Here is a 1,153,433-nt window from a genome sequence, read left to right as displayed (position 1 = left end):
CTGAAGATCAGCACTTGCTTTTAAACGCTTTTATTATTTCTTGAGCCTACAGTTCATTCTGAAAGCAGCTTTATTTTGATAAATAAATAGATGTAAATCCATCAACACTTTTATTTCCCAGAAAGAGTGTAGGTAAGTCTTTTATCGGAACCATCTTTTGGAGACAAATGGGCAGCCATTCTCCAACTCTTAGTCAATCACAGATACCTGGATCAAGGCTATCAATGACTTTAATTGTCAGGAAAGGCAGAAAACTATCTCTCTATCTCATGGTCCCTAACACTATATTGTTGTCCTAAAGAATATCAGTTGTACGGTCCATATTCTTGAATTATGGGATTAAAAACACGAATCCGTGGGGGGAAAAATCTACCTTCCCATGCCAGAAATCTGCCAAATTGGAAACTAGTTCAGAAAGATTTAAAAAGTTTCCTCTAATCAGAGACTAGAACTAAACTTGCAACAGTCGCTCTTTGGAAAGCTCAACTCTGTGGATGTAAGAGTAATTTCTATCGTGCTACACGTGTCCACGTTTGATATTGATCATTTAAAAAACTTTTATGCATAATTTTCTTTTCAGTATGAAATTTAATTTTATCTGATCAATATAGAAATTTAATTTATTGAGATGCTCACTTGGAACTTAGAAAGATATTCAGTTCAAGGTATCAAAATACTCTGATGTCAATGCGATAAATTACATCTGATATGCATACTTTGCTAATTTTGAATAATAATAATTACTTAAATACTTGATAACTAAAATAGACACGAATCAGTTAAGGATAGGCTAGTTAATTAATAATAATAATAATAATTTTTTATTGATCTCTCAAATATTTACATATTTAAAATAATCATCTTGAGTAACATTCAATATATTATTTAACAAGGTTCAGCAGTAAGCGCTGCATATATACTTCATTTTCTACAAAGATGAGATTTCAATAATAATGATGATAACATAATTTTTTCTTTTTTTATAAATAATAATCATAGTAATAATTTACAGTTATATAATTCGCAGTTGCACAACTTAAATAATATTACATGTTACGGTTTTCACTTTTTTTTTTCTTCGAAGTTTGAGAAAGTGATTATACACAGTACACATATACAATTGAAATATTATATTTTCTATTTCGCACAAACATACTAATTGAGAAAGAAGAGAAAGAATGATTATACATACAAATTTCTGCATTTGCTTATAATGATTACTTGTAGATGAGTGAGGCAAGTTAATTCCACCTACTTCGAAGCTTGGGGTTAGCTTTTATGAAGAGAGTGGGATTTAGCCTTCACTATTTGTGTTGTTGCTACTGTTTATGTATGGGATGTAGGCATTGGATGCTAGTGATTTGTGATGTGTATATTAGTGTTAATGGTTTCTTAACTTTGTTGGTATATTTTCCAGAGTTCGTTTTTTAATGTTCTGTAGTTATCTACGTGTTTTAACTTTCTTGGTAGGTTGTTGAGTTGCGTGGGTATCTGATGTGATCTCACAAAAGAACCGTATGAGTTGTTGAAGGGTGTAGGGATGTAGAGGGTTGTCGTAGGTCGTGTTATACGATATGTGTCTCTGTTGTTTCGATAGGTGATGTTGAAGTAATTCCTTGTTAATGTCAATAATAATAATAATAATAATAATAATAATAAATGTATTATTACTATTTTTTATTTATTTATTTATTTTATTGATTTCTAAAATATTGAATGATCTTGTCTTTTCTACACTGGATTTAAATTAAATTTTTAATAATACTTTTCTGTCTCTGTATTATGTATTTACAACACATGTTCTTCTAATATTCACAATTCACATCGTAGATTATACAGAATTTTTGTATAATAAAAAAAAAATAATAAATCAGCTAACGGCTTTTTATTCCCTTATAGGGAGTAGGCGAGGACGTTTTATCCCTATCTAACTTATGGAGACTGGGTGGGCAGTTGAATCTCCACTGGTAGCCAATCAGAGATAGCTGGCCCAAGGCTATCACTAATTAAGCGACACCCACAGTGAAGAGGTGACTCAACAAGTACCGCCATCTCGTGGTCCCTAATACAATATATTTAATGTCTGAAATAGTGTGGGTTCTACGGTCGATTTTCTTGAGTTTACGGGAAGAAAAAACCGGAGTTTCTGGGAGAAAAAAACCGGCCTGCCAGTGCCAGAGATCAACTAACTGGGGAACCGGTCGAAAAAAGGCTTAGAAAAATGTCCTGTAGTCACTGACTAGATTCCAAGTCTTCCTTCGTGCGGTCAAGCGTTGTGGTATGCAAACGCCACACCCACTGAGCTACACAATAGTAATAGTAATAATAATATATACATTTTTTTACAATGTTTATTATCATACAGAGTATTTACGTATATATACATGAGACATTTTCAGTACAAGGATATTCAGTACAAAATGCAGTACTTAATTATTTATAAATATAATTATACATTTATTCAAAAACTAATTAAATATTTATCCTCCGTATTTACATATGGACTGCCATAAATAAATGTGTATACAATTCACTATACACTGCAGTAATACAACTCACAGTACATTAATAATAATAATAATGGAATAATTTTATATTAATATGCATAATTTGTTCATTTTGTCTTTTGTGTTTGTTTTTCAATATTTTTTTTATAGATTCTGTATTTAATAGAGATATTTTACTTCTCTACAAAATTTCAGTATACAAGTTACTGAGTACATTCTTTATGATATAATTTGTTTGTGTCGAATTTCTTCTTTCTTCCTAGAAGCTTTTGCAGAGCTTATCTGAGGAAGATAATAGATGGCGATGGTTTCATGGTTTTGTTTCAATACCCGTCGCGAATGATAAAACTGATATTCCCAGAATATCAGTTTTATCATTTTATTTTGCAACGATTGTAATCTGTTAAGTTTGTAGTCTGCGCAGAATGCGTATAATGTAATTGCGTATCTTAAAATGTTTTCGCATAATGATTTATAGATTAGCATTTTTATGTGTCCGAGCAATGTCATTTAATCGTTACAGTAGACTTCTATTATCCTGAATTTGCTGGGTAGGTAGTTTGCATGGCTATTCCAACTATGATCAGCATCGAAGTGAAGTCCGAGATAACGTGTTGTTTTCGCCTGTGTGATAGTTGTGGTTTTAGGAATCAGCGCTTTGTGTAGAGGAGGTTCGATGTCAGATAGTGAAATATTTAATTTCTATAGGTAGGGTCTGAACACTGCCGAATTAAACCATGTGGAGGCTCCTAGGCAGTCGAAATTTCCGGGTTCTTGCCTCTCAAATTATCTTCGAATACGCGCGCTCAAATGGCATAACATTGAACCAAGTAGTGTGCACACCGGCCGCTAGATGGAGATGACTATCCATGCTGTACATTACACGTACGTAGTTGCACGGAAATTATTTACTAACTGACTGCTGACAGAAAATGAGCTTTTAAGAGACAAACTGTAATGTGAACCTGATGTCTATGGTTTATGTACTTAAGTTGTAAATAGGTACATTACATTAATACAGTATTTTCTCTATAGTCTTTAATGTAAAGTTTTCGTTTCTTTGAGTTGATTCATTTTTTCTATCTTTTGGAAACAATTTAAAAAGCTTGATTGTAATTTTCTTTTAAGATCAAATCAATATTATTTTGATCCGTTGTTGCGGGGCTTCTAAACGGCGTGGGCCCATAGGCGCCGGCGCCTACTTTGTCTTATTGGTAATTCGGAACTGGGTTGGAGGTTTTTGAATATCATTAGGTTTTTTAATGTTTCCCCAGCAATGCTTGTTTAAAAACAAACATTGCTGGGTTCGGTAATCATTATTACCGAGTTATACAGACCATTCTAGCAGCAAGTAAAATAATAATAATAATAATAATAATAATAATAATAATAATAATAATAATAATAATAATAATAATAATAATAATAATAATAATAATAATAAAGGCCGACAACAACGATCCTAACTGACAAGCAACTCCCAACTTCAATCTATATATCTAAACAATGGACCCCCATAATTTAAAACTCTTCTATACCAGACAAGGAAAACAAAAACAGAAAAAAATACAATCTTCTGTGAACTAAGGATTCACAGATATTTATGAGATAGAATCGAAACACTCGAGTTTATATAATTGCAAGAGAATCCTACCTAAGCAGTCTACCAATGTAGTACATTAACTTTCAGATCCTTAAGAGCAAGATTCAAAATTATATCTAAAAACTATAGCATGGAGATCTCAAATCTGGGAGAACATATCCAGTCAGAAAATATAATATAAATTTCAAAGTCTTTGTTTCTTTGCAGAAATGGACCAATAAACTACACTTCCACAAATTCCGACCATGAATAATACTGTTATATCAATTGTATATTATAATGATATTAATTAGAATCTGTTCTTTAGTCACATGAAAGAAAATGTAGGATTATTGCTTAAATTTTACATTATATATATATGTAATTTATCTGAATCATAATAAAGTGTTAAACAATTATTATTATTCTTATGTGACACCTCAAGACTGGAGTCCAAGACTAATCGCAGAGGACACTACATACTATATATGTACTTCACAATCTACTACTTGCACATTGTACCAACTACCGCCCACTAATTGAACTTTTATCTGTTAACTGAGTGTGCTCTCTGACCGGTTTGCCTGTATGCGGGAAGAAAAGCTTTCTTTCATTATTGAAACTCGGAGTTTCGGTTGCATGGTTGTATCGCTGGTCCCGTTTTTATAGTTTTAATGTGGTTCTAACTCCTGTTTTTAATTTAAAAGTGTCATAAAGTAACTCTACTTGTCACGCTGAAGACAGTGACATATAATTCATCGAAATCGGCCAAGTGGAATCCAAAATCTGAGTGTGCTAAAAATTGAAGCGTACAACGCGGTTGCTAAGGAGTATAGAACAAAGGACGTCGCCATCTTTGCAGCTGTCCAAAGAAAGAAAGGTGAGTCATGAAGTGCAACAAGTGTCAGAAGGAATTACCGTCCGACGGATGTCATATAACCTGCAGGAAATGCCATAGGAATCTTCACTTTACATGTTCCAAACTTTCAGAAACAACCTGGCAACGCAAATCCAATGCCAAACGAGAAGAATGGAAGTGCCTAAACTGTAGAGAGAACAAAGAAACGCCACCACCCACTACGCAACTGATTACGCCGGAGGCAAAATCGGACGATCAACTGGGCAGACAACAAAACACCGGTGAGGCTTATAATTTGAGTTCCGTAAATTTATTACTAGAAAAAGGTTTAGAAAATATAAAAGCCAGCTTGGTAGATCTTGTCCAAGAACTATTTGATAAACACAATAAAGAAATAACAAAAAAAAATAGCGAATATGAAGAGTTTGTTCAATTTAATAATTCAAAATCGAAGAAGTCTTACAAACGGTAAAAGACATTAACACCAGCATTAACTGACAGGCAGCACAAATTGATAAAAGACACATCGGAACTCCGTCAAGAATTTAATTCCCTGAAACTACAATACGAAGTTTTAAACCAACAACAACATAAAGAAGACCTTCTCATAAACGGTCTTCCAGAAACCGAATCCACAGAAAATCTCAGAGAGTAGTTTTAAAGTTAGGCCATGCAATTGACATCCCCCTACAGCACAATGATATTCAGATCATAAATCGGTTTCCCAGGAAGACCAGAAAACAACGCTCGCCACGACCCCCACCAGTCATAGTTCGTCTGACAAGCAAGGCTACAAGAGATAATCTCATAAAAGCCAGCAGACTGAAAAAACCAGTAGTCAAGGATTTAAATGCCAATCTTTCTATCTGAGTATTTAACACCTTTCAATCAGAATCTTTTGAACCAAGCAAGAAAAGAAAAAACAGAAAAAAAAATCAATTTTTATGGATCAAAGACGGCAAAATATTCTTGAGAAAGTCACAGACTTCAAAGTCTATACAAATAAAAAGCTCGGAAGATATAGACAGGTTGCCAGAGTGAAACAAAAGACTCCAACGAAGTTCAATAAGAAGATCTCAACACAACAAAAATGAATATGAACCATCATATAGATGTAATTACACCAGAATATATCAGTAATTGTACTTTCGAATCGCTTGATGCATGGAAACAACACACAGTACAAGCGAGAGGTCTCTCAATCTTGCATATTAACATCAGAAGCATCCGAAAACATTGGTTATTATTACAGGCTTATCTGAGGAATTACACTGATATTATTGATATATTGATTCTTACAGAAGTGTCTATAACTAATGACGAAGCGACTGCTTTCCAAATTCCAGGCTTCCAACAACATAGATCATGCCGAAAAACGAGGGGGTGGAATATTAATATTTATCAAACAAAAATTAATAGCAAAAGAAACGGCCTATCAGTTTGAGCATGCTGAAACCCTTTGCCTCGAAATCACTAATACCACCAATAGACAGCATCCCATAATATTAAATGCTATTTACAGGCCACCAAACCTAAACATGATAAAATTCTAGCACGAACTCAATTGCTGGCTTCTAAGCCAAGAAATATGGTCAACCGAATACCTAATGATAATTGGCGACATAAACATAAATATTGCAAACGAAAACCAGAACAACACTGTACAATACCTAGACATGCTATCCATGTATAATCTAATACCAACAATAACATCATGTACGAGAGAAGAAATATTCGGAAATACTATCACTGCCGCCTGTCTAGATCATATAAACGTCCGAGCACCACCAAACAGTTAGACTGCATCAGTTACAAAGTGCAAAGTAGCAGACCATTACTTCACCACTCTAAACCTACACCAAGACAATATCCATGCAATGTCCCACAGAAGAAAAGCGACAGAAAACAATAATAGACGAAGAAGTAGTCAACCACGAAATAAGAAGAATAGACTGGAAACACCTGGCATCAGATTCAGCAGATATCTTATACAACAACATTAAACTCACACTGGAGGAAATATATAAGAAAGCTACAAAGAAAGTCAGAATTCGTTCAAAAACAACACAAAATCCTTGGATAACACAAAACACAAAACTTAATCCTAGAAATACACAAAGGACGCTTTATGGAAAGAATTAAAGCGATATCCAAATAACACAGCTTTAAAAACGGAATATAAGATAACAAGGAATCGCCTTACAATACAAATCAGAAATGCAAAAAGCAGCTACTACATAGACAAACTAACCTCTGCACAAAACAACATGAAACAAACCTGGCATCTGATCAATGAGATGCTGTATTTTGTTCCCAACACCACTGCCTCCGAAACCATAAAACACAGCTTCATGAAAGGCGCTAAACCTATCCAACAACTAGCAAATGACTTTAACCAATACTTTGCAGACTTCATCCAATAACTGCACAGAAATATTCCCCCAGTCCCAAAACGAGACCTCCCACTTGGACCACAATCAAAACAGACATTATGGTTCCCAACCATAAAAGAAGCAGAACTTCTCTCTGCAATACATCAAATCAAACCAAACAAAGGCCCAGGAATTGATGGTATCAGACCTAAAGATATAAAGCAACATGCAACTAGTTTAAGTCCTATCCTACTAAAATTAATAAATAAAATATTTAAAACAGGACAGATACCAAGTATGCTAAAGACCGCCATAATCACACCCATATACAAGCATGGAAAAAGAAATTTAATCAGCAATTACAGACCCATAACAACATTACCAATTATCAATCAAATTATGGAGCGGATCATACTAAAGAAACTCAAAGCATACACTGAAATCTTTCATATTATCCCCAAAACACAATATGGTTTCAGAAAAATAAGGGAACAACATCTCTCTTGGAAGACTTTACAGACGTAATTAATACCGCCTTAGACAAAAACAAAATTGCCATGGTAGTCTTTATTGATCTAACTAAAGCACTCGATACACTTACACATCAAACCTTGTTAGCAAAGCTGAAGCATGTTGGAATAGACGGGCCTCTTCACAGGTGGTTTACAAACTACCTTCAAAATAGAAAGCATATCACACGTATCGGGTCAAACTGAAGCAGAGAGCTACCAGTAAACTGTGGAATACCACAGGGAGCTGTACTCTCCCCAACTCTATTCAACATTTACACGCACGATATTAATCAGCTACCATTCAAAGGTAAGATATTCCAATACGCAGACGATACAGCAATAATATTTATACATAATAACGAAACATAGCCCAAACAAATATGCAACATGACATAAATCTGATCATAGACTGGCTCAAGAAAAACTCCATACACCTAAACTCAGAAAACACAAAATTAATGATATTCAGAAATCCACTGTCTCGACCAGTTGATAACAAATATATAACCATCCAACATCCACTTTCCAACATAAAAAATACACAGAACAGCAAAACCACTACAATCACTCAGGTTAAAACAATATGATACCTTGGAATTTACTTCGATGCAGATATGAACTGGAATAGCCACATAAACCATCTACAAAACAAACTCCGAACAATAAGTGGAAAACTGTACAAGTTAAACGACATAGTTCCCATACGCCTAAAAACACTAATATACAAAGCACTATGCCAAAATATACTAAGATACGCTATAACAACGTATGCTTTCTGTACACCCTACAAATTGAATAGGTTAATGTCGCTGCTGTACAAAATGATAAAACTGATCTTTTGGGAACAAAGAGAAAATAACGACCTTATATACATTGCAATGTCAGAACACAAAATACTAACAGCGAAACATTTATGTCACTATGCAGCTTTGCTAAAACATTATTTTGATGCCAACTACAGCACAGTCAGAAATGCATACCGTATAACAAGACCTCAGACAACTAATTATATCACATATAAATACAAAAATCACTACGGAAAGGCTACGCGAAACTTCTACATCCCAGACATGATAAACAAATTACGTTTTGAATACAGAAACCTTACAAACTACAATAGCCTGAAAAGAGCTCTAAGGACATACTATGAACAAGAACCACGCACCCAAAATACCATACAAACTTAATGAAACACAATAAACTCGTTCAGGCTTCCAGTTCAGCGACGCATCAATACATTCCAAGTTGTGTGTGCGTGCGTGCGTGCGTGCGTGCGTGCGTGCGTGTGTGTGTGTGTGTGTGTGTGTGTGTGTGTGTGTGTGTGTGTGTGTGTGTGTGTGTGTGTGTGTGTGTGTGTGTGTGTGTGTGTGTGTGTGTGTGTGTGCGTGCGTGCGTGCGCGTGTACGTGTGTGTGTGTGTGCGTGCGTGCATGGTGAATTTCTCAATCATAGATTTCGTAGCTTCCCAACACAGCAAAAAAAAACAAAACAATAAATAATAACTAACTGGAGTCATCCTCAGATAAACTTATATAGAAGCTTCGAGGATGAAAGCAGAGAAATTATTATTAATATTATTATTGTTATTATTACAACTTCGAAAAATTCATGGAATATAACAACAACATTAAGCAAACATGGGCAACACTCAACGAATTAATAACCCGAAAAAAGAAAACTTCAACACAAGATTTTATTGCAAAAAGCTTCAGTCAGGACACAAACCAAAAGGAACTTGCAGACTCATTCAACCATGCTTTCACAAACAACATCACAGAACTCAAAAAAGACAAACTACTAACGATCAACAAAAAACTACCAACACAAAGTCAACAAAAAACCATGTATTTTCCACCTATAACAAAACAAGAACTGAAAGAAGCAATCCTACAACTAAAACCAAAGACCACTCCAGGAATAGACAAAATAAGACTCACAGACCTTATAACACATTTTGAACAAATAAATCGAATGCTTTTGAAACTCGTGAACATAATATTCGACACAGGCATTATTCCACAACAACTAAAAACTGCAGTAATTACGCCAATATACAAACACGGCAAAAGAAACGATACTCAGAACTACAGACCAATAGCTACACTACCAGTCATCTCAAAAATTCTAGAAAAAATAACACACACCAGACTACAGAACTATTTACAGAAGTACAACATCATCTCACAAAACCAATATGGATTTCAGAAAACAAAAAGCACCGTTACTTTATTAGAAACTTTATTACAAAAACAAGTACGCCGTCCTCATACTGCTGTACCTAACCAAAGCATTTGACACACTTGAACATGACATACTACTCACCAAACTATACTCAATAGGTATAAGAGGAACACTGCATACATGGTTCAAGAACTTCCTCTCAAACAGAACACAAGTAACAAAAATAGGTACATGTCACAGTCGGAGTATTGTTACACCCTGATATCTTAAGAATATAGAATTCTCAGCTATCATGGTGTAACATGAAGAATAAATAAAATAAATTAAAAACCCTGCATAAAAGATAATAGTTGAATTAATTAAAAGAAAAAGAAAGATTCTTGCATCCAATAAAATATATAAAAAATAAAGGTGTTTGTTAAACTAATTAAAAAGAAAGAATATATTAATATTGTGATATGATTTAAAAGAGAAAATTTAACTAAATAAGACAGAAAAGGATTAGTCATAAGAGATGGTATGTGAGAGGCTAGAGATTAAAATATTAAGTGAATTCATAGAAAAAATTTGGAAAGGGGATTAAGTTAGAGGCTAGCGGAAGAAAAACAACAGACTATCGCTCAGGGCCGATTTCCGGATTGAGACATCGTTTGGCTCGCCGACTAAAGGACGTTTGGCAGAAAAACACCACTCTAATTGGTCGGTGAAGTAAAATCAAGAAGGGGCGGAGAAAAGAAGTTAAAAAAGGTGCCGTTAGGAGAGCAGGTATAAAAGGGTTGGAAATCCCCCCCCCCGAAAGGGGATTTTTGGTTTTGGTTTTGGTTCTGTTCCAGAGAAGTTCTCTACGGGCTCCATGGCATAGGTTGGGGTTATATCTCAGTCGTCACAACATGGAAACAAAAGTGAGCGGGATTTCGATTCCGGATTTCCTGTGTAAGAAGTGAAGACTGCCATAGAGTCAAAGAAAAGGAAACATATTCTTTGTGTTTCAACTTCAGTGACAACCACTAGAAAGGGAAAGCTGTAAAGATATCGATATCCACGTCGCGAGTTGCACAACCGTCACATAGATGATTCAAAGTGTGTCCTGAATTACGAAAGTTTAAGACCGTGTAAGCATAGTTCAATTCCAAAAGGAACGTAGGAGTAGCAGATTATCGGAGACGTTATACCAAGCTAGTTCAATCAGAAAAAGGTAAAGGCCCATATGAAAAACTCAAGAAAGAAAGGTACTGTAAAATATATCTCATGTTAACTAAAATATGTCTGTAATAGGTATCATTATTCTAATACGGAACTGTTGAAGTGACCAAGGAAAATTTATACTAGGACTTTAGTATCTGACAGAATTAAGCTGGCTAGTGTTAATGTTATATGAATAATTAAGTGTCCTGAGAATTTTGCATGTCTATTGTAATGTATAAAAAAGTTTAAATGTCATAGTTATGTGTTGGTGCAGTAAATGGTTTAGTTAATCTACTTAAGTTTGGATAGTTGAATAGTGTGAATTAAGTAATTACGTGTCCTGAGAAATTTTGCATGTCTATTATAATGTACAGGAAAGTTAAATGTCATAGTTATGTGTTAGTGTAGTAAAAGGTTTAGTTAATCTACTTAAGTTTGAATAGTTAAATAGTGTGAATTAATCTTATTTGTCCATGTCAAATGAATTTATGTGTTGAATGTGTATGGCGACATGATCGTAATACCCATTATTGGATCACAGCCTAATTACTTGTAATAAGTTAAAGTTAGTTTGTAAGTATTTAGTTTAGCATTGAATTGAGTAATAACAAAAATTGAATTGTACCATGTTAAAGTTTTTAATAAACCTTTTGTCCAATGATAAAACAGTAGTCTGAAATTGATGTCCGATGCACCACTTGAAAAATTACGAACCTAATCACGCGGGAAATTAATGTGTTAAGAAACGAGATAAAGTGTCACGACTGCAACATTGTTTCACTTTCAGACATATTTTAGTTCTTTCTCCTTTTTTGTATATAATATCTCAAACTAAATATCCCAAAAGGTGCAGTATAAATACAAATATTAGGGGTACTAAGGGGAGAAATAACTTAAGTATTAGTAAAAATGTTGGTGATATCTCATGCGTAGATAATAGTTGAACATAGATAAAGGGGAAATAACTAGATAGAATAAAAATAATAAAATGGGACACAACAGTATACAAGTAAAACACGGGATATCTCAAGGTGCCATATTATCACCCACTCTATTCAACATATACATTAACGATGGTCATAACATACCCATAAGAAGTCAAATATTTCAATACGCAGATGACACTGCACTACTAGCAATCCACACAGACATTAACACAGCTCTCTGCAAAGCACAACTAGACTTAAACGAAATCACAACATACTTCCACCAAAACGCAATTCTAATCAACGGCACCAAAACACAGATGTTGATAATACAGAACCCAAGAATCATACGCCCTACATCACTATCGATACATTGTCATCACACATACTGCTGCATCAACAGCAAAAACACCTGCCAATGTTCCGAAATCAAACCTGTAACACACGCAAAATACCTCGGTCTCTATATAGATTCCCACCTTAAATGGACAAAACATATAGAATACCTACACACTAAACTCCGGATCATCGCAGCAAAATTCTTCCAAGTTAAAGGTATTATTCCACTCAACATAAAAAAACTCCTATATCACGGTATCTGCGAATCCCTACTCAGATACGGAATAACAGTCTATGCAAATACATCAAATAGCCACCTAACAAAATTAGAAACACTACACAGGAAAATCGTGTCAACAGTGATCTGGACACCTTACATGCAACAACCAATATCCGACAAGCACATGGCGATACACAAAATTCTGAGCATTAAAAACCTGAAACACTACATGATATTAACAAGGAATTATTTCAACATCACCTACCGAACAACAGAGACACATATCGTATAACACGACCTACAACAACTCTCTACATCCCCACACCCTTCATTAACTCATACGGTTCTTTTGTGAGATCACATCAGATACCCACGCAACTCAACAACATACCAAGAAAGTTAAAACACGTAGATAACTACAGAACATTAAAAAACGAACTCTGGAAAATATACCAACAAAGTTAAGAAACCATTAACACTAATATACACATCGCAAATCACTAGCATCCAATGCCTACATTCCATACATAAACAGTAGCAACAACACAAATAGTGAAGGCTAAACCCCACTCTCTTCATAAAAGCTAACCCAAGCTTCGAAGTAGGTGGGATTAACTTGCCTCACTCATCTACAAGTAATCCTTATAAAGCAGATGCAGAAATTTGTATGAATAATCACTCTTTCTCAAACTTTAAAAATAAAAAATATATATAAATAAAAATGAATGAGAAATAATAATTGTAATTATTACTATTATTAATTGTTATTATTGCAAATGAGAAATAATAAAATTTTAAAACAATTTTAATTAATAATTAAAAACATCTGTAATAATCATCATTATGAATATTATAATAATATACGTTATAAACAGTTATTGTTATTATTATTTAAAAAAACTTTATGTACGAGAAAGTATTTGTTATGCATAACTGTGTTCATATAATGTATGTAATTTATCTGAAAAAAAAAATGTAATGTTTATATTTTTCTTAATTTCTATAATTTTATAATGTAATTATTATATGTATGCAAGACATAATAAAGTGTTAAAAATTATTATTATTATTATTATTATTATTATTATTATTAATTTTTATTGGTTGCAAGATAAAATGATAAAACTGATATTCTGGGAACAACCCACTCTTATGCAGGAAGCATGGACAAAACACAAAATATTTAAGGTGAAACACTTATGCCACTACACAGTCATGCTAAAACACTACTACAGCCCAACATATAGAGTAACCAGAACAACATATCAAATAACAAGACCACAGTCAACAAACTACATAACTTATAAGTACAACAATCACCACGGCAAAGCCACCCGAAACTTCTACGTACCTGACATGATAAACAAACTGCCGTTCGACACAGAAACCTAGGAACATACAGAGAGCTGAAACAGGCACTATATAAATATTATAGCGAGAATGAAAATTAGAGCAATTCCTGTTTCTCTCTCCCCCACCACACATACACACACACACAAACCTACGACAACCCCCCCCTCAAAAAACTACCACTACAAGAACACAAAGAAACAAACACACCATGTCTAAATCCAACCCTATTTGCACACACACAAAAAAAGTTAAACTGTAATAGCAGACGAAGTCTTTCAAGCACGTACCAACAAACAGTAAAATCAACACCTGACTTGTGACCACTATAGGAACACAACCATGAAACCACCACCCTCTGTCATCTATTATCTTCCTCAGATAAGCTCTGCTAAGCTTCGAGGAAGAAAATGACTAGCTTGCAAGTATCTGTTATACACACTTGTAATGCGTTATAAATATTACATACATATAATTACTACAGCAACTATGTATGCAATTCATCTGAGACATAAAAAAAAAATTCTGTATAATCCTTATTGTAAATACTGTAAATATTATTATTGTATGTAACTTATACTGAGACATAATAAAATGTAAAAAAAAAAATATTATTATTATTATTATTATTCTGTATACTCTGTATTCAAAAATTCTGTATAGTCTTTATTGTTAATATTAGAAGAACATGTGTTGTAAATAGATAATATAGAAGCAAAAAAGTATTATTAAAAATTTTAATTGAAATCCAATGTAGAAAATGCAGAACTTAGTGCTGAATTCTGTAAAATTATAAGTTGCAATGTCACTCAAGATGTTTATTGTATATGTAAATATTTTAGCAATCAATAAAAAAAAAAATTATTATTATTTGTGACACCTCCAAGGAGTCCGAAGACTCATCGCGGGAGGACACCTACTGTACAACTCTCCATCTCCACTACCATACCGAACCTCTACTACCAATCACCTACATCAACGCCATCTGCTGCTCACAACCACCACCACCACAGCTAGTATTTTTGTCTGTAAATTGCGTGTGTTCTAAAGGGTCGATTTGTCTGTATGCGGGATGAAAAACCCGAGTTTCCGGGAGAAAAAACCCTGCTACCTCCGTAGTTCTCATCCAAGATGTATAACATGTAAACCAAAGTATGTAATATATGTATTATATGTAAACAAATGTATGTAATATATCATATGTAAACAAATGTAAGTAATGTATCATATGTAAACAAATGTAAGTAATGTATCATATGTAAGCAAATGTATGTAATGTATGTAATAACTAATAAATCACTCTCTATTGCATAACAAAAGTATGCGATAGAGTGATTGTATCCATTGATATTGTATATATAGAGTGTAAAATTGCAAAGAACATCTGTAAAAATCATCATTATGAATATTATAATAATATATGTTGTAAACAGGTATTGTTATTATTATTATTTTAAAAAAAACTTTATGTACGAGAAAGTATTTGTTATGCATAATTGTCTTCATATAATGTATGTAATTTATCTGAGAAATAATAAAAAAATTAATAAAAATAAATCTTTATGCGAAAGGACGAAAATATTCATTCATCTAATCACTTGTGCTCCGATCTGACCAGTCTCCCAGTGTAGTGCATTTTCTCTCACACTAATATGGCTACAATAAATCCCGGGGAATATATTCAACAGGAAAATGCTGTGCTGTATTCGAATCTTTAAATAATTGAATAGATAAAGATTTTAATACAGCACAGCATTAGACCTCACCATCTTACACACAAACATAAGAAGCATAAAAAAATACTAGCTTAGACTATCAACCCTGCTTAACAATCTTCTGACACATATCGATGTTCTAATCATGACCGAAGTTTCTATAGGTAATACAGAAGTATCTGTGTATAACATCAACAATTACAAATGTTACACATTATGTAGACCACAAAAGAGGAAGCAGCATAATCGCATTTGTTAAAGAAATGTACAGTCTGACCGAAACCATAACCACTTTCGAACATGCAGAAACATTACATTTAGAAATCATGACTAACTACAACCACAAATACATGATAAACACAATATACAGAGCCCCATATAGAAAACCTCTCAATTTCCCCACTTTCCCACAAGAATTAGAAACATGGCTAAATGAGATCAACAATTACACAACAGATAGACTTATCCTAACAGGTGATATTAATATTAACATCCTTGACTGCGGCTCTCTCCAACCACTAACACATATCTTGACATTAAGGCAGTACAACATAAACCTGACTATAAGCTTCCCTACAAGAAGAAATTCTGACCGACTCACTATCACAATCATGCATGGACCACATAAACATACGGGCTCCTATTAACACATATACGTCATCCGTAATCACAATTAAATTAGCTGACCACTATTTTATCGCAACTTCATTCCACAAAACGACCGTTACATGCTATATAACCTCAGCCGATTAACCGTACTCTACTATCATTACAAAGTATCGCTGATAACCTTATAAAAGACAAAAACTGGAACAAACTACTTACTACAAATGATCCAATAACTTCATATGACATCCTCAAAGTTCTGCTTACAGAAATATACAGAAAGACAACAAAACACCGAAGAAACAGGAGACACGCATTAAATAATCCATGGCTACATCCTTAACAGCATTGCAATAAAAGGCAGTCTATGGAAGAGAGTAAAAAAAGTCACCTAGCAACAGTCACTTACAAACATTGTACAAAAACACAAGAACCGACTAACAACTAAAATTAGGAGCGCAAAAACACACTATTACTTTCAGAAATTCGCGGAATACAGTGCCAATATGAAAGAAACATGGGCTACACTTAATGAGCTATTCACCGGAAAAAAATGAAAACTTCCCTACAAGATTTTATCACCAAAATCTTCTCATGAGAACAACCAGAAGGAACTCGCAGAATCATTTAACTACGCCTTCACAACCATCATAAAACTCAAAAATCATACTTCACCTATTATGCCCAACACAAAAATATTAACCCAAGTTCAACAACCAACCTTGTCCTTTCCTCCTGTATCTAAATTGGAACTGAACGATGCTTTCTCACAATTAAAGCAAAAGACGAATCCTGACTTACATAATCAGACAAAATCAGAATCACAGACCTCCTAACACATTTTGAACAACTAAATCCTGTACTTCTCAAACTTCTGAACAAGATATTCGACACTGGCACTATTCCCAAACAACTAAAATTCGCGATGGTTACTATCTAGAAACATGGAAAAAGGAATGACGTTCGCAACTATAGACCAATAGCTAACTTGCCTGTCATCTCTAAACTTCTTCAAAAAGTGATACGCACAGGACTACAAAACTACTTACATTATTACAGCATAATCTCACAAGAGCAGTATGATTTCCAGAAAACCAAAAGCACGACCATGTTATTAGAGGACATTACAAATGAACTAAATAAAGCTCTTGATAAAAACAAATTTGCTATCTTCATACTCCTTGATCTTACCACAGCCTTTGATATACCTGACCATGAAATACTGCTAATCAAACTTTACTCGGCCGAAATAAGAGGAATATTGGCTGCATGGTTTAGAAAGTACCTCATATACAGAACGCAAATCACGAAAATTGGCACATATCACAGCCGGGAAATACAAATACAGCACAGAGTACCTCAAGAAGTAATATTACTCACACTGTTCAACATATACATAAATGACATTCAAAACTTGGCATACAAAGTGAAATATATCAATACGCAGACAACACAGTACTACTGACAGTACACAGACATTAGCACTGCACTCTCCAAAGCACATCATGACCTAAACAAAATAACTGGCTACTTCTATCACAAATCAATTATAGTAAACAACACTAAAATGCAAATTCTAATATTAAAGAACCCAAGAATTACGTATCCTGGGTGTTTAATCACACATACCAGAGCATTAACCATACCAGTGTTCCAAAATCACACCCGTAACACACGCTAAATACCTCGGCTTGTACATTGAAAACCACCTTAAATGAGCTAAACATATAGAATACCTTCATAACAAACTACGCAGTATTTACAGCAAAGCTCTTCCACATAAATGATATTATGACAACCAACATAAACAAAACAAACACATATGTCAAGGATTGTGAAACAATACTGTCTACGCAAACGCAGCAAACGATCACTTATAAAATTTAGAAAAATTTCGCTGAAGAATCATTTCAACGGTGCTTTGGAGACCCAATACACGCCAGGAAATAACCAAACCCTAATTGCAAAACTACCGCGGTGCTCCGCGAGTCGGAGCACCCCGACTGCGATGCAGTCGAAACTCTGAGAAGCGAACGCGGCGACGCCGCATTCGTTGCATTCGGCGATCGAACGAGCCTGTGTAGCTCAGTGGATGTGGCGTTTGCCAAACATGGCGCTTGGCCGCACGAAGGAAGACTTGGTTTCGAGTCTAGTCGGCGACTAGAGGAAATTTTTCTAAGCCTTTTTTTGGCCGGTTCCCGAGTTAGTCGATCTCTGGCACGGGCAAGCAGGTTTTTCCTCCCGGAAACTCGGGTTTTTCGTCCTGTAAACTCCAGAAAATGGACCGTAGAACCCACATTATTTCAGACATTAAATATATTGTGTTAGGGTTAGGGACCACGAGATGGCGGCACATTTCAGCCGTCTCTCTTCACTGAGTACCGCTTAATTAGTGATAGCCTTGGGCCATCTATCTCTGATTGGTACCAGTGGAGATTGAACTGCCCACTCAGTCTCCAAAAAGTTAGATAGGGCTAAATGGCCTCGCCTACTCCCCGTATACGGGAATAAAAAGGCGTTAGCTGATTTTTTTTTTTAATTGCAAAACACAGAATCCTGAGTAAAAAGAATCTAAGACACTATGTGCTGTTACTAAGCCACTATTTCAACAACGCATACTGTAATAACAAAGAAAATATAGCATGACCAGTCTAAACACAATCCTCTACACAATCAGGCGTTATAACAATTTTATGGAGCCTCCGTGAGGGAGGATCTTATATCCACATTACTGAACAATGTACCGTATAAGGTAAACCATCTAAACAGTTATAGAACATGAAAAGCCGAAGTAGGAAATTGTATAAGCACACTTAGAACTGCAATAGATACTATACATTTCACATAAAACATATCAACCACAGTAACAAAAGCTAATAAAAAGAAAAAAATTTAGTTACTTGTTAATCCCACTGGCTTCAGAAAAGCTAACTCAAACTTCAAAGTCAGTGGATTACTCCACCTCATTATCCTTTTACTGTGAATATTAGCATCTAAATAATTTTAAGAAATATATGAAATTTTCCGTTCCTTGCATCATATTACCCTATTATGCATGTAATCTAATCTAAAATTATTATTGTTGGAGCGAAGTGGAGGGAACTTCTTTTCATTAATATATCATTCCATTTCTTTACTTTACGTAAGACACACAAACCCATTCTCAAATATATTTAATTATTCAAATAATGTTCTTAGTCTTTTGTAAACCTTATTTTAAAAGACACAAGAAAACGAAGTATTTATTGCATAAACCATATTTGAATTAATACTAATATTAAAATTACTAAATGTAATGTAATAATATCATTATGTAAAAATATGACTATTACTATATATAATGAAATAATCTTATTATGTAATATATCAATATTACTATGCATAATGTAATAATATTACTATGTAATATATGAAAATATGATGTGTAAAATATTAAAATTACTAAAAAAAGAATGTAAATAATAAATCTATGTTGTATAGTATGTTTATACGAAATAGGAAACAATTTAATTGTACATGTGCAAATTTTGTTGACCGCACGAAGGAAGTCTATTTCGAATCTAGTCGTCGAATAGAGGAAATTGTTCTAAGCCCTTTTTCGACGGTTCCCGAAATAGTTGATCTCTGGCACGGGTAAGGGAGTTTTTTCTCCCATAAACTCAAGAAAATTTACCATACAACCCGTATTATTTCAGACATTAAGTACATTGTGTTAGGGTTAGGGACCACGAGATGACGGCACTTGTTGAGCCGTCTCTCTTCACTGCGTGCCACTTAATTAGTGATAGCCTTGGGCCAGCTATCTCTGATTGGCTGCCAGTGGAGATTGAACTGCACACCCACTTTCCTAAAGTTAGATAGGGCTAAATGGCCTCACCTACTCCCAATATACGGGAATAAAAAGGAGTTAGCTGATTTTTTTTGTTTTGAAAAAAAATTATTATTATTATCATTATGACACCTCAAGACTGGAGTACAAGACTAATCACAGAGGTCACTTTACACAACTTATGTACTATGCAACCTACTACCTGCACATTGAGCCGACTACCACCCACTAATTAAATTTCTATCTGTTAACTGATTGTGCTTTCTGACCGATGTGCCTGTATGTGAGATAAAGAGCTTCGCTTCATTACTGAAACTCAGAGTTTCATTATTTATTTAATTATTATTAATATAGGAGGGTGCTGTGTAGGCATACGAACGAGAGCACTGTAATATCGCTGTTCCTGTTTTTATAGTTTTAAAGTGGTTCTAACTCCTGTTTTTAATTTAAAAGTGTCGCAAAGTAATTCAACTTGTCTAGCTGAAGACAGTGATATATAATTCACTGAAATCAGCTCAGTAGAATCCAAATTTTAAGTGCTGAAAATTGAACAGAGTTTGCTGTGATCACCATCCTTACAGTTGCACTACAGTTACTCAAGGAAGGAAAGGTGAGCCATAAAGTGCAGAAGTGCCTGAAGGATTTATTATCCGACAGAAATCACATAACCTGTAGGAAATATCTCAGGAATCTCCACTTTACATGCTCCGGCATCTCAGAAACAACATGGCAACGAAAATGCAATGCGAAACGAGAGGAATGGAACTGCCTATACTGCAGGGAAAACAAAGAAATGCTGCCACTCACGACACAGCCAGCCGATTACATCGGAAGCAGAATCAAAGGATGAACCGAACAGGCAAAAAATACAGGTAAGTTTTATAATTTGAATTCTGTAAATTTATTATTAGAAAAAAAAGATTAGAAACTATAAAAGCTTAGCAGATCTTACCCAAGAACTATTTGATAAACAGAATGCACAAATAACAAAAAAAAATGCGAATATGAGGATTTTGGTAAATATAATAATTCAACAGTGGAAGAAGTTTTGCAAAACGGTAAAAGAATTTAAAATCAGTATTAACCTACTAACTGAGCGGCATTACTAACATTTAGCTGGGTGGGCTAAATAGAATGGGGGATAGGACAGCTCCTTGCAGTATCCCCGAAGGTTACTGGTACCTACTTGCTGTACACTGATCCTATACGTGTGATCCTGTTTTTCATGTATACTTTAAACCACTGGAGTAGACGACCTTCGATTCCGATATATGTTAGTTTCGTAAACAAGGTTTTGTGTGTTAGTGTGTGTCAAATACTTTTGTTAGGTCAATGAATATGACTAATGTTATTCTGTTTTTATCCAATGCAGCGTTTATTAGGTCTGTGAAATCTTCCAGGAGTGTTGCTGTTCCATTATTTTTTTGAAAGCTATGTTATATTTTTGGGTATGATTTGAAAATTTTCAACATATGTGGAGAGTTTGCAATGCACGATGCGCTCCTTGATTTGGTTGATTACAGACAAAGTGGCGATGGGTCTGCAATTACTTATAATGTTTCTTTTTCCATTTTTGTGTATGGGTGTGATTAATGCTGTCTTTAGTATTTCAGGTATGTGTCCCGTTTCGAAGATTTTATTTAACAGTTTTTGTATAACTCGACATAAGTTGGTTGAATGTTTCTTGATGTCTTTTGGTCTGATTCCCTCTATCTCTGGTCCTTTGTTAGGGTTAATTTGTTGAATTGCCAGTGATAGTTCTTTTGTTACTGTGGGGAACCACATCGACTGGGTTGCTCGTGGACCTAGTGGAGAATGTTCGTTTTGTGAGGAAAGGTTGTTTCTTATATGTTTGGAAAGAGTTCACGAATTGCTGATTAAAGTTGTTTACCAACTGTTTGAGGGATTTGGAGTGGCAAGCAAAGCCGTGTTTTATTGTTTCTGAGGCAGTGGTTCTGTATATATTGTCCAGCATTTCATTAATCAAGTGGTAGGTTTCCTTTACGTCGTTCTGAGCTGTTGTTAATTTGTTGCTGTAGTAGTTTCTTTTTGCCATTCTAATCTGTGTTGTTAGGAGATTCCATTTTCTTTTGTATTCAGCTTTTAAAGCGATATTGTTTGACGATTTCTTAAGTTGTTTCCATAGGGCATCTTTTCTTTGTATGTCTGTTAATATGTTGTCTGTTATCTATGGATTCTGTTTTATTAAATGCAAGTTTAAGATTACTATATACAGCTTCAGCAGAGTCTAAAGATGATATCTACATCCCATCTGTTTTCTGATTTAGTCATTTACTATTGTTTCGTTTAGAATGCTATAATACTGTTTTGTAGTCTCGGTGAGTTTTATGGGTTCTGGTTCGGTGTGTAACTATAATGCTGTGAAATAATGGTCTGCAGTTTGCATGTTATGATGGCTGCTGTGTGACTATTTGGAGGGGCTCATATATGTGTATGGTTAATACAGGATGAGGTTGTTGTATTTCCGACTATCCCTTCTCATGTATACGACTGTATGGATGTGGTTATGTTTTATGCTGATAAGAGGTCTAGGTATTGTTCTGTGTTGTTATTTATGTTCCTAATGTTTATATTCATGTCTCATTAATATCAAGTATTCTGAGGCGCCTTCTCTCATGGCTGAAAGCCATCTTTTTCTTGTTTGATGTTTTTAATTTCGATGCATATGTTTTCTGCGTATTCTAGTTTATAGTTTATTTCTGTTACTTCTAGTTTATGTTTGGTAAACATTATTATACCACCTCCTTGTTTAGTTTGTCTGTAGTGTTTGTGTTGTTGGAAGTGTGGCAATAATAATAAATAAATAAATCAGCTAACACCTTTTATTCCCTTATAGGGAGTACGTGAGGCCTTCATACCCTATCTAGCTTTTGGAGACTGAGTAGGCAGTTCAATCTCCACCGGTAGCCAATCAGAGACAGCTGGCCCATGTCTATCACTAATTATAGCAGCCACCGATGAAGTGACTGGCAAACAAGTTCTGCCATCTCTTGGTACCTAACCCTAACAAAATATGTCACTGTCTGAAATAATGTGGGTACTACGGTCGTTCTTTTGAGTTTACAGGACGAAAAACCCGAGTTTCCGGGAGGAGAAACCCGTTTGCCCGTGCCAGAGATCGACTAACTCGGGAACCGGTCGAAGAAAGGCTTATAAAAAGTTCATCCAGTCGGTGACTAGACTTGAACTCAAGTCAAACTTCGAGCGACCAAGCACAGAGGACGCAAGCGCTACTTCCACTGAGCTACACAGGTACTACTACTACTAGTAATAATTTTTTTTATTGATCTCTCAAATATTTACATATATACAATGATCATCTTGAGTAACATTCATTATATTATTTTATAAGGTTCTTCACTAAGTGCTACATATAATGAAATTTCAATAATAATGATGATAACATTTTTTTTAATACAATTTAAAATAACACTCACAGTAACAATTTACAATTATATAGTTCAGAGTTACACAAGTTATATAATATTACATGTAGTTTACTATTTTTTGTCCCCAAAACTTGAGAAAGATGATTATACAAGCATTTACACATGTGCAATTAAAACATTATATTTCCTGTTTCTCACAAACATACAATGTGAATTCATTATTTACATATTTTTTAATAATAAGAATAATTTATTATATTATTTTTTCATGTTTCATAGTAATATTATATTAATGATATTATCACATATAGCTCAGTGGAAGTGGCGCTTGCGTCCTCTGCGCTTGGTCGCTTGAAGTCAGACTTAAGTTCAAGTCTAGTCTCCGACTGGAGGAACCTTTTCTAACCCTTTCTTCGACCGATTCCCGAGTTAGTCGATCTCTGGCACGGGCAAGCGGGTTTTTCCTCCCGGAAACTCGGGTTTTTCATCCCGTAAACTCAAGAAAATCGACCGTAGTACCCACATTATGTCAGACAGTAACATATCTTGTTAGGGTTAGGTACCAAGAGATGGGAGCACTTGTTTGCCAGCCTCTTCATCTGTGGCTGCTATAATTAGTGATAGACATGGGCCAGCTATCTCTGATTGGCTACCGGTGGAGATTGAACTGCCCACTCAGTCTCCAAAAGCTAGATAGGGTTAAAAGGACTCGCCTACTCACTATAAGGGAATAAAAGGCGTTAACTGATTTATTTATATTTTATCAGATAATAATCAGTATCTTCTTTATTGTTTATGTAATTTACTGACTACTTTGTTGCATTTCTTCATTTGATTATAATTTTAATTAATATTATAAGTTAATCCCACCTACTTCGAAGCTTGGGTTAGCTTTTATGAAGAGAGTGGGATTCAACCTTCATAATTTATGTTGTTGTTACTGTTTATGCATGGGCTATAGGATGCTGGTGATTTATGATGTTTATATTAGTGTTAATGGTTTCTTAACTTTGTTGATGACAGAGCCTGTGTAACTCAGTGGATGTGGCATTTGCAACCACGGCGCTTGGCCGCTCGAAGGAAGACTTGGTTTCGAGTCTAGTCGGCGACTGGAGGAAATCTTTCTAAGCCTTTTTTCGACCGGTTCCCGAGTTAGTCGACCTCTGGCACGGGCAAGCAGGTTTTTTCTCCCGGAAACTCGGGTTTTTCGTCCTGTAAACTCAAGAAAATCGACCGTAGAACCCACATTATTTCAGACATTAAATATATTGTGTTAGGATTAGGGACCACGTGATGGCGGCACATTTCAGCCGTCTCTCTTCACTGAGTACCGCTTAATTAGTGATAGCCTTGGGCCATCTATCTCTGATTGGTACCAGTGGAGATTGAACTGCTCACTCAGTCTCCAAAAAGTTAGATAGGGCTAAATGGCCTCGCCTACTCCCCGTATACGGGAATAAAAAAGGCGTTAGCTGATTTTTTTTTTAACTTTGTTGATATATTTTCCAGAGTTTGTTTTTTAATGTTCTGTAGTTATCTATGTGTTTTAAATTTCTTGTAGGTTGTTGAGTTGCGTGGGTATCTGATGTGATCTCACAGAAGAACCGCCTGAGTTGTTGATGGGTGTAGGGATGTAGAGAGTTGTTGTAGGTCCTGTTATACGATATGTGTCTCTGTTGTTTCGATATGTGATGTTGAAGTAATTCCTTGTTTATGTCATGTAGTGTTTCAGATTTTTAATGCTCAGGATTCTATGTGTCGCCATGTGCTGGTCAGATATTAGTTGTTGGGTGTTAGGTGTGCAAATCACTCTTGACACAATTTTTATGGGTAATGTTTCTAATTTTGTTAGGTGTCTGTTTGATGTCTTGCATAGACTGTTATACCGTATCTGAGTAGGGATTCACAGATATCTTGATATAAGATTTTTTTTTTATGTTGGGGGAATAATGTCTTTTACTTGGAAGAATTTTGCTGCGATGATCTGGAATTTGGTATTATTATTATTATTATTATTATTATTCCTGATACCTCCAAGGAGTCCGAAGACTCATCGCGGGAGGATCTCTACAACTGTCTCTACACCTAACCGCTACTACGAATCATCTCCATCAACGCCATCTACCGCCCACCTCCAACACCACCACAACTAGTAATTTTTGTCTGTAAATTGCGTGTGTTCTGAAGGGCCGATTTGTATGTATGCGGGATGAAAAACCCGAGTTTCCGGGAGAAAAAATCCTGCTACCTCCGTATGAGATCGGCTAACTCACCTTCGAATTGAAATCGACCAGATAAAGATTCCTCCCGTCGCGACGAGAATCGAACTTAGGCCTATTCCAATCGAAGGGCGCAATGTACCGTCGTTCTTCCAATTGCGCTACGGAGGTATGTAGGTATTCTGTATGTTTTGTCCATTTAAGATGGCAATCCATATAGAGACAGGTATTTTGCGTGTGTTACACGTTTGATTTCGGGAAATTTGCAGGTATTTTTGTTGTTAATGCAGCGGTATGTGTGACGCTGTATGATAGTGGTGTGTGGCGCATGATTCTGGGGTTGTGTATTATCAACATCCCTATTTTGGTGCCGTTGATTAGAATTGCGTTTTGGTGGAAGTATCTTGTGATTTCATTTAGGTCTTCTTGTGCTTTGCAGAGAGCTGTGTTGATGTCTGTGTGGATTACTGGTAGTGCAGTGTCATCTGCATACTGAAATATTTAACTTCTTATGGCCATGTTCTGAACGTCATTAATGTATATGTTGAATAGTGTGGGTGATAATATGGCGCCTTGAGGAACACCCAGGGCCGGATTTAGACTTGCTGAGGCCCTAAGCTATACAAAACCCAGAGGCCCCTAGTGTTTAAATTACATAAGCTGGTCTCAGAAAAATTTAAAAGATATACGCTTTTTAATATATGAAAATATATTGTCTTTTAATTTTTATTAAAGAAATAATAAAGTATGCGTTTACAAAATCACAGAAATAATTATATAATTAAAGATTTTTAAAAACGACAAATAAGGCTCATAGAACAGAAAATTTTAAATTAAAATAGGAAAATAAAAAGTAAAAAGTAAATTAATATAACAACATAATTGGTTGTATATACAAAATTAATCTTTTATTCAGGTGAAAATTTGACATAGACCTCACATAAAATTGGGTACCCAAAATTCCAAATAATACAGATAAATATTGTTATATACCTATCCCTATATATGCATTGTATATTCTTTAACTATATTGCCTTTGTATCTTTATCTAATCTTGTTGTGTTATGTATACCCTACACACTCATACAAATTTCCCTTTCTTTAAACAAGCTTAAATCAGGCCGCTCTTAAATTTAGTCACATGTAATTTAACTTATGATTAGGATTTTGTCCAATTATTGGACGCTGCCATTAAACATATCCTCTGAGATAGTTCACCTGATAAATATTGACAAATTTATTTTTTAACTGCGACAGCCAATACTGAGGATAGACTCTTATCCAAGGTGGCTCTCTCAGAGTAATACACAGTAATAAACTTCCAACAATAAATAAATTAATTCCTGTTCTCTTTATCTTAGCATGAAGTCGTGGCTCTAAATAACAATTATACTTGTGGGTCCCTCCCGCTAGGTTCGATGGTAATTTAATGAGTGGCTATATGAATTCATATAACAAGCTGGACTCAGGCAAATGCTATGAAACATATTTATTAAATCAAAAAATTATACATGAGAAAATATAAATGCATGGTTAACTATATCATGTTGCTAGCAAGATCTCAATTTCAATATTAACATTACAATACAAGAACAAATTACTTGGAGCACTTCTATATATATTTTAACAAACTTCTAGCATAAGTAGCCTATCTTTTATCACTCACGTGGTCACTAATTATATCTCACAACATATCACAATCATCTCTTATACAAATCCCTTCTATGGAGACATTTATTAAATAGGGACAGGTCAATGCCAAAATAGGGATAGTTCCTAAAGTTCTTTATAATATGTCCATTACACATATATCCTAATGATTTCACACACAAATCTTCAACTGGAAATCAGAATATGACAATCTGCATTACCGTTCCTGGAATTACTTTCAGTTCTTTCTTCAGCCTTGTCTGGACATCAAAGCTCCTTTAAGGTTTACAATTCTCCGGGTCACATAAGATAGCTGCACGGCCAGGTTCTTACGAGTTGGAAAGGCGATGTGCCGCATGCCGCTCAGGACTTTCACCAGTATCGCAGGCACACACCTGGATTACCGTTGCACGATATAGCATAGCTATCCTAGTCTGAGGAAATAGCTAGCCCTAACTCGCACGCTACGGCAGACGACTCATATTTTCTATGGCCAGCCTAGAATCTTCTCTGCTGGCGGAGACCGAGAACCAACGTCCACGAGGTCAGGAAACAGGAACCAAAAAGCCTCGTGTGGAGCTGGATTGGCGTTTATATTGCCCGCTTCAATCTCAGAGATTCGCGCATTTTACCACGTTGTTTATCGCGCTACGTGCACTCTTCCACGTGTGCGTGGTGTGTTTTCCTAGAAAGCATTCTGGCTTCCTTTTCGAATAACTTCACTTTCCCTCCGGTCATATGTTTTTCTGGACGGCTAAAGTGTGACCCTTGGACCTTAGCTTATATACTTTGCTTTCTTATACTACATGAAATGGGATACTTTACATAAATTAACACCTTAAATAAATTTACTATTAGACTTCCTGCAAAACAGGTAAAGTCTCATATATTATTCATATTAATTATTTCTTCACTTCTATCTTTCTGTTATTCATATATATGTACACGGCGTTCATTATCAAAACACGACATTCTCTACCTACAATCAAGATTAGTTGTTCCTGAATTATTTAATGTTATATCCCACTTATATTTAGATTATTTAGGACACAACAATATATATGTATAATAAATTAATATTGAAAATATGGAGTGGATAAATTGTTATAATACAACGATATTTAATAGAAATAATTATATTATTTAATCCTCTAAAAGGCTCTAAGATATAACTTAAAACATTTTATTTCTTGCTTTCCCAAAAGCAAAATCATTAATTATGTTATCAAAAGATATACTACGTAACCTATCGCTTTCTACACACATGATGCTAAGTGCACTCAATATTTCTTGAGACATAGTTGCTCTCAGTTCATTTTTTATTCTCTTTAGCTGTGAAAATGATCTTTCTCCTGAACAATTTGTTACCATTAAACACAGGAATAGTTGTAATATTGCTCCCACATTAAGGAAAACTAACTCAATCTTGTCTTGAAAGATGATTTGATACAAATCTTTGTGTTGAAAATGTTCTTTTTCAGGATAATTCTGCTTGATATACTTATGGAAGTGCCTCAGTTCACTCGTGAGATTAATATCAATATCGTGTGGATACTCTTTTATTAACGTATCTACTGCTTTTCGTAGCTGTACCTCTGAAACTTCTAAATCAACTAAAAATTAAAATTTATTTGCAACATAATTGTAGACTGTTGCTTTTCTCGTTAAATTTGCCTCAAGGATGTCTATGATATGAATGCAGGATTTCACTCGAAATTTGTCTCTTGGAGAAAGCTGTTCATTAGCATCAGGTGCAGTTCCATCATTGGCTTGTTTATTTCTCATCCTCTTTCTTTTTACTGTAGACTTATATTCTACACGAGGCTATCTAGATCTAACTTCTTCTTCAAAATCATCAAAATTTTCTCGAATGTTTTAAACATAGTGAGAAAGTGATTTGTACAGATTTGCACATGTGGTGAGTGCAATATTTAGATCCTGAAGAGCCATACTGGTTTTATGAAACTCTGGCAACAAATTCTTCCATAAATGTAGCATAAAAACAAACTCTAGTTCCTCCATTTTTTCCAGAAGAGTACCAGCTTCTAGTCTTGTAGTTCCCTTTTCATAAATGTGACTTAGAGCATATATGATGGGCTTATAACTCACATTTATGGCAGACACTGCTTTGACATTTGCTTCCCACCTAGTGTCAGACAGTCTTTTTAGTACTTTGGTATCTGAGTCTGTGTTTCAAGAAAGATAGCATCACAGCGACCTCTTTGTAGAAGATGAAAAGAAAGTGTATATTTCTGGAACAACAGCAAAAAAGTTTACTGCATCTAAACAGCAATCTACAGCAGCACAGCCGAGAAGATTTAGTGAATGACCGGCACACGGAATATATATAGCATGCTTGTTTAACTCAAGGATTTTTTGTTGCATTCCCTTGTATTTGCCAGCCATATTCGCTGCATTATCATATGATTGTCCTCGGCATTTGCTGAAATCAACTTTGCAGTGCTTACTTAGATAATCTACCACCATACCTGCCATACATTCACCACTGTGATTTTCCAACTCTAGGAAAGTCAGAAAACGTTCAACAGTTAAACCATCACCAGGTGATACATACCTTACTATAACAGTTAGTTGATCCACATGGGAAAGATCTGGCGTAGAGTCCACAGACAAACTGAAGTAACCAGCCTTTCTCAGATCATCCAAAATTGATTTTCTTACTTTTCTATTCTATTCATCACATACTGTCTTTGACAAATATGAAGGAGACCCAGATCCTCTGTTTTCATGTTGTTTTATGTGATTGGAAAGAAATGGATCAAACTTAGCAATCAATTCTAACAAACCAAGGTAGTTGCCATTATTTCGCGATTCAAAAGGTTTCATTGTCTCCCCTAAAAGCCACACCATATTCTGCTAATGTGCATATCACTACAACAACACGCTCAAGCACATTCCTCCAAATAAATCTGTTCTTCTTTTATTTGTTTTGCTAGAGGTTTGACCACGCTTCCTTGTCAAGTATCTAAGCAAAGCTTTTCTATGATCTTCAGATGTTCATGACTTTGAATTGCAATGGGATTTCGCCAGTCAAAAATCCATCAGAAGCTAGTGCTGTAGTTGATGTTGAAAAACAGTTTGCAGACAAAGCAATAAATACAACCTGTTGTTGGTGAGTACACAAGCCATTCCCGAATACGTCACCATTAACCTTCCTATTCTGAAATCCATAGATTTTCTTTTACAGTATATAATAATAATAATAATAATAATAATAATAATAATAATAATAATAATAATAATAATAATAATAATTATTATTATTATTATTATTATTATTATTATTTCTCTTAGTAATACTTGCTTTCGCTTTCGAATCTAGTCAGCGACTAGAGGAAATTTTTCTAAGCCTTTTTTTGACCGGTTCCGAGTTAGTCGATCTCTGGCACGGGCAAGCGGGTTTTTCCTCCCGGAAACTCGGATTTTTCGTCCCGTAATCTCAAGAAAATTGACCCACATTATTTCAGATATTAAATATGTTGTGTTAGGGTTAGGGACCACGAGATGGCTGCACATGTTGAGCCATCTCTCTTCACTGTGTACTGCTTAATTAGTGATAGCCTTGGGCCATCTATCTCTGATTGGGTACCAGTGGAGATTGAACTGCCCACTCAGTCTCCAAAAGTTAGATAGGACTAAATGGCCCCTCGCCTACTCCCCGGATACGGGAATAAAAAGGCGTAGCTGATTTTTTTTCCTCTTAGTAATACTAGCACCAACTTATTTCAGATACCCATGTCTTTTTTAAATGCAGAGAGAATAATTAAAAATAAGAAACTGCACTTGGACTACTCATCACCTGATTGAAAATATTCAAACGTTTGTCGTCTTAAATGCATCGAAATATTTCTACTCTTTATTTTCTTGTAAGAAACTGAACTTGGACTGTACTACATCACCTGATTGAAAATATTCAAATACTTGCTTCATTTGTCGTCTTAAATGCATCGAAATATTTCTACCCTTTATCTTCCTGGGATTGTAAAAATTGTTTTTTATATAAATATGTATTTGCCTGACGAGTGATAGGCGGCGCTCTCATTCAATAGCGCATTCGTGTATATTTTAGCTTTTGTCAAGTAGTTTGTTTGTAGATGTTATTTATTGTTTGTTTATATATGTATTTATGCGTGAGTTGCTAGTCTATTATGGATGTTTGTGTAGAAGGGTTTGTATCTTATATGTGTATAAATCTTATATTTATTTTACAACCATATTATTGTATCTGTAGTGCGTATGCATATAGCAAATTATTTTGTTAAACAAAATAATTTGACGAATTTCTTCCCCCCCCTCAAAAATATGAAATTTTTGAGTAGATTAGTTCGTTTTATTCAAAATAAATTTTTATTATGTAATTGCAAGAGTTCATCGCTGATATTAAAATGTCGATATTTGTGACGATCGTGTTATAAATTTTATAATGCGTTTATATATATAATATGTGTGTGTGTGATTTTCTAATGGTGACATAAATCATCGCCCACGTTTATAGTTTGGGAATCCAATAAATATCTATATTTTTTTTATTAATTCACAGATCTCACAGTCAGAATTGTAGGATCAGTGAAATTTAAAAAGAACTTCTTGCAATATATATATAAAGTTATCACTTTATATATATTGCAAGAATGAAACAGCTATGGAGGGAATTTAAAGAAAGGGGTGACCTGCAGGCACATGAACGGTATAAAGGGCAGGCCAGAAGGGTAACGAGTGTGGTAAAAACAGCAAAAGCCGATTATGAAAGGAAACTAGCTATGCAAGCAAAAGAGAATCCCAAACAGTTCTTTCAATATGCTGCAAGCAAGAAAAAAACTGTACATGGCAAAATGATTTTAAGGAATGACGATGGTAAAGAGTTCACTGAACCAGTTGATATAGTGGAGTTACTGAGCATGCCCTTTGCAAAAGTATATCATCCAAGTGGTGACGTTGAAAAAATGAAGGAACCATTAGTTTATACGGGAATTGTGATGAATGAAGTGGAGGTGAATAGTCTATTACAGAACCTTAATGTGAATGCATCTGTGGGATTGGATGGTATACCGGCATGGGTCTTGCATGAAGCGGCTAAGGAATTATCAGTGCCCTTGACCATGTTGTTTAATCTGAGTCTCGGGTCTGGCTTAGTCCCGAAGGCGTGGAAAGAGGGGAAAATAGTTTCACTGCATAAAGGAAGATCCAAGACTATGGTTGCAAATTACCGACCGATCAGCATATCAGGAGTCGTTGTCAAGGTCTTGGAGAAAGTAGTCAAGGGAAAAATACAGGAATGGATTGATGAAAATGAGATACTGTACAGAGGTCAGCATGGCTTTGTGAAGGGTAGATCATGCCTCAGTAACTTGCTCAAGTTTTATAACAAGGTGACGGCTGAACTGGATAAGGGAAATGGGTTTACAGTGATACTGCTGGACCTGGCAAAGGCGTTTGACAGGATACCACATGGAATGCTAATCCGTAAACTACAACATATGGGAATGGATATAGGGTTGGTGAGATGGATAGCTGGGTGGTTGATGGAGAGATACCAGAGAGTGGTTTATTCAGGAGTAGAGTCCAAAAGACGGCCTGTGACTAGTGGTGTGCCACAGGGTTCTGTTCTTGGACCACTGCTGTTTAATCTGTTCATTAACGATATAGGGAAGGGTCTAAGTGGGACAGTTCATTTGTTCGCTGATGATGCAAAGTTGGGTAGGGCGATAGTGAATGAAGAAGATGTCAAAATCTTGCAAGATGACTTAGATCGATTGGAGTTCTGGACTAAGGAGAATGGATGTCTATTTAATGTGACAAAATGTAAGGTTATGCATTTCGGAGTGAAAAGAATAGCAGCAGTATACCACATTGGTGGAACTGTACTCCAAGAGATTGATGAGGCCAGGGACTTGGGAGTGTTGGTGGATAGGGAGATGAAGTTTAGGGGGCACATTGCGAAAGTAGCTAAATCAGCTCATCAACTCACTTGGTTGTTGAAAAATACCTTGACGAGCAGAGACAAGCAAGTTATTGTACCTCTGTACCAAGCCCTGATAAGACCTCATCTCGACTACTGTGCCCGGATTTGGTCACCTCGGTTCCTTCTTGATGGGGAGGAGGTGGAGAGGATCCAGAGGCGAGTGACTAAGATGATAGCAGGTCTATGGATTGAACCATATGAGAACAGGTTGATGATTTGTGGGTTGCAGAAACTAGTTGATAGGCGGAAAAGGGGAGATATGATTGAGACATTCAAATTGCTAAAAGGATTCTATAGGATTAATTCAGAGGATATTTTTGAGATCAGGACTGGTGGTGGGAGAACTAGGGGACACCCATGGAAGCTGGGCAAGAGCGTGGTTAGCATGGGTGTTAGAGCTGGGTTCTTTACTTTTAGAGTGGTAAATGAGTGGAATAAGCTGCCAGAGTCTGTTGTGGGTGCCATGACAGTGAGCGAGTTCAAGGCAAGGTATGATAGATACTGTGAGAATGTTGAACAGTTGTGTGAACATAATGTTTAGGGCCTCCCTCGATGAGTCTAAGGACTCCCTGGAGTAGCCTGTAGTAATAATAATAATATATTGCAACCTCCATATAGTCAAATACCTTTTTTAGAGAGGATCACCTGACTTGTTCTCTGCTCATTAACCTGATCTGTAAAGAAACTTAAACCCACAAAATGTCTTTTTGCTAATTGCATGTATTCTCAGACTTGTATGTATGTTTTATAGGATGAAAAATGTTTCAGGAATGACCTTCCACTACCATATGAGACCTTTAGTCACCTTCATTTGGGAACAACAACATATAAAAGTTCTTTGCATTTTGATAATATTTGAACATAATGACATGTGCCATTTTTCTAAATTCAGTTCAAAAGAGTTTATACATATGTATGCTATACCTATTATTTCAATAAGGAATTCAAAGTAGTCAGTTCTAGGTAACTTCATTTAAATTCTCTTTGATGATTTAAGATAATGTTACTAAAGTAATAAAATGCAGAATTGGCATGAGCTTCACAGAAAAATAAATAAATAAATATTTTACATAGTTAGGTCCTGGATAATTTCTACATGTAAAATGGCATGTGCAGAGGCAGTTAATCTGTGTACTGATCTTGGCAGAACAGTCAGTATTAGTGACTCCAATAGAGACAGAGATGTCTCATATGCGAGCTGCTGCACATTTGGAGATCTCACTTTGACTTTTGAAATAGCTCTTTTAGTCAGAATCTTTTTATTTATGTTTTGTTTTTCTGTTGTACTATATCTCCAGTTATATGGGAAGAGGTGCATTAATAAATACTTCGGTATTGTTTCATATTCTGGCAGTAAAGTTGACTTGCACATTTATTTTTTTAATATGTTTAGTTGGTTGATAACTTTACATTAGTCTTAGTTAAAGAGTGATGAGGCACATATGAAGAAATACGAAGCTGTAGTTGGTGGGGGGAGACATCAACAGGTGCTGTTATCATTTACCACAGCTTTTTGTGTTCTATCAGGCCAGACTGCGTTTAGAATCTGCGGTGGCATTCAGAAATCAACCAAATGTAAATAAATTCAAATGCATAAAACTTCCTAAAATTTGGGAAAAACTGTAGTTGTCAGAGTCCCACTTTACATCCTAAGGCCACCTACAAACACTCAGATACACCTAGACCACCTACAAACACCTAGATAAGACTTTAGAGTCGCTATGTGTTTCATTTAGTATTGTGTTATCTTTGTGTGTGTGTGAGTTATCTGTAATCCCCGAAGCTGTCTCAGTGACTGAGATGAAATATTAGAAGCATTAAAATTAGTTTTTAATCCTTTGCTAGCTATAAATATTCCATTAAACTTTCATCTTTCAATCTTTCATCTCAGGAGGAGGTCCCCCAACTGCTATTCTCCCACCCACCCATTTTCCCCACATACTCTTGTTGGGCTTAACCACATGCTTAACACACCATTATTATTATTATTATTCAGTGAGGGAGGGACCACCTACAAACACCTAGATAAGACTTTAGAGTCGCTATGTGTTTCATTTAGTATTGTGTTATCTTTGTGTGTGTGTGAGTTATCTGTAATCCCCGAAGCTGTCTCAGTGACTGAGATGAAATATTAGAAGCATTAAAATTAGTTTTTAATCCTTTGCTAGCTATAAATATTCCATTAAACTTTCATCTTTCAATCTTTCATCTCAGGAGGAGGTCCCCCAACTGCTATTCTCCCACCCACCCATTTTCCCCACATACTCTTGTTGGGCTTAACCACATGCTTAACACACCATTATTATTATTATTATTCAGTGAGGGAGCCAGTTTCTGCTCCATTTGAAGGAACAGCAGTGTTGCATGAGACCAAATCCAATGGTAATATGTCTGTCAGAGGCTTTCTGATCTGCAGGTGAATAATCCTACTGCTGCTTACTCTGCCAGGTCGTGCCTGTAAGGAAACTAGTATGCAGTGGATACTGGCCAAGGTTGCACTTGGACTAGATTCTGGGCACTTCTTGTGTGTGAGTTGTCTTTCACCTCAGCTGCATGTCCCTACTCACTCTGTTTCCTGAATCAACTCTAACAAAAAAGACCGTCATATAGATATTAATGTTTTAACTAAGGATATGAAAAACTCCCATTAAAAATAAAAAAATATTAAAATATATAAAAAATACAAGAAAAAAATTGAAAAAAAAAACATGCTTCTAATAAAAAAACAACAACAACCACTTCCATGTTTATTTAACTTTCATTTGAAGCATCACTATAAACATCAATGATATACACCACCACTTAGATATCAAAACCTCATCTCCTTTTCTTAACAGAACCCCAATTGATATCCTCTATGACCACCCACCTCAACTGTCCCAACTACACCTTGCATGATGCATTCTGCAAAAAAGGGAAGAATGTATGCTTTGTGAAATCTAATATCCCTTATCAAAGGCTATCTAACCTGGAATTTCTGCTTTTCAATCTGCTCTGACTTAAGATTTTCTTATCTTACTTTATAGCCTTCATTTACTGCCTTTACTACTCCCCTAATTCTGACAACCATGCTACCCTTTTTGACTACTTTTCACTCAAAACATGCAAACTAATTATCCAAAGTGTGAGATGGTCTTCCTAGGGCAGTGGTTCTCAACCTTTTGAGAGACCATGGCCCAGTAAATTCTTTTTTTTATAAGATGAAGATTTGGTCCCAACAAATTTACTTGTAAATACCTTTCCAATTTTTTTTTTAAAGTTCATACATTAAACTAACATAAGTATTAATAATTAATTACGGCATAATCATAAAAAGTATTAGTACACTTATGTATACAGTGTGGCATGTTGACAAATATAAAATTACACTTAAATTAGTTATCAATAACTGGACTAATGAGATCTTGTAGCATATTGCAGTTTCCTCAGGCCAACATCATTAAATTTGTGCTGATTTTCATTAGCATATCCCATTGTGATCACCAAAAATTTATAATATGCAATGTTAAATTGATTTTAATGATGTTGGTTTGAAAAAAAGGGGAGCTTAAGGGTCAAAGCTGTATAACTGAGAGGAGACCTCCACAAATTTATTGCTTAAACCAAAATAAAAAATGATGGTACAACATAACAAAATTTCATGCCAGCTGGGGCGTCGCCCGGTTAAACAAGGCCCCCGTTGTTTTCGCCAGGGAACCAGGGCGAACAGCGTAAAGTCAGCTACTGGAACAGATCTGAAAGCACACCCCAACTCAACATCACCAGAGTTAAAGATCGGTACTATCAACATAAGAAGCCTGAATAGCAAGAAATGGAGCTAGCTGAGGAATTAGATAAGTACCAGATCGACATAATAGGGGAGACTGAAACAAAAAAGACAAAAACTGGTGAGATCTTTCTGAGCAATAAATACAAAAAGTTATATTCAGGCAATGACAATGAAGGAAAAGAAGGGGTAGCCATAATATTCAACACCAACTACGAGGCTAATCTTCTTGAATGGCAGGCAGTCTCAAGTAGAGTGATGTGGGCAAATATCAGAATGGGGAACTGGACAATGAGACTTATTTGTGCCTATGGTCCCACAGAAGGCTCTACTAAGGTAGAAGTGGAGGAATTTTTTGAGATTCTACTGACACAATGAAAAAGGAAAAGTTGGTCCTTGTTGAGGATCTAAATAGCAGAGTAGGAAGTGATTGTCAGACATACAAAAATGTTTGGGAAAATTTGAAGAAAAGAGCAAAGCTAATAATAATGGCAAATACCTGTTGGATTTCTGCTCAGGACATGGACTGGTTATTACTAACACCATGTTCCAACATAAAAACGTGCACAAATTCACATGGAGAGAAGAGGTAAGGAATAAGAAAAGTCTCATTGACCATGTTATTGTTGATAGTGATGTTTTCTCCGTGGTGCACGACAGAGTGTACAGAGGATTCGAAATTGGAAGCAATCATTATTTAGTCTTGAGCAGGATAAAATTGAATTTCATATCAAAAAGAATGACGTAAGAAAAAGTTTTAAAGTGAATAAAAGTTCAGCAGCTCTCAGATGTGAACTGGAGACTAAAATACACAAACATTATTGAAGAAAAAATGAAAGAGTTTGAGAACAAGAACCAAATCTTGGAGATTCAGTGGCAAACCTTGAAGAAAACCCTGATTGATTCAGCCAGAGAGGCACGTGGTGAGGTTGTCTGCAAGGATAGAAAAATCAGAACTCCATGGTGGACAGAGGAAGGAAAAGAAGAAAGCATATCAAAAGTTCCTGTCAAATAAGTCAGCTTATTCTCTTAGAGAATACAGAGACAAATGTAAGAAAGCTAAATACTGTGTAAAACTAGCTAAACAAAAGTCATGGGAGGACTTTGGCAAGAACATAGAAAATAAATATCAAGAAGGTGGTAAGATATTCTGGAGGTTGTTGAAGAAGCTTAGAAATGGAGAAAAGAATGCTGTAAAAGGAGTTAGAGATGATAAAAGTGACACGGAAACAATGAAGTATGGAGTAATTACTTTGAAAAATTGCTAAATGAAACAAGCAATGATAGCACAGTGGTAAAAAAACACTCAACAGGCATACAGTCAGAAATACATATCCATACTTGAAGTAGAAAAAGCCATCAAAGGCTTGAAATGTGGAAAGGCAGCAGGAGTAGATGATATTCGACCAGAAATGCTGAAGTATGGTGGTATAAAAGTCTTACAGTGGCTGCACTGCATAGTTCAGAAGGCCTGGTTAGAGGGACAAATTCCTAATGATTGGAGTAGAGCTCTAATAGTATCCATATATAAAAAAGGGAAATAAAATTGAATGTGTGAATTACAGAGTTATTTCCCTACTGAGTGTTCCTGGCAAGATTTATGCTAGTATAATTGAGAAACGGTTGAGAAGAATTGTGGAAGAAAAGCTTGGTGAAGAACAAGCTGGATTCAGGCCAAATAGAGGCTGTCAGGATCAGATCTTCACTTTACGACAATTAGTTGAGAAAGCATGGAAATGTAACAAAGATTTTATTTAAGTATTCTATATTTAAACTTTGTCGATCTGGAAAAGGCATACGACAAGGTGCCAAGAGAGAAGCTATTCAATACACTACAGTTATGTGGTGTCAATGGGCGATAATATCAAGCAATACTTGGTCTTTATTTGAGTTGCAAGTCAGCAGTTAGAACTGAAGGAAGTACAGGAAGATGGTTTAATGTTAAATCTGGTGTGAGATAAGGATGTACATTATCCCTTCTGTTATTCATTATCTATATGGATCACATTATGAAGGAAAGTGGTATTAAACATGATATCAGAATTCAAGATGTTAATGTCAGCTCCTTGCTTTATGCGGATGATGTTATTCTTCTAAATAAATCCGCTACAAGTTTGCAAGATTCTCTGACTAAATTGAATAACTTTTGTAATAGATATGGTACGAAGGTCAGCAATAAATAGACAAAGACAATGAAAATTGGTAGAATCATTGAAAATGTCACTTGTGTGGTTTGAATGGGGAACCTGTGAAGCAGGTAAAACATTTCAGCTACTTAGGCATGATTTTTTAGTGAAGATGGTAAATTAAATATGGAAATAGACAACAGAATCAACAAAGCTGGTATGATAGGAAGTCAATTGAATAAATTCATATGGAATAAGAGAGAGTATAGTCAGAACACTAAATTAGCTGTATCCAAGACAGTATTCAAACCAGTTTTAACTTATGAATCTGAGAGCTGGGTCAGAAGTAAAACACTTGACCAAAGACTAGAGACCGCAGATATGAGAGTCCTGAGAAAGAATAGAGGTGTGAACAGATGGCATCAATGGCAATATCATATTAAAAACGAGGATGTTAGGAAAGAATTTGACATTGTCAGCATCCAGGAATGCGTTAGCAGAGCTAATCTCAGATGGTATAACAAAACGAGTGTTCTGTGCCAGGTTGTCAGGAAAACGATCCAGAGGAAGACCAAGATATAGGTGGATTGATATGGTACAAAGTGCCTTAGACAATAGAAATATAAGATCTGATAATGTTGGAGTCTTGACAAGTAACAGACTGATTTGGAGGAAAATTGTAGATAGGAAGTTAGGAATGATGTAAATTTTTCATGTACTATCATATCCTGTACACCTCTTGAGGGTACATGTCAGGAATTTGATGATGATGGTTTGAAAAAAACAAATGGTAGTGAGAAAAATATTTTATGCATTGTAACTCGCCATAGAAGTCAGCTGAGCAGAGGAAGTAGCAGAAAGATGTCAACTTGTTGGTGAAATGCCTATTATCACATACACACGCCCAATATTTATATATTCAAGTATGTAATTTAATAAATAAAAATATACGAATCTCTCAATTCTAAACATTAGTTCCAACACTAATTAATATTTTGAATTTAAAAACACAGCAATTATAAGTTATAGAAAAAGTTAAACTTAGTTTCTTTTATTACAACTGAGTTTTCAAAGGTTTCAGTTAGGCTAGTGAGATCTTCATTGCTGTTTTCTGTCCATTAGCTTATTAATTCTGGGATGAATTGAAGTGATAGCCAAACAAAGACAATGAGTGGCAGGCAGTTCCTCTGTTTCGTTTAAAGCACAGTCATGGCAGGAAATGCAGTTTCAAAAAGATATGTGGTGGAAAAACAAAGAAATCTTATTGCTATTTTATGTAAATTTGGATATTCGATTTTTCATTCTTATCCAGAATTTCAAATTACTTTTAGAATTTGTAAGTATACAGAATAAGTATACAGGTAACCCTCGCAGTACTTATGCAATGCGGTTTCAATATAACCCTTGTTCATCATGGTAACCCTTTATTTATCTTTTCATATATTTTTCACTGTGCGACTTAAAAATCAAATTTTATCTTCATTAAAATTGTGTCTGCCTGTATCACACATGTAGTTATAAGTAGCGAATTTATATTAGGGATAATACCCTTTAGCACACATGTACTTTTTGTGTAGTGTCAATTGTTTAACATATAAAATGTTTATTGTTGAAAATTGTCTTTGTTTCCTGCCAGGAAAGTGCATTAAAAATCATAATTGTGTTACTCACAAGCTAAGCACTTTATTTTCTATTTGGGTAAGAAGAATTACTGTGCTCAGGTCTGGTAACCTGGGTTTCTTGGGAATGAGGAGGCAGTGGAGAAGATTCAGAGGTGAGTGACCAAGATGGTGACTCACCTCTGAATCTTGGTCATTCAGAGGTGAGTGGAATGCTCCCTATGAGGATAGATTGAGGGAGTTGCAAAATTTGCAAAAGTTGTTTGATAGGTGAAAAAAGGGGCATTATGGTAGAAACATTTAATTTACTTAAAAGTTTTTATAGGAAAACAGTTCTGGAGAATACAGGCAATTGATGTGCATAATATAAATAGGATTACCCATCCTATTAGAGCATCAAATCTCACACATATAATATATATATATATATATATATATATTTGACTCTCTCTCACCCATGAAAGATTGCACACTTGTAATGCATTTATTAGAAATGTAGGCAGGTCATTGAATCTAATATTTGAGCTGCCTATATATGATATAGGCACCTGAAATGTTTCTTGCACTATGCTAGCATCATCACTGCAATTTTTTAAAACTTTCACATCACACTTTGATGTTTCATTAATAATAACTTCCTGTATAGTTATTTGCATTTATAATATTGATAAGATATGCAGTATAGGGTTTCATTTTATTACTTTGCTTTATTGCTTTCATGACAAACAAAAAAGTGAAAAAATAATCCTGTTAAGAGAGACTTCGCTAGGCTGGCATGTAGTATATTTTAACCTTGGGAATAACTTTAGTCCTCATCTTCCTTTGGGGGGACACCCTTCAAGTATTAATATTATTTTTAAGCCTTCATTTATGAAGTCATTAGACCTATTATAGGCAGTGCATTCATTCTGCACAGTCAGTTATCATGTCTGAAATCTTTCACTGTTGGTGTACTCACAAAAATTAGCTGACTGGAAGCTTTGGGCTTTGCTCGGTGTATAAGTTTGGTTCATACTTAGAAATCATCCTTGCTGAGGCATCATTTAGTTAAACTAGATCCCAACTGTTTTGATCAGAAACAAGCAAAAACAAAACGTTGACAGCATCAGTTTTTCTAAGCCATAAGATCAAAATGTGAGATTCTTGTAAATAATGTAAAAGTGATTTATTTCAGTAGTGAGTCAGGAAAAGGAATGGTTTAACTTTAGCATTTAACACTAAACATATAGATGAACTTCTTGAATGGAAGACAATTTCAAGTAGAATGCAGCGAAACTTTGAGAGAATTTCCAAATAGAAAATTTGGTAAGTGTTATATACCTAATGGTTCCACTGAAAGAGCATTACTATAAAAATTGGAAATCACTGCCGTCAGTGCTTTGATAGTGCTGCTTTTTCAGATGTTGTATTATTTCAAGAGGTTTTATTCTTTCAATGTTTGATATACAATGTTGACAATCCATTTATTTTTGCTCATCATTATGCTACTAATTACACTGCTTTCTAATCTCTTAATAATTTCAAGTTTATTACTAAGCTATAATACTTTATTTATTGTTAGAGGGATGCTTATTACATTATGAAGTTTGTTTGAGGCTAAAAAAAAACAAGTTGTATATATTTTGTATATAACATACAAAAAATGTGAATTAATAAGAGATGCTATCCTTTACAGCATTGTACACAAAACTGGTCTGTAGTGAATGGTGAGTCACCACTATTACTGGCTATACATTACTGGTGCATTGTATGGCAGATTCTGAAAAATGTTATTTCTGTATACAGAATAGCTTTTCTTTATATTGAAATAACTATTGGGACAGCACCATATTTCAGAGAAACCTCAATTGCATGTGTCTCAATAAGACATGGACTCCCATTTGGCTCTTTACTTTCCGCCATTCTTTAATTAGCACAATCACCTGTTTGGGTGTGGGCCAGAACATGGTGAATTTAATGGTTTAGCTCACATGTAGTATTCTAGTTTGTCTCAGAGGTGTTCTGTTTGCTTGTGAAGTGTGCAAGCCTGACTATATAAGTTAAATTTTTCCACTCCTTCTCTGCAGTATTACCTTATTACCTGCAATGTGATACTATGCATTGAAAAAGATGTGGAGTCTGTTTTTCATAAAAGTGCCACAATGAAGTACTGCAACTTCCAGAATTTGTATATCTATTTATTCTTTCAAATAGTACATCAGGAGAAGCAGCTGAAGATCATTATACCTCTGCTACCAAACTTTACAGCTGAGATAATGCATTAGAATATAGTGTTCCCATGCCTCCACCATAACCACACTTCATCTGAATGGAAAAGAGCTGGTGTTATTTCTTGCTCCATACCAGTCTTCCAGTAGCATACAAAACAGTGCTTTTTCTGCTTTGTAGTGTATGCTGTTGATTTTCATGGTTGGTGATTGGTTTATGCTTAGCTGCCTTCCTATAGAAACTTAAAATGTGCAACTCTTTGCATAGTATATTCCTGCTTTCCATCCAGCTTCATAGACTTGGAACTTCTGGTTATTCATTTAATATCAGATTGCCAAAATTTCCATACACTTATATATTGTAACCTTTAGAGATGTGCATGCGCTACTAATTTAATTTTTTAATGCTACTCCTATTACGAGACTTAACAAGGTTCATCGCTGAGAACAATGATTCATAAGAACACATAGATGTAAAAATGGATAGTAATGCTGTTGCAAGGGTTTTTAAACATACAAAGTTTCTGGAATAGTATTCCAAGTCCTTAGTACCTCATTTTCCACACTTTTCTTTGTTACTCCCTCTCTGATCACTCCTTTTCAATATTTTTGAAGTCAACTCTGAGGTCAACATATTTCTGCCTCCAAATTGAGCTACTTTAAAAATCAATTAACTGCATTTCAAAATCATCCATATTTACACACGAAAACATTGCAAGTTTAATTCATCCAGTTTTATAGTGTCTGGAACCTTAATGTATTTTGCAGTCTCTTCTAATTCTCTGAAAACAAATCTTAGAGAGAACTGCTCAACAGTTGACACAATGACATTTAAAAATAGCTTTTGAAGACATTGCGGTCTGTTTTGTCATCCTTTGGGAGATCATTGACGTATTTCTTTAGGTTTGGAAAATATTTAAATCTCTCACTGTCTACATCCCTCATAAAAACTCCTATTTCATTTCAAATACCTTTTTTGTGTCATCAAGAGTCTTACCAGAGCCTTGTAGTTTAAGGTTCAAGTAATTTAAATGTTTGCAAAAAAAAAAAAAAAAAAAAAAACAGTTTACAAACCTGCACAATGTCATTCATTACTTTATAAGACATTTGTTGATTAGTCAAAAAGAGATTTATCTCATCCAGGCATTCAACAAATCGTTTCAGAACAAGATCTCGACTAAGCCAGTGAACATTGTTGTACATTATTAGTCCTTTGTATACACTGATTCTACCTCATTCAATAAATTCTGAAATTGTCTTTTATTCAAAGTACGTGCAGAAATGTAATTAACAACTTTGGTTGCTGTTTGCATCACTTCAAGTTCTTTAGGCCAACTTTTGCACATAAAGTCTCCTCATGTATGAGGAGACTTTATGTGCAAAGTCTCCTCATGTATGATGCAATGAAAACTTATCAGTGGATGACCAACATGTTTGCAAACAAATTTACAAATCCTGCTTCCTTACTAATCATGCTAGGTGCACCATCTGTTGTGACGTGACAGATACCACTTTTGAAATATCAATTTGCCGAATAGATAATTCGTTCATAACTGCTTTACATATTTCAACTCCAGTGTTACAAGGTTAATCATCTCTTCATATACTTCGTCAACACCCAACAAAATTGAGCAAAGATTGCTAGCCTAACTCATGATGTAATGTCTGTGCTCCCATTAACACAAATAGAAAAGAACTTGTGCAAAGCCAAATCTATTGTTAATTGTTCTGTTATATTCCTTTCCAACTTAAGTATCCTATCCTTAACTCATTTTCTTTTATTGCATTTTTATTTGGTATCGCTCTACTTAATAAAATTGTATTCTATTAAATTAAAATATACAACTCAGCGAAGATGTTGGATATGCATTTAATTATTTTTAAGATGAGCCCTGGGTTGCATGCCGGAAAGAAGTCGTTGGCGTGCCTTGTTTGGCATGCATGCCAAGGGTTCCCCACCCCTACCCTATGTTAAGTTACTAGCATGACAATAGGTATCCTAGTGGCGGGGCTGCCACCTTAAGGCAACTAGGCTTGCTTTTTTTTAGTAAGTAGTGGAAACTACAGTTTGAGAGGAAAGAATCTCCCTCGAACTGCTTTAATAGCACTGCGGGAAGGAGTAAGAAGTAAGAGTAGAGGAAGGAAGAGTAGAAGACCAGTCTACAGATATGATATACCAAGTGTATATCGTAGGAAGTAAGATCGGGTCTATCTCAGGTTTGCCATGCCTGTACTCACTAATGTGAGCCCCTCGGAGAATTATTATTAATAATAAAATAATAGGTCAGATAAATACCAGTGGTGTACCAAAGACATTGGTACATCATTGCTTGGAAATTTCAGCCTACAATAGGTGGCTTGCAACAAAACTCCAACTTCATGCTTAGCCTACATTGAAAAATATTGAAATCTGAATTTGAAAGACCAGCAGAAAGAACATCTCCTTCTATCCAAATGGCAGTTATACCTTCTCTTGGAAACTGTTACAATATTTAATGACCTCCTGGCATCATTCCTTTCCAGTTTCTGAATGAATAACAAGGCAGACCATCTAGGTATTAGACATCAAGGTATTCTTGTCTCACTGGCATCTCTCCAATTTTACAATTGGAGAGATGCCAGTTGAGACAAGAATACCTTGAAAAAAGTTGAAAAAGTTGCACCTCTAGAACTATCGGCTCCTATATCATCTGTGCAATCTTGTATACTCAGCTGGCATTTAGCAGAAACAAGCATATATCCAATGTGTTTTTAAAAAAAAAAGGAGGTGGGGGGGGGGAAAAGTTTGTCATCAAACTGCTAACTAGTTGCCATCCTCTGTCCTTTCCCAAATAATGGACAGAGTCCATTATTTGGGAAAGGACAGAGTATGGACAGTATGTATGTCATCAAGGCACACCAGTCTGGATTTCACCATTCTAGATCCTCTCAGCTTACATCACCTACCACTGAACTCATGTCATGGAAGAGTTTGGAGAAATGTGCTGCCGTGCTCTCTCTCTCTCTCTCATTTTTCACTGCATATTGAGTGGATACTCTCCTCCTTTTTGAACTTTTCTACCAGTGCAAGAATGTCACAGGACTATTCTCTTGTCTACCTGCTTTCATTGACCAGTTATCCTATTGTGTCATTTCTGGCTAAATCAGTGAGAGAAAACTGCATAATTTTTGATTTTAATATTTTGTCATCCTGTCCTTAAGAAGGAAGATTTTTTTTTTTTCATCCTATTATTAATGATCATTTTTATTCAGTACATTACACAATTTTCACAGGGTTTGGAGGATTTAAAAGTTATCACAGTTTATTTCCAAATTGTCCAATTTCAGTTTTTTTTTTAAACTACTATTTTAACACTCAAGGTGTTTACTCTGACATATTTGCAGAGTAAACTTTCAGACACTGATTTTATTATTATTAGGAGGCCACTTGCTTCAGGTGTTCAAGGTGTTCTTTTTTCCACATTTTAACCTATCCTAGTTGAATCCACAAGTCTCTCTCTCGTATTTCATTTATATTGTCTAGTGCAGTATGTATGCCTCAAATCACTTTGAATGAAGCATTAGTTCTATGGAAAAAAAAATTGCCTGAAGTTTATAGAAAATTAAAAACCGACTTTGAAGCTAACAAAAAAAAAGTTGTGGAGAACCAAATAAAATTTTTTTTATGACAGATACTCTTAGTAGAGTATCTGTCATAAAATCTGTATGACAGATACTCTATAAAGCAAAATCAGTCCTATTCTTTTATTTTCATCCTAGACAACCTTTTTTGAAATGCAAATTTTGCTGCATCTTTCAGCATATATGGTACATCCACTTATCAAGACATTTAAGACTTCTTGAGGGTGTGAGGTAAACAAATTACATGTCATTAGCATTAATATAAAATTAGAATAAAACACATGCCAATAACTTAGCATGTGGACAATGTAATTTCATATCCCCAACATCTGAGACTCAGTACTATATGTACCCCATGTAATTGTATGCTAATATATACTTTTTTTTTTCTTTTTAAGCATTCATTTATTTTTTTACTGTCCCATTGGCACACCACAATTTTTTTAAGGAACTGTGTGAATGTACTAAGTATGCTGAAAGATAATAAAACAAAAATAATTGTAGTTTTTCTTCATTTTCAAAAGGGTGAAGGAATGAAAAATGAAGAATTATCTGTCATTAAAATTTGAATTTTTATACAGTTTTCACAACTTTTTTTGGCTTCAAAGTCAGTTTTAATTTTTTGCACAACTCATAGAAGAAATGCTTCATTCAAAATTATTTTGAGCATACATATGAATAAAATACACAAAAAATCACACGATTCAATCTAGGGCCTACAGGGTAGATTAAAATATGGGGGAAAGAACACTCCAAACACCTGAATCAGGTGGCCTACAGCAGTGCTTCCCAAACTTCTGGATGTCAGGGGCCCCTTTGGAAAAATTAAAATATTTCACGCCCCCCCTCGAAACAAAATCGTAATATAGACATATATTATTATAATATTTATTATATTTATATTCAATACAAAACATACACAGCGAATATTGCAAAAATCAAATGCAAATATTACATTTTTAGCATCTTAGATACACATCTGACATGGCACATTGTCTTATATTTTTATATAGATAGATATATTGTTATTGTACATTTGCAGTACAAGCACATGAAACGTAAAACGATTAGTAATAGAAAGAATTAAAAACATAAAAGAAGTTTAATAACAACTTAATGTGATGGATGTGTTTCAATACTGCTCCACCAATATCAGATGAAATATTTGAAACTGCAATTCTTAGATTTCTGCTTTGAAATGAAACATATGAATAAGCATATATTTACTAATATTCATTAAATGCTGAAATACGCAGGAAGCAAAATTTGTGAACCCGCACCAGTGTGTGATTTTTTTCCATTAAAATATAAAAATTAACAAAAAAGAAATAATAAATATTAAATATGTTTCTTTTAAGATAAAAAAATCTACTTAGTCTTAAAAGATTTTAAATTTGTTTTTATTATTTCATGGCCCATCCCCCCCTCCCCTCAACAAAACCTATGGCTCCTAAGAGGGGCCACGGCCCACAGGTTGGGGAGCACTGGCCTACAGCATTAAAATGGCAGTAAAAAAAAAAATCTTAATTTAACTTTAATTTAATAGGATTCTAAGAAAAATCTTTAAAAAAAAAAAGTAATTTATCATCTCAAGAATAGGCAGAGAACTCACTTTCATCAAAGTACATAATCATACAGCTTCAGTTTAATTTTTAATTCAATTTCACATGATATGGCCCTATTCTCAGTTTTACTGATGATAATATATTGTTAATTCTATTCATTTGACAAACCATGCTGTGCTCAAACACACCACACTTCAAGTTATTTTACATGGTGGAAATTGCTATCCTTAGCATGGTGGAAATCATTGAAAGGAGTCATTACTGATAAATCATTGCTGATCAAAAGGAAACCTTTTGTAATGTTACCAAATGCAGTGATCAAATATTTGGTAAATTCTGAAGGCACCCAAAATTGTAATATACATCTTATAATTCAAAGAGACAACTAGTGCAAGAAATATTTAAAAGTCCATATATTTTTTATCAAACTAATTTTTAAATTATCATTGTTTGAAAAATATGTATTGATTGTTATCAGTGGTTTGTCTAGCACAGAAGTTATAATGCATTTTTCTATTAAAAGAAGTTGCTTGTTGCAAGAATTGACTTTCCATGCATACAGAAAATAACTCTTGCAGTCCTTCACATTTCATTTTTTTTAAAAATGATCTCTGAATTATCGAACTCTCAGTTAACCAATTATTGATTGTTAAATGATTCCAAAAAAAAGCACATATTGTTAATCATATCCTTACAACAAATATTCTCAAATGCAGTTGGGTAATGGAGATCACTTCTGGTAGATAGGCTTATACATTGGTCATGCATAACGATTATTTTTCAGGAAATAACAATGCATACTAAAATATTAATTATAAAAACTTGAATTAATACTTTCCTATATTTCAGCAACATTACATTTCCATCATCAGGGGTCACAAAAAAAAAAAACAATATGTGCATGCAGACAGTAACACTGGGCAAATCAAATGAGGCTAAAGAAAGGCAACCAAAGTCTGGCCTAGAGTCCTAAATCCCCCGTGCCCCCGCCCAAGTGAGCTAAATTGGATAGTCTTGGACATTGGGCTGAAGATCTTAGGATGAATACTTCCCAAATTTGGGACAGTCTCATGCACTCAAATTTATTGAAGTTTGGAAAGATTTTCACAACTAGGGCAGATTTGAGGAATAGCTTTTCATATTTGTATTTGCTGTGGTGTAATAGAGTGGCCTTCTTCCACCATATCCTGTGGTGGGTGTCCAAAGCAGGGTTAGCAAATCCTGAGTGGCTGTATTGGGGAAACTAGATATTGTCCTTGTGTTCAGAAATTGTGATAGTGGCCATAGGACAGTTTTGAACTGCAAGGGACCTAGTAGACACCTAGTGGGTCTAGGGCAGCATTTCCCAGATTTTTCCTACGATGGAACACTTCACAAATCCTGAAATTTTCACGGAACGCCTTGGTTATTTTGTAATGTATTAATAATAAATTAATTATTAATATTGTAATGTGTTAATAATTAATACATTACAATATTAATAATTAATTATGACATTATCATAAAGAGTATTATTACACTTATAAGGTGTGACATGTTGACAAATATAAAATTACATTTAAATCAGTTATCAATCACTGGACTAATGAAATCTTGTAGCATATTGTAGTTTCCTCAGGCCAACATCATTAACTTAATTTGTGCCGATTTTCATTGACATATCCCATTCTGATCACCAAAAATTTATAATATTATTATAAGTATTTATGAGTGAATGCAGACTTTTTTTCCTGTGTGCTGGTAGTTTTCCGTTATTTGTACATCCTGGAGATCGCTTTGTAGGCTGGAGGTGGATGAATCACTATTTGTTGCATCACAAACACCTTCAGTAGGAGATTTCTTAACACCAAAATTAAACAGTCCCTTGCCTCTTATTCATATTAAAATTTAAATCTGTAGGCCTATTACTTTTAAAAAAAATCACAGTATTACAGTTTCGAAACAAGCACTTTCACCCTAAAATATGAAATAGTAATACTAGTAATACAAGTATTACTATTTCAGTATTACTAGATTTGAGAACCGATACAGACTACCTTGATCTTCAATTTCAGTAGAAAAATTTTCTCTATACATCCTTGCTGATTGGTCACTAACATTTGCAACACAGATGTTATTTCGTTCAGTTTTAAGAACAGAGGATATGCCACCCATTGTTGTAATCGGCTTGCAGGCAATTTTTATGACCGGTCATAAACAGCGGTATACCCTTTCCCAAGTTACTTCCACGTTTAAAAATACACGGCTTGGTCACTGACATCACAGAACACTTATTCACTTTCTGCGGAACACAATTTGGGAAACCCTGGTCTAGGGAATGGAATTCCCTAGACCCACCAGGTCTAGGTCCACCCTTCCATATATCTAGGGCACATCTGAAAAACTGACAAAAATCCTAAGGAAATACAACCTTACAACCACTTACAGATTACATAAGAAATTGGTATCTCTTATCTGCTCCACCAAAGTCCAGCCACATTCCCTAGACCCACCAGGTCTCTTGCAGTTGCAAACTGTCCTACTAAGGCCAACAGACAAGACAGCCAATATCAGAATTTCCGAACACAAGGACTATATCCAGTTCCATCAACACTGCCACTCAGGACTTGTTCACCAAGACTCCAAGCATCCAAGACTACTCAATTTAGCTCACTAGGGGATGTTGGTTAGGGCTCTAGGCCCGACCCTGTTGCCTTTCTTCAGCCTCATTTGCCCAGTGTTATTGCCTGCATGCACATATCATTGATTTTTGTGACTTTTTCGAAATATAAGAAAGTATTAAAGTTTTTATTATTATTATTCAGACCTCCATGGAGTCAAGAGACTCATCGTGGGAGGTCCTTCCTAGGAAACACAAAGTCTATCATACCACTCCTTGAACTCATTGACCATTCTTGCTCTCACCACTATCAGGCAATGCATTCCATGATTCACCCATCCTCCACGCAAAGAAACCACTTCTCATCCTGTTGCTCACAGCTTCCTTTTGTAACTTCTAAGGATGGCTCCCTTGTTATCGCTCCTTCCTGCTGTTCCACCAAGTAAAATAACTCCCCAGTGTCAACCATGTAACTGCTTCTCAACAGTTTAAAATCTTGATCATATCACCTCTCCTTCTATCCACCAAACTCTGCAGTCCACATTCCCTCAGCCTCTTCATAACTAACATTGTACAGTCCTGAAACCTTGTTATCTGCCTCTATACTCTTTTCACAGTTGATTTATCCCCTTCAAATCCTGGGGACCAAATTTGAGAACAATAGTCTAAGTGTGGTCTGATCAGGGTCTTATACAACGGAATGATAACTCTTTTATCTGCAGGTCAGCATCCTTCTCAGTATTGCAGCAATCATCTGGGTTACCTTCACCAGCTTTTGCATTATGCTCCCTGAATTTCAGCTTTCTATCAAACATCACTCCCAGATCTCTTGTCTCCCTTACTTCCTCCAGTACAGTTCCTCCAATCAAGTATGCAGCCTCCCATTGATGTATCCCAAACTTCAAGACTTTACATTTTGCTGCATTAAACCGACATTCCCATTGAATAAACCTGTCTGGTTTATTCAAATCCTCTTGCAGGACTGCCACACCTGCACTATTACTAATAACCCTTCCCAGCTTGACATCATCTGCAAACAACTGAATATCCACTTACAATCCATTGACAATGTCATTGATATAAAGGTTAAACAATATAGGTCACAGTACTGAGCCCTGTGGAACCCCACTTGTAACCTTCTGCCTCCTCGATATTGCCCCACCATACACAACTCTCTGATACCTATCAGACAGCCAATCCTGAACCCAGTTGACTAACCTGACATCAAAACCCATGTGCTGCAACTTAAATATCAGCTTATCATGTGGCACCATGTCAAATGCCTTTGCAAAATCCAAAAAAAGGCAGTAGTTTTTATAATTAATATTTTAGTATTTGTTATTTCCTAAAAATAATAGTTATGTAATGGAGATCATGTATATTAAAGATAAATTGTACTTCAGATTTTACTTTTTTTTTTAATGAATTGTTAATGGAATATTCAGTATGCAAATTTTTTCAGTGAATGTGAATATTACTTTGTATTTTATGATTTTCAGAATCATATCAGTTTGTGTTCATTTGGTATACAAAAAAGGCTGTACTGAGCACAAGTACAGCCCCTGGTTTAGTATTTATAAGACAACATAGTTTCTATTCTCAGTCAGCAGTTAGAATAGAAAGAGGTAAAGAAAAAAATTGCTTTGTTAATTTTAGTGTAAGTCATGATGCTATTATTGTCATATATGTGACAATTGAAACTTTCATGTCACACTTTTCAAAACTATGCGATATGCTGCAGACTGAGTAGAATAAGAAAAGAACATCATATTGCATGGGAAAATGCTCCTCAATCATTAGTGCTCCTGAAAACAGGTAATCACCACTGGAGTAGGTCACATGGATCACCCATTGAACTAATAGTACATATTCTCTGGACTCATTAATGGCTGTTTGCAGGATACTTATAGTTGAGTAATACCTTAAGAAAGGTGTCATGAAATTTAGCTCTTTATGGTTCTGTGTAAATGAAATTTAGGACTTAAATCTACAAGCATTCACAATTACTTTTGAACTTAAAGTAATTAACAAGTCTTTTATGAAGGCAGGGACTTGTCCAGATATGGCTAAAGAACTTACAAAATTGACAAATAATACAGATTGACAGCACATTGATTAACAGTTTCTTTCAGGACATGTTAGCCACATTACTAAACATAACAGGTATGTGCATTTTATCTTAACATTATCAAAGCATGGTTGCAAAGTCAAATTCAGAATGGACGATGTTATTGAAATTATAAGGATGCAAAGTGCAAGCTGTTAATCATCTCCATTAGCAGGTAGCAAATTCTAGTATGCCAGTCTGAACAACTGAATTAGCTTCCAGGCATGTAGAGTTGGTGTAGGTTGCTTTCTAGTGTACTCCTCCTCAGATTGAAAAAGATGTTATTTTATAAGTGTGTGTATTTTTGTATTTGATATGTTTGGTATAGCATCAGATTGTATAAGTATTGAATCGTTGTTTTTAAGCCTAAAGTAAAAATGTTATGTATTTGCTTAGTGGATTTGCATAGCAGTTAAATCACATTATTAATTAGTTTTTATGAGTAGATATGAAAATAGAAGCAAAGTTGTTTTTAAAATGGAATAATCATTAGACCAATAAGTTAACTGTATTATTACTTAACTGTATAAGTTAACTGTATTATATATAAATATTGAATAAATGTTTGTGATTGGCATTAATTGGCAAGACAGCAATGACAATCATATTTTGTCAAATGTGAAGAAAAACCAGATTCACTATATACTAAAGAAGTTGTTAGTAATGTGACTGAAGATATCAGTGAGATAAGACAAATGGTTTCCTTATCATTGCAGCCTCAGAATGCTGATATTCAACCTTTACATGAATTGTCAGTTTATGATGAACTTGGGTTGCCTTCATTGCTGCCTGCTGCTTGGCTGTGTGTTAAGGTTGTGGAAGAGTCAACATTTGGTAGTGGAAAATTCAAGATTTAGTCCACTGCTTCCTGCCCAACACTACCTGGCCTTCTCTTGGTGACTTGTGCCAGAAACTTGCATGCCAAGAGGTGTGGTTCTACCAGGAATGGAAGAAAGGTAACAGAAAAGAGAAAATTTATTCTCTATTCTATTTTGTATGGTGATAACATCAAATGCACTGAATTCACTGTTCTTAAATATACAGAAACCAAGTGTGTTAGCATCATCTAATAAGAAAAGTAATCAGCTTGGTCAGACAAGAGTTTTGCTTGGTAGCAAGATTACTAGGACAACATCAGGCAATTCAAGGATTTTAGTAAACATGCACAAAGTTCAACCAGTGGACTGTGAAGTGGCTTTAAAAAAATGTATGAGATTAAGGAAGGTGTGTGATGTATATGAGAAATTAAACTTATTGACGAGATAATACACAAAAACATAAGGCAAAATATGCATGAAAGTGAGAATGATTCCTTAATGAGTAAAGAACAGAAATGTGGAACCAAGATTTTAAAAGAAATTTGGTGCACTCTGGTGCTGACTGCAGACAGCACAAAGTTAGATTCAGGATAAGGGATTCTTTGGGAATTGGAAAGGAAAGAATGAATTTGGTAGCGATTTATAGATGGGAGATGAAAAAGCTGGAGGAAAAAGTTAAGAACTAGGGGATTTGATGATTTAGAGTGTAAAAAGGAAAGATGTCTTTAAAGAATGCTTGCTGGGAGGATTGTGTGACTAGAGCTATAAAGTAGGGTGATAATGTAGATAAAATGATTGTGATAGTTGGGACAAATAATTTGAGATTCAGTGTAAATCATGAGGCAAGGGATTTGAGGGAGATGTTAGAGACTGTTGGATTAAAGAGTAAGAGTGCTAAGATAGTAATGTGCTGCCTGGATACGATAGTGGAGAATTGAGAAGGGCATTGATTATGAATGAAATGGTAGCTAGGATGTGTAGGAAGAGAGGGTTTGATTATGTGGATGTATGGAAAATGTGGAAGGTTCGCAACCTTCCTAACCATATCGCCAACAACATCAGACTGGATGTAATTGGTGTTCTCACTAAAGCCAAACCTCCAAAAACCAACTTATCCAAAGACGAATATACAGCCCTACAAGAAATGAAGAATGACAGAAAAATAGTAATCACCAAAGCGGATAAGGGAAATGCCACTGTGGTGCTAAATCAAAAGGACTATAAAGGTAAGCTTAATGCTTTAGTACTAGACCATACCACTTACCTCCCTATTGAATATAATCCTACCAGCTCTCAGATTAGAACTCTCCACAGACTCCTTAAGAAAGTCACTTCTTGTCCTGTGGAAGTCACTAACAAACTAAAACCTTACAACTCTAGACCCCCCGATTATATGGACTCCCAAAAATACATAAACAAAATGTGCCATTACGTCCCATGGTGGATGGCATTGATTCCCCCACATATAAATTAGCCAGACATTTAGCCAAAACGCTCGCACACTATACTGGCAACACACCATCACACATAAACTCAGCCCACTTTAAAACCAGTATAGAAAACCTCTCACTCTAACACACTGACATAATGGTCAGTTTTGATGTCTCCTCCCTATTCACTAATGTCCCACTCAAAGAAACCCTAGAGCTCATCCAAGCCAAATTTCCTCCTGATATCCCAGCCCTATTTCAGTTCACAATGAACTCAGGCTATTTCGTGTGGTAAGGAAAATTCTACAAACAGATAGAGGGAACAGCCATGGGTTTACCACTTTCCCCACCCTTGGCCAATTTCTTTATGGAGACCTTTGAAGAGAAAACCTTAAACTTCGCCCCACAAAAACCCACTATTTGGCTTCGTTACGTGGTTGATGTGTTTGCTATTTGGCCACATGGCTCAGACTCACTCCACTCCTTCGTAACACTTAAACAACCAACACCTCAGAGTCCAGTTCCTCTTAGAAAAAGAGGAAACCAACACTCTCCCCTTCCTAGACACTTTAATCACCCGCCAGCTTGATGGATCTTTGGTTTTCTCTGTTTACAGAAAACCCACCCATACTGGCAGATACATTCACCAGCAATCCCACCATCCCTCCTCTCAACAATATGGGGTTATAAAAACACTATATAACGGCAAAATTAATCTGCTCAGATGACAAGGCCCTAACTACACTAAACCACATCCACAACACTTTCTTAGCCAATGGCTATAACCCCAAAAAAATCCAAAAAATACCAAAACCAGTAAACCACAAACCCCCCCCCCCCTCCACAATAAAGATTACACCAAATCTATCACCATCCCCTACATCCAGGGCACCTCTGAGAAAATAACCAGTATCCTCAGAAAATATGACCTTACTTCTTGTTATAGACCATAGAAAAAGTTGGCATCCCTTATCCACTCTACCAAAGACCAACCACCTCCCCTAGACCTACCTGGTGTATACCAGGTCCCTTGCAGCTGCAAATTGTCCTATTTTGGCCAAACAGGCAGAACAACAAATATCAGAATTTCAGAACACAAAGACTACATCCGGTTTCACCAGTACAGCCGCTCTGGGCTGGCAGACCATGCCTTAGATACCCACCATAGAATTCATTAGAAGAAAACAAAAATAATACACCGCAGCAAGTTTAAATACTAAAGATTATTCAAAGAATCTTCAGCAGCTCTAAAAAACGTTCCTAACCTCAACAAATTTGGGTGCATGAAACTACCCCAAATTTGGGAGACCTACATTTTGAGAACTTCAGCCCAACTGCCAAGATAACCAAATTAGCCCGCCAGAGGGCACCATTAGGACTTTAGGAACAGTATTAGTTTCCTGCTTTCTTCCTCATTTGCTTTTGTTAGTGCCTGCGTGCACATACTATATCTTTATGTTCCTGAAGATGGCAGTGTGACGTTGCCGAAATATAGAAGTTATTTATTAAAGGTATCTTTAATTAATATACTTTATAGGCGTTATTTCCGTAAACTAATTACCAGTTATGTATGACCAACGTATAAGCCTTGCTACTAGAAAAGTGGATGTGTGGAATGAGTTGATTGAGAAAAAAGAATTATATGTCGACGATGTACTGCATTTAAATAAGTATGGGAGTAAGTATTTACAAAAATTACTGTTTAATGAAAACGTGCGGGTATCATATCAGGAAAATACTGCATTTAAATAAGTATGGGAGTAAGTATTTACAAAAATTACTGTTTAATGAAAATGTGCGGGTATCATATCAGGGAAATGGAAGTTATTAGGATAGAAGGGAATGAGGATGGTTTTTAGAAATAACACTGATGGGAGGGGGGGTGAAATGATGGGAAAAAATAAAAATTATAGGGATAATAATCTCCTCTGCTTTTACATCAGTGCCAGAAGTATGAAGAATAAGAAGAGTTAGTAGCATTGGTTCTTTATAGTTCAGCCTCAGATAATAGGTATAATGGAAACATGGTTGACTGATAATGATATCATGATTAGAATTGAAGTTAATGGGTATAGTATTTTTAGAGAAGACAGAAATAATTAAAAAAAAAAAAAAGAAAGAAGGGGCTGTGTTACTGATGATAGCAAATTAGTTATATCCATTTAAGTTTTAGGAACTAGGGGATAATAGTGAGGAATTTTGGAAGCATTTGGTGTGAAATAAATATTACTGGAGAGATATTTAGTTGGGGTCTGTTACAGACCTGGAAATAATGAATGAGGTGAGAAAAAAAAAAGTTTAGGCATAGTTTAGCTAGTGAAGAAATCATTATATAATGAGGGATTTGAAATATAAACTGGAAAGAAGAAATAACTTATGAGAAAGGAAAGAGAATTTCTTGTTCTTAAGGGATCTCTATCTCATGCAATTGATGATGGAGGGAACTTGTAGGCAAAATATATTTGATTTAAATAATGGATAACGTAATTGAAAACAACATATGAACATTTTCACCAGTTAGTGACAGTGATCATATAGGCCTGAACTGGGAGGTGCAAAGGCATGCCAAACTATAGGATAGGAAATTATAGAAGTCTCAGAAAAAAGCTTGAAAGAGTTCTAATGGAAAAGGAACTTGAAGGAAAAGAGATGGATATGGTGTGGGCATTAAGTATTTAATGATGGCAATAACATGTGTGCCTAAATCAAAAGTGGTTTAATAGAATAGGTGTTAATGGATGAATAGGGAAATTAAGTAGAAATTGGTGAAGAAAAGATTATGGAAAAAATATATACTTGGAAGAAATGAACAGTTATATGAAGCTATAAAGTGCAAGCAAGAAGAGCAACAAGCATAACAAGAAGGAAGAAATTAGATTCATAGGAGACTAGCGAAGCACGCTAAGAAAAATCCTTGTAAGTTTTTCCATTATGCAACTAACAAGAAAAAGAATGATTATTGGAGGATAACTTTGCAGGATTGAGATAAGGAAGAAGTTATAGTAGAGCTGCTGTTCAGTTTTTTATTTTTTTATTCTTATGGCAAAAACAGCTACAGGTCAATGTTCAGACCAGAAAGCCAATCCAGGGCCTCATCTGTACCTTATGGATGTCCTGGAGGCCACCACCATGAAATTGACACCTTGGGCAGTCATTTGCAATATGAGTGATTGTCTGGACCACAGGGGAACAGTCACAATAAGGGTGGTCTGATAGTCTCCATTTATGCTGTAGGTAGCCACATCTGCCTTGGTTAGTTCTGATCCTGTTGATGATGACCAAATCTTTTTAGGAAGGGCAAAACCAGGCTGCAGAGCACATGGATCTTCAACCAGGAAACCATTTGTTGGACCAGTGTTCTCTCCACATGTCAGGTGTTGATGGTAAGGCGGCTGAAGATAGTTCGTGCATGGACCAGAAAGGGTTTCGTGATTTTAGGCAAATACAATACCTACTCCTCCCCTGCACCAGACTCTCATAAATACAATATTTATGAGAGTCTGGTGCAGGGGAGGAGTAGGTTGCTCATTACTTTATTAAATACTTTAATCAAGGCTTATTTTCTCCATGTATTTGGTGGAGCAATGTTAGATAGGACAGGCAGCCAGGAGAGAGGGGTGCTTTTCAGTGTCCCACTAATTGTGCGCATGGTAGAATTTAGCTGGGTGTCTATGATGTTAGTGAGACAGGAGCAAGCACAGTATTCTGCCGCAGAGAATGCAAGGGCTAGAGCAGGCGACCTTAACACACCATCACCACAACCCCAGGTTGCTCCAGCAAGCCATGAGGTGATATTATTTCTCCTTTTAACTTTGTTAGACAGGTTGGTGATGTGCCTTTTATAGGTTAGGCTTCTGTCCAGGCTCACTCCAAGGTATTTCGGGTGAGGCTCATGTTCTACCATTTTCTTGCAGAAAGAGAGGTTGAGATGTTAATTTGCCTCTGCATTTTTCAGGTGGAATGCTGTGGACACAATTTTTGTTGGATTTGGCTTCAGTTACTGCCGCTTGAAATACACCTCCAGGATGTTCAGGTCTGTGTTCAAGGTTGTTTCCAGGTTGGCAAAGGAGGTATAGTTCGCCCACCAATTAGAGATTCTTCGATACTTCTGTGCATCTCAGAAAAAGGAGAATCCATTCCGATAATAGGATAATCAGTCCGTATAGTGGGATGAGTAGTTTATTATTACTGGTCAGGAAAATTAACTTCTCTTTTATGATTATTGTAGTTAACTATGTTGCTTGTATAACAGTTGGAAAATTTTACCTATAAAGCACGTGATTTCGCGTGTTGACGACCAATTCGGACGTCCTTCATTTCTTTCTCCCCTTCAGTATGAATCGACTATTCTTGGAAAGACGCGAAGCAGGGACTTACAAACAGTGGGCAAACTATAGACTGGTGTAGGATAGCAAGATCATCAGCGTGTGTGTGTGTGTGTATATATATATATATATATATTTGCTTGAGCTTGTATGTGGTAAGTCAGACATGTGGATGTTAAATAGTAAAGGGGGATAACACAGAGCCCTGTGGAAGACCATTGTGGAGGAATCTGGGCCTGCTCTTTTTTCCACCAATATGGATCCAGGTCTTTTTATTGGAGAGAATGGATTCAAAAAGCTGCTGTTCAGTGATCATTTTGTTAGGGTTTTTCATACTGGTGGTAATGATGCTATTCTGAGGAAGCAGGAAGTTAAAAAATTAACACTTGAACTCAGTTCCTCAAAGGTGAATGAGGCAGAAGTCTATAATTGTTTTTAAGTCATCTTGATGTGAATAAGGCTATTGGACTAGATGGGATTTCACCATGTGTTGTGAAAGAATGGGCAAGGGAACTAACACTTCCATTGGCTTGATGGTGTCAGTTTTTTATCCCAATGGAACAATCTTGCTCTTTTTCCACTCATTAGGGATTGTTTGTTGCATAAAGGTGGATGCAAAACAGGCAAACAACAAATTACAATAACCACAGTAATTAACTTTAATGAAAGTACAGATATTTTGTAATGAAAATAACAGGTACATTATAATCACAGTGTGCAGAAATAAGCAAATCAAAGAACAGGATACCAGGTACATACAGCAATTGGTTTACCAATTAAAAACAATTTCCACGAGCTAGAAATTAATATTAACGAATAATATTAAAACTATTTTTGATGTTTACATAAAAATGATATTGAGAATCTCCCACACACTTTTTTGGGGAAGAGAGAAACTTTTTTCTCTCTTCCCCAAAAAACTTTCTTTGAAAAGGCATTCATATTTAAAACTACTTATATGGATAAGATGAGCTTCATCCCACCAGATACTGTTTAGTGTCAACACTATGTGCCAAACCAAACTTTTGAGGTTTCAAGTATTCAATGTACTAATGATATTATTTAAATTATATTATTATACATTGATGATATTATTTATAAATGATATTATTTACATTATGGAAAATACCTAAGAATAGCGATCTGAACTTCTCCACCTTTGCAACGAGCTGCCCGGTATTGTACTACGTACTAGGATCACTTGCATTTGCTAACGCTAGTGTCGCCGATACTTTATAGTTTACTATATTCGGCAAGAAACTCTCTGATTCCAATCTTTGAGTTTCTTATTTGGTTTTAAAACTATATGGGATTTAATATCCCCTTAATTTAACTAATGATATTATTATTATTATTATGAACAACTCCAAGGAGTCCTTGGACTCATCGAGGGAGGCCTTAAACATCATGTCAAGAACAACTATGCAACATCCACATGGTATCTATCATACTTTGCCTTGAACTTATTCACAGTCATGGCACCCACAACAAACTCTGGCAGCTTATTCCACTCATTCACCATTCTCCAAATAAACAACCTAGTTCTAACACCCTTGCTAACCACACTTTGCCCAGTTTCCATGGATGGCTCCTAGTCCTCCCACCACCAGTCCTGTTCTGAAAAATATCCTCTGAATTAATCTTATAGAAACCCTTCAGTAATTTGAATGTCTCAATCATATCACCCCTTTTCTGCCTATCAACCAATTTCTGCAACCCACAAATCTTCAGCTTGTTCTCATAAGGTTCATTCCATAGACCTGCTATCATCTTGGTCACTCGTCTCTGGATCCTCTCCACCTACTCCCCATCAAGAAGAAACCCTAGCTTCCAGATTTGGGCGCAGTAGTCAAGATGGGGTCTTATCAAGGCTCGATACAGAAGAACAATAAATTGCTTGTCTCTGCTCATCAAAGTATTCTTCAGTAACTAAGTAACTAACTGTACTCCAGGAGATTGACGAGGCCAGGGATTTGGGAGTGTTGGTGGATAAGGAGTTGAAGTACAGTTCTACCAATGTGGTATACTGCTGCTAATCTTTTCACCCCAAAATGCATAACCTTACACTTTGCCACATTAAATTGACATCCATTCTCCATACTATCTAAATCATCTTGCAAAATTTTGACATCATGTGCATTCACTATTGCTCTACCCAACTTTGCATCATCAGCAAACAAACGAACAATTCCTCTCAGATCCTTTCCTATATTAATGTTCATTAATTCTTTTTTCCACAGAATAGCCTGTCTGCCCAAAGTATGTTATTCACAAGGAATCTGGTAACACCAGCTAATGATAGAGGTGACAGGTTGTCTTTTGTAGATGGCAATATGAGAAATTTTGTTGATAGGAAAATATATAGGAATAAGATGATACTTCTTCAAAATTCTACCTATAGGTTGAGATACGAGAAACATAAGGAATTAGAACCGTGCAGTCTGTTGATGAATCATTAAGTGGTAGAACATATGAATCAGTTATCTGCTAGATTTCACGAGGGTTGTAACCACTTAATTCCATTCAAGTTTTGATAGTGAGAAGTTCTTGTTGTAAGCTTGAGGAAGAAGAATACACATATTGTATGCCCACAGTTCATAGAACCAGGGCTGGCAGATTGCGAAGAATAGTCAATTCATGCTGAAGGAAAGAAAGAAATAAAGGATGTATGAATTTGTCACCAACACACGAAATCACGTGCTTTATATGTAAAATTTTCCAACTGTTATACAAGCAAAGTAGTTACTACTTTAAAAACTACAATGTTCATAAAAGTTAATTTTCCAATGTGTAATAATAAACAACTTATCCCACAAGATGGATTGATTATCCTATTATCTGAACAGATTCTCCTTTTTCTTACCTTCGCAGCACTGTCAAAGGGTCTCACATCTGTGGCCGTACAGTATGTGCTATATTAATTAGAGACTTGATAACAATTTTTTGAGGGGTGTTGATGAGCAGACTTTTGATGAATGTATAGCCAGTAAAGGTAGGTTTTCAATAAACACTATTTGACAAAATACTAGAGGCTGTTCCAGTAAGGGTGTCCAAGAATGGTAACTACCCAATATTCTTTTTCCATGATGCATTGAATGCATGGTTGAAGGCTATTGAGTTCATTTAGTAAGTTCATTTTCATTGACATAATGAAACTGAAGAGAGGCGTTGGGGATGAATGGAGGAAAACAAGGTATCTTCCAGATGGTTCAAAAAATAGTTTGCCAAAGGTGGAGACAGAGGTCTACCCATGGTAGTGCCTTCAACTCTATAGATCTTGTTTTTCCAGCTGATATATCCTGGTTGTATCACAAATTCAGAAATTTTCACATCAGGAGGGAAATCATCATATAGTAAACTGATAATCAGATAACAAAATGTTATTAAATAAAGAAACCGTGTCAAAGACAACTAACATATTCAACTCTTGTATTTGAATGTTTTTGATTTTTTCGAGAAAATGTGCTTGATAAATGATCTGGATTGTCCAATATATAGTTGTGAATGAAATGTAAATATAAATGTGAAAGGAATTTAACAATTCTATACGAGGGGTCTGAAAAGTTCTTGGCCTCGACACTATCGGCATGATTTTTTTTTCTAAGTCGGTACATCTGTCATAAGCATCCATGTGAAATTGCAATTCATTCTATCACGTAGTTTGTTTTATAAGCTGTCTGAAGCAAAAGTGATGTCTGTATCCCTTGAAATGGATACAATTGAGTATTGTGTGGTTATAAAATTCTTTGTAAAAGAAGGTTTTACACCAAAAGAAATTGATTTGAAGTTCATAAAAGTTTGTGGGCTCTTTTCTGCTTTGTTTTTCGACAATTAAGAAAAGGGCTTCCGAGTTTAAACATGGCCATACCAGCCTTGAAGATGATCCATGTGAAGGACGTCCAAAAAGTGTAACAACACCAGAAATCATTGATCAAGTGCACGATATAGTATTGGATGACCGGCGAGTCAAAGTGCGTGAAATTGCTGAGACTATAGGCATTTCAAAAGAACATGTTGGATATATTTTGCATGAAGAATTGCAAATAAAAAAGCTTTGCGCAGGATGGGTGCCACGCTTGCTCACAGCCGATCAAAAATGCACTCGCATGAAAATCTCTGAACAGTACTTGGAGAAATTTAACAAGAATAAAACTGATTTTGTGTGTCAATTTATTACTATGGATGAGACTTGGATTCACCGTTACATACCAGAATCCAAACAGCAGTCAAAACAGTGGACAAAAACCGGTTGTTCAGTGCCAAATAAGACAGTTGGTTCCATCAGCAAGAAAGGTCATGGCATTGGTGTTTTGGAATGCTAAAGGCATTTTGTTTATTAATTATCTTGAAAAGGGTAAAACAATAACCGAGGAATATTATTCCGATCTTTTAACCAGACTAGACAAAAAATTTCGCGAGAAAAGCCCCGGTTTGCAGAAGAAAAAAAAATCATCTTTTATTAGGACAATTCACCTGCCCACAAAGGTGTTTTGGCAATGATAAAATCAAAGGATCTGCACTATGAATTGTTAGAACATCCACCCTATTTCCCAGATTTGGCTCTCTCTCTCTCTGGCTTCTGTCTCTTCCCAAAACTAAAACTCTTCTTCGCTGGTCAGTGTTTTTCTTTGAATCAAGAGGTGATTGCAGCTGTAGAGAGGTATTTTGCAGATCTCACTGAGAACCACTACAGGATGGGATAATAGCACTGGAGCATCGCTGGAATAAATGTATTAGTCTTAAGGAAGATTATATTGAAAAATGAAAATAATTTGGAAATTATAAATTCGTTTTTTTTATTGTTAGGCTGAGAACTTTTCAGACCACCCTTGTAGGTGGGAGAGTCAGTACAATTCATAATGGGTCTTACTGAACAACTTTCTTTGTGAATTTTTGGGAGACCATATAAATGAGGAGTCCTTCCAAAATGGATGCATGACTTATACAAAGTATTTTGATCTCGGCTAACAACTTCATCAAGAAGCTTATTTAATCTGTGTTTTTGTAAGATACTGCTACCTATCTTCCTCTCATAGTAAGCCTTATCCATTATCACTACAACTTTTCCTTTATCGACTTTTGAAAAAATATGATTCTTTTGTCTTAATGAAAGTAGCACACAGATTTCAGTACTAGATAAATTACATGGAGGTAATTTACATCTAAAGAGTAAAGCAGCAACTACAAAGCATAGTTTATTAGTATCTTTGTTTGAGAGTCCCAACAGATTGGGCTTGATTTTGATCACAAGAGTATATCATCCAGGTGGCGACATTGAAAATATGAAGGAACTAGTTTACGTGAAGCGGCTAAAGAATTATCAGTGCCCTTGATAATGTTGTTTAATCGGAGTCTCGGATCTGGTTTAGTCCCGAAGGTGTGGAAAGAGGGGAAAATAGTTCCACTGCATAAAGGAGGATCCAAGACTACTGTTGCAAATTACTGACCGATCAGCATATCAGGAGTCGTTGTCAAGGTCTTGGAGAAAGTAGTCAAGGGAAAAATACAAGAATGGATTGATGAAAATGAGATACTATACGGGGGACAGCATGGCTTTGTGAAGGGTAGATCATGCCTCAGTAACTTGTTCAAGTTTTATTACACAGTGACGGCTGAACTGGATAAGGGTAATGGGTTTACAGTGATAGTGCTGGACCTGACTAAGGCATTTGAAAGGATACCACATGGAATTCTAATCCGTAAACTGCAACATATCTGAATGTGGGAATAGATATAGGGTTGGTGAGATGGATAGGAGGGTGGTTGATGGAGAGATACCAGAGAGTGGTTTATTCAGGAGTTGTGTCCAAAAGATGGCTTGTGACTAGTGGTGTGCTGCAGGGTTCTGTTCATGGACCACTGCTGTTTAATTTGTTCATTAACGATATAGGGAAGGACCTAAGAAGAACAGTTCATTTGTTCGCTGATGATGCAAAGTTGGGTAGAGCAATAGTGAATGCAGAAGATGTTAAAATCTTGCAGGATGATTTGGATAGATTGGAGGTCTGGGCTAAGGAGAATGGATGTCTATTTAATGTGACAAAATGTAAGGTTATGCATTTCGGAGTGAAAAGATTAGCAGCAGTATACCACATTGGTGGAACTGTACTCCAGGAGATTGATGAGGACAGGCACTTGGGAGTGTTGGTGGATAGGGAGATGAAGTTTAGGGGGCACATTGTAAAATTGGCTAAATCAGCTCATCAACTCAGTTGGTTGTTGAAAAATACTTTGACGAGCAGAGACAAGCAAGTTATTGTTCCTCTGTACTGAGTCTTGATAAGACCACATCTCGACTATTGTGCACAGATTTGGTCACCTAGGTTTCTTCTTAATGGGGAGGAGGTGGAGAGGATCCAGAGGCGAGTGACCAAGATGATAGCAGGTCTATGGAATGAACCTTATGAGTACAGGTTGAAGATTTGTGGGTTGCAGAAATTGGTTGATAGGCGGAAAAGGGGAGATATGATTGAGACATTCAAATTGCTAAAGGGTTTCTATAGGATTTATTCAGAGGATATTTTTGAGATCAGGACTGGTGGTGGGAGAACTAGGGGACACCTATGGAAGCTGGGCAAGAGTGTGGTAAGCAGGGGTGTTAGAGCTGGGTTCTTTACTTTTAGAGTGGTGAATGAGTGGAATAAACTGCCAGAGTCTGTTGTGGGTGCTATGACAGTGAGTGAGTTCAAGGCAAGGTATGGTAGATACTGTGAGAATGTCGTATAGTTGTATGGACATGATGTTTAGGGTCTCCCTCGATGAGTAAGGACTCCCTGGGGTAGTCCTTTATGTAAAAAACCAAGATATGGAATGAATTTAAGTACCGCAGCACATGTCTGTGCATCTTTTGATTGGTAAAGACCAGAGTTCAGCTCTTGTTTGTGAAAAATCTCTATATGGGCTTTTTCATGTTATGGTGAGTTAGCCTTTGTTATGTATAGATACAGCTCCCCTGCTTCCCCAGAAACTGTCTCATCTTGTATACAGTCAAATCAATATGATGACACATACAGTTCACAGCAAAAATACTATTAGTGAGTGTTCAAGTATAGTCTGTAGACAGTGGGTTGTATCGAGTAGAATGCCCTCCTATCATGAGTACTTAGACTTCATACAGGTGCCACATAATCAGTGCTACTTAATGAACTTTGATCATATTGTTTTTTGACATTAAAATTGTTTTATTTTTTATTTAATTTTTTTGTTTTAATAATTAGAGAGAATCATAAGTAGCATTGATTAAATTTTATCATATGAACAAGCAGAAATTGCTATTTCAATATATTCAGATATACACTTTGTATACTTAAAGGTGTTTATTGGCTTTTGCTTACATATATATATATATATATATATATATATATATATATATATATATGCAAAAATTCCAGACTTAGAGGGTTGGGGTGATTAAAAGAAATAACTCAGGTTTATAACCATCTGTTTATAGACATTATTATATTTATTTTGAAGTAGTGAAATATAATGAAATTAGTATAGTGAAATGTAAAAGACACAGCCTGAGAAAATTCAAGTTTTGTTCTTTCTATTTAGTGAGAGGAAAAAAGAATGGCAGTACTTTAAACATGTAAATGCTGAATTCATGAGTTTCAGAACATCAGTAAGTGGTAGATGAGTATCATTGTCCAGTATGAGACCATCACTCTGCTTAGTGGAAGCTCAAAGTGGTTTGAAAAAGTTCCACACTTGTTTTCTAGAACAGGATTACCACATTATCTGTCCTGTAACTTATATAGAGTATTAATGTATCTGTGTGTTAACGAATTGGGATGCCTGAGGATTTAATGTTTTCCAAATTTTGGGAAGTTTTTTGCATCTGTATTTATTTACATTTGGTTGATTTCTAAGTGCAGCTGCAGATTCCAAGAACAGTCTTTTTTTTTAAAAAAACTTTACTGTGATGTTTTTTTTTGTTTCTAGAAGACCCTGCGAGTGGTATCCAATACATAATCTGCCAGACCAGATGATTTTAATACTGTGCCACTCCCAAATTAATTATTTTATTTATTATTAAGTAAAGTATTTTATTTATTATTAATTATTAAGTAAATTATTTTAATACTGTGCCACTCCCAAAATGACACACCTCTGAATGGTAACCTTTCCTTCACTGTGTACAGGAAACCCCACTCACACAGGCATTCATAAATCTTTCATCACCACCATTCTTAATAATTTGGCATCATTAAAACTCTAACCAATAAAGCCTACAATCTTTGTTCCAATGGAATCTCTCTCTGTCAACAGAAATCAACCGTATTATTATTATTATGTGACACCTCCAGGGAGTCCAAAGACTCATCGAAGGAGAGTGAGTATCTTTCTAACATCCTTCACCTCTTCCTTATAAGCTCCTCTTTCAAATACATTAGGTGTCATCATTTTTCCTCTTGGTAACTCAGATCAAACATGATTCAAGTTTCTTGCACTTTAAAATGACTTAAATGTAGATCATCCCAATGTTGTTCTCTGGCAATATAAGAGTGCTAAATGGAATGGCCTCTGTAACTTCTACTCCATCCTTTCAATGATCTGAATATTCCTTCATTACTTCCAATTAACACACCTACTCAGATGGAAACAGTAATAGTTATGATTTCATAGTATTTCTGAACAGATGTTTTAATTGGAAGTAATGCTATTCAGATCAGTGACTTAAGTATAAAGCGATAAGCAAAACTTTTATCAATATAGAGCTCCCTGCATTAATGAATTATTTTTGGTTATAGTTGCTTTAAATTAAAAACACTTGAAAAAAAGACATTATTGAGAACAATGGTGCAATAATATCATTGACCTACCTTTGTGGTATTAAATCTTTGGAGATTAATTTTTAATGGTTCTCTCCATGATTCAGATATGTTTGAGGGGCTGGTTAAAATATAATTAAAACTAAGCTGAAATTATATTGAGAGTAGGGATTACAGTACTTTGCTATGGTCATCAGTGCAAGAATGAAAGAGAATTTGAGTAATATTACAGTAGTACCATCTGGATGTGAGAGGTTGAAGCATGGAAGGGTCTAAGTTGCACCCAACAACCTTGGTGAGGGACCAGAGAGCTCAACTGCCATTAGAACAGGAGGTAATGTTTGTGGCATTTGGCCCTTTCAAAATTACATTTTTTTTTTTTTTTTTACAGTTGTGGCAGCTACAATGTAGGCTGAGTGTGATGCTGAAGTTTTTGTCACAGTCCATTTGTGATATACTGAAGCTTCTTCATGAACTGAACTGCCTTGCAATACTTGGAAATCAAGGCTTGAATAGAAGGTGTGAATTTTGGATAAATGCCAACGGAAGATTTCATTCAGGTTATACAATTATTTCTAAGTATAAAATAATAAGCAAAGCCTTTATCAATATGGTGATACATACAATAATGAACTGTTTTTTGCAACAGTGGTTTTAAATTAAAAATACTTGAAACAAGGCATTATTGAGAACAATGGTGCAATAAGAGAGGAGGGTGCTCTTGTGTAAAGAGAGCTCAGGTTTCGGATAAGTTATTTTTGAAATAATTAATTGTATATAAGTCTAAATTTAATTACAAATTTGTTGATATTAGACCTTAGTGTAGTAACTGGCAAAGGAAAGATGGCAGTAGCTTTGTTATTGCAGGAATTTAACTTCGACTTCAGTCGTTTCATAAAATGCGAGGTGTGCTACATGTACATGTTTCATTACATTGATAAATTGTGGATATTCAAGGCAGATGGAAGGAGGGTGTGCATGAAGTGCGAGCTGAATGATTTGATGAGTGCTAATATGTTGATGACAGAAAGTATTAGTAATGAGAATGCCACGAGGAGAATGAGTGCTTGTCTGAAAGAGAAGGAGGGTGTGAAAGAAGAGCAAAAAATTGTTAAAAAAAAAAATTATTGAAAAAGAAAACGAGTGACTTGAAAACCTTAATGGATGGTAAAAGGGACGAAAGTGATGTGAATGTGGCGGAAGGCAATGAAATTGAGAGAATGAATGAAACTGGAAATAGTGTAACATAAGGTTATAAAGCTGGAAAAATCAAAAGAAAGAATGACAGCGAAAGTACAAGGATCGAAAGGATGAATGACAGAGAAAATGTGACGCAAGATTCGAAAGTTCAGTTGGTTAGGATGAGGCAAGAGATGAAATGGATGCAGAATGAAGTTAAGAAAATTCGGGAAATGAAAATGAGAGTGAAAATGATTAAAACAAATCATGTATAAAAGAGGTAACAAGACCTACAATTGCCTTGTTTGGTGACTCAATTATTAAAGGTGTGCTGAATGAGAGAATGCACAAGGTATGTTTTCCTGGCATAGAATGAGTAGAGTAATTGAGACATTGGATGTGAGACGGAAGCGAGCAAAAGAGTTGGTAATTTTAATAGGGACGAATGACTTGACTGAGAACAAAGAGCACGTCAGATTGGATATCAGGAGGTTGCTTAGATGGATAAAAGAAAATAGTGTGATAGGAAAGGTAGTAAGCATGTTACCTAGATGTGACAGTGGTGAGATGGGAAGGAGAGCAAGTATTATGAATGATATGTTAGCTATTTGTGTGAAGAGAAAGAAGTTCAGTTTATTAATGCGTAAAATGAGTTTGAAGGATGAAGTGAACTATATAAAAGTGATGGACTGCATTTGAGTGGTTTTGGTGTGAGTCGCTTGGAGAGACTGCTGCTGGAAGGTAGAGAAGTGAGTACAGAGAATGAAGCTGATCAAGTGGGAAGTGATGTGGGAGAGTAAGACAGGAGAGATTGAAGAGGTGGTTATGAATGAGGAAGTGAGTGGCATGAGTATAGGGAATGAGAGAATGAGTGTACAAGACAGACGGGGAAATGGGGAGGCTCAGGATGGACAGGGGAACACAGTGTGAGAAAGATGGATGCTCCAAGAGGATGTAAATGCATGTGTGGAAAGGAATGGGATGACCTGGAATCAAGAGGAAACAGTTGAACTTGAAGAGGGTTCTAAAATGAATAAGCAGAAAGGGAAATGGCTCATTAATTGAGTCTGTTCACTCAAAAATTGTTGGAATAAGTGAGACATGGTTACATGAGGATGACATCCTGACAGAAATACAGATGGAAGGGTATGATGTATTTCATGAGAATAGACAGGGAGGAGGAGTGCTATTGATGATAGAGTTATGTCCATACAAAGTAGAGATGCAAGAGTAGTGTTTCCATAATGTTTTACTAAAATCTGGGACATTCTGAAATTTTTACTTAAAAAACCAGGGATATTTTGTAAAAAAAGACATTAAAAATTAAGAAAACCAAAAATAAAACTATTATACGTTGCACTTTAAATTAAATACTGCTATAAACATACATTAACATTAAATCCACTTTAAAAAAGGATTATTAATCACAAACATTTAATTAGAAAAGTATTTATCAGATTTATGGACCTGTTCAAGAATTTTTTTTAATTTCTTTTGATATTTGATCATAGAATGCAGCACAAGAGAAATTCTTAAAATATGTCTTTACAATGATTAAAGCTTTTACTGTCTCAATTTTAAGTCTTTTTTTTTTTTTTTTTTTTTTTCATCTGTCTAGAGCGCATTTATTAATGAAAAAACACGTTCAACAGTTGCATTAGTTCCTGGCAGTGCTAAACAAAAGCTAACTAGGCATTTAATACTCCCAGAATTTATACCCTGCTTCATAAAATGAGCAAACATTTCATACCATTTATCACTGACACTTTGATCCTTCTGTTCACTCCACACTTCAAATTTGCTTTCACAATATTTTTTCACACAAAAACTCATCAAATAAGTCCTCTTCATTCACAATAAAACTTGGTGACACTATCTTCCAAGTCACAGGATCCTTTCCCATCAAATTAATCCAATCCATAGACTGAAGAGGAGGTGTGAGAAATGGTGTACACCACTCCTGAATATATTCAATACAGGCGCAGTAGAAATCTACTGCGTTGCTTTCAAACTTTTCAACTGTTATGTGTCCCTTTTCTAATTCTTGCAACTGTTTTCTCACAGTAGTTGTAAGAAACTTTTCTGCCTTCCTACAATTTAACCTTTTTACCAGTTTGTTTGTTTCATCCTTCACTTCAATTATTGTTATATCTTGCTTTTTAATTCATTTAATGGTATCATAAAAGGTTTTAACTGGCTGGCAAGGAAATGCAGGAGTGTAATTGAAAGTGGATTTTCAAAGAAATTTTTCAGACTGATAGGACATTTGTCAATAGAAAGAAAATATGACTTCAATGAAGGGAACATGTCAATAACCCTCTGGATTGCAGGCAAAAGAGAGAGCCATCTTGTCTTGCTGCTACCCAAAACAGTTTTATACTCTATGTTTGTGAATTCACAAAATGATTAAAGTTCCTCAACTCGTACACAATATGTGGAAATGTTGGTAAATCTTGTTAATTATTAACTGAAGATCGATAGGTAAGCAATCTGAAGCAGTTTGCACAGCATTCTATATCACATGTGCAGGGCAACCAATTCCAATTAAATTGTTCACAGCGTTTTCTTGCATTTTGAAGTACAGATTATCCTTTCCCTTTCTCTTCTTTCCACCAGAGTTTGTATTGTATTATCTACTAATATAGCAATAACCTTTTTCAGGAGATCTAACACATAAGAAAATAAAAGTTCTGAAGTTTCACCACCTAAATTAACTAACTCCAACACATTCACCTTCACACGTTTTTCTGGATGATAGTATCTAATGACTAGAGGCACTAATTTCATGTTAAAGTGGTTTGATGAATTGATTAGTACTGATATAAAACAAACTTCTTTTAGCTCTTCCTCACTCTGCTTTGTTGCTAATGGTGCAATAACATTGGTTATTATTGCCTTGCACTTCGTTTGCGAACACCTCAATTTATCGTTGAAAATATTTTTCACAATGGTTGCAGTCCATGGAGTTAAAGCTGTGGTTATGCACCGCTGTGTGATACGTGAAGGTTGCTCCTGCGCTGCCAGTGATAACTCTTTTTCCCTTTCACTCTTGGTTTTCACAATTAAAAAATTACTTATACTGCATTTGGAAGCCTTACTTCGAACATCAGCTTTATGTTTTTTGTTTTCACGTGGTTAACTATGTCTGACCGACCACCATGTGAAATGCAAAATTTACGGTTACATAAAGTACATTCCATATTTTCATCTACACTTTTAATGAAAGGAAATTCTCTTCTAATATTATCATTAATACTTCACTTATGTTTCGGCATTATAGGAGTAGAAAATGATAAAAATTATAACACACAAAGTATTGATCAAGTAAGATTCTGTTATAACAGAAGCATAGGGAAAAAGAACATTGCCATTAGTTACTATTAGTTATTATTAGTTAGTTATATTATTTATAATACTAATGATTATTATTATAAATAAATAAATAAAATTTATTATTATCAACATTGTAATAGAAATTGGTACTAAACACGAGATAAAATCCATTTTTCCATTTTTTCCTGAAGGATACTTAAAAAAGCGGGACTTTTGGAATTAACTCAGGACATTTTTATAAAAAACGGGATGAATGGGAACCCTATGCAAGAGGGAAATAGTGCCAGTGGTTTTGAGACAGTTTGGTGTGAGAGAAATAGAGGTGAATAGAATGAAATACTTTGTTGGATGTTGTTATAGACCTGGAAATGTGGATGATAGTGACTATGAAATGTATAATCAAATTAGCCAAGCAAATAAGAAATGGGTGATTTTAATTATGGCAATATAGACTGAAATGATGAGATAGCAACTGGACGTAAAGAAAATGAATTTCTTAGAGTTTTTGAGGGATAACCGCCTCAGACGGTATGTAACAGAGGGCACACGAGGATTGAGGGTCTTGGATTTCATCATCTCATCAGAGGATGTAATTATAAATGAGGTATCCAATCAGCCACCATTGGTGAGGTGATCATGAAGTGATTACCTGGGTAGTTGCCAGCAATGTGAGGACATCTGAGAGAAAAGGGTATATGTGAAACTATAAGGGGGGGGGGGTGATTATGAAGAGTTCAGGAGACAGCATGCAGGTGTAGCATGAAATGAGGAGTTAGCTGGAAAAGAAATCAATGCAGCTTGGGGGATTTTCAAGAACTATCTAGTAAAAACAATGTCTAAATTTGTATTCCAAATTTGGAATTTGTATTCCAAAGGTCAGAAGATTAATAGGGTAGGTGTGAAATGGATGAACAAAGAGATTAAGCATGCGATACAGAGAAAAAGGCATTATGGAGACAGCATAAGAGAAGTGGTAATAACCAATTCTATGAAGATTACAAAGACAAGGCAAGGTGGGTGACTTGGTTGGTAAGGGTAGCGAAAGTGAGGTATGAGCAGCAGTTAGCTAATGAAGCCAAAAAAGAATCCTAAGGAGTTCTTTCGATATGTAGCCAGCAAAAAAAAAAAAAAAAAAGAATGATTATGGAAGAAGAATGACATTGATTGGAGAAAATGTTATAAAGATAACTGTTGCAGAAGATATAGTGGAGATACTTAATGAGCAGTTCATAAAGGCCTTTCAGTCTTGTGAATGTGACTTCATGGAGAGATTGAGAGCAGCTGATGGGGAGGAGAGACTGACTGTAAGCAAGCAAGCGGTGTACTTAGAGTTGAGCAAAGTAGATGTTAATAAGGCTGTGGGACTTGATAATATATCCCCATGTATTCTGAAGGAATGTGCCAGGGAGTTGACACCTGCCTTGATATATTTTTTTTAATATGAGTCTTGCACTGGGTCAAGTTCCTAAGGAGGGAAAGATTGTGCTGCTTCATAAGGGAGGATAGAACGCAAACATCAAATTTATGTTGGAGAAGCTTGTGAGAACTAGGATCCAGAATTGGGTTGACAACAATGGTATTATCTTTGATGGACAGCATGGATTTGTTAAAGGGAGATCATGTTTGAGTAATGTACTGTATATCACTCTCCTCTGTCCAAGGTGACTTCTTCCTTGGACAGAGGAGAGTGATATACAGTATATACTTAGATTTCGCAAAGGCTTTTGATAGATTACCCCATGATAAGTTGATAGTCAAACTAGAGCGAATGGGGGTTGGATATTAGATTAGTGCATTGGATTGGAGACTGGCTATCTGATAGGTATCAGCAAGTTTGTGTATGTGGATGCAATATCCAGGAAAAGGAAAGCCACTAGTGGTGTGTCTCAGGGATCTGTTTTAGGGCCATTACTGTATAACTTGTATATTAATGATATTGGCTAAGATTTGGATGGAGATATTCAGTTGTTTGCAGATGATGCAAAGTTGGAATGAACCATGAAGAGTAGGGGAGATGTTGTGGCCTTACAAGAATTCAATAAATTGAGTGATTGGGCATAGGAATGGGGATGCGAGTTCTATGTTGTGAAATGTAAAGTTTTAAAATTTGGGAAACAAAGATGGGATGTAGAATTTATGCTTGGTGGGGATATATTGTCAGAGGTGGAGGAAGTAAGAGATCTTGGGGTGGTAGTGGATAAGGATCTGAAATTTAGGGGACACATTGCCAAAATTGTGAAGACAACACAGACTTCTGGGAATGATGCGGAGGACACTAACTTGTAGAAGTAGGGAGATTCTTGTTCCTTTGTATAAGGCTTTGATTAGGCCACACATGGACTATTGTTCCCAGATTTGGTCACCTGGTTTTCAGAAGGATGAAGAGTTGTTGGAAAGGGTCCAAAGGCGACTGACCAAGGTAGTTTTTGACCTCTGGAATGTCGAATATGAGGAAAGATTGAGAAGATGCAATTTACAGAGTCTGGTGGATAGAAGGAAAAGGGGGAGATATGATAGAGACCTACAAGTTAGTAAGGGGTTGTTATAGAATCAATATTGGAGAGGTTCTACAGAAAAGGGTGTGAGCAAGGGAGTGAGAAGCAGGTTTTATGCATGCAGAGTTGTGAATGATTGGAATGTCTTGCCTGAGAGTGTGGTGTCTGCAGAGAATTTTAGTGTGTTTAAAGCATGGTATGATGAGCAGTGTGTATGATAAAAGGACCTCCTAGATGAGTCTTTGACTCCATGGGGTCTTGGGTAATAATAATAATATCCCTGACCTACCTGTCTAAATCTTCTGGAAACAGGAAATCTTTGGAGATTAATTTTAAAGGTGTTCTCTCTGGGAATAGGATATGTTTGAAGGGCTGGTTAAAATAGAATAAAACTTTAAGCTGAAATTATATAAAAGCAATGAATATATTATGAGCATCAATAAATAAATTGTAGTGAAGACTGCAAGGTGGCAATCAAAATAACAAAAAACAACTCTAAAAGCAAAATTAGAATGCGAAACAAAGTAAAAAAATTATATTTTTAAAAACCTTGTTGCTATGGTCTCATATTTTTTTTATTTTATTTTATTATTATTATTATTATTTTAATCAAAAATGCTCACTTTCTCTATTTGGGGCATGCAGAATTCAAATACATGAGCTGCAGCTATTTCTGTGTTGCAGATTTAGAGATTTGGTTGGTTGGCCTTTTTTTTTTTTTTTTTTTTGTGAATCTTGTCAGGAATGGGACAATGGCAGTTGTGACAATATATAAGGGAGAATCCAGTGATCTGTTGGTAAACCCAATATAAATGGCATCACAATTTGGTTGGCAGGGGGAGCAATAAACCATATTGCAGCACTGACAAATTTTATTATTTGTTTGCTTTTCTATGGTTTTTAAATGGTTTAATAGTTTAAAGTGACTAGTAAAGAAAACGTAATTTGAATATTTAAATATATATTTCATGGCATTATGTATATAGGAACCAGAGATCATCCCTGGAAGTTGCATAAGAGTGTAAGGAATAGATTTTTTACATGTAGAATTATGAATGAATGGAACCAGAATATGCATTATGTGTTACTGGAATATGTTATTAATTCAGGAAGTGTTAAGGATTTTAAGATTCAGCATGATAAATGTTTTCAGTTGAATGAACCTCCCATGATGAATCTGCCCTGCCTGCTTCATGGAGGGTGTAATAATAATTAAAATTGTAAATTGTTCTTTCCTCAAGTTAACCTTCTATCTTTGTTAAGTGAGTTAAAGCCTTTACCTGGATATGGACTAGGCTAAATTTTTTATCTATGTTGTTAACTCACTGTTCTATAGAAACAGACTATTACTACTACTACTAACAGAACCAGATGATGAAATGCACATAATTTCTTTATATTATTGTACTTAATTGATATTCACTAAGGATCACAAACTGAAAACATATACATAGCAGGTACTTATCACAACATGTGGAAGCACTCTCATGTCCAACCTGTTCAAAAAGAAAATCAAAGTCTACTGTCAACCTAATGACCCATTGCCATTACCTGACGTCTCCAAAATAATGGAGAAATCAATAGCCACCTTCCCCACTATCTAGAGGCCCATTATTTAATCAATGACCACTAGTATGGGTTCTGCCATTCAAGAACCACTGCTGACTTAGCTTACATCACCTACCACTAGACATTTGCAATGGAAAGGTTTGGCGATACTTGTGTTGTCACTCTTGACATTTTCATAGCTTTTGATTGTGTCTGACATTGAGGCCTGCTAAACAAGCTGCCATCCTTTGGTCTACTTGCCACCCTCTGTGTGGATTGCTAGCTTCCTTTCTGGTCATTGTTGACTTCACCACTAATACAGGGATACCTCATGGCTCTACCCTATCATCTATTCTCTTTCTCATAAATGACCTACTCTCAATCACCACTAATCCTATTCACAGCTTTGCTGAGACAATGGTACTCATCATTCATCCTATTGTATACCCACACTTCATAGTACTGAGCCTGGCAATGTGCCAAGAATAGTCGATTCATGCTGAAGGGAAAAAAGAAATAAAGGATGTATGAATTGGTCACAACACTCGAAATCATGTACTTTATATGTAAATTTTCCAACTGTTGTACGAACAAAATAGTTACCACTTTAAGAACTAGAATTTTCATAAAGAAAAGCTAATGTTCCGACGTATAATAATAAACACTCATCCTGCAAAATGCACTGATTACCCTAATATCGGAATGGATTCTCCTTAATTCTGACATGCGCAGGTGTCAAAGGGTCTCGCATCTGTGGGTGTACGGTACTCATTTCACAAACCGCGTAGTGCACAAATATCCCAAGCATCAAAGTCCATCTACAAATAGTGCCTTAAACACTGATCTGCTCTTTTAATGGAGTAAAGACAATCTTGGTCACATTCAGTATTGCCAAAACACAGTCTTGCTTCTCACAAAAGAAATCTCAGCTCACATTCCCTTACCCTCGGTAATACACAGATCACTCTCTCTCTGCTTGGACTAACATTAACTTCCAGCCTCTGCTGGCACAAACATGTTTCAACCAGAGCTTCCTCGACGTCCAAAAAACTAGGCATTCTCTTTAGTTCATGATGCTATTTTATACACAACCAGCTCTCAACAAAATACAAAATCCCACATTTATCCATGTTTATAATACTACTGACATGTTTGAGGGTGGAACCCCTAAATCTTCCCTAAAAAAATTTTAACACTGTCCAGAGGAGAGCAATTTGGCTCATAGATGATCCTTTTCATTTCTTAGAGATTCACTTTGACCTCTTTCTCACAGAAACAGTGTTTCAGCGCTTTCTATTTTACAAATACTTCAATGGTCATTACTCCACTGAACTGGCAAACCATCATTCTTCCACTTTCTGTTGCACTCCTTTATAGTGCAACTTCAAACACATACCAAACCCACTTTTTTCCTTCTTCCTCTTTTATTTCATCTACCTCTGTCCTCTGGAACAGTCTGCTGCAAGAAGTACTTCCAAAAACAGCTTCAACTTGCAACTCTAAAAAAAAAAAAAAAAAGAAAAGAAAAAAGTCACTAAACTTCTGACTCCTCACCTCACCTGCACACCAGACATGGCACTGATGTGCTTATAGGTCCTTTGACCTCTTGTGTATGGAATCAATATAAAAAATAAATAAATAAAAAATATCAAAGGGTTTTTTCAAGACTACAAAATAAAATGGAGATATCACAAATACAGTACCTGTTTATAGAAGTTTGGTAGCGAGAGTATATTTAATATAATATAAATTGTTGGTTTCATTAAAATCTTGCTCAGAATTTTTAAATAGAAGTTCTTTGAAAAGATTGATTACTTTTTAAAGTAGTCCTTTCAAAAAAAAAACATGATAATTCTAAAGGAGAGGAACATTTATTTTGGCAACATTGAATATTTATTTGCCTTTATTTTAATTGTCCTAATTTTGTTTGTGGAAATATTCAATAATTATTGCCTAAATTAACAGTGAGGTTATAATATTGCACTGCACTGTTATAATAGTAATGATAGTGCAATATATTAAAAATATTGCACTGTCATTAATATGTCTAGTCGTCAACATATTGTTACTTTCTTCTGTATGTAACTGACTAAATATTATAAAATATGAAATTAATGAATTATAATGATTGAAGACATTGCTGCAAAAAAGGGGACATCTCCATTTTTGGTTGAAAATAGTGTAATAGGTTGCACTGTATGTGTTTAAAAAAAAAAAACTGAATAGATTGGTGTAAGAATGAGGTAGCTCCAATAAGCCAATGCAGAGTTCTAATGATTATAGTGCTTTCATGCTACAACTTTGCAACTAATATTCATGATTTCTTGTAAATATTTCATTATAATAAAAAAAATCCACATAGTAATAAATAGTTTTATAACAACATTTTGTAACTGGTTTAATTATTTACTTAGTGTATTTTTATGCAATTTGAAACAAAAAGGGGTAGTTCCAAATTTTGAAAATTTATCCAGCTCTGAGGGGAAAAAAAATGAACTTTACCTTAATTCTTCTTTCACTACGTGTTATTCTCGCTTCCTATGCAGGGTCCGTGTGTTACCTAGATGCGACTTCTTGTTAGTACCACTCCCAACAGACCTGTCGCCTAGTCTGCCGCTGGGGGGGGGGGTATAGTTTTGGCTGTAGAGGCGCATATGTTCACTGGGCCAGTTTGCCTGCTTGCAGGATGAAAAACGCCAGATAAACTGGCAGAAAAAATCCTACTTCCCACGCCCAAGACTGGCTAATTTGGCTATGCCTGAGGAAGATCCTCAAGTTCCTCACATCTTTGACGGGAATCGAACCTGGGACATTCCTTCCCCAGGCATATGGTTGCAAAGCGACTAGGCTAACCACGCAGACAATGAACTTTACCTTAATAATAGTGTCGAGTATGTATTTGTATGTATATGTATTATGCATTGGTGAAACATTTCAAGTAACAGTCTAAAATTTATTTTAATTTTTGTAATAGTTTTTATTTAATTTCCAAAAGTTTATAAAATTGGAGCTGCCCCTTCTTGCTGCTAAGTCTTCAGTTGTTCATTATGCTATGGTTACTGCCGATTTAAACTAAGTAGCAAGTACTGCTATGATTCCATCTTTTGACGTTTTTTTTATTTTAGGATACAGTTATTTCAGCCTTTCAACATAGCCCACTCCAGAAGTGGTCAAATGCTCAGTTACTCATCATATATACTTCCAAAGTAAAACTTGGTGTTTTATCTTGCAAACAAGTGCATTGATATTGGAATAAATAATAATCAGCAAAAGGTATGTTCAAAGGTATAAATTATCTGATTCAGAAAATGCTCATGTACTTTTTTTGTGTCAGATCATGTGGTCTCAATGAATCTCTGTTTATCAATGAATTGATTCTGTCCTAAGAAATTTTGCATATTGGGGAAAAAATAAATAATCATGTGCACTGTGTTTAATTAATATGGCAAAAATTGATATATTTGGCCTCAACCCAATGGGTGGTTCATCAAATTAAATAGATATTGCAGTTAATTAGGTATGAAATTTAAAATAGCAAATTCAATTTTTTTTTTGCCTATTTTCATTAGTCTGGAAACAAAAATGATTTGCATTCTTAATAGCAAACCTATAGAACATGTTAAGTTACTTCTGGAGTACCATTTTTAATAAAGAGGAGAAATATAATGTTTATTTATTTATGTATAACAGCTGGTATGGTGGGCAGCTGTTGAATAAATTGATATGTAATGAGAGAGAGAAACAAATATCAAACTAATTACTAACGAAGACATTGTGTCAAATTTCAGCTTAAAATCTGTAAGTTGGGATGTTATCAAACTGGAAACTACTTATATGAGAATTAGCATGTGTGTGGGTGGGGCCTGGATTGGTGTAATGAATGGCGGTTTCTAATGTGTTCATACAGTGAACACATTAGAAAGTGATTTGCTATATTCAAGAATTGTGTATATAAGTAGAATATATAAATTTGAAAAACAGGTGTTTGAAGAAAGGATATCAAAAGTTCTTATCAAGTAAGTCAGAACGTGCTCTAAGAAAATGAAACAATGTGTAAAAAGTAACCAAAGAAAGTCGTAGGAAGACTTTGATAAGAATTTAGATGATGAAATTAGCAAGGTGGTAAAATGTTTTGGAGGTGAGTGAAAAAAAAAAACTTGTTAATGTAGGAATGAGTATCATAAAAGGAATCAGAGATGATAAAGATGTTTAACCTCAATACTTGAGGTTAAACCATTAGAAACCTAAAGAGTAAGACTGAAATGTGGAGATATAAAAGCTTGCACAGTGCTCCATTGTAAAATCATATCTCTTCCAGATGATTAGGTAACTCCCATAGTTATACCTATCTATAAAAACAGGAATGAAACAGTGTGAGAATTTGAGAAATTTTTTTATACTGAGTATTTCAGGTAAGATTTATGCGAGCATGCTTAAGAAGAGTATAAGAAAAATTGTTTAAAAGAAATTTGGATAATATATCTTGGGAATATAACAAAGAACTATATTTAAGTTTTGTGAATCTGGTAAAGGCATGTAATAAGGCACCAAGAGAAAAGCTCTTCAAAATAATACAATTATATGGTGTAAATGGGATGTTGTATTGAGCAATATAGTCTAAGTAAATCATTCACTTTTATTGAAGGTTGTCTAAAGTAGGTGTAATTGTGTAGTCTGTGCAGCTGGGACTCAGATCTGAGGAAGGTCATTCAGAAAAAAAAAAAAAATCAAAATAATAAACCTGAATTAATGAATGTTTGAGCACATGGACTTACCCCCAACCGGCCATGACGTCTATTGGCATCCAACTAAATTTGGATATGATTCTGTAACACCCGTTGAATAACATGGATAAGAAGTGCAATTGGTCTCACTATTTCATCCACCTTGGCTGGTAGGGAGGTTAAAGGGCCTGAGCAGCTTAATATTAATCTTGATTAGGAATTGGATTGTCCCCACTTACATCACATACAAACCAACCAGCTAAAATTTATCTATATATTTGTATATACAGATAAGTCTGTATATTGCCAACCTGTTATTTGTATAACAGGTTGGCAATGTACAGCCTCTCTTTTCCTTTATGGTGTACCCTCCTTCCACAAATAGAAGTTTGACCCTGATGAGTATTGTATCCATAAAAGCACTTCAACATTGCTTATTGGAAGCCTGAAGCAGCTGCTGCTATGTTTAGTCTCAAGAGAAAGGTCTTTGGTTTCTCTCCTCCATTCTCTTCTTTATATGCATTGCAGATAACTTCTTCAAGGACTTGCCAAAACACACTATAAGGACCCAAAACCTCCCATTCAAGTTTTGCAAACCAGCTACCAGATCCTTTTTAGCTACCAGCTAAACAGGATCAAGCCTAATGGTAACATATTGGGAGGCTTATCAAAATCAGGCACAATCTAGATCGTGCCTGGAAGAAGTCAGAATAGCAGTAGGCAAGGTTACTGCTGAGTTTATGCATGTTCAGGAGACTAGTTGATCCCTGTTTGAGACCCCCCCCAATGCTGCATTCCTTACCTCTAACAAACATCTATTGACTCATTGCTCTCACTGCATGCTCTAAAAATCTTTTTTAAAGTATGGTAGATCTGCTTGTACAACCTAATTTTACAACCTAATTTCTGTATTACACCTAATACAGAAAGTATTAGGTGTAATACTTTCTGTATTACACCTAATACAACTGTATTAGGTGTAATACAGAAAGTTTCCCCTAACTTTCTGTATTACACCTAATACAGAAAGTTAGGGGAAACCAGATCATCTTGGGAGGAACACTGAGGATGTGTGCAAATTCAGCTAGGGTGTGCAAACATAATACTGATATGAATGTCACCGAACATGGATTTGTCTGTTGAGGGGATGAACCATGCTTTGTGTTTAGGCATTTTGAGCGTGTCTTGGGGAGGGAAAAGAGAAAGTTTCCCAGCTGGGCTAGATAGACTAGATTTAAGTAAGGAAAAAGCAAGCAGGTAACTTATGTCTATACATGAAGTGGTTGAGTTTTTTGGTTTGGTGAATATTCTGTAGCCTAAAATTGTTGGTGTTAGTGTGAAACCCTGCTTTCAGAGTCAAATGTAGTAACTGGAAGTGAGTGTAAAGGACATAGTATTTTTATGAATGACAAAAAAAAAAAAAAAAAAAAAGAGAGGAGTGTTAATGGTATCAGATTACTCAAATCCAGTAAGGATAGAAACTCATGAAAGCAATGATGTCTCCTGTAGTAGTGAGATTTAGGTTATCTGGTGTGAAGTGGATGCTACAGGATGAAATATATGGTGGGTCATTTTCTGGGAATGAAGAAATGCATCACCATATTATCCTCATGGGTATCAAATGAGTAACTATTATGGGCAGTTTAATTATCCAAATGTTGATTGGGTAGCAGAGAAAACTCATGATGAGAACGTAAGAGATTTTGAGCTGTTGTGAGACAACTTTGTCAAGCAACTTGAAGACAAAAAGTGTACAATTTGATCATAGCATCAGAAGGTGTCTTGGTTAAGGATGTGACTGTTTTGCTACCAGTTGGTGACAGTGATCATGCCATACTGATCTAGGAAGTAGCCAACTATATGGATGTTCTAACCAGAACAGGTTACATGCTAAGCTATAAATCTGGAAATTATGATGCTTAGGAGAATACTATCTTTAGTTCCATGGTATCAGTAACTGATACTATAGAGCCAAATAGGTGCCATGGGATTGGGAAGCTTTAAAAAGATGCTCAAATGATGCAGTATCTAAATGTGTCCCTAGAGTTTGAAGAATAGAATGGGTGTGCAATCATAAAGATGTGGTTGGAATATTGTGGGAAATGAGTGAGAAGAGTTACATCTAAAGTAACTAAAGAGTTACATCTAAAGCAAGCCAGAAAAGTTTTTAGAAAAAATTGTTGTACAAAAAGTTCAGTATGAAAATAAATTGACTGCATAGGCTAAAGGCAACCCAAAAGAAGTTTATTGTAATGGTGCAGGTAAATGAAAGAATCAGTGTGGAAGAATAGCTTGACGGAATGCGAACAGTACCCTTGTATCAGAAGCAGATGCAGTAGTTCAAGCAATGAGTATACACTTTGCCAAGATCTATCACCCTGTTGGATGCAACATTAGGAGAGTGCACATTGCTACTACCTTGGATGAAGAGTGATAGAGGTGCATGTGAAGGAGGTTCTCAAGCTGTTGCATAACCTGGATATGAATTTGCCAATAGGGACAGCACATATGCAAAAGGAATGTTCAGCCAAACTGGCTAAGCCCTTGACATGTTTGTATAATTTGAATCTTAGCTCAGGAGAGATCCCTCAGGAATGGAAAGAATGTATGATAATCGCATTGCACAAGAGTGGTGCAAAGACTGATTCATCTGATTATCAAGATATTAGAGAAGTTGGTAAGAACTTGCATACAGAAGTGGATGGACAAACAAACTATACTTTGTGAGGAACAACATGAGTTTACTAAAGAGTGATCATGTTTTATCAGTTTGTTCATATTTTATAATGTTATGGAATTGGATAAAGGGAATGGATACATTATGATGCTGTTGGACTTTGCTAAGACATTTGATAGGATACCACATGAAGCGCAAATAATTCAATCAGTTTCAAAAATTTTTCTACAATTATTTGCATATAGAGATCTGAACTTCCTCTGAATGCTATGTTTTCTTTTGCAAGAAATTTAATAACCAATATTAAGTGGTTTAAAACATGCATACAGTGTTCTTGTTCTTTTTTGAGTAATTTTAGCTAATGTTGATCAATTGTAGTTTCATTTTTTAAACGCTTTTCCAAATCCATTTTTCAAAATTATTAAAATATTCTTGAGATTTTTCGTGAAGCTGAAGACAGAACATATGTTTCCAATCGTTATTTCCTTCCGAAATTAAGTTCATAGTTCGAATATTAGAAAATAATTTGCAGCAGAAACAAAATACTACATTTTTTGAACTTGAGTAAATCACGTGGAAAAAAAGTCTTTTGATTCAGCAGGAGGACCTCATTTTACTAATATATCAATTATTGAATTGGGCAATTTTGGCCATAAAGCTGGATCGTCAAAAAGCTCTTAATTTAGTGTTGAGGTATTTGAAGTCGAAGCTATTGGATGTTTCTCAAGAGCCTCATTAACATCTAAACACAAATTCGAATTTTCAGACTCATTGTCAGTGGGGGAATTCCACAGGAATGTCGTTTTCGCTGACTCTTGTTTCTGATAATTTCAAAAATTTCTGCAATTGATTTTCTTGCTGAGCTTGAATAACTTCTTGTTCTGCTTGTCTTTTTTTGTATTGATGACCAGAAAGGGTTTTCATTTTGTTTCTCTGGTCTGCCATTTTTGTCTCTTTCTGAAATCATAAAAAAAACTTTATTTTTTTTTTTCATAAAGGGCCCAAAACAAAGTAAAAAATTTATAATTGAATTGTCATTTGCCAAGTCTCACCCCTTTATACAATCATTTTTATCTGATTTTACTGCATTAAGAAAATAAATAAATTAGCAAAATAAAATTAAAAATTACCTTGTTTAATATTAATGTAAAACTCTGTATAGTAGTCAATGGGCACAATTTCAAATATATGCAAGAGTTCGTAAAATAAATAAAAAAATTAAAAAACAGCACAACTCCCTACATTTAAACCCTTCCAGGAGTTTGTCCCTAGTTGCAGTGTTTTTCACTACCACCTGGAATCTCCCTGCCTCGAAGGGAGTAAACCCGTAAATATTTGAGGACCCTACTGCCTCACAAAGTGCTTGGCAGATGTTCCTATAGCTACAAAGAAAATGAAATGAATAATTTAATTAAAACATTACTAAGATAAATCACATATTTAACTACAAACTTACCTTCATAAATACGAGATAACAAAATTCATTCAGCAAGCTAATAATATAATACACATTAATACAGGGATAGTGAACTGGCATGTAAGAAAATTTTGCAGATATGTGAACGATTTATAATAATAATTATTATTATAAAAACCTCCATGAAGTCAAAGACTAATCGTGGGAGGTCCACTATTATACACATAGTTTATCATACCATGCCTTAAATATATTTACTGTCTGCGCTCACCACACTCTCGGGCAATGCATTCCAATCACTCGCCACTCTCCATGCAAAAAATCTGCTCCTCACTCCCTTGTTCACACAAATTCCAAATCTCCTTATATCGCTTGTTGCTTTCTTTACTTGCTCTTCCCTTTCTCTTTTCCGTTTGAGAAAAGCAGCTCCTGATAACTTTTCCTCTTTCAAATTACTGATCTAAATGACAATAAATTTCATATTGATAAATTATTCTTTCTCTATTAATTTTGAGTTAATTTATTTTTTATTAACTCATTAAGATTAAAAACAAAATTGATTTAAAACAGTTGTCTTCTACGGATTTTTACTATAAATAATTAATTTATACAATAATTTGAAATTTTGATAATTAAAGGTAAACTATAATTATTGAGGGCAATGTAAGATGTAAAGTATGCTGCTCAACGAGCGGTTTTAGCATTTTAGCAAAATGCGCATCTGATTAATATGTTTATAATTTATAAACTGTTATCTTTAAAATTTTATTTGTCTATCAAAAATCCAAAAATAAGTACACAATTAAAAACAAAGTCAAAAATTGTCCAAAGTCACTTAAACACAGAATGCACAATACACTCAATATGTTTCGCATTCAAAATTGAAATAACGCTGAAAAAAATGTAAGAAGTGCATATCACGCTGTTTAGTCTATCCGAATTCGAAGCGGAATTTAAGAAAACGAACAGCGTAATATACACCTATGTTTCAGACGAAATATTTGGATAGATGAAACTTCAGATATCCTTGTACCCCTTCTTTAATTTTCATTATTACCAATATTGAATTTAGATGTACATTTAAACAAAAAAAAATTCATTTATTTTTAATAGAACAAAATTTATAAAGATACTATACATTTTTACTTAATATAAATAATTTATTATCAATGAGAGGAGTGAAATTTCTATATCTGCTATATTGCTCTCTTTTATGCATTTTATAAATCCAGTCTTTAATCAATGATCCATACTTAAGAATTTGAAAGCTAAAAAAATTACCGTATTTACTCGAATATAACTCTCACTTTTTTCCCAAAATCAAAGCTAAAAAATCATGGTGCAAGATATATGCGGGGATTTTCGGAAACTAAAGTTTTAAGGAAAAAAAACCCTGAAAATGGGTATGAATTACCAAGAAGCTTCTTTCTCCATCACTTCTGTCCTCGAGCGGTTTCCTTGTGTACAATGTCAAAGTTATCTACCGAAATAGAGTCATCTTCTTTCTCATTATATCATGCAAAAATGACCAGTAATTGAAGACTTGAGATATGTAATGAATAATCCTTGACAAATTATTAATGAGAAGTGAAAGATGTGCGTGATTGTAGGTCAGACCAGATGAAAAAAATTCGTGAGAAAAGACCTGGTTTGCAGAAGGGGAAAAAAATCATCTTTCATCAGGACAATGCATCTGCACACAAAGGTGTTTTGGCAATGGGAAAATTAAGGAATCTGCACTATGAATTGTTGGAACATTATTATTATTATTATTATTACGGGTATCTCCATGGAGTCAGTAGACTCATCGCGGAAGACCCAAACTAGCAAAACAATATCTGTCTTATCTCTTCTTGAATTCATTTACAGACGAAGAGCTCACAACTAAGTCAGGCAATGAATTCCACTCATTCACCACCCTCCAGGCAAAAAACCTTGTTCTGACACCTTTGTTAACCACACTCTTAATTTCCAAGGATGACCTCTTGTTCTTCCATCACTATCACACAGCTGAAACATTTCCTCTGCATCAATCCTATAAAAACCTTGCAGTAATTTAAACGTTTCTATCATATCCCCTCTTCTTCGCCTATCAACCAATCTCTGCAATCCACAAGCTCTCAATCTATCAATGTAGGAAGCATTTTTTACATCACTCACCAACTTGGTCACTCTTCTCTGAACTCTCTCCACAGCCTCCTCATCTCCAAAGAATCCAGGTGACCAGACCTGAGCACAGTAATCCAAATGTGGAAGTATCAACGCTCTATAAAGGAGAATAATAACCTCTTTATCTCTGGATGTCAGTGTGTTCCTCAACAACCAAGTAATCCTATGTGCAATCTTGGACACCTTAGCAATATATCCTCTGAACTTCATCTCCCTATCTACCAACACCCCTAAGTCCCTAGCCTCATCAATCTCTTGGAGTACCTTTCCATCAATGTAGTACACAGCTGGTAATCTTTTAATCCCAAAATGCATGACTTTACACTTTTCCACATAGAACTGACATACATTATCTTTTGCCCATTTTACCAACTTATTTAAATCATCCTGCAAACTTTCTACATCAGCTTGATTTTTTATTGCGCTACCCAACTTTGCATCATCAGCAAACAACTGAATATCTCCCTTTAACCATTTCCTATATCATTTATATACAAATTAAACAACAATGGCCCAAGCACAGAGCCCTGAGGCACACCACTGGTCACCTGCCTCATTCTGGACTCAGCTCCTCCATACACCACCTTATGGTATCTCTCCCTGAGCCATTCTCCTATCCATATCACCAATTTAGTATCCATTCCCATCTGCTCCAATTTGCGTAACAGTGTTTTATGGGGTATCCTGTCAAAAGCCTTAGCAAAATCCAGAAGTACCACTGTGTAGCCAGTTCCTTTGTCCAACTCAGATGTCATTCTATTATGAAAAGTTAATAGATTGCTAAGGCAGGATGTACCTTTAACAAAACCATGTTGGCCTCTATAGAGTATCATATCCTGATCCATCCATTCTTCAATTTTGTCTTTAACCAACTTTTCCAATACTTTTACCACTACTCCTGAGATGGCAATTGGTCTGTAATTAACTACCACAGTTTTAGAGCCACCCTTATGCAAAGGAACCACTTTGCCTAACTTCCACTCCCTAGGGACCATACCAGTGTTCAAACTTAAATTAAATATCCAAGTAAGAGGGGTTGACAATTCATTTGCACATTCATGCAACACCTGAGCTGATATTCCATCTAAGCCTACAGCAGTGTTTGCATTTAAATTTTACAATATATTAAATATCTCTGATTCTTTAGCTTCAATTCTCACATTAGGTATTGCTATAGTTTAGAGATATCCTCACTTGGGTGATAGACTTTTGAAAAGTGATCACTCAGTAACTCGACTATTACATTTGATTTTCACCTCAATACCATCAGCACCCACTAAAGTTATCCTTCCGAAGTCATTCTCCCTCTTACTTGCTACATAGCAGAAGAACTCTTTGGGATTTCCCTTGATCTCTTTGGCTAAGGTCTTCTCATAATCTGATTTAGCTTTTCTTACTATGCTGGTAACCTTCCTAGCTTGAGCCTTATACTGCTCATGGGTGTACTGATCGTCTTTCTCCTTGTAAATTCTCCATAACATTTTCTTTTTTTGTAGATCAAGCTTGATACTACTGCTCATCCATCTAACGCCTGCCTTGTTTGACCTCCTGACCATGGGGACACGATCTGATATTGCTTTCCTCAGATACCTGCTGATTTTATCCCATGCACTGCTAACATCTTTCCCCTGCAATATGTTCTGCCATGGGATGGCTGCAAGCTCACTCTGAAGTTTGTTATAATTGCCTAACTTGTAGTTCCGTATATACTCCTTTTTAACAAAAAAATCCACAGATTTTGCAACTTCCCAAGTCAATACCACATTATCGCTTTCACCAGTTAGAGGTAACGAGGACACCTTGCTTATGCATATAACCTCTAAACCAATAACCAAGTCCAACACACTCACACCACGTGTCCCTTCAGTTATGTGCTGTTTCAAGTAATTATCTCGTGGAAGATGTATGAACTCCATTTCCTTTTTGCTACGTGATATTTCCTCCTTCCAATTGATATCACTGTAATTAAAATCCCCCATAATAATCACTAAGCCTGCACTCATTGCACTAATTTGCTGATGCATGAATTCAATATCTCTCCCTGTACTCCCTGGCCTATAGCAGCATCCAACTGTATATTTGGTTGCATTGATCACTATTTCGCACCAGACCGCCTCAAATGAACTCTCATTCACATGTCTATCATCTTGATATACTACTTTCTTTGGTTGCAACACATCAGCTATCACCCCCCCCCCCATTCTATCTTCTCTATCCTCCCTGAAAATACTGTACCCATCACATTCAATTCCAGCGACTACATCTTCTGCTGACAGCCAAGTTTCACTAATGCCTACAACTTTTGGTGAGATTGCACTGACTAATGCCAAAAATTCTTCTCTCTTATTTCGAATGCTTCTTGCATTGGTATACAAATATTGCAGATTCCCTCTAGATCTTGTACCGGCTTTAGAACTGATATATTCACTAACTTCTGTAGTCCCATGCCGATTTTTATCCCCTCTCTTCTGCAATTTATTCTGCGTATCAGTATCAATAAATATACAATCAGTGCTAAAGTTTCTCTCTCTTACACTCAACCTTTTCAATATTAGTTTCCCTGCCCAATAACTTCAACTTGTTCAGAAAACAACAACTTCTTCAATTGCTTATGTCCTTCCATGTTAAGATGCAGTCCATCTCTAACATACAACTGCCTTTTTCCTTCAAACACACTCCAAACATCAACAAATTCCAGACCTCTTTTTATGCACGTTCTTGCAATCATATCATTCATTATCATTGCTCGTCTACTTAACTCGTAATTGTCAAAACGAGGCAGCACACACACTATTCTCCCATTGACACTTTTCCTCTTCACAATATCTAATAATGTTCTTAAATCTTTTCCTACCCGATTTATACTACCTCTCAGGTCATTCGTACCCACCATAACTATCATCTTGTCTGTTTCATGCCCTCTCTTTATCGCTAAAGCCACTCTTTCTATTGCCCCATCAGCCCAGCACTCCTCATGCATACCACTCTCCATACCCTTAATCATAGAATCACCATATATCTTACCACTCTTAACTTCATTCAAGTCCACACAAGCGTCACTCATGGACTCATTCTCTACGCTATTCAGCATGACTCTCCCAGCTTCATTACCCAATGCTCTATTACTTACCCTCCCACTCTCACGACATCTCGTTTCTTCTAGGCCACTTATGGTTTTATTTTGTTGACTCCCAATCACTCCCATACTATTTATTACTGCATCATTCACCAAAGACTCACCCATATGTAATCCTGTTCTAGTTACTTCAGCTAAAGTAATCTCTATAGTCCTAATTTCTCTGTTTAACACATTAAACTCAGCTTTAACCTCCAGTATCTCCTTACTGAGCACTTCCACTTCCTCATGAAGAAGATGGTCATTTTTCATTTTCACGAACTCCTGCCGAAGTTCTTCCATCCTATTCCCCAGATTTGGCTCTTTCTGACTTCTATCTCTTCCTAAAACTAAAACTATTTCTCACTGGTCAGCATTTTCCTTTGAATCAAGAGGTGATTGTAGCTGTAGAGAGGTATTTTGCAGATCTTACTAACAACCACTACCGGAACGGGATAATAGCGCTGGACCATTGCTGGAATAAATATGTTAGTCTTAAGGGAGATTATGTTGAAAAATAAAAATAATTTTGAAATTATAAATTCTTTTTTTCATTGTTAGGCCAAGAACTTTTCAGACCCCCCCCCCCTTGTACAATCCACTTAGTATGCTCAAGTCATACTAATCTGGTCAACTGTTAGCATTACTGGTGTGACCTCTGGTGAAAAACACCTTACTTTGACAAAGCTGTTATCTGTTTGTTAGAAATTACTAAGTGATAAATTGAACCAGAGATTACTCACAGATAAATTAGAACAAAAACGGTATTGATGGTTAATAATACATGAAATAAGATCTGAAATTATTGCTTTGAATCTTAAAGTGAGGATTTGCTGGAGAACTTCAAAGAAGTTATATGGGCTGAATGTATACCATCCATATAAGTTTCAGTAAGGAAATACTGTGAGTAGACATATTACTTACTATTATAATAACGGAATTAACTCACGTAAATTATTCTTTATTCGTAGAATTTTCATCTGAGTATCACAGGCATCATCAGTACAGGTACAAAGGCTAATTAAACAATAACTGTTATATTCACAAAGCACCACCTAAGTAGCTAAGGTTAAATTTCCTAAATTTTTTTTTTTTTCCAATATATATAAATATATATATGTGTATACAATTACAAGTTAGGAAAGATTTGCTGATTTATAGAGTACTATCTCCCACAAGGGGGGAAAGACGTAGACCATCGGATCTGTTCAGGTTAGGTAACTACTGAAGTAACGTTTCACGTTTCTTTGTAAAGCTGTTCCATTAGGAACCGACTTTTGTGAATGACTTTTGTCTTGTTCCACTGAATTCTGTCTGGTGTTGATGGCATGCTCTGCAAGTCCAGACTGTTTAGGTTCAAGGTACTGGATGTACGACTTGTGTTCTTCTAACCAGATCAGAGCAGATCTTCCTGTTTGTCTGAAATATGATAACCCACAAGAGCAGGGAATCCGGTAGACACCTGAATAGCCAAGATGTGGGAGCTTGTCCTTTGGAGAAAGAGGAAGATGGATCTTTTTTTTTTTTTTTATATTAAACTTGATAAAAAAACATGAGGAATGTGGAGATTTTTCTGACTGATCAAAAGGCCACACAAATATTTAGTAGTTTTAACACTTTAGCTATGCGTTCGCTAATGCCTTGTACATAGGGGATAGGTATATGTGTAAGTTCTTCTGTATTTGAAGAGGATGCTGGAGCACGACTACTTAAAGCTCTTTTTATGAAGGAATTCTTATAACCATTGGATATGAAGAAGGAATTAATATATTGTAATTCTTTTTGTAATAGTTCTTCTGAAGAACAAAAGGAGTTGGCTCTATGAACTAGTGTTTTTATGGTACCTGCCTTTTGACTGGGATGGTGATGTGATTCAGCATCAATGTACTGAATCATATGAGTCTTCTTTTTACATACTGTGAATTGCAGGTTGCCATCTGGTTGGCAAAGAATTAAGAGGTCTAGAAAGGCTAACTGTTTATTTACTTCTAGGGTGAACTGAATCCTTGGATGAAGTGTATTTATTTCTGAGAATAACTGTTGTAATTCTTCCGAAATGCCCTTCACATGGCAAAAATGTCGTCCACATATCTGAACCAAAGGTTAGATCTTGGTGTAATGTTGTCAAAGATACGTTGTCAAAGGATCACTTTGACACTTCATCCAAGGATCCAGTTCACCCTAGAAGTAGAAGTAAATAAGCAGTTAGCCTTTCTAGCCCTCTTAATTCTTCACCAACCAGATGGTAACCTACAATTCACAGTCTGCAAGAAGAAGACTCATACAGGCCAGTACATCCATGCTGAATCACATCACCATCCCAGTCAAAAGGCAGGTACCATAAAAACACTAGTTCATAGAGCCAACTCCTTTTGTTTTTCAGAAGAACTATTACAAAAAGAATTGCAATATATTAATTCCTCCTTCATATCCAATGGTTATAAGAATTCCTTCATAAAAAGAGCTTTAAGTAGTCATGCGCCAGCATCCTCTTCAAACACAGAAGAACCTACACACACATATACCTATCCCCTATGTACAAGGCATTAGCGAGCACATGGTTAAAGTGTTAAAACAACTAAATATTTGTGTGGCCTTTCGACCCGTTAGAAAAATCTCCACATTCTTCATGTCTCCAAAGGACAAGCTCCCACATCTCAGCTATTCAGGTGTCTACCAGATTCCCTGCTCTTGCAGGTTATCATATTTTGGACAAACAAGATCTGCTCTGATCCGGTTAGAAGAACTTAAGTCGTACATCCAGTACCTTGAACCTGAACAGTCTGGACTTGCAGATCAAGCCATCAACACTAGACATAGAGTTCAGTGGAACAAGACAAAAGTCATTCACAAAAGTCAGTTCCTAATGGAATTGACTTCACAAAGAAACATGTGAAACTTTACTTCACTCCCCCTAACCTAAACAGATCCGATGGTCTACGTCTTTCCCCCTTGTGGGAAATAGTACTCTATAAATCAGCAAATCTTTCCTAACTTGTAATTGTGTACACACACACACACACACACACACACACGTATATATATGTGTGTGTACACAAATATGTATATATGTGTGTGTACACAAATATGTATATATGTGTGTGTACACAAATATGTATATATGTGTGTGTACACAAATATATGTGTGTGTACACAAATATGTGTGTGTGTACACAAATATGTATACATAAAAAAGAAAAAAAATTCGTTTTTTTTTAAAATAAATTTAGGAAATTTAACCTTAGCTACTTAGGTGGCGCTTTGTGAATATAACAGTTATTGTTTAATTAGCCTTTGTACTGATGATGCCTGTGATACTCAGGCGAAAATTTTATGTATAAAGAATAATTTATGTGAGTTAATTCCGTTATTATAATAGTAAGTAGTATACCATCCATATTCTTGGGATTTTGATTGGAAAGGTATCTATTCTTTACATCATACAAAAACTGGTATGAACACAAATTTAAAAAAGCCTGTGAAGTTTTGATCAAATGTCCTAATCTAAACAAATAATGGTGGCATAAAAATCCCAAGAATATAGATGCACACTTTAGCCCCACATAACTTCTTTCAAGTTTTCCTGCAAACCTTCAGTTTACGACTCTCTGAGCTGTAATTTCAGCTCTTATTTCATATATCAATCCCCTCCAGCTATTTTTGTTCTAATTTATCTGTGAGTAATCTCTAGCTCAATTTTTCTCTTAGTAATTTCTAACCTAATGGATAACAGCTTTGATGTAATAAGGCATTTTTCACCAGAGGTCAGGCCAGTAGTGTTAACGGTTGACCAGATTAGTATGTGGATTGCAACATAGCTTGTTTTCTTTGCATATATCTGCATACTCCAGATGATAACCTTGATAGATCAAAATTCTGGATAATTATTTTGGTTTATATTAAACTGAAGTTTTGCTATAACATGGTAGTTGAGTCCATAATTTTTTTAAAAAATAAATGCAGATCACCATGTAACTATGAAAGAAAGTATATGTTACCTATTATAATCTGATTTTTTAGTTTATTCACTTGCTTCTCCTGATGTTATGAAACACTTGAATTTCACCTTACTAGTTGAATAGTCAGTAAATTATTTCTGTCTTATCTGTTTTTATATAGTAAGAATACCAGCAACACATTTCTAACAAAGAAATACAGCTAAGCACATACCCACAGGCACATTAATAGGAAGACAAACACAAAGCATGAAAGGCAATATCCTAACTAGTGCCCTCTCTGGGTGTGGTGATGGAAACTTGCTAAGATCCTAAAATAATAGTCTCTGATAGTTGTGAAGTAGCTGTGGCAGATTCTACAAATTTCCAATTTATATCAACTCCTGTATAGAAGGGAGGTTTTGTTCCTTTGGATGCAGTGATTCATATTCATAGCATGTATGCCACTCTAGAATGACTGTAGAAAATAGACATAGTTTCTGTGTTCCTCCTGTTTGTCCAGAATACAAAGGTTTTCAGTAGCAAGGGATGCATACTTCTGGCACATAACCCAGGCTCACCTTAAAAATATAATTAAATAAATAAATACACATCCAACATCTTTACTGATTGATAGGATACAGTTTTATTAAGTAGAGTGATACCAAATAAAATGCAATAAAGAAACAAACACTGTTGACTGTTTTAGTAATAATAAGTAATAGGCACATGAAACATCCTATTTCCAAGCCATTTCTGCAATGTACTGACAGACAAGTTTTGTCCTGTTCAGTTGTTGCATCATTTGCCAGACAGCGAATGATGCAACAAATGGTGTGACTCCTTTACCATCATATTATATATTTTTTTGTGTTTCATAAAGAATTTATCGATTTTCGTGTGTATATATGTGGATTTAGATTTAATTAAATAGTAAGTCATTAAAATATGGATTGGGAGTATTGATGATTGTCAATGTTTAATTTATTAGATATATAATCACTCTTACAATATTCTTTGATTTTACTGCTCTAGTGTGAGTTTTGATTATTTGAAAAGGTTCTCCCAATACTTAAGACATCAAATAATATGTTCTCCAAAATTTTGGTTGGCACATGAGAAAAATTTTTGCATCAAAGATTTGGTGATTTTGGCATGCACATACACTTGAAAAGGTTGCCCACCTCTTGTCTCGATGGAGAGAATCTATTAGTGAGTGGATAAAGGTAGCTAATTTTAGGTGTGGTTTGAAGGTGGTCTGTATGTTGGACTTTTTTTTAAAACTCATGGGATTTTTTCTGCGGTGCCCCAGATATAGGAAAAAGCAATGGATTTTTTGTTGTGGATTATTTTATTTATTTTTTTGGTAGTGGGGAGAGGAAGGAATGGGTAGAGTGTTTGGTTGATTTGTGAAGGACAAATCTAAAAAAAGTTACATGTATCATAGGTGTGATTTGATTTCTGTGGAGAGACTAGTGTGGTCTGCGCAAATGTCAAGACTTAATTAGCTAAGGTTTTTATAACAGTACATTGCTGCTGTTATAAAAACTTTTCCGATATTAGAAAAATTAACTCCGTAGTTTATTAGACCTTTCCGGCTCTCCTTCCCTGTTTTCCTACTCTTTGCTGGGTACCTTCCTGTTACACAGAGACAGCTGTTCTAAAAACAAGTAACATGCATGTCTGTTATTACTGAAATTCAAAGCGAAACTCAAATGACAACATGGCTGCTGTTACTACAGTGCATTCACATTGTACAGTAATAATTACATACAAACACTACTGTAAACAAATGTACAGTAATACATGCAGTGTTATTTTCATGTCACTCCTTAAAGATTATAACATACTAAGCACTACTAACTACATTTAAGTTTCTTTTATATCACTGCCACTTAACCACGTGGTGGCTCCACTAATACTAACATATATATTGTGTTAAATGCAAATATATTACACATACTTTTAAGTATCTTCTCATATAACAAAAATGTATTTCTCATTAATGAATTTTTTACTCAGTATATCTAAAACTGTAAAAAACAATCATAGGTGAAACATTTGTGAGATTTTTACTCTGGGGAGGGAGAGTGGTGATGTAACAGATGATGTATCTAGTCCTTGCTGTTTTTAATGTAGGTTTTCTTTCATATAGTTCGTTTTGCTTCCAGTCAGTGATTTCTCTCAAGAGTGATTTGGTTGAATAACTGAATAATTAAATTACCAAGTAATGCTTTGTTGTTTTTCCTACATACTTTCATAGCTTGATTAACATTTTATCTCTGCCTGGGATTTTCTCTTTTCATTTAATAGTATTTTGTTTTCATCCTTAATATTTCAGAATCTTTTAATTTTAATTTTTTTTTTTTTTTTTTTTTAAAATATCATTTTTAGTGTTTAGCTTTCATGAAATTTCTTAAAATTTCAGAATTTTTAACTTCACAAGTCTCGTTGCCTTGCATTGAAAGATAACAGGCAATTGAATTAAACTTTTTATTTTTAATTGTGTGTGCGTGTGTAAGCTTATGTTTTAGAAAGTTCTTTCATTGTGCTATATATTAATTTTGTTTCATGCTGAAGAGTTACATTGTGATCTATATGCTTTTTTAATTCAGGTGTATTCTTGAATAGTAAGTTTTTCTTATCAATTGGATTCTGCAGGTGTATTTCAAGATTAAGCTATCAATCCAGAAGGCTGCGGGCTCGAATCCCGCCAAAGGCATGGATGTTTGTGATTGCTGTTAAAATACTAGTGGTGGTGGGCAGTAAATGGTGTTGATGTAGATAATGATGGGAGTTTCACCCCTCCCCTCTCTTTTGGATTATCCAAACCGTTAACAAAATCTCTTATCCCTTTCCCAAACTCTTCTCACCAAGAAACAATGATTATCTCAACATGATTGTTTGGATAATTGCAAATGTATTGGAGGAAAAATATAAAACTTCATGATGGAAATACATGTAAGATTGTGTCAGTAAAGAAGCATTTCCAAAAAGGCTTCACAGCTCATTTTGCAAAAAATTAAAGTAAAAAAAAAATTGGCCCCTTGTAGGGAGTAGACGAGGCCTTTTACCCTATCTAGCTTTTGGAGATTGAGTGGGCAGTTCAGCAGTTCCTTTTCCACCAGTAGCCAATCGGAAATAGCTGGCCCATGACTATCAGTAATTATAAACAGCAACTGATGAAGAGACTGGCAAACAATTGATGCCATCTCTCAGTACCTAGCCCTAACAAGATATGTTCTTGCCTGAAATCATGCAGGTTCTACGGTCAATTTTCTTGAGTTTCCGGGAGACCTGAACTTCTTCAGGAAGCCTAGTGCAGAGGATGCAAGCACCACATCCACTGAGCTATATAGGCTTCTAAAAATAAAATAAATAAAAATTTAATGTGTATATCCCTACTGAAATTGATTATTGAACATGTATAGTCTTATAAATCATTTTTGACAAGTTCATTTCAACTGTTGTAGGATAATTATTGCCTGGAAATGCTTCTTATACAAGTATTATTCACTCCATCTTGAGTAAATGTCATTTTATTGGTGAACAATATCTTCATGCACACATCAGAATTTGTGAGTATCCAGTGACTGAAGTTCATTCATTGCATATATTTCAGGTATATACTTGCAAATGATACAGGTGTAATTATTTAATTAAACTGAAAAATATATTGATCTTTAATTGACTATTGATTTTATAAGCATCTAATGCCAACAAGTTTCGCCAATGGGGCCTGTTCAGCTTCTTCAGGGCTTACAACGGTAAGAGAAAACTCAAAGTGGCTAGTACAGAGAAAATGGAGTAACACTATCGTATAAATTAAAAATTAAAACAGAACGCGTAATATTACACACATGGAGCGTTGTTGTGTTAGTCACTGTTGTGAGAGCATGCTCTGCAGTTTTGAGCGAAATTAAATTCTGGCATACTTGAGTATCTTATTAAGGTTTTCCATATATCGGCTCCCAGGTTTCTGTTAAGATTTTCTCCAGAACGGAGGACTACTACAGCTTCCTTGAAATTTCTACAATGGAAGTCTTCTTCTAGATAAGGCATGGAGCTGCTATCCCAATCAATGGTATGGTTTGTAATCATGAAATGATGGGCCAGATCTGAATTGTCTGTTCTGTTGTTATTAACATCTCCTATATGTTCTTTTTTTTGGATTTCGAGGCTTCTCGACGTCTGTCTATAGTTTAGACCACAAGCACATGGGATGTTGTACACTCCATTGTGTTTGAAAAAAAGCATTAATGTCTTTTGGTGATCTTAAAATGTGATGGACAGGCATTCACTAGTTTGAATGCAACTCTGATGTTGAAAGGCTCAATCTACCATCACTCAGTACAGATCATAGTTATTCCTTATGCAGGTACAGCATCGAAAAAGATCGCAAAACTTTTTAAGCCTTTCAACATCAGAGTTGCATTCAAACCGGTCAAGACTGTCCATTACATTTTAAGATCACCAAAAGACATTAATGCTTTTTTCAAACATGCTGGAGTGTACAATATCCCATGTGCTTGTGGTCTAAACTATATAGGACAGACGTTGAGAAGCCTCGAAATCCGGAAAAAAAAACACATATAGGAGATGTTGAAAACAACAGAATAGACAATTCAGGTCTAGCCCATCATTTCGCGATTGCAAATCATACCATTGATTGGGATAGAGCTCCACACCTCATTTAGAAGAAGACTTCTGCTGTAGAAATTTCAAGGAAGCCATAGTAGTTCTCCGTTCTGGGGAAAATCTTAACAGAAACCAGGGAATGATAATAGCTGACATATGGGAAAACCTTAATAAGATCGCTCAGTCCAGAATTTAATTTCACTCAAAACTACAGAGCGTGCTCTCACAACACTGACTAACACAACACGCTCTATGTGTGTAATGTTACGCATTCTGTTTTAATTTATAATGATAGTGTTTCTCCATTTTCTCTGTACTAGCCACTTTAAGTTTTCTCTTACTGTTATAAGCCCTAAAGAAGCCGAACAGCCCTGTAGGCAAAACTTGTTGGCATTAGATGTTTATAAAATCAATGGTCAATTAAAGATCAATATATTTTTCAGTTTAATTATATGTTTGAATGACAAAATATAATCTCAACAATGAACAGGTGTAATCGTTCATTACTTATCTCCAAACAGTCTAGGGCATGTAAATACTCACCAAATATTTTCATACTAAGCACATTAATTTGAATGTGTTATCATGATTATTGTCACATTTAGATCAAACACCAACTGACTAGGTTCCTAAGGCATCAGCGCACATCAATAAAAACTTATCAGTTAGTAATGTTTTGGTTTGAAAATTAATGTTTGATATTTCAACAGTAGCTCTGTTGTTAAGGCAACTATAATGAATTGGATATTAGCATATGCTTTGTTTTGAACACTTAGCTGGCATCTTTTTGGTAAAAAAAAAAAAAAAAAAAAAAAAAAATCTAAGTTTTCAAACATCTCTAGAAGTACACTAGCAAACATAACAGAATATTATTTACAAGCTCAAGAATGCCTGTGAGAACTTCATTGCATATTAGACGACAATATATGTGCTTAGTCAATAAGCGAATCATGATATTACCATATCTGTCCATTCATCAAGAATCAGATCTATGTTGATCTTGTAAACTTTTTTTTTTTTAATTGAAATCACTGAATTGTTCTGATATTCTTCTGAAGGCTCACTGTATAAACAGACTACATATTACTCTTACTCCTTAATACTTTCTGTTCTGTTAATTCATTACCTAAATTGTAACTTTATATAAATTTTTTGTAGCTTCTGCTGACTTTTATTTTTTTTTAATCTGATGTGAATCTCACCCACAAAAGGCTATAACCTGTAGTTCATTAGTATTAGTATACAGGGTGGCTAAGGATAAGATAGTTTGGAATCCCTACTCTTGGATGTCATGCACATACTTCCACACGTTATTCTTGTATTTCTTTAGATTATGGTCCTACCAGATCTCAGATTACAACAGTAAAAAAAAGATTACTTAAAGTAACATCTGCCTCTTGATATTACCAAAAAAAACTTGAACCATTTAGTACCCATCCCCACCTCTCATTGACATATGAATTACATAAATTCCATAAATCTAATAATTATTTGAGACCCTTAGTAGATACTTACAATTCCCCCTCTTTTGGATTATCAAAAATGTTAACAAAATCTCTTATCCCTTTCCTAAACTCTTCTTACATTTAAAAAAAATGGGGGGGGGGGATGAAAATTATATTTTTTAATGCTTCTATTGAAAAATTAATTTTAAATAATTCTAATATTATGAATGTTTTTGCCATTCACTTCTCTCATTGTTAATATCCTGTCAAATGACACCTTGACACTTTTTTCCTTTTATAATGTTGTTTTAATCCTTTACTGGAATAAGCAAACAAAAGCTTGCACATTAAGTATTTTCAACACTAGACTACTTGTGTATGGTGGCTGTTGACTTCACATCAATTGCATCAGTATTCTATAATGCACAGCACAATTCTTTTTAGGATATGTATGTTGCTATTCATTATGGATGAGGTCACTATCTAGACCAGTTTTCACCAACATTCAAGTTTCTTCAGCAGAAGTTAGACCTGTTGAGCTGAGTTTTCAATAAAGGTTGAAAATGATTTGGGTAATGATCGAAGATCAGTTTTAAACTTTTTCAAAAGGAAGTGTGCTATGCATTATGAGATACTGAGGCAATTGATGGGAAGTCAGCAGCCTGTGTATACACGTATACTAGTCTTCTTGAAGATATCTTATGTGCAAACATTTCTTTGCTTATAATTGGATAAAGGATTAAAACAAAGATATAATTTGTCTACTATAATTTACTTCCTAACCATGCAAAAAACTTTTACTGTAGAAGAACAGAATATACAGAGGGTACTGCAGGTTTACCCTTTCATCTTACTCTCCCTTACCAATGGTGATTTCAAATTTACCAACTTCTTTAGTTATTAGTAATTTGATAAAATTTGAAAATGTTTATTGAAACATAACATGACACGAAAAATTATTCTAAAAAAAGTTTTAATTATAAATTATAAACAATTTAAAACATAAATTATAAATTAATTATAAATAATTTGAGAAACCAAGTATTTTTCATTTGGTGTACTTTTTTTTTTATTTTAATATTAAAATGAGCATGCAGAAAACTTATCAAGGCTGTGATTCCCTTAAATATGACCAGCTTTTTTGTACAAATTAATCCAGCAGCAGAAAAATCTTAGTTGGGTTTGAAATTTGTTGGTTGACTGATCATTAAGCAGTCTAGAGCCATTTTTAAATATTTCTCTCGCTCTCGTGTTTTTTTTTTTTTTTTTTCTTAAATGTGTCAGTTCCTTTCTAACAGCTTAGAAAGGAACTGACAGCAGAAAAATCTTTGTTGGGTTTGAAATTTGTTGGTTGACTGATCATTAAGCAGTCTAGAACCAGTTTTAAATATTTCTCTCTCTCTCTCTCTCTCTCTCTCGTTTTCTTTTTTTAGTTTAGTTTCTTCTTTATTGAAAATTGAAGTTTTTCCTTTGCTGATAATCCAGCTGTTGTCGATGGAACTGAATTTGAAGTTGTAGCATCCTCAGACAAGTAATAACTAACTTCAGTTGAATTTTCTTTTTTTTTTCTTTTTTTTTTTTTTTTTTATTATGAAGGTGTTTCCATTAAGCCCGAAATTATCTTCATTATTGTATGTTTGTATATATTGTATACAAATTTAGTAAAGAACCATCTCCCATCATCTGCTACTACAGCAGAAAACAGTCATTGATTGTAATGAATCCAGATCAGTCCGTTGAAGTTACTGTATAATTTTTTTTTCTTTCCTTCGTTTTAATAAGAAACAAACTGATTTATGTAATGCAAATACTGTTTAATTTTTCTTCTTTTTTATGACTTGAAATAACATTAATTTGGGATTTTCTGATGGTCACATATACTATTTTTCGAAATAAAAGCATACCAAATGGAAACTGGCATGCCATATATAGGGTGGCCATAATTAAAAAGGAGGTATTCAGAGTCCTGTAGCAAAAAATATAATTGGACAAAATTCAACCACACTCGGTGTAAGTACACTCTGGAATATGGGGAATTTTATTTACAGAAGATAAACAGTACAAAATTCTGCCACCAGGGAGCATTTGGTGCTACGATTGTGTGATATTTGCACAATCTCACTGTTTCTATTGACGTTGGTGGATATAAGGAAGGCTGAAACAGATTTTCATTATTCTGAGAAGATTGAAGTGCTATGGATCTCACCTTACTGGAACCTGAATTGCTAGTCAAGCTTTACTATCAACAATACAGTAACACTAATGCCACACTTCAAGAATTCCAGCATTTGAAGGATAGGAGAAAAGGTCCAATGGCAATAACAAATCTTAGAAAAAATGATTTTATGATTTGAAAATAGTGGATCTTTAGCAATGAGGGCCAGGATGAGGGTACAAATGAATTATTCCTCAACAAGTTGACAATGTTGCAACTGCCATCCTGGAACATGGAATGAATAATGCACAAGGGTCCAGCAGTGCTGAGGTTTTTCCCCCTACAAGATCTCCCATGCTCAAGTTTGCTTCATGGTGATGCAGAAACGCAACTGCAGTTTACCCTGATGCTCTTATCTGGAATGGAGGTGGATGACATATGGCTGTGGAAGATCTTGTAGAGTGAAAAGGCACATTTTTACCTGAATGGTATTGTTAACAAGTTATTATGAAAAAGAAGGCGATCTCTATTATAAGAGATGAAGGAACATTAACAGAAGAATTCTATTCTCCAACCATTGATTAGCAGTGGATATCCTAAAAAAATGGCACAAAGAATGCTTTTCTCTAATCCCTCTCCACAACAGATCCATGATTCATTACAGAGCTTTGGTTTCTATCCCTTTTATTTGCGAACTTTCACTAAAAATCACAAATCTGAAATTTCATGACATTAGAGTGGCCTTCAAACCCATTATGATGGTACAAAATCTGTTATGCTCGCCCACAGCCCTTTCAACAAACATCCTGGAGTTTACAATATTCTATGTTCTTGTGGTCTTAATTACATCGGACAAACATCGAGAAGTTTAGAAATAAGACAAAAAGGAGCATATTGGAGACATCAATAACAACAAAGAAGACAGCTCAGGTCTGGCATCCCATTTCTCCCATACTCAGCACAACGTTGAATGGGGACAAGAGTTCCATGTCGTATATAGAAGAATTAGTGGCCACAACATCAAAGAGGTTACAGTGGTAATCTGCTCACAAGGCACTCTCAAAAACCAAGGAATGATTTTGTGTGACATTTGGAAATCATTTATCACATTTTTAAACACGTTGGACTTTAATTTTTCTGCAAACTGTCTAGCACACCTGCTGAACAATGACTACCATGTGTGCCAGCTTCCACTCTCCATGTGTTTCTATTATTTCTTCTGTAACGGTTCCTACACATTTGCTGTTTTTAGTTATGTAATGATTCATATTTAATGCTTGTTGTATATTTGTGTGTTCATCCCAAACCCAAATGAAGCACTAGCTTAAGTGGCCAAACTTGTAGGTTTTATTAAATAATTGTTACAACTTATGTAATAAAGAATAACTAACATAAGATCAGAATGGTTTAGTTTTAGTCAAACAAGGAACTATGTTTTACAAAATTAGTCAAAAATAAAATTATTACAACATGCATTAAAAATGTTTTGGATTTACTGAAATTTTTACTCCATTTACAGGTATTGCATTCTCTGCTTGCCAATTTTTACATGGAGAGTTTTACAAAAGCATCCTCTTGAAACTATCCATCTATCCAGATAAAACCTAGGCTAAGATACTGATATGTAGGCAGTTTGGCCTTGTGGCCTATACACATTAGACATATTCCTGTTTTATTAGCCACCATCCAAGAAGTCATTTTTCTAACATAACAGTCTAGTCTCTCTAGACTCTTTAATATCTCTTCATTTTATTATATAGTGAAACCTGTGGAGTATTCATAACTAAACATACACATGTAACGATAGTAATTAAATTATTTTTAATAAGTAAATATTTCTTCCTAAGTATCTTAGGTCATCATCAGTACAGTTATTTCAAACAATACTAGGAATAACATACAGTTAGGGTGCATGCTTACAAATGGAATCCCACTAATCGTGCAGTAGCATGTTATAGAATTAAATTAAAATATATCTGATGAAAAAAAAAATAGATTAAATTAAAATAAAATAACAGAAATTTATTTTACACAATTAAGGATGACAATTTCCCAGACTTGAGGGATAGTAAGAATGTAAAATTCACACTAGAAAAAGAATCTTTACAAGGTATTTCCTTTCTGGATTTATGTATCCAATGAAAAGAAGATGGTTCCATCTCCACTTCTATTGTAAGCCGACTTTTTCAGGTCATTAATTCACAATTCATTTGCTCGCTATCCATCTCGAAAATATGGCATCGTTAAATCACTAGTAGCCAGAGCACACAGATTTTGCTCCTCCAAAGAATCTTTAAACCAAGAATTGGAAATCATCAGAAATATAGCCATACTAAATGGATACAATCCAAAAACAACTAAAAAAATCATCAGTCGCTTCCCCACACATCAACCCAGACAAGAACAAGTCGGTAGGATTCCATACCATATGTCAGAGACATCTCCGAACGTCTGTCAGAAATTATGAAGAAATACAAACTTACTGCTACCTACAAACCAATCAACTAGATCTATAATTTGTTACCTTCTCCTAAAGACATGCTCTCACCTTTGATGCTACCTGGTGTTTACGAAGTTCCATGTTCCTGTAAGATGTCTTACTACGGACAAACAGGAAGATCTATTAGTAAATGCATCTCTGAACATCAAGACCATATCCATCTTATCAAACCACACAAATCTGGCCTCGCACAACACAGAGTTGAAAACCCAAACCATAGGATCAAATGGAAAAACACCAAACTTCTACATAGATCCTTATATAAATATCAGCGTTTATATAAAAGTGCTGAAGCCCTGTGTCATAGACCCAACTTAAACAGTAATGATGTTCTTACTATCCCTAAAGTCTGGGAAATTGTCATCTTTAATTGTGTAAAATAAATTCATGTATGTTATTTTATTTTAATTTAATCTAATTTTTTTTTTATTATCAGATTATTTTAATTTAATTCTATAACATTCTACAGCATGCATAGTGGGATTCCATTGTAAGCATGCACCCTAACTGTATGTTATTTCAAGTATTGTTTGAAATAACTGCTGATGATGTCCTAAGATACTTGGGATGAAATATTTGCTTATTAAAAATAATTTAATTACTGTGGTTACGTGTGTATGTTTAGTTAATGTCTTTCAAATTGTAACATTTTTTTTTTTTTGCAGTATAAGAAAACCTATTTGCACAGGCAGATACATCCTGACTCTTGTCATCGTTCCCTTCCATAGCAGTATGGTATTATTAAAACCCTAACTAATAGAGCCATCAATTTGTTCCAGTGAGGCATCTCTCACAAGTGAATTTTGCCATGTGTACTACCCCTTATCTAATAGCTATAATTCCAAATTTAGCAAAATACTTACTTTTTTCTCCAATCTTTGACCTTTTCTATATACAGATTATACTAATGTGATCATTGTTCTCTGTGCCAGGGTTAAAAAAATACAATCTCTGCACTGCCTTTCAAACCTTACTTGTTATGTTTCCCTGAGGATAATCTCAATCTCTAATGTTTATAGGATTCATCGTTCCTGCAAGTTGGCTTACTGTGGACAGACTGAATGATCAGCTGTCCACATAGGAGAACATAAAATATGTAATACATGCTGCTGACACTGTGCTTCATTTCAACAAGTGAAAATGTATGAGTTTTTAAGATTCTGCAGCTGCCTTTAAAAACCAACCATAATTTAATAAGTATGGTTGTTCTAAACTTCCACAGTAATTCTTATGCATCCCAAAGTTTCTAGGACTCTCACTGTTAATCTGCTGAGTTTCATTTTGCTTTGTATTGCTTATATGTTACAATTTTCATACCAAATTTATTACAGCATTATTCAATTTATTTAGAGAATCCTGCACCCTTGTACATGGATTTATTTAGGAGTATAATATGTACACAAAGTAAACAGCTGAGATTACCATATCCAATTTTGATATCAGGTTTAATGTTGCTTTCTTTTATATTGGGATCCATATAGCTGATTAATGACAGTTGAGATAATGTACACACTTGTTTCACACCTTATTTAACATCAAACCGTCTTACTGTATCTCCAATTCTAATGCTGACTTACAACTTAAATATAGATTTCAGTTGTATTGCTCGTTATAATATCCCATATAACAGTATCATTCTGAACATCTTTCTTTTTGACACCTTTTCATATGTGTTTTCTAGATCTACAGAACTTAGATACAGATCATTATTATATTTCTAATTATTTGTTTTAAAGTGAAAATCTGATCCTGACAGTCTCTATTTGGCCTGAACACAAGCTTGTTCTTCAAGTTTCCATTCTGTAATTTTTCTTATCATTTTCTCAAGCATGCTCACTTAAATCTTATCAGGAACACTCAGTCAGAAAATTCTTGTAATTCTTACTTTCAGTTTTATTTCCCTTTTTATAGATGGTACTATAAGAGCTCTACTCCAGTCATCTGGAATTTGATACTCTGACCAGGCCTTCTGAATTATGCAGAAAAATTTTATACCTCCACATCTGAGCATTTCTAGTTGAATATCATATTCTCCAGTTCCTTAGTGAGTTTTTTCTACCTAAAGTATTATATGTATATTCTTGAATGTTCACTACCATTTTCTTGTTCATTAAATCAGAGCAGGGTGATCATTACAAACAATTTTAATTTGCCTCTTCATTTCTTTGCCTGTTTTGCCTATATTGTTGTCTTCACTTTGTACATTTCCTGATTTATTGCAACATCTGACTAAATCTCTTCTGTCAGTCTCCATCTCACACTTATACTGCTTGAAAACCATGCCATTATTTTGCCTTTCTGTTTCAATCTTATCCAGACATAACTCCTGCTATTATCTGCAACACTCCCTTCTTACCCTTTCTATCCTCATGAAAAACATCATACCTTCCATTTCTGTTTTCAGCAGGATACCATTCTTATCCACGTTTCACTTATTCCAACTAATTTTGAACAAATAAATACAGTATATAATATACAATATATAATCGATGCAACTATTTCATCTCCCTTATTTCTGATTCTCTGGCATTTACAAATATGCATAGTTATTCATTTCATGGTCTATAACCACTCCTACCAATGCCATCATTCATCTGCAACTCTCCACACCTCCTCTTGCCTATTCTTTATAATCTTTTTATCCCATATGTTCTGACTGTAATTCTGTTGGCTCTATTGCATAAGGAATGGAGAATGCCTATTTTTTTGAGCTCATGATTGAGATGTTGTGTGTAGGTAATGTCCTGTGTTAGTTGGGTTGCTGTGGAATTGCAGAATTTCCACCAATATAGATGGAAGAAACTAAGAGTTACGGTATCTTAATTCTGTCCTTCTAAAAAAAATGGCTACCACAGAACATGAGTAAAAACAAATTCTGTTTCAACTTCCAAAAAAACAAAAACAAGAATACAAAGGAGCAATGATTCTTCTATATACACAATCAATCACAGATAAAATAGCAAAATTGCTTTTCCAACAAAACTTAAAAGTCGCATTTTATTCAATCAACAAAATCTCTGAACACCTGAAACCTCCACATCCACCACTTAAAAAAATCGGGTGTCTTACAAGATCAGTTGCAATTGTGGTCTATACTACGTAGGACAGATTGGTAGATCTGGTGACATATGCCAATAGGAACACTTCAAGGATGTTGAGAATGAAAGAAATCATAAATCAGGGAGTACATACAACAAACAAATCACCAAGTAGAATGGCAACACACTGAAATGCTCCACATTGATTACTAGTTTTACTTAAGCGTATTCAAACAATCAGCTTAAATGATGAAACATCCTCTACAGTGTAACAAAAAACAAGGGATGAATTTACATCAAGTTTGGTCTTCCTTAATCCGTCATAACACACTTGTATCTATTAGTAGTATACAGCAACTCATTAACCAGCATCCAGCATAATAAACGAATGCCTACTTTCCATTGTTTAAATGTTTTCAAATATTTTTCAGTAAAGATATTGGACTGTTATTACTTGCTTTCTAATTTTTAGTTTATTTCCTGATGAAGTGAAACATAGTTTCAATTTGATGTCTTTGTTTGTGGTTTTATACTGGAAAAAATAGTTCTAAAAATATCCTATCTTCACAGAAGTCTACACAACTAGCTAGCTAGAATTTATCTTTTAAAGTAAGTGGCAGATTACTAGCATAAGATGAAAAGTGAAACTATTGATAAGTTGGCAGGTAGGTCCTTGGTTATGAACCTAATCTTGTGTTACTTGTATAGGAAAATGAATTTATCTAGCAACTGAATAGAAAACACATTATTTTAAATGACTGCCTTCATTAGAATTTGCATATAATTTGAAATGACTGCTAGTCTTTGATACCAGGATATTGTATAGATATTAGTTAGCATTGCTTAAAATACTGTTGCAAAATGTGTGTCTGGTATTCAGATGATATGTTTATTTTTGTTTGTATTTCAGGTTCATCTAGTTCAATTAGTGGATATTTTAAACTCAGATTCCAGTATTTATACAAAATATTAAAGAAAAAGCTAGTAACTGGCAAGATCATACTACTTTATGCACAAGTGGTTTAGTTTAGTGTTGGAGGAATCAAAAATTAGGCTTGCATTTGTTTCACTCTGTGCTGTGATATTTTTCTGTTATTGATGTCACTTGTTATATTATTTCAAGTTTGGAAAATTGAAACTACCATTGTTTTAATGCAGACCTTGGATACCATAATCAGAAACTTAGGTGAGTTGTATCAAAAAGTTGATGTTTTGAAACATGAGAATTTTAATTACCAAATTGTGAATGTAAAATGCATTTATCCAAGTGTAAGCAAACAAGTTTGGACCTGAACTATTTTCAAGACTGGGGCAACTCGTATATATAGAAGCTTATGACTTCACATCACTTGCCTTAGTATCCCATAATAGCACACATCCTTACGGGTATGTATAATGCTGTGCATTATGGGAAGGGTCACTACCCAGACAGGTTTCGACCTTTATTGAGGTCTTATCAGTGGGAGCCACACTCAGAGGTGATACCAAGGTTAAAGTAAAGCAAAAGTCATATTTTTGTTGCCGAAAGGTGTCAACAATTATCTCTAATCCAGAGTATTTTATTAATAAGGTGGAACACTTTTCGGCAACTCATATGAAAATAATATGACTTCTCCTTAGTTCAACCTTGGTACATCATATGCATACCTGTAAGGATATGTGCTTTGCATTATGGGATACTAAGGCAAGTTATGTGAAGTCATAAGCTTCTATATATATATATATATATATATATATATATATATATATATATATATATACGAGTTGCCCCAGTCCTGAAAATAGTTCAGGTGCAAACTTGTTTGCTTACACTTGGATAAAGGATTAAACCAAGTATATAATTTCTTGGTATCTTTAATTTATAGTATAACCAAGTGGAAAACTTCCAACAGCAAAATGCATAACATTTTGTTGCTTCTTTTATACCAAATGTTATTCACTGGTATATGATATGACATGTTTAATGTAAGGATATAATTTGAATAGTTAGGTATGTTCCTGATTTATCAGCATGGTCATATTCATTACTCATGAATTGAAGTAATATGCTGTACACCTCTTTAGGGTACATGTCAGAAATTTGATTTATTTAAAGAAAGCTCCAAGGTATTGTTCCACCCAATCTAAAATGGAATGGTTGTCTCTTCTTAACAAAAGTTTGAGAGATAATTTTCAGTAACCGTTTAAAAAAAATTCTTCAAGTCAGATGCTACCTATAGCTTGCTGCTCTTACTTTGCATGAAATCTACTGTTGTAGGTTCTACCTTTTGAATTTACCTGTTGTTTCACTGATAATGGTTTGTCAGATTAAGTTTGAAATATCTAGTATTATTTTAAGGTAATTTTACATTACCAATTTTAATCTCTTTCTTGTGTATATGTCACTTGTTATTTATTCTTTCAGCTACTCTCTTCCTGAGTCTCTATAGCTCAGCTGGTATCAACAATGCCTTTCAAATGAAAAGACCTGGGCTTGAATTCCATTTAGGGCATGAAAAACATTTATCATGCATGTCAACTGAAGGTGAGAAAGCTAGTCTCACATGAAGGTGGTAGGGTTTTGCCTCCTGGATACTCTGTTGATTAAACTCTTGCAGAACAGGCAAACCAACTAGAAGAACATATGCAATTTACATACATAATACACTGGCCTCATAATCTCAATGCTAAGGATGATAACGTTGCAATACACAAATCAACTAATCTTCTAGTATATCTATTAGATGTTTTATTCATTTGAACCTTATTAATTTTAACTTGTGCTAAAGTTAACAAGGTTCAAATCAGGTTCTGGTTACCTTATTAACTTTAACACAAGTTCAACTCAAATGTATAGCAGATTATTATACTTCTTGAAAATAATTATTGCACAGCCATTTGTATAGTTCTCAGTGATTGTACAAAAGGAAGCAGGAAAACATAAGGTATGAGAAATATATTTAAAAAAAAAATTTGTTTTACTGCCTTCCTTGATCTCTTTTATGATAATTGCACATGAGGCCTATTGTACACTAATATAGATAGTAATGCATAATGAACTCTTTAGGAAGTACATGCAGTAGAGACTTTCAAAAAGGCAACAGTAGAAGCATTAAAGAGGAAAATTTATTCCATGAGTTTGAACTATAAAGAGATGAGGACTAGTTACTGTTGGTATCTTAACATATTTAGAAAAGAGTGGGAGGAATATCAGTGCTGGTTATTGTGAACAATGACCATGTAAATGTCTGTACCAAATAAACATAGCAGAAACTAAACATCTGTGAAAAATAGTGGAGTTAATCATTGAGAGAGAGGGGTCACTAAATCAACCTGATTATGCTACTTTATGAAGTTCAGGTTTTTGGGGATCTCTTGAGTCATTACCACAGTCATGAATACTATTCAGTAGTTGGATTGAATTATGATTTTGTAGTTTTGGTTGTTCAGAGATGAAGTGATGTCTAAAGTGAAAAGTTGAGACAATGAGGTACTGCTTGTTTATGTTTAAGAATTGAAGAATGAGGGTATTTTTTGCATGATACTGGACAGGATTGATTTGAACTTGTGTTAAAGTTAATAAGGTAACCAGAACCTGATTTGAACCTTGTTAACTTTAGCACAAGTTAAAATTAATAAGGTTCAAATCAATAAAACATCTAGTAGATATACTAGAAGATTAGTTGATTTGTGTATTACAACGTTATCATCCTTAGCATTGATATTATGAGGCCAGTGTATTATGTATGTAAATTGCATGTGTTCTTCTGGCTGGTTTACCTGTTCTGCATGAGTTGAACAAACAGAATATTCAGGAGGCAAAACCCTACCACCTTCATGTGAGACTAGCTATCTCACCTTCAGTTGACATGCATGATAAATGTTTTTCATGCCCTAAACGGGATTGAAGCCCAGGTCTTTCCATTCGAAAGGCATTGTCGATACCAGCTGAGCTATAGAGACTCAGGAAGAGAGTAGCTGAAAGAATAAATAACAAGTAACATATACAGAAGAAAGAGATTAAAATTGGTAATGTTACTAAAATTATCTTAAAATAATACCAGATATTTCAAACTTAATCTGACAAACCATTATCAGTGAAAAAACAGGTAAATTCAAAAGGTAGAACTACAACAGTTGATTTCATGCAAAGTAAGAGTAGCAAGCTATAGATAGCATCTGAGGAATTTTTTTTTAAACAGTTACTGAAAATTATAATCTCTCAAACTTTTGTTAAGAAGAGACAACCATTCCAGTTTAGATTGGATGGAACAATTAATACATTGGAGCTTTCTTTAAATAAATCAAATTTCTGACATGTAACCTCAAGAGGTGTATAGCATATTACGATAGTGCTACATGAAAAGTTACATCATTACTAACTTCCTGTCGACAGTTTTCCTCCAGATTAATCTGTCTGTTAATGTTATCAGATCTTATATTTCTCTCTTCTGAGGCACTTTTTTACTATATCAGTCCACCTTGATCTGGTTATTTTTCCTACCATCCTGGCAAAGAACACTTGTTTTACTAACTTTTCCTTTTAAATTCTGTTTAAGTGATCATACCACCCAAGATTAGTTCTTCTAATACATTCCTGAATGCTGACAGTGTCAAGTTTTTTCCTAATATCCAATAAAATATGAATAGCAGTATTCATATTTTAATATGAATACTGCTATTGATGCCATCTGTTCACTCCCTTAATCTTTCTCAGAACTCTTTAAATAAATGTTCATATTTAAAACAATTCTCATAGATTAAGCATGCATCTGACCAAAGAATTTATATTCCATGTAATTATGCTAATCAGGACTTGGCTTAGGAGATTTCAAAGTTTCTACAAAAATAAAAATATGACATTTACAAGTAATAAATCAGTCTCTTGCAAGTGATAAATACTTGCTAGAGACTGTGATGAAAAGTTTTATTTGGCATTTGTTAGAACATAAGCATTTTGTTAATAGGGAAAAAAAAAAAAAAGGGATTAAGAGTATTTTCCTGAGGATTAGTTCAGAGATGGGATAGGAATCTTGCATTCAGCATTGGAGTTACAGGAGATTAGATTGTAGGAATCTGACATGTATTGAATCCTCTGATTGAGGGGGGGGGGTTTGTAGTTAAACTCATTTAATTACATGATCTGTGTGCTAATGCCTGGATTCTTATGTAAGGAGTAAGTGGAGGAACAGACACTGAGCTGTATTGAGTACAGTCTTGACAATGCTGCTCTCTCTCTCTGCAGCAGTGGTGTAGAACCTTCAGCCATTGTCAGTTTTACTTTTGGAATTTGCCTGTTCTATAACTGATGATGATGGTCTATTACATTTTCTAAAATATATGTTATATTTTAAGATAAATTTATACCATCAGTAAGCCTCTTTCTTGTGTATATATCTCTTGCTATTCATTTATATCACAATATTTTAACATTTATATGAAATAATATAACTCTATGCTAGTCTAGTGTTAGCATAAATAAGTCTTCTTATGAACAGCTTCACATAAGCTTGTTAGAACTTCTAAATAACAATTGTTCAATGAATTCAGGTTACCTAATTCTTTCATTGTCTCATATCTTCCCATTCCTCTTTAGACTTCTTTATGTCACTTAAATACTCTAAACTTTTTCATGGCATCCTCACCATAAACCACTCTTAACATGTCGAGCATTTCACTTGTGTTTTTGCCCAACTTTGCGCAAAATCTTAATGTGTTCTAAATTCTGTTTTTTCATTTTTACACCAAAAACGACACACACATATACAAATATGCACAGTCATGGTTCTGCCTGATTTGCCATGTGAACAGTAGTACAAGGCCATTCTAGGAATTATCACACCTTATGTGGTGTGCCAAAGCTCTTCAGATCTTTTAAGATAATGATGTGTTGCTTCTTTTGCATCATGACACAGATCATGTTGTATTTACATTCTGATAAAATGTAATTAAATAAAACAACTGGAATTGCATTTTTTAAGGCAGGCTAACATATCACTTTTTCAAAGTGATATGCTAGCCTGCCTTAAAGTGAAATTATGTAAGAAATCATTTTCACTAGGTGAAATTATGTAAGAAATCATTTTTAAAACGATGAGTCTGCCATGAAGTTTTGATTTTTCTAAATGGCATTTAATGTTTGTATATTATGTAGTAAATTTTAAAATATTCCTGAAAAAGTGTTATTTTTATCCTTATACTAAATGAACACTTCTGTTGTTTAGAGATAACAGCATCCTAAACTTTCCTGTTGAGACAAACTAGAATTATGCCTCAAGGGTATACGTATTGGGGTAATTGGATGCGATCGCGTGAGGAAGGAAGACCTCCAGCATTGGGATCTACTAATAAGTTTTATCAAAACTTGTATTCCTGCATTCTGCCAAGTTTATCATGGGATCCCTCTTTTTCTGAAAAGCACACTCATCATGGAGCAGTTTATAACCTTGAATTTTCTCCTGATGGGTAAGTTATTTAGAGAATAATAAGTTCTTTTGTATTTAAGTGTTGCTGCTGAGATATTTAGAATTACATAAAAATTAAGGTCACTTACAGAGCAAAGTTAAACCAAATTATACTCTACTGGCTGAAAGTATATACACCTTATGATGATACAACATAATAAAAGATTGCTCTGACTGGGGCATAGCCTTGTTTATTCAAGGCCTCTACTGTTTTTGTCAGGGAACCAGGATAAAAAAGAGAAACATCAGCTACTTGAAAAGTCACCAGAATTGAATATAGGCACTACCACTGTAGGAAAGAATAATGAAAAGGAGATATATCTAGCACTGGAGGTGTAGAAATACTGTCAACAAATTTGATATAATTGGGATAAAGGAGCCTGAAACAGGTGAGATATTTCTAAATTAGGTAAGATTTATTCATGAAGGAGATCTGATTAAAGGGGGAGAGAGTAGCTCTAGTATTCAACACTAAACATGAAGATTAACTTCTTGAATGGGAACATATTTCATTTGAACAATTAGACGTGTTGATGATCCCACAAAATCTTGTAAGAAGTAAAATTTATCTAGTCATTAGACAGCACATGTTGGGAAGGGGTGGGTAGACTGATCTTTGTTGGATGCCTAAACAGCAGGTTAGGTTAGTGGCCAGATTTTTTTAGTAATAAAGGAGGTTACATCTAAGCTTATCATGATAGTTATTATTTAAAACTAAATTTTGGATTAAAGATTTGAAATGAGTGGAATTTTTAATATAAGAAGAGCATCCTATAAGTGGGGATTAAGAATTTAGCTAACTGTTTGGCTAATTTAAAAGAGGGAGAGTTAATGGTATTTACTGTGGGATGGAGAAGGTTATTGGGTTTATGAATTTTTGACAATCTGTATATATTATTATGTGACACCTCCAAGGAGTCCAAAGACTCATCAAGGGAGGGCACCTATTCTACAACTCTCCATCTCCACTACTCAATCCACCAACTACAGTGAACTGCATCATCTACACCAGTGGTCGCCAAAGGGGTCGATATAACATTGTTAGGGGTCAATTCGGGCTCAGGGGTCAATTGGGGGTCTACAGAAAAATATAAGACATCATTGTATGGGTAATATTTAATTTGGTTAACTTGGATTACCTCCATGACAAAAGACATGGAGGTAATGACAATGCAATTAAGAGTGAATCGTGGGATCAGTACCTCCATCTTACAGGTCCATGAATAAGACCTGTAAGATGGAGTAAGGTCATGAAAATAGTTACTGAGGCCAGTCAAGTAGGCCAAAATGACGTATTTGCCAATAAACGGATGTTGGTGGTTCCTGCCGGCCGGCGCAGTGGGAGCGAGATTGCAACACGTGTGTGGTTCTTGTTTACTGATACTTACAAGTATTCAATCCCAGTCTCATTTTTGCGCATCGACATACAAGTGAGTGTTAATGTTCTAAAATTCATCAACATACTTATTATAATTCAATCGTTATTCATTCACGAACTCAACTTCTCTATGTTGAAGAGTTGAGCAGCGCTGGTAGTAATGCCAGTGATATTAATACCAGTAGTTTATTAATATCATTAGTAATACCAGTGATATTACTAGTGATAGTAATAGTAGTAGTGATAGTAATATAATAATATATACTATATTATACATACAATAAACACTGTGTTTATTTTATAGTCACAGTGTTTATTGTATGTATAAAATAAAAACTCACATAAGCGTCTTTTTTTGCTTGTCCTATTATAATTACGTAATAGTAAAATAAAGGGGGGGTTGATAAAAAGTCAAGAAACTCTTGAGGGGGGTTGACGGGCAAATAACTTTGGTGACCTCTGATCTACACCAACGATATCTATTGCACACCACCAGTATTTTTACAATTACAAACACCCAGGTCCACGACAGGATTTGAACCCACAGCCTTTTGGCTGCAGAGCAGATATGCTAACCACTTGGTTAACCAGGCCGGCATGTGGGGGGAAGGGGTGCTAAATGATTTGAGTTTTCAACTATTTCAGGAGACCAAGATGTGGTATTTTTAAGAAGCCTTTGTTTGCTTTTGAGAATCAGTGAGATCATAATCCAGTGGTTTGTAAGTAGTGCTGTCTTTGAGCAGCACATTCATTTTCCGATTATATTAACTAGCATTGATGCTCACAAAAATACCCTTGTTGGTTCTAGTGATTTTTATGCTACTGTCTTTGCATAATTTACAGAGAGAGAGCGAGAGAGAGAGAGAGAAGATGGGTGTTAGATTTCTTCTAGGTGGAAAAGCTTGAGAAGGGATATTTGCTATGTCAAACCTGATATTATTGGCAATGGTAGGAGGCAAGTTGTAAATGCCATGTTCTATGTGCAGCATGAAGTCTAAAGATAGAACTTGACATGGCACTACTGCAAAGCTGTGGCTGTGGCTAAGGATGCTAATGATTGTTTTGTCAAGACTTTTAGACAAAAGCTTTATGAAATGGCTGAAAAAAAAATCTATGCAGATTGTATATTTCTTAATGTATTTCTACTTAATTTTTAGAAATTCTTTCCAGGCCAATTATATTAGATAAGAGTCCAAAGTTCAGGATTAATAATTGATGATAGTTCTACTCAGAGGGAGTTATTGGATATTAGATACAGTAGCATGTGTTGTGCTGATCTGTTCTTGGTTCAGCATGTGTTGCGCCTGTAGATATGAAGAGCTTTAGGAAGGTGAAATTTAATATTCAGCTTAATACATGTAGGAATTAAAAGAAACACACGTATTAACTACATTGAAAATTATTTAATTGTAAATATTTCATCCTAAGTATCTTAGGACATCATCAGTACAGTAGTTTAAAACAATAATAGGAATGACATACAGTTAGGGCGCATGATTACAATAGAATCTCATTAAACGTGCGTAACGTGTTACAAAAGAAAAAAAAATTAATTATTTAACACAATTTTGTATGACAATTTCCCATACTTTAGCAATAGTAAGAACGTCGTTGCGGTTTAAGTTTGGTCTGTGTAGTAGGGCTTCAGAACTTTCTTTGTATAAACGTTCATATTTATATAAAGATCTATGTAAAAGTTTAAACTTTTCCCAATGGATCCTATGGTTTGGATTTTCAATTATGTGTTGAGAGAGGCCAGATTTCTGCGGTTTAAAAAGACGAATGTGGTCTTGATGTTCCGAGATGCGGTTCTGAACAGACCTACCCGTCTGTCCAAAGTAAGACAATTTGCATGAGCATGGAATTTCATAAACGCCAGGCAACATCAAAGGTGAGAGTTGGTCCTTAGGAGAAGGTAACAAATTGTAAATTTGGTTGAAAGGTTTGTAAGTAGTGGCAAAATTGTATTTCTTCATAATTTTAGAAAGACGTTTGTCGATGCCTTTGAAGTAAGGTATGGGAATCCTATGGACTTCTTCCTGTCTGGTTTGATGTGTGGAGAAGTGACTGATGATTTTTTTTGAGTTGTTTTCAGATTATATCCATTTAGGATAGCTGTATTTTTGATTACTTCTAATTTCTGGTTTAAAGATTCTTCAGAGGAGCAGAATTTATGTGCTCTGGAAACTAGTGATTTAATAATGCCAGATTTCTGAGATGAATGATGAGCAGAAGAATTGTGAATGTAGCGACCTGAGAATGTAGGCTTGCAAAAGACAGACGTGGCGATGGAACAGTCTTCTTTTCTTTGGATGTGTAAATCCAAAAAAGGATATACCCTGTGGAGATTCTTTTGCTAATGTAAAGTTGATGCAATGATGAAGGAGGTTAATTTTGTCTAGAAACAGTTGTAATTCATGTTCGGGATGATCCCATACTGCAAATACGTTGTCGATATATCTTAACCAAATTTTTGGTTTGGGTTCAAAAGTGAATATTTTTTCTTCAAGGTGTTCTTTATCACCAAATCTAGAAACAAGCTTGCTAGATTTGGTGATAAAGGAGATCCCATTGCTGTTCCTTCTTCTTGCTTGTAAATTTGACCTTTCCAGGTGAAGTAACCTGATGCAATAACAAACTTGAACAATTCAACTATATCCGGCAGAAATTTTTGAGTTAGTAATTCTATTGTTTCTTTATGGGGAATGTTTGTGAAGAGGGAGACAATGTCGAATCTGATTGACAAGTCAGTCTTTAATTTTTGTGTGAAACTCAGTAGAATTTTTGATTGAAGAGACTGAGTGGCCTATGTGAGGGTGGGGTGGAGAAGGTTAGATAAGAATCTTGATAACTTGTAAGTTGGACTGCTGATACAGTCTACGATGGGTCTAAGTGGAACATTAGTTTTGTGTAGCTTAGGTAAGCCATAAATTCTAGGCGGTCTTGCATGGTATGTCTTAAGTTTTTTGATTGTTTCTTCATCTAAGAAGGAAATTTCATTAAGTAGCTTATTTAATTTTCTGAGTTGACGTTTTGTAGGATCATAATCCAATTTGGCGTAAGTATTACGATCTCGAAGAAGTAAATTCATTTTTCGGTCATATGAGTTTGTATCGAGAACCACAGTGGTATTTCCTTTATCAGCTCTGGTAATGATTATGTTTTTATTACGTTTTAAGGAAATAATAGCTTTCAATTCTGATAGTGAGATATTTAATTCTGAAGGTTTGGCATTGTAGATCACTTTAGCTACTTCAAATCGAAGTCTGTTGGCTTCAATACTGGAGAGATGGTTGACGTTTCTTTCTATATTTTGTATGAAGTCTAAATATGGAAAACATTTTGGTCAAATTGCAAATTTATGGCCTCTTGCTAGAACATTTAATTCGTCTTTTGTTAGTGGATGGTTAGATAAATTGACTACCCATTTTTCCATTGGTAATTTGTTCATGATCTTTTTTGATCAGTTTAATAGATTAAGGTATTTAATATGTAGAGCACTATTGCTTTTATCAAAAGCTTTTTTTCCTGAATTCTTTGAGACAGTTATAATTAATTGTAGCAATTCTTGATTTAACATATTTGACAAGTCTGTTTCTAGTTCTGCAATATTTAAATTGTTTGTTGCTAATTCATGCTTAGAAACTCGTAACTGATTGAGTAGTAAGGAATGACTTGCTTTTTGACAGATTTTATGGGCACCTGGAGATTTGATGGCTTCCTTCAGTTTTGCAAAGGTTGGAATAAGATTATCGCATCTGTACTTTTTTAAAAAAGAGATTCTATCTCGTAGCTTACCCTGTTTTAATTGCAGTTTTCCTAGTAAGTTTGTCTTCTGTGCTGTCATTTCCCCGTGAAGGAATAAAACTTTTTTAAATAACGAAACCTGTGGTGCGATCATAATTAAAAGACACACGTATTAACCACAGTGAAAATTATTTAATTGTAAATATTTCATCCCAAGTATCTTAGGACATCATCAGTACAGTAGTTTAAAACAATAATAGGAATAACATACAGTTAGGGCGCATGATTACAATAGAATCTCATTAAACGTGCGTAACGTGTTACAAAAAAAAAAAAAAATTATTTAACACAATTTTGTATGACAATTTCCCATACTTTAGGAATAGTAAGAACATCGTTGCGGTTTAAGTTTGGTCTGTGTAGTAGGGCTTCAGAACTTTCTTTGTATAAACATTCATGTTTATATAAAGATCTATGTAAAAGTTTAGACTTTTCCCAATGGATCCTATGGTTTGGATTTTCTGTTCTGTGTTCCGAGATGCGTTTCTGAACAGACCTACCTGTCTGTCCAAAGTAAACGCCAGGCAACATCAAAGGTGAGAGTAATCAAAAATACAGCCATTCTAACTGGATATAATCCGACAATTCAAAAAATCATCAGTGACTTCTCCACATATGAAACCAGACAGGAAGAAGTCCATAGGATTCCCATACCTTACGTCAAAGGCATCAACAAACGTCTTTCTAAAATTATGAAGAAATACAATTTTGCCACTACTTACAAACCTTTCAACCAAATTTACAACTTGTTTACTTTTCCTAAGGACAAACTCTCACCTTTGATGTTGCCTGGCATTTATGAAATTCCATGCTCATGCAAATTGTCTTACTTTGGACAGACAGGTAGGTCTGTCCAAATACGCACGTTTAATGAGATTCTATTGTAATCATGCGCCCTAACTGTATGTTATTCCTATTATTGTTTTAAACTACTGTACTGATGATGTCCTAAGATACTTGGGATGAAATATTTACAATTAAATAATTTTCACTGTGGTTAATACTTGTGTTTCTTTTAATTATGATCGCACCACAGGTTTCGTTATTATTATTTTTTTTTTTTAAAAAACATGTAGGAATAATTCCAGTGTTCCTGCACCTCTTCAAGTAGGTTAACTAATTGAGTTCCCTTGATATATAAAATTTCTACTTACTCTATTGTTTAGCTTTGTGTGTTATGCCTTCTTCATGTAGTATTAACAATTGACTATTTAGACTTATGTGGTGGTTTGAATATGTTATGAGGTTTAATGGAATAAATAAAACACGTAAATAATTCAACAATACGTTTAGTCACTTCTGTATTTCATCTGTTGCTGAAACATCATCAGAGAAACAATATTAAAATTGCAACACACAGAAATTTGCACAAACAATAAATGGAAAAGATTAGAAAAGGTTAAAGTGCTATGAGGGGGTGCCCTCTATTAGTGCTGTTGGCTAGCCTTAGCTGCATTGGAGGGAGGCCTAAGAATTAATTTACCAGATCTTGGCAAGTGCTAAATCTGCTAATTCTAAAAAAAAAATTAAAAAAAGGGTGACACTGGAATTATTCCTATATATATATATGTTAAGCAGTAGAATATTAAATTTCACTCTTCTAAAGCTCTTCATGTCTACAGGCATGCTAGCTATTCTTTACTCCGAGAACAGATTGGCCCAACATGTGCTACTCTATCTGCTAAACAATGCTGCCATTAACTCTCTTCAAGTAGCACTGCTATCAATTTAACTTTGAACTGTTCTCTCTAACATATCAGATAAATTGGCCTGTAAAGAATTTATAAAAATTAATGACAAATATGTTAAGAATTATAACAATATGCATCAATTTTTTTTTTCTCAATTTTGCAGTAGCACCATCTTCAGACTTTATACTGCACATAAAATATTGTATTGCAGTTTGCATCCTACCATTGCTAACAATATCAGGCTTAACTTAGCAAACATACTTTCTCAAGCCTTGCTACTAGATGAAACCTCTCTAACAGCCAATTCCTCTCTCTATAAATTATGCAAAGATAGGAGCTTAATAATCACTAGAGCTGACAAGAGTAATTCTGTTGTGGTCATCAGTACTAGTGAATATAATCAGAAAATAAATGTTTCTCAGGGACAGTATTACTTATAAACCACTGGATTATGATCCCACTAATTCTCAAAAGAAAGCATAAAAAACTTATTAAAATTGCCACATCTTGGCCTCCTGAAATAGTTAAAAAAAAAAAAAAAAAAAAAAAAAAAAAAAAATACCCAATTAGTTTATTCCCCCTCCCTCCATTATATAGATTGTCAAAAATTCACAAACCCAATAACCTCCATCCTGCAAGTGAGTAGATGTCACTCACTCTCGATCTTTTAAGTTAGCTAAATTCTTAACCACAGAAGTCATTCTTCTTATGTTAAAAATTTCATTCATTTCAAACCTTTAATTCAAAATTTAGTTCTTGTTAAGAACTATCATGAAAAGCTTTGATGTAACCTCTGTTTTTTTTTTTTTTTTTTTTTTTTTTTTTTTACTAAAAAAAAAAAACTTTTTCTCCTGGATATCATTGATCTTTTTAATTTTACCATTTATTTTGGCTATTTCACTTGGAAAGATATTATTTATAAACAGATTAAGGGTACAGACTTAGGCTCCTTCTTCTCTCTCTTCCCCTCTAGCCACTTATTATATGGAACATTTTGAAAAACATGCTCTTGATACTGTAAAATTCGATGCAGCATAAATTTTTATATTTTTTATTGTATCGACTTTTTACAGAGGTCACATCTAGAAAGACTTATAAAAATAACTTTTGGTTGTTATTGTAAATAGAATACTAAGAGCCTATGTATAAACCCCAAAGGAAATTAGCTTCCTCCTTACATAAACAAAGAATGTTGAAAGAGTTTGAGAACAGGAACCAAACCTTGGAGATTCAGTGGCAAGCCTTGAAGAAAACCCTGATTGATTCAGCCAGAGAGGCATGTGGTGAGGTTGTCTGCAAGGATAGAAAAATCAGAACTCCATGGTGGACACAGGAAGTTAAAGAGGCAGTGATGGAAAAGAAGAAAGCATATCAAAAGTTCCTGGCAAATAAGTCAGCTTTTGCTCTTAGAGAATACAAAGACAAATGTAAGAAAGCGAAACACTGTCTAAAACTAGCTAAACAAAAGTCATGGGAGGACTTTGTCAAGAACATAGAAAATAAATATCAAGAAGGTGGTAAGATATTCTGGAGGTTGTTGAAGAAGCTTAGAAATGGAGGAAAGAGTACTGTAAAAGGAGTTAGAGATGATAAAGGTTACATGAAAACAGGAGCAAAAGATATGCTTGAAGTGTGGAGTAATTACTTCGAAAAATTGCTAAATGAAACAAGCATTGATAGCACACTGGTAAAAAACACTCAATAGGCATACAGTCAGGAATACATATCCATAATTGAAATAAAAAAAGTCATCATCAAAGGCTTGAAATGTTGAAGTAAGGTGGTATAAAAGAGGGATGATGATTGGACTAGGGCTTTCGTAGTACTCATATATAAAATAAAAGGGAAGTAAAACTTGAGAATTACAGAGGTATTTCCCTACTGAGTGTTCCTGGTAAGATTTATGCTAGTATACTTGAGAAATGGTTGAGAAGAATTGTGAAAGAAAAGTTTGGTGAAGAACAAGCTGGATTCAGGCCAAATAGAGGCTGTCAGGATCAGATCTTCACTTTACGACAAATATTCGAGAAAGCATGGGAATATAACAAAGATCTGTATTTAAGTTTTGTTGATCTGGAAAAGGCATATGACAAGGTGCCAAGAGAGAAGCTATTCCATACGCTACAGTTATATGGTGTCAATGGGGCATTATATATCAAGCAATACTTAGTCTGTATTTGAATTGTAAGCCAGCAGTTAGAATTGAAGGAAGTATGGGAAGATGGTTTAATGTTAAATCTGGTGTGAGACAAGGATGTACATTATCCCCTCTGTTATTCATTATCTATATGGATCACATTATGAAAGAAAGTGGTACTAAACATGATATAAAAATTGGAGATGTTAATGTCAGCTCTTGGCTTTATGTGGACGATGTTATACTTCTAAATAAATTCGCTACAAGTTTGCATGATTCCCTGACTAAATTGAATAACTGTTGTAATAGATATGGTATGAAGGTCAGTATTAAAAAGACAAAGACAATGAAAATAGGTAGAATTGTTGAAAATGTCAACTGTGTTGTGAACGGGGAACCTGTGGAACAAGTAAAACATTTCAGCTACTTAGGCACGATTTTTACTGAAGATGGTAAATTAAATATGGAAATAGACAATAGAATCAACAAATTTGGTATGGTTGGAAGTCAATTGAATAAATTCATATGGAATAAGAGAGAAATTAGTCGGAACACTAAATTTAGCTGTAAAACACTTCACACCAAAGACTAGAGACCGCAGATATGAGAGTCCTGAGAAAGATTAGAGGCGTGAACAGATGGCATCAATGGCAATATCATATTAAAAACGAGGATATTAGGAAAGAACTTGACAATGTCTTCATCCAGGAATGCGTTAGCAGAGCTAATCTCAGGTGGCATGGTCACTTAAACAGAATGGGTGAGGGAAGATTAGCAAAACAAGTGTTCTCTGCCAGGTTGGCAGGAAAATGACCCAGAGGAAGACCAAGATATAGGTGGATTGATATGGTGCAATGTGCCTTAGATGATAGAAATATAAGATCTGATAATGATAATATTGGAGTCTTGACAAGTAACAGACTGATTTGGAGGAAAATTGTAGATAGGAAGTTAGTAATGATGTAAATTTTTCATTTAGTACTATAATATCCTGTACACCCCTTGAGGGTACATGTCAGGAATCTGATGATGATGATGTTAAAATGGTAAAGCCAAAAACATCAAAATAACCTTGTCATTGGAAGGCTATTTTGATGTTAGTGCTCTGATTAAAGTGTAAGAGAGCCCTTTTGTTTACAAGTTCAGTCTTAGGCGAATTTCAAGGTCAGTGGAGAAAGGGGCGGCAAGAATAAAACATAAATTCCGCAATCTGGTAAAACGGATTAAAGACATATGAAAGGAGAGAAAAGAGAAGTCGACGGAAGTTTTAGATCAAGAGAGTCACGAGGAAATATCTGGGGTTTCCAGACCTGCATCTAAAGTTTGCGTGGCAAAGTATGGGGATTTCAAACCTTAACCCAAAGTTCCAGAGAAAACTGAATATAAGGCAAGGATTTTCAACCATCAGGGATGGACAATTTTGGCTAGGACACGGAGAAGTCTGAAGGAGGAAAACGGAGGTCGATCTGCCGTAAGTCGCTCAAGATCATAAATGAGGGTAACCAGTAGTGATTAGCCACCAAGGAACTAAGCTGATTCGGAACAGATGTTTTGCCACTCAGATGAGTCTGCGCAAGCCCCGACAGCTGTGACCCCTTCGCCCGAAGTTTAAGACGCCGGGAAATTGCTCCTCAAACCCCGCCAACTGACCTGATGGAGTTGCCGGTGCTCCGAGAATCTCGAGGAAAAAAATCCAAAAACCTGAGACGGAGAAGAAACTGTGGTATGAAACGGACTGTGAAGAGGAGCACTAAAAAGAAGTAAAGAATTAATGTGAGTTGTTTATTATAAGTTATTTTATATGTGGCATAAGAGAACTGCTTTAGATGGACTGCTAAGTTAATAGTGCTAAGATATTTATGTCCAAGAGTGAATTGATGTAAAATTTATGGCTGGAATTGTTAAGTGTGTAGACCAGAGCATAGCTATTTCCTAAGAAGTAATTGGGCTAAAAGGTTAAACTGTTAATTGTAAGAAACCCCCAATGTTTACATCGTAAATTGTAGAATTGCTATACAAGTTATATTTTATAATGATTTGCTTAAACTAGGAGTTGAAATTTAAGTTGAGGTGATTATTGTAAATTTATTGAATAATCGTGGGAAATTGCCTTAAGAGTTGTCATATTTAGTGAGACTGAGATTACAAACAGCAATTTCCCTATTGCATGTATTGTATATTCAGTCTTAGTATTTAATAAACATGCTTGTTATTTATTACTGTTTCCAAATAAACGCTATCCTGTGAGCGGGAAACTAAATGATAGATAAGATAAGGAATGCATAGAAAGCCACACTGTAAATTGATTAAGTGAGAATTTTGTGTTAAATTAGGACCTACTGGAAGTACTGCTTGTTCTTATACCACAAGAAGGCTTGGTGGCGCAGCTTAACCAAATAAATTTCTAGTGCTCTCAGGTATAAAAATATAGTCACGGAAGGTAGAGTAAGAGATGGAACCAAGAATAGGAATTAAATAATACAGCATAAATAGATAGCCATAGTTTACAATGGTGCAGCAATAGAAACCGTTTATAATACTACTATTCTCAAACTATCTGACTAAGATACATTGATGTATTCTCCATTTGGCCACATGGCTCAGACACATTAAACTTCCTCTTCCATCTCAATAGACAGCACCCTAGAATCCAGTTCACTATAGGAAAACAAAATGAATCTAGAAAAGACAGGCTATTGTTATCTTCTTTTTGAAAGAAAAGGTGGCATCACACATTTTCATAATGGCACCTTGGCTTTCTCAGTTTACAGAAAACATCCACACAGGCAAATATGTACACAAACTCTCCCATCATCCCACCCATTAACAATGTAGTGTTATCAAAACAATTTTAATGGAGTCTCCAACCTCTTTTCTACCAACGCTTAATATACAACTGAACTCTCCTTCATTTGCCAGACTTTCCTGTCCAATGGTTACAATGCCAAAAAGATCAACAAATTAATTGTTCTTACCATTTCTTTGTGTTTCTCAACATGCTGACTATAGTAATGCTATCATTGTTCCTTATATCTGGGGCAGCTCAGAAAAACTAACCAGAACTCTGTTAAAGTACAATCTCTCTGGCTTTCTGCAACTCATCTTATTATCGTCAAACTGGGAGATAAGCTAACATCTGCCCAGAAGAACATAAAAATCATCATCATCATCAAATTCCTGCCATGTACCCTCAAGGGGTGTACAGGATATGACAGTACTACATGAAAAAATTACATCATTACTAACTTCCAATCTACAATTTCCCTCAAAATCAGTCTGTTACTTGTCAAGACTCCAACATTATCAGATCTCATATTTCTATCGTCTAAGGCACTTTGTACCGTATCAATCCACCTATATCTTGGTCTTCCTCTGGGTCGTTTTCCTGCCAACCTGGCAGAGAACACTTGTTTTGCTAATCTTTCCTCTCCCATTCTATTTAAGTGACCATACCATCTGAGATTAGCTCTGCTAACGCATTCCTGGATGCTGACAATGTCAAGTTCTTTCCTAATATCCTCATTTTTAATATGATATTGCCATTGATGCCATCTGTTCATGCCTCTAATCTTTCTCAGGACTCTCATATCTGCGGTCTCTAGTCTTTGGTCAAGTGTTTTACTTCTGACCCAGCTCTCAGATCCATAAGTTAAAATTGGTTTGAACACAGTCTTGTATACAGCTAATTTAGTGTTCCGACTAATTTCTTTCTTATTCCATATGAATTTATTCAATTGACTTCCCACGATACCAGCTTTGCTGATTCTGTTGTCTATTTCTATATTTAGTTTACCATCTTCAGTAAAAATTGTGCCTAAGTAGCTGAAATGTTTTACTTGTTCCACAGGTTCTCCATTCACAACACAGTTGACATTTTCAATGATTCTGCCTATTTTCATTGTCTTTGTCTTTTTATTGCTGACCTTCATACCATATCTATTACAACAGCTATTCAATTTAGTCAGAGAATCTTGCAGACTTGTAGCGGATTTATTTAGAAGTATAACATCATCCGCATAAAGCAAAGAGCTGACATTAACATCTCCAATTTTGATATCAGGTTTAATACCACATTCCTTCATAATGTGATCCATATAGATAATGAATAACAGAGGGGATAATGTACATCCTTGTCTCACACCAGATTTAACATTAAACCATCTTCCTGTACTTCCTTCAATTCTAACTGCTGACTCACAACTCAAATAAAGACTAAGTATTGCTTGATATAATGCCCCATTGACACCATATAACTGCAGCGTATTGAATAGCTTCCCTCTTGGCACCTTGTCATATGCCTTTTCCAAATCGACAAAACTTAAATACAGATCTTTGTTATATTCCCATGCTTTCTCGACTATTTGTCGTAAAGTGAAGATCTGATCCTGACAGCCTCTATTTGGCCTGAATCCAGCTTGTTCTTCACCAAGCTTTTCTTCCACAATTCTTCTCAACCGTTTCTCAAGTATACTTGCATAGATCTTGCCAGGAACACTCAGTAGGGAAATACCTCTGTAATTCTCACATTCAGTTTTATTTCCCTTTTTATATATGGGTACTATGAGAGCTCTACTCCAATCATCGGGAATTCGTCCCTCTGTCCAGGCTTTCTGAACTATGCAGTGCAGCCACTGTAAGACTCTTATACCACCATACTTCAGCATTTCTGGTCGAATATCATCTACTCCTGCTGCCTTTCCACATTTCAAGACTTTGATGGCTTTTTCTACTTCAAGTATGGATATGTATTCCTGACTGCATGCCTGGTCAGTGTTTTTTATCACTGGGCTGTCATCACTGCTTGTTTCATTTAGCAGTTTTTCAAAGTAATTACTCCATACTTCAAGGATATCTTTTTCTCCTGTTTTCATTTCAGCTTTATCATCTCTAATTCCTTTTACAGCACTCTTTCCTCCATTCCTAAGCTTCTTCAACAACCTCCAGAATATTTTGCCACCTTCTTGATATTTATTTTCTATATTCTTGCCAAAGTCCTCCCATGACTTTTGTTTAGCTAGTTTTACACAGTGTTTAGCTTTCTTACATTTGTCTCTGTATTCTGTAAGAGTAAAAGCTGACTTATTTGCCAGGAACTTTTGATATGCTTTCTTCTTTTCCTTCACTGCCTCTTTAACTTCCTGTGTCCACCAGGGAGTTCTGATTTTTTTATCCTTGCACACAACCTCACCACATGCCTCTCTGGCAGAATCAATCAATGTTTCCTTCAGAGTATGCCACTGAATCTCCAAGGTTTGATTCCTGTTCTCAAACTCTTTCATTATCTTTTCAATAATATTTCTGTATTTTAGTCTACAGTTCACATCTGAGAGCTGCTCAACTTTTATTCGCTTTAAAACTTTCTTACATGTTATTCTTTTCAATATGAAATTCAATTTTATCCTGCTCAAGACTAAATAGTGATCACTTCCAATTTCAAACCTCTGTACACTCTGGTGTCCTGCACCAGGGAGAAAACATCACTATCAACAATAACATAGTCAATGAGACTTTTCTTATTCCTAGCCTCTTCTCTCCATGTGAATTTGTGCACATTTTTATGTTGGAACATGGTGTTAGTAATAACCAGTCCATGTCCTGAGCAGAAATCCAACAGATATTTGCCATTATTATTAGCTTTGCTCTTTTCTCCAAATTTTCCCAAAATATTTTTGTATGTCTCACAATCATTTCCTACTCTACTATTTAGATCCCCAACAAGGACCAACTTTTCATTTTTCATTGTGTCAGTTGCTTTTTCTAAAGTCTCAAAAAAATTCCTCCACTTCTTAGTAGAACCTTCTGTGGGACCATAAGCACAAATAAGTCTCATTGTCCAGTTCCCCATTCTCATATTTGCCCACATTACTCTACTTGAGACTGACTGCCATTCAAGAAGATTAGCCTCGTATTTTGTGTTGAATACTATGGCTACTCCTTCTTTTCCTTGATTGTCATTGCCTGAATATAACATAAAATACATTAACATAAAATACAAATACATTAGTTAATAAGTTGTCAACACACACACACACATTGAAAGAATTTTTTTTAGAAACAGCCACAGATTTAAGAAAGCAACCTAATCTTAATAATCCTTTCTTTATAATCTAATCTTAATAAATATGGGTGTATTCAACTTCCCAAGAGTTGGGAAATTTTCTCTTTAACTTATTGTTTGGCATGTTTTTGTGTTTTTGCAATTGTAATATAGTTTTCCTGATGATGTTTCAGTGACTGAGATGAAATATAGGACTGACTAAATATGTTCTTTAATTATTTATGTGCTCTATTTATTCCATTAAATCTCATAATGAGTTCAAACCAGCATGCAAGTCTAAATAGTTGATAATTAAACACCATATACTGTAATGAACTGTTCTATGCTGCTTAATTGTGCTGGCTCTGAGATTAAGCTAGAAATGAGTTAATCCAATTAAGGGTTCTCCTGACTGAAGGATTATCACACCTCTTAACAGATTAATTGATTGTAGCACTTATTATTCATGTTTCTTTATCTCTGTATACTTTTGCATCCAGATTTTGCTGGATGTGGAAACGTGCTCTGGTCAGCATGAAGGTTAGGTTAACTGTAGAGGTGCAATCTGGCATTGGCATCAGTAACTGATCTTGAACTATGTCTCAGCCACTAGTGATTTACTTCACCAATTCTTTGAAAAATTCCCATAATGTTTCCTAAATTCTGACTAGCCTTCTTTTCAGATCCATGTGCTTCTGCTTTGTACGTCCATAGTATTTTCATAATGCTTGTTTCTCTTTACTTCAGGTAAAAAGTCCACTGGGAGACCAGAATACTTCATAAATAATGCAGTTAAGAATGTCAAGACAAAAGAGTTAAAAATGATAGAATTAGAGATATAACAAATAGAAAAAATCTGGAAGAAATGTTATAGTTTTCTCTCCAAGTTAGAATATCTTTGCTACACTATTCAATGACAGAATTATCTTAACAGTATTAAAATTTTCTTATTACTTTTCCAGAGAAACATATTTCTTTGATTTTGAGACTTCTAATTTGAATCCATATTTGATTTCTTCTTCCATCTTCTTTCTCATCAATCAGATGAGGCCCAATGAAAAAATCTTTGCCAACTGGCTTATGTTTGGCCATTTCTCTCTGTAGCTTGATAATTGTAACTGCCTTCAAGGACTGTAACAAAGTTTTTTTTGGTTTGCCTCTTGATGGTCTTGCTTCAGTGATTCCATTCAAGGCTATATTTAGTAATCTCTGGATGTGTCCAAAACCATCTTAATAGTTTAAAAATTATATCTGTGATTTCTTCTCTATGGTTTAATTCATGTTTGGATTGCTCAATTTATTTTGTGTTCTGCCCAGTAAGTCGTATTTTTCTTAAGCATTACACTTTGAATGCTCTGATTTTGTATTTTTCTGGTTGGATCTCTTGTCTCAGCTCTATATGCTGCTGTAGGTATAATAATGATTTTATAGTCTTAGTTTGAGGCTTTTTTCCATATTTAGTTCAATTTATTCATATTAGACTATCATATATTAGGTGATTTTACTGTTTCTGTGATGTCAAGGCTATGAGTAATGAGACTGCCACGATATATAAATTGCTTTGCCTGTTCAAGTATATGATTTTTTAAGTTTATGGAAAAAAATTTCCCCCATTTCTTCCCTTTTCATTGTTTTTGTTTTGCTTAGATTGATATTCATTCCCAAAGTTTTGCGCTCTTCATTAAAAATGTTTGTCTTTTCCAATTGTGCTCTAGATTTTGCAAGAATAATATTATATGCATATCATTGTGGGCTCTTCATGCCATTCATTTTTAGACTTGTTCTTTGGCTATGGTTTTGCATATTCTTTGAGACAGGTTGTAAATAAATTTGGTGAGAGCTGGCAACCCTACATGACTCCTCTTTCTACTTTGAATATGTTTTATTTTATCAAATTTGACAGTTGCTTTGGTATCTTTATAATAATTTGCAATAGAGGTTGTACCTCTGAATCTAATGTCATAGATTTTAAGATGTGTATCATTTTGTTCTGGGCAGTGAAATCACATGCTTGTTTGAAGTCAATAAACTAATGCTTAGATAAGTTGTATGCACAGCCAGGCTATCAACTTCTATTGTTTCATTCATTAAAGTCTGGATTCTATTTTGTATAATACATGTGATTCCAGTTTCTAAAAATGAGAAGTTTTGGTATGTCTGTTTCTGTATTCAACTTGTTTGAAATCTGCCAGTATTCTGCAATAAGCAGCTATTCTGTAGGTCTATCTTTCTTGTTCAAAACTTAGTAAATATTAGAATTTGGGACTCTGCACAGCTTTATTTCAATTCTGAAACATGTCATTTTGGGATTATCTCTTTATCATATAAACAATTAAGAACAAGCAGAAAATTTGCTTTATTCACAAAAGTAAAATTCCTTAGAATATGCTGATCAGAGTTTTTTTCAAATACATAATTTCACATATATAAGAATTAGCACTTTCTTACTGAAAGATGCTGTAAAAGTATTAAATGATTAATTTAGTTTAAGTTAATTCTTTTGATTAATTATGTTTTGTAATCACTTTGTGATTGTAAATTCTTGAGACAGAAGATACTGTTATGAAGTCTTTTGCTTCTCTCTGCCCCCCTTTTTTTTTAATTCCAAATTCTTTATTCTAAGCTTCATATTATAGTACAAAATTTTGAATGATCATATGTGTAACATAAGAGTAACAGCTCATTCAGGTTGTGATATGCATATAGTTACAAAATGTTATGTAACTATATGAAATATATGTAATTATGTTATCATTACACACACACACACACACACACACACACACACACACACACACACACACACACACACACACACACACACACACACACACACACACACACACACACAGACAGAGGGAGGGTTAACATGCTAATAAAAATCTGAGGAGAAGGGCAACATGCTAATATGTATAGAAGAAAAAAGTTGCATAACATTAATTAGGTTTTTGGAACAGAATAAAACAAAGTAGTTAAATAGCATTTAAAGTTTTACATTTTACACATTAAACTGGATCTTTGAATACAAATATGCTAGAATCCATTACCTTTTTCTCTCTCTCTCACTGTTTTGGTGCATTTTGCAAAATACGTACTCATTTATATGAGTGGTTCTGTCATCTATACCCAAATTATTCAGGGACATATGGGAGTCTTTGAGAGCCTTACAAATATTTGTTTTACAGGAATATTTTCCATTTCATTAAGAGTATTTTGCATGGGCAAAATGCAGAGTTGAAATTAGATAGTGTGGTAATTCCACTATGGAACAAATGGAATTTAATAAAATTTGATTTAGGATGCATGGTGTTAGTTTGGTTTCTTATTTTATTTATTTATTTATTATTATTATTTTTTTTAGCAAAAGATTCAAAGTGATATTAATCATTCCATACTAGCTAGGCAGTATTTAATTAAATTTGGCATTTTTTTGGTATTGTTATTAAAATTTGTTATTTTACTTTTGGAAATCAGACTTTGTTTCATATAGACCTTTGGTAAAGTAGTCAATATTATATCTTGACCTAAACCAAAACTGACTGAGTGTTGTAAAATGCATTTTAACTATTGTGACATACTTGATCATTTTTTTACAAACTTATTATTTGATAGTTCTTAGAGTAGTGTAACTGTCATAGACATCCTGGTATTTCTCACAAAAGTAATGGAAGCGTCAATTATTGAAATTTCTTCTCTGGACGACAGTTGTTACAGTAATGCCTAGAACATATGACAGCATTTTATTATTAAACTACTCTTAGGTTCAGGACCTCCTTGTAAGCCTCCCACCAATTATGATTCTATTTTAACTCACAAAATAATTCATAATTGATAATTCAGTACATTTCAATGCAGTAAGTTCAAGACTGATTGAGTGAAAAATATGCTTCCTCCTCTCTCTTATTTTTGTTTTAGCAAAAAAACATGAAATAATTCCTTACTAGCTTAATGAAATTGAATAAAATTTAGAATCAATCTTAAAATTTGAGTTGTTTTAGTTGGACACCATTTAAATTGTCTATAATGACATATGCAAAATTGCTGTAAGTTCAATGTAAATGTTACCATATAATACTGCAATTATGAAATGCATTTTATAGCTGTCTGTGACCATTTCCTTATGTTTATTCTTTTAAGTGAATCATATCCTATCCCATATATCAGACAGTCACATCATTATGCAATAGTCCACAAATATGTATGGGAAATGCTTTTGGTTACAAAGTGAAGTGGTAGTTTCTTATTTTTCTTACTTCAAAGCAACATATTTAATCAACGTAGTGTAACAAATTTTGCTTGATTTTTAGCAAAAATTTTGAGTATGTATTTCTGACAAGCATTTGGTATAGGTATAGCAAAATTATTTCTGAAGCATATTAGTTTTTCACATATTGCATGCAGTTTCATGCATTTAAAATTTTCACATTGTTATTAATTTTTTCAAAACTGGAATTAGTGTTTGTAGTTGGAACATTAGAAATATTATTCCTGCCTTTAAAATTTTCATTTGATCTGTGATATTTATCATATATTCTCTAGCTTCTGAAAAATCCATTGATTGTCATTTTGTAACAGATTCAAGAGCAGGTTACATCAAAGAGCACTTTTGTAATCATGACAACTTAAGTTGTGCAGTATATGGTCTCATTAATTAAGGTTAACCGGTGCATTTTGATACATTATTATATCAGTAAATATTTTTTATTTGGTGGTCCACATTCATTTGTAGCTGTTTGAAATTTTTTGTGTATAGAATATGAGTTCAATTGTATAAGTAAAAATATTTGCTGAATAGTCATATATCATACACTATTGTTAAGAATAAACTTCCATGGCCAACACACATTGCCAGAGATCCCACTCAAACAGCAGCATATCTATTGTATTGAGCTTTAACTTATTCACATAACGTTGTCAGTGCATGCCACTTCCCTCCCAACACCACCACTACCACTCATCATCATCAAATTCCTGACATGTACCCTCAAGGGGTGTACAGGATATGATAGTACTACATGAAAAATTTACATCATTACTAACTTCCTATCTACAATTTTCCCCCAAATCAGTGTTACTTACTTGTCAAAACCCCAGTATTATCATTATCAGATCTTATATTTCTATCATCTAAGGCACATTGCACCATATCAATCCACCTATATCTTGGTCTTCCTCTGCGTCGTTTTCCTGCCAACCTAGCGGAGAACACTTGTTTTGCCAATCTTTCCTCGCCCATTCTGTTTAAGTGATCATACCACCTGAGATTAGCTCTGCTAATGCATTCCTGGATGCCGACAATGTCAAGTTCTTTCCTAATATCCTCATTTTTTAATATGATATTGCCATTGATGTCATCTGTTCACGCCTCTAATCTTTCTCAGGACTCTCATATCTGCGGTCTCTATTCTTTGGTCAAGTGTTTTACTTTTGATCCAGCTCTCAGATCCATAAGTTAAAGCTGGTTTGAACACTGTCTTGTATACAGCTAATTTAGTGTTCTGACTAATTTCTCTCTTATTCCATCTTCAGTAAAAATCATGCCTAAGTAGCTGAAATGTTTTACTTGTTCCACAGGTTCCATGTTCACAACACAATTGACACTTTCAACAATTCTACCTATTTTCATTGTCTTTGTCTTTTTAATGCTGACCTTCATACCATATCTATTACAACAGTTATTCAATTTAGTCAGGGACTCTTGCAAACTTGTAGCGGATTTATTTAGAAGTATAACATTGTCCGCATAAAGCAAAGAGCTGACATTAACATCTCCAATTCTGATATCATGTTTGGTACCACTTTCCTTCATAATGTGATCCATATAGATAATGAATAACAGAAGGGATAACATACATCCTTGTCTCACACCAGATTTAACATTAAACCATCTTCCTGTACTTCCTTCAATTCTAACTGCTGACTTACAACTCAGATACAGACTAAGTATTGCTTGATATAATGCCCCATTGACACAATATAAGCTTCTCTCTTGGCACCTTGTCATATGCCTTTTACAAATCGACAAAACTTAAATACAGATCTTTGTTATATTCCCATGCTTTCTCAACTATTTGTCGTAAAGTGAAGATCTCATCCTGACAGCCTCTATTTGGCCTGAATCCAGCTTGTTCTTCACCAAGCTTTTCTTCCACAATTCTTCTCAACTGTTTCTCAAGTATGCTTGCATAGATCTTGCCAGGAACACTCAGTAGGGAAATACCTCTATAATTCTCACATTCAGTTTTATTTCCCTTTTTATATATGGGTACTACGAGAGCTCTACTCCAATAATCGGGAATTCGTCCCTCTGTCCAGGCTTTCTGAACTATGCAGTGCAGCCACTGTAAGACTTTTATACCACCATATTTCAGCATTTCTGGTCGAATATCATCTATTCCTGCTGCCTTTCCACATTTTGAGCCTTTGATGGCTTTTTCTACTTCAAGTATGGATATGTATTCCTGACTGTATGCCTGTTGAGTGTTTTTTACCACTGTGCTATCACTGCTTGTTTCATTTAGCAATTTTTCGAAGTAATTACTCCATACTTCAAGGATATCTTTTTCTCCTGTTTTCATGTAACCTTTATCATCTCTAACTCCTTTTACAGCACTCTTTCCTCCATTTCTAAGCTTCAACAACCTCAATCTTGCCACCTTCTTGATATTTATTTTCTATGTTCTTGCCAAAGTCCTCCCATGACTTTTGTTTAGCTAGTTTTACACAGCGTTTAGCTTTCTTACATTTGTCTCTGTATTCTCTAAGAGCACAAGCTGACTTATTTGCCAGGAACTTTTGATATGCTTTCTTCTTTTCCATCACTGCCTCTTTAACTTCCTGTGTCCACCATGGAGTTCTGATTTTTTCTATCCTTGCAGACAACTTCACCACATGCCTCTCTAGCTGAATCAATCAGGCTTTTTTCAAGGCTTGCCACTGAATCTCCAAGGTTTGATTCATTCTCAAACTCTTTCATTTTTTCTTCAATAATCTTTGCGTATTTTGCTCTACAGTTCACATCTGAGAGCTGTTCAACTTTTATTCGGTTTAAAACTTTCTTACATGTTATTTTTTTCAGTACGAAATTCAATTTTATCCTGCTCAAGACTAAATAGTGATCGCTTCCAATTTCAAATCCTCTGTACATTCTGGTGTCCTGCACCAGGGAGAAAACATCACTATCAACAATAACATAGTCAATTAGACTTTTCTTATTCCTTGCCTCTTCTCTCCATGTGAATTTGTGCACATTTTTATGTTGGAACATGGTGTTAGTAATAACCAGTCCTTGTCCTGAGCAGAAATTCAACAGCTATTTGCTATTATTATTGGCTTTGCTCTTTTCTCCAAATTTTCCCAAAAATATTTTTGTATGTCTGACAATCATTTCCTACTCTGCTATTTAGATCCCCAACAAGGACCAACTTTTCCTTTTTGATTGTGTCAGTAGCTTTCTCTAGAGTCTCAAAAAATTCCTCCACTTCTACCTTAGTAGAGCCTTCTGTGAGATGATAGGCATAAATAAGTCTCATTGTCCAGTTCCCCATTCTGATATTTGCCCACATTACTCTACTTGAGACTGACTGCCATTCAAGAAGATTAGCCTCGTATTTTGTGTTGAATACTATGGCTACTCCTTCTTTTCCTTGATTGTCATTGCTGGAATATAACATTTTGTATTTATTGCTCAGAAAGATCTCACCAGTTTTTGCCTTTTTTGTTTGTCACCCCTATTATGTTGATCTGGTACTTATCTAATTCCTCAGCTAGCTCTATTTCTTTGCCATTCAGGCTTCTTATGTTGACTGGGGATGTTGAGTTGAGGTTTGTTTTCAGATTTGTTCCAGTAGCTGACTTTTCGCCGTTCGCCCTGGTTCCCTGGCGAAAACAACGGGGGCCTTGTTTAACCTGGCGATGCCCCAGCCGGCATGAAATTTTGTCATGTTGTACCATCATTTTGTATATTGGTTTAAGCCAATAAGAATACAATTTGGTCGGCTAAATCCCAAATTTCCAGCCCATCCTCATTTGTTCAGTATCCAGATACCCAACGGGGTGAACCAGGAGAAGGCGAGTTGGACATTAGGTCAGAAGCGCTGTTTGGTTCTCTGCATTCCTTTAAAGGCTATGTGGAGGTCTCCTCTTGGTTATACAGCTTTGACCCTTAAGCATCCCCACTCTCTTATGTGTAAAATATCTACTTACAAAACACATAAACTGGTTTTAACTGGTCGGAGGTTTTTCATTGTAATGTAATAGCCTACTAATTTCGCCGACTTGACTGTTGGCTTCAACTGGGCATACAAGGTGACAAAACAGCTTAAAAAAGATCAAAAAAAACAAGCTAAGGATATAGAGTTAAATCATAAACAAATGTTAAATATTATCTAAATTCAAGTAAAACACTACATCAAACACATGGAGTGTGTATGTTATCAGTTATTGTTATACATGTATGATATATAATTGGCAGCAAAATTGAACTCCAACGTGTTGAGTAATCTTATGAGACTTTTTGATATGTCACCAAGGATGATCCCTTGGTTTCTGTTCAGACTGCCTCTTGAATGCATAACTACTACTGCTTGGATTCTTGGAATCCTTCCCCAGATTTCCTATCACTTTGGCACCTCTATAGCACATTTGTAAGCATATGTTATGATTTGCCTTCAGTTGGATAGACGTAGGTTCAAATCTCATCTAGGAAGTAAAGAACCTTTATAAGGGCAGAGGCGACAGGTTTTTTGTACCAAAAAACAATCAAACAAGTCAGGAAACACTCAGAATTAACAAATGTGAATACCATCATCATAGCCTGAGTTGTTTCATAATTCCAACCAGTTGTCATGACATTGGAAACTAGATGAGCAAATCTGTACTTAATAGCCTCTGTCTGCTAAATTCAAATGTCTCAGTTAATGCACGTGTGTGTGTGTGGGTGGGGGGGGGGGAGCATTAGACTCCCATTAGCGTAAATAAATACTCATATAGTTTACACAGATTGGGAATTTTATTTTTTGTTGTTTTACTTCATATTTCTGCTTTTATCACATTTGTATGAATGTTTTAATCATAGTGAATAATCTCTAGTAGTATAATATTCATTAGTAGCATTAATTAATGTCACTGTTTAAATACTTTTGCTTAGGTCTTTGTTAGTAGCAGCTGCAGAACGTAAAAGCATACTGTTATTTGATCCATTAAACTGTAAATTACTAAACCATGTTGAACAGGCTCATAATGACTGTGTAAATTATGCAAGGTAAGTTGCCTAATGATAATCTTTATGCTTATCATTCTAATTACTGTCATCAGTAATAAGACTGATTGATTTATTTTTAAGGTTTAAACATAGTTTATGATCATTCTTTCTTATTTAATAAAATTCTGTAATCTATGTATGTTATTACAATTACTGTTCTTTTTTTCACCAGAGTAGCAGTCATAATCTTTGCATTATAAAATATCCCTCTGCCACCCTAACAGGAGTTGTTTCTTGATCAGATGTCCTGTTGAGTAAAAATAGACCACTTCCTTTTCTTATATTGTTACAGAGGTTTTATTTAGTAAATTGTAAAAATTTTTATCTAATTATTGCTTCTAATGCATATGGAAAAAACATTTATGTATGTGTTAGGACCGAAGTCTGAAATCCCCAGTTTGCAAAATAGCTAACTTCTTCGCACATTGGCCAAACTGATCAGACATGTTATAATTTTGTATCTTTGGGATATGGCCAGTCATGTCCAGCCAAACTTTGTGATCAACAATTTTCTTGTATGTGCATTCCTGTGTTTGAATGTGTTGAAACTTCAGCTGGTCCCAAATAGAATTGTATAGTCTGGCTAGTGATAGTGTGGGAATGTTATCTTGGGTTGTTTAGTGATACTGACTGTGTTGTTTCTGTTTTGTAAAATAATGTTATGGCTTCAACTTTGGAGGGAGAAAGGCAGAGTAAACTTGGTGAGTAATCAAATTATGCTCAAATTATTTGGTGAGTAATTTGAGTAATTACTCACCAATGAAAATGATGGATGATTTACAGCTGATAGAATGTTTGGTACCTGGGTAATAAAAAGAAACAAAATGAGAGAGAATGGAAGTTTGAGAACACAGAGAATTTTGTTTTAGGAAGTTTTTTTAAGAAAACGTGACAGTCGGAATATATTAATAGAGGATTCCAAAAAGGGAATCCTAGCAACATGAATCCTTAAACTGGAAAAGTGCAGTGCGACCTTTTCCAATAAATCGAAGAGTAAGTAAAAGTCCTTTCACTTACTCTTCAACATGTGAAGAGTAAGTAAAAGGAGATGTTAAATAGACATTCTGTTTCAATGTTTGAAGAAATGCAAAATGAAAGCATTTCTGATGATATTATTTTATCAGAACGAGTGATGTAATTAGAAAATCTGAAACTGTAAAGTGGCTTTAACGAAGAGCTCTACACCGATACACTTTTGTTTATAAAGTAATAAAAGAAGCTTTTTTTTTTTCTGATAAAGAATTTATATGTGCTCATAATAAAATTGCCTAAGGTAAGAATATTTGTACTCCAGTGAGGATGAATGGAAAAATATATGCTAAATAATCAAACACTGCATAGTCCTATGGAAGTTAAGAAGTTTTATATTTTGAGAAGAGGTCTGATAAAGAACTAGCTAATGAAGATTTATTCTCTGTAGGAACTTGTGTAAAATAAAATGTTCAGTCTGACAGACATGATTAAGTATTTGTTAAACAAATTAGTAATAGAATGAGTCAGTGAAAGAATAATTTATCTTCTAAAGATAAAGGAGATCTCTATGGTTTTATTTTAGAAGACCTTGGATAGTCATTAATTTAATTTTATTTACAATGCACATAGTTTTTAGTTTCATTAAATATATAAAAATTGGCCTTGAGTCAATTAATTCCTGGATTCTACAAGTAATAGTTAAGTCATTGCACCAATTAGATTGAACTCTTGTAAAATTTACTTAACACTTGTTATAAAAACAGTCTCTTTAAAGAGATAAAAATGGCAGTCTCTTAACAGAGAGATTTAAACAAAATCTTCCTGTACACCCTTATTTTCTAACTGCAGACTTAAAATTTAGTACAGGCATATATTGCTTTGTATATCTCATTTATGCAATTTGTAGTGTTTTGAACAGCTTTTCTCTTCACGCCTTATTGACATTTTTTTTCAAATTATAAGACTTAAATACATATCCTTGTTATATTTTATAATTTCTTGATTTTCCATTAAAGTAAAAATCTTGATTCCTGATTATTCCTGTTTGGTGCAAACACAGCTTTAATTTTGTTTGCAATGCACATTGTTTTTAGTTTCATTAAAATATATATAATTTGGTGCTTGAGTCAATTAATTCCTGGATTACAGCAAGTTCAAGTTTCTCTGCAACCTCTTGATTCTCCATTTTTTAAGCTTTTTTTAAATAGTTTCCAAAACATTTTGCTTTTTAGCTAGCTTTAGTACCTTTTTGTTTTCAAAATTTTTGTCCGTTTTTGTCCTGATTATTGATGCAAAGCGTGTTTAAAAGAGCATTAAAATTGTTATTAAGTTTTCCAGATATAATAAATAACTAGAACAACTCAGCAACATGAATAAGTTAAACAAAAATCAAAGTAACATAGTTATTCTTGATAATTATAAGGTGTGATCTTAGAGCTAATTGCAAATTATAAAAACCGTGTATACTAAAAAAAAAAAATATGTATGGCTTCTGTTAATAATATATTTCCTACCATGAAAGTGCTCTAACTGTTTTTTGTATATAACTAAATCATGTTGGTAATTGTATAATATACTTTTATTCTGGCTAGATTCCTTGATTCACGAATGTTTGCAACATGCTCAGATGATACAACAATAGCTCTTTGGGATGTTAGATATCTTAAGTGCAAAATAAGATCTCTTAAAGGGCATTCCAACTGGGTGAAAAATATAGAGTATGACAGTAGCAGTGGTTTACTGATAACATCTGGATTTGATGGCAGCATTTATTCCTGGGATATTAACAGGTAATTTATTTGAATATATTTTATATTCAGTTTTACAAATCAGTGTGAGTTCTTGAAAAGTTCACTCTGTAATTTATATAAGTAAGAAAGAATTCTCATTTGGGATGTAAAAACCAATGGTTTATAGACTGGCATTAATGATGGAACCCTCGTAAATGTATCTAATATTAGGAAGTTTGACAAAATATACACCTTGTTGTAGTAAGTCTTGTGCTTAAAAATTTTTTTTTTTTTTTTTTTGATCCATATGAATTATATGAAATGTGAAATTTTAATGTTAGTAGAGTAATTAAAACCAATTAAGATAAAATACAGGTATATTTTACCTGTGTATCTTATAACTTTCAGTATTTGTGTTATACATATTCTACATGTGGACAGATTTATGAATGGCTATTATTTTTATAACAGCTGTTCATAAATCTGTGATTAAACAATGTGTTTTAATTACCAATAATATTGGTAATTCAAACACAGCTATTGCTGTGATCCCATCTTATATTCCCTTACAGTTAGGTCCCATGACTTGTTACAACTAAGTAACATTGCTTTTTATAAAGTTTTTGTATTATAGGATAGCTAATTTTACCTTTGTAGTCTGTTGTGGCCTGTTCTCAGTGCATTCCCAGCTATTTATTTAGGAACCAAATAAGTAAGACTTACTCGTTACCTTCCTTTTCCTTAGAAGTGTAACAATGATCCTCTAATTACAAGATTCATATGTTTGAATCTCTTCTCTTTCATAAGTAGATTATGTGGTGGAGAAGCCGCTTAAATCTTAATGGGGGGGTTAAATTTTTTGTGAGAAAATGCGAGTATATTCAATTTGGCATAAATATAATATTAAATGAATGTAGGTTGAATGAACAGATTTTACAAAAAGTTAATGAATACAAATATTTGGTTATTTTAGTTGATCATATTGGTAAGACAACTGGTAGAGCCCAACAGATTAAGATTAATTAAATTAAGTATCATTTGTAGGAGGAAGGAAGTTATGATACTGTTGTACAAGTTTTTATTGGGCTAATATTAGATTATGGCTCCCAGTTTTACTCACCAAGAGTTTTAATGGGTGTCAAGAAAATAAAATTTATGTATAATGACTAGCTAATTTAGCAGTGAACATGTCAGTATTGTTATGCATCTGTGTATAATATGTACAGGAAAAAAAAAAATCTCGTTGTGGAAAGTCAAAAATTATGTTCTTGATAGGAACTGTTTGTTGGACAGAGTGCATCAGCAGTTTCATCAAAGAAAGATTATGACAAATCTGCTTGATTTTTTTGAAGTCAAGAGCAAATACTACATAATGGCTATGGTGTGATATATTTGGATTCCAGCAATGCCTTTGATAGTTTCTTCCATGTAAGAACCTACAGATTAAAATATGCCAAGTATGGATACCAATGATCACCTAAATTATACTTGACAACAAATTATATTGTTTTTATCTATTATACAAGTATGAGCTTGCAAAGGTTATGAGCAGCAATTAGCTAATGAAGTTGAAAAAATTCCTACAGAGTTCTTTTGATATGTAGCTAGCAAAAAAAAAAAAAAAAGATTACAGTAGAAAGAAAATGGCATAAGGCCAACTGCTGCAGAAGAAGTAGTTGAAATATTTAATGAGCAGTTCATAAAGGTCTTTCATCTTTATGAATGTGACATCATGGAGAGTATGGGAGTAGTGGATAATGAGGAGGGGAGACTGAGTGAGCAAAAGGTATATAGGGAATTGAGCAAACTTGATGTTAATAAGGCTGTAGGGCTTGATGGTATATTATTATTATTACGGGCAACTCCAGGGAGTCATTAGACTCATCGAGGAAGGCCCCAAATCATGTTCATCACAACTATTCGACATTCACACAGTATCTATTATACCTTGCCTTAAACTCATTCATAGCACCCACTACAGACTCTGGCAGCTTATTCCACTCATTCAGCACTCTAAAAGTAAAGAACCCTTACTAACCACACTCTTGCCCAGCTTCCATGGATGTCCCCTAGTCCTCCCACAACCAGCCCTGTTCTCAAAAATATCTTCTGAATTAATCTTGTAGAAACCCTACAGTAATTTGAATGTCTCAATCATATCTCCCCTCCTCCACCTATCAACCAATTTCTGCAACCCACAAATCCACAACCTGTTCTCATAAGGTTCATTCCATAGACCTGCTATCATCTTGGTCACTCGCCTCTGGATCCTCTCCACCTCCTCCCCATCAAGAAACCAAGGTGACCAAATCTGAGCACAGTAGTCGAGATGGGGTCTTATCAAGGCTATACAGAGGAACAATAACATGCTTGTCTCTGCTCGTCAAAGTATTCTTCAGCAACCAAGTGATTTGATGAGCTGATTTGGTCACTTTTGCAATGTGTCCCCTAAATTTCAATTCCTTATCCACCAACACTCCTAAATCTCTTGCCTCATCAATTTTCTGGAGGAGAGTTCCGCCAATGTAGTAAACTGCTGCTAATCTTTTCACCCCAAAATGTATAACCTTACATTTTGCCACATTAAATTGAGATCCATTCTCCTTAGCCCAGACTTCCAATCTATCCAAATCATCCTGCAAAATTTTGATATCATCTGCATTCACTATTGCCCTACCCAACTTTGCATCATCTGCGAACAAATGAACTGTTCCTCTCAGATCCTTTCCTATATCATTAATGAACAAATTAAACAGCAGTGGTCCAAGGACAGGTCCTTGGCACAGCACTAGTCACAGGCCGTCTTTTGGACTCTACTCCTGAATAAACCACTCTCTGATATCTCTCCGTCAACCACCCTCCTATCCATCCCCATATGCTGCATTTTACTGATTAGAATTCCATATGGTGTCCTTTCAAAGGCCTTAGCAAGGTCCAGTAGAATCACTGTAAACCCATTACCCTTATCCAGTTCAGCCGTCACTGTGTTATAATACGTGAGCAAGTTACTGAGGTATGACCTACCCTTCACAAAACCATGCTGTCCCCGATACAGTATCCCATTTTCATCTATCCAATCTTATATTTTCCTCTTGACTATTTTCTCCAAGACTTTGATAACGATTCCTGTTATGCTCATTGGCCGGTAATTTTCAACAGTAGCCTCCTTGGAACCACCTCTATGCAGCGGAACTATTTTCCCTTCTTTCCATCCCCCTTGGGACTAACCCAGATCCAAGGCTCAAATTAAACAAAATGGTCAAGGGCACTGACAATGCTTTAGCTGCTTCATGTACAACACGAGCTGGTATACCATCCAATCCCACAGATGTATTGACATTGAGGTTCTGTAATAGAATATTTACCTCTACTTCATTCATCACAGTTCCAGTATAAGCTGTTGGTTCTTCCATTCCTGCAATGTCACCACCTGGATGATATACTCTTACAAAGTGCTCAACCAGTAATTCCACTATATCGGCTGATTCGGTCACCTCCCTACCTTCAATATTTTTTAAAATCATTCTGGCATGAACATTTTTCCTTTTACTTGCAACATATTGAAAAAACTGTTTGGGAGATTCTCTTTAGCCTGCATGGCCAATATTCTTTCATAATCTGCTTTTGCTTTTTATCACCATGTGTTTTGAAGGAATGTGCCATGTAGTTGATATTTGCCTTGACTTATTTGTTTAATGACTTTTACATTGGATTAAGTTCCAAATGTTTGGAAGGAGAACAAGATGGCACTGCTTCATAAGGGAGGAAAGAACTCAATCATCAAATTATAGATCAGTCTATGTGTCAGGCGTGATGGTTAAAGTGTTGGAGAAACTTGTGAGAACCAGAATCCAGAATTGGGTTGACAACAGTGGAATTATTATTATTATTATTACGTGACACCTCCAGGGAGTCCAAAGACTCATTGAGGGAGGACACCTACTCTACCTCTCTCTCTACACTGCTTAATCCACCAACTACAATGAATTGCAACTACACCAATGCCATCTACTGCCCACCACCACTAGTATTTTCACAGACAATCACAAACATCTATGTTCATTCGAATTCATAGGCAGCATTGGAACCCTCAGCCTTTTGGCCGGAGAGGTGATATACTAATGACTTGGCCGACCAGACAGTCATCCTTATCTTTGATGGACAGAATGAATTTGCTAAAGGGAGATCATACTTTACTAATCTATTTATTACAATAAGGTGACAGTTGCATTGGATGAGGGAACACAGTACAATTAATGGATACACAGTCATCAATTTCCTGCAGTGTACCCCCTCAAGGGGTGTACAGGATATTATAGTACTACATGAAAAAAATCACATCATTACTAACTTCCAATCTACAATTTTCCTCCAAATCAGTCTGTTACTTGTCAAGACTCCAACATTATCAGATCTTATATTTCTATCGTCTAAGGTACTTTGTACTGTATCACTCCACCTATATCTTGGTCTTCCTCTGGGTCGTTTTGCTGCCAACCTGGCAGAGAACACTTGTTTTGCTAATCTTTCTTCACCCATTCTGTTTAAGTGATCATACCACCTGAGATTAGCTCTGCTAATGCATTCCTGGATGCCGACAATGTCAAGTTCTTTCCTAATATCCTCGTTTTTAATATGATATTGCCATTGATGCCATCTGTTCACGCCTCTAATCTTTCTCAGGACTCTCATATCTGCAGTTTCTACTTGAACCAATTTTGAACAAGACAGTGTTCAAAATTGGTTTGAACACTGTCTTGCATACAGCTAATTTAGTGTTCCGACTAATTTCTCTCTTATTCCGTATGAATTTATTCAGTTGACTTCCCACCATACCAGCTTTGCTGATTCTGTTGTCTATTTCTATATTTAATTTACCATCTTCACTAAAAATCGTGCATAAGTAGCTGAAATGTTTTACTTGTTCCACAGGGTCTCCATTCACAACACAATTGACATTTTCAACAATTCTACCTATTTTCATTGTCTTTGTCTTTTTAATGCTGACCTTCATACCATATCTATTACAACAGTTATTCAATTTAGTGAGAGAATCTTGCAGACTTGTAGCGGATTTATTTAGAAGTATAACATTGTCCGCATAAAGCAAAGAGCTGACATTAACATCTCCAATTTTGATATCATGTTTAGTACCACTTTCTTTCATAATGTTATCCATATAGATAATGAATAACAGAAGGGATAATGTACATCGTCTCACAACAGTTTTAACATTAAATCATCTTTCTGTGCTTCCTTCAATTCTAACTGCTGACTTACAACTCAAATACTAAGTATTGCTTGATATAATGCTCCATTTGGCACCATATAACTGAAGCGTATTGAATAGCTTCTCTCTTGGCACCTTGTCATATGCCTTTTCCAAATCGACAAAACTTAAATACAGATCTTTGTTATATTCCCATACTTTCTCGACTATTTGTCGTAAAGTGAAGATCTGATCCTGACAGCCTCTATTTGGCCTGAATCCAGCTCGTTCTTCACCAAGCTTTTCTTCCACAATTCTTTTCAACCATTTCTCAAGTATACCTGCATAGATCTTGCTAGGAACATTCAGTAGGGAAATACCTCTGTAATTCTCACATTATTTTATTTCCCTTTTTATATATGGGTACTATTAGAGCTCTACTCCAATCATCGGGAATTCTTCCCTCTGTCCAGGCTTTCTGAACTACGCAGTGCAGCCACTGTAAGACTTTTATACCACCATATTTCAGGTCGGATATCATCTATTCCTGCTGCCTTCCCACATTTCGAGCCTTTGATGGCTTTTTCTACTTCAAGTATGGATATGTATTCCTGACTGTATGCCTGTTGAGTGTTTTTTACCACTGTGCTATCACTGCTTGTTTCATTTAGCAATTTCTCGAAGTAATTACTCCATACTTCAAGGATATCTTTTTCTCCCATTTTCATGTCACCTTTATCATCTCTAACTCCTTTTACAGCACTCTTTCCTCCATTTCTAAGCTTCTTCAACAACCTCCAGAATATCTTACCACCTTCTTGATATTTATTTTCCATGTTCTTGTTAAAGTCCTCCCATGACTTTTGTTTAGCTAATTTTACACAGTGTTTAGCTTTCTTACATTTGTCTCTGTATTCTCTAAGAGCACAAGCTGACATATTTGCCAGTAACTTCTGATATACTTTCTTCTTTTGCTTCACTGCCTCTTCAACTTCCTGTGTCCACCATAGAGTTCTAATTTTTCTATCCTTGCAGACAACCTCACCACGTGCCTCTCTAGCTGAATCAGTCAGGGCTTTCTTCAAGGCTTGCCGCTGAATCTCCAAGTTTTGATTCCTGTTCTCAAACTCTTTCATTTTTTCTTCAATAATCTTTGTGTATTTTAATCTACAGTTCAGTTCACATTGAGAGCTGCTCAACTTTTATTTGCTTTAAAACTTTCTTACATGTTATTCTTTTCAATATGAAATTCAATTTTATACTGCTCAAGACTAAATAGTGATCACTTCCAATTTCAAATCCTCTGTACACTCTGGTGTCCTGCACCAGGGAGAAACATCACTATTAACAATAACATATCACTAACATAGTCAATGAGACTTTTCTTATTCCTTGCCTCTTCTCTCCATGTGAATTTGTGCACATTTTTATGTTGGAACATGGTGTTAGTGATAACTAGTCCATGTCCTGAGCAGAAATCCAACAAGTATTTGCCATTATTATTAGCTTTGCTCTTTTCTCCAAATTTTCCAAAAATATTTTTGTCTCAGAATCATTTCCTGCTCTGCTATTTAGATCCCCAACAAGGACCAACTTTTCCTTTTTCATTGTGTCAGTAGAATCTAAAAAATTCCTCCACTTCTACCTTAGTAGAGCATTCTGTGGGACCATAAGCACAAATAAGTCTCATTGTCCAGTTCCCCATTCTCATATTTGCCCACATTACTCTACTTGAGACTGATTGCCATTCAAGAAGATTAGCCTCGTATTTTGTGTTGAATACTATGGCTACTCCTTCTTTTCCTTGATTGTCATTGCCGGAATATAACATTTTGTATTTATTGCTCAGAAAGATCTCACCAGTTTTTGTCTTTTTTGTTTGTCACCCCTATTATGTCGATCTGGTACTTATCTAATTCCTCAGCTAGCTCCATTTCTTTGCCATTCAGGCTTCTTATGTTGACTGGCGATGTTGAGTTGAGGTTTGTTTTCAGATTTGTTCCAGTAGCTGACTTTTCGCCGTTCGCCCTGGTTCCCTGGCGAAAACAACGGGGGCCTTGTTTAACTGGGCGATGCCCCATTCGGCATGGAATATTGTCATGTTGTACCATCATTTTTTATTTTGGTTTAACCAATAAGAATACAATTTGGTCGGTTAAATCCCAAATTGCCAGCCCAAATTTTCGTTCAGTATTCAAGTAGATACCCAACAGTGTGCACCACGAGAAGGTGAGGATTGGACATTAGGTCAGAAAAAACCTGGTCGGTTCTCCACATTCCTTTAAAGGCTATCCGGAGGTCTCCTCTTAGTTATACAGCTTTGACCGTTAAGCACCTCCTGGATACACAGTAGTACTTAGATTTTGCAAAGACTTGATAGATTACTGCATGATAAGTTGATAATCAAACTAGAGTAGATGGGGCTGGATATTAGACTAGTGCATTGGATTGGAGATTGGCTATGTGATTGATGTTAGTGAGTTGTGTATGGGGTGTTGGACTAATATCCTGGAAGAGTGAAGTCACTAGCCGTGTGCCACTGGGGTCTGTTTTAAGACCATTTTAAGTTCATTGTATTGTTTGGATGATGCAAAGTTGGGACTAACTATGAAGAGTAGAGCAAATGCTTTGGCCTTACAAGAAGACTTGAATAAGCTGAGTGAATGGGAATGTCAGTTCAATATTGCAAAGTAGTTTTAAATTTTGGTATAGATGGGATGTAAAATTTACTCTTGTTGGGGATATATTGTTGGAGGTGGAGGAAATAAGAGATCTTGGGGCGATGGTAGATAAGGATCTAAAATTGTGAGGACACCACAATGAATTCTGGCAATGATGCGGAGGACACTGACTTGTAGAAGTAAGAAGATTCTAGCTCCATTGTATAAGGCCTTGATTATGACACATAAGGATTTACTGTATACAGATTTGGTCATCTCTGGTTTTCAAAAGGATAAAGAGATGTTGCAAAGGGTCCAGAGGCAATTGACTAAGACTGAGGGAATGCAAATTGCAGAGTCTAGTGGATAGGAGGAAGAGAGATAACATGATAGAGATGTACAAGTTGGTATAATAACCCCTTACCAACTTGTACATCTCTATCATGTTTATGTTGAAGCAGTTCATAAAATGGTGGAAGAACTGGCCATCCCTGGAAACTGTATAAGAAGGGTGGGAACAAGGGAGTAAGAAGCGAGTTTTTTGTATGGAGAGTTGTGAATAATTGGAATGCATTGCCTGAGAACATGGTGTCTGCAAAGAACTTGAATGTGTTTAAGACAAAGCTGTGTGTATGACAAAGGAATCTCCTAGATAAGTCTTTGATTTCGTGGGATCTTAGGATAATAATAATATTATTATGATTTTAATATGTGTTTGATGTGTTTCTTGAACAGATACAGTAGCGAACAAATTAATCTGAACAAACTGAATTTTTGTCTATTTTTTGGTTTTGGTTTGGCTTTTGTTTTGGTTTAGTTCACTACTTTGGTTGAGTGCTATGTGCTTTACCTGTGTCTCTACAATGTTTATTAATAATGTTGTACATTTTTAATAGTCCAAACAAGTTGACATTTGTAGTGTTTTATTCATTTTGTATAGCTATAAAATGAATAAATCTCCAAGAAAGCATTCAAAATCATGTACTCTTTCTCGGCACGCATCCATGATTCATTGACAAATTGCTAATGAGTATGGTGTTGGTATACTATTAATGCAATTTTAAAGAGGTTTAGGGAGACAAGTACCTTTTCTCCTGACAGAAAAGGGAAATGTGGGCAAAAAAGGAAAGCTACACTTACTCGAGATCGTTTACTAGTTAGGAAAAGCAAAATGAATCTAAGATTGTCTGCCATAGACTTGGCAGCAAATGGGATTAATGTTTCTGAAGATAAAATGGAAGCAGGGAGAATTTCCCACAGACCAAAAAAAAATAAAGACCAAAGATTAGACTATTGAGAAGTGTAAGGTCATATTCTCAGATGAGAGCCATTTCTTTGTCCAAGGAGAGCAAGTACCCCTATGTTTGAAAATCAGCAGCTGAGAAGACTTTTACTTGCCCACCTTTAACACGCTCCTAAACACCCAGCTAAAAAGATGTTCTGGGGTTGTTTTACATTTACACATTATGGTCGAGGATCACTTGTGCCTGTTGACAGTACGATGAAAAGTGACCAACACATAAAAATATTGGAGAAAAGAGTGGTCCCACAGATCCAGAAAGACAGAGAACTCATTCTCCAACAGGATCTTGCTACATGCCACACTTAAAAAAAAGTAAAAGAGTTCCTCAAAAATCACAACATCCAATTGCTTCAGTGGCCAGGTAACTCTTCTGACAATTAACCCAATAGAAATTTTGTGGGCCATAGTGAAAAATAGACTTGGATTACTTAATACAGTCCATTATAAAAATATGATTTTGAGATGCAGAAGTAAGAAAAATGTGTTTTGTGTTGGTGGAGTCCATGCCTGAGCAAATTAATGAAATTATTAGGAACAGAGGAGCACATATAAATTATTAGATAAAGTTGGAGTTTAATTTTTGCATTTATTTTCTTGCAAAATTAAATTTTTTCTTTAAAATGTTAAGTGTTCAGATTAATTTGTTCACTACTGTAAAGTCCATAGTGGTGGGGAAGAAAGTTTGTCCCAAAGGGCAGAAGAGGAATGGATTTGGTACTATAAGTTTGAAGTGTAATTGCATATGAATATTGACCAGCCAGCAGCTGCTTGTATATTTACATGATTAGAGGAAAGTGGAGAGATGCTGGAGCCAGTTTGGAGGTGAGAGAGCAGCACTTATGAAAAGACCTGTAGAAAAGGCAAAATGCAGCAGCATAATGTCTGAAAAAATTGTTGGAATGAATCCTTTGGGAAAGAGTCATCTGTTAAGCAGATTGTCCTCTTCTAGATATCATTAAGCTTCAATGAAGTTTTTAATTCACTGCACCAAATGTGAGAACAGTTTCAGAGGTCTGACATTAAAATTTATATAATGCTAGGATTTGTACAGTAGTGTCTTGAACAGAAGACACCAAGTTTTATTTTGGAGACAGAGGCAGCCACATATGCACTTGGTTTCGTAGGAAGAGCTAGAGGTACAAGTCAGCATGAAGACAAATCTGATCTTGACAGATTTGAGAATTATCAAAGGTAAACAGAAGTAAGGTAAAATTTCAATGTCTTATTCTTCATTATGAAAAATAAGACATTGAAATTCTACTTAAAATGGCAAGGAGAACGGTGTTTGGAAGACACTGGAAGATCTTAAAGTTATTTGGATCATTTGATATAAGTGGAATGAACTAAAGTTCAGGATCTTCCTTAACCAATGTCTTCCAAACACTGATCTTAAAATTTTCCAGAGCTTCATTCTTCAGGGTTTAGAAAGAATTGATCACAAAGATTTGGACACGTTCGTTGGCATGACAAGTAGTAAAGCTCAATAGATCATCATCACCAAATTCCTGACATTTACTCTCAAGGGGTGTACTAGATATTATGATAGTACTATATGAAATGCTTACATCATTACTAACTTCCTATCAACAATTTTCCTCCAAATCAATCTGTTATCTGTCAAGACTCCAACATTATCAGATCTTATATTTCTGATACTGTTGGTCTTCTAAGGCACTTTGTACTGTATCAGTCCACTCATATCTTGGTCTTCCTCTGGTTTTTTTTCTGGCAGAGAACACTTGTTTTACTAATCTTTCCTCTCCCATTCTGCTTAAGTGACCATACCACTGGAGATTAGCTCTGCTAGCACATTCCTGGCTGCTAACAATGTTGAGTTCTTTCCTAATATCCTTGTTTTTAATATGATATTGCCATTGATGCCATCTGTTCATGCTCCTAATCTTTCTCAGGACTCTCATATCTGTGGTCCCTAGTCTTTGGTCAAGTGTTTTATTTCTAACCCAGCTCTCAGATCAATAAGTTAAAATTGGTTTGAGTGCTGTTTTGTATAATTTCTCGATTATTCCACATAAATTTATTCAGTTGACTTTCTACCATACCAGCTTTATTGATTCTGTTGGCTATTTCTTCCATATTTAATTTACCATCTTCACTAAAAATTGTGCCTGAGTAGATGAATTGTTTTACTTGTTCTATAGGTTCTCCATTCACAATGCAGTTGATATTTTCAACGTATCTGCCTATTTTCATTGTCTTTGTTTTCTTATTGCTGATTTTCCTACAAAATTATTACAACAGTTATTCAATTTAGTCAGGGAATCTTGCAGACTTGTACTGGATTTATTTAAAAGTATAACATCATCTACATTAAGTAAAGAGCTGAGATTAATATCTCTAATTTTGATATCAGATTGAATACTGCTTTCCTTCTAATGTGATCCATCTAGATCAGGGTTTCCCAAATTGTGTTCTGTGGAAACTGAATAAGTGTTCCGTGAAAAATTATCAAAATTAATATTAATATGAGCCTGGAATGGTTTTAAATGCTGCGAATCTAACCAAGGTGTTCCGTTAAAATTTCAGGATTTGTGAAGTGTTCCGTCGTAGGAAAATTTGGGAAACATTGATCTAGATAATGAATAACGGGGGGGGGGGGGGATAATGTACATCCTTGTCTGACACTAGATTTAACATCAAACCATCTTCCTGTACTTCAATTCTAACTGCTGACTTACAACTCAAAGACTAATTATTGCTTGATTTTGCCTTTTCCAAATCAACAAAACTTAATTGTAATCCTTGTTATATTCCAAAGATTTCCCAACTATTTGTTATAAAGAGAAAATCTGATCCTGACTGCATATATTTGGCCTGAATCCAGCTTGATCTTCACCAAGCTTCCCTTCAACACTCCTTTTCAACTGTTTCTCCGGTATACTTGCATAAATTTTATCAGGAACTCAGTAGGGGAAATGCCTCTGTAATTGTCACATTCAATTTTATTTCCCTTTTTGTATATGGATACTATGAGAGCTCTGCTCCAATCACCTGGAATTCATCCCTCTTCCCAGGCCCTCTGAACTATGCAGTGCAGCCATTGCAACACTTATACCTCCATACTTGAGCATTTCTGGTCAAATACCATCTACTCCTGTTGCCTCTCCACATTGTAGGCTTTTGATCACTTTTTCTACTTTAAGTATGGATATGTATTCCTCCTTGCTTGTTTGTCGAGTGTTTTTTGTTTTAGCACTGTGCTGTCACTACTTGTTTCATTTAGCAGTTTTTTGAAGTAATTACTCCATACATTAAGGATATCTTTTCTCCAGTTTTCATGTCACCTTTATCATCTCTGATTCTTTTTACAGCACTCTTTCCTTCATCTCTCCGCTTTTTCAACAGCCTCCGGAATATTTTGCCACCTTCCTGATATTTATTTTCTATGTTCTTACCAAAGCCTTCCCATGACTTTTGTTTAGCTTTCTTACATTTGTCTCTGTATTCTCTAAGAGCACAAGCTGACTTATTTGCCAGGATCTTCTGATATGTTTTCTTATTTTCCTTCTTTAACTTCCTGTGTCCACCATGGAGTTCTGATTTTTCTATCCTTGTAGACAACCTCACCACATGCCTCTCTGGCTGAATCAATCAATGTTTTCTTCAGGGCTTGCCACTGAATCTCAAAGGTTTGGTTCCTGTTCTCAAACTCTTTTTCATTTTTTCTTCAATAATGTTTGTGTATTTTAGTCTGAGAGCTGCTCAACTTTTGAAATTCAATTTTATCCTGCTCAAGACTAAATGGTGATCACTTCCAATTTCAAATCTCTGTACACTAGTTTCCTGCAGCAGTGAGTAAACACACCATCCAAAATAACATTAATGTCATCAACACTAGAAAACAGGGCTTTGAAGATTTGCTCCAGTGAACAAGCACTTAAAGATGAATTAAAAATTATCAGCAACCTTACTAAAAAAAATGGCTACAGCCAAAATACTATCAACAAAATTCTTCACAAGACCTCACTTAAAAAAATAAACTAGACAGCAGTAAAACTAACCATTCCGTACATTATAGGGATATCAGATAAAATAAACAGAATACTATGGAAATACAAGCCACCTTTAAACCTCCTGCAAAATTCAAGAACTTACTCCACTTCATCCTCTGGCCTGCCCTGCAGTATACCATATTCATTGCATCTGTAATTTGCCCTATATAGGGGAAACAGGACTCACAATTCCTACTAGAAAAAAGGAACGTAAATGGCACATTAAATTTAATAAGTATGGTAAAGCTGGCCTTTCTGATCATGCCCTGAATACTTTACATAGAATTGAAAAAGCACCTGTTGTTTATATCACACCAAAACATGGTATGAACTAAATTTAAGAGGCCTGTGAAATTCATATCAACCATCCTAATCTTAACAATAATGATGGTCTAAAAATCTCAAGAATATGGAAGGTACATATTCTACCTGCATAATCTTTTTCCCTAAGAGATAATTATAAATAGGACTATAGGCAATACAGGATCTTAAATCTAATATAACAATTTTCATGTTAAATTAGAACATCACTTGCTGTAATAAAACTTTATTTATATGAAAATATTTTTCTCCGATGTTGTCATAAACAGAATATAGCTTTGATGTAATTATTTTATTTTATTTCATTTATTTATATTATTTTATCTTTTTCACTAGAGGTCAGGCCAGTAGCATAACCATTGATCAAATCATTGTCTCTTTAGCATACTTGAAATGTAATATAGTTTGTCTCTGTATATGTGTGTGTGTGTACTCCAGATGATGACCTTAATATGAAGGTCGAAACGTCTGGAAATTAAAATAATTATTTCTAACATGGTTGTAGCCTCCATAATTTGTCTGAAATGAATCTTAGAATGTATGGATTATCTAAAATCCATATTTCATGATATTCCACTGACACCAATAGTGATTATATTAAATCTCTAACATATAAGATTACAAAATAATTGCATTATTCTGGTTATAGGTAATTCTCTCACCCCTCCCCCAATTTAAAGATGGCAAAGATTTCAAAATAAGATTGCTGACTTATCTTTCCTTCTTCAAGCATCCTTTTTGACATTTCCTCTCTACAAAGACAGCAAATTATGCAGTTTCTATCAACTCGTTAGCAGCTTGTATTTCACTCGCATTCCATGTGACCGATTAGTCATGTGACCGATCATGATGATGAACTTCCAGTTGCTAGTTCAATGTGATCAGCTTCAGAAATGACTGATTTGATGTGTAAACCAAATGCTGTGTTTACTATTGTGTGGCTGGAGATCATATGATTTAATTATTCCATTTGTTAATACTTTCTTCCTAACATTTTAAAACTTTGAATTTGCTATTATACAGATTGAAGTATCTACTGTTTTTCACTGATCTCACCTATGCTTACATGCAGAATTTTGAGTTGCACACCTAAATAATACTTTGTTAATATTTTTGCCATCTGGAATCCCTCTAAATCAGAACTTCAAGTATTTCAACATGATATTAACTCCATCCATAATGGACTCCAATTAACAATCTGTTGTGGTTGGTTGTTGTTGTTGTCTTGTCCTTTGAAGAGTCTTAGATGTTTCCGTGTGCTCCTTGTACTGCTTTGGCTATGTCTGTGATTTTGTTTGTATAGAGCTGTTGTTCAGGATTAGGATCTATTTCTTGCAAAGCTTGCTGGACAGGTAAAGATGTGAGTGGGTGTCAGTTCAGTATTGGGGCAGTTGTTGCAGTTTCTATATGTTCTCGTATCATCTGTATTGATCTTCATTCCTCTATAATGTCCTGTTTGTAGTCTTGCTATCGTGGTGGAGGTCCTTCTGTCAGCATTGATCTTGGGAATTTGATGTTGTATCACTGATTTCAATGGAATTGGTTTAGCTTTTGCTAGTGCATTGGCATCAGCAAGAGTTATCATATGAGTTTCTTGGTTGAGTTCTCTGGCCTCTTTTGCTAATTTATCAGCTGCTTTGTTGTGATCAATGCCTCCATGAGCAGGAATCCATTGTAAAATGCAACTTTTACTTAAACACTTTAGTTGATTTAAGAGTTTATGGATGTCTTGTGTGAGCTTGGTATTGCCATTTTTGATTGCCTCCATAGCTGATCTTGAGTCACTGTAAATTATAATTCCTTCAGATTGTTGAGATGATGATAGATTTAAGTAGGCTTCTAGTGCTTTATTTATTGCGTAGAGTTCGCTGGTAAAATTGAAGGGATTCTCCCAGATCCAACTTTTATTGAAAGTTTTTCACCTTTCGGGAGTAGAAGGAGAACACCAGCGCCTCCATTAATCATATTGGTGTCTGATGATCCATCGGTATAACAAATAACCTGTTTGGAGGATGAAAGAAGGTTGATGGTATTTAGGCCTTTTTCTTTAAGCATTTCTTTTGGTTCTTTTTTTGTACAGAGTTTGGTAAGGTTTAGATTTATGGAGGTATTTGAAGGTAAAGGACTGGAAAATAGAGGTTCTTTGTTTATGTGAACATTTAGCTGATCAAGACCTATTTCTTTCCTGATAGTGTCATCATATTGTAAAGTTGATGGTCTGTGAAGTCTGCAATTTTGGTTCCAATGTTCATAAGTTTTTAGGGAGATATGATCACTTTGGTAGCTTCTGATATTATTTATGAATTTTATGGTGGCAAATTTTCGTCTGTCCTCCAGCAGGTCAAGCCCACATTCCTGTTGGGCTCTGATGTTGTTAGTGGATGAGACTGCACCAAATAATCTTGGATGCTTTTGCTTGTATTTTGTCTAGTTTTTTCTTTACCGATGAGGCCGAAGGTGACCAGATAGGTGCTGCATATTCCATTATTGGCCTTATTAGTGTAGTGTAAGTAGTTTTGAGGATTTTTGGCTTTGCACCCCAATTTGTTCCACAAAGCCTTTTCAGTATATTTAATTTTTTTAGAGCTCTGTTGGAAGTGTTAGAGATTGTGTTGTGCAAAACGTAATTCCTGATCAAGCGTAATACCAAGGTATTTTGGATTTGTGACTTTTTCAATTAGTTTGTTATTGATCATGACTTTGGGATTGTAGGAATGTCTATTTTTCCTGTCTATACTAAATGTACTTAGTTTTGTTTTGTCTGGGTTGATTTTGAGTTTAAGTTCATCTGACCATTTTTCTAATCCTCTCATGGATTTGTTTAGAATTTCCTCTGATTCTGTGATTTTAGCACTAGTGTGCCAGATGGCTATATCATCTGCATAGCAAGTTACTTTTGTGTCTTCTGTAAGGTAGGGATGAATATTATTGACATATAGAAGGAATAGTAAGGGACTGAGTACTGAGCCCTGGGGAACACCAGCCCAGGTTCTCCGTTCTTTTGATATTGCTGCATTGATTCTGACTTTGATCTTTCTTCCTCTGATGAAATCAGCAATCCAGATTAAAGCGTTTCCTCTAATTCCAATATCATGTATTGTTTGATTAATTTTTTGATCCAAACACGAACGAAAGCAGCAGTCATATCAAGGAATATGGCAGTTGTCTTTTTTGTTGGTTTTTCCTGAAATGAGTATTATTGTTTGGCAGAAATGGAATAATTGATCTGTTGTTGAATGACGAGTTCTATAGGCAGTTTGGTAGTAGTTGATTTTCTTATTTTTTGTCAGCCAGTGCATAAGCCTGGAGTGTATGATTCTTTCAGTAATTTTACAAAGTATGCTAGTTAATGCGATAGGTCTGTAACTTTGACATTCTGCAGCATTTTTGTCAGGATTTAGGATGGGTACAATAACTGATTTTTTCCATTCTTTTGGAAGTTTGCCTGTTCGCCAAGAGGTATTGAGAATGTCCAGAAGTTGTTCTTTGGCATTTTTGCCAAGGTGTTTGACCATATGACCAAAGATAAGATCATTACCAGGGGATTTGTTAGGCGCAGTTTTCTCGATTGATGAATTTAGTTCACTTAGTGTAAATTCTTCGGAGAAGATGTCATTAGTTTGGTATGTTCTTGCTTGTTTTAGCATTTTACTTGCGAGTTTATTGAGGGGCTTGTCCTCTCTATTATACTGAAGTTTGGAGTTGTTTGAATAGTTCTAACTGATAAGCTTAGGCGTTGCTGGTTATTCATGACTTATTTTTTCACGGTATTAACAACACCACAAACACTTTTATTAACAAGGATGTTTTATTAACGCTAATATTTCGCTGATTTTCAAATCAGCATCATCAGAGCACAACACACATGTAAACGCGACAGTGAGTGAAACAATATAATTGCAGAAAGACAAAAGATCTAAAGTCCTATTTTTGGCGCCCTCTAACGAAAAAAAAAAAAAAAAAAAAAAAAAAAAAACGCAGCAGTTATCCAGGAGTTTTTCTTAGGATAACGGTCTCCCAGATTTTTGGCAAATTAATGCAACCATATTTGTTAAGGTTGGGAGAATTCTTCAAAGCCATTGCTGACTCAAAAAATAGTCTTTCAGATCTATAACGACTCCTAAATAGCACATTCGTTTTTCTCCATCTAATCCTGTGTGAAGGAGTGTCCAAAGCGTGGTCTGCCAGTCCCGACTTGCCATAGTAATAGTAGCGAATGTATCTTTCATGTTCTTCCAGGCGGATGTTCACTGATCTTCCTGTTTGCCCATAATAGGCCAAGTCACAGTCACATGGAACTTCATACACTCCTGGGTGTGCTAAAGGGTGAAGTTTATCCTTTGGTGAGCGGATCAGAGTTGCCAGCTTGACATGAGGCTTGAAGGTGGTGCGAAGGCCATGTTTCACCAATACTTTGGCTATCTTTTCCGATGTACCTCTAATGTAGGGAATAGAAATGGTCATGTTGTATTCTTGTGTATTGGGGGGGGGCAAGGTAATGGGCCTATGTAGTATTTTTTCTATTTTGTAGGGATTGTAGCCGTTGGCTAAGAACGTATGGCGCAGGTACTGGAGTTCAGTGGTCAGAGCTGTATCGTTAGAACAAATGGCTCTGGCTCTGTGTGTCAGTGTTTTTAAAAAGCCGTACTGTTGGACTGGATGATGATGTGATTGTTTATGTAGGTATCTTCCTGTGTGTGTAGGCTTCCTGTAAATAGAAAAAGATAGTGATCCATCTGAAAGGCGGGTGACTAATGTGTCAAGAAATGGTAAACAGTTATTTGATTCTTTTTCTACTGTGAAGTGAATTTTGGGGTGTTGGCTGTTTAGGTAGGTGACAAACGCATCCAAAGTGTCTTGTCCATGGGGCCAGATGGCAAACACATCATCTACATAGCGCAACCACACTAGTGGCTTGTATGTAGCTGTGGTAAGTACTTTGTTTTCAAAGTGTTCCATGTAAAAATTTGCTAACGGGGGGGAGAGGGGGGAACCCATAGCAGTACCATTAATTTGTTTGTAGAATTTCCCCCCCCCCCCCCCCCATGTAAAGTAACCTGCATTCATGGTAAATTGAAATAATTCAAAAATATCTGGGGGAAATTTAGACTTGATTAATTCAAGAGTGTCTATAAGTGGTACATTGGTAAATAGGGAGGTGACATCGAAACTAACCATTATGTCTGAATTTTTTAGGATTAGATTTTTAACTAGTGTTTTGAAATGGATAGAATTTTTTACAAAAGTAGAGGAGTTGCCAGTAAGAGGGGCAAGCGACTTAGCTAAATGCCGGGCCAGTTTATATGTGGGACTATCTATGCTATCAACTATGGGGCGTAGGGGAACATTAGTTTTGTGGATTTTTGGTAATCCATAAATGCGGGGTGTTTTAACATGAATTGGTTTTATTTTCCTGATGATTTCTTTGGGCCATGATGTCACTTTTTTTAGTAATTTTCGGACTTTTTTCTTTTGCGCCATTGTAGGGTCTCGATGTATACTTTGATATGTAGAACTGTCACATATGAGATCTTGCATTTTTTTGTCATACTCTTCTTTATTCATGATAACTGTTGCATTTCCTTTATCGGCTTTTGTAATAATAATATTTTTATTATTGTATAACTTTTTTAGGGCAGTTATTTGCTTATGTGGTATATTACTTTTTGGAGGCTTAGCTTTGTTTATAATACTTGCTATGTCTAGTCGCACGTTGTTGGCCATTGCTGGCGGAAGATCGTGGATACCCCGTTCTACTTTCATCATAATTTCGAGTTTAGGAATTTGTTTGGGCGCGACGGCAAAGTTATGTCCTAAACTGAGGGCGTTCTTGGCTTCTTCAGTGAGTGTTTCCGACGATAGGTTTACGACCACGTGGTCTCGTCGAAGTTGCGGTCGGGACTTCGTATGTTGGCGCTGTTGTAGTAGTTCAAATTTTTTTAGGTGCTTGCTTTTAACTTTTGTGAATTCTTTTTTTGCTGCAACTTCGGAGATCTGCTGTAGGACCGTCCATATTTCAGGATTTAACACGTTAGATAGTTCTTGTTGTAGAGCTGTGATAGAGCTGTTTAGCTTACTAAGCTATATGCGAGTAGCGGCGATTTGTTCTCGAAGAAGCGCTAAACTCGCCCGTCGATAAATACGATGTGCCTTTGTCGATTGCAACTTTTCTTTGAATTTCAGAAAAGATGGAATAATATCGTTGTCGCGGCATCGTTTAAGGAAGGCTAACCGGTTCAATTTTCTGGACAATTTCAGTTTCAACTTACCGAACCATCGCGCTTTGTAAACAATATCTTCTCCGTGCAGAATCATTATTCTAACTGATAAGCTTAGGCGTTGCTGGTTATTCATGACTTATTTTTTCACGGTATTAACAACACCACAAACACTTTTATTAACAAGGATGTTTTATTAACGCTAATATTTCGCTGATTTTCAAATCAGCATCATCAGAGCACAACACACATGTAAACGCGACAGTGAGTGAAACAATATAATTGCAGAAAGACAAAAGATCTAAAGTCCTATTTTTGGCGCCCTCTAACGGAAAAAAAAAAAAAAAAAAAAAAAAAAAAAAAAAAAAAAAAAACGCAGCAGTTATCCAGGAGTTTTTCTTAGGATAACGGTCTCCCAGATTTTTGGCAAATTAATGCAACCATATTTGTTAAGGTTGGGAGAATTCTTCAAAGCCATTGCTGACTCAAAAATTGTCTTTCAGATCTATAACGACTCCTAAATAGCACATTCGTTTTTCTCCATCTAATCCTGTGTGAAGGAGTGTCCAAAGCGTGGTCTGCCAGTCCCGACTTGCCATAGTAATAGTAGCGAATGTATCTTTCATGTTCTTCCAGGCGGATGTTCACTGATCTTCCTGTAAAAAATTCTATCCATTTCAAAACACTAGTTAAAAATCTAATCCTAAAAAATTCAGACATAATGGTTAGTTTCGATGTCACCTCCCTATTTACCAATATACCACTTATAGACACTCTTGAATTAATCAAGTCTAAAAAATTTCCCCCAGATATTTTTGAATTATTTCAATTTACCATGAATGCAGGTTACTTTACATGGGGGGGGAAATTCTACAAACAAATTAATGGTACTGCTATGGGTTCCCCCCTCTCCCCCCCGTTAGCAAATTTTTACATGGAACACTTTGAAAACAAAGTACTTACCACAGCTACATACAAGCCACTAGTGTGGTTGCGCTATGTAGATGATGTGTTTGCCATCTGGCCCCATGGACAAGACACTTTGGATGCTTTTGTCACCTACCTAAACAGCCAACACCCCAAAATTCACTTCACAGTAGAAAAAGAATCAAATAACTGTTTACCATTTCTTGACACATTAGTCACCCGCCTTTCAGATGGATCACTATCTTTCTATTTACAGGAAGCCTACACACACAGGAAGATACCTACATAAACAATCACATCATCATCCAGTCCAACAGTACGGCTTTTTAAAAACACTGACACACAGAGCCAGAGCCATTTGTTCTAACGATACAGCTCTGACCACTGAACTCCAGTACCTGCGCCATACGTTCTTAGCCAACGGCTACAATCCCTACAAAATAGAAAAAATACTACATAGGCCCATTACCTTGCCCCCCCCCCAATACACAAGAATACAACATGACCATTTCTATTCCCTACATTAGAGGTACATCGGAAAAGATAGCCAAAGTATTGGTGAAACATGGCCTTCGCACCACCTTCAAGCCTCATGTCAAGCTGGCAACTCTGATCCGCTCACCAAAGGATAAACTTCACCCTTTAGCACACCCAGGAGTGTATGAAGTTCCATGTGACTGTGACTTGGCCTATTATGGGCAAACAGGAAGATCAGTGAACATCCGCCTGGAAGAACATGAAAGATACATTCGCTACTATTACTATGGCAAGTCGGGACTGGCAGACCACGCTTTGGACACTCCTTCACACAGGATTAGATGGAGAAAAACGAATGTGCTATTTAGGAGTCGTTATAGATCTGAAAGACTATTTTTTGAGTCAGCAATGGCTTTGAAGAATTCTCCCAACCTTAACAAATATGGTTGCATTAATTTGCCAAAAATCTGGGAGACCGTTATCCTAAGAAAAACTCCTGGATAACTGCTGCGTTTTTTTTTTTTTTTTTTTTTTTTTTTTTTCGTTAGAGGGCGCCAAAAATAGGACTTTAGATCTTTTGTCTTTCTGCAATTATATTGTTTCACTCACTGTCGCGTTTACATGTGTGTTGTGCTCTGATGATGCTGATTTGAAAATCAGCGAAATATTAGCGTTAATAAAACATCCTTGTTAATAAAAGTGTTTGTGGTGTTGTTTGAATAGGTTTTTGCCAGTGTGTTTGCAATTTCTTGATCTGTAATAGCTTGTTTCCCAGCATTTATAATGAAGTTTGTTTTCTGTCGATTCTCTTTTTTGATATTGTCTAGGATTCTAATAATGTTCCAGTGTTGGCTGTCTTTTCTTGGATCCAGGTTACTGCAAAGTTCCGCCCATTTCTCTTGTTTGCACTTCCAAATTTCCTGCTCTATTTTGTGTGTTATGTCCATTAATTTCTTTCTGTAATCATCAGTTTTATTAATTCTGAATTGTTCATTGATATTGTCTCTTTCTGTAATCATTGAATCAATATTGTGATCTTTCCAGTATGGTATCCAGGTATTTTTCCGCTGGCCTCTTGGTATTGTTGCTTTGGCAGCTTTACTGATGTGTGAAGTAAGGATTTGTAATTTTCTGTCGAGGTTTCCAGAGACAGGTTCATCTTGACAGAGGCTCTCCAAGGTTTGAGTAAACCTTGTCCGGTCGGCTTTTCTGAAGTTCCACGTCCTTTTGGTTTGCTGTTCTTGTTCAATCTTGAAGTTTCAATCTTGAAATGTTGTGGTTGGTATTCACATAAAAAAAAAAAAAAAAGTCTCATCTCCATCCTATCTAGAAATTGAGTATCATTAATAGAATCCATTACTTTCTGTATCTTAGATTAAACAAATTAAGGATAGTCTTATTCTGTCTATAGAGGGAAAGGTGCCAATTTGGAGCAAAGTGAATAATAATCCCCTCTCCAACCAACAGGCTGGGTAGGTTTGAATCTTACTGTGGATATGGTTGTTGATGAATGTCATTACTGGTGTGAGACCATTCCACTTATTGGAGGTCTGAAGTGGCTGTTCTGTTATCACCATTCCATCCTGAAGTCAGGGCATCAGTAAAAACTTTATCTGTCTTCAAAACACCTGTTGTTCCATAAAACACTTTTACAAGAGTTGAATTTTGCTAAATCCACATTTCATTGTAATGGTTATGACATTTTCTCATAATAAAAATGACAAACTTGATAAGCCATTCTTAACCTCCTCAACAAAATCATATGAGGATTTTCTCTCTCTCTCTCCTGTTTACAAGTTATCTTTCTGACATTCACCTAAAAAAAAAAAAAAAGTTGGATACTTGTTCTTCAAGAGCAAGTACCTTGCTCTTTGCCTCTCTCTCTTACTTTTGATAAACAGAAAGTGTGGCACCACTCATTTATGTGGAAGAACACCAAGGAACACAGTTTTTTATGAAATAGCCCTGGGGTCCTCCACAAACTAAATTTAATAGAAATGATTGTCATACTTTCCCAATTTTTAAGGCTGTTTTTGTTAAATACCTAGTATTTATTATTATTATTTTTTTGTTACTGATCTGTCACATTAATGACATATTAGTCCAAGTTCACCACCTGTAGTCATGTGAATCATATCATGTGCCTTCATTCTCTTCCGCTCTATTTTGACTTATAGTTATGTCATAATAGAGGACGGATACTAGGCTAAAAATTTTACCACCAATAAACATTGCTTAAGTTTTATCTGCTCTTAATTATAGATGTAAATAGACATAAGCAGATGACATAATGGTTAAACAGAATGACAGAAACTAAATTAAAACGAAATTAAAGTACCGGAATGACACTTCATCATCATGTAGCTTCCTCATTGAGAGGGTGCAGCACCATATCCTTCCAGTTCTCTTCTGTTGGTGGCTTTCCTTTTTGTTTCTGCATAGCCATGTGATTATGTCCATGATCTTATATCTTCAAACCATGTCCATCATTTTTTACTTCTTGATCCTTTTTTCCATAACTTTTCCTTCTAAAACTGTTAGTATCCTCTGTCCTGCTGAACCTCTCAGTACATGTCCTGTCATTCTCATCTTTCTCTTGATCATTTCCTGCAATAAAGATCTCTGTGTTCTCATTCTCTGTAGGACATTTGTACTTGTAGTGTGATTTGCCCATGAGATTTTCACATCTCTCTCTCTCTCTCTCTCTCTCTCTCTCTCCCTCCCCCCCTCCCCCCTGTAGCACACATTTCAAAGGTATCTGTTGTGTTATTCTCTTCTTGAATACCTAGGTCTCACTTCCATATGTGAAAACTGGCCACACTAATGTTCTTATCATTCTTTTCTTTGTCTGGATACCCACAGAACTTCTGAGTAGATCTTTATTTTTCCAGAAGGCATCTTTAGCTGTGGCTGTTCTTATTTTTATTTCTTTATCTTGCTTTCCATCTGCAGTAAAGTAGGTGTCTAAATATTTGTATTATGTTGTATGTTCAGTTTTCATATTGTTTATGAATATTTGTGGCTCGGATCTGTTTTCTTTTGAGATTTTCATAAATTTAGTCTTTTTTGCATTTATATCTAATCCAAACTCTTTATCTTCTTCAATTAGTAGCTGCAGTAATTTGATTAATTTGTTTCTGTTTTCTGCTATTAGAATGGTATCATCAGCATATTTTTGAAATGACACTTACATTAGAAAAAGAGTATTTAATATTTATATTTATAGAACTTTCTACTAGATTTCCTAGCCATTGGCAGTACAGTCGAAAAGAGATAAACACATTAAGAACAATTAAAGAACAATTAAATTTTAAGTGCATGACAGTATTGCTATCAACTGCAGGATGATAATTCCATCTATATAACTATTAGGATTCAAAGAACACAGAAATTAGGAATATTACTTAGGATGACTTCTCAAAATTGGAAAGTTTAAGGTAAATGTTTTTGAAGTTTACACTGTGTTTGTGGGTTTCACAACTTTTCTTATATAATATTTCAAGAGAAGAAAATAACTTTTGTGTAGGACTAGTTTTATTCCAGTGAATTCTATGCCTAGTGGATAAGGCATGGCTAGTTAAACCAGCCTTTTTAAGTAAAATATACTCTTGATGTCCTTCTAAATGGATCCGAGTTGAATGACCTATCTGCCCATAATAACAAAAGCTGTAAGAACAAGGGACCGTGTTACCTCCAGGATAAGAAAGAGAGGAGGATATTTGTCTTTTGGATTTGATGAAGGCCATAATTATTAATTATTTTATCAATTATTTTTGTATTATAACCATTAGATGTAAATCAGTTCTGATGAAAGTAATGAAGTAAAAAGATAAGTTGTCTCCCATTTTCTGAATGTTTTCATACTACATCAATATAATGGCAGTCTATTTACAGTTCTCAGTGTACAGAAAACTAACAAATACTGATAAATATATTACTGCTGTTTCATGCCATCCCCCTGTCAGAAATATGCTGTGATTAAAAGTTTAGTTCATTTATGCACATAAGATTTCTACTGATTCTCTTTTAAATAATGAACTGTCATTTATCAGAGCTACTTTTTCATCTCTAATGGTTATAATAAAAATAAAATAATAATTACCTTCATCCTAATCATCCTCTAGAAGAAGCTTTAATTCTAGAAGCTTCTTCTTCCCATAAGTGGACTATCAGAGAAAATTGTGAGACTTCACCACATTTACCTACAAGTTTCTTTCCACCCAGTTTGTAAACTAAATTCCTTCTTAGCATCTCCTAAAGACAAATGTCCTCATCTCTCTTATCTTGGAATTTATGGGGGTCACTTGTTTGTGTGACTTGTTATTATGGACAGACAGATTGTTCAGCTCAGTTTGCTTACAAGAACATGAAGAATACATTTTACTTCAAGAGTGATAAGTCTGGCTTAGCTAGCCTCACCTTATCCACTAGGCTTAGAATTCATTGGAATAAAACTAAAGTCTTATGCAAAAGTTATTTTCTTCTTGAAAGATTATGTAAAAAACGTGAAGTCCACATAGTCTGAATCCCAACAATAACGATTACCTTGAACTTTCCCAATTATGGTAAGTCATCCTAAATAACACTCCTTATTTCTCTTGTGTTTCATAAAATTATAATTATATAAATTTATTTTTTGAATTCTAATAATTGTTATCCTCATGCAGTTGGTAGCCTATATTGTCATGCATTTGCAATTTAAGTGTTGTTCTTATTGTTTCTCTTTTCAGCTGTACTGACAATGGCTAGGAAGCCTAGCCGAAAATTCTACAGATATTAAATAAGTTTTTCCTAATGTAAGTGTCATTCTGGTACTTTATAATTCTATCATTCTGCTCTAATTATTTCAATATATGTTAGTAACATTTTTAAATTTCTTTATAAGAGATATTTATACAATATCTGTAAATGATGGAGAAATCCTTTAAAAAATTCAGTGGTAATTTGACGTTTTCTACTGGTATTTTGATAAATGGAAAATGTTTCTAATGCATGTTGTGATGATTCCTTTGTTGACTAGAATAGTTGCATACACAACTAGTTATACCAATAGTTACATACACTTGTAATCACAATTAAATATTTAATTAGTTCATGAACCATCTTCAGTGTATGGGGGAGTGGGGAGTTTTGATAAACACCTAGAATAAAAATTATATTAAAGCAACTGATATAACCACAAGAAAGAACATACTAGTTGAGAGTTATGAAGGTAACTTATGTTCCTATATTCTTATATCCTCATATGTTCTTTCTTTCTTATGGTTATATCCAGTTGCTTTAATATCAGTTTTGTTGTAGGTATTTATCAGAACTTTCCAGTCCCCCTCCCCTCTCTCGTATTACAATTGAAATTTTTAAAAAGTTAAACAACATGAAGGTACATGGAGAGTGGAATTTTTCCTTGTGTGGAGTGATGAGACAGCCAGGTAAAAACAGTAGTACCATTAGGATCAAATGAAGCATGTGTGAGAGAACAAGAGAGAATAAATAATTCTTAAAAAGTTAATATATAATATTTAACTTGTATAGTTGATAATTTCCCAGTGTTTTCACATGGGATGACCATCATTAAAGTTGAAATTAAGGAAATGTAGAAAATAGTGGTTTTGGTACTTTCTTTTATGAGACTTTCGTATTTACGAGAACGTGTGTAATTTAGTATTATTCAGAGGATACTGTGGCTAGTGTTAGTAATCTCATGTTCTGCAAGACCAAATTTGTTTCTTGGAGGCTATGTAAGATTGATATTCAGGAGAGGCATATAGAAACAGATTGTCTGAAGTAGACTAATGGCAGATACATGCGACTGAATACACTTCAGGTAACAGTAAAAGTGCAATTTTTGTCTTCTGGGAATGGCATGATAGAACTAATTGAATTAATAGGATTGAATGTAGCAGAGATATTCAACAATAGGAGAGAAACGTTCAGAGATGCTTTTACTATATGGGATGGAGATTGTATGTGAGTGATCTCTTCTAATAGAGGTCAGAAAAAAACAGTTGATAATCTTCTTTATTGCGTGGGGGGTTGTAAGTGTTGAGGAATAGATGTTTCTTTGATTGTAAAAATTGCTTTTCGAGGTAGTATTGACGAGCTCTTGAAAGAAGGCATGTAATAATATACTTCAGTGATGAATATACCAACCTGGTAGAGATTTGAAAGAAATTTCAAAATTTTGTATGTAGATCTTCCTATGCAATTTGTAATGGGACAAAGAGGGTATCCTGATTTATGCAACTTTGGGAGTCCATAAATTCTAGGTGGCCTTGCATGATGAGTTCTGCATTTTTAAACTGCGTCAGGATCAAGTGAAAAAAAAATCCAATAAGGAATTAAGTTTGTTAAGGTGACTCTTCATTGGATCTCTGTTTATTAATGCATATGTTTTTTATATCATAGGAATATGCCCATTTGTTGCTTTGATGATATCTGTACTCCAGATAGGCAGTTGAAGTCTAGAGGACATATTGCAGAAGTGGCTAAAACAGCTCACCTCTTCATAAGAGGTATCATAATTCACATGACCAACAAAACTCATCTTGACTACTATGCACAGAACTTGCTCACCTGAGTTTCTTTGGGATGATGAGGAAATGATCCAGAGGCAGGTCTGTGGAATGTACCTTATGAAGAGAGATTAAAGATTGACGTTGGCTAATAGGCAGAAAGAGAGTGATATGATTGAGATATATGGTTTATTGAAAGGTTCTACAGAATTAATGCAGAAAAAATTTTTCAGAGCAGGTCTGGTGATGGGAAAACTAGGAGCCATTCTTGGAAATTGAGTAAAAGTGTAATTAGCAAGGGTGTGAGAAGCAGATTTTTTTGCTTAGAGAGTGATGAATGAGTGGAATAAGTTGCCAGAGTATGTTGTCAGTTCATGACTGTGAATGAGTTCAAATCAAAGTATGATATATATATTGTGCAAATATTGAATAGTGCTTGGCATAATGTTTAAGCCTCCCTCAGTAAGTCTGTGGACTTTGTGGAGTTGCCTGTATAATAATATTTTAGAACTTTTCAAGTTTGTTATAAATTCTGGATCTTTAAGTTGGAATGAAAATTCCTACTGGCAAATTGAAGGTATCATGATGAGCTCTCCAGATTCTCATATACTTGCTAACTTGGAACAACTGGAAGAAAAAAAATTCCATTTTTAATCCAAAACCTTCCCTATGGCTTTGCTATATGGATGATATTTTTACTCTTTGGAATAATTCACATGAACAACTAGAAGTCTTTTTACAAAAAGTATCCTTCATCACAGAATGAAATTTACAATGGAACTTGAATTAAATGGGATTATATGTTTCCTAGATGTCCTTATAAATAGGGAATTAGTTCGTTCCTTGTTAGCATATGTCTTTTGTAAACCTTCCTTCTCAGCTTGATATATTCATCACATTTCTGTTCACTATCCTTCACAGAAGTATGGTATTAATACATGCTTTCTTTCGAGAGCTCATATCACCTGTAATTATCTCAAAAAGAAATGTCTACAATCAAAGAAACAGTTATTCCTCAATGGTTACAATCCCCAAAGAATGGAGAAAATTATCAACCATTTTTCTCTAAAGAAGTTTAATATCTCTGCTACATTCAAGCTTATTAATTCAGCGAGCTCTATGATACCACCTCTACTTCCACCCAAGGTGTATTCAGTCTCATGAACTACCAGTTAGTATACCTCAGACAGACAGGCCTATCTGTTTCTGTACACATCTCTGAACATCAGTTACATCATCTCCATGAAATGCAATGAAGCTGATGTTAGTAATTCCCTGTTCTGCTGGACTAGTTTTTGCATTTCTTGGAGACATTGTAAGACTCATGTTCAGAGATGTGTACAGAAACAGATAAGCCTCGTTATGTGGATCGATCCTCTGGAATGATATTAAATTAGTATACAGATGTTCCTATAAATATGAACGTCTCTTTAAAGGAAGTGCCAAAGTCCTGTGTTGTCCTAATATCAACTTTAGTGGTGGACTTTCCATGGCAAAACACTGGGAAATTATCAAGATTATACAAGTTAAATATTATATATTATAAGGGTGCTTAACGGTCAAAGCTGTATAACTGAGAGGAGACCTCCACATAGCCTTTAAAGGAATGCGGAGAATCGAACAGGACTTCTGACCTTATGTCGAACCTTCAGCTTCTCGTGGTGCACCCTGTGAGGTATCTACCTGGATACTGAACGAATGGGGATGGGCTGGCAATTTGGGATTTATCCAACCAAATTGTATTCTTATTGGCTTAAACCACGATATAAAATGATGGTACAACATGACAGAATTTCATGCTGGCTGGGGCGTCACTCAGTTAAACAATGTCCCAATTGTTTTCACCAGAAAACCAGGGTAAACCGTGAAAATTCAGCTACTAGAACAAATCCTAAATCACAACCCAACTCAACATCACCAGAGTTCAAGATTGGTACTATCAACATAAGAAGCCTGAATGGCAAAGAAATTAAGCTAGTTGAGGAACTGGATAAGTACCAGATTGACATAATAGGAGTAACTCAACAAAAAAGACAAAAACTGGTGAGATCTTTCTGAGCAATAAATACAAAATATTATATTCAGGCAATGACAATCAAGGAAAAGAAGGGGTAGCCATAGCATTCAACACTAAATATGACGCTAATCTTCTTGAATGGCAGGCAATCTCAAGTAGAGTGATGTGGGCAAATATCAGAATGGGGAACTGGACAATGAGACTTATTTGTGCCTATGGTCTCACACAAGGTTCTACTGAGGTAGAAGTGGAAGAATTTTTTGAGGCTTTAGAGAAAGCACTGACATGATGAAAAAGGAAAGGTTGGCCTTGTTGGGGATTTAAATAGCAGAGTAGGAAATGATTGTCAGACATACAAAAATATTTTTGGGAAAATTTGGAGAAAAGACCAAAGCTAATAATAATGGCAAGTAACTTTTGGATTTCTGCTCAGGACATGGACTGGTTATTACTAACACCATGTTCTAACATAAAAATGCACAAATTCACAGTAAGAGAAGAGGCAAGGAATAAGAAAGGTCTCATTGACTATGTTATTGTTGATAGTGATGTTTTCTCACTGCTGCAGACCACTAGAATGTACAGAGGATTTGAAACTGGAAGTGATCACCATTTAGTTTTGAGTAGGATAAAATTGAATTTTATATTGAAAAGAGGAACATGTAAGAAAGTTTTAAAGCGAATTAAAGTTGAGCAGCTTTTAGATATGTGAACTGTAGACTAAAATACACAAACATGATTGAAGAAAAAATGAAAGAGTTCGAGAACAGGAACCAAACCTTGGAGATTCAGTGGCAAGCCCTGAAGGAAACATTGATTGATTCAGCCAGTGAGGCATGTGGTGAGGTTGTCTGCAAGGATAGAAAAATCAGAACTCAATGGTGGACACAGGAAGTTAAAGAAGGAAAAGAAGAAAACATATCAGAAGATCCTGGCAAATAAGTCAGCTTGTGCTCTTAGAGAATACAGAGACAAATGTAAGAAAGCTAAACACAGTGTAAAACAAACTAAACAAGTAATGGGAACACTGGTAAGAAAATAGAAAATAAATATCAAGAAAGTGGCAAGATATTCTGTAGGTTGTTGAAAAAGCTCGAATGGAAGAAAGAGTGCTGTAAAAGGAATTAGAGATGATAAAGGGGACATGAAAACTGGAGAAAAAGATATCCTTGAAGTATGGAGTAATTACTTTGAAAAATTGCTAAATGAAACAATCAGTGACAGCACTGTGGTAAAAAAAAACACTTCAACAGGCATGTAAACAGGAATACATATCCATACTTGAAGCAGAAAGAGTATCAAAAGCCTGAAATGTGGAAAGGAAGCTGGAGTAGATGATATTTGACCAGAAATGCTCAAGTATGGAGGTATAAATGTCTTACCTGTTGCTTCACTGTATAGTACAGAAGGCCTGAACAGAGAGATGAATTCCAGATGATTGGAGTAGAGCTCTCATAGTACCAATATATGAAAAGGGAAATAAAACTGAATGTGAGAATTACAGAGGCATTTCCCTACTGAGTGTTCCTGGTAAGATTTATGCAAGTATACTTGAGAAACAGTTGAGAAGGATTGTGGAAAAGAAGCTTGGTGAAGAACAAGCTGGATTCAGGCCAAATACAGGCTCTCTGGATCAGATTTTCATTTTACGACACATAGTTGAGAAAACATGGGAATATAACAAAGATCTGTATTTAAGTTTTGTACATCTGGAAAACATATTATGACAAGGTGCCAAGAGAAAAGCTATTCAAAAGCTATTCACATGTATGGTGTCAATGGGGATTATATCAAGCAATACTTAGTCTTTATTTATGTTGAATTTTTTCTTGACAATTATTCATAAGACTATTACACTTTTTTTATATAATCTTTGTCAAGTAGCTTTATTTTTATCCTCCTACATGTTTCGCCAATTTTTTCTATTGGCATCCTCAGGGAATACAAACTAGTAAGCTAAAATGAAGGTTACAGACTAGGTTATAACTGATGGTTCTAATTCATACAAAAAATTGGTATTGTGCGTGACAATGTGTGTGTCTCGTTAACGTGATTTATTCGTTATGGTTCATGACGTAACTGTTATGAAAGTTCATTTCTTTGATGCTTAATGATCTGATAAAAGTTTTCCAAATTTCTGGTAAAATTAGACCTTGATTCTTGTTTAGGTTTTCAGTTTTACGGGCGACTGTAGCTGCTTCTTTAAAGGTTCTTCAATGGTAGTTATCTTCTATGTATGGCATAAGGCTCTTATCCCACTCAATGTGATGGTTAGTAGAGGCAAAGTGGCATGAAAGGCCTGAAATGTCTTGTCTGTTATTTCTGACATATCCTAATGTGTTCTTTCTTTCTCGTTTCAAAGCTTCTAGAGGTCTGACCTACGTAACTAATACCACATGAGCAAGGTATATTATATACTCCAGAGTACTTGTAGAATGGGTGAGGATCTTTTGGTGATCTTAAAAATTTCCGAATAGTGTTGATTGGTTTGAATGCCACTGTGATCTTATGTGGTTTTAAAAGGTTAGCTAATTTTTTTGGAAAGGTTGCTGACAAAAGGAATCGTAATTGTACTGATGTATTGGACGTCATCACGTTGTCGATGTGGTATATCAGTAAAGAGAATCTTGTTGTAGAGTCTTTTTGGGTAACCATTTAAAGAAAGTTCTCTGGATATTGTGGTTAATTCTGTTAGTGGGTCATCCTTTTCTGTCGTATACTGTATAGCTCTTTTCTTGAGACTATGGATAATGCTAAGTTTCTGAGCTATGTGATGAGCTGAGTTGAAATGGAGGTAACGTCCAGTATTTGTAGGTTTTCTGTATACAGATAGGTTGATACTATTATTGGTTTGTTTCTTTATTAAAATGTCAAGGAATGGCAGTTTTTTATCTTTTTCCATTTCTAATGTGAATCTGATGGTATTGTGGAAACTATTGATTTGGTTGAGGTAATTCATTAGTTCTTCTTTCGTATGATCCCAAGTGATAAAGATGTCATCTACATATCTGAACCAAATTTTTGGTTTTGGAATGATCTGGGTTAAGATTTTTTTCTCTAGATCTTCCATGAATAAGTCAGCACAAGGAGGTGAGAGGGAGCTACCCATAGCTAATCCAGTGAGTTGTTTGTAGATCGTTTTTTGCCAAATAAAATAGAAGTTAAACAGTGATTGAACAAAGTAGTGATGTTTCTTGGGAACAAGTTGTCTAAGATGTTGATGACTTCAACCACTGGAATGTTAATAAACAGAGGTGTAATGTCCAGACTTGCTAGTATATCCTCTTAAAAAATAGGGATGTTTTTTATTTTATCTATAAAATGTTTCGAGTTTTTAATATAAGTATCCGAGACGTGAATGTGTTGTTGTAAAATCTTCGCAAGATACTTGGACAGTTGGTAAGTGGGAGAATAGATTCCATCAACTATTGGACGTAACGGTATACCTTCTTTATGAATTTTTGGAAGGCCATACAATCTAGGAGTTAGTGGGTGCATTGATTTTAGTTTTTTTATAATTCTCAAATTAAGGAATAATAAAGATATCATCATACTCAAAGTCGACAAAGATAATAACACAGTTATATTAAATACTTCAGATTATGAAGAAAAAATTAAAAATCTATTATCTGACAGGTCTGTATATGAAGTTCTCAGTAGAGATCCTACCACAAAAAGCCATAATGACACCAATGAATTATTACGTAGAATGAATAACTGGCCTATAGAAATTATAAAAAAACTAAAATCAATGCAAAAGAAGGAGTAGCCATAGTATTCAACACTAAATACGAGGCTAATCTTCTTGAATGGCAGGCAGTCTCAAGTAGTGATGTGGGCAAATATCAGAATGGGGAACTGGACAATGACTTTTATTTGTGCCTATAGTCCCACAGAAGGCTCTACTAAGGAAGAAGTGGAGGAATTTTTTGAGATTCTACTGACACAATGAAAAAGGAAAAGTTGGTCCTTGTTGGGGATCTAAATAGCAGAGTAGAAAGTGATTGTCAGACATACAAAAATGTTTTGGGAAAATTTGGAGAAAAGAGCAAAACTAATAATAATGGCAAATACTAGTTGGATTTCTGCTCAGGACATGGACTGGTTATTACTAACACAATGTTCAACATAAAAATGTGCACAAATTCACATGGAGAGAACAGACAAGGAATAAGAAAAGTCTCTTTGACTATGTTATTGTTGATAGTGATGTTTTCTCCCTGGTGCAGGACACCAGAATGTACAGAGGATTTGAAATTGGAAGCGATCACTATTTAGTCTTGAGCAGGATAAAATTGAATTTCGTACTGAAAAGAATAACATGTAAGAAAGCTTTAAAGAGAACAAAAGTTGAGCAGCTCTCAGATGTGAACTGTAGACTAATATACACAAAGATTATTGAAAAAAACATGAAAGTTTGAGAACAAGAACTAAACCTTGGAGATTCAGTGGCAAACCTTGAAGAAAACCCTGATTGATTCAGCCAGAGAGGCATGTGGTGAGGTCTGCAAGGATAGAAAAATCAGAAATCCATGGTGGACACAGGAAGTTAAAGAGGCAGTGAAGGAAAAGAAGAAAGCATATCAAAAGTTCCTGGCAAATAAGTCAGCTTGTGCTCTTAGAGAATACAGAGACAAATGTAAGAAAGCTAAACATTGTAAAACTAGCTAAAGAAAAGTCATGGGAGGACTTTGGCAAGAACATAGAAAATAAATATCAAGAAGGTGGTAAGATGTTGTTGCTAGAGGTTGTTGAAGAAGCTTAAAATGGAGGAAAGAGTGCTGTAAAATGAGTTAGAGATGATAAAGGTGACATGAAAACGGGAGAAAAAGATATCCTTGAAGTATGGAGTTATTACTTTGAAAAATTGCTAAATGAAACAAGCAGTGATAGCACAGTGGTGAAAAACACTCAACAGGCATTTAGTCAGGAATACATATCCATACTTGAAGTAGAAAAAGCCATCAAAGGCTTGAAATGTGGAAAGGCAGCAGGAGTAGATGATATTCGACCAGAAATGCTGAAGTATGGTGGTATAAAAGTCTTACAGTGGCTGCACTGCATGGTTCAGAAGGCCTGGACAGGGACGAATTCCTGATGATTGGAGTAGAGCTCTAATATTACCCATATATAAAAAAAGGGAAATAAAACGGAATGTAAGAATTACAGAGGTATTTCCCTACCTAGTGTCCTGGGCAAGATTTATGCCAGTGTACTTGAGAAACAGTTGAGAAGAATTGTGGAAGAAAAGCTTGGTGAAGAACAAGCTGGATTCAGGCCAAAGGTTGTCAGGATCAGATCTCCACTTCTCAACAATTAGTTGAGAAAGCATGGGAATGTAACAAAGATTTTATTTAAGTTTTCTGTATTTAAGCTCTGTCAATCTGGAAAAGGCATACGACAAGGTGCCAAGAGAGAAGCTATTCAATACACTACAGTTATATGGTGTCAATGGGGCATTATATCAAGCAATACTTAGTCTTTATTTGAGTTGCAAGTCAGCAGTTAGAATTAAAGGAAGTACAGGAAGATTGTTTAATGTTAAATCTGGTGAGACAAGGATGTATATTATCCCCTGTGTTATTCATTATCTATATGGATCACATTATGAAGGAAAGTGGTATTAAACATGATATCAGAATTCGAGATGTTAATGTCAGTTCTTTGCTTTATGAGGACAATGTTATATTTCTAAATTAATCTGCTACAAGTTTGCAGGATTCCCTGACTAAATTGAATAGCTGTTGTAATAGATATGGTATGAAGGTTCAGCAATACAAAGACAATGAAAATGGGTAGAATCGTTGAAAATGTCCACTGTGTTTTGAATGGGGAACCTGTGGAACAAATAAAACATTTCAGCTACTTAGGCACGATTTTTAGTGATGATGGTAAATTAAATATGGAAATAGACAACAGAATCAGCAAAGCTGGTATAGTGGGAAGTCAACTGATAAATTCATATGGAATAAGAGAGAAATTAGTTGGAACACTAAATTAGCTGTATACAAGACAGTGTTCAAACCAGTTTTAACTTATGGATCTGCGAGCTGGTCAGAAGTAAAACACTTGACCAAAGACTAGAGACTGCAGATATGAGAGTCCTGAGAAAGATTAGAGGCATGAACAGATGGCATCAATGGCAATATCATATTAAAAACGAGGATATTAGGAAAGAACTTTACATTGTCAGCATCCAGGAATGCGTCAGTAGAGCTAATCTCAGGTGGTATGGTCACTTAAACAGAATTGGCGAGGAAAGATTAGCAAAACTAGTGTTCTGTGCCAGGTTGGCAGGAAAACGACCCAGAGGAAGACCAAGTTATAGGTGGATTGATACGGTAAAAGTGCCTTAGACGATAGAAATATAAGATCTGATAATGTTGGAGTCTTGAAAAGTAGCAGACTGATTTGGAGGAAAATTGTAGATAGGAAGTTAATAATGATATAAAGTTTTCATGTAGTACTATCATATCCTGTACACCCCTTGATGGTACATGTCAGGAATTTGATGATGAATTGAATAACTGTTGTAATAGATATGGTGTGAAAGTCAGCAATAACAAGACAAAGACCATGAAAATAGGCAGAAACAGTGAAAATACCAACTGCATTGTTAATGGAGAACCTATAGAACAAGTAAAACATTTCAGCTAATTAGGCACGATTTTTAGTGAAGATGGTAAATTGAATATGGAAATAGACCACAGAATCAACAAAGCATATGGTAGGAAGTCAACTGAATAAATTTATATGGAATAGAGAAAAATTAGTCAAAACACTAAATTAACTGTATTCAAGCTACAGAAAAGATGACCAAAGATTAGAGACTGCAGATATGTGAGTCCCGAGGAAGAAGATTAGGGGTGTGAACAGATGGCATCAATGTCAATATCATATTAAAAACGAGTATGTTAGGAAAGAACTCGGCATTTTTAGCGTCCAGGAATGTGCTAGCAGAGCTAATCTCAGGTGGTATGGTCACTTAATCAGAAAGGGATAGGAAAGGTTAGCAAAAGAGGGTATGCCTGTTTTGCTAACCTTTATTATCAGGAAAAAGACCCAGAAGACCAAGATATAATTGGATTGATACAGTAAAAAGTGCCTTAGAAGACGTAAATATAAGATCTGATAATGTTGGAGTCGTTACAAGTAACAGATTGATTTGCAGGAAAATTGTAGATAGGAAATTAGTTTTTCCATGTAGTACTATCATATCCTGTACCCCCTTGAGGGTACGTGTCAGGAATTTGATGATGATGAAATATATATTAATTCTTTTTAAATATATTTATTATGTCTCTCTCTCTCTCTCTTTCACACACACATACATTTAATTCTAATACATACCATATGTGTAGTAAAATAACTGTAACTTAATCAGTCTTTATCAGTTAAATGTTCACTTGTGATTATATGTGACTATTCTGTGGAATAACACAGTTATCTCTTCATCAACCTCTGCTTGCTACTTTTCTAAAATGTAGTTCATCTTTGAACATACCACTCTGACTTTCATGGAGTCTCATGGCTGTGTAGCACACACTTAAAGATAAGTCAAACGTAACAATTAGAATATATATGTTAGGAGATGTCAAGAAATAAATGTTTTTTGTAGCTATGAATAACTTTTATCATGGTATTATTTTAAATGTATTGAAGGAAGAGATGCATGTGTTATGCATCTGCATCCCTTATACAAAATTATTATTAATTAAGAGGGAGATGTTAAATCCTGTTTTATTTTATAGCCGGGTACGAAACTCGGGTCGAAATCCATCAACATCCATAGAGTTTCAATGCCGAAAACCTATCGGCGGAACCAAGTGTAAAGGATCACTTGGGTAGTACAACACCAGGGAAACTCTATGCAAAGGTCGTTCCACCGATAGTTTTTTCGGCATTGAAACTCTATGGATGTCGATGGATTTCGGCTCGAGTTTCGTACCCAGCTATAAAATAAAATAGGATTTAACATCTCCCTCTTAATTAACAAATTCGATGGTAAAATAGCCTTTCGGATTATTATCTTTGTAATTAAAATTATTATTATTTCTGCTATACAGGTATCTCCAATAGTGTCAGAAGACTAATCACTGAGATCCATTATTAACCTGTCATACCTCTCCTTAAACTCATTCACTGATGAAGCACTCACAACTACCTCTGGCAACCCATTCCATCCATTCACCATCCTCGATGCAAAAAATCTAGTCCTGACACCCTTACTAACCAAACTGTTACACAACTTCCTCTTGTGCCTAACCTTCTTGTTCTCTCCCTTCTTGCCATGTACTCGGGGGAAAAAAGTCTTCAGTTTGTCTTATAAAACTATCATCATCATCATCATCAAATTCCTGCCGTGTACCCTCAAGGGGTGTACAGGATATGACAGTACTACATGAAAAAATTACATCATTACTAACTTCCTATCTACAATTTTTCTCCAAATCAGTCTGTTACTTGTCAAGACTCCAACATTATCAGATCTTATATTTCTATCGTCTAAGGCACTTTGTACCGTATCAATCCACCTATATCTTGGTCTTCCTCTGGGTCGTTTTCCTGCAAACCTGGCAGAGAACACTTGTTTTGCTAATCTTTCCTCTCCCATTCTATTTAAGTGACCATACCATCTGAGATTAGCTCTGCTAACGCATTCCTGGATGCTGACAATGTCAAGTTCTTTCCTAATATCCTCATTTTTAATATGATATTGCCATTGATGCCATCTGTTCACGCCTCTAATCTTTCTCAGGACTCTCATATCTGCGGTCTCTAGTCTTTGGTCAAGTGTTTTACTTCTGACCCAGCTCTCAGATCCAAAAGTTAAAATTGGTTTGAACACAGTCTTGTATACAGCTAATTTAGTGTTCCGACTAATTTCTTTCTTATTCCATATGAATTTATTCAATTGACTTCCCACGATACCAGCTTTGCTGATTCTGTTGTCTATTTCTATATTTAGTTTACCATCTTCACTAAAAATTGTGCCTAAGTAGCTGAAATGTTTTACTTGTTCCACAGGTTCTCCATTCACAACACAGTTGACATTTTCAATGATTCTGCCTATTTTCATTGTCTTTGTCTTTTTATTGCTGACCTTCATACCATATCTATTACAACAGCTATTCAATTTAGTCAGAGAATCTTGCAGACTTGTATTGGATTTATTTAGAAGTATAACATCATCCGCATAAAGCAAAGAGCTGACATTAACATCTCCAATTTTGATATCAGGTTTAATACCACATTCCTTCATAATGTGATCCATATAGATAATGAATAACAGAGGGGATAATGTACATCCTTGTCTCACACCAGATTTCACATTAAACCATCTTCCTGTACTTCCTTCAATTCTAACTGCTGACTCACAACTCAAATAAAGACTAAGTATTGCTTGATATAATGCCCCATTGACACCATATAACTGCAGCGTATTGAATAGCTTCTCTCTTGGCACTTTGTCATATGCCTTTTCCAAATCGACAAAACTTAAATACAGATCTTTGTTACATTCCCATGCTTTCTCGACTATTTGTCGTAAAGTGAAGATCTGATCCTGACAGCCTCTATTTGGCCTGAATCCAGCTTGTTCTTCACCAAGCTTTTCTTCCACAATTCTTCTCAACTGTTTCTCAAGTATACTTGCATAGATCTTGCCAGGAACACTCAGTAGGGAAATACCTCTGTAATTCTCACATTCAGTTTTATTTCCCTTTTTATATATGGGTACTATGAGAGCTCTACTCCAATCATCGGGAATTCGTCCCTCTGTCCAGGCTTTCTGAACTATGCAGTGCAGCCACTGTAAGACTCTTATACCACCATACTTCAGCATTTCTGGTCGAATATCATCTACTCCTGCTGCCTTTCCACATTTCAAGCCTTTGATGGCTTTTTCTACTTCAAGTATGGATATGTATTCCTGACCGCATGCCTGGTCAGTGTTTTTTATCACTGTGCTGTCATCACTGCTTGTTTCATTTAGCAGTTTTTCAAAGTAATTACTCCATACTTCAAGGATATCTTTTTCTCCTGTTTTCATTTCACCTTTATCATCTCTAATTCCTTTTACAGCACTCTTTCCTCCATTCCTAAGCTTCTTCAACAACCTCCAGAATATTTTGCCACCTTCTTGATATTTATTTTCTATATTCTTGCCAAAGTCCTCCCATGACTTTTGTTTAGCTAGTTTTACACACTGCTTAGCTTTCTTACATTTGTCTCTGTATTCTGTAAGAGTAAAAGCTGACTTATTTGCCAGGAACTTTTGATATGCTTTCTTCTTTTCCTTCACTGCCTCTTTAACTTCCTGTGTCCACCAGGGAGTTCTGATTTTTTTATCTTTGCATACAACCTCACCACATGCCTCTCTGGCAGAATCAATCAATGTTTCCTTCAGAGTTTACCACTGAATCTCCAAGGTTTGATTCCTGTTCTCAAACTCTTTCATTTTCTTTTCAATAATATTTCTGTATTTTAGTCTACAGTTTACATCTGAGAGCTGCTCAACTTTTATTCGCTTTAAAACTTTCTTACATGTTATTCTTTTCAATATGAAATTCAATTTTATCCTGCTCAAGACTAAATAGTGATCACTTCCAATTTCAAATCCTCTTTACACTCTGGTGTCCTGCACCAGGGAGAAAACATCACTATCAACAATAACATAGTCAATGAGACTTTTCTTATTCCTAGCCTCTTCTCTCCATGTGAATTTGTGCACATTTTTATGTTGGAACATGGTGTTAGTAATAACCAGTCCATGTCCTGAGCAGAAATCCAACAGGTATTTGCCATTATTGCTTTGCTCTTTTCTCCAAATTTTCCCAAAATATTTTTGTATGTCTCACAATCATTTCCTACTCTGCTATTTAGATCCCCAACAAGGACCAACTTTTCCTTTTTCATTGTGTCAGTTGCTTTTTCTAAAGCCTCAAAAAATTCCTCCACTTCTTAGTAGAACCTTCTGTGGGACCATAGGCACAAATAAGTCTCATTGTCCAGTTCCCCATTCTCATATTTGCCCACATTACTCTACTTGAGACTGACTGCCATTCAAGAAGATGAGCCTCGTATTTTGTGTTGAATACTATGGCTACTCCTTCTTTTCCTTGATTTTTATTGCCTGAATATAACATTTTGTATTTATTGCTCAGAAAGATCTCACCAGTTTTGGTCTTTTTTGTTTCAGTCACCCCTATTATGTCGATCTGGTACTTATCTAATTCCTCAGCTAGCTCCATTTCTTTGCCATTCAGGCTTCTTACGTTGATAGTACCGATCTTTAACTCTGGTGATGTTGAGTTGGGGTTTGTTTTCAGATTTGTTCCAGTAGCTGACTTTTCGCTGTTCGCCCTGGTTCCCTGGCGAAAACAACGGGGGCCTTGTTTAACCGGGCGACGCCCCAGCCGGCATGAAATTTTGTCATGTTGTACCATCATTTTTTATTTTGGTTTAACCAATAAGAATACAATGTGGTCGGCTAAATCCCAAATTGCCAGCCCATCCTCGTTCGTTCAGTATCAAAGTAGATACCCAACAGGGTGCACCACGAGAAGGTGAGGATTGGACATTAGGTCAGAAGCCCTGGTCGGTTCTCCGCATTCCTTTAAAGGCTATGTGGAGGTCTCCTCTCAGTTATACAGCTTTGACCCTTAAGCACCCCCCTTATAAAACTACTCTAACTTAAATGATTCTATCTTTTCTACTTTCTTGTGCCTGTCATTTAATTTTTGAAGCATTGAAGACTATGAATCTATTTTCATAGAGAACATTCCATAGACCTGGCACAACCTTTGTCACTGTTCTCTGGATCCTCTCACAGCTTCATCTAAAAGTCCAGATGTGGTCTTATTAAAGCCTTATATAGTTGAACAATAACCTCTCTACAACAACCATTTAATCTGATGTGCTGTTTTGGTTACCGTTGCAACATGCCCTCTAAACTTTAGCTCCCTGTCCACAATCACACCCAAGTCCTTGGCCTTCAGTTTCCTGCAATTCAGTTCCATCAATATAATACACACAGCTTGTGATCTCTTCTCAACGTGCATCACTTTACACTTGGCCACATTAAGCTGGCAGCATTTACCATTGCCTATTCTGCTAGTCTGTCTTCCTGCAGGATCTCTGCATCACTTTCATTTACCATTGCTCTTCGTAGTTTAGCATCATCAGCAAACAACTCAGTATTTCCTGTCAGCTCATTTCCTGTATCATTGATATGCAAATTGAACAACTGCTGGTCACTTGCCTTCTCCTTGACTCAACTCCTCTGTAATATCTGTCCATCAACCATTCTTAATTCAAATCACCAGATTCATATCCAATACCATTTGCTTCAATTTATGCAGTAGAATTCTATGTGGAATCTTGTCAAATGCATTTGCAAAGTCTAGCAATATCATTCATTATGCATTTCCCCTTATCCAACTCCATTGTCATTTTATTTTAAAAAGTAAGCAAATCACTAATTTTGTCTTGCACCAATTTCTCTGACACCTTAACCTTCATTCCTGAGATGCTGATTGGCCTATAATTTGCCACTTCTGTCTCGAAGTCTTTTATGCAATGGGGCTATTTTGCCCTTTTTCCACTTCATTGGCACCTTCCCAGTACAGAGACTTAAATCAGACAGCTTAGAGTAAGGAGCTGATAACTCTCTTGCACATTCTCGTAATACATGAACCAATATGCCATCTAATCCCATGGCTGTGTTTGTATTGAGGTTTTGCAATATTTTAAGTACTGCCATTTTTTAAACCTCTGTTCTCTTATCAGTCAGTGTCACATAGGGCATTGCACTATCACCATATAGATGGTACATCTCTGCAAAATGCTCACTCAGAAATTCAACTGTTTGGTTTGATTCTGTTACCTCCCTACCACCATTAGCACTTAAAAGTCATCCTTCCATAGTCATTCCTCCTTTTACTTGATATTGAAAGAACTCTTGAGGATTTCTTTTGACCTCATCAGCTATCTTTCTCTCACAGTTAGATTTGGCCTTCCTTACCATACTAGTCATCATTCTTGCCTATGCCTTATACTGCTCATGGAGTTCTCTGATAAAGATACAAATGGTATAGTCAAAATATTCATAGATAACCAGCAGAAAAAAGCAATGATGCACTCCAAGGAAGAATACAGTCAAGTATTTTTATAAATATTGAATTCCAAAACTCATTGGAATAGTTTGTTGGCTATTTTGGAGTGCTTCCCAGCACTTAAATCATAGATTTGAAATCAGATATGGTTAATAGTTGGTAAACTTTAATTATTCTCTTATACAGTATTAGCATTGTAACTGATAATAATTGCTGTAGCAGCATTGTGTTGCAATAACATAGTGTACGTCACTAATATAATGTGAAAATTTATGCCCAGCGAACACTAACAAATTGGATCACATTTTTAAGTAGTGAACTTAAAGATGCACTGATAGCTCACATAAAGGAATGACAAACATCTTATTCTAATGTTCTGTGATATCTTTGATTGCAAGAAATTGATAAGCACTATGGAATTTTTAATAAAACTAATTCATAAAATTATCCTCAGATTCAGTTGTTCTTTTGACATCAGCTGCATAATAAATGAAGGAAAAACTTCATTCAGTGAAAAAGAAAAAAATGGAGGTAGCCTATGAAGAAACCCAAAAGCAACAACGACAACAGAAAAAAAAAGTACTAAAGCCCTAACACAGATCATTGGAAAGCAGGTGACATATTTTCAAGAAGAAAAAAATATTCACAAAGAAAAAAATATATCTCGTCATGTACCATCATGCATATTTCTAGTGGTACAACATGATATTAGAATTGGAGATATCAAACTTAGCTCTCTACCTTATGCAGATGATGCTGTACTTATCAATACATCCAGTACAACTCTTCAGGATTCTCTAACTAAATTGAATAGCAGCTGTAACAAATTTGGCTTGAAATTCAGCAATAAAAAAAGAACCTATAGAACAAGTGAAATATTTCAGCTATTTAAGCACAGCTTTTAGTGAAGGTGGCAAATTAAATTTAGAAATAGACAACAAAATTAGTAAGCAAAACTGGTAAGTTAGTTGAAGCTAGTTGAATAAATTTATATGGAATAAGAAACAAATTAGCCAAAACACTAAACTAGCAGTATACAAGAGTGTTCAAACCAGTTTTAAGTTATGGATCTGAGAGTTGAGTTAGAAATAAGGTACTTGATCAAAAATTAGTGATCACAGAGTTCTGAAAAATTAGGGATTTGAACAGATGGCATCAATGGTAGAATTGTATTAAAAATGAAGCCATTAGGAAGGAACTTGGTGTTGTTTGCATTCAAGAATGTGTGAACAGGCTAATCTAAGGCAGTATGGTTACTTACACAGAATAGGAGAAGAAAGGTTAGCAAAACATGTTTGAAGCCAAGATGGCAGGAAAAAGACCCAGTGGAAGACCAAAGTTTAGGCTGAGTGAATCATTCTAAAGTGCCTTAGAAGAATGAAATGTTAGCTGTGACAAGTAACAGACTAATTTGGAAGAAAATTGTTGATAGGTGATGAATAATAATGTAAAGTTAATCATGTAGTGCTGTCATAGTAGCCTGTATACCCTCTTTCATTCATTTAAAAAATATACATTTTTTAAATGAATGAAAACAGCCTGTTACTACCCTACTACTGGGTGAAGGCCTCTCCCATTATGATAGGGTTGGGTCTACTTCTCCCATAGTCACCTACCCATCTTAGAGTGTATACATATTTGTCTGGATGAATGTATAAAAGTGAAAGACAATCACAAACATTGATGCCCTAGGTGGGATTCAAACCTGCAGCCTCTTGCTGGAGAGTGGGTACACTAACCACTCAGCCAACCAGGCCAGCTTTTTAAATATAAATATAATATAAGGAATGTATTTAAAAATGGCTTGTGATATCTGGATGACCAGTTGATCAACAAATGTTTAATCTGAGAGAGCTTTTTGCACTGCTAAATTAATTTGTTCAAGAATTTGGTTGCATTTAGCAGATCACAGCCTTGATTTGTTTTCTATGTGCTCATTTTAATAATTAAATAAAATACACTAAATAAAAATACTTTGAGCTATATACGTTTATGCTGTTCTGATCTTTAAAATTGTTTGTTTTGAGATAAGTTTTATATTAATATATTTTTCTTTAAAATATTTTTTCAATTATTTTTTTTATAAATATTCAGTTTTCTTTCAATATAGTTTTTTAAAAATGTAAACAAATTGCTGGTAAACAAACCAGTATTTATGATTTTTTTTTCTTTTCCCAAATTACCAATAATTGAAAGCATTGATAAATTTAAAAACTGTGTAAGTTTAATTGAAGAATGAGGCTCAAATATGCTTGCTTATTTTTGAGTGGATTAATTTTTTTTTGAAGGGGGGAAACAAAATCCATTTAATACTTTTGTCTGGTATCTGATTAACATATGAAAATTGCAGAAAAAGTTTGAGAATTGCATGTTTTCAGAACTAATATCATTTTAGAAGTCATCACAGGAAAACTGACCCATTAAATATTTTGAATGTGTCAAACATATCATATAGTCCTAAATATAAAACATTTTGTGAATGGAAATTTTAGATATATTTATATCCTAGGTATTCAGAAGGAGATACTCAGTTTCAGCGACTGTTCCATACTACTGGCCTTATGAGAATGAGATTAACTCCTGACAATACAAAAATGATTATTTGCACAACTGGTGGTTATCTCATGATAGTCCATAACCTTGACCTTAACACAATATATACAGATCTACAAGGCTTTAAGGTGTGTAATATTTTTTGTTGTTCTCTTTAGTTTTATTTTTAGATTATTTAGATTTTATCAGTAATTTATTAAAATTGATTTTAATATTTACATCTATAATCACATCAAGGCACTGTATTAATCTGTATGAAACTCCTTCCTGAATTTAATTTTTACCAAAATGAAAATACTTGATCTATGGTAACTTGCAGTTATTTTATTTATTTTGCATAAAAATTGCATACCTACTTTGTCTCTCTAGCATTCCTACACTGTGTATCAAATGTATTAATGATTATAAGAACACATCACTTTGTTTTGCCCTCTGTGGATAGCATCATTTTAGTTGGACTTTGCATACACTTAAAATATTTTAGTTTGCTGCATTTTTCCATTATCTATATTTATTACCTTTACCCTCTGTTACACTGCATGCTCCATAAGTTTATGCTTGATCCACTTCAGTGTCAGGTCCTTCTGTAACGCATTACATAGCATTTGTCATTCATTGAGATCTTAGTTCTATAAATCTTTTCTAGAATGCAAGGAACATTTTAAGGGCTTGTCATTTGAAGGGAGTTAGCCAGTCATATACTGAGGGTAGCAAAAGTAATATAGCATTCTTTGTCATATTAAGTAGCACTCCACATAGTTAACTTCATGACTGTTGTTGTATAGTGGTATAAATTAGAACATAGGAAGAAAATTTAAGGTGTAAACCATACTTTTTTAAGACAGTGAAAAATGAGATCTGCCTTAGAACTATTTTGGAGATGGGGTGGTGCAATTTCTTCTGTTCCTTTGGCATTGAGAATGTAGTTAAACCGCACACTTTCTCAGTCCAAACCGAAATTTAAGTAGTCCGACTATTTTCGTATAGTCCAGCATCAAATTATATCAAAATATGCTTTTCTGGAAACAGTTCTTTTCTCACCTTAGCACATTATCTAATGGCAGCAGTCATCTGCCTCTGATTAACTGAAATGCAGGGAACCCAGCATGTGTAGCTATCGGTCAGGTATGCATTAATTAGAGACAGGTGGGAAAGAACTCACCCCCATGGGTACAGTTCATCATACCATGTCAAATCACATGTTTGTAGCTGGTATAATCTGGAGGTATTATGATGTTCCCAAGTCAGTGCAACTGTGTCCAGGGGAGCACAGTGGCTTCATGTTGGAGGCTTAATGGATTTTTTACAACACTCAAAAAGAATTAAAATAGAATTTAATACTTCCTATATTTCGTCCTAGTCACTAGGACATCTACGGGGATTACACAAACAATTAATGTAACATATGCACAAATTACAAACAATACTAAGCCCAACCATGTGGGTGACACTAAAGTCCTATCTAGGTAGAGCGCCCTCTAAGGGCAGTAGTAGGTGGCCTGGAATGTAAGATGGGAACTCTGGTGATGAGTGTTTCCCAAATCTTCGGAAGCTTGATGCAACCATATTTATTGAGATTTGGTTGGTTTTTGAGAGCTGCTGCTGCTTCTAAGAAAAGTCTCTCTTTCTTGAATTTGCTGTGGTGGAGCATGGTGGTTTTCTTCCATGATACTCTGTGGGTGGTGTCCAAAACATGGTCAGCCAAGCCTGACTGGCCATAGTTGTGTTTGAAGATGTAAGACTTGTGTTCCTCTAGACGGATGGATGCTGATCTGCCTGTCTGTCCAAAGTACGCCAGCTTACAGGAACAGGGTACTTTGTAAACTCCAGGCAGAGAGAGAGAGGAGGGAGCTGATCTTTCGTAGAACGGATAAGGGTAGCCAGTTTGCGTTGGGGCTTATATGCTGTGTGTAGATTGTACTGTTTTAGTATCTTGGCTATTTTTTCAGATGTGCCACGGATGTAGGGTATGGTGATGGCATTTTTAAAATCTTGTTGACGAGAAGGAAGGGGAATGGGGGAGGAGTTGATTATTATTTTTTTTTTGATGCTGTGATCGCTGTAGCCATTGGAGAGGAAAGTGCTGTGTATGTGGTTAAGCTCATTAGTGAGGGCGGTTCCACTGGAACAAAGATTGTGGGCTCTCTTGGTAAGAGTTTTAATAATGCCATATTGTTGAGAGGGGTGGTGGTGGGAGAGTTTGTGAATGTATCTGCCTGTGTGTGTGGGTTTTCTGTATACGGTGAAGGTAAGTGTATCATTAGGCAGGCGTGTGACTAAGGTGTCTAGGAAGGGTAAACAATTGTTCTTTTCCTTTTCCATAGTGAACTGGATTCTTGGATGTAGACTATTGAGATGACTGAGGAAGGAGTCTAACGTGTCTGGGCCATGAGGCCAAATAGAGAACACATCATCTACATATCTTAGCCAGATAGAAAGTTTGAGTGGGGCTGAGTCTATGGCTCGTTTGCTAACAGAGTTTGAAAGAAGTATCGTGATAGGATGCATCTTGTAGGCCTATCTATACAGCAAATTGTTGACCAGTTGGGCTATCCCAGATCAACAGTCAGTGATATCATACTGAAATGGAAGTGCAGGGAGTCATCTGCAAGTGTTACCTGTAGTGGGTGACCCACCACACTCACCGAACATGACCGTAGGGTGCTACGAGTATAATGTCTAAAAATTGCCATTCATCAGCTGACATGTTGAACGCGGAGTTTCGGGCATCGACTGGAACACAAACCTGCACAAAAACATTCAGAACCAAGGATCACAACATGCGTTTCCATGGTAGGACTAAAATATCCATGCCTCACATTACCCAAACTAATATGCAGTGTTATCTTCAGTGGTGCAAAGAGCACACTCACAATGGGATGTGGAAGCTTGGAAAGCTTCGTTATAGAGCAACCAATCTTGCACCCTCTACAAAGCAGGTGAACAGGCGTATTGGAGAATGTATTCTACTTTCATATAGTGATTGTGAGCTTTATGTTCTTGATACTAAGCTGACTAAGAATTATGACAACAACTTTGAAGATGACTGAACAGCTTGAAATGACTCGCACACCATAATTTTTTTACGATTTCTATCTACTTTGTTCATTCTATCATATTCAAAAATAATTCTTACAGCAAGAGATTTTTTTGATTGCTATCTATATTATATACAGTTTTTAGTTTTTCTTTTTAATCCATTCTTATATTATCTACCTATCAGGTTCCTCATTCAGGTTTTTAAAAAAGTGTGTGCTCATTATTTTTACATTCAGGGCAGACAAGAGGTCAACCCTGGAAATTGGATAAGAGCATGGTTAGCAAGGATGTGAGGATTAGGTGTTTCTCTTGGAGTGTGGTGAATGAATGGAATAGGTTTTAAGTAAGTTGTGAGTGCTTTGTTTCTTCATGGTTTCAAAGAGAGGTACAATAGATATTTGTTGATAATTTGGGTTTCCCATGATGAGTCTTAGGACTCCATGGAGGTGCTTGTGCAATAATAATATTTAAGTCTGCAGTTTACCTAGACATTCACCAGCATCCATTCTGCAATTGGATTTAAACCACAGGCTGCAGAGAGAGACTCATTAATGACTCAGTCAATATCATGGCAGATTATTTTATACAACCAGACCATAACCATGTCCAAATCTTCTATGGAATGCTTTTCTCCACATTCACTCTTGCCCTCGTGTCTTTTGGCATTACATTGGCATTAAAAAGGATCAGCCTCATGAGTGCTGCTCTTCTTTCCCATGGCTATTGTTTTAGCTCTCCCGATTCATACACCAGTTCTGACTCATCATCATCAAATTCCTAATATGTACCCTCAGGGGTGTACAGGATAATTATGATAGTGTACTCCATGAAAAAGTTACACCATTACTAACTTTTGATCAATAATTTTTCTTCGAATTAATCTTTTATCTGTCAAGACTCCAATATTATCAGATCTAATATTTAAGTCTTTTAAGGTGCTTTTACTGTATCAATCCATCTACATCTTTGTGTTCCTGTGAGTCTTTTTCCTGGCAAAGAACACTTGTTTTGCTAATCTTTCCTCTTCCATTCTGTTTAAGTGACCATAACACCTGAGATTAGCTCCACTAACACATTCCTGAATACTAACAATGGCAAGTTCTTTCCTCATTTTTGATGTGATACTGCCATTGATACCACCTGTTCACTCAACTAATCTTTCTCATGACGCTCATATTTGCGATCTCTAGTTTTTGGTCAAGTGTTTTATTTCTAACCCAGCTCTCAGATCCATAAGTTAAAATTGGCTTGAACACTGTCTTGTATATAGCTAATTTAGTGTTTTGACTAATTTCTTTCTTATTCCATATAAATTTATTCAACTGACTTCCTGCCATACCAGCTTTACTAATTCTGTTGTCTATTTCCTTATTTAATTTATCATCTTCACTAAAGATTGTGCCTAAATAGTTGAAATGTTTTACTTGGTCTGTAGGTTTACCATTCAGGATACAATTAATGTTTACAATGTTTCTACCTATTTTCATTTTCCATGTCTTTTTATTGCTGATTTTCATTCCAAATTTATTACAACAGTTATTTAATTTCGTCAGGAACTCTTGCAGGCTTGTGCTGCATTTATTCAGAAGTATAACATCATCTGCATAAAGTAAAGAGTTAAGATTAACATCACCAATATTAATATCAGATTTAATACCACTTTCCGTCATTATGTGATCCACATAGATAGTAACAGTGGAGACAATGTGCACTCTTGTCACACACCTGATTTTACTTAAAACCATCTTCCTGTACTCTTTCAATTTTAACTGCTGACTTACAGCTTAAATAGAGACTACATATTGCTTGATATAATGTCCCATTTACACCATATAACTGTAGCATTTTGAAGAGCTTTCCTCTTGGCACTGCCATGTGCCTTTTCCAAATCAACACAACTTAAATAGAAATCCTTATTATATTCCTAAGATATTCCAACTATTTGTCTTAAAGTGAAAATCTGATCCTGACAGCCTCTATTTCGCCTGAATCCAGCTTGTTCTTCACCAAGCTTCTCAACTTCTTTTCTCTCTTCCACAATCCTTCTCAACTGTTTCTCAAGTATACTTGCATATATCTCACCAGGAACACTCAGTAATGAAATGCCTCTGTAATTCTCACATTCAGTTTTATTTCTCTTTTTATAGATGAGTACTTTGAGAACTTTGCTCCAATCATCTAGAATTCGGCTTTCTGAATTGTTCAGTGTAGCCAGTGTAAAATTTGTATACCTATATTATTTGAGCATTTCTGGCCGAATTTCATCTACTCCAGCTTCCACATTTCAGGTTTTTGATGACTTTCTACTTCAAGTATGGATATCTATTCCCGACTGTATTTCTGTTGTGGAGTTTTCTACCATCATGCTGACACTACTTATTTCATTTAGCAGTTTTTTAGAGTAACTATTTCAGACATGTAGAATAGCTTTATCTTCAGTTCTCATGTCACCTTTATCATCTCTGATTCCTTTTACGGCACTTTTCCCTCCATTTCTAAGCTTTTTCAATAGCTTCCAGAAACTTTTGCCACTTTCCTGATATTTATTTTCTATGTTCTTACCTTTCTATATGCTTAACTTTCTGTATGCTTTCTTCTTTTCCTTGACTGCCTCTTTAATTTCCTGAGTCCACCATGGAGTTCTGATTTTTCTATTCTTTACAGACCACCTCACTACATGCTTTTCTGACTGAATCAGTCAGTTTTCTTCAGGATTGTCATTGAATCTTCAAGGTTCAGTTCTTGTTTTGAATTTCTTTCATATTTTGTTCAATGATGTATGTGTATTTGAGTCTACAGTTCATCTCAGAAATCTGCTCAACCTTGATTAATTTTAAAACTTTCTTAGATACTCTTCTTTTCAATATGAAATTCAATTTTAGCCTGCTTAAAACTAAATAGTGCTCACTTCCTATTTCAAATCCTCAGTATACTCTTGTGTCCTGAACCAGTGAGAAAACATAGCTATCAACTATAACATAATCATTGAGACTTTACTTATTTCTTGTCTTCTCTCCCTGTGAATTTTCTGCACATCATTAATGTGGAACATGGTGTTAGTAATAACTTATCCATGTCCTGAACAGAAATCCTGCAGGCATTTACCATATTATTAGCTTTGCACTTTTCTCTAAATTTTCCCAAAACATTTCTATATGTCTGTAATCATCTGCTGCTCTGCTGTTTAGATTTCCAACAAGGACCAACTTTCCATAAATGGAAGGTATTTATGTGATGTGGTTTTTCATAAGTAATAATAAAAAAAAAATCTGGTGATGTTAAAAAATTATGCAGTCACTTCACAATTATGGGCTCTTTCTGGAAGAGTTTGCAGAAATTCACATATTTCCTCTTTATATTTACATCATGTATGATGTCTTGCTAGAGGACTATTTAACAAATAAACATTTTAAGATGCCTTCCATAGCATAAGTGACCAATTCCCCCCCACCCTCTCTGATCACTCACTATGTGTGTCTTTAGTCAATAGGTTCACTCTTCAAATCTGCATGTCAAGTCTTAATACTTCTACACTTTTCTTCAGTATATAATGATCTTCCAATAACATCAAATCTTATTCAGTTTTTCTGGTGGCAGTACACTCCATTCTTCTTTTATGTTTGATAACTCTTGCCCAAATGATCCACACATCAAGATCTTCCATTGCTGATATCTTAAAAAGAGATCTCCTTGTAGGAGAAAAAGACTTCACAATGAATTTCATTGCCATCAAAATATGATTCTCTTCTTTTTTCATGTGATATTACACTTCACTTCCCCTTGATAATATCTCAAATTCCAGGCAAAATTGTATTTCTCTTTTTGGACTGACACCTCTAGCTTTTCTGGGCAAAAGCATGTTATCAACATGCCTCAGCTTGCTTGAGCTGAAAAGAGCAAAACAGTTGATCTTTTCAGCTCAAGACTACTATTCACCTCTATGGCTATTAACTTAATATAAATAACAAATATGCCCAACGTTACTGTTCCCACATTGGTTATGCACCAAAAACCTCTCTAAAAATTCTTGTTGTTCAGAAAAGGACTGTCTGATTAACTGACATTCCTTTCTCTCGCATCTTCAATTATGCTCTCTCTCAAACATTCTTTTACTATCTTAATGATTTTTATAGGTATTTTCACGGAGCAGTGGTCAGAAGAACTTGTTACTATCATTCCTATGAATCTAAAAATATATGAACAGATGCAGTTCAACATCCATTCAAAGTCCAGCTTCAGAACCAAACGAACGAATTCTTCATCCTCCTCTTTCATTCCATCTGTCTTAACATCTGTAGTAACCTTGCTCATCAATGCATACATCAAGGACTACAACCTTCAACTGTTCCAGAAACACATTAATAGGTCCCTTCTTTCTTCTTGACCATTTCCCTTTCCCCAACAGCACTGTGGATAGATGGAAAAATAGTTTTATTTTGCATAAGTTTTGCAATCTCTTATGGGCTGCCAATATTTAAAAAAAAAAAAAAAAAAAAAAAAAAAATGTAAGCAGTAATTTAGACAGCTAGCAGTGATCACTAATGATATCATAACAGGACCAGAATAATGCTAAGTACCTTTTAGCAATGTGATAATGCCTGGATAAAAATAGTAGAAGTGGCAGTTTGAACTTGAGGCAAAGTTTTCTCAAAACTGAATTTGGATTATCTTAACCCTCCCTAACAAGCCCAGTGTGATTTATCCTATTTTTAATTTGAACTGCTGTATAACAGCTGGAGAACCAAGGTTTGGATGGGAATGGATTTTAACAAGGAACTGGAAAGAAGTCTTCATTTTGACAAGAGATCTCAGTAACTAGATTAAGCATGTATCAGAATAAGGAGAGATTATCACAGTCTAACACAAATACCTAATGGCTAATTTCGGTTCAAGAAGAAAGTTGTTTTCCATGTTTAGTTTTGAGTAGCTCTAGCATTTACCACTAAGACAGAGAATTTACTTTGATAGCAGGCATTGTCAAGTGATGTAGACAAACATCAAAATGGAGGAATTGGACAACAAGACTGATTTGTGCCTATGATTCCACAGAAGAAACAACTAAAGCAGAAGCATAGGAATTTTTCAAATCATTGGAGAAGGTAATTGACAAAGAAAAAGCTGATCCTTGTTGATGATCTAAACAGCAGAGTAAGAATTTAATAATAGACAAAGAGAAATGTTTTTGGAAAAATCTGAAGAAAAGAGCAAAGCTAGAATTAATGGTAAGTATGTAGAAAAATAAGTTTTAAGAAGAATTGGAGTCAAGCACCTTTCAAAGATATTTGCAGACGATGCAAAGTTGAGAAGAACTATGAGGAATAGAATGAATGTTGCAGGAGGACTTAAATAGACTAGGTGAATGTGTAAATGAGTGGGGCTACCAGTTCAGTGTAGCAAAGTGTAAGGTTTTAAAATTTGGGAAGCAAATGCGTGTAGTATAAGACTTGTTGGGATATCCTAGAGGAGATGAAGGATCTGGGGTGATGTTGGATAGGATCCTGAAATTTCATTGACAGTTTTGCCAAAATTGTGAAGGTAGCACAGCAGATTGTGGTCACTACGCTACACTGACATGTAGAAGTAAGGATGTTACGATTTCATTGTATAAGGCTTGATTTTTATAAGGCATTGATTGGACTGCATATGGATTACTGTACACTGATTTGGTCACCTGGTTTTCCAAAAGAATGATGAGATGTTGGAAAGGGACATTTGACTAAGGTGGTTTCTGATCTCTGGAATGTTAAGTATGAAGACTGAAGGAATATAAATTGCAGAGTCTAGTGCAGTGGTTCTCCAACACTTGTGTTCCACAAACTGGTTACAAGTGTTCCGCCTGTGAAAGATGTCACATGACACGGTTCTGTGTGTAATTGGCTACTCTGATCTTAACAACTGACTGCTATGCACGTCTTCAGTTGTTAGAATCGTTTACAGATACCAATAGAATATCGTTTACAGGTCATGCGTTTGCAGGAGGGGGGGGGTCTCTTTTACAGTCATTCAGTGATGTGTATTTGGTTTGTGTGTTGTCGTAATATCGCACAGTCCATTTTTAATGTGTATTTGATTTTTGGGTTGTCTAACATCATAGTAACGAAATGAAAACGTGATTCTGAGGCAAATATTAATGATGGGGCAAGTACAACTGGAAGTAGTAGTAATGATGCTGCTGCAAATACATCTCATACAGAAGACAGCATTATATGTAGTAAAATAAGAAAAATTAATAGGCAATATTCAGATGAATATTTAAGTTGCACATTTACATGGACCAGTGAGGAAGAATGTCCTATTCCCCAGTGTCTTGTATGCAGGGAAAAAACTATCCAATAGTGCAATGGTTCCTGCTAAGTATAATGCCAATTTACTATGAAGCACTCCGATCTTGCTTCAAAAACTAAAGATTATTTCAAGAGATTGTTGGACATGCAAGTTAAACAAGTAAAATATTTTGAAAGGACTGTTAAAATTTCTGATAAGGCACAATTTTTATCATATAAGGTAGCGAATTAATTGCTGTAAAATTAAAATCGCATATTATAACAGAGTCTCTTATTTTACTAGCATGTTGTGAAATAGTAAACATTATGTTTCCAAACAACATTTTGTTTTACAAATTGACAAGTCCACTGACATCAGCGGTAAAGTTCATATACTAGGATTCTTTCGTTTCATTAATGAAAACGAAATAGTGAATCAATTTCTATGCTGCAGAGAACTTACTGAATGTACAGCAAGACAAAATATTTTTGACCCTATTACATCATTTAAAAAATTTTTATTCGTGGGCGCTGTGTGTGTAGAAATTTGTACGGGCAGTGCTCCACCATCAATTAATGGTAGGCTCTATTAAAGAATTTGTTGCCCTTGCAAAGAAAATAAACCCAAATCTTATATCTATGCACTGCTTTTTGCACAGAGAATCTCTAGTTTCAAAAACATTACCAGCAATATTAAAACATGTACTAGACCAAGTTATAAATGTGGTAAATCACATCAAGTTAAGAACTTTAAAAGCATGCCTTTTTTTAAAAAAAACTTTGCATATCTATGGAAGCCAAGTATGAATCTTTGCTTTTGCACACTGAAATAATAGATGGTTATCCAGGGGTAAAGTGCTATTCCGAATTTTAGAACTTAAGAATGAATTATTGGCCTTTTTTCAAAATGAAGGTACAGATGCTTCTGTAAAATGTCTCCAAAATAATATTTGCTAAAATGGCATATTTAGCTGATATTTTTAATTACTTAAATGGTGTTAATACAAGTATCCAAAGGAAAAAATGAAAATATTTTGACATCCACTGACAAATTGTCAGCTTTTCAGAAAAAGTATCTCTTTGGAAAAACTGCATATCAGAAAAAAAATACAGTAGATATGTTTCCTTCGCTTTCCTTCGATATTCATTTGGCACAGTTAATACGTCGAGTTGTGAATTTTTGTTACAAGAAGAAGAACAATTATTTACCTTGTCAACAGATTGTACTCTAAAAATGAAATTCTCTATAAATAATGTGAAACCCAGCTCCTAGGAGCTGTATTACTGTTCTACATTATGAGAGAAGGTCACTACCCAGACCAGTTTCAACCTTTATTGAGGTCTCATCAGTGAGTAGGTAGACCTAGTTTAATACCAAGTTTGTAGTGAACAGAATTTACATACCCTGCTATAAGAATTGTCAAGAAGGTGTCCTAATCAATTACTAATTATATGAAGAGCCAAAGGCTTCAATTCGGCGACGTGAAATTATTTAAGTTAAGGGATATTACATCCCATATTGTTTCATAGCCAAATAAGAAACTCTGAAGAGTTTCATGCCGAATATAGAAACTATATAAAGTTCGGCGAGTCCAAGCGTAAGCAAATACCTGGATAGTGCAACACATAACCCATTTGGTAGTGCAACTCATAGCAAGGGTGGAGCAAGCTCCAATTACTGTTCTTGGTATTTACTGGTAATTAGCAAAATAATTTTTTCCATTATTCTCTTCCTATGACTTATATTTATGTATTCACAATTTCCTTTGCTTTTATTTCAAATTATTCTCAGTACTTGTTTCTATGTTCTGTAAGAGTCATATTCCAGTTGTTTAGAGTAAACTTCCAGCAATTTTGCTTTGACTATTATCTTGTAAATGTTTATTAAATGTTTTTGTTTCTTATAGTGCTTTTATTTCTTCAGTAGTATATCCATCTTATTTTGTTTTTGTCCTAGTGCTTCATATGCTAATTGTTTAATGTTTGTTTTGAATTTTTTTCAGTAACTACTTTATATCTTCCTCAATACCGATAACATTTTTTTTTTGAAGTTGCACGTTTAGTCTTGATCAAGCACTCTTATACTGCTTTCTTTTAACAATTCCATCTTAATTTTATTTCCTTGTATTTCTTTATTTTGCTTTTCACTTTGTATTTTCTTAGAGATGAAATTTTGCTCTCAATAGTCTGTGATCATTTCTATCTTTTTTACCATAATCTATAGTAAATATTTATCCTCTTATTTCTCCACATTATTTTCTCTTGACTCTTGTGATTAAAGAATGGATTTATTCTAAATTTATCTATATAAAACTGAAGCAATCTTATTCTATTTGAATTTTCACTTGTTATATTGAATCTTTGATATGTTCCTAGTACATAGTTTTCAATCTTTACATTTGTCTTCTGCCAATAAAGAAGAACTGAGAAAGAAGAAAGTAAAAACTTTTTTTGTTTTCAGTTTTTCTTCTTTGGGGCTATAGGTACTGAGTGTATTTTTTTTTTTTTAAATTAATTTTATTTTGCAATTTTTCAGCTCCTGTTTTTAATTGAAGGAATGAATGTTCCAACTTCCAGTCCTCAATGTGTTCTGTTTTCCACATTTTGGTGGTATGAAAATTCACCAGGTTATCCCCATCTCACTCAAGAATGGCAAGGAGATCAGTGTTTTAGAGACTGGTTAAAGATGATCTTGAAGTGTGAGTTACCTGAGCTCTAAGGTTTGAAAATAAGAGGAGTGGAGAGTACTGTTGTTAGCAAAGCTAGAAGAAGATTTGCTTGCTAGGAATCTTATAGTGTAGGAAAGCAGAAATTTATGATTTCTTCTTTCCTACTGCTTCTTACTTCTTGAGCCATCCACATGATAAAGAAGTTTATTTTTCTATACTTACAGTCAACTTTGCAACATGCTCCTTTAGCTGAGCAAGCCAATGTATACTTTAGATTTTTCCATTCCTTTCCAAAGGCTTGGTTTTGTTAGATCTTGAATGGGAGAATTTATAATAAAATTAATTCATTCAGGATTTAACAAGTCTAACATATCAACAAGGAGAAACTTGTACTTAAGCTATCAAAAGGATTATAAATAGGGCTATAAATACCTTTAAATGTAGAATTATAAAAGAAAACTTGTTTATTCAAATCTAAGTAAAGATTCCCAATTTGTAAATTGTAACTATAAAAGGGTACCCCCCCGAGTTCTGGACTTGTAGGCTTGTTCTCCTTGAATTCTGATGACTCAAAAATTGAAGACCCGAAAGTGCCCCCCCCCCCCCCCCCCCCCCCCCCGGCATCTACGTTGCCCAACCCTTGAGTTGTGGATTGGTAGGCCAGTTCTTGAATTTTGAAGATTGAAAGACTCGAAAGCACCCAATCCCCCGAGTTGTGGGCTGGTAGGCTAGTTCTCCTTGAATTTTGAAGACTCGAAAGTGGATCCCCCCCCCCCCTGCGTCTACAGCACCCAACCCCTCGAGTTGTGGATTGGTGGGCCAGGTCTTGAATTTTGAAGACTCGAAAGCACCCAATCCCCCGAGTTGCAGACTGGTGGGCCGGTTTTCCTTGAATTCCAATGACTCGAATTTTGAAGACTCAAAAGGGCCTCCCCTCCCCTAACACACACACACACACACACACACACGGTGCCCAATCCCCCAAGTTGAGGACTGGTAGGCCGGTTCTCCTTGAATTTTGAAGACTCGACACTCAGGGTAGCCCCTGAGTTTCAAAACGTTTCAAATAACTGGACAAAAAACATGACACAAAAACGTTACAAAAAAAAAGCTTATCATTTTATATTATAGGGTGTGTATATATATATATGCGTGCACACACACATTTGATCCTCGAACTGCACGGATCCACTTATATGCAGATATTTTTACAATAAATATACTGGAAAAATTTTTTGGAGATTATTGACAATTTGAAAAAATTTGCAGATAAACTATAGATTAGAATATTGAAAAAAAAAAAAAGAATGCATAAAATATATGTAGATACTAGTCTATTTTATCATTTACTACCATTAAATATACACAAAAATCTATTATAAAAAAAGTTATAATTTATCAAAACTTATGGCACCATTTGCAGTCAAGTGAAATGTAAACAAACTTAGATGCAGTATTAAATCTTAACTACATAAAATTACTTATTAATTAGTTAAAATTAATTAGAATAAAATTAAAATTAATGATTTATTCATTAGTGTATAGGCTAGGCTATCCTGAAGCAGTCGTATCGATTGTGCTAGGCTGCCATAAAGCAATTATGTTGCTGCATTTTCATTATTGATGCATGAATTGTTATACCTATAAATAAATTTTTTATTCTTCACATTTTCATTTTTGATGGCTAGTGTTAGTAATACGTAATAACATCTACAGTGTTTTGTATCCTATAAGACAATATTGATGTAGGTACTGACACACACACACATAAGATTCATCTTGTAAACAGATGACATAAACTTACGGCATCGATAAATACAGTATGGTACTGTAAATGTATTTTCACTTCCTAATGATTTTCTTTAATAACATTTTCTTTTCTCTAGCTTACTTTATTGTAAGAATATAGCATATAATACGTACATACCATATTTGCATTAAATACAAAATATGCATTAATCTACTGTTTATGTTATTGGGAAGGCTTCCGTTCAACAGTAGGCTATTAAGTTTTTGGGTAAGTCAAAAGTTATATGCGAATTTTCGAATAGCACAGGGCAGGTTGGTGCCCCTAACTCCCGCATTGTTCAAGGGTCAACTGTTTTTTTTTTTTTTTTTTTTTTTGCTCTGTAGACAAAACATGGAACCTTTCAAGCCACTCCAAAGCATCTAGTAAGCAGAGCATTAATCTCACACCATCTCCTACCTAAAGACAACCACAAACATTCATGCCCACAGCAGGATTCAAACCAGGAATTGTAACCTGTTGCTGGGAGAGTGGATTATGCTAACCTTAGAATAGTGGATACCTTAAAATATTGTTAACACATATGAGTAGTGCATCCAAAACCTCTCCAAAGCTGTATGATATACTGTCCAGAAGAGGAAACTTCAGTTACTTTTATCGGTGCCATCTGCTGAACTGGCTGGCACCATTCCTCCATTTTCCTTCAAACCCATAAACACATAAGTAGTAGTAGTCTGCTGCTAATCAACAACCATTAATTTTCCACCTCCAAATATGCTGAACCAGCTTCACATTTTCTTCTTTCATACTTTCTACCTGTGTGCCATGGAGTTTCCTCAAGGACTGCGACCTTCAGTTGTTCAAAAAACATGTGCTTCTTTCTTGGGTGATATAGCACTTATGTGCTATAGGTTTTGCAATCTCTCGTGTGTATGGGGGGGGGGGGGGGATTGTGCTTTCTGTTGCTTATCTTTAATTGTTTGCTGTCATAATGTGTATGTTGACAGAGAGAGATACACTGTTACTTTAAAATTAAAGACTTTACATATAATATAAAAAAAAACCCCGCTTTCATGTGGGTGTATAATGAACACTTCATCAGAAAGAGCATGCAGTATATAAAGAATTATCCCAGTATTGCTATTAGGTGGCAGACTAGCAAATGAAAAAAAAGGAATGTTTTTTGTGCATGTGTCTGCCAGGAATTTGCTATAATCAAAGGCACCTTTTTTAAGAATGGAATGGAATGGCAATCCTTGAAGTGAGAAATGTTTTCAGAAAATGATACTGAAGAATGAATACTGAAACATCTAAGAAAACAAGAATTCTGTGCACACTGTGGGGGAAAAAATTCTCTTTTGTTCCACTTCTAAAGACTACCTACCTTTTACAGGAACATTCAGAATGCATAATATACTGTGCCATTGAAAATTTATTTCTTTAGTCAGACTGGAAGAAACTAAGAGAGAGATCTGTGAACAGAGGACTATCAACTTTCTTTAAATCTGAAACAAATCTTTAAAACAAACTTCAGAAGACTAAAACAACTTCAGTCTTCTGATGTTGAGAAATTGCATATCTATGCTTAAATAATTTTTGCAGCATGTTTTGTCACTTTGCTTGTTCTGTTACCAGTTTGTTTGTAGATGAGAAAAGCCAAGTTAGAAGAGTGAAAAATCCAACTTGCGTTAGAATTGTTAATGTAACCTTGATTGTAAAAGATAGGAAAATTCTCCTACTAAGGATTTAATAAAATTAAATCTTTATTATTTATTATATTTTTTTTTATAAGATTTATTTATAAGATTTTTAAGATTTATCAGATATAAGATTTTTTTTATAAGTTTGTTATAAGAGCCTGTGTAGCTCAGTGGATGTGGCGTTTACACACCACGGCGCTTGGCCGCATGAAGGAAGACTTGGTTTCGAGTCTAGTCGGCGACTAGAGGAAATTTTTCTAAGCCTTTTTTCGACCGGTTCCCGAGTTAGTCGATCTCTGGCATGGGCAAGCGGGTTTTTCGTCCCGTAAACTCAAGAAAATCGACTGTAGAACCCACATTATTTCAGACATTAAATATATTGTGTTAGGGTTAGGGACCACGAGATGGCGGCACATTTGAGCCGTCTCTCTTCACTGTATACCGCTTAATTAGTGATAGCCTTGGGCCATCTATCTCTGATTGGTACCAGTGGAGATTGAACTGCTCACTCAGTCTCCAAAAGTTAGATAGGGCTAAATGGCCTCGCCTACTCCCCGTATACGGGAATAAAATGCTGTTAGATGATTTTTTTTATTATTTATTATTTATTATTAGAATTTTCACCTGTGTATTGCCAATACAAAAAAAAAAAAAAAAAATGGAATAGCACCATGACAGTTTCGCTTAAGCTTTTGTAGTGTCATTCCTATTTTAAAAAGGATATGAAGAAATTCTTTCACTTATGGATGGATATGAATCAAGTTTCTTATCTAAGTGATGCATAGTGTATCTGCTCATTAACAGTGAGAGATCATTTTTACATTTTTTTAACACAAATTTTGTGTTTATTTTCATTGCTTCAGCCAACTCGTTCTAGTTTCATTAGAATGAGCTAGTTGTTAATACTGTTAGCATTGTTAACAAAAACCTTCTATTAAAGGTTTTTGTTATTATTCTTTTTATTTTTACATAATCTGGAAATGTTGCTCTAGAGACCAAACATGGAACTTTTTCAAGCCACTTCAGGCCTCCAGTGAATGGGGAGTGATCTCTCATCAGATGATGAAATTCATCTCCCACCTAAAGACAATTGTCATTTATCTTTGCCCATAGTGGGATTTGAATTCACAGCCTGTTGGTTGGAGAGCATGTATATTAACTTCTTGGCCAACCAGCTTGGCTATTTGTCAGTTTTAAGTATAACAAAATAACAGTTGAAAAATTTCTCTTTTTTTTTAAGGAAGAGTACAATTTTTAAAATTCCTAATTTAGTGTTCTATTTAAGAACTATGATTGATTTAGGTTTCTTTCATTAATATAAATACACTGTTGTATTTATATTAATGTAATTATAATTAATGTGTTATAATTGCTTTGAATAATAAAGTACTGATTTTGTATTCTCTTTCTTGGTATAAATAGCAATTGTTTTTTCTCTCTCCTGTTTATTAGCCTAACATGTACCGCCTGATGCAGATTGGTAATACTCCATTCCCAATTGGTTATTCGTTTAATCATTTATTTAAATCACAGCGAAATCGTGTTGAACTTATATCAGATTTTCCTCAAGGAAATGAGACAGAAGTGATATCTTCTCTTCAGATTCACCCTTATGCATGGTGTGCACTGTCTAGAAATACTAGCAGTGATGAAAATTCTGAGGTAATATTAAATTTCATCTTTTGATTCATAGGTTAATTTTATAACTTGATGGAGCAGTTTATCTAAGAATTAATGTGATTTTATAATTTAAGATTTAATTTTTACGCCAAGTGGCAGGAAATGACAAACAGTATAAAACAGGTTATATGTTGTTTGTCAGGTAATATTTGTACATTGAAACAGAAAACTGCAATTTTAGAAGAATAATGGAACCTGTTAATAAGTCGAGGTCTTAAACAAATGGCTTTTGAACAAGTTTAGGATCAGTATTTGCATAATCTTAAGAGTTCAAATAATATACTGGCTATTCAGTTTTCCTACATAAGTTTTTGAAAGGTCTGTTCTCACCTAGAATCTGATGTCATTTGGGAAAATGTCTATACATGCATTCTATTGCATAGTATTCCTGCATAGCTGGCAGTGTACTGAAGAATAAAAGTCACAGGTGACACTGATCATAGAATATTACTAGGTAGACCAAAAATACTGACTAACAGGAACCAACACTCCTTGAGAGTTATTGTTTATTTCATTGTACGGTCAGGCCATCCACTTGGAAAAATCTGTGTAGTAACAATTAAGAACTCATATTTCCATGGTGTGAGAAGAGCTGCATTCTGTTAACCTTCACAGATGAGCAGCAACAGCCTAACTTTAACAATAAATTCACATTGTCGATTGGTATGGCACATTCAAAGCACATAAAACCTGGCCGTAGAGTAACAAATTCATCTTGTGGATCAACAAGTTATGCTCTTCTGCTCTGGTGGATGTGTTGAAAATGCTTTTAACCTCTAAGTGTTATGGTTGCAACACTGAAGTTTGGAGATTACTGTGCATTTAAAATGAGTTGTAGTTACTGGAATCATGACTGCTATTACCCAATGCCGATGTTCTGTACACTTGTGCACATCTTACGTTATGACAGTTTATAATTACTGATTTCTGGCATGGAACATTATCATATTTTAAGGATTGGGTTTTGAGGATGATTAGTATCATTAAAAGTTATTATAATGTTCCCAAAAATTTATTAGTATTCTTAATACATTAAAGAAGTTGCTGCTGCCTGAGGAGGGACTGGTTATTAATTTTTGTCAATAAAAAACATATCTCATTATATCTGCATATACCCCATGACTTTCATAATGTAAATGAAGCTGCTGTGAGTGGCTGAATGGGTGCTGCTACTTTACTACTAACAGACTCTGGATTCAAAGTCCAGTACTCTCCCAGGCTCAAGCATTATTAAAAATGTGCTGATTTCCTTATGGTAATGAAAAGAAAGCTGGATTATTATTCTTGTATAGGCACTTCCAAGTCTGAATACAATACATCATACAATGTATTATACAATACACCAATACAATCTATCACCTCACTTTGAACCCATTAACAAACAAAGTGCTCACAACTGACACTGGCAATCCATTCATTCACTCTCCAAATGAAAAATCCAGTCCTCGTACCCCTACTAACCATGCCTTTACTCAACTTTCAGGAATGATCTCTTGTTCTGTACCCTCTAGCCAAGTTCAGAAACATTTCCTCCTGCATCAATCCTATAAAACCCTTTAAGTAACTTAAATGTTTCTATCATAACCACTAATCATCTTGGTTGCTTGCCTCCAAATCCTCTCCACCACTTTCTCATCACCAAGAAATCTAGTTGATCAGACATGAGCACAGTAATTCAGATATGGATGTATCAAAGCCTTATAAAGAGGAATAACAGCTGGTTTATCTCTATTTGTTCTTCAGTAGAGCTACCTTAGCAATATATCCTCTAAACTTCAACTCCCTGTCTACCATCACTGCTAAATCCCTAGCTTCATCTATTTCCTGGAGTACACTTCCATCAATGTGATACACCTTATAATAGATTTATCCCAAGATGCATAACGTTACATTTCTCCACATTAAACTGATACCCATTATCTTTTGCCTATACTGAACAGCCTATTGAAATCCTTCTGTAACCTCTCCACATTGCTGATTAACTATTAGTCTACATCTCCGAATCAAAAAATTAGAACAATCAAAGAAAATGTGTTGAATGATTTGCAATTCTAATTTATTGCATGGAAAATAATTATTAGCAAATATGAATTAGCATCATCTAAATCTACGTACTTTGTAGATTATATAACCATGTAAACACATAAAAATGTAATATAAATTATAAGAAAACTTATTTGAAAACATTCCTAAAATTAGAATAATTTTAATGTGGTTCAAAATATTAGAACATTCCACATTTTTCCAATTGGTTTTGAGGAGAACATAGAAATAGCATATATATTTCAGTAGCTGCGGGACTGACTCATATGAGGAATCATTTGTGTGTGGATTTCAGTCAATCATTTGCTAAACATGGGTCAAATGAGTGACATAGTTTCATATGGTGTTTCTGCACAAAGAAGACCAAACTCAACAGTTTATAACTAAGGAATTGAAAAGTTCTCAAGCAAGCATGAGTAGAGTCTTGAGAGAGCATTCTAATAATGGAGTTTTCAAAATAATCACTGCAGTAGGGATCGAAAGGTAATAGAGCTAATCTCAGGTGGGATGGTTGCTTAAACAGAATGGGAGAGGAAATATTAGCAAAACAAGTGTTCTCTGCCAGGTTGGTAGGAAAAAGACCCAGAGGAAGACCAAGATATTTCTGGATTGATACAGTAAAAAGTGCCTTAGAAGATAGAAATATAAGATCTGATAATGTTGGAGTCTTGACAGGTAACAGACTGATTTGGAGGAAAATTGTAGATAGGAAGTTAGTAATGATGTAATTTTTCTTGTAGTACTATCATATCCTGTACACCCCTTGAGGATATATATCAGGAATTTGATGATGATGAGGTAATAACTACATCAAGAGTTATTAGCTCATGTAGTTATTACTGGGCAACTTGCTTTGCATTATGGGATACTAAGGCAACTGATGTAAAGTCATTAGCCTCTATATACGAGCTGCCCAGTCTTGAAATTACTTCATGCACAAACTTTCTTTTCTTACACTTGGATAAAGGATTAAACCAAGAATATAATTTCTTTGTATCTTTAATTTATAATATAATCAAGTGGAAAAGCTTTCAACACTAGTCCAGACATATTAGATACATTTTTGATTCATCTTAATAGCCAACATCCCAAAATAAACTTCACTATAAAACTCATGAAATAACAATTGTCTCCCCTTTTTAGATACATTAGTGACATGAATTCCTAATGGTTGCTATTCTTCTCCATTTATAGAAATCCCTCATACAGGAAGGTATTTCCATAAACAATCACACCACCCTTACCAACAGTATATCCTCAAAACACTTACTCACCTAGCCAGAGCTATTTGTTGAAATGACACAGCCCTTGAAACTGAGCTCAGGGACATTCTCAAAACCCTTTTAGCTAGTGGCTACAACCCATATAAAATATTGCAACTCCCATTCCTCTTTACACCTAACATAAACAATCACACCACCCTTACCAACAGTATATCCTCAAAACACTTACTCACCTAGCCAGAGCTATTTGTTCAAATGACACAGCCCTTGAAACTGAGCTCAGGGACATTCTCAAAACCCTTTTAGCTAGTGGCTACAACCCACATAAAATATTGCAACTCCCATTCCTCCTTACACCTAACAGCGCAAAACCACCCCATATGTTAAAGGTACATCAGAAAAAATAGCCGAAGTTGTCTGCAAATATGATCTCCATGCCACTTTCAAGCCTTTCTTTCAGCTTGCTACCTTCATACATTCTCCTAAAGGTCAACTGCATCCTCTTGAACATGAGATATGCCATGTTATTATCCCAGTTTGGAGTTAGATTTTTGATGAAAGCAGACTAAATTTAGTGTAGGATTAAAGCTTGGGTTTTATTACATTGTGTGAGAATACAGAACATTTCTGAGGCTTTTTGTTTAAAAAAAATTTCTTATAAAACAATTATGATCAATATATGGCATTTCTGTTTCTTGCTAAACCACTTGGTGGACTGTGTTATGTGGAAAGCTAGCTCTGATTTGTGCTGTCTTCTTTTCTCAACATCTATTATGTGTTCAGACATGCATACCTCTCCAGACAATTCTGTCTGGTCTCCATAGCAAATTCCACAAGAGCAGTGAATTTTATAAACTCCTGTTTTTTTTTTTTTTTCAAGGGAGGATGTTGGATTTGGTGGATGTAAGAACTTCAGGATCTTATAAAAAAGCAATTTTAACATTGTAATCATGAAGCAACTGTTAAAGTTACTTTTTTTTTTGATGTACTGGAAATGTTATAGGCTCTATTGCAATAGTTTAATCATGCCTATCTTTTGTAATGGATGGTGGTGGTGGTGTGAAGCAGCATGTAAAAATCTTCCAGTTGCATTGGATTTTCTGTATACTGAGATCCATCTTTTTTTTTTTTTTTTTTTCATTTATTCCCAGAAAAATGTAATGGAACAGTAATTTTTTGAGATGTTCCAGTTTAGAAGTGAATTTTATGTTTGAGTCCAGGTTGTTCAAGGTAATTTTAAATTTAGTTAACATGTTTGTTATTCCCAGCCAAACAATGAAAATGTTATCAATATAATGCAACAAAGTTTTTTGGTTTTTTTTTATGATAAATTATCAATAGCGTTAATAGAACTTTTTGAAGTTCTCCATAAAGAGATTTACTAGGATTTGTAAAGGGGGGGGGACATGGCACATTTTGTTTGTTCCTAATATTTATCATCATGCCTATCAAGGATTTAGGCCGAGAGTGGCCTGCTTTGTCCTTAAAAGAAGTCAACGTTGAATCTTTTAAGAACACGTTCTGGTTTTCTTTTCCCTAATACTTGTAATTTAAGGCTTGTTTTGGTAATAAGTCTTATTCTCCAGTTCTCCATTCTCATATTTGCCCACATCACTCTACTTAAGACTGCCTGCCATTCGAGAAGATTAGCCTCATATTTAGTGTTGAATACTATGGCCACCACTCCTTCTTTTCCTTGATTGTCATTGCCTGAATATAACATCTTGTATTTATTACTCAGAAAGATCTCACCAGTTTTTGCCTTTTTTGTTTCAATCACCCCTATTGTGTCGATCTGGTGCTTATCCAGTTCTTCAGCTAGCTCCATCTCTTTGCCATTCAGGCTTCTTATGTTGATAGTACCGATCTTGAACTCTGGTGATGTTGAGTTGGCGTGGGTTTTAGGATTTGTTCCAGTAGTTGACTTGCTGAATCCCTGGCGAAAACAATGGGCACCTTGTTTAACCGGGTGACACCCCAGCCGGCATGAAATTCTGTCACGTTGTACCATCATTTTTTATTTTTGTTTAAGCCAATAAGAATACAATTTGGTCTGCTAAATCCCGAATTGCCAGCCCATCCTCATTCGTTCAGTATCCAGGTAGATATCTACCAGGGTGCACCACGAGAAGGTGCAGATTGGACATTAGGTCAGAAGTCCTGATTGGTTCTCTGCATTCCTTTAAAGGCTATATAGAGGTCTCCTTTCAGTTATGTATAGCTTTGACCCTTAAGCACTACTATAAATATACATATTTTAATAAAGAGATTTAATGACTAAAACCGAGAATAATTGTAAGGCTTTAATGATGTAAAACACTACTAGTTTTGCTTTTGACAGCCTTCTTCAGGTGTCTTCTAAAAATAGGAAACAGCAATAAAAACACTGAAGTTTAAAACTGAGAAGCACAGGAAAATTGCAGTACATAATTGACATGAAAAAACGTTGTATTTACATTTAAGTTGTTCTTTCAAACGTGGCATTGTTTATTGAGTGCGTACATATAGACAGACTCTCGTGAACACCAGTACTAAAAAACAGCAGAGTGGCTATCAAGGATGTTGTAGCTTAAATTGTTATTTAAATGTTCACGATTAAGGATGATTTCTCTGGACTCCACAATTTTCTTTCAAACTCATCATGGCAATGAAAGATGTTTTCGGATCTATCCTAGCAGACTGAATGACCCTGGTGTTCATCATCAAGATTGTTCGAGAAAAGAACATGACTAGACAAGGCACTGGCATGTGTTCTTTTGTAAGAGATGTCTCTCTTGTGTTCCTCCATACGTAATTCAATAGATTTATTTGTTTGACCAAAATAAGGGATATTACAATCACACCATATCTTATATATGCCAGGATATTTCAGATTATGATGATGAGGCTTTGGATGGCTTACTAGCGAGCAGATTTTTGGAAGTGTAGTGAATAAGGAAATGTGAATAAGGAAAGTTTATTGGAGTCAAAATGGATTTATAGTAGTTAAATACCATAGTGAAGCACGGGTGTCAAGCTAGTATTATATATTCATTTTGGTGCTGATACGAAGCAGAACAAAGGCAGGTGAATTTAACATGCCATTTTGTTTGCTATAGTATGTATGAGAGTTGCATTTGTTGCAAAGAGTGAAAGGAGAGCAGGTGTGGCGAGTGTTTTGAAAGTGTGAAAAGAATTGAAACCCAAAAAAGTGGAAACATGTGAGTGAGAATGTCAGTGATTGCTGAAAATAAAGTGGTGGAAGGAAGCGAGGCTGAACTAGGAGAATGAATGTTTGCATAAAGGGAATGATGAAAGATGAGAATGACATGATGATAATGATAGAAATTGCACTTGCATGCAGTCTGTGAAGTCATAGGGAAAAACAAAGAATGGCTGGGGAACTACCTGATGAGTAGTATGATATAGCAGGCAAGTATGACAAGAGAGAGAGAGAGGTGCAAGGAAAGAGAGTGAAAGATTGGAGGGTGAGGAGAGAGTTTTGTATGGAGTACTCCATGATGTAGAAGCACATGAAGAGAGCATGACAAAATTGTCTTTTCCTTCAGCAAAGATCAAGGATGTTAGCAATTCTGTTAAGATAGGGAGAAGGAAAGTGAAAGAGATGATTATTTTAGCAGGTATAAATAATGATTTTTTTAATAATTGTGGTATATGAGAAAACGAAATGAGTTTGTTGAATAAAATGAAAGAGTTTGTTGGTACATGCAAATAAGAGTGAGAGATTAAAGTTGTGAATATGCTTCAACAGCATGAAACAGGTGAGTTGAGAAAAAGTTCCAAACACCATTATGTGAGAAAAATGGTGTTTAGCTTATGGGTGTGTGGAATGAGTTTGATGATTGATTGAAAAAACTTATGGCTAATAGTTTGCATTTGAATGGATTTCAAGTAAGGTTTTTGAAAAGCATTCAGTAGGTTTGGGTGTACATGAGATGAGAAACGGGGGTGTTTTTTTTTTTTGTGTGAGAAAGGGGGAAGGCATAACCAAGTTTGTCCAAGCATCCTTGAGGTGAGTGAGTGGGAGAATGATCAGATGATGCTGAATGGTAGCTCTTCAAGTTCTAAAATTGATTATGGTAGTCAACAACACAAAGCATGTTGGCGATTGCAGACCAAAGGGGGGGGGGGGGGATACTACAATATGTTTACTGTTGCCAAAAGCATCCCAATAAATGGAAGGAGTTTTGGGCATTGGTAAATAAAAATTGGACCAATATTACAGGCATTAGTGAGGCTGGGTTGACAGAGGATGATATTGGCAAGACCCCACAATACACTTGCCATCTGATGTGGCAAGCAAATTTTTCCAGCTGGCAAGCAGCTGCAGACTGCACAAATAGAATTTTTATTTTATTTTATTTTTTATTTTTTTTTACCAAAATGCTGGTGCAACACCATTAACTCCTAATATATTTTAAAAAGATGGGGGGAGTTGGGCAAGTACATTTTTTTTGAATGGTGAGTAAAACTTGGAATAATTTGTTGAGCTCTGATCATAGGAATAGAATGCAAGAGTATTTTCAGAGTACAGAGGGAACAGGGTGAGGGAAGAAGTTTTGCAAATGATAACAGAAAAATTGAAGCCAAGAAGAATAAGGGTTCAATAGGATAGGGATTCAGATGGCAACATTTGAGTCTGTCTGGTGTGAGATGGAGGTCAACAGGATGAAATAATATAGCTGGTTGCTGCTGTAGGCCAGAGGATACAAGGGAAAATGCATACATTGACAAATTAGCATAATGAGTGCAGGGAGTGAATTTTTGGTGCTGCATATATATTCTGGGTGTTTTAACATGAAAAGGCTTGAGTTTGTTAACTGTTTCTTTTGGCCAGGAAGTGACTTTCTTCAATAATGCCTGAACTGTATTCTTTTTAGAGGGAGTAGTATCATGATTTCTGATTTGGCATGTAAACTGATTTGTAAAAGTATGTGCATTTTCTTTTATATTCTGCTGAATTCATCACCACTATTGCATTACCTTTGTCTGCTGTAATTATTATAATATTTGTATTACTGTATAGCTCTGTGGTGATGAAATTCACAAACAAGGTACACACCCTATGTCCACTTGTGAAAGTATAAACATGCTAAACATTTAGCTAAATCACTAGCTCTCCCTCACAAACAATTCTTTCTCCTTTGTTAAAAATTCTATTCACCTAAAAGTATATTAGAAAGCCTTATCTTAAAAAAGTTCAGACATAATGATTAGTTTTTCATAATACTTCATGATTTGCTAATGTCACATTTAACCCCAGATATATTTGAATTATTTAAATTTACAGTACATTCAGGTTATTTTGCATGAAAAGGGAAGATATACGAACAACTAGATGGGATAGCAATGGGTTTCCCCCTGTTAGCCAATTTCTACATAGAATACTTAGAAAACCCAGCTATGATTACAGTCACTCGCAAACCATTGGTTTCGCTGCGCTATGTTGATGTGTTTACTATTTGCCATGTGGTCCATACATTTTTAATGCATTTAATGACTGTCTGTTCTTCCTAGATGGTTCATTATCTTTTTCTGTTTATAGAAAATCCACACAAACAGGGGGAGATATTTGCACAAACGTTCACACCATCATCCAGCTCAACAGTATGGTATCCTAAAAACACTAATTCACAGAGCTAGAGCTATCTGTTCCAATGACAGTGCTCTACCATTGAACTCAGTTACTTGCATCACACTCTTAGCCAATGGCTATAATCCCCACAGAATAGAAAAAATGCTGCATGCTCCATAGAAATCCCCTCCATTGCCTATTACTAAGACTACAGCAAAATTGTTACCATCCCATACATTCAGTTCTTAATAAATATCAACTACGTGCTATATTTAAACCATATGTCAAATTGGCAACTCTCGTCCATTCATCTAAGGAAAAACTTGTAAATGTGTTATAAATACACTAACATCCTATCACATAAAACTTCAATTGTGTCTTTTTTTATTTATTTCAAACAATAACATGTTACGTTAGGAATAAGATGATTGCAGCAGATGTCTGCCATACTCTATTCACAGGATATTGGTTGATATGATTGCTACTTTGGACCAGCTATATCTGATTGGCTAATGATTGACTATCCTCCATCTCCAAAAGTTAGACAGGGCTAAAACAGTTTTGCCTACTCCCTGTAAGGAATAAAAAGGTGTTAGTAGATTTATATTTTATATTTATTTAATTTGCTGTCTTTAGAAATATTTGCCTAGCTAGCAAATTGCAAAAATGATAGCTTAACATTCATTACATGAGAAAGCAGTTGATGTTTTGTATTTTATTGCTTATAATTTTTAAAAAAATTTTCACACCAATTAATCACAACATTTAATCTGAATAAAAACTGTTGAAAACATGCAGCAATTTGATTAAGAGCCATTGATGTGATGCAAGTTTAGTAATCTCGCGTGCGTTCGATTAATATAAGCATATATCTTAAGGATTATATCACTGCATAAAGAGCTAAGTTTGAATATTGGGTTTAATACCGCTTTCATTTATGAGGAACATACAAATAAGTAACTTGAGTCTCAGCTCAGGAATGGAAGGATTGTTCAAGGGCGGTGCAAAAACTGATGTCTAACTACCAACCCATTAGTATCTCTGGTGTGGTAGTGAAGATTTTAGAGAAGTTGGTAAGAACTCACATACAGAAATGGGTATAAAAACAAGCTATACTCTGCAAGAAGTGGCATGGGCTTACTAAAGGAAGCCATGTTTTAGCAATTGGCTCATATTTTATAACAATGTTAGTTACGGCTGAGTTGGATAAAGGGAATGGATACACTATGATAATGTTGAATTTTTCTAAGGTATTTGATAGGATTCCACATGAAAGGCTGTTGCATAAACTGGATGAAGAATATGGGATTGGAATATAAACTCTTGACTTGGATTTGGTGATGGTTGACATTTAGATAAAACAAATGGTATACAATGGATGTGAATCTGCCAGATTTAAGGTGACCAGTAGTGTACCTCAGAGTTCAGTCTTTGGACAATTATTGTTCAATTTATACATTAATGACAGGCAGGGTCTATCATCAGATGTGCAATTGTTTGCTGATGATGCGAAGATAGGCAGGGCAATCAGGGATGCTACTGATATTCAGCACTTACAAAATGATTTGAATAATCTGGAAATATGGGCAAATGAAAATGCCCCTCAGTTTAATGTTAGTAAGTGTAAAGTTATGTACTTTGGCATGATTAGAATTCCAGCAGCATATTATATTAGTGGGATTATGCTACGAGAAACTGAAGAGGCAAGGAATCGTGGCATATTGGTGTGTAATAATCTGAAGTTTAAAACGTCGCATAAAAAAGTTGCAAATATAACTCAGAGGATAATTGCAATGTTGAAGTGAACCTTGACATGTAAGGATAAGGAATTTTTGTCATTTTGCCTCTTTATAAGCTTTGATAAGACCACACCTGGATTATTATGCACAGATTTGGTCTCCCAGGTTCCAAGGGGATAAAGAAGCTATGAAAAGGGTGCAAAGAAGAGTTAGTTACAAAGATTATATCCGGATTATGGGATCTAGATTGTGAGTATGTGGATTACAGACTGGTTAACAGGAGAAAGATGAATGATATGATACAGGTCTAAAATTTTATGTGTGTGTTATAATATATCATCTGATGAAATTTTTCGTTATATGGAAGGTGGGGAGAAAATCACTGCACCATCCATGGAAGTTAATTTTGTTCACAGTCAAGAAAGGGATAAGAGCTAGGTCTTTCTCCCAGAGAGCAGTGAGTGAGTGAGTGGAATAGTTTGCCTTTAGAGGTAGTGAGTGCATCTAGTGCGAGTTAATTTAAGGGAATGTATGACAGCTGGTTTCAGCGAGTATACCTTCTCTCGATGAGTCAAGGACTCATCGAGAGAAGGTATACTCGCTGAAACCAGAGAAGGTATACTCGCTTATGATACTTGACTCCCTGGAGGTCTCGGATAATAATAATAATAAAATTAAAATTGGTTTCAGCACTCTTATATACAGCAAATTTAATGTTTTTACTAATTTCTCTCTTATTCCCTATCAATTTATTCATTTGACTCCCTCTCATACCAGCTTTGCTTATTTTGTTCTCTATTTACATCTTTAATTTGACATCTATGATTGTGTCCAAAGCAGCTGAAATGTTCTACTTGTTCTATAGATGCTTCCCCATTCAGGATGTAGCTAATATTTTTTTTTTATTGCTGATTTTCTTACCAAATTTGTTCGGTGGTTATTCATTTTAGTTGAGGACCCCTGTAAATAAAGAGCTGATATTATTATCTCCAATTTTAATGCAACTTTTCTTCATAATGTGATCCAACATATGAATGATTAACAACAGAGATATGCACTTTTGTCTCACACTTAAGTTTTTGTTTTACTATATCTTATGATTTGGTTTTCTTAAGGTAAGAAATAGTTCACTTTATAGATTTTTACATTAAAAACAACTATAAGAGTGCACACCTTGGTATTTTTTATTTAACAGAAATATTTGTAGTCTTGCATATATATATATATATATATCTTTTTTTAATAATAAATTAAGTTTTGTGTTATCCTGTAAATTTTAAAATTTATGACAATTACAAACACATGTTTAATGGTCTTTTTCAGTGGACATGTGTTCATGACATTCAGGAAAAGCAGTATGAAGATCAAGTAGAAAATGAAACTGAACCAGAAACACATATGGTATCATCTGTAAAAGAGGATAATACAACAAATGACCATATGAGACAAAATGCTGAAGATATTGGTAGCACTATTCAAGCTGGTATTGGAAATGAACCTAGCAGAATTTACAGAGATCAGTCAGTTGTGCATATTAGGCTGAACTATGGTAGATCTCAGAATCAAGAAATTGAGCTTGACCAAAGAGAAAGACTCCATGGTAGTTCAGGCGCTGCATTTGAGAGCTTTAGATTTGGTAATATTGAACTGCATATTTCTCGCCGTCGAGTAGCACATTCACGTGCTTCTGTTAGTGCTGCTATGTCTGCTGCTACTACCACAACCACTTCAACTAATACCACTATGTCTACATTACCTCCAGTTTCTTCCACATCTCCATCTGTAAGTTACCTTCATGAACAGAGCTCAGCTGGTCCAGCACATTCCAGCTCATTAGGAATTGATGAAAATAGTAGCAACAGTAGCATTGGTGAGGACTCCGGAAATAATTCTGCCCAAGTTATACTGCGTGAAAGGCCAGCATTTTTTATAAGGACTGGATCAGAATTAGGAGCACACACATTTTTGTTGTTAGGCCCAAACAGAGTGCCTAATCAGGTAGTAAAATCCCATAAAATATATCAGAATGCACCACGTTTAACTCATTATATTGAAGAGCCTAATGTGGGACGAGGTTTTATTAAAGAACTTTGCTTTAGTCCTGATGGAAGATTAATATGTTCACCATATGGTTTTGGGATAAGATTGTTAGCATTTAATTCTATGTGTAGTGAACTCTGTGACAGTGTTCCTGAATCTCCAACAAAATTACATGAATTAGCTACTAGTTTAAATCATGCGAATTATGTTGTAAGTACAAAATTTTCACCAAGACACTATTTAATAGTATCTGGTTGCCTAAGTGGAAAAATATGTTTTTATCAACCTATACTGTAGCCAAGTTTTGCTTCCAAGGGCCACTTCTGTTGTACATTTGTTACAGACAGATATTAGTGCTTTTACTGTCATCTTATAGATGCACAATTTCACATATACCTTCTCTGTAGACAATCCTTAAAATATTTACTTATGTAGAAGAAACGTGATGTGGCTCTGACATTTTCATTCCAAACATTGAATGCCATGTCTTGTTACTAAGTAATTTTTTAATGATGAAAAAGTTTCTAAAAATATGTAAAAGCATTATCCTTAAAAAGGTAAGCAGTGTGTAAAAGGTAGAAATGCATTAAATATTGTTACAAAGAATGTGTTTTAACAATCTCAGTTATGCTAGACAGCAAAATATTTTTGCTTTCATTTCTTCCTCCCCTCAAAGAAAAATCTGGACTTGCCAGAATATCAGCATTGATAAATGTTATTGAAAAATAACTAAAACCCAGTTGGCTTGACAATAAAATTGTTACTATTTATTATATTTATTTATTTATTTTTATCATTAGTGTATAAAAAAAAATAAAAAGTTAGTTCCTTAACCAACAGCCATGAACTCCAATATGTAAAGTTGTTTTGAGGTTGTAAAGTGCATGTTGTATATAGTCAAACATATTAACAATGTATAGATTGGATTTTTACTAGTCATTATAGCAGAGGAACTGCATAAATACCATGTTGACATGACAAAAACAATGAAGATCCTTCTAAATAGTAATATAAATTGCCAATAAAGAATGAGAAAAGGAAGCAGTAACAGTTGTGTTTAATGAATTTATTATTGAAAAATGGCATCGATCACAACTGAAAAGCTGGACACAAATTTCATTTAATTTTTCTTTTTTTAATTCCATCCCTCTGAAAAGTTGGTAACTTATAACACATTAATACTGTGAGTAGGCTGAGGTTAAATAATCTGGAAAACTAACTTCAGAGAAAAGTACTTTTTTCATGATTCTGTCCTGTAGAAAGGAACACTAGAAAAGAACAAGGAGAGGAACTTTTTAGGTGAAAGAAAAGGCAAAATAACAGAAGAAATTAATTCTTGTAAGCAACTTAAACAGCATAGTAGAGAATGAATTTAAGAAAATTTGAAGAAAAGAAAACTACTACTACTACTAATAATAATAATAGTATATATTCTAGATTTGCAGATGTCCAGCTTTTCAATTGTGACTGATACCAGGTTTCAATAATAAATTCATTAGAAGAAAACACATACACAACAGTGAAAAAAATTCTTGCTCATATCCTTATAGTTAGCAGTATCTTCACATGCATGTCTTTTATTTTAGATTTTCATTCAAAAAAATTTAAAATGAGAATTAAGCAATCAGTAGTTTTGAGCAAATGTAAGCAGTTCATGTAAAAAGAGAAAATATGTGAAATTAAAAAAAAAATAATAAATGAACTGCATACTCAAATATAAACGTTATTTGTGATAAAATGACTTAAAACAAGAATAGGTGGCAGATCTAAAGAAAAACAATTTGCAGTGCTCAGAATTTATGGCACAACCATTGAAATTTCACATGTGGCGGAAAACATCTGTTAATCTTAATTTTATCTATCTCCTTTATACTGTTTGGATGCATTTTTCAAAGTTAGTTGGCTCATAATGTTAATTATGAGCCAACCTAACCCTAGCTTTTTATGTCAGTCCTATACATGAGAAGTTGCAAAAGTCCTATAACACAATAATGCCATGCATGGGCAAGTGGTTAGAGAGGAAGAAGGAATCTTTCAACATGCTTCTTCAAAAGCTGAGCATAATTATAGGAAAGGCTGTTTCAAGGGGGGGGGGGAAGTAGATGAAATTAAGAAAGAAGATGAGAAGTTAAGTTTCAAATTAAACTGTGTATGAATTTTACCAGTGACTTATGTTCCTAGAGGAAAGTGGAGGAATGGTAGTGTGCCAGTTCACTGGAGTAGCACTCATGAAAAAAGACATAATGCAAAAACATCTATGAGAAAGTGATTAGAGAGAGTGTCAAGAGAGGAGCCAAGAAGTGAGCAGTCTTCTTAAGAATTCTTGTGTCTTGTGTGTATTCTGTATACACAAGAATTCTTAGAAAGATTTTAGGTGCATCACCCCAAATGTGAGAAATATTCTGTTGTTTGGTGGATTTGGGATTTACAAAGTGTTACAATGGAGCAAGAGAAATTGTTTGTTTTTTAAAAAAGTGCTGTTTTTTTTTTTTTTTTTTTTTTTTTTTTTGAAGTAGAGAAGAATATATGTTTGTGCAAGGTTAAACTTAAATTTGTAAGCCCAAAAGGAAAGAACTGATCCTGACTTGATCAAAAGTAAGAGGTAGCAAAGTAATATCTACCTTCTGGGAAATAAGACATGTTTTGATAGCATTGAAATTCACTGGATTATTCATCCTAGTGATGAGGTTAATTACTGAGATGGATAAACCCAGTATTAACCAAGCATTAACACTAATTCAGTGTTAATACTTGGTTATGGAAGTGAATCATTTCAGGGTTTCTGAATTCAAGAGGAATGGAAAGTACTATCATTAGCAAAACTATGTACTTGAGATTTTAGAGAGAGAAAAAGAGTATTGGTTTAGAAGGAGGAACAAAGCCCTAGGATACTTCAGCATTGATGGGAATGTATTAGCAGAGCTACACTTAGGTGGTATGGTCACAAACAGAATGCGAGAAGAAAGATTAGCAAAACAAGTGTTCTTTGCCATGATAACAAAGATCCCAAAGGAAGGGAGAGAGAAAAATAGTGCTTTTATGGTTGTGATACAATTTTGCTGTTTTTTTTTTTTTTGCTGCTATCCAAAATTTGTCACTCCTAGGCATTGCCTTAGTTGCTTAATTGTTTACAACAACCTTGCAATAGTTATTTTATCATCACACTTTGTTTTTTTTTTTATTTCAGGCAGTTGCAGTTGAAATTAATATTTGCAAATCTGGCCCCAGATTTAAATAATAATGCAAAATAGTGCCCAGAAAAATAAATATGACAGAGAGAGAGAGAGAGAGCAATTCATTCTTGATTACTTAGGTACAATTTTCAATTTAGAATTGAAAATAGATGCCCATAAACCAGCTGTTTATTTTAAATTATTAAATTTTGGAAAAGTAGCATAGCGGAAAAAAAAAACCGTATTTGACATCAAGTTTTATACATACATATTGTATATGTATGCGAAGTTAATGCTAGGGAAAATGGCATGGATTCAGTATTCTGATCAGGTGTTCTTTATATGTTTTACATATTAATTCTTAGATTTGAATAATCATTACATTTTAATAGAATTTACTGGTGTGATCTTTTCAGCCAGCAACTCTGATAAATAAACTTTTCAGGTACAATCAGTTGCCACTATAACAAACTTATAAAGTCCCACTCAAAAAACTGTGCACTGCATTCTGACAGAAATTCATCATAGCATTATCTGTTAAAACAGGAATGGCCAACTTATTTTGCTGTGAAGTCTGTTTTTGTTTAAATTGAACTGTGAGCTACCATTTCTGTCCATTGCACATGCTAAAAAAAAGTAATTAACACAAAATGAAAAAGCTTATTTGGTTTTAAAATTAAGTATAATTAAAAATTCCTCAATTATACCAAAACGATATATTAAAACATTTTTCTTTTATCACACCAGAAAAAAGTAAGCTACTTGTTACTCAATGGAAATTATACATTTTACTCATTTTAAATCAAAGGATATTAAGCGAATACTATCACTAATTAATGTTAAGTAAATGACAATCCCAAATACATACTATAGACTTGCTGCATTATTGTTTTTGAGCTGGCTGTGGTGCAAGATGGGCAAGATAGAGCTGGACTCTTTGCATTCCAGTGATGAATGCATTGATATATGCCATGGTAACATGTAGCTACTAAAAACAGGTTGACTGTTTTCATGGTGTTGATTCATGACCATTCAATAAGCCAAATGGCTTATTGAATAATCTTTCTTTGGTGAAGTATTTGAAATTTATTTAAAGCAAATCACATTATCATCATCATCAAATCCTCCCACAATGGGTATGCTGTCTCCATGGAGACAGCATACTCATTGTGGGGAGGTTCATTCAACTGGCAACATATTTATCATATTGAAACTTAAAATCTTTTAACACTTGTTGCATTCGTTCGCATGTTCTGGTAATGTGTTCTATCCACTCACAGTGGTCCTCGTTATCTGTACATATTTTTTTGTTTCTTGTTTTGGCCACCATTGTACTGTAACAAAATATTTCAGTATTCCCTATGAATTATCAACAGTTATATGTATTGATTTAACTATTGCAGTATTTGCTGTTTTGGCTACAGCTCCTGAGCTCATATACTTTGATTAAGAATAAAATTTATTATCTGTTTCACTCCTAAGAACATATAAGGCAGCTAAACTCTTCTTGCAACATATCTTTTTTATATAATTTAAATTAAAAAATATGTAAAAGTCTACATTTTTTTCAAATTCAAGTTTAACCAAAACTGTGACACATAAATTGTTTTATTGAAAATCTTGCTTATGCATTTATCTCCCCCCCCCAAATAAAGTGTTTCGAAATGCATCACAATACCTTCCTAGCTAGGATTTCAGTCAGGTGGGCTGGACACCAGATAATGCACATACTATTTTAATGGTTGCTCTCGGGGTAGTATTGAAGATTTGAAAAATTTCTCATGTGAGAATAAGTCGAAAATGACCATGTAACACATTGTCATTTTCGTTTAACTCTCATTGTCATAGAGTTTAACTGCATTACATTCCTAATAGACGTCTCCACATTCCCATGAAATTCATAAATGTTCAAAAGTTGTTTTGGCAGAGATTTTTTTAGATGCAAAATTTCACTCGAGAATACTGGAGCTCAGCAGTGATGCCATTTTTAAACTCCTCACACTTAGCAATGAAAAGGTTAATCACCTAATTGCAGTAGACATTTTCAATTTAAATTGCAAATAAATGTGATAAGCAAATTAGAATTGCAAACTGTACTGCATGTTTCAGATTCTTTGGTTTGTATTAAAATCAGTATATGTATATTTGCTTTTATTTGTAGATGCATTTTCTATGTTTAAGTTAATAATTAAAATTATATTACAGGTAATTAAAATTTATATTATTGGGCACAAATGTTAATACACTGCATCATTTATTAATGAACAAAGAAGTGCAACAAAATGAAATGCTTTTTCTGTGGAATACCTTATTATTTTAAACAAAATTTCTTAAAATATTATATCCCAAATGAAGGTGTCCTATCCCAGCTCTTCTAAATTATTCTACAGTTGCAATTATTCATATAAGTAGAGCAGTAACTTATGATTTGTTTATTAATATTATTATATCACATTTATGGTCACTATAGAAATAAAATACTGCCAAAATTTAATTTTTTTGAATACTGTTTCTAAATTGCAGAGAGATTTGAACAGTATAAAATGTTGAGTGACTTTTCAATGATGTCCTCATTGTTTACATCTCTTACAAATATCTTGGTATTTGTAAATATTTTTTTAAGGAACTTACAAAGAAAAGAAAGACAGTGTAGGTAATTTTTCTCCCTTTGGTGTTAAAAAAGAAATGTAAATGCTTTAAAACATGAATTATATAAATAATTTGTTTTTACTAAATGATTTTTTGTTAATCCCACCCACAAATGGGTGCAAACCCAACATTCATTAGTACTGTGGGTAGGATAAGGGATAGTTAATCCAGAAAGCTTGCTGTAGCACCAAATATGACAGTTTATCAAGCCACTTCAGGCCTCCAATAAGCAGTGTAACAGTTTATACTTGGCAACTAGCATTCGTGTTACAGTGGGATTTCAGTTCACAACCTGTGGGAGAGTGGAGACTATCCACTTACTTGACCAGGCTGTTGAGAGTAAAACTGTTCATTAAAAGTGAAAATAATATTGCCTGTTTGACCAAGTAGATAACTGGATGTCATCACAGTAATTCAATGATTAATATTCAGGTATCATTATTAATTTCCTATCTATAATTTTTCTCCAAATCAATTGTTATCTGTCAAGACTCTAACATTATTAGATCTTATATTTCTATCTTCTAAGCCACTTTTTACTGTATCAATCCAACTATATCTTACTCTTCCTCTGGATATTTTTCCTTTCATCCTGGCAGAGAACACTTGTTTTGCTAATCTTTCCTTCTCTCATTCTCTTTAAGTGACCATAACACCTGAGATTAGCTCTGCTAGCACATAGCACATTCCTGGATGCTAACAATGGCAAGTTCTTTCCTAATATCATCGTTTATAATATGATATTGCCATTGATGTCATCTGTTCATGCCACTAATCTTTCCCAGGACTCGCATATCTGTGGTCCCTAGTCTTTGGTCAAGTGTTTTTTTTCTAACCCAGCTCTTAGATCCATAAGTTAAAAGTGGTTTGAATGCACTGTCTTGTATTAAATTTATTCAGTTGACTTCCTACCATTCCAGCTTTGTTGATTCTGTTGTCAATTTCCATATTTAATTTACCATCTTCACTGAAAATTGTGCCTAAGTAGCTGAAATGTTTTTTTTTTTTTGTTCTATAGGGGTCTCCATTCACAATGCAGTTGATACTTTCGATGGTTCTGTCTATTTTCATTGTCTTTCTCTTGCTAATTTTCATACCAAATTTATTACAGCAGTTATTCAATTTAGTCAGGGAATCTTGCAGATTTGTACTAGATTTTAGAAATATAACATCGTCTGCATAAAACAAAGAGCTGAGATTAAGATCTCCAGTTTTGATATCGGGTTTAATACCACTTTCCTTCATAATGTGATCCATATAGATAGTGAATAACAGAGGGGATAATGTACATCCTTGTCTGACAACAGATTTAATATTAAACCATCTTCCTGTACTTCCTTCAATTCTAACTGCTGAGTTACAACTCAAATAAAGACCAAGTATTGCTTGGTCTTTATTTGCACAACTAGTGTTTTGAATAGCTTTTCTCTTAGCACCGTGTCATATGTTTTTTTCAGAGCTACGAAACTTAAATACAGATCTTTGTTATATTCTCCTTATTTCTCAACTATTTGTTGTAAAGTGAAAATCTGATTCTGACAGCATCTATTTGGCATAAATCCAGCTTGTTCTTCACCAAGCTCCTTCCACAATCATTCTCAACCATTTCTCAAGTATACTTGCATAAATCTTACCAGGAACCTTCAGTATATGGGTACTATGAGAGCCCTACTCCAATCATCTGGAATTCGCCCATCTGTCTAGGCCTTCCGAACTATACCGTGCAGCCACTGTAAGACTTTTATACCTCCATACTTGAGCATTTCTGGTTGAATATCATCTACTCCAGCCTGCCTTCCCATATTTCAGGCTTTTGATGGCTTTTTTCTACTTCAAGTATGGATATATATTTCTGATTGGATGCCTTTAGAGTGTTTTTTACCACTGTGCTGCCATTGTTTCATTTAGTAATTTTTCAAAGTAATTATTCCATACATCAAGGATATCTTTTTCTCCAGTTTTCATGTCACCTTTATCATCTGTGATTCCTTTTACAGCACTCTTTCCTCCATTTCTAAGTTTTTTCAACAACCTCCAGAATACCTTGCCACCTTCTTGAAATTTTAATTTTCTATATTCTTGCCAAAGTAATAACCAGCCCATGTCCTGAGCCGAAATCTAACAGGTATTTGCCATTATTATTAACTTTGCTCTTTTCTCCAAATTTTCCCAAAATATTTTATGTCTCTGCTATTTAGATCCCCAACAAGGACCAACTTTTTCTTTTTCATTGTGTCAGTTGCTTTTTCTAAAGCCTCAAAAAATTCCACCACTTCTACCTTAGTAGAACCTTCTGTGGGACCATAGGCACAAATAAGTCTCATTGTCCAGTTCCACATTCATATTTGCCCACATTACTCTACTTGAGACTGACTGCCATTCCAGAAGATTAGCCTCGTATTTTGTGTTGAATACTATGGCCACTCCTTCTTTTCCTTGATTGTCATTGCCTGAATATAACATTTTGTACTTATTGCTCAGAAAGATCTCACCAGTTTTTGTCTTTTTTGTTTCAGTCACCCCTATTATATCGATCTGGTACTTATCTAATTCCTCAGCTAGTTCCATTTCTTTGCCATTCAGGCTTCTTATATTGATAGTACTGATCTTTAACTCTGGTGATGTTGAGTTGGGGTGTGTTTTCAGATTTGTTCCAGTAGCTGGCTGTTTGCCCTGGTTCCTTGGCAAAAACAACGGGGGCCTTGTTTAACCGGGCGACGCTCCAGCCGGCATGAAAAAAATGATGGTACAACATTGTCATGTTGTACCATCATTTTTTATTTTGGTTTAACCAATAAGAATACAATTTGGTCGACTAAATCCCAAATTGCCAGCACATCCTCTTTCTTTCAGTATCAAAGTAGATACCCAACAGGGTGCACCATGAGAAGGTGAGGATTGGACATTAGGTCAGAACCCCTGGTCGGTTCTCCGCATTCCTTTAAAGGCTATGTGGAAGTCTCCTCTCAGTTATACAGCTTTGACCCTTAAGCACCCCCCCCCCCCAAATGATATCAATATGAAATAATTGATATCATCATTTCCATATCCATATATCCATACTTTACTCCAGAATGTGGAATGCTAATCTTGTGTTGATGTAATTGTGTTAAATTGATAGGAAGCATTCTAAAAAAATTATCTGATGTTCGGTCAGACATTATATAGACATCATATAAATGACATTAAAAATACAGTTGATCCTTGAGTAAGACAGGTTTGAACTGTGTGGGTCCACTTATATGTAAATTTTTTTTCAATAAATATATTGAAAATTTTTTTGCAGAATTGTGACAATTTGAAATTGAACTGCCTAGCTTAGAAATATCAAAAAAAAAAAAAAGTTATATCATGAATGCATAAAATATATGTAGATACTAGTCTATTTTATCATTTACTACCATAAAATATATACAAATCTTATAAAAAGTTAAAATTTATCAACACTTACAAAAACGCTTATAGACCATACACCGTACATAGCACCATGTATGGTCTCGCAATCAGAGAAATGTAAAGATGCAGTATGAAATCATAACTGCATAAAATTAACTATTATTAATTACCATAAAATAAAAATTTTATAACTATTCATTCAATAGTGTATATGCTAGGCTACCATAAAACAATTATATTATTGCTTCTTCATTATCTATTCATGAATTGTTATACCTTTAAATAAATATGAATTTCTTTTTCACATTATTTTTTCATTTTTGATGTCTAGTGTTGTTAATATGCATAACATCTATAGTGTTTTGTATCATATAAGACAATACTGATGTAGGTACTGACAGACAGACAGATAATTCATCTCGTATACAGATGACATAAACTTATGGTAGCGATGCAGTACTGTAAATATATTTTCTCTTCCTTATGATTTTCTTAACTTGAACTTTGACTTCCTATTACATTATCTTATTTTTGTACATTACATGTTATACATTCTATGAACCAATCATGCATCACTGAGCAGTGGCTCACATACCACAGGTGGTACACAAACTGTACTTTAGGAATCTCTGCCATGGAGAAATATATGATGTGACTTCAAATTTTGAGGAGCATTGTTTTATTAACAATGCTCCTGTTGTACAACAGGAACAGCTACAAACTTAAGATTGAATATAGATACTATCAGTATAAGAAGCAACAAGAACAAGTGTAGCTAGCAGGGAAATTAGAACCTGTAGCCATGATTTATATACTGAGACAAGGACAAAAACAGATGACATCCTTCTAAATAATAAATGTCATATTTAAGTGATAGTGATCAGGGAAAGGGTACTGTAGTGTTCAAAACTAAACAGAATAATAAACTTACTTCTGGGAAGATGGGTAATTTCAAGAAGAGTGAAGCAAGCAAAGAGGAATTTGTACTCTTGTTCTCAAAGAAAATTCTCATAGGAAAGAAAACTAATAGGATATCCATTTCATAGGAGGAATTGAATCCCAGCCATAGTTTTGGGAAAAAGAGCAAATTAAATAAGTCTGCTAGAATTCTTTTCAGATATGGGATATTCAGTTAATATCATCAGAGCAGTAATTAGCTCTTTTGGTCCCTTTACAATACAATAACGTTTCATGACTAGTTATTTTTACAAAAAAAAAAAGAAAATATATGTACATAACAAAATTAATGCTAATAGGAATGTTTATTTCAATTACAAGTATACAAAGATATGCAACAAAGTGCAGGTAACATATCTATATATTCTGTGGTATCAATGTATTTTCCTTTATCTTTTTTTTTTTATATAATAAAAATGATAACTTTTTTTCTGTGCCCTCCTGTCTTGTAGTTATTGTTGAGAGGTGATATCTGTAGAGTAGTTCAGGATACAAGAATGCACAGATTTCAATGGGAAGTGATCATATTAAAAGCTATATAGGAAAGAGATTCAATTTTGAACAGCATTCAATTAACAGTTGTACACTCAAAATTATTGTAGGAAAAGTGAAACTGAAAACAAAATGGTGATCGATTTGTCCATCACAGCATGTGGCAAAGTGGAGCTAATACTGAACAATATGCTCTGTATAAGCTCCCCTTCTTTTATTTATTCTGTATAAGCTAAAAACCAGAATTTAGAATTACAGAATATGCAGGAAGATTGATGTAAATTCAGATGCAAAGCAAACTCCATTATATCCATTGGTATTTATTCTTCATATGTTCCTCATAAATGAAAGTAGTATTAAACCCAATATTCAAACTTAGCTCTTAATGCAGTGATATCATCCTTAAGACACAAGATTACTAAACTTGCAGGTACATCAATCTCTCTTAATCAAATTGTTGTAATTAATTGGTATGAAAATTTTTTTAAAAATTATAAGCAATAAAATACAAAACATCAACTGCTTTCTCATGTAATGAATGTTAAGTTATCATTTTTGCAATTTGGTAGCTGGGCTTCTGTGAAAATAGCAAATTAAATAAATGTAAATCTACTAACACCTTTTTATTCCTTACAGGGAGTAAGCAAAACTTTTAGTCCTGTCTAACTTTTGGAGACTGAGGGATAGTCGATTATTAGCAAGTCAGATATAGCTGGTCCAAAGTAACAATCATATCAACCAACATCCTGTAAAGAGAGCACGGCAGGACATCTGCTGCAATCATTATCTTGTTCCTAACGTAACATGTCATTGTTTGAAATAAATTAAAAAAAGACACTTAATTGAAGTTTTATTTAATGGGATGTTATTCTTATAGTGGCACTCCAAATTATGTATCATTTAATCTTTTAAATGTAAGCAAACAAAGTTTGCACATGAAGTATCTTCACAGCTAGGCTACTTGTATGCAGAGGCTGATGATTTCACATGAGTTGCCTTAATATACCATAATGCAAAGTGCACTTCCTGTCAGAAGTGCATAATACTATGGATTAAGGTAGGGGTTACTACCAAGACTGGTTTGACCTTTATTGAGGTCTCATTGTTGGGAACCAGGCCCAGGGAAAAAACAAAGCTGTATTAATGCAAAAGTTATTTCTCATAAGTAGTAAAAAAAGGTGAATCCTCTTATCCAGTGATTTAAATTCAGAGATATGTGAAGTTTTAAAATACCAGTAATTCAAGGCATGATTATTAACATTTTTTTAAGTAAAGAGTACTGATTTCAACAGCTACAATGTTTTTGATAATTAAAATTAGAGGCAGAACATGCATCACTACAGATAAACAGTGTAAACTGAAGTACTAACCAGAATGAGTAATTCAAGACATCAGAGAACCTCTATAGAATAACCAATCTGACATACACCTTGTTGTAGTTGGAAAGATCTGGAATTGAATCTTTTCTAGAAATCATGAAATATTTACACAAGTATTGTGCCTGAAGATGATTTAATTGTTCTTTTATGGAAATGGCTTGATTTTTATCCTAGACTCACGTGATCCTGTCCCTCAAAAACATCAGAAAACTGGCCAGTGAAGGGAAGACACAAACAAATAGACAACAGACTGTATAAAGTTAATCCCTTCATATATGAATTAGATTTGTATGAAACCAACAGAACAGGTCATTCAGATCTTAATGGAAAAACATGAATTCATAAAACATGTAGCATTTGTAGATTGCCAGAAAGCCTTTGATATAGTCTAGAGTCTTAAAGAACAAACACTGGACCTTACTCAAGAATCTAAACATTCCAAATCAGCTGCTTGCTGTAATAACTGACATTATCAAAACAACCAAATAGCTGTAAGAATCAATGAAAAAGAGAAGTGGGTGGAATGTGATTGTGCCGTTAGACAGATGTGGCTATAAGAAATCAGTTGATATGTGCCAGGAGACACATTAAAACTTTCTTTAGATTATATGATAAAATAATTATATAGAAGAGACCTGCATTTATCTGTGGGATATGGCAGCAAAAACAAATATAAAAAAAGTGCCTTGTACCACATTTTGGCTTAAGTAAGGAAAACATTAGATGATGAATGTCTGCGATGTGATGAGGCACCTTTCTGGTTGTATTTGTGTCTATGCAAACGTGAATTCTGTGGTCAAAAAAGATGTTGGTTTGGTAGTCATTTCAGCTGCATCAGATATTATTTCCAAGTTCAGAATGCAGCTAAGACATAACCAGGTAGGTCTTAAATACAACTTGCAAGAAAGATGCACCTTGAGGAGACACAGCATCTCATTTATAAGTCAGTGATGACAGGATTTGCTTATAAAAAAAAAATAATAATAATAATAATTTCAAAACTTCTAATAACTAACACACATCATCAATTCCATACACTGTGTTGCAGTGGAAATAGTCCCAAAGAGTGATAATAGCAGCCAGCACATAACTATGAACTAATCAAAAAAGATAGAGTATTCTTCTTGGAAACAAGTCTGTCAAACAGGCAATCTGGCTGTGAAAATATTCAGTTGAAGCAGAATAGAGTGGTCACAAAACTGTACTTGATACTTGATTGTAAGTTGATTCTTCTGTAATTCCAATCACTCCTAGTGGAAAGTAGTGTTAGGGCATAGCTATAATCCTGCCTAATGGAATTTTTTTAGAAACTTAGTGGAGCATAATGCTACCAACTTTCTGACCTAAATTAGTAAAATGTTTTATGTGTGCATCAAAGTAGTTATCAGGTCAAAAGTGAGATAATGTGTTGTTAATTTCTGTAAATAAAGATATGTTCCTCTATAAATATTGCAATGCCTTTTAGCAAATGGGTATGATTATCGAGGAAGAATACCTATATTTTCTATTAGAGTGGATATTTCTGAATGTCTTTAGATGGTAGATGAATTTTGTTTTGCCATTCCCTCCACTTTTAATTTAGCTTTCCCATCTTAAATTTTCCATAATAACAACCATTGGCTTAGTCATCTCTGAGATAACTATTCCAACTCTTAATGCATAATCTTTATTCACAGCCATCCACCACTTTGTTCCCATCTCCAAACAAGAGCCAGTTTCATGTTACTTTAATGGAATAATAATAGTACAGAGAAATAATTAAACAACAGGTGTTAATTGTTTCAATATATTTCATCTTAATCAGAGAGACATCTTCAGGAATACAATATTAAAATTGCAATAACACACACATGAACCAATAAGTGAAAGAAATTATATTATAATAAATTAAGACTTAAATCCTATGAGGGGTTGTCCTCTAGCTGTTGTTTACTTTTTCTCTGTGCTGTTATTATTCCATTAAAGTGTAACATGCATGTTAACCAGCACCTAAGCTTCAATACTCATTTACTAACAGCCGGTTTCACATGACTAGTAGAAGTTTTACCTTCTAGAAATTCGGTGTTTCATCTCTCAGCGAAAACAAATTGGCAAGAGATCATCCTAGTTATCAAACATGACACTCTGGTCTAATAGCCATTGTTTGTTATAACCAGTCAAGTTTCTGCTTTACATTCCTTAGCAAAATTTATGGCATACTCCCTCTTTAATCAACAGCCTATGGCACCATTCCCTCTAAACTGTGAGCATTTGCACATGCAAACTGATCAAAAAAAAGGAAGCACACAAAATTTTTGCTTCCAGAATTTCTAATTTACAGTCGATTTTTGAATGCACTGTTAAAACAAATTATGTGATAAATCACACTGGTTATTTCTCTAATGGCTCTACTCTGAATTAATGCATTAATTAATCTTTTAACCTGCAGCTTGTGGACAAACTGATGCTGAACATCTGCAAGTTGCAGAGGCCTATTTGTTAGAGTAGCTACTGTCTGGATAGTACAGCACTTTGAACTTGTGCAATCAGTGATGGATGTTTGCAGGATGAGGGTTTAATGCACTCACTAAACCACCAAAATGTCACTGTTGAAATTAAAGTGGAAAACAACTGCAAATCCATTTAAATTTGGGTGGCTGGACAAATGTATTGAAATGCCAGCAATCAAAGAACAACATGGTTTGGCCTAAGCCATAGGGTCAAAGAACAGCACTCCCTGGTGTGAAAACTAATGTCAGTGATGATGTCAGATTGCAGAAAGGCATTAAAGAATTGCTTAGGCTGGCACTAATGACCTCATAGGTGAGAAGGATGTGAAAGAGAGCACATATTACTGCTTGAAGCAGATGAGTGTGTGTGTGCGTGAAGGCACCCATGTGGTGAATGAATGATGGAAAGGTGGTTGGAGCCTATGGGGATGCTACAGTTTGTATATACTAATGCTAGAAGTATCAGGAATAAGGATGAGTATTGACATTTGATTAGTGCAATTTTGCCAAAAGTTACAAGCATTAGAGAGTTTGGCTAATAGCAGATGACATAGTTACAGGGATATGTGATGGGTTTAGTATTTTCAAGGGGGGGGGGAGACAGGCAAGGAGTAGGATACTATAATAGCAACCAATATAATATTGGTTGCTACTATAACCTAGGGCCACCAGTCATGAAGTGATATAGACATGCATCCGTAGATAAGCACAATGAATGCAGGTCAAATAGTTATTATGTGGGACTTCAACATCGGAGTTGTTGAAGTTGACTGGAAGGATGAAAGATCATGTGGCAGGAAGGAAATGGAATTGAAGAATTATTTAAATACCTGAATTTAAATACCTGTGTGATAGAATGAACTTGGGGTCCAAGAGTGTTCAATCTAGTTATCAGGAGATATGTCCCATAACTAAAGTGGCTGCATGACCTCCATTTGGAAAGAGTGATCATGCAGTCTTGACTTGGGTTGTGAATTTTCAGTTAAGAAGGAATATATATGCAGAACTGTAAGGCAAGTGATTATGATAAGCTTAGGAGGCAGCTTGAAGTGTCATGGCATAAAAATCTACAAGGGAAGGATCTTCACATAAGGAGGATTTTATAGGAGGAAATATTTCAACACTTAGGTAGAGGGGTCAACAAAAGAGATCTCTGGAAATTGAGTAAGAGTATGGTTATCAGTGATGTGAGGACTAAATTTTGCTTGGAGAGCATTGAATAAATGGAATGGGTTGTCAGTCAGTTTTGAGTTCCTTGTCTGTTAATGGATTCAAGAAGAGGTACAATACATATTGTGTGGATAGTTTGGGTTTCCCACGATGAGTCCACAGACTCCATGTAGATGCAGTAATAATAATAAAAACAGGCTACTGCACACATTGTTTCTGATGCAACTTTCCAGTCTCAGATTCATTTTTCATGACACATGTGGACTAACAAAGATTAAAGGGAATAGTAGCCTTTGGTAGATGAATTGCAGTGTCTAGTGTGATAACCACTTATTAGCTGCCTGAAGGGACTTGAAAAAGTTTGTTGCTTGAACTTTAGAGCAGAAATTTCTAGATTATCTGGCCAAAAGTTATGGGTCTGACATACAGAGAGCACCATCTATGGGGAGGTTAATGTACCAGTTTCAACTATTGGCTGGCTGAGTGGGTAGCATAATCCGCTCTCCAGCCAAAAGGCTGCAGGTTTGAATCCCACTGTGGGCATGGATGTTTGTGATTGTCTCTGGAAGTACTAGTAGTGGTGGTCGACAGTAGATGGCATTAGTGTGTGGTTGCGGTCAGTTGGTGGAGACAGAGTTGTAGAGCAGGTGCCCTCCCTTGATGAGTCTTTGGCTCCGTGGAGGTGTCAAATAATAATAACCATCATTCAGTTGGAGGCACACGTTTGACTAACATGCAGCATGCTAAGTGGCTGTAATGTTAACAATTGAGTACCGTGCTACGATAAAGTTTTTACCAAAGAAGGGCTTTCTTCAAGTGCAATCAAACAGCGACTGGAATGGTGTTTATGGGAAAACTTCTCCTGTTCCACTTTGAAGGAATGGGCTAAACAGTTTTGCCTAGGAAGATAGAGAGCATTGAAGATGATCTTCGTCTCTCTTATTGGAGAACTGCTCAGTGACAGACGGCTGAAGCTCAGAAAATCTCAGCAAGGTTTTTTTTTCATAACAACCATCTTTCGTATCATTCACAAGAAGCTTCACATGATGAAGATCAGTGCAAGGTGGGTGCCCTGACTTCTCTCTTCAATTCAGGAGGAGCATTATATGACCTATTCCTGCAAGTTTTTAGAGCTTTGCCAAGGGAATCAGAAGTGCTGGAATCCATTGTCATGGGGGATGAAACCATGATCCTTTATTATGATTCTCTTTCCAAAAGGGAATCCAAGGATTTGTGCAAACCAGGCGAAGCACTGTTGAGAAAAGTCAAGATCACTCAGTCCATCAAGAAGATCATGGCAACAATCTTTGGGATTACCGGGGGGAATTTTCTTGATCGACTTCAAAGAAAGGAATACTACCGTGAATGCAGAACATTATACTTCACTCCTGCACAAACTGTGTGGCGCCATAAAGGAGAAGAGATGAGGAATGCAGAGTCATGGTGTTCACCTGCCTCATGACAATGCTCTGACTATTGTTGCGAAGGCTGCAGTGAAGGACTGTGGCTTCCAGGAGATTGAACACTCACCATACAGCCCAGGTCTACCACCCAGTGACTACTACCTCTTCTCAAAACTGAAGAAAGACCTTTGAGGAAGAAAATTTGCAGATGACAATGAGGTGAAAGATGTCAAAAGTACAGACTATTTCTTCAAGGACATAGAAATGTTAAATTCAAAGATGTGAAAAGTGTGTTGAGATAAAGGGAAATTATGTTGAAAAGTGGCATAGTTGTTTTCTTTCTATCACCTCTAAAAGTTAGTCAGGCCAGAAACTTATGGAACCACTCTCATATGTTTACAGGTTTCTGTGAGAAAGATTTTTTACATTTTGTTGGTTTTGCTAATGTTTCAGATTTTACTGCAGATCTCTAAATGGTGATTGCAGTTTACTTTGCTATTAGTTTTTAGTGTATGTATAAGGAAAGGGAAAAAAATTTAACTAAGTAATATTATGACCTGATGGTTGTTACATGCTATAATCAGATGTCACAGTTTTAATAGGTCATCTCTAGAGGATATTTGCTGCCCCTAAATTGATTATTTGCAAAATTTAAAAAAAATGTTTTTGTGGTTGAGATACAATTTTATTAGTTTCTGCTGCTCCTTGGCAACACCTTAGTTGTTTACTAAGGAGATTATGATACCCTGCATCTGTAGGTATTTAATCTAAGAGGAGTTAATTTTAAAACGGAAAGGTTAGGATTTTTCATATTCCACACAGTTTTGTTAGATTAAGTATATACTGCATACAGAAGGTGCATTGGATAAGGGAGAATTTGTAAAGATAGCCAATGATGACCTGGTAATTAAACTGGAGTGGTTTGATGATAGATTAGTGCACTGTATTGAGTCTGGAAGAAAGTGATTAGTAGTGTGCCCCAAGGGTTTGTTTTGGGGCTGTTACTGTTTAACTTATATATGTTAATACTATTGGGAAAGGAATGGATAGTGGTATACAGTTGCCTGCAGGTAATACAAAGTGGGGAAGAATCATGAGGAATAATGACTAGAGCAGATGGCTTTGTAAGAGGACTTGACTGGGCAAATGGGCAAGTCAATAGTGTTATCAGCAAAGTGTACGGTTTTAACATTTGGAAAGCAAAGTTAGGATGTAGAGCAGTGTTTCTCAAATTTTTTTCGACTATGGAATGCTTCACAAATCCTGAAATTTTGACGGAACACCTTGGTTATTTTGTGATGTATAAATTGATAATTATTGATTAATAATTAATTAAACAAACCATCATTAAATTAATTTGTCAGCACAAATTAATTTAAAAATGACAAATTCCAGAACTTCTCGTGGAACACCAGTGTTCCGGGGAACTCTGGTTAAGAACCACTGATTTAGAGTATAGTTTTGTTAACTTAGATGATGTGGAAGATATAACATCTGTGGTGGTGGTGGGGATTATGGTGGATAAAGACAAACTTTTGGCGACACATTGCTAAATTTGTGAGGACAGCACAGCTGATTATGGCAATGATATAAAGAACAATGGCACATAGAAGTAAGGAAGTTGTCATTCCATTGTACAAGGCTTTATTCAGGTCACAAATGAATTTATTGTGTAGATTTCGTATATACATATATAACATATATACGTTAGGGGATTATTACCAAATCAATGTGGATGGATTTTCATAGAATGGGGAGAGAAGAAGAGGCAATCCCTGGAAGCTGTATGAAAAGAGTGTAAGTGTGGTGGGGATAATGAGTTGGTGTTTTGAAGAGTGGTGGATGATTGAAAAGTATTGTCTATATGGAGAAGGGGAATGTATTTAAGATATAGTATTATGATGAAGTATATACAGGGTGTTCGGGATAAATTTGACATATTTATAATTAATTATATTTTTCCGTAAGTTACATGTATTAACACACACTTCTCTTCATTTAAAAGTTTGGACCCTTCTTCATTCATATACAAGATGTCAGAAAGGATGGATAGCTGGAACCCACCTGAATCATGGAAGAGAATAACTTGTATCATGATGATTCGTGCCCGCCATCAAAATAAGGATATTACGACTGCTGCCCAATGCTCCCTGAATACAGTAAAAACAATCAGGCATGAACTAGAGACTTGCAATGGTGACTACGAGGATGTAGCAAGAAGAAAGATCCCTAGCAGACGATCTGATTGCGTTCGTACAGCAGAATTCCTCGCAAATCTGCAGGAACAGGTGTTAAAGAACCCTGGCATTGGAATTCGGGCTTTGTTCGTGGAGTTGCTAACTGTAGTCAAGCCCTGGATAACAAGGGTAGCCAATGGTAGGCCGTATGTATGGCAGCAGGATTCGGCCCCTTGCCACACCTCTGGGAAAAGTCAAAAATGGTTGTCTGAAAATTTCTACGACTTCACCAGTCCAAATGTTTGGCCTCCAAACTCCCCAGACCTTAATAACCCCATGGATTATTTTGTATGGGGCGCAGTTGAAAAAGACACCAATCGCACTTCCAGTAATACAAAAGCCCAGTTAATGGATAAAATTAAAACAGTTTTTGCGGCCCTTCCCAGGGAGACTGTAGCATCAGCTTGTTCGAGGTTCCGAAGCAGAATTGAAGCTGTGATCGATGCTAATGGTGGTTATTTTGAGTAAATCTTGTTGATAGTATTGTAATTAACTCTGCCTGTAATGTTTTTTTGTCAATTCATTAAATTTAATAGATACAAAGAAGATTTTCTTTTTCCTTACGAAACTGTCAAATTTATCCCGAACACCCTGTATGTGACAATATAATCTCATAAGATGAGTATAATAAATTTAGTTTAATCCTTTATCCAAGTGTAAGCAAACAAAGTTTGTGCCTGAAGTATCTTCAGGACTGAGGCAACTTGCAGTAAAGGTGGACCAAGCTCTCATCACTACTTGTCTTAGTATCTCCCATAATGCAAAGCACATCTCCTTGTTCTGACCCCCCATCGAGGCCTTGTCCCTTCCCTTGATGCATGGCACTGTGAATGTCCACAATGAGATGTGCTTTGCATTATGGGAGATACTAAGACAAGTAGTGATGAGAGCTTGGTCCACCTTTACCACAAGTTGCCTCAGTCCTGAAGATACTTCAGGCACAAACTTTGTTTGCTTACACTTGGATAAAGGATTAAACTAAATTTATTACAGTCTAACCAAGTGGAAAAAAAAACAAAACAAAACTCATAAGATGAGTCTTTTTGATCCCCATAGAGGTCTGATGAAGATATGACTTCATTTGATATGATGAAGATATTAATAGCATGGTTGCACTTGAAGATAGATGGTTGTCATCTGTCTTCTTCTTTGTGAAGGACATAGTAAACACGGTAAGTTTGCATTAGAGGATTGTACTACCACATCCTGGTAGTTTTTCCATTCAGATCACCCTTGTACTAGAATGGTAGGTTGTGTGTGTGGGTTACAAAGTTTAGTTGATAGGCAGAGAAGAGGGGATATGATAGAAACTTAAGATATTAAAGTGGTTTTATATAATTGATGCAAAAGAAAATTTTCATTATATGATAAATAGAGAACCAGGGGTCATCTATGGAAGTTGTGTAGGGGTGTGCAAACTAATTTCTTTGCCTGGAGAGGGATGAACAAGTGGAATTAATTGTCAGAATTAGTTTGGGTGCACCAACAGTGAATGATTTTAAGGAGAGGTATGGTAAGTTTTGTGTATAAAAGTTAGTATGGGTCTTTCACAATTAGTCTGTAGACCCCATGGAGATATCATACAATAATAATCTTGGTTCTGTTGAGCAGAACCAAGATTATGTACACGAGTCAGTATCCCTAAAGAAGTTAATTATACATAGGTATCTATCAAAGAAGCATATTTTCCCTAACAATTATTTTGGAGAAAATTATCAAGTGTACCCTGATGTGTTCTCTTTCTAGACTGCAACTGAATAAAATCAGCACCGGTATCTAATTCGGATAAAGGATTGCCTTCTTGCATAAAGTAGCATTGTAATTCAGCAAAAATTTCCTGGCTTCCTGGTTAGTCACTCACTCATGTTCAGGTGTGTCATCCTCATTACTTTCCTTGTCTTCTGGGGTGTTTAAGTGCTTTGTTGCAACTTGTTCAACAATTGAATCTTCACAATCTTCATTTTCGTTGTAACATTGAAGGCTATGTCAATGCATAAAAATTTTTCGTAGTTTCCAAAATTATTTCATTTTTGTTATCAGCCATATCTGGCATTTCCTGGTCTGAATTCTTAAAGCCACAATGAACAAAGCAGTTTTGAATTGTTTTGGTGCTTATTTCTCGCCTACTGCCTGTAGAATGGTAACCTTCGCACTGATTTCTTTGGCTGCTGAAGATGACATCAGTAGATTTTATTCAATTACTTCAAGGATGTAGTGTACCAACCTTCTGCAATACAATGTCTTCAATTTTTTTATGATCCCCTGTCCAGTAGCTGTACTGGGGACATGTTAGCAGGAAGAAATTCAAGTTGAATGTTTTTCAAACAATCTAATTAAGGATGTGCTGCACAGTTGTCCAAAAGCAGAAGAATTTTTCTTGAATTTCACTGCGATTCTGCATCCCAACTCATTAGCCATTCCTGAAAAGTTGCAGAAGTCATTCATGCATTCTTGTTGGCATAATGCAGAATGGGTAAACTGTCCACTCTAAGCCCTTTAAAGCATCGAGGCTTGGCGCTTTTCCAATAACCAACAGCTTCCGTTTTGTCACTTCTTGACATGTTACAGTAGCACAATACGAAAAAATTACATCATTACTAACTTCCTATCTACAATTTTCCTCCAAATCAGTCTGTTACTTGTCAAGACTCCAACATTATCAGATCTTATATTTCTATCATCTAAGGCACTTTGTACCGTATCAATCCACCTATATCTTGGTCTTCCTCTGGGTCGTTTTCCTGCCAACCTGGCAGAGAACACTTGTTTTGCTAATCTTTCCTCTCCCATTCTATTTAAGTGACCATACCATCTGAGATTAGCTCTGCTAACGCATTCCTGGATGCTGACAATGTCAAGTTCTTTCCTAATATCCTCATTTTTAATATGATATTGCCATTGATGCCATCTGTTCACGCCTCTAATCTTTCTCAGGACTCTCATATCTGCGGTCTCTAGTCTTTGGTCAAGTGTTTTACTTCTGACCCAGCTCTCAGATCCATAAGTTAAAATTGGTTTGAACACAGTCTTGTATACAGCTAATTTAGTGTTCCGACTAATTTCTTTCTTATTCCATATGAATTTATTCAATTGACTTCCCACGATACCAGCTTTGCTGATTCTGTTGTCTATTTCTATATTTAGTTTACCATCTTCATTGTGCCTAAGTAGCTGAAATGTTTTACTTGTTCCACAGGTTCTCCATTCACAACACAGTTGACATTTTCAATGATTCTGCCTATTTTCATTGTCTTTGTCTTTTTATTGCTGACCTTCATACCATATCTATTACAACAGCTATTCAATTTAGTCAGAGAATCTTGCAGACTTGTAGCGGATTTATTTAGAAGTATAACATCCGCATAAAGCAAAGAGCTGACATTAACATCTCCAATTTTGATATCAGGTTTAATACCACATTCCTTCATAATGTGATCCATATAGATAATGAATAACAGAGGGGATAATGTACATCCTTGTCTCACACCAGATTTAACATTAAACCATCTTCCTGTACTTCCTTCAATTCTAACTGCTGACTCACAACTCAAATAAAGACTAAGTATTGCTTGATATAATGCCCCATTGACACCATATAACTGCAGCGTATTGAACAGCTTCTTTCTTGGCACCTTGTCATATGCCTTTTCCAAATCGACAAAACTTAAATACAGATCTTTGTTATATTCCAATGCTTTCTCGACTATTTGTCGTAAAGTGAAGATCTGATCCTGACAGCCTCTATTTGGCCTGAATCCAGCTTGTTCTTCACCAAGCTTTTCTTCCACAATTCTTCTCAACCGTTTCTCAAGTATACTTGTATATATTCTGTTTATGCAGGTTAGTGATATTTACATCTGTTTTTAAATGTATTATTTTTATTTTCAGTTTTTACTCTGATGAAGCCTATAAACAGCTAAAACATGTAAGAGCTAATATGTATATATATTTCTATAATCAAATGTGCAAAATTATATTCATTTACTGTCTATAAAACATGTTTCTCTGAAATTAAAGATTCAGTAATAGTGTATAGAAATTATTCAAATATACAGTTATGTATAAAATGCTTTTTATGTACTGTGTTCTTTACCTTTTGTCTCTAACCGGTTTTTTTTTTTTTTTTTTTGGCTCCGTAGGCACCACAGGGACAGAGCCCCCCAAAATATCATGAATGAAGATTAAAAGACTCACAATGCTTGGATGGAAAGCATTTGGAAAATTACAGTCAATATTCAAAAGCCAACTATTATTATTATTATTATTATCATCATCTAGGCCTCCATGGAGTCAAAAGACTCATCGTGGGTGGTCGATTTTAGGAAACACAAAGTTTATCATACCACTTCTTGAATTCATTGACCGTTCTTGCTCTAACTACTCTCTCAGGCAATGCATTCCACGGTTCAACCACCCTCCATGCAAAGAAACCACTCCTCACCCTCTTGCTCACAGCTTTCTTTTGTAACTTCCAGGGAAGCCCCCCCCCTTGTCATCACTCCTTCCCACCGTTCCAAGTGAAAGAACTCTCCAATGTCTACCCTGTAACTGCCTCTCAACAGTTTAAAAGTCTCAATCATATGACCTCTCCTCCTATCCACCAAGCTCTGCAGTCCACATTCCCTCAGTCGATCCTCGTAACTGACATTGTACAGTCCTGAAACCATCTTTGTTATCCGCCTCTGTACCCTTTCCACAGTTAATGTATCCCCTTTAAATCCGGGGGACCAAATCTGAGAACAATAGTCTAAGTGTGGTCTGATCAGGGTCTTATACAGTGGAATGATAACTCTTATCTCTGCAGGTCAGCATCCTTCTCAGTATTGCAGCAATCCTCTGGGTTACCTTCACCACCTTTACAATATCCTCACTGAACTTCAGCTTTATATCAGTCGTCACCCACAGATATCTTGTCTCCCTTACTTCCTCCAATCGAGTATGCATCCTCCCATCGATGGATCCCAAACTTAAAGACTTTACATTTTGCTGCATTAAATCGACACCCTCATTCATTTGCCTATCTGTCTAGTTTATTCAAATCCTCTTGCAGGGCTGCCACATCTGCACTATTACTGATAACCCTTCACATCATCCACAAACAACTGAATATCCCCTTGCAATCCATTGACAATATCATTGATATAAAGGGTGAACAATACAGGTCCCAGTACCGAGCCTTGTGGAACCCCACTTGTAACCTTCTGCTTCCTTGCCCAACCATACACAACTCTCTGATACCTATCAGACAACCAATCCTGAATCCATTTGACTAACTTGACATTTAAACCCATGTGCTGTAACTTAAATATCAGCTTAGGTGGCACCCTGTCAAATGCCTTATCCCTGAAAAGTTTTTAACCAATATATTCATCCTAGATTGACATATGGCTGTGAAACATGGACACTAAATGCAAAGGAAATTCAAAAATTAAGAAAAACATAATTTACTATGGAAAGGAGTATGCTTGGTATCACAACACTGGATCACAAAAGGAATACATGGATAAGAAATCAAACCAAAGTCTCTGTTCATAGTAAAGTGAAACATCTTAAGTGGCACTGAGCTGGGCATATTACTCAAAGACAAGATCAACAATGGACAAAAGTAGTACTGGATTGGATTCCATGAAAGGAAAAATGACCATGACACCGACCTATATCACGGTGGATTGATGACATCATCAGATTTGCAGAAGTGACATGGAAAAGGAAAGCCATGGACAAGACAGTTTTGGAGTAATCTTGGAAAGGCCTTCATCCAGCAGTGGATTGACAATGGCTGATAAGGATATATATATATATACAGGTAACCCTTGTTGAACGCGGTACTTATACAACACGGTTCCGATAAAAACACTGTCTACAAATTGTAGTAACCCTTTATCTTTTCATGTCACTGCGTGACTTAAAAATCAAATTTTATCTTCGTTAAAATTAATTTGTGTCTGCCTGTATCCTGCATGCAATTATAAGTAGCAAATTTATATTAGGGGAAATACCCTTCAGCACGCATGTACCTCAATTGTTTACCACATAAAACGTTTATTATTGAAAATTGTCCTCGTTTCTGCCAGGAAAGTGCATTAAAAATCATAAGTGTGTTCATCTCAAGCTGAGCACTTTATTTTCTGGTGGGTTACATACAATATGTAATGCTTGCTTTTTTGTGTAAAAAATTATTTTTATAGTAATGGCCACAAACTGCAACGAAAGGAAAAAACCAATATTGAAAACAAAATTAATTTCTCTCGAAGAAAAATATTCAAAATCATCAATCAATTGAAAAATGGAGAAAAACCAGGAGTTTTTGCAGGGACTTTGAATTTAAATGAATCAAACAAAATGAACATAAAATCCGAGAAAGTGTTTATTGCTGGGCATAGTGCGTTGCTCATGTACACGATATTCTAATGGAAAAATGGAGAAATCTCTAATGATTTCAATAGAAGATTGCACCTGAAAAGAAAATTCCTATGGATAGAAATCTTATTAAACAAAAAACTCAAAGTTTATAAACATTTATAGTGCAGACCAGGTGTTCAATGCAGATGAATCTGGGTTATATTGGAAAAAAATGCACCTATATTTCGAAAAATGAAAGATCAGCTCCTGGATTCAAAGTTTCCAAAGATAGAATTACTCTACTGTTTTGTAGTAATGCATCAGGTGATTACATGACAAAACCGGTGTTTATTAACCAATCCTCAAATTCTCATGCTATGAAAGATTAAAATATGCAGTATTTTATTTTGCCTAAAACATTTATGCATTACGTAAAATGAAGTTTAAGTACAATTTGTAATTTTTATACTATGTATTTGTTTCATAGTTTATATGTTTTCTTAACTTACATGAATTACCTATTAAATAAAAATATTTTTTTTTGTTGGATACGTCATTGTTGTTTATATAATTAAAAAAAAAAACGATTTCAGAAAATAACCGTACTTTTTCTATGTGGTCTGAGACTCGCATAACACAATTTATATAATGCTGCATTTCTGCGGAACCTAACATCCTGCGTTATACAAGGGTTACCTGTGTGTGTGTGTGTGTATATGCGCGCACACACACAGTATTTTAATATCCAAGACATTTGCCACAATTCCACCCCTCTGGTCAAACTGTTAACAGTAAGTTTTACTGTGGCTAAGGGTGAGCATTCGGTGCAAACATCCTTCCACTGAATGCTCTCAAATCAGTATACACTGATTGGTCTATAATTTGCTATCGCAGTCTTAAGACCGCTTTATGCAATGGAACTGTTTTGCCTTCCCTCACACCAAAAACTTAAAGGAGTGGATTGAAGAAGGGAGGCAATATGATTAAGACATAAGGGAATAAGCAATTTACGTTGCACTTTAAATGGTATAATAACATCGCCCATGGTGTAGCTAACATCTTATCATAAATGTTGCCACCAAAAAGAATACTCTCTAAGAGTCAGCTGCAACAACATAACTAGTACTAGAGCTGATAAAGGTGAGAACAGATCTCAGCATATTCCAGATGTGGACATACCAAGGCCTTATAAAGAGGAGTAACAACTTCCTTATGTTTACTTGGTTAGTGTGCTCTTCGATAGCCAAGTAATATTATGAAATACCTTAGTAACCTTAGCAATATGACCTCTGAACTTTAACTCTCTATCTACCACCATCCCTAAACCCCTAGCTTTATCTATTTCCTGGAGTACAGTTTCATCAATGTCGTACACAGCTTGTAATCTATTTATCCCATGCATAACTTTACATTTCTCCACATTTAACTGAAACCCATTATCTTCTGCACATACTGACAGCCTGTTTAATTCATCCTGCAAGTTTTCCACATTGTCTTGATTAGCTATTACTGTATCTAATTTTGCATCATCAGCAAACAACTGAATATTTCCTTTAAGGTTATTTCCACTGTCATTTATGTACAAATTAAACAGTGGTAGTCCCTTGTAGTACACCATTATTTTGGTGGATTCAGCTCTTTCATATACCATTTTTTGATATCTGTCCAGCAGCCCCATAACCAGTGCCATATCCATTCCCATTTGTTCTAATTTGTGGTCCATGTAGTATTCAGTCAAATGCTTTTTTCAAAATTCAGCAATCATTCGGTAGCCATTTCCCTTATCCAACTCAGTTGTCACTCCATTATAAAAAGTTAGTAAATTACTAAGGCATAACTGATTCTTCACAAAGCCATGTTGGCCCTATAGAGTATAATATTCCTATCCAACCATTTCTTGAATTCTTTGTTTGACCAGTAATACTTTTACCACCACTCTTGAGATAATGATTTGCCTATAATTTGCTACTGCAGACTTCAAACTTTCCTTATGGAAATGAATTATTTTGTCCTCTTTCCACTCCCTTGGGACTCTACCAGTGCCAAGACTCAAAGAGCCATGTCAGAGGCATTTTCAGTTCCCTTGCACATTCCATCAAAATGCATGCTGACATCCCATCTAATCCCACAGCTGTATTCACATTGAAATTCTGCAATATCCTAAAAACTTCCGATTCATCCACTTCTGTTCCTACATCAGTCTGTCACATACGTTACAGCAGTAACCTCACTTGTATGATATCAACGCTTCCAAAACAGAGTTCGACAGAGCAAAAAGCAGGAAACTAGCAGCCTATCCAAACAGCAGCTGAGCCTTTTGGTCTCTCGCCAAAGCAATTGGCCATAACTTCTGCCCAACGCTATTCCCACCCTTATCATACCCAGATGGCTCATTGCATCATCAACCACAGAAAAAGCCATCTTTTGGCTTCACACTTTGCTTCTAATGCACGTATAACTGACGATGGTAAATGTTCCCCAACCATTCCAGACACCCAACATACAATTCCCCCTATATCCTTTTGCAAGGATGAGATCAGAAAAATACTGTCCAAATTAGACACAAAAAAGTCTCCTGGCCCTGATGACATTTCCCCAATTGTCCTGAAAGTTTGCACACCAGAACTAATTCCTATCCTATGTCGCCTATATATACTCTCTTATTCCACTGGAATCTATCCACAAACTGGAAATTGGCTTATATTCAACCCATTCCCAAGAAGGGTGACAAGTCACTGCCGTCCAACTATTGCCCTATCTTGCTTACCTCAGTCCTGTCTAAAGTAATCATCAATTCCTAACTCCTACACTACCTTGAAGACACCCACCTAATAAACGACCGCCAGTATGGATTCCGTCGCTGCCGATCAACAGGAGATCTGCTCACATATTTCACCCATCTCTGGACAAATGACATGGAGATCAAGTGGTTACCCTTGATATCTCCAAAATTTTTGACAGGGTCTGGCACCAAGGCTTACTAAGCAAACTACCATCATTTGGTCTGACCAGACTTCTGTAGTTGGATTGCCAGCTTTCTGTCAGGATGCTCACTGTGTGTGATGGTGGATGGCTCCCTATCTTCTCACCATTCAATTAATGCTGGGGTTCCACAAGGTTCTCTCCTCTCACCAACCCTCTTCCTGCTATATAACAACGACCTACTTCACTTGAATTCTACTTCAGACGACACTACACTTCTCACTTTCATTTGATAAGCCTTACCCTACATAATTCACCTCACCCTACAGAACATCCACCACCACCACCCTCAATTCCGATCTCCAAGCCATCCTACAATGGGGTTCGGATAACCTCATCAATTTCAATGCTGATAAAACCCAGTTCTGTCCTATTTCCCACAAAAAAGAAACATTTTTTCCCAGTATCCTTTTTGATGATTCCCAAATTTCCAGACAGTTTGAGATCGCTCTCTTGGAGTTACCCTCACATCAAACCTCTCCTGGCATAAACACATAACAACCATTGCATCCTCAGCTTCAAAAAAAACTAGGATTTCTCTTTCGCTCAAGACGTTACTTCACCCCTGAACAGCTGTTAACATTATACAAATCACAAATCTGCCCAGCTATTGAATACTGCTCCCACATATGGGGTGGGGCTCTCTCAAAATGCTTGACTGAATACAGAGGAGAGCAATTAGACTTATTAATGACCCGTCTCTTACCAACTCACTCCCCCCACTTTCGCACAGACGTTTGGTTTCTGCAATATGTATCTTCTACAAATATTTCCATGGGAAATGCTCATCTGAAATAACATCCATGATTCCTCCACTCAGTACTAAGCTCGGTGGAACACAAACAGAACAAGTTTCTTTTCCTCCTCCTTCATCCCTGCAACTGTTGCACTGTGGAACAGTCTATCCCCCTGCTGTTTCCCAAGGAATACAATTTACAATCATTTAAATCAAATGTAAACAAGTTCCTCCTTTCCCAACCCACTATCCATACATGATACTAAAGTACTATATGTTGATCAGCCAACCTCTTGTGTATGGGCACAACATAAAAAAAAAATTAGGGATATCTAAGTCATCACATAAATGGTAAATAAACAAAACATGTATGACAAAGACTATTTTGTAGTAAAAATAACAGAAAACTCATACCTATGTATAATTCGGAGATCATATCACAATATAGAGATCAGAGAACTCTGATTACAGTAATAAATGCAGATTTCAAAGAATCAAAAATTTGAGGAATATTTAGTATTGATAGTCTGAATAACTGTGAGTGAGTTAATGAGGTTGCCATATCTCTTCTTAATGAGAGATATGGCAGACATTGTATGAATGAAATACTCACAACATAAAATAAAGTTTCCTCACATCTCTAGACTTTATATTACCTGCAATGATCCACAATGGAAAAGTAATTTCTTGTGTGTGTAGGGGAGACTGCATTGATAGGAAAATCACTACTAGACTATTATTCTAAAAAGTAATTTTGTTAACTAAGAGGTATAGGAAGGACCAAAATTTTTCACTTCATTAAATCTAACAGAAATGTAATCTTTAATCTCAGTTTATTATTCATAAAAGTTTGATAATACAGTAGTTCAGCATGCTAAACATCATGAAACATTTTAGATCATTAGATTGTGAAATATTAAAAATTAACAAAATTTTTTTTAGAAAAACCTGAAAATGAATAACCAAGTGAATTTCATGTTTTATACCTGAAATGCCTAATTATTTCAAAAAGTATTAGCATACTTTTCCCCCCTTTATAAAAATATACTGAAGTTTAACATTAGTAATGTCATATTAAAGATGTATACATTCAGCTCTCACCATAGGGACCAGAAGAATAATTTGTTGTGGAGTATCCTTTAGCACAGCACTGATGCTATGGAGATTTCTTCAGTCTCAGTAGTTTGTAATGTGCCATGTCTGCTATAGTGAGAGACAATTGTATCTAGCAAGTTATGAGCATTTAGGTGATATGTTGGTTATAATCGTGTATGAGGTTATCTTCTAAAGACTTTTGTTTTTATTTCCTCTTCAGTTAAAATCACTTTTCTTTTTTTTTTTAATTCTAGTACATATACAAAAAAGACTACTATTAAAAATATTTTCTATAACTTTATATTCGTATTAATGAATACATATAAATTTATTAGCATTCGTTAAATGTGAAACCAAGTGCAAACCACTTGGTTTTCCAGTTCAAAGTGAGTGGTTTGAAAATGCTAAGCCAGCATAAAAAATAATTAAGATGTCAAAATAGAAAAATCACTGTTATTGTGGTTAAAAGTTTCAAAAGAAAACCGATTAGATATAATTTAAATGTGAAAGACAAACAGTACTGAAATATGAACAGCAAAGAACTTTTACAAAAAATTATCTAGAATAAAAAAAATCATGCTTAATACAAAACTAAATATATCAAAAATTTACATTTTAAATAAACATTAATAAAATATTAAAATGTTTCGAAACAGTTCTGTTCACATTTTTACAAGAAATCAAAATTTACAAATGTAAATTACATGAAGTGTACAATCTTTCATACAAAGTAACTTTTATAAAATGCAAAAATGCTGCAATTTACTACAAAGTCTCTATTGCAGAAAGTATACTTAACAGTTTCCTATAATTTTCACAAAAGTCATTGTATAGTCTGAAAACATATATGATCCAGAACTTCAAATTTACATATTTCATTTATTGATCCAATGATTTATCTGTATCATCCTCATCATCTGTATCATGATGATGAGTTATAACATCGGGAGTTTCAGGAAAGAGATGTGGAACTGAACTTTCACTATTTTCAAGCCTTGAACGGCGTCTGATTGCAGGTTCAAGTGGCTGATCAAAGTTTATTTCTTCTGATTCCCCATTGAGGATAAGTGAACCTTCATCATGTTCCACCGTGGATTCATGGGGCATCTAAGAATACAAAATTTGTTTTTTTGATGAAACAACATGCTTAACATTTTTTGTATTTTAATAACTCAAATGAAATTTAAAATTAGAGACAGTTGCATTTTCACAGATTTAATGAATTACATTCAGAGAAATCATAGCATAGCTAATCCTAAGCAAGTCATTTTTAATTTATAATTTTAATGGAGAAAATGTTTTCCAATATAGATATCATTTATCATTTTAATTAGTACAGTGTAAACAACTAATTAAAAGTAGGCTTTTCAGTGAAATTTACATATTACTCTATTAGAAAATTACATATCATCATGGTGTACATTATCATCATGTACACCATGATGATAATGATTTATCCCTTCAGTTGTTTCTGACCCTAGGTGTGTAGGCATGCCCACAAAGTGTTCCTAGTGAGATTTTACAGGGTAGTTCACCATTGCTGTCCCCAACCCTCCCCCAATTTTATCGGGGCTCAGGACCAGCATATGGCTGGGACGTATTCATGACTGTAATCCATTTATTCAACAGAACAGGCCAGTTTGCCTGTTCTGTCAAAAATATAATCTAGGATGATTATATTTTTGTTCTTTTTTAGGTTTGAGAGAGCGCTCGCTTTTCAGAAGAAGTTATATTAGTTTTTGGTAGTTTTGGTTTTGAGGTTGAAAGGATGATGGTGCTTTTTAAATGAATGTCATTTGCTGCTGTTTCCGAGAATGAAGAAAGTCCTTTTTCTATGTTGCTTATGAAATCAATCTTTGGAATGTGATTTCTGGAGTGATAACAAAGTTGAAACCTTTCTTTAGTTCAACTTCGCTATTGCTCCAGATCACATTCCAGAAACAGTAGCAAATGATATTCATTTAAAAAAAAAAACAGCACCATCATCTTTTCAACCTCAAAACCACTAAAACCTAATATAACTCCTTCTGAAAAGTGAGCTCTCTCAAACCTAAAAAAGAACAAAAATATAATCATCCTAAAGGCAGATAAAGGCAACTCGACGGTTATTTTGAACACCAAAGACTACCTAATGAAGATCACTGATTTAGTTTCAGCCATGTCAACCTATCGCATATTATATAATCATCCTAAAGGCAGACAAAGGCAACTCGACGGTTATTTTGAACACCAAAGACTACCTAATGAAGATCACTGATTTAGTTTCAGCCATATCAACCTATCGCATATTAGATGTAGATCCAACTACAAAAAATCAAAACGAGACTAATTTCCTAATACGTAATATGATGAAGTGGCCTTTGGAATTGCAATGAAATCTAAAATCTCTACACCCATTGACGCCACGCTTATATGGTGCACCAAAAGTGCACAAAGTTGGAGTTCCACTCCGCCCGATTGTCGACGGTAGAAATTCTCTGACATATCTACTAGCTAAATATCTAGCCGGTCTTTTGAAAGATAATATAAAGAAATCGGATTCTTTTATAAAGAACTCTAAGCATTTCACTAAGAAACTAAAAGGCATCACCATCTTAAATACAGACATACTTGCAAGTCTAGACATAGTGTCATTATACACAAAAGTACCTGTTAAAGAAGTTATCATGATCATAGAAAATCTCTATCCACATGACACAGCTCAGCTCTTTTGCCATTGCTTCAAATCAAATTATTTTAAAGTAAATAATACTATTTATGAACAACTTGATGACTTAGCCATGGGCAGTCCCTTGTCACCTGATCTCTTCATGGAAAAACTAGAAGTGGAGATACGTAGATGATGTATGCATTATTTGGAAAGACGCAGAAAACTCCTTATTTGAGTTCCTTCCACCAAAAAATAAAGTTCACGTTAGAGCTGAAAAAGAACAATCAATTACCTTTTCTAGATACACTAATAAAGAAACAAGAGAATGGACAAATCCAGCTCACAATATATCAAAAACCTACAGACACTGGATGTTACTTGCACTTCAAATCAGCTCACCATTATGCACAAAAACTCAGCATTATACATATGCTTAAAAATAGAGCAACCAATGTTATCTCAGAAGAAAAGGATCTCCTTAATGAACTCAGTCTCATATCTCAAACACTGGTAATCCAAAAGATTCTTCATAGGAACAATCCACAGCAACAACCTCCTGTCATACAATATACATTGTCTATCGCAATCCCTTATGACGGCTCAGTTTCAACAAAAATAGCCAAACTCATGAGGTTTTTCAACATCAGAGTTGCTCTTAAACCTGTCAAAACTATATGACACATCTTAAGATCTCCTAAGGACAGTAATGCCTTTTGCAAATACGCAGGTGTATGCAACATCCCATGTTCCTTTAGGCTAAATTATATAGGCCAAACATCAAGAAGCCTAGGAATTCAAAAAAAAGAACATATAGGAGATGTTAACAACAACAGAACAGACACTTCAGGATTAGCCCATCATCTCTCGATTTCCAACCACTCCATCAATTGGAATAACAGCTCCATGCCTTATATAGAAAACGATTTTAGATGTAGAAACTTCAAAGAAGCTGCAGTTGTACTCCAGACAGGAGATAATCTAAACAGAAATCAAGGTATGATACTGAAAGACATCTGGAAAAGCCTAATAAATTCATTTAGCTTACCAGAATTTCAGTTTTGTGAAAAACTATACAACATGCTCAACGAACAATGACTGAGACTCCACACTCCATGCTTATGATGTTACGTGTCAGTTTTAATTGATTTGACTGTGCTACTCCATTCTTCTTTTTTTACTACTAAATGTTATTGTACCGACTTTCTTGTCCTGAGGAAGCCAAACAGAATAGCTGGTGAAACTTGTTGACAATGATGTATATCTTTTAATATTTATGTCAACTAATAAACAAAAAGAAAATAACTCAATTTAAATGTTAAGTGACCAAATAAATTAATAATAAGCTAACAATTGTTAAATAAAATAAGGTCTATCCTCTTACCTTGAGAAATATGCCTTCATAACGATAAAAATTGAAAAATATACATAAAGTGTATAAAGCTATGGTTTTTATATAACTGGAAGTCAGCAAAATATCAAAGATGACTGAATTTATTTATTATTGCTGATGTTTGGTTATTCCATTGATGTGATTTAATGTTTGGATGAATAATCAAATAATAACATACATTATTCATAAATTATTATATATTTATTCCATAAAATTATTATTTTTAAATAAGATTGGTTCTGAACATTTAACATTTTCTAAATATTTCTTTTTTGTGTTTGTGATATGCAAGCCTCCTCTAAAGCATGAGGCCCCAGAGAAGGTACCCCCTTTTTTTCCAGTTTTAAGGGCAGCACTGCTAACAGTATACAAGACAGTGTTCAAACCAGTTTTAAGTAATGGATCTGAGAGTTGGGTTAGAAATTAAGCACTTGATCAAAGATTAGAAGAGGCCACAGATATGAGAATACGGATCTGAATTGATGGTATCATTGGAAGAATCATATTAACTAAAAATATTAGGAAGGACCTTGACACTGTTAGCATTCAAGAATGTGTGAGCAGGACTAATCAAAGGTGGTATGATCATTTAAAATAGAACTGGAGAGGAAAGGTTATGAAAACAGGTGTTTGATGCCAAAATTGCAGGAAAAAGATCCAGACCAAGATCTAGGTGGATCAATCCAGTCAGAAGTTCCTTAGAAGACCAAAATGTTAGATACTACAATATTGGAATGCTGACAAGTAACAGACTAATTTGGAGGAAAACTGTTGATAGGAGATTAGTAATAATGTAAACTTAATCATGTAGTACTGGCATAGCAGCTTGTACACCCCTTGAAGGTACAGTAGATATCAGAAAATTGATGATGAACAGAAAATAAACAAAACAGAACTTCTTCCTTTTCTGAATGTGCTGGTCTCAATCAACAAACAAAACAGATAAAATTCAAAGTAAGGGTGTTGTTGCTTCCAGTGAAAAGAAGATGACGTGTAAGCCTATTAGATTACATTCTACAATTAAAATGATTAAATTTAGTGATGATGTATCAAACACTGAGATAGGCTGCATGCTAAACTTACCTTTCATTGCTGTTGTTATAGTTGTTAAAAAAAAACAAGGTTCTAGATGAAGTGAAAAGGCTACACTAGTTAATATTTATTCATAAACTTGACAATCGTATTGCCTAAATGGAAAAACTTTTTTCCATTTAGATTGATGACCAAACTGGATGATGCATTCCCAGCTAAGCTATTCAGAATAATTTTTTCTTTGTGAAAATTATTCTAAAATTTCATTTGTGTACCCGACACAAATAAATGCTTTATTTACATTGGTTATACACATACATGACTGCTTAGAATGTTATTAAAGCAATACATGCATCTACATGTGGGGGGGAGTGATTTGCTACAAGAGGATGATCTGAAACCTAACATGCTGTAGAGGGTTGTTTGAAAAGTTTGATAAATTTCGAATAGATGGGATGACACAATTCATTCATTCATACCAGTGGCAGCACACATCATCTTTTTCATGATCCCTGGCAAAATTTTAGCCACGTGTGATGCATAGTTCTTGTTTTGCAAACATTTAAAATGACCGTGTTTGCATTTTTCATAAAAATGGAGGAAAACGAGTTTTGTGCAGTGTAAAACAGTTTTATTTGAAGAAGTGGACAGCCACGCAGATCAAACCTGAGTTAGATGCAGTTCATGGGGACTCTGCACCAGCATTAAAGACTATTTATTTTTGGATAAATGAGTTTAAACGTGGTCATAAGTCCATCGAAGATAAAGCGCGCTCCGGATGCCCAACTGAGGTCACTACGAAGGAAATAATTGACAAAATCCATGGCATCGTTGTGAAAGTGCATGAGACTGCTGAGATTGTAGGCATCTCAACTGAATGGATGTATAATATTCTGCACGAAAAAGCTGTGTGCACGATGGGTGCAGCGATTGTTGACGCAGTTTGGCGATGTTTAATCGCAATTCGCAGGATTTTTTGCGTCGATTCGTACTGTAGATGAAACTTGGATCCACCACTACACACCTGAGTCCAAGAAGCAGTCAAAACAGTGGACAAAGCCAGGTGAAAGAGCACCATAAAAAGCGAAAACCATTTCGTCAGCTGGGAAGGTGATGGCCACTGTTTTTTGAGATTCCCAAGGAATTATCATGATAGACTATTTGGAAAAGGGTAAGACAATAACAGGAGTCTATTATGTGTCATTGCTGGACCATTTAAAAGAAGAACTGAAGAAAAAACAGCCAAGATTGGTGCACAAAAAAGCGCTTTCATCGGCTGTCACAATGGCAAAATTGCATGGATTAAGGTTTGAATTGGTTCCACATCCACTGCATTCTCTGGCCTTGTCCTGTGTGATGACTTCTTGTCCCAAACTTAAAAAATTTGCCTTGCTGGAAAAAAAATTTTTCTTCAAACGAGGATGTCATCAAGACTGTCAATAACTATTCTGCACAATTTGACAAATCCTACTTTTTAGATGAAATGAAAAAATTGGAAATCACTGGACCAAATGATTTTTTGAAAAGTTGAAAGGTGATTTTTTCCAAATAAATGTGTTTAACTTATTTTTTACCACTTTTCAAACAACCCTCATATGCCTGCACACAGAAAATTCAATACTGGTATTTATATTCTACTTCTCACCAACACTGTGCTGAGGAATGGGATGTCATAAAAGCCCTTAAAGACAGATCAATATCAGATCAACAAACACCATATCTAGTATGGAAACAACAACAACAAGAAATGGCTTATCTAAGAGACTTGCTTGCAAAGAATGGCTACAACCTGAGCACTATTAATAACATTCTGAAAAAATCTCCAATTATCTTTTCAAACATGCAAGAAAACAACTAAAAAGTGCAGTGAATGTGCAAGGGACCAACTAAACTACTAAAAAAACTATGTATAAAATAGCTAACATATTAATGCAATATGAGCTCCATGTTGCCTTACACTACACAGTTACATTTACCTCTCAGGAAACCCAGTGTTTAATAATTTTTTGCAAATTTTTGCATCCTGTTTGTCCAAAAAATTTTTAAAAAATTTTTTGGACAAACAGGGTTATCAGATAATTTGAGAACTAACAAAAAATGCCATACTATTAATTTAATAGTTATATTTGAAAACGACACTTAAAAAAAAATAATGTTGAGCCCATATGCAAGAGTTTAGTTAATCAACCTATAGTACATTAGTACCATGTTTGAATAAATGTCCAACTCAATGCCTTATCTTAAACCACCTGCCAGCATACATAAAAGACTTAAAAATTACAGAACTAGGTTATGACAAATGTTACACAGCACAGATTAACAATGATTCCATTAACAATTTATTATTAAAAAGCATTCAGCTTTTATACATTTTCAAATTGATATTTATTCCTGACGAAGTATGCTTAGTGTATAGGAAACTTGCTGAATGAATAAATAATTTTACTTTCATACTTATATGAGTCTTGATAGACTTTGTGTTTCTTAGAAGGACCTCCCACATGGAGGCCTGAATAATAATAATAATTTGGTTATATCAGATTCATTATAAAAGGCATTTGGAATGTTGAATGAGGAGAATCGACTTTATTCACAATACTCACAATTTGTGCTGAGCAGAGGCTTTGCTCCATCAGTACAAATGTGGGAACATAAATTCCAAGATAAATAATTTTATAGACATACATGATTGCTTAAAAATGTTATTAAACCAATATATGCATCTACAAGTAAAAAAAAAAGTAGTGATTTGCTCCACGATGATGAACTGGAATCTAACATGTTGTATAACCTGGGTATGCCTGCATACAGGAAATTCAACTAAATTATCATGAAAATGATCTAAAAATATAGTAAAAAATGACAAAAATTAGAATTTTTGTGGTACTCAAAGTGGTCTGCAAAGCACGGTATGATCATCACTGTATATTAAACCGTAACACAAGTATTCGAAATAATTGGAGATTTTGATTGAAATGAAAGTATATATTCTTAAAAATATTTTAAAGAAAGAATATTCTTCTATTATTATTTATATATTAGTATTATTATACTCTTTTTCTAATAGAAGTATAATCTTTAAAGAATATTTTGTCGAGGTATAACAATGAAGAGTTGAGACAGAGTGCCAGAATCATGAATGATATGCTAGGGGAGCTGTGTATAGAGATGGGAGTAGATGGATGTGGATGTATGGCCTGTGTTTGAGGGAAGAATGGAATCATACAGGCATGATGGGTTGCATTTGAATGGCTTTGGAGTGAGTGCACTAGAGAAAATGTTGATACATGGAAATGCAATGTGTGTGATGCAAGTAAGAGATCAGAAGTAAGGGATGTGAGAGAACAGGAAAGTGGTATTGAATAGACAGAAGTGTTTGGCAGTGAAAACAGTAGTGGTGTGAGAGATGAAGAGAGAATAGGAATAAAAGAGGAACAGGGAAATGGAGGGGGGGGGAGTAGCACAGATGGACAGGGACATGACATAGGAAAAGTGAATGTTGGAAGTAGCAGCGAATATATGTATGTATGGAGATGATCAGCAAAGAAATGTAATATATTGCAATGTGGGTGGGGAAGTTGAGGCTGAGCAGATTATGTGGTAAGCAGTGATAAAAATGATTAGGCAAGGGTGGTGGGGAAATCGCAACCAACAAGTGGCTTGGATAGGACTGGTTATACACCTAGAAATGAACTGCTGTGTTTATTTACAAATGTCAGAAACATCAGAAATAAGGGAAATGAAATGGTTTCACTAACTGAGTTTATTCGCCACAAAATCATTGGAATAAGAGAAACATGGTTGAATAAAGAATAGTGTTGTAAGCTAGTGTGATTGTTCAATTAATGAGTGCTTACACTTTGCTAAGATATATCAAGCAGGTGTATTTAACATGGTGCACAGTGCTACTGTCTTTGCCTATTACTATTATTTACCTGCTTCTGTGCCTGGCATAAGCAGGCAAATCCATTCCAATAATAGGGTAATCAATGATGAGTGTTTATTATTGTACGCCGGAAAATTAGCTTTTCTTTTATGAAAATTCTAGTTTTAAAGTGGTAACTATTTGGCTTGTACAACAGTTGGAAAATTTTACATATAAAGTGCATGATTTCACATGTTGGTGATGAATTCGTACATCGCCTTATTCCTTTCTCCCCTTCAACATGAATTGACTCTCCTTGGCACTATGCTAGCCAGGGTTCTTGCATGTGTGGTCGGACAGTACTGCCACAATCGATGAAGAGTTAGAGGTTCATGAAAATGAGGTTGAAGAGCTATTGCATAACCTGGATAAGAATTTGTCAATAATAAAAGAAATGGAATATCAGCTTGTTTGCTAAAGGAATGTTCAGCTGAATTGGCTAGGACTTTTACATGTTTGTACAACTTGAGTCTCAGCTCAGGAATGATACCACAGGAATGAAAGGAATGTCTGATAGTTCCATTGTACAAGGGTGTTGCAAAAACTGGTGTGGTAGTGAAGATTTTAGAGAAGTTGGTAAGAACTAGCATACAGAAATGGGAAAAAAAACAAGCTACACTCTGCAAGGAGCAGCATGGGTTTACTAAAGGAAGGTCATATTTTTTGACAATGTTATGGCCAAGTTGGATAAAGGGGATGGATGCACTATGATAATATTGGATTTTTCTAAAGCATTTGCTAGGATACCACATGAAATGCTTTTGCATAAACTGGATGAAGAATATAGGATTGGAATATAAACTCTTGACTTGGATTAGGTGATGGTTGACAGATAGATAGATATCAAAAAGTGGTATACAGTGGGTGTGAATCTGCCAGATTTAAAGTGCCCAGCGGTGTTCCTCAGGATTCAGTCCTTGGGCCATTATTATTCAATCTATGCAATAATGACATTTGGCAGGATCTAACATGAGATGTGCAATTGTTTGATGATGATGTGAAGATAGGCAGGGCAATCAGGGATGCTACTGATATTCAGCAATTACAAAATGATACGAATAGGCTGGAAATATGGGCAAACAAAAATGGCTATCAGTTTAATGTAAGTGTAAAGTTATGCCCTTTGGTGTGATTAGAGTTCCAGCGGCATGTTATATTAGCGGGGTTACGCTACAAGAAACTCAAGAGACAAGGGATCTTGGTGTATTGGTGGATAGGAATTTGAAGTTCAAAGGTCACATAGAAAAAGTTGCAAATACAACTCAGAGGATAACTGCAACGTTGAAGTGAGCCTTGGCGTAAGGATAAGGAAGTAATTTTTGCCTCTTTATTAAGACTTTGATAAGACCACACCTGGATTATTGTGCACAGATTTGGTCTCCCGGGTTCCAAGGGGATAAAGAAGCTGTGGAAAGAATGCAAAGAAGAGTTAGAAAGATTATATCCAGATTATGAAGACAGACCACTAGCAAGTATGTGGATTACAAACTCTGGTAACAGGAGAAAGAGTTGTGATATGATAGAGGTCTATAAACTTTTGAATGGATGTTATAGGATATCGTCTGATGAAATTTTTCATTTTATGGAAGGTGAGGAGAGAACAAGGGGGCATCCATGGATGCTAAGTTTGTTCACAGTCGAGAAAGGGGTAGGAACTAGGTTTTTCTCTCAGAGTAGTGAGTGAGTGGAATAGTTTGTCTTTACAGCTAGTGAGTGTCTAGTGTGAATGAATTCAAGGGAAGGTATGATAGCTGGCTTGTGTGATTTATAGCCTTCCTCAATGAGTCCTTGACTCTCTGGAGGTCTCAGATAATAATAATACTAATAATAATATCCTGATGGGAAATTTTGGAGTGAGATGCGCTGTCTGTAAGTTTGATTAATTTGACACTTGAATATATAATAAGAAGACTCAATATAAGAGGCTATATTAATCTGTACAGATTTGTGCATATGCAGATGATATTGCAATAATTAGTTGTACCAAAAAAGATTTAGAAAGTAAGTTCAATGAATAGATTTAAATACAAAAGAAGTTGGTTTACAAATTAAGGAACAAAAAATTAAATATATGCAATATAGAAAAAATGGAAACAGAATATCTTCTAAATGTAGTATAAATGGATATAATTTTGAACCTGTAAATCATTTTAAATATCTAGGATCCCTAATAACAATAACAGAATAATAGCTGGAAAGAAATGCTATCACATACAAAGGATTATTGGGCAGTAAAGTGGTAGATAAGAATTCTAAATTAAAAATTTAAAATCTATTATTAGACAAGTAATAACATACAGATGTGAATCATGGACTCTACCCCAAAAAGAAGAGAACAGGTTAAGGGTTTTGAAAGGAAAATAATAAGAAAAATTTGTGGACCAATTAAAGAGAAGAATGGCAATTGGAGAATAAGAACAAATAGTGAAATTAATAAATGGAATAGATATTGTTAGATTTATTAATGCACAAAGAATAACATGGATAGGCCATTTAGAAAGGATGGATGAAAACAGAAGCGTTAAAAAAAATGTATAAATGTAAAATAATTGGACAAAGAAGAAGACAAAAAAGAGATGGTTGGAATTCTTAAAGTTAAGAATTGGAAAAGTACTGTACTGAATAGAGTAGAATGGAAAAATATTGTGAAGCAAGCCAAAACCTGTAAAGGGTTGTAGAGCTAAAAGAAGGAGGAGATGATGACAAGAATAGAAATGGAAGAATATAGTATTTTTCACTAGGATAGAAAGGACAAGAAAAGAGAGGAGGGGGAATGCTGCTGATGATAGCAGGAAAATTATGTTCACATAAAGTAGACATGAAAAACGGAAATAGTTGCAATGGTTATAAGGTAATGTGGTGTAAAGTGGAAATTAATAGGAAAACATAGTTAGTTGGATATTACTATAGGTGAGAGAATGTGGAGGGTGGTGATGAAGAAATGTATAAACAACTTGGGTTAATGAACACAGGAAGTAAAATTGATGAATGAGGGCTTTAAGCATGATATCTGGAAGAAGGCTCTTTGGAGGCGGTACAAGATGAATAATGGTAATAAAGTTACAAGAAGAGTATAAAGAACAAGCCAGGAGAGTGACTACTCAGTTAGTAAGGAAAACAAAAGTGGAGAATGAACAGAAATTGGCAAATCAGGCAAAGAAAAACTTTAGAGAAATTTTCAGATGTGTGGCAATTAGAAGGAAGAACAATTATTGTACGATAATGTTAATTGATGAAAATGGTAACTGGAGCAGAAGACACTGTTGAGATATTCAGTGATCAATTTATAAGGGTGTTTCATCATCAGGGTGGAATCATGAAGAACTTGAGTGTAGAGGACATGGGATATGATGAATTAATTGTAAGCAAGAGGTATTTGAGCAAAAAATAACTTTGATGACATATCACCATGCATCTTAAGGGAATGTTCCAGGGAATTAGCAGTAGCATTGGCATGCCTGTTTAATAAGAGTCTTACAACAGCACAGTTTCCAAAGAAGGTAAAATTCTTCCACTGCATAAAGCTGGTGATAAGGCTGCCACTACAAACTATAGGCCAATCTGTATATCTGGAGTAATGGTGAAGGTACCAGAGAATTTAGTGAGAAATAGGATACAGAAATAGGTTGATAACAGCAGTATTCTCTGTGGTTATCAGCATGGGCTTGTTAAAGGGAAATCATGTTTTTACTAACTTATGTACTATAAGAAGGTAGCAAATGCCTTGGAAAAGGGAGATGCATATACAGTGGTATATAGGAAAACCTCACTTAACACAATCCATCAATTAATGCATGTAAGCAAAGTCGTTACAATACGTCGTATTGTAACGAAATTGTAGTCGTTACAACGAATACAATAAACAATAGGATTAATTATAATTCATCCATCAGTTAGTGTAAATTTGAAAAAAAAAATTACAGTATAAACTATATTATATTAGAGGATAAAATCATCAAAGTTAATAAAAAATCAATTGCTTACATTTTTATTGAATGTCTAAACATTTGATTAAGCTACTTTAAAAAAAAAAAATGAAGTAAAGATGTTTAAATCATGCTTGACTTTTTCATTATGCCATAGCTGGCGATCACTTTATGAAGAATTCAGTGGACTTCAAAACTTCGTTACATATCAGGATCAGCATCAAACAAAATTTCATTAGCATGCATACTCAATGTGATTAAAAACTAGCTCAAGTCTTCTTCATATGCACGCTGTTCTTCTAGTTGAAGGCGATCATGCTTGCTTAATTGTTCTGAATGGAAATAAGCAAGTTTCTCACATCTTCGTTATCCAGTTCATTAAATCTAAGTTCTTTTCCAGTTGTGCTGATTTCTTCAATAATGTTAGATCATGGATTTTGTGCATGATAAAATAACATAGGCTTCAGTTTAAAGTCGCCCTCTGCACTGCCTCCTAATAAAAGTATAAGACAATCTTTAGGTGCTTTGTATCCTGGTTGAGATGCTTCAAGTTTTAGCTAGGAATGTTTTTGTTGGTATACGCTTCCAAAAGAGACCAATTTCATCGATGTTGAATATTTGCCAATCGTCATAATTATCCTCCTGAATTATGTTTTGCAGTTCTTCAGGAAACTTGGCCACAGAATCTTTATAAGCACTAGCAGATTCCCCAGTTATGTTATAAGGTCCAGTTTGATTTTTAAAGCGGTCAAATCATCCTAAGCTCGCAGTAAAGCTTTCACATTCCCCTTGAAATTTGGTCTCTTTCAATGAGGTAAAAATATTGAGAGCTTTAGCCTGAATATTCCCTGTACTAAGAGGTATTCTTTTTTGATTATTATTCTCAATCCAGAGTGATAGAAGACGCTCAATCTCAATCATTAAATGGCTTCTATTTTGGGCAATCTGCCTGCTTAAAGAGGCAGTAGCAACTTTTCTTGTTCTTTGTATTCTTTGCTCTTATGTAATAAAGTCCAAACTGTAGCATCACTGTATCCCAGGTCTCGTGTAATGTAAAATTTTGCATAATGTAAAAAAAAATTGTGTTAACTGATTAATCAGTCACTTAAAGCAAGAAATAGTATCATTTCACTCAATTGTGCTAATTGATTATCATGCATATCGAATTTGCGTTAAGTGAGGTTTTCCTGTACTTAGATTTTGAAAAGCTTTTGACAGACTGTGATAGACAAGCTGTTAAATAAACTGAAACAGATGGGATTGAATAACAGACTTCTCAGTTGGATCGGTGAATGGCTGTCAGAGAGGTATCAGAAAGTTGTTTATGGGGGTAAGGGATAATTTTCTTTACAGGGAATTATTCCGGGGTAAAGATATGCACAATACATCTCTATTACAGAGACCTAGCCTCTTCTTTGCCAAGACCGCACTGCGTGGCGAAGAGTCACATCCTTCCAGAGGTGCCCCCGTTTTCACAGAACAGTGTGGATCTAGACTGGAAAGTCGAAAAATATTCCAGAGGAAGGCAATGGCAAACCACCTCTGTACCTTGCCAAGAACGAGAAAGTATGATATGGTGCTGGATGGTAAGATCCCCCTGGGCCTGAAGGCATCCAACATGCAACTGCGGAAGAACAAAGGGCTCCCACAAGCAGAACTAGTTTTTATGATGTGTCCAGGTCAAACCAGGAAGGAAGCTTGGTCACGGATGTTGCTGGTTGGAAAAGGGAGGCTCCCTGTTTCACAAAAAAAGCACAGGATTGGAACGTGGAATGTTAGAAGTATGAACCAAGGTAAGCTGGAAATAATAATGATGGAAATGGAGCACAAGAAGCTGGATATATTGGGAATAAGTGAACTTAGATGGATAGGAATGAGCCATTTTCAGTCAGGGGACTATATGGTGTGTATTACTCAGGACATGAGACAAGTCGAAAAAATGGAGTATCTTTCTTACTCAGGAAAAAGATGGCTAGGTATGTATTGGGTTATAATCCAGTGAGTGACAGAATCATTTCTCTCAGAGTGAATGGACATCCAATGAATATGACCATCATTCAGGTTTATGTGCCTACAGAGGCATCAGAAGAAGACACTGAAGAATTTTATGGCAAGTTACAAGAAGTGATAGATGCAGCACCAAAGTGGGATTTACGGCTACTTATTGGAAATTGGAATGCAAAAGTGGGAGAGACTGAGGAACAAGGAATAACAGGTCGTTTTAGTTTAGGTATTCGTAACACTGCAGGGAAGAGATTAGTTGAGTTTTGTGCAGAGAATTCTTCGTTTGTTGCTAACATCTGCTTTAAATAGCACAAAAGAAGATTGTATACATGGATATCACCTGATGGACAACACAGAAATTAAATTGTATACTTGGACAAAGAAGATGGAGAAGTGCAATTCAGTCTGTCAAGACTTTTCCAGGTGCTGACTGTGGAACAGACCATCAGTTATTAGTGGCTACAATACATGTGAAGCTACGGAAGCAGAAAACAACACAAATGTCTATCAGATATAATCTTGGAAACATATGTTCTCTTCACACTCAATTTGTGTGAAGAGAACCAGATGAGCTATGGGAAGAGATTAAATATATAATTAAAACAGAAGCAAAGAAGAATATTCCAACAGTTTGTAAGAAGAAGTCCAAATGGCTGTCAGAAGATGCCATCAAAACTGCTCAGGAAAGGAGGAAAATGAAGACCACAGGAAATTTGCAGGAAGTACGGGATTTGAATGCAGAATTTCAATTACAAGCCAGAAGAGACAAGGAAAAATACTTTAACCAGGAATGCCAACAAATAGAAGACCAAAACAAGAAAGGAAAAACAAGAGATCTTTTCAAAAAGATCAGAGAACTAACAGGGAAGTTTAGTGCCAAGGTGACAGTATTGAAAAGTAAACAAAAAGGATATCTTACAGAAGCTGCAGACATCAAAGAAAGATGGAAAGAGTATACAGAAGCCCTTTACAGAAAGGACTCAAAAATTAATGAGAAATTTGAAGAGCAGGATTATACACAGGAGCCAGTACCACTGGAGAGTGAAGTGAGGTGGGCACTGCAACAGCTATCCAGTAAGAAAGCACCAGGAGGAGATGGAATACCCATTGAGCTGATCAAAGCCCTGGGAGAAGAGGCAGTTAAAATTTTAACAGTTCTATGTCACCGAATTTGGGAATGGAAAAAATCAGTTTATATACCTTTATTGAAGAAAGGCAATGCAAGAGAGTGCGAAAATTGCAGAACTATAGCACTGATTTCTCATGCAAGTAAAGTCTTACTTAAGATCATTCAGAAAAGACTGGAACCATTCATGAAGAGAGAAATGCCAGATGAACAGGCAGGATTTCGAAAAGGCAGAGGAACAAGAGATCAAATCGCCAATGTGAGATGGATAATAGAAAGAGCACAGGAATGTCTAGAGCAAGGCTTTTGACTCTGTAGATCATGTGAAACTGTGGAATGTGTTAAGAACAAGGGGAGTCCCAGAGCATTTCATTATCCTTCTGAGGAATCTTTATTATAAACAAGAAGCTACTGTCCGAACAGATCTTGGAGAAACTGAGTATTTCACAATAGGTAAAGGGGTGTGACAAGGATGTATTTTATCTCTGTACCTGTTTAACTTGTACAGCGAATACATTTTAAGAATGGCAGGGCTGGAGGAGTTTCCAGTTGGAATTAAAATTGGTGGAAAAAATATTAATAATTTGAGGTATGCAGATGATACCACCTTGCTAGCAGAATGCAAAGAAAATTTGAAGTAACTTATTATGAAAGTTAAAAAAGAAAGTGCTAAATATGGTCTTAAACTTAACCTCAAAAAGACAAACATTATGGCAACATGTGAACTTAATGATTTTGAAGTAGATTGGGAAAAAATGGAAGCAATTAACAATTTTGTTTTCCTAGGATCCCGAATTGATAAAGATGGTTATTGTACCGAAGAAGTTAGGAGAAGATTATTACTCGGAAAAAAAGCAATGACAAATTTAAGCAAGATCTTTAAAGATATTAGCCTCACAACAAAAATCAGAATTGTGAAAGCAATGGTATTCCCTGTGGTGCTGTATGGATGTGAAAGTTGGACCCTGAGAAAGAGTGAAAGAAGGAAGATAGATGCATTTGAATTATGGGTTTGGAGACGCTTGCTAATACCATGGACTGCAAAGCAAACCAATAAATCAGTGATAGACAGAATAAAGCCAGATTGCTCCCTTGAAGCTATTGTCATACTTCGGACATATTATGCGAGCAAATGACAGTCTGGAGAAGATGATGATGCTTGCTAAAGTTGATGGAAGCAGGAGAAGAGGAAGACCAAAAATTAGATGGGCGGATGGAGTTAAAGAAGCAACTGGAGTGCGCTTGGAGGTTCTGAAAGACATGGTCAGGGACAGATCGGAATGGAGAGTGAATGTTCGTGGAGTCGCCAGGAGTCGGAAACGACTCGATGGATCATAACAAGTATCCCAAAAGAGGAAGGTCACTAGTAATGTGGCAGGGGTTAGTTTGGGACCACTCATTCAATTTGTATAGTAATGATATTAGGATGGTTTTAGCTGGTGATATTCAGCTGTTTGTAGATGATGCAAAATTGGGGAGAGCAATTCAGAAGCAAGCAGATGTTATGACCTTACAGGAGGACTTGAATAGATTGCATGAATGGGCAGGTAAGTGGAACTATCAGTTCAATGATGCAAAGTGTAAGGTTTTCAAATTTGGTAAGCAATGATGGGATGCAAAGTATACACTTGGTGGGAAAACTTTAAAGGAGGTAGAGGAGATGAGAGATCTGGAGTGGTGGTGGAGGACAAAGGCCACATTCCACAAGTTGTGAAAATATCACATCGGATAATGGCAATGATGCAGAGGACCCTGACGTGCAGAAATAAAGAGGTTATGATGCCATTATATAAGGCTTTGATCAGGCCTTACATGGATTATTGTGCACACAGATTTGGTTACTGGGTTTTCATGGTGACGAGGATATGTAAGAAAAGTCCAGAGTAAATTCCAAAGGTGGGCAGTAGTCTTTGGAATGTGAAGTACGTGGACAGATTGAGAGAATATAAATTGCAAAGCCTATATATATATAGGAAGGGGGAGAGGATATGATTAAGACATATAAGCTAGTCAGGTGTTGTTATCATGGAAGAGATTTTTCACAGAATGGAAGAGGAGGTAAAACAAGAGGCCACTGCTGGAAACTGTATGAGGAGGACATCTGTGAGCAGAGAGTAAGGGATAGGTTCTTTGCATGGAATAGTGAGTGGAATGCATTGCCTGAGTGTGTCGTGAATGTAAACCAGTGTTTCTCAACCTTCTTTCATATGTGCCCCATTTTTTAATATTAGTTTTTGTGGTGTCCCCCCCCCCCACACCTTCCTCCCTTGCAATTCTTGTGTTGAGACACTGACAAAACACACAAAAGTTAGCAAAACAAACAAAAAAACAAGCAAACTAGGAATTAATCAAAATTTTTAAATATTCATACAAATTTAATACGTCATGAAATCTTTCAAAAATTGTATAGATCTGGCATGACTGCACAGACCATTGATTCGTATGGCCTTTTGAAAACATCACAGGAAGTCTCGAATGTTCTGGAAATTTCTCTGTGATATAAATAAGACTTGAAATGTCAAGATGGCAGTAACACTGCAACAACAGTGACCAACAGTGAGAAGTTGATGGTCAGCGTTATTTTACTCCTATTCACAACGACTGTAATATACAGTATAAAAACAATCTTTTCTAATTTAGAAAAATGGATAAATTTTTAATTGGACGTAAGTGGGCATCTGACGACTGAGGAGCATCGATGTCAACAAATTCAGGTTCACAGAATATTACTCCAAAAGTAAAATCAAGAAAGTATGCAGCAGAATATTTAGATTTCAGTTTTACAAAGGCTGAAGTAAATGATGAAGAAAGACCACTGTGTGTTATTTGTTCAAAAATTTTGGCAGCTGATAGCATGAAACTGAATAAACTTAAAAGACATTCGGAAATACTTCATAAGGAGTATGTTAACAAACCTTGAGAGGTCTTTGCCAAACTGAAATGTTTTGAGAAGCTAAAATATAGCATTAAAAATGCTCTGTCTGTAAATGAAAAAGCTTTACTAGTTTTTTACGAAGTTGCATATAAAATATCGAGATGCAAAAAGCCCCTATCGGAGAAGACCTAATTCTACCTGCAATTGATATTATGGAAACTATGCTTGGAGAAAGTTTTACTAAATAACTACAGTGCATACCTCTATCAAATGATACTGTTGCTCAGCAAATTGGTGATATATATCTATTATATAGTGAAACCTGTGGAGCATTCATAACTAAATATTCACACATGTACACAGTAATTAAATTTTAGAAGATAGAATTTCTGCTCTTGAACCAAAACCAAAAATATGGCTTCGATATGTTGATGACATCTTTGCAGTCTGGAGTCACAGAGTGACTCCAGACTGCAAAGAGCAAACTGCAAAGTTTCTGAACAAGAGCTATACTCGTTTCTAGATAAGATCAATAACCTTCATCCTTGCATCAAATTCACACTAGAAAAAGAATCATCACAAGGTATCTCCTTTCTTGATATTATTATTATTATTACATAACACCTCCAGGGAGTCCAAAGCCTCATCGAGGGAGGGCACTTCTACAACTCTTTGTCTCCACTACTCATTCCACCAACTACTTTCATCATCTACACCAATGCCATCTACCACCACCACTAGTATTTTATATATCGATGACCTACTTCAGCTTACCTCCAACCCAATAAACAGTTTTGCAGACAACAGCATATTGCGCCATCCCTTTCTTTTGATAAACCTTACTCCACACAACTCACCTCAACCTATAGAATAAACCACTACTGCCCTCAATTCAGGCCTCCAAGCCATCATCCAATGGGGTTCAGATAACCTAGTCAATTTCAATGCAAATAAAACCCAGTACTGTCTCATTTTGCATAAAAAGGGACCACTTTCTCCCAGTATTATTTTTGACAACACCCAACAGTGTTCTCCCCAGAAATTTTTACCGGCTGGGTAGAATGCAGCATTAGCCGGGAGTACATTAGAATCTGAATAATCAACATGAAGGTCTGACCATTCACTTGTAAGATGCTGATGAAGATTTTGAAAATGACTGGCAGGAGTGTCTTTCAATTCCATGATGGATAGTTTTCTGGCTTCTAAGACTGGTTCTATTTCAGATAAGTCAACATCTTACCTTTGCCATGATCTAGACAAGTTAGATAAATGCGGTAACATGCGGTAATGATGCTGAAAGCATCATTAGTGAAGATACGAAATTGTATGTTCTGATATATTTACTTAAACCTTCAGCTGTGATATCATTTCGTTCGGTGGCCTCTCTTTCCAATGCAGCTATAACACTCACCATGCATTCTCTTAGAGACTGTATTGCAAGTTTTTAAGCCTAGACTGTCAAGGGTTTCAATTACTTTGATAGTTATAGTCTCAGCTTTGCCATCCTGACCTCTTTTCTAAGTTGACAAACATATTTAATGTACACGATCGGCTGTTTTAAAACTGAAATGTCTGTAGTTTCATCACATAAATAATCTGCAGAATGTATATTTTTCAGTATTTCAGATCTAATTTCTGATGCTAAAATATCAATCAATGCTTGCATTATTCTTTCTGAGGTATAATGTGCATTTTTACCAACTTTAAGATGTTCTAAGTAGGAACAGCCCATAGCCTTGCAATGCTCAAACAATTTTTCAAATAATGTATGTGGTAACTCTTTTTTTGCTAACCAATACATAGATCTTAAAGCTCCCAGAAAAACATCTCTCTGCAAGTTATTCAAATTGAAATTGATTTTTCAATTTGCCATATTCCAGTTTCTTCTAATATACATTTTTCAATTATATCTGAACAAGAATCAGTGTGTAACTTGTTTTGTTCATGGTCAACCAAGCTTTCTTTTCGAAGTCTTGTGCATGGCATAGTTACCTAAGTCACTTCGTTGTTTGTGGGTTGTCTCTTTCTGTATTTCATACATGTGGAACACATCATTCCATTATCTTTCACCACTAACCAATGAAATTTTTTAAACCACTCACTGTTAATACTCGATAAGCAGTGTTTAGACACAACGTTTTATATTTGAAAGAGGCTCTGCAGAAATTGACGATTCTGTTGTTGGTTTGGTGTCTTTGCTACTATGCTTATCGGTTTCAATCTTTCTTAAAATAACTTAAGAGTGTGGTTTTCTGACTTGACTTTTTACTCATTATGGAGTAATTTAATAAATACAAAATATCACTGTTATTAAATTAATCAGAACAAATCACTGAATTGTGCACCGACAGTAATACCTGAGACATATAACATGCGTTATGTCACAATTTTACTATTTATAAGTATTAATTACTAGGAATGGGAATTGGTATCACTTGAAATTGATGTCATAGTCCTCGAGAGTTTCAAGAATTCCCCGAGATCACAACTATATTTGATGTGCAGGCCTATTTTCTTTTACAAAATAAAATATTAAATACTTGATTCACGATCTTTGGACAAAAACCATTATTAAGAAAAATAAATGTAGATTTTTAACATTGATTTTTGCCTTCGATTTGAATTCACTCAATTTTCACAATTTATTTCTTTCAAAATTATGTCTCTTTCATAAAAGATCTTCTTTGCAACCGATACTGTTGTATTCGAGATCCCGATTTTTGTCTTCTTCCGCGTACAGATTGGTGTGCATCAAAGTGAATATCCGAAGCTCTCGAGATTGGCTTGCAATGCAAGAAATTGAGCTGGTCTCAAGAGTATCGAGACTCTCCAGTTCGATTTCTCATCACTATTAATTAAAAAATGTCTTAAATTATTTTTCCATTCTTGCTCATTATTTAGCCATGTCAATTCATAACATTAATTAGCTGGGTGGTCAGTAAAATCAGCTGGGAGATTTGCCCATTCAAAAGTTCCTGGGGAGAACATAGCCCAAATTTCCAGACAATCTGAGATTTCTCTTCTTGGAATTACCCTGGCATAAACACATAACAACCATTGCATTTTCAGCTTCTAAAAAACTAGGATTTCTCTTTTGCTCAAGACGTTACTTGAGCAGATGAACTGTTAACCTCATAGAAATCACAAATCCACCCAACCATCGAATACTGCTCCCACATATGGGGATAGGATCCCAAAAGCTCCCTCAAAATGCTCGACTCAATACAGAGGAGTGCAATCAGACTTATTAATAACCCATCTCTTACCAACTTACTCCCTCCACTTTCGCACAGACGATCGGTCTCTGCACTATGTGTTTTCTACAAATATTTCCATGGAAAATGTTCATCCGAAATAGCATCAATAATTCCCCCACTTAGCACTAAGCTTGTTGGAACACATGCAGCTGCTGCTCAACATTCCTACACAGTGCACCTTGAAACCCACAGAACAAGTTTCTTCTCCTCCTTCATCCCTGCAACTGCTATACTATGGAGCAGTCTTTCCCTTAAGGATTATACAGTCATTCAAATCCAATGTGAGCAAGTACCTTCTTCCCAATCCATACACGGTACTAATATACTATAGGTTGATCTACCAACCTCTCGTGTATGGGCCCAATATTTAAAAAAAAAAAAAAAAAGACAAGCACAAACATCCGTGCCCATGGCAGAATTTGAACCTGCAGCCTTTTGGCTGAAGAGCGATGCTAACCACTTGGCCAAGTAAGCTGGCTAAATTGATATACACATCCAACGAAAACAAGATGGTTTTATCTCCACTGCTGTCTATCGAAAACTAACTTTTTCAGGTCGTTATATTCAAAATTCATCTGCTCATCATAAAAGCTTTGGTATCAGCGCACACAAATTTTGTTCCTCTGAAGTCTTTAAAACAAGAATTGGAAATTATTAAAGATACAGCCTTATTAAATGGATGCAACTCAAAAAATCAACAGCCATTTCCCTACACACCAATCCAGACAAGAAGAGGCCTGTAGAACTCTTATACCATATATCAAAGGTATCTCTGAATGTCTGCCAAAAATTGTGAAGAAATACAAACTTGCTGCTATAAACCAATCAACCAGATCTGCAACGCTACCTTCTCCAAAAAGACAACTCTCACCTATGATGTTATCTGGTGTATATGAAGTTCCATGTTCTTGTAAGATGTTACTACAACAGGAAGATCTATAAGTAAACACATCTCTGAATACCAGACCACATCTGTCTGATCAAACTGCACAAATCTGGCCTCACTCAACATGGAGTTGAAAACCCTAATCATAGATCCAATGGAAAAACACCAAGCTGCTACATAGATCCTTATATAAACATGAGCATTTATACAAAGAAAGTGCTGAAGCCTTACATCACAGACCCAATCTTAACCATAATGACTGTCTTGCTATCCCAAAGGTGTGGGAAATTATTATCCTCGATGGTATAAAATAAATTTATCAGATATATTTTAATTTAATTTTAATTTACAGCTGAATATTTTAGTCCTCAAACACGCTACTGTACGCATAGAGGGATTCAAATGTAGGCATGCATACTAACTGTTCCTTTGAATGTAATTCCTAGCATTGTTTGAATAAATGTGGTACATGTGTGAATTTTTAGTGGTGATATATATGAAGATATGCAGCAACAACTTTTGTCGAAGCTTTGTGGCCAATTATTCTCAATTCAGCTTGACAAGGCAACAATTTAATGTGTGCCATGTGATTTTATATTTATTAGTTAATATGAATTTATTTATTTGTCTTGTAACAGTTTTTTTTAGCATTTAATCAACTTTGTGATCTTTGTATTTATATTTTTCATGTTTAAGTCCTGAAGAAGCCAACAGTTCGATTTCAGGTGGTGAAACTATTGTAGTAGGTGTATTTTATAAAATTTAATGATTAATAAATTCCCATTTTACTGAGATATATATTTTTAAGCTCATTGTAATCCACAATTGCCAGCAAAATATATATTGGAATAACCTTTCTTTTCACTTTAAAAATGATGCAGTTATGAAGGTAGATACCATTTTATGTTTTCTAATGACTTGAGTGCTATATTTAAATGCATGATGTGTATTTCAAGTTTATTACCTGTTGAAGTGTTTGGAGACCAGATATTTTATATCCTACTGGGGGGGCCTCCACCCTCCCGTGATGCCTACGACATACCCCCCCCCCCCGAGTTCCGGACTGGTAGGCTGGTTCTCCTTGAATTCTGAAGACTCGAAAGGGGGGGGGGGTTTCACCCCCTGGTGCCTACGACACCCAATCCCCTGAGTTCCAGATTGGTAGGCCGGTTCTCCTTGAATTCTTATTACTCAAATTTTTAAGAATCGAAAGGGGGGGGTTCCTCCCCTTGGCACCCAACCCCTCCGAGTTCCAGGTAGGCCGGTTCTCCTTGAATTCTGATGACTCAAAAGGGGGGTTCCTCTCCACATCCCCAAGTTCCAGACTGGTAGGCCAGTACTCCTTGAATTCTGATGACACGAAAGGGGGGTTCCTTCCCCTGGCGCCCAACCTCCCCCAGAGTTCCGGACTGATAGGCCAGAATTCTCGAATTCTGATGACTTAAGGGGGTCCCCCCCCGGCGTCCAACCCCCTAGAGTTCCGGACTGATAGGCCGGTTCTCCTTGAATTCTGATGACTCGAATTTTGAAAATTCGAAAGGGGGGAGGGTACACCACCCCTCCCCCTGGTGCCTACGTGGGCAACCCCGAGTTCCAGACTGGTAGGCCGGTTCTCCTTGAATTCTGATGACACGAATTTTGAAGACTCGACACTCAGGGTAGCCCCTGAGTTTCAAAAAGTTTCAAATAATGTGACAAAAAGCGTGACACAAAAACGTTACAAAAACAGGCTTATCATTTTATATTATAGAGTAGATTCAGAAGACTGACTTTTATTCATTCTGTACTTTTGTTGATGGGTAACGCACATAATTTTTGTTATTAGCTTGTGAAGGGATGGCAATAGATAACTGAAAAAACAAATGTTGTTGGCCTTCAGGATAAAAGAGATCTAGAAAGGACAACCATCAGTTTTTCTCTTTTTTTTTTGATGTGTTAGATGTGCTGAAAGAAATTAACTATAATTCTGAATATCTTCTGAAAATGTTATGTAGTTGTAGAAAAAAAATAAAAATTTGAAAAAAATGATACAAGTGAAATCAACCTTGCTTCACTACAATTCTTCATTTCCATCACTTATATAACAGTAATATATGAAATTAAAATAAAAGGTAACGATGAAATGTGAAATTATTTATATTTTAAAAATAAATAATTATAGCTTACCAACATAGGAGGAGCTCTGAACATGTAACAAAAGGGATAGTACATTAAGTTCATGAATGTACAGGCATATATATCAGCATAATGACAGATCTGGTTTGCAAAAAATGTTTGTCTTGAGCCTATAAAAATAATTTCTTTCTTAGATTTTAGTGAAATATATATTTTTAAGTTCTTTGTAATCCACAATAAGCCAGCAAAATATATATTGAAATAAGCTTTCTTTTCACTTTAAAAATGGTGCAGTTATGAAGGTAGATACCAGTTTTCTATAGCAAAATTACTTTTAAGCTACAAATCAGTCTGAATAAATAAATATTATTTCTCTCCCCACCTTCATTTTACTTCCACGTCCATTATAATAGTGCACAGTTATAATTATGCACATAGGAGTTTCACATGAAATGCTATTAAGTAAACCAGAGCAAATGGGGATGGATATGAAGCAACTGATAACATGGGTAGTATATAGCATGGTAGAGTAGAGCCAACAAGCTGCAGGTTTGAATTTTGCCATGAACATGAATGTTTGTGCATGTCTTTAGGTGGGAGATGAATGTGTTGCTCAGTGTGAGACCAGTTCCTGGCTTACTGGAGGCCTGAGGTGGCTTGAAAAAGTTCCATGTTTGATTTCTAGAGCAGTATTTTCAGATTATGTAAATACACACACACACAGTTTATAGCTTGGTCGGTAACATTAATGCCTTTTAGTTAGAAAAAGCTGGGTGCAGAGAAACTGAAGGTAAGTTAGCCAGTCTCATACCAAAGTGGAAGGTTTTTTTTCCCCTCCATCTCATAAACAAGTCTAGCCAGAGAATACATGAAATTGGTAGACATAATACATTATGCACATAGGATTAACCAAGCTTAGGAAGAAGCTGAAAGCTGTGCCATGGCAAAAAACCCTGCAAGGAAGAGATGTTAGTAATGCATGTAGATGAAGTTATATTAAATTGTATACCAAAAGTATGGAGAGTTAATCATTTAGGAGTTATATGGATGAGTAATTTAATTAAGCATAACCTTCAGAAAAAGAAAATGCTGTGGAGGGTATATAAGGAGAAAGGTGACTAGCAAACTCACGAAGTACAAGAGTCAGGCAAGAAGGATGACCGGTATGGTAAGTTAGGCAAAATCAGATTACGAGAAAACTAGCTGCACAGGTCAAGGGAAATTCCATGGAGTCACTTTGCAAGATTATATCTTACAAGTGAGGTTAATGCTGTGACAGACTTATTATGGGAACAGAGGTGGATGAATTGGTAGTTCTTGGGATATTGCAGAATCTCAACATAATTGTCACCTCAATACCAAATTGGTATTGAGGTGATAAATTCAGATATAATAGTAGAGTTACTGAGTGATCACTTTTCAAAAGTCTATCACCCAAGTGAGGACATCTCTCTACCTGTAGCAATAACTAATGTGAGAATTGAAGTTAAGAAATCAGAAGTACTTAGTATATTGCAAAATTAAAATGCGAACACTGCTGTAAGTTTAGATGGAATATCAGCTCGGGTGTTGCGTGAATATGCAAAGGAATTGTCAAAGCCTCTTACTTGATTATTTAACTTAAGTTTGAACTCTGGTATGGTCCCTAGGGTGTGGAAGGAAGGCAAAGTAGTTCCTTTGCATAAAGGTAGCTCTAAGACTGCAGTAGTTAATTACAGACCAATCACCATCTTGGGAGTGGTGGTAAAAGTATTGGAAAAGTTGGTTAAAGACAAAATTCAAGAATGGGTGGATCAGGATATGATACTCTATAGAGGCCAACATGGTTGGCCTCTATAGAGTATCATATCCTGGTCGATCCTGCCTTAGCAATTTATTAGCTTTTTTTATAATAGAATGACATCTGAGTTGGACAAAGGAAATGGCTACACAGTGGCACTTCTGGATTTTGCTAAGGCTTTTGACAGGATACCCCCATGGAATACTGTTGCGCAAATTGGAGTAGATGGGAATGGATGCTAAACTGGCGATATGGATAGCAGAATGGCTCAGGGAGAGATACCAGAAGGTGGTGTATGGAGGAGCAGAGTCCAGGATGAGGCAGGTGACCAGTGGTGTGCCTCAGGGCTCTGTGCTTGGGCCATTGTTGTTTAATTTGTACATAAATGATATAGGAAATGGCTTAAAGGGAGATAATCAGTTATTTGCTGATGATTCAAAGTTCGGTAGCGCAATAAAAAAATCAAGCTGATGTTGAGAATTTGCAGGATGATTTAAATAAGCTGGTAAAATGGGCAAAGGGAAATGGATGTCAGTTCAATGTGGAAAAGTGTAAAGTTATGCATTTGGGGATTAAAAGATTACCAGCTGTGTACTACATTGATGGAGAGGTACTCCATGAGATTGATGAGGCTAGGGACTTAGGGGTGTTGGTAGATAGGGAGATGAAGTTTAGGGGACACATTGCTAAGGTGTCCAAGATTGCACATAGGATTACTTGGTTATTGAGGAACACATTAACATCCAGAGATAAAGAGGTTATTCCCCTTTATAAAGCATTGATACTTCCATATTTGGATTACTGTGCTCAGGTCTGGTCACCTGGATTCCTTGGAGATGAGGAGGTTGTGGAAAGAGTTCAGAGGAGAGTGGCTAAGTTGGTGAGTGATGTAAAAAATCTCCCTACATTGATAGATTGAGAGCTTGCGGCATGTGGTGAGATAGTCTGCAAAGATAGAAAAATCTGAACTCCATGGTGCACTCAGAAAGTTAAAGAGGCAGTCAAGGAAAACAAAAAAGCATATCAAAAGTTCCTCGCAAGTAAGTCACCTTCTGTTCTTAGGGAATACAGAGAAAAATGTAAAAAAGCAAAGCATTGTGTAAAAGTAGCTAACCAAAAGGGGAAATGTTTCAGCTGTGTGATAGTGAGGGAAGAACAAGAGGTCATCCCTGGAAATTAAGGAAAAGTGTGGTTAACAAGGGTGTGAGAATGAGGTTTTTTGTCTGGAGGGTGGTGAATGAGTGGAATGCATTGCCTGACTCAGTTGTGAGTTCTTTGTCTGTAAATGAATTCAAGAACAGATATGATAGATATTGTTTTGATAGTTTGGATCTCCTGCGATGAGTCTACTGACTCCATGGAGATACCTAAAATAATCATAATAATAATATACCCTTCACATTTTTTTTTCTTCTTGTTCAGCAGCTCTCACTTGATGATGCTATTCTTCCATCAATTCCTACCTTGTTTATCCTCCTGCTTCTGGGCATACTATCTGATACTGCTTCCTTCAAACACTTTTTGGCCATCTCCCATGCACTGCTAACATTTTTAGCATCTCAATTCTTATGCCATGGAAATGCTCCAAGCTGGCTCCTCAATTTGTTATAATCACTTGCTTTGAAATTTCACATATATCCCCTTCTTAACTGAAAATTCAAGCTGATACAGTCCTCTAGGTCAGTGTTTCCCAAACTTTCAGTACTCATGTATCCCTTTAAAAATTTTAGTAGCACTGGCATACCCCCCACCCCTCTTATGCAAAGACAATTCGGGAGAAATTATACTATTATTACATATTTATCCATTTCTGTAATTCTATGATGAACAGTGCTATTTGAAAGAAGAATATGATCTACTGGCTTGCCTTATCTCCAGTCATCATCATTTGAGCCATTATTTTGTCTGCAAGATTTCCTAAATGCTACTCCAGGTTTCACAAAGCTCAAGCTTTCATATTTTCTTTTCCCATCAACACCACATATTAATTTTTGGGATTTTTTCAATCTTTATGTCTATATTTGAAAAATTCTACAGATTTTTCTACAGAATTTGAAAAATGTCAAATTCTACAGAATGGTGCTTGGGGTTGGACAGTTCTATAAGTTCATTCATGAGAGTTGTGCAACAAATTATACATACTGAAATAGGTTATTCTTCATTGTCAGTCCATGAAAATTCAAATTTTAAATAAACTCATTGTACTTTTTTTTTTTTTTTTTTTTTGTAATTTTGACAGCATTAAACTGGAACAATACCTCAAAAATAGAAACAAGGTCTTATTGTCCCTATACCTAAAAAGGACAGTCTTAATAGAATGGATAACTACAGAGGTATTACTTTGCTATCAAGCACAGTATTCTTTTTTATTTTTTTTTATTTTTTATTCTATTGAGTATCATCCTATCTACAATAAGATGATACTCAATAGAATAGAACCTTACTTAACACCATTTTTAAGAAAAAAACCAAGCTGGATTTCTAAAAAAATGATGAACAGATACACTGCATTAGAAGAATCATAGAAGGTTCACAGGATAAAAACTTACCACTCATTTTAATCTTTATAGACTTTAAAAAAGCCTTTGAATCCATAGAAAATGAGTATTTTCAAATACTCAGCTTCTATGGTCTACCCTCAAAAATCATACAAGTAATCTCAGCACCTTATAATACTACAGTAATCTTTAAAATAGAAACATCTGAATCCTTTCCAGTGACAACAGGAGTCCTGCAAGGTGATGTACTAGCACCTTATTTGTTATTGGTATACTTGGATTACATCTTCTGGCCATCAACACAGAAGATCTTGGTTTTAACATTAGAACATCCACCCCACCATGCAAATAATGATCTTAGCTTTGTTGACGATGTTGTACTTATTGATACAGAACCAACAAATGCACAAAAACATCTCAGTCTACTAGAGGCACAGGCTAAACTTATTGGTCTGCAGATCAACATCCGAAAGTCCAAAGTATACTCAATAGGTTATGAAAACTTTATACTTCATATCAACAATAAACCCTTAGAAAGAGTAAAGGACTTGCAATATCTTGGATTGTATATCAGCAATACAGAAAATAATATTAGAAAATGTAAAAAGCTGGCTCTAGTCTTCCATAACAAACTCTGCCCCATCTGGAAATCATCACTGATATCATTAAAAACAAAATTAGGACCATACCAGTAGATCCATCTTCTCGTATGGTTCTCAAACCTGGACAATAATCACCAAAAAAAAAAATTATAGATCTAATTAACTCCTTTGGAACTACATGTCTCAGACTGATCCTTGGATACTCTTGGATGGACTGTGTCACTAACTCGACTGTGCTAAATCTGGCTAAGCAAGAACCACTTTTCAATATAGTCAAAAATCTACAACTCAGATGGCTTAGACATCAACTCAGATACCCTGAAGTCTCACCCTTTTTGGAATCCCTCATCCTGTACAAACAAACCAGAAGATGGCAATTGCGGTAAAGGAAGACCATGAAAACAATTTTGGCAATACATCTGTAAAACCATCAATAGGCTTGGACATCAACTCAGATACCCTGAAGTCTCACCCTTTTTGGAATCCCTCATCCTGTACAAACCAGAAGATGGCAATTGCTGTAGAGGAAGACCATAAAACAATTTTGGCAATACATCTGTAAAACCATCAATAGGCTGAACTGTAAAACTCCATCTGACAACTACCAGTCAGCTCAAGATAGAGTTGGAAGACCATAATTTGCAGTTTTTAATGTAAATCTCTTTTCCCTTTTCACGCTGTATCATATTTTGAATAAACTGTGATGACTATGATAAATTGACTCTTAAAAAATTTACAGATGTCTCTCACCTATTACTTTCATTAAAATATTTAATCCTGATGCATCAACATATTTTTTCTCACAATTACTGCAAACATTTTCATTTCATTCATGCATTTCAAACATCCTGTTTTTAGCCAGTGATTCATATTAAAGAGTGTAAGAAATACAAAAGAAAGATATTAATATTAAATTAAATATTTTAATACTAATTATTATCAGGCTGCATTTCAATGTTAATAACCAACAATACAACTGATTAAAAAACTAATGTATTATCTTCATGCATATTACTTGTACCTCAGTCACAAATTCTGACATAAACACAGTTATATTTAACATATATAGATGCATGCACAGGTCTTGAAACAATTGCCAATGACTGTAACAATTTAAGATAGAGATAATCCTGAAATTTAGCAGAAAGTTCTGATGTATTCTGATATTTGAACTATTTGAATTTAAACAGTTCAAATTTTCAGTTCACAGTTCAGGTGCATTTTGTTTTAAACTTCCTTTAGATTTTTTTATATATTGAAAAATTAATTATAGAATAGAAGTTCACTTATATGTGAATACAGTAAAAAAAAAAAAAAAAAACTGCCTCTCACCCCCCCAAGACCATTCATGTACCACACTTTGGGAAACACTACTAGTAGTATTGACCTAGAAGTACACTACTGGCAACCACCTCAGGTAATCACTTCATGGTCACTGTCACCAACTGGAGGGTGATCTGACACCTCATTTATGATCACATCCTGTGATGAGATGATCAATTCCAAGACCCTCAAGCCTCGTGTGTCCTCTGTTACATAATGCCTGAGGTAGCTGTCCCTTAAAAACTCAAGAAACTCATTTTCTTTGCTTCATCATCTCAGTCTATATTGCCATAATTAAAACTGCCCATAATGATTACCCAGAGTACTTTGGAAGAAAACCAAGCTCCTTCATAGGAGTAGATTCCTTATAGAATATTTATACAAAGAGAGCTGCAATACCTTTCTTCATCCAAATTGAAACAGATCTGATGATTTTTGGTTATTCCCTTTATGAGAAATATTGTATCAATCTTCTAAAAATTCCTAATTTGTTATTTTCTTATTATATACCTTTTTTTTAATTAATTAGGAAATTTAGTGACCAGTTGTTGTCATACTTATACTGTGATGGTGTGTTTTAAAATAATTCTGTTATTTGTATTTTATTGGTGTTCCACTGTCACCATACTGAAGATGCCTTTGATACCAAAATGAATATTTTACATCAATAAAAATAGTTTTCATGTACATCTTTTCTGTCTCTAATTTTAAACAGCATCTTCAATATCAAAATAATACATTTGGAAATGCAGAAAGTTTATCTATGATAGATTATAATAAGGCATTTAATAGTGTTCACCATAACAAATTAGTAGAAACATTAATAAAGAAAAGCATAGATAAGATTGATATTCTATATATATACTAGGGGGGGCTCTGCCCCTGATGCCTATGCCCCCCCCCCCCGAGTTCTGGACTGGTAGGCTGGTTCTTGAATTCTGATGACTCGAAAGTGGGGTCCCCCCCCCCGGCACCCAATCCTCTGAGTTCCGGAGTGGTAGGCCGGTTCTCCTTGAATTCTGATGACTCGAATTTTGAAGATTCGAAAGGGGAGTTCTCCCCCCCCCCCTCCGGCACCCAATCCTCTGAGTTCCAGACTGGAAAGCCGGTTCTACTTGAATTCTGATGACTCGAAAGGGGGTTCTGCAGCCCCCCCTTTTTTTTCAATTTTTTTATATATGAAATTGTGCTAAAAATTATTGATTCTGAATACCTTTTTTTCCCTCCAAGTATTAAAGATCATTGAAATCGATGCAAAATGAAAATAATGTATTTATAATTTACATCGACAAATAACTACATCAAAAAAAAAAAAGCTAAAAGACGTTTTTGATGTAATTATTTAATTAAATCAATAATTATAAAAATTTATTGATATAATAATTCAGGAATGAATGATTTGAAAGGAGACAAAATGGCTATGAGAGAAGATCTGAAGGAATTACTTGAGGTAGCAAAAGAGAAGAGTGAGAGAATTCGGATGGTGAGTCTGTTGCTGCAGTATGACAGTGAAGAGTATAGGAGGAGGGCCAAAATTGTTAATGACTTTATGCGCAGATTATGCAGGAAGATTGGTGGGGAATTTGTGGATGTGTGGAGTGAAATGGTTTACATTTGAATGGATTTGGTGTACGGAGACTTGAAAAGGTGTTGTTGAATGAAGTGGAAGTGAATGTGCAGAATCAGGGAAAATAGAGTTATTAAGGGGGGGGGGAGTAGATATGCAGACTTTAGGGAGACAGTTGAGTGTATGAATGTGTATAATATGCCCAATCGAGTACAAAGGACAACAAATCAGAATGGGATAGTTAGTATAAGGCATCAAATTGGGATTGGACAAATGGGCTTCTGCAATTCATGTATACTAATGCCAGAAGTATTAGGAACAAGAAGCAAGAATTTTTTGGCCTTGGTTGGCACTTCCAGGCCACAGGTTATTGGCATTAGTGAAACATGGGTGACAGAAGATGATATAGCTAGTGGGATAGAATGCGAGGGGTATGGTGTGTTCAGGAGTGACAGGGAGAATAAAATGGGGGAGGAGTGTTATTGATGATAACTGATGAGCTACAGCCAAGGAGAATAGAAGTGGAACTGCATGATAAAGAAAAGAGTACATTTGAGACCATTTGGTGTGAGATTGAAGCTAGCATAACAAAATATACAGTTGGCTGCTGCTATAGACCAGGTGATGGAATAGATGGTGGAGATATTTGCTTATGCATACTATCTCCACCATCTATTCCATCACCTGGTCTATAGCAGCAGCCAACTGTATATTTTGTTATGCTAGCCTCAATCTCACACCAAATAGTCTCAAATGTACTCTTTTCTTTATCATGCAGTTCCACTTCTTTTTTTTATATTTATATAAAAAAAAATAATTACCCTCTTTATTTATATTTATTTTTATTTATATTAATTATTTATATTTATATAAAAAAATAATTACCCTCTTTCCACTCATTTCTTTCAGAAATGAATGGAAAGAGGGTAATTATTATGGGAGATTTCAATTATGGTAACATTAACTGGAAGGAGGAGAGGACACATGGGAGGAAGGAATTGGATTTTACGCAGTTATTATGGGATAACTATCTGCGATAGCATGTAATGGAAAATACTAGGTCAGAGAGTGCTTGATCTAGTAATTGCATCTGAGAATTTGGCTATAACGAATATGACCACTTGCCACCAATTGGTGAGAGAGTGATCATAGGGTCTTGACTTGGGAGGTGGCTAAAGGTGTGGAATTTACAATTAAGACAGGGTACATGTGGAATTATCAGGCTAGTAAGTATGACAAGCTTAGGAGTTTGATTGGTTCAGTGCCATGGAATGTAAAACTACAAGGGCTGGATGTTGATAGTGCATGGGAGGTGGTTAAGAAGTGTTTGCATGAGGCAATGGCCGACTGTATACCTAGAGTCCGAATAATAAATCAAGTAGGGGTTAAATGGATGAATAACACCATTAAGCTTGAGCTGCAAAAAAAGAAACAACTGTGGAGGGAATTTAAGGAGAAAAGTGACTGGCGGGCACATGAACAGTATTAAGCACAGGCCAGAAAGGTAACGAGTGTAGTAAGAAAAGCAAAAGCGGATTATGAAAGAACATTAGCCACGTATGCTAAAGAGAATCCCAAACAGTCTTTTCAATATGTTGCAAGTAAAAGAAAAAATGTATATGGCAGAATGATTTTAAAGAATGCCGATGATAGAGAGGTAACCAAATCAGTTGATATAGTTGAATTACTGAGCGAGCACTTTGCAAGAGTATATCATCAAGGTGGTGACTTTGCAGGAATGAATGAACCAACAGCTTATACTGGAATTGTGATGAATGAAGTAGAGTTAAATATTCTATTGCAGAACCTCAATGTCAATACATCTGTGGGATTGGATGGTATACCAGCTCGTGTCGTAAATGAAGCGGCTAAAGAATTATCAGTGCCCTTGACCATTTTGTTTAATTTGATTAATTGTGTGAGTCTCAGGTCTGGGTTAGTCCCAAGGGGGTGGAAAGAGGGGAAAAATAGTCCCACTGCATAAAGGAGGTTCCAAGACTGCTGTTGTAAATTACCGAACCGATCAGCATATCAGGAATCGTTGTCAAGGTCTTGGAGAAAATAGTCAAGAGAAAAATACAGGATTGGATAGATGAAAATGGGATATTGTATGGGGGACAACATGGTTTTGTGAAGGGTAGATCATGCCTCGGTAACTTGCTCACGTTTTATAACACAGTGACGGCTGAACTGGATAGGGGTAATGGGTTTACAGTGATTCTACTGGATCTTGCTAAGGCCTCTGACAAAATGCCACATGGAATTATAATCAGTAAACTGCAGCATATGGGGATGGATATAGGATTGGTGAGATGGATAGGAGGGTGGCTGATTGAGAGATATCAGAGAGTGGTTTATTCTGGAGTAGAGTCCAAAAGACTGCCTGTGACTAGTGATGTGCCGCAGGCTTCTGTTCTTGGACCACTGCTGTTTAATTTGTTCATTAACGATATAGGAAAGCGTCTGAGAGGAAGTGTTCATTTGTTTGCTGATGATGCAAAGTTGGGTAGAGCAATAGTAAGTGCACAGGATGTCAAAATTTTGCAAGATGATTTGGATAGTTGGGAGTACTGGGCTAAGGAGAATGGATGTTAATTTAATGTGGCAAAGTGTAAAGTTATTCCTTATGGGATGAAAAGATTAGCAGCAGTATATCACATTGGTGGAACCGTACTTCAGGAGATTGACAAGGCCAGGAATTTGGGAGTGATTGTAGATAGGGAGTTGAAGTTTATGGGGCACATCGCAAAAGTGGCTAAATCAGCTCATCAAATCACTAGGTTGCTGAAAAATACTTTAACAAGCAGAGACAAACAGGTTAATTGTTCCTCTGTATCGAGCCTTGATAAAATCCCATCTAGACTACTGTGCCTATCAAGGCACTGTCCCTATCAAGAAGAAACCCTAGCACCCAGATTTGGGTGCCAGGGTTTCTTCTTGATAGGGAAAGATCCAGAGATGAATGCCAAGATGATAGCAGGTCTATGGAATGAACCTTATGAGAACAAGTTGAAGATTTGTGGGTTGCAGAAATTGGTTGATAGGCAGAAAAGGGGTGATATGATTGAGACATTCAAATTACTGAAGGGTTTCTATTCAGAAGATATTTTTGAGAATAGGACTGGTGGTGGGAGGACTAGGGAGGGGCCATACAGCTGGGCAAGAGCATGGCTAACAAGGGTGTTAGAGCTAGGTTTTTTACTTGGAGAGTGGTGAATGAGTGGAATAAGCTGCCAGAGTCTGTTGTGGGTACCATGACTGTGAATGAGTTCAAGGCGCTGTATGATAGATACTGTGTGAATGTCGAATAGTTGTTCTTGACATGATATTAGGGCCTTCCTCGATGAGTCTAAGGACTCCTTGGAGTTGCCCGTAATAATAATAATAATTATTTGTCTCCAAGCTGCATTTCCCTCCCCCTCAAAAAAGAAAATTTTTGCAACCCACGCTACAGATTGATGTGAAATTTGTACCGCGGGTTGCATAACCCACATGAACAGCACACCCAACCGAAATGAGCATGCGATACCACTGATATATATATATATATTAAAACCCAAACTGCAAACATAAAAATTAACAATGGAACTATCAGAAACTTTCATAATACAAAAAAGTGTTAGATGGGTGGTATGCTTTTCCTCTTCTATTCAATTTCTCCAGAGAAGAAATTTTTGAAAGTGTGGAAGGACTGGAAGGAGTAAAAATAGGAGTTATGCAGATGATACTATATTAATTGCTGGAAGAAAAGTAGACTTGCAACAACTAATAGAGCAAATAATTGCAAAGTAAAAAATATGACCTTACATTAAATTTCAAAAATCTAAAGTTATAGTAGTAAGCAGAGGAAAAATATATCCCAAAATCGAAGTATAAAACAAACTTATAGAACAAGTCAAATGTAACATTTATTTAGGAGACTGAATTACAGAGGATGGAAAATGCAAATGAGAGAACAGGAGAAAAATAGAAATTGCAAAGTCAATCTTTAACAGTATTGCAAGAAAAAAAAAACATATCAACATCAAGAGAAATAAGTAAAAAAATAATATTAAGAATGATTAAATGCTTTATTTTGTCTAAAGAATATACAGAAAAGAAAAATATATCATATACGGGTCATATTTTGAGGCATGAAAGTCTTCAAAAAGATTTATTAGAGGAAGAATGGAGGAAAAGCAAAAGAAAAGAAGGATGAAAGACACACACATGGTTCATAAACAAAGGATTGCCTGGGATTGATCTATGCAGACAGCAAGGGAGTAACCCAAGACAGAAATATATGGAGATCCATAATAGCAAACTTCTTGGATGGAGATGACAGTGGATAGGATAGGGATATAAGTATGAAATATATTTAACATATAAATTTATTTTATTAAATTTAAAATATATTTTAGTATTTTATTAATAATACTACATACCACTTCTAAAGGTGCTACCCAAAATGCCATAAGACATATCCAATTCATGAGAAACTTCCTATATACAAAAATATTTGCAAGTATTAGCTGATGGTAAAGCATCACATGGTACATAAATTTACAAGGGATAAAATTAAAAGTAATATGTCAATACAAGAAATAAAATTAAAAGTAATATGTCAATACAAGAAATAAAATTAAAAGCAATATCATTATTATACATTATTATTATTATCTGAATACCTAAATAGCCTTCTAAGACTTGCTCTGAGCTGGGATCTTAACATTTCATCTTAAACTCATTCACTGAAAGCACTCACCATTCCTACTAGATATCCATTTCATTCACTCATCACTTGTCATGATAAAAACCCTAAACACCGTGTCCTTGCTCACTTGACTTTCAAAACCTCTCTTATTCATTTCCCTCCTGCCATGCACTAACCTCCATCCCCAATTTTTATAATAAAGTAAGTCTCCATTACCAACACAGGTAGCAGTTTTAATTTGAGTAGCATTTTTCTTTGTTACAGTAAATGCAATGACATGGATTAAGTTAATCCATGTCACTGCATTTGTAAATATTAAGGTTGTAACTCCTAAATACACTCACCATTCCTACTGGATACACTGGATACCATTCACTCATCATTTGTCATGATAAAAATCTAAACACTGTGTCCTTGCTCACCTTGACTTTCAAAACCTCTCTTATTCATTTCCCTCCTGCCATGCACTAATCCCCCCATTTATATTATTATTTTATTATTATTATTATGTGACACCTAATAATAGGTGGTAGTAGGGAGGGTACCTACTCTACAGCTCTCTGTCTCCACCAACTAACAACTACACCAATGCTATCCACTGTCCACCACAACTAGTATTTCCATAGACAATCACAAACAACCATGCCCGTGGCAGGATTCAAACCAGCAGCCTTTTGCTGGAGAGCGGATATGCTAACCAGTCGGCTAACCAGGCCAACATTTATATAATAAAGTAAGTCTCCATTAACAACATAGGTAGCAGTTTCAATTTGGGTAGCATTTTTTTTTTGTTAATGATGCAATGACATGGATTAAGTTAATCCATGTCATTGGCAGGTGACCAGTGGTGTACCTCAGGGCTCTGTGCTTGGGCCAATGTTGTTTAATTTGTATATAAATGATATAGGAAACGGCTTAAAGGGAGATATTCAGTTGTTTGCTGATGATGCAAAGTTGTGTAGTGCAATAAAAAATCAAGCTGATGTTGAAAGTTTGCAGGAGGATTTAAATAAGCTGGTAAAATGGGCAAAAGAAAATGGATGTCAGTTCAATGTGGAAAAGTGTAAAGTCATGCATTTTGGGATTAAAAGATTACCAGCTGTGTACTACATCGATGGAAAGGTACTCCAAGAGATTGATGAGGCTAGGGACTTAGGGGTATTGGTAGATAGGGAGATGAAGTTCAGAGGACACATTGCTAAGGTGTCCAAGATTGCACATAGGATTACTTGGTTGTTGAGGAACACACTGACATCCAGAGATAAAGAGGTTATTATTCCCCTTTATAAAGCATTGATACTTCCACATTTGGATTACTGTGCTCAGGTCTGGTCACCTGGATTCCTTGGAGATCAGGAGGCTGTGGAGAGGGTTCAGAGAAGAGTGACCAAGTTGGTGAGTGATATAAAAAATACTCCCTACATTGATAGATTGAGAGCTTGTGGATTGCAGAGATTGGTTGATAGGCGAAGAAGAGGTGATATGATAGAAACATTCAAATTACTAAAAGGTTTTTATAGGATTGATGCAGGGGAAATGTTTCAGCTGTGTGATAGTGATGGAAGAACAAGAGGTCATCTCTGGAAATTAAAGAAGAGTGTGGTTAACAAAGGTGTCAGAACAAGGTTTTTTGCCTGGAGGGTGGTGAATGAGTGGAATTCATTGCCTGACTTAGTTGTGAGCTCTTCGTCTGTAAATGAATTCAAGAAGAGATATGACAGATATTGTTTTGCTAGTTTGGGTCTCCCGCAATGAGTCTACTGACTCCATGGAGATACCCGTAATAATAATAATAATAATAATAATAATTGCATTTGTAAATATTAAGGTTGTAACCTCTTTTGAGTGTGTAAACAGCATGCCAGAAATGGTTTCAATCTACTGGATTGAAAATGTAGTAACCAGAGTTAGGGGGAGAAGTGAGAAGAGATCACAATTCAGTTTGCGGAAAAACTCCTTGAGTACTAAGTAGATAATAGCAGATAGAATATTTTTTTTTAATACAAAGAAAAACAAAATAATAAAATAAGGCTAAGAATACTTAATGAGAAAGACAAAAGAAAAGGAGTAAAAATAAATGACTATTACTTTATTTCAACTACATCCACTATATGGGCAACACTACTCTTATTACAAAATCAAACAACATACTTCAAAAGAATTCATATCATAAATAACTGCAAAGACTTTGAACAGGACTAGGTGATGTCGATATAAGCATTTCTGGTTTCAGTAGTGGTAGCAGCATCAAAAATGAGTGAGTGATGACAGAAAGATACAAATAGCATGATCAAGGGTGAGTGTGATGCAGAGATGGATAAGACATTAGGAGATATAAGCAGATTAGAAGGATGCAATGACATGGTGTTGATTGGTAGGTGAATGTTGAGCGAGGGTAGGATGCTTGGAGAGAGAGCCATAGGTAATGAGAGAAGAAACAATATGTAAGAAAGTTGAGAGGCATGAAGATATTAAGAAATTTGGAAGGCTAAATGATGTGAGGAAAACAAGAGTAGAAGTGAGTGAGTGAGTGGAATGACAGAAGGAGGGAGAATGGGAGAACCAGAGAATGGGAGGAAATTGTGATAATGCAGGACCAACCACTCCCCTAGCATTCTATTTTGCATACCATCAATCATTGAATCTGCATACATCCCACCTCTCATTGATCCATCGATTCCTTGCTCACCTGTAGCTCTCACTCTCCCCTCCCCCCTCCCAACAAGGTTTGCATCCATAGCTTGGGCAGAGGGTTATGTCTGAAAAGTCCTCTACAGTCTCCAAATCATTTCAGTCACCTTAAAAAAAAAAGGAATGAACATGACCAAACAAGAACATTGGGAATGGCTTGAATATCCTCCAGTTCAATATCGAGGGATTCACTAGATCAAAATTAGAGGCATTAAATAATATTCTTATCAGACACAAAATAGACATTGTTGCCTTACAAGAAACTCACCACACCCCACAAGGAAATATTATCATTCCTGACTGCATTCTTCTCACTGATAAACCTGATGGTGAGTTGAGAGGCATCTTCATGCCTCTCAACTCACTTTCCTACATATCATTCTTCTTTCAGTATCTCTGCCTCTCTCACCCTCTCCCTCTCCAAGCATCCTACCCTCGCTCAGAATTCACCTACCCAATCAACACCATCCTGGCGATCTATGCAAAAGCAAATTTGGAAAGAATCTCCAAATCTCTGGACCATTCACAAGGTGACTTTTTTGCTGGTATCTGGCTGGACAACTTCTCAATCTATAATGTATATAAGCCTCCTCTACTTGACTGACCTAGTCCTGCACTTCCCCAGCTAGTCCATCCTAGCATCATCCTTGAAGATTTCAACTCACACAGTACAATAATGATGACAACCCAGGCCTGCAATTGACAGACTTGATGTTAGCAAACAGCATCCACCTCCTACATATCATTTTTGTCTATGACAGCAAGCAACCTGGAAGATGGGATATTAGAGACGACCTCTGTTTTACCACCACTGATATGGAAGGAATCTCTCTCTCTCTCTTCAACCTATCAAGTACTGCTCCCTTTTCCTCTGCCTGATTAGTGTAGGACTTATAATCCCCAGAATAAACAGCTTCCCAATAACCCTGAAGTCTCAGGAAAGCAAACTGACCAAAATTTACTGAAAACAACATCAACATAACGTCACCTACAACTGATAACTATAAAAGATTCACTAAACTTCTCATAGCATCTGGCAAGAAACACATCCCAAGAGGATTCAGAAAAATCTACACACCATGCTGGTCAACTGAAAGTAGTATTCTTTTGGCAGAGTATGAACAACAGACCTATCCAGACACTGCTTCTGCCCTCTTAAGGTCCTCAGATGATGGTAGAAGAACTCACTGGCATGAAGAAATGAACAACCTCGACTTTACCAGATCAAGTTGCAAGGCTTGGTCACTGCTCTGTCGACTGGGAGACACCAAAACTCCAAACAGGACTAAAGGAAAAGTAAACCCTAACAGTATTGCAAAAAGCTTAGCACAAAAAGCTAAAGCTAAATCCAAAATTCCCACAGACATCAAAAAAGAGATCCACTGTCTTTATAAAAAAATTTCTTATGTCCTACATTTACAAGTAAATGTAGGATGCATTTATGGCATCCTTCCAGACTTTCTTACTCATCTTGGCCCAAGAGAAAAATCCTGGCTATCTAATTTCTTCTCCACAATAATAAATGATGAATGGCTCCCAAAACTTTGGCATGAATCAAAGATAATAGCCCTGTAAAAACCCAGTAAGTCAACTGATGGACCTAATAATTACCGACTTATAGCACTACTCTGCATTCCTTACAAACCTTTTGAAAGGATTATCCTATTTAGAATTTCTCCAAAAATAGACGCCACCTTATCCAGTGAATAGGCTGTGTTTAGGCCTGGGTGAAGCTACTATGACCAAGTCCTAGCTCTCACAACCCACATAGAAGATGGATGGATGCCCAAAAGTGTTTAAAAACAGGTACTGCCTTCATTGATCTAACATCAGCTTATGACAATGTATGGAAGAAAGGTTTACTGTATAAAGCAGCTAAAATAATCAACTGCCAAAAAACTAAAATTACTAGAACAAATGCTCTCCAATAGGAAAATAAAGATTCATCTGAATTCACAAAAAAAAGAACATTTATCCCGCAGGAGAGATTGTCACAATGATCTGTCCTCATCCCAGCTTTATTCAATCTGTACACAAGTGATATCCCTCCAACAACTAGTCGAAAGTTTTTCTATGCTGATGATACAGCTATCACCAAGACCTTCAAGGGCTTCAGGAAACACTGAACAAATATCTGAGTTAACTTACAAGATTACTTTGAAAGCTGGAGACTATCTCCTAATCCCAGCAAAACTGTTGTTTTTGCTTTCCACTGAAATAACATGAGGCTCATAGAAAACTAGAAATAAACTAATGCAACAGGACTCTAATCCATGAAAGCAATCCTTGTTAGCTTGGTGTCACACTTGACCATATTCTAACTTATGAAAAACATTTGGAAAAAAAATAAGTTAAAGATATCTGACAGAAAAAAAATAACATCATAAATAAGCTGACAAGCACAACTTGGGGCTGCAATGCCTTGACTCTTAGAACAGCAACAGCAGTGGACTGCAGAATGAATGATAACATCTCTGATACCTTATGAGCTACTCCTCTCCCATAGTTATCTGCTTTAAGGCTTAAGTGCTGGAAGAAATTTACGTTAGAAGCTTAATGGAGTGAAACAGCAGTGAGAAAATTAAAATATTTAATTCTTCCAATATGTCATCTCAGTTATTGAGACACTGTCAGGAAGTAAAATATGAGACTTGTAACATATATACAAAAAGGCAACACAACACCAAGTGAAACAAATAGATGAAAGACTAGAGTCCTAACTAGGTGGGATGTCCTCTGTGAGCACCTGTTGGCAGCCAAGGATGTAAACTAGAATCTTGAAGTATTAGTGTTTCCCATATTTTGGAAAGTTTTATGCAACCGTATTTATTTACATTAGGGCTGATTTCTGAGAGCTGCTGCAGATTTCAAAAATAGTCTTTCTCTTCTAAATTTGATGGAGCATGGTGTCTTTTTTCCAACTGATTCTATAAGCATGGTCTGCAAGGCCAGATTGACCATAGTCATGACTGCAGATGTATTTTTTATGTTCTTCCATGTGGATGTTGGCTGATCTTCCTGTGTCCATAGTAGGCAACTATGGACTCATTCAAAGTCTTCCAAGGAGTGGAAGGAGAGTAAGACAATGCCATTGAATATGGGTGGTGGTGAAATGGAAGGGTCAAACTATAGACCAGTTTGTATTTCTTCTGTAGTCATTAACATTTTGGAGAAATTAGTGACAGATAATGTACAGCATTAGGTGGAAGAGGGTAATATTATCTATGTGAGTCAGTATGGATTTGTTAAGGGGAGCTCTTCTTTCTGTAATTTGCTTGCCTTTAAAAATAAAGTAACAAGAGTTGTTGATGGGAGAAATAATATTATTATTATTTGACACCTCCAGGGAGTCCAAAGACTCATCGAGGGAGAGTGTGCCAACAGCATCAAATGATTGGTCCCCTTCCAACTACTAACTGCGCTCAAACTTACTTAACTGAGCCATTAGTAGCAGAGGCTCTACCAATCGACCAACCTTTGCCGGCAAACATATATACTAGAAATACAATTTTATTAATACAGACCAGTATTTTACAATAAAAACATTTATTCAAACCTACCAGTTTTGCCAGCAAACAGTCTGGCTTTTTCAAGGCATTATGGAGATATGAAAGTTAGTAATTTCTGCACGTCTAACCACACGATAGATTGGCAAAACAGCTCCATGCCATATCTCGATGACAACTACAGGCATCATGTATTTAAGGAAGCCACAATAGTACTAATAACTGGCGGAAACCTCAACAGAAATCAGGGTGTAATTCTAAACAGTTCGTGGAAAAACTTGATCCTCTCTCTCAATCAATCTGAACTACAGCTAGCCAGTAATCACATTACAAGTCTACAACAAACACGCATGCATGATAATGAATAAGAACGATAAGTCATCTCTGTCACGCGAAACGTGTAACCATAGATACTAGTTTGGTTTACAACGTTTTTTATGTTTCTTTTAATTTGCATTTACTAACTTTCATATCTCTGTAATGCCTTGAAAAAGCCAGACAGTTTGCTGGCGAAACTGGTAGGTTTGAATAAATGTTTTTATTGTAAAATACTGGTCTGTATTAATAAAATTGTATTTCTATTATAAAACGACCAAAAATGTATAATTTAAACATATATACTGTCATTTATTATGATAATAAATGAAGCAAACAAAAACAACATAATTGAGAAGACTGGAAAATATTAAAGTAACATGCCAGAACAACAGTTCTGAAAGATGCAAGAATTAGCCATAAAAAATTAATATTAATTTTTTATGGCTAATTTTACCTATTTTCTTTAGGAGTACTCCTTTTTATGATGTCATTGGCTTTTTTATTCAATTTTTATGACATTACTGATGTTTTAAAGACATAGATACATGAAGAATATAAAGGTAGGAATAATTTTGGACATACCTTTGTAGGATGTTCCTGGTTGTTTTCTTTTTGAGCAGCATCAGGCATGTAGTGATAACCATTTATATATTACTACTAAGTATGACATCTTTCTATATCCACATTTTCAATCCCCCCCCCATTCCTTTCAGACATACTTCAGCAGTAATATATAAATGGTTATCGCTACATGCCTGATGCTGCTCAAAAAGAAGACAACCAGGAACATCCTAAAAAGGTATGTCCAAAATTATTCCTTCCTTATATTCTTCATGTATCTATGTCTTTAAAACATCAGTAATGCTCTAAAAATTGAGTAAAAATGCCAATGACATCATAAAAAGCGATACTCCTAAAGAAAATAAGCAAAATAGCCATAAAAAAATAATAATTAATTAAAATAAAAAATACATAAATATGGAAACCAAAAAAAAAAGACAAAAAATATACATAACATAAGGAAAGATGCAAAATATAGACCATAGTAGAAGATTATTATTTTTAGAGGGACCTGTGGCATAGTATAATTATTAAAAACAACACGTAAGTCCAATTTAATAGTAGGCAACTATGGACTCATTCAAAGTCTTCCAAGACTTTGAATGAGTTTGAATGAACTTTGAATAGACTTATGTGTTGTTTTTAATAATCATAGTAGAAGAGTAATGCTTGAGATATTTGAGCACCGCAAGGCTTGTCAGATGAGTAGGACAAGTAGAGTGTGCTATCATCAGCAAAAAACTATGAATAGGGTTTGCAATCAATGAGAGTAGGTCATTTATATAAATCAGGAAGTGGGTGGGTGTAATGACAGGGCACTGAGGGACACTGACATTGACAGGAAAGTCTAGGAGAGAGAGAGAGAGAGCACCATTATATGTAGGGATCAATTAAGAGTAAACTGTCAATCCATTTACAAAAGGACGAAGGCAGTCCAAATGATGGTAACTTCTTGAGAAGGCCTTGATGCCAGACTCCATCAATATTTTGCCTTGATATCAAGAGCAAGCACAGGTTTCTCCAATCCTTTCCATGGAATGAGTCCAAAGGTGCACAATATAAGCCGGGAGATCTCGTGTGGATATAGAGTGGCAAAAATCCATAGTGGTAGTCACTAATTACATGGCAGTGCTCAAGAAGATGGCTAGTGATAGCTTTCTCCATTACTTTACATAAAACTGATGTGAGAGCAATTTTGATAGATGATGATAAACATTTTTGTAATTTTTTGGGAAATGGTTGTATACGAGCTTTCTTCCATGCTGAAGGGTGTATGGCAGCTGAGTACAGTTTAGTGAATAGATGAAAAGAGAATAGGTGTTAGTTCAGCAGCACATCTCTCGGGCACATGAGTGGGATTCCATCAAATACACCTGCTTTTTTGCTATTCAAATTATTCAAGAGTACTCTGATGTCTTTCCAGTAGAAGGTCACAGGAGGAATTATATAAAGATGCAATATTCTGGCAAAGGAGGAAGTAATCTGCCATGGTCATCTATGTAGGAGTTCAAAGGGAAGAATGAAGACAAGTCATTAGCCTTGTCTTAAGGTGAGCTTTGAATTTAAACTGAATCTGAATTTTGAACTGTCATAGTTGTAAACCTCCAAAATACTGTTTTCCTTTGTTAGTTACTAAAAGTCATTAAGACATATCACAAAATATCATGAGCACAGCAAACTGGAGAAGAAAGTTGATGTCAAAATATGAGCACAAGAGGCAGATAGAGTGACAGAATTCAGTTTTGTAAACAAACATGGTGTTCGGAGGTTTTTATTATTATTATTATTACCCAAGACCCCATGGAGTCAAAGACTCATCTCGGAGGTCCTTTTATCATACACACAGCTCATTATACTGTGCTTTAAACACCCACAAATTCTCTGCAGACACCACGCTCTCAGGTAAGACATTCCAATCATTCACAATTCTGCATGAAAAAAAACCTGCTTCTCACTTCCCTACACCCTCCCTCTTTATACAGTTTCCAGAGATGACCTCTGGTTTTCCCCTGATCTCCCACTATTTTCTGTAAAACCTCTCCAGCATGGATCCTACAACAACCGCTTACTAACTTGTAGGTCTCTATCATATCTCCCCCTCTTCCTCCTGTTCACCAGACTCTGCAAGTTGCATCTTCTCAATCTTTCCTCATACTCAACATTCCAGAGGTTAGAAACTACCTTAGTCAGTCGCCTCTGGACCCTTTCCAACATATCTTTCTCCTTCTGAAAACCAGGTGATCAAATCTGGGCACAATAGTGCATGTGTAGTCTAATCAAAACCTTACACAATGGAACAAGAATCTCCCTACTTTAACAAGTCGGTGTCCTCTGCATCATTCCAGAAGCCTTTTTGTGTTGTCTTCACAATTTTGGCTGTGTTCTCTAAATTTCAGATCGTTGTCCACCATCACCCCCAGATATCTTATTTCCTCCACCTCCGACAATATATTATTATTATTCAGGCCTCCATGGAGCCAAAAGACTCATCACGGGAAGTCCTTCCTAAGAAACACAAAGTCTATCGAGACTCATCATGGGAGGTCCCTCCTAGGAAACACGAAGTCTATAATACCCCTCCTTAAACTCACTGACCATTCTTGCTCTCACCACTCTATCAGGCAGTGCATTCCATGGTGCATTCCATACAACCACCCTCCATGCAAAGAAACCACTCCTCACCTTCTTGCTAACAGTTTCCTTTCATAACTTTCAGGGATAGCCCCTTGTCCTCACTCCTTCCCACTGTTCGACCAAGCGAAAGAACTCCCCAGTGTCAACCCCGTAACCACCTCTCAACAGTTTAAAAGTTTCAATCATATCACCTCTCCTTCTTCTATCCACCAAACTCTGCAGTCCTGAGCTTACAGTTTTATCATTTTGTACTCAACTCTCACTACAACAAAAACTCTTCACTATAACAAATTATTCCTGTGGTACATACGAGTTCTCTGTTATGATACTAACATTGTACAGTACTGAAACCAGCTTCGTTATCTGCCTTTGTACCCTTTTCCACAGTTAATTTATCCCCTTCGAATCTTGGGGACCAAATCTGAGAACAATAGTCTAAGTGTAGTCTGATCAGAGTCTTATACAATGGAACGATAACTCTTTTATCTCTGCAGGTCAGTGTCCTTCTCATTATTGCAGCAATCCTCTGTTTTACCTTCACCACCTTTGCAATATGTCCCCTAAATTTCAGGTTTCTATCTATTATCAACCCCAGATCTCTTGTCTCCCCCTACTTCCTCCAGTATAGCTCCTCCCATTGATGTGTCCCAAACCTCAAGACCTTACATTTTGCTGCATTAAACTGACACCCCCATTCATTTGTCCATCTGTCAAGCTTATTCAAATCCTCTTGCAGGGCTACCACATCTGCACTATTACTAATAACCCTTCCTGGCATCGCATCATCTGCAAACAACTGAATATCCTCCTGAAATCTACTGACAGTGCCATTGATATAAAGGTTAAACAATACAGGTCCCAGTACTGAGCCTTGTGGGATCTCACTTGTAACCCTCTGCCTCCTTGAAACTGCCCCACCATACACAACTCTCTGATACGTATCGGACAGCCAATCCAGTTGACCAACCTGACATCCAGACCCATGTGCTGTAACTTAAATATCAGCTTATCATGCGGCACCCTGATAAGAATATTCAAATGCCTTCACTAATTCAAAGAAAATGGCAGTATATACCTTTCCCCCATCTATTGCTCTTGTAACTTTATTATAAAAGACTAGCATATTGCTAAAACAAGAGCGCCCCTTCATAAATCCATGTTGAATCTCACAGATAACATTACTCTCATCTGCCCAATGATGTATACGGTCCTCACTAATTTCGCCAAGATCTTAACAACTGCTGATGACACACAAACTGGCTTATAATTAGACACTTCCAATTTGCTACTGTCCTTATGCAATGGCACTATCTTACCTTCCTTCCATTCCCTGGGCACATTTCTCACAGCCAGTCTTTTATTGAAAAGCCAAGTCAAAGGCGCTGTCAGTTCTTTTACCACATTCTCTCAAAACTCATGGTGAAATACCATCCAGTCCCACAGCTTTACTGACATCCAGAGTACTCAGTAATTGGAACACACACTCCTCCTGCACCTCTAAACCTGAAACCTGCCCTATCCCTCTAGTATTAAAATTTACTCCAGGATGAAATACTCCAATAAACTGTTCATTGAACAATTCCACTATGTCCTCTGCATCAGTCCCTATATTCCCATTTTTATCCCACAATGTCAATCCTTCTTCCAGTAATTTATATTTTCGGCAATGAAAACATTATTTAAATGTTTCTTATTTCATGAGTTTCTTATTCGGTTTTAAAACTATGTGGGATTTAATATCCCCTTAATTTAAATAATGTTTTCATTGCCGAAATGAAGCTTATTAGCTCTTTATACTTAAGTAACTTAATGGTTGCACCTGTTTGAAAACTCGTATCGCAGAGTATATAAGTTCTTTTCGCTATACACTTTGGTATTAGGTCTAGCTACTCACTGATGAAGCCTCAAAAAAGGCTGAAACCGGTCGGGGTGGTGACCTCCCTACCATAATGTAATAACAGCATACATTTCCTAGGAAATGTGTTTTTACATTATGGAAAATACCTAAGAATAGCGATCAGAATTTACCGACTTTGCTGCGAGTCTTCCGGTATTGCACTACGTGCTAGGGTCACTTGCATTTGCTCACGCCAGTGGTCGCCGATACTTTATGGTTTACTATATTCGGCAAGAAACTCTCTGATTCCAATCTTTGAGTTTCTTATTCGGTTCCACTATACTGCTAGGATGAGTGATGGCATGACTGCTTATGTATCTCCAATGTGTTTATGTATAAGTTTCCTATAAACAGGAAAGGATATTGAAAATTTATGCCATCACTAAACAGCAACGTACAGAATTCAACTATTGGGAGACAGCATCTGAAATAACCCATCGAATAACTCAGCAGAGTAGTGGACTGCAGTAGTAGTCATATAACAATACAGATATCCACAGGTCAATGGAAATTTTTTAGGTAACTTCATAGCAGAGTTGGAAGAATGATGAGGCATTCATCTTTTGATTAGAAAAGACCTGCATTCATTCTTGTCATGATGAGAGGAATCTTTTTATAGACTTTTTAATTGAAGGTGATTTTTTTCAATCCTCCATAGAAGCAAACTGGTCAGAGAACACACACAATTTCAGAGAAAAAAAAAAAAACACGAGCAGGCAACAGATGGTGCTGTGAGTCTGTGAGTAAGACATTAGCCTACTATCTATTCACAGCAACCATCTGTGGCATTGTGTATAAATGAAGAATTAAGTAATGCAGCAGTAGGTTGTGTGGAGTAGAGGACCATCTCAAGATGAGTCCTTGGAGGTATCACATAACAATATGCTATACAAAATTATACATACAAATATTTTGTTGTCCACTTTAATGCAACAATAATATAACTATGAAAGAAAAAATTATTTGATCACTAATTTCCATGCAGTATGGCATACTGTATCTGGAATAAACTTACATTTCTGTTTGAAAACATAACAGTAGTAAAATAATTTTTACTACATAAACTGACATTAATGGAACTGTTGTTCAACTGATAGTGCATATCAAGATGTCCTCTCACAAAACATCGATGCTTCATTCTTAATTTGTGCAGTGGAATACTTAGTTCTGAAATCTTTTATGTAAGTTGACCTTAGCTGGTTTAAAATAAGGCCTTGATTTTTATTGCACTGTGTTGTCAAATTGCCAACACCTGATGGCAGTCCAAGTCTCTTAAGTAAAAAAAAAAATTAAACTACAATGGTTCAAAGTATAGACTTTTACTTTTAGACTTATTAGATAAAATGTAGAGGAATTAATGAGATGATGAGACAGGTAGCCCATGAGCTCATTAATTGTACAATTAAGGCATGTGCAAGAATGAATGGAATACACAGTACATTATGCTGATGATGACAGTAGCATGAAAGAGGTGTGATAGGTGATATGGAAATAACAGAAGAAAAAAAATTCATACAGCATGATGTCAGAAATCTTGAGACTTTGATAACTGCTTCACAATATCAGGAAGTGGAGAGACTGGAAAACACTTGGGAAATGCAGAAAAAGTCAGAAAGGAGATAAAATACACAAAGAAAAAAAGAAAGGTGTAAAGAAAAGTAGAAAAGATGACATACAAGAAAAACACAAGATGCAAAAAAAGCAAAATCATACATGACGATTCATTCAGTAAATATCTCATGGTTTATAGCGTGCTAAATGAAAGAATGAGCAATAAAAGTGTGTTTTTCTAGATGTGGAGATTCTTAATATGTCAGATGCTATGTAAATGCAGGCAGAATACATACACATGATCATGCTGGCTAGACCAAATGACTTAAAAGGGTAAGTATGGAATAAGAGCAGATATGAAAAGGTGTTAAATCAGGGGAGGGGCAAAAAAAGTCAAGATTGCAAGACTGTTGTTACCTTACCTGGAGAATGAGACAGAGAGCTAGCTGCAAATAATTGAAAATGGAGTGCAGTTTTTTTTTCATGTTTTTGTTTGTGGTTTCCACCCATGAAAGGTTTCTGTAAACCTATAGTACCTCCATACTGCAGGTGTTTAAGGGGTTTTGTCTATTTTTAAATTAATTTTTTGTACATTTTTTGTATTTTTCATTTATTTTTTACATAGTCCAGAAACCTTGCTTTAGAGACCAAACATAGAGCTTTTTCAAGAAACTTCACGCCTCAAAGTATATTGATGCATAGGGTATTTTTTGATAGTAAGAAAGGATTTTTACTTCAGGATGGATTACACTAAATGAATTTGTTTAATATAATACAGTATCTCAACTCCAGTATCATATCCTCATAAAAACCAGTGTGTGTGTGTGTGAGAGAGAGAAAGAGAGAGAGAAAATTTTGTGGTTTTTCTAGCACAAGGACAACAAAGATCATATTACACCAAAGTGTGTGTGTGTGTGATGAACATAGGAAAGGATGTGACCTCACAAACCTGAAAAAGGCATGTTGTAGGATAATGTTTGAAGGATGACAGAAGTTTTTTTTCATTGGTTAGACTATAATAATTTAGTTTAATCCTTTATCCAAGTGTAAGCAAACAAACTTTGTGCCTGAAGTATCCTCAGGACTGAGGCAACTCGTGGTAAAGGTGGACTAAGCTCTCATCACTTGTCTTAGTGTCTCCCATAATACAAAGCACATCTCCTTCCAGACATGTATAATGCTATGCATTAAGGGAAGGGCCATTACCCAGACCGGTTTCAACCTTTATTGAGGTCTCGTCAGTGGGAGCCAGACCCAGAGGTGGTGATACTAAGGTGGAAGTAATGGAGAAGTCATATTTACACTTGGATAAAGGATTAAACTAAATTTATTATAGTCTAACCAAGTGATAAAAACTTCCAACATCTTTCTCTAATCCAGAGTAATTTAATAATAAGGTGAGACACCTTTTGACAACTCATATAGGTAAATATGACTTCTCCATTACTTCTGCCTTAGTATCACCACCTCTGGGTCTGGCTTCCACTGACGAGACCTCAATAAAGGTCGAAACCGGTCTGAGTAGTGGTTCTTCCCTTAATGCATAGCATTAAATATGTCCACAAGGAGATGTGCTTTGCATTATGGGAGACACTAAGACAAGTGATGAGAGCTTAGTCCATCTCTTACCACAAGTTGCCTCAGTCCTGAAGATACTTCAGGTGCAAGATAAAGGATGACAGTATTCAGGAAACTACCACTATTGTAGGCTGTAGTGCTGAGTGCTGTAGTTAATCCAAGAGTTGTTATTTGGGATTACGGCCAACGCAACTAAGGCTATGTACGAAGCCTGTGGAACACAGATGTTAATTGTGCATGCTCTTCTGGATCAGTATGTCTGTTTTGCCAGAAGAAACACAATTTTTGGGAGAGAAATCCTACCATCTTGGTATGACACTGGCTATTTCATCTTCAAATGAAAAAAGCCTTCAAAGAGGTTCTTCACAATCCTAGATGGGATTTGAAATACAGGTCATCACTGATACAGTTTGCATCTGAGACAGTACTTGAAGACTGAGAAAAAAAGTTGTCTTTTTGGTGGTGAATTTTGTTTCCAGCTATGCCATGTGGATAGTTAGGTGAAAACCTGGGAAGAGGAATCATCACCCCAGTGTTATCATATTCCAGTATGAATAGGTAGGAGACAGCAGCATTATTGTCATGGGGAATGTTTTCTTGGGAATCTTCTGGAGCCTTTATCCCTAGACAATCCTATAAATGCTACAAAGTATTATGATTATTATTCTTTCGTGACACCTCCAAGGAGGCCAAAGTCTCATTGAGAGAGAGCACCTACTCAACCTCTCCATCTCCACCACTTAATCCACCAACTACGCCGAACCAGTGTCTATCTGTTGTTGGCTAATTGGATATACCCCTTCACGCGAGTCTTCCCATGCAGGATAATGCACTGTGCCATATTGTTGGTATCATTCAAGAACAGTTTGCTAAACACCACAGTGATTTCCAAATCTTAACATGGCTACCAGATTTTCTGAAGCCTGATAAATAGTGAAACTTGATTATTTGAATGCCATAGAACATTTCTGGGATTATATAGAAATATGAATCCAAGATTATCAAGAAATATGAATACGATTATGAATCCAAGAATCACAGGACTAGTTTACTGCAGTGCAATAGGAAATCTGGTTGAGGAATCAACTCGTTTGAACAAGTCAGGTTTTAAGATTGAATGCATCAGCCTGATTGTTGGTGGCTCTGCATGTTCACTAATGCTAGAAGCATTAGGAATAAAAGCAATGAATTTTTAGCACTGGTAAATGATATAGGATCAAATATTACTGGCATTAGTGAAACATGACAAAGAGAGGAAAATATCTATCCTTATAAAAATAGAACATGATGGGTACAATTTATTTAGAGAGTAAGTGCAGGATAGAAAGAGTGAGGGAGTATTGATAATGATTGCAGAGAGATTAAATTCAACCAAAGTAGAGATCTTGAATGGTGGTGATAATAGTGAGTGAATCATCAACAGGTCTGAGGTTGTGAGGTAAAGGTTTACTGAACAAAATATGAATACATACTTAGATGCTGCCAAAGGGGAGTGAGTTTTAAGAGTCTCTTACAGAAATGTAACTTTTTTTTTTTTTTTTTTATTCTTTGGGAATTTGGTGAAAACCCGGGAAGGGCTGGAAATCAGCAAAACAAAACACACAATTAATACACATCATAGCCTTAGTTACAGACATGACGCCAAACAACTGCTAAAATGTAGACACACCCAAAATATTGTTGCTAAAATGACATATTAACCTTATAGATATAAGTAGACCTATCATTGTGGATGATTTCAACAATGTAGCCATTTCTCTCCAGCCTAATATATATATATATATATATATATATATATATATATAGATAGATAGATAGATAGATAGATAGATAGATAGAGAGAGATTATGATATATATGTTACCGTTAAAGTGCAGAAATCAGTTATTCTACAGATTATCTAGGTATTGTGCAGATTAACTAGGGTGATCCGTTAGCGTGCAGAAAATTGTTTCTTTTCTCAAATTACCTAGGTAATCTGCAAATTACCTAGATAATCTGCACATTACTACTAGGCACTCGTTAAAGTGAAAATAAGATCTTTGCTGGAACAACAGCAACGTTTCTGTATGCTTAAATTAACATAATGTTATTTATTTATTTTTCGATATCTAAAGAATCAAATTAATACAATCAACAAATTAGTTGATAGAATCAATCATCAATCAATTAAAAAACTATAATACAAAGAATCAAACGGTTTAAAATATTATTACAATTAAGGAAATGAATTTGCAAAACATATGACACTGGCGAAACCAAACTAAAAGTGGAAGGAGAGGGGGGGAAGGAGTAGGGAAAGGAAATGAGAGAAACAAACTTTTGAACTTTAACGATATGGAAGCCGTTAATATGCACATATGCACATGCAGAATCAAGAGTTTTCCGCATTTTACCTAGGTAAAATGTGGAAAACTCTTGATTCTGCATGTTAACGGAGCAAATCAGTTAATCTGCAGATTAGCTAGGTAATGTGCACATTAACGACTTTCGAGCTTTAGTGGTAACATATACAGGCTGGAGGAAGAAGAAAGCATGAGAGATGGAGGAAAAAATAATATATGTGGTTAATAAGAGATAACTACCTTTAGAAGTACATGATGAAAGGTACTTGCAATGTGCGAATATTGGATTTGGTAATGGCATTCTGAGAATCTGTCTATAAATGATGCTGTTATACTTTCAAATGAGTTTTGAATTGTGAAGTGGCAATTCATATAAGAGCTTAAACTAAGAAGAGAACATATGGACCTATATGGAAGGTGATTATACTATTGTTGAAAGGTGATTATAATAAACAGAGGGGGGGGGGGGCTTGAAATGGTGCCTCGATATAGGAAACTTCATAGTTGAGGAACATTTGTGCACAGGGATAGTCAAAAGCCATATTTAATTGCATTCTCAGAGCTAAGAGAATAAATCATATTGGAGTAAAATGAATAAGACTCTAAAGCAAGAGATATTAAAAGAAAATGTGCATACATTTTCTTTTAATATCTCTGATATCTTTGAGAGAAGAGCGATGAACAGATTCATGACTATTAATTGTTGTTTAAGAGATACTTGTGCCATGAGAGGTTTCTTCAATTAACATGAATAAACACAATGGATAAGTAATTAATTCCATTTATTTAAGGCCATATATTTCAGCCTGAATATTACATGCCAGCATCAGTGGCAACAAGAGTTCATTAAAAATTAGAATGTGAACAATGGACTGATTTGAAAAAGTAAGAGCCATGTGATGTTACACATAAAACAACATAATGGTATAACTGAGGAAATACTACAATATTGATAATTCATTAGCTATTTAAAAATTATTGATGCGATTAAAATAAGACTTTTCAATATCTTAAATAGAGAGAGGCACTCATTCCAATTAATTTCAGACAGTGAAGTAAAACCTCAGCACTTTTTTTTTTTTTTTTTTAAAACAAGTGTTCAAATTTATACTGACACTGATGGAGTAAGTAGGTTTCAGACCATAGGATACTGTGACCTGTATCTATTCCATGCTGTGCCAAGCCAGATTTTTCAGGTTTACTGTTACTAATGTAAAATTGGTGTTCTTGTATTCTCTTTTCTCCAGAACATCCAGTTTATCCAAAGAACGATGACAGTCACAAGTAACTTGGTAGACACCAGGGAGAGCTAGAGGTGACTGTTTATTTTTTGAGGATAGAAACCATGCTGATAATTTGTTGATAGGAAAAAAAGTAGCCACCAAATTGTATTCTTAAGAATTCTGGAAACAGGTTCTGAGATGTCAGAAACGAGGAATTGGAACTGAATGTACAGTTTCTTTATTTCAGCTAGGATTATAGGAATTAAAAAGCTGTTGCATTGTCCTTTGTGAGAAGCCACTGAATTTCATATATTGTTTGATGTTTAAGAGTTCCTGCTGTAATAATTGAGTTTAGAACAAATAGTATGAGTACACTGCAATTAAGTTTTTAAAATTCCATTCTTCTGTGATGGATGGTGAGATATAACAGCAGGAACTCTTAAACATCAAATGATATATGAAACTCAAACTCAATGGCTTCTCATACAGTACATGAAGTTCCAGTTCCTTGCATTTCTGACATCTCAGAACTCATTTCCAGAAGTCTTAAGAAATACAATTTAGTGGCAACTTTTCTGCCTATCAACAAATTATCAGCATGGGTTCCATCTTAAAACACAAAGCTAGAGGCTCTCCTTGGTGTCTACCAAGTTCCTTGTGATGACACAAGGACCCTTGTGTTCTTACTCTGGACAAACTGGATGCTCTAGAAAAGAGAAAATAAGAACACAAATCTTACATTAGCAACAGTAAACTTGAAAAATACAGGCCACAACATCCTATGACCTGAAACACGCTTACTCCATTAGTGTTGATATAAATTTGAATGCTTATTTAAAAAAGGTACCAAAGCTTTACTTCACTGTCTGAAATTAATCGGGATGACTGCCCCTCTCTCTCTCTCTCTCTAAGATATGGGAAAGTCTTATTTTAATCACACATCAATACTTTTTTTTAATAGCTAATGAATTACCAATATTTCCTCACTTCTACCATTGTATTGCTTTATGTATAACATCACTTGGCTCTTACTTTTGAAATCAATCCATCATTTGTGTTTTACTTTGTAATTAGCTATTATCACTACTGATGATGATCTGTAATATTCAGGCTGAAATGAAAGGCCTTAAATAAACAGTGTTATTTATCACTTGTGTTTTTTCATGTTAATTGAAGAAACAGATCATTATAAAAGTAGGCCAAGAGAGTGATAGAAATAGTGAAGGAAAATTTGGATCACAAAACGAGATTAGCCAAACAAGCAAAAGGAAATATAAGAGATTTTTTCCCCCTATGGAATAATAACAGCATAGTGAATGCAAATATGTACAGAGGATAAACAACAAATTACATGATAACCACAGTAATTAACTTTAATGAAAGTACAAACGTTTCGTACTGAAAATAACAATACATCATCAGAAATTAATATTAATAAATAATATTACAACTATTTTTAATGTTTACATAAAATAAGTATCTTCCACACTTTTGGGTGGGAGAGAGAGAATCGTTCCAATTCAGGTTATGTCAATACGAAAGGACTTGACAACTTTCTTTGAAAAGCATTCATATTTAAAATTGTTTCTATGGAGAGGACGATCTTCATCTCATTGGATACTGTGTTTAGTGTCAATACTATGCTGTGCCAAACCAGACTTTAAAGGTTTCAGCATTCAGTGATGTTCATTAATTCTTTTTTTCCACAGAATAGCCTGTTTGCCCAGATAGGCCCGTTTTGTTTATAATTATGTCACGGATACCTTTAAAGATGTGCGGAGGATAATATATTGTTATTTGCTGCTGATGATGATGATGCAGATAAAGAACACAGCTGATGCAATCCCTGAGGGTTGATTTGTATACTATTTTTTACAGGAGTATGACAATAGGTGTGTCATTTCAATGTTGCCCATGTCAAGTTACCTGCCACTGGGTGTAACAAATGCATCTTTGGGAATCTGTTCAAGAAGAATGTTACTATAATTAAACATTATGTGAGTAGAAAGGGCCTTTCCTCAATTAGCCCTTAGATTCCCAGGATCCTATATAATCTGGTTTCATAATCTGAAATTTCAATACTTACTGAAAGAGAGTGCTAAGGTGCTTCCAAATCACTCTGACTTGAAAACACATCATTGTTTCCATACCAAAAATTTGTGAAAATATCATTCATCATCATCATGTTTCAGATTAGGTACCCTCTAGGGGTGTTTAGACTATTGTGACAGCATGATATAATTAACTTTATATTATTAATCTCCTATCAACAATTTTCCTCCAAATTAGTCTATTACTTGGCAGCACTTCAATATTGTCATATCTAACATTTTGTCCAGTTTTGTGATTCACTACAAGTAGATTTGCTTGATTGAGAACTTGTCAAAGCTTTTTTCTCTAAAGGTGCAAAAATAGTTTTTGGCATGAAACTGTGTAATAAAACTGAAGCACTAAGTAATCTTATGGATAATGCCTCTTCATGAGATGACAGAAATTTAGTAGTTTTTTCAGCACTGGTCATAATGTCTACTTTTGGGATGTATCTTGGAGTGATGGCATAATGTATTAGTCATATAGACAGCAACCAGTATTGAAAAAGCTATTCAATTTCTGTCATCTGATGAAGAGGCATTATCCATAAGATTACTTAGCACTTCAGTTTTATTGAACAGTCGCACACATAAAAAAAAAAATTTGACAGCTTTAGAGAAAGAAGCTTTGAGAAGTTTACGTAACAATAATGAAATCATTATATTAAAGGCAGATAAAGGGAATGCAACGGTCATTTTAAATAGTGCAGACTACGACATCAAGATCATGTTATCACAATCTTCCACATATTCAGAAAGGGACCATGATCTGGCTTGGTCTTCACATTTAAAAACAAATGATCTAATCTCTAATACTTGAATTTACAGAACTTAAAAAACAACTGAAATCCAGACTCCTAATCACTCCAAGATTATATAGAGAGCCCAAAGTTCACAAGACAGACATCCCTCTATGTCCAATAGTTGATGGCAGAACCTCTCCAACATATCTTCTCTCTAAACACTTATCTAACCTTTTCAAGTCTCATATAGGACACCCAGACTCATATTTTAAAAAAAACAAAAAAACTCTAAACATTTTGTAGATAAACTTTCAAACATTCAAATTTCCCCATCAGTATATTAGCCATTTTAGATGTAGTTGTGTTATTTACCAATGTCCCTATTGAAAAGTAAACAGATATACTTGAAAACATATTTTCTCTGAACATTATGCATCTCTTCCAACATTGCCTAAAATCTTCATTCTTCCACTTCAAAGGAAAATTTTACTACCAAATATATAGTCTTGCAATGGCCTCACCTCTATCACCAAATCATCATTATTATTACCCAAGACCACATGGAGTCAAAGACTCATCTGGAAGGTATTTTTATATAGACACAGCTCATCATACTGTGCTTTAAACACACTCAAATTCTCTACAGACACACATTCTCAGGCAAGGCATTCCAATCATTCACAACTCTGCATAAAAAAAAACCTGCTTCTCACTCCCTTACACACACCCTCTTTATAAAGTTTCCAGGGATGACCTCTGGTTTTCCCTTGATCTCCCACTATTTTCTGTAGAACCTCTACAGCATCGATCCTACAACAACCACTTACTAACTTGTAGGTCTCTATCATATTTCCCCCACCCCTCTTCCTCCTATTCACCAGACTCTGCAAGTTGCATCTTCTCAATCTTTCCTCATACTCGTCATTCCAGAGGTTAGAAACTACCTTAGTCAGTTGCCTCTGGACCTTTCCAACATCTCTTTGTCCTTCTGAAAACCACACAATAGTCCATGTGTAGCCTAATCAAAGCCTTATACAATGGAACAAGAATCTCCCTACTTCTAAAAGTTAGTGTCCTCTGCATCATTCCCAGAAACCTTTGTGTTATCTTCACAATTTTGTCTATGTGTCCCCTAAATTTCAGATAGTTATCCACCATCACCCCTAGATCTCTTATTTCCTCCACCTCTGACAATATATGCTTCACCAAGCATAAATTCTGCATTCCATCTTTGTTTTCCAAATTTTAAAACCTTACTGAAAGTTTATTTTGCACTTGGTTAGACTATAATAACTTTAGTTTAATCCTTTATTCAAGTGTAAGCAAACAAAGTTTGCACCTGAAAATATCTTCAGGACTGAGGTAAGGTGGTACATCCCTTGGCAACTCGTAGCAAAGGTGGACCGAGGTCTCATCACTCCTTGTCTCAGTATCTTCCATAATGCAAAGCACATCTCCTTGCGGACAGGTATACTGATATGCATTAGGGGAGGGCTGCTACCCAGGCTAGTTTCAACCTTTATTGAGGTCTCGTCAGTGGGAGGCAGACCCAGAGTGGTGATACTAAGGCATTAGTGGAGGGGCACTTCCCAGACCGGTTTCAACCCTTAGTATCACCATTCTGGGTCTGCCTCCCACTGACGAGACCTCAATAAAGGTGGAAACCGGTCTGGGTAGTGGGAGATACTGAGACAAGGAGTGATGAGAGCTGGGTCCACCTTTGCTACAAGTTGCCAAGGGATGTACCACCTCAGTCCTAAAGATATTTTCAGGTGCAAACTTTGTTTGCTTACACTTGGATAAAGGATTAAATTATTTATAATTTAAAACCTTACATTTTGCAACATTGAACTCACATCCCATCCCCAATCACTCAATTTATTCAAGACTTCTTGTAAGACCACAACATCTTCTCTACTCTTCATGGTTCATCTTAACTTTGCATCATGTGCAAACAACTGAATATCTCCATCCAAATCTTCACCAATATCATTAATATACAAGTTAAACAGTAATGGCCCTGAAACAGACCCCTGAGGCACACCACTAGTGACTTTCCATTTCCTGGATATTGCTCCTCTATACACAACTTGTTGATACCTATCAGATAGCTGGTCTCCAATCCAATGCGCCAATCTAATATCCAACCCCATCTGCTCTAGTTTGACTATCAATTTATCATGTGGTAATCTATCAAAAGCCTTTGCGAAATCTAAGTATATTACTGTGTATCCTTCTCCTCTGTCCAAGGAAGCAGTTCACCTTATTGTAATACATAAGTAGATTACTAAAACATGACCTCCTTCTAGTAAACCCATGCTGTCCATCAAAGATAATACCATTGTTGTCAACCTAATTCTGGATCCTGGTTCTCACAAGCTTCTCCAACAACTTAACTACAACATCTGAACAACAGATAGGCCTGTAGTTTGATGCTTGAGTTCTATCACCTCCTTTATGAAGTGGTACAATTGTGCCCCTCTCCACTCCTTAATCACATGGCGAAATTCGAAGAATTAGCTATAGACCAGGCAACCTTAAAACCATATGTATGGTGGAGATATGTGGATGATATCTTTATCATCTGAAAAACACAGCCAGAAAAACCTGAAAGATTTTCTACATTTTCTAAATAATCAACATCCAAAATAAAATTCACATTAGAAATGGAAAAGAACAGAAAATTACCATTCCTAGACATCCATGTCACCAAAATTTATGTCGCTCATGCAATCCATGTCACTGGAGGATTGCTAATTAGAAATCTATAGGAAAGAAACCCAAACAGGCAGGTACTTAAGTAAGCTCATTCCATCACCCTCAACAAAAATTACGTATAATCAAAACCTTAAAAAATAGAGCTTTAAACATACTAAAAAAATAAAAATGATGACATCAAATGAAAACAAAAACTTAAAATCCTATTTCATCAGTTCTTCCAAAATGGATACTCAAAAACAGGTACTACAGAAACTTCTATTTTCTGACAAACCACCCCATGATAACACAGAGATTAATTACAAAGGCATGATTATCTGTTCCATACATTGGCAATGGATCAAGAAAAATAGCCAAATATTAAAGGAAGTCAACATCAGAACAGCATTCAAACCAGTCAACACCTTATGAAGCTTTCTACACTCCCCTAAAGACAAAGTTCCATTTTATAAACATCTGGATATATACAAGATTCCATACTCTTGTGGGAAGATACATGATTATCAGACTGGGAAAAGTTTCAAAATCCACAGCAAATAACATATGGGTGACACTAAAAACAAACAGGAAGAAAAAAGTAGACTCATAGTGCACATCCTCAAAGAACATCACATGGAGTTGTGCAGGAGGACACCTACTGTAAAATCACTAATCACAATCACTAAATCACACCTACTGTAAAATCACAACTGTAAAATCACTAATCACAACTATAGATATTAACTGCTGTTGGAAAAAGTTTAATTTTTTGCTGTTTTTTTTTTATTCATGTTAAGTAACCTCCAAATGATGCTGTTAATCATTTAGCAGAAATACATCTAGTATGAATAAACACTTGCATACGAGTTAAAAACCTGGTTACTATCAATAAAAAAAAATTAACATTTTATTCTTCTTCTGACTGAATCAATCCATTCAGGCCTTGGTCTTCCTCTGCAGTCTTATCCTGCCATCTTGGCATCAAACACTTGTTTTGCTAACCTTTGCTCTTCCATTCTATTTTAAGTGACCATACCACCTTAGATTAGACCTGCTCACACATTCTTGAATGAAACAATGTCACATTGATTCATAATGTCTTCATTTTTAACATGATTCAGCCACTGATGGCATCTGTTCAGGCCCTAATTTTTCTAAGAACTCTCATATCTGTGAATTCTAATCTTTGATCAAGTGCTTTATTTCCAGTCCAACTCTCCAAATGTATAACTTAAAACTGGTTTGAACACTGTCATGTATACTGCTAGTTTAGTGGTAAGGCTAATTTCTCTCTTATTTCATATACATTTATTCAACTGGCTCCTCACAATGCCAGTTTTCCTTATTCTGTAATCTATTTCCAGATTTAACTATCCATCTTCACTAAAAATTGTGTCTAAATAGCTGAAATGTTTACTTGTTCTATAGGCTCTCCATTTAGAATGCAGCTGAAGTTTTCTACATTCTTGCCTATTTTCATGGTTTTAGTCTTTTTATTGCTGATTTTCATGCCAAATTTGTTACAGCTGGTATGCAACTTAGTTAGAGAACTCTGGAGACTTGCATTCCTTGCAATTCTAACTGCTGACTACAACTTGAATACAGACTATATAATATTGCTCTGTATAATGTTCCATTTAACCCATATATTATTATCGTGACACCTCCAAGGAGTCCAAAGAACCATTGCAGGAGGGCACTCTACTCCACTCTGCTGCAAACATTTCACTGTCTCTCCCTACTGTTTAATTCTTGCACTCACAACAATGCCATCTACTGCTTATCACCATGGCCAACAGTATTTTTGTCTGTGGTGTCTTGAAAAGCTTCTTCCGGAGCACTTTTTCATATACCTTTTCCAGATCTACAAAACTGAAGTACAGATCTTTGTCATATTTCCATGGTTTCTGAATTATTTGTCATAAAGTGAAAATCTGATCCTGACAACCTCTATTTGGCCAGAATTCAGCATGTTCTTCTACAAGTTTCTCTTCCACAATTTTTCTTAGTCTCTTTTTGAGTATACTTTCATAAATCTTACCTGGAATATTAATAGAGAAATTCGTTGAGTGAGGGCAACATCTGGAACAGATGTTTCTAAGAGGTTGAAACATTCATTAGTTTGAAACACTGCTCAGAGCCTGGATACGACACTATGTGAGATTCCAAACTCTCTGTCAATATTAGTAATTCTGCAGCCTTCTTCATGCCTCCCAATAATTCTTCCCTGCATGAAATCACTAGATGATGTCTTTGAGACATCATCTAGTGATTTCAAGACATCCAAGTTTGCAACTTTATTTCTTCACGAAAAGAGCTTCCTTCAAAAACAACTCACTTAGCACAGCCTTTTGCCTTTTATTCTATTGAGTGCTAGCACATGAAGCCTTTGTGTTTGATTTGAAAATGTACCTGCTTTCTACTCAAAAACATCAGTTATACAATTTGCCACAAGCTGAATTGCCTGAATTTGTGGTCATAATCTTCAGAAAAGGTCTTCATCCTTAAATTTTGGACACAATACTATTTTTTGAGTGACAGTACATACAAACATACAGTTTAAAGAAAAGGTATACTGAATGTACTGTCAGTCCAATCTGCATGTTAAGCAGGATGTAAAACTCTCATTTTGTATCAGACTGATTAAATCACCTTTAAGTAAAATGACATTAAACAACTTTGTACTATGTCGAAATGGTATTCAAATGAAACCATTTCCAATTAAAAATACCTCAGCTTCATGATGCGTTTGCTATAGAACCACTTCCCATTATAAAGAAAATACAGCTGAACACACCATAAATTGTTATGAAAGACATATTTCAAGTTTTATTCAAATTTGTTTATTGTGCTATGCAATGCAGCTATTTGCAAGAATTACATACTACTTACCCTTATTGCCATCCTATGCTTGCTTATGTCAGGTTTTTCTTTGCAACTACTATCTAGATCTCTAAAAAAACAAAAAATTTTATATAAATCTACTATACATTATGTCATAGCAGAATTGGTATTAGACAATTTTGATATTTCAATTAAATTTATAATTAAAAGAGAAGTTGCTTTTATCCCATTAAATAAGATCTCAAGTTTCCTTCACCCTCCAAAACCTCTCCAATCACCACTAAATAATTTGTGCATATACAAGATCACTTGTTCCTATGGAATTTGTTCCATAGGAACAAGTTCTGTAATTTGTTCTGTAAGAGAAACAGAACATAATAAAATATAAATCAGAGAAAAATCAATTACTATGACCAGCATACAAAAATAGCCCAAATAGCCTGCACTGACTACAATTTATTTCTCAGAGCATTAAAAGTATCATCAGAAAGGTTAAAAAACTCAATTTAAGGTATCAAACAAGGTTGATACCTACATCAGGTCAAGTCACCTTTTATCACATCTTGAACACTCTTCATCACGTTGCTTGCAACATGCACCCACCAACGTTAGTGTTTTTAAAACATTCTGCGTTAATTTTGATTTGCTTGTTGTTTAACTCAGTCATTGAAATTGTTTCATTTCACTCTCTTGATGAGGTGTCCAATAATGTACTTGAAACTAGTAGTGGTTTAAACTCAGTAAAATACCGTATATTTTCACGTATAATGTAATCCACATATAATGCGAACTAGAACTTTTGTTTGAAAACTAGCCCTAAAATGCCATGTCCACGTGATGCGATCTGTTAATCTTCTTCCATAACATTATAAATAATACAATACGAATTAACAAAAGAAATATTTATTTTAAAACAAAATGTCAAAATTCCTTAAATTCTTCTTCATCTTTTGAGTCATCAAACATTTCATTTATAAATTCATCTGTAGGCATTGCATCATCAGTGTAGCAGTTGTCGTCATCGTCATCATGCTCTCCATTTTGTTGTGCATCATCCTCGCTTTCGTATATGAAGTCATCTTCGGATCCATCGATTGAATTACTTATTCCACATTTAAGAAATGAACATTGAATCATTTCAGATGGTATCGAATCCCAAGCTTCTTTAACCCAGCTGGTGACTAGGGTGATCTCAGGCTTATGAAAATTCCCACCCTTTGTCATCCTCACCAAACCAAATGACATCCATTCTCTCCATTTTTTATGTAAGTGATCTTTAAATGGCTTAATCAAGCTGACATCAAGCAGCTGCAAAACGGAAGTTAGACCACCCGGTATGACTGCTAGGTCTGTACGTAGCTCACGTGCTTTCTCTTTGCTTGCCTCCGAGAAATGCGCCCGGAACATATCCCAGACTAGCATGCTTTGTTGATGTAACAAGCTGCCTGGACGTATGTTCCATACTTGATCCAGCCACAATTGTACACCTTCTTCATGCATCCAACCTTTCTGATTGGCGCGAACAATGACACCTCGTGGAAATTTCATATGCTTCGGAATTTTCTTCCTTTTAAATATCACTGTCGGCTTTAATTTGGTTCCGTCTGCCATGCATGCTAGAACAATGGTAAAATGTGGTTTTTCATGTCCCATTGTTTTTATGAGGACACTCTTTTCACCAACTGAGTTTACTGTTCGATTCCCAGGCATATCAAAGTACATGGGCATCTCATCCATATTGCCTATTTGGGAAAGTTCATATCCGTAACACTTCTGTAATTTTATGATAAATTTATGGAAGGACTCCACTTTTTCTTCAAGCTGCTTTGGTAACTTCTGTGCAATATTTGTTTAGTGTCATAATGTTAATGCTTTGCGTTTCATAAATCAGTTGCACCACCCAGGCGAAGCAAGAAAAGATGAAATACCTGGCGTGGCCTTGAATTTACCATTCTTGAGTTGTAGAGCTCAAAAACGAATTGCATTTCTTGTTACTATAATGCCATCTTGTCGTTATGTCAAAATCCATTCATTTAACTCTTCCTCGAGTTCTGGACAGGATGCTACATCTCCACGATGGGCACATTTGGTTTTGGAGATTTTTTCAAGACTGTCTTTTTGCTTATGTCAAAGTCTAATATTACTCTCTGCTACACCAAATTCTCTCATAGCAACACTGCTATTATGTTCTTCTGCAAACTGCATGACACGCAATTTAAATCCTGCTTCAGAAGATGAACATTTACATTTCTGGTGGCTCATTTTCAGGCTAGGTTTGTTTAACGAATAATATTTAAAATGAACTGTGGTTAAACCGATATAACTGTGCTAATATCCTGCCAAGGGGGCAGGATATTAGCACTACTTACATTACTGGCTTTATGAGCATATACGATGTGTGCTCAGTCACCGAATGCGAGTGGGTCAAGTAGATTTGGTTGCATAGGCATTAGGTAGTATATATTGTGTGTGCAAGTCTAATAAGATGTTATATTTTTTAAGATCCGCATATAATGCGAACCCCTAACTTTAAGTAGTATTTTTTACCATAAATTTTTCTCATTATACACAGTAATATACAGTAATTGTTCAACAAATAGTCTCCATGTGGAATATATATACTGGACAAATGTTAAATCCTACTGCAGCTGCATACTCTGCAGGGTTGTACTTGGCTGGAGTACAAGTATGGCAGCATGCAAGGAACACTGACGAGAATAAATTTGGATTGAAATCTGGACACTTCCTGTGTGGCAATCATATACAAAAGTCTAACTCTATTGCATGCCATATTATACAAATTTTCTTAACATGCTAACACGAAGACAGCATAAAAATTTTTGTTTTACTATTATAAAATAAAAATAAAAGAAACACTATCAGAAATAAAACAAAATTGCAGTAAACAATAAAAATATACCTGGAAAAACTCTGTGTTAAAGTTACACTTCCACATAGATTTTACCATTCTGATTGCTTAATACAACGTCAACAATGTAACCAATATTTAGAAACTCAAAATCAATCTGTTATTCATCAATGAATCTCAACTTGGTGGAGCATCCCATTTTTTTTCTTTTTGTCAAGTGTGATATATTCTTCTTATTATTATTATCATGAAGTCAAGACCTCTATGGAATCAAGAGATGCATTGCGGGAGGTCCCACTCTCACATGCACAGGTCATCGTACCTCAGTTATATGCATTCACTGTCCCTGCACTCACAACACTCTCAGGCAATGCATTCCAATCATCCACCACCCACAATGCAAAAAATCTACTCCTCATCCCCCTTGCTCACACCCACCTTATACAGTTTCCAGGGATGGCCTCTCCCCCCCCCCCCGTCTCTAGTTATTCAATGAAAAATCCATGCTAATCCGGTAATTATTCCTTAACTTATACATCTTGATCATGTCCCACTCTTTCTTCTATCCACTACATTTGGTAATTTGCATTCTCTCAATCTGTCCTCATATTCCACATTTCAGAGATCAGAAATCAAATTAGTCAATTGTCTCTGGACTCTCTTTCTCCAACATCTTATCATCCTTTTGAAAACCTGGTGACCAAATCTGTGCAGGGTAATCCATGTGGCCTGATCAAAGTATTGTACAATGGAATCAAAGCATCCTTAAGATGTCAGTGTTTTCCATATCATTCCCATAATCTGCTGTGCCATCCTCACAATTTTAGCAAAACTGTTCACAAAATTTCCAGTCTCTATCCACCACAATCCCCAAATCCTTCATCTCCTCCAAAATATTTCCACTGATACTATACTCTGCATTCCATCGTGTTTCCCAAATTTTAAAACCTTACATTTTGCAACATTAAACAGACATCCTCACACACTTGCCCATTCAGACAGTCTATTTTAGGTCCTCTTGCAAAGCTACATCTGCACCTACTTCTCATAACTCTCCCCAATTTTGCATTATCTGAAAACAACTATATATTATCACCATTTTAAGCCCTTTGGAATGTCATTTGCATACAAATTAAACAATAATGGCCCCAAAACAGACCCCTGGGGCATGCCACTAATGACTTTCCTCTTCTTAGATATCATTCCTCCATACCCAACTTGTTGACACCTATCAGTCAGCCACTCTCCAATTCAATGCACTAATCTGTTATCCAACCCCATATGTTCCAATTTAACTACTAGTTTGTCATGTGGTAATCTATCAAAAGTAAAATCTAAATATACTACTGTATATATGCATGCTGTCCATTAAAGAGAATTTACTGCTGTCCACCCAGTACTGAATCCTCTTCCTCACTAGCTTCTCCAACACCTGAACCCAACTCCAGACAAGCAGACTGTATAATTCAAAGACTTAGTCTTATCATCTCCTTTATGAAGCAGAACAATTTTGGCATCTTTCCATTCCTTTGGGGCCTGGGCTAATCTAAGACTCATGTTAAAAATGCACGTTAAAGCTGTTGTTAACTTCCTGGAACATTCTCTCAAGACACACGGTGATATCTCATGCCAAAGGTTATATGCCATGGAATTTTCTTTATATGATCTATTTTTGCTCAAGATTTTTTTGCCTTATTTGCCACCATAAACACACTCTTAATTCTGATGATTAATACTGACTTTTATGATAATCTATTTTTGAAAGCTGCATTGCACACAGTCTAATCAACCAAGTGATATAAGCTTTCCTTGGGGATTTCAACTTCCACAATTCTGACTGGCTCACCTTCTCGGCTTCATTGACCAAGATGGAACAAAAGCTGAATTGTTTGCAGTCAGTAATGATCTCATGCAAATTGCTAACCTACTTACCAGAATTCCAGGTAATCCCCATTACCCAACACTCTGGACCTTTTCTTAATCAGGTTTCTCTCCAAATATGCCTCTGATGTTACTTTTCCTTTTAGTAACTCTGACCATCACCTTGTATATATTTCTTTTTATAGGCTGTCCTCCCAGGCAATCTTAATCATGTATCCTATGGCAATACAGTAGTACCAGATTGGGGATGACTTTTGGGATTTCTATACTTCTTTTCCATTGTGCCTTTATTCTCCATGCCACTTAAAATCCTTGACCCTACTCAATGCTTGGTTTTCCAACAAATGTGCCAAAGCAATTCAAACTAAAAATGCAGCATATACTCAATGTCTCAGGCAAAAATCTCTAGTCTTTTGCTAAGCTTGGCATTCAGTCGCTAACAATTACAAAGAAATCGTCAACAAATCAAATTCTGACTTTGTAAGAGCCAAATACACTAAAGCTTATCTCTTGCTCAAGGTGCCTATATCCCTATAACAAGGTGCCTATGTCCACATTACCTTTTTCTTATGCAAGTCTTGCATAATAAGGTTGCACATCTATTTCACTCCCACCCAATTTGTATTTGTTCTCTGAACATTCAGATGCCTCCTCAGTCAAGCATTCTGATCCATTGCTAAGGCTGTTGGGCAAAACTTCTGTCCCACTGTTTTCATCTCTCTCTCTCTTCCCCTAATGGAACAGTAGTTACATCTCCTAAAGATAAAACAGATCCCTTGGCATCGGTATTCTCCTCCAACTCTTGTTTAGATGTTCAAGGCAAATATCTCCCCTATTCCACAAAACACTCTACTATGTCTCCTCTGATCTTTCATCAGAAGAATACTCACTAGCCTTGATACTAATAAAATGGTGGGTGCTCGTGAGTCAAGCACAGTGACATGTATAAGAAGAGCTCCTGATTGGGATAAGTTTTCTAGGAATAATTAATATATGCATAATTGTTTGAGTAAGAGAGGCTGTAAACGTTGTGCGCTACCAGTTTTATTAGTGTGGGGGATTTTTTTTGCAAAAACTTAATTACGAAATCTTTATTATTAGACTTAGTAACCTGCAAAAAATGGTGCTGCCATTTTTTGCAGGTTACCATTGTCATTCCATGACTTTAATTTATATTTCAGTTGTTTCGTTAAGTGTGAGGTCTGTTATATGTATTCTTTCGATTACATAAATGATTTGTGGATATTTGATGTGGATGGAAGGAGGGTATGTGTGAAGTGTGACCTGAATGAAGAATTGATGAATGCAAATATGAAATTGATGACAGAAAGTGTTAGTAGCGACACTTTCGTGGGGAAAATGAGCGCACGCTTGAAAGAGAAGGATGGTGGGGAAGAGAGGGTAAAAAATGTTAAAAAATCAGTAAAAAAGAAAAAAAGTGATTTGAAAACCGTAACGGATGTTAAAAGGGACAAAAGTGAGGTGAGAGTGATGGAAGGAAACGAAATTGAGAGAATAAATGAAACTAGAAATGGCATGACACAAAAATTGAAAGTGCAAAAAACCGAAAGAATGGATGATAGCGAAAAAAGAATGGATGATAGTTCGACGCATGTTGGACTGAAAGTGCAGAAACAAAGAAAGATGAATGAGTGTGAAAATGAGAAGAATGATAGTGAAAGTTGGATACATGTTGGACTGAAAGTATGGAAACAAAGAAGGATGAATGAGAGTGAAAGTGAGAAGAGGAGGTCGAGAGTTAGAAAGATTGAATGATAGAGAGAATGTGTCGCGAGATTCGGAAGTTGAATTGCATTGCATGAGGCAAGAAATGAAATTAAGAAAATTTGGGTAAAAACTATTAAAATAAATAATGATGGCATGAAAGAGTTAACGAAAGATGAGCGAGTGGCATTGTAGGGCAACTCCATTATTAAAGGTGTGCTGGAGGATAGAATGCACAAGGTATGTTTTCCAGGCACTAAAATGAGTAGAGTGATTGAGGCATTGGATATATGGCAGGAACGAGCAAAAGAGTTAATAGTATTAATAGTTACAAATGATTTGAGAGAGGAAGAGAGTGTGTCAGAATGGATATCAGGAGGCTGCTTAGAAGGATAAAAGAGAATAGTGTGAGAGGAAGGGTAGTTAGCGTGTTGCCTAGGTATGACTGTGGTGAAATGAGGCAGAGAGCAAAGATTATGAATGATATGCTGGCTGAAATGTGTGAGGAGACGGGAGTACAGTTTGTTAATGTGTGGAATGAGTTTGAGGGACGAAGTGAGCTGCATGGGAGCGATGGACTGAATTTGAGTGGTTATGGTGTGAGTCGCTTGGAGAGACTGCTGCTGGAAGGTAGATAAGTGAATAGAGAGAATGAATCGGATCAAGTGGGAAGTGATGTAGAACAGTGGGAGAGTAAGACAGGAGAGATTGAAGAGGTGGTTATGAATGGGGAAGTAAGTGGTATGAGTATAGAAAATGAGAGAATGGGTGTGCAAGAGGGAGCAGGGAAATGGGAAGGCTCAGGGTGGACAGGGGTACACAGCATGAGAAAGGTGGATGCTCCAAGAGGAGGTGAGCATGTGTAGGCAGAAAAGGAATGAGATGACCAGTGATCAAGAGGAAACAGTTGGAATTGAAAAGGGTTTTAAAATGAAGAAGCAGAAAGGGAAATGGCACCAGTCAAGCATGGAGAGATAACATCGAGTGAGTGGTAGTATCAGTGGAACTAGCTGTAGATCCTGAAATGATCTGTTGTGTTTGTATACAAATGCTAGAAGTATAAGAAACAAGGCAGATGAAATGGTTGCACTAATTGCGTCTGTTCACCCAAAGATTGTAGGAATAAGTGAGACATCGTTGGAAGAGGATGACATCCTGACAGGAATAGAGATGGAAGGGTATGATGTGTTTTGTGAGGACAGAACGGGTAAAAAAGGTGGAGTGCTATTGATGATAGAGAAAGAGTTATGTCCATATAAAGTAGAGATGCAAGAGGGGAAATAATGCCAGTAGTTTTGAGGCAGTACGGTGTGAGATAGAGGTGAATGGTATCAAATACTTGGTGGGATGTTGTTATAGACCAGGTAATGTGGATGGTGGTGATAATGAAATGTGTAATAAAATTAGCCAAGCAAATAAGAAAAGAGTGATCATTATGGGAGATTTTGATTATGACAATATAGACTGGAATGTAGAGATAGCAACTGGAAGCAAAGAAAATGAGTTTATTGAGTTTTTGAGGGATAACTACCTCAGACAGCATGTAACAGAGGGCACACGAGGATCGAGAGTCTTGGATTTGGTCATCTCATCAGAGGATGTAATTATAAATGAAGTGTCAAATCACCCACTAATTGGTGAGAGTGATCATGGTGGTAGCCAGCAGTGTGAGGACCTCTGTAGGGAAAGGGTATATGTGGAACTACAAGGGGATGATTATGAAGAGTTCAGGAGACAGCTTGCAGGCATAGCATGGAATGAGGATTTAGCTGGAAAAGAGATCAATGCAGCTTGGGGAATTTTCAAAAAGTGTTTAGTAGATGCAATGTCTAAACGTATTCCAAGGGTGAGAAGGTAAATAAGGTGGGTGTGAGATGGATGAATAAAGAGATTAAGCATGCGATACAGAGAAAAATGGCATTGTGGAGGCAGCATAAGATAAGTGGAAATAACCAATTCCATGAGGTCTACAAAGACCAAGCAAGGAGGGTGACTTGGTTCGTGAGAGTAGCAAAAGAGAGGTATGAACAGCAGCTAGCCAATGAAGCCAAAAAGAATCCTAAGGAGTTCTTTCGATATGTAGCCAGCAAAAGAAAGAATGATTATGGAAGGATGACACTGATTGGAGAAAATGGTATAAAGAAAGCTGATGCAGAATGTGTGGTGGAGATACTTAATGAGCTGTTCATAAAGATCTTTCAGTCTTGTGAATGTGACTTCATGGAGGGATTGAGAGCAGTTGATGATGAGGAGGAGAGACTGACTGTAGGTGAGCAAGAGGTTAATGGGAAGTTGAGTAAACTAGATGTTAATAAGGGACTTGATAATATATCACCACGTATTCTGAAAGAATGTGCCAGGGAGTTGACACCTGCCTTGATGTATTTTTTTAACATGAGTCTTGCACTCGGTCATGTTACTAAGGAGTGGAAGGAGAGCAAGATTGTGCCACTTCATAAAGGAGGTGATCCAACTCAAGCATCAAACTATGGGCCTATATGTGTGTCAGATGTTGTGGTTAAGTTGTTGGAGAAGCTTGTGGGAACTAGGATCCAGAGTTCGGTTGATAACAATGGTATTATCTTTGATGGACAGCATGGATTTGCTAAAGGGAGGTCATGTTTTAGTAAGTTACTTACTTATTACAATAAAGTGACTGCTTCCTTGGACAGAGAAAAGGATACATAGTAATATACTTGGATTTTGCAAAGGCTTTTGATAGAGTACCTCATGATAGGTTGACAGTCAAACTATAGCAGAGGAGGTTGGATATTAGATTGGTGCACTGGTTTGGAGACTGACTATCTGATTGGTATCAACAAGTTGTGTATGGGGGAACAATATCCAGGAAAAGGAAAGTCACCAGTGGAGGGCCTCAGGGGTCTGTTTTAGGTATATTACTGTTTAACTTGTATATTAATGATATAGGTGAAGATTTGAATGGAGATATTCAGTTGTTTGCAAATGATGCAAAGTTGGGATGAACCATGAAGTGTAGTGAAGATGTTGTGGCCTTACAGGAAGACCTGAATAGATTGAGTGATTGGGCAAGGAAATGGGGATGTGAGTTCAATGTTGCAAAATGTAAGGTTTTAAATTTTGGAAAACAAAGATAGGATGCAGAATTTATGCTTGGTGAGAATATATTGTTGGAGGTAGAGGAAATAAGAGATCTGGGGGGTGATAGTGGATAAGGATCTAAAATTATGGGGACACATAGCCAAAACTGTGAAGACAACACAAAGGCTTCTGGGAATGATGCAGCAGACACTAACTTGTAGAAGTAGGGAGATTCTTGTTCCATTGTATAAGGCTTTGATTAGGCCACACATGGACTATTGTGCCCAGATTTGGTCACCTGGTTTTCAGAAGGATGAAGAGTTGTTGGAAAGGGTCCAAAGGCGACTGACTAAGGTAGTTTTTTGACCTCTGGAATGTTGAGTATGAGGAAAGATTGGGAAGATGCAATTTGCAGAGTCTGGTGGACATGAGGAAGATGGGAGATAAGATAGAGACCTACAAGTTGGTAAGGGGTTGTTATAGGATCATTGCTGGAGAAGTTCTACAGAAAATAGTGGGAGATTGGGGAGAACTAGAGGTCATCCCTGGAAACTGTATAAAGAGGGTGTGAGTAATGGAGTGAGAGGCAGGTTTTTTTCGTGCAGAGTTGTGAATGTTTGGAATGCCTTGCCTCAGAATGTGGTGTCTGCAAAGAGTTTGAATGTTTTTAAAACACGGTATGATGAGCTATGTGTGTGTGATAAAAGGACCTCCCAGATGGGTCTTTGATTCCACGAGTTCTTGGGGTGGTAATAATAATAATAATAATAAGCTCTTCTGGCACAGATGGTGTTCTTCCAGCTGTGCCAGAACTATGAGCTTATGTTCCTAAATTAATACCCATCATGTATTGCCTTTATAAGATGTCATAGCCATCTGGAAGCTAGTTTTTAATAGGGAAATTAAAGTCAGCTATTAAATTATCACCTCACTGTCCTCATCTCAGTACTCTGAAAAGTGATGGAAAAAGTTATAAATAGCTTCTTCACCACCTAGAGACCCATCAGTTAGCTGAACAATCTCATCAACTTCAAACACAAGATTGCTATCTGCATTCAGTAACGTTATTCTTCCAATTTCATTCTTTCTTTCTTTTACTTGCAGCATAATGATAAAAAATTCTTTTTGACTGCCTTTAGCCTGCACAGCTAATTTCTTTTCATACTCTGATTTAGCCTTTTGCACAATACTCTTAACTTTTCTGGCATGCACTTTATATATTTCATAACATCCTCTCACTCTTATTCTCACAATTTCTTCCACATCATCTTTTTCTTATGACATCTCTTGCATAATAAGGTTGTACATCCATTTCACTCACACCTGATTTGTATTTACTCTTCGAACATTCAGATACTTCCTTATTTAAGCAATTTTTCCAATTCCTATGCATTGCTAATATCTTTCCCATTCAGTAATAGATACTACAGGACCAAAGATAGTTCTCCTAAATTGGTTACAATTTCCAACTTTGTAGTTCAGCATATAACCTGTCCTAATTGCAACATCTATATAGTTAACTACTTTCTAGGAAAACACAGCATGATCTTTATCATCAACTTCTGGTAAAATACTTGTATTTTTTAATGGTGACCTTCCCTATTATGTGATGATGAAATCTAACTTGACCCTGAGTTCCTTCTCTTGCATGTTACTTGAGGAAGTTTGCATGTTACTTCAGTTTGTAGCCACTAGAGGGCTACATGGTGTGTAGTGTTTGTGGATAGCTCCTGAACAGATAAGTGATATTTTGAGTAATAATTGGTGAATTTGCATAGTATTTACATAGTATTGTTTACTTTTAGTATTTTAGCGTGTCTGGGTGATTTTTGTGTGTTTTTTTAGTATTTTAATAGTAAATTGATAGATACGATTATCTGTGCACATGGCTCCCATAAACAGGAATACAAAGATGGCATCCAGCTGCCATATTTGTCTAAACGTTTTAACTTAAAGGATTCAGTGTACCATTTGCGAAATGTATGCATCGAGGAGAGCGGTTTTGAGTCTGGTTAAACAACGATAGTGGAGTGAATGTGTGCAAAAAGTGTAAAGAATGTGAGGATTTAAAGAGTGTTTCAGGTCGTGTGAGTGATATTGTTGTTGAAAGTGAGAATCTAGATAAGAGTGATATGCGAGGTATGAATGGTGATATTTGCGAGGTAGTAACTGATAGTTGTGAGAGTGGTGTTGAAAGTGAGAATGAAGGTAAACATACAGAACGATTGAATGAATCATCGGAGAATAAAAATGATGACACTAACGCAATGAGTGAGATCATTCTATTACACGGAGCGATACAAAGGACAAATCGACAGCTGAAGCATTGGCAAAAATGTTTACCAAGCATACCGGCTAATAATCGGCAAAAGCATGATAGAAAAAATAAGGGTATGATAGTGAGTGTAAACAAAATGAAAGAGCGAGTGTTGTATGGAGATTCCTTGGTAAGAGGTGTGTTAGTTGACAGTTTAGCAAAATCGTACCAACCTAGTGTGAATGTTAAGAATGTAAGCAAGTCAATTAGAATGCAAAAGCAGCGAGTGAAAGAATTGATAGTGGTAGCAGGTACAAATGATTTGAAAGGAAACAAAAAGGCTATGAGTGAGGATGTGAAGGAATTGCTTGAGGTAGCAAAAGAGAAGAGTGAGAGAGTTAGGATGGTGAGTCTGTTGCCACGGTATGACAGTGAAGAGTATAGAAGGAGGGCCATAATTGCTAATGACTTTATGCATGAATTATGCAGGATGAGTGGTGTGGAATTTGTAGATGTGTGGAATGAATTTGATGGGCGAAAGGATTTATATAAAATGGATGGTTTACATTTGAATGGATTTGGTGTACAGAGACTTGAAAAGATGTTGTTGAACGTAGTGGAAGTGAATGTGCAGAATCAGGGAAACTAGAGTTATTATAGGGGGGGGGGAAGTAGATATGCAAACTTCAGGGAGACAGTTGAGTGAGTGTATGAATGTGTGTAATATGCCCAAGTGAGTAGGAAACACCACAGATCAGAATGGGATAGATAGTTAGTATAAGGCATCAAAATAGGGATGGGACAAATCAGCTTCTGCAATTCATGTATACTAATGCCAGAACTATTAGGAACAAGAAGGAAGAATTTTTGGCCTTGGTTGGCACTTCCAGATAACAGGTTATTGGCATTAGTGACACATGGCTGACAGAAGATGACACAGCTAGTGGGATTGAATGTTAGGGGTATGGTGTGTTCAGCAGTGACAGGGAGAATGAAATGGGGGGAGGAGTGTTATTGATGATAGCTGATGAGCTACAGCCAAGGAGAATAGAAGTGGAACTGCAGGATAAAGAAAAGAGCACATTTGAGGCTATTTGGTGTGAGATTGAAACTAGCAGAACAAAATGTACAGTTCGGTGCTGCTATAGACCAGATGATGGAATAGATGGTGGAGATAGTATGCATAAGCAAATAGAAGAAATGAGTGGAAAGAGGGTAATTATTATGGGAGATTTCCACTATGGTAACATTGAGTGGAAGGAGGACAGGACACATGGGAGGAAGGAATTGGATTTTATGCGATTATTAAGGGATAACAATCTGCGACAGCATGTAATGGAAAATACTAGGGGTCAGAGAGTGCTTGACCTAGTAACTGCATCTGAGAATTTGGCTGTAATGAATATGACCACGTTGCCACCAATTGGTGAGAGTGATCATAGGATCTTGACTTGGGAGGTGGCTAAAGGTGTGGAATTTAAGCTGGAGCTGCAAAAAAAAGAAACAACTATGGAGGGAATTTAAGGAGAAAGATGACCGGCAGGCACATAAACGGTATAAAACGCAGGCCAGAAGGGTAATGAATGTGGTAAGAAAAGCAAAAAAGGATTATGAAAGAACATTGGCCATGCAGGCTAAAGAGAATCCCAAACAGTTTTTTCGATATGTTGCAAGTAAAAGAAAAAATGTATATGGCAGAATGATTTTAAAGAATGCCGATGGTAGGGAGGTAACCGAATCAGTTGATATAGTTGAATTACTGAGCGAGCACTTTGCAAGAATATATCATCCAGGTGGTGACATTGCAGAAATGAACGAACCAATAGATTATACGGGAACTGTGGTGAATGAAGTGGAGGTGAGTAGTCTATTGCAAAACCTCAATGTCAATACATCTGTGGGATTGGATGGTATACCAGCTCATGTCGTACGTGAAGCAGCTAAAGAATTGTCAGTACCCTTGACCGTTTAATTTGAGTCTCGGGTCTGGGTTAGTCCCGAGGGGGTGGAAAGAGGGGAAAATAGTTCCACTGCATAAAGGAGGTTCCAAGACTGCTGTTGTAAATTACCGACCGATCAGCATATCAGGAATCGTTGTCAAGGACTTGGAGAAAATAGTCAAGAGAAAAATACAGGATTGGATAGATGAAAATGGGATATTGTATGGGGGACAACATGGTTTTGTGAAGGGTAGATCATGCCTCAGTAACTTGCTCACGTTTTATAACACAGTGACGGCTGAACTGGATAACGGTAATGGGACCTTGGCAAGGTCCAGTAATTCTACTGGACCTTGCCAAGGTCTTTGACAGGATACCATATGGACCTATAATCAGTAAACTGGAGCAGATGGGGATGGATATAGGGTTGGTGAGATGGATAGGAGGGTGGTTAATGGAGAGATATCAGAGAGTAGTTTATTCAGGAGTTGAGTCCAAAAGATGGCTCGTGACTAGTGGTGTGCTGCAGGGTTCTGTTATTGGACCACTACTTTTCAATTTGTTCATTAAAGATATAGGAAAGCATCTGAGAGGAAGTGTTCGCTTGTTTGCTGATAATGAAAAGTTGGGTAGAGCAATTGTGAGTGCATAGGATGTCAAAATTTTGCAAGATGATTTGGATGGTTTGGAGGACTGGGACAAGGAAAATGGATGTCAATTTAACGTGGCAAAGTGTAAGGTTATGCATTTTGGGATGAAACGATTAGCAGCAGTATATCACAATGGTGGAAACGTACTCCAGGAGATTGATAAGGCCAGGGATTTGGGAGTGTTGGTGGACAGGGAGTTGAAGTTTAGGGGGCATATCACATCGCAAAAGTGGCTAAATTAGCTCATCAAAATCACTTGGTTTCTGAAAAATACTTTAACAAGCAGAGACAAACAAGTTATTGTTCCTCTGTATCGAGCCTTAATAAGACCCCATCTAGACTACTGTGCCCAGATATGGGCACCAGGGTTTCTTCTTGATGGAGAGGAGGTGGAGAGGATCCAGAGACGAGTGACCAAGAGGATAGCAGGTCTGTGGAATGAACCTCATGAGAACAGGTTGAAGATTTGTGGGTTGCAAAAATTGGTTGATAGACAGAAAAGGGGTGATATGATTGAGACATTCAAATTACTGAAGGGTTTCTATAAGATAGTGTACACCCCATCTAGACTACTTTGCCCAGATATGGGCACCAGGGTTTCTTCTTGATGGGGAGGAGGTGGAGAGGATCCAGTGACGAGTGACCTAGATGATAGCAGGTCTGTGGAATGAACCTTATGAGAACAGGTTGAAGATTTGTGGGTTGCAAAAATTGGTTGATAGGCAGAAAAGGGGTGATATGATTGAGACATTCAAATCACTGAAGGGTTTCTATAAGATTAACCTGGAAGATATTTTTGAGAATAGGACTGGTGGTGGGAGGACTAGGAGCCATACACGGAAGCTGGGCAAGAATGTGGTTAGTAGGGGTGTTAGAGCTAGGTTTTTTACTTGGAGAGTGGTGAATGAGTGAAATAAGTTGCCAGCATCTCTTGTGGGTGCTATGACCATGAATGAGTTCAAGGCGAGGTATGATAGATACTGTGTGAATGTCGAATAGTCGTTCCTGACATGATGTTAGGCCTCCCTCAATGAGTTTGTCAACTCCTTAGAGTTGCCTGAAATAATAATAATAATAAGTTGCCTTGCAAGAACTTAATAAATTCCTCCTTCATTCATATCATGAGGTTTATCTGCTACCCAATCAATGTTTGGATAATTTAAGTAACTTTTAATCAATGCTTACTCTAAGCTATGCAGGTTAATGCTGCACAGCGACTGAGATGCCCCAGTACACACCGAATTGTTGCCACACAGCTGAAATTTTATTTTCAATGCTACTTTTTTTTATGTGTATTACAAAAAATGATTTTTATAGTGCCATGTATCATCAGTTCATGTAAAAATGTAATGATCAGAGCAGTAGCAGGTCTGTGCGACCTTAAAAAAAAAAAATATTAGAAGAACTAGTGCCCATAATGATCACTCATTTAGTACCCATCAGAGAATTTGGCAATGCATTTCATTGTTCACAACAGCAGAACAAACAGGTCTGTATCAACATCCCCACCATATATTTCATCCATTTAGCCTCCACTCACTGACCTCAACTCATTGCTACATGGAACATTATTATTATTATTGATGTCATGTTTTTCTACTCTAACTGGATTTAAGTCATCTGATATCATTAGTTGTAATCCCTCCCCCTCCTCACTGATCTCTTCTATCATTTCTAAAAGTATTGTACCCTTTACACTTATCTTGATTATTACAAGCTCTAACTCTGATAGCCAGGTTTCACTAATGTCAACAATCTTAGTCCACAATGTATTCAACCAAAGCAATGAACTCAACCCCCTTTGTTCCTGATGCTCTTGGCATTTTGTACAGACATAACAAATTACTACTTAGCTTTTTCTTATACTGAAATCTACAGTCTGCTTGGCACAGGTGGACAAATTTCTCTTTTCCTCCCCAGATACACTCAAAAGGTCCAGACCCCAAGTGCACATTTCCACCCCTTCTCCAGATATATAACCATGCCCAATGACTTTCATATCATTATTAAGTTTGTATACCTTTGCTGAACTTACACACACATTCTCATCATTCCCCCCGCCCTTGATGATCCAGTTTACTCCTGATTCTCTGCATTAGGTCTCACCCCCATAAAAAATTTTGCCAGGTTTCTCATACCAAATCCACTCAAGTGTTTTTCTACCATTGAATCACTTGCAATCATAGATTTTCTTCTTAACTCCTGCTTTTTTCTTAGTGCCTCCATAGCACAATTGGAAGAACAACAGTACATTGCATCCTTCAATTGGAAAAGGCCTAAGCTCGAGAATCATCACGATGGGAAGAATCTTTATATGGACTTTTTCAATCGAAGATGAGTTAGCCAATCTCATATGGAGGTAGTAGGATTTTTTCTCCTGGAAACTTGGGTTTTTCATCCCTCAAACAGACACATCGGTCCTTCAGAACACACGCAATTTACAGACAAAAAATACTAGCTGTGGTGGGGGTGGGTAGTAGATGGTGCTGATGTTGATGATTGGTAGTAGAGGTTAGGTGTAGTGGTGGAGAGAGAGAGTTGTACAATAGGTGTCCTCCCGCGATGAGTCTTCGGACTCCTTGGAGGTGTCACAAATAATAATAATAACTCGGTACTATCATATCTTGGTAGCAAACCAACAAATGTCATTCTCTCAATTTTCTTTCTTGCTTCTTCTAACAGTCCTTTCGTATCCTCACTCATTAGTGGCATATGGTGGATATTCAAGTGGGTGTACTGTGGCAAGGCAACATTATTAAAAATAATTAAATTTGTATAAAAAACTTACTTTATTAAAAAAAAGTTCTAACTATACACCACTTCAATCCTTCCTTTCTGAGATATAAATGCTATGTAAATTTGAAAGGGCTAGATTTTTTTTTTTAAATAGTTTTTAACAATATTTAACTTGACATTATATTCTCAGTTTAAAATATGGACTCACCATATTTTAAATCTTCAACACTGTTCTGAGTTGTCAAGAAGGATAAAAATAAATGTCAGTTTAAAAAAAAATACACAATTATATAACAGAAAATCACAAGGTAAAACTAACTACACTTCTCTTCTCAGCTGCAGAAGATAATCTACTGAGCAGAACTAAGCTGCCTCTGTGGTTGTGAGTCTCCACACTTTTAATTCTTGTGCAAATTCACTAGCAAAAGTATGCTGTTTAGTCTCTAACACAGATGCTTCACTGCAGGCTCCTCACAGGGAACCACATTTCATATATGACTAATCAAGGTGTGTTTCAATGGCAATGTTTGACTTATCTGATTTACAGTCACACTGCAAATGTCTTGATATTTGCAACAGTTCATGACTACTTATTTTAAATAAATAACTGATATAGATAAAACATATTTATTTGAAATAAATAATTGATATAAATAAAAATAATAAATTTATTTCAAATAGATAACTGTTCAAAAATGATTTCTTCACGAATTTTCTGGTGTGCGCTGCACACCTGGAATATACACTCTTATCTTTCATACTATATTTGTCACTACTTAAATTCAGTTTCAACAAGCACTACCATCTGTTTTATTTTTATGTTTTTCTATTACATTTGTCAGATATTTAATTTTTGTTCCTGAGAAGCCAAGTATTGAATCCATCAGCAAGTCTAAATTTTATGATCGAATCACCATACCATATCACTTCTATAATCTTATATTTTAATTGACTTACCTTATTATCATTATTATTATTAATAGAAACTTCAGTGCTTTCCTGTCTCTTCTTGTTCTGATTTCTTAAGTTTCTTCAACATTTCTCCATTTTTTTTCAATTCTCTGGTCATTTTTCTAATAATTTCTTTTAATTGGGATATTTCAAATGTCAAATTTTCTTTGCTAATATTATGAACATTGCTGCTGCAATGTTACTGCTCAGTGGGACAAAGGTCGTTCTTGTCAGCACCTATGTTAATATGTGCTTTTGACACAGTCCTGTTGTGGCAAGTTTTTTGGTACCATTTTTAGGTCTATTAAAAACTAACAACACAATAAATCCAGTAAAAAAACCACAATAATATACTAGAGATTCAGCAATTAATCTAAGAAAATGCTCAATAAATAAAAAATTCACCAATCTTACAGAAACTTCATAACAGCATGTCTATACACTCAAGCTAGCCTCAAACAAGAATAATAGAAATATAAAGATTTCTCTCATCATAATGAGAATTGGTTACTAAATTACAGAATGCTATGCTTATTAACTAATCTTTTTAGCAAGCACTTTCGGAAGTTTTATAAGTTGTAAATTTAGTAGCAGCTTATAGTAGGAATAGAACTACAATACCCTACCTCCCCTTATATTGGGCTAATGAAACTATGATATATCTATTTATTTGACTGAAAAACAGTTATGTCAATTGGTATTTACAAATTACTTTTATCATGCAGCTTCACAAACAAAATAATTATAAGGAATTATAACTGAAGAATATTTCATTAAATGGAACATTGCCTAAGTGCAGCAATGTTCCATTTAATGAAACCATGGTGTGTTTTTCAAGCACAGTGCTATGTCATTAATAATAAGGCCTAAATCCATGGAAATTAAATTTCTGCAGGTTGAAATGAAATAAAGGTTATAGACAAAGAAAGACTATGATTTAATTTAAATAACAGCAAAGCTTTTGGTAGTGAAACAATGATTTAGTAAGAAGGGAATGGTAACTGTCTTACCAAAAATTATAATGGGGTACATTTTTTTAGAATAGGTGACTTACCAATAAGAGAAATCTTATGCAGTCTTTGTGGTGTGAATGATATGAACAACCACTGTTATATACCATTAAGTAAATGTTTAATGGACACAGTTATAAATTAATTGATACTAATTAATCTCACTTGTACATTTCTCCTAACTGTACATCCAGTTCCTGTACTCTGTTGAACAGCTGCCATTTACTTGTCCAGACATGAAGTTCTCTTTGTAACTCTGGAACTATAAGGAATGTCCTCCAACCTCTAGTTTTTTTTGATTTAAGAATGTCTCCATAAATATGATCCCCAACATAAAGCACATCTTTACCTTTGGCACCAATCAGCTCAGTGAAAACATCACAGTTGCCTAAATTTAATGGTAAGTTTAAAACATTCAAATAATTATATCTCACATATTTATTTTAAAAAAAGATTATGCACTAAATAAAGGAGTTGTGGGGTCTTGTGACAGTATTCATTAAAATGGATTTTTTTTTTTCTCAGCTCATAAGTGCATGAACTCAAAGTTAATGAAATATCATTGGTTAATATCAATGCATTTTATGGACAAATATCCATGTGAAGCGTAATACCTCTAAATTTGAAGATGTCTCATATAAAAAGAAATGATAGTGAAAAATGTATCTGTCTATCAGATAATCAGAAAAGAAATCTCCTATTTTTTTTAGTAATCTGCTATTATTTACAACCTCTGCCTAAAAGTGGAATTAGTAGAATTAAAAAAAAAAAAGACTTTATTACTATTATTATTATAAATGACATATGTTGAGTCACTACCCATCATTCAAACTATCAAATTCATTTCAAACTATTGACCTTTGCAATAGTTTGAAATACTCACTGCTTATCAACTTCCAGGAATGGAGTTCTCTCTCTAAGAATAATCCCTTCTATTATTATTAATATAGTAAATTTCCCCATGCTTTATATTACTTTACCAATGTGTTTTCAATCAACAACATTTCACAGTCCTAATTTTATGGACTGTGTATGTTGTCACAGTAGTATTGCAATATTTTTCAATTTCTAGTTAAATACTAGAAATTAACTAGTATGTAATCTAACATTTCTCAAGTGTTATAGTAGCATCAGAAAAGCTCAAACAACGACTGTTGTTTACAGTAAGGCACAAACTAAATTAAATCATGCATATACAAGGATCATTTCAAATTCTGCATGCTGCACAATTAAAAAAACACTGATTAAAAACAATGCATTCTTGTTTTCTAATATTGGTGCTCTTGTACGAAGACATATGATTTCAAATATAGAAAAATAATTTAATTCATGATGGATATTATGCAATGATCAGTATTCATACATGAAATGAAAACCATAGTTGGTGGGGGGGAACACAATTGAGGTTCACAATGCTTTATGTAAAGTTTGTAGAGATAATGAAGTGAAACACAGTAAATGTTAGCATGGGCATACTTGCTTAAATGAAAATCAGACAAGTATTAACAATAATCCAAGAGACAGTCAATCAGGCAAGAGGGCACAAGGATGATGTGGAAAACATGCATCAGCAAATTAGCATGAGTGCAGATTAAGCAATAATCATGGGAGATTTTAATTATGTGAGATACAGATTGAAAGGAGAAAAGATCACATGACAGGAAGGAAATGAAATTCATTCACCTATTAAGAGATAGCACTAAAACAGCATGTGAAGCAGGGGACTCAGGATTTGAGTGCTGAATCTAGTCAGAGTATTAAAAGATCTGTCCATAACTTAGATAGCCTTCTTGTCTCTGACAAGAAAGAATAATTATGCAGTCTGGATCTGGCAAGTTGCCAAATATATGGCATTTTCAATTAAAAAGGAGTATATATGGAACTACAGGACATTTATGACAAGCTTGGAAGGCACTTTGAAACAGTGCCATGTCACAAGAATGAAGCAATATCAGAGTGTATATCAAAGTAACCAAAGACATGAGGATAAATCATGCAGAAGTTAGATGGATGAGTTATGATGGATGGATCATTAAGCAAGAGCTGAAAAAAACATCACTATATAGAGAGAGAGAAGATGGAAAAATTAATATAATTGGAAATAGATAGCAGAATAAACAAAGCTGATAGTGGGGAACCAGTTGAACAAATTTATATAAAATAAGAGAGAAATTAGCTAAAACTCTAAATGTTTAAGCTATGGATCTGAGAGTTGGGTGAGAAATAAAGCACTTATCAAATATCAGAAGAGACCACAGATATGAGGGCTCTGAGGAAAAGGGATCTGAATGGTATCAGTGGCAGAATCATATTAAAATAAAAATATGAAGGAACTTGACATTGTTAGCATTCAAGAATGTGTGAGCAGGACTAATCTAAGATGGCATGTCACTTAAACAGAATGGGAGAGGAAAGGTTATCAAAACAGATGTTTGATGCCCAGAAGGCAGGAAAAGGCCCAAAGGAAGACCAAGATCTAAGGTGGATTGAATCAATCAGAAGTGCCTTAGAAGTCTGAAATGTTAGATGCAACAATATCGGGTGCCAAGTAATACACTAATTTGGAGGATAATTGTTGATAGAAGATTAGTAATAATGTAACCTTAATCATGTAGTATTCTCATAGTAGCCTGTATATCCCCTTATTTCTTGATATGTACCTTCTCCTTGAAGGTAAATATCAAGAAATTGATGATAATATTACTGGATTTTGTGTAGGCATTTTATTGGAACCACATGGAACACTGTTTACATAAACTGAGACAAATGGGATGGATATGAAGTTGGTGATATGTGGGTTATTAATGGACAGATTCCAAAGAGTGGTATATGGAGGAGCAGAATCTAGGAGAACACAGAGATTTAAAGTTCATAATACTGAAAATGGTAACAATACTGCAAATGTAAGGAAGAAATTACACTTTATAAGGCCATATCTGGATTACCGTGCCCAGGCTGGTTACCTGAGTTCCTTGGGGATTGTGTAGAGAATCCAGAGATGAGTAACGATGATGGAGAATGGACTGCAGAATGCTCCCTTCACAGATTGAGGAGTTTGTATATTGCAAAAATTGCTAGATAGGCAGAAAAGAGGGTATATGATTATTAAGTTACTAAAAGGGTTTTATATGATTTTCACTACTTGTCAGCATTCTCTCTGTCATAAAGATTACATATGTCTATTGTGTAGTCTTCACAATCCTTGTAATGTGTTGCAAAGTTAGGACTTTGTTGTTAAGGGAGGTGTATTCAAGAGATGGATTGCATTTGAATGCAAAACAGCAGATACATTTGGAGAGACTGTTATTTTATAGGCAAGTGAGTGTGTCAGGACAGGGAAACTAAAAATGCACAGGTGGAATGTTGCAGGGATGGCCTCATGTGGGGATAGTGGCATGAGAAATTAGGGGGTGTTATGTCTCTTATTTTTCTTGTCCTGTCTGAAGTTAACTTAATTTTATCCTTCATATTTTTATCTTATGTTGTTACTATCAGTTATTCCGTTTGCCGACAAATTTATAATTATTTTATGACTGCGCCAGCCGGCAACTGAATTCTGATATACAATCTTAAATTACCAAAAAAAAGGATGCAGGGATCAAGGGGTTTGCAGTCGTGGTCCCGTTTCTTTAGTTACTAATGGATTCCCCTCTAATGCACGGTTCATGATTTTTCAAGCGGTAATTCAATCCACAGAAACGTGACAGACTCATTTGGTTTAAGCATAAGAAATACATTTATTTTGGCAAAACACAGAGATACACTTTAGTCAAACTTTCAATTCTAAGAGTCTGAGCTTTCCCCCCCCCCCTCTTAAGTTAACACATCCAAAAAAAAGTTCTACTCTATAATTTATACTATCAAAATCATACTCTTCCTTATATATCTATTCTCAGACTCTGTTGATTTCTACTGAGTTGCTCAGTTATCATACATAGAAAATACACATATATATACAGGCTTATTCTACAATCTTGGCATGAATTATATCAGACGTGTTTCGTCTAGCAAATTTTGCATGAGATAACATTCCTTCTTATGTTCAAACTTTGTCCCCCCCCCCCAGAACTTTAGTTAGCATTCAAAATTAAACTTAACATAATAACATTAATTTCCTTTTTTTAATATAAACAGTCCGGAGCCTCGGTTTCCAGCTCAGCTCGAGCTTAAGATGCCGTTTGTTCCTTAGGTGTAGACAAAAATGCCCAAAGGAAGACAGTTCTTTAAACACAACATGGAAATTGGCTATTTCCTCAACGTTCAGTTTCTTATTCCTCTCTGGTTACCCTATCTTAATACAAAAAGGTTTCAGCTTACCGTTCTTGCTTTATCTGATAGACTTTATCTTATGGCCTTCTTAGCTAGATTCTCGGATCTCCTCACCGTATATGCTTCAATGGCGTCTCCACTATTCTTTTATTCTACTCGAAAGGAACACACTTTCACTGACTTGTACACTGGCGTTGGTTCACCAGCGGCCCTTCCTTCTGGAATTCTGGCTGCATGTTTTTGTTGTAACTATGATCCACGCAGCACGTACAGCAAGGAGAAATTCTTGCTGCGCACGGTGGCAAGCTTCACAGCTACTCAGCTCTCCGCTCAGGAAACCAGGAGCAGACGAATAAGAGAGCGATTGAATTCCACGCCGAAACCTATATACCTCAAGTCAGTGCCCTCTCTTGGTGGTGTCATCATGCATACAGCAGCAGCCGATTGGTTACCATGGCTCCGAACTGTCTTTGACATGGCCTAATACTTGTATCAACTTATATACATCTTTTTAGCAATTTTACATGGATTTCCTATCTTAAATAATTCACAAACATTCTCTGTTCAGGTTATGGGCTTCTCTAACATTACTTAATATCTACAAAACTGATTATATACATGTTCTAGGTCATCAATAGGCACATTTTCCATCTGGAGGCATAAGTATGTCCTTATCCATCCTTTCTGACGTTACCTTATGTTGGGTCGGAAAAAGGATGACTCATCAAAAGTGAATAAGCACTTTTTCCGACACAACATGGGGGGGGGTATATGCTATATTACAGAGTCAGGTAGAGTATGAGGGGAGTGTAATAATGACTATAAGAATGCTGACAATACACTGTTTTTTTTTTGTATACAAATGCTAGGAACATTAGGAATTAAAGGAATGAGTTTGTGATATTGATTGACTCAGTCTCTCCAAACGTTGGTATCAGGGAAACTTGGTTAAGTGAAGGGTATAGCATATTTCGGCAGGATAGGAAAAGTTAACATGATAGAAGAGTGTTACTCATGATAAGAGGTAAATTGTGTGTTCTGAAGGTGGAAAATCTCAGTGAAAATAACTAATGGCTTTGAGAGTATATGGTGAGAGATGGATATTTATAGGATAAGATATTTAGTGGGATGTTACTATAGATCAGGGAGTACAGATTGCTATGAGCAGGAAACATTTAGGCAAATTAGTTTGGCAAGCACAAAAGTAAGCATTCATTTTGGGGGACTTCAACTATAGTGATATAAACTGGGCAGAGGAGACAGCATGCAGTAATAAGAGAATTAAATTTTTGGACTTCTTGAGGGACTACTGTCTTAGGCAGCATGTGGTGAAGGTGTTAAATTGTGAATAAAACTACGTTGTGTAATTTATTTTTTTTCATTCACATTTAACATTGCTTATTATGTATTAATCATGATTTGTATAAAAATTATTTATTATTCCTTAATTTAGGATTACTATTTAAAAATTTATTCTAAACTTAACCTACTATTAATTTATTAAGCAATAATATGTGCAGAATTTATAATAACTAAAATATATATATGATGTAACGAAAAGTATTATTATAATTAATTCTATACGTAATGAAAAAGCTGATTAAATAGCTCAAATATTCTGTTTATTCTTATTTGTGAAAATTTAACGTTATGTAATCACTCATGTAGTAGTAGAGCATTGTATTACATTAGTGAAATGTTTGCGTTCATTTGTTGTCATGGAGACGCATGAAATAAACAAGCACAAGTCGAATAGAGCTTGACCTTCGGACTGAAAGGAGAAAAAAGATAGAATAGAAGATTTTTAATTAGAGAGAAGAGAGGAAGTTTTTGCGGAGCGGGAAGGAAGGTAGGATACAAGCAAAGGAAGTGGACGAAAATTATAAGTTCTCTAGGGCAGAAATTCATGAGAATAGTGTTTAGAAGTGAGCCAAAACATAGTGAATCATATACTTAGCTGCAAGAGAAATCAGCTGTGTTGTATAGGAAAATTAATGCCGTATCCGGATAAATAAAGAACTGGACATTCAATGGAAAATTCTGATTAGTTCCAGTTAGTCTAGGATTACGTCTTAATTCTATGTTGCCCTGAGAAGAATTATATTGAAATTAACTGGTTTGAGAAAAGTAAACAAGGAAAGATATCAGTGCCTTATTGATGTGTTTTTTTCGAGTAGTGAAGCGCAATTAACAGTAGTTCAGTTAAATCGTTGGAGAATTTTTATTAATGTGTTCCGCTAACGTAAATAAGTTAATTCATAAGTGTGCTCACAATTAATTGATGTACTGAAGATTGTATCTGGTAAAAGTGGTCATATTTGTTTGTTTATTCTAACATTAACATATCTTCGAAGTTCATAGTCCGAAATAAGATTGCTTGGAATATTGTCTACCTTGATTAGTGCTTCCTGTGAATTTAAACATTAAGTACAGCTGATGGATATGTGGAGACTGATTAAATAAGAAGTTTCGTTTTATTAACTTTATTTAAGAAAGCTTGTGATTTTGAAGCTGTGAATTGTATGTGAAAGTTTAGAACATTGAATTGGCATGAGTGACTTAGCAAGATGTATTAAGTTAATTGTATTGTTTCATTTTAAAGCAGAATTCTTGTATTTGTTATATATATCATATATTAAATGTTTTATTTTTGTTAATCTAAATATTGTGTTTGCCTGAATTCCTTTTTATTGCACCGTTCATAAATATTCGAATCTTGCAGGAACCCCAAGTGGAATAGTAAATAATTCGGCCTAAATAAATGAGGAGACTGCTAACTTAATTAAGAATTGATCCTACTATTTTATATAGACTAATCTAAAAAAAGGGTGGCGCAGTATAATTATAAATTTCTCTACTTTTGGATCGGTGATCAATTTGCGATTAAGTGTTATATTGATAAGAGTGACTTGAACCAAGATGGCGAATTTAGAACATAACATGAAAATAGAACGTCACGACAAATGGCGCAGTTGGCATGATTTTATCATATATCGCAGTTCTGGATTTGGTCATAGCATCAAAGGATCTGACTGTGACTGAGATGACATACCTGCTCCTAGATGGTGAGACCATACGGTTCTGACTTGGAGGATGAATAGGCATGGGTAGGTATCAAAACAGAAGGAAGTTATGTGGAATTATAAGGCAAGCAACTATTCATACACTTAGAAACCAGTATACAGAAGCACAATATATGAAAGAATTTAAAGGAAAAGAGGTCATTAGTGCATGGGAGATACTTAAGAAAAAATTACTGAAGCAATGACAGCAAATATCTTGAGTGAAGAAGATAAAGAAATTTGGAGGCAAATGGATAACAAAAGGAATAAAAGGGAAATTGCAGAAGAAAAAAAGATCATGGAAGGTATATAAAGAGAGAGGTGAAGAGCAGTTGCATGAAAAATATAAGGCTTGGGCTAGGAAAGTAACTAGTATTATAAGGAGGGGAAAAAAAATTAGAATATGAGGGGGAGACTGGCTCCACAATCCAAAGAATTTTAGTTTTCTCACTATGTGGCAAGTACAAGGAAAATGATAGTGGATAGATTATCTTGGTGGGTGAAGATGGGAATTGGGGTGACCAAAGCAGATGATGTAGTTATTTAATGATCACTTTATTGGAGTGCTCTATACTGGTACTACAGGCTTTATTCCTAGAAGGATGACTGGTGAAGTGTTAAAAGTGAATGATGAGGATGTATTTTAAATACCGAGTATGCTAAATGTCAATAAGGCAGGGGGACTAGATGGAATTTCACAATGTGTTTTAAGGGGATGTGCTATGGAACTGACTGTGCATTAACTTGGCTGTTTAATGAAAGTCTTGCAATGGGGTGGGCTCCTGGAGAGTGGAAGGAAGGTAAGATAGTACCATTGCATAAGAGTGGTGAGAGAATGGAGGTATCAAACTATAGGCCTGTTTGTATTTCTTCTGTAGTTGTTAAGATTTTGGAATGAAGGTAATATTATTTATGCAGATTAGAATAGATTTGTTAACCACCCAACCGGCCATGACGTGTATGTAAGTCCAGCTTATCATGGATGCGAAGTGCATATTAAAATTGTAATACCATTAATATTACACTAAAATATATGACGGATATGAAGTGTAGAGGAGTGATGTATTTTATCCATATTGACGGCGAGGTGGTTAAAAGACACTTTTGTTTTAGTAATCTGGTTACCTTTTACAATGGAGCAACAAAGAACAGTGGATGAAGATAAAGCATATGCTATCACTTTTTTTGGATTTTTCTAAGTCATTTGACAGGATGCCACACGGCAAGTTGATTTTTAAATTGTATCATATGGGTTTTGATATCAGGTATTGATATTAGTGGATTGGATTGGTGATTGGATCTCTAATAGATATCAGAGAGTTGTATATGAAGGAGCAGTATCAGAGAGTAGGAAGGTTGCAAGTGGAGTCCTGCATGGTTTAGTCCTGGAACCATTACTGGTCAATCTTTATGTCACAGGACTACAGGGAGATGCTCAGTTGCTTGCAGATGACGGGAAGCTTTGGAGGGTTATTAGTAATAGTGCTGATGTTTCAGCTATTCAATAGGACTTGAATAAGCTGGAAGGGTAGGCAAAGGCATGGGGGATATTAGTTTACTGCAACTAAATGTAAGGTTTTAAAATTTGGGATTCACAGATGGGATGCTTTATACTCACTTGGTGGAATTATACTAGAAGAAGTGGAAGAAGCAAGGGATCTTGGAGTGACTGTGGATAGAGATTTACATGGTGGGATGTGGATGGTGGTGATAGTGAAATGTATAGTCAAATTAGCCAAGCAAATAAGAAAAGGGTGATCATTATGGGTGATTTTAATTATGGCAATATAGACTGGAATGATGAGATAGCAACTGAAATTAAAGAAAATGAGTTTCTTGAGTTTTTGAGGGATAACTACCTTAGACAGTATGTAACAGAGGGCACATGAGGATTAAGGGTCTTGGATTTGGTCATCTCATCAGAGGATGTAATTATAAATGAGGTGTCAAATCATTCACCAATTGGTGAGAGTGACCATGAGGTGATTACCTGGGTGGTTGCCAGCAGTGCAAGGACCCCTGTGAGAAAAGGGGATATATGGAACTACAAGAGGAGTGATTATGAAGAGCTCAGGAGACAGCTTGTGGGTGTAGCATGGAATGAGGAGTTAGAAGGAAAAGAGATCAATACAGCTCGGGGGATTTTCAAAAACTATCTAGTAGATGCAATGTCTAAATGTATTCCAAGGGTGAGAAGGTTAAATAAGGTAGGTGTGAGATGGATGAATAAAGAGATTAAGCATGCGATACAGAGAAAAAGGGCATTGTGGAGGCAGCATAAGGGAAGTGGAAATAACCAATTTCATGAGGTCTACAAAGACCAGGCAAGGAGGGTGACTTGGTTGGTGAGAGTAGTTAAAGAGAGGTATGAACAGCAGCTAGCCAGCAGCTCTTTCAATCTTGTGAATGTGACTTCATGGAGAGATTGAGAGCAGTTGATGATGGAGAAGAGAGACTGACTAAGTGAGCAAGAGGTGTTTGGGGAGTTGAGTAAACTAGATGTAAATAAGGCTGTGGGACTTGATAATATATCACCATGTTTTCTGAAGGAATGTGCCAGGGAGTTGACACCTGCCTTGACATATTTTTTTAACATGAGTCTTGCACTCGGTCATGTTCCTAAGGAGTGGAAGGAGGCAAGATTGTGCCACTTCATAAACGATGTGATCCAACTCAAGCATCAAACTATGGGCCTATCTGTGTGTCAGGTGTTGTGGTTAAGTTATTGGAGAAGCTTGTGAGAACTAGGATCCAGAGTTGGGTTGACAACAATGGTATTATCTTTGATTGACAGCATGGATTTGCCAAAGGGAGGTCATGTTTTAGTAATCTACTTACTTATTACAATAAAGTGACTGCTTCCTTGGACAGAGGAGAAGGATACACAGTAATATACTTGGATTTTGCAAATGCTTTTGATAGAGTACCTCATGATAAGTTGACAGTCAAACTAGAGCAGATGGGGTTGGATATTAGATTAATGCATTGGATTGGAGACTGGCTATCTGATAGGTATCAACAAGTTGTGTATGGGGGTGCGATATCCAGGAAAAGGAAAGTCACTAGTGGAGTGCCTCAGCAGTCTGTTTTAGGGCCATTACTGTTTAACTCGTATATTAATGATATTGGCGAAGATTCGGATGGAGATATTCAGTTGTTTGCAGATGATGCAAACCACAAACATTGGGATGAACCATAAAGAGTAATGAAGATGCTGTGGCCTTACAAGAAGACTTGAATAAATTGAGTGATTGGGGATGTGAGTTCAATGTTGCAAAATGTAAGGTTTTAAAATTTGGAAAACAAAGATGGGATGCAGAATTTATGCTTGATGAATCATATATTGTCGGAGGTGGAGGAAATAAGAGATCTAGGGGTGATGGTGGATAACGATCTGAAATTTAGGGAACACATTGCCAAAATTGTGAAGACAACACAAAGGCTTCTGGGAATGATGCGGAGGACACTAACTTGTAGAAGTAGGGAGATTCTTGTTCCATTGTATAAGGCTTTGATTAGGCCACACATAGACTATTGTACCCAGACTTGATCACTGGGTTTTCAGAAGGATGAAAAGATGTTGGAAAGGGTCCAAATGTGACTGACTAAGGTAGTTTCTAACCTCTGGAATGTAGAGTATGAGGAAAGATTGAGAAGATGAAATTTGCAGAGTCTGGTGGACAGGAGGAAGAGGAGAGATATGATAGAGACCTACAAGTTGGTAAAGGGTTTGTTATAGGATCAATGGTGGAGAAGTTCTACAGAGAATACTGTGGAGATCAGGGGAGAACCAGAGGTCATCCCTGGAAACTGTATAAAGAGGATGTGAGTAGGGGAGTGAGAGTGCAGGGTTTTTTCTTGCAGTTCTGAATGATTGGAAAGCCCTGCCTGAGATTGTGGTGTCTGCAAGGAGTCTGAGTGTGTTTAAGACACGGTATGATGAGATGTGTGTGTGTGATAAAACGACCTCCCAGATGGGTCTTTGACTCCATGAGGTCTTGGGGAATAATAATAATAATAATTCTCTGATGTTTCTGTATGTTGCCTTGTCAAAAAGGCTAGAGATATGGCACATAAGATTTACTTGGCTGAGAGACATATTTTAAAAAAATTAAATGACTATAAATTGAGAGATAGGTATAAAATACCATTTTTAATTCAGCACAACTAGTTTCGTCTTCAAGAAGACTTCTTCGGGATGCACATCACAAAGCATTAGCGTAAAAAGTCTAAACATTAAACCGTTGGCGTATGGACATTTGAAGCTATTCTCTGTATTTCCTCATTGTTGGGCATGCAATTGCTTTCAAAATCATGGCAGCACAATGGCAATCTGAGAGATTATAGCTGAGGATTTCATTAAGGATGATTTCTTTCGATTCCACAATTCTTCTTTCTAGTTCATCATAGTAGCGAAAGGTATTTTCAGATTTCCATAAGACTGGATGAACAAGATTTTCCTCATTAGTGTTAGCAGAATTCAAAACACAGTTCGATAAAGCATTAGCTCTTGTTCTACCGTATGTGATGTCTCTTTTATGTTTTAAAAAAACAAAGATATAATCATCCTTCCTGCTGATAAAGGTAATACCACTGTCACCCTGAATACTGAAGATTATAACAACAAAATGTTCCAATTATTGCAAACAGATACTTACTCGATTCTTGACAGAGATCCAACTCATGAACTCCATATCAGTATAAACAACCTTCTTAGAACAACTACAGAGTTTACCAGAAATATTTGATTATCCCATCTTTCACTTCATCCTTTAATCCCTAGATCATATGGATTACCAAAAATCCATAAAGAAGACACTCCACTAAGACCAATTGTAGAAGGCATTGATTCACCCACTTATAAACTCTGAAAGTATTTAACAAAATCACTAAAATGTTGTTTAGGCTTGTCCTCTTCTTTTATCAAAAATTCCGTTGATTTTTGTTTCAAGTGTAAAAAACATAAATATTAAAAAAGAAGAAATTATGGACCCATTGATTTATTCAATACCTCTTTATCGACCCATTGTGTTAATTCTGGCTATTTCCAGTTTAAAGATATTATTTACAAACAAAAATCTGGCTTAGCTATGGGTAGCCCATTATCACTCAAACTGGCAAACATATATTTAGAATCTTTTGAAGAAAAATAATTAAAAGAACATGTAAGAAGTAATAACTTTTAATTACCGGATTTGCCGGTGTATAAGACACACTTTTTTTCTTTGAAAATAGGTCTGAATAACAGTGTGCATCTTATATGCTGATACTCAGTTTCTTATTACTTTCATTTCTGGAAATTTTCTCTGTTCTGAGTTACGCGATTTCTTTCTTGCTTCCTTGTAGTGTGTGAGAGCATTCCAGTTACGTAGAATTCAGTGGATGTGCATGTTGTCGCGGTTGTTGTGAATGGTGATAAATTTCTGCTATGTATGCAGACTAAACCAGCTATGTATGCACACACTAAAATAAAAATATCACAAAAAATGCCAACTGAATATGAAGAAAAAATTATTGAATCTCATCGATTCGTCACTAACGCAAGGAAACGAGAAAATTTTGAACTTGCGCAAACAGGAAATACGGATGAGGTTCTGCTGACTTTTGATGCACCCTCGAACAAAACTGTAGATTCCAAGGGCACTAAAGGTGTTACTGTTAAAACTTCGGGGCATGAAAAAACTCACTACACAGTTGTTTTATCCTGGTGTGCTGATCGGACAAAATTGCCACCACTATTGATTTTTAAAAGGAAGACGATACTCAAAGAAAAACTGCTTAAAGGAGTGTTTGTACATGTTCACGCAAAAGGCTAGATGGATGGAGGAGGAATAAAGTTATGGATAGATAAAATTTGTTCTGAGCACCCTGGTAGATTGTTGAAGAAGCTTGCCCTGCTAGCATGGGATCAGTTTCGTTCTCACAGAACAGAAGATGATAAAAATAAACTCAAGGAATTAAAAACTCAGCTGTAATTCCAGGAGGTCTAACTAGTTAGTTTCAACATTTAAATGTTTGTATTAATAAACCATTTAAGGGATTTATGAAGGAGAAGTGGAATAGCTTGATGCATTCTTCAGATTTTGAGGTTACACCATCAGGAAGAAGCCTAGCATTTCACAATTTTTTGAGTGGGTCAAAGCTTCATGGAATGCTGTGAAAACTGAGACAGTGGTTAAATTTAAATGATTTAAGAAGTATTTAAGGTTTTGACGAAGAAGATTAAAAGGTGGGTACTCTCTTTCCTAGTTAGATTAGGTATCTGTTGAAAGTAGACCTACTTATTACTTTATATTTGAAATTCTGTGAATTCATTATAATATTCAGTGATAAAGTTTTTTTTCCTAAAAATGTATACAAAAAAGGGGTTGCATCTTATACGACGGTAATAAAGGCACAGATATTTCATACTAAAACTAATATTACATCTTCAGTGTCATACAAATAGTTATAGGAATGGAATACAAGTAATGAACATTCGGTGGATCACCTATTAAAATACAATTGTTGCCGCGTGATAGGAAATGATAGAAAATAATAATTAATCTTTAGGATAATTGTTTTTTATTGATTACATAAAATAAAAGCCTCCCAGATCTTCGAGAAAGAGAGAGAATCATTTTGATTTAAATTCGGTCGGTGTAAAATAGCTTCACAACTTTCTTTAAAAAGGCGTTCATATTTGAACCTGCATCTATGGAAGAGAATAGCTTTATCCCACTGGATATTATGAGTAATGTTAATACTGTGTTGTGCTAGACCAGACTTCTGAGGTTTGTTGTATTCAATATAATATTGATGTTCCTTAATTCTTTTTTCCACAGAACGGCCAGTTTGTCCAAAATAAGAGACATCGCATTCACATGGTATTTGGTAAACGCCAGCCAAAGATAGAGATGACAGTTTATCCTTTGTAGAAGGCAATAAAGAGGAAATTTTGTTGCTAGGAACATATGTGGGAATCAATTGGTACTTTTTCAAAATTCTACCTATAGTTCTGAGATTCCTAGAATGTAAGGGATTGGAACTCATCGGACTGGTGAAGAAACCTTAGGTATTGGAACATAAGATTCAATTATCTGTTGGATTTGATTGGGGTTGTAATTATTCGATTCCATTAACTTTTTAATGATGGAAAGTTCTTGTTGTAAGATTACTGGAGAAGAGCAAACTTTAGGTGCTCTATTAATTACAGATTTAAGAATGCCAAATTTTTGAGATGTGTGGTGAACAGACTTTTTATGAATGTATCTGCCAGTAAATGTGGGCTTTCGAAAGACGCTTGTAGATAAGGTACCAGAAGAAGAAGTTCGAGTAAGGAGGATGTCCAAGAATGGTAAAGTACCAGAATTTTCTTTTTCCATGGTGAATTGAATACGTGGTGAAGGCTATTTATCTGTTGTAGAAATGTGGAACGCTCATCTTCAGTATGTGACCAAATAGCAAAAACATTATTGACATAACGATGCCAAAGAGATGGTTGAGGATGAATGGATGAAAACATAGTGTCTTCGAATTGTTTCAGAAAGTAGTTTACCAAAGGTGGAGACAGAGGGCTACCCATGGCAGTACCTTCAACTTATTTTTCCAGCTGAAAATAACCTGAATGGATAACAAATTCGAAAATCTTTGCGATATTTCATTGTTGTTGTTTTTTAGATTAATTAGCTTTTTATAGTATATGTTACTCTTGATTTTCATGTTCTTATTGTGTTTGGTATATTTCCTGATATTCTGTTGAAATAATGCAATATTAAACTGAAACCATTCGTACAAAACAGACAAGAGCAACAGAGTACCAATAAAAGGAATGCATGTCAGCTAATGGAATATTGGTAAACAGAGAAACACTATCGAAACTGACTAACAACTCAGACTCTTTGATTTTTATACCCTTGATTTTTTTCAAGAAAATCTGTTGAATATTTTATGTAGGATATGGAATGTCCAGTGTGAAAACTTAAGTAACGTGACAAGACTTTTGCAATTCTATAATAGGAGAATCAATGCAATTCATGATAGGTCATACTGGATAGCCTTCTTTATGGGTTTTCGGGAGTCCATATAGACGGGGAGTTCTTCCAAAGTAGGTATGTAATTTGGGTCCCAACTGACAACTTCATCAAGTAATTTATTTAATTGTTTAATTTGTGAATTTGTAGGATTATGCTTGATCTCTTGGTAGGTAGAGGTGTCTTCTAAAAGGCTGGATACTTTTGTCTCACAGTCAGTCTTATTCATGATTACAATAGCTTTTCCTTTATCGGCTTTAGAAATAGATATTTTTATTATTTAGCCCTTTGATTTCAGCATTTGATAAGTTGCATGGAGGTAATTTGCTTTTAAATAACGAAGTCGCAACTTCAAAACGAAGTTTGTTAGATCGTTGCTAGAAAGTCCTGACAGATTGCATTCTATATTATGTAAAAAAATCAAGATACGGAATGTGTGTAGGGATAACTGAAAAATCAAGGCCTTTTGCTAAAGCACTGATTTCGGCGTCGGATAAAGGACAATCAGAAATATTAACAATCCATTTATTAGTAGAAGTGATGTCAGAGGTTAAGTTTTTCTTTTGCTTGTGATATAAAGAATTATATTTTTGCATAAGTCTGTGAAAATTTCTTTTCACAGACTTAAGAACGGGTTAAAGATTTTTTTGATAAACAAAGAATAATATCTAGTAATTCATCATTAAGAACAGCTGAAATTTCTTCTTTGAGATCCAAAATAAACTTAATATTAGAGGCTAATTCTTTTTTGGCAGTACGAAGTTGGTTATGAATTAAGGAAAAACTTGCACGAATGTAAATAGAGTGGGCTCCAGGAGACCGAATTGTTTCTTTAAACCTAGCAAATGTAGGAATAACTTTCGTGTCATGACATTTTTTGAGGAAGGCAATCCGTGCTCAAAACTTACCTTGTAAAAAGATAGTTTTCCTAACTTTTTGTTTGCTTGGTAAATTCTTCCCCGTGAAGGATGATGATTAAAAGTTATTACTGTGGTCTTACGTGTTCTTTTAATAATTATACTATGCCATGAGTATACCTCTAAAAATAAGAATCATCATCCTTTTGAAGAAAAAGCGATCTCCTCCTTTCCTCTGAAACCAAAAATGTGGAAAAGATATATCAATGACATCTTTTTAATTTGGAGCCATGGTTCTGAATCTCTAAAGAACTTCCTTGACCCCCTCAACAGTCAACATCCAAATATCAAATTTACTGCACAATTAGAGGTTGGTGGCACTCTCCCTTTCCTGGATGTTAGATTCACTCGCATTTCTGAGAAATCAAAAATCTCAATTTACAGAAAACCAACTCAGACCAACAAATATCTCCATGCACAATATCTTCATTATCCACCTCAAAAACTTGGTATTATTTCTACGCTAGGCAAACGTGCTCGCTCACTCCTATGTGAAGAAGAAGATATTAAAGGGCGCCATAGGCACCAGGAGGGCAAAGCCCCCCCCCCAGTAATAAAATAAATAAATAATAGTAACTTACAAGTATATAAAATAGGAACATATTAAACATTATTGGGTAAAGAAATAGGTAAATAAATATTTAAAGAGAAAGAAAAATCACTTAGTGAATTTAACTTTTCTAGTTTTCAATAATGAAAATTCTCGAATAATATCATGTATATCAAGTTGATCCAAAATATCTGACTCTATTGATATAATGGCAAGATTTGAAAGTCTGTCTTGTACCATTGTGGAGCGCAAATAGTTTTTAATAATTTTAAGTTTAGAAAAGGACCGTTCCGCAGATGCTACAGATACCGGTATTGACAAAAGAATCCGAAGAGCAATTGTAAAGTTTGGATAAACTGTGATTAAGTCGTTTGAATAAATATACTGAATTATCTGATATATATCATTTTTAAAATTAGAAATAAATGATTGATAGTGTAAAATTTCTTCGCATAAATCGTCTGCGTCAATGTCTGAATGATTCTCATGTGTTAATTTTTGTCGTACTTTTTTACAACAAGATAATAAATATTCTTTATTTTTATGGAGTACTTAACAAATACAAAAACTGAAATGAATTAACGTTCTTTTAATAAAGTAAATATTTCCTGCAAAGATTGTAACGTTTAATCTATTATGCAGAGAAAAAAAATTACTTTAAATGAAATTTCAGGATCTACTATATTTTCATTTTCATGTTCGTAATCAAATTGTGTTGTCTTTTTATGTTGCCTTTGTGGTCTACTACTACAAAATACAGATTTTGCATCAAATTTTGCTGCAATTAATTTTGAGCTTTTTACAATCTCTTTGAAAGTTTCATCAGACCTATAATCATTTAAAAATTGATTTAGATCATTCAATACATCTAAAGCAAGTTGGAGATTCATAGATGAAGACTGCAGTATTTTGCTGACTTTATTTAAAATATCATACCAAATCTTTGGTGCCTTTACTATCGTGGCGCCTGTGTGCATCGCACACATTACACATATGGCCGGCGTGCCCCTGGTGTTCTTCACTAGCCAAGTAACCTTATGTGCTACCTAAGCAATCTTAGTAATATGTCGTCTAAACTTTAACTCTCTGTCTACTACCACTCCTAAATCTCTAGCTTCATCTATTTCCTGGAGTATAGTACCATCAATGTGATAAACGGCTTGTAATCTATTTATCCCAAAGTGCATAACTTTACATTTCTCGACATTAAACTGACACCCATTATCTTTTGCCCATACTGATAGCCAATTTAAATCATCTTGCAAGCTCTCCACATCACCTTGATTAACTATTACACCACCTAATTTCGCATCACGTCACTCAGCAAACAACTGAATATTTCCTTTCAGGAAATATTCAGTTGTTTGCCGGTAATGGGATACACTAGGGATTTGAGAGTACTAGATCTAGTAATTGCATCAGAGAATTTGTCTATAACCAATATGACCACATTGCCACCAACTGGTGAGAGTGATCATATGGCCTTGACCTGGGAAGTGGCTAAATGTGTGGAAGTTTCAGTTAAGACGGGGGGGGGGGATATATGCAGAATTACAAGGCTGGTAATTATGACAAGCTAGGAGATTGCTTGGATCAGTTATTAGTTCCACACAGTGATGAGCTATGGAAATTTTAACAAAGGGATTGCATCGTCGAGCAAAAAAAAGCCATATTTCACACAAAAACTCTTATCAATACAGCTTGTGTACAAATGCCAATCAAAAAGTATGAGGGGGCAATCAATCTGTAAAGCATCATTTTTAAACAAATATTTGCACACAATCATCTGTGTTAATTTATCTTACATAAGAAAAACATTATTTAACTATCAAAATATAATAAGAATAAAATCTTTTATAATCGCACATATGCAATAGCCTGCATTTTTTATAAACAAAATAAATTTCTTTTGTTTGGGATAGAAGTTTTATGACAAACAATCTATAAAGAATAAATAAATATTATCTAAACACAATAATATTGAAGTACATTATATTTCTCTTTTGTTTTTATACTTCAAGTGATAATCAATGGTACCAATCAAGGGGCATTATTTTATAGTTCTATTTATATGCAATTATCAAAAGTGAATTCTTATTTGTAAAATAATAGTAACAGTAACTATAATATTTTATTTAATAAAATCATTTTGTTAGGTTACCGTATGAGTTTGTCGCTTAATATATTTGAAAAAATTATGTTTTTTTTTTTTTTGAAAAAATAAAAAAAGTAAACAAGAAGAACAAGGAGCTTGCAAATTTGAGAAAAATTTAACAAAGGACTTGGGCGAGCCCCCCCAGCGAGCCCCTTATAGCTCACTAGTGGTTCCACAGCATATGAAAGTATATATTCTCCTGACTCAAGGTATGCAGCAGACTGCATACCTTAAGTCAGGAGAATAAATCAAGTGGGAGTTAAATGAATGAATACCATCATAAAGCTGGAGTTAAAAAAAAAAAAATGTGTAGCTAATTCAAGGAGAATAGTTGCCAGCAGGCACATGGGCAGTACAAAGCACAAACCCGAAAGGTAACCAATGTGGAAAGAAAAGCAAAAGCAGAGTATGAAAGGAAATTAACAGTGCAGGCCAAAGATAATCCCAAAGAGTTCTTTCAATATGTTGCAAGTAAAAGGAAGAATGCTTATGGCAGAATGATTTTAATGAATGCTGATGCTAGGGAGGTAATTGAATCAGGTGGAATAGTAGAATTACGAAGTGAACACTTTGCAAGAGTATATGATTCAGGTGGAGACACTGCAGTAACAACAGAGGCAAAGATTTATATGGAAAATGAGGTAAATGAACTGAAGGTGCAAGGCAGAGGTGCTAGGGAGATGTTGGTGTGCTTGAGCATATTGTTTAATCTAAGTCTCGGCTCTGCGCTAGTCCAAAAGGGATGGAAGCAGGGGAAAATAGTTCCATTACATAAAGGAGGCTTCAAGACTGATGTAGCAAATTACAGACTGATCAGCATATCAGAAATTGTTGCCAAGGTATACTAGAGAAGTTGTTCAAGAGCAAAATACAGGCATGGATAGATGTATGAGGGGCAACGTGGTTTTGTGAAGAGTAGGTCATGCCTCAGTAACTTGCTCACGTTTTATAATACAGTGATAACTGAGTTGGATAAAGGTAATGGGTTTTACAGTGATATGGATTTTACAAAAGCTTTTGACAGGATACCGCATGGAATTCTAATCAATAAATTGCAGCGTATGGGGATGGATATAAAGGTGGTGAAGTTGATAAGAAGGTGATTCATGGAGAGATATCAGAAAGTAGTTTAGTCAGGAGCAGAGTCCTGTAGAAGGCCTGCGACTAGTGGCATGCCACATGGCTCTGTTCTTGAGCCACTGCTATTTAATTTGTACATTTACAATATAGGAAAGAAGCTGAGAGGAACTATTCAGTTGTTTTCTGATGCTGCAAAACTGGGTAGAGCAATAGTTAATAAAGATGATGTTATAATTTTTCAGGATGATCTGAAGAGACTGGCAGTCTGGGCAAAGGAAAATAGATGTCTAATGTGGCAAAGTGTAAGGTTATGAAGTTTTAGCTGAAGAGATTACCAGTTGTGTATCACATTGATGGAACTGTACTCCAGGAAATTGATGATGACAGGGATTTGGGGTATTAGTGGATAGGGAATTAAAGTTTAGAGGGCATATTGCAAAAGCAACTAAAGCAGCTCATTGGATTACTTGGTTACTAAAGAATACCTTGACAAGCAGACACAAGCAGGCTAATATACTGCTTTATAGAGCCTTAGTAAAACTCAATCTTTACTGCATGAAGATCTGGTTACTTGGGTTTCTTGGGGATGAAGAAGAGGTAGAGAAGATCCAAAGGCAAGTGACTAAGATGGCATCAGGTGCATGGAATGAACCTTTTGAAGACAGGTTGAAGTTGAAGTTTTGAAGGCTTAAAGAAATTGGCTGACATGCAGAAAAGAGATAATATGATTGAGATATATAAATTACTGAAGGGTTTTTACAAGATTATTATTATTATTATGTGACACTTCCAGGAGTACAAGGACTCATTGTGGGAGGGAACTCTACTTTGCTACATACATCTCACCGTCTCCACTACTACTTAATTTTCCTACTACAACACTACTACTATCAGTGCCATCTACTGTCCATCATCACCAACAACTGTATTTTTTTTGTCTGTAAACTGTGTGTATGTGTGTGTGTTCTGAGGGCTGATTTGTTTCTACAAAGAAACATAGAAAGATTACTACATAGAAAGTTTTTTCCACATAGAAACCTTTGTATGAGATCAGTTAGGTTTGTATGGTTTTAACTCACCTTCAGTTGAAAAAGCACATATAAGGATTCCTCTCATCATGACGAGAAATGAGCCCAAGTCTTTTCCAATTGAAGGGTGCAATGTTCCATTGTTCTTCCAATTGCACTACAGACACTATAATACAGAATACACAAGAAATTTTTCAGAACAGGTTGGCAGTGGAAGAACTAAGGGCCATCCTTGGAAATTGAATAACAGTGTAGTTAGCAGTAGTGTCAGGACTAGATTCTTTGCTTGAAGAGTGGTGAATGAGTGGATTTTACCAGATTCTGTTGTGGATGCCATCACTGTAAATGAGTTCAAAGTATGATAGATATTGTGTGAATATCAGCTAGTGCTTGGCATGATTTAGGGCCTCCCTCGACGAGTCTAAGGACTCCATGGAGTAGTCCATAATAATAAAAATTATCATCATGCCCTCCATTGAATCACCAGACTCATCATGGGAGGTTCAGTCAACCAACAACATATTTATCATACTGAACTTAACACTCCCTGCATTCATAAAATAATCTAGTAATATGTTCCAGTCACCCACATTTCTCCATGTAAATAGTCTACTTCTCACACACTTACCCAACTTTAAGGGATGACCTCTGGTCTTTCCCATCACTCTCTACTCCTTTTTTAAACACGTCACTAACTTAAACATCTTTATCATATCACCTCTTTTCCTCTTATCGACTAAACTCTGTAATTTAAATTTTTTAACTTGTCTCCATAGCAAACATTCCATAGTCCTGATATTGCCTTAGTCACTTATCTCTCCACCTCCCCAAATCTTTCCATATAAATATAAAAACTATCTTACCAAATATAAGCACAATACAGTCCCAATTATCTGTCCAAGTTAAAGTCTATTTAATGGTAATTCAGCTCAAATTAATTCCAAAAATTAACTAATTTGCTTTGAAAATATCAATTCAAATCCAGCCTAATAATGTTTACAACTTGATCTATTATAACTAAACCCAGTATTAAAATACTGAATTTACACTAGTGAAGAAACTAGTCATAATTACTGATGTGAATGGAAGAAAACAGAAGCTGAAGTAGTAAACAAATGTTTCTATTAGCTTGCTATTTACTATCACTACTTACTAGCTTTGAAGATGCTATGGAGTTATTATTATTATTATTATCATCAAGGCCTCCATGGAATCAAAAGACTCCTCGTGGGAGGTCATTTTTTAGGAAACACAAAGTTTATCATACCACTCCTTGAACTCATTGATGGTTCATGCTCTGACCACTCTCTCAGGCAATGCATTCTGTGGTTCAACCACCCTCCATGCAAAAAAACCACTCCTCACCCTCTAGCTCACAGCTTCCTTTTGTAATTTCCAGGGATGGCACCCTTGTCATCACTCCTTCCTGCCATTCAACCAAGTGAAAGAACTCCCCAATGTCTACCCTGTAACTGTCTCTCAACAGTTAAAAAGTCTCGATCATATCACCCTCTCCTTTTTCTATCCACCAAACTCTGCAGTCCACATTCCCTCAGCCAATTCTCGTAACTGACATTGTATAGTCCTGAAACCATCTTTGTTATCCTCTCCTTTTTCTATCCACCACAGCTCAACATTTAAACCATGTGCTGCAACTTAAATATCAGCTTATCATGTGGCACCCCGTCAAACGCCTTTGCAAAATCCAAAAAAATGGCAGTATATGCCTTTATCTCATCAACCGTTCTTGTCACTTTATTATAAAACACAATCATATTAATAAAGCAAGAGTGCCCCTTAACAAATCCATGTTGATTCTCACAGGCAACATAACTCTCATCTGCCAAACACTGTATATAGTCCCTCACTAATTTCTCCAAGACCTTAGCAACTACTGATAACACACAAACTGTCACCTATAATTAGACACTTCCAGTCTGCTACCACCCTTATGCAATGGCACTATCTTACCTTCCTTCCATTTCTTGGGTACCTTTCCTGTAGCCAGACTTTAATTGAAAAGCCAGGTCAAGGGAGCTATCAGTACCAAACTGTGTCTGCTTCTTCACTCGTGGAATACAGCTTACTATTGCTGCTAACAAATATTCCTTCATAATTTCCCAAGCACTAATGATATCCTGGCCTTCCAATTCTGCCCTCCATGGAACTTCCCCTAGTTGATACCTAAGACTATTATAATCACCTGCCTTATAATTCCACATATGTTCCCTTTTCTTTGATTCACCTGTATGTCTATTCATCTTCCAAGTCAAAACCACATGGTCACTCTCTCCAACTGCTGGGAGAGATGTCATCTCACTTATTATCAGCTCTTCTGATGCTAACAACCAAATCCAAAACTCTTGAACCTCTTGTTCCCTCTATTACATGTTAACAAAGACATTTGTCCCTCAAGAATTCTAGAAATTCCATCCCCTTATTACTACATGCATTACTCTTATTACTCTTCCCAGCTTATACTGCTGTAGTTAACCTCCCATAACAATCATTCTTCTTGTACTTTCCAAGCTCAACTGCCTAAACATCTCCTGCTCCCCACCCCTCTGTGCTCCCTGGTTTGTAGCAACACCCCACTAAATATCCTGTCTTGGCCACTTCTACCTCACACCATATGCTTTCAAGCCATTAGTGTCACTGCCTTCCAAAGCCTACACTCTTAGAGGTCATAAATCATCACTTATCATAAGCAGTACTCCACCACCACGTTTTCCTTTCCTATCCTGCTGAAAAATGTTGTACCCTGCCACTTCAATTCCTGTTATTATATCATCCTCTGTCAACATATCAGAGATTCCAATAATCTTTGGCCAGGCTGATGCTATCAGCACCACCAATTAATCTCCTTTATTTCGGATACTCCTGACATTAGTATAGAGCATAAAAATGTCACTGCTTCTATACCTATCATTGTCCCCTCTCAAAGTTCACCATGGAGTTCATTCAAAAAAACTTACTGCAGTGCAGTAAAAACTTTTGTGAATGTAAGAGAAGTAATATGCATGTGGGCTGAAAAGTTGTGATAATAACCATGAAGGAACTGAGGTAGAACCATGTAACTTACACATTATTCTACATATTCCTCACAAAGTGTTATACACTTGTTACAATGCACTGCATCATTTGCAATCATCTGAGAAGAAGTCTTTGTCTTTCCCTTGTTGCACAAACCAGTCCTCAGCTGCAGATATGACTTCATCATCTGTGGTAAATTTTGTTCCTTTCAAGTGTTTCTTTAAATTTGGAAATAGGAAATAGTCAGATGGGGCAAGGTCTAGCAAATAGGGTGGGTGAGGCACACATTAAAATCCCAAGTTGCATATTGTCTGTTGGTGTCATGAGTAGTGTGAGCAGGTGCATTGTCCTTCAAAAGCAACATGCCTCTGCTCAGTTTCCAGTGGCATTTTTTCTTCAGTACCTCCTTCAATTCCTTCAGAGCTGTTCAATAAACTACTGCTGTAACAGTTTCACCTCTTTTGAGATATACTTGGTAAGGATTACACATTCCAAAAGACAATGGCAAAAACCTTCCCTGCTGACTTTTGGATTCGAAACATCTGTGGCCAAGGAGAACCTTTGTGTTTCTACTCCCATTGGTTGTTGTTTGGTCTCTGGGTCATAGTGATGAAGCCATGTTTCATCAACAGCCACAATATAATATACAAGCCAAAAAATTTGCACCTGATTTCTTGAGATGACCCAAATCTCTTGAGATGACAGCACATGTTCTCTCTTTTGATCAGCATTCAAACATTTGGGGATTCGCTTCAATGAAAGGTTCTGCATGTCCAGCTGTCAGTGGATAATAACTCCAACTCATTCCCTGGATAGCCCCAGAGTCTTTGCAATGTTTTTGGCTGGTATTCATCTATCACCAAGGATCATGGAATGCACGGCATTGATGTTTTCAGGTGTGATCGCTGTTGAAGGTTTTTTCTGACCTTGGGGCCCCTGCATCTGAGTGAATCTCAGATGCAGACTTTTCTTGAAGCATGAAAAAGTTGATGATGATGCACACCTCCGTGTCTTCAAATTTCTTCAAAACCTCTGACATGGCTTCTTCTTATATATCCTAAAAGAAAAAGAACAAATCATTACAATTTGATGAAACATGGGGGGGGGGTAAAGGGTTTAAAGAAACATTCTTTCTTGTGGTTATATCAGTCAATTTAATATATTTTTTGTACTAGGTTTAACTTTTCAGTGTGTGTGTGTGTGTGTGTGTATTAGGGTTACCAAGTAATTTTATAAACTTAGTTATTTTAACCAAGTTTATAAAATTACTTGGTAACCCTAATATACATTACCCAAGTTAAAAAAACTTATTTACATATATATATATATATATATATATATATATATATATATGTTAAAGATACCAAGCTATTTTAAACCTGGTTTTACTCAATTTCCCAAGTAAGCAAACAGACAAACAAGTCAAGTTTGCCTGCAAGTGTTGCAAGTCTAGCTGACTGTGCAGGGTCAGCTAGACTTGCAACACTTGCAGGTGCAAACTTGACTTGTTTGTCTGTTTGCTTACTTGGGAAATTGAGTAAAACCAGGTTTAAAATAGCTTGGTATCTTTAATATTTATTATATCCAAAGTAAAATATTTTCTACACATATATATATATATATATATATATATAACCAGTGTTATCTAAAAACACATTTTTTGGCAAAGGAATTTATAGGAATTAAACCAAATTAAAATTTCCATTTCTTTTGTACTTTCTCTACTGCAAGGCTTTTATTAGATGATGATGATGAAGAAATCTAGAAATGGGCTAATGTGGCTTATCAACAGATATAGAAAAAAAATATATGGAGGCACAGGGTCAAAGACATTCAAGAGTGATTACAGGACTCAAAAGTTGTTGTGTTTATTAATAAGGAGAATGGTGTAAAAACATAGGGACATATTCATTTGTTTGCTTACAATGGAGTAATTTCAATTCCAGAGTACATGCAATAAAATCTAAATAGATCAGCAATAAAATTATGTGAAAGCTTCCATTAACTCCATGGCCAATGTGCCAATGTCTGTATACCATCAAATCCTATAACATTATTAACATTGTTTACTTGATATTAAGGAGATAGTGCACAGTCAATTCTTCTGGACATTTTCTAAGAATCAGTAATGTATAAACATGCTTCATTAAAAATGCTCAAATTATTGGGCTGCAATCAAAGCATGTGATCTGCTATTTGGTGATGTCTCCATATGCCCTACCACTGTGGACTATACAAGATATATTTTATCCCAGCTGTTATCAATTAATAACTGTTCATTAAGTATCATTTTTATTATTGGTTATTTACAATACTTATTTCCCACCACTCTTTTCTCCCTCTTTTATTGCTGATTATGTCAGTAAGAAAGGGGAAAGGTGCCACAAAGTGTACTTGATTTCCTCTAATCTGAAATCAACAAACTACATGCATAACAAGATACATTTTATTTCAACACCATGATTTATTGTACACTAATGTAAATCAATATTGATGGTTGTTACCAGTCCCCCTTCCCTTCCACACACACACCCCAAATCAAACCTTTACTTTTAAGGAAGTAACTCTCATGACTTGCTTTTAAAATAAAGTGGAATAAGACATCTGTGAATTCTAATTTATAATCAGAGAAGGAAATCAATTTTTAAATACAAGTAAATATTCATTTAATGGAGTTAAATGTAGTTAGTAATTATTGAAAATAGAGTGGCATTTTAAGAGAAAATTGATTTTATATTAGCACTGTACTAATGTCTAGTTATTAATGTAGATAACTTTCATTCAGCATTCTCAGAAATTCTTACCTCCAGAATACACTTGTCCAGGATGAAGAGGTCCAACATGGCTACCTATTCGAAGTGCTCCTGTATCCTGTAATTTTAATATTCTAATAAATATTCTAACATGGACACACATTTTAATACTACTATTTGGCATCAGTTGCAGAGATTAATTCAAATACCACTAAAACATTTTGGCCAATAGTATTAAGACAAAGACTATTACAGAAACATAAAGGCTTATAAAGATATGGCAAGACCTCAACTTCAGAATTTAATGGATTCATTTCAGTTAAACAAGGAAGTTAGAACATTATAAAAAAGAAATTTTCTAAAATTAAGTCTTCTATCAGTCTTCTAATCATAAAATTAATCTGAAGAAGTTGCACAGATGGATAGCTTCCATTTTTAATATGGCATTCTTGTGTAGAGGCTTAAGTGCTGTGAGGACATTATGTTGGAGGTTTAATGGATTTTTTACAACACTCAAAAAGAATTAAAATAGAATTTAATACTTCCTATATTTCGTCCTAGTCACTAGGACATCTACGGGGATTACAAAGACAATTAATGTAACATGCACACAAAAACTTACAATACTAAGCCCAACCACGTGGGTGACAATAAAGTCCTATCTAGGTGGAGTGCCCTCTAAGGGCAGTTGTAGGTGGCCTGGAATGTAAGGTGGGACCTCTGGTGATGACTGTTTCCCAAATCTTCGGAAGCTTAATGCAACCGTATTTGTTAAGATTTGGTTGGTTTTTGAGAGCTGCTGCTGCTTCTAAGAAAAGTCTCTCTTTCTTGAGAAAGAGAATGAAAAATGTAGATGATGGTTTCAGGAGTAGATGTGTGAGTGTGGAAGAAAGTATTAAAAGTGTCAAGGATGTGGGGTGATATTTATGTCTGGGGAGTGGTATTAGTGATGATAGACAGGAATGGATAGGGAAGAGTGTAGAGGAGTCATATCCAAGAGGTGGGGTTAGAGGGACTTATTATAGAAACAGAAATGAGCTAGGTGTATGTTTACAGATGACAGAAGTATTCAAAACAAGGGGAATAAAATTGTGGCATTGGTAGAGTTCATTCACCCAAAAATTGTTGGTATAAATGAGACACGGTTAAACGAGGACAACAATCTGACAGGAATAGAGATGGAGGGATGTGTAGTCTTTCGCAAAGACAGACAAAGCAAAAAGGGAGAAGGAGTGTTATTGATGATAGCAGAGAAATTGTGCCCATCTAGAGTGGAGATGCTAGAAGCAAATACAGACAGTGTGAAGCAGTATGATAATAAGTGGAGGTGGACAGGATGAAATGTTTAGTAGGGTGTTGCTATAGACCTGGTAACGTAGCAGGCAGTGAGAAGAAAATGTTTAGACAAATTGGTGTGACTAATAAGAAAAGAATCATCATCATCATGGGTTATTTTACTTATGGTAATATAGACCGGAATGAAGAGACAGCATCAGGAACCAAAGAGAATGCACGTCTTCTTTTTAAGGGATTTATTATTATTATTATTATTATTATTATTATTATTATTGTTCCGGGAAACTCCAAGGAGTCGACAGACTCATCGAGGGAGGCCCTAACATCATGTCTGGAACAACAATTCAGCATTCACACAGTATCTATCACATCTTGCCTTGAACTCATTCACAGTCGTAGCATCCACAACAGACTCTGGAAGCTTATTCCACTCTTTCGCCACTCTCCAAGTAAAAAACCTAGCTCTAACACCCTTGTCAACCACGCTCTTGCCCAGCTTCCATGCATGGCCCCTAGTCCTCCCACCACCAGTCATATTTTCAAAAATATCTTCTGGATCAATCTTATAAAAACCCTTCAGTAATTTGAATGTCTCAATCATATCACCCCTCCTTCGCCTATCGTCCAATTTCTGCAACCCACAAATCCTCAACCTATTCTCATAAGGTTCATTCCACAGACTTGCTATCATCTTGGTCACTCGTCTCTGGACCCTCTCCACTTCCTCCCCATCATGAAGAAACCCTGGTGCCCATAACTGGGCACAGAAGTCCAGATGGGGTCTTATCAAGGCTCGATACAGAGGAACACAACTTGTTTGTCTCTGCATGTTAAAGTATTTTTCATAAGCCAAGTGATTTCGTGAGCTGTTTTAGTCACTTTTGCAATGTGCTCCCTAAACTTCAACTCCCTATCCACCAGCACTCCCAAATCCCTGGCCTCATCAATCTCCTGGAGTACGGTTCCACCAATGCGATATACTGCTGCTGTTATTTTCACCCCAAAGTGCATAACCTTACACTTTGCCACATTAAACTGACATCCATTTTTCCTAGCCCAGTCCTCCAAACTATCCAAATCATCCTGTAAAATTTTGACATCTTGTGCACTCACAATTGTTCTACCCAACTTTGCATCATCAGCAAACAAGTGAACACTTCCTCTCAAATCCTTTCCAATATCATTGATAAACAAATTGAAAAGCAGTGGTCCAAGAACAGAGCCCTGTGGCACTCCACTAGTCACAAGTCGTCTTTTTGACTCCACTCCTGAATAAACCACTCTCTGGTATCTCTCCTTCAACCACCCTCCTATCCATCTTACCATCCCTATATCTATCCACATCTGCTCCAGTTTACTGATTAGGGTTCCATGTGGTATCCTGTCAAAGGCCTTGGCAAGGTCCAGTAGTATCACTGTAAACCCATTACCCCTATCCAGTTCAGCCGTCACTGTGTTATAAAACGTGAGCAAGTTACTGAGGCATGATCTACCCTTCACAAAACCATGTTGTCCCCCATACAATATCCCATTTTCATCTATCCAATCCTGTATTCTTTTCTTGACTAATTTCTCTAAGACCTTGACAATGATTACTGATATGCTAATCGGTCGGTAATTTACAACAGCAGTCTTGGAACCACCTTTATGCAGTGGAACTATTTTCCCCTCCTTCCACCTGCTTGGGACTAACCCAGACCCGAGACTCAAATTAAACAAAATGATCAAGGGTACTGACATTTCTTTAGCTGCTTCTCGTACTACACGAGCTGGTATACCATCCAATCCCACAGATGTATTGACATTGAGGTTATGCAATAGACTACTCACCTCCACTTCATTCACCACAATTCCCGTATAATCTACTTGTTTATTCGTTTCTGCAATGTCACCACCTGGATGATATGTTCTTGCAAAGTGCTCACTCAGTAACTCAGCTATCTCAACTGATTCAGTTACCTCCCTACCATCGGCATTCTTTAAAATCATTCTGCCATGTACATTTTTCCTTTTACTTGCTACATATCTAAAAAACTGTTTAGGATTCTCTTTAGTCTGCATGGCCAATGTTCTTTCGTAATCCTTTTTTGCTTTTCTTACCACACTCGTCACCCTTCTGGCCTGCGCTTTATACCGTTCATGTGCCTGCTGGTCAGCTTTCTCCTTAAATTCCCTCCATAGTTGTTTCTTTTTTTGCAGCTCAAGCTTAATGGTGTTATTCATCCATTTAACCCCTACTTGATTTATTATTCGGACTCTAGGTATACAGTCAGCCATTGCTTCATGCAAGCACTTCTTAACTACCTCCCATGCACTATCAACTTCTAGTCCTTGCAGTTGTACATGCCATGGCACTGAGCCAATCAAACTCCTAAGCTTGTCATACTTTCCAGCCTGATAATTCCACATGTACCCTGTCTTAGTTGAAAATTCTACACCTTTAGCCACCTCCCAAGTCAAGACCCTATGATCACTCTCACCGATTGGTGGCAATGTGGTCATATTTGTTACAGCCAAATCCTCAGATGTAATTACTAGGTCAAGCACTCTCTGACCCCTAGTATTTTCCATTACATGCTGTCGCAGATAGTCATCCCTTAATAACTGCATAAAATCCAATTCCTTACCCCCGTGTGTCCTCTCCTCACTCCAATCAATGCGACCATAGTTGAAATAGCCCATAATAATCACCCTCCTTCCACTCATTTCTTCTATTTGCTTGTGCATACTGTCACCACCATATTTTCCATCACCTGGTCTATAGCAGCACCGAATTGTATATTTAGTTCTGCTAGCTACAATCTCACACCAAATGGCCTCAAATGTGCTCTTTTTTCTATCCTGCAATTCAACTTCTATTCTCCTTGGCTGTAGCTCATCAGCTATCATCAACAATACTCCTCCCCCCCATTTTATTCTCTCTGTCATTCCTGAACACACTATACCCATCACATTCGATCCCACTAGCTATATCATCTACAGTCAGCCATGTTTCACTAATACCAATAACCTGTGGTCTGGAAGTGCCAACCATGGCCAAAAACTCTTCCTTCTTGTTCCTAATACTTCTAGTATTAGTGTACATGAATTTAAGACCCCCATTAGCCCCAACCCTACCTTGATGCCTTGTATTAACTATCCCACTCTGGTTTGTTGTCCTTATTTGCTCTAGCATATTATATTCATTCTTACATTCAACTGCCTCCCTAAGGACTGTATATCTACTCCCCCCCCCCCTTAACAAATCTAGTTTCCCTGAATTTGCACATCCACTACATTCAGCAACACTTTCTCAAGTCTTCTTACACCATAACCATTCAAATGCAAGCCATCCATCTTATATAGATCCTTTCGCCCATCAAACTCACTCCACACGTCCACAAATTCCACACCACTCATCATACATAACACATGCATAAAGTCATTCGCAATTATGGCCCTCCTTTTAAACATTTCACTGTCATACCGTGGCAAAAGACTAATCATTCTAACTCTCTCACTCTTTTCTTTTGCTACCACAAACAATTCATTCAGGTCTTCTATCATTTCCATTTTATCTCCTTTCAAATCATTCGTACCTGCCACAACAATCATTTCTTTCATCCTTTCCTTTTGCTCTCTAATAGACTCAGTTACATCCTTTATGGTTGTACCAGGTTGGTACGATTTTGTCAAATCCTCTACTAACACACCTCGTACTAACGAGTCTCCATACAGCACTCTATCCTTCATTTTGTTCATGTTCACATTCATACGCCTATTTTTCCTGTCATACCTTTTATTATTGGTTGGTTCATTCAGTCGACTTTTGTTCATGCATCTAGCTGCTGTTTTGCCCTTTCTATCGCACCATTCAACAACGTGATCTAACTCAATGCATCTATCTCATCTTTTTTATTCTCTGAGAAACCATTAATACTATCATTCACACTTTCTACATTCACACTCTCATAATTCTCATGTACAACCTTGCCGTTTCTTGTCATATTGCTATTTTCTTCATTCGGAATTTTGACAAAAATATCACACTCACGATCCGAAATACACTTCAATTCCTCATTCTCCCTACATTTTCTACACACATTCAATCCTTTATTATCATCTATCCACACTCCAACCGCACTCCGCAAAGCGTACATTTCACAGCTAGTACACTGACTCATTTCTTTTATACTACCGTTCTTTGATAAAGATGGCGAACCATCATTACTGGCCGCCATTTTCCTTCGTACAGGTGCCATAATTATTGCAACGTGTTTTATCAAATAATAAGTTATAACACACCAAAAACACACAAATAGACGCACTAAAATACGCAAGGCAAACAAAACAACGCGATATTAAGTAATTTTATCAACGATAACTGAAAATAATACTTATCTTATCAGGAGCTTGCACCAACACTACACACTATGATATAACCTTGAACTTTTGCTACCTAATTTAACTACCTTAAGTAGCATATAACAGAGGCCACACATGGATTGAGGGTCTTGAATTTGATTATCTCATCAGAAGATATTGTTGTAAATAAAGTGTCAGATCATCCTCCAGTTGGTGAAAGTTACCATGAAGTGATCACTTGGGTGGTGGCCAGCCATATCAGGACTTTCAGTTATATGTGAAACTATAAGGTGGGTGATTATGGCAAACTCAGGAGGCAGCTTGCAGCAATATCATGGAATGAGGAATTGCATGGGAAATAAATCACTGCTACTTGGTCTCTACTCAGGAATTATCTGGTATAGGCAATTTATTTATTCTTATGGCACAAGGAATACAGAACAGCTACAGGTCAATGTCCAGGTAGGACATTGACCTGTAGCTGCTCTCCATCACCTCTGTGGATGTCCTGTAGGCCAGCATCGTGAAATTGGCACCTTGGGCAGTCGTTCACAATATGAGTAATCATATGAGCCACAGGAGCACAATCACAATAAGGGTGGTCTAACAGCCTCCATTTATGTACTAGGTAGCCACATCTGCCCTGGTTAGTTCTGACCCTGTTGGTTGATTACCAAATCTTCCTAGGAAGAGCAAAACCAGGCTGCAAAGCACAGGGAACTTCTACCATGAAGCCATTTGTTGGGAGATTGTTGGACCAGTACTCTCTCCACATGTCAGGTGGTGATGGCAGGGCAGCTGAAGAAAGTTCGTCCATGGACCAGAAAGGCTTTCTAGATTTTAGGCAAAGACTAGATGGATTTATGAGAGTCTGGTGCAGGGGCAGGAGTGGGTTGCTCATTGCTTTATTAAATGCTTTAATCGAGGCTTGTCTTCTCCATATGTTTGGTGGAGCAATGCTAGATAGGACAGGCAGCTGGGAGAGAGGGGTGCTTCTCACCGTCCCACTAATTGTGCTAAAGACACCCAGCTAAACTGGTAGAGTTTAGCTGGGTGTCTATAATGTTAGTGTGTATGCACTTCTTTCCCAGACAGGAGCACAATATTCTGCTGAAGAGAATGTGAGAGCTAGTGCAGACGACCTTAGGACTTCTGCACCACAACCTCAGGTTGTTCCAGCAAGCCTTGAAATGATATGTTTTTCATTTTAATTTTGTTGGACAGGTTGGTGATGTGCCTTTTATAGGTTAGGTTTCTGTCCATGCTCACTCCAAGGTATTTTGGGTGAGGCTCGTGTTGTGCCATTTTTCCACAGAAAGAAAGGTTGAGGTGCTGATTTGCCTCTGCATTGTTCAGGTGAAATACTGTGGACACAGTTTCTGTTGGATTTGGCTTCAAGTACCGCTGCTCAAAGTACTCTTCCAAGGATGTTCAGGTCTGTGTTCAAGGTTGATTTCAGGTTGGCAAAGGAGGTAGATTGATGTAGGATTGCTAGGTCATCAGTGTACATATACTTGCTTAAACTGGTATGTGATAAGTCGTACACATAGATGTTAAAGAGTAAAGGGGATAACACAGAGCCCTGTGGGAGACTGTTGTGAAGGAATCTGGGCTTGATCTTTTTTCCGCCAATATGGACCCGGATCTTTCTGTTGGAGAGAATGGATTCAAAAAGCTGGAAAGTTTTTTTTCTACCTTATATATTTCCTAGCTTTAGGAGGAGGCCTCTGATGTTAGGTCAATGAAAGTGGCTCTGGATTTAAGTTTCTTCTTTCTTTCTTAAACTGGTATGTGGTAAGTCGTACACTTTAAGTTTCTTTCGATGAGTGGTGAAATTCTTTTAAGGAGAATTCTTTCAAAGAGCTTAAAGGTGGAGCAAAGCAAGGAGATAGGTCGTAGATTTTTGACATCATTTGGATCTTTCCCTGGTTTGGGCACAGCCATTATTTTGGCTTCCTGCCACAGATTTAATAGTTTTCCAGTAATTATAATTTTTTGAGAAAAGGGCAGCCAGTCATGTTTGGCCTTGTTGACCGAGATGTTTCAGAAACTAGGGGAGGATACCATCCACTCCTGCAGCCTTGCCATTCTTGGTGAGTTTTAAGGCTACCTGTACCTCTTCCCAAGATACTGGGTGTACAAGTTCAGGAAGCTTCGGGCCTGCCTTCAGGATTTGTCTGATGGAAGATTGCACAGTAATTTTCCTGATAGAGCTGGGACGTATCTTGTAGGTTTCAATAAATGATTAGCCATTTGATCAGGAGTTATCTCTGTTGTTTTGTGTGTTGTTGGTTCTTCCCCACCTAATTTTTTTTAGAAGTGACCAGCTTTTCTGGCTAGATGTGGTGAAATCGAGTTCATGGATGGATGAGATCTATCTTTCCTTTCTATTTTTATCCAGCATTGCTTTGAGCTCCTTAGCAACAGTTGGGTCTTCAGTCTCTTCATATTTTGCTAAAAGTTCCTCAGTTTCTCTACTCCAGCATGGGATGCATTGTTTTCTGTAGCCTCTAGGAATAGAAGCTTTGGCTGCAGTTTTGATTAGTTTAACAAATCTTGGATAGCAATTAGGGGTGGGTGGAATTGCTCTAATAGTTTGCTCGATTCGTTTCTGAAATGCATTCCAGTTGGACCTGCGAAGGTTCCATTCTAGCAATTGGTGTTCCGTTGATGACTGGAATTGATGTGCCTGTCTCTATAGTGTAGGACAATGCTGACTATTAGGAATCTGTTGAGGATGGTTCTGGTTGTTGGCAGAGGGTGGTCTTCAGAGTCTTTAGAGATCTGGGGTGTAGGTTCTGTTCCATCTGGCTGAGTGGAGAATGCCTTCCTGCTTGGCATCGTAAATCAAATACAGGTTATATGTATCCATCCAGTTAACTAGATTATCACCATCCTGGTTGTTAGATGAATAGCCCCACATGGTGTGATGAGAGTTGAAGTCACCAACATAGATAGCAGGGTGAGGTGGTGGCCGGTCCATCTGATCAGGCAAGGATTGCAATGGTGGTGTAGACACTGCAGATGGTGGTATTTTGAACTTTAATAAAATACCTATGGAGTATTCTGCATCAGGTACACTTTGGGTTATGTCCTTGAGGCCAGGACATGCTTGGGATGGCAGTTATAAGACATGAGAATTAGGCCTGGGATCCTTAGTCTAGTGAGGGCTGTGTCAGGCACATGGTTTCCTGGAGAGCCAAGATGTCAATTGCTTTGTCTTTGGCTATTTTGCCGATGATTTTGGCTTTGGATTTAGATAGTCTCTACTCAGGAATTATCTGGTATAGGCAATGACCAAGTGTATTCCAAAAGTCAGGAGATTAAATAAGGTAAGTATAAAACAGATGACTGAAGAAGAGAATATGCAATTAGGAAGAAAAAAGGCATTGTGGAGACAGCACAAGATGACTGGAGATAATCAGTTACACGAGGAGTACAAAGAGCAAGCGAGGAAGGTGACACTTAGTAAGGGTAGCAAAAGTATGGTATAAGCAACAGCTAGCAAATGATGCTAAAAAAAATCCTAAAGAGTTTTTTTTTTTTATATGTAGCCAGTAGAAGAAAGAATGATTATGGGAAGATGATGTTGGTCAGTGATAATGGAAGCATGATAAACACTGAAGAATATATAGCAGAGGTGTTAAATGTGCGGTTCATTAAAGTATTCCATCCTTGTGATTGTAACATAATACAGAACTTAAATACAGTGGGAATGGGGGAGGAACCAATGATGGTGATTGAGCAGGAGATACACAAAGAAATGAGTAAACTTCATGTCAACAAGGTCAAGGGACTTGATGGCATATCATCGTGTGACTTAAGAGAATGTTCAAGGAAGTTACCAACTTTAACATACATTTTCAACATGAGTTTTAGATTAGCTCAAGTTCCAAAGGAATGGAAAGATGGCAAAATTGTTCTGCTTCATAAAGCAAGTGATAAGACGAAGGCATTGAACTATAGGTCAATCTGTTTGTCCGGAGTTGTGGTCAAGGTGCTGGAAAAGCTAGTGAGGATAAGGATTCAGAACTGGGTGGACAGCCATAGAATTTTCTTTAATGGACAGCATGGGTTTGCTAAAGAAAGATCATGTTTTATCAATTTGCTTACTTATTATAACAAGGTGACAAATACATTGGACAAGGGGTTGCATATAGAGTAGTATATTTAGATTTTGTAAAGGCTTTTGATAGATTAACACGACATACAGTAGTTAAATTGCAACAGATGGGGCTGGATAGTAGATTAGCTGACTAATAGGTATCAACAGGTTCTGTATGGGAGTGATATCTAAGATGAGGAAAGTCATTAGTGGCATGCCCCAGGAGTCTATTATGGGGCCAATGTTGTTTAATTTGTATGTAAATGACATTCCAAAGGGCTTAAAGGTGATACAGTTGTTCGAAGATCATGCAAAGTTGGGGAGAGTTATAAGAAGTAGAGCAAGTGTTGTAGCTTTGCAAGAGGACCCAAATAGATTGAATGGGCAAGTGTGTGTGGATACTGGTTTAATGTTGCTAAGTGTAAGGCTTTAAAATTTGGGAAGCAAAGATGGGATGCAGAGTATAGGATTGGTGGGGATATTTTAGAAGAGGTGAAGTAGATGAAGGATTTGGGGTTGTGGTAGATAGAAACTTGAAATTTCATGGATATTTTGCTAAAATTGTGAGGATGACACAGCGGATTATGGGAATGATGTGAAGAACGGGAATGATGTGAAGAACACTGACATGTAGAAGTAGGGATGATTTGATTCCATTGCACAAGACTTTGATCAGGTTGCATATGGATTACTACAGAGTTGGTCACCAGGGTTTTCAAAAAGATGATGGGATGTTGTAGAGTAGGGGTTCCCAAAGTGGGCAGTGGGATTACCTAGGGGAGGGGTGCTAAGAGGCAAGGGGGGGGGGGCGCTGAAGGAGTGCTGCAAAATGCTGAAATGTGCAATAATTAATTGCTGGTATTATAAGGACATTATAAGGACTGATTACTATTATTTTTATTATTTCCAAGACATTTTTTGTTGTTTTCCAAGACATATATGGTTGTTTCCAAGACGAGTTTTTTGTTGGTAATTTCTGAAGTGGTCCTTTTTTACATTTAATAGTATTGAGTGTGTTATAATATATTTTCCCATATTCTTGTTTACTGAACAAAAATGTGAAGCTTTTAGCTATATAAGTGTTGTGTCACAGCTTGGCAAATTATAGGTCATGTTATATTGTGAAGATATAAAGATAAAGATTATTATTTACAAAAATTGCTTTCAAATATGTATGCACGCTTATTTCTGCATGTTCCAGAATAAAAGTGGCAGATGCAGATACATCAAAGAAGAAATGTAGGCAGTGTGGCATTGAATTCCTAAAATATGGATGCATACCAGCATCAACAAACAACAGCTGCCAATGTGTCTATTATGTGAAAGGGTCTTCTCTAATGAGGCTATGAAGCCTTCCAGAATAACTGAGCATTTGAAGAAGGTACATCCTGACAAGGTAAATGAGTACTGAGTACTGTTTTACAGAAGTCACCATACAACATAATTAAGATGATTCCTCTCAGCAACAATTCTTTGCAAAGGCGAGTAGATGAAATGGCTGCTAATGTTGAAGAAACAGTATCCTGCATATTAAGGACAACAGACTTTACATTACAACTGGACGAGTCAACTTTACCAGGCAATGAATCTTTGCTTTTAGCTTATGTGCACTTTGTAAAGGAAGAAAGTTTGGTTCAAGAGTTATTAGCAAAGCTACTAGATACATACACTAAAGGGAAGTCAATATTTCGTGTTGTTGAGCAGTTCTTCAAAGTTAAGGAAATCCAACTTACTAACATACTTTCTTGTGCAAGTGATGGAGCACCATCAATGGCAGGTCACAACAGTGGGTTTGTTGCCTACTTGAAAAAAAAACAGTACCAAATATATTTACCATTCACTGTGTCATTCATTGCCAACAACTGGTTGCAAAAAACCTCAGCAATCGCTTGCAAATTCACTACACACTTTCATTACTGCAGTGAATAACATTAAAGCCCATGCACTCAATGATAGATTTTTTCAAGAGCTCTCTAAGAAAATGATGAACATTTTGAACGTTTGCTGCTCCATACTGAAGTTCATTGTCTGTCCACAGGCAACTGTTTGAGACAGTTTTATGATCTTTTTGATACCACTGTAGCGTTTTTTGAAGACAAAAAGGCCTTGCTCAGTGATGAACTCAAAGCTATCAGGCATGATGTTGCTTATTTATCAGATATATTTGCAAAATTTAATGAAATTAATTTGCAGCTGGAAGGCAATGATATCAATACATTTTTGAAAATTATGGAGACAACTACCATGTTTGAATAAAAACTTTAGTTTAATAACTAGTTATATTAAACTAAAGTTTTTATTCAAACACGGTAGTTGTCTCCATAATTTTCAAAAATGTATTCGGATCACCGTGTAAGCGTAAAAGAAATGATATCAATCTAATCAAAGCCAAATCTTCTATCTCAACATTTATTTCAAAGTTAAATCTGTTGAAGCGAAACCTAGGCCATCATGAGCTCTACCAATTTCCCAGCCTGTCCGAGTTAGATGGAAAGCGTAGGGTGCAAACTGATGATCTTCAAGTTTACTGTGACTATTTGAATATGCTACATAAAGATATGCCTGAGCAATTTAAGGATCTACTTTTGTTGGAAGTTCCAGATTGGATAATAAATCCATTTTCCGATACTGAGGTAGTGGGAGCCATGGAGGAAGAACTAATTGAGCTACAAAATGACTTTGAGCTGAAGCCAAAATTTAAGAAATCTTATCAAGAGTTTTGGTTGCAGAAAGAGATCTCTGCTCGCTATCCTTCACTGTGGGGAGTGGTTAAGAAGCTCCTTGTTGCATTTCCAACATCATATTTGGTGGAACATGGTTTTAGTGTGGTCATGCAGCTTCTTTCGAAACAAAGAAATAGATTCCAGATAACTCAACGTGGAGATTTAAGACTCCTAAGTGATATTAATCCAGACATAGGAAAACTGGTATCACTCCATGAAGCCCATCCATCACAGTAAGGATTTTCTGAACATTCAAGTCAATAGCTGCTATTGAATAGCATTATAATACAATGCTTTATTAGATTTTAATGTAAAGTTGCTATTAAAGTTAAATGTTTTTTTGGATCTAAAATAAATGTAAATTGAAAATTAATAATTTATTTCAAAAATGTTATTACCGTTCCTTGTGTGAATCGCTTTTCTGAATGTAGGGTGGGATCAGGTAGGGAGGGGGTCACTGATGATGAGTTTATGGAGTCGAGGGGACTGTGGCCCGAAAATGTTTGGGAACCCCTGTTTGACTAAATTGATTTCTAGTCACTGGAATGTGAAATATGACAAATTGAGAGAAGGCAAATTACAAAGTGTAATGGATAGAAGGAAGAGTGAAGACATGATCAAGAAGTATATGTTGTTAATGGGTAATTGCCAGATTAACAGATGAGATTTTTCATAGAATATCTGGAGACAGGGGGAGAACCAGAGGCCATCTCTGGAAGCTGTATAAAGTTGGGTGTGAGCAAGGGGATGAGGGGTAGATTTTTTTGCATGGACAGGGGTGGTGATTGGAATGCAATGCCTGAGTGTGTGGAGAAATAATCTGACCATAATAATCATATATGGGGTAAATAAAACATTATATAAAACAGTACATATTCCATATTTAAGTTAAAAGTCAGCAATTAGAAATGAAGGGAATACAAGATTGTTCGTGTAAAATCAGGGATAAGACGAGAACACACCATATCTCCACTCTTATTTATCATCTATATGGATCGTATTATGAAAGAAAAAGAAAGTGTCATTAAACCTAATATCAGATCACAGATTGAACTTAGCTCTTTGCTTTATGCAGATGATAAAGGGATATATATAAAGTTGGGTGAATTGTGTCAGAGAGAGTGTTCAATTTGGTTGAATGTATGAAATGAATTTGAAGGGGTGTTAGAATGTTTCAAACCTGAAGTAATGCATTTACATGGGTTTGGTGTTGATCATTTGGAGCGATTTTTGTTTAACAAGATTGTACAGAGTCTATACGAAATTAGTACCACTAAGAGTTAGAGAGAGGTTAAGAAGCAGGTTGTGGAAGGACAGCAAGATGATGGATATAGAGGTGAGAAAGTGATTATAGCAGAGCAAAGTGGTGTCAGTGCATAACAGTGGGGATGATAAGAATATAAATAAAAATCAGAGTCAGGATCAGGGAAATGGGGATGGTCAGAATGAAGAGAGAAGTGCACTACAACAGAGAGTAAACAGTGATTGTGTTGATGGGATATTCTCAAAGAGTAGAGAATTGTTATGCTTATATGCTAAAGTATGGAGTATCAGAAATAAAGAGGATGAGTTTGTAGCACTGATTAAATCAGTATTGGTTTGACTGAGAATGATATACTGTCAGGATCTGAAATGCTGGGATACAGAATTTTCTGAAAGGATAGGAAGATAGAGGAGAGGAGTATTGTTATCAGAGGAATTGCGTCCTCCAAGAGTCGAAGGGGAACAACAGTAGTACATGTGATTATTTTGAAGCTGTTTGATGTGAAGTTGAGATTAATAAAATAGTATATCTAATAGGATAGGATGCTGTTATAGGCCAGGGAATGTGCTGAGTACTGATTGTAAAATGTTTAGAAAATTAGCTGGGCAAATAAAAGAAGATGATCATAATTACTATTATTATGGGCGACTCCAAGGAGTCCTTAGACTCATCGAGGGAGGCCCCTGAACATCATGTCCATCAGAACTATTCGACATTCACACAGTATCTATCATACTTTGCCTTGAACTCATTTACTGTCATAGCACCCACAACAGACTCTGGCAGCTTATTCCACTCATTCACCACTCTAAAAGTAAAAAACCCAGCTCTAACACCTTTACTAATCACACTCTTGCCCACCTTCCATGGATGTCCCCTAGTCCTCCCACCACCAGTCCTGCTCTCAAAAATATCCTTTGAATTAATCCTATAGAAACCCTTCAACAATTTGAATGTATCAATCATATCAACCCTTTTATGCCTATCAACCAATTTCTGCAACCCAAAAATCTTCAACCTGTTTTCATAAGGTTCATTCCAGAGACTTGCTATCATCTTGGTCACTCAATTCTGGATCCTCTCAATCTCCTCCCCATCAAGAAGAAACCTAGGTGACCAGATCTGGGCACAGTAGTCAAGATGGGGTCTTATCAAGGCTCGATACAGAGGAACAATAATTTGCTTATCTCTGCTCGTCAAAGTATTCTTCAGCATCCAAGTGATTTGATGAGCTGATTTAGCCACTTTTGCGATGTGCCCTCCCCTAAACTTCAACCCACCTATCCACCAACACTCCAAAGTCCCTGACATCATCAATCTCCTGAGTACAGTTCCACCAATGTGATATACAGCTGCTAATCTTTTCACCCCAAAATGCATAACCTTACATTTTGCCACATTAAATTGACATCTATTCTCCTTAGCCAAGATCACCAATCTATCTAAATCATTCTGCAAAATTTTGACATCATCTACATTCACTATTGCCCTAACCAACTTTGCATCATCAGCGAACAAATGAACCGTTCCTCTTAGTTCCTTCCCTATATCATTAATGAACAAATTAAACAGCAGTGGTCCAAGAACAAAACCCTGTGGCACACCACCAGTCACAAGCCGTCTTTTGGACTCTACTCCTGAGTAAACTACTCTCTGGTATCTCTCCATCAACCACTCTCCTATCCATCTCACCAACCCTATATCCATTCCCATATGTTGCAGTTTACGGATTAGAATTCCATGTGGTATTCTGTCAAAGGCCTCAGCCAGGTCCAGCAGTATAACTGTAAACCCATTACCCTTATCCAGTTCGGCCGTCACTGTGTTATAAAACCAGAGCAAGTTACTGAGGCATGATCTACCTTTCACAAAACTATGCTGTCCCCCATACAGTATCTCATTTTCATCAATCCATTCCTGTATTTTTCCCTTGACTATTTTCTCCAAGACCTTGACAATGAATCCTGATATGCTGATCGGTCGGTAATTTGCAACAGTAGTCTTGGATCCTCCTTTATGCAGTGGAACTATTTTCCCCTCTTTCTACCACTTCAGGACTAAACCAGACCTGAGACTCAGATTAAACAATATGGTCAAGGGCACTGATAATTCTTTAGCCGCTTCACGTAAGACCTGTGCTGGTATACCATCTGATCCTACAGATGTATTCACATTAAGGTTCTGTAATAGACTATTCACCTCTACTTCATTCACCATAATTCCCATATAAACTAATTATTATTATTATTATTATTATTAAACAAGACCTCATGGAGTCAAAGACTCATCTAGGAGGTCCTTTTATCTCACACACATCTCATCATACCGGGTCTTAAACACATTCAAACTCCTTGCAGACACCACACTCTCAGGCAAGGCATTCCAATCATTCACAACTCTGCACGAAAAAAACCTGCCTCTCACTCCCCTGCTCACACCCTCTTTATACAGTTTCCAGGCATGACCTCTGGTTCTCCACTGATCTCCCACTATTCTCTGTAGAACTTCACCATTGATCCTATAACAACCCCTTACCAACTTGTAGGTCTCTATCATATCTCCCCTCTTCCTTCTCTCCACTAGACTCTGCAAATTACATCTTTTCAATCTTTCCTCATACTCGACATTCCAGAGGTCAGAAACTACCTTAGTCAGTCGCCTTTGGACCCTTTCCAACATCTCTTCATCCTTCTGAAAACCAGGTGACCAAATCTGGGCACAATAGTCCATGTGTGGCCTAATCAAAGCCTTATACAATGAAACAAGAATCTCCCTACTTCTACACGTCAGTGTCCTCCTCATCATTCCCAGACGTCTTTGTGTTGTCTTCACAATTTTGGCGATGTGTCCCCTAAATTTTAGATCCTTATCCACTATCACTCCCAGATCTCTTATTTCCTCTACTTCCAACAATATATTCTTACCAAGCATAAATTCTGCATCCCATCTTTGTTTTCCAAATTTTAAAACCTTACATTTTGCAACATTGAACTCACATCCCCATTTGCTTGCCCAATCACTCAATTTATTCAAGTCTTCTTGCAAGACCACAACATCTTCACTACTCTTTATGGTTTGTCCCAACTTTGCATCATCTGCAAACAACTGCATATCTCCATCCAAATCTTTGCCAATATCATTAATATACAAGTTAAATAGTAATGGCCCTAAAACAGATCCCTGAGGCACTCCACCAGTGACTTTCCTTTTCCTGGATATTGCACCCCCATACACAACTTGTTGATACCTATCAGATAGCCAGTCTCCAATCCAATGCACTAATCTAATATCCAACCCCATCTGCTCTAGTTTGACTGTCAACTTATCATGAGGTACTCTATCAAAAGCTTTTGCAAAATCCAAATATATTACTGTGTATCCTTCTCCTCTGTCCAAGGAAGCAGTCACTTTATTGTAATAAGTAAGTAGATTACTAAAACACGACCTCCCTTTAGAAAATCCATGCTGTCCATCAAAGATTATACCATTGTTGTCAACCCAACTCTGGATCCTAGTTCTCACAAGCTTCTCCAACAACTTAACCACAACACCTGACACACAGATAGGCCTATAGTTTGATGCTTGAGTTCGATCACCTCCTTTATGAAGTGGCACAATCTTGCCCTCCTTCCACTCTTTAGGGATTTGACCAAGTGCAAGACTCGTATTAAAAAAATATGTCAAGGCAGGTGTCAACTCTCTGGCACATTCCTTCAGAATATGCGGTGATATATTATCAAGTCCCACAGCCTTATTTACATCTAGTTTACTCAACTCCCCAAACACCTCTTCCTCACTCACAGTCAGTCTCTCCTCCCCATCATCAACTGCTCTTAATCTCTCCATGAAGTCACATTCACAAGATTGAAAGATCTTTATGAACTGTTCATTAAGTATCTCCACCACACATTCTGCAACAGCTGTCTTTATACCATTTCCTCCAATCAATGTCATCCTTCCATAATCATTCTTTCTTTTGCTGGCTACATATCGAAAGAACTCCCTAGGATTCTTTTTAGCTTCATTAGCTAACTGCTGTTCATACCTCTCTTTAGCTACTCTCACCAACCAAGTCACTCTCCTTGCCTGGTCTTTGTAGAACTCATGAAATTGGTTACTTCCACTTCTCTTATGCTGCCTCCACAATGCCCTTTTTCTCTGTATTGCATGCTTAATCTCTTTATTCATCCATCTCACACCTAACTTATTTAACCTTCTCACCCGTGGTATACATTTAGACATTGCATCCACTAAATATTTTTTGAAAATCCTCCAAGCTGCATTGATCTCTTTTCCAGCTAACTCCTCATTCCATGCTACACCTGCAAGCTGTCTCCTGAGCTCTTCATAATCACCCCCCTTGTAGTTCCACATATACCCTTTTTTCACTGGGGTCCTTGCACTGCTGGCAACCACCCAAATAATCACCTCATGGTCACTTTCACCAATTGGTGGATGATTTGATACCTCATTGATAATTACATCCTCCGATGAGATGACCAAATCCAAGACCCTTAATCCTCTTGTGCCCTCTGTTACATACTGTCTGAGGTAGTTATCCCTCAAAAACTCAAGAAACTCATTTTCTTTATTTCCAGTTGCTATCTCTTCATTCCAGTCTATATTGCCATAATTAAAATCACCCATAATGATCACCCTTTTCTTATTTGCTTGGCTTATTTGACTATACATTTCACTATCACCACCATCCACATTACCAGGTCTATAACAACATCCCACCAAGTATTTGATTCTATTCACCTCTATCTCACACCATACTGCCTCAAAACCACTGGCCCCATTTCCCTCTTGCATCTCTACCTTGTATGGACATAACTCTTTCTCTATCATCAATATCACTCCCCCTCCCTTTTTACCCCTTCTATCCTCACGAAACACATCATACCTTTCCATCTCTATTCCTGTCAGGATGTCATCCTCATCTAACCATGTCTCACTTATTCCGACAATCTCTGGGTGCACAGACGCAATTAGTGCAACCATTTCATCCGCCTTGTTTCTTATACTTCTAGCATTGGTATACAAACACAACAACTCATTTCTGGATCTACAGCTAGTTCCACTGATACCACTCACTCGATGTGATCTCTCCATGCTGGACTGGGGCCATTTCCCTTTCTGCTTCTTCATTTTAGAACCCTTTGCAATTCCATCTGTTTCCTTTTGATCCCTGATCATCCCATTACTTTCCTGCCTACACATTCTCTCACCTCCTCTTGGAGCATCCACCTTTCTCACGCTGTGTATCCCTGTCCACCCTGAGCCTCGCCGTTTCCCTGCTCCTCTTGCACACCCATTCTCTCATTTTCTATACTCATACCACTCACTTCCACATTCATTTCCACTCCTTCAATCTCTCCTGTCTTACTCTCCTGCTCTTCCACATCACTCCCCTCTAGATCTGATTCATTCTCTCTATTCACTTCTCTACCTTCCAGCAGCAGTCTCTCCAAGCGACTCACGCCATAACCACTCAAATGCAGTCCATCGCTCCCATACAGCTCACTTCGTCCCTCAAACTCATTCCACACATTAACAAACTCTACTCCCATCTCCTCACACATTTCAGCCAGAATATCATTCATAATCCTTGCTCTCCGCCTCATTTCACCACAATCATACCTAGGCAACACACTGACCACCCTTCCTGTCACACTATTCTCCTTTATCTTTCCAAGCAGTCTCCTGACATTCATTTTGACATGCTCTTTGTTCTCTCTCAAATCATTCGTACCAATTAATACAATTAACTCTTTTGCTCGTTCCCGCCTCATATTCAATGCCTCAATCACTCTACTCATTTTACCGCCTGGAAAACATACCTTGTGCATTTTATCCTCTAGCACACCTTTAATAATGGAGTCGCCATACAACGCCACTCGCTCATCTTTTGTTATCTCTTTCATGCCATCATGATTTATTTTAATAGTTTTGACCTGAATTCTCTCAATTTCATTCCGCGTCCATTTCATTTCTTGCTTCATCCAATCCAATTCACCTTCTGAACCTCGCGACACATTCACTCTATCATTAAATCTTTCTAACTTTCTAACTCTCGACCTGCTCTTCTCACTTTCCCTCTCATTCATCCTTCTTTGTTTCCGTACTTTCGGTCCAACATACGTCCAACTTTCACTATCATTCTTCTCACTCTCACATATCTTTCTTTGTTTCCATACTTTCGGACTAACATGCGTCCAACTTTCGCTATCATTCTTCTCACTTTTACTGTCATTCATCTTTCTTTGGTTCAGTACTTTCGTTCCAACATGCGTCCAACTTTCGCCATCAGTCATTCTTTTTTTGCTATCATTCATTCTTTCGATTTTTTTTTTTACTTGCGATTTCTGCACCACGCCATTTCTACTTTCATTCGTTCTCTCAATTTCGTTTCTTTCCGCCTTACTTTCGTCCCTTTTAACATCCATTACGGTTGTCAAATCACTCTTTTTCTTTTTTCCTGATTTTTTTAACATTTTTTTCGCCTGTCTTTCCCGCCATCCGTCTCTTTCAAACGTGCACTGGCGACACTATCGGTACTAGCACTTTCTGTCATCAACTTCATATTCGCATTCATCAATTCCTCGTTCAGGTCACATTTCGCACACACCCTTCTTCCATCCGCACTAAACATCCACAAATCATTTATGTAGTCGAAGGAATACATATAACAGACCTCACACTTAACGAACCGACTGAAATCCAAATTAAAATCATGGAATGACAATGCCGCCGCCATTTTTTTTTTTTTTGCAGGTTACTAGGTCTAATATTAACGTTTTCGTATTTAGTTTAAGCAAGGAAAAAAACCCCACACTAATAATATCGGTAGCGTACAACGTTTACAGCTGCTCTTACTTAAACAATTACGCATATATACTTAATTATTCCTGGTAAAACTTATCTGAATCAGGAGCTCTTCAAAAGACGTTCGTAGCGCTTGACCCACTAGCGCCCCCTAATGGTTCCTTCATTTCTTCAATGTCACCACCTGGATGATATACTCCTGAAAGTGCTCATTCAGTAATTCCACTATATCCACTGATTCAGTGACCTCCCTACCATCGGCATTCCTTAAAATCATTCTTCCGTGTACAGTTTTTCTTTTATTTGCAGCATATTGAAAGAACTGTTTGTGATTCTCTTTAGCTTGCATGGCTAATTTCCTTTCATAATCTGCTTTTGCTTTTCTTACCACACTTGTTACCCTTCTGGCCTGCAGGTCACCTTTCTCCTTAAATTCCTTCCACAGTTTTTTTTTTTTTTTTTTTTTTTTTGCAACTCAAGTTTAATGGTGTTATTCATCTATTTAACCCCTACTTGATTTACTATTTGGACTCTAGGTATACAGTCAGCCATAACCTCCTGCAAATGCTCCTTGACCACTTCACATATCCTATCAATATCCAGCCCTTGCTGTTTTGCATGCCATGGCACTGAACCAAGCAATCTCCTAAGCTTGTCATACTTGCCAGAATGGTAATTTCACATGTACCCTGTCTTAATCGAAAATTTCACACATTTAGCCACCTCCCAGGTCAAGGCCCTATGATGACTCTCGCCAATATGTGGCAACATGGTCATATTTATTACAGTCAAATTCTCAGATGCTATTACTATGTCAAGCACACTCTCGAACCCCTAGTATTTTCCATCACATGCTGTCTCAGATAGTTATCCCTTAGTAACTGAATAAAATCCAGTTCCTTCCTCACAGGTGTCCTCTCCTCCTTCCAATCAATGTTACCATAGTTGCAATCCCCCATAATAATTACCCTCCTTCCACTCATTTCATCAATTTGTCTATGCGTATCTCTCTTCACCATCTATTCCAGCACCTGGTCTATAGCAGCACCGAATTGTACATTTTGTTCCATTAGTCCCAAATCTCACACCAAATAGCCTCAAATGAGCTCTTTTCACTATCCTGCAATACAACTTCTATTCTTCTTGGCTGCAGTTCATCAGCTATTATCAATAACACTCCTCCCCCCCCATTTTATTCTCTCTGTCCCTCCTGAACACACTATACCCTACACATTCTATCCCACTAATTATATCATCTTCTATCAGCTATGTTTCACTAATGCCAATAACCTGTGGCCAGGAAGAGCCAACCAAGGCCAAAAATTCTTCCTTCTTGTTCCTAATACTCCTGCCATTAGTATACATGAAATGCAGAGGTCTATTTGTCCCACCCCTATCTTGATGCATTATACCAACTATCCCATCCCGATTTCTTGTCCTTCGTACTGGCTTGGGCACATTATATACATTCTTACACTCGACTGCCTCACTGATGTCTGTATATCCACTTCCTCCCCTCCTTAATAGTTCTAATTTCCTGATTTTGCACATCCATGCTCACTTCACTCAGTAACACTTTTTCCAGTCTTTGCACACCAAATCCATTCAAATGTAAGCCATCCATCTTGTACAAATCCTTTTGCCCATCAAACTCCACACCACACAATCTGCATAACCTGTACATAAAGTCAATTGGGATTATGGCCCTCCTTCTAAACTCTTCTCTGTCATAATGCGGCAACAGACTCACTATCCTAACGCTGTCACTCTTTTCTTTTGCTACCTCTAATAATTCCTTTAAGTCATCTCTCATATCAAATTTATCTCCTTTCAAATCATTCATCCCCGCTATGACTATTATTTCTTTCACCCTCTGCTTTTGCACTCTAATTCTCTCACACTTACATCCTTATATAATGGGAATTTTAATTATAGGAATGTGGATTGAAAAGACAAGATAGTGTACAGTAATAAGGAGAGTGAATTTGTTGAATTTCTATGGGATCATCTAAAGCAGCATGCGATGGAAGCAACAAGAAGTTTACCAGTGTTATATTTGGCGATATCCTCACAGGATATGGTTGTGAATGAGGTATCAACACTACCGCCTGTTGGTGAAACTAATCACAAGGTATTGGTTTGGAAGGTAGTCAAACAGGAAAAAGATGTTATCAAGAAGGTCAATATCTGGAACTATAAGGTGGGTGATTATCAAAAGCCCCGTAATCAATGCATCGATACATTGGGTTGATGAATTGTGTAGGAAGGCTGTTGACAGTGCACAGGAAATGATAAGGCTGTATCTAAGAAAATCAATGCATAATTGCATACCAAGAGTTAAGCAAATATATAGAGAAGAGGAGTGAGATGATTGAATGGTGAAATCAAGCAAGCAGTGTTACAAAAGAAGTTGTTATGGAGGACGTATTAGACAGCTGCAGTGAACAAATGCAAGAAGAATATGAAGTGCAGGCCAGAAAAGTGACACATGGTTAAAAAAAAAAAAAATGTAGAATATGAAAAGAGATTGGCAAGTCAGGTCAAGTTTCTTCTGGAAGCTTGCTTTAATCTGTGTTGTCAGGCCAGGACCTGGTAACAGCAACCTCTTCCTAGCCTGAAGTGCTTGTTCAAGTGGGAGTACTCTTTCAATGAATGGCGAAATTCTTGTAAGAATTCTTTCAGAGAGCTTAAAGGTGGAGCAAAGCAAGGAGACAGATCATAGATTCTTGATATTATTTGGATCTTTCACTGGTTTGAGTGCAGTGTCTATAGGACAGTAGTGAGGCCAGCTATGATGTATACTATAGAAACTGTGGCCCTGAGGAAAAATAACATCAGCAGGATGGAAGTAGCAGAGATGAGAATGCTTAGGTGGATGTGCAGTGTGACCAGAAAGGATCGTCTGAGAAATGACTATGTGAGGGGAACAGTGAAAGTTATGAACTTAGGAGTGAAGATACAGGATGCAAGGTTGAGATGGTTTGGTTGGTCATGTGATGAGGAGGGAGGACGAATATGTGGGAAGAAGGGTCATGCAGATGGATGTGCAAGGAAGGAGGAAGCGTGGGCGGCCAAAGAAGAGATGGAGAGAGCTGGTAGAAGAGGACTTGAGGATGAAGAACTTGGATGTGGTGACAGCCCAAGACAGGAGGATGTGGAGGAGACTCATCATCAACAGTAACCCCACTTAAGTGGGAGAAGCTGCAGAAGAAGAAGAGGAAATTGGTTTGAGTGCAGAAATTATTTTGGCTTCCAGCCATTGTTTTGGTAGTTTTCCAGTTGTTATAATTTTTGAGAATAGGGCAGCCAGCCATGTTTGGCTTCATTGGCTAAGATATTTAAGAAACTCACGGAGGAGACCATCCACTCCTGCAGCCTTGCCATTTTTGGTGAGTTTTAAGGCTACCTGCATATCTCTTCCAGAGATACTGGGCGTACAAGTTCAGGAAGCTTGGGGCCCATGTTTGCCAATGATGCATAGTTAAGTAGAATTATCAGGAGTAGTGCTGATGTTAATTTTCTACAGGAAGATTTGAATAGCTTGGACAAGTGAGTGGGGTTGCAGTTATAATGTTAATAAATGCAAGGTGATACATTTTGGGATACAGAGATATAAGGCTACATGTTGTATTGGTGGAGCTGTACTTCAGGAAGTGGATGAGATTTAGGATCTTAGCTTGATGGTGGACAGTGTACTGAAGTTCCAGGGCACATTGTGTGTGTCGCAACGCCTGCAGATTGAATACCTGGAATGATAAAAAGTACATGTGGATAGGAGGAAAAGAGGAGATATGATAGAGACCTTCAAGTTAGTTAAGGGATGTTAAGATGGGAAGAATGAGGGTCCATCCCTGGAAGTTGTATAAAGATGTGGTGAACAAGGGAGGAGTAGAATTTTTATGCAGAGAGTTGTTAGTGAATGGAATGCATTGCCTGAATGCATTGTGAGTGCAGGTAATGTAAATAACTTCAAAGCTCATTATGATAGACATGTTGTTGATTGAGTGGGCCTCCTATGATGAGTCTGTTGACTCCATGGAGGTTAACAAATAATAATATATACAACTAGTGTGTCTAGGAAAGGGAAACAGTTATTAGTTTCTTTTTTTCTAGCAAAGTGTATTCTTGGACGTCAACTCTTTCAATGCCCTAAATAATCTACAAAGCATAGAAAGCTTGCTGGTTATGTTTTTTAGAAATTACATATAGAAATTGACTAGAAGTGTGTATGTGGGACTGTGAATGCTAACAACTACTGGATGAAAGCAGGGACAGCTTTATCATTAGGCGAACCCAGGCAATCGCCTATGGGCACCAAGACTTTGCTACATATAAAACTATATAAAACTAACAGGAACGCCTGTATTCCATAAAATTCATATATGTAAGCATACCATTTCTTTGCTGGACGTATATATGCTGGAGGTGGACAGAATATTATCCAGCAAACCTGGATAATATTCTGTCCACCTGCTGAAAGAACATCGACAAGAAGTGGCTTGACAGTCATGTCCATTAGAAGGGGCAATAATCCTTCACGCTGAAAAGAACACTTGGATATCTGGCTTGTGAGAGAGAGGAGGGGTGCATGTGTGTTTAAAGTGCAGGCAGTGGGAGGAAATAAATGCAGCAGATATCTCAATAACCGACCTTGTTGCTCCAGGAACGGGAAATGAATAGAGGAAGACGAGTAGTGTGATAGGAGAGAATGAAGAAAAAATATGAATGAGAAAATAATAGTTGATAGTGTAGAAGGCATGAGTGACTGTGAAAGTTTAGGAGATGGTTTTCTTTGGAAGAGTGAATTTCGATTTGGAGTGACTGACCTGCAGAGGAGGTGGAATGTCTTGGGAGACGTATGATAAGTATGAAAAGATGAGATTAGGAGAATGGAAGAGATAAATGCAAGGGAAATTGGAGTAAGGGAGAGAGAGAGTTTTGAGAATGATAGGAGAGGAGAGAAATTTGTGAATGATAAAAGAGGAGAGAATGGAATTGGATGTGGAAATGGAAATGGAGAGAATGGAAACAGTAGAAGAGAGGAAATGAGGAGGTATGGGAATGCTAGAAGAGGAGAGAATGGAAACAGTAGGAGAGATGGAATGAGAGAGAGGTATGGGAATGCTAGAAAAGGAGAGAATGGAAACAGTTGGAGAGACAGAATGAGAGAGGTATGGGAGTGCTAGAGGAGGAGAGAATGGAAACAGTAGGAGAGACGGAATGAGAGAGAGGTATGGGAGTGCTAGAAGAAGAGAGAATGGAAACAGTAGGAGAGGTGGGATGAGAGAAAGGTATGGGAGTGCTAGAAGAGGAGAAAATGGAAACAATAGCAGAGAGGGAATGGCAGAGAGGTATAATGTATGGGGACTCAATGATCCATGGTGTTCAAGATAGGATGCGTGAGGAGTGTTTGCCAGGAGGAACGATATAAAGGGTGGCTTTGGCAGTTAAGAGAGGTGAAAGGGGGGATGAGATGATTGTGATGGTGGGAACAAATGACTTGAGTGGTGGTGTAAATAGAGCAGTGAGAGATGAGATTCTTGCTTGAAGTGATACGAAAGAAGAATACAGTGAGGAAAGATAATGTGTGTGTTGCCTAGGTATGATAAAGACGAACTGAGCAGAAGCGCAGTAATATTGAATGATATAATAGCTAGAATGTGTGACAAGAGAGAACTGGAATATGTGGATGCTTGGAGTGCGTTTGAGGACAGAGAGGAATTGTATGCAAGAGACCGTCTGCATTTGAATGAGGAAGGACGTAGGCATCTGGAAAGATTGCTGTTCTGAAAATGAACAGCAATCTCTCCAGCAATCTGAAAAAGTCAGTGTGTCCCAGGGAGATGGTAGCAGGGGTGGCGTCTTGTGGGAATAGGTACTTGGGAGAAGGGGGATGACATCAGGTAACACTGAGCCCAGTGGAGTCTAGAGGGGATAATGCTGGGTATAGAAACAATGACATTTATATGCTTTATACTAATGCCAGGAGTATCCAGAATAAGGGAGAGGAATTGGTGGCACAGATAGCATCAGCCTGGCCAAAAATTATTGGGATCACTAAGACGTGGTTGGCAGAAGAGGATATAATAAAAGGAATACAAGTCGCTGGGTACAGCATTTTTCAGCAGGATAGGAAGGGAAAGCATGGTTGTGGAGTACTGTTTATGATAAGTGACGACCTATGTCCTCTAAGAGTGGAGACTTTGGAAGGCAGTGACACTAATGATTTTGAAAGCATATGGTGTGATGGGCAAGACAGGATATTTAGTGGGGTGTTACTACAGACCCAGGAGTACAGAGGGTGGGGACCAGGAGATGTTTAGACAGTTAAGTTTGGCAAGTGCAAGAAGAATGATTGTTATGGGAGATTTTAACTACAGTAGTATCAACTGGGGAGAGGAAGATGCATGTAGCAATAAGGGAATGGAATTTCTAGAATTCTTGAGGGACAAATGTCTTAGGCGACATGTAATTAATAGAGGGAACAAGAGATTCAAGAGTTTTGGATTTGGTCATAGCATCAGAAGAGTTGATAATAACCGAGATGACATCTCTCCCACCAGTTGGAGAGTGACCATATGGTTTTGACTTAGAAGATGAATAGACATGCAGGCGTATCAAAGAGACAGGAACGTATGTGGAATTATAAGGCAGGTGATTATAATAGTCTAAGACATCAACTTGGGGAAGTTTCATGGAGGGAGGAATTGGAAGGCCGGGATATCATTAGTGCGTGGGAAATTATAAATGAATATTTGTTAGCAGCAATGGTAAGTTGTATACCATGATTGAACAAGAGGACACAATTTGGATTAAAATGGATGATAAACATTATTAAACAGGAATTGCATGCGAAAAAGAGACTGTGGAAGAGATATAAGGAGACAAGTGAAGAGAAGATGCATGAAGAGTATAAGACACAGGCCCGAAGAGTGACTAGTATGGTAAGGAAAACAACACTGGAATATGAGAAGAGATTAGCCCTAAGATCCAAAAAAAATCCTAGAGAATTTTTTTTTAGCTACGTGGCCAGTAGGAGGAGAAATGACTGTGGAAGAAATACCATCAGCGGCCTTAGCCTCGGCCGTAATTTTGCCATCGCTCCGAAGGAAGTGCCGGTGCTTGACATAATGGTGAACATCGAACGGGGAATCAGTCGCTTACCGTCAGAGATAGCTAACAACATCAGACTTGACGTAGCCAACATCCTCGCGCATTCTTTGCTGCCAAAAAGTAATTTATCATATGCCCAACACACAGCTCTCCTGAAACTACGTAAAGAAAAAAGTATCGTCATCACCAGAGCGGATAAGGGTAATGCCACAGTCGTTCTTAATACCAGTGAGTACAATCATAAAATGAACATTATCCTCTGCGATCGCGCTACCTACATCCCGCTAGAACACGACCCCACAAAAACACAAGTTAAGAAATTAAAAATCTTACTTAAAAAAGTATTTTCCTGGCCCCTTGACGTCACGAAAAAACTTAAACCTTTCCGCTCCCTTCCCCCCCGAATATACGGTTTACCAAAAATCCACAAATCCAATTCCCCACTCAGGCCTATAGTAGATGCCACCAATGCACCTTACTATAGACTATCTAAACAGCTGGCTAACTCTCTGATCCCCCTCACCGGAAGGTCCCCTTCCTATATAAAAAACTCGACCCACTTTAAAGCCCTCACAGAAAATTTAACCTTGAATAAGACAGACATATTGATAAGCTTTGATATCTCCTCTTTGTTTACCAATATTCCCTTAATTGACACCTTATCTCTCTTAGAAAACGTTTTTCCCTCTGACATCTCAGATCTCTTTTCCTTTGCCATTAACTCTGAGTATTTCTCTTGGAACAACAAAATCTACAAGCAAATAGAGGGAACTGCCATGGGTTCCCCCCTCGCCAATTTCTATATGGAAGATTTCAAAAAACGAGCCATAGACTCAGCCCCACTCAAACCTTCTATCTGGCTAAGATATGTAGATGATGTGTTCTCTAGTTGGCCTCATGGCCCAGACACATTAGACTCCTTCCTCAGTCATCTCAATAGTCTACATCCAAGAATCCAGTTCACTATGGAAAAGGAAAAGAACAATTGTTTACCCTTCCTAGACACCTTAGTCACACGCCTGCCTAATGATACACTTACCTTCACCGTATACAGAAAACCCACACACACAGGCAGTTACATTCACAAACTCTCCCACCACCACCCCCTCTCAACAATATGGCATTATTAAAACTCTTACCAAGAGAGCCCACAATCTTAACCACATACACAGCACTTTCCTCTCCAATGGCTACAGCGATCACAGTATCAAAAAATTAATCAACTCCTCCCCCATTCCCTGTCCTTCTCGTCAACAAGAATTTAAAAATGCCATCACCATACCCTACATCCGTGGCACATCCGAAAAAATAGCCAAGATACTAAAACAGTACAACCTACACACAGCATATAAGCCCCACCGCAAACTTGCTACCCTTATCCGTTCTACAAAAGATCAGCTCCCTCCTCTCTCTCTGCCTGGAGTTTACAAAGTACCCTGTTCCTGTAAGCTGGCGTACTTTGGACAGACAGGCAGATCAGCATCGATCCGTCTAGAGGAACACAAGTCTTACATCTTCAAACACAACTATGGCCATTCAGGCTTGGCTGACCGAAGATTTGGGAAACACTCATCACCATTTTCCGAAGATTTGGGAAACACTCATCACCAGAGGTCCCACCTTACATTCCAGGCCACCTACTACTGCCCTTAGAGGGCGCTCTACCTAGATAGGACTTTAGTGTCACCCAAGTGGTTGGGCTTAGTATTGTTTGTTATTTGTATATATGTTACATTAATTGTTTTTGTAATCCCCGTAGATGTCCTAGTGACTAGGACGAAATATAGGAAGTATTAAATTCTATTTTAATTTTTTTTGAGTATTGTAAAAAATCCATTAAGCCTCCAACATGATGTCCTCACAGCACTTAAGCCACCAACATGATGTCCTCACAGCACTTAAGCCTCTACACACGTAGAGGAGACAAGAGATCTGGGATTGATGATTGATAGAAACCTGAAATTTAGGGGACATATTGCAAAGGTGGTGAAGGTAACACAGAGGATTGCTGCAATAATGAGAAAGATACTGACCTGCAGAAATAAAACAGTTATCATTCCTTTGTATAAGACCCTGATCAGATCACACTTGGACTATGGTTCTGAGATGTGGTTCCCAGGATTTGAAGGGGATAAATTAACTGTGGAAAGAGTACAAAAGCGGATAACAAAGATGGTTTCAGGACTGTACAATGATAGTTATGAGGATCGGCTGAGGGAATGTGGACTGCAGAGTTTGGTGGATAGAAGGAGAAGTGATATGATTGAGACTTTTAAACTGTTGAGAGGTGGTTACAGGGTTGACACTGGGGGGAGTTCTTTCACTTGGTTGAACTGAGGGAAGGAGTGATGACAAGAGGCCATCCCTGGAAGTTACGAAAGGAAACTGTGAGGAAGAGGGTGAGGAGTGGTTTCTTTGCATGGAGGGTGGTTGAACCATGGAAGGCATTGAGTGGTGAGAGCGGGAGGGGTGAGAGCGGGAACAGTCATTGAGTTCAAGGAGTGGTATGATAGACTTTGTGTTTCTTAGGGGAGGGATGTCTATCAAGACCCCTCAATGAGTCTTGATAGACTTTGTGTTTCTTAGGAAGGACCTCCCGCAATGAGTCTTTTGACTCCATGGAGGCCTGAATAATAATAATTGGTTGTATTTTTGTGTTTTTAATTAAATAAACTAGTTTCATTTTGTCACAGATGGTTTTTGCTTCTGAACTACCTGGACTATTGTTCTTATCAATATTACTAAATTCTAATCTCCTTCTCTGGAAATTTTCTCTTACTAAATGTTTGACTTGTGTTGACCAATCACTGACTTAGCAGTTTAATCCAGAGATGGCAAAGGTTGGTCGATTGATTGAGCCTCTGCTACTAATGGCTCAGTTAAGTAAGTTTGAGCACGGTTAGTAGTTGGAAGGAGCCCAATCGTTCGATGCTGTTGGCACACTCTCCCTCGATGAGTGTTTTGACTCCCTGGAGGTGTCAAATAATAATAATAATAATAATTAAATATATAGTCAGTTTAATCCATAACGTTCTTAAGAATATTTCACCCTGTGATCTCCCAGAATCCTGTTAGGAAAGAACAGATCGCTGAGTATTGAACTTGTGATCATTTTGAAACACGTTTCTAAGACAAAATGAGTTTTTTTTTTCGTGTGCTGCTGCTATTTGTGTTAATTAGTGGGTAAGAGCAGTTTCTATATCACATAAACAGAGCATTTGATTTTCAACTTTATTATTATTTATAAATTAAATTGATGTTTCAGTTCATTTTATTGTGCATCAAGATTCTAGTTATTTTAGGATAAAATGTCGTGTAAAAAGTGGATGTTAGCGAGTATAGCAAGTTATCGTTACTATTTATTGCCTCCACATTTTAACTAAAGCTGGAATTATTATGCTTATTACTGCAACTTAAAAAAAATGAAATCTAGAGTTGAATAAATCTTAATAATTATGCAATAAAGTTGGAACTGAATTAATCCTATATATATATATATATATATATATTATATGCTTTTTATGTGAATCCCAGACCCCTAGTAAGTAAGGTGGTCTCGCACTAGGCGACAAAATTTACCTTTCACCTAAAGTTGGGTGGTTGAAAAGCAGATACGTTACCCATTCTGTCAACCAGGGAGGCATACTCTGCATGTTACTGCCAACTGAAACGTTTTATATTTAGATCCATGTTGTAATTCCATAAAATACAAACAAATATAATACAGACAAATCAGCCCTTCAGAACACACGCAATTTACAGACAAAAAATACTAATTGTGGTGGGCAATAGATGGCGTTGATGAAGATGATTCGTAGTGGAAGTTCGATATAGTGGTTGAGACAGTTGTAGGTATCCTCCCGCGATGAGTCTTCGTTGGAGGTGTCAGGAATAATAATAATGATGATGATGATGATTTTTGCTACAATTTTTATTACTGTAAATTCAAAATTTTTATTTTTAGTGAGAATATCTGAACTTTATTCTGAAATTTGATGAAGTTCCTTGATTAGCAAGCTTAATTTGATTGCATTTAAATTCTTTTCTTTTCTTTTTTTTTTTAAAAAAACTTTTATCCTTATACAATTATTTAAGAAGCAACTTGCACCAAAATAAAACAAGTGCCCTGTCGTTATTATGCATTGAATCAGATGTAATGGACTCGATTAATTATGATGACATTATAGATATATTTGCTAAAACCAAAGCCAGAAAAAAAAAAACTTTTAGTTATTGATTTTTTTTATTTAAATTTGAACTCATTTATTTTTATACTTTTTTTAAAATGCAAATATATGCATACCAATGTTGTATTGTGTTATTAAAATTAGTTATCATGGAAATGTTGACTTTTATTTTCAATAATCTAAAAAAAGTGCTTATTTTTGAGGCCTCATAATGATGTTGCTCCTCAGGTCTCCGAAAGTATAAATGCAGCCCTGGACACTGCCTGTTTGTAATGCTAGTGGTGAATGCTCATTTTCTGTACTTAAGCGCTTTAAAAATATTTACACAATTCGTTAAGTCAGATGCATTTGAGAAATTTGTCAATTATGTTCATAGAAAACGATATTGTTGAATTATTAGATTATAAATGTATGATAGATAAGTTATATAGTTATAACTCATAAGGTATATATAATTGATAAATACTTCATTAAGTAAATGTATAAAAATTTATTTGTGAATTACTGAATAGTTTAAAGTCCATATTTTTTATAATTAAGTTTATTTTTATTTATAAATATTTCAGTTACTGGATAAAAAGAAATAGGATTTTCAATATCACAAACGTAAAGCAGAAAAGAAAGAAAGTTTGAAAAAACAAGAAGGTGCATTTTTAAAATACCTTTGCCGAGAAGATCGTAATTGCATACAAGAAGAAAATCTTCAAGATTATTCGTTGAATAATTTGTCTATAGTTTCAATTAATGTTGGAGGAGAATTCTACAGATACCAAAAATTGGATTAAAACATCAAAGGAGAAATCTACAGATCATATTATTGTTGATTCTGAAGCTGGTTGTTCTACAGATCCAATCATAAAAGGATTTGATTTTACAAATTTAAATTATAATGATCCAGCAACTTGGTCTCCTGTAAAATTTTCCAATATCAATCAATTACGTCAACTATTAGTTGAACATGGACCTGAACAGATTCATAATTTTGATTTTCCGAAAGATAACAATAATAGAAGATTTTCAATGACTCATTATACTCGAAGACTATTTAACATCGAGACAATTCTGCGTTTGTGGTTATTGTATTCAAAATCCACAAATTCTGCATTTTGCTTCTGCTGTTTATTATTTGATCAATGGTGGATTAACCTTGCTGATTCTGGATTGAGGAACTGGAAAAATGCTTCTTCTATTTTAGCTGCACATGAAAAAAGACAAAGACACGTTGAAAATTACCATAAGTGGAAAGAATTAGAAATTCGAATAAAAGAAAAGAAAAACCATTAATGAAGAGAACTTGCTAGTTATTAGAAAAGAGGAGAAACATTGGGTGCAAGTATTAGAATGACTCTTTGCTTTAGTTCAGATGTTAGCTATTCAAAATTTATCATTTCGAGGAACAAATGAGACATTGTTTTCGCATGGAAATGAACATTTTTTGAAATTTGTCGATTTTCTAACCGAGTTTGATCCAATAATGAATGAACATCTTCGAAGAATAAAAGATAAAGATGCATATGTGCATTATCTTGGAAAAGATATTCAAAAGGAAATAATAAACATCTTCGCCAATGCGATAAAAAAAGAAAATTTTAGAATCTGTTGTTGCCGCAAAATATTTTTCCATAATTATTGACTGTACATTCGACATTGGTCACACGGAACAAATGAGCATAGTATTTCGATTGATAGACACTAATAACAGCATGGTTTCTATAAAAGAACACTGTTTAGGATTTATAAAAATAAAAAATACCACTGGAGAATTTTTATCAAATGAAAAACTAGGAATATTATGACCTTTTTCTTGATCACTAGTATTAATAAATTAAAGACTTAATTCTGTATGTTTGTCAAGTAAATAATAATTTAATATCCGATGTTTCATTAACTAATATCTGTCAGCATTTTCAAAGGGTACACTGGTAAGCAATAAAAAGTAACAAAAACTAGGAAACTAACCGACAATTCTAAAAATTATATAAAGTTATCACTGTGCGTGATACAATACGCGTATCGCAAGTACAACATTTTATTTGTTGAGATATTTATTGTAATTTTCATGAAAGTTCATTTCTCTTTGGTTAAATGATCTGATTAGAGTTTTCCATATATCTGGTAGGATTAGGCCTTGATTCTTATTTAAGTTACCTGTTGAATGGGCGACTGTAGCAGTTTCTTTGAATGTTCTGGAATGGTAGTTCTTTTTTATGTAGGGCATATGACTCATATCACATTCGATATTATGGTTGGTAGAGGTGAAGTGGGAAGAAAGGCCTGATATATTTTTTCTGTTATTCCTTACATAGCCAATGTGTTCTTTCTTTCTTGTTTCAAAACTTCTAGATATCTGTCCGATGTAATTGATGCCGCATGAACAGGGTATGCTGTGAATTCCAGAGTATTTGTAGAAAGGATGGCTATCTTTCAGGGATCTTATAAACTTTTGAATGGTCTCAATAGGTTTGAAGGTTACTCTGATATTATATGGTTTTAGAAGAAGAGCTAATTTTTTGGATATGGTACTAACAAATGGAATTGTTATAGAGCTGATGTATTGGGTTTCATCTCGTTGACTTTGCGATATGTCATTAAAGAGAATCTTGTTGATGATCTTGTAGGGTAGCCATTTAGGGATAGATCTCTGGATATTTTCATTAATTCTTCTTGTAAGTCGCCAGGGTCTGTGGTACACTGTATAGCTCTTTTTTTGAGCATATGGATAATGCTGAGTTTTTGGGATATGTGGTGAGACGAGTCGAAATGGAGGTAGCGTCCAGTGTTAGTAGGTTTTCTATATACCGACAGGTTGATGCTATTGTCAGTTTGTTTCTTAATAAGGACGTCTAGGAATGTAAGTTTATTATCTTTTTCTAGTTCCAATGTGAACTTGATAGTGTTGTGGATGCAATTAATTTTGTTTAGATAATCTATTAGTTCTTCTTTTTTGTGATTCCAAATGATGAAGATCTCGTCAACATACCTAAACCATGTGGTTGGTTTAGGGGTAATTTGGGATAAAATTTGAGTTTCCAAATTTTCCAAGAATAGGTCGGCACAAGAAGGAGAGAGAGAGAGGGCTACCCATGGCTAATCCAGTAAGTTGTTTGTAGTAGGTTTTTTGCCATGTAAAATAATTTGAAGTTAAGCAATGCTTGAACAACTTGGTGATGTTTGGTGGGAACAAGTTTTCTAAGATGTCGATGACTTCTAAAACTGGGATATTTGTGAATAGAGATGTGACATCCAGGTTAGCCATAATATTATCTTCAGAGAAATGGATGTTTTTTAATTTCTCCAAGAAATGTTGGGAGTTCTTGATATAAGAATCCATGTTGTGAATGTGTTCTTGTAACATTTTGGCTAGATATTTTGATAATTTGTAAGTAGGTGAATGGATACCATCTACTAATGACATTTTTATGATTGGTAATAAAAATTGCCTGCAAGGGGATAACAATTGGCGTCGTATAATATTTTTCGTACAAGTGAAGTTTTAAGCAGCAATGCAGAGGCTGACCCAGATGAATAGAGAAGCAGTAAAATTTGCAGAATAGTAGAAGAGGCAATAGGGCCATACCATCGGTTGTATGAAAAAAATAAACAAAATGACTGCCAAACTACGTTAGCTCAATTCTTTGTTAAGAAGTAGAATAATAAAATTTATATTCTGAATATGTTTTGTAGTCTTTCAGCTTCATGATTTTAATTAACTAGGCCCTGAGACATACCATAATTCTTTTATAAAAAAATTAAGGTTCAAAAAAGAAATTTGAGGAATGAATTATACTTTTTTCCCATAGGTTATTATATTCGATTAATGCACCTGTTTTAAACAATGCATTAGGCGCACTAATCGAGGGATTGCTGTATATATATATTGTCATACACAAGCACACATACACCTACACGTGTGGATATTTATAAAAATAATATCATTATGAACATTTATATATAAATGTTTATATATAAAATTTATTAATCAAAACCAATATATTTGTATACATTACTCCTAATATCTGTATAGCAAGAAAATTATTACATCTTAAATACAAAAATTATGAAAAATTAATCTTTTTCACTTTTTTTTCATTACTTTTTTCATTGCTTTGGCAAAGTTTTGAATTAATTCGTCTATATTGATTGTAGATGCAATTTCATGCTCTATAGATATTATTGCTAGACCAGTGAGTTGTTTCTGAGCCATCATAGAGCAAGTCTAAGTTTTTGTAAGTTTTAATTTCGAGAAACTCCTTTCTGAACTTGCTACCGATACTGGCAGTGTTGAAAAAATTCTCAGAGCAATAAACACATTTGGAACACTATTTTCTAATTATTTTTGCATATGTATGACAGGACATCTAATGAGGAAGTATTTTCTGGAATTCGCCTTGCTATTATTTGTAATTCACTACATAAATCTGTTCCGTCAATATCTCTAGAATTATCATGCGTTAAATAATTTTCCAATATCAAACATTTTTTAAGCAGTTCTGCTGAAGTAATTTTTTGAAATTCATATATATTTAAAAGAAAACCAAACTTTTCATTAATTGTAGACATGTGCTTGAATTTTTCATCAACAGATACAATTGCGGTATCAATAATTGAAAAATAAAAATCCACCTTAAATTTTTGTTTAAAATCTGTTATGAATTCATCCTCTGCTTCATACACAAATTGTTTCTTTTTTCTTTCTAAGTCTAACTGTTTCTTGTTCAAAATTAGGCATTACACCAGACCTCAGTGATTTTTTCCGCATGTATTAACATCTTTTCAAATTCATCCTCATTTTGGATTTTCATTAAGAAATTCTTTGTATCATTAATACCATTTATGGCACTATTTATATCAAGGCTTGTATTCTGAAGTTGTTTACTTGTAAAGTTTATTTCAAAAAGTATATTATACCACATTACTAAGGATGCGATAAATTTGAACTTCCTTAAAGTTTTAAGAAGACTACTTGCATCTAATTTCATGGTATTTCCACTTAATCCACATAAACTATCATCTTGAGATATTTCTTGCAGTGCTTCGCAAACACTGGACAAATTATATCTTAGGGGATTTAATGAGTCAATTCGACTCATCCCGTTGTGTATCACAGACTGGTTTGAGTGTAAAATTACTTATGTGTCTTTTGAGGTACTCCCATCGACGAGTCGAAACGGAAAAAAATACATATAGACAATGTACTGCGTCAATACAGGGTACATACATTGCTCTCAGGTTAATATTTGAAATTCGTTGCTGCACACCTTTTGCATCACCTTTCATATTACTGGCGTTATCGTATCCTTGACCTCATAAATCTTGTATTGGTAATGAAAATTTGCCTAGAGTTCCTAATATTTCTAAATTAAAGACTTAATTCTGTATGTTTGTCAAGTAAATAATAGTTTAATATCTGACATTTCACTGACTAATATCTGTCAGCATTTTCAAAGGGTACACTGGTAAGCAATAAAAAGTAATAAAAACTAGGAAACTAACCGGCAATTCTAAAAATTATATAAAGTTATCACTGTGCATGATACAATACGTGTATTCTCCTTCCCAAATGTTGAAGGTTTCGATGTGTGAAAATTAATGATACACAAATGTTATTAGGGGTTCTGGGTCCGAGCTTTTCGACATATTCTCGAATATTATTCTCCTCAGAATATTTCCACTATAAAATTAAAATATTTATTCATAAAAAATGCTTAGAAAACTAAAATGACAAATTCCAGGAACTTCTCGCAGAACACAGTTTGGGAAACCCTGGTATACATAGTGTACATGGAAGTAGTGTAGTATGCCATTAAAAATAACTTTGTAAAATGTTTTAAATTGGTAACTAAATTATTTATTCTGGTGAGTGATTTTTTAAAATAGTTAGGCATAAAAATGTATAGACAGAAAAATTTTAAAATCTGTAACATTTATTTTTAAGATGTATATAGGCACACTAATCGAATTTTAGAGGCGCACTAATAGAATTTGGGTATTGAAAAAAATGACATTAATTACTGCATAGAGACATTGTATATGGGCGCCTAAATTTTCTTTGCCTAGGGGTGTCAGATACTCTCGCACCGGTCCTGGATGAAAGAGAATATAGATTTGTGAATTTTTGGTACCTGGTGAATGAGTGGAATAAGCTGCCAGAGTCTGTTGTGGGTGCTATGACCGTGAATGAGTTCAAGGCGAAGTATGATAGATACTGTGTGAATGTCGAATAGTTGTTCTTGCCATGATGTTAGGGCCTCCTCAATGAGTCTGTCGACTCCTTGGAGTTGCCCGAAATAATAATAATATAATAATAATATATCCACAGCACACATCTATTTCATTCCTATCCTATTTATTCTTTGAACTCTAAGGACACATTCTGATATTACAGCATTTTTTAAATGATTCCCATATGTTGTTAATATCCTTCCAACAACCAATACCATGGCACAGAACACAGCATACTCCTTACTAGTCCACAATCTCTTGTTTTGTAGTATGTAATCTTTTTTGAATGGTACATTCATAAACTTAGCTACTTCTCAAGTCAGTACCACTATTTCACTGTCACCAACCAGAGGCAGAATAGTTACATCTTTAACTGCAACCCACTTCTGACACTATAATCAGATCTAACACGCTTTTACCTATTACATAAATAATATATCTTATAAAAATATAAATAAAAGGCCTGTGTAGCTCGTTGGAAGTGAGGAGGAGGGGGGGGGGGCATGATGGTTGCATCCTCTGCATTATGCCACCCAGATAGACTTAAGTTCAGGTCTAGTCTTCAACTAGAGGAACTTTTTCTAAGCCTTTCTTCAACCAGTTCCCAAGATACTTAATCTCTGGCATGGGCAAGTGTTTTTTTCCCTTCCAGAAACTCAGGTTTTTAATCCTGTAAATTCAAGAAAGTTCACTATAGAGTCCACACTGTTTCAGATGACAACATATCCTGTTAGGGTTAGGTACCAAGAGATGGCAGCATAAAAAGCTGGATAGGGTTAAAAGGCTTGCCTCCTCCCTAAAAGGGAATAAAAGGCATTAGCTGATTTTTTTTTTTTTTTTTTTTTTTAAAATACAGGGTGGCCATTAATTAACTTTTCCTCTTTGGAGGTATCAGTAGCTAAAACTAATACACGGAATGAGACCACATTTTATATTGAAACTTTCGAAGATGAATTCAGTCAACACTCACAACTTCAGAATTTGGGCATCTGAACATCCCCAAGCGATCCAGCAAGTACCACTGCATTCTCCAAAAGTAACCGTGTGGTGTGGCTTCACAGCTGATTTCATAATAGGACCATACTTTATTGAGCACATTACCCTAGAGATGCTGTAACCTGCTCCATTACTGGAGAGATTTATCGACGAATGCTGGAAAATTTTGTCATTCCTGCATTGCAGCAAAGACAATGTTTAGACTCCATAATTTTTATGCAGGATGGAGCACGGCCACACACTGAACATTCAGTACAGCTCCTTTTATACCAGCATTTCAGTAATGAGAGGGTTATCAGTCAGTTCTTTCCGACAGCATGGCTGCCTCGATCTCCGGACATCACTCCATGTGACTTTTGGCTGTAGGGGTATTTGAAACCCGTTGTGTATGTTGGTGGCGTTCCCAACTTGCATGTCTTGAAAGAGAACATAAAACTATTATCAACATCCAATCCAACTCCTTATGCTCAGCTGTAGAGCATGTCGCACACCAGATGCAATCTGTTGTACACAAGAAAGGTCAGCATATTGAAAATCGTGTATGTAGTCCAAGGGACCCTGATTCTGATGAATAAAACATTATTTCCTGTGACTTCAATCACTACATTACTTCCTGTGACTTCAATCACTACATTACTTCCTGTGTCTCTCGCAAGTTATTGTTTTAGTTTAATTATTATTATTATTATTATCATTGTAATGTGCCACATATCCAGCTGGAATAAGTGATGCGGCTGTCGCATACACCACTGAATTGTTATTATTCCATTTTATCTGCCTTTAATGTAATTATCTGCTTGTTTTCGGCTCTGCCAGCACCAAGATTTTACCTATCGGTGACTTTTGGTACTAAATCTTTTTTTTGTGGAAATCATCTCCCCATGCCTTCAAAAGTCTCAATATAAAATTTGGTCTCATTCTGTTTATTGGTTTTAGCTACAGATGTCTCCAAAGAGGGAAAGTTATTTTATGGTCACCCTGTATAAATATAATATAATAAATAATTCTATCCTTATTTATTGAATTCAATAAATAAGGATTGAATTTTATATGATAATTCCATTATGAGAGGAAAATTTAATGAGAGTGTGACAAAATTGTGTTTCCTTAGGACCAAGATTAAGAATGCTAGCGATGCTGTATGGATGCAGAGAGGAAAGATGATATGATTATTTTGACTAGTACTCATGATCCTACAGTGACCTGTGTGGTATGCAAGAAGATATGAATTAGTTGGTAGTACAAGTGAATAAGAAGAGTTAAAAAGTCAAAGTAGTGAGTATACTGCCATGCTAATGAGCTATGATTGTGAATGAGTCAGTGCAAAGGGTGTGCAAGAGGAAAAGTATTCAAATATACTCCACACATTGACAAATGCTATTTATATAACATCTGTGAATGTATGGAGAATGCTTGATGAATGGAAGAACTTATAGTGTAGATGGCTAGCATTTGAACCGTTTGGAGTCAGGTGTCTTCAGAAAGTATTGTTCATTGATGGTTCAGAAAATACTGTTCACTGAGAATTTATAAACATTCTAGTCAGAGAAACTAGAATGTTCAGGGGGAATGCAGGTGAGTGTGCCTCCACATACACCTAGTCAACCTAGTTGTAAGTGGAAGAGTGATCACTTGATGCTGTATGTAGCTCCTCAAGTTCTTAACTTTAGTGGGATAATCAAAAAAAAAAAAAAGTATAAGGGAGGTTGTGGAATGAAAGAGGTATTGCACTTTATATATCATCATCATCATCAACAGCTTTCTTCAGTCCACTACTGGACAAATACCTCTCCATGCTTCTTTCATTTTAGCCAGTCTTGTGCATTTCTCCACCATAAATGTCCATGATATCTTATCATCCCATCTTATCACTGGTCTGTCTTGGATTCCGATAACCAGTTCTTGGCGTCCATTCCGTTGTTCTCTTTGTCCATTCTGTTGTCAGACATTCTCATCATATATCCTGCCCAGCACCATTTGTTGCCTTCTATTACTAATGCAATGTCCATTACCTTTGTTTTCTTCCTTATCCATGTGCTATTCTTTTTATCTAACTAGGTTATTTCCGAAATGGCTCTTTACATGTTTCTTTGCATTCTTTTCAATTTCTCTAGGTGTAAAGGAAGACTACATGTTTTTCACTACCATAGATCATTATTAGGAGTATACACTGGTTGTAAATCCTTATTTTTAAGCAGTTTGGAAAATTGCTTTTAAAGATCTCTCTAAAATGGTTAAAAACTTTCCATCCTGCTGTTATTCTAGTTGAAATTTCATTATCAGTTTATAGGTGTTTGTAACGATTTATCCTAGATATTTGTAGGAATTGACTATTTCACTTTATCTTTGATTTATTTCATTTGTTCTTATTCTGAAGTATTTCCACTACATTATTTTTGATTTATCTATATTTATTTGTAGGCCTATCTCCAGACTTCCTTCATTTAATGCAATAATCATGTCTTATTATTATTATTATTATTACTCCAAGACCTCATGGAGTCAAAGACTCATCTAGGAGGTCCTTTTATCACACACCACTCATCATACCGTGCCTTGAACACATTCAAACTCCTTGCAGACACCACATTCTCAGGCAAGGCATTCCAATCATTTGCAACTCTGCACGAAAAAAACCTGCCCCTCAGTTCCCTACTCACACCCTCTTTATACAGCTTCCAGGGATGATCTTTGGTTCTCCCTGATCTCCCACTATTTTCTGTAGAACTTCTCCAGCATTGATCCTATAACAACCCTTTACCAACTTGTAGGTCTCTATCATATCTCCCCTCTTTCTCCTGTCCAACAGACACTACAAATTACATCTTCTCAATCTTTCCTCACACTCAACATTACAGAGACTGAAACTGCCTTAGTCAGTCACCTTTGGACACTTTCCAACATCTCTTCATCCTTCTGAAAACCAGGTGACAAAAATCTGGGCATAATAGTCCATGGATGGCCTAATCAAAGCCTTATACAAACAAGAATCTCCCTACTTCTACACTTCAGTGTCCTCCGCATCATTCCCAGAAGCCTTTGTGTTGTCTTCACAATTTTGGCTACGTGTCCCCTAACTTTCAGATCCTTATACACTATCACCCCCAGATTTCTTATTTCTGCAACCTCCAACAATATATCCTCAACCAAGCATAGATTCTGCATCCCATCTTTGTTTTCCAAAATTTAAAACCTTACATTTTGCAACATTGAACTCACATCTCCATTTCCGTGCCCAATCACTCAATTTATTCAAGTCTTCTTGTAAGGCCACAACATCTTCAGTACTCTTCATGGTTCATCCCAACTTTTCATCATCTGCAAACAACTGAATATCTCCATCCAAATCTTCACCTATATCGTTAATATACAAGTTAAACAGTAATGGACCTAAAACAGACCCCCGAGGCACTCCACTAGTGACTTTCCTTTTCCTGGATATCACTCCCCCCCATACACAACTTGTTGATACCTATCAGATAGCCGGTCTCCAATCCAATGCACTAATCTAATATCCAACCCCATCTGCTCTAGTTTGACTATCAATTTATCATGAGTTACTCTTTCAAAAGCCTTTGCAAAATCTTAGTATATTACTGTGTATCCTTCTCCTCTGTCCAAGGAAGCAATCACTTTATTGTAATAAGTAAGTAGAACATGACCTCCATTTAGCAAATCCATGCTGTCCATCAAAGATAATACCATTGTTATCAACCCAACTCTGGATCCTAGTTCTCACAAGCTTCCCCAACAACTTAACCACAACACCTGACACACAGACAGGCCTATAGTTTTATGCTTGAGTTCGATCATCTCCTTTATAAAGTGGTACAATCTTATTATTACGGGCAACTACAAGTAGTCCTTGGACTCATTGAGAAAGGCCCTAAACATCATGTCCATCACAACTATTTGACATTCACACAGTATCTATCATACTTTGCCTTGAACTCATTCACTGTCATAGCACCCACAACAAACTCTGGCAGCTTATTCCACTCATTCACCACTCTAAAAGTAAAAAACCCAGTTCTAACACCCTTACTAACCACACTCTTCCCCAGCTTCCATGGATGTCCCCTAGTCCTCCCACCATCAGTCCTGTTCTCAAAAATATCCTCTGAATTAATCCTATAGAAACCCTTCTGCAATTTGAATCTCTCAATCATATCTCCCCTTTTCCACCTACCAACCAATTTCTGCAACTCCACAAATCTTCAACCTGTTTTCATATGGTTCATTCCATAGACCTGCTATCATCTTGGTCACTTGCCTCTGGATCCTCTCAACTCCCCCTCCCCATCAAGAAGAAACCTAGGTGACCTGAGCTGGGCACAGGAATCAACATGGGGGGGGGGGGGGGTCTTATCAAGGCTTGATACAGAGGAACAATAACTTGCTTATCTCTGCTGGTCAAAGTATTCTTCAGCATCCAAGTGATTTGATGAGCTGATTTAGCCACTTTTGCGATGTGCCCTCCCCTAAACTTCAACTCCCTATCCACCAATACTCCCAAGTCCTTGGCCTCATCAATCTCCTGGAGTGCGGTTCCACCAATGTGATATACTGCTGCTAATCTTTTCACCCCAAAATGCATAACCTTACATTTCGCCACACTAAATTGACATCCATTCTCCTTAGCCCAGACCTCAATCCATCCAAATCATCCTGCAAAATTTTGACATCTTCTGAATTCACTATTGCCTACCCAACTTACCATCATCAGCGAACAAATGAACCGTTCCTCTCAGATCCTTCCATACATCGTTAATGAACAAATTAAACAGCAGCAGTCCAAGAACAGAACCCTGTGGCACACCACTAGTAATAGGCCGTCTTTTGGACTCTACTCCTGGGTAAACTACTCTCTGGTATCTCTCCATCAACCACCCTCCTATCCATCTCACCACCCTATATCCATTCCCATATGTTGCAGTTTACGGATTAGAATTCCATGTGGTATCCTGTCAAAGGCCTTAGCCAGGTCCAGCAGTATAACCCAATACCCTTATCCAGTTCGGCCGTCACTGTGTTATAAAACCTGACCAAGTTACTGAGGCATGATCTACCCTTCACAAAACCATACTGTCCCCCATAGAGTATCTCATTTTTATCAATCCATTCCTGTATTTTTCCCTTGGCTACTTTCTCCAAGACCTTGACAATGACTCCTGATATGCTGATCGGTCGGTAATTTGCAACAGTAGCCTTGGATCCTCCTTTATGCAGTGGAACTATTTTCCCCTCTTTCCACCCCTTTGGGACTAAACCAGTCCCGAGAGTCAGATTAAACAATAAGGTCAAGGGCACTGACAATTCTTTAGCCGCTTCACATAAGACCCGTGCTGATGTACCATCCAATCCCACAGATGTATTCACATTAAGGTTCTGTAATATCTTCATTCACCACAATTCCCATATAAACTAATTGTTCCTTCATTCCTTCAATGTTGCCACCTGGATGATATACTCTTGCAAAGTGCTCACTCAGTAATTCCACTATATCGACTGATTCAGTGACCTCCTTACTTGCTCTCCTTAGGGAGTTGATCGAGTGCAAGACTCGTATTAAAAAATATGTCAAGACCGGTGTCAACTCCATGGCACATTCCTTCAGAATATATGGCGATATATTATCAAGTCCCACAGCCTTATTAACATCTAATTTACTCAACTCCCCATACACATCTTGCTCACTTACAGTCAGTCTCTCCTCCCCACCATTTACTGCTCTCAAAATGGAATTGGTTATTTCCACTTCTCTTATGCTGCTTTCACAATGCCCTCTTTCTCTGTATCGCATACTTAATCTCTTTATTCATCAATTTCACACCTACCTTATTTAACCTTCTCACCCTTCGAATACATTTAGACATTGCATCTAATAGATAATTTTTGAAAATTTCCCAAACTGCATTGATCTCTTTTCCAGCTAACTCTTCATTCCATGATACACTTGCAAACTGTCTCCTGAGCTCTTCATAATCACTCCCCTTGTAGTTCCACATAGACCCTTTTCTCACAGAGGCCCTCACAATCACCTCATGGTCACTCCCACCAATTGGTGGGTGATTTGACACTTCATTTATAATTACATCCTCTGATGAGATGACCAAATCCAAGACCCTCAATCCTTGTATGCCCTCTGTTACACACTGTCTGAGCTAGTTATCCCTCAAAAACTCAAGAAACTCATTTTCTTTACTTCCAGTTGCTATCTCATCATTCCAGTCTATATTGCCATAATGAAAATCGCCCATAATGATCACCCTTTTCTTATTTGTTTGGCTAATTTGATTATACATTTCATAGTCACTACCATCCATATTTCCTGGTCTATAATAACGTCCAACCAAGTATTTCATTCCATTCACCTCTATCTCACTCCGTACTCCTTCAAAACCACTGGCACTATTTCCCTCTTGCATGTCTACTTTGTATGGACATAACTCTTTCTCTGTCATCAATAGCACTCCCTACCCTTCTATCTTCATGAAACATATACCCTTCCATTTCTATTCCTGTCAGGATGTCATCCTCATCTAACCAAGTCTCACTTATTCTGACAATCTTTGCGTGAACAGATGCAATTAGTGCAACCATTTCATCTGCCTTCTTTGTTATACTTCTGGCATTGGTATACAAACACAACAGCTCATTTCTGGATCTACAGCTAGTTCCACTGATACCACTCACTCGATGTGATCTCTACATGCTCGACTGGGGCCATTTCCCTTTCTGCTTATTCATTTTAAAACCCTTTTCAATTCCAACTGTTTCCTCTTGATCCCAGGTCATCCCATTTCTTTCCTGTCTACACATGCTCTCACCTCCTCTTGGAGCATCCATCTTGCTCATGCTGTGTACCCCTGTCCACCCTGAGCCTCCCCGTTTCCCTGCTCCTCTTGAACACCCATTCTCTCATTTTCTATACTCATGCCACTCATGTCCTCATTCATAACCACCTCTTCAATCTCTCCTGCTCCTCCATATCACTTCCTGTTTGATCTGATTCATTCTCTCTCTCTCTCACTCTACTCACTTCTCTACCTTCCAGCAGCAGTCTCTCCAAGCGACTCACACCATAACCACTCAAGTGCAGTCCATTGCTCCCATACAGTTTAGTTCTTCCTTCAAACTCATTCCACACATTAACAAACTGTACTCCCATCTCCTCACACATTTGAGTCAGCATATCATTCATAATCCTTGCTCTCCACCTCATCTCATCACAGTTATACCTAGGCAACACGCTGACAACCCTTCCTGTCATACTATTTTCTTTTATCCTTCTAAGCAGCTTCCTGACATCCATTCTGACTTGCTCTTTGTCCTCTGTCAAATCATTCGTGCCGATTAAAATCATCAACTCCTTTGCTCTCTCCCTCCTTATATCCAATGCCTCAATCACTCTACTCATTTTACTACCTGGAAAAACATACCTTGTGCATTCTATCATCCAGCATACCTTTAATAATGGAGTCACCATATAATGCCACTCACTCATCTTTCGTTAACTCTTTCATGCCATCATGATTAGTTTTAATAGTTTTACCCAAATTTTCTTAATTTCATTCCACATTCATTTCATCTCTTTCCTCATCCAATCAAATTCAACTTCTGATTCTCGCATCGCATTCTCTCTATCATTCATTCTTTCTAATTTTCTAACTCTCGACACCCTCTTCTCGCTTTCACTCTCATTCATCCTTCTGTGCTTCCGTACTTTCGGTCCAACATGCGTCCAACTTTTGCTATCATTCATTCTTTCGATTTTTTCCACTTTCGAATCCTGCATCACGCCATTTCCAGTTTCATTCGTTCTCTCAATTTCATTTCCTTCCACCACTTTTGTCCTTATTAACATGTGTTAAAGTTTTTAAATCACTCGTTTTCTTTTTTTATTGATATTTTAACATTCTTTTGCCTCTCTTTCACACTATCCTTCTCTTTCAAACGTGCACTCATTTTCCCCGCGACATTCTTGGTACTAACACTTTCTGTCATCAATTTCATATTTGCATTCAGCAATTCCTCGTTCAGGTCACACTTCGTACACACACCTTCCTTCCATCTGCCCAAAACATCCAGAAAACATTTATGTACTCAAAAGAATACATATAACACACCTCACACTTAACGAAACGACTGAAGTCTAAGTTAAAGTCATGAAATGACAAAGCCGCTGCCATGTTTAATCTGCTGGTTAACACTCTAAAGTCTAATAATAACAACGAATTCATAATTAAGTTTAAGCAAAACAAAATCCACCACACTAATAATAATGGTAGTGCACAACTTTTACAGCTCTTACTCAAACAAACACTCATATATACTTAATTATTCCAAGAATACTTATCTCAATCTGGAGCTCTTCTTATATACGTGTGCCAGGCTTGACTCACGAGCACCCTCTCCTAGTTCTTCTAGTTCTTTTTGGTGATGTTATTAGAATATCATCAGTGAATCATAGATTGTTAAGTATTCTCCATCAATAAATAAATTAATATATATACTAATGCCAAAAGTATTTGGAATAAGGTTAAGGAATTTTTGGAACTGTTTAGATCAACTTGGCCAAAAGTTATAGGCATTAGTGAGACTCAGTTGATGGAGGATGCGAGGCATATAGTGTTTTCAGAGACGACATAGGGAACAGAATGGAATAAGGGGTTGTTTTTTTTGCTTCAAAAGAATTGAAACCAAAAAGAATAGAGATATATCAGGAGGATAGGGATGCTGAGGACATTTAAAGCTATCTGGAGTAAGATATGAACCAAAAGGATGAAATATATAGTTGGGTGCTGATATGGACTAAGGAGTAAAAGAAGAAGAAGATAGATGGCATGCATTGGCAATTTGGCAAGAGAGAGAGAGAGAATGCAGGCTGAGTAATTTTTATGGAGCATTTCAACTATTCTGATGGAGAAATGGTCACAGAGAAGAAAAGAAACTGAATTTTTTATTATTAATAATAATAATCATTTTGACCCAGGAGATTGCAGACATGCAGAATTTTCGCTAAAGAAGGGGTATATGTGGAATTACAAAGCAGGTGATTAAGATAAACTGAGGAGTCAGCTTAGAGCCATAGCTATTTGAAAGGGAGAAATGTTAGCAGTTCATGGAAGAGAGAGAGAGAGAATGGTCAATGAGTATTTGAAGAAAGCAGTATCAGACTATACACCTAGAGTCAGGAGGATAAATGTAGAAGTTTTATGAATGAATGGCATCATTAAACAGGGGTTTTTTTTGGACAAAAACTCCTGGACTAGTACCATGGATGGTCTTGGGAAGGAATGCATCGTGTGCCCATTTCAGTTGGGTGTGCTGTCATGTGGGTTATGCAACCCACGCTACAAATTTCACGTCAATTTGACTGTATGCATGGGCGTGCGCCTGCTGAAAATTTTCCAGGAGGGGGGCAAAGCTTGGAGACAAATAATTACATCAATAAACGTCTTTTAGCTTTTTTTATTGATGTAATTATTTGTCAATGTAAACTATAAATACATTATTTTCATTTTGCATCGATTTTAATGATCTTTAATTCTCGTAAAAAAAAAGTATTCAGAATTAATAGTTTTTTAGCACAATTTCATATATAAAAATTTGACTGGCATATTTTATTAAAAATCATCTAATGAATTAATCCTAAATTAAATTATTCAGTTTAAATTAAAAAACTGACCAGCATATGTTATTAAAAATCAATTAATTAATACTAAATTACATTATTTCAGTTTAAAAGCAAAAAAAATCATAAAACTAACAAGTAAAATAATATTAAATTACATACACTTACCTTTTAAAAATGTATTTTTCTGTTTAAATTTGTTTCACTATAAATTTACAATTCACACTTCACTCAGTGACTCACTAGACAGAGAGGACAAACTAACCAGACACTGTTCACAAATCAGAAAAAAGATGAATCAAAAACAGGAACGCATGTTTTACTGCTGCAATAAAACATGTGCTGTATGGCTACCCCACCGTGGGCCACAACAGGCCAGCCCATAATAAAATTTTAAGACAAAGTGTCCCAGGGTCGAGAATGTAAGATTACATATCTCAATTAATTTGACGATTATAATTTGTGGAATTTTTTAATCGATCCCGGGGGAAAGTGCCCCATTTCCCCTCCCCCCTGCGGACGCCCATGGCTATGTGATTGCATTTTTATCGATGTATGAAAGTTTTGAGAGGGCATAGCACATTAGTGATGATCTTAATTGGTCCAATGAAATTAATTGCAGGATAACTTGTGTAGAGTGGGGGAACAATCTGTTTTACGATTTATTAGAAAACAACAATGACGGAGAATGCTATATTTGGTTGGTATATTTGAAATACTCAAAGATGAAAATATGTGCACTATCATTTATAAGACATGTAAGAATAGGAAAGAATAAGTGTGAGTATAAACACTTTTATTAATGGTAAACGAATTATTAATTATCATTTGTGATATGTGTGTCCTATAAGTTGCTGGGTAGAGCGAATAGCATGATCCTATAAAGTCTAAATATGAATAAGTGAATATATGACGGCATGATGAAAAAAAAAAAAACTTATGAAGAGAGAGAGAGTATTGCAGGAATAAATATGGTTTGCTGGAGTGGTAAATCATCTCGTAAAATTTGTTGCACATCGTGTTTATTTCACTGGTTTGTGTATATTTTGCTCCATTTTCCAAGAATTTTATTTTGTATACTGAGACTCAGTATACATAACATCCGATCATTATTGGAATTATCCACAGTTTTGGGAATCCTAAATTCATTAGTTTTTTTTTTTGTATCAGCAGTTCTTCTGTCTTATCAATCTCACATATGCTGGTATTTTGTTGTAGATCAACACTGTCTTATAATACATAGAATATTTTTATTTAATTTAAGGGATATTACATCCCATATTGTTTCATAGCTGAATAAGAAACTCAAGGAGTTTCATGCCGAATATAGAAACTATATAAAGTTTGGCGAGTCCAAGCATAAGCAAATACCTGGATAATGCAACACTGAGGCAACTCATAGTAAGGGTGGGGCAAGCTCCGATCACTATTCTTGGTATTTACCCATAATGTGAAACCCAGCTCCTAGGAGCTGTATTTCTGTTCTACATTATGAGAGAAGGTCACTACCCAGACCAGTTTCAACCTTTATTGAGGTCTCATCAGTGAGTAGGTAGACCTAGATAATACCAAGTTTGTAGTGAACAGAATTTACATATCCTACTATAATTCTTATAGTAGGGTATGTAAGTTCTAAAAATGAATATTCATAGAATATTAATTTTTATTCAGGAATAGATATTTTTTACCATCTGTTGTTTCCCAAGACTGGAATAAAAATGTCTCTATATACCATTAAAAAAACTCTGCAACCTCAACAGATGCTATACTGCACAAGCAAAAGAAAAAACAATTAGCATTTTTCTCCTAACATCCACTTTCAAATTTTCAGTTCCAGAAAACATGTGTAACAGCTGTTTGTAATACAGCCATCGCATACAAATCATGACAAGTGACAACATTTAATTGAATTGGTTGATACAATAACTAATCACGGAAGCTAAGTGCTGGATGAACTCAAAATGTTAGCTCACATACCCCATCTTCTCAGCGGTTTAAAAAAATTAGAAAGCAGGGGCAAATTCTCCATGCTTGCTATGCAAGCTCATTACTTGAGAAAAAAGAAATATTTATTTGTTAATAAATGCATGCATTTATAAGCATTCCATTCAGGCTTTTATTTTTGTAGACAGACGACGTCTTAAGCATGCGTGGAAATAATTGAGCTTTGCGTTGTGTATCGAAGGCCAATGGCCGCTCGTCTAGTCAAAGTTACCTTGGCTTGCTCGGTTGTCAAAGCTTCCAGGTCCTCGCTGCAGCACTGTGATTACATGCGTGAGCATAGCCATTTCCGCTCTCTTCACGTAGTCTTAAACACAGGCCATAAGCAGTCAAAGTAGCTCTAGCCAGTGAGCTTCAGCCAGACTTTACAAGTGTGCGTGTTGCTTTCGAAAATTAAGTTACAACCAACTTTTTATGATGATGTTATTGACAGTTCATAATGAAGAATCGTAGGGTAGAATTTGTATTCATGTAGCTAAATTGAAAAAGATAAATGTTAAATAAATGTTGTATTTGTATGATTAAATGTACATAAATTTCTAAATATATAGTTTTAAATGATCAGTAATTCATTATTCCGCTAATCAGACTTAAATCACACCTCTGACTCCCTGAATGATAACAAGAGCAAGCGTGAATTTCAAGACCAGCATTCGCCCCTGTTAGAAAGCTAAGATTTGACCTGCTGCGCCTTCTTTACATCTTTGGTGCAAAGCTTTATTACCTTCTAATGCTTTATTACCTTCCTGAAGAGGCCAATGAAGCATTAGTATATTGTGTTCAATTTTAAGTATGCCAACAATTGGGGAGTCTTTAACAGGAATAAATGCAAAAATATAATATCGGTGATACTGATATTTCGTGGATGAGCACCGCACACCTAGCACACCCAGAATATTTGTCCCTGATAAATATATAACTATTCTTAGCAGTATACAAGGTAATAAATAAATAAAAGAACAAATGGATAAAAATCAACATAGAAAAATAAGTTTAAAGAATGTCTAGAAAACAGATGTATAAAATGATGTAATAAAAAATTGTAAAAAAAATTCATAAAACATTCATAACTACCCAGCTTTTAAAAGAATATATACTAAATTAGACTAATATGTATGCATATTTAATATAAGATGGTCTAATGCTTCATAAAAATTTACAATCCAGAGTAACACTGGACGAGTCTGATAAAATATGCTTCAGTGCGCACTCCAACAGATTATAAAAGTTACTAAAACAATAACTGTGCTTTTTGGCAAAATGAGGAACTGTCTTCTTTTCATCCAATTCCTCATTCCATGATGCAGGTGAAAGTTGTCCCTTGAACATAATCACCAACTTTATATCGCTTCTTCACAGAAATCATCATATGGCTAGCCACCACCACCACCAGGTGATCACCTCATGGTGACTTTTACCAACTGCAGAGAGACTGGACACTATTTATAATAATATCCTAAGATGAGATGAACACATTTCAAGACCTTTCATTTTCATGTTCCCTCTGTTATATGCAGCCTTAGGTAGCTCAAAAACTCCCTTCTCTTTTCTATCAGATGTCATCTCTTCATTACTGCATTACCATAATTATAATAACCCATAATGATCGTCCTCTTCTCATTTACTAGACTAAGTTGTCTATACAGTTTCTTGTCAATGCCAGGTCTATAGAAACATCCTACTAACTATTGCATTCTGTCCACCTTCACTTCATACACCATACTGCTGCAAAACAACACTGCAACATTTCCTCTTTGCATGGGCATAACTCACTATGCTATCATTAATATCATTTCTCTTCCCCTCCCCTTGTCTTCCCAACCACTATTCCAATAAGGATGTTGTGCATATCCAGATATATCTCACTTATTCTAACTATTTTTAAGCAAATGAATTCAATCCATGCAACCATTTTGTTTCTGATACTTCTGGTTTTTATAAAAACAAACATAGTAGTTAATTTCTGGGTCTATAACAAGTCCTACTGCACCACTTTGCAGATATGACTCGTCCACATCTCCTCTTGTCTATTCCTTTCTATCACCACCTGTCTTGTGATTTTCTTCAGATTACAATTCTTCCCTTGAATTCCCAGGCCATCTATCATTCCTTTCTTGTAAGCTGATGCATTCACTTTTGCTTCCAGCATCAATTTTTTTTTTGATGAAGTCAGCCTGTTTCCTCTGATATCTCTCACTTCCCCATATCTTGCAATATTGTTCTTTCATTCTTCTCATGCACACCATTCACCTCTCCATTCACAAGTGCTTATTCAATCTCTCCTCCCCTTTCTTTCTTCAACCTTCTATGCACCAATTGTTACTTTCCCTTGCAGCAACAGCCTCTAACAGTTGATTAACATTAATACATGGACTGCCAACTACGAAATAATTCATAGGGCGATCTGGCCAACTATGAATTATCTTGTAGTTGCTGGACTTGCCTTTTTTGTGCAGCTGTGAGTATATTCATAGTATATAAGCATAACTTAGGATAGTTGGCTTCTGGGAAAAAAAAAAAAAAATCAAGGCTGGTGTATATGAACAGAAAATTTATTCATACAGTGAAAATCAAATACAAAGTAATAGAACAATTTTATTCATTGTGATATTTTTAAAAACAACCTTCCACACAAAGTGCTGGCTTCTCTTCGCAGGTTGGACAATAATAACACACTTCGAGTTGCTTTTTTAGCTTGGGTACAAATTCGAAATGGCTTTGTCGGACACAGTTTTTTTTTTCGGTAGATGGGATACGCTCTAAATAATAAACTTCTTTAAATCTAACTTTCTTTTAAACTGGTAGAATCTCTTTTCCAATCAACACTCTGATGAATCCTTCTCTAAATTTTATAAGTTTTATGTTAGAATTAGTTACTTTATGAAAAAATTTGAACGCACTATGTATATATATTTCTATAATATGTAATGCAATTTTTTTTTTGGCCATCTAATGGTCTTTCTTAGAGCTGAGTAGTACGACAGCATTTGATCTGACCAGTCAATGCCGGACATTCCCTAATTATAATCTTGAATTATGTTTGGTTTCATCGCAAATTTTCCATTGGGTTTGGACACCTCTACCATTTCAACAACACAACAACATGCATGTTAGAAATACAAAGTACTTCTCGTTTGTATTTCCATTTATATACTATAGCAGGACCATTTTGCTGCCAAATAACCTCCCTTTTTTTTTTCAATTTTCGAATTACCACCTCTATGGGATTTCTCTTTCTGTTATTACGTAGTGTTCCACACACACAAGTTTTTCATGCAGTCAATAATTTTGTAAGAGTAACAGAATTATAAAAATTATCCAAATATAATATGTACCCTTTATCGAGATATTTCTCCAGTAAGTGCAAAACAACTTCATTAGTGCGACCCAAATTATGGTCTGTTTCTTCAGATTTACCAGAGTAAATTTTTATTTTCATAACAAGACCATCGGACTTACACAGTTCATAAAGTTGGATTCCGTATTTGTGTTTTTTATTTTGTATATATTGATAGAAACTTAATTTTCCACGCCACAGCATCATTGATACAGATGTTTTTATCTGGTACATAGTTTTGGCGCAATATTATTAAAATGATTCAATATCGGTCTTACTTTGTATAGTCTGTCAGAAGATGGTATTGCGTTATCAGCGAAGTGAAAATAATGCAATAACAACTGGAATCTATTTTGACTCATATGTGATCGCCAAAACATTATATTATAAAGTGGGTTTCTACTCCAGTAATGCTCTATTGTTGGAAAAGAACAAGGACCCACTTGTAATAAAAGTCCATTAAAAACTTTTCATTTCTGCGGTGCTGACATCCTTCCATTGCGATACCCTGTGAGATTTTCTTACTCATGGAAGTTTTGCAATTTCTTGCTCAGCATATAAATTAGTTTGTTCGACCAGTGATGCAAGAAACTCTTCTAAAAAAAATAAGTCCACCAATGTTTGTACTGTAAAATCTGTTGTGTCCAATTTCAAACCAACATTCTCTTGGAAAATAAATTGTTCAGGATCTTGTTGTATTTAGGTCAACAAATTATCGTTCGTATTTGATGTTGTTGCTTGGAAAGTATCAAGATTATCTTCAGGCTCGGGGACGACTTCATCTTCGCCGTCCTCACTCGAATCCTCAGAAGGTTCATAATCGTTACTGTCATAACCATCCTCGGCAAAAATATCGTCCAATTCTGACTCACTCAGATTAGCGTAGTACTCAAGTTCTTCTTGAGTCAGTGGTCTTTTCTTATCCATATTGTGGGGTTATAAATATATATTATAATAATAATTATAAAACAAAATACTCAAGAAAAAAGTAAATGTAACATCCTCAACTAAGTTTGATTCACTACTAACGAATTTACACACATATTGCTAACTCTGCTTTAGCGAAACAACGACAAGTCAAAGCATGCCCGAGTACGAATTAACTCATAGTTAGCTACTGCGAAGAACTTTCTGTTACATATGCCAACTATGAGATAACCTGCGAGACTTTTTTTTCCAAAAAAACGTATTCTGTATGTTTTTGGTGATTACTATGCATTATAATTAGGGTTTTGAATAATATGATATCATTAAATCAAATTGGCTTCTAAGACCCGAATCCTGAAAATTGCTCTGGCAGTCAACATGTTAGACATTTAAGTGCTGTCCATCACTCTAATAAGAGTGATGGACAGCACTTAAATGTTCCATCCATCCTATCAAACTCATTCCACACACACACACACACACACATCATAAAGTGCACTCTTTTCTCCTCACACAGCTATGCTAATATCCTATTCATGATCTTTGCTAATCGTTGCAACTCATTGCTGTCAAACCCATGCAACACATTAGCTGCCACTCCTACTATACTGTTATCTTTCACTCTCTACATTATAAGTTCAGCAAATTATAATGTAGAGAGTAAAATGTACAGCTCTTCAGCAACTTCTTGACATTCATTCTCACATTCTTCTTCTTCCTAACCAAATCCTTTTTTCCTACTACCACTAACAACCCTTTTGCTTAATTACGCCTTACATCTAATGCCTCAATCACTCTGCTTATTCAGCTTCCAGGATATGAATCTTGTACACCTTCTCATTCACCATATCTCTAATAATTGTATCTTCATACAGCACCACTTCTGAATCACTTTTTACCTCTTTCACATTCTTCCTTACTCTTCACATTTTGCATACTACAATTCTCATTTAACTCTGCATATGCTTCATTTCTTCTCTCATCTTACAACTCCACTTTAATGTCTTGCAATAAGTTATACATTAGTCACGCTGTCTTTCTTGCCACCAGACTTGCTTGCTTCTTTAACTCCACTCATTGTCTCATTCTCTACTCTAATTCAAAGAAGCCTGATAATCCATCAACATGTCACACTTCATACATACAAATACTCACTTTTCCTATTCAACCTTTCCATGCAGACCATCTCAACTTTCCCACCTGCTCCCTCCACATACATATTACATTCATAGCAATATATCATTCTTGAAAAATGCACACTGCTTACATTATTCATCTTTCATACTGAACTCACTCTCATTGCCATCTTATCTCAGAACAATAAATAAAGAAAAAAAGAATAGAAATTAACCAGTAAAGAACATAAAATTCAAATGAACATAGTGTTTCATCAACAATCACAATTAAATTTACTTAAAAGCTACACACATCACCACACAAAATAAATACAGTTTGACTTATCTCACTGCAATCCTTAGAACCCTACCTTTCTACCAAATAAATCTTAAATGATTATGATCATATCTGGCAGATAGGGAAACAGCCAATAATTATTAAATAAGTTATTATTTTTGTAATGGAGATAAGACAGCATTTCAGAAAAATACACATAACAACAATATAATAATACTTCTCCAAACACAGTTACTATAGCAACTGAAAAAGACTTTTATTTTTCTTTCACCATGCTAAAGATTAATCATAAACTGTGAAATTAATGCACCTATAACAATTATTATAAATCAATAAATGCAGCACAACAATGCTACATAACTAACAAGATATTCTGAAATTGCTACTCCTGAAAATAAAGGAAAGTGCGGTGGCAGTTTTGCTATCGATCACTGATGGATTTAGTTCTAATTTGATGATTTTTTTCCTCCTCTCCTAACATAAAATTATTCTAGTCATCCAAGCTAGTTCTGGTACCCTGAGATGATCAGATGTCATATAATGCAATAATTAATAAGAAACAAGTGCTGAACAGAACACTATGAAGGTTTTGCTAGGTGACATGAAATATATGTTTCATAGTTCTAAATTAGCATAACAATCTAAGCAATAATTGTAATTCTTTAGTTTCAAGTAATTGGTTTTGCACCTTTTAATGAAATTAATCCTTAGAGCAAATGATAATTAAATTTATTTATCAGCAAAATGAACCAATATCGAATGCATTTTATTAAGTTTATATGCATTATATGAAAATATGTCAAAACATTATATATTAAAGAAATTAATATAATTCATTCTCTTCTTTGTTGAATATGTTTTAGAATTAAGGATGGAAATTAAAAACAAGTAAATACTTTTATTTCCAGAGATATGATAATATCAAATATACTAGAATGCTAAACCCTATCAGCAACCTACAGTGTCTACTTGACGCAGAATTGTTCCTCCTCCAAAGAATACAGGTTTTCTTGCATCCACCAGAATATAATCAAAGTAGGATTTCCAATCTTTCTATAAATAAATAAAATATCTTAATAGCATAATGTAAAAAACAAAATTAATTATATAAATATAGTAATCATTATTATTTTCTTTAGCATTTCCATAGAATCAAAGGCTCATTGCTGGAAACAAACTCTAATCACTGTTCACAATATACTTGTCATACTGCTCCTTGAACTCATTCACCAGTGAAGCACTCACATAATACCCTCTGATAATGCTTATACAATTCCCAAGGGTGATCCCTTGCTTGCTTGCCTGCTCTCTCTCTCTCTCTTCCCGCCATGTATTGAAAAACGTTTTCAGTGTTAATCATATAAAACTCTTTAATAACACTAATGCCTATAACTTTTGGCCTAGTTGAGCTAACTGAAGCCATCACCCTTTTTCTGAATACTTCTTGCATTAGTATGCATTCAGTATCATGTGATCACTTTTCCACATATGTTTGGCTTGCCTGGATTCACACCTACCAGCATCCTCCTCCTCTTCCCCAAATATTCTACTTTCTCTAATTACTGTGTATTTCCAAATTGCCATTGAATAAGAGTTCTCAATACATCTAACTCCAAATCCATTCAAATACAAGCCATTCAACTTTTATAAATCCTTCCATCCCTCAAACACATTCCACACATCCACAAACTATACACCATTTCATCTGCAAAATGCTCACTGATTCATTTACAATCACAGCCCTTCAACTCAGCTTGCTTCTATCATACAGAGTCACAATTTTTACTTTCTCACTCTTCTTATTCACTTGTCCCAGAAACTCTTTCATATATAGCATACTTGTCACCTGCTGGATAATTAATACTAGACAAGAAAATCAACTCTTTCACTTTCCCCCATGCTATCCTCAGGTTAGGCAGTAGATAAATTTCTTCTCAATGTAGTACAGTGAAACCCTTCTTACTGTAGTTTGGAGACAGTGTTTGGTCTTCAGAGCAAACATCCATCCAGTTTATATTTTTCTGTGAATTCCATTATATAATGTTCTGGATGTTTTTGAATTGTATCAAATACCATAGAAAGAGAGAACTCACCATTTCATCTTTTTTTTGTGGGGGAGGGTGGCATAGTTTTAAAAAATAATTATTCCACAACCCAGACACTGAAAAGTATACTGTACTTAATCTAGTAACAGCTTAGAAGGTTTCTAGGTGAAATGGCAAATAATCTCCTGCTGCCATTCAACCAGATGTGCTTGGAGTTATATCACTGAAGTCATGATTTGCAGTACTGTTGATGTGTATGACTTAAATGGTTGCCATATATTTTTCACAATAACAAGACAAAGGCCTTTCACAAATATAGATCATCTCAGTTCCAACCTGAATGATGCTCATTTCTATCTTCACTGTATAGCTTTTCTCAACAGAAACTTAACCTTCAGCCTTTTGAATCACTAGATATCTCACTAATCTGCAAAACACTCATCTAAACTTTGGGTAACAGATGATTTTTTTCCCTCAGGAGACTTAAAGGAACCTGAAACAAAAAAATCCATGTTATCTCATTAGGGCAAGGTTTTTTAATTATCTAATTATTAGCCATCCACAGTACTATATGTGCTATATGTCTCAAACCTTGTGAAGATGAGGGTGATGTAAAAAAATTACTCAAAAGTGGTATTATCCATGTGTTTATTCTCTGATATCCCATGTTAAAGAATGTCAAACTTGGAGTCTCCTCTTTTTATCTCTTTACTTCACAATCCTGTTTGTTGTCTATATCCATCTCCTAACACCACCACCACCAACAACAACATTATGAACATTAGATTTCATTTCTTTAAATGCTGATAATAATTGGCTCTTTCCTAAGAGCTAAGTAATTTTCCCCTGAAGATTTTTTTTTTTGTTCACAGCTCCAAGTGGCTGTCCATATCCTACTTCACTGACCTAACAAGAAAAGATGCTGAGATATGTTCTCTCATCAATGTTCACGCACAAATTGTTTATGTGCTTTTAAATTAAAGATACCAAGAATTTATATTCTTGGTTTCATCCTTTATCCAAGTGTAAGCAAACAAACTTTGTGGGTGAAGTAACTTCACAACTGGCCTACCTGTATATAGAGGCTAATGACTTCAATCAATTGCCTTAGTGTGTCTGCCAGAATACCAGATAATCTTCCGAACATTCTTGACAGCTTTCTCATGGATGCTGTTTGTCTTTTAGGCCAGGGTTTCCCAAAGCGGGCTCTGCAGAGTTCTAAGGCTCCACAACTAAAATTCTAGGGCTCTGCAAATCTTGTTTACAAACATTCCCTTATTTTTTTCTTTTTAATTAATGAAGCGATGATATGATGAAATGATATGATGCTACAAGTTACATCCCTCATACCAGACTTTAAAAACTCTGAAGATCAAAACAACAACTGCACTGTAATCATTAAAATGAATTTACATTTTTTAAATTTATGGAGCATTAAATTGTAAAATGGTGAGTGTTTATTGATTTCTTCCTTTTTTCATGTTTATTTTAAAGACCTAGTTGTGAGGACTCTGCAAAACAATTTTGCTTGCTTTAAGGGCTTCACTTTAGCAAAAAGTTTGGGAAACCCTACTCAAGGCAATTCAACCACAATCTTGTGGTCTGAATTGCCTAGAAACATACAGACACCATCATTTACATCTTACCTGCCATTATAAGACTGTCAGGCAAGATGATCATTATGATTCCTATACACCTTCCCCTATGCTGTTTTCAGCCTTTAGATCACAAAGTGCATTATCAGCATTTACTCTACAGGATGTGTGCCAAAACTAAGACAATATCAGGAGTCTGGAATACTGGCTACAGAGAGAAGTTGAAGAAATGTGGATTGCAGAATTCGGTGGATAAGTGGGAACAAGGTGATATTATAGAGATATTTAAGTTACTGAGGGGATTTTATAAGATTAATCCAGAGGAGATTATAAAAGGAGTAGAAGGTGAGAGGGAAGAACCAGAGGCCATCCCTGGAAGCTGTGTAATAGTGTGGTGAAGAGGGTGTGAGAAGTAGATTTTTACATGGAGAATTGCCAGTGAATAGAATACATTACTGGAATATGTTATGAATTCAGGGAGTATTAAGGATTTCAAGATTCAGCATGATAGATCTGTTGTCAGTTGAAAGAACCTCGATGGGTCTACTGACTCAGGGTATAATAATAATAACAACATAGACCGGAAGAAGGACCGCATACATAGGTAAAGAAAATGGAATTTTTGCAGTTATTAGGGAATAATTATCTGAGGCATCGTGTGATAGAAAATACCAGAGGTTGGAAAGTCCAAGATGAAGTAAATGCATCAGAGGATTTGTATGTAAACATGGTGAGCACACTGCCACCATCTGGTGAGAGGAATTATGCAGTCCTGACCTGGTAGCAAATGTATGGAATTTTCAGTTGAAAGGGGCATATGTGCAATCACAGAGCTAGTAATTACAACAAGCTGAGGAGAGTGTGTGAAGCAATGCTATGGAATAAGAAACTGCACACTCTAGGTGTTGACAGCGCATGGGAATGGTGTTTGAAAGTAGTAATACTAGTCATATCTAGAGTCAACAGGATAAATCAAGTGAGAGTTAAATAAATTAGTAGCATCATCAAGCAAGAATTGCAAAAAAGAAATATGTGTATGGAATTTAAAGAGATAGGTAATCAGCAAGTACATGAGTAAAAAGAACAGGCTAGAAAGGCATCCAGTATGGTCAGAAAGGTAAAATCAGAATAGGAGAGGAAATTAGTTGTTCAAGGCAAATACAATCTCAGAGTTATTTCTGTATATGGCAAGAAAGGAAGAATGATTTATGATGAATGCTGTTGGTAGAAATAACTGAAAAACATGAAACAGTTGAATTACTGAGTGATTACTTTGCAAGGATGTATCATCCAGGTGGAGATACTGCAGTAACAAAAATAGTAGGAACTGATGTGAAAATAAGTATATGGAGGTGCACAGGATATTACAGACCCTGGATTTGAATACTGCTATGGGATTAGATGGCTTAAATTAAACAATTACTTAATTTAAGCCTGAGCTCTGGGCACCCCCCCCCCCAATGGAGTATGAAGAGGGAGAAAATAGTTCCACTGTACAAAGGAGTCTCCGAGACGGAGGCTGCCAGATGGTTCATGGACAATTAATCGCAGAAAATTCATCAAATGGACAATTCATTGCAGAAAATTAATCGCGGGAAAATTATCGCAAGGAAAATTCATCACAGAAAAATTCATTGTGCAAACTATTGATCGCTGAAAAAATTCGCTGAAAATTGAAATGAATTGCATTGATACCGATGTATAAAAAGTAAATGCAGTGCAAGATAAATTTTGCAAAATAAAATTATACATAAAAATATAATTTTATTATTATCTATGTATTAGTCCATGCAGTTATCTCAGTGGCTGGTTGCTTCATAGCCATATGCCTGGGAAAGGAGTGTCCTGGGTTCGAATCCCATCACTGACATGAGGAGCTTAGGATCTTTCTCAGACATAACCAAGTTAGCCAGTTTTGGGCGAGGACTACAGGGTTTTTCTCCCCAGTTTATGTAGGGTTTTTCCTCCCGCAAACAATCAAACCAGCCCTGAGAACATAATGCTTCTACACACATAGGATTCACTGGGAGGCATAGGACCAACAACCATTATACCGTTTCCAACATCTCTTCATCCTTCTGAAAACCAGGTGACCAAATCTGGGCACAATAGTCCATGTGTGGCCTAATCAAAGCCTTATACAATGGAACAAGAATCTCCCTACTTCTACACGTCAGTGTCCTCTGCATCATTCCCAGAAGTCTTTGTGTTGTCTTCACAATTTTGGCGATGTGCCCCTAAATTTTAGATCCTTATCCACTATCACCCCCAGATCTCTTATTTCCTCTACTTCCAACAATATATTCTCACCAAGCATAAATTCTGCATCCCATCTTTGTTTTCCAAATTTTAAAACCTTACATTTTGCAACATTGAACTCACATCCCCATTTGCTTGCCCAATCACTCAATTTATTCAAGTCTTTTTGCAAGGCCACAACATCTTCACTACTCTTTATGGTTCGTCCCAACTTTGCATCATCTGCAAACAACTGAATATCTCCATCCAAATGTTCGCCAATATCATTAATATACAAGTTAAATAGTAATGGCCCTAAAACAGATCCCTGAGGCACTCCACTAGTGACTTTCCTTTTCCTGGATATTGCACCCCCATACACAACTTGTTGATACCTATCAGATAGCCAGTCTCCAATCCAATGCACTAATCTAATGTCCAACCCCCATCTGCTCTAGTTTGACTGTCAACTTATCATGAGGTACTCTATCAAAAGCTTTTGTGAAATCCAAGTATATTACTGTGTATCCTTCTCCTCTGTCCAAGGAAGCAGTCACTTTATTGTAATAAGTAAGTAGATTACTAAAACACAACCTCCCTTTAGCAAATCCATGCTGTCCATCAAAGATTATACCATTGTTATCAACCCAACTCTGGATCCTAGTTCTCACAAGCTTCTCCAACAACTTAACCACAACACCTGACACACAGATAGGCCTATAGTTTGATGCTTGAGTTCGATCACCTCCTTTATGAAGTGGCACAATCTTGCCCTCCTTCCACTCTTTAGGGACTTGACCGAGTGCAAGACTCGTATTAAAAAAATATGTCAAGGCAGGTGTCAACTCTCTGGCACATTCCTTCAGAATATGCAGTGATATATTATCAAGTCCCACAGCCTTATTTACATCTAGTTTACTCAACTCCCCAAACACCTCTTGCTCACTTACAGTCAGTCTCTCCTCCCCATCATCAACTGCTCTTAATCTCTCCATGAAGTCACATTCACAAGATTGAAAGATCTTTATGAACTGCTCATTAAGTATCTCCACCACACATTCTGCAACAGCTGTCTTTATACCATTTCCTCCAATCAATGTCATCCTTCCATAATCATTCTTTCTTTTGCTGGCTACATATCGAAAGAACTCCCTAGGATTCTTTTTAGCTTCATTAGCTAACTGCTGTTCATACCTCTCTTTAGCTACTCTCACTAACCAAGTCACCCTCCTTGCCTGGTCTTTGTAGACCTCATGAAATTGGTTACTTCCACTTCTCTTATGCTGCCTCCACAATGCCCTTTTTCTCTGTATTGCATGCTTAATCTCTTTATTCATCCATCTCACACCTACCTTATTTAACCTTCTCACCCATGGTATACATTTAGACATTGCATCTACTAAATATTTTTTGAAAATCCCCAAGCTGAATTGATCTCTTTTCCAGCTAACTCCTCATTCCATGCTACACCTGCAAGCTGAGCTCTTCATAATAAACCCCCTTGTAGTTCCACATATACCCTTTTTTCACAGGCTACATATTCCTTATCTCTCCTAAAGACAAATATCCTCCTTTTTCTAATCCTGGCATTTACTGAAGCTCCTACTCTTGTGGCTTAAATTATGGACAGACTGGCCATTCTGTACAAATACATCTTGAAGAATATCAAGAATATATTTCACATGGTGTTGGTGTAGATTAGGGTTTCTCAAACTGCGTTCCGCGGAAGGTGAATAGGTGTTCCGTGAGAAGTTCTAGAATTTGTAATTTTAGTTTTCTAAGCATTTTTCATGAATAAAAATTTTATAGTAGAAATATTCTGAGGAGAATAATATTCATAAATATGTCGAAAAGCTCAGACCCAGAACACCTAATAACATCTCTGTATCATTCATTTTCACACATCGAAATATTTCAACAATTGAGAAAGAGAATACCGCCGTTGATGACCGATCATAAAAATTGCCTGCAAGCCGATTACAACAATGGGCTGCGTGTTCTCAAAACTGAACGAAATAACATCTGTGTTGCAAATGTCAGTGACCAATCAGGAAGGAAGTATAAAGAAAATTTTTCCACTGAAATTGAAGATCAAGGTAGTCTGTATCCGGTTTTCAAATCTATTCTACTGAATACTTTCTTCGCAAGTTCGTATTGCAGTGTGTTAGTGCTTGTTCTGAAACTGGAGTGCTGTGATTTTTTAAAAAGTAATAGGAATACAGATTTAAATTCTAATATGAATAAGAGACAAGGAATTTTTTTTTAATTTGTATTAAGAAATCTCTTATTGAAGGTGTTTGTGATAGAACAGATAGTGAGTCATCCACCTCAAGACTACAAAGATCTCCAGGATGTGCAAAAGGAGGGAAAAATGACCAGCACCAGGAGAAAAAGTCTGCATTCATTCGTAAGTACTTATAATAATATTATAAATTTTTGGTGATCAGAATGGGATATGTCAATGAAAATGAGCACAAATTAATTTAATGATGGTTTAATTGATGTTTAATTAATTATTAATTATCAATTATTAATAAAATTATTAATAATTATTAATACATTACAAAATAACCAAGGTGTTCCGTGAAAATTTCAGGATTTATGAAGTGTTCCGTCGTAGAAAAAGTTTGAGAAACCCTGGTGTAGATGATGAAAGTAGCTGGTGGATTGAGTGGTGGAGATGGAGAGTTGTGGAGTAGGTCCCTCCCTTGATGAGTCTTTGGACTCACTGGAGGTGTCACGTTATGTAATTAAAGAACACAATAAATCCGGTTTAGCAAGCCACATGTTAGTTACAAAACTAATATGTTACATAAAAAGCTATTTTCTTCTGGAAAGACTGTACCCAGAAAGCTGTGAAGTTTTCTGGGTACAGTCTTTCCAGAAGAAGCCCTAACAAAAACAAATACCTTAAACCTTCTCAATTTTAGGAAGTTATATTCACTAATACTCAACATTCATGTATTCTGTAAATTGTAATTAATTGTTTCTATTTAAAAATGTTTTATTAACTAATTATTTTATTGTAATTTATTTTTGGATATCTATTAATGCAGATGGAACTATTATCCTGCAGCCAATAGTGAATATTATATCACACACTTTCAACTGAACTGATGTTCTCTTTTTGTGATCAATTTCCTATAATTGTATAGAAAAGGGCTATGAAACATACCAAAAATTCTACAAAGAAAAAGATTTAAATTAATGTAAGTGATTCCATTATTAGTTATAATGATATAATTTTTATGCTCTTATGATCTCACATAAGAGTACAAAAACTGCTATAAACTGAGTAACAAAACTGCTACAAACTGACAATACGAGGTGTAGCTATTAGATAATGAGACTAGGCAGCTGTGAATCGTGTACTCGTAGCAGTGAGATGCGCTTGAGTCGTGAATGACCTTGAAGGTTCTAGAAGCAGTCGAGATAAGTATTGTTCACTGTAGCTTGTAGTTAGTCTGAAGGCAGTTATAAAAGAAACGTGTGAAGTCGCTTTGCCGGAATAATGTCTAACATTAAACTCGAGCAATTGGTTGAATGGATATGGTCAGACAGTTAACCAACATTATTATCTTGAGGTTCTGGCCAAGCTGAGAGAACAAGTAAGGAAGAAGAGACCCGATCAACACTTGGATTCTCCATCAGGACAATGCTCCAGCCCATAGTGCACTGTCTATAAAGCAGTATCTGGATGATAAGAAGATCCCAGTGTTGAACCATCCACCTTACTCGCCACACTTAGCTCCATGCGACTTTTACCTTTTTCCAAAGTTGAAATCCACATTGAAGGGCACCCATTTTCAGCCAGTGGATGAGGTAAAGGAGAAAACGGCAGTGCTACTGAAGCAGATAACACCTGATGACTTGCAGAACTGCTTCCAACAATGGAAAATTCATATGCAACAATGTATAGATAGAGGTGGGGAGTATATTGAAGGGGATAACAATTAAGTTGTACAATTGTAATAATAAACCACATTTTTGTAATAATAAACCAGTCTCATTATTTAATAGCCACACCTTGTATTTTCCTTCTGTTTTCCCAGTCAATTCATTCTTCACTTAAAGAGAGATATAAAATATCATGCATATGTTCTTGATAAAGTTGATATGTGTGTGTGTTTTTACTCAACCCAATGCTTGGTGAGGTAGCAATGTTACATTACTAGGGAGTTATTATAGAATAAGGTGGTTTCCAGACAAACTGGGGCCTGTTTGTCTGTTTTCATGAACAAAATATCAGAGTTTCCAGGAGAAAAAGAAGCCCCCCCACCTCCATCTGGGACTGGCTAACTCACCTTCGATTGAAAAAAAACTCTGATAAAGGTTCTTCATATCATAGACAGCATTCGAACACAAGTGTTTCCAACTAAAGAGCTCTGTTGAAACGAACTAAGTTATGGGAGGCTCTCTAAAGTGGATATAAAGCATACATATTGTTAATTTGTGATGATTTAAAAGTTCTCTCTTATTCTGCATATTTCTGGAGTAGCAATTTGTTATATGAAAATGTTTCCCCTATCTTCAATGGAATAGTAGAGATCTTAAACAACACAGGATAAAAATTAGAAATAAAAATCTTCATTCCAGGATAAGAAAACTCCATAAAAGCTTAATGGGTGCAAATCAAGTTTTCTTAAAGCCACTTTATATAAAATTAGGGATCACAAAACAATTTGTCAGGATAATAGACAGGAATGGTGAATGTTTTAATTATCTTTACTATAAGTTTTCTGCATTTTTTGAAATTCTTAAGGAATTACATCTATGAAAATTAAGTGTGGATTAACATTCCATGACCAGAACCCAAGAGGATATACAATGGCCACAACTCAAGAGAATGCATGGCCTAATTTCAAAAATAGAACAGAATAGAAAAAAAAAAATCTTGGTATGACAAAATTATGATTCCAAGGTCATAATAATAAGTAGCAGAAAAAGAGAGAATAACAAAAACAAAAATTACTAAAGGAATTTATAGGATAGATGCAAGAGTATTTTTCCATCACATTGTACAAGGAGAAAGAAAATACAGAGCCCTTTCTAGTAAATGAAATGACAGTGTGGTTAGCTAGTATCTAAGGACTAGATTTTTCACATGGTAAGTGGTAAATTAGTATAGTAGTTGCAAAAAAACAATGTGAAAGTTAGTGGGGTTACTCATAAGTCTTAGAATTCTTTCAGAAGTGTTTGAATAATAGTAATAATAATTCACATATTACTGCTTACACTTACCTTTCCTAAATGAGGAAAATCAAACAAGTAGGACATAATTTTCTAAATAAAAGAAAATAATTTCATCATTATAGCACTTATAGAGATATGCTCTGGGATAAAAAAAAAGAAAAGAAAAAAAGTCAAATACTCAAAGAATTCATCACAAATTAGTTAAATACAATAAATGAATAACTGACAACTGTATTTCATTACATTCTAAAATACTGACTAGTTTTATATTCTCACTATATAAAGCTTGGAAAACAATTATTATTATTATTATTATTATTATTACTAGATGCTTCCAAGGAGTCATTAGATTCATTGTTGGAGGGCATGCTATAACTCACTGTCTCCTTACTTAATCCTCCAACTACACAAACTGTGACTACCATACACACACAACGGCATCTACCACCCATCACCAATAGCATTTTTTGTCTGTAAACTGTGTATGTATGTATGTATGTTGGCTGATTTACCTGTCTGTGGGAAAAAACTGAGTTTTCAGGAGGAAAAAACCCTCCTTCTTCTGTATGACATTCAACAAAGCCATTTTATAAGTATACCTACAGAACTCTGTGGAGTCAAAGACTCATTGTAGGAGGTCCCTCTGTCTCTCACACACACACACACACACACACCGATCACCAAAATGTCTTAAATATATTTACATTCTATGCAGTCACAGGCACTGCACTCTAATGATTCACCACTCTCCATGAAAAAAATCTTGCCAATCACTCCCTTGCTTGCACCCTCATTATACACCTTTCAGAGATGACCTCTGGTCCTTCCACGTTTCATAAAAAACCTCTCCAACATTAATCTGATAAAATATTTTCTTCTATTTTAAAAATTTCATATTTATTTATATAAGAAATATAAAATAACATCATTTTGAGATTGTCTCTTAATTTAATGATCATTGTCTTTCAATTTACAAAGAAGTTCAACAAAAGATATTATCATTACAATAATAATAAGGGTACTGCTGATGATAGTAGATGAATTGCAGCCAAAAAGAACAGGAGATAAGCAGGTGGTTGGCTGTTCATTTGAAGCAGTCTGGTGTCAGAACCAGGGCAATAAGACAAAATATACAGTTGATTGCTGCTATAGCCCAGGGGATTCAAGGGATGATCTGGAAGACATGCATCACCAAATTAGTACAATGAGTGTAGGCTGAGTGATTATTATGGTGGACTTCAACTATGGAGATATAGACTAGAAGGAAGAGAGATCACATGGCAGGAAGGAAATGGAATTTATAACCTACTGAGAGATAATTACTTGAGGCAGCATGTCTTGCACCCCTGGAGAGGACTCCAGGTGCAAGAGTATTGGAACTAGTCATAGGATCAGAACAACTATCCATAACTAAGGTGGCCACATTGCCTCCCATAGGGAAAAGGTGATCATGCAGTCTTGACCTGAGGAGATCGTAAAAAAATTAGGAATATTTTGTCAAGAATGGATATATGTGAAATTACAAGTCAGGTGATTATGACAAGCATAGGAGGATGCTTGAAGGTGTGCCATGGCATAAAAACTTTGCAAGGAAAATGTTATTAGTGCATGGAGATAGCAAAGGGGGCATCTAGAGGGAACAATATTAAATTGTATCCCTAAGTAAAGGAGGATTAATCAGAGTAGGAGTTAGACAGATGAGTAATATCATTAAGCTTCAGAAGAGGAAAATGCTGTGGAAAGTATATAAGGAGAAAACTGACCAGCAAACTCATGAACAATACAGAAGATCAGTCAAGAGGGGGGGGGTGACCAGTATGATAAGGAAAGCAAAATCAGATTATGAGAAGAAACTAACTGAGCAGGCCAAAGGAAATCCCAAGAGTTCTTTCACTATGTGGCAAGTAAGAGGGAAAATCACTATGGAAGAATAACCTTAATGACTACTGATGGTTATGAGGTGGCAGAAGCAGAAAAAATAGTGGAGTCACTGAGTGATCCACTTTGAAAAGGCATAACATCCAGATGAAGTTACTGCTGCAATATATGTGACAGAGACTGATGAACAGAGGTGGATGAACTGGAGGTTCACAGGATATTGCAGAATCTCAATGTGAATACAACAGTGGGATTAGATGGGATATCAGTACATATTTTGAGGGAATGTGTAAGGGAATTGGCAATGCCTCTGACTAGGCTCTTTAATTTTAGTCTCAGGTTAGAGTTCCAAGGTAGTGGAAAGAGGACAAAATAATTCCTTTGCATTAGGAAGGTTCTAAGACTGCAGTAGCAATTTATAGATCAATCAATATCTCAGGAGTGGTGGTAAAAGTGCTGTTAAAATTGTTCAAAAAGAGAATTCAGGAATGGGCAGATTAGGAATATGATTACTATATGAGGGGTAACATGAAGAATCAGTCATGCCTTAGTAATTTACTAACTTTTTATAATTAAGTGACAGTTGAGTCAGATAAGGGCTACATGATGATGATGCTGGATTTTGCAAAGGCATTTGACCAAATATCACATGGAACTTTGGGAGAAAAAATTAGAATAAATGAAAATGGCACTGGTTATGTGGATAAAAGGATGGCTGTTGGACAGATATCAAAAAGTGGAATACAGAGGAACAGAATCCAGGTGAAAGCTGGTGACTAATGATGTGGTGCAAGGCTCAGTGCTAGGACCACTACTATTTCATTTGTACATAAATGATATAGGAAATAATATGAAAGAAAATATTCAGTTGTTTGCTGATGATTAGGTAGAGTAATAGTGAATCAAAGTGATGTGGTGAGTTTGAAGGATGATTTAAAGGCGATCAGCATAAGCAAAAGATAATGGACATCAGCTTAATGTGGAAAAATGTAAAGTTATGCATTTTGGGATATATAGATTACAAACTGTGTACCACATTGATGAAAATGTACTCCAGGAAATAAATGAAGCTGGGATGGGATGGTGATGGTGACAGAGTTGAGGTTTAGAGGACATATTGCTGAGATACCTCATGATTACTTGGCTCATGATTATGGACATGTATAATGCTATGCATTATGGGAAGGGACACTACCTAAACCGGTGTCAACCTTTATTGATGACTCATCACTGAGAGTCAGACCCAGAGGTGATACCAAAGTTGAAGTATTGCAGAAGTCATATTTCCTCCCAGTGATGAGACCTCAATAAAGGTCGACACCAGTCTGGGTAGTGACCTTCCCATAATTAATACATAGCATTATACATGTCCATAAGGATATGTAATTTGCATTGTGGGATACTAAGGCAAGCGATGTGAAGTCATTAGCTTTTACATACGAGTTGCCCAGTCCTGAAATTACTCCAGGTGCAAACTTTGTTTGCTTACACTTGAACAAAGGATTAAACCAAGAATATAATTTCTTGGCATCTGTAATTTATAGTTTTTCCAAGTGGAAAAACTTCCAACAAGCATCACATTATTATCAGACATAAATAGTTGAATATCTCCTTATATTCCAGTGTCAATATCATTCACATAAAGATTGAACAATAATGATTCCAGTACCAAACCCAGTGGAACTACACTTCCAGCCTTATTACTCCCTGATGAACCTGCGTAACTCAGTTGGTATAGACCAGTGTTTCTCAACCTGTGGTCCACAGACCACAGGTGGTCTGCGACAATGGGACAGGTGGTCCGCAGGCAGACTTAAATTAATTAAATAAATATATTTTTTTTAACTATCTAATCAAATTAAAGAATAAGTAAAAATTATCGAAATCAAATGGAGACTTAAAAAACAACAAGAAATATCATCAGAATGTTCAAACTTGGAAGCAATAAAACTATATTGTTGTTCACTTTACCCTTTTTATTATTTGTCATTCTGCTGCTAATTTGTAGAGGCAGAATAACAAAAATAAAAGAGGGGTGAAATGAACAATAATATAGTTTTATTGCTTCTGCCTTCCCTTGCTGTTTTGTCAGATTTGAAGAGAACATGTGTTATCCACATTTCAACCAATGGCTTGTTGTTTATTGATTTTTATTCTTAAAGGTTTCCCTCCTTCAACCAAGGCTCAGTATATCTTCAGAAGTGCTAAGTGATACTTGGACAAAGTGTTTGCTGAGTTAACCCCAGTATTATATATTTTTTGGAAATGTTTTTTAATAATGGAAAAGTGGCTTAGAACTAGGACTTTGAAAAGAAAAGAAATTGAAACAGGTGATGCTAACCCTAATTGTGATACAAGTGTTGAAACAGCGAGTAAATCTGATATAATATTTGCTTACATTTGAATGAGGAAGGATGTAGGCATCTGGAGAGATTGCTGTTCTGAATGAGTCAGTGTGTCCCAGGGAGGATGATAGCAGGGGTGGCCTCTTGTGGGAATGGATATGTGGGAGAAGGGAGACAACATCAGGTGACACTGAGCCCAGTGGAGTCTAGAAGGGATAATGCTGGGTATAGAAATAATGGCATTTATATGCTTTATACTAATGTCAGGAATATCTGGAATAAGGGAGAGGAATTGGTGGTGCAGATAGCATCAGCCTGGCCAAAAGTTATTGGGATGACTGAGACGTGGTTGACAGAAAGGGATATAATAACAGGAATAGAAGTCACTGGGTACAGCATTTTTCGTCAGGATAGGAGGGGAAAGCGTGGTGGTGGGGTACTGCTTATGATAAGTGATGAACTATGTCCTCTAAGAGCGGAGGCATTTAGAAGGAAGTGAGACAAATGATTTTGAGAGAATATGGTGCGAGGTAGAGGTAGGCAAGACAGGATATTTAGTGGGGTGTTGCTACAGACTCAGGAGCACAGAGATGGGGACCAGGAGATGTTTAGACAGTTAAGTTTGGCAATTGCAAGAAGAATGATTGTAATGGGAGATTTTAACTACAGTAGTATAAATTAGAGAGAGGAAGATGCATGTAGCAATAGGGGAATGGAATTTCTAAAATTCTTGAGGGACAAATGTCTTAGGCAACATGTAACAGAGGGAACAAGAGGTTCAAGAGTTTTGGATTTGGTTAAAGCATCAGAAAAGTTGATAATAACTGAGATGACATCTCTCCCACCAGTTGGAGAGAGAGTAACCATATGGTTTTGACTTGGAAAATGAATAGACATGCAGGAGTATCAAAGAGACAGGAACTTATGTGGAATTATAACGCAGGCGATTATAATAGTCTTAGATGTCAACATCGGGAAGTTTCATGGAGGGAGGAATTGGAAGGCCGGGATATCATTAGTGCATGGGAAATTGTGAAAAAATATTTATTAGCAGCAATGGTAAGTTGTATACCACGAGTGAAGAAGAGGGCACAATTTGGAGTAAAGTGGATGACAAACAATATTAAACAGGAATTGCATATGAAAACGAGGCTATGGAAGAGATATAAGGAGACAGGTGAAGAGAAGATGCATGAAGAATATAAGACACAGGCCAGAAGAGTGACTAGTGTGGTAAGGAAAGCGAAACTGGAATATGAGAGGAGATTGGCCCTAAGATCCAAAGAAAATCCTAGGGAATTTTTTAGCTATGTCAGATTGGTCAACTGGATTCAGGATTGGCTGTCTGATAGGTATCAGAGAGTTGTGTATGGTGGGACACTCTCAAGGAGGCAGAAGGTTATAAGTGGGGTCCCACAGGGCTCAGTACTAGGACCTATATTGTTTAACCTGTATATCGATGACATTGCCAGTGGATTGCAAGGGGATATTCAGTTGTTTGCGGATGATGTGAAGGTGGGAAGGATTATTAGTAATAGTGCAGATGTGGTAGCCCTGCAAGAGGATTTGAATAAGCTAGATAGATGGGCAAATGAATGGCGATTTTGGTTTAATGCAGCAAAATGTAAGGTTTTGAGGTTTGGGAAACATCGATGGATGTTGCATTCTCCATGGGAGAAGTTATACTGGAGGAAGTAGGGGAGACAAGAGATCTGGGGTTGATGATTGATAGAAACCTGAAATTTAGGGGACATATTGCAAAGGTGGTGAAGGTAACACAGAGGATTGCTGCAATTATGAGAAGGACACTGACCTGCAGAGATAAAAGGGTTATCATTCCGTTGTATAAGTCTCTGATCAGACTACACTTAGACTATTCCCAGGATTTGAAGGGGATAAATTAACTGTGGAAAGGATACAAAGACAGATGACAAAGATGGTTTCAGGACTGTACAAGGATAGTTATGAGGATTGGCTGAGGGAATGTGGACTGCAGAGTTTGGTGGATATGAGAAGGAGAGGTGATATGAATGAGACTTTTAATCTATTGAGAGGTGGTTACAGGGTTGACACTGGGGAGTTCTTTTGCTTGGTTGAACAGCGGGAAGGAGTGATGACAAGAGGCCATCCCTGGAAGTTAAGAAAGGAAACTGTGAGCAAGAGGGTGAGGAGTGGTTTCTTTGTGTGGTTGAACCATGGAATGCATTGCCTGATGGAGTGGTGAGAGCAAGAACGGTCAATGAGTTTAAGGAGTGGTATGATAGACTGTGTTTCTTAAGGAGGACCTCCCCCTCGATGAATCTTGACAGACTTTATGTTCTTAGGAAGGACCCCCCACAATGAGTCTTTTGACTCCATGGAGGCCTGAATAATAATAATAATAATATTAAAGAAGAAGAAACAAGCAGTTCAAAGAAAAAATACAGTAGGAAATATAACAGTTCATATTTGGAATTCAGGTTTACTTGGTGCATGGAGATGAAAGTGAACAGAAACTTCAATGTGTTTTGTGTTATGAAGTGTTGTTAAACAAGTGCATGAAACCTGCAAAACTCCGACAGTATTTAGAAACTAAACATTGTGATGTGAAAAATAAGCTAATTGAATTTTTTCAACGATGCTTAGGGACATTAAATCATGGGAAAGATATAGTTTCTGGCATGGGTTCCATTAATAGCAAGGCACTGAAAGCATCCTATCTCTTAAGTTTGTGCTTAGTGAAAACCGAGAAACCTCATTCTATTGGGGAAAATCTGCTACTTCCAGCTATAAAAGATGTGGTAAAAATTATGTTTGGCAACAAGTTACTAAAAGATGTTGATTTAATTCCTCTTTCAAATGACACTGTTAGTCAGAATTAATGATATGGCAGGTGACGTAGAATCTCAGTTAATTGAAAGAGTTAAGAAGAGCCCTTATTATGCGTTACAAATAGATGAGACTACTGATGTTACAAGTGATGCGCAGTTAATATGCTACGTAAGATATGCACATGATAACAACATTCATGATGATATTCTGATTAATAGAACTTTGCCATCTCGAACAACTGGAGAAGAAATATTTCACACTCTCAATAATTACATAATACACAAAGGGATCCAGTGGGAAAAATGTATAGGCTTCTGTTCAGATGGAGCTCGCATCCTTACAGGCATAGTGGGGTTGTTTCTATGGTGAAGGAAGTAGCTTCGGATATGAATTGGGTACATTGTTTCATATATAGGGAAGCATTAGCCTCCAAAAGAATGCTACCAGAATTTAAAACTGTGCTATATAACGCTGTAAAGCTAGTTAATTTTATTAAAGCTCGACCGTTAAATAAAAGGTTATTTTCAGTGCTCTGCGATGAAATGGGCAGTGAATATATACAACTTTTGCTTCATTTTGAAATTTGCTGGCTTTCCAGGGGCAAAGTACTAACAAGGTTATTTCAATTAAGGGGCACAAAGTTTTATTATTTGTAAATGAACGTAATTCTGATTTTGCATCACTCCTTGTTGATGAAGCATGGTTATCAACACTATTCTATCTTTCAGACATTTTTTCGAAATTAAATGAACTAAATCTCTCCCTTCAGGAAAATTCTTTAACTGTTCTCGATGCCTATGACAAAATAAAGGTATTCGAGAAAAAACTGGTTTTATGGATTAATTATGTAAAAGACAGACAATTTGAACCTTTTACAACATTGGAATCCTTTTTAGTGGAAAATGATATTTTTGTTGATTCCGAGTTTCTGGAAAGGGTTTGTGACCACCTTAAAAATCTGAAACGGAACTTTGAAACATATTTTCCAAATAACTATTATAAGAAATTTCTGTGGGTACGCGATCCATTTCAGGCTTGCAGTCATGAGAACGACCTTTCATTAATGAAAAAAGAACAGTTAATTGAGCTTTCAAGTGACAGTGGACTTAAAATGCAATTCTGTGATCTTGGTTTGGCTTGATTTTGGATCTCGCCTTCAGTGAAATTCCTGAATTATCTGAAGAAGCTTGAAAATCATCATGCAGTTTTCTACAACCTATTTTCATCGCCCCTTCAAATAAAAACAAAATACAGAAATCGTCTTCGTGTGTGTGTGTGTGTGTGCCGATCTTCGACTGAATTTGACCAATATTGAGCTAGATATCCAGCAACTCTGCAAGGGCCGAGAAGCTCAACCATCTCATTAAAAGTAAGTAGTAACATAATTAGATCATATTATTTATTTGTTTAATAAAAATTAAAACTTTGTTCAATGATGACACTTTTAATTGTTTTTTTTCCAATTTAATTAATTATGTTTCCATATGTATTCAAAACATGCTTTCTGATTTATTATGTTATAAATGGCACAGTTTTTCTGAAATGTTGGTAATTCCTACTTAGGTTTTTAAAAAAATTATGAAAAGTCGAATATAGGGAAATAAATTAAAAACACTGTGTTTATTTTTGAAGTAAAACTTTAATTCCAACATTCTAAAATATTATTTTTCTTGCTTTTTCTGTTCGCAAAAATCGTCAATGACATTGTCGAAGTCTATTTCATTGCTCAGTTGATGTTTTATAGACAGTTAAGGCAAGATTTCTTAAACGCCAAAAAAGTGCAGCCCGGGAGAGATCCCCCCCCCCCAGCTATGTCTCTGTACTTAGTGGTCCGTAGAATTGTTTTCACCATTTTACTGGTCCTTGGCCTTAGAAAGGTTGAGAAACGCTGGTATAGACGAAGCCCTTTGGTCAGAAAGACCTGGGTTCAATTCCCATGTCTGTGACATGAGGAACCTTTATCTGGTCTCTTTCGAAAAGGAGAGTTAGCCAGTGTTATATGGAGGCAAGGCATTTTTTCACCTGGAAACTCGGGTATTTTTTGTCTCCCCCCAGAACAGGCAAACCAGTCCTGTGAATATGCACGGATTACTTGACAGTGTCAGGAATACTTAAGATCCAGCCATAGGTCTGATCTGTCAGCTATGCCGATCCCAAGTCTGGATGAAATAAGGGGGTGGGGATGGAGATGGTGTCGTACCTCCCCATAAAATGGGCTCACAGCCATTCTATCATCATACTAAATAAATACTACCTGATACTGCTTCCACATATACAACTCTCTGATATTTATCAGAAAGGTGGTTACTGATCCAATCTACTAGCCTAATATCTAAACCTACATGTTTCAACTTAAAAACCGACTTGTCACATGCACCGTGTGAAATGCCTTTGAAAAATCTGAAAAAATGTACTATAAAAGTCAACAAGATTACAAAAACAGGAGCATCCATTAACAAATATGCTAGCCTGCATAAATAACAATGTCCTCATCTGCCCAATTTCGTATATCAGTTTTTACGAATTTCTCAAAAATGCTAACAAACATAGAAAAATTACAAACTGTCACCATCAGCTAGCCTTATGCAATGTTGAAAGTTTATTATTCGCTTGGTCAGACTATAATAAATTTAGTTTAATCCTTTATCCAAGTGTGTGCAAACATAGTTTGCGCCTGAAAGGATCTTCAGGACTGGGGTAAAGTGGTACAACACCGAGCAACTCCTTGCAAAGGTGGAGCAAGCTACCAACACTCCTATCTCAGTATCTCCCATAATGCAAAACACATCTCCTTGCAGATATGTATAATGTTATGCATTAAGGGAAGGGCCACTACCCAGACTAGTTTCGACCTTTATTGAGGTCTCTTCAGTGGGAGCCAGGCCCAAGTGGAGATACCAGGCAGAAGCATTAGCAAGGTCATCTCCTCCTATAGGAGCTGCCAAATGGCCCTTCCCTTAATGAATGACATTATACATAGCCGTAAGGAGATGTGCTTTGCATTATGGAAGATACTGAAATAGGAGTGTTGGTAGCTTGCTCCACCTTTGTAAGGAGCTGCCCAGTGTTGTACCACTTTACCCCAGTCCTGAAGATACTTTCAGGTGCAAACTTTGTTTGCACACACTTGGATAAAGGATTAAACTAAATTTATTATAGTCTGACCAAGTGAAAAATAAACTTTGAGCATCCTTCTCAAAATCCAGAGTAATTTAATAAAAAGGTGGCACACCGTTTGGCAGCTCCTATAGGAGGAGATAACCTTGCTGATGCTTCTGCCTGGTAACTCCACTTGGGCCTGGATCCCACTGAAGAGACCTCAATAAAGGTTGAAACTAGTCTGGGTAGTGGCCCTTCCCTTAATGCATAACATTATACATATCCGCAAAGAGATGTGTTTGCATTATGGGAGATACTAAGTTGGTAGCTTGCTCCACCTTCGCAAGGAGTTTTTCCGGTGTTGTACCACTTTACCCCAGTCCTGAAGATACTTTCAGGCGCAAACTTTGTTTGCACACACTTGGATAAAGGATTAAACTAAATTTATTATAGCCTTATGCAAGTTTATCACCAACCTTATGTATTGGTACTATCTTATCCTCTTTCCACTTTCCAAGAACTTGCCTTGGGGTAAGATTATCAATAAACAGGTTAACGTCATGGTCAATTCCACAGCAATTCCCTTAAAAAGTGGTGAAATCAATCTAGTTCTTTCCTACCTTAATACCATCAAGCGTATTCAGTATTCAGAATACATCCTCTTTATTCACTTCTAATACTTCATCCCTCCTAGCCATAACTCAGCTAATGTGCCTCTGTGAAGTAAACAAAAGTCGAGAAAAAAGCAATGAGATGGTAGTAACATTATTATTTCATTAACCTCTATGAAGTTCACCCAACCAACATTATTTATCATACTGCATCTTACAATCACTAATGCTCCCAGTATTCACAACGCATACTGGTAGCGTGTTCCACTCACCCACAGTTGTCCATGTAAAAAAAATCTACTCTTCACACCATAAATTATATATTTAGTTTAATCCTTTATCCAAGTGAAAGCAAACAAAGTTGGCGCCTGAAGTATCTTCAGGACTGGGACAACTCGTGGCAAAGGTGGACTGATTTCACATCACTTGCCTTAGTATCCCATAATGCAAAGCCTTGTGGGATATCAGACAGCTCAGAGAGTCCTTGCAGACATGTATAATGCTATGCATTATGTAAAGGGTCACTACCCAGACTGGTTTCGACCTTTATTAAGGTCTCTTCAGTGGGAGCTAGACACAGAGGTAATACCAAGGTTGAAGCAATGCAGAAGTCATATTTCCATATACAAGTTGCCAAAAGGTGTCACACTTTATTATTAAATTACTCGGGATTAAAGAAAGATGTTGGAAGTTTTTTCACTTGGTTAGACTATAAATTATATATTTAGTTTAATCCTTCATCCAAGTATAAGCAAACAAAGTTTGCGCCTGAAGTATCTTCAGGACTATAGTCTAACCAAGGTTAAAAACTTCCAACATCTTTCCCTAATCCAGAGTAATTTAATAATAAGGTGTGACACCTTTTGGCAACTCGTATATGGAAATATGACTTCTGCATTGCTTCAACCTTGGTATCACCTCTGGGTCTGGCTTCCACTGACGAGATCTCAATTTTCAGCAAGTACTTTGGTTTTCTTTCATTTGTTTTTCACTTTATTTTACTGTTGCTAGTGGTGGTTTCGTCCCCACTAGCACTGGTTTCTTTTAATAAATATTAGGATTGCTGGTAGTACAATTAGCATCAGGATTATTACAGGATTACTTTTAGCAGTATCACAACAGTCATTTATAGTAGCTCAAACAAACATTTGCTGGTGGTGTAGAATTATTTCTGTATTATGGGATTATTTTATTCCGAGTCTTACGACTGAATTTTTTTTTCTTCCAATTAAACAACTATATGCAGAGATATAGTCTTTTTCCCACTTGAGATAATGGTACCAATTCCTCCAAGGGTGCGAACTCTAGGAATTGAAATTCCCAGATGGGAATGAGCGAGACGTGTAACTAAGATTTTAAAAGAGATAGTCGGCTCAAACAAGATTTATTCTTTCACCCCTTACGGTGGAGGGAAATATTTAATTGAAGTTAAAGATGTGGAAACAAGGGACAAACTATTACAGGGTTTTACTTTCAAAGGCAGCACAATTATTCCTGTAATGTTCAGGAGCCAGGTAAAAACAGTAAAAATCGAAAGATTTCCGATGGAATATAGACAGAATAGTAATGAAATTCTTATACCGACACTTTTGAAATGGGGTAAGACTAGTAATATACAAAAGGGTTTGTCAAGTGAAGATCCAAATTGGTTTTCTGGTGATGTCACCTTCACAATGGATATGAAGATGCCCATACCATATTTTGTCAACATTGGTACAACCCGAGTTATGGTAAACTATCCAGGAGTACAATGTCAATGCCTGCGTTGCGGTTCATACGATCACTTACATGGTAACCAGTTCGAAATCTAAATGTTTCAACTGCATGGAAATCAGACATATAGCTAATCAGTGCCTCAAACCCTGTCAGAAATGTGAAAGTTCTGAACAACACGTTAACACCTGTCCTTTTAGAACTTTCACGAAAGAGTGGGAGCTACTGTAGAGCCAATTAGAACACCATATATATATATATATATATATCAGAGAGGCATAATGAAGAGTCTCCGGATCTTCCAATTCAGTCTAGTAAAGACGACGCTTTAAAACAAACTACACTTGGTAAAATCACAAAAAAGTGCACGACCAAATCAGTTAGAAATTAGTCTCAAAATTCCAGATCTGCAGGAGCAACTTTTCCAGTCAAATACTGATGAAACAGTTGAAATTACCAATAATGAACCAAAAATAACAACTGAACAGGTACACAATGAAATGCAAAAACATTGAGCCGTTCTACAAGGAGAAATTGGAGAAGAAACAGAAAAGCAAGTAAGACAACTGAAAGTACTTAATATGCAGACAAAAAAGAAAAAGAAGTAATAAAAAATGTAAAAATGGAGAAGGCTGTGGATCATCAAATGAAAACTCTTCAGGCTCAGAAGAGTTTATGCATTATGAAGGACCAACTCATGCTAATAAAGAGAAAGCAAGAGATACAATTAAAGAAAATATAATAAAGTTTACTGATTCAAAGTTTTCTCAGTACAGTTATCATCTACATGAAAAGAAAATAACTAGCTTCCAAATCAAAAATGATAGCCATGAAATTGAAGTAATGGAAAGCAACTGTAAAAAACTGGAAAACAGTTTATAAGAAGCAGGTTACACAATTGCTTCTTCACAGACTGAAACCTCATTGGGTTCATCCAAAATTTAGAAGTTAAAGACTCACCAGTGACACTTCAATAATCACAGCATCTTCTTTCTGCATTTCCTCATTAAATGTACGAAGATTCCATAAGAAAATTAAACAAGGAACTATATGGAAACTTATGCTACCATAATATCAAGTTTTTGTTTCTCCAAGAAACATACTTCTGGTAGATATAAAGATATAAAAAGTTTAACAGATAGATATTCACTTCTTTCTTATTGGAGCTTTGGAAGATTTAACAGTGCAGGAGTAGGAGTTTTTTTCTTGCCCCCCCCCCCCTCCTTGGGTCATTCTATAATATCCAAAGGGATGCAGAAGGGAGAATTTGACAACAGATTGGAAATACTGGATGTGTAATAAGGTCAAAAATGTTTATGCTCCATCCAATGGAACAGTTAGATGAAAATTCTTCCAGGAATTGGAGCATAGTTCAGGTCTGAGGCAACTCGTGGTAAAGGTGGAGTAAGTTCTGATCACTTTCCTTGGTATTTCCCCTAAGGTCGAAACTGGTCTGGGTAGTGGCCCTTGCTTTCAATGCATAGCATCATATATTTCTGCAAGGGGATGTGCTTTTCATTAGGGGAAATCCTAAGGGAAGTGATCAGAGCTTACTCCACGTTTACCACGAGTTGCCTCAGACCTGAACCATGTTCAGGTGCAAACTTGACTTACTTGTCTGTTTGATTACTTGGGAAAAAAGGATTAAAACCAAGTTTATAAAATTTTTGGTATCTTTAACATATAGTATATGCAAGGTAAAAAACTTTCTACATCTTTCTCTCATCCTGAGATTTTTATTTAATAAGGTCAAAGCGCCATGTGGCAACTTGTTTAGGTAAAATCTATAAGCTCTGCATTACTTCAACCTTGGCATTTTAGGATCTGGCTCCCACTGATGAGACCTCAATAAAGGTCGAAACCAGTCTGGGTAGTGGCCCTTGCCTTTAATGCATAGCATCATACATCTCTGCAAGGAGATGTGCTCTGCATTAGGGGAAATACTAAGGAAAGCGATCAGAGCTTACTCCACTTTTACCACGAGTTGCCTCAGACCTGAACCATGTTCAGGTGCAAACATGACTTACTTGTATGTTTGCTTACTTGAGAAAAAAAAGATTAAAACCAAGTTTATAAAATTGCTTGGTATCTTTAACATATGTTCCTCATGATTCCACCCTGATCAGGATGAAACACACTTATAAATTGATCACTGAATACCTCAACAATGTCTTCTGCAGCAATTACCATTCTACCACTTTCATCCCTTAACTTCATCTTTCCATTATCATTCTTCCTTCTACTTGCCACATATCTAAAAAACTTTCTAGGGTTTTTCTTAGCCTGATTTGTCAATTTTTGCTCATACTCTACTTTTGTTTTCCTTACTAACTGAGTCACTCTCCTGGCTTGTTCTTTATATTCTTCATGTGACTGATTACCATTATTCATCTTGTACTTCCTCCAAAGTACTTTCTTTTTCCAGATTTCATGCTTAAGCTCCACATTCATCCATTTTACACCTACCTTATTCAGTCTTTTGGCCTTTGGGATACATTCGTACATTGATGCTGTTATGAATTTCTTTGCAAGTTCCATTGCAGCATTTATTTCATTACTGCTCAACCTCTCGTTCCAAGTTATAGCTCGAAGTTGTGTCCTAAGCTTGTCATAATCACCAGCCTTATATTTCCACATATATCCTTTCCTCACAAAAGCCTCCATATGACTAGCCACAACACAGGTGATCACTTTCACCAACTGGAGGAAAATGTGAAATCTGATCCTGTGATGAAATGATCAGATCTAGAACTCTTGATCCTCATGTGTCTTCCTTTATGTGCTGCCTGAGATAGTTATCTCTCAAGAACTCGAAAAATTCACTTTCCTTATTCCCAAATGCTATCTCTTCATTCCAAACTATACCGCCATAATTAAAATCACCCATAATAATTACCCTTCCTTTGTTCACTAATCCAAGTTGTTTATACATTTCTTCATCACCACCTTCCACATTCCCAGGCCTATAGCAACATCCAACTAAATATGTATTCCTCTCAACCTCCACGTATAGTAAATAGTAAACCTTTGCATTTTATAGTAATTATATAGTAAATCTCTACAATTTTTTTTGGTCTAGCTAATACCAAGAAGTTGAAAAGGAATTTCTTCAACTATCAACGAAGTATGGAGGATTTGGACTTTCAGTCTTAAAATTCTACTATTTAAGCAATACAGCTTCAAAAATCCATAAAATAATGCAAACTAATCACATGTGCAGTCCTTCTATGGTACTACTTGGGTTTACATCTTCTCCTGTTTGGAGATATGATTATAAAGGTCCAAAAGCTGAGATTGTTCCTGAATACTACAACACTCTGGGCTTAACTCTAAGACTGCTAAAACACTCCAGAATTGACATTCTTTCCATTAAAAAAAAGTAAAATTTGGTATAAAGAAAATTCATCAAATTTGAATTTGATATTTTTTCATCTTTCAGTTATGTATTAATTCGTAACTTAAGCTCGTTTTTGTTTTAAAGCTGTTATGCGTAGATTTGTCTGGTCCAAAGTGCACAACTAGTAAGCTAATAGTTTATATCAAAATATCCGACCTATTAATATGTCTTCTCCCAATTTTTATGTGATCTTATGTAGTATATAGTGGTTGAGAAAAAAACATTCATCATGTATATACAATGATAAAGTGTTCATTAACTAACTCCACTATACATGTATTTTGGCAATATGTATATGGCGTGGGGTAGGAAGAGTGTTAGGACAAGATTTGTTGCTTGGGAGGGATGAATGGTTGGAATAGGATGCCATAAATGGTAATGAGTACTTTAACAGTGAGTATATTCAAGGAAAAATAATAGGTGTTTGCATCTTAGAATGGGTCTCTCCATGATGAGTCATTGACTCCATGGAGATGCTCAATAGAAAATAATATCTCTTACCATGATCACATTGCTATCATAACAATTCACCACACTCACCCTCCTATAATTATTCTTCCTCTTGCTTGCCATGTAGTGAAGGAAGTCCCATGAATTATATTTGGTCTGATGAGCCAATCTCCTCTAATATTGCACTTTTTTTTTTTTTTTAACCATGCTTGTCATCTTTCCAGCCAGCACTTTATATTCCATGCATCTGTTCAGTACCAACTATATTTTACTTCCTTCATAACATGTTTTCCAACACCATTTGCCTGATTTCACTCTTCATCCATTTCATTTCCTATTCCGTTTACTCACTTAACTCATTGTATATATATAGTGAAGCTCTTGTGTGAGATGCTATCTAGCCAATTCTCATGCAATATTCTTTCTTTCTTTTCTGAACAGCTCATCAACCCAAGGTGCTATGCAAGTTGGCCATGGAGATTGTCATAATCACCCACACGTTATAATTCCACACTTTTCTTTCATATGGACGTGCTTCATGCAGCATATATTACTGGAATGTCAGAAATCCAGCAATGGAATAAATAGAGTCGTGAATAAAGTAGGAAAAGTCTGTCAAAAATATGATACATTACAAAGATCTTATGGCATGAAACTCTGTCTGGAGTACAAACATTTTCAAGATGGCAGAGGAAGTGAAGGATCAATTTTGCAGTGGCCAACTGAAAATAACCTCTAACCCAGAAATGGCATATAAAGTGCACAATTTACTCACAACAGATCATAAATACCATAAATAAGTAGATGCAAGTGAATAAATGAGAAGAAATAGTAAGACCCATAATAACAAAAAGCATGGATAAGAGAAGAAATCAATTTTACAAAGATCAGCATGGGATCTTTTCTATATATACTATATATCAAGGTGCCAGCCTGGTTGGCCAAGTGGATAGCACACTCATTCTTCAACCAACAGGCTGTGGGTCCGAGTCCCACTGTTGGCATGAGTATTAGTAAAATCCTTCTCTGGAAGAAGGTATGTGTAATAGTTTCTTGAATTTATAAGGGCTTGTCAATTAAAAATAAAATATATGTTGAAACTGAGATTGAAAGGCCACTGATTTAATATAGTTAATCATGTTGGAGGCTTAATGGATTGTATACAGCACTCAGAAAGGATTAAAAACAGAATTTAATTCTTCCTATATTTCGTCTCAGTCAATGAGACATCTTCATGGATTACAAAAAAACTAATGTAACATAAAAACAAATAACAAACAATACTAAGCGCAACCACGTGGGTGACACTAAAGTCCTATCTAGGTGGAGCGCCCTCTAAGGGCAGTTGTAGGTAGCCTGGAATGTAAAGTGGGACCTCTGGTGATAAGCGTTTTCCCAAATCTTAGGAAGCTTAATGCAACCATATTTGTTAACATTTGGTTGATTCCTGAGAGCTGCTGCTGCTGCTGATTCTAAGAATAGTCTTTCTCTTTTGAATATGCTGGTGGAGCATGGTGGTTTTTTTCCATGAGATCCTGTGGGTTGTATCCAAGACATGGTCAGCCAGGCCTGACTGACCATAGTCATGGTTGCAGATGTATGACTTATGTTCCTCCAGGAGGAAAGTAGCTGATCTGCCTGTCTGTCCAAAGTACACCAGTTTACAGGAACAGGGTACTTTATAGACTCCAGGCACTGAGAGAGAGGAGGGAGCTGATCTTTTGTAGAGCGGATAAGGGTAGCAAGTTTGCGATGGGGCTTAAATGCTGTGTGTAGGTTGTATTTTTTTAAAATCTTGGCTATTTTTTCAGATGCGTCACAGATGAAGGGTATGGTGACGGCATTTCTAAACTCTTTTTGAAGAGAAGACCGGGGAACCTGATTAATTTTTTTATTGCTGTGATTGCTGTAGCCACCTCAGTCACCTCAACAGCCTACATCCAAGAATCCAGTTCACAATGGAAAAGGAAAAGAACAATTGTTTAACCTTCCTAGACACCTTAGTTACATGCCTTCCCAACGGTACACTTTCCTTCACGGTATATAGAAAACGCACGCACACAGGCAGATACATCCACAAACGCTCCCACCACTACCCTACTCAACAATATGGCATTATTAAAACTCTTACCAAGAGAGCCCATAATCTTTGTTCCAGTGGAACTGCCCTTATAACTGAGCTTGACCACATACACAACACTTTCCTCTCCAATGGCTACAGCAATCACAGCATTAAAAAAAATAATAATAATCAGGTTCCCCCTCCCATTCCCCGGTCTTCTCTTCAAAAAAAAGTTTAAAAATGCCGTCATCATACCCTACATCCATGGCACATCTGAAAAAATAGCCAAGATTTTAAATAAATACAACCTACACACAGCATTTAAGCCCCATCGCAAATTTGCTACCCTTATCCGCTCTACAAAAGATCAGCTCCCTCCTCTCTCAGTGCCTAGAGTCTATAAAGTACCCTGTTCCTGTAAACTGGTGTACTTTGGACAGACAGGCAGATCAGCTACTTTCCGCCTGGAGGAACATAAGTCATACATCTGCAACAACATCTATGGTCAGTCAGGCCTGGCTGACCATGTCTTGGATATAACCCACAGGATCTCATGGAAAAAAACCACCATGCTCCACCACAACAAATTCAAAAGAGAAAGACTATTCTTAGAATCAGCAGCAGCTCTCAGGAATCAACCAAATCTTAACAAATATGGTTACATTAAGCTTCCTAAGATTTGGGAAATGCTTATCACCAGAGGTCCCACTTTACATTCCAGGCCACCTACAACTACCCTTAGAGGGTGCTCCACCTAGATAGGACTTGAGTGTCACCCACGTGGTTGGGTTTAGTATTGTTTGTTATTTGTTTTTATGTTACATTAGTTTTTTTGTAATTCCTGAAGATATCTTATTGACTGAGACGAAATATAGGAAGAATTAAATTCTCTTTTTAATCCTTTCTGAGTGCTGTATACAATCCATTAAGGCTTCCAACACGATGTCCTCACAGCACTTAAGCCTCTACACATGGATATGGTTAATGGCATGTATGTATGTATGTATTATTATTATGTGATACCTCTGGGGAGTCCAAAGACTCATCGAGGGAGGGCAGCCTTTTGGCTGGAGAGTGGATATGCTAACCACTCAGACAACCAGGCTGGCATGTATGTGACCAGTGAAGCAAATGCCATCACAGCATGAGATATGCAAGTATATATACAATGACAATGTAGATAAGTGTATCCTTTTTCAGATTCTTCTGAGGGAAACAGTTTAAAAAAGTTGCCTCTTATATTTTTGTTTTATTTTATTTCAATCTCATTACTTTTTTATCATATTCTGTAACTGCTTTTATCAAAGATTAATTACTGCAATAGATGTCATTTCTATGTAAAATTTATAAAATATGTACCAGTGGTTTCATGTTACAAAGTTCATCAACTAGCAACAAAACCTACATCTATTGAGATTTTGGTCAACATGTTAAAACACATGAAAAAATGAAATAAAGCTTTCTAAATAACTGAATCATTAAATAATTATTTTCATGAAACAGTTAAGTCCAATAAGCATTTGTGTACATCAGTATCAAGCCATTATTCAAATAACTATGTACAAAGATTAATTAATTTGAATAATGGTTACTAATTATTTCTACATTATAAATACATATAATTTTAACATTTAAAATTACATGATTTGGATAATTACATAAACCTCTGCACTGAATTCATGAAGACCAAAAACAAAATAAATAAATAATGTTCATTACTAAATGTAATCATTCAAATAATGCATAACACATCAACATACCTACAGTAGAGACTTAAAATAAGAATTATTATTATTATAATAAACTACTTCTTCTTCTAAGTATTAAAATAGTCACTTAAACACAAGAAAAATCAAATTCAAATAAGATGGTTAACAACACTTTTCTTACCAGCACAGTTCAAAAATATATCTATTCACCATTGTGCTGTTATTGTATATTAAACATTTTGAGAATACTTGAACATTTGAAAAAAATATATATATATTTCTCACCTCAGTATAAGCATAGTCACTGTTTGTAAGAAGAAAAGTCTTCTTTCCATGATCATGCATTCTGTAAAATTATTAGACTATTAAAACTATTACATAATAGCCTACTATATATAAAAATATCACAAACTAAAATTAAGAAATACGATGCAAAGCTGCAGAGAGTAAACCAGACAATTCTGATAAGGTGTCACTTTAGGAATATATAACAGGCTAGTATTTCAGATAGATGAGTAGAATCAGTGTGTCAGAGTGGAAGTGACTTCAAGAAAGTAATGAGGCAAGAGATCTGTGGAGAATGATGGATAAAGGGCTGAACTTTAGTGGAAAGAAATATAACAATTGCAAAAATTATCCAGAAGATTCTTATTGAGAAACTGGGATAAGAATACATATGCAACACTGAAGGTGATTAAAGAAGTTAGTGAGAGTAGGATTCATGAATGGGTTGATTGCAGTATTCTCTATGAGGATTAGCATGGTAAGAGATTTATTTTAGCAATTTACTCTGTTGTACAATTTACATTTAACTTTATATTTTGCATGATGATTATGCATATACAGTGGTACGTTTAAATTTTGAAAAGTCATAAAATGCTACATGACAAGTCAATATTTAAATTATGTCAGTAGTTGGATATCTAATAGACTATACATGACTTACATATCAGTAAGTCATGTATAGCCAATCAATATCCATGAACAGGAAATTGAGTTAAGTCAAGTCTGCTACAGCCACTGTAATCTGTTTTAGGACCCTTCCTATTTAACCTGTATATTAATGGCACTGGGCAAGGTTTAAATGGAGACATGTAGTTGTCTGTAGATAATGCAATGTCGAGGAGAGAAGCTAATATTCTGGCTCTTCAGAAGTAGTTCAACAGGCTGTGAGTGCAGGGCAGACTGAATGCCATCTGTGATCTAGTGGATAGTAAAGAAGAAATGATGTAATTAAGATGAATATGTTGGCAGGAGTTTTGTATCAGATTAATGCAGAGGAGACTTTTCAGAATTGATGATGACAGGAGCAGAACAAGAGGCCATCTATAAAAGTTCTACATGTCATGTGAGTAAAGTGGGTGAGAACACATTTTTATTTATTTGGAGAGTAGCAGCAAATGAGTGAAATGAGCAGCCTGAAATTGTGGGAGGAAGTAACAGTAAATGAGCTGAAGGCAGCACGATGAGCACAGAAGTATGTAATAGTGATAATCTTCATGATAAGTCTTTTGACTATCCAATTGTTTCTGGACTAGATGCAGACTGATAAATGTTGTTAATTACCCAAATATGACAGTATGTTTGGCTAAGTGGATAGCATTGTGCTCTCCAACTAACAAGCCATGGGTTTGAATCCCAATATATGCATATGGATTGGTGTCGAAGTTATCAGGTGAAAAGACGTGCTGTTAGAGAGATCCTGAAAGATTTGTGATTTTTGTTGATTTATTAAGTGTTTTCTTAGATTCAATTGTGTATTTTTAGTATATTATTGTAGTTTTTAATATAATTATTGTATTACAGCATCTTATAACATAATTGCAGAAATATGATTAGTTTTTACTACTCTTAAAAATGGTGCCGAAAACTCGTCATAACAAGGCAGTGTCTAAAGCTCAAGTTGTTGCTACTAAGGAGAGCATTTGTCCTGATTGATGAACAAAAGTACTGCTGCAATGATGATGATGATCTGAGGATAAGTTGACATTAGAAATATCTCAATTAAAAGAAATAATTATAAAACTTGACCAGGGAATTAGAAAAGGCAGAAAAACTTTGATTAAACTTAGACAGGATAAGAAAAAGGATCAGAACAGAACAGACAGAAAAGTACTGAAATTGGTAATCAAAATATTAATAACAAGGTAAGTCAGCTAAAATCTAAGAAAAAAGAGGTGACATGGTATAGTGACTCAATTTTAAAATTTGCACATGCCGAGAGAGAGAGAGAGTCACTACTTTTTAGTTTCCCGGGAACGATAATTAAAATATGACAAACATAACTGAAAATCAAAAAAGAAAAGTAAAAGAGATGGTAGTTCTGGTAGGTACAAATAATTTAAGTAGTGACAAATACAGTATAAGAAGAAGATATGAAACATCTGTTGGAAGAGGCAAGAAAGAAATGTGAGAGAGTAAAAATTGTAGGATGCGAGTTTTTAGATGTGTGGGGTGTGTTTGAATGGCAGAAAAGACTTGTATAAAGATGGCTTGCACTTAAACTCATTGGCATCAGAAGCCGGGAGAAATTACTTCTTGGTATGAGACCTAATGTAGAGAGTCAGGGAAACTAGATCATCAAGGAAAGAAAGGGTAAAAATGTGTGTGAAAGTTCAGTTATGGTATGCAAATGTGATACAAATATGAATGTCTTCAAACATGGTTATGTATGTGGCAAAGGGGTGGAAAAATATGCTTTGGGTTCGAACCTTTTAAGTATGTCTGGGGGAGAAAGGAGAAAATTCTAGAACAAGACCAAATACATTGTATATCTAATTATAAGAATAGGCTAGGTGTGTAATTTATTATGTCTATACACAAATGCCAAGAGAATCAGAAACAAAGGGATTGAGTTCACTGCTTTATTGAATACAATGTGGCCTAAGATTGTTGACATTAGTGAAACCTGGCTATCAGAATCAGATATAGTAAGTGGGATCGAGTGAAATGGGTATACTATTTTTAGGAATGACAGAAGAGATAGGAGAGAAGGAGGAGTGCTACTAATAATATCAGATGACTTAAGTCCAGTTAGGGTAGAAACACAAGAAAACAATGATGGTAACAATGTCCCATGTAGCAGTTAGTTTGAGTCTATCTGGTGTGAAGTGAAGGTTAACAGAATGAAATATATGGTGGGTGTTGCTACAGACCTGGTGACTCAGTTGCAGGGGACAAAGAAGTGAATTGCCAATTTAGCCTTATGGGTACCAAATGAATGATTATTATTATGGGTGATTTTAATTTTCCAAACATTGACTGGGTAGAAGAGATATCTCATGATAAGAGAGAAGAGGAATTTATTGAATTGTAGAGATACAACTTTCTCAAGCAGCATGTGAAAGAAGGAACTCAAGGTCAAAGAGTGTTGGATTTGCTCATAGCATCAGAAGGGATCTCTGTCAAGAATATGGCTATTTTACAACCAATTGGTGACAGTGATCATGCTGTACTTTCTTGGGAAGTATCTACTTGTATTGAAGCTCCAATTAAAACAGGCTACATGCTGAACTACAAAGCTGAAAATTATGATCAATTTAGGAGAATACTATCTTTGGTCCCACTGTATCAGTTACTGAATGGAAAAAATGTCAGCAATGCATGGGAATCTTTGAAAAAGTGCTTGAATGAAGCGGTATCTCAATGTATCCCTAGCATTCAAAGAATAAATAGGTTGGGAGAAATGGATGTGCAACCTTATTAAGCAAGAGATCCACAAGAAGAAGATATGTTGAAAAAATATAAGTGAGAGTAGTTATGAAATATATAAAGCTCAGGTCAGAAAAGTAATCAGTATTGTGAGAAAAGCTAAATCTGAGTATGAAAAGAAATTGGTGATGCAAGCTAAAGACAATCCAAAAGAATTTTATCGTTATGCCGCAAGCAAAAGAAAGAATGAATGCGGAAGAATAACTTTATTGAATGCAGATGGCATTCGAGAGTCAGAAGCTAATGAGATTTAGTCTCATTAGCTTCTGACTAATGGTTAACATCTCTGGTTTGACATCTCTGGTTAACAGGAGAAAGAGGGGGTGATATGATATGATACAGCAGCATTTCTCAACCTTTCTAAGCCCAAGGACCAGTAAAATACCTAAAACAATTCTACAGACCACTAAGTTATTTAATTTTTTTAAAATGTATGTGGGGATTTCCAACATATACATATTACATATTTACATACAACATTTGCATATTTACATATTTACATACAACATTTGCATATTTACATACATTTGCATATTTACATATACAGCATTTTACATAAACATTTACAAATACATATGGAAACATAATTAAGTTGGAAGTAACCAATTAAAAGTGTATCATCACTGAACAACATTTCAAATTTTTATTAAACAAATAAAAGGTATCAGTTTCTGATTTGCTGTGAGCAAATGAATGGGGGATATCAGCACAGTCCCACAGACTCACACTCATTAAGCTCACTCACAACAACATTTTTAGTGCCGTTAGTACCATGGGCAAATGAATGGGGAATGTCAGTGCCGTCCCGCTGAAATCTTCATTCATCTGCCCACAACGATGTTTATCTTTTATCCCCATTCATCTACCCACAGCAACTTTTATATTTTATATGTCATGCCCATTCTCATGAAGCCCCAGAACAATTTTTATCTTCACGCACTCTCTGATTCGACCTGTGACATGTAAACTGTTCCATTTGCTAAGTGCATTGTGAGACGAGGGAAAAATGTTGTTCTTATCTTACTTCATTCATCATAATACTCAATACGAACTTGATATCCATGGATTCCATCATGGATGATATCCCTTGTCCTGTCCAAACCATCTCCTGCACATATCCAAAAATTTCACTCAAAACATCCCAAAACCATTAATGTCCCCCATCTACACACACTTCTGGCAGACATGAATCGCCTTATTTCCCTGAAGAGTTTTCCATGACCAGCAAAAATTTTAAAACATCCTGTTATGTGAGGTCATTCCTGATATCTATACAGTTCAACCCATGATGTCAGTTGCAAAGTGCAATACAAGTGGTCGGGTGAATTTTTCCGCCAGCGATCATATGCCATATATATAGTACGCATGCGATTTGTACTAATCGTGTTATGGTGGTGGTTTTAATTATATCCGTCCTGTTTTATCTAGAGGAACAACAGTGGTCATCGTAAATCTGGCAGATTCATTAATCGTGTGGTAGTTTTATTTATATCCATCCTGTGTGCTGCTTGTATTCATTATGTTGGGATGTGTGCTTCTGTACAATCCATGGCCGTACGATGGATGTTGTTGTCTGCATGCGACAGATTTTCGGTGTGCTCGGCCGCATATTCTCGCAAGCGACCATACAAGATACAGAACTTTGCTAAATGGGATGTGGATAGCTATCCTCCTCGCCAGCAGAGCTGAGCCTCACCGTGACATCACTTTGCATAACTGTCGTTTCATTCCTGATTTTGAAAATGGATTAATTCCAAAACCAGTAACGAGAATAATTGGAAATGAGAATAATCTACTCTCTATATATAAAAAGATAAGCTGAAATTTGAAACATTTTTATGTCACGTTTTTTGTCTTACCAGCTTATCAGCCCAGAACTCGGGAGGATTGGGCAGCGTAGGTGCCAGGGGGCAAGGCCCCTCCCTAGTATTATATAATTATGTTACTACTTACTTTTAAGGAGATGATTCAGCTTCTCAGCTTTGCATTTTTCCCACTGGATCCCTTTGTGTATTATGTAATTATTGAGAGTGTGAAATATTTCTTCTCCAGTTGTTCGAGATGGCAAAGTTCTATAAATCAGAATATCATCATGAATGTTGTCATCATGTGCATATCTTATGCAGCTTATTAACTGCGCATCATCTGTAACATTAGTAGTCTCGTCTATTTGTAATGCATAATAAGGGCTCTTCTTAACTCTTTCGATTAACTGAGATTCTACGTCACCTGCCATATCATTAATTTTGCGACCAACAGTGTCATTTGAAAGAGGAATCAAATCAACATCTTTTAGTAACTTGTTGCTAAGCATACTTTTTACTACATAAACATAGTTTTTACCACATTTTTTATTGCTGGAAGTAATAAATTTTCCCTGATAGAATGAGGTTTCCATGTTTTCGCTATGCGCAAACTTAAGAGACAGATGCTTCCAGTGCCATGCTATTAATCGAACCCATGGCCGAAACTACATCTTTCCCATGATTTAATGTCGCTAAAATTGGCTTTTTTTTTCAATTTGCTTATTTTTCACATCACAATGTTTAGTTTCTAAATGTCGGAGTTTTGCAGGTTTCATGCACTTGTTCGACAACACTTCATAACGCAAAACACACTGAGGTTTCTGTTCACTTTCATCTCCACACCAAGTAAACCCTAATTCCAAATATGAACTGTTATATTTCCTACTGTATTTTTTCTTTGAACTGCTTGTTTCTTCTACTTTAATAGTATCAGATTTACTCGCCGTTACAACACTTGTATCACAATTCGGGTTAGCATCACCTGTTTCATTTGCTCTTCTTTTCAAAGTCCTAGTTCTAAGCACTTTTCCATTATTCAAAAATGTTTCCAAAAAAACATATAAATATATAAATACTGGGAATAACTCATGACACACTTTGTCCGAGTATCGTTTAACACTTCTGAAGGTATACTGAGCCTTGGTTGAAGGAGGAAAACCTCCAGTAATAAAAATCAATAAATAACAAGCAATTGGTTGAAATGTGGATAACACATGTTCACTTCAAATCTGACAAAACAGCAAGGGAAGGCAGAAGCAATAAAACTATACTCTTGTTTGCTTCACCCCTCGTATTATTCGTCATTCTGCTGCTACAAATTATTGAAGTGCCAGAATGACGAGCAATAAAAGAGGGGTGAAGTGAACAACAATATAGTTTTATTGCTTCTGCCTTTGAACATTCTGATGCTATTTGTTGTGTTTTTAAAGTCTCCATTTGATTTCAATAATTTTTACTTACTTATTCAATTTTAATTTGTTTGGATAATTAAAAAATATATATTTATTTAATTAAGTCTGCCTGCGGACCACAGGTTGAGAAACACTGTGATAGAGATCTATACACTTTTGAATGGGTGTTATAGGATATCAACTGATGAAATTTTTCGTTATGAGGAAGGTGGGGGACACTAAGTTTTTCTCTCACAGAGCAGAGAGTGAGTGAAATAATTTGCCCTTAGGGGTAGTGAGTGCATCTAGTGTGAATGAATTTATGGGAAGCTATGATAGCTGGTTTTGGTGATTTATAGCCTCCACTGATGAGTCCTTGACTCCCTGGATGTCTCTAAGATAATAATAATGATAATAGTAATAATATATGTTTGTAAATGTTTAAGTGTTAGGTGAATTTTGATGCCAGGTTGAGAGCACAACTCCACTTATTGGAGGCATAAAGTGTGGTCTGAGAAAGTTCCATGTTTAGTCTCTAGAGCAGGGTTTCTGGATTATCTTAATGATTTGTCCACTCACAGTATTAATACTAAGGTATTATAAAGTGTTAGCTCATTCATATATCCAGCATGATTTTCTTCTGATCCTTCATCCTTAAAGATGGCCATAGAACTATCTTCATTCTTTTCTATGAGTTTCTGCACTCTCTATGAGTGCAGAAACTCATAGAGTTTCTGCACTATCTCCAAAGCATACTGGATATTCACTTGACGCAACCATTGCTAATGCCGTGGCAATTTCCGATGATCTTATACTCATAGCCTCTACTAGCAAAGACTTGCAGGAATTCCTCAACCAAGCAGTGAACTTCTTTCATGTTCAAGGCCTAATCATCAACATGGCAGCTTTTCTTTCATGCTTACATGGTGATAAGAATATATTATGGAAAATTATGGAGACAAATACCATGTTAGAGCAAAACTTTAGTTTCATATAAACCAAAATGAACACTCGATGTTTCAACCTTCATATCAAGGTCATCATTTGGAGCATACACATATTTACAGAGAAACAAGCTGCACTACAATCTACATCATGGTTTGCTAAAGTTACTGACCAACCGTTACAATAATTATTGGCCTGACCTCTGGTGAAAAAAAAAAACTTTTACTACATCAAAACTAGAGTCCTATTATTATTATTGTCTATTAGGTTACAAAATTAAATTGGGCTGGAGAGCAACATGTTTATATATATATATTACCGCTAAAGTGCAGAAATCAGTTATTCTGCAGATTATCTAGGTATTGTGCAGATTAACTATGATGATCCGTTAATGTGCAGAAAATTGTTTCATTTCTCAAATTACCTAGGTAATCTGCAAAGTACCTAGGTAATCTGCACATTACCTACTAGGCACTCGTTAAAGTGAAAATAAGATCTTTGCTGGAACAACAGCAACGTTTCTGTATGTTTAAATTAAGATAATGTTATTTATTTATTTTTTGATATCTAAAGAATCAAGTTAATACAATCAAACAATCAACAAATTAGTTGATAGAATCAATCATCAATCAATTAATATAATACAAGGAATCAAACGGTTTAAAATATTATTACAATTAAGAAAAAAAACATATGATAAAATTATGTTTACTTATTAAAAAACCAAACTAAAAGTGGAGGGAGAGGGGGGGAAGGAGTAGGGAAAGGAAATGAGAGAAACAAACTTTTGAACTTTAACGATACAGAAGCCGTTAATGTGCACATTACCTAGGTAAAATGCGGAAAACTCTTGATTCCGCACGTTAACGGAGCAATTCAGTTAATCTGCAGATTAGCTAGGTAATGTGTACATTAACGGTTTCGCACTTTAGCGGTAACATATATATATATATATATATAGGGTGGTTCAAAATTCCACGTACAAACTTTGAGGGAAGATAGAGAACATCAAAATTAACCATATTCACATAGGAAAGCATGACCAGAAAGTGATAGTTGGCACTGTTCATTCACCAGCGCTCCAGGTGAGCAATTGGGGCTTCCTCATTCAAGCTTTAGACGCCATATGAAAAACATGAGTCATTTTATGAACTCTGAGATGGCAGACATGCACCTCGTTTACCATATTATGTATCCAACGACCATTGAACTGTTCAGTTATGCCTAATAAAGTTTTTTTTTTTTTTTACATACTTAATGCCTTGTGTTATTTCTGTATCTTTGTGTCCCTGTTAGTAGCTTCCAGTGGCGTTTCTGGTCATGCTTTCCTATGTGAATATTGTTGACTTTGATGTTCTCTACCTCCCCTCAAAGTTTGTACATGGAATTTTGAACCACCCTGTATATATATAAAAATAAAAAATATATAAATAAAATAAAATAAAATAAAATAAAATAAATAATAAAAAACCCTGTGATTATACATATAAATTTCAACCAATTGGTATGGAATAGTTTCCAATAAAAGCTGAAAATTGCTTCAAGTCCTAAAGTATGCTAGATACTAAGTAGGCTGAATATGTGCCATCCAAATTCTTGGAATTTTTATGCCACCATTATTGTTGAGATTAGGGTAGTTAATCAGAATTTCACAGGCTTCTTTAAATTTTCTTTCATACCAGATTTTTTGTATGATGTAAAGAGCAGGTACTTTTCCAATCAATTTGGTGTAGGGTGTTGAGAGCATGATCTGAGAGGCCTGCTTCACCAAAATTGTTATATATATATATATATATATATATATATATATATTTTTTTTTTTTTTTTTTTTTTTTTACATATAGAGATTGTATATCCAGTTTCACCAATATAAGGTAAGTTACAGGTGTGCAGTAGATGCAATAAATTCCAGGAAGTGCCAATGAGAGGAGAGGATCCTTAGAGGAGTTGAATATGTTTTTTTAATTTTATAGGTGGTTTAAAAGTGGCATTGAGATTATAATGGTGTAGGATTCTATTGATTTTTTCTGATAACCCTTTAATTGGATGGCTATGGTTTTACTGTAATCTATATTCTTTTTTGATGAAGTTTTATGAAGTTTAATAAAGTTCTTCATAAAACTATATATATATATATATTTTTTTTTTTTTAAATATAAATTTAATGACTTAAAAACTGAGGTAACTTATAAAGTTCTTTTATGAGAATAATACAACTAGTTTCGGCTTATAACAGCCTTCATCAGGTTCATTAAAGGAAAAGAATAGTAATAAACATTGAAGCATCTAAAAAACTGAAAATTACAGGTAAAAATTACAACACAAAATGTATTTTTTTTAAGTTGTTCTAACTGGCGCTATTGTTTATTGCATGTGTGCGTGCAGGCTCTCGTGAACGCCAATATTGAATAACTGCAGTATGGCTATCTAGGATGTTATAACTCAAATTGCTGTTTAAGTGTTCAGGATTCAGGATGATTTCCCTGGATTCCACGATTTTTCTTTCGAACTCATCACCACAGCGAAAAATATTTTCTGATTTATCCCAGCAAACGGAGTGACTTTGGAGATTATCATTAGGATTGTTTGAGAAAAGAACATGACTTGACAACACAGTTGCACGTGATCTTTTATAGGAGATGTCTCTCTTATGCTCCTCGATACGTTGTTCAATAGATTTGTTGGTTTGTCCAAAATAAGGGATATTGCAATCACACCATAATTTATATACACCTGATATTTTAGGTTGTGATGAATAGGTTTTAGATTATATATATATATATATATACATACATATATAAAACTATATATATATATACACATACATACATACAAAATTCATAAAACTACACACACACACACACACATATATATAAACATGTTGCTCTCCAGCCCAATTTAATTTTGTAACCTAATAGGATAATAACAATAATAGGTCTAGCGTTGATGTAGTAAAGGTGTTTTTTTTTTTTTTTTTTACCAGAGGTCAGGCCAATAAAACTATATATACATACAATTTTATGAATTTTATATATATATATGTTAAAGATACCAAGCAATTTTAAACCTGGTTTTACTCCATTTCCCAGGTAAGCAAACAGACAAACAAGTCAAGTTTGTGCCTGCAAGTGTTGCAAGTCTAGCTGATCCTACAGGTAGTGCAAGACCAAAGCAACTCGTGGTAAAGGTGGTATAAGCTCTGATCACTAATCTTAATATTTACCCTTAATGCCATAACACATCTCCTAGAGGAGATGTATGATGTTTTGTATTAAAGGCAGATGGGCCACTACCCAGACCGGTTTCGACCTTTATTTAGGTCTCATCACTGGGAGCCAGGCTAGAAACTTGGGAAATGGAATAAAACCAGGTTTAAAATTGCTTGGTATCTTTAACATTTACTATACCCAAGGTAAAATACTTTCTACACAAAATTCATAAAACTATATATACATACATACATATAAAATTCATAAAACTATATATATACATACATATATATAAAATTCATAAAACTATACACACACACACACACATATATATATATATAAACATGTTGCTCTCCAGCCCAATTTAATTTTGTAACCTAATAGGATAATAACAACAATACGACTTCTTTGATGTAGTAAAGGTGTTTTTTTTTTTTACCAGAGGTCAGGCCAATAACTGTTGTAACGGTTGGTCAGTAACTTTAGCAAACCATGTAGATTGTAGTGGAGTTTGTTTCTCTGTATATATATGTGTATGCTCCAGATGATGACCTTAATATGAAGATCGAAATGTTGAGTATTCATTTGGGTTTATATTAAACTAAAGTTTTGCTCTAACACGGTAGTTCTCTTCATAATTTTCCATAATGTATTGAGTAAGTGTTCTCTTGCCCCTCATGTAGAGACAAGAGTGCAGGTTTAGAAATTTCAGTTATCCCTGCATGATTGTATTTGCATTTTATCTCGGTTCTGGAGGAATGGAGATACCTTGGTGTTTTTTTTTTCCAAAATGCCGCTACCCTTTCCCATCCACTCTAGGATTTCTTGTCTCCAAAAGCCCACTTAAACCTCAACACCAACTCTTCATTCTGAATTACTCCCTTTTATCTTGATTTTACCATACGTTAGTCCAAAGTAAAGTCACTATTTCAGTACTATCTGGATAAATGTAGCTCTTTGGGGAGCAGTCTGTTCTTGGTTATGTCTTTCTCATGATGTGCCATTAGCATTTTTCCATGCCAATGTAACCCAAGGTGGTCTTGGAATTTCCTCATTGTGATGGTTAGCACCTAGATTACACCCATTTCCTCTGTCCACTTCTGAATTATGTCTTGCTGTTTCTAAGCATTCATACATATTAAGGATGATTATTGATGTCCCTCTAGACGGGTGCTTCTTGACAGAAGGACATCAATTATGACTATCTTGGCTGTGGTAATCAGTGGCTTTCCATCAATAAGCATGTTTACAAGAATCTAAACATGTTTCCTCTCAACATCAACTGATCAAGGATGAAACTTTTTTTCTGCCGGATTTGAATATATAGATTTAATTAGGACAAGAATCAATGCTCTGCCAACTCTACGAAATACAACTCAGGAAAAAGATGATGAAAAAAACTTCAGAGCAGGTTGTCAGAGAGTACAGAAACATTGGCTCATATTGCTCAATGTTGTTATCTCACACATATGGAGTATTTATCAGATGACACGATGTAATAGTGAAGGTTATAGAGAACAAGTTAGAAAACAGAGGTTGGACAATAGCAGTAGAGCCCCTACTATAGGACCACCACTGGATTAAAGAAGTATGATCTTGTAGTAAAGAGAGTAGATGAGTTAGTCGTTATTGACATACAAGTTGTAGATGTTGGGCAACTGCTCATTACCTTTTATGATGAGAAAGCTACCTATGCTGAAAACCAAGATTTAGTGTGGCTACTTCAAGAAGAAACCATATTTTGCCAAAATTCACCTCTGCAACTGTATCCTTTAAAGGTGCAGCAAAGTTATATGGACTTATTAAGTAGACTACCCAACTAGATATCCCCCATCTACAAATCGTTCTTTATATCATTAATGCACAAATTAAATAGCAGCCAGAGTACAGACCCATGCAGAACACCGATGATTACTAGGATTCTAGTGTCATATACTATTTTTTGACATCTGTCTGTCAGTCCTCATTCTTTATTCATTTCAACTTTTTCATGTAGTATTATCATGATATCCTGTATGTATTTAATGACTATCTCATTAAATTCCTAAGTCTACCATGGAGTTCTGACTTTTCTATCCTTGCAGACAACCTCACCACATGCCTCCTCTCTAGCTGAATCAATCAGGGTCTGCCACTGATTCTCCAAGGATTAGTTGTCGTTTTCAAAAGATTTCATTTTTCTTGAATAACGATTGTATATTTTAGTCTAAAAGCTGCTCAACTTTGATTTGTTTTAAAACATTCTTACACACCTTCTTTTCAGCATGACATTCAACTTTAACCTGCTCAAAAGTAAATGGTGATCTTGTAAGATGTGAACTGATATCCCATACCAGCCGAAGAGGTCTTCACATCAATATTTTATATCAGTTCAAGGCTAAATTAAGAAAAAAACATGTGTTTTGATCAGTACCAAAAGATAAGCAATTTTTCAAGTTTTAATTCATTTCAATATTAAGTTAATCTATTGCATTCAGTGTTTTTATTTATTTTTAATGAGTGTGAGATAGACTGAGTTCAATGTTCTCTTTAAGCTGGGTGGTTGCATACGGGTAAAAAAAAAAAAAAAAAAAAAAAAAGTGCACACATCTACTAACTGTGCAAAAAATACTTTTGTTTTAAGAATTTCTAATTTACAGTTACTAAATTTTGAATAAATTTAGTTTAATCCTTTATCCAAGTGTGTGCAAACAAAGTTTGCGCCTGAAAGTATCTTCAGGACTGGAGCAAAGAGGTACAACACTTGGCGACTCCTTGCAAAGGTGGAGCAAGCTACCAACACCCCTATCTCAGTATCTCCCATAATGCCAAACACATCTCCTTGCGGATATGTATAATGTTATGCTTTAAGGGAAGGGCCACTACCCAAACTAGTTTCGACCTTTATTGAGGTCTCTTCAGTGGGAGCCAGGCCCAAGTGGAGATACCAAGGCAGAAGCATTAGCAAGGTCATCTCCTCCTATAGGAGTTGTCAAACGGTGTGCCACCTTTTTATTAAATTACTCTGGATTTAGAGAAAAATGTTGAAAGGTTATTTTTCACTTGGTCAGACTATAATAAATTTAGTTTAATCCTTTATCCAAGTGTGTGCAAACAAAGTTTGCACCTGAAAGTATCTTCAGGACTGGGGCAAAATGGTACAACACCGGGCGACTCCTTGTATCACTTTGCCCCAGTCCTGAAGATACTTTCAGGTGCAAACTTTGTTTGCACACACTTGGATAAAGAATTAAACTAAATTTATTATAGTCTGACCAAGTGAAAAATAACCTTTCAATAAATTTTGAATGCACTATAAAATGAATTTTATAGTGTATTCGAATACTTGTCACTTATTTTATGTAGTAATTTCTGCAATGACTCCAGTCCAATATTATTTTAAACCATTCCAACTTAAAACACTCCAATTAGTTACTTTTAGCCTGTGGTGTGTGGGCAAATTGATGCTGATGTGAGCAAGTTGTAGATGCATATTTGTTTGGAGCATCTACTGTCCGAAGTACAGTCACCTGAACTTGTGCAAAAGTGATGAATTTCTGTAGCTATGTGGATTTAAGCAAATTAATTTAGTGCTTGCAATTTTACAGGTTGTAGATAGACAAAAAAGGGCAACATCAGTATGAGAAATATTACATTAGCTGTTTTAGGGCATTAAATATTCAAAATGTTACTAAAGTGGAAAATAACTGCAATTCCTTTAAATTTGAATGGCTGGACAAATGTGTTGAAATGTCAAAGAACAACATGTGAGATGCACTAAGTGATGAGAATATCAAAATCTTTGCTCTTATAGAAATATTTAACATGTAGCATACAAGATCTTTAACAAAGATGTTGCCATCAAATTTAAATTTGTGGCTTGTAACTTTTATTATTGTGAACACAGGCTACTGCACACATTGAGACTGAAATTTGAGCACAAAATGTTTTTCATACTGACATGGACTGGCAAAAATTAGAAGGGATATTGAATGAGTTGTTTAAATTAAGAAAACCTTCACCTTTTGTTAAAGTAGATATTGTAAGTATAGAGTTAATCATAGGAGAACAATGGCAGACAAAACATCTTTGTTGGCAGAGCTGACTATTTTAAATTTTAAATTGAAAAAAAACTTACAATTTTTTTCCAGGCAATATATGACATACATTCATGGGGAAAGTTGAAAGATTTTGTGGAAGAAAGCAAGCCTGGAGAGCGAATATACAGGAAACAATCTGATTTAGCATCAGTTGTGTCAAGAGAGTAAAACACATAAAAGTGGAGTAGAGAATATAGATAGAAGTCCAGAAAATGTTAGTGTCAGTGACAATTGTTGCAGCAATAAGAAACATTCCATAGATCTGCCACAATCTTGGTCACACACTACTGGATCCTCTCTGCCACTTCATTTGCAGAAAATCCAGAAAACCAGATCTGCATGCAGTAGTAGTGAAGATGTGGTTTATTAGAGCCTTATAATGGGGAATAATAACCTCTTTATACATATTTGCTGCGTTCTTCAATAGAAACATTATCTCATGTGCTGTATTGGCCACCTATGCAACAAGTTTACTAAACTTCAACTTTCATTTCACAAAAACTCACAACTCCCTTGCCTCATCAAATTCCAACAATTCAATTCTATAAATACAGTACACAGCTCATGATCTTTTTAACCTAAAGTGCATATCCTTACATGTGGCCATGGTAAACTGGGAGCCATATGTTGCTGCCATATCTTCCATACTGCCAGTCTAAGTCATCCTGCAGGATCTCTACATCACATTCACCGACCATCGCTTTCCCTAGGCTTGCACCATCAGCAAAAAACTGAATATTCCCCTTAAATCATTTACTATATCACCAATTCAAGGACAAGTACTGGGCCCTACAGGACACCGATAGTTACCTGCCCTCTCCCTCACTCAACTCTCACATACACCACCCTGATATCTGTGGATCAACCACCCTCTTATCTAAATCTTTCCAATTTCTATGAGAATATAAAGGACAAGAAGAGATGGGGAGTGCTGATGCTGATAGCAGGAGAATTAACTCCACATAAGGTAAACATGAAAGAGGGAACTAGTGCCACTGTTTATGAGGTGGTGTGGTGTAATATGGAAGTTGACAGGAAGACATATTTAGTTAGATGTTGCTATAGGCCAGGGAATGTGGAGGGTGGTGATGAAGAAATATATAAACAACTTGGATTAGTGAACAAAGGAAGGGTAATTATTATGAGTGATTTTAATTATGATGGTACAGAATTGAAAAGAAGAAATAGCAGTGGGAATAAGGAAAATGAATTTCTTCAGTTCTTGAGAGAACTTCCTCAGGTAGCATGTATGGATGAATGAATGAGGGGGGTTGAAGCCCCTCATTCATCCATTCTGAAATCTGGAAGAAGGTACTTTGGAGGCAGTACAAGATGAATAATGGTAATAATCAGTTTCATGAAGAGTATAAAGAACAAGCCAGAGAGTGACTTAGTAAGGAAACTAAAAGTGCAGTACGAGAAATTGGCAAATCAGGCAAAGAAAACCCTAGCGAGTTTTTTTTAGTGGCAAATAGAAGGAAGAATGATCATGGTAAGATGATGTTAACTGATGAAAATGGTAGAATGGTAACTGCCTGCAGAAAAAATTGTTGAGGTATTCAGTGATCAATTTATAAGAATGTTTCATCCTGATCAGGGGGGAATCATGAGGAACATAAGTGTAGAGAACAAAAGAGAGGATGGCTTAATTGTGAGTGAGCGGGAGATATTTGAGGAAATAAATAACCTTGATGTTAATATTGCAATAGGATTTGATGACATATCACCACGCATCTTAAGGGAATGTTCCAGGGAATTGGCAGTAGCACTGACATGCTTGTTTAATAAGTCTTACAACAGCACAGGTTCCATGGGAGTGGAGGACACTGACATGCAGAAATAGAGATCATGATGGCATTGAATAATGCCTTTATCAAGCCTCATATTGATTACTGGGTACAGATCTGGTCCTGGGGTTTTCATGATGATGAGAATATGTTGGAAAGGCCAGAGAAGATTCACAAAGGTTGTCAGTGGTCTGTGGAATGTTGAGTACGAGAACAAATTGAGAGAATGTAAATTGTAAAGCCTTGCAAAAAGGAGGAAGGGGGGAGGGATGTGAATGAAAGATAGTCAAGGATTGTTATCATGGTTGACATGGAAGAGATTTTTTGAATGAGAGGGGGGGGGGTAGAACAAGAGGCCATCGCTGGAAACTATATAAGGAGGGTGTCAGCAGAGGAATGATGAGCAGGTTCTTTGCAAAGGGTGGTGAGTGGAATGCATTGCTTGAATGCGTTTTAAATATGGACACATTGAATCATTTTAAGGTATATTTGGATGAACATCATGTACAATAGTGCATACCTCCCACAATGAGTCTCTGACTACATGGAAGTCAGGTGTTCCTACGAGGGTGGTCTGAAAAGTTCTCGGCCTAACAATGAAAATACGAATTCAGAATTTCAAAATTATTTTTATTTTTCAACATAATCTCCCTTAAGATTAATACATTTATTCGAACGATGCTCCAGCACCATTATTCTATCCCTGTAGTGGTTCTTGGTAAGATCTGTAAAATACCCCGTTACTGCTGCAATCACCTCTTGAAGAAAAACGCTGATCAGCGAGGAAGAGTTTTAGTTTTGGGAAGAGATAGAAGTCAGAGGGAGCCAAATCTGGGGAATAGAGTGGATGTTCCAACAATTCATAGTGCAGATCCCTTAATTTTCCCATTTGCCAAAACACTTTTGTGGGTAGGTGCATTATCCTGATGAAAGTTATTTTTTCTTCTGCAAACCGGGTCTTTTCTCACGAATTTTTTGTCTATTCCCCGGTTACTGTTTTACCCTTTTCAAGATAATTAGTAAATAAAATGCATTTAGCATCCTTAAACACCGATGCTATGACCTTTCCTACTGATGGAACCGACTTCATCTTCTTTGGCACTGAACAACCGGCTTCTGTTTGGATTCTGGTGTGTAATGATGAAGCCAACTCTCATCCATAGTGATAAATCGATGCACAAAATCAGTTTTATTCTTGATAAAACACTCCAAACAGTGATTTCAGAGATTTTCATGCACGTGGGTTTTTGATCTGCTGTGAGCAAGCGTGGCACCCATCTTGCGCAAAGCATTTTCATTTGCAGTTCTTCATGCAAAATATATCCTACACGTTCTTTTCAAATGCCTATAGTCTCAGCAATTTCCCGCACTTTAACTGACCGGTCATCTAATACCATATCGTGCACTTGATCAATGATTTCTGATGTTGTACTTTATGAACGTCCTTCACGTGGATCATCTTCAAGGCTGCTATGGCCATGTTTAAACTCGGCAGCCCATTTCTTAATTGGCGAAAAAAGGAGAAGACAGCCTATAAACTTTTATGCACTTATAATGAATTTCTTTTGCCATTAAATCTTTTTTTACAAAGAATTTTATAACTGCACGATACTCAATTTTATCCATTTCAAGGGATACAGACAACACTTTTGCTTCAGACAGCTGTATAAAGCAAACTTCTTGATAGAATGACTTGTAATTTCAGATGGATACTTATGACAAATGTATCAACTTAGAAAAAAAAAAATTGTGCCGATAGTGTTGCCATCTATGGTCAAGGCTGAGAACTTTTCAGACCACCCTAGTAATAATAATAATCACCAGCTTCATATTCATCCCACTGAATGCCTTTGCAAAGTCCAGCAGTATTTCTTGTACCGCTGTGTAACATTTCCTTTAGTCAACTCAGTCTCCACTTTATTGTACAAAGTAAGCAAATTACTAAGGCAATACCTATCCTTCACAGAACCATGGTGTTCACTAGATTGTATCATATGATTGTCTACTCACTCCTGAATTTTACTTTTACCAACCTCTCTAATATCTTAACTACCACTCCTTAAACAGTGAATGGCTGATAATCTGCCATTTCTGTCTTCCAGCTTTCTTTATGCAGTGAAACTGTTTTGTTGTTCTTCAACTCAATAGGCACCTTCTCAGAACCGAGGCCTAAATTAAGCAGCTAGATCCAAGAAGGCGCCAATATTGAGTTGTATTCACAATATTTGCTATGCAGCCCCTGAAATTCAACTTCTTCCCTACTAATACACTAAGATCTCTAGCCAGGTCAGTTTTGTCTAGCACATTCCTGCCAATAATATACACCATTAGCTATCTCAGTACACCAAAGTGCATAATTTTACATTTACTAACACTGTACCAACAACCATTTTCAGAGTGAATAATTTTAGTTTATTCAAAGTGTAAAATTTGATGTAGCTTGGAATTACCAAAGCGCTTTACTTTGATTTTTACAGAGGTTAAATCTCATGAGATTGTTACAAAAATAACCTCGTTTGTCTCTATATATTTTATGCTAAATATTAATGTAAATAACCCTATGGGAATCGACTGTATTTACTGCTTTAACAAAAATTTCTAGAACATCAAAAATAAAGGCAATGCGTTGCCACCAGAACTTTGTATAATAGCTCTAAGTAAGGGCATAAAAAAGTTGTTTGCGAGCTCTGTGTATAAACACCTTCAAAGGTTAGTGTCAAAGAGATTGGCAAGTTTCAAACAAGTTTCCATGGTGCGACAAGATAGGATAAAAGGAGTGCATGGAGAAGAAAGAACGGATCGGTCTTAACAGAAGATCAAGAAGTCGTGTCGAATTCTTTGGGGGTTACAACCCTTTGTGCAAGGTCCCGGAGAACATGAAATAAAAAGGGACTGAGCTGAACATCACGAGGGGCAGTTAAGGAAGTCAGCAGTTACAGTTATCGCAGTTGGCAGTTATAGGCAGAAATATCGGCTGTTAGAGGCAGAAGTTCCAGGAGTAGGATCCAGAGGACCAGATGTTACAGCAAACCCACATCAGAGGAGAAGAATGGGAATGACGAGAGAACAGCCGATGTAAATACTCAAGGCAGTGTTGGTCAGATGTCTTTTTTGCCACGGAGGTCAACCGAAGCCAAAAGCTGCGGAGCGATCTTCAAGCCCGTATGCTGAAACCTCCTGCATGAGCTTTTCGAGTACTGGGAAAATTGCATTCCAAAGCCCATCAATATCCTGGGGAAACGCTCCCTGAAGCAAGACTCTCCAGACGAAGCCTAAGGCCCGAGATGAAAGGAAAAGCATAGGGACTTTAGTGCAGGACCTTTGGATGAGTGTGCAACACAGAGCCTCTGTAAGTTTGTTCTATCTTTTGTTGTACATTCCTTTTGTAATCTAGGAGATACGTTATAGATGGACTGATAAGAATTAACTTAATAGTAATAAGAAGTGTCTATAAGAGACTTCTCTGATTTGTTATTAATTGGAATATAATTTGTGAGATAACTTGGCATAGCTAGATAACCTCTTTGTGAATAAATTTGTTTCAATAATTTGATTTAATAAGCAGAGAAGTAATTGAGTAATTATATTGTATAGTCATTTAGTATTGAAAAGGGAAAGTTTGTTTCTTTATGCTAAAAGTCTAACAGATAGGTAGAGAGAGAGTAACCTCCCTATCGTTTAATTAATATACTTTGTTATTTATGTAAATAAATGTGTTTTAATTATATGTCAATAGAGTGCTGCCTGATCTTTTATTTTACAATGTACTGTTCCTAAATAAACTCAGATCTGTGAGCGGGAAACAACTAAGGCATTAAAAGTGTAGTTTAAGTACTTCAGAACCACGACTGTTTATGTAAACTTTATTGAAGGAATTTATGCTAGTAAGAGAGAGATCTACCAGACATTTTACTGAGTCTTATGCTGATACAGAGATACTGGTGGCATAGTCTTAGCAAATAAATTTTCCAGTGTTCAAAAGCAAAAGTGCACTGCTAATTAGAATAAAGAGTTAATACCCCTGTCTACAATAATGCATTAGATCCTCAATCGTTACAAAAGCATTCTGCAAGTACTGAGTATCAGTTGCATTCCTGATTACCCTGCCTATTGTTGCATCATCAGCAAATAGCTTATTCCCCTGTCAAATCCTTCCAGATATCAAATTTTTCCACAATGGACGAAGAATTAATCTCTGAGGTACACTACTGGTCACCTTAACTCTTGCAGATTACATCCTCCATACACCACTTTTTGATATCTGTCAGCCAACACCCTCTTATCCAAATAAGTAGTTTATAATCCAAACCCATATCTTCCAACTTATGCAACAGTCTTCCAAACTGAAACCTGCTAAAACCTTTAGCAAAATTCAAAACTATCTCAACATATCTACACTTCTTGTCTAACTCAACCATAACATTATAAAATGTGAGCAAGTTACTCAAACATTAACTCCCCTTATTAAATTGATGCTGTTCTTTGCAAAGTATAGAATCTATGTCAACCTATTTCTGTATGCAATCTGTTGCCTTACTTTCCAAAAATCTCCACCACTCTAGAGATACTGATAGGTTGATATTTAGACACATCAGTCTTTATACCACCCTTGAGCAATGGGATTATCATACATTCTTTCCACTCCTGTGGAATGTTCCTTGTGAGACTCAAATTATATAGCCAGATCAAAAGGAACAGTCTTAAAACGTGCAGAAAGGCTTATGTGTTCGTGTAACATGTTGACTAATTTTGACGGTAATATATCAGAACACAGAAAGATAAGTAAATAATTATTTATTCACTTATTACTGATATTTTGCTGGTGTTATAATCAGCATCTTCAGAGCATGAAACACAGTTTGTCACAGTATGCGAGACTACAACAACAACATGGTGTAATAATGGAACTAGTTTGAAAAATTGTAGCAACAACACAAAGACTAAAGTCCTAATTAGGTGCCCTCTATTAAAAAAAAAAAAAAACACAGAGAGAGAAAGCAAGTACTAGTTATGTCTTAAGATGACTGTCTCCCAAATCTTAGTCAAATTTATATAGCCATATTTGTTAAGATTTGGAGCATGTTTCAAGGCTTCTGTTGCTTCTAAGAACAATTTCTCTGACTTGTAAAAGCTTCTGTGCAGTACTTTTGTTTTCTTCCAGTTGATCGTGTGTGCAGGGGTATCCAAAGCATGGTCTGCTAGGCCCGACTTGCTATAGCGATAGTACCAGATGTATCTTTTATGTTCAATGATGCAGATGTCCACAGTTCTTCCTGTTTGACCATAGTAAGCTTGATCACATGAGCAGGGTACTTCATAGACTCCTGGATGTCATAAAGGAGTGATGCTGTCCTTGGGTGAATCGATGACAGCTGCTAATTAAACACATGGTCTGAATACAGTGCGTAGTTGATGTTTATTGAGAATTCTAGATATCTTTTCTGATGTGCCTTTAATGTATGGGATGGTGACTGTTTCCATAGCTCCCCATGGTGGATAGTAGGAAGGGTTTCTTGGGAGCATTTAGAAACCCATCCTTTGAAGTTCTTGTAGATAAACTTAGACGTTGGTGATAACTGTCAATTTTTAGGGAAAGACAACGTATACTGTTATATTAATTAAAAAACTTTAATTAATACTGCCTATATTTCGGTAATGTTACATTAACATCTTCAGGGAACACAAAAAATTAATGATATGTGTTCCCTGAAGATGGTAATGTAACATTATCAAAATATAGGAAGAATTAATTAAAGTTTTCTAATTAATATAACAGTATACACTGTCTTTCCCAAAAAATTGACAGCCATGTTGTTGTAATCTTGCGTACTGTGACAAACTGTGTTTTGTGCTCTGAAGATGCTGCTTATAAGACCAGCAAAATATCAGCAATAAGTCAATAAATTATTATTTACTTATCATTCTGTGTTCTGATATATTAGAGTCAAAATTAGTCAACAAAAGGAACAGTCTGTTCAGCTGAGGAGTCTGTTTAGCATCCATGCTGATATCCCATTGTGAAATTAACATTCAGCTTATGCATGAGCTTTAGTACTTCCTCCTCATACATTTGAGTTTTTCAGTGCTACCTCTACCTAAGGTGTATAGGTAGCACTGAGATTTATGTTATATATACCAGGTTGATAGCATTTATCACAATGGAAGCTCATCTATGAGGGTGGTCTGAAAAGTTCTTGGCCTCAACCATAGATAGCAACACTATCGGCACAATTGTTTTCTCTAAGTTGATACATCTGTCATAAGCATCCATCTGAAATTGCAAGTCAATCTATCAAGTAGTTTCTTTTATACAGCTGTCTGAAGCAAAAGTGTTGTCTGTATATACCTTGAAATGGATAAAATTGAGTATCATGCAGTTATAAAATTCTTTGTAAAAGGTTTAATGCCAAAAGAAATTCATTTGAAGTTCATAAAGGTTTATGGGCTCTCTCTTCTCCTTCATTTTTGACAATTAAGAAATGGGCTGCCGAGTTTAAACATGGCCACACCAGCCTTGAAGATGATCCACGTGAGGGACATCGGAAAAGTGCAACAACACCAGAAATCATTGATCAAGTGCACAATATGGTATTGGATGACCAGCGAGTCAAAGTGTGTAAAATTGCTAAGACTATATGCATTTCAAAAGAATGTGTAGGTTATATTTTGCATGAAGAATTGCAAATTAAAAAGCTTTGCGCAAGACGGGTGCTGCACTTGCTCCCAGCAGATCAAAAATGTACTTGCATGAAAATCTCTGAACAGTGTGCTTGGAACATTTTAACAAGAATAAAACTGATTTTGTGCATTGATTTATTATATGGATGAGCCCTGGATTCACCATTATGCACCAGAATCTAGACAGCAGTCAAAACAGCAGACAGAAACTGGTTGTTCAGCACCAAAGGAGACAAAGTTGGTTCCATAAGCAGGAAAGGTCATGGCATCAGTGTTTTAGGATGCTAAAGGCATTTTGTTCACTAATTATCTTGAAAAGTGTAAAACAATAACCGGGGAATAGACGAAAAATTCATGAGAAAAGACCAGGTTTGCAGAAAAAAATCATCTTTCATCAGGGCAATGCATTGCCCACAAAGGTGTTTTGGCAATGGGCAAATTAAGGGATCTGCACTATGAATTGTTGGAAATCCACCCTATTCCCCAGATTTGGCTCCCTCTGACTTCTATCTCTTCCCAAAACTAAAACTCTTCCTTGCTGGTCAGAGTTTTTCCTTCGAATCAAGAGGTGATTGCAGCTGTAGAGAGGTATTTTGCAGATCTTACTGAGAACCGCTATACGGATGGGACAATAGCACTGGAATAAATGTTTAGTCTTAAGGGAGATTATGTTGAAAAATAAAAATAATTTTGAAATTATAAATTAGTTTTTTCATTGTTAGGCTGAGAACTTTTCAGACCACCCTCATATATTTATCATAAGTATTCCATCTGCATTCAGCAGTGTTATTCTTTCGTATTCTTTCATTTTTTTTCTTTCTTTCTCTCTTTCTTTAACTTGAAACAAAGTGAGAGTACTCTTCTAGGTTATCTGCAGCTCCCACTGCTACTCACATTTAGCTTTTTGTATAATAGTTATAACTGTAACTCTTCTGACCTGTGCCTTAAAATATTCATAACTGTTATCATACTCATGCACACAATGGTTCTTACACAATCTTTTTCTTGAGAATTTCTTGGTTAATAAAATTGCACATTCATTTCGCTCCTATCATATTTATTCTTCGAAATCTAGGGACAAATTCTGATATTGCATCACTGATGCATTTTTTTAATATTCTCCATGCACTGTGGTATCTTTCCCATTTAACAACCAATACCATGAAACTGAACTTAGAATTCTCCTCAGTTCATCATAATTTCCAGCTCTGAAGTTTAACAAGTAAACTTTTCTAGGAATATCCTAGAAAATCCACTTCTGGGATCAGTAGAGTAAAATCACTGTCACAACTGGAGGCAGAATAGTTTAGCGAAATCCCCTCTAACCTGATATTATAATCAGGTCTAATACTTTACGACTTTGAGTTTCTTCTGTCACATGCTGATTAAGAAAGTCATCTCACAACAGCTCAATAAATATGACTTCATTCTTTTCATGAGATTTCACTGCTGTCCAATTATTGTTCAGATATTTAAAGTCACCCATGATAATTGATCATTTAGTAAAGGTTTATTTTGGGGTGCAAAATGTCAATAGCTTTTTTGCACCCTGAAGTACTTCCTTAAGGACACTTTCAAATAGATATAATTAAGGTATAACTTATATCTAAGTAGTAATGAGTTAAATACTAATTAAAATATCTATATTACATTACTTGTTAATGGGTATTTAAACCAAATGAAATTTGTCCCTACATTCATTTATAATTCAAATCAAATCAGTTCACATACCTTCCTTTTGTGCCATCTCTATAGAAAACACTATATACTCACTAACTCGCACATAATTTTATTTTCTTTCTTTCTTTCTTTCTTTCCTTCTTCTGAAGATGATTACAACATGCTTTTTGGTTATTCCTTTCACTATTTCTTTTCCCATCAGTTATTTTGCATTCTTTCACTATTTCTTTCCCCATCTTTTATTTTGCATTCTTTCACAATTTCTTTTCCCATCTGTTATTTTGCATTCTTTCTATATGCCTTTTCCATTCTTTTCTTTCTTTCTTTTTTAATGGATCTAATCATTCACATAGGAAATATTTTTATTTCCTACTGTATTATACAATGTATTTATTAATCTTTGTAAATCATTTTTCCTTTGAAATCCAGTTCTTTACTTTTTTTGTCTATCTGTTATCCTGCATTCTTTCTATATGCCTTTTCTATTGTTCCTTTCATTTTATGATTCAATAATTTACTGGCTGTATTTTACAATATTCTCTGATTTGTGAGTTCATAGTTTTGGTGGAGGGATTACTTGGCTCTGCATCCAGATCCAAGTAATGATGATTGTGGCAGGTCTGTTAATAAGCAAAAGAGACAGGACATGATAGAAGCATTAGAGGCTAAAAGGACTGACACTGAAGTTTTTTTTTTCAGCATATGGCCAGGAAGATAGAGAGAGAGAACAAGGGGTCATCCCTGGAAGCATAAGAGTGCTGTTAGCAAAGCTATTAGGACTAGGATTTTTGCTCAAAGGATTGAGACTGGATGAAATGTGTTACCATGGGTGACTGTGAATGCTTCATCACTGAATGAATTTAAGGAAAGTTATGATATGATTGGTGTGTGAATAATAGACCTCCCACAATGAGTCTTCTGACTCCACGGAGATATACATATACTGATAATAATAATAATAATAATAATAATAATAACAGAGAAAGAATGGCTATGGAAGGATCACTTTAATCATTTATGATGGTAGGAAGATAACTGAAGCAAAAGAAATAATTGAGTTGCTGAGTGATCACTTTGCAAAGATTTATCATCCAGGTGGAGATTTTGCAGTTGATTTTGCATGACAGAGACTGATCTCAGGATTGAAGTAAATGAACAGGAGGTGCTTAGCATACAAAAAACACTCTACTTCATCAGAGGTGCACCAATTCTTTTTCACAAATGTGCAAAAGAATTGGCAGTGCCTCTGATAAATTTGTCCAATCTATGAGTAAGTCACATTTCTGGCAAGGTTCCACAGGAGTGGAAAGAGGAAAAGATAACTCCATTATAAAAATGTTGTTCCAAAACAGTAGCAAATTACAGACCAATTAACATTTCAAGAGTGTTGAATACAGTATTGGAAAAGTTGGTTAAATATAAAATCCAACAGTGAGTGGATAGGAATATGATACTTTATGGTGGACAGCAACAGCAGAAATAGATAAGGGAAATGACTATACCATGATACTACTGGATTTGCAAAGACATTTGAGCAGCAACAGCAGAAACAGATAAGGGAAATGGCTATACCATGTTACTGCTGGACTCACAAAGGCATTTGAGAGAATACTACATGGTAAACAAAGGTGGAGAAAATGAGAATGGATATGCAGCTGGTAGCATGGATGGAGGCAGGGGGTCACTGACAGATTGATAGAAACTACAGAGTAGTACAAGGGGGGGGGGGGGAATTGAAAAGTTCTGATAAACACCTAGAACAAACACAAGAACATACTAGAAGCAGAGTTAAGAATGTTATGTTCATTCTTGTGGTTATATCAGTTACTTGAATATCATTTTTCTTCTAGGTGTTTATTAGAACTTTCCAGCCCCCCCCCCCCCCAGCCATATATGGTGGAGTGGGATGAAGAATGAGGGTTATAAATGGATGACCTCAGGTTTCTGTACTAGGGTCACTGCTCTTTAATTTGTTTAACAATGATATAGAGAAAGTTTTAAGAGGGTGGGGGATATTCAGTTGTTTGCTGAGATGCCAAACTGGGGGGGGGGGAGAAATAGTTGATAAAGGTGATGTAGATATCCTGCAGGATGATTTAAATAAATTGGCCCTGTGGACAAAGGATAATGATTGCAATTTAATGTTACAAAATGTAAGGTTATGTACTTTGAGTTAAAAAAGGTTGTGTACTGTACATCACATTGACTATTATTATTATTATTATTACGGGTATCTCCATGGAGTCAGTAGACTCATCGCGGGAGACCCAAACTAGCAAAACAATATCTGTCATATCTCTTCTTGAATTCATTTACAGATGAAGAGCTCACAACAAAGTCAGGCAATGAATTCCACTCATTCACCACCCTCCAGGCAAAAAACCTTGTTCTGACACCTTTGTTAACCACACTCTTCTTTAATTTCCAGAGATGACCTCTTGTTCTTCCATCACTATCACACAGCTGAAACATTTCCCCTGCATCAATCTTATAAAAACCTTTTAGTAATTTGAATGTTTCTATCATATCCCCTCTTCTTCGCCTATCAACCAATCTCTGCAATCCACAAGCTCTCAATCTATCAATGTAGGGAGCATTTTTTATATCACTCACCAACTTGGTCACTCTTCTCTGAACCCTCTCCACAGCCTCCTCATCTCCAAGGAATCCAGGTGACCAGACCTGAGCACAGTAATCCAAATGTGGAAGTATCAATGCTTTATAAAGGGGAATAATAACCTCTTTATCTCTGGATGTCAGTGTGTTCCTCAACAACCAAGTAATCCTATGTGCAATCTTGGACACCTTAGCAATGTGTCCTCTGAACTTCATCTCCTTATCTACCAATACCCCTAAGTCCCTAGCCTCATCAATCTCTTGGAGTACCTTTCCATCGATGTAGTACACAGCTGGTAATCTTTTAATCCCAAAATGCAAGACTTTACACTTTTCCACATTGAACTGACATCTATTTTCTTTTGCCCATTTTACCAGCTTATTTAAATCCTCCTGCAAACTTTCAACATCAGCTTGATTTTTTATTGCACTACACAACTTTGCATCATCAGCAAACAACTGAATATCTCCCTTTAAGCCGTTTCCTATATCATTTATATACAAATTAAACAACACTGGCCCAAGCACAGAGCCCTGAGGCACACCACTGGTCACCTGCCTCATTCTGGACTCGGCTCCTCCATACACCACCTTATGGTATCTCTCCCTGAGCCATTCTCCTATCCATATCACCAATTTAATATCCATTCCCATCTGCTCCAATTTGAGTAACAGTGTTCTATGGGGTATCCTGTCAAAAGCCTTAGCAAAATCCAGAAGTACCACTGTGTAGCCAGTTCCTTTGTCCAACTCTGATGTTATTCTATTATGGATAGTTAATAGATTGCTAAGGCAGGATCTACCTTTAACAAAACCATGTTGGCCTCTATAGAGTATCATATCCTGATCCACCCATTCTTGAATTTTGTCTTTAACCAACTTTTCCAATACTTTTACCACTACTCCTGAGATGGTGATTGGTCTGTAATTCAATACTGCAGTTTTAGAGCCACCCTTATGCAAAGGAACCACTTTGCCTAACTTCCACTCCCTAGGGACCATACCAGAGTTCAAACTTAAATTAAATATCCAGGTAAGAGGGGTTGACAATTCATTTGCACATTCACGCAACACCCGAGCTGATATTCCATCTAAGCCTACCGCAGTGTTTGCATTTAAGTTTCGCAATATATTTAATACCTCTGATTCTTTAGCTTCAATTCTCACATTAGGTATTGCTATAGGTATAGAGATATCCTCACTTGGGTGATAGACTTTTGAGAAGTGATCACTCAGTAACTCGACTATTACATCTGATTTTGTCACCTCAATACCATCAGCACCCACTAAGGTTATCCTTCCGAAGTCATTCTTCCTCTTACTTGCCACATAGCGGAAGAACTCTTTGGGATTACCCTTGATCTCTTTGGCTAAGGTCTTCTCATAATCTGATTTAGCTTTTCTTACTATGCTGGTAACCTTCCTAGCTTGAGCCTTGTACTGCTCATGGGTGTCCTGATCGCCCTTCTCCTTGTAAATTCTCCATAACATTTTCTTTTTTTGTAGTTCAAGCTTGATACTACTGCTCATCCATCTAATGCCTGCCTTGTTTGACCTCCTGACCATGGGGACACAATCTGATATTGCTTTCCTCAGATACCCGCTGATTTTATCCCAAGCACTGCTAACATCTTTCCCTTGCAATATGTTCTGCCATGGGATGGCTGCAAGCTCACTCCGAAGCTTGTTATAATTGCCTAACCTGTAGTTTCGTACATACCCCTTCTTAATAGAAAAATCCACAGATTTTGCAACCTCCCAAGTCAATACCACATGATCGCTTTCACCAACTGGAGGTAACGAGGTCACCTTACTTAAGCATATAACCTCTGAACCAATAACCAGGTCCAACACTCTCACACCACGTGTCCCTTCAGTTACGTGCTGTTTCAAGTAATTATCTCGTAGCAGATTGCTGGAAATTATGAGCATAGGGACTTGGGGATAATGGTGGACAAAGAGTCTAAGTTCAGAGGACATATTAAAAAGGTTGGTAACATAGCTCAAAAGATTACTTGGATGTTGAAAAATACACTAACAAGTAAAGATAGGGAGGTTATTATTCCTCTTTATAAGGCAATGATTCATGCTCATATTGACTATCATGCATGGTAATAGGTCTGTGGAATGCACCCTATGAGGATAGACTGAGAGTGTGTCAATTACAAAGTTTAGTTGATAGGCAGAGAAGAGGGAACATGATAGAAACTTATAAAATATTAAATGGGTTTTATAAAATTGATGCAAAGGAAATTTTTTAACATATGACAAATAGTCAGAGAACTAGAGGTCATCCATGGAAATTGTGTAAGAGTGTTGTCCAAACTAGATTTTTTGTCTGTAGAGTGGTGAACAAGTGGAATGTATTGCCATAATTAGTCATGAGTGTCCAGATAGTAAATGAGTTTAAGGAGAGGTATGAAAAGTATATAATGTGTATAAAGGTTAGTGAGAGCCTTCCACAATAAGTCTTTTGACTCCATGGAGATACTACTACTACTACTAATAATGATTATTATTATTAGACACCTCCAGGGAGTCCAAAGACTCATCAAGGGAGGGCACCTGCTCCACAGCTCTGTCTCCACTCTATCCATCAACTGACAGCAACTCCACCAACACCATCTACCACCACTAGTATTTCCACAGACAATCACAAACATCCAAGCCCATGGTGGGATTTGAACCTGCAGCCTTTTGGCTAGAGAGTGGATACGCTCTTTAAGTAAGTATATATAAGTATTATAAGTCTTTATTTTCTGCAATCAAAATTATACCATTAGCATATTCAATTATTCTTCATTTTTCAATTTTAATTTGCATTTTACACTTTTCCATTTTGTTTACTTCTTTTATTATTTCATCTATCACAAAAAAATGAAAGGTGGGACTTAATAAGTCATCCTGTCTAATTCCTTAGTTTCTTTCAATTTCTTTAGTCCGTCCTTATTTTCTGTTTATCACAGAACTGTTATCTGTGTATATATGTTCTTAATTAATTCTGAATTTTTTGCATATATTTTTATTTGCATATTTCTTATTTTTAATGTGGTTATAATATCTGAACTGTATTTGACCAAATGTTTTAATTAAAGTGATAAACAGATGTAAAGAGGTTAAGGTCTATTTTAATAATTTCGTATTATTTGCTTTTATATAAAAAAAAATAAGAAATCATTGAATCAAAAAAGTGTGTGAACAATATATGCAATATATATACACACACACACACACGTTAAAGATACCAAGCAATTTTAAACCTGGTTTTACTCCATTTTTCCCAAGTCTTGGTCTGTAGGATCAGCTAGTCTTCCATCACTTGCAGGCGCAAACTTGACATTTTTGCCTGTTTGCTTACTTGGGAAAAATGGAATAAAACCAGGTTTAAAATTGCTTGGTATCTTTAACATAATTATACCCAAGGTAAAAATACTTTCTACATATACACACACACACACACACACACACACACACACACACACACACACACACACACATATATATATGTGTATATATAATTATAATTCTCGGGTTTTAAGTCAGTTAATTTAGAAAAATGAATATATATATATATATATATATATATATATATATATATATATATATATAAGAGTCTTACAGTGGCTGCACTGCATAGTTCAGAAAGATGATTGGAGTAGAGCTCTCATAGTACCCATATATAAAAAGAGAAATAAAACTGCATGTGAGAATTACAGAGGTATTTCCCTACTGAGTGTTCCTGGCAAGATCTATGCAAGTATACTTGAGAAACAGTTGAGAAGAATTGTGGATGAAAAGCTTGGTGAAGAACAAGCTGGATTCAGGCCAAATAGAGGCTGTCAGGATCAGATCTTCACTTTATGACAAATAGTCGAGAAAGCATGGGAATATAACAAAGATCTGTATTTAAGTTTTGTCGATCTGGAAAAGGCATATGACAAGGTGCCAAGAGAGAAGCTATTCAATACGCTTCAGTTATATGGTGTCAATGGGGCATTATATCAAGCAATACTTAGTCTTTATTTGAGTTGTAAGTCAGCAGTTAGAAATGAAGAAAGTACAGGGAGATGGTTTAATGTTAAATCTGGTGTGAGACAAGGATGTACATTATCTCCTCTGTTATTCATTATCTATATGGATCACATTATGAAGGAAAGTGGTATTAAACATGATATCAAAATTGGAGATGTTAATGTCAGCTCTTTGCTTTATGCGGATGATGTTATACTTCTAAATAAATCTGCTACAAGTCTGCAAGATTCTCTGACTAAATTGAATAGCTGTTGTAATAGATATGATATGAAGGTCAGCAATAAAAAGACAAAGACAATGAAAATAGGCAGAATCATTGAAAATGTCAACTGTGTTGTGAATGGAGAACCTGTGGAACAAGTAAAACATTTCAGCTATTTAGGCACGATTTTTACTGAAGATGGTAAATTAAATATAGAAATAAACAACAGAATCAGCAAAGCTGGTATGGTGGGAAGTCAATTGAATAAATTCATATGGAATAAGAGAGAAATCAGTCGGAACACTAAATTAGCTGTGTACAAGACAGTGTTCAAACCAGTTTTAACTTATGGACCTGAGAGCTGGGTCAGAAGTAAAACACTCGACCAAAGACTAGAGACCACAGATATGAGAGTCCTGAGAAAGATTATAGGCATGAACAGATGGCATCAATGGCAATATCATATTAAAAACGAGGATATTAGGAAAGAACTTGACATTGTCAGTATCCAGGAATGCGTTAGCAGAGCTAATCTTAGGTGGTATGGTCACTTAAACAGAATGGGCAAGGAAAGATTAGCAAAACAAGTGTTCTCTGCCAGGTTGGCAGCAAAACGACCCAGAGGAAGACCAAGATATAGGTGGATTGATACAGTACAAAATGCTTTAGACGATAGAAATATAAGATCTGATAATGTTGGAGTCTTGACAAGTAACAGACTGATTTGGAGGAAAATTGTAGATAGGAAATTAATAATGATGTAATTTTTTTCATGTAGTACTATCATATCCTGTACACCCCTTGAGGGTACATGGCAGGAATTTGATGATGATGATGATATATATATATAATCCTAATGATAAAAACCAAAGTCACAAAGTCTGCTGGGAAAAATCTACTAGCATCTTCCGTTGCAGTGACGAACTAGAGAGAAAAATCGTGGAATCTAGAGAAATCATCTTCAATCCTGTTCATCTAAATAACAACTTGAGCTACAACCTCCCAGATAGTCATTCAGCTGTAATCATGTACTGGCGTTCACGTGAGGCTGCAAGCACGCACTCTACCAACAATGCAACAAACGACAAATGAAAGAACAGCTTCAAATATAACTACAACGTTTTCATGCTAATTATGTATAGAGACTATCTATGTTGTTCATAGTCTTTTAACCTTCAATGTTTAGTGTTTTTTCTTTCTTTTATAATGTCATCTGAAGAAGGCTGTTACAGGCCGAAACTAGTAGTGTTTTTATATTAAAACCTTTTTACTTAAATCTCGGTTCTAGTCATTCAATTTTTCATAAAACTATGTATGTTAACCGAATTAATGATCATTCTGTCATATATATATATATATATATATATATATATATATATATGAACAATATACTATATATATTGTTGATCCAATTTTTTTTAAAATCTAAATACTTGTTGCTCATCAGATAATTCAATCATATTATTTATTATATTTCCAATTATTTTTCTGCAGAATTTTAATATTATACAAAACAGATTTATTTCCCTTTTTCTTTCTTGAGGACTGGTATTATTAGGCTCTTTTGCCAAATTCCATATTCCGTCCATATTTTAGAGTTCATTCTGTATCTCATCATAGTTTAGAGTTCATTGTGTATCCCGCCATAATTTAGATTGCATTCTGTACCTTATCTGATCCAGTTCATTTTTTTTTTTTTAGTTCTTTAAGGATTTTTTACATAATTTTTTTTCTCAAAAATCTAATATAGTGATGTTTATGAAAAGGACAATGTTATTTCAAAAGTTACATTGTCCTTTTCATAAACATCACTATATTAGATTATTCTCTTCTGAGTGAGGCAAAAGGAGAGCATTTTATGAATGTGTGGGATGGAACTGTTTAGGAGAGATAGTGTACTTGAAATGGTTTTGGGTGTCAGCTGGAGAGCTGGTTGCTAGAAGAGAGAGATCAATGACTGCAACAAGCAGAAGATCCTTAGATCACTAAGAAATGATGCAGAAGAGCAAGAGAGTAGCTTTGGAGAGCTTGTAAATGGAGAAAGTTGTGTGAGTGGAGGGAATGGAAGACAGTAGGAAGAGAAGACAGGGAATTGGGGGGGGGGGGGGAGTCAGAGTAGACAGGGAGACACTGTGAAAAGTGTGCATATTGGATGAAGAAGATAATGTGTGAGTAGACAAAGGATTAAGATAAATATGTGTGTGTGTGGGGGGAGGTATTTGGTTTGGGGAGAGTTGCAAGGTTGGTTGGTTGTGAGGAATAGTCGTTGGGGGGGGGGGGGGTATGAAGGAGTGACATCTGAGAATGTTATTGGTGGAGAAAAGTGTGCATATTGGATGAAGAAGATAATGTGTGAGTAGACAAAGGATTAAAATAAATGTGTGTGTGTTGGGGGGGGGGGGGGGGGGGTATGAAGGAGTCACATCTGAGAATGTCATTGGTGGAGCTTGTTACAGAAATTAACTATTACCACCCAGAAATTAACTATTATGTTTGTTTACAAATGCCTGAAGCATCAGAAATAAGGAGAACTAAACTGTTGCATTGAGTCAGTTTGGATAAAGATGATACCCAGGAACAGCCATTGATTGCTATTTCTCTATGATGTTTTCATTCTGATAGAGATGAAAGGTAGAAGATGTGCTATTGATAGCAACAGAGGAGTTAGGAGTTATGCCCATGAAAGCAGAAAAGAGTGGCAGCAGTTTTGGGGCAGTATGTATGAAGCAGATGTGGACAAGATGTAATATTTAGGTGAGTATTGCTGAAGCCTTGGTAATGTGGAAGTCGGTGAGAAGGAAATGTATAAGCAAATTAGCCTGGCAGATAAGAAAAGGATGGTCATTTATGGGCAATTTTAATTATGATAATATATGCTGGAATGAAGAAGTGGCATTTGGGGGAAAAAGAGAATGACTTTCTGGTTTTTGAGAGATAACTACCTTATGCAATGTAATATGCAACAAGGGGACTCATGAGGATCATGAGTCTTGGATTTGATCATTTCATCACAAGATGTTATTATAAATGGGATGTCACATCTTCCATCATTTCCTGAAAGTGACCATGAAGTGATCACTTAGGTGGTGGCCAGTCACATAAGAAATTCTGTGAAATATATGCAGAACTATAATAATAATAATAATTATTATTTTATGGCATCTCCAAAGACACATTGCAAGAGACCCCATATACACACAAATCCTATCATACCTCTCCTTGAATCCATTAACCCTCAGGGAACTCACAACCAATTTTGGCAATCCATTCCACTCACCCACCACTCTCCATGCAGAAACCTGGTCCCCCCTTCCCCCCACTAGCTATACTATTACACAACTTCCATGGATGGACCCCCTAGGTCTTTGACTTTTTAATATATTGAAAAATTTTTCTTCCATCAATTTTATAAAACCTCTTTAATTTCTATTATGTCCCCCCCCTTTTCCACCTATCAACTAAACTTTGTAACCCACAAACCTTCAATCTATCCTCGTAGGGAGTATTCAATGATCAGACTTGTCATATCTTGATCACTTGTCTCTGAATCATTTTGACCACCTCCTGGTCCCCAAAAAATTCAGGTGACCAAAACTGTAATCAGTAGCCAAGATACTGTAAAAAACTGTACTGCATAGCCTTAAAGAGCCGGCCTGGTTGGCCGAGTGGTTAGCATATCTGCTCTCCAGCCAAAAGGCTGCAGGTTCAAATCCCACCATGGGCATGGATGCTTGTGATTGTCTGTGAAAATATTAGTCGTGGTGGGCAGCAGATGGTGTTGGTGTAGATGATGATGATGGTTGCGGTTTGTTGTAGTTGGTGGAGTGAGTGGTGTAGACAGAGAGTTGTAGAGTCACAGGATACACCATATGCAACCTCTTTAACTTGAAATGCATAACTTTACATTTTGCAATATTAAATTTACAATCATTATCTTTTGCCCATAATGCCTATTTATATAAATTATCCTACAGGATATCTATATCATTTTTATCAACTATTGCTCTCCCTAGCTTTGCATTATCAACAAACAACTGAATCTTCGTTCACTACATGTTATTCCCGCTTCCTATGCAGGGTTCACGTGTTACTTAGATGCGACTACTTGTTAGTCGCCACTCCCAACCGACCTGTCGGCTAGTCTGAGGCTGGGGGAGGATATATTTTTGGCTGTAGAAGCGTATGTTCACGGGGGCCGGTTCGCCTGCTTGCAGGATGAAAAACGCTAAATAAACTGGTAGAAAAAACCCTACTGCCAGTGCCCAAGACCGGCTAACTTGGCTATGCCTGAGGAAGATCCTTAAGTTCCTCATGTCTTCGATGGGAATCGAACCTGGGACACTCCTTCCCCAGGCACATGGTTGCGAAGTGCAAAGCCACTAGGCTAACCGTGCAGACATCAACAAATAACTGAATATCCCCTCTTAAATCTTTCCCTGTGTCATTGATATACAAATTAAAGTGTAGTGGCCCTAGTACCGTGCCCCGAGGTACTCCACTAGTCACCATCATTCTCCTTGACTCCTCCGCACCATATACTACTCTCTGGTGTCTGTCCATAAACCACCCAGCCATCCCCTATCCATGCTACTAGCCTCATATCCATTCCCATCCTCTCCAGCTTTTGTAATAGTGTCCCATGTGGTATTCTGTCAAATGTCTTGGCAAATTCGAGCAGTAGCTAAGGTGTAGCCATTACCTGTATCCAATTCTACTGTCACTTTATTCTAAAATGTGAATAAGTTACTAAGACAGGACCTACCTTTCACAAAGCCATGCTACTCACTATAGAGCTTCGCATCCCTATCCACCCACTGTCGTATTTTACCTTTCATCAACTTTTCCAATACTTTAACAACCACTCCTGATATATTAATTGGTCTGTAGTTTGCTACTCTGCCTTGAAGCTACCTTTATGCAATGGTGCTATCTCACCCTCTTTCCACTCTCTTGGAACCCTGCCAGAGATGAGACTTAGACTAAGCAACTTCGTCAGAGGAAATGCCATTTCTCCTGCACATTCATGTAGTACACTGGCTGATATGCCATCCAGTCCCACTGCTGTGTCACATTCAGACTTTTTAGTATGTTAACCTCCTGTTCATCCAACTCAATTTTGATATGCGTCTCTGTAACATCAGCAACTGTAAAATCTCCACCTGGATGATACACCTTTGCAAAATGATCACTCAGCAACTCAACTATTTCTTTTGGCTCAGTCACCTTTCTACCTTGAGCACTGTTTAAAGTCATTCTATCAATTATGAAAAGCTCAAGAGAGAGAGAGAGAGAGAGAGCCAGTAGATATATCACGGATTGAAAATGAGATCGGTGATGAGTTTTACTCAGACTATTTGGCAGAGCCAATGCCTGAATATATCTCAAAAGTCAGGAAATTAAATAAGGCAGCAGTGAAATGAATGAGGAGGTTAAGCATGCAATCTTGAACAAGAAGGCAGCACAAGATAAGGGACAATAATCAGCTGCATGAGGACAGGCAAGGAAAATGACTTGCTTGATAAGGGTAGCAAAAATACAGTTTGAGCAGAAGTTAACTAATGAAAAAACTATGGGAGTTATATTGATAAGTGGCCAGTAGAAGAAAGAATAATTAAGGAAAAATGATAATGTTTAGTAAAAATAGTAGAATGATAACCACTGTGGAAGATACAGATGAGATATTAAATGAGCAATTCATAAAGTTATTTCATTCTAGAGAGTGTCACATCACACAGAACTCATGTACAGTGGGAAGGGTGGAGTAGGGAGGGAGTGATAGTGAGTGGGCAGGAGATATCAGAGGAACTGAGTAACCCTAATGTTATAAAGGATGTAGGTCATGATGATATATCACCATCTGTTTTGAGTAAATGTTCCAGGTAGTAATTATAATGTACATTTTTAAAGTGAGTCTCAGTAACACTGGATCAATTTACAAAAGAGTGGAAGAAGAAAAAATTGTTCCACTTCACAGTACGAGGGTGGTGGTCTGAAAAGTTCTTGGCCTAACAATGAAAACACGAATTTATAATTTCAAGATTATTTTTATTTTTCAACATAATCTCCCTTAAGAGTAATACATTTATTCCAGCAATGCTCCAGCACCATTATCCTGTCCCTGTAGTGGTTCTGAGTAAGATCCACAAAATCCCCATCTACAGCTGCAATCACCTCTTGATTTGAAGAAAAATGCTGACCAGTGAGGAAGAGTTTTAGCTTTGGGAAGAGACAGAAGTCAGAGGGAAACAAATCTGGGGAATAGGGTGGATGTTCCAACAATTCATAGTGCAGATCCCTTAATTTTCCCATTGCCAAAACACTTTTGTGAGCAGTGCATTGTCCTGATGAAAGATGATTTTTTCTTCTGCAAACCGGGTCTTTTCTCATGAATTTTTTCGTCTATTTCCCCGGTTATTGTTTTACCCTTTTCAACATAATTAGTAAACAAAATGCCTTTAGCATCCTAAAACACTGATGCCATGACCTTTCCTGCTGATGGAACCGACTTTGTCTTCTTTGGCACTGAACAACTGGCTTCTATCCACTGTTTTGACTGCTGTTTGGATTCTGGTGTGTAATGGTGAATCCAAGTCTCATCCGTATAATAAATCAATGCACAAAATCAGTTTTATCCTTGTTAAAACACTCCAAGCACTGTTCAGAGATTTTCACGCAAGTGCATTTTTGATCTGCTGGGAGCAAGTGCAGCACCCATCTTGCGCAAAGCTTTTTCATTTGCAATTCTTCATGCAAAATATATCCTACACGTTCTTTTCAAAGGCCTATAGTCTCAGCAATTTCCCGCACTTTGACTCACTGGTCATCCAATACCATATCATGCACTCGATCAGTGATATCTGGTGTTGTTACACTTTATGGATGTCCTTCACGTGGATCATCTTCAAGGCTGGTACGGCCATGTTTAAACTCGGCAGCCCATTTCTAAATTGTTGAAAATGAAGGAGAAGAGAGCCCATAAACTTTTATGAACTTTGAATTAATTTCTTTTGCCGTTAAACCTTTTTTTACAAAGAATTTTATAACCGCACGATACTCAATTTTATCCATTTCAATGGATACAGACAACACTTTTGCTTCAGACAGCTGTATAAAACAAACTACTTGATAGAATGACTTGCAATTTCAGATGGATGCTTATGACAGATGTACCAACTTAGAAAAAAAAATCGTGTCGATAATGTTGTCATCTATGGTCGAGGCTGAGAACTTTCAGACTACCCTCGTATGAGCAATTCATAAAGTTATTTCATTCTAGTGAGTGTCACATCACACAGAACTCAAGTACAGTGGGAAGGGTGGAGTAGGAAGTAAGGGTGGAGTAGCCACTCAGCCTGCCTGGTTGGCTGAGTGGCTACCGTATCTGCTCTCCAGCCAAAAGCTGTGAGTTCGAATTCCACCGTTGGCATGGATGTTTATGATTGTCTGTGAAAATTCTGGTGGTTGTGGTGGTGAGTGGTAGATGGCATTGGTGTAGATGCTGTTCATTGTAGTTGGTGGATTGAGTAGTGGAGACAGAAAGTTGTAGAGCAAGTTCGTCCTTCGATGAGTCTTTGGACTCCCTGGAGGTGTCACGTAATAATAATAATAATATTTATTTTCTCATCTGTGTGCATGCATGCATGCATGCATGCATGCCTGTGAGTGTGGTTAAAGCATTGGAAAGGTTACTTTGATGGACAGCATGAATCTGTTACAGCAAGGCTGTGTTTTAGCAATCTACTTACTTATTATAACAAGGTAGTAAATTTACTGGACAAGGGAGATGCATAACACAGTGATATAGTTAGATTGCTAGATTTTGGAAAAGTCTTGTAGCAATACATTGTTATATGACAAGTTGATAATTAAACTGGAATGGGTTGGAGAATAGATTAGTGAACTGGAATGGAGATTGGCTGTCTGATAGGTATCAACAAGTTGTGAATGAGGAAGGGAAGGGGCAACATTCCAAAAGAAGAAATTACTAGTTGTGTGGCTCCAAGGACTGTTTTGGGTTGTTGTTATCTAACTTCTATGTTAAAAACTTGGGAATGGTGATGTGCAGTTTTCTGCAGATGATCCAAAGTTGGACAGAACCATGAGGAGTAGAGCAGAAATAGCTCTACAAGATGATGCAAACTGTATGATTGGTTGAGTGGGGGTTACTAGTTGAATGTTGCAAAGTGTAAGATTTTAAATTTCAAATTTCAGCAAGCAAACATGGGAGAAGAGTATGCAGTTGGTGGAGATATGAGGGATCTGGGGATGATGGCTGATAAAGACCTAACTTTTTTCTGGATACATTGCTAAAATTTTGAAGACAACACAGGGAATTATGACAATGATGTGGAGGATACACTCTGTGTCCTCTGCATCATTAGATGCAAGAATGTTGTGGTTCTGTTGTATAAGGCTTTGATCAGACTGCATATGGATTCATCATCCATAACATAGGAAAAATGGAGAGTTTACTGTCCATACTTAAAAATACTTGAAAGATTTTTTGAACTGAGATATTGTGTTCTGCACACAATTGATTAATTGTGAACTTTAATTGATTACCTATGGGTATATCTACACTAATGCTTATAAAGTTAGCAGTGGATGCATTCTGCCACAAAATTCATGTATCTATACTAATGCTTATAAAGTTAGCAGTGGATGCATTCTGTCACAAAATTCATGGAGGAAACTCTTCGCAATCAAAATTCTGAAATAGCTAGAAATAAGCATAGCATACGGTATTGCAATTCTGCATTTCACAGAGGCATACAAAGTTATCACAGGTTCTTCAGTATTTGCACAGAACACAAGATGACAGTGAATTATTTCCCAGACTCATTAAAGATACTATACGGAAAATTATAATTCATTAATAAAAGAATCTTTCTCTCCTTCAGAAAATGATTAACAGAATTCAACCTTAGAATACCAACATGTAATATCAAACTTCCAAAATAAGAAATTGCCTGACTCCAAAGAGATACAGTCATTAATATAGTCACTGTTACACAATTTCTAGTGATAACCTCTTGTTCTTTCCCCTCTTTCTTGTCATGTATTGAAAAAAATCCTTTGTTACATTTACTGAATGTTATTGAAAAGATGCAGAAGAAATATTTCATTATCTAACAAGAGGGAAAGATAACATGGATTCACCATTGGAGTTGAGTACAAGTGTGGTTAGGCAAGGATGCATCAATTAACTTTTTTTGCTTGTAGAGTGGTAAATGAGCAGCATGGGTTGTCAGAGGTGATTTAAATGCACTGTAAGTAAATGAGTTTTTTAACATATATATATATGTGTGTGTTTTTTAAAAGTAATATTTAATATACAGGGTGATCAAAATTAAAGTATCCCTGTGGAGTGCCACCCAGTGATCCAAATGGTGCAGAACTTTAAAGGAATACACTGTATGTCAAGCAGAAGTGATATCTGTGTGAGAGAGAGAGAAAGAAAAAGAGAGAAGGTAGTTCCAAAATTCAGTCTGGGTTGCCAGAGGAAATTTTAAGTGCACTGTCAATAAATGAGTTTAAAGAGAAGTGTGAAATATTGTTGAATAAAGATGTTTCATAATGAAAAAAAAAAAACTATACCTCTAAGCCATCTATACAATTTCGAATGCTATTAATCAGTTTAATATATGTTTTTTTTTATTGTCATGATATTTAATATACAGAGTAATCAGACTTAAAGTATCTCTCTTTGAGGCCTTGTGCTGCAGCACCCAGAGATCCAAATGCTGCAAAACTTTGCAGGAATACATCGTGTCATGTGGAAACGATATCTGAGGAGGGGGAAAAAAGTTCCAAAATTCACCACCAGGTGTTAACACTAAATGCATGGAATTAGCATATCACACACCTCTCAGCAAGTACTAGGAGGGTTTAAAAAGATGGACACAGGATTTTTCTCTTCATTCTAGTTGCTAATACTGTACATCACAGTGATGACATTAACCTTGCCCAAAGGTGCTTTGCTCATGAAGCTGTACTACCTAAATAATGCAATGTAATTAAAATTTGCAGCAATCTGCAAATTTCATCGCCTGAACAAATGCTGAATATGTGCTCTGTGACAAATGATTAGTCATTTTGAAGAAACAGCATCATTGAAATTAGACCAGGGAGGTTGCAAACCAATCAGTTCACAACAAGTCAAGTTGCTACTGTTGTTGTGGAGCAAGCTATGAATAACAGCATTGGTTCCTGCAGTGCAAGTGCTGTATGAGTTGAAATGCAGAATTGTCCATAGAATTTCCAGACGATTCTGCATTTCAACTCATTCAAGATAACCCAGACACAGGAGTTGTGCCTGCAGGACTTTGAAAGTTGACTGACATTCGCTTCAACATTCCCTGCTCAAGTGGAGTTGGATGCTGCATGGCTCTGGATGATTTTGCAGGGAGATGAGGCTCACTTTCACCTGAACGGACTGTGAATACCACAATTACCAGGCTTGGGCCATGCAAAATCTGCATGCAGTCCAACAAATTCCCTGCATGGCTCTGGATGATTTTGCAGGGAGATGAGGCTCACTTTCACCTGAACGGACTGTGAATACCACAATTGCCCGACTTGGGCTATGCAAAATCCGCATGCAGTCCAACAAATTCCTTTGCATTTAACCAAAATTACTGTCTGGTGTAGGTTTACAGTTTCGTTTATCATTGGACCATTCTTCTTTGAGTCCTGTGACATGCTCAGTTACTGCTGAGAGATATCATGATATGATAAAAAAATTTTGTTGCACAACAGCTGCAGCAGTGCCTGTGCATGGATTCAGTTATTTCATGCAGGATGGGAAACCCTAAACACATTGGTCAATCCAAACAGGAGGTTCTTCAACAACATTTCACAGAAGCCAGAGTGATCAGTTGTGTATTTCCCACTGCATGACCACCTCATTTACCTTATCTGACCATGTGACCTCTAGCTCTGGGGATTTCTCAAAGACAAAGTTTATCAGGATCATTGTGATAACTTGACAGCACTGAAAGATGCCATAACACAGCATGTTTGTGGTATACTGGGAATGTGTTATTTATGCTTGTGTTTGTTTTCTCCTTTTTACACAGAAAAATTACTACATTCAGTACATTATACAGCACCCCGGTGGCGAATTTTGGATCCCCCCCTTCAGATATTGCTTCGGCATAACACACAATGTATTCCTGCAAAGTTTTGCAGCCTTTGGCTCACTGGGTGGCACCCCACAAGGCCTTAAACTGGGATACTTTAATTTTTATCAGTTTGTATATGCACTTCTTTTAAGAACTGAACAATTCATATTTAGGAACATTGCACGAACTAATAAATTATAACTCTCAATTCATTTAATGAACATAGAACCCTGCACATGTGAACATTTTATGATGTGCAAATGTTCAATAATATTTAGTGATTCGTAACTGAAAATGTTCAGTCCAGTAATTTTTGCTGTTTCATGTTGTATTGAATGGTGTTATGTAAGATGAATGTTTTGTAATCCAGTAATTCCTATTTTTATGCCACACTGAATATTCTTCAAGTGCTGAACATATACCACACATCAATGTTGTGTATGTTTACATTAACCATTCTATTTTTTATTACTCTCAAAATATGGAAAACAAACAGAAATTCAATAATTGTGAGAGTACTAAAAGTAGAAAAAACATCATTTGATTTCAGTAGAAGCTAAAAGGAACATAATTAGCATTCTGAAAATGGCAAATCACTTCAAATGGTCAAGTTCATAACATCAGTCATTCAACAACCGCAGCAATTTTAAACGAGAAATTGTGATTTTACCACAATTTAGGCCCTGTTCAGTCTCCAGTTACTTCTAAAAATATGAAATACCACTGTTGAAGAAACTGAACATAGTTTAATAACTGGGATTCAGAACAAAGTGTGTGTGTGGGGGGGGGCTTGAGCCTGAAATGATTTAAGATAGGTCTAGAATCTTTTTTAGGACATTAAAATGAGCATGGGAGGGGGAAACAGATCATTCTGCTGAATTTAAGGCTAGCACCGGGTGATCTGCTAGATTCTAGGGGGGAAAAAAAAACTTTCATCATCTGATGAGTCTGCAAGTGCCAATCACAATATAGCCCAAACATTCCTTTGCTATTATCAAAAATTATTGAAGAAGAAGGCTGATCTTATCAACATCGATGTTCCAGGATTCTAAATTTCAAAGTATCGTTTGACTACTACTTGGTAGGAATGCATCTGTAGACTGAACTAAAACCACTTGTGGTTTACAACCTGAAAACTTGATGTTTCAGAAGTTTTGAAAAGGCAGCAATGCTGGTCATGCGGAATTCTAAAAAAAACTTTGTGTAATACAAAAAGTCCAATTACAGACAGATAGTACAAACAGAAAGTTTGTACAGATAATACAAGAAAGACACAGAAAGTTGAAAGGTGTTTGAATACACATAGGGAGGAAAAGAAAATTAAGCTGCAAAATAAGAAACAACAAAGCAAAAAATCAGGTGACTGTAAGCAAAAATCAGGTAATGTTGTTTGTAAAAAGAAGGATGTTATTTGGTATTTAAGTTAAAGCTAAAATTAAAAATATATTACATGCAATTCAAAAACAGAAAAGTAAATGAGATCATAATTGTAGTAGGTACTAATGACATAACCAGTGATAAGTTCAGTATGAGAGAGGACATGAAAGGGTTGTTAGAAGAGGTGAGAGTGAAGAGTGAGAAAGTGAAAATAGTAAGTATATTACCTACATATGATAAAAATGAATTAAAAAGGGGCTATGATGGCAAACAATTCAGTGCATAGCCTGTGTAGAAGGAATGAATGCAAGTTTTTGGATGTGTTTAATGAGTTTGAGATAAGATTAGATTCGTATAAGAGCCCACACCTGAATGCATTTGGTATCAGGAGTCTTGAAAAACTAATAACTGGTATCAAACCTAACACACAGAGTCTGGGAAACTAAATTATAATGGGAGGGATGGTGAGAACATGTAAGAGTGACAATGTTATATAATTGTGCTAATGATGGGAATGAACATTATCATGGAAATGATTACGAGGAGAGAACAATTTCAACTCTGTGTTTGTCCAGTTCGGATCCATCAAACATATGAAAAATGTCTACATGTATAAGGCACTAGAGAAGAATAGAGATCTGCAAGTTGTCCAACTGTCTCAGGTGACTGCAGACAAGAGTATACAAAAGAACATGCAGGTAGATCATTATTATTATTATGTGACACCTTCAGGGAATCCAAGGATTCATTGGGGAAGGGCACACTACTTTACTTTTGCTAAATACATCTCATCTTCTCCACTACTATTAATTCTCCAACTATGACAATCACCACCATCTATCACCAATCATCATCATCACCAACAACAGTATTTTTTGTCTGTAAATTGCATGTGTTCTGAAAGCTGATTTGTCTATACACGGAATGAGAAACCCATGTTTCCAGGAGAAAAAAATCTTGCTACCACCGTATGAGATTGTCAAACTCACCTTCAATTGAAAAAGCACATATATGGATTCCTCTGTCTGCACACGAATGCTAGGAGCATCAGAAACAAAGGGATAGAGTTTGTTGTCTTGGTCAATATGTTGGGACCTCAGATTGTAGGCATTAGTGAGACCTGGCTATCAGAATCAGACATATTAAATAGTACTAAGTGTAAAGGGTACAGTATTTTTAGGAAGGACAGACAGGATAGGAGAGGAAGGAGCATACTGCTAATGATATTGGATGACTTGAATCCAGTTAGTGTTGAGCACTATGACTGTAGTACTAGTAATAGTATTTCATGTGGCAGTGAATTTGAAGCAGTCTCATGTGAGGTGGAATCTAACAAATCAATTACATAGTAGGGGTGTTCTCATAATGAGTAATCATAATGGGAGACTTTAATTATCCAAATACTGATTGGGTAGAAATTAAATTTCATGAGAAGAATGAAACTGAATTTACCGAGCTGTTGAGGAACAACTTCCTCAAGTGGCATGCGACAGTTAAAGACATATTTAAGTTAAAGCGTTTCAGTTAAAGACGTAACTATTCTGCCTCCGGATGGTGATGGTGATCATGCAGTACTCACTTGGGATGTGACTAAGTTTAATGAATGTTCCATTCAGAAAAGGCTACATGCTAAACTACAGAGCAGGAAATGACCAACCGAGGAGTATAATAAGTTCAGCGGAATGGATGGAAAGAATATTGACATTGCATAGGAAGCATTTAAAAAAATACTTAAATGATGCAATATCAGAATGTGTCCCAAGAGTTCGAAAAATAAATAGAGTAGGAGTCAAATGGATGTGTAATTTTATTAAGCAAAACAGATAATGTAGAAGGAATATCGTGTGCATCAGGTTGATTTTTTGTTATGAAAATTATAAGCAGCAGGCCAGAAGAGTCGCAACAACTGTTGTATGGAAAGTTAAATCTGAGTATGAAAAGAAACTGGATCTGCAAGCTAAAGACAGCCCATGAGAATTCTATTGATATGCTGTAAGTAAAAAAATGAATATGAAAGAATAACTCTTCTGAATGCAGATGGTATGAGGGTGACAGATGCAGAAAAGGTTGTTCAACTAATGAATGCCCATTTTGCTAAAAGCTATCAACCTAGTGCAGTGGTGGCGAACCTTTTTAAATCCGAGTGCCAAAAGTTTACAAATCGAGTTGTGATGTGCCGGCGCATGCCAAAAATTTACAAATCAAGTTGCTGACGTGCCGGGCATGTCAGCAACTAATTAATACAACACTAATTAATTAATTAACATTAATTAATACAAAATAAATTGCAGAATTTTATTGAGACAAGTTTAAAAATTAACATAGAATTTCATAAAAATGAACTCATAATTTGCATACACATTGTCGTATACAAATCAATATCAGCCTATTTATCAATTTATTAATATATCAATTTATTAATGAGATTTTTGCTGTTGTACATTGATGGCAAATGCTTTATATCAGGTTCATATTTTGTCACTTTTAGTAATACACACGCAGAACTAGATTCATCAGTCATTCTATTTCTTAAACTGTCTTTTATAAAATTCATTTCAGAAAATAATGACTCACAAGTATATTTAGAGGAGTTAAAGGAGAAAATTAATTATGGCATAATCATAAAGAGTATTAATACACTTATGTATACAGTGTAGCATGCTGACAAATATAAAAGTACGCATTTAAATTAGTTATCGATCACAGGACTAATGCTAAAATATTGTAGTTTCCTCAGGCCAACATCATTAAATTAACTTGTGATAAGTTTCATTGACATATCCCGTTCTGATCACCAAAAATTTATAATATTATTCAGTATAAAATTATTGATTATTGTATTATTAAATTGATTTTAATGATGTTGGCTTGAAAAAAAAAACAAAAAAAAAATAGTAGAATATAATTTGCCCTTGCATATAACTGGCACCCCTGATTTCAATTTACGAAAAAAGACATTAAAAGGTTTTGCATATATACAAAATCTTTTAATGTATAAAAGGTTTTGCACATATACCTCTCACATAAAAAACAACACGCTCTCACCAACAGACATTATATACTGTAGATGTAAGAAAAAAAAAAATAGTTTTATTGTATCCCTGAATAAGGTACAGAGGCTTTTGCAGTCTGTGTAATGTATTTCTCAACAAATAGTGCAATTAGAGAAAGAGAATACAGCTGGAATAAAAATGGCACTAACTAATGAATCACATGTACCCCCCCCCTCACAGATGGGATATCAGCACAGGTGCTAAAAGAGTTTTCAGCTGAACTGGCTATTCCTTGGACCAGGTTATGTAATTTGAATCTCAGAACAGGGAAGATTCTGCAGGAATGGAAAGAAAGTATGGTAATCCCATTGCACAAGGGTGGTGCAAAGAGTGATGTATCCAACTATCAACCAATCAGTATCTCAGGAGTGGTGGTGAAGATTTTGGAAAAATTGGTTAGGACACATTCAGAAATGGGTTCACAGTGGATCTCTACTTTACAATGAACAGCATGGGTTTACTAAGGGAAGGTCATGTTTTAGCAACTTTCTTGCATTCTATAATAATGTTATCATTGAAATAGACAAGGGAATGGATGCACCATGATACTTTAGATTTTGCTAAGGCTATTGACAGAATACAGCATGGAAGACTGTTGCATAAATTGAATATGAGTTTGGATTATAAAATATTAGCATGGATAAGAGGATGGCTAACTGAAAGATATCAAAAAGTGGTATACAGGGGATGTAAGTCTGCAACAAAAAAATAAATAAATAACTAAATAAATAAAATAACTAGTAGTGTACCACAATGATCAGTCCTTAGTCCACTGTTATTTAATCTGTACATTAATGATATTACGAAGGATTTGACAGGCAACATACAAACATTTGCTGATGATGCAAAGATAGGTACGGTAATCAGGAATGCTGCTGATATGCAGTACTTGCACAATGATTTGAATAGACTGGAGTTGTGGACATGGGAAAATGGATGTCAGTTCAATGACAGTAAATGTAAAGTCATTCACTTTGGTGTGATTAGATATTAAATGTCATATTATATTGGTGGAATTATGCTAGAAGAAACAGCTCAGGCTAGGAATCTTCGAGTGTTAGTAGGTAGCAAGTTGAAGCTCAGGGATCATGTTGCAAAAAGACTGCAAATACAACTCAAAAGATAATTGCAATGCTCAAATGAACATTCACATGTAAAAATAAGGATGTCATTTTGCCTCTTTACAAGGCCTTGATAAGACCTCACTTGGACTATTGTGCGCTGGTTTGATCTCGTGGTTTCTGTTGTGATAGCGGAGAGAATGCAAAGACGAGTTAAAATGATATCAGGATTGTGGAATACTGATTATGAAGACAGATTGAAAATTTGTAGAGTGTAGACACTAGCAAACAGGAGAAAGAGAGGTGATATGATTGAGATATACAAACTTCTGAAAGGATCATACAGGATTTCAGTTGATGGAATTTTTCATTTTATGGAGAGTGGGGAAAGGAGAAGAGGGCATCCTTGGAAGCTGAGAATGAATTCCACTAAAAAGGGGGTGAGGGCTAAATTTTTCTCTCTTAGGGTTGTGGGTGATTGGAATGGATTGCCATTGCAAGCAGTATGAATGAATTCAAAAATAAGTATGATAGCTGGTGTGTTGTGTGGTATATGGTCTACCTCAATGAGTCCCTGACTTCCTGGAAGTCTCTCTTAATAATAAGATCTGCACCATTCCACAAGTTGTTTGTAAATCACTTTGTTCCAGCTAAAAAATATTTAAGATAGAGAGAGAACAACTGGGCATTTAAAGTTTTACTGCTGCTTGATAATGCATCAGGTCACCCTTCAACATTATAGACAAATCTAAATGTAAAAGTGTATTTCTGTCTCTAATATTATTATAAATTATACAAATTATAATACCCCATATAAAATTTGCAACTATAAAAAAATGCTTCTATTTACATTCTACAATCAGCCAAACTGTAGCAGCTACCAGTGCAGATTAAAGTAACTCTCAAAGATATTTGAAAAAGATACAATAAGAAGTCAACAAAAATGAACTACTCTTGGAGAAAACTGTACCCATAGTTTGTTTCTAGTTTACAAAATTCTCCAGAAACTAAAGAGCAAATCACCAAGAAAGTTGCAGAGATGAGACTGAGACTTGATGTGGAAACAAATGCTTCAGAAGTTGAAAAGTTTCCATGTGTTAAGGCTTAAGTGCTTGGAGGATATTGTGTTGGAGGTTTAATGGAGACAGCATCAGGAAAGGATTACAAACTAATTTTAATGCTTTCAATATTTTGTCTTTCAAAATTTTCAGTGAGTACAAATAACCATTGTAACATACACACAAAGACAACACAATAATGAAACATGTGGGTGTCTCTAAGGTCTAGCTCTATGGGTGTTTGATGGCCTAAGATGTAAACTGGGACCTCTGATGATTATTGTTTCCCATACTTTTGGGAAGTTTTATGCATTTGCATTTGTTTAAATTAGGTTGATTGCTGAGTGCTGCTGCAGATTCCATGTAGAAAAATTAACTGATTCTCATTAAGAAGAAATAACAAATGATGAGGAAATAGAAATAAAGAAGGAAATTAGAGAATTAGCCTTTTTTAGATTTGATAATCTGAGGCCCATTTCTGCACAGTAGTTTTTAAATGTATTAAAATGCTCTTTTTTAGAATAAATTCTCTTCAAATTATTATTATGTGACACCTCCAGAGAGTCCAAAGACCCATTGAGGGAGGGCACCTACTCTAGAACTCTCCATCCTCCACCACTCACTCTACCAATTACAGCGAACCACATCATCTACACCAATGCCATCTACTGCCCACTACCACCAGTCTTTTAACAGACTATCACAAACATCCATACCCATGGCAGGATTAGAACCTGCAGCCTCTGGGCTAGAGAGCAGATATGCTAACCACTTGGCCAGCTTATGACATTTACTATCTCTGTATAGAGTTAATTAATTTTTATCCACCCATTTCTCATCCTTCCAAGATGGGTTGAGTCCCCTAATTAGGAGATTTAGCAATTCAATGCAGCCAACTTGTGAATGTTTGCACCCCTCTAGGGAATAAGTATATTATGTCTGTAGAATGTGTGTTAATGGAGCTGTTTTGTTAAGAAAGGCAAAAAAACCCAAGTTTATGGGAGAAAAAACCTTCTACCTCTATATAAGATCAGCTAACTCATAATTTGACTGAAAAGACCTCATAATGGTTCCTAATGTGGTAGATGCTAATTTATTTCAGTAACACATATATAAATTTAAAAGTATACATGTTATGAAAAATTTAAATTCAACTTATAATCATTCAAATTACAAACAGCATGTATAAGTTTGGGTTCACCTGTATATACAGTCAATAAGTATTTCTTAACAATTAACATGCCTGAATGCTAAAATGTGTAGGTCTGTTTTTATTATATTTTAAAATAATTTTACTCTCTTTTTATAGTAAAATACAATTTAAAATTCTAACATGAAATTTCTGTATACAGTACTGTACTGTAATTAAAAAAAATGAAACATGAGTTGTGGTACTTGTGTGCATTTTCCAGTAAAAACAATCAGATTATCAAAATTAACAATCAGGTCATCAAAAAACACTTCAAATTCAGGAATCACAACAAAGCGTTCTAAGGGTGGTCACCAAATGCATCACTTCTGGAATGTCTAGGCCAGAGGTCGGCGAACTGGGGTAAATTACCCCAAGTGGGGTAAAAATGAAATTCTTGGGGGTAATGAGGACTCAATAGACATAAATAAAATTATATAAAAAGCGTATTCCTTGTTACGACAGAAATTTTTCTTCTGGCAACAACACTGCATCTGGCCAATGTAATAAACATGTTTAGGAGATGTCACACCATGTTGAATTCCAACCAAGTTGGTTGCTAAGGTGTTGTCAAGTGGCTAAACATATATTATTTGTCAGTTGTCTATTACCTGCCTTAACCTTATTTTTTGACCCATGTGTTTTTGCTTTGTTTAAGTTGATTTAAGTAGTTATTTAATTTAATTTATTTCAATAGTTCTATTTTAAGTGTAAGATTTTCATATATTAACCATGTTTTAGTTTTATGTTAGTTTGATAATTTGATTAATATATTTTCTTCTTGCTCGATTAATTTTCGATGGTCAATAAAATAATTAAATACTGCCTTCATCTTGAGGACATGTCTTAGTGCCACGTTTACCCATTAAATTATTGTAAATTTAAATTAACTTTAAAAAACTTAAATTCAATCACTGTCTTTTTTACCCTTCAGATGACATTAACTAGAAAAAGAATATACCAGGAAGAGTTCCTCAATTATGAGTTTATACAAATAGAAGACAAAGGAATAATGAAACCACAGTGTGTTGTCTGTTTGAAAGTACTGACTGCAAAATCTTTCAAAAAGAGTCAATTGAAGAAACACTTGGATAATTTGCACACACATCTGTCTTCGAAACTGTGGGAATACTTTGTAAATTTGAACATGTCTGTCAAAAGACAAAGATTGGACAGCAACTTGAGAGGTACATTCGATCAATGTTCAGCATCAAAGGCTAGCTTTGAAGTAGCCTGGTTGATTGCCCGAAACAAGAAACCATATACTATTGGTGAGGAATTGGTTAAACCAGCAGCTTTGAAAATGGCAGAGATTATGTGTGGTCAGAAAGAAGCCATGAAACTAAATTCAGTGCCCATGTCTGCAAAAGTTGTGAAAGAAAGAATTTCTATTTTAGCAGAAAATGTGAGAGAACAAGTTATTTCTTCAATAAAAGAGAATAAATGCTTGCTATTCAGCTTGTTGAGACTACAGATGTCAGTAGTAATTCACAGCTGATGGTGTATGTTCACTACAAAGGTTTACATGCAATTGAAGAATAATTGTCGTTTTGTTCTCCTCTCGAGTTGCGATCTCGTGGAATTGATATCTTCAATAAAGTTAATGAATACTTTAATAACGTTATTTATAAATTGGGAAGACTGCATTGCTGTGTCTGCTGATGGAGCTCCAGCTATGTTGGGTCATGAAAGTGGTTTTTTAGCTTTGGTGAGAGAGAATAATCCAAAAATTGAGGTTGACTACTGTATGATCCATCGCCAGGTACTACTGGTGAAACATTTGGAACCTGCACTGGAAGCCGTCATGCATGATGTTATCAACATTGTCAATGTTGTCAAAGGACATGCACTAAACACGCAACTATTTCGAGAATTATGTAAAGATGGTGAGGATGAATATACAGACCTACTTTATCATACAGAAGTGAGGTGGTTCTCACGTGGAAACGTTCTGAACCGAGTGTGGGCTCTCAAAACTGAACTTGAAATTTTTATGGTTGATCAAAAGCATGTTCCTGCAGATCAGTTTACAAATTCCTCCTGGGTTGCACATCTTGCATATTTAGCTGATATTTTTGAGTATGTGAATGCATTGAACAAAGAATTGCAAGGAAAAAACATCAATATAATTTCAGCCAGAGAAAAGATTTCAGTGTTTGGATCAAAGCTTTTATATTGGAGGCAGAAAGCAGAACAAAACAAGATAGCTGCCGCCTTTTCAAAGTTAGCTTTGTTTTTGGAAGATTGTGAAAATATTACTTTTGACGACATCAAGGATACAGTTATAAGGCATCTTACCAAATTCAAAGAGCGGGTCTCTGATTACTTTCCAGATCTTGATTCACATACTGTCAGTTGGGTTGTAGATCCCTTTAATTGTGAAATTGCTGATGTACCAGAAGAGCCTCAAGGAATGGCAGAGGCACTTCTTGAACTTCAATCCATTAATGAAGCACGTATTGAATTTGAAAACAAGGCAGATCTGTCATATTTTTGGATGTCAATAGCTGCAAAGGCTTTCAAAATTGCACATGAGGAGGCAGCCTTTTGTAAAACCTACCTTTGCGAACAAGGATTTTCCACTCTAATGAACATGAAAGCAAAGCAGAGAAATCATTTGGACCCCAGAGACACTATCCAAATTGCTCTGACATCAAAATGCCCCAATTTTGATGTTATTGTATCAAAAATGAAACAACATAATTTCTCCAAAACCTGAAGTGAAAAAGTTTTCAAAGAAATCCTTTTGTTTCATAATGAGGATATAAATTTATTTTATCGCATTTATTTCACACTTTTTATATTTATGATTGTATTCTCCGTATAAATAGATTCAATAAACCTTTTGAATTTAAATAATCTATGCTTTTCTCCCTTTCAAATCAAGGGGGTAACGTCGGCGTAAATAAATATATTTTGGGGTAATAGGTAAAAAAAGTTCCCCGACCCCTGGTCTAGGCCCATTTTTCAGGAGTGAAGAGCAGGAGGGAGGAAGCGTCTTTAAAAATTTACATATCTTAATCTGTACAATTTGCCTTTTCTTTTCTGCATAAATTTCTCTGCAGCTTGCATCATTCTGTCTACCTTGCTAAATCTCTCCCTGTTGGAAAGTTTCCCCATTTCCTCAAACAACTGAACTACCTTATTAGCAGAAGCAAATGCCTCTGCTAATTTTTTCACTGTAAACTTTTCTTTTTTATGGGGAGGGGCAGGGTGCTCAGTTTCTTCATGCTTTTTTGCTCTTTTTTTCCTCTCTCTCCTGTTTTCTTCTTCAACACACACACACACTTCTAGCTCTATAAGGTCTTCAACTAAGAGCTCTTCTTTCACAGTTCCCACAAACTGTTCTACATCTTCACTATCGACCTCCAACTCTTTATTTGCAGAACTGTCTTGTCACCAATTCCTTGTAAGCATTTGTTTTTGTAAAATCCTGTGAATGTATGAATATACATTTTCAACACCTTCTTCTTACAAACGCCACTCTGCTGTCATCTCATTCCAAATATTGCACCTACATTTTTTGTACAATGCAAAATATTATATTTCCTTACAAAAGTCCCTCAGAATTTTCACACCTGCAGTTGTAGCAATGGCGTAAGAAAAATTATTTCTTAAATAATGTCTTGAAGGTAGCAATAATACCCAGATCATAAATTGCAGGAATGAGGTGATATTTGGTGAATGTGTTAATGGTATGACTGTTGTAAATATGAGTTTTCATAAATCACATATGTGAAGAACTGACTGCATTCCATTTGTATATGGAATGAACAGCATTAACACAATAATTTTTCTATAGTGTTTTCTATAGTGATTGTTTTTCACAATTATGAAGTGCTGTTTTTAAATATGGGTAGCATGTAACTAGCACACAAACACAGTTCACTGTATATGATTTTCAGTATGAGGAATTACTTCAAATGAAATGACCAGTTTTTCAAAATAATAATAATAACCATGGCTGTTATTATTATTATAAACATTAAAAAAATGCATGAATTATAAAACCTACTGCATTATTAAGCTGTGGTAACATATATACATACTACCTTTTAAACAACATGAGAAGTCTATCATCTTGGTATACGTATTTTTCCAAATTATTAATAGTTTCTTGTTTTAGCGATCCCTAAAAAGAAATAACAATATCTCTTAAAGTTATTAATGAATATAAGCTAATTTGTAAAATAAATTATTAAAGCATTATCAACTTCTTTATTCATCATTATTAAATATGTTTGATAAAAATAGCCATACAGATTGTATTTTATGTTAATGTTTCACAGAAGTTGGTTTACTGCACAACTTTCAGGTAAGAACTTTCAAAACATATTTCAATACATGGTGGGAAAAGTGAGAAAAAGGAGCCATCCCTGGAAAATGTGAGAACTAGATTTTTTGCTTTGCTAATGACAAATGAGTGAAAAATGGGTAGTTTGTAGAAGGAAGGCGTAATATCAGAAAATTGTAATTGAAATGTGACAAGGAAAGCAATCAGATACCATTTGTCCTATTTTACCCTAGTAAGGTAGCAGCATGGATGGAAGTCCTAAGAGATAATATAAAGTGCAAAATGACTCAACTACTTGTACATGGCAGGGGAAGTAACAAGGCCTCCTAGGTTGTAAACCAACAAAATTCTTTATATTCTTTGGGACATGAAATGGGAGAACCCTCCTACAAACTGGAAAGTTAAAAAATCTAAAGAAAATAGCCATACTAGAACTAGTGAGATGAAATGAAGTGGAACTGGAGACTTTTGGAGTGGTGACTACAGAATCATTTATTCAAGGTGAGGAGGCAGCAAAAAACAGATTTGTAATAGTCTTTAATATGGAATGGGGAAGAAATGTAATCTGCTCAGTAAAATATATATCAGCAAACTATAATGGTAACACTTGAAGTAAGACCAACAAATATAATAATAATACATTTGAAAATTTGAAAAACAAAGATGGGATGCAGAATTTATGCTTGGTGAGAATATATTGTTGGAGGTAGAGGAAATAAGAGATCTGGGGGTGATAGTGGATAAGGATCTAAAATTTAGGGGACACATTGCCAAAATTGTGAAGGCAACACAAAGGCTTCTGGGGATGATGCAGAGGACAATGACGTGTAGAAGTAGGAAGATTCTTGTTCTGTTGTATAAGGCTTTCATTAGGCCACACATGGACTATTGTGCCCAGATTTGGTCACCCTGGTTTTCAGAAGGATGAAGAAATGTTGGAAAGGGTCCAAAGGAGACTGACTAAGATAGTCTCTGACCTCTGAAATGTCGAGTATGAGGAAAGATTGAGAAGATGTAATTTGCAGAGTCTGGTGGACAGGAGGAAGAGGGGAGATATGATAGAGACCTACAAGTTGGTAAGGGGTTGTTATAGGATCAATATTAGAAAAGTTTTACAGAGAATAGTGGGAGATCAGGGGAGAACCAGAGGTCATCCCTGGAAACTGTATAAAGAAGGTGTGAGTAGGGGAGTGAGAGGCAGGTTTTTTTCGTGCAGAGTTGTGAATGATTGGAATGCTTTGCCTGAGAATGTGGTGTCTGCAAAGAGTTTGAATGTGTTTAAAACACAGTATGATGAGCTGTGTGTGTGTGTGTGTGTGTGTGTGTGTGTGTGTGTGTGTGTGTGTGTGTGTGTGATAAAAGGACCTCCCAGATGAGTCTTTTACTCCATGAGGTCTTGGGGTGGTAATAATAATAATAATAATAATAATACATGCTTATCAGTGACCCCAGTGATTATGAAATTGAGAGGATATGAAGATAATGAGAATCATATAGAACTCACCAAAATCAGAGAGATTGAAATAAAAACACAGAAGGAAAGTGCTCATGTTAAGGATACATATGAGGATGTGCTGAAAAATTGTGATAATCACCACGAAATAATTCCCCATGAAATGTTGAGAGGAAGACATTTAGTTGGATGTTGCTATAGGCCTGGGAATGTGGAAGGTGGTGATGAAGAAATGTATAAACAACTTGGATTAGTGAACAAAGGAAGGGTAATTATTATGGATGATTTTAATTATGGTGGTATAGATTGGAATGAAGAGATAGCATTTGGGAATAAGGAAAATGAATTTCTCAAGTTCTTGAAAGATAACTATCTCAGGCAGCACGTAAAGAAAGGCATGTGAGGATCAAGAGTTCTAGATCTCATAATTTCATCAGAGGATGTAATTGTTAGAAGGGGTTTCACATTTTTCTCCAGTTGGTGAAAGTGATCATGAAGTAATCACCTGTGTTGTGGCCAGTCATATGCAGACTTTTGAGAGGAAAGGATATATGTGGAATTATAAGGCTGGTGATTATGACAGGCTTTCGGAGACAACTTTGAGCTATAACATGGAACGAGAAGTTGAGCGGTAAGGAAATAAATGCTGCATGGGATCTTACAAAGAAATACATAACAGCATCATGTACGAATGTATCCCAAAGGCCAAAAGGCTGAATAAGATAGTGTAAAATGGACGAATGTGGAGCTTAAGCATGAAATCTGGAAAAAGGAAGTACTTTGGAGGAAGTACAAGATGAATAATGGTAATCACTCACATGAAGAATATAAAGAACAAGCCAGGAGAATGACTCAGTTAGTAAGGAAAACAAAAGTAGAGTATGAGCATAAATTGGCAAATCAGGCTAAGAAAAACCCTAGAGAGTTTTTTAGATATGTGGAAAGTAGAAGAAGAATGATCATGGAAAGATGAAGTTAAGGGATGAAAGGGATAGAATGGTAACTGCTGCAGAAGACATTGTTGAGGTATTCAGTGATCAATTTATAAGTGTGTTTCATCCTAATCAGGGTGAAATCATGAGGAACTTAAGTGTAGAAGGCACAGGAGCAGATAGCTTAATTGTGAGTGAGCAGGAGGTATTTGAGAAAATAAATAACCTTGATGTTAATAAGGGGATAGGATTTGATGACATATCACCACGCATCTTAAGGGAATATTCCAGGGAATTGGCAGTAGTATTGGCATCCTTGTTTAATAAGTTTTGCAACAGCACAGGTTCCAAGGGAGTGGAGGGAGGGTAAAATTGTTCCACTGCATAAAGGTGGTGATAAGGCTGTAACTTTATAGGCTGATTTGTATTTATCTTTAGTTGTAGTGAAGGTCCTGGAGAGATTGGTGAGAAGTAGGATACAGAAATGGGTTGATAACAGCAGTATTCTCTGTGGTTATTAGTATGGGTTTGTTAAGAGGAGATCATGTTTCACCAACTTACCTATGTACTATAACAAGGTGACAAATACCTTGGACAAGGGAGATGCATATATAGCGGTGTACTTGGATTTTGATAGACTGCCACATGACAAGCTCTTAAATAAATTAAAACAGACGGGACTGGATAACAGACTTCTGTGTTGGATCAGTGACTGGCTATTGGATAGGTATCAGAAAGGTGTATATGGGGGGTGTAGTAATAATCCATATGAGGATTATTATCTGTTCACAATAATCCATATGAGACCTTGATCAGGCTTCATATGGATTATTGTGCACAGAGTTGGTCCTCGGTTTTTTTTTTTCAAGTTGACGAGGATATGTTGGAAAGGGTACAGAGAAGATTCACAAAGGTAGTCAGTGGTCTTTGGAATGCGGAGTATGAGGATGGATTGAGAGAATGTAAGTTGCAGAGCCTTGTGAATAGGAGGAAGAGGGTGGATATGATTGAGACATATAAGCTGGTTGGTTAGGGGTTGTTATCAGGTAGACATGGAAGAGATTTATCATAGAATGGGAGACAGGAGTAAAACAAGAAGCCATTGCCGGAAACTGTATAAGGAGGGTGTGAGCAAAGGAGTGAGAAGCAGGTTCTTTGCATGGAGGGTGGTTAGTGAGTGGAATGCATTGCCCTGAGTGAGTTGTGGACACATTGAATCAATTTAAGAAGTGGTTGGATGAGCATTGTATGCAATAGTGAGTACCTCCACGATGAGTCTCTGACTCCATGGAGGTCAAATGTTAATAATAATGTTATACACTTGTTACAAGGTTGCTTCATCATTGGCAATCATCTGAGAAAAAAGTCTTTCTCTTGTTACACAAACCAGTCCTCAGTTGCAGATATGACTTCTCACCAAATATGAGCACAATAGTCCAAATGCAATCTGACCAGTGCTTTATACAGTGGCATAAACACTTAATTATCCATGCACATTAGTGTATTCTTCATCATAGTGGCAGTGTGATGTGCAGTCTTTGCAACACTTGTAATGTATCCTCTAAACTTCAGTCTACTGTCAACCATTATCCCCAGATCTCAAATGTCATCCATTTCCTGAAGCACAGTTCTCTTAATATAGTATGTAGCCTTATATCGAGCCTTATATCTGGCTCAGTCGATACAGATGAAGCCTTTTGGTAAGAAAGACCTAGGTTCAATTCCTGTCAATGATGTGAGGAACCTTTATTTGGTCTCTTTTGATGAAAGGTGAGTTTGACAGTCTCGTATTGAGGTAAGGGGGTTTTTTCACCTGGAAACTCTAGTTTTTCATTCCCCAGAAGAGGCAAACCAGCCCCGTGAGCATACACAGATTACAGTTACGAATATCGCCCTTAGAGGATGCAGAGGAGTGATGAACTGGCTGCATTAATTCATCGTAAGCCCTTCGTTCAGTAAGTAGGACTCAACCCATCCAAAAGGTGGATGGGATAGAAGCCTTAAACCTCTGCACTTCAAAATGCAACACCTGGCATTTGTTAATATTAAAACTACAACCCCACTCATCTGTCTAAGTTAAAGTCTATTTAATAGTAATTCAACTCAAATTAATTCCAAAAATTAATTAATTTGCACTGAAAATATCAATTCAAATCCAGCCTAATAATGTCAACAACTTAATCTATTATAACTAAACCCATTATTAAAATACTGAATTTGGACTAGTGAAGAAACTAGTCACAACTGATGATGACTGATGTGAATGGAAGAAAACAAATGAAATAGTAAACAAATGTTGCTATCAGCTTGCTATTTACTATCACTACTTACTTGCTTTGAAGATGCTATGGAGTTCATTCAAAAAACTTGTTGCAGTGCAGTAAAGACTTCTGTGAATGTAAGAAGTAAAATAAGGGTGTGCTGAAAAGTTGTGATAATCACCATGAAGTAAACCATGTAACTTACATTATTCTACATATTCTTCATGAAGTGTTATACACTTGGTACAATGCTGTTGCATCATTTGCAATCATGACAGAAAAAAGTCTTTGTCTTTCCCTTGTTGCACAAACCAGTCCTCAGCTGTAGACATGACTTCATCTGTGGAAAATTTTGTTCCTATCAAGTGTTTCTTTAAATTTGAAGAATGGGAAATAATTAGATGGGGCCAGGTCTGGTGAATAGGGTGGGTGAGGAAGACATTGAAAGCCCAAGTTGCATATTGTCTGTTGGGTTTCATGAGTAGTGTGAGCAAGTATGTTGTCCTGCAAAAGCAACATGCCTCTGCTCAGTTTCCCCATGGTGAGTTTCCTTCAGAGCTGTCAAATAAACAGCTGCTGTAACAGTTTCACCTTTTTTGAGGTACTTGGTAAAGGATTACACCATCCACATCCCAAAAGTCAATGAGACTTTTGGGATGTGGATGGTGTAATCCAAAGACTTCCTTGCTGATTTTTGGATTCAAAACATCTTTGGCGATGGAGAACCTTTGTGTCTCCCCTCCACTGGCTGTTGTTTGGTCTCTGGGTCATAGTGACAAAGCCATGTTTCATCAACAGTCACAATACAAGCCAAAAAATATGCACCTGATTTCTCAAAATGACCAAAAATTCCTTGAGATAACAGCAAACATTCTCTCTTTTGGTCAGGATTCAAACATTTGGGGAGATGCATGCCAGCTGTTAGTGGATAATGACCCCAAATCGTTCCCTGGATATCTCCCAGTGTCTTTGCAATTGTTGGTATTCATCTATCATCAAGGATCATGGCATGCACTACATTGACATTTTCAGGTGTGATCGCTATGGGAGGTCTTCTTGACCAGGGGCATCTATTGTCTCAGGATGCCCAGTTTTAAACTTGGTCACCCTTCTGGCAACTGCTGGATATGCAGGGGCACAGTTCCCTAAAGTCTCACAAAATGTTTGGTGAATCTCAGTTGCAGACTTTTCTTGCAGCATGAAGAAGTTGATGACCCGCACCTCCGTGTCTTCAAATTTCTTCAAAACCTCTGACATGTCTTCTTATGCATCCTAAAAGAAAAAGAACAAATTATTACAATTTGATGAAATATGGGGGTTAAATGGTTTTAAGATATGTTCTTACTTGTGGTTGTATCAGTAGCTTTAATATAATTTTTGTACTAGGTGTTTATCAAAACTTTTCAGTGCCCCCCTTTGTGTGTGTGAGTGAGTGAGACCAGTGTTATCTAAAAACACATTTTTTTGGCAAAGGAATTTACCAAAATTAAAATTTCCATCTAACATTTCTTTCTTACTTTCTCTACTGCAAGGCTCTTGTAAGATGGTGAAAAAGAAACTAGTAATGAGCTAATGCTGGAACCAGGAATGGGGAGATGCCAGAACAACAGGTAAGTAGGGGAACAAAGAAAAAATGTTAGAGGAGAGAGAGTGAGGGATGCAGATGAGAGATGTATGGAGACTCTATGATCTGTGGTGTGCAAGATAAAATGGCTGAGAAATGTGTGCCTGGAGGAATGATACAAAGTGTGGCTATGGCAATTAAGCAAGGTGAAAGGGTGGATGAGATGATTGTGATGGTGGGCATGAATGACTTGAGAGGCAGTGTGAATTTGGTGGCAAGAGATCTGAGGTTCATGCTTGAGGTTGCACGGAAGAAGACCAAGAGAGGGAAGATAATGCATGTGTTGCCCATATATGATAATGAAGAGCTGTGGAGAAGATCATCAATAATGAATAGTATAATAGCCAGAATGTGCCAAAAGAGAGGCTTGGAATATGTGGACACCTGGAGGGTAGTTTAGGACAGAGAGGAACAATATAAGAGATGGCCTGCATTTGAATGAGGAAGGACATGGGCATCTGGAGAGAATGCTGTTCTCGGAACGAGTCAGTGTATCAATGCAGGGAAACTAGAATTATTAGAATGGATAGTAACATGGGTGACCTCTTGTGGGAATGGGTGCCAGGGAGAAGGGGGGGGGATACATCGGGTAATGCTGAATCCAGTGGAGTCTTGAGGGGATAATGATAGGTATAGAAACAGTGATATTTTTATTCTTTATAATAATGCCAGGAGTATCCAGAATAAAGGAGATGAAATGGTGGTTCTGATAGCATCAGCCTGTCCAAAGCTTATTGGATATATATCCAAAGATTCACCTTTACATTGCTTCACTCCTGTGACCATCTACTAAAAAGACATCAGAAGCATCTTGAATAAATTGGATACCACAAATGCAGCTTGTCCTGATGGAATTCCACCCATTCTGCTCAAGAGATGTGCTTCTCAACTAACAGCTGTTCTCTATCATCTATTCAGTAAACTGTACTCAACTGGCATCCACCCTTCAGCATGGAAGAAAGCTCATATACAACCAGTTCCCACAAAAGGCGACAAATTTTTACCATCAAGCTATCAACCTATTGCAGTCATATCAGTTTTGTCTAAAGTATGGCAGAAGGTTATCAACAGTCAACTTCTTCAACACCTTGAGAAATGATATCTAATTAGTGACCACTAGTGTGGATTTTGGCACCATAGATCCACAGGAGATCTCCTGGCTTACATCATGTACCTTTGGTTACAGATTCCATAGAAAGGTTTAGATAAACCTGTGCCATTGCTCTTGACATCTCCAAGGCTTTTGAAAGGGTCTGGCATTGAGGGCTTCCCAACAAGTTACCATTATATGGACTGTCTTTATTGTTATATAAATAGATTTCCAGTTTTCTATCAGATCAATCTCTACATGCAATGGTCGATGGTTCTGTTCTCAAGACTTTCCTGTCAATGCCGATGTCCCTCAGAACTAACTCTATCATTTCACCACCATTTTCCTGATTTTACATAAACAACCTGCTTTCTCATTGACTGCAAACCACATTCATAGTTTTGCTGATGATAGCATACTCCACTCATCCTACTCATATGATTATCCTTGTAGTGCTCAAACATCTCAAGCTTCATGATCATCTGTAATAAGTCCTAGAACACTGATCTCCACAGTATACTTAATTGGAGTGAAAGAAACCTAGTCAACTTCAATGTTTCCAAAATGAATAACTAGCATCCATTATGTCTTCCAAAACGGTTTTGCTTGTTTTCTGGTAAAAAAAAAGACTCTGATCCTCTCCACTAACTTTTGATAACGCTCAACTCAACAGCCAGAGCCAATCTCTCTTCTTTGACTGACTCTTACTTCAAACCTTTCCTGGCACAATCATATCACTTCTATAGTATCAACAGCTTTCAAATAACTTGGCATCCTTTTCCACTGAAGATGGTACTCCTCTACTAAACAGTTACTTAATTCCAAATATGAACATTGGAATACTGCTCTCATGTAATACATCTAAGACCTCTCTAAAAATTCTTGAAGCTGTTCAGATAAGGGCAGTCCAGTTGATAAATGACACTTCTCTTACAGACTCTCTTCAACCACTTTCCAATAGAGATAAGTTTCTGCATTGTGTTCCTACTAAAAATATTTCCATGGCCATTGTTCAGCAGAACTAACTTCCATTTTTGTCAGATGTACAGGAACCCGTGCTACAGCAGCTCACCATCTCTTTACAATTGAACTGCATACTCACTGAACCTGTTATTCCCAGTCATTTTTCATTCCTTCCACCTTAATCGTGTGAAACAGGCTCCATGGGAAAGATATTTAAAAAAAAAATACATCTTTTACTACTTGTATATAGATTTCTACATTGATTTAAACCTCAGTATCTTATTGGGTATAACCCACCTCCCCAAGTCTTGGTAGTGATCCTTCCCATAATGCATAGCAATATACATGTTCAGTGTCACAAGTGAACATAGTGGTAGAATTGAGATGTCTAAAAAGTGTTTTTTGATTAGTGTATAAGTGTGGCTTTTTATTGCAAATTGTACTGGATTTTTTTCAGTCTGAATACAAATGTCCTTCGGTAGTGTTGTTGTGGGAATTTTTGCTTCTGAAAATGGCATCTGTAAAGAAGTGCACGTCGGAAGTACAGAAAGCTTCAGTACGAAGATTGTGTTCTGCCTTGGATTTTTCACAGTGGATGCATTGCAAAAATTGCTATATGTATGTACTGAAAAATGTGAAAGATTTGGACTGTTTGGGTAAATGAAAAGAAGGAAAGCATTAACATATGTGAAAAGTGTCTTGATAGATTAGAACAATTAGAAATGGGAGCAAGAGTCGGGACCATGGTAGAAGAGCTTAGGCAAGAGTTTGTGAAAATGAAAAGTGAAATAAAACATCTGGATGAGGATACTAAACAACTAAAGAAGAGACTAGTTGATGAGAATGAGAAGGAGGAAGTTAGTATTACGAAGAATGAGTCAAAGGATAGACAAATATCATTGTATGGGACTTGATCATTAGATATGTGATGACTAATAAAGTGCACAAAACATACTTTCCTGGTGAAACAATAAAACAAGTAATTGATGAGTTGCAGAAAATTAAGCAGCGAGCATCAAATTAGTGGCAATCGTGGGTGAAATGACTTAGTTGGGGAAAAAAAGAATGTCAATAGAGACTTGAGAAACTTATTGTGGGATGAAGAATACTAGTATTGTTGGAAAAGTTGTTACTGTGTTGTCCAGATATGACAAAACTGAATTGAGAAGGAGAGAATAGATAATGAATAACAAGATGGCTGAGGTGTGTGTGAGGTAATGGGGGGTTTAGTTCGTGAACCTGTGGAGTGAATTTGAAAGAACACAAATATAATCCATCAACCTTAATAATTTAAGGTTGATGGATTGCATTTGACTGAGTTTGGTGTTAGACATTTAGAAAAACTACTGTTTGCAGAGAAGGCACAAAATTAAGAAGTTATTGTAGCTAATGATCAAAGGGTACTTGCAAAGCAGGATAGTACAGCCAAATGGTTTGCATGACAGGAGGAAGATGGATACAGTATGGAAGATGTGGTTGTGACAGGACAAGGTGATGGAATGCATAAAGGTTAGGATGAGACAGGTATAAATGGCAATCAGAGTCAAGATCAGGGAAACGAGAGTGGTCAGACTGAAGAGAGAGGTGTTGTATAGCAGCCAGAATAGAGAATGTTGGTGCTGGTAGAATGGCTTCAAAGACGCAGTCATTATTATGTTTATACACAAATATAAGGAGTATTTGAAACAAGAGCTGAGTTTGTTTCATTAATTGAGTCAGTATGCCAAAAGATAATTGGAATAAATGAAATGTGGTTATCTGAGGAGGATGTGATGTCAGAAATAGAAATGGAAGGATATTTTCTGGAAGGATACAAATATGAAAAGAGGAGAGAAGAGTGCTGTTAATGATTGCAGAGGAAATGAGTTCACAAAGTGTGGAAGTTGATAGCACATGCACAGATTTTGAATCTGTGTGGTGTGAAATTGAAATTAACAGGCAAATATATATTTGATAGGATGCTGTTATAGGTCGGGAATGTAGAGAATACTGATTGTGAAGTATTCGGTCAAATTTGTTGAACATGTAAAAAGAAGGTGATTCTGATAGGAGACTTTAATTATAGGAATATAGAAGGAAGAAGGAGATAGTGCATGGGAACAAATAAAGTGAGTTTGTTGAATTTCAGAGAGAATAATATCTTAAGCAGTAAGTGACTGAAGAAGAGGCTTTCATGCTTTGGATTTGGTAACAACTTCACAGGATGTAATTGTTAATAAGGTGTTGACAATGCTGCCAGCTGGTGGGAGTGATCATGAGGTACTTATTTGGGAAGTGATGAAACAAGAAAAGGTTACTGGCAGAAATATATATATATATGTGGAAGTATAAAGCAGGTGACCAGAGCTTCCTATAATCATCTGCTTTATACTCACACATATTTATTTTGTTAACAAGAAAATATGCTGACAGTGCATAGAAATTCATAAGGCAGTATCTGACACAAGCAATGTATAACTGCATACCAAGGGTTAAGTGAGTAAATAGAGTAGGAGTGAAATGGATGAACAGTGAAAGAAAGAAAGCTGTGTCGGAAAAGAAAATGCTATGGAGGAGGTACAAGACAGCTGGTGGCAATTGGATCCATAAAGAGCATAAAGTGCAGGCTAGGAAGATGATGAGCATGGTAAAGAAAGAAAAGGTGCAGTATGAGAGGAGATTTGCTGGCAGGCGAAGGCTAACCAAAGGGAATTTTTCTACTATATGGCAAGCAAGAGAGAGAATAATCATGGCAGGTTGACATCACAGCAGAGTGACCATTGCAAAGGATATAGTAGAATTATTGAATGAGCACTTTATCAGCATATATCATACTGGCGTAAATGACAGTGCAATATATAGAAGGGAGGTAAGGAAGAACTGGAAGTGAAAGAATGAAAGGTGTATCAGGTGTTGACTGGGTTAGATGTTAATAAGGCTGTGGGAATGGATGACATATCACCACATATTTTTAAGTAATGTATGCAGCAGTTAATTATGCCCTTGACCTGGTTATTTAATGAAAGTCTTGCAGTAGGTAGGGTTCCTAAGGAGAAAAAACAAAATAGTAACACTTTACAATCATGGTTCTAGGACAGAAGTTTCCAATTATAGACCAGTCTGTATAACTACAGATGTAGTTAAGGTGTTGGGGGAGGGGGAATTGGTTATAAATAGAATAGAGGATTGGGTAGATTAATATAGCATTCATTATGATGGCCAGAACAGATATGTAAAGGGTAGGTCTTGTTTTACCAATTTACTTGCATTTTATAATAAGGTAACAAGTGTGTTAGATAAAGAAGAATCATATACAGTGACATTCTTGGACTTTGCAAAAGCATTTGATAGATTGCCAAATGATAAGTTGGTGTACAAGCTGTAGTGGATGAGAACAGATAGTATTGTATATTTGTTAGATGGATCAGAGATTGGCTCTCTGAACTATACCAACACTTTGTGATGATGGGGCAGTGTTTCAAAAAAAGAAGGGTAACAAGTGGCATGCCCCAGGGTTCTGTTCTTGGGCCTCTGCTCTTTTAAATTGTTTGTAAATGATATATCTTGTGGACTGAATGGGGATCTTCAGTTGTTTGCTGATGATGCAAAGTTGGGGAGAATTACAAGTAGCACTGTTGATGTTAATTCAGATTTGAATAAGCTTTTGACTGAGACAAAGGAGCAGAGTTTTAATATTAATAAGTGCAAGGTGTTACATTTTAGAGTACAGAAATATAAGGCTGTGTACAATATTGATGGTGCCGTACTGTAGGAAGTGGATGAGATTCACGATTTGAAAGTGATGACTGACAGTAGACCAAAGTCTAGAGGGCATATTGCAAGTGTTGCAAAGACTGCCCATAGTAGTTCTGTTATGATAAGAAGTACTATAACATGTAGGAATATGAAAGTTGTTGTGCCACTGTATAAAGGCCAGTCAGATCACACTAGGACTATTGTACTTAAATTTCATCACCTGGTTTTTAATGTGATGTGGAAACATTGGAGAGGGTCCAGAGATAAGTGACTAAGACAATATCATGACTTTGGAATTCTGGCTATGGAGAGAGGTTGAAGAAATGTCGATTACAGAGTTTGGTGGATAGGATGAAAAGAGGTGATATGATAGAGACCATTTAAGTTAGTAAGAAGAGTGTATTGGATTAATCTAGATGGGATTATAAAAAGAGTAGAAGGTGAGAGGGGAAAAACAGAGGCCATCCCTGGAAGTCATGTATGAATGTGGCGAAGAGGGGTGTGAGGAGTAGATTTTTTACATGGAGAATCGTCAATGAATAGAATGCAAAACCAGATGTATTGCTAATGCAAGAAGTGTTAAGGATTTTAAGATTCAGTATGATAAATATGCTGTCAGTTGAATGAGCCTTCCACGATGAGTCTGTCAACTCCATAGAGGGTGCAATAATAATAATAATAATTTAAAATGTGTGAAATGTTAAATCACAATTTATGAAATAATGACCCATTTTTGGTTATGCATCAGTAAGTCCCCCCCCCGTCTATATTTGCCACTATAAATGGTGTGTTTTAAGCAAACTTATAAAATATATGGCTTACTTTATCAGGTCATCTCAAAAGTAATGTTATTTTTAGCATTCATTTCTGAAAGGATATAAAAGATAAATAATTTGCTAATTTAATTAAGTATATATTCTCTATTTGAATTAATAACAATCCTCCAACGTTGTGAAAGCTTCATAATGCTATTTCTATAGAATTCAGGAGCTTTGGAGGCAAAGAAGTTGCATAGGCTCAATTTCAGTGCCTCTAATATTGTATTGTTTTTTCATTAATGAAATACGGAGGAGATGTGGAAGCTATTCCCAGCTGAGTTCCTCAATCTTGGTACAGGTGATTCCTGCATTATGAGGGCATGCGTTATCATGGTGAAAAACAACACCCTTTCAACTGACCAGAGAACACCTCTTTTCTTTCAGTTTTCCATTCAATCAATCGAGTTGTTCACAGTATACTTCAGCTGTGATTGTTTGGTTTTGTGGCAAGAGTTCAAAGTGTATAATACCAGCCATATCCCACCAAATGCTTAACAAAACCTTCTGAGAGTGAAGGTCTTGTTTTGGCTCAGGTTTAGCCTGTTCACCTGAATGCACCCACTGCCTTTGGCATTTAACATTTCTGTAAAGTATCCACTTTTCATCACTGGTGACTAAAAACCCAAAAACAGAGACAACCTTTGGCACATTCAAATTTTTGGCATATTCAAAACATTATCACTGTACACTTCTTGCACATTTTTTACAGTGTTAGCAGCACTATTGCCTTTGTTTTGAATTCATAAAGCATGATGTGCCTAATCTGCTCTTCAGTGATCTCCATAGTAATAAAGGGTTATTTAAACAATAACTTATCTATGATGTTCTAGAAAGGTGGAATTTCTTAGAATGAGGTCGCCTCATCTTAGCGGTACTTATAAAGCTTTAAAAATTCATGTTTAGACAAGCTGAAACACATTTAAACAAGTACAGTATAAAAAACGACATTACTTTTGGGATTACCTAATACAAATTTCAACAGCAATCCCAAATAATAAATTTCATTAAATTCATCAAGCCAGTACTGAATTATTACCATTAGTTTGAACTCATTGCCAAATTTTTCCAATAAAAATAATCCAACTGAAACTAAAATTTAATTATAACTCCAATGGACATTTTAAATGCCAAGTTTTATCAAATCCATCTACACAGATCTGTTATTATTGCTATATATAACATTGAACTATTATGTCCCTGATGTGGCTTGACAAATTCAGTAAAGATTCTAATGAGACAAAATTTCTGCTCAGTCAGAATCCAAGAATTATCTACATCCACTAAGTAGACAAAGGCAACCTAATAAGTGCTTACACACTTTGCAAAATGCACCAAAATAACGCATAATATATAATTATTATGTTAAAGCATTTTAAACATGGGTACTTTTGCTGTAACAACCTGCAATTAGTGTGTGTGTGTGTGTGGTGTGTGTGTGTGTGTATTTTAAGACTCAAATATTCCTAAACCCATTACTACATCTACCAGCATCATTTTTGCTCTGTGCCATCATTTCTTCAAATCCACTTGTCCCATAGCTATAATTCCCATCTGTGTCCATCCCTCTAACATCCATTTTGGACTACATTACAATAATCCCTCCATTATCTGACCCCCAGTGGGAAAGCAACTGACTGGTTGGACAAATGAAGGGTGGTATAACTGAAGGTACAATTACATGGTGCTGTGCCAGAAATCAGTTAACACACTGTCCCATTCAAGGGTCAAATAATTGAAGGTTTTATCATTTGATGTTGTATAATTGAGAGAAGACTGTATTTCAAAATGAAGCAATAACAAGGACACTAAGCAGTAGCTTGTGTTCTTTAAAGCATTTGTAATGTGTGGCAAAACCACAATAATCATATACTGGATACAGTAATTTTCTTTTTTAATTAAAATATTACTTAATCTTAATAATCTTCTGGGGACATAGATATATGTAAATAGTTTTTTTGCTTTACTTATGTATTTATATTTTTCTCTTCATCACAATTCTATTTAAAATGTTATAATTGTTAAAAATGGAGGTCAGATAACTACTCATAAGATAACTATCATAACTCAAAGCTGTTAATTACTATAAACCTAAACTATGAAGTTCTCAATCTAAGACTGACCTCTTTACTGATTAGTAGACTCTTTAGAGTAGTCTGTTTAATTATTTGCTTGATTTTAACAGAAAGAACATTGTGGTTATATATATATATATATATATATATATATTTTTTTTTTTTTTTTTTTTTTTGCAATTTACATAACTGTTAATTTGGTGTTCTATAATAAATGCTATTAAGGAAAGATAAAAAACTCTTGTTGTTAATAACATTTTATTTGTGAGATTTTTTTTTTTTTTCATTTTATTAATGAGGGTTTTATCTTTTCTCTGAAAAAATAATTCCTTAAAATCAAGTAAAGCTGTTTCAAGAATGGAATAGTGTAAGTATGTATACTAAGAATAAAATACAATAACAAACCTCATATGGAATTTTTTTATTTGTTTGTTTGTTTGTTTTTGTAAAATTTTCATTTATGTTTCACACGCATCTTCAGTACAATAATGGAACAGCCATTAAACAATAACAAACATTTAATAAGTACCAACTCGGTAGCTAGGTGTGAGATAACAAAAAGTAGTCAGTATTTTCTTAATTAAAAAAAAAAAGTAATAATATATAACTAAAGTTACAAAAGATCAGATGATTTAACAGGTTCTCTCTCATAAAGGCAATACTGGTAGATCATCAGATCTATTTGGGTTAGAACGAATGGAGATCCATTTCACAAGTTTTTTTTATAAAGATGCTCTGTAAGAAATTGGCTTTTATGGAGGATTCTTATCTTATTCCAGTGAACTATAATGCTGCTGGAGATGGCATGTTCAGCAAGTGCAGACTCTTCTTCCGACTCATGATATAAGACTTATATTCTTCGTGATGAATAAAAGCAGATTTTTGAATTGGTCTATAATAAGATAAACCATTTTTTTGTTATCTTACACTAGCTACTAAGATGTTACGTTTTAAAATTTTCTGTTATTGTTTAATTGGTGATCTATATCTTTTGGGATTGCATGTGAAACATAAGCAAACATTTTACAAATAAATCAAGATTTTCCATGTGAGTTTTCAGAAATGTATTTTATTCACAATCAATAAGCAAGTTTATACTATCTTTATCAGACTTATAATATAAAAGGGAAAGAAAGGGAAGTATTCATTCTGGATTTAAAATTATTAACTGAAGGAAAATTTTGAGTATCAAGTACATCATGAGAAAAACTAATGTATTAATACTTTAAAACAGGATAGTAAAGCTCTTACGTCATTTAGCAAAAAAAAAAAAAAAAAAAAAACATATATAAATAAAGTTTAAAAGTAGTTGCATATATGTTATTTAAATCTTCGAAATATTTCCAATTTCAAAAAGATTTTTTTTGTAATGATTGTACAGAAAATTTGCTACCTGGGGTAAGTTCCCCTTTGCTCCTCCCTAGAGCTGGCCCTGAATAGCAGAAAACAAGAAATTCTAGGTTTGCTTCTCTAGCTAAGATAAGAGAAAAAATATTTAATTTTGAGTAGGAAGAAATTAATGGCTTCTGAAGAAAAGCAAGTTTTTTTGTTTTTTTTTAAGAGTAGTTGCAGGATTCTACAGAAAGTAATAATTTAATGAGATGCATGAAGAGATGTCTGTGCTTCAAAAGTAACCTCGAAATTGACTAAATAAACAGCTTACAGCAGAATACAAATTCTTGAATTAAATATTAAGTGAAATCGTGAAATAGTTATTAGGCCACCATAGTGAAATCATAATACAGGGCATTCAGGCTTCATTTTCTATTTAAGAATTTTGATGCATCATTTTATACATTCAGTTAGCATAACAATGCGAGTGCCAGTACACTGAATTAAAAGAAAAAAAAAAAATTAAAAATTAAAAAAATTCATTTTAATGCATGTAGGGGGCCACATATTTTCATACTTAAACTCACCATAATATAGTGAATGACATTACTGTCATGATTAATTACATTAATAATAGTAATCTAATTAATATTAATTATATTTATATAATTAACATTAATCATATGTAAATAAATTGATTAAAACAGTGCATTGCAGCATATGATTGTACATTACACTACCACTTTTCATTTTTACATTGTTTTTTCATTACAGCATCCAAAGATAAAGCTGACCTCCTGACATCACTCTTTTCCTCTAACTTCTGCATAGATGAAAAAGGAAAATCGCCTCCTCCCACCAGCAACTGAGAACCATATGATTCCTGTGGTCTTTTGCCAAAAAGACATAAAAAGAATATTATTAGACAACCTGGATGCAACAAAGCCTTCTCGTCCCAATGACATCTCTCCTACTGTACTCAAAAATTGCGCTTCAGAGTTAACACCTATCTAGAGTCTTTTCAATATTCTATACTCAGCTGGCACCTACTGCACCACATGGAAGCAAGCACATATTCATCAACCCATTCCAAAAAAAGCATCTAACTATTAACCAACTGCCGTTTCCTCAATCCTCTCCAAAATAATAAAGAAAGTTATCAATAGTCAACTTTCTCACTACCTAAAAGCTCTCCAGTTAATCAGTGACCACCAGTATGGATTCTGTAAATACAGATCTACTACAAATCGCTTAGCCCATCCGCCATCTCATCCGCCACTGGACAGAGAATGGTTCAGAGAAACGTGTACTGTCACCCTTGACATTTCCAGGGTTTTCAATCATGTTTGACATCAAGGAATGTTCAGCAAGCTTCCATCTTCTGTAACTGGCTATCCAGTTACAGAAGATGGCAGGTCATTCACTGCATGTCATGGTAGATGGCATCTCTCTTCTAGTTTTCCCACCAATTCAGGAGTGCCTCAGAGGATCTGTTCTATCACCTACTTTCTTTCTCTTATACATAAATGACCCATTCTCAGTCCACCAATCCTATCCACAGTTTTGTTGATGACAGTATACTCCATTCATTTTACTCCTTTGACAAACTATGTGGTTCTCAGATATCCCTAACATCAAGATCTGCAACCAGTGCCTTAAATGCCGATCTCCATACCATCCTTCAGTGGGACAAGGATAACCAGGTCACCTTCAATGCTGCCAAAATGCAGTCCTGCCCTTTCTCTCACAAAAGGGATCTTGACTCACTTTCCCTTATTCTCAGTAATATATACATTACCAGACAGGATAATATCTCCTACTTGGACTGACATTTACCTCCCACCTCTTCTGGCACAAACACGTCACATCAATTAGCTTCTTCAGCCTCTAAAAAACTAGACATTCTTTTCTGCTCAAGAAGCTATTTTACACCCTCCCAGCTACTAATTCTGTATAAATCCCAAATCCATCCATCTTTAGAATACTGTTCACACATTTGGAGTAGTGCACCTAAAACATTCCTAAAAAATTTTGATGCTATCCAGAGTAGAGTAATTCGGCTCACATATGACCCTTACCTCACATGCTCGCTTCAACCTCTATCTCACAGACACAACGTTTCAGCTCTGTGTCACATTTACAGGTATTTTCATAATCACTGCTTCAGTGAATTTGTATTTATCATTCCTCCATTTGCTGTTGGGCCTGTTATAAGAGCAGCCGCTGCCTGACATCCCCCTTTCAATACAACTGCAAATATGATATGGCATATATCATATTTGCAGTATAATGCTATACTACATATATCGTTGTAGTTATTCAGTACTTTTTTTTTGCACTGTACTGTACATTAAACCTGCTTTCCTCTTCTCTGTCCTCAGGAAAAACCTTTCTCATAATGTGTTTCTTAACAACTTCAATCTCTAGTGCTTTAAGAAAAATGTTAACAGATTTCTTCTTTCTCAATTCTTATCTGCACTTCACACACAGCACTGATGTGCTATAGGTTGTTGTACCTCTCATGTGTGGGCTAAATACTAAAAAAATAAATAAATAAAAATAAAATTCATTTTCTAAGATTAAAATTATTTACCTTCCTTTTTGGTCAACAGTCTCTTAATCCTATATTTAGTTAGTAGCTTATCAAATCTGATATATTATTTAATTTACCAACCATATAATGACACTCCAGATTTTTTTTTTTTTCAACTCTAAGTCAATATGCCAGAAAAAATCTATTCTAATTCTGAATATCAAGAAGCTGTTCAGCAATTCATCAAGTGCTTCAGCCTAAGACTGACTATTGCTGAAAACTAAGAGATTCACTGACAGGTAAGTCGAAAAAAAAAAGGAATCATTAAACTGCTACAGGGAAGACTGATGTAAAAATGTAATATAAGCTTTTAAGCAATGTAAATGTATGCAGCTAATAATGGGCATGAGTCCTATTCCTGCACATGTTACATGCAGGAATAGGGCTCATTCCCATCATTAAATGATAATTCTTGCAATCGTTATACATGAGAATTGGCTGTTTTGCAATACCGATACTTATCCCATGTGTCTTAACTTCTGTACAAAACAAGTGATCCATTCCTAAAACAACTGTTTAATCTTCAAATATGTTTTATAGTCATGTAAATGACAGAGATTATTTCTGCAGGTGCATCACAATGGCAGTTTTTTTTGCAATAATCACATGTGGTTTGCATTTATTTATATTAATTGCACTGCCACAGCACAAAATAGCAACTCGTATAAGCTGGACAGTAAAGTAATAGAAGATATTGTAAGTAGCAAACTGAAATATGTTTAAAGGTTTTCATGATGTGTTCTGCAGAATCATAAGACTAATTTTGCTTTTTACATTAATCATGATTGCACAACTACCCATTTTTGTCCCTAGATAGCTATGTCTTTTTTTTTTTCCTGAATGGTAAAGTATACAGTTCCTGATTCTTTTTTCAGGATTCATGAAGTGTGTAATGTATACTAGTTGGTAAAAGTGGAAAAAATAGCAACAACATATATATAGTATGTAAGTATAAATAGTACACTTTGAAAAACCAAATTTGACATAAGAAAATATATATATAAATAGAAAGAAGACAAAAAAACAACAACTGTTTGTTTGGAATATGAAATTCCAAATAAGAACAGTGGGATTGGGTAACCACAAAAAGGCATACCAAATGCAAAGTTGACTCTCAATATATATAGCAAACATTACCAAACTAAAAGCCCCAACTGATGTCCAACTGCTATAATGCTATGCTATGCTAAAAGAAATTCACTATAGCAAACTATCAAGTATAACAAACTGTTCTTAATGGTCCCCACAAGTCTGCTATGCTGAGAGTCAATTGTAATGTATAGATTAACAAAAAAAAAAGATTTAGAGAAAAGACAAACATTAGTAAAAAGAAATGCACTCTGAGTATTATTAGTCTTATTATTTGAGCATCTCCAGAGAATCTGAAGTTCATTTTGGGATGCCTGCTCTAACCATTTACACAAGGCATGTCATATCACACTTTAAACATTCACTAAGAGAATACTCACAAAACTACCTCTGATAATCCAGTCCACTTGTTTATCCCTATTGAAAAAAAAAATATACCCCCCCCCCTCACATCTTTGCTAACAATATTCTTAACCCAACTTCCATAAAAGGCTCCTTTTTCTTTCATCTTCTATCATGTATTGAAAAAAACTTCTCTCTATTCATTTACCCCTCCCCCCCCCCCCCAGTAATATTTCAGTGTGTGTGTGTAATGTGAATCTCATCCATGAAAGTGTTCTGGCCCACTGTATTTTAGTAATGTAGGCAGATGGATTTAGATAACTTAGGACTATTGTCCAAGAGACCAAATCAGTTTATTTTTCAAGACATAATCAAGCAGGACAGTGGTTTCACACCAGGACACAAACATTTACCATCATCTATGTTGTTTCTACCATATCCTTATTTTTTGCACATCAACCATATTTTGTAACATGCCTTCAATCTATCCATCCTTGCATCTGACAGATGATTTTGGTAATCCACCTCTAAATCATCTCCACTAAATCAATGATCAAATCTGCACACAGCAGTCCAGATGTGGGCATATCAAAGATTTATAAGAGAGGAATAAATTCTTATCCTATACTTGTCAGTTTGTTTTTCAACAATCTAGTGATTATTACTACTAGAATAATTTTCCCACTATCTTTTGAAGTATGTTCCATAACCACAACTCCCTGTCCACCAAAATCACCAAATCCCTAGCCCCATCCATTTCTTGAAGCAGTTGAGTTCCATCAATGCAAGAGAGTTACTTCTGTGCAAAATATAACTGTGCAAAATATGACAGAGAAGTAACTTTACACTTTAATATAACTTTATCACATGAAAATGGCAAGTGAAAAGTCAATCTACCAAATCTATTTAAATCATCGATCTATTGTCCTATCCAGTTTAAGATGTTTGCAAATAACTGGATATTTCTCCTCACATCTAGTGGAACTAATGAAAGTGTGCAAGAGAACAGCATGAAAGAAAAAAGAGTAAAAGAAGTGATGAGTGATTCCAGGAGACTCCATAATCAGAGAGCTAGTTACTGAGAGAGAGTCCATAAAGTCTACAATCCAGGGGGAGAATGAGTAGAATAATTAAGGTGTTGGACATAAGGAAGAAACGAGCAAGACTGTTAGTTGTGATTGTAGGGACAAATGATTTAAGTGGACATAAGAAGGATGCGAGGATAATTTTTATCAAGAGACTACTGAGAAGAGTAAAAGGTTGTCAGCATGTTGCTGAGATATGACAATGATGAGTTGCGATGGAGAGCCAAAATAATGAACAGTGTGCTAGTGCAGCTGTGTGAGGAGAAGGGAGTGAAGTTTGTGGATGTATGACATGTGTTTGAGAGAAGAATGAAATTATAAAGGCGTGATGGTTTGCATTTAAATGGCTTTGGAGTGAGTGTACTGGAGAAAGTGTTGATGGATGAAAATACAGTGTGTGTGTGTGGAAGTGCAAAGTGTGTGCATGCAAGAGATCAGTAGAAAGAGATGAAGGGAAAAATCATGAGAGTGGTACTGAAGAGACAGAAGTGCTTGGCAGAGGAAAGATGAAGAGAAAATGCGAATGCAAGAGGAATGGGGGGGGGCTCAGATGGACAAGGAGACATGGCATAAGAAGAGTGGATGTTGAAGGTGGCAGTGAATGTGTGAATGAAGATGTAGTATATTCCGATGTGAGTAGGGAAGTTGAGACTGAGCAGATATATGTGGTAAGTAGTGATAAAGGTGATTGAGCAGGTATGATGGGGAAAATCACAACCAACACATGGCTTGGATAGGACTGGCTATAGACCTATAAATGAACTGCTGTGTTTATTTACAAATGTCAGAAGTATCAGAAATAAGGGGGATGAAATGATTTCAGTGATTGACTTTATTTAGCCCAAAATCATTGGAGTAAATGAAACATGGTTGAATGAAGATTATATTGTAACAGGAATAGAAAGGACAAGAAAGGAGGGAGGGAGGCTGCTGATGATAGCAGGGGAATTAAGTCCACATAAGATACACATGAAAGGAGGAAATACTGCCAATGGTTATGAGGCAGTGTGGTGTAATTTGGAGGTTGAGAGGAAGATATATTTAGTTGGATGTTGTTATAGGCCTGGGAATGTGGAGGGTGGTGGTGAAGAAGTGTATAAACAACATGGATTAGTGAACAAAGATGGGTAATTATTATGAGTGATTTTAATTATGGTAGTATAGATTGGAATGAAGAGATAACATTTGGAAATAAGGAACATGAATTTTTCAAGTTCTTGAGAAGTAACTATCTCAGGCAGCACATAAAGGAGGGCATGTGACAATTGAGAGTGCTAGATCATCATTTCATCAGAGAATGTAATTGTGAGAGGGGGTTTCACACTTTCCTCCAGTTGGCGAAAGTTATCATGAAGTAATCACCTGTGTTGTGGTTAGACATATGCAGACTATTGCGAGGAAAGGAATATATGTGGAATTATAAGGCTGATGATTATGACAAGCTTAGGAGACAGCTTGGAGCTATAGCATGGAACAATGATTTGAGCGAGTAAGGAATTACTCGCATGTATTCCAAAGGCCAAACGGACAAATAGGTAGGTGTAAAATAGATGAATGTAGAGCTTAAGCATGAAATCTGGAAAAAGAAAGTACTTTGGAAGTAAAAGAAGAATAATAGTAATAATCAGTCACATGAAGAGTATAAAGAACAAGCCCGAAGAGTAACTCATTTAGTAAGGAAAACAAAAGTAGAGTATGAACAGAAATTGGCAAATCAGGCAAAGAAAAACCCTAGAGAGTTTTTTTTTAGATATGTGGCAAGTAGAAGTAAGAATAATAATTGTAAGATGAAGTTAATGGATGAAAATGGTAGAATGGTAACTGCTGCAGAAGACATTGTTGAGGTATTCAGTGATCAATTTATAAGGGTGTTCCACCCTCATCAGGGTGGAATCATGAAGAAATTAACTGTAGAGAATATAGGAGAGATGCCTTAATTGTGAGTGTGCAGGAGGTATTTGAGGAAATAAATAACCTTGATGTCAATAAGGTGATAGGATTTGATGACGTATCACCATGCATCTTAAGGAAATGTTCTGGGGAATTGGCATGCCTGTTTAATAAAAGTCTTACAACAGCACAAGTTCTAAGTGAGTGGAAGGATCGGTTTAACTAGTGATATGAAGCTTTTTCTGCAGATGTTGAAAAACTGGGGAGAGCAATGCAGAGTCGAGCAGATGTTATGGACTGAAAAGAGGACTTGGATAGATTGCATGAATGGGCAGGTAAGTGGAACTTTGAGTTCAATGTTGCAAAGTGTAAGGTTTTGAGATTTGGTAAGCAATGATGGAATGCAAAGTATGCACTTATTGGGGAAACTTGTGGCCTCATACGGATTATTGTGCACAGATTTGGTCCCTGAGTTTTGTTTTCAAGTTGACGAGGATATGTTGGAAACAGTACAGAGAAGATTCACAAAGGTAGTCAGTGGTCTTTGGAATGTGTAGTACGAGGACAGATTGAGAGAATGCAAGTTACAGTCTCATGAATAGGGGGAGGTGGGGGGGGGGATATGATTGAAACATAGAAGCTAGTCAGTGGTTGTTATTAGGTCAACATGGAAGAGATTTTTCATAGAATGGGAGAGGGGAGGGGTAGAAGAAGCCATCACTGGAAACTGTATAAGGTGGGTATGAGCAGAAGAATGAGGAGAAGGTTCTTTACATGGAGATGTGGTCGGTGAGTGGAATGCATTGCCTGAGTGTGTTGTGGGTGTAGACACATTGAATCAGTTTAAAGCATGGTTGGATGAGCATTGTGTGCAATAGTGTGCACATCCCCATGATGAATCTCTGACTCCATGGAGGTTAAATGTTAATAATAATAATAATAATAAGAGGAAGAATCATTGCCAGTACACATTCAAATTAAGTGGCAGAAGTCCAAGTCTAGAGCCCTATTCTGCTCTCCTATGGTACACCACTAGTCACTGTTTTCTCCTGACTTCTGCTCCAACACAGATACCTATCAACCACCAGCCTATCTAGGTCATCAGCTTCATATTCATCACATTTTATTTAAGTAAGTAACAGAGTGTCAATATCATGTCAAATGTCTATGCAAAGGTCAGAATATCATAGTGCAACAATTTCCATTATGTAATTCAACTATTACTTTAATACTGAAAGTGAGTAAATTACTAAGACAAGATCTGTTCTTCACAAAGGCTGTGTGCTTCATCCTCAAATAGAGTATTACATTCCTATCTAAGCATTTCTAAATTCTGCACTTAACTAACTTTTCCAATAACTTCACTGCCACCACCTCCTTGAGATTTGCTACCTCTGTCTTGGAACAAGCATAGTGACATCTTTTCACTCCTCAGGACCTGTCAATGTTGTAGCTTCAATTATATAAGTGTTTCTTACATCTTATCATAATATACCAGTCAATGTCTAACCTTTAGCTCATGCATAGTTCTAATTTTAATGTAATATAGGTTTACAACTTTTTATAGCTGGTATCACATTAAAAAAAGACAACATTTGCATCAAAATTTCATAATATCCTAAGCACGTCTAGTTCAGCTAACCACAGTTTTCATATAGCTCCTTGCAACATCAGTCAATGCACAATCTCTACCTAGATGATACACTCTCACAATGTGCTCCCTTAGTAATGAAACCATTTCTCCTGTCACTATCCTATCGTTGCTTCATTAAAATTATTCCTCCATAATTGTTCTCCCTTTTACTCACCACATAGAAAAAAAATGAAAAAAGAAATCCTTATTTCTTTTGGCCTACTCATTTAATTTCATCTCATAATCTGATTTTGTCTTCTTTACAATGCTGATCATTCTTCTAACCTGTGCACTGCTCATAAGTTTGCTTATCATATTCTTCTTATATTATCTCCATAACTTTTCTTAGTTTCTACAGCTCTTGCTTAAAGATGCTATTCATCCATTTTATTACCACCAAATTTATCCTCCTGATTATATATATGCAATCTGATAATGTTTCCCTTAAACACCTCTTGACCATTTTCTATGTGCTATTAATATCCTTCTCTTGTAGTTTTTTATGTCAAGGCTAGTTCCTAAGTTTTTCATAATCAGTGGCTCTGTAGTTCCACACGTCTCTAAATTAACTGAAAATTTCATATGCTTAGCCATCTCCAAGTTCAAGACTTTCTCAAAAGTAGTTATCTGAGTTATGAACAAATATTCTGATGCTATTACTAGATTTAACACTATCTATCCCAATGGCTTTAACAGGCCTTTAAGGCCCACAACCTTCCAAGCATGCTTGGATTTCGTAACCGAAATACGAGGATAGAATGGTCACTCCTATGCCTCAAGGTATTCTTGGCTGTATCACTGTGTGTTCAAGGGGCCGGTTTGCCTGCTTGCGGGATGAAAAACACCAGATAAACTGGCGGAAAAAACCCTACTGCCCGCACCCAAGACCGGCTAACTTGGCTATGGTGGAGGAAGATCCTTCAGCTCCTCACGTCTCCGACGGGAATCGAACCTAGGACACTCCTTCCCCAGGCATATGGTTGCGAAGCGCAAAGCCACTAGGCTAACCGCGCGGACTAATGTCCGCGCGGTTAGCCTAGTGGCTTTGCGCTTCGATTTTGATTCCTCTGTTCAATCTATTCAGCCAGAGCTGAAGTGTTCTTTAATAATTTCCTTGTATTGTACTCACTGAACTAATATGCATGCATACAATCTGCCAACTTCCCTTGAATCTCATGGACTATAACAACACCAACCTATATATGTTCTTGTCCTGTAACCCACACTAGAAGATCAAATACATTTCCTCTCATAGTCCCCCTCTTCCCTTCCTGCTGAACTTCTATTCTTGACACAAATTATTCTACTGTTATACTTCCCCATGCACAATGCCATCCTATTGTCAGTATTCTCTTTTAAAATAAAATACCATTTACTTTCTAACACCATGATATGTCCTCCTCTGAGAACCAAGTCTTATTAATTCCTACAATTATTGACCAACTCAAACTAATGACAAACATTCCTCTCCCTCACTTGTGATGCCACGAGCATCACAATGACTGATGTTGCAAGGAGCTGCATGAAAACTGTGGTAGCTGAACTGGAGGAAACATCAACTACAATATCTTCTTGGGCCAAGCTAAGAAACTACTTTCAGCAATCTTTGATTATTCTCATTCCAAAACTTACTTGGCATAAGGTTGATGCACATATTCTCACCTATATCCTCCCATAAAGTCCTAATAATTTCCTGATTTTGCACTTCCCTTCTAATACCTACAAAAGACTAAATAAATTGAAGATACAAATTTGCCCCAATTTTATGCCAGATAATTCTGTTCTCTAACAAATGAGCCATGGATTTAAATTTCTCTGTGGCGTGTTTTTCTTCATATAGTGTCAGATCATCACCTTAGAAGCGAAGATGATGTGATGTGAATGCATATTTTAGTATGCATTCACATCACGTCAGCAAGGTTCTCAATTATCTTATCCTTAGTCACATCCAAATTACAAAACATGCTATGGATTTCCAAATTTTTTTTTGTGGGTGGGACTGACATTAAAAAAAAAAAAAAAGAAAGAAAAATTAAGCAGAAAATGAAACCTGGTACTAGGAAAAAGGATGTTTGTTTCAATTATGTAGTACAGAACTGGTGGAACTTTATTGGTGCGCGCGCGCACACACACACACACACACGACTCTTCCTCCCAACTCTTACAACCTAATTGGTTCCTGGAAATCTACTGTTAAGGGAGTCATCATAAATCAAACCCAAACTTCCCGTTGGCTCGGCATCATGAATTAGAATTACATTGCTGGAAATACAGTTTGAACTGTATAAATAATATGTTTTGTGTATTCTGTACGGTTGAAGGCTAAAAATTTCATATTTCTCTTCTAATGTTAATGCACTCTACTTCTTTAAGGAGTTTGTATTATCATATTCACTTTTCCTCTTTCCAGACATTTTTGTGGACATAAATATGCACCGTAAATAATTTTAAACTAAATTGACTAAACTCGTTTTAAACTAAATAAATGAAGAGCAAGGCAAATACAGCAAATACAGTTAAAACAGTTTGCTTTAACCACCAAACCAGCTTTTATTTGTATACATGTCAATAATTACGTGGATGCAAAGTGTCAATTGGAGTTAATATAACATTTGGATGCTAATGTAATAACATGGATACAAAGCTTATATTTTTGGAATATTTTATCTGTGTGGCTTTTTTATTTTTTTTGAGTAGTTAACCATAGGTCTCAACTCTGAATATGGGAAGTGTTCTGGGCATAGCAACTCAGTGATAGTTTTTAAAAAGCAAGTATGCATATAATATTTTACAATGTAAACATTAATCATTGGACAAAAAATAAACCACAATGATTCAATTATTAGAAATCATTCACACTAATTAAAATACAGTGGTGCCTTGGTTAACGACAGTAATCGGTTCCGGGGTTATCATCATTAACCAAAACCGCCATTATCCAAGGTGCAATTCCCCGTAAGATTTAATTGAAAATCGATTAATTTGTTCCGGCTCCTCCCCACAACCATAGTACATATTAAAAATGCAGATAAAACTCATTTCAAATGATATAAAAATATGGTAAATATCATTTATTTATTATTCAGTATATATATTTGCTACAAAAAAATTAACATTAATAAAATGAATTGTTCATGAAAACAGTTTTTAATTATCAATCTTCACCAGAAGGACAATTAGGCTCACTTCAGAGTTTTTTGACAAATGGACCTGTAAAAAACATGTCTAGGGTTGTTTGTTTGTTCCTCTTTTTTAAAATGTTTCTGAAAAACTGCATGGACTTTTCATTAAATAGATCTGCAGTTCTGATAACCTCAGATTTGTTTGGATTCAATTTCATAGCAACATTTTGAACTTCTTCCCACTTTGCCAAAACATTTTTGATTTCAGCAGTCATAATTTGTTCTTGCTCTCCATCCTCATCTTCAGATGAAATTTCCATTTCCTTTTCTTCACATTGCTGCTTGAAAAGTTCTTTTAGCTCGTCAGTAGTCAGTTCTCAGTCATGCGTCTCCAATAATTCTTCAACATCTTCTTCCTCTACTTCCAAGTTAAGATCATGAGCAAGTGTCACAATATCCTTTATCAATTTGTGTCCTTCATCTGAAGTTTCTTCATTACCAAAGGAAGGACACAGTTTCCTCCATGCTGCTTTGAGACATTTCATTGATACTTCTTGCCAAGCCTTTTCAATTAGCCTAATTGCTATGTCAATGTTGAATTCTTCCTTCCAAAATTTTCTTAGGGTTATGTTGGTAGCCTCACACATTTCAAAGCACCTGGTAAAAAGTGCCCTTGTGTAAAGTTTTTTAAAATTTGCAATTATCAGCTGATCCATAGGTTGAATCAGAGATGTAATCTTGGGAGGAAGAAAAATCACTTTGATAATATCTAATTCCTCTGGTAGCTCTTTATGTATGCCTGTTGGATGGCCAGGTGCATTATCCAAGGTTAAAATGGCTTTTAGAAGTAGATTGTTTAACTCAAGATATGCTTTGACAGTTGGTCCAAACACTTCGCGAATCTAGTCTCTAAATTCTATTCTTGTGACCCAGGCTTTCCACAAAACACCGAGATTGGATCTAGAGACATTGAACTTTTTTAATGCTTGGGGATTCTCTGAGTGGTAGATTAACATTGGTTTTACCTTGAAGTCTCCACTTGCATTTGCTGCTAAAAGCAATGTTACCTAACATTCATTGGTTTATGCCCAGGAAGTGTTTTTTCTTCTTTTGTGATAAATGTCCTGTTGGGCATTTTCTTCAAAAATAACCCAGTCTCATCACAATTGAAGACTTGTTGAGGTAGGTATTCTCCTTCTTCTATAATTATTTTTAAGCTATTCACAAATTTATCTGCTGCTGCTGCTTTGTCAGCACTAGCTTCCTCTCCATGTCTGAATACACTATGAATCCCTGTTCTTTTTTTTTAAAGTTGTCAAAACAACCTCTGCTACCTTTGAAATCATCATCATCTACCTCAGAACTTGATCCCAAAGTCTTCTTTTTCAAATCTTTATAAATTTGTTTAGCTTTCTGACAGATTGCATTTTGACATGTAGTATCACCCGCCATTTCTCTTTCTTTGATCCAAATTAGTAATAGAGTTTCCATTTGCTCAAAAATAAGCCCTCTGACATTCAACCTTGAAGTTCCCTTAACAACCATAAGTTCTTCTTTCTTAGCCAAAATGGTTGATATTGTAGAATGACTGGTTTCATATATTCGAGCTAGCTGCATAACTTTCACACCTTCATGATGGTTTGCTGTTATTTATTTCTTCTGTTCGATACAGAAAATTTTTTGGTTTTTTTTCCCTCACTAGTTTTCTTTTTGGGACTCATTTTGTTACATGGTAAAAAGAGTCACTCTATAAAAAAAGATATGAAAAATACCATATTATTACAAATTGTACAACACAAAGACAAGGGATACAAAGAACATATCATCACCTGAAAATAAAAGTAAAAGTTCAAAAAAAAAAAAAAAAACTTTTTGATATAAAAGTTAACAGTTAAATTTGAAACCTGCAAATTTTGACTTGGTGCATTTTGCTTGTAAGGTGATGATATTAGATACAGCACTTACCGTAACATACACTGATTAGCAGCTTATAGATACAACGATTATTATACAGATACAGATGAGATTTGATTTTGCCTTTTGATGGCGAATGAACAGTGACACACACCCGCCAATTTATTGTCTATATGAACTAACACAAAAAATAAATGCTTAAATACTCATTTTCATCATAAAACGCATTTATAACCGCAAATTTTAAAATAAAGCACAGTACACTACAGAAAAGAAACAATAAATGGAAAATGTAAACAGATGGCTATGATGGGTCAAGCATATCTGAGCTTCACAGCTATGGTGTGTGGCTGTTCACTATTTGACAATGTCTTCCCGCACGTGGCTGAGTGCGATCGGAAAATTCCATTTTTTTAGATCTGATAGAGGTTCACATAATCGAGAGTCGTTAACCAAGAGATTTTTTTCTTACAGCCACTCATCATTAACCAAGTATGTCGTTATCTGAGGCCACTGTTAACCAAGGCACCACTGTATTTTATTCTCAGTTTTACCTTGCTTCCGTGGTCTCTGGCAATTGACATATTAATAACAGAAAATTTTTTTAAGAGTTGTAAAATAGATGATTGTAAAGTGGGGGACTCTACTATGTATACAAAATGTTATACAATAAATGTTAAAAATACCAAGCTATTTTAAAACTGGTTTTAATCCATTTCCCAAGTAAGCAAACAGACCAACAAGTCAAGTTTACACCTGCATGTATTGGAAGTCTAGCTGACCCTCAAAGTAGTGCAAGACCAAGGCAACTCTTGGTAAAAGTAGAATAAGCTCTGATCACTATCTTTATATTTACCCTTAATGAAAAGCACATCTCCTGGAGGAGATGTATGATGTTTTGTATTAAAGGCAAGGGGCCACTACCCAGACCGGTTTCGACCTTTATTGAGATCTCATCAGTGGGAGCCAGGCTAGAAATACCAAAATTTTAGTAATGCAGAGCTTATAAGTATTTTACCAGAACAAGTTACCATAAGGTGTTTTAACCTTATTAAATAAAAATCTCAGGAGGAGAGATAAATGTAGAAAGTATTTTACCTTGGGTATAATAAATGTTAAAAATACCAAGCTATTTTAAACCTGTTTTTACTCCATTTCCCAAGTAAGCAAACAGACCAACAAGTCAAGTTTGCGCCTGCACGTATTGGAAGTCTAGCTGACCCTCAAATAGTGCAAGACCAAGGCAACGCTTGGTAAAAGTAGAATAAGCTCTGATCACTAATCTTAATATTTACCCTTAATGCAAAGCACATCTCCTGGAGGAGATGTATGATGTTTTGTATTAAAGGCAAGGGGCCACTACCCAGACCGGTTTCGACCTTTATTGAGGTCTCATCACTGGCTCCCACTGATGAGACCTTTATTGAGGTCTCATCAGTGGGAGCCAGAGTCTTGCATTACTTTGAGGGTCAGCTAGACTTCCAATACGTGCAGGTGCAAACTTGACTTGTTGGTCTGTTTGTTTACTTGGGAAATGGAGTAAAACCAGGTTTAAAATAGCTTGGTATTTGAAACATTTATTATACCCAAGGTAAAATACTTTCTACATTTATATCTCCTCCTGAGATTTTTATTTAATAAGGTTAAAACACCTTATGGTAACTTGTTCTGGTAAAATACTTATAAGCTCTGTATTACTAAAATTTTGGTATTTCTAGCCTGGCTCCCAAAACCAGTCTGGGTAGTGGCCCCTTGCCTTTAATACAAAACATCATACATCTCCTCCAGGAGATGTGCTTTTCATTAAGGGTAAATATAAAGATTAGTGATCAGAGCTTATTCTACTTTTACCAAGAGTTGCCTTAGTCTTGCACTACTTTGAGGGTCAGCTAGACTTCCAATACGTGCAGGTGCAAACTTGACTTGTTGGTCTGTTTGCTTACTTGGGAAATGGAGTAAAACCAGGTTTAAAATAGCTTGGTATTTTTAACATTTATTATACCCAATGTAAAATACTTTCTACTGTTATACAATAAGTTATGTATATGTTATATACATAACATATTGATGCATTAAATAATTTGTACATTGACTGAAATTAAACAATGAGTAAAGAATTGCCAATTATATTCCTATTCTCCAATGAACAAATGGCAAAAATGGAATATAGCATTTAATTTATGTATTTACATAAATTAAATACTATGATTAAAGTATAATAAATAGTGAGGTTTATGAGTTAACAATAAATTATGTTTTATTCATATTTTTTGGATAAATTTGCACTACAAAATCAGGATACATTTTAGAAGGAAGAATAAAATTGATATTTCTAACTAAATAACTGGCTTAATTTGTACCATATCCACAAAAACTAATAGAACCAACTTGTGAAAATGCATTTTTCACTGACTTCTATATAAACACCTAAAGAATATAAATCCAAAGAAAAGTGAATTTTTTTAAGATGTCTATAACTCTTACCAGCAATGCATGGTTATTTGCATTCTTTTACATACATTCTTTTACATAAAGTAACAGCAAATATAAAAAGATATTTTTGATAATGAACTTCACAAATTAGATGACTTCAGGGTAGGAACTTAGAAAGATGATATTCTGAAAGTCATATAAATGATAGATTATTATATTAATCCTGAATCATTAACACCATTTACAAATTTAGTAACATTTTTTTCTTAGCAGAATGTATTGTAGAGACTTTTTTTTTCTTTTTTAATATTATTTATCAAATATTTTATACCAAAAATGAAGAAATGAAAACAGCTCAAGCAAATGATGGTGTTACCTGCATGTGAACCCAGTCAATTGCATCTCTAATATCTTGAAAAATCGATTTGTATGACATAAATATGTTTCCAGTCTTGATACCAGTTTTTGTGCTAGAAATAAGCAAAAAAAAATGTTTGTGCATACTAACAAAAAAATATTATTAAGAGAAGTTTGTTAATAATATTTGTAAATAATATCAAAATTCATTATAGTGTATCCTATCTGAGGTTAATTGTAAACAAGAGATAGTTTTTCATTAGATATATAATGTGCAGAGAAATTTTTCCCTAAAGTTTTTTTTTTAAAAAAAAGAAAGAAAATATGGCAACTAGGAAACAATGGATGAATTTTGGAGGCAGATAACCAAGATAACATGTGGCATAAAGAAAAGACAGAAGGAAATTGCATCTTAAAGTCTGATAAACAGACATTGGAGAAGCTGTATAACAGAAATACAAATTAATATGGGGATTGACTTATGAGCACTAAATAAGAGTTCATCCCTGGAAGCTGATAGAGGATACATTTAACAAATATATAAAGCCTATTTTTTCTCATGACAATTGAAAAGCTAGTAGAATGCATTGATAACAGAATTATAGAAGCACTCGGTTACCAATTAATGTATTCAAATAAGAACAAACTGTATCTGAATACATTCAAACATTTGAAGTATGACAAGTGTTTGTGCTGTAAAAGTTAATGCCCCAATGCCCCCCCCCCTCTTCTCTCTTTAATGAGTCCATTTCCCTGGAAGATTTTTATAATCAACTATAACAAACAAAAAAATTTGCAAACATATTATAGATGATATCTTTGGTTTGTGAATGATATCTTCAGCTTGTGAATGATATCTTTGCAGCTTGGTCCAACTTGGAGAGAATTACTACAGTTTCTGGCCAAAATAAACTCCATGTACTCCTGTATCAAGTTCACTATTGAATGTGAATGAAGTCTTTCCTTTCCAGATATTTTTAATCTATATACCATAACAATCCAATTATGCGAAGATATGAAAGAGTGAGAAAGTAGAGGTGAGCTGAGATGGAGAGATGATCACAAACGAATCAGTATGTGAATTATGCAGGAGAAATAGTGTGGAGTCATTTCATGGAAGGAAGGAACGAACGAGTTTATATAAGGTTGTTTTCTTGCATTTGAAGGGATCTGGGCTCAGGAGTCTTGAAAAAGTGAATTGTTCAGTGAGAGTTCAGAAGTGCAGAATCAGCAAAACTAGAATGCTGTGAGGATGGAAGTCAGCATCAATCCAGGGAAATGATCCTAAATGATCCTAAATCCATGGATCCATGATCCTAAAGTTAAGAACCTGGCGAGATATCTTCCCAGATTCTTAATTTTTTTTCCATTTTGAAAGATAGTAGAAATAGTTGATCAGAATCACTTTTCTGTTGTTTATGGGTACTTTCCCAGGTTCTTAACTTTAATGGACTAGACAACACAAGATGTAAGGGAAGTTGTGAGATGTACAGGGGTATTGCAGTTTATGTATACTAATGTCAGAAACATGTAGAATAAGGGCAAGGAGTTTTTGACACTAACTCAACTTGGTCAAAAGTTATAGGCATTAGTGAGACTTGGTTGACTGAGGATGATTTAGTCATAGGAACAGAATGTAAAAGGATATAATATTTTCAGAGAGGACAAGAAGGAACAGGATGGAGGGGAGAGATTTTGCTAATGATAGTAAAAGAACTGAAGCCAAAAAAAGAAAAGTATATCTAGAAGATAGGGATGCAAAGGGCAGTTCATTTGAGGCTAACTGGCATGAAATAAGTGGAACATGGGTGCCAGATGTAATAATATCATAAAGTGATAACAGAATATGTCACAAGGTGCCACCAACTGGGGAAAGTGATCATATGGCTTGAACAGAAAGTATTTTGTGTGTGTGTGTGTGTGTGTGTGTGTGTGTGTGTGTGTGTGTGTGTGTGTGTGTGTGTGTGTGTGTGTGTGTGTGTGTGTGTGTGTGTGTGTGTGTGTGTGTGTGTGTGTGTGTGTGTGTTGATCCCCATACACAAGGCACTGAGGAACCTATAATTTCATTGGTACCATGCGTGAGGTGGTGAGGACTGAAAGTTTTTTTTTTTTGAAGAGTTTGCAAGTTGTAGTTGTTTATGAATACTTGAGGAAGGTTGTACCAGAGGTGGATAGAATAAAAGAGGATGAATAGAAGCAGGTTCGGTTATGCTTGCAGAAAGTGCAACAGAAAGTGACTGAATGATGGCTGCCAATTCTACAGGTACTTCCTATAGACTTACAGGAAGTACCTGTAGAATTACAAAAGTAGAAATACAAACCTTACTGAAACTTACAGGTACTTCCATGGTCACTGTTCCAGTGACCATGGAAGTACCTATAGAATAGACACAGTGCAGAAACATCTGCACATGTCAGATAGAGGTTGAAAAGAATCTATAAGAGAGGGATAAGCTATGTGCCTAATTGCTCACTTCTGGTTTTAGTTTTAGATGAACCACCCCAAACATGTGAGCAGTATTCTAAACATGGGCAGAATGCCAAGTTTCCTGGATGCTGAGGAGGCTACTGACGTGATGAGCTTATGCCAGAAAAAAACTGGAAGTAAACATTTCATTCAAGCAAAGAGATCTAATCTTGTATGGTGATTTGTGTATTACTAAGGGAAAGAGTAGGTGAGCTGGGATCTCTTTTGCATTAAAAAATGCAACATGAGAAGGTTGTTCTTCCCCTGTTGAAGGAGAATATGTAGATCGATGTTTAAGGAACTAGTTGTAGATGATCTTGTGGCCTGGGAAGTCTTGTTCACAGCATGCATTAGGGTCAGGTGAGTGGAAGCACTAGTCAGACCAAGGAAAGGAGGAGCAGAAATTCCAGAAGGCATCCCAACTGGCTCCATAGTACCAGAAAATGCAAGCCAGGAGTGGTTGGAGGAGGAGCATTCTGTGTGAGAGAGAGAGAGCAGGCTTATACAAGATTGTGGTTTCAGTTGTCAAGGGGGAGAGGTGACCTCTATGGTAGATCTGGAAGGGGAAACTGGTCAAAAAGAGATCCACAGTATAGGTATCCCTTGCTTAACACGGTTTTGCTTAATGCAGAGAAATTAACTGCGTATATAAAGACAATCCCTTTATATATACGCAGCAAGGGTTTTAATTAACATGCCTTTAAATTTAGCATGCAAAACTATATAGCCTCGAGGAGTGTTTCCTGGTTGAGAGAAAGAAAGTCGTAATCATGATGCCGTTGATGATAACGCACTTGGTCATCCAAACTCTCTTAATGATCTGTGTGAGAATGTGAAAATTTTATTCTTTCCACCAAATACGACAACATTAGAAATGGGCGTCATTACAACTTTCAAAGGCAGTAGAAACAACAACAGGAGAAAATGCGATTATGCTCCAAGAATTTTGGAAAAAATTTAACATTAAACATGCAATTGAAAACATTCATGACTTGTGAGAGCAAGTGTCTTCTAGCTGCATGAGAGCTGTGTGGAAAAACCTTTTGCCAGAATGCGCTAATGACTTAGGTGGTTTTCAAAATCCTGTGAACAACGTGGTTGAAGAAAACATTGCAAATGGCGAAAACCTTGTTTTTGATGGTGTTGATACAGAAATGTCAAAGAATTATTGGATTCAAATTCAAAAGATTTCAGGGACAACGATCTTCTTGAAATTGAACAACAATGCACATATGAAGACAACGAACAAATGGAATGTACAGATGAGGTTCCAAAGGAGATAACAATCAAAGAACTGGATGGAATATTTCACAGTTTAGAATCCCTTAAGCAGCAAGTAATGGATATGGATCCAAATGTTAATTGAAGAATGCTTGTTTGCTGAGGTCTAGAGAGTCATTTTGCTTGTTATCATAGAATTTATGCTGATAAGAAAAAAATAAAACTGTTCAAACACCTCTTGATAACTTTTTTGATAAAAAAATTGCAATAACTAATGTAGGTACAAGCATTTATTAAACATTTATTTTGCATTCATTTTTTATCTTTCCTAAAAGAGTACCACATAAAACAAACTATTAATACAGTAATCGATCATGGATGAATTGTAATTTTTACCACTGATTATTATATTTGATTAACATGATTTTGAAATAAGCAGTAACATTGAGGGATTAATTAATCGCATTAATCAAGGGATACCTGTATTTGGAGAGTGAAGAGGATTATCAAGGATTCAAGGGATAACAAAACTTGTAGATGTACAATTTGTGTTACGTTATTACTTATAGTAAAATCTTCTGCTTAATGTCCTGCTTGGTTGGAGTAATGGAGTCAGTTGAAACTGTGGACACTGGAGGTTGCCCAGGAAGATGACCTCACTATTTGGATAGCTGGATTGCAGGTAGTCAAGTTTCATTTGAAGGAGTATGAATAGATCTGAGTGATTATTAGTTTGCAGACTTATAAATGAAACTAATGAAAGTTACTAAATGGGACAAGGAAACCTTGAGTAGAGAAGGTCAAAAGCAGGGGATTCTAAATTAGCCATTCTCTGGTGTGCTATGCCAGATTTCACAGAGGTACAGGTGTCACTCTTGTAGTGAAAGGAATTGTGAAGTGTGTAGTTTGGGCATTGTAGGTGGACAATAGTAGATATAGCTGTGATCTGGGTGGTTTCTGTCAGGAATAAGATGTCTGGTCTGGAAGACGGAAAGTGATGGTAGATGTCATTTATGTTTCTGTTAATGCCACAGATGTTAGTAAATGGATGTAAAAGTGAATTTGTATTGAAGAGATTCTGGCATGGTTTGTATGCTGTGGCTGATTGTGATGAGACTTTTTTTTTATGGGATTAATTTATGAGGGAAATTCACTTTGGTTGCAGTATCACTGTTATTGTTTGTGAGAGTCTCCATAAGTTTGATTACATGGAAGGATATAGTGGGACATGTACTAAGAGAGAAACCAGTCTCCCTGCCATGATGTAGCCTTGACAGTGCTCCCCTTCCTACATAAACCACTCAGGCATGTGGCAGTGGGATTATGCACCAGCTGATTGGGAAGCCTCCTGACTCATTACGGACAGGTTCAGGCCTATGTTTAACTTGTGGCTGGCCTGTGGCACCATCATTTTAACTGATGTATCCTTGAAATGGAGGCAGTTATGGGAAGTATGTTTGTCATGGCCTTGAAGGGGTATCACTCACACTGCAAGGAGAAGAGAAAGGGGACTAAAATAAACCAGAATCCCTGCTCTGGAGACCAAACGTGGCATTTGCCACTTCAGACCTCCAATAAGCTGGGTGGTGGTATTTCACTGGGCAATGAAGAACATCTACCACCTAATGTCTAGTTGGCATTTCCTCCAACTAGGAAGGAATCCTCTTTGTAGTGGGAATACTCATTGGTTTCACCAGAGCCCATTTTGTGGAAACACAAAATGGGCTCTGGTGAAACTAGTAAAGGCCACACTGCAGGAAGGAAGGATTGACTTGACAGGGGAGAGGATGTGTATTGTGCATCCCTGCCCTTCAAGAAACAAAAAAAGGTATGTGGGATTATAACATGGAACTATAATAAATTAAGGAAACAGATTGATGTTGTGTAGTGGCTTGATCAACTGAAGGAGGAAGAAATCAGTTCATGCCTGAGATTTGGTCAGAAATCAGTTACTTATAGCAATGATAGATTGTATAAAGTTAAAAGGATAAATAAAGTAATGGTGTGATGGATGAATCATGGAATTATGCAGGGACTTATGAGAAAGGGACTCTTATGGAGGATATATAAAGAACTGGATACCCCTCAGAAGCATGAGGGGTATAAAGCACAGGATAGAAAGGTGACGAACACAATACTATTAACACCAAACCTCCATGGAGTCAAAAGACTCATTTATGAGGTACACATCATCATACACAAAGTTGATCACAACCTATGCTTTAAACTTATTCATCGTCTTCATCACACCTGAACCTACTTCTTATTGCCTTGCTCACACCCTCCTTATACATGTTGAAAGTTTTTTCAATTAGTTATACTATAAATTAAAGATACCAAGAAATTATATTCTTAGTTTAATCCTTTATCCAAGTGTAACCATACAAAGTTTGCACATGAAGTAACTTCACAACTGAGCTACTTGTAAAAGAGGCTAATGATACTAAGGCAAGTGATGTTAAGTCATTAGCCTCTACATACAAGTAGCCCAGTTGTGAAGTTACTATACACACAAACTTTGTATGCTTACACTTGGATAAGGAAATCCATGCTGAAAATTAAACAATATTGCTGTTATCAACTTGCTGTATCATAGTTCACCAACTTCTTCCACACTTTAACCAATATTACAGATATACTGATTGCCCTATAACTTTTAGCCTCGGTCTTATCACCACCTTCAGAACGTTGAGGACATTGAGGGAATGCGGTTGGCAGAGCTTGACAGATAAGAGGAGAGTGATGTGATCAAGACATATCAGTTAGTGAGAGCGACACAGATAAATTCAGGCAATTATCACACAGTATTGGATGATGGCAGTATGAGAGGTCATCCTGAGAAATACAAAAGTTATGCAAGTAAAAGAGCGAAAAAAAAGATTTTTTGCATGGTAGGTAGTGAATGAACAGAATGCATTGCTGGAGTGGGTTGTGAGTGCTACAATACTGAATGTATTCAAGGCAGGGTACAATAATTATTGTAGCCTGCAAGTGTTCAACATCCCACAATGAGTCTTTGGAGTCCATGAAGACATGGAAGTAATGGATGTAACGAAATGCCCAACTAGAAAATATTTGCAGATATCATCCCTTAACCAGACTACAATATGATGTAATAGGAATTTCCATACCCTGCCCTTAAAGTTACATTTGAGTAAATCGCACAGGTGTGCGATTTGCTCAAATGTACCACCTATTTGCTCAACTCAATATACCACCTAACCAGCTCAGAAACTTTCTTTTCTACAGTTTCTCTAAGATAAATTACCACCTATTTCCTTGTCAGGTGGCAATCAGGGGCCTTGCTCAATTGACTTATTTTGGAGAGTTTGTTCTGCTAAGATTAGAATCGAAAAACAGCAAGACTACATTCAATTCTTAGAATCTAAGATGATTGGCCTTTCTTACCATGCCAATGCAACTAGATGCAGAGCTTTTTTTTGGAATCAAATCAGGATTCTTCATGCCAGAATCTTCAGTTCGATCATCTCCTTCTTGAAACTTGGGAAATGTTATGGCACCATTTGAATTTTAATTGCTCTGATTGCATGACAGCCTCAAAAATTTTCAGAAGTAATTTCCACTAACTGTTCATAATTTGTTACACAGCATGAAATCCACTGGAGTTTAATGAATTGAATTTCATATTGAAAACAAGAGTGTGTAAGAAAGTTCTACAACAAATCAAAGTTGAGCTGCTTTCAGAATGAAATACACAAACATCATTGAAGTTAAAATGAAAAAGTTTGAAAACAAAAAAACAAACCTTGGAGATCAGATTCAGTGGCAAAATCTGAAGAAAACGTTGATTGATTGATTCAGTGAGAGAGGCATGAGGTGAGGTTGTATGTAAGGAGAGAAAAATTAGAATTCCATGGTGGTCTCAATAAGTTAAAGAGACAAGTCGAGGAAAAGAAGAAAACATATGGAATATTCATGGCAAACAAGTCGGCATGTGCTCTTAGTGAATACAGTGAATTAAGAAAGTGAAGCAATGTTTAAAACTAGCTAAACAAAAGCAATGGGAAGACTTCGGTAAGAACACAGAAAATAAATATCAGGAAGGTGGCAAAATATTCTGGAGACTATTAAAAAGCTTAGAAATGGAGGAAAAAGTACTCTAAAAGGATTCAGTAATGATAAAGGTGAAATAAAAATTTAAGATAAAAATATTCTAGATGTTTGGAGTAATTACCTTGAAAGATTGCTAAATGAAACAAGCAATGTCAGCATTGATAGTAGAAAATTCCCAACAGGAAGGCAGTCAGAAATACATATCCATACTTAAAGAAGAAAGTCATCAAAAATCTGAAAAGTAGTAAAAAGGCAGCTGAAGTAGATAAAATTCAAACAGAAATGCTCAGATATCGAGGTATAAAAGTTTTGCAGTGGCTTCACTGCATAATTCAGAAGGCCTGGTGAGAGGATCGAATTCCAGATTATTGGAGCATAGCTCTCATAGTATCCATCTACATAAAGGGAAATAAAACCGAATGTGAGAGAGAGGTATTTCCTACTGAGTGTTCCTGGTAAGATTTATGCAAGTATACTTGAGAAACGGTTGAGAAGGATTATAGAAGGGAAGCTTGGTGAAGAACAAGCTGGATTCGGGCTAAACAGAGGTTGTCAGGATCAGATTTTCACTTTAAGACAAATAGTTGAGAAATCATGAGAATATAACAACAATTTGTATTTAAGTTTTGTTGATTTGGAAAAGGTGCCAAGAGAAAAGCTCTTCAAAATGCTACAGTTATATGGTGTAAATGGTACAAGTCTCTATTTAAGCTGTAAGTCAGCAGTTAGAATTGAAGGAGGTACAGGAAGATGGTTTGAAGTAAAATCCGGTACAACAAGGGTGCACATTATCTCCACTGTTATTCATTATCGATATGGATCATAGCATGAAGGAAAGTGGTATTAAATCTGATATCAGAATTGGTGATGTTAATCTTAACTCTCTACTTTATACAGATGATATTATACTTCTGAATAAATCCAAGACAAGTCTGCAAGATTCCCTAACCAAATTAAATAACTATTGTAATAAATTTGGTATGAAAATCAGCAATAAAAAGACAAAGACGATGAAAATAGGCAGAAACATTGAAAACCTCAACCACGTCCTCAATGATGAACCTATAGAATAAATAAAACATTTCAGCTATTTAGACACAATATTTAGTGAAGATGGCAAATTAAATATGGAAAAAGACAACAGAATTAGTAAAGCTGGTATGGTAGAAGGTTGGCCGAATAAATTTATATGGAATAAGAAAGATATTAGTCAAAATATTAAATTAGTTGTATACAAGATAGTGTTCAAATCAATTTTAACCTATGGATCTGAGAGCTAGGTTAAAAACAAAACACTTCATCAAAGCCTGGAGACCTCTGATATGAGAGTTCTGAGAAAGATTTACTGGAGTGAACAGATGGCATCAATGCAGTATCACATTAGAAACGAGGATATTAGTAAAGACTTACCATTATTACCGCTCAGAATGGGAGAGGAAAGATTAGCAAAACATGTGTTCTTTGCCAGGTTGGCAGGAAAAAGACCCAGAGGAAGACCAAATTACATAAATTGTTTCATTTCCATGTAATAATACATATAATATTTTGCCACATGCTGTATCTCAATACACTTCTGTGTTGAGTGTAAAATCATATAATCAACCACTGTATTGCCCAGCCATGATGAGAAATGCACCAAGAAATCTTATCCTAATATTACCTAGACTTCATTTTCTACTGAAAAATATTAAAGTTGTATATTTTATGACAAATACTCCACAATTTTGCATTCAGGTGCAGCATATGAAAGATCACCAATAGTATTAAGCAAGCTGCTAAGTTACATGCTTTGTCGAAGTGGGCCATGGCCTGAAAAGTTTGAGAAACACCAAAATATACAACTGAAAAGCAAAATGTCTTTTTTCTTCTCGCATAATTTCTTCTTGGTTTCTCCTGAAAGCACATATAACAATTTGTCGCATTCCTGACAGAACCAGAAGTATGAGTGATTTGCTTCATTTTATCCCATGGAGAAGTACCAAATGACACAATTTGTGTCATGTCTGGTGTGAATTGGTTAATCATATCATCCCTTCTCTTCATTTCAATCACCTCACTCAGCAGATTAGATGCTCTCGATTTGTTTTAAAAGTTCCGAAGGTGTAACATAATCTAATTTATCTGCTTTACAGTTTTTTTCACCATCTCGAAAGGCATAATTAGCAGACCCATGTACTTTATATCACAAGTAGTATCTACTATGTGATTTATATAATGAAATCATCACATTGTTATTTCTGCTGGCGAATGTCCTTCTCAACAGTGCAACAATCCTCTAGTTGCGTTTAGAGCCTTTGAGATGGTGCTGAAGGTGGTAAAGACAACATTTACTATCATCTCAAGATCTCTAGCCTAAACATTCTCCAATATATCCCAAGAACAGAAAAGACCATCACAAAATTCAACATTTAAAACTTTATGATAAGCTAAATTATAATGGCATTTAAATGTATACAACTTTCCAAGGAGATAATTATTTTAAAGGATACAAATGCAATTAGAAGATATCTATAAAAGTATGTTTACTAATTATCTCATCATAGCATTATCTCATATACCTTCAAAATATGCTAGAAATCAGTAGTCAAGAATTTAGCAGATACAATAAAAACAATTTAACATTTACAGCTTCATTTTTGCAGTTAAACTGTAGTGATGTGAACCACATCAGTGAAGAAAATGGCATGAAATTTGATGTCAATATAGGAAATTTCATTTATTATTATTATGCAGTCTTCTTAAGGCAGTCCATGAATTCAGACTCATTGAGCAAAGGGTTCCCTTTACTAACTCGCATGAATGCCTATCATATCTTTCCTTAGCATGCACATTCAGAATCTAACATAGCCCATTAATACACATCTTTTATATGCCATAAGAAGAAACTGGATCTTATCTTCTATGTCTTTAATCAGTTTCCAGGGATGACTACAAGTACTACCACAAACAGCCATAGGTAGTGAAACTTCACTTGTATCCATAATGTAAGATTCCCTTTAACTTGTTTCTGTCACATCTCCACTAATCCATACACTTCAAAAACTTTTCCCATAGTCTCTCTTCATATGCATAATTCCACAAGCCAGTTGTCACCTTGCTACATGCCAGTGGATCGTTTCAACTATCTCCTCAATTCCTTAGAATCTAGGTTTTCAGATGTAGTCTTGTCAAAGCCTTGTAAAGTAGGAAAAGCTTTTTAATATAAGTTAGTGTTCTTTTCAATAGTGCAGTTCCAGTGCAATGCATTAATCACCTTGGCAATGTGGTGCACTTCTCCTCAAAAATGTCATCAAATGTAAGGTTTAGATGACACCTTAGGAATCAGGAAATGCTCTGACCATGCTGGTCTCTCCACAGAACTCATTCACCTTTGAGACACAACCTATACCCCAAATCCAATACACAAAAAATCCATTCCCTATTTGTGGGGCACTTAGAGAAAAAAAATCCCACATGTTCTAAAAAAAGTATGATACACAGATCTCATTCAATCTATACCAAAAATTAGCCACCCTCATTCACTCAGCAAATGATTCCTCTCCATAATCTTAACCATCCTGGGGGGGGGGTCCATCCCTTGCTCCAGCAAACTTTCATATTTGGAATAAACTGAAAAAAATTTTTTGATGGACTGATATAATGTGGATACAGTGTTCTGTAATCCATCTGTAAAATAAAGGAACTATATTCATAGAATGAAACATGTACCACAGTAAAAATTAATTGACTGTACAAATATTTTGTCTTATCAGTCGAAAGATATTATCAGTATGAGCAGAGAGCAACAGCAAGGAATTTGAATAAAACAAACAGTAGAGTGCATGGAATACATTAGAATCCCTCTATACATTCACTAATTAAAAACTATTGGGCTATAAATAAAATTAAATTATTTGTGTTTAAAAATTAAACTTAAGAATAAAAATTATTTAATGCAATTTAAGCTAACAATTTCCCACATTTTAGGAATGGTAAGGCTGTAATTATGATTAATGTTACGTTGATGAAATAAGACTTCAGCACTTTCTTTGAATAAATGTTCATGTTTATATATGGATGCATATAATAGCATAGTGTTTTCCAATTCGATCCTGTAGTGGTGTTTTCAATCTCATGTTGTGCTAGGCCAGATTTATGAGGTTTGATGAACTGGATGTGGTCTTGATGTTCAGAAATACATTATTGACCTGTTTGTCTGTAGTATGATAGGTTCTGCAAACATGGTACTTGGTATGAATGTTACAAGTAGCATCACATAATCATCGGTGAGAGAGTCTGTCTTTTGTAGAAGGTAATAGATTATGAACTGATTGGCTTGCAAGTAGTGATGACTTTATATTTTCTCATAATTTCTGCCATATATTCAGAGATATCTTTAATATATGGTATAAGAGTTCTTGTGGACTTCTGTTTGCTTGTATAGGAGAGTTGTTAATTATTTTCTATGTTATTCTTGGGTTGTATTATCCATTTCAAAAATCTGTTTGTTTGTTTGATAGTTTCCAATTCTTATTTAAGAGATCCTTCTGAGGAAGAAATCTTGGATGTTCCAGACACAAAGGATTTTATAATCTGTATTTTTGATGGACTGATATAATGTGGATACAGTGTTCTGTAAAAGTGAGTTTTTGGTAGACAGAAGTGGAAATGGATCCATCATGTTCATTTTCTATATCCAGAAAGGAAATTTCTCTTGATTCTTTCCTTTCCAGCCTGCGAATACAAATCCTTTTGATTATCAAAATCATTCCATACAAATTGCAGAACATTTCTTCTACATGTACTCACTGATTCATTTATAATTACAACCTTGATGGACTGATATAATGTGGATACAGTGTTCTGTAAAAGTGAGTTTTTGGTAGACAGAAGTGGAAATGGATCCATCATGTTCACTTTCTATATCCAGAAAGGAAATTTCTCTTGATTCTTTCCTTTCCAGCCTGCGAGAACAAATCCTTTTGATTATCAAAATCATTCCATACAAATTGCAGAACATTTCTTCTACATGTACTCACTGATTCATTTATAATTACAACCTTCTGCTTCAGCATGTTCCTGTTATATTGTGACAAGATACTCACAATTCTGAGTCGATGATTGATGGAGTGCAAATCTGCCATGGATGCTGTTATGTTTAGTGTAGGCAATGATGTCAACATTCAAAATGACATATGGGGGTTTGAAGTGTCTTGCAGAACCATAGACTTGAGACCCATAATCCAGCTTTGAACGTGTATGTGCATGATAAAGACAGAGCAATGAAGATCAATCAGCACCTCACTCAATAGAGGATAGAGTGCAAAGGAGGTTCAATACTCTCTTCCACTTTTCTCTTAGTTGACAAATGTGTGCTAGAAATGACAAAAATGCCCCAAGAACTTGGCTTCTGTAGCTAGTGGAATAAGAGTTAGTCCATTCTTAATCCAGGATCTGGGTGAAGAGTGCATTTTCAACAGAAGTGTACACAGACACTTTTTTCTGTTGAAACCTGGACCCATTATTAAGAGCCCACAGAGAAACATGATCAATTGCTTGCTGAAGTTGTCTTTCAATTACATTCATGTTATGAGAGTGACAGTAAATTGTGAAGTCATCAACATATAGAGCACTGTCTATATGTTGATGACTTAATAGCAAAAAGTGTCACACTTAAGACAGAGCTTTGGAAAACACCTTGTTCTTGATGATATGGTCAAGAAAGTGTACTTCCTACTCTGACTTGGAAAGTTCACCTGGACAGAAAGTTTTTAATAAATACAGGGAGGTGTCCTTTGAGACCCAGGTTATAAAGATCTTTTAATATGCCATATCTCCAGGATGTGTCATAAGCTTTTTTTTTCCATGTGAAAGAAAACTGAAAATAGATGTTCTTGCTTCAGAAATGCATCTCTTATACAAGTTTCTAAATGAACCAAATGATTTAAAGTTGTTTGATGTCTATGGAACCCACATTGTGTATTAAAGAGAAGATCATTGCTTTCTAAATACCTAGAGAAGTCTGGCATGAACCATTTTCTCTAGTATCTTATAAACACAGCTGATCAGAGCATTAGGTTGATAATTATTTGCTTGTGTTGGATCCTTTATTGGTTTTGGGATGGCAATGACAACTGACTTATACAAAGAATTCAGAAATTCTTCCTCTGTATTCGGCTGTATATTAAGAGGAGATCCATAGAAGATGATAGTAGATGTTTTATCATTTCATAATGGATGTCATCAGGCTCTACTGCACTAGGATGAGACAGTAGAAAAGGTCTTTTTAGTTTAATTTTTGTAGTTGCTGCCTACATTTCTGCTGCACGTCAGTACTAGTCTGATTACTTCTTTATAGATTTTTTTTTTTTTTGTTTCTTTGATTATGTTCTTATTCTTCCAGGTGAAGCTGCTGAGATCTAGAAACTAGAGATGACTAGGGAGAATGAGACACTCCAATATTTTTGGGAAAATTGGGAACTTGAATCATGACATATAATTGTTTCGATTCAAGTTCAGTCGGTTTACTAAGACTTCGGAACTTTCCTTAAACAAACATTTATGTTTAAAGTGACATGAATGAAGCAATCAGATTCATGACCAGAAGATTCTATGTTTGGTATCCACATCATGCTATGCTGAGCAGGGCTTCTCAGGTTTATTATAAGTGATTTTTTTTTTCTAATTCCCTAAGTGATTTAGAAATGCATAACCAACGTATAAGCTTGTCTACGAGAATCAATATTATAAGTGATGTAAGATTGATACCCTTGTATTCGTTTCTCCAGAGAATGACCAGTTTGTCCAAAATAAAGATTATACTCATATGGAACTTGGTACATTCCTAGAATGGTAAGAGAAGGCTGTTTGTCCTTAGAAGAAGGTAGCCAAGATGAAAGCTTATTAATAAAGGAATGGTGGTTTCAAATTATATTTCTTTACTATTCTTGAAATTGGCTGGAGATGCCAGAGATAAGGAATCTGAAATCTTCATACAGTTTCTTGGTGTCAGTATATAGGAATCACAGATATGTTGTATTTGTTTCTTGGGGAAACCATTTCTGGTCATAATTCTGGATATTATGATTTTCTGGCTGGAGATCTTTAGAGATGAAACAAGCAGTATGCACATGGTTTAGTACATTCTATATAATAATGAGCTTTTAGGAAGGATGATGAGCTGAATTTTGTAGTATGTAACAGCCATTAAAAGTTGGTTTATGATATACAGAAGTACTAAGATCACAAGAATGCAAAATGCCAGCTAACCTTATTTTTCAACTTCCATTGTAAATTTTATACCAGGATATAGATCATTTATCTTTTCTAAGAACATAAGGAATGTATCCTTTGGGTGAGACCAGATTGCAAATATATCATCAACATAAAGATGATTGGGTTTGTATTGAAGAGAATAAGATATTCTAAAATGTTCTGAGTAGAAATTAGCTAATGCAGGAGAGAGATAACTGCACATCTAAAATTTTTCTAAATAAAAAATTATAATTTCTGATGTTTACATGTTCAAGGTATATTCTGCCTCCCATCTCCACAAAAGTCATACACCTTCTATTCACAACAGGAGGTCATTCTCACCTAATAACATCTCACTTATTCCAATAGTTTTTGAACAAACAAGCTGTTAATGGAACAATTTTATTTCTCTTATATCTGATATATGTGGCATTTGTAAACATAGTTCATCTAATTTCTTAAATGTGACTTGACTCCTCCACACCTGCTTTGGCCATTCCTCTCTACCAACATCCCCCCCACCACCTCATGCACAGTAAACTCCCTGTCTATGTCTATACTGACTCTCCCATCCCTCAGCCTGCCATTTTTGGGTCAGCTTGCATTTCAATTCTCTTAACTCATGCCACTGACCTATCAGTTCCTAAGCACTCCTTCATTTTTTTTATCAACCATGTTCTCACTATCAAAGGAGTAGGAGGTGATGTGGAAGACCATAACACCTCCTGCTTCCTCATGACCCCTCTCTCACTACTGTCGTTACTTTCCCTTCACAGCAACAGCCTCTCCAGCTGATTCACACAAAAACTATTTGAAATCAGTCTATCACATTCATACTGCTCCGTCTATTTTTCAAACTCCTACCATACCTTCACAGAACTGTACACTTCCCTCACACAGCTTTCAAACATACCATTCATAATCTTTCTTTCTTTGCAGTTCCCTATCATACTTGATCTATGGGTTTCAAGGTACACTGTGAAGGTACCTTTTACTTTCTTCAACTTCCTGGCATCCATTCTCCTTCTGTCCAATCAAATCATCAGTTCTTAGATCCAACTCCCTCTTGTTTGCTTAATTAGCACCTTAACCACTCTGCTCATTCTCCATTCTGGAAAACATTATGCACCTTCTCATTCACCACACCTTTAATAATAATATTTCTATATAATGCCACACTTCAATCATTCATTACCTCTTTCACTCAGACATCTTTCATTCCATTCTGCCTTATTCTTCCATTCACATCTACACTTCTCATTTTACTCAGCATTCATCTCTTACCTCATATTCACCAACTCCAGTTCAAGTCTTTTCTTTCTTATGTTTCCTGACCTTCTGCCAGAAAGACACCAGAAGAATCATGAAAAACCTCAACATCCAACAAGACTTCTGGTCTTAATGGAATCCCATAAAATGTGCTCAAGAGATGTGTTCCTAATCTAATACCTATTCTTTATTATACTAATCAGATATCCACTGCATAATATGAACGCAAGCACACATTCAGCCATTTCCAAGGGGGGGGGGAAACTGCTACATGTTCTAGCTTCAAACTACAGACCTACTGCTCTTGCCTCTTTTAAAGTTATAGAAAAGGTCATCAATTTTTTTTTTTATGTTGAGTCCATACACCAGAGGTTCGTTGATCAACCTATATTACATTAGTACTGCATGGGTAGTGGGTTAGGAAAGGAGGTACTTGTTTGCATTTGATTTAAATGTCTGTGTATTGTATTCCTAGGGGAAACACAACAGCGGGAAGACTGTTCCACAGTATAGCAGCTGCAGAGATGAAGGGGGGAGGAAAAGAAACTTGTTCTATGGATTTCAAGGTACACTGTGAAGGGATGTTGAGCAGCAGCTGCATGTGTTCCAATGAGCTTAGTACTAAGTGGGGGATTTATTGATGCTATTATAGATGAACATTTTCCATGCAAAATATTTGTAGAATACACATATTGCAGACACAATCATCTGTGTGAAAGGGTGGGCGTGAGTTGGTAAGAGATGGGTCATTAACCCTTTAACTGCTGATTTTATATTCTACTGACATTGTCCCATGTGCTGAATTAATTTTGCAAAAAATGTATAAATAAAATCAATTAAAATTCGTACTGAAGTAAGAAGTCTGGACAGCATCATACATTCTTGATATACACTTGTTCACTCACAAAAATGGCAATAATAGTGTTTCATAAAATTTGCATAATCAAGGAGTGTCCACTTGATTAAGCAAATTACACACATTAATTGATGCAATTAATGTAATTAATTTATGCAATTAATTGTCCTTAACTCGGACAATTCTTCTCCCGACTCATTTGTTGTTTACAATTCATCAATTTGATCATCAGTAAGATAACACGGATATTTACTGGTAGACACAATATCATGACATCACGGAAATCCCCGCAGTCACGTGGTTTATGCATCATGCTGCATATTATTATTATTCATGACACCTCCAAGGCGTCTGGAGACTCATCGCGGGAGGACACCTACTGTACAACTTTCAGTCTCCACCCGAACCTCTACTACCAATCATCCACATTAACGCCATCTAACCCCTTCCACCACAACTAGTATTTTTTGGCCAACCATTATTATTACCCCAAGATCTCATGGAATCAAATACTTATCTGGGAGGTCCTTTTATCAAACACACAGCTCATCATACCATGTCTTAAACACACTCAAACTCCTTGCAGACATCAGATTCTCAGACAAGGCATTCCAATCATTCATAACTCTGCACAAAAAAAAAAACCTGCCTCACATTCCCCTACTCACACCCTCTTTATACAGTTTCCAGGGATGGCCTCTGGTTTCCCCCTATCTCCCACTATTTTATGTAGAACTTCTCCAGCATTAATCCTATAACAACCGCTTACCAAATATCTCCCCTCTTCCTCCTGTCCAACAGACTCTGCAAATTACATCTTTCAATCTTTCCTCATACTCGACATTCCAGAGGTGTCAGAAACTACCTTAGTCAGTCGCCTTTGGACACTTTCCAACATCTCTTCATCGTTCTGAAAACCAGGTGACCAAATCTGGGCACAATAGTCCATGTGTGGCCTAATCAAAGCCTTATACAACAGAACAAGAATATCCCTACTTCTACGTGTCAGTGTCCTCCGCATCATTCCCAGAAGCTTTTGTGTTGTCTTCACAATTTTGGCTATGTGTCCCCTAAATTTCAGATCCTTATCTACTATCACCCCCAGATATCTTATTTACTCCACTTCTGACAATATATCCTCACCAAGTATAAATTCTGCATCCCATCTTTGTTTCCCAAATTTTAAAACCTTACATTTTGCAACATTGAATTCACATCCCCATTTCCATGCCCAATCACTCAATCTATTCAAGTCTTCCTGTAAGGCCACAACATCTTCACTACACTTCATGGTTCGTCCCAACTTTGCATCATCTGAAACAACTGAATATCTCCATCCAAATCTTCACCTATATCATTAATATACAAGTTAAAGAATAATGGACCTAAAACAGACCCCCGAGGCACTCCACTAGTGACTTTCCTTTTCCTGGATATCACTCCCCCCCATACACAACTTGTTGATACTTATCAGATAGCCAGTCTCCAATCCAATGCACCAATCTGATATCCAACCCCATCTGCTCTACTTTGACTGTCAACCTATCATGAGGTACTCTATCAAAAGCCTTTGCAAAATCCAAGTATACTACTGTGTATCCTTCTCCTCTGTCCAAGGAATCAGTCACTTTATTGTAATAAGTAAGCAGATTAATTACTAAAACATGACCTCCCTTTAGCAAATCCATACCGTCCATCAAAGATAATACCATTGTTGTTAACCCAACTCTGGATCCTAGTTCTCACAAACTTCTCCAACAACTGACACACAGATAGGCATATAGTTTGATGCTTGAGTTCGATCACCTCCTTTATGAAGCGGCACAATCTTGCCCTCCTTCAACTCCTTAGGAACTTGATCGAGTACAAGACTCGGTCAACCAATTGTTCTTAATGTCAGCGCACATATGACAGCCTTGCAAAACTACCAGAGAGAAAGTGAGCGTGATTGATGGCAAGAAAGTAACTCACTTTTTTGTTGTCAGTTTCAGGTGGTTTCATAAGTAGTTTACTATCAGTCACATTTCCTTTCTCACTCTCAGTCTCACACACCATTTTGCAATCAGTCAAGCTCTTTCTTGCAATGTCAGCTTACCATCAATCACAGTTTCCTTCTTTCCTTCTGACAGTGTCATACAATATGACATTGTATGAGACTCTTTTTCTCGCTGTCATTGCTATATGCTTCCATACTTACCTGAATCTCTGAATGCTATGACTCACATTCTTATGCTCTCTCCTACCTTTTTACCATTTGTCCAATACTGCTTATTTCACATTCTCCACTCTGATTCAAGGAAGTCTCATAATGCATCAATATGTCATGCTTCCTGCATACCTATATTTATTCACTTATCTTATTCAGCTTCTTCACATACACTTCCTCAACATCTCTGCACACATACATATTACATTCCAAGTACCTATACTTCTGAAAAATCTACACCACCCAAGTTATCTAAATTTTGTACAAATCAATTTAATAACAATTAGTATACAAAAAATAAGAATTGAAATATTAAAATAAGAATAAGAGTTGAAAGAATAAGGAACACACAAAAAATTAAATTTTGGCGTGTTCCTTATTCTTTGATCTGAATTTTTAAATAAAAATTATCAAATAAACAACTTAAAATTCGCAAAACATTACATAATCAATTCGCACAGTGAAATTCAATTTAAATTTACACAATATTGTCATGCAATAAATAAAAAATATAAACTTATGCTGCTGTAGCCCACAGAACCACTATCTTGTTTTACAATCATCCTCTCAAGATAATTTCATCATATATTATAAAAACTTCGGGTTAATTCAGCTTCACTTTGATTCTACTTAAATTTTATTTATAATATTTACGTTAGTCATTATTCTTGATAACTAATTCTTATAGAAAGGCTTATACGTTGGCAACACATAACTATTAAATTAGATGACAATGCCCTAACCACTGAACTAGGGCATTGTCATCTGAACATATTAATTTTGCCCTACTATATAGTGTTTTAATAACCCCATATTGTTGTGAAAGGGGGTGGTGGGATCGCTGGTGAATGTATCAGCCTGTATGGGTGGGTTTTCTATAAACAGAGAAAACCAAGGATTCATCAGGTTGGTGAGCAATTAGAGTGTCTAGGAAAGGGAGGCTGTTGTTTACCTCTTTTTCCAGGGTGAACAGGATTTTGGGGTGTTGGTTGTTTAAGTGTGTTAAGAAGGAGTGGAGTGTATCTGAGCCATGTGGCCAAATAACAAACACATCATTCATGTAATGAAGCCAAATAGTGGATTTTTGTGGACAGAGTTTAAGGCTTCAAAAGTCTCCATAAAGAAGTTGGCCAAGGGTGGGGAAAGTGGTGAACCCATGGCTATCCCCTCTATCAGTTTGTAGAATTTTCCTTGCCAAATGATATAGCCTGAGTTCATTGTGAACTGAAATAGGGCTGAGATATCAGGAGGAAATTTGACTTGTATGAGCTCTAAGATTTCCTTGAGTGGGACATTTGTGAATAGGGAGAAGAGACTTCAAAACTGACCATTATATTAGTGTGTTGGAGTGAGAGGTTTTCTATACTGGCTTTGAAGTGGGCTGAGGTTTTTTTTTTTTTTTTTTTTTTTTTTTTTTATGTATGATGGTCAGGGGTGTAGTCCTAAAAGAAATAGTGCTAGGGCTCTACCTTGGAAACAAAAATCCAGAGCACAAAGTGTGGCATTATTATTATTATTGCGAAGACTATATGGCAGAATGAGAGATTGCCTCGTTTTCTGAAACAAAAATGACAAGAGCAGCAAGCTGCTATTTTTTGACCGAAAGCTGGAAATGCATTATAAGTCACATTATTATAATTCTTATAATTTATTATAATGAATTTAAAAATTTTGATAGTTTTAAAAAGGTACTAGGGTATCGCCCTGCTGTGCCCTGGCCCGACTACACCCCTGGTGATGGTGTAGTGCCAGTATAGTGTGCAAGCACTTTGGCTAAATGTTTGGCTAATTTATATGTGGGGGAATCAATGCAATCCACTATGGGATGTAATGGCACATTTATTTTATATATTTTCTTGGAAGTCCATAAAATCGGGGGGGGGGGGGGGTCTAGAGTTACAAGGTTTTAGTTTGTTGGTAACTTCCACAGGCCAAGAAGTGACCTTCTTAAAGAGCCTATGGAGTGTTCTAATTTGAATTGGTAGGATTATTTTCAATAGGGAGGTGGGTAGCCCGATCTAATAATAAAGCATTAATTGCAAAAATTAACATTGAATTGCCAACGCATAGGCCTTTCTACAAGAATTACTATCATCCACAGAGATTCCATCACACGCAAGGCCAGCCAATACAGCAACTGAAGTTGAAGATATCTAGACGACTAAATTGTCTGACCTTCGTAAAATGTTGCAGGGATAATGAGGTAATCCCAAATAGTGTTAAATTTAAGCACTGTTTTGCTTCACAGAAAGCTCTCTGTATTTATAACTGCACTGGCTTCGCCCTACTGCGAGAACAAATTACCTCGACATGTGTTCTCCTAGCTGATGAAAATAAAACTTTACGGGCACTAGAGGAAGAGCTTTCAAATACACTGAACCACAACCTTTGGACGATTCTCTATGACGTCTCATGCACTTCAGCAACAAAAGAATTTGATACGATACATAGTCGGCATATCAAGAAATTTGATAACTTGAAAAAGAACTCTACCTCCGTACTACAGCACCCACTCAACACTGTAGTCAACCGCTCTTCCGTTGTTTAGAAGCCTGAAGCACTCACCGCTATCTCTACTAGAAATAAAGAAAAACAAGGAAATAATAATCACCAAAGCAGATAAGAGAAACACCACTGTGGTTCTCAACCAAAAGGACTACACAAGTAAGCTTAATGCTTTATTATTAGATCGAGCTACCTACTTCCCTATTGAATATAATCCTGCCAGCTCTCAAATCAGAACACTCCATAGGCTTCTTAAGAAGGTCACTTCTTGGCTTGTGGAAGTTACCAACAAACTAAAACCTTATAACTCTAGACCCCCCCCCTGCCCAATTATATGGACTTCCAAAAATACATAAAATAAATGTGCCATTATGTCCCATAGTGGATGGCATTGATTGCCCACATATAAATTAGCCAAACATTTAGCCAAAGCGCTCACACACTATACTGGCAACACACCATCATGCATAAAAAAACTCAGCCCACTTTAAAGCCGGAATAGAAAACTTCTCACTCCAACACACTGACATAATGGTCAGTTTTGATATCTCCTCCCTATTCAGAAATGTCCCACTCGAGGAAACCTTAGCGCTCATACAAGCCAAATTTCCTCCCAATATCTCAGCCCTATTTCCATTCACAATGAACTCAGGCTATTTCATTTGGCAAGGAAAATTCTACAAACAGAAGGGGGACAGCCATGGGTTCACTATTTTCCCCACCCTTGGCCAACTTCTTTATGGAAACCTTTGAAGAGAAAGCGCTAAACTCTGCCCCACAAAAACCCACTATTTAGCTTTGTTACGTGGATGACGTGTTTGCTATTTGGCCACATGGCTCAGACACATTCCACTCCTTCTTAACACACTTGAACAACCAACACCCCAAAATCCTGTTCACCCTAGAAAAAGAGGTAAACAACAGCCTCCCTTTCCTAGACACTTTAATCACTCACCAGCCTGATGGATCCTTGGTTTTCTGTTTATAGAAAAGCCTACCCATACAGGCAGATACATTCACCAGCAATTTCCCCCCCTCCTCACAACAATATGGGGTTATTAAAACACTATATAACAGGGCAAAATTAATCTGTTCAAATGACAATGCCCTAACCACTGAACTAAACCACATCCTTAATACTTTCTTAGCCAAAGGCTACAACCCCCCAAAAAATATTAAAACCAGTAAACCACAACTCCCCCCCCCTCACAATAAAGATTACATTAAATCTATCACCATTCCCTAACATCCCAGGGCACCTCAGAAAAAATAACCAAAATCCTTAAAAAAAATATGACCTGACTTCTTGTTACAGACCATATAAAAAGTTGGCATCCCTTATCTGCTCTACCAAAGACCAACCACTTCCTCTAGACCTACCTGGGGTATACCAGGTCCCATGCAGCTGTAAATTGTCCTACTTTGGCCAAACAGGCAGGACAGCGAATATCAGGATTTCAGAACACAAGGACTACATCCAGTTTCACCAGTATAGCCACTCTGGACTTGCAGACTATGCTCTAGATACCCGCTACAGAATACGTTGGAAGAAAACCAAAGTAATACACCGCAGCAAGTTCAAGTACGAAAGATTATTCATAGAATCAGACTCAGCTCTAAAAAACGTTCCAAACCTCAACAAATTTGAGTGCATGAAACTGCCCAAAATTTGGGAGACTTATATCATGAGAACATCAGCCAAACGGCCAAGACAACCCAATATAGCCCGCTAGAGGGCACCATTAGGACATTAAGAACAATAGTAGTTTCTTATCTTCTGCCTCATTTGCTTTTTGTAGTGCCTGCGTGCACATGCCATATTTGTATGTTCTCATGAAGATGGCAATCTGACATTGCCAAAATATAGGAAGTATTTATTAAATTTTCTTTTAATTAATATTCCAGTATACGTTGTAAATTCCTTAAATAATTTAATAGTCTTGATAACTAAAATGCCAAGTGCTTTTTTTTAAAAAAAAAGTTTAGCACAATAAAATAACTTACAGTTGAAGTAATTCTCTTTCAACATTTATTTATAAAATACAGTATTCTACTTACGGGCTATACTGTGGAGAGTTGCTAAAGAAGTCCACAAGACAAGCAAGCAGATAAGCCTCTGAAAATTTAAGTGTGATAATTAGATATCAGAACATCATAAAAGTTTTCATTAATGAGAAATTTTTCTAGAATCAGTATATTCCTGATTTTAAACAGCCACAGTAGCTGCAACATTCCCAGTTAAATTAAACTACCACTGGAAATTAAGTATTATTTAAACTTGCACTGGTTGAATAACAGTTCTATTTGGTTGTCATATTGAACGTGATTTGTTCTGAGATATTGCAGATAGGTTTAACTCTTGTTGCCTTGGTTATTTAAAATCAGTGCTGATGCAGCTCAAATCATGAGAAAAACGTGTCATACTGAATAACTGTTTAGATTATGGAAAAGCATGAGCATCTCAGTTATGACAAGAATGTATTATGCCTGTATGGATATGTTCTCTGGCTGGTTTGCATGGCTTATGTGAAAAACTTAATTTTAAGTAGCATGTCTCAGATGCAGTTACATCTATTTTGTGTGTGTGTGGGGGGGGGGAAATGAATGTCTGGAAGGGCTAAATAAAGTCATCTTCTATGGCTGGCTAACTTAATCTCAAGTGAAAAATCTAAAAAAATATTCTCTTCATTCTTGGCAGGATTTGAACTTAGATATTTCACGAGCCACTTTTCTCACTGCACATTACTTTGGGTCTGTAGGCATTTGATTTCATAACAAATAAGGCTATTTTAGTGAAAATATGCTGTAAAATACTTTATCCAGAATAATAGTCTTTTGCATAGCAATATTTGTCTTCTACCTTAGTTGTGATATTATTATTATTATTATTACGGGTATCTCCATGGAGTCAGTAGACTCATCGCGGGAGACCCAAACTAGCAAAACAATATCTGTCATATCTCTTCTTGAATTCATTTACAGACGAAGAGCTCACAACTAAGTCAGGCAATGAATTCCACTCATTCACCACCCTCCAGGCAAAAAACCTTGTTCTGACACCGTTGTTAACCACACTCTTCTTTAATTTCCAGAGATGACCTCTTGTTCTTCCATCACTATCACACAGCTGAAACATTTCCCCTGCATCAATCCTATAAAAACCTTTTAGTAATTTGAATGTTTCTATCATATCACCTCTTCTTCGCCTATCAACCAATCTCTGCAATCCACAAGCTCTCAATCTATCAATGTAGGGAGTATTTTTTATATCACTCACCAACTTGGTCACTCTTCTCTGAACCCTCTCCACAGCCTCCTGATCTCCAAGGAATCCAGGTGACCAGACCTGAGCACAGTAATCCAAATGTGGAAGTATCAATGCTTTATAAAGGGGAATAATAACCTCTTTATCTCTGGATGTCAGTGTGTTCCTCAACAACCAAGTAATCCTATGTGCAATCTTGGACACCTTAGCAATGTGTCCTCTGAACTTCATCTCCCTATCTACCAATACCCCTAAGTCCCTAGCCTCATCAATCTCTTGGAGTACCTTTCCATCGATGTAGTACACAGCTGGTAATCTTTTAATCCCAAAATGCATGACTTTACACTTTTCCACATTGAACTGACATCCATTTTCTTTTGCCCATTTTACCAGCTTATTTAAATCCTCCTGCAAACTTTCAACATCAGCTTGATTTTTTATTGCACTACACAACTTTGCATCATCAGCAAACAACTGAATATCTCCCTTTAAGCCGTTTCCTATATCATTTATATACAAATTAAACAACATTGGCCCAAGCACAGAGCCCTGAGGTACACCACTGGTCACCTGCCTCATTCTGGACTCGGCTCCTCCATACACCACCTTATGGTATCTCTCCCTGAGCCATTCTCCTAGCCATATCACCAATTTAATATCCATTCCCATCTGCTCCAATTTGCGTAACAGTGTTCTATGGGGTATCCTGTCAAAAGCCTTAGCAAAATCCAGAAGTACCACTGTGTAGCCAGTTCCTTTGTCCAACTTGGATGTTATTCTATTATGAATAGTTAATAGATTGCTAAGGCAGGATCTACCTTTAACAAAACCATGTTGGCCTCTATAGAGTATCATATCCTGATCCACCCATTCTTGAATTTTGTCTTTAACCAACTTTTCCAATACTTTTACCACTACTCCTGAGATGGTGATTGGTCTGTAATTCAATACCGCAGTTTTAGAGCCACCCTTATGCAAAGGAACCACTTTGCCTAACTTCCACTCCCTAGGGACCATACCAGAGTTCAAACTTAAATTAAATATCCAGGTAAGAGGGGTTGACAATTCATTTGCACATTCACGCAACACCCGAGCTGATATTCCATCTAAGCCTACCGCAGTGTTTGCATTTAAGTTTTGCAATATATTTAATACCTCTGATTCTTTAGCTTCAATTCTCACATTAGGTATTGCTATAGGTATAGAGATATCCTCACTTGGGTGATAGACTTTTGAGAAGTGATCACTCAGTAACTCGACTATTACATCTGATTTTGTCACCTCAATACCATCAGCACCCACTAAGGTTATCCTTCCGAAGTCATTCTTCCTCTTACTTGCCACATAGCGGAAGAACTCTTTGGGATTACCCTTGATCTCTTTGGCTAAGGTCTTCTCATAATCTGATTTAGCTTTTCTTACTATGCTGGTAACCTTCCTAGCTTGAGCCTTGTACTGCTCATGGGTGTCCTGATCGCCCTTCTCCTTGTAAATTCTCCATAACATTTTCTTTTTTTGCAGTTCAAGCTTGATACTACTGCTCATCCATCTAATGCCTGCCTTGTTTGACCTCCTGACCATAGGGACACAATCTGATATTGCTTTCCTCAGATACCCGCTGATTTTATCCCAAGCACTGCTAACATCTTTCCCTTGCAATATGTTTTGCCATGGGATGGCTGCAAGCTCACTCCGAAGCTTGTTATAATTGCCTAACCTGTAGTTCCGTATATACCCCTTCTTAATAGAAAAATCCACAGATTTTGCAACCTCCCAAGTCAATACCACATGATCGCTTTCACCAACTGGAGGTAACGAGGACACCTTACTTATGCATATAACCTCTGAACCAATAACCAGGTCCAACACTCTCACACCACGTGTCCCTTCAGTTACGTGCTGTTTCAAGTAATTATCTCGTAGAAGATGTATGAACTCCATTTCCTTTTTGCTACGAGATATTTCCTCCTTCCAATTGATATCACCATAATTAAAATCCCCCATAATAATCACTAAGCCTTCACTCATTGCACTAAGTTGCTGATGCATGAATTCAATATCTTCCCCCGTACTCCCTGGCCTATAGCAGCATCCAACTCTATATTTGGTTGCGTTGGTCACTATTTCGCACCAGACTGCCTCAAATGAACTCTCATTCACATGTCTATCATCATGATATACTACTTTCTTTGGCTGCAACACATCGGCTATCATCAACAGTACTCCTCCTCCTGTTCTATCTTCTCTATCCTCCCTGAAAATACTGTACCCTTCACATTCAATTCCAGTGACCACATCTTCTGCTGACAGCCAAGTTTCACTAATGCCTACAACTTTTGGTGAGATTTCACTGACTAATGCCAAAAATTCTTCTTTCTTATTTCGAATGCTTCTAGCATTGGTATACAAAAATTGCAGATTCCCTCTAGATCTTGTACCGGCTTTAGAACTGATATATAAGTCACTAACTACCGTAGTCCTATGCCGATTTTTATCCCCTCTCTTCTGCAATTTATTCTGCCTATAAGGATCAATAAATACACAATCAGTGCTAAAGCTTCTCTCTCTTACACTCAACCTTTTCAATATTAGTTTCCCTGCCCAATAACTTCAACCTGTTCAGAAAACAATAACTCCTTCAATCGCTTATGTCCTTCCATGTTAAGATGCAGTCCATCTCTAGCATACAACTGCCTTTTTCCTTCAAACACACTCCAAACATCAACAAACTCCAGACCTCTTTTTCTGCACATTCTTGCAATCATATCATTCATTATCATTGCTCGTCTACTTAACTCGTAATTGTCAAAACGAGGCAGCACACACACTATTCTCCCATTGACACTTTTCCTCTTCACAATATCTAATAATGTTCTTAAATCTTTTCCTACCCGATTTATACTACCTCTCAGGTCATTCGTACCCACCATAACTATCATCTTGTCTGTTTCATGCCCTCTCTTTATCGCTAAAGCCACTCTTTCTATTGCCCCATCAGCCCAGCACTCCTCATGCATACCACTCTCCATACCCTTAATCATAGAATCACCATATATTTTACCACTCTTAACTTCATTCAAGTCCACACTCATGGACTCATTCTCTACACTATTCAGCATGACTCTCCCAGCTTCATTACTCAACTCTCTATTACTTACCCCCCCACTCTCACTACATCTAATTTCTTCTAGGCCACTTGTGGTTTTATTATGTTGACTCCCAATCACTCCCATACTATTTATTACTGAATCATTCAAAGACTCACCCATATGTAATCCTGTTCTAGTTACTTCAGCTAAAGTAATCTCTATAGTCCTAATTTCTCTGTTTAACACATTAAACTCAGCTTTAACTTCCAGAATCTCCTTACCGATCACTTCCACTTCCTCATGAAGAAGATGAAGGTCATTTTTCATTTTCATAAACTCCCGCCGAAGTTCTTCCGCTACGGTCCCGATGTCTGCTTCCATTCCTAAACGCTCCAGCCTATCCCGACACTTCTCACATACGTCGACATTTTCTTTCTTCTCATTTTGCCAGACCGACCACAGATCCTTCACATTTTTCGGTGCATACATGTAGCAGTTTCCGCACCGCATCCATTGCGAAAAATCTAACGCTGAGCCAGCCTTTCGTGTAGTAGTAGAAGTCCTGCGCGCCGCTGACGTACGTTTCTTGTTGGATGCCATCTTTACACGTTGTTATAGTGAAACAAACGGCAGTGAAAACACAATATATACAACACAGTTCTAAACAATAATACCACTGAAGGACACTTGTTTCTAACCGATGCACAATTGCAGCATAATTTGTGACAAAAAGCCACACTATATTTAACTTTAAAAACACGTTTTCTAGACTAGCTAAACTCGACCGCCACATTTACCAAGGACACTGATATGTGATATGAGTTTGGTTTCATAGCCTTATTTGATATGAAAAAAATATACCAAACTGTAATTTTACAGTTTCATAGACTGGAGATCCACATTAAAAAATAATAATAATTTAATTAAAAAAATTTAAGTAAATTAAAAATCTGTTATATATGCTTCTTAAGTACTATTTGACTATGCAAGTTTGTGTGCATATTCATCTATCATTGTTCAGTGTAGCTAATACATGGTTAGAAATATATTACAATTAAGGAAGTTTTTGACTTGAATATGTAGGAAAATAAATCACTCACCTTAAAAATAAAAAAAATGAAAAATAATAAAAAAAACTGCTTCAGGATCAAAGTCAAATAACTGGCAGGAGGGTACCATATAGTCTTTAAGGAATGCAGAAAAACCAATTGGGGCTTTGGGCTACAGAACTAATGTTAAATCTTCATCTTCATGTGGTGTGTGCTCCATTATTAGGAGGATGCTAGCATCAACCTAATACATGTACAGCCCTGTTACATGTATTAGGTTAATATATGCAACTTAAATATCAGCTTATTATGTGGCACCCTGTCAAATGCCGTTGCAAAATCAAAAAAAAAAAAAAAAAAGGCAATATATGCCTTTCCCTCATCAACCACTGTTATCACTTTATTATAAAAGGCAATCATATTATTACAGCAAGAGCGCCCCTTAACAAATTCATGTTGACTCTCACAGATAACATTCTCTCACATGCCCAACACTATATATGGTCCCTAACTAAATTCTCTGAGATCTTAACAACTACTGATGAAACACAAACTGGCCTATAATTGGACACTTCCAGTCTGCTACTGCCCTTATACAATGGCACTATCTTACCTTCCTTCCATTCCTTGAGTGTACCTTTATCGTACTCAGACTTTCACTGAAAAGCCAGGTCAATGGAGCTGCCAGTTCTTTAGCACATTTCACATTCACATGTCAGTTCTTTAGCACATTCACCACATCTCTCAAAACCTATGGTGAAATACCATCCAGGCCCACAGTTTTACTGACATCCAGAGTACTCAGTATTTGGAACACACTCTCCTCTTGTACCTCTAAACCTTGAACCTGTCCTATCCCTCTGGTATTAAAACCTACTTTTCCAGGATGAAATACTCCAATAAAGTGTTCATTGAACAATTCCACTATGTCCTCTTCGTCAGTCACTCTATTCCCATTTTTATCCCACAATGTCATTCTTCCACAATCATTTCTCCTCCTAATGGTCACATAGCTAAAAAATTACCTAGGATTTTTTTTGGATCTTAGGACCAATCTCTTCTCATATTCCAGGTTTGCCTTCCCTTACTATACTAGTCACCTTCCTTGCCTGAGTCTTATATTCTTCAAGCAACTGCTCTCAGCACTCTTTTCTTATATCTCTTCCATAACATCTTTTTCACCTGAAGTTCCTGTTTGATATTGTTTGTCATCCACTTTGTACCAAATTGTGTTCTCTTCTTCCCTCATGGAATACAGCTTACTATTGCTGCTAACAAATAATCCTTCAAAATTTTCCTAGCACTACTGATATCTCGGCCTTCCAATTTCACCCTCCATGGAACTGTCCCAAGTTGATATCTAAGACTATTATAATCACCCCCTTATAATTCCATATGTTCCATTCTCTTTGATACTCCTGCATGCCTGTGCATCTTCCGAGTCAAAACCACATGGTCACTCTCTCCAACTGAGTTTTGAATCTGAATGGGAGGTAATGACATTACATACAGGTATATGTGGGCCCAAGAGGATGTTGAAATACATGTACACGACTTTTCAAAGTATCAGAAAATAAGAGGTATACTTAATGAGAAAATGGCAAAAGCATGTTTTCCAGGTGCAAAGATGAAGGATGTTAGTGATATGTTTGCAGAAGAAAGAAGCAAACGAATGAATTGTTTTGGCAGGATCAAATTATTTGAATGGTGATAAAAAGGGCCATGAATGTCAATGAGCAGATTATGCAGAAAATGGTCTGCGTATATAGATGTGAATTTGATGGATGTAAGGACCTGTTCCATGTTATTCAAATTGAGAATCTCTCAAAAATGAAGCAAAATCTCAGATTATGCTAACTGGCACACTGAACTGATATGTGATCCTATTTTAGAACACTATCACAGTACACTATCATTGTGATAAAAAAATCTACAGAATTAATGGAATAAAATAAAATTTCATAGACTGCTTTTCCTGTCTATTTATCTACATTTTAAATAATTCTAAATATGCATTAAGAAATCTGTCAAATTTCATGTTGTTAAAGGTATCATAATTATAGAGAATTCATATTTCAAGGACATTTTGCTAAAACTGTGAGGATATATGACAATGATGTGGAGAACACTGACATGTAAAAGTAAGGATGCTATGGTTCCATTGTACAAGGGTTTGATGAGGCTGCATATCGATTGCTATGTGCAGATTTGGTTGCCTAGTTTTCAAGATTACCAGATTAATGTGGATGAGATTTTTCATAGAATGACTGGATACAGGGGAAGAACAAGAGGGTGTGAGAGTAAATTTTGTGAATGGAGAGTGGTGAATGATTGGAATACACTGCCTGAACATGTGGCAGTGTATTCCAATCCTGAACATGTGGAATGTGTGGCAAAGAACATGACAGCTGCTGCTATTACCCCAAAATCACATGGAAGAACAAAGTATATGCTGCTAGTAATATATAATGTAATGTGTTATTCACAGTAGAGATGGCTAAGAATATCATAAGATCAAGAAAAATCACTCCAAATATCACAAGATCAAGAAATAAATCAGAAAATGGGAGAAAGTAAAAGCGTGAAACCATTAACAAATAAGACATAAAATAATATAAAATACAACATTAAACTTGATGAGCTTAAATTGTAATGGATTAAATCATAAAGTCAAAAATTACTACTAAATCAAATGTTTAAATATTTTTGTTTAAATATTTTAACAACCCATTATGTTTTAATATATGAATTGCATAAAAGTAATAGTAGATGATTAATAACACTAATAATATGTAACTCTAACATCTGGTTGCTTTCTCACAAAGTATCTATAAAAATGAAATATTAGAAGTAGACATGGTAAAAAAAAAAAGGTATGCACACTCATTAATAGATACTGACCAACAAAACAAAGAAAAAAACTGGGAACAAATCAAACATCTTTGCAAAAAAAAGCTCTGCCATAGTAGAAGGTAATATGAACTTCATAAAAAACAAGATTAACACTTTCATTGCCAAGCTGAAAATTGGAATTTCGTGTGGTGGCCAAATTTTTAAATTTTTTTTATTTAGTTAGCGACATCCATGCGATAACGCGTGATCGGCCGTTTGGTGAGAACTCGCATCGCGTGATACCGCGATATCATACATTGCCAAGCTGAAAATTGGAATTTCGTGTGGTGGCCAAATTTTTTTTTTTTTTTTTGCTTAGTTAGCGACATCCATGCGATAACGCGTGATCAGCCGTTTGCTGAGAACTCGCATCGCGCAATATCGCGTGATTGGCAATGAACATGTTAAAGATCAGAAAATATAACCAAAATATCACAAAAGGACTACATCACATCTTTAAAGACAGTGAGCATACAGTCAGGCTTTTAAATCAAATGAAAGAGAAATTTATCACCTTAGCTTCAAGCAATGCATCTAGAATTATTACTATGCATCAGACCTCACAAAGTCAAAGAACTTACCAGGAAGTCTACATTCTAATGCAAAAAGATCATCAAACCATTTTTTTTAAATTCATTCACAGTTTCTGACTCATCATATTTCCAGGCAATGCACTCCACACACCAACCATTCTCCATGCAAAGAATCTGCTCCTCACTTCCTTACACACAAACACACAAACACACACACACACACACACACTTCTTATACAGGTTCCGGGGATAGCCTTTTGTTCTACCCTTTGTTTCCCTTCAACTGTATGAAAAATCTCCTCCATATAAATCTACTAACAATCTCTAACCAACTTATATGCTTCAATCATATCTCCTCTTTTTTCCTCTATCCACAAGGCACTGCATATTGCATTCCCTCAATGTGTCCTTATATTCTATATTCCATTGACCTGACAGTGACTTAGTGAAACTTCTCTGTATGCTCTATAACATATCTTCTCTGTGAAAACCAAGCAATCAATCTGCACACACTTGTCCATACCCAACCTGATGAAAAGCCTTACCTCTTTGCTTTTGCATGTCAAGGTCCTCCTCATCATTACCACAATTTTAGCAATGTGACCCACTAAACTTCAAGATTATCTATCCATCATCACTCCTAGATCTCATCTGTCCCACCTCTCAAAATTTTCCCAGTGCTCTGCATCCTAACCTTACCTACCAAATTTCAAGACTTTGGACATTACAACATTAAACTGATTAGTTCCACTCACCCAGTAGTCTGAGTGAGTGGAACTAATCAGTTTAATGAGAACTAATCAGTCTAATGAGATTCTCTTGAGAGAAAATGGGGGGGTACATCATGTAATGCTGAATCCAATGGAGTCTCAAGGGAATAATGATAGGTACAGAAAAAAGTGACAGTGCGTTGACTATCTGTACTAATGCCAGAAGTATCTAGCATAAAGGAGATGAATTAGTGGCACTGACAGCCTAAGCCTGTTCAAAGATTATTGAGATCACTGAGACATGGTTGACAGAATAAGATATACTGACAGGAATAGAAATAGCAGGGCACAGTATTTTTCAGCAGGATAGGAAAGACAAATGTGGTGGTGGTTGAATACTGCTATAATAAGTGATGAGTTGTGTCCTCTGTGGAGGATTTGGAGGGCAATGGCACAAGTGGTTTTTAGAGCATATGGTGTGAGGTGGAGGCAGGCAAGACTGAATATTTAGTGGAATGTTGTTATGAGCCAGGGAGAATAGAGGGTAAAGAACAGCAGATGTTTAGGCAGTTGAGCTTGGAGAATGCAAAAAGAATGATTGGTATGGGAGATTTCAATTACAGCAGTATAAATTGGGAAGAAAAAACTACATGTAGTGCTAAGGAATGGAATTTTTAGAATTCTTGAGGGACATATGTTAGAAAACATTTAGTAGAAGGAAGATGAGGTTCAAGAGTTTTAGATTTATTCACAGCATCAGAAGATCTGATGGAAACTAAAATGACATCATTATCCTCAGTTGGAGAGAGAGAGGGGGGGGGCATGTGATTTTGACTTGGAAGATGAATAGACATGAAGGAATATCAAAGAGAAAGGAATGTATGTGTAATTATAAGATAGATCATTATAATAATTTTAGAAATTGACCAGCAAAGGTTGGTCAATTGGTAGAGCCTCTGCTACTAATGGCTCACGAAAAAGTTAAGCAAGTTTGAGCGCAGTTAGTAGTTGGAAATGGGGGAAGGTATCTTGGGGTGATGCCTGATAGAAACCTGAAATTCAGGAAACACATTGCAAAGGTGATGAAGGTAATTTAGAGGATTGCTGAAATACTGAGATGGATGCATGTCATTCCATTGTATAAAGCCTTATTATTATTATTACGGGTATCTCCATGGAGTCAGTAGACTCATCGCGGGAGACCCAAATTGATAAACCACTTCTGGACTATTGTGCTCAAATTTGGTCCCCAGGATTCGAAGGGGATAAATTAACATTGGAAACAGTGCAGAGGCAGATAACAAAACTGATATCAGGGCTACACAATATTAATTATGAGGACAGACTGAGGAAATTTGGACTACAAAGTTTCGAAGCTAGAAGAAGGAGAGGTAATATGACTGAGACATTTAAAGTGTTGAGAGGTAGTTACAGGGGTTGATATTGAGATTTTTCATTTGGTGGAACGGGAGTGGGGAAAGAGCATGGACAAGGGGACATCCCTGAAAGTTGCTAAAGGAAGTTGTGAGCAAGAGGGTGAGGAGTGGTTTCTTTGCATGGAATGCATTGCCTGATAGAGCAGTGAGAGCATGAATGGTTAATGATTTCAAGGAATGGTGTGACAGACTGTGTTTTCTAAGGTGAGTCAACCACAATGTTCTGTGTCTCTATGGAGTTTCTGAATCATAATAATAATTTTTTAACATATTATCAGCGAGAAAAGTAACACAAATGTAAAACCATCAATTTGGAATTAATAGCATAGTCGTAATGTAAAGTAATAATAAAATCTAGTATAGTGACAAACAAACATATTTGATAAACTACTGCCAGATTGCAGTTCTGTTGTTTTTTCTTTTTTGCTAATTTACATCCTGATGCATTATTAGGGACAAAAATCAAATGAGACTGTAGACTTTTCACTTCTTTTGAATTGAAACAGAGTTCTATCAAAGACCTTACTATTTCAGTGTGCTAGAAAAACATATTTGTTGTTATTCTAGTACATTGTGATAGTCTTCTTCACAAAGAATTTGGAAGAAAGAAACTGAAATTATTCAGAAAGCACAGCCAATTATGATAATCTTGAAATCGTTTTCTACTTGGATAACTCATGAGCAAACAGAAAAGTAAATATCTTATTTCTGCATTCATGCAGAAATAAGAAATTGCACTGCATGCATAGATGCAGTGAATTAATAAGAAAATGCAATTTCTTTTTAAAATAAAAATAAACAACATTCACAGGACAAGTCTGTAATCAGCAGTCATACTCAAAATGAGGCCAATAATGGCAATTCCATTATTTAAAAAAAGCTGTAAAAAAAAAAAAAAAAAAATATATATATATATATATATATATATATATATATATAACTTTAATGCTAAGAAAACAAGAGAGCCTTATATGGAGTTACAGAAATGACTTATGAAGATTTCAGATTTACACGTGTCTATCTCTTATGGTAACAATTTTTTAAAGAAGTCAGAAAATGATATCATCAAAATGGGACAGTTGAAGGTTACTGGCACATAAAAGAAATGTTCAGAAGAATTCTTCAAAATATCCAGTATTCAGAAAAAATGCTGATATTCTTGCCAATAAAACATAATCATATTCCTAAATAGTATAAACCTTATTATACTTCAGTTTTTCAGCATTACACTCCATTTATACATAGCTGAAAGAACAGTGACAGTAAAATCAAGCACTAGCTAACTTGATCACTGCCTAAAGTGATCAGATTGAGCCTGGCATATTCCTGCAGCCAGTCTGCAAAATAACCATTTTAAAGATATACTCTTCAAAAATAGGTCTTCATCCCCCTCAGGAGATGTAGTCATTGCACCTCAACTCTTACTTTTAATTATTTGTTTGCACTTAAATTATTTACATATCTGATGGCATAATACCAGTTGACCGAGTGATATATCTAGGACTACTAACTGCTATAGGCTAGACATCAACTCTGGCATATATCCATTTTGTAACGGCCAGAACATCAGTACCATCAATGTTTCTTTCAATATTTAGTTAGGCTAAGGCTCAGAAGACAGACTGCAAATTGTGCATTCCATCTCAGTTATCTCAATAAATATCTATAATCCCCTATAAGCACAAGAATGAAAAAGAGGACTGCTGGATTTAATACTTATGTAATATTAAAAAAAAATAACTCAGACCAAATAATTAATAAATTACTTTAATTTACGACACAAGTTTTGGCCAATTATCATCTGTGAATGTTTGTTGACTCTCCCAACATGACTAAACATTCCTTCAAAAAGACATACTGAATTCACATTTCAATACTCATCCCTTTCTTTCCAAACCTTTTTCAAATTAAGACAACCAGATGGAATGGAACCATCTGGTTGTCTTAATTTGTAATGTCTTAATTGTATCATTTTCCATGACAGCTTTGTACACAAAGATATATTAATAGTACATCCATCATCATCATTCACATAAGCATGGTACATCAAAACACTGATCCATCAAGTTTTGTTCTGCTAATGTCCTTGTTGAAACAATATGAGTGAGAAATGATAATGATTGGAGTAGGTTGCTAGAGTCTGTCATGGGTGCCATGACTGTGAATGAGCTCAAAGCAAAGTATGATAGATACTGCACAAATGTTGGATAGTACTTGGTTAGCATAATGTTTAGGGCCACCCTCAATGAATCTAAGGACTCCATGGAGTAGCAGGTAATAATAATGAAGTTTTTAAAATCTGGTCTTTCTTTGAAATGGGTTCAATACTCATCTCATTAACAAAAACTATATAGGTGGGCAGTTCTTTGTAAAGTACTGAGGATGTATCGGACAGAAACTTTTTGAATCTGTTCTTGAGGAGAAACAGCAGTGACTTTCTATTCCATACAATGAAAGGGAAATGAATGACTAAAATTCTTACAGTTCTGGAAAGTGATCTTGTTATGTCTTTCAACATTTAAATTTTATATATCAGCCAAATGCTTATAGCCATTGGATTTCAACGTTTTTGTAGATAATGCCTGACTGGCGAAGAGCTTCAGCTCTCTAATCAATAGGTCATGAGTCTACATATAACATGTGCAGACATGATACAACAGGTGCAGATGTTTGTGAATGTCTTCAGCTGGCAGGGGAAGTTCAATGTCCACTGTGAGACTACTACGTTGCTTACTAAGAGCTTGAAATAGCTTGAAAGACTTCCTGTTCTCCAGGGGAAAGGTTTCTGAATTACCCAATCCTTAGCTCATCCACAATACCAATGGATGATAAGCAAGCTTCATAGGTTACTTATGGGATTCCCATAAAAAAAACTTCTTCAATAACTATAAGTCACATCCACTGTTTTTTATATGCATCTTTGTTTCACATTGCATCAACCATTCTGCAACTGCACTAAAGTTGGTCATGACATTTAGTCAAAAATTAGCCACAACACTTAGCAGTAAAGAAAATTAATCTAGATCATTCTGTAGAGGACTGTTGGAAAAAAAAATGTATTTTTTCTGCATCATGACAATGTATGACCTCCTGGCAAATGTAAAAATAATGCACTTGAAATTTTTCATCCATTCTGCAGTCTGGACACTGCCACAATTGAAAACAACTTTATGATTCTCAAATAAAACTTCTTTTTTATGTTGTATCAAAACTAAGCTAAAAGCATAATGTACAAGAATTTAATTCAAATTCTTTTCTAGAAAAGTATTTAAATTAAAAATATAATCTATTTCATTTTTAATTTGAATAGCTTCACTTTTTATTTTTTATTTTTATTATTTTTTTAGCAGCTTAACAGCAATAAGGCCCCAGGTGCAGATGAAATCCCAGCAGAGTTAATTGTTAATTTAAGGCCACAGGGGATGGAGGGATAAGAGTGTTTCATAGATTGATTACAAGGATATGGGAGACAGGATCATGGCCTAGAGACTGGAAGAAGTCAGTTTTCATACCACTACATAAGAAAGGTGATATGAAGACATGCAAGAATTATAGAACTATTAGTTTGATATCTCATGCAAGCAAAATTTTATTAAAGATCATGCTAAATAGGATTGAGGGCAAAGTTGAGGCAGAGATGCCTGAGGAATAAGCAGGTTTTAAGAAAGGTAGGGGGCACCAGAGATCAGATCCTTTGCCTTAGACAGATCATAGAAAAATATAAAGAATTCAGACTCCCTCTGGTAATGTGTTTCTTAGACTACTCTAAAGCTTTTGAATGTGTTGAGCATGTGAAACTGTGGGAAGTAATGAAAAGAATGGGTTTTCCTCAACACACTATCAGGTTGATAGCCAACTTGTAAAAGGAGCAAGAAGCCATGGTAAAACAGGTGTTGGATTGACTGACTGGCTTCAATGTTGGAAAAGGAGTTAGGCAAGGATCCTTACTTTCTCCTCACTTGTTTAGTATATATGCAGAGGGCATCATGCGTGAAGCATTGGATGAGCTCAGGACAGGAATTAGGATAGGAGGTAGATTGATCAGTAATCTGAGGTATGCTGATGAGTACTCCTTTGTAATGACATGGAAGAACTAGGACTAATTCTTGACAAACTTAACAAGATCAGTAATAACAGAGGACTTCAACTCAATTCTAGCAAGACAAAGATCATGGTTCTCAAAGGAAAAATAAACAGAGAAGCTCTTGAGAAACAAATGTATCTTAATGGAGAAAGAATTGAGGAAGTCAGCAAGTTTGAGTACCTGGGATCCATTATTAATGTGAAGAATTGCTGTTCAGAATATGTCAGAAAAAGGTTAGGAATGCCTAAAACAACAGTCAGAGACCTGTCTAAAATCTGGAAGGATGGATCTATCTCCATGGGAACAAAGTTGAGGATTTTAGATGCAGTTGTTTTTCCAATAGCGACTTATGGATACGAAACGTGAAACCTAAAGAAGTCAGATAAGAAATGGATATCTGCTTTTGGGATGTGGTGTTACAGAAGGCTGTTGAGGATATCATACACTGAAAGGCGTACAAATGATTGGGTGTTAGAAAAGATTAGTAGAACTTTAAGGCTCCTTAAGGATATTGACAGAAGAAAGTTAAAATATTTTGGACACATAGAAAGGATGGAAGGAGGACTTCTCCTTCTCAGAACAGTAATAGAAGGTAAAGTTCCTGGAAAAAGAGGCAGGGGTAGACCATTAATGAGATGGATGGATGGATGGCATGTGTGGAGTGACTGATCTTCAGAGAGTTGAGGCTGCCAGAAAAGCAAACAACAGGACTACATGGCGAGGCCTGGTGTGGAACATCACCGAGCATCGGGGGTGACCATACGGCATCTGTAGATGCCCAGTGAACATAGTAGTAGTATTTTTTAAACCTCACAAGTTATGATAAAAGATATAAGAGATTTAAAGATATTCAAAATGTGGGATATTTCAGGCATGTCTTACCTGGTAAGTTAAACAGCGTATTTAAAACATATATACGAGACTCATCAAGCTGGATAAATTTATTTGGATACAAATTATATATCTCTGATCTGAAAAACAGCAAGGAATTTTATGTTTTAAAAAAATTAAAACAATAAATAGGTTTACAAAAAACTTATTACTGTTATGAATATAAGAACTTGCAAAAATAAAATCATAAGAATTACAGCTAGTATAACAACTGTGAAAATATTAATATTAAAATTGTCAAGGACTGGAGATGTATACAATGAAATTCCGTACTGTACATTTTTAACTTATAGCTGTTGACTAGCATGATTTCACTGGACTTCAAGAAGGTTATAAGTAATACTTAGTCTCTGTAGCTCAGTCGGTATAGATGAAGTCCTTAGGTCGGAAAGACCTGGATTCAATTCCTGTCCATGACGTGAGGCATGCTTATCTAGGCTCTTTCAACTAAAGGTGGGTTAGCTGGTCTCATACGGAGGTAGAAGGTTTTTTCACCTGGAAACTTGGGTTTTTCATCCCTCAGAATAGAAAAATCGGCCCCATGAACACACATATCTACAGATATAGGACAATCCTGGAATAAGGATTGGCCGACCGATTCATGGGATTTTCGGTTTAGAATGCCTGCATGGTGAAGTGTGGGTCTATGCATGAGTGTAAATCAGGAGGAAGTAATACTTGTTTATTATAACCATCAGAACTTTCACTGCAAAAGAATTATCATGGGAGGTACTACTGACACACACAAACTCACCAAACTGTGTCTTAAGCACATTCAACATCTCTGCACTTATCCTCAAGTAACACATTACGATCGCCCACTAAACACGCAAAAGCTACTTCTCACATACTTCCTCACACCTTTCTTACACAGCTTCCAAAGAGCTCGTTCTACTCTACTCTTCTCTCCTTCTATTGTATGAAAAAGGTCCTCCACATTATGGTAACAATTCCACCCATCACCAACCCATATCCCTACCATTCACAAGGCTATGTAAATAGTATTTCCTCAATCTGTCTTCATATTTCACATTCCATAGACACAACACCAATTTAGTGAATAGCCTCTGAATCATCTACAAAATAATGTTATCTCCTTGAAAACCAGGTGACCATATCTACATGCAATAGTCCAGATGCAGCCTCATCAAGGGCTTATGCAAGAGAACCATAACCTCTTTGCTTCTGCATAATAAGATCTTCCTCATCATTGCCATAATTCATTGTGATGTTCTCACAATTTTAGCAATGTATGTCCTAAATTTTAGGTGATTGTCCACTATCACTCCTCCTCCCCTGATCTCTAATCTGCTCCTTTTCCTCAAAGATATTTCTCTCTCATCTTTATGCTGCAACTCAACTTTGATTCCCAAATTTTAAAACCTTACATTCTGCAATGCTGAAATGAACCCCACTCATTTATCAGTCTATTAAAATCTACTACTATACTCTACAAGGATGGTCTGAAAAGTTCTTGGACTCGACCAGAGATGGCAACACTATCAGCAAGAGTTTTTTTTTTTTTCCTAAGTTGGTACATCTGTCAATAATAATAAGCATCCATGTGAAATTGCAAGTCATTCTATCAAGTAATTTGTTTTATACAGCTGTCTGAAGTAAAAAGTGTTGTCCGTATCCCTTGAAATGGATAAAATTGAGTATCGTCAGGTTATAAAATTCTTTGTAAAAGAAAGTTTAACGGCAAAAGAAATTCATTTGAAGTTCATAAAAGTTTATGGGCACTCTTCTCCTTCGTTTTCGACAATTAAGAAATGGGCTGGCGAGTTTAAACGTGGCCACACCAGCCTTGAAGATGATCCACATGAAGGACATCCAAAAAAAGTGTAACAACACCAGAAATAATTGATCAAATGCATGACATGGTATTGGATGACCGGCGTGTCAAAGTGCATGAAATTGCTGAGACTATAGGCTTTTCAAAAGAACATGTAGTATATTTTGCATGAAAAATTGCAAATGAAAAAGCTTTGCACAAGATGGCTGCCACAATTGCTCACAGCAGATCATAAACACACTCGCCTGAATATCTATGAACAGTGCTTGGAGCATTTTAACAAGAATAAAACTGATTTTGTGGGTCGATTTATTACTATGGATGAGACGTGGATTCACCATTACACACCAGGATCCAAATAGCAGTCAAAACAACGGACAGAAGCCAGTTGTTCAGCGCCAAAGAAGACAAAGTCGGCTCCATCAGCAGGAAAGGTCATGGCATCAGTGTTTTGGGATGCTAAAGCATTTTGTTTATTAATTATCTTAAAAAGGGTTAAACAATAACCGGGGAATATTATTCCGATCTTTTAACCAGACTAGATGAAAAAATTCGTGAAAAAAGACCCGGTTTGCAGCAGAAAAAAAAAATCATCTTTCAATGCACCTGCGCACAAAGGTGTTTTGGCAATGGGAAAATTAAGGGTTCTGCACTATGAATTGTTGGAACATTCACCCTATTCCCCAGATATGGCTCCCTCTGACTTCTATCTCTTCCCAAAACTAAAACTCTTCCTTGATTATCAGCGTTTTTCTTTAAATCAAGAGTGATTGCAGCTGTAGAGGAGTATTTTGTAGATCTTATTGAGAACTACTATATGTATGGGGTAATGGTGCTGGAGCATCACTGGAATAAATGCATTAGTCTTAAGGAAGATTATGTTGAAAAATAACAATAACTTTGAAATTATAAATTTGTTTTTTTCATCGTTAGGCCGAGAACTTTTCAGACCACCCTCATACTCCTCACAGAGGTGGACGAATTGGAGATTCTCATGATATTGCAGAATCTCAATGTAAATACAGCTGTTGGATTAAATGGGACATCAGCTAGGGTTTTGCAAGAATGTGCAAGGAAACTGGCAATGCCTTTGACTATGCTCTTTAAGTCTCAGCTCTGGTCGAGTTCCAAGGGAGTAGAAAGAAGGCAAAATAATGCCCTTGCATAAGGAAGGTTCTAAGACTGAAGTTCATTTTGTAAATATGTAGGATGAATTTGAAGGGCAGATAGAGCTGTATAAAATACATTGGCTACATTTGAATGTATTTGGTGTGAGTCGGTTGGAGAAACTGTTGCTGAAAGAAAAAATGACTGAAGTGAATGTAAAACCTGAAGAAGAAAGTTGTGTTGCCAAAGAGCAGGAGAGTAAAGGTAGGCAAGTTTGGGAATTAAGATGCACGAGTATGCAAGAAAGGATTAAGACAGTCAATCTTAATTCATGGGAATGGGTATAACATCAATGGTGATAGACAGGAATGGATGGGGTGGGAGGTGGGGGAGGTATGAAGGAGTCATATCTGAAAACAGGATCAGTTGGACTTGTTATAGAAACAGAAATGAGCCGATGTGTATGTTTACAAATAATAGAATTATTTGAAACAAGGAGAATGAAACTGTAGCATAGATAGCATTCATTCGTTCAAAAATTGTTGGAATAAATAAGACATGGTTCAATGAGAATGACATTCTGAGAGAAACAGAGATGGAGGGATATGTAGTTATTTGTGAAGGCAGACAAAGCAGAAAGGAAGGAGGAGAGTTACTGATGATGGTAGAGCTATGCACATCTATGATGGAGATTCAATGAGCAATAGTGACAGTGGTTTTGAAGCAGTGAAGTGGACGGATGAAATGTTTAATAGGGTGGTAATGTGGTAGACAGTGAGAAGAAAATGTTTAGGCAAACTGGTATGGCTTAAAAAAAAGATGATCATCATAGGCAATTTCAATTATGGTCATATAGACTGGAAGAAAAGACAGCATCAGGAACCAAAAAGAATAAATCTTTTGAGTTTTTAAGGGATAATTACCTTAAGAATTATGTAACAGAAGCCGCACATGGATCAAAGTTCTTGGATTTGATTAAGTCATCAGAAGATGTTCTAAATCAGTGGCGCACTCAGGATTTAATCTTGGAGGGGACTGAGTGCTCAGGATTTAACCTTTGGGGGGGGGGAGAGTTGAGTAGACGTTTTGCGAATACACACTACACATCGCATATGACCTATAACTGAGCATCTGCAGTGATTGCTAATTCACAAGTAGCACACAACATAAATAAAAAAATGAATTTTAATTAGGAAAAGATTTTTGGAAATTTCTCTAGTGTTTTTTCCTTTTCTTTTGAGGGGCACCCGTGCCCCTTGCCCCCCCTGCCCTCTGGGTGCACCACTGTTCTAAATGAAGTATCACATCTTCCTCCAGTTGATGAAAGTGACCATGAAGTGATCACTTGGGTGGTAGCCAGCCATATCAGGACTTTTGTAAGAAAGGATTGTATGTGGAACTGTAAGGCATGTGATTATGACAAACTCAGGAGACAGCGTGCAGCAATATCATGTAATGAGGAACTGGACTGGAAGGTAATCAGTGCTGCTTGGTCCCTACTCAGAAACTATCTGGCAGAGGCAAAGACAGAGTGCATTCGAAAGGTCAGGAGATTAAATAAGTTAAGTAAAATAGTTGACTGAAGAGATGAAGCATGTAATCCAGAAGAAAAAGGCATTGTGGAGGGAGAACAAGATGAGTGGCAATAATCAGTTAGATGAGGAGTACAAAGAGCACTCAAGGAACATAACTCGCTTGTTAAGAGAAGAAAAAGTTCAGTATGAGTAGCAGTTAGTAAATGAGGCTTACAGAAATCCTATGGATTTTTTCGATATATGGCCAATAGAACGAAAAATGATTATGGAAGGATAATGTTGGTCAGTGATAATGGAAGAATGATAAACACTTAGAAGAATATAGCAGAAGTGTTAAATGTGCAGTTCATTCAAGTATTCCACCCTTGTGATTATAACATGATACAGAACTTAAGTGCAGTGGGAATGGCAGAGGAACCAATGATGGTGAGTAAGCAGAATGTTTATGAAGAAATAAGTAACCTTCATGTCAACAAGGCCATGGGACTTGATGGTATATCACCATCTGTCTTGAAGAAAAGATTCAGATGGTTAACAAAAGCTTTAACTTATCATTATTATTAATTACAAGAAACTCCAAGGAGTCCTTAGATTCATCGAGGAAGGCCATAAACATTATGTCAAGAACTATCCAACATTTGCACAGTATCTATCCTACTTTGCTTTGAACTCATTCACAGTCATGGCACCCACAACACTCTGGAAACCAACTCCACTCATTCACTACTCTCCAAACAAAAAATCTAGTTCTAACACCTTTACACATTTTTCATTGATGGCCCCCTAGTTCTCCCACCACCAGACCACTTTAGAAAAATTTTCCCTGAAATAATCTTGTAAACCCCTTCATTAATTTGTATATCTCAATCATATCACTCCTTTTCTGCCTATTAACCAGTTTCTGTCATCTGCAACTCTTCAACCAGTTCTCGTAACGATCATTCCATAGACCTGCTACCATCTTGGTCACTTGCTGCTGGATCTTCACCATCTCATCCTGGTACCAAGGTCTGCACAAAGTAGTCAAGACAGGGTCATCAACATTCAATAAAGAGGAACAATAACCTGCTTGTCTCTGCTCGTCAAAGTATTGTTCAGTTACCAAGTGATCTAATGAGCTGCTTTAGCCATTTTTGCTATGTGACACCTAAACTTTAACCCAGATTCATTAACACTCCCAATTCTTCGTCTTTGACAATTTCCTGGAGTACAGTTCCACCAATGAGATACACAGCTGGTAATCTTTTCACCCCAAAATGCATAATCTTGCACTTTGCCATATTAAACTGACATCCATTCTCTTTTGCCCAGTCTGCCAATCTATCCAAATCATCCTGCAAAATTTTTACATCATCTGTATTAACTATTGTTCTACCTAACATTGAATCATCAGCAAATAACTGAACAGTTCCCCTCAGATCCTTTCCTATATCATTAATGAAGGAATTAAACAGTAGTGGTCCAAGAACAGAACAGAACCCTGCAGCACGTCACTAGTTACAGGCCTTCTTTTGGACTCTACTCCTGAATAAACTGCTCTCTTATATCTCTCCATCAACCATTCTACTATCAATCTCACCAACTCTATATCCATCCCCATGTGCTGTAGTTTACTGATTAGAATTCCATGTGGTATCCTATCAAAGGCCTTTGCAGAGTCCAGCAGTATCACTATAAACCCATTACCTTTATCCAACTCAGCTGTCACTGCATTATAAAATGTGAGCAAGTTACTGAGGCATGAATTACCCTTCACAAAACCATGCAGTCCCCCTCCATACAGTATCTCATTTCCATCTATCTATTCCTATATTTTGCTCTTGACCAACTTCTCCAATACTTTGACAACTCCTGATATGCTGATCTGTTGATAATGTGCTATACTTAGTCTTGGAGCTTCCTTTACGCAATGGAACTATTTTCCTTTCTTTCCCCCCCCCTCGGGACTAACCTAGAGCTGAGACTTAGATTAAATGATATGGTAAAGTGCATAGACAATTCCCTCACCATTTCATGTAAAACTCGAGCTAGTATAGCATCCAATCCCACAGCTGTATTCACATTAAGGGTCTGTAATATGCTATGAATCTCCATTTAATTTACCTCAGTTTCCATATAAGCCTTTGGCTCTCTCATTCCTGTAATATCACCACCTGGATGACATACTCATGCAAAATGTTCACTTAATAATTCTACTATTTCGACTGATTCAGTTACATCCCCTACCATTAGCATTCATTAAAATCATTCTACCATATACATTCTTTCTTTTACTTGCAGCATATCGAAAGAAATGTTTGGGATTCTCTTTACCATACATCTTCTTAATAGTAGAACAACTTCCTTTCATAATCTGCTTTTGCCTTTCTTACCTTGTTTCTTTCTTTCTTTTCTTTTTTCTTTTTTTTTTTTTTTGCAGCTCCAGCTTAATGATGATATTCATCCATTTAACTCCCACTCGATTTACTGTGATAACTCTAGGTATGTGTTCTGCCATTTACTACTCCTTTACCACTTTCCATGCACTATCAACATCCAACACTTGCAGTTTTACATACTATATACTGATCCAAGCAATCTTCTAAGCTTGTCATACTTACCAGCCCTGTAATTTCATATATACCCTGTCTTAACTGAAAATTTCCCACATTTAGCCACCTCCCAGGTCAAGATCATATTATCACTACTTACAATTGGTGGCAATGTGGTCATATTTGTTATAGACAAGTGCTCAAATTACCAGATCGAGCACTCTTGAATCCATAGCATATTCCATCACATGCTGTCTAAGGTAATTATCCCTTAGTAACTACAAAAATTCAATTTCCTTCCTCCCTTGTGTCCTCTCCTCCATCCAATCTATGTTCCCACAGTTTAAATCACCCATTATAATTACCTATCCTCCACTCATTGAGTTTATTTGCCAATGCATACTATCTCCAGAACCTTTTCCATCTTCTGGTCTACAGCAGCATTTATTTTGTTCTGCTAGCCTCAATCTCACCAGAGAGCCTCAAATGTGCTATTTTCACTGGCCTACAGTTGTACTTCTATTCTCTATGGTTGCAGTTCATCAGCTATCATCAGTAACACTCCTCCCCATTCTTCTCTCTCTCTCTCTCTATCCTCCCTGAACACACTATATCCTTCACATTCTATCCCATTAACTACATCATCTTCTGTTAGCCATGTCTCACTAATGCCAAAAATTCCTCCTGCTTGTTACAAATGTCCTGGCATTAGTGTACATAAATTGCAAAAGTGCTTTAAGCCCACTGCTATCATGACACTTTTTTAATAATTATCCTATTCTGGTTTGTTACTAGTGGTACTGACTTAAGCATATTATACACATTCTTACACTCAACTACCTCACTGGTGTCTACATATCCACTGAACAGCTCCTTTTCCATGCAAATTACAGAGCCTAGTGGAATAGAAAGAAGAGGGAGACATGGTTGAAATGTATAAGTTGTTAGAGGATAATTACTAGATTAGCATGGATGAGATTTTTTATAGAATATCTGGAGTCAGGGGGAGAATAAAAGGTCATCTCTGGAAACTGTATTTTTGCTTAGAGAATGGTGGGTGACTGGAATGCATTGCCTGGGAGTAGTGAGTGCAGGGACAGTGAATGCATTAAGTCAAGGTATGATGAGCAGTACATGTGAGAGTGGGACCTACCATGATGATTATCTTGACTTCATGGAGGTCTGTTGATAACAATAATGTTTATTGGATAGTTAATTACAAATTCAATACACTAGCTGATTATCAAATGCAATGTTTGCAATTTAAATATCAACTTCCCATGCGTGTGGGAAAAAAATCTAAATAATGTACATCACATTATAGCTATTTTCTTTCGTTAACTTCTCTGTTACCTTATCATATTATTTTTGTTACTTTTGTGGGAATGTAACTAAGTGGTAAAGGGTCAGCTTGCTCTGCACATCTGAGGCCCAGAGGGACAGAAGAGTACTGTATTATATTATATAGTAGAATCTAAGAGAGTAACTAACTAGTGGTGTGCTATAAGACTATATTTGGATTACTGCTATTTATTATTACTGCTGTTATCAAACCTCCAAGGAGTCAAAAGACTCATCATGGGAGATCTATGCTCTCTCATGCAAAAAGATCACTGAACTGTGCCTTAAAAACCCATTCACAATTTCCACCCTAACCACACTTTCAGGCAATGCATTCCACTCATCAATCATTCTCCACACAAATATCCTGGTTCTCACTCCACTGCTCACACTTTTCTTACACAGCTTCCAGGAATGGCCTCTAATTCTACCCTTGCCTCCATCTACTCTTTGAAAAATCTCCTCTGGTAACAACCCCTCACCAATTTATATGGCTCAATCATATCCTCTCTTCTTCTTCTATTCACAACACTCTATAAGTTGCATTCTCTCAATCTTTTTTTGTATCTGACATTACATAGTAGTAGTGACACGAACTTAGTAAGCCTTCTCCAATACATCCTCATTCCCCTGAAAAGCAGGTGACAAATATGTGCACTGAAGTCCATATGTGGTTTGATCAAAATCTTATACAAGGGAACAACTATAACCTCTTTGCTTCTGCATGTTAACATCCTCATTACTGCCATTGCCTCATTAACTTGTGCATTAGGTATCAGCAGTAATGGGCAGGTAAAGAACTGTCAGTTCAATGTTGCAAAGTGGAAGGTTTTTAAATTTGGTAAGCAATGATCAGATGCAGAGTATACACTTGGTGGGAAACCATAAAGAAGGTAGAGAAAATGTGAGATCTGAGTGTGGTGGTGGACAATGACTGAAATTCAGTCATTGTCCACCATGCGATGTCTTCACAAGTTGTGAAGACATCGCATCAGATAATGGCAATGATGAGGAGGACCCTGACATACAGATATAAAGAGATTATGTCACGATTGTATAAGGCCTTGATCTGGCCTCATATGAATTATTGTGCAGAGATCTGGCCACTGGGTTTTCATGGGGATATGTTGGAGAGGGTTCAGAGAAGATTCACAAAAGTGGTCTTTGGAATTTGAAGTGAGGACAGATTAAGAGAATGTAAATTACAAAGCCTTGTGAATAGGAGGAAGAAGGGGATATGATTAAAAGATAGTCAGAGATGGTTATCAGGTTGACATGGAAGAAATTTTTCACAGAATGAGAGAGTGGGTAGAACAAGAGGCCGTTGCTGGAAACTGTATAAAGAGGGTGTGGTAGGCTCTTTGGATGGAGAGTGATTGGTGAGTGGAATGCATTGCCTGAAAGTGTTGTGAATGTTGACACATTGGTTCATTTTAAGTCACAGTTGAATGAGTAGTGTGTGTACCTCCCACAATGAGTCTCTAACTCCATGGAGGTGATTTTAATAATAATAATAATAATAATAATAATAATGTCTTTTGTCAAATCCTTCCCAACAGAACCGGCGCTAGGGTCTTTGCCGCCCGCATGCAATTTCTATCTAAGTGCCCCCTGTAATGATCCGGGCGTCTGTGGTTCTTTTACGATAATAAAAATTTAAATTATTTAAAATTTCTTAAATACAAATTTTGACAGAACAGTCGCACATTGATTCGCTAAATGTAATGAACCGGGGGTGTTGACTAGGCCGGATAATCGTTAAAAACCCAAATATTCAAAAAATTCTCAAAAGTTAAAGCAAATTTTGATAAAGCCACTTCACTTTAATCACTGAATATAATGATACAGGGATTATAGCCTTCTCACCGACCCAAATCGCTAACAAAAATAAAACGAATTTTAATTAAAGTTAAAATTTATTTGAACTAAAGTTTAAAAAGTATTTGCATTTTACAAGTTACTAAATTCTCAGTAACTTGTAAAATTTTTTAATAATTTTTATAAGTGGAACTATCTTTTAGGAAAATAAAAGAAACTCAAGATAGATGAGAAAATAAGAAAAGAATTCAGAAATAATTAGAACATTTAATATAAGTATTCACAAAATAACATATTTACAGAATAACAGAAAATAAATTAAATTACATAAATATACTTGAAATTTTTTTATTAAAATTTTAGGGTTTTTGATTTTATTCACAAAATTAGAAATAATGGTCTTAACGTCTAATTCCGCACATATATCATTTTCAATAGCTATTAACGCCAAAGTAACAAGTTTTTTTGTGGCATACTTGTTCTTAAGTAGGTTTTAATCAATTTCAACTTGGAAAAGTTGAAAAACGTTCACTGCTCGCTACACTAACAGGTAAGGTTAATAGTATTCTTAAAGCAATTGAAAAATTGGGGAAAGATAAATTATTGGATACAAAAAAATTACGAATATCGAAAGGGTTTTGAATATTTAAATCATCCTTCTGAAAAATATCCCGGAAAGCACATAACTCATTATATAGTTCTATTGCATTTTCCTCTTTATTGTTGATCAAGAGAATCTCGAAATCATCACAATTTTTTCGTAAATCTTCGTTATTTATTTGTTGTAATCTATACAAGAAATTGAAATTATCATAATATGTTTTTAGTTGTTCAAAACATTCTATTAACGAACACATTGCAACGTCTAGAAGTGTATAAAACACATTCACTCTAAATTTATCTTCTAGTGATTGTGGCATTTTGTCATGATGCTAGTAGTCAAATTGTCATGTCTTCTTTTATCATCTAACTTCCGTACCAGTTTTAAATTCTTGTTCTCCATACACCTCTTCACTCAGTTCTTTTGCCGTTTTTAGAACTTCTTTAAAATTTATATCTTACTCTTGTAAGAATATTTTTAAGTTTTCGATAGATTCTAAAGCAAGTGTAATGTTCATATTTTTGTCTTGAAGCATTTTTATTCCATTAAGTAAATCATGTCATGTTATGAGAGAGCAAATAAATTGGTAGTCTTTATTTTAGCACATAATGTTCGTGCTTCATGCCGAGTTTCTTTATTAAAATTTTCATTATTTAAAATTTCAAAAAGTGCATCATAAATTTCTCCTAACTGATATCGTAGAGGGCGAATTGCATTAATTTTACTTTCCCATCGCATTTGTGATGGCTGTTTCAATATTAAATTTTTTACGAACTTTAAAAGGATTGCCCAATGTTTGTAAGAAAATGGAAAAAAATTGTATATTTCTTGAATAATTGCAAAAAAACGAATAGTATCTGCATTCACTTTGGCTGCATCGTTAATGATTAAATTTAGAGTATGAGCAGCACGTGGCATTTAAAAAGCGTGAGGATTTTTGTTCAAAAGCAAAATTTTAGAGCTCATATTTTTTTCCTTTCATATTTTCCCCATTGTCACACCCTTGACCTCACATGTCTTTAATGAGAATGTTCCATTTTTCCAGTTGATCCATTATTGTGCACACAAACCACATCCTGTGGAATCTGATATATCTGCAAAACCTAAAATGTTTTCCCTCATCTTGACAATTCCATTGTCACAGAAAAAAAATTGAATAATAATGGTCATTTGTTCTGTTTTACTTGCATCAGGTGTACAGTCTATTCCATAATCTAAAATTATGGAATAATATTTAGATTTTCGAATTGATAATAAAATTGTATCCCTGATTGCATTACTTAAAGTTTCCAATATTTCATTATGACTGTCTTTACTCAAATAGTGCTCTATTGTTTCATTGTAGGGTCCTTTCAACATGATTTTCCATAATGGGATCAAACTTCGCAAACAGTTCGACTAATTTAAAAAAAATTGCCGTTATTCCTTTCATATAATTTATCAGATGATCCGCGAAAAGCTAAATTTTGGCTACCAAGGAATTTTATAATTTCAATCAAGCGTTTTAAAACACTCATCCAATGTTTCTTTTCCATTTCATACATGCTTTGTGTCTGCCAATCAATAGTAGTTTTGTTTTTTAAATTTTTATCAAGTTCCTTCCATTTTAAGAAATTTTTCATGTGAGTTAAACTAGTTTCATGTCTATGCAAAGTTGTTCTTACATTTCTCCAATCGTTATAACCTTCTACAAGACTACTAGATTCAGTAGGTGCGAAAAGTTTGCAAAAAAAGCCAAAAACAGAATTTAAAGTTTCGGAATAAGTGAGCCATGTTCTCGGCACGAGCTCCCCATTTTCCATTTTTCTATTATAATACGTGTCGGCAAATTTACGACCATATGTATCTCTGGGATATATTATATTTTTCTTTTGAACAGGCCCCATTTCAATTAAAACAACTCGTAATTTTTCATCAATATTTTCCCCATTCACCTGGATCTTCTAAATTTACAGGGACTAACAATGTGTTAGTTTCATGGTCAACTACAACTAAATCTGTTTTACTGTTGTTCTAAAGCAAGTGTAATGTTCATATTTTTGTCTTGAAGCATTTTACTCACAGGGTTTATTCCATTAAGTAAATCATGCCAAGTTATAGGAGAGCAAATAAATTTGTAGTCCTTTATTTTAGCAGATAATGTTTGTGCTTCATGCTGAGTTTCTTTATTAAAATTTTCATTATTTAAAATTTCAAAAAGTGCATCATAAATTTCTCCTAACTGATATCGTAGAGGACAGATTGCATTAATTTTACTTTCCCATCGCGTTTCTGATGGCTGTTGCAATGTTAAATTTTTTATGAACTTTCCTAACTGTTTTTCACGTAAATCATGCGTCTTGTTATCTTGTTCAATAGTTGCAATAGTACTTTCATGGAAACTGGATGATGTGCACGGTTCTTCAACTCTGATTTCTGATGTATCGAGTTTGTTACAATCTGCATCTGAATATTTTAACAAATTTATTAAGAGCCCCAGTTTGTTTCTTAATATCTGCTTCTTTTGCAGCATGACACGATTTTGTGCACCCGATAACTTTTTTTTTTAATTTTTGATTTCATTTCCATTTTATACCCACAAGAAATTATTATATAACATGACACAGAAATGAAATAATGGTCTGCACTGCGCTACTGTCAGTAGCCTACTGAGATGCGTACCATATGACTGGTTAAATAGCAACAAATGTTTTGTACAAAAATTCGTTTCTGCGCATAAAAACCGTTCACCGTTTCACTTTAGATAGACTGTAGTAGACACAACATTCTGCAGGCAAGCATTTAGCCTGCTCTCGCTGCAAAACTGTAAACAGCCGGCTGATCAAAGAGGTGGCAATATACAATTTTTTTTAAAATTTTTATTCGGTTTATCCGGCCTTATTTATTTTAATATTGATCATTCTAAGAATTTTTTGTTTTTATGATAAAATTTTGTTTCTTAAAAATGAACTTATGAACCGTTCCGTGGCGGCGCCCGCATGCCCGCTTCCACCAGCCCTGCTGCCCAATGTCATTAATGTAAAGCCTGAATAAAAATGGACCAAGATTTGATAACCAAGGTACACCAAATCTGATACACCAAAATGTGGTGTATCAATTCACATATCCAATACACTACTTTTTTGATATCTGCTAGCCAGCCATCCTCTTATCCAAACTAGTAGTTTATAATACAATCCCATATTCTCCAACTTATGCAACAGACTTGAATGCTGAAGCCTGTCAAAAGCTTTTGGAAAGTTCAAAAGTATCATGATGTATCCATTCCCATTTTCTAGTTCAATGGTAACATTATTATAGAATGTAAGTAAGTTGCTAAAACATGACCAATGCTGTTCATTGCAAAGCAGAGATTTGCTGTCAATCCTTTTCTGTATGCACACTCTTAGAAGTTTTCCAAAAACAGTTGCACAAATTAGTCTTTGCTCCACCTTTGTGCAATGAGATTATCATGCATTCTTTCTACTCCTGTGGAATCTTCCCTATGTTGAGACTCCAATCATACAGGCTCAAAGGAACAGAACAACTACTGTAGTTGAGATGAACACCGTACCAGCATCCATACTGATATCCAATCGGTTCCTATTGGCAAATTCATATTCAGTTTATGCAATAGCTCTAGTACATCCTCCTCATACACCAGAGATTCTTCCTCTGATGTAGAGGCAGCACTGAGTACTAGGGAGTATACAATTGGTTGATAGCTTTTAGAAAAATGGGCATTCATTCAGTGAACAACCTCATTTGCATCTGCCAACCTCCATTAGGATTGATTGCAATTGACTAGTTAGACTTAAGTGCTTGTTTCAAATCATAAGGTTTAATGGAATAAATACAGCACATATAAATAATTAAACACATGTTTAATCAGTCCTCCTATATTTCATCTCAGTCATTGAGACATCTTTGGGGGGGGGGCACTATATCAAAATTGCAAACTCACACACAAAACTGCACAAACAATAAGTGGAAAATATTAGAGTGAAAGCCAAAAGTTCAGGGATATGCTCTATGATTGTTGTTGGCTAGGAGACCTAAGAATTAAAGTTTCCCAAATCTTGGGAAGTTTAATATAACCATTAAGATTATGGTGGTTTTTAAATCTGTTGCTTTAAAAAAAATCTTTCAAATTTGAATTTGTAGTGGTGAAGCATAGTAGTTTCCTTCCATTTGATTCTGTGCAAGGTATCCAAAGGTATGGTCAGATACACTTGACTGACCATACTTATGGCATCAGATATATTTATTATGTTTTTCTAGGGATGTTTGCAGATCTCTGAATATGAACCATAATATGATAAGTTGCAAGAACAAGGAACTTTGTAAAGACCTGGAACAGAGAGAGAGAGAGGAGGTAGAGGATCCTTGGGAGAGCAGATGAGGGTAACCAGCTTCACATGAGATTTGAATACAGTACAGAGATTGTATAGATTTTTAGAGTTTTGTAATTTTTCCTGAGATACCCCAAATATAAGGAACAGTGATAGCATTACTATAGTCAGCATGTTGAGAAGGATGTGAGGAACAATTAATTTATTGATCTTTTTGGCATTGTAGCCACTGGACAGGAAAGTCTGGCAAATAAAAGGAAAGTTCTGGTGCAAGTTTAGCCATAATGTAACAAAGATTGGAGGCTCTATTAACAAGGGTTTTGATAACACCATATTGTTCAGAGAGGGGAATGATGAGAAAGTTTGTGTTCATATTGATCTGTATGGGTGGGTTTTCTGTAAACAAAGAAAGAAAGAATGCCATTGCGAACTTATGTGATTAAAGTATCTAGAAAAGGCAGGCCATTATTTTATTTTCTATAGAAATGGATAATTCTTCTTCTTTGAGTGCCATCTCCATCAGAGGTCAGCAACCACCTTGGCAAATTTTGAGCGATCCTCAGCCACTCTGAACAGTCCCTCAAGCTAAATGCAAGCCCACTGTCTGATGTCTGCCAGCCAAGATTGATTTGATCTTCCTTGTCCTCCTCTTCCATTATCTTCTATTTTTTAATCAATTGAAGTATCTTATATTTTTCATTACAAAGTGGGTGATGGCCAAGATATGCAGTTTTTCTTCTTTTTATGATATCTAAAAGTTCACGTTATTTCTCCATTTGTTCCAGTACATCCTGATCGGACATTTTTGCTGTCCATTGGATTTTTAACATTTGTCAGTATAACCACATCAAAGGCTTTAAGTTTTTTTTTTTTTTTTTTGTTGTTGTTTTTTTTTAGTCTATCTTCAAGGGCCAAGTTTCAGCACTGTACAGCAGTATAAACCATACACAGCATTTAAGCATGCATACGCTAAGCTCTAAATTTAAATTGCAGTTACAGTGTTGATTTCATCAGGAGAAAATTTTTTCTTGCCATTACAATTCTAATTTTATTTCCATTTTTGGATTGCATTCTTCATTTAACCAGCATCCAAGATATTTAAATTTTGTCACTCTTTCTATATGTTTCCCATTTAAAGAATGTGCTGAATTAAGAATTGATTTCTTGCTTATGACCATGAATTTAGTTTTGGTGATATTTATTCTTAATCCAAATTTTTCACTCTATTCGTTCTTTAGTTCAAGAAGATTTTGAAGATCCTGAATATTGTCAGCCAGGAAAGTTGTGTCATCAGCATATCAAATGTTAATGATGATTTCACCATTTACATTAATCCCTTCCTCTCTTCCCTTTAAGATTTTTTAAAATATGGCATCTGAATATATGTCAAAAAGGAGAGGTGACAGCAGACATCATTGCCTTACTCCTCGTTTGATGTTAATGGAGTCTGTAATAATGTCATCAACTTGGACAGATGCCATTTGGTTCCAAAATATTTCTGAAAATAATTCAATAAAGAACATAGAAAATATGAAGACATCATCATCAGTGATACCCAATTCGGCTTTAGAAATGGTTTAGGAATGAGAGAGGCTCTTTTCTCTTCTCAAATCTTATTCAAAAGTCCAACATACTAATTGAATTATTAAAAATAATAATTGGATTAGATAGTAAAGACATCAGGATCATCAAAAACCGAATTGGGTATCACTGATGATGTCTTCATATTTTCTGTATGTTCTTTATTGAATTATTTTCAGAAACATTTTGATAACATGACTCATTAGACTGAGCATTCTACGGTCATTAAAAGTTTTTGAATTTGCTTTTTTAGGTAGCATAATGAGGATCAACTGTAACAGTCAGATTATGCCTGTATCATAGATCTTATTAGATACCTTTTATTAATATAGCAATGTTGTCGCCTTCTAATAACATTACTATTTCTGCTGGTATTCTATCTTAGGCATTACCATTTTTAGCTGAGTTCAGTGCATATTCTACCTCTGATCTTAGAATGCATGGACCTTCCATCTATTCATAAGTATTTTCTGGGTTTTATCTGTTATCAATAAAGAGATCTTCTACATATTTCTCCATTCTTGTATTTTATCATCCTTTTCGGATATTATTTCTCCCTTTTTGTTTCGAAGGATACAGTAGTTTTTTCTTAAATATACCTGAAGTCTCTTTCAGCTTTTTGTGTAGAATAAAACTGTCATGCTTTTCCAGTAGGAATTCTATTTCTTTACATTTTTCTTTCATCCAGATTTCTTTTGCATCTTGGATCTTATCTTTAATAATTTTCTGAACCTGTTTATATTTTGTTGGACTATGATCTGTGAGAGAAAGAATTTTGTCAATTATTCAATCTTTCTTTTATACTGCTCTATCAAGACACAAAATATTGGCACATTTCTCAATGAAGAAAGACTTGAATTTGTCCCATGAGTCTTTTTTTTTCTTATCTTTGAGTTTTAAATTTTTCTAAATAGTCCACTGTAGGGGGGGGGGAATATGTGTGTGTGTGTGTGCGTGTGTGTGTGTGTGTGTGTGTGTGTGTGTGTGTGTGTGTGTGTTCAATAATTTTAATCACTTAAACCACCGAGATAATTAAAAATAAAAGTTTAATATGGACACAACTAGTTTCGTTGGTAAGCCAACTTCATCAGGTGTCCAAGTACAAAGATATATACAAAAAAGATCGACAGAAACATTACACACTAACAACAACAGAGCTATCAAAAAACTACAGTTAAGTTCAAATTGGAGTCCACACTTCAGTTCTAGCTATATATATATAGCTAGAACTGAAGTGGCAGTGACAGCTAAGAGGAAGGCAAAGCAGAAGTGGGATGAGTCAAGAGTGGAAGAGGACAGAGAAGTGTACAGAGAGAGAAAGCAAGAAGCCAAGAGAGTTGTGGCACAGGCGAAGGCCATGGCATATCAAGATCTGAATGATCAATCAGAAACAAAGGCAGGACAGAGAAAAATTTACCAACTAGCGAAATGTAGAAATAAAGCAGCAAAGGACATCTTACATGTGAGGCAGATCAAAGACGCTGAAGGAAGGGTATTATGGAGGGATGTGGACATAAGAAACAGATGGAGAATATACTTTGAGGGACTTTTGAATGAGGAAAATGCAAGGATTCAAAGAGAAGATGGGCAGCCTTTTGATGGGATGAACATCAGTAGAGTGGAAGTGACGGAGGCCATAAAGAGGATGAGGAATGGAAAATTGGTGGGCCCCGACAGGATTCCAGTGGAGGCACGGAAGGCACTGGGGGAAGAGGGAATTGACCTGCTGTGGAACCTGTTCATGAAAGTTTGCCAACAGGAAAATATACCCAAGGAATGGAGGGAGAGTACTCTTGTCCCCATCTACAAGGGTAAAGGGGATGCACAAGACTGTAAAAATTACAGAGGAATAAAGTTGATGTCCCACACAATGAAAATCCTAGAAAGGGTTCTTGATGGAAGTGGAGATTGCAAAGGAACAATTTGGCTTCATGCCTGGTAGATCAACAACAGATGCTATCTTTGGGTTACGACAGATGATGGAAAAATATCGAGAGAAACAAAGGGAGCTACATCTGGCATTTATTGATCTGGAGAAAGCATATGATAGAGTGCCAAGGCAAGAAGTCTGGAGATGTCTGAGGAAGAAGAAGGTTTCGGAGAAATATGTCAGGTTGGTGCGGAAGATGTACAGAAATGTGAAGACAAGTGTTCGGACCTGTCTGGGACAGACAAAGTTTTTAAGTAACAGTTGGCTTGCATCAAGGGTCAGCATTAAGTCTGTTTCTGTTTAATATTGTGATGGAGGTGGTGACGGAGGAGGTGGGAGAAGATGCGCCTTGGACAATGTTGTATGCAGATGATATCTTGCTGTATGCAGATTCAAGAGAAGAAGTGGGAACTAAACTGGAAAGATGGAGAAAAGTACTGGAAAAGAGAGGTATGAGACTGAGCAGAAGTAAGACAGAGTATATGTGTTGCACAGAGGGCAGTGGCCAGGAGACAGATCGAGCTGAAAGGAAATATCATCAGAAAGGTGAGGGACTTTAGATACTTAGGTTCAACAGTGGAAGAAGATGGAGGAGCGGAGAAGGAAGTGGGATGCAAGATACAAGTGGGTTGGAGGAACTGAAGGGAGATGACTGGAGTATTATGCAATAAGAGGGTGCCGATCAATCTGAAAGGCAAAATCAATAGGACAGTTGTGAGGCCAGCTATGACATATGCTATAGAAACTGTGGCCCTGAGGAAAAATAACATCAGCAGGATGGAAATAGCAGAGATGAGAATGCTTAGGTGGATGTGCAGTGTGACCAGAAAGGATTGTCTGAGAAATGACTATGCACGGGGAACAGGGAAAGTTACGAACTTAGGAGCGAAGATACAGGAGGCAAGGTTGAGATTGTTTGGTCATGTGATGAGGAGGGGGGATGAATATGTGGGAAGAAGGGTCATGCAGATGGATGTGCAAGGAAGGAGGAAGCGTGGGTGGCCAAAGAAGAGGACTTGAGGATGAAGAACTTAAATGTGGTGACAGCCTAAGACAGGAGGATGTGGAGGAGACTCATCATCAATGACCCCACTTAAGTGGGAGAAGCTGCAGAAGAACAAGAATATATATATATATATATACTGTATATTATCGCGTATAATGCGAACTAGAAATTTGGTTTGAAAACTAGCCGTAAAATGCCATGTCCACGTATAATGCGATCTGTTAATCTTGTTCCATAACATTATAAATAATACAATACGAATTAACGAAAGAAATATTTATTTTATAACAAAATGTCAAAATCCTTTAAATTCTTCTTCATCTTTTGAGTCGTCAAACATTTCATTTATAAATTCATCTGTCGGGATTGTGTCATCAGTGTAGCAGTTGTCGTCATTGTCTTCATGTTCTCCAATTCGTTGTGCATCATCCTCGCTTTCGTATATATGACATGATCTTCGGATCCATCCATTGAATTACTTATTCGACGTTTAAGAAATGCACTGAATCATTTCAGATGGTATCGAATCCCATGCTTCTTCAACCCAGCTGGCGACCAGGGTGATCTCATGCTTCCGAAAATTCCCACCCTTTGTCATCTTCACCAAACCAGATGACATCCATTCTCTCCATTTTTCACGTAAGTGATCTTTAAATGGCTTATTCAAGCTGACATAAAGAGGCTGTAAAAAGGAAGTTAGACCATCCGATATGACTGCTAGGTCTGTTTGTAGCTCACGTGCTTTCTCTTTGCTTGCCTCTGTTAAATGTACCCGGAACATATCCCAGACTAGCATGCTTTGTTGACAAGCTACCTGGACGTACGTTCCATACTTGATCCAGCCACAATTGTACACCTCCTTCATCCATCCAACCTTTCTGATTGGCGCAAACAATTACACCTGGTGGAAATTTCATATGCCTTGGAATTTTCTTTCTTTTAAATATCACTGTTGGCTTTAATTTGGTTCCAACTGCCATGCATGCTAGAACAACGGTAAAATGCATTTTTTCATGTCCCGTTGTTTTTATGAAGACACCCTTTTCACCAACTGAGCTTACTGTTCGATTCCCAGGCATATCAAAGTACATGGTCGTCTCATCGATATTGCCAATTTGGGAAAGTTCATATCCGTGACATTTCCGTAATTTTATGATAAATTTATGAAAGGACGGCACTTTTTTCTTCAAGCTGCTTTGGTAACTTCTGCACAATTTTTGTTTGGTGTTGTAATGTTAATGCTTTGCGTTCCATAAATCTGTTGCACCACCCAGGCGAAGCAAGAAGAGATGAAATACCTGGTGTGTCCTTGAATTTATCATTCTTGAGTTGTAGAGCTCGAAAACAAATTGCATTTTTTGTTACTATAATGCCATCTTGTCGTTGCATCAAAATCCATTCATTTAGCTCTTCAAGTTCTGGAAAGGATGCTACATCTCCTCAACAGGGACGTTTCGTTTTGGGGATTTCTTCAAGACTGTCTTTTTGCTTATGCCAAAGTCTAATATTACTCTCTGCTACACCAAATTCTCTCATAGCAACACTGTTGTTATGTTCTTCTGCAAATATCAACTATCCCCTTTATGGGAGATAGTACTTTACAAATCAGCTAATCTTTCCTAACTTTTTATTGTATTAATTTTTTTTTTTTTTTTTTTTTTTTTTTTAGGAAAGTTATTGACCTTTTTAGTTATCTTACACCAGCTACTTAGGTGGCGCTTTTTGGAATTGTCAGTTAGTGTTTAATTTTTGTGCCAATTATTGTACTGAAGATGCCTGTGACACACAGGCGAAAATTATACTATTAAATAATATTTCTACGTGAGTTTTTCCGTTATTTATTATGTATAGTTATGTCTACTCACGGTTTACCTCTTTTAAAACTTAATCCCTGTCCAACTCAACTGCCTATTTTGCAATTATCCAATTGCAAAATAGGCCATAATATTTGTTCACATCTTGATACTTAAGCAAATTTTTTCTCTTCTACAGAATAATCTCCCCCCACCAGGCACTCTTAACTTCAACCTTTGGTTATTGTAATGGCACAAAGTGGAATGATTAGTTGGCTGATCAGGAGTTTGTTGGTGCAAAAACAGCAAAGGTCATACTGCACCAAACCAAAGGTTACAGCTGTATTCAAGGTTTCCATAATGAACCAAAAGACTCAATGTAGGAGACCCTATATTGACACACTAGCCATTATTCACACAATATCTATCATACTTCTTCAACTCATTCACTAATAAACATTTCTCTGGCAACCCATTCCACCCATTCACCACCCTCCAAGCAAAAAAATCTAACCCTAACAACCCTTGATAAGCTCTTATACAATTTCCATGGGTGATCCCTTGTTCTCTCCATTCCTGCCATTTACTCAAAAAAAGTCTTCAGTGTCAATCCTATAAATTCCTTTAATAAGAGCTGAGCAGAAGAGCGGTGATAATGACCAGCATAACAGCGAGAATGTGTGACAAGAGAGGACTGGTATATGTGGATGCTTGGAGTGCGTTTGAGGAAAGAGAGGAATTGTATGCGAGAGATCAGAAGATGCATGTAGCAACAGGGGAATGGAATTTCTAGAATTCTTGAGGGACAAATGTCTTAGGCAACATGTAACAGAGGGAACAAGAAGTTCAAGCTTTTGGATTTGGTTACAGCATCAGAAGAATTGATAATAACTGAGATGACATCTCTCCCACCAGTTGGAGAGAGAGTGACCATATGGTTTTGACTTGGATAATGAATAGACATGCAGGAGTATCAAAGAGACAGGAATTTATGTGGAATTATAAAGCTGGTGATTATAATAGTCTTAGACGTCAACTTTGGGAAGTTTCATGGAGGGAGGAATTGGAAGGCTGGGACATCATTAGCACGTGGGAAATTGTGAAAGAATATTTGTTAGCAACAATAGTAAGTTGTATACCACGAGTGAAGAAGAGAACACAATTTGGAGTAAAGTGGATGAAAAACAATATTAAACAGGAATTGCATGCGAAAAAGAGGCTACGGAAGAGATATGAGGAGACAGGTGAAGAGAAGATGCATGAAGAATATAAGACACAGACCAGAAGAGTGACTAGTGTGGTAAGGAAAGCGAAACTGGAATATGAGAGACGATTGGCCCTAAGTTCCAAAGAAAATCCTAGGGAATTTTTTAGCTATGTGACCAGTAGGAAGAGAAATGACTGTGGAAGAATGATATTGTGGGATAAAAATGGGAATAGAGTGACTCATGCAGAGGACATATTGGAATTGTTCAATGAACACATTATTGGAGTATTTCATCCTAGAGGAGTCAGTTTTAATGCTAGAGGGATAGGGCTGGTTCGAGGTTTAGAGGTACAAGAGGAGAGTGCGTTTCAGATACTGAGTACTCTGGATGTCAGTAAAGCTTTGGAACTGGATGGTATTTCACCATGAGTTTTGAGAGAATGTGCTAGGGAACTGACAGTGCCTTTAACCTGGCTTTTCAATGAAAGTCTGGCTGTGGGAAAGGTGCCCAGGGAATGGAAGGAAGGTAAGATAGTGCCATTGCATAAGGCTGGTAACAGACTCGATGTGTCTAATTATAGACCAGTCTGTGTGTCATCAGTAGTTGTTAAGATCTTAGAGAAAGTAGTGAGAGACCGTATACAGCATTGGGCAGATGAGGGTAATATTATCTGTGATAGTCAACATGGATTTGTGAAAGGGTGCTCTTGTTTTAGCAATATGCTAGCCTTTTATAATAAAGTTACAAGAACATTAGATGAGGGAAAGGCATATACTGCCATTTTCTTAGACTTAGCGAAGGCATTTGACAGGGTGCCACATGATAAGTGATATTTAAGTTGCAGCACATGGTCTGGATGTCAGATTGGTCAACTGGATTCAGGATTGGCTGTCTGATAGGTATCAGAGAGTTGTGTATGGTGGAGCAGTTTCAAGGAGGCAGAAGGTTACAAGTGGGGTCCCACAGAGCTCAGTGCTAGGATCTATATTGTTTAACCTTTATATCAATGACATTGCCAGTGGATTGCAAGGGGATATTCAGTTGTTTGCGGATGATGCAAAGCTGTGAAGGATTATTAGTAATAGGATTTGAATAAGCTAGATAGATGCGCAAATGAATGGGGGTATCAGTTTAATGCAGCAAAATGTAAGGTCTTGAGGTTTGGGTAACATTGATGGGATGCTGCATTCTCTATGGGAGGAGTTAAACTGGAGGAAGTAGGGGAGACAAGAGATCTGGGGTTGATGATTGATAGAATTCTGAAATTTAGGGGACATATTGCAAAGGTGGTGAAGGTAACACAGAGGATTGCTGCAATTATGAGAAGGACACTGACCTGCAGAGATAAAAGGGTTATCATTCTGTTGTATAAGTCTCTGATCAGACCACACTTAGACTATTGTTCTCAGATTTGGTCCCCAGGATTTGAAGGAGATAAATTAACTGTGGAAAGGATACAAAGACGGATGACAAAGAGGGTTTCAGGACTGTACAAGGATAGTTATGAGGATCGGCTGAGGGAATGTGGACTGCAGAGTTTGGTGAATAGAAGAAGGAGAGGTGATATGATTGAGACTTTTAAACTGTTGAGAGGTGGTTACAGGGTTGATACTGGGGAGTTCTTTCGCTTGGTTGAACAGCGGGAAGGAGTGATGACAAGAGGCCATCCCTGGAAGTTACGAAAGGAAACTGTGAGCAAGGGGGGTAAGGAGTGGTTCCTTTGCATGGAGGGTGTTGAACCGTGGAATGCATTGCCTGTTGAAGTGGTGAGAGCGAGAACGGTCAATGAGTTTAAGGCGTGGTATGATAGACTTTGTGTTTCTTAAGAAGGACTTCCTCTCGATGAATCTTGACAGACTTTATGTTCTTAGGAAGGCCCTCCCAATGAGTCTTTTGACTCCATGGAGGCCTGAATAATAATAATAATAATAACTTATATGCGTCTATCATATCTCTTCTTTTTCACGTATCAACTAGTTTTCGACATCCATAGAATGTCAACCTATTCTCATAGGGAGCATTCTACATGGCCTGCCACAATCTTTGTCACTAGTCCCCGGATCCTCTCCACTACTTCATCGCCACAGAATTCAGGTGTCCGGATCTGCATGAAGTAGTCCAGATGGGGCTTTATTAAAGCCTTATACAGAGGAACAATAAATTATCTATCCCTGCTTGTTAATGTGTTCTTTAATAACCACAAAAAATATGCAACAATAAAAAGATAAAACAGTAAATAATATGTTATGTACAGTTTTAAATTTTTGTAAAGCAAAATAGTATCTATTTTGCTTTACAAAAGTAAATAGATGAATGTAAATGTAAATGTAAAAAAAGTAAATGTTTCATTATAATGAAACACATTTCATTATAATGAAATGTGTTTGTATAGATTAATTATTTTTAAAAATTTTGTAAATTATCTGAGTATGATAAATTAAAGATGCCAAGAAATTATATTTTTGGTTTAATCCTTTATCCAAGTGTAAACAAACAAGGTTTGTGCCAGAAGTAACTTCAGGACTGGGTAACTCATATATATATATATAGAAGCTGATTACTTCATATCACTTGCATTTATCCCATAAAGTAAAGCATATATATTTACGGACATGTATAATGCTATGCATTGGAGAGGAAGGGTCACTACCCAGACCAGTTTCAACCTTTATTGATGTATGTTTAAGTGTGGGAATACCTCTCCAAAAGCTCATCCAATCCCTCAGATTACCCAACGAGTGACCCAAACGATAATTTAACATGGTAGCAGTTCCATTCAGTGACAGGCTCACCCTACCACCAAGAAGAACCCTCCGTGGTGGCTGAGACTAATGGCAGGCTCACCCCACTACTGAGATGAGCTATTTATATCTCAATGAAAGCAACCATTTCAGCACAAAACAACATCAGTGAGAGCCAGAAGATCTCATCAATGGGAGCTAGACCCAGAAGTGTTACCAAGGTTGAAGTAATGCAGGTCATATTTCCATATATGAATAGCCAAAGAGGTGTCACAACTTCATTGCTAAAATACTCTGGATTAGAGATATATCTTGGAAGTTTCTCCAATAGGTTATACTATAAGCTAAAGGTGCCAAAAAATTATATTCTTGGTTTAATCCTTTATCCTGTTGAAACTGGTCTGGGTAGTTACCATTCCCATAATGCATAGCATTATACATATCCATAAGTATATGTGCTTTGCTTTATGGATTACTAATGCAAGTGATGTGAAGTCATTAGCATCTATGATCTTACGTAGTATTATTTACTTTTCATATCTTAGCGTGTCTGGGTGATTTTTGTGTGTTTTCTGAGCTGTTTCAATTAATAATTTGATAGATACAATTATTTGTGCACATGGCGCCGATAAGGAGGAATACAATGGCATCCAGGTCGGCATCTTTGTCTAAAAAATTTTAATTTAAAGGATTTTATTCAGTGCACCGTTTGTGAAATGTATGCTTTGAGGAGAGCAGTTGAAGTCTGGTTAGACAATGATAGTGGAGTGAATGTGTGCAGAAAGTGTAAGGAATGTGAGGATTTAAAGAGTGTTTCAGGTCGTGAGAATGATATCGTTGTTGAAAGTGAGAATGTAGAAAATAGTGATATTTGCGAGGTAGTACCAGATAGTTGTGAGAGTGGCGTTGAAAGTGAGAATGAAGGTAAACATACAGAACGAATGAATGAATTAACAGATAATAAAAATGATGAGACAGATGCATTGAGTGAGATTGCATGATTATGCAGAGCAGGGCAAATCAGCAGCTGAAGCATTGGCAAAAATGTTCACCTAGCATACCAACTAATAAACGGCAAAAGTATGATAAGAAAAATAATAGTATGATAGTGAGTGTAAACAAAATGAAATTGCTAATGACTTTATGTGCAAATTATGCAGGAAGAGTGGTGTGGAATTTGTAGATGTGTAGAGTGAGTTTGATGGGCAAAAGGATTTATATAAGATGGATGGTTAACATTTGAATGGATTTGGTGTACGGACTCTTGAAAAGGTGCTGTTGAATGAAGTGGAAGTGGATGTGCAGAATCAGGGAAACTAGAGTTATTAGGGGGGGGGGGGGAGAGAAGTAGATATGCAGACTTTAGGGAGGCAGTTGAGTGTAAGAATGTGTGTAATATGCCCCGAGCGAGTATGAAGGACAACAAATCGGAATAGGATAGTTAGTATAAGGCATCAAAATAGGGATGGGACAAATGGGCTTCTGAAATTCATGTATACTAATGCCAGAAGTATTAGGAACAAGAAGAAAGAATTTTTGGCCTTGGTTAGCACTTCCAGGCCACAGGTTATTGACATTAGTGAAACATGGCTGACAGAAGATGATATAGCTAGTGGAATTGAATGTGAGGGGGTATGGTGTGTTCAGGAGTGACAGGGAGAATAAAATGGGGGATGAGTGTTATTGATGATAGCTGATGAGCTACAGCCAAGGAGAATAGAAGTGGAACTGCAGGATAGTGAAAAGAGCACATTTGAGGCTATTTGATGTGAGATTGAGACTAGCAGAAAAATATATACAGTTGGGTGCTGCTATAGACCAGGCGATGGAATAGATGGTGGAGATAGTATGCATACGCAAATAGAAGCAATGAGTGGAAGGAGGGTAATAATTATGGGGGATTTCAAAATTTTAATTGATTGGAAGGAGGAGAGGACACATGGGAGGAAGGAATTGTATTTTATGCAGTCATTAAGGGATAACTATCTGCAACAGCATGTAATGGAAAATACAAAGGTCAGAGAGTGCTTGACCTAGTAACTGCATCTGAGAATTTGGCTGTAACGATATGACCACATTGCCACCAATTAGTGAGAGTGATCATAGGGTCTTGACTTGAGAGATGGCTAAAGTTGTGGAATTTATAATTAAGACAGGGTACATGTGGAATTATCAGGTTGGTAAGTATGACAAAGGAGTTTGATTGGTTTGGTGCCATGGCATGTAAAATTGCAAGGGCTGGATGTTGATAGTGCATGGGAGGCGGTTAAGAAGTGTTTGCATGAGGCAATGGCTGACTGTATACCTAGAGTCTGAATAATAAATCAAGTATGGGTTAAATGGATGAATAACACCATTAAGCTTAAGCTGAAAGAAAAGAAACAACTGTGGAGGGAATTAAAGGAGAGAGGCAACCAACAGGCACATGAATGGTATAAAGCGCAGGCCAGAAGGGTAACGAGTGTGGTAAGAAAAGCAAAAGCGGATTATGAAAGAAAATTAGCCTGCATGTCGATATGTGGCAAGTAAAAGAAAAAATGTATATGGCAGAATGATTTTTAAAGAATGCCGATGGTAGAGAGGTAACCAAATCAGTTGATATGGTTGAATTACTGAGCGAGCACTTCGCAAGAGTATATCATCCGGGTGGTGACATTGCAGGAATGAATGACCCAATAGCTTATACGGGAATTGTGGTGAATGAAGTGGAGGTGAATAGTCTATTACAAAACCTCAATGTCGATACATCTGTAGGATTGGATGGTATACCAGCTCGTGTCGTATGTGAAGCAGCTAAAGAATTATCAGTGCCTTTGACCATTTTGTTTAATTTGAGTCTTGGGTCTGGGTTAGTCCCTAGGAGGTGGAAAGAGGGGAAAATAGTTCCATTGCATAAAGGAGGTTCCAAGACTGCTGTTGTAAATTACCGACCGATCAGCATATCAGGAATCATTGTCAAGGTCTTGTAGAAATTAGTCAAGAGAAAAATACAGGATTGGATAGATAAAAATGGGATACTGTATGGGGGACAGCATGGTTTTGTGAAGGGTAGCTAATGCCTCAGTAACTTGCTCACATTTTATAACACAGTGATGGCTAAACTGGATAAAGGGTTTACAGTGATTCTACAGGACCTTGCTAAGGCCTTTGACAGGATACTACATGAATTCTAATCAGTAAACTGCAGCATATGGGGATGGATATAGGGTTGGTGAGATGGATAGGAGGGTAGTTCATGGAGAGATATCAGTGAGTGGTTTATTCAGGAGTAGAGTCCAAAAGATGGCCTGTGGCTAATGATGTGCCGCAGGGTTCTGTTCTTGGACCACTGCTGTTTAATTTGTTCATTAACGATATAGGGAAGGATCTGAGAGGAAGTGTTCAATTGTTTGCCGATGATGCAAAGTTGGGTAGGGCAATAGTGAGTGCACAGGATGTCAAAATTTTGCAAGATGATTTGGATAGTTTGGAGGACTGGGCTAAGGAGAATGGATGTCAATTTAATGTGGCAAAGTGTAAGGTTATGCATTTTGGGGCGAAAAGATTAGCAGCAGTATATCACATTGGTGGAACCGTACTCCAGGAGATTGATGAGGCCAGGAATTTGAGTGTGTTAGTGGATAGAGAGTTTAAGTTTAGGGGGCACATCGCAAAAGTGTCTAAATCAGCTCATGAAATCATTTGGTTGCTGAAAAATACTTTAACAAGCAGAGACAATCAGGTTATTGTTCCTCTGTATTGAGCCTTGATAAGACCCCATCTAGACTACTGTGCCCAGATATGGGCACCAAGGTTTCTTCTTGATGGGGAGGAGGTGGGGAGAATCCAGAGACGAGTGACCAAGATGATAACAGGTCTATGAAATGAACCTTATGAGAACAGGTTGAAGATTTGTGGGTTGCAGAAATTGGTTGATAGGTGGAAAAGAGGTGATATGATTGAGACATTCAAATTACTGAAGGGTTTCCAAAAGATTAATTCAGAAGATATTTTTGAGAATATGACTGATGGTGGGAGGACTAGGGGCCATACTTGGAAGCTGGGCAGGAGTGTGGTTAACAAGGGTGTTAGAGCTAGGTTTTTTACTTGGAGAGTGGTGAATGAGTGGGATAAGCTTACAGAGTCTGTTGTGGGTGCAATGACTGTGAATGAGTTCAAAGCGAGGCATGATAGATTGTGTGAATGTCGAATAGTTGTTCTTGATATGATGTTAGGGCCTCCCTCGATGAGTCTGTCTGTCGACTCCTTGGAGTTGCCCATAATAATAATAATAATAATAATAATATATACGAGTTGCCCTGTCTGAAGTTACTTCAGTGCAAACTTTGTTTGCTTACACTTGGATAAAGGATTAAACCAAGAATATAATTTCTCGGCATCTTAATTTAAAGTATAACGAAGTGGAAAAACTTCCAACATCTCTTGATCTTGAGATGTTGAGTCTGATAAGATCTGTCTGAGTATTATAGCTCAGCCAGTGTAGTAAAAAATTCATTCCTTTCTCAAGTGAAGTGTAGGCACTCCACCAGAACATGACAAATAGGGTCATGTGTGTGTGTTGAATTTTTTACACATAGGTAGGTCAGCAGTCCTTGGTTAATACAAATGTGTAAGATGATTGCAACCTATGCAAAGTCCAGCAAAAACAACTTCCTCTCTTCTGTTTCTTCATTTAGTTGATTGCTAATGCTTAATTTCAGGTTTAACCTTGTGTGATTTATTTGTCAGTACTTCCCATTAAGTCATCAACTTTGATCATACCTGAAATACATACAAGCTGATCTAGAAAGCTGCAAATGAAGCCTCATTTCTCTTAATTTCAATCTGGCACAGCTGAATTTCAAAATTAAGAAAAATTCAATTTGTAACCAGCCAAAGAAGCTTGCAAAGCACTGGATGTGGATTATATACAAGAGATAAGATGATCTATAAAGAACTCAATGGGTCTGTATAAATTATACACTTTTCACTGGTGTGAGATGTGTACTGTTCATGTGCCTGCAGGCACATGAACAGTACAAGTCACATGCCAGAAGGTTAACAAGTATGGTAAGAAAGGCAAAAACAGATATTAAAGGAGGTTAAGACTAAAGAGAATCCAAAACATTTCTTTCAACATGCTGCAAGTAAAAGAAAGAATGTATATGGCAGAATGATTTTAACGAATGCATATGGTAGGATGGTAATTGAATCAGTCAAAATAGTAGAATTACTAAGCGAACACTTTGGAAGAGTATATCATCCAGGTGGTGAGACTGCAGGAATGAGAGATCCAAAAGATTATATGGGAACTGAAGTAAATGAAATGGAGATTCATAGCATATTACAGACCCTTAATGTGAATACTGTTATAGGATTCGATGGTATACCAGCTCATCTTTTACGTGAAGATTCAAGGGAATTATCTGTGCTCTTGACCATATTGTTTAATCTAAGTCTCAGCTGTGGGTTAGTCCTGGGGATGAAAAGAGGGGAAAATAGTTCCATTGCATAAAGGAGGCTCCAAGACTAGTGTAGCAAATTATCGACAGATCAGCATATCAGGAGTTGTCAAAGTATTGGAGAAGTTGGTCAAGAGCAAAATATAGGAATGGATAGATGGAAATGGGATACTGTATGGAGGGGGACTGCATGGTTTTGTGAAGGGTAGGTCATGCCTCAGTAACTTGCTCACATTTTATAATACAGTAACAGCTGAGTTGGATAAAGGTAATGGGTTTATAGTGATACTGCTGGACTCTGCAAAGGCCTTTGATAGGATACCTCATGGAATTCTAATCAGTAAACCTCAGCACATGGGGATGGATATAGGGTTGGTGAGATTGATAGTAGGGTGGTTGATGGAGAGATATCAGAGCAGTTTATTCAGGAGTAGAGACCAAAAAAAGGACTGTGACTAGTGGTGTGCGGCATGGTTCTGTTCTTGGACCACTACTGTTTAATTCCTTCATTAATGATATAGGAAAGGATCTGAGGGGAACTGTTCAGTTATTTGCTGATGATGCAATGTTAGGTAGAACAATAGTTAATACAGATGATGTAAAAATTTTGCAGGATGATTTGGATAGACTGGCAGACTGGGCAAAGGAGAATGGATATCAGTTAATAAAAGTGTAAGGTTATGCATTTTGGAGATGAAAAGATTACCAGCTGTATACCACATTGCTGGAACTCGAAATTGACAAAACCAGAGAATTGGGAGTGTTAGTGGATAGGGAGTTAAAGTTTAGGGGCACATAGCAAAAGTGGCTAAAGCAGCTCATCAGATCACTTGGTTACTGAAGAATACGTTAACGAGCAGAGACTAGCAGGTTATTGTTCCTCTTTATTGAGTCTGGATAAGACCTCATCTTGACTACTGCACAATTGACTTATGCCAAGATTTATTATTATTATTATTTGTCACCTCCAGGGTGTCCAAAGACTCATTGAGGGAGGATATCCACTCTACAGCTCTGCTTCCACCACTCACAATCCACCAACTGACCGCAACTACACCACCAACGCCATCTACTGCCGACCACCACCATTAGTATTTCCACAGACAATCACAAACATCCATGCCCACGGTAGGATTCGAACCTGCAGCCTCTTGACTGGAGAGCGGATACACTAACCACTCGGCCAGCCAGGCTGGCAAAATTTTCACATTTTGATGTCTGTAGACGCCGTATCTGACATTGTTTTGGCAATGACGTCTTCTGCTAGAATAAGTGGTAGGGTCACAGATTCCCTTTCCACACAAAGTTTGTAGGACAATCACAAACATCCATGCACATGGCAGGATTCGAGCCCATTGCCTCTTGGCCGGAGAGCAGACATGCTAACCAGGCCGGCACAAAATCCGAAACTCTTTCTCTTCCATCTTCCTTTGAAAGTATTCTGTTGTATAGTAAGAGAAGGAGGCCCATAGAAGATGATGGAAGACGTTTTATCATCTCATAATGGATGTGTCATTAGGACCTACTTCAGTGCACTGGCATGATAGATTAGGACTCTGTTTAGTTCCTCCTTAATGAAATGATGACTGTACAGCTCTAGTGAATTTGTAGCAAAGTTGCTGCTATCTCTTTTGGTGCTATTCCAATATTAAAATTTCAGGATGATATGAAGCTTTTGCTGAGATTCTAGTAAAAGTTTCTCCTAAAGTCACTGCAATACTTTAGAGCAAGCTATAGTAACATGTCCATTATGCTCCAAGGAAGCCAAATGATTGTTCATTCTGTATCTATCTTTCATTTGGGGGATTTTATTCCACACAATTTTTGCACTGGTTCTTTAATTAATCAATGATGGAAATTGGATCCAACATTGTTTCTGAATCTAATGTTTCACAAAAATTCTTTGGCCAGAGAACGTTTACAAGCTATCAGATCTGATGTGGTAGGGTATCTATGAAATATATCCTGTGCTCTGTCTAGAATTTTTTTTTTTTTTTTGCTGCTTGACACTATGGATTCCACCACAGCTTTGGAAACAGTGGGAATCGAGATGATATTTTTGGAACTGCATCTGTTGGTGTCTGGACAATACAATACAATCTGTGACATATGTCACTGCTTCATGACCACCAATATAGATACCACCACTTTTTATCTACAGTAGATCACCTAGCCAACATTACCTGCTAGTCTAGCTACAAGCTATAAATAAAGTGGAAAAAATTCACCTGATCAACTCAGATTTTCTGAGCATATGATCAGGTCTAACAGAGACCTGCTTAGCAAACTACCTTACGGTTTACCTTCTATCACTTGTAATTTGGTGGCAGTTTTCTCTCCCGTTGTTCACTCTGTACAATGGTTGACAGCTTTCCCATCCTCAAATTTCCCTACCAATTCTAAACTATCCATCAGATGTTTTCCTAATTACAGGATGTAGTTCCTCCTCTTCATTTGACAAACCTTGAATTACTGAAAAAGTCCAAGCATCAAGATCTTCCATAACAAACACCTTAAACAGTGATCTACTTATAATTCTTTAGTGGGGGGGGGGAATAACCTGAACAATTTCAGTGCTTTCAGAACATAATCATGTTTTCCTTTCCACAAGATTCAATTTTTCTTACTTTTGAAAAAGCACAGATATTCTTGATCTGATTTCTCCTCTTGAGATGACATTTATCTCTAGCCTTATTTGGACAAACACATTACATTCAAATCAATTCAAATACATTCAAATCTTACCAAAAGATACCAAAAAGAAAAGCTGATTTCTTTCCAATCAGGGTGTGAATTTTCACCTGTCTAACGCTGTACAAATCTCAAATATTCTCAACTGCAGAATACTATTCTTGTATTTGGGGAACCATGCACAAAACTCCATAAAAATTTGTGTATCTAGAAGAGGACTATTAGGCTAATGATAAACCAGTTTCTCATTCAATGTTCCATTTCTACCTTATGGCTTTTCTATTGATATATTCATGGGCATTGTTTGAAATGATTTCCATCACTTCACTTTCTTCTAAGCCTGTATATATATAGAACAGTCAACATCCATCTTCAGTATGCCTTTAAATCTATCAAATCAACTTCTTGTCTTATTCTTTCATTCATTTTATCCACTGGGATTCTTTCTCTAATAACATTCCTCAAAGGCTATAACCTCCAGTTGTTCACAAGAAAAACATCAGCAGATTCCTTCTTCTTAACCACGTGACTACATAAAGAACGGATGTACCATAGGTTTTGTAGCCAAAAATGTACAGCAGAATTAACACACACACACACACACACACACACACACACACACACACACACACACACACACACACACACACACACAAAAAAAAAAAATACTCAGAGAAATAGCTGCAACTTTTCATTTACATCGTGGGAGGCAAACTGTTATACACACACAAAGCCCATCAAATCATGCCTCCCATGAAACTTTCCGGGCATGTCCACTTGTTTCCCCCCACCTTCCCTCATTCTAAGAAAAATTTCTTCTGCATTAACATGATAATAACCCCTTACCAACTTAAATGTCTCAATCATATCTCTTCTCTTCCTCCTATTCACAAAGCTTTCCAAACTGCATTCCCTCAATCTATTCTCATATCTCACATCCCAAAGACCAGTTACAAACTTAGCCAGTCCTCTTTGGATCTTTTCCAACATATCTTCATCACCATGAAAATCAAGGGAACAAATCTGTGCACAATAATCCATACAAGGCATGGAATTGGAACCTCTATTTCTACAAGTTAAGGCCATCTGCATCACCGCCATAATTTGGTGCGATTTTTTAACAATACTTGTAACATAATGATTAGAAATATATACACGTTAGCACAAGAATAATGTTTAATTTGCCAAATATTTTGGTCTGAATATTACAGACCATCTTCAGTGGCTACATAGGAATTGAAAAAGACAACAAGTTATCCTTTTTAGATGTCCTTCTCATCCGTTCACCTTCTGGCATTCTTACAACAACAGTTTACAGAAAACCAACTTTCACAGGTTGTTATATTCTCAAAGAATCTGCTCATCACCCTTGTCAAAAAACAGGAGTCACAAAATGTTTAATCCGACGAGCAAAAACTAACCATTCAACTTCTCATTTATTACAGAAGGAACTTTCAACTATCAAACATCACATGAAACTAAATGGCTTCTCCAAAAAGAGTACACAACATCTTTTCGATTCTTACAAACCAACACAGAACAACCAAGATTCAATACGTCAAGTTCCAATTCCTTACATTTCCGGGATTTCAGAACCAATTTCGAGAATGCTAAAGAAATATGATCTAACAGACACTTATACAACTATTAACAAATTATCCACCCAGTTTCCTTCATCTAAAGATAAACGCTCAACCTTCTCCCTACCTGGTGTGTATCAAGTTCCTTGTAATTGTAATCTTTCTTACTTTGGACAAACTGGACGTTCCATAGAAAAAAAAGAATTCAAGAGCATCAGTCATCAATTCAACACCTGAATTGATTAAACCTGAGAAATCTGGATTAGCTCAGCATGGATTAGAAACAAACCACAACATCCTTTGGTCCAAGACTCTCCTCCTACACAGATGTCACTACAAATTTGAATGTTTATTTAAAGAAAGTGTAGAGGCCTTATTTGAATTGTAATGATTGTATATCTATATCTAAAATTTGGGAAAGTTTAATCAGGATAACACATTAATTTTTTTTTTTTTTTTATTTTTATTTTTTAATCAGTATAATATTATTTAAGATCATTATATGAATTTCTGAACTAATATCTTTAATTTTTTTTTTTAATACTTAGCAATATGACATCACGCAGTGCGTTCTATGTATAAATGATCAATTGTTCGTATTCCACTTTGTTTTTAAGACGATTCCTGTGTAGCCACTGAAGATGGTCTGTAATATTCAGACTGAAATATTTGGCAAATTAAACATTACTCTTGTGCTAACGTGTATATATTTCTAATCTGGTGTAATGTCTTCACAACTGGTGCAATATGACCCATAAAATTCAAATCCTTGTCCACCACAACTCCAAGGTCTCTTATCTCTTCAACTATCTCCAAAATTTCTCTTCCAAACATACGATGGGATGTATGCCTAGTAAATTTCAGAGCCTTACACTTGGCAACAATGAACTGACAGTTCCATACTGTTGCTCACTCATACAATCCATTCAAGTCCTGTAACGACATGATAAAACAGCTTGATTCCTCATCACTCTCCCCAGTTTTGCATCATCTGCAAACATTGTATATCACTAGTTAAACATATCCCAATATCATTAATATATAAATTAAACAATGATGGTCCTGCAGGAACCACTAGTGACTTTCCTCTTTTGAGATAGCTATCCAATATCAACAACTAGTAAATTGGATAACTATCCAATTCACTAGTCTATCATCAAATCCCATCTGCTTCAATTTAGTTTAATCTATCAAAAGACTTCAGAAAATCTAAGTACCACTGTATATGAATCTCCGTTATCTAATACATTCATCACCTTGTTATAGTACATAAGCAAGTAAAACATGACCTCTACCTCCTTTTAACAAACCCATGCTGACAACCACCAATGCTACCAATCCATTTCTGAATCCTTATATCTCACCCTCTCCAATACTTTAACTACAACTCCATTATACAGATTGGCTTATAATTTGTTGTCCTAGCCTTATCACCACCTTTGTGAAGTAGAAAAATTTTGCTTTCCTTCTGCTCCTTTGGAACTTGTGCTATTGCAAGACTCTTGTTAAACAGATAGATCAAGGATGATGCTAACATCTTGGAACATTCCCTTAAGACACGTGGTGATATGTCATCACGTCCTATTGCCTTATTTGACATCCAGCTTATTTAACTCCTCATATACCTCTGCTCATTCACCATTATGTCTTCTTTCATTTCGCTCTCTACACTTGAGCTTCTGATTGCACACCCAGGATGAAACACTCTAATGATCTGCTCAGTCAATACCTAGACTATGTCCTCTGCAGTAGTCACCAATTTCCCTCTTTCATCCATCAACAGCATCTTACCATAATCATTCTTCCTTCTGCTTGCCACATATCAAAAAACTCACAAGGGTTTTTCATGGCCTGATTCACAAATTTTTATTCATATTGCACTTTTGTTGTCCTTACCAACTGAATTACTCTCCTGGCCTGCTCTTTGAATTCTCCATGAACTGATTATTACCATTATTAATCTTGTGCTACCTCCAAAGTACCCTATTCTTCATCTTCTTCTCCCAGATCATGTTTAATTCCCTCATTTATCCATTTGACATCTACCTTATTCAGTCTTTTGATCTTCAGAATATATTCATACATTGATACTGCTATGTATTTCTTTGTTAGTTCAAATAGCATTTATTTTCTTACCACTCAACTACTCATTCCATGCTATAGTTCCAAGCTGTGTCCTAAGCTTGTCATAATCACCAGCCTTGTACTTCCACATATATCCTTAACTCACAGATGACTTCATATGGCTAGCCACAATCCATGTGATCACTTTATGATCACTCTCACCAAACAGAGAGAAGTGCAAAATCCCACTCACAATTACATCCCCTGATGAAATGATCAGATCTAAAGCTCTCGATCCTTGCATGCCCCCGCCTTTACATACTGCCTGAGATAGCTGTCTTTCAAGAACTCAAGAAATTCATTTTCCTTATTCCCAAACGGTATCTCTTCATTCTAATGTATACCACCATAATTAAAATCCCCATCAGCAGCAGAAGTGATTTTCTGTTCCGCTGCTGGAAGAAGGCCTCTCCCCAAGGTCCTTTCATTCATTCCTGACTTGAGCCCTTCTATACCACTGAGTTCCTTTCATTTCTTTAATATCATCCTCTCACCATCTTTTTGGCCTTCCTGTATCTCTTTCTCAATATCTAGAAAACCATTCTGATATCCAAAATTGTTCATTTTTGAGTGACAATACGACCTGCCAGATGCCATTTGGATCTTTTAATGGCTGTTATAATGCCTTTCACCCTAGTCTTAGCTTTGACTAAAGTATTGCAGTTTCTATCTAGAATGGTATTACCATTCTAGGTACTACTGAGTAATCATCTTTCCATTTACCTCTGGGTAATCCTCAACTTTGTAAGTGGAGGTTTCTGTGGTTTAGAAGGTCCCATGGTATATTCCGGTAATTGGACCACATTTTTTTAATACGCTGTATAAAACACAATGAATTAATAAAAGCCAAAACAAGTTCGTAATTAGTTTGACTTACATATTCAGGGGTAACAGGTAACTTAAAGTTTAAAACACAAAGAAAAGAGAAATTATTAGTAATAGTTCATGCTATACAGTTGTAGCCGTCTGACTGTTCATATAATCAAAAAATCAGAATGCAGATTCAAAGCAGTGCTGAATTTAAACAATGCTGGATGATGCCACGTTCTGTTGTTCACGTTCATAATGTCCGAGGTCTGACTGAGGTATATTTTTTATTAAAGCTGACCAAACTTGGTGGAGAATTAATCCTTGATTTTTATTGCATTGTGTTGGTATTTTAAGCATGTTTGCAGCTTCTTTAAATTTCCTTATGTAACAGTTTTTTTCTATGTACGTCATGTTTGTTTTGTGGCCGGTGGAAGTGGTATGAAAAGCTAGACCTGATTTGTGTTCTCTTCTGTTTTGCACATCCGTTTGGTGTTCATTCATGTGAATTTCCCCAGATCTTCCTGTCTGTCCTATGTAGCAGATGCCGCAAGAACAATAAATTTTGTAAACACCTGGTTTTTTTAAAGGATGGTGAGGAGGTTTCAGGGGATGTAGAAATCTCTAAATTTTTTCCAGCGGTAGAAAGGCTGCTTTGATGTTATATTTGTTAAGTAATTTAGCCATCTTGTCTGTAACATTTTTGATATATGGAAGCGTGATAGCATTTTTGAAATCTTGTTTCTGAGAGATGCTTGTAGGAGGTGTGTGGAAGATTTTTTTCATAGTCTTGGTTTCATAACCATTCTTTTGAAAGATCTGTGTTAAATATTCTAATTCTTCATTTCTCTGTTTTTTTGTGCTGGAAATGTTATACGCTCTGTCCCTTAGGGTTTTTATTAGACCTATTTTTTTGCAAAGGGTGGTGGTGTGAGGCCGCATTAAGAAATCATCTTATGTTGGTGGGTTTTCTATATATTGAGAAAGAAAGTTTATTATCCTTTTCATTGACTTCTACTAGAATGTCTAGAAAAGGCAGTTTCCTAAGTTCTTCTTGTTCTAAAGTAAATTTTATATTATTATGCCAATTATTTAGGTAATCTTTGAACGCAATGAGTTCATCTGTTGTTCCTGGCCATATGATGAATATATTGTCTACACAGCATAGCCATATTTTTGGTTTTTTGGAAAACCAAAAATATGGCTACGCTATGTAGACAATATTTTCTTTGAAAATAATGTTTTATTTTCAAAGTTTTCCATATTTATGGAAAACTTTGAAAATAAAACATTATTTTCAAAATTTTCCATAAATAGGTTAGCTAAAGCCGAAGAGAGGGAAGAGCCCATAGCCCGTCCTTCTTTTTGTTCCCAAAATTTGTCTTGATACATGAATAAAGTATTATTTAAACAATGTTTATAAAGATCTACAATGTCCGGAGGAAAAACGTCTTCCAGGAAATTCACAATTTCGTTTCTTGGAACATTTGTAAATAGGCTGATAACATCCAAACTTGTTAAGATGTCTGAAGGTCCAATATAAATATCTTTTAATTTTTCAATAAAATGTGTACTTTCTTAATGCAAGAAGATGCCTTTCCTGTACGAGGTAAAATCATGTTGGTGAGATGTTTTGCTAAATTAGATTTGCTAAATTTTGCTAAATTAGGTCGGAGAGTCTCTACCATCTACTATTGGTCTTAAAGGAATACCTATCTTATGGATTTTTGGTACACCATAAATTCTTGCAACTAATGGGTGTTTTGAATGTAGAGTTCTTTTGAGTTCTTCAGTCCAATTAGGTATCTTTTTGATTAGATCATTGGTTTTATTGTGAGCGCGCCAAGTGGGATCCCTGTCTAAAGGTTTATAGGTATTAGAATCTTCAAGAAAAGTTTTCATATTATTATTATAATCTTCAAAGTTCAAAACTACTGTTGCATTCCCTTTATCTGCTTTAATTATAACGATATTTTTGTCTGATTTTAATTCTTTGAGGGAAGTGTATTCCGTGTTAGAAAGATTCCTTTGAGGTAATTTACTTTGCAATAGTAATGCTGTGGTTTCTATGCGGATGAGATCTGATATATTACCAGGTCAATTACTTATTCCTTTTTCTATTTGAGCAATTATGTCAATTTTGGGGATGAAACATGATGTTAAGGTAAAATTGAAACCTGTTAGGAGTAGATTATTTTCTTCTCGTGATAGGACTCTTGAAGAAAGGTTGATAACTACTTTGGCATAATCTAGATGTTTTCTTTGTTTTTGTTTTTCGTGATTTGAATTGAAGTAAGTTGAATTTTCTGATTAAAGTATGTTTCTTCCGATCAGAGATTGCCGTGGCCTTGTTATATGTGATGATGTCAATATTGTTCCACACGTTGGACGGAAGAGATGTGGCTAACTCACTATCTAGAGAAAATGTATCCCGGCTTATTTGTGCTAATTCAGATCCAGTGGCTGCAATCCTTTCTCTTGATACATGAAAAAAGAATTTACCGAAGAATGGAACTAGCTATTCTAAGAGAAAGGATTGCAGTCACCAGATCTGAATTAGCACATGTTAAAAAAATGTGGTCCAATTACCGGAATATACCATGTGAAATCCTCAACTTGTTGGTCAATTTTTTAGTCAAAGTCAATGTGTCGCTTCCATATGTCATAAATGAAAGTATACAATTATTGAATATTTTTCTTTTATGCAGATTTGGATATTTTCTTAGAGTGCTTTACGGTATTTTCCAAAGGCTATCCAACCAAGTTGAATTCTACACATAATTTCTTCTTTACAATCACTTCATACCACACAGTCTCAAAGCCACTGCCACTATTTCCTTCTTTCAAATCAACCTTACGTGTACATAATTACCCTGCTATCATCAGCAGCACTCCCCCTCTCTACTTGTCCTTTTTATCCTCGCAAAAAACACTGTACCTTTCTATTCCTATTCCCATTAGGATATCATCTTCATTCAACCATGTTTCAGCTATTACAATGATTTTGGCCTGAACAAACTCAATCAGTGAAACAATTTCATCTTCTTTATTTCAAATACTCCTAGCATTTGTAAATAAACAGAGCAGTTCACTTTTAGGTCTATAACCAATCCTACTTGAGCCACTTATTGGCTGTAATTTTCCAACCACTCCTGTCCTTGTCCATCATTTTATCGTTATTGTAAATGTTTTTCATTCAAATTAATCAATAAATGGAAATCTTAAAAGCAGGTACTAAGGAGCTAATTACTTCTACACAACCTGTAAGTACTTATAGTGCATCAAATCAGTTATCTTTACAATTAAAAATCAGCCACATGTAAGTGCCCACTATGCCTACCATGAAAAGTAAAGAAGGCCAATGACAAAAGAGCCTCGAGTATTCTCAGCATAGTGCCGTCAATTGCTCAAAAACTCAATGATAATATAAAGTGCTACAGCTGTAAAATCAATGTTATCAATAAAATAAAAAAAAAAGAGAGGCATATTGTACAATCTATTGCCACTGACTAGATGCTTCCTGCACAAAAATAGATGAATCAGCACACAAGCTATTTATCAACCTCAACCAGCCCTTTTTCTGTTTGCTGTGTTTCCCTTCCATAAAACAGATTCTGAACTTAGGTAAATGAGTCGAAAACAAGGCAGAACCCCTTAATACTATGAACAGAACCTTCTCTTCCAAAATCTGAATGCTGGAAGCTAAGCTCAAGTTACTCGACAATCAGTGCCCCAATGCAAATGCACCCTTGCTTGCCAATGAACTCCATGATTTAATTGCATCAATGGTACATGACTTGACTGAGCCTGAAAACAAGAGATCCCGCATCGTTATTTTGAATTTTCCGACAGAAAATGGTAAATAGCTAAATTAGCAGGAGAATGCAGCTTTAATTATAGAAATATCATCCAGTGCTATTGTTTTGGATCCATAAATAAAAGAAAGGATGAAATGAACTTTCCATGTCTCATGAAAGCGACCTGTGACACACCGACAAGCATGTCCAAATTAATAACAGTGATTAATAACAAGTTCAAGGACACTTGCTCCAATCAAGCATACATGCTCGACCTGACTTAACTATTGCCCAACTACAAACAAGTTAAATTAGTGCAAAAGTCCAGTGACACCACTAGTAGCTACCATGGAGACCAGTATGCAGGCACTCCATAGAAAATGTGCAAGACCCTTGCAGTTAAATATATATCCCACAGAACTTTGTACACTTCACTAACATCTATGGCCTCAACTTCAACCTTAATAGTGTCCACCACCATCTTCAGTCTGCCAACCCCCACCTACTCTTTTTGACAGAAACTCAATCCTTTCGACCCAAGGATGGTGTCTTCACATATATCCACTCTGACATACCTTGCCAGAGAGCACTCAACCTAGAATTGCCCAACTTTGACCTTCTTTGGTTAAAAAATCCCTTCTCCACTCCGTCAAATTCATTTACAGTCTCCATTGCTCCCCTAATGCGATTGTTGTATAACCTTGAAACTCATAGAACAAATTTCTTTACCTCCTCCTTCATCCCTGCTACTACTGCCATATTATGGAACAGTCTTCTCCCTAATGCGTTTCCCAAGGAATACAACATACAGGCTTTTAAATCAAATGTAAACAAGTTTCTCCTTTCCCAATCCACTACCCATATACGGTACTAATGTACTATAGATTGATCAACCAACCCCTCATGTATGGGCTCTACATAAAAAATCACTTTTATTACTGCTTACCACAATATATCCACTCAGTCTTAACTACCCCACAAGCATCTCAATCTATTCCTTTTCTATGCTGATCAATCCCATACATACATACATTCACATTTATCTTCACAAGAGTGGAAAAATATGCTCATCTATAAAATATATCACATCAGTATAATAATGAACATTTATTATACAGTATTAAATATGAAAATAGTTACTTACGTTTTCAAAAAAGTAAAACCTTGACAGCACACCAAAATATTTCCATAAGCATCTACTTTCAGGAGAGTGCCATAGTGTGTATCAAACCATAAGCCCCTATAATAATTAAAAAAAAATATATATATATATATATGTGTGTGTGTGTGTGTGTGTGTGTGTGTGTGTGTGTGTGTGTGTGTGTGTGTGTGTGTGTGTGTGTGTGTGTGTGTGTTAGGAAACATTTGATTTGCTTATTTATTTTATATCAACCTATGCATATGAGAAGTTGCAGAAACTATAAGTCAACAGTGCTGCATTTTGGGAAGTGATTAGGCAAAGTAAGCAAGCAAGCATTCTCTTGAAAATCTGGTAACCTTATCTGTGTCACCTTATTTTCAAGGTTATCTTAGAGAGAAAGAGAGAGAAAATTCACTAAGTTTGCGCTGGATTTCTGGAATGTGGGATATGAAGCAGATTGAGGAAATGCAATTTGTTGAGACTTTTTAATAGGAAAAAGAAAAAGGGATATGACTGAAACATTAGTTGGTGAGACGCTATTACCAGATTAATGTAGTGACACTCTCCCTCCCTCATCAATCCCAACTTGCTATGGACCTGCTGGTCATCATCCAATCACAACCCACTGTTAAACTAACTTGTCATCCTCCTCTTTTAAATTACATGCATGGCTGCCTTTCAGAACAGTCGTCACATTCCATCGCCCCCCCCCCCCATACAATCTTCAACTGTTCAAGAAACAACATCAGATTTCTTCTTTCTCTTAACCAATTACTAAAAAGTAGTAATGATAAGATATAGCTTTTGTAACCTTTCACGTATGGGGTTTATAAGTTAAAATAAATTGAAAACTTATTTTTTCAATAACATAACACAGTAGTACATAACACAACACAGATGTGAAAAATCTCTCAGATTTTTTCATACATGTAGAGCGAGACAAGGGTAGAACAAGTGGCCATCTCTGGAAGCTATACATATAAGGAGGACATAAGCAAGGGAGTGAGGAGCAATTTGAGAGTGTGCTGAATGGAAACTAAATGGATTTAAGGCATGTTTGATAATTTTTTTGTGTGAGAATACAACCCTCCCATGAAATTGTTGGAATCTACTGAGATCTGATGTTAATAACAATAAAAAAATAATAATAAAACTGATTCTATTGGTGTGTTTATGAATGGCTGATGGCTATTGTCCTTGGAGAAAATGGTATGTGGAAGGCTATGAAAACAGCCTTCTACATATCATTTTCTATAAGAACTGAATGAAAGAGTAGAATGAGCTGGTTTGATAAGTTTGAATAACTGCATTGATGTTGACCAGGTGCTCCTTGTAATTTTATATGAGCAGCAGGTAATAGACAGTTCAGTGAACCACAGAAGAGAAAAAAATGCAGAAACAGATGAGAGCAGAGAATATGGGTAGACAAAGTGTCATTTATTAAGTGGATTGCATTCTTTTGAATAACATCATGCATTCTTAGGGAGGATTTTCATGTAGCACCCAAAATGTGAGAAACAGTATTCTAAAGGCCAATTTGGGATTTATTTTAAGTCAAGAAATTGTATAGGTGAGAAGAAGAATCTTAAATGAAAGAGAAAAAATTTTTGGAGGATGAGGAGTCTATGAACATAATGTGTCAAGGAAAGCAAGAGATTCAAAAAAAAAAAATAATAATAATAATGATCCTGAATAGCAGCTGGAACATTATCTAAATGAAGTAAAGTGAGATCTTTCGTATGAGAAAAACAGAACTGTTCTGGGGCTGAAATTCTTCACTTGAGTAGCATCATCCCATTGGATAACGGTAATGAGATCAGTGTTTAAGACAACAGTTATTGAAGATTTTGATGCACGAATGATTTGTCCACAGACAACTGTCATGTTATAGGTTTTGAAACCTCCCATGTACGGGGGGTTGAGATATATATATATATATATATATATATAGATACACCTGAATACTGCATGATTTGTCAAATTAAAATAGGAATGAAGAGTGAGTCATCAGTAAAACCATGGATAAGATTTAAGTTAGTGAGAAAAGCTATTAGTATATAAGAAGAGTGCAGAAAGCACAGGATCTTGTAGTACCCTAGCAATGGAAGTGTGAAGAAAAGAAACTATGCACCATAACAACTGGTGAATGACCAGAGAGAAAACGAGTGGTACACTGGCAAAAAGCAGAAGGCAGAATATAAAATGGCAGCTTTGTAAGGTGCCCCTATGCCAGACTTAATCAAATGTCCTGGAATTGTCAACAGCAACCATGAAACCTTTCCATTACTTATGTCCAAAGGTAGGTTAGGGTGCAAGAAGAACTGCTGAGAAATAATAGTCAAGTTTTGAGATGTATTTAGTAGTGGTGCAAGTCATTAATGTTTATGATAAGGACATGAATATTAGTGAATGAGATGTGTATTTTTGCTTTATATGCAATTGTTATTTTTGAGTGTTTTGGATTGACCCCCAGAGTATTTCTGGTGTTTCTATATATGTTATTTTTTATATGGGAATTTTTTTTTTCTGAATTGTAACATCACTGTTTTAGTGTCTTTTATGTTTTGTTGCATCTGAAACTTGCAGAGCAGGCACAGCAAAAGAAGATGAAAGATTATGGGCATGCATAATGTGTGGGAGTGCCCAGTCTCCTGATTAGACTCAGCTTCTCTATTTATGCAAAAATATTGGATCTAGTAATAGCATCTGAGAACCTGTATATACTGTAGAGAGCAACTTGTTAAGTGACAAACCATGTGACAGTCATGAATTAAATAAAAAAGGCTACATGTTGAATTATAAAGTAGATGAGTATGAGACTGAGAAAGTGAATGAAATTAGTACATACCATGAAAAATGGCTGAAGGATATCTAAATGAAGCTATAGTTGAGTGGATACTCAGGAGAATAAATTGTATGCATATTAGATAGGTGAACGAGACTTTGAAGCAAGAACTGCATAAAAAGAAAATGTGAATCCAATACCAGGAAAAAGGAGATGACCAGATTTAGGAACAGGCAAAGGGAAACCTAAGAGATTTTTTTTCATGTGGCAAGTAAAAGATTTAGCAAATGCAGAAAATATACAGTGTCAGATGTTTTAGAAATGGCACCTTACAAAATGATTATTTCAGAAAGGATACATCCCAGGCAGGCCAATTCGTTATCTAAGTGATGAGGTGAAACCAGATGAAGGGTTTTATAGCTATGGCAAGAGCGTGATTCAAATACAGAGGTATGGGATTGAATGGTATACCAATGAGGGTGTTGAAGGTATGTGTAAAAGAATTAGGGATGCCTCAGACTTGGTTATTCAACATGAGTCTCAACAAAGCATAATTCTTAATGAGTGGAAGGAGAGCAAGATAATTCCATTACACAAGAGTGAAGACAGGACAGAAGCAAATAATTAATAATTAGAGACCAATTATCTCTGAAGTAGTCATAAAGATATGCTAGAAAGACTAATTAGGATTCGTATCCAGAGTTGGATGGATAGCACCTTAATCCTTATACAGGAGAGCATTACTAAAGCAATTTGCTCACATTTTATAATAGGGGATTTGGATAATGAGAATGGATATACCACAATACTCTGGATTTTGCCAATGCATTTCAGAGAATTCTATACTGAAGACTGGTTATACAAACTCAAAGGGATGGGTATGCAAAGCAGACTTATGACATCCATAAGAAAGTGGTTGACTCACAGATATCAGAGAGCGATGTACAGGGATGCTGAGTCTAAAAAAAAAAAGAGAATAATCAGTGTTTGCCACAAGGTTCAGTATCTAGGCCACTGTTGTTTAACTTGTATTAACAACCTGTGTTTTTTTAACTTATGTTTTTATGAATACCAAGATTGGTCAATATAGTGGCATACATTATTTGCTCATGATGTAAAGTCAAGAAGAGTGATAGAAGGAATTTCCAAACAGAATTCTTGCAGGCTGACCTGAACAAACCAGCTTCATGGGTAAATGAGAGTGTTTCAAATTAAAGTACTCCAATTCGGAGCAATCTGTAGAGAGAACCAATAGATGAAATCCTCAAAACTTGGTGAGTACCATAACCAGATCATGGAGAAGAGATTTTGACAATAAAAAAAGTTCAAACTCAACCAATAGGGAAAATATCGCACTGTGAGTGAGTAAAGATAATGAATTTTGCATACCAAGTGAGCCTTTAGGTAGCATAAACAAACAAGCAAGACTAACTCTACACTCATTTGACTTGCATGATGGGTCTCACTTTGGCTGAACAGACTTGTGAAGTGTTTCTATAGGAATGGGGGGGGGATGCTGCAGCATTTTGCAAGTACAGATGCCTAAAGACTTTGCAAAGAGATCCAATGACACCAAATGTGGTGTGATGCATGGTTCATCGATTTATAGACAGTCAGTTTGTGAGTCCAACAAGGAAAAGGGCATAAATATGAAATTCCACAAATGCCTGAAAATGTTGCAACTGCAGGTTTATGCAGTGCACATGCCATAGCACAATTAAGCATATCATGGAGAACTTTGCATAAAGCATTGCAATGCTATCAGTATAAACTCAGCCACAGCCAAGAGTTGCAAACATGAGATGCCAGCATCAGAGAAACATCTGCGTTGATATTTCTGGCATGCACGGAGGTGGACAACTGACCTTGAACACCCTATGGAATGATGAATCATATTTTCATGTTTGTGGAACAGTAAACACTCAAAAGTGCCACATCTGCTACAGAGAATCCCCTTGTATTTCAATGAGTTTCCCCTGCATTCACTGAAGATCACAGTATGTATAGGATTCACAGTCAAGTACATTTTCCGGCCATTTTTTCATTGAAGAAATCCACGTGCACAGCCACAGCTGCTTGTTATCAGGACATGTTGAACAGTTTCATCATCTCACAATTGCAGCAAAGAGAGTGCCCGAACACAACAGCATTGATGCAAGATGGAGCATCTCCTCACATAAGATGTGAATTTCAACAATTATTGCATGTTATAACATTTTGCAAAATATAGAGTAATCAGTTGTCATTTTCTATGGAATCAACACTGTGTTCACTTGACCTTAACGCCCGAGACTTTTGGCTTTGGGATTACCTCAAAAGCATGGTGTATTTGGACAAAGTTCTTGAGGTAATCTATCGAAAGGTTTCACACATAAAGACAAAATTGTACATCATGTGTGAAACCTTTCGACAGATTAGTCGTGTTCCACTGTAGATGATGATAATGTATGGCAATATCAGCAATTGGTCATGCAAAAATGCCAACACATTGAACATTACCTCATTTGATAATCCAGATCTCCTTGCAGCATGTGAGCTCTATTTAATATGTTTTTTGTATCACATTATTTTTATGAAATGAGCAAAATAAACATCAAATAACTAATTTGTCATTAACTCTGAATTATTTAATAATCACATAACCTCCCAGTTCACATTAATGTAATTTTCTCTCACTCATAGTACCATATTTCTCCTACCAGTCAATTTTAACAAATTTTTTTATTCTCAAAATCTCTTTCCCGTGATCTGGTTAGGATACCTGCCAAGTTTGCGGGTATTTTGTCTATTGGTTCATTCTACAGATTGCTCTGAATAGAGGTACTTTAATTTGAAACACCCTGTATAAAAGTTCAAAGCTGCAAAGGGTGCTGCCTTGGTTCACCACATGGTTAGCATTTCCAACACTCCAACCAACTCGTGTAAAGAGGCTTAAGTGCTGTGAAGACATAATGTTGGAGGTTTAATGGATTTTTTTACAACACTCAGAAAGGATTAAAAAGAATTTAATACTTCCTATATTTCGTCCTAGTCACTAGGACATCTACGGGGATTACAAAAATAACTAATGTAACATAACACAAATATCATACAATACTAAGCTCAACCACGTGGGTGACACTAAAGTCCTATCTAGGTGGAGTGCCCTCTAAGGGCGGTTGTAGATGGCCTGGAATATAAAGTAGGATCTCTGGTGATGAGTGTTTCCCAAATTTTCGGAAGCTTAATACAACCGTATTTATTAAGATTTGGTTGATTTCTAAGAGCTGCTGCTGCTTCCAAGAATAGTCTCTCTTTCTTGAATTTGCTGTGATGGAGCATGGTGGTTTTCTTCCATGATACTCTGTGGGTGGTGTCCAAGACATGGTCAGCCAAGCCTGAATGACCATAGTTGTGTTTACAGATGTAAGCTTGTGTTCCTCTGGGTGGATGGATGCTGATCTGCCTGTCTGTCCAAAGTACGCCAGCTTACAGGAACAGGGTACTTTGTAAACTCTAGGCAGAGAGAGAGGAGGGAGCTGATCTTTTGTAGAATGGATAAGGGTAGCAAGTTTGCGGTGGGGCTTATATGCTGTGTGTAGGTTGTACTTTTTTAGTACAATATAATAGAAGTATTAAATTCTTTTTAATCCTTTCTGAGTGTTATAAAAAAATCCATTAAACCTCCAACATTATACTCCAACCAACTGCGTGAGGATTCAAATCTTACCATGGGTGTAGATGTTTGTCTTTAAGTGGAAGATGAATTTCATCACCCAGTATGATGAGACTTCTACTCCACTTATTGGAGATTTTACTTTATTTTATTTTAAAAATCTTCATACTGGAATGCAGTGCTAAATGCTATGGTCTACCAGAGCAAAGGCCAATGCCTTTGTTCCAACAGGCCAGAAAAGATGAAGCCAAAATACATCAAGATCTATCCCACACCGGTACGAGGTATTCTAGAAGTTAATTATTGGTGACAACATCAAGCCACCAGTGTGCCCTGCAAAGCTCTAAGTGACAAGATTTTAATGTCTGCCGAAGTAATGCCTTTGGCAGAGTGGTTAGCACATCTGCTCTCCAGCCAAAAGGCTGCAGGTTCAAACCCTGCCATGGGCATGTATGTTTGTGATTGTCTGTGGAAATGCTAGTGGTGGTGGGTGGTAGATGACATAGGTGTAGTTGGTGGAGACAGAGAGCTGTAGAGTAGGTGCCCCCCCCCCCTCCTCAATGAGTCCTTGGACTCCCCGGAGGTGTCATGTAATAATAAAGTCTGTAACTCTCGTTGCACCATATACACACAAAGGGACATGGTAGCACTAGTGAAATGAGGAACTGCCCCAAACTCCTCTTCAATCTGTCAAGCAAGATCTATATTCTGCCCATAATATGAGAACTTATTCCCATGACTGAAAACAAGTGGGCACAAAGTACCCACTATCTGTGCATCAATAACCCAAACTCTTTCATCCTTCTTTGCAATTAAATCAAGCTTTCTAATACCAGCTGTAATCCTATAGTGCAGTTCAACTGCAGTCTCTCAACCTTTTTTTCAACCGATTATTTAATATGGAAGCCATGGCATCATGCTGCTTCACTTGAATACCATGAGTTAGTAAACAACATTGTACAATATGAGAAAGAGTTTCACTGTAGCGGCAACCTGCTCTACAACTTATGTCACCTCTATGGCTGTGCAGGCCCTCGTGAGCAGGACATTGATCTTAGCCCTGATTAAGTCAATAAATTCATAACCAAGTAGGAGTTTAAAGGAGACAGAAGCTGGGATCGCTTCTTTGAGGAAAGCTCCTCTCAAGCCCCAGCAAAGTCTGTTTCTCCTTTCCCACTATCTCCTACCTAGCTTTTACCACAAGTTGGTGCTTGGTAGGACATATATCTCGGTAGTGTCCCGAATGGATAGGGCTATCCATTCAGCCATGAGATCATGGCTCCGACTGCTGCCCCTACTGCATATTTCCACACGAGGGTGAAGGATGGCGGGCTCGGGGTTCCATCACCTAGATGGCTGATCTCACGCCTGCAGCTGTTCAGTATCGTGAAATTAGAACTATCTTCTTCCCCTATCTGCAGAGAGGTTTTCTATAGCCCATCTGCTGCACTGTTCTGTAGATGGTGCTCCTTTAAAAGCGTCATATCTGGTTCCTCCCCAGCATGATTGGGTAAGGGATGGCACCAGATTCCTCCCTGGGTTTGAGTATATTGACCTTATCAGGATGAGGATGAGCCTGCACAGCTCAACGGGATAGTGACGATTCAAACTGTAGGTTTGGCAGCCACTACAGTGAGACATTGTCTCATATAGCCCAGTGTTGCTTCTGCACCCATGGGGGTCTGCATGTGTAAGTATAATGCCATGGTCTCCATTCTGAACAACCGCTTTCAGAACAAAGGTTGGGAGACTGCAGTGGAACCACATTATAGGACCTCCATGTGTTTGCGTAAGCCAGACTTAGTGATTAAAAGAGATGGGTGACGTTTGGGTAGTTGATGCCCAGGTGGTGGGAACAGGGCGCACACTAGCCTATAGCCATAATAATAAGGTAAACTATTATAAGAATAATCAAGATCTAGTTAGTAAGATATGGGAGGAGCATGGGGCAACGCCGAGGTTTACCAGCACCACCATCTCTATACGTGGCATATGGAGCGCAGATAGCTATAAGGAGTTAAAACAGCCTGGGTTTATGCAGAAGGATATAAAAATTCTTTCCTTGAGGGCCCTACAGGGGCGCACCGGTAGCATGGCATTGCCACCAGAGAATGACTACAATAACAACTAGAACAGGCATAGGGTAAAACACTTGTAAAGACTTAGGCCTATATCAAGTCTAGACGGGATGTCTGGACGTGATGTAAGGGTAGTACTGCCCATAATCAGTACAAAGATTTTAAAAAAAAAAGGTAACATTGTTATAGAATGTTGTGCAATGGAATTACCATACATTCCTACCATTCCTGTAGAATCTTCCCTGTTCTGAGACTCATATTAAACAGCCTGGTCAAAGGAATGACCAGTTCATCTGAACACTCTTTTAGCACACATGCTGATATTCCATCAGTACCTATTGCTGAATTCTTATTCAATTTGTGCAACAGCTCTAATACCTCAACCTCACACATCTACATTTCTTCATCTATTGAAGAGGTAACAGTGAGCTCAATGTTACATTCACCAGGTTGATAGCTTTTAACAAAATGGGTACTCGTTAACTGAACAACCTATTCTGCATCTATAACCCTCACACCATCTGGATTTAGTTATTCTTTCATATTCAAGTAAAGTATTGGCGATTTTCACTTTCTCACTTTCTTTCACTTTCTATTTGCTCTCGCTTCTTCCAACAACCCTTCTGAACTTATCACCAGTTAAGTCATTTGTACCTATTACAACTACGATTTCATTTACTTTTCTTTTCTGTTTTTGAATTGCTTGCATTATATTTTTAATTTTCGCTCCAGGAAAATTCAATGTTATAACTCACTCATCTATAGCATGTGTTATTATAGAGTCACAATACCAAATAACTTCTTTATTTTTGCTAACAACGTCACTTACCTGATTTCCTGACTTACCTGTTTCCTTGCTTTGTTGTTTCTTATTTTGATGTTCATTTTTCTTTTTCTCCATATGCTCATTTAAATGTCTCTCAACTTTTTGCAATTCCCACGTCATCTCTCTGATGATCTGCTTCAGCTTTGCTATTTTGGCAGTTAATTCAGTTTCATTAACTTCCTCCATGTGTACAATAACCTCATTAGCAGGGCTAACCTTCTTGTTTTCGCCTGCAGTGCTTTTCTTATAATAAGTTTAGTTTAATCCTTTATCCAAGTGTGAGCAAACAAAGTTTGCGCATGAAAGTATCTTCAGGACTGGGGTAAGGTAGTGCAACACCAGGCAACTTGTTGCAAAGGTGGAGGAAGTCTCATCACTCCTATCTCAGTATCTCCCATAATGCAAAGCACATCTCCTTGCAGATATGTGTAATGCTATGCATTAAGGCAAGGGCCACTACCCATACCAGTTTCGACCTTTATTGAGGTCTTGTCAGTGGGAGCCAGGCCCAGTAGTGGAGATATAAAGGCAGAAGCAATGAGAGGTCATCCTAACCTATAGAAATTGCCAAAGGGTGTGCAACCTTATTATTAAATTACTCCGGATTCAGAGAAAGATGTTGAGAGTTGTTTTTTTTTTTTTTTAAATAAACTCTCAACAGTGCTTTTCTTAGCATTACATATCTTGCCCTTTTTTGGACACCATTTTAAATGCATACTAAATATTGAAATATCTTAATAAAAATATGTAATAAAATAAATTATAAAAGGATGTTTATTAACTGGCTTATATTTTGCTGGATTTCAAACCAGCATCCTCAGCAAATGCAAGTTACAGTTAACACATGTGACAATGTGCAAGTGAAACAATTCAAATTGAAATAGACAAAAGATCTGAAGTCCTAATTTAGCATCCTCTAATGTTGATTAAAAGGGTACCACATTAGGCTTTTAGATCTTTTGTCCATTACAATTTGAACTGTTTCACTTACTCATTATCACATGTAAATTGTATAAAATGTGTTTGCTCTGAGATGCCAGTTTGAAATCTAGTAAAATAGAAGCCAGTTAATAAAGTTCCTTTTATAATTTAAGTTTTGTTTGGTGTTGTAATACCATTAAAAATTAAAATAAGTTATGTCCTTATGGCCAATTTGCCAGCCTGAAGAACAACCTGAGTTTCCAGGAGAAAATATCTTGCGACCTCTGTATGAGACTGGCTAACTCAACTTCAGCTGAGTTTAGTGGTCTCATACTGGCTAACCCATCTGAAAGACTCTTATAAAGCAACTATTTTACACGTTCTCAACAAAAATATGACTACAAATTATCCAATCCAACTGCTCTAATTAGCATCAAGCCTGATCAGAAAAATTCAGATATGTAAAAAGGCTTAGATCTTAGCTATTATTCATTTTAGTTATTTAACAGTTTTAATTCACACTACCACAAGAACAAAAATCGTCCTATTAGGGCAGCAACTCAAGAAATCTGCAGAAGTTGAGCTGAAATTGATCTTGAAATGACTGTCTTCCAAATGTTTGGTATATTAATTCGGTTATACTTGTTATCTGGGGAGTGCTTCAATGCTGATGCTAATAATAAGAATAATAAGTATGTGGCATAAACAGATGATAAATGCTTAAGAAATGAGCTGACCTAGCAGCAGTATCTTCAGCCTCATTTCCCTTGATCTCCCAACATTGCTTCGAGTCCAACATAGGTGTACATCTAAGTGTAGTTTCCAAAACTGAGTGAGAAGATGCTGGATTCAAAATAGACCTGAAAATTTTTATTGTCCAAAGAGAATTTTGCAAGATAGAATATATTCCCTGGTGGACACAAGAAGTTAAAGAGGCAGTGAAGAAAAAGAAGAAAGCATATCAAAAGTTCCTATCAGCTTGTGCTCTTCGAGAATATAGAGACAAATGCAAGACTGCTAAACACTGTGTAAAACTAGCTAAACAAAAGTCATGGGGGGACTTTGGCAAGAATATAGAAAATAAATATCGAGAAGGTGGCAAATATTCTGGAGGTTGTTGAAGAAGCTTAGGAATGGAGGAAAGAGTGCTGTAAAAGGAGTTAGAGATGAAAAGGTGACATGAAAACTAGAGAAAAAGATATCCTTGAAGTATGGAGTAATTACTTTGAAAAACAGCTCAATGAAACAAGCAGTGATGACAGCACAGTGATAAAAAAACACTGACTAGGCATATAGGTAGGAATACATATCCATACTTGAAGTAGAAAAAGCCATCAAAGCTTGAAATGTGGAAAGGCAGCTGGAGTAGATGATATTCAACCAGAAATGCTGAAGTATGGTGGTGGTAAAAGAGTCTTACAGTGCCTGCACTGCATAGTTCAGAAAGCTCTACTCCAATCATGAATTCTGATGATTGGAGTAGAGCTCTCAGAGTACCCACATATAAAAAGGGAAATAAAACTGAATGTAAGAATTACAGAGGTATTTCCCTACTGAGTGTTCCTAGCAAGATCTACGCAAGTATACTTGAGAAACGGTTGAGAAGAATTGTGGAAGAAAAGCTTGGTGAAGAACAAGCTGGATTCAGGCCCAATAGAGGCTGTCAGGATCAGATCTTCACTTTACGACAAATAGTCGAGAAAGCATGGGAATATAACAAAGATCTGTATTTAAGTTTTGTCGATTTGGAAAAGGCATATGATAAGGTGCCAAGAAAGAAGCTATTCAATATGCTGCAGTTATATGGTGTCAATGGGGCATTATATCAAGCAATACTTAGTCTTTATTTGAGTTGTAAGTCAGCAGTTAGAAATGAAGAAAGTACAGGGAGATGGTTTAATGTTAAATCTGGTGTGAGACAAGGATGTACATTATCTCCTCTGTTATTCATTATCTATATGGATCACATTATGAAGGAAAGTGGTATTAAACATGATATCAAAATTGGAGATGTTAATGTCAGCTCTTTACTTTATGCGGATGATGTTATACTTCTAAATAAATCCGCTACAAGTGTGCAAGATTCTCTGACTAAATTGAATAGCTGTTGTAATAGATATGGTATGAAGGTCAGCAATAAAAAGACAAAGACAATGAAAATAGGCAGAATCACTGAAAATGTCAACTGTGTTGCGAATGGAGAACCTGTGGAACAAGTAAAACATTTCAGCTACTTAGGCACGATTTTTAGTGAAGATGGTAAATTAAATATAGAAATAGACAACAGAATCAGCAAAGCTGGTATGGTTGGAAGTCAATTGAATAAATTCATAAGGAATAAGAGAGAAATTAGTCGGAACACTAAATTAGCTGTATACAAGACACTGTTCAAACCAGTTTTAACTTATGGATCTGAGAGCTAGGTCAGAAGTAAAACACTTGACCAAAGACTAGATACCGCAGATATGAGAGTTCTGAGAAAGATTATAGGCGTGAACAGATTGCATCAATGGCAATATCATATTAAAAACAAGGATATTAGGAAAGAACTTGACATTGTCAGCATCCAGGAATTCATTAGCAGAGCTAATCTCAGGTGGTATGGTCACCTAAATAGAATGGGCGAAGAAAGATTAGCAAAACAAATGTTCTCTGCCAGGTTGGCAACAAAACAACCCAGAGGAAGACCAAGATATAGGTGGATTGATACGGTACAAAGTGCCTTAGACGATAGAAATATAAGATCTGATAATGTTGGAGTCTTGACAAGTAACAGACTGATTTGGAGGAAAATTGTAGATAGGAAGTTAGTAATGATATAATTTTTTCATATAGTACTATCATATCCTGTACACCCCTTGTGGGTACATGGTAGGAATTTGATGATGATGATGATGATGGAATATATTATGCATTTTTGGCAGTAATGTAGTTTAGCTCATCTGTAAAGTTGTTACTCATCTGTCACACTCTAGTGGGATTTGTGCAGTACGAAAAATCCCACTAGGTCCTCCAATTTTGAACCATTTGTGGAGATAGGCACAAAATCAGAGTATTCCCCTTCTGTGTGCTTGAAAGAGCTATTGCAGACAACGTTATCATCATGAATACCATGATGATAGTGTTTTTATTGGCAACTCTGCAGTGTTGTCTACACCAATATCTAGAGATTGTACGAGCTTTTATTCACTAACCAATGAGTTTTATGGCAATCTGTCAAATGTTGTATAGATATACCCACAGTGGATGAAAAATAGTTGGCCATGCAGGATGGCCTGGCAGGGATTTTATTTTTACTGTATATAGCAGCAGCTGATGTTGACAGGACAAAAGTGGTTTATTTGCCTCAATATACAGACAAGGAATAGGTGAAGTCAAAATACTCCAGTTGCAATTCTGATGACTTGATGTTGAATAGAATCTAGCCAATGCAGTGTTTTCTCCCTGGCAGAAGCACAGACGTGGGACATAGAATCAAGTTTTTGATCTTATAAATGCCTTGTATACATACAAAGCGAAGACCATCTGTCAGCACCTGAATGGGTGGAAGATAGGATGCATAGAATGTTCACTGCTTTACAGCACTTGTCTTGTGACTGATGTATGTAAGGGAGGAAACTGGGTTTGCTGTCAACTATGAGTTCTAAGAACTTGCCTTCTAGAGTCGATTGGTAGAGCCGCTGCTACTAATGGCTAGCAAAAAGTTAAGAAAGTTTGAGCACAGTTAATAGTTGGAAGAGATTCAATTGTTCGATGCTGTTGGCACACTCGCCTTCGATGAGTCTTTGGACTCCATGGAGGTGTCACATAATAATAATAATAATAAAATAATAATAATTAATGACTGTCCACAGAGTTTTGGGTCAGGATGAGGATCACATCTGCAGCAAAAGTACACACAAACTGCGGTCTGCTGTGAAAATCTGAATCTATTTGCAAAGGTCCATTTTGTGAAATGGTCAGTGGATTGCTGCAGTTGCCTTTAATTGACCATCATATTACATTAATGACAGAATATAGTAGACATCCACATAGAAAGCATGACTTACTATTGGAAGAAGTTGTTCTGTGATCAAGTTTAACTTGATTGCAAAAAAGCATGGCACTTAATACTAAACCTTACAGGACTCCCTCGTCATGGGTATACAGTCAGAAGAGAGAGTGGTTCCTGCTCAGACTTGGAAGATTCAGTTGGATAGAAAGTTCTTTATAAAAGAACTTTCTATACAACAAAAGAGAGAGAGAGATCTTCTTCCAAGACTAAAATTGTGTAGGTCTTTCAATATTCCAAATCTCCAAGCAGTATCATATGCTTTTCCTCATATCAAAGAAAACATAGATGCATGTACTTTAGGAAGGCATTCTGTACTGGATGCATACAGCTGGACTATATGATCAGTAGCAGAATAATATTTTTGGAAGGCAAATTGGAGAGAAACAATCTTTTTGATTTTTTTTTTTTTTTTTTAGAAATCATAAGACAAAAGTTAACCATTTTTTTCTCAGAATCTTGCATAAGCAGCTGCTCCAAAAAAATTGGACAATATTTATCTGGGGATTTGGGATCCTTCCCTGGCTTAGAAAAGGCAATAATAACAGCCTTTTGCCAGGCTGTTATTATTGCCTTTTATCTAGAAATATACTTCTAGAAATATACTCTCATTGAAAATTCTGTTCTAATGCAACAGTTAATCTATGGATGATAGCAACAGATGTTTTACCATCTTGTAATGGATATTCCTGTTGTATTCTTTGATACCATTCAAAGTAAACAGAAGTTGCTGCTTCTGCTTTGCTTTTTCACATACGGAAAGGAACTTGGGGGGGGGGGATATGTTGCTGATGTTTTAGCAAAAATTTCCCCAAATGTATTGGCAATTGCTGGGTTAGCAACTGTGCAACTATTATCTTCTAGGATGAAGAGGGTGGGTGTATACCTGCAATTCATTCCCATTTGTCTTAGCTTCTTTAGCGTTGAATGTATATTGGGTTCAGTATTCCTTTTGACTCTGAGGTCAGACATGTCTTGCTCAAGTTTGGACACGTTTGAAAGCAATAAAGTTTGTTGTCGTTTGAAAGCAATAAAGTCTCCCATTTACTCAGCGAGAAAAGATGGGATGAGCAGAAAGTAGATGGCAGTGAATGTTCAAGGTAGGCATATGGAACAAGGTGTTCAGGCACCATCAGGACTGTTAGGAGAACAATAGCTTCATCTTTTCATTCCCAGTTTCTGTGTTGTGCCTACGTGCACGTAACTTTTTTGTAAGTTCCTTCAGAAAATGGCAATGTGACATTGCCAAAATATCGGAAAATATTTATTAAAGTTTAATTTAATTTATATTCCTAACTACGTTGTTCTATTCCTTAAGTGTTTTAATAAGGAACAAGGTGTTGCTTCCTGAATTGAGGAGGGAAAGATTATTGCTGTCAAGCATATACTCAACAACTCTTCCTCTGATATTTGTGCAGCAATATCCCACACAATGTTGTGTCTGTTTAAATCCCCATTAAAATTGAGAAATATCTGCAGCAGGTAAAGGTAAATGCAGCTATTATTAAGATCCTGATTGAGAGTCAGATAGGAAATGCTTCTATGTCTGTATTAAGTGGGACTCACTGGAAAGGGGAGGGGAGTATGATTGCCCATAAAGATGACAACTCCTCTATGGGAAGGTCCATTCCCTGTCCTATCCTTACAAATGACAGTAAAATTACAGACTGCCAAGTCATCACCCAAATATGTTTACTGCAGGCAGAAGTACATAGGATTACACTTCTGCAAGATAGCCTTGATGCCATCAATGTTTTGACGGAATCCACAGCAATTCCACTGCAGTAATGTTTCTTTTTAGTGGTATCATTTGGCTTCTGATTTTATAAAGCTTTATTTTCATTTGCCTTGGATTTTTTTTTTTTTTTTTTTTTTTTTTTAGAAAATAGTGGATGGCCAGTGTCCATCCTTTCTTCTTCATTAGGAAAAATTGCCAAGATGTTATTGATTTGGATTTCCTCCAGGGCACTAGGTATATTAATTGTTTTCTCTGCTTCTGGGTGAATGGATGTATCTATGCTGTCTTTAGATGGGTCATCTATTAGAGTGTCTGGATGCATGTCTTTGACATTCTGTGGTGCACATTCCATTATGTTTTTATTAGTGAATTTTCTTGTACTATTACACATTTTTTGATATAACCTTCTGGAGTGTGTCCATGTCTATTATTTTCTATTATGCATTCTAAATATGCAGCTAAATTTGAAGGCAGAATCAAAAGGATCTGTAATTACCAAAAATTTTGGAAAAAGACAAAGTGTATGAAATTTGTTCCACACAGGAAAAATGCGGAAAAATGAACAATAAGCAAAGATTTTGTTCAAAGAACTGACAGGCTTCATAAATGACAATACTTGGGAAGAAAGTCAGTACTTCCAGTATGATCTAAAAATAAAAGACAATCACCAACCTCAACAAGACCAAAAGTGGTTCGTTCTAGAAAGCATGTATCAAACTATGATAATCACATTTTTAACCACCCAAATGGATAAAATATATAAAAAATATATGCTTTGTAAACATATTATTTCTATAATATCCAAAGGTTATATTGACTTCGATGGACACTTTGTATCCATGTAATTATGGACATATATACACATCAAACCAGTATGTGGTTAATCCAACTGCAGGTAATGAAATGTTTGCTGGAGAGAATCAGCATTTTGCAAGATTTGGAACAGGTCGATTGGCAGCTGTTTCATGACAATGACTGCTCACACAGCAATTAGCATGCAAAGATATGTGAATCACAAGTAGGCAGAAAAATTCAACCACCTCCTCTTACCCTTGATCCTGGCATTTCTCCCCCCCCCCCTTCCCTAAATTGAAAATAAATTTGAAAGGATACCAGTTTCATAGTGTATGATATTCTGAAGAATAATACCAGATCTAAATATAGTGATCTCTTAACTATCTAACCTTCAAATAAGTAAACCCTCAGTTAACCAACAAGCAAACCTCTTTACAATTTTACCTTTTGATTGATTGATGCTGTAACAAGTGAATTTCATCCCTTAGGTATTATTTTGATGATGACAAATAAGAAAATATTTTCTTTATCCATATTTTGGCTAATTTGAATTCAGGTCCCTACACTAACTATTATAAACACAAAACGTATCACCCTTCTCCTTAAACTCATTCACTGTCATGGAACTCACAACTAATTCTAGCAATCCATTCCACTCATTCGAGTTCTATAATTGCTTCAACCTATTCTAATAACTGAGCCCAGCATTCTGATATTGCTTTAAATACTTGTCTTTGTAACTTCTCAAGTATTTTCTCATTACAGAAACCATACAACAAAATTCGCACATGGCAGTTGATCAAGGAAGTTAGTCTGATCAAGAAACTAATTGTACAGTCATATTGTATAGTTGTTTCTTATCCTTACCTGTCACTATTCTGTTTATGATATCAGGAATATTATATATGGTCTCTTGCAATATGCCTTTCTGCTGCCCATCATCTAGCAATCAAATACTTGATCTCTTTCACTGAGCACACCTCTGGTAATACACTCTACATTACATTTCATAGTTCATGCAAAATCTAGTACTGAGTAACATTAATTCACTTATCCATCTGACCTATACAACCTATTTACATTTCATGGAGGTAATTCTTATAGATAAGTAATAACTGTCAGATTTTTTAGGGAAAAACAATATATACTATAATATTAATTAAAAAAACTTTAATTAATACTTCCTATATTTCAGTAATGTTACATTACCATCTTCAGGAAACATAAAAATAATGATAAAAAGGTGGCACCTTTTAGGGCTCTAGGACTGACTTCAGTTGTCTTCAGCCATATTTGTTTAGTGTTAGTGCCTGCTTGCACATATCATTATTTTTATGTTCCCTGAAGATGATAATGTAACATTACCAAAATATAGGCAGTATTAATTAAAGTTTTTTAATTAATATTAAAAAATTTTATTTAATTAAGTTCATGGAGGTACTTAAAAATGCTAACACTTTTTAAAACCTTTCCCCATATTTGCAGCATTAGCAAACAGCTAACTATTCCTGTGAATTCATATGAAATATAAAATATATTTCATATCAATTCCATAATTCTATATATCCATAATCTATATGAAATTCAGCTTGTTAACAAATAAGCTGAATAGACACCTGTGTATGTTACTTGTTATTCCTTTTCTGGAACATTTCTATCCCTCCCTCCCCACTCATATAACTTGCTGGTATCATTCAGACAACCAATCTCCTTATATCTCTGACTAATCTATCCACCCTCATCTCTCTCTCAACACATATCAAAGTTACCATGAAGAAATCTATCAGTCTTTGTGAAATCCAAAAATATAATATGCATCTTCCTTACCCAACATGTTCACTTCACTTGTATCATAAAATGCAAGTAAACTGCTAAAGCATTTCCTTTTTATAAAATCATGGCAAACTAGTTCAATATTTCAGTCTTAAAAAAATTCTAATATTATAACTATAATGTCTATAACTGGCCAATATCTATAATTATCACCATTCTTTAACAGCAACACACTTTTGCACGTCTCTACTCCTTTAGGGCACTCTCTCCATTGTAAGACCAAACAATTAGATCAAAGGCACAGTTAACTACTTCGCACATTCTACAAATATATGTATGATATATTATCCAGCTCCCACAACCTAATTAGCCTGATCATCACCTGATTATGCCTCCGATTCTTTCTTTTGCTGCTAGAGTACCCCCCTAGCATTTGTCTTCCTTTTGAATTACACAATATCGTTTTCACAAAGGCTCAAAATATTCAACAAAGAAGTGCACTACATCCTCTCCAATAGACACTTTGCATAATTATCTACCACAACAGTCACCTGTAACCATTCTTCCTATTATTCACTTGCATTTCTGTCCTGACTGCACAATTTCTTTTCACGCTGCACTTCTTTCATTACTATGGTTGTCCTTTTTCTAGATCACATTTTAAACTCTTCATGCACTTGTCATTTCTGCTATACCTCTTCTGTAACTTGTTCCAACATTGTACATTGCTTGGATCAGATAAGTTTTAATCAATTCACATATTCTATCAATCCCTTTCCATCACCAATAATAATCCTATGATATTTATGTCAGCTGATTAAAAGGAGCCACTATAGTTCAGGTGGTACTAATGGTGTCCTTTGGTTGAAACGTTCTAGGTTCAAATCCTGTCTAGAATGTGAAGAACCTTTATCAGAGCATTTCAACTGCCTTTAAATTCAGGATTTTCATCTTTCAAACCAGTGAGAGAACACACAATTTAGATACATAATAAACTGGCCTCATAGCCTTAACTTCTTCAGCTGTAAATAAAAAAAAAATTTGCCTAATAAAAAATCTTATCATAAATGCATGCCTTCCACATAACACATTCATTTAAATAAAGCCTTCCCTGCTTAGCCACCTTCCAAGTCTCAAGGTTATTCCATTATCATGAGCTGGTGGCAATGTTATTATTTCATTCATAATTACAACCTCGGAGACAAAACACAACACTAAAATCATTTGTCCCTTTCATCTCATGTCTAAGGCATCCATCCTGCAAGAACTCCAGAAATTCATTCGTTCCTTCTGTCTGCTATTTTTGTCCATTCTGAATATATTTTATATATGCTATTTCTCCTTTACATACACTATTCCAATAAATAAAATCTCCCATCAGAAAAGCTCTTTTTACATGTCTTTTAAAAAAAAAAAAAAAAAAAAAAAATCTGTCAAAATATGAGAACAAGAACAATGATAGCAAAACATCATTGTTCAGAGAGTTTGACTGACAATGGGGGATTTAGTAAAATGTTAAAGAGACATGAAAGAATATAAATGAGACGGTTGAAAGTAGTGTTAAGGTAGAACATATGAAAGTTAGGTCAAAGGATGGTAAGATAGCAAGGGTGATATGTAGTGAGGATGAAAGTGCAACTAACCTGGCAGAAATAGCAAAGAGTAGCAAGAAAGTAATTTAAGATATGAAAGTGGAGTTGATGACGATGAAGCAAGAGATGAAACAATTGCAGAGTGAAATGAGAAAAAAAAAACAGGTATGTATGGAAGAGAGTGGAAGGCTGGAATAAAAGAGAGAAATGGGAAAGAGGCATCCAATGATTTGAGAGTGGCCACATATGGATATTTAGTCATTAGAGTTGTGATTAATGAAAAGGTGAATAAGGTTTGCTTTCCAGGGAGTGGATTAGGCATGATTGAAGCACTAGATATAAGAAGGTTGCAAGCAAAAGAGTTGGTAATGGTAGTAGGTGCAAATGATTTGCATGACAACAAGAAGAATGTAAGGATGAATACTAAGAGTTGCTAAGGAGAATAAAAGATAACAGTGCAGTAGGAAAGGTAGTCAGTGTATTACCTAGGTATGATAGTTATGAGTTAAGACAGCAAGAGAGAGCATAGGATTATGAATAGGATGCTAGCAAAGTTGCATGAGAAGAAAGGAATTCATTTTGGGAATGTGTGGGATAAATTTGGAGAGGATGCCAGCATCATCCTTAGAAGTGGCTGTTGCACACATGCTGTTCAGATAAGTCATTACTTTTAGTAAATATTGGCAGTTATTTTTGACTGTGTTGCTTAATCAAGACTATTATTATTACACAATATTGTTTCAAATGCATTCTACATTAATGGCAACGATGTGCATGAGATAAATGGCAGTCAAGACTTCGATGTTGAATTATGATTTGCTATGATGTAGAAAAGAAATGTTTTAATACATTTGTTTCCAAGAGTGAATGGTTTGTGGTATTTCCAACAAACATTCACTTCAAGAATGGAGAGAATGTTTATTGGAAATGTTTCATGAGCAAATGTAAGAAATGCACATTGTGTCAGGAGCAGAAGAATGAAGTGACTGACTATAAGGCCAGATTATAGAAGTTTTGTGCAGAATGAAGTGGAAGCAGTGAATGATAGTGTATGAAATACAAGTGAGAATTTCAAAGAAGGATGAAAGTAATAATGTGAATGATGAGATGCCAGTGTGGAAAGAAACAGCACACGTGTGGACTCCTTCACAAAACAAAACATGAGCTCGAGTGACTGGAAAAATGATTGGCATATGGTACAAAAGGATGGAGATTAAAGAAAGAGTAAATGGAAAAAGATAACAGGGCAAGAAACTGGGAGGAAAGAGATAGTATTATATGGAGATTCGAAGATAAGAGGTATATGTAATGAGAAAGTAACAAAAGCATGTTTCCCAGGTGTGAAGATAAAGGATGTTAGTGAAAATGTAAGTTTGCAGAATAAAGAAGTGAATGAGTTGATCGTTTTAGCAGGCATAAATGATTTGAAAGGTGAAAAATATGCAAAAAGAAAGGATATGAACGTTGTCAAAAGAAGCAAAAATGAATAATAAGAAAGTAAAGATGAATCTGATGTCTCGGTATTATAGGATGGAACTGAGTAAAAGAAACCTGGATAAATAGCGATATTAGGGAGAAAGTAATCAAGTATGTGTCTAGTACCCTGGGACAAACGGGTGTGAGTGAAGGAATAACTGTGCAGAAATAGCCACTCCTGAGATAAATGAATAAAAGTGCACAAATGATCGTGAAGAGCTGGATGCAGTTCTCAGGTTTGGAACCTGAATGTGATGGAAATGACATTATTGGTAACTGTAGATCTAAGAGGATGTTGAAATGGATGTAAATGAAGGCCTGAAGTATCAGAAATAAAGAAGAGAAGTTATTGGAATTGGTCGGCCTGACTTGGCCAAAAATTATTGGCATCAACAAGACCTGCCTGACAGAGAAAGATGTAGTTACAGAGAACAGAAGTAGGAGTATTATTAATGTTAGCTGAAGAACTTCAACTAACAAAATTAGAAGTTAAGATTATAGATCTGAAGGAAATGGTTTATTTGAGGTCTAAGCCAATAAGACAAAATATATTGTTGGTTGATGCTACAGACCTGGGGGTTCAAAAGATGTGGATGATGCACCAGCAGATCAGCAAAATGAGTGCAGATCAAGCAACTATAAGTATATAGATTGGAAGGAGGAAAGTGCACATGGTAAAATGGAAATGGAATTTATACAGTTACTAAGGGATGATTACCTGAAAAAGCATGTAATGGAGGGGACCAGTAGTTTGAGAGTGTTGAATCTGGTAATGGCATCAGAAGTTCTATCTATAACTACAATTCTGCCTCTGATCGAAGAAAGTGACATTGCAGTCTTGTTGCAGAGAGGTTGCTCAACATGTGGAATATTCAGTCAAGAAAGAGTTTATGTGGAACCAGAAAGCTAGTGATTATCACAACCTGAGGAGGTAACTTGGAACAGGGCAATGGCAAAAGAAGCTACATGGAATTGAATGTCATTAGTGCATGAGAAGTAGTCATGGATTGTTTAAGCAAGGCACTATCATCAGACTGCATGCTCAGGGTCAGGAAAATAAACCGAGTAGGGATCAAGTTGATGAGTAGCAACATAAAGCAGTAGCTGCAAAAAAAAAAAAAAAAAAAAAAAAAATGCATTGTGGAAGGAATGTATACAAAAAAGTTGATCAGCATGATTATGAGCAATATAAAGCACAAACAAGAAGGGTAACTAATTTATCAAGAAAGGCTAAAGCAGATTTGAGAGAAAGTTAGTTAAGCAAAACAAAGTAAAATTAAGAGTTTCTTTCACTGTGTAGCAAGTAAGAGAAAAACTATTACGGAAAGATAATTTTCTCACTACTGATGTTAGGAAAGTGACAGAAGCAGAAGAAATAGTTCAGTTACTAAGTGATCACTTCGCAAGGATATATCATTCAGATGGTGACTTTTCAGTTATTGATATGAGAACTGAGGTAGATGAAATGGAGGTACTCAATATATTGAAAATATTAATGTGAATACAGCAGTGGGCTAGAGTATGTCAGCTCATGTTACGAGAATGTACAAGAGAACTGGCAATGCCTCTGACAAAGTTGTTTAATCTAAGCCTAAGCTCTGCCTAGGTTCCAAGTGAGTGGAAAGAGAGTAAGATAGTTCCATTACATAAAGGTTACATTACACAAATTACAGACCAATTAGCATCTCTGGAGTAATGGTTAAAGTATTGGAAAAGTTGGTTGAAAGTAAAATTCAGGAATGGATGGATAGGAACGTAATACTATATTAGGGCAGCATGGCTTTGTAAAAGATAGGTCCTGCCTCAGTACTTTATTCACATTTTATAAGGTGACAGTGGAATTGGATAAAAGAAATGGCTACAGCATGATGCTAACAGACTTTGCAAAGACATTTGATAGAATATCCCTTTAGTATACCACAGAAAACTTACATAAGTTGGAGCAAATGGGAATGAATATGAGGCTGGTGGCATGAATAGGAGGATGGTGCTGGAGCGAAATCAAGATGAATGAAGGTAACTAGAGGAGTGCCTCATGGCTTTGTGGTAGGACCATTACTCTTTTATGTGTACATTAATGACATAGGGGAAGATCTCAGGGAGGGAGGGAAGGGATATTCAGTTGTTTGAAGATGATGCAAAACTGGGAGGGCAATAGCTGATAAAGAAGATGTAAATATATTGCAGGATGATTTAAATAAATTGGCAGTGTGGGCAAAGGATAATGATTATCAACTTAACCATTAAAAACGGTTACAAAATGTAAGGTTTATACTTTACTTTGTATCAAATTGATGGTACTAATTTACAGGAAATTGATGAGGCTAGGGATCTGAGGATGATGGCAGATAGAGTTGAAATTCAGAGGACATATTGCAAAAATTGTCAAGATAACTCAGAGGATTACTTGGATGCTGAAGAGCACATTGACAGGGAGGTCGTTATCCCTCTTTATAAGGTTATAATTTGGCCACATGTTGATTACTGTGCACAAATTTGGTCATCTTCATTTCTTAGGAATTAGGAAATCATCATCATCATCAAATTCCTGCCATGTACCCTCAAGGGGTGTACAGGATATGACAGTACTACATGAAAAAATTACATCATTACTAACTTCCTATCTACAATTTTCCTCCAAATCAGTCTGTTACTTGTCAAGACTCCAACATTATCAGATCTTATATTTCTATCGTCTAAGGCACTTTGTACTGTATCAATCCACCTATATCTTGGTCTTCCTCTGGGTCGTTTTCCTGCCAACCTGGCAGAGAACACTTGTTTTGCTAATCTTTCCTCTCCCATTCTATTTAAGTGACCATACCATCTGAGATTAGCTCTGCTAACGCATTCCTGGATGCTGACAATGTCAAGTTCTTTCCTAATATCCTCATTTTTAATATGATATTGCCATTGATGCCATCTGTTCACGCCTCTAATCTTTCTCAGGACTCTCATATCTGCGGTCTCTAGTCTTTGGTCAAGTGTTTTACTTCTGACCCAGCTCTCAGATCCATAAGTTAAAATTGGTTTGAACACAGTCTTGTATACAGCTAATTTAGTGTTCCGACTAATTTCTTTCTTATTCCATATGAATTTATTCAATTGACTTCCCACGATACCAGCTTTGCTGATTCTGTTGTCTATTTCTATATTTAGTTTACCATCTTCAGTAAAAATTGTGCCTAAGTAGCTGAAATGTTTTACTTGTTCCACAGGTTCTCCATTCACAACACAGTTGACATTTTCAATGATTCTGCCTATTTTCATTGTCTTTGTCTTTTTATTGCTGACCTTCATACCATATGTATTACAACAGCTATTCAATTTAGTCAGAGAATCTTGCAGACTTGTAGCGGATTTATTTAGAAGTATAACATCATCCGCATAAAGCAAAGAGCTGACATTAACATCTCCAATTTTGATGTCAGGTTTAATACCACATTCCTTCATAATGTGATCCATATAGATAATGAATAACAGGGGGGATAATGTACATCCTTGTCTCACACCAGATTTAACATTAAACCATCTTCCTGTACTTCCTTCAATTCTAACTGCTGAATCACAACTCAAATAAAGACTAAGTATTGCTTGATATAATGCCCCATTGACACCATATAACTGCAGCGTATTGAATAGCTTCTCTCTTGGCACCTTGTCATATGCCTTTTCCAAATCGACAAAACTTAAATACAGATCTTTGTTATATTCCCATGCTTTCTCGACTATTTGTCGTAAAGTGAAGATCTGATCCTGACAGCCTCTATTTGGCCTGAATCCAGCTTGTTCTTCACCAAGCTTTTCTTCCACAATTCTTCTCAACCGTTTCTCAAGTATACTTGCATAGATCTTGCCAGGAACACTCAGTAGGGAAATACCTCTGTAATTCTCACATTCAGTTTTATTTCCCTTTTTATATATGGGTACTATGAGAGCTCTACTCCAATCATTGGGAATTCGTCCCTCTGTCCAGGCTTTCTGAACTATGCAGTGCAGCCACTGTAAGACTCTTATACCACCATACTTCAGCATTTCTGGTCGAATATCATCTACTCCTGCTGCCTTTCCACATTTCAAGCCTTTGATGGCTTTTTCTACTTCAAGTATGGATATGTATTCCTGACTGCATGCCTGGTCAGTGTTTTTTATCACTGTGCTGTCATCACTGCTTGTTTCATTTAGCAGTTTTTCAATGTAATTAATCCATACTTCAAGGATATCTTTTTCTCCTGTTTTCATTTCACCTTTATCATCTCTAATTCCTTTTACAGCACTCTTTCCTCCATTCCTAAGCTTCTTCAACAACCTCCAGAATATTTTGCCACCTTCTTGATATTTATTTTCTATATTCTTGCCAAAGTCCTCCCATGACTTTTGTTTAGCTAGTTTTACACACTGTTTAGCTTTCTTACATTTGTCTCTGTATTCTGTAAGAGTAACAGCTGCCTTATTTGCCAGGAACTTTTGATATGCTTTCTTCTTTTCCTTCACTGCCTCTTTAACTTCCTGTGTCCACCAGGGAGTTCTGATTTTTTTATCCTTGCACACAACCTCACCACATGCCTCTCTGGCAGAATCAATCAATGTTTCCTTCAGAGTTTGCCACTGAATCTCCAAGGTTTGATTCCCGTTCTCAAACTCTTTCATTTTCTTTTCAATAATATTTCTGTATTTTAGTCTACAGTTCACATCTGAGAGCTGCTCAACTTTTATTCGCTTTAAAACTTTCTTACATGTTATTCTTTTCAATATGAAATTCAATTTTATCCTGCTCAAGACTAAATAGTGATCACTTCCAATTTCAAATCCTCTGTACACTCTGGTGTCCTGCACCAGGGAGAAAACATCACTATCAACAATAACATAGTCAATGAGACTTTTCTTATTCCTAGCCTCTTCTCTCCATGTGAATTTGTGCAGATTTTTATGTTGGAACATGGTGTTAGTAATAGCCAGTCCATGTCCTGAGCAGAAATCCAACAGATACTTGCCATTATTATTAGCTTTGCTCTTTTCTCCAAATTTTCCCAAAATATTTTTGTATGTCTCACAATCATTTCCTACTCTACTATTTAGATCCCCAACAAGGACCAACTTTTCCTTTTTCATTGTGTCAGTTGCTTTTTCTAAAGCATCAAAAAATTCCTCCACTTCTACCTTAGTAGAACCTTCTGTGGGACCATAGGCACAAATAAGTCTCATTGCCCAGTTCCCCATTCTCATATTTGCCCACATTACTCTACTTGAGACTGACTGCCATTCAAGAAGATTAGCCTCGTATTTTGTGTTGAATACTATGGCTACTCCTTCTTTTCCTTGATTGTCATTGCCTGAATATAACATTTTGTATTTATTGCTCAGAAAGATCTCACCAGTTTTGGTCTTTTTTGTTTCAGTCACCCCTATTATGTCGATCTGGTACTTATCTAATTCCTCAGCTAGCTCCATTTCTTTGCCATTCAGGCTTCTTACATTGATAGTACCGATCTTTAACTCTGGTGATGTTGAGTTGGGGTTTGTTTTCAGATTTGTTCCAGTAGCTGACTTTTCGCTGTTCGCCCTGGTTCCCTGGCGAAAACAACGGGGGCCTTGTTTAACCGGGCGACGCCCCAGCCGGCATGAAATTTTGTCATGTTGTACCATCATTTTTTATTTTGGTTTAACCAATAAGAATACAATTTGGTCGGCTAAATCCCAAATTGCCAGCCCATCCTCGTTCGTTCAGTATCAAAGTAGATACCCAACAGGGTGCACCACGAGAAGGTGAGGATTGGACATTAGGTCAGAAGCCCTGGTCGGTTCTCCGCATTCCTTTAAAGGCTATGTGGAGGTCTCCTCTCAGTTATACAGCTTTGACCCTTAAGCATCCCGAATTAGGAAATGATGGAAAGAATTCAGTGATGAGTGACTAAATTGGTGACAGGTCTGTGGAATGCTCCCTATGAGGATGGATTGAAGTTGTGTGGGTTGTAGCTGACAGGCAGAGTGGGAGTGGATGTAATAGAAACGTATAAGTTACTTAAGGGATATTATAAGTAATTCCTGTAGATAAACTTATATGTTGGTGATACATAACTGTCAGATTTTAGGGAAAGACAATGTATACTATAATATTAATTAAAAAACTTTAAGTGACTAACAAACTAAAACCTTTTAACTCTAGACCCCCCCTCTGAATATATAGACTTCCAAAAATCCATAAACAGAATGTGCCATTACATCCCATTGTGGATGGCATTGATTCCCCCACATACAAATTAGCCAAACATTTAGCCAAAGTGCTCACACAATATACTGGCAACACACCTTCACAAATAAAAAATTCAGCCCACTTTAAAGCCAGTATAGAAAAACCTCTCACTCCAACACACTGACATAATGGTCAGTTTTGATGTCTCCTCCTTATTCACCAATGTCCCACTCAAAGATACTTTGGACCTCATCCAAGGCAAATTTCCTCCTGATATCTCTGTCCTATTTCAGTTCACCATAAACTCAGGATATTTCGTTTGGCAAGGAAAAATTCTATAAACAAATAGAGGGGACAGCCGTGGGTTCTCCACTCTCTCCACCTCTGGCCAACTTCTTTATGGAGACCTTTGAAAAAGTCTTAAACTCGGCTCCACTGTAACCTACTGTTTGGCTATGCTATGTAAATGATGTGTTCGCTATTTGGCTGCATGGCTTGGACACACTCCACAACTTCTTATCACACTTAAACAATCAACATCCCAGGATCCAGTTTGCCTTGGAAAAAGAAAATAATAACAATCTCCCTTTCCTAGACACTCTGATTATACACCAGCCTGATGGATCCCTGGCTTTCTCTGTTTACAGAAAACCCACACATACAGGTAGATACATTCACCAGCACCCCCTCCCCCAACAATATGGGATTATAAAAACCCTATATAACAGGGCAAAATTAATCAGTTCAGATAACAATGCCCTTACTACTGAATTTAACCATATTCTTAATGCCTTTGTAACCAATGGCTACAACCCCCATAAAATCCAAAAAATATTAAAACCAATTAACCTCAACTCCCCTCCTCCCTCCATAACAGGGACTACTCTAAATCTATCACCATTCCTTAAATTCGGGGTACTTCTGAAACCTAACAAAAATCCTAAAAAAATATGACAACTTGTTACAAACCATATAAAAAATTGGCATCTTTTATTCGCCCCCCCCCCAAGGACCAGCCACTTCCCCTAGACCTACCTAGAATATAACAGGTCCCTTGTAGTTGCAAACTGTCTTACTACAGCCAAACAATATTAGCAGGACAACTAATATCAGAATATCTGAACATAAGGATTGTATCCGGTTCCACCAATACAGTCAATCAGGACTTGCTGACCATGCTTTGGACACCTGCCACAAAATATGCTGGAAGGCCACTTTATTATGTGCCTCTGTAGAAAATTGAAAGAATAACGGTATGTTGCGGCCTTCAATTAGAAAAGGTCTAAGTTCGATTCTTGTTATGAGGGGAGGAATGTTTATATGGACTTTTTCAACTGAAGGTGAGTTAGCTGATCTCATATGGAGCTAGCAGGGTTTTTTCTCCGGGAAACTCTGGTTTTTCATTCCACATCCAGATAAATCAGCCCTTCAGAACACACGCAATTTACAGACGAAAAATACTAGCTGTGGTGGTGGGAAGTAGGTGGCGCTGATGTAGATGATTGGTAGTAGAGGTTTGGTTAGTGGTGGAGACGGAGGGTTGTACAATAGGTGTCCTCCCACAATGGTGTCCACGCAATGTGTCACAAATCATAATAATAAAAATAATTACTACACTAGAGCAAGTATAAATATGAGAGATTATTCCTGGAATCAGCCTCAGCTCTAAAAAACTCCCCAAACCTCAAAATATTTGGATGCATGAGACTGCCCCAAATATGGGAAGCTTGCATTCTTAGAACATCAGCCCAACAGCAAGACTACTCAATTTAGCCCACTAGATGGCACCTTTTAGGACTCTAGGACCGACTTCGGTTGTTTTCTTCAGTCATATTTGTTTAGCGTTACTGCCTGCATGCACATATCATTATTTTTATGTTCCCTGAAGATGGTAATGTAACATTACTGAAATATAGGAAGTATTAATTAAATTTTTTTTAGGTTTTTAACCACTCGGTCAGCCAGGCTGGCCGAGTGGTTAGCGTGTCTGCTCTCCGGTCAAGAGGCTGTGGGTTTGAATCCTGCTGTGGGCATGGATGTTTGAGATTGTCCGGGGAAATACTAGTGGTGGTGGTCAGCTGTAGATGGCATTGGTGTAGTTGCAGTCAGTTGGTAGATTGTGACTGGTGGAAGCAGAGTTGCAGAGTGGATGCCCTCCCTTCGATGAGTCTTTGGACTCCCTGGAGGTGATAAATAATAATAATAATAATTAATATTATAGTATATGTTGTCTTTCCCTAAAATCTGACAGTTGGGATATTATAAGATTGCCATAAAATAAATGTTTCAATACATCAGGAGTAGGAGCAGAACAAGGGACCACTCAGAAGTTGTCTAAGAGTATTCATTTCAGTAAATATGGAGACTACAACAGTGTTAGGCATAATTACTTTAATTTACTGATATTTCAAACTCCATATTAAGGTAATGTAATGATCTGCAGTACACACACATACACTTGTATGCAGATTGACTTGGTTTATGAACATGTCCAATAACCTTAATGACTTAAAACACAGAGATAATTAAGAATAACAGTTCAATAAGGACATAACTGGTTTCGTTGTTGGTGAGCCAACTTCATCAGGTGTCAAAGCACAAAGGTATATACAAAAAGATCGACAGAAACATTATGCACTGAAAACAACAGCGCTATCAAAAACTGTAGTTAAGTTTGAATTGGAGTCTGGACTTCAGTTCTAGCTACATTTATATGCGTGCATGTGATCTTGCAAGAATGCCAGTACTGAATAACAGAGCTATGCGAGTCTGGTAAATTGTAGCTAAGGTTGCTATTCATGTGGGTAGAATCGAGGGCGATTTCTTTTGACTCCAGGATATGTCTTTCAAGTTCATCGTAACATTTGTGAATATTAGAAGTTTGATTCTAGTCTATTTGGTGTTGGCGGCCTTCATCAGAGTTTACAGACAACAAGAATTGGCTGGTGAGGGCACTGACTCAGATTCTATTATAAGAGATGACTCTTTTGTGCTCTTCAAGATAGAGAAACACTGATTTATCAGTTTGTCAGTAATAAGGTTTACCACAACTACAAATAATTCTGTATACTCCTGGTTAGGCTGACTAAGGATAGATCAGAGTATAGGTAAAGTAGAAAAGCACGTTTTGATGTTGAACTTTTTTTTTAAATTCTTGGCAGTTGGGGGGGGAGGAAACTGATGCAAGCTCTGGGGGGGGGAGTTGAAGTAGAATCTTCATTGGTTTGTTGATGATGGTGAAATAGAAGTTTCTTGATATTTAATAAAGGACCTTTTGAGGAAATTAAGTTCATTTTGAAACTCTTCCATCTGATAATAAGGATCTGACTCAATGCGCAAGAGTAGATATAATGCCATATTTCTGTGGAGTGTAGTGATAAGAAGACGTGTGAAGGTATTATCTGTATGTATTGGTTTCCTGAAGTAAGATATTTAGATAAATTGTATGTGGGTGAGTCAATGCCTTCAACTATGGGTTCTTAAGGGAATATTTATTTTGTGAATCTTAGGAAGGCCGTACAACTGTAGGATAAGAGGATGAACAGATCAGAGCAAAAGGCAGATATTCCTTGGTAATTCTGAAATTGCATTTAAAAGATTGTTGGTCCTATTATGTAACTCTCTTGTGGGGTCCCTATTAAGTTCAGAGTAAGTATCTGTCTCTAATAATTCAAGAATTTTATGGCCATAGTCTGTTTTATTTAGAATGACTGTGGCATTTCCTTTGTCAGTTTGAAGGATGATAATATTTTTGTTCTTTCTCAGTTTTTTAATGGAAGATATTTTCACAATTAATAATGCAAAACCACCTTCTGACAACATTTCCCCAAGTGAAAGACTAGCCATTGTGGGAAAACCAGACTTAGATGTTGCACCACAGCTCACACATCACTCGTCATCTGCAGTTATACGGCAAAACGCCAGACATCCGTTGTGCCCATCCACCCTATTCTCCAGACTCAGCACTAGCAGACTTTTTTCTGTTTCCCAAACTTAAAACCACTTTGAAAGGATGTCGTTTCCAAACCATAGAGGAGATTCATGAAAATGCAATAAGAGAACTATGTACCATCACTACTTTTTACTAAGTAAGTTTCTACTAAGGTAGAAGTGGAGGAATTTTTTTGAGGCTTTAGAAAAAGCAACTGACACAATGAAAAAGGAAAAGTTGGTCCTTGTTGGGGATCTAAATAGCAGAGTAGGAAATGATTGTGAGACATACAAAAATATTTTGGGAAAATTTGGAGAAAAGAGTAAAGCTAATAATAATGGCAAATATCTGTTGGATTTCTGCTCAGGACATGGACTGGTTATTACTAACACCATGTTCCAACATAAAAATGTGCACAAATTCACATGGAGAGAAGAGGCAAGGAATAAGAAAAGTCTCATTGCCTATGTTACTGTTGATAGTGATGTTTTCTCCCTGGTGCAGGACACCAGAGTGTACAGAGGATTTGAAATTGGAAGTGATCACTATTTAGTCTTCAGCAGGATAAAATTGATTTTCATATTAAAAAGAATAACATGTAAGAAAGTTTTAAAGCGAATAAAAGTTGAGCATCTCTCAGATGTGAACTGTAGACTAAAGTACACAAGGATTATTGAAGAAAAAATGAAAGAGTTTGAGAACAGAAACCAAACCTTGGAGATTCAGTAGCAAGCCTTGAAGAAAGCCCTGATTGATTCAGCTAGAGAGGCATGTGGTGAAGTTTTCTGCAAGGATAGAAAATTAGAACTCCATGGTGGACACAGGAAGTTAAATTGGCAGTGAAGGAAAAGAAGAAAGCATATCAAAAGTTCCTGGCAAATAAGTCAGCTTTTGCTCTTAGAGAATACAGAGACAAATGCAAGAATGCTAAACACTGTATAAAACTAGCTAAAGAAAAGTCATGGGAGGACTTTGGCAAGAATATAGAAAATAAATATGAAGAAGGTGGCAAAATATTCTGGAGGTTGTTGAAGAAGCCTAGAATTGGAGGAAAGAGTGCTGTAAAAGGAATTAGAGACGATAAAGGTGATATGAAAACAGGAGAAAAAGATATCCTTGAAGTATGGAGTAATTACTTTGAGAAATTGCTAAATGAAACAAGCAGTGATAGCACAGTGGTAAAAAACACTGACCAGTCATGCAGTCAGGAATACATATCCATACTTGAAGTAGAAAAAGCCATCAAAGGCTTGAAATGTGGAAAGGCAGCAGGAGTAGATGATATTCGACCAGAAATGCTGAAGTATGGTGGTATAAGAGTCTTACAGTGGATGCAGTGCATAGTTCAGAAAGCCTGGACAGATGGACAAATTCCTGATGATTGGAGTAGAGCTCTCATAGTACCCACATATAAAAAGGGAAATAAAACTGAATGTGAGAATTACAGAGGTATTTCCCTACTGAGTGTTCATGGCAAGATCTATGCAAGTATACTTGAGAAACGGTTGAGAAGAATTGTGGAAGAAAAGCTTGGTGAAGAACAAGCTGGATTCAGGCCAAATAGAGGCTGTCAGGATCAGATCTTCACTTTACGACAAATAGTCGAGAAAGCATGGGAATATAACAAAGATCTGTATTTAAGTTTTGTCGATTTGGAAAAGGCATATGACAAGGTGCCAAGAGAGAAGCTATTCAATATGCTACAGTTATATGGTATCCATGGGGCATTATATCAAGCAATACTTAGTCTTTATTTGAGTTGTAAGTCAGCAGTTAGAAATGAAGAAAGTACAGGGAGATGGTTTAATATTAAATCTGGTGTGAGACAAGGATGTACATTATCCCCTCTGTTATTGATTATCTACATGGATCACATTATGAAGGAAAGTGGTATTAAACATAATATCAAAATTGGAGATGTTAATGTCAACTCTTTGCTTTATGTAGACGATGTTATACTTCTAAATAAATCCACTACAAGTCTGCAAGATTCTCTTACTAAATTGAATAACTGTTGTAATGTATGGTATGAAGGTCAGCAATATTAAGACAAAGACAATGAAAATAGGCAGAATCACTGAAAATGTCAACTGTGTTGTGAATGGAGAAACTGTGGAACAAGTAAAACATTTCAGCTACTTAGGCACAATTTTTAGTGAAGATGGTAAATTAAATATAGAAATAGACAACAGAATCAGCAAAGCTGGTATGGTGGGAAGTCAACTGAATAAATTCATATGGAATAAGATAGAAATTAGTCGGAACACTAAATTAGCTGTATTCAAACCAGTTTTAACTTATGGATCTGAGAGCTGGGTCAGAAGTAAAACACTTGACCAAAGACTAGAGTCCGCAGATATAAGAGTCCTGAGAAAGATTATAGGCATTAACAGATGGCATCAATGGCAATGTCACATTAAAAACGAGGATATTAGGAAAGAACTTGACATCGTCAGCATCCAGGAATGCATTAGCAGAGCTAATCTCAGGTGGTATGGTCACTTAAACAGAATGGGCGAAGAAAGATTAGCAAAACAAGTGTTCTCTGCTAGGTTGGCAGCAAAACGACCCAGAAGAAGACCAATATATAGGTGGATTGATACGGTACAAAGTGCCTTAGACGATAGAAATATAAGATCTGATAATGTTGGAGTCTTGACAAGTAACAGACTGATTTGGAGGAAAATTGTAGACAGGAAGTTCGTACACCCCTTGAGGGTACATGGCAGAAATTTGATGACGATGATGCATCATCACAGAAAGTGCATTCCAGGAAGCATTACAACAATGGCAGAAATGTTGGGAATGGTGTATCACTAGTAGGGGGAGGACTACTTTGAAGGGGACAGTGCTTAAAATATTGTAAAATCAGCAATAAAGTCTTCATAGCAAAAGTTCTTTTTTATTAACACACCTTGAATATATACAAAGACAAGCTATGCATTTTGGATAATTATGGAGACAACTACCGTGTTTTAGTAAAACTTTAGTTTAATATAAACCATAATCCACATTCAACGTTTTGACCTTTATATCAAGGTCATCTTCTTGAGCATATATACTATATACAGAGAAACAAGCTGCACTACAATCTACATGGTTTGTTAAAGTTACTGACCAACCGTTACAACAATTATTGGCCTGACCTCTGGTGAAAGAAAAAAAAAAAAAACCTTACTACATTAAAGCTCGAGTCCTATTATTAATATTATCTATTGGTTGTAAAATTACATTGGGAGCGACAACAAGTCTATATATATATATATATATATTAACATCATGATTATTATTATTATTATTAAACAAGACCTCATGGAGTCAAAGACTCATCTAGGAGGTCCTTTTATCTCACACACATCTCATCATACCGGGTCTTAAACACATTCAAACTCCTTGCAGACACCACACTCTCAGGCAAGGCATTCCAATCATTCACAACTCTGCATGAAAAAAACCTGCCTCTCACTCCCCTACTCACACCCTCTTTATACAATTTCCAGGTATGACCTCTGGTTCTCCCCTGATCTCCCACTATTCTCTGTAGAACTTCTCCACCACTGATCCTATAACAACCCCTTACCAACTTGTAGGTCTCCATCATATCTCCCCTCTTCCTTCTCTCCACTAGACTCTGCAAATTACATCTTTTCAATCTTTCCTCATACTCGACATTCCAGAGGTCAGAAACTACCTTAGTCAGTCGCCTTTGGACCCTTTCCAACATCTCTTCATCCTTCTGAAAACCAGGTGACCAAATCTGGGCACAATAATCCATGTGTGGCCTAATCAAAGCCTTATACAATGGAACAAGAATCTCCCTACTTCTACACGTCAGTGTCCTCTGCATCATTCCCAGAAGTCTTTGTGTTGTCTTCACAATTTTGGCGATGTGTCCCCTAAATTTTAGCTCCTTATCCACTATCACTCCCAGATCTCTTATTTCCTCTACTTCCAACAATATATTCTCATCAAGCATAAATTCTGCATCCCATCTTTGTTTTCCAAATTTTAAAACCTTACATTTTGCAACATTGAACTCACATCCCCATTTGCTTGCCCAATCACTCAATTTATTCAAGTCTTCTTGCAAGGCCACAACATCTTCACTACTCTTTATGGTTCGTCCCAACTTTGCATCATCTGCAAACAACTGAATATCTCCATCCAAATCTTCGCCAATATCATTAATATACAAATTAAATAGTAATGGCCCTAAAACAGATCCCTGAGGCACTCCACTAGTGACTTTCCTTTTCCTGGATATTGCACCCCCATACACAACTTGTTGATACCTATCAGATAGCCAGTCTCCAATCCAATGCACTAATCTAATATCCAACCCCATCTGCTCTAGTTTGACTGTCAACTTATCGTGAGGTACTCTATCAAAAGCTTTTGCAAAATCCAAGTATATTACTGTGTATCCTTCTCCTCTGTCCAAGGAAGCAGTCACTTTATTGTAATAAGTAAGTAGATTACTAAAACACGACCTCCCTTTAGCAAATCCATGCTGTCCATCAAAGATTATACGATTGGTGTCAACCCAACTCTGGATCCTAGTTCTCACAAGCTTCTCCAACAACTTAACCACAACACCTGACACACAGATAGGCCTATAGTTTGATGCTTGAGTTCGATCACCTCCTTTATGAAGTGGCACAATCTTGCCCTCCTTCCACTCTTTAGGGACTTGACCAAGTGCAAGACTCGTATTAAAAAAATATGTCAAGGCAGGTGTCAACTCTCTGGCACATTCCTTCAGAATATGCGGTGATATATTATCAAGTCCCACAGCCTTATTTACATCTAGTTTACTCAACTCCCCAAACACCTCTTGCTCACTTACAGTCAGTCTCTCCTCCCCATCATCAACTGCTCTTAATCTCTCCATGAAGTCACATTCATAAGATTGAAAGATCTTTATGAACTGCTCATTAAGTATCTCCACCACACATTCTGCAACAGCTGTCTTTATACCATTTCCTCCAATCAATGTCATCCTTCCATAATCATTCTTTCTTTTGCTGGCTACATATCGAAAGAACTCCCTAGGATTCTTTTTAGCTTCATTAGCTAACTGCTGTTCATACCTCTCTTTAGCTACTCTCACCAACCAAGTCACTCTCCTTGCCTGGTCTTTGTAGAACTCATGAAATTGGTTACTTCCACTTCTCTTATGCTGCCTCCACAATGCCCTTTTTCTCTGTATTGCATGCTTAATCTCTTTATTCATCCATCTCACACCTAACTTATTTAACCTTCTCACCCGTGGTATACATTTAGACATTGCATCCACTAAATATTTTTTGAAAATCCCCCAAGCTGCATTGATCTCTTTTCCAGCTAACTCCTCATTCAATGCTACACCTGCAAGCTGTCTCCTGAGCTCTTCATAATCACCCCCCTTGTAGTTCCACATATACCCTTTTTTCACAGGGGTCCTTGCACTGCTGGCAACCACCCAAGTAATCACCTCATGGTCACTTTCACCAATTGGTGGATGATTTGATACCTCATTGATAATTACATCCTCCGATGAGATGACCAAATCCAAGACCCTTAATCCTCTTGTGCCCTCTGTTACATACTGTCTGAGGTAGTTATCCCTCAAAAACTCAAGAAACTCATTTTCTTTACTTCCAGTTGCTATCTCTTCATTCCAGTCTATATTGCCATAATTAAAATCACCCATAATGATCACCCTTTTCTTATTTGCTTGGCTTATTTGACTATACATTTCACTATCACCACCATCCACATTACCAGGTCTATAACAACATCCCACCAAGTATTTGATTCTATTCACCTCTATCTCACACCATACTGCCTCAAAACCACTGGCCCCATTTTCCTCTTGCATCTCTACCTTGTATGAACATAACTCTTTCTCTATCATCAATAGCACTCCCCCTCCCTTTTTACCCCTTCTATCCTCACGAAACACATCATACCTTTCCATCTCTATTCCTGTCAGGATGTCATCCTCATCTAACCATGTCTCACTTATTCCGACAATCTCTGGGTGCACAGATGCAATTAGTGCAACCATTTCATCCGCCTTGTTTCTTATACTTCTAGCATTGGTATACAAACACAACAACTCATTTCTGGATCTACAACTAGTTCCACTGATACCACTCACTCGATGTGATCTCTCCATGCTGGACTGGGGCCATTTCCCTTTCTGCTTCTTCATTTTAGAACCCTTTGCAATTCCATCTGTTTCCTTTTGATCCCTGATCATCCCATTACTTTCCTGCTGATTATACATATAAATTCCAACCGGTTGGTATGGAATGGTTTCCAATACTAGCTGAAGGTTGCCTAGAGTCCTGAAATATGCTGGATACTAAATATTAGGTAGGCTAAATGTGTGCCCTCCAGATTCTTGGAATTTTCATGTCATCATTATTGTTGATATTTGGGTGGTTTATCAGAATTTCGCAGGCTTCCTTAAATTTTCTTTCATACCAGGTTTTTGTATGGTGTAAAGAGCAGGTACGTTTCCAGCTGATTTGGTGTAAGGTATTGGGAGAGCAAGATCTGAAAGGCCTGCTTCACCAAAATGGTTATATTTAATGTGTCTTATATATATAGGGATTGTATGTCCTGTTTCACCAATGTACGGTAAGTTACAGGTGCAGTGGATACAATAAACTCCAGGATGTGCCAATGGGAGATGAGGATCCTTAGAGGTTGAATATGTTTTTAAGTTTTGTAGGTGGTTTAAAGGTGGCATTGAGATTATAATGATGTAGGATTCTGTTGATTTTTTCTGATAACCCTTTAATGTATGGGATGGCTATGGTTTTACTGTAATCTAGATTCTGGAGCATATACATAGTATATATACAGAGAAACAGGCTGCACTACAATCTACATGGTTTGTTAAAGTTACTGACCAACCATTACAATTAATGGCCTGACAAAGACAAGCTATATTACATTTCAAGCAGTATACCAAAATGACAATGATTTGATCAAGTGTCGTGTCATTCTACTGGCCTGACCACTAATTAGAAAAAAACTACATCAAAGCTACATCCTATTTATAGCATCATCAGAGAAAAAATTCATATAAATACTTTTAGTACAGCAAAATTGGTAGCCTAAACAATAATTTAACATGTGTTTGTTATATTAAAGTTAAGATCCTAGATTACTACAGTCCTAATTATAATTAATACTTAGACCAGAGCTGTCCAAAGCACTGTCTGTGGCCGGATGTAGACCGCGATGCGATTTTGTGAGGCCTGCCAGTGGGCTTTGATTTTCATGAGCAAAAAAATAAAATAATCTGAATTAAATGCGTATTAGATATTTTAATTCTATCACTAATCGATAATCTCAATGTTGGTAATTTTATTTGGTGTTTTTACATCGCTATATACTGACGTGTTTTTCAAATATTAGAAGTGTCAAAAAAGGATTTTCTTCCAATGTGCACGCTCTGGGCGCTCGCGGGAAACGTGAGCGTGTGATTAACAATGTTCATTTGTTCAGCTATTGAGGTTGTGTTGCTGCTGCTCACCAAATTACTAGATATGCATTGTGATGCAGCCCTAGGATAATTTTTTTTTAATGCGGCCCTCAGATTACCTAAGGTTGGACAGCCCTGTCTTAGACCAAAAGGTTATGTGGGTAGAATACGTGCCAACCATATTTCATATTGATCAAATCACTGTCACTTTGGCATACTGTTTGAAATGTAATATAGCTTGTCTTTGTATATATGGGTGTATATACGCCAGATGATGACTTTAACATGAAGGTCGAAACGTCGGGAAATTAGAGTAATTATTCCTAACACAGTTGTAGTCTCCATAATTTACCAAAATGAATGCTGATCACCATGAAACACTAAAGGAAAGGATATCTAAGAGTGTGGTTAGTAAAGATGTGTGTACTAGGTTCTTTACTTGGAGGAGAGTGATGAATGAGTGGAATGGATTGCCGGAGATGGTTGTGATGGCCATAACAGTGAATAAGTTTAAGGAGATGTATGGCAGGTATTGTTTGAATAATGGGTAGTGTGGATCTCCTGCAATGAGTTCTTTTGACTCCATAGAAATACCCTTCTAAATAATAATAATAATAAAAATTTGGGAGAAGGATGGAGCTGTATAAAAGAGTCAGGCTACATTTTGGTTATGTAAACTGGTATTATTTGACTGCATCTTGACTACTGTGCACTGGTCATTTGGGTCCCTTCGAGACCAGGAGGTGGTGAAGAGAATTCAGAGTTGAATGAACTACCTAGTGACCGGTCTGCAGAATAATACTGCCATTGAAAGTGTGTGTGGGGTGCAAAGTTTAGTTGATAGGCAGAAAAGATAGGATATAAACTTATTAGTTATTAAAGAGTTGTATAAGGTTGACACAAAGGAAATTTTTCAATAAATGACAAATAGCAAGATAACCATAACTAGGGGTAGTGGAAGTTGTGTAAGAGTGTGGTTAGTAAGGATGTGTGGACAAGATTTTTTGCATGAAGAGTGGTGAGTGAGTGGAATGGATTGCCAGAAATAGTTATGAGTGCCCTGACAGTAAATGAGTTTAAGGAGAGGTATAACAGGTTTTGTGTATAAAAGTAGTGTGGATCTCCTGTGGGTATCTCTATGGAAACAATAATTTAAATGGATTTGGTGCGAGTCAGCTGGAGAAACTGCAGAAAGAGGTAGTATAGATGACATGGAAGAGCAGCAAAGTGGGGTAGGAGAGCTTGTGAATGAAGAGGTGAGTGAGAATGAGAGAGAAGGAACACAAACAGGGAAATGTTTGCCTTGTGTTCTCCTGTCTCCATCATCTACAAAAAGTGTGGATGATGATGGATACAGGAGAGGATGTGTCTATGTACAAGAAAGGATTGGGATGACCAGGGATGTAGGAAAACAAATTGGTCTAAGAAGAGGGGCAAGATCAGTGATGATAGAAAAGAGTGGCTGGGAGTCATATCTGAGGAATTTTATTTATTTATTCGTATGGGGTTCCCCCATCTGAGGAGTGGGTTGATGAGACTTGTTATAGTACCAGAAATAAGCTGGTATGTAGGTTTACAAATGCCAGATGTATTCTAAATAAAGGAAATTAAATTGTAGTATTAAGAGCATATTCACCAGAAAATTGTTGGAATAAAGGAGACATGGTTAGATAAGCATGACATTCTGAGAGGAATAGAGATGGGTGAATATCATGTTTTTTTGTGAAGATCAACAGGGAAGAAAGGGAATTTTTCAATATACAGGAGTTATGCCATTAAGGTGGAGATGAAAGCAGCAAATGGTAGTTTTGAAGAAGCATGGTATGAGGTGGAGGTGAAAAGAATGAAATATCTAGTTAAATATATTTGCTATGTCTGCACGGTTAGCCTAGTGGCTATGCGCTTCGCAACCATATGCCTGGGGAAGGAGTGTCCTAGGTTCGATTCCCCCTCGGTGACATGAGGAGCTGAAGGATCTTCCTCAGCCATAGCCAAGTTAGCCAGTCTTGGGCATGGACAGCAGGGTTTTTTCCTCAGTTTATTCTGGGGTTTTTCATCCCGCAAAGCAGGCAAACTGGCCTTGAGAACTTAACACTACAGGCCATAGGATATACTGGGGCATAGGGCTGACCACCTTATCCTGTAAACGGATTGAGGTCCGATGATCAATGGACCCTCGACACCGCAAGGTAAAAGAAGGTATAAAGAAGATGAGATGAGATATATTTGCTATAGACATGGTAATATGGAAGACAATGGGAAGGAATTCATCATCAAATTCATGATATATATACAGGATATATATATATATATATATACAGTGTACAGGATATGATAGTACTACATGAAAAATTTTACATCATTACTAACTTCCTATCTATTTTCCTCCAAATCAGTCTGTTAAATTTCAAGACTTCAATATTATCAGGTCTTATATTTCTGTCTTCTAAGGCACTTTTTACTGTATCAATCCACCTATATCTTGGTCTTCCTCTGGGGTCTTTTTCCTGCCAACCTGGCAGAGAACACTTGTTTTGCTAATCTTTCTTTTCCCATTCTGCTTAACTGACCATACCACCTGAGATTAGATCTGCTAATGCATTCCTGGATGCTGACAAAATCAAGTTCTTTCCTAATATCCTCGTTTTTAATATAATATTGCCACTGATGCCATCTGGGAAGGAATTGTACAGGCATACTGGTCTAGATCAGGGGTCTCAAACTCAAACACAGCAAAGGGCAGTCAATTGAGAAATTCAAATTACTGAAGGGTTTCTATAAGATTAATCCAGAAGATATTTTTGAGAATAGGGTTGGTGGTGGGAGGACTAGGGGCCATACATGGAAGCCGGGCAAAAATGTGGTTAACAGGGGTGTTAGAGCTAGGTTCTTTACTTGGAGAGTGGTAAATGAGTGGAATAAGCTGCCAGAGTCTGTTGTGGGTGCTATGACCGTGAATGAGTTTTAAGGCGAGGTATGATAGATACTGTGTGAAAGACAAATAGTTGTTCTTGACATGATGTTACGGCCTTCCTCGATGAGTCTGTCGACTCCTTGGAGTTGCCCGTAATAATAATAATAATAATTAAATGTATATCAGGCATGGGCCATATTCAATATTATTCTGTGATCCAAAACATAAACTAAAAAAAATAAAGGCTCAAATAAAGCCCCTTTTGTTGCCGGGCCTTTACGACTCACATAAACAGCTACACCACCATTTAAATTTTAAATTTATAACTATTTTTATTTTTAAATTTTAAAAAAATAACAAGTTGAGAAATAAGTTCAATTACATTTTATTCCTACTTTGAGAAAATTGTTTAAATACATAATTTTGACTTATAAAAATAAAGATTTTTATCTACGAGTCCTTTTTTTAATTTGATTTACAACCTGAAACCTTACATCTTTTCCTTACTAACATGTCAAATGTGCTTTTCATTTCATGTTGCAATATGAAGTATTGCATTTAATCTAGAATCTTTTATCCGTGAGCAGAACTTTGACTTATTAAGTTTCATAATTGAAAATTATGAATCACATACATAGATGCTTTCAGATTGACAACATTTCTGCACAATAAATTTTATATTTGGGATATTTACTGCCATTGTATCATGTGGCTTAAAATGGCTGCGTGACAAGTAACTTCTATGCAGTGTTACCAACATTTGATGATAGAAACATGGTACAAAAGAATTGTAGTAATAAGTTTTACTTTTGTTTAAAGCTGTCATAAAACATTTAGAAGTTTGAATTTTTTCTGTTTTAATCCCTGCAGGATGTTAGAGTCATTGATTTTTAGAAAAGAAATCATTAAGGTTGCGAGCCGGATACGAAGCCTTCGGGGGCAGTATCTGGCCTGCGGGCGGCCAGTTTGTGACCCCTAGTCTAGATCATTGCTTCCCAACTGGCAGTATGCATACTCGGAGGGAGGGGTACGTGCAGGCCGTTCGGGGGCACACGAAAAATAATCAGTAATGGCGGAAAAGCAAGTAAAGTAAACAAAAAGCAAAAAACGTTAGTTATGGAACAATAAATGTCAAGTTTGAATCAGTTATTTTAAAAACAAGGGATTCAATTTATAGAATGGATTTAAAAGGGGTACACAAGTGGAAATAGGATTTAATTATAGTAATATAGGCTGGAATAAAGAGACAGCATCTGGGAGAAAAGAGGATGAATTTCTTGAGTTTTTGAGGGACAATTAACTTAGGTACATAACAGAAGGTACGCAGGGGGTTCAAGAGTCTTGGATTTTATTACCTCATCAGTCAACATTATTATTATTATTTGACACCTACAGGGAGTCCAAGGACTCATCGAGGGAGAGTGTGCCAACAGCATCGAACGATTGATCCCTTCCACCTACTAACTGTGCTCAAACTTGCTTAACTTTTTGCGTGAGCCATTAGTAGCAGAGGCTCTACCAATCGACCAACCATTATTGTAAAAGTGTTAAATCTCCCTCCTAGTTGGTGAAAGTGACCATGAATGATTACTTAGGTGGTGGCCAGCCATATGAGGACATCTGTGAGAAAGGGAAATGTGAACCAGTAATTATGACAAGCTCAAGAGACAGCTTGCAGCTACATCATGGAATGAAGAACAAGATGGAAAGGATGCTGCTTGGAACCTGTTCAGGAACAGTCTAGCAGAGACAACATCTGACTCCATTCCAAAGGCCAGGTGATCAAATAAGGCAGGTGTGAAATAGATGAATGAAGAAGTGAAGATTGCTATTTGGAAGAGGGCATCAAATGAGACGACATAAGATGAGTGGTGGAAATAGTCAATTGCATGAGGAATACAGAGAACAAGCAAGCGAGATAACTCACTTGTTAAGAATAGAAAAAGTGCAGCATAAGCAGCAATTGGCTAAGGAGACCGAAACAAAAAAAAAAGTGGAAGAAACAATGATTATGGAAGGATGATACGAGTTGGAGAAAATGGCAAAATGATAACCACTGAGAAGGAAATACAAGAGATGTTAAATGAGCAATTTATAAAGGTATTTCATCCTCATGAAAGTAACATCAATGCAGAACTTGAGAGCATTGGGGGCGGGGGGGAACACTGATAATAAGTGAGCAATAAAATATATGAGGAATTAGTAAACTTGAGGTCAAGTTTTCATAACAGATTTCATACTGTCATAATGGGTTTGAAGGCCACTCTAATGTCATGAGATTTCAGGAGATTTGCAATTTTTAGTGAATGTCTGCTGATAAAAGGGATGGAAACTGAGGCTCTGTAATGAATGTCATGGATCTGTTATGCTCACCCAAGGACCACAACTCTTTCAACAAACATCCTGGAATTTACAATATTCCATGTTCTTGTAGCCTTAATTACATAGGGTAAACATTAAGAAGTTTAGAAATAAGACAAAAAGAGCATGTTGGAAACGTCAGTAACAGCAGAGAAGGCAGCTCAGGTCTGGCATTCCATTTCTTCCACACTCACCACAACATTGAATGGGACCAGGGTTCCATGCCATACATATAAGACAACTTCAGCGGCTGCAACATCAAAGAGGTTACAATGGTAATCCACTCACAAGAAACCAAGAGATGATTTTGTGTGACATTTGGAAGTAACTAATTAGATCTTTTAACACATCGGACTTTAATTTTTCTGCAAACTATCGGGCTTACTTGCTGAACAATGACCGACCATGTGCCAGCTTCCATATCCACGTGTTTCTGTTTTACTTGTATTTTCATGTAACAGTTCCTGTACATTCAGTGTTTAGTTATGTAATAATTCATATTTAATACTTGTTATATATTTGTGGTGAAACTAGTAGGTTTATTAAATAATTATTATGACCTATAAACCCGGTGTTAGTTATTTTTTTTATTACATTTGTTTGTTTTTTTTGGGGGGGGGGGTAAAAAAATCAACATACTCATCATTAACTGATATTTCTGGAGTCCTGCTTATTTATTTTTGCATTTGCATACAAATTTAATAGCATATGTGAAGATCTATAAGCACTCATGTTTGTTTCTTTATTCTCTTCTGCTACCTCACTAGATCATTTTTTTATACAATGAAACCTGTGGTGAATTCATCGCTAAAAAACACACGTACTAACCACAGTGATAAAACTTATCACTGTGGTTAGTACTTGTGTTTTTTAGTGACTCATTAGATCATGATTTAACCAAACTTATTACATTTGTTTGTTTGTTTTTTGGGGGGGGGGGTAAAAAAATCAACATACTCATCATTAACTGATATTTCTGGAGTCCTGCTTATTTATTTTTGCATTTGCATACAAATTTAATAGCATATGTGAAGATCTATAAGCACTCATGTTTGTTTCTTTATTCTCTTCTGCTACCTCACTAGATCATTTTTTTATACAATGAAACCTGTGGTGAATTCATCGCTAAAAAACACACGTACTAACCACAGTGATAAAACTTATCACTGTGGTTAGTACTTGTGTTTTTTAGTGACTCATTAGATCATGATTTAACCAAACTTCCCTTCCAATCATATAATTCCATACATGACTGCATGAGAGAATCTTATCTGCATCTTTCTTTACCTTAGCTACTGTGCTGCATGCAACACCTCTCACTTTTCTCTGATTACACTTGTTTTCCTTGTTCCTTTTTCTCATTCATTGCAACATACAGTTTCATGCTTGTAACTATCTTATTTTCTTTCATCTTTTCAGTACAGGTAACCCTCATATAATGCGGTACTTATACAACGCGGTTTCGATATAACGCAGTCTACAATTTCTAGTAACCCTTTATTTTATTTTTTTTTTCATATTTTTCACCATGGGACTTAAAAATCAAATTTTATCTTTGTTAAATTTGTGTCTGCCCATATCGCACAAGTAGTTATAAGTATCAAATTTAGTTTTATTGCATCACTGAATAAAGTACTGTTCAGAGGCTTTTGCAGTCTGTGTCAGACTCAACAAATAGTGCAATTAGAGACAGATGGAATAAAAACGGCGCTAAATAATAAATCACATGTCCCTTCTCACAGAAACTATGCTGTATAGACTTAAGTAAAACCATATGTTGCACCGAAACACAGTATCTAACTAAAAACTCTTGTCCAATTTTTCAATTATGAAATAAGTGTTTGTTTTATTGCATTTGAAATTCTCAATGTCATTATGACAGATCACAAAGGCTAACTTAAAATAAAAGACTACCAAGAATTGAAACATGCCATATAATGAACGTGTGAGTTTGCCTGCCACCTCAAACACAAACAAGAAGCCACAAAATTCAACCAAGGGTTGAAATGTTTGTGTGAATTGAGAGTCAGTAATGAGAAGTTCCATCGGAAAGATAAATGACACCCTGTTGTGAATGTGTTAAAACTAATAATGAATGTTGTATGACGGTTTCAGATGTTATGGAATTCGATTGAAGAGATTTAGCATTTCAACTCAACACTTGTCAGTTGCTTTTGTCTTTGGGTTGAGCGATCTTTTGTTTATACTGCACCAATGATATGCACATCTTTATAGCTGCTGTCTTGTGTAAAACAAAATTCAGCTTGTACTTATTGTAACAATTAAAATAAAAACGTGAATCATTTATAAGCATATAAAAGGATATCACTTGTAAATCATTGACATACCAGAAAAATTCTCAGATATGCAACCTCTGGCACGAGTGCCATAGGTTCGCCATCTAGGGTTTACTGTATAAAGTGTTTATTTTTGAAAATTGTCTTCGTTTTCTGCCAGGAAAGCACATTTAAAATCATAAGTGTGTTACTCTCAGGCTGAGCAGTTTATTTTCTGGTGAGTTACATACATATGAGAATTATACAAATGATATCCAAGAGATTTTAAGTGGTGACGACCTCCGGCCACTTAAAGAACATCCACAAAATGTTATTTCTGAAGACACTGATGATGATTAAAATATGTGCTTTATTTTATTGTGTCTAAAACATTTATGCATTATGCAATGAAATGTATGTACAATTTGTAATTTTCAAAATTTTATACTACATATTTGTCTCATAGTTTATGTTTTCTTAATTTACATGAATTATCTGAATTAAATAAAAATATTGTTTTTGTTGCATATGTCATTGTTGTTTATATAATTTAAAAAAAAAATGATTTCGGAACCTAATCCTACTTTTTCTATGTGATCTAAGTCTCGTATAACATGATTTATATAATGCGCCATTTCTATGGAACCTAACATCCGCATTATATGAGGGTTACCTGTATTTCTTTATTTCAATATTTGTTCTAAACAGCAGAAAGTTTCACGCTCCTCATTACTTAACTTACTTTCCTTAAATGCTCCACTATGATTCAGCACCGTGAAGTTTTTTTTTTTCTTTTTTTTCTTTTTTGTGCATAGAAAAAAACATCAATTACAACAAACCACAATTATAATAATTTTTTTTTATTTCTGTAAATAAATAAATTAACAACACTGATAGAAAAAAACTATTATTTCCCTTCGGTTGATGGTGTGAACATGTAGTCAACAAATGATTTGTAAATGTCACTGAATTCCAAAGTTTATGATCCAACATGAAACAAACAAAAAGACAATAATTTCAGAGCAACTGGAGAGTGTGCAGAACGTGCTGTCTTTAGATGCTGTGATTGTATTTAAGGTATTCATTTTTTTATGTAGTCTGCGTGGTTAGCCTACTAGCTGTGCACTTCGCAACCATATGCCTGGGGAAGGAGTGTCCAAGGTTCGATTCCAGTCAGTGATGTGAGGAGCTGAAGGATCTTCCTCAGCCATAGCCAAGTTAGCCAGTCTTGGTCGTGGACAGTAGGGTTTTTTCCCTAGTTTATCCTGGGGTTTATTATCCTGCAAAGCAGGCAAACCAGCCTTGAGACCTCAACACTACAGACATAGGATACACCAGGGCGTAGGGCTGACCACCTTATCCTGTGAACGGTTTGAGGTCTGATGATGAACAAGTAAAAGAGGGTAAAAGGAAGATGAGATAAGAGATTTATTTATGTATTTATTTATGATGGGTATTTGAAGTCACACTGCCATCTGTTAGATACTGTATGGTCACTCCCATACCTAATATGGTTTTTGGAATGAAGTCTCTGCATGAAGAAGTGATAGCCTATGGATTGGAAGGCAGATATATTGCCATCCAGCCAAAACTAAACTGGTCCTTCGTTGATCTCCCTGAGAGCACACATAATCATAACTAATCCACTAAATACAAATATATACTTTTTGGAAACTTTTTTATCTTGTAATTTTTAAGATGAATTTTACCTGATGGGAAATGCTGGATCATATTCAAAATCCTTCAGCTCTGCAGGATACCCAATTGATACTAGGCGTCCAACAATCAATCCAAACTGCAAAGATTCATATTCTGGACTTTTGTATTCTAGAACAGTCACAAGAAAACTGGTAAACTAAAAGCAAAAAATTTAATATATTATTATAAATAAAAATTTGTTATTTTAAGAAATAAAACCAGAATTTAAAAGATTAATGTCAACTTATCACTGATACACTACTTTTTAGTAGCTTGGCTAGCCTTTCAGAGTAATCTGGAACTGAAGAGAGAAAAGAAAGAGGAAAGTAAACTCAGTGGAAATGAATCATGCTCTTTTTGTTCTTCCTGGTAATAATAAACTTACTGTATTTCAGAGTACACAAATATCTGAATTATATGTTTATGAAAGAACGGGATTCACTGAGTTATCTTTAACCTGCACCTCATTTTTCTCATCATTCTTCCTCTCTGCTTTACCTTTTTATTTAACTATTCTTGCTAATAATCAACTTGAAATTATCCCAACAATAAGCTTATTTTGCACTTGGTTAGACTATAATAAATTTAGTTTAATCCTTTATCCAAGTGTAAGCAAACAAAGTTTGTGCCTGAAAATATCTTCAGGACTGAGGTAAGGTGGTACATCCCTTGGCAACTCGTAGCAAAGGTGGACCAAGCTCTCATGACTTCTTTATTTGCTGGATATCATGGTCAGTTTAATAATATTACTTTGCTACTTACCAATATGCTACTGACAGAGGATCTCAACCTTATTAAGCCTCATTCCCTTCTGACATATTTCAATTATTCAAATTCACCATATATACAGGTTATTTTTCATGATGAATAAAAATATACAAAAAGCTATATGGCATTGCAATAAGTTTGTATAAGGTTAACAGCTGTTCAAAGATGAAGTAACATCTTGAGCAAAAGAGAAATACTAGTTTTTAGAAGCAGAGGAGACAATGGTTGTGATGTTTTATGCTAGAAGAGGCTTGATGTCAGGGTGATTCCAAGAAGAGAAATTGCATCTTAACAGCCAACATCAAAAACTAAACTTCACTATAGAAACAGAAAATAACAATCATTCCCATTTCTAGACATGCTAGTTACATGAATTCCTAATTGCTCATTATCCTTCTTCATTTACAGAAAATATACTGTAAATATTCATTTACTGTAAATACACTTATACATTTAAGTATCTACATAAACAATCACACCACCACCCTTCTCAACAGTATGGCATCCTCAAAACATTTGCACACTGAGCTATGGCTATTTGTTCAAATAACACAGTCCTCGTAACTAACTGTGCTCAGGACCTTTGCAGCAACTTTTAAGCCAATTGATACAGCCTAAATAAAATACTGTGTGCACTTCCATCCCTCCTATACCCAACACACAGTGTATACAGTTCCTGCAGTTTGGCCTACCCAGGACAGACTGGTAAATCAGTTAACATCTGCCTAGAAGAACACAAAAGTTACATCTAAGATTATCTGTATGGCAAGTCAGGATTGGCAGTTCATGCTCTGGATACTCCTTCACATAGGATAAGATGGAGGAAAACATCTATATTAACATGGAAGTCATTAAAGGTTTGAGAGACTAGTTTTAGAATCTGCATCGGCTATGAAGTACTCTACCAATCCCGACAAATATGGTTACATTAATTTACAAAAGATCTAGGAGACTATCATTTTAAGATCTGATAGCCTGACTTCTCTAAATTAAGTTCATGGTTATCTGACCCATTGAGGGTGCCATGTAAGAACATCAGTTCTCTTTTCAGTTAAAATTTGAATTGTCTTCCACATTACTTAGTTCAGTGCTGCATGCCTGTCACAGATATAAGTGTGATCTGATGATCCTGGATAGAAAACAAGCAAAATATTAGTAAGTTTAATAAATGTGGTTTTCTCCCCCTCTTGGTGTTTTTTATACCATGAAGCATTATTACAAATCAGTAATATCCCATATCCTGTCATTTCTATTCTCCCTGAAAATACTACACCCTTACTTCTATCCCAATAAATTATTATTATTACAGGCGACTCCAGGGAGTCCTTAGACTTATCGAGGGAGGCCTAAACATCATGTACACACAACTATACGACATTCTCAGTGTATCTATCATACCCTGCCTTGAACTCACTCACTGTCATAGCACCCACAACAAACTCTGGCAGCTTATTCCACCCATTTGCCACTCTTAAAAGTAAAGAACCCAGCTCTAACACCCTAGCTAACCACACTCTTACCCAGCTTCCATAGGTATCCCCTAGTTCTCACACCACCACCAGTCCTGATTTCAAAAATATCCTCTGAATTAATCCTATAGAAACCCTTTAGTAATTTGAATGTCTCAATCATATCTCCCCTTTTCTGCCTATCAACTAATTTATTACCCCACAAATCTTCAACCAGTTCTCATAAGGTTCATTCCATAGACCTGCTATCATCTTGATCACTCGCATCTGGATCCTGTCCACCTCCTCCCCATCAAGAAGAAACCCTGGCACCCATATCTGGGCACAGTAGTTTAGATGGGATCTTATCAAGACTCGATACAGAGGTACAATAACTTGTTTGTCTTTGCTCGTCAAAGTATTTTTCAACAAAAGTGAGTTGATGAGCTGATTTAACCACTTTTGCAATGTGCCCCCTAAACATCATCTCCCTATCCACCAACACTCCCAAGTCACTGGCCTCATCAATCTCCTGGAGTACAGTTCCACCAATGTGATATACTGTTGCTAATCTTTTTACCCCAAAATACATAACCTTACATTTTGTCACATTAAATTGACATCCATTCTCCTTAGCCCAGAACTCCAATCTCTCCAAGTCGTCCTGAAAGATTTTGACATCTTCTGCATTCACTATTGTCCTACCCAAATTTGCATCATCAGCGAACAAATGAACTGTTCCTCTTAGATCCTTCCCTATATCGTTAATGAACAAATTAAACAGAAGTTGTCCAAGAACAGAACCCTGTGGCACACCACTAGTCACAGACCGTTTTTTAGACTCTACTCCCGAATAAACTACTCTCTGATATCTCTCCTTCAACCACCCACCTATCCATCTCACCAATCCTATATCCATTCCCATATGTTGTAGTTTACGGATTAGAATTCAAAGTGGTATCCTGTCAAATGCCTTAGCCAGGTCCAGCAGTATCACTGTAAACCCATTACCCTTATCCAGTTCAGCCGTCACTGTGCTATAAAACTTGAGCAAGTTACTGAAGCATGATCTACCCTTCATAAAGCCATGCTGTCCCCCATACAGTATCTCATTTTCATCAATCCATTCCTGTATTTTTCTCTTGACTAATTTCTCCAAGACCTTGACAACGACTCCTGATATGCTGATCGGTCGGTAATTTGCAACAGTAGTCTTGGATCCTCCTTTATGCAGTGGAACTATTTTTCCCCTCTTTCCACACCTTCGGGACTAAACCAGACCTGAGACTCAGATTAAACAACATGGTCAAGGGCACTGATAATTCTTAAGCCGCTTCACGTAAGACCCGTGCCGGTATACCATCCAATCCCACAGATGTATTCACATTAATTCTGTTCTGTAATAGACTATTCACCTCCACTTCATTCATCACAATTCCCATATAAACTAATGGTTTCTTCCTTTTTCAACGTCACCACCTGGATGATATACTCTTGCAAAGTACTCGCTCAGTAATTCCAGTATATCGACTGATTCAGTGACATCCTTACCATCGGCATTCCTTAAAATCATTCTGCCGTGTACATTTTTTTTTTTGCTTGCAGCATATTGAAATAACTGTTTGGGATTCTCTTTAGCTTGCATAGCTAGTTTCCCTTTATCCGCTTTTGCTTTTTTTACCACACTCGTTACCCTTCTAGCCTGCACTTTACACCGTTCATGTGCCTGCAGGTCACCGTTCTCTTTAAATTCCCTCCACAGTTGTTTCTTTTTTTGCAGCTCAAGCTTAATGCTGTTATTCATCCATTTAACTCCTACTTGTTTTACTATTCGGACCCTAGATATACAATCAGCCATAACCTCTGTAAATGCTCCTTGACCACTTCCCATGCTCTATGGACATCCAGCCCTTGCAGTTTTACATGTCATGGCACTGATCCAAGCAATCTCCTAAGCTTGTCATACTTGCCAGCATGGTAATTCCGCATATACCCTGTCTTAATTGAAAATTCCACACTTTTAGCCACCTCCCAGGTCAAGACCTTATGATCGCTCCCACTAATTGGTGGCAACATGGTCATATTCATTATCCTCTGAATTAATCCTATAGAAACCCTTTAGCAATTTGAATGTCTCAATCATATCTCCCCTTTTCCGCCTATCAACTAATTTCTGCACCCCACAAATCTTCAACCTGTTCTCATAAGGGTCATTCCATAGTCAAATTCTCAGATGCTATTACCAGGTCAAGCACTCTCAAACCCCTAGTATTTTCAATTACATGCTGTCTCAGATAGTTATCCCTTAATCATTGAATAAAATCCGGTTCCTTCCTCACATGTGTCCTCTTCTCCTTCCAATCAATGTTACGGTAGTTGAAATCCCCATAATAATTACCCTCCTTCCACTCATTTCATCAATTTGTTTATGCATACTATCTCCGCCATCTAGTCCATCACCTGGTCTATAGCGGCACCCAACTGTATATTTTGTTCTGCCAGTCTCAATCTCACACCAAGTAGCCTCAAATGAGCTCTTTTCACGATCCTGCAATACAACTTCAATTCTCCTTGGCTGCAGTTCATCAGCTATCATCAATAACACTCCTCCCCCCATTTTATTCTCTCTGTCCCTCCTAAACACACTATAACCTACACATTCTATCCCACTAACTGTATCATCTTCCGTCAGCCATGTTTCACTAATGCCAATAACCTGTGGCCAGGAAGAGCCAACCAAGATCAAAAATTCTTCCTTCTTGTTCCTAATACTCCTGGCATTAATATACATGAAATGCAGAAGTCCCTTTGTCCCACTCCTATCTTGATGCGTTATTCTAACTATCCATTCCAATTATTTGTCTTTAGTACTGGCTCAGGTACATTATATACATTCTCACACTCAACTGTCTCACTGATGTCCGCATATCCACTCCCCCCCCCCTCCTTGGTAGTTCTAGTTTCCCTGGTTCTACACATCCATTTTCACTTCATTCAGCAACACTTTTTCCCAGTCTCCGCATACCAAATCCATTCAAATGCAGGCCATCCATCTTGTATAAATCCTTTCACCCATCAAACTCGTTCCACACGTCCACGAATTCCACACGACACTATCTGCATAACCTGCACATAAAGTCATTTGCGATTATGGCCCTCCTTCTAAACTCCTCTCTGTTGTACTGCAGCAACAGACTCACCATCCTAACTCTGTTACTCTTTTCTTTCGCTACCTTTAACAATACTTTCAAGTCCTCTCTCATAAAAAATTTATCTTCTTTCAATTCATTCGTACCCGCCACAACTATCAATTCTTTCACCCTTTGTTTTTGCACTCTAATACTCTCACTTACATCCTTAAAATTTGCACCCAGTAAGTACGATTTAGTTAAACTCCCATCTATCACTCCTCTTAATAACGAGTCACCATACAACACTCTTTCCTTCATTTCCAAAACTCTTCCACTCTTACACTTATTTTTCCTTTCAAACGCTTGTTTATTTCCATTAGCCGAGATACTCTGGAAAGAGTTTTGCAGGTGCTCCAACTGCCGCTGTGCACTGTGTATCACTCGACGCAACCTAGCATTCTCACTCCCTACAAATAATTCCTCATTTTTTTCATCATTTAAACCATTTTCTCTCTCTATATAGTTGCTTTCACTTTCTCTTTGATCACCACTCTCATTGCCATCTTGTACAACATCGCAATTCCCTATCAAGCCACTATTTTTACTCACATTCTGGCTTTCTTCAATCATAACTATTTCACGACCTGACACATTCAATTCCTCACTTTGCTTACACTTTCTGCACACTGTACACTTTTCCACCATTATCACTTTCCATCCAAACTCCAGCCTCCTTCGGGAAAGCATACATCCCACACACACATCACATTAGACAAACTCTCTCACATTACAGTTTTTGAACAAAAGGAGTTGAATTTTTGGATGCCATTATCTTACGTCGCTTTGCCGCCATGTGACAAAGCGACGTAAGTGCCATGATTTCTATGAAACGTATCGTTAAAATACTACGTTAAATAAAACCGAATTCACACCAAAATCACACAGACATAACAAGCTACCAAAAATAAACAATACTACGTTAAGATTTAAACCAATATTCCAATTTTCACTCAAAATTATACTTAGCTTTCAGGAGCTCTCTGAAAACATTATACACCATGTAGCCCTCTAGCGGCTATCATAAATACACAACACCATTCAATTATGAAGTGTAGACACCAAATCATCCAAGGAACTTGTCTGTGTGTTGTGCTTAGAAAGCATCTCCTATACTGTGAGCTAATGTAACTCATCTCATTAGAGGATTTGACTCCAACAAGAGAAAAGTTCTAAGTTTAAGCTTTAGAGTGATTTAGATTCCATAAGCTTATAAAGGGATGAGATATCAAGTGTTTGGTCAAATGATCAGAAATTGGAGAAATTTACTAACAACATCCATGGTGGCTGGTCATGCCCTGGTGTGAGGTTCAGACACTAAATGGCAAAATCATAATAATACAAATATGTGACATAAGTATGGGTGAATGTCCTTAGGCTATACGTAAATGGAGATAAACTGAATGTCTTTAGGTTTATGTAACACAGGATAAGGACTGAATGTCCCTAAATCAGAATCATGTCTAACCACTGCAAGGATACTACTCATCTGCTGCACACTGAAAAAGCAGCACATAGCTAGAATTGCTTTTACCCTATTATGATAGGATTACTCCGGAGTTAAGGCCACTGGAACAGAAGCATTAAGGCAGCTGGTGAGACTATACAGTTGATGCTTCATATATCACACCATTCAGGTATGATGTGATGGCAACAAATCATCTGCAGATAACCTATTTAATGATCTCCGAGTTGTGCTTAGAAGATAAGCCACCATACTACAATCTAATAAGACATATCCTCTGACTAAAAGCCTGATGTCTATAAGGCAATAGGATTTTATGACATATTACCATGTGTCTAAGGGAATTTCCAGGGAGCTGGCAGAAGCAAGAGCCTACTTGTTTAATAAATCTTACAACATTCACAGTGGAAAGAAGATAAAATTGTTCCACTGCATAAAAGTGGTAATAAGGCTGTGGCCACAAATTATAAGCCAATCTGTATATCTCTCACATCTGGAAATTTGGTTAAGGATTGGAGAAATCAGTGAAGTTAGGATACAAAAATGGGTTGATCACAGCAGTGTTCTCCATGATTGTAGCATGGATTTGTTAAAGGGAAATCATATTTTACAAATTTGGTAATGTACTATATCCTGGGTGGTGGTGGTCAGGCATATGAAAACTTCTGTGAGGAAATGATATATGTGGAACTACAAGGTGAGTGATTATGAGAAGTTTAGGAGACAGCTTGAACCAGGAAGAGATAAATGATGAATGGGAACTGACCAAGAAATATTTAATAACAATGTGTGAATATATTACAAAGGTTAAAAGATTGAATAAGGTAGATGTCAAATGGATGAATGAAGGGATTAAGAATGAAAACTGGAGGAAGAAGTCTTAAAGTACTGTGGAGATGCCACAGGATGAATTATGATAACAATCAATTACATGGAAGTATAAAAAAGCAAACTAGGAAGGCAATTCAGTTGGTAAGAACAACTGCAAGAGCAAGTATGAGCAGAAAAGCATGAGTAAATGCAGTATGAGCAGAAATTAACAAATCAGGCCTAGAAAAATAATAGAGTTTTTCGGATATGTGGCAAGTAAAAGGAAGATGATTATGGCAAGATGACGTTAATGGATGAAGATGGTAGAATGATAACTGATGAAAAGGATAATTGAGTAGATGCCACAAGATGAATTATGATAACAGTCAATTACAGTCAGTGAACATTTCATCAGCGTCTTTCATACTCATCAGTGTGAAATCACGAGAAGCTCAAGTGCAGAAGAAATGGCAGAGGATAGCTTAACTGTAGTGAGAGTATCAGATTTCTAAAAACTGTTCCATAGCATAAAGGTGGTTAAGGTATTGGAAAATTCAGTGAAAATTATAACATAGAAATGAGTTGAAAACAGCAGAATTCTGTGATTGTAGCATGTGTTTGTTAAAAGGAAGGAATGTCATATAAATTTGCTTATGTACTATAACAAGGTGATGAATGCATTGGATAGGTGAGATGCACATAAAGTAGTATACTTAGATTTCGCAAAAGCTTTTGATAGATTGTCAGATGACAAATTCATAACAAAATTGAAATGGATAGGATTGGATAACGGATGAGTGAGTTGAATAGGTGACTGGTTGTCAGATAGGTATCAGCAAGTTGTATATGGGGATGCAGTATTCAAAAAGAGGAAAGAAGAGTAATGGAGAGTAAGGACCTTAAGTTCAGTGGCTACACTGCATAAGTTGTGAAGTCATCAGATTGGATTATGGCAATGATGCAAAGGCCAATGACATGCAGAAATAAGCAGTCCATTGTATAAGCCCATGATCGGGCCTAATATAGATGACTTTGCAGATATTCGGTCACCTGATTTTCATGATGATATTTCTTGTTGTTATGTGCCATCGGTCATTTTCGACTCTTGCTGATCTTGTGAACAAAGGCTCTCATTTCCACTCGACCTCTCCTTCTTTCTTTCAGCAACTGCAAGTTCAAGTTGGTAAGTTCTTTTACGTTGTCTATCCAACTCTTTTGTGATCTTCTCTTCTCACTTTCCTGACATAACTGCCTTTTCCAATGATTCATCAGCTTGTATAATATGTCCAAAGTACATCAACTTTTGTTTAGCAATCATCGTCTCCAAGGAGCATTCGCTCTTGGTGCTCTCTAAAACTTTTTTATTGGTCATTCTTGGAGTCCATAGGATTCTTAATAGTCTCCTCCACACCCATAATTGAAATGAACCAATTTGCTTTTTGTCTTTCTTCTTAATAATCCAATTTTCACATCCATACATCACTAGCGGAAATAAAATACCATTGCTCTAACAATTCTAACTTTCGTGACCTTACTTATACCTCTATCTTTCATAATTTTTGTCAGGTTTAACACAGTTTTTTCCCATGACTATCCTTTTAATTTCATCTTCACGTTTGCCATCATTTCTGATTCTGGACCCAAGTAAATCATAACTTTCAACAATTTCCATTTTATCTCCCTTTATTATAAATTCATTTAAACTGCCAGAAGCAATCACTTTTGTTTTGCTGATGTTTAAATTAAGTCAGGCTTTGTTACTTTCCCTCTTAACCAATAGAATCAACTGCTCCATATTTTCCTTAGAGGATTGTATTATCTGCATATCTTAAATTATTTATATTTCTACCACCAATCTTAATTCCAGCTGGATCTTTGACTAAGTTAGCCATTCTCATAATATATTCACTATTATTATTATTACATGACATCTCTAGGGAATCCAAAGACTCATCAAGGGAGGACACCTACTCCACAACTCTCCGTCTCCACCACTCAATCCACCAACTACAATGAACCGCAACTACTTTCATCATCTATACCAACGCCATCTACCGCCAACCACTACCACTAGTATTTTCACGATCCCAAACATCCATGCCCACAAACATAGAACCTGCTGCCTTTTGGCTGGAGAGCAGATACGCTAACCACTCGGCCAACCAGGCCAGCTTCACTATAAATATTAAAAAGATAGGATGACAGTATACAATCCTGCTGCACCCTTTTTTCCACTCAAAAACTGTCTGTTTCTCCAAAGACTGTTTTTACTGAAGCGTCTTGGTTGTCATACAGCTCTCTTATCAAGAGAATTCATGCTCAGATATTTCCATTGATCTCATTACAATCTGAAGTCTGTTGTGATCCACACAATCAAGCATTCTTATAATCAATAAAACAGATGAATACTTCCTTCTGAAATTCTCTTCTTCTGTCCATAATCCATCTCATGTTTGCTATTTGGTTACAGTTTCTCTACCTCTCCTAAAGCCTGCCTGTTCTTGTGGCATTTCGCTATTCACATATAGCTCCAGCCTTTGTTGGATCACTTTCAGCATAACTTTACTTGCATGTGAAATTAAAGCAATGGTTTTATAATTCTTACATGTTCTGGTATTTGATTTTTTTGGAATTAGGATGAATATTGATGTTTTCCAATCTCTAGGCAGTATATTTTCTTCCAAACCTACTGACAAATTTCAGTAGGGTTGGAATATATTCACTACTTCAACAATATATTCACTACTTCATCACCATAATAAATTTAGTTTAATCCTTTATCCAAGTGTGTGCAAACAAAGTTTGCACCTGAAAGTATCTTCAGGACTGGGGTAAAGTGGTACAACACCGGGCGACTCCTTGCAAAGGTGGAGCAAGCTACCAACACGCCTATCTCGATATCTCCCATAATGCAAAACACATCTCCTTGCGGATATGTATAATGTTATGCATTAAGAGAAGCAAGGGGATGTGTTTTTGCATTATGAGAGATACTGAGATAGGAGTGTTGGTAGCTTGCTCCACCTTTGCAAGGAGTCACCCGGTGTTGTACTACTTTACCCCAGTCCTGAAGATACTTTCAGGTGCAAACTTTGTTTGCACATACTTGGATAAAGGATTAAACTAAATTTATTATAGTCTGACCAAGTGAAAAATAAACTTTCTATTTCATCCCCAGTTACTCTCAATAATTCCACTGACACACCATCAGCTCCAGGAGCTTTTCCTTTTAACAGCTGTTCCATTGCTGATATCACTTCACTTTTCATTATGATGGGTTCCTCAACAAATTCTCTCCTTTCAAATTCACCTTCAATATTATCATCTTTCTTGTACAAATCCTTTACATACTCTTTCCAACTTTTTTTCACTGCTTCTTCTTATTCCATCAGACATTTTCCCAAATTACTTTTTTACAACTCCTAATCTAGGGATAAACTTCTTTTTCTACAGTAATACTGGTTCTAGCAGTATTACTAGTTCCACCAGTAATACTGCTTTCTTCAATTTCTTTGCACCTTTTGTTTAGATGTTTTTCCTTGATCTTTCTTACGTCTCTGGAAATCTGCACTCAGTTATTCTAACCCTTTCTTTGTTTCTCTGAAGTTTCCTTTTTCTTCTTTCCTCTGCTATATGAATAGCTTCTTCTGACAACCATTTGCAATCTTTCTTTCTTGTTGCTTTATTTAGAAGCAGCAAAGAAGATTATTTCTATGACTGTACATTTTGTTTCTTCCCACAGTATTTCTAATTCTCTTCCAGTCTTCTCCAAACTTTTTAATTTCTTTCTGACTTCTACTTTAAATGTTTCATTTATATGATTTAAATCAAATCTGATATTGTCTTTTTGTTTCTTCTTAGCCCTTAATTTCAATTTAACTTCAGCTACCAATAATTCATGATCTGTCCCACAGTGCACACTAGTTAGTATTTTTGCTGCTTGGATAGCACTTCTCCACTTTCTGCTAGAAACAATATAATTCATCTGATTTCTGCACTCACCATTAGGTGAAGTCCATGTGTACAATCTTCTTTTGTTGTTGAAAGCAGATGTTGGCAATAAAGCAACCATTCTTGACACAAAACTCCAACATCCTTTCTCTTTCTTCATTCTCAGTACTAAACCAAATTTTTCAGTGATACCATGTTATTCTTTTTCCCCAACTTTTGCATTCCAATCACCTAATATCAAAGAAATAAAGAGTTCAGAGTAGATTCCCTAAAGTGGCAATTAGTCTTTGGAATGTGAAGTATGAAGACAGACTGAGGGAATAAAATTTACAAAGTTTCATAATAGGAGGAGAGGGGTTATAACTGAGACATAAGTTCATAAGAGTGTGACCAGATTAATGTGTATGAAATTTTTCATAGAATGAGAGAGAGAGAGACATGTCATTCCTGGAAATAGTATAAGGAGAGTGTGAACAAAGAAATGAGGAGCAGGTTTTTTTTTGCATGGAGATTGACTGATGCATGGAATGCACTACCAAGAGTGCACTGAAGGTGGACCTATTGGATGTGTTTAAAGTACAGTTTGATGAGATATATGCGTTAAAATAAGTACTTCCTAGAATGAGTCTTTTTTAGTAACAATAATAATAAAGATTTTCCTTCATGAAAACAATCAAAACTATCATCATCATCAAATTCCTGACATGTACCCTCAAGGGGTGTACAGGATATGATAGTACAACATGAAAAATTTACACCATTACTGACTTCCTATCTTCAATTTTCCTCCAAATCAGTCTATTACTTGTCAAGACCCCAATATTATCATTATCAGATCTTATATTTCTATCGTCTAAGGCACATTATATCGTATTATCAATCCACCTATATCTTGGTCTTCCTCTGGGTCGTTTTCCTGCCAACCTGGCAGAGAACACTTGTTTTGCTAATCTTTGCTTGCCCATTCTGTTTAAGTGACCATACCACCTCAGATTAGCTCTGCTAACGCATTCCTGGATGCCGATAATGTCAAGTTCTTTTCTAATATCCTCGTTTTTAATATGATATTGCCATCTGTTCACACCTTTAATCTTTCTGAGGACTCTCATAGCTGTGGTCTCTAATCTTTGGTCAAGTGTTTTACTTCTGACCCAGCTCTCAGATCCATAAGTTAAAACTGGTTTAAACACTGTCTTGTATACAGCTAATTTAGTGTTCCAACTAATTTCTCTCTTATTCCATATGAATTTATTCAGTTGACTTCCCACCATACCAGCTTTGCTGATTCTGTTGTCTATTTCTATATTTAATTTACCATCTTCACTAAAAAGCGTGCCTAAGTAGCTGAAATGTTTTACTTATTCCACAGGTTTTCCATTCACAAAACAGTTGACATTTTCAATGATTCTGCCTATTTTCATTGTCTTTGTCTTTTTATTGCTGACCTTCATACCATATCTATTACAACAGTTATTCAATTTAGTCAGGGAATCTTGCAAACTTCTAGAGGATTTATTTAGAAGTATAACATCATCCGCATAAAGCAAAGAGCTGATATTAATCTCCAATTCTGATATTGTGTTTAATACCACTTTCCTTCATAATGTGATCCATGAAGATAATGAATAACAGAGGGGATAATGTACATCCTTGTCTCACACCAGATTTAACATTAAACCATCTCCCTGTACTTTCTTCAATTCTAACTGCTGATTTACAACTCAAATACAGACTAAGTATTGCTTGATATAATGCCCCATTGACACCATATAACTGTAGCGTATTGAATAGCTTCTCTCTTGGAACTTTGTCATATGCCTTTTCCAGATCGACAAAACTTAATGCAGATCTTTGTTATGTTCCCATGCTTTTCAACTATTTGTCGTAAAGTGAAGATCTGATCCTGACAGCCTCTATTTGGCCTGAATCCAGCTTGTTCTTCACCAAGCTTTTCTTCCACAATTCTTCTCAACCGTTTCTCAAGTATACTTGCATGGATCTTGCCAGGAACACTCAGTAGGGAAATACCTCTGTAATTCTCACATTCAGTTTTATTTCCCTTTTTATATATGGGTAATATTAGAGCTCTACTCCAATCATCGAGAATTTGTCCCTCTGTCCAAGACTTCTGAACTATGCAGTGCAGCTACTGCAAGACTTTTATACCACCATACTTCAGCATTTCTGGTCAAATATCATCTACTCCTGCTGCCTTTCCACATTTCAAGCCTTCGATAGCTTTTTCTACTTAAAGTATGGATATGTATTCTGACTGTATGCCTGTTGAGTGTTTTTTACCACTGTGCTATCACTGCTTGTTTCATTTAGCAATTTTTCGAAGTAATTACTCCATACTTCAAGGATTCTTTTTCTCCTGTTTTTATGTCACCTTTATCATCTCTAACTCCTTTAAAGCACTCTTTCCTCCATTTCTAAGCTTCTTCAACGACCTCTAGAATATCTTACTACTTTCTTGATATTTATTTTCTATGTTCTTGCCAAAGTTCTCCCATGACTTTTGTTTAGCTAGTTTTACAGTGTTTCGCTTTCTTACATTTGTCTCTGTATTCTCTAAGAGCAAAAGCTGACTTATTTGCCAGGAACTTTTGATATGTTTTCTTCTTTTCCTTCACTACCTCTTTAACTTCCTGTGTCCACCATGGAGTCCTGATTTTTCTATCCTTGCAGACAACCTCACCACGTGCCTCTCTGGCTGAATCAATCAGGGTTTTCTTCAAGGCTTGCCACTGAATCTCCAAGGTTTGGTTCCTATTCTCAAACTCTTTCATTTTTTCTTCAATAATCTTTGTGTATTTTAGTCTACAGTTCACATCTGAGAGATGCTCAACTTTTATTTGCTTTACAACTTTCTTATATGTTATTCTTTTCAATATGAAATTCAATTTTATCCTGCTCAAGACTAAATAGTGATCACTTCCGATTTCAAATCCTCTGTACACTCTGGTGTCGTGCACCAGGAAGAAAACATCACTATCAACAATAACATAGTCAATGAGACTTTTCTTATTCCTTGCTTCTTCTCTCCATATGAATTTGTGCACATTTTTATGTTGGAACATGGTGTTAGTAATAACCAGTCCATGTCCTGAGCAGAAATCCAACAGGTATTTGCCATTATTATTAGCTTTGCTCTTTTCTCCAAATTTTCCCAAAATATTTTTGTATGTCTGACAATCATTTCCTACTCTGCTATTCAGATCCCCAACAAGGACCAACTTTTCCTTTTTCACTGTGTCAGTTGCTTTTTCTAAAGCATCAAAAAATTCCTCCACTTCTACCTTAGTAGAACCTTCTGTGGGACCATTGGCACAAATAAGTCTCATTGTCCAGTTCCCCATTCTGATATTTGCCCACATCATTCTACTTGAGATAGCCTGCCATTCAACAAGATTAGCTTCGTATTTTGTGTTGAATACTATGGCTACTCCTTCTTTTCCTTGATTGTTATTGACTGAATATAACATTTTGTATTTATTGCTCAGAAAGATCTCACCAGTTTTTGTCTTTTTTGTTTCAGTCACAACTATTATGTCGATCTGGTATTTATCTAATTCCTCAGCTAGCTCCATTTCTTGCCATTCAGGCTTCTTATGTTGATAGTACCAATCTTTAACTCTGGTTGAGTGATGTTGAGTTTGGGTGTGTTTTCAGATTTGTTCCAGTAGCTGACTTTTCACTGTTCGCCCTGGTTCCCTGGTGAAAACAACGGGCTCCTTGTTTAACCGGGTGACACTCCAGCCAGCATGAAATTTTATTTAACTAGGTCTTTTCTAATTAAAAGGAACATGCTGTATCACTCTCATTCAAATTCCAGAAATGTGTGAAGTTATGAAACTATGATTTTGTTCAAAATACTGTAGTTTCCCTTTACTTTATAAATTATAATTCTGATTTTTAAAAACTAGATTATTTGAACTTATGGGTAAGTCATTTGGAATATTCCCAGCCAAAACTGTATCATAAACCTTTTTCTAATACTGATTTTGTTTCGAAGCCTTAATTATCTTCATTAACAAGTCTTTATTTCTAACCTCTTAAAATATTCTTAAAGCACAATTCCTAGGAATCAATTTTAACCTTGTTATTCTGAACAACACTGAGTCTATGACTAGATCTTGAAAATTAATCTACAATACCTCTCCAGATCTAAATCAGAATACTTGGTTGATGCAATATAACAATAACCAGGTATGTAACTTAGCCACCAATATGCTGGGGATGCACTATTTATAGCATCTTCAAGCCAAACCAATCCCAATCACCTTTCTGCACTGGAGCCTGTTTCTACAAACATCATTCTGGCAAACTTGGTGAGTACTGCACCATAAAAGTACATTTCCTTGTTAATGCTATCTAGAGTAAGGCCTCATAGGTAGATGAGAAAAAAAATTTACTGGTTCCTGCTTCTCCCCCCCCCCCCCTTCTTATATGCTGTGAAGGTAAGTAGCATGATATCAGGAGCATGTTAAACATACTGTTAGGATTCCAGCAGCAAAAAAAAAAGGTCCATTTTCCAGCTGCTGAATAAATCATAGGACTAAGTCTGATCTGCAAGATGATTCTTGAACAACTAGCATATAATTCTGCTGCTATATCATGCCTGGAAGGTACCTGAGTATAGCAGTATACAAAAGACGTATGAAGAAGAGATTGGGTATTCTCCTCTATATGGAAGACATTGCATGTAATATGAGGGGAAGTGAAAAACTAGCCACTACTCTAACTCTTCTCCATCCAAACTGTGAAAGACACCATAAATAAATTGAGTAAAAGTGTAAATCAGAAAAAATCTCCCATAGGAAACAATATCAAAAAACAGTAAAAAATAAAATAAAATACTTCTATACCGGTATCACTTCGTCAATACTTATGGCCCTTACATAAATAAAATTGATGCACATTTCAATTCCACTTACATCTAAACCAAGCCATTATTTCTCATACACCCTCAACACAGATAGTTGAGGGTTTACAAAACCTCAATTATCTGTGCTGCATGATTACCAAACTACATGATTTCTGTAATACATACATACACATTCATTACATCTAGCACTCTGCATGTGACACAATACCAAACCTAGAAAACTTTCCTCTTCTCTTTGATTTGCTCTGGCTCAACACTTCCTTACCCACTTTAGTGCATTAATCTGCTGTCTTTACTGCTTTACAAATTTTGATAATCACTCTGACCTGATTATTTATCTCTAAAGCTTGATTTTATGCAGTCCAAATACCCAAAGAAAGATTACCATGGAATCACAAATCAAATTAGCTTTCCTTTTCTAATTTCACAGATAAAGATGAGAAAAGTACCAAGAAACTTTGTTAGTAATTATATATTACATATTGTCCACTGACAGTCAGGCTGACCATCTGTTTAACATTATCTGCTTCTACTCACCACCAAAAGGCTGTGGGTTCAAATCCTGCTGTGGTAGATAAATTCCATTGCTCAGCATGAGACAACTACTACTTACTGAATGTATAAATTACTCCACTCCACATTCCTATAAAGAGTTTATGGATTATATATTCCATAGGCCACAGGAAGTACTAATACACAAAATCTCATACTTATGGGTCATTGGTTAGTGGTCATTGGTTTTTAGACCAATGACCACTTCGACTCTTCAACCATATCTACCGATCTAAACATCTGCTCAGACTGAATTACAGAACTCATGCTCAGAGAAATGAAGGCCTTTATCCCCCATTCCATCCCAAATTCCTGAAAACTAGCCATGCCATGATTCTTAAACAAATGTGCCAATGCAGTACATGGAAAAAAATTCAGCATACCATGCCAAACCTGAAATTTCCTTGCTAAACTGCAAGGAGTCAAGGACAATTAACTTCAAATACCACCAAAAACTCAATGCAGTCTAATCTCTCGCAAGAAAAAATCTTACATCTCTTCCCCTAACATTCCACAATATCCAGATATTCAAACATGATGAGATTTCCCTTCTTAGGCTGGCCTAGGCTTCTAGCCTTACCTTGCACAAATACATCTAAGACATAGCTACTAAAAACTTTTCTATTACTGTACTTTTCTAGTCAAGGCACCACTTTTCATTTCTACACCTGCTAATTCTGTACAAATCCCAATCCACCCAACCAGGGACTACTGTTTATACATTTGGGGTGGTATGTCAAAATCATCTCAAAAAGTTGTTTGATGCTACCCAGAAGAGGAGGACAATATGGTTAACTGATGCACCCTCTCTTACAGATCCATTTCAATCTCTCTCTCTCTCTCTCACACACACACACACACACACACACACATTTGTTTCTGCATAATGGCTATTCTACAGAGTTTTTCATGGACAAGGCTCTGTTGAATTGGCCATTATCATTCCTCCACTTTCCTCCAAAAATAGAAAGAACAAAAGCAGCTGCTGCTTAACACCCACTTATAGTCCAGCTCCAAACTTTCCAACCCAACATCTCTGCTTCTTTCATTCCATCTACCTCTGTTCTTTGAAATTGTTTCAATAGTGAAATACTGTGAGTTGGCATATTAAAAAGAATTATAAAACCAGAGGAAAACTCACATAAAAAAAATTTATTAGTGTAGAATTTTTGCCTTAGTATAATATGCATCACCAGCTCAAGATCATAGAATGACAATTAAACATTAACAGACAATTTTAAAAAAGCACTACCGAAGTAGCTAATGCAAGATAACTATAAAAGGTCAATAATTTTCTAACTTATTTAAAAAAAAAGTATATATTTTGACAAAATAAAGTTAGGAAAGATTAACTGATTTAAAAAGTACTATCTCACACAAAGGGGATAGACATAGACCATCTGATCTGTTTAAGCTAGGATAGTGAAGTAAGGTCTCTCACATTTCTTTATAAAGAACTTTTGTCTTGTTCCAATGAACTGTATGTTTAGTGTTGATAGCAAGCTCCACAAGTCCAGACTGTCCAGGCTCATGGTATTTAATATAAGACCTGTGTTCTTCTAACTGATAAAAACAGATCTTCCTGTTTGTCCGAAATAAGATAACCCACAAGAGAGCATGGATAATTGAGAGGTGGAAGATTGAAGAAGCTAGAAAGGTGGAGATTTTTCTGACGAGGCGAAAGGCAGTTTTTTTTTTTTTAAATAAGTAAGGAAATTATTGACCTTTTATAGTTATCTAACATCAGCTACTTAGGTGGTGATTATGATTCCTCCAGTTTTATAGTTCTATGAAATAGCCTCCACTCTGTCTTCCCCAAAAACCTTTAGTTGTTTGAAAAAGATGTCAAATTCTTCGTTTTATTCTCATCCTCTAGCCCACACAAGGCACTGATATACCATAAGTCTCAAATGGTCTTTATGACCTTTCATGTGTGGTCAAATATAAATATGTATTAAAAAAAATTAAAATTAAAAAGGCTGGTGGTCATACACCAAGCAATGAAATTCACATCCAATCTAAGAAAAATCACAAAAGTCCAGGCTCATAATGGTATTGAAACCTACAGATCGTTGGGTTGGATGAAAGGAGATGCTATCTGTCTGGGCCAACTAGGCCATGATCCTGGTTTTGCTTCTGAGTTCCATGCAGCTCTGCCAAATGTCTTTTGTGTCATTTATGCAGCAATTTGTTTCACCTATATATGAAGATATACAGGTGAAATATATAGATGATTTAGTATTCATCTTTGTGAGATGGGGGAAGGGGAGGAGAAGGAGATCTTTAAAGGAGTTGAGCAGGTACTTTAAGTTTCTATATGGTTTAAATGTAGTGGAGAAGTCAACAGGCTATGTAATTTCATAGGTACAACTTCTCCAAAGATTTAAATCCTTAAAGAACAAAATCAACACAGCATTCACTCCCTTTATTAAGATGAAATCTCTACTTCAATCCATATAACTTTGATATGGCCCTCTAAAAATCCAGGTGTGTATCAACGATGGCACACAGAGAAGAGACATGTGGATACCGATAGCTATCTACATTTCTTCTAAGATATATGACATGTCTCTTAGAAGAGACATGTAATATCTACATATTACAAGTCTCTTCTCACCATTATAGACCTCAGAAATTGGGTATTATTTCAACACTAGGAACAAGAGCCTGCTGCCTCATTACTGATTAGGAAGAATTAGGAAGAATGATTAGGAAGAAATGGCTACAGTAAACGTATCAAGTCTTCTCAGCCAGCATGCCATTTGAGACACTTCCAATGATGAGAAAATCAAAGGTTTTAATTCTCTGCCCTATATCAGTTCTATTTTCTAAAAACTTGCAAAAATCCTATCAACACAGCCTTCACTCCCTTTATTAAGATGAAATCACTACTTCAATTAATAAAATCTCGACACAACCCTCTAAAATATCCAGATGTGTATCGACTATAATGTGAGTGCATGAAACATACTATGGACAGACAAAGAAATCTATTGAAAAAAGTTGAACAACATATCAAATATGTTGAATATCAAACAAGCAAGGCCTCAGCTCTGTCTTCACATATACTCCCTAGCTGACTGATAAGACACCTCAATAAAGAGACATCAAGTTTTATGGAATAAGTCCAAACTGCTGGAAAAGAATTCTCATTCATGCAATGTATGCTAAAGAAAAAAAAATGCAAAAATTAAATTTACGTTGAATGAATCTGTAAAAGTCTTATGTTAGTCATCTTTTATTAACTAAATATATTTTCCAAATATAGCCAACTATGTCAGTATTACTTACGTGCAAGAGTATAATCCATGTCAAATCCAAAAAATTTTATCTTCTCTAAGTGGAGACTACGATTAACAAAAACTCTGGAAAAAAAAAAAAATCACAAAAATATAAGCAATCATAAAAATAAAGAAACAGGAAAACTGAAAGCTAAATATAAAACTCTTTATACTTTGATTTTACTATTAATAGCAAACTTCCATAGAGTGAACAGACTCATTTCATTTAACCAGCATTGTATCAATCAAACTGAAAAACTCATTCACAACATATTCTACTCGGCCACCATTCTCAATGCACAAAAATCTGTTCTTACTCTGATCTTCACCAGAACCATTAAACAACTGCCAGGGATGGCATCCCTCATTCTCTGCACTATGTATAATCCCTTCTATATTAATTCTGTAAAATCTCCCTTACCATTATAAACATTTCTATCATATCAACTTTTTTATGCATATTCACTAAACTGCAATTCACATTTCTTGATCCCTTCCCCCATGGCAGACATTCCATATTCCTGATACTGCCTTAGTTACTCATCTTTGAATCCTCTCCAGAGTTTCTTAATAATAAGAGGAACCAGGTGCGGTTTTCATTGTGATTTGGGTACAATAGCCACTGTGTGGTCTGATTAATGCCACATACAAAGATTCACCACCTGTCAGCGTTCTCCTTATAATAGCAGTAAAATGCGGTGTAGTTTTGAGATTACTTCTATTGTATCCTTTGAACTGTGGATCATAATCAACTATCACCCTAGATCTTGAATCTCATCCTACTCCTTGGAAAGTTACACCTATATAGTAAGCATGCAATCTCGCATCTATGCACTCCAAAATATATCAACCTATGCTTATTAGCATCAAAATGGGAAAATCACCCATTCAACCATACAGGCAGAGTCAAAAGTCTATTTTCAATCTTCCTGAAGCAACTTGACATCAGCATTACTCCTTATCACTTTACCAACTTAGAGAGCCTTTTACAAATTGTTCTAGTAGTAAGGCTTATACGTTGGTTAGACATAACTATATATTCGGTATATGTATTGTGGAATGGCTGTCATAAGTATATGAAGGGTTGTAAGTTGAGGACTGACTGTATTCCAGTATAGATTCTTACCAGGTAGTAGCTTTTCTGACCGGTTATTTGAAGCTAATTTTAGGAAGTAGTAGTATCACAAACTGATTTTTGCCTAGTTGTAGCAACACAATTTGTAAAACTGGTATTAGTTTACGGAATTTACAACGTAAATGAAGTATATTAATTAAAGGTAACTTTAATGAATCACTTCTATATTTATTAAAGCCTGAAGCACTCACTGCACTTTCACATGGTCACAATTTCGCCCTAGCTCCTAAAGCCTGAAGCACTCACTGCACTTTCACGTAGTCACAATTTCGCCCTAGCTCCTAAAAGGATACCTGCTGAAGAAATCATGATCCAAATAGAGCGTGGGATTCGCAACCTGCCTAACCATATCGCCAACAACGTAAGACTGGATGTAGTCGGTGTTCTGACTAAAGCCAAACCTCCAAAAACCAACTTATCCAAAAACGAATATGCAGCCCTACAAGAATTGAAAAACAACAAAAAAATAGTAATCACCAAAGCTGATAAGGGAAGCGCCACTGTGGTACCCAATCAAAAAGACTACAAAGGTAAGCTAAATGCTTTAGTACTAGACCGTACTACTTACCTCCCCATTGAATACAATCCGACCAGCTCTCAAGTTTGTTGGAAGTCACCAACAAACTTAAACCTTATAACTCTAGACCCCCCCGATTATATGGACTCCCAAAAATACATAAACAAAATGTGCCATTGCGTCCCATAGTGGATGGCATTGATTCCCCCACATATAAATTAACCAAACATTTAGCCAAAACACTCACACACTACACTGGCAACACACCATTACATATAAAAAACTCAGCCCACTTTAAAGCCAGTATAGAAAACCTCACACTCCAACACACTGACATAATGGTCAGTTTTGACGTCTCCTCCCTATTCACTAATGTGCCACTCAAAGAAACCCTTGAGCTCATCCAAGCCAAGTTTCCTCCCAATATCTCAGCCCTATTTCAGTTCACAATGAACTCAGGCTATTTCGTTTGGTAAGGAAAGTTCTACAAACAGATAGAGGGGACAGCCATGGGTTCACCACTTTCCCCACCCTTGGCCAATTTCTTTATGGAGACATTTGAAGAGAAAGCCTTAAACTCCGCCCCACAAAAACCCACTATTTGGCTTCGTTATGTGGATGATGTGTTTGCTATTTGGCCACATGGCTCAGACACACTCCACTCCTTCCTAACACACTTAAACAACCAACACCCCAGAGTCCAGTTCACCTTAGAAAAAGAGGAAAACAACACCCTCCCCTTCCTAGACACTTTAATCACCCGCCAGTTTAATGGATCTTTGGTTTTCTCTGTTTACAGAAAACCCACCCATACTGGCCGATACATTCGCCAGCAATCCCCCCCCCCTCACAACAATATGGGGTGATAAAAATACTATATAACAGGGCAAAATTAATCTGCTCAGATGACAAGGCCGTGACTATTGAACTAAACCACATCCTCAACACTTTCTTAGCCAATGGCTATAACCCCAAAAAAATCCAAAAAATACTAAAACCTGTAAACCACAACCCCCCCCTCCCCAATATAGATTATACCAAGTCTATCACCATCCCCTACATCCAGGGCACCTCTGAGAAAATAACCAATATCCTCAAAAAATATGACCTTACTTCCTGTTACAGACCATATAAAAAGTTGGCATCCCTTATTCGCTCTACCAAAGACCAACCACTTCCCCTAGACCTACCTGGTGTATACCAGGTCCCTTGCAGCTGCAAATTGTCCTACTTTGGCCAAACAAGCAGAACAACAAATATCAGGATTTCAGAACACCAAGACTACATCCGTTTTCACCAGTACAGCCGCTCTGGGCTGGCAGACCATGCCTTAGATACCCACCATAAAATTCGTTGGAAGAAAACAAAAATAATTCATCGCAGCAAGTTTAAATACGAAAGATTATTCAAAGAATCTTCAGCAGCTCTAAAAAACAGTACTAACCTCAACAAATTTGGGTGCATGAAACTGCCCCAAATTTGGGAGACTTTCATTATGAGAACTTCAGCCCAACTGCCAAGACTACCAAATTAGCCCGCAAGAGGGCATCATTAGGACTTTAGGAACAATATTAGTTTCTTGCTTTCTTCCTCATTTGCTTTGTGTTAGTTCCTGAGTGCACATACCATATCTTTATGTTCCTGAAGATGGCAATGTGACGTTGCCGAAATATAGAAGTGATTCATTAAAGTTACCTTTAATTAATATACTTCATTTACGTTGTTAATTCCGTAAACTAATTACCAGTTTTACAAATTGTGTTGCTACAACTATGGCAAAAATCAGTTTGTGATACTACTGCCTAAAATTAGCTTCAAATAACCGGTCAGAAAAGCTACTACCTGGTAAGAATCTATACTGGAATACAGTCAGTCCTCAACTTACAACCCTTCATATACTTATGACAGCCATTCCACAATACATATACCAAATATCATCCAATTTCTGCAACCTGTGGACCAGAGTGTCACTGTTCAAAAGTGACAGGTTGCATTTAAATGGATTCAGTAAGTCAGATGGAGAGCCTATTCTCAATACTTGCCTCATTGTGAAAGATGTGGAGAGAGAAAATGGTGAGACTAAAGTGGTTGTAAACGCAAATAGTAGTGTGAGAAATAATGATTAGAAAACAAGAATGCAAGTTGAGAGGGAAAAGGAGAAAGTTAATGTGGACAGGGATACATCCCATTCCTATACTGACCATCCTCAAACACATTCACTACTACTTTCAACATCCTTATACCTTCCACTCTCCTTATACCACGTATCCCTGGGATGTAAGAGTTAGATGAGTCTGGGAGAATATATATAGGCTAAATGGTGATAAAGGCAATAGAGCATGTGGAGGTGTGGGGGAAATCACAACTAACAAGTGGCATCAGTAATACTGGTTATAGAGTTAAAAGTGAACTGCTGTTCTTTATTCACAAATGACAGGGGCATCAGAAATAAGGGAGATGAAATGATTTTGATAGCTGAATTTAACTGTTGAAATAAGTGAAACATGGTTCAATAAGGAAGAATTCCTGAGAACAGAAATTGAAGGATATGGTGTTTTTTGTAAAGGATAGAAAGAACAAGAAGGGAGTGAGGCTGATGATAGCAGAAAAATTATGTCTGCACAAAGTGGAGATGCAGGAGAGAAATAGTGGCAATGGTTTTAAGTTAGTATGGTGTGAGGTGGAGACCGATGGGATATTTAGTCATATGTTGCTATAGGCAATGGAATGTCGAAGGTGGTGATGAAAAAATGTATAAGCAACACTGATTTGTGAACAAAAAAAGGATAATCATTATGGGTGATTTTTAATTATAATATAAACTTGAATCAAGAGACTGGATTTGGTTAAAAAATAAAATGAATTTCTTGAGTTCTTGAGAGTGAACTATCTTAAGTAGCTGTTGGAAGTTTTTCTGCTTGGTTATACTATAAATTAAACATGCCAAGAAATTATATTCTTGGTTTAATCCTTTATCCAAATGTAAGCAAATATAGTTAGCGCCTGAAGTATTTTCATGACAGGGCAACTCGTATATAGAGGGTAATGACTTCACATCACTTACCTTAGTATCCCATAATGCAAAGCACATATCCTTTCGGACATGTATAATGCTATGCATTATGGGAAGGATAACTACCCAGACTGGTTTCAACCTTTATCGAGGTCTCATCTGTGGGAGCCAGATCCAGAGGTGATACCAATGTTGAAGTAATGCAGAAGTCAATATACTTTGGTATCACCTCTGAGTCTGGCTCCCACTAATGAGACCTCAATGGTAAGATGATGTTAATGGTAGAATGATAACTGATGCAAAGGACATAATTGGGGTATTCAGTGAACATTTTATCAACATCTTTCATACTCATCAGTGTGAAATCATAAGAAGCTCAAGTGTAGAGGAAATGGGAGAGGACAGCGCAGGTCCCAAGAAAATATCAGATTTCAAAAAACTGTTCCACATCATAAAGGTGGTTAAGGTATTAGAAAGTTCATTGAAAATTAGAATACAGAAATGGATTGATAACAGCAGTATTCTCTGTGATTGTAGCATAGATTTGTTAAAGGGAAGTCATGCTTTACAAATTTGCTTATGTGCTATAACAAGGTGATGAATGCATTGAACAGGGTAGATGCACATAAAGTAACACACTTAGATTTTGCAAAAGCTTTTGATAGATTGCCAAATGACAAGCTCATAACAAAACTGAAATGGATTGGATAACAGCTTAGTGAGATGGATATGTGACTGGCTAGCAGACACACATCAGTAAGCTGTACAGAGGATGCAGTATCCTGAAAGTAACTAGAGGTGTGTTGCAGGGGATCTGTTTGCCATTGTTGTATATTAATGATATTAGGATGGGTTTAACTTGATGATATACAATGATTTGCAAATGATGAAAAACTCAGGGAGAACAATGAGGAGTCAAGCAGATGTTGTGGCTTGACAGAACTTGAATAGATTGTATGAGTGAGCAGATAAGTGGAACTATCAGTTCAACGTAAGTTTCTGAAATTTTGTAAGCAATAATGGGATGAGAAGTATACATTTTGTGGAGAAATTTCGAAGAAGGTAGAGGAAATGAGAGATCTATGAGTGGTGGTGGGAAAAGAATCTAAAGTTCAGGGTCACTGCAAAAGGTTGTGAAGTCATCAAATTAGATTATGGTAATAATAATTATTATTATGGGCTACTCCATGGTGTCAGACTAATTAATTGAAGGGGCCCTAAACATCATGCCAAGCACTATCCAACATGCAAGTATCTATACTTTGAACCTATTCACAGTCATGTCACCCACAACAGACGCTGGCAACCTATTCCCATCATTTACCACTATCCAAGCAAAAAATCCATTCCTGACATTCCTGCTAACTACACTCTTGCTCAATTTTCAAAGATGGCCCCTAGCTCTCCCACCACAACCAGTCCAGTTCTGAAAATTTTCATCTGTATTAATCTTGTAAAAATCTTTCAGTAATTTGTATGTCTCAATCATATCACCCTTTTTCTGCCTGTCAACCAATTTCTGTAACCCACAAATCTTCAATCTGTCCTCATAAGATTCATTCCATAAACCTGATACCATCTTGGTCACTCACCTCTGGATCTCCTTCACCTCTTCCTCATCCCCAAGAAACCTAGGCTATCAGATCTGCATGCAGTAGTCAAGATGGGGTCTCACCAAGGCTCTATAAAGAGGTATAATAACCTACTTATCTCTGCTTGTCAGGGTGTTCTTCTGTAACCAAGTAATCTGCTGAGCAGCTTTAGTCGCTTTTGCAATATGTCCTCTAAACTTTAATTCCTTGCCCACTAACACCCCCAAAATCCCTGGTTTCACCAATATCCTGGAGTACAGTTCCATCAATGTGGTACACAGCTGATAATCTTTTCACCCCAAGCTTACACTTTGTCACACTATACATCCATTTTCCTTTGCCCAGACTGCCAGTCTATCCAAATCATCCTGCAAAATTTTAACAACATCTGTATTAACTATTGCTCTACCCAATTTTGTAGCATCGGCAAACAACTGAATAATTCCTGTCAGATCCTTTCCTACATTGTTAATGTACAAATTAAATAATAGCGATTCAAGAACAGAGCCATGTGGCATGCCACTAGTCACAGGTCTCTTACTGGACTATACTTTTGAATAAACTACAGTCTCGTATCTCTCCATCGACCACTTCTTATCCACTTCAACTTGATATCCATCCTCATGTTCTATAATTTATTAAATTGAATTCCATGCAGCATCCTGTCAAATTGCTTTGCAAAGACTGGCAGTATCACTGTAAACATGTTACCTTTATACAACTCAGCTGTCAATGTATTATAAAACATGAGCAAGTTACTGAAGCATAACCTGTCCTTCCCAAAACCATGCTGTATATAATACAACATGGTTTGGGGAAGGACAGGTTATGCCTCCCCATATAGTATCCAATTTCTGTCTGTCCATTCCTGTATTTTGTTCTTGACTAACTTCTCCAGTACTTTGACTACAACCTCTGATATGCTGATTGGTTAGTAATTTGCTACATTAATCTTGGAGCCTCCTTTATGCGATAGAACTATTTCAGCCTCATTCCACCCCTCCCAGGACTTTGATTAAACAACATGCTCAAAGGTATACTGCCAATTCCTAACACTTCTTCGTAAAACTCGAGCTGGTATACCATCTAATCCCATAGCTGTATTCACATCAAGGTTCTGTAATATGCTACAAGATGTAACATGTCAAAAATAAAGAGGTTAAAGTTCCATTGTATAAGGGCAAACAACTGAATAGTTCTCATAGATTTTATCACCCAGTTTTCATGGTGATGAGGAGATGTTAGAAAGGATTCATAGAAGATTCATGAAGGTGGTAACTGGTCTTTGCAAACAACTGCTGTTAACAGGGGTTGTTACCAAGTTATGTCTCAATCATATTCCACTTTTTCTCCTATTTCCTAGGTTTTGCAAATCATATTCCCTCGGTCTGTCTTTATACATTACATTAACAGATGTTGTTACCAGGTTAATGCAGAAGAAATTTTTCAGAGGAATGGGAGAGAGTGATAGGACAAGAGGCCATCCATGGAAACTGTATGATTGTGTGAGCAATGGAGTGAGAAGTTTCTTTGCATAGATTTAATTTATTTATTCGTATGGGGGTTGCCCCCCATTCCTCATCCATCGCGTAGGACTTGTTGAACCCTCTTAATAAGGGATTGTATGTATTTATGACTGTAGATCCATGTTCACGAGCTGGTTTGCCTGTTCTGAGGGACGAAAAACCCAAATTTCCATGTGAAAAATCCCTCTACCTCCGTATGAGACTGACTAACTTACCTTTAGTTGAAAGAGACCAGTAAAGGTTCCTTATGTCATGGACAGGAATCAAACCCAGATCTTTCCGACCAAAGGGCTTCGTCTATACCGACTGAGCTACGGAGGCTCTTTGCATTGATAGTAGTTGGCGAGTGGAATGCGTTGCCTGAGAATGTAGTGAATGTGAACACGGTGAATAATTTTAAGGCACAGTTTAATTAGTTTTGTGTGCAATAACAGTATGTACCTCCTGTGATGAGCCTGACTATATTGAAGTCTGACATCATTAACATTTTTATTTACTTTATTTATTGTATTTATATATTGTATGATTTTATATTCATAGTCAATTATGCTTCAACATTAAACAGATGGCCAACAAGTCCATCCAGCATGCCTACATTTAATTAATGCAGGTTCCCTTTGCTAAACTTGAAATATATATCAATAGTTCTATTTTTACTCTAAAATTATTATTATTATTATTAAAACAAGACCTCATGGAGTCAAAGACTCATCTAGGAGGTCCTTTTATCTTACACACACATCTCATCATACCGTGTCTTAAACACATTCAAACTACTTGCAGACACCACGTCTCAGGCAGGGCATTCCAATCACTCACAACTCTGCACGAAAAAAACCTGCCTCTCACTCCCTTACTCACACCCTCCTTATACAGTTTCCAGGGATGACCTCTGGTTCTTCCCTGATCTCCCACTATTCTCTGTAGAACTTCACCACCATTGATCCTATAACAACCCCTTACCAACTTGTAGGTCTCTATCATATCTCCCCTCTTCCTTCTCTCCACGAGACTCTGCAAATTACATCTTTTCAATCTTTCCTCATACTCAACATTCCAGAGGTCAGAAACTACCTTAGTCATTCGCCTTTGGACCCTTTCCAACATCTCTTCATCCTTCTGAAAACCCGGTGACCAAATCTGGGCACAATAGTCCAAGTGTGGCCAAATCAAAGCCTTATACATTGGAACAAATACTACTGAGTTGCATCCTGTGCCTTAATCATGTGAGTTTGGTAATGGCCAAAATTACTTAGGGATGCACCATAAAATATTAAGTTTGCTATATACACTTGTATTGAACATTTGTGTCTTCTTATGTCTTAACTTGCATCATTGTCACTTTTATTATGTATGCAGACCTGAAATGACTTTTATATAATGTAGATGTTTTTCTCCATTTGATCCTATGTGAAAGAGTATCCAAGAGCACAGTCTGCCATTCTCAACTTGTCATATAGATGATCTTGGATATAATTTTTGTGTTCTTCAAGGCAGATGTTGACTAATCTACCAGTCTCTCCAAAGTAGACTCAACTGCAAGCACAGGGAACTTCAAGAGAATGCAGTTGATCTTTAGAAAAATACATGACAGTAGTTAGCTGAATGAAAAGTTTGAAAGTGGCATGGAAATCATATTTGCAGAGAACATTCGTTATTTATTAACATATGAGAATGGTTTTGATGTGATTCTGTGTGTTGAGTGTTGGAAGGACATGGGGGGGGGCAATATTTTATCTGTTTTATATGGGCTATAGCCAGATAAAAAAGCTGTTGTGAAGGTCCCTTAGCTGAGTTTCAAGGGCTGTCATTTTGAACAAATAGCCTTGGCCTGGTGAGTAAGTGTTCTGAGGATATCATATTTGTAGAAAGTATTTTACCTTGGGTATAATAAATGTTAAAGTTACCAAGCTATTTTAAACCTGGTTTTACTCCATTTCCCAAGTAAGCAAACAGACAAACAAGTCAAGTTTGCACCTGCAAGTGTTGCAAGTCTAGCTGATCCTACAGGTAGTGCGAGACCAAGGCAACTCATGGTAAAAGTAGTATAAGCTCTGATCACTAATCTTAATATTTACCCTTAATGCAAAGCACATCTCCTAGTGATCAGAGCTTATACTACTTTTACCATGAGTTGCCTTGGTCTTACACTACCTGTAGGATCAGCTAGACTTGCAACACTTGCAGGTGTGCAAACTTGACTTATTTGTCTGTTTGCTTACTTGGGAAATGGAGTAAAACCAGGTTTAAAATAGCTTGGTAACTTTAACATTTATTATACCCAAGGTAAAATACTTTCTACATTTATATCTCCTCCTGAGAATTTTATTTAATAAAGTTAAAACACCTTATGGTAACTTGTTCTGGTAAAATACTTATGAGCTCTGTATTACTAAAATCTTGGTATTTCTAGCCTGGCTCCCACTGATGAGATCTCAATAAAAGTCGAAACTGGTCTGGGTAGTGGCCCCCTTACCTTTAATACATCTCCTCTAGGAGATGTGTTTTGCATTAAGGGTAAATATTAAGATTAGTGATAAGAGCTTATACTACTTTTACCATGAGTTGCCTTGGCATTGCACTACCTGTAGGATCAACTAAACTTGCAACACTTGCAGGTGCAACCTTAAATTGTTTGTCTGTTTGCTTACTTGGGAAATGGAGTAAAACCAGGTTTAAAATAGCTTGGTAACTTTAAACAAGGATGCCATATTGTTGACAATGGTGATGGTGGTGGCAGTGTGATTGTTTATGTAAATTCCTTTCTGTATGAGTGGGTTTTCTGTAAGTGGAAAATGACAATGAGTGATTAGGAAGTTGTGTCACTAATGTATCTAAAAAAGGTAAGACAATTATTACTTCTTTTTCTATGGTAAAGTTCATTTTAGGATGTTGTTGGCTGTTGAGATGAACCAAAAATGTATCTAATGTCTGGATCATGACAGTGACATCAGCAAGTTGCAGAGGCATATTTGTTTATAATGTTTACTGTCTAGACCAGTGATGGTGAACCTATGACACACATGTCAGCACTGACACACTTGAGGGTTTCAGGTGACACACCATGGATGTTGAAAAATATTGGTATTCTGATGAAAAAACTATGATAAATTGTGTAAGATCGCTCTCAATTAAGGCAAAGATAGGTTTCAGTTCAGTGAAAGAACTTTCTACCAGTACTCAGCAACAGAAAAGTCATTAAATGTAATGTAAGTTTGTAATTTCAGTTTATTAAATTAATTGTATAATATGAATTCATCGATTTTATATCAATGTCCTATTAAATAAATAGCCTATATGATATGTATAAGTCACCATCTATGATTATGTAGTTAAATTTATAATGCATGTATGCAAGTGGCACATTAACAATGCCAATATTTAAAAAAAAAAAAAAAAAAAAAAGATGTTTGACACACCTGGGTAAAAAGGTTCGCCATTACTGGTCTAGACAATTCAGTCACTCGAATGCATGCAAATAGTGATAGATTTTTGCATCTAGACAGATTTAAGTGAATTAACGTAGTGCTGCAGTTTTACAGGTTACAGCTAGATGAAAAAGGGCAAGATTAATATGAGAGTATTACATTAGCACACACACAGACTGGCAGAAATTAAAGAGAACATTGCTGGTAGAGTATCTTCAAGTTGGGACCAGATGGCAATGACATCATTCCAAAAGTATTGTTTTGAGTATGATGTTTTTGTGGATGATGTTTTTGCAATCTGATATTAACCCAAAAATACTCCATCAGCCTTTCTAACAAAAATGCATACCCTACACACTCCCCATAGCCTACCTTCTGGTGAATTAACTACTCTATTTACTGCAAACTGACTTTTACATTAACCATCTCAGAAAATAGGCATCAAAAATCGAGTTCACATTGTCTGTTCTAACCTTCAGGATCTCAAACTAAAAGTTCTTAACATCCAGTATATCATGCTAAAGAACAGCTTCTCGCAATGGAAAATAAAGCAAATTTTTGACTCCTAAAAGCCTGATGTTAGTAACCTAGAGATAGTATGAGGGTTTAATTCCTTATATTTCAGGTATCTCTGAGCAACTCTTGATAATCTTAATATTCCTCAAGAAATACAACCTTGTGCCTACATTTTTAACTCTCCTTCTGGTTGTCCTTCTCTAAAAATAAGCAATTTCCTATTTCCCTTCCAAGCATGTACCAAATTCCCCATGACTGCTGAATCTTCTATTTTGGACAAACTGGGTGCTCTGCAGGGAAAAAAAAAATTAAAACAACACCAATCATATATCATCTATAAGAAATCTCATTTTAGCACAACATGGAATTGACTATAATCACAGAATCTTCTGACAGCTCACATACTTCGACAGTGCCACTTCAAATTTGAATGATTTTTCATGGAGTGCTAAAACTTTACTATATTATCCAAATTTATATAAGAATGATTATCTCTTCATGATCAATGTTTTTTTCGACCACTAAATACTTGAATAAGATAAACACCCTGGAGTTTACAATATTTCTTGTTCTTGTTGGCTGAATTACATCGGACAGACTTCAAGAAGTCTAGAAATAAGACAAAAAGAGCACACTGGAGATGCAAACAACAACAGAGAGGACAGTTCTGGTTTAGCACTCCATTTCTCCAACACTAACCCTGATATTGAATGAGATAAAAGTACAATACCATACATAGAAGATGACTACAGCTCCTGCAACATAAAAGAAGCCACAGTAGTAATCTGCTCACAAGGAGCCCTGAACAGAAACCAAGGGATGATCCTCTGTGATATCTGGAAATCACTCATAAGATCTCCCCACACATCAGAATTTAATTTTGCAGCTAATTATAGGATGCACCTGCTTAACAATGACTGTCCAAGTGCTAGCATCCACACTCTACATATTTGTATTATGTAACGGTTCCTACGATTTTGATATTTTTCATTTTTTAGTTATGTATTGATTGGTAATCTAAGTTCATTTGATTTAAGCTGTTATATGTATATTCATCTAACCCAGAAGAAGCCACCAGTTAACATGCCGAAACTAGTCAGTTACTAGTTGTATCAAATTTCTGATCAATTAAAACAATTTTCAGTTATCTAATTCAAATGATTATCTCTTTCTAAAAATTTAGGAAATTTTCATTTGATAATTATCAGTCAGTAATAGTTTGTTTGTTTTTTTGTCACTCATACATTATTACAGCCCACCTATAATTTGTTGTCTATTATACCTCAGTGTTTTTTTTTTTTAAATCCACTGTTATTGTTTTACCTTGCTTGAAATGGCTTAACATTGAGGATAATCAGTTAAGACCTTTATTAAGGTGTGTACATTGAAAGTGGGTAATTTAGTAGATTAATAAGAGGATGCATTTACTAAGAGGAAAGCTGTGCATTATTCATTCTGTATAAGTTACACTTAGATGCAGTTGAAAAATATTTAATTGGGATACAGATTAATTGCAGATATTTTGATTCATATATCATGGATCATTGTCAGTGTAATACAGTTGAAAATCAAAAAATTAAACAACAACAATGAAGATATATGGAGAATGGAATCTCCCCTTATATGTAGTTACAACAACGTACGAAATTCCAACCTCAACTTCGAAGAGACAGCATGGTCATAAACCTATCGTCTGAAATACTCACTGAAGAAGCCAAGAACACTCTCAGTCTAGGGCATAACTTTGCCATCACACCCAAACAAATTCCAAAATTAGAAATCATGATGAAGGTAGAACGGGGCATCTACGATCTTCTGCCAGCAATGGCCAATAATGTGCGTTTAGATATAGCAAGTATTCTAAGGAAGGCTAAACCACCAAAAAGCAATATACCATGTAATAAAATAACTGCTTTAAAAAAGTTATATAAGAATAAAAATATTATTATTACAAAAGACGATAAAGGAAATACAACAGTTATCATGGATCAAAAAGATTATAACAGAAAAATGCAAGATCTCCTATGTGACAGTTCCATGTACCAAATTATAGATCGAGACTCCCCCATTATGTCTCAAAGGAAAAAGTCCGAAAATTACTGAAAAAAGTGACTTCCTGGTCCAAAGAAATCATCAAAAAAAAATAAAATAAATAAAACCAGTTCATGTTAAACCACCCCCCGTATGTATGGATTACCAAAAATCCACAAACCTAATATCCCCTTATGCCCCATAGTTGATAGCATAGATAGTCCCATATATAAACTGGCCCAACAGTTAGCCAAGTCGCTTGCTCCCCCTTACAGCAATTCCTCTACTTTTGTAAAAAAAATTCAGTCTATTTCAAAACACTAGTTAAAAATCATATCCTAAAAAATTCAGACATAATGGTCAGTTTTGATGTCACCTCTTTATTTAGTACCACTCATAGATACTCTTGATTTTGATCAAGTCTAAATTTTCCCCCGATATTTTTGAATTATTCAAATTTTCTATGTATGCAGGTTTACATGGGGAGGAAAAATCTACAAACAGATTAATGGTACTGCTATGGGTACTCCCCCCCCCCCTTTAGCAAAGGTTTACATGGAACACTTTCAAAACAAAGTACTTACCACAGCTACATACAAACCACTAATGTGGTTACTATGTAGATGATGTGTTTGCCATTTGGCCCCATGGATAAGAAACTTTGGATGCATTTGTCACCTACCTAAACAGCCAACACCCCAAAATCCACTTCACAGTAGAAAAATAATCTAATAACTGTTTACCATTTACAGAAGGCCAACATACACAGGTAGATCTCTATTCCCTATGTTAGAGGTACATCAGAAAAGACAGCCAAAGTACTGATGAAACATGGCCTTGCATCACTTTCACATCTCATGTCAAACTAGCAACCCTGATCCACTCGCCTAAGGATAAACTTCACCCTTTACACACCCAGGAGTGTATGAAGTTCCCTGTGACTATGATTTGGCCTACTATGGGCAAACAGGAAGATTAACATCTGCCTGGAAGAACATAAAAAAAATGCATTCACTGCTATTACTATGGCAAGTCAGGACTAGCAGACGACGCTTTGGACACTCCTTCACACAGGATTAGATGGAAGAAAACGAATGTGCTATTTAGGAGTCGTTACAGATCAGAAAGATTATTTTTTGAGTCAACAATGTCTTTGAAGAATTCTCCTAACCTGAACAAATATGGTCGCATTAATTTGCCAAAAATTTGGGAGACTGTCATCTTATGAGCAACTCCCAACATAGCTGTAATGTTTTTTTTTTTTACATTAGAGGGTGCCGAAATAGGACTTTAGATCTTTTGTCCATTGCAATTGTATTGTTTCACTTATTCACTTACACAAGTGTGTTGTGCTTTGATGATGCTGATTTGAAATTCATTGAAATATAAGCAGTTAATAAAACATCTTTTGATAAAATTGTTTCTTGTTGTTAATACCATTAAAAATAAGTCATGAAAAACTTATATAATTAAACAGTCAAGTTCTTAATAATTTCCTAGATTTTTGGCATGGAGAGTACATGATTAAGGTTGAGATTTGGGAAGATTATTATTAAGATCTATTACTGTTTAATTATAAAAGTTTTTATTAAATGTAGACATATGGATTTTTTTTAAATCACTCACACACACTTCATAACTGATCCCAGTACTATTGGCTGTTCCACAACTACTATAAGGAGAGCGGCCATATACCTTCACAGTTTTTTAATTTTCAACTGTATCACATTGACGATCTATGATACATGAATCGAAATATCTATAATTAATCTATCTTTCACTCATGTCTATGTGTAACTATGCAGAATAATATGAAGATGATTACATGTAGAGCAGAGGAGTAGAATGAAAAGTCATCTCCGGAAGTTTTCACATGTGATAAACAAGGAAATGAGGAGATTTTTTTTTTTTTTGAGTGACAGAAAATGGAACAAAAACTTTATTATAAAGACTAATAGAAAATGGAATGCACTGCCAAAGTGCTATGAATGCTTAGAGTGTGAATAAAGATAATGTACAATATGATATACAGCTGGTTAAGTGAAACCTCCAACAATGAAGCTATTGAGTGCATGGAAATCTGCTGTTGTTAATAATAATAATAAAGGATTTAACATTATCTGAGTTGGTAGTTTACATGGGAACATTATATTGAAGTTATAAATGATTAACAAAGATTAATATTTCAAACAGTAAACTTAAAACATCAAATCAGAGAAAGAATACTTATCAAACTTTTCCTTCACAATATTGTAAAAATTACCAAAAACTAGAAATGTCTATTATTCTGAAGAAAGCAAGTGAAGAAACTTCAACTTGAATTTGCGCTTATTATTACTTAAATCAACAAGGACTTTCTGATTGAATACAGATAAATTTACTTTTAAGGCAAACTTGGAAATGGCAGAATGTGGTCTACTTTACCCTTATATTGCCAATTTCTTAATTAGAATATTATTTTTACTTTTCATTAGAATGAGTCTTAAAGGTTTCAACCAAATGACCATCTAAGAAAATAATTCGATTCAGAAGCACAAACAACACTTTTAATGCAAAAAGTGTTGTTTGTGCATTAAAAGTGTGCATTAAAGTTTGCATTAAAAGTGTTGCAGCTTATGTCATGTTTACTCTCAGTTTATTATTATTGTTTTTAATATCAATTCCACCCACTCACAAAATAATTTAAACCTATAGCAAATTTAGCAATGGGGGGAAGGGGGTTGTAAAATCTGTTTTAGAGGATGAATTATCATTGTCATCAGACCACCATGAAATCAAAGGCCTATTGTGGGAAGTCCCTCTGTCACACTCATACCTCATCATAACATGCCTTAAATACACTCACATTCTTTTCAGTCACAACACCCACAGGCAATGCATTTCAATTACTCTCCACTCTCCATGCAAAATATCTACTTCTCACTCCCTTGTTCACACTCTTCTTATACATGTTCCAGAGATGACTTCTTGTTCTTCTGCAATCAATGAAAGACCTCTTTCACATTAATCTGATTAAAAAAAAACAAAACCTATCAACTTGTCTGCATCATATCTCTCCTCCCATTCACCAAACTCTGCAAATTTTGCATTTTCTAAATCACCTGAGACCAGGAACCACCTAAGTCAATCATTTCTGACCCCTTTCTATTATCTCTTCATACTGTTGAAAACAAGATGACCAAATTGTGTGTGTGCACATGCATGCAAGCAGTCGTCTATATATTCCATTGTAAGGAACCTTGATTACACACTGTAAAGGCCTAATCAAGCCAAATACAATCAAGTCAAAACATCCTCACTTCTAAAAAGTCAGTGTCCTCCACATTATTGCCAGCATCCATTGTACTATCCTTATAGTTTAAGCAATATAACCTCTAAATTTCAGGTCCTTATTCACAATCATGACAGATCTCATATTTCCTCCACCCTCCTCCAATATAAACTCACCAACTGTATACTCTGCATCCCATCCTTTTTTCCCTAGAGTTTAGACCCCCTTGAAGTTTTGCAACACTGAACTGGTAACCTCACTCCCATGCTTAATCATTCATGCAAGTCTTCTTGTAAATCCACAACATCTGCTCTACCTCATATTTTTTCCAACTTTGCATCAACTACAAGCAAATGAATATCTCCATTCAAACCTTCCTGAATATCATTAACATGTGATATACACAGCAATCAACCTACAACAGAACCTTGAGGCACACCACTAGCAGCAACTTTCCTCTTTCAAGATATTGCTCACCCATACTCCATCTGCCGATATCAACCAAATAGCAATCTCCAATCCAACACTCTTTTATCCAATCCCATCTGTTGCAATTTAACTATCGAATTATCATGACAAGCTATCAAAAGCCTTTAGAAAATCTAAGTATACCACTGTGCATGCCTCTCCATTGTCCAATGCACCTGTTGTAATAATTAAACAGATTATTAAAACGTGGCCTTTCTTTAGTGAACCCACGATGTCCATCAAAAAGAATGATACTGTTGTCAACCCAATTCTGGATCTTGGTCCTCACTAACTTCTTCAACACTTTAACCATAACTGACAAATGAATTGGTCTATAACAAATTGAAGCTTAGCTCTTGTCACATTCCTTATGAAACAGTACAATCTTGCCTTCCTTCCACTAATCCAGAACTTAGTCCAATATAAGACTCATATTAAGCAAATACGTCAAGACAAATGTCAACTCACTGGCACATTCCCTTGTAACATGCAATGATATATCATCAAGTTTACTCAATTCCCAATACTCCTCCTGCTCATGAACAGTCAGTCCCTCTGTTTCCACTGCACTCAAAACTCTGCATGATGTCACAATCACAGGGATGAAATACCTTTATAAACTGCTCATTTAATATCTCAACTATATCATGCATAGAAATTATCATTTTACCACTTTTTCCAGCCAGTATTATAATTCCATAATCATTCTAGTTTCCACTGGCCACATATTGAACTCCCTAGAATATTTTGGCTTTAATACGTAGCTAACCATTGCTCATACTGCACTTTTACTATTCATTCCAAATGAGTAGACTTCCTTGCCTGTTCTTTGTACTCCTCATGCAACTGATCATAACCACTAATCTGATGCAGCCTCCAAAATGCTTTCTTCCTCCAGATTGCATGCTTAGTTTCTTCATTTATCCATTTCCATGCCAATTTTATTTAACCTTCTGAACCTGGAATACATTTAGACACTGCTTCTGCTAGATAGTTCTTGAATAGCAACCAAGCAGCAATGATCTCCTGTTCACCAACCCCTCATTCCATGCTACAGTTGCAAGCAATCTCCTGAGCATTTCATAATCACCAGTCTCATAGTTCCACATGTTCCCTTTCCTCATGAAAGTTGTCATATATCGTCTCCTCACAAAGTCCTTATATAGCTGGCAACCACCCAGGCAATCATTTCATGATCATTCTCACCACTAATGAAGGGAGATTCAACACCACATTTATAGTGACATTTTCTAACAAGATGATCAAATCCAAAACCTTTGATCCTCGTGTTCTGTTACATAATGCCTAAGGTAGTTGTCCCTCAAAAATTCAAGAAATTCATTTTCTTTTATTCCGGATGCTATCTTGTCATCCCAACATATAAACACACATATAATTAAAATCACCCATAATGATCATCTTTTTTCTATCTGATTATACATTTCACTATCCTCCACATTCTAGTCTACAGCAACATCCAACTAAATTCATTATATCCACCTCTACATCACATACTACTTCAAAGCCACTGCCACTATTTATCCCATGTAGCCCTACCTTTATGAGCACATCTCTTTTTTTTTATCATCAACAACACTCCACCTCCATTTTTGCCTTTTCTATCTTCCTGAAAGCATCATATCTCTCCATGGTATCTTTTCAAACCACATCAAGCCAGCAATAAGAAGTATAGTAATGGGCTTGAATCAGACAAAGGTCAGTGCACTGCTTAAAGGTATTAAAAAAATTCATTTCAGAGCGTGATTTGAAAACTGTTGCTTAAGAAAAACAGAGATGCTATCCACTTACTTTCCATCTTCCAAACTGGCAGATGGAAATCAAAATAATTATTTTGAAGAACAAGCCTGGAAAACTTCAGCTCGGAAATTATAAGCATTTGGTCATGAAGAATAAAATCTACTGGATTTTTACATTAAGAAATTTTATATATCTTATGGATTTTTACTCAACAAGCAATAGCAAATAAACATTCACATTAAAGAAGTAGTTGCAGAGACTGTTCCCTTTAAAAACTGTCCCCCCCCCCTTCCTTTTACAATGACTTACTATATTTTTTACTACTACAAATGTAGTGGTAAATAATATAGTAAGTTGTTAAAGGAAGTATCATTAGTAGCCCGTTAGAGAAAGTATCAGGTTTTTATTAAGCTTTAAAGGTTTCAGTGACCTGACAGCTGTTTTGAGATCACTGGACCTATTATAAGAGGATAAATAAAACTTGGAACATCTTATGGTTTCTCAACACATATTCATTTATTTGCCTTTGCTTAGTTAAGAAATATAAATTTCTACTGTTAGTGATTAATATACCAGAAAAATTTAAATAATATGCTTATTTCATATTTTATAAGAAAAATAAAATAAAAAGAATGGCAGAAAAGTATTATATTTTTTGCTTTTAATAATATTTAAAAAATGTATTTTATATATATATACACACACACATGCAAACACACATGTGTGTGTGTGTGTATATATGCATGTATAGATATATGCACATACACACACACACACACAGGGTGTTTCAGGAGGAATAGTAAATGTTTTGGTCAGTGGCAGTATTGATTATTTTGAATAAAAAAGTTCTAATGAACATGTGTCCAATTGTCAATGGATGTTGGAGATACAGCTATTTGAAACTGGCATATACAGCCCCAATGCAAGTGGAGCTCTCTGTAGATCAGGTGACCAGCACAGCTCTCTGAATCAGATGTGACCAAGAAGCAGTTATAACCTGATGCAATTTCGTGTTAGAAGTGTTAAGAATGTCACAAATCTTTACACACATGCTGAATATTATGCTCGTTTACAGTTTTTGTAATGGAAGCGCTCTTGCTGCTTGTAGGGAATACTGTTGATGGGTTCCTAACTGCAGAGTACCATATTCAAGAGTGTTTACACTAGTAAACACTCTTGACATTACAATAAACTGTGTGAGACTGGTACTGTTCCCAGCAGTCATATTTCTTCTGAATGAGGAAATGAACAAAATGTGGATGAAGTAAAACCCATTCTTCAGTTCTACTACAAGCACACGGAGAATTTCTGTATGTATTGGTGTCCATCCACAGACAAGAGTAAGGCGAACGTTACGTGGGCAAGATTTGTATGTATTTCACATACAGTGGGTGCAACACTTTCTCCCAGGAGATGAAGGCAGTCAATTGGAATTCTGTCGATAGGTAAATGCTAATTGTCAATTAATCCCATTAAACTGTTCAAGGCATTATCAACAATAACTGGTATCAGTGGTCTAACAACATAACTGGTATCGGTGGTCTAATAAAAACTAACACACCACTGTAGAAACAAATTTGTAACATCGCTTCTCTGTAAACATGTGGTGCAGTATGATCAACAATCACCTGATTTGGCCTGTTGTGTTACCAAATCATCTCATAGGACTCATTTATTTATAATTTCTGCAAAACGAGCTTCCACTACTATTGGAGGATATTCCCTTGGTTACAATGACTGGTATGTTCTTTTAGCACAACAGAGATCCTGACCATTATAGCCATCAGGTGACGATATCTAAATTGAACTTTCTCTGAATGATAGATCAGTCATGGTGGTCCTGTTCATTAACCACCAAGGTCTCCAAGACCTCAATCCCTTACATTTTGTTTTGTGGGGATGGATGAAAAGTTAAGTGCATAAAGAAAAGGTGAATACAAGAGATGAATTTATCACTGGCATTATGGATAATGCCACTCTCATAAAAGAATGTCAAGAGGACCTCAGACAACACTTACTATTACCACAAGTGTTGCAAAGTGCATTGAGGTTGGCAGTGGAATTTTCAAACATTTATTATGAACTGTAAATTATAGTATTTGACAATTATTTGTGTTTTGTATCATTCAAACAGTCAATAAATACAAACAATAAGTCACTTATTGTTCTTTAATACCTCTCATAATAGATTTTTACATACCAGTTTCAAACGGCTATATCTCTGCATTCACTGGCAATTGGGCACGTTTATATCAACTCACTCATATTTTTCCTCAGAATAATTGATACTACCACTTACCAAAATATTTACTATTCCTCCTGAAAAACCCTGTGTGTGTGTGTGTGTGTGTGTGTACACACACACACACACACACACGTGTGTGTGTGTGTATATATGCATATATATATATATATATATATAGATGCAAACACACGTGTGCACGTGTATACATATATATACACACACACACATGCACACACACAGTCATACACATGCATGTATACATGCATATTTCTTTGAATACATGCATAAAAAAAAGATTAACAGGTTTCAGGATATATCAGCCACTGCTAGCAAATTGGTGAGTAGCAAGCTTCAGGTTTATATGTGGATGCAAATCTCATAGCTGCAGCAAATAAAGCAACTATAACTACAGAGAAAATAATGGAGTTCTAATTGGAACTCACCGAGGATAATGAGAAGTCATTGTTCAGAATCATACTTCAACTTACTGTAACCATTCAGTATCTATACAAGACAGGTGCAAAGAAGAATAAAATATGTTATCAGTTACAAAATGATTTACCTGTACTGTATTCATATCTCATTAGGCAAAATAGTTTCAACCAGTTACTCCCCACACCCACTAACTTATTATAAACAACTTAACCCTTGAGTATTATTGTTTTGTGAAATCAATGTTAACAACCTTAAAAAATATTGAAGACTTATTTAAAATTTTAAAATATGCACATAATACCTACAGATTAAGAAAGTTAAAAGACATAAGAAAGAAATATACAAAAAAAAAAAAAAAATGTCCCAATCATGTTTTATTTTGCACATATAAAGGTGCTTTAAGCTAACAGTGAAGGAAAAATTTAGGTGAAATCCAAAAAGAAACAAATAAAGACTTGGCAGATTGAAAAAACAGCAGATGAAGAAAATCTATAGGGCACAAAGAATTTTCAAATGTGGACACTTTCTTCCTTAAGTTTAAGCATCTTCTGCTAATGATTGGCACAATCCTTCTTCCAACATAAATAACTCTTCATTACTTATATACCCTATAAACTTTTCTATGCATAAACAATTTTACCCTTTATTATTATCATCAGACCTTCATGGAGTCAGAAGACTCATTACATGAAGTCTCACTCTCACATGTGCAGCACATCATACCTTGAACTAAATGCATTCACTGTTTCTGCACTCGCCACACTTTCAGACAATGAGTTCCAACTACTCATGCAAAAAATCTACTCCTCACACCCTTCTTATACAACAGTGGTGTTCAACCTTTTTTACTACACGAGCTACTTTTCCATAAAAAGTTATTCGGCGATCTATCACTTATATAGATCACGTTCCCCCAACCTGATATCTGATTATGCACAAATAAACAACTAAAAAAAATATACAACTAAAAACTTTATTTGTGTATTTAAAAATTTATTTATCAATTTTAATTATTTTAATACAACAACAAAAAAAAATATATATATATTGGAATAAAATATTTATTTCTCTATTTTGGAAAACCAAAGTTAGAAAAAACAACAGATTGATTTCAAACTCACAAGTTACAGGAAATGCTGGTTGATTAAAAAAAAAAAAAAAAGTAAATGTGAAATTTGGCATTGTTTGGTCCTCGCAATATTTTCATAGTCAAGTTGATATGAAGAATTGGCCAATCGCAGACAATCATCCAAATGATCATTTGTAATTTGGTTTCTTAATCGATTTTTTATGACGGTCATATTTGAAAAATGCGGATTCTGACAAGTATGTCGATCCAAAACACGACAGAATTTTTCGCACAATATCAGTTAATATTGGGAATTTTTCATGTGCATACTTCCAAATGACTTCATTGTTTATTGATTTTAAATGTAAACTATTCTGAATGTTTATTATCTCAAGTTCTACTTCAGCTTGGTTTATATCAAAAGCCCGCTAATTTTATTTGAAATTTCTGTGATGTTCAAGTTTGCTTGAAATGGATGATTGATAAAAGATACAATCATTTCAGTTTTATTAAAATCTTTAAATCTTGAATTTATTTCTTCCTCAACTAATTCTATTTCACAAATAAATTCTTGTAAATCATAGCGAAGCATTTCTTGATTTTGTTCAAAAAATTTTAATAAATATGGGAGATGTCTAAATTCGCGGTCATTTATATTTTTCTTTAATAAAAGTAAGTATTGTTGGAAAGTTTTTATTGAACATGTCAATTAAATTTTTACCTCTACCTTGTAACTCTAAATTTAAATTGCTTAATTTCGTACAGAAATCTACTAAAAATGATAAGTGTAACAACCATCTTTTATCACTCAAATGTGGATAAATATCTCCTTTTTCATCAAGAAAATTTTTTATATCGTTAATTAATAACTTTAGAAATATCTTTCTAAAAATTGACTTCTGCTGAGCCAGCGAACATTATTGTACAACAGAAGTTCCCTATCATCATCTGCCTGTAATTTAAATAACTGCCATTGCAGGGCTTTTGCTCGAACAGAATTTACAATTTTAAATGTAATATCCAAAACATCTTTTGTGTTTAATCTTACTACACAGTACTTGTTGGTGAATAATACAGTGGTACATTAAAAAATCTGGATATTGTCATCATTTTTACATAATGAAATGAAGCCTGATTTATTACCTATCATTGCAGGAGCACCATCAGTAGTAATAGATACAAGTTTAAAAAGCGGAAGTTTGTATTGCTTCACAAATTCATCAAATACCGAAATAATGTCTTCTCCACTAGTCCTTCCCAATAATGATATAATTTTCAAAAGTTCTTCTTTACTTGAATAATCTTGAAATACCATGCGATTAAATACCATTAACTGAGCAATATCAGTGAAGTCGTTTGATTCATCAAATTGTAATGAAAACGCAACACACTGGTGAATGTCTGACATTAACCTGGCCTGGAAACTTTTCTCTGGCAATTGGAAATCTTCCTTTCGGCAATTTGAAACCTTGTCTGTGGCCTAGAAGTAGTCTCTCTCTCTCTCTCTAGCGATGTCTCGAACTGAGAAGCTCCTTTCTGGAAGCGGGAAACTCCTCTCTCAAGCAACGTGGATCCGGGCAGTCTCTCTGATGGCGACTCTGGACCGGGCAGCCTCCTCTCTGACAGCAATTCTGGAACAGGGACCCCCTTCTGCTTGCTTCCATTCTTTTTATTAGGCTTCCTCTGAGACCTCGCATGAAGTTTAGCAACCCCCAAAGAATCGGTATGAGTCTTTCATCTTAAGTTTCAAGTTCGGCATGCTTTTTGTTCCTCCGCTTTCTTCTGATTGTAAGTTGCCGGCCATCGGAAAGTTTGTTTGAACTCTTTCTGACTGACTTCGGAGATGTTTACACTTAGAGCCTGCAAGCCTTTCTCATTACATACAAGTTTCAATAACAATCTTTCTAATGCTGCTATGTACTTTGGCAACAAAAATATTGCCTTTGTTTTTAACACTCTAACATATTCTTATTAAAGCAGTATATACAGTTAGCTTCAAAAGAGTTATTTACAAAAACATCTAATACAAACTATACCGAGACAAACAAAGTTTGTTTTTTTACAATATTCACATGGGACTTAACCTAAGTAAAAAATCAATGTAATGTGCTTTGGAATATTTAATATTTAAGCTACAATCGAGTTTTTACACTTTGCTTATAATCGTATTCACTCGGCTCACTGTTTGACTTCCACTGATCCAAATTAATTCATTTACCCAGACTTATAAGAAAATTTCTGATTTGACAATTTTAATGAAGAATAAATAAACAATAACAATACACTTAAAGCGCATTAAAAATAATACAAAATAATGATAAATAAAATATTATGTTTCGAGTTTTAATTAAGTTTGTAAGTAAGGAGGAATACACAAGAGATCGACCAAAAATTGCTACGCGATCGACCGGTTGATTACGATCAACAGGTTGAACACCCCTGTCATACAGCTTCCAGGAATAGTGTCCTGTTCTCTCCACTCCTCTTCCTTCTCTACTAGGCTCTACAATTTGCATTCTCTCAATCTATCCACATACTCCACATTCAAGAGATCAGAAACTGATTTAGTCAAACATCTCTGAACCCACTCTAACAGCTCATCTTTTTGAAAACAAGGTGGCCAAATCTGTGCACATTAAAACATATGTGGTCATCAAAGTGCCCTACAATGAACTCATAACATCCTTACTTCTACATGTCAGCATTAAATATATTTGCCATTGTTAAATATACGTGTTTATTTTTATATATGTTATTTACTTTAATTACTTTTACTTATTTTCTTTGAATAACTCTTACTTAATTCTTTTCTCAAATCTCTCTAGCTTAGTTTCGTCTAAATAATATGCTCTGTTTCTATCTGTCTTAAGATTCACTCAGGGCTGTTAATCACTCTTGAGAATGGTGCACATGGTTTTTGAAGACAAAGGGGTTACTACTGGACAATGCCGATCCCCTTTGTTTCCATACTGGTTCTGATTCCTTATTCGGATTCAGGGAAAATTTCTATTATACTGTTCCACCCTGAATCCTAGATTATTGAACAGCACAAAATCAAGGAACCAGAACTCAGTTTAGTACACTATCTTAAATCACTTAAGCTTATTTTGCAGTCGTAGCCTCCCTAGCAATTTATCTCCTGCTGTGGTTCGAATTTTATGAGAAGGCAATAGAAATATAAAAATCAGGCAAGTCACTAGTTAAACTTAAAGAAAAGAACATTTAATTTCAATTCAGACATTTACACATTATAAATAGACACTGACATATAATTTCACTAATATCAAAGAATGAATATAATAATCAAAACCTTCTAAGTTTCTCATAGCATGCAACACACATCAATTCAAGTATGCAATTTTATCTATGAACAGCCATGCACTTTTATACTTTTTTACTTCAAGGCTAAGGCTAATCAAATCACAAAGTAACCTCCACGTGCTTCTGCACTAATTCCTTCAAATTTTCATATATTATCACTACTTCAAAATCTAACCATCTCTAAAGTCCTTAGCATAATTAATAACCTCAAAAAAACTCAATGTCCTTCCTAAATTTACAAGCTTTCTCCCGTAACACAGTTACTTAACAAAACATAGGGTTTATATTACCATTTGCTGGGGGATTATTCTTGGCAATCTCATTCATCACGACTGTACTTTCTCTTCTTGATTCCTGGCTCATTCTATATTATCTGTAGTGTCCCACTGGTGGTCCGGACAGGACATATCTCCACCGCCGAAAGTAATTGCCAGTTGTTTTCTCGTCAACTGGTTCAACATGGCTTAACTATTTCCTGGGGAATCAGAAACTACCTTCTGCTAGACTAAACATTGACCAGCAAGCTTTCATGAACATCACGGCATGCTCCTTCAGGCTTTGTCTCGATGACCTCGTCGAAGCATGGGGCGAGAAGGTGCTACAAGGAGGTTCCAGAACCAAAGGAAAAAAGCCTTCTCTTAGGCGCTGCTACCATTTTTAAATTGTGCACCATCCTTTCTATGTCATCGCTTTTACCCTCCCCTTTGTCTGAGTCACCCTACATTTCCCAGTATGTAGCGCCACACTCTCCCCTAGCGTGCTCTTCGATGTGAATGTGGAAGGGGCGGGGAACTGCGTGCTTGCCTCACTCGGTGCACACATGTGTTCAGCTTCTGGCCATCTGCACCTAACCCGATTAACTAGTCTCCCAGCAAATTTACATGCATTTACACAAAAGTAACATAGTTTAAATCACAGACAATTCACAATATTTATATTACAGCATGAATTATGGATAAATAACCTCAATTTAGTAATGTTTCTGGTAAGTCACAAGTAATTTAGCACATCTGATATGTCAATATATGTTCAAAATTGCAAACGCATGTTAAGTCTGAAGGAAACGTAATTAATTAAATTTTCTTTAAATTCAGAACTTAACATCAGTGTTCTCAGCATCACAGTCATAATCCAATGGGATGTCCTCACAATTTTAGCAAAATGTTCCCAAAATTCCAAGTCCCTATCCACCATCAACCCCAGATCTTTCCAATATCATTTGCATACAAAATAAACAGGCCCCAAAATTGACCACCTGGGGCACACCACTAGCAACTATTTTCTTCATGGATATTGCTCCCCATACACAATCTGTTGATACCTATCAGACACAGCCAATCTCCAATCCAACACACTAATCTACCATCCAACCTTACTCCTCCAATTTAATTACCAGCTTGTCATGTGGCAATCTATTGAAGGCTTGAAAAATCTAAATATACTACTCTTATATGCATCTCCCCCTGCCTTTGTCCAAAGTATTCATCACCTTGTTATAAGTAAGCAGTTTGCTAAAACTCATTTTTTTAGCAAATCCATACTGTCCCATCAAAGAGAATTCTGCTGCTTTCAGTACCAGTCCTCATCAGCTTCTCTAACACTATAACAACACGCATTAGCATATAATTCGAAGCTTTAGTTTTATCACCCCCTTCATGAGGTGGAACAATTTTGCCCTCTTTTGGAAATTAGGTCATCTAACTCACATTGAAAAGGTAAATTAAAGCTGTTGTTAACTGCTTAGGTCATTCCCCTCAAGACACCATCAAGTCCCATGGCCTTATTGACATCAAGTTTACACAATTCTTCATATACTTCTTGCTCACTCACAATCAGTAGTGCTTCTCCTTTCTCACTGCTCTCAAGTTTTCTGCATTATGTCACGAAGATGGAATACTTCAATGAACTGCTCATTTAACACTTCTACTATATCCTCCTAGGTACTTATCACTGATCAACGTCATTTTTCTCTACTGCTACATACTAAAGAAACATCCCTAGGATTTCTTTTTACCTCATTTGCTAACTGCTGCTCATACTGTACTTTTGCTACCCTTATCAAACAAGTCATATTCCTCGAGTGCTCTTTGTACTCCTCATCTAAATGATTATTGCCACTCATAATAAATTTAGTTTAATCCTTTATCCAAGTGTGAGCAAACAAAGTTTGCACCTGAAAATATCTTCAGGACTGAATATGGTGTTGTACTACCTTACTGGGGTAAGGTAGCAACAACACTGGGCAACTCGTAGCAAAGGTGGACCAAGCTAACAACACTCCTATCCCAGTATCTCCCATAATGCAAAACACATCTTCTTGCAGATATGTATAATGTTATGCATTAAGGGATTGGCCACTACCCAGACTAGTTTCAACCTTTATTGAGGGCTCTTCAGTGGGAGCCAGGCCCAGTGGTGGAGATACCAGGCAGAAGCAATAGTGAGGTCATCTTTGCCTATAGGAATTGCCAAAAGGTATGCCACCTTTTTCATTAAATTCCTTTGGATTTAGAGAAAGATGTTGAAAGTTTATTTTTCACTTGCTGGGATAGGAGTGTTGTTAGCTTGGTCGACCTTTACTACGAGTTTCCCGGTGTTGTACTACCTTACCCCAGTAAGGTAGTACAACACCATATTCAGTCCTGAAGATATTTTCAGGCACAAACTTTGTTTGCTCACACTTGAATAAAGGATTAAACTAAATTTATTATAGTCTAACCAAGTGAAAAATAAACTTTCAACATCTTTCTCTAAATCCAGAGTAATTTAATAAAAAAAGGTGGCACACCTTTTGGCAACTCCTATAGGTAAAGATGACCTCGCTATTGCTTCTGTCTGGTATCTCCACCTCTGGGCCTGGCTTCCCAATGAGGAGACCTCAGTAAAGATCGAAACTAGTCTGGGTAGTGGCCAATCCCTTAATGCATAACATTATACATATCTGCAAGGAGATGTGTTTTGCATTATGGGAGATACTGGGATAGGAGTGTTGTTAGCTTGGTCGACCTTTGCTACGAGTTGCCCGGTGTTGTACTACCTTACCCCAGTAAGGTAGTACAACACCATATTCAGTCCTGAAGATATTTTCAGGCACAAATTTTGTTTGCTCACACTTCGATAAAGGCTAAACTAAATTTATTATAGTCTAACCAAGTGAAAAATAAACTTTCAATATTGCCACTCATCTTGTTCTCCCTCCACAATGCCTTTTTCTTCAATTGCATGCTTCATCTCTTCAGCCATCCATTTTACACCTAACTTATTTAATCTCCTGACCTTTGGAATACACTGTCTTTGTCTCTGCCAGATTGTTCCTGAGTAGGAACTTGAGTTCCCACCTGTTGGATATGACTTCCTGACACACACCCCCCGACCATTCCTCTCTGTCATCACTGATATTATACCTGTTTCCAGACCTAAATATCATCTCCACATTGCTGACTATCGCCATCGTTTTTGTACATTCACACACCCAGTCCTGAAACCATCAACTACAATTCTCATGCAGGGTCTCCCTGTCCACCCTGACTCTGCCTGTTTCACCATCCTTCCTGTGTTCTTTCTCTCTCATTCTCTTCACTCATGCCACTCACCTCTCCATTCACACACTTCTACCTTACTCTCCTCCTCCTCTATGACACCTCTTGCTCTCTTAAGATCTTTCATTCACTTCAGTCATTACTTTCTCTTGCAGCAATGGTTTTTCCAACTAACTCACACCAAATCCATTTAAATGTAGCCCATTTCTTTGATACAGCTTTACAAAGCAGAGTCAGTAGCAAAGATTCCCCATGATTAGCAAGATGTTAACAAATCCTAGTTAACATCTGCCTTAAAGAACATAAACAATATGTGTTCTTCAAAGCAGATAAATTGAAATATGTGAGCTAATTTGTGCTCCTGTTTAACTACCAAAACAGCTACATGGATAAAATATATCAAAAATATATGCTTTGTATCCATATCATTTCTATAATATTCAAAGGTTATATCGACTTCAATGGACACTTCACATTCATGTAATTATGGACATATGTCAAGGCCAGTATAGTGGTTAATCATTTTTAAAAGTGCTTAGCCTCAAATTTTATACCAAATATATGAATATACAACAACAGTTCTTAAGGGTCTGAAGATCTCCAGACAAAATCTAAAAAAGTTTTCTTCTAATTTTTACACTGGCTGTGAACAACAGCTGCTCACAATACAATCAGATTCAACAATGCCTATTGCACGTGCAGAGATGGTAGCAACAAATCCTAGTGATATCAGAGGACTTCGGGTACCACTACTACAGATAAACAATAAAACACTAACCAAACTCACTTTGAGTTTGTTTGAAGATGTTTGAAAGCTTTTTTTTTTTTTTAATTTGGTTATACTACAAACAAATCACAGTGATGCCAGAGCACTTCAGGTACAACTACCTCAGAAAAACAATCGACCACTAACCAAACTCACTTTGAGTTTGTTTGAAGATATTTGAAAGTTTTTTTTCACTTAGTTATATTATAAATTAAAGATGCCAAGAAAGTATATTCTTGGTTTAATCCTTTATCCAAGTGGAAGTAACATTATCTGGGCTACTTGTATACAGAGGCTAATGACTTCACATTAATTGCCTTAGTATTCCATGATGCAATGCACATATCCTTATGGAAATGTATAATACTATACATTATGGAAAGGGCCACAACCCAGACAAGTTTCAACCTTTATTGTGGTCTTATCAGTGGGAGATAAACCCTAAACTGATACCAAGGTGGAAGTAATGTAGTAGTCATACTTTCATATACTACAAATTAAAGATGCCAAGAAATTATATTCTTGGTTCAGGATAAAGTGGAAGCAAATAAAAATTTGTACGTGAAGTAATATCAACGACTGGGCATAGCATTATACATGTCCATAAGGATATGTGCATTGCATTATGGGATATTAAGACAATTAACGTGATATTAGCCTCTATATACAAGTAGCCCAGTCATGATGTTACTTCACATGCAAATTTTTATTTGCTTCCACTTGGATAAAGGATTAAACCAAGAATATAATTTCTTGGCATCTTTAATTTATAGTATAACCAAGTGAAAAATCTTTCAAACATCATTCTCTAATCCAGAGTATTTTAGTAATAAGGTAGAACACCTTCTTTTGACTATTTGTATATGACATATGACTTCTGCTTTACTTCAACCTTGGTATCACTTTTGGATCTCACTCCTGCTCATGAGATCTCAAATAAAGGTCGAAACTAATCTGGGTAGTAGCCCGTGCATAGCATTATGCATAGCATTATACATGTCTGTAAGGTATGCACATTGCGTTAGGGGACACTAAGGCAAATAATGTTAAGTCAATAGAGTCTCTATATAAGTAGCCCAGTCGTGATGTTACGTCAAGCACAAATTTTTATTTGCTTCCACTTGGATAAAGGATTAAACCAAGAATATAATTTCCTGGCATCTTTAATTCACTTTAAGTTTGCTGCAGTTGCAAACTTGAAGTAAGGAAAGCAAAAGTTTTATGTGCGATTTCTGTTACTAGTGAATGCATTCTAGCTGTGCAAAGATTGATGAAGCAACTCGCAAATCTTCTAGCTGAACTCAGCTAACTGCTATTCTGCCCAATTTGTCTCCATTCCATTAAACAACTTAGAGAATTGTTTAATGTTAGAGAATGTCTCCTCAAAGAAAAGTTCTCTAACAAAACTGATAAAACAGAAAGAAAATGATTCAAGATCAGCACTTAAATGATGTGATTCAAGATCAGCACTTAAATAGTGATTCAAGATCAGCACTTAAATGATGATGTTATGCACTAATGAAAACACTAACAAGTTCTGTTAGTTTACCATGACAGCAGTAAACCATTCAACAGAAGAAGAAACAAAAAATATAATGCTGTCATCTTCAACTTCCTGGAAACAGACCCAAAACTAAAGGATGATGACATTAATGAAACTCACCAAAATGTGAAACTTCCTAAAAATTATCAAGTGCTACCACTTCGGACCAACATGCACATATAAAAATGGAACAAGCTTCTAAGTCTTATAAAAGTGACTGTGACATGCCAATCCAAAAATGACTGTAAACAGTAAATACAAAGGCACTTCATCCCCAAGTGTAAGAGACCATCTGGATCTTACCTTTGTCAAGTGGGAAAAGTCATTAATTGCATCATCAACTGGATGGAAAATGTCAAAATGTAATGAAGTATTGACCAGACTATAAACAAAGACTGCTGGTCAAAAAACCGGTGTTACTTAACCGCCACTCAGAAAATTAAAATTCAGACACTGTCTTGGTGCAAGTGGCCCACAACTTCACAAACAGACATGGTCTCAATTCTGCCTCTAGTCTGCTAAACCTCACTTACTTTTCCCAACAGAAATTCAGATTGCAGGTTCCTCAAACACTGCTTATTCTTTAACTTTCCTAATTACACTCTGAGCTATTCTGACTCAAAGATGGAACATATGCAAATGTTCATTCTAATATACCATGCCAAAGAATATCCAACCTAAAATCTTCTAATTTTGACTTCTTGTGGGTGAAAATCTCTCTCTCTACTATGTTACATCAAATTTTTCTGCTGTCTCTATTGCTCCCCTATTGTCACCAAACATTCCAAACATTGTGACTTCTCCTTTGTAAATGCTGATTTTTTTTTCAGTCTTTCCTAAAAGATAGATCATCTGGGATTTTAATGTTGACAACACCAAATGGCTTTCCTCTTCTAACTGCACAGATCGGGCAGGTAGAAATGCTGAGACATTTGCTACCATCAATGACCTTATGCAAATTGTTCACTTGCCTACTCAAATTCCAGAATACACCTAACTACTCTCCAAACATTCTGGACTTTTTCCTTACAGTGACCTTCTAAATACACTCTCAATGCTGTTTTCTCTCTTAGGTAATTCAGACCATAACCTGGTGTTGATGTCATTCCACATCAAACAACATGCACACAGCCACTCCTACTAACATGTTGTGTGGCATTATAAAAATGCCAAGCAGAATGATCTTCACAATCTCTATACTTCATTTCCTTGGTTAGGGCACTATTTCCAACTTTCTGATCCAAACATATGTACTGAATGTGTCACTGAAATAACCTTTACAGGTATGGAAACATTTATTCTCTATTTTGCTCTGAATTCCTTGCCACTAAATAAGCCTTGGTTCTCCAAAAGATGTGCAAAGGCTGTACAATTAAACAGTCAAGCATCATAACTGCCTTTCAATGAAAACTTTATCTTCCTTTACTGCTTATACTAAAGCATGGAACAGCTGCAAGAAAATCATCAACTCATCCAAAACAGACTTTGAAAGAGTTAAAGGTAGAAAACGTGCATCCTGTCTAAATGGCAGCCATGCCTTCTGGTCTCTTGCCAATGCCATTGGCCATAACTTCTGTCATCACTACTACACTCCTGGCTTCTTACTTTTCCTCTAATTCCTGTACAACTGACCCTTTCAAATGTCCCCAATCATTCCAAACAGTCACTACACAATGCCTTCTTTGACCTTTAATCAGAAAGAAATTAGGAGAATTTTATTCAAATTAGATACAAAAAAGTCACCTGGTCCTAATGTTATTTCTCCAATTATCCTAAAGATGTGTACTCCAGAGTTAACCCCCATTCTATGTTTCATTTTTATTTATAGTATATTATTTTATTTTATTTATTTATAGCTTTCATATTCCACTGGAATCTATCCTGCAACATAAAAATTAGCCCATGTACAACTTATTCCTAAGAATGACAAATCCTACTTAAAACTACTGTCCAATTTCTCTTGCCTCGGTTCTCTCTAAATAATAATAGAGGGAACCATCAGTATTCAACGCTTACTACCTCAAAAGCACTCAACTAATAAATGATCACCAGTATGCATTCTGCCACTGTCAATTGGCAGTGGATGTACTTCTTTATGTCACCAATCTCGAAAAACACCACGGAAAAATTTGTCAAATCTCAAGTGGTTGCCCTTAATACCTTCAAGGCTGTTGACCAGGTCTTGCACAAATGTCTATTAAGTATACTCCCATCATTTAGTCTCTCCCACTCCCTCCACGTTCTGTAACTGGATTGCCAGCTTTCTGTTGATCAAATTTTGACTTCTTGTGGGTGAAATGTCAACATTTCACCCACAAGAAGTCAAATTGGATTGGATGCATGCTATGTATAATGGTTAGAGGGAATTCTTATCCTCTATGCAACTAATGCTGAGGTTCCACATGGCTCTGATCTCTCACCGGCTAACTTCCTTCTATTTATCAACGACTTACTTCAGTTAACTAAAAATCCAAAATAGCTTTTCTGATAAGAGCACATTGTACTCCTCCTCATTCAACAAACCATGCAATATGTAAATCACTACAACCTTCAGAACAGCAACCTCTACTACCTTAAATTCTAATCTCCAAACCATTCTTTGATGGGATTCAGTCAACCCCATCAGTCTGTTAGTTCTGTTATTTGACACAGGTATCTAACAAATAACAGACTATTTGAGTATGAAATTATCATTAAAAAAATATGAGTCTGAGGCTAGTCTGTTATTTTTTGACATGTTTTGATATTGAAGGTTGGATAATTAAGAGATCTCTCTGTAATTAAATCTGAGGTGAGTTTTTAAAATATTTGTTTGTGAGTTAGTTAGAAATAAATCAGTTATTTATTAATCAAGACCAAAGATCACAGATATGAGTGTGAAAATGTAGAGATGCACACAGGTAGCATCAATGATACTTTTCTTTAGCGTTACATGGTGATCAGCATTCATTTCAGACAAATCATGGACACTACAATAAATAATTACTTTAATTTCCCGAAGTTCCAACCTTCATATTAAGGTCATCACCTGGAGTATATAGAGACAAGCTATATTACAATTCAAATATGTAAAAGAGACAGTGATTTGATCAACAGTTATTCTACTGGCCTGACCTCTAGTGAAAAGGAAAAATAAATAAAATAAATAAGTAATAAAATAAATTAAAATAATATAAAATAACTACATCAAAGAACAATTTCATACAAATAGTTTTATTATAGCAAAAGTTGCGTCCTAATTTAACATGAGCATCGTTATATTAGAGTTAAGATCGTGGATTATGTACAGTCCTATTTATAATTAACTCTTAGATGGAAAGGTTATGTGGGTAGAATATGTGCCTTCCATATTCTTGGGATTTTTAGACCATCATATTGTTAAGATTAGGGTAGTTGATAAGAATTTCACAGGACTTCTTAAATTTACATCCATACTATGTTTTGGTGTGATGTAAAAACAACAAGTGCTCTTCCTATGTAGAGTATTCAGGGCATGATCAGAAAGGCCGGATTTACCACAGTTATTAAATTTAATGTGCCATTTACGTTCCTTTTTTTCAGATAGGAATTGTGCATCCTGTCAGCTATATAAGGCAAATTACAGGTGCAATGAATGCGGTAAATGCCAGCAGAGGAAGTGGATCTTTGGATGAGTTAAATAAGTTCTTTAATTTTGCAGGAGGTTTAAAGGTGGCATTAAGGTTGTATTTCTGCAGTATTCTATTTTATCCGATATCCCTTTAATGTATGGAATAGTTACAGTTTTATTGTAATCTAGTTTATTTTTGTTTTTAAATGAAGTTCTGTGAAGAATTCTGTTGATAGCATTTTGGCTGTAGCCATTTTTTAGGAAGGTATTGCTGATAACTTTTAATTCATCTTTAAGTGCTTGTTCACTGGAACAAATTTTCAAAGCCCTGTTTTTTAGTGTGTTAATGACACCTAGTTTTTGTGTTGGATGGTGGTAAGAGTTTAGGAGCAAAGATACAGGAGATAAGGTTGAGATGGTTTGGTCATGTGATGAGGCAGGAAGAAGAGTATATGGGAAAAAAAGGTCATGCAGATGGATGTGCAGGGGAGAAGGACTTGAGGATGAAGAACTTGGATGTGGCTACAGCCCAAGACAGGAAGTTGTGGAGAAGACTCAGCACAAACAGCGACCCTACTTAAGTGGAAAAAGCTGCAGAAGAAGAAGAAGAAGAAGATTGGCTAATACGTGTAGGCTCCCAGTAAACAGTGAAGGAAAGACTACCAGAAGGAAGACGTGGCAGGTGTATCTAAAAAGGAAGTATGTTCTGACTCTCAATCGTGAATTGTATGCGTTTGTGTTGTTCATTTAGGTGGCTGAGGAAATTGTCTAACGTTGGGTGGTCATGGGAACAGATAGCAAAAACATCATCAATGTATCTAAGTCAGATTTTGGGTTTTAGAGTAGAGGAATCTAGAGCATGTTGCTCAAAAGCTTCCATATAAAAGTTAGCAATTTGGGGGGGGGGGGGGGATAATGGTGAGCCCATTGCTGTGCCTTTTTTTTTTGTAGGTAGAAAGTGTTTTGACACACAAAATAGCTAGAATGTAGTACATGTGCAAAGAGTGCTGTGATATGGAGAGGGAATATGTCCTGTAAAAGAAGAAGAATGGTGTCATTGATTGGGACATTTGTGAAGAGAACAGAGACATCAAAACCAACTAATAAATCACTTTTTTCCAATGTGTGTCTTTAATTTTGTTTACTAGTGTTGTGTGTTTTTCATATAGGAGGGGGAAGGACCTATCAATTCCTTGAGTGCTGACACTAGTTTCTTGGCTAGATGGTAATTGGGGCCATCTCTACCTTCAACTATCGGCAAGAGCAGTATATTTTGGTCGATAAGAGAAGAAGAGAGGTTTGTCCTTAGGTGAATGGATGAGAGTTGCCAATTTGACATAAGGTTTAAATAGCTACACATCATATTTAAACCTTATGTTAAATTGGTAGCTCTCATCCATTCACCTAAGGACAAACTCTCTTCTTTATCACATCCAGGAGTTCATGAAGTGCCCCTTTCTTGTGACCGGGCTTACTATTCACAGACAGGAAGAACTGCTGACATCTGCCTTGATGAACATAAAAAAAATGCATCCTGCCCTATCATTATGACAAGCCAGATCTAGCAGACAATGCCTTGGATACCACTTCACACAGGATCAATTAGAAGAAAACAAAAGTGCTACACAGAAGTCATAAGTCAGAGAGATTGTTTTTGGAATTAACAGAAACTTTAAAACATACTCCAAACCTCAACAAGTATGGCTGTATAAATTTACCAAAACTCTGGGAGACAATCATTTCAAGAACTAATTAATATTTGTTTCCTCTCTTTTTCCAACATAGATGGAGCCTAATTAAGACTTCAGCTCCTTGTGTTGTCCATTACAATAAACTAGTCCCACGGTTATACTAAATTGTTGTTTTGCATACTGTGACAAATTGTTTTTGTGTTCAGAAGATGCTGGATACAATACCAGCAAAATATCAGCCAATAAATTAATAAATATTATTTTCTTATCATTCTGTGTTGTTATCAATACCATGAAAATAAATAACATGATTCCATTCCTACTTAAATTCCTCATTCCATGCTACTGCTCTGTGATGTTTCCTCTGCTTTCTGTAATCATCTGCTTTGTACAGTATCACTCAAAAATAATAATAATAAAAATATATGTTATGGAGTAAATGAGCTCATTAACAAAGATATATATGTTTACATGATGATGTGTACACCCACAACTATAGGTGAAATCTTGATCGAATAAAGCATTAATGACTGTAGATTACGTACTCAAAATGAGCACCTTGTCTTTTAAGACGATGTTTCATGATGTATGAGAAAGTTCTTTGTCATTGGAGAAGAAGGGTTGGGATATTTACGCTAACCACTCGGCCAGCTTAGCTAGTCGAGTGGTTAGAGTATCCGCTCTCCAGCCAAAAGGCTATGGGTTCAAATCCTGCCGTGGGCATGGATGTTTGTGATTGTTGGTAAAAAATACTAGTGGTGGTGGCGGGCAGTAGATGGTGTTGGTGTAGTTTTGGTTTTTGTAGTTGGTGGATTGAGTGGTAGAGACAGAGTTGTGGAGTAAGCCTCCCTTGATAAGTCTTTTGACTCTCTGGAGGTGTCGCATAATAATAATAATAATAATATTTGCTGGACATATCATGTAATTTTATCCCTTAGTTCATCAAGGGCTGAAGGTGAGTCATGGTGGAATATTCACTCCTTCAACAAAAACCCAAATGAAGGCATCAAGTGATGTGAGATCAGGAGAACGTGAAGGATACTGGAATTCTGTAAACCTTAAAATGAACCTCCTAGGGGAAGTGTTCTGATAAATAGGCTGTAGAACAACATGATGTGTGACAGGTTGCTCCATACTGTTGGAATACCTATGCAGGAAATGGAATGTTTTTTTGCACAACACATTCTATGCAAATCCTGGGTAAACAGAAACACATTCTCAATGTAGTATTCACTATTCAAGGTTACAGTGACACCACCCTCTTCAATGAAGTAGGGGCCCAATTATGCCATGGCCAGAAACTGCAACAATACAGTGACTTCTCACTGTGAAGAGATTTCCTTTGGACAAATTCTGGTCTCAAGAAACCAAGAAACCTGTAGGTTTGCCTGTTTACATGACCGCTTAGATAGAAATGTGCTTCATCCGAGAACCAGACATTATGGAGGAAAGATGAATCTTCGTAGACATTGGCCAGCACACATGCACAGTATTCCCACCTCACAGCGTAATCAGTTGCTTTTAAACACTGAATGACATACAAAAAGGCACCCAACTCCTTAAGGATTCTGTATAGTGACTGCCTTGGTATTGCAAATTTTACCACAGTTCAACATTGACAGCGTTTCAGAGACCCTAACACTTGCCTCCAGCACATGGCCTGATTCTCGTTTGTGTTAACAATTCATGATCTTCCTGAATGCCCTTTACATTGCAACAGAACACTCCTGGTACATCAGAATCTTTCACTTAAGGCAATGATGACACTATTGCTTGGGGTATGCTCAAGGAAACGATAAACAAACTGCTCAAAAACATGTCATAGGCTTGGACCATTTGCTCTGCATACTCCATATGAATGCAAATAATGCTCAGCAATAAACATCTTTTCTTCCAACATCGACACCATTGCTAGAGCAAAATGTAATGGTGTAGACCCTACATGTGTTCTTCTACAGATGTGCATGCAGTTGAATGGCATATCTCATAGCACATGTGCTGAAGAGGTGTTGAAGTTCAGTACTGTTTTTTTTTGCACTATACCATAGTTCCACAGGTATCCTTTCCTCAAGAGCTCTCGTATAGTTGGCCATCACTCAGGTGACACTGCATTAACATCTCCTCATGCAATGTTCAAAATCCAGACTGTCTTTGTGCACCCTGTCCTAAAAATATAAAAATAAAAAAACTCAAGAAATTCATTTTCCCTTCCTAAATTTTCAAAAAATACCAACAACACAATAATTTTCCGTCCTTGTTTATTAAAACAATTTGTCTATACATTTTCTTGTTGCTATACTCAATATTTTATAATAAATCAAACAATAATATTATAGTAAATAAAATAAAACAAAGCAAACCATATTCTAACATCTCTATTCCTGTCATCCACATCTATGTTTGTCCTCTTCCCCTTATTTCTGATACTTCTAGCATTCATTAAAAAAAAGTAACTAATTTTGGGATTTATATCAAATCCTATCCATGTCACCACCTCTCAGTTGTAAGTGTACCACAACTGATTTTGACTATCCTCTCCACCACCATCAGAATCTGTTCTGTTTAACCCCCAGCTTCAACTGGGGTTAAACAATGTAAGAGAGGCTTTTCCTCTCTTACATCCACCTATACATTCATTTCGCTTCCATCATCGATTCTCTTTATGTCATGTTGTTAATTTTTTTTTATTTTATTGTAGTTATTGTGAATTGTTAGATAGCCAAATTGTTAAACCTCTCTTATTGTACTAGTTAAGTGATTATACTTAATATGTTTTCTCGAGCTTGTTTCTACCCTTGCTATCTATATCATTCCAATTAACTTCTAACTACTTTGTGGCCACTACTATAATTTCTAGCATGTACAAACTCGGTAGACAAAGAAATTGCTTCAGGCTAGAGCCAAAATATCTTTGTTACAATTCTGGAATAACTCCATATCAGAATTTGGAAAAATTTATTTGTTGAAGCTGTGCCATCCAAATTCTTAGACAAAAGAAACTTCCTTGCCAGGGAGTTAATTCTCAGAATGACACATTTATCAATAATCAAGCAATTAATATTTCCAATTACAAAACCCTATATGTTTAAATTTTTTTTCTTACTGCAGTCAGAGCTATCCCCGACTATTGATTCGCTCAAGTTCTATTTCAATGAGTGGTGCATTGCGATTTCAGATCAGGCAATTTGTTAGGTAAGAAAAAAAGTTTATTCATCACACTAATACGATACACAGTTACTAAGGATTACTTAACTAAACTGAATCTCTCCTACAAGTAAAAATGGGTTAACCAGACATAACCTTAATATTCCTAATCTTTCTCAACATTAGACAATATCTGCAACTAATTTAAATTACTAACTCCTTCCTACAACATTTGACAATCCTATACAGGCATTTATCTTATTTAATTTCAAGATATACTAGGCTATGACAAACATTAGTACATTAATTCTACACTATACAATATCTCATTCTCAGACATGACACAATTTACATGTTGATTAGATTCTAAAGTCCTGTTTCCATTCATGTAAGTCCAATCACTGACCATATCCGCACATTATTGTTTTCTAACTCTTTCTAGTATACAAAGGAATTCAAAAGTTCCTACATTACCGAGTAACTGGATTTCTCTGGTCTTTTCTCTCAATCTTTCATTAAGTTCACACGACTTGTTACCTTCTCCTATGGTTTGCTGTCTTCAGAACAAACCGGCGAATACGATCACGAATCGCCTTCTCCGATGTGGGTGAAGCTGCTCTGTCAGGATCAGTCCATGTGGTTCCGTATGCTGTTTCAGTCTGTGCTGACTTTTCCGCCGTACCGATGATTATGCTCGCACTGGATCGCTATCAGGCCGCATAGCTGCCACTGGACATCGTTCATCTCGACCGCACTCACATACTCCTCCTCCTCCTCCAGGAATGACTGGAACAGGAATCCAAGGGAGAAAAAAGCAAGAAGCCTCAAGTAGGCATCGCCAAGCTCTATATATATCCTTCCTGAGCTGTTCTCCCTACTACATCACCTTTTCCGCCCAGCACCTAAATCTCTTGCACTCAGTACTGTTCTCTCCTTGCTGAGTTCTCCACGGGGACTTCCCACGCACAACGTAGTCTCGTGACTGCCTCGGATCATATTTTATAAGCCAATTATCTCATTATACATATCAATCTAACTTTCTCGTGCTAACATATTTTTCACTAAATTTCAACCCTGGTCGGTTTTACAAGGACACATAACAGTATAATACATAGGAGAATTTACAGTTAAAAGACTATTTCGTTTTGTCATTAACAATTTCACTTATACCAATATACAAGTGTTTTTCCAGAAATTTTGTTACCTGTTAAATCTGAATGAAATATTTTTACAATAAATTAAATCTTTCTTTCAAGATTTAACAATGTCTCTCTCTCTCCATATCAGTTCTTCCTATTTGCTATCCATCTTAACCATTCTTACCAAAAATTCTTCAGTGTCAACTATCTCACTTTCCTGTTCTTTCTCATCATCTTATTCTTAAATCTCTTGTTACTTTTAACTGTCTAATCACTCTCCCTTTCATCAATGGAAGAGAGAGGTGAGATTCTAATAACAGAATCTCCACTTTTTTAAATAACGAAGCCTGTGGTGAGATCATAATTAAAAGAAACATGTATTAAGCACAGTGAAAATTATTTAATTGTAAATATTTCATCCTAAGTATCTTAGAACATCATCAGTACAGTAGTTTAAACAATAATAGGAATAACATACAGTTAGGACACATGATTACAATAAAATCTCAGAATCTCATTAAACGTGTGTAACGTGTTACAGAAGTATAAACATTCATGTTTATATAAAGATCTATGTAAAAGTTTAGACTTTTCCAAATGGATCACATGGCTTGGATTTTCAATTCCGTGTTGAGAGAGGCCAGATTTCTGCAGTTTAAAACGACGAATGTGGTCTTGATGTTCTGAGATGTGTTTCTGAACAGACCTACCTGTCTGTCCAAAGTAAAACAATTTGCATGAGCATGGAATCTCATAAACGCCAGGCATAATCAAAGGTGAGAGTTTGTCCCTATCAACCAAATTTACAACTTGAGAGTTTGTCCTTAGAAGAAGGTAACAAGTTGTAAATTTGGTTGATAGGGACAAACTCTCACCTTTGATGTTGCCTGGTGTTTATGATATTCCATGCTCATGCAAATTGTCTTACTTTGGACAGACAGGTAGGTCTGTTCAGAAATGCATCTCAGAACATCAAGACCACATTCGTCGTTTTAAACCACAGAAATCTGGCCTCTCTCAACACGGAATTGAAAATCCAAGCCATGTGATCCATTGGGAAAAGTCTAAACTTTTACATAGATCTTTATATAAACATGAACGTTTATATAAAGAAAGTTCTGAAGCCCTACTACACAGACCAAATTTAAACCGCAACGATGTTCTTACTATTCGTAAAATATGGGAAATTGTCATACAAAATTGTGTAAAATAATTATTCTTAGTTTTTTTTTTACTTCTGTAACACATTACGCACGTTTAATGAGATTCTATTGTAATCATGTGCCCTAACTGTATGTTATTCCTATTATTGTCTAAACTACTGTACTGATGATGTCCTAAGATACTCAGGATGAAATATTTACAATTAAATAATTTTCACTGTGGTTAATACGTGTGTTTCTTTTAATTAGAATCTCCACGTCTCATATCAAATTCATTCAAATGTAATCCATCACTTGGATACATCAATCCATCTTTCAAATTCGTTCCATACACTCACAAATTACACCTACACTCCCTTTTACTTTATACAGCTCTGTCACCATGTGATATCTGTGATATAAATAATCTGTTGATATCCACCACATCCTCCCTCAAAGCTTTTTCACTTCATCCTGCTCAATTCATTATCATTATCAATTATATTATCATTATCATAATATAATCAATTATATTATATAATTATATCAATTACATTATATTCATTATCGTTATCAATTCATTATCATTCTTAAGGTTATTTTTCACTTCATTCTTTCATGCCCTTCCATTTACATCTATTAGATGATCCATCTAATCTCATTATTCACACTTACCACCTCTGTATTGCAACTAATCGCATTCATTTATTATTATTATTATTATTATTCAGGCCTCCAAGGAGTCAAAAGACTCATCGAGGGAGGTCCTTCCTAAGACATAAAGTCTGTCAAGACTCAACGAGGGGAGGTCCCTCCCATCTTCAAATATTTCAATAATAATATTAATATAATATCAAAATAAGATTTAAATATATTTAACTTTCAAAAATTAGGAAAGATAATATCATAGGAATAAAGAGGTGGTGGTGCCTCTATATAAAGCATTGGCCACACCACATGAACTGTTGTTCAAATTTGGTCACTTAGTTTTCATTGTGATGTGGAAACTGGAGAGGATCCAATGACAAATAACCAAGGCAATATCGGGACCCTGGAATGTTGGTTATGCTAAGCAGTCGAGAGAATGTGGATTACAGTTTGGTGGAAAGGAGGAAAAGAGGAGATATGATAGAAATTTTCAAGTTGGTTAAGGAATTCTACCATATTAATACATAAGTAAAATATGATAGGTATGTTGCTTACTGAGTGGGCCTTCCACGATGAGTCTACTTAATCCATGGAGGTTATCGTTTTAATAATAATAATAATGCAAGGCATTTATGTAATGTTCCCTTTCTTTCTAAGACACATGAAATATTACTCTGTACCTCTTGAAACACATCCTTATGTATTACTACAGGGCAGATCTTCCAAGAAAAAAAAAAACTTGTGCTATAGGAAACATTAATTACTGATATGTATGATGTATAGTACTAGTTATGACAAAATTAAAAACTACCATGTTGGAGTAATAACTAAAATAATTACTTTACATTTTGACAAGTAATTATCTTATTTTAAATTAGAGTTATTTCTCCAACACAGTTTTCTCATAATGAATGCTAATCAGCATGTAGCAATGAAGAAAAGTTTATCTCTCAATCAATTTAATAAAACATTGGTAATTATGTTCTTGGAACAAAATATAGATACATAGAAAACTAGCTCTACTTTTATAGTTATTCTGCTATTAGAACTATAAAAAAGTTTATACATTTTGGAGGAAAAATATTCAATGATATATTATTCCCTTCAAAGGGAAGATATTCAGATGTATTAAAAAAACCTAATACCTGTGATGTGATGACCTATAATATTTTCTTCCATAAGACATACTTGTCAGAGAAGTAGAACGACTATCTTCAAGTGAATTTTCATCTCCAGTGTAAAGAATATCCATAATTTTTTCTTATTTCTATATCTGCAGTATTAAATAAATAAATAAATACACACACATTTATATGGATTTAAAATTTTAAAAACAAAATTCATTATAACAACAGTACATAACAGATGTTCCAGTTATAACAAAAATAAAATGTATGCTATGTATACTCAGTGAAAAATATAAGACAAAGTTTTATGCTAAATAGAATCTAGCAATAACATGTCAGGTGCTAGCATAAGCACCTGCCATGTGTTAGTGCTAAATAAGCAGTAGATGCTCTTGTTACAGTTAGTGTGAATTAATTTGAAGAGAGGTATGATAAGTATTGTGTAAGTAATGATTAGCATTGGTCTCCTGCAATGATTCTTTGACTCTATGGAGATACCCATGTAATAACAATACTGTAATAACAAATTAAACCTGCCAAGAAATTATATCTTGTTTAATCCTTTATTTAAGTCTAAGCAAACAAAATTTGCACATGAAGTATCTTCACAAATAAGTTATTTGTGCACAGTGTGCCTGTTAATCAGACAACAATTATTATATCAAAACAAAGAACTATATTTGGAATTGTCAATTACACAGATTCAAAATAATCTCCCTCTAACTACATCCCGCATTTACATCTGTCATAAGTGTTCGAAGGCATGGTGGACGTCCTGAACAGGAACCTCCTTCAGTCTCTGGGTCACACTGAGTTGGATGTCCTCAATGATCTCCCCCTTTCAAGGCACAATTCATCTTTAGGAAGAGGAAAATGTCTAAGGGAATCAAATCTCATGAACAGGGGGATGTTCAATTAAACAGATGGAGTTCAAAGCCAGAAACTGATTCACAGGCAGAGCACAGTGTGCGGGCATGTTATCGTGCAATGCTGTTGTGGAACAGTTCTTTCCTGACACCATGCAGGGGTACAGGCATTACATTACTTCTAAATAATACTGACCATTCACTGTGGTGCCCTCAGGAACAAATTCACAGTGGATAATTCCAGCAACATTGAAAAAAAAAAAATCACCATTGTCTTAATACATGAATTTTGCAACCGGATTTTCTTCTGCGAAGAAGACTTTCCACACCATACCATACTCTAACATTTCATTTCCGGATCCAACTGAAAACAGCAACTTTCGTCACTGGTGACAATTCTTTGCAACACATCACAATCTTGATCAACTGAATGGATGAAATTTTGACAACATGCAATCCAGTGCTTTCTCTGTTCGTGTGTCAACTGTGCAGCACAAACCTCAAACAAATCTCTTTCTAAGATTAATTTGCCCCTTTCCTTACAGAAACCAGGCTGTACAGTGAATAGCCTAGTGTTTATTTACCTGTTATGGGCAACAATTTCCCTAGCTTTTACCACATTTCCATTTGTCCATGCAGAAACTGGCTGTTCACAGCATGGTTCATCCTACGGCAACTCCCCCTCTTTAAACATTGAAACCAGAGGAACACCTGTGCACAGCTCAGCCAGTCATCATTGTAAATCTTTTTTTTTTTTTTTAGGTCTTGGTACACTTTTGTGGAGTTTTTCCTAATTTACATTAAAATTTTCTCACAGCTCTTTGCTCCATGATAAAACTTCTGATATGCTCCACTCACACACTCTTACTTCAACAGCTGCCACATGAAAACAGCTGCATCACCTGACTCGAAAGTTGCTCCTGCAATTAAAACAGACTAGTAGTCAAAACTATAAACACGTTTGTTAGTTTTATTCAAAGGGCTGTCCTGTAAAAAATCAATCTCATTACTTAACGGACACACTGTGTATGCTGAGGTTGATGACTTTACATGCCTTAATATTCCATAATGCAAAGTACACTTCCTTTCAGACCTGCATGGGGGGGGGGGTCACTATCCATACTGGTTTCAATTATTGATGATATCATTGGTTCAATACCCTCAGGATTCCAAAAGCTCATGAGTGACAAAAAAAAAAAAAAAAAAGCCACTCTCTCTCTCTCATGTTGCTGCACACATGCAATTTCTATCTAAGTGCCCCTGTAATGATCCGGATGAGTGTGGTTCTTTTATGATAATAAAAATTTAAATTATTTGAAATTTCTTAAATAAATTTTGACAGAACAGCCACACGCTGGTTCGCTAAATGTAATGAACCGGGAATGTTGACCAGGCAGGATAATCGTTAAAAACCAGAATATTTAAAAAATTCTCAAAGGTTTTTTTGAGAATTTACTTTATCAAAAGTAAATTTTGATAAAGCCACTTCACTTTAATCATTGAATATAATAATACAGGGATTATAGCCTTCTCACCGACCAGAATCGCTAACAAAATTAAAATGAATTTTAATTAAAATTTATTTGAACTAAAGTTTAAAAAATACTTGCATTTTACAAGTTACTAAATTCTTAGTAACTTGTAAAATTTTTTAATAATTTTTATAAGTGGAACTTGTAAATATGCTTGGAATGCATTTGAGGAAAGAGAGGAATTGTATGTGAGAGACCGCTTACATTTGAATGAGGAAGGAAGTAGGCATCTGGAGTGATTGCTGTTCTGAATGAGTCAGTGTGTCCCAGGGAGGATGATAGCAGGGGTGGCTGGCCTCTTGTGGAAATGGATACTTGGGAGAAGGGAGATGACATCAGGTAACACTGAACCCAGTGGAGTCTAGAAGGGATAATGCCAGGAGTATAGGGAATAAGGGAGAGGAATTGGTGGTGCAGATAGCATCAGCCTGGCCAAAAGTTATTGGGATCACTGAGACGTGGTTGACAGAAGGGGATAATAACAGGAATAGAAGTCGCTGGGTACAGCATTTTTCGTCAGGATAGAATGGGAAAGCATGGTGGTAGGGTTCTGTTTATGATATGTGATGACCTATGTCCTCTAAGAGTGGAGGCATTTAGAAGGAAGTGAGACAAATAATTTTGAGAGCATATGGTGTGGGGTAGAGGTAGGCAAGACAGGATATTTAGTGGGGTGTTGCTACAGACCCAGGAGCACAGAGGATGGGGACCAGGAGATGTTTAGACAGTTAGGTTTGCCAAGTGCAAGAAGAATGATTGTTATGGGAGATTTTAACTACACTAGTATAAATTGGAGAGAAGAAGATGCAAGTAGCAATAGGAGAATGGAATTTCTAGAATTCTTGAGGGACAAATGTCTTAGGCAACATGACAGATGGAACAAGAGGTTCAAGAGTTTTGGATTTGGTTATAGCATCAGAAGAGTTGATAATAACTGAGATTACATCTCTCCCACCAGTTGGAAAGAGTGACCATATGGTTTTGACTTGGAAAATTAATAGACACGCAGGAGTATCAAAGAGACGGGAACTTATGTGGAATTATAATGCAGGTGATTATAATAGTCTTAGACGTCAACTTCGGGAAGTTTCATGGAGAGAGGAATTGGAAGGCCAAGATATCATTATTGTGTGGAAAATTATGAAAGAATATTTGTTAGCAGCAATGGTAAGTTATATACCACAAGTGAAGAGGAGGACACAATTTGGAGTAAAGTGATGACAAACAATCTTAAACAGGAATTGCATGTGAAAAAGAGGACATGGAAGCGATATAAGGAGACAGGTGAAGAGAAGATGCATGAAGAATATAAGACACAGGCCAGAAGAGTGACTAGTGTGGTAAGGAAAGTGAAACTGGAATATGAGAGGAGATTGGCCCTAAGATCCAAAAGAAAATCCTGGGGAATATTTTAGCTATGTGGCCAGTAGGAGGAGAAATGACTGTGGAAGAATGATATTGTGCAATAAAAATGGGAATAGAGTGACTGATGCAGAGGACATAGTGGAATTGTTCAATGAACACTTTATTGGAGTATTTCATCCTAGAGGAGTCAGTTTTAATGCTAGATGGATAGGGCTGGTTCGAGGTTTAGAGGTACAGGAGGAGAGTGTGTGTTAGATACTGAGTACTCTGGATGTCAGTAAAGATTTGGGACTGGATGGTATTTCACCACGAGTTTTGAGAGAATGTGCTAGGGAACTCACAGTGCCTTTATCCTGGCTTTTCAATGAAAGTCTGGCTGCGGGAAAGGTGCCCAGGGAATGGAAGGAAGGTAAGATAGTGGCATTTCTTAAGGGTGGTAACAGACTGGAAGTGTCTAATTATAGGCCAGTCTGTGTGTCATCAGTAGTTGTTAAGATCTTGGAGAAAGTAGTGAGGGACCGTATATCTGTGAGAGTGAACATGGATTTGTGAAAGGGTGCTCTTGTTTTAGCAATATGCTAGCCTTTTATAATAAAGTTACAAGAACATTAGATGAGGGAAAGGCATATACTGCCATTTTCTTAGACTTAGCGAAGGCATTTGACAGGGTGCCACATAATAAGCTGATATTTAAGCTGCAGCACATGGGTCTGGATGTCAGATTGGTCAAATGGATTCAGGATTGGCTGTCTGATAGGTATCAGAGAGTTGTGTATGGTGGAGCAGTTTCAAGGAGGCAGAGGGTTACAAGTGGGGTCCCACAGGGCTCAGTACTAGAACCTATATTGTTTAACCTTAATATCAATGACATTGCCAGTGGATTGCAAGGGGATATTCAGTTGTTTGCAGATGATGCGAAGCTGGGAAGGATTATCAGTAATAGTGCAGATTTGGCAGCCCTGCAAGAGGATTTAAATAAGCTAGATAGATGGGCAAATGAATGGGGGTTTTGGTTTAATGCAGCAAAATGTAGGGTCTTGAGGTTTCGGAAACATCGATGGAATGCTGTATTCTCTATGGGAGGAGTTATACTGGAGGAAGTAGGGGAGACAAGAGATCTAGGGTTGATGATTGATAGAAACCTGAAATTTAGGGGACATATTGCAAAGGTAGTGATGGTAACACAAAGGATTGCTGCAATTATGAGAAGGACACTGACCTGCAAAGATAAAATGGTTATCATTCCATTGTATAAGACTCTGATCAGACCACACTTAGACTATTGTTCTCAGATCTGGTCCCCAGGATTTGAAGGGGATAAATTAACTGTGGAAAGGATACAAAGATGGATGACAAAGATGGTTTCAGGACTGTACAAGGATAGTTATGAGGATCGGCTGAGGGAATGTGGACTTCAGAGTTTCGTGGATAGAAGAAGAAGAGGTGATATGATTGAGACTTTTAAACTGTTGAGAGGTGGTTACAGAGGTGGTTGACACTGGGGAGTTCTTTTGCTTGGTTGAACAGCGGGAAGGAGTGATGACAAGAGGTCATCCCTGGAAGTTACGAAAGGAAACTGTGAGCAAGAGGGTGAGGAGTGGTTTCTGTGAGTGGAGGGTGGTTGAACCGTGGAATGCATTGCCTGATGGAGTGGTGAGAGCGAGAACGGTCAATGAGTTTAAGGAGTGGTATGATAGACTTTGTGTTTCTTAAGTTGGGGGGGGGCCCTCCCCTCGATGAATCTTGACAGACTTTATGTTCTTAGGAAGGACCTCCCACGATAAGTCTTTTGACTCCATGGAGGCCTGAATAATAATAAAAGTAATAATAAAAATAATAATAATAACTATCTTTTAGGAAAATAAAAGAAAATCAAGATAGATGAGAAAATTATAAAAGATTTCAGAAATAATTAGAACATTTAATATAAGTATTCAAAAAATAACATCTTTACAAAATAACAGAAAATTAATAAAATTACATAAATATACTTCAATTTTTTTTTTATTAAAATTTTATTGTTTTTGATTTCATATTCACAAAATTAGAAATAATGGTCTTAATGTCTAATTCCACACATATATCATTTTCAATAGCTATTAATGCCAAACTAACAAGCCTTTTTTGAGGCATACTTGTTCTTAAGTAGGTTTTAATCAATTTCAACTTGGAAAAAGAACGTTCACTGCTCACTACACTCACAGGTAAGGTTAATAGTATTCTTAAAGCAATTGAAAAGTTACGGAAAGATAAATTATTGGACACAATAAAATTAAGAATATCGAAAGGGTATTGAATATTTAAATTATCCTTCCGAAAAATATCCCGTTAAGCACATAACTCTCGTCATATAGTTCTATTGCATTTACGCCTTTATTCTCACCGTCCTTCAAGAGAATCACTAAATCGTCACAATTTTTTCGTAAATCTTCGTTATTAGTTTGCAGTAATCTATACAAGAAATTGAAATTACAAATTACCATAATATGTTTTTAGTTGTTCAAAACGTTCTATTAACGAACACATTGAAACATCTAGAAGTGTATAAAACACATTCACTCTAAATTTATCTTCTGGCGTTTCGTCATGATGCTCGTAGTCAAATTGTTGTGTCTTCTTTCATCATCAAACTTCTGTACCAGTTCTAAATTCTTGTTCTCCATCCACCTCTTCACTCAGTTCTTTTGCCATTTTTAGAACTTCTTTAAAATTTGTATCTGATCGATACTCTTGTAAGAATATTTTTAAGTTTTCGATAGATTCTAAAGCAAGTGTAATGTTCATATTTATATTTTTGTCTTGAAGCATTTTACTCACAGAGATTATTCGGTTAAGTAAATCATGCCAAGTTATAAGACAGCAATTAAATTTGTAGTCCTCTATTTTAGCACATAATGTTTGTACTTCATGCTGAGTTTCTTTATTAAAATTTTCATTATTTAAAATTTCAAAAAGTGCATCATAAATTTCTCATAACTGATATCGTAGAGGGCATATTGCATTAATTTTACTTTCCAGTCGCATTTCTGATGGCTATTTCAAAGTTCAATTTTTTATGAACTTTAAAAAGATTGCCCAACGTTTGTAAGAGAATGAAAAGAAATTGTATATTTCTTGAATAATTACAAAGAAACGAATTGTATCTGCATTCACTTTTTGCTGCATCGTTAACGATTAAATTTAGAGTATATGCAGCACATGGCACGTAAAAAGCTCGAGGATTTTTGTTCAAAAGCAAATTTTCAAGCCCATATTTTTTCCTTTTCATAATTTCCCCATTGTCATACCCTTGACTTCGCATTCAATGGGAATGTTCCATTTTTCCAGTTGTTCCATTATTATTGCACATAAATACGTCCTGTGGAATCTGATATATCTGAAAATCTAAAAAGATTTCCATGATCTTGATAATTCCATTGTCAAAGGAAACAAAGCGAATAATAATGGTCATTTGTTCTGTTTTATTTGCATCAGGTGTACAGTCTATTCCATAATCTAAAATTATGGAATAATATTTAGATTTTCAAATTGATAATAAAATTGTATCCCTGATTGCGTTACTTAAAGTTTCCAATATTTCATTTTGACTGTCTTTACTCAAATAGTGTACTTTATTGTTTCGTTGTAGGGCCCTTTCAACATGATTTTCCATAACGAGATCAAACTTCGCAAACAGCTTGATTAATTTTAAAAAATTGCGTTTATTCCTTTCATATAATTTATCAGATGATCTGCAAAAAGCTAAATTTTGGCTACCAAGGAATTTTATAATTTCAATCAAGCATTCTAAAACAGTCGTCTAATGTTTCTTTTCCATTTCATATATGCTTTCAGCTGGCAATCAATAGTAGTTTTGTTTTTTAAACTTTTATCAAGTTCCTTCCATTTTAAGAAATTTTTCATGTGAGTTAAACTAGTCTCATGTCTATGCAAAGCTGTACTTACAATTCTCCAATCGTTGTAACCTTCTACAAGACTACTTGATTCAGTAGGGGCGAAAAGTTTGCAGCAAAAGAAAAAAACAGAATTTAAAGTTTCAGAATAAATGAGCCATGTTATTGGCACGAATTTCCTGTTTTCCATTTTTCTATTATAATACATGTCACCAAATTTACAACCATATGTATCTCTGGGATATATTATATTTTTCTTTTGAACAGGCCCCATTTCAATTAAAACAACTTGTAATTTGTCATCAATATTTCCCCATTCACCTGATCTTCTAAATTTACAGAGACTAGCAATGTGTTAGTCTCTGTAAGATTTCGTGGTCAACTACAACTAAATCTTCTCCTAGCTGTTTTTCACTTAAATCATGCATCTTGTTATCTTGTTCAATAGTACTTTCATGCAAACTGGATGACGTGCACAGTTCTTCAATTCTGATTTTTGATGTATCGAGTTGGTTACAATCTGCATCAGATTGTAACCAAACTCGATAATAAATATTTTAATAAATATTTATATAAATAAATAATCTCTTAATAAATATTTTAATAAATTTATTAAGAGCCCCAGTTTGTTTCTTAATATCTGCTTCTTTCACAGCATGACGCTTACAATTTTTACGATCAAAGAGGTGGCAATATGCAATTTTTTTAAATTTTTATTCGGTGTATCCAGCCTTATTTATTTTAATATTGATCATTCTAAGAATTTTTTGATTTTATGATAAAAATTTTGTTTCTTAAAAATGAACTTATGAACCAGCAGTGGCACCCCTTTGTAGCAGTGCCCGCATGCCCACTTCCACCGGCCCTGGCTGTTGGGATACTAAAGCATCAATTGCCTCAGTATCCAATAATGACTTTTGCATTAATTTAACTTTGGTATTTTCCTGGGTCTCATTCCAACTGATTAGATATCAATAAAGTTCAAAACCAATTTGGATAATGACCCTCCCATAAAGCATACCGTTATGCATGTCTGAAAAGGAAGCATGCTTTGCATTATGGGATGCTAAGGCAACCAATCAAGATTTTTTTTTTCTAAGTTGGTGCATCTGTCATAAGCATCCATGTGAAATTGCATGTCATTCTATCAAGTAGTTTATTTTATACAACTGTCTGAAGCAAAAGTGTTGTCTGTATCCCTTGAAATGGATAAAATTGAGTATTGTGTGGATATAAAATTCTTTGTAAAAGAAGATTTAATGCCAAAAGAAATTCATTCGAAGTTCATAAAAGTTCATGGACACTCCTCTCCTTTGTTTTCGACAATTAAGAAATGGTCTGCCGAGTTTAAACGTGGCCATACCAGCATTCAAGATGATCCACATGAAGGACATCCAAAAAGTCTAATAACACCAGTCATCCAGTACCATGATATGGTACTGGATGACCGGCAAGTCAAAGTGAGTGAAATTGCTCAGACTATAGGCATTTCAAAAGAATGTGTAGGATATATTTTGCATGAAGAATTGCAAATGAAAAAGCTTTGCGCAAGATGGGTGCTAACAGCAGATCAAAAACACACTCGCATGAAAATCTCTGAACAGTGCTTGGAGTATTTTGACAAGAATAAAACTGATTTTGTGCATCGATTTATTACTATGCATGAGACTTAGATTCACCATTACATTACACACCAGAATCCAAATAGCAGTCAAAACAGTGGACAGAAGCTGGTTGTTCGGAGCCAAAGAAGACAAAGTTGGTTCCATCAGCAGGAAAGGTCGTGGCATCACTGCTTTGGGATGCTAAAGGCATTTTGTTTATTAATTATCTTGAAAAGGGTAAAACAATAACCGGGGAATATTATTCCAATCTTTTAACCAGACTAGACAAAAAATATCGTAAGAAAAGACCCGGTTTGCAGAAGAAAAAATCATCTTTCATCAGGACAATACACCTGCCCACAAAGGTGTTTTGGCAATGGGAAAATTAAGGGATCTGCACTATGAATTGTTGGAACATCCACCCTATTCCCCAGATTTGGCTCCCTCTGACTTCTAATCGCTTCCCAAAACTAAAACTGTTTCTTTCTGGTCAGCATTTTTCTTCGAATCAAGAAGTGATTGCAGCTGTAGAGGGATATTATGCAGATCTTACTGAGAATCTGGGATAATAGCACTGGAGCATCGCTGGAATAAACGTATTAGTGTTAAGGGAGATTATGTTGAAAAATAAAAATAATTTTGAAATTATAAATCTGTTTTATTCATTGTTAGGCTGAGAACTTTTCAGCCACCCTCGTACTTTGCAACCAAAGGAACAAACTTTTTTATAATAATAATCATAATTATTATTATTTTATGGCATCTACATGGAGTCCAGAGCCTCAATGTGGGAGATCCAAATTACCATTATACACACAAATTCTATCATATCCTTGAATCCATTCACCATCAGGGAACTCGCAACCAATTCTGGCAATCCATTCCACTCACACTCACTACTCTCCATGCAAAAAATGTAGTCCTCACACCCATACTAACCACACAAGTTCCAAGGATGGCCCCTAGTTCTCTACTTGTCATATATTAAAAAAATTTCACTTGCATTAATTTTATAAAACCCCTTTAATATCTTAAAAGTTTCTATTGTGTCCCCTCTTTTCTACCTATTCAACTAAACTTTGTAACCCACAAAGCTTCAAACTATTCTCAGAGCGAATATTCCACAGACCTGTCAACATCCTGCTCCTGGTCTCCAAGAAACCAGTTGAACAAATCTGTGTGTAGTGGTCAAGATGTGCTGAATCATTGCCTTATAAAGAAGGATAATAACTCCACTATATTTACTTGTTAGTGTGTTTTTCAACATCCAATTAATTTGTTGAGCTATTTTACCAACTTTTGATATATGCCCTCTGAACTTTAACTCTTTGTCCACCATTATCCCCAAGTTCCTAGCCCCATCAATTTCCTGCAATCCAATACCATCAATATGATACAATGTATGCAACCCTTTCAACCTGAAGTGCATAACCTTACATTTTGCAATATTAAATTGACGATGCCAATTTATTTAAATCATCCTGAAGGATAGCTACATCACCTCTATCAATTATTGCTTTCCCCAGTTTTGCATATCAGTAAACAACTGAATACCCATCTTAAACTGCTAACCACTCGACCACCAGTCTGGGTGGACGAGTGGTTAGCATATCCACTTTGTTGCCAAAAGGCTGAGGGTTCAAATCCTGCCGTGAGCATGGATGTTTGTGATCGTCAGTGAAAATACTAGTGGTGGACAAATGGCATTGATGTAGATGATGCAAGTTTGCTGTAGTTTGTGAATTGAGTGGTGGAGATGGAGAGCTGTAGAGTAGGTGCCCTCTCTCAATAAGTCTTTGGACTCCTTGGAGGGGGGTGTCACTTAATAATCTTCTTTCACTACGCGTTATTCCCGCTTCCGACGCAAGGTCCGCGTGTTACTTATATGCAACTTCTTGTTAATACCACTCCCAGCCGACCTGTTGCCTGGTCTGCCACTGGGGGGGGGGGGGGTAAATTTTTTTGACTGTAGAGGCGTATGTTCACAGGGCCGGTTTGCCTGCTTGCGGGATGAAAAATGCCAGATAAACTAATTAAAGAGTAGCAGCCCTAGTATCAAACCCTCAGGTACTCCACCATATACTACTTTCTGGTATCTTGTCAGTTACCCCACACACACACACACATCCATGCTACTAGCCGCATATCCATTCCCATCTGCTCCAGCTTTTGTAATAGTTTTGCATGTGGTATTCTGTCAAATGTCTTGGAAAAGTCGAGCAGTATCATAGTGTAGCCATTACCTTTATCCAGTTCTGTTGTCACTTTATTATAAAATGTGAATAAATTACTAAGACAGGACCAACCATTTACAAAGCCATGCTGTCAACTATAGAGTATTACGTTCCTATACACCCATTGTTCTATTTTACCTTTCACCAACTTTTCCAATACATGAACAACCACTCTTGATATATTAATTGGTCTGTAATTTTCTAATCCGGTCCCACTGTTGTTTTCACATTCATATTTTTAAATATGCTGAACACCTCCTGTTCATTTACCTCAATTGTCATATGTCTCTGTAACAGAGTAATATAGAGTATTACATTCCTATACACCCACTGTTCTATTTTACTTTTCACCAACTTTTCCAATACATGAACAACCACTCTTGATATATTACTTGGTCTGTAATTTTCTAATCCAGTCCCACTGTTGTTTTCACATTCATATTTTTAAATACGCTGAACACCTCCTGTTCATTTACCTCAATTGTCATATGTCTCTGTAACATCAGTAACTGTAAAATATCCACCTGAATAATACACTTTTGAAAATTGATCACTCAGCAATCAAAAAATTTTTTTTTTTTTTGGCTCAGTCACCTTCCTACCATAGTCATTTTTCCTCCTACTTGCTACATAACAAAAAAAAAACCCTTTTGGGTTTATTTTGGCCTGTTTAGCTAATTCTCTCTCATAGTCTGATTTGGCCATTCTCACCATACTAGTCAGACTGCAGTCACCCTTTCTTGCTTGCATTTTGTACTACTCATGAGTATGCTGATCACTTTTATCTTTATATTATATTTCTTTACAATGTTTTTTTTTCCACTTCTTGCTTTACTATTATTATTATTGTTATCATTATTACGTGACACCTCCAAGGAGGGCATCTACTCCACAGCTCTCTTTCTCCACCACTCAATCTACCAACTTCAGCAAACTGCAACTACCATCATCATCTACACTGACGCCATCTACTGCCCACCACCATCACTAGTATTTTCACAGACAATCATAACTATCCATGCCCATGGCGGAAATTTGAACCTGTAGCCTTTTGGCTGGAAAGAGATACACTAACCACTCAACCAACCAGGCTGATAATATCCCTACTCATCCAGTAAATTCCCACTTAGCCTCAACACATGGACCACTTAGTTTATTTTCCTGACTTTGGGTCAGTCTGATACTGCTACTCTCAAGCAATCTCTGACGACTTGCCATGCAGCACTGACATTCTTTCCTTGTAGTGTCTCAAGCCATAGCACCAGAAACATCATGAGGAATTTTGGCACCTATGGCCAAGAAAGAAAATTGCGCTGTTCTAAAAAAAAACTTTAAAAATCTCAACTTTTGCACCTATGGCCGGAGCCACATTGGCCATAGCCTCACTACGCCTCTGCATAGCACTGTTCCAAGATAACTATTGTCTCTCACAATTACCAGCCTTATAGTTGAATATAAATCCCTTCTTGAAAGAGAACTCTACATGTCTGGCAACTTCCCAGAACAAGACTGCATGGTCACTCTCCCCAATTGGGGACAGAGTGTCTACCTTGGGTATGGATATATCTTCTGATGCTTCACCTATCTTGCCATGCCCCCTTTCCTCCCTCCAATCAATGTCCCCATAGTTAAAGGCTCCAATAATAATTATTTTGCCTACATTATTATTATTATTATGTGACACCTCCAGGGAGTCCAAAGACTCAGAGTGAGAGTGTGCCAACAGCATTGAACGATTAATTCCAGTCCAACTACTAACCGCACTCAAATATGCTTAACTTTTTGGGTGAGCCATTAGTAGCAGAGGCTCTACCAATCGACCAACCTTGTGGTAATCTGCCGATACATGGCATCTTCCGAAGGACCCCCCCCCTGGTCTACAGCAGCAATGAACAATATATTTTGTCCTATTGACTTCTTTCTTGCATCAAACAGCCTGGAACCATTTTCCTCAGACTTAAAATCCTCTTTAACTTCTAATTTTGTTGGTTGTAATTTTTCAGCAATATCCCACCTCCTGTCAGGTTCCCTCTATCCTCCCTGAAAATACAATATCCTTTACATTCTATCCCTGTAACTATATCATATTCAGTTAACCAGGTCTCTCTGATGCCTATAATTTTTAGCCAAGTTGAGCTGACCAATGCCAAAAACTCCTCACCCTTATTCCTGATACTTCTTGCATTCGTGTACATACATTTCAACATCCCTGTGTACCCATAGTTACTCTTGTGTAATGTCATTACCAACCCATTCAAACTAGAAACCTGTGAAATCCCATTCAGCATTACATAATCACTACTGTACACATACTTATTTATTGGGGTGGGGGGGACACATGCTGAGTTCATCCTCCCTAATATCTCTGGTTTCCCTGGTTTTGCACTACCACACTTTTACTAAACAGCACTTTCTCCAAATATCTAACTCCAAAACTATTTAAATATAGTCCATAGGGCATGTATAAAAGTCATTTCATCCATTAAATTCACTCCATACATCAATAAACTGCACACCATTCCTCCTGCACAATCTTCTCATCGACTCATTAGCAATCATGGCCCTTCTCAGTTCTGTGCTATCATACTGAGGTAGCAGACTCACAATCTTTACTTTCTTACTCTTCATTTTTGCTTCTGCTAACAACTCTTTCATATCTTCTCTCATTGCACATTTCTTGCCTTTCAAATCATTTGCGCCTGCGAAAACAATTAACTCATTTGCTTCTTTCTTCTGCATACTTACAGCTTCACTAACATCCTTTATCTTCGTACCTGAAAAACAAGCTTTCATCACTTTCTCATAAGTATACCTCTTATAATCGAATCCCCATATAATACTATCTCTTTTCTACCAGTTTCTCGCACGTTCATGCTTTTCCCATTCACTCTTACTTTCATTCTCAGTCCTTCTGTACCACATGCCAATCATTTTTCCAGTCATTTGAGTTCATATTTTAATTTTAATAATACAATACTCTTATTCAAATTTATTTGTGCTATTTCCCAATGAAGTGAAACAAAGTTTTTTCACAAAACTAGTCAAATTAAACATAGTTTATTTTTGACATATTTGTGTATGGTTAATACTGAAAAATAGTGATTCTAACAGTACTCTAAAGCCTATTATTTGGCTAAAATATACTATACTAATGATGTGTTCTATATTTGGCAGCATAACCCAAACATATTAGATAAATTCTCCCCTAACTCAACAGCTAATGTCCCAGAGACCAAATTTGCTATAGAAAAAGGAAATAATGGTCTGCCCTTCCCAGACACTTGCAATAACAAGTTTCCCAATGGAATCCTTTCTTTGATAGTATACAAAAAAACTTACTACAACAAGTAGGTATATTTATAAATATTCTCATTACTCCCATCCCTTCCCCAACAAAACAGCATTATAAAAACACGTGTATGTGCACACACACACGTATGTGTCCTGCCCATAAAAGGTTATAAGCCTATGTTCAGCTAAACTTGAATATTCTTATCTAATCACTACAATTCCAATAAAATTAGCAAAATACTTAATCTACCACACCTTACATACAGAAAACTACAGCCTAACTCATCATTGTGTAGTACCATCATAGTATCTTGCACACCCCGTGATGGTAGATATCAGGATGACTTTATATTATATATTACTTTACTTCCTACTTAACTACCTACTTCCCACTGACAATTTTCCTCCAAATTAGTCTGTTATTTATTAGGAACAATATTGTCAGGCATATTTCAGTCTCCTAAGGCACTTTAAACCTTGAATCCACCTATCTTGGTCTTCCTGTGGGTCTCTTTCCAGCCATCCTGGAATGAAGCACCTGCTTTGCTAACTTTTCCTCTTACTTCTTAAGTTCTGTTTAAACAACTACATCACCTGAGAATAGCTCTTAGATAAACTGCTCACACATTCCTGAATATCAACCATGTTAAAGTTCCTTTGCTTCATTTTTGCTATTATTATGCCGCCCTCAATAACTGTAGTCTCTAAACTTTGATCAACTTTTATCATTCTAACCAAGCTATCAGGATCCATAAGTTGAAATTGGTTTGAATAATGTCTTGTATACAGCTAATTTAGTATTTTTCACTAATTTCTCACTTATTCTATATAGTTACTCAGTTGACTCCCCACCATATCAGTTTTGCTTATTCTGTTGTCTATTTCAGTATTGAATTTCCTACCCTCAGAAAAAAATTGAGCTAAATAGTTCAAATGTTTTACTTGTTCTATAGGTTCTCCCTTCAAGATACAGCTGAAATTTTCAAAATTCCTGCCTATTTTCACAGTTTGAAATCCTGATTTGCATGCAAATTTGGTATAGTAGTTCTTCAATTTTAGTTAAGTAATCCTCAAACTTGTACTAGATTTATTTAGGAGTATAAATCTAATTATGCTTTACTTTACTGAGCTGAATTTACATCTCCAATTTTTATCAAGCCTAATGCTACTTTCCTTCATAATGGAGATCCATATAAGTAATGAATAATAAGAGACAGCATGCACTCTAGTCTTACTCCTGAATTCATGTCAAACCATCTTATGATATATCCAGTTCTAACTGCAGACTGGCAACTTAAATATAAACTACATATTACTCGATACATCACATGTCCAACATAACTGTAGTGCTGCATCAACTTTTTTCTTGGCACCTTCCCATTATTTCTCGAATATTTACAATCTATTTACTACCTTACAAGAGGACTTGAATGGATTGCATAAATGGGCAGGTAAGTGGAACTACCAGTTCAATGTTGCAAAGTGTAAGGTTTTCAGATTTGGAAAGCAATGATGGGATGCAAAGTATACACTTGGTGGGAGAATCTTTAAAGGAAGTAGAGGAGATGAGAGATCTAGGAGTGATGGTGGATAAGGACCTGAAATTCAGGGTCTACATTACACAAGTTGTGAAGACATCGCATCGGATAATGGCAATGATGCAGAGGACCCTGACATGTAGAAATAGAGAGGTTATGATGCCATTGTATAAGGCCTTGATCTGCTCATATGTATTATCGTGCACAGATTTGGTTACCAGGTTTTCATGGTGACGAGGATATATTAGAAAGGTCCAGAGAAGATTCACACACAGGAATCTAAATTCTGAACAGGAATCTAAAAGTTGTCCAATTGGATCATGCAGACTACAGAGTATACAAAAGAAGCATAGAGGAGGTCAGTGGTCTTTGGAATGTAGAGTATGAGGAAAGATTGAGAGAATATAAGTCAAAGCCTCGTGAATAGGAGGAAGGGGGGGGGATATGATTGAGGGTTGTTATCAGGTCGACATGGAAGAGATTTTTAGAATGGGAGAGGTGGAGGTAGAACAAGATGCCATCACTGCAAACTATATAAGGAGGATGTGAGAAGAGGAGTGAGGAGCAGGTTTTTTGCATAGAGAGTGGTTGGTGAGTGAAATGCATTACCTGAGTGTGTTGTGAATGTAGACACATTGAATCAGTTTAAAGCACAGCAGGATGAGCACTGTGTGCAATAGTATGTACCTCCCACGATGAGTCTCTGATTCCATGGAGGTCAGATGTTAATAATAATAATAATAAATAATAATTTGTGTTGAGTGAAAATCTGATTCTGACAACACCTATTTGGCTTGCATCCAGATTGACCTACCTCAAGTTTAATTAACCTCATCTCAAGTATGCTTGCATCAACTTACCCAGTGTAGAAAAGTAGTCTGTCATTGGAGGTGATTAATGAAAAGATGATTGTGTGTTCGTCCAGTTCAGGCATATTAAGTGTGTACAAGGATGTATGTATAAGTGAGGCCACAATGTATTTAGTAAGGCAATAAACTCAACTCCTTTGTGTTCTTTATATTCCTGGCATTTGTGTACAGACATAATAAGTTACCATCATAAGTTACCTCTATGCTTCTTTTGTATACTCTGTAGTCTGCATGTCCAATTAGACAACTTTTAGATTCCTGTTCAGATCATGCAGACTACAGAGTATACAAAAGAAGCACAGAGGTAACTTATGAGGGTATTTATTATGTCTGTACACAAATGACAGGAATATAAAGAGCACAAAGGGGTTGAGTTTATTGCCTTGCTAAATATATTGTGGCCTCATACTCGTATTAGTGAGACCAAGCTCTCAGAAGCAGATATACTACTGGTATTGAATGTAAAGTATATAGTATATTTTTAGGAAGGTCAGACAAGATAGAAGATGGGTAGATGCTAATAATACCAGACGATTCAAGTTCAGTTAGGGTAGAAAGCTATGATTCGATATCAGAATTAGATTTCCACATAGCAATGAGATTGAATCGATATGTGTGAGATAGAGTCTAACAAGATCAAATACATGGTGGGGTGCTGTTACATACTTAGCGAATCAGTTGCTAGTGACAATGAAATGCATCACTAAATAAAACTAAGTATTAAATATAATAAGTATTAAACAATTAACTAATGTGGGTTAATCGTTTAACCCATGAAGACTTTAATTTTCACGAAAATTTAAACCACATGAAAAGAATTAAGCCAAATTTATTGAGCTGTTGCATGACAACCTCCTTAAGCAGCCTGTGACAGAAGGCACTTGTGGTCAAAGAGTATTAGACCTGATTACAGTGATAGAGGAGAGTTTTCAATAAAAGTAGTGACTGTTCTACCACCAGCTGATGACAGTAATCATGCATTAAGAAGTAGCTAAGTGCATGGATATTCCATTTAGAAAAGGTTAAATGCTAAACTACAAATCAGGAAATTATAACCAATCGACGAAAATGCTATTCAATTGTATGGTCTTCGTTGCTAGCTGAGAAGGATGTCAGCATGAAAAGTATTTAAAAAATACACTAATGATGCAGTTTTGGAATGTGTTCCTGGTGTTTCAAGAATGAACAAGGCAGGAGTGAAATGAATGTGCAGCCTTATTAAGCAAGAGATTCTTAAAAAAAAGATGAAGGAATACAATTGGATAAGGATGATATTATAAAAATTATAAGGCACAGTCCAGAAGAGTTACAATTGTACAGAAAGCCAAATGTAAGTGTGAAAAGAAACTAGATATGCCAACCAAAAACAACTCAAAAGAATTCTGTTGGTATGTTGAAGGTAAAATAAAGAATGAATGTGAAAGAATAATACTCATCAATGTATGGATAGTCTTCGGGTGGCAGATGCAGAAAAAAGATTGCTCAACTAATGAGTGGACATTTTCCTAAAAGCTATCAACTTAGTGTATGCAACACTGACCTCAAAACTACCACTACAGTGGAAGAAATTCAGGTATATAAGGAGGAAGTACTAGACATGTAGCATAAAGTGATAATGAATTTAAGAGTAGGGACCAATAGCATATCAACACAGATGCTGAAAGAGTGTTCAGCTGAATTGCCTGTATAATTTGAGTCTGAGCATAGGAAATATTCTGCATCAATCCCATTGCATGAGGGTGGTGCAAAGACCGATGCGTCTATTGACTTATCAGTATCTCTGGAGTGGTAGCGAAAATTCTGGAAAAGTTAGTAAGCAAGAATTATTATTATTACCCCTCCAGGGAGTCCAAAGACTCATTGAGGGAGGGTATCTACTCTACAATCCTCCATCTCCACCAACCTTCATCATCTACTTGAACGCCATCTACCGCCAACCACCATCACTAGTATTTTCACAGACAATCACAAATATCCATGCCCACGGCAGGATTCGAACCTGCACCCTTTTGGCTGGAAAGCGGATACACTAACCACTTGGCCAACCAGAAGTTGCATAAAGAAATAGATTTGACATGAGAATTTATAATTTCAATGAAGAGTGAGTGGATTAAAAAAAAGTCATGTTTGAGTAACTCGCTCACGTTTTATAATAATGTTACGGTTGAGGTAAACAATAAATACACCATAATATTTTTGAAATTTGCTACCGTTTTTGACAGCATAAAAGGCTGTTGCATAAGTAGGAGGATAATGTAAGACTGGATTATAAATTACAAGTTTGGCTAGATGGCTTACTGATATATCAAAAAAAGTGATATTTGTACGGGGATGTGAATCTGCAAGATTTAAGGTGACCAGTGGTGTATACCCCTGGGATCAGTCTTTGGGTTTACTAAGGGAAAGATAACATTGGGAAGGATTTGAAATATTCAACCATTCTGATAATGCAAAGATGGGCATGGTAATCAGAAATAATAATGGCATATGATACTTGCAGAATGATTTGAATAAGTTGGACTGTGAGCATGTGAAAATGGCTACCAGTTTAATGTTAGTAAATGTAGAGTTATACACTTTGGTGTAATGCGACATCTAACAATCACATAGATGAAATTATGCCAGAAGAAACTGACCAGGTTGTAGATATCTTGGGAGTTTAGTAGATTTCATAAATACTAAAACTATGAATGGGAAATTCAGAGGTTCATAGCAAAGACTGTGAATACAACTCTGCGAATAACTGCAATGCTGAGAATTCATTACATCTCTTTACAAGGCCTTGATGACCTCACATGGACTACTGTATATAGGTTTGTTCTCCTGATTTTGAAGATGATGCAAATACAGAAGGGGGGGGGTATGGGAAAAAGTTGATGATATCGGGACTGTGATTATGAGGCGAGATTAACTTATAAAGTTCAAAAAGGATCGTACAGGATACAACAGCAGCTGGAAGTTTTCACTTTAAGGAGATTTGGAAGAGTACAAGAGGACCTCCATGAAAGTTGAGAATGAATGCAGATAAGAAGGGGATAAGGCTAGATTTTTCTCTCATTGAGTGGCACATGACTGGAATGGCCTGTCTTTGGAGGTTGTGAGTGCAGATAGTGTAAATGAATTTAAGAGAAAGTATGATATGTGGTGTAATAATAATAATGACATTCAATTTTTATGTGCATCCTATGAACAAAACTAAGTGAAATATCCTCTAAAACATGCTAACATACGATTATATACATATACTGTAAACAAGTAAGCAATAGGATGTGATTAAAAGTTACAAGAGCATTAGATGAGGAAAAGGCATATACTGCCATTTTCCTAGACTTAGCAAAGGCATTTGACAGGGTGCCACATGATAAGCTAATATTCAAGTTGCAGCACATGATTCTGGATGTCAGATTGGTCAACTGGATTCAGGATTGGCTCAACCATACACAGCTCTCTGATACCTATCAGTATCAGAGAGCTGTGTATGGCTGAGCAATATCAAAGAGGCAGAAGGTTACAAGTGGGGTTCCACAGGGCTCAGTACTGGGACCTATATTGTTTAACCTTTATATCAATGACACTGTCAATGGATTGCAAGGGGATATTCGGTTGTTTGTGGATGATGCAAAGCTGGGAAGGGTTATTAGTAATAGTGCAGATGTGGTAACCCTGCAAGAGGATTTGAATAAGATAGATAGATGGGCAAATGAATGGGGGTATCAGTTTAATGCAGCAAAATGTAAGGTCTTGAGGTTTGGGAAACATCGATGGGATGCTGCATACTCTATGGGAGGAAGTTATACTGGAGGAAGTGGGGGAGACAAGAGATCTGGGGTTGATGATTGATAGAAACCTGAAATTTAGGAGACATATTGCAAAGGTAGTGAAGGTAACACAGAGGATTGCTGCAATAATGAGAAGGACACTGACCTGCAAAGATAAAATGGTTATCATTCCATTGTATAAGACTCTGATCAGACCACACTTAGACTATTGTTCTCAGATCTGGTCCCCAGGATTTGAAGGGGATAAATTAACTGTGGAAAGAGTACAAAGGTGGATAACAAAGATGGTGTCGGGACTGTACAAGGATAGTTATGAGGATCGGCTGAGGGGGTGTGGACTGCAGAGTTTGGTGGACAGAAGGAGGGGGTGATATGATTGAGACTTTTAAACTGTTGAGAGGTGGTTACAGGGTTGACACTGGGGAGTTCTTTTGCTTGGTTGAACAGCAGGAAGGAGTCATGACAAGGGGCCATCCCTGGAAGTATGAAAGGAAACTGTGAGAAATAGGGTGAGGAGTGGTTTCTTTGCATGGAGGGTGGTTGAACTGTGGAATGCATTGCCTGATGGAGTGGTAAGAGTGAGAACGGTCAATGCATTTAAGGAGTGGTATGATAGACTGTATTTCCCAGGAGGGACCTCCCTCGATGAGTCTTGATAGACTTGTTTCTTAGAAAGAACCTCCCATGATGAGTCTTTTGACTCCATGGAGGTCTGAATAATAATAATAATAATAATAATAAACAGGTGTGATGAGTCAAATCGGAGTTGCATAAAAATTTGTGTTACACAGAGATTTGCAAAGTATCTTACATAAATATTGTTGTAATTCTATATTTGAGCATTTCTGGTTGAATATTATCCACTTCAGCTGCCTTTCCACATTTCTGATAGCTTTTTCTGCCTCAAGTATTACTGATATACTCCGGACTGCATTGCTCTTGAATATATTCTACGAGCATTCTGTCATTCCTTGTTTGACTTAAATATTTTAAAGTAATTACAGTGGGATATCTTTATCTTTATCTTTGTTGTGTTTTTTTTTTCATAACAATTTGCCATCTTTTTCATATTTATCTTCTACTAGGTGCTAACCAAAAGTTTGGGGAATTTTACTATTAAAAAAAAAAAAAAAAAAAAAAATTATCATATATTCCGTGTATAAGACGACCCCTACTTTTTCAAGCCCAAAATTAAAAAATCAATATTATAAACATCTCCACTGTCTAATCATACACTCAGGGGGAGGAGGTCCAAACTGTCTCTCTAAAGCTTTTCCATGTTCTTTAGCATAACTGATGACTTTTAACTTGAATTTTTGAATGACAATCGTTTTTTATTTTCAGTCATTTTTTATGGGCTAGTGCTCAAAATATTGTCAATGCATTAAATTACCCTGCCAACAAGTTGCAGAGTTATGAATGCTTTCAGAGTTCTGATTGGTTTATTCAGAATCAGCCATTAATGACATCAATCGACAGAGTTAACAAAGGCTAGTGATTGGCCTGTTCGCGGAGACAAGGTACCAGCAGTTTCACCATGGCAAACGTGGGTCTCTCAACCGTTTTCCCTCCCCTCCAAGTGTATAAGACGACCCCCAATTTTTAGTCTAAAAATTTTAGAAAAAAGTATTGTCTTATACATGGAAAAATATGGTACTTACCCTATTCATAGTTTCCACCGTTACCCTCAATACTATCAACATCATGCCCTTTCAGCTGGAATTTCTTCTTGGAAACAGGAAAAAAACTGCAGGAGGACAGGCAAATAGAAGGGATGAGGAATAGCAGTCATGTTTTTGGAAATGTCAAACAATGAGTGATGTGTGGGCAGGCATGTTGTCATGGTGGAGAACCAAGTCATTGCTCTTCCACTTGTCTGGATGTTTATGTCAAATGCTCTCCTTTAGCCACTTCAAAAACCTCACAATAAAACTTAGCATTGATAGTTTGGCAAAGGGAAGGAATTCCTTGTGGACAACACCACAGATGTCAAAAACATTTTCCAAACACATCTCTACATAGCTGGTAGTATTCATTTCCTACTCTGCTGTTTCGATTTCCAACAAGAGCCAACTAATTCCTTAATAGTCTTCTGTAAGACTGTAGGCACTAGTAAGTCAAAAGATTATAGTAATGCTATTACTATTCCCTGATATTTTAGGACTTATCTGAAAAAAAGCAGCCAAAACTTTAAAGAAATACAATTGATGAGTGTAGTTTTCAAACCCCTATAACAAGCTTGCCATCTTTATTAGCAATCCTAAAAATCAACTCTTGCATGTTTCAGTTCCATATGTATAGAAAGTTGTTTGCACTGCAAGCAGGCCTATTATTTGCTGTCACAACTTTGGTTGTGTTAGAAGATTCAGAAGACTGATGGCATGGAATATCTGTAGAATCTGATGCGGGGGGGGAGGGGGTATGCTTCATTGCAATAAGAATTGGATTTTTTTTTTTTTTTTGGAATCCACAGCTGCTCTTAAAAACCAGATTAACTAACCTAAATCAAAATAATAATAGGTGATACTCCCAATGATATGGTAAACCATAATTTTAAGACACCCAATGACAACCAAAGCAACTCACTAGCATTCAAAGGGAGCAGTCTTCTTAGGAGCTCAGGCTGTTCAGTTTAATTGTTATCACTTCCATTGTGTCATCAGTCTACATATGGAGATAACAGTTTTACATGATATCCTGATGATCTCTATGACAGAGAAAAAACACTTATGGTAACTCATCATTTACTGTCATTCTTCTATGTTATGCTAATTTCAAATTAACCTATCATCATAAGAAAAAACAGCATTTGGTCTTGTAGGGTTCACAAATTAACTACCTTTAGTTGAACCACAGCATGACATGTTATTTACAAAAATAATAAAAATAAATAAATAAAATTTTAAAAAGAAATAATAAATAATAGTTATTGCCTCCATAGCTCAGTAGCTATTGATGATATCCTTCAATTGGAAAGACTTGGTTTGAATCCTGTCTTGGAAGCAAGGCAGAGAGAGATCACTAACCTTTATTAGACCTTTCAACTGAAGATGAGTTATCTGATCTCATACAGAAGTGGCAGTGTTTTTTCTCCCTGAAACTCAGGTTTTTCATCTTTCAAAACAGAAAAAACTAGCTAGAAGAACAGAGGCTTCAAATTATAGGCCAATCTGTTCGTCTGGAGTTGTGGTCAAGGTGCTGGAGAAGCTAGTGAGGACAAGGATTCAAGACTAGATCGACAGTAGCAGAATTCTCTTTAATAGACAGTATGGTTTGCTAAAGGAAAATCATATTTTAGCAATCTGCTTACTCATTAATAACAAGGTGAAGAATGCAATGGGCAAGGGGGACACATATAGAGTTTTTTAGTATATTTAGATTTTGCAAAGTCTTTCACAACCTGAACAAGACTGTTTGTCTGTCTGATAGGTATCAGCAGGTTTTGTATGTGTGTGTGGGGGGGGGGGGGGATATCTCAGAGGAAAGTCACTAGTGGTGTGTCCTAAGGATCTGTTATGGGGCACTTGTTTAATTTGTATGAAAATGACATTAGAAAATATTTAAATGGTGATATATGTAGTTGTTTACAGATGATGCAAAGTTAGGGAAAGTTATGAGGGCCTAAATAGACTTTCTAAACAGACAAGCGTGTGGGAATGTCAGTTTAATGTAGAAAAATGTAAGGCTTTAAAATTTGAGAAACAAAAATGGAATTCAGAGTATACGATTGTGGAGATATTTTACAAGAGGTGGAGGAGATGAAAGATCTGGAGGTGATGGTGGAGAGGGACTTGAAATTTGAAGGACATTTTACTAAAATTCCGAGGACAACACAGAGATTATGGGAATGATGCACAGAACACTGATGTGTACAAGTAAGGATGTTTTGATTCCACTGTGCAAGGCTTTGATCAGGCTGCACATGAATTACTGTGCACAGATATGGTTGCCTGGTTTTCAAAACGATGATGATGAGATGTTGGAGAGAGAGTTCAGAGATGATCGACTAAGTTGGTTTCTGGTCTCCAGAATACAATGACAGATTGAGAGAATGCAAATTAGAGAGCCTAGTATATAGAAGGAAGAGCAGAGACATGATCAAGACAAGTTAGTAAGGTGCCATTCCAGATTAATGTGGATAAGATTTTTCATAGAATATCTGAAGATTGGGGAAGGGGGAGAGAATGAAAGGCCATCCCTAGAAACTTTATAAGGCAGGTGTGAGCAAGGGGGGTGAGGAGTAGATTTTTTGCATGGAGAATGGTGGGTGATTGGAATGCACTGCCTGAGAATGTGGTGAGTGCAGAGACAATGAATGCATTTAAGTCAAGTATGATCAACTACACATGTGAAAGAGAGACCTCCTGCAATGAGTCTCAACTCCATGGAGGTCTGCTGCTGCTGATGATGATAATAAACTTTTACTAACGTTCCTTAGATTTTTATTACATTCATTCACAATGCTCATCTTCCTAAACAGTTGTTAAAGTGATAATCAGAATATAAATCAATACTGAAATCTCTAAGAAAATACTGTGCTATACATAATTTTGAAACCAAATTTCTTCCTCAAACAGTGCTTAATCACTTGAGCAGTTATCTAGCACAAATTTGTCAAAATAAACAAAGACACTGCATATGGAAAAATAACATCCACTCATCTTTGGACACACAATTTAAAAAAAAAAAAAAAAAAAAAAAAAAATGTATTTGTGTGTGCAAGTGAGAAAGAGAGACAAAAGATAGGGGTTATAAAAATATAATTTATATACAAATGCAATGTTCTTGCTCCCAAAAATCTGATTTTCCAAATAAAGCAAATCATATGAATCTAAAAATGAAGATATTTATCTATTTATAACATAAATCTTTCACCAAGCAGGCTGAATCTACAAGTTTAAAAACAACATATTTATTGCTTGACAGAATATCAATTTGACCACACTGAAAAAAAGCAAATGCATTATCCAATTTGCTTATTAAAAAGATTTAGAAAAATTAAACTTGCAAATATTTTTAAAAGCTTTGAAACGAAATTAAATTGAACCCATGTAAAGAAATGAATAAATTTTCAGGTTAAATTTATATGGATTATGAAGATGGATGTTGATTATGAAGTATGATTATTTGTTTCCACATATACATATATAAGCACTTGAACTATTACAAGCATATCAGTGCATACCAAATTTAACTGATATAAACTGAAAGGTATGTAATCAATATATACATTATATGCAAAGAAACTAAAGACAAATAAACTAAGATTCAGTTTTAAAATCATAAGTAACAAATAATATTAGGCTAGTGGTATACAGTAATATAACTGACTGAAATAAGGGACATACCTTCATTAGGTCAAAGTCTAAATTCTCTTCCCCCTTTCCTTTTCTCTATATCACTTACACATACACACTACCCTTTTCTCTTCAAGATAAGTGAAGAACCTTGAATATTATGATATAGTATGTTCTTTCAGTGTCATACACCAGAACTAATCAAATCATTTCCCAAGCTATCTACACTTGAACTAATCTCAAAAACAGTGACCTCTTTTCACAGAAAAATATGACTGTGTTTTTTTTTGCCTAACTAATGCTTATTTTTTTAAGCATTTAAAAAGATAATGTATAGATAGTTAAATACAGAGATAACCAACAAGATGGGGGAAAAAATTACAAAGATTCTAAATCATTACTTTATAAATGTTTTGAACAGAAAAATTATTATTTAATTTTCACAAAAGTCCTTAAAAATTTGCAAAAAGCACTTAAAAAAAAAAAAAAAAGAAAAGAAAAGAAAAAAAGGAAAAATTTTTGTAAACATCTTGTTATTGGTTGAGTGAGATCTCCACAATAAGTCTGCTGATTACATAAACAATTGCTATTAATAATCTTCAGAATTCAAAACAACAAAAAAAGAATAATATTAAATAAGAACACAATCAGAATTATAGATTAATTCAATTATCAGCACTCCAATATTGTAGAATCTAACATTTCGGTCTTCTGAGACACTTCTAACTGAATCAATCCACCTAAATCTTTGTCTATATCTAGGTCTTTTTCCTGCCCTCTTAGCATCAAACACCTATTTTACTGAACTTTCCTCTTCCATTCTGTTTAAGTGACCATACCACTTAAATTAGCCTTGTTCACACATTCTTGAATGCTGACAATGCTTGAATGTTGTCAAGTTCCCTCCTAAAATCCCAATTTTTACTTTGATTCTGCCATCAATGCCATCTATTCATCCCCTAACTCTCATATCCATATAGATTCTCAGAATGCTCATATCTGTGGTCTCTAATCTTTGATCAAGTGCTTTATTTCTAGCCAAACTCTGTGATCCATAACTTAAAACTGGTTTGAACACTGTCTTGTACATTACTAGTTGAGAGTTTTGGCTAATTTCTTTCTTATCCCATATAAATTTATTTAACTGGCTTCACATCATACCAGCTTTGCTTATTCTGTTGTCTATTTCCAAGATTTAATTTGCCATCTTCACTAAAAACTGTGTCGAAGTAGATGAAATATTTTACTTGTTTTACAGATGTTCCATTCAGAATGCAGTTGATATTTTCAATGTTCCTGTCTATTTTCAAAGTTTTAGTATTTTTATTGCTGACTTTCATGCCAAATTTGTAACAGCTGTTATTTAATTTAGTTAAAGAATCCTTAAGATTTACACTGGATTTGTTTAGGAGCATAACATCATCTGCATAAAACAAATAGCTAAGTTTGTTATCTCCAATTCTAATATGAGCTTTAATAAAATTTTCTTTCATGATGTGATCCATATAGATGATTAATAAAAATGGAGATAGTGTGCACCCTTATCTTACACTTGATTTTACATCTTTCTGTATTTTCAGTATATCATTCCATTTACCTAATATAATTGTAGTGTTTTTGAAAAGTTTTTTCTTGACATTTTGTCATATTCTTTTCCAGATCTTCAAAACTTAACTTTATTCCCATAAAGTAAACATCTGATCTTGATAGGCTCTATTTGGTCTGAAAAACGCTTGTTCTTCTCCAAGTATCTCTTCCACAATTTTTCTCAGCCTCTTCTGCAGTATGCAACATCCATATTTGAGCATTTCTGGTTGAATATCATTTACTCTAGCTATTTTTCCAATTTCAGGCTTGAAAGCTTTTTCTATTAGTATTCTACTAATATTTTCTACTACTGTTTTATGTAACAGCCCTTCCAAGTAATTACTACAGACACCTAGAATATCCATATGTTCAGTTTTCAGGTCACCTATATTATCTTTGATTCCTTTCACCCGTAATTACCACAATTTCTAAGCTTTATTTCATAGCACCCAGGACATTTTGCAACCTTCTTGATATTTATTATGTATATTCTTACCAAAGTCTTTCGATGACTTTTGTTTAGCTACTTTTTACACATAGCTTAGCTCTCTTATGCAAGAATTAACATAAACTGGGTTATATTAGCCGAAGGATTTTAATAATTGATACTAAGTAAAAACACCAACAAGTTTCGAAAACCTAGTTGTCTGGCTTCATCAGGAGATACAAAACAACTTAAACTGTTCATGAAAGAATGAACTGAATACAATTGTATTTTTTACAAACACAGAGGAACGCGTACAACAAATGCATGGAGCATGTATGATATCAACTGTTGTTATGCAGGAACGTTCTGTAATTAGCAGCAAAATTTAACTCAGGCATGCTTAGTGATCTTATGAGGGTCTTCCAAATATCAGCTAGAATTAATACTTCATTTCCATTGAGGTTGCATTTAGAACGGATGATTGCTATAGCTTCTTTTATGTTTTGAGAGTAGAAATCTTCCTCTAAATAGGGCATGGAGTTTTTGTCCGATTCGATGGTATGGTTTGTCCTCAAGAAATGAAGGGCTAACCCAGAGTTGTCTTCTCTGTTGTTGCTTACATCTCTGACATGTTCTCTTTTCTGTATTTTCAAACTTCTTGAGGTCTAACCAATGTAATTTAATCCACATGAACAGGGGATCTTATAGACACCGGGTAATATTTGAAGAAGGCATTACTGTCTTTCGAAGATCTTAAAAAGTAGCGGATAGTCTTTAAAGGTTTAAAAGTCACTCATATTTCATATGGCTTGAGGAGTGTAGCAATCTTTTTAGAAACTGTCCCATCATAAGGAATGGCAGTGGATTTTTATTATTACCAGCCCAAGACCTAATGGAGTCAAAGACTCATCTGGGAGGTCCTTTTATCACACACACAGCTCATCATACTTTGTTTTAAACACATTCAAACTCTTTACAGACACCACATTCTCAGGCAAGGCATTCCAATCATTTACAACTCTGCACGAAAAAAACCTGCCTCTCACTCACCTAATCACACCCTCTTTATACAGTTTCCAGGGATGACCTCTGGTTCTCCCCTCATCTCCCACTATTCTCTGTAAAACTTCTCCAGCATTGATCCTATAACAACCCCTTGCCAACTTGTACGTCTCTATCATATCTCCCCCTCTTCCTCCTGTCCACCAGACTCTGCAAATTACATCTTCTCAATCTTTCCTCATACTCGACATTCCAGAGGTCAGAAACTACCTTAGTCTGTCTCCTTTGGACCCTTTCCAACATCTCTTCATTCTTCTGAAAACCCGGTGACCAAATCTGGACACAATAGTCCATGTGTGGCCTAATCAAAGCCTTATACAAAGGAACAAGAATCTCTCTACTTCTACACGTCAGTGTCCTCCGCATCATTCCCAGAAGCCTTTGTGTTGTCTTCACAATTTTAGCGGTGTCCCCTAAATTTCAGATCCTTATCCACTATCACCCCCAGATCTCTTATTTCCTCTAACTCCAACAATATATTCTCACCAAGCATAAATTCTGCATCCCATCTTTGTTTCCCAAATTTTAAAACCTTACATTTTGCAACATTGAATTCACATCCCCATTTCCGTGCCCAATCACTCAATCTATTCAAGTCTTCCTGTAAGGCCACAACATCTTCACTACACTTCATGGTTTGTCCCAACTTTGCATCATCTGCAAACAACTGAATATCTCCATCCAAATCTTCACCTATATCATTAATATACAAGTTAAAGAATTGTTGATACTTATCAGATAGCCAGTCTCCAATCCAATGCACCAATCTAATATCCAACCCCATCTGCTCTACTTTGACTGTCAACCTATCATGAGGTACTCTATCAAAAGCCTTTGCAAAATCCAAGTATATTACTGTGTATCCTTTTCCTCTGTCCAAGGAAGCAGTCACTTTATTGTAATAAGTAAGCAGATTACTAAAACATGACCTCCCTTTAGCAAATCCATGCTGTCCATCAAAAATAATACCATTGTTATCAACCCACCTCTGGATCCTAGTTCTCACAAGCATCTCCAACAACTTAAACACAACCTGACACACAGATAGGCCTATAGTTTGATGCTTGAGTTTGATCACTTCCTTTATGAAGTGGCATAATCTTGCCCTCCTTCCACTTCTTAGAAACTTGTAACGTGTTTCTTCAGATTGTTGTTGTGTTATGTTCCTCAGATTGGTCGCAGAAAAGTATCTTATGGATCAATTTTTTTGGATAACCATTGTCTATCAGGGTTTTTGATATATGGGATAATTCATCTTTGAGATCTTTTTCTTCTGTTGTGATGCGGGTGGCCCTATTTTTGAGCATGTGTACAATGCTAAGTTTTTGAGAAATGTGGTGCGTAGATGTGAAGTGCAAATATCGACCTGTGTTGGTTGGTTTGCGATAGACTGCAAGGCTGATATGTCCATCCATGTGATTTTTAATTAAGGTATCTAGGAATGACAATTGTTTGTCCTTCTCAAGTTCCAAGGTGAACATTATTTTGTGATGGAAGGAGTTAATCTTGGTTAGAAAATCAAAAAGATCTTTTTCTGTGTTTTTCCATACGATAAAGGCGTCATCCACGTACCCCCACCACATTGTGGGTTTAGTGCTAATTGAGACAGAATGTCATTTTCCAGTCTCTCCATAAAGAGATCTACACAAGTGGGAGAAAAGAGGACTGCCCATTGTGAGGCCTGTTAATTATTCATAAATCGTTCCATTTCACAACAAAAAATTAGATTTTAGTCAATCATTGAAAAGAGAAACAATATCTTGAGGGGAAAATGTTGCTCAAAATGCTGATTACCTCTTCTACTGGAACATTAGTAAATAAGGATATTACATCCACTTCAATCATTGCCTAAAATCTAATTTTTTCTTATGGAAAAATGGATATGGTTATCCAAAAAAACTGATCCTGACACTAAGATATTTTTCTGCGACCCCTCACAACAACAATCTTAGGAAACACGTTACAAATCTACCATTGCCATTCCTTATGCTGGGACAGTTTCTAAAAAGATTACTACACTCCTCAAGCCACATGAAATACGAGCGACTTTTAAATCTTTAAAGATTATCTGCCACTTTTTAAGATCTCCGAAAGACAGTAATGCCTTCTTCAAATACGCCTGTGTTTATAACATCCCCTGTTCATGTGGATTAAATTACATTGGTCAGACTTCAAAGAAGTTTGGAAATAAGGAAAAGAGAACATGTCAAAGATGTAAACAACAACAGAGAAGACAACTCTGGGTAAGCACTTCATTTCTCGAGGACAAACCATACCATCGAATGGGACAAAAGCTCCATGCCCTATTTAGAGAAAGATTTCTGCTCCTGAAACATAAAAGAAGCTATAGCAGTATCCTTTCTAAATGCAACCTCAATAGAAATCAAGGATTAATTCAAACTGATATTTTGAAGACCCTCATATGATTACTAAGCACGGCAGAATTAAATTTTGCTGCTAATTACAGAACGTTCCTGCATAACAACAGTTGATATCATACACACTCCATGCGTTTGATGTACGCAATCGTCTGTATTTGTAAAAAATACAATTGTATTCGGTTCATTCCTTCATGAACAGTTTAAGTTGTTTTGTATCTCTTTTATATACCCTGATGAAGCCAGACAGCTAAGTTGGTGAAACTTGGTGTTTTTTTATTAGTATCAATTATTAAAATCCTTCGGCCAATACAACCAAGTTTATGCTAATTCTTGCATTCATTAGATGGTCGAAAATAATATAGAATCGTTAGCTCTCTTATATTTTACTCAGCATTCTTTTAGGGTACATGTTGGCTTATTTGCTAAGGGCTTTTGGCATGCTAACTGGAATGCAAAATGCAGGTAAATGGAATATATTATACAGTGAAGTACATAGTCTAAAATCAGTAGTTAGAGAGATTCACCTCTAGCATGCCACCTTGCCTCCAGATCTCCCATATGGCTTGTGGAATTACCAGATAATGGCCCCAAACACTGTGGAGAAGACTCTGGAATGAACTAGAAACAAGTACATGATCACAGATCCAACCATCGAACCACCAGGATTCAATCTACCTTGACACACCTCTGGAGTCAGCTGAACAAATTTAGAACTGGACAAGGCTTCTGTGCTCACTTACTAAATCTTTAGGGAATTTCATAGTCATCCTTTTGCATGTGATGCTATGCAGATTATGCATCATATCACTGATGACTGCTCCATATACTAGTCTTTCCTGGAGTCCTCAGGAATTTGAATTTACTCCCAGACAGTACCATCAACTGGTTAACTGAACTGTCAGTCTATATTAAGTTAAGGGGATATTAGATCCCGCATTGTTTTAAAACCGAATAAGAAACTCAAAGATTGGAATCAGAGTTTCATGCCGAATATAGCATAAAAAAACTATGAAAGTATCGGCGAATACTAGCAGTCCCAGAACGTAGTACAAAAGCGGGCAACTCGTTGCAAAGGTGGGGAAAGTTCTGATCACTATTCTTTGGTATTTTACCATAATGTAAAAACACATTTCCTAGGAAATGTATGCTGTTATTACATTATGGTAGGGAGGTCACTACCCAGTCCGGTTTCAGCCTTTATTGAGGCTTCATCAGTGAGTAGCTAGACCAAATTATTAATACCAAAGGGTATAGCGAAAAGAACTTATAAACTCTGCTATATGAGTTGTCCAAAAAGGTGCGCCCATTAAGTTACTTAAATATAAAGAGCCAACAGGCTTCATTTTGGTGATATAAACATTTCCAATAAATGATTCCAATCTCTGAGTTTCTTACTCGGTTTTAAAACAATGTGGGATCTAATATCCCCTTAATTTAATTAATGTTTATATCGCCGAAATAACAGAACTACCTTAGTAATGCATACCTACATCCTGAAACTATTTGAATGGTCAGATGCAGCAAATTAAATACCACTCAGCATCTATGGAGTGATAGTCATTCAATTATGGATCAATAAGGATATTATTATCATCACCATCATCGGACCTCCATGATGTCAAAAACTCATCATGGAGATCCAAGAGTCACATGTATATATAGATCATTGTACCTATGTGTTAAATGCATTGCAGTCATCACACTAACCACACCCTTGGACAACACAATCCAATCCTCCACCAAAAACTCCATGCAAAGAACCTGTTCCTCATACCCTCCTTATAGAGCTTCCAGGGATGGCCTATTCTGCCCATCTATAAAAAACCTCATCCATATTAATCTGATAAGTACTTGCCAACTGAGTGAACGTCTATAGACGTCTTGGCCGGTAGCGTGGTTAATTGATGTTTAATTAATTATTAATTAATAATCAATTATCAATTATTAATTAATAATCACTTATCAATTATTAATTAATAATCAATTATCAATTATTAATTAATAATAAAAAATCAACTAAATTAACAATTAATTATTAATTAATACATTACAAAATAACCAAGGTGTTCCATGAAAATTTCAGGATTTATGAAGTGTTCCGTTGTAGGAACACTTCACAAATTTTGGGAAACGCTGCACTACTCTATGAATGATATCTATCAGACAGCTAATTCCAATCACAAATATGCAGTATATTGTGCCCTTCAACTGGAAAAGACCTAAGTCCAATTCCGTTGTAATGAGAGGAATCTTCATATTGGCTTTATCGAATGAAGATAGTTTAGCCAATTTCATACAGAGGTTGCACGTTTTTTTTTTCTCTCAAAAACTCAAGTTTTTCATCCAGCATACAAACAAGTGTTGGCCAAGAAAATATACATGATTTAAAGACAAAAATACTATTGTTAGTGGTGGGTAGATGGCACTGTGTATTGATAATAGATGATGGAAGTTTTTTCCACTTGGTTATACTAGGAATTATATATTTGGTTTAATCCTTTATTTAAGCGTAAGCAAATAAAGTTTGCGCCTGAAGTAATTTCAGGACTGGGACAACTCATGGCAAAGGTGGTATTGACTTCACATCACTTGCCTTAGTATCCCATAATGCAAAGTACATCTCCTTGCAGACATGTAGAATGCTATGAATTAAGGGAAGGGTCACCACCCCAACCGGTTTCGACCTTTATTGAGGTCTCATCAGTGGGACTGGCTCCCACTGATGAGACCCACCATGAGTGGGAGCCAGACCCTTTGCATTATCAATTAAATTATTAAAATTTGCATTATTATTAAAATTCTCTGGATTAGAGATAGTTGAAAGTTTTTTCCACTTGGTTATGCTAGGCCCAGTCCTGAAATTACTTCAGGCGCAAACTTTGTTTGCTTACAATTGTATAAAGGATTAAACGAAATATATAATTCCTAGCATAGCCAAGTGAAAAAAACTTCCATCAACTATCTCTAATCCAGAGAATTTTAATAAGAAGGTGTGATACCTTTTGGCAACTTGTATATGGAAATATGACTTCTGCATTACTTCCACCTTGGTATCACCACCTCTGGGTCTGGCTCCCACTGATGAGACCTCAATAAAGGTTGAAACCGGTCTGGGTAGTGACCCTTCCCTTAATACATAGCATTCTACATGTCTGCAAGGAGATGTGCTTTGCATTATGGGATACTAAGGCAAGTGATGTGAAGTCAATACCACCTTTGCCACGAGTTGTCCCAGTCCTGAAATTACTTCAGGCACAAACTTTGTTTGCTTACATTTGGATCAAGGATTAAACCAAATATATAATTCCTGTATTGATAATAGTTGTGTAGTTGGAGAATGAAGTAGGAGAGACAGTTATTGAGTGTGTTTAGTGCTCTCCCTTGGAGCTGTCACATAATAACAGTAATGCTATCCATCCTTTCCAATTTATTTAAAAACTTGTCATGAGACAATACAAAGGCCTTTGCAAAACATAAGTATATCACTGTGTATGCATCTCCATTCTCCAACACATTCATCAACTTGTTATATTATAAGTAGACTGGTAAAATGTAATCTTCCTTTAGCAAACCCATGCAGTCCATCAAAGAAAATATTACTGTGTCAACCAAATTCTGGTTTTGATACTCACTAACCTCTCCAACACTTTAACCAACTCCAGACTCACAGGCTGGCCTATAATTTAAAGACTGAGTCATCACCTCTGTTATAGTGTGGAACAACACATTATAACATTATATCCCTCTTTCACACCTTCCTAAAAAACATGTAGCAATATATCAAGCTCTACTTATTAGTGTAAATTTCTTATATTATTTAAATCTTTGACTTCTTTGCTTTAATTTACTTATAGTTCTTCTATATGATGTTTCTTAACTATTAATTAATTTTTTTCAGTTGCGTAATCAACTCTTGGCCGCCACTTAATTTACTGATAGTGTGTGTAAAGCTTAGCTGACAAAGGGATTGCCTCTGGCCTTCATTCCTAATCTGCTTAATTCACTAGTACTATGACTCAGATTTTACATATTTTCAAGTTCTGATAACTTCACAAGAACTAATAACAGTACAAGGCATAAGGAAAATATTAAAGTTATGAACTTTATTGATACTTCACAATCAACTTTAATTTTACTAATGTACAAATATTGCTCCTGGAATTCTGTTACTTGTTAAATCTGAATGAAATAATTTAGAATAAATTATTTCATTCAGTTTTAATTCATCAAGTTTACTCAGTTACCCAGACATCTCCTGCTCATTCATTGTCATTTCTCCACACTGAACTCAAGTTCTACACATTCATGAGGATGAAATGCCTTTATGAAATGTTCATTTAATATCTCTTATATCCTTCACAGTGGTTAGAGTTTTCACCAAACAATTACTCCCATAATCACTATTTCTTCTCTTTGCCACATATCAAATGAAAACCCTTGGATTTTTTTTTTTTTTTGCCTCATTAGCTAACTATAATGCATTTCATTCTTCACTCTTTATTCTTCTATTTCACACCTACCTTATTTAATCTTCTGATCCTTGGAATACATTTACAGTCTCTGCTAATTAGTTCTTGAAAGAAGAAACAGCAATGATCTCCTTTTGTCTAATTTCTCATTCCATGATACAGCACCCAGCTCTCTCCTCCTGTGCTTGTCACAATTATGAGCCTTACAGTTCCATATATATCCTTTCTTCAGAGACTTCTCTTACAGTTGACCACCAGTCCGGGTAATCGATTTTCACATCCAACTTCATATTTCATCCTGTCCGCCTCTACCTCACACCAAATATTCCTCCAGTTGGTAAAAGTTGATTACCTGACTGGTGGTAAACTGTAAGAGAAGTATCTGAGGAAAGGATATATATGTAACTACAAGGCTCATACAGCTGACCACCAGTCAGGTAATCAATTTTTACCAACCGGAGGAATATTTGACACCCCATTTATATCATCATCTGATGAGATGATCAGATGCAAAACTTTTGATCCTCATATGCCCAAAAATGCCATTTCTTCATTCCAATTTATATTACCATAATTAAAATTGCCCATAATGTCCACATCCTTTACTTATTTGCTAGGCTAGTTTTCCTATACATTTCCTGCTTACTGTCCTTCAAATTATTAGGTCTATAGCAACATCCAACTTCACATTTCATCCTGTCCACCTCTACCTCAGACCATGCCGCCTCAAAACCACTATCTATAACTATTTTGCCACTTGCATCTTCTCCTCTACTGCCAAAGGCACTCCTCCCTTTCTGTCCTGTCCATCTTCACAAAACACATCACATCTCTCCATCTGCATTCCTATCAGGATGTCTTTATCATTCAACTACATCTAACTTACTCTAAATTTCTGGGATGAATGGCATATATCAATGCAGCAATTTCATTCCCCTTATTTCAGGTACTTGTTGCATTTGTAAACAAACATAACAGCTAAACAAGTCCCACCAATGCCACTTCTCAAATGTGATCCTTCATAACTCCCAATGACCATTTCTTTCATGTTGGAGGTTTAACGGGATGCTGACAGCACTAAGAAAAAACTAAAAACTATTTTAATGCTTCCAATATTTCATCTCAGTCACTGAGATATCTTCAGGGAGTATAACTAACACTTGTAACATACACGCAGGTAATATAATACTAAATGAAACACGTATATATGATTCTAAAGTCATATCTAAGTGGTGAGCACTCTATGGGCATTTGTAGAAGACCCAGGATGTAAACTGGGATCTCTGATGATTAATGTTTACAAATTTTGGGGAGTTTCTGAGTGCTGCTACAGATTCCAAAAATTCTTTCTTTTTTTAAATTTACTGTGTTGGAGTATTATTATCAACAGATCTCCATGGAGTCAGAGACTAATTGGAAGAGGTCCCAAACTCACATGCACAGCTCATTATACCATGACTTAAATGCATGCATGCACTGTCCCTGCACTCACCACACTCAGGTAATGCATTTCAATCACCCACCACTCTCTATGCAAAAAATCTACTCTTCACTCCCTTGCTCACACCCATCTTATACAGCTTCCAGGGATGGCCTCTCATTCTCCCCTATCTCCAAATATTCTATGAAAAATCTCATCCATGTTAATCTGGTAATTACCCCTTACCAACATCTTATACATCTCGATCATCTCTTCCCCCCTCTTCCTTCTATCCACTAGGCTCTGTAATTTGCATTCCCTCAATCTGTCCTCATATGCATAGTGGTTTTCTTCCAGAGAATCCTGTAAGTGTCATTCAATGCATGTCTTCAAGATCACACTGACTATAGTCATTATTACAGATGTAAGTTTTGAGTTCATTGGACAGACAGGTAGATCAGCCACTATTCATTTAGATGAACACAAAACTTACATCTGTAATCATGACTATGATCAATCTAGTACTGAGGTCCATGTATTGGATACCGCTCACAAGATCATCTGGAAGAAAACTACCATGCTCCATTACAGTCAATTTAAAAAAGAAAGACTGTTTTTGGAATATGCAGCAGCACTGAGACATCAACTGAATTTTAATAAACATGGTTGCAAAAAACTCCTCTGATGAGTGTTTCCCTTTTGAGAAACACTCATCAGAGATCTCAATTTACATCCTAGGCCTCCTACAGATGGTGCATCACCTAAATAGGACTTTAGAGTCATATACATGTGTTTCATTTAATATTGTGTTACGTGTGTGTGTGTGTGTGTGTGTGTTACAAGCGTTAGTTGTACTCCCTGATGATGTCTTAGTGAGAGAGAGATGAAATATTGGAAGCATTTTTAAAATTGTTTTTAATCCTCTCTTAGTGCTGTCAACACTCCATTAAAACACCAACATGATGTCCTCCCAGCATTCCTCTCCACTTCATCACCACCAATCCTACAACTCTCTCTGGACTCAAACATTCTCCCCAGATTCCAGGCCATCTCAATCTCTCTCTTGTCTACTTACATGTTCACTTCTGAATCCAGCATCCACACTTTTCATGCAGGGCCTTTCTGTTCACCCTGACTTCCCCCATTTTCTCATTAGTTTTCCTACTCTTTCATTCCCTTCACTCACATTACTCATCTCTTCATTCAAAGATCCTGCTCACAAAATCCTACTGCTGATTTTATATACTCATATCTTATGAAGCCATTACCATGCAACAATAGGCTCTCCATCTTACTCAAACCATATCCATTTAAATCCAGTCTGTCTGTCTTATACCATTCCACCTGTCCCTTATATTCATCTGACATGTTCACAAAATGCACTTCCTTTCTGCTCATAGCTTCGCTAGCATACAATTCAAGATTTTCACTTGCCATCTCAACTCATCACTATCATATGTGGGCATTCTCATATTCTCTTGTTCAAAACTAAATCATTTCTTCCTGCTATCACTACAAAACTCTTATGATTGCTTGCTTCTCATATCCAACACTTCAATTACTTTGATTCTTCTTCCTCCAGGAAAAACAAACCACGTATATTCACCCTCTCATTCACCACACTTCTAATAACTGAATCCCCTTACAGAGCTACTCTCAAATCATCCATTATTTGCTTCTTTCACATGGCCACCATGTTTCATTCATTCATTCTTCCTTAGTATGGTAAAGAGTATGAAGAAAGATTTTCTACAAGAAAAGTAAACGAAATGGATTTCCAATGAGTGAATAATAATAATCATCATCATCAGTGAATGAGTTCAGGAGAAGAAGTACTGCATGCAAGAAGGCCTCATGCAATAAGTCCTTTCACCCCACCATAAAGATACCCTTAAAAAAATAGACATTGGTTTGGTCTATAATAGGGCAAGATTTTCAATTTATCTAGCTCCATTTCCATCTAATCATTCAAAATGAGATTGCTTTATTAAAACACACAAACACACACAATTTAATATACGATGGTGGTGTGAAAAGTTCTCGGTTTGACCATAGATGGCAACACTATCGGCACAATTTTTTTTTCAAAGTTGGTACATCTGTCATCAGCATCCATGTGAAATTGCAAGTCATTCTATCAAGTAATTTATTTTATACCGCTGTCTGAAGCAAAAGTATTGTCTGTATCTCTTGAAATGGATAAAATTGAGTATTGTGCAGTTATAAAATTCTTTGTAAAAGAAGGTTTAATGCCAAAAGAAATTCATTCGAAGTTCATAAAAGTTTATGGGCATTTCTCCTTCGTTTTCAACAATTAAATGGGCTGTCAAGTTTAAACTGGGCCGTACCAGCCTTCAAGATGATCCACATGAAGGAGATCCAAAAAGTATAACAACACCAGAAATCACTGATCAAGTGCACAATATGGTATTGGATGACCAGCGATTCAAAGAGCATAAAATTGCTGAGACTATAGACATTTCAAAAGAATGTGTAGGATATATTTTGCATGAAGAATTGCAAATGAAAAAGCTTTGTGCAAGATGGGTGTCGGGCTTGCTCACAGCAGATCAAAAATGCACTCGCATGAAAATCTCTGAACAGTGCTTGGAGCGTTTTAACAAGAATAAAACCGATTTTGTGCGTCGATTTATTACTATGGATGAGACTTGGATTCATCATTACACACCAGAATCCAAACAGCAGTCAAAACAGTGGACAGAAGCCGGTTGTTTGGCACCAAAGAAGACAAAGTTGGTTCCATCAGCAGGAAAGGTCATGGCATCGCTGTTTTGGCGTGTTAAAGGCATTTTGTTTATTAAAACAAAATGCCTTTAACACACCCATCTTCCCAAAACTAAAACTCTTCCTCGTTGGTCAGCGTTTTTCTTCAAATCAACAGGTGATTGCAGCTGTAGAGGGGATATTTTGCAGATCTTACTGAGAACCACTACAGGGACAGGATAATGGAGCTGGAGTATCACTGGAATAAATGTATGAGTCTTAAGGGAAGATTATGTCGAAAAATAAAAATTATTTTGAAAGTATAAATTAGTTTTTTCATTGTTATGCTGAGAACTTTTCAGACCACCCTCATAGATGGTGACAGAATAAACTTCTCATTTTTAGGTTAAAACTACAGTGGAGGAGTGTGATATAGTATTCAGCACAATTCATCATCATCATTATTATTTATGCATAATTATACAATAAGCTACAGGGATGTCATTACAGCTTATTCACACCAATTTTTTCTTCTGATTTTGTTGCTCTTATCAGAGATTAACACAGTACTAACAAAACAAAACTCTTCAAAATATAATACATCAGATTTGTTTCTTTCTTCTTTTTATTCCCCCAGCTCAATTTTGGAAGGACATTGTTGTGCTTTCATATGGAAAGACCCACTTATCAGAGGCCCGAAGTAACTTGAAAAGTTCCATGTTTGGTCTCTAGAGCAGGGTTCCCAGACTGTGTAAAAATAAATGAAACTACAAAAAATATATAAAATTAATACATAGAAAAAAAACCTTAGCTTACCCATTGTATGAATGTACTATAGGTTTATTTGTTGAAAGTGAGAGCTGCATAAAATAACTTTTTCCCCAATACTTTCAATACTCGTTTCCAAGCTAACTTTAAATGTTACTGACTACAATGTTAAAAAAACTTCAGTTTGCAGTTGCCTAAGGTATATAAAAAAATACAGAAATTCACAATACCTATGTTTTGAGTATCCATAATTGACATCATCAAAAATTACAATCTGTATTTTTAAGGTAGTCTGTGTATGTGCACATGTTATACAAGATTATTATTAGTATTACTATTAATGTTATTAGTAAACAGGTATCTCCACAGATTCAAAAGACACATCAAGGGAGACCCACACTAACCATTATTCACATGATACCTATCATACTTCTCCTTAAACTCATTCGCAGTAAGGTACTTACAACTACTCTGGCAAATTCATTCCACTCATTCACCACCCTCTCTCTCCAATCAAAAATCTAGTTCACACACCCTTAATATTAAACCACACTCTTAAACAACTTCCAGGGGTGACGCCTTGTTTTCACACTACTCATTATGTACTGAAACATTTCTTTAGTGTCAATCATATAGATGCATTTTGAAAAATTATGGAGACAACTACCGTGTTATAGAGTAAAACTTTAGTTTAATATAAACCAAAATCAACACTCGACATTTCGACCTTCATATCAAGGTCATCCTCTGGAGCATACACAATATATACATATACAAAGAAACAAGCTGCACTACAATCTACATGTTTTGCTAAATTTACTGACCAACCGTTACCACAATTATTGGCCTGACCTCTGGTGGAAAAAAAAAACCTTTACTACATCTAAGCTAGTCTTATTATTATTATTATCATCTATTAGGTTATAAAACTATATTTAGCTAGGCTGGAGAGCAACAAGTTATATATATACACACACATATTCAGCTCACTTAGTATCTAGCATACTTTAGGAAACTATTCCATACCATTGGTTGAAATTTATATATAATCAAATTTTTTTTTTTTTTTTTAAATACAGTCATACCCCGACTTTTGCGAATCCGGAGTTACGCGGTTTCTTATATGTACGTATTCCCGTCCCGCTTCACGCCTCACCACTAGTCGTATCTTTCAGGCGCCAGCCGCATTCGCCAGTGTCACACATACTGTAACAAGCACTGACGTGTTTCGCGCGGTCTCCATTCATACATGATTTTTATAGTCTACAAATCTTGTGATTGTTTAATGTTATGTTCTTGATAAAAATTTTATCACATAAAAAATAATAATGTCATCCAAAAGAAGCAAGTCCGATTCTTCTACAGCTAGCAAGAAAAGAAAAACATTGACTTTGGAAATAAAACTGAACATTATTAAGGATTTTGAAGGCGGAATGAAAATTTGTGAGCTAGCAAAGAAGTTCGATCTACAGGAATCCACAGTAAGAACAATCATAAAAGAAAGGTTTACAGATTTTGGAGAACATAGTTCTAATGACGAACGAATTGTAGCCACAAGGCAAGGAATTAAAAAATCATTAGTTTGCTATTAAGAAATTTTGCGTGACAAGAAAAAGACATATTATGCCGTCAGACGAATCTATTAGATTTTATGAAACCATCGACATCGAAATAACTTTCTTTTTTTTTTCTGTATGAAAAACACAATTATGATTACATTTCTTAAAAAATATAGGTTTTTGTAAATCTTTGGTTCCAATTGTATGTTTGTATATATAAATTACATGCAAAATTATACCCCGAGTTACTCAAATTTGACTTAAGTGCTTTTCGTTGGTCCCACCTGCTGTGTAACTTCAGGGTTTTACTGTGTGTGTATGTGTGTGTGTGTGTGTGTGTGTGTGTGTGTGTGTGTATATATATATATATATATATATATTTAAAAAAAAAGTGATTATACATATAAATTTCAACCAATTGGTATGGAATAGTTTCCTAAAGTATGCTAGACACTAAGTGAGCTGAATATGTGGTTTGTTAAATTTTTATGCCACCATTATTGTTGAGATAAAATAAAATAAAATAATAATAAAAAAACTGTGATTATACATAGAAATTTCAACCAATTGGTATGGAATAGTTTCCAATAAAAGCTGAAAATTGCTTCAAGTCCTAAAGTATGCTAGATACTAAGTAGGCTGAATATGTGCCATCCAAATTCTTGGAATTTGTATGCCACCATTATTGTTGAGATTAGGGTGGTTAATTAGAATTTCACAGGCTTCTTTAAATTTTCTTTCATACCAGGTTTTTGTATGATGTAAAGAGCGGGTACATTTCCAATCAATTTGGTGTAGGGTGTTGAGGGCGTGATCTGAGAGGCCTGCTTCACCAAAATTGTTATATTTAATGTGTCTTTTGTGTTCTTTTTCCTTTCTTTTAGGCTTGCACAGTGATCCAAATGCATTTTTGGAAATTATGGAGACAACTACCGTGTTTGAATAAAAACTTTAGTTTACTATTACTAAATTTTACAATTCGACGTTTCGACCTTTATGTCAAGGTCATCTTCTGGAGCGTACAAATATACACAAGAAACAAGCTATGCTACAATCATACTGGTTCGTTAAAGACACTGACTAACCGCTACCACAATTGTTGGCCTGACCTCTGGTGAAAAAAAAAAAAATACATCAACGCTAGAGTCCTATTATTTGTGTTGTCTATTATGTACATATATTAACATCATTCCAGCCAGTTTGAGTGGAATGGTTTCTAATACTAGCGGATTGGCTAAAGTCCTGACTTACGCTGAATCTTTCATGTTATGTTGGCTGAATGTGTGCCATCCAGATCCTTGAAAGGGCTCTTGATTCCGCCACGCTTCGACCGACAATCTGACTCAGATACATTGACGACGTGTTCGCGATCTGGCCGCACGGGCGACAAACGTTAAACACATTCCTCAGCCACCTAAGCAAACAACACGAACGCATACAATTTACCATCGAAATCGAAAACCAAAAGACGCTTCCATTCCTAGACACAATAGTTACACGTCTTCCTTCAGGCAGTCTATCCTTCACGGTCTACCGAAAACCGACACACAAGGGCCAATACATACATGCGAATTCATACCACCACCCAGCACAAAAATATGGAGTCATAAACACCCTTAAAAACAGAGCCACAACTATTTGCTCTAACCAGCAAGCCCTGAAACAAGAACTAAAAATCATTAGTGACACATTCATAAACAATGGCTATAACAAAAATACTGTCAATAAAATACTCTATAAAACCACAACAAAAACGAATCTAGATTACAGTGAAACCATAGCCATCCCATACATTAAAGGGTTATCAGAAAAAAATCAACAGAATCCTACAACATTATAACCTCAATGCCACCTTTAAACCACCCACTAAACTTAAAACCATATTCAGCTCTTCTAAGGATCCTCTCCTCCCATTAGCACATCCTGGAGTCTATTGCATCCGCTGCACCTGTAACTTACCGTACATTGGTGAAACAGGACGGACAATCCCTATACGCAAGAAAGAACACATTAGACACATTAAATATAACCATTATGGTGAAGCAGGCCTCTCAGACCATGCACTTAACACCTTACACCAAATCAACTGGAAAAGCACCTGCTCCTTACACCGCACAAAAACATGGTACGAAAGAAAATTTAAGGAATCCTGCGAAATCCTGATAAACCACCCAAATATCAACAATAAAGATGGTATGAAAATTCCAAGGATCTGGATGGCACACATTCAGCCAACATAATATGAAAGATTCAGCGTAAGTCAGGACTTTAGCCAATCCGCTAGTATTAGAAACCATTCCACTCAAACTGGCTGGAATGATGTTAATATATGTATATAATAGACAACACAAATAATAGGACTCTAGCGTTGATGTATTTTTTTTTTTTTCACCAGAGGTCAGGCCAACAATTGTGGTAGCGGTTAGTCAGTGTCTTTAACGAACCAGTATGATTGTAGCATAGCTTGTTTCTTGTGTATATTTGTACGCTCCAGAAGATGACCTTGACATAAAGGTCGAAACGTCGAATTGCAAAATTTTAGTAATAGTAAACTAAAGTTTTTATTCAAATACGGTAGTTGTCTCCATAATTTCCAAAAATGTCTTTTGTGTTCTTTTTTACATATAGGGATTGTACGTCCAGTTTCACCAATATAAGGTAAGTTACAGGTGCAGTAGATGCAATAAACTCCAGGATGTGCCAATGGGAGGAGAGGATCCTTAGAGGAGTTGAATATGTTTTTTAATTTTATAGGTGGTTTAAAAGTGGCATTGAGATTATAATGGTGTAGGATTCTATTGATTTTTTCTGATAACCCTTTAATGTATGGGATGGCTGGCTGGCTATGGTTTTACTGTAATCTATATTCTTTTTTGATGAATTTTATGAAGAACTTTATTTTTGTTATATCCATTATTTATAAAAGTGTTGCTAATAATTTTTAATTCTTGTAGGATATATATATATATAAACCATGAAGGATGTGTATATTGGCCATACTGGCCAATATATACATGCTAACTCGTATCAGCACCCATCACAAAAATTTGGAGTCATTAACACCCTTAAAAACAGAGCTATAACAATTTGCTCTAATCAACAAGCTCTTAAAGAATTAAAAATTATCAACAAACACTTTTATAAATAATGGATATAGCAAAAATACTATTAATAAAGTTCTTCACAAAACTTCATCAAAAAAGAATATAGATTACAGTAAAACCATAGCCATCCCATACATTAAAGGGTTATCAGAAAAAATCAGTAGAATCCTACACCATTATAATCTCAATGCCACTTTTAAGCCACCTATAAATTAAAAAAACATATCAAACTCTTCTAAGGATCCTCTCCTCCCATTGGCACATCCTGGAGTTTATTGCATCTACTGCACATGTAACTTACCTTATATTGGTGAAACTGGATGTACAATCCCTATATGTAAAAAAGAACACAAAAGACACATTAAATATAACAATTTTGGTGAGAAGGACTCTCAGATCATGCTCTCAACACCCTACACCAAATTGATTGGAAAAGTACCTGCTCTTTACATCATACAAAACATCTGGTATGAAAGAAAATTTAAAGAAGCCTGTGAAATTCTGATTAACCACCCTAATCTCAACAATAATGTTCACATAAAAATTCAGAAATTTCGTTAATATAACAAACACACATATTCAGCCCACTTAGTGTCTATCATACTTTGGGAAACTATTCCATACGAATTGGTTGAAATTTATATGTATAATCAATTTTTTTTAATGTGTGTATATATATATATATATATATATATATATATATATATATATATATATATATAAACTTGCTCTCCAGCCCAACTCTTAGTTTTGTAACCTAACAGATGATAATAATAATAAGATTCTAGCTTTGATGTAATAATGTTTTTTTTTTCTTCACCAAAGGTCAGGCCAATAATCGTAGTAACGGTTGGGCAGTAACTTTAGCAAACCATGTAGATTGTAGTGCAGCTTGTTTCTCTGTATATATTGTGTATGCTCCAGAGGATGATCTTGATATGAAGGTCGAAACGTCAAGTGTTGATTTTGGTTTATATTAAACTAAAGTTTTACTCTATAACATGGTAGTTGTCTCCATAATTTTACAAAATGTATTCCGATCACCATGTAAGTAAGAAAGAAAGAAATCAATCAATCATATAGAATTCCTTTAGTAACTCGTGTCATCTCTCCTCTGTCTGTTAACTAAACTCTGCAACCTACATCTTCAATCTATCCTCATAGGGAGCATTTTACAAACCTGTCACCAGCTCAGTCACTCATTTCTGAATCCCAGTCACTACCTCCTGATCTGGTGATTACCAAATCTGTGCACACTCACCAAGATGTGACCGAAACATTATAAAGAAGGATAATATCCTGCCTATCCTTACTTGTCAGGTTCTTCAACATCCAAGTAATGCCTTGAGCATTTGCCAAACATTGCAACATCCTCTGAACTTCAAATCTATGTCCACTATTACAGCCAAATACCTAGCTTCATCAATTTCCTGCAATCCAGTACCACTAATATGATACAAAATATGTAATCTACTCATCCGAAAGTTAACTTACATTTTGCAACATTAAATTAACAACTATTAACATCTGGCCACACTGCTAATTTATTTAAATCATCCTGAAAGATATCTATATCAGCTTCATCAATAACTGCCATCTCTAGTATTGCAGTGTCAGCAAAAAATTGAATATCCTTCCTTAAAGCCAGTGTCGCGACAAGAAGTAGTAGGGTTACAAAATGTGATTTTTTTCCCAAAAATTATATCGTGTAGTTTTGTATAATAGTACTTTTGTGTGATAGCCAGGCTGGATATAATCATTGTACTGTAGTATTGTGGTTCTAAAGGTATTCACTTTAGTAGTTATTTTTATTAACATGGAAGTGCTAGTTAATGTTACAAAAATGACACCAGAAATGGCAGCAAAGAAGCATATGTCAGCAGCAAAGAAGGTCTCAACTCAGAGATTGAGTTTTTCCCTGGACTTTTCACAGTGGAATAGACATGCCAGTTGTTTCATGTCTGCATCCAAAAATGTTGAAGATTTATGGAGTGTTAGATCAAATGATAAAAAAGCACATATTATAGTATGTAAGAAGTGTGATGAAAGGTTAGGATGTTCTAAAAATGAGAATGGTGTTACCAGGAATAATCACTACATGGATGGAAGTGCTTGCGATGGTAATAATAGAAGTGACGTAGAAGAGCTTAGACAACAGTTAACGAAAATGAAGAGTCAGATTAAATGTATGGAGGAGGAAATTGATTGTTTAAAGAAGAGAATAACTGATGTAAATGACAAAGAGGCTAATAAGAAGCAGGTATCTAAAGATGATAGGGTTGCTTTATATGGTGACTCAATCATTAAAAGGTGTGATAAAAAATAAGACATGAGACATGTTTTACAGGTGGTACAATAAAATGAATATCAGATGCTTTGCATAAAAGGAAGGAACAGGCATCAGAATTAGTGGTAGTGGTAGGCACAAATGACTTCGATGGTGAGACAAGGAATGTGGAAGAGATTTGAAAGAGTTGGTGCAAGAAGCAAAGGATAATAGTGTCGTTGAGAAAGTGGTTAGTTTGTTCTCCAGATATGAAAGTAGTGAACCGAGGAGAGCAACAATGCTGAATGATAAGATGGCTGAATTGTGTCAGGCAGACCATTCAATTTGTTAATGTATGGAATGAATTTGAAGAGAAGTTAGGATGGTTCAAAACTGATGGAATGCATTTAAATGGGTTTAGTGTTGGTCATCTGGAGTGACTTTTGTTTACTTACTAAGAGTACACAGGGTTCATGCAATAGTAATACTAATAATCAGAGAGAGAGAGAGGTTGAGAAGCAGGTTGTGGAAGGACAGAAAGAAGATGGCTACAAAGGTGAGGAAGTGATTATAGCAGGACAAAACAGTGAGGATGATAAGAATATGAATGAAAATCACAGTCAAGATCAGGGAAACGAGGATGGTCAGAACAAAGAGAGATGCTCACTATAAGAGAGAGAGAGTAAAGAGTGATTGTGTTAATGGGATGACCTCAAAGAGTGGAGAATTGTCATGCTTATATTGATTGAATCAGTATCCCCAAAAATAATTGGCATAAGTGAAACTTGGTTGACTGAGAAATGTCAGGATACAGAATTCCAAAAGGATAGGAAGATGAAGAGAGGAGGGGAAGTATTGTTAATGGTAGCAGAGGAATTGTGTCCTTCAAGAGTCAAAGTGGAAAATAGTAGTAATAGTAACGTATGAAAATTATGAAGCTGTTTGGTGCAAAGTTGAAATCAACTGAATAGTATATCTAATAGGATGCTGTTATATGCAGGGGGAATGCAGAGAATTTTGATTGAAATGTTTAGACAAATTAGTTGGGCAAGTAAAAGAAGAGGATCATAATGAGAGATTTTAATTATAGGAATGCAGATGGGAAAGAAGAGATAGTATATAGTAACAAGGAGAGTTGATTTGTTAAGTTTCTGTGGAATAACTATCTAAAGCAGCATGTGATGAAAGCAAGGTGAGGTCCATCAGTGTTAGATTTGGTGATATTCTCACAGGATGTGGATGTGAATGAGGTATCAACACTGCCACCTGTTGGTAAAAGTAATCATGAGGTATTGGCTTGAAAGGTAGTCAAAGAGGAAAACACTGTTATCAAGAAGGGCTAGATGTGGAACTATAAGGTGGATAATTATCAGACGCTCTGTAGTCAACTAGCATCAATACACTGGCTGGATGAATTATGTAGAAAAGATTGACAGTGCATGGGAAATGATAAGGCAATATCTAGCAAAAGCAATGCATAACTGCATACCAAGAGTAATCAAATAAATAGAGTAGGAGTGAGATGGATGGATGAACAGTGGAAATCAAGCAAGCACTGTTACAAAAGAGGTTATTATGGAGGAAGTACAAGACAGTTTGTAGTTAACAGATGCATGAAGAATATAAAGTGCAGGCCAGAAAAGTGATAAACATGGTTAAAAAAGAAAAGTAGAATATGAGAGGAGATTGGCCAGTCAGGTCAAAGATGATCCAAGGGTATTTTTCTGCTATGTGGCAAGCAAGAGGAAAAATAATTATGGCAAGTTGATACCGGTGAATAGTTATGGTAGCAGAGTAACCATAGCAAATGATATTATTATTATTATCATTCAAACTCCGTGGAGTCAAAAGACCCATCGTGAGAGGTCCTTCCTAAGAACATCAATTCTGTCAAGATTCATCGAGGGGAGGTCCCCCCCCTTAAGAAACACAAAGTCTATCATACCACTCCTTAAACTCATTGACGGTTCTTGCTCTCACCGCTCCATCAGGCAATGCATTCCACGGTTCAACCACCCTCCACGCAAAGAAACCTCTCCTCACCCTCTTGCTCACAGTTTCCTTTCGTAACTTCCAGGGATGGCCTCTTGTCATCACTCCTTCCCGCTGTTCAACCAAGCAAAAGAAATCCCCAGTGCCAACCCTGTAACCACCTCCCAACAGTTTAAAAGTCTCAATCATATCACCTCTCCTTCTTCTATCCAGCAAACTCTGCAGTCCACATTCCCTCAGCCGATCCTCATAACTATCCTTGTACAGTCCTGAAACCATCTTTGTCATCCGTCTTTGTATCCTTTCCACAGTTAATTTATCCCCTTCAAATATAGTGGAATTATTTAACAAACATTCATCAGTGTTTATTATAGTGGTCAGAATGATGCTGTGCAACATGTAGAAGGGAGGAAAGAATTAGGAGAATTAAAGATGAAAGAATCAGAGGTGTATCAAGTGGTGCTTGGGTAAGATGTTAATAAAGCTGTGGGAATGGATGACATATCACCAGGTATTTTGAAAGAATGTGCAAAACAGTTAGCCATGCCCTTGTTATATGAGTCTGGAAGTAGAACGGTTCCTAAGGAGTGAAAAGAAGGCAAAATAATACCTCACCACAAGCATGGTTTGAGAAAAGAAGTTTCCAATTATAGACCAGTTCTGTTTATCTGCAGTTGTAATCAAAGTGTTGGAAAAATTGGTTAGAAATAGAATACAGGATTAGGTTGGTGAACATAAGATTCTCTATGATGGTCAGCATGGATTTGTGAAGGGAAGGTCTTATTTTAGCAATCTGCTTATATTTTATGATACATCAGCACTCTGCAAGTCACTCTTGGTTTATCTTGATTCTATTCCACCATACACTACTCTGTAATATCTGTCAGCCACCCCAAACAGATGCCACCAGCTTCATGCCCATTCCCATTTGCTCCATATTATGTAATAGTTTTCCATTCATATTTTGTGAAATGCTTTGTAAAGACCAGCAGTATTATGATGTAACAATTTCCTTTATCCAATTTTGCTGTCACTTTATTATAAAATATGAATAAATTACTAAGGCAGGACCTGCCTTTTAGGACATGCTGTCCATCATAGAATGTCATATTCCTATCCACTGATTCCTGAATTTTACTTTTAATCAACTTTCTAATGCTTTAACCACCACTCTTGAGATACTAATGCATCTGTAATTTGCTATTTCTGTCTTGGAGCTGCCTTTAAATATGGAACCATCTTATCCTCTTACCACTCTCTTGAAAAAGCTGACTTAGATTAAACAAGTTCATCAGAGGTGCTGCCAGTTCTCTTGCTTATTCTCGTACTACTAGGCTGAGAGATCATCCAATTCAACTGCTGTATTTACACTGATATTTTTCAATATGCTGAGCACCTTCAGTTCAACTACCTCAATTCTGATATCAGCCTCTGTTACATGAGTAACTGCAAAGTATGCACCTGGATGATACACCCTTGCAAAGTGATCACTTAGTAGTTCAACTCTTTTTTTTTTATTCTATTGCTTTCTTACCATCAACATTGAGTCAAGTTATCTTTCCATAATCTTTCTTTCCTTTACCTGCTTTATAGCAAAAAATCTCTTTTGGATTTACTTTGGCCTGCTTGGCTAATTTACTCTCATACTCTGATTTAGCCCTCCATACCATAATAATCACCTTTCCTTTCTATGCTTTGTATTGCTGATTCTTTGTTTCTTTGATTTTTATGATTCTCTCTTGTTTTTTTTTATCATTTTTGCAGCTGTTGCTTTATATTGCTACTCATTCATTTAATCCCTACTCTCCTCCTGACCATGGGTATATAAATCCAAAACTGCCTCTCTCAAGCAATCCTTGGCCACATCCCATGCATTATTCATATTCTTTCCTTGTAACTTCTTATGTCATGGCAATGTCCCAAGCTACCTCCTAAGTTTGTCATAATCTCCAGCTTGGTAGTTTCACTCACATACACCTTTTCTTAATGCAAAGCACACATCCTTTCATATGTGTATAATGCTATGCATTATGGGAAGGGCCACTACCCCAGACCAGATTTGACCTTTACTGAAATGAAAAAAAGTAAAAGGGTGTTCATCATAGGCCTAGAGTAGTTAATATAGGGATGTAAGAGCCTGATAGTATTAGGAGAAAGAAAAGACAGATAGATAGTATGAAAGATAGATAAAAAGGCTCCAGTTCTTTTATATCATCATATAGCCAAAGGCCTTTTGTTTTTTCACCACTCATGCTGTATGAACAACCCAAAGACCAATTGAAACTAAGTGCCAAGATGATTGATACCCATGTGGTTAGCCTTATCTGAGTTAACCGCCTTGAGTTGGCCTTCTCTGCCTGGAATTGCTCTTCAGTCATCCATGCAACTGACCGTATGACAGCAAACTAAAAGGATGGAACCATTAATAAAAAACTTCTCTCATTAATAAGAGACAGAAGTTTATTTCCCCCTGGTGAATATTGAATAATGTGGATGGGCTCCACCACCCAGCAAAAAAGTCAATATCATATCTCCTAGCATGCTATTTTCCAAATACAAAAATCGTCTGATTGAACAATAAAATTTCCACAATATAATATTGTAAAGCATTTGTATATCATATTGCTGGTTTTCATGACCATATTTCTTCCTAACTTTCAATAAGTGGTATTTTAATTCATTAATTACAAAAATCAAATTTCTCTTCCCACTGCTGACAAGTGGAAGGTACCCTACAAAAAAACTGCTCTGTTGTAAGTACTGAAATGCCTAACACATTACATAATTTGTTCCAAATATGCAGGGTAAGAAGGCAGCTACATTCTAATGTAGGTTTTGCTGTTTCCAATCCTAATAGATTGGATCTCCAATATTAAAGTACCTCCATTGGAAGACATTTACTGGAAGGTGATCATATGTAATTCTCCAAGCAAGATCCTTCCTGTTAGGATATCTTTGAAACTTCAATAAGTTATGATAAGTAATGAATGAAACAAAGTGTTGCTATCAGTACCCAACTGTGGAAGTTTGTAGAAAAATAGATTAAATATTTCTTCATACCAAATTTTACTTTTATTAAGGAAACAATGTCAATGTTGTAACAATTTTAAAACTAAGCAAGGAATGTGAAACTATTCAGGAACAATATGAACTTTTGAATCAGTGGTAACCAGACCAAAACAGATACCAAGGTTAACTAGTAACTAGTAACATTACTGGCTTAACGGGTGAAGCAAAAGCTTTTCATATTCCCGGCTATCTTAACAGAGACTGTGAGTGGAAAGAGTTTATGAGCTATATTGCTCGCCCTGATTGGGCTAGGAGATTAATCCTCAGTGAGGGGATTTAGGATGGCTTTAGGTCTTTTGTGCTTAGAATAGTCCATTGCATCATAGTCAGCGGCCAGTTTGATCAGTCTGTTAGGATGCACACTTGCCTTTGAAAAGAATTTGGTTGCTATAGTCCGCATGAAGGTGTAAATATAGGGGACCTCCGTGTCACGGTGCAGTTGGACAGTTCGGATGAACCATGGAGCGCCCAGGATCATTCTAAGACACTTGTTCTGAATGCGTCATACGAAGGTTAAAGTAATGAACAGAAGTCATATATTTCCCATATACAAGTAGTGAAATGGTGTGATGTAGTGAAAATACTCTGGATCAAAGAGCTAGTTGGAAGATTAAATTAAACAAGAATATAATTTCTTGGAATCTTTAGTTCTCAAAGAAATGTACTGAAAGAAATAACTATGGAAAAGACATCAATCTGATAAATCACCTGTTATTATTATTACGGGTGACTCCAGGGAGTCCTTAGACTCATCAAGGGAGTCCCAAAACATCATGTCCACACAACTATTCGACATTCTCAGAGTATCTATCATACCTTCCCTTGAACTCATTCACTGTCATAGCACCCACAACAAACTCTGGCAGCTTATTCCACTCATTCACCACTCTAAAAGTAAAGAACCCAGCCCTAATGCCCTTGCTAACCACGTTCTTGCCCAGCTTCCATAGATGCCACCCCAGTTCTACCACCACCAGTGCTGATCTCAAAAATATGTCCTGAATTAATCCTATAGAAACCCTTCAGCAATTTGAATGTCTCAATCATATCTCCCCTTTTCTGCCTATCAACCAATTTCTGCAACCCACAAATCTTCAACCTGTTATCATAAGGTTCATTCCATAGACCTGCTATCATCTTGGTCACTTGCCTCTGGATCCTCTCCACCTCCTCCCCATCAAGATGAAACCTAGGTGACCAAATCTGAGCACAGCAGTCGAGATGAGGTCTTATCAAGGCTCAGTACAGAGGAACAATAACTTGCTTGTCTCTGCTCGTCAAAGTATTTTTCAGCAACTAAGTGATTTGATGAGCTGATTTAGCCACTTTTGCAATGTGCCCCCTAACCTTCATCTCCCTATCCACCAACACTCCCAAGTCACTAGCCTCGTCAATCTCCTGGAGTACAGTTCCACCAATGTGGTATACTGCTGCTAATCTTTTCACCCCAAAATGCATAACCTTACATTTTGTCACATTAAATTGACATCCGTTCTCCTTAGCCCAGAACTCCAATCTATCCAAATCATCCTGCAAGATTTTCACATCTTCTGCATTCACTATTGCCCTACCCAACTTTGCATCATCAGCAAACAAATCAACTGTTCTTCTTAGATCCTTCCCTATATCGTTAATGAACAAATTAAACAGCAGTGGTTCAAGAACAGAACCCTGTGGCACACCACTAGTCACAGGCCATCTTTTCAATTCTACTCCTGAATAAACTACTCTCTGATATCTCTACATCAACCACCCACCTATCCTTCTCACCAACCCTATATCCATTCCCATATGTTGCAGTTTACGGATTAGAATTCCATGTGGTATCCTGTCAAATGCCTTAGCCAGGTCCAGCAGTATCACTGTAAACCCATTATCCTTATCCAGTTCAGCCGTCACTGTGTTATAAAACTTGAGCAAGTTACTGAGGCATGATCTACCCTTCACAAAGCCATGCTGTCACCCATACAGTATCTCATTTTCATCAATCCATTCCTGTATTTTTCTCTTGATGACTCCTGATATGATGATCGGTCGGTAATTTGCAACAGTAGTCTTGGATCTTCCTTTATGCAGTGGAATTATTTTCCCCCTCTTTCCACACCTTCGGGACTAAACCAGACCCAAGACTTAGATTAAACAACATGGTCAAGGGCACTGTTAATTCTTTAGCCACTTCACGTAAGACCCGTGCCGGTATACCATCCAATCCCACAGATGTATTCACATTAAGGTTCTGTAATAGACAATTACACCGAATTCATTCATCACAATTCTCATCTAAACTAATGGTTCCTTCATTCTTTCAATGTCACCACCTGAATGGTATACTCTTGCAAAGTGCTCACTCAGTAATTCCACTATATCAATTGATTCAGTGACCTCCTTACCATTGGCATTCCTTAAAATCATTCTGTCATGTACAGTTTTTTTTTTTTTTGCTTGCAGCATATTTAAAGAACTATTTGGGATTCTCTTTAGCTTGCATAGCTAGTTTCATTTCATAATTCGCTTTTACTTTTCTTACCACACTCGTTACCCTTCTGGCCTGCGCTTTATACCATTCATGTGCCTGCAGGTCGCCTTTCTCTTTAAATTCCCTCCACAGTTGTTTCTTTTTTTACAGCTCAGGCTTAATGGTGTTATTCATCCATTTAACCCCTACTTGTTTTACTATTCGGACCCTAAGTATACAATCAGTCATAACCTCCTGTAAATGCTCCTTGACCACCTCCCATGCTCTATCGACATCCAGCCCTTGCAGTTTTACATGCCATGGCACTGAACCAAGCAATCTCCTCAGCTTGTCATTCTTGCCAGCACAGTAACCTTATGATCACTCTCACCAATAGGTGGCAACATGGTCATATTCATTACAGTCAAATTCTCAGATGCTATTACCAGGTCAAGCGCTCTCAAACCCCTAGTATTTTCAATTACATGCTGTCTTGGATAGTTATCCCTTAATAATTGAATAAAATCCAGTTCCTTCCTCACATGTGTCCTCTCCTCCTTCCAATCAATGTTACCATAGTTGAAATCCCCATAATAATTATCCTCCTTCCACTCATTTCATCAATTTGTTTATGCATACTATCTCCACCATCTAGTCCATCACCTGGTCTATAGCGGCACCCAACTGTATATTTTGTTCTGCCAGTCTCAATCTCACACCAAGTAGCCTCAAATGAGCTCTTTTCACGATCCTGCAATACAACTTCAATTCTCCTTGGCTGCAGTTCATCAGCTATCATCAATAACACTCCTTCCCCCATTTTATTCTCTCTCTCTGTCCCTCCTAAACTCACTATAACCTACACATTCTATCCCACCAACTGTATCATCTTCTGTCAGCCATGTTTCTAATGCCAATAACTTGTGGCTAGGAAGAGCCAACCAAGGTCAAAAATTCTTCCTTCTTGTTCCTAATACCTGGCATTAGTATACATGAAATGCAGAGGTCCCTTTGTTCCACTCCTATCTTGATGCATTATTCTAACTATCCCATTCCGATTACTTGTCTTTAGTACTGGCTCGGGTACATTATATACATTCTTACACTCAACTGTCTCACTGATGTCTGCACATCCACTTCCCCTCCCCCTCACTGATAGTTCTAGTTTCCCTGGTTCTGCACATCCATTTTTACTTCATTCAGCAACACTTTTCCAAGTCTCTGCACACCAAATCCATTCAAATGCAGGCCATCCATCTGTTATGATGAATAAAAGCAACAACTAGCATTAACTAAATTATTAAAGATAACAAAAACAAAATTTGAATTACAACTATCTAGAAATGTTGAAATTGATTTAAAATGCTTTTAAAGATATGTAAGATCTAAGAATAAGAAATGAATTAAGCATAAGCTACTCGGGATGAATTCTGAACGATCTAGCTGTAGTTATACAAGAATTTAATAAGTATTTTGCAAGCATACATTGAATATTGATCGATCAGAAGATAAAATATTGCTTGAGAGGCCAAATTTACCAAATGATGTGATTTAATAGGGAAAAAAAGGTATTTATATCTTAGTTGCCTTGTTCATAACCTAAATAGTTGTTATGAGGAAAGGTAGCAATATATTCAAATGGTGTTAAGTGTTTTTTTTTTTCTTAATTATACTGTGTAAATTTTTATAATAGTGCTTTTTTGTGACAGACTGGATAAAGCCTGAATATATTCAACACTAATGCAATATTCCATTAATGATCTGATCAATGCTTTATCCGACTAGTAGAGACAAGGGTTGTGCTCCTTAACACAGCAGAAATGCACTGTGTAGTCTTTGCAGTGCATGCTTGTAATGTGTTCTTTGAACTTCAGATCACTGTTGATCATCACTTCCAGGTCTCAAATTCTGCCCACCTCCAATTTTACTAACATAATAAATAGCTTTCTACTTCTTCAGTACCTTATAGTTATTAAACTGCAACCCACTCTTTCATCCAAACTAAAAATTTTTCTGAATTAATATCAGCATCGCTCTTTACGATTCTCTTGAACTTTGTACCAACAGCAAACAACTGAAGATCCCTGTGAATATGAATGGAATATCATTAACAAATAAATTAAACAGAAGAAGTCCAAAAACAGAACTCTGCAGCACATCACTCATTATCTTTCTTTTTTGGAATGCTTTATACTCTCCCTATGTACACAACTTGCTGGTTTAATTCAGAGGGCCAATCTCTGTAATCCATATAACCAATTTCCTATCCATCCAGCTTGTATGCAATTTCCATCTCATCTTCTCCAGCTTGTATGCAAATTTATCATGTGGCCATCTATCAAATATCTTTGTAAAGTCTAAGGGTGAAATACATCCCCTTCTTCTTCTTCTTCAACCTTTTGGTTCTGTCCACTGCTGGATGAAGGTCTCCCCCGATGGTTTTCCAGATCACTCGGTTTTCTGCCTCTCCCATTCATCTCACTCCTGCAATTTGTTCCAGTTCATCCCTCCACCTTCTTCTCGGTCTTCCTCTTTGTCTTGCTCCATCCATCCATTGGTCTCCACTCTATTGTTTTTCTAGTCCATCTACCATCACTGCATCTGGCAATATGGCCAGCCCATCTCCACTTAGCCTGTTTAATGTATTTTACAATATCCATGCCACCTGTTTGAGATCTTATCCAGGTATATGTCTTCCTATCTCTTAATGTTATTTTTAGCATACTTCTTTCCATGTGATGTTGTGTTGTTCTCAGCTTTTTGTTTAGGGCTTCTGTTAAAGTCCATGTTTCTCCTCCATATGTTAGGACAGGAAGTATGCACTGGTAGAAAGCTTTCCTTTTTAGACTCTCAGGGATATCACTTCTGAATATGTCTCTCATTTTCCCATAAGCCATCCATCCAAGGTGAATTCTTTGTTCAATCTCTTTTCTTTGGAACTCCTCAAAGGATAACAATTGGCCCAAATATACATATGAAGTAACTTGTTCTATTTCATGGTTTTCAACTTTGACAGTTCTATGGTTAATATATTTATTTATCATTATTTTTGTTTTTTATCTATTTATATCCAATTACTCTGGAGGCTTCATTTAGCTGATTTAGCCTTTCTTCCAGGTATTCAAGATTATCTGCTATTAGGACAATATCATCTGCAAATTTCAGATGCTGCAGCCTTTCTCCATTTATGTTTATTCCTTTTGTTTCCCGGTCAAGGCTTCTAAAGACTTCCTCTAATGCAGCTGTAAATAATTTGGGAGATATGGTGTCGCCTTGCCAGATGCCTTTTTGTATTGGGAACTTTTCACTGTTTTTATATAATTTAATTACAGAAGTTACATTATTGTAATGTTTTAGTGTTTCAATATATAGTTTCTCAGTTCCCTGGGTTTCGAGTGCTTTTAGTGTTGCAGATGTTTTAACTGAATCAAATGCTTTTTCATAGTCTATATAGGCCAGACATAAGGGTTTACTGTATTCAATTGATTTTTCAATGAGCTGTCTTAATGTGTGAATATGGTCCAAAGTATTGTAATTCTTTCTAAATCCAGTTTGTTCACAAGATTGCATTCCCTCTAGTTTAGATTTTATTCTATTATTTATAATTTTTGTGACAACTTTATATATGGTGGGGAATAGGCTTATAGGTCTGTAGTTTTTAATTTCTTCCTTATTGCCCTTTTTAAAAATTAATATTAGAAGTGAATTGTTCCAATTTTTTGGAATTTTTCTCTGTTTTAGGCATTTATTAACACGTTCATTGCAAGCTGAAAATTGGAATTTCGTGTGGTGGCCAAATTTTTTTAATTTTTTTATTTAGTTAGCGACGTCCAAGGGATGACGCGTGATCAGCCGTTTGGTGAAAACTCGCATCGCGTGATTGGCAATGAACGTTCATTGCCAAGCTGAAAATTGGAATTTCGTGTGGTGGCCAATTTTTTTTTTTATTTAGTTAGCGACGTCCACGCGATAACGCGTGATTGGCCGTTCGGTGAGAACTCGCATGATTGGCAATGAACGTGTTTGATGACAGGGCTTCCTCCCAGTTTTAAGAAGTCTACCATAATTCCATCTTCTCCTGGGGGTCATTCCATTCTTCATTTCTTGCAGTGCCACTTTGCCTTGTAAGATCTCAGGGGCATCATGTTCTTCCTCACTCGAGTTATCCATAGATGATTCTTGGATGGCACGGTTTTTGTCTTCATCCTCTTATCCAACACTTATATATTTCATAAATATGCATATAAACTGCTAATAGGAAGACTACACTAACTAGTGATTGACCATCATGGACAATCCTATAAACTCAATCCTGTATTCTCTTCCTAAGCAATATACTAATACCTTAGTTATTACTGCAGATATACTAACTGGTCTATAATTAGAAACTGTCCTAGATCTGTGCTTGTACAATGGCACCATTTTGTCTTCATTCTGTGGCCAGATAAAGAGGTCGAAGCTGAAGCAAACCTCTTTTGCACACTCCCTAAAATACATGGTAATATGCCATCATCTATTCTCACAGCCTTATTGACATCTAGTATAACCAATATATATATATATATATATATTTTTATGAAAAAAAATTGAATGACTAGAACCGAGATTTAATTAAAAAGGTTTTAATATAAACACACTACTAGTTTCGGCCTGTAACAGCCTTCTTCAGGTGACATTATAAAAGAAAAAACACTAAACATTGAGGGTTAAAAGACTATGAACATCATAGACAGTCTTTATACATAATTAGCATTAAAACGTTGTAGTTGTATTTGAAGCTGTTCTTTCATTTGTTGCATTGTTGGCAGAGTGCGTGCTTGCTGCATCACGTGAACGCCAGTACATGATTACAGCTGAATGACTATCCGGGAGGTTGTAGCTTAAGTTGTTATTTAGATGAACAGGATTGAAGATGATTTCTCTCGATTCCACAATTTTTCTCTCTATTTCGTCACTGCAACGGAAGATGTTTGTAGATTTTTTCCAGCAGACTTTGTGACTTTGGTTATCATCATTAGGATTAGCCGAGAAGAGGATATGACTTGATGATGCACTTGCTCGCTGTCTCTTGTAAGTAATGTCTCTCATGTGTTCTTCCATACGCATTTCGACAGATTTGTCTGTCTGCCCGAAATAAGGAATATCGCAGTCACATAATATTTTATATACGCCAGGGTATTTGAGTTGATGATGACAAGGTTTTGGGTGGCTAATTAAGGAACGGATCTTTGGAAGTGGAGTGAACACTACTTACAAAAATAGAAAGAGCTGCTTCTTTTCTCCCTCCACAAGATGCAAACCTTCTACGTATTGAATCAATCTTTATTATCAATAACGCAAAACCACCTGCAGACAACATTGCTTCAACTGAACGCAAAGCTATTAAAAGTTTAAAAAACAACAGAGATATAATCATCCTCCCTGCAGATAAAGGAAATGCAACAGTCATCATGAACTCCGAAGATTACAAGAATAAAATGATTGATTTACTACATAATGATACCTACTCAATACTTGAGAGAGATCCAACTCGTGAACTTCAAAATCGTACAAACAACTTATTAAAAACAACAACTGAATTATCCCGAAACGTCCGTTTATCTCTTCGCTCTCTCCATCCGTTAATTCCTCGCATATATGGTGTTCCTAAAATCCATAAAGAGAACACCCCATTACGCCCAATTGTAGAAGGTATCGATTCTCCTACATACAATCTTTCAAAATACCTTGCCAAATACCTCAAAAGTTTTTCAGGGAAATCACCTTCCTTTATCAAGAACACTACAGAATTTGTTACATACATCAAGGATACGACAGTTGATGAAAATGACATCATGGCTAGCTTGGACATAACTTCTTTGTTCACTAATGTCCCAACAGATGAAGTCCTAACATTACTCAAGGACAAGTTATCCAAAAAAATGTTAGCCTTGCTTACACATTGCATCAGGTCCGGTTACTTCAAATTTCAAGATAATATTTACAAAAAAAATCATGGACTGGCTATGGGTAATCCTTTATCTCCTGTTCTTGCAAATATTTACTTAGAAGTTTTTGAAACCAAGGCTATCTCTTCTTTTATTTTAACACCTAAAGTTTGGAAACGTTATGTGGATGATGTCTTCATTGTTTGGAGCCACGGACATGAATCCCTTATGGTTTTCCTCGAACATCTCAATAGCCGACATCAAAGTATTAAGTTTACTGCTGAGCTTGAAACGGATAATTCCTTGCCTTTTCTTGATGTCAAACTGACTCGCTCTTCTGCTGGTAAACTAAAAATATCGATATATAGAAAACCCACACATACCAACAGATATCTGCACAGTCAATCCCATCATTTCCCTCCTCATAAGCTTGGAATAATTTCCACCTTGGGACATAGAGCCCGTTCTCTTCTTGATGATCCAAATGAACTGCTTACAGAAATAAACCATCTGAAAACTTCTTTCGAAGTTAATGGATATTCCAAGAAAATCATTAACAAATTCCTTCTTAATCCTCCCAGACATCACACAGAAGAAACAAATAGATTCAAAAGCAATATATCTATTCCTTACATAAGTACTGTTTCACATAAATTAGCAAAAGTTCTAAAAAAATACAATATCAGAACCTTGTTCACTCCACTTCCAAAGATCCGTTCCTTAATTAGCCACCCAAAACCTTGTCATCATCAACTCAAATACCCTGGCGTATATAAAATATTATGTGACTGCGATATTCCTTATTTTGGGCAGACAGACAAATCTGTCGAAATGCGTATGGAAGAACACATGAGAGACATTACTTACAAGAGACAGCGAGCAAGTGCATTATCAAGTCATATCCTCTTCTCGGCTAATCCTAATGATGATAACCAAAGTCACAAAGTCTGCTGGGAAAAATCTACAAACATCTTCCGTTGCAGTGACGAAATAGAGAGAAAAATTGTGGAATCGAGAGAAATCATCTTCAATCCTGTTCATCTAAATAACAACTTAAGCTACAACCTCCTGGATAGTCATTCAGCTGTAATCATGTACTGGCGTTCACGTGATGCAGCAAGCACGCACTCTCCCAACAATGCAACAAATGAAAGAACAGCTTCAAATACAACTACAACGTTTTAATGCTAATTATGTATAAAGACTGTCTATGATGTTCATAGTCTTTTAACCCTCAATGTTTAGTGTTTTTTCTTTTATAATGTCACCTGAAGAAGGCTGTTACAGGCCGAAACTAGTAGTGTGTTTATATTAAAACCTTTTTAATTAAATCTCGGTTCTAGTCATTCAATTTTTTTCATAAAACTATGTATGTTAAACGAGTCAATGATCATTCTGTCATATATATATATATATATATATATATATATATATATATATATATATATATATATATACGCATTTCATAGGAGGATATAGATGAACTATTCAATTGATGAGTTTATCAGTGTATTTCATCCTCTTGAAGGCAACATCAGGAGACACTGGAGTGTAGAGGGTTTGGCAGAGGAGGGACTCATGGTGAACTTTCTTCTCACAAACTGAAGTTTGTGAGAAGAGTGTAAATGAGGAATTAAGTAAATTTGATGTTAATAAGGTAATAGGTTTTGACAGTATATTGACACACGTCTTGAGAGAATGCTCTATTGAATTAATGGCACCTTTGGCTCAACTACTTAACATGAGCTTTGCAACAGGGCAAGTCCCAAAGAATTGGAAGGTAGGGAAAACTGTTCCACTTCACAAAGCTGGGGGAGGGGAGGGGGGGATAAGACTATGCCTACAAATTATAGGCCAATCTGTGTGTCTGGGATTGTTGTTAATGTATTAGAGAAGTTTGTGAGGAGTAGGATTCAGAAGTGAGTTGATAATAGCAGTCTTCTTTATGATGGACATCATGGGTTTGTTAAATTCTCAGTGGTGTACCTGGATTTTTCAAAGGTCTTTGACAGACTGCCACATGACAAGCTAGTCCCATCTGTTTCAGTTTGGTGGCTAAACCAAAACAGATGGGATTAGATAACAATCTAGTAAATTGGATATCTGATTGGCTGTCACAAAGGTAACAACAGGTTATACATAGAGGAGTGGTATCCAAAAAGTAGAGGGTCACTAGTGGAGTGACACAGGGATCTATTTTGGGACCATTTTCGTTTACTTGTATACTAATAACATTGGGACTGGCTTAACAGAAGATATTAACATTATTATTATCATTCAGGCCTCCATGGAGCCAAAAGAATCATCACAGGAGGTCCTTCCTAGGAAACACAAAGTCTATCATAACCACTCAATAAACTCGTTGACCATTCTCGCACTCACCACTCCATCAGGCAATGCATTCCACGATTCAACCACTCTGCATACAAAGAAACCATTCCTCACCCTCTTGCTCACACCTTCCTTTCGTAACATCCAGGGATGGCCCTTGTCATCACTCCTTCCCGCTGTTCAACCAAGTGAAAGAACTTCCCAGCGTCAACCCTGTAACCACCTCTCAACAGTTTAACACATTTGCTGCCAACTACGAGTATACTTATAGTTGGTATATGAGCTTCACAAGCCAGCTATGAATATACTCGTATGACACTTACCGCCAGAAACGAGATTACACGTACTTACCTTGAAGAAGTGAAAATGCTTGGCTTGTGGAGCTAGCAGCAAAAGTGTGTATACTCGTGGATGGTATATAAGCCACACAAGCCAACTATGAATACTCATATGTCGATTACTGCCAACAACGAGATTATCCGTACTGACCTTGAAGAAGTGAAATTAATTAGCGTACAGAAGCAAACTATGCCCGAGTAGAGTGGCAGTGAACGTGTTAAAAGTCTCAATCATATCACCTCTCCATCTTCTATCTACCAAACTCTGCAGTCCACATTCCCTCAGCCAATCCTCATAACTAACATTGTACAGTCCTGAAACCATCTTTGTTATCCACCTTTATACCCTTTCCACAGTTAATTTATCTCCTTCAAATCCTGGGGGACCAAATCTGAGAGCAACAGTCTAAGTGTGGTCTGATACAACGGAATGATAACTCTTTTATCTCTACAGGTCAGCATCCATCTCATTATTGCAGCAATCCTGTGTTACCTTCACCACCATTGCAATATGTCCCATGAATTTCAGGTTTCTATCAATCATCAACCCAAGATCTCTTATCTCCCCTACTTCCTCCCGTATAGCTCCTCCAATAGGGTTTGCAGCGTCCCAACGTGTCCCAAAACTGAAGACCTTACATTTTGCTGCATTAAACCAACATATCTCATTCACTTGCCTGTCTGTCTAGCTTATTCAAATTCCACTTCTGCACTATTACTAATAACCCTTCCCAACTTCACATCATCCACAAACAACTGAATATCCCATTACAATCCACTGATAATGTCATTGATATAAAGGTTAAAAAATATAGGTCCCAGTACTGAGCCCTGTGGGACAACATTTGTAACCTTCTGCCTTGAAACTGCCCCACCATACACAACTCCCTGATACCTATCGGACAGCAAATCCTGAATCCAGTTGACCAACCTGACATCCAAACCCATGTGCTGCAACTTAAATATCAGCTTATCATGTGCCACCCTGTCAAATGCCTTCACTAAATCCAAGAAAATGGCAGTATATACCTTTCCCTCATCTACTACTCTTGTAACTTCATTATAAAAGGCTAGCATATTACTAAAACAACAGCACCCCCTTAACAAATCCATGTTGACTCTCACAGATAACATTACCCTCATATGCTCAATGCTGTATACGGTCCCTCACTAATTTCTCCAAGATCCTAACAACTACTGATGACACACACAAACTGGTCTATAATTAGACACCTCAAGTCTGCTACTGCCCTTATACAATGGCACTATCTTACCTTCCTTCCATTCCCTGGGCACCTTTCCCGTAGCCAGACTTTAATTGAAAAGCCAGATCAAAGGAGCTGTTAGTTATTTAGCACATTCTCTCAAAACTCGTGGTGAAATACCATCAGTCCCACAGCTTTACTGACATCAAGAGTACTCAGTATTTGGAACACATTCTCCTCTAGCTACTCTAAACCTCGAACCTGCTCTATTCCTCTAGTATTAAACTTACTTCTCCAAGATGAAATACTCCAACAAAGTATTTATTGAACAACTCCACTATGTCCTCTTCGTCAGTCACTCATTTCCCATTTTTATCCCACAATGTCATTCTTCCACAATCATTTCTCCTCCTACTGGCCACATAGCTAAAAACTTCCCTAGGATTTTCTTTGGATCTTAGTGCCAATCCCTTCTCGTATTCCATTTTTGCCTTCCTTACCATATTATTCACTCTCCTCACCTGAGTCATATTTTTCATGCATCTACTCTCCACCCTCCTCTCCTTTATCTTATCTGCTTTACCCCAAAAGTGTGTCCTCTTCTTCATGTGTGGAATACAGCTTATTATTGCTGCTAACAAATATTCCTTCACAATTTCCCAAGCACTAATAATATCCTGGCCTTCCAATTCCTCCCTCCATGTAACTACCCCAAGTTGATATCTACGACTATTATAATTATCTGTCTTATAATTCCACATTCCTTCCCTTTTCTTTGATATTCCTGCATGTCTATTCATCTTCCAAGTCAAAACCACATGGTCACTCTCTCCAACTCGGGGGGGGGGGGGGGATATCACCTCAGTTATTATCTGCTCTTCTGATGCTATGACCAAATCCAAAACTCTTGTTCCCCTTTATTACATGTTGCCTAAGACATCTGTTCCTGAAGAATTCCAGAAATTCCATTCCTTTATTAATACATGGATTTTCCTCTTCCCAACTTATACTGTTGTAGTTAAAATCTCCCATAACAATCATTTTTCTTGCACTTGCCAATCTCAACTGCCTAAACATCTCCTGCTCCCTGCCCTCTGTGCTCCTTGGCTTGTAGCAACAACCCTCTATCCTGTCTTGCCCACCTCTACCTGACACCATATACTTTCATAACCATTAGTGTCACTGCCTTCTAAAGCTTCTGCTCTTAGAGGACATAAGTCGTCACTTATCATAAGCAGAATGATAATATACTGCTTATCATAAGCAGTATATGCAACTGTTTACTGATGATGCAAAGTTGGGAAGGGCTATGAGAAGTAGAACAGATATTGTGGCCTTAAAGGAGTGAGTGAGCAAATGACTGGAACAATCAGTTTAATATTACAAAGTGCAAGGTCTTGAAATTTGGTAGGCAAAGTTGGAATGCAGAGTATGGAATTAATGAAGAAATGTTGAAGGAGGTGTAGGAAATAAGAGATTTGGGAGTAATGACAGACATAGCTTAGGGGGCACATAACTAAAACTGTAAGAACATCCTAATGAATTATGCAAATAATGAGGAGGATATTGGCATGCAGAAGCAAAGAAATTATGATTTCCCTGTATAAGGTTTGGATCAGGCCACTGTGCACAGTAGTCCATACATATGGACCATTGTGCACAGATTTGGTCACTGGTTTTCAGTGGGAAAGCACTGAAGAAGGTCCAGAAAAGGTTTACTAAGTTAGTGTCAGGTCTATGGAATGTCAGATATGAGAAAAGATTGAGAGAATGCAACTTAAAGAGCCTTGTGAATAGAAGAAGGGATTTGATTGAGATATATAAGTTGGTGAGGGGTTGTTACCAGATTAATGTGGAAAAGATATTTCATAGAGCAAAGGGAGGCAAGGATAGAACCAGAGGTGATCCATGGAAGCTATGTAAGGAGGGTGTGAGTAGGAGAATGAGAAGCAGGTTCTTTGCATGCAGAGTGACTAGCAAGTGGAATGCACTGCCTGAGAGTGTGGTGAGTGCAGAAACTGTTAATGAGTTCAAAGCATGACTCGATCTTTTGGCATGAAAGAGCATAGACTTCCCATGATGAGTCCTTTGACTCCATGGAGGTCAGTTATTAAAAATAATATATATATATATATATATATATATATATATATTGAGGACCTGTGTAGCTCAATGGAAGTGGGGGTGTACCATCCATAGTGCTAGATTGACTGAACAAAGAGCATTGCAAATTCATTTCTAGCCACCAACTGGAGGAACATTTACTTAGCCTTTTTTTTGGCTATGATGGCAAACAATTTGATGTGTAGGCTATGTGAAAGGAATGGATGCAAGTTTTTGGATGTGTGGAGTGAGTTTGAGAGAAGATTGCATTTGTATAAGAGAGAGAGGGCCTACACTTAAATGTGTTTGGCATCAGGAGTCTTGAAAAATTATTAATCGATAGGAGACCTAATACAGAGAGTTAGGAAACTGAATTCTGATGTGAAAAATTGTGAGAATCTGTGTTTAAGAGCAATAATGTTAGATAACTATGTTAATGATGGGAATGGTTATTATAATGAATAGAGAATGATTCTGTTTTAGTCTGGTTTAGACCTATCCAGCATGTGTAAAGATGTCAGCATAAGTAAGGAACTAGATAAGAATATAGATCTGCAAGATGTCTAAATGTGTCATGCTGACCACAGACAAGAGTATACAAAAGAGCATGCAGGTAATTTATTATGTCTGTACACATATCATCACCAAATAAATATGATGGATGTGAAAAGAGTAATCATAATAGGAGACTTTAATTATCCAAACGACTGGGTAGATGAAATCGCAGGAGAAGAATGAAACTGAATTTATTAAGCTGCTGTGAGAGAACTTCCTCAATGTGACAGACAGAACTTGTGGTCAAAGAGTGTTACATCTGATTAGAGTGCCGGAGGAAGTTTCATTTAAAGATGTAACTATTCTGCTTCCATTTGCAGGCAGAACAGTTACATGCTATCGTGTAATAATGCTATACTCACTTTGGGATATGAGTAAGTTGATGAATGTTCCATTTAGAAAAAGTTACATGCTGAACTACAAAGCAGGAAATTATGACCAAGTGAAGAGTATACCAAGTTCGGCACCACGGTATCAGTTGTTGGATGGGATGGATATCGACAGTGCGTGGAAAGTGTTAAAAAAATACTTAAATGATGCAAAATCAGAATGTGTCCCTAGAGTTCAAAGAATAAATAGGATAGGGGTCAAATGGATGTTTAATATTATTAAGCAAGAGATTCATAAAAAAAAGATGATGTGGAAAGAATATCATGTGCATAAGGATGATGTCAGTTATGATAATTATAAGCAGCAGGCCAGAAGAGTCACAAGTGTCGAAGTGTCGTACAGAAAGATAAGGCTGAGTATGAAAAGAAACTGGCTCTGCAAGTTAAAGACAAATCAAAAGAATTCTTTCTTTTGCTCACAGCATAATGATTGAATTTTTTTGATTTGTCTTTAACTTGCAGAGCCAGTTTCTTTTCATACTCAGCCTTATCTTTCTGTACGACACTTCGACACTTGTGACTCTTCTGAATTTGAAAGAATAACTCTACTGAATGTAGATGGTATGCAGGTGACCGATGCAGAAGTGATTGTTCAACTAACTAGTAGCCATTTTGCTAAAAGCTATCAACCTGGTGTATGCAATACTGACCTCACTGCTACCTCTTCGGTGGATGAAGAAACTCAGGTGTATGAGGAGATCATCATAGTAATAGAGTAAAAGAGTGTTCAGCTGAACTGGCTATTCCTTTGACCAAGCTATATAATTTAAGGTTCAGAACAAAGAAGATTCCACTGGAGTGGAAAGAATGTATGGTAATCCCACTGCATGAGGATGTTGCAAAGCCCGATGTATCTAACAATCGGCTAATCAGTATCTCAGGAGATGTGGTTAAGATTTTGAAAAAGTTAGTCAGGGCTCGCATTCAGAAATGGGTTGACAAAGAATCTCTACTTTGCAATGAACAGCATGGGTTTGCTAAGGGAAGGTCATGTTTTAGCAACTTGCTCACATTCTGTAATGTGAGCAAGTTGCTAAATAATAATGCTACCATTAATAATGCTAACTAATAATGCTACCATTGAGTTCGGCACCATGGTATCTCATCCTTAGTCTCAATCACCACTAATCCTATTCCTAACTCTACTGATGATAGTACTCTCCATTCATCCTGCTCATCTGATAAACCATACAGTGTTCAGATATCCCAAGCTTCAAGATCATCTTCAACCATGCCTTGAACATTCATCTCTATATCATTTCTACTATGTCACCAAAATGCATTCATGCTTTTTCTCATGCAAAAGTGATGTCAGTCCATCCCCTTCCCTTATTTTTGGTAATACACAAATCACAAACAGGACTGGATCTCTCTCTCTCTCTCTCTCTCTCCTTGGACTGACAATTACATCCAACTTTTCCTCACATTAACACATCACATCAATAAATACCTCAGCCTCTAAAAAATTGGACATTCTTTTCCAGAAGGCTCAAGATGCAATATTTCTGTAGCTAACTACAGAAATCCTAAATCCATCCATCCTCAAAATACTGTTCACATTTTGTAGATGGGACACCTAAAAATTCTCAAGACTGTTCAGAGGAAAACAATTCAGCTCACAGAATGACCCATCCCTCACAGACTCACTTTAACTTATCTCACAGACACATCATTTTGGCTCTGTGTCATTTCTACTGGTAATTCCATGGTCAGTGAAATGGCAACCAGCATTCTTCCGCTTTCTGGTTGGGATTGTTAAAGCATGGGCAGCAGCTGCAACATCTCTTTTCAGTACAGCTGCAAGAACACCAAACCTGCTTCTCCTCTTCCTCATTAATTCAATCTACCTCTTCTGTCCTCTGGAACAGTCTTCCTTACAAAATCCTTCTCAACAACTTCAACCTACACCTCTACAAGAACAATGTCAAAAGATTTCTTTTTTCTCAATCATAACATGCAAAATCCCTTCCCCAACAATGATGTAACTATATGTTTCTCAAGGCAAATCTTATAGTGTGTCCTGAGAAGGTTCGTAAGTCAGTCAGGTCTGTAAAACATGAAATATGAAGATCCTTATGAACAGAAGAGATGGGATATGCTTGGGATGTATAAGCTAGTGAGGGGTAGTTACCATGTTAACATGGAGGAGAATTTTATAAAACAAAGTCATATTTTCATATACGAGTAGCCAAAAGGTGTCACAACTTATTATTAAAATACTCTGGATTAGAGATAGCTTTTGGAAGTTTTTCCACTTGGTTATACTATAAATTAAAGATACTAAGAAATTATATACTTTATTTAATCTTTTTATCCAAGTGTAAACAAACAAAGTTTGAGTCTGAAATATAATTAGGACTAGGGCAACTCGTATATAGAAGCTAATGACTTCACATTACTTGCCTTAGTATCCAACAGCTAATGGGCAAGGACCAAATAGCATTATTTTCTTCCCATCCAATTCCTTATTCCATGATACTGCTGCAAGCTGCCTCCTGAGTTTTACTGACTTTAATTTTCCAAACATCGACTGGATAGATGAGAAATCTCGTGATAAGAAAGAAGAGGAATTTATTGAATTGTTGTGTGACAACTTTCTCAAGCAGCATGTGAAAGAAGGAACTCAAGGTCAAAGAGTGTTGCATTTGCTCATAGTGGCAGAAGGAGTCTCTGTTAAGAATATGGCTAATTTACTACCAGTTGGTGATTGTGATCATGCTGTGATTTCTTGGGAAGTATCTAATTGTACTGATGTTCTGATTAGAACAGGCTACTTGTTGAATTACAAAGCTGGAAATTATGATCAACTTAGGAGAATACTATCTCTGATTCTATGGTATGTTACTGAATGGGTCAGCAATGCATGGAAATCTTTGATAAAGTGCTTAAATGAGGCAGTATCTGAATGTATCCCTAGTGTTTGAAGAACAAATAAGTTGGGAGTGAAATGGATGTGCAACATTATTAAGCAAGCGATCAACAAGAAGAAAATATGTGGAAAGAATATAATGAGAATAAGAGTGAGAGAAGTTATGAAATATATAATGCTCAGGCTAGAAAAATAACAAGTATTGTGCGGAAAGCTAAATTGAAATATGAAAAGAAATTAGCCATGCAAGCTAAAGGCAATCCAAAAGAATTTTATCGTTATGTGCAAGCAAAAGAAAGAATGAATGTGAAAGAATAACTTTATTGAATTCAAATGGTACTCAAGTGTTGGAAGCTAATGAGATTGTTCAATTAATGAGTACTCACTTTGCTAAGATATATCGACTAGGTGTAGGTAACATGATGCACAGTGCCACTGCTACAATAGATGAAGAGTTAGAGGTTCGTGAAAATGAGGTTGAAGAGCTGTTGCAAAACCTGGATAAAAATTTATCAATAGGGACAGATGGAATATCAGACTGTTTGCTAAAAGAATGTTCAGCTGAACTGGATAGGCATTTCGCATGTTTGTATATCTTGAGTCTCAGCTCAGAAATTTTTATTTTACTTTGCATGATGATACAACAGCAATGAGCCCCTTTTATGGGGTGGTACAGCACCATCTCAATGCGCCCTAATTTCACTCAGGTTTGGGACCGGCATAGCTGACAAATGAGGCCTATGGCTGGGTCTAAAGTATTCCTGACTGTAATCCATGTGTTCACAGGATCGGTTTGCCTGTTCTGGGTTTACTAAAGGAAGGTCTTGTTTTAGCAATTTGCTCATATTTATAACAATGTTACGTCCGCATTGGAGAAAAAGAATGGCCATTCTGCCACTTTATACACTATGATAATGTTGAATTTTTTTAAGGCATCTGATAGGATGCCACACGAAAGGCTGTTGCATAAACTGGATGAAGAATATGGGATTGGAATACCAACTCTTAATTTGGATCAGGGGATGGTTGACAGATAGATATCAAAAAGTGGTATACAGTGGGTGTAAATCTGTCAGATTTAAGGGAACCAGTGATGTACCTCAGGGTTCAGTGCTTGGGCCATTATTATTCAATTAATACATTAATGACATTAGGCCGGGTCTAACAACAGATGTGCAATTGTTTGTCAATGATGCGAAGATAGACAGGGCAATCAGGTATGCTACTGATATTTAGTACTTAGAAAATGATTTGAATAGGCTGAAAATTTAGGCAAACGAAAATGGCTATCAGTTTAATGTTAGTAAGTATAAAGTTATGCACTTTGGCATGATGAGATCTCCAGTGTCATATTATATTAGCAGGGTTATACTACAAGAAACTGAGGTGGCAAGAGATCTTGGCATATTGGTGGATAGGAATTTGAAGTTCAAAGGTCAAGTAGCAAAAGTTACAAATATAACTCAGAGGATAATTACAATGTTGAAGCGAATCTTGACATGTAAAGATAAGGAAGTCATTTTGCCACTTTATAAGGCTTTGATAAGACCACACCTGGATTACTGTGTGCAGACTCTGGTTAACAAGAGAAAGAGGGGTGATATAATAGACGTCTTATAAACTTTTAAATGGGTGTTATAGGATATCATTTGATGAAATATTTCATTATATGGAAGGTTGGAAGAGAACATGGGGCAGTGGAAGTTAAGTTTGTTCAAAGTCAAGAAAGGGATAAGAGCTAGGTTTTTCTCTCACAGAGCAGTGAGTGAGTGGAATAGTTTGCCTTTACGGGGGTAGTGAGTGTATCTAGTGTGAATGAATTTAAGAGAAGGTATGACAGCTGGTTTGGGTGATTTATACCCTCCCTCGATGAGTCCTTAACTCCCTGGAGGTCTCAGATAATAATAATAATAATAAAATAATAATCCTTTCTCACAAAAGTGCTACTATGACTGGCCACCACCCAAGTGTTCATTACATCATCACTTTCACCAACTGGAGGAAGATGTGACACTTATTTACAATAATATCTTCTGATGAGATAATCAAATCCAAACCCCTCAATTCCTGTGTAGCTTCTGTTACATAATGTTTACAAAAGTTTTCCCTGAAAACCTTAAGAAATTTATTCCCTTTGGTTCTAGACATCGTCTCTTCATTCAAGTCTATATTACCATAATTGAAAATGGTTGTCAGTTTAATGTTAGTAAGTATAAAGTTATGTGCTTTATATAATGATCACTTTTTTTTTTTAATTAGTCACACCAATTAGCTTGAACATTTCCTTCTCAATGCCTTCCACATTACCAGATCTATAGCAACATCCTACTAAACATTTCATCCTGTCCACCTCCACACCATACTGCTTCAAACCACTGTCACTATTTGTTCCCTTACATCTCCATGCTAGATGGGCACAACTCCTCTGCCACCATCAACAGCACTCCTCCTCACTTTCTGCCTTGTCTGTCTCCACGAACAACTACATATCCCTCCATCTCTATTCCTCTCATTCGACCACATCTAACTTCTTCCAACAATTTTTTGGGCAAATGAACTCTATCAACATTACAATTTCATCCCCTTGTTTAAATAATTCTAGCATTTGAAAACAGATACACAAGCTCATTTCCGTTTCTATAACATGTCCCACTAACCTCGCTTCTCAGATATGACTTCTCGATACTCCCCCTTCACCCTCACCAACATCCCTGACTATCTTAATCCTTTCATGTACACTAACACATCCAGTTCTGAAACCATCACTAGAATTCTCATACAGTATCTCCTTGTCCATGCTGATGGCCCCATTTCCCTGTGTTCCTTATCTCTCTTATTTCACTCATGCCGCTCACCACTTCTCCATTCACAAACTCTCCTGCTCATCCAAAACACCTCTTGCTTGCTCATGTCTTCCAATCACCATTTTCTCTTGCAGCAATGGTTTTTCCAACTGACTCACATTAAGTCTATTTAAATGTAAATATATGTAAATAAATGTATATTTTTCTTAGTAAATATACTAACACTAAACTACCGGAAACTTTACATATTTTTTTTTTCTGAAATTTGTTCATGTTACTCATTTAAGTTGGTACCAATGCTTATAGCTTATTTTCTAAAGGGATGCACCTTTAGAAAATAAGCTATAAGCATTGAGAATTACTGGAAACTTTCCAGCAAGGGGAGGCTAAGTAGAAGACCAAGACCTTTCTTGTCCCTTTTCTTTGCCATGTGGGAAGAGTCTGGTAAATGATAAAGATCTTACCTAGGATTGCCGCACCAAAGTTGTGGATGATTACTGAACTGCTTGATGGATAATGGTTGTGACAGCTGAAGTGATATTCTCTGCTCGACTTTTGCTGATAGTGGTAGTTGTAGGAACAAATGATTTACAGACATAAAGAGAATGTAAGGGCAGATATCAGGAGGTTACTGAGAAGAGTGAAAGATAACAGTATAGTGGGAAAGGCTGTCAATGTATTGCCAAGATATGACAATGATGAGTTGAGATGGACAGCCAGAATCATGAATAGAGGGAATACAGTTTGTGGATGTATAACATGTATTTGAGAGAAGAATGGAATTATACAGATGATGAATTACATTTGAATAGCTTTCGCACAAGGGCAGGGGAGAAACTGTTGCTAGATAGAAGTGCAGTGTGTGTGTGTGATGCAAGCAAGAGATGAAGTGATAGATCAGGAGAGTGGTATTAAAGAGTCAGAAGTGCTTGGCAATGGAAACAGTAGTGTCAGAGTTGAAGAGAGAATGGGAATGCAGGAGGAACAGGGAAATGGGGAGGAGACATGTTATAGGGAGAGTGGATGTATGTAAGATGGTTGAGACTGAGAGCAGATATATGGGTTACATGGTGATGGAGATAATTGGGCAAGGGCAATTATGGTGAGGAAATCAAACCAACAAGTAGCTTGGGTAGCAGCACTGGTTACAGACCTATGGTAACAAATGATTTAGGTAGACATAAGGAGAATGTAAGGGCAGATATCAGGAGGTTACTGAGAAGAGTGAAAGATAACAGTATAATGGGAAAGGCTGTCAGTGTGTTGCTGAGATATGACAATGATGAGTTGAGACGGAGAGCCATATAGTATAGGGAGAGTGGATGTGTGGGGATGATATCAGCATACAGTAGGAATGGAATGGATATCTAAGATGGTTGAGACCGAGCAAATATATGGGTTATGTGGTGATCACGGTGATTAAGCAAGAGCAAGTATTATGGGGAAATAACAACCAAGTCGCTTGGGTAGCACTGGTTGCAGACCTAAAAGTGAACTGCTATATTTATTTACAAATCCCAGGAGTACCGGAAATAACGGAGATGAAACTGTTTCAATGATTGAGTTTGTTAGGCCCAGAATTGTGGAATAACTGAAACATGGTTGAAAAGGATATCTTGAAAGGAATAGAAAAATGGGTACAGTTTTTTGCAAGAATAGAAATGACAAAAGGGGGGGGGTGATGATATAAGGAGAATTATGTACACATAAGGTACATGAAAGAAGGGAATAGTGACAATGTTATGAGACATTGTGGTGTGAAGTGGATAGGATGAGATATTTAGTTGGATGTTACTATAGGACTGGGTATGTGGAGGGTGGTGATAAAGAAATGTATAAACAATTTGGGTTAGTGAACAAGAGAATGGAAGTATAGATTGAGATTAAGAGATAGCGTTTGGGAATAAGAAAAACGAATTCCTCGATTTCTTGGGAGACAAGTAGCTTAGGTAGTATCTAAAGCAGGGCACACAAGGACCTAGAGTTTTAGATTTGATAATTTCATCAAAGGAAGTAATTATGAGTGTGGTTTTGCACTTCTATCTAGTTGGTAAGAGTGATCATGAAGTGATAACATGGGTTGTGGCTAGCCATATGAAGACTTATTTCAGGAAAGGATATATGTGGAAGTACAGAAGGATGGTGATTATGACAAGCTTAGGGCTATAGCATGGAATGAGCAGTTGAGCAGTAAGGAAATAAATACTGCCTCGGAACTGATAAAAAAATAACAGCATCAATGTGTGAATGTATTCCAAAGGTCATTAGGTAGGTGTAAAATGGGTGAATGAGAAAGGTAAGGAGTTCAGCATGAAATCTCAAAAAGCACTTCAAAGGTAGCACAAGATAGATAATGGTAATATTCATTTGCATGAAGAGTATAAAGAGCAGGCCAGGAGAATGACTCAGTTGGAAATGACAGCAAAATTTCACTTTGAGCAGAAATTAGCAAATCAGGCAAAAAAAAAAAAAAAAACTCGGGAGTTTTTTTTTCCTGAAATATGACAAGTAGAATGATTACAATAAGATGATGTTAATGGATGAAAGTGGGAGATAAGTAACTGCTGCAGAAGACACTGTTATGATATTCAGCAATCAATTTATAAGGGTTTTTCACATTCATGTGGGTAAAATCATGAGAAACTTAAGCATAGAGGACATGGGAGAGTTTGGCTTAATTGTTAGTGAGCAGAACGTATTTGAGGAAATAAATAAGCTTAATGCCAATAAGATGGAGTGTTTAAGGGTCAAAGCTGTATAACTGAGAGGAGACCTCTACATAGCCTTTAAAGGAATGTGGAGAACTGACAAGGGCTTCTGATCTAATGTCCAATTCTCATCTTCTCGTGGTGCATCCTGTTGGGTATCTATTTGGATACTGAACGAATAAGGATGGGCTAGCAATTTGTGATTTAGTCGACCAAATTGTATTATTATTGGTTAAATCAAAATAAAAAAAAAACGACGGTACGACATGACAAAATTTCATGCCGGCTGGGGCATCGCCAGGTTAAACAAGGCCCCCGTTGTTTTCACCAGGGAACCAGGGCGAACATCAAAAAGTCAGCTACTGGAAAAAATCTGAAAACAAGCCCTAACTCAACATCACCAGAGTTAAAGATCGGTATTATCAACGTAAGAAGCCTGAATGGCAAAGAAATGGAGCTAGCTGAGGAATTAGATAAGTACCAGATCGACATAATAGGGGTGACTGAAACAAAAAAGACCAAAACTGGTGAGATCTTTCTGAGCAATAAATACAAAATGTTATATTCAGGCAATGACAATCAAGGAAAAGAAGGAGTAGCCATAGTATTCAACACAAAATACGAGGCTAATCTTCTTGAATGGCAGTCAGTCTCAAGTAGAGTAATGTGGGCAAATATGAGAATGGGGAACTGGACAATGAGACTTATTTGTGCCTATGGTCCCACAGAAGGTTCTACTAAGGTAGAAGTGGAGGAATTTTTTGATGCTTTAGAAAAAGCAACTGACACAATGAAAAAGGAAAAGTTGGTCCTTGTTGGGGATCTAAATAGTAGAGTAGGAAATGATTGTGAGACATACAAAAATATTTTGGGAAAATTTGGAGAAAAGAGCAAAGCTAATAATAATGGCAAATATCTGTTGGATTTCTGCTCAGGACATGGACTGGCTATTACTAACACCATGTTCCAACATAAAAATCTGCACAAATTCACATGGAGAGAAGAGGCTAGGAATAAGAAAAGTCTCATTGACTATGTTATTGTTGATAGTGATGTTTTCTCCCTGGTGCAGGACACCAGAGTGTACAGAGGATTTGAAATTGGAAGTGATCACTATTTAGTCTTGAGCAGGATAAAATTGAATTTCATATTGAAAAGAATAACATGTAAGAAAGTTTTAAAGCGAATAAAAGTTGAGCAGCTCTCAGATGTGAACTGTAGACTAAAATACACAAAGATTATTGAAGAAAAAATGAAAGAGTTCATTTTTGAAATGAAAGAATTCGCGATGATTGGAGTAGAGCTCTCATAGTACCCATATATAAAAAAGGGAAATAAAACTGAATGTGAGAATTACAGAGGTATTTCCCTACTGAGTGTTCCTGGCAAGATCTATGCATGTATACTTGAGAAACGGTTGAGAAGAATTGTGGAAGAAAAACTTGGTGAAGAACAAGCTGGATTCAGGCCAAATAGAAGCTGTCAGGATCAGATCTTTACTTTACGACAAATAGTCGAGAAAGCATGGGAATATAACAGAGATCTGTATTTAAGTTTTGTCAATTTGGAAAAGGCATATGACAAGTTGCCAAGAGAGAAGCTATTCAATACGCTGCAGTTATATGGTGTCAATGGGGCATTATATCAAGCAATACTTAGTCTTTATTTGAGTGTAAGTCAGCAGTTAGAATTGAAGGAAGTACAGGAAGATGGTTTAATGTTAAATCTGGTGTGAGACAAGGATGTACATTATCCCCTCTGTTATTCATTATCCATATGGATCACATTATGAAGGAAAGTGGTATTAAACACGATATCAAAATTGGAGATGTTAATGTTAGTTCTTTGCTTTATGCGGATGATGTTATACTTCTAAATAAATCCGCTAAAAGTCTGCAAGATTCTCTGACTAAATTGAATAGCTGTTGTAATAGATATGGTATGAAGGTCAGCAATAAAAAGACAAAGACAATGAAAATAGCCAGAAACATTGAAAATGTCAACTGTGTTGTGAATGGAGAACCTGTGGAACAAGTAAAACATTTCAGCTATTTAGGCACGATTTTTACAGAAGATGGTAAATTAAATATAGAAATAGACAACAGAATCAGCAAAGCTGGTATGGTGGGAAGTCAATTGAATAAATTCGTTATGGAATAGGAGAGAAATTAGTCGGAACACTAAATTAGCTATATGCAGGACAGTGTTCAAACCAGTTTTAACTTATGGATCTGAGAGCTGGGTCAGAAGTAGAACACTTGACCAAAGACTAGAGACCACAGATATGAGAATCCTGAGAAAGATTATAGGCATGAGCAGATGCCATCAATGGCAATATCATATTAAAAAGAGGATATTAGGAAAGAACTTGACATTGTCAGCATTCAGGAATGCATTAGCAGAGCTAATCTCAGGTGGTATGGTCACTTAAACAGAATGGGCAAGGAAAGATTAGCAAAACAAGTGTTCTCTGCCAGGTTGGCAGGAAAACGACCCAGAGGAAGACCAAGATATAGGTGGATTGATACGGTACAAAGTGCCTTAGACAATAGAAATATAAGATCTGATAATGTTGGAGTCTTGACAAGTAACAGACTGATTTGGAGGAAAATTGTAGATAGGAAATTAATAAGGATGTAATTTTTTTTCATTTGGTACTATCATATCCTGTAAACCCCTTGAGGGTACATGGCAGGAATTTGATGATGTCAATAAGATGTTGATTAATTTTAATAGTATAGATGAGACTGATAAGAAAATAACTATTTATTTACTTATTGCTAATATTTCACTGGTGTTCTATCCAGTATCTTCAGAGCACAAAAACAGTTTGTCACAGTATGCAAGATGACAACTACAACAATCCAGTATAACAAACAAGTTTGAACAATTGTAAGATACAACACAAAGACTAAAGTCCTAATTAGGCATCATCTATGTTGAAAAAAAAAAAAAAAAAAAAAAAAAAAAAAAAAAAAAAAAACAGAGTGACAAAGTAGGAATTAATTTTGTCTTTAGATGGCTATCTACCAAATCTTTGGAAACTTTGTTGAGGTTTGGAGTATGTTTGAAACATACTCCAAACCTCAACAAGTATCATCATCATCATATTCCTGCCATGTACCCTCAACGGGTGTACAGGATATGACAGTACTACATGAAAAAAATTACATCATTACTAACTTTCTATCTACAATTTTCCTCCAAATCAGTCTGTTACTTGTCAAGACTCCAACATTTTCAGATCTTACATTTCTATCGTCTAAGGCACTTTGTACCGTATCAATCCACCTATATCTTGGTCTTCCTCTGGGTCGTTTTCCTGCCAATCTGGCAGAGAACACTTGTTTTGCTAATCTTTCCCCTCCCATTCTATTTAAGTGACCATACCACCTGAGATTAGTTCTGCTAACGCATTCCTGGATGCTGACAATGTCAAGTTCTTTCCTAATATCGTCATTTTTAATATGATATTGCCATTGATGCCATCTGTTCATGCATATAATCTTTCTCAGGACTCTCATATTTGCGGTCTCTAGTCTTTGGTCAAGTGTTTTACTTCTGACCCAGCTCTCAGATCCATAAGTTAAAACTGGTTTGAACACTGTCCTGCATATAGCTAATTTAGTGTTCCGACTAATTTTGCTCCTATTCCATAACGAATTTATTCAATTGACTTCCCACCATACCAGCTTTGCTGATTCTGTTGTCTATTTCTATATTTAATTTACCATCTTCAGTAAAAATCGTGACTAAGTAGCTGAAATGTTTTACTTGTTCCACAGGTTCTCCATTCACAACACAGTTGACATTTTCAATGATTCTGCCTATTTTCATTGTTTTTGTCTTTTTATTGCTGACCTTCATACCATATCTATTACAACAGCTATTCAATTTAGTCAGAGAATTTTGCAGACTTGTAGCGGATTTATTTAGAAGTATAACATCATCCGCATAAAGCAAAGAGCTGACATCAACATCTCCAATTTTGATATCAGGTTTAATACCACATTCCTTCATAATGCAATCCATATAGATAATGAATAACAGAGGGGATAATGTACATCCTTGTCTCACACCAGATTTAACATTAAACCATCTTCCTGTACTTCCTTCAATTCTAACTGCTGACTTACAACTCAAATAAAGACTAAGTATTGCTTGATATAATGCCCCATTGACACCATACAACTGCAGCGTATTGAATAGCTTCTCTCTTGTCACCTTGTCATATGCCTTTTCCAAATCGACAAAACTTAAATACAGATATTTGTTGTATTCCCATGCTTTCTCGACTATTTGTCGTAAAGGTGAAGATCTGATCCTGACAGCCTCTATTTGGCCTGAATCCAGCTTGTTCTTCACCAAGATTTTCTTCCACAATTCTTCTCAACCGTTTCTCAAATATACTTGCATAGATCTTGCCAGGAACACTCAGTAGGGAAATACCTCTGTAATTCTCACATTCAGTTTTATTTCCCTTTTTTATATATGGGTACTATGAGAGCTCTACTCCAATCATCGGGAATTCGTCCCTCTGTCCAGGCTTTCTGAACTATGCAGTGCAGCCACTGTAAGACTTTTATACCACCATACTTCAGCATTTCTGGTCGAATATCATCTACTCCTGCTGCCTTTCCACATTTCAAGCCTTTGATGGCTTTTTCTATTTCAAATATGGATATGTATTCCTGACTGCATGCCTGGTCACTGTTTTTTATCACTGTGCTGTCATCACTGCTTGTTTCATTTAGCAGTCTTTCAAAGTAATTACTCCATACTTCAAGGATATCTTTTTCTCCTGTTTTCATGTCACCTTTATCATCTCTAACTCCTTTTACAGCACTCTTTCCTCTGTTCCTAAGCTTCTTCAACAACCTCCAGAATATTTTGCCACCTTCTTGATATTTATTTTATATATTCTTGCCAAAGTCCTCCCATGACTTTTGTTTAGCTAGTTTTACACACTGTTTAGCTTTCTTACATTTGTCTCTGTATTCTGTAAGAGTAAAAGCTGACTTATTTGACAGGAACTTTTGATATGCTTTCTTCTTTTCCTTCACTGCCTCTTTAACTTCCTGTGTCCACCAGGGAGTTCTAATTTTATTATCCTTGCACACAACCTCACCACATGCCTCTCTGGCAGAATCAATCAATGTTTTCTTCAGAGTTTGCCACTGAATCTCCAAGGTTTGATCTCTGTTCTCAAAGTCTTTCATTTTCTTTTCAATAATCTTTGTGTATTTTAGTCTACAGTTCACATCTGAGAGCTGCTCAACTTTTATTCGCTTTAAAAGTTTCTTACATGTTATTCTTTTCAATATGAAATTCAATTTTATCCTGCTCAAGACTAAATAGTGATCACTTCCAATTTCAAATCCTCTGTACACTCTGGTGTCCTGCACCAGGGAAAACACATCACTATCAACAATAACATAGTCAATGAGACTTTTCTTATTCCATTAGCCTCTTCTCTCCATGTGAATTTGTGCACATTTTTATGTTGGAACATGGTTTTAGTAATAACCAGTCCATGTCCTGAGCAGAAATCCAACAGGTATTTGCCATTATTGCTTTGCTCTTTTCTCCAAATTTTCCCAAAATATTTTTGTATGTCTCACAATCATTTCCTACTCTGCTATTTAGATCCCCAACAAGGACCAACTTTTCCTTTTTCATTGTGTCAGTTGCTTTTTCTAAAGCCTCAAAAAATTCCTCCACTTCTACCTTAGTAGAACCTTCTGTGGGACCATAGGCACAAATAAGTCTCATTGTCCAGTTCCCCATTCTCATATTTGCCCACATTGCTCTACTTGAGACTGACTGCCATTCAAGAAGATTAGCCTCGTATTTTGTGTTGAATACTATGGCTACTCCTTCTTTTCCTCGATTGTCATTGCCTGAATATAACATTTTGTATTTATTGCTCAGAAAGATCTCACCAGTTTTTGTCTTTTTTGTTTCAGTCACCCCTATTATGTCAATCTGGTACTTATCTAATTCCTCAGCTAGCTCCATTTCTTTGCCATTCAGGCTTCTTACGTTGATAGTACCGATCTTTAACTCTGGTGATGTTGAGTTGGGGTTTGTTTTCAGATTTGTTCCAGTAGCTGACTTTTCGCTGTTCGCCCTGGTTCCCTGGCGAAAACAACAGGGGCCTTGATTAACCGGGAGATGCCCCAGCCGGCATGAAATTTTGTCATGTTGTACCATCATTTTTTTATTTTGGCTTAACCAATAAGAATACAATTTGGTCGGCTAAATCCCAAATTGCCAGCCCATCCTCGTTCGTTCAGTATCAAAGTAGATACCCAACAGGGTGCACCACGAGAAGGTGAGGATTGGACATTAGGTCAGAAGCCCTGGTCAGTTCTCCGCATTCCTTTAAAGGCTATGTGGAGGTCTCCTCTCAGTTATACAGCTTTGACCCTTAAGCACCCCCCTCAACAAGTATGGCTGTATAAATTTTCTAAACATTTGGGAGACAGTCATCTTAAGACCAAATTAATACCTGCTTTCTCTCTTTCTGTTTTTTTTTTCTTTTCAACATAGATGGTGCCTAATTAAGACTTTAGTCTTTGTCTTGTACGTTACAATTGTTCAAACCGGTTCCATTGTTGTTGTTATCTTGCATACTGTGACAAAGTGTTTTTTTTGTGCTCTAAATAGGCTGAATAAAATACCAGCAATAAGTTTCAATATGTGCCTCCGTAGCACAATTGAAAGAACGACGGTTCATTGCGCCCTTCGAATGGAATAGGCCTAAGTTCGATTCTCGTCGCGACGGGAGGAATCTTTATCTGGACGATTTCAATCGAAGGTCGTTTAGCCGATCTCATATGGAGGTAGCAGGATTTTTTCTCCCAGAAACTCAGGTTTTTCATCCCGCATACAGACAAATCGGCCCTTCAGAACACATGCAATTTACAGACAGAAAATACTAGTTGTGGTGGTGGTGGAGGTGCGCGGTAGATGGCGTTGATGGAGATGATTCGTAGTAGAGGTTTCATTCGGTGTAGTGGTTGAGACAGTTGTAGGTGTCCTCCCGCGATGAGTCTTCGGACTCCTTGGAGGTATCAGGAATAATAATAATAATAATAAAAGTTAATAAGTACTTATTTTCTTATCAGTCTGTGTTCTCATCTATACTGTTAAAATTAATCAACATGTATGACGAACACATAAGCCTTTCCACACATCAATAAGGTGATTTTATGATATATCACCATGTGTCTTAAGGGAATGTTCCAGGGAATTGGCAGTAGAATTGCCATGACTGTTTAATAAGAGTCTTACAACAGCACATGTTCGAAGGGAGTAGAAAGAAGGTAAAATTGTTCCACTGCATAAAGCTATGGCTACAAATTATAGGCCAATCTGTATATCCGGAATTGTGGTGAAATTATGAGAGATTGGTGAGAAGCAGCAAACAGAAATGGGTTGATAGCAGCAGTATTCTCTATGGTAATCAGCATAGATTTGTTAAAGGGAGACCATGTTTTATTATCATACTTATGTACTATAACAAAGTGACAAATGTCTTGGGCAAGGGAGATGCATAAACACTGGTATATTTAGATTTTGCAAAAGCTTTTGATAGACTGCCATATGACAAACTGTTAAATAAATTAAAATGGATAGGACTGGATAACAAATTTCTGAGTTGGATCATTGACTGGCTGTCAGACAGGTATCAGAAAGTTGTGTATGCGGGTGTGGTATCCCGAAAGAGGAAGTTCACTAGTGGTATGCCGTAGGGATCAGTTTTGGGGCCACTGATGTTCAATTTGTATGTTAATGATATTAGGATGGGTTTAACTAGCAATATGTAGCTGTTTGCAGATGATGCAAAACTGCAGAGCACAATGCAGAGTCAAGCTGATGTTACGGCCTTACAAGAGGACTTGAATAGATTGCATGAATGGGAAGGTACATGGAACTACCAGTTCAATGTTGCAATAGGGTAGGGCTTTGAAATTTGGTAAGCAAATATGCGATGCAAAGTATACACTTAGTAGGGAAACTTCAAAGGAGGTACAGGAGATGAAGGATCTGGGAGTGGTGGACAAAGACCTGAAATTCAGCAGCCACATTGCACTAGTGAAGACATCACATCAGATAATGGCAATGATATGGAGGATCCTGATATGCAGAAATAAAGAAGTTACAATGCCAGTTACAATAAGGTCTTGATCAGGCATTATATGAATTACAGTGCACATATTGGTCACTAGGTTTTCATGGTGATGAGGATGTGTTAGAAAGGATGCAGAGAAGATTCACAAAAGTGGTCTTTGGAATGTTTATTATGAGGACATATTGAGAAAACGTAAATTACAAAACCTCATGAATAGGAGAAGGAAGATGAATATGTTTGAGACATAAAAGCTAGTCAGGGGTTGTTGTCAAGTTGACATGGAAGAGATTTTTCATAGAATGGGAGAGGGGAGTAGAACAAGAGGCCATCCCTGAAAACTGTATAATGAGGGTGTGAGCATAAGAGTGAGGAGCAGGTTCTTTACATGGAGAGAAATTGGTGAGTGGAATGCATTGTCCAAGTGTGTTGTGAATGTAGACACACTGAATCAGTTTAAGGCATGGTGAGCTTTGTCTAATAATGTGTACCTCCCATGATGAGTCTCTGACTCCATGGAAATCGGATATTAATAATAGTACATGAAGACTAATGATGAAGTTATATACAAAGAATATTTTCTTTAAAGTGCAATATTTTTCATGATAATTAGGAGCATTTTTATGCTCTTAAAATGGAAATGTACTCAGATAGCGTGTGCTCCCAATCTATGAATCTCATCATAGAGAAAGCATGTTAGTGCATGGTAGTAACTAGCATAAAGTGACTGCCTATATTTGAGTCATTCAGAATGAATGATTTGTGTGTGGATGGGAGAAGAGGGAGATTGACTTTCCTTCCTTAGATCCAACCTTAGCAAAATAAAATGAGGCAACCTTCCACATTAAGAATGTAAAAAGATTTGCATTACTGTTTCTGAGTTTTCTGTTACGACTTATTCTGTACCATCTGGGAACACAGGTAAAGCTGCTACTACTGATATACAACCTTCTACACATCAGATGTTGAGATAGTACAGGATATTGCATGAGTTATAACCAGAAGTGAGCTATGGAAATTTTAACAAAGGGCTCTCATCATCAAGCAAAGAAACGTATTTCACACAAACATTTTCATTAATACAGTTTGTGTACAAATTCCAATCAAAGAGTATGAGAAAACAATCAACCTCTAACAGCTATCATTTTTAAACAAATATTTCATGATCTAAACATGAAATATGTGCATAATCAAATATGTCAATTTATCTTACATAAAAAAAAAACATTTTTTAACTATCAAAATATAATACGAATGAAATCCTTTATAAAACATTTCATTATTAGTATTATTATAAGAAAAAACCTGCCTCTCACTCCATTAATCACACCCTCTTTATACAGTTTCCAGGTATGACCTCTGGTTCTCCCTGATCTCCTGCTAGTCTCTGTAGAACTTCTCCAGCATTGATCCTATAACAACCCCTTACCAACTTGTAGGTCTCTATCATATCTCCCCTCTTCCTCCTGTCCACCAGACTCTGAAAATTATATCTTCTCGATCTTTCCTCATACTCGACATTCCAGAGGTCAGAAACTACCTTAGTCAGTCTCCTTTGGACCCTTTCCAACATCTCTTCATCCTTCTGAAAACCCGGTGATCAAATCTGGGCACAGTAGTCCATGTGTGGCCCCTAATCAAAGCCTTATACAACGGAACAAGAATCTCCTTACTTCTACATGTAGGTGACCTCCGCATTATTCCCAGAAGCCTTTGTGTTGTCTTCACAATTTTGGCAATGTGTCCCCTAAATTTCAGATCCTTATCCACTATCACCCCCAGATCTCTTATTTCCTCTAACTCCAACAATATATTCTCACCAAGCTTAAATTCTGCATCCCATCTTTGTTTTCCAAATTTTAAAACGTTACATTTTGCAACATTGAACTCGCATCCCCATTTCCATGCCCAATCACTCAATCTATTCAAGTCTTCCTGTAAGGCCACAACATCTTCACTACACTTCATGGTTCGTCCCAACTTTGCATCATCTGCAAACAACTGAATATCTCCATCCAAATCTTCACATTTTTCATTAATATACAAGTTAAACAGCAATGGACCTAAAACAGACCCCCGAGGCACTCCACTAGTGACTTTCCTTTTCCTGGATATCGTGCCCCATACACAATTTGTTGATACCTATCAGATAGCCAGTCTCCAATCCAATGCACCAATCTAATATCCAACCCAATCTGCTCTACTATGACTGTCAACCTATCATGAGGTACTCTATCAAAAGCCTTTGCGAAATCCAAGTATATTACTGTGTATCCTTTTCCTCTGTCCAAGGAAGAAGTCACTTTATTGTAATAAGTAAGCAGATTAATTACTAAAACATGACCTCCCTTTAGCAAATCCATGCTGCCCATCAAAGATAATGCCATTGTTATCAACCCAACTCTGGATCCTAGTTCTCACAAGCTTCTCCAACAACTTAACCACAACACCTGAGACACAGATAGGCCTATAGTTTGATGCTTGAGTTCGATCGCCTCCTTTATACGAAGTGGCACAATCTTGCCCTCCTTCCACTCCTTAGGAACTTGACCGAGTGCAAGACTCATATTAAAAAAATATCTCAAGGCAGGTATCAACTCCCTGGCACATTCTTTCAGAATACGTGGTGATATATTATCAAGTCCCACATCCTTATTAACATCTAGTTTACTCAAATCCCCATACAGCTCTCTTGCTCATCTCTTATTATTAACATCTCTTGCTCACTTACAGTCAGTCTCACCTCCCTATCATCAGCTGCTCTCAATCTCTCCATGAAGTCACATTCACAAGATTGAAAGGTCTTTATGAACTGTTCATTAAGTATCTCAACCACACATTCTGCATCAGCTGTCTTTATACCATTTTCTCCAATCAATGTCATCCTTCCATAATTATTCTTTCTTTTGCTGCTACATATCAAAAGACTTCCTTAGGATTCTTTTTGGCTTCATTAGCCAACTGCTGTTCATATCTCTCTTTAGCTACCCTCACCAACCAAGTCACCCTCCTTGCTTGGTCTTTGTAGACCTCATGGAATTGATTGTTTCCACTTCTCTTCTGCTGCCTCCACAATGCCCTTTTTCTCTGTATCGCATGCTTAATCTCTTTATTTATCCATCTCACACCCACCTTATTTAACCTTCTCACCCTTGGAATACATTTAGACATTGAATCTGCTAAACAGTTTTTGAAAATCCCCCAAGCTGCACTGATCTCTTTTCCAGCTTACTCCTCATTCCATGCTACACCCGCAAGCTGTCTCCTGAGCTCTTCATAATCACCCCCCCCCTTCCCCTTGTAGTTCCACATATACCCTTTTCTCACAGAGGTCCTCACACTGCTGGCAACCACCCAAGTAATCACCTCATAATCACTCTCACCAATTGGTGGATGATTTGACACCTCATTTACAATTACATCCTCTTATGAGATGACCAAATCCAAGACCCTCAATCCTCGTGTACCCTCTGTTACATACTGTCTGAGGTAGTTATCCCTCAAAAACTCAAGAAACTCATTTTCTTTACTTCCAGTTGCTATCTCATCATTCCAGTCTATATTGACATAATTAAAATCACCCATAATGATCACCCTTTTCTTATTTGCTTGGTAATTTGATTATACATTTCATTATTACCACCACCCACATTTCCTGATCTATAACAACATCCTACCAAGTATTTGATTCCATTCACCTCTATCTCACACATCATACTGCCCCAAAACCACTGGCACTATTTCCCTCTTGCATCTCTACTTTGTATGGACATAACTTTTTCTCTATCATCAATAGCACTCCCCCTTCCTTTTTACCCTTTCTATCCTTACGAAACACACCATACCCTTCCATCTCTATTCGTGTCAGGATGTCATCCTCTTCCAACCATGTCTCACTTATTCCAACAATCTTTGGGTGAACAGATGCAATTAGTGCAACCATTTCATCTGCATTGTTTCTTATACTTCTAGCATTTGTATACAAACACAACAGCTCATTTCTGGATCTATAGCTAGTTCCACTGATACTACCACTCACTCGGTGTGATCTCTCCATGTTCGACTGGGGCCATTTCCCTTTCTGCTTCTTCATTTTAAAATCCTTTTCAATTCCAACTGTTTCCTCTTGATCCCTGGTCATCCCATTCCTTTCCTGCCTACACATGCTGACCTCCTCTTGGAGCATCCACCTTTCTCATGCTGTCTACCCCTGTCCACCCTGAGCCTCCCCATTTCCCCTGCTCCTCTTCCATACCCATTCTCTCATTTTCTATACTGGTAACACTCACTTCCCCATTCATAACCACCTCTTCGATCTCTCCTGTCTTACTCTCCTGCTCTTCCACATCACTTCCCACTCATTCTCTCTATTCACTTCTCTACCTTCCAGCAGCAGTCTCTCCAAGTGACTCACACCATAACCACTCAAATGCAGTCCATCACTCCCATACAGCTCACTTCGTCCCTCAAACTCATTCCACACATTAACAAACTGTACTCCCATCTCCTCACACATTTCAGCCAGCATATCATTCATAATCCTTGCACTCCGCCTCATTTCACCACAGTCATACCTAGGCAACACGCTAACTACCCTTCCTGTCACACTATTCTCTTTTATCCTTCTAAGCAGCCTCCTGATATCTATTCTGACACACTCTTTGTCCTCTCTCAAATCATTCGTACCTATTAATACTATTAACTCTTTTGCTTGCTTCTGCCTCATATCCAATGCCTCAATCACTCTACTCATTTTAGCACCTAGAAAACATACCTTGCGCATTCTTTCCTCCAACACACCTTTAATAATGGAGTCGCCATACAATGCCACTCGCTCATCTTTTGTTAACTCTTTCATTCCATTATTATTTATTTTAATAATTTTTACCTGAATTTTCTTAATTTCATTCCGCATCCATTTCATTTCTTGCCTCATCCAATACAATTCAACTTCCGAATCTAGCGACACATTCTCTCTATCATTCAATCTTTCTAACTCTCAACCCCCTCTTCTCACTTTCACTCTCATCCTTCTTTGTTTCCGTACTTTCGGTCCAACATGCATCCAACTTTCGCTATCATTCTTCCTATTTTCACACTCATTCATCTTTCTTTGTTTATGTTCTTTCAGTCCAACATGCATCAAACTTTCGTTATCGTTCATTCTTTTTTCACTATCAATCCATTCTTTTGATTTTTTTCACTTGCGATTTCTGCATCATGCCGTTTCTAGTTTCATTCGTTCTCTCAATTTCATTTCCTTCCATCACTCTCGCCTCACTTTCGTCCCTTTTAACATCCGTTATGGTTTTCAAATTGCTCTTTTTCTTTTTTACTGATTTTTTTAACATTTTTTAGCCTCTCTTTCTCACCATCCTCTTTCAAACGTGCACCCATTTTCACAGCGACAATCTCACTACTAACACTTTCTGTCATCAATTTCATATTTGCATTCATCAATTTCTCATTCAGGTCACACTTCGCACACACCCTCCTTCCATCCTCACCAAATATCCACAAATCATTTATGTAATCGAAAGAATACAAAAAACAGACATCACACTTAATGAAATGACTGAAATCTAAATTAAAGTCATGGAATGACAATGCCACCGCCATTTTTTGCAGGTTACTAAGTCTAATAATAACAATTTCGTAATTAAGTTTTGGCAAAAAAAAAATCCTCCGCACTAATAAAACCAGTAGTGCCCAATGTTTACAGCCTCTCTTACTCAAAAAATTATGCATATATATTTAATTATTCCTAGAAAACTTATCCCAATCAGGAGATCTTCTTATACACGTCACTGTGCTTAGGACACTTGTGTACTCTCTGCTTAATAATAAACACTGGTATATTTAGATTTTGCAAAAGCATTTGATAGACTGCAATATGACAAACTGTTAAATAAATTGAAACGGATAGGATAGGATAAGATTTCTGAGTTGGATCGTTGACTGGCTGTCAGACAAGTATCAGAAAGTTGTGTATGCGGGTGCAGTTTGGCTACTGATTTTATCATATGATTGCTACCAGAAGGGACAAGGATAAAGATAGCACATGCACTTATTTTATTTTCAAACTTGGGCGCATTCGTTATAGAGAAGTTGAAACAATAATTCCAAATAATCTATACACTGCCGAATAGACTAATTTTTGTTAGGTTACTGTATGAATTTGTCGTTTTAAATAAAAAAGTAAACAAGAAGAACAAGGGGCTCACAAATTTGAGAAAAATTTAACAAAGGACCCCTGCAAGCCCCTTATAGCTCACCACTGGTTACAACCAAATGCAAACCACATTAGACTGAAATATGGGTATGCCTCCAACTGATTTTCCCTCACAAGACAAAATGAAATTTTATGATAAGAGACACCAAAATCCTCTTTAAGAGTACTTGATGCTATCTAGAAGATGAAATACTTTAACTGATGATCCTAGATTTCTTTTTCTCTCTCTCTCTCTCTCTGTCACACACACACACACACACACACACACAGACATTGACATTCAGTTTCTGCATTATGCACATTCTACAGATATGTTCACAGACAATGCTCTGCTACTAACCTCATTCCTCCAAAATGGTAAGAACAAGAGCAGATATTGGTTAACACTGATTTATAGTCTGGCTCTAAACTTGCTGAACCAACTTGTCTGCTTCCCCTTTCATTTTATCTACTTATGTTCTTCAGAACAGCCTCCCTCACCATCTTACCTAAAGACCAACTTTCAGCTATTGAATAATAATGTCAACATATTCCTCCTTTCTTCTTCAACACACACACAACACTAACATCCTATAGGTCTTGCATGACCTTTTGTATTTGGATCAGATTGTCAGAATAAGTGAGACATGGTTGGAAGAGGACGACATCCTAACAGGAATAGAGATGGAAGGGTATGATGGGTTTCGTGAGGATAGAAAGGGTAAAAAGGAAGGGGGGAGTGCTACTGATGATAGAGAAAAAGTAATGTCCATACAAAGTAGAGATGCAAGAGGGAAATAGTGCCAGTGGTTTTGGGGCAGTATGGTGTGTGAGATAGAGGTGAATGGAATCAAATACTTGGTAGGATGTTGTTATAGATCAGGAAATGTGGGTGGTGGTGGTAATAATGAAATGCATAATTAAATTAGCCAAGCAAATAAGAAAAGGGTGATCATTATGGGTGATTTTAATTATGGCAATATAGACTGGAATGATGAGATAGCAACTGGAAGTAAAGAAAATGAGTTTCTTGAGTTTTTGAGGGTTAACTACCTCAGACAGTATGTAACAGAGGGCACACAAGGATTGATGGTCTTGGATTTGGTCATCTCATAAGAGGATGCAATTGTAAATGAGGTGTCAAATCATCCAATAAATTGGTGAGAGTGATTATGAGGTGATTACCTGGGTGGTTGCCAGCAGTGTGAGGACCTCTGTGAGAAAAAGGTATATGTGGAACAACAGGGGGGGGGGGGGGGGTGATTATGAAGAGCTCAGGAGACAGCTTGTGGGTGTAGCATGGAATGAGGAGTTAGCTGGAAAAGAGATTGATGCAGCTTGGGGGATTTTCAAAAACTGTTTGGTAGATGCAATGTCTAAATGTATTCCAAGGGTGAGAAGGTTAAATAAGGTGGGTGTGAGATGGATGAATAAGGAGATTAAGCATGCGATATAGAGAAAAAGAGCATTGTGGAGGCAGCATAAGAGAAGTGGAAATAACCAATTCCATGAGGTCTACAAAGACCAAGCAAGGAGGGTGACTTGGTTGGTGAGGGTAACTAAAGAGAGGTATGAACAGCAGTTGGCTAATGGAGCCAAAAAGAATCCCAAGGAGTTCTTTCAATATGTAGTAAGCAAAAGAAAGAATGATTATGGAAGGATGGTACTGATTGGAGAAAATGGTATAAAGACAGCTATTGCGGAATGTGTGCTGGTGATACTTAATGAGTAATTCATACAGGTCTTTCAATCTTGTGAATGCGACTTCATGGAGAGATTGAGAGCAGTAGATGATGGGGAGGAGAGACTGACTGTAAGTGAGCAAGAGATGTTAATAAGGCTGTGGGACTTGATAATATATTGCCACGTATTCTGATGGAATGTGCCAGGGAGTTGATCCCTGTCTTGACATATTTTTTTAATACGAGTCTTGCACTCAGTCAAGTCACTAAGGAGTTGGAAGGAGGGCAACATTGTGCCACTTCATAAAGAAGGTGATCGAACTCAAGCATTAAACTATAGGCCTATCTGTGTGTGTCAGGTGTCGTAGTTAAAATGTTGGAGAAGCTTGTGAGAACTAGGATCCAGAGTTGGGTTGACAACAATGGTATTATCTTTGATGGACAGCATGGGTTTGCTAAAGGAAGGTCATGTTTTAGTAATTTACTTATTACAATGAAGTGACTGCTTCCTTCAACAGAAGAGAAGGATACTCAATGATATACTTGGATTTCGCAAAGGCTTTTGATAAAGTACCTCATGAGAAATTGATAGTCAAACTGGAGCTGATGGGAGTTGGATATTAGATTGGCTGTCTGATAGGTATCAACAAGTTATGTATGGGGGGGAGCGATGTCAAGGAAAAGGAGAGTCACTAGCGGAGTGCCTCAGGGGTCTGTTTTAGGTCCATTACTGTTTAACTTGTATATTAATGATATAGGTGAAGATATGGATGGTGATATTCAGTTGTTTGCAGATAATGCAAAGTTGGGACGAACCATGAGGTGTAGTGAAGATGTTGTGGCCTTACAGGAAGACTTGAATAGATTGAGTGATTGGGCATGGAAATGGGGATGCGAGATCAATGTTGCAAAATGTGAGGTTTTAAAATTTGGAAAACAAAGATGAGATGCAGAATTCATGCTTGGTGAGAATATATTGTTGGAGTTAGAGGAAATAAGAGATCTGGGGGTGATAGTGGATAAGGATCTGAAATTTAGGGGACACACTGCCAAAATTGTGAAGACAACACAAAGGCTTCTGGGAATGATGCGGAGGTCACCTACATGTAGAAGTAAGGAGATTCTTGTTCCGTTGTATAAGGCTTTGATTAGGCCACACATGGACTACTGTGCCCAGATTTGATCACCGGGTTTTCAGAAGGATGAAGAGATGTTGGAAAGGGTCCAAAGGAGACTGACTAAGGTAGTTTCTGATCTCTGGAATGTCGAGTGTGAGGAAAGATCGAGAAGATATAATTTTCAGAGTCTGGTGGACAGGAGGAAGAGGGGAGATATGATAGAGACCTACCAATTGGTAAGAGGTTGTTATAGGATCAATGCTGGAGAAGTTCTACAGAAAACAGTGGGAGATTGGGGTAGAACCAGAGGTCATCCCTGGAAACTGTATAAAGGAGATGTGAGTAGGGGAGTAAGAGGCAGGTTTTTTTTGTGCAGAGTTGTAAATGATTGGAATGCCTTGCCTGAGAGTTTGGTGTCTGCAAAGAATTTGAATGTGTTTAAAACATGGTATGATGAGCTGTGTGTGTGATAAAAGGACCTCCCAGATGAGTCTTTGACTCCATAAGGCCTTGGGGTGGTAATAATAATAATGAAATGTTTTATAAAAGATTTCATTCTTATTATATTTTGATAGTTAAAAAATGTTTTTTTATGTAAGATAAATTAACACAGTTGATTATGCAAATATTTCATATTTAGATCATGAAATATTTGTTTAAAAATGATAGCCGTTAGAGGTTGATTGTTTTCTCATACTTTTTGATTGGAATTTGTACACAAGCTGTATTAATAAAAATTTTTGAGTGAAATACATTTTTTGCTCGACGATGAGAGCCCTTTGTTAAAACTTCCATGAGTTTGAATGTGTTCAAAGCACAGTATGATGAGCTGTGTGTGTGATAAAAGGACCTCCCAGATGAGTCTTTGACTCCATGAGATCTTGGGTAATAATAATAAAATATTCATATCTGAATCAAAATCTAGATCTCTACCTCCAAATTTTTTTCTTTTTTTTTTAATGCAAATCCCACTAGCAAATGGCTATAAACCTATATACTGAGAATGTTCAATTAAATAATCCAGTTCTAAAGACCAAACATAAATTTTTCAAAAGAAATACATCAACCATAAAGACTCACAAGCATCAATGCCCATAATAGGAATCAAATCCAGAGCCTATTGGTTGGAGAGCGAATATGCTACCCACTCTTAACCAAGATAATACCGTTTAATCCTCATGCAGTTCCATTTTCAATGGATTTTTGCTTCTGGAAATGAAAGACTTTCAGACTCTTTCTATTTCAGATTTGGTCTGATTATTTTCAGATTTGGTCATCTAGTTTTCATTGTGATATGAAAACACTAGAAATGTTCCAAAGACAAATAACCAAAGTGATATCAGGACTCTGCAGTTTTAGTTATGAAGAGCATTTGAGAGAATGTGGATTACAAAGGTTGATGGACAGGAGGAAAAGAGAAGATATGATAGAGGCTTTCAAGTTAGTTAAGGGATTCTATCAGATTAATACAGAACAAGTCATAAAAAGAGTGGATGTTAAGATGGGAAGAATGAGAGACCATCCGTGGAAGTTGTATTGAGATGTGGTGAAGTAGGGTGCGAGGAGTAGATTTTTTTATGTGGAAAGTTGTTGGTGAGTGGAATGCATTGCCTGAGTGCAGGTAGTGTAAACAACTTCAAAGCTCATTATGATAGACATGTTGCTTGCTGAGTGAGCCTACCACAATGAGTCTGTTGACTTCATAGAAGTTACCAAATAATAATAATAATAATAATTTTACCAGTTTCTAAAGTGATGCAAGAAAACCTCCTGGTTACAAACACACTATTAAAAGTGTAGCATTGTAATTCAAGGAACATCATCTACTTCAGAAACAATTTTAATAGCTACAGATAGGTTGAATAATAACTTGCTTTACCCTCATGAGCATTAGGGTGGATTCCTTCTTTAATTTTTTATATTGCTACTCAAAATGTAAAATTTTATTCTGTCTCCACACAAAACACTGAAAGCTAATATATATTGATTCAATAAATATTCTATGAATCAGCATTAGTCTCCAGTACTTATCCAGTGAATCAGTATTCATTAATAAAGGTGAGTGGCATGTAGTGTGAAAGTGACCAAAAAAAAAGTACACTGGAAGTGTTTTGAATGTGAGTGAGTGCCAGAAATGCAGTTAGTGTGAAAGGTGAAAAAGTGAATTATGACAATATGGGGGGGGGGGGGGGTGCAAAAATGTAAGTGTAGATAGGAATGAAGAATTAAGCCTAGGTGAACAAAATACAAATAACATGAAAGTTGTGGTCGAAGGTGGTTCTAATTAGAGACAGAGAACACTTATACAGGTCAAAGCTCAAGTGACTGGAAAATCATATTTTCCAGGTGTGAAGATGAAGGATGTTAGCAACATTGTTAAAATTCAATGAGAGAAAGTGAAAGATCTGCTTGTTTTGATGGATAGGAACGATGTAAAATGTAAAAATGATGAAACAACATGAAAGACTGGATTAAGTAAAAACAAAAAGAATGACAGTTAAAACTGTAAGTCTGTGACTATGGCATAATAGGAGCAAACTGAAAAAAAGGGCCAATAATTACATGAGTCAAAATGTAGGTTGTGCATGAGGAATTTCTAGATGAATATGAAATGAATTTTGGATGGATGAAAGGCCTCATACATGCCTGACAAACTGTATCGAAATAGATTTCGAATTATGCATCTGGAGAAGTTGCTCAGTAATAAACCAGAAATGCAAAAATCATGAAAACTAGAATGCTTAGGAAGGGATACAGGTGAGTGTGTTTGTCAAGTCTCAAATTCGAAAGGGAAACCAATTAACAAGCGTAAGGATTATTGTGAATGCTAGGGGATAGTGTAGTTCTTGTTAATACTGATACTGGGTCAGTTAAGTCCAAAACTGCCAGCAAATAGGTGGGTTCTCCACACTCCTTAATCCCTATTATCTAGCTCTGATCCTTATGAAAACATTGCTTCCAATATTTAGGAGATCTTTATTTTTTTTTATTTATCTATTTATTTGACATCTGAAGTTCAACATGGGCAGTTCTTATGAAATCTTATAAGTTGCTACATCAGTTATGCAGATACCTTACATAATTTCCAGCTTCTTAACTTAATATCTTTAAAGGTTAAAAAAAAATGAGTTAACTGGTTGTAGCAACCAGTAGAAGCACTGCGGTAATTTCTCTAGATCAATGCAAACTATATTGAAATAATTATTTTTCATTGCGGCTCTAAGCTCATTCTTTGCTCTTGGCAAGGAGAGAGACTCTTATTCAAGTCAATTGTTGTAAGTTATTTGCAACACCAGTCTTGTGCTGAAGCAGTCGAACTGTTTTCAATAAATTTTGTGTTGGTATCATCTCAACTACTAAACATTTTTATTTCGCTAAGCATCGCGATATTTCGTGAGACCCCAACATAAATGTTCCGCTGATCACTGTTAAATCATCCGACCTCACTGACGTGGTTTTAATTCTCTTCTGATTTAAATATTTCAATGGAATTCCGGTAATACGATAGCAAAAACATCACAAAAACCTTAATAGCAGCAAATAGTGTCTTACAGATGCAGCCAAACTTCCTACTTTCTCAATATTTTTGCATTTGAGATACTTCACAGATCACAATACATTAAGATTTACATTAACGAAAAATCTGTGCTACCTCTGTCTTTATAATTTATCATAGTAAGGTACGCTTTTTAAAAAGTTTGAGGGACATAACTCCGGTATTAAATCTGTAAAGTAGAAGCACTGTCAATCAAAGAGATACATGAATCGACTGTTCGATTTGATTTGCCAGTATTATTAGATAACCGAACAGAAATCAGCAACTAGTAATAATGGTCAACTTACTTTCATAGAAATATTAAAACACTGAATTCTGTTGTTTGGTGCTATTCTGAAACCTGCGCAAAAATCATATCAGCTGTTCACGTACTACAAATGACAGAATTCACGGAGAACTAGTGGTACAGAAATGATTACTATCGCGCATTCTCACTATTGCAACATTATTTACAATAAAAGGCCTCTGGTTATGTGCATAAATTACGCAACATTCCCTTACATCATTTTAGAGTCCCACACCACTTTTTCTATCATAAAGTTGGATTTCTCAGTGCGCGAGCGCACGCAAATATGTGTATGTATGTGATCAGAGAGAGAGAGATGATTAATGCCTTTTTTTATTCACAAAACGAATAGGCGGATTTCATTTAGTTAGACCAAAGTTTTGGGAATCACCAAGAGTGCAGCCTCCAGCCTTACCTATCACCAGTAACTCAGCTCACGGGTATTAATGACTCTCAAGTTATCGGGACGAGAGTACAAGATATTATCGCCATCTCATGATCCTAAATCCAAACTCTGGTATTATTGTCTTAAACAGAGCAAACCCCTACAGTCAATTTTCTGAAATGGGTGTTTAAAAATTGGAGTTTGAGAGAGAGAGAAATAAAATACTTACTTCATTCTGCCAGTGATCGACAAACTTGCGAATCGGCTGAAAATAAGTCCTAGAGAAAGTTTCTACAGAAGGAAATGGAAACCTATCATGGTATACCTAGCACTAGAGTACTAGAAAGCAGCACATATACTACACACCCACATGTTTTCTTCTTTCTTTTAATTATCATTAATGTGAGCCCTACCCACAAAAGGTTGTGGCCTATCGTACATTTGTACTCCGGATGAAAAGTGTTCATGTAAACGAAGCGAGAGACGAGAGAAAAAGGAGAAACGTGATTTCCATTATAAGGGTATGCTTGAAGAGGAAACAAACTTCGAGTTTTCCTACTGCAAAAATTATTGATATTAACTGTTGCTTTGGATTTAAGAAAACAGGAAAAGAATGCAATAACAAAAAAAAACATTACATAGTTGCAGAAAGAAAGAAGCGAAAAAGTCAAAGATTAAAACGGCAGCTATGTTGTCATGGTGTGAAACAAATGAAATAAGGAGACAGCCCATAAGAATGATTTTCAACTTGTGTACATACCAATTTTGATAGACATCATCATCATCAGGTTTAGGCCTAGAGCTGTTCCAGAGTTACACGTCATCATTGAATCTTTACAGAAGACGTCCTGATTTTCTTTTCCTAATAGTTTGTAATTTTGATAATCTTGCTGTCAGTGGCGAATTCTCCATGCTTGCTGCGCAAGCTCATTAATCGAGAAAGAAGTAATATTTATTTGTTAATAAATGCATGCATTTATAAGCATTCCATTTAGGATTTTATTTTTGTAGACATAAGACGTTTTAAGCTTGCGCGGCAATAATTGAGCTTTGCGTTGTGTATCGAAGGCCGACGCTAGTCAAGCTACCTGGGCTTGCACGGTTGTGGGAACATCCAGGTCCTCGCTTCAGCACTGTGATTTCATGCGCGCACATAGCCATTTCCGATCCCTCCACGTCATCTCATCCTGTTGCTTAAACACGGGCCATACGCAGTCAAAGTAGCTCTAGCCAGTGAGCTTCAGCCAGCCTTTACAAGTGTGCATATTGCTTGGGAAAATAAAGCTACAACCAACTTTTTATGACGATGTTATTGGCCAGTTCATAAAAAAGAACCGTAGGGTAGAATTTGTATTCAAGTAGCTAAATAGAAAAAGATAGAATGTCATTTGTAAAATAAATATTGTATTTGTATGATTAACTGTGCATAAATTTATAAATATAGGTAACCCTCGTATAACGCGATACTTATACAACGCGGTTTCGATATAACGCGGTCTAAAATTGTAGTAACCCTTGTTGGACGTGGTACTTATACAACGCGGTCTACAAATTGTAGTAGCCTTTATATTTTCATATGTTTTTCACCGCCCGACCCGACTTAAAAATCAAATTTGATCTTCATTAAATTTGTGTCTGCCTGTATCCCGCATGTCATTATAAGTAGCGAATTTATATTAGGGGAATATCCTTTAGCAGGCATGTACCTCAATTGTTTATTGTTGAAAATTGTCCTCGTTTCTGCCAGGAAAGTACATTAAAAATCATAAGTGTGTTCATCTCAAGCTGAGCACTTTATTTTTGGGTGAGTTACATATAATATGTAATGCTTGCTTTTTTGTGTAAAAACTTATTTTTATAGTAATGGCCACAAACTGCAACCAAAGAGAAAAACCAACATTGAAAACAAAATTAATTTCTCTCGGAGAAAAAAATTCAAAATCTTGGATCGGTTGAAAAATGGAGAAAAACCAGAAGTTTTGGCAAGGACTTTGAATTTAAATGGATCAACAATTCGAACAATCAAAAAAATGAACATAAAATCCGAGAAAGTGTTTATTGCTGGGTCAACGATAAGTGGAAAGCGCGTCGTTTGTGTACGCGATATTCTAATGGAAAAATGGAGAGATCTCTAATGATTTCGATAGAAGATTGCACCTCAAAAGAAAATTCTTATGAATGGAGATCTTATTAAACAAAAAGCCCTCAAAGTTTATAAACATATATAGTGCAGACTAGGTGTTCAATGCGGATGATAAATCCGGGTTATATTGGGAAAAAAATGCAAAAACGCACCTTTATTTCGAAAAATGAAAGATCAGTTCATGGATTCAAAGTTTCCAAAGATAGAATTACTCAACTGTTTTGTAGTAATGCATCAGGTGGTTACATGACAAAACCAGTGTTTATTAACCAATCCTCAAATTCTCGTGCTTTGAAAGATTAAAATATGCACTATTTTATTTTGCCTAAAATATTTATGTATTATGTGCAATGAAGTTTAAGTACAATTTGTAATTTTTATATTATGTATTTGTTTCATAGTTTCTATGTTTTCTTCACTTACATAAATTACCTGAATTAAATAAAAATATATTTTTGTTGGATATGCCATTGTTGTTTATATAATTTAAAAAAAAAAACGATTTCAGAACATAACCCTACTTTTTCTATGTGATGCCATAACGCGATTTATATAACGCGGCATTTCTGCGGAACCTAACATCCGCATTATACGAGGGTTACCTGTATATAATTTTAAATGGTCAGTAATTCACCTCTCATTTCCTGAATGATAGCAAGAGCAAGCGTGAATTTCAATACCAGCATTCTCCCCTGCTTTCTGTTTTCATTCTTTCAACGTGTTCCACCCATTTATGTTAATATTTTTTAATTTTTTCTATTACTGAATCCTGATTTAATTCTTTCATAAGTTCTTTATTTCTTTTGCGATCAAATAGAGTATATTTTGCAGTTTTTCTCATAAACTTCATTTCAGATGTTATTAAACTTCGTTTATTTATTTATTTTTTTATTGTCCAGAATTCACTTCCATACAATGGGACTGGTAAGTCTAATATATTGTATACTTTTAGTCTGGTGTGTTTTTGAACTAGTTTAGGTTTAAATATAGAGTTAATTACACCTGTTATTTTTAAATATTTCGCAATTTTTAGGTTTATATCTTTTTCATTTTCATATTTAATCCGACATTCTAAGTAGTTAAACGAATTTACCTGTTCTAAAATCTCATCTTCTTTATGCCCTCTTTTACCTTGTGGTGTCGAAGGATTACTAATCATCGTACCTCAAACCGTTCAGAGAATAAGGTGGTCAGACCTATGCCTCGGTTTATTCTATGTTTCTAGTGCTGAGTTCTCAAGGATGGTTTGCCTGCTTTGTGGGGAAAACCTTACTGTCCATGCCCAAGAGCAGCTAACTTGCTATGGCTGAGGAAGATCCTTTAGCTCCTCAGGTCGCCAACAGGAATCGAACCGAGGACACTCCTTCCCCAGGCATATGGTTGCGAAGCGCACAGCCACTAGGCTAACCGGGCGGATCTGTTCTAAAATCTTGTAATCTATTATTATTTTAGTTCTTACTGGATCTTCTAGTTTAAAGGCCATTGTTTTATATTTTTCTGTTGACATCATTCCATAATCTTTGACTACTTCGTTTAAATTTAATATATCATTCTGTAAGTTATCTTCAGAATTTTTAAATTATTATTTGGTCATCAGCAAAAGGAGAGTGTTTAAGTTCACAATAGGAGAAAGTTTAATACCTTGATGGAAATTTTTATTCCGTTTTATTTAGATAAATATTAAAAAGAGTTACTGAAATGGGACATTCCTCTTGTACTGCTAGGTTTATCACTCTCGGATATGATAGTTCACTATTTAATCTTATTTATTATTATTATTATTATTATTTAACGGTGTCTCCATGGAGTCAAAAGACTCATCGCGGGAGACCCGACATTGACACACTAACCATTATTTACACAATACCTGTCATACCTGTCCTTAAATTCATTCACAGTTAAAGCATTCACAACCAGTTCTGGCAAAGCATTCCACACATTCACAACCCTCCAAGTAAAAAATCTAGTCCTAACACCCTTGTTAACCACACTCTTACACAATCTCCAGGGATGGCCCCTCGTTCTCTCACATCCTGCATTGGTCTTAAGAATATCATCAGTATCAATCCTGTAAAATCCCTTTAACAATTTAAATACCTCTATCATATCTCCTCTCCTACGTCTATCAGCTAGTTTTTGGAGCCCACAGATCATCAATCTATCCTCATAGGGAACATCCCACAGACCTGCAACAATCTTTGTAACCCGCCTCTGAATCCTCTCTACCACTTCCGCATCACCAAGAAATCCTGGCGACCAGATCTGTGCACAATAGTCCAAATGCGGCCTTATTAATGCCTTATAGAGTGGAATAATAACTTCCCTATCCCTGCTAGTTAGTGTGTTCCTCAACAACCATGTAATTTGATGTGATGTTTTGGCAATCTTAGCAATATGCCCTTTAAACTTAAGTTCTCTGTCCACAATAACTCCCAAGTCTCTTGTCTCATCAACTTCCTGCAGTTCAGTTCCGTTAATATAGTAAACAGCATGCGATGTCATCCTCCCGAAGTGCATCACCTTACACTTAGCCACGTTGAACTGACAGCCATTTACCTCAGTCCATAGCGTCAGCCTATTTAAGTCATCCTGTAAAATATCCACATCATTTGAATTGATTATCGCTCTTCCCAATTTTGCATCATCAGCAAACAAGTGGATATTTCCATTCAAGGTATTTCCAATATCATTGATGTACAAATTAAACAATAGAGGACCAAGAACTGAGCCCTGAGGTACACCACTAGTCACTTGCCTTTTCCTGGACTCAGCTCCTCCGTAAACCACTCTTTGATATCTGTCCGCCAGCCATCCTTTAATCCAAATCACCATCTTCGGATCCAAACCCATTTGCTCTAATTTATGTAACAGAGTTCCATGTGGAATCCTGTCAAAAGCCTTTGCAAAGTCAAGCAGTATCACTGAGTAAGGATTTCCTTTATCCAACTCCACTGTTACTTTATTATAGAACGTAAGCAAATTACTTAGGCAAGACCTATCTTTCACAAAACCATGTTGCCCCTTATAAAGTATCATATTGCTGTCCACCCAGTCCTGAATTCTAATTTTAACTAATTTCTCCAAATATTTGATTATTTGATTATATTTGATTATTTTGCGGGAAAGGTTAAACCTTGAGTCTGGTGCCTTAGACCACTCGGCCATCCTGACAGCTAGCCAGCCTGGTTGGCTGAGTGGTTAGCATATCCGCTCTCCAGCCAAACGGCCGCTGGATCGAATCGCGCAATGGGCATGGATGGTTATAATTGTCTGTGAAAATACTAGTGGGAGGCCTGTGTAGCTCAGTGGAAGTGGCGCTTGAACTCACGAAGGAAGACTTTGTTTCGAATCTAGTCTGCGACTAGAGAAAATTTTTCTAGGCCTTTTTTCCACCGGATCCCGAGTTAGCCGATCTTTGGCACGGGCAAGCGGGTTTTTTCTCCTGGAAACTCTGGTTTTTGTCTCATAAACTCAAGAAAATCAACCATAGAACTCACACTATTTCAGACATTAAATGTGTTGTGGTAGGGTTACGGATCACGAAATGGGCACTCTCTAGCTACCTTCTTCTCTGCGTGTTGTTTAATTAGTGAAAGCCTTGGGCCAGCTATCTCTGATTGGCTTCTAGTGGAGATTGAACTGCCCACCCAGTTTCCAAACGTTAGATAGGGCTAAAACGGCCTCGCCTATTCCCTATACGGAAATAAAAGGTGTTAGCTTATTTTTTTTATTATTTTTTTTTCATATATGCTTATGAGAGCTTTTATAATATTATTTGGTATCTATCTTTCTTTTAATATGTTAAATAAAATACTTCTTTGTTAAACGAAAGCACTTATATATGCTTGATGCATTGCACTTTTAGTTGAATTAGACTTAACTAAAGGGAGAAAGTGTTCTTCAGTGGGATAATTCAATTAACAGTAGCAGTTACAGGACTGTACACTCCATGACCTGCCAAACAAGCTTTAATGGACACTTTAATTAGGATGAGATAGTTATGCCTATTAAATATATTCTATTGTAAACTATGAATGTTTGTCTTAGTGGTTTGCCAGTTTTGCAAAATGAAAAATGAATAAAAATCAAAAAATTCGAACGTCGGTATAAGAGCTGACTCACCTGCATTTGCAAATCTGTTAAAGGATTTCTTAGTGCCCTACACATAATTCGAACGTCGGTCTCAGTTAGAGAATGAAACTGGTTTAAAATCAGAAGAAATATCAGCAAAAAAAATGCAAATGAATATGAATAAACAACTGAAATGATTTAAGAACTCAATTTCAACTCAATCACGTAAAAGAATGATGAAATAATAAAGAATGCTGAATATAGTTTCTCGAGATTCAAGTTTGAAGAGCATAATTGTTAAAAGGCAAAGCATATGTGGACACAGAGTCGACGCAATTAATGCCAAATACATATGCATAAGTTTGGGTGACGTTAAGGATTGGATAATTAGAATTGACCAAACATTAAAAGGAATTGGTGACACTTCGATTATGGACAATCGTGTTATTACGGTAGAGCCAGATTTACTCATAACTTACACAAGGTTCACTTTAAGGCATCAGATTAAATGTGAGTCTGCCACAGTGTATATAACTCTAAAATTTATCCAGTGGATGGAGTAAATTTTAAATGGGACTATTTGTCATGGTCTTAGAGACTATGCTAACCTAAAGTCAATACTGACTTAGAGGGATGGAAAGTATGAAGTACAGAACGCAAAAGATTATAGAAAGCAGTGGAGGGAAGCCATTAATGACAGCAGAAATCTTACAACACCATAGAGAAGTATACTAGAAATGTATCATCATCAAAAATAGGGCATTTTATTCTGCCTGGTATGGGATGAAGTCCAACTCGGCAAAATCCAATCTATAGACAAAACATCAGACTTAGGGATGATGGGTAGTTGACATTGACATCCCCGTGCAGAGTGACAGGTATCCAAATCGAATGCAGATGCTAAATAACCAGACATCGGCCCTTCCCAACAGTGTATCGCAATAGAACATCGCTAAATATGGCGATCGTAGCGACTTTGATCGCGGGCGTATTATCACTGAAGTGATAAGAACCCTAGGTTATTGAGCGCAACTATATTAAGGATCCATCACGATTATACCATCAACAGACGTACTAGTGAACAAGTGGTAGTCTGGTAGCAGACGACACGCCTTTGATCACCAGGATCGATGTAGACCGTCCAACTGGAGGGCAATGACGGAACAATTCACATTCCGTTTCAATGCAGAGGTCCAAGCAACATCACCAAGTGAATGATGCGGTGTACCCTGTATCCGGGCTACGGGAGCCGAAGCTCTAATCGTGTATCACTCTTGATAGCTCGGGAATTGCACCTTGTCTTGTGTCAAGACCATGAGAACTGGGCCTGTGCAGAGTAGAACAGAATCGTGAGTTATGATAAATCCCGTTATCAGTTATACCGATCTGACAAGAGAGTGCTGAAGTGGCGTTTACAGCATGAGGCCATGGCCAAGTCTGCTGAAATGGAGATGGAGGCTTTTTGATGCTTTGGGGAGCTTTCCAATGTGAAACATCAGTTCTCTTAATGTATCTGGAGAGTTACTTAAACGTGGCGAGGTGCCAGAATGTGCTGACTGATTACATATACACTTTCATAGCCATTGAACATCCTACAGCTGATGATCTGTTTCAGCAGGACAATGCCGCCCTGCTGAGCTAAAACCACCCGGGCATCGCAAGAGGAATACCTATCTGAGTTTGGGACCATCCAGTGGCACCAAGGTCGCAGGATTTAAATTCGATCGAATCTGTCTCTCGCTCTCTCTCTCTCTCTCTCTAGGATGTCACAGAGAAAAAGAGAGAAATCAATCCATGTATTCGAGACCGAAGTCTAAGGCGCAGTTGTGGACAATGCTGCAATAGACATGGGTGGAATTACCTCCTACAACCCTCCAACATCCGTGGAGTCAATGCTTCAAAGAGTACAGGCTGTTATTCGAGCTAGAGGATGATCGGCAAGCTATTAAATAGGTATCTCTAATGTTTTGTCTACTGAGTGTATATAGCCAAATGTGTCTATTCAGAACATTGGGCCAAGTGATTAGCATATCTGCTCTCCAAACAACATATTTGTGATTGTCTTTAGATTGAACAGGAACTGCAGCTCCACTAAGATGAGTGGTAGTGAGCCTGCCACTCTGAATATCAAAGATATCAAGTGGCTTCAAAAAAAGTGCTTTTCTGGTTTTAGAGTAGGGTATCTGCTCTAAAGACTTAACGTAACAAATAAGTAAAAAATAAATAAATATACAAAAATTAGCTAAAGCTTTTTTTTCTCTTATAAGGAATAGGTGAGGCTCTTTTAGTTCTATATAACTTTAGGACATTGAGTGAACTGTTCAATCTTTACCAGTAGCCAATCAGAGAGAGAACTCCGCCATGGAATCCTTAGGGTCTCATGCCAGTCCCAAGCCTGGATTAAGGAGGAGGGTCGGTCAGTTGAGTGTCGATGCTCTGACCGTAAAGAAAAAACACGACTGTTATCTGATGCCTATACAATCAACAGCTACAACATGCCAGCTCGGGCGTCGCCTTAATAAACAAGGCTCGCGATACCAATCGAGCAATCGGGGTTGGATCGAAAAGTGGGATACCGAAAAGAAACAGAAACTGAAACTAACAACAAGGGAACATGCATGTTTTATACAGCCATATCCCAATGTATCTGATAGAAGCATGTGGAGTAGACTGTGTTGTGCAAGTTCTCCTGAAACAAATGAACAGACATTTTTAAATGACTGTAATATAATTTATAATTTTGATGGACCAAACTGTATAATCTATCTTTCAGAATTCCAATATGTACTAATGTTTTTTATGGAATAGAAAGTATGGGGGGGATTAAGAATGACAAAGTATGAGAATGACAGAAGTGAATATGTGCATGGAATAAATAGTGCAGAAATATATACACACAGATTGCTGAGTGATATACTAAAGAATGTGAGAGAAGATCAAGGACAAAAACAACCATCAGTGGGAGTAAACGATGTCAAGTTAAGAAGCAGCAAAAAAGATGTTGTGCTGTATGGGAATTCTATAATTAAGGGTGTGAAGGATGGTAGAGTAATTAAATCGTGTTATCCAGGGTCAAAGATTAAGGATATAACTGGGGCTGTGAAATTGCAGAAAGATAGAGCGAGTGAGATTATTGCAGTTATAGGGACGAATGATCTAGGTAGCGAAAGATTTTCTGTAAGACGGATTTGAAGGATTTAATGATAGCAATGAATGCAAAGAGTGAGAGTGGAAAGATCACGAGTGTGCTACCATGATTTGATAGTGATGAACAGAAGAACAATTATAGTAAATGGAATGGTGTCAAGATCGCGTTAAAGGTTTCGCAAAGAAATGAAACTGAATATTCATTTTATGAATGTCTTGGATGAGTTTGATAAAAGGAAGGAGTATTTTAAGAGAGATGGTTTGCACTTAAATGGATTAGGAGCTTGGCACTTAGAACATTTATTGATAAGGGACATAGTAAAGGGTAATAAACAGGGAAATGGTATTCGCTAGGGAGGCAGGTGATAGAGTCAGCTGTAAATAGTACTAAGGTCATTAATCGCTGTGAATTTGGGATTAATTGTTCGCAGAATGTTAACAGTATACAGAGTGGGCTAATTCGCACAGAGGGAGATTATGGGAGGAAGGGAGTATTGCAATATGTGTATACTAATGCTCGAAGTATTAGGAATAAGGTGTGAAGAATTTTTGTCATTACTTAGCACAACATGGCCAAAAATTATAGGAATTAGCGAAACTTGATTAACCAAGAATGATATATAGTTATTGGGATTGAATGAAAGGAGTACAATATTTTCAGGCAGGACAGAGGACAGAATGAGGGGAGGGGTTTTATTAATGAAAGACGAAACATTAAAGCCAAAAAAGATAGAAGTACCTCACTGTGACAGGTATGTAGAGCGCAGTTCATTAGAGGCTGTTTGGTGTGAGATAGAGATTAACAAGGCAAAATATATAATTGGTTGTTGCTATAATCCAATGGGAATAAGGGCGAATGTAGATAGCATGTATTGTCAAATTAGCACGATGAGTGAAGGTCAAGTAATTATTATGGGGGATTTTAACTTTGGGGACATAGATTGGGGAAGGAATGGTCACAAGGTACAAAGGAAATGGAGTTTATACAGTTGCTAAGAGATAATTACCTGAGACAGCATGTGATGGAAGGGACAAGAGATTCTAGAGTGTTAGATCTGGTCATAACATCAGAGAACATATCAATAAGTAATTTAGTTACAATGTCTCCACCTGGGGAAAACGATCATGTGGTCTTGACCTGGAAGATTGTAAGATGTGCTGAATATTCTATTAAGAATGGGTATATGTGGCATTACAAAGCCGGTGATTATGACAAGCTGAGAAGCCAGCTTTCATCTGTACTTTGGCATGTGAAATTCAAGGGGAGAGATGTTGATGGTGCGTGGGAGATTCTCAAGGAGTATTTGAAGAAAGCTGTATCAGACTGTATTCCCAGAGTCAGAAGGAGAAATCAAGTAGGAGTAAAATGGATGAATAATACTATTAAACAGGAGTTGCAGATAAACAAAAGGTTGTGGAGGACGTATAAAGAAAAAGGTGATAAGTTTTCCAATGATCAATATAAGGTACAGACAAAGAGTGTAACCTGTATGGTAAGGAAAGCCAAAGCTAATTATGAGAGGAAGCTAGCTGATGAATCCAAAAGAAACCCTAAAGAGTTCTTTCGCTATGTGGCTAGTAAAAGGAAGAATATCCATTACTGAAGCTACTCAAATAGTTGAGTTGCTTAGTGATCATTTCGCAAAAGTGTACCATATTCGTAGTGATAGTGCAGTGTCACATGTGCCATTGACTGATGAGAGTATAGAGATAGACGAAATTGAGGTGCTTAATATATTAAATACCCTTAATGCTAACACTGCCATTGGGTTAGATTGCATATCAGCCCATGTGTTACGAGAATGTGCAAGAGAATTAGCAACTCCTCTAACCAGGATGTTTAATTTAAACCTCAGTACTGGTAAAGTGCCAATAGAGTGGAAAGAGGGGAAAATAGTTCCATTGCACAAGGGAGGCTCTAAGACTGAGGTTTCAAATTATAGACCAATCAATATATCTAGAGTGGTGGTTAAGAATTTGGAGAAATTGGTTAAAATTAGAATTCAGAACTGGGTGGACAGCAATATGATACTCTGTAAGGGGCAACATGGTTTTATGAAGGGGTATGTCTTGCTTAAGTAATTTGCTTACTTTCTATAATAAAGTAACAGTGGAGTTAGATAAAGGAAATCCTTACTCAGTGGTACTGCTTGACTTTGCGAAGGCTTTTGACAGGATTCCACATGGAACTCTGTTACATAAATTAGAGCAAAGGGGTATGGATCCGAAGATGGTGATTTGGATTAAAGGATGGCTGGTGGACAGATATCAAAGAGTGGTTTTCGGAGGAGCTGAGTCCAAGAAAAGGCAAGTGACTAGTGGTGTACCTCAGGGCTCAGTGCTTGGTCCTCTATTGTTTAATTTGTACACCAATGGTATTGGAAATACCTTGAATAGAAATATCCACTTGTTTGCTGATGATGCAAAATTGGGAAGAGCGATAATCAATTCAAATGATGTAAATATTTTACAGGATGACTTAAATAGGCTGACGGTATGGACTGAGGTAAATGGCTGTCAGTTCAACGTGGCTAAGTGTAAGGTGATGCACTTCGGGAGGATGAAACCACATTCTGTTTACTATATTAACGGAACTGAACTGCAGGAAGTTGATGAGACAAGAGACTTGGGAGTTATTGTGGACAGAGAACTTAAGTTTTTAAAGGGCATATTGCAAAGATTGCCAAAACATCACATCAAATTATATGGTTGTTGAGGAACACACTAACAAGCAGGGATAGGGAAGTTATTGTTTCACCTTATAAGGCATTAATAAGGCCGCATTTGGACTATTGTGCACAGATCTGGTCGCCAGGATTTCTTGGTGATGCGGAAGTGGTGGAGAGGATTCAGAGGCGGGTTACAAAGATTGTTGCAGGTCTGTGGGATGTTCCCTATGAGGATAGATTGATGATCTGTGGGCTCCAAAAACTAGCTGATAGACGTAGGAGAGGAGATATGAGAGAGAGATATTTAAATTGTTAAAGGGATTTTACAGGATTGATACCAATGATATTTTTAAGACCAGTGCAGGATGTGAGAGAATGAGGGGCCATCCCTGGAGATTGTGTAAGAGTGTGGTTATTAAGGGTGTTAGAACTAGATTTTTTACTTGGAGGGTTGTGAATGGGTGGAATGCTTTGCCAGAGGTGGTTGTGAATGCTTCAACTGTGAATGAATTTAAGGAGAGGTATGACAGGTATTGTGTAAATAATGGTTAGTGTGTCGATGTCGGGTCTCCCGCGATGAGTCTTTTGACTCCATGGAGACACCGTTAAAATAATAATAATAATAATAATAATAATAATAATAATAATAATAATAATAATAATAATAATAATAATAATAATAATAATACAATTCTGTATTTTATTTTATTTAAAAAATATTTTTTTTTGGTGGAACATTACATCTGAGTGATGTACCAACCAGATATTTGCATAAGTCCTTTCCTATTACCGAGATAGAAAAGCTGGAATCAAGATTCATCCAAATGGCAACTTTTTTCTCCTTCAATGGATTCTATGACTTATCTATGACTATGTTATCTATATTATCTATGACTGTGTTCATTATCATAATCACTAATGGATAATCTGAAGAATGGGCATCTTGCCTGAATGCCTACTTTGGAGGCCCATGATGAGAACGCTGTGGTGGACTTTGATCTAGGAAACACGACCACTCATACCCAGGTTAAATTCCATAGTCAGTCATTCCACAGATTTTTTTATGTACGTGTTTGCAATAGACAGGCAAACTACTTATGCTATTAGTATCGAGGAGGCATGGAAACTAACCACTGGATAATGACTGATGCCTTGCGCTTTATGCTTCCACTCTATGAACAACCGAAATGCAGCACTCTATGAGCAGCTTACAATATTGCAAGTTTCCTAAATACTGTTTCCCTTCAGCAAGAAACTATTTTTTTTTCTTTTAAGTCTATAATACTGAAGCGCCTGTCCATATCGATTAACAGCGTAGAAGGATCTGTACTTCATAGGTACACTGGCTTTAGCATAAAATATAAGTACCTGACTGATGGAAGGGCTGATTACCATGTACAAGCGATGGTCATAATATATTGATTGGACTGTGTATACATGTCATCAGCTGAAGTTAAAAATGAATAGTGTGCGTTCCGTTATTTCTTAATCATTATGACATTATTGATATCAAATTGTACATTTTTAATACTTTTAAAACTACTTATAAAACTTCGGATTGCAGTCTTTAAAATAGAGAAAATATATATTATTAGTAGTAAGCGAATTTGCATATTCGTATACTTGCCAAGTGATGAAACATTTCCTGGACAGGTATGTGTGTGTTAAGACTCCAAATGAAAAATCACAACTTGGCTGTGGTGCAAGCTTATGCACCTAATCTGGAGTCTGAATACTCTGTCTTCTTAGAGGAAGAGGATGCTGCTTTGACAGAGTGGCAGACATAGAATCAATCCTGCTAATGGGTGACTTCAATGCACATGGTGGAACAGATGACCAGACATGGAGGAGTATGGTTGGGAGGAACGGAGACCCTGACCTTAACGCCAATGGGATGAAATTATTGGACTTCTGCTGTACTAACAGCTTGTCCATAATGAATACCTTCTTACAGCAATGAGAAGTCCATACGCATACCTGGTATAGGGATATACTTGAACAAAGGTCTCTGACTGACCTCTTTACAGTCTCAGCAGATGTATTTTCCTCAGTGCTGGACGTTCATGGGAGGAGAGGGGAAAATTGTCAACTCACTACCACTTGTTGTCTGCACTCTACGGCTACAGAATCCAAATGCTACCATCAACACTGGTAAACCTAAGCAGCTATACCGCAAGAAATGGGAGGCATTGGAAAATGAGGCTGTGAGGAACAAATTCACAGATGTCTACTTCAGTTTCAAAGAGATTCCCAGACATACTGCAGATGTTGATGAGGAGCGAGAGTTCTTCAGAACAGCTGTCACTGCCTCTGTACTGTCATGGCCACATGAGAATACAAAGAGTACTCTCATCTCGCCACGCCAATACGCAAAAAGCGGTTCGGCGTGGCGACGGGTAATCAGAAACGGATACCTTGGTGGAACCAAGAGGTCCAAAAAGCTGTCTGGACAAAAAAAAGGAGACCTACCTAACATAGCTTAGGGCCAGGTCACCTGACATGCTCTTCCAGTACACACTGAGGCACGAAAAACTGCTGCTAAGGCAGTAAGGACAGCAAAGCAGAAGGACTGGGAATCCATTGGAGAAAAATTAGACTCATCCTATTAAAATGCAAACAATGTATTCTTCAGACCATCCGCCGCCTTCGAGGAAGGAAATCGTGTACAGCGAGGGCAATTAAGGCCTCTGATGGTGCACTTATAAAAAACGAGAAGGTTATCCTCCACTGATGGAGGGAATACTTTGAGAGCCTTCTCAACCCAGGTGGCCCAGCATCTGTAGACATCCAAGAGGTGCAGATCGGGATGATGATGACTAGTCTCACAGCAGAAGAGATCCATTTAGCAATAAAATCGCTAAAATCGGGCAGGGCTGCTGGTGATCATGAAATTCGTCCCGAAATGGTAAAAACTTTAAATCGAGACGGTGTTCTCTGACTGACTCGAGTGTGTCAGGCTGCTTGGATATCTGCGCGAGCATCAAAGCAGTGGCAGACAAGCATAATAATACCAGTCTTCAAGAAAGCAGACCAGAGAGATTGTAGCAACTATCGTGGTATCTCTCTGCTCAGTCTGCCTGGGAAAGTATATGCTAGGTGCTTGGAAAGAAGGTGAGGAGCATAGTTGAGTCAAAGATCTAGGAAGAACAATGTGGATTTCGTCCTGGTAGCAGAACAACTGACCAAATCTTCACTTTAAGTCAAGTATCTTGGGGCTATGCCAAGAATGTCTACACATGCTTTGTACACTTGGAGAAGGCATATGACCGGGTTACTCAGGATAAGCTTTGGCAAGTAGTACAGGAGTATGGAGTGGATGGCCAACTATTAGCTGCCATTAAGTCCCTGTATGAATGCCCGGAGTTTTGTGTCAAGGTAAACAGCACAATGTCTGAATCTTTCACAATCTCCATTGGTCTCCACCAAGGATGTGTTCTGTCACTCCTCCTTTTCATAATATTAATGGACTGGATTGATATCACAGCCAAGGCAGTGAGTGTGTCAGAATTGGAAGATGTAGCATTAGATGTCTCCTTTTTTTGCAGATGAACTAGTTCTGCTTAGCTCTTCTACAGATGACCTAAAACAGATCCTGGATAGATTTGTAGCTATTTGTGCAGAAGCTGGGATGCAGATCAGTGTGACCAAAACGGAAACATTTGAGGTCTCAAGACAACCATCCAGGTGCACTCTACATGTGAGTGGAGGCCCACTGAGGCAGATGGAGAAGTTTAAATACCTTAGGTCCATATTCACGAGTGATGTAAAGTGGGACGTAGATCTAGGTACTCGAATTGGATCAGCAAGCGCAATATTGCGGGAGCTTGGCCAATTGCTGTGTTGATACAGGAGTTAAGCCAGAAAGCAAAGCTGGCTGTCTTCAATGCAGCATATTTTTTCCATCCAAGCCTATGATCATGTGAGGCTGGGTAATGACCGAAAGAATGCAGACACGAATCCAAGCGGCTGAAATGAGGTTCCTCTGAGGGGGTTGCGGGGCTGACAAGACTCAGAGGTTCTGCAATTCGGGAAACCCTCAATACTCAAAGGCTGCTTCTCCATGTTGAGAGGTCACACTTACGATGGTACGGGCACCTGGTCAGAATGCCACAAGAGAGGCTCCCCCAACAGGCCCTCTTTACCAAACCAGAGGGTAGGAGGCCATGTGGAAGGCCAACGATGCGCTGGATAGATAATATCCGAAACCATGGGTGGACACTTGTGGGAATGCCAGACGTGTCCACCCAAGTCACGATCCTCTGCCACCAAGCTCAAGAGCACTTGAGTTTGGTGGCAGAGGGTGGTGACCATTGGAAGTCCCAGCAGCTTCCCCCACAATCCAATTAGGAAAGATGGGCCTTGAAGATGGATGGAGAAAAAAATGATCGTTTTTAGGAAAAGTCTTTATTTCATGAAATAAACATTTTCTGTTTTAATTTTGAAGTAAAAAAACGCATTAGTCCAGAAAAAAAAGGAGATATGTTAAAGGTTTCTTTGCCTAGGGTAGCAAAAATCCTAGAATGACTTCAGACCGTCTTCAATCGACTGCAAATCCAATACACAGTTTTGCTTTAAAAGTGTTGCTCCCCTTTGTCATTTGAGAAGCCTTGTATTAAGTTTACCATATTACATCACCATGGGACATTCTAACTCAGGGGTTTTCATCATTTCAGACAGTGTGGGCCGCATTTAAAATTTCAATGAAGCCCGCGGGCAACGAAGCTATAAAACGTTATTTAGAATTGTAAGATGCTTTCCAGATTCATATGAAACGCTGTGTATTTGATACTTTACATAATATCCTATAAAAATAAACAAACTCAGCTTAAAGAGCGTAGGTAGGATTTGGGTTCATGATAAGTAAATACAATCAATACTTGAAAAAAGACAATTTAATGAAGAAAACTCAATTTTTACAATGTTAATGGGCAACTTGGCAATGTTTTTTTTTTTTTTTTTGACCAGCTTGTCGATGTTGGAATCAATGTTGGAAGTAGCTATGAGCAGGGTTTCTCGAGATGTTGGTCTGTAATCTGAGTTCTTGTCTTGGACTTAACATGCTTCATTCTGGAGAAGAACTGCTCACATAAGTATGTGCTTCCTAACAAAGGGCACATCTTCAAAGCATGTCGGCAAAGATTAGGGAATGCGTCCTCAGAAATGTACTCTTTGTAAAATGTAAGCAAGGGCATATTGAATAATTTTTCTCTCCATGAGGAGTTGTTTTGGAGTTCAAGCAGCTTCATTTGTACTGAGCCTGGCATTTCGTCAGCATTGACGCTGAATGGAATTGAGAATAAATCTGAAAAGACTGTTGGTTACGAAAAATCACTAAATCTCTCTTCGTACGCACTTCGCAACACCGCTAATTTTGTAGCGTTCTCATAAAGAGATGAACAGTTGGACTCAGCGAGAAGCTGAAAATGAGCTGTCTTTTTTTTCGAGTTGTGCTTCCCAAAGTTTGGGCTTGGCTACAAAAGCTTTGATATGATCAAACAAAGTGTGCACCAGCTAATCTTTGGATTGTAACCGCGTATTTAGATCATTCATATGCAACAAGATGTCGGTCACTAAGGCAAAGTCTGTCATTCACTTCGGATCATTAAATTCCACAATCGGATTCCCCTTGGTCTGCATGAACTGCTGTATGTTCATTCAAACGCTCCTTAAGTCAAAGACTCTTTTAAGAGTCTTTTACTGAAGAACTCTTTTAAGAACCTTCCCTCTGCTTAACCAACGCATATCACTATAATAAACTACATTACTGTGATCCGCTTCGCACTCTTGGCTCAAAAACTCTTGGAAGTCGTTGACGATGATTCAATCCTCTGAATCCTAATAATGTTGACGACAGTTACAATAACTTTCATCACATTCTCAAATCCAATAGTTTTCGCGCAAAAATTCTCCTGATGGATTAAACAGTGGTAATGGATGAAATCTTTTCCTTCTAGTTCTGGTTCTTTCCGTAGCAGCGCAATAATCTCTTCGTTCTTCTTCCCATAGCAGGGGCATCATCAATTACCCCACCATCGAGGTTGGTTAAACTGTGGTCGAAACGCTGGAGCGTTTTCTTGGCGGTTTCAAGAATATCAGTGTTTTCGTCGTTCCCTTCATAGATACGAGCGCTAGTAGTTCTTAAGTCACATTAAATTTTTGATCAATGCCACAGACAAAGATCGTCAGTTGTGCTGTATCCTTCACATATGAGCTCTCATCTAAAGCAAGTGAATACGGTTATTATCCACTGAATATGTCTCATACTAATGAAAAAGTCTGGCAATATAAAACCACAATAGACGTTTCAGTAAGGAAATACCGTGAGTAGACATATCACTAACTATTATAATAACGGAATTAATTCACGTAAATTATTCTTTATTCGTAGAATTTTCACCTGAGTATCACAGGCATTATCAGTACAGGTACAAGACTAATTAAACAATAACTGTTATATTCACAATAACTGTTATATCCACCCAAGTAGCTAAGGCTAAATTTCTTAAATTTATTTAATTTTTTTCATTATTTCAATTTAATAATTTAGTTATTTAATTATTAAATAATTATTTAATTATTCAATTATAATAATTTAAAACATAATTTTTTTAATATATATATATATATATATATATATATATGTGTGTGTGTGTGTGTGTGTGTGTGTGTGTGTGTGTGTGTGTGTGTGTGTGTGTGTGTGTGTGTGTGTGTGTGTGTGTGTGTGTGTGTGTGTGTGTGTAAACATTTATATATTACAAAAGATTTGCAGCTTTATAAAGTACTATCTCCCACAAGTGGGAAAGACGTAGACCATCGGATCTGTTTAGGGGAGTGAAGTAATGTTTCACATGTTTCTTTGTATAGCCGTTCCATTAGAACCGACTTTTGTGAATGACTTTTGTTTTGTTCCAGTTAACTCTATGTCTGGTGTTGATGGCATGTTCTGCAATTCCAGACTGTTCGGGTTCAAGGTACCGGATGTACGACTGGTGTTCTTCTAATCGGACCTGAGCAGATCTTCCTGTTTTTCCGAAATATGATAATCCACACGAGCAAGGAATAAAATTTTCGATCTGCATCTAGACGATTCAGAGATTATGATTAGTCTAGATGTCGTTTCGCTATTTACGAATGTTCCATGGCAGACGGCATAGAATTACTACACCAAGAATTTCCTCCAAACATTGTCAATTTATTTGAATTTGTAATAAAGACTGGTTATTTTTCCTTCAAAAACCAGTTATACCAACAAATCGAAGGGACAGCAATGGGTAATCCAATATTTCCTGCTATTGCCAACTACTTCATGGAGCATTTTGAACAGCGTATCTTTGACAACATTACACCCAGACCTAACATTTGGTTCAGATATGTGGACGACATTTTTGCCATATGGAAGGGCACCTCAGAAGAACAAGTTTCTCTCAAAAATTAATGCGCTTCATCCAAGGATCCAGTTCACCCTAGAAGTAGAACTAAATAAGCAGTTAGCCTTTCTAGACCTCTTGATTCTAGAATCAAGAGGTCTAGAAAGGCTAACCAGATGATTATCTACAATTCACAGTCTATAGGAAAGAGACTCATACAGGCTAGTACATCCATGCTGAATCACATCACCATCCCAGCCAAAAGGCAGGTACTATAAAAACACTAGTTCATAGAGCCCACTCCTTTTGTTCTTCAGAAGAACTTTTACAAAAAGAATTACAGTATCTTAATTTCTCCTTCATAAAAAGAGCTTTAAGTAGTCATGCTCCAGCATCCTCTTCAAGTAAAGAAGAACCTACATGTATACCTATCCCCTATGTACACGGGGTTAGTGAACGCATAACTAAGGTGCTAAAACCACTAAATATCTGTGTGGCTTTTCGAACTGTCAGAAAAATCTTCACATTCCTAATGTCTCCAAAGGACAAGCTCCCACATCTCAGCTATTCAGGTGTGTACCAGATTCCCTGCTCGTGTGGATTATCATATTTCGGACAAACAAGAAGATCTGCTCAGGTCCGGTTAGAAGAACACCAGTCGTACATCCAGTACCTTGAATCTGAACAGCCTGGAATTGCAGAACATGCCATCAACACCAGACATAGAGTTAAGTGGAACAAGACAAAAGCCATTCACAAAAATCGGTTCCTAATGGAATGGCTATACAAAGAAACATGTGAAAATTACTTCACTCCCCTAACCTAAACAGATCTGATGGTCTATGTCATTCCCCCTTGTGGGAGATAGAACTTTATAAAGCAGCAAATCTTTCCTAACATTATACACATATATATATTTAAAAAAAATAAAAATAAATTATTATAATTGAATAATTAAATAATTATTATTTAATAATTAAATAACTAAATAATTATTATTTAATAATTAAATAACTAAATAATTAAATTTAAATAATTTAAAAATATATACAATAATTAAATAAATTTAGGAAATTTAATCTGAGCTACTTAGGTGGCGCTTTGTGAATATAGCAGTTACTGTTTAATTAGCCTTGTGCCTCTACTGATGATACCTGTGATACTCAGGTGAAAATTCTACGAATAAAGAATAATTTACGTGAGTTAATTCCGTTATTATAATAGTTAGTAAAACCACAATAGGTTATCGCTGACACGACGAACCTTCGTACACTTATACAGGAATAGCACACTGTTCACGACTAACTGTGGACGAGATCCTCTTCTATTTATATGAAAATAACGAAGTATCGAGAATAGAGCTGGCGCTAGGGTTTTGCCGCCCGAATGCAATTTTTATCTAAGCGCCCCTGTAACGATCCGGGCATGTGTGATTCTTTTACGATAATAAAAATTTTTTTTTTTTTTTTTTTTTTTTTAATAAAAATTTAAATTATTTGAAATTTCTTAAATAAATTTTGACATAACAGTCAAAAGTTGGTTCGCTAAATGTAACGAACTGGGGGTGTTGATTAGGCAGGATAATCGTTAAAAACCCAAATATTCAAAAAATTCTCAAAAGTTAAAGCAAATTTTGATAAAGCCACTTCACTTTAATCGTTGAAAATAATGATACAATGATTATAGCCTTCTCACCGACCCGAATCGCTAACAAAATTAAAATGAATTTTAATTAAAGTTAAAATTTATTTCAACTACTAAAGTTTAAAAAATTCTTGCATTTTACAAGTTATTAAGAATTTAGTAACTTGTAAAAATTTTTTAATAATTTTTGTAAGTGGAACTATCTTTTAGGAAATTAAAAGAAACTCAAGATAGATGAGAAAATAAGAAAATAATTCAAAAATAATTAGAACATTTAATATAAGTTTAAATTTAAATTTAATATGTACATCCCCTTTACCCATCTACATACCCATCTACAAGGGTAAAGGGGATGCACAAAACTGTAAAAATTACAGAGGAATAAAGTTGATGTCCCACACAATGAAAATCCTAGAAAGTGTTCTTGATGGAAGATTGAGGAAGGAGGTGGAGATTGCAAAGGAACAATTTGGCTTCATGCCTGGTAGATCAACAATAGATGCTATCTTTGATTTACGATGGAAAAGTTTCGAGAGAAACAACGGCAGCTACATCTGGCATTTATTGATCTGGAGAAAGCATACAATAGAGTGCCAAGGCAAGAAGTCTGGAGGTGTCTGAGGAAGAAGAAGGTTCCAGAGAAATATGTCAGGTTGGTGCGGGAGATGTACAAAATTGTGAACACAAGTGTTTCGGACCTGTCTGGGACAGACAGAAAGTTTTCAAGTAACAGTTGGCTTGCATCAAGGGTCAGCATTAAGTCCGTTTCTGTTTAACATTGTGATGGAGATGGTGACTGAGGAGGTGAGAGAAGATGCCCCTTCGACAATGTTATATGCAGATGATATCTTGCTGTGGCAGATTCAAGAGAAGAAGTGGGAACTAAACTGGAAAGATGGAGAAAAGTACTGGAAGAGAGAGGTATGAGACTGAGCAGAAGTAAGAGTATATGTGTTGCAGAATGGACGGCGGCCAGGGGAGAGATCTGGTGCTGGAAAGAAATGTCATGAGGAAGGTGAGGGACTATAGATATTTAAGTTCAATAGTGGAAGAAGATGGAGGAGCTGAGAAGGAAGTGGGATGCAGGATACAAACGAGTTGAAGGAACTTGAGGGAGATGGCTGGAGTGTTATGCGATAAGAGGGTGCCGATCAATCTGAAGGACAAAATCTATAGGACAGTAGTGAGGCCAGCTATGACGTATGCTATAGAAACTGTGGTCCTGAGGAAAAATAACATCAGCAGGATGGAAGTAGCAGAGATGAGAATGCTTAGGTGGATGTGCGGTGTTACCAGAAAGGATCGTCTGAGAAATGACTATGTGAGGGGTACAGTGAAAGTTACGAACGTAGGAGCGAAGATACTGGAGGCAAGGTTGAGATGATTTGGTCATGTGATGAGGAGGGAGGACGAATATGTGGGAAGAAGGGTCATGCAGATGGATTTGAAAGGAAAGAGGACGCGTCGGCAGCCAGAGAAGAGATGGAGAGAGCTGGTAGAAGAGGACTTGAGGATGAAGAACTTGGATGTGGTGGCAGCCCAAGACAGAAGGATGTGGAGGAGACTCATCATCAACAGTGACCCCACTTAAGTGGGAGAAGCTGCAGAACAAGAAGAAGAAGAATATAAGTATTCAAAAAAAAAAACATCTTTACAAAATAACAGAAAATAAATTAAATTACATAAATATACTTGAAATTTTTTTATTAAAATTTTACGGTTCTTCATTTCATATTCACCAAATTAGAAATAATGGTCTTAACGTCTAATTCCGCACATACATCATTTTCAATAGCTATTAATGCCAAACTAAAAAGCCTTTTTTGTGACATACTTGTTCTAAGTACGTTTTAATCAATTTCTACTTGGGAAAGGAACGTTCACCGCTCGCTACACTAACAGGTACGGTTAATAGTTACTTAAGTATAAGAGCTAATAAGCTTCATTTCGGCAATGAAAACATTACTTAAATTAAGGGGAATTCCCCTTAATTTAAGTAATGTTTTCATTGCAGAAATGTAGCTTATTAGCTCTTTATACTTAAGTAACTTAATGGTTGCACCTGTTTGGAAAACTCGTTCGCAGAGTACATAAGTTCTTTTCGCTATACACTTTGATATTAGGTCTAGCTACTCACTGATGAAGCCTCAAAAAAGGCTGAAACCGGTTTGGGTAGTGACCTCCCTCCATAATGTAATAACAGCATACATTTCCTAGGAAATGTGTTTTTACATTATGGAAAATACCTAAGAATAGCGATCTGAACTTCCCCCACCTTTGCAACGAGTCGTCTGGTATTGTACTACGTACTAGGATCACTTGCATTGGCTAACGCTAGTGTCACCGATACTTTATACTTTACTATATTTGGCAAGAAACTCTCTGATTCCAATCTCTGAGTTTCTTATTCGGTTTTAAAACTATGTGGGATTTAATATCCCCTTAATTTAAGTAACGGTTAATAGTATTCTTAAAGCAATTGAAAAGTTAGGGAAAGATAAATTATTGGACACAATAAAATTACGAATATCGAAAGTGTTTTGAATATTTAAATTATTCTTCCGAAAAATATCGTGGAAAGCACATAACTCGTCATATATAATAGTTCTATTGCATTTACGTCTTTATTATCGCCGTCCATCAAGAGAATCTCTAAATTCTCATAATGTTTTCATAAATCTTCGTTATTAATTTGTAGTAATCTATACAATAAATTGAAATTATCATAATATGTTTTTAGTTGTTCAAAACGTTCTATTAACGAACACACTGCAACTTCTAGAAGTGTATAAAACACATTCACTCTAAATTTATCATCTAGTGATAGTGGCGTTTCGTCGTAATGCTCGTAGTCAAATTCTTGTGTCTTCTTCCCTCGTCGAACTTCAGTACGGGTTTTAAATTCGTGTTCTTCACCTGCCTCTTCACTCAGTTCTTTTGCCGTTTTTAGAACTTCTTTAAAATTTATATCTGATCGATGCTGTTGTAAGAATATTTTTAAGTTTCGATAGATTCTAAAGCAAGTGTAATGCTCCTATTTTTGTTTTGAAGCATTTTATTCACAGGGTTTATTCTGTTAAGTAAATCATGCCAAGTTATAAGAGAGCAAATAAATTTGTAGTTCTTTATTTTAGCACATAATGTTTGTGCTTCATGCTGTTTCTTTAGTAAAATTTTCATTATTTAAAATTTTAAAAAGTGCATCGTAAATTTCTCGTAACTGATATCGTAGAGGGCGGATTGCATTAATTTTACTTTCCCATCGCGTTTCTAATGGCTGTTTCAATGTTAATTTTTTATGAATTTAAAAACATTGCCCAACGTTTGTAAGAGAATTTAATGAAATTGTATATTTCTTGAATAATTGCAAAGAAACTAATTGTATCTGCATTAGCTTTGGCTGTAGCGTTAATGATTAAATTTAGAGTATGAGCAGCACGTGGCATGTAAAAAGGTCGAGGATTTTTGTTCAAAAGCAAATTTTGGAGCCCATATTTTTTCCCTTTCATATCTGCCTCATTGTCATACTCGTGACATCGCATGTCTTCAATAGGAATGTTCCATTTTTCCAGTTGATCCATTATTGTTGCACATAAACCACATCTTGTGGAATCTGATATATCTGCAAAGCTTAAAAACCTTTCCCTGATCTTGACAATTCCATTGTCACAAGAAACAAAGCGAATAATAATGGTCATTTGTTCTGTTTTACTTACATCAGGTGTGCAGTCTAAAATTATGGAATAATATTTAGATTTTCAAATTGATAATAAAATTGTATCCATGATTGCATTACTTAAAGTTTCCAATATTTCATTTTGACTGTCTTTACTCAAATAGTGTACTCTATGGTTTCCTTGTATGGTCCCCTTTCAACATAATTTTCCATAACGGGATCAAACTCCCAAACAATTCGACTAATTTTAAAAAATTAACAGATAATCCGCAAAAAGCAGATTTTTGGCTACCAAGGAATTTTATAATTTCAATCAAGCATTCTAAAACACTCGTCCAATGTTTCTTTTCCATTTCATACATGCTTTGAGTCTGGCAATCAATAGTAGTCTTGTTTTTTAAATTTTTATCAAGTTCTTTCCACTTTAAGAAATTTTTCATGTGAGCTAAACTAGTCTCATGTCTATTCAAAGTTGTACTTACATTTCTCCAATCGTTATAACCTTCTACAAGACTAATTGATTCAGTAGGTGCGAAAAGTTTGCAACAAAAGCAAAAAACAGAATTTAAAGTTTCGGAATAAATGAGCCATGTTCTTGGCACGAGCTACCCGTTTTCCATTTTTCTATTATAATACGACCATATGTATCTCTGGGATATATTATATTTTTCTTTTGAACAGGCCCCATTTCAATTAAACCAACTCGTAATTTTTCATCAATATTTTCCCATTCACCTGGATCTTTTAAATTTACAGAGCGCAACAACGTGTTAATTCCTGGTCAACTACAACTAAATTTTCTCTTACCTGCTTTTCACTTAAATCATGCGTCTTGTTATCTTGTTTAATAGTTGGAATAGTACTTTCATGCAAACTGGATGATGTGTACTGTTCGTCAACTCTGATTTCTGATGCATCGAGTTGGTTACAATCTGCATCAGAATATTTTAATAAATTTATTAAGAGCCCCAGTTTGTTTCTTAATATCTGCTTCTTTCGCAGCATGACGCTTACGATTTTGTTCACCGGATAACTTTTGTTTAATTTTTGATTTCGTTTCTATTTTATACCCACAAGAAATTATTTCACAACATGACACAGAGACGAAATAATAGTCCGCACTGTGCTGCTGTCAGTAGTCTACTGAGATGAGTAACATATTACATAACACGACACAGAGACGACATAATAGTCCGCACTGCACTACTGTCAGTAGTCTGAGATGCGTACCATATGACTGATTGACTAGCAACAAATGTATTGTACGAAAATTCGTTTCTGTGCATAAAAACCATTCACCGTTTCACTTTAGATAGAGTGTGCAGTAGAGACAACATTCTGTAGACATTCTCGCTGCAAAACTCTAATCAGCCAGCTGATCAAAGAGGCAGCAATATACAATTTTTAAAATTTTTATTCGGTGTATCCTGCCTTATTTATTTTAATATTGATCACTGTAATTTTTTTGTTTTTATTATGAAAATTTTGTTTCTTAAAAATGAACTTATGAACCATGCCGCGGTGCCCCCTTCGTAGTGACGCCCGCATGCACCGCATGCTCTGCATACCCGCTTCCGCTGGCCCTGATCGAGAACCTTCGAGATGTATCTGGAAAGCAGTAGACAGCGCACTCGAATGAACCACTGCTTCAACCATCTACCTGCGACATTAGTACTAGTACTTACGTAGCGCTTAGCGCTGATAGATGGTTGAAGAAGCATGTCAATTTAATATTTATTTTTATTGGATTTTATGTAAAGTATGAAATGCACAGCATTCCTTGTGAATCTGGAAAGCATCTTACAATTCTAAATACCGCAGTATAGCTTAGTGGCCCGTGGGCTTCATTGAAATTATTTTTTATTTAATCGGGTTTTAATGTTAAGTAGTCATTTCTTCAAAATGGCCAGTGGGCCACGGCAAAGAACTTCGCAGGCCATGCGCTGAAGACCCCCTGTTCTAACTAATCTGAATATTGTATCGTTGTTCACTTCTCGTGGACGAAATTGTGGAATTTACATAATTTTTTTGATGGAATCTGAAAATCTCCACGCAACTCTTTGGCCTTGCAATATGAAGCCCTCTTTATGTGCTGACTTATTCATGGAAAACTCTGAAAAAGTTGTCTTGTTGTCTAGAAATCCTAAGCCGTTACTTTGATGGAGATACATAGATGACATATTTATAATGTGAAAACAGTGGGGCTGAGTTACATGATTTTCTTTCATCTATTAACTCCTTCCGCCATAAAATCAAATTCACTTTAGAACTCGAAAATGAAGGAAAATTACCTTTTCTAGAAGTTCTAATTTGGAAAAAATCAGAAGGCATCTTTCTTAACATATACAGTAGGCCCAGTCATAAAATTCGTTATCTATGTTTCTCTTTATTGCATCATATATCTCAAAAATTATTATTGTATACATGATGAAAAAAGAGGGAGATCTCTATTATAAGAGATGAACGAATACTAAAAGGAGAATTATATTCTCTTCTCCAACTACTGGAGAAGAAAACTGTACAATGAATATTATTATCTACTCGTTTTCCACAACATATCCATTGCATTCACTGCAGAGCCTCAGTTTCCATCCCGCATATTGGCAAACTTTCTCTAAAAATCGCCAATCTCCTGAAATCTCACATAAGAGTGGCAGTCAAACCCATTGTGACTGTACAAACTCTGTTATGCTCATATAAGTACCACAACCCTTTCGACAAACATCCTGGTGTTTACAATATTCCATCTCTTTGTGGCCTTACTTACATAGGGCAAACATCTAGAAGTTTAGAAATAAAAGGAGAATATTGAAAATGCCAATAACAGAGAAGACAGCACAGGCCTGAAATTCCATTTCTCCCAAACTCACTACAATATTGAATGGGACAAGAGCTCCAAGCCTCACATAGATGACAACATCAGCAACCAATATCAAAGAGGCTATGATGGTAATCCAATAACAAGGCACTCTTAACAGAAATCAAGGAATGATTTTAAGTGACATTTGGAAGTCACCTATTAGATTTTTCAGCGCATCAGACTATAGGTTTTCTGCAAGCTATTGTGCATACCTGCTGAACAATGACTGACCCGTGCTAGCTTTCATGCTCCACGCTTCTGTTTTTACTTTTATTTTTGTATAATGGTTCCTACATATTCGGTTTTTAGTTATGTTATGATTTATATTTACTGGTAATTGTATATTTGTTTGTTCTTCGTAACCCAGACGAAGCCACTAGCATATGCAGTGAAACCAGTAGGTTTAATTAAATAACTATTTGCGATCAATAAATTCAGTGTTATTTTTGTTACATTCGCTTTTGGTCTAAAAAATCAACATTCTCATCATTTAATGAACAATGAGGTGATGTTAAAGCTCACTAGGATATCAGTATCAGTAATAACTGGATTTTAAATAAAACTTAAAATGGAGAGGTTTTTTATGTATGATGTGATATGATTAGTAATGGCGGGGATAAGATATTTCAAAAACTGTTTGAATAATTTATAGCAAGGAAAATCAATAGTATCTACTATGGGCATTTGGGAAGGGAAAAAATGCGTTTTTTTGCTCTGAAGTTATCAGTATCAGTTTGAGGTAAGTGATATCACTTATAGACATCTGCAAAATTAGAGGTCACACAGCTCCCAGGTTATCAGTTTGAGATGACATCACTAAAAGATATCTGCAATTGGCGAGCTCGCTCATCTCCCCTTGGGTGAGCGGATTTCTGGTGGAGCTGGTGGTGGGGTGATGGGGAGGGGTGGGGAAGCATTGCAGGGAAGACCACTGTCACCCCCTTGACTACCCTTTCACCTTCACCACCTAATGCTATATATATATTTTTTCCCATCGCAACAATTTCGGACATATGAGTGACAGAACTAGTCACGTGCTCTTACATCAAAAACGCTGTTTGAGGATAAAAATACTTAACACAATAAGGATAAATAATATAGAATACCATTCGAGCCAGAGATAAGGTTTGCCCCATGATGTCACAAAGTAAGATAAAATCACAACAACATCATATCCACCAGCATGGGAAAACATGTTGATGAGTCATCTGCACAAAAGTTTCATTTTTGAAGGAATGGTCAGAGTAGGGGTAGGGCAAACAGTACTATAAGGAAAAGGAATCGAGTTGAGTGCCTATTCAGTTACTGCAATCGTTCATCCCATGAGCTATCGTATTGTCTTGTGGTGTTTTGTGTCCAGTAAAGTAAAATAATGGGTGAGCCACAAAAGCCTTTGAGATTTTTTCTTCAGGAAAATAGCACGAGACAAAACTCTTCACATAGCTCTTAAAGGATGGAAACCGATTATTATTTTAGAAGACACGTATATTGTGATGTATTTATCCAGGACCACTTGGGAAAAGTTATGCAGGAAGTGGTCTGATATCCTCGCCTACTTGCAAAGAAGAGTTGACTACAAAATGCATGTCGGTGATTGTTATATTCTGAAATGTCAAGATAGGGAACTAATACTCGATGATACAGGAGCTGGTGGAAGTAAAGTTTTCTCTATTAGTTGTGAAGAAGCTGAGAGATTTTCACCAAAAATGTACGACATTGATAATCATTTACTATTTTTGGAAACTGAATTACCAGCTGTTTGTATCATGGGAGGAATTATCGCTAACCATCTAAATTCATCAATGGCAAAATTAGACTTTCAAGATTTTATTCAATTCGATAAAGATTCTTTATTTTGGGACATTTACAAACATTTTACAAAAACTGCTTGCGTATATTTGGTGACAAAAGAATACACGGAAAGTTTAGGGAGACATTGTATCATTTCCAGACTGATGCAATATCAAACATATGGAGCTGTAATTCCTATGGTATCATGTCTTAAGACATTTGCATGAAATAAAAAAATAGTCTTATCTTACACCAGCTATTTTGATGTAATGTAACCTAGATATAGTGAATAACAAATATTTTCTTGATTGAACTCTTTGGAAAATGTTAAGAGTGTAAACTAAATATTGTGAATTTTTTTTGCTAATTACGTTTCAAATTTTTCTCTGTAAATACAGGGTGTTTGGGATAAATTTGACAGTTTCGTAAGGAAAAAGAAAATCTTCTTTGTATCTATTAAATTTAATGAATTGACAAAAAAACATTACAGGCAGAGTTAATTACAATACTATCAACAAGATTTACTCAAAATAACCACCATTAGCATCGATCACAGCTTCAATTCTGCTTCGGAACCTCGAACAAGCTGATGCTACAGTCTCCCTGGGAAGGGCCGCAAAAACTGTTTTAATTTTATCCATTAACTGGGCTTTTGTATTACTGGAAGTGCGATTGGTGTCTTTTTCAACTGCGCCCCATACAAAATAATCCATGGGGTTAAGGTCTGGGGAGTTTGGAGGCCAAACATTTGGACTGGTGAAGTCGTAGAAATTTTCAGACAACCATTTTTGACTTTTCCCAGAGGTGTGGCAAGGGGCCGAATCCTGCTGCCATACATACGGCCTACCATTGGCTACCCTTGTTATCCAGGGCTTGACTACAGTTAGCAACTCCACGAACAAAGCCCGAATTCCAATGCCAGGGTTCTTCAACACCTGTTCCTGCAGATTTGCGAGGAATTCTGCTGTACGAACGCAATCAGATCGTCTGCTAGGGATCTTTCTTCTTGCTACATCCTCGTAGTCACCATTGCAAGTCTCTAGTTCATGCCTGATTGTTTTTACTGTATTCAGGGAGCATTGGGCAGCAGTCGTAATATCCTTATTTTGATGGCGGGCACGAATCATCATGATACAAGTTATTCTCTTCCATGATTCAGGTGGGTTCCAGCTATCCATCCTTTCTGACATCTTGTATATGAATGAAGAAGGGTCCAAACTTTTAAATGAAGAGAAGTGTGTGTTAATACATGTAACTTACGGAAAAATATAATTAATTATAAATATGTCAAATTTATCCCGAACACCCTGTATACTTGTAAATAATATTTCAATATAAAATATGCATTTGTAAACTTAAACGAATGAACAAAAATTTGTTTGTTTTTGTTGTTTTCCACATTGATTTTTTTTCTGTTATTCTGTTTAGAAGGTTGATATATATAACCATAACTTTATACCTTAATGCAATTCTGATTATTTATTGTAAAAAAAAAGTTAAAATTTCTTTAGGAAAAAGTAATGAACTTTAAGATCTAGAAAATTACATCCATATGAAACCATATGTGTAAAAATCGGTACTGTAATTATTTTAAAAAATGTCTACTGCTACCTATTAACATTGTTTGAATTATATATGTAAAAAGATTATTGGAAATATAGATTTCTGCTTAATTATGCATGCAAAAAATATATATTAAGATTTTTACTCAGTTATTCTGGTTAGATGAAATATCATTTCACAATTTTATCCCTTAATATAAGTCTGTCACTAAGAACGAAATAGGAGTAAGGTAAAAATCAAAATTAATGGGCAAACCTGTTCATGTAAAGACGATATTGATTGTCCATGTTACATACCCTACTGTAAACACTCCCCATAACATCCAATAAGCATAGTTCTCACGGCCCACATGAGGTCAAATTCCAAAACTTGTTACCTACCCGAGTGTAATCAAAGCAGCCAACAGCTCGAAAACAAGAACTGATTATAAGGATTGGAGGAGCGGTTGGAAAATGAATCGACCGTGAGATGCGGTGATTAATGATACCCTTGGAGGGTAATGGATGGCAATGCTTTTATACTGCCTCTGTAGAGCAATTGGAAGAACGACAGTACATTGCGCCCTTCGATTGGAATAGGCCTAAGTTCGATTCTCGTCGCGACGGGAGGAATCTTTATCTGGATGATTTTCAATCGAAGGTGAGTTAGCTGATCTCATACGGAGGTATCAGGGCTTTTTCTCCCGGAAACTCGGGTTTGTCATCCTGCACATACAGACAAATTGGCCCTTCAGAACACACAATTTACAGGCATAGAAATACTGGTTGTGGTGGAGAAGGTGGGTAGTAGATGGCGTTGATGGAGATGATTTATAGTAGAGGCTCGATGTAGTGGTTGAGACAGTTGTAGGTGTCTTCCCACGATGAGTCTTTGGACTCTTTGGAGGTGTCAGGAATAACAATAATAATAATAATAACTTCCTTTAGTGTGCATGAGTGGCAGCTGGTGAAAATTTTAAGTGGGGGTACTACATATACACACACAAAAGAAATTCTACTCAGTAACGAATTTATTAATAAATAAATTTACATATTAAAATTTCTTTATTAAAAATATTTCATCCTCACCACAAACAAACTCCATTAATAAAAGTTTAATATCAATAGCAATGACAAGCGCAAACGAATATTGGTTAGATTGCAGTGCATTTGTTTCTGTAACGATAATTGATAATATATAATTCTTTTCATATTTTCAACAGTGACAGTCGTCATAATTCAGCCTTCAATCTATAATAAATAAATAATTATATGTTTTTTAACAAAATAAAATAATATTGACAAAAAATAGTTCACCACGCACACACACCAATAATAAACGTCTCATATCTAACAGAAATAGCATGCGTAAGGATAATAAAAATATACTGCCATTTGGGCAGTGTCTGAATGACATAACGTGCATTGACAAGTGCAAACGAATATCGCCGTTATCTCGCAGTGCAATTGTTTCGTAATCTTAAGTGTTAATCAAACAATTCCAATTATTAACTATTCAATCATCAATGTCAAAACATAAGCTGTAGCCTTTAACATGTTGTATTGCATTTATATAATGTTGTAAGCATTGTTATTATTTATAAACACAAACAAAAATTAAATTTTTCATTTTTTCCTTGGGGTACTGCAGTGTCGCAGTGCTTATGAATAGGCTGCCACTGGTATACATATGTCATTCCCACCACACAAGATAGTCTTATGAAGATCAAAAGAACGGATATGAGTCATGATTAAAGATAACACTATAGTGTAAATTTCTAAATATTTGGAAGTTGGTAACAGAAAGTTAACATACTATTTACTACCAGAGCTAATATTCAGTGAAAAAAAAATAATAATAAATAACTATTTATTTGTGCTGGCCAAAGAAGTAAAGTAAGAAGAACGATGTAATAAGAAAATGATAAATCTACAGTGGCGGAAAATATCACTGGTGTTATTGATGTTCAATTTCTTTTGTATAAAGGTTAAACTTTATTTCCTCAAGAAATTTGTATTTCTGATGGAATTATTGTAAGATATGCAATGACAAAATCACCATGTAGTTGGAAAGAATCACCTGAAAGAGTTAAAAACAGAATTCTTGGTTAATAAAATATAATCATCAGCTGAACTAGGAAATTGGTTCATCATCTCTGGACAAACTAAGAGATTGGATAATATAATCAACATGAAATTATCAAATATTGCTCGACAAAGGAAGAGAAAAATCAAAAACATTAACGAAGTTAATAGGGAGACCTGTTCTTAATTTAAATGAAATTGGATGACCAAAACGTGAAAACATACGACATATTTCTTATTGATGTTATTGGAAACATAACCAAAGATTTTTTTCTTATATCAATGCTCAAAAATATATGTATTGGTTTAAAAATAATAATAATGTAAGCATTAGTTTTACTACAGAAACAATTTCCTACGATCACACAATGAATAAACTTTCCCACATGAGTGTCACTATGTAGAAAACATCAGGTGAATGCCCCACAACGTTGGGAAAAAACATTCCCTAGAGCAATGATGGCAAGCGTATGACACGCGTGTCAGCACTGAAACACTTGAGAGTTTCAGGTGACACACCTTGGATGTTGAAAAATATTGGTATTCTGATGAAAAAACTAATATCAATAATTTCAGTTTATTAAATTAATTGTATAATATGAATTCATAGATTGTATATCAATGTCCTATTAAATAAATAGCCTAATATTATATGTGTAAGTCACCATCTATGATTAAGTAGTTAAATTTATAATGCATGAATGCAAGTGGCACATCAACAACTTCAATTTAAAAAAAAAAGATGTTTGACAACCTGGGTAAAAAGATTCACCATCACTGCTCTAGAGCAACAGCATGAAAGCTGTGTATTTTTCAGTTTATTTAATTTCTGCATGTTAGATTCAGAAATTGAGTATTGTAAATAATATTTCAGTCAAACAAAAATATGTAAACTTAAATGAACAACTTATGGTGTCGTTCATGTGTTATGCAAATTAAGAAAATCACATCTATGTTTGAAGTCACAGTGAATTCCCACACCATTTATTTATTTTTTGCTCAGTTATTCTGCTTAGAATTGTAATAAAGATAACATATTCAGTTGAAATAAGAATAAATAATTATTTATTTGTGTTGGAAAAAATACCGAATATAACAAATGAGTTAAATATATAAATATATATGCTGATGAATTTCTTGCTTGCTGCCATCATAAATATTTATTTGAAGGTAAACATTTTATTTTTCTTTACATTTATATATATATATATATATATATATATATATATATATATATATATATATATATATATTATATTTTTGATGGTTGATATTAATGTCGCATATTGTTTTCAAGAAATATGGTAACCCAAATTTCAGACACTTGCTAAATTTAAAAATTTAGTCTTAATTTCTGTTTAGTTATGAATGCGAGAAAAAAATAATTATGACTCCAAATTACCATGTCTAAGGGCAACTGTCACACTACATTGTAAAAATTAACAGAATAGAATAGCAGTGACTTTACTTCCAACCCTAGCTTGTCTCATTTCCTTTCACTCAATACTTACTAAAGCAAAAGAAAACTACAGGATTCTGAACTATAATCTTTGGAATTTATATAGAATTCTAATAAAGATAACATATTCAGTTGAAATAAGAATAAATAATTATTTATTTGTGTTGGAAAAAATACCATCATCATCATTATCATCATCAAATTCCTGCCACGTACTTTCAAGGGGTGTATGATGGTACTACATGAAAAATTTACATCATTACTAACTTCCTATCTACAATTTTCCTCCAAATCAGTCTGTTATTTGCCAAGACTCCAACATTATCAGATCTTATATTTCTATTGTCTAAGGCAATTTGTACAATATCAATCCACCTATATCTTGGTCTTCCTCTGGGTCGTTTTCCTGCCAACCTTGCAGAGAACACTTGTTTTGCTAATCTTTCCTCTCCCATTCTATTTAAGTGACCATAACACCTGAGATTAGTTCTGCTAACGCATTCCTGGATGCTGACAATGTCAAGTTCTTTGCTAATATCCTCGTTTTTAATATGATATTGCCATTGATGCCATCCGTTCACGCCTCTAATCTTTCTAAGGACTCTCATATCTGTGGTCTCTAGTCTTTGGTCAAGTGTTTTACTTCTGACCCAGCTCTCAGATCCATAAGTTAAAATCGGTTTGAACACTGTCTTGTATACAGCTAATTTAGTGTTCCAACTTATTTCTCTCTTATTCCATATGAATTTATTCATTTGACTTCCACCATACCAGCTTTGCTGATTCTGTTGTCTATTTCCATATTTAATTTACCATCTTCACTAAAAATCGTGACTAAGTAGTTGAAATGTTTAACTTGTTCCACAGGTTCCCCATTCACAACACAGTTGACATTTTCAATGATTCTGCCTATTTTCATTGACTTTGTCTTTTTATTGCTGACCTTCATACCATATCTATTAAAACAGATAATCAATTTAGTCATGGAATCTTGCAGACTTGTAGCGGATTTATTTAGAAGTATAACATCGTCTGCATAAAGCAAAGGGCTGACATTAACGTCTCCAATTTTGATATCATGTTTAATACCACTTTCAAAGCCGGCGCTAGGATCTTTGCTGCCCGCATGCAATGTTTATCAAAGCGCCCCTGTAACGATCCAGGCGTGTGTGGTTCTTTTACGACAATAAAAATTTAAATTATTTGAAATTTCGTAAATAAATTGTGACAGAACAGCCACATGTTGATTCGCTAAATATAACGAACCGGCGGTGTTGACTAGGCAGGATAATCATTAAAAACCCGAATAATCAAAAAATTCTCAAAAGTTATTCTCAAAAGTTAAAGCAAATTTTGATAAAGCCAATTCTCTTTAATCGTTGAATATAATGATACAGGGATTATAGCCTTCTCGCTGACCCGAATCGCAAAGAAAATTAAAATGAATTTTAATTAAAGTTAAAATTTATTTGAACTAAAGTTTAAATAATTATTGCATTTTGCTAAATTGTTAGTAAGTTGCAAAATTTTTTAAATACTTTTTATAAGTGGAACTATCTTTTAGAAAATTAAAAGAAACTCAAGATAGATGAGAAAATAAGAAAATAATTCAGAAATAATAAATAGACCATTTTATTAATATTAATATAAGTATTCAAAAAATAAAATCTTTACAGAATAACAGAAAATAAATTAAATTACATAAATATACTTGAAATTTTTTTATTAAAATTTTAGGGTTCTTGATTTCATATTCACCAATTTAGAAATAATGGTCTTAACGTCTAATTCCGCACATACATACTTTTTAATAGCTATTAACGCCAAACTAAAAAGCCTTTTTTGTGACATACTTGTTCTTAAGTACGTTTTAATCAATTTAAACTTGGAAAAGGAATGTTCACCGCTCGCTACACTAACAGGTACGGTTAATAGTATTCTTAAAGCAATTGAAAAGTTAGGGAAAGATAAATTATTGAACACAATAAAATTAAGAATATCGAAAGGGTTTTGAATATTAAAATTATCCTTTCGAAAAATATCTCGGAAAGCACATAACTCGTCATATAGTTCTATTTCATTTACGTCTTTATTGTTGCCGTCCATCAAGAGAATCTCTAAATTGTCATAATGTTTTCATAAATCTCCGTTATTAATTTGTAGTAATCTATACAATAAATTGAAATTATCATAATATAATATGTTTTTAGTTGTTCAAAACGTTCCATTAACGAACACATTGCAACGTCTAGAAGTGTATAAAACACATTCACTCTGAATTTATCTTCTGGCGATTTTGGCGTTTCGTGATGATGCTCATAGTCAAATTGTCGTGAAGAGGTGTATGGAGAACTTCTGTACTTCCGTACAAATTAATAACGAAGATTTTCGTAAATCTTCGTTATTAATTTGTAGTAATCTATACAAGAAAATGAAATTATCATACTATGTTTTTAGTTGTTCAAACCGTTCTATTAACATTGCAACGTCTAGAAGAGTATAAAACACGTTCACTCTAAATTTATTTTCTGGTGATTGTGGCGTTTAGTCATGATGCTTGTAGTCAAATTGTCGGACTTCCGTACCAGTTTTAAATTCTTGTTCTCCGTCCAAGTCTTCACTCAATACTTTTGCCATTTTTAGAACTTCTTTAAAATTTGTATCTGATCGATACTCTTGAAAGAATATTTTCAAGTTTTCGATAGATTCTAAAGCAACTGTAATGTTCATATTTTTGTCTTGAAGCATTTTACTCACAGGCTTTATTCTGTTAAGTAAATCATGCCAAATTATAAGAGAACAAATCAATTTGTATTCTTTTATTTTAGCACATAATATTTGTGCTTCATGCTGAGTTTCTTTAAAATTTTCATTATTTAAAATTTCAAAAAGTGCATCGTAAATTTCTCCTAACTGATATCGTAGAGGACGAATTGCATTAATTTTACTTTCCCATCACGTTTCTCATGGCTGTTTGAATGTTAAATTTTTTACGAACTTTAAAAGGATTGCCCAACGTTTGTATGAGAATGAAAAGAAATTATATATTTCTTGAATAATTGCAAAGAAACTAATTGTATCTGCATTCACTTTGGCTGCATCGTTAATGATTAAATTTAGAGTATGAGCAGCACGTTTTAGAGTCATATTTTTTCCCTTTCATATTTGCCTCATTGTCATACCCGTGACATCGCATGTCTTCAATGGGAATGTTCCATTTTTCCCGTTGATCCATTATTGTTGCACATAAACCACATCCTGTGGAATCTGATATATCTGCAAAACTTAAAAAGTTTTCCCTGATTTTGACAATTCCATTGTCACAGGAAACAAAGCGAATAATAATGGTCATTTGTTCTGTTTCACTTACATCAGGCGTGCAGTCTAAAATAATGGAATAATATTTAGATTTTCAAATTGATAATTATTATTATTATTATTATTACGGGTATCTCCATGGAGTCAGTAGACTCATCGCGGGAGACCCAAACTAGCAAAACAATATTTGTCATATCTCTTCTTGAATTCATTTACAGACGAAGAGCTCTCAACTAAGTCAGGCAATGAATTCCACTCATTCACCACCCTCCAGGCAAAAAACCTTGTTCTGACACCTTTGTTAACCACACTCTTCTTTAATTTCCAGAGATGACCTCTTGTTCTTCCATCACTATCACACAGCTGAAACATTTCCCTTGCATCAATCCTATAAAAACCTTTTAGTAATTTGAATGTTTCTATCATATCCCCTCTTCTTCGCCTACCAACCAATCTCTGCAATCCACAAGCTCTCAATCTATCAATGTAGGGAGCATTTTTTATATCACTCACCAACTTGGTCACTCTTCTCTGAACCCTCTCCACAGCCTCCTGATCTCCAAGGAATCCAGGTGACCAGACCTGAGCACAGTAATCCAAATGTGGAAGTATCAATGCTTTATAAAGGGGAATAATAACCTCTTTATCTCTGGATGTCAGTGTGTTCCTCAACAACCAAGTAATCCTATGTGCAATCTTGGACACCTTAGCAATGTGTCCTCTGAACTTCATCTCCCTATCTACCAATACCCCTAAGTCCCTAGCCTCATCAATCTCTTGGAGTACCTTTCCATCGATGTAGTACACAGCTGGTAATCTTTTAATCCCAAAATGCATGACTTTACACTTTTCCACATTGAACTGACATCCATTTTCTTTTGCCCATTTTACCAGCTTATTTAAATCCTCCTGCAAACTTTCAACATCAGCTTGATTTTTTATTGCACTACACAACTTTGCATCATCAGCAAACAACTGAATATCTCCCTTTAAGCCGTTTCCTATATCATTTATATACAAATTAAACAACATTGGCCCAAGCACAGAGCCCTGAGGCACACCACTGGTCACCTGCCTCATTCTAAAATAAAATTGTATCCGTGATTCTAAAATAATAAAATTGTATCCGTGATTGATTTACTTAAAGTTTCCAATATTTCATTTTGACTGTCTTTACTCAAATAGTGTGCTCTATGGTTTCCTTGTAGGGCCCCTTTTCAACATGATTTTCCATAACGGGATCAAACTTCGCAAACAGTTCGACTAATTTTAAAAATTTGATGATCCGCGAAAAGCTAAATTTTGGCTACCAAGGAATTTTATAATTTCAATCAAGCATTCTAAAACACTCGTCCAATGTTTCTTTTCCATTTCATACATGCTTTGAGTCTGGCAATCAATAGTAGTCTTGTTTTTTAAATTTTTATCAAGTTCCTTCCATTTTAAGAAATTTTTCATGTGAGCTAAACTAGTCTTATGTCTATTCAAAGTTGTACTTACATTTCTCCAATCGTTATAACCTTCTACAAGACTACTTGATTCAGTAGGTGCAAAAAGTTTGCAACAGAAGCAAAAAACAGAATTTAAAGTTTCGGAATAAATGAGCCATGTTCTTGGCACGAGCTCCCCGTTTTCCATTTTTCTATTATAATACGTGTCATCAAATTTACGACCATATGTATCTCTGGGATATATTATATTTTTCTTTTGAACAGGCCCCATTTCAATTAAACCAACTCGTAATTTTTCATCAATATTTTCCCATTCACCTGGATCTTTTAAATTTACACAGACTAACGATGTGTTAATTCCTGGTCAACTACAACTAAATTTTCTCTTACCTGTTTTTCACTTAAATCATGCATCTTGTTATCTTGTTTAATAGTTGCAATATTACTTTCATGCAAACTGGATGATGTGTACGGTTCATCAACTCTGATTTCTGATACATCGAGTTGGTTACAATCTGCATCAGAATATTTTAATAAATTTATTAAGAGCCCCAGTTTGTTTCTTAATATCTGCATCTTTCGCAGCATGACGCTTACGATTTTGTGCACCAGACAACTTTTTTTAATTTTTGATTCCATTTCTATTTTATACCCACAAGAAATTATTACACAACACGACACAGAAATGAAACAATAGTCCGCACTATGCTACTGTCAGTAGCCTATTGAGATGCATACCGTTATAAATCTACTGTTTCTGTTCTGTCATTACTGTGACATTGTAAAATTTTATTATTATTTTAACTTTGTATACTTGTAATTTCTAATAATTACTTGTAATGTCTTTTTTCTTTACTTTATACTTTATTCTCCATTATTCTAATGTAGCTGTGCATGCTTTCTCTCTCTCTCAGAATCTCTCTTCTTTATATTATTACGTGCTATGTTTACACGAAATTTAAATAACATTTATTTGCATTACTATGAAATGTACACGAATTTAAACATTAGGGAGATTGCTTTCTCTATCCTTCTATCAAAACCCTTTAGCAAAATTTAGAACCTTTTTTCTTCCACTTTAAAACACTTTCTTTAATACAAATCATTATCTACTCTCCGTTTACAAATTTTAGTTATTAAACTCCAAGCTTACTCACAAAGAGGTTACCAAAATCTCTCTGTTAAGTTATCTTTACAAATTTGATATCAACTTCTAACATGCCAATTGATTCTCTTAAGGACACTTCTTAACCTTATTAAACATGAAACATATATCTTAAAAGTCTTTCTAATACAACTATAAAAGGAATTATATAAACGTTTTGAACTTACAAAGGCTCTGTATCTCACAATTAGTCAAAAGTCTTTCACTAAACGTTCTATGGCAATTCTTTCATCTCAGATCTTCATCTGGAATTTTGGCTTCAGCTATATCAATTGGGAATGTAGCGGGACTCGTACAGTTCCGGAAAAATATTAATCCCCCACAGCGAAAAGAAAAACTCACGAGCGAAAGTACCTAGGGAAATTTTCCTCGCCTTTTCACCTCTACTTGGGCTCGCTGAAAATGCCTGGATGACTACCGTCTCAAGTAGCTTGAATTGCTGGCTCCAAGAAAAATGAAACTGTTGTCAACTGTCAATCAGGATCCCTCTGGACTAGAAACTTTTCTCTTCTACGGCGTTTGGGACTTCTCCTTTCGGCAATTTGAAAGCCATGTTTAAAGGCCTAGAAGTCGTTTCTCTCTAGCGATGTCTCGAACCGAGAAGCTCCTTTCTGGAAGCAGAAACACCTCTCTCAACCAACGTCTGGATCTGGGATACTCTCTGACGATGTCTGGAACCGAGCAGCTCTGTCTCTCTTTGGCAACGTCTGGGACCCGGCAGACTATGCAGAGACAAAGTTTATTTTTACAATAATCACATGGAACTTAACCTAAGTAAACAATTGAATGTAATGTGCTTTGTAATATTTAAGCTACAATCGAGTTTTTAGTTCCGCATGACTGGTTACGTAGCAACAAATGTTTTGTATGAAAATTCGTTTCTGTGCATAAAAACCGTTCACCGTTTCACTTTAGATTCTGGAGGCAAGCGTTTAGCCTGCTCTCGCTGGAGAATTGTTAACAGCCGTCAATATATAATTTTTTAAAAATTTTTATTCGGTGTATCCCGCCTTATTTATTTTAATATTGATCATTCTAAGAATTTTTTGTTTTTATGATAAAAATTTTGTTTCTTAAAAATGAACTTGTGACCCGTGCCCCGGCTCCCCCTTCGTTACGGTGCCCGTATGCTCTGCATGCCTGCTTCTGCCGGCCCTGACCACTTTCCTTCAAAATGTGATTCATATAGTAATGAATAACAGAGGGGATAATGTACATCCTTGTCTCACACCAGATTTAACATTAAACCATCTTCCTGTACTTCCCTCAATTCTGACAATTCTGCTGACTTACAACTCAAATAAAGACTAAGTATTGCTTGGTATAATGCCCCATTGACACCATATAACTGTAGCGTATTGAATAGCTTTTCTCTTGGCACCTTGTCACATGCCTTTTCGAGATTGACAAAACTTAAGTATAGATCTTTGTTATATTCCCATGCTTTCTCAACCATTTGTCGTAAAGTGAAGATCTCATCCTGACAGCATGTATTTGGCCTGATTTTCATCAAGCTTTTCTTCCACAATTCTTCTCAACCGTTTCTCAAGTATACTTGCATATATCTTACGAGGAACACTCAGTAATGAAATGCCTCCGTAATTCTCACATTCAGTTTTATTTCCTTTTATATATGGGTACTATTAGAGCTCTACTTATATCATCGGGAATTCGTCCCTCTGAAAAAATACCTAATATTATAAATGAGTTAAAATGTATATAAATATCACTACTATGAAATTAATGCCGGGCTGAGAGGACAACAGTTAATAATAATGGCGCATATTGTTTTCAAGAAATAGGGTAACCCTACTTTCAGGTACTTGTTAGTCTTAATTTATGTTTAGTTATGAATGCGAAAAAAAAAATTATCAGTGCAAATTACCATGCCTAAGTGCTACTGTCACACTACATTGTGAAAATTAACAGAATAGAATAGCGGTGACTTTACTTCCAACCCTCGTATCTCATTTTCTTTCACTCAATACTTACTAAAGCAAAAGAAAAATAAGGGATTTTGAAGTATAATCTTTGGAATTTGTATAGAATTGTAATAAAGATAACATATTCAGTTGAAATAAGAATAAATAATTATTTATTTGTGTTGGAAAAAATACCTAATATAATAAACGAGTTAAAATTTATATAAATATCACTACTGTGAAATTAATGTTAGGTGATGAGAAAAAGATGGCGGTTGCCAAGTGTTTATATATATGATCCGTGATTCTGATATTTGATATAAAATGTGATTCAAGGAATTTAACAAGTATATTTATTGGCAGTGAATAGTTTTACTGGTTTAGTCAACCGGTTTGGTTCTCAAACAGGTTCAAATAATCAACTTAGCAGGTAAGTCAACCTTTTTCAAAACAAGGGCGATAAGCTAGGCCTACTGCCATCAGCATCGCCATTGTTTCATTGCATCATTTACTGCATTAGAAACTGTCTATTATTATAATACTGTGGAAAAGGAAAGTCATGTCCTGCTCCACAGAACAAAACCTGGGTCCAACCATAGATGCACCATATGAGGAACTTAATTTCAAGCAGCTCCTGGCAATTTTTAAGCATATAGGAAATCTGCTTCACACAAAATGGCCAGGTAAGGAAGTAGTTCACGAAATAAAAGAAGTTGATACAGACGACGCTCAACTTCTAGAACTTCAAGACAGCTCTACCGGAATAGCAACTACGGCTGAAGATCATTCCCTTACTGACCACACTGATTATCAGGAGGTTCGCGCACGCAAAAAGCGCAAAACTACGACCTCCGAACCACCAAATGTGAATGTAATGGAAGAAGAAGATGGCTCTGTCCCAGACTCTCCTACCTCCTCAAGGGAAAAGATCCCCCCCCCCGATTATCCTGCGTGAAAAGAATAAATGGATGTCGCTAAGGAATAGAATGAACAACTTAAAGATCTCTAAGGAATAGAATGAACAACTTAAAGATCTCTTACCACCATGCAAAGAATGTCATAGATGGTGTTAAAATTCACCCCAAGACTGTTATGGACTATCGTCGGTTAACATCCGAATTCAATACCAGAGGAATTCAGTATCATACATTCTCACTTGGTTCTGAAAAAAAATCTCAAGGTAGTCATCAGAGGTATATCTGAGGTTGTCTCCACAGACGAAATCACTACAGATCTGCACCTGAATGATTTACCACCAATAAAGGTCTGCAGAATGATCAGGAGGGACAAGACTCCAATGCCACTAGTGTTGATTGAGATCAGTCAAACCTACAAACACATATATGACTTGACGACCATCTGTGGATTGAAAATCTCGGTAGAACTGTTAAGAAAAAGAGCTTCAAGTGGGCAATGCCATAGATGTCAAAAGTTTGGGCATGCCCAGAAAATGTGTAGGGCCAAATTTAAATGCTTGAAGTGGGGGGTCGGTCACCCAACGAACACATGCTTTAAGCCAAAATCTACCCCGGCCAAATGTGCCAACTGTGGCGGTCCTCACACTGCCAACTACAGAGGATGTTTGCATAATCCACGTAATAGAAAATCTGAAGAAGGAACATTCTCTTCTTCTATTAGCTCACCTACATCAGGAACTACTTCACAGCCTCCTAAAGTTCAGAATAAAGACTCAGAAGCCCATCTGCTGAAAACTGAGGCCCCCCAAAAAAATCAAAAACAGCAGTCTAGGACATATGTGGATGTAACCTGCCCTAAACAGACATCCCAAGAACAGTCAGCATCATGCCCAAATTTGACAGCTATCATTACCGCTTCCTTGTCAAATATGCTATTAGATTTTAGCAGATCCAATCCTTCACAAAGTTCTCACTAACAGATTTCTAAAAGACACCCAAGTTATCATTTCAGCGCTCACTAATGAACGGTAAAAAATTAAAACCAGACTCCCTAGAGATCATAGCCTGGAATGCAAACAGCTTGAGAAATAAGATCCTAGAACTTCAAAATTTTGTCCACAGACATCAGTCAGATGTCCTTTTACTAAATGAAATGCACCTAAGACCTGCAGACAATCCCAAAATTTATGGATATCAATCGTACAAAACTGACAGATCAACCCACAGAGGTGGAGGCACAGCAATTTTCAAGAATTTTATCTCTCATCACTCCACAAACATCCCTCCTACCTCCAATCTTGAGGTCACTGGCATTGAGATTCTCACGAGTTCTGTCGGCAAATTAAAAATTTTTGCAGCATACCATCCCCCACAAAAATCATTATTTTCGGATTTGAACGCCTTATTTGATACTGGAGAGCTACCATAGTGGCAGGTGATCTAAATGCCAAGCATTCTACCTGGAATAGCCATTCCACCAACAAAAATGGACAGATACTACAGAACTATGCTGGTTTCAACAACCTTCATGTAATAGGTCCTGCTGATCCCACCCATCACAACGCTTATGGTAGGGCTGATGTATTGGACATAGCCATACTGCAGCACATCAGACTCCAATGCAATTTAATGACAATCAATGATTTATCATCAGATCATAACCCAATACGGTTAAAATTAGGAAATCTTGAAAAATTACCCCCCCCACTCATTTATTCCTCGGGAAAGGCTCTCCAAGGTGCTTCCAAAATATATTGGTCCTGTTCCCATCATTAAATCAAAAGAGGAAATTGAAACAGCTGTCAAAAATCTAACAGAACAGATTACAGCAGCCTGTGCAGCAGTTACTACCCCTGCAACTACCCACAAATCCAACCACTTGCCTGAAGATATTATGAATCTGATTAGGGAAAAAAATAAGGCTAGAAACAGATACAACACCAGGGCGCCACAAGACAAGTGGATCTTAAACAGGTTCAATTCTGCAGTGAGAGATGCACTCACAGCTCATTCAACTCAACTCTGGGAAGAAAAACTGACCTCCATCTCCACTGACAATCACTCTGTATGGAATCTTATCTGAAAGATTAAAAACAGAAATAAACCTCTTCCCCCCTCTTCAAACAGATTCAGGTCTCATCCACACTGATGCTGATAAAGCTGAGGCAATAGCAAATCATCTTGAAAAACAATGCAAACCTGCATATGACCACCTTGATATTAGTCGTATCTACAAGATCCACCGTAACGTCAGATATTCGCTCAATTCAGCTCTCACACATTCCACTCAAATTGCACCCACCTCACCTGCTGAAATATATGCTATTATTCAGAAATTCAAGAATAAAAAGGCTCCTGGACCCGATGGTATCGCCAACAAAGTTATAAAACTTCTACCACGTAAAGCTATTGTTCATTTAGCAAATATAATCAACTCCATCCTTCACTACAAATATTTCCCTTCCTACTGGAAATTGGTGTACATAATACCAATTCATAAACCTGGAAAAGATCCCACTTTGCCTCAAAATTACAGACCAGTCAGTCTCATCTCTAATCTCGGAAAAATTGTCAAGAAGGTAATTCTTACTAGGCTTCAAGATTCAGTACTCCGATTAAATATCCTGCCTGAGGAGCAGTTTGGCTTCCGACAGTTGCATAGCACCACACAACAAATACACAGATTGGTGGAGCATATCATCACAGGTTTTAACTGGTGTCAATGACTGGGGCTGTTTTCCTAGACTTAGCCAGTGCATTTGACAAGGTTTGGCATTATGGTTTGCTATACAAACTAATATCATCTGGTGTACCAATTGGAATCATTCAACTCATCAAGGCATACCTCTACGATAGGCGCATGCAAGTGAGATTGAGTGGAGTAGTCTCTACACAGAAACACATCTCGGCTGGAGTTCCACAAGGGTCCTTACTAGCACCAATCCTATTCCCCTTATACTTCCATGATATACCACACAACCCATTATCTTCAATTAAAGCTCTTTACGCTGATGACCCAGCGATATTGGCCAGATCATTAAAGCCTCACCTAGCCATCAAGAAACTGCAAGAAACCCTACTGCAAATTGAACAATATTTTGCCAAATGGCGACTCCTGGTGAATCCTCTGAAGAGCATAGCCATCCTATTCTCTAGAAGTTCAGTGCTTCCTAAAGAAGATATTCTCCTATTTAACACAAAAATTCAGTGGAAAACAGAAATCAAATATCTTGGTGTAGTACTGGACAGAAAACTGACTTTCAACTCCCATATCAAGACTCTCTGTGCAAACACATCAAAAACTATAGCCCAGCTCTACCCGTTAATTAACAGAAACAGTAAGCTGAGCACCAGAATCAAACTTCTCATATACAAACTGATGGTTCGTCCAATACTCACCTACGCCTCACCAGCCTGGAGCCATACTTCAAACTCGAATATTATCAAATTACAACGCATTCAGAACAAGTGTCTTAGAATGATCCTGGGCGCCCCATGGTTCATCCGAACTGTCCAACTCCACCGGGAGACGGAGGTCCCCTATATTTATACTTTCATGCAGACTATAGCAACCAAATTCTTCTCAAAAGCAACTGTGCACCCTAACAGATTGATCCAACTGGCTACTCACTATGATGCAATGGCCTATTCTAAGCACAAAAGACCTAAAGCCATCCTCAACCCCAACACTGAGGATTAATCTCCTAGCCCACTCAGGGCGAGCAATTAGCTCACAAACTCTCTCAACTCAGTCTCAATTAAGATAGCCAGTAATATGAAAAGCTTTTGCTTCATCGGTTAAGCCAGTAATGTTAATAGTTAATGCCGGGCTGAGAGGACAGCAGTCAATTGTGTCTAACGGAAATGAGTCAAACATGGGACTTGACACCTTTCATTCGTGCATGCTTGATAGTAAACTGCTGCCTCTCCTGTAAAATCATAGTTAAACTTGTCTTGCAAAGCATATTTTGAATTTTTAAAAGTAAAATGGAGAAAATACAACCAATCAGATTGGATTGGGGAAAAAAAAATTACGAGTGCAAATACCAAATCTTAGTACAAACTGTCACACTACACCGTGAAAATTAACTGAATAGGCAAGTGGTGGAACCTCCAGAAGCGTGGGAAAGAAAACATAGCCATGAGCCACAGTGCGAATGATATTATTAACGAACATACAGAAACCTAAAAGAACAAGAGTCAACTACATTTTCAGGTTATTTACAGCAATTTCGTTCTTTCAGGTCTTGTGTTTGTGTTGTGCTGTGAGGATATGATTATAAATCATCTATTTTGGAATATCTATTTGCATTCAGAAGAGCCATTCTGGGGAGAAAGTAAGTTAATCTAAATTATCATTAGAATTGTTCTAGACTACATACAAAAGTTCTTGTAATCCATTTAAATCTCTGCTTAATTTTTTTAAAAAATGCCATTTGGTTTTTCATTCAAAAATAACTCATTTTTATCTCTAAAAGCTGATGCCATCTCTCGACTAAACTAAAAATTTCAATAGCCAAAAATTTTGTAATAAAGATAACACTTAATTAGAAAAATAATGAAATTTAAGATTAAATTTTAGACAAATCAAAATATTCGGATGAGTTATGCATCCAAATAATAAAGATAACACTTAATTAGAAAAATAATGAAATTTAAGATTAAATTTTAGACAAATCAAAATATTCGGATGAGTTATGCATCCAAATATTTTGATCTGAACACTTTTTTTTTCATTTGAAAAAAAAAAAGTATGTGTTTGAGGGCACAGCAATGATTTTTTTTTTTTTTTTTTTATGTTGGGCCCATATACGAGAGGTTGGCTGGTGCTTTAGTACCGTATATGGGTAGTGGGATGGAAAAGGAGGAACTTGTTAACATTCGATTTGAAAGCCTGTATATTGTATTCCTTGGGAAATACCTCATGGGGAAGACTGTGCCACAGTACAGCAGTAGCAGGGATGAAGGAAGAGGAAAAGAAACTTGTTCTGTGGGTTTCAAGGTGTGCTGTGAAGGGATGTTGGGAGGTGGCTGTACGTATTCCAATGGGTTTAGTACAGAGTGGGGGAGCTTATTATCAGTTCTGTATAAAATACTTACAAAAACAATAACTAACAGAATAACACCTATTCTGGATTTAAAACAATCAGTAGAGCAGGCTGGATTCCAAAAAGGATATAATATAATCGACCATATACATACTGAGGCAAATCATGGAAAAAAAACAGAAAAATATCAAAAACCTCCCTGTTTAGCATTTATGGTTGATGAAAAAGCCTATAGAAATAGCATATATTTCAGTAGCTGTGGGACTGACTGACTTGTGTGTGAAAAATCGTTTGCAAGTGGATTTCAGTTAATCATTTGCTAAACATGGGTCGAACGAGTGCCATATCAGAAGCTAAGAAGTTTCATATAGTGTGTCTACACTAAGGCCAAACATTTCAATTCCTAAGTTTATAACTAAGGAATTGAAATGTTATCAAGCAAGCGTGAGTAGAATATTGACACAGTATTCTAATAACTAGAGTTTTCAAAATAATTGCTGCAATAGCGGTCGATAGGTAATAACTACATCAAGAGATGAGAGGAGATTGAAGAATATAGTGAAGAAAAAAACTGCTTCTGAAGCATAAGGTATTTTCACAGGAAATGATAAAAACTAAAGAACTAGGTGTGAATGTGTCTAAATCTACGATGTTGAGACGACTTCACAAATTGGGTTTTAAATCACATGTGCCTAAGATGAAACCACTTATGACTTCCATGCAAAAGGCAGCTAGAGTGCGATGGTGTAAGCAAACACTGTTGTGGGGGTCAAGAGAATGAAAGCATGTTTTGTGTGTCCTGTGTCCCATGGTCATCAAGGAACACACACAAATAAGAATGGCTTCTTGCTTAAGATGCCAAACACAACTGTGTTTGGCATCTTAACCAAGAAACATTTGATAAAGAATGCATGAAACATTCGGTGAAATTTGCAACCTCTGTCATGGTATGGGCTTGTATGACTGTAGAGGATCCAGGTAACTGTGTATTGCGTACAAAAGAGTCAATTCCAAAGTGCCAAGAAATTCTTGGGCACTTTATGTTACTGGCATGAGATTTATGTGATGGTGATTTCCTTTTTCGGCAAGATTCAGCTTCTTGTTACACTTCCAAGACACTACTAGGTGGCTCAAAGGAGGGCAAATCAATGTAATTCAACCAGACGAGGCACAATGCCTGATGATCAGCTGATTTCCCATGGCATGCAGGGTATACCATACTCCACATACCTCTGTATACCATATAAACTTTGCTTGCTGATGCTGATTGGACCTACGACATTGATACTGGATGTGATTTGTCACATCCAGTATCAATGTCGTATCTGAATGTGTCATGAAAATGTCAGTGTACTCGCTACAATCTAATTTCCTCTCTCTCTCTCTCTCTCTTTTCTTTCTCCCTCCTTCTCACCAATACTAAAAATTTTGGAGTAAAATCATTATTATACAAACTAACAAAAATTAGAGAATAATCTAATACCTGAAATCTATATAATTGGATCAATCTGGCATTTGTACTGCTACACATAAGTGCTGCACACAGAACTATAAAATGCTATCCAATGAATAGCTGGCATTAATATGTGAGTAAAATAGGTAAGAGAATGATACCAACTACTTATTTTTGTTTGGGTAAGTTGTTTAGAATTCAAACCAAGGAAAAGGCCATAAGGTGGACATTTTATGTAACACTACTGTGTGTGTGGTAGCTATTTTATGTGAGGAAAATCAAGAATTTCTGGAAAGAAAAACTATGCTACAATCTCAAACTGGCATAGCTTGCTCAGCTTCATATAAAAAATGTCGAACAAATTTTCCTCACAATAAATCAGCAAGATACTGCTGATTGCTCAGCACTGAGACAATCACATAATGAGAATTCACTCAAAAAGATCCCCAGCAGTAGAAGAACTGAGCCTAGTCCACAAAAATCAGAAATCAGCTTGGAAAAATCTCTTTGGACTTCAACATAATCTGCAACTAACCGAGATATTATAGAACCTGAAACAACAATATCAATGACAATATGTTGAGAAATGCAATAACTTCTTTGGAATATAGCAGGAGTATACATCTTTTCATTTAGAGCAAATGTGAAGATCTTTTTATGATGTACAGAGCAATATTCATTGAACAAGCTATACCCAGTATAAGGTATGGTTACTTCAGCATGAATTCTATGAATTCTTCATGTCTCATAAACAGAATCCATGACCATGGTGGTAGTAAGTTATCTTGGGGGAATGATCTATGAAAAGGGGGGATGTGCTTGTCTTTATCCTTTAGGAATAGACAAAAATTATAGCATTGTAGTCTTGGACTAATCTATTCCTTTGTCCCATAACAAGTTTCATAAGTTTTGGGAGAAGGTGACCATCATTATTAACCAAATGTGTATTATGTGTCCATCAGCTGCTTTATTTACAAGCTGATTGTCACATATTAAGGTGGTAAGATTTTTCATCCTGCAAACTGGGCAGAAGGCCATACAATTAATAGACATTAAGCACTGACCTTGTAGCCTTAGTTGATTCGGTCATAATCCCCAAAACAACATTTATTAAACCAAGGGTCAGCTAGGTCATCTTTATTTTTTCACAGGATAATCTGTTTCAGGATTACAATATTGTTAACTGTTAGTAGAGTGTTTAGTATTTAGCATTTAGTTGTAGTAGTTCCTCGGCACCATTTGAATGATGGTGGCAGCCGCAGCTCCAATTACAAATGGAGCGTAACCAAGTCCTCCCCCATTTAAGGATTCTATTTTGCATAACATTCTACAGGATTTTGTGGCATCCGGTGCTTGTGGTATGTATGCAACCCGGCAGTTGGATATGTGGCGGGAGAGAGAAGGGGAATGCATATATGCACAAAATGTAGGCAATGGGAGGAACTTAGTGAGTTAGATATTACAATAACCGACCTCGTTGCATCAGGAGAGGGAGAATCTCAACTTACAGAGAGAGAGAGATGAGTAGTGTGATAGAGGGATGAGAATAGCTTGCAGAGAGAGATAGATGAGCTGAAAGAGCAGGTAGAATGTCTCGGGAATGAGATGAAAAGTATGAAAGAAATTAGGCGAATGGAAGAGATGAATGCAAGAGGAATCACGGTAGGCATGAGAGTTATGGGAATGACAGAAGAGGAGAGAATGGAAACAGTCAGAAAGAGGGAATGAGAAGAATGCGAGGGAGTGTTGGAACCAGGGATACAGTGATGCCAGGACAGCAGGTAAGTAGGAGAACACAGAGAGAAAGGGTTAGAGGAGAGAGAGAGTGAGGGATGCAGGTGAGCAATCAGTGAATAGAGTGGTAAGAGGTATGATGTATGGAGATTCGATGGTCCATGGCATGCAAGATAGGGTGCCAGAGGAGTGTTTGCCTGGAGGAACGACAGAAAGTGTGGCTATGGCAATCAAGCGGGGGTGAAAGGGTGGATGAGATGATTGCGATGGTGGGCACGAATGACTTAAGAGGCAGTGTAAATCAGGTGGCGAGAGATCTGAGATTCATTCTTGAGGTTGCACAAAAGAAAACGCTAAGAGGGAAGATAGTGTGTGTGTGTGTGTGTGTGTGTTACCCAGGTATGATAATGACAAGCTGAGCAGAAGAGCAGTAATAATGAATAGCATAATAGCCAGAATGCGTCAGAAGACAGGATTGGAATATGTGGATGCTGCGAGGGCATTTGAGGACAGAAAGGAAATGTATGCAAGAGACCACTTGCATTTGAATGAGGAAGGACATAGGCATCTGGAGAGAGAGATTGCCATTTTCTGAACGAGTCAGTGTATCAATGCAGGGAAACTAGAATTCCCAGGGTGGATGGTAGCAGGAGTGGCCTCTTGTGGGAATGGGTGCTTGACATCAGATCATACTGAGTCCAGTGGAGCCTAGATGGAATGATGATAGGTATAGAAGCAGTGACATTTTTATGCTTTATACCAGTGTTTCCCAACCTGTGGTCCGGGGACCCCCAGGGGGGGGGGTCCGTGGGATAGTTTATTTTCATTAAACTTTATCTTATCATGTTGCTCACACCTGGCCTAATTGATATGTTCATATTCTTCTGAATATCTCCATTTATAACAGTATTGCATTGTCATAAATGACATATTTAGTGTTGTAAAATTGTAATTTATTACTTCATCTTTATGATATGTAAAATATACAACAAAATTCCATTTTAGATTTTATGGGGGCCGCGGTGAATTAACATTCGCTACAGGGGGTCTGCGACATCAAAAAGGTTGGGAAACACTGCAAATGAATTGGTGGTGCTGATATTGTCAGCCTGGGCAAAGATTATTGGGATCACTAAGACGTGGTTGACAAAAGATGATATAATAACACTAATAGAAGTAGCAGGGTACAGCATTTTTCAGCAGGATAGGAGGGGAAAACGTGGTGGTGGAGTACTGCTTATGATAAGTGATGACGTACGTCCTCTAAGAGTTGAGGATTTGGAAGGCAGTGACAATAATGGTTATGAAAGCATATGGTGTCAGGTAGAGGTGGGCAAGACAGGATATTTAGAGGGCTGTTGCTACAAGCCAAGGAGCATAGAGGATAGGAAGCAGGAGATGTTTAGGCAGTTGAGCTTGGCAAGGGCAAGAAGTTGGGAAGAGGAAAATGCATGTAGTAATAAGGAAATGAAATTTCTGGAATGGAATTCTTCAGGAACAGATGTCTTAGGCAACATGTAATAGAGGGGAACAAGAGTTTTGGATTTGGTCATAGCATCAGAAGAGCTGATAATAAATGAGATGACATCCCCCCCAGTTGGAGAGAGTGACCATGTGGTTTTGACTTGGAAGATGAATAGACATGCAGGAGTATCAAAAGAAAAGGGAATGTATATGGAATTATAAGGCAGATGAATATAATAGTCTTAGATATCAACTTGGGGCAGTTACATGGAGGGAGGAATTGGAAGGCAGGGATATCATTAGTGCTTGGGAAATTGTGAAGGAATATTTGTTAGCAGCAATAGTAAGCTGTATTCCACAAGTGAAGAAGAAGAAAACAATATGGTGTAAGGTGGATGACAAACAATATTAAACAGGAATTGCATGTGAAAAAGCGGCTGTGGAAGAGATATAAGGAGAGGGGTGAAGAGCAGATGCATGAAGAATATAAGACACAAGCCAGGAGAGTGACTAGTGTGGTAAGGAAGGCAAAACTGTAATATGAGAAGGGGATTGGCCCTAAGATCCAAAGAAAATCCTAGGGAATTTTTTTAGCTATGTGGCCAGTTGGAGGAGAAATGATTGTGGAAGAATGACATTGTGGGATAAAAATAAAAATGGGAATAGAGTGACTGATGAAGAGGACATAGTGGAGTTTTTCAACAAACACTTTATTGGAGTATTTCATCGTGGAGAAGTAAGTTTTAATACTAGAGGAATAAAGCAGGCTCGAGGTTTAGAGAGAGTGTGTTCCAAATACTGAGTACCCTGGATTGTATTTCAGAGAGAATGTGCTAAAGAATTGACAGTTCCATTGACCTGGCTCTTCAATGAAAGTCTGGCTATGGGAAAGGTACCCAAGGTATGGAAGGAAGATAAGATAGTGCCATTGCATAAGGGCAGTAGCAGACAGGATGTGTCTAACTATAGGTCAATTTGTGTTTCATCAGTAGTTGTTAAGATCTTGGAGAAATTAGTTAGGGACCATATACAGCATTGGGCAGATGAGAGTAATGTTATCTGTGAGAGTCAATGTGGATTTGTTAAGGGGCGCTCTTGCTTTAATAATATGATTGCCTTTTATAATAAAGTGACAAGAGCAGTTGATGAGGGTAAGGCATATACTGCCATCTTTTTGGATTTTGCAAAGGCATTTGACAGGATGCCACATAAGCTGATATTTAAGTTGCAGCACATGAGTTTAGATTTCATTTAGTCAACTGGATTCAGGATTGGCTGTCTGATAGGTATCAGAGAGTTGTGTATGGTGGGACAATCAAGGATCAAGGAAGCAGAAGTTTACAAGTGGGGTCCCTGTGGGACCCCACTTGTAACCTGTACTGGGATCTGTATTGTGTAACCTTTATATTAATAACATTGTGTAAATGTAGATGATAAACAATTCAGTTGTTTCAGATGATGTGAAGCTGGGAAGGGTTATTAGTAATAGTGCAGAATGCAGATGTGGCAGCCTTGCAAAAGGATTTGAATAAACTAGATGGGCAAATGAATTGGGGGTAACGGTTTAATGCACCAAAATGTAGTCAAGTCTTGAAGTCTGGGATACATTGATTGGAGGCTGCATACTTGATTAGAGGAGTTATACTGGAGGAATTAGGAGAGACAAGAGATCTCAGTGTGACGATTAATAGAAAACTGAAATTCAGGGAACATATTGCAAAGGTGGTGAAGGTAACCCAGAGGATTGCTGCAATACTGAGAAGGACCCTAACCTGTAGAGATAAAAGAATTATAGTTCCATTGTATAAGACCCTGATCAGACAACACTTAGACTATTGTTCTCAAATTTGGTCCCCAGGATTTGAAGGGGATGAATTAACTCTGGAAAGGGTAGAGAGGCAGATAACAAAGATGGTTTCATGACTGTACAATGTTAGCTATGAGGATCGGCTGAGGGAACTGTGGACTACAGAGTTTGGTAGATAGAAGAAAGAGAGGTGATATGATTAAGACCTTTGAACTGTTGAGATGTAGTTACAGGGTTGACACTGAGTTCTTTTGCTTGGCAAACAGTGGGAAGGAGCGATGACAAGGGGCCATTCCTTGAAGTTATGAAAGGAAGCTGTCAGCAAGAGGATGAGGAGTTGTTTCTTTGCATGGAGGGTGGTCGAACTGTGGAATGCATTGCCTGATAGAGTGGTGAGAGAAAGAACAGTCAATGAGTTCATGGAGTGGTATGATAGACTTTGTGCTTCCTAGGAAGGTCCTCCCACATTGAGTCTTTTGACTCCATGGAGACCTGAATAATAATCTTGCTAGTTCATTCTCCTTGATTACATGATACACTGAGTATAGTACAGTAGTTGAGGGATCACATGGATATTGTAAAAATCTCACATAATTGTAATATACTCAATTGTTGTTTTTTTACAGTATTATATATACTGAGCATAAATTTCATAAAAATATTTAAATTTTCTTATATGATAAAGTAAATAAATATATATTTCTTTACATTTAGTAATGCAACAATGCACATTAGTATTATCGCAATCACCATGTGGTTAAGCAGTAGCCATATAAAGGAGACTTTAATCTATTCTAGTAGTAAACCTGCTTATTGTATCTTATAATCCTTCGGGATTTACTAGAAATAATGTTCCATGTATATTATCATATGTTTGTTTACTTATGCCATGCTCTATTACAACATGCGAGCACTCTAGCAATGGCAGCCATGTTGCCACCAGAGTTTTGCTTTTAATCTTGGTAATGGGCATGTATCAATTTTTAAAAACAGCTGTTGCTGGCTAATGAGAATGTCAGCAAGTAAAGAAGCAAGATGGAGAGAGCTGGAAAGGAAGAAAAAAGAACTGAGTTTTAATTCTGTGATCACGGAAAAGTTTTCATAAGAATCTTTGTCTACTCTCCAATGAGGAACCACGACGTTAACAATTGAAGGACAGTATAATGTATCAAGCCTTCATATATTAGTGAGAATGTTATGTGTTTAACGAAAAGCAAGTGGTGTATGTTCCAAGGAGCAAGATGGAATCTGCAATAAAGTTCCTTTTATTGGAATGCATTTAGAACTGCTTAATTAAATATATTCCTATTGTCTATGTGATTATTCTTTATGCCTACTTCAGCAAAAGGAAGGAAAGATGCATTAAGGAAATGTGCTTGTTAGAAGATGACGTATGCAAGTATATTAGTCGAGTAAGATCTTTTAATTCTTTTATAGCTGTTCAGAGAAATTTGAGAGGCAAGACTGAGGTAAGAATGAGTGGGTAGAAATAAATAAAATAAAGAAAGATAACAACAGGACAGTGCAGGAATAAATGTTGCATAGTCAACAGAAAGTACAGAATTTTAGCTGAATGCAGTGTTAATTAGGGGTTACTGTTGCAGTGACAGATATGATCATACTGCACCAAGCCAAAGGTTACAGCAGTACTCAAGGTAATAATAAGAGATAAATTAGTATATGTCATGCACAAAAAGCAATTTAAAAAAAAAAAATTAAGTTAATCAAACCAGTATCTGCATTTAAATAGAATATACAATCAAATGTGGTTGTATAAATTAACCCTTTTACAAAGTTAAAAACTTCAATTTATCCAATCTGGTAAGATCTGCCTGAGGATATGTAGTACAGATAGATTAGTAAAAAAATCATTCCTTTCTCAAGTGAAGTAGTGGCACTCCACCAAAACATGACAAATAGTGTGATGCATGTTGCACTGTTCACACATAGGTGGATCATAAATCCATAGTAAATATGAATGTGTAAGATGACTGTGATGCAAAGCCTAGCAAGAACAATTTCCTCTCTTCTGTTTCTACATCAGCTAGAGTGGCAGTGCTTAATTTCAGGCTCAATCTAGTGTAATTTGTTCATCAGTGCTTCCTGCTACGATGACTGCATTAGGTAATTAGCTTCAATCTTATAAACCGTCTATAGACTGTATATGAAACTGTCAAACAGCATTAAAAAAACTATGAGCCTGATCAAGCAGCTGCATCTGCAGTTTCTTTTCACTTATTCCAACATGGCTGGGAATCCAGCACAACTGAGCATCAAAATCAAGGGTCTTCATTTTGTATAACAGTTGTAAACCCTCACAAACCACCAGATATGGATTATACACAGGAGAGGAGATGGCCTACAAAGAACTCAATGTGCTTGTATAAATTATACTTTTGGTAGCAGTTTTCTTTTATATGCACAGGTGCAAGCTGAATGGCATGCAACTCTACCATATAATTACTGCAATCATGTAGGATCTGGCTGGATATAGTAATATCAGGAAACACAGCAGCATAGCCAAATGAGGTCTCAGATCTTGAACAATCAGTATAGATGGGCAAGAAATCAGAGTGGACTGCTCTCCATCATCTGTCTATTTGCAGTTGTTGAATTAAACAACTGCAAGTATACAGATGATGGAGTACAAGATTTCTGTGGTTGATAAAATGAGAGGTTGCAGAATGAAGTGCAATACAAACCTGCCATGGAGGAATGCCGATGTTTGGTGCAGGTAATGTCAACATTCATGCCAATAGTGTGCATAATCTCTTTAACACACATACAAAAAGGAAGTATGGCAGTCTGACGTGTGTGATATTGAGCTTCCCAATGCAGAGAAAAGATACTAGTCCACATAGAATGCTCTGGAAGGGGTTTTATTTTTAGGGCATAGTTAAGAGACTGTTTCTCTCTATGTGATAGAGTTTGTTCATTTGTTTCAACATAAAGACTGAGGGGCGATGTGCAAAAGGCACCAGTAGCTATCCATATACCCCAATGATGGATGAGATCCATACATTGCAGGCTGCTCTGCCTTGCAGAACCATAGACTTCATACCCATAATCCAGCTTTGAACGTATATAAGTGCATGATACAACAGCTAAGATGAAGCAATGAAAATCAATCCACACCTCATTCTGCAGAGGATAGAGTGCAAAGATTCAATGCTCTCTTGCACTTTTCTCTTAGTTGACAAGTGTGTGCAATGTTTTCTGTCAAAGTGGATTACGAAGAACTTAGCTTCTGTTGCTACTGCAATAATGGTTTGTCCCATTCTTAACTCAGGATTTTGGGTGCATTTTCAGCAGAAATGTACACTGACATTTTTCTCCTGCTGAAAACCTGAACCCATTATTAAGAGCCCATGGAGAGATACGATCAATTGCTGATGAAGATGACTTTCAATTACCATCATACAGAGAAATGTTACAAGAGTGACAGAAAATTGCAGTCATCAACATACAGAGCATTGCCTACAGCAGAAGGAAGCTGTTCAGTGATTGAGTCAACTTTGATAGCAAATATTGTTATACCTAAGACAGAGCATAGCGGAACACCGCTTTTCTTGATGATATGGTTGAGATAGCATACTTCTCACTTACACTTGGGAGACTCAGCTACAGTGTTTAATAAATACAAGGTATCCTCTGAGACCTAGGTTATAGAGGTCTTTTAATATGCCATATCTCCATGATGTGTCACAAGCTTTTTCATGTCAAAGAACTCTGAAAACAGATGTTCTTGTTTCAAGAATGTGTCTCTTATACAAGTTCCTAAACAAACCAGAAAAGATCACTGCTTTCAAAATACCAAAGACGTCTAGCCCTAACCACATTCTCCAATATTTTACAAAGACAGCTGGTCAGAGCGATAGGTTGATAATTGTTCACTTGTGTTGGATCCTTGCCTGGTTTTGGGATGGCAATGACAGCTGACTTGTGTCAAGAATCCAGAAACTCTTCCTCTGTAAATGAGTATTCTGTTGTATATTAAGAGCAGACAACCCACAAATGATGAAAAATGTTTTAACATCACATAATGGATGTTATCAGGACCCATTGCACTAGGGCTGGACAGGTGTGATGTGCCTTTTATAGGTTAGGCTTCTGTCCAAGCTCACTCCGAGGTATTTCGAGTGAGGCGCGTGTTCTACCATTTTTCCACAGAAAGAAAGGATGTTCTTTCAAGAAAAGGGTGTTCCCCTATGCTCTGTCTCAGGTATAACCTATAAAAGGCACATCACCAACCTGTCCAACAATATTAAAATGAGAAACATCATTTCAAGGCTTGCTGGATCAATCTGGGGTTGTGGTGCAGAAGTTCGTCTGCACTAGCCCTCACAACAGAATATTGTGCCCGTTTGGGAAAGAAGTGTGCACACTAACATTATAGACACCCAGCTAAACTCTACCATGACACAATTAGTGGGATAGTGAAAAGCAATCCTCTCTCTCTCCTGTCCTATCTAATATTGCTCCACCAAACATACGGAGAAGACAAGCCTCTACTAAAGAATTTAATAAAGCAATGAGCAACCCACTCTTGCCCCTGCACCAGACTCTCATAAATCCACCTAGTCTTCGCCTAAAATCTAGAAAGCCTTTCTGGTCCATGGGCAAACTCTCTTCAGTTGCCCTGCCATCAACAACTGACATGTGGAGAGAATACTGGTCCAACAATCTTCCAACAAACGGCTTCCTGGTAGAAGATCCCTGTGCTCCACAGCCTGGTTTTGCTCTTCCTATGAAGATTTGGTCATCTATCAACAGGATCAGAACTAACCAGAATAGATGTGGCTACCTATTACATAAATGGAGGCTGTTAGACCACCCTTATTGTGATTGTTCTCCCGTGGCTCAGACGATTACTCATACTGTGAATGACTGCCCAAAGCACAAATTTCACAGTGGTGGCCTACAGGACATCCACAAGGTGACGGATGAAGCCTTGGATTGGCTTTCCAGACTGGACATTGATTTGTAGCTATTTTTTATTCCTTTTGCCATAAGAATAAATAAATAAAATACAGTAGGGTGAAACAATAAAAGAACTCTTTATAGTTCCTCAATAACAAATGATTGATTGTATGGCTCAAGCTCATTGGTAGAAAAATTAGCTGCTGTTTCCCTTGCTGCTCTTTCAATATCAAAAATTCAGGAGGATATGAAGCTGTTGCTGAGTTCTGGCAAAATTTTCTCCCAAAGTGTCTGCAATAGCTTTGGAGTCAGCAATAACACTTCCATTATGGTCTAAGGTAGACAAATAGTGTGTTCTGTATTTACATTTCATTTTCCAGATTTTATCCCATAAAATTTTTGCACTGATTGTTTGATTAATCAACGATGTAAACTGGATCCAAGATTGTTTTTGACTCTCATGGCTCACATAACATGCTTCGACCCAAGAATGTTTAAAAGCTGAGAACTTGAATATGGTGGAGTATCTATGAAATAAACCCCATATGCTGTCTTGATGTTTTTTTGCCCACTTTGCACTCTGGGTTCCACCAAGGCTTTGGTTAGAGTGGAATGTTTAAAAGCTGAGAACTTGAATATGGTGGAGTATCTATGAAATAAACCCCATATGCTGTCTTGATGTTTTTTTGCCCACTTTGCACTCTGGGTTCCACCAAGGCTTTGGTTAGAGTGGAAACCAAGATGATGTTTTTGGAATTGAGGGTACTGCTGCTTGGACAATACAATCTGTTACATGCTATACCGATAGGTGTTTGACTGACTGTTTCAACATTAAATTTTGGAGAACACCGTTCCTGTGAAGACCGCATGTAAATAACAGGAAAATTATTGCTTCTGCATATATTCTCTTTGGTATCCAATTTGAATAGTGGGAAAATGGCAGGGGAGCAGGTTGTAAGATCTATTGCAGAATATAAGTGGGTAGGCATATAGAAGAACGTATTGAATCTATTATTCAAAAGCGAGAAGTCATTATTGTTAAGATTCCTTCAATGATGCAACCTAGTCTGTTTGCATTGCCACTACCCAGTGTTGTGCCCATTAAAGTCACCTATACGAAATATAGGATCAGGCAGCTGCAAGATAAGGTTATCAAGATTGATTTATTGCAGAATATAAGTGGGTAGGCATATAGAAGAACGTATTGAATCTATTATTCAAAAGCGAGAAGTCATTATTGTTAAGATTCCTTCAATGATGCAACCTAGTCTGTTTGCATTGCCACTACCCAGTGTTGTGCCCATTAAAGTCACCTATACGAAATATAGGATCAGGCAGCTGCAAGATAAGGTTATCAAGATTGATTTCATTTAACTCAGCACCCGGTGGTAAATAAATCGAACATACTGTAACAAGAAATCCCACAGATAGGCACATCCAGAGCAGTAGTAAGCTGGACAGGATAGAAAGGAGGGAAGGAGACCCACTGCAACACCCCTGATCCTTGTAGGCAAGCTCATAGCTGATTGATCCTGGTAGGGCCATCCAGGACTGCTGGTCTTGCTGAAGCACAGGCCCAAGTAGTACAAGACTACCAGAATCTCCCTTTCTGGATGTTGTAGGGTCACAGCGCACAGCAACAGGGTACTGGATCCTAGTGATGGTCTGGGGGGAAAAAAAAAACTCAGGAGAAGTAGAGTAAATACAGGAAGAGAAGCAGAGGAAAAGAGGAAGGGTGAAAAGGGCCAGTACCATTACTGGGAGGTCTCCCTCTACCACAAACAGGTGCCCCACGAGGAGAGATATAATATTTGATGTTATCTCTCAGAATAGAGCTTAACTGCGAGTTAGAGTTGGAAAGATTTTCTTTGAGTTCATACTATGTAATCTGAAATGAATATATAGTTGTACTCTATATTTAATTAGAATTTAGGAGTTAGATATACACTATCTACCAATAACTGCCAGGACTCCTCTGTTATTTGAAATTATGGAACATTTCAGGTTTGTATAAAAACTAGTATACAAGCAGAATTTCATCATAACAGTTGAATACAGGTGGTATGGCAACACAATGCAAACTCAGTGACTTTGACAGAGGTGTAATTGTGGGCCGTTACATTAGTGGCATGTCCATACGTGCCACTGCTGCTCAACTGGAGCATCCAAAATCAACAGTTAGAGATGTGATCAAAAAGAGATGTTCTGCATCAGTAGTGCAGGAAAACACCCAAGGTGGCCACCAAAAATGACTGACAGAGACAGGAGAGTGTGTTAAAATGGGCGGTATGCAAAACTGGCTACAATTGGCACCACAGACCATCCGTGATGAGTTCCAGAGCACTGGTTAACCATGGTGAGCACTAATAATGTACAAAAAGAACTTCATTTACTGAGTTTCCATGGAAGAGCATCAGCACATAAGCCAAACATCACAACATTGAACAAGGCAGCTTGTCTGGCCTGATGTAAAGAGCATGTGAACTGGATAATTGACCAGTGGAGCAAGGTACTCTGGAGCAATGAATCAAGGTTCACCTGTTTCCAGTCTGATGGTAGGGTGGGGGGTGGAGGCAGCCTGGTGAACACTTGTTAACACAGTGTGTTGTTTCACATTAAAGTTTGGTAGTGGAGGAGTAATAGTGTGGGGTGCATTCAGCTAGTTTGGAGTGGGATCACTGGTCGTTGTCCATGGTTCCATGAAGGAAGCTCAGTACCTTGATATTCTGGATCAGGTGCTGCCTACACTGTGGAGTTTTTATGGAACAGACCCATGTTACTATCAAGATGACAATGCCCCATGCTACAAAGCTGCAGCTATTATGGAATGGTATGAAGCGATGGGTGTTAAACTACTGCTCTGGCCTGCGCAGTCCTGGCCTAAATTCCATCCAACACCTGTGGGACGAATTGGAGTAGTGATTGAGGTCCAGCGGAGCATGTACCCGATCTGCCACTGAACTTAGTGCTGCTTTGATGGAGGAATGGAGACAAAATTCCACCTGATGTCTGCCACGCATTGTGGAAAGCCTCCCTCAAAGGGTGCAAGAGGTGATCAAAGACAAAAATGACATACCCAATATTAGGGTTCATCTGTGGTGTCAATAGTAAATTGCTAAAGTGTCTGGGAAATTATTGGTAGATAGTGTATATAAAATATTAGAATTTACCAATTACAATTCTTTAGAGAATATGAATGTTAGATCTCCTTAGAGAGACAAAGAGAATCACTTAATATGTAGAATTGAGTCTATTGTATATATTTACATGTTTACAGTAAATATTTTAATTTTTTATATATTTGAACTTCATTTTTAGGATAAACACAACATACTAATTTTGAAGTCAATGAACCATCATGGGTGGGTATGAATCTGAAACATTCTAACCAACCACTAAACAAAATCAAAAATATTGTTATCTTACTCTCCACGATGGACTATAACTAAAAGGACTGGTTATATAGTGCAAAGATGAGAGTAGAAAATAACTGATGTAGTTGAGTGACAGAAATAGCATAAATGGCACAGTCTCTTTACAAGATAACAATATGTATCTATTATGGGTACAAACTAGGAATCTTATGGATCTCTAACAATAGTACTTGCTTGCTAGGTGTAGGGTTCAAAATCACTGCAGATATCTGCTTATCTTTTGGATGCGATGTTCCCATATTTTTTCATTCAGGAACATTAGCCATGTACTATATAATATTTGACTTGAAAGGAAATACACCAGACATCAGTATGTTAACAATTTATTTAAAGGAACTATTAAACAATTATCTTTTTTTTTTTTAAAAAAAAAGATAGATGTATTTAATTTTATTTCATTAACTTCATCAAATACAAAACATTTTGCAAAGTTCATCTGACAAATCATTTTATATTCAACTATAAGATGAAGTAATATTTATAATAAAAGATAAATAACAATAAAATAGGTAGGTAACATAGTACAATCAGTCTTTGAAATTGAATTGATTATGATAAAAAATGACTTAAGCCACTGACTTGTCTGGATTCAACATATATAAAAAATAATAATAATATAATATATATATTGGTCATGAATGAATATGGTGACATCATAAACTTCATTATGTTTCATTTCAAAAACAGCAGGTCTAGTTTTGGTAAAATTTCTATAAATCTTTTTCAAGTCAGTTTATTTCTCTTTGGCAAATATATGACTAGGAATCAAAATTACTAATATAAAGCAGAAGACAAGCTCCTCTTTGGAGCATAAGATCAAAATTAAAAGAGTAATTGGAATTAAAGTTTTAATTCCAAGTTAAAAATCATGAATATTTGTTTTATAGTTCAGGACAGATTTTGCAAAATTTTGTAAACAATATAATAAAACAAAAACTATATGAAATTTAACAATGCAATTTTCATCAAACATTTGTTTAGTAAATTGATGCTTCAATACAAATTTACATATCAGACCGTATCCCATGAATCTTTATTATTACAGGAAGCATAACTCTCTCTCTCTCTCCAACATAATTTCATATGTATATACATGCAACAACATATACATATATATATATAGAGGGAGAGAAAATAGGATGGAGGGATCTCTTGACATGGTGAGAGGATGATTACTTGGTAACATACTGGAAGGCACACGTGTCTGATATATGAATGCAAAGCTTCTTCCCATGAAACAGAAATATGCACAGTTGTAACTATGTAAAAAGTAATATTTATGCATCTTTCCTCAGAACCATAAACTGGGTGGGTGGGTGGGGGAATGCTTACTTATACATAAAACATTCTTCTATGCAGCATCATTTTTTTAGCTGGAAAATATATTTGAGAAGAAATTATTGCTTTTATCTATTATGTATATTCTGTGTCTTCTAATTTAATGGAATTATTAGAGCACAAAGAGAAATAATTAAATGGTAAGTTTAATTAAGAAATAATTAAACATGCTATTGAATTATTTCTCTTTGTGCTGTAATAATTCTATTAAATTGTAACATCAGTGTAAACCAGTAACTATGCCTAAATACTCATCTTCTGACTAATTTTTATACCACCTGACAAACTTATATATTCATTTTGTATTTTTGGCATAAAACTTGCACTTTATAATAGCATTTCCCCACCTATCAATGACATATTTTTGTTAACCAACTTATGTAAATTCTTTACTTTCCAAGCAAAATTTGCTGAGTTTCACCTTGATCATCTTCAGGGCAGAACAGAAAAAACATAATGAATAAAATTACTACAATGATGTAATGTATGCATTTTAAAGCAAAAGGAAGGCTTAGTCAGAACTACAATCAATGTTTAGTATGAATAAGGAAGTCTCTGGGCCTGTTTGGATGAGTGGATATCATCTCTGCTCTCCAACTAACAGGCTCTGTCTTGAATTAAAATGTAGCATATATGTTTGAAAATTTTCAAGTGGTAGATGATGTTCAATGACTAGTGGGAGATCCTCATCCTGTTTACAGGTCTGTAGTGCTACAAAAAAAAAAGTTTCATATTTGGCCTCTAGAGCAGAGTTTTTGCATTATCTAACTCTTGGACCATCCACTTACACTATGTGTTACAGGTTTCTGATTGCTAACTGGTGGAATTAATTAATAAAAACTACGTGGGATGTTTAAATATCAGAAAGTCTTAGACAGTCATTTCTATTTAGATGCATTTTGTCTAACAATGCTTTATAGCATTTTTTATGTGATCTTTCTAACAGAAAAGAGGTTTTTTTACGAGAACTTTGCTTTTGTTCCAATGAATACTATAACTACAATGAATACTGTGACCAGAAAAAAATCACATGATGGGCAGCACTCGACTTGCCTTTGAAACCTCACATAATCTTGATGTTCATTTAAGTACACAAAAGGGAAGTCAGCAATTTGTGTGTGTGTGTGTGTGTGTGTGTGTGTGTGTGTGTGTGTGTGTGTGTGTGTGTGTGTGTGTGTGTGTGTGTGTGTGTGTGTGTGTGTGTGTGTGTGTGTAGATATATATACACATCCACCCACTCTCACACACACACACACAACAGTATATGCTACAGAAACCCCTGATGATGTCTGCATGAGATCATGGAACCTATCTTCTTTTAAATAAGATGGTAGGTTGGCCTGAAGATTTACAGAATGCAAGAGCTTGCTAAGTTTTAAGATGAATCTTGGATACACAGAATGGAAACCCTACATCTTCTCAAGGCAACTAGGAGTGAATGAAGATTGTAGGCATTTATTACCTTCTCTACAAGGTGAAAATTATTACAGAAAAAATATATTTAATGAGTTATAATTCTTATTCAGGTGTAGAGCACAATACATGAGCTTCATACCAGTGTTTTAATGTATCCAACTTTTGATATGGTTGACTACTTCTGGAAAGGTCTTGTTAAACATCTGATAGCATTAGGGCTATCAGAAAGGAAAGTTCACAAGGACAGAATGGAACAGCAAGTTAAATTCATATAACAAAGATTTAATACATGAGAAGTTACAGACAAACTTGTAATCCACCAAGTGAATTACAATGAACTACTGCCAGACTATATGCCAGAATATTACTGCCAGACTATATGAAAGTTACTACTTGCTGTAGTGACTTTCATATAATCTGGCAGCAATGTTATTGGGCTTAGACCGAAGAACTTTTTTTTTTTTGGACTTTTATATTGAGTGAATTCATTATAGTGAGAGCCATTGCATTTTGCATTTACTATATTTCTATAAAACAGCGTTTTTTTTTTAATCATGATTTTTTAAAGTGCAACTGTTTTGCTATATCCACACTTACTTTTAATTTTTTTATGTTTTATATTTAATTTCTTTATTTTCCCTCATACTCTGTTTTTTATTTATAGCAACAGGCATGGCACTCTAAATTATTGAGATATATAGGTAACGAAACTTGGAATTTAGTCTTTCCAAATTCCAGAATTATCATTAACTTGATAATGTTATAATGCCAGTCATGCTGCTGCAAAAATTTCTGACCCATTTAAAGATTCGGATTTCAGAGGTATAATTTCTCAATTTATCCATCTCAAGTCTCAGATTAAAGTGCAACTGTTTTGCTATATCCACACTTACTTTTAATTTTTTTATGTTTTATATTTAATTTCTTTATTTTCCCCCATGCTAATGTGAATGAAGCTTAGTAAATAGCATTAACAAAATAATACGCATCAATAAGAAAAGGTCATATTTTATCCAGAATTATCATTAACTTGATAATGTTATTATGCCAGTCATGCTGCTGCAAAAATTTCTGACCCACTTAAAGATTCTGATTTCAGAGGTATAATTTCTCAATTTATCAGATGGCGTGGTGCTCTAAATTAAGATATATAGTAATGAAACTTGGAATTTAGTCTTTCCAAATGCAGTGCCAAAATTGCTGATTAAATTGAACAATAAATTCTAAGTGAGGAAAAAAAACAAAACAGAACAATCTGTAAAAATGGTTTTCAGATAAATGCTCCAATTCATTCTGTGGAATTACACTTCCCTAGGAAGTAAGAAAGCTCCAGTTCTTCCATAAAATTCAAAAAACACTGTTTTTGAATTTTATGCACTAATAAATTTTATATAATTTATAAATGTGGTAAAAAAAAAGAAAAGCTAAACTCATACTTTATTTCTTTCTTACTAGATTATATCCATGAGACTTGGATGACAATTTTGCCTAAAAATAAAGTTTTGCAAGTTTTATCTATTTAAATATTACTGATTACAATAACTATAGAATAACTTTTCTAAATAACTTCTTTTATGTGTATATGTGAAAGGAAGAATTTTACACACACACATACACACAGAGAGAGAGAGAGAGAGATAATGCTATCTTTCTATTAGTTATTATAAACAAATTTATCAACGATTTACATTTTAATGCAATATAAAGTGCTATATAAAAATGCAACATGAAGTGTTATTTTTGAATTTATTCAGTACTTATAAATGTAATAAAAAATGATCTAGTACTATTAAGTGTAATATTTTCATCACTGTACAATTTCTTATTAATTTTTTAGAAAAAAATTTAAAAATATTAAAATATTTATTAAAATAATTTTTTTAAATAAAAATTTATTTAAAAAATACCCCATTCTAGTCCACAGAAGCTAACATTGATGACATAACATACCCCTAGTAAATAATATCAACAGTATGACATGCACTTAAATACATGTCAGCTGATGTTTGCCCACATATGTCATTGCAGGCTATAGGTCAATCTTAGAATAGGCCTTAATATACAAAGTCCAAACAAACACAATATACCAGCCACCACAACATATAAAAAGTACAACTAACAATCTATATTAGAAGAATTATCAATGAAAGTAGAGACTAATCAGTGAGCAGTGGCATTATGCCATCTGTATTAATAAAAAATTGCTGCAGTCACCATCGCATTATTAAAATCAACAATGCATCACCTACTTCCTTTGGTACAGTAATCTCTGTCTACAGAGTGAAAGCACTGCTATGGGATCTCTAACCTTTGTTACGTTCTTCATGAAGCAAGGATGAAGATAACCACATACCTTACATCCAGGATTATCTGATATGTAATCATTGCTTTCTCATGTTACAATTTATTAGCAGAAATCCATTTGAAAACTGAGTGAATGAGGATGGACCAAAATTTGGACTTAGTGTCCAGACTGTATTCTGTATTAGCTGTAGCTTAAACTATTGGATCATCATCATTGTACAGAAGTTTGATTATACAACTCCATATTGATGATATAACATAATCAGCTATTATATGGCTGTGGCATCATATAGTTGATACAAGGTCCCTGCTTTCATCACACAAATACAAACGTGAAAGATCAGATACCAGAACAACCTCAACAGACATGAAGAATAGACATTGTCAATGTGCCAAAAATCCAAAGAAGTGGAACTAGCAGAGAAATTACAGAAATATCATAATTGATAACAACTGGCATTAATAAAAGGTGATATTCTTGTAAATGATAAGTTTACATGATGATGATTTAAGTAGGCAGCTTTGAACAACTCTTTACTTTTGCAGGAGGTTTGAAGGTTGCCTTGATGTTGTATTTATGTAGTATTCTATCTTTTTTTTTTTTTTTTTCCCCTGATATTCCCCTAATGTATGGCATGGCTATGGCATTCTTGTAATCTTTTTTTTTTTTTTTTTTTGCTTTTAATGGTATTATGGTGGAGGAGCTTGTGAACTCTTTTTTTGTTATAGCCATTTTTTATAAACATTTGTCTAATAATTTCATATTCCTTTTTCAGCAAGTGTTGAAAAAGGAATGCGATTGTTAGGGCTCTATGTTTGAGGGTGCTGATGCCCCCTAGTTTTTGTGTTGGATGGTGATATGAATTTTTGGGTATGTATTGGCCTTTGTGTGTGTGTGCGCGCGCGCGCACGTGTAGGTTTGCGATAGACCATGAATGAAAGGCAGCCTGGAAGAAGATGTGTGACAAGTGTGTCTAGAAAATGAAGTGAGTTATTGTTTTAAATTTGAGTGGTAAACTGGATACATTTGTGGTGGCTTAGGAATGTATTTAATGTTTCACAGCTGTGGGACCAACATTAAGGCAACCTTCAAACCGCCTGAAAAAGTAAAGCGTATGCTCAGGTCATTCAAAGATCTCCTTCCCTATTTTGCCCACCCAGGGGTTTATAAAATTCAGTGCACTTGCAAACTACCCTACATAGGGGAAACAGGATGCACCATCCCAATTAGAAAAGGCAAACACAAATGCCACATTAAATTCCTCCACTATGGTAAAACAGGCCTGTCAGACTATGCACTTACACATCACAGAATCAACTGGAAAGCCACCAAGTCCCCACACCACACTAAAATCTGGTTAGAAAGAAAGTTCAAGGAAGATTGTGAGATGCTAAAACATCATCTGAATATCAACAAGAATAGATTAGTAATTCCAAGAATCTGGAGGACCCATCTGCAACTTATATAGCATCCAGAACATGGCAGAACCCCAGCACAAGAAAACCTTAATATACGAGGACTATAGAGATGCGTTTAATAATGTAGTTCCACTATAAAACTTTTTATATTTTTTTTATCATTTGTATATTATTATATTTATAATATATATATAAGAAATTTATTTTATTTTGATAATTTATTTTTGTGTATAATTTTTTATTTATTAGTTTTTTTTTTCTTCACCAGAAGTCAGGTTAGGATAAACACAATTGACAAAACATTTAGATTTATCATACTTTTGTTTTTCCTCCTATCCACCAACCTCTATAATCAACATTCCCTGAAATGCTCTGCATAACCAACACTCCCAAGTCCTAATATCACTTTTGTTATTTATCTTTGGACCCTCTCTAGTGTTTTCCACATCACAATGAAAATGAGGCAGCCAAATATGAATACAGTAGTCCATATGTGGTTGGTCCAATGCTTTATATAGAGCCTTGTTCTTCAATCTGTGGTCTGCAGACTGGCACCGGTCCACAGAAATTTCCTAGCGGTCTGCCAAAAATTTCGTCTCTCAGAAACAACACTCCAGCCACATATCAAATTTTCTAACCTCTAAGCAGCAGCAGCAGATGTCGCACTAGTTAAAAATTGTAATTTCATAACATTGGATTTAATAAATAAAATACTATTTAAATTGGTTTATGTTTTAGTCTTAGCTGTCAGCCGGTCCGCGAAATATTTCTCCTATTTTTCCCGGTCCGCAGGTGTAAAAAGGTTGAAGAACTCTGATATAGCGGCACCACCATGTCATCCCTACGTGTCAATCATAGCAGCAATACAATGTGCAGTCTCCGCAACACTTACAATGTACGTGTTGCGGAGACTGAACTTTAGAACTTTAGTTTGCTATTTACCATCATCTCACGATCTCAAATCTCATCCATTTCCTGAAGTACAGCTCCACCAATACAGTATGTAGCCTTGTATTTCAGTACCCCAAAGTGTAACAGCTTGTATTTATTAATATTAAAACTACAACACAACTCATCTGTCCAAGCTAAAAGTCTATGGACAATAAATATCAGAAAGGTTGCAAAATGTTTTTGAGACTATTAGGAAAAGCTTAAAAGTGATGACAGTAATATTCCAAACATTTCAAAAACTGTAATGATGTAAGAAAAAAATAAGGATATTCTTATTATATCCCAAGTTAGCTGGTCTTGGGCATGGACAGCAGGGTTTTTTCCGCCAGTTTATCTGGGGTTTTTCATCCCGCAAGCAGGCAAACTGGCCCCGTGAACACACAGGTTATAGTTATAAATACTTACAACAAAGAAGGCAACGGGAAACCACCTTGCATCACTATCTCCCTAGTAATCAGCTGCAACCCTCTCAAAGAGAGGAAGCCACAGGATTAGGATTAGCTATTTAATTAAACTTGGGAATGAAGCATAAAGATTTTCATACAAGCAGAAATTTCTTTCTGGTCCTTTGGTATAATAAGAATAAAAGACTGTGGGGGAGCCAAAAACTACCATAGTAAACATAAGCATAGCTTTAAAAAGTTTTTATATGAATTAGCATATATAAATAAAATTAGTATGAATATAATAATTCATTAGCTGCTATGAAAATATGTAAATCTGGCAAGAGGTACATAATTAGGTTTAAAAGTACAGTTCTTCATTTAGTGTAAATGATATGGCATATACTCATTGCAAACATCTAGAGATCGTTACACACACACACAAAGTATAAAAATTTTGCAGGATGCATCTTTGAATGGCATTTTATCACAGTTTGATGGTAGCAGTGGATTTACAGTACAATACAGCAATAATTGCATATCAATCTTAATTTAAAGGCAATATTTCAAATACTCTATCAAAACCTCTGATCACTTTTTGAAGTAATGCAAAAAAAAAAAAAAAAAAAAAAAAAAAAATTGGATTCAGACCATTTAGAGGTGTTACACACTAATAGGCAACAACTGGGATTAAATGTATTCTTCAAAGGGTTACCTATTGACATTTGAGACATAGAAAGGGATAATCTACAGGGTGTGTTCGGGATAAATTTGACATATTTATAATTAATTATATTTTTCCGTAAGTTACATGTATTAACACACACTTCTCTGCATTTAAAAGTTTGGACCCTTCTTCATTCATATACAAGATGTCAGAAAGGATGGATAGCTGGAACCCACCTGAATCATGGAAGAGAATAACTTGTATCATGATGATTCGTGCCCGCCATCAAAATAAGGATATTACGACTGCTGCCCAATGCTCCCTGAATACAGTAAAAACAATCAGGCATGAACTAGAGACTTGCAATGGTGACTACGAGGATGTAGCAAGAAGAAAGATCCCTAGTAGACGATCTGATTGCGTTCGTACAGCAGAATTCCTCGCAAATCTGCAGGAACAGGTGTTGAAGAACCCTGGCATTGGAATTCGGGCTTTGTTCGTGGAGTTGCTAACTGTAGTCAAGCCCTGGATAACAAGGGTAGCCAATGGTAGGCCGTATGTATGGCAGCAGGATTCGGCCCCTTGCCACACCTCTGGGAAAAGTCAAAAATGGTTGTCTGAAAATTTCTACGACTTCACCAGTCCAAATGTTTGGCCTCCAAACTCCCCAGACCTTAACCCCATGGATTATTTTGTATGGGGCGCAGTTGAAAAAGACACCAATCGCACTTCCAGTAATACAAAAGCCCAGTTAATGGATAAAATTAAAACAGTTTTTGCGGCCCTTCCCAGGGAGACTGTAGCATCAGCTTGTTCAAGGTTCCGAAGCAGAATTGAAGCTGTGATCGATGCTAATGGTGGTTATTTTGAGTAAATCTTGTTGATAGTATTGTAATTAACTCTGCCTGTAATGTTTTTTTGTCAATTCATTAAATTTAATAGATACAAAGAAGATTTTCTTTTTCCTTACGAAACTGTCAAATTTATCCCGAACACCCTGTATATGGCATATAGAACATGGATAAATAACATCAAGACAGAACAATTAGCATTACTCTAAAAGCAAGTAGGAATATGTCTGTTGGCAGTTTAGTGGGCCTCCAACAATGAGTCTGCTGACTCCAAGGAGGTTACTAAAATAATAATAATCTGTTTTGTGTGAGTGAAGTGTGAACAGACATGTTTAGGACACTGATATAGAGAAGTAAATTTCTATAAATAATCTTTTTTGGCCATATTTACAATAGGAAACAGTGCTGACAATCTACTGAATGCTATTCATTCAGTAGATTGAATGAATGTCCTGTTTTCTGCCAGAGGAACTTTTGCAGATTGTATGATTGATTATAGTTGAAGGAGGTTGGAACTTTTATATAAATAAATAAGTAAAATTAGTTATTTCAGCCTTTGGAAAAATAATAATTTCCATGCATATTACATGGCTGTATTTAAAAATCACATCAAAATTGAAATTATTCATGTTTCATTCTAGTATTTGCCTATGACAATCTAATCTCACCATGAAGCATAAACCCTTTGTGCTTCTCACATAAATGGCACACATGAAGCATAACTATTTTTTATTTTTCATATGGTCAAATTGACATGAATTTTGTAGCATGGGTTGCATAAGCCACAAGACAGCACACCCAACCTAAATGAGCATGAGATGCCACTGAGATATATATATATATATATATAACTGCAATGACTAAAAATGAATGGTACTTAAAAAAAAAAAAGAAAATTCAGTTACAACATTCATCAATGAACAAATGCATATACAGAGAGAGAGAGAAAAAAGAGGGGGGCATGAAACAAGTAAGCAATTCCTTTTAAATAAATAACTTTAGAATAATTGATACGTTCACTATTTCATTTTAAGATTCCAGAATTATATACATAATTACTGACTAGTATTTAATGCCAAACACTTTTCTGAAACAATTACAAACATTTCTTAGACTAACTACTCTTAACCTATAGTTTAATGAGATCACTCAAATCATTACATATTATTATTTCCAGTTATATTAAAATCATATACAGTATAAGACTAGGAAAATATTTGCTAAAAACATTATGTTTTTATAATATTATTTCTATTTTTTTAAAAAATAATTAAAAAAAAATCTGTTCAACAATGGCTCGCTCATCTATATACATGTTGGAAGTCAAATTCAAAAACAATAATATATAATCTGCTGTCACAGCCACTCATCAGATTTCAGTCTTTTGGAAACCTAGTGGATTTTGAGACTGCCATTTCCATGTGTCATTACCTGTAATGAATTCAAATTTATTTTAGGAAACAGCATTCCACAAGATACTTTTAGATAAGTGTTATAAAATAAATTCAGTGTTATGATATTTTGAACCTGTGGTTCATATAGATCCTTTGGCTAAAATATAAAATAAGCAAGCTTTTTTCAATATGGAACTCTTCATAATAATGAACTGTTTTTTTTTTGGATACAGATGTTTTAATTAAATTAATGAAAGGAAGGCATTTAATGAAATAATGGTATAATGATTTCATACACCTTTAACCTTTGTGGCAATATTCATAATAAACTTCTATATAGAGCATTTTGAAAACCAAGCACTCAAACACAGCCACACTTAAACCGACAGTTGGATTACACTATGTTGATGAAATAAATTAATAACTCTTAAAGATTAAAATGGAGTACTAATCAAAGAAAAAGAACAGATCAAAAGAAGAAGAAGAATAGAATCCTTCTATGCCCAATTATATGATGATTCTCAGAACTTACACCAATATGAAAACAAAAATACAATACTCCAAATGGAAGAAGTTCATTATGCAATTGGCAGCATGAGTAATGGAAAGACAACAGGTGAAGATTAATTACCTTACTAGTTCTAGAAGAATGTGGTGCACCAGTCATGACTATGTTAAGTAAAATTTATACATCATTCATAAGCAGAAGAGAATACCAGAATTGAAATAATGCTATCCTTATTATAGTTTTTAAAAAAGGGAGACAGAGAAGATATTAAAAATTACTGCCCTATCAGTCTCCTTTCAACAATATACAAATTTAAAAAAAAAATCATTAGCAATAGAATACAAACCACCAAGTAGATTTTTGCCAGCCTCCAAAACAAGCAAGATTCAGAAAAAATTACAGAACCATTAATCATACAGGGTGTCCCAAAATTCACGCAAGAACTAATTTTGATAGAAAACATAGGTTTTTAATTAAAAATTGTAATTTCTTATTGATTCATAAAGTATACAGTATAGAGTTATGCATGGAATAGCATATCGAATAAATGGCCTCCACGGCTTTGCTGGCACATATGCACTCTTTTGTTGAAATTTTCCATGACCGTTTTGCATAAATGTGGCTGAATTTCGTTGATACAGTGCTCAATTTCCACCTTCAAGGCATGGGTGGTCGTGGGCTTGTTGGCATAAACCTTCATCATCATAATCAAATTCCTGCCATTTACCCTCAAGGGGTGTACAGGATATGACAGTACTAAATGAAAAAATTACATCATTACTAACTTCCTATCTACAATTTTCCTCCAAATTAGTCTGTTACTTGTCAAGACTCCAACATTATCAGATCTTATATTTCTATCGTCTAAGGCACTTTGTACCATATCAATCCACCTATATCTTGGTATCCCTCTGGGTTGTTTTCCTGCCAACATGGCAGAGAACACTTGTTTTGCTAATCTTTCCTCTCCCATTCTATTTAAGTGACCATACCACCTGAGATTAGCTCTGCTAATGCATTCCTGGATGCTGACAATGTCAAGTTCTTTCCTAATATCCTCTTTTTTTTTTAATATGATATTGCCATTGATGCCATCTGTTCATGCCTCTAATCTTTCTCAGGACTCTCATATTTGCGGTCTCTAGTCTTTGGTCAAGTGTTTTACTTCTGACCCAGCACTCAGATCCAAAGGTTAAAACTGGTTTGAACACTGCCTTGTATACAGCTAATTTAGTGTTCCGACTAATTTCTCTGTTATCAATATGAATTTATTCAATTGACTTCCCACCATACCATCTTTGCTGATTCTGTTGTCTATTTCTATATTTAATTTACCATCTTCAGTAAAAATCGTGCCTAAGTAGCTGAAATGTTTTACTTGTTCCACAGGTTCTCCATTCACAACACAGTTGACATTTTCAATGATTCTGCCTATTTTCATTGTCTTTGTCTTTTTATTGCTGACCTTCATACCATATCTATTACAACAGCTATTCAATTTAGTCAGAGAATCTTGCAAACTTGTAGCGGATTTATTTATAAGTATAACATCATCCGCAGAAAGCAAAGAGCTGACGTTAACATCTCCAATTTTGATATCATGTTTAATACCACTTTCTTTCATAATGTGATCCATATAGATAATGAATAACAGAGGGAATAACGTACATCCATGTCTCACACCAGATTTAACATTAAACCATCTTCCTGTACTTCCTTCAATTTACAACTCAAATAAAGACTAAGTATTGCTTGATATAATGCCCCATTGACGCCATATAACTGTAGCATATTAAATAGCTTCTCTCTTGGCACCTTGTCATATGCCTTTTCCAAATCGACAAAACTTAAATACAGATCTTTGTTATATTCCCATGCTTTCTCGACTATTTGTCGTAAAGTGAAGATCTGATCCTGACAGCCTCTATTTGGCCTGAATCCAGCTTGTTCTTCACCAAGCTTTTCTTCCACAATTCTTCTCAACCGTTTCTCAAGTATAAAACTAGTATTAATCTTACCAAGAACACTCAGTAGGGAAATACCTCTGTAATTCTCACATTCAGTTTTATTTCCCTTTTTATATATGGGTACTATGAGAGCTCTACTCCAATCATCGGGAATTCGTCCCTCTGTCCAGGCTTTCTGAAGTATGCAGTGCAGCCACTGTAAGACTTTTATACCACCATACTTCAGCATTTCTGGTCGTATATCATCTACTCCTGTTGCCTTTCCACATTTCAAGCCTTTGATGGCTTTTTCTACTTCAAGTATAGATATGTATTCCTGACTGCATGCCTGGTCAGTGTTTTTTATCACTGTGCTGTCATCACTGCTTGTTTCATTTAGCAGTTTTTCAAAGTAATTACTCCATACTTCAAGGATATCTTTTTCTCCTGTTTTCATGTCACCTTTATCATCTCTAACTCCTTTTTACAGCACTCTTTCCTCCATTCCTAAGTTTCTTCAACAATCTCCAGAATATTTATTTTGCCATCTTCTTGATATTTATTTTCTATATTCTTGCCAAAGTCCTCCCATGACTTTTGTTTAGCTAGTTTTACACACTGTTTAGCTTTGTTACATTCGTCTCTGTATTCTGTAAGAGTAAAAGCTGACTTATTTGCCAGGAACTTTTGATATGCTTTCTTCTTTTCCTTCACTGCCTCTTTAACTTCCTGTGTCCACCAGGAAGTTCTGATTTTTTTATCCTTGCAGAAAACCTCACCACATGCCTCTCTGGCAGAATCGATCAATGTTTTCTTCAGAGTTTGCCACTGAATCTCCAAGGTTTGATTCCTGTTCTCAAACTCTTTCATTTTCTTTTCAATAATCTTTCTGTATTTTAGTCTACAGTTAACATCTGAGAGCTTCTCAACTTTTATTAGCTTTAAAACTTTCTTACATGTTATTCTTTTCAATATGAAATTCAATTTTATCCTGCTCAAGACTAAATAATGATCACTTCCAATTTCAAATCCTCTCTACACTCCGGTGTCCTGCACCAGGGAGAAAACATCACTATCAACAATAACATAGGCAAAGAGACTTTTCTTATTCCTAGCCTCTTCTCACCATGTGAATTTGTGTACATTTTTCGGTTGGAACATGGTGTTAGTAATAACCAGTCCATGCCCTGAGCAGAAATCCAACAGATATTTGCCATTATTATTAGCTTTGCTCTTTTCTCCAAATTTTCCCAAAATATTTTTGTATGTCTCACAATCATTTCCTACTCTGCTATTTAGATCCCCAACAAGGACCAACTTTTCCTTTTTCATTGTGTCAGTTGCTTTTTCTAAAGAGTCAAAAAATTCCTCCACTTCTACCTTAGTAGAACCTTCTGTGGGACCATAGGCACAAATAAGTTTCATTGTCCAGTTCCCCATTCTCATATTTGCCCACATTACTCTACTTGAGACTGACTGACATTCAAGAAGATTAGCCTCGTATTTTGTGTTGAATATTATGGCTACTCCTTCTTTTCCTTGATTGTCATTGCCTGAATATAACTTTTTGTATTTATTGCTCAGAAAGATCTCACCAGTTTTGGTCTTTTTTGTTTCAGTCACCCCTATTATGTCGATCTGGTACTTATCTAATTCCTCAGCTAGCTCCATTTCTTTGCCATTCAGGCTTCTTACGTTGATAGTACCGATCTTTAACTCTGCTGATGTTGAGTTGGGGTTTGTTTTCAGATTTGTTCCAGTAGCTGACTTTTCGCTGTTCACCCCGGTTCCCTGGCGAAAACAACGGGGGCCTTGTTTAACCGGGCGACGCCCCAGCCAGAATGAAATTTTGTCATGTTGTACCATCATTTTTTTATTTTGGTTTAACCAATAAGAATACAGTTTGGTCGGTTAAATCCCAAATTGTCAGCCCATCCTCGTTCGTTCAGTATCAAAGTAGATACCCAACAGGGTGCACCACGAGAAGGTGAGGATTGGACATTAGGTCAGAAGCCCTGGTCGGTTCTCGGCATTCCTTTAAAGGCTATGTGGAGGTCTCCTCTCAGTTATACAGCTTTGACCCTTAAGCACCCCGGGCATAAACCTTAGACTTCAAAAAAACCCCCAAAGAAAAAAGTCCAATGGCGTTAAGTCACATGATCTGGGCAGCCAATTCTGATCACCAAAACAGGAAATTATACCACTAGGAAATGACTCGTGCAGTAATTGAATTGTTTCTCGGGCTGTATGGCATGTGGCACTGTCTTGTTGAAACCACATGTCGTCCACATCAATATCTTGCAATTTAGGCACCAAAAACTGGATTATCATGTAGCAATAGCAAGCACCATTAACTATTATTGCCTTACCAGCCGCATTTTCGAAGAAGATTGAATCGATGATGCCTCCAGCCCAAAATCTGCACCAAACAGTGACACATTGTGGATGCATTTGTTTCTCAACAATCACTCATGGATTTTCTGAACCCCAAATGCGACAATTTTGTCAATTAACGAAGCCATCAAGATGAAATGAGCCTCATCGCTGAAGATGATTTTGTTTGAAAAATAAGCATCCACTTGTAGTTGTTCCATAATCCATTCAACGAACTCTCTCGCTGTGTGTGTGGTCAGTAGGCTTCAGTTCTTGAGTCAATTGAACTTTGTAAGCATAAAGATGCAAATCTTTCGTGAGAATATGCTGTAGAGAGCTTCTCGAAATGCCCAATTCAAGACCACGGTGCCGAATTGATGCTCCTGGACTTTCAGCAACACTCTCACGAACTGCTTCGAGGTTTTCTGTTGAATGACTTGTTGAAGGAAAGGCCAGAGTGTATAAGATCACTAATTGATCCAGTTTCCTTGAATTTTTAATTAATCTTTTCACAGTCGATGAAGTTAAATCACTATTCCGACCATATTTTGTATGAAAATTGCGAACTGTAGCTGCCAAATCTTCATTATTTTTAAAATATTGCTCAACAACGAAAATGCATCGTTCTTTCATGTAGCGCTCCATTTTTAATAACCCTGAACTGTCAGCTGTCACGCTGTCTTTTTTTTTCTCGTTGGCAACACTTTACCGCACAAATGACACAAAATTCACGAAATCTTGCGTGAATTTTGGGACACCCTATATATAGGGAACAAGACAAATAAATACCAAAAATCCTTAGGTCTGACATTTAATGAGTTTGAAAAGGCATTTGATTCAATCTCAACATTAGCTATTTTAGAAGTCCTTAAAAATCAAGGAACTGAAAAAACTTATATTGATATACTTAGCCATATATATAACAATTCCACTGAATCTTTAAAATCTGGAATAGATATGAAATTTTCTATAAAAAAAAAGGGAGCAGCTCTAGGAGAAATTTTTAAAAACCTGGATTTGAAAAATAGAGGCATTATGGTAAACGAGAAAGAACTAATTAAAAGAAACACACATATTAACCACAGTGAAAATTATTTAATTATAAATATTTCATCCTAAGTATCTTAGGACATCATCAGTACAGTAGTTTAAAACAATAATAGGAATAACATACAGTTAGGGCGCATGATTACAATAGAATCTCATTAAACGTGCGTAACGTGTTACAGAAGTAAAAAAAATTATTTAACATAATTTATACTAATTGTATAGATAGAGGAGAGGAGTATGTTGAAGAGGATAACAATTAAATTATACAATTGTAATAATAAACCACATTTTTGCAACCAGTCTCGTTATTTAATAGCCACACCTCATATTTTACATTTTTTAAATTTATTAAATAATGTTTCTTTTGCATCAAATTTCTGTTGTCTTACTTCATTAAATAATAATAAGGTGTTGTACAACCTTATCCCAGTCCTGAAGATACTTTCAGGTGCAAACTTTGTTTGCTCACACTTGGATAAAGGATTAAACTAAATTTATTATATAGATGAAAAAAATAAAAAAATTTCAGAAAATCTGTGGAACAATTAAAAGGACACAGAATACAAATACAAGACGAGAAAACTCAAATAAAATTTTATAAAATAATGGCCACTCCCACTCTGTTATATGTTTCAGAAACATGGACAGTTAAAAAGAAAGATTAAAGTAAAATATAAGCTGCAGAGATGAGATTTTTAAGAACAATTAAAGGATACACAAAATTGGACCATATAAGAAATGAAGACATCAGAAAAGAACTAGATATTTATAACATAAACGAAAAGATCAAAAATATAGAGAGAAATGGAAAGAACATCTATCTAGGATGGAAAGATATCAGGTACCAAAAGAGGTGGATAGATATAGATGAGAGAGAGAGAGAGAGAAGAAGACCAGCGACAAGATGCAAAGACCAGAGAAGTCAGAACAGGCAAATGCTTAATCCTTGAAGAGAAGAAGAGAATATTAGGACTCGCCAGTTTCTGTTTATTCTTTGTACAAAATATTGTTTAAACACGTACTCTTGAAAATGATCTCAATATAGGAATCAATAAGTTGTAGTCAGAGTAAATTAAATTATTTTATCATCACTAAAATGCTTTCAATATCTCCAAAAATAAGACAGGATGCAGGGTTAACAACGTCCCACAAAACAATGAGCCAATGTTTATGTTAATATAATTTAGAAATTAGGAGATAAAATAATTTTTGCCTTACACATTTGTAACAATGTGCGCTCTCCCTTCCAACCAAGTTCTTTTTCTGCTAAAGATGGATCAGCATATAACTCATCTACATCTCCATTTCTTCTCTCTACAATGCAGTATGGTATCTTCTTATCTGCAGCTTTTTCAAAAGCTTTTATTACTTCCAGAACTGAGTAACCTTTGCCTGTTCCTAAGTTATAAGCCTGTAAATATATTATTATATATATAATACAGCTATCTAAACAAAGTAGCCATCAATAAATAACTGATAAAAGAATAGTCTTTTTCCATGAGTAAACATTTTTCAAAAAAATTATTTTGAAATAAATAGTTTCAAATGTGAAATACTTTTAAATTGAATTTAGGTGATTAAAGGCATATGCAAATTATCTTTTAAATTTTTGAAAAAAACTTTAAAAGAGATTGTGGCATCAGAAAGAGTCAAATGAAGAAGTGCAAGCAGAAATAGCAAGCTAGGCATACAGTACATCTGAATGCTTATCCGTTTCTCTGTTTTCTTTAGTCTAGTGTTACATACCAGACTAAAGACAGAGAAAGAGATAAGCATTTGGACAAGAAAAAGATATAGGAAGAAAAATAAAGAAAGAAACTGTATATAAATATGGAATTTGATGACTGGTGGGAGGTATATGCTGAATAAATGAGTGAGAAAAGCATGCTTTCTGGGATCAGATATTTGTAATGTAACTGAAGATGTCAGAATGCAGGCAGAGTGAAACAGATATTGTACTAGCAGATATAAATGAAAGAAGACAAATATGGTATGATATGAGAAGATATGAAAATGTAGCTATGTAAAAAGAGAAAAAAACAAAACAAAAGAAGAGCATTTAGAATTGTTTATAATCACAGTATGACAGAAGGGAGAAAAGCAGAGTTATGATAGCAATGAGTTAATCATAGGTTGAGCAGAAGGAATGGTATACAGCATGTGGATGAATGGAATTGTCTCAGCAGGATGGAATGCTTTTGAATGGATTCAGAAATAGGTATTTGGAGAAATGTAAGAACACAAATGTGCTGAGAATCATGGAATGAGAGAGGTATTAAATGTACATGAGTACATTTAATGTATCTCTCATGTAATAAGTCAAGAAGAGGTATACCAGAGAATGGGTTAGGTATCAAGATGATCAAGGCTGAAAGGAAATAAAGTGGGATGGAATAATCCAATAAGGACAGAAGCAAAACAAAAATTAAAAAATAAAAATAAATAAAGGGAACCTGCGGACCTAAGGAGATGTTAACTAATGTTAGAGGTATCAGGAATAATGAGAGAGAAGTTTTTGACATTGGCCGTTTAGGTTGCAAGAGAACTTAGTAAAGACACAAACATGTAAGGAATGTTGCCGATATGGATGACAGTATACAGTACATCTGAGGATCTATCCACTATGAGATAGGGGTAAATACAGCAAAATATATGGGAGATAAAGAAAGATGCACAAGAAATTCTAAAGCTCTATGCATCTAATTGAGAAAATACATTGTTGGTTGCTGTAAATAGGACTGGGGATGCAAAAGAAGAATTAGATGAAATATATACAAATCAGTTCAATAAACATGTCAAGAGTAATCATTATGGGGACAATATACTGGAAGCAGGACAGGAAGCAGACAAGAAGAGTGTTGGATCTGGTGACAGCACTAAAGGTGCCTTTGCTCCTCTAACTGGTGAGAGTTGCATATAGCCTTAACCCTGGCAGGTGATGAAGCATGAGGCATTTTCAATTAAAATAGGTAGGTAATGTTTAAGGTTTATTGGTGCAAGGAAATAATTATGACGGAATATACTCAGACCTACAGAGCAGAAATTATAATAAACTTAAAAATAGTTTAGAGGAGCACTTTGGCATCAGAAAAATACAAGGGAAATTTGTTAGCAATGTACAGGAAAGGGTCAAGAGATGTTTGATGAATGTGATATCAGACTACATTCCCAGAAAATGAACACGGTGAAGGTTAAATAAATGAGTAACATTGCTAAGCAGGATCTGCACAAAAAGAAACTGTGAAAGAGCAATATTACAAAAACTCAATGTGAATACAGAAATGAGATATCCCCATATGCATTAACAATTGATGATCAAAATGATTAAGTCTCAGCAGTTGCTGAATCCCAAGGGATTGAAAAGAGAGTTCCATTACATAAAGGACAATCTGAGACATAGGTAACATATTACAGTCCACTCAGTATTTCAAGAGTGGTGGCAATTAGGATGGTGAAACAGCTGGCTGAGGCTATAATTCAGGACTGGGAGGAATAAAAATCTGATAAGGGGCATAGAACAACTTTAGGAGGATTAGGTTATGACTTAATAATTTATTCACTTTGTATAATGAAGTGACAATTGAGTTAGCTTCATGGAAATGATTACATCGATATCAGGTTATTACATACACTAGAAAATATGACAGAGCATATTTTCTAGAAGTCTAGAAGAATACAGGTAGCCAACAGGGTCGGGTTGTTGGTCAGTTGGGATAATGAGAAACTAAGGCTGTTAATAACATGCTCTCTGGTCAGTGTGTCTGTACATTGAGGAATGAGAAATCATTCACCTCTCACTCATCTTCAAATGTGTTCTTTTCTGTTCAAAACATTACTTCTCTTCCTCTCAACTCCTAACACTTTATAAATTTCAAATATTACTAACCTTGGAATATTGTTCCCACATTTAGGGTGGTGCACTCAATACCTCCCTAACAATTCTTGATGATATTCAGAAGAGGACAATACACTTAATAGATAACCCTTCCCTCACAGACTGACTGCCTTCAGTTCTGCACTGTGCCTTTTTTATAAGTACTTTCATGGGCACTGCTCTTCTGAATTGGCCACTGGAATTCCTCCACTTTCTTCTAACCACTTAAGAACTAGAGCAATCAGGCCACCTGGTCCAACTCCAAACATACCAAACAAACTTATCATCTTCCTTCATTATATCCACCTCTATTCTTTGGAACAATCTCCCCCATTTTGTTTTTCCCCCTGAGTACACATCCAACTCTTTAATAAACATATCAGTAGGCTACCTCTTTTTCCTTGATCACTTGCCCACACATGGCACTGTAGTGTTATAGGTCCTGTGACTTTTCTGTCTGTTGTCCACTTTTGCAGGAGACATACTGCAAAAGTGGACAACAGACAAACTAAAAAGAATCACAAGTCAGCCCTACCTTCCTGAGGAGTAGCTTGCTTACACAAATGGGGTGGGGGTGCGGGAGATGCACTGCTAGATAGTAAATGGAATGAACATGAAAGTAAGGTCTCTAGTTTCCATCAACTCTCCCTCCTCACATGCAGTGCAGGCAAAACCCTTCAAGAAAATGTAAATACACTGCAGACCAGGACTATTAAAGGGCTGTCAATGCGCAACACACAGCCCCCCCCCCCCTTCACAGTCAAATCATCCCCACCTTCCTGTGGTATAGCCAATTTCTACAAATGGGGCTCTGGCGAACCTGGTGAGCAATGCTGCTGCAAAAATATATCTTCTCTAGTTGGAGGAAATGCAGACTAGAACTCTAGGTGTCTTTCACTGGCTGGTGAAATACCACCACCTTGCTTATTAGAGACCTGAAGTGGCTGCAGCTATGTTTGATCACTAGAGAAAGAGTTTTGGTTTTTGTCCTCCCCCACGACTCTTCCCACATGCAGTGAGAGTGATACCCTCAATGACACACAAATTTCACTGTAGGGGCCTGGACCCTTCCCTATTCAAGGGTACAGCAGTAAAACAGTTCTGCAGGCCACCTGCTGGTTAGTACATGGGACCAAACCAATTAGTAATGAATCTGGAAGCTTCCCGATCAGCAAGCGTCAAATCCTACAACCACATATTTTGCCAGTTCGTGACTGGAGAAAAAAAACAAATACTGTGGCTGCAGGGAGAACTGTCGAGGCTACATATGGACAAGAGACTGAGTTTCCTCTGTGTGGACAGTTATGTTTGAAGGTTTGTCACCTCTTCATTGAGTACTGTAATTCCTTTTTATTTTTTCTTCACCAAATACAATGACCACAAACCAAAGAAATGCAATTTTACTGGGGATCCCAAAAATTCTCTCAAAAAAACAGTTTAAAAAATAAAAATAAAAAACAAACAAAAAAAAAATCAACCAAAAATCCATAAAAGAAAACAACAGAAATGCAATGAAAAATAACCCACCAATATTATTTATTCATATCCTATCCTATACCGACCGGCTAACTTAGCTATGGTGAGGAAGATCCTTAAGCTCCTCACGTCATCGACGGGAATCGAACCTAGGACACTCCTTCCCCAGGCATATGGTTGCGAAACGCATAGCCACTAGGCTACTGGTGCAGACACATTATTTATTAGAAAAAAAAGTTTCCAGACACACTTCATCAACACGTGTGGCCTAAACAGCAACATAAATGAAGTGCACCAACACCTATAGTTATCCTAACCAGAATTACTATTCCTAGCAGAACTCCACTATCCACCTCAACTTTCCAAACTATGCATTACATGGTTCATTCTACCACAAGGGCAGCACTTGTGCATTCTTCAGAACTGACACACAATGCCAGAGATTGTAAAGCATCGAATCTTCACTGTTTGATTTGCTTTGGCCCTACCAAATTAACCTGTCCTTTTAATATGTTCTCTTTATCACTCACCAAACTCCATTAACCACTCTGATCTCTTCAACTATCTTTCTTTAAAGCTCGACTTTCTGTGGTTGAAATACCGCAAAAGGGAGGTCATCCTTCTAGGGGACTTCAATATACAACTCATATAGATTCCCTTCTCCAGTTTCACCGATCAAGCAGGCAGGAATGCTGAGGTGTCTGCCATCATGTCCTTTTGTACTATAAGGGTGCCAAATTGGACAACCTCTGTGACTTCCATTTCTACTTCCCATGGTTTGACTTTTGGATCAGTTCTTCTGATTCAAATGCCTGCTCAAACCGAATAACAGAAATCATCCTCACAGGAATGAGGGCTTTCATCTCTTATTCTACTTCAAATTCTCAGCCACCATTCAAGTCTTGGTTCTCAAAAAAGTGTGCCAATGCATTAAGAGAAAAAACCTCTGCATACCACAAATGGTTCAAGACCAAAACTTCAGCTGCTTACTCTGCAGCTCACAACAGTTGTAAAAGAATCATCACTAAGTCTAAATTAGACTTTGAAAGGAACAAATGCTGCAAAGTTGCCTCCAGCCCAAATGGCTGTTGCTCCTTCTGGTCCCATGCAAAGGCCATTGGGTGCAACTTCTGTCCACCCAGGTTTTCACCACTCTCAAATCAAGATGGTACTGTAGTTGCCTCAACTGAAGACAAAGCCGACTTACTGGCATCACACTTCTCTTCCAATTCTTGTATTGATAATCGGGGCAAAGTTCCCTCTATTCCACCAAGAATGGCTACCTCCATGTCAAACATAGTCTTCTGCCAAAAAAATCCAAAGAATCTTTAATAACCAGAACACAAACAAGGCATCTGGTACTGATGGTATCCCACTTACTGTGTTAAACAATTGTGCCCCAGAATTAGCATCTATCCTGTATCACCTCTTCAATCTATCCTATTCAACTAGCATCTACCCTACAACATGTAAACAGGTCCACATCCAGCCCATCCCAACAAAAGGTGATAAAAGTCAACCAATGAACTACCATCTGCTCTAAATTCTGTTCTCTATAAAATTCTTCTTCTTATTATTATTATTGTTATCGCCAGACCTTCATGGAGTACAGAGATCCATTGCAGGAGGTCCCACTCACATGAATAGCTCATCATACCTCGACTTAAATGCATTCACTGTCCCTGCACTCACCACACTCTCAGGCAATGCATTCCAATCACCCATCACTCTCCATGCAAAAAATCAACTCCTCATCCCTTTGCTCACACCACCTTATACTTCTAGGGATGGTCTCATTCTTCACCTGTCTCTAGACATTCTATGAAAAATCTCATGTACGTTAATCTGGTATTTAGCAACTTGATCACGTTCTATAATAATATTGCCATTGAACTAGACAAGGGGAATGGATACACCATGATACTTTTGGATTTTGTTAAGGTTTTTGATAGAATACACAGGGCCAGCGGAAGCGGGCATGCAGTGCATGCGGGCGCCGGGACACGGGTCATAAGTTCATTTTTAAGAAACAAAATTTTTATCAAAAAAACAAAAAATTCTTAGAATGATCAATATTAAAATAAATAAGGCCGGATACACCGAATAAAAATTTTTAAAAATTGTATATTGCCAGCTGTTTACAATTTTGCAGTGAGAGCAGGCTAAATGCTTGCCTCCAGAATCTAAAGTGAAACGGTGAACGGTTTTTATGCGGAGAAACGAATTTTCGTACAAAACATTTGTTGCTACGTAACCAGTCATGTGATACTGTAAGAACTCGATTGTAGCTTAAATATTCCAAAGCACATTACATTCGATTGTTTACTTAGGTTAAGTCCCATGTGAATATTGTAAAAATAAACTTTGTCTCTGCATAGTTTGTTTTAGATGTTATTGTAAATAACACTCTGGAAGTTAACTGTATACACTGCTTTAATAAGAATATGTTAGAGTGTTAAAAACAAAGGCAATGTTTATATCGCCGAAGCTGCATGTAATAGATCTACACGGCGGCATTAGAAAGATTGTTATTAAAATTTGTTTGTATGAGAAAGGCTTGCAGGCTCTAAGTGTAAACATCTGCTAAGTCAGTCAGAAAGGTTCAAACAACTTTCCGATGGCAGGCAACTTATAATGAAAAGAAAGCGGAGGAGAACAAAAGGCGTGCTGAACTTGAAACTTAAGATGAAAGAATCATACTGATTCTTTGGGGGTTGCCAAACTTCATGCAAGGTCTCAGAGGAGGTATAATAAAAAGGGACTGAAGCAAACAGAAGGGGGTGCACGGATCCAGAGATTGCTGCAGAAGTAGAGGGGGCCCGGTTCCAGACGTTGCCGAAGAGAGAGAGAGCTGCTCGGTTGCAGACATCGTCAGAGAGCATCCCAGATCCAGATGTTGGTTGAGAAAGGAGCTTTCCGCTTCCAGAAAGGAGCTTCTCGGTTCGAGATGTCGCTAGAGAGAAACGACTTCTAGGCCACAGCCAGGGCTTTCAAATTGCCGAAAGTAGAAGAAGTCCCAAACGCCGTAGAAGAGAAAAGCTTACAGTCCAGAGGGATACTGATTGACAGTTGACAACAGTTTCATTTTTCTTGGAGGCGGCATTTTCAGTTTCTTAGAGGCAGCAATTCAAGCTACTTGAGACGGCAGTCGTCCAGGCAAAAGGCGAGGCAAATTTCCCAAATAACCTTCGCTCGTAAACTTTTCTTTTTGCCGTGGGAAAATAACATTTTTCCGGAACTGTACGAGTCCTGCTACATTTCCAATTGATATAGCTGAAGCCAAAATTCCAGATGAAGATCTGAGATGAAAGAATTGCCATAGAACTTAGTGAAAGACTTTTGACTAATTATGAGATACAGAGCCTTTGTAAGTTCAAAACTCTTATATAATTCCTTTTATAGTTGTATTACAAAGACTTTTAAGATATATGTTAAATGTTTATTAAGGTTAAGAAGTGTCCTTAAGAGAATCAATTGGCATGTTAGAAATTGATATCAATTTTGTAAAGATAACTTAACAGAGAGATTTCGGTAACCTCTTTGTGAGTAAGCTTAGAGTTTAATAAGTAAAATTTGTAAACTGAAAGTAGATAACGTTTTGTGTTATAGGAAGTATTTTAAAGTTAAAGAAAAAAGGTTGTAAATTTTGCTAGAGTTTTTATAGAAGGATAGAGAAAGCAATCTCCCTAATGTTTAAATGCATGTACATTTCTTAGTAATGTAAATAAATGTTATTTGACTTTCTTGTAAACACAGCACGTAATAATATAAACAAGAGAGATTCTGAGAGAGAAAGTGTGCACAGCTACATCAGAATAACGGAGAATAAAGTACAGGGTGTTCGGGATAAATTTGACAGTTTCGTAAGGAAAAAGAAAATCTTCTTTGTATCTATTAAATTTAATGAATTGACAAAAAAACATTACAGGCAGAGTTCATTACAATACTATCAACAAGATTTACTCAAAATAACCACCATTAGCATCGATCACAGCTTCAATTCTGCTTCGGAACCTCGAACAACTGATGCTACAGTCTCCCTGGGAAGGGCCGCAAAAACTGTTTTAATTTTATCCATTAACTGGGCTTTTGTATTACTGGAAGTGCGATTGGTGTCTTTTTCAACTGCGCCCCATACAAAATAATCCATGGGGTTAAGGTCTGGGGAGTTTGGAGGCCAAACATTTGGACTGGTGAAGTCGTAGAAATTTTCAGACAACCATTTTTGACTTTTCCCAGAGGTGTGGCAAGGGGCCGAATCCTGCTGCCATACATACGGCCTACCATTGGCTACCCTTGTTATCCAGGGCTTGACTACAGTTAGCAACTCCACGAACAAAGCCCGAATTCCAATGCCAGGGTTCTTCAACACCTGTTCCTGCAGATTTGCGAGGAATTCTGCTGTACGAACGCAATCAGATCGTCTGCTAGGGATCTTTCTTCTTGCTACATCCTCGTAGTCACCATTGCAAGTCTCTAGTTCATGCCTGATTGTTTTTACTGTATTCAGGGAGCATTGGGCAGCAGTCGTAATATCCTTATTTTGATGGCGGGCACGAATCATCATGATACAAGTTATTCTCTTCCATGATTCAGGTGGGTTCCAGCTATCCATCCTTTCTGACATCTTGTATATGAATGAAGAAGGGTCCAAACTTTTAAATGCAGAGAAGTGTGTGTTAATACATGTAACTTACGGAAAAATATAATTAATTATAAATATGTCAAATTTATCCCGAACACCCTGTATAAAGTAAAGAAAAAAGACATTACAAGTAATTAATAGAAATTACAAGTATACAAAGTTAAAATAATAATAAAATTTTACAATGTCGCAGTAATGACAGGATAGCAATAGTAGATTTATATCAGTATGCATCTCAATAGGCTACTGAGAGTAGCGCAGTGTGAACTATTGTTTCATCTCTGTGTCGTTTTGTGTAATAATTTCTTGTGGGTATAAAATAGAAATGGAATCAAAAATTAAAAAAAGTTATCTGGTGCACAAAATCGTAAGCACCATGCTGCGAAAGAAGCAGATGTTAAGAAACAAACTGAGGCTCTTAATAAATTTGTTAAAATATTCTAATGTAGATTGTAACCAACTCGATACATCAGAAATCAGAGTTAACGAACTGTGCACATCATCCAGTTTGGATGAAAGTACTATTACAACTGTTGAACAAGATAATAAGACACAGGATTTAAGTGAAAAACAGTTAGGAGAAGATTTAGTTGTAGTTGACCACGAAACTAACACATTGTTAGACTCTGTAAATTTAGAAGATCCAGGTGAACGGGGAAAATATTGATGAAAAATTACGAGTTGTTTTAATTGAAATGGGGCCTGTTCAAAAGAAAAATATAATATATCCCAGAGATACATATGGTCGTAAATTTGATGACACGTATTATAATAGAAAAATGGAAAACGGGGAGCTCGTGCCAAGAACATGGCTCATTTATTCCGAAACTTTAAATTCTGCTTTTTGCTTTTGTTGCAAACTTTTCGCACCTACTGAATCAAGTAGTCTTGTAGAAGGTTATAACGATTGGAGAAATGTAAGTACAACTTTGCATAGACATGAGAACAGTTTAGCTCACATGAAAAATTCATAAAATGGAAAGAACTTGATAAAAATTTAAAAAACAAAACTACTATTGATTGCCAGACACAAAGCATGTATGAAATGGAAAAGAAACATTGGATGAGTGTTTTAGAATGCTTGATTGAAATTATAAAATTCCTTGTAGCGTTTGGCAGATCATCTGATAAATTATATGAAAGGAATAACGGCAATTTTTTAAAATTAGTCGAACTGTTTGCGAAGTTTGATCCTGTTATGGAAAATCATGTTGAAAGGGCCCTACAAGGAAACAATAGAGTACACTATTTGAGTAAAGAGTCAAAATGAAATATTGGAAACTTTAAGTAATGCAATCAGGATTACAATTTTATTATCAATTTGAAAATCTAAATATTATTCCATAATTTTAGACTGCACACCTGATGCAAGTAAAACAGAAGAAATGACCATTATTATTCGCTTTGTTTCCTGTGACAATGGAATTGTCAAGATTAGGGAAAACCTTTTAGGTTTTGCAGATATATCAGATTCCACAGGACATGGTTTATGTGCAACAATAGTGGAACAACTGGAAAAATGGAATATTCCCATTGAAGACATGCGATGTCAAGGGTATGATAATGGGGCAAATATGAAAGGGATAAAATATGGGCTCCAAAATTTGCTTTTGAACAAAAATTCTCGAGCTTTTTACGTGCCATATGCTGCTCATATTCTAAATTTAATCATTAACGATGCAGCCAAAGTGAATGCAGATACAATTAGTTTGTTTGCAATTATTCAAGATATATATAATTTCTTTTCATTCTCTAACAAACGTTGGGCAATCCTTTTAAAGTTGGTAAAAAATTTAACATTGAAACAGCCATCAGAAATGCGATGGGAAAGTAAAATTAATGCAATTCACCCTCTACGATATCAGTTACGAGAAATTTACGATGAACTTTTTGAAATTTTAAATAATGAAAATTTTAATAAAGAAATTCAGCATGAAGCACAAACATTATGTGCTAAAATAAAGAACTTCAAATTTATTTGTTCTCTTGTAATTTGGCATGATTTACTTAACAGAATAAAGGCTGAGTAAAATGCTTCAAGACAAAAATATGAACATTACACTTGCTTTAGAATCTATCGAAAACTTAAAAATATTCTTACAAGAGTATCGATCAGATACAAATTTCAAAGAAGTTCTAAAAACGGCAAAAGAACTGAGTGAAGAGGTGGATGAAGAACAAGAATTTAAAAGTGGTACGGAAGTTCGACGACGAAAGAAGACACGACAATTTGACTATGAGCATCATGACGAAATGCCAAAATCGCCAGAAGATAAATTTAGAGTGAATGTGTTTTATACACTTCTATACGTTGCAATGTGTTCGTTAAGAGAACGTTTTGAACAACTAAAAACATATTATATTATGATAATTTCAATTTACCGTATAGATTACTACAAATTAATAAAGATTTACGAAAAAATTGCGACGATTTAGAGATTCTCTTGATGGACGGCAACAATAAAGACATAAATGAAATAGAACTACATGACGAGTTATGTGCTTTCTGGGATATTTTTCGAAAGGATAATTTAGATATTCACAACACTTTCGATATTCGTAATTTTATTGTGTCCAATAATTTATCTTTACCTAAGTTTTCAATTGCTTTAAGAATACTATTAACCTTACCTGTTAGTGTAGCGAGCAGTTAACGTTCCTTTTCCAAGTTGAAATTGATTAAAACCTACTTAAGAACAAGTATGTCACAAAAAAGGCTTTTTAGTTTGGCATTAATAGCTATTGAAAATGATGTATGTGCGGAATTAGACGTTAAGACCATTATTTCTAATTTGGTGAATATGAAATGAAGAACCGTAAAATTTTAATAAAAAAATTTCAAGTATATTTATGTAATTTAATTTATTTTCCGTTATTCTGTAAAGATTTTATTTTTTGAATACTTATATTAATATTAATAAAATGTTCTAATTATTATTTCCGAATGCTTTTCTTATTTTCTCATCTATCTTGAGTTTCTTTTAATTTCCTAAAAGATAGTTCCACTTATAAAAATTATTAAAAAATTTTTACAATTTACTAATTTAAAGAATTTAGGAAAATGGAAGAATTTTTTAAACTTTAGTTCAAATAAATTTTAACTTTAATTAAAATTCATTTTAATTTTCTTAGCGATTTAGGTCGGTGAGAAGGCTATAATCCCTGTATCGTTATATTCAACGATTAAAGTGAAGTGGCTTTATCAAAATTTATTTTAACTTTTGAGAATTTTTTGAATATTCGGGTTTTTAATGATTATCCTGCCTAGTCAACACTGCCGGTTCGTTACATTTAGCAAACCAACATGTGGCTGTTCTGTCAAAATTTATTTAAGAAATTTCAAATAATTTAAATTTTTATTATCGTAAAAGAATCGCACACGCCTGGATCGTTACAGGGGCACTTAGATAGACATTGCATGCGGGCGGCAAAGACCATAGCGCTAGCTCTGAGAATACAGCATGGAGGACTGCTGCATAAATTGGAAAATATTATTATTATTATTATCTGAGACCTCCAGGGAGTCAAGGACTCATCGAGGGAGGCCATAAATTACCCAATCCAGCTATCATACCTTTCCTTAAATTCATTTATACTAGATGCACTCTCAACCTCTAAGGGTAAATTATTCCACCTAGTCACTGCTCTCTGGGAGAAAAACCTAGCTCTTACCCCTTTCTTGACTGCGAACAACCTTAACCTCCATGGATGCACCCCACATGTTCTCTCCCCACTTTCCATATAATGAAAAATTTCATCATTTGAAATGCTATAACACCCATTCAAAAGTTTACAGACCTCTATCATATCATCCCTCTTTCTCCTGTTAGCCAGCATCTGCAATCCACATATTCGCAATCTGTCCTCATAATATAAATCCCATAATTGGGATATAATCTTTTGTAACTCTTCTTTGCACCCTTTCTACAGCTTCTTTATTCCCTTGGAACCCGGGAGACCAAATCTGCGCACAGTAATCCAGGTGTGGTCTTATCAAAGCCTTATAAAGAGGCAAAATGACTTACTTATCCTTACATCTCAAGGTTCGCTTCAACATAGCAATTATCCTCTGAGTTACATTTGCAACTTTTGCTATGTGACCTTTGAACTTTAAATTCTTATCTACTAATACACCAAGATCCTTTGCCTCTTCAGTTTCTTGTAGCATAACCCCGCTAATATAATATGGCGTTGGAACTCTAATCATGCCATAGTACATAACTTTACACTTGCTAACATTAAACTGACAGCCATTTTCATTTGCCCAGATTTCCAGTCTATTCAAATCGGTTTGTAATTGCTGAATATCAGTGGCATCCCTGATAGCTCTGCCTATATTCACATCATCAACAAACAATTGCACATCTGATGATAGACCCTGCTTGATGTCATTAATGTATAGATCGAACAATAATGGTCCAAAGACTGAACCCTGAGGTTCACCACTGGTTACCTTAAATCTGACAGATTCACACCACTTTTATACCACTTCACACTTTATACACCACTTTTTGATATCTTTCTGTGAACCATTCCCTGATCCAAGTCAATAGATTATATTCATATTCTCCAGTTTACGAAACAGCCTGTCGTGTGGTATAGTTCGTCCACCGTTTGTAGGTCCCTGCTTCGCGTCTTTTCAAGAATAGTCGATTCATGCTGAAGAGGAGAAAGAAATGAAGGACGTCCGAATTGGTCGCCAACACGCGAAATCACGTGCTTTATACGTAAAATTTCTCGATTGTTATACAAGCAACATAGTTAACTACAATAATCATAAAAGAGAAGTTAATTTTCTGACCGGTAATAATAAACAACTCATCCCACTATACAGTCTGATTACCCTATTATCGGAATGGATTCTCCTTTTTCTGAGATGCGCAGAAGTGTCGAAGGATCTCTAATCGATGGGCGAACTATATCCTATCAAATACCTTAGAAAAATCCAACGTTGTCATAGTGTATTTATTCCCTTTATCCACCTCGGCCGTAATACTGTCAAAAAATATGAGCAAATTGCTAAAACATGACCTTCCTTTAGTAAACCCATGCTGCACCTTGCAGAGTATTGTTTGTTTTTCTACCCATTTCTGTATGCGAGTTCTTACCAACTTCTCTAAAATCTTCACTACCACACCAGAGATACTAAAAGGTCGGTAGTTAGACACATTAGTTTTTTTCATATGGTTTGGATTATAAAATAATAGCATGGATAAGAGGATGGCTGACTGACATATCAAAAAGCGGTATATGGGGGGATGTGAGTCTGCAAAACTGATCAGGCTAAGGATCTTGGTGTGTTAGTAGATAGCAAGTTGAAGTTCAGAAGCCATGTAAGAAAGGTTGCAAATAAAACTCAAAAGATAATTGTAATGCTGAAATGAACTTTCACATGTAAAGATAAGGATTTCATTTTGAATCTTTATAAGGCCTTGATAAGACCTCATTTGGACTATTGGGCAGAGGTCTGGTGGTTTCTGTTGCGATTCTGATACAGTAAAGAGAGTGCAAAGGAGAGTGTTATAAAAATTATATTAGGATTATAGAATTCTGATTATGAAGACTGATAATTTGTAGACTGCAGACACTAGCAAACAGGAGAAAGAGGGGTGATATGATTGAGACTTATAAACTTCTGAAAGGGTCATAGAGGATTTCATTTGATGGAATTTTTCATTTTATGGAGCATGGGGAAAGGGTAAGGTGGCATCCTTAGAAGCTGAGAAGGAATGTTGTTAAGAAGGGGGGGGGGAAGTGAGGGCTAGATTTTTCTCACAGTGGTGCATGATTGGAATGGATTGCCATTGGATGTTCTGTGTGCAAGTAGTGTGAATGAATTCAAAAACAAGTATGATAGCTGGTGCTTGTATATGGACTCCCTGGATGTCTTTCTCAATAATAATAATAATTACCCCTTACCAACTTATATGTCTTGATCATGTCCCCTCCCTTCCTTCTATCCACTAGGCCAGTGTTTCTCAAAGTGTGGTACATGTACCCCCAGGGGGGGGGGGACGAGAAAGGTCGTTATGTAGCAATTAGAGACAACCAGGATAAAATGGCACTAACTAATGAATCACATCTCCTCTCCAACAGAAATTGCTGTATAGACCAAGAAAAACCATATGTTGCCGGTGGAACATATGGTTTTTCTTGACACCACCCCGTTGCTAACGTATTAAAACTAAGAAATATATAGTGAATGTGTTTCAGATATTATGGAATTCGGTTGAAGGGAATTAGCATTTCAACTCAACTGTTGAAATGCTAATTTGTCTTTGGTTCGCACGATCTTTTGTTAATACTGCACCAATCATATGCAGTTATTCGCTGCTCTACGTATCTGAAGTCTTGTAAATTACTGGTAATTTTTGCTTGAAATAATGGGAAAGAAGATGATGCTATTTGGGTAGATGACTTTGACGATACACACAAAGAAACTGTTCTCGATGCCAAAAGTAGTGATAGCGAGTAGGAGCTTCTTGGTAAGTCACACCATTTTCATTTTTTTTCTGAAAACTTTAGTTTCCAAAAATTCCTGCATGTATCTTGCAACATGATTTTTTTAGCTTTCATTTTGGGAAAAAAGTTAGAGTTATATTCGAGTAAATGCAGTATTTTTTTTAGCTTTCAAATTCTTACGTATGGATCACTGGTTAAAGATTGGATTTATAAATCCCCCAAAAGAGAGCAATATAGCAAATACAAGAAAACGTTGATACTGCATCAAATGAAATCGATGAGTGTGTCATCTGGCATCTCTAGGAAACCAAAATTTAAAAATAAATCATATTTTTTGTTTATATGAACATATAAATTAAAATAAAATAGATATTTAATTTTAATGAATTAATTAGGGGTACTTGGTAATAATAAAAATTTAAGAAGGGGTAAGCGGATATCTGAAGTTTGAGAAACACTGCACTAGGCTATGTAAATTCTCTCAATCTGTCCATATATTCCACATTCCAGAGACCACAAAACAACTTAGTCAATCATCTCTGAACTTTCTCCAAAATCTCACATTTTGTTGAAAACCTGGCAACAAAATCTGCACACAGTAATCCATATGCAGCCTGATCAAAGCCTTGTAAAATGGAATCTAAACATCCTTAATTCAACACATCATTCTCATAATCCACTGTGTTGTCCTCACATTTTTATAAAGATATCCATGAAATTTCAAGTCCCTATCCACCAGACCTCTAAAATATTCCCACCAATCCTATCTTTGAATCCCAAATTTTATAACCTTACAATCTGCAAACATTAAATCGACATCCCCACCCATTCAGACAGTCTATTCTTCTTGCAAAGCTACATCTGCTCTACTTCTCATGTTCCCCAACTTTGCATTATCTGCAAACAACTGTATATCACCATTTAAACCATTTTCATTGTCATTTAAATACAAATTAAACAACAATAGCCCCAAAACAGACCCTTGAGGCGTGCCACTAATGACTTTCCTCTTCTGCAATATCATTCCCCTATATATAACCTGCTGATACCTATCAGACAGCTAATTTTGAATCCAACACACTAATCTACCCAACCCATCTGTTCCAATTTAACTACTAGTTTGTCATGTGACAAGCTATTGAAAGCCTTTGCAGAATCTAAATATACCACTGTATAAGCATCCTCCTTGCCCAATGCATTCGTCACTTTGTTATAATAAATAAGCAGGCTGCTAAAACACAATTTCCCTCAAGCAAACCCACACTCTCCATTAAAGAGAATTCTACTGCTGTCAACACAATTTGAATCCTTGTTTTCACTAGCTTCTCCAACACTTCGATCACAACTCCAGACAATCAGATTAGCCTATAATTCGAAGCCTTAGTCTTAACACCCTCTTTATGAAGTGGAACAATTTTGCTATCTTTCCACACCTTTGGAACCTGGGCTAATCTAAGAATCATGATAAAAATGTCAAGTTCAAGTTGTTGCTAACTCCTTGCAACATTCCCTCAAGACACACACACACACACACACACACACACACAGTGATAATACCATCAAGTCCCTTGGCCTTGTTGACATGAAGTTTGCTCAATTCCTCATATACCTCCCGCTCACTCACTCACCATTGGTTCCTCATTAACACTGTTCTCAAGTTTGGCATATGTTACAATCACAAGGATGAAATATTTTAATGAACAGCTCATCAAACACCTCTACTATATCCTCCTCAGTGTTTATCATTCTCCCATTATCAGTGGCCAACATCATCCTCCCATAATCATTCTTCCTTCTACTGGTCACATATCAAAAAAACTCCCTAGGATTTCTTTTAGCATCTTTTGCTAACAGCCGCTCATACTGCACTTTTACTATCCTTATTAGGTGAGTCATCTTCCTTAATTGTTCTTTGTACTCCTCATGTAACATGAGTACAAAAATCTCTTCGTACCTCTCATGGCAGCAAAAGATGATCTCCTCATCTTGTGCCTCCTCCACAATCCATTTTCTTCCAGATTGCATGCTTCACCTTTTCAGTCATCCATTTTACACCTATCTTATTTAAATCTCCTGAACTTATTCCTCTTCTTCTTTTCATCATAAATTTGTTTATAGCAAACAAACTCATCGTGTACTTTCCTTTCTACTAATAAATGGAGTTCATCATTGGGGTCCATGTCTTCAGCCATTTTGAGAACATGGCTAACTGCAGAGAACATTTCTACAAGACCCTTCAATGTGAATTGTTTAACAACTACTTCTTGTTTCTCTTTCCCTCTTCCTTTTCTCGTTCTTCCTCTTCTGCAATACACTGTTTCTCCACTTCAACCAATTCTTCGTTGGTCAACTGTTCAGGGGCACTTTCTATGAGTTGAACTATGTCATCAACATTCACTTTATCATTCAGATTGTTTGCTAAGCCCACTATTTCTTCACTCAATTTACAAATGACTTCATTTTTTTCGAAACTTTCAAAATCGTTCACAAACCTTTTTCCATATGCCACTCATACATTGAGAGGTCACTTCGTCCTAAGTCATAGAAATATTTTTAATAGCATGATAAATATTGAATGCTTTCTAGAATTGCATGAGAGTCTGATCATTTCCTTTAGTAGCAGAAATGGCTTGTGAAAAAGTTCTCCGTAGATAATAAGCCTTAAACATTGAAAGAACCCTATGTTGGATCCATCGGTTGGATCAATGAAGTAGTGTTTGGAGGGAGAAACATGACATTAATCTTGGGGTGAAGATCACCAGTGTAAGGTGGATGACCTGGAGCAATATCTAGAATTAATAAAATTTGAAATTCTACATTTTCTTTCACACAATAGCTTTCCATTTCACTCATATAACAGTTGATTAAGGCATCCTCAAACAATTTTTGAGTCATCCGTGACATGTTATTGTTCTGATAATGAACTGGAAGATTATGCTTCCTAATGTTTTTGAAGGCTCATGGATTCTCACTGTGCCATTTCACAAATAGTTTCAGTTTATATCCAGCCACATTACCCCCTAACAGAATCGTAATATGGTCTTTAAGAGTTTTGAAACCAGGCATAGATTTTAGCTTCTGGTGGATGAATGTCCACTAGGACATTTTTTTCCAAAACAAGGTGGTCTCATCCATATTAAATATTTGCTGTGGCAAATAATTTTCCTCCATAATAATGTTGTCCAATTTCTCCACAAACTCCTTGGAAGGCTTCTCATCAGCATTTGCAGATTCACCATACATTTTCACATTATGCAGCGTAAACTCTGTTTGAATCTCATGAACCAACTGGAAGAAACGTTGAATTTATAGTCATAATCAGGCCCTGCTCTCTCCTTCAACATGCTGAAGAGACTTTGTGCCTTGGCAATTATGGTCATAGTACTAAGGGGCATGAGCTTTTGGTTCAGATCCTCTATCCATGATGCAAGTAGCTTTCCATATCACTGACAGGACTTTGTCATTGCTTCATCACTATCGTCGATTTAATGGAAGCAGATCCTTTTACAGCCTCTACAATTTTATCCTTATTTTTCAAAATGATTGTCACTGTAGAATGAAACCATCCAAAGGTAAGTGCAGGAGGTCACATTGACGGGCTTACCAGTTTCATGATGCTTTATAACTTGTAACTTCATTTCAAGATCAATTTCTCACCTCTTTTTCTGTAATTCTTCACTAGGTTTTTTGATTTGGCATGTAACGGCCTTATTGCACAAAGATTGCCGAGGGAGGTTGCCAATGCACATAATGCATTGTTGCTAAACAGAAACCTTTTTTACTTTACATTCACTTGCAACTTGTTCGAAAACATAGGCAGAATTGTTATTTATTCCGTTATGGGATCACAAACTTATCTTCGAATGGACATAAGTCGAGAGATGACTGTACTTCTACAGCCAACAAACAATTGGTTTACTTTTTCGCACAAGACACTGCTTCACACCTTCACAGCTGCTTACTCTATACAAATCCCAAATCCTCCCAGCCATGGAATATTATTCCCATACGTGGGGTGGCGCACCAAAATGCTCTCTAAGATTGCTCAATTCTATCCAGAAGAGGGTAATCTGGCTAATTAATGATCCCTCTGGTACATCTCCACTTCAATCTCTCTCTCTCTCATACAGATGTTCAATTTCTGCCTTGTGCTCCTTCTATGGATAATTTCATGGGCAGTACTCTGCTGAATTGGTCATTATTATTCCTTTACTCTCCTCCAAAATCATTAAAACAAGCGCCACTGCTAACCAAAACCCTTTTACAGTCCATCTTGAAACTCACTGAACCACCTTCACTGCCTCCTCTTCCATTCCATCTACTTCTGTTCTTTGGAACAGTCTCTCCCTCTCTGCCTTCCCCAAAAATTACAACCTTCAGATGTTCAAGCAAAATGTGAAGAGATTCCTCCTTTCTTCTATTCCTCATGCCCACACATGGCACTAATGTGCTATCCAATGACAGTACTCTCACCTGGAACTCATTCATTTACATCACAATGGCTATAATCCCCATAAGATAGACAAAATAAATGCTATCCAGAAATCCCCCACAGAAGACTACAACAAAACTGTCACCATTCCATATATTAAAAGCACATCTGAAAAGATATCTAGGGTGCTTAACAAACACCAACTATGCACTGTATTTAAACCATATGTGAAATTGGCAATTCTCATCCATTCACCCAAGAACAGAATCTCTCTTTTATCACATCCAGGAGTCTATGAAGTGCCTGTTCGTGTCATCGAGCCTACTATGGACAGACAGGAAGAACTGTGGACACCTGCCTCAGTGAACATAAGAAATATATCCAGCACTACTGCTATGGCAAATGAGGTCTAGCAGACCATGCTCTAGATAACCCTGCACACAAGCTTTTGCAAGTCAGAAAGGTTGTTCCTGGAATCAACAGAAGCCTTGAAACATATTCCGAACCTAACAAGTATGGCTGTATAAATTTGCCAAAGATTTGGGAGACAGTCATCTTAATACCAAACTAATACCTGCTTTCACTCTGTTTTTTTTATTTTTATTATATATTTCTTTTTTCAACACAGATAGTGCTTAATTAGGATTTCAGTCTTTTTATTGCACGTTACAATTGTTCAAACTAGTCCTATTGTTATACCATATTGTGGCTGTCTTGCGTACTGTAACAAACTGTTTTTGTGCTCTGAAGATACTGGATAGTATACGAGTGAAATATCAGCAAAAGTTAATAAATAGTTATTTTCTTATCAGTCTGTGTTCTTATCTATACCATTAAAAATAATCAACATGTATGATAAACACATATGCCTTCCCACATGTTTGTAATAATGCTAGTCCTATCATTTCATTTTTTGAGATGCTGTGTTAAAAACCTAAGTTTCTGAAAAGAAAAATCCTACCTGCCTATGCCACAGTTGACTAACTCAGGAACTGGCTGAAAAAACGTCCTAGAATATGCTGTAAAAATCCTCTAGCTGGTAACTAAAATAAACCTGTTAGAAGAGAAAGACAATGCCTCACTCTCTGTCATTTAATGACATTTCACTCATCACTCAAGATCAGTTCTCTCTTCTTGAGTTGATGTGTTCTTCACATCTAGCCTATCCTGGCAAAAAAAAAAAAAAAAAAAAAAAGCTAGGTATTCTTTTTTTGTTATATACATTATGTTTCTTCTGATCAACGTTTAACACATTATAAATCACCATCTTCCCAACGTTACAATACTGTTCTCACATTTGGAGTAATGGACAAAAGACCTCCCTCAGAATGCTTTTTTTTTATGAGACCATTATTCATGAAAGTTTGTAATTGTATTTAGGTGGTAGAGGAAATTTATCTGCAACCTAAATACAATCACAAACATTCCTGTCCACAGAAGGATTTGAGATTACTATCTGTTGATTGGAGAGCATATATACTAACCACTCGGCCAACCAGGCTGGTAAGCTGTTTCTGATTCTATCCAGAAGAGAACTATTCTGGATACAATCTAGAAAGATAAATACTTAACTATTTACCTTTCTCAATGACTCCCTCCAATGGCTTTCTCACAGATGTTCTGTTTCTACATTATTTCTTTTCTATGGGTATTTCCACTGATGCTGCTTCACTGAACTGGCCACAACAATTCCTCTCCTTATCTCTAATCAAATACAAACAAGGGCAGTTACTGGTCTACATTCATATATGATTGAGTATCAAACTCACCAAATCAATCCCCCCCCCCCTTCCCCTTCATTTCATGAATCTTTATCCTTTGGAAGAGTCTGCTCCATACCATTTTCTCCAACAAATGCAATCCCTCAACTCTTCAAGAAACACAAATTTTCCACACATGACATTGTCATGTAATAGAGTACTTCTTGCTTATTGAGGTTGATTTTATATATCTTCTTCTTTTATAGTGCTTTTATCCTGCTTGGTGCAGGGTCCACTATGATTATGCAACTGTGAGAAACCCCCAAACTGGCTTGTTGCTGAGTCTTGCATTAAAAGGGAAGAACAATTTTTATGTCTGCAGATGCGTGTGTTCATGGGACTGATTTGTCTGTTCTGGGGGATGAAAAACCTGAGTTTCCGGGGAGGGAATCCTACCTATGTATGAGACCGGATAACTCACCTTTAGTTGAAACAGACCAGATAAAGGTTCCTCATATCCCGGACAGAAATCAAACCCAGGTCTTTCTGACCAAAGGGCTTCATCTATACCAACTGAGCTATGGAGGCTCTTAGGGTTGATTTTATATACCTCAAAAAAATGCATTTTCCATAGAACCATACAGGCACAAAATAAATAAATAAATAAAAAAAAAGATAAATAAATATAATTACATCAATAGCTATCAGTTGAAATTTGTTAGGTTTAATAACCTAGAGTCCTATTTTTTTAAGTGGCTGGAAAACATTTTTACTCAAAGTATTAGAATCTTAATATCCACCGGTTTCAGTTTTGAAGGGTATTAGCTTTATGCCAGTAACATTCCTAGGTAGTGGTGGCCTATAATCCTATTCTTTTCTTATTTGATACACGAGGGTGATCTGAAAAGTTCTCGGCCTAACAATGAAATATAATTTCAAAATTATTTTTACTTTTCAACATAATCTCGCTTAAGACTAATACATTTATTCCAGCGATACTCCAGCACCATTATCCCATCCGTGTAGTGGTTCTCAGTAAAATCTGCAAAATACCCCTCTACAGCTGCAGTCACCTTGATTCTTCTTCGCTGAAGAATTTTAGTTTTGGGAAGAGATAGAAGTCAGAGGGAGCCAAATCTGGGGAATAGGGTGGATATTTCAACAACTCATAGTGCAGATCCCTTAATTTTCCCATTGCCAAAACACCTTTGTGGGCAGGATGCACTTGTCCTGATGAAGGATGATTTTTTTCTCTTCTCCAAACTGGGTCTTTTCTCACCTAGTCTGGTTAAAAGATCGGAATTATAATTCCCCAGTTATTGTTTTACCCTTTTCAAGATAATTATCATGTTGGAGGCTTAATGGATTTTTTACAACACTCAAAAAGAATTAAAATAGAATTTAATACTTCTTATATTTCGTCCTAGTCACTAGGACATCTATGGGGATTACAAAAACAATTAATGTAACATGCACACAAATATCATACAATGCTAAGCCCAACCACGTGGGTGACACTAAAGTCCTATCTAGGTGGAGCACCCTCTAAGGGCGGTAGTAGGAGGCCCGGAATGTAAGGTGAGACCTCTGGTGATGAGTGTTTCCCAAATATTCAGAAGCTTAATGCAACCATATTTATTAAGATTTGGTTGGTTTCTGAGAGCTGCTGCTGCTGCTTCTAAGAAAAGTCTCTCTTTCTTGAATTTGTTGTGGTGGAGCATGGTGGTTTTCTTCAATGATACCCTGTGTGTGGTGTCCAAAACATGGTCAGCCAAGCCTGAATGTCCATAGTTGTGTTTACAAATGTAAGACTTGTGTTCCTCCAGGCGGATGGATGGTGATCTGCCTGTCTGTCCAAAGTACACCAGCTTACAGGAACAGGGTACTTTGTAAACTCCAGGCAGAGAGAGAGGAGGGGGGGGCTGATCTTTCGTAGAACGGATAAGGGTAGCAAGTTTGCGGTCGGGCTTATATGCTGTGTGTAGGTTGTACTTTTTTAGTATCGTGGCTATTTTTTCGGATGTGCCACGGATGTAGGTATGGTGATGGCAGTTTTAAAATCTTGTTGACGAGAGGGACGGGGAATGGGGGAGGAATTGATTATTTTTTTGATACTGTGTTCGCTGTAGCCATTGGAGAGGAAAGTGCTGTGTATGTGGTTAAGCTCAGTAGTGAGGGCGGTTCCACTGGAACAAAGATTGTGGGCTCTCTTGGTAAGAGTTTTAATAATGCCATATTGTTGAGAAGGGTGGTGGTGGTGGGAGAGTTTGTGAATGTATCTGCCTGTGTGTGTGGGTTTTTCTGTATACAGTGAAGGCATGTGTATCATTAGGCAGGCGTGTGACTAAAGTGTCCAGGAAAGGTAAACAATTGTTCTTTTCCTTTTCCATAGTAAACTGGATTCTTGGATGTAGGCTATTGAGATGACTGAGGAAGGAGTCTAACGTGTATGGGCCATGAGGCCAAATAGAGACCACATCATCTACATATCTTAGCCAGAGTTAATGGCAAAGGAAAATAGATCTAAGATGTCAGTTAAGGGAATATTGGTAAACAAAGAGGAGATATCAAAGCTTACCAATATGTCTGCATTATTCAAGGTTAAATTTTCTGTGAGGGCTTTAAAGTGGGTTGAGTTTTTTATATAGGAAGTGGACCTTCAGGTGAGGGGGGGGGGGTCAGAGAGTTGGCCAGCTGTTTAGTTTTGGTAAACAGTATATTCGGGGGGGGGGAGGGGGAGAGGGAGCAGAAAGGTTTAAGTTTTTTCGTGACGTCAGGGGGCCAGGAAGATACTTTTTTAAGTAAGATTTTTAATTTCTTAACTTGTGTTTTTGTGGGGTCGTGTTCTAGCAGGATGTAGGGAGTGTGATCACGGAGGATAATGTTCATTTTACAATTGTATTCACTGGTATTAAGAACGGCTGTGGCATTACCCTTATCCGCTCTGGTGATGACGATACTTTTTTCTTTCCATAGTATCAGGAGAGCCGTGCGTTGGGCATACGATAAGTTACTTTTTGGAGGCAAAGAATGAGTGAGGACGTTGGCTACGTCACGTCTGATGTTGTTGGCTATCTCTGACGGTAAGCGACCGATCCTCCGTTCGATGTTAACCATTACATCAAGCATCGGCACTTCCTTCGGAGTGACGGCAAAATTACAGCCAAGGCAAAGGGCGCTGATGGCATCGTCGTTGAGCCTTTTGGAAGAGAGGTTTACTACTGTCTGGAGCGGTTCAATTTGTGATTGTGGTTTGTCTTTAACCAGGTTACTATATTTCTTGACGTGTTTATTTTTTTATTTTTTGAAATTCTCTCTGTGTGGAAGTTTCCAAAGTGCGAGAGAGAATCGACCAAAGTTCAGGGTTAAGAACGGCGGAGCGCTTGGAATGTAAGGAGCCAATGGCGTCGTTCATCACTCACGTATATATAACCGTGCCAGCCTGGCATTACTACGCGAGCAAATCACCTCTATTTGTGCCGCCGTCTCAGTGACGAACGCCGGCTCTGGCTCATTACATTCAGAGCTCTCCACCATTCTTACCCCTGAAGTTTGGTCGATTCTCTCTAGCATTTCGGAAACTTCCGCACAGAGAGAATTTCAAAAAATAAAAAATAAACACGTCAAGAAATATAGCAACCTGGTTAAAGACAAACCACAACCACAAATTCAACCGCTCCAGACAGTAGTAAACCTCTCTTCCAAAAGGCTCAACGATGATGCTGTCAGCGCCCTTTGCCTCGGCTGTAATTTTGCCATCGCTCCAAAGGAAGTGCCGGTGCTTGATGTAATGGTTAACATCGAACAGAGGATCGGTCGCTTACCGTCAGAGATAGCCAACAACATCAGACTTGACATAGCCTACATCCTCACTCATTCTTCGCCTCCAAAAAGTAACTTATCGTATGCCCAACGCACGGCTCTGCTGAAACTACGGAAAGAAAAAAGTATCGTCATCAACAGAGCGGATAAGGGTAATGCCACAGTCGTTCTTAATACCAGTGAATACAATCATAAAATGAACATTATCCTCCGTGATCGCGCAACCTACATCCCGCTAGAACACGACCCCACAAAAACGCAAGTTAAGAAATTAAAAATCTTACTTAAAAAAGTATCTTCCTGGCCCCTGACGTCACAAAAAAACTTAAACCTTTCCGCTCCCTTCTCCCCCCTGAATATACGGTTTACCAAAAATCCACAAACCCAATTCCTCACTCAGGCCTATAGTAGATGCCATCAATGCACCTTGCTACAGACTGTCTAAACAGCTGGCCAACTCTCTGACCCCCTCACCAGAAGGTCCACTTCCTATATAAAAAACTCGACCCACTTTAAAGCCCTCACAGAAAATTTAACCTTGATTAATGCAGACATTCTACTAAGGTAGAAGTGGAGGAATTTTTTGAGGCTTTAGAAAAAGCAACTGACACAATGAAAAAGGAAAAGTTGGTCCTTGTTGGGGATCTAAATAGCAGAGTAGGAAATGATTGTGAGACATACAAAAATATTTTGGGAAAATTTGGAGAAAAGAGCAAAGCTAATAATAATGGCAAATATCTGTTGGATTTCTGCTCAGGACATGGACTGGTTATTACTAACACCATGTTCCAACATAAAAATGTGCACAAATTCACATGGAGAGAAGAGGCAAGGAATAAGAAAAGTCTCATTGACTATGTTATTGTTGATAGTGATGTTTTCTCCCTGGTGCAGAACACCAGAGTGTACAGAGGATATGAAATTGGAAGTGATCACTATATAGTCTTGAGCAGGATAAAATTGAATTTCATATTGAAAAGAATAACATTTAAGAAAGTTTTAAAGTGAATAAAAGTTGAGCAGCTCTCAGATGTGAACTGTAGACTAAAATACACAAAGATTATTGAAGAAAAATTGAAAGAGTTTGAGAACAGGAATCAAACCTTGGAGATTCAGTGGCAAACTCTGAAGAAAACATTGATTGATTCTGCCAGAGAGGCATGCGGTAAGGTTGTCTGTAAGGATAAAAAAATCAGAACGAAGTTAAAGAGGCAGTGAAGGAAAACAAGAAAGAATATCAAAAGTTCCTGTCAAATAAGTCAGCTAGTGCTCTTAGAGAATACAGAGACAAATGTAAGAAAGCTATACAGTGTGTAAAACTAGCTAAACAAAAGTCATTGGAGGACTTTGGCAAGAATATAGAAAATAAATATTAAGAAGGTGTCAAAATATTTTGGAGGTTGTTGAAAAAGCTTAGGAATGGAGGAAAGAGTGCTGTAAAAGGAGTCAGAGATAATAAAGGTGACATGAAAACGGGAGAAAAAGTTATCCTTGAGGTATGGAGTAATTACTCTGAAACACTGCTAAACGAAACAAGCAGTGATGACAGCACAGTGGTAAAACACACTGTCCAGGCATGTAGTCAGGAATACGTATCCATACTTGAAGTAGAAAAAGCCATCAATGGCTTGAAATGTGGCAAGGCAGCAGGGGTAGATGATATTCGACCAGAAATGCTGAAGTATGGTGGTATAAGAGTCTTACAGTGGCTGCACTGCATAGTTCAGAAATCCTGGACAGAGGGATGAAATCTGGATGATTGGAGCAGAGCTCTCATAGTACCCATATATAAAAAGGGAAATAAAGCTGAATGTGAGAATCACAGAGGTATTTCCCTACTGAGTGTTCCTGGCAAGATCTATGCAAGTATACTTGAGAAACGGTTGAGAAGAATTGTGAAAGAAAAGCTTGGTGAAGAACAAGCTGGATTCAGGCCAAATAGAGGCTGTCAGGATCAGATCTTCACTTTACGACAAAGAGTCGAGAAAGCATGGGAATATAACAAAAATCTGTATTTAAGTTTTGTCGATTTGGAAAAGGCATATGACAAGGTGCCAAGAGAGAAGCTATTCAATAAGCTACAGTTATATGGCGTCAATGGGGCATTATATCAACAATACTTAGTCTTTATTTGAGTTGTAAGTCAGCAGTTAGAATTGAAGGAAGTACAGGAAGATGGTTTAATGTTAAATCTGGTGTGAGACATGGATGTACATTATCCCCTCTGTTATTCATTATCTATATGGATCACATTATGAAGGAAAGTGGTATTAAACATGATATCAAAATTGGAGATGTTAACGTCAGCTCTTTGCTTTATGCGGATGATGTTATACGTCTAAATAAATCCGCTACAAATGTGCAAGATTCTCTGACTAAATTGAATAGCTGTTGTAATAAATATGGTATGAAGGTCAGCAATAAAAAGACAAAGAAAATAGGCAGAATCATTGAAAATGTAAACTGTGTTGTGAATGGAGAACCTTTGGAACAAGTGAAACATTTCAGCTACTTAAGCACGATTTTTACTGAAGATGGCAAATTAAATATAGAAATAGAGAACAGAATCAGCAAAGCTGGTATGGTAGGAAGTCAATTGAATAAATTCATATGGAATAAGAGAGAAATTAGTCAGAACACTAAATTAGCTGTATACAAGACAGTGTTCAAACCAGTTTTAACTTATGGATCTGAGAGCTGGGTCAGAAGTAAAACACTTGACCAAAGACTAGAGACCGCAGATATGAGAGTCCTGAGAAAGATTATAGGCGTGAACAGATGGCATCAATGGCAATATCATATTAAAAACAAGGATATTAGGAAAGAACTTGACATTGTCAACATCCAGGAATGCGTTAGCAGAGCTAATCTCAGGTGGTATGGTCACTTAAACAGAATGGGCGAAGAAAGATTAGCAAAAGAAGTGTTCTCTGCAGGTTGGCAGCAAAACGACCAAGAGGAAAACCAAGATATAGCTGGATTGATACGGTACAAAGTGCCTTAGACGATAGAAATATAATATCCGATAATGTTGGAGTCTTGAAAACTAACAGACTGATTTGGAGGAAAACTGTAGACAGGAAGTTAGTAATTATGTAATTTTTTTCATGTAGAACTATCATATCCTGTACACCCCGTGAGGGTACATGGCAGGAATTTGATGATGATGAATATGTAAACAGTCACATGAAGTGGTATGCTATTTCTGTATGTTTTGGAAGATCTCAAATTCTTTCGATATGGGAATAGTGTGGAAATAACTTTTTAACTGTGATAAGGTGATCAACTTGATACCATCAGATCTGGCTGTTTAGAATAACTAGCATTACCTTTGTCTGTTTTAGTAATCAGATATCTCTGATTGCTTTGACAATTTTAATGGCAGTTGCTAATGCTTTTTATGTTGCTGAGTAATTGGATTAGTATTAATTAAAATACTATAGACTTCTAATATTTTATTAATAGATCTTGGCTTTTTAAAAAGTAATTAGTGGTCACCACTGTTGTTGCTAAAAAAATGATTTATCTTATCTTGAACTTAGATAAATTCCAAGATAAGATAAATTATTGATTTATTTTGATTCATCAAACTTGAAATCATACGTGAAGCAGCTAAAGAATTGTCAGTGCCCTTGACCGTTTTGTTTAATTTGAGTCTCGGGTCTGTGTTAGTCCCAAGGGGGGGGGGTGGAAAGAGAGGTAAATAGTTCCACTGCATAAAGGTTCCAAGGTTCCAAGACTGCTGTTGTAAATTACCGACCGATTAACGTATCAGGAATCGTTGTCAAGGTCTTGGAGAAATTACTCAAGAGAAAAATACAGGATTGGATAGATGAAAATAGGATACTGTATGGGGGACAACATGGTTTTGTGAAGGGTAGATCATGCCTCAGTAACTTGCTCACGTTTTATAACACAGTGACGGCTGAACTGGATAAGGGTAATGGGTTTATAGTGATTCTACTGGACCTTGCTAAGGCCTTTGACAGGATACCACATAGAATTCTAATCAGTAAACTGCAGCATATGGAGGATGGATATAGGGTTGGTGAGATGGATAGGAGGGTGGTTGATGGAGAGATATCAGAGAGTGGTTTATTCAGGAGTAGAGTCCAAAAGACGGCTTGTGACTAGTGGTGTGCTGCAGGTTCTGTTCTTGGATCACTACTTTTCAATTTGTTCATTAACGATATAGGAAAGGATCTGAGAGGAAGTGTTCACTTATTTACTGATGATGCAAAGTTGGGTAGAGCAATAGTGAGTGCACAGGATGTCAAAATTTTGCAAGATGATTTGGATAGTTTGGAGGACTAGGCTAAGGAAAATGGATGTCTATTTAATGTGGCAAAGTGTAAGGTTATGCATTTTGGGGTGAAAAGATTAGCAGCAGTGTATATCACATTGGTGGAACTGTACTCCAGGAGATTGATGAGGCCAGGGATTTGGGAGTGTTGGTTGAAGTTTAGGGGGCACATTGCAAAAGTGGCTAAATCAGCGCATCAAATCACTTGGTTGCTGAAAAATACTTTAACAAGCAGAGACAAACAAGTTATTGTTCCTCTGTATTGAGCCTTGATAAGACCTCATCTATACTACTGTGCCCAGATATGGGTGCCAGGGTTTCTTCTTGATGGGGAGGAGGTGGAGAGGATCCAGAGTCGGGTGACCAAGATGATAGCAGGTCTATGGAATGAACCTTATGAGAACAGGTCGAAGATTTGTGGGTTGCAAAAATTGGTTGATAGGCGGAAAAGGGGTGATATGATTGAGACATTCAAATTACTGAAGGGTTTCTATAAGATTAATTCAGAAGATATTTTTGAGAATAGGACTGGTGGTGGGAGGACTAGGGGCCATACATGGAAGCTGGGGCAAGAATGTGGTTAGCAAGGGTGTTAGAGCTAGGTTTTTTACTTGGAGAGTGGTGAATGAGTGGAATAAGCTGCCAGTCTCTCTTGTGGGTACTATGACTGTGAATGAGTTCAAGGCGACGTATGATAGATACTGTGTGAATGTCGAACAGTTGTTCTTGACATGATGTTAGGGTTTCCCTCGATGAGTCTGTCGACTCCTTGGAGTTGCCCGAAATAATAATAATACACACGTGAAACATATTGAGAAAAATATTATGAAAATAAACTGTATACAAACCTGACAACCCACAGAATTTTCACCAGTTATTTTTTTCACTGCTGCAACATGTCCTTTGGCTAAATCCATTATATGAATATAATCCCGAACACCTTATAAGAAAGAAATTAAATGCAAGGATAATATGTAATAAACATGTTAGATTTATCTCCATATACAGGGTGGTTCAAAATTTCACATACAAACTTTGAGCAAAGGCAGAGAACATCAAAATCAACTATATTCACATAGGAAAGCATGACAGGAAACGTCAGATTTCCTGTCATGAGATGAAGATTTCCTGTCTCATGACAGGAAATCTGACAGGGACACAAAGATACAGAAATAACACAAGGCAGTAAGTAGTGTAAAAAACTTTATTAGGCATAAATGAACAGTTCAATAGTAATTGGATACATAATATGGTTTCACATCAGGTGCTCAAAGTTACAACTATTAGCAGTGATGCATGCCTGACACTGACAACACATTGATTGCCATACATTTTCGAAAATACCTAGCGTTTCCCAGATATTAACAGCGGCGATGGTGATTCTTGCCATGAGGCACATGTCAGAGGCAACAGGCATTGCATACACCATGGCTTCAAGGGTCTCCCACAGAAAGATATCAATGCTCGATAAATCAGGTGAGCGTGGGGGGGGTCATGCGACGGGTCCACCATGCCCAATCCATCAAGCCACAAAGGACCTGTCCAAATACTGACGCACAGAAATGCCAAAATGGGCTGGAGCCCTGTCATGTTGGAACCACATCTGCTGAAGCACAGTCATTAGAACATTGTTCAGTAAATCCGGGAGAACTTCTTCCAGAAAGGTCTGATACTTCGGGGAGTCCAGTGGGGGTGGTAACAGGTATGGGCTGACTAAACAGTCAGCGACGATATCTACCCATACATTAATGGCGAAGCATTGTTGTGCAGCATGTGGGTTCTCATGGGACCACATACGAGAGGTGATTGAAGACTCCTTCGTGGGTAAATGAGCTTCATCCATGAACAAAACACAAGTTGGAAATCCTATCTACAGCACTTTTCTGCAGAAACCACTGTGCGAATTCCATGCGTTGAGGATAATCTTCGGCCATCAGTAACTGGATCCGTTGCAGATGAAATAGATGTAAGGACTCTGAGTGCAAAAAGAACAATACACTAGATCGAGATATTCCTATAGCAGAGGCAACGGCACGCGTGTTTGTCTCTGGATTATTGTCCATCGCATGCAACACCTCTCTTCCATGGTGGGATTCTGCGCCGATCATGGCCGTCCACTATTATGCCTGCGATCCCTGAATGATCCATAGTCACACAAATTCTGATGCAAATGCGCAAACATTTGGTGATGCATTACACATCTGTTTGGGTACCTTTCGCAATACATTCGTACAGTGGCTCATCCATTACCATCAGCTAATCCATAAATGAGGTGCATGTCTGCAATCTCAGCATTCGTAAACCAATGCATGTTCTTCGTATGATGTTGAAAGCTTGAATGAGTAAGCCCTAATTTCTCACCTGGAGCGCTGGCGAAAAGTGCCAGCTATCACTTTCGGATGGCTTTTCCAGTCATGTTTTCCTATGTGAATATGGTTGATTTTAAATAATAAAGTAACACGTAAAAACCACAATGATAACTTTAATTAGTAAAAGGACAGATATTTTGTACTAAAATTAATAGTACATCTTCAGTGTCTGTAACAGTAATAGGAATGGAATACAAGCAAAACGTTCAGTGGATCACCTATTAAAACACAATTGTTACTGCGTGCTAGGAAATAATAGAAATAACAAATTTAATGTATTAAGATAAACAGTTTTTTACATAAGATAAAAGTCTCCCAGATCTTTGAGAGAGACATACAGTCATTTCTATTTAAATTCAGTCGGTGTAAGATAGTTTCACAACTTTCTTTGAATAAGAAAGTTGTGAAAGTTCATATTTGAATCTGCATCAATGGAGGAGAACTGCTTTATCCCACTGGACGAGGAGTTCTTTGGAACTCCCAAAAATCCAAAAAAAAAGGCTGCCCTGTACGACCTATCGTAAACTGCATTGACTCTCCAACTTATCGGATTGCAAAAGTATTATCACGTTCCTTAAGTGCTCTCACTGGTCATTCCAGATCCTATATTAAAAAATCAACAGATTTTCTTGAAAAAATCAAGGATATAAAAATTGCAGATTCTGAAATATTAGTCAGTTTTGACATCATTTCTCTGTTCACCAATATCCCATTAACCGACACAGTCAATTCTTTATATGAAGATTACCCTCAAGATATCGCAAGGATATTCAAATATGTCATCCACTCAGGTTATTTCAGTTGGAAAAACAAAATCTACAAACAAATTAAAGGTACTGCCATGGGTAGCCCTCTGTCTCCATCTTTGGCAAACTACTATTTGAAACAATTCAAAGATACTATGTTCTCATCCATCTCTTTGCTACCATTACGTCGATGATGTTTTTGCTGTTTGGCCATACACTGAAGATGAACTTTCCACTTTTCTACAACAGATAAATAACCTTCACCCATGCATCCAATTCACTATGGAAAAAGAAAACTCTGGTACTTTACCATTTTTGGACATCCTCCTTACTAGAACGTCTTCTGGTACCTTATCTACAAGCGTCTTTCGAAAACCCACATTTACTGGCAGATACATTCACAAAAAGTCTGCGCACCACATGTCTCAAAAATTTGGCATTCTTAAATCTCTAATTCATAGAGCACATAAAGTTTGCTCTTCACCAATAATCTTACAACAAGAACTTTCCATCATTAAAAAGTTAATGGAATCAAATGATTACAACTCCAATCAAATCCAACAGATACTTGACTCTTATGTTCCAACACATACAGTTTCTTCATCAGTCAACAGAGTTCCTATTCCATACATTCCAGGAATCTCAGAACCTATAGGTAGAATTCTAAAAAAAGTATCAATTGATTCCAACATATATTCCTATCAACAAAATTTCTTCTTTATTACCTTCTACAAAGGATAAACCGTCTTCTCTATCTTTGGCTGGCGTTTACCAAATACCTTGCGAATGCGATGTCTCTTATTTTGGACAAACTGGCCATTCTTTGGAAAAAAGAATAAAAGAACATCAATATTATATTGATTATAACAAACCTCTGAAGTTTGGTCTGGCGCAGCACAGTATTGACTCTACTCATAGTGTCCAGCAGGATAAAGCAGTTCTCCTCCATAGATGCAGATTCAAATATGAACGCTTATTCAAAGAAAGTTGTGAAACTATCTTACACCGACCGAATTTAAATAGAAATGACTGTATGTCTCTCTCAAAGATCTGGGAGACTTTTATCTTATGTAAAAAACTGTTTATCTTAATACATTAAATTTGTTATTTCTATTATTTCCTAGCACGCAGTAACAATTGTGTTTTAATAGGTGATCCACTGAACGTTTGCTTGTATTCCATTCCTATTACTGTTATAGACACTGAAGATGTACCATTAATTTTAGTACAAAATATCTGTCCTTTTACTAATTAAAGATATCACTGTGGTTTTTACGTGTTACTTTATTATTTAATTACTATGCCACAGGTTCCATTAAAAATCAGAATGGTTGATTTTGATGTTCTCCACCTCCCTTCAAAGTTTGTACATGGAATTTTGAACCACCCTGTATATGTATATACAGTAATCTACCGCTTATGTGACCACAGCAGGAAGGCAATCTGCCATTCTGATAACTGAATGGTCATATAAGTGAAGTACAATTACATGATGCTTTGCCATAATTCAGTTGACATAAATAGGTTTGTTAATTGAAGTATCATTATTTTGAACATCAGATAAATGGTAGAATACTGTGTATGTATGTGTCATTATATATATATGTGTGTGATCATTAGTTACATTGATTCGGTGATTATGATTACATATATTCATCTTTTTTTGACTGACTGAAACCGAGAAAATAGATAACAAGTTAATTTAATGGAGCACACAACATGTTTCGTCAAAAAGAATTCTTCAGGTGTGGTAACACTTAAAGCAAATTAAAAAAACCTTAAAAACACTGTGCCATTATAATAACAGACTTGTAAACTGAAGTTAAGTTTGAATTGTCATTATAGTCCATTCTGCTGTTGTGCAAATGGGAGCGTATGAGTTCATGTGTACACCAGTATCTAATGGCAGAACTATGCGAGTCAAGAAAACTATAACTGAGGTTGCTGTTGATGGGAGAAGGGTCTATGACAATTTCTTTGGATTCAAGTATGCGCTGTCCGACTTCATCGTGACAAATATAAACATTTGATGTTGTGTTCCAATCTACTCCGTGTTGGAGGCCTTCATCGTTTGTGTTCACTGAAAATAAGACGTGAATGGAGAGCGAGCTTGCTCTGATTCTATTGTATGAAATGTCACTCTGATGTTCCTCTAGCTGTAAGGGGATTGACTTCTCAGTCTGGCCATAGCATGACCTCCACACAATAACATATTATTTTATATACACCGGGGAACTGAAGATGGTTATGAGCTTGATTTTGGAAGAATTGAAAAACACGTTTTTATATTAAATTTTTTCAAAATTCTTCCTAGTTTCCGGTAGAGAGCGAGCTGATGTACGGTAAAGAAATATAAATCTTGGGGGTTGTTAGGGATCTCTGTGTTGTTTTGAGGGCATTGTATAGTTACCCTTTAATGTTTTTGGAAGGGTATCCATTATTTAAGAAAGTTCTTTCTAGATATTTTAGTTCATTTGTTAGTTCTTCTTCATCAGACAATACTGAGCGAGCAGGGTGAGCTTGGAGTCAATAGATTCATTGCTAGAGATCCTTCCTAGAAAACACAGTCTATCAAGACTCATCGCGGGAGGCCACTCCTAGGAAACACAAAGATTATCATACCAATCCTTAAACTCATTGACTTCTCGCTCTCATCACTCTATCAGGTAAAGCATTAAACAGTTCAACCACCCTAAATGCAAAGAGACCACTCCTCACTCTCTTGCTCACAGCTTCCTTTCATAACTTCCAGGGATAGTCCCTTGTCATCAAACCTTCCCGCTGTTCAACCAAGCGAAAGAACTCTCTAGTGTCACCTCTCAACAGTTTAAAAGTCTCAATCATATCACCTCTCCTTCAATCCACCAAACTCTGCAGTCCACATTCCTTCAGCTGAATCTTAAAACTAACATTGTACAGTCCTGAAAGCGTCTTTGTTATCTGCCTTTGTATCCTTTTCACAGTTAATTTATCCCCTTCAAATCCTGGGGACCAAATCTGAGAACCATAGTCTAAGTGTGGTCTGACGAGGGTCTTATACAACGGAATGATTACTCTATTATCTCTGCAGGTCAGTGTCCTTCACATTATTGCAGCAATCCTCTGTGTTACCTTCACCACCTTTGCAATATGTCCCCTGAATTTCAAGTTTCTATCAGTCATCAATCCCAGATCTCTTGTCTCCCCTACTTCCTCCAGTATAGCTCCCCCCCCCAATAGAGTATGCAGCGTCCCATCGATGTGTCCCAAAGCTCAAGACCATACATTTTGCTGCATTAAACCGACACCCCCATTCATCTGCCCACCAGTCTAGCTTATTCAAATCCTCTTGCAGGGCTACCACATCTGCACTATTACTAATAACCCTTCCCAGCTTCACATCATCTGCAAACAACTGAATATCTCCTGAAATCCACTGATAATATTGTTGATATAAAGGTTAAACAATATAGGTCCCAGTACAGAGCCCTGTGGGACCACACTTGTATCCTTCTGCCTCCTTGAAACTGTCCCACCATACACAACTCTATGATACCTATCAGACAGACAATCCCAAATCCAGTTGACCAACCTGACATCCAAACCCATGTGCTACAACTTAAACATCAGCTTATCATGTGGCACCCTGTCAAAAGCCTTCGCTAAATCCAAGAAAATGGCAGTAGATGCCTTTCCCTCATCTACGGCTCTTGTAACTTTATTATAAAAGGCTAGCATATTACTAAAACAAGAGCACCCCTTAACAATTTCATGTTGACTCTACCCTCATCTGCCCAATGCTGTATACGGTCCCTCACTAATTTCTCCAAGATCTTAACAACTGTTGATGACACACAAATTGGCATATAATTAGACACTTCCAGTCTGCATGCCCCCTCCCCCTTATGCAATGGCACTATCTTAATTCCTTCCATTCCCTGCACACCTTCCTGTAGCCAGACTTTCATTGAAAGGAGCTGTCAGTTCTTTAGCACATTCTCTCAAAACTCGTGGTGAGTACTCCAGTCCCACAGCTTTACTAACATCCAGAGTACTCAGTATTTGGAACACACTCTCCTCCTGCACCTCTAAACAGCCCTATCCGTTTAGTATTAAAATTTATCCCTCCTGGATGAAATACTCCAATAACGTGCCCATTGAACAACTCCACGTCCTCTGCATCAGTCACTCTATTCCTATTTTTTATCCCACAATGTCATTCTTCAACAATCATTTCTCCTCATACTGGCCACATAGCTAAAAAATTCCCTAGGATTTTCTTTGGATCTTAGGGCCAATCTTTTCTCATATTATAGTTTTGCCTTTCTTACCACACTAGTCACTCTTCTGGCATGTGTCTTATATTCTTCATCCCCTCTCCTTATATCTCTTCCATAGCCGCTTTTTCACATGCAATTCCTGTTTAATATTGTTTGTCATCCACCTTACACCAAATTGTTTTCTTCTTCTTCACTTGTAGAATACAGCTTACTATTGCTGCTAACAAATATTCCTTCACAATTTCCCAAGCACTAATGATATCCCGGCCTTCCAATTCCTCCCTCCATGAAACTTCCCCAAGTTGATATCTAAGACTATTATAATCACCTGCCTTATAATTCCGCATATATTCCCTTTTCTTTGATATTCCTGCATGTCTATTCATCTTCATAGTCAAAATCACATGATCAATCTCTCCAACTGGTGGGAGAGATGTCATCTCAGTTATTATCAACTCTTCTTATGCTATGAATAAATCCAAAACTCTTGAACCTCTTGTTCCCTCTATTACATGTTGCCTAAGATGTTTGTCCCTCAAGAATTCTAGAAATTCCATTCCCTTATTGCTACATGCATCTTTCTCTCCTCAATTTATTCTGCAGTAGTTATAATCTCCCATAACAATCATTCTCCTTGTACTTGCCAAGCTCAACTGTCTAAACATTTCCTGGTCCCCACCCTCTGTGCTCCTTGATTTGTAGCCCCCCCCCCAACTAAATATCCTGTCTTGCCCACCTCTACCTCACACCGTATGCTTTCAAAATCATTAGTGTTACTGCATTCCAAAGCCTCCACTCTTAGAGGACATAAGCAGTACTCCACCACCATGCATTCCCTTCCTATCCTTTCAAAAAATGCTGTATCCTACTACTTGTATTCCTGTTATTATATCCTCTTCTGTCAACCACATCTCAGTGATCCCAATAATCTTTAACCAGGCTGATGCTATCAGCGTCACCAATTCCTCTCCTTTATTCCGGATACTCCTGACATTAGTATAAAGCATAAAAATGTCACTGTTTCTATATCTAGCATTATCTTCTCTAGACTCCACTGGGCTCAGAATTACCTGATGTTGTCCCCCTTCTCCCAAGTACCCATTCCCACAAGAGGCCACCCCCTTCTACCATCCACCCTAGGCATTTTAGTTTCCCTGCATTGACACATCGACTCGTTCAGAACAGCAATCTCTCCAGATGCCTACGTCCTTCCTCATTCAAATGCAAGCGGTCTCTCGCATACAATTCCTTTCTGTTCTCAAATGCCCTCCAAGCTCCCATATATTCCAATCCTCTCTTCTGACACATTCTAGCTATTATGTTATTCTATATTGCTGCTCTTCTGCTCAACTCATCACTATCATACCTAGGCAACACGCACACTATCTTTCCTCTCTAAGTCTTCTTTCATACAATCTCAAGCAAGAATCTCATATCTCTCGCTGCCCAATTTACATTACCTCTCAAGACATTCATTCCAACCATCTCATCCACCCTTTCACCCCTCTTAATTGCCACAGCCACACTTTCTATCATTCTTCCAGGCAAACACTTCTCACACATCCTATCTTGCACACCATGGATCATTGAGTCCCCATACCTTACACCTCTTACCACCCTGTTCCTCGATTGCTTACATGCATCCCCCCCTCTCTCTCTCTCTCCGTGTTCCCCGACTTACCTGTCTTCCTGACATCATTCTATCCCTAGTTCCAGTGCTTCCTTGCATTCTTCTCATTCCCTCTCTCTCCTACTGTTTCCATTCTCTCCTCTTTTATCATTCAAATAACTCTCTCCCATTCCCCCCTCTTTACTGTTACTATTCTCTCCTCTTCTATCATTCCCATAACTCGCTCTTACTCGTGTTGGAGGTTTAATGGAATATTATCAGCACTGAGAAAGGATTAAAAACAATTTTAATACTTCCAATATTTCGTCTCAGTCACTGAGACATCATTAGGGATTACAAAAAAATGTTTTGTAACAACACACACACACACAAATATAATACAATAGTGAGTGAAACTAAAGTCCTATCTAGGTGGTGTGCCCTCTATGGGCATTTACAGGTTGCCGAGGATGTAAAGAGGGATCTCTGATAACACTGGCCAGCACAATTTTTGCTGACTTTTATATGAGACTTGTTTTTTTACTAATTTGGGTGCACTGATTTCAAATATCAAACCCATTTTTCTCTATCACATCAGGTTTTTCCTCTATGGCATTTTCTTTTTGCTAATTTGTAAGTTTTTGATAGTTTTAAGAAGGCAGTACTATTTAGAGGATCAAAAAAAATCGATTTTTTAATATTATTTTCTGAAAGTATGTACTTTAAAAAATCTGTTCCTAACTTTTTATCAAGAAATTCGAAAAATTCCCGAAGATATAGCCAATTATTCATTAATTATAATTAATGTTTCCCAAATTTTGGGAAGTTTAATGCAACTGTATTTGCTTAAATTCGGTTGATTCATGAGTGCAGATACAAAGAATAGTCTTTCTTTTTTTAATTTACTATGGTGGAGCATGGTGGTTTTTTTCCAGGAGATCTTGTGGGTTGTATCTAAAATATGGTCTGCAAGGCCAGATCGACCACAATCGTGATTGCAGATGTATGACTTGTGTTCTTCTAACTGGATTGTTGCTGCTGATCTACCTGTCTAGGGTACTCTATATACTCCAGGCACTGAGAAAGGAGGGAGCTGGTCCTTGGTGGAATGGATAAGGGTAGCAAGTTTAAGGTGGGGCTTAAAAGCTGAATGGAGGTTGTACTTTTTTAATGATCTGGCTATTTTTTCTGATGTACCAAGGATGTAAGGTATTGTGATGGCATTTCTGAAGTCCTTCTGAAGAGATGGTTGGGGAATGGGGAAGGACTTGATTATTTTTTTAATTAGTCACTGTAGCCATTGGAAAGGAATGTGTTGCATATGTGTTTGAGTTCGGTTCAAAGGGCAGTTTCACTGGAAGAACAAAGATTGTGGGCTCTTTGTTCTTGGTAAGAGTTTTAATAATGTCATATTGCTGAGAGGGGTTGTGAGAGAGTTTGCAAATGTATCTGCCTGTACGAGTAGGTTTTCTATATACAGAGAAAAAAAGGTTACCATTAGGAAGGCGTGTTACTAAGGTGTCTAGGAAGGGTAAACAATTGTTATTTTCCTTTTCCATCGTAAACTGGATTCTTGGATGTAGACTATTGAGTTGACTGAGGAAGGAATCTAATGTGTCTGGGCCATGAGGCCAAATAGAGAACACATCATCTACATATCTTAGCTAGATAGAAGGTTTTAGAGGGGAAGAATCTATGGCTTGTTTTTCAAAATTTTCCATGTAAAAATTGGCAAGAGGGGGTGAGAGGGGGAACCCATGGCAGTGCCCTCTATCTGTTTGTAGATTTCGTTCTTCCAAGAAAAATAACCAGAGTAAATGGCAAAGGAAAAGAGCACTAGGATATCAGAAGGAAAAACGTTTTTTACGAGTGTTAAGGTGTCAATTAGGGGAAAAAACGTTTCTTTACGTTTTTCTTTCTGATATCTTAGAACTCTTTTCCTTTGCCATCTACTCTAGTTATTTTTCTTGGAAGAACAAAATCTACCAACAGAGAGAACTGCCATGAGTCCCCCCCCCCCCCCCTTGCCAATTTTTACATGGAAAATTTTGAAAAACAAGCTATAGACTCTTCCCCTCTAAAACCTTCTATCTGGCTAAGATATGTAGATGATGTGTAATTTAATAATAAGGTGAGACACCCTTTGGCGACTCATATAGATAAATATGACTTCTCCATTGCTTTCACCTTGGTATCACCACTTCTGGGTCTGGCTCCCACTGACAAGACCTCAATAAAGGTCGAAACAGGTTGGGAGCCTGGGTGATGAATGGCAATGCTGTAGCCCATAAAGTTTTAACTGACGCTAGGCTGTTGCTGTCACCCAGGTCCTGGGTGTGTGTGTGGGGAGGGGAGAGTAATGATTGGCAATGCTGTAGCTCATGAAGTTAACAGGGACATGGCTGTTGCTGATACCCCTCAGATGACATAAACAAATGAGCAGTTCTGCTCGGTGGTGGGGTGAGCCTGCCATGGGGTAGAGCCAATGCTGAGAGTTCTTCTCGGTGGCAGGGTAAGCCTGTTGCTGAGGGGAACAACGCTGAGTTTTTGGACTTTGACATGTACTTGAACATTCAATAAAGGTCGAAACCAATCTGGGTGATGGCCCTTCCCTTAATGCATAGCATTATACATGTCTGCAAGGAGATGTGCTTTGCATCATGGGAGATACTAAGACAAGGAGTGATGAGAGCTTGGTCCACCTTTACCACGAGTTGCCTCAGTCCTGAAGATACTTCAGGTGCAAACTTTGTTTGCTTACACTTGGATAAAGGATTAAACTAAATTTATTACCTCATCTCTCTCTCTCTCTCTCTGCAAGTCAGCCACTCTTATTTGCCATTCATCCTCCCAATTGAGACCATCTCCGAAAACTCTCATTATTTCATTCATATTTCTCTCGCTATTCTCGCCCTTTATCATACCACTCATCTCTCTACATTTGGAGAATCTCCCGTCTCTGACTCAACGAGGTCAGTTACTTGCCATATTCTACACTAACAAAAAGGTCCCAATAAACAATCGTCTGGAAACTTCGTATTTCAGAACTCTGTAGCTGCAGCACAAATGCCAACAATATGCAAAACAGACAGATGCAACCTGATGAATCACATGCCAGATGTGCATGGCTGTATCGAGTCTAATCAGTTCAACATAAGCAACAGCAGTTGCTATTTGTTCCTCTATTTCTAAGTCATATGTTGCCATTTTTCAATGGAGGGTGAGTTAATGTTTACTGAATTGGCAATATGCACTTTTATTATTGCTGTGCCAACAGAGATGCACATCACATGAAACATGTCAACTTTATCGAGAGGTTTTTTTCCTGGTCAAATTCCATGCTCTTGAATGTTCATTTGTTTTCATCACTGCTTATTTGAGTGTGGCATTTCTGACATTAGTTTTTGTACCAGAAACTGAAAGAGGACAGATATATAAGCATGGGAATACCAGAAACTGATATATTCTCATGGTTGTTTATTTTGCTATCACTGGTAGCATGTGGAACATAACAGTGGAAGCTGGTGTCTCCAAAGGAATTACATGAAGGGTCCAGCATGAAAATCAGCTTCATCTATACTATTTCCAGCTGGTTCAAGCATTTTTACCAGACAATAATCGTTGTCATCAATTGGTCAGTGGTTCCTACAACAGTGAATTCAGGGTGTCAATGATTTCTTTCATGTAGTTTTCACAGATGAGGTGATGGATCAATCAAATCTACATTAACTATTCAGGCAAGACATTAGCAGCAGTTCTCCATCAATGTATGGGCAGGTCTTTGGAGATAGATTAACAGAACCATATGTTTTGCCAAGCAAGTTAACACAACTTGTTAACTTATTTGGCAAGCAAGTCAACAAGTTTCATATCATGACTTCATAAGCAGAAAATATTTTCCAGAATGTGCTCAATCATGTTCTCTTCACAGCAGAGTTCCCTCACACATCAGTTTCAAAGCCAGAGGCCATCTTGATCAAAGGCTCCCAAATATTCCAAAGATCACACCACAGATGGTCTGGATGCATTCTTCCTGTTCTATGCTTTATAAATCTCACTACTATCCTGACCCCTTCCCCCTTCAGCATTCTCAATATAGCAGTAATAAACTGAGTGACTTACTTTTGAAGTATTGTAACATGTCACTTAAATTTCAGATCTTTAACCAAAATTATTACCAGATCCAATGAACAGTGAAATTACTTCCCATTCATCTGTCCACAGTACCAGCCAATTTCAAGATTGAATATTGCTCTCTTCAATGTTGCACTATCTTCAAACAAATGAATACGAGGGTGGTCTGAAAAGTTCTCGGCCTCGACCATAGATGGCAACACTATCCACAAGGCTTTTTTATTCTTCTAAGTTGGTACATCTGTCATAAGCATCCATGTGAAATTGCAAGTCATTCTATAAAGTAGTTTGTTTTATACAGCTGTCTGTATTCCTTGAAATGGATAAAACTGAGTATCGTGCGGTTATGAAATTCTTTATAAAAGAAGGTTTAACGCCAAAAGAAATTCATTTGAAGTTCATAAAAGTTTATGGGCACTCTGCTCCTCCATTTTCAACAATTAAAAATGGGCTGCCGAGTTTAAATGTGGCCGAACCAGCCTTGAAGATGATCCACGTGAAGGACATCCAAAAAGTGTAATAACACCACCAGAAATCACTGATCAAGTGCGCAATCAATATGGTATTGGATGACCGGCAAGTCAAAATGCGTGAAATTGCTGAGATTATAGGCATTTCAAAAGAACATGTAAGATATATTTTGAATGAAGAATTGCAAATGAAAAAAAGCTTTGTGCAAGATAAGTGCCATGCTTGCTCACAGCAAATCAAAAACGCCCTCGCATGAAAATCTCTGAACAGTGCTTGGAGTGTTTTAACAAGAATAAAAGCGATTTTGTGTGTTGATTTTTTACTATGGATGAGACTTAGATTTATCATTACACACCAAAATCCAAACAGCAGTCAAAACAGTGGACAGAAGCTGGTTGTTCAGCATCAAAGAAGACAAAGTCAGTTCCATTAGTCAGACCATGGCATCAGTGGTTTGGGATACTAAAGGTATTTTGTTTATTAATTATCTTGGATAGGGTAAAACAATAACCAGGGAATTATAATTCCGATCTTTTAACCAGACCAGACGAAAAAATTCGAGAGAAAAAAAAAATCATCTTTCATCAGGACAATGCACCTGCTCAACAAAGGTGTTTTGGCAATGGGAAAATTAAAGGATATACACTATGAATTGTTGAAACATCCACCCTATTCCCCAGATTTGGCTCTCTCTGACTTCTATCTCTTCCCAAAACTAAAACTCTTCCTCAATGGTCAGCGTTTTGCTTCTAATCAAGAGGTGATTGCAGCTGTAGAGGGGTATTTTGCAGATCTTACTGAGAAGCACTACATGGACAGGATAATGGTGTTAGATTGTGATAGAGTGGATAATTAAGTATTCCTTTCTTATCACAGTCTAACATGCTTTTCCAAACAAAAGAATGAGATGAATATAATAAATTGCCTCTAAGTGTAGAATAAGCATTATGTATATATAAACCAAGTATGTTCTGTTATGAAAAGACTAAATAAGTATATATTTTGTGCCATTCGCAAACGTGATTAATTTAGTATTGAAAATGTAAAACATTACCAGAGCTTTAGAAATTAACCTGTGCAAAGGGATTATAAAATGTAAGCACAAATTCAACAGTTGGGGGGGGGGGAGTCAAGTTCAAAGGTCGTAACGTGATGGAGCGACTCGCACATCGCGTATGTGCAACAAGCAGGGCAGGCAATGGATGCTATGACGTAGTAGTTCGCTGGACACCAAAAGGGACGAGAAACGCCAAGAAATAGGAGGGAAATATAAGGGTCATGCGACCCTGAAACAAGACTCTTTTCTCCCTGGATTTCCATTTTCGTGTGGTGGCGTGGGGCGCGAATGTCCTCGATGTCGGAGGACGGGTTCCGATAGGCAGCTATGGTCTTGGTGGTCGTGTTCTCCGTGGAAGGAACGAAGTCTGGCAAGTCCACAGAAGGCCAGTTTCCTGTGAACCTCTAAAGAACCAAAGGCGAAGATAAGTAAACTTTATTTGTGTTTAACAGAATATGTGCCAAGTTAACATGTTATGGAAAGGGAACATTAATGATATTGGATAAGATTATATTGCTAGGACTTGAGAAGGATATTGAAATTATGTTTATTATCTGTCGTTGTGTTTAAGTTTGCCATTATATTAAGTGAAATTAAGGATATGTTTAGAGTAAAGAATTGGCATAATATTAAGAGATTGTGAAAGATATGAATGTTATCTTGTGGAGCCTTAGATTGATTGTGAAAATAGTACATAAATAACGCATTAGCGAAGGTTAATATAATTCATACTTTAGAAAGCTACTGTATATTAGTTTATATGTGTAACAGTAGTGTTTGAATTTTATATACCTTGTCTGAAACTCCCTTAAGATGGGATTTATTTTAGTGTTATTATGTGTAACAATCATTGAGTATAATAAACCTTGCTTTTGATTCTAACAAAGACTTTCTGTGATTTCTGGAATCCGATGCACCGCTTATAAAATTATTAATGCGAACCTATGCGGGATATTTGAAAATTTTGGTCACGTCTGCAGAGTTGAAAGGTATCATTAAGTACTGTCCTGAGATTACCTCTTGGTTGTTAAAATTAATTAATCTAATAGTGCTAAGTGGCGCAGCGAAATAAATAAATTTCTTGGCGTTTTAAGAGGGGTAAATCTCAGACACTCTGATACTGCCTCGATCTCGAGGAATTTCCATTGTCCCTCAGAGGTACCACGTGTTACCTGATAGAGTGTATCAAGGAGATATAGTAAAGGGTTAAAGTAGTTGTATTTGAGAAGAAAGGTTACAACATAAACCGCTCAGCAGACAGGATATAAATAATAGAGAATAAAATTAAAGAAAAGCATCATAACAATGGTGCCGAAGCATCACTGGAATAAATGTATTAGTCTTGAGTGAGATTATGTTGAAAAATAAAAATAATTTTGAAATTATAAATTCATTTTTTCATTGTTAGGCAAAGAACTTTTCAGACTACCCTCGTATCTTCCTTCAAGCCTTGGACCACATATCATGAATATTAATTTATATTTGATGATGGTCAGAGAACAGAACTGTAGCCAAAATTTGTCACCTTTCCCCATCTCCAAGATACTGTTCCCACAAACAACTTGCTGATACTTATTAGTATAATCTTTGCCATATCCAAGCAATCAATCTATTATCTATCCCCCCCCCTTCCTCCAAGAATTCTCACAAACTCCTTTACATCTCCTTGCAATATAACTGTCATACTATTATAAAATGTAAATAATATAACTTATTAAATGTTATAAGTTCAAGAGCAATGTTCCTGCTAATTTTTTTTACAGGTGCACAGACCTTCGCTACTGTTCTGTATGGAAAAATTTTACATGACCTGCTGGCAATGCATGTTAAAAGTTTTTTGTAATATATAGAAAACAAATGACTAGGTCCACTGGTAGCTGCATTACAACCATTCAGTCTGCATGGAAGCATTTCAGTTACTGTGTGGCCACACAACTTTGTTCAAGTGTTAAACATGACAACCCTTCAATAAACTCATGCTGCCCTGTTTAGAAATTCCTATTTTCATCAATCCAGTTTTGTATTCTAACAAACTCTCCAACCCACTTCATACTGCTACTCTTGGAACACTAAATCAGTTAAAGATTAAGCCCACTGTTTTGATCTTTGCACTCCCTTTATGAAGTGGCAGCATTCTTCCTCTACCCCAAATCATCAGAAACTTCCAGTTGTAAGACTCTCACTGAACAATCAAGCTAATTTCTGTAGGAAGTTTTCGACATTGAGACCACATTATAATATAAATATGGAGTTTAATAAAAATAAGCAATTAAAGTCTAACAAGTTTCGTACGTCATAAGACTTACATCATCAGGGATAGTGGTACATAAGTTTTACACAACAAAAGCCTATTTACAATTAATTACACATATTAGATGGTTTTTGATAACTTCTCACAGAACTGCTAAACCACAGAAATTTACATTTTAATCAAGGGCATTGTCTAACTCCTTTCACATTCCCTTAAGATATGAAGGGAATGTGCAAAGGAGTTAGCCTACTCTTTTTGGCTACAATTCATATCTGATATATCATCAGCAGTATCTCACAATCTATCTCTGTCTGACAGCCAAGTTTCAGTAATGCCTAACTTTTGGTAAGAATGCATCAACCAATGTCCTAAACTCCTCCCTCTTATTTCCAGTATTTTTGACATTAGTATACATAAACTGTAGTATCCCTCTAAGTCACCCCCCCCCTACAATTATCTCTATATTATTATATAAGTCCTTCTATAGGGAAGTACAAGAGCACCAGAGAGCAAGAGTATCAATCATGATTTACAAATCCCTTAAAGACAACATCAATATCTATAAATACTGGAATGAAAGAATAATACTGCTCAGATTGAAACTTAATAGAGGATATCTCACAGTTCTCGGATTATATGCTCCAGAGGAGGGGAGAGAAGAAGAAAGTTGGGACTTCTGGAACCAATTCCAAAATATAACAGAGAAAATAAAAATGACATGTTATTACTGCTGAGTGATTTTAATACTCGAGTAGGCAATATGAAAATCCAAAATCATGTTCGAACTTTTGGTGATTAGTAAAAAAATAGAAATGGCCAAAGATCAATCGATTTCTCCATCTACAATAATCTAAGAATAATGAATATAATGTTCAAACAAAAAGACGTTCGTAAATTCACATGGTCAGCAAGAGAATCGAAATACATTATAGGCTATACAACAGCAAATAATAAAATAGATTCATTCTTTATGATAGAATCTTCCGAGGTTTTGAAATCGAATCAGATCATTATTTGTGTGTGACATCAATTTGGTTTCCCCCCAAGATGAATAAAGTACCAGTGTCCACTAGACAACCAAGAACTTAGGTTCAAAGTCAGCTCATTATCTGACTCTGATAAAAGAAAACTATATCAGCAAAATATAAATGAAAAATGATAGCAACTACCCTCAGATGAAACTATTAATGAAGAGTGGAATCATCTCTGCAATATTTTAGGAGATTTAACCTAAGAAATCTTGGAAATGAAAAAACAATGGAAAAGAAAAAAGTCTTCGTAACTGGGACCCAGAAATCAGAAAAATCATAGATGAAAAAAGGAAGGCCTATAAGAAATGGTTAAGCACAAACAAAATGGAGGATGAAATTGAATAAAAATACAAAAGAGCAATAGCAAAAAGAGAAACATGTAAAACACAGGAAGACCTATAAAAAATGGTTAAGCACAAACAAAACAGAGGATGAAATTGAATATAAATAAAACTATACTTTTACACTTTACGATGGTAGTTAACGCAAAATAAGAATGCATGTGTTATGAAATGATCTTAGATGTGTACATTCAACAATTATAATCATTTACTGATTTGTTAACTATGCAAGTTGCGATGGTTTTTCACATAACATGACCTACTTAATAGCAAAAAGAGAAACGTAAAACACAGAGTTCAATGGAACAATTTCATAATCAATTTAGAAAACAATATTGATAAACCTCAAACACAAACATCTAAGACTATTACACTTTTTTATAAAATCTTTATCAAGTAGCTTTATTTTTATCCTCCTACATGTTTCGCCAATCTGTTTCTATTGGCATCCTCAGGGAATACAAATCAGTAAGCACAAAATGAAGGTTACAGACTAGGTTATAACCGATGGTTCTAAATCATACAAAAATTGGTATTGTGCGTGTCTCGTTAACGTGATTTATTCGTGATGACTCATGACGTAATTGTTATGAAAGTTCATTTCTTTGATATTTAATGATCTGATAAAAGTTTTCCAAATTTCTGGTAAAATTAGACCTTGATTCTTGTTTAGGTTTTCAGTTTTACGGACGACTGTAGCTGCTTCTTTAAAGGTTCTTGAATGGTAGTTATCTTCTATGTATGGCATAAGGCTCTTATCCCACTCAATGTGATGGTTAGTAGAGGCAAAGTGGCATGAAAGGCCTGAAATGTCTTGTCTGTTATTTCTGACATATCCTATGTGTTCTTTCGTTCTCGTTTCGAAGCTTCTAGATGTCTGATCTAAGTAACTAATACCACATGAGCAAGGAATATTATATACTCCAGAGTATTTGTAGAATGGGTGAGGATCTTTCGGTGATCTAAAAAATATCCGAATAGTATTGATTGGTTCGAATGCCACTCTGATCTTGTATGGTTTTAAAAGGTTAGCTAATTTTTTGGAAAGGTTGTTGACAAAAGGAATTGTAATTGTACTGATGTATTGGACGTCATCACGTTGGATATGACACATAGGATATGTCAGAAATAACAGACAAGACATTTCAGGCCTTTCATGCTACTTTGCCTCTACTAACCATCACATTGAGTGGGATAAGAGCCTTATGCCATACATAGAAGATAACTACCATTCAAGAACCTTTAAAGAAGCAGCTACAGTCGTCCGTAAAACTGAAAACCTAAACAAGAATCAAGGTCTAATTTTACCAGAAATTTGGAAAACTTTTATCAGATCATTAAATATCAAAGAAATGAACTTTCATAACAATTACGTCATGAGTCATCACGAATAAATCACGTTAACGAGACACACACACATTGTCACGCACAATACCAATTTTTGTATGATTTAGAACCATCAGTTATAACCTAGTCTGTAACCTTCATTTTGTGCTTACTGATTTGTATTCCCTGAGGATGCCAATAGAAACAGATTGGCGAAACATGTAGGAGGATAAAAATAAAGCTACTTGATAAAGATTTTATAAAAAAGTGTAATAGCCTTATGAATAATTGTCAAGAAAAAATTCAACATAACAAACATATAAATTTATAAGACATGAATAATAACCTTAGAAAATTGATCAAGATCAATACCATACCTTTGGAGGAGTGCCTTAAATACTATAAAGAACTATGGACAATTGATGACAACGCACTCTCAGAACCATTATCTGCAAATAATTCAACAGACTCCTTTACCCTTGAAGATTTAGAATCAACATAAGCAATGCAGGAACCATAGAAGTCCAGGAGAAAATGGTATCAATATGGAACTTGATATTGATACCATCAATATCAAGATATTTAATTCTCCAGAGAATTTAAAGATATTCTTCAAATTCTCTGGAGACAACATTAGATACAAACTATTAGAATTCATGAATAAGATCCTCAATAGCCAATTACCACCAGAAAACTGGCAAAATGCTATGATCATCCCCATTTTCAAAAAAGGCAATATTAGTGAATATCAAAACTATTGAGCAGTGGTTCTTAACCTTTTTGAAGTAATGGAACACGTTTGATTATAAGAAAAATTTTGCCTTTTATAAAAGTGGAACTTATTTTAATGCGACTCTTGAGCTTGTTGGCTTTTGCAGATTTCAACAATATCAGGTTTAATATGTGATATAGCTACCTTCACCTCTTTGTCTATATTAGTAAGTCTTTCACAATTTTTAGTTTTTATATTGGTTAATATTGAGAAACTGAGCTCACACAAATATGATGTTGAAAACTGTAACAAAATTTTCAGTGCCCTTGTAGAGAGAGCTGGATATTCAGCTTGGACAAAAATCCAAAATTCCTCAAGAGTTATTTCAGGGAATTTCAATTTTAGAGTATGATCTGTTGACAAGGTAACCAGTTGTTCTTCTTGTAACAAAAATTCACAACTCGATGTATTAACTGTGGCAAATGGATTTCGTATTCAGTCATAATTGTGTGTATTTAAGGAAAGGAAGTAACTTGAAATATTTTCTTCCAATATTGTTAAATGTTCTGTTATAATAGAAATAATTTCCTCAACATTTTCTTGTGGAGCGAAGGAAACACATGCACCTATATTTTTTTCATAAACGCTGACAATTTGTCAATGGATGTCAAAAAATTTTCATTTTGCCCTTGGATACTTATATTAACGCTATTTAAGTAATTAAAATATCAGCTAAATATGCCATTTTAGCACATCAAATATCATTTGAATATATTTTTCAAAAGCATCTCTACTATCTTCATTTTGAAAAAAGGCCAATAATGCATTCTTAAGTTCTAAAATTCAGAATAGCACTTTATCCCTGGATAACAGTGTGGAAAAGCAAAGATTTGTTCTTGGCTTCCATAGATATGAAAAGCTATTTTAAAAAAAAAAAAAAAAAGGTGTGCTTTTAAAGGTCTTGACTTGATGTAATTTACCATATTTACAACTTGGTTTAATACAGGTTTTAATATTGCTGGTAATGTTTTTGAAACTAGGAATTCTCTGTGCAAAAAGCGGAGTATAGATATAATATTTGGGTTTATTTTCTTTGCAAGGGTAACAAATCCTTGAATAGAGCATACCACTGATGGAGTACTCTCCGTACAAATTCCTACACAACACAGCTCCCATGAAATTTTAAAATTTCTAAATAATATGGCGTAATAGAGTCAGAAATATCTTGTCCTATTATACATTCCATAAGTTCTCTGCGGGGTGCTTAAGGGTCAAAGCTGTATAACTGAGAGGAGACCTCCACATAGCCTTTAAAGGAATGCAGAGAACCGACCAGGGCTTCTGACCTAATGTCCAATCCTCACCTTCTCGTGGTGCACCCTGTTGGGTATCTACTTTGATACTGAACGAACGAGGATGGGCTGGCAATTTGGGATTTAGCCGACCAAATTGTATTCTTATTGGTTAAACCAAAATAAAAAATGATGGTACAACATGACAAAATTTCATGCCGGCTGGGGCGTCGCCCGGTTAAACAAGGCCCCCGTTGTTTTTGCCAGGGAACCAGGGCGAACAGCGAAAAGTCAGCTACTGGAACAAATCTGAAAACAAACCCCAACTCAACATCACCAGAGTTAAAGATCGGTACTATCAACGTAAGAAGCCTGAATGGCAAAGAAATGGAGTTAGCTGAGGAATTAGATAAGTACCAGATCGACATAATAGGGGTGACTGAAACAAAAAAGACCAAAACTGGTGAGATCTTTCTGAGCAATAAATACAAAATGTTATATTCAGGCAATAACAATCAAGGAAAAGAAGGAGTAGCCATAGTATTCAACACAAAATACGAGGCTAATCTTCTTGAATGGCAGTCAGTGTCAAGTAGAGTAATGTGGGCAAATATCCGAATGGGGAACTGGACAATGAGACTTATTTGTGCCTATGGTCCCACAGAAGGCTCTACTAAGGTAGAAGTGGAGGAATTTTTTGAGGCTTTAGAAAAAGCAACTGACACAATGAAAAAGGAAAAGTTGGTCCTTGTTGGGGATCTAAATAGTAGAGTAGGAAATGATTGTGAGACATACAAAAATATTTTGGGAAAATTTGGAGAAAAGAGCAAAGCTAATAATAATGGCAAATATCTGTTGGATTTCTGCTCAGGACATGGACTGGTTATTACTAACACCATGTTCCAACATAAAAATGTGCACAAATTCACATGGAGAGAAGAGGCTAGGAATAAGAAAAGTCTCATTGACTATGTTATTGTTGATAGTGATGTTTTCTCCCTGGTGCAGGACACCAGAGTGTACAGAGGATTTGAAATTGGAAGTGATCACTATTTAGTCTTGAGCAGGATAAAATTGAATTTCATATTGAAAGGAATAACATGTAAGAAAGTTTTAAAGCGAATAAAAGTTGAGCAGCTCTCAGATGTAAACTGTAGACTAAAATACAGAAATATTATTGAAAAGAAAATGAAAGAGTTTGAGAACAGGAATCAAACCTTGGAGATTCAGTGGCAAACTCTGAAGGAAACATTGATTGATTCTGCCAGAGAGGCATGTGGTGAGGTTGTGTGCAAAGATAAAAAAATCAGAACTCCCTGGTGGACACAGGAAGTTAAAGAGGCAGTGAAGGAAAAGAAGAAAGCATATCAAAAGTTCCTGGCAAATAAGTCAGCTTTTACTCTTACAGAATACAGAGACAAATGTAAGAAAGCTAAACAGTGTGTAAAACTAGCTAAACTAAAGTCATGGGAGGACTTTGGCAAGAATATAGAAAATAAATATCAAGAAGGTGGCAAAATATTCTGGAGGTTGTTGAAGAAGCTTAGGAATGGAGGAAAGAGTGCTGTAAAAGGAATTAGAGATGATAAAGGTGAAATGAAAACAGGAGAAAAAGATATCCTTGAAGTATGGAGTAATTACTTTGAAAAACTGCTAAATGAAACAAGCAGTGATGACAGCACAGTGATAAAAAACACTGACCAGGCATGCAGTCAGGAATACATATCCATACTTGAAGTAGAAAAGCCATCAAAGGCTTGAAATGTGGAAAGGCAGCAGGAGTAGATAATATTCGACCAGAAATGCTGAAGTATGGTGGTATTACAGTGGCTGCACTGCATAGTTCAGAAAGCCTGGACAGAGGGACGAATTCCTGATGATTGGAGTAGAGCTCTCATAGTACCCATATATAAAAACGGAAATAAAACTGAATGTGAGAATTACAGAGGTATTTCCTTACTGAGTGTTCCTGGCAAGATCTATGCAAGTATACTTGAGAAACGGTTGAGAAGAATTGTGGAAGAAAAGCTTGGTGAAGAACAAGCTGGATTCAGGCCAAATAGAGGCTGTCAGGATCAGATCTTCACTTTACGACAAATAGTCGAGAAAGCATGGGAATATAACAAAGATCTGTATTTAAGTTTTGTTGATTTGGAAAAGGCATATGACAAGGTGCCAAGAGAGAAGCTATTCAATACGCTGCAGTTATATGGTGTCAATGGGGCATTATATCAAGCAATACTTAGTCTGTATTTGAGTTGTGAGTCAGCAGTTAGAATTGAAGGAAGTACAGGAAGATGGTTTAATGTTAAATCTGGTGTGAGACAAGGATGTACATTATCCCCTCTGTTATTCATTATCTATATGGATCACATTATGAAGGAATGTGGTATTAAACCTGATATCAAAATTGGAGATGTTAATGTCAGCTCTTTGCTTTATGCGGATGATGTTATACTTCTAAATAAATCCGCTACAAGTCTGCAAGATTCTCTGACTAAATTGAATAGCTGTTGTAATAGATATGGTATGAAGGTTAGCAATAAAAAGACAAAGACAATGAAAATAGGCAGAATCATTGAAAATGTCAACTGTGTTGTGAATGGAGAACCTGTGGAACAAGTAAAACATTTTAGCTACTTGGGCACAATTTTTACTGAAGATGGTAAACTAAATATAGAAATAGACAACAGAATCAGCAAAGCTGGTATCGTGGGAAGTCAATTGAATAAATTCATATGGAATAAGAAAGAAATTAGTAGGAACACTAAATTAGCTGTATACAAAACTGTGTTCAAACCAATTTTAACTTATGGATCTGAGAGCTGGGTCAGAAGTAAAACACTTGACCAAAGACTAGAGACCGCAGATATGAGAGTCCTGAGAAAGATTAGAGGCGTGAACAGATGGCATCAATGGCAATATCATATTAAAAATGAGGATATTAGGAAAGAACTTGACATTGTCAGCATCCAGGAATGCGTTAGCAGAGCTAATCTCAGATGGTATGGTCACTTAAATAGAATGGGAGAGGAAAGATTAGCAAAACAAGTGTTCTCTGCCAGGTTGGCAGGAAAACGACCCAGAGGAAGACCAAGATATAGGTGGATTGATACGGTACAAAGTGCCTTAGACAATAGAAATATAAGATCTGATAATGTTGGAGTCTTGACAAGTAACAGACTGATTTGGAGGAAAATTGTAGATAGGAAGTTAGTAATGATGTAATTTTTTCATGTAGTACTGTCATATCCTGTACACCCCTTGAGGGTACATGGCAGGAATTTGATGATGATGATTGATGATGATGATAAGTTCTCTGCAACACAGAAATTGCTTCACTATTTCATTTTCATTAATGAAACGATTGAATCCTAGTATATGAGCTTTGCCGCTAATGTCAGTGGACTCGTCAATTTGTAAAGCAAAATGTTGTGTGGAAAGTTTATTGGCAACTGTTTTCTCAATATCATCTGACATATCTTCAATTTTATTTTTGACTGAATTTTTGACATTCCAAATGAGGAATTTTCATAAATTCCTTTTTTTGCTTCATCACCAAACAATGTCTACTATTTCACATGCTGGTAAAATAAGAGACTATGCTATAGTATGCAGTTTTAATTTTACAGCAATTAATTCAGCTACCCTATATGATGCAAGTTGTGCCTTATGAGAAATTTTAACAGCCTTTAGTCCATGTAAAACCGCAACTTAAATATTCGTCGGAATATTGTCTATTAATTTTTCTTATTTTACTGCATAAAATGCTGTCTTCTGTATGAGGCATATTTGCAGCAATCTCATTACTACTACTTCCAGTTGTATTTGCCTCAGAATCATATTTACGTTTAATAATAAATGTATCCATTGTGTGCTACTACGATGTTAGACAACACACAAACAAAATACACATTAAAAATGGACTGTGCTATATTACGATATTAGACAACACACAAACCAAATACACATTATTGAATGACTGTAAAAGAGATGCTCCTCCTCACCGTTTCTGCAAACACATGATCTATAAACGATATTCTATTGGTTTAGAAGTCAACATACAGTCTTCGTTTAGGATCAGAGTAGCCAATTACACTCGGAACTGTATCACGTTACATCTTTCACCGGTGGAACACTGTAACCAGTTCACAGAATGCAAGTGTTCCAGGGAACACTGGTTAAGAACCACTGCTATAGAGGCATTAGCTTTTTAAACACAGGATAAACAAAATATACTCAAGTCTCTTAAAGACTAAATTAATCAAATATTATGAAAATATTTGTGGAGAGGAATAAAATGGTTTCCATAAAGACAGATCCTGCACTGCCTTTTTCACTCTCAAGCTCCTGATAGAAAAAGAAGAGAACTGAATTGAGAGACCCATATATTATCCATCGATTATAAAAAGGCTTTTGATAAAATCTGAATCACAGAACAGGTGTCCGACAAGGATGTAGTCTATTGCCACATCTCTTTAATATCTATATTAATAATATTATCATATACGCTATCATATACGAGAGAGATAAACCAAGGGGTCCGACAGGTATGTCCCCTCTCAGCAACCCTTTTTAATATTTACCTAAATGAAATAATAATAAAATGGAATAAAAATTTCCATCAAGGTATTAAACTTTCTCCTACTGTGAACTTAAACACTCTCCTTTTTTCCAACGACCAAATCATAATTACAAATTCTGAAGATAACTTACAGAAAGCTATTTTAGATCTAAATGAAATAGCCAAAGATTATGGTATAATAATATCAACAGAAAAATCAAAAACTATGGCCTTTAAAGGACAAGATCCAGCAAGAACTAGGATAGTAATATATACCAAGATCTTAGAACAGGTGAATTCATTAACTACCTAGGATGTATATCACATATGAAAAAGAAAAAGATATAAATGTAAAAATTGCAAAATATTTAAAAATAACAGGTGTAATTAACTCTATATTTAAAACCAAACCTAGTTCAAAAACAAACCAGATTAAAAGTATACAATACATTAGCCCTACAGTCTTATTGTATGGAAGTGAAATCTGGACAATAAAACAAAAAGACAAACAAAGATTAATAACAGCAGAAATGAAGTTTATGAGAAAAACTGCAAAGTATCACAAAAGAAACGAAGAAATTATGAAAGAATTAAACCAAGAATCAGTAATAGAAAAAATTAAAAAATATAAACATAAATGGTTGGAACACGTTCATAGAATGAAAATAAAAAGATTACCAAAACAAGACTTAAAGTACAAGCCATTGAGAAAAAGAAAACCAGGATGTCCTCTTAAACGATTCAACGAGGACTTCTAAGGCCAGAACAGACCACGCTAGGCCTAAATCCTTGATACGCATGATGAAGATTAGAGAGTGGAGGGAAACAATCAGTTTTGGCATTCGCATAAATGATAACACCAACATTGATACAATTTTATTCACTGACGATCAGGTCCTAATTGAAAATAATAAAGATTCACTACAGCGAGCAGTCTTTTCATTAAATGAAATAGCAAAAAACATATAATATGTAAATCTTAACTTCCAAAACCAAAGTCAAGGCATTTAAAGGCTGAGACCAAATTAGAAGCAAAATTTGCATCAATGATGATATTATACAACAGCTTAATACATTCAAATATCTAGGCTACTACTTAACTTATAAAAGAGAGAAAGCCATGTAACATAAAAACCAATTATATAGGAATAACAAAAACTATCAATCAGATATTCAATCCAGATTTAATAAGCAAGAAAACAAGAATAAGAATCCATAACTCAATAGCAAGACCTATCCTAACATATGGTTCAGAAGCCTGGACCATAACTCAAGCAGATAGAAAGAGACTGATAAGCTCTGAAATGAGATTCATACACAAAACAGCTGGATATAATAGACTAGACTTCAAAAGAAATAGTGATATCATAAAGTAACTTGAGGTGATATCCAGTGGTGAGCTATAAGGGGCTAGCAGGGACTCGCCCGAGCCCTTTGTTAAATTTTTCTGAAAATTTGCAAGTCTCTTGTTCTTCTTGTTTAACTTTTTTTTTTTTAAAAAAATAAAACCATAATTTTTTGAAATATATTAAGCAACAAACTCATACGGTAACCTAACAAAGTGATTTTATTAAATAAAATATAGTCACTACCATTTTACAAATAAGAATTCACTTTTGGTAATCGCATGTAAATAAATAGGATTATAAAAAAATGCTCCTTGATTGGTACCGTTGATTATCACTTGAAGTATAAAAACAAAAGAGAAATATAACGTATTTTAATATTACTGTGTTTATATCATATTAATTTATTATTTATAGATTGTTTGTCATAAAAACTTTTATTGCAAACAAAAGAAATTTATTTTGTTTATAAAAAATGCAGACTATTTCATATGTGCGATTATAAAAGATTTCATGTTTAGATCATGAAATATTGATTTAAAAATGATAGCCTTTACAGATTGTCCCTTCATACTTTCTGATTAAGGAGTACACAACCCGTATTAATAAAAGTTTTTGTGTGAAATATGGCTTTTTTTTTTTCTTTTGCTCAACAATGCGTGCCCTTTGTTAACATTTCCATACCTCACCACTGGTGATATCTATTTTAGACTACATCAATTTTTATAGAGTGGGATGAAGAAGGGAGAAGAAACAGAGGATGGCCTTTGAAAAGATGGGAAGAGACCATAACAGGCCCCTAGGCCTATTACTGGAAAGGAAGAAATCGTCCTTCCATCTGTCAAATTCAGTCCACAGGTCTATAAACTGCATACCATTCCTTCTACAAAGCATAAACATTTGATTCATTTGCAATCACTGTCAATCTCAACTCAACCTTATCATAACATGGCAGAAATGACTAACAATCTGTATTCTCTTGCCTTTCTTTTTTTTTTTCTTCTTTCAATGGCTCATTCATATTTTCTCTGAAACAATATTTTTCACTTTTCAAATGATTAGTGCCTGCTAAAACAATCAATTCTTTCACCTTATCTTTTTGCATCCTGACAACTTCATAAGTATTAATTTTTGCACCAAAGGAACAAGATTTAGCCATGCTCTCATTAGGTACTCCTTGATCAAAGAATCCCCATAAAATAGTTTTTCATTACTTTTCTTCTCTCACTTTATCATATGTTTCTGTTTCTTACCTCACATCTTTTGTTTCTTTCCAATTCTTTACCAATAGCTTGGTAAATCTACACAGAAACTTTTCAATTTTAGAAAATTCCAACATACCAAAAGATTATACTTATACCGAATAATTTGACTAGATTTGACTATCAGACATCTTACTTTAAGAGGGTTGCTTAATGGTTAAAGCCAAAAATTGGGAGGAGACTTCCACATCACCTTTAAGGAATATGAAGAACTGGGAATTCTGGCCTAATGTCCAATCCTCACCTTCAAGTGGTGCACCCCATTAATAGGTATCCACTGGGTACTAAACGAATGAAGATGGGCTGGCAGTTTGAGACTTAGCAAACCAAACTGTACTCCCTATTAGGGTTAAACCACAAATAATATGATGATGCAACATGATGAGATTTCATGCCAGCGAAGCATCACCTGGCCAGTTAAACAAGGACCCTGCTGTTTTCATCAGGGAACAAGTTTAAGCAGTGAAAAAGTCAGTTACTAGAGCAGACTCAGGTTCAACAATCAAGAAGAAAAAGAACAAACCAAACATCAGAAAAAATGAAGGTGGCAACCATCAATATAACAATTATTAATGGAAAGGAAATTGAACTTGCAGAACAAATGAAAAAGCACCACATGGGCATAACTGGCATCAGTGAAACAAAAGACAAGAACAGATGAAATCTTACTAAATCATAAGTATAGGATGTTATATTTGGGCAATAAGTTTTGGACAATGATTAAGGAAAGGAATGAGTAGCAAGAGCATCCAACACAAAACATCTTGATTGGAAGGCAGTTTCAATTAGAGTTATGTGGGGAAAACTTATAATAATGATAGGTATCAGCTACATGGACAATGAAATGTATTTGTGCCTATGGTCCCACAGAGGGTTCTAAGGAAGAAGTGGAGGAATTTTTCGAGTCACTAGAGCATGCAGCCGATAAAAAGAAAATAAGCAAAAGTGGCACTTGTTAGAGATCTAAACAGCAGAGTATGAAGTGAATCTCACTGGGCATGCAGAAATGTTTTGGGGAAATTTGTAGAAAAGGGAAAAGCTAATAATCTGATTATGGTAAGTATCTGCTGGATTTCTCATCTGGGTATGGACTAGTCATTACTAACACCATGTTCCAACATAAAGACATGCACAAATTCACATGAAGAGAAAACAGAAAAAATAAGAAATGCCTAATTTTTGGGCAAAAGTTACAAATTTCCTAAGAATGTAGCTAAGGAATTAATGTATAGTGCATATAGAAAACTATGTGGAGAGACTTTTCAGTATGGAATATGTCTCTGAACTGCAACACAGCTCTCACAATGTTGTATCAAATCAATTAGCACCAAATGATTCAGGAGTTCTCGAGACAAAATCACTCCTAATTCAGTGCAAGGATAAGTTCTGGTTTGCTGGTTTGAAGAAGGGAATTTCAAGCAGAAATGCATCTCCCTATTGCATTCCAAACATGTTCTATGGGATTGAGATCTGGGGAGTGTGTTGGCCACTTGATTCGATTAATATCTCCATCTCCAGAAGTATCTCTACTGCTCATGTATGGTGTGGTGTGGCACTGTCATCCATAAAAATGAAATCTTTATCTACAGAATCATGGAACAATTAAGCATGATGTTGAAGGAATTTGTTGCAACATCATTCACCAGTCATAATCCCTTTTTCAGCACTTGTAGCTCAGTTTGTCTACTAAGCATAATGCCTCCTTACACTACGACCCCAGCACCACCATATCTATCAATTTCAAGAACATTCTCATGATGGTAAGCATTACCACTTTCTCACCAGATCAAGTGTAATTTAGAGTTAGAGGAAAGACTAAAATGACTCTCATCTGTAAAGAGTACATTAGACCATTGGTGTCTTATCCAATTTTTATGGATACAATACCACTGAAAACATGCTCTACATTGAGCTGTGGATAAAGGGATGCAGACTACAGGCCTACTTATCACAGACGTCTTACCACAGTTTGTCGAGATATCTGCATATTTGTGCTTGAATGAAGCTAACCTGCCATGGTGTGTTGATTAAATTTTGCTGTTATAACCAAAAATCTATCTTCATGTTACATGGTAGAGCATGGGCAACTTCTTAGCAAACATCTGGAACACATTCCACTGGTTTGAAAAGCTGCCCAGAGCTTGGATGCAATGCAATGTGAGATTCTAAACTCTTTCTCTTTGGCAATATCAGTAATTCTGGGGCCTTCTTCAAGCTTACCAATAATTCTTCCCTGCATGAAATCATCTTCAAGACATCAAAATACATCCAAGTATGTAAGTTTATTCCTTCACGAAAAGAGCTTCCTTTAAACGCAATTTGCTTAGTACAGCCTTTTGGCTCTAATCTTGTTGAGTGCTACCATGTGACCCCTTTGCACATGTTTCAAAAATTTCAATGTGTACCTACTCTCTACTCAAAATCATCAGTTATACAAAAAATTGCCATAAGTTGCTTTATCTGAATTTGCAGCTGTAATCTTCAGAAATAGTGTTCATCCTTAGGTTTTGGAATTGAGTGCATCAGGAAGCTGGCAAAATGCTCTGGAGGCAATTGAAAAAGTTTAGAAATGAAGAAAACAGTAAAGGAATCACAGAAGAAAACTGAAGATAAGAATATTCTAGATGTGGAGTAATTACTTCAGAAGACTGTTGAATGAAATAAGAAGTGACAGTACAACAGTATAAAATATGCATGAGAATACAAACGGGTGCATGTCAATACCTGAGGGTAGAAAAAGCTATCAAAAGTAGATGATATTCGACCAGATGTTCAAAAATGGAGGTTGAAAAATTTTTCATTGGCTATCCTCCATAACATAAAGATTATAAAGACAGAATTCTCCTTGGAAGCAATGACTGCTAAAAGTTGGTGTACTTTGGACATATTATGCAAGCTGATGAATCATTGGAAAAGGCAGTTGTGTTGGGGAAGATTGAGGGAATGAGAAGGAAAGGAAGACCCCAAAAGAGTTCGATGGACAACATAAAAGAACTTACCAACTTGAACTTACAATTACTGAAATAAAGGACAAGAGGCCGAGTGGGACGGTGAGCTTTTGTTCACAAGACTACTAAGAATTGAAAATGACTGGATGGCACATAACAACAATCCACCATAATTCAGGCCAAATAGAGGATATAGGATCAAATTTTCCCTTTATGGCAGATAGTAGAGAAATCATGGGAATATGACGACGATGTGAATTTAAGATCAGGAAAAGACTATGACAAGAAGCCAAGGAAAAAGCTTTTCAAAACACTACTACAGTTATATGGAGTAAATGGAACATTACACATGGCAATACATAGTCTATATTTATTGTAAGTCAACAGTTAGAATTGTAGGGAATAAAGAAAGATGGTTTGATGTAAAATAAGGTGTAAGAAAAGAATGCACATTATCTCCACTCATAGATCATCTACATATTTCTTTTTTCCTTATTTCTTCAAATACTGAAGTTATTCATTAAAGTTGCCTTTAATTAATATCCTCTATATGCGTTGTTAATTCCTTAAGCCAATTACCAGTTATCATCTATATATATCGGTCACATTGTAAAAGAAAGTAGCAGAGAAAGAATGACTTTATATTTTAAAGATAGAGGAAATCTTAAAGTATAATTTTAATTTAGAAGATCGAGAGCCTCCATAGCTCAGTCGGTATAGACAAAGTCTTTTGACTGGAAAGACCTGGGTTCAAATCCCATCTAGGATGAAGAGCCTTTATCAGGGCTTTTTAACTGAAGGCGAGTTAGCCAGTACACTGCTATGGGTGCAGCAATACCCACAGCAGTGTACTGGTTGAGGGGCCAGGCACCAGCTAAGGGAAAAAATAAATAAAATAAATAAATAAATAATTAGAAGATCTTGGATTAAAATAGTTTTTTTAGTTATTAATTTAGTTTTATTTACAATGCATATAGTTTTTAGTTTCATAAACTATATACTATTTTATTTGGCTTCGAGTCAATTAATTGAATTCTAAAAAAAAAATAGTCAAAAGTCATTGCATCAATCAGATTGAACTCATGTAAATCTACATAACACTCAATGTAAAAACAGTCTCTACTGGCACAGAATCTTTACATAGAGAGGGCATAAATGGTGCAGCTGGCAGGATTTTTAACATAACTGGAACAGCTAGCATGACGTGATAATATAGGTTTACAGGTTTACAAAAGTCTTTTGTGGGTAGGAGTTACGAGGGTGGTCTGAAAAGTTCTCGGCCTAACAATGAAAAAACGAATTTATAATTTCAAAATTATTTATTTTTCAACATAATCTCCCTTAAGACTAATACATTTATTCCAGCAATGCTCCAGCACCATTATCCCATCCCTGTAGTGGTTCTCAGTAAGATCTGCAAACTACCCCTCTACAGCTGCAATCACCTCTTGATTCAAAGAAAAATGCTGACCAACAAGGAACAGTTTTAGTTTTGGGAAGAGATAGAAGTCATAGGAAGCCAAATCTGGGGCAGAGAGTGGATGTTCCAACAATTCATAGTGCAGATCCCTTAATTTTCCCATTGCCAAAACAATTTTGTGGGTAGGTGTATTGTCCTGATGAAAGATGATTTTTTTTTCTGCAAAACGGGTCATTTCTCACGAATTTTTTTGTCTAGTCTGGTTAAAAGATCGGAATAATATTCCTGGGTTATTGTTTTATCCTGTTCAAGATAATTAATAAACAAAATGCCTTTAGCATCCCAAAACACCTATGCCACGATCTTTCCTGCTGATGGAACCGACTTCGTCTTCTTTGGCACCGAACAACAGACTTCTGTCCACTGTTTTGACTGCTGTTTGGATTCTGGTGTGTAATGGTGAATCCAAGTCTCATTCATAGTAATAAATTGATGCACAAAATCAGTTTTATTCTTGTTAAAATGCTCTAAGCACTTGCTCAGAGATTTTCATGCAAGTGTGTTTTTGATCTGCTGTGAGCAAGCACGGCACCCATCTTGAGCAAAGCTTTTTCATTTGCAATTCTTCATGCAAAATATATCCTACACGTTCTTTTGAAATCCCTATAGTCTCAGCAATTTGGTGCCGAACAACCGGCTTCTGTCCACTGATTTGACTGCTGCTTGGATTATGGTATGTAATAGTGAATCCAAGTCTATCCATAGTAATCATCCATTTTAACTCATTGGCAGTCATTCAATACCATATTGTGCACTTGATCAATGATTTCTGGTGTTGTTATACTTTTTGGACGTCCTTCACGTGGATCATCTTCAAGGCTGGTATGGCCACGTTTAAACTCCACAGCCCATTTCTTAATTGTCGAAAATAAAGGAGAAGAGTGCCAATAAACTTTTATGAACTTTGAATGAATTTCTTTTGGCTTTAAACTTTCTTTTACATAGAATTTTATAACCGCACATGGTCTGTATAATCAAAAATTGGTATGATAAATACTGCTGTATAAGATTATATATAGCATGTGTGTGTGTAAATTAACATCTAAAAGTGAAAAATAATACATCCCACTTATACATCATACATAAACTTATCTGTTGTAACAACTGTTTATAACACATCAGGGAAACAATATGGAATTGGAATGTTACATTGATGCTTGCATTTAGCAACCTTATAGGAACCAAGTGAATTTTTTTTTGATCCCTTAGTTAGTGCCTGGAGAGTGGGACCCCTTTACCAGTATACTCTTGTGAGTGCCAATGGACTATTTGTCCATTAGTTTCTTGCGTAATTTTATGGTCCCTCATCAGGAGGTCAACTGATGTTTTCCTACAGTGCATTACGTATGTTAATTGCATGTGTTCTAACGGTCAGTTTGCCTGTTCTAAGGGATAAAAAACCTGAGTTTTTGGGAGGAAAAAATCCCCCTCTATTTCCATATGAGACCAGCCAACTCACCTTCAGTTGAAAAGCCCTAATAAAAGTTCTTTGCATCCTAGACAGGATTCATACACAGGTCTTCCTATCCAAAGGGTATAGTCAAAACTGGCTGAGCTACGGAGACTCATACTAAGCGAACGGTTTGTTAAAAGAAAAGGTTTGCAGTAGTGAATACTATTAACATATGAGGCAATAGCATTTGCTACAGCACTGATAATATGAAACTTTCTCTAGACATTTTGGTAGTTGTTATTGTATGCCTATACTTCATAGAACTGAGTCAGGCAATGTGCCAAGAATAGTCAATTGATGCTGAAGGGGAAAAAGAAATAAAGGATATACTAATTGGTCACCAGCATGCGAAATCACGTGCTTCATATATAAATTTTCCAACTGTTGTACAAGCAAAATAGTTACCACTTTAAGAACTAGAATTTCCATAAAAGAAAAGCTAATTTTCCGATGTATAATAATAAAAACTCATCCCACAAAACATTGATTACCCCAATATCAGAATGGATTCTCCTTCTTCTGACATGCGCAGAATGTCGACCGATCTCACATCTGTGGGCGTACAGTATAGAGAACGAGTTCAATGTAGTGGCAATTACTACAGTGAGAGCTAATTCTAATCACAACTTGTTACTTCACTCACTCATATACACACAAAATCAAGTTCATCACCATCTGAAATGTGCATGCTATATGCAGAAAATGCCACAAAGGAAAATACGCACACAGTAATCATGATATCGGAGGCATCGGACACCAACGGGCAGCGAGCCCATGGTTCGTGATGATGATGAATCATGATATCACATGATCATTTCAGTTTAGTCTGTACATATGCAAAGCTTAAAACACAAAATACTCTAATGTTAACAGTGATTTAGCGAGTTCAGTTAAACTGCTCATGAGCTCCTAAATGAAACATTTAAGGGGGTATAAAGAAACAACTTGCTGTGGGAGACCAGAAATGAGGATAAATAATTATGCTACTGAATGCTAATTACATTTATAAGATTTGTACTGGAGAACTATTATGGGTTAACAAATATTTCTATCTCTAGTAAAGAAAGGTCAAAGAAGTTTTAAAAAAATTCTAACAAAAATCTAAATAGATTTTTATCATCTTATATATCCAGAAAGTCAAGGAAAGTTATATATCACCCATGATACCTTCTTTTAAATTCATTCTCACTAAATACAATCACCACTTCAACAGGCAAACTATTTCACTCACTGCTCTGTGAGAGAAAAATCTAGCTCTTACCCCTTCTTAACTTCCATGAATGCTCTCATGTTCTCTCCCTACCTTCTATATAACAAAAAATTTCATCAGATGATATCCTATAGCACCCATTCAGAAGTATATAGACCACTATCACCATCCCTGTCTCTTCTGTTAACCAGAATCTGTAACCCACATAATCTACATTCTATAATCCCGAAATTGAATGGCTGCAGAAACAGCAAGAGATTAGTCGAACTGAGAACAAAAAAAAAAAAAAAAAAAAAAAAAAGCAACAGGTATGAAGCCAAAAAGAAAATTTTAAGAATAAATGAGAGAAAGAGCATATGCAGATAATTTTTTATGGCAATTCTATGATAAGCGAGTACTTAACAAAAGCACTACAATTTTTTTTTTTCTCTGATGTGAAAAATATTAATATTAGTATTGCTGTTAGAATACAATTGTTTTGGCTGGAACTAGTGACCTGGGAAGTGAGAAGTATTGTACAAGGAAGGACGTGAAACAGTTATTGAAAGAAGCAAAAAAAGAAGAGCAAGAAGGCAAAGTTTGTGAGTCTGCTGCTACACTATGATAGAGGTGAACTGAGGAAAAGAGGGCGATAATAGCTAATGAATCAATACATAGGTTGTGTAGAAAAATACAGAGTTTGTGGACTTATGGCTTGAGTTTAATGGACAAAGATTTGTATAATGCTCATGGACTGCATTTAAATGGATGCGGAATTAGGTGTCTAGAGAGAGCTCTGTTCACTGGGAGTGTGGAAGCACAAAGTCAGGAAAACTAAAGAAATTAGGGCAGATGCTAATGAATATGCATGTGAAGGCACCCATGAAGGAAATGAGTGTGAGAATGACCAACAAGTCCTGAATCTAGTCTCTCAAGCAAAAATATTGAATAGGATAGTCAATTCAGGAAGTAAAGGTGGTTGGGGACATACAAGAATGCTGCAGTTTCCATATACTAATGCCAGAAGTATCAGGAAAAAAGAGGAATAAGTTTTTGGCATTAATTGGTGCAACTTTGTCAAATGTTATAGGTATTAGTGAGACTTGGCTAACAGTAGATTATGTAGTTACAAGGATAGAAGATTTAGTATTTTTAAGGATACTAAGAATAGGAGTCAGATGTACAGATGATAGTTCTTTTTGAGTCAATCTGGTGTGAGATTTAGGCCAATAGGACAAAATATAAAATTGATTGCTGCTATAGGTCAGGGAGTACCAGGGGTGATGTGTAAAACATACATCAGTAGATTTGAAAAATGAGTGCAAGTCAAGTACTTTTGTGGGAGACTTCAACTCCGGAAACATATTGGAAGGAGGAAAAATCACATCACAGGAAGGAAATGGAATTTATTATTATTATTATTACATAACACCTCCAGGGAGTCCAAAGACTCATTGAAGGAGGGTACCTACTCTACAACTCTCGTCTCCACCACTCCACTAGCCGCAACTACCTTCATCATCTACACCAGGGTTTCTCAAACTTTTTCTACGACGGAACACTTCACAAATCCTGAAATGTTTACGGAACACCTTGGTTATTTTGAAATGTATTCATCAATAATTAATTGGTAATTTAGCTTATTTTATTGTTAATTAATAATTAATGATTGGCATTTAATTATTAATTAATAATTAATTACACATCAATTAAACCATTATTAAATTAATTTGTGCTGATTTTCATTGATGTATCCCATTCTGATCAAAAATTTATAATATTATTATAAGTACTTACGAGTGAATGCAGACTTTTTTTCTCCTGTGTGCTGGTTTTGTAGGTTAGGTAAATATAAATGAAATAAATGAGTAAATCTAAGCGTTAAGAAAAAACAATCATTTATTGTCAAATGTTAATTAGTAAAAACAAAACACATAAAAATAGTAAAACGTATATTGCAAATTAAGTTCTTAATGACTCTGATGTTTTTGGGTCTTTGAATTACAAATTCGTTTGATATCAGGCACAATATTAGAAAGTTGAATTCTCATAATTGGTGTAGCGTCGAATCTGTTCCTGGACTTTGATTTGGTTGCAGCATAATATGAAAATCCTGCCTCGCATAAATATGTCGTTGTAAAAGGAAGTAAAACAAGAATAGTTAGTTTTGACACGCTTGTCCAGAAATCATTTATTGGTAGTTCCTTGTATTTTTGTTTTAAATCAGAGTAACTAATTAAATCAATTAGATTTTTATAGTCACTTGTGCTGAAGCCTGCTGGCTTAGCTGTCACTGTAAATGGATTCAGAACCCAGGAATTATCCTCACTGGATTTTGGAAAATATTGCAAAAGGGTTGATTGCAAGTCATGCAATTGTTCTAAAATTACGTTAGATACTTCTTCATTTACTTTAGAATTTATTTCAGTCAAAAATTCATGCAAGGTGGGAAAACAATCAAAATTATTCTGTTCAACTGTAGAAATCCAGAATTGCAACTTCCTATCAAAAGATGCAATTTTATCTATTGTATTAAAAATTGTAATATTCTTTCCTTGTAATGATAAGTTAATTTCATTGCACTTTGTAAAAATATCTGCCAGATACGCAAGACTCATCAACCATGAATAATTTCTTAATAATTCAATAAAATTTTGTCCTAAATTATGTGACATCAAGAAGACCATTTACTCACTACGATTTGCTCTGGATAGCCATCTCACTTCAGTATGTAAAAGTGCGTTATGTGCACTACCCATTTCATCGCACAAAATTTTAAATAATCCGAATTGAAGTGGTCGAGATTTTACATATTTGATCATTTTTACAGCTTCATCCAAAATAGTTTTTAAATATGTTGGAATTATTTTTGTTACTAGTGCTTGTCTATGCAAAACACAATGACTTTTGGTGGCTCTTGTAGCTACTTGCAGGATACGTGTTACAACTCCCTTCATTTTTCCTATCACTGCTTGAGCAGCATCTGTATAAATATCAATACACTTCTTCCAACCGATTTCCTGTTTTGTAATATAATTATTATTATTATTATTATTACGGGTATCTCCATGGAGTCAGTAGACTCATCGCGGGAGACCCAAACTAGCAAAACAATATCTGTCATATCTCTTCTTGAATTCATTTACAGACGAAGCGCTCACAACTAAGTCAGGCAATGAATTCCACTCATTCACCACCCTCCAGGCAAAAAAACCTTGTTCTGACACCTTTGTTAACCACACTCTTCTTTAATTTCCACAGATGACCTCTTGTTCTTCCATTACTATCACACAGCTGAAACATTTCCCCTGCATCAATCCTATAAAAACCTTTTAGTAATTTGAATGTTTCTATCATATCCCCCTCTTCTTCGCCTATCAACCAATCTCTGCAATCCACAAGCTCTCAATCTATCAATGTAGGGAGCATTTTTTATATCACTCACCAACTTGGTCACTCTTCTCTGAACCCTCTCCACAGCCTCCTCATCTCCAAGGAATCCAGGTGACCAGACCTGAGCACAGTAATCCAAATGTGGAAGTATCAATGCTTTATAAAGGGGAATAATAACCTCTTTATCTCTGGATGTCAGTGTGTTCCTCAACAACCAAGTAATCCTATGTGCAATCTTGGACACCTTAGCAATGTGTCCTCTGAACTTCATCTCCCTATCTACCAATACCCCTAAATCCCTAGCCTCATCAATCTCTTGGAGTACCTTTCCATCGATGTAGTACACAGCTGGTAATCTTTTAATCCCAAAATGCATGACTTTACACTTTTCCACATTGAACTGACATCCATTTTCTTTTGCCCATTTTACCAGCTTATTTAAATATGTATAATTATTAATATAATTATTTTATATAATTATTAATATAATTACAACTGTATAATTATTAATACAGTTGAATATATCTTCCCCGGTAGTTTTTTCTTGTAGATATTTCCACATGAGCAAATCTTCTTCGATACTTTTATCAAATATGTAATGAACAAACACTAGTAATACAGCGAATCCTGCGACATCTGTAGATTCATCCATTTGCAATGAATATTCACTGCAAAGTCTAAGTCGATGAATTAGCTCTTTTTCTATGTCAGTAGAAAGATCTTTGATGCGGCGAGAAACAGTATCATTTGATAATTGTACTGCATCTATTTTTTTCGCAACCTGCTCATTTAGCATGCATGATGCAATGTCTTTCACACAAGGCTTAATGAGCGTCTCACCAATTGTATAAGCTTCACCATGAAGTTCAATGCGGTAACTCACGCGAAAAGACGCCTCTGCTGCGTTTTCAGTTGTAGCAATTGTAGCCATTTAAAGTTTAGATTTTTCTAGTGAGTCATGTCGTCTCTTAAAAAAATGTATAACTTTTCCTTTGTAATCAGTGTGTTTCATTTTGAAGTGCCTACGAAATTTAGCTGGAGCCAAAGAACTGTTTACTAGTATTTTATTACACAAAACATCAGGAGCATGTGTATTGCCAATACACGTAAATCCATAATTTAAATAACTTTCATGGTACTTCCGTTTTGGTCTGTTCTTAGATGACTCTTGTTCTTTAATATTAGCATTTGAAGAAACCACAGTTTGCAATTCCATATCTTCTCCAATCATACGAATAGATGTGTCAGCAGAAGTACTTGCTCCTCCTTGTGTTAAAGTTCCTGTCTTTAAACAAGAATCCATGGATATTTTTTCAATAATATTCAAATTCCAATATTTGTCAGAGCTATAATAAAAACAAATAGAATTGTGTTATAAAGGTAACTTTAGTATGAAAAACAATAAGATTATAAATAAGAAATGTCGAATAATATAAAAGTAAATGAATAATGCAAAATAGTAAAAAAAAGACTGCAACACACAAAAGTAAATGAACAATGCAAAATAGTAAAAAAAGACTGCAACACACAAAAGTAAATATGAATTGTAACAATACTTGTAAGAAAAGTACTAAACTGTATCAAATAATGTAAAAGCAATTGTAATAAGAATGATTTGATAAAATGTTCAGTAACAAAAATTAAACACTTCGAAATAAATCAGATATTAATTATAAAATTAGTTAAAAGAGTAAGAAGAATTCTTTTTTTTTAAAAGTCGCCTCGCCTACTCCCTATATACGGGAATAAAAAGGCGTTAGCTGATTTTTTTTTTTCCGAGGGCACGGTCCCAAGAAATTTACTCGTAAATACCTTTCCAAATTTTTTTAAAGTTCATACATAAACATAAGTATTAATAATTAATCATGGCATAATCATAAAGAGTATTAGTATACTTATGCATATAGTGTGGCATGTTGACAAATATATACATTTAAATTAGTTATCCATCACTGGACTAATGAAATCTTGTAGCATGTCGTAGTTTCTTCAGGCAAACATCATTAAATTAATTTGTGCTGATTTTCATTGACATATCCCATTCTGATCAACAAATACATTTATAATATTATTATAAGTACTTACGAGTGAATGCAGACTTTTTCTCCTGTGTGCTGGTAGTTTTCCCCCTCCTTTTGTACATCCTGGAGATCTTTGTAGACTTGAGGTGGATGACTCACCGTATGTTCCGTCACAAACACCTTCAATAAGAGATTTCTTAATACCAAAATTAAACAAAGTGCCTTGTCTCTTATTCATATTAATTTTAACTCTGTATTCCTATTACTTTTAAAAAAATCACAGCACTTCGGTTTCAGAACAAGCACTTACATACTGCAATATGAACTTGCGAAGAAAGTATTCAGTAGTAATAGATTTGAGAACCGGATACAAACTACCTTGATCTTCAATATGAGTGGAAAAATTTTCTTTATACTTCCTTGCTGAATGGTCACTGATATTTGCAACGCAGATGTTATTTCGTTCAGTTTTGAGAACATGCTGCCCATTGTTGTAATCGGCTTTCAGGCAATTTTTATGATCGGTCATAAACGGCGGTATTCTCTTTCCCGATTGTTGAAAGATTTCAATGTGTGAAAATTAACACTAATTCATGAACACTTCCATGTTTAAAAATATGCTGCTTGGTCACTGACATTTGCAACACAGATGTCATTTCCTTCAGTTTTGAGAACAGAAGATATGACACCAATTGTTGTAATGGGCTTGCAGGCAATTTTTATGACCCATCATAAACAGCGGTATTCCCTTTCCCAAATGTTGAAAGGTTTCAATGTGTGAAAATTAACAATACACAGATGTCATTAGGTGTTCTGGGTCTGATCCTTTCGACATATTCACTAATATTATTCTCCTCAGAATATTTTTACTATAAAATATTTATTCATGAAAAATGCTTAGAAAACTAAAATGACAAATTTCAGAACTTCTTGCGGAACACCTATTCACCTTCCACGGAACACAGTTTGAGAAACCCTGATCTACACCAACGCCATCTACTGCCGACCATCACCACTATTTTCACAGACAATCACAAAAATCCATGCCCACGGCGGGATTCGAACCCGCAGCCTTTTGGGTGGAGAGTGGATACGCTATCCACTCGGCCAACCAGGCCGGCTGAGAGATAATTACTTGAAGCAGAATGTGACAGAGGGGGACTCAGGATACAAGAATGTTGGATCTTGTTATAGAATCAGAAGAAATATCCATAACTAAGGTGGCTGTATTGCCTCCAGTTTTGGTCTGACTTGGAAGGTAGCAAAACATGGAAATTCCAATTAAGAATGGGTACATGTGGAACTCTAAGACAGTGATTATGATACACTTAGGAGCAGCTTCAATCAATTAAATGGCATAAAGATCTGCAAGGGAAGGATGTTCACAGTGCATAATGAAGGGATATCTGGAGGAAGCAATATCACACTCCCATCTCATCCATCGTATATCACTTTTTGATACCTGTCTGTCAACCATCCACTTATCCAAGTGAAAAGTTTATATTCCAAACCCATATTTTCCAGTTTATTGAACTGCATTTCATGTGGCATCCTATCAAATACTTACCTTAATTACCTTTATCCAAATTTTCTGTAATGCTGTTATAAAATATGAGCAAACTGCTGAAACATGCCATTCCTTTCGTAAACCCATACTGTTCCTTGCAGAGTATAGCTTGTCTGTCTGTTTTCCATGTATGTGAGTCTTACTATGTTCTCTAAAATTTTCACCACTATACCAGAGATAATGAGGTTGGTAGTTAGACACAATGGATGGTTTATGTACCATCTTTATACAATAGAACCATCGTACATTCTTTCCATTTCTGTGGTATCTTTCCTAATCTTAGACTTGAGTTATAACAAACATATTCAAGGACTAGAGCCAATGTAGTTGAATAATCCTTCAGTATACATGCTGATATTCTATCTGATCCTATTGCTGAATTCTTATCCATATTGTGCAACAGCTCTTCAACCTCATTCTCATGCACCTCTATCTCCTCATCCAATGTAGTAGCAAAATGGTGCACCATGTTACATATACCTGGTTGATATATCTTATTGCATTAATTGAATAATCTCATCAGCTTCTGACACAAGAGTACCATCAACATTCAAAAAAGTTATTCTTCCATATTCATTCTTTCTTTTACTTGTGGCATAAATAAAATTCTTTTGGATTTCAATTTCTTTTCATATTCCAATTCAGCTTTCTGCACATACTCATAACTTTGTTAGCCTGTGCTTTATATATTTCATAACTCCACTCACTCAGAATCTCATAATATTCCTTCTATATCATCTTCTTCTGATAGACTGCTTGCTTAATAAGGTTACACATCTATTTCAAGCTTCCATAACTCAGTTGGTATAAACTCAGTCCTTTGGGACAGACCTGGGTTCAAATCTCGTCTATGACAAGAGGAACCTTTATCACATGTTTTCAATCAAATAGTGAGTTAGAAAATTTCATAAAGCGGTGAAGGAGGGCTTTTTCTCCAAGAAATTCAGGTTTTTCATACCTCAAAACAGGCAAATTGGCCCATGAACACACATATCTACAGACCTGTTCGAATTGGAACATCTATATAATTAGCTACTTCCCAAGAAAGCACTGATGGTACAACTGTCATATTCCTAAGTCAGATCCATTCTGATGCTATCATTAAATCTAACACTCTTTGATATTGAGTTCCTTCTTTCACGTGCTGCTTGAGAAAGTTGGCTTGTAACAACTCAGTAAATTCTTCATCCTTACCATGAGATTTCTCTTCCACCAACCAATGTTTGGATAATTCAAGTCAATCATAATGATCACTCATTTAGTACCCATCATGGTAATTTGGCAAAGCATTTCTCCATTCCATGCAAACAAACTGCCAGGTCTGTATCAACACTCTGCCACATATTTTATCCTGCTAGAATATATATATGTAGAAAGTTTTTTTACCTTGGGTATAATATATGTTAAAGATGCTAAGCTATTTTGAACCTGGTTTTACTCCATTTCCCAAGTAAGCAAATTGACAAATAAGTCAAGTTTGCGCCTGCACATAGTGAAGTCTAAGTGATCCATAAAGTAGTACAAGTCTAGGCAACTCGTGGTAAAGGTGGAATAAGCTCTGATCACTATTCTTAATATTTACCCTTAATGCAAAGCCCATCTCCTTTAGGAGATGTATGATGCTATGCATTAAAAGCAAGGGGTCCACTACCCAGACTGGTTTCAACCTTTATTGAGGTCTCATCAGTAGGAGCCAGGCTTAAAAATACTAAGGATAAGTAATACAGAGCTTATAAGTATTTTACCAAAACAAGTTACCATAAGGTGCTTTGACCTTATTAAATAAAAATCTCAGGATGAGAGATAGAATCTTTAAAATATATCAATGGCATCTTTAACATATATTATACCCAAGGTAAAAAACTTCCTACATCTATCTCTTGTCCTGAGATTTTTATTTAATAAGGTCAAAGCACCTTATGGTAACTTGTTTTGGTAAAATACTTATAAGCTCTGTATTACTTATCCTTAGTATTTTTAAGCCTGGCACCTACTGATAAGACCTCAATAAAGGTCGAAACCGGTCTGGGTGGTGGCCCCCTTGCTTTTAATGCATAGCATCATACATCTCCTAAAGGAGATGGGCTTTGCATTAAGGGTAAATATTAAGAATAGTGATCAGAGCTTATTCCACCTTTACCACAAGTTGCCTAGACTTGTACTACTTTACGGGTCACTTAGACTTGCATTACGTGCAGGCGCAAACTTGACTTATTTGTCTGTTTGCTTACTTGGGAAATGGAATAAAATCAGGTTTAAAATAGCTTGGCATCTTTAACATATATATATATATATATCCCAAGTACATAATGAAATTCATGAACTTGGGAAAATGGCATGATGTAGCAGTCTTCAAAAACATCTCTAACCTAACAATATCTTGTTTCAATTAAAAAAACAAATGAACTGAATGCATCTCAAAGACATTTTTACTTAATCCTTATGGAAAACCTCTGTGCAACATAACAATGTGTAATGAAATAATTATAAAATTATTATTTCATACCAGTGCCATCGAAGGTATTGAAGTCATTACCAAAGACTTGTAGTTCTAAACGGCGTCCAACAGCCACCTGAGCAATGTAAGGCATCAAATTATTTGGAGGACCCTGAGGATCTTCCCCAATATATCCAGATTCATGTGCTCCAACAGGATTAAAATAGCGCAAAAGTATAATTTTCCAACCCTGTTAAATAAAGTAAGGACAGAGTTAAAAGAAAAATGTTAGAGAACAAGGAAATAATTTTCAAGCAAGTTAGATAACAGTGATATCAATATCAACAGTGAATCGGCATTAACATCAAAATTTTGGCACATGTAATCATCGATATTAAATACCCTCTCAGCTAATAAAATATTCAACAGTCAATTATATTATTACTTATCTGTCCTTTAACCTGCAGAGAACAAAGTAAAGTTTGCACATATAGTTTGATTGCAACAACTTTCTGTATAATAAGAACAGGTGCGACCTCATTAAGTTGCTTTAACAATCAATTATAACAATGCATATTTCACTGCAAAAAACACTGTAGTAATTTCACGATCAGTGAGCAACAGATACCAATTTTATTTTTCAATAAATTATAAAAATGTTGCTATTATATAACATACTATAAATTAAAGATACCAAGAATTTATATACTTTGTTTAATCCTTCATCCAAGTGTAAGCAAACAAAGTTTGCACCTGAAGTACTTTCAGAATTGGGCAACTCGTGGCAAAGGTGGTATAAGTTCTCATCACTTGCCTTAGTATCCCATAATGCAAAGCACATCTCCTTGCAGACATGTATAATGTTATGCATTATGGGAAGGGTCACTACCCCAGAACGGTTTCGACCTTTATTGAAGTCTCATCAGTGGGAGCCAGACCCAGAGGTGATACCAAGGGAGTCTGGCTCCCACTGATGGGAGACCTCAATAAAGGTTGAAACCGGTCTGGGTAGCGACCCTTCCCATAATGCATAGCATTATACATGTCCGCAAGGAGATTTGCTTTGCATTATGGGATATTAAAGCAAGTGACGAGAAGTCATAACACCTTTACCCCAAATTGCCCCAGTCCTGAAAATACTTTAGGTGCAAACTTTGTTTGCTTACACTTGAACAAAGGATCACACCAAGTATATAATTTCTCACACATATGTGTTACAGATGGTGTTATAATAAAGAATATACAAAATACATTTATAATCTTTCTTATTTCAAGAAAATAGGTATGTTAAAATAAATGGAACTCTAAATTACGCAGACTTAAAAAAGGTGAAAAATTTAACAAAACTATTAAATGTTAAATGTTTTTTTTTTTTTTTTTTTTTTTTTGGAAATCTGCTCAAAAATGAAATATAATTAACACATGATGGTACAATTCATTGCATTTTAATTTAAAAAAAAAACATGAAAATAAAAACAAAAAATGAAAAAATATTTCCTTTAGCAACCTTCTCAAAAAAAAAAAAAAAAAAAAAAAAAATCTTATCTATGAAATCACAACTCAACACTCTTCATCAAGTTAACTTGATGAACAATGCCCAAACTTCAGTGAGAATTGGGGGGGGGGGGGTATTCACCATAAGAGAAAGTCAGTTTTATTTGATAAAATTATTTCATTTTCATAGTTGCTTAAGATCAGAATCACTACAGTTATTTTTGGAAGAAGAAAAACTAAGGAACTTTCCAACTGTCCTAATGTGTGGATAGTTGGAAACAGGGGTGGACAGAGGTAGATAATGGAATAGAGCTGATATTCTTCTGAAAGAGGTATCAGCAAGATACATTTTTCTTAATGAAAGAATCAATTTTCATCTATTTTAATTCTGAAATCTCATTCAAGATAAATGCAAATGGCTCAATATGAGAATAGATCCCTAAACACGTCTTGAATGCTCTAGTTATGCTCAGGGTTATATAAAATTAATAATGACTTCATATACTCCATCCACAAGCTTCTTCAGTATCTGCACTGCGAGTTCCTTTGGAGTTTCGGTATATACATGTTCTTGTAAAAATAATCATAATTTAAAATTTGAATATGTTTACAAATCGTTTATGTTAGTGCATTATTAGTTTGGTTTTGTAACATGTATTGTTGCCACGTGCAATGTGCCCATTACTGATATTATTGCCAAAATGAATTTTACAATTCAAGCATTTGAAACATTGATGTACTTACTGGATTTGGATAGTTGTGTTACTTTCAGAAATTTTATTGTAGTTTAAAATTATTAAGTGTTGTGTTTTGTAAAGACATTCTCATTACACTAACAGAGACAGGTCAGCCGTTATACGTAACTTCTTGGCCTTTTACATAGAGTGCACATGCTCGCCGAGAAGACTGATGCGTGATTGACAACTGACAGAGAGAGAGCTAATGGAAGTTTAAGAACACAGACCAGAGGAATTTTGTTCTTATGAAGTTTATTTAGTTTTATGTGACAGTCAGAAGAATATTAATAGTAGATTCCCAAAAGGAATAGTAAAACTATGAGTCTCAACTTTCAACTAGAGGAGTTGAGACTGTCAAGAAGTAATTAGTAAATAAAAGAAGATATTGCAGTCAATGTTCTAAAGGAATGTTCAAGGAAACGCTGATTGGAAAGTTTCATCTGTCTTAATACACACATACACAAGTCCTAGACTTGTGTATGTGTGTATAGGGATGTTATAAAAAATTACTACAATTTATGTGGGTTTCTTAAGAACTACTGTGTATCAAGAGAATAATAACCCTCTCTCCCCTAGTCACCTTCTTGCTGTCTTTTATAGTCAATATGAAACATTTCTAAGAAATGCTTTATACTTGACTATGTAGAAATTCTAAGAATTTCACTATAATGTAATGCAATTAGACAACTCTCACTATATAAACACCATTATGGTGAACTCATCCATTACAAGAAACTACCAGAAATTTCCTTCCTAAAATCATGTGTTAAATGATATTTGCTTTGGCAAATTGTATGTTATTGCAGTCTCTTGTTCCTGTTTACTACGTGAAACTTAATAGCAAGGCTGGTTTCTCAGTTGGATACCATATTTTCTCTCCACTCAACAAGCTGTGGTGTTTGAATCTAAATGTAAGCATAACTTTTATAAATATCTTTAACTGGTAGATGATTTTTATTGTCTAGTGCAAGATAACCACTCTGCTTATTTGAGTCCTAAAGTGGCTTGCGGCATATGTTTAGTTTTTGATGCAGAGTTTCTGATTTACTTAACCCTTAGACCACGACCACCTATGGTAATAATGTACTGTTCATTTACAACCTTTGGCAGATGGGATTTACATTAAATCCTATCTGCCAAATTTACATTACATTAAATAAAAGGGTAGGGGTGGCTATACAGTGGTATCCACATAATGTGATGCCTCTTGGTTCTATGATGAGTCATAAAATCATTTAATTGAAAATAGTTTTTCAAATGGCAATTTATTAAAAGGCCAATTTATTGAACAAATATTTTACCAAACAACAATTCATCAGACAACAAATCACCAATAATTTTTGATGAATTCCTTTTATAATTTGCCAAAAGAGTTACTTCCTTGCTATTTTCAATAATGTTACTTAAGATGCACATCAGAAAAATCCTGTACAATCTAGATACCTAAAAAAGGCTTCTGGTGCTTATAAAATCCCACCAGTTATACTCCTGAAGATATGATAAAGAATACCCATTATTTTGGGTATCTAGATTGTTCAAGATTCTTCTGATGCACATCTTTGGTAACATCATTGAAAATAGAAAAAAAATAATTCTTTTGATGAATTATAAAAGGAATTCATTAAAAATTGTTGGTGATTTGTTGTCTGATGAATTGTTGTTTGGTAAAATATTTGTTCAATGAACTGGCCTTTTCATAAATTGCAATTTGATAAACTGCCTTTCAATTAATTGTTTTTGATGACTTTTCATAGAATCAAGGGGCATTACATTATATAGATACCACTATATAGATAATCCATTCCCTTTTATTTTTGAAAGATGATTTAAAGAGATGATAAAGAACAGGGTTTTTATCATCTCTTTATCTGATTCGTTATCATCTATACACTATATTATACTTGGCTGGCATCCCACTCTAAAGTAGTGAATCAAGTCCATATACAGCCAATTTCAAAAAAAAAAGGTGGTGAATTTACTATTGACCTGTTAATCTCATCTCAGTGTCACCCAGAGTTTGGAAAAACCTATGCTGTTGTACTTGACATATCCAAGGCATTTGGTAGGGTTTGCCTTCTTCCTTTAATTGGATTGTCAGTTTTCTCTCAGGTCATTCACTATGTATAATGATGGAAGGTGTTCTGCCTTCAGATTTTCCTGTTAATGCAGGTGCTTCTTGGGGGTCTGTCATTTCACCTGCACTCTGTCTCATGTACATAAATGACCTGCTCTCACTCACTTCAAATCTTATTCATAGTTTTGTTGATGATAGGACTTTCCACTTCTTCTACTCATACAATGAACCTTACAGTGCTCAACCATCTCAGTCTTCAAAATCATCAACGATAAGTTCCATAAATAATGATGCTGATTTTCATGCCATCCTTCGTGTGCATGTTTTTTTTGGGGGGGAGGGGGGCTAGAACAAGCATCTCTGATGTGCATACTTGTCCTGGAGCAGATTGTGGTACAGACCATCAGCTGGTAAGGGCCAAAGTAAGACTTAAGACTCCGAAAACTTCCAGGTCAGGCACATTCCACTAGATTGGATGTTAGAGTAATTCCTAGTGGATTCACAGAAGAAACATCGACTCAGCTGGATGATTTTTTGGAGACCAATGAGGAAATCTCACCAGAAATGCTTTGGGAAGGAGTCAAGATGATAATACAGGATACAGCGAAGCTGTATCTCGGCCCAATAAGAAAACCAAGAGAACCATGGATATCAGATTCAACATAGGAACTAATCAAAAGAAGGCGGTTGGAAAAACAAAGAGACCCAGGGACCAAAGAATACAAGAGATTACATAGAGAAATCAGAAGAGCCATCAAGCAGGACAAGAAAAGTTCTATACTAATAAATGTGAAGAAACAGAGTTCCAGATGAGAAGGCATAATTATAAAAGAATGTTTTATTTAGTTTGTGACTTAAAGCACAAGTTTAAGCCTAAATTGAATGTCATCAAAGACAGGAATGGATCATTACTAACAGAAGAGTTGGAAATCAAAAACAGATGGAAAGAATACTGTGAGGAACAGTACAGCAGAGTGGATAAAGAAAATGTGGAGTCCTCCCACCAAGAAAATTTTGATTTGGAACCTCTTCCGCTTAGGCATGAAGTTGAAAGAGCAGTTAAGCAGCTCAACAGCAATAAGGCTCCAGGTGCAGATGAAATCCCAGCAGAGTTAATTAAGGCCACGGGGATGGAGGGATAAGAGTGTTTTATAGATTGATTACAAGGATATGGGAGACAGGATCATGGCCCAGAGACTGGAAGAAGTCAGTTTTCATACCACTACACAAGAAAAGTGATATGAGGGCATGCAAGAATTATAGAACTATTAGTTTGATATCTAATGCAAGCAAAATTTTATTACAGATCATGCTAAATAGGATTGAGGCAGAGATGCCTGAGGAACAAGCAGGTTTTAGGAAAGGTAGGGGCACCAGAGATCAGATCCTTTGCCTTAGGCAGATCATAGAAAAATATAAAGAATTCAGACTCCCTCTGGTAATGTGTTTCTTAGACTACTCTAAAGCTTTTGACTGTGTTAAGCATGTGAAACTGTGGGAAGTAATGAAAAGAATGGGTTTTCCTCAACACAGTATCAGGTTGATAGCCAACTTGTATAAGGAGCAAGAAGCCACAGTAAGAACAGGTGTTGGATTGACTGACTGGCTTCAAGTTGGAAAAGGAGTTAGACAAGGATGTTTACTTTCTCCTCACTTGTTTAGTATATATGCAGAGGACATCATGCATGAAGCATTGGATGAGCTCAGGACAGGAATTAGGATAGGAGGTAGATTGATCAGTAATCTGAGGTACGCTGATGATACAGTACTCCTTTGTAGTGAAATGGAAGAACTAGGACTAATTCTTGACAAAGTTAACAAGATCAGTAATAACAGAGGACTTCAACTCAATTCTAGCAAGACAAAGATCATGGTTCTCAAAGGAAAAACAAACAGAGAAGCTCTTGAGAAACAAGTGTATCTTAATGGAGAAAGAATTGAGGAAGTCAGCAAGTTTGAGTACCTGGGATCCATCATTAATGTGAAGAATTGCTGTTCAGAAGATGTCAGAAAAAGGTTAGGAATGGCTAAAACAACAGTTAGAGATCTGTCTAAAATCTGGAAGGATGGATCTATCTCCATGGGAACAAAGTTGAGGATTTTAGATGCAGTTGTTTTTCCAACAGCGACTTATGGATGCGAGACTTGGAACCTAAAGAAGTCAGATAAGAAACGGATATCTGCTTTTGAGATGTGGTGTTACAGAACGCTGTTGAGGATATCATATACTGAAAGGCATACAAATGAATGGGTGTTTGAAAAGATTAGTAGAACTTTAAGGCTCCTTAAGGATATTGACAGAAGAAAGTTAAAATATTTTGGACACATAGAAAGGATGGAAGGAGGACTTCTCAGAACAGTAATAGAAGGTAAAGTTCCTGGAAAAAGAGGCAGGGGTAGACCATCAATGAGATGGAGGGATGGCATGTGTGGAGTGACTGATCTTCGGAGAGTTGAGGCTGCCAGAAAAGCAAACAACAGGACTACATGGCAAGGCCTGGTGTGGAACATCACTGAGCATCAGAGTGACCACACGGCATCTGTAGATGCCCAGTGAACATAGAGAGAGAGGGGTAGAACAACCTAGTCACATTCGCTGCTTCCAACACATTTTTTTTTTGTCTGTTTTCTCCCAAAAAAGACCTAGTTCTTCTCCACCTATCTTTTGGTAATGCTCAGCTTGACATGACCATGTCTTTCCTGGCATAATCCCATTCAAAACTACTTGGTATTCTTTTCACTCAACACATTATTTCTCTTCTGTCCAATTGCTTGCTCTGTACACATCTCAAATCCATCTAACCTTGGAATATTGCTCTCACATTTGGGGTGGTGTATTTAAGACCACTTTAAAAATTCATGATGTTATGTAGAAGACAGCAGTTCAGTTTACTGATGCGCTATCTCTCACAGACTCTCATCCACTGTCTCATAAACTGTCAGTTTCCATGAGCTTTTCAGCAAAATAGCAGCCACTGTCCCCCATTTCTGATAAACTAACAGGAATACAGATAACAGCTGTCCAAAACATTCCAACTGCTATCTCATGAAACCTGCTATTTCAGTCATCTTTTCTGTTATATCTACTACAGTTCTGTGAAATAGTCTTACCCCATGTAGTCTTACCCCTTGGGGAATACTACAAGACCTCCATCTGTTTAAGAAGAATATCAGCAGATGACTTGATCTTGAGTGATACACACACACACACACACACACACACACACACACACACACACACACACACACACACACACACACACACACACAGACACACAGCATTAATTTGCTATAGGTGCTACAGCCTGCTGTGTGTGTGTGTGAGTGATATATAAAAAAACGATAAAAGTAGGTGATCATTGAGACGTTAGTTGTTACTTTGTAGTATTTTAAAGCATTACTCTCTAATGTGCACTTATTACTTTATACTACTCTAATTCAGAAAGTAAATGGTGATTCATCATATGAAACACCAACTTGTTTTTAGTTATGCACTTCAAATGTAAAATTTCATTTTGCCCAAATGGCCCAAATGAAACCAAATTTAAAAAATACTTTCCAGCTAGAGTGGAATTATCATCATCACGAAATTGTTTTGCGAAATTTTTCCAATAAAAATGCACTGATTGTAACCTAAATTGAACCACATAGACTTCTTGTCATTTTGCAAATCCCAAAGATTACTAAATTGGACTAAGTCAGAGTGAGGGTATTACAATATAGATTTTCAACATGTTTTCCCAGCTTTTAATTTTTCAGAAAATGATAACATATGCTAGAATATTAATTATAAAAAACTTTAATTAATACTTTCTTATATTTCGGTAATGTTACATTGCCATCACCAGGGATCACACACACACACACACACAAAAAAACAATGATATGGCATGCAGGCACTAACAATGAGCAAATGAGGCTGAATAAAGTCAACAGAAATCAGGCCTTGAGTCCTAAACAGTGCTCCCTAATGGGCTAAATTGGGTTGTCTTAGCCGATGGGCTGACGTTCGTAAAATGTATGTGCTTCCCAGATTTGGAGCAGTCTCATGCACCCAAATCTGTTGCAGTTTGGAAAGTGTTATAAGCTGAGACAGATTCAATGAATAGTCTTTCATACTTGTATTTGCTGCAGTGTAATAGAGTGGCCTTCTTTGAGAGTATTCTGTGGTGGGTGTCCATAGCATAGTTAGCAAGTCCTGAGTGGCTGTATTGGTGGAACTGGATGTAGTCCTTGTGTCTGGCCATAGTAGAACAGTTTACAACTGCAAGGGACCTGGTATATTCCTGATAGGTCTAGGGGATGTGAATGGTCTTTGGTGGAGCAGATAAGCGATGGCAATTTCTTATGTGGTCTGTAAGTGGTTATAAGCTCATATTTCCTTAGGATTTTTGTTAATTTTTTAGATGTGCCCCAGTTATATGGAGCAGTGATAGATTTTGAGTAAACTCTGCTTTGAACGGGGATGGAGGGGGTTGATGTTACATGGTTTTATTATTTGTTGGGGGGGGGGCGTTCGTAGCCTTTGGCTACAACACCTTAATACTTTCTTAGCCAATGGCTACAACCACCCAAATATAAAAAACCATGTAATAACAGCAACCCCTCTCCCTTCAAAACAGTGATTATTCAAAATCTATCACCATTCCATATATCTCGAGCACATCTGAAAAATTAACAAAAATCCTAAGGAAATACGATCTTAAACCAGTTTCAGACCATATAGTGATTATTATGGGGACTTCAACAATGGACATATAGACTGGAAGGATGAAAGATCACATAGTAGGAAGGAAACAGAATTTATACACCTGCTAAGAGATATTACTTATGGCAGCATGTGATCGAGGGGACTAGGGGTAGGAGAGTATTGAACCTAGTCAAAGGATCAGAAAAGCTATCCATAGCTAATGTGCCCACACTGTCTCCAACTGATGACAGTGACTTCGGAGACTCTTGACTTGGGAGACTGTACAAAATTAGGAATATTCTGTCAAGAAGGAGTATATGTGGAACTATAAAACAGGTGATTGTGACAAGCTTAGGAAGAAACTTAAATCTGTGTCATGGCAAAAACACTGCAGGGTAAAGATGTTAGTAGTGCATGGGATATACTTAAGGGTCATCTAGAGGAAGCAGTAATAAATTGTATACCTAGGGTAAATACATAAAGATTACTGAAGAAAAAATGAAAGCGTTTGGGAACAGGAATCAAACCTTGGAGATTCAGTGGCAAACTCTGAGGAAAACATTGATTGATTCTGCCAGAGAGGCATGTGGTGAGGTTGTCTGCAAGGATAAAATAATCAGAACTCCCTGGTGGACACAGGAAGTTAAAGAGGCAGTGATGGAAAAGAAGAAAGCATATCAAAAGTTCCTGGCAAAAGTCAGCTTGTGCTCTTAGAGAATACAGAGACAAATGCAAGAATGCTAAACACTGTGTAAAACTAGCTAAACAAAAGTCATGGGAGGACTTTGGCAAGAATATAGAAAATAAATATCAAGAAGGTGGCAAAATATTCTGGAGGTTGTTGAAGAAGCTTAGGAATGAATGAAAGAATGCTGTAAAAGGAGTTTGAGATGATAAAGGTGACATGAAAATGGGAGAAAAAGATATCCTTGAAGTATGGAGTAATTACTTTGAAAAACTACTAAATGAAACAAGCAGTGATGACAGCCCAGTGGTAAAAAACACTGACCAGGCATGCAGTCAGGAATACGTATCCATACTTGAAGTAGAAAAATCCATCAAAGGCTTGAAATGTGGAAAGGCAACAAGAGTAGATGATATTCGACTAGAAATGCTGAAGTATGGTGGTATAAGAGTCTTACAGTGGCTGCACTGCATAGTTCAGAAAGCCTGGACAGAGGGACGAATTCCCGATGATTGGAGTAGAGCTCTCTTAGTACCCATATATAAAAAGGGAAATAAAACTGAATGTGAGAATTACAGAGGTATTTCCCTACTGAGTGTTCCTGGCAAGATCTATGCAAGTATACTTGAGAAACGGTTGAGAAGAATTGTGGAAGAACAAGCTGGATTCAGGCCAAATAGAGGCTGCCAGGATCAGATCTTCACTTTACGATAAATAGTCGAGAAAGCATGGGAATATAACAGAGATCTGTATTTAAGTTTTGTCGATTTGGAAAAGGCATATGACAAGGTGCCAAGAGATAAGCTATTCAATACGCTACAGTTATATGGTGTCAATGGGGCATTATATCAAGCAATACTTAGTCTTTATTTGAGTTGTAAGTCAGCAGTTAGAATTGAAGGAAGTACAGGAAGATGGTTTAATATTAAATCTGGTGTGAGACAAGGATGTACATTATCCCCTCTGTTATTCATTATCTATATGGACCACATTATGAAGGAAAGTGGTATTAAACATGATATCAAAATTGGAGATGTTAATGTCAGCTCTTTGCTTTATGCGGATGATGTTATACTTCTGAATAAATCCGCTACAAGTCTGCAAGATTCTCTGACTAAATTGAATAGCTGTGGTAATAGATATGGTATGAAGGTCAGCAATAAAAAGACAAAGACAATGAAAATAGACAGACTCATTGAAAATGTAAACTGTTCTCCATTGTGAATGGAGAACCTGTGTCACAAGTGAAACATTTCAGCTACTTAGGCACGATTTTTACTGAAGATGGTAAATTAAATATAGAAATAGACAACAGAATCAGCAAAGCTGGTATGGTAGGAAGTAAACTGAATAAATTCATATGGAATAAGAGAGAAATTAGTCGGAACGCTAAATTAGCTGTATACAAGACAGTGTTCAAACCAGTTTTAACTTATGGATCTGAGAGCTGGGTCAGAAGTAAAACACTTGACCAAACACTAGAGACCGCAGATATGAGAGTCCTGAGAAAGATTATAGGTGTGAACAGATGGCATAAATGGCAATATCATATTAAAAACGAGGATATTAGGAAAGAACTTGACATTGTCAACATCCAGGAATGCGTTAGCAGAGCTAATCTGAGGTGGTATGGTCACTTAAACAGAAGGCAACGAAAGATTAGCAAAACAAGTGTTCTCTACCAGGTTGGCAGCAAAACGACCCAGAGGAAGACCAAGATATAGGTGGATTGATATGGTACAAAGTGCCTTAGATGATAGAAATATAAGATCTGATAATGTTGGAGTTTTGACAAATAACAGACTTGGAGGAAAATTGTAGATAGGAAGTTAGTAATGATGTAAATTTTTTCATGTAGTACTATCATATCCTGTACACCCCTTGAGGATACATGGCCCGAATTTGATGACGATGATGATGTGTAAGGAGGGTAATTGCAGTGGCAGCTTGTACATAAGCACTGCGACACTGCAGCAACCCAAAGGAAAAAACGAAAAAATTAAATTTTGTTTGTTTATAAATAATAACAATGATTACAACATTATATAAATGCAATACAACATGTTAAAGGTTTTTACAACTTATGTTTTGACACTGACAGAATAGTTAATAATTGAAACTGTTCGATTAATGCTTTAGATTATTCCAACACTGCGATCTAATGCAGTATTGAAATTATCACGTTCTGTCAGTTTCTGCTAGACTTGCCGATATTCGTTTGCACTTGTCACTTCACATAACAAGTGAATTCAACACTGCTAGTTGAGCAGTGTTGCTACAGATAAATTGTATGCTTGCGCAAATTATTTCTGTGAGATACAAAACTTTTATAATTTGTGTGTGTGTTCGTGGTAAGGGTGAAATATTTTTAGTAAATCTTATTTTATTCTGTTAAAATAACATATAATTATTTATTTATTATAGATACAAGGCTGAATTACGAGTGTCACTGTTGAAAATATGAAAAGAATTTTCTGAATTATCGTTACATGAAGATTATCGTTACACGAAACAAAAGAACTGCAATCTAACACAGTGTTGGAATGTCAAAATCAATACTGCTAGTTACAAGCATACAATTTATCTGTAGCAGTGTCGCTACAGATAAATTGTATGCTTGCGTATGTTATTTCTGTGTACAAACTTTTATTATTGGTGTGTGTGTGTGTGTGTGTATTCATGGCGAGGGTGAAATATTTTTAATAAAGTAATTTTTAATATGTAAATTTACTTATTAATAAATTGGTTACTGATTAGGAAAAAATGAATTATATGCAGCACCCCCACTTAAAACTTTCAACAGCCGCCACTAGTTAATAAGGAAGGAGTTAGATGGATGAGTAATATCATTAAGCACAAACTGTAGAAGAAGAAAATGCTGCGGAGGATACATAAAGAGAAAGGTGATCAGCAAACTCAACAGTATGTGGCTCAGGCAAGAAAGGTGACCAGAATGGCAAGGAAGGTAAAATCGGATTACAAGAAGAATCTAGCTGAGCAGGCCAATAGAAATCCCAAAGAGTTTTTTCGTTATGCGGCAAGTAAGAGGAAGAACGACTCTGGAAGATTAACCTTGATGAGTGTTGATGGTACGAAGAGACAAAAGCAGATAAAATAGTTCAGTTACTGAGTGACCATTTTGCAAAGGTATATCATTCTGGCGAGGTTACTGCTTTAACCTATTTGACAGACACATGTGGGAACAGAGGTGGATGAACTGGCGGTTCTTAGGATATTGCAGAATCTCAATGTAAATACAGCTGTCGGGTTAGATGGGATATCAGCTAGGATTTTGTGAGAAAGTGCAATGGAACTGGCAATGACTTTGACTAGGCTCTTTAATTTAAGTCTCAGCTCTGGTAGAGTTCCAAGGGAGTGGAAAGAGGGAAAAATAATACCCTTGCATAAGGGAGGTTTTAAGACTGCAGTAGCAAATTACAGACCAATCAGTATCTCAGGGGTGATTGTAAAAGTACTAAAAAAATTGGTCAAAAAGATAATTCAAGAATGGATAGGTAAAAATATGATACTGTATGAGGGTCAATATGACTTTGTGAAAGGTCAGCCATGCCTTAGTAATTTACTAACTTTTTATAAGGTAACAACCGAGTTGGGTAAAGGAAATGGCTACACGATAATTTTGCCAGATTTTGCAAAAGCATTTGACGTTATATGGTATAATGTACCATTTAATTATGGTAATACAGATTGGAATAAATAAATAATATCTGGGAGTAAGGAAAATGAATGTCTTGGATTTATACTTTAAGGGACAACTATCTAGTAATGTAATATATGAGATTTTAAAAGTTTGGGAAACTAGAATTGTTTTGAAGTAAATAAATATACTGAAAAGAAATCAGAAATACTTAAATAAAAGAAAGTTGGAAAAAACTTTCTCCAACCTTTCTCTTTTGATGAAAACTTACACTTGATATTTTTTATGTACTCCATCCATGTAAAAGGAGAGGGTCCCATAAACCCTTCCCCTTCCTCTAAAAAACAGTTTCTATTTTCAGTCCCCCTTTTTCATCTTTTTCCCACCCTACAAAAAAAGCGCTCCGCCCACCCTTAAAAATAATATATGTATATATTACATAAAAAAACCCAGGTTTATTCAAATTAATTCTCCCACATTGCCTAAGCCCCCCCCACCCCTTTCAACACCAAAACAGCAGAAGTATGCACACTGCAGAAAGAAGACAGGCAACAACATCCAAGAAAAGGTATGCACAAATTTTCTTCTACTATGCTACATATATTTGTCTCTAAAATACATCTGCAATGCCCTAAGAATTCTTGAGTAAAAAGCCAATGACATTAAAAAAAGAGCGCTCCTAAACAAAAGCAGGAAAAATACCGTAAAAATAATAGTTTTTAAGAGGAGTAACATGGGAGTTTTCCCAGAAATAATACCTATATTTTAAATTGTTCACATAGGCTGATAGGTGTCTGAAGTCTTCAATAATCAGGTTAGAAATTATTTTTTCTCCAGATGCAAGCATGAAGTCATTTAGAATTGTGAAACTCTCAAAATCATTATTGTGAAAGCATTTCTGACATAGCTCCATTTTTGTGCTAATTGCTCTTACTTTATCATGAACATTAAAGATGTGACCACTTTTCCTTGCAATACAAGGTTTAAAGCATTGAAGATTCTGAAAATGTTAACTAGGTATGTCAGTTTGGCAAGCCAAAAGAAATCATACATGCAATTTTGATCTTGCATTGCCAATCAAATAAACTGGTAAAAAACTTTCCATGAGATAGGCAGTAAACTTCAGTATGAAATAAAAAGTATATGTGTCTGTGAGCCCACTTCTTCATACAAATGCAAAAATTATGCATTCAAAAGTGTGGCTTGTAATTTTAGAAATAATGTGCTCATTTTGAATACTACAGTGCATTACTGTTACCAATGATGCAACTGATTTCATGTATGTAAAAGTCCATTCCTTTTGCCAGTGGCTGATTTTATGTTACTACTATATACTCATGCGCTGAGATATAGAGTGTGGCACACTGTTCTTAATATATCGTATTCTAAACTCTATGTAAAAATTTATAACCACGATGAAAAAAAAAAAATACTGCGTAATTTTCCTGGTATGAGAAACAATAGAATTTTACTAGTAAATAAACTAAATAAACTTCTATTGTGGCCCACCAGGAAACTACATGGCCCATGCTTTGAGAAATGATGATCTAGAAAATAATATCCAGTTATTTGATGATGGTGCTAAGTTAAGTGAGTGATAAGGGACATATCTCCATAATCTCTATAGACTAAATCAATGGTCAAATGTTAATTTGACCACTGATTTGCTAGTTTAACATTTATGAGTACAAGGTTATGCATTCTGGATTGAGGAAATTGGAATCAGAGTATTATATGAATAGGAATTTGTTGCAAGTAGTCAATGAAGCTAGAGACTTTGGAGGTTACAGAAGAGAGAGAATTAAAATTTAGAGCCTTAACCACACTGCTAAGATGGTTAAGGCAATGTATAGAATAATTACATTCTTGAAGAGAAAACCAACTTGAATAACTAACTCTTATTTAGAAGTATTGGTCAAGTGGTAATAAACTATTTAATAACCAATGAATTTGTTAATGAATTAGAATTGTCAGTTAACATCTAGCTTGTAATTTACTTTGCCTACCTTATTTGTACCCTGAAGATGCCAACAGCAATAGCCGGCAAAACTAGTTGGTTATTAAATAGTTTATTACCACTTGACCAATACTTCTAAATAAGAGTTAGTTATTCATTAATCTGTGGGCAAGAATTATAACAATTTCAAAGAAAACCAACTTGTAAGAAAAAGGAAGTTATTCATCCACTTCTTCAGAACCTATAGGCAAAATTTTAAAGAAGTTTCACCTGATACCCACATATTTTCCTATCAATAAAATTTATAATTTCTTACAAACTACAAAAGACAAACTTTCACCCATGTCTCTAGCTGGTGCTTACCAGATTTCTGATGAATGTAATCCAATTGTAACAAACTCATGGACAGACAATACATAACACAGGCCGTTCCATGAAAAAAAAAGTATTAGACAACAATACTACTACATTGAATATCTTAAACCTCAAAAGTTGGTCATGCACAACATGGTATTTGAGATCAAACACAAACTTCTTTGGAATCAGTGTTGCCTTATCTATAGAAGAAGTTTTAAATATGGACATCATTTCAAAGTTCTGAAGCCCTGTTATGCTAGCTTAATTTACATCTGAACAATTGCCCCCCCCCCCCGAAAAAAAAGAAAAAAAAAAGAGGTTGGGAGATTCTCATCCAGTATCAATATCAGAAATGACTTAATATATATATTTGATATGATACTTCTGACATTCAGCTCTTGCTGTTAGTGGTAAAATGACTTGTATTTGCCTTGTATTCTGTCTCTTTGAATTACTTATCTGTTCCAGGCTGATGATATACTGTTAATTTCAGTAAGAAATATTTGTGATATATATTATAAGCTGAGACCAACAGTTTTCTCTTTCAGTTATTACTGTCATGAGTTCCATTAAAATTAAGCCTCACAATTTCAGCAATGTGATCCCTAAACTTCAGATTCTTGTCTACAGTCAGTCACTCCCAGATCTCACATTTTGTCCATCTACTTCTAGTGGAAAGTTAAGTTTGTCCTAATATTTTTAACAAACAAGCGCTAAACAATAACTGTTCCTAAACCTGATCCCTGTGGCATGGTGCACCACTAGTGAGCTAGCTTTCTCTTTTAGGATACTGCTTCTCTAACATATAACTTGCTAATACTCACCTGACAGTAAATCAGCTATCAAAATCACTCATATATTATTTAACCCTAAAACCATTATCATACTATAAGTTACCAACTTGCATTTGCCGATCTATCAAAAGCCTTTGCAAAATCTAAATACATGCATCTCTTTTGTCCAATGCATCTGCCACCTTGCTGTAGTACATAAGTAGACTGCTAAAGCTTCTTGAAAAAATAATTTAACCTCAACTCCAGATTGGCTGTTAACTCATTAACTAATGATGAAGTCTTATAACTAGTATGTGAAGTTGTAAAGTTTTACCCTCTTTCTGCCCTTATTTTAAGATTTGCACTGTTGCAAGATTCATGATAAAAATTTAATGGAGTGAAACAGCACTAGGAAACAATTAAAAGTGATTTAAAGTAGTATTTAATGCTTCCAATATTTCGTTTCAGTTACAGATCTGTGAGCACACACACACAGGCAGTACAAAACTAAATAGAACACAAGAGTCTAGAGTCCTAAGTGGGGCACTCTCCATGGACACCTGTTGGCAGCCTAGGGTGTAAACTGGGATCTCAAAGTATTAGTGTTTCCCATATTTATTGAAAGTTTAATGCAACCTTATTTTATTTAAATTAGGCTGATTTTTAAGGGCAGCAGCAAATTCTAAAAATAGTCTTTCTCTTCTGAATTTACTGTGATGGAGCATGATGGTCTTTTTCCAGTTGATTCTGTGAGCTGTATCCAACGCATGGTCTGCAAAGCTAGACTGACCACAGTCATGACTGCAGATGTATTTTTTATGTTCTTCCATTTAGATGGTAGCTGATCTTCCTGTCTGTCTATAGTAGGCCAACTTGCAGGAGCAAGGAACTCCATATACACCTGGAACTGAGAGGGGGAGAGAGTTTGTCTTTAGTGGAGCAGATAAGGGTAGCTAGTTTTAAGTGGGGTTTGAAAGTAGTGCAAAGCTAGTATTTCTTTAAGATTTTGGATATTTTTTCTGACGTGCCTCGGGCATAAGGGATGGTGATAGCATTACTAAAATCTTTCTGAAGAGAAGGTTGGGGATTGGGGGGAATGATTGATTCTTTTTTTGATAATGTGGGAACTGTAACCATCAGATAGAAAGGTGTGGTGTATATGAATGAGCTCTGTTGCAGGAGAGGTCTCATTGGAACAAAGGTTATAAGCTCTATGGGTTAGTGTTTTTATTGCATTATATTGTTGAGAAGGGGGGGGGGAATGATTGGAAAGTTTGTGAATGTATCTGTCTGGGTGAGTGGGTTTCATATACACTGAAAATGGCAGGTTACCATTAGGTAGGCAGGTGACCAAAGTGTCTAGAAAGGCTACACTATTATTAGTTTCCTTTTCCATAATAAATTGGAATCTAAGTGTACACTATTGAGGTGACATAGAAAAGTATCTAATGAGTCTGGGCCATGAGACCAAATAGAAAAGACATCATCTACATATCTCAACCAGACAGAAAGTTTGAGAGGGGCTGAGTCAAGAGCTAGTTTTTCAAAATCTTCCATAAAAAAATTGGCAAGGGGGGAGGTGAGCAGGGAGACCCCATAGAGGTGCCCTCCGTTTGTAAATTTTGTTCTTCCAAGAGAAATAACTGGAATGGATTGCAAAGGAAAAGATTTCAATGATATCAAGAGGGAAATCTTTTTTTAAAAGCAATAAGGTTTCATTTAAGAGATGTTAGTAAACAATGAGTGATGTCAAAACTCACTAACATATCAGCATCATTCACAATTATATTTTCAATGGAGCTTTCAAAATGGGAAGAATTTTTTTATGTATGATGTGTGGTATGACCAGTAAGGAGACAAGAAATTTTGCTAACTGTTTGGATAATTTATAGCATGGAGAATCTGTGGTATCTACTATGGGCTGTAGGAGGAGGGGGGAAGGATTAGGTGTAATGGCAAAACTGTGGCTGAGAGTTAGTACACTAATGGCAGCTTCGTTAAGCCTGTTTTGACAACAAGTTAATTACAGTATGAAAAGGTTGCACTTGAGGAATGGATTTAGAATCTAAAAGTCTGTTGTATTAATTGATAAGTTTATTTTTTATTTTCAGGAATTCTTTTTGAACTAAAGCTTCTGAAATATTAAAGAGAATAATAGTATACCATTCCATGTTGAGAATCATTGAGAGCTTAGACTGTAACAAGATGATAGCTGCATTGATAGTAGCAAAACAGTGCACATAGCTGCGATCTTTCTTGACACAAAGCAAAATTGGCACGTTTGTAGATATGGGAGGCTTTTTTGGGATTTAAACTTGACTCTTAATTTAATGCAAGTGGCTAAAATTCTAGTATCCTGACATCTTTTAAGAAATCGGTTTAATTGTCTAGCTAATCGGAGTTTCAGCTTACCGTATTGTTTTGCCTTGCGTGCTATATGCTATAGCTTCACCATGAATGATCAATATCTGTGTTGCAAGATTCTTGTTAAACATGGCAAAGCTGCCATTAATTTCATGGAATATTCCCTTAATGATATGTTACCAGGTTCTACTGCCTTATTAACAACTTTGTCTAAATTCTCATATACTCCCAACTCACTCACTATCAGTCACTTTCTACATTTCAGCTCCTCATGATGTCACACTTATGAGTATGAAATACTCTGATGAATTAAATTAAAAATGCCAAGAAATTATATTATTGTTTTATCCTTTATCCAAGTGTAAGTAAACAAAGCTTGCATGTGATGTATCTTCATGACAAGGCTACTTGCACATAGAGGCTAGTGATTTCCCACTGACTGCCTTGGTATCCCATAATACAAAGCACACATCCTTTCAGGTGATCATTATACACATCAGGTGATCACCTCATGATCACTTGCCAAATGGAAGGAGATTGAGCACCCATTCTTGCATCCTCTGATGATGTGATTGGGATCAGATAAGACTAGATCTTTGTGTGTTTGCTGTTATATACAGTCTAAGTAAATCACTTATTTTCCTGCACCTATAAGAAGGTTAGTTCATACCATGAGTATTATTTAAGTATTTGATTTCTTTTCGATATACTTATTTACTTCAAAACAATTCTAGTTTCCCCAAACTTTTAAAATCTCATATATTACATTACTAGACAGTTGTCCCTTAAAAATAAACCCAAAATGTTCATTTTCCTTACTCCTAGATGCTATTTATTTATTCCAATCTATATTACCATAAGTAAAATCACCTATAATGATCAGCCTTTTCACATTTACTAAGCCAATTTGAGTATACATTTTTTGTCTCCATCCTCTACATTCTTCAGGCTATAGCAACATCAAACTAAATATCTATCCTATCAACCTCCATCTCACACCACATTGCCTCAAAACTTTGCTGACCACTCAATTTGATTAATATCCTTGATCTTCAGAAGTATCTCCACTGCTCATGTATGATGTGGTGTGGAACTGTCATTCACAATCAAACATGATATTTAAGAACTTCATTGCAATATTGTTCACCAGTCACAGTCCCTTTTCCAGCACTTATTACTCAGTACATTCATTAAACATAATGCCTCCCCACTGTTATCCCAGCACTGCCATATCTATCCCTTTTAAGTATGGTAAGCGTGATGGTAAGCTGTGCCACTTTCACGGCAGTTCAAGTTTCATCTAGAATTGAAGAAAAGACTAAAATGACTAAAGAGTACAATTTTTATGGACATAATGCCACTGAAAACTTGCTCTACGATGAGCTGTGGATAAAGGGACACAGACTACAGGCTTTCAGGTGGATAGGCCTACTTATCACAAACAGTTTGTTGAGATATCTGTTTATCTGTGCTGAATGGAGCCAATTTGCAAGCTGACCTGCAATGGCGCATTGATAACATTTTGTTGTTATAACCAAAAAAATCTGTCTTCATACTCCACGGAAGAGTGAGGGCAAACATCTGGAACACATTCCATTGGTTTGAAACATTGTGAAGAGTCTGGATACAACACTAGAGATTTCAAGCTCTCTGCAATATGTTATTCTAGGGCCTTATTCAAGCTTACCAATAATTTTTTCCGTGCATGAAATCATCTAGGTCAGTGCTTCCCAAACTTATGGATGTAAAAGCCCCTTTGTAAATGTTAAAATATTTCACGGCCCCCATCAAAAAAAAAAAAATCGTAATACAGACATACATTATTATAATATTTATTATATTTATATTCAATTCAAAACAAAACATACATAGCAAATATTGCAAAAAAACAAATGCAAATATTACAATTTTAGCATCTTACGTTTGACATGGTCTTAAAACATTTGACTTAGTCTTAAAACATTTTAAATTTGTTTTCATTATTTCACGGCCCCCTTAACAAAACTAACGGCCTCCAAGGGGGGCCACGGCCCACAGTTTTGGGAAGTGCTGATCTAGGTGATGTATTCAAGACATTAAAAGCCATCAGTTTGCAACTTTATTTCTTCACAAAAAGAGCTTCCTTTAAACACAATTCGCTAAGCACAGCCTTTTGCCTCTTCTCCTGATGAGTGCTAACACATGATCCCTTAGCACATGTTTCAAAAATTATGAATATGCCTGCTGTTTACTCAAAATTATCAGTTATACAAATTACCACAAGCTGATTTATCTGAATTTGCATTTATAATCTTTAATAGTGTTTACCCTTAGATTTTGGACATCAATGTACATATCCAATAGCAGGTCTGTGTGGGGTAAAGCTTAGAGCTTTTCTTCGAACTTGACATTCAGAGGACATATTGCAAAAGTAACAAAACAGCTCAAAATGACTTGGCTATTAAGAAATACAATGGCAAGTGAGGACAAACAAGTCATTATCTAACTCGTTATATGTGGTTCCTACAAGTCTGTTATACTGAGAGTGTCAGCCATAACAGTAATAAGAAAGTTATTAGTGTAAGTGCAGATGATCAAATGTAAATCAAAGTCGAGTTGGCTTGAAAGATTTTTGTAAAAATTTTAGGTACCAAACCTATGTATATTAAATATACATACTTCCAATTATGTTCATTTTGCAAAATTAACATAATAGGAGGAGTGTTACAAATGGTTTTACTTTATACAATATATTTAAGTTCAAAATGTGGTGGTTTGCAACTTATTAATCTACAGAAGTAATACTGCATTAGCTGCAGAATAAAATTTTTTCACATGCTTCATACTGTATTTATTAAAGTTCTTGTGTTAGTCAAATTTCTTATTTTGCTATTCAACAAAACACTACCTTCTTTGCTTTTTACCCTCTTTTTTCTAATTATGATAAAACTCAGTTTATGGTAATTATACTCGACAAGTAATTACATTCTTCTTTAAATCCTATAACCAACTGTAAGCATATGCATGAAGTATCTTCACAACTAGTCTACAGTATATAGAAAATGACTTCACATCAAATGCCTAATATCCCATAACGCAAAATATTAGAGAAAAGTCACAACACAGATTGGTTTCCTAGATGCAAGAAGATGAGGTTAAATTAATGCAGAAGTCATATAATTTCCTTTTTTCAAGTTCCACATACATGCTAAAGATATTTTATGTATGTGGTTATGCTTGGAAATAGAATTTAAAAAAAATATAATTACTTGTCAAGTAGAACATACCTTGTAACCAAGTGAAAAAATTTTTGATAACCGTCTCTCACATACAGAGTATTTAATAATAAGGGGATACATCTTATTCTTATTGCATATGGAAAATATATGATTTCTACATTCATTTAACTCCCAATATCTCGTTGTGTCTGGTTCCCAATGATGAGACCTCAACAGAGATCAAAACTGGTCTGGATAGTGACTCTTCCCATAGTGTTTTTGCATTAGCAACTGAAGCATAGACAACAGCATCTATACACAAGTGGAATAGTTGAGAAGATACTTCATGAATATGCTTGGATACAGGATTAAGACAATATAATTTCTTGTAAAGCATAATATACCTTGTAAAAAAATTTTCTGCAATTAGCATAACATTTTACAATATGTCATATCCATGAAATTCATAGTCATATCTCACTATTGCAAACACCTTTATAGTTAACTCACATTGTAACAAACCATGTGAGTCCAAGCTTTGCAGCAATCAATACTAGTTATTTTAAGGAATTCTGTAACACAAACTATTTCTTTAGTTTCTCTGACTTCAAAATAATAAGAATTGACGGTATATCATTAATGCCATGTAAAATTGATTGAATTAATCCATAATTACTTTTTCTGATTTATAAACATCTTTTAGGATTTCTTCAATAAAATATTTGGTGCGTCCATATGGATTTGTACAGGTCATACCAACAGGATGATTTTCATCAATAGGCAGATATTCTGGAATTCCATATACTGTGGCTGAACTTGAGAAGACAATTTTACAAACACCAAACATCTTTGCAACCTACAGATACAAAACAACCATATAAAGTAAACTATAAACAATTACTATAAACTGAAAAAAATTAGCTCTTTCTTTTGAAAATAAAGAATTTTTCTGAATTTCTATATCTAAAATCTTATTTTTTATTTTAAGATTCTAGATATAGAAACTCAGAAAAATTCTCAGGTCATGATTATGAGCAAAAGATAATTTTTTCTATACATTACAATAAATTCAATGATTTTATGCAAATTTTCTAATTATAATTCATTATTAAAAATTATGGAAACAACTACCATGTTATATTATTATTATTAAGAGAGGCTTCCAGGGAGTCAGGAACTCATCAACGGAGGATATACTATTTATACCAACTATCATACCTATTCTTGAATTCATTCACACTGTATCTAATGGCACTCCATTCCAACCATGCACCACTCTATGAGAGAAAAATCTACCCCTAACTCCCCCCACCCTTCTTGATAGCATTCATTCTTAATTTCTAAGCATACCCTCATATCCTTTATCCACCCTCCATAAAATGAAAAATTCCATGTATTCTGAATAACCTTTTCTAAAGTTTGTAAGTCTCAATCATATTACCCATTTTTCTCCTGTTTGCTAGTGTCTGCAGCCTACAAATTCAGTTTTCATTTTAGAGCCTCCGTAGCGCAATTGGAAGAACGACAGTACATTGCACCATTCGATTGGAAAAGGCCTAAGTTTGATTCTCGTCATGATGGGAGGAATCTTTCTATGGACTTTTTCAATCGAAGGTGAGTAAGCCGATCTCATATGGAGGAAGCAGGGTTTTTCTCATGGAAACTCTGGTTTTTTATTCCCACATACAGACAAATCGGCTCTTCAGAACACACGCAATTTACAGACAAAAAATACTAGCTGTGGTGGTGGTAGGCAGTAGACGGCACTGATATTGATGATTGGTAGTAGAGGATTGGTATAGTGGTGGAGACGGAGAGTTGTACAATAGATGTCCTCCGGCGATGAGTCTTCGGACTCCTTGGAGGTGTCATGAATAATAATAATAATAATCAGTATAACACAATCCTGATATCATTTTTGACTTTTTGACACTCTCCACCGTATCAGAATCACCAATGAAATCAGGAGACCAGATCTGCATGCAATAGTCCAAATGAGGTCTTATCAAGGCCTTCTACAGATGCAAAATGACTTTCTTATCTTCACATGTTCTATTCTCTGAGTTGTATTTACAATCTTTGTTATACATTAATCTCTCTGTATATTAATGTCATTAATATACAGAATAACAATGGACTAAGGACTGATCCTTGAGGTACAGTACTGTTTACCTTGAATCTTGCATATCCATTCCCTCCCCATATACCACTTTTTGATATCTGTCAGTCAGCCATCCTCTTATCCATGCCAATAGTTTATAATCCAATCCCATATTCTCCAATTTATGCAACAGTATTCCATGCTGTATTCTGTCAAAAGCCTAAGCAAAATCCCAAAAGTATCATGGTGTATCCATTCCCATTGTCTAGTTCAATGGTAATATTATTATAGAATGGGAGCAAGTTGCTAAAACATAACCTTCCCTTAGTAAACCCATGCTGTTCATTGCAAAGTAGAGATTCGCTGTCAATCCATTTCTGAATGTGAGTCCAAACCAACCTTTCCAATATCTTAAATCTTCTGAGATACTGATTGGTCGATATTGGATATATCAGTCTCTGCACTACCCTTGTGCAATGGGATTACCATGCATTCTTTCCACTCCTGTGGAATCTTCCCTGTTCAGAGACTCAAATTATATAGATTGGTCAGGAAAAGCCAGTTTAGCTGAGCATGCTTTTAGCATCCATGCTGATATCCCATCAGTTCCTATTGCAGAATTCCAATTCAGTTTGTGCAACAGCTGTAGTACTTCCTCATCAACATGAGTTTCCTCATATGATAAAGAGGTAACGGTCAGTTCAATGTTGCATATACCAGGTCGATAGCTTTTAGCAAAATGGCTTCTCAATAGCAGAAAACAATCACATCTGCATCAGTCACCCGCATACCATCTGCATTCAGTACAGTTATTCTTTCAAATTCCATTTGTTCTTGTACTTGCAGCATGCTGGCAAAGGTTGATCGATTGGTAGAGCCTCTGCTACTAATGGCTCAGTTAAGTAAGTTTGAGCATGGTTAGTAGTTGGAAGAGGATGTGTGCCAACACCAATCGCTCGATGCTGTTGGCACACTCTCCCTCGATGAGTCTTTGGACTCCCTGGAGGTGTCAAATAATAATAATAATAATAATAATAATGACAGAATTCTTTTGGGTTGTCTTTAACTTACAGAGCCAGTTTCTTTTAATACTCAGACTTTGCTTTCCATACAATACTTGTGACTCTTCTGACTTGCTGCTTATAATTACTATAACTGACTTCATCCTTATGCACACGATATTCCTTCCACATCATCTTTTTCTTGCAAATCTCTTGCTTAGTTAGATTACACATCCATCCCACTCCTACTCTATTTATTCTTCGAACTCTAGGGACACATTTTGATATCGCATCATTTAAGTATTTTTTAAATACTTCCCACACACACTGTGAATACCCTTCCCATCCAATAACTGATACCAAGGCACAAAAACAAGCATACTTCTCAGTCGGTCATAATTTCTTACTTTGTAGTTCAGAATGTAACCTTTTCTAAACAGAACATTCATAAACTTAGCTGCTTCCAATGTGAGTACTGTGTGATCGCTGTCGCCAACCGGAGGCAGAATAGTTATGTCTTTAACTGAAACCCACTATGACACTATAATCAGATCTAACACTCTTTAACCTTGAGTTCCTTTTATCACATGTTGCTTGAGGAAATTGTCTCACTTCAGCTCAATAAATAAATTAATTTGGATAATTAAAGTCTCCCATTATGATTACTCTTTTTGCACCTATCGTATTTATTTGGTGATGCATTTCTTTGCCATTAGCAATTGATCCAGCAGGTTTGTAACAACACTTCACTGTGTATTTAACACATTCACTGCCAACTACAAGTATACTCGTAATTGGTATATGAGCCTCACAAGTCAACTACGAATATACTCATATGTCGATTACCGCCGGCAATGAGATTACTCGTACTGACCTTGAAGAAGCGAAAGTGCTTGGTGTGTGGAGCGTAGCAGCAAAAGTGTGTATACTCATAGTTGGTATATGAGCCTCACAAGCCAACTATGAATATACTCGTATGTCGATTACCGTCGGCAACGAAGTTACTCGTACTGACCTTGAAGAAGTGAAATTGCTTGGCATGTGGTAACAAACTATGCCCGAGGAAAGTGGCAGCGAATGTGTTAATCTTGTTTGACTCCACCTCACACCAGATGGCTTCAAACTCACTGCAATATGAAAATTTATTACTAGCATTACAGTCAGAGGTCTGACTGTTCCTTACTGACTGTGTACTTCCTTACTTATGCTGACATTGTTACAAATGCATGATAGGTCCGAACTGGATAAACATAGAATCATTCTCTCTCTCTCTCTCTCTCTCTTCATAATCATTTAATATCACAATAATAATCCTTCCATCATTAACACAGCTACTTAACATTGTTGCTCGTACACACAGATTCTCATGATTTCTCCCATCAGAATTCAGTTTCCCTGACTCTCTGTGTTATGCAAATTAATAGTTTTTCAAGACTCTTGATGCCAAATGAATTCAAGCGTAGGCCGTCCCTCTTATACAAATCCAATCTTCCCCCTCCACACATCCAAAAACTTGCATCCATTTCTTCTACACAGCCAATGCACAGAATCATTTGCCATCATAGCCCTTCTTCTTAATTCAGTTTTATCATATTGATGTAATATACTTACTATTTTCACTTTCTCACTCTTCACTTTTGCCTCTTCCAACAACCCTTTCATGTCCTATCTCACACTGAACTTATTGCTAGTTAAGTCGTTAGTGCCTACTGCAATTACGATTTAGTTTACTTTTCTGTTTTTGAATTGCTTTTGTTGTCCTTTTAATTTATGCACCGGGAAAACTTGATATTATAACCCGCTTATCAATGCCTTGTTTTATGATACAGTCACCATACCAAATTATATCCTTCTTTTCCTAATCAATTTTACTGACCAGATTTTTGCTTTTATGCACTAACTTACCTGATTCTGTTCTTTGTTTTCCATTTTGTTGCTGAACTTTTTTATTCTCCCTGTGTTCCTCTAAATGCTGCTCGACTTTCTGTAGTTCTCTGTCTAATAACCCGCTTTAGCCTAGCAATTTCAGAGGTTAAATTATTTTCAATATCCTCTAATATTATCGTCAGTGAAGAATACCTTCTTGTTCTCTACTTGGCCGTTCTTGTTACTGTTTCATTTCTTCTGCGTTTTTGGAGCCATTTTACAGCTCTATATAATATTAAAATATTAGAATAAAAATATGTTATAAAGACACTAAATACTCTAAACACATGAAATCTAATCTAATATACTATAAAACTCTCATTTTCTAATGAAAAAACACAAAAACAGATAAAAAAATCACAAATTTTATTAAGTGCTAAATTACAATGCCATTCACAATATAACCTAGTGACTACAGTTCACAAATTCTCAGTCTTCATAACCTGTATACCATAATCCCAATATCATCCTTAATACTCTCTTTTGCTCTCTCTCTCTCTCTCTTCACTCTATCAGTATCTCCATGGAAACTAGAAAAAAGGACACAATAATCCAAGTGAGATTATATCAAGACTTGGTAAAAGAGACAAAATGGCTTCTCTATCCTTATATTTCAAGGTTTCTGTGATTTCAATCATCCTCTGACTTTAATTGCAATCTTTACTATATGACCTTTGAACTACAAACTTCCTATCTACTAAAACTCCGAGAACTCTAGCCCGACTGGGTTTTTTTTCTAGCACAGTCCAATATAACACATCATCAGCAGCAAACAGCTGAATGTCTCTTGTTAAATCCTTCCAATGTCATTAATGTAAAGAAGACTGAATAACAATGGACCAAGAACTGATCCCTGGGATACATCACTCATTGCCTTAAATTTTGCAGACTCACATCCCCCATACACCCCTTTTTGATATCTGTTCAGCCATCCATCCATCCAAATTAGAAGTTTATAATTCAATACCATATTATCCTGCAATAGATGCAATAGCTTCTATGCTGTATTCTGCCTAAAGTTGTAGCAAATTCTAATAGTATTATCGTGTATCCCTTGTCTAACTGAACTGTAACATTATTATAAATTGTGAGCAAGTTACTCAAACATGACCTTCCCTTAGTAAACTCATACTGGTCATTGCAAATTCTAGATTCTGCCAACCCATTTCTGTATCCAACCTCTTACCAACTTTTCCAAAATCTTCACTACTATTCCAGAGATACTGATAGATCAATAATTAGACACATCAGTCTTTGCACCACCTTCATGCAAATTGTTTCTGCCCTGTGCTTAGACTCAGATTATACAGCTAGGTCCGATTTGACTAGTCCCTATAGTCAAATTCATTTTCAGTTTATACAACATTTCTAATACCTGTTTCTCATACACCTGAGATTCTTCATTCAGTGTAGAGATTGATGTATTGAGCTACACATTGTATACACTGGTTTTGCTTGTAGCAAAATGGGCACTCATTAGTTGAACAATCTATTCTGCATCTGCCACCCACATACCATCCACATTTACGAGAATTCTTCTTTCTTATTCATTCTTTCTTTTACTTGCAATATAAATAGAATTATTTTTGGTTGCCTTTAGTTTGTAGTCAGTTTCTTTTCACACATTTAATTTTTTGTACAATAGTTATAACTATTCTGGTCTGTACCTTATAATTTTCATAACTGACATCGTCCTTATGAACATGGTTTCCTGTCAAGTCATCTTTTCTGAAGAATCTCTTGCTTAATAGGAGTGCACATTTAAATGCTTGTAGCACATTGCTGACATCCTTTCCATCTCACAATTAATACCAAAAGAGGAAACCCAGCATACTCCTCAGTTAATCATAATTTTCTGCTTTGCCATTTGGCATGTAAAAGACAGAACAGTTGCATCTTTAAGCGAAACCCTCCCTGACACTATAATCAAATATAAGAATCCTTAACTTCAAGTTTTTTCTGTCACATGCTGCTTAAGGAAGTTGTCTCGCAACAGCTAATAGATTCAGTTTCATTCTTCTCATCAGATTTCAACACAACCCCATCAACCTCTGAATAATTAAAGTCACTTGCAATGATTACTCATTTAAAATCCATAGTGTTTATTTGGTAATGCATTTTGTTTTCTTCAAGTAACACAAAAAACACAAGGAATAAGTAATATTATTTATTTAAGGCCATATATTTCAGGCTATCATAATATTACAGGCCATCATCAGTGGAGACAATTGTGAATTAAAAAGTAGAATGGGAACAATGGTTTGATTTGAAAAAGAAAGAGCCGCATGATGTTATACATAAAACGATGCAATGGTATAACAGAGGAAATATTGCAATATTGATAATTCATTAACTGTAAAAAAAAAAAAAAATTATAGATGTGTGATTAAAATAAAACTTTTCCACATCTTAGGTAGAGAGATGCACTTGTTTCAGTTTAAGTTAGAACAGTGAAGTAAGGCATCAGTGCTTTCTTTAAACAAGCATTCAAATTTATACTGACACTGATGAAGTAAGGCTGATTCAGAACGTTCTATGGTCTGAAACATGTTTACTTTATGGAATAGATACAAACCATGCTGTGCCAAGCTAGATTTTTCAGATTTAGTATTGCTAATGTAAGATTGGTGTTCTTGTATTCTCTTTTTTAAGAGCATCCATTTTGTTCAAAGTAAGAATAATGATAAGGAACTTGGAAGATACCAGAGAGAGAGCTAGAGGAGACTGCTTAGTTTTTGAAGATGGAAAACATGCTGATAATTTTGTCAGGCGCAAACTTTGTTTGCTCACACTTGGATAAAGGATTAAACTAAATTTATTTTATGCTGATAATTTGTTGATAGTAAGAAAATTAGCACCTAAATTGTATTTATTAAGAATTCTGGAAAACGGTTCTGAGATGCCAGAAATGTAAGGAATTGAAACTCAACATATTGTTACCTTGTTATTGGAGCTAGGATTATAGGAATTAAAAAGATGTTGAATGATCCTTTCTAAGAAGCCATTGAGTTTCATATATCATTTGATGTTTAAGATTTCCTGCTGTAATAGTTGAGGTGCAGAAGAAATTGTATGAGAATGTTGCAAGAAAATTTTTATAATTCCAGTCTTCTGTGATGAATAGTGAGCTCAATGTTATTGAATGTAGCAGTCAGTTAAAGTAGGCTTTTGATAAACGGAAGTAATGAACTTATTTTTTCAAATCGATCAACTGTTCACATTCTACTTTGTAATAACTAATGCCACCACTGATGATGGCCTGTAATGTTCGGCTGAAATATATGGCCATAAATAAATACCTATCCTTTTTGTTTTTTCATTTTAACTGAAGGTACCTCTCATGGCAAGAGTATCTTTTAAGCAACAATGCATTTCATCATCACTAGCAAGTGATCTATTAGATCTGTAAAACACTCCACTATACATAGGGACTGATGGGATATCAGCAAGGGTGCAGAGTGTTCAGCTGAACTGGCTATTCGTTTGACCAGTCTGTATAATTTGAGTTTCAAAACAGGGGAGATTTCACAGGAGTAGAAAGAATGTAAGTAATCCCATGTATGCAACCATCAACCAATCAGTATCTCAGGAGTGGTGGTGGTGTGAAGATTTTGGAAAAGTCAGTTAGGGCTCGAATTCAGAAATAGATTGACAGCGAATCTCTACTTTGAAATGAAGAACATGGGTTTACTAAGGGAATGTTATGTTTTAGGAACTTGCTCCCATTCTATAATACTATTACCAATGAACTAGACAAGGGGAATGGATACACCATGATACTTTTGGATTTTGCTAACGCTTTTGACAGAATAGAATGATTGGAATACTGTTGCATAAATTGGAGAATATGGGATTAGATTATTATTATTATTACTATTACTATTATTACGGGCAACTCCAGGGAGTCATTAGACTCATCGAGGGAGGCCCCAATCATATTCATCACAACTATCTGATATTCATACAGTATCTATCATACCTTGCCTTAAACTCATTCACTGTCACAGCATCCACTACAGACTCAGGGAGCGCATTCCACTCATTCACTACTCTAAAAGTAAAGAACCCAGCTCTAACACCTTTACTAACCACACTTTTGCCCAGTTTCCATGGATGTCCCCTAGTCCTCCCACAACCAGCCCTGTTCTCAAAAATATCTTCTGAATTAATTTTATAGAAACCCTTCAGTAATTTGAATGTCTCAATCATATCTCCCCTCCTCCGCCTATCAACCAATTTTTGCAACCCACAAATCCTCAACCTGTTCTCATACGGTTCATTCCACAGACCTGCTATCATCTTGGTCACTCGCCTCTGGATCCTCTCCACATCCTCCCCATCAAGAAGAAACCTAGGTGACCAAATCTGAGCACAGTAGTCTAGATGGGGTCTTATCAAGGCTCGATAGAGAGGAACAATAACCTGCTTGTCTCTGCTTGTCAACGTATTCTTCAGCAACCAAGTGATTTGATGAGCTGTTTTGGTCACTTTTGCAATGTGTCCCCTAAATTTCAATTCCTTATCCACCAACACTCCTAAATCTCGTGCCTCATCAATTTCCTGGAGCAGGGTTCCACCAATGCAGTAAACTGCCGCCAATCTTTTCACCCCAAAATGCATAACCTTACATTTTGCCACATTAAACTGACATCCATTCTCCTTAGCCCAGACCTCCAATCTATCCAAATCATCCTGCAAAATTTTGACGTCATCTGCATTCACTATTGCCCTACCCAACTTCGCATCATCCGCAAACAAATGAACTGTTCCTCTCAGATCATTTCCTATATCATTTATGAACAAATTAAACAGCAGTGGTCCAAGAACAGATCCTTGTGGCACACCACTAGTCACAGGCCGTCTTGTGGACTCTACTCCCGAGTAAACCACTCTCTGATATCTCTCTGTCAACCACCCTCCTATCCATCTCACCAACCCTATGTCCATTCCCATATGCTGCAATTTACTGATTAGAATTCCATGTGGAATCCTGTCAAAGGCTTTGGCAAGGTCCAGTAGAATCACCGTAAACCCATTACCCTTGTCCAGTTCAGCCGTCACTGTGTTATAATACGTGAGCAAGTTACTGAGGCATGACCTACCCTTCACAAAACCATGCTGTCCCCGATACAGTATCCCATTTTCTTCAATCCAATCTTGTATTTTCCTTTTAACTATTTTCTCTAAGACCTTGACAATGATTCCTGATATGCTAATCGGTCGGTAATTTACAACAGCAGTCTTGGAACCACCTTTATGCAGTGGAACTATTTTCCCCTCTTTCCACCCGCTCGGGACTAACCCAGACCCGAGACTCAAATTAAACAAAATGGTTAAGGGTACTGACAATTCTTTAGCTGCTTCTCGTACAACACGAGCTGGTATACCATCCAATCCCACAGATGTATTGACATTGAGGTTATGCAATAGACTACTCACCTCCACTTCATTAACCACAATTCCCGTATAATCTACTGGTTTATTCGTTTCTGCAATGTCACCACCTGGATGATATACTTTTGCAAAGTGCTCACTCAGTAACTCAACTATCTCAACTGATTCAGTTACCTCCCTACCATCGGCATTCTTTAAAATCAATCTGCCATGTACATTTTTCCTTTTACTTGCTACATATCTAAAAAACTGTTTACGATTCTCTTTAGCCTGCTTGGCCAATGTTCTTTCGTAATCCTTTTTTGCTTTTCTTACCACACTCGTCACCCTTCTGGCCTGCGCTTTATACCGTTCATGCAGACCTCCAATCTATCCAAATCATCCTGCAAAATTTTGACGTCATCTGCATTCACTATTGCCCTACCCAACTTCGCATCATCCGCAAACAAATGAACTGTTCCTCTCAGATCATTTCCTATATCATTTATGAACAAATTAAACAGCAGTGGTCCAAGAACAGATCCTTGTGGCACACCACTAGTCACAGGCCGTCTTGTGGACTCTACTCCCGAGTAAACCACTCTCTGATATCTCTCTGTCAACCACCCTCCTATCCATCTCACCAACCCTATGTCCATTCCCATATGCTGCAATTTACTGATTAGAATTCCATGTGGAATCCTGTCAAAGGCTTTGGCAAGGTCCAGTAGAATCACCGTAAACCCATTACCCTTGTCCAGTTCAGCCGTCACTGTGTTATAATACGTGAGCAAGTTACTGAGGCATGACCTACCCTTCACAAAACCATGCTGTCCCCGATACAGTATCCCATTTTCTTCAATCCAATCTTGTATTTTCCTTTTAACTATTTTCTCTAAGACCTTGACAATGATTCCTGATATGCTAATCGGTCGGTAATTTACAACAGCAGTCTTGGAACCACCTTTATGCAGTGGAACTATTTTCCCCTCTTTCCACCCGCTCGGGACTAACCCAGACCCGAGACTCAAATTAAACAAAATGGTTAAGGGTACTGACAATTCTTTAGCTGCTTCTCGTACAACACGAGCTGGTATACCATCCAATCCCACAGATGTATTGACATTGAGGTTATGCAATAGACTACTCACCTCCACTTCATTAACCACAATTCCCGTATAATCTACTGGTTTATTCGTTTCTGCAATGTCACCACCTGGATGATATACTTTTGCAAAGTGCTCACTCAGTAACTCAACTATCTCAACTGATTCAGTTACCTCCCTACCATCGGCATTCTTTAAAATCAATCTGCCATGTACATTTTTCCTTTTACTTGCTACATATCTAAAAAACTGTTTACGATTCTCTTTAGCCTGCTTGGCCAATGTTCTTTCGTAATCCTTTTTTGCTTTTCTTACCACACTCGTCACCCTTCTGGCCTGCGCTTTATACCGTTCATGTGCCTGCCGGTCACCCTCCATAGTTGTTTCTTTTTTTGCAACTCAAGCTTAATGGTGTTATTCATCCATTTAACCCCTACTTGATTTATTATTCGGACTCTAGGTATACAGTCAGCCATTGCTTCATGCAAGCACTTCTTAACTACCTCCCATGCACTATCAACTTCTAGTCCTTGCAGTTGTACATGCCATGGCACTGAACCAATCAAACTCCTAAGCTTGTCATACTTTCCTGCCCGATAATTCCACATGTACCCTGTCTTATTTGAAAATTCTACACCTTTAGCCACCTCCCAAGTTAAGAGCCTATGATCACTCTCACCGACTGGTGGCAATGTGGTCATATTTGTTACAGCCACATCCTCAGATGTAATTACTAGGTCAAGCACTCTCTGACCCCTAGTATTTTCCATTACATGCTGTCGCAGATAGTTATCCCTTAATAACCGCATAAAATCCAGTTCCTTCCTCCCGTGTGTCCTCTCCTCACTCCAATCAATGCGACCATAGTTGAAATCTCCCATAATAATCACCCTCCTTCCACCCATTTCTTCTATTTGCTTGTGCATACTGTCACCACCATCTTTTCCATCACCTGGTCTATAGCAGCACCCAATTGTATATTTAGTTCTGCTAGCCACAATCTCACACCAAATGGCCTCAAATGTGCTCTTTTCTCTATCCTGCAATTCAACTTCTATTCTCCTTGGCTGGAGCTCATCAGCTATCATCAACAATACTCCTCCCCCCATTTTATTCTCTCTGTCATTCCTGAACACACTATACCCATCACATTCAATCCCACTAGTTATATCATCTACAGTCAGCCATGTTTCACTAATACCTATAACCTGTGGTCTGGAAGTGCCAACCATGGCCAAAAACTCTTCCTTCTTGTTCCTAATACTCCTAGTATTAGTGTACATGAATTTAAGACCCCCATCAGCCCCAACCCTACCTTGATGCCTTATATTAACTATCCCACTCTGATTTGTTGTCCTTATTTGCTCTGGCATATTATATTCATTCTTACATTCAACTGCCTCCATAAGGACTGTATCTCTACCCACCCCCCCTAACAAATCTAGTTTCCCTGAATTTGCACATCCACTACATTCAGCAACACTTTCTCAAGTCTTCTTACACCGTAACCATTCAAATGCAAGCCATCCATCTTATATAGATCCTTTCGCCCATCAAACTCACTCCACACATCCACAAATTCCACACCACTCGTCATACATAACCCACGTATAAAGTCATTTGCAATTATAGCCCTCCTTTTAAACATTTCACTGTCATACCGTGGCAAAAGACTAATCATTCTAACTCTCTCACTCTTTTCTTTTGCTACCTCAAACAATTCATTCAGGTCTTCTATCATTTCCATTTTATCTCCTTTCAAATCATTCGTACCTGCCACAACAATCATTTCTTTCACCCTTTCCTTTTGCTCTCTAATAGACGCAGTTACGTCCTTTATGGTCGCACCAGGTTGGTACGATTTTGTCAAATCCTCTACTAACACACCTCGTACTAACGAGTCTCCATACAGCACTCTATCCTTCATTTTGTTCATGTTCACATTCATACGTCTATTTTTCCTGTCATACCTTTTATTATTGGTTGGTTCATTCAGTCTACTTTTGTTCATGCACTCTAGCTGCTGTTTTGCTCTTTCTATCGCACTATTCAACAACGCGATCTCACTCAATGCATCTATCTCATCTTTTTTGTTCTCTGAGAAACCATTTATACTATCATTCACACTCTCACAATTTTCATGTACAACTTTGCCGTTTCTTGTCATATCCCTATTTCCTTCATTTTGAAGGTTGACAAAAATATCACACTCTCGATCCGAAATACACTTCAATTCCGCATTCTCCCTACATTTTCTACACACATTCAATCCTTTATCATCATCTAACCACACTCCGACCGCACTCCGCAAAGCGTACATTTCACAGCTAGTACACTGACTCATTTCTTTTATGCTACCGTTCTTTGATAACGATGGCGAACCTTCATTACTGGCCGCCATTTTCCTATGCACAGGTGCCATATTTATCTGTAACGTGTTTTGTCAAATTAAACGTTATAACACACCAAAAATAGACGCACTAAAATACGCAAGGCAAATAAAACAAAACTACACAATATTAAGTAATTTGTATCGATAACTGAAAATGATACTTATCTTATCTGGAGCTTGCACGAACACTACTCATTACGAATTCATCTAGCGGCGACTTCCGACATAGATTATGTTATAAAACACTTTAGTACACTAACCACGTTAATAAAGCTATAATATACCAAAATTAAACACTTAAGTCCATTAAATTGAATCCAAAACACCAATAAATCAACAAAAAACACAAATCTCTCAGGAGCTCTCCGATAGCACGACCGTTCACCAGCTAGCCTTGACACCAATCCCAATTATAAAATATTAGTGTGGATAAGAGGATGGCTGACTGACAGATATCAAAAAGTGGTATAAGGAGGACCCACAAAGCTTGAGGTTGAGCAAGTTACTTGATGCTTTGGATATGAGAAGTAAATGAGCAAGGGAATTAGTGGTGGATGTGGAAACAAGTGATTTGGTTGGACATAAGAAGAACATGAGGGTGAGTAGCAGTTAGTGAGTAGAGTAAAAGATAACATTCTAGCATATCACTCTGGATGAGCTGAGACAGAGAGCAAGAATCATGAATGGTAAGTTGAAAGAGCTGTGTGAGAAGGGACTTTGCAAATGTTCAGGATGGATTTGTTCAATCAGCAAGAAATCAGAGGAAATAACAGCTGAAGTGAAAAATCAGGAGAGTGGAACAGGTGAGACAAGTGCTTGTTAATGGAAAGAGTAGTATTGTGAGAGTAGAGAGGTGTGCAAGATGGATAGGGAAATGAAAGAAGAGTGGAGTTCAGAGGAAAACTCCAGACATGGCATAAAGAGGGCAGATGTTGCAAGCAATAGTGAAATTGTGTGTGTGATTAGCACAGGAATGGGATGACCTGGGATGCAGGGGGTTGGGGAGGGAGGGAGTAGTTGAGTCTGAAGGAATATACATACAGGGTACATGGTGATAAAATCAACTCAAATGGACAAATCACTTGTACATGAATTACACTGGAGTGGTTTAACTAGAGATATACAATGAGATATTGCAAAACTTGTTAGAATGACAAGGAGTGTAGCAGATGTTGTAATCTTACAAGAGGACTTGAATAGATTGTATGAGTTGGCAAGTGACCTATCAGTTTAATGTTGCAAAGCTTGTAAGAAGTTGTAATCTTACAAGAGGACTTGAATAGATTGTATGAGTTGGCAAGTGAACTATCAGTTTAATGTTGCTAAGTGTAAGTTTTTGACATTTCGTATGCAGAGTATCCAATTAATGGGGATATTTGGAAGAAACCTGAAATTCAGAGTCACAATGCACAAGTTGTGAAGTCATCACATCAGATTATGCTATGATATGGAGAACCTCTACTTGTAGAAATAAAGTGGTTATAGTTTCATTGTATAAGGCCTGGTGCCTCATATGGTTGGTCAGATTTGGTCACCTGGATTTCATGATAATGTGGATAAATGTGGGTCTGATTTTATATTATTATTAACACTAAACCCCCATGGAGTGAAAAGACATTGTGTGGGGGTGGGGGGGGTCAATTTGTATAGACCATCATACACAAAGATCATAACTGTGCTACAAACTCCTTCAGTATGTCTACATTCATGATGTAGACATACTGAAGGTCATCTTTCAAGGTCATCTTCTGGAGCATTCAAAATCAGGAAAAACAGCAGGAATTGACAATATTTCAACAGAACTGCTTAAAGAGGGGGGAGAGAGAACCTATTGTTAGCGGGCTCCGCAAAACTTGCCAGCAGGTGTGGAACCTTGAGATCTGTGTTATCCAAAAAAGGAAACAGCAAAAAGTGCAATAATTTTAGGACAGTAAGCCTCGTCAGCCACCCAAGCAAAATATTTTTGCTTTAATAATAATAATAATGTCCAACCAAATAATATATTTAGTTGGGCATCTTACTCTCACATATTGAAGCAAAAATGAATTCCATTTTTCAGACTTCCCAGCTGGTTTTAGAAAGAACAGGAGTACAATTGACAACATATTTATGTTCCATATCATTGGAGGAAAAATATGCAGAACATAATAATGTGCCATAATTTTATTGACTTACAGAAAGTCTTTGATTCTATTCAGCATGATGCCTTCTGGAAAACTGGAACATTATAGAACAGACAACAAAATAACACAACTCATCTTCTGAAATAATGGTTGAAATCAAGGGGAATTATAGCACTCTTTTCCCAGTGGAGTGTAGAATGAGAAGGGAATGCAAATTATCACCAAATATTATTTAACTGCTTGCTCAAATATGTTGTAAATGAAGCCCTGAAGAAGATCGAATCTTCTAGCAGAAAACAAATCAGATCTTCAGGAAATCACCACAAAATTGGTTTATACTCTTAAAAAAACTCAAAAACAATGACAAATATCTGTGCTTCTGACCGACAAGGAAATGCTGTAACAGAAACTGAAAAAATCCTACTTGAGGATATATCCATAAAAGAAGTTGATCAATTAAAAAACCTAGGCAATACTTTTAACAAAGATGGCAAATCAAGACAGGATATTAAAACAAAAATTAAAAGCAACAACAGCACTCCAAAAACTAAAACCACTATGGACAGATTACACCTTATTGACATACTAGTCATTTCAGTACCTCTATATAAAGTAAAACTTAGACCCCTCGTAAAAGAAGCCTAAACAGAGGTTGTGTGCATCTGAAATGAGATGTTATAGATAACTCCTAAAGATATCATACATTGATTACATCACAAATTTTGAAGGTAAGACAAAAAATGAGTTTTTTCACCAGTCCAAAAATAACATCTTAACTAAGATTCGAAAGAAACAACTTATGTAACTTGGTAATATCAGAAGATCAAATGGTCTACTAATGCAAGTTCTTGAAGGACTTATTCTAGTAACTCAAAAAAGAGGTAGACCTAGAATAAACTGGATAGACAATATAAGATTAATGGACAGGTTCTTCACTTGCAGAGCTGAAAGCAAAGTGTCAATCAAGGACTGAGTTGAAGATTTCTGTAAGGAATATTTCCTAATATCTACTCTATGGTCCTTTGTTCTATACAATGAAGAAGAAATAGATTCCTCAGCAAACAGACATTAGCCATCAAGACTAGAGAAAACTATCAAGGAATGAATTAATGTAGGCAGAGATCGAATTTCCCCCCCACCTCACCCCAATGCAGAGGAAAAGACAAGCCACTGTTATACTGAGCATCACTAGATGGTAGATGAGTTTCATTAGCTGGTAAACTCATCCACCACTACTTTGATTACTGAAAGCTTGATGTGCCCAAGAGCCATGGATGGATTTCAGAGTAAAGACCCAGTTTACTTTTTCTCCCATTTCTTCAGATGCAATGTGAGTGATATTTTTTTTTTTTTTCAGAGTTATAGCAGACATCTTGGAGAAACACAACTTTAAAACATTATTCTGCAAACTATCCTGCTTCTAGATAGCATGCTGGATCAAGTTTAATAGTAACACTTTAGGAAGCTCCAGACATGAATAATCTTGCTACTACTAAATGCCAGTTGTCTCTGGAAGGAGTGAATGCAGTAGTATATGTGTGGGGCACTACCAAGGCCATAATTTTAGAATGTTTTTAAACAAAATGTTGCTACTACTAAATGCCAGTTGTCTCTGGAAGGAGTGAATGCAGTGAATGTGTGGGGCACTACCAAGGCCATAATTTTAGAATGTTTTTAAACAAAACTCATACATATTTTTCAAAATATGTATGAATTAGTACAGAATACATTACTGTATACTCCATGTATTTCTCAATTTCAAATTAAATTCAATCAACATCCATGAAAAGTCAAGCACAGAAAAAAGGATTACATACAGGAAAAAAAAAAAAAAAGCCAAACCCCACAAAACATCCAGATCCCATTCAGAACTATATATAATCTTATTTCCAATCTGACAAATGACACCCTTCTTAACAGAAATTCAATTTCCAGTTTCTTTTCAATCATAAGTCATGTCACTCTGAACTGCACATCCATTGACTTCCTTCCTCTTGAAAGGTGATACTTGTACATATGTTCACACACACACACACACACACCATTTCAAAGCACTTTCAAATTAGAATATCCTCTTTTTTTTATCTTCTTTGCTAAAATTCAATAGTGCCTGTTGTTTCAAATGTAACTTTCTTAGTAGTAATGTTATTCAATCTGTATATTAATGATATTGGGAAGGATTTGACAAGTGACATTCAGCTATTTGCTGATAATGCAAAGATATGTAGGGTAATCAGGAATGCTGCTGATATGCAGTACTTGCACAATGATTTGAATAGGCTGGAATTGTGAGCATGGGAAAATGGGTATCAGTTCAATGTGAGTAAATGTAAAGTCATTCACCTCGGCATGATTAGATATCCAATGTTGTATTATAACTGTGGGATTGTGATAGAAGAAACTGATCAGGCTAAGGATCTTGGAGTGTTAGTAGATAGGAAATTGAAGTTCAGGGGCCATGTGGCAAAGATTGCAAATACAACTCAAAAGGTAATAGCAATGTTGAAACGAATGTTCACATGTAAAGATAAGGATGTCATTTTGCCTCTTTACAAGGCCTTGATAAGACCTCACTTGGACTATTGTGTGCAGGTCTGGTCTCCTGGTTTCTGTTGTGAGTGATTCTGATATATTGGAGAGAGTACAAGGAGAGTGTTAAAAATGATATCAGGATTGTGGAATACTGATTATGAAGACAGATTGAAAATTTGTAGACTGTAGACACTAGCAAACAGGAGAAAGGGGGAGGGGGTAATATGATTGAGACTTACAAACTTCTGAAAGGGTCATACAGGATTTCAGTTGGAATGTTTCATTTTATGGAGGGTGGGGAATAGGGCAATAGGAAATCCTTGGAAGCTGAGAATGAATGACTAAGAAGGGGTGAGGGCTAGATTTTTCTCTCATAGGGTGGTGCATGATTGGAATTGATTGCCATTGGATGCTGCGAGTGCAAGAAGTGTGAATGAATTCAAGAATAAGTATAATAGCTGGTGTGTGTAGTATGTGGCCTCCCTCAATGAGTCTCTGACTCCCTGGAGGTCTGTCTTAATAATAATAATAATAATAATAATAATAGTCATCTTCCTTGGAGATTGTTTTCTTCTTGCTTTAAGCTCCAATACTTCAATGCAATACATCATTTGTTGGTCTAACAACTTTTTTTTTTTTTAGTAGGAAATTAAAGTACAGCATTGTATTTGGTTTCCAGTTTCTTGCTAGTTTAACCATTCTCTTTGGATTTATCCTATTAACATGTTGATTCCATTCCAATCTTTTCTTTTTTTATCCATGTATTTATGGGTTATAATTGACATTCTTTATAAAGAATGTCAATTTTCTTCATTTTTTACTCTATCAAATTTTGCTTTGTTAACTGTTTTTCTTAATGTTTTCATTTCACATGTTGTATTTATCTTTTTTATTTTTTGATGTTTCTATTTTTGTTTTATATGAATACATCAACATTGGTCTAACTACTGATTTATATATCTGTATTTTTGTTTCTTTTGTTAGATCTTTATTTTTCCATACAGTTGAATTTACACATCTTGATATTTTATTAGCCTTCAGGGATTGTTCTTTTACTTCATCCTGTGTTATATTTTCAATATTCAGAGTTACTCCTAAGTATTTAAATTTCATTACTTGTTCCAGTATTTTTTCATTTAGTTTTAATTTATATCTAATCAGTTCTTTTACAATTAACCATTAATTTTAATTTTTCTTTTGATATTTGCATGTTGAAACTGCTGCATATGTATTGGAATTTGAATAACTGCTTTTGGAGATAATCTTCATTTTCTGCAAGCAATTTGATTTCTGTTTCTTAAATTGTTATTATTGTGTCCATGATTATGTTAAATAAACATATACTTTAAAGAAACTACCACCTTGTCCAAATCTTTTTTTTTTTTGTGTATATTTTGTGTTCTTTGATCATTTTTATGATTTGCAGTAGTATCTTTCTTAATGTAGTAATTTCAGGACATCCTGTAATCTGAGGCTGTCCAAAAGCCTTCTGTCAATGAAACAGATAAATATTGGTTAAATTCTATTGCTTTTCTCTTATTTGCTTCATAACAAATATATCACCAGTACAAGATGATCTCTTATGGAATCCTTGTTGTTCATCATTAAAATTTAGTCTTGATTCTAATTCTTCTTTGGTAATTCTTGTGCATATTTTTAGAGTGGTGCACAGTAAGTATATTCATCAATAGTTTTTGGGTTCAGATTTTGTTCAGTTTGGATATTTTAAACTTCCTAATTCCAACTACTTTTTCTTTTCCATCTGCACTGATCCAGAGGGTAGGAATCTTTGGGCATTTACTATCACCAATCATCTCACATGTTCATACACCTACCAGAATACTATTGTATTCCAGTTTATTCAGACCACAATCTAACATTGATTTCTCTCTAGAGAAACACTTACAGAACTACTCTCATCTGCATATTATGTAGCATTATAAGAATATCAAGTAAGACAGTCTGTGATTTCCTGCTCAATTCCTTAACTAGACTACTATTATTATTATTATTATATGGGGACTTTCATGGAGTCCGAAGACTCATTGCAGGAGACCCAATCTATTCACACAATCTATCATGCTTCTCCTTGAACCAGTTAACAGACAAAGCACTCACAACTGACTCTGACAACCCATTCTACTCATTCACAACTCTCCAAACAAAAAATACAGTCCTCACACCCCTACTATCATGTTGGAGGCTTAATGGATTTTTTTACAACACTCAAAAAGAATTAAAATAGAATTTAATACTTCCTATATTTCGTCCTAGTAACTAGGACATCTACGGAGATTACAAAAACAATTAATGTAACATGCACCACATATCTTACAATACTAAGCCCTTACTATAGGTCTGAGTGGGGAATTGGGTTTGTGGATTTTTGGAAAATTTGTGGAAAAAATTCACAAACCCAATTCCCCACTCAGACCTATAGTAGATGCCACCAATGCACCTTGCTACAGACTGTCTAAACAGCTGGCCAACTCTCTGATCCCCCTAACCGGAAGGTTGACTTCCTATATAAAAAACTCGACCCATTTTAAAGCCCTCACAGAAAATTTAACCTTGAATAATGCAGATATATTGGTAAGCTTTGATATCTCCTCTTTGTTTACCAATATTTCCTTAACTGACACCTTATCTCTCTTAGAAAACGTTTTTCCCCTCTGACATCTTAGATCTCTTTTCCTTTGCCATTAACTCTGGGTATTTCTCTTGGAAGAACAAAATCTACAAGCAGATAGAGGGAACCGCCATGGTCCCCCCCTCTCACCCCCCCTTGCCAATTTCTATATGGAAGATTTCAAAAAGCGAGCCATAGACTCAGCCCCACTCAAACCTTCTATCTGGCTAAGATATGTAGATGATGTATTCTCTATTTGGTCTCATAGCCCAGACACATTAGATTCCTTCCTCAGTCATCTTAATAGCCTACATCCAAGAATCCAGTTTACTATGGAAAACGAAAAGAACAACTGTTTACCCTTCCTAGACACCTTAGTCACATGCCTGCCTAATGATACACTTGCCTTCACTGTATACAGAAAACCCACACACACAGGCAGATACATTCACAAACTCTTCCACCACCACTCCTCACAACAATATGGCATCATCAAAACTCTTACTAAGAGAGCCCACAATCTTTGTTCCAGTGGAACCGCCCTCACTACTGAGCTTAACCACATACACAACACTTTCCTCTCCAATGGCTACAGCGAACACAGTATCAAAAAAATAATCAGTTCCTCCCCCATTCCCCGTCCTTCTCGTCAACAAGATTTTAAAAATGCCATCACCATACCCTACGTCCGTGGCACATCTGATAAAATAGCCAAGATACTAAAAAAAGTACAACCTACACACAGCATATAAGCCCTACCGCAAACTTGCTACCATTATCCGTTCTACGAAAGATCAACTCCCTCCTCTCTTGCTGCCTGGAGTTTACAAAGTACCCTGTTCCTGTAAGCTGGCATACTTTGGACAGACAGGCAGATCAGCATCCATCTGCCTGGAGGAACACAAGTCTTACATATGTAAACATAACTATGGCAATTCAGGCTTGGCTGACCATGTTTTGGACACCACCCACAGAGTATCATGGAAGAAAACCACCATGCTCCACCACAGCAAATTCAAGAAAGAGAGACTTTTCTTAGAAACAGCAGCAGCTCTCAGAAACCAACCAAATCTTAATAAATACGGTTGCATTAAGCTTCTGAAGATTTGGGAAACACTCATCACCAGAGGTCCCACCTTACATTCCAGGCCACCTACTACCACCCTTATAAGGCGCTCCACCTAGATAGGACTTTAGTGTCACCCATGTGGTTGGGCTTAGTATTGTAAGATTTGTGTGTGCATGTTACATTAATTGTTTTGTAATCCCCGTAGATGTCCTAGTGACTAGGATGAAATATAGGAAGTATTAAATTCTATTTTAATTCTTTTTGAGTGTTGTAAAAAATCCATTAAGCCTCCAACATGATGTCCTCACAGCACTTAAGCCTCTACACATGAACACCCCTACTAACCACACCTTTATTCAACTTCCAGGGATGACCCCCTTGTTCTGGTCCCTCTAGCCAAGTTCTGAAACGTTTCCCCTGATCTATCCTATAAAACTCTTTAAGCAACTTAAATGTTTCTATCATATCTGCTCTTTTTCTCCTAACAACCAACTTCTGCAATCCACACACACCTTCAATTTATCCTCATAGAGAACATTCCACAGGCCACTCGCCTCTGAAGTCTCTCCACTGCTTCCTCTTATTAGGTAAGTTCAGTCTTCTGATCCAAACATTTGCATAGTGTGGAAACACTCATTCCCCATTTCGCTTTAAATTCTAGTCCCTTAATTGGTCAACAGGCTATCATCATATCTCAATCTTCCTTTTCTATTTATACTAAAGCTCAACATATTTACAATCAAATTATCAGCATATCTAAAAGTGATTTTGAAAGGAATAAAAGTAGAGAACCTACATAAGCCCATATGTCAGTTAGGATTTCTAGTCTCTTGCCAAAGTTACTGACCAAAACTTTTGTCCAGCCTTTCTCTTATTATTTGTCCAATTTTTCTCATTGTACTTTTACTCGTTGTTGCTGTTTTGTGTTCTTTATGTTAGTTTCTGCCAATCCTATGTATTCTGTATCTTATGATTTCCTGCAAATTCCTTTGCTCTATTTCCAACCATTTTCTTTATTTATGCACAGTTTCGACCATACATAAACACTGTTCTGCCATCAATGTAAGTTTCCAGCCATTTCCTTTGTTTGCTGATTGCAATTTCATCTGCACGGAAATTCAGAAGGCTCTGAGCTGTTATTGCTTTTATTAGTGACCTTAAAACAGCACTGGTTCTATGGGATTTAAACCAGGACTCTTCCAGAGTTCGTTATAGTGCATCATTTTGTTATGGTAATATTCCTAAAGTGAATATCTACTGTGTAAAAAAAAAATAAATAAAAAATAAAAAAAACCTGTATATAACTACTTGCCACTGTAAATCTTTCACCAATTTGTGTTTTATTATATAATTTGAGATCATGTATACAGGAACTTCTACAAGATGTCCAAATTATGATCATGATGTAATGATATCAGTAAGATATCATGATGATACAGATTTTAAACATTTTAAACACTTTTATTCTTATTGCACTTTGGTATATGATTGCAAATCATATGTCAAAGTGCAATAAGAATAAGAGTTAATTATCTTTTCTCTTTCCCTTTCAAAATTTTAATGTTTACTTGTTCTCTTTCCAAAATACAAGGGATGTCCAGAAACTAAGTTCCGATGGGCTGTCAGAGTAACAAAAATATACTTACAAAAAAAACTTTATTGGAAATTAAAGTAGACATCTTTCACTACTTTTCTACATAATTTCTGCCACTGTTCAGGCACTGAACGGGGCACCAAGAGTTGTATATCTTCATCGTAGAAGGTTGCCGCCTGTAATGCAAACCACGTATTGACTGCTTCTTTGACCTCCTCGTTGTCTTGAAACCACAGGCCACCAAGGAAAGATTTCAAATATTTGAACAGATGAAAGTCACTTGGTGCAAGGTCAGGACTATATGGGGGGATGATGGAATTGTTCCCAGCCGAGGGTGGCGAGTTGTTGTGTTATACCAGCCAAGTGTGGGCAGGCATTATCATGAATCAAAACAACACCCCAGGTAAGCATGCCACATCGTTTATTCTTAATCGCATGACGCAGTTTCTTATAGGTTTGGCAGTACATACTTGCATTGATTGTGGAGCCTTCACCCAAGAAGTCTACCAACAAAATTCCTTGTCTCCAGTGCACATGATTTTCCGAGTGGACACCATTGTCTTCAATTTCATCTTGACTGGTGATGAGGAGGTGTGCCTACACTCCATGGACTGTTGTTTGGATTCAGGGGGTTGCACACGACACCCAAGTCTTGTCCCTGGTGACGTCTGCTTAGGAAAGCATTGCCATCCTTATGGTAGCGTGTCAAGAATTCCAATGCACTGCCCAGTCGATCCACTTTATGTTGTTCTGTAAGCAACAACTTCGGCACGCAGCGTGCACACTATTTCCAATAATTCAGTTTCTCCGATACAATTTCATGAAGACATGAATGTGAAACTTCTGGAAATTGCAACGAGAGTGACGTCATAGTGAATCCTCTATTCTGTTGAACATTATCTTCACCTGAACTCACTAAATCGTCAGTCACTAAAGATGGTCGCATGCTCCATTCATCATCATGCACACCTGTCCTTACTTCATTAAAAAGTCGTACCCATCTTCATACCACTAAATAACTCATTGCGTGTTTTCCATAAACCTCAATAATTTGCCGATGAATTTCAGTGGTTTAACGTTCCTCGTATTCAAGAAACGAATAACTGACTTAATTTCACATGCGGTGGGCGATTCAATTTTCTTAGACATTATAGACACACACACACACACACCAAGAAGCATGTGCACTGCAAGAATGTCTGAAAATGGCACTGAAATATTTAAACTGAAAATTTAAATATTATTATTATTATTATTCAGGCCTCCATGGAGTCAAGAGCCACATCGTGGGAGGTCTTTCCAAGGAAACACAAAGTCTGTCATACCACTCCCTGAACTCATTGACCATTCTTGCTCTTGAAAGTGTATGTTATTTTTGACTATATTATTATTATTATTATTATTATTATTATTATTGTTCCGGGCAACTTCAAGGAGTCAACAGACTCATCGAGGGAGGCCCTAACATCATGTCAAGAACAACTATTCGACATTCACACAGTATCTATCATACCTTGCCTTGGACTCATTCATGGTCGTAGCACCCACAACAGACTCTGGAAGCTTATTCCACTCATTCACTACTCTCCAAATAAAAAACCTAGCTCTAACACCCTTGTCAACCACGCTCTTGCCCAGCTTCCATTCATGGCCCCTAGTCCTCCCACCACCAGTCATATTTTCAAAAATATCTTCTGGATCAATCTTATAGAAACCCTTCAGTAATTTGAATGTCTCAATCATATCACCCCTCCTTCGCCTATCGACCAATTTCTGCAACCCACAAATCTTCAACCTATTCTCATAAGGTTCATTCCACAGACCTGCTATCATCTTGGTCACTCGTCTCTGGATCCTCTCCACTTCCTCCCCATCACGAAGAAACCCTGGTGCCCATAACTGGGCACAGTAGTCTAGATGGGGTCTTATCAAGGCTCGATACAGATGAACAACAACTGTTTGTCTCTGCATGTTAAAGTATTTTTCAGAAGCCAAGTGATTTGGTGAGCTGTTTTAGTCACTTTTGCAATGTGCCCCCTAAACTTCAATTCACTATCCACCAACACTCCCAAATCCCTGGCCTCATCAATCTCCTGGAGTACGGTTCCACTAATGCGATATACTGCTGCTATTCTTTTCACCCCAAAGTGCATAACCTTACACTTTGGCACATTAAATTGACATCCATTTTTCCTAGCCCAGTCCTCCAAACTATCCAAGTCATCCTGTAAAATTTTGACATCCTGTGCGCTCATAATTGCTCTACCCAACTTTGCATCATCAGCAAACAAGTGAACACTTCCTCTCAAATCCTTTCCTATATCACTGATGAACAAATTGAAAAGCAGTGGTCCAAGAACAGAGCCCTGTGGCACTCCACTAGTCACAAGCCATCTTTTAGACTCCACTCCTGAATAAACCACCCTCCTATCCATCTCACCAACCCTATATCTATCCCCATCTGCTCCAGTTTACTGATTAGGGTTCTATGTGGTATCCTATCAAAAGCCTGGCAAGGTCCAGTAGTATTACTGTAAACTCATTACCCCTATCCAGTTCAGCCTTCACTGTGTTATAAAACGTGAGCAAGTTACTGAGGCATGATCTACCCTTCACAAAACCATGTTTGTCCCCCCCATACAATATCCCATTTTCATCTATCCACTCCTGTATTCTTTACTTGACTAATTTCTCTAAGACCTTGACAATGATTCCTGATATGCTAATCGGTCGGTAATTTACAACAGCAGTCTTGGAACCACCTTTATGCAGTGGAACTATTTTCCCCTCTTTCCACCCCCTCGGGACTAACCCAGACCCGAGACTCAAATTAAACAAAATGGTCAAGGGTACTGACAATTCTTTAGCTGCTTCTTGCACAACACGAGCTGGTATACCATCCAATCCCACAGATGTATTGACATTGAGGTTATGCAATAGACTACTCACCTCCACTTCATTCACCACAATTCCTGTATAATCTACTGGTACATTCGTTTCTGCAATGTCACCACCTGGATGTGTAATAACTTTATCTTTACTCTCTTCTGTCTTTATTCTATTCCTAATTCTTTACTCATAATTCTTAATAGCTTTACTCTAATGTGCTTTTTTCTCTCTTATCCTTTCTCATTTACTCTATACTGCATACTATGATTATCCACCTTCTGTATTTACTAGTCGAATGCCTATGAATACTGAAAATTTATTTGTCAGACTGCACCACTAATATATCATTGAATTGGCATAAGATTAAATAAAACTTCCGGTAGATATCTCTCTCTCACGAGCGAAGTTTCTTTTATCAATGTTTGCTTTAACAGTCATGGTTCATAAGTAACTGAACTGCGTTTTATTGCCTTAAATTATTTCCTGCTCACAAGTCTGATTTATTTAAGAACAGTGCAGTTGTAAAATAAAAGATCAGGCAGCACTCTTTTAACAAATAATTAAAACACATTAATTTACAAATTATACATCAATTAAAAAATAAGAGGATTGCTTTCTCTATCCATTTATAAAATTTTTAGCATAAATTAGAACCTTTTTACTTTAACACTAATTAACTTCTTTAACTCACAATCTTATTTACTCTCTGCTTACAAATTCAACTTATTAAACTTCTAGTTTACTTGCAAAGAGGTTAGCTAACTCTCTGTTAAGTTATCTTTACAATTTTTATATCAACTTCCAATATGCCAATCGATTCTCTTCATGACACTTCTTACTGCTATTAACCAAATTCTTAAAAGTCTTTCTATAACATACTATAAGAGGAATTGTACAAAAGTATGGAACTTACAAAGACTCTGTATCGCAGATTCAGTCAAAAGTTCTTGCACAAAAATGTTCTAAGGCAATTCTTTCATCTCAGATCTTGAGCTTCCTCAGGAATGTCTGGCTTCAGTAATATCTCAACGGGAAAATAGCGGGCTGTGGACTGCGACCTGTGGTACTCATACAGTTACGGCAAAAGGTTGTTCTCCCACAGCAAAAAGAAAAAAACTTCCAAGCAAAGCTGCCTCGGGTAATTTACATCGCCTTTTTCTCCTCTACTTTGGCTCGCCGAAAATGCCTGCACGACTGCCGTCTCCAATAGCTTGAACTGCCTCCTCCAGGAAACTGAAACTGCCGCCAACTCTCAACTGGGATACCTCTCTCTGGCATCTGGAAGCCTTTCCTTCTTCGGCAACGTCTGAAAGCCCTCTCTCTCGCCTGGAAGTCCTCTCTCTCTCTCTCTGGCGCCGACTGGAACCGGGAGGCCCCCTTATGCTTGGCTCAGTCCCTTTTATTTGGATCTCACGACCTTGCACTAAGGGTAGTAAACCCCAAAGAATTCGGCATGACTCTTATCTTCTTTTAAGTTTAACCCACTCTTTGTTCTCCTCCGTGCAATCTTTTGATCGTATTTTGCCTGGTGCGGAAACTTGCCACTAAAACAAGAGGACCTCTTTGTTACTTTGCTTTTCCTTTCGGGGCTGCAGAAACTTCTCTAAACCTAGCAGCACTCTTAGATACTATCTTAAAATTCGGAAAACATGGTGGTGGAGTACTGCTTATGATAAGTGATGACTTATGTCCACTCAGAGTGGAGGCTTTGGAAAGCAGTGACACTAATGGTTTTGAAGGCATATGGTGTGAGGTAGAGGTGGGCAAGACATGATATTTATTTGGTTGTTGCTACAAGCAAAGTACAGAGGGGTGCAGAATAGGAGATGTTTAGGCAGTTGAGCTTGGCAAGTGCAAGAAGAATGACTGTTATGGGAGAATCTAACTACAGCAGTAAATGCTGGGAAGAGGAAAATGCATTTAGTAATAAGGGAATTGAATTTCTAGAATTCTTGAGGGACAAATGTCTTAGGCAACATGTAATAGAGGGAACAAGAGGTTCAAAAAGTTTTGGATTTGGTCATAGCGTCAGAAAAGCTGATAATAACTGAGATGACATCTCCCCACCCCAGTTGGAGAGAGACCATGTGGATATTTAGAAGAAATGACTTGAAAGAAGAATAGACATGCAGTAGTATCAAAGAAAATGGAACATATATGAAATTATAAGGCAGGTGATTATAATAGTCTTAGATATCAACTTGGGGCAGTTCCATGGAGGGCGGAATTGGAAGGCCAGGATATCATTAGTGATTGGGAAATTGTGAAGGAATATTTGTTAGCAGCAATAGTAAGTTGTATTCCACGAGTGAAGAAGTGGACACAATTTGGTGCGAAGTGGATGACAAACAGTATGAAACAGGAACTGCAGGTGAAAAAGAGGTTATGGAAAAGATATAAGGAGAAGGATGGAGAGCAGATGCATGAAGAATAGAAGACACAGGCCAGGAGAGTGACTAGTATAGTGAGAAAGGCAAAACTGAAATATGAGAAGAGATTGGCACTAAGATCCAAAGAAAATCCTAGGGAATTTTTTAGCTATGCGGCCAGTAAGAGGAGAAATGATTGTGGAAGAATGACATTATGGGATAAAAATGGGAATAGAGTGAGTGATGCAGAGGACATGGTGGAGTTGTTCAACGAGCACTTTATTGGAGTATTTCATCCTAGAGAAGGTTTTAACACTAGAGGGTAAGGGCAGGTTCGCGGTTTAGAGATACAAGAGGAGAGTGTGTGTTCAAAAATACTGAGACTCTGGATGTCAGTAAAGTTATGGGACAGAATAGGCTATAGATTTTGAGAGAATGTGCTAAAGAACTGACAGCTCTCTCTCTCTCCTGGCTTTCAAATGAAAGTCTGGCTATGGGAAAGGTATACCCAAGGAATGGACAGACAGGAAGTGTCTAATTATAGGCCAGTTTGTGTGTCATCAGTAGTTGTTAAGGTCTTGGAGAAATTAGTGAGGGATTATATACAGCTTTGGGTAGATGAGAGTAATGTTATCTGTGAGAATCAACATAGATTTGTTAAGGGGTGCTCTTGCTTAAGTAATATGATTGCCTTTTATAATAAAGTGACAAGAGCAGTTGATGGGGGAAAGGCATATACTGCCATTTTTTTGGATTTTGCAAAAGGTATTTGACAGGGTGCCACATGAAAAGCTGATATTTAAGTTGCAGAAAATGGGTTTAGATTTTGGGTTAGTCAACTGGATTCAGGATTGGCTGTTTGATAGGTATCAGAGAGTTGTGTATGGTGGGGCGATATCAAGGAAGCAAAAGGTTACAATTGGGGTTGCACATGGCTCAGTACTGAGACCTGTATTGTTCAACCTTTATATCAATGACATTGTCAATGTCATTTTCAATGGAATATTCAGTTGTTTGCAGATGATGTGAAGCTGGGAAGGGTTATCAGTAATAGTGTGGATGTGGCAGCCCTGCAGGAGGATTTGAATAAGCTAGACAGATGGACAAATGAGTGGGTGGAACGGTTTCGTGCGGCAAAATGTAGTCTTGAAGTTTGGGATCCATCGATGGGAAGACGCATACTCAGTTGGAAGAGCTATACTGGAGGAAGTAGGGGAGACAAGAGATCTGGGGGTGATGATTGATAAAAAACTGAAATTCAAGGAGCATATTACTATGGTGGTGAAGGTAACTCAGAGGATTGCTACAATACTGAGAAGGATGCTGACCTGCAAATATAGAAGAGTGATGATTCCGTTGTATAAGACCCTGATCAGACACACTTGGACTATTGTGTTCAAATTTTTTCTCCAGGATTTGAAGGGAGATAAATTAACTGTGGAAAGGGTACAGAGGCAGATAACAAAGATGGTTTCAGGACTGTACAATGTTAGTTATCAGGATTGGCTGAGGGAATGTGGACTGCAGAGTTTGGTGGATAGAGGAGAGGTGATATGATCGAGACTTTTAAACTGTTGAGAGGCAGTTACAGTGTGGGCACACTGGTAAGTTCTTTCATTTGATGGAACAGCGGGAAGGAACGATGACAAGGGTCCATCCCTGGGAGTTATAAAAGGAAGCTGTGAGCAAGAGGGTGAGGAGTGGTTTCTTTGCACGGAGGGTGGTGGAACCATGGAATGTATTTCCTGATAGTGGTGAGAGTGTAAAAATTCAATGTAGCTTAAAAATATCAAAGCGCTTTACAACGATTTTTTACATAAATATTTACATAAAACTGTTCGGATCCATCGATTCTAATTTTATAACGTCACGTCTATCAAGTTAAAAACCTCAGCTAGTCCCTTCATTGTAAATTTCTTTATGTCTGGAGGTTCAATTGGCTTAGTATTTTCTTCGGAATTTCGGAATGAATCCAGCATTATCTTTAAATGTATTCTCCGTATGCATGATGCCAGCCTGCTCTTTTAAATCCTTATATAAGGACATATACTTCTCCTGGATAATCAGTAAACTTAACGGTATCTGCTTCGGGTTTCAGATCATCGATCCAGTGAAACAACAATTTCTCCATCTCTGATATCGAGCCCAGCCTCTTCTTGGGTGCGTTTCTGATCTGTTGTGAGCAAATGCGGCACCCATCTTGTGCAAAGCTTTTTCATTTGCAATTCTTCATGCAAAATATATCTTACACGTTCTTTTGAAATGCCTATAGTCTCAGCAATTTCACGCACTTTGACTCGCCAGTCATCCGTATCATACCATATCATGCTCCTGATCAATTATTTCTGGTGTTGTTGCACTTTTTGGACGTCCTTCATGTGGTTCATCTTCAAGGCTGGTATGGCCATGTTTAAACTCGGCAGCCCATTTCTTAATTGTCGAACACGAATTAGAAGAGTGCCCATAAACTTTTATGAACTTCGAATGAATTTTTTTTGCCGTTAAACCTTCTTTTACAAAGAATTTTATAACTGCACGATACTCAATTTTATCCATTTCAAGGGATACAGACAACACTTTTGCTTCAGACAAGTATAAAACAAACTACTTGATAGAATGACCTGCAATTTCACATGGATGCTTATGACAGACATACAACTTAGAAAAAAAAATCTTGCTGATAGTGTTGTCATCTATGGTCGAGGCAGATTTTCAGACCACCCTCGTACATGCAATTACACTATACCATCGAACACAATATGCCATTCATGAATTGTACTTTTTTTGTTGTTGTCTATAAGTTGCATGTGTTCTCTGGCCAATTTTTGCACATGCAGGATAAAAACTAAGTTTTTTGGAGAAAAAACCCTGCTACCTCCATGTGAGATCAACTAATTCATCTTCATCTGAAAAAGTCTATATAAAGATTCCTTTCATCATAAAGAGAATCAATTTGAGGTCATTTCCAATCAAATATCAAGTTGCAATTAGAAGAACTAGTAATTTTACTTTCAATAGAATAATTTGATGTCACAAAGCAAGATATAAACTGTTCAAGATTGTTATGAACCTGAGAGTGACTGCTGTTCTGCTTGATTACCAGATCTGAAACAAAACGAGCAACAGGGAATGAAATGTTCACAACATGGATCTGCAACAGTCAAAAATTGAGGTATTTGCAGGATGTAGGTGAGTCTTTAGGATCAGCATCTTCATGAAATGTTTTCAACACTTCATGAGCTCCATTCTCTGACAAGTTGAGGTTGTTTTCTGAGGGCCAAAGGTAAAGGTTGTTATTCATTATTAGGAAAGACTAACAAATTGACTGCTTAATATATATATATAAGTTTATCAGCATTTCCAACAAAACTAGTAGTGAAACCTTATTAAATCTCTTATATTTTTTCTCAGTGTTTAAGTCAGTTAATAATTTTAAACACACACACACACACATATATATAGTATATAAATATATATATAAAAACATGCAGAGTTGGTGATTAAAATAAATTCATTCTTATATGTACTGAAAATTTTATGTATTGTTTATTGTTGCTTACCTCTAAAAGAGTAATTGTACCACCTACGTTGTTTCTATAGTAGTCAAGAGGAATGCGACATGACTCCCCCACTGCTTTTAAAGCAGCAAAGTGGATAATGCAATAAAATTTATGCTGTAATTAATATGTTAAAATTTAATTATTAATAAATATTTTGAAAGATATATCAATATGAGCTCAGTAAAACATTTCTATACATTATGCATTAAAAATCTGGCATAAATTTATGAAATATATTTTAAACTATCTTTAATTTACTAAACAAGGAAAATAACTGTTTACTACATAAAATTTATTAGTGTTTCAAAGTACCTAATTATAAGGTTCTATCCATTAGTAGATGAGACAGTTTTATCAATTAGTATACAAATGAAGATGTTACTAGAAACAGAAACCTCGAATTTTATTCATGAATAATATAATGCTAAATACACTTTTGAGGAGAGTCATATATGGAGTATATTTTCAGGGGGACCTGCATTTATGGCTACCCCTATGATTTCTAAGTTAGTATTGGCGGTACAGGTGACCCTCGTATAACGTGGATGTTAGGTTCCATAGAAATGGCGAGTTATATAAATCGTGTTATGCAAGACTCAGATCATATAGAAAAGATAGGATAATGTTCCGAAATCGTTTTTTTTAAAAAAATTATATAAACAATGCCATACCTAACAAAAATATTTTTTTTATTTAATTCAGGTAATTCATGTAAGTTAAGAAAACATATAAACTATGAAACAAATACATAGTATAAACTTATAAAATTACAAATTTTATGTAAACTTCATTGCACATAATGCATAAATGTTTTAGGCAAAATAAAATAAAGTGCATATTTTAATCGTCATCACTGTCTTCAAAAATAACATTGCATAGATGTTTTTAGTAGATTTATTTATGAGTGGCTGGACGTTGTCATCACTTGAAATCTCTTGGACATCATTTGTATAATTCTCATTACATACTTCGGCTGATTTAGTTATCAATAAGTCAGCAATAGGACCTTGCTTACCACTATGCTGCAATTTTTTATTAAGTTCATAATGTGGAGCTAAACAAATATCCAATTGTCTCGTTAATTTTCCGGAGCGCTCCATTGAGAAATCATTATCCGTAAAATAACTTTCTTGCAAGTCCAATCTTTCTGCTAATTTCTTTAAACTGAATTCTTTCACAGATTTATTTCAATCAGAATCTTTGGCAGAACTTTCCCCAGAACTTTCTATTAATTGTGCCAGTTCCTCCTTATTTAAATCTGTTTTGTCATCAATTAATTCACTAATTTTGTTTTCAACCATTATAGCAAAAGCCCTCTAAGTGGCCATTACTATAAAAATAATTTTTTTACATAAAAAAGCATTATATATTGTATGTAGCTCACCAGAAAATAAAGTGCTCAGCTTGAGATTAGCACACTTATGATTTTTAATGCCCTTTCATGGCAGAAAACAAAGATAATTTTCAATAATAAACACTTTATATGGTAAACAATTGACATACATGCATGCTAAAGGATATTTCTCCTAATATAAATTTGCTACTTAAAACTACATATGCGATATGGGCAGATGCAAATTTAACAAAGATAAAATTTGATTTTTAATTCGTCCGGTGAAAAAATATGAAAAGATAAAGGGTTACTGCAATTTGTAAACGGTGTTATATCAAAACTGTGTTGTATAAGTACCACATTATATGAGAGTTACCTGTATTTATATTTTCATTGTGTTCTATATTGAGCTTGACAAATATCACTGTGCCACCCCTCCTTGCAATGGACCTGTCAGTGAGGTATAGAACATAGTTCCCAAGCTTGGATTGTCAGCTGGTTAAAGGTAGGCTGACCATATTTCCTTGAGACAAAAATGGGACACTGGGATGGCAAAAACAGGATGGGGTTATGTGATATTCTGTATTCATGAAAAAGTAAGATGATAAAAGAAGTTTTATTACATAAACATATTGAGCTTACCATTATTTTTCAGTGACAAAACCCATACAAAAATTAGGTAGAAGTAGAGGGGGACTGTATTTCAGCATGATCGTACCATGAATATTTCTCCAATGAAGTGATCTTGTGAAGCAAATTTTGGTCTTTCAACACCTTATCATAAAACTTCTCACACTCCATGACACAACAACCAACAGAGACCTCATTGTCTCAGCACGTAATCTAGATTTCTCTTTTGACTACATACTGTTCATAACAGAAAATATTCTCTCAACAGGTGCTGTACGTCCTGGAAAACAAAGAATAAACTCTATAATATTAAAAGTCTTGAAAGTGTAAGCGTTTTTCACTCATTTCAGAAAAAAATCTGTACCCATCTATCAGATACAGGAATGTTTTCTTTATTCCAGGTATCCAACTGCCACACAATTATAGATTTTATGAGGGTCCACTGATTGAACACGAGTTTCTTCTGTTTCTGTGAGTGTGATGAGTTCCTCGTTCAGGCTGTCCTGTATTTCTTTCCATTCAGGTGTCATCTTTAGTAGCACCCACTTGAATGTCTTAGCGTTTCCTAAAACTGCACTTCCACTTGTTGGCATATTCTAAGCTGGTTTCAGAGAAATTCTCAACTACCCCAAAAAACTTAGTCTCATTAATTTCTACTGAATCCACTAACATTTTCAGTTGTTTTTTGACATCAGTAGTTACAAACACTTCACTTTTTCTTGTAAACTCTAAACCGTTTACAAGATTTTCAATGTTCATGGCTACTTCTGTAGCTAAAGTATTATATTTTCAATTAAGCTAATGTATGTTTGGAACATAGACACTTGATCTCTTGCAAATGACAACCACAATTTCAAACAGGGATCTTCAAAGAATTTCCACAACATAACAGGGCATTTTTCTTGAGAAAGAAAATAAGAACGAAGCCCATCAAACATACTGAAAATTCTGTCAATTGATGGACACAAAGACAAACATCATTTTGTATTTCCATGCTCTTAACAATTTAGTATAATTGTTTCCTGCAAAGTCACAAAAGTTTTTCAGTTCTTAAACTCTGACTGCGTATATATTGAAGTATTTGAATGCTTTCACTGCAAAAAATTCAATAAATTGGTAAATAGTTGTCTAGCAGATAGGAAACAATAGTGTATAATGTGTGCCCCATAACCAATACCGATAATCTGCTTCTTCAGTTCAGTTTCAAGTTTTTGCCACACATTATATTTGCCAAGTCTTTTGCAACCACCAAAATTGGTGTTCGTGCTATCTGTACACAATGCAATAATTTTGTTTTGTAAGGCAAATTTGTCACTTACTTCCTTTAACATAGCACACTGTTGGTCAGATGTTTCACCAGGTAAGGAAATAAAGTCTATAATTTTGTCCGGCACACTATAATTTGGGAAAAAGTACAGCACAACGATTGGAAAAAGTTTGTCTTTTTTGTTTGATGCATCTAAACTGATTGTAATGCTTTTTGATTTATTTCAAATCCTCTATTACTTCGTCGAATATGTATGGTGATAAAATGTTGGTAATTTTCTGATTCGGTATGTGCTGAAGACGTTTTTGTGCAGTCATTTACACAAAAACTTTGGCCATGATGCACAGTATCATAAGCAACAAGAGCTTCACTCGCTTTCACTATCACCATCACGTCTCACTATAAACGAGCTGATGATTTTAACTGAAGCCTGAGTCTTTTCAGCATCCTTGTTTCTGGCTACGTAGATGTTGGTTGATGTCACTTTTGCCTTCATGAGCAATGGAAAAATGGACATTACAATGCTGGAATACCACTTTTGTTTCATCACTACACAGTTTGTCCAGTTTAATAAATTTGAATTCTTTCTGGAGATCATCATTAAAACTGCAGTTTCACCTCTTTGACATTGCAAGGATACACTTAAAGCTTTAAAAAATGTGAAATTTAAACCACCAGCATTGAATAACAAAGCCACTGGTTAGCATACAGGCAAAACAAAAACTAATGCTACAGCACAACAGACACTGCATCTGAGACGTGCCAGTGTTGCAAAAATGTATTTTTTATTTTCACTGAATAAATCACTGCAGATATTGATATTTAGTATCAAATAATGCGACTCCGTGGTTATACAAATTACTGGTATCCATGATATTGATAGGGGTGCTTAAGGGGTCAAAGCTGTATAACTGAGAGGAGACCTCCACATAGCCTTTAAAGGAATGTGTAGAATCGACCAGGGTTTCTGACCTAATGTCCAATCCTCACCTTCTCGTGGTGCACCCTGTTGGGTATCTACCTGGATACTGAACAAACGAGGATGGGCTGGCAATTTGGGATTTAGCCGACCAAATTGTAATTCTTATTGGCTTAAACCAAATTACAAAATGATGGTACAACATGACAAACTTTCATGCTGGCTGGAGCGTCGCCCAGGTAAACAAGGCGCCCCGTTGTTTTCACCAGAGAACCAGGGTGAACAGCAAAAAGTCAGCTGCTGGAACAAATCTGAAAAAACACCCCAACTCAACATCACCAGAGTTAAAGATTGGTACTAACAACATAAGAAGCCTGAATGGCAAAGAAATGGAGCTAGCTGAGGAATTAGATAAGTACGAGATCGACATAATAGGGGTGACTGAAACAAAAAAGACAAAAACTGGTGAGATCTTTCTGAGCAATAAATACAAAATGTTATATTCAGGCAATGACAATCAGGGAAAGGAAGGAACAGCCATTGTATTCAACACTAAATACGAGGCTAATCTTCTTGAATGGCAGACAGTCTCAAGTAGAGTGATGTGGATAAATATCAGAATGGGGAACTGGACAATGAGACTTATTTATGCCTATCATCTCACAGAAGGTTCTACGAAGATAGAAGTGGAGGAATTTTTTGAGGATTTAGAGAAAGCATCTGACACAATGAAAAAGGAAAAGTTGGTCCTTGTTGGGGATCTAAATAGCAGAGTGGGAAATGATTGTCAGACATACAAAAATATTTTGGGAAAATTTGGAGAAAAGAGCAAAGCTAATAGTAATGGCAAATATTTGTTGGATTTCTGCTCAGGACATGGACTGGTTATTACTAACACCATGTTCCAACATAAAAATGTGCACAAATTCACATGGAGAGAAGAGGCAAGAAATAAGAAAAGTCTCATTGACTATGTTATTGTTGATAGTGATGTTTTCTCCCTTGTGCAGGACACCAGAGTGTACAGAGGATTTGAAATTGGAAGTAATCACTATTTATTCTTGAGCAGGATAAAACTGAATTTCATATTGAAAAGAATAACATGTAAAAAAGTTTTAAAGCGAATAAAAGTTGAGCAGCTCTCTGATGTTAACTGTAGACTAAAATACACAAAGATTATTGAAGAAAAAAAATGAAAGAGTTTGAGAATAGGAACCAAACTTTAGAGTAGCAAGCCTTGAAGAAAACCTTGATTGATTCAGCCAGAGAGGCATGTGGTGAGGTTGTCTGCAAGGATAGAAAAATCAGAACTTCATGGTGGACACAGGAAGTTAAAGAGGCAGTGAAGGAAAAGAAGAAAGCATATCAAGTTCCTGTCAAATAATTCAGCTTGTGCTCTTAGGGAATACAGAAACAAATGCAAGAATGCTAAACAGTGTGTAAAACTAGCTAAACAAAAGTCATGGGAGGACTTTGGCAAGAATATAGAAAATAAATATCAAGAAGGTGGCAAAATATTCTGGAGGTTGTTGAAGAAGCTTAGGAATGGAGGAAAGAGTGCTGTAAAAGGAGTTAGAGATGATAAAGGTGACATGAAAATGGGAGAAAAAGATATCTTTGGAAGTATGGAGTAATTACTTTGAAAGATTGCTAAATGAAACAAGCAGTGATGACTGCACAGTAGTAAAAAACACTGACTAGGAATGCAGTCAGGAATACATATCCATACTTGAAGTACAAAAAGTCATAAAAAGCTTGAAATGTGGAAAGGCAGCAGGAGTAGATGATATTCGACCAGAAATGCTGAAGTATGGTGGTATAAGAGTCTTACAGTGGCTGCACTGCACAGCTCAGAAAGCCTGGACAGAGGGACAAATTCCCGATGATTGGAATAGAGCTCTCATAGTACCCATATATAAAAAGGGAAATAAAACTGAATGTGAGAATTACAGAGGTATTTCCCTACTGAGTGTTCCTGGTAAGATATATGCAAGTATACTTGAGAAACGATTGAGAAGAATTGTAGAAGAAAAGCTTGGTGAAGAACAAGCTGGATTCAGGCCAAATAGAGGTGGTCAGGATCAGATCTTCACTTCACAACAAATAGTGGAGAAATAATGGGAATATAACAAAGATCTCTATTTACGTTTTGTAGATCTGGAAAAGGCATATGATAAGGTGCTAAGAGAGAAGCTATTCAATACGCTACAGTTATATGGTATCAATGAGGCATTATATCAAGCAATATTTAGTCTTTATTTGAGTTGCAAGTCAGCAGTTAGAATTGAAGGAAGTACAGGAAGATGGTTTAATGTTAAATCTGGTGTGAGACAAGGATGAATATTATTCCCTGTGTTATTCATTATCTATATGGATCACATTATGAAGGAAAGTGGTATTAAACATGATATCGAAATTGGAGATGTTAATGTCAGCGCTTTGCTTTATGCGGACGATGTTATACTTATCAATAAATCCGCTACGAGTCTGCAAGATTCCTTGACTAAATTGAATAACTGTTGTAATAGATATGGTATAAAGATCAGCAATAAAAAGACAAAGACAATGAAAATAGGCAGAATCTTTGAAAATGTCAACTGCATTGTGAACAGAGAACCTGTGGAACAAGTAAAACATTTCAGCTACTTAGGCATGATTTTTAGTGAAGATGGTAAATTAAATATGGAAATAGACAACAGAATCAATAAAGCTTCTACTATATACAGAAGGAAGTCAATTGAATAAATTCATATGGAATAAGAGAGAAATTAGTTGGAACACTAAATTAGCTATACAAGAAGTGTTCAAACCAATTTTAACTTATGGATACACTTGACCAAAGACTAGAGACCACAGATATGAGAATCCTGAGAAAGATTAGAGGCATGAACAGATGGCATCAATGGCAATATCATATTAAAAACGAGGATATTAGGAAAGAACTTGACATTGTCAACATCCAGGAATGCGTTAGCAGACCTAATCTCAAGTGGTATGGTCACTTAACACGTTCACTGCCAAGCTGAAAATTGGAATTTCGTGTGGTGGCCAAATTTTTTTTACTTGATAGCGATGTCCACACGATAAAGCGTAATTGGCCGCCTGGTGAGAACTCACATCACGCGATATCGCGTGGTTGGTAATGAACGTGTTAAACAGAATGTGCGAAGAAAGATTAGCAAAACAAGTGTTTTCTGCCAGCTTGGCAGCAAAACGACCCAGAGGAAGACCAAGATATAGGTGGATTGATACGGTACAAAGTGTCTTAGACGACAGAAATATAAGATCTGATAATATTGGAGTCATGACAAATAACAGACTGATCTGGAGGAAAATTGTAGATAGGAAGTTAGTAATGACGTAAATGTTTCATGTAGTACTATCATATTCTGTACACCCCTTGAGGGTGGATGGCAGAAATTTGATGATGATATTGATATATGATTATAGGTTATGAATAATAATTTTTGATTGACCAATATTAAAGTATATTTATATTTTGACATTTTTATTAAAATGACGGGACAGCCAGGAAATATGAAAAAAAGTACTGTCCCATTCAAAACAGTATGTATGGCAAGCCTAGTTAAAGGTGATTTTCATTTACAAGGATTACCTCAGCACTGTAGTATGTTGTAAATTCTTGTAGTCTGCACATTTTGTTTCCTATAATTGGTATTCTACAATGCAATCTGTAGAGAGTTTGACTTTCTACATTTGTTAACTATTGATTAGTGCAGTAAGGGATTGTATGTGTATGCCTCACAAACTTGTCTGTGGAGTCCTGGCTGGGGTTTGCTTTGCTAAACTTGATTAATATTTTGTCCAGGGTGCTGCTGAATTGCAACTTTGCTGGATTTGATTGAGTGTTTAGATTCAGTTTTTTTTTTTTTTTTTTTTCTGCCAGTTTTGAAGACACTATCTCTGTATATGAGGCACATACTTGGGTGGTTTGTTACCACTGATGGGGTGGGATCAGCATCTGCTGTTGTTGGCTGTGCAGTTGTTGGTTGGACTATTTGGTTTTCTTTTGTTGATTTTTGGGTGGCAGCTTTGCTTACACTCTCTGTAGATTTTGCAATATGGTCCAGTACAGTTTGCACATTTACTGGCTCTGTTTTTGATTTTTTGCAGGAAGCCATTGGAATTTCTTCATATTTATCAGAAATCAGCCTTGCTGCAGCATTGTGAGTGCCTGAATATCTGACGATGGTGGCATTAACCAGTTGATGCCTTCCATCATAAACGCTCTCGTTGTACAGTCAGGTTACAGATGTTTTTAGTCATAGATTTCTTGATATTCTTTACTAATTTCCACTAGGACAAAAACCAATGTCCGTTTATCTGTTTGAAGCATAGCTAACTTTAACAGGGTTTTGAGGTCTTTTGTGTTTCTGTTATGTCACGCTGTACCACCTTGAAGTTTTTTCACTGTTCAAAGTGAAAGTGTGGTACTGGATGTTTTTATCGTCTAAAAGTTTAAGAAGCATGCAGTAGTTGGCTACCATCTCTAGCTGTATTCAGAATCCCACCCCCCCAATCCATGTTACTAGCTTCTATAATGCTTATTTTATGGATTTTGGGGGTTGTTCTGCCCATTATTTCTTGGCTTGCTGGATAACAGGAGGAACTATTCCCTTATGTTGGTTCATTTATGATTCTATGGGTGTCGAAGTTTTGTTTGATGGTGATTCCTTATGTTGTTTTTTTCTTCCATCCTGTTCCTCAGTTTTTTTTCTTGGTTAAATAAAAGCCAGACCTGAGTACAACGTCTAGGTCTCTGGTCTTCCATTGATGACTGGAGTTAATGTTTGAAGTCGATTATGCCATTTTATTTGCAAGAATTCAGAAAAACTTCTGAATGGTGCAAAAATTTGCTTAAACTCTAAGCTTTCCCACAAGGGAATGTCCATTTTAAGTTCATAAAGCAATCATAAATTCCAAGTTATGAGAAGAAGCAAAATAAAAAAAAAGTAAACAAAAGAGAGAAATAGAATCAATCAGGTAACTAGCAAGTACTTATCTCTGAAGAAGTCTCAAACCCAATGACATTGAAGATAGAATGAATCACAGTCTCAGTGAGTCACAAAGATGAGCAATAGATGTATAACAATTACAGTTTTACCAAGATACCAGTATCAAGTGATACAAAGACTGAATCAATGTAGAATCCATGTATTTTCCATATACAAATAGTACATTGGTGTATCACAATATTATTAAAATATTCTGAATCAGATAAAGTTGGAGTAAGTTTTTTTGCTTGGTTATTATACTTGATAATAAATTATATTCTTGTTTTAATCCTTACTAAAAGTAAGCAAACAAAGTTTGTGTGTGAAGTATCTTCAGGACTAGTTCTACTTGTATATAGAGGCTGTTGACTGATATTCATGGTATAATCAACCACAGTATCTTCCTGTATCTAGCTCCTAATGATGAGATCTCGATAAAGATCAAAATCTAGGTAGTAATCTTTCCCATAATGCATAACAATCTACACATCTGAAGAGAAGTGTGCTTTGTATTATCGGATATTGAAGCATTTGATGTGACGTCAAAAGCTGTCTACATGCAAGTAGAACTAGTTATGAAGTTACTTCATTTACAAACAGTGTTTGCTTAAATTTGGGTAAGGATTAAAATAAAAATACAACTTTTTGTCAAGTATAATATACAGGCGGGCCATGACTTACATAAGAGAGCTAATTTCTGCAAACTTAAAGTAACACAAATTTTGTTTGTCAGATTTAACCCACCCATCCATTAATCACACCACTCTACAACTTATATATTTACAGTTTATGTATATATAGTATTAGTTTAGCATGTCTGTGTTGATATTAGAGCCTCCATAGCTCAGTCAGCACAGATGAAGCCATGGTTGGAAATACCTGGGTTCGATTTCCGTCAGTGATGTGAGGAACCTTTATCTGGTCTCTTTCGAGACCAGATAACGAACTAAAGGTGAGTTAGCCGGTCTCATACGGATGTAGGGAGTTTGTTCACCTGGAAACTCTGGTTTTTTTGTCCCCCAGAACAGGCAAACTGGCCCCGTGAACACACATGGATTACAGTCATAAATACGTCCCAGCCATATGCCAGTCTCGAGCCTGGATAAAATAGGGGGGTTGGGGAAAATGATGGTGAACTACCCTGTAAAAATCTCACCAGGAATACTTTGTGGGCAATGCCTACAAAAGTCGCCTATGGTCAGAAATGACAAAGGGAAAATCAGTCAGTCAGTGTCGATATTTTGACCAAAGGACTTGCCATCATCTGAATTGTCATTAATGTACTACCATGTACATGGTAATACATTAACATGTTTTAAAGGTTATTTCTATTAGTTTTGTTCACAAGATGCATGCACATACAAATTAGATTTAAATATGTAATTATTAACCCTCTCATGCATAAGGGCTTCATATGATGACACATATTTTCCCTCATAATAATTATTCATTCATAATTTAGTGCTACTGTATGCATGTAGTCCTCATTCTGGGAAGACCAAAGTGTTCTTGGAAACCACACCAGATGGCAGTAGTTTCAACAGAGTTACAGGAATACCAATCTCTCTGCAGTGCATGGTGGTATCAAGGAGGAAGTGAAAAGCTGCTGTTTTGTTGAATTTGTTGATTTTATGAGTCTTCTGGAAAGGTTAGTATGATTTTATATATTGTTATACCCTGTAGATGAAGTGTGAATATTTAATTTGTTCATGTTTATTACTATATTCATAAAACGAACTTGAAAACAACCTGTCCTCACAAGAGGACAATATGTTTTGTAAGGTAATCTATGTGGCAAATATTTTGAGGTTAGAAAGTTCTTGTACAATATTTTTATAATTTGATTTTATTTTTGTAAACATAAATGAATAGTAAGTGTGTTAATTAGCATTATCATCTCTTTACAGATGGATAACCAAAAGCCAAGTCCATAAGGCATAAAAAAAAAGGCCTATTACCACAAGAGACTTACTGAAGAGGAGTTTGAAAAACTGTTGGAGGAATCTGAAGATGGTTTGGAGCTGAGTGATTCTGATGATGATCCTACATACCAGCAGCCACAAAATGATCCTACAGAGAGTGACAGTTCAAGTGAAGACAGTGATGTTCAGTGTCCTTCCCTGTTGGTCAGGCTCACAACGTTCAAAGCCCAACTAGTGTGCAAAATACAGCTGTTGCTGGTCATATACCATTGCAGAGACAACCAGTGTGGTTCAGTGAAAAAGATAATTCCTTTGCTGGTACTGAACCACAGATTAGAAGAAAAACACCAAGTAAATATTCACAGCTGTTTCCAGATGAATTGATGGATGAAATTGTGAAACAAACTAATCTGTATGCATGCCGTAAAGGCAAAGATAATTTAGCACTTACTGTGACTGAACTCAAAATTTACCTTGGAATTGTACTTGTCATGACATACATAAAATACCCATGTGTAAGGCAGTATTGGTCTTCTGAACATGGACTGTGCATGGATGTTATAGCTGATGCTATGTCAGTGAACAGATGGGAGGACATAAGGCAATATTTGCATTTTGTTGATTAAGACAAAATACCTACCAACAATAAAGACAAAGCAATACATATAAGACCAGTGCTGCAAAAGTTTCATGAAATATTCCATGCTGCTGTCAGTCCAGAAGAATTTCCGAGTGTAGATGAGATGATGATTCCATTCAAGGGACGTTCACAACTCAAACAATACTTACCTAAGAAACCAAAAAAATGGGGTTTCAAAATGTGGGTGAGGGCAGGCATTTCAGGCTATGTATATTGTTTTGATCTTTATGTAGGTGCAGATCCTAGAAGACAAAATTCAGACTCATTCAGTGCAAGTGAAAATGTAGTTCTTAGGCTTTGTCATGATCTTGCTGGTAAGAACTTCAAGGTATACACTGACAACTTCTTCATGAGCATCCCCCTAATTAAGAAACTAAAGGAAGATGATATTTATTATGTGGGTACATGAAGAAATGGACTTCAAGGTGCTGACAAGAAACTGAAAAATGAAAAGGATTTGCAGAAGTTGGGACGAGGGAACTTAGCTACTTAGGAAAAGAGCCTGCCAGTGTATATCAGAGTTTCAGCAGAAAAGAAAAAAAAAAGTATGTTGAAATTCCACTACCTCGCAGCATAGCTGTTTATAACAAACATATGGGTGGAGTGGACTTTATGGACTCTCTTGTGACTTTGTATCAAAATGGTACCAGGAACAAATGATGGTATATGAGAATTTTTTACCATATGTTGAACGTACTTGTATGTAATGCATGGATCATTTGGAAATGGGAAGAAAAGGAAAAATTGGATTTGTTGGAATTCAAATCAAGAGTGGCAACTGCTCTGATATATCAAGGTTTAGCTCAGGTACAAAGAAATGAGGATGCCCTTCAAGTCAGACACCACCAGCAGTAAAGAAACGCAAAACTCACTCTGTGCCCAATGAGAAACATTTTGATTTGATTGGTGGAGCACTTCCCAAAGAAGACAACAGGTGCTAATGCCAACCGTTGCAGAGATGTACATTGCAAGAGTAAAACAAGATACATCTATGATAGATATGAGGTTCCTATCTGTCCAGAAAGTTTTCAGTCTTTCCATACAAAATGAGGCAAAGAGAATAAGACTGTTCTTGATTTACATAGCTCTACTGCAAATTCTAATTGTTCAACTTTTTTGTATGTACTAAGTAATCCAAATTTTGATCATTCATGCAGTGTTTCAGTAAAATATAAATTGTTAATAATCTGCTTTGTCATACTTATGTCTTGCAATGAAAATACCTTAGTCTAAGTCATTTCCATAGAAATATGTCTGTAGTCTGTTGGCGTTAGTGTATGATGTCCTGAGATGAGGACATCATTTTTTTACATATACAGGACACAAATTTAGCAAAATTAATGCATTCATGGTAATACTGTAAGATTAAATGGTACTGCATCATGCCATTATAATTTTTTATAAATGAATATAAAAATTCATGCATGAGAGGGTTAATGCAAAGTATATAATACAGTATAAACAGAATGAGAAAATATATATTTAAAAAAATACTTAATTTGACTATTTAACCTTCCTTATGAAATTATCAAGAGATGACTGACCAACCATTATTTCCCAGAGGACAGAACTGTGTGGGTATTCTGACCAAAAGACTTGCCATCATCTGAATTATCATTAAGCTTAGGGGAACAAACTTTTGAATTTGGTCTTCAATCCATATGGTTAACAATTTTTCCATGTCATAAACTGCACCAGAATGCTTTTTTTGGGGGAATGGAGATTCATTATTGTTGTCATTAAAGAAGCAGATCCTTTCACATGTTCCTTTATCATCAACTTGCACAACTGTATTCACTTCTGATAGTGAAAGATGAATAAGCCTATCCTATGGTTATTAAGCATTGTCTACCTTCATATTTCTTTATAATTTTCACTTTCATCTTTAGATCAATTTTGATGAGTTTATGCATGGGTTCACTTTTTCCACTTTTCCTTTTCCAGTAATGATCATGCTCTATCACAGTGCAAGCAAACACTGAAATTATTGAAGTGTGCAAATAGAAATACATAGCATGTTCATGTTCAATAGTAAACAAAATGAAACTGCGAAAGGTGAATGTATTAACCACAGAGCCTGTCGACCTTGCAGACTACAGTTGTTACATGACATGCAAGTAACAGAAGCATTAAGTCAAATTTACATAAGTATGACTGTGCCTGTACTTCATAACCAATGAAAAAACTTTTTATGTAAAAATTAGTGATATCATCTCTAAAATTTCTAAGGTACACTTTTTTGTGAAGTTTATTGTTAATCTATATTCCTTATGATGAGTCAAAATGTGCCAAAAAAGTAACCTCTCCCATAAGGAACATAAAGCATTACTGGAAATGAAGAATAATAGAACAGTAATTACTCAAGCTAATGATTACAGATTAAAAGTTGCCTCTATGTTTAAAGGTCACTCAACCTGCCTTCTTTTAGACCATGATCTGACCAATACACAAATCACATCACTTCACAGGCTCCTTAAAAAAGTCACCTCCTGGCCTGCTGAATTCACTAATAACCTAAAACCATATAATTCAACCCCCCCCCCTCTCTATGGGAATATAACTCAGATATATGGGATACCAAAAATACAAAAAAAATGTATCACTACACCCAATTGTGGATGGCATTAATTCATTCCATACAAATTTGCTAAAGTGCTTTTCTAATATACCAGCATGACCCCTTCACATATAAAAATTGCAGTTCACTTTAAAGCCACTATTGGGCATAATATATGAATACATGGACATAATGATCAGTTTTGATGTCTCCTTCGTGTTCACCCATGTTCCACTTAAATACACTTTAACCTTATAATTCAAGCTGAATATAACAATCTCCCCTTTCTAGACACTTGGATTACATGCTAGCCTGATATTCTCTATTTACAGGAAACTGACACACACACACACACACACACACACACACACACACACACACACACACACACACACACACACACAGGTAGATACAGATACATTAACTCCCCCCTTTCCTCCAATAGTATGGGGCTATTAAAATCCTATATAACAGGGCAAAATTAATTACCTCTTGATAGAAATGTCCTCTTCACATTAACTGACTGCTATTTGTAAAACCTTCTTAGCCAATGGCTCGAATCTCAACCATATCCTAAAAAGATTAAAATCCTAAACCATACCCACACCTCTTCCGGAACAGAGACTACACCAAAGGTATCACCATTCTGTATATAAAGGGCACATCTGAAAAACTAGCTAAAATGTCGAAAAAAAAAAAAATAATAATAACCTTCCAACCACTTACAGACCATATAAAAAATTGGTATCCTTTATCCATTCCACCAAAGACCAACCACAGTCCCTAGACCTACCAGGTCCTTGCAGTTGTAAATTATCCTACTATGGCCAAACAAGCGTGACAGCCAATATTGGAAATGCTGAACATATGAACTATATCAAGTTTCTACCACTACAGCCACTCAGGATTTGCTGACCATACTTTGGCTACCTGCCACAGGACATGCTGGAAAGGCACTCTGCTCCACCATAGCAAATATAAATACAAGAGACTATTCCTGAATCAGCCTCAGCCTTAAAATACTACCTAAAATTCAACAAACTTGGTTACATGAAACTGACCTAAATTAGAAAGCACATACTCCACACTTCTGCCCAACAGACAAGGATGCCTATTATAGTCCACTGGAGGAGAACTTATTAGGACTTTAGGCTAACTTTTGGTTGTCATGCTTCAGTTTTATTACTCAGTACAGTGCCTGCACACACATATCATACTGTACTGTTTCCTGATGATGGGAATTTGACTTTGCCAAAATATTAATTAAAGTTATTGCCCTGAATATCAGTCTATGTTGTAGCTTCCTTAAAAAATACAGCTATGAATAACCAATGTATAAGACTTACAACCAGACTTTCATGCCAGACAAACCTTGAAGTTCACAAACTAAATTAATTCTCACCCCCCCCCTCCCTAAAAGGATAAATATACTCTTCTTTCCTATCCAAGAGTTTAGAGAATCCTTGTGTGTAGTCCTGTGGTCTTTCACATTATATGCAGACAGATCAGTTTGTTCAAATATGTTTGGAAGAACATCAATATTACATCCAGCTCTACAATATTGATGAGTTATAGTCTTAACAGTCATGCCATATCTACTACACTGGAGTAAGACTAAAATTTTTGCACAAAAGCCAATTTTTATTATAAAGATTGTATAAAGAAAGCTATGAAGCCTATATTATATAAATGGGCTCAAAATTTCTACTCATATTAAATTATTTTTAACTTTTTTTTTGTGACTTTCATTCACAAAAGTTAGCAACAAAGAATGATACCAGTAACCAGCCCTATATTTTAGGTGATATTATGTAACTATAAAAAAAATTAAGCTATATAGAATTTTTCAACAGCTTGATTGATCGAGCAGTTAACATACTCACTCTCCAACAAGCATGTTACAGAGTTCAAATCCCACCATGTCTATGGTTGTAAACCTAACAATACATTAATACCAAGGTATGGATTAAAGATTTTTATTATATTTAAATTTTATTGATTTTTTTTTTTTTTTTATATAAGCTGTAAACTGCAGTCTCTAGAGACCAAATAAATAAATTTCTCAAGTGCCATGTCAGGCTACCAATAAATTGAGAGGTGGTCTCACACCAGGCGATAAAATTCATCTCCTACCTAAAAACAATTACAAACAAAATCCAAATGATATTTACAAGATTCCCTCTGCAGAAAAGGAAGATGTATGCTTTTTCAGATGTGACATTCATGCCAAAGATTACTTTCTTTTTCTTTCTTTGCAATAGCCAAAATTTCCACATTTTGTTGCTTAAATTGCTAGCTTTACCACTCTATTAATACTGATACATACTCTAACCTTTTTAATATATATCTCTGAAGATCAATTTTAATTACTAATTACTAAATGAATTAATTACTAATTTGGCAATGCATGTCTTCCAGATATTCTGTGGAATTCCCTGGCCTATAGCAACAACTAACTGTATATTTTGTCTTACTGGCCTTAATCTCACACCAGATTGTTTCAAATGAATGCCATCCTCCCGTCTGTCTCCTATTCTGTTTGACTGCAATTTAACTGCTGTCATCAGCAGTGCTCCTCCCTCCCCCATCCTATCTTCTCTATCTTCCCTGAAAATACTAAATAAGATGTTAACACTCAACAGGTTACACCAACTGACAAAAGATCCAGTGTGTCCATATTTAATTCACTCACACTTAGAAGAATTGAGGTTTTAAACTTGTATACACAGCTCTGTAAACTTGAATTAGTTGCATGCAAAATGACCCATAAATGAGCATGAAGTACAGTTATACAAAAATAAGAATGAATTAAAAGAGACAAATTACAGTTGACTCAAACTATACCAAACGGGTGTTTGGTATAGTTTGAGTCAAAAACTACAAAAAGTCCTTAACTAAAGTCAAAAGGGCTGCTATATTAAAGAAAATTCATTATAGTAAACTATACACTATAACAAAGTATAACTGTAGCCCCTAAGATTGCTATGTTTACATGGTCTCATAGATAATTCTGATCACAACCTATACATTGTTTTGACTTTTTGTAGTGTATTGAGAGGGGCAGCAAACTCAGGAACCGCCCCAGGTGGCAAAAGCTCTACTGTTATAAGCATTAGTGAGACTTGGTTGATGGAGGATAATATAATTGTACTGATAGAATACAAGAGCTATAGTATTTTCAGAGAGGATAGAGGGAAGAGAATAGGAGGAATGGTTTTGCTAATGATAGGGCATAATTGAACCCACAGACAACTGAAGAGAAAATTATCTGAGATAATGTGATGGAGGGTATACGAGGTTTGAAAGAGCTGGATTTGGCTGCAGCATCAGAGAACTTAGTAGTAACCAATCAATTCATAGTGCCTCCATTTGGGGAAAGTGATCACATGGTCTTGATCTGGGAGAATACAGAATTTTCTATTAAGAAGGAGTATATGTGGAATTACAAAGCAAGTTATTGGAGTGGTGATAATTAAAGACCAGAAGTGGCTTACAAAATTTCCATGTTTGGTCTCTAGAGCAGGGATTCAAGCCAGGTAAAAAAAAATAAATGAAACATATATATTGGGTTGGCAAATAAGTTCGTTCAGTTTTTCAGAGTGGAATGAAACACATTTTATTTAATATATATAATGCATACTAGTCAGTTATATATTGACCCTCTTTATCAATGACCTCTTGCCATCTGTCCACCAACTTCATTATACCGTGTTCATAAAACTCCTGAGGTTTACTGGCGAAAAACTGATCCAGGTGTCTTTTGAAAGCCTCCTCATTAGTGAAGGTTTTCCTGTTCAGAGAATTCTGCAACAATCGGAATAAGTGGTAATCGGAAGGTGCCAGGTCCGGTGAATACAGAGGATGAGGCAAAACATCCCAACCGAGACATAACAATTTACTCCGGGTTTTTAACGATGTGTGGGGGTCTGGTGTTGTCAGGGTGAAAGATAACTCCTTTCCGATTGCCAATTCATGACGTTTTGTGCTAACTGCATGGGCCAGTCATGTTAACTGTGAGCAATAGACAGTTGAATCAATTGTTCTGACTGACGGTAACACCTTGTAGTGGACAACACCTTTATAATCCCACCACACAGAGAGCACGATCTTCTTTAGGTGCAATTGCGCTTTCGAGGTTGTTTGCGGCAGTTCACTCTTGTGCCCCATGACCTTTTACGTACCACGTTATCGTACACAACCCAGTTTTCATCTCCAATAATCATCCGCTTCAAAAATGGGTAGTTTTCTTGGCGATGTCACAGCAAATCACAGATGGATATGCGAGCAGTCATATTGGCCTCAGTCAATTCATGTAGCACCAAACATTGAGTTTTGAAACATATCCCAGCTTGTGCAAATGGTTTTCAACGCTTGTATGGGATATGTTCAGTACTGCAGCAATCTCCCACACTGCTTGTGATGGATTTTTGTCGACGATATCCTTCACAACACTTGAATCAACCTCGGTTGGGTGACCGGCGCATCACTGATGTCAAAATCTCCAGAACGGAATTTGGCAAACCACTTTTGGCATAAGCGTTCTGTTAAGGCACCATCCCCCATATATACTGCATATTTTATTGGCCCCTGCAGCTCGTTTGCCTTTTTTGAAATAAAAAAAGCAAAATATGCCGGTAATGTATGTTATTTCCTTCCATTTCTAAAAATATGTTATACACATGCAACTGAAGTAAGCTGAACGAAAATTCACTGAAAGTTTATGTGAAATGTCGCCTTTCAACTGCACAATAATGTTGTATGGTAGTGCAAAAATAGCAACATGCGAAGCAGCGTAAACTTGTACTAACACATAAACCGAACAAACTTATTTGCCAACCCAATACACACACGCAATTAATAAAAAATACAAAAAATTCTTAACCCACCCTTGGTGGGTTAAGAATTTATAGTTGTACTATAGGTCACAAATGAACCTTTTATGGGTTGGAACCACATAAAAAAAAGTAATTATGACAAACTGAGGAGTCGGTTTAGAGCAGTAGCAGGATGTAAGAATTGGAGGGAAGAGAGAGAGATGTTGGCATCTCTCTCTCCCACATATTACAAGAATGTGCAAGAAAACTGGCACCTCCTCTGGCTAAGCTGTTCAGTTTGAGCTTCAGTGCCAAAGAAGTGTAAAGAGGGCAAATTAGTTCCACTGCATAAAAGAGACACAAAGACAGAAGCTGCAAATTACAGATCAATCATTATTTGAGAAGTGATGATTAAGGTACTGGAGAAGTTGGTAACAGAAAATGACAGAATTCAGGACAGGGTGAACAGGAATGATACTTTATAGGGGAATACATGGTTATATGAAGGATAGGTCATGCCTTAGTAGTCTGCTTACTTTTTCCAATAATGTGAACTGAGTTGGATAAAGGAAAGGCTACTCAGTGATACTATTAGATTTTACAAAGACATTAAACCGGATTCCATTTGAAACTTTGTTGCATAAATTGTGGTAACAGGGAGAGAGGGATATGAAGTTGGTGATGTGGATAAGAGGGTGGCTGATGAAACGGTATCAAAAAGTGATATATGGGATAGTTAGGTCTTGGAGAAGGCAGGTGACTAGTACATTAGAGTAGAGTACCAGGGGTCAGTACTTGGTCCTCCATTGTTTAATTTGTATATCAATGACAGAGGAAATGATTTAAGGGAAAATATTCGATGGGTTCCTGGTGATGAAAAAGTGGGAAAAGCAATATTTGATGAAGATGTGTAGTGATCCTGCAGTATGGCTTAAACAGGCATCCAGTACAAGCAAAGGTACATGGCTACTGGTTTATCATGGAGTGTAAGTACATGCATTTTGGGATGAACAGATCACAAGCTAATCAATCTAATGGAGCTGAACTGCAAAAAAATGATGAGGCAATGGATCTGGGAGTTATTATGGACAGAATGTTGAAGTTTAGAGGACATATTGCAAAGGTGGCCAAAATAGTACAACAGATTACGTGGTAGTCAAAGAATAAACTGACAAGCAGTGATAAGGAAGTTCTTATTTCCCTTTATAAGGCCACATCTGACTACTGTCTGTGCAGATCTGGTTCCCTGGATTCCATGGAAGTGTTGGAAGGAATCCAGAGGCTAGTGACCATTGTGATAGGTCTATGGAATCCTTCCTATGAAAGCAGACTAAAGCTTATGGGTTTCAAAACAAGCTGATGGGTGAATAAGAGGAGCATGTTAGAAGCATATAAGTTATTAAAAGTGTTTTATAGGATTGAATTGAAGACTTTTTTTTTTCAGCACATGCAGGAAGGGATGGAATAAGTGGTCACCTCTTTGTAATGTATAAAAGCAAGAGTGTTAGGACTAGAATTTTTACTTGGAATGTAGTAAATGGGTGGAATGAGCAGAAGAAGTGGTTGTAAATGCTTTTTTGGTGAAAGAGTTTCAAAGAAAGGTGTAACAGGTATAGTGTAAACCAGTGTTTCTCAACCTGTGGTCTGTGACGATGGGACAGGTGATCCAAAGGGAGACTTAAATTAATTAAATAAATATATATTTTTAATTATCCAAACAAAACAAATCAAAATTGAATAAGTAAAAATTACTGAAATCAAATGGAGACAAAAAAACCAACAAATAGCATCAGAATGTTCAAAGGCAGAAGCAATAAAACTATATTGTTGTTCACTTCCATTGGGAAAAATGTATAGGCTTCTGTTTGGATAGAGCTTGTGCCCTTACAGGCAGGCATAGTGGGGCTGTTTCTATGGTCAAGGAAGTAGCTCCGGATATGAATTGGGTACGTTGTTTCATACATAGGGAAGCGTTAGCCTCCAAAGGAATGCCACCAGAATTCAAAACTGTGCTATAACAACTGTAAAGCCAGTTAATTTTATTAAAGCTCAACCATTAAATAACAGGTTATTTTCAGTACTCTGTGATGAAATGGGAAGTGAATATATACAACTTTTGCTTCATTCTGAAATTCACTGGCTTTCCAGGGGCAAAGTACTAACAAGGTTATTTCAATTAAGGCACGAAGTTTTATTATTTGTAAATGAACGTAATTCTGATTTTGCCTCACTCCTTGTTGACAAAGCATTGTTATCAACACTATCCTATCTTTCAGACATTTTTTCGAAATTAAATGAACTAAATCTCTCCCTTCAGGGAAATTCTTTAACTGTTCTTGATGCCCACGACAAAATAAAGGCATTCGAGAAAAAAATGGTTTTATGGATTAATTATGTAAAAGACAGACAATTTGCACCCTTTCCAACACTGGAATCCTTTTTAGTGGAAAATGAATTTTTGTTGATTCTGAGTTTCTGGAAAGGGTTTGTGACCACCTCAAAAATCTGAAACGGAATTTTGAAACATATATTCCGAATAACTTTTATAAGAAATTTCTGTGGGTTCGCGATCTATTTCAGGCTTGCAGTCATGAGAATAACCTTTCGTTATTGAAAAAAGAACAGTTATTTGAGCTTTCAAGTGACAGTGAACTTAAAATGCAATGGACTTAAAATCTGTGATCTTGGTTTGGCTCGATTTTGGATCTTGACTTCAGCGAGAAGTGAACTTTCCGAATTATCTGAAGAAGCATTATATATAAATAATGCAAAATATTTATATATAATGTAAAATATACATAATATTATACATAATATAAAAATTGTCATGCTGTTTTCTACAACCTATCTTTGTGAGAAAGGATTTTCATTGCTCCTTCAAATATAAACAAAATACAGAAATCATCTTAGTGTGTGTGAGCCGATCTTCGATGGAAGTTGACCAATACTGAGCCAGATATCCAGCAACTCTGCAAGGGCCGAGAAAGTCAACCATCTCATTAAAAGTAAGTAGTAACATAATTATATCATATTATTTATTTGTTTAATAAAAATTAAAACTTCGTTCAATGATGATACATGTTTAATCATTTACTTCCAAAATTGTTTCCAGATGTATTCAAAACATGCTTTTAGATTTATTATGTTACAAATGCCACAGTTTTTCTGAAATGTTGGCAATTCCTACATAGGTTTTTAAAAAAATTACAAAAAGTCAAAACGACGTATAGGGAAATAAATTAAAAACACTATGTTTATTTTTGGAGTAAAACTTTAATTCCAAAATTCTAAAATGTTATTTTTCTTGCTTTTCTGTTTGCAAAATCTCAATGACATTGTCGAAGTCTATTTCATCACTCAGTTGCTGTTTTATAGATAGTATGGCAAAATTTCTTAAACGCCAAAAAAGTGCTGCCCAGGTGGATGCTCCCCCCCCCCTCCAACTACGCCTCTGTAACTTAGTGGCCCGTAGAACTGTTTTAGGTATTTTACTGGTACTTGGGGTTAGAAAGGTTGAGAAACAGCGGTGTAAACAATGATCAGAGCAGGTATCTTACAGTGAGGCCTCAACTCCCTGGATATGCCTGAGAAATAATAATAATCATCTAATCTGCACTATAGCATTACTATAAAAGTTTAATGGGTTATCACAGCACAACACTTCAAAAACTATAACAAAAAAAAGTTAATTCTTCTAAGGGACCTTATCGCATATCAAACAACAGACAGAAATCCTACCACTTTTCAAATAAAATAAAGTTACTAAATTATTTTTTTTTTTTTAAATTTCATATGGGATTTTCCTCCCCATCCCTTAGGATGGGTTGAACCCTCCTAATGAAGGATCGAGTATGTATTTTACAACTGTAGATCTGTGTGTGTGTGTGCGTGTGTGTGTGTGTTCACAGGACTGGTTTGTCTGTTCTGGTGGACAAAAAACCCGAGTTTCCAGGTGGAAAAAACCTCCTACCTCCGTATGAGACCAGCTAACTCACCTTAAGTTGAAAGATACCAGATAAAGATTCCTCGTGTCTTGGATGGGAATCGAACCCAGGTCTTTCTGACCAAAGGGCTTTGTCTATACGACTGAGCTACAGAAGCTCATTATTATTATAAGTGACCTATAAATGAGCTAGGAACTCATCAAGGAAGCCATGTATCACTTGCCCCCTGTTATACCTTCTCTTGAATTCATTTACACTATTTGCACTCACCACCCCACTTCCAAAAGCAAGCCATTCCAACCATGCACCACTCTATGAGAGAAAAATCTAGCATTCACCCCTTTCTTCATTGCATTCACTCTTAACTTCCATGGATGCCTTCTTGCTTTTTATGCTATCTTCCATAAAATGAAAAATACTATCTACTGGTATCCTGTAGCCTTTCAGAAGTTGGTAGGTCTGTATCATATCAGTCCTCTTTCCTCCTATTTGCTAATCTCTGCAGTTCACAAAATCTCAATCTCTCTCTCTCTCTTTTCTCATAACTTGTATTCCTGTCCCAATATCATCTTTAACACTGTTGTTTGAACCATCTCTTCTACACAACAGCCAAGATGAGATTGAATTAAAACCATATAAAGAGGCAAAATCACTTCTTTATTCTTGAATGTCAGTGTTCATTTCAGCATTGTAATTATTCACAGTAATATATAGCTCCTGAACTTCAACTTCCTCAAGTAAGATCACTAGCCTGGTCAGGATTATATTAGAAGAATCTAACATAATCCTGAGACTGACATAATCTGCCACTAGATATCTCACTATGCCAAAGTTCATAACGTTACATATTCTAACAGTGAATTGACAGCCAATTTTCATGTTCCTACAATTTCATTCCAGCTTATTCAAATCATTCTACAAGTACTGCATGTCAGCTGAGCTGTATTCTTTATTGCCCTGCTTATATTAACATCATTAGCAAACAACAACATGTTTCCTGTCAAATTATTAAAAACATAGCAACATGGCCATCCAAAATAATAATACAAAAGTTATAACCCATGCCACCTGTGTAGTCATCACATGTTAAAAACTTAATCCACTTCAAATTGTTAACTGAGTTTACAATTATCCAACTAACCCAAATTGCAAAAAAATTCTCATTGACATCACCATTTGGTTTGGATTGATAATTCAGTCAAGCATATTTCATATGGCATAAGAAAACCTATCTCTAATACTGAAAGCATGGCTAGCTATGAAATCTCTGTACTCACTCTTCTCAGTATTATTTAAAGAAAAAAATACCAAACTCCACTCCTTTACAGCCTTTCATATGGCTGCATTCTGTTGACAACATTTCTTGTTTGGCCACACAGCCAGGATATATTAGATATATTTTTCTTAAACAATCTCTTCCCTAGAATAAATTTTACAAAAAAAACTGAAAACAAATATTACTGCTTATCATTTCTAGATATTTTAGTCACCAGAATTCCAGAGAGGTTTCTTTCACATTCTTTATACAGTTATACAGAAAACCTATGTAGAGTATTTAGATACCTAAATGATAATTCACACAAACATCCTGCACAAAAATAAGCATACTACGAGGCTAGTCTGAAAAGTTCTCAGCCTAACAATGAAAAAAAAAAAAAATAATAATGAATTTATAATTTCAAAATTATTTTCATTTTTCAACATAATCTCACTTAAGATTAATGCATTTATCCCAGTGATGCTCCAGTGCCACTGTCCTGTCCATGTAGTGGTTCTCAGTAAGATCTACAAAATACCCCTCTACAGCTGCAATCACCTCTTGATTCGAAGAAAATGCTGACCAGCAAGGAGGAGTTTTAGTTTTGGGAAGAGACAGAAGTCAGAGGGAGCCAAATCTGGGGAATAGGGTGGATGTTCCAACAACTCATAGTGCAGATCCCTTAATTTTCTCATTGCCAAAACAACTTTGTGGGAGTGCACTATCCTGATGAAAGATGATTTTTTTCTTCTGCAAACTGGGTCTTTTCTCATGAATTTTTTCGTCTAGTCTGGTTAAAAGATCGGAATAATATTCCCTGGTTATTGTTTTACCCTTTCCAAGATAATTAACAAAATGCCTTTAGCATCCCAAAACACCGATGGTATGACCTTTTCTGCTGATGGAACCGACTTTGTCTTCTTTGACACTGAACAACTGGCTTCTATCCACTGTTTTGACTGCTATTTGGATTCTGGTGTGTAATGGTGAATCCAAGTCTCATCCATAGTAATAAATTGATGCACAAAATCAGTTTCATTCTTGTTAAAAAGTTCCAAGCACTGTTCAGAGATTTTCATGCAAGTGCGTTTTTGATCTGCTGTGAGCAAACATGGCACCAATCTTGCACAAAGCTTTTTCATTTGCAATTCTTCATGCAAAATATATCCTACACGTTCTTTTGAAATGCCTATAGTCTCAGCAATTTCATGCACTTTGCCTCGCCAATCATCCAACACCATATCGTGCATTTGATCAATGATATCTGGTGTTGTTACACTTTTTGAATGTCCTTCAAGTGGATCATCAAGGCTGGTATGGTACGGCCACGTTTAAACGTCGCAGCCCATTTCTTAATTGTCGAAAATGAAGGAGAAGAGGGCCCATAAACTTTTATGAATTGTGAATGAATTTCTTTTGGCATTAAACCTTCTTTTACAAAGAATTTTATAACCACACGAAACTCAATTTTATCTGTTTCAAGGGATATACACAATAGTTTTGCTTCAGACAGCTGTCTAAAACAAACTACTTCATAGAATGACTTACAATTTCACATTCATGATTATGACAGATGTACCAACTTAGAAAAAAAAAAATCTTGCCAATAGTGTTGCTACCTATGGTCGAGGCTGAGAACTTTTCAGACCACCCTTGTAAAAACACTAATATGCAGAACTAAAGATATTTGAAAAATACATCTTAAATAGTTCTAATAATTGATGCAATCCTGTAAAAATAAAGAGTATTAATCCCTATCCTAATAACATGAAACATAGACTAGTCTAAGATTTCTTATTTATGAGGCTTCTGAATATCAAAAAAAAAAAAAAACAAATACTAAGCACAAATTGCCTATAAATCAAATTAGTATCATTTATTCACCCTCCTAATAATGAAATCTGCCTATCGCTGTCAGGTAATTTCAAGCACAATCATCAGGAGGCCGAAGCAGCATATCTGGTTTTGATGAAAGTGAGTTACTAGTTTGTCATTCAATCATTCAGACAGAAAAATTTTAAGATGTTTCCTCTTAATTAATTATGGTAGCCATTTTTATTCAGCAGATACAGATAATTTTCACAGCTTATTTTAGCATGTCCAATTTCTGATTTTTTACTGTCATTTTAAATGCTCAAGTATTATCAGAGTTAAAGATCAGTACTATCAACATAAGAAGCCTGAATGGCAAAGAAATGGAGCTAGCTGAGGAATTAGATAAGTACGAGATCGACATAATAGGGGTGACTGAAACAAAAAAGACAAAAACTGGTGAGATCTTTCTGAGCAATAAATACAAAATGTTATATTCAGGCAATGACAATCAGGGAAAGGAAGGAGTAGCCATAGTATTCAACACAAAATACGAGGTTAATCTTCTTGAATGGCAGGCAGTCTCAAGTAGAGTGATGTGGGCAAATATGAGAATGGGGAACTGGACAATGAGACTAATTTGTGCCTATGGCCACAGAAGGTTTTAAGGTAGAAGTGCAGGAATTTTTTGATGCTTTTGAAAAAGCAACTTACACAATGAAAAAGGAAAAGTTGGTCCTAGTTGGGGATCTAAACAGCAGAGTAGGAAATGAATGTCAGACAAACAAAAATATATTGGGAAAATTTGGAGAAAAGAGCAAAGCTAATAATAATGACAAATATTTGTTGGATTTCTGCTCAGGACATGGACTGGTTATTACTTACACCATGTTCCAACATAAAAATGTGCACAAATTCACATGGAAAGAAGAGGCAAGGAATAAGAAAAGTCTCATTGACTAAGTTATTGTTGATAGTGATTTTCTCCCTGGTGCAGGACAATGGAGTGTACAGAGGATTTGAAATTGGAAGTGATCACTATTTAGTCTTGAGCAGGATAAAACTGAGTTTCATATTGGAAAGAATAACATGTAAGAAAGTTTTAAAGCGAATAAAAGTTGAGCAGCTCTCAGATGTGAACTGTAGACTAAAATACACAAAGATTATTGAAGAAAAAATGAAAGAGTTTGAGAAAACAGGAATGAAACCTTGGAGATTCAGTGGCAAACTCTGAAGAAAACATTGATTGATTCTGCCAGAGAGGCATGTGGTGAGGTTGTCCGCAAGGATAAAAAAATCAGAACTCCCTGGTGGATACAGAAAGTTAAAGAGGCAGTGAAGGAAAAGAAGAAAGCATATCAAAAGTTCCTGTCAAATAATTCAGCTTGTGCTCTTAGGGAATACAGAAACAAATGCAAGAATGCTAAACAGTGCGTAAAACTAGCTAAACAAAAGTCATGGGAGGACTTTGGCAAGAATATAGAAAATAAATATCAAGAAGGTGGCAAAATATTCTGGAGGTTGTTGAAGAAGCTTAGGAATGGAGGAAAGAGTGCTGTAAAAGGAGTTAGAGATGATAAAGGTGACATGAAAATGGGAGAAAAAGATATCTTTGGAAGTATGGAGTAATTACTTTGAAAGATTGCTAAATGAAACAAGCAGTGATGACTGCACAGTAGTAAAAAACACTGACTAGGAATGCAGTCAGGAATACATATCCATACTTGAAGTACAAAAAGTCATAAAAAGCTTGAAATGTGGAAAGTCAGCAGGAGTAGATGATATTCGACCAGAAATGCTGAAGTATGGTGGTATAAGAGTCTTACAGTGGCTGCACTGCATAGCTCAGAAAGCCTGGACAGAGGGACAAATTCCCGATGATTGGAGTAGAGCTCTCATAGTACCCATATATAAAAAGGGAAATAAAACTGAATGTGAGAATTACAGAGGTATTTCCCTATGTTCCTGGTAAGATATATGCAAGTATACTTGAGAAACGGTTGAGAAGAATTGTGGAAGAAAAGCTTGGTGAAGAACAAGGTGGATTCCGGCCAAATAGAGGCTGTCAGGATCAGATCTTCACTTTAAGACAAATAATTGAGAAAGCATGGGAATATAACAAACATCTGTATTTAAGTTTTGTCGATTTGGAAAAGGCATATGACAAGGTGTCAAGAGAGAAGCTATTCAATATGCTACAGTTATATGGCATCAATGGGGCATTATATCAAGCAATACTTAGTCTTTATTTGAGTTGTAAGTCAGCAGTTAGAATTGAAGGAAGTACAGAAAGATGGTTTAATGTTAAATCTGGTGTGAGACAAGGATGTACATTATCCCCTCTGTTATTCATTATCTATATGGACCACATTATGAAAGAAAGTGGTATTAAACCTGATATCAAAATTGGAGATGTGAATGTCTTTATGCAGATGATGTTATACTTATCAATAAATCCGCTACAAGTTTGCAAGATTCTCTGACTAAATTGAATAACTGTTGTAATAGATATGGTATGAAGGTCAGCAATAAAAAGACAAAGACAAAGAAAATAGGTAGAATCACTGAAAATGTCAACTGTGTTGTGAATGGAGAACCTGTGGAACAAGTAAAACATTTCAGCTGCTTAGGCACGATTTTTACTGAAGATGGTAAATTAAATATAAAAATAGACAACAGAATCAGCAAAGCTGGTATAGTGGGAAGTCAATTGAATAAATTCATATGGAATAAGAGAGCAATTAGTCGGAACACTAAATTAGCTGTATACAAGACAGTGTTCAAACCAGTTTTAACTTATGGATCTGAGAGCTGGGTCAGAAGTAAAACACTTGACCAAACACTAGAGACCACAGATATGAGAGTCCTCAGAAAGATTAAAGGTGTGAACAGATGGTAATATCATATTAAAAACGAGGATATTAGAAAAGAACTTGACATTGTTGGCATCCAGGAATGCGTTAGCAGAGCTAATCTGAGGTGGTATGGTCACTTAAACAGAATGGGCGAGGAAAGATTAGCAAAACAAGTATTCTCTGCCAGGTTGGCAGGAAAACGACCCAGAGGAAGACCAAGATATAGGTGGATTGATACGGTACAATGTGCCTTAGACGATAGAATAAGATCTGATAATGATAATATTGGAGTCTTGACAAGTAATAGACTGATTTGGAGGAAAATTGTAGATAGGAAGTTAGTAATGGTGTAAATTTTTCATGTAGTACTATCATATCCTGTACACCCCTTGAGGGTACATGGCAGGAATTTGATGATGATGATGATGAAATATATACTTTTTTGACTTCTTATTTGCATTCTAACTTTTTTCAAGACGGTACGTAGAATCTAACCTGTAGATCCTAGTTTGGATATACAAGTCTGATTTTTTGTGTTTTATGTATAATGTAGTGGAATAATCAAGTCCAAAATCACCTTAATTAAAGTTTTCTTCTTTGGGGAGGGAAAAAAAAAGGTCTCAATGTCTGCAAAAATTAAAAATTGCTAACACTGAAACTCAAAAAAGTTATGTGTAGGAACAAATAAGTTTGAATTTTTTTATGAAATATATGCATAATTGGTGTCCTATTCTGTTATTTTTATCCCTTCAGCGCTTAGATGGCCTTTTGAAAATGAAGAAACAACCTGCAATTCTTGGTGTCTGGCTAACTGTTGAGCAAGTTTATAAGTGGGATTGTCTATGCTATCAACTATAGAGTGTATGGAAATATCAGATTTGTGGATTTTAGATGCCCTATAAATAAAAAGGAATGTATTAGGAAAATTTAGAGAAAAGAGCAAAGCTAATAATCACAAGTGCCTGCTGGATTTCTGTTCAGGACAGATTAGTTATTACTAACACCATGTTCCAACATAAAAATGCACTCAAATTCACATGAAGAGAAAATGCAAGAAATAAGAAAAGTCTAATTGACTATGATATAGTTCACAGCAATAGTTCAGGACAAAATAGCATAAGGAGGATTTGAAATAGGAACTGATCATTATTTAGTTTTGGGCAGAATAAAATTGATTTCATACTGAAAAGAAGAGTGTGTAAGAACATTTTGAAACAAATCAAAGTTGAGCAGCTATCAGAAGTGAACTGTAGACTCATATACACAGACATCATTCAAGAAAAAATGAAAGAGTTTGAAAATAAGAACCAAACATTGGAAATTCAGTGGCAAACCTTGAAGAAAACATTGATTCGGCCAGAGAAGCATGTAGAGAGGTTGTCTGTAAGAACAGAAAAATCAGAATTCCATGACAAACATAAGTTTAACTTACTTTGGTAAGTTAAAGAGGCAATGAAGGAAAGGAAGAAAGCACATCAAAAGTTCCTGGCTAGTAAGTCAGGAACTTTCTATGTTCTTACTTTGGTAAGAACAAAGAAAATAAATATCAGGAAGGTGGCAAAATATTCTGGAGGCTATTGAAAAGCTTAAAAATAGAGGAAAAAATACTGTAAAAGGAATCAGAGATGATAAAGGTGACATGAAAGCTGAAGATAAAGATATTCTAGATGTATGGAATAATTACTTTGAAAGACTGCTAAATGAAACAAGTAGAGTCAGCACGTTGGTAGAAAGCTCCCAACAGGAATGCAGTCAGGAGTAAATATCCATAATTAAATTAGAAAAAAGTCATTGCAAACTTTAAATGTAGTAAGGCAGCTGGAGTAGATGAAATTCGCCCAGAAATGCTCATATATGGAAGTATAAAAGTTTTCCAGTGGCTGCACTACATAATTCAGAAGACCTAGTCAGAGAAAAGAATTCTGGATGATTGGAGCAGAGATCTCCTAGTTCCCATCTGTAAAAATGGAAATAAAACTGAATGTGAGAATTACAGTAGTATTTCACTGCTGAGTGTTCCTGGTAAGATTAATCAAGTATATTTAAGAAAAGGCTAAGAAAAATTGTGGAAGGGAAGTTTGGTGAAAGAACAAGTTGTCTTCAGTCACTGATGACATAGTTTTTTAAACTTTAAAAAATCATTTTCTTTTAATGTCTAAATTGACAAAATATTGAATTTAAGTGAAGTCAACTTGAATATAAACACAACTTCACACTAAGACAGCTAAACATGAAATCGAACAAAACGGGATGAGGAGTTCAGAGGAAAGGATGGTATATAACAAGTTGAATCCTAACTCAACCTGCAACAACAAGAGTCCAATTAATCACAGACACGCTTATAATCAAACTTGCTTGTATTGCTACAAGTTCTAATACTCCACAATTCTAACAAATTTGGACATGAGAATTCTAATGTTTTATACACATCCTCCTCTTTCTTGGACTAAATTATTACCATATTATTTTTATCAAATTGCCATTCTCTTTTGAAAATGAAATGGGATGGACTGTTATAAAAAAAATAAAAAATAAATAAATAAAAAATTATACTTCTGTTTTTCTTTTCATGCACTCAGTAATTTTTTTTTATTCTCCCATTTGCTATTGTCATATGGCACACCATTCATAAGACCCCAAAAACTGGCTTGATAGGCAGATGTAATAAATATGGAGAAATATGCAACAAAAAAAATTTGGGAGCTTTCTTCATTTTCAAAAGGCAGTTTAAGTGGAAGGGATGACAATAGCAGACTGAGACAAATTAGGCTTCAAAATCAGCTACTTCTCATTTTTTACAAACTTGAGGGCAAGATTTTTTAATAGAAGAAATACTCAATGAAATGATTTTCCACATTCTTGATATTTATCTTTTATACTCTTGCCAAAGTCTTTGCATGACTTCTATTTAGCTACTTTTATAGCTTATATACATAGCTTAGCTCCCATATATTTTTTTCTGTATTCTTTTAGAGCATCTGCCGACTATTTGCCAACACCTTTCAGTATGCTTTTGTCTTTAGAAGGACTGCTTCTTTAACTTCTTGTATCCACTATAGTCTTATTTTTCTATCCTTGCAGACCTCACTAAGATGAATTAATCAATGTTTTCTTCAGAGTGTGACACCGAGACGCAAAGGTTTGGTTCTTGTTTTCAAACTGTTTCATTTTTTTACCTGAATAATGTTTGTATAGATGGACTAACAGTTTATCTGTAAAAGCTGCTCAACTTTAATTATTTTAAAAACTTTCTTACATATTACTTTTTCAATGTGATATTCATTTTTATTCTAGTAAAAGTAAGTGATGATCACTTCTACTTTCAAATCCTCTGTATACACTTGTATCCTGAGTCAACAGGAAGATATCATAATCAACAATAATATAATCAATGAGGCTATTCTTCATATGGACTTGTGTACATCATTATAGCAATGACCAGTCCATATGCAGAGCAGAAATCCAGCGGTTACCATTATTATTAGCTTTGCTTTTTTCTCCAAATTTTGGGATAATTTGGAGAACATTCAAAGTTATACAGCCTCAATTTAATTTTCAATTTGATGATTTCACATGGAATGGCCCCTCTTACCTTTTTCATTCTCTCATATTCCGGTGATATCTGTCCTGCAGCCTCTAATTTAGCCCATACTGAAAAAGTTTGTAAGAAAAGTGACAAATCTTGGTCATTACATTACTGTACAATTTCACTCACTTCAGTTCTTTCTAAAGTAATGAAGAAAATTCCATAAAATTTTTAAATGAATGAAGAAAAGCCTTTAACACTTAGCTTCTACACTGCCTTGAATCCTCTTAACTAATATGTAATCAAGTATGGATTTCCCCACTGCTGATCAACAGGATCTTCTTGTTCATGTTACTATTCTTAACATACACTAGAAAAAAAGTTTGGTGAAATGGATGCTTGTGATATCTCTAAGACATTTTATCAGATTTGGCAGAAAGGCCTATTAAGTAAAATTCTGTCAGATGGTCTGTCTTTTGACTTGTGAAAGTGAGATGTCAGCTTTCTCTCTGGATGCATATTATATTTGATGATGGATAGATCATTATCCTAAAACTTTGCAATTAATTCTGCTGTTTCAAAAGGATCTATTCTTTCACCTACTCTCTTCCTTCATATATACACAGTGTGCCTGCTAAATAATGAGACAACAATTATTATAACAAAGAACTATATTTGGAAATTGTCAATTACACAGATTCAAAATAATCTCCCTCCAACTACTCCACACAATATTTACACATTTACTGTCATACTGGTGTTCAAAGGCATGGTGCATGGTGGTTCCCCTGAACGGGAAACTGCTTCAGTGTTCTGGTCACACCACACTGGATTGTCCTCAATGTAGCTGCAACACTCTGCTTTCAAGGCACATTTCATCTTTGATAAGAGGAAAAACTGTGCAGGAGCCAAATATGGCAAATTGGGAGGTGGGGTGAGGGATTGTTAGATCACACAGGTCGACTTTGAAGCCAAAAACTGCTTCATAGACAGTGCACAGTTGCAGGCATGTTGTTGCACAACAGAAACCAATCGTTGTTGTTGTGGAACAGTTCTTTCCTGACATGTTGAATGCAGGCATACAGATGCTGCATTACTCCTAAATAATACTGACTGTTCACTGTGGTGCCCTCAGGGACAAATTTGCATTGGGTAATTCCAGCAGTGTGGAATTATCAAAAAAACAATGACCATTGTTTTGACATATTGGTCGATTGGTAGAGCCTCTGCTACTAATGGCTCACACAAAAAGTTAAGAAAGTTTGAGCACAGTTAGTAGTTGGAAGGGGTATTCGTTCAATGCTGTTGGCACACTCTCCCTCGATGAGTCTTTGGACTTCCTGGAGGTGTCACATAATAATAATAATATGATTTTTGCAACCTAACTTTCTTCTGCCGGGGAAGATGTTCCCCGCTATTCCATGCTCTAGTGTTTCCTTTCTGGATCAAACTGAAAACACCAACTTTCATCACCAGTTCTTTGCAACACATCATAATCTTGGTCAACTGCATGGATGAAATTTTGACAACATGAACCCGGTGCTCTCTCTTTTTGTGTGTTAACATGTGTGGCATAAACCTCAAACATATTTTCCTCTTGTGCAAATAGTCTATTTGCACAATAGTCTAGTGGTTATTCACCTGCCATGGGAAACAAATTCCCTGTTTTTACCACATTTTCATTTGCCTGTGCAGAAACTGGCTGTCCACAGTGTGGTTCATCCTCCAGGGACTCCCTCCTTTCTTTAAATGTTGAAAACCAGATGAACACCTGTGCACAACTTAAGAGAGTCATCGCCATAAACTTTTTTGTCTCTGTACACTTCTGCAGCAGTTTATCCTAATTTACAGTAAAATTTTATCACAGCTCTTTACTCCATGTTGCAATTTCTGACATGCTCCACTCACATACTCCTACTCCACCAGTTGTTAAACAAAAACTGCTGTGTCACCCAACTTGAAAGTTCTGCCTGCCAACATTTTACAGGACAGTCCTTTTATTCAAATGACTGTCCTGTAAAAAATCAATCTCATTACTTAATGGGCACACAGTGTATATTGATGACCTTTTCCAGCTGACTGCAAATCCACTAACTTCCAGAATATCAAGTTCTACAATTTTAAATGCTGATCTCCAAACCATTCCTCAACAGAATTATAACAAACAACATTAATTTCAATGCAGTAAAACTCAATTCTGTTTTAGTTCTCAAAATCCTTTTCTTCCATCTTACTTGTGACAGCACCCAAATCTCTAGATAAGATGAGATTTCTGTTCTTTGGATACTCTGCTCTCAACCCCTTCTTTGCACTTCGAACACTTAATACTTTTAACACTTCTTGTGTTAACAGTTCGTGATCTCCCCGAATGCCCTCTGTATTGTGACAGAACACTCCCAGTATGTTGGAACCTCTCAATTAAGGCAATGATGACAGTATTGCTTGGGGCACACTTACGGAAATGACAAACAAATTGCTCACAAACATGTCATAGGCTTGGACCATTTGCTCTCCAACTCCGTATGAATGAAAATAATGCTCAACAATAAACGTCTCTAAAAGTTTTTTTTTTTTTCACTTGGTTATACTATAAATTAAAGATACCAAGAAATTACATTCTCAGTTTCATCCTTTATCTAAGTGTAGGCAGACAAAGTTTGCGTGTGAAGTCACTTCACGATTGAGTTACTTGTATATAGAGACCAATGACTTCACATCAATTGCCTTAGCGTCACAATAAATGTCTTTTCTTCCAACATCAACACCATTGCTACAACTAAATGTAATGGCATAGACTCTAAATGTGCTCTTCTATTAATGTGCATGCAGTCAAATGGCATATCTCATACTTCCTATACTGAAGGGAGGTGTCCAAGTTCAGTACTTCCCCACCCCTATACCGTACTACTACTTCAACTGATCCAAGCCAAATCCAACTTCATAAAGACCAATAACAGAAAACTTGCCTTCTGGTCTCTTGCAAAGGCCATTGTACATAAATTCCACTCACCTATGCTTCCACCTCTCTCTCACCAGATGACACCACTGTTACAGCAGCCAAAGTAAAGCTGACCATTCCATATCATTCTTTTCCATCAATTCCTGCATAGACATGCTAGTAATTAGTACTGTATGCCTCCAGTAGTTTTTCAGCAAAAAAAAAAATAATATATATATATATATAAGAAGAATACTAAATAACTTTAACACAAAAGTTAATTTATTTCACAGTATTAATTCATAGCACAGAATAATACAAAAAATAATATTTATTTAACTTATGCAATCTTTCACTGGTACTATAACCAGCACCTTCACAGAGCACAAAAACAATTTGTCACAGTACACAAACACAATTTTGTTAATAGTGGGACAAGTTTATAAACCTGTAATGGACAGTACAAGGGACTAAAGTCCTAATTGGTGCCATCTATTGTTGGATAAAGAGAGAGAAAAAAACAAGTATTGATATGATCTTAAAAGAATTTTCTCCCAGATTTTTGGTAAATTAATACAGCCATACTTGTTGAGGCTTGGAGGATGCTTTAAAGCTGCTTCTGATTCTGAAAACAGTCTCTTTCTCAGACTTATGACTTCTGTGTAGCACTTTTGTTTTCTTCCATTTGATCCTGTGCGAAGGAGTATCCCAAGGTATGGTCTGACAGTCCCTACTTTCCACAACGATAGTACCAAATGCATTTTTTATGTTCTTCAAGATGGATGTCAACAATTCTTCCTTAGTAAGCCAGATCCAAAATACAGGTACTTCATACACTCCTGAATGTGAAAAAGGAGAGAGTTTATCCTTAAGTGAATGGATGAGAGTTGCCAATTTGATATATGGTTTAAATGTGATGCAGAGTTGATATAAGTACTCTAGATTTTTTTTTTTTTTTTTTTTTTGAAGGGACTTGAATGTATGGAGTGGTAGCATTTTTGCTGTAGTATTGCATATTAGGAAATGAAGGGGATTTCTGTGAAGCATTTAGTATTTGAGAAATAATGGCACTGAAATCTTACAGTATTAAAAGATAGTCATTAGTCATTTGAGTTTATCTTTTATTTTTTGTAAATCGAAACAATTACTATCTTCTTATGCAGTACAGGCATCGATAATAATCAGTAAACTATGGCTAATTTGTAATCTTAGTTCTAAAATTATTTTGCTACAGTATTTCTAATGTGCAATATTTCTCTTCATTGATTTACGAATAAGAATCCTTACTAAAAATAAAGAGCCAAAGGCTTCAATTTGGTGATGCAAAATAACAAAAATTAAGTGATTAAATCCAACATTATTTCAGAGCCAAATACAGAAACTATATTTGGTGTGATTTTTCGTGATTTTTACTTAATTTAATTTATTTGTTAATTTTTGTAATTTTGCATCGCCGAATTGAAGCCTTTGGCTCTTTATTTTTAGTAAATACTTTTAAGTACCGACTGGGAATTCGCGTATGGAAAATATACTTCTCTGATGCTTCAAGTCCCATAGTACTGGGAGTTTTTGCTCTCTTAGGTTTCTGCCTAATCCCTGATGAAAATCAATGAGTTTGAAACAGCTGTTGGGTCAGTGAAACCTTATTAAAATGAACCAATAGGAGAAGAACATATGGATGCTAGCATTTATCTCTCCTATAAGGTTCAGCTGGGGCGACTCATAGTATGGTGGTGAGTATATTCCTGTAAGCCTATCTGGTCAATTTTCACATGAAACTTTTATAGTTTCATGAAACTTTGTAGTTTCTGTATTCAGCTCTGAAATAATGTTGGATTTAATATCCACTTAATTTTTGTAAGAACCCTTACTCCTGCTTTTGCACTTTCTTTATTTTTAACACCACTGTAGATATAGATGTAATTATCTGTTTCATTGAAACCTTTTTGGTTTATATGTGAAGGTTTCTGTGGTTTAGCAGTTCATAAGAAAGATTCCAGTAATTGGACCACATGTTTATTACGCTAAATGAAAATAAAAAACAAACCCAACAAGTTTCATAAGTCGTTTAACTTACATCTTCAGGGATCAAAGGTAACTAAAAGTTTAAACACAAGAGATGAGAAATTACTCAAAATAATTCATTATATACAGTTGTGGCCATCTAACTGTTATTAAATTGAATATCCGAATGTAGATGTTAATGTGCAATGTTAAGCTTGAACAATGCTGGATGCTGCCACGTTCTGTTGTTCACGTTCACATTGTCCGAGGTCTGACTTGGGTATATTTTTTTATCTATGACCAAACTTGGTGTAGAATTAGGCCCTGGTTTTCGTTACAGGTTTCAAAATCAAGAATGTTACAGACAAAATGGCCAAATTACTAAACAAACATGACATCAAAGTGGCTTTTCTACCACCGGAAAAAATTTCAAGATTTCTACATCCCCCAAAAACCTCCACACCAACTTTTAAAAAAACCAGGTGTATATAAAATTCATTGTTCCTGTGGCATCTGCTATGTAGGCCAGACAGAAAGATCGGGGGAAATTCGTATGAACGAACACCAAAAAGACATACAAAAAAGAAGAGAACACAAATCAGGCCTCAACGTCCACCGGCCATAATGTACATAATGACTTCCAACGCAGTGCAACAAAAACCAGGGTCTAATTCTACACCAAGTTTGGTCAGCATTGATAAAAAATATACCCAAGTCAGACCTCGGCAATGTGAACGTGAACAACAGAACGTGGCAGCATCCAGCATCGTTCAAACTTAGCATTGCACTGAATCTACGTTCGGATATTCAATTTAATAACAGTTAGACGGCCACAACTGCATATGATGAATTATTTTGAGTAATTTCTCATTTCTTGTGTTTAAACTTTTAGTTACCTTTGACCCCTGAAGATGTAAGTCAAACGACTTACGAAACTTGTCGGGTTTGTTTTTTGTTTTCATTTAGCTTAATAAACATGTGGTCCAATTACCGGAATCTTTCTTATGAACCTTTTTAATTTTTCTTGGTTTCTCTTACTAATACTAATTTCATATTTCTTTCTGTCCAAATTTTGTCTAGTTCTAGGTATTTGTGATGAATACTTCTAACAATCCAGAATCCTTACTTATTTTCATGCATTTACTACAAAGTGACGAGTTGATTTCTTCTATTCTGAGACCTTGGATTAAAAGAAATTCACCTGGGTTAGTTGCTGGTCATCATTAGTCACACTGAGTGGTGGGGCTTCTGCATATTTTTCTAATTTTTACTTGTGTTAAACTGTGAATGAAATTGTTTTGTATATATTTTTTTTTTCATTCACATTTAACATAATATACCACATACCAAGCAAGACTTGTGTAAATATTATTTAATGTAAACAACTTATTTTACAATTTAATATTCATATAACTACCATAATTTTGTCTAATATTTAATTATTTAATCAAAGATATATGTATTAATAATGAAAAGACTGTATTAAATATTATTAAGCTATTTTAATTATTATTATGTCAATATTATAAGAACTTGTATTTGATAATTTAACTGTGCATTAATTGAAATGTAAATATTCTTTATTTATTCCTATTTGTAGAAGTTTAGCGTTATGCAATACCTTAATTTTATTATGTTTTGTTTTGTTGTCATGGAGACGTATGTAAGTGAGTGAGCACGTTTTGGAACACCACGTGAGGAGAAGGTTTATTGAAAAGAGTTTTAGAAAGAAATCACGAGAATAATTTAGGCGGGAAGAACAGATATATAAGCGATGAACGATGAAATTATTACTTAATTAAGGGGAGATTAGAGGAATTAAGAGAGAGAAAAAGGAGAGGATTTTCATTAGGTTGGAATCGGAGCTTTCGGCATTCGGGAATCACAGTGTGATAATAGCGAGTCGGCAAGTCACTCAAGCAGCTAATAAAGTCTACTAGTCGAGAGGCAGTTAGCTAATAAACTGTAGAATAACAATTATAGCTACGGAAGACAGCTGAGTGACTACTAAATAGACTAGTGATATTTGAGTTGAGATTCAATTTCAGGGCTGACCTTTCAAGGACATACAGAACCTTGAAGCAAAGCACAGTTATTAGAGAATAGTAGAGGCTGTAAAGTTGAAGTTACCGTTAGCTGTGCTTAGAAATATATTGCCTAAAGAATTAAATGAATGCAGGAAGAATGAACAGCTGTGCATATGAAAACCTCAAGTTAAGGAATTATTGTGTATTGCCTTAATTCATAAGAGATCAGTAGTATTTCATGCAAGAACGTTTGTTTATGCGTACAGTGACCGACGATTAATTCAGTTATTGCTTAGAAGAATTATTTTAATGAGTGCCGTATGCTGCTTGAGTGTTTACAGTTATAAAAAGTGTTTACGTATAACTAGGTGAAGAAAAAGATTATCGGTAAGATTATTCCAACCGTTAATGTTCGTTCCTATACAGAGAAGTGTGAGAGTTTCATCCTAGAATTTCCTTATACTAACAGTAACTATTGCGGAAATTAGCTAAAGTGTAAATTTATAAGTGTTTGCTTGTGAAGAGGTATTACTGCAATTTTTATTGTATTTAAAATTTAAAGAACTACGAGATATTGATGTGAATGATCATTACGGAACTTTATTAAATAGCTAAAAGGAACTGTGAGACGACTGTATTACAGATAACAGAATTACCATTGTCTGAGTTTGCATGACTTTATTATCAGAAAGGCTGAAGTGTTTATAACTTGTTTAGTATTTTGATCTTAAGTGTATAATTTGTGATTATAAAATTAAATGTTTGTTTTTGTTAATCAAAAGTTGTATTTTGCCTGAATCTCTTTTACTGCACCATTCATAAAATATTCGTACCAAAGCGGGTGAATTAAGTTAGTTAAATATACTCGGCCAGTATATGTATTAAGGAGAAATAGTTGAGAGTTGATTTATCTTCAATTCTTGAACTAATTCAGATATAGAGTGGCGCAGTCTATAAATATAAATTTTCTCTATATTTGTATTAGAAATCAACTAGCAATTATTTTTTAGGTTAAGAACATCGTAATAACTAAATGTCGGATCCAAAGTATAGATTGAGACGAAGTAGGATCCAACACTTGCATGTTAGGCTAAATTGCCTATCACTACCAAGTAATAACCTGACTTCTTTGAAACTTTGAAACCTAATTAATGCTCTTATACAACAGTTAATCCAATCGGCATGAGATATTATAGCTGTCTATTGTATGTGTGTGTGTGTTGTTCTTGCCAAGTTGTGGACTGAAAAAAACCAGAGCTTCCAGGAAAGAAAAATCCTGCAGCCTCTATGAGACCTGCTACCTCACCTTCAACTGAAAAGCCCTAACAAAGATTTGTATCATCCTAGATGATATTCGAATCTAAGTTTTTCCAACCAAAAGGTATCGTTAAGGATTAAGTGCTGGGAGAAACTCATGTCAGAAGTTTAATGGAGTGAAGCAGCAATAGGAAAGGATTAAAAATAGTATTTAATTCTTGCAATATTTTGCCTGTTATAGAGACATCATCAAGGAGTACAATATAAGACTTGTTGCATAAAACTTCTCAAAATATGGAAAACACTAATACTTTGAGATCACTGTTTACACCTTGGGCCACTGACAGGTGTTCATAGAGGACACTCCACCTAGTTATGACCCTAGTCTTTCGTCCACATTTCACTTAGTTTTGTGCTGCCTTTGTTTGTCATGTTAAGTCTCATATTGTACTCTTTGATGATGTCTCTGTAACTGAGACGAAATACTGGAAGAATTAAATACTATTTTTAATCCTTTCCCAGTGCTGTTTCACCCCATTAAACTTCTAACATGGGCATTGTCAAGACTGAGCTAGGAAGGCTCCACCTTAAGGACTGTCACTTTAAGGCCAAAAAGACTTGCCTTTGGTATGGACCGCCACTATACCTTTCAAGTATTTTTGTCAGTAACCTATTCTGTCTCTCATTAAACTCATAAATTCTACTTTCATTAAATATTTTATTTCCAATGTAAATGAATTTTTCTCTTAATTATTTACAGTTGCACTTCTTTTATAGACATGACTACAGGAATTATTCATTTGAACTTGGAATTTTCCTCCAAACCCATGAACATTAATCAGTAAGCAATCAATCAACATCAATTGTCAGTTAAACTTCAGACTTGGCATACTAACTATTCAATCTTGTCAAATGTCCCCTATCATTGGCTATGTAATGGATCCCTCAAACAGTATTTCAAAAAACTATAATCTAATGTGTTAACAAAAAAATAAATAAATGAAAAGGGAAAAAAAAAGTCAACATGTGTTATACATCAAATTCCAAATCCTTGAAGTAGGATTGTCATAAACAAAAATTTAAAAAACACACATATAATGCAATTTACAATACATAAAAAATGAAATCAAATTAAGATAAAAAATAAAAATAAGATAAAAATCCTCTATCACGTAACTCATAAATTAAAAAACATAATATATGCATAAAAAAAATATAAACACAGTAAGCACCCCATGTAAAAATTGAGTTACCTTTATTGAAAAAGTGAGCAATTAACTAAAGTTGCATTAAGAAGTAACTATACCATGCAGTGATTGCTACCTAACTGTTTCTCACTGATTTAACTGTGGGCATTTAACTGTTCACACCTACAAGAGCCTGTAGAGCCTCGTAGTAATAACTATGATGATAAATCAGCAGAAGGGAAAGCCTTATAGGCTTGAATGACATCACTGGCCAGAGGGTCTTAATAACAGGTGGTAGCTGTTTTTTTTTAATGAAAGATAGTTCAGCATAATCAACTGCAGAACTCACGCAATATTCACACATGTATTCTATTAATTCACAAATATTATTCTGGTTTATGCATGCCAGCTAGAGATTGTACTACTCTTTAGTAATGATAAAAATGGAAGTCAGATAACAAATGATTTTGGACAAGTTAAAGATAAGGAGTAGCATCTACTCCTTTTAAGGAATAAAAATATGTACTCCATGAACAAAAAGCTACAAGAAACAGGAAATGAGGAAACCAGTTGGAGCAGATGATGTATGACCTGAAATGCCACAATAGTATGGCATAAAAGTTTTGCAGTAAGTACACTGCATAACTCAAAAGGCCTGGCCAAGTCAAATCCCAAGATGACTAGAGAAAAGCTCTCATTGCACTAATTTTAGAGAAAATAAAATAAAACTGAATGTAATGTAAGAAATACAGATTAATTTCTTTAGGGAGCATTTCAGAAAAAAATTTAAGATAGTATACCTGAATAAAAGCTAAGAAAAACTGTGAAAAAGAATAAGAAGAAGAACAAATTAGATTCATTCAGGTCAAACAGAGGTTGTCAGGATCATATTTTTACTTTAACAGAAATAAGTGAGAAATTAGAGCAACATAACAAAGATTTGTATTTAAGTTTTGTAGATCTGGAAAAGACATGTGATAAGGTGATCTTGGAAATGCTATGACTGTGAAACTGAATATTGTACAGAACAATACATACTTTATACATAAGAAATAAGAAGTCAGAATGGACAGGAAGAAGGTATAAAATCAGATGGTAAGGTAGGGTTGTGCTATCACAGTTATTTAATCATCTATATGAATGACATTATAAAAAAAAAAACAGCCTTAAACTTGATATTCAAACAGCATATATTAATCTTAGTTCTTTACTCTATGTTAATGGTATTTAAACACATACAGCAGATGAAGAGTATCCCAAGTATCCTCAATGAATCTAAATAATGAATTACATATCTGTACTATTCAGGCACTAATTTTGAAATATGAATTAGAGAGCTGGGTTAGATATAAAACAGTTGTTCAAACATTGGAGACCATAAATATGAAAGTTTCAGGAGTAGAATAAACAGATGGCATCAATGGCAGAACCATATTAAAATGAAGATAATAGAAAAGAATCCAATATTATTACTATAGAAGACTGTGTAAACAGAGGTTATCTGATTATGCTATGATCACTAACACAGAACAGGAGATGAAAGATTAGAAAAACAATGTATGAAACAAAAAAGGAAGGAAGGAGAAAGACATAGAGGAAGACTAAGAAATAAGTAGCTTGATACAGTTAGGAATGCTTTAGAAGATAGAAATGATAGAAATAATCAAATCAGAGATAAGAAAAATAATAGATCAATTTGGAGGAAGGGGGGGGGTATTGATCAGAAAATATTAACTGTTAGGCTGTCATAACATTTGGTATATTCCATGAGAATATACACTCCAAAATGATAATAAGAGGAAGGAAGGATAAATTACAGGTTGAACACAATTATATGAAGTCTTAACATGATAATGATGATAAAAATTAATTAAATGGAATGAAACGTAGGGATTACCATCGACAACTTCAAAGAATAATCAACTCAGGTTGATTCTCAGTCACCTTCAGGTGCCTTAACATATATCTTTTCATCCAATGTGATACTTTTTTTTTTCGCACATGCAATATATTGTTAACATCAACTGCTATCGGTTCCTGATAAAATGTAACATCTCTTTTAAATAAATAAAGCAAAGAGAGCAGTGGTACACCACTGTAGCTGCGAGGTAATATTTATGATACTATCACAAATGAAAGATTGTTATATTTTGATTCTCTAATCTGTGAATAATAGTTCCAGGCCTTTTTTATAATGAGTTGCCAAGTTTTTGATGTATGGCACAAGTAAGTAATATTGCCACTCATTAGGAAAATAACAAGTTATTTTCCTAATGAGTGGGAATCATTATGAAAATAACGTGTTGTTATTTTCATAATAATATCTGCTTAGCATTATGACCACAGGATGGTAGCAGATAATTTTCATATGAGCCGCTATGTACTGGTGAAGTATAATATACAGCTGCTCAAAGCCAAGTCAACCCTGCATTCTCAAAATGTGGCATGTTTCCATCAAAGGGCTCTAGTTCAATGAGCATTTTGTTCGTAAAAGGATATCTTTCTAGTTGAAGTAAATTCCAGCTAGAAAAGATAGTAGATGGCCTTCATTTCCAGGCAAAACCTCACCACCTTGCTTATTATTGCAGGTCTGAAGTGACTGTTGCTATGTGTGGTTCCCGGAGAAAGGATTCTAATGACACCCCTCAAAAACATATTGGATATACTATACACATTCAGAATGTCTCCATCTTCAAGGGTACAATAGTTAAGTAATTCTGCGAGCTGGCTGCCAGATGATGTATAGAACCAAACCAGATAGTAACACATTTAGGAGGCTTCCTTATCAGCTGATGCATAATCATGTTGCCATCTACACTACTAGATCATACCTGGAGGGTGACTGTGTAATGAAATGCAAGGAGCACTGATTTGTTCATAACTCTGTTGTGTTCAAGGCCACATTATAGCATGGAGACTGGATGCTCTATCTATGAACACAATATGTCTTACAGGATATCTTCTCTCACTGTATGCTCCCCCTGCTCTTATTTACTTCACTTTTTTTTTTAATATAGTGTCATTGCAGTTAAACTGAATAATAAAACTCCCTCAAAAATTTACAAAAAAATTTCTTCCACACTCTCTTTACTAATATCTGTAGTATAAACAACAATCTAAATTATGTGTACCATCACCTACAGACATCCAATCCAAATCTGATCTCTTTTTGACTGAATACCAAACCTATTCCACAATCTATCTTAACTATTCAAATTACACCCTATATGATTCCTTCTGCCTCAAGAGTGGAACTTGTGCTTTTTGTATGATCTGATATTCCTTGATAGAGAATGTTTAATCTAATCTTCACTTTTTGACCAACTGTGGATTAAGATTCTATACCTCATTATGTCTCATTCATCTGCTGTCTCTAATCCCAATTTTGAAAATCATTCCGATCTCTTTAACTTCTTATCCTTGAAGCTTGATTTCACACAATCCAAATTTAAGAGTGATGTCATCTTCCTTGATGACTAAACTGGCCACAATGCTAAATGGTTCTCTTTTTTTCAAAGTACTGATAAATCTGGAAAAGAAGTAAAGAGTATTTCCTGTAAGTAATAATTTGAAGCAAATCATTCATTTCTAGACAAGAATCATCAAAAATCCTCTCCACTCAACAAATATTCTGTTATTCAATTCACCTTCCAGGTACAATGCTGAAATGACTGCTCCTCTTGTTAATTCAGATCAGAATCTTATCCGAGTTTCATGCCTTGTGGAATAGAATGTCCTCCCCACTAGACATTTCCAACCTCATGTACTTTGGCAATATAACAACAACATAGAAGACCCTCAAGCCTTTTACTCCTCCTTTCCGGTCTGACTGCTGTTTTCATTCTTTAGATCCAGATATTTATGATCTTGTTACAGAAGTCGTCATTGTTAGAAATGGTGGTTTTTATTTTCATAACTCTGTTCAAAATCTCCATCCTGTATACAAGCCACAGTTTTCCACAAAGCATGCCATGGCAATCAAAAAAAAAAAAAGAAAAAAAAAGACAAAATAATTTATTTTAACTGGCTTGAGAAAAATTCCAGCATCATTCACAGCCTACAATGAAGCCTGCAATACTTGCCAAACCATCATCAAAAGGCAAAGTCTAACTCGGATAGGGCTAAATGTAATAAACTTTCCACCTGCAGCAAGATGTTACTTCTCTTCTGCTCAGCTGTTTAACTCTGTAGAAATCTCAAATCTGCCCAACCTTTGAATACAGCTCTCATATTTGGAGATAGTGCATATATGACCTCTCTCTCTCTCCATATTCTTGATGCTGTTTTAGAAGAGAGAGAGAAGAGAGCAGTTTGTTTGACTGATGACTCATCTCTCACAGATTCTTTTATGGCACTGTCTCACAGACATTCAGTTTTTGCACTGAATTTTTTCTGCAAATATGTTCATGGACACTGTTCTGCAGAACTAGCATCAATTATGTCCTCATTTCTGCTAAGCTTTCAGGTGAATGAGCAACAGCTGCCCAACATCCTTTTATAGTTCAACTGCTGACTTACTGAACCTGATTTCCCTAAGCTGATTATACCTCCGGGAGTAAAAACCTCCACCTCTTTAAGAAGAATAACAACAAGAGATTATTTTGTTCTTGACCCAAGCTCACAACATGGCATTTATTTGCGGTAGGCCATGCAGACTCTCATGTATGTGAGTGATATAAAAAAACAAAATAAGTAAATATATATCCTCATGCAGTCTTCTTCTATACTTGAAAGTAGAGACTGCACTAATCTAAATGAAGGAGGCATAAAATTGTAGCTAGAGTGCGCTGCTTACTTCTCTGAGAAATAAAAAGGCGCATGCATGCATGAATATATAAAGAGAGGGAGAGAAAGGGAGAATAGAGAACAGAATGGTAAAGATAAATAAAAAGGAGTAAAGTTTATTAATGTTGTTGCTCAGAAGAAGAAGGGAATGCCTGGATACAATAATTAACTTTATTTAGTTATTAAATTATTATACCAATAAGTGACACTACAATCACGGTATAATGACACTGACAGAAATAAATAAGGCAGGATCCTCAAGTCCTAACTGGCACCCTATATGGGTGTTATAAGGGTATGCCTGACATAACCAAAACTTTGGTTATTATTATTATTATTCCTATTTATTACGCAACACCTTCAGGCGGTCCAAAGACTTATTGAGGGAGGGCACCTACTCTACAACTATATACTGCAGTGAGCTCCCCATCAATCTTTTCATGGAACACTGAAAAAATGGTCCTAAACCCCTTGCTATTTATATTTCAAACATTCTAAGTAATGTGACTCCGAATGTCGGAAATATTTTTAACACACCTTAACAAAGCAAATATTGTTTCCTTAAGGTGTGTTAAAATAATAATTGGGAAAATAAAACAATAACTTTGTGCTTGTCTTAACACCGTAGTCACCCTGCTACTTATCAAAATCTGTACTTTCTGTCTATAGAAAATCTATCCACGCTAGCAGGGATAGCCATCATTTATCACATCATCACTAATCTCAATAATATGGTGTTAAGAAAACTAACAAATAAAATGAGAACAATTATATTTGGACCACATTATCCTCTCCACAGAAATCAATCATGTAACATTTTTTAACCATAAAAAATGTTACATGATTCTTCCCCTGTAACAAAATCAAAAGAACTCTCCATATGTTCATATCACAAAAATCCACCAACTGCCATCCCTTACACATGGAAGAACTCAGAAAAAAATGTGTGTGTTCTTAAAAGATATAACATACAAACTTTCTTCAAACCACACCAAAATTAGCTGCTCATTTCTGTTCATCAAAAGATCTTGTCTATCTAAATCATCTACAGTATTGTTACAAATTCAACATATCTAGGTCAAACTGAATTGATGAATAGAAAAATTATGTCCATTATCTGTACTACAGTTATTCTGGGTTTGAATACCATCCCAATGGATGGTATTCAAACCCAGGAGAACCTCCACTATACGGAAGCAGATACAAATCTGAGAAACTAATTATGGAATTTACCACAACATTCTCTGAATCTAAATAAATATGGCTTCCTCAGCTTGATTAAAAAAAAAAAAATTATACATTAAGATCTTGAGAACATCAAATAACAAACAAGATCCCCTAAATTGCACTTACAGGGAGCACTAATTAGGACTTTAGAATGCCATCCTGCACTCAGTCTGTGTTTGCTTTCCTGCTAATGTCTGTGTGCACATACATAGTACAAATGGACATGACTTGCAAACCAAGGCAAAATATTGATCTGAATGATTTATAATTAAATGAAGTAAATTATTATCTGAAAAAGTTTATTTCTTCTTCTAAACAACAATATGACTGATAATTATCAGTCACTGGCCAACACAATTTTTGCTGACTTTTATATGAAACTTGTTTTTTACTAATTTGGGTGCGCTGATTTCAAATATCAAACCCATTTTTCTCTATCACGTCAGGTTTTTCCTCTATGGCATTTTCTTTTTGCTAATTTGTAAGTTTTTGATAGTTTTAAGGCGGTAGTACTATTTAGAGAATCAAAAAATCGATTTTTTAATATTATTTTCTGAAAGTATGTACTTTTAAAAATCTGTTTCTAACTTTTTATCAAGAAATTCGAAAAATTCCCAAAGATATAGCCTATTATTCAAAGCGGTGCACAGATCAGAATCGGAGCGCTCACCGCTCTCGCTTGTTAGTAAATGTCCTTTATAAATTGGCACGGCTATTTCATTGGAATGAGCAACTGGCCGAATTGCTGAGTTGAGATTTGGATACACAGTTTTTTTCTTATTCTTCTTATTATAACCAGAAGTCTGAACTAAACAAAAATAGCAATCATCTACGTGATTTTTCGGTTCATGCCAAAAGCTAATTTTTGGCATTTTCCCTTGCTCCACTATTGTAAATTTTCTACACATGACTTACACACTTTATTTAGAGCCCATGACTTGTCCTGATCTGCAATTTTTATGTCAAAGTATGCAAAGTACACTTTCTTAATGAAATCAGTGATATTTGTCCTTTGACTGGGAACAGTAAAGCTGCCACAAATGTAGCAGAAGGAATCTACACTATTGACATAATTTCGAGTAGTAGACATGATGTATTTTCTTCACTGCCAACTAACATGCAATTAACAAGACAAAAAAAACCAGAGACTTTATTGAAACGTTATAAGCGTTCATCATACTTTCACAATCGATTAACAATTGATTGATTTCGATCGTTCTTTGTCCGCTATGATGCACATAGCATTCATTTGTTTTAGGCAGTTGTCATCGCCTACTTTTCATCACCTAAATGTATTAGGTCGGTTATCGGCCTCTCACATTCAAAGCGCCAGTACTTGCCGTTGCAGGTTCTTACGCATTTATTCGTTTACTAACAAGTGAGAGCGGTGAGCGCTCCGATTCTGATCTGCACACCGCTCTGAATAATGGGCTATATCTTCAGGAATTTTTTGAATTTCTTGATAAAAATTCTAGTAGTAAGACTTATACGTTGGTTAGACATAACTGGTAATCAATCTACGGAAGTCACATTGCCATCTTCAGGAACATAAAGATATGGTATGTGCACTAAGGAACTAACAAAGCAAATGAGGAAGAATGTAAGAAACTAATTTTGTTCCTAAAGTCCTAATGGTGCCCTCTTGCGGGCTAATTTGGTAGTCTTGGCAGTTGGGCTGAAGTTCTCATAATGAAAGTCTCCCAAATTTGGGGCAGTTTCATGCACCCAAATTTGTTGAGGTTAGGAACGTTTTTTAGAGCTGCTGAAGATTCTTTGAATAATCTTTCGTATTTAAACTTGCTGCGATGGATTATTTTTGTTTTCTTCCAACGAATTTTATGGTGGGTATCTAAGGTATGTTCTGCCAACCCAGAGCAGCTGTACTGGTGAAACCGGATGTAGTCTTGGTGTTCTGAAATCCTGATATTTGTTGTTCTGCCTGTTTGGCCAAAGTAGGACAATTTGCAGCTGCAAGGGACCTGGTATATACCAGGTAGGTCTAGGGGAAGTGGTTGGTCTTTGGTAGAGCGGATAAGGGATGCCAACTTTTTATATGGTCTGTAACAGGAAGTAAGGTCATATTTTTTGAGGATATTAGTTATTTTTTCAGAGGTGCCCTGGATGTAGGGGATAGTGATAGACTTGGTGTAGTCTTTATTGTGGAGGGGGGGAGGGGGGTTGTGGTTTACAGGTTTTAGTATTTTTTTGGGGTTATAGCCATTGGCTAAGAAAGTGTTGAGGATGTGGTTTAGTTCCATAGTCAGGGCCTTGTCATCTGAGCAGATTAATTTTGCCCTGTTATATAGTGTTTTTATCACCCCATATTGTTGTGAGGGGGGTGGTGGGATTGCTGGTGAATGTATCTGCCAGTGTGGGTGGGTTTTCTGTAAACAGAGAAAACCAAAGATCCATCAAGCTGGCGGGTGATTAAAGTGTCTAGGAAGGGGAGGGTGTTGTTTTCCTCTTTTTCTAAGGTGAACTGGATTCTGGGATGTTGGTTGTTTAAGTGTGTTAGGAAGGAGTGGAGTGTGTCTGAGCCATGTGGCCAAATAGTAAACACATCATCCACATAACGAAGCCAAATAGTGGGTTTTTGTGGGGCGGAGTTTAAGGCTTTCTCTTCAAATGTCTCCATGAAGAAATTGGCCAAGGGTGGGGAAAGTGGTGAACCCATGGCTGTCCCCTCTATCTGTTTGTAGAACTTTCCTTGCCAAACGAAATATCCTGAGTTCATTGTGAACTGAAATAGGGCTGAGATATCGGGTGGAAACTTGGCTTGGATGAGCTCAAGGGTTTCTTTGAGTGGGACATTAGTGAATAGGGAGGAGACGTCAAAACTGACCATTATGTCAGTGTGTTGGAGTGTGAGGTTTTCTATACTGGCTTTAAAGTGGGCTGAGTTTTTTATGTGTAATGGTGTGTTGCCAGTGTAGTGTGTGAGCGTTTTGGCTAAATGTTTGGCTAAAACATTTAGCCAAAACGCTCACACACTACAATGGCAACACACCATTACACATAAAAAACTCAGCCCACTTTAAAGCCAGTATAGAAAACCTCACACTCCAACACACTGACATAATGGTCAGTTTTGACGTCTCCTCCCTATTCACTAATGTCCCACTCAAAGAAACCCTTGAGCTCATCCAAGCCAAGTTTTCTCCCGATATCTCAGCCCTATTTCAGTTCACAATGAACTCAGGCTATTTCGTTTGGTAAGGAAAGTTCTACAAACAGATAGAGGGGACAGCCATGGGTTCACCACTTTCCCCACCCTTGGCCAATTTCTTCATGGAGACATTTGAAGAGAAAGCCTTAAACTCCGCCTCACAAAAACCCACTATTTGGCTTCGTTATGTGGATGATGAGTTTGCTATTTGGCCACATGGCTCAGACACACTCCACTCCTTCCTAACACACTTAAACAACCAACATCCCAGAATCCAGTTCACCTTAGAAAAAGAGGAAAACAACACTCTCCCCTTCCTAGACACTTTAATCACCCGCCAGCTTGATGGATCTTTGGTTTTCTCTGTTTACAGAAAACCCACCCACACTGGCAGATACATTCACCAGCAATCCCACCACCACCCCTCACAACAATATGGGGTGATAAAAACACTATATAACAGGGCAAAATTAATCTGCTCAGATGACAAGGCCCTGACTATGGAACTAAACCACATCCTCAACACTTTCTTAGCCAATGGCTATAACCCCAAAAAAATCCAAAAAATACTAAAACCTGTAAACCACAACCCCCCTCCCCCCCTCCACAATAAAGACTACACCAAGTCTATCACTATCCCCTATATCCAGGGCACCTCTGAAAAAATAACTAATATCCTCAAAAAATATGACCTTCCTTCCTGTTACAGACCATATAAAAAGTTGGCATCCCTTATCTGCTCTACCAAAGACCAACCACTTCCCCTAGACCTACCTGGTGTATACCAGGTCCCTTGCAGCTGCAAATTGTCCTACTTTGGCCAAACAGGCAGAACAACAAATATCAGGATTTCAGAACACCAAGACTACATCCGGTTTCACCAGTACAGCCGCTCTGGGTTGGCAGACCATGCCTTAGATACCCACCATAAAATTCGTTGGAAGAAAACAAAAATAATCCATCGCAGCAAGTTTAAATACGAAAGATTATTCAAAGAATCTTCAGCAGCTCTAAAAAACGTTCCTAACCTCAACAAATTTGGGTGCATGAAACTGCCCCAAATTTGGGAGACTTTCATTATGAGAACTTCAGCCCAACTGCCAAGACTACCAAATTAGCCTGCAAGAGGGCATCATTAGGACTTTAGGAACAAAATTAGTTTCTTACATTCTTCCTCATTTGCTTTGTTAGTTCCTTAGTGCACATACCATATCTTTATGTTCCTGAAGATGGCAATGTGACATTGCCGAAATATAGAAGTGATTCATTAAAGTTATCTTTAATTAAATACTTCATATGCGTTGTTAATTCCGTAAATTAATTACCAGTTATGTCTTGATAAAAAGTGAGGAACAGATTTTTAAAAGTACATACTTTCAGAAAATAATATTAAAAAATCGATTTTTTTGATTTTCTAAATACTACTGCCTCCTTAAAACTATCAAAAACTTACAAATTAGCAAAAAGAAAATGCCATAGAGGAAAAACCTGACATGATAGAGAAAAATGGGTTTGATATTTGAAATCAGCGCACCCAAATTAGTAAAAAACAAGTGTCAGATCATAATCAGCAGAAAAAAAAATTTTTTTTGTTGGCCAGCTTATTGATTATAATCAATAAGCATCCATATCAGAAGAAAAGTTTATTTGCAACTTAGAGGTAAAACCTAGTTGCCTAACTGTAAGCAAAGCCTAGGGCAGGAAAGGAGCTGTAAATATTCTGAATTTTAACTCTTCTCTCTCCTAGTAAAAGTGTCTGTTCAGAAGTAAAAGTATTATAATGAAATGGTATTATAGAGAATTGCATTAAGCGGGATATTATTGTATTATTTAAGAACTAATGAAGATTTAAAATAATCTTCAAAAAAAAAAGTCTAACCTTAGAGAAGATAGATATCAGCTTTTCTTTATCTAATAAATCAGCTTCATAAAAAACTAGACTCTTTCCAGATAATTCCTGAACTCGAAGCAAGCTTTCTGGCATAACCCTGTCTTTTGCTGTTATAATTTAAATGAAATGATATATATCAGATTTATAAAAATGTTTTCAAGGTTTAAAATGAATAGTATTCTATTATATACTTAATTAAGAAAAAGCTGTGAACAAAATATAACTAAAAATTATATATTTTAAGTCCTAGTTGATTAATAAAAGAAACAGCAAAACAACAGATATCTCTTTTTCACAGAAAAGAAGCAATAACTTAAATTCAAAGTTATGGATCTAAGTAATTTTTTTTATTTAGTTATTTAAATTATGAAATGCAAAAATGGTAGTAAAATCATTTTTAATTTGATTATCAATTAAACTGGCTCATAACTGAAATGATATCAGCATAATCACAAAAACATATAGGACACTCGTGCAAATGTCAACTATAAAGCATTAGGTAAACCTTATAATGAAGCTTATATGTTGATTATCACAATATTTCTGGAGTTTTTTATGACTAAAAAACAATAAGGGCTAAAAAAAAGATTTTTTTATCAGTCATTAAATTTAAAACTTGTACTAACTAGTTTTAAATTTAACAACTCAATAAAATATTCTTTTTAATCCTTAATCACATAGGAAGCTTTGAAAACAGATGATAACACAGTTGGTATAACAACTAAAATAATTTATTGCACCACAATCAAACTGCTATCTTCCAAGAACAACACACACACAAAGATGCATGAATGCAGACACTACACAAGGAAGTGAGAGTGAAGATTTACTTTATTCCCAAAGGTAAAATGCATTCAATCATGCCATCTAGTAGGCATAAGGCAGATATAAGGCAGTTTTAGGCATTCAAACTTAATAAGGTCGGGATAGTTTTTTATAAGCCTAGTAGTAAGAATAAATAATAGTGCTTATTATAGCTGGATTCACAGGATAACCAACATTAAAATTTCTGAACATAAATACTACAATTATTACCAACACTATGGCCACTGAGATCATACAGACTGAATTTACTTGGAAAGTATGATAGACTTTTCCTAATTTTCCTTGAAAAAGTTATTCCAATCAATTTGGAGATATTATTATTATTATCCTAAGACCCCATGGAGTCACAGACTCATCTAGGAGGTCCCATTTGTCATACACAGCTCATCATGCTACACCTGAAACACATTCAAATTCTCTGAAGACACCATGCTCTCAGGCAATGCAGTCCAATCACTCACAACTCTCCATGCAAAATATCTGCTTCTCACTCCCTCCTTATACAGCTTCCAGGGATGACCTCCTCTTCTCCCTCAATCCCCCCCCCCTCATTTTATGAAAAACCTGTCTTGTCTTAAGCTTTCACAAACCATTAAAGTTCTTTAGCTGTGGACTTCATAACCATGACTGTCTTTGAGGATAAGGTGGTTGGTCCTATGCCTCCTGGTGTCTGGGGGATGAAAAACCCAAGTTACTGGGAGAAAAAAACCACCTCCATATGAGACTGGTTACCTCACCTTTAGTTGAAAGAGACCAGATAAAGGTTTCTCACATCATAGGTGAGAATCGAACCCCAGGTCTTTCTAACCAAGGGGCTTCGTCTATACTGACTGAGCAACAGAGTCTCCTTTATGAAAAAACTCTTCAATGTTAATCCTATAACAGCCCCTTACTAACTTGTATGTCAATATCATATCACCCTTCTTCCTTCTATTCACTAGACTCTGCAAATTGCATCTTCTCAACCTTTCTTCATATTCAACATTCCAAAGATCGAACTATTTTGGTCAATCACCTCTGAACCCCTCTCCAACATCTCATCATCATTTTGAAAACCAGGTAACAAATCTGTGCATAGTAATCCATATGTGGCTTAATGAGGGCCTTATACAATAGAACCAGAATCTCCTTACTTCTACATGTCAATGTGCACCACATCATCACCAGAATTCCTTGTGTGTTGTCCTAATAATTTTAGCAATATGTCCCCCTAATTTCAGATTATTATCCACCAATACCCCAAGATCTCTTATTTCCTCCACCAATATACTCTCACCAAGAGTAAATTCTACATCCAATCTTTGTTTCCCAAATTTTAAAACCTTACATTTCACAACACTAAACTGTCATCCCCACTTTTGTGCCCATCCACTCAGTCAATTTATTCAAGTCTTCTTGCAAGGCCACAACATCTTCACTACTCCTCATAGTTCGTCCCAACTTTACATCATCTGCAAACAGATGTACACACTCGTTCAAATCTTCCCCAATATGATTAACATACAACTTAACCAGCAATGGACCTAAAACAGACCCCTGAGGCACACCACTAGTAACTTTCCTCTTCTGGGATATTGATTCCCCCATACACAACTTGTTGATACCTATCGGACAGCTAATCTCGAATTCAATTGAACTAGTCTAATATCCAACACCTTCACTCTAGTTTGACTATCAACTTATCATGTAGTAATTTATCAAAAGCCCTTGCAAAGTCTTAAGTACACTAACTATGTATACAATTCCCACATCCAATCCTACTGTCGCCTTATTGTAATAAGTAAGTAGATTATTACACATGACCTCCCTTTAGCAAATCCATGATATCCATTAAAGATAATACCATTGTTGTCAATCCAATCCAGAATTGGATTGACAACAATGGTATCCTTATTCTCACCTGATTCTCATATTAAACAAATATATCAAGCTGATGTCAACTTCCTGGTACGTTCCTTCAAAATACACAGTAATATATCTTTAAATACCACAGCCTTATTAATATCAACTTTGCTTAATTTCCCACATACCTCTTCCTTGCTCACAGTCAGTCAATCCCCCCCCCCCATTATCCATCACCCTCAAACTCTGCATGATGTTGCATTTACAAATTTACAAGTATGAAAGATTTTATTGAACTGCTCATTAAATATCTTAACTATAACATCTGCAGCAGCTGTCCTTATGCCTTATCCTCCAAATCAATGCCATCCTACCATAATCATTATTTTTGCTGGCTACACATTGAAAGAACTCCCTAGGACAGGGTGGGGAACCCTTGGCATGCGAGCCGAATGCGGCACGCCAACGACTTTTTTCCAGTACACAACCCAGGGTTCACCTTAAAAAATAATTAAATACAACATCTTCGCTGAGTTGTATATTTTAGCTTAATAGAATACAATTTTATTAAGTAGAGCGATACCAAATAAAAATGCAATAAAGAAACAAACACCATCAACTGTTTTAGTAATAAGTAATAAGCAAATGAAACAAATATTCCATTTCCAAGCCACCTATCTCCGTGATATATTGACGTACAAGTTTTGTCCCATTCAATTGTTGCACCATTTACCAGGCAGCCAGACGTGGCATGACTCCTTTACCATCATTTTATATATTTTTTTATATATTTTGTGTTTCATAAAGAATTTATCAGTTTCCTAAAGTGTGTATATATATGAATTTGGATTTAATTAAATTGTAAGTCATTAAAATATGGAATGGATGTATTTATTGTCAATTAATATGTTTAATTTATTAGATATAAATGCAAATTTTCCTTACATTGCAATAAACATAAGTTATTGTTAAAGCTATGTGAAATGCATTATCAATATTCAGGATTATGAAGTGTTATCTGCATGTGATTAGATGGCATGCGTATACCCTTCTCTTTAATTTGCATATGTGTGTAGGTAGGCAGGCTTATAATTATACTAATTTTTGGTTTGCTTAAACTTAGTAGGTGTATGCAGAGAGTGATTATGATGAGAATTTCTGAGTCCAAATTATAATTTTTGTCAGTGTCCATACGTCTCTGTCCATATTTTTACACCCCATGATCCGATTTTCATTAAAGTTGGAAGCTATATAAAGAAAGCAACTTTTTTTGTATGTACCTTGTGGTTGTACCAGAGACATCATAAGGAATTTTGGCACCTATGGCCAGGAAAGAAAACTGCGCCATTCTAAAAAAAAAAAACTTTAAAAATCTAAATTTTTGCTCCTATGTAAAATTAGCGCCTATGGCCAGGAAAGAAAATTGTGCCAATCTAAAAAAAAAATTTTAAAAATCTAAATTTTTGCACCTATGTAAAATTAGCGCCTATGGCTGGGACCACATTGGCCACAGCCTCATTACGCCTCTGAGTTGTACAACTTTGGTCATTCGGTTGTAATTTACTTTTTTTCATTTTGCTTTTCGCTTTGTTCCCTTCTTGACTTCCTCTCTTTCTTCTTCCTTTTTTTTCTATTCATATTTATGCTATATATAAATATAACATTATTATATATTTTTATTTGCTTCCTGCTCTTTACAGATTGTACAGAATATCATAACCACTACTAAAGAAACATACTGGCATACATTGAAGAGGATATTACAGAATTTAAAGAATACTGGACTGAAAAATTTGGTACGATTAAGAAAGATAATAAAGAATTATACATTTTATGTTCCAAATCAGTTGTTTGTAAAACTTCTATAAAGAGATATTTTGAAACTGTTCATAAGAATTTAAGCTAGCAATAAAAGAACAAAGAGAATTAATTTCTTGTGAACTGAGCAAAACAAAAAAAAAAACATCCGATACTTTGATTAAATTTATTTCAGGTAGGTCTAGTTCCAACTTAGTTTCTGCTAGTTTTGAGGTTTCAAAAGTTATTGCCCAACGTGGAAAACCACTCAGTGATGGGAAGTATATGAAAGAAGCATGGCTAGAATGTGCTCCTTTCCTTTTTGACAATCTTTCAGAAAAGGTAAAAATTATTCAGTGCATTAAAGATTTGTCTGCGAGTAGAAAAACAGTTAAGGCTAGGATACTTTAAGTTGGAAAGGAATACAGCAGAACAATTAACAAAAGATTTGGCTTCATGTAAGTTCTTTTCTATTTGTGTTGACGAGAGCACAGACTTTATATCATCAGCTAAGCTAACAATCTTTGCTCGATTTTGTAGGGTTGATGAAGTATGCAAAGAGATGATTAACCTTATAACACTACTTGAGCATATCACTGGGGTTGATGCGATTATGAGTGGTTATTACTATCTATTCGGCAAAGTGATATTTCAAAAGTGGTATCCGTCACAACGGATGGTGCACCCAGCATGACTGGTAAAGAAGCAGGATTTGTAAATCTGTTTGCAAAACATGTTGGTCATCCACTGATAAGTTTTCACTACATCATACATGTGGAGACTATGTGCAAAAGCTAGCCTAAAGGAACTTGAAGTGATGCAAACAGTAACCAATGTTGTTAATTACTCTGCACATGCTTTGAATAAAAGACAATTTCAGAATCTATTGAATGAGGTGGATTCGGTGTACAAAGGACTAATAATGTACAACAATGTTCATTGGCTTAGTCAAGGTCTTGTTCTTAAACGATTTGTTGAATGCCTGGATGAGATAAATCTCTTTTTGACTAATCAACAAATGTCTATAAAGAAATGTATGACATTGTGTGGGTTTGTAAACTGATGTTTTTTGCAGATTTTTGTGAGTGTTTAAATGACTTGAACCTTAAACTACAGGTCTATGGTAAGACTCTTGATGACATAAAGGCATTTGAAATGAAACGAGGAATTTTTAAGAAGGATGTAGACAGTGAGAGATTTAGATATTTTCCAAACCTAAAGAAATACATCAATGATCTCCAAAAAGATGATAAAACAGACCGCCAATGTCTTCACAAGCTATTTTTAAACGACATTGTGTCAGCTGTTGAGCAGTTCTCTCTAAGATTTGTTAAGTTCAGAGAATTAGAAGAGACTGCAAAATTCATTAAGTTTCCAGACACTGTAAAACTGGATGAATTAAATTTGCAGATGTTTTTGTGGATAAATATGGATGATTTTGAAATGCAGTTGATTGATTTTCAAAGTAGCTCAATTTGGAGACAGAAATGTGTTGATGTCAGAGTTGACTTGAAAAATATTGAAAAGGAGCAATTAGAGATGGAAGTAACAGAAAGAAGTGCAGAAAACAAGGTACTAAGGACTTGGAATACTATTCCAGAAACTTCTGTATGTTTAAAAACCTTTCAACAGCATTACTATCCATTTTTTGCATCTACATTCTTGTGAATCACTCACTGTTCTCAGTGATGAACTTTGTTAAGTCTTGTAATAGGAGTAGCCTTACAGATGAAACTAGTAGTGCATGCAATATCTCTAAAGGTTACAAAATATAAACCTGATATAAATTATCTGTCATCAGTGATGCAGCAGCAGAAATCTCAAATCATTGATGCTAAATAAATAAAACGTCCACTATTTTTCTTTCTCTAGTTTTGATGTTTTCTGCAAAAAAATGGTAAACATTAACTTCTGTTTAATATATTACGTAGGTAAAATAAAATTTTTATCCGTAATTTTTATGTATTACTCATAAAAAATATCTTTAATTTTATTTGATTTTATTGTGCTTCAGTCAAGTAAAATGATTATGAGATTGTGCACTGTAATAAATTGGAAAAACTTGAAAAAACTTAAAAAACCTGTCTGATTGATCTTTATATTAAAAAAAAAATATTCAGAATTATTATTTACTCTTTTGCTGATGTCAAAAATTGCGTCTTTAAATTATGTGGCTGTGTATGGCAGCTAAAATAACACTTAAAAGCAAATATAAAAATATCCATGCTATCAACAGGATAGAAGGACTTTTAAGTAAAACTTCCATCACTAATTTTTATATTCCTTCAATCCTAAATGACGTACAACAATCACTCTTACAACATTCTTTGATTTTACTGTTCTAGCATGAGTTTTGATTATTAGAAAAGGTTCACCCAATACTTAAAAGGCACCAAATAATAATATGTTCCCCAAAATTTTGGTTGGCAATGGAGAAAATTTTGCATCAAAGATTTGGCAATTTTGGCACACACACTTAAAAAGGTTGCTCAGACCTGCCTTAGGATTTTTTTGGCTTCATTAGCTAAGTGCTGCTCATATTGAACTTTTGCTACTCTAACCAACCAAGTCATCCTCCTTGCCTGTTCTGAATTGATTGTAATCACTTCTCTTAGGTTACTTCCATAATACCTTTTTTTCTCTGTATTGCATGCTTAATCTCTTTATTTGACACCTACCTTATTTAACCTTCTGAACTCTGGAATATATTTAGACATTCCTTCTACTAGTTTAAGAATATCACCTAAGCAGCACTGATCTCCTTTTTACCTAACTCCTCATTCCATGCTACAGGTGCAAGCTGTCTCCTGAGCTTCTCGTAATCACCAGCCTTGTAGTTCAACATATATCCTTTCCTCACAGGGCTGGCAACCACCCATGCAATCACTTCATGATCACTCTCACCAAATGGAGGAAGGTCTAACACACCTCATTTATAACAACATCCTGTGATAAGATGATCAAATACAATATTCTCAATCCTCACATGCCCTCTGTTGCATACTGCCTGAGAGAGTTGTCCCTCAAGAAACTCATTTTTTTACTTTCAGTTGCTATCTCGTCATCCTGATCTATATTGCCTTAATTAAAATCACCCATAACGATCACCCTTTTCTTATTTGCTTGGCTAATTTGCTCATACATTTCCTGGTCACTACCCTCAACATTACCAGGTGTATAGCAACATCCAACAAATTATTTCATTCTATTCACCTCTATCTCGTGCCATACCGCCTCCAAACCATTACCACTATTTCCTCCTTGCATCTCTACCTTGTATGTACATAACTCTTTTTCTATCATCAATAGCACTCCACCTTCCTTTTACCCTTTCTATTTTCATGAAATGCATCTTACCTTTCCATTGCTATTCCTCTCAGGATGTCATCCTCATCCAACTATGTCTCACTTATTCAATTCAAATTATCACAATTTTTGGGTGAATAAACTTAATCAATAGACCCATTTCATTTCCCTTGTTTCTGATGCTTCTAGCATTTGTATACAAACATAACAGTTCATTCCTGGATCTATACCAAGTTTCAATGATACCACTTATTAGATGTGCCTTCTCCAGACTTTTCTCAAATCATTTCTTTTTCTCCTTAATTGTCTCAGAACTTTCTTCAAATCCAACTGCTTTCCCTACACTACAGGTTATTCCCTTCCCTTTCTGTCTACATATACATTCACATCCTCATGGAGTATAAACCTTTCTCACACTGTGTTCACCTGTCTGCCCTGAGTCTCCCCATTTTCCTGTTTGTCTTGCCAAGTTCTTTCATTCTATACAATGTACCCATGTCTTCATTCATTAGTACCACTTCAATCTCTCCTTCCTTACTCTCCTGCTCTTTCACACTGTTTCTTACTTGCTCAGATTCATTCTCTGCACTCATTACTCTCCCTTTCAGCAGCAGTATCTCCAAATAACTCACACCAAAACCATTCAAATGATAGGTATAAAAAGGTAATAAAAAAAGAAAAGTATAATTATTTCATTCTATTCACCTCTATCTCATGCCATACTGCCTCCAAACCATTACCACTATTTCCTCCTTGCATCTCTACCTTGTATGTACAAAGGGTTGCAGAAATTGGTTGATAGGCGGAAGAGGGAAGATATGATTGAGACATTCAAATTGCTGAAGGGTTTCTATAGGATTAATTCAGAGGATATTTTTGTGATCAGGACTGGTGGTGGGAGAACTAGGGGACATCTATGGAAGCTGGACAAGAGTGTGGTTAGCAAGGGTGTTAGATCTGGTTCTTTACTTTTAGAGTGGTAAATGAGTGGAATAAGCTGCCAGAGTCTGTTGTGGGTGCTATGACAGTGAATGAGTTCAAGGCAAGGTATGATAGATACTGCGAGAATGCCAAATAGTTGTATGGACATGATGTTTAGGGCCTCCCTCGATAAGTCTAAGGCTTCCCTGGAGTCGGCCGTAATAATAATAATGCCTTATGTCTGAAACATATCGTCAAGCCTTCAACCCAGCATCCAAGAGCACCCAATCCTGTCTGATAGTGGCTAAATTTGCAACCTCAGGCTTTAATCTGTTTTCCTTGCTTCAGTATCAGGTATCTCCATGGAGTCAGAAGGCTCACTGCAGGAGATCCATTATTCACAAACTAGCAACTATTCACATAATACCTATCATACCTCTCCTTAAACTCATTCACTACCAAAGCACTCACAACCATCTCTGGCAACCCCCATTCACCATTCTCCAAGAAAAAAAAAAAAAAAAAAAATCTAGTCCTAACACCCTTGCTAACCACACTCTTAAAATTTCCACGTGTTCTCTTCCTTCTTGTCATAAAAATTTATTTAGTAATTTATAAATATACTGAAAAAAGTATTAAGCATCAATTCCATAAAATCCCTTTAATAGTTTATGCTTCTGTCATATCTCATCTTTTTCACCTATTAGCTAGTTTCGAAGCCCACATGCCTTCAATCTATTCTCATAAGGGACATTTCATAGACCTGCCACAATCTTTGTCACTTGCCTCTGGATCCTCACAATCACTTCTTCATCGCCATAGAATCTGGGTGTCCAGATCTGCACACAGTGGTCCAAATTAAAGATGTGGCCCTATTAAAGCCTGATGAAGGGGAAAAATTACTTCTCTATTCCTTGCTTGTTTGTGTGTTTTTCAACAACCATGTAATTTGATGTGCTGTTTTGGCTACCTTTGCAATATGCCATCTAAACTCAACTCCCTGTCTACTATTACCCTTAAGTCACTAGCCTCATCAGTTTCCTGAAGTTCAATTCAGTTCCATCAATATAGTATACAGCTTGTGATTTCTTCTTCCGTATGCTTGGCCACATTTAAATGGCAGTCATTTATCTTTGCCCATACTGCTAGTCTGTTTAAGTCTTTCTGCTTCACCTTCATTTAAAATTGCTCTTCCCAGTTTAGCATCATCAGCAAACAACTGAATATTTCTTGTCAAATAATTTCCTATATCACTGATATACAAATTAAATAACAGACAACCAAGTACCGAGCCCCCTGGTAAACCACCAGTCACCTACCTTCAACTGGACTCAACTTCTCCATAAACCACTCTTTGATATCCATCCATCAGTCACCCTCTAATCCAAATCACCAGATTATATCCAACCCCCATTTGTCTAATTTATGCAACAGAGTTCTATGTGGAATGCTTTCAAGTAGCTTTGCAGAGTCCAGCAGTACCACTGAGTAGCTATTTCATTTATTCAAGTCCAGTATCACTTCATTATAAAAATTAAGCAAACTACTAAGGCAAGACCTAGCCTTCACAAAACAATGCTGCCACTTATAAAGTATCATATTCCTATCCACTCAGTCCTGAATTCTGTCTTTCAGCAATTTCTTCAATACAGGTAACCCCAATTTATGTGCCCTGATTTACACGTTTTTTTTTTCTTCTTTCCTGCCACTGTATGCATGTTATGCCTATCTGTATGTTGCTGTGCATAGCACATTGCCTAACACATCACCTCATATCTGCTAGTTCAAAATTCATTGCTGATTTGAAGACAAACTTTAAAAACAGAGGTACGTAGACATCGATTTGATACACTTCTGATGCTATTGTTTCCAAATGTACATAATTTATTACAGGTTTAATTTGAATGCTTATTAAATATGTTAATAAGACTGGCAAAGGAAAGTCACAACAATGAGGATATATTAGCACATAAAAAGAGAGATGTGCTGTAGTCAATTTGAATCCAAATTGACTACAGCACATTGGCTCGAGTTCAACTTTATGATTGTTAACATCGCATATGAATTTAAACTGAGTCAACAATAAGAATACTTTTTAAAGATAAGGATAAAGTGGGAGAAAATATTGCACACTTCTTGGGAAAAAAATCATCCATTCTCACAGTGAAACTATCTGAGAGTTGGAAAAATTGTTAATTGTGTGGTGGCCGAGATTTTTTAAAATCCCGGCCACCTTTTCTGAGATGCCATGAATATAGGGGACAGTGATAGATTTGCTGTAATCTATGTTTGGAAGAGGGAGGGAGAGATGATGTGTGTAAGCACGTGCACGTGGTGTTAAAATTCTTTGTATTTGGTGGAAGATGTAGCCATTAGCCAAAAGAATGTTTTTATGTAGGTGAGTATTGAGAGCAGTGTAATCTAAGCAAATTAATTTTGCCTGGTGGAGTAAGGTTTTTATGGTCTCAAATTGCTGGGAGGAGGGATGATGTGACTATTGATGGACGAATCTACCTGTGTGTGTGTGGGGGGGGGGGGGTTCTATAGACTGTGAAGGTCAGGGATCCATTTGGATGTCTTCTAGCTAGGGTGTCTAGGAAGGGGAGATTGTTGTTATTTTCTATTTCCGTCATGAATTGGATCCTGTATCTAATTCATGATTATTTTGAACTGTTCAGATTGGAGCTGTTCAAATGGAAAACAACAGTGTGTGTGTGTGTGTGTAAGGTCATGCGGCCAAATTGCAAACATATTGTCCACATTGCATAGCCAAATAGTGGGTTTAAGGGAAGTGGAATGTTAGGGTAGTCTTTTCAAATGTCTCCATGAAAAAGTTAGCCAAGGGGAAGGAAAGAGGGGAGCCCATGGCTGTACCCTCAATGTGTTTGTAGAATTTTCCTTGCCAAAAAAATAGCCAGAGTTCATAGCGAACTGAAAAAGTGCTGAGATATCGGGAGGAAATTCTGCTTGGATAAGTTTGGACAAATTAGATGTTCTGTAGAAAAGAGAATACAAGAACATCAATCTTATATTAGCAACAGTAAATTCGAAAAATCTGGCTTGGCACAGCAGGAATAGATACAGACCACAACATCCTATGGTCTGAAACACACTTACTTCATCAAAGTCGGTATAAATTTGAATGCTTGTTTAAAGAAAGTGTTGAGGCCTTACTTCACTATCTGAACTTAAATCAGAACGACTGCCTCTCTCTATCTAAGATATTGAAAAGTCTTATTTTAATCACACAGGTTAGTTTTTTTTAAAGAAGTTAATGAATTATCAATATTTCTACAGTTACACCACTGCTTATAAATATACTAATGTGACTATTAATTTAACATCACACGACTCTTACTTTTTCAAATCAATCGATTATTTGTGTTCTACTTTGTAATTACCTATTGTCACCATTGATGATGGCCTGCAATATTCAGGCTTGAATAAGTGGCTTTAAATAAATAGCATTACTTATCCCTTGTGTTTTTCATGTTAATTTAAAGAAACCTCTCATGACACAAGTATCTGTTAAACAATGAGAATACTGCTGTTTACCAACCCATTTCTGCATCCTAACTCTCACCAAAAGTACACCTTAACTACAACTCCAGATATACAGACCTATAATTTGTAGACTTAGCCCTATCACCACATTTGTGAAGTGGAACAATTTACCCCATTGTTCAACTTCTTTTGAACTTTTGATGTGGCAAGACTCTTGTTAAACAGGTAAGATAAGGATAATAAATGCACAACAAACAACAGATAATAAATACACAACAAACAACAGATAATAAATACACAACAAAAATAAAAATAAAATAAAAATAAACCGATCAAAAATCCTAGTTAAATTCATTTTCACCAGAACAAAGGACCAATATATCAACGGCAGACATCAATTTTCTACTATTTAGAGCATGGAAAATACACTTCATCATCTGGATTTCAAAATTCCTCATGCAATTCAAATGTTCAGATGCAATGGGACTTACTGTGTATTGGTGTTTTCACAATAAACAGGTTAGCGTGAAAAATTAATGGACAGAAGATCAATTTTCCAATACAACCAGATAACTGAAAGATCAATGTATATCTCAGTACAAATATCATTGCATACAAATCCCCTATCCAAAACAAGCATCTCTAACATGAAAGTTAGAGTAGAATAGCAAGCAGAGTGCTAAAGCAATACCTATAAAAACCTATTGATCCTTTATCAAATTAAATTAATCATGTATTCTTGTCCTAACAAACACTGCCAATATCTTAGCTACCATCCCTGCTGAAATGTAAGTGGAATCTGTCTTGCCACAGCTCTTGTGTACTTGCAATATTTTATTCTTCCTTCCAGTCCCACAGAAACTTGACTGCTGCAAGGTACTCAGTTACACAACCTGATCAAGGGAAGAGTCAACTCCATTGCATTCTCCAAAAACTTGCATTTATATATCACCCTGTCCTGACCATCTTGCACTTCTCATTTATTTGAATGTATTTATAGTATTGTATTTTAAAGAAATTAAATTTTAAAAATATACTAATGTTACTATTAACTAATGAAACTGAACATTATAAATATATTTTGCATATAAAAGCACTAAATATTAGAAAGTAGAAGTTTGTACACAACTATAATACATGATTGAGTGTGCTGTGTCATAGTAAAATGACAATTATTATTTAACATTTTGCTATTAAAATAATAAAGATTTGTCATTTTTTCTGTTAAGAGATTAATATAAAAGTAGGCAAATGAAAAAAGAACCTTTCATCACAATGACATGTTTCATAAGGATCACAGCAATGTATTTCATCCTCATGATAATAACATCAGGAAGAATTTGAGAACAGTGAAAAGGGAGGAAAAGTCACTGATGGTGAGTTAGCAGGAGGTAATGATAAAATGAATGAAAATGATAAAATGAAATCTCTGTTTTTTTTTTTTTTACTCTCATGAAATGAATATAAAAGCAGGCAAATTAAAAAAGAATCTTTCACCTCAAGGATGTATTTCATGAGGATCACAAAGATGGAATACATTCTTCTGAAAGTAACAGCATGCAGAACTTGAGAGCTGTGGGAAAGAAGGAAAGCTACTGATGATGAGTGAACAGGAGATATATGAAGAATTGAGTAAACGTAATGTCAATAAGACCGAAAGACTTGACAATATATTACCACGTGTGTTGAGGGAAATGTTCCATGGAGTTAACAACAGTATTAACATACGTACATCTTTAGCATGAGCCCTAGATTGGGCCAAATTTCAAAGGAGTGAAAAAGAGAGCATAATTGTCCGCTTCATAAAAGGGGATAAGACTAAGGCTTTGAATTACAGGCCAATCTGTTTGCCTTGAGTTGTGGTAAAGATATTAGAAAGGCTGGCGAGGACCAGGAATCAGAATTGGATTGATGACAACAACATTCTCATTGATGGACAGCATCAATGAGAATGTTGATTCTCATTGATGATTGTTGATGTTTTAAAAATCTACTTACTATATTATTATTATTATCATCATCATCAAAGATCCATCTGGGAGGTCCTTTTATCATACACACAGTTCATCATACTATGCTTCAAACACACTCAAATTCTCTGCATACACCACACTCTCAAGGTAAGGCATTCCAATCATTCACAACTCTGCATAAAAAAACCTGCTTCTCACTCCCTTACTCACACCCTCTTTATACAGTTTCCAGGGATGATCCCTGATCCCCCACTGTTTTCTGTAGAATCTCTCCAGCACTGATCATCCTATAACAACCCCTTACTAAGTTATAGTCTCTATCATATCTTCCCTCTTCCTCCTGTCCACCAGACTCTGCAAGTTGCATCTTCTCAATCTTTCCTCATACTTGACATTCCAGAGGTTAGAAACCACCTTAGTCAGTCGCCTCTGGACCCTTTCCAGCATCTTTTCATCGTTCTGAAAACCAGGTGACCAAATCTGGGCACAATAGGCTATGTGTGACCTAATCAAAGCCTTATACAATGGAACAAGAATCTCCCTAGTTCTACACATCAGTGTCCTCCACATCATTCCCAGAGGCCTTTTTGTTGTCTTCACAATTTTGGCGATGTGTCCCCTAAATTTCAGATCCTTATCCACTATCACCCCAAGATCTCTTATTTCCTCCACCACCAATAGTATATCCTCACCAAGCATAAATTCTGCATCTCATCTTTGTTTCCCAAATTTTAAAACCTTACATTTTGCAACATTGAACTTTCATCCACATTTCTGTGCCCAATCACTCAATTTATTCAAGTCTTCTTGTAAGGCCACAACATCTTCTCTACTCTTTATGGTTCGTCCCAACTTTGCATCATCTGCAAACAATGAATATTTCCATCCAAATCTTCGCCAATATCATTAATATAAGAGTTAAACAGTAATGGCCCTAAAACAGACCCCTGAGGCACACCGCTAGTGACTTTCCTTTTCCTAGAAATTGCTCCCCCCCCACCCATACACAACTTGCTGATACCTATCAGATAACCAGTCTCCAATCCAATGCACCAATCTAATATCCAACACCATCCACTCCAGTTTGACTATCAACATCATGCAGTAATCTATCAAAAGCCTCTGTGAAATATGATAGGTATCAAGGAAGCAGTCATCTTATTGTAATAAGTAAGTAGATAAAACATGACCTCTCTTTAGGAAATCCATGCTGCCCATCAAAGATAATACCTAAAAGATAAAGATAATGTATAAGGCTTTAATCAGACTGCAGATGGACTTGCACAGATTTGGCTATCTGGTTTTAAATGGATCAAGAGATGCTAGAAATGATTTGTAAAGGTGACTATGGTGGTTTCTAGTCTTTGGAACATTGAGTATGAAGACAGATAAAGAAAATGCAATCTGTAGAGTCTAGTGGATAGAAGGAAGAAGGACATAATCAACATATGTATGTTGGTAAGGGATTTATTACCGGAATAATGTGGATAAGAGATTCTGGGGGAGGGGTGATTACATAATATTATGAAGTTCTTGACTTCATAATATTATGGGGAGGGCAAAGTCCGACTGTCACCTCCTCGTGGTGCCCTCTGAATGAACTAACGACAGCAGCATTTCTTCTTTTTCCCGTCATGGAGACAAATTTCAGTGATTATACTCATGCTACCGTGTACAGGGCAGCCGACGCGACTCTTGATTTGAAAATGATGTCAGAGAAATGAGCAAATCATTCCACCCATTACAAGAAATATTAATATCATCCAATGTAATTTAAATGGTATCGTTACCCCAGCAAGCAAAGAAAAACTAAATGAACTATTGCTACTAGCTGACAAACATGATGCTGATATTATCTGCATCCAGGAAACCAAACTTTGACAAACCAACAGACTAAACATTAAAAACTATGAAATCATAAGACAAGATAGGCCTATGGACCAAAATGGAGGAGGGCTTCTGACACTAATCTGAAACTTGTCATATAAAGAGTTTGAGTTAAGACATAGTATCAGAAGGAACTGAAATACAAGGAATCCAAATACTGCAACCAAGTAAAAAAGCCATGAAACGTATTCAATTGTTATCATCCTCCTGACAAACCTGGACCAAATCTTTCCAACATATCTCATCTCATTGAAGAAAACTTCATTATCTTAGGAGACATGAATAGCAAACACCTGTTATGGGATTCTGAGGAAATAAACCCAAGAGGAGAAAACTTGAGTAATTTCTTAGATGAAACAGGACTAATAACTCTCAACAGTGGAGAACCTACTTATCTGTCTCATTCTTATGGTACAAAAGATGCCCTAGATATCACTGCAGTGTCTCCTGATCTTCACGACAAAGCTATTTGGTCTGTTTTGGAACCAGAAGGAAGCGACCATACTCCAATATTAATCAATCTGAACCCAAAAATGACTAGACCCACCTAAAAAAGAAAATATCATTGGAACTTCCAGAAGGCAAATTGGGAGAAATACAAGGATGAAGTAAAATGCTGAAAGATCACACATACCATGATGACTTAGACAAAGATTATATAACTTGAAAGAATACTATCCTAAATGCAGCAAAGAAAAGTATCCCAAAGGGCTACAGGAGAAAAGTTATTTCAAACTACACAAAGGTTCACCAGGAACTTGCCAGTAAAATAACTAAACGAAATTAATTTTTTAACATCTTAAAAATTGGAAGCTCTTCAGAAACCAGGATCGAGTACAACAAGATGAATGCTGAAATTAAACAAAAATATAATATATTACAAATAACTAGATGGCGAGAATTTTGCCACAACTTAAATCCAAACACTTCAGATACCAAACTTTGGAAACTGACTGCTAATTTACAAAGAGACTTACCAAAGATAAGTGAGACAAACACGCTAAAAGATCCAGATGGAAATATCAAAATTGGAGATAGGGAGATCGCAAATACCTTGCCCTTTCATTTTCAAAATATAAGCGAACTAGAGATGAATACTAGAAAAGACCATCAAATATCAAAACAATCTCGACAGCAGAAAAATGCTGCAAACTCCCCAAAATATCAAAACAAACTTTTCTGGGATCCATTTACAATCTCTGAATTGGGAGATGCCTTGGAGAGACTAGATATAAATAAATCATGTGGACCAGATAACATACAAGGAATTATGATCAAACATCTTCCTTCCCTAGCCCTAGATTGGCTACTTCGCTTATACAACAATAGCCTAAAACAAGGAAAAGTTCCGAAAGATTGGAAGACATCCACAATCATACCAATCTTAAAAGTCTAACAAACCGCAAGACCAACCAGGAAGTTATAGACCAATTTCAGTGACTTCAATTCCAGGCAAATTAATGGAAAAAATGATACTCCAATGTTTGAATTACTATCTAAACAAAAATGGTATACTACCAAATTTTCAGGCTGCCTTTAGAAGAAATCACTCAACAACAAATCAACTTTTCTACTTAACCCAGACAATTCAAGATAACTTCCAGACCAAACATACCAAATCCATAATTGCAGCTTTTATAGATTTTAGCAATGCCTTTGACAAAGTGTGGAGGCAGAAACTCTTTTCCAAACTTTGTCATATTGGAATAGAAGAGAAAGTTCTTAACCGGATATATGACTTTCTAAGAAATAGAGCAATTCGAGTTAAAATAAATAATACCTTTTTCAAGAAAGTGAAAATAAGACAGGGACTCCCTCAAGGTAGCAAGCATTTTAAGCCCACTCCTTTTTTCCATCTACTTAAAGGACTTAGATAAAAATATAAATAAAGAAACAAAGATAGCTATGTTTGCTGATGATTTGGTCCTATTCTCAGCTCACAACAACCTAGAAACAGCAGAAGGTCACTTAAACAAAGTCATTGAAAGTTTAGCTACATACTATGAAAACCAAAAAAATCAAAATTAATCCTACTAAATCAGAAATCTGTGTTTTTACTATTAATAACCACCTCAGAAAGTGGAGACCAAAGATTAAGCTAAACAGTCAACAACTAATTACATTTAATGAAAACCCCAAATACCTTGGAGTTACTCTGGATCCATTGCTAAGCTTCAATAAACATATCAACAACATTGCAGTCAGAGCAAAAAGAAGACTAAATATCATGAAAAGTATCTCAGGTAAAGAGCAGGGAGCCGATGCTAAAACCTTAAAAGTCACATACACCTCTATTATTTGACCCATAATGGAATATGCTTCACCTATCTGGATGCAAACATCACAAACCAGTTTAGACAAGCTTATAAAAATTAATATGTGGACTAAGGAATACAACTCCTGGAAAAATAGCAGAATTTCAATCCAACCTTGTTCCTTTAAAAATTAGCTGGCAAGAAAATCTAACCAAATTTGTAGAAAAAAGAGCCAACCTTGTACATCATAGAACAAGTGAACTTTTTAAAAACTGGAAACCAACAAACAGAATAAAGAAAAAATCAACAATGCATGAAATCATAGAAAATAAAATTCCCTTGGATTGTCCAAATAAAATAACCAACTTCCCAGCATTTCCTCCAAATCAAGACAGGAAAAATATAGTTATCAACTCTGAAATAGGGAAACATGAGAAAAAAAGCCTAGAAAACCCTGAAATCTTGAGATCATTACCCCTTTCAAAAATAATGGAATATGGACCTGACTTAATAAAGATCTACACAGATGGCTCCAAAAATCCAAATGGCAATTTTGGGAGTTGCATACTCATCTATGGCTCTCATAATATAGAACTAAAAACAACTAACAGTATTGGATGCAACTCATACCATGCAAAATTAATAGTCATTAACACAGCACTGCAATATTTGGACAAACAAAACCTGAAGAAGTTTATATTTTTCACAGATTCCTTAGCAGCCCTTCAAGCTATTAAGAACTGCTACACTAGCCATCAAGAAATACTTAGAGACATAGCAAAAAACATAAACAAACTACATAAGGATTCCAAGATAATCTTCCAATGGAACCCATTCCATGTGGGATATTAAAGTTAAACGAAACTGCAGATGAAATAGCAAAAATGGCTGCAACATCAGGTGATACCACAGATTTCGATCTTTTTTAAAACCACCCAAAAAGAAAACATAAAAAGAACAATTCTTCAGGACATGCACCACTGAGTACCAGTGGTACTCAGCAGAAAATCCAGGAGCTACCATCAACTCCAAGTTTAATCGCGGTGCCACTACCATAATCTCTCGGCTTAAGACCGGCCACACAAGACCAATCAAGTTTAGCAATGGCATAAAAGTCTTCCCCACCTGCAAAATCTGTAACATCGAAGAAGCATCACCAATGCATTTGCTAAACTGTATGAATATTTCCAAATGTGAATTCTATAACAACCCAGAAAACGTGCTGTATAAAATGCATGAACTTGACCTCTATGACCTGGTGTAATAATACCATGGGATAATTTAAAAAAATAAAAATAAAATAAAAAAATAATATTATGGGAGAGAGAAATGTAAACGGTGAACTGTTGGTGGGACTGTGTAGCAAATATAACTTGGTAATAGGTGGCACAATCTTCCAACATAAGAAAATACAAAAAAAAAGTAACCTTGGTGTCACCAGATGACAAAACACAGAATCAAATGGATCATATTGCCATCAGCCAAAGGTGCAAGAAAATGCTATTAGATGATTGAAATAAGAGAAGTGCTGATATTGGCTCATATCATCACCTAATAATGAGATCTATGCAGTTATATATTCTAGAAAATCATCAGGGGAAAACATTTAATAGATGGAAATTTGATATTACTAAATTACAAAATGCTGAAGTCTGCAATGAGTTTAAAATAAAGTTAAAGGAAAATATGGAGGAGAAGATATAAGGAATGATGATATAGAGGCTAAATGGAAAAAGGTAAAAAAAAAGTCCTTAATGATACAGCAGAACATGTTTTAGGATATGCTAAATGAAAGAAAGAGGAATAGTTATCGATAGAAACTTGGTGACTAGTGGATGAAAGGAAAAAAATAAAGCTGAAATTATGTGCAAGAAAATTAATTTTCTAAAAGGAAAATTAATTTAAAGACAAATATAAGATTTTAAATAAAAAAAAAGTTAGAGAAGTGCTTGGAAAAGATAAATGGCAATGGCTTGAAGAACTGGCACTGAGGGCACAACAAGCTGCAGACAAGTATAACAGTAGAGTGTTACACAGTATTATAAGAAGACTTTCTGAAGAAGCAATGCAAAAGAATGTTTCAGTGAAGGATCTGAATGGAAAAATTCTAGTGTCAACAGAAGAACAATCGGAAAGGTGGAGACAACATTTGTCAAATCTCAAACAATAGCAGTATTTATTTCATATGGGGTCCTCCCATCCCTTAAGATGGGTGGAGCCCTCCTAATAAGGGATTAAGTATGTATTTTATTTCTGTAGAGCTGTGTTTGTTCACGGGGTGGTTTGCCTGTTCTGAGGGATGAAAAACCCGAGTTTCCGGGTGGAAAAACTCCCTACCTCCATATGAGACCAACTAACTCACCTTTAGTCAAAAGAGACTAGACACGTCTTGGACAGGAATTGAACCCAGGTCTTTCTGGCCAAAAGAGCTTTGTTTATACCGACTGAGCTATGGAAGCTCGCAACAATAACAGTGATAGAATACAAACAGAAATAAAAAAAGGAGTAGATGAATTAAAAATTTATATCAGCCCACCATATTATCATGGCAGAGGTTCTAAAATCAACATAACAACAATCACAGATATGCTCTACCCACCTCCAAGATATCTGGGAAAAAGAGACATTCCTTAGGGATTGGAATAAAGGAATAATAGTAAAAATACCAAAGAAAGGACATTTGGGAAACTGTAATAATTGGAGGGATGTAAATCTGCCGTGTCATTAGCAAGATTATTCTTTCAAGAATCTTTAATATTTTAGACAAGGGCATGAAAAGAGAGCAGTCTGGTTTTAGCCCAAATAGATCATTAACACCTTAAAATAATAATCAAACAGTCAGGTGAATTTAACTCTCCTTTATATTTGCTGTTTGTGAATTACGAAAAAGCCTTTGATACCATTGCTAGAGATTGTGTGTGGAATGCACTTCAAAACAAAGGAATGCCACAGAAGATAATAAACCTCACAGGAAGCATATAACAAATTCCAATGCCAGGTGCTGCATGATGAATATCTGACACGACCCTTTCAAACTGTATCTGGAGTGCAACAAGGATGTCTGTTATCTCCCTTATTATTTATACTGATGCTAAATCAAACTCTAGAACAGACAGCAATGAAACATGCCAAAAGAATATCATGGAAAATAAAGAAAATTTTGGGTGATCAAGACTATGCAGATGATGTATGTCTAATTGCTCACAGACATGCAGATATCCAAAACAAAATAACCACATTACAAGAAGAATCACTGAAAGTCAGTTTGAAAATAAATACAAACAAAATGAAAGAAATGAGAATCAATGTGAACAAGAAGGAACCAAGTACAACTGAAAATGGAAAAATCTAAACTGTTTCACATTTTACACATCTTGGAAGTGTTTCATCTGCAGATGGAGGAGCAACTAGAGATGTTGACATAAGGATTCAAAAGGCAAGTGCATATGTTAAACTTAGTAGAGTATGGAAAATGAAAAATATTCACACAGATACGAAATTAATGGATGTGAAATGTAGTTGGTTTCAAAGGAAATACAAAGAAAACTACATTAGAAAACTACAGAAAATATTCATAAACTGATGTCTATGGAGCATACTTTGAATTTGGTGGCCACAAATTATTACTAATGAAGACCTCTGGAAAAGAACAAATCAGCAAAAAGTAAACTTTGAAATCAGAAAATGAAAATTTAGATGGATTAGACATACACTTTCAGGCATGAAGAAATCTATCACGCAGTCCTGGAATGGAAGCTACAAGGAAAGAGAAAGTGTGGCCATCCTAAAAATACATGGAGGATATAGACTTTAACAGAATGTGAGAAGAAGAGTTTTGCTGAACTAAGACTAATAGCAAGGATAAGGACCAGTTTACAGACTCCTGATGCTCCTGATGGAATCTGGAAAAGAAGAAGAATGTGGATAAGATTCTTCATAAAATCGGTGGAGACATGGGAAGAATAAGAGGCTATCCCTAGAAGTTGTATAAGGTAGGTGTGAGAAGGGGATGAGAAGTAAGTTTTTTTGCACAGAGTATAGTAGGTGGTTGAAGGCATTGCCTGAAAGTGTTATGAGTATGGAGACAGTGAATGCATTTAAGCCATGGCACAATGAGCTGTGTGTGTTTGCGTGCGCGCCTCCTGTGATGAGTCTTTTGACTCCACAGAAGTCTGATAATAATAATGAAATTGTACACAATGAAAACAGCAATCATTCAATTAACTCAGGTCTTCAATCAAATGGCCAATTCTAAAAGATGCAATACATCTCAGTGACATATATAATTTCTGAATAATTATTTTAATTTTGTGATACTAGTCAAATTTTTATAAGTAAATTTGATAATTCAAAATAAATGATAAATTTAATAAAATAAATCTGAATTTATTACACTAATATTCTGCAATAAATTATAACCAAAGCCATTACAATACCAAGTTGATAGTGTAATTTCAATTTAAAATAAATGTAGTCCACATCGATATCTGAAATATGCACTTTTGCCATAGTCTTTTCTCTCTCTCTCTCTCTCTGCCCCCCCCCCTCTACCCTCTTAAGCATTGTATAACAAGACTCACAATATATAATTATACTAAATTCTCTGAGATAGTCACTTTTCCGCCACTGACCAGTATTACAATTCTATAGTTTTTCTTACTCTTTATTCATTACATACTGAAAATTCCTTTGCATTTCCTTTAATCTGACCAGTCAATCTTCTCTCATTCTCCATTTTTCTCTTTCTTGCCAAGCTTGTCACTTTTCTATCCTGTATTTTATACTCCTCATATATGTGGTCATTACCTGCCATCTAACACTTCTTTCAAAATATAACTTATTTCTCCAGTGGCTACTTAATTTCTCTATTCATCCATTTCTCTACTAGCTTATTTATTAGTCTAATTCTCAGTATGCATTGCTTGTTTCATTGGTTAAAGATATATTTTAAAAAATCCCCATGCTCTATCAATCTCTTTTCCTCACAGTTCATCCCACTGTATTATTCTGAATTATTCCATAATAACCTACCTCTGTAGTTATCAGTATATACTTTTTAACTGAACCCCTTATACTGTCTGGCCACCTACCAAACCAAGTCAATACCTGGTAATTAATTTCAACAACCAGTCTCAGATTCATTCACCAGCCTATCAACAAAATATAACATATTCTAAAAATCTAACAATGCTAATAAAATCAAAATGAACACACCATATAATGCATTTGACTACATTTAAACTCTTATTATTCAGTTTAATACGAAACAGTCAAGATAATATAAGTTTCATTACCTGGTACAGCATTTGAAAAATTATCTACAACAATAACTTCATAATTGGCTATCAGTAACTCAAGAACAGTATGACTTCCAACATATCCTGCACCACCCGTAACAAAAATGCTCAGATGTGTACTATCTGACATCTTGATATTATGCTAAAAGATGAAAATAAAGTAGTTTTATTTAAAAAAAAAAAGTGGGGATAGTGAAGTAATACCTTGTAATTCATGCCATATTTATATTTTATCATTAGTAATTCAAAATATTAAAGATTATATGCATCCTAGTTGTTTACAAACTCTCAGTATGTTATCCTACCAAAATCATAAAATACAATGTCTGTTTCATATACATATAGGCATAGACAAATGTATCAAAGGCTATACAGGTATTGCTAAATACCAGTATACACACATCCATTCAGTAGTATATCTAAAATAATGAAATCATTAAGAAACTAAAAATATTAAAATAACTCTTTTTTTTTTTTTTTTTACCTGTTTCTTTAGCCATTTTCTACAGTTATGAACTACGTATGTGTATGCAAGTTATTTTATATATATTTTGTTTTTTTTCTTTTGCTTTTATTGAATGAGATGATGTAATGATGGAAAACAGTGTATAGGTTATTAATATCAGTGTACATGACCAAGTAGTGGTGATTTCATAATATCCAAGAATAATCCTGAAATATTTCATCCGGTCTGATTAAAAACATTAAAATAACAGTTTTTTTTTTTTTGTCTGTTTTCCAGAATTATTCCAGGACATTTTCCAGAATTGTGAACCTTGTATATATATTTTTGATATTTTTTTTTCTTTTTCTTTCACTGAATGATTAAACAAAAATTACAACTAAGAAATAAAACCCTATTTAATAAAAGATATAGCTATTGGATTATTGTATATTTCCTATACAAATATGACAGTGCTGAAATTTTGAAAAGCTTCAAATATTTATTATTAGAAAAAAATAAAATAATAAAATAAAAAAAAATTGTGGATTCCATAAGCATTAAAAATATAATAAAATATGCTCTGAACAAACAATCCTAAATTAAATATTTCTTAAAACATGAAAAAATCCTTTCATTCAATACATGAATAATGCTACATAATCATATTCCATACAATGCAAAATATACTTCACACAAAACTATCATAAAATTATATTAAGCAAATTAATTGCTACAGAAAGACTATACAAAAACTAAATAGATAAATAAATTAAAAGTAAATAAATACATAAAATATAAATAAATAAATAGAATAAAATAGTCTTATTCACATATCAGGCACTATATAGTTAGTCTTTTTTTGGTAGTAAGTTACAGAGTAATCCCATTACAGGACTAGTCCAGAAAATAACAACAGTAGTGCAGTACACACTATTACTAGAGAGAGATGTTGTACTTTGTACACATTCACGTGTCTCTGGCAATAAATTCTGCATATCATCTGGGCAATAATCTCTCCTGTCTTCCATTTCACACTCATTAAATTTAAAATAACAATCAAATATAAATCTAATGAAACTGCATAATAACTTTAGCAAGAAATTTTCTTAGCACTATATATATAATGTTTGTAGATTTGGTGAATATTTAATATTATAAATAAACTTTCTTGCTATTTCATAATATCATATTTTTCTTTTAAAGAAATTTTACATTTACAAAAATAATTCCTAAATTATTTTTAGGAATAAATTTGTAACTTAAACAGGCATTTTTGAGCAATTTTGAAATATGCAGCATCACATGCTGATAAGAAGGGTATCAAGTACTAAAAAAAATAATGGTCACTAACAATACTGCATCACAAAAAAAAAAAAAAAAAAAAACAGAAACAAAATTTACAAAACAACTTATTCTATTTAAAAAAAAGTCAAAAATGTACTTAATTTAAATGTACATCTATACATCAGCTTCTTTTTAATGTAATTGCGAGGGTGGGGGTGGGAGGAGATAGAGAGAAATTATCTTTCCAGAAAGACAGTTTATGCATGTGTTTACAATGGTATGTCAGTAATACTATGTTAAAGAAAACAGATATAGCAAGAAGGAAAAGAATTCTTGGAATGTTACTTAGAATTAGCCCCAAAATAATTAACATGCTGATGTTGTGGCTCCTCAGGATTGAATATGCTGGAAAGGTGGACAAATAAACAGGGACATCAGTTTAATACAGCAAACTGTAAGGTTTTGAAATTTGGGATCCACAGATAGGAGGGTGCATGCCCACTCTCTCTCTTTTGGTGAGCTTTCAAATTCCTATCTGCTATGATCTCAATCTCACTTGCTTAGTATAGGGAGCATGTTGCAAAGGTCAAGAAGACAACCCTGACAGCTGCTGAAGTACTGAAAAGAATGCTGATTGGCAGAGATAAGAAGGTAGTAGTAGTAGTGGCATTGTATTAGGCACTGATCAGATCACATTTGGTTGCTGTGCTCAGATCTAGTCACTGAGGTTTGAGGAGGATAAAGTAACTTCGAAAAGGGTACAGAGGGGGATAGCAAAAATGATATCAGGACTGCAGAACAATGATTAGGAAAAGAAGGCATGTAGTGTATGAAACTGGATGGAGAGAAGATTGAGGTATATGATTGAGACATTTAAGCTGTTCAGAGGTATTTATTATTATCATAACTGATACACAGTCAAAACAAGATATCATTTAAACAACAATTTGACTGGTGATACAGAGCAATTCATATTCTATCCAAAAATCAGTCTGTCAGGTAGCATTGTAAATTATGGACTGTTCCAAGTAATGCTGTTTTTTGTAGATCATATCACGTCACTTTAATGATGTTTAATTCCTGTAAATAGTTGAATACTGTTTTTGAGAGAAACTTGTGACATGAAAGTAAGAATTATCAACACGTTAGCACAAGAAGATTACTTATTATATTGCCAGATATTTCAGTTTGAAAATAATAAACTATCATCAGCGGCTTGGTAGGAAATAATCTTTTACAAGGTAGAATACAAACAATTGATCATTCAAAATTAGAACGCGTTGCATGATGGTGATGTTACATCGCTAATCACGATATCATTTCACTGAAGAAATGTAAATATAAGAGTGCAGAAATAAATTACATGTATAAGCTCACAATGTCATACAAAAAACTTAATTTATAAAATCATATTAAAGATATCATTAGACAGATGTAGTATCTAGAAGGTATTAAAAAAATAATAAAATTAAATTAAAAAAAAAAAAAATATATATATATATATATATATATTAATGTGTTATTCGGATCAAACTTTCCCATATTTTTGACAAGGATATGCAGTCATTTCGGTTCAAGTTAGGGCATTGAAGTAAGGCCTCCGTGTAGAAGGCGAGTTTTATACCAGAGAATGTTGTGGATTGCCTCTATTCCATGTTGTGCCAATCCAGACTTATCAGATTTGTTGTGAAGAATATAAGATTGATGTAGTATTTGTAAATAATTGAATACTGTTTTCAACTATTTACAGATATGTCCAGTTTGTCCAAAGTAAGAAAGATGGCGGTCACATGGAACTTGGTATACATCAGGAAGAGACATAGTAGAGCATCTATCTTTAGACGATGGGAAATAGGTAGATATTTTATTGATAGGAATATAAATAGTGTTAGATCATATTTCTTCAGAATTCTTGAAATTGGTTCTAAAATTCTGGAGATATGTGATATTGGAACTCGACGTATAGATTCTTTGTTTTGGTTTGGCTTGTAGGATTCGAACAGATGTGTGGTCCTTTCAGAGAAACCATTTAACTTCATGTAATGTCCAGAAAAATTCCAGGGGTGACATTTCTCTCTCTTTGCATGTGTGTGTACTTAAAATTTCCTTCATGCCAATCTTATACAATTTTACAATTATTATACAATCCCTTTTATAAGTTTCTATCACACCCCATCTTTTCTGCTTTTCAACTAAACTGGGCAGCACATACATAGAATTCCACAGAACTGTCACCAGGTTGATATCACTCATCTCAGAATCCTCTCTGCCACCTACTGATCCCCGAGTAACTCAGGTACCAAATCTGTGCACAGTAGTCAAAATGGGACCAAATCATAGCATTATAAAGAGGGTTAACTTACTTATCTTACTTGTTAGTATATTTTTCAAATCCAATCATCATAACTATATTTTTTTAAGGAAATTACAGTGCAGACTAATATATTAACTAAAATAAATTTAATTAATACTTCTAATATTTTGGCAAAGTCAAATTATCATCATCAGGGAACATAATATGATATGATATGTGCATGCAGGCACTACACTAAGTAATGAGGCTGAAGCATATCAACTGAGACTAAGCCTAAAGTCCTAAATAGTGCTCCTAAAGTGGACATCCTTGGCTATTAGGCTAATGTAAGGAGGATGAGAATTTCCTAAACTTGGGGCAGTTTCATGCAGCCAAGTTGGTTAAGATTTGGGTAGTTACTTAAAGCAGAAGCAGATTAATGGAAATTCTTTCATATTTGTATTTGCTGAGATGGAGAAGAGTTGCCTTCTTCCAGTATATCTTATGGCAGGTGTCTACAGCACAGTCAGCATGTCCTGAGCAGCTGTAGTAGTCAAAACAGATATTTTTATGTTCAGATATCTTTATGTTCAGCAATTAGTCAGATATTGTCTGTCCTGCCTGTTTGGCCATAGCAGGATACTTTACAACTACAAGGGACATGGTATACACCTGGAAGGTCTAGTGACTGTGGCTAGTCTTTAGCAAAGCAAATAAGGTATGCTAATTTTTATATAGTCTGTAAGTGTTTGGAAGGTTGTTGTTTTTTTTTAGTTAGTTTTTCAGATGTGCTTTGGATCCATTCGACAAAAAAGTTTAGAGAAAAACGTGTGCTGTTGCTCTTGACATATCCAAGGCTTTTGATAGGATCTGGCATTAAGGAACTTCTCAACAAGTTACCATCATTTGATCTGCCTTTGTCCTTATCACAAACTGATCCCTGTGTGTAATGGTGGATGGTGTTTTCTCCTCAAAACTTTCCTGTCAATGCCAATGTCTCTCAGAGCTCTGTCATTTTACCACCCTATTCCTGATTTATATAAATAACCTGCTCACATTGACAGCAATTATAGATGTTACATAGAGTATATATAATATGAAATAATATAAATATTAGTATAACACACACACACACAGACACACACACACACATAGACCTTCTACCACAATTCATGCTATGGGCAAACAAAATTTTTTTGTGACCAATAGATTTAAATGGTATTTATGGAGCCCTGCTTATGAATGGGTAACATCTAAGCCTTACTACCAGACCCAAATCATCATACGAGCTGAACTATTTTAGCAACCTTTTTCAATATGCCCTCTGAAATTCAACACTCTGTCCACCATTACCCCCAGTCTCTAGTCTCATGCTACAAATGACAATACGCAGTATGTACCCTTTTCAACTTAATTTTGCAACATTAAACTGGCAATCATTATCCTTCATCCACAATGTCAGTTAGTTTAAATCATCCTACAGGATATCTACATCATCTTTATCAACTATTATCCTTCCTAGTTTTGCATCATCAGCAAACTGAATATCTCTTTCCCTAAAATCTTTCCCTTTATCATTAATATACACATTAAATAGTGGCCCTAGTACAGAATCCTGAGGCACTCCACTACCCATGCTAATTCTCCTAGTTTCCATTCTATCATATACTACTCTCTGGTGCCTGCCTGTCAGCACTCCTATTCTACCAGCTTCACATCTGTTACCATTTTCTCAAATTTTTTAAAAATAATTTTCCATGCAGTATTTTGTTAAATGCCTTTGCAAAGTCCAGCATTATCATGATATAACCATTTACCTTATCAAATTCTGCTGTCATTCTATTATAAAATGTGGTGAATTACTAAGGCAGGACCTACCTTTTAAAAAGCTATGCTGCCTACCATACAGTATCACATTCCTATCCACTCACTAATGGATTTTACCTTTAACCAACTTTTCCAATACTTTAACTGCCACTCCTGAGATATTAATTACAATAAGAGGGAAGAGGGTAAGAGAGAGAGAGAGAGAGAGAGAGAGAGAGAGAGGGGTAAGAAGGGAGGAGTGTAAGATAATTCCATTATCTTATCCTCTTCCCAGTGCCTCAGAACTATGCCAAAGCTGAAACTTAGATCAAACAACCAGTTCTCTTACACATTCTCATTCTTGTAGCACATGGGCTGACTTACCATCCAGTCACACTGCTGTATTCACATTGATATTTTTCAATATGCTGAGTACCTCCAGTTCATCTATATCAACTCTAACATCAGTCTCTGTCCCATCAGTAACTACAAAATCCACACTTGGATAATACACCTTTGCAAAGTGATCACTCAGCAACTCGACTATTTCTTTTGCTTCTGTCACCTTCCTTACCATCTGCAATGATTAAAGTCATCCTAATAGCCATTGTATCCCTTAATACATAATAAAAAAAATTCTTTTGAATTTATTTTGGCTTGCTTAGCTAATTTTCCCTCATAATCTGTTTTATAGCCTCTCTTTTCTTTCACTTTACTATTCATGAGTATGCTGATCACCATTTTTTTCATAATATATATCTACTCTATAATATAAAATGATAAGCCTTTTTTAATAACGTTTTTGTGTCACGTTTTTAGTCAAGTTATTTGAAACATTTTAAAACTCAGGGGCTACCCTGAGTGTCAGGTCTTCAAAATTCGAGTCATCAAAATTCAAGGAGAACTGGCCTACGAGTTCACAACTCAGGGGGGTTGGGCAGCGCAGGTGCCAGGGGAGGAAGAACCCCCCTTTCGAGTCTTCAAAATTCGAGTCATTAGAATTCAAGGAGAACTGGCCTACCAGTCCAGAACTCACGGGGGGACTGTAGGTGTCAGGAGGCAGAGTCCCCCTAGTATATATATATAATGGAAATACACACACACACACACACACATAACCTCTCCAGACAGTAATAAACCTCTCTTCCAAAAGGCTCAACGACGATGCCGTCAGCGCCCTTTGCCTCGGCCATAATTTTGCCGTCGCTCCGAAGGAAGTGCCGGTGCTTGACGTAATGGTGAACATCGAACATGGAATCGGTCGCTTACCGTCGGAGATAGCTAACAACATCAGACTTGACGTAGCCAACATCCTCGCGCATTCTTCTCCGCCAAAAAGTAATTTATCATATGCCCAACGCACGGCTCTCCTGAAACTACGTAAAGAAAAAAGTATCGTCATCACCAGAGCGGATAAGGGTAATGCCACAGTCGTTCTTAATACCAGTGAATATAAGCGTAAAATGAACATCATCCTCCGCGATCACGCTACCTACATCCCGCTAGAACACGACCCCACAAAAACACAAGTTAAGAAACTTAAAATTTTACTCAAAAAAGTATCTTCCTGGCCCCCAGATGTCACGAAAAAACTTAAACCTTTCCGTTCCCGTCCCCCCCGAATATACGGTCTACCAAAAATCCACAAACCCAATTCCCCACTCAGGCCTATAGTAGATGCTACCAATGCACCTTGCTATAGACTATCTAAACAGCTGGCCAACTCTCTGATCCCCCTCACCGGAAGGTCCCCTTCCTATATAAAAAACTCGACCCACTTTAAAGCCCTCACAGAAAATTTATCCTTGAAGAAGACAGACATATTGGTAAGCTTTGATATCTCATCTTTGTTTACCAATATTCCCTTAATTGACACCTTATCTCTCTTAGAAAAGGTTTTTCCCTCTGACATCTTAGATCTCTTTTCCTTTGCCATTAACTCTGAATATTTCTCGTGGAACAACAAAATCTACAAGCAGATAGAGGGAACTGCCATGGGTTCCCCCCTCTCACCCCCCCTTGCCAATTTCTATATGGAAGATTTCGAAAAACGAGCCATAGACTCAGCCCCACTCAAACCTTCTATCTGGCTAAGATATGTAGATGATGTGTTCTCTATTTGGCCTCATGGCCCAGACACGTTAGACTCCTTCCTCAGTCATCTCAATAGTCTACATCTAAGAATCCAGTTCACTATGGAAAAGGAAAAGAACAATTGTTTGCCCTTCCTAGACACCTTAGTCACACGCCTGCCTAATGATACACTTACCTTCACCGTATACAGAAAACCCACACACACAGGCAGATACATTCACAAACTCTCCCACCACCACCCCTCTCAACAATATGGCATTATTAAAACTCTTACCAAGAGAGCCCACAATCTTTGTTCCAGTGGAACCGCCCTCACTAATGAGCTTAACCACATACACAGCACTTTCCTTTCCAATGGCTACAGCGATCACAGTATCAAAAAAATAATCAACTCCTCCCCCCATTCCCCTTCCTTCTCGTCAACAAGATTTTAAAAATGCCATCACCATACCCTACATCCGTGGCACATCTGAAAAAATAGCCAAGATACTAAAACAATACAATCTACACACAGCATATAAGCCCCACCGCAAACTGGCTACCCTTATCCGTTCTACGAAAGATCAGCTCCCTCCTCTCTCTCTGCCTGGAGTTTACAAAGTACCCTGTTCCTGTAAGCTGGCGTACTTTGGACAGACAGGCAGATCAGCATCCATCCGTCTAGAGGAACACAAGTCTTACATCTTCAAACACAACTATGGCCATTCAGGCTTGGCTGACCATGTTTTGGACACCACCCACAGAGTATCATGGAAGAAAACCACCATGCTCCACCACAGTAAATTCAAGAAAGAGAGACTTTTCTTAGAAGCAGCAGCAGCTCTCAAAAACCAACCAAATCTCAATAAATATGGGTGCATTAAGCTTCCGAAGATTTGGGAAACACTCATCACCAGAGTTCCCACCTTACATTCCAGGCCACCTACGACTGCCCTTAGAGGGCGCTCTACCTAGATAGGACTTTAGTGTCACCCACGTGGTTGGGCTTAGTATTGTTTGTTATTTGTGCATATGTTACATTAATTTTTTTGTAATCCCCGTAGATGTCCTAGTGACTAGGACGAAATATAGGAAGTATTAAAGTCTATTTTAATTCTTTTTGAGTGTTGTTAAAAAATCCATTAAGCCTCCAACATGATGTATATATATATATTTTTTTTTTTTTTTTTTTTTTTTGTAGCTTTTGCTTTATATCATTACTCATCCACTTGACCTCAATTGGTTTATCATTCTGACTGTGGGTATGTGGTCTGATACTGCTCCTCTCAAGCAATCCCTGACCACTTCCCGTGCACTAATGGTATTCTTTTCTATAGTTTCTCTCTCCTGAGTCTGTCATAATTATCCCCTAGTATATATATATAATGGGAATACACACATATATATATATATATATATATATATATATATTTTTTTTTTTTTTTTTTTTGTAGCTTTTGCTTTATATCCTTACTTATCCACTTGACCTCAATTAGTTTATCATTCTGACTGTGGGTATGTGGTCTGATACTGTTCCTCTCAAGCAATCCCTGACCACTTCCCATGCACTAATGGTATTCTTTTCTTATAGTTTCTCTCTCCTGAGTCTGTCATAATTATCAGTGTCATAGTTAATCCTTTCTTGACAGAAGATTCCACATGTTTAACAATTTCTAGAACAAGCCTGCATGGTTACTCTCTCCAACTGGAGGCGGAATGTCTAATTTTGTTATGGATATATCTTCCGATGCTATTACAAAATTCAGCACTCTCAAACCTCTGATCCCCTCCATTACATGCTATTTCAGATAATTATCTCTTAGCAACCATAAAAATTCCACTGCTATCTTGCCATGATCCCTTTTTCTTCCTCCAATCTATGTCCCTATCGTTGAAGCCCTCAATAATAATTGCTCAGCTTAAAATCATTGTGCTAATCTGTTGATGCATAGCATTCACATCCTGCTGTGGATCCCCTGTTGGTCTATAGAAGCAACAACCAACAACATATTTTGTTTAACTGGCTTCTATTTTGCACCAAATAGCCTTAAATGAACTATCTCCTGCAAACTTAAAATCCTCTTTAACTTCTAAATTTGTTGGTTGAAGTTCTTTCTTATCTTAGCTACCACCAACAGTACCCCAACTTCTATCCTTCCTGAAAATATATCCTTTACATTCTCTTCCCGTAACTATATCATTTTGTTTCAACCAGGTCTCTGTGATGGCTATAATTTGTGGCCAAGTTGAGCTAACCAATATCAAAAACTTTTCTTCTTTATTTCTGATACATCTGGTATTTGCATACACGAATTTCAACATCCCTTTGGATCCCCAATTACCATTGTGTAATGTCATTCATTACCAACCCATTCGAACTTGAAACTGTGAAATGCCATTCAGCACGCGCACACACACGCACTCATTAGTCTCAGGGGTAGCTAAACTCACTGGCTACATCCTGCCCACGCACACACACACACACACACACACACACACACACACACAACCAATACTTATAGTTTTCCCAAGTTTGCAATTCCAACCGCTCAATAAACAATACTCACTCTCACCAAACATCTAACTCTAAAACCATTAAAATGAATTTCATCAGGTATGTACAACTCTTTCCATCCATAAAATTCACTCCATAAACTATATACCATTCCTCTTACATACTCTTCTCTTATTTGCCAGACCTTCCTGTCAATGGTCAAAATATCAGAAAAATCAAAATTAGCTGTTCTACCATCTCCCCACATCCCTATATACATATAGACTACAGTAATGCTGTTATTATTCTCTATATTGGGAGGCAACACCTCTGAAAAAACTTACAGAAGTTATCTGAAGCTAGCTATTCTTATCTGCTCTCTCCCAAGGATCCACTTCTTCCCTTATCTGTTCGAGGTGTTTACAAAGCATCTTCTCCTGGCATATTATTATTAACACCAGACCTCCAAAAACAGTCATTGTGAGAACACAGTGTTACACCCAAAGCCCATTAAACCATGCTTTAACTCATTCAATGTATCTGCATTGACTGCAATGTCAGGCTTCCACTCACTAACCACTATCCATGCAAAGAACCTGCTCCTTATGCCCTTCCTCACAAATTACTTATACTGATTCCAGAGATGGCCCCTTGTTCCACTTCTTCCATTCTATGAAAAATTTCTTCCACATTAACATAATAACAACCCATTTCCAACTAAAATGTCTCAATCATATCACCTTTCCTCCTCCTATTCACAATGTTTTTGCAAACTGCATTCCCTTGATCTGTGGACTGATCAAGGCTTGATACATTGGAACCAGAAATCCTTATTTATACATGTTAAGATCCTCTGCATTATTTCATAATAATCTGATGTTGATGACTTCACAACTTGTGCAATATGACCTCTGAACTTCAGATGCTTGCAAACTACCACTCAAAAGTATTCTGTCTCTTCAACTTCCCCCACCAAGTGTATACTTTGCATCATATTGTTGCCTACCAAATTTCAGAACCTTACATTTATTAAGGTTCTGAAATGACAATTCTGACAATGACAACATTGAAATGACAATTCTATACACTTGTCCACTCATACAATCTATTCAAGTTCCCCTGTAAGACTACAACATCTGCTTGATTCCTCATTACTCTCCCCAGTTTTACATTATCTGAAAACAGTTGTATAACACTAGTTAAACTGATCCCAATATCATTAATATACAAATTAAATAACAATGATCCCAAAACTGACCCTTGCAGTACACCACTAGTGCCTTTCCTCTTTCAGGATACTGCATCTTCAAAGACAACTTGCTGATAAATATCTGAGAACCAGTTGTCTACCCAACTCATTTATTGATCATCCAATCCCATCTGCTACATTTTAGTGACTAACAGTGGTGTTGCAACCTACCAAAAGCCTTTGCAAAATCTAAGTATACCACTGTATATGCATCTCCCTTGTCAATTAAAACAAAGCCTTCCTTTATTACCACTTATCAACCCACTTTTGTATCCTAGCTCTCACCAACCTCTTCAATACCTTAACTACAACTCCAGATAGACAGGTTGATTTATTATTTGTAGCATTAGCCTTATCACCTTTGTGAAGTGGAACAATTTTACCTTCCTTCCTTCCACTCCTTTGTGCTGTTGCAAGATGCTTATGAAAAGGTGCTTATTTCACCCTCAGGATTTGCTCATTGAATATTTTGATTATGTCCACTGTGATAGTTACCAATCTGCCACTTTCATCCATTAAAATCATCTTGACATAATTATTCTTCTTTCTACTTACCACATTTCATGGTCTGATTTGCTAATTTCTGCTTATACTGCACTCTTGCTGTTCTTATCAACTGAGTAACCTCCCCCCTTTCCTGCTCTCTATATACTCTTTGTGCAATTGAATATTACCATAATTCATAATGTGCTGTCTCCAAAGTGCCTTCTTCTGGATTTCATGCTTAATCTTTACCACATTTCATTCATGCATTTGAAACTTGCCTTATTCAGACTTCTGACTTTCAGAATACATTCACATATTGATGCTGTTAAGTATATCTCTATCAGTTTCCAAGCAGCATTTATTTCTTTCATGCTTAACTCCTCATTCCTCATCCCATTGCAATAGCTCCTAGCTTTGTTCTAAGCTACTCATAATCATCAACCATGTAATTCCACATACATCCTTTCCTCACAGAAGTCTTTATATGGCTAGCCACAACCCAGGTAATCACTCTCTCCAACTGTAGGGAAGTGCAAAATCCCACTCACAACACATCGTCTGATGAAATGATCAGATCTAAAACTCTCGATCCTTGCATGTCCTCCTTTATATATTGCCTAAGTTCTCTTTCAAAAACTCAAAAATGTTTTTCCTTATTTCCAAATGTTATTTCTTCATTTAAATTTATACTAACACAATTGAAATCAACCATAATGACCATCCTTACCTTGTTCACTAACCCAAGTTGCTTATACACTTCCTTCATTATTATCCTCCACATTCCCTTGACTATAGCAACATCCATTTTAAGATGCAAGACAGAAATAATTACCATTATTTCTGTCTTGCATCACTACCTCATGTAAACATAACTCCCCTGTTATCATCAGCAGAACTCTCCCCACCCTTCTTGTCCTATCTATCCTGACAAAAAACATTGTACCATTCCATTTCTATCCCCATCAGGATGTCATCTTCATTCAACCATGTTTCACTTATTCCAACAATATCTGGGTGAATAAACTCAATAAGTAAAACAATTTCATCCCCCTTATTTCTGATGTTCCTGCCATTTGTAAATAAATACAGCAGTTCATTTATAAGTCTACCCGAGTAGCCTGTTGGTTGTGATTTCCCCACCACATCTGTCCTTTCCCTGATCACGTTTATCACCACTTACTCCACAGAGCTCCATAGTCTCAACTACTCCCCTCACATCTCAGTCCATTCCATTTCACTCCTATGCTGATCATCCCATACAGACATTCACTACTACTTCCAACATCCACTCTTCCTATGCTGTACTTCCCTATACACTCCGGTTCCCCCCCCCCCCATTTTCTTGTTCTTGTTTTGCCATTCTCTCTTCATTTCTTATGCTACCTGCTATTTCCATTAACAAGCATTCTGGTCTCATCTGTTCTTTTTCAATGATCTTTCACTTTGCCTCTTAATTCCTCTGATCTCTTGCTCACATCACTTACTGCACTTCCTTCTAACAACAGTTATCTCAGTTCACTCACACCAATGTCATTCAAATGCAATCCACCACTTTTGTACAAATCCATTCTTCCCTCAAATATGTTACACATCTAGAAAGCATGCTCCTTCTCCTAACACAGTTCTCTCAGTATACCTATCATGATTCTTGCTCTTCCTCTCAATTCATCATTCTAACAGATAAGCTTAGGTGTTGAAGGTTATTCATAAATTATTTTTAATGGTATTAACAATGCCGATGAACTATTTAAAAAAAAAAAAAAAGATTTTTATTAACTTGCATATATTTCACTGAATTTCAAATCAGCATCTTCAGAGCACAACACAGCCCTGCATACACAACAGTGAGCAAGTGAAACGATACAAATTGTAACAGATAAAAGATTTAAAGTCCTAATTTGGTGCCCTCTAATGTTGTAAAATAAATCTGCATTAATTTGCCAAATTTTTGGCAAATTAATGACACCATACCTATCACACAACTGACAAAGCACAAGACTCCCTCTGGCAATTCATTTAACTTGTTCACCACTCTTCAAGCAAAGATTAGTTAGTCCTCAAGTCCAATCTAACCATACTATCACAAAATATCAATGAATGATCTCTGTTCTCTCCAGTCTTATCATGTATTATAAATTTTCTGCAGCAATCCAATAAAACACCTTTGGTAACTATGTTTTGGTCTAATCTCCTCTACCACCTAACAACTAATTTTTTAATACACACAAATTTTCAATCTATTACCTCAGGAGGAGAGAGCATATAACAGATCTGTAACCCTCTTGATCACTTACCTCTAGAATTACTCCACCACTTCCTCTTCTCAAAGAAACCTAAGTGACTGGTCTCAGCTTTTTACCGTTAAGCCCTATGAGTAATACACAGTGCACAGTGGCAGTTGGAGCACCTGTAAAACTCTTTCAAGAGTGCCTCAGCTAACAGAAATAAACAAGTGTTTGAAAGGAAAAATAAGCGTAAGAGTGGGAGAGTTTCAGAAATTAAGAAAAGAGTGTTGTACGGTGACTCGTTATTAAGAGGTCTGATAGATGGGAGTTTAACTAAATCGTACTTACCAGGTGCAAAATTTAAGGATGTAAGAGTGAAAGTATTAGAATGCAAAAACAGAGGGTGAAAGAATTGATAGTTGTGGCGGGTACGAATGAATTGAAAGAAGATAAATTTTTTATGAGAGAGGACTTGAAAGTATTGTTAAAGGTAGTGAAAGAAAAGAGTGACAAAGTTAGGACGGTGAGTCTGTTGCCACGGTACGACAGAGAGGAGTTTAGAAGGAGAGCCATAATCGCAAATGACTTTATGAGCAGGTTATGCAGACGGTGCGATGTGGAATTCGTGGATGTGTGGAATGAGTTTGATGGGCGAAAGGATTTATACAAGATGGATGGTCTGCATTTGAATGGATTTGGTGTGCGGAGACTGGAAAAAGTGTTGCTGAATGAAGTGAAAATGGATGTGCAGAACTAGGAAACTAGAACTACCAAGCGTGGGGGGCTATATGCGGGACATCAGTGAAACAGTTGAGTGTAAGAATGTATATAATGTACCCGAGCCAGTACTAAGGACAAGTAATCAGAATGGGATAGTTAGAATAACGTATCAAGATAAGGGTGGGACAAAGGGACCTCTGCATTTCATGTATACTAATGCAGGAGTATTAGGAACAAGAAGGAAGAATTTTTGGCCTTGGTTGGCTCTTCCTGGCCACAGGTTATTGGCATTAGTGAAACATGCCTGACAGAAGATGATATAGTTAGTGGGATAGAATGTGTAGGTTATAGTGTGTTTAGGAGGGTCAGAGAGAGAATAAAATGGGGGGAGGAGTATTATTAAAGATAGCTGATGAACTGCAGCCAAGAAGAATTGAAGTTGTATTGCAGGATCGTGAAAAGAGCTCATTTGAGGCTATTTGGTGTGAGATTGAGATTGTCAGAACAAAATATACAGTTGGGTGCTGCTATAGACCAGCTGATGGAATAGAGGGTGGAGATAGTATGCATAAACAAACTGATGAAATGAGTGGAAGGAGGGTAATTATTATGGGGGATTTCAACTATGGTAACATTGATTGGAAGGAGGAGATGACACATGTGAGGAAGGAACTGGATTTTATTCAATTATTAACAGATAACTATCTGAGACAGCATGTAATTGAAAATACTAGGGGTTTGAGAGTGCTTGACCTGGTAATAGCATCTGAGAATTTGAGTGTAATGAATATGACCATGTTGCCACCTACTGGTAAGCATAATCATAAGGTCTTGACTTGGGAGGTGGCTAAAGGTGTGGAATTTTCGATTAAGACAGGGTATATGTGGAATTACCATGCCGGCAAGTATGACAAGCTTAAGCGATTGCTTGGTTCAGTGCCATGGCATGTAAAACTGCAAGGGTAAGTGGTCAAGGAGCATTTACAGGAGGTTATAGCTGATTGTATACCTAGAGTCCGAATAGTAAAATAAGTAGGAGTTAAATGGATGAATAACACCATTAAGCTTGAGCTGCAAAAAAAGAAACAACTGTGGAGGGAATTTAAAGAGAAAGGTGACCTGCAGGCACACGAACGGTATAAAGTGCAGGCATGAAAGGTAACGAGTGTGGTAAAAAAAGGAAAAGCAGATTATAAAAGGAAACTAGCCATGCAATCTAATGATAATCCCAAACAGTTCTTTCAATATGCTGCAAGCAAAAAAAAAAAACTGTACATGGCAGAATGATTTTAAGGAATGCCAATGGTAAGGAGGTTACTGAATCAGTCGATAGAGTGGAATTACTGAGCGAGCACTTTGCACTAGTATATCATCCAGGTGGTGACATTGAAAGAATGAAGGAATCATTAGTTTATACGGGAATTGTGATGAATGAAGTGGAGGTGAACAGTCTATTACAGAACCTTAATGTGAATACATCTGTGGGATTGGACGGTATACTGGCACAGGTCTTACGTGAAGCAGCTAAAGAAATATCAGTGCCCTTGACCATGTTGTTTAATCTGTGTCTCGGGACTGGTTTAGTCCCAAAGGTGCATAAAGGAGGATCCAATACTACTGTTGCAAATTACCGACTGATCAGCATATCAGGAGTCGTTGTCAAGATTTTGGAGAAAGTAGTCAAGGGAAAAATACAAGAATGGATTGATGAAAATGAGATACTGTACAGGGGACAGCATGGCTTTGTGAAGGGTAGATCATGTCCCAGTAACTTAGTCAAGTTTTATAACACAGTGACGGCTGAACTGGATAAGGGTAATAGGTTTACAGTAATACTGCTGGACCTGGCTGAGGCCTTTGACAGAATACCACATGGAATTCTAATCCGTAAACTACAACATGTGGGAATGGATATAGGGTTGGTGAGATGGATAGGTGGGTGGTTGATGGAGAGATATCGGAGAGTAGTTTATTCAGGAGTAGGGTCCAAAAGACAGCCTGTGACTAGTGGTGTGCTGCAGGGTTCTGTTCTTGGACCACTGCTGTTTAATTTGTTCATTAATGATATAGGAAAGGATGTAAGAGGAACAGTTCATTTGTTCGCTGATGATGCAAAGTTGCGTAGGGCAATAGTGAATGCAGATGATATCAAAATCTTGCAGGACGACTTGGATAGATTGGAATTCTGGGCTAAGGAGAATGGATGTCAATTTAATGTGACAAAATGTAAGGTTATGCATTTTGGGGTGAAAAGATTAGCAGCAGTATACCACATTGGTGGAACTGTACTCCAGGAAATTGATGAGGCCAGGGACTTGGGAGTGTTGGTGGATAGGGAGATGAAGTTTAGGGAGCACAATGCAAAAGTGGCTAAATCAGCTCATCAATTCACTTCGTTGTTGAAAAATACTTTGACGAGCAGAGACAAGCAAGTTATTGTTCCTCTGTACTGAGCCTTGATAAGACCTCATCTCGACTACTGTGTCCAGATTTGGTCACCTATGTTTCTTCTTGATGGGGAGGAGTTGGAGAGGATCCAGAGGCGAGTGACCAAGATGATAGCAGGCTTATGGAATGAACCTTATGAGAACAGGTTGAAGATTTGTGGGTTGCAGAAATTAGTTGATAGGTGGAAAAGGGGAGATATGATTGAGACATCCAAATTGCTGAAGGGTTTCTATAGGATTAATTCAGAGGATATTTTTGAGATCAGGACTGGTGGTGGGAGAACTTGGGAGACATCTATGGAAGCTGGGCAAGAGTGTGGTTAGCAAGAGTGTCAGAGCTGGGTTCTTTACTTTTAGAGTGGTAAATGAGTGGAATAAGCTGCCAGAGTCTGTTGTGGGTGCTATGCAAGGCAAGGTATGATAGATAATGTGAGAATGTCGAATAGTTGTGTGGACATGACGTTTAGGGGGCTCCTTCGATGAGTCTAAGGACTCCCTGGAGTCGCCTGTAATAATAATAATAATAATCATTGTAGGATGTAGCACGGAACTGTTTCATCCCCTAATAAAGTCTTACACACTGCCACGATAACCCAGTAATCATTGTATAATTTGCCCATGCTATTAGTATATTATTATCATTATTATTATTACATCACACCTCCTGGGAGTCCAAAGGCTCATCGAGGGAGGGCACCTACTCTCTGTCTCCACCATTTAATCCGCAAGATACAACAAACCGCAACTACCATCATTAGCTACACCAGCGCCATTTACCACCCACTACCACCAGTAGTATTTTCGGAGACAATCACAAACCTCCATGCCCACGGTGGGATTCGAGCCCGCAGTCTTTTGGGTGGAGAGCGGATACTCTAACCACTTAATCCACAAGATACTATGAACTGCAGCTATTGTCATTATCTTCACCAACGCCATTTCCACCCACTACCACCACTAGTATTTTCGGAGACAATCACAAACATCCATGCCCACGGTGGGATTCGAGCCCACAGCCTTTTGGGTGGAGAGCGGATGCTCTAACCACTCAGCCAACCGGGCCGGCTATTTAAATCATCCTACAGGATCTTTATATCGCCTTTATTAAGTATTACTCTAAGTAGTTTTACATCCTCAGCAAACAACTCGATATTCCCTTGAAATCATTTCATAATTCATTAATATGGAATTTAAATATAAATAACAGTGACCCAAGTACTGAGCCCTGTGTTACATCACTAGTAATTTGCCTTCTCCTTAATCAATGTGCCTTCAACTTCCTGACATCTTACTCTTTGTCTGTCTGCCACCTTATCAAAATCACCAGCTTCATATCCATCCCCAGTTACAAATTCCAAAAGTATCATTATATAGGCATCTGTCACTATATTACAGTATGAAAGTAAACTACTAAGACAAGACCAACCCTTTACAAACTTGCCTGGCATTGTATGCCATATTATTATCCACCTGTTTCTGATTTCAGGCTTTGACCAACTCTTCCAGTACCTTAACTAAAAATTACTTAACAAAGACAGGATTTGAACTCCCATGGATAGAGCCTAATGGACTAGTCATTCATTGCTTTAACACCAGTACCTTGTCTGTCCAATGATCTGTCTTTTGAACTAGAATTTTTGAACAAAAAAGTCGAGAATTTACAATAAGGTGGTAAAATATTATACTTGACAAGAAGTTACATGTTCGACACCATTAATATTTTATTAAATAAGAAAATAAAAATTTGAAAATGAAAGAAATGCATCACTCCATGAAGTAGAGGGGAATGCTTTACATTACATACATATTATTATTATGTGACACCTCCAAGGAGTCCAAAGACTCATTGAGGGAGGGCCTACTCTAAAACTCTCTCTCTCTCTCTCTGTCTCCGCCACTCCGTCCACCGACTATGGCAAACTGCATCATCTACACCAGCGTTTCCCAAATTTTTCTACGATGGAACTCTTCACAAATCATGAAATTTTTAACGGAACACCCTGTTAGATTCGCAGCATTTAAAACCATTCCAGGCTCATATTAATATTAATTTTGATAATTTTTAACAGAATATTTATTCACTTTCCACGGAACACAATTTGGGAAACCCTGATCTACACCAACGCCATCTACTTCCCACCACCACATGGACATTTGTGATTATCACAGATAATCACAAATGTCCATGCCAATGGCGGGATTCAAACCCACAGCCTTTTGGCTGGAGAGCGGATCCACTAACCACTCGGCCAACCAGGTATGGCACAGTAGCCTGGTAAAGCAAATTAAATTTACTTCTTTCATAACACGGATTATTATTATTACGGGCAACTCCAAAGAGTCCTTAGACTCATCGAGAGAGGCCCTAAACATCATGTCAAGAAAAACTATTCAGAATTCGCACAGTATCATACTTTTCTTAGAACTCATTTACAGTCATGGCACCCACAACAAGCTCTGGCACCTTATTCCACTCATTCACCACTCTCCAAATAAAAAAACTAGTTCCAACACCCTTGCTAAGTACAGTCTTGCTCAAGTTCTATCGATGGTGCCTAGTTCTTCCACCACCAGACCTGTTCTGAAAAATTTCCTCTGAATTAATCTTGTAAAAACCCTTCAGTAATTTGAATGTCTCAATCATATCATCCCTCTTTTGCCTATCAACCAATTTTTGTAACCCACAGATCTTCAACCTGTTCTTGTAAGGTTCATTCCATAGACCAGCTATCATCTTGGTCAATCACCTATGGATCCACTCTATCCCCTCCCCATTAAGAAGAAACCCTGGAAACCAAATCTGGGCACAGTAGTCAAGATAGAGTCTTATCAAGGCTCGATAAAGAGGAACAATAACTTGCTTGTCTCTGTTCGTCAAAGTATTCTTCAGTAGCCAAGTGATTTGATGAGTTGATTTAATGACTTTTGCTATGTGCCCCCTAAACTTCAACTCCCTATCCACCAACACTCCCAAATCTCTGGCTTCATCAATCTCCTGGAGTACAGTTCCACCAATGTGGCATACTGCTGCTAATCTTCTCACCCCAAAATGCATAATCTTACACTTTGCTACATTAAACTGATATCCATTCATCTTAGCCCAGTCTTCCAATCTATCCAAATCATCCTGCAAAATTTTGACATCATCTGCATTCACTATTGCTCTACCCAACTTTGCATCATCAGCAAATAAATGAACAGTTTCTCGCATATCCTTTCCTATATTGTTAATGAACAAATTAAATAGCAGGTGGTCCAAGAACAGAACCCTGCGGCACACCACAGGTTTAGATACTACTCCTGAATAAACGACTCTGTGATACATCTCCATCAACCACCCTCCTATCCATCTCACCAACCCTACATCCATCCCCATATGCTGCAGTTTACTGATTAGAATTCCATGTGGTATCCTGTCAAAGGCCTTAGCAACATCCAGTCCACAGATGTATCACTGTAAACCCATTACTCTTATCCAGTTCAGCCGTCACTGTATTACATAACGTGAGCAAGTTACTGAGGCATAATCTACCCTTCACAAAACCATGCTGCCACCCATACAGTATCCCATTTTCATCTATCCATTCCTGTATTTTGCTATTGACTACTTTCTCCAAAACCTTGACAACAACTCCTAATATGCTGATCGGTTGGTAATTTGCAACAGAAGTCTTGGAACCTCCTTTATGCAATGGAACTATTTTCTCCCTCTTTCCATTTCCTCTGGACTAATCCAGAGCCAAGACGTAAATTTAAATTAAACAATATGGTCAGGGGCACTGACAATTCCTTTGCCGCTTCATGTAGGACTCGAGCTGGTATACGATCCAATCCCACAGATGTATTCGCATTAATGTTCTGCAATATACTATTCTTCTATTCTAATATAATATACCATTCGCTGGGCTGTCACGGCGCATTGGGGCGTCCCCTCGGTGGTGGATGAGGGGGGATGGTCAGTGGCACTACTTTGTAGGCCTCCTGGCTAGGTCCATGGGACCTGCTAACCAACGACAGCTAAAGTGCTCCATTCATATTGGGGGTTGGATGGTTCTGGAGGCCCATTCCATAAAAAATGTCGCTGTGTAAAGCATCATGTCTACACAGAAAAGAATTAAAGCCCAGGTAGTCTCAATATGCCCGGAACGGTGGTGTCAGGGTGATATAGCAGGCCCTGCAGTATCGTCAGTCCGTGACTGCTATAAAGAAACTCGATGCAGAAATTGCTTGAATGTTTCTACTTGGAATGTAAGAGGATTGAATAAATGCAGGAAATTGGCTAATTTGATGAGAGAGATGAAGAGATTGAATATTAATATACTAGGAATAAGTAAAACTTTTTGGAAAGGATCATCAGATTTTGAGTCGAAACTTCCAAATGGTAAGATATATAAAATATATACATCAGGTGGTGAAATATCAAGAAGAGGCATAGCGTTTATTGTAGAGAAGAAAACTAATAAAAACATCCATATAATCAAAAATTCAAATAGAGTAATGGCAATTGTAGTGAAATCTAAACCTAGAGATATGCTGATCATCCAAATATATGCTCCTACAGAACAGAATGAGGAAGCAGAAATAGATATCATGTATGATGAAATAGAATGGTGTATAAAGGAAGTCGGTGGCAAGAAAGATCGAGTTATTTGTGCTATGGGTGAGTGGAAAGCAAAAGTTGGATCAGAGAGAACATCTACACACGTGGCTCCATTTGGACTAAGAATTTGGAATGAGAGAGAACAAAAGCTGATTGATTTCTGTAACAAGCACAATTTCATCATAACTAACACTTATTCTGAGCAAAAACCAACAGCAAGATACACATGGGAAAGTCTGGATGGAAGATACAAAAATCAATTAGACTATATTGTAGTCAATACAATGGAATATGGAACTCGAAGGTGATGCCAAGTGTTGACTGTGGATCTGATCATAGACTGGTCTTAATGAAGATGAATATTCGCCTGAAAACAATAAAATTTAAAAGAGGTCAACCCCTAAAATGAGATCTGCAAATGGTACAAAATTCCAATTATAAAATCAAAATTTAATGAATATATTTCAGAACTGCTGTCTGCACAGTTGAAAATGAAAATGAACCCTCTAAATGGAATAGACTGCAAGCAGCTATCACATCTGCTAAAAACCACATCAATAAACAAGAAAAAAGAAAAAACCATGAATAACTTAAGAGGTAATCAACCTTACTGATGAAAGAAGAACATTGAAAAGAGGAGCAAATGAAGAAGAAAGGCTAAGATATAAAACTTTGGATAAAAGAATCAAACAGTTATGTAAAAGACTGAAAGAAAACTGGATAAATAGGCAGTGCACTGAGAGAGAAGAATTACAAAATAGGAACAAAACCAAAAGCATTCCTGAAAGTGAAAGAACTTAATGGAAAAACAAAACACACACAGTCTAATAACATCAAGGACAAAGGTGGAAACATACTCATTGATAAGGAAAAGTTAAATGTAAGATGGGTGGAGTACTTATCAGATCTCTATGATGATGATAATGGTAACATGTTGGATGATTCACGACACCTTAAGTTAAACATAACAACAGATACCACTCTACCCACAAGAGAGGAGGTAGAACATATAAATAAGAATCTTCCTAATAATAAATCCCCTGGGTGTGATAATATTCCAGCTGAGCTGCTGAAAGCTTTGACTGGCAATAATAACTATTTAGTGGAATCCATTCAGGACATCTATAAAACAATACAATTACATGAAGTTTTTACAACATCTATCTGTATACCAATTCCAAAGAAACATAATGCACAAAATTGTGAAGATTACAGAACTGTGAGCCTAATATCCCATACATCCAGTGATGAGCTATGGAAATTTTAACAAAGGGCTTGCATTGTCGAGAAAAAAAAAAAAAAAAGAAGAAGTATTTCATACATAAACTTTTATTAATACAGCTTGTGTACAAATTCCAATCAAAAAGTATGAGAGGACAATCAACCTCTAAAGGCTATCATTTTTAAACAAATATTTCATGATCTAAACATGAAATATTTGCACACAATCATCTGTGTTAATTTATCTTACGTAAGAAAAACATTTTTAAGATAATAAAAATGAAATATTTTATAATCTTTTATAAAACATTTGATTGGCTACTGGTTTTACCATATTATTGGCTATCAGAATGGAGAAGGGTAAAGATAGCACATGTGCTTATTTTATTTTCAAACTTGGACGCACTCGTTATAGAGGAATTGAAACAATAATTCCAAATAATCTATACACTGCAGAATAGACTAATTTTTGTTAGGTTACCGTGTGAGTTTGTCGCTTGATATGTTTCAATCATTTTTTTTTGAAAATATAAAAAAGTAAACAAGAAAAACAAGGGGCTCGCAAATTTGAGAAAATTTAACAAAGGGCTTGCGCGAGCCCCTTATAGCTCACCACTGACATGCATCTAAAATTATTTTAACCTTCGTTAACCAACAAATTGAAAGAGCCATAATTGAGTGAACAACAGAAAGGCTTCAGAAGAGGAATGGGAACCATTAATGTTATCCTGGAACTAAAAATACTAATAGAAAGATCACTTGAAAGAAATAGGAACATTTATATATGCTTCATAGACTTTCAGAAGGCTTTTGACCGGATAAAACATAATAAAATGTTCAATATATTAGATAAATTAGACATAGAAGATCATGTACTTTAGATTATAAAAATGATTCACACCAAACAGAAAATGCAGCTGTTTAACTCTGAGACTTCTGAAGTGAAAATAAAAAGAGGAGTTAGACAAGGTTGTATGCTTTCACCAAATCTATTTAATATCTATAGTGAGAAAGTGATGAAAAAGATTGAAAAACAAAAAACAGGAATTAGTATCGATGGTATAAATATAACAATCTTAGATATGATGAATAGCAGAAAACAGAAACAAATTAATCAAATTACTGCAGCTACTAATTGAAGAAGGTAAAGAATTTGGATTAGATATTAATGCAAAAAAAAACAAATTTATAAAATTCTCAAAAGAAAGCAGATCCGAGCCAGAAATATTCATAAATTATATGAAAATTGAACATACAACAGAATACAAATATTTAGGCACCTACTTTACTGCATATGGAAAGCAAGATAAAGAAATAAAAATAAGAACAGCCATAGCTAAAGATGCATTCTGGAAAAATAAAAATTTGCTCAGAAGTTATGTGAGTATCGCGACAAAGAAAAGAATGATAAGAACATTAGTGTGGCCAATTTTCACATATGGAAGTGAAACCTGGATATTCAAGAAGAAAGTAAGGCAACAGATAATGGCCTTTGAAATGTGCTGCTATAGGAGAGCTCCGAAAATCCCATGGGCAGAACATGTGACAAATACAGATGTCCTACAGAGAATGAGAACACAAAGATCTTTTATTACAGGAAATGATCCAGAGAAAGATGAGATTGGCAGTTCATGTACTGAGAGGTTCAGCAGGACAGAGGATTTTAACAGTTTTAGAAGGAAAAATTATGGGAAAAGGATCAAGAGGCAAAAAACGAAGGACATGGCTTGAAGATATAAGATCATGGACAGGATCACATGGCTATGCAGAAACAAAAAGGAAAGTCACCAACAGAGAGAACTGGAAGGACATGGTGCAGCACCCTCTCACTGAGGAAGCTACATGAAGAAGAATATACTATTCACCTCAATTCCTATATAAGCCATTGGTTCCCTCATTCCTGCAATATCACAGCCTGAATGATATACTCTTGCAAAGTGTTCGCTTAGTAATTCTACTATTTCAATTGATTCAGTTACCTCTCTACATCGGCATTCCTTAAAATCATTCTGCCATATACATTGTTTCTTTTACTTGAAACATATCAAAAGAACTGTTTGGGATTCTCTTTAGCTTGCGTTGCTAATTTCCTTTCATAATCTGCTTTTGATTTTCTTACCACACTAGTTATCCTTCTGGCCTATGCTTTGTACTGTTTGTGTGCCTGCAGGTCACCTTTCTCCTTAAATTTCCTCCATAATTGTTTTTTTTTTTTTTGCAGTTCAACTCCCACTTGATTTACTCTCTGGACTCTAGGTATGCAGTCAACCATTACCTCTTTCAAATGCTCCTTTACCTTCTCATGCACTATCAACATCCAACCCTTGCAGTTTTATATGCCATGGCACTGATCCAAGCAATCTCCTAAGCTTATCATACTTACCAGCCCAGTAATTCCACATGTACCCTGTCTTAATTGAAAATTCCACACATTTAGCCATCTCCCAGGTCAAAGACCTTATGATCACTCTCACCAATTGGCGGCAACATGGTCATATTCATTACAATCAAATTCTACGAGCGCCTCCATAGCGCAATTGGAAGAATGATGGTACATTGTGACCTTCGATTGGAATAGGCCTAAGTTTGATTCTCATCGCGACGGGAGAAATCTTTATCTGGTTGATTTCAATCGAAGGTGAGTTAGCCGATCTCATACGGAGGTAGCAGGGTTTTTCCTCCCGGAAACTCGGGTTTTTCATCCCACATACATACAAATCGGCCCTTCAGAATACACGCAATTTACAGACAAAAATTACTAGTTGTGGTGGTGTTGGAGGTGGGTGGTAGATGGCGTTGATGAAGATGATTCGTAGTAGAGGTTAGGTGTTGAGACAGTTGTAGGTGTCCTCCAGCGATGAGTCTTGGAGGTATCAGGAATAATAATAATTACTAGGTCTAGCACTCTCGAACCCCTACTATATTCCATTATATTATGTCTCATGTAGTTATCCCCTAGTAACTTCAATTTTGTCAGAGATGGTGGTTAACTTTTTACCCATAGTCGTATCCTATTTCTATTTAATTAAATATGCATTATACACATCTACCAAGCACACATATTCTTACAACACACTTAATGAAAATAATTCGATTTTCGATGGATGAGTCCTGGGACTCCCTGGAGGTGTCTAATAATAATAATAATAATAATAATAATAAAGCATTATTACATTAAGAGGGAAAATACAAAATAGCAACTATCTAAGAACCTTTATTCAGCATAAATCCATTTGCTTCTCGAAGCAACACTATTAAGCACTTTTTAAATAACAAAGTAAAATTTCAACGGCCATCTGTATGGATATACTATAGAAATAGTATACTTTACACATGTTTAATCGAAAATTACTGCTACTACAACATAGCAGTAGCGATAAACATTAGTCACGTCATCTGCTTCAAATTCATAACTTAACGGAGAACGACCCACTTTCACTTTTCGTCATATTGGCTATTTTAAGAGTTAATTCGCCTATGTAAAGCCCAACGATAGATATTCATTAATTCCTTTTATTTAAATTAAGGGGATATGAAATCCCACATTATTTCAAAGCCGAATAAGAAACTTAAAGATAGAAATCCAAGAGTTTCATGCGGAATATAGCACACTATAAAAATTTCGGCCGATTGCAGCGTAAGCTGAAACACATTATCGATGTTAAGTTAAAGGGAGATGGTAAATCCCGTTTTATTTTATAGCCGGGTACGAAACCCGGATCGAAATCCATCGAATCCATAGAGTTTCATGCCGAAAACTCTATGTATTCGATGGATTTCGATCCGAGTTTCGTACCCGGCTATAAAATAAAACGGGATTTACCATCTCCCTTTAACTTAACTTATGTCGCCGGTAAAATAGCCTTTTGGCTTATTATAATAGTAATAACAATATAGGAGTAAACCAGTTCAGCAATTCTATAGTAGAGGTATGTAAGTTCGGTTCACTTAAAACCTTGATATTCCAGGTCTACCTACTCACTGATGAGACCACAAAAAAGGTTGAAACCGGTCTGGGTAGTGACCTCTTCTCATAGTGTAAAACAGTATATATACATCTCTTAGGAGCTGTGTTTTACATTATGAGAGAATATTAAGGTTAGTGACGGAGCTTGCTCCACCTTTGCTTGGAGTTGCCCTGGTGTTGTACTACCCAAGTAATCATTTACACTTGGGCTCGCTGACAGTTGTTTCAGCATGAAACTCTATGGATTCGATGGATTTCGATCCCAGTATCGTACCCGGCTATAAAATAAAACGAGATTTACCATCTGCCTTTAACTTAATTATGTCGCCGGTAAAATAGCCTTTTGGCTTATTATACATTATCGATGTGTTTTATCTTACGCTGTGTTTTTATCTTAGATTGCTATATTCGGCATGAACCTCTTGGATTTCTATCTTTCAGTTTCTTATTCGGCTTTGAAATAATGTGGGATTCAATATACCCTTAATTTAAATAATTTCACCTCGCCGAAGTAAAGCCTAGTGGCTCTTTAATTCAGTAATTCATTAATTCAATTTCTTATCAAAACAAAAAAGATCCCTGTGATTATACATACTTGAAAGACGGTGGTCAGTGATATAACCTATCTCCATATAAAAAGAAAGAGAAACAGGGAAAAGAGTAAAACACGTAAACACATCTCATGCATATGTAGATATCCTGCAGGATGATTTAAACAAATTAGCATTGTGGACATGGATAATAATTGTCAATTTAATGTTGCAAAATGCAAGGTTATGCATTTCGGATTGAAAAGGTTGCATATGGTATATAACACTGATGGTATTGATTTGAAGGAAATTGATGAGGCTAGGGGCTTGGGGATAATGGTGGACAAAGAGTTAAAGTTCAAAGGGCATACTGAAAAAGTGGGTAGCTCAGGGAATTACTTGGATGTTAAAAAATATTCTAACAAGTAAAGATAAAAAACTATTGTCCCCTTATAAGGTTATGATTCGACCAGATCTTGACTACTGCATGTAGATTTAGCCCCATGGGTTTCTTTTATGACCACCTCCTGGTCTTTATGACCAGGAGGTGGTCATAAAGATTTAGAGATGAGTGACCAAGATGATGATAGGTCTGTGGAACACTCCCTACGAAGATAGATTGAAGGTTTATGGGTTACAAAAGTTGAACTGATAGGCGGAAAGAGGGGAGGGGGACACGATAGAAACTTTTAAGATATTAAAGGGGTTTTATAAAATTGATGCAAGCGAAATTTTTCAATATATGACAGAGTCAGAGAACTACAAGCCATCCGTGGAAACTGTGAAAGAGTGTGGTTAGTAGGGGTGTGCTGACCAAGTTTTTGCGTGGAGGGTGGGACGTGAGTGGAATGGAAGTTTCGGCAGTCTTATTATTGAGTTTTTCAAATAAAAATCAGGAAACCATTTCCACAAAATATGTAATTGATTGCAAAAATATCCGTGCACTTGTTATTTGCATTGTTTACAACACTTTTACCTAACTAACAGCAGTAGATGGTGTTGGTGGATTGAGTGGTGGAGACGGAGAGCTGTAGAATAGGTGCCCTCGTTCAATGAATCTTTGGACTCCCAGGAGGTGCCAGGTAATAATAATAATAATAATAACAGTAACAGTTACCGATAAGCCAGTTAAAATTTTACGTTGGAATTGTTTCTAAACTTTTTCTAAAGAAGGGGGATATATGTGAAATTACAAGGCTGGTGATTATGACAAGCTGAGAAGTCAGCTTTCATCTGTACTTTGGCATGTGAAATTCAAGGGAAGAGATGTTGATGGTGCGTGGGAGATTCTCAAGGAGTATTTGAAGAAAGCTGTATCAGACTGTATTTCCAGATTCAGAAGGAGAAATCAAGTAGGAGTAAGTTGGATGAATAATATTATTAAGCAGGAGTTGCAGATAAAGTATAAAGAAAACTGTGATCAATATTCCCATGAACAGTACAAGGTACAGGCAAAGAGAATAACCTGTATAGTAAGGAAAGCCAAAGCTAATTATGAGAGGAAGCTAGCTGATTAATCCAAAAGAAACCCTAAGGAGTTCTTTCGCTATGTGGTAAGTAAAAGGAAGAATAACCATGGAAATATTATTTTAAAAAGTGTTGATGGTAGGGAAATTACAGAAGAAAATCAAATAGTTGAGTTACTTAGTGATCATTTTACAAAAGTATACCATCTTAGTTGTGATAATGCAGGGTCAAATGTGTCATTAACTGAGGAGAATCTAGAGATATACGAAATAGAGGTGCGTAATATATTACAGAACCTTAATGCTAACACCGCTATTGGGTTATATGCCATATCGGCCCATGTGTTACAAGAATGTGCAAGAGAATTAGCACGTCCTCTATCCAGGCTGTTAATTTAAGTCTTCGTTCTGATAAAGTACTAATAGAGTGGAAAGAAGAGAAAATAATTCTACTGCACAAGGGAGGTTCCAAGACTTAGATTGCAAATTATAGACCAATCAATATGTCTGGAGTAGTGGTTAAGGTTTTGGAGAAATTGGTAAAAATTAGAATTCAGGACTGGGTGGGCTGCAATATGATACTTTATAAGAAGCAACATGGTTTTGTGAAAGGTAGGTTTTGCCTCAGTAACTTGCTTACTCTCTATAATAAAGTAACAGTAGGGTTGGATAAAGGAAATCCTTACTCAGTGATATTGTTGAACTTTGCAAAGGCATTTGACAAGATTCCACACGGAATGCTGTTGCATAAATTAGAACAAACTGGTACGGGTCTGAAGCTGGTGATTTAGATTGGAGGATGGCTGGTGGATAGATACCAAAGAGTGGTTTACGGAAGAGCTGAGTCCAGGAGAAGGCAAGTGACTAGTAGTGTATCCTCAAGGCTCAGTGCTTGGTCCTCTATTGTGTAATTTGTACATCAATGATATTGGAAATATTTTGGAAGAAAATATCTACTTGTTCGCTGATGATGTAAAATTAGGAACAACGATAGTCAATTCAGATGATGTATCTTGTAGGATGATTTAATAGGCTGACGATATGGACTAAGGTAAATGGCTATCAGATTAACGTTGCTAAGTGTAAGGTGATGCACTTCGGGAGGATGAGACCACATTCTGTTTATTATATTAACGGAACTGAACTGCAAGACGTTGACGAGGCAAGGGACTTGGGAGTTATCGTGGACAGAGGATTTAAGTTTAAAGGGCATATTGCAAAGTTTGCCAAAACATCACATCAAATTACATGGTTGTTGAAGAACACACTAACAAGCAGGTTTAAAGAAGTCATTGTTCCACTTTATAAGGCATTAATAAGACCACATTTTGCTATTGTGCACAGATCTGGTCACCTAGATTTCTTGACGATGAAGAAATAGGGGAGAAGATTCAGAGGCGAGTTACAAAGATCGTTGCTGGTCTGTGGGTTGTTACCTACGAGGATAGATTGAAGATATGTGGGCTCCAAAAACTAGCTGACAGACATAGGAGAGGAGAGGAGAGGAGATAGGATAGAAGCATATAAATTATTAAAGGGATTTTACAAGATTGATACTGATGATATTTTTAAGACTAGTGCAGGAAGGGGAAGAACGAGGGGCCATCCCTGAAGATTATATAAGAGTGTCGTTAACAAGGGTGTTAGGACTACATGATTTTTTACTTTGAGGGTTGCGAAAGGGTGGAATGCATTGCCAGAGGTGGTTGTGAATGCTTCGTCTGTGAATGAATTTAAAGAGATGTATGATAGGTATTGTGTAAATAATGGTTAGTGTGTCTCCCGAGATGAGGCCTTTCACTCCATGGAGACACCGTTATAATAATAATAATAATAATAATAATAATAATAATAATAATAATAATAATAATAATAATAAACTTTATCAAAAAAGTTTCGTCTCATACACATTTCATCATTCCAATAATGTGTTTCTTGAACCGCTCAATCATAATCTTGCATGGGGCTTAATTTCTTTTCGTTAAAGAAATTTTTACAATCAATTAAACTGTTCAATATTTATCAATCTTCATTAAAATATATAACAAAAAAATCAGCGAACAGCTTTTATTTTCTTAAGGACTTGGCAAGGCCATTTAACATAACTATGTTATGAAGATTTAGTAGGCAGTTCACACTCCACAGGTAACCAATCAGAGATAGCTAGCACAACATGATCATTAATTATAAGCGGCAATGGATGAAGAAAACAAATGCTGCCATCTCTAGATACCTAATCCTAAAAAGATATGTTATTGTCTAAAATAGTGTGGGGTTTAAGGTCGCTTTTCTTGAGTTTACCTGACAAAAAACCAGAGTTTCCAGTGGGAAAAGTCCTCTTGCCCATTCCAGAGATTGACAACCTCGGGAACCATTCCGAGAAAGATTTAGAAAAAGTTACTCCAGTCGGCGAATAGGCTTCAACTTAAGTCTATCTTCGACAGCCTAGTGCAGAGAATGCGAGAGCCACTTCCACTGATCTATGCAAGCATAAAGTATATGGAACTAAATATCTATTTGAAATATATTGCATGAAAACAAATATTAACATGTAAAATCATGTATTACAAACAACAGTAAAAAAATCAGCTACTCGCTTTTACATACATATTTATTTAGACGAAACCATTTTAGGGAGTAGGCATGGCCATATTAGCCCTATATAAGTTTTTGGAGACTGAGCGAGAAGACCAGTCTCCACCAATAGCCAGTCAGCGATAACTGGACTGAGACTATTACTAATTATACCATGTAATGCAGTGATAAAAGACTGCACTTAACAGCCGCAATATCGTTGTTGCTATCCTAACACTATGTTTACTGTCTGAAGATAATGTGGATTCTATAATTGATTTTCTTTAGTTTACAGAATGAAAAACCCGAGTTTCGGGAAAAGAAAAACCTTGCCGGTTTCAGAAATTCACTGGCTCGGGAACCATCGAAAAAATGCTTAATAAAAGTTCCTGTAGTCGGAGACTAGAATTGGACTTACAATGCTCTTTCGTCTCGCGATCTAGCAGTTTAGACGGCACACTTTCACTAAGTAACACAGGTGCAAGGTTATGAAATGTGGATTTATTATAAAAAATTGGCTGACACATTTTATTCCCAGTAGAAAGTAGACGAAACCATTTTAGCTCTATGAACTTTTGGAGTTTCAGAGGGCAGCCCAAACTTCACCATTAGCCAATCAGACATTGCTGGCACAAGATGGTCATTAATACGCGGCATGCGGTGAAGAGAAACTCCGCCATGGAATCCTTAGTTCCAGTCCCAAGCCTGGATAAAGGAGGCGGATCGGTCAAATGAGTTTCGATGCTCTGACTATAAAGAAAAAACACGATTGTTATCTGATGCCTATAGGATCAACATCTAAAACATGCCAGCTCAGAAGTCGCCCGGATCAACAAGACGCGAGATACCAATCGAGCGATCGGGGTTGGATCGAAAAGTGGGATATAGAAAGGAAACAGAAACTGAAACTAACAGAACCATTCTCGGGAGGATCACGGAATGTGTGGACACAGTGGATGTTAGGAAAATTAGAACTGATTCATGAGGAAATGAAGATATATCGGTGTGATATACTCGGATTGGCAGATACGCAATGGACATCATCAGGAGAGATAAATGGGTGCGAAGTAATATGGTCAGGACATGACATCAAGAATGAAGCAGTAGTTGGCCTCCTTAACCACAGAGCAAGAGAGGAAATGTTAGGCTACGAACCAGTCAATTAATGAATTATTGTAGCAAGATTTCAGGCAAAAACATTTAACATATCAATAGTCCAGATATATGAACCCATATCTGACAGCAGAGATACAAAGATCTGACAGAGACAATAGAAACAATACCAAAGCAAGATGTGCTAATTATTGAAAAAAGTTGGAATGCCAAAGTTGGAATAGATAATGATGATTGAAAAAGAGTCATGAGGAAAATATGGTTTCGGAGAAAGAAATGAATCAGGTGAAAAACTGTTAGAATATGCTGTTAACCATGAGATGATTATCTGTAACACAAAATTCCAACAAAAGGAGTGCAGAAAATGCACGTGGCAATTAAATGATGGGAAAAACCAAGAACATGATTGATATGATTACAATTAAAAGAAGATGGATAACATCAGTACAGCAGTATCGAACTTTCCAAGGAGCAGATATAGACTCAGAGCATACTTTAGTGAAGTCAATTAACAAGTTGTAATTAAAAAAGAAATATAAACCCCAACATCAGAATAGATGAGATACAACACGAATAAGTGAAGCAGAAATAGGAAGAAAGTAGAGCAGTGTTAAAAGAGAAACTTAAAAGAAAGTGTGGAGAAAGAAAAAACTCGAATATAAGAGTGAAAAGAGTAATGACGACGACAGAAAATGCGGTTGATGAAACAGTACCAGAAGAATAGAAGATCAAGAAGAAATGGATTACACAAGAAACACTGAAGTTAGTACAGAAGAAAAGAATGCTGAAGATATAAAGGGATACATCACAACAAATAGAAGAGCAATATAGAAGAAAGTGTAATGTGGTGAAAAAAGCAGTCAGAATGGATAAAATGAAATGGTTCTTAGTTAATGCAACAATATAGGACAGTACTATGGAGAGCAAAAAACAAGGGAGGTATACAAAATGATCAGAACAATTAATAGATTAATAGAAAGTGGCAACTAAAACAGACCACAATTAAAGATGAAAAAGGCAAAGTATTGATGAATAAAGAAAAAATTGTACAGCGGTGGACAAGATACTGTAGTGAGTTATATGAAGAAAAACTAGATTTAGACAGCGAATCTAAATCTAATGGTGATATCTGCTGAAGAATTGAAGCAGACATCACCACCAGGTAATGGGCATGATATGGACATTTCAAGAGGAGAGGTAGAAAAAACAATATGATGGCTAAAACACAACAAGAGTCCTGGTAACGGTAACATCACTGGAGAAATGATTAAATATGGTGGTGAAAGTATGGTTACAGAAATGCACCAGTTATGTAATATGATATGAAAAGAAGGAAAATACCAGAGGAGTGGGTGAAATCAATATTAGTGACATTATATAAGAAAAAAAAATAAGCTAGAATGTAAAAATTATAGAACAATTGCCTTGACAAGTCACCTTGGTAAAGTAATAATGATATTGACGGAAATACTAAGAACACAATTGGAAGCATACCTTGCAGACGAACAAGCAGGATTTAGAAAGGATAGAACCACAATTCAACAGATTTTGACAATGAGGTTAATAGCAGAGAAAGCTAGGAGAAAAAACAAAAACATATATACTTGCTTTGTTGATTTTCAGAAAGCATTTGACAGTATTGACCAGAAAGTGGCATTAGCAGTTTTAGAATTCTATGCAATTCATAAAACACTAATAGCTATATTAAAAGATGTTTATCAGAATGCAATTGCAGCAGTTAGAATAGGTGATGATTTGAGGAAATGGTTTAAAACAAGCAGAGGTACTGACAGGGAGATCCAATATCACCAAGCAATTTCATCGCACATTTAGGAAGAGCAATGGATAAAATGAACGAAGATGCAAAAGGAATATCTGTACATGGAATGAGAATTAACAATCTGAGATTTGCAGATGACATTGTTATTATTGAAGAAGACGAAAGAGAACTACAAAAAAAAAAAACAGAAACTGCTAAATGAGGAAGGGAAGAGATTTGACTTGTTATGAACTTGGAAAAAACAAAGACAATGATATTTGATGAGAAGAACATGAAACAAAAGATACAAGTTGGTGGAACTGATATAGAAAATGTAGAATAATTCACATATTTGGGAAGTAAACTGAAATATGACTTCAGTTTACTTTCCTTAATCTGAAACGTGGGTAATAAATAAAGAATCAAGAAAAAGAATTTTGGCATTTGAAAGAACTTGTTACAGAAAGATTCTAGGAATAGGATGGGTACAGAAAATCACCAATGAAGAGCTCAATCAGAAGATACAAGCAAAACGAATCTAATGCATAAGATTATAAAACGGAAGCTGCAATGATTTGGGCACATCTGTAGAATGAGTGAGGACCGGAAGATAAAGACATTTATGTTTGGTATTTTGGATGGTTTAAACAGAAGAGGTAGACCATACAGAGAATGGATAGACGATATAAAAGACTGGTGTGGAATGGGTGTACAAAACTGCGACACTGTGCACTGGACAAAGAAAAGTGGAAGAAGATAGTGAAACAGGCATCAGAAATCAACGGGCAGGGAGCCCATGGTTCGTGATGATGATGATGATGATGATGATGAATGCAAGAAAATAATTATTACGTTTCAATAACCACTTCCATATGTTGTCTGTATCATGAGAAACGTTCCAGATTGTTACTGAACATTTTTAAACAATACTTTGCAAAAAAAATTACTTTTCGATGAATTATGAAAGAATTCATCGAAATATTTTCTGTGAATTGTTTTTTCGACGATTTGTCGTTCGATGATTGTCTTTTCGATGAATTGCTATTCGCTAAATTGTTGTTCGATGAATTGTTTATTCGGCGAATTGCTTTTTCGATGAATTGCTGTTTGATGAATTCTCTTTCGATTAACTGTTTTTCGATGAATTTGCCTGTAACCCAAATAGAAGCCGATGTACTTTGGATATATTATGTGAGCAGAAGAGTAATTCGTGAAGGCAGTTATGCTAGGAAAGAGGAGGACTGCAAAAGAGTTGGATACACTCTTTTGCCTTTGGTACACTGTTTTATTCAGAGAACATTTTTTTAAATAAAAAACAATCATATTCTTTTAGTTTTCAAATAGTTTCTTCTGGAATATTTGTATTCTAGAAACACGGAAATTCATCAATAGACATTGGTTTTTGAACCTTCCATAATTCAATGCTCTTTTAGTAGTGTTATATATGCTATTATAAATTATCATGAAGTGCTGCGGTTCAAATCATACAACACGTAAAAGGAATAGCCATTGATCTTGCCACTCTTTCAACATTCCTCCTGATATTCCATTAGACGTTCCTGTCTAATTCGTATTCAGATTATGCAACAATTTCGATTACATCTTCCAGAACAAACCCGTTATTTGATTCTAGTTGCTGAATAGAGTATGATTTTAGTCATTCACTAACTAGTCGATCTTCAGTACAAGCAGGGTTTTTCTACCCATTGAAAGTCTGGTTTTCAAAAACCCATAACTAAAATCTATAGAGGTCGTGGTAATTCTGTCAGTAATTATGGCATTGGGTTCACCTATCTGATACAGCTTAGGGAGCAATGATCAGCAGCTTCTCACAGTTCCTCCAAAAATGAATTATGATTAGAAAGCCAAACCTACTCTTTTCGGGGATAAAATGAAGTAAATGATTAATTTCAAATATTTTATTATTATTATTATTATTATTATTATCATTATTATTATTATTATTATTATTATTGCAATGCGAGATCTTGTTGGTGATTAGTTTACAAGTACGAGATTATATCGTTCCTTAAAATATAGATCTTAAAACTGAAGACAGTGAACACAGTGTGTGTGTGTGTGTGTGTGTGTGTGTGTGTGTGTGTGTGTGTGTGTGTGTGTGTGTGTGTGTGTGTGTGTGTGTGTGTGTGTGTGTGTGTGTGTGTGTGTGTGTGTGTGTGTGTGTGTGTGTGTGTGCGCCTCTCATGATAAGCCATTCTGATCGAGTAAGATTTGATATGACTCTAACACATGAAACCAGAAAATTAACCTCATTTCTAGTAGAGTAAAGGCTCATTCTATGGTATAAATTCCATTAGAGAAATTTATTGATTTATTCTCCTCATTCAAGAGGTAAGTTCAAAATACCAAATCAATACGAAGCATAAATTCTTGATAGATTTACAATAAAATTTAAGAAATAATTCATTTCGTATACACCAGTGTAACTCAGTGGAAGTGGCACGTGCCACCACGGCGCTAGACCATAAGAAGGTAGACCGTTGTAACTTTATTTCTAGTCGTCAACTCTAGAAACCACACTTTTTCAGGCAGCAAACAGGGTTCGGAGAACCATGAGTTTGTAGCACTTTCCAGCCCCTTTCTCCTCACCAGGTGCCATGTATTGACTACTGGTCGAGACTGAACTTCCCCTTCATGTTCCAAAAGTTAGATAGGCTAAAACTGTTTTGCCTAGTTCCTACTAGGGAATAAAAAGCATTCGCTGATTTTTTTTAATCTAACCTATACATATATATAAAATGATAAGCCTTTTTATGTCACGTTTTTTGAAACCTTTTGAAACTCAGGAGGCTACCCTGAGTGTCGAGTCTTCAAAATTCGAGTCATCAGAATTCAAGGAGAACCAGCCTACCAGTCCGGAACATGGGGAGTTGGGGGAGTACGCCAGGGGGAGTACCCCCCTTCATATATATATATATATATATATATATATATATATATATATATATATATATATATATATATATATATATATATATATATATATATATATATATATATATATATATATATATATATATATATATATATATATATATATATATATATATATATATATATATATATATATATATCGTATGAGTAAGAGTAACATATAGATCATTGTTAATCAGGAAAAAGGCATCGAATTAAAACCGGCATTTGTTCTTTCCCTTTCACATAATACCGATTGAGCTACCAAAGACTATTGAATAAGGGTGTGGGTTGGAATCCACTCTAGCGCTAATTTTTTTTTTTCTTTACTTGTTGAGGCATGTACATATTGGAAAAAAGTAGGCGAGGCCTTGTGACACTATGTAGCTTTTCAAGACTGAGTGGGCAGTTCGATTTCCAGCTGGTAGCTAATCACGGACAGCTGGCTCATGACTATCACTCATTATTAGCGGCCATCGATGAAGAGACAGGCAAACAAGTGCTGCCATCTCTTGGTACCTAACCCTAACAGGATATGTCACTGTCTGAAATAGTTTGGGTTCTACAGAAGATTTTCTAGAGTTTTACGAAAAATCCGAGTTACCATGAGAAAAAAAAAAATCGCTGCCCGAGATCGACTAACTCGGCCACCAGCAACTCTTTCATGTCTTCTAGTACAGCACTTGTCAACAGCTAGCATTAGTACTAGCTAAAATAATCACCTCCCTCACCTTTCAGTTCTGCATTTTTACAGCATCACTAACATCCTTAATCTTGACTTCAGGGAAATAAGATTTCATTAACTATCCTCAAGTCCTCTTATCGTGTATCGCCGTAAAAAAACCTGATTATTTTCCTCCTTCTGTTCTTTTGTACTCTTCTTTAT

General features: G+C 36.1%; 3 protein-coding genes across 14 annotated transcripts; 1 reads left to right on the top strand and 2 right to left on the bottom strand.

Moving 5' to 3' along the window:
- Positions 1–31,522: 31,522 nt before the first annotated feature.
- LOC150107373 (DDB1- and CUL4-associated factor 10 homolog) lies at positions 31,523–218,033 on the top strand. Of its 2 annotated transcripts, XM_090391238.1 has the most exons (9): positions 31,523–31,650; positions 80,079–80,226; positions 109,677–109,952; positions 114,970–115,210; positions 139,408–139,521; positions 142,086–142,283; positions 187,502–187,673; positions 204,416–204,625; positions 216,547–218,033. In XM_090391238.1, exons 4-9 carry the CDS (start codon positions 115,014–115,016, stop codon positions 217,558–217,560), a joined length of 1,905 nt encoding a protein of 634 aa, XP_090247364.1. In that variant the 5' UTR covers positions 31,523–31,650; positions 80,079–80,226; positions 109,677–109,952; positions 114,970–115,013; the 3' UTR covers positions 217,561–218,033. The 2 variants fall into 2 exon arrangements, with proteins under 2 accessions (XP_090247364.1, XP_090247365.1); XM_090391239.1 differs by lacking the exon at positions 80,079–80,226 and having other exon boundaries at positions 31,555–31,650.
- Positions 218,034–247,285: 29,252 nt separating this feature from the next.
- Positions 247,286–827,779, bottom strand: Nt5b (5' nucleotidase B). Of its 7 annotated transcripts, XM_090391852.1 has the most exons (19): positions 827,589–827,779; positions 753,378–753,498; positions 729,839–729,966; positions 685,178–685,251; positions 664,828–664,945; positions 616,277–616,372; positions 573,366–573,454; positions 557,484–557,541; positions 533,614–533,707; positions 500,615–500,694; positions 445,852–445,912; positions 425,540–425,581; positions 415,381–415,473; positions 358,079–358,145; positions 331,334–331,556; positions 312,138–312,198; positions 285,144–285,201; positions 273,001–273,119; positions 247,286–248,870 (listed from the first exon to the last, which is right to left on the bottom strand). In XM_090391852.1, the coding sequence occupies exons 3-19, from the start codon at positions 729,943–729,945 to the stop codon at positions 248,643–248,645; spliced, it is 1,668 nt and encodes a 555-aa protein (XP_090247978.1). In that variant the 5' UTR covers positions 729,946–729,966; positions 753,378–753,498; positions 827,589–827,779; the 3' UTR covers positions 247,286–248,642. The 7 variants fall into 7 exon arrangements, with proteins under 7 accessions (XP_090247978.1, XP_090247982.1, XP_090247979.1 ...); XM_090391856.1 differs by lacking the exons at positions 753,378–753,498; positions 827,589–827,779 and adding an exon at positions 770,975–771,012; XM_090391853.1 differs by lacking the exons at positions 753,378–753,498; positions 827,589–827,779 and adding an exon at positions 756,140–756,268.
- Positions 827,780–900,209: 72,430 nt separating this feature from the next.
- On the bottom strand, positions 900,210–1,141,610 carry Gale (UDP-galactose 4'-epimerase). Of its 5 annotated transcripts, none has more exons than XM_090391234.1 (9): positions 1,141,536–1,141,610; positions 1,114,859–1,115,003; positions 1,091,243–1,091,361; positions 1,038,281–1,038,394; positions 1,006,293–1,006,472; positions 983,700–983,880; positions 939,221–939,312; positions 908,877–909,069; positions 900,210–901,818 (listed from the first exon to the last, which is right to left on the bottom strand). In XM_090391234.1, exons 2-9 carry the CDS (start codon positions 1,114,989–1,114,991, stop codon positions 901,757–901,759), a joined length of 1,074 nt encoding a protein of 357 aa, XP_090247360.1. In that variant the 5' UTR covers positions 1,114,992–1,115,003; positions 1,141,536–1,141,610; the 3' UTR covers positions 900,210–901,756. The 5 variants fall into 5 exon arrangements, with proteins under 5 accessions (XP_090247360.1, XP_090247358.1, XP_090247359.1 ...); XM_090391232.1 differs by having other exon boundaries at positions 1,141,417–1,141,596; XM_090391233.1 differs by lacking the exon at positions 1,141,536–1,141,610 and adding an exon at positions 1,116,137–1,116,215.
- Positions 1,141,611–1,153,433: the final 11,823 nt, after the last annotated feature.

This window comes from Typopeltis vanoorti, chromosome 4 (assembly GCF_054136105.1).
Source record: "Typopeltis vanoorti isolate ZY-2024b chromosome 4, IOZ_Tvanoo_1.0, whole genome shotgun sequence".
In the NCBI taxonomy this organism is placed as follows: domain Eukaryota; kingdom Metazoa; phylum Arthropoda; class Arachnida; order Uropygi; family Thelyphonidae; genus Typopeltis; species Typopeltis vanoorti.
The sequence above is the reverse complement of the archived record's forward strand: the minus strand, read 5'-3'. Positions and strand labels throughout refer to the sequence as shown.

Excerpts from the sequence above, each read along its gene's own strand:
- LOC150107373 (XM_090391238.1), top strand. The coding sequence starts at position 115,014 with ATGCCTCAAGGGTATACGTATTGGGGTAATTGGATGCGATCGCGTGAG. Across the intron at positions 139,522-142,085 it reads GACTGTGTAAATTATGCAAG|ATTCCTTGATTCACGAATGT; the intron begins GTAAGTTGCCTA and ends TATTCTGGCTAG. Across the intron at positions 187,674-204,415 it reads CAGATCTACAAGGCTTTAAG|CCTAACATGTACCGCCTGAT; the intron begins GTGTGTAATATT and ends CCTGTTTATTAG.
- Nt5b (XM_090391852.1), bottom strand. The coding sequence starts at position 729,945 with ATGGATATTCTTTACACTGGAGATGAAAATTCACTTGAAGATAGTCGT. Across the intron at positions 685,252-729,838 it reads TATAGGTCATCACATCACAG|AGTTTTTGTTAATCGTAGTC; the intron begins GTATTAGGTTTT and ends TTTTTTTTCCAG. Across the intron at positions 248,871-273,000 it reads TCAGAGCTCCTCCTATGTTG|ATGCCCCATGAATCCACGGT; the intron begins GTAAGCTATAAT and ends TTGTATTCTTAG.
- Gale (XM_090391234.1), bottom strand. The coding sequence starts at position 1,114,991 with ATGTCAGATAGTACACATCTGAGCATTTTTGTTACGGGTGGTGCAGGA. Across the intron at positions 1,038,395-1,091,242 it reads TGATATCTATCTTCTCTAAG|CATAAATTTTATTGCATTAT; the intron begins GTTAGACTTTTT and ends TATTAATTACAG. Across the intron at positions 901,819-908,876 it reads GCGCACATTGTTACAAATGT|GTAATGACACATGGAAATGG; the intron begins GTAAGGCAAAAA and ends AATTCATTACAG.